Source organism: Mesoplodon densirostris, chromosome 1, assembly GCF_025265405.1.
Source record: "Mesoplodon densirostris isolate mMesDen1 chromosome 1, mMesDen1 primary haplotype, whole genome shotgun sequence".
NCBI classification, from domain to species: Eukaryota; Metazoa; Chordata; class Mammalia; order Artiodactyla; family Ziphiidae; genus Mesoplodon; species Mesoplodon densirostris.
Window position 1 is genome coordinate 194,116,154 of NC_082661.1, and position 1,153,433 is coordinate 195,269,586.

Below are 1,153,433 nucleotides of genomic sequence, written 5' to 3' on the forward strand. Positions count from 1 at the left end.
CTTGATATAAGGGAAGGCTTTAACCTAAACAACTGTACTGAAAGATCACTGAAGAATAAGTGTCACCAGATGGTCTGCATGAAGTCAAAGAACACAGTTCTGTCAGTGTAGTTTCAGCACCACCCAGAGATGAAGGTGACTTGGCCATCTGACCTGGACTTTGCGGTTGCTTGGCAAATATCGCCTTACCGTGTGTTGAGGGACATCACATGTCATAATTTGATGATATCAGCCATGAAAATCATCCCATAGCTATGCTCTGATTGCATTTCTACCAACCAATTTGAATTTCCATGGAAACATTTTTTTTTACAGGGGAAGGGATGTGCATACCAAGTGATATCAGTATTTTAAAACTCATTTGGCAGTTGTACTTTTCACTGAAAATTAATAAATGGTCACACTGAGGTACCTATAACAAAATTATTGTCTCTATCTTGCTTCCATAGCTATGCTAGTGTTTAAGCAACTCCTTTAGTTTCCCTTTTTTTTTTTTTTACCACCCTCCCTATTTCTTACCTCCTAACAAAACCAGCTGTAAAGTGCTGTCCTACCTATTCTACAGGGTAATTGTGAAAATAAGGTGAAAGAATATAAGTTAAAGTACTTTTATTAAATACAACAACTATGTAATTTTATAATTGAAATTAGTACCTTGCACCTTGTAAATACTTAGCAAACACTTTGGATTTATTTATATGCCACCTTGTTCCACAAAGGAGTTAAGTCAACAAAAGATTAGTTAGGAAAGGTATCTCTCTTCTTCCTAACTAGAATTAGCACTGTTTCATTCTCATTTTCTTCCCCACTCCTAATCCTTCATAAGAAGAGGAAAATAGTTAAATCCACTTTCAAATACTTTAGCAGCATCTTCTGGTGTTATCTTTATATTACTAATACTATATAATAACAAATAACATGCTTATTTTGATATACCCTGATTTTTCACTAATGAAAACATGCTACAAGAGAGAGATTTTACTCCACTATACCACTGCCTTGCATGTAGATATTTCCCTCCCCTTATTTTTCCAAAAGAGCTGTAATATCTATAGGTATTTTTTTCTTTTTTCCCCATGGGCTGTGTTTTCCCAGAGAAGAATCCTACAATCTCCTGCCTAAAGAATATAAATTTGGCCTCCAGTATTCTGTATGTTAAGAGCCCCATGGAAAAGTGTTCTGAGAGTCTCATTTTTCATAATGCAGACTTTCACATTTTCCCGATCTTTATTATGGTATCTCCTCTACACATCCACTCTTAACTGTATCTGGAATCTCTATGAGCAAAACATCTTTGGTTCAACCAGTTAACCTGCAGGCTTCTGCTTGGGGAGGAGATAGAATAGGAGGAATGGGAGCTCCTCCTTATAACGCAACACTGTCAACTTATTCTCCTGCTTTCAGCCCCACCCTGCATTCTCACCTTCACAAGCACCTGTGGTTTCAATTCAGGAGCAATTCCAGGGTTCAGCAGTTTTAATTAGCCTATGGGTAAGCTTAGGTTTCAGCTTTCCTAGATCTGCTAAGTCAGTTACCATTTATCCATCTGCTTGGCAGCCTCCAAAATTATCCGTTGTTTCAAAAATGTACTGGAATGTTAAGTGAGTAATTGAGAGGTGAGGTCTTATACTTTGAATTAGCAAGCCAGATGAACCAATGAGAACACACTTGCCCACAGTGTTCTCAGTATCCTGGCCTTCTCCAAACCTATTTAGGGAATGAGAATGTTGATTAAGAGAGGAAATTATAGATTATCCAATTTCCACTTAAGTCTATGATTAAATAACCTTATGTGAAAATTGCTTGTAAGAACATATTCCCATCACGATTTCACATAGACTCTTAGCTTCTCCATAAATCTATGTTTCTTGTCAGTAAATCCCCAGTGCCAAGCATGTGCCTGATCGAAAACTGGTCCTCAGTAAATGTTTGTTGAAAGAATGAACACAAAGACCTATCCCTCAGATAGAGGTTTAGTTCAGTTCAGCAAGAAAGTTTCAGGTCTTATTGTCGTTGTTATTTTCAAATGGAATTATATTGCATCAATAGTGGCTTCATGATTATACAGAACAGCAGTGAAATCCTCGTGAGAAACTTCCTTGTACTTCCTTATTCACAAGTATTGCAAAAATATGAATCTTTCTTAAGATATTTTACCTAATGCCTACTTTGGATAGAAACTGGAAATTTAAGAGGAAAACTATATATAATGTATATGTTTCACATTTGAATCTAATGCTCAAAATCAAGATGTTCAAGAATTTAATATTATTTCTGTTGTTCTCACTACTAAATTTCTACTGGGGTAAAAAGTAAACAATTTCAGTCAATCCTTGTGACTACCCACTCCCTTTTTCAAGATGCATCTACAATCAGAGGGATTTCTTCAGTACCAAGGTACTTATATATGCAGAAAGAGTGGAGGATGGGCAGATAGAATCTGGTCCTCAGTGTCATGTCCACAGGGCATGTGCCAACCAGCTTCAGTCTGCAAAGAGGAAGAGGGTGGAAGATGAGCTTAAGAGGAAGGACAGTGGGAATGGGAAATGCCAACAAAAACTTGATTAATATCTCAAAAATATTATTCCACCTTTCCCAGTTGGAATCCCATGGGGTTGATCTACTTTAGTTTTTACTTTATCACATCCTTGCCCAAACCTCTTCCTTGTTCTTGTCCTTCCACAAGCTCTCTGCATCCCCTTCCCACATTCCCCCACATTCCCCAGTGGCTCATTTCGCCTGGCCCAGGCTGTTTGTGTCTCACAGTTGTCCTGCTGCCAATAGGGTGGGATGACCAGGTCGAGCTAAGCTATCTGGATAATGTCACTCCTGGCAGCTGTAACACACTATGCCTTGTTCACATTAGGGACACTCCCAGGAGTCATGTGGGGCCCACTTATACAAAATTGGCTCTCTGCTTCATTCATCTGGCAGCCAAGACCCATAAGCTAAATCTGGTTCCCAGCAACAGCAGTGGTAACATTAATATCAAAATTAGTTTGATCCATTCCACAAATGTAAAACTTTGTTTTTTATATGCTTTGTCAAGTACTTCTGTAAGCAGTGTTTCTGGAGACCACCTCCAACCATGATTTATACTGAGACCTTGACTTTTATGAAACACAACAATAATAGCAACTGACATAACAGTTCTAAGTTTAGGCTAAATGTTTTACACAAACTATCTCACTAAATCCTCATCACAATCTCATCTCCATTTTACAGATAAGGAAATAGAATCATAGAGAATAGTTACACTACTTGCCTAAAGTCATCTAATATAAATACTCACTCCAAAATTAATCAATAATTTTATCAGAAACTGAACTCTTAACCACTGTCATATTTGACCAACAAAATTGACGTAAGAATTTATAAGTAATCTGTAACTACAGATACAGATAGTACCAGAAAATCAGGCATCATTATGAAAAGAGAAATTAGACTTATATTAACTGTTCTAGGTTAAAATATTTATTTCTCAATTAAAATACTAGCACAGATATATAGATATATAATTAACAATAAAATGTGTCCTGAAGAAAACAAGAGTGGATAGGTCCAGTTTTTAAACTTTAGAGACACATTTGTAACTATCACAATGGTGAAACCACTAACCAGAGAACCAAAACGGAACCAAACAAACAGAAAATGTATCATTCCATTTCCACCTATTTTCCTTTTTATAATTTTCTTCTACTGGTACCTGAATATAAAATACTATGGAAATGTCAACTTATTTATCATCATGTTATGAAAAGATAGCCTGAGATAGGAGAACAACCACTAAACCAGGAAAGAGACTACATTTAATGCAAACTCAACCACTAATCAGCTATGAAAATTTAGTAGATGTGTTGCTTAATCTCTCTGCCTTAAAGACACATTCTGCAGAGTAAGGGGGCTGGACTGATTAAACTTGCAGATTATTTCCAGATTGAACATCCTATTATATCAGTTATGTAGCTCATGTTACAAATATTCCTCTTCTGAACTAGCAGGCCCAGAGGGAGCTCTTGAAGAAGAAAAATATAACAGGAAATTAAAAATAATTAAGGATCTCTCATTACAGATCAAGCCCGAAGTTCCATATTTCTAAAAGGTAAGTAATTCTGTCCTCTCAACTATTATATAAATGCAGTTGAAATTACCCCAAAATAGCATTTTTACCACTGGGGACTTCTATCTTAAATATTTCTCTTTGTCTTACTGCTACTTATTATTATCTGTTCTCATCTTTTTAAAAAAATTTTTATTGGAGTATAGTTGATTTACAATGTTGTGTTAGTTTCAGGTGTACAGCAAATTGAATCAGTTATACATAAACATATCTCCACTCTTTTTTAGATTCTTTACCCATATAGGCCTTTACAGAGTATTGAGTAGGGTTCCCTGTGTTATACAGTAGTTCCTTATTAGTTATCTATTTTATACATAGTAGTTCATACATGTCAGTCCCAATCTCCCAATTTATCCCTCCCCTCTGTTCTCATCTTAAACAGAATTTACACCAAGAAGTTCTCCTTGACTCCCTCTGGAGGAAGATAAATGCACCCTCTGTGTTCCTTAGTACTCTATGCATTTCCTAATAGAGACTTTTTTGATATTTTGAATCGATTCTTCTCCAAACAGTATCATAAGCTTGAACTGAGAGTCTCTTTTTCTCACCAGCACCTACAGCAGTTGCTGGCATGTGATAGGTGCTCAATAAATGCCGACTAAAATTTTCTCTAGTCCAATTTCTTCACTTTATAGATAAGAAACTGGAGCTCCTGGACATGAACACTAGACTCCCAGGAAAGAGCTCTTTTTGGCACACAACACTTGCTCAAACTTTTAAGTATGTATTATATATTTTCAGAGTAACTTTAAGTAGAGATAGGGATGATAATAACTATATTATAAAACACAAAGACATACGTGGAGTTTAAAAAAGTCTTGCCATAGGTAAATACAAGCAGAAATAAATTTTAAATTGCTAGCTGATAGTGAGATTAGATATGATCAAAGAAGTTGTTAACAATTCCTCAGCTGTTAAAGCAGATTACAACCATGACTAATTAAAGACATAACATAGGTATTTAATCCCAGGGCTAAACAAGGAAAAATCCAGAGTTATCAGACTTAGAAGGAAAGAGAAAGTTTAAAACTCTTAACATCTTGTTAACAGATGGACAAGAATGATTTGTCCACACACACTACCACCACCACCATTCATATGTCAGGCTTTTTAAGGTTTTAAAATATCCAGAGGTGTATATGTGCATCACAGAAAAACATTCTATTAAATTATAAAGTAATAAAAAAATTAATGAGTTATTAGTACAAGACAACTATGAATCCAATGGTAGATACTTGATTTTATTCCTAAGTCTGACTTTGACTCATTGGATCATTTCGAGTACTTAAACTTCTAGAATTCTCCACAGGCAAAATGAAAGCAACCAGTGGTCCCATTTATTGACATGGAGTTGTCAGCTCATCTGGAAAACTGAAGGGAGAAAAAGTATGGGGTGAGGAGTGACAAGATAAGGGTAAGACAGATACTAGGAGAAAAGAGTAAAAGAGCAGAAATGGGTTCTCAGTGGCAGGGGAGGGAGGTTATCAAACAGCCCAGGTCTCACCCTTTGTCTTCCTTGTGTTTTTTGATGCTGCAGCAGTTACCTGGGGTCCATGGGGAAACAAATATGGGAATAAAAAAACAATGCTCTAAGAATGACAGAGGGAAAAGAAGAAAATGCCTTTTAATATTACTTGAAAAGGTTTTCATGATTCAATATGGTTTAATATAACAGAATGATTCATTGAAAAGAAATGATTTATACTCTGTAATTAAACTATGTAAAGCTCAGTAAAAAGTTTAAAATAAGCACCTAACACAAGCACCCCATTCACAATCTAGCATTCATATATACACATAACTAACCACACAACTGATAATTACCAATACCTCATAATTTATATATCAATGTAAGTTGTAGTTGGGGATATGATTGAGGGAATTTTCTTGCCTGTTCCTACTTAGGATTTTTTTTTCTTTTCCTATTTGCAAATTGTTGAAAAGTAGCCTCTGTCTAATGATTTTGTAAGGAAAAGTGAACATATCTTTCCCTGTGTAAACCTCCCACTTATTTTTTTTATAAAAATATATCCTACACCACCCTCCAATGTACAGATCCCACACTCACTGGGATATGTCAGCAAAAGTCTGCATCAGAAGAAAAGGGTTCATATTAAAATAGAAAAAACAGGCCTTACACATTGGAGGAATATTTTTATAAATATTTAGAACATTATAAAGTATTTTAACTGTTGCAACTTAGATGTTATTAATAAAAATAGGACACGTGCATATCGGTAAGCAAAACAATGCTTGGAAAATAAAGAAGATGGTAGATTTTTTTTAAACTGGATTTTTTAAAGGATGAAAGATATTTCGTTTTAAAATACATTGTAGTTTCAAAAATGCGGAATAGGGCTTCCCTGGTGGCGCAGTGGTTAAGAGTCTGCCTGCCGATGCAGGGGACGCTGGTTTGTGCCCCGGTCCGGGAAGATCCCACATGCCGCGGAGCGGCTGGGCCCGTGAGACATGACCGCTGAGCCTGCGCGTCCGGAACCTGTGCTCCGCAACGGGAGAGGCCACAACAGTGAGAGGTCCGTGTACCGCAAAAAAAAAAAAAAAAGAAAAAAAAAAAAGAAATGCGGAATAGAACATCAAAACTGGAGGAGACGAGAGGTCTTTTAGCTCTTTTGAAGGAAAAGGAAACTATCAAAATTATTAAGTAACTAAAAGTTAAAGAGCTCAACCAATGCTTCTGTAGGAGACGTTTTTAACCTTTAATAACTGAAGGAAATAGAGGGTGGGGTGGAGACATGACTTCTTTAAGGCCATGCTATTCCACCTCACCTCATCTGACTTTCTGTTTTTGATCAATCTCAAACCCCGAGTGGATTCTCTCCCCAACTTCTCTCTCCATCTCTCTGCTTTGTGCTCCCACAGCTGGGTGAAGTGTAGTTTTTCTTTTTGTGTTCTTAGAAAAATATACCAAGTAAAAGGTACTGCTCCATCTCACGGTTATTTTATAAAATTCTTAGGTTCCAAGGTTTTTCTCTAAAATTCCCCTGAAGAAAGAGAAATCTTCAGAATAACAAGTGATCACTCTTTCACCAGGAGTAGGGATGGGAAGAAATAATAACCCAAGGGAGAAAAAGTGATAAAAAAACAACTGCTTATAGTGGTGTTTGGAGAAAATTATGTAAATATTTATGCAAAGACAGCTTTGCAGAACACATCGAGCTGCATCAGAACCACTTGTGCCAGTGCACACAGGCAGCCTCACAGTTGGATCAACAGCCTGAAAAGCAGATGTGCCAATTTCCTATATTTGATTATGATGATTCCTAATTATGCCAAAGCTGTGGCAATGTCCTTCCCTAGAATGACTGTTAATTTTGTTTTGCTAAACCACACACACAACCTGCTTTGGACGTGTAGTTCATTGTCATGTTAAGTCTATGAAACACTCATTCGTTTGCCTAATAGTTCTGAGGACAATGGCTCACAAGGATGCTGTTTTCTTTTTTAATTTGGCATTCTCAAGCACACAGGCGAAAAAAGAAAGAAAATATGCATCATGATAGAGCCATGCTGTTTGACATCAATGAGACTTTTCTGCCACAGTCTACAAATGAAAAGAATACCCTTATATCGTTTTTCTTGTAAAGGCAATTTTCTTGCTTTGTGTTTACATTTCCAGTCAACAAAAAACTCAGCACCACTTATGATTAGGCATGGATTATAAGCCATAGCAAGCTGATAACACCTGATAGTACCAAATGTGAAAATTAACAAAGAGCTTGACCCATTGAGGTGCTTAGTTGCATTGATAGTTGCTGGGGAAAGAGCAAGATGTGATCAATTCAATAGTCACAGAGCCTTCCATATGAGGCCTTGATCTTCTCTGGCACACCTAAAGGAGTATTTGCTAGCCTGGACTTTAGTAGGTACACTCTTTTACACTTTGACCTCACAACTGATTTTCATATTTGCTTTATAGTTTAAAATGTGCTTTCACTTATAATCCTTTATCTACACTGCACAACAATCCTACGAGGTCAATATTATTATCCTTATTTATAGATGTAGAAATAAGCACAGAGATGTTAAATTATATGTTCAAAGTAAGTTGTAGAACAAGGACTTAAATGCCAACTTGTATGTAAATCAAAAATTATTTATTAAATACCTATTTATTAACTAGACTTGATCCTTATGAAAAATAGTGACAGAGGCAAAGCTTGAGCTTGGCCCCTGCCCATCTCAAACTTTTAACAAATTGTAACTCTCTCTCTCTCCCTCCAGGAATCTAGTGGCTTCCTGTCTCTCTCTGAAGAACAGACTTAGGCTCCACTACCCTAGATTCTGGATCTTTCTGTCCAATCTTTTTTCAAATCCCACTTAATCTGCCTCTTTACAATCCTAATCCAAATTCACTCACTATGGAAAAATTTTGAGCCTTAACTGATTTGCCCTACAGTGTAATCTTCCAAAAAAGGAGGATTCTTAGTCTGTTTTCTTCATTCTGTGTTTCCAGCAGAATATTGAGTGGTGCCTGAAACACTGTAGGCCTCAGTAAATATCTGTTAAGTGAATATAGTTGTAGTCCATCCTTAAACTCATAGAGGAACAATCTGTCTTAATTTGGGTTCCCCAAAAGCAGAACATCGACAAGGACTTAATTTGAAGTCATTTATATGGAAGATGATCTCTGGAAGCAGGCATGAAGGAGTAGGAGGAATACATTAGGGGAGGAGAAGAACCAATATAAGGTTTAATAATCAAGTTTGTTTTCTAGGTGATAGGAGCTCAACTTCCCTAGAACGCTCACAGAACTGTCCACCTGAGAAACAGGATACGTACTGGAGCATTTATCTGTGGGCTCTGTTGATAGAGGGCCATCCTGAGAGTGTTAATATCCTTACACTTCCAAAAAGCACAGGTAGGTTCACACAGCTTTGGAGAAGGCATTGAGCAAGAAAGTAGAAAGATACAAGATAGTGGATGCTATCAGCATGAGGTGAGTCTGAGTTTACAGGAAACTGAACATGATAGCAGCAGCTAAAATTAGACGTGGGCAGAGAGGATGTGAAACAGCCAAAGCATCTGCTCCACCAACACAAAAGAAAAGAAAGAGACATTCGTGATATTTGTTCTTCTAATTTCTAAAACTAGAAGAAATTTTGGAATTTTGGAAATTTAGGAAGGAGATCATCTTCTGATGACTGAAAGAATCAAATGTCTCAAGCACTGCAACTTCTTTCAGTTATGCAACAAAGTTGAAAGACACCTGAACATGAGTTCAAATACAGAGATGCCACAAGCTGAATGATAAGATTCTTGAACCATATGCTCAAATAGAAAAGAGAAACCCACAGTATATTGTTAAATTAACTTCCACCTGAAGACTTGAAATAGGAAGTTAGGAATAATTAAGTTTTTGAATCTAAAATAGTAATTTGTGGGAATGCAATCAGGTATAGCTTTTTATAAAGGATTGAGAATTTGTGTTTGATACAAAAGGAATAAGCAAGTGTTTCTCAAGCTGAATCTGTAGACTTAGAATAAGAAAGTTTTAGCTTAATCAGACAAAGTCTGATGACATGATTTGGGGGAATTCACGGGTTGAAGAATATATATACACACATGTATATATATGTGCATATATATATATATACACACATACACACATATATATGTACATGTACTATATATATAATACACACATATATGATTTGGGGGATTCACAGGTTGAAGAATATATATATATTATATACATATACATACATATATAATATACATATATATGTTATATATACAGTAAATGCATTCTGGATCATCTTGATGACCACTTTATGATAGAGATGCCCAAAACATAGAATTGTCTTTCATATTTAAAATTTAAAAATTCAAATTCTATTTGAATGACAAGTATTAGGCTAACAAGTAAAAAGAATCGAGAACCTTAATATTTCTGACAAATGAAAGTCATGTTATGTTATGGCATACTCTAAAAAGTGTTTGTGGCATTTGAGCAGAAAAAAGTGATAGAAAATTGAGTCATGAAAAATATAGTGTAGTATAAGCATTCTCAACTGCAAAACACCTGCTCCACAGAAATCTGTACCAAAGAGTGATTCAGTCTTAGCAAAACAATGTCACTTGTTATATTAAATTAATGTTACTGGCTTTCTAATTTTGTTATTTGATTGGTAAATTTGCTTTTATTAATATACGGACAATAAGCATAGAGAATTCATTCCCCAAACTTTTGTTTTAATTAGTTAAGAACCACTATAATAAAATAATTTTTTTTTTTTACTGAAAACATGATGTTTAATATATCTTTTCTCCACCCTTTCCTCTTTAATTCATCTCTCAGAGCCCATCAGGGACCTTTTAGAAGGAATCCCCACATTACTTAAATCTGAGAAAGGTTGACTTGGGCTGTAATGTGTACCCAGGACCAATGGCTTGATAAGATTTTATAAAAATCTCAGTGGGTTAAAATAGATTTGTATTGTCTGAGCAACTACTGTATACTAAACTATTACATATAAAATTTTGTGTGCTGCAGAAATAATGAAGAGAGGGAGTCAAAGCACTGCTGTAAAGAAACTAGTGCCTAGATGGAAAAATAAATCACTATTGTCTTAATTAGCACGGCAGTAAGTGCATTATACTTGCTAAATAAAAGGTGAGAAAAAACCTATAAAAGGCAGACAATGACATGAGCTTGGGTGTGAAAAGGGGCTTCATAAACAAGATGAAATTTGGAGAAGGCCTAGAAGGTGAAAAGGATGAGGATTTGGAAAACAGAGAAAAGCTTTCCAGACAGAATGCTGGCACAAAAATGAGAAAGTGGAAGAGTATATCGCTGGAGTGCTAGATAAATTATTCCACAAAATGGAACTATATTTTGAAGAATAATGGAAGGTAAGATTGGAAAGGAAAATAGGGGTCATAGTTAAGAGAACTGTGAATACCAGCACTGCAGTTTGAAATTTTAAGCTCTAGACAATAGATAGCCAGAAAATTTGGGGCAGGTGATGGGACAAGGATTGAAGTATTATTTTCAGAATACTAGAACAATGTCAGTGATGGCTGAAGAAAAAAATAGGTCTTTTTGTAGTTCAGCTTCAAATTATCCTAACCCCTGAATGAATTAAAGCCATAGAAGAGTGGCCTTAAATCAAAGAAACCAATATAAAATCTCTTGGAGTGGGTTTCCCTGGTGGCGCAGTGGTTGAGAGTCCGCCTGCCGAAGCAGGGGACGCGGGTTCGTGCCCCGATCCCGGAGGATCCCGCGTGCCGCGGAGCGGCTGGGCCCGCGAGCCATGGCCGCGGAGCCTGTGTGTCCGGAGCCTGTGCTCCGCAACGGGAGAGGCCACAGCAGTGAGAGGCCCGCGTACAGAAAAAAAAAAAAAAAAAAAAAAAAAATCTCTTGGAGAAAGATACCATATCTTAGGCCTCAAATTATCTCAACGATGTTTCATATACAAGGTCAGACATGCAATCCAAATTAAAGAAGAATAAGAGAAGAAGAAATAAGAACCTGATTAAAAAAAAAGAAAAACATGAGAAAATAGAAAGAGAGCCACAGAGATGTCAGCAATAACTTTAAAATAACTATGCTTGATATGTTAAAGGAAATAAAAGAATTTTGACAGAGAACTAAAATTTATTTTTAAACAAAACACATTTTAGAAAAGAAAAATGCAATAACCAAAATTAGGAACTTAATATAGGGGTTTATAAGCATCTTAGATAAGGTAAAGAGAGGATTAATGAACTTGAAGGTAAGTCAAAGTAAGATATTCTGGATGAATATTACCTATTACCTGTTTATTTCTTATAGTTTCTTTTTGTATCTTAAAATAAGGAAGAGAATTACTTATAAAAAAAACTTCAGGCATGAACAAGAGAGCAATTATTCAAACCTCCCAGGTATTCTGTCTATTAAAGACTTTATTTAACAACTTTCCCAAAGGACACCTAGCTTTCAAGTAATTTTTTGATTTCTCTCATGGGAGATTTTCCCTGGGTTGCTTCTCGCTGAGTCATTTTCCACTCCCAGTCTTGTTCATATGTTAAACCACCCTATGGTTAATGAATCACCTCTATATCCTGCCTTATAACTTGTTCTTTTTCCCCTCATAATTCCCCAGAGGGGGGGGAAAAAAAAAACAGGGAAGAAAAAAGCCATTTGGAACCAGAAAATTGGATACCCATGGAAATTCAATGTCTTAAATGAATGGAGTCTCAACCCAAATGGTAAAATAGCTCCTTCCCTACTTCTCCCAATGTTAGATCTCACAGTTCTAACCTATTCTCTTCTTTAAAGTCTCTACTTAAAACTGGTACAAACACTTATGCTTGTTTAGTGATACACTGCCTACATTGAGAATACTTTGGAAGAGTAGCCTTAAACAGAAGAAGTGGGGTGAAGAAAAAAATGGAAGGAAAAGAAGGGGAGGATGAGAAGAAAGGGAAGCCAGTAAAAAGGAGGAAAGGGGATGATGGGTGTATAGTAAAAGAGAGAAGTAGAATAAGAAAGAAAATTAGGGAAGATTAGTGGAAAATGGAAAACAAAAAATAAAGACTAGACTTCTGGTGTCTGGTTCCATGTATAAGGAGCTTGGAAGTCACCACTCTGTTCTAACAACAAGTAAAATGTTGAAGACTGAAAAAATCAACAACTCTTCTTGGATCCCTAAGAGAGGGGAGGTCACAGGGAAAACCACTTCCCCCAAGACTGGAGAGACAGGTGAATACAAGGACTCATGGCTTAACTGGAGCAGGGACTCACAAGTAGAAACCACCATGGGAACAAGTGCTGGAGTAGGAAAGCTTGATCTGTAATTGATGAGTTGCTGGAGTCTCAGTGAGGGCAGCTAAAACTCCAGGGGTACCCAGTCACAGGGAGAGGCCCCCAAATATTGTGAGAGTTACCTACAGAAGGTGACCAGGTTCCCATAGTAAATATCAGAGAAAAATCTTCTTGTGCTTCTGACAAGGGGAGGGAAAAAAGAACTATTTTTAAAGATACCAGAGCACTCTGTTTCTTCAGGGGAAACTAGTTAACCAGAGCATAACCTGCTTGGGTATAATCAGAGCCTAATTGGCCTGGTGGAAGGGAAATACCCAAGTCCAGCCCACTTTGGCCACCTTGTCCCAACTAAGGAGGGGAAAAAATACTGAGAAGCACTTGTGAAGTTCATGGTCCAGAGGCATAGGCTCACTAAAAGACTGAGACCTAATCATAAAACTATAGAACACTTCCCCTCACACAACACCTCACTCATTACTCAAGTCTTACTTACAGAAGTTATTTTACCCAGTTCAAATTGTCTAGTTATCAAGAAAAAATGATAAGGCATATAAAAAGGCAAGAAACACAATCTGAGAAGACAGATCAACCATCAGAACCAGACATGACAGGGATATTGGAATTATCAGATCAAGAATTTAAAACAACGATGATTATCATGCTAAGGACTCTAATACATAAAGTAGACAGCATGCAAGAACAGATGAGCAATGTAAACAGAGATACGAAATCCTAAAAAAAAAATTCTAGAGATAAAAAAACACTGTAGCATAAATGAAGAATGCCTTTGATTCACTTATTAGTAGATTTGACATGGCTGAGTAAAGAATCTCTGGTCTAGAGGCTATATCAATAGAATCACTAGAAATAAAAAGCAAAGGGGGAGGTGCCAAGATAGCTGAATATGAAGACCTTGAGCTAACCTCATCCCCCAGGCACACCATAATTAAAATTATTTACTATTTATCAATGAGAACAACTGAAGACTAGCAGAGAAGATTTTCCACAACTAAAGTTATAAAGAAGGAACCACAACAAGATGGGTAGGAGGGGATGATGTGGGATATATTCAAGACCCACAGCCCCAGAAGGTGAACCACAAACGAGATGACAATCAATTGCAGAGGTTCTCCCCAAGGAGTTAGGGGGCCAAGCCCCATGTCAGGCTCCCCAGCCCAGGGGTCCTACACTAGGAAGATGAGGTCCCAGAATGAATGTCATTGAAAGCCAGCAGGGCTTGCTTATGGGAGAGCTGGAGAGCCACAGGAAAAGGGCACATACAAAATCTTACATGCTCTGAGACCCAACACAAAGGTAGTAATTTGAAAGGACCCTGGATCAAACCCAGTTGTTGATCTTAGAGAGCCTTCCAGAGAGGTAGGAAGAAATGGGAACTCCTCCTGGGGGCACAGAAGCTGGCAGCAGCTATTCTGGGGAGCCTGTGTTACCATGAGGACACTGGTGCCAGCAAAACACAATTTTGGAGTCCTCCCTTTAGCCTATTAGCACCATGGGCTTGCACACCCACCAACTGGTTGGTACCACTTCCAGAACCCCCAAAGTCAAGCAGCCAGGCATGTGGGGACTCAGCCCCACCCATCAGTGGGCTGGCAACCTCTGCATGAGGCAGGACCTGGTGACAAACAGGCCATAGGCAAGCCACACCTACCAGGTTACCCACAATACTCAGCCTTGCCACAACAGAAGGGCTCAAACAGCCCACATAAGGGGCACCCCCGAGAGCATACAGCTCTGGTGACCAGAGTGGGATGTGCTGCTGGGCCCCACTGAAAATCACATAGATAAGGCCACTTCTCCAAGATTAGGAAATGTAACAAACCTAACTAATAGATAGAAATAAAAGCGGAGAATTAAGCAAAATTAGGTGAAGGAGAAATATGCTAAAACCCCAGAAGAAGAACTAAGTGAAGAGGTGATAGGCAACCTACCTGATAAAGAGTTCAAGGTAAAGATAATAAAGATGCTCAATAACCTTGGGAGAAGAATTTTAACAAAGCGTTAGAAGATATAAAGAAAAAACAAAGAGAGTTAAAGAATACAGTAATTGAAATTTTAAAATATACACCAGAATGAATCAAAAGTGGATTAGATGATACAGAGGAACAGATCAGTAAACTGGAAGACAAAGTAGTAGAAATCACCCAAGCTAACAGAAAGAAAAAAGAATTTTAAGAAATGAGGAAAATTTAAGAGGCCTCTGGAATAACATCAAGCATACTAGCATTCCCATTATAGGAGACCCAGAAGGAAAAGAAAGAGATAAAGGACCAAAGAAATTATTTGAATAAATAATAGCTGAAAACTTCCTAATGTGGGAAAGGAAACAGGTATCCAGGTCCAGGAGCACACAGAGTCCCAAACAAGATGAACCCAAAAAGATCCACACTAGGATACATGGTAATTAAAATGGCAAAAAATAAAGATAAAAAGAGAATCTTAAAAACAGCAAGGGCAAAGCAATTAGTTATGTACAAGGGAGCTATCTTAAGATGACCAGGTGACTTTTCATCAGAAACACTGCAGGCCAGGAGGGAGTGGCATGTTATATTTAAAGTGATGAAAGGAAAAAACCTACAACAAAGAATATTCTACCTGGTAAGGTTATCATTCAGATTTGAAGGAGAGAGAGTTTTACAGACAAGCAAAAGCTAAAAAGATTTCAGCACTACTAAGCCAGCTTCATAAGAAATATTAAAGAGACTTTTCTAAGTGGAAAAGAAAAGGCCACAACAAAAATTTGAAATTTACAAAAGGAAAAATCTCATTGGTAAAAATAAACAGTAAAGGTAGTAGATGAACCACTTACTTATAAAGTAGGAAGGTTAAAATATAAAAGTAGTAAAATCATCAATATCCACAATAAGCAGTTAAGGAATACACAAAACAGATGTAAAATATGATGTTAAAAACAATAAACTTTGGGTGAGGGAGTTAAAACACATGGTCGTTAAATTGCATTTGAATTCAAGAAATCATCAACTTAAAAAGACCTTGTACATCTATAGATTGCTATATATAAATGTCATGGTAACCACAAACCAAAAATCTATAATAGGTACACAAAGAAAAAAGAAAAAGAAATCCAAATATAACACTAAAGATAGTCATCAAATCACATGGGAGCAAAAGAAGAAAAAAGGGGAAAAAAGAAGTATAAAAACAAGAACCAATTAACAAAATGGCAATAAGTACACACCTATCAATAATTACTTTAAATGCAAATGCTCCAGTCAAAAGACACAGAGTAGCTGATTGGATACAAAACACAGATTCATAGATATACAGCCTACAAGAAACTCACTTCAGCTATAAGACATACATAGACTGAAAGAGAGGAGATGGAAAAAGGTGTTCCATGTAAATGGAAGTGAAAAGAAATCTGGGGTAGCAGTACTTATATCAGACAAACTAGATTTAAAACAAAGAGTGGGACAAGAGACAAAGAAAGACAATACATAATGATAAAGGGGTCACGCCAATAAGAACATACAACAATTGTAAATATATATGCACCCAACATAGGAGCACCTAGATACACAAAGCAAATATTAAAAGACATAAAAGGAGAAATTCACAGTACCACAGTAATACAAGGGGGCTTTAACACCTCACTTACATCAATGGACAGATCATCCAGACAGAAAATCAATAAGGAAAGATTGGCCTTAAGTGACACATGAGATCAGAAGGACTATATATTTATATAACATTCCATCCAAAAGCAGCAGAATACACTTTCTTTTCAGGTGCACATGGAACATTCTACAGGACTGATCACATGCTAGGCCACAAAACAGGTTTCAATAAATTTAGGAAGACTGAAATCATATCAAACATCTTTTCAAATCACAATGCCATGCGCCTAGAAATCAACTACAAGAAAAAACAACAACAACAACTACAAAAAAACACAAACATGTAGAGGCTAAACAGTATGCTACTAAACAACCAATAAGCCTGTGAAGAAATTAAAGAGAAAATCAAAAAATATCTAGAGATAAATGAAGATGGAAACACAACAATCCAAAATCTATGGGATGCAGCAAAGCAGTTCTAACAGGGAAGTATATAGCTATACAAGATTACCTCAGGAAACAAGAAAAATCTCAGATAAACAACCTAACCTTACACCTAAAGTAAATAGAAAAAGAAGAACAAATAAAACCCAGAGTTAGTAGAAGGAAAGTAAAAACAAAGATCAGAGCAGAAATAAATGAATAGAGACTAAAAATAAATAGAAAAGCTCTATGAAACAAAGAGCTGGTTCTTTGAAAAGATGAACTAAATTGATAAACATTTTGCCAGACTCAGCAAGAAACAGTGAGAGTGATCCCAAATAAATAAAATGAGAAATGAAAAAGGGGAAGTTACAATGGGCTCCACAAAAATACAAAAGACCATAAGAGATTACTACAAACAATTATATGCCAGTAAAATGGACAATCTAGAAAAAAATGGACATAGTCCCAGAAACATAAAATCTCCCAAGACTGAAACAAGAAGAACTAGAAAATATGAACAGATTGATTACCAGGAATAAAATTGAATAAGTAATAATAATAATAAACTTCCAATAAGCAAAAGCCAAGGACCAGACAGCTTCACAGGTAAATTCTACCAAACATTTAAATAAGAGTTAATACCTGTCCTTCTCAAACTACTCCAAAAATTTGAAGAGGAAGGAGCACTTCTGAATTCATTCTAGAAGGCATCATGTTGAAACCAAATCCATACAAGCACATCACAAAAAAAGAAAATTACAAGCTAATGTCACTGATGACCATAGATGCAAAAATCCTCAGTGAAAAAATTAGCAACCCAAATTCAATGATACATTAAAAGGATAATACACCATGATCAAGTAGGATTATCCAGGGATGAAAGGGTGATTCAATATTCACAAATTGGTCAATGTGATAAACCACATTAACAAATTTATGAATAAAAATTATATCTTTATCTCAATAGATGTAGAAAACCTTTTTCCAAAATTCAAAATACATTTATGATAATAAGAAAAAACTCTCAACAAAGTGGGTATAGAGGTAAACTTACATCACCATAGCAAAGGTCATATATGACAAACCTGCTAATATCACACTCTGGTGAAAAGCTGAAAGCATTTCTTCTAAAATCAGGAATAAGACAAGCAAGCCCACTCTCACTACTTTTATTCAACATAGTATTGGAAGCCTTAGCCACATCAATCAGACAATAAAAAGAAAAAAAAAAAAAGAAACCCAAATTGAAAAGGAAGAAGTAAAACTGTCACTGTTTGCAGATGACATGACACTATATACAGAAAATCCTAAAGACACCACCAAAAAAACTATTAGAAGTAATAACTGAATTCAGTAAAGTTACAAGACATAAAATTAATGTATACAAATCTGTTGAATTTCTGTACACTAATAATGCATTATCAGAAGGAGAAATTTAGAAACCAATCCAATTTACAGTTGCATCAAAGAGAATAAAATACCTAGGAATAAATCTAACTAAGGAGGTTAAAGAACTGCACTCAGAAAACTCTAAGACACTGATGAAAGAAATTTAAAATGACACAAACAATGGAAAGATATACCATGCTCATGGATTTGAAACATTAAAATATCCATACTACCCAAGGGAATCTACAGTTTCAATTCAATCCCTATCAAAATACCCATGGCATTTTTCACAGAACTAGAACAAATAATCCCAAAATTTGTATGGAACCACAAAAGACCCCAAATGGCCAAAACAATCTTGAGAAAGAAGGACAAAGCTGGAGGTATCACAATCCCTGATTTCAAACTATACTACAATATACACACAATGGAATATTACTCAGATATAAAAAGAATGAAATATTGCCATCTGCAGCAACATGGATGGACCTGGAGAATACCATACTAAGTGAAGTTAAGTCAGAGAGAGACAAATATTATATGATATCACTTATATGTGATATCTAAAAAGATAATACAAATGAATCTATATACAAAACAGAAATAGACTCATAGACATAGAAAACAAACTTATGGTTACCAAAGGGGAAAGGCAGGGGAGGGGGACAAATTAGGAGTATGGGATTACCAGATACAAACTATTATACATAAAATAAGTAGGTAAAAAGGATTTACTGTATAGCACAGGGAATGATATTCAATGTCTTGTAATAACCTATAACGGAAAATAATCTGAAGTATATATATATATATATATATATATATGTGAGTCACTTTGCTGTACACCTGAAACTAACACAATATTGTAAATCAACTATACCTCAATTTTTAAAAAATGTCCATGCTACCCAAAGCAATCTATAAATTCAATGCAATCCCTATCAAAATACCCATGAAATTTTTCACAAAAGTAGAGTAATCCTAAAATTTGTAGGGAACCACAAAAGACCCTGAATAGCCAAAGCAATTTTGAGAAAAAAGTACAAATCTGGAGGTATCATTCTCCCTGACTTAAGACTATACTGTGAAGCTACAGTGTCAACACAGTATGGTACTGGCACAAAAACAGACATGTAGATCAATGGAAAAGAACTACTAAACCAGAAATAAAACCATGCACTTATGGTCAATTAATCTACTACAAAGTAGGCAAAAATATACAACGGGGAAAAGACAGTCTCTTCAATAAGTGGTGCTTGGAAAACTGGACAAGCTACATGTAAGAGAATGAAATTATAACATTTTCTCACACCATATACAAAATAAAGTAAAGATGGATTAAGTATCTAAATATTTTGAATTAAAGGAAAATAAAAATAGAACTTATAAAAATTTGTGGGATGCAACAAACGCATTGCTTAGCTGGAAATTTATAGCATTGAACTGATATATTAGAACAGAAGTGAAATATAAAATCAATATTCTAAGTTTCCACCAAGGAAACTAGAAAAAGAAGAACAAATTAAATCTAAAGTAAGCAGAAGAAAAGAAAAAAATAAGAAGTAGAAGATAAATCAATGAAATTGATAATAGGAAATCAATAGAGAGGATCAACAAAACCAAAAGCTGGTTCTGTTTAAATATAAATAAAATTGATAAGCCTCTAGCCTGGCTAAGGAAAAAAGAGAGTGGACATAAATTACTAATATCAGGAATAAAAGAGGGGAAATCACCACAGACCCTATAGACATTAGAAAGATAATAAATGAATAATATAAACAACTCTGTGCACACAAATTTGATAACCTAGGTGAAACAGACTAATTCTTTGAAAGACACAATTTGCTAAAACTCACAGAAGAAATAGACAATATGAATAATCCTATATCAATTAAAGAAATTGAATCAATAATTAATAATCTTCCAAAACATAAAGCACCAGGCCCAGGGGGGCTCATTTGTAAATTCTATCAAACATTTAAATTATACCACTTCTCTATAATCACTTCCAAACAATAGAAACAGAGGGAATACTTCTTAATTCATTCTATGAGGTCGGCATTACTCTAATGCCAAAACTAGACAAAGTTATAACAAGGAAAGAAAACTACAGACTATATCTCTCTTGAACATATATACAAAAGTTCTCAGTAAAATATTAGCCAATTGAATACAACAATGTATAAAAAGAATTATACACCACAACCAAGTATGATTTACCCCAGGTAGGCAAGGCTGGTTCAATATTCTAAAATCAATTAATGTACATAACATCAACAGGATAAAGAATAAAAATCACATGATCATATCAATAGATGCAGAAAATGTATTTGACAAAACCTAGCATCAATTCATGATAGAACTTCTGAGTAAAAGAGGAATAGAGGGAAACTTCCTCAAATTAATTTAAAACATCTATGAAAACCTATAACTAACAACATACTTACTGGAGAGGAACTTGAAGATTTCTCACTAAGAACAGATACAAGACAGGGATGTTCCTTCTCACCATTCTTTCTCAACATCATACTGGAAGTTTTAGCTAATGCAACAAGACAAGAAATGAAAATTAAAGGAATGGAGATTGGAAAGGAAGACATAAAACTGTCTTCATCCACAAATGACATAATTGTCTATGTAGAAAATCTGAAAGAATCAACAAAAATACCTCTATTGGAACTAATATGTGATTATAGCAAGGTTTCAGGACACAAGGTGAAAGTCAATTTCTTTCCTATATACCAGCAAGGTACAAGTGGAATTTGAAGTTAAAAACAAAATACCATTCACATTAGCACCCCAAAACATGAAATACTTAGGTATAATCTTATAAAATATGTACAAGATCTATCTGAAGAAACCTACAAAACTCTGATGAATGAAATCAAAGAACTAAAGAAATGGAGAGATAGTCCATGTTCATCGATAGGAAGACTCAACACAGTCAATATTCAGCTCTTCCCAATCTAGATTCAATACAATCTTAAAATCTCCACAAGTTATTTTTGGGATATCAAGAAACAATTTCTAAAATTTATTTGGAGAAGATAAAGATCCAGAACAGCCAATGCAATATTGAAAGAGAAGAATAAAGCTGGAGGACTAACACTACCTGACTTCAATTGGGCCCAATCAGAACTAAAAATCTTCATTTGCTGTATCAAGGGCCTCCATCTAAAGAAGTCCTGTCTAAGTGTGAAGCCAAATACAGCAGAGAGGAAAGTAAAAAATGGAAAAAAATGAGTTCCTGATAACATTACTTGAGGCTTGGACTTTGCAGTTACATGAACTAATGATGTGATGAGTTTTTTGAGTTTGTTTTTTAGTTTTTGCTTAAGCTTGTTTGAGTTGGGTTTTCAACTGAAGGAATCTTACTTGATATAAGCCTTCATTTTAGGCAATGAATACCACTAGGTACTAGATATACAATAGTAAAGAAGACACTATTTCTAACCACAAAGAGTTTATAATCTAGCTGAAGAGATAAGCAAGAAAACAGTATGTTAAGTGCTGAGACAGGAAAAATTCAGGAATTGTTTTCTATTTGAGTACATATAAGTTCTAGATAGCATCAGTTCTCAGCATCAGGTGAAGACTAGATTATCACCAAGATGTTCATTTGATATGAGGTGGTTAAAACCAGATGGAGTTTAACCCCATGTTTAAACCTGTTAAAACTTTGCAGAAAGGGCTTTTGTAACTCTGGGAGCATCAATGGCCCAGCCACTGACTGGGATTCAGAATCTAAGTTCCCCACTGATGGGAAGATATTGGTGAAAAAACTACTTTCCAAGGGCTGGGACCAATTTGGCAGAGTAGTTTGTAAAAATTGTAAGTTTTAGGTAGGGAAACCTCAGGACAGTTTTCTCATTAGATATCCACAGTGTTCTAAAGTCCATTCAAGCAGAAGACTTATAAATATTGCAGGAAAAAAAGGGAGGGTCATATTAGTTTCACATTCTAACTTTTATCAGGTTCAAATTTCCCCCTTTCACATAGCACTGAGAAAAAAAGACTTAGCACAAAGCTACACTAATCAAGACTGTGTTATTTGTGAAACAACAGACAAACAGATCAATGGAATAGATTAAAGAGCCCAGAAATAGACCCATATTAATAGAGTCAACTGATCTTTGACACAAGAGAAAAGGCAGTATAATGGAGCAAAGATAGTCTCTTCAACAAATGGTGCTGAAATAATTGGCCATCCACATGAAAAAAAAAAGGAATCTAGACACTGCTTACACCCTTCACAAAATCAAAGGGGATCACAGACCTAAATGTAAAAAGCAAAACTATAAAAATCCTAGAAGATAACATAGGAGAAAACCTAGATGACCCTAGGTAGGGTTATAACTTTTTAAATTCAACACCAAAGGCGTGATACATAAAAGAAATAATTGATAAGCTGGACTACATTATAATTAAAAACTTCTGCTCTGCAAAAGACAGTGTCAAGGGGAAGAGAAGACAAGCTACACAGTGAGACTGTTATCCAAAAATATACAAAGAACTCTTAAAATTCAACAATAAGAAAACAAACAACTCAATTTTTAAAAATGGACCAAAGTTCTTAACAGACACCTCACCAAAGAAGATATACAGATGGCAAATAAGCATATAAAAGCATGCTCCACATATATGTTATCAAGGAAATACAAATGAAAATGAGGTACTAGTACGCACTTATTAGAATGGCCAAAATCTGGAAAACCGACAACACCAAATGCTGACAATGATGTGGAGCAAAAGGAACTCACCACTGATGGGAATGCAAAATGGTAGAGACACTTTAGAAGACAGTTTTGTGATTTCTCACAAAGCTAATAGTGCCTCTTGGTATTTACCCAAAAGAGATGAAACTGTGTTCACACAAAACCTGAACATGTATGTTTACAGAAACTCTATTCATAACTGCTAAAACTTGGAAGCAACTAAGTTGTCTTTCAGTAGATGAACGGGTAAATAAACTGTAGTACATTCAGACAATGGACTGTTATTCAGTGCTAAAAAGGAAATGAGCTATCAAGCTATGAAAAGACATGGGGGAACTTTAAATGCATATTATCAATTTAAAGAAGACAATCTGGGGCTTCCCTGGTGGCGCAGTGGTTGAGAGTCCGCCTGCCGATGCAGGGGACACGGGTTCGTGCCCCGGTCCGGGAAGATCCCGCATGTCGCGGAGCGGCTGGGCCCGTGAGCCATGGCTGCTGAGCCTGCACGTCCGGAGCCTGTGCTCCACAACGGGAGAGGCCACAACAGTGAGAGGCCCGCGTACCACAAAAAAAAAAAAAGAAGACAATCTGGAAAGGCTACATACTGTATAATTCCAACTATATGACAACTATATGACATTCTGGAAAAGGCAACACTATGAAGACAATAAAAGTAATCAGTGGCTAGGAGTTGGGGGTAAAGGGATGAATAGGTGGAGTACAGAGGATTTTAACACAGTGAAGATAACTCTGAATGATATGATTATGATGGATGCACGTTATTCTACATTTATCCAAACCCATAAAATGTAAAACAGCAAGAATGAACCCTAATGTAAACTATGGACTTTGGGTGATTATGATGTATCAATATAGGTTCATCAGTTATAACATATGTAGAATCTGGTGAGGGATATTGATAAAGGGGAAGGCTGTGCACATGTGAGGGCAGAGGTATATGGAAAATCTCTGCACTTGCCTGTCAATTTTGCTCTGAACCTAAAACTGCTCTAAAAAATAGTCTTAATAAAAAATAAAATTAAGAAATAAAGGCTAAAGAAAGTGGGATACAATTAACATGGAGATGAAGAATATTGGTTATACAGCTTGACTGACTCCATTCACATTCCAGGTTTACCACTCACCAGTTATGTAACCTAGAGAAAAGTAGTTAACCTCTCAGTTTCCTCATCTTTTAAATGGGGATAATAGTAGTACCTATCTCATAGGGTTGTTGTGATTAATAAGGTAACATATGGAAAGCACTGTGGACAATTCCTGGAATATAAGAAGTGCTAAAAAAGTGTAGCTTTAGTTACTATTAGTTGGAATATTAGGGTCATCACAGTAATAGAGTCTTTACCTTTTCAGTATTTAGAATATCTGCCAACACCTGAATATCTATAAATCCGATAATTAGAAAAACTCTTACTAGAGATGCCCAATACATTTGTCAGTGACATTTAATGTTACTATCTCACTAAGAATGTGCTAATGAAAATTCAGCAAAACAAGTCTTTTCACAACTTGTACAAATGTGCTGCAAACACCCAGAAAAAAACTAACCACATTTTGTACTGGATTTAGTGTATCTATTTTAGAAAATCTAGGTGCCATCCTAAAGGCAGGACCTCCCATTTAAAAATACTAGGAGGGGTGGGGGAGACTCAAAATCCCTTGCGTTAAATGTTTTTCTATTCCTTTCACAGAGAGCTGACCCCAAATCCCAGCATGCGTGTATAACTGTCTCAGATACCTGAAAGTAAACGAAGCAGATAAATAGTCCTGCCTATTGAACCAACATAAAAGTTCAGATCAAAAAGTTCTCCTCATCAGATGTTCACATATTCAAAAGTTTACCACATCCCATAATGTGTTGACATGTTTACCATGATTTGCTAAGAGGCAGGGAAGACTTTTCTCCACTAACAGGAGGCTTTTACAATCAGGCTTCTGAAGGGTTTTAGCAGTTCAAGCAGGTGAGTGACAAACATGATTACAACAACAGGAAACACAGTTAGATCAGCTTTTTCTCCTGCTCAACCCTCTCCTATAAAATATCTCACATTAAATTGCCAAAATGATGAACTTTAGAAAATATTCACAGCCCAGTGACACATTTTCAAGCTTTAATTAGCAACAGACAGCTAATATTGCCTTGCTTTGTGTGACTTGAAGATTGACTAACCTGAGTGCCTTCCTTTTCACCATCATCTGATACCATCATCTTAGAGTAGTTGGGGCAGGAAAGAATTCATGAAATGGAAGACAATGTATATTATATTATAGAAAAGGAAATGAACTGCAGTTAAGAGACCTTGGTTTTGCCAAAGACCATGGTTCTGTCGTTTAAAAAATGAAAACTATGTTCTTTCACATGTTAGTAGGACTTTCTCTTAACTTTTCACACACCTTTTATAATCTTCTCGATGATTGTAAGCAAACTTAACCTCTAAGATTAATCTGTAAGAAAATTTCTAGGGCTGATAATCCTAAGAACAAAAAATCTGAAATCTTGAGGATCAAATATTTATGGCCAAATAGTCTTCAGCAAGCCTATTTGCATTACCTCTGTTATAGTATTTTTATATACCTTCTCTCTATATAGGGAGCATGAAGCTCTCAGGCAAAAACAGTCAGGTTTGCTGAAGTATACTTTTTAATTTTTCTATGGATAATTTTCACTTAGCTCTCAAGTTCACTCTAATGTAAAACCAATTTTCCTAATTCAAGTTGGCTCAGTCACTTCCAGATATGCCTCAATCTCTTTTGGTTTAAAATCTATTATTTCATGCTTTTTCTTTTTACCTCTCCCCCCAGATAATCTAAGTTCTATGAAGCTCATATTATGTTTCCAGTATCAGGCCAGGAATGCCTACAAAGTATGCTATCCTCCATCCTCACTAGCCAATGTTGAGTGTTTTGTTCATTCTGTCTTTGAGTACTGCTTTGTCACTTCATGTCTGTCCTAACTTGGAAGCCAAGTCTGTCCTGTCATAGCCTCTAGTCATCAGTGAATAAACTCCTATTTCCCTTTGGGGTTCCTGGTCTACATGTAGCTCTTGCCTCTCCCACTAGGGTGCCTGGGTCTCTGAGAGGCTGTCCTTGGACTCACCAATCAGACATCTTCAGCCATGGTGAATCTACCACTCAGGCACGATGCTGGACTGTGGGCTTCTCCATACTTTGCAGTTTGGTGGAGCAACACAATGGTCCCATGTGCTCTGAGATCCCCACACACTTGACTGAACTTTCTTTTGCCTTTTTTTGTCCTTTAAGTAACAAAAAAAAGACCATGATCCTACATCATCCTATATTTTTGCCAACTCAATGCTGCAGTATTTGGCAAACGGTAACCACCAATTACTAGTGGTTACTGAGTCTGGGGAAGGTATGCAAAAAAAAAAATGTGTGTGCACCTTAAAGTTTTGGGTAAATGAGTAATTTCATTTGAAATTACTTGATTAGAAGGTTAGAGGATGTGGTAGACTGAATAACAGCCCACCAAAATGTCTAGGTCCTAATTCCCAGAGTCTGTACCTTACACGTCAAAAGCGACTTTACACAGGTGATTAAATTAAGAATCTTGAGATGAGACAGTATCATGGATTATCCAGGTAAATCTGGTGTAATCATAGGCGTCCTTATAAGAAGGAGGCAGGAAATCAAAGAGACGGTAGGAGATGTAAAGGCAGAAGCAAGACAATGATCGTGAATCAAGGCATGTAGGCAACCATTTGAAGCTGAAAAAGGCAAGGAAATGGATTCTCCTCTCAGAGCCTCCATAAGAAATCAGCCCCACCAACACCTTGACTTTACCCTGAAGACTCATTTTGTACTTCTGACTTCCAGGACTGTAAGATCATAAATATGTGTTGTTTTAAATCACTAAATTTATGGTAATTTGTTACAACAGGAACAAGAAAATTAACACAAAGGCTATGAAACAAAAATCAAGGTATTACCACTTTGAAAAACAACTTGGCAGTTTATTATAAAGTTAAATGTATATTTACTCTATGGCCCAGCAACTCCATTCTTAGGTACTTGCCCAAAAGAAATGAAAATATAGAGTCTTATACACTAGTATGCATCTTTATTCATAGTAGCCAAAAACTGATAATGGCCATATGTCCATAACAGGTGAATGGATAGGCAAAATTATGATATAGTCATATAATGGAATTCCACAACACAGTAATAAATGGAAATGAATACCAATACTCACAACAACATGCATGAATCTCTAAAACATTATGCAGGCTGAAGCCAGGAACAAAATGTACATACTATACAGTTCTTCTTTTATAAGTTCTATAAAAGGAAAATTAATCTATAGTGATAGAAATCAGATCATTGGTTGTTTAGGCATATGAAGGCATTGCCTGTACAGGAGCATAATGTGGGGTGAAGAAAATGTTTTACATTTTGATTGTTGTGGTGGATACATGGGTGTGAAAATGTACCATAATTCATCAAATTGGTGCTGACAAACCAATGGCTATTATTCAAGACTTTAAAAATGTGAGGAACATTAGTCTACACTAGAGCCCCAAATTAATGTGGCTTCTAAATGTTTCCACCTGATTTCCAGAAAATAGTACTGGGAAACTGCATGAACAAATATTTACCTGATAAATTACAAGTAGTATAATTACAAAACTTAGGATGTTATTCAAAGTATAACAAAGAGTTGCTGTTTTAAAAAGTATCACTTTTTTGGAAAGGATATTTTCCTTAAGGAGGCTCTCTATTTTATTTTAGCCCTATATTTTAGGTTGAACCGTGTGAAATTACCCTCTGCATCGGTTTAAAAATTTTGAATATCAGCAATTTCATATGATTCAACCTAATGAAAAGCTATTTTTTCAACTCATTCCATTTCATAGCCAAGTATTAAAAAATAACTAAGATATTGTCTGCTTTCTTCCAAAGTAAAAAAGTATACCCTGAGTGAATATCCTCTTCCAATGCACACCTTAAAAATTAGAATACAATGATTGTTTTATTCTCTGACAATTGTTTCAAATATAGTATATATTTTTTAAAGTATTTTTACATATGAAATGCTGTCGGTTTAAAACACCCTGCGTATATTTACATTCCAAATCAGTGTCACTTTCATCATGTTACCGTAGTGGAGTGTTTCTTCTGTAATGCATTAAAAAAAAAAAAGAGCAAAAACAGGGTATTCTTAAGCAAACAGACTTTGACAAGCTGCTCTGCAAAGCTTACTTAAGTGCATGTTTTTGATTACTTCAGGTATCTATAACTACCTGAAAGCAATCTAGAAATAAGTTTCAACCCAATTCAGGTCCTTCCTTCAAGTCTTCATGGCTTTAGTTACTAACTAAAATAATGGTTTTGTTATGTTTGAAAACTACTGTCCTAGGAGTGAGTTGGGGTGATAGAGATAAGATGAGAACATATTTTAAAAATAAAATTTTAAACTCAGAGCATATACTTGTGCTATCTACTTCTACTTGGTGGTAGCAGCCATAACTAACCTGGACTGAGGAGAGTTCTGGGGGAAACCTGTAATGCTTATGTCTCCTGGCTTTCTCTGTCAACTGGGTTAAAAATAAAAGAATTTAGATGGACTATTTCAATCCTTTTGGAAGAAGATATACTGAAAGCATAGTTCTAGGAATCTTTTTCATTTGGCTGAAAGGGGACTAAGTAAGTTTGCAATCAGGAAAAGAAAGAAGGTCTGTAAAAGAAGAATATAGAATGATTTATCTTATTAAGATGGGGGATTTGGGGCCTGGAGGAAAGCCCTATTAAATTCTGCTTTTCATTATAGAATGATACTTACATCGCGGAAAAGGAAACAGAGAGAGATGGTCCTACTGCCAGAACTTGTATTTTCCTCCTGGATATTTAGAAAGTATCCAAAATACATTCTCTGTCACTCTTAAACTCAGAAAAAAATATGAAAATGTCATTAATATTTTGACCTTACATTTTTTTTCTAAGAGGATTTTCATCTTTGGGAGCCCTCGATAATGTTTCACAGAATTTTCAAAGTGTTTCTCCTCAAAGCAATGAATTCCTTTCTCTCGCATATCAAACCACTCCCATTCTCCTTGTTCCCAACATTTAATTGTTCTCCCTTTGCCATTAAGCCCAAAATTCCAAATCTTCACAACTCCAAGATAACAAAAGATATAATGCTTCAGAGTTTTTACAAATTTTTGCTGGTATAGCCAAGACTACATGTAATCCAATGACTGAAATAACTATGTTTGGGAATGAGGAGACATATTTCAAATACTTCTTTACTGAGATGAAAATAAAACCCTCTTGAATTGTGTGTTTCTCTTTAAACAGTCTTACTTTTAACCTTCTGTTTGCCAGATGGTGGAACTGAATACCCACTTAATATGAATGCAGTACCTAGATAGGTTGGATTAAGCCATAACATAAAGAAAAACAGGAATGTCATTTCCCTATGCTTTCAAAAAGAAGTATGCTTTTTATTTTCTCCTCATTTGTCTGACTCTGACACAGTGAATACTGATTATAAAAGACACATTGGTGCACCCAACTTCAGTCCATTTTATCCATCTGGGTAGAGAAAGTATGACAGGCGTGCGTGGGTGTGGATGTGTGTTGTGAGAATGTATAAGCAGGAGTACAGGCTTGAGAGCGCGAGAAAGTGAAAGCGAGAAAATGGACTGTGAAAATTTAAGTCTACCCCAAATTCTGATTAACAAGTCTGTTATTTAATCTTCATTTATCTTAACTCATTTTGTAGTCAGGGCACATGGGCGTCATTTTTCTCAAGGAAGCTTTCTCTGATTAGAAATGCAGAACCAATAGAACCGTGGTCTATTATTTGAAATGCTTCCCTGGTCTTTGTTTTTGAATGCCTGCAGGAAACACAGATACACATGGGAAGGTCTCAAGTGTAGAAACTAAAACAAAGTAAAGAAGGCAAAATGGTCGTACTGGTCATAGGGACAGAACCCAGAGCTGCAAACTCCCTATTCAGTGCTTTGCCAGCACACTCTGATACTTACCTTGAACTAGACCTACTTTTATTAACTTTGCCTTTTTAATGCTTTTCCCCCCAAACTACCATTGTTCATCCTATTTTGGTTTGCCCCTTGGTTTATGTTCCATCTCCTACTTATTTTATTTTCTCTAATTTCTTTCCCCCTTACATTTTTCTTCTTAAATTCATATTATCATTTATATCAACTACTACAACTTTCCTTAATTTTTCTTTTTACAAACTCTAAGGTTTCTTTTTCTCTATAAATGTACATTTCTTAAAATCTAACAATTAATGGGTAATTTAATTATTTTAGTGAAGTAAATTATATTGCCAGATTCTCCTTGGATTAACCTACTTCTCATTTAGGGGAAGTAAATGAAGCTAATTAGTCAGTAAAACTACTCACAGAGAGGAAAAAGGCTCTTGTTAACCAACAACCCAGGGTAAGTGATGCTTATAAATTTAAGTATTGGTAGGTGATGTTTTACAAACTTCTTCTCATTATCTCATTTAATTCTCACAACTAAATATTGTTATAGGGCTTCCCTGGTGGCGCAGTGGTTGAGAGTCCACCTGCCAATGCAGGGGACACAGGTTCGTGCCCAGGTCCAGGAAGATCCCATATGCCGCGGAGCAACTAAGCCCGTGAGCCATGGCCCCTGAGTCTGCACGTCCAGAGCCTGTGCTCCGCAACGGGAGAGGTCACAACAGTGAGAGGCCCGTGTACCGTGCAAATAAAAAAAAAGAGCCAGAATAAATATTGTTATAAAGAAATTTGCATTTTATAAAGAAAGAACCATGACTTAAAGCCCCTTGCTCAAGGTCACACAGGTAGAAAGTGGAAGAGCAGGACCTGAGCCCAGGCCCTCTGTCTGCAAATCCCATACTCTTTTTCAACAGAAAAACTTGGGAAGAGCAGCACAGATCTTAAAAGTAAAGGCCTACTCTATACACAAATTAAACTTTATAGAGGATTTCTATAAAATATAGGCTTTAATTTAATGCCTTTACTTGCATGAATTATGTTTCATTAACTTCAGCTCACCTTTATTTTAGATGTTAGCTGACCTACAAGTCAAATCAGGCCTGGTTTCTGTCTTTGGAAATAAAGTTTTATTGGAAGAAATAGCCTCACCTATTTGTATATTGTCTAGGGCTGTCTTTGTGCTACAATGGCAGAATTGAATAATTGCAGCAGGGACCATGTGGTCCAGAAAGCCTAAAATGTTTATTATCTGGACCTTTTCAAAAAATGTTTGTTGACCTCTGTCTTAGCTTTTTTACTACTGTTCAATCCTTTAAAATCTTTAGATAAATGAGAATAGATCATAGCCAACAAAGTATAATTTCCTTAGAAGTACACTGTGTCTATGCACAGCTATCAAATTAACCATTCTAAAGTCGTTTTTGAATAACATCAAGGGCAAGTCACACTACAGTTGACTGATTCTACCCCAGGCTACTCTTAGTTATTGAAAATCAACAGTACTGAAATAATTAAGTTGTGGTCCAGTTATTTTAGACATGTAAACTCAAATCATAAAATATTCTTGTGTTTCCAGGTTGTTTCAGCAGGGATTTTTCTAATACTGGCTAGTCTTCTCCAGATGAGAATTCATTGATTTGCTTAAGAAAGAAAAATGTTGAGAAATGTTTCTGCTTTACAAAGATGAAATGCTAGATGCTCACTGCCTTGTCCCAATAGTAACTAAACAATATGATGTGACAGATGTTTGTGAAACTTATGTATTATACATCTCCATTTTTAACTTCTCAACTCATGAAACTATTGGTCTTGAGAAGCTGCTTTTTTTGGTCTCTGATGGACACCAAAGGATAAGTAATAAGAATATTCAGTTTAAAAAGCTAGAAATAAATCCACAATCATTATTTCCCCCTTAAATAATAACTTAAATGTATACCATAAGAATTTATTAACTTCTTTTTGGAAATTCTACTTTCATCAAGAACTTCTCCCCAGGAAATGAGTTTCATAAATTCACTTCTGTTGAATCTATCAATTTAAAATTCCTTTGTATTTTTTTTTATTGGCGTAAAGTTGATTTACAATGTTGTGTTAGTTTCAGGTATATTGCAAAGGGAATCAGCTGTACATACACATATAACCACTCTTTTTTTAGATTATTTTCTGATACAGGCCATTACAGAGTATTGAGTAGAGTTCCCTGTGCTATGCAGTAGGTCCTTATTAGTTATCTATTTTATATACAGTAGTGTGTATATGTCCTTTGGTTTTTGTCTTTGTTTTGCCTCTTTTAAGAGAGTTACCTAGTTTTCATATACAAAATAGAATCCTTAAGGATTTTGAAATTTTTGGCTCCACTTTCTCTCAAACTTTGCCATTCTGTGTCGGAGTTTATATCTTTTTAGTCTGCATTTATGTGGCAGCATTGCCATTCTTCTTCGTTGTTTCAGATGTCTTACCCTTTAGTGCTTCCTTTTCCATTATATTCTTGAATATACTGATCAGACTTTAAGTGACAGGCACATCTGCAACATGATTTTCTGTAAGAGGAGGATACTGTGTTTTATTTTGTTTCCCTCCCCTTCCTGGTGATTGTCAGAACTTTATCTGCCTTTAATGGACTTGTCACTGTCCTCTGAGAAGAGTCTACAATGATCCCTGTGTTGTAGTGGATAGATACAAGCCCATCACTCTGCAAGCATAGTTTGGATTATTTTCTTCCTAAATGCATTGGCTCATTATCTCATCCTTGTCCTCTCTAAGATTCATATGTCAATTTTCTGTCCACTAAGACAGCTTCACGAGGTCCTCCTGCAGTTTATCCCCATCAGTTTGGAATTTTATTAATAAGAAGAGCTTGGGGTTATTGGCAAACTTGGTAATTTCATTGTGAACACTTCCTTTTCCACATCGTTTATAAAGATGTTACTAAGACTGGCCTCTGAGCTAATCCCTAACTTTAAGTGGTTGAATAGATCACAAAACTAAAACTAAATGTATGGAGAAGAATTAAACCCTATAATTGTTATTTCAGTACAAGAGATGGTTTTGAATCTATGTGATTCAGAAGACAAATGAATTAAATCAACTCTATAGAAGGTGAAGCAATTGTTAAGGACACCCTTAACTATTCATAGTCAGACCCTGTGGGAAACTACTACCTTCTTTAACAAAAGACAAAGAAGGGAAGGTCTCCCCAGTGTGGACTGGATAATTCCTTACTCCTAAACCATCACCAGGACATACGATATGGATGCTATTATCCCTTAACATTAAGAGCCAGTTGTGAAAACCAAATCTTTCACTTAGTATCCATGAGAATGACAGAAAATGGACTAAAACATTACTACAAGATTTTATTTAACGCTGGAGGGCAACAAAAACAACAAAAATACACAGAAAGAAATTGAGTCTAGAGAATCTGGACTATGAATTTTGATTTTTTTTTTTTTCTGGCACTTAAGTTCCTCATCCTATCCAGATTCTGGCTGGCTTCCTGAGAGATGTTCTCTTCAACACCCACCACTCAATAACCTAAGCTTTCAAATTCAATTCCCTTTCAAATTCAGCTCTCTTTCCCTGTCAATAGCACCATTCAAGAGGGAATGTACTTTGTGACCTATGAAGCCCTGACTTCACTCTTGTAAAGTAAATCAACAGGATAATCATCATCTTGAAATCACAAGACAATCCTAACTTTTGTACCAGAGCTGCACACATACAGGAATAAAGAGGAGCAATTTCCTTATAAGGACCAATTTGATGAACTGTCAATTATATTATTTAAGAATTAATATCGGGCCTCCCTGGTGGCGCAAGTGGTTGAGAGTCCGCCTGCCGATGCAGGGGATTCGGGTTCGTGCCCCGGTCTGGGAGGATCCCATATGCCGCGGAGCGGCTGGGCCCGTGAGCCATGGCCGCTGAGCCTGCGCGTCCGGAGCCTGCGCGTCCGGAGCCTGCGCGTCCGGAGCCTGTGCTCCGCAACGGGGGAGGCCACAACAGTGAGAGGCCCGCATACCGCAAAAAAAAAAAAAAAAAAAAAAAAAAAAAAAAAAAGAATTAATATCAATACACAATTATTACTTCAGTAACACACATGATTAACTCAAAATCAGTGCAACATAAAGAAAATCTTGACTTGATCAATGGAGAGATAGATATAGATAAAGATATAGATATATCTGACTGGAATTTGGAAGGACTCAAAGCAAACAGTTATTTAGCCATACCAGGTCAACAGTTAAGGTACTGATTGATGGGATGAATTTAGCAAATGGTTGCTCTCTTTTGAATAGTTTCTGGGTAATACTTGAAGCAGAACCCTGTGCCACATCCCTTCAGTTCACTGTGGGTGTCAGCTGACACTGTACTGGACAGATCCTGTGCTGGCTGCAAGTATCCCCAGCCCCCTCAAGTCCCTGCTGTATCACTCTACCTTTCTTCATTCTGCCTGCACAAGGGGCAGCCCAGAAGTTGGGGGGAATTAATTCTCCCGAGGACAACCCTCAATCAACTGAGAAGGAGAGTCACTAGACAGATGACCTGGCCTCTTGGTCTCTCATCCTCTGGAGAAACAATTCTGAGTGCATTCTACTTGGTTCCTCAGAGGATCCCCAATAGAACTGAGCTCTAGTTACACAAAGCAGAAAGCAACTTGGGAATACTGACACACTTTGTAGACTCTCCCTGCTTCCCTGCCTCATTCTCCTAACTTCTAACCAGATCCCCTCCCTACCCCCAGTCAAATAAAGTAGCGGCACCCTTGTCTCGGTCTCTGCTTTAAGGGAACCCAAATTAGCACAGTATCTGTATATCAGATTTATCGAACACTTGTCATTGAGCAGTCCAGTTTAATACCTGGAGAAAAAGGCAATTTATTATGGTAACAATTAGCAATGTTAACCACGGCAGCATGAATGTTACTAACAAATAAAAGAAAAATAACTTTTGTCCATTAAGAATGTCCAAAAGAATGGATTTTGTAAGGAAATGAAATCATAGAATGACTAAAAGTATACCACAGTTCTAACAAAGTTGTGAAATATATGCCTGATTTCATAAAAAAATGCAAATCTAACTGTAGACGTAGGATTTGTGGAAGAGGAACTACATTCACTGCAAGCAGTTATGTATGTAAGTTGCTCCGTACAAAAAGGAAAGTCTGTCAGGAAATTTCAAACTGTCTCTGATTTGAAGGTAGGACAATATTGGGGTGGGAATAATAGATAATACCCTTGTTTCCATAACCATATTTTGAGCTAACTAAGAGGAAAACCAATAGGAATGAAGCAGCCAGAAGTCAAAATAGCACAGTTTACAGGCCAGGGGCTTTCCTTATGTTCACCCATTCAACCACAGGGGGAATTACCAGCACAGGCATCCCTGAGTGGAAAGGCCTGCCCTGTACAACTTACCCCAGGAGGAGTCAAACTGCTTGTGTGTGTGTGTGTGTGCGTGTGTGTGTCTGTACAGCAGGATCCCAAGAGAAAGGAGGGTTGAGAGGTAAACTATGCTTGCCTAGCTTCTCCTCCCAAACTCAACTATCAGATAAGTCACTCTTTCCTCTCTAAGGGAAGAGTAAGAGCATGGGCAGAAGGCATGAATGTCACACTAATTAAATACCTTCCACGTAGAATGAGACTTCAGGAATGGGGAGAAGGCAAAATATCCACGCCCAACAGATTGGGAAGCTGTTTCTCTGGATCCGTCACTATCTGAAATATCATACAATCTCCTACAACCCTTGCCATTGTCTACTTCTTGTTTCTGTCAGAAAAAGAAACTATTTGATAAAATGAATTTGAGTATAACATGGGAGATTACAATGTAATTACAGGCCACTATTAGCTCAAGAATGAGTTATTCTGAGTTCTTTCATTTGAATTAGAGCTCCTGGGCAGCCAGAAATGCAAGGATCCCCAAGGATTAACCCTCAACCAAATGTGGACAGTCATTGGATAAAAGTCTTGGCTTCTTGTAGTTTGGAGAGAAAAATTTATGTATAGTTTACATGATTCTGCAGAGGATCTCCAGTAGGATTGGGCCTTAGGCACCCAGCAATAACCAGTTCAATAATATACCCAATATCCAAGAAACTCATATTTGATTTTTGACCAACAGTTAATATTATCTAGTTTCAATAATGACCATTAAAAGATAATTCAGAAATTACCTTAGATATGAATCTGGGTTACAAAGAAATGGAAGTGTAACATTAAAAGTCATTAGAGGGCTTCCCTGGTGGCACAGTGGTTGAGAGTCCACCTGCCGATGCAGGGGACACGGGTTCGTGCCCCGGTCTGGGAAGATCCCACATGCCACGAAGCAGCTGGCCCGTGAGCCATGGCCACTGAGCCTGCACGTCTGGAGCCTGTGCTCTGCAACAGAGAGGCCACAACAGTGAGAGACCCGCGTACCGCAAAAAAAAAAAAAAAAAAAAAAAAAGTCATTAGAAGTCATTCTCATTTATAATGGGGGAAGAAAGCTAGATGAGTCATAAACAGTTCATAGGTACTTAAAATTTTAGAAGTCCCTCAAAATTAATAGCCAATATTGATAGATCCTTTAATGTCCAAGAAGCTTTATTTTATCAAGAAGAGTATTCCTAATGTCCAATTTATTTATCCAGTAAAATCATTAAGCATGTAATAATCTTTCAGAAATAAAAATTAACATTTTTGTAAATTTCTATACTACTTACATAACTAATAAGTCAACATTTTCCCAAACATCTGAACACTGACTATATTTATTCAAACTATTCTAAAACTCGATTTAAATCTACATTAGAATTTCTTATTATTACTATATTGCAATCTACTATATTAGAATCTCTTAATGCCTTAAGCTATGTTAGAATCTACTAATGTCTTAGACAAAACACATGTACAAAGTAACAGTGATTTGAATTTATTACACTTATACTAAAACCAGCTACATTTTTCTGGTATTTAAAATTCTTCCATTTTTTATTATTCTATTCTTATTCTAATGCATATTCTTCTTCCTCTTGTATATGGTTTACAGTGAGTTTAGCAAACATATCTCAGAAATCTCAACAGAAGGAAAGAGTTATCTCTAGTCCAGGTAGTAAACTCTGGGTTATCCACCAATAGATTCCTGATTGAGACATAGGACAAGGATGCACCTAAACTTCATTTCTCTGGCATTATCATTGTTGGTGTATTAATTATCTGTTGCCACATAACAAATTATTCTAAAACTTAGTGGCTTTCAACACCAGCATTTATTAACACAGTTCCTGGGGGTGAGGAATCTGGGCATGGCTTGGTTGGTTCTGTGGCTTAGGGTTTCTCATAAGGCTGCAATCAAGGCATCATCCAGGGATACTGTTATCACAGAGCTCAACTGAAAGAGGTCCCATGCCCATTCATTTGGCTGTTGGTAGAATTCAGTTTCTCCTGGCTGTAAGATTGAGGATCTCACAGTTCTTCACTGACTGTTAGCTAGAAGTTACTCTCAGTCTCCTGCTACCTGGGCTTCTCCATAGGGAAACTCACAACTGAGGCAGCTGGCCTCATCAGAGAAAGCAAGCCAATAAAGCCAGAAAGAGACAGAGATGATGTAAGTCAGTCTTTTCAAAACCTAATCCAGGAAGTGATATCCCATCACATTTGCTTTTTCTCTTCATTAGATGTGAGTGGCTCAGCAAGGCCCTCACTCAAAGGAAGGGGATCACACAAGGATGTAAATACTAGGAGGCAAGGATCATCCTAGAAGGCTACCTACAACAATTGGAAAGGTATTTATATCTTAGCTGTATCACTATAATTAGTAGAGCCATCTAAAAGTCTCATCACCTAGCTAAAGAGTAAATTATGTGAAGGTAAATCTCCTTTGTAGAACATTTGGCTTATCTGTCATCTCAGTATACACAGGTGAAGCCTCTTTCTACTTGGTTATTTTGTATGACTTCTGGTTATACATCAGTATTATGGTTAAACACCAACTGATCATTTGTTTTACTTACTGTTCTCTGTATTCACTCCCTCTATTTACTCAGAGAAAAAGAAACAACTATAATTTGTAAAATTCATATGCATAATAAAAGGAACAAAGCTTTTCTCTACTTATTAAAATATTTTTTAAAACTCTATTCTGCTATATTCTCATCCTTTTTATGTTTTCAAGATTTTCACAGTTATAACTTTTTGGCATGTCATTATGAATTCATAGGCTTTCACACATTCAATTTATGTCAATTAATAATAATTATTACTGTGTTTGAAGCTCAAATTTTCATAACTTGAACTTCATTAGTTTCTTTATGCTTTTACTCTTCATCCCATGACATTCTTAAAAATATTTTTACTCTCTAACAAAAACTATATGCTTTAGACCTGCTGTTTCTAATCCTTTTTTCTGCTTTAAGACATTGAAACAGCCACTGTCAAAGGAGTTATGATTCTGTCAGTGGCAAAGAGTGTCAGAAACAAAATTCTAAGCATGAGAAGTATATACATTTGTGCTGTTGTAGGAAAGAGTGTTAATACTGTTATTAAATTTTAAAGAAATATATGGAAAAAAGGTTTCCTTTTTAGAGTCAAGTTTCAAATTGATTTTTCTAACTTAACATCATTTTTAACATTACTTTGTGTTATTTCACTTTTTTTAAATGAGGTTTTGCAAACCACTAAGAACTCTCACTACATGAAAGGCAACCAGGTAGGTAAACCTCACCTGTTTCCTAAAAAAGGACATGAATATGTTCCTGATTTAGCCTAAGCAACCAGGTCTGCAGAATTGTAGAAATTCAAACTCATTTCTGGTCATTAAACACTGTTGAGAAATCTTTATGTGTACCTTTTCTTTCTGATTGTTCTGAGCATTCCATTTTTTTCTCTGTGATTTAGCAGCTTCTCGGTGATCTATTGTGCAAAGACTTTGCACTCTAAACCTTTTCCCGTTTAAAAATTCTTTTAAGTGAAGAAAGAAGTCTATATGGAACTTCTCCAACCCCACAAATCATGGCTGGTATTGCAGAGCACATCCACTGTCTCCAGCCCTTCTCCAAAATATAGATGGATATACCACTTTCTGTAATTTCTACCACCTCCTTTGCCATCATCCTGCTCCTCATTCTACACTTTAAAAGATGTACATTGTTAGGGCTTCCCTGGTGGCGCAGTGGTTGAGAGTCCGCCTGCCAATGCAGGGGACATGGGTTCGTGCCCCAGTCCGGGAAGATCCCACATGCTGTGGAGCGGTTGGGCCCGTGAGCCATGGCCACTGAGCCTGCGCATCCAGAGCCCGTGCTCCACAACGGGAGAGGCCACAACAGTGAGAGACCCGCATACCGCAAAAAAAAAAAAAAAAAAGATGTACATTGTTATATGAACAGAAGCTAGAACAAAATACATATGCATTTTCAGACATGTATGAGTGTGCGTGTTTGTATGTAATGTTTTTTATATACTTTCTGGGGCAAACATTGCTGTTTGGCTGAGTCAATATCCACTTCTATTCCCTTTCTCTCTTACTGTTTCCCATTATAGTGGGTAGGAAAACAAACACTCAATGAATGGTCATCAGTACAATTAGGCCATGTGCCACAATTCTGGGCAATGAGATGGGAGTTGTTAAATCTGCATGAAATTGAATCTTTGTCTTAGAATTCTCTTCTGGAGGAGCTCAAACTAAGACAAAGCAATGAGATGGTGGTAACTCCAACAGTACTGTAACAACACAATTAGAGTCATAGCTATGGTGAATTGGGATAGGATTCATGTGGAAGAGGAGCACTGGCTTATGCAACATCTCTGGGTTTTGAGAGGTAAAGGGACAGTGGTAATGATAATACCTGTGGACTTGTGTGTTGCTGTGTCATCCAAGTGATGAAGGAAGAAAATCACAGTCATACCAGGGGGCTCTCAACTCAAAACAGTGTGAAAGCCACTGGTCTGTTATGGCAGTATTTAAAGAGACTCTCCTCAGACTTCCCTGGTGGGCCAGTAGCTAAGACTCCACGCTCCCAATGCAGGGAGCCCGGACTTGATCCCTGGTCAGGGAACTAGATCCCGCATGCCGCAACTAAAAGTCAACATGCCTCAACTAAAGATCCCCCATGCCGCAACTAAGAGATCCTGTGGGCCGCAACTAAGACCCAGTGCAGCCAAATAAATATTTAAAAATGCGCGCGCGCGCGCGCGCGCGAGAGAGAGAGAGAGAGAGAGAGAGAGAGAGAGAGAGAGAGAGAGAGACTCTCCTCTTAAGCTGACAGAAGGCAGACTGTGCTGAAAATCAGGCTATGGATCTTATTAGGAAAGTAGCCATTACAAATAAAAGCTGTATTTACAATCCGCTGGCAAGTCCCTGTGCTAAATGTATTGCCCTGATGGGGAAGAAGGGGACTTAAAATCTGGAACAAGAACATCTGGTTTTATACACATAAGAATTTTGAACCATTAAATTCTCTAAAACTTGGTAGCAGAAGCAACTCTCTCCTCCTTGTTAGAGGATCACAGCCTCTCCTTAACTGGAGACTATGAAGAGTCCTTACCTAAGGCAGATGACTCACAAGATGATGCCTACATTCCTCAAGATCTGCCCCCCACCTGCTGTTCACTGCTTTTAGATGATTGGTTCTCAAATCTCAACATGCATCAGTATCACCTGGAGTACTTGTTAAATCACAGATTATTGAGCTACCACCCTCCAGAGTTTCTGATTCAGTAGGTCTGGAATGGGACTTGGGAGTTTGTATTGCTAACAAATTCCTAGGTGATGTTAATGCTGCTGGTCTGGACACCACACTCTCAGAACCACTATTTTAGAACAATAATCAGGAACAACTTTCAGTCCAGCTTAAATTAGGGAAGTACTGTCTCTGCTGGAAAGAAAGAGGTTATTTACCAAAAAAGCCACAGAACCTGAATAATTCATTACCATAAGAATGAAGAAAACACGCCCAAGAATGGATCTGAGAGTATAGGATATAAGGCAGATATAAAGCAGCTTTGAGTCTTGAGTTTTGATCTACACTCACCTTCTCACGGCTCAGGACACTGGGAACAAAGATGCTTTGAGCCAATCCTAGCATGTTGCTGGGGTAGCTCTTTAAAATGTGGAGATGATGGTGGCCTGTAGTAAATGAAATAGAATTGCCTTGGCAAAGTATTTATGATGGAGGCAAAAGGCTCAGAGAAATGAACATGTTACAATGGATTTTTTAGTGTATGACCAGAGATCATCAGCTATGTTCCTCAGGAGAGCACAAAGGATACTCCCATTGTTAATGCAATGAGGAAGTCACCAGCATCATAGAGTAGAATGGCTATCCTCTTTTAGTCACTGGGTTCTCTACTTTCAATGGGGAAGACAGAATTCCAAAATAGGAGAGGCCAGGTGGTAGCACTTAACTTCCTAAGTAAGATGGACATAGGCAGCAAAGATGGGACGACAGTGAGGGGACCTTTCCTACGAAGACCATATGGCAACAGCTAGTAGACCTTGGAGTTCCAAGAGACAAACTTGACAGGGTATTTCTTCACCTGTATAACCAAAAAAGATCAAGAGCAAGAAAGCAGAAGATTAGTGTCAGTTACTACAATTAAATGTCAAGATTCTTCATCCAGTTCCAAGATCTTGGCCAGTTCCCAGACCCAGAGGCCACTGATCAAAAGGGAATTCAATCTCCTTGAGGAAGGACCTTCACACTACAAGGATATACAATAGTGATCCCCTTTACACTTTCCCAGAGTGGCCTATAACAACTTATGAGAAATTTTACACATAAAAAGTAGAATGCCCAGATATTTGCATGGCTGTTGGATACAAAGACTGAGATAATACTAGTACAATGTAAACATTTTATAATGAAAGAAGTAAATACATGATCACTGGATCCCCTATCCTACCCTATACAGCATGAGCCAGAAAGCTGCAAACCTGACAGACCATTGGAATGACCTCTTAAAGGTAAAGCCAATTGCTAACTAGGGTTGACACCCTGCAACACTAGGTGCTGTCCTTCAGGATGGGCTATATATTTTGAAACAATGGCCATTATATGGTGCTGAATTCACTACCAAAAAGTGAAGTAGGAATGGTCTCTCACACCATTATTCCTAGTGACTCACTTGAGGGAAGTTGTGCTGCCCATTCCACACTTTTAAACTCTATAGAACTTATATCCTGGGTGGGGGAGTGGAGGGTGAATCCTTCTACCAGGAGGCATGGTTAAGTTTTCCTATAAACTTAAAGCTGCAGCTGCCACCTATGTTGTTTCAGACAGAGAAAAGTTACTATACTACCTGATTATCATTATCAATCACTATACTGGTTGATATCAAAAGAGAGAAGAATACCTGGAATTCAGGGAATTCTCTGAAGCACCTCTTCATGCCTGATGGTAACCACAAATGGAAACAGTAGAAAATTACAGCAACTACAGCAGACAAAGGCATAGTAACTAGGGGCTCAGGCTGCTCAGGGTTGAAGGTTTGGGATACTTGAGTGAGCAATGAGCAGAAGTGCTGTCTGTGGGTGAGGAGAATCTACAGTGTATAATAGAGGAAGAAATTAAATGAATTCCAGTTACAATCACAGTGGTCACTACAGAGTGGGGTCTGTAATTTGTCCCACTAATCCTGTTATGTTTTCTTCCTCTGTTATACACTGTAGATTCTCCTCACCCACGGACAGCACTTCTGCTCTTTGCTCACTCAAGTATCCCAAACCTTCAACCCTGAGCAGCCTGAGACCCTATTTACTATGCCTTTGTCTACTGTAGTTGCTGTGATTTTCTACCGTTTCCATTTGTGATTACCATCAGGCATGAAGAGGTGCTTCAGAGAATTCCCTGAATTCCAGGTATTCTTCTCTCTATTTGATATCAACCAGTATAGTGATTGATAATGATAATCAGATAGTATAGTAACTTTTACTATTGGGGGTTTTATTATTGTTTTGTGTTTTTTTTTTAAGCTGTGACCAGCCACAAATTTGAAGAATCAGTGAGAGAAGCGAGTAAACTCATCATGGGTCATAAGTGTATCTAAGTGGTGTCAGGAGTAGACTGAAGCAGATGCTGTTGATGCCCCAGCCATATCCCATCAGCCCTTACCATCTGTGCACGCCAGCCTGACTTCCAACTACAGCACCTTCATCTCTTTGCCTGATGGCTTTCTCTGGCCACCAAAGCCTGCTCTGCCTCCACACACAGCAGACAGAGATCTTGAAAATGAATTACCCCATAAGATCAACCCTCAATTAATGACCGGTGGACGTGGTATATAAGTATTCCAACTCCCTGCTACCTTGGAACAGATAACTCTGAGGCTTATGTTCTACTCTGTCTCAAATCACATCTTAAGTTGCTTAATAATGCACTCTTTATTGGTTTTATTCCCTTCCTGGTTTCACTTCCTTAATCCCCTACCAGCGTTTCCATAGATCCTCTCCCAAATACGTGCACTCAAATATTTGTTTCTAGTGCTGCTTCTGGGGAGGAATGCATATTAAGATAAACTAGTAAACAGAACGGGAAGTAAAAAGTTTCTTCCCGGGACTTCCCTGGTGGTCCAGCAGGTAAGACTCTGCGCTCCCAATGCAGGGGGCCCGGGTTCGATCCATGGTCGGGAAACTAGATCCCGCATGCATGCCACAAATAAGAGTTCACATGTCACAACTAAGAAGCCCACATGCCCCCTCGAAGATACTGCATGACGGAACTAAGACCTGGCACAGCCTAAATAAATAAATATTTTTTAAAAAAATTTTATTAAAAAAAAGTATCTTCCCTTTTTCATTTGGAGTTCTGGTGCATCATCACCTAAAGTTGCCCATCATCAACACAGGATACCTGATAGAGATTAGAAACTGATGTGACACTTAGGCACAGAAAAGGGGCAAGAAATAGTACCTTATGAGTCTTCCTCTGTGAAGCTTGTCAGACATTTAGAAATTCTGATGTGATGTAACTGAGTTGAGACTCAGAAGACCTACTAGGGTGAGATGAGAAATGAGGTGACGTCATTGTTGAGGCTCCTGAGGACCAGCAATGCCACCAAGAGTTCAGGTGGAGGCATTTCTATAAGTGGAAGATCACAGTGCCTTGGCCACACCAAGAGTCTAGACAACAAGTTTCACTAGCCTCAGACTTCTGCAAGTGATTCCATAAGGGTCCCTATGATGAGGAGGGACAAGGGGTGTTGCCCAGAACCCAGGGAGAGCACAATCTTTTGTCCCATGACCATAAGGACACATAAGCCCTCTTGAATCCAGATATCTTTCAAGTAGGATAGGAGAAGAGGAGTCATAGAAAGCTGAACTTTGGACTGTCTGAAGAGTTATATAACATGGGGCTGTTTAAAACCAAGAGACAGAGATCATTTTAACTTACAAGTTTAAATGCTGCCATGGCAAAATCCACATTATCCAGCTAAGGGGGGCTCAAGAGGATGATTTTTATGCTAATGGCACCCCCAGTATATAGATTTAATGTCTTCAAAGAATAACTGAATTCACACTTTCCTTCATTTATTAAGGGGAAAATGCTTTTGATATATATGTTTTAAATATATTATAATAATATAATACCCTGGAGCACATCAAGAAGTATATGAATACACTTAACACTTTCCAGAGATGTAAAAAGAGAGAAAGGCAAGTGCATCAGCACAGCAGGCTGCACAAACAGGAGAGTCCTTGGATGCAGCCAGTTGCACCCACCTGAGACCAAGAAAGAGGTGAGGCTGTGTATTAAAGGATGCTGGGCCTTGGGGAAACTGAAAGAGCCAACGGTCCAAAAGGCAATTATCAACTGTCCCCATCCCTTCTTCTCTCTGGAAATTTCTCCCCTCACTTCTCATGTCCCTGTCCTATGTCTTCTCTTAACAATTTGCAATTCAACCACTCTGAACCAAAATGCCATTAAGAAAGATAACCTCACACAAAGGGAAGCTTTAGACACCTTAGACCTGAAGAAGTTCATTCAGGTGAAGAAATATTGTGCTTTTTTTTTAAACTCTGTGAAATGAATCCTAACACAGAAATTGAAAAAAGAGAACTGTAGGGATTTCCGAGGTTAACTTGTCCACACAAGGGTTAGCCTGAGCTTCAAACCCACATCAGCATTAATCAAGATGCCTTAAATCATGACTTTATAGTGCACTTTGTAAATTGCCATATAAACAAGAGTACTATCATTGGAAATCTAAAACAGAAAAGGCAATACAACATATACAATTTCTTTTACAGACTTGGTCTGATAATTAGTATGGGAAAAAGAAAAAGTGAGGATTAGGCCTTCCATATGGCTGGGAAGTAGGAGAGATGTTGATGATGAGGGAATCGGGGGCATCACTAATGCCTCTAATCAAGGAAAGCAGCAAAGTGAAGTAATTAAAGCCCAGTTTTGATACCAGACGGGCTTGGATTTTAATCCCAGATCTGCCACCTGCTACCTGTGCAATCTTGAGCAATTTATTTAACCTTTCTGAGAATTAACTGAATGTTGTGCAGATTAACTGAGATCATATAAAGTTTCAGGAACATCATAGATGCCCAATAGCTATTACTCTTCCCAGCCATTCACACCCACTCCCCACATCTAGGACAGGGAAGGAGTGGAGTCTTGGGTAAATGAGACTGAATATACAGAGGAAGAAAACAAAGTTCCAGAGAAAAGTGCAGAAATAGGAGGGAAAAACATACTTTATGGAAGGCTCCTTGATTTTCTAGCACAGGCATTACAATAAATTGAAATTTTTATGTCTAGTGTGAGCAGCCAAGTTTTCATGTCATTATGACACATACTCGATCATCTCCAGTCTACTCGAAATCCTCTGGAATCCATCTGAGTTCAGTGTCCTAACTGGGGAACCTGTTAAAATGATGATTTCAAGGCCCCAGGCCCAGAGGTTTTGATTCAAAATATTCTTCTGCATTTTCACAAAAGAGGCTAATATTTTGAGATAACAGCTGAGGTTTCTCTCCCCATTTTTCACCCCATTACTAAATTTTCTTGTTGCTCTCCTCCTATTCAGTCAGAAGCAGCATTAATTACCTCAGGACAAAAAAATAATAAAATCAAGAATCTAATCACTATTTTTCAAAAGAAATTTTAATTCCACAGAGCCTAAGACTTTGAAAGGGGGAAAAAAGGCTTATGGTGAACGGCAAAATTCAAGGATCATACCATAGACAATGGATATGGGGAAGAGTCAGATAACACCCCATTTTCCCACCCACCCTGAGCCCAAGAAAAGATGGAGCTTACCCAACTAGAGGAAAAGGAACCCTGAAGACAGAGAATAGGATTAGGTGTGAACATGAAATTCTTGGACAGCAAAGATCAGGGAGCTTGAAGGACAATTTAGACCAAACCTCTGATGCCACAAAACCATTAAAAACTAACTATGGAACTTAGATACAATCTCAGAAAAAGGGGGTAGAGCCGAACTCTGAATTTGAATATATTTAAACTTACAATGACAGAATAGTCCACGAATTCCTAGGTTTAATTGAATGTCAGTAGATTAATGATTCTGTCATCATTGGAAACATTGGCTCTAGGTAGAAATTAGATTCAGTTATATGAAAATCTTATAAAAGTTAAACTTTCCCACATATTTTGAAAATTGTACTCCTACTGCAGTTTAAAAAGCTACCTAAGTTCTTCTGATTCAGGTGGCCTGCAAATCACAGAAATACTGTGAACTCTACTGAGTAAGTCTAGGTCCTCCTCCATACAGATCTTCATCCTCTCTTGTAAAATGGTACCTACTTTGTAGGGTTAAGGTAAGGATTTAATGAGACAATACATGTTACTTGGTGTATAGTAAGTTACTGATAACTACTAACTTGTTAGCAGAGAAACATTTCTTACTACCTCCTGATATTTTCTTCTATACTGAGAGACCTTAATTAGTGTAACTGCTGGTGTTTTTTACACAAATTTAACTGCCCCAGGAAGTGGAATGACTTATCGGTTTGATAGATTTGGGAAGAATGAACTGGAACATCATTAGCTCAGCTCCTTCTTGCTTCTTCCTGGGAACCTGTTGCCAATGGTTCTCTACTGGGAACATGCCACCTATTACTCCTTCAGAGACAGACTCTGTCCTATAGTAAAGCCTCCCCACCCCTGCCCCCAGGTCCAGCATTATCTGTACCTGTGCAATTCTACTAACCCTGGGCTCAGTTAGCAGGCTCATTTAGCTTTCACATGATTTAACTTACTTTCTCTGGGCAACAAGGATCTATTGTGGCCTACTGCATTCCTTTATATTATATATCAGTTTATTTGAAAATTGAATACTGAAGAAGACTGCTATTTAGTAATTTCCTAAAGAATCCCAGCACTTATTTTAAATGGGATAAGTAAGAGCCATACAATTTATCCCCAAAATCTTGGTTTTTACATTCTTTGACCCAGAAATTTCATCTAAAATAATTTAAACAAATGTAGAAATATATATGCATAATAATTTTCATAATATTTATGCATAAGAATTTTTGTGATTGGAAAAATGTAAATATCTAACAACAAGCAACTAGTTAAATTATGGTATCCATAAAATGGAATACTATGCATATATTAAATATAATATTGTAGACTTCAAATTCTTACAAGATGAAATAACAGAGACCAGATTTACTTTCCCAATTTTAACAACTAAAAACATGGATAAACATATGAAGAAACAATTTTCAGACATGGGACAATAAGCAGCATAGGACTGTGATCCCTGAGAGATCAGAAACAAACAAGTTGAGACCTACATTTTCACCAGCTTACTGCTTGGAGACAGTTTCCAGTCCATGGAACAGGAAGGAAGAACTCAAACAAAGATCATCAGTATTGCCTAGCTGAGAAGACAGAGATGGCATTCAAAGTAGTGAAAAAGAGGGAGCTCTATATAGAAGGAGCTCTGTAGCTCTGCAGAGGGATCCCACTGAGCCTTTAGCTAAGTATTGGTCTGCACAGAGTCAAGAAAAAAATATGCAAGGTCAGGGGGAAAATACCAAAGAGGAATAGGCAACAATTCTGGAGCTCACACAAGGCTTGAAATAGTTTGTCTTCCCATCAGAGTGGGAAGATCTCATAATACATGGTCATCAGATGGAATTCTTAGAAGGGCATTGTCTTAATAATGGAGTTAAATTAGTCTCAGACTAAAGCGTTCTCTATACTGATAAACAAAGATTAACCCTTGAAAAAGTACAATTGATTAACTATGGACCTGAACAAAATCTAACATTACTTAAAAGAAAAATCAAAATCTATCAACCAACAACATAAATTCACAATGCCAGGTACCTGATCACAAATTGCAAGACATACACATAAACAAGAAAATATGACTCATAACAAGAATAAAATTCAAAGTATAGAGAAACAGAAAAATTACATAAATGATGAAACTAGAAGACAGGAATATTAACAGTTAATATAAATAAGCTCTCTATATTTAAGAAGGTAACAGAAAACATGATCATGATGAGGAAATAAATGGGAGTTATATAAAAAATTGTACATATAGAGATGTAAAATACTATATCTGAAAAGGGAAAAAAAGGACATGGAATGGGATCAACAGCAAATTAGACATTAGAGAAGAAAATAGTGAATTTGAAGACATAAAAATATTAACTTTCCAAAGTGAAAGACAAAAGGGAAAAAATATGGAAAAATAAGTGGGCAGAGCATCAGTAATCTAGTCAAACTTACAAATGATTAGTAGAACTCCAAAAGTGAGAATGAAGTAGTGACAGAACACAATATTTGAAAAAATAATGGATGAAATATTTCCAAATGTGATTAAAGTACTAAACTCACAAATCTAACTCAATGAATCCCAAGCAGGAGAAACTTGAAGAAAAACATGCAAAGGCACATAATAATCAAATTGCTGAAATGATCAATTCAATAAATGCCAAAAAGCATGGTTTATTAAATTCAACATCCACTTGTGATAACTCTCCATAAACTGTAGATAGAAGTGTATTTCTTCAACCTAAAATATAATCTATAAAAAAATCTATCACCAATAGAATACTCAGTGGTGAATGACTGGCTACTTTACCTGTAATTTTGGAATAAGGCAAGGATGATCACTCTCAGCACTTTTATGCAACATTTCCCTGAAAATCCTAGCCAGTGAAACAAGGCAAAATAATAATAATAATAATTTTAAAAGTCACTCGTGTTGGGAAAGAAAGAAATTTAAAAAAAATATTCTTTTTTTCATAAAGGGTACATGGTCTATGTAGAAAATCCTAAGGAATCTACAAAGTCTACTAGTCTACTAGTAGATTCTACTAGTTCTAGTAGAAGGAATCTACTAGTTCTAGTAAGTGAGCTAAGCAAAATCAGAGCTAAGCAAAATCACATGATAAAAGGTTAATCTACAAATATCCATTTTATTTCTATATTTTAGCAATACCCATTTGGATATTAGGCATTTGTCAATTTTTAAAAGTTGTGCAATTTCGTTTTTCCTTCTAAATAAATATTCACTACTGCACTTAATTTTCTATTCATCATTTTGTATTCTTGTTCCTTTTTTAAAATAAATTTTCTTTTTTTTTTAAATTTATGGCTGCATTGGGTCTTCTTTGCTGCATGGGGACTTTAGTTGCAGTGAGCGGGGGTTACTCTTCGTTGCGGTGTGCTGGCTTCTCACTGAGGTGGCTTCCCTTGTTGCAGAGCATGGGCTCTAGGCACACGGGCTTCAGTAGTTGTGGCACGCAGGCTCAGTAGTTGTGGCTCGTGAGCTCTAGAGCGCAGGCTCAGTAATTGTGGTGCATGGGCTTAGCTGCTCCAAGGCATGTGGGATCTTCCTGGACCAGGGCTCGAACCCGCATTCCCTGCATTGGCAGGTGGATTATTAACCACTGTGCCACCAGGGAAGTCCCTGTATTCTCGTTCTTAATGAAATTCTCCCAAATTCTACATACTTCAGGCCCCATAAAACCTGGGTCCTTCCCTAACACAAATATTAGGGTCTACTTAAATAATGTCTTTATTGTGTACCTCTGTAATGTGGAATAAGCTTAAGAAATAATTAAACTAACTAATGCAACATTCTGTTTGCTTCCTTCCAAAAGAATAGTTCTGAATTATCAATGAGATCATTGATGGAAAGCACACCATATCCATGCAAATTATTATCTTTATTATCCTTCTAAATACAAGCATCTCACATTTGTTTTTTAACTATTTTGTGATCTTCCAGTAAGTGTATGACACTCCTGGGGCTGTGGAGGGTATAAGATAAAATACATCCAATACTTGCTTTCAGGGAGTTCACAGTCTCCAGTATAAGAATACTGTAAACTGAAGACAAAATTAAGATATAAACCATACGTTAATGCTATGAACTGAATTATGTCCCTCCAAAATTTGTCTGTTGAAGCCCTAATCCTCAATATGATGGTTTTGGAGAAACGGCCTTTGGGAGGTAATAAGGTTTAGATGAGGTCATGAGGATAGAACCCTCATGATAGGATTAGAGCTCTTACAAAAAGAGACACCAGAGAACTTGCTCTCTCTCCTCACTGTGTGAAGAAGGCAGCTGTCTGTAAGCCAAGGAGAGAGTTCTCACCAGAATTTAACCATGCTGGCAACCTGATCTCTGACTTCCAGCCTCCAGAACTGTAAGAAAATTCATGTTGTTTAAACCACCCAGTTGATGGTACTTAGTTATGTCAACCAAGGCCAACTAATAGTCAGCAAATTTCAACATTTTAAAAATTATAGACCCATTTTAAAGTGGAAATTGTGATCCAATACATATACACACACTCAGACAAAGGTTTTACAAAATAATATTTACACTTACTATATGCTATATACACTTTCTCATAGTTTTCTATTCTAGTCTACTTCATTTTGTAAAATGCTCGTTACAACTCTCAATTTATTTCATAATTTCCTAATAAATCACATCCTATCATTTGAAAAATGTGACTATTTTATCCTATGCGGTGTGTACAAAAAGTCTATTAATATAACCTATACAGAAATCTTTATTAGCTCTAATAAAAATTGATTAGAGCTCTATTGAGTGAAAAACAAGACACTGAAACCCTAACTGACCTTCTCCCAATTATTCATATATATTTTATTAGAGCAAAGACCTTAACTGTTCATCTATATACACACACATATGCACACACGTATACTCGCATGTCTTCACCTCCTGTATCTATATATTAAAATTGATTGCTTTTTCACAGTGACAACTGCATTGAAAGCTCCCTGCAGGGAATCACAGGAGTCTGAGTGAAGGGGTTATTTTAGTGGTTCCTCACCATCCGACAATTGTATTGAGCTACAAGAGCTTTCTGACAAGACTTGGCAAGCTTTGCATTATACTCAAGATTGTTTATTCTGTTGGAAAATTTGTCATAAAGGGGTTTGGCTCTTCTCTAAAGTATGTTCTGTGTGTGTGTGCATGCACATGTGGGCATGTGTGCGTGTGCACATATGTGCATATATATGTATATATAGATATTCTATAAAATATTCAATATATAGATATAGATGGATATAGCGAGATATTTTCTTAATTCTTTAATGGCAACATTTGTACCTGAGTTATTATAATAATTATTGTTATAATGGTAAATATTTACTTAGAAAATACAAGTTTACAGAATGAAGCTGAGAATCTACCTCCTCACTATAGCACTTAGCTCTATTTAGAATGCATTTTTCAGCATCAACTCTGTATGTCTTAGATCGTCCACAAGAATAGGTACAGTCATTGTGTAAAGAGAAGATGTTTTAAAATACAAGAAAATTAATAAGTTTCTATTGTTCCAGTAGACGAGCAAACGTTTTACTCAATCCATTTCTCTCTCTGCATCTGAGGAAGGCCACTTCAAGAATGGGCAAAATCAGGCTGGAGTAGGGGCATGACCAGCAGCTTTGAAGCATCCAAGAAATGTCTTTGGTGTAACTCCTGAAGTCATGCACAACAGTCTGTGATAAAATCAGTCGCTCTCAAACCCCCAGCTGTTTAACCATGCCACAGTGCCATGCAGATTAGCTAAAGAGATATCTATTGAAGTGAGGGTTGGGTGATAAAGGGAATAAAGGGATGAGACGATGTGAAAATCCAGAAATACAGATATATTAACTACCTCTTGTCATTTGGAAGTGTGCCCAACTTATACCAATTTTAAGCCACCTACTAGCTGACTGATCACAATAACTGAACCCAATAATTTCCTTATTTTGCAAATTACTAATAAAATCTAGTTACTGCATTTCCAAGTTTCCAAGTCTCTATTTTTTCTTCATCTCCCTAGTTTATCTTCTCTGCAACCCATATTTCCCATAAATCTCAATCTTTATTTCCTGCTTTTCCCAATATGATTGGGCCTTCTAAATTCCACTATATGCTGTTCACTCTGACTATGATGTCTTCCCTCCCTTTACAGTAGGTCCCTATTCATCTCTCAATATCAATCTCAGATAATCCTCCTTCTGTGAAGCCTTCTCTGACCAACCCAAACAGAATGTATCACGATACCTCATACCATGGCTGCAAGGCCTTCATGGTCTTTTGGCTTTTCTCTTCTTTCTCTCCTATTAGTATATAGCCTCCTTGATGGTTGAGACTGTGTAATATTTATGTTCTATCCCCAGAGTCTCTTACAGAATCTGTTTCTAGGGTATTGAGTTAATTGATTGATTGATTAATGTCTGTCCTGGGTTAATATGTCTACTGTTCTTGGGAGTCCTACTTTGTTATGAAGTACTTTTCTCTGTCCTTTCTGAATTTTTCAAAATGTATTTATTAGAAGTTCATGAGGGTAGTTCGAACTTCTTTATCCAAAAATCTAAGCAAGCATCGTGACCTAGTCTCACTTGAGAATTTTGACTGATGGCGGTTGATATTATTCTCTGGAGTAGGTCTGCATTACATTGGTCCCTTCTAATGATCAGAGGCAAGCTATTTTGAGCTTACATCACCACTATTACTTTTTTCTTATTTAAGGACTTCTCTAGTAGAGCAAATATATCTAATAAGTCTTAGGTCCATAATAAAACTAGGGTAACAATATGTCACAGTTTCTGCTGAATTTGAGGATGCTTTCCTCTCTAAGCTAGACATCTTGGTCTGAAGATAAAAACATTTTAATTGTTAATGGTCCCAGAATTGGCATTATTTTCTCAGTAATTGGAGCCCAATGATAGAGGGATTACTTGTTCCTAATTGCTGATTCTCTGCATGTTTGTCCAATATTCCATAGCTGGAAGGAGAAATAGTGTTCTTACACTTAGTATTTTTTATTATTTTTTTCCATTATTATTTTTTTCCAGGCAGAAATTTGGAACTATTTCACCTGTGGTGAAACTCAATTGTAATACCTTTTATCTTCCTTGGATTTCAGAGACAAGGTTTTCCCTATTTTATATATGAATATATACATATCAAAATACTAATCAAGTATAATTCCTAAACAAAAGGAGCTTTTAAAAAGGGATTCCTTTTTCTTTCAATTAATTGATAAGTGTTCAAAAAGGAGCCCAGCAACCTTGAGCCACCTTGTTTAAGAAAAATAGTTGGACTATACCAGTCTTATCTGTACCCAAGGGAAGGAAAAGTTATTATTACATGGTAGCATACCAGGGACCTCAGGCCCATTTGGGAGATTTTTCTATAGGGCCCCTATAACATAACTCCATCTACTTTTCCTATAGAAAGTCTAAGTTCTCAAGTTTCCCAGAGAAACAATCCTTCCAGACTATTTTCACCTTTAGGTAAGAAGAGGTTTATCTCCCAGTCCCAATGTCTGACAGTGAGACTACAAGATGGGCAATTCCAGTAACTGCTCTAATGGGAGTTCTGTTACCTTATCCTAGAGCTCCCTGATTCTTGATTTTATCTTCCTCTTTGGAATGGCTCTTAGCACCCATTTCCTAGGCATTCAGTTTCTCCTCCCAACCTTCTGTTAATGTCCTTAACATCTCTTCATGGTTGTACATTGGGTCTCAGACTAAACCTGAAGGCAGTTTCCTGACCCCCGCAGACTCTGTTGTCACACCCCTTCCCAATGCCTTCAAACTACTATTGCTGCCACCACAGAATTATTAGGTTGACTATTAGATAGAAGAATAATTCAATAATCTAAACAAGACATGAAGAACTGAACTGAGGCATAGCAGTGAACATGAGAGGTCCACATTTGAGAGGCACTTAACTTACAAACAAAATAATCTGGTGATTTATTGCTGGTGATAGAAAGGGAAGAAGCTGTTAAACAGAAATGGAAATCAGACTGCTCTTCTAGTTACTAGTTACTGCTTGAAAGGAAAGGGTATGAGTGTGTGTGTGTGTGTGTGTGTGTGTGTGTGTGTGTGTGTGTGTGTGTGTGAGAGAGAGAGATCATGGGGAACCATGGGGAAGACCTAAGGAGAACCAAATGAAATTTCTTATATTAGACCATTTTTGACCTATAAAATGTCAACTTCATTTGATTTCAACCTAAAAGGATTAAACCCAGAAGGAGCCATTTCCATTGCTGACAATCTTATTTGCATGTTTCACAACTTTCCATTTCCAATATTCTTTCTAGGTTTTTGTGTGTACAGAAAAATACTCACTGGTAAGTAGTACAAGCCTCCTTAGGTCTCTAAACTACCAGCAAATCTACAGATGCTTTCTTTTTAATAATAATAATGCTAGATAAGTGCACTTCCACAAAGATTATATCATATTATCCTCACAGTAATATCCCCAGGGAAGATATTATCCTCATCGTACATATGGAAACAGGCTCAAAGAGGTTAAACGGCTTGTCTGATGACAAGTGGAAAGTAATGACCTCTAAGTATTCTAGCTACTGGTCTGCTGTTCTTTCCACTTTGTGTGGATTTCCTATCGATGAAACAGAAAAGAACCAGCAGGAAAAAAACCCAACAAAACAAACAAGGTCAACTTTTATTCTCTAAACTGTGATATTTTATATGGGCTTAAAAGTTATTAAAACTATCATTATTTCCCTTTTTCAAAGTAATTATATCTGCAGACCTCCTCTCACATTACATCCTATGGAACTTTACTGTTGGGAAGACCACTGAATAGCCTTCCAGTAAAGTAACTTTTCCTGTTCTCCTGCCCAAATTTGCCTTTCCTGGTGTTAGCTGCTTTCCCCTAATGACTGCTGTCTAGAGAACATGACCAGTGTTTTCTTTGTTTCATAGAATAGGCCTGCAGAAGACTTTGGATTTTAATTTGAAAAATAAATAAATGCCCTTGAAATAGGATAAATGTATTCCCCTAGGCCTCTTTCATTAATATAAGCTTCATGAAATGCAGAGTTCATTAGTGAGATTCAAGGTTAGAGGCAGAAGACCACACAAACTTGGAGATGCCTTAAAAAATAATAGAGGAAAGTGTGGTTTATTAGTTATACTAGTTACAGAATGAACAGCATATTGTATGTGCTGTGTTAGAGGTATGTTATGAATAACAAAAGCCCTGGAGCATTTACATATTTGTTTTCAGCAATCCTGGCAGTTGGATTTCACCATTCTATGCCTCTTTGCCAGAATCACTAAACACTGGTACATATGGCATCTGAAGTACCATATGCCATAGAAAATGTTAGCTGATGCCTATACTTCTATATTATATTTTTATTTCAGATTTTTGCAGTTTGAACAAAGAATAGTAGAAAAAACAAAATATTGGACAAGCAGTAAACAGTAAAGTGAAAAAAATGCCTTCAGAGAAAGCAAATAAAGGAAATGAATCTACCATGAGTTAACACGGCTATATGGTAATGAATTAGATATGGGAAGTAACTGTTTGGCATGAATAAATTTAGAGAGCCTTTCAACTATTATTTTGGAGTTAAAGGCTGCAACATGAATACTAAGTGTTGACATATTTTTCTTATCTGATTCTTTCTGACATTTCTTGCTAAAATCAGTCTCCATTTGATTGAAATTAACATGAAGGCTACAGTCAGTGACATCTAAAATCCAGGTTAAACAGAAAAATTCAAATACCAGGAATTATTTTGCAATATTTATTTAGATTTTTGACTGAGATTTTCAGCTAATGTCTAGGGTTTGTTTTTTGTTTTTGTTCTTAGACACAAGACTCTAAAGTTAAAATCAGTATAATTGAATACTTGGCTCTCTCAAAACAGAGAAATAAACAAAAATCCCATGGCCAACTGTAATGTTGTGATTTATAAGAAATACACATAATTGGTCATTCATATGACCAAAATATATTTCTCATATATATTTGGTCTTAATTCACAGTTCCTGGCTCACAGCTCCCAAATCCCTTGAAATTTCCTGAGTGATGATAACAGTAATAGGAGCATCTTTTGTTATAATATTTGGTCTCTTGTCCTTAGTTCCTGAAAACACTTCAGAGCCATAAAAGTCAAACAGGTGTCTTGTTATTCATAACAAACCCCTTTGCACCACAACTGGGGTTATGTTAATCAAGGTGACTTTTGGCCTGGGTAACCAACCATAAATAGAGGGCTGGAACTTTCAGTGCCACCCCCTGATTTCCAAGGAGAGGAAAGGGGGTAGAGATTGAATCAATCACCAATGGCCAATGAGTTAATCAATCATGCTTATGTAATGAAGCTTCTCTAAAAACCTGAAGGGGGCTTGGAGAGCTTCCAGGTTGGGGAACCAGAACACTTCCACATGTCACCTTTCCAAGCCCCAGGCTCCAGGAGGACAGAAGCTCCTTTGTTTGGGACCCTGCCCTATATGTCTCTTCATCTGGTTGTTGATTTGTATTCTCTAATATCCTTTGTAATAAAATGGTAATCTAGCAAGTAAAATGTTTCTCTGATTTTTGTAAGCTGTTCTAGCAAATTAACTGAACCCAAAAAAGGGGTTGTGGGAACCTCTGATTTACAGCCAGTTGGTAAGAACTACAGGTAAAAACCTGGACTTGCCATTGGAATCCTGAGTTGGAGGGAGTCATTGGAATCTCCAATTTGTAGCCAGTTGGTCAGAATCACAGGGACTGGTGATTGCCATCTGAAGTGTAGGGTGGTCTTGTTGCACTGAGCCCTTTATCTGCTGAATCTGATGCTATCTCCTGCTGGTACCTGGGAATTGGATCCAGGAAGTCAAAAGACCAACCTTTACCACTAAGAAAAACAGCAAAATAGCTGAATAGCTCTAGTGTGTAATAGGTAAGTGATAGACCATTGGGAATGACGTGGTGAATATATTAATCCTAAGAGAGAACTGCTTATTCACAATTTTCCAAAGGCAGTTTACTCTTTTTAATAGTCTCAAAAATTGGAAGTAAAATTCTTAGTCTGAAAATGGTCTGGAATAGGGAAGTCATCCAAAATTGTGCAAACTGATAAAATATTAGGATACCTCACCCTGGTTGAATGAGTGAACTTAATGGAGTAAGAAGTGAGAGAAAAAAGAAAAAAAAACACACAACAAGGTAAAGCATAAAAGTTGTAATAGTTTGGCTTAAAATCATCCAATAATATTAATAGTTTTAAAGTAGATTTGTGTAGTGTTTTGTCAGTGTCCTCCAGAGAAACAGAACTAGAACCTAGACAGATAGACAGATAGATAGATAGATAGATAGATAGATAGATAGATAGATAGATTATGAGGAATTGGCTCACACAATTACAAGGCTGAGAAGTCCCCCAATCTGCCATCTGCAAACTGAAGACCCAGGAAAGCCAGTCGTAATTCCAATCCTAGTCTGGAGGACTAAGAACCAGAGGAGCCAATGATATAAATCCTAATCCAAGAGCAGAAAAAAAACAATGTCCCAGCTGAAGCAGGCAGGCAACAAGGGAATGAATCCTCCCTTCCTGTTTTCTGTTCTGTTCAGGACCTCAGCAGATCAGATGCTACCCACCCCCATCCGGGAAGACAATCTACTTTACTGAGTCCACCAGTTCAAATGCTAATCTCATCCAGAAACACCTTCAGATACACCCAGAAATAGTATTTAGCCTAAGCACCCCATGGCCCAGTCAAATTGACACACAAAATTAACCATCACAAGTAGTACTTTACACTTTTAAAAGCACATTCTTGTTCTTTCCCATTAAAAAAACAAACAATTCTGCACATTGGATATTAGTGCTTTCTCATTTCAGAGATGAAAAAAACAGCTCAGAAAGGTTGTCCTTGTGTCCTTATGTCTTAAATGTATGTTGGAATTACCTGCTATTTTAGAAGTAATACCACCAAAAATTAAAAACAAGATATTTTTTTTCCAGAGGAACTGTATATTTCCCAATAAGATGCAAAACTACAGGTGATATAGAATCTTAAGCTTTTCCTAAAAGTTTGCTCTGTATAGGGCCTCTAAAGAGGTGTATGTAAACTTAGGCCATATTACCCATGTCCCAATCATTCCAGAACCAAAAATCTCAGGCTCCCAAACTTATACAAAGAAACCAAAACTATATGAGGGCTCTTTATAATGCTAATGTGATCCTCTCGAACACAGCTCTAAATCTAAAAACATAACAATGTAGGTATATTTGTCTCCTTAGAGCTTTCATAACAAATTAATGACAAACTCTGTGGCTTAAAACAACAGCAAAGAGTTCTCTCATAGTTCAGGAGGCCAGTAGTCCAAAATCAAGGTGTTACTCTATCTGAAGACAATAAGAAAGAAAAATGTCTTGCCTCTTCCAAGTTCCAGTGGTTCCAGGCATTCCTTAGCTTATGGCTGTATAACTCCAGCCTCTGCCTCCATCTTCCCATGGCTTTCTCATCTTCCTATGTGTCATTCTTCTATCTTCCTTACAAGGACACTTGTCATTGGGTTTAGAGCCCATTCAGGTAATCTCATCTTAAAATCCTAACAATTATATCTACAAAGACCATTTTTCCAAATAAGATCACATTCTCAGATTCTAGGGATTAGAATGTGGCCATATCTTTTGGAGGATGATACCATTCAACCTACTAAAGTCCACTCTCTAGTTCCCCAGAATTCATATCTGTCTCATGTGTAAAGTATATTCACACTATCTCAACATCCTCCAAAATCTCAACACATTACAGCATCAGTTCTTAAGTCCAAAATTTCATTGAAATATCATCAGCTCAAAAGTCCTAAATCTCATCATCTATATCAGGTATAAGTTAGACTCTGAGTATGATCCATCCTTGGATAAAAGTTTTCTTTTTGTGGATATCTAAACCAAGAAAACAAGTTACTTGCTTCCAAAATACAATGGTGGGCTAGACATAGATATAGACAGGATAGATATTCCCATTCCAAAAGGGAGAAATTGGAAGGAATATAGGGGTCACCAGTTCCAGGTAAGTTAGAAATACATAAGGGAAAATTTCATTAGGCTTCAAACCCTATGAATAATACTCTGTGTTTTAATGCTCTGACCTCTGAGATTCCATAGGTCTCTGTACAACTTGCAGTGGTTGCACTTTTGGAATCATCATTACCTTTTTTTGAAGGGTAGCATATGTTTGCAGTTGCAATTTACTGCTTGAGTAATTTTGGAAGCCTAAAAGCTTTCTCATTTGGTTCTGTTTCTGTCCCTTTCAGTCCAAACTAGCAGTGCTCCTACTGATGTAACATTCTCAAAAACCTTGTGGGTCTCCCTTATACGTCACAAGGGTCCATAGCATTAGACAAGAGAGTCCTCCAGAGATATTTCCAGAATAACCTTATCTCTATTCCTGCCTTCTCCTAAGATAATTGAGTGGGTCTATGAGTCACATGACTAATTGCTTCAGCAAAAGTTTATCCATCCATAAGCTTGGCCTTCTCTCCAGAACACACTTCCTTAGTCAGTCTCCTAATATTAGCATCCTTTGAAATCTGGATAGGCCAAGAACCTCCCAAATCATCAAATGTTGGTTCCTTTTTGCTTAACAGTTCCTTCCTCAATTTACCTCTTTCCTCCTGTATTTTACTAAGCAGAATAAAAAACAAACAAACTAACTAAAAACAGGCTTCATCTTCAATACTTTGCTTGCAAATCTCTTCAGCAACATATCCAATTTCATCATTTACATCTGCTCTCTCCACATCTGTAGAACACAATGAAGCCAAGTTTTCTGCCACTATAACAATTCTTCCAGTTATATTTTAAATTCCTTCAATTTCCAATAATGTGTTCCTCTTTTTCTTCTGCATCCTTACCAGAATTGCCTGTAACATTCATGTTTCTCCCAACAGGCTTCTCAAGGCAATCTAGATTTTTTCTATTATGTGCTCAAATTTCTTCCAGCCTCTACCCATTACCCAATTGTTATATAAATGAGCCAGAGATAGCCTCTGTATATTGGCCTCTAGGTTGTTTACTTCTTCACAGAAGGCTCCACCATCAACTCCACCAGTGTCAAATTCAAATTTTCACATGCCCAGTTGTTTTAAATGTACCCCAAATAAGCAGATTTTTAGCCATGTAAAGCCTGCCTGCTTTGCATACCCCATAAAATTGCACACAATATCTGCTAGCCATAGCTAAGACAAACTCTAGAGCAGTAAAGATCCTAAACTGCTGCTGCCCTTTGAAACTCAGAGATTCCCTGTTGGGCTGCTGAGCAACATCACCTCTCCTAACACCTTTCCCTCAGGAATTCCCTTGCCCTGCTCCATTTCAGCATGGTAGCCCCTCTGGACAGTCTCATGCATCTCAAACCTGTCAAAGTACCCAAATAAAGCCTGTTTGTGCAACTACCACCTCATGGTCATATTTTTCCTGAGATCAGCCTCTAAATACCTCAAAACCCCTAAAGTAGTGATAAGGATGAAATAGCCACTTTCACATTTCTCAGCTATATGTCCAGCAGCACTCCACTTCTCAGTACTATAGTTCTGTCTTCTTGAGAATGTCCAATAAATAAAAACAACAGTATATAACCTTCTCAGATTAGCTGCTTTCACTCAGCCTAATGCCTTTGAGAAGCATCCGAGTTCTTTTTTATGGCTGAGTAATATTTCATTATATATACACACCACATTTTCTTAAACCAATCTTCTGTTAATGGGCACTTAGGTTGTTTCCATGTCTTAGCTATTGTAAACAGTGATTTTATGAACATAGGGGTACATGAATCTTTTCAAATTAGAGTTTTCATCTTTTCTGGATATTTGCCCAGGAATGGGGTTGCTGGATCATATAGTAACTCTATTTTTAGTTTTTTAAGGAACCCCATACTGTTTTCCATAGTGGCTGAACCAATTTACATTCCCACCAACAGTGTAAGCAGATTCCCTTTTCTCCACATCTTCTCCAGCATTTATTATTTGTAGACTCTTTGATGATAGCCATTCTGACCAGTGTGAGGTGATACCTCATTGTGGTTTTGACTTGCATTTCTCTAATAACTAGTGATGTTGAGCATTTTTTCATGTGCCTGTTGGCCATCTGTATGTCTTCTTTGGGGAAGTGTCTATTTAGGTCTTCTGCCCATTTTTTGATTTGGTTGTTTGATTTTTGATATTGAATTGTATGAGCTGTTTGTATATTTTGGATGTGAACCCCTTATTGGTCACATAATTTGCAAATATTTCCTCCACTCCATAGGTTGTCTTTTCATTTTGTTGATGGCTTCCTTTGCTGTGCAAAAGCTTTAAGTTTGATTAAGTCCCATTGGCTTACTTTTGCTTTTATTTTTTTTGCCTTGGTAGACTGATCTGAGGAAATACTGCTACGATTATGTCAGAGAATGTTTTGCACATGTTCTCTTCTAGGAATTTTATGGTGTCATCTCTTATATTTAGGTCTTTAAACCATTTTGAGTTTATTTTTGTATATGGTGTGAAGGAGTGTTCTAATTTCATTGATTTACATATAGCTGTCTGTTTACATAGCTGTTTACATATAGCTGTCCCAACACCTCTTGCTAAAGAGACTGTTTTTTCTCCATTGTATATTCTCCTTTGTCTTAGATTAATTGACCATAGGTGTGTAGGTTTATTTCTGGGCTCTCTGTTCCATTGATCTATATGTCTGTATTTAAACATTTTTGAGTATTCATTCAGTTTATTCATTGGGTTTTTTTTTACTATATCTTTTTATATAGTTTTTTAGCAACAGCTCTAAGGATTGTAAGATAACTAGCTATCTTTTCACAGTCTACTTTAGAATGAGTATTTCACCAGTTTAAGTAGAAGATAGATATATTACCACCATATGTGTCTCTTTACTCTCCCCCACAAAGAAAACCCCATCATTAAATGTTCCCTCACTTGCAATGTGTTCAGTTGTGGTAAAATATACGTAACATAAAATTTACCATTCAAACCCTTTTTAAGTGTACAGTTCAGTGGCATTAAGTTCATTCACATCGTTGTGCAATCTTTATCCATCACCAGAACTTTTCCATCATTCCAAACCATATACCCATTAAACCATAACTGCCCTGCCCCTACCCCCACTATTCTACCTTCTGTCTCTATGAATCTGCTGCTCTAGTTACCTCATATAAGTGGAATGGTATAATATCTGTTTTTTTTTTTTATAATATGTCTTGCTTATTTCCCATAACATGTTTTCAAGATTCATTCATATTGCAGCTTGTATCAGTACATCATTAGTTTTTATAGCTAAATATTACTCAATTGTGTGAATATAGGATAATTTATCTACCCATTCATCAGCTGATGGACATTTGGGTTGTTTCCACCTTTTAGCAATGATGAATAATGCTGCTTTGAACATGTGTGCACAGGTTTTTGTGTGGACATATGTTTTCAATTTTCTTGACTGTATATCTAAGAGTAGAACTGCTGGATCATATGTTAACTCCATGTTTAACCTTTTGAGGAACTGTCACATACTTGCTAACACTTGTTATTATCTGTCTTTCTTACTATGGTCATACTAGTATGTGTGAAGTGGTATCTCATTGTGGTTTTGATTTGCATTTCCCTAATGACTAATAATGCTGAGCATCTTTTTATGTGCCCATTGGCCACTTTTCCACCTTTTTTAGAGAAATGTCTAGTCAATTCCTTTGCTCATTCTTTAACTGGGTTATTTATCTTTCTACTCTGGGATGACTGGTACCAGCAGGATTCTCTTCCACTCTTTCCTTGACCACACCTAGCTATTAAACTCTACTAACTCCTGGCCTATTGTTCTAATGTTCTCAACAGTGCCTTTGTATTTTTCAGAGAAATATAAAAAACAATCCTAAACTTTGTATGGAACCACAAAAGACCCTGAATAGCCAAAGGAATCTTTAGAAACAATAATAAAGCTGGAGGCATCACATTTCCTGATTTCAGACAATATTACAAAGCTATAATAATCAAAATGGCATGGTAAAGGCATAAAAACAGGCACATAGACCAATGGAACAGAATAGAGAGCATAGAGATAAACTTATGCATACACTCTCAGCTAAACTTTGACAAGAGTGCAAAGAACACACAATGGAGGAAGGATAGACTCTTCAATAAATGATGTTAGGAACACTGGATATCCACATGCAAAAGAATGAAATTGGAACCCTATCTTACACCACTCATAAAAATTAACTTGAAACGAATTAAGCCTTAATCAAAAATTAACTTGAAATGAATTAAGACCTGAAACCCTAAAACTCCTGGAAGAAAACATAGGGGAAAAGCCTCTTGACAATGGTCTTGGCAACGATTTTTTGGATATGACACCAAAAGTACAGGCAAGAAAAGCATGAGTAGACAAGTGGGACTACATTAAACTACAAAGCTTCTGCACAGCAAAGGAAACCATCAACCAAGTGAAAAGGCAACTTATGGAACGAGAGAAAATATTTGCAAACCATCTTTCTGATAAGTGGTTAGTCCCCAAAATGTATGAGAAACTCCTACAACTCAATAGCAAAAGAACAAATAATCTGATTTAAAAATGAAGAAAGGATCTGAATAGACAGGTACACAAAAAGATGCTCAATAGACAGACACATGAAAAGATGGTTAACATCACTAATCATCAGGAAAATACAAATCTAAACCACAATGAGATATCTTCTCATACCTGTTAGGATGGCTATTATTCAAAAGACAATAGATAACAAGTGTTGGTGACGATGTGGAGAAAACGGAACCCCGGTACACTGTTGGTGATAATGTAAATTTAGGTAAAGCTATTATAGAAAACAGTATGCTGGTTCCTCAAAAAATTAAAATACAATGACTATATGATGCAGCAATCCCACTTCTGGGTAAATATCCAAAGGAAACAAAACCAGCATTTCAAAGAGATATCTGTATTCCCAATGGTCATTGCAGTATTACAATAAACAAGGTGTGAAATCAACTTAAGTGTCTGTTGATGGATGATGCATGGATCAAGAAAATGGGGTATATATTATATATGCAATGGAATATTATTCAGCCATAAAAAAGAAGGAAATCCTGCCATTTTTGCAATGGATAACATTATGCTAAGTGAAATAAACCAGACAGAGAAAGACAAATACCATATGATCTCACTCATATGTGGAATCTAAAAAAGAAGTTGCACTCATAAGAGACAGAAAATAGAACGGTGGTCTCCAGGGGCTGTGGGGTTGGGGGTGGGGGAAATGAGGAGATATTGGTCAAAGGATACAAACTTTCAATTATAAAATGAGTAAGTTTTGAGGATCTAATGTATAGCACGGTGACTATAGTTAATAATACTGTACTGTGTACTTGAAATTTGCAAAGAGAGTAGAACTTAAGCATTCTCAGCAAATAAAGGTAACTATGAGGTGATGAATGCTTTAATTAACTTGATTGTGGTTATCATTTCACAAAGTATATGTATATTAAATCACCACCTTGTACATTTTATATACAATTTTATTTGTCAATGATGCCTCGATAAAGCTGGGGGAATTTTTTTTAAAAAACAAACTAACAGTTCCCAGGAGCAGAGTTCCTCTTAAAACTAACCCAATCACACTGTGGCTCTTTAGATGGAACAGTTTCTGAGGTCAGTGTTTGATATTTGTACTAACCCCAGAAGGATTACTTACAGCTCTTATTTCCAAGTTCGCTCACACAAACTAGTTGCCTTACAATCCAGGCTTCATCTTCAGTAGATTCACAAATCTCCTCCCAACTGCCTTTTACCACGACCTCTACTGTTCCTGAAAGTAGGCCTTAGGTTTAAACTTCACCACTCTGCTGCAAATGAAGTCAATTCTTTCAGGAAAAGATTAGGAGCTATCTGCTTCAGGACCTAATTCCCTACCCCCACCCCCACCCCCAAGGCAAAATTTCTGAGCCAGGGCTCTGGAGCTGGGGGTGAGAACAGTGACAAGCTTCTCGCTGAGTGACACCCCTGTTCTAGGAACTGAGCGCTTAGTGCAGGAGTGAGAGTGTGATGGGGATGGCAGCAGCCTGCAGTCCTCTCAGCTTGCTTCTCCTGGCATGGAATCTCTGCCTCAAGGACTGGCGAAGGGGCTGGCTGTGCCCCAGGATTCTCAAGGCACCACACACCCAGAGGAGAACCTTCATTCCACAAGTCAGGGTTGGGCAGAAGAAGGAAGCGCCATCTCCTGACCACACTCACCTGAGATTTAGCCTCAGCAATAGGCAGCTAGAGGCAGGAGCAGGAATCCTACCCCTACTGCAAAGAAAATCCTCCAGTTGGGACCTGGGGGATAGAGGGAGTCCTGTGTTCTTGGCTGCAGCAGTCTAGAGTTGAGTCTATGCCTCAGTGAGTCAGGAGAGGGGTTTGGAAGGGAGTGGTCTTAGTTCAAATACAGCAGACTCTCAACTTTCTTACCAAATTGTCATAGATTTTCTTGAATAGGTATTTCTTCATTTGCTGTTTGCCTTTAGGACCATTTTCATAGGCTTTAAATGAATCAGTCAACAGAGTTCCCCATGGCTGTCATGCCAGAAGTTGGTCTGTTTCAGTTATATTCATTGTTCAGTTGTATATGGTGCATCCAAAATTATTCATCTTTGCTGCTCACTCTTAATTTTCAATTTTTCTATAGTTAATTTGTTTCTCTCCATTAAAACAGTGATTGCTGGGCTTCCCTGGTGGCACAGTGGTTGAGAGTCTGCCTGCCAATGCAGGGGACACGGGTTCGTGCCCCGGTCCGGGAGGATCCCACATGCCGCGGAGCGGCTAGGCCCGTGAGCCATGGCCGCTGAGCCTGCGCGTCCGGAGCCTGTGCTCCGCAACAGGAGAGGCCACAACAGTGAGAGGCCCGCGTACTGCAAAAAAACAACAAAAACAAAACAAAACAAAAACCAGTGATTGCTAATTTTATATCAGGCCTCTCAATTTTTTAAACTCTTAGTGTCTAGGAAATTCATAAATGAGGCTTCTGATTGTGCTACTTAATATTTAGAGTAAATACTCAAGACTCTGTTATTAGTTATAATGTTTATCTAAAATTAGAAAAGAGAATATGTTTCTTTACCACTGTTTTTCATCATTTTGACTACAGGTTAGTTCAAGTATAGGAGGAAAGGATAGTGATGGCAAAACTGGAAAGAGGAAAAATTACTTCAGTCTGAAGTCCACACAGACTTTGAACTCAAGAAAAGGCATTAATAGGATTTCCTATTGCTGTGGGGTTGATTTGTTATGAAGTAGTCACTTTTTGCTGAATCTTGGCTGACTTCCTTGAAAGCAACAGTCAGCAAGTGACTAACCAGGCCCAGCAAGACTGATCCCAACACAGGAAGCCACAAAATGATGAGAGACCTGGGGATGCCCAAAGTAAGTGAATAGGGTGTACTTTGAAATTCTTCCAGGTCCTGGCTTGCAAAGACTGCCAAGAGCTCTGGAAATCTTTCATGAGTGCTAGTAGGAACTTTCAGCCAAAGTGCTCTGAGAGATGATTCTTAAAAACTTGGATGGCTAGGTTTACAAAGCCTGTTACGTTTTTACCTCCAGTCGGAATTGTGCTTCGAAAAGATGTTTGCAGGGAGGGTTCTCAGACAATCTTTCTGATGAATAATAATAGTTTTGTGCTGATTATTCTCCATCTGTCTCCCCAAGATCCATTCTCCAACCTTCTATGCCTGACTCGGGGTCCTCGAAAGCTGACCCATGTAGATTCATCATCATACTCCAGTACATTGCTAAGGAGTTTCCAGTTGGGTTTGGCCAATGAAAGATATCAACATGAAATTGGAAGATGTGAGAAGAGAAAGATTGGGTGTTTCATCCCTGCTCCCTCCTTGCTATGCCACTGCCTCTCTGGCAGGAGCTATATCCCTATGACTCTCACTGAGCCCTTCCTCCAAGGTTCCAGTCCTTACTAGGCTCTAGAAACACTAATTCCTCTCCTAAGAGCTTCTTGTGGTGCTGTTTCTGTGTGCTTCATCAGGTCATTTGTTCCCATAACTGTGCCCATATCTTTTTAAGTAGTCTCTTCATATGATCCATTTGGACTAAATTCTGATTCCTGCTGGGTCCCTAACAATTACTACATTTAAAAACCTTTCATTATTTCTAAGTCTCACTGTAATCCTGCAAGGCATTATTAACATTATTAACCCAGTTACAGATAAGGACATAGACTTAAACAGGTAAAATACCCAAAGTCACACATCTAGTGAGGCACAGTGTTGGGATCAAAACTCTAGTCCTTCTAACAAGAGGTATTTTCCTTGTTGCATTTAGTTTTGTAAACAAGTTCTATTTATACTTTTCTTCCAAAAAACTAATTTTATTTAGATATGTCAGATTTTATGTCTGCTGTCTCATATTGATTAAGCTTGAGCCCTTATTTTGAAATAGAATTTGATGAAATTTACAAAGAAATTGCAAAATTCAAGTACAGTATCCCTGACTGATAAGTTTTAATGACTATAGTGAAAAGAAAAGAATTTTATTTAAAACAATATGATAAAACTTGATAATCTACTCTCGTCTGCTGCTAGCATTGTCTTCTGCCTTGAGTTTTTTTGCCAGACACCCTTGGTTGCAACTCGACAACTATTTCCAATAACCTTATCCCTATCTTTTTACATTTTAAAGGTCAGTTCTCCCAGACTTCTCTGCAGGTATCTGTGGCCAGGTGACCCAAATCTGGCTAATAAAAAGTGAACGTATTTCCTTCACATAAATGGAAAGAACTACTCTTCTTTGCCCTGTTCCTTTCTTCATGCTTAAAACAATGGTGTGATGCCTGGAATTATAGCAGTCATCTTGTGACCATGAGCCAGTATAAGAATACCCAAAATTTTTCATAGTATATTTATACTAAAAAGAGTATTATAATTTTATACAGTATATATATATATATACATGTATGTATTCAATAAAGAATATACTCAAGTTAAACACTGAGTTCCACAAGCCCTCAAACCTCTGAGTTTTGTTGTTGTTTTATTAAATATTGCATGGACAAAAATAATATTTATAAAATATGTGCATGACATAAAGAAAACAATACACTGACCACCTAGGTAACCACAACCCAGCCTAAGAAAAAGAACAACCCCAGAGGCAACTTCTATCCTAGATTTTATCTTTATCCATCCTTTGCTGTTTTAAAAATTCCCTTGCTTTCCCTTGTTCGTCTCTATCCCCTTTGAAAGGCTAGGAATTGAAATAAGACTTTTACTTTTTCTTTCATTCATGTTGTTAATATATGCAACACTTTAGTCCCCCAAACACACTTTACCGTTTCAAATGCAGTAAAGATAGCCTGACAGCCTCCCTCCCTCCTCAAATTACAAGGCAAAGAGGACTGTGCAACATTAAAAACGGAAAGGTGCTCTTTATATCAGTTATCAGAAAGCCTTGAGGACAGAGAAGTTCATATTTTCAGAGCTGGTTAGATAAACAGAGGTACACATGGGGTGGGGCAGGGGTGGGGAGAGAAAGAGAGAGAGAGAGGGTGGAAGAGAGAGAGAGAGAGTTTGGAAGGGAGAGAGAGGGTGGAAGGGAGAAAGAGGTCTTACAGTTAAGGTGGTAGGCGGTTGATCTTTGTGTGTTTTTAGAGGAGCAACTTCAACTTTGAGGTTTTGAAGGGGTTCCCCTGCCCCTGCCTGAGCTCATCCCTGGACAGGCAGACCCCTGCCCATGCCTCCCTCCTGAGATCCTGCATATGCTTTCTTGCTAAATGACTCTTCGCACCGTTATCTCCTCACGGGATACATCTGTTGGGTGCTGCTCATCCTCAGCTCCGCTTTCATTTCTTCGTATCTCAACACATTGTTTGCTCCAGTCCTGGTGCCAGGGTGGAAGGGAGCCATCCCTCCCGTCCCCGCTCTGGGATTGGCAGCGAATGAATGATTGGCAGCGGGCATCTCTGTCAGGGCTTTGGCATGCTGCAGAGTAGAAGCCCTGTGCTAATGAATGTCATCTACACCTACCAGATGTGCCACTGGGTGACATGCCAGATCTTTTACATAATGCCATTCTGCCGGACACGAGACAGCTGGGGCGGGTGTGTGTGTGTCTTTTTAATGCCTTGAGGTGGGAGTGGGAATGCCTTGAGGTGGGAGTGGGTATACCTTTTTTTTTTTTTTTTTTTTAAATCCAGACTTCCCGCCACCACCCATACACCCAATCATTTCCCCCTACATTGAGCTACAACCTATGGCTGAGGGCATCTCCCTCAGAGATAGCCCCGAAGCTGGAGAGCGTGAGTCCGTTTGACCGGCTCCCTTGGCTCTCTCCCACACTCATCACCTTTCCCCTTCCATGAGCTTGCTCCCCGCCACCATCTAAATTTAGGAAAGGGGATTTTTTTTAAGTTAAAGATATAAAAACATTGGAGGGTCTGAAATGAAAAAAGGAGAGGGGAGAAAGGACACACCCTATCCTCTCCTTCCCTACGCTAAAAGTACAAGGATGAGCTCCCCATCACCCCTCCCCCTTCCTTTTCTACCGTCCACCGGAAACTAGATGGTATTTATCCCCAGGGGTGATATCCTGTCAGTGTCTGTCCCACTTTCTGGCTTAAGTAGTTGTCTGAAGTAACGTGGAGGTGTCCAAAAATCCATGCCGTGTGGAGAGGACTGTTTCCTGGAGTGGGATGGACAAGGTGGGAGGAAAGGGAAATGAGAAAACCACTTCTGACGGGCAGCGGGTATGTGCGCGTCTAGGAGTGTTTTGGTGCCCTCGCCCCCGCCACACACACAGCTCTCCACCCGCCAAGGCGAAATAGCTGGTAGGAGGATGGACTGCCACGCGGGGCCCCCGCTCTTTCTGTTAGACCTGCCGGTCAGTACTGCCCCGGAATTCCGGGCGCTTAAAAGGGGCAGACGCCTGCTCCTCCTCCCCAAGGGCCATAGATCTTCACGCACACCTTCCCCCCACACCCCCAGGCATCCGCTCCCACGCTCGGACCCGGGCCCCTTGCGCGCCTCGGGCCGAGCCGCCAGGCCCCTTCCCTTGCACCTGCACCTCCGCCCGCTGCCGAGGCTCCAGATGGCGGCTCCTCGCACTCGGCTCGCGGGCCCTAGACGCCGCCCGGCAGCAGCCGGCGGTCGCTCCCTCCCTCCCAGCTGCTGCGGCTGAGACCTCGACCGCTCGGCGAGGAGGGCGGGATGCTCCGCCGGCTCGGAATGGTGCGGGAGCCGGGCCGCAGAGGGGAGCGCAGGAGCCGCGCCCGCGGGGAAGGAGTCCTGCAGGCCCCAGGTGAGGAGACCAAGGGGGAGGGTGCGGGGAGGGGAGCCTGCCCGCCGCCTCAGCACCCTCACACCCACCACCGTCTCCCGACCTTCCTCCCGGCACCACCTCCACGTCCCCGGCGCCGGGGGCCGAGCACGCGCGGGATCCGAGCACTCGCTGGACCGCCGGGAGCGCCGCCCAGCCGCCAGGAGGGGGCGCCCAGCACCCCGGAGGCCGGGCCCGAGGGCGGGCTCCGCCTGGGCATCCCGCCCCAGCCCAGTGGAAGGCTGTCCGGGCCGGAAAGGTGCCCCCTTCTGCCGGGGAGCGGTAATGCCCACCAGCTGCGACCACCCCCTTCCCCATTTTCTCCGCTCTCCTCCCTCTGCTCTTCTCTCTCGCTTCCTATTTGCCTTTTTCTCTTGCTGGCTAGGTTCCCTTCTTTCTTCCCGCCTTCCCCCTTGCATCCTGGACCTTTCCTCTCCTTCCCTGGTCCCACCAACCGCGCGGTCAGGGTTTGTCTGCCCCCTGAGGCGGTGGGAAGTGGGGTGTATTTCGTGCTTAGGCTCTAGCTCCTCTCCACGGGTGCCTCCCGGGTTCCCCCGAAAGCAGCTCTGAGAGTGGTGGCTCGTGGGGTTGAGGTTACTCTCTTCCTGGCCTGGGCCCGGCGACTCTTTGACTGGGACGCGGGGTCGGGGGGAGGGGGCTGCGTTTGGGAGCAGCGCTTCCCCTGAACGCAGAGCTCGGAATTCCCTTTACTGGAGGGTTGTATGAAGTTCAGCAGCCTGGTACTGAGCACCCTTCTCCCACGTCAGAGTCAGGACACTTCGAGGGCATTTTCCCTTACACAGACCCCTATAAGACCTAAAGTCCGCCTTCCCGGACAGTCCTCACTGCGGTCCTCCGTAGCAGTTGTGCTGGGATGGGGTGGAGGGAGGAAGGCGCTAAAAGGCCACGACGCCTGGCGTCGCGCGCCCAGGCGTCGCGCGCCCATCTGACGTCCCCTCTAATCCCCCAGTGCTCTGGCGCGTGCCCACAGACCCTCCGCTCGTCCCTGCTCTCGGTCTTCGGGCATTAGACCCCCGAGAGCACGTTCCGTAAGCTCCCAGTACAAATCCCCTCGGAAACATTAATCACAACCACCAGAGAATGCAAAATATGTGCCGTGCCGTGTCTGCCTTTTAATCCCGAACGTAATTCTGGAAAGCAGCATCAGACAGGGGCTCTATTAATCCCTTACACGAGCAAATGCAATCTCTGACCTACTAGACTTGTTTTCCTGCAATTTCACGAAGAGTTAGCCTCGCTAGAGGAATATTCAAAGAGAAGGAAAACCGTGAGAGACTGGAGACGCGGCGCAGTGTCGCAATAATGGGGTGCATTTCAGTCAAAAGGCGCTCCTGCAGTGGAGTGGGATCGCCAGCCAGGAGTCCTGAAATTCCGCAGGGGTGGCTGCGGAGTGTGTGTGTGTGTGTGTGTGTGTGTGTGTGTGTGTGTTGGAGGGTGGGAGGGGTGGGGTAGAGTTAGCTAGGCGGCAGGCGCCTAGTGAGATTGGACCCCCGAGAGGAAACCAGTTCTCTTTCCTCCGAAGGCTTCGGACACAAGTGACCTCATTTGGGGTTGTTCCGTTGCGACGGCGTTAGGGCAGGCGGAGGGGTCAGCTCGCAAGACGGAGGGGTCAGGGTTTCACCCTCTGAGGCCTGTTCCTCGCACTTGAGATTTCACTATCCACTCTCCTGCCGTTCAATCAATCATGTTCCCCTTCTCCATTTTATTCAAAACGGTCTTCCAGTTCCCTCATAACCGTAATTTGCACCATTGCCTTTTATCTTTGATTAATTAGGAAATCGAAAAAGATAATGGAGGGTCGGGCCAATAAATTAGCCTTAGGAGCCGACTGACGGACTTCTGGGGCTGCTGTGTGGGTGGGCGCTGTCCGCAGAGGCTGATGGGGGCTGCCGCCGGCCGGGCAGAAAGGGGTTAAGTAAAAGCGCGCGGTGCCTGCTGAGTGGAGAGATCCGCTCCGAGACAAACCCAGTGGCCTCAAGCAAAGACTTCTCCCTTATTAAGTGGAGACTCTCCAGTGATTTTTAGCTTTTCCCGTTTGGGTCTAGAAAAGGAGAGATGAGAGGGCTGGGGGAGGGGGAGGGCGGGACTCCTGTTTCTTCCAAAGAGGCCTCCCTACTAGCGCATGAACAGGTTTAAAGCTTGGTGTCTTTAAGCTGGGGTCTATTTCTTCCGGGAATATAAAGTTATATTTACTTTTGCACCCTTTCCTTCCCTCTCCACTTGCCTACTAGTCTGAAGGAGGGTGGGAGGAAGGGAAAAAGAGAGGGAGACAGAGAGAAAGAGAGAGCGATTGAGAGATTCTGCTATTATGATCAAATCAGTAATTCCCTGGCCCAAGAGGAAAGCTCGTAGAGTTGTTCCCTGCCCTCGCCGAGGCGCCAGGCGGGTTCCAGATTCTTCTTTTCGCCCTCCGCGAAATCGATCACGCCTCCCAGACGGCTGAAGGAGATCACTCTGCCACTCTTCACGGCTTCGTCCCAGCCTCTTTAGCTTCCAATTGAAAACCAATTAAAGGTTTCTATAAATCTGTTAGCTCCCCTTTTATCTGGAGACCCCTGATGCATGCGATATTGCCCTTTAGATGCCTCTTCCGTGTTTTGTTTTACAATTGTTGTATCAATATAATGCGGCCTTTCTTCTCCTGTCTCTATAGATACAGATACACAAGGAAAACCAAAGCTATTCAGTCTCCTCATTTGTCCAGCAGCCTAACAGTGGTGCCCTTTCTCTGCTCTGCTTTCCCTGCTTCAGGAGCAGCAGTTATGGTAGAAGCAGATGGCTACTGATTGGGGGAGCTTTGTGGCTCTAATACTGAATACTTTATGGAAAAGGACTTTATCATGCTTCGTTGGGCAGAGGAACAAGGGGATGAGATTTATGGCCAGGAAAAATAAATCTTTTCCAAGTTGCAGCTCCTTCTCACCAGTTGTTGCCTTTGCCCTGGGTGGGGGGTGGGGGGGCAGGTGTTGAAACACTGAGGAATTGGTTGTATTTCATTTCATTCTCCTTTCTGCTAACACGGTTTTACTCAGGGTCTGAGAGGAGAGCAGAAGAAGAGCCAGAAGTTTATAAAATACCTTAGATTGCTGTTGCTGCATCAGTATTCTCTGCCCGCAGGAATAAAGCAGAAGGGTATGGTCTTGAATGCTGTTTGGGGCCATGTTTCCCCCAATGTCCTGTTAGTTCCTGGTAAAACATCATCCTCCATTATCCTATTATCTATAGAAAACAGAAAAGCATGTTAGTGCTTCCATCTGAAAAATCAGAAGACACTGGTATTGAAAGAGTGGGGCAGTGATGAGGCATATGGTGATGTATGTATGCTCCCCTTTTTTGCAAGGGTCTGAGCTCTAAGGATGATTAAGGGATGTCTGTGAATGTGAGCTCCTGGACTCTTAATTGAATTTTCAAGCTTTGGGGAATATACAGATCCCAACCCTCCACTAAAGGCCTAATTCACCCCAAGATAATTCACCCCTGTGTCTTCCCCTCCCAGAAGCCAAGACATAATGTCACACAGAAATGCTCGTAACATGTCTACGGGCAGCCAGGTGCAGAGAGATGGAAGACAACCCCAATTCTGCGTCCTCCATTCCATTTCAGACAGACTCCTTGTCTCATTAATATCTGAAATGCCATTTTTTTACTCAAGAAACATTTGTTGAGCATCTTCCATGTTCTAAGTTCCTTTTCCCTGCCTTTCCTATTCTTTTACCTTGACCCTAGAAACTGAAGAGGAAAGGCCAAGAAGGAAAGGCATGCAGCTTTCAGCCACAAGCTGCTTCTTCCCAATTCTGTGTGCACCACAACCCACACAGCAACATGCACCTTTGCATTCTGCTTCTCTCTGAAGAGGATACAAAGATTAGGAGAGCTAAGATCTAAAAATTATGTTTACTCAGCATTTCAAAGTAGCAGACACTGAGGTGCTTTAATTAACTGTTTAGGCTCTTACGATGTGCTAGACTAAATGCTCCCATAGGCTTATTGCATTTAATTCTTATGACCCTTTGAGTTAAGTATTATTAACGCTAGTTCACAGATCCCCTTCCTTCACAGGAAATAGAAGAACAGAGAAGTTAACCCAAGCAAGTGGTCCAGCTGGGGTCTGAACCCAGGCTTGCTTTTACAATACTCATAGCGACCCTATGAGACAAATGGTGTTTTTGCTATTCTCCAAATAAGGAAACTAAAGCTCAGAGAGATTAGGTGATTTGCTCAGACACACAGCTAGTAGACTGCAGACCTGGGGTTCAAACGTAAGTGTTCAGGATCCCAAATTTTGACCTCTTAACCACTGGTTCCAGGACCCTTCAGAAGAAAGAGCCCACACTGACCTCTGTTACCTGTCCCTGCCCGGGCAAGAGGTTTCGCAGAGCGTGAGACTGCGTGAGACGCAGACGTAGGCCTACGGCAAACGGACCGCGCCTGCCCAGGGCTGCGGCCGCGCTTAGCCGGAGGGGCCCAGGGAGAAGGTTCTGCCCTGCAGCGCCGCCTCAGAGACTGGACTCCGTCGGCCGCGCGGCCCACAAGGCCCCGCGCAGACCGCGTGCGGGCGTCGGGGGCGGGGCGGGGCCGGGGCGGGACCGCGACGCTGAGGCCCCGGCGGCGACGCCCCGTACCGCAGCGCTACCCAGGCTAGGCTGTGGAGGGGAGGTCCAGGGATGCCCACCCTGCCTCCGGGCCCACCTGCTCCCGAGGGCCGCAGCTGAGCCCCGGCCTTTGGAGGGAGAAGAAGGGCCGCGCCGCTCCGAGGCCCTGAGCCCTGGTGGGAGCGGGCGACCCAGGCTTCAGGTTCCTCTGGCCGGCCAGGCTTTGGCTTTCTGGCCGCGGCACTTGAGCCAATCAGCGATGCGTTCACAGGCTTCTCACCCCACCGGGTCGTAGTGCCCGGACTTCCCTGCGTTTCTAACTTGCGCCGCTGCCAGGTCTAAAGAAAGGACTCACGGCCGGGATGAGGGATAGAAGAAGTCCAATCTCCCAGCCTACCGGCCGAAAACCGCTCACTCTTCCGTAAAGTCTGTTTGGGACCTTCCTTTGGCCGTAGAAGGGATTCCTGAACACCTGGGCACATTCCTCCCGCCTGCTTATTTTATCCTACAGTACCTCCTTCCGTTGTTCCTAGAAACATCGAGAAATCCTGAGGCTTCACTGAGTGGCTTTGAAGGCGAGTGCACAATACAATTCTTAAATTTTCTGAAAAGGAAGCTGAGGCAGTGTTACTAACGGTAACAGTAGCCAGCCCTGAGATAGGTATTTACTGTGTGTCAGGCAGTGTTCTCTGCGCTTGCTAAATACCAGCTCGGCCCTCACGGTAACTTCACGAAGGGAGTTGCCTTTATTACCCTCGGTTCACAGAGGAAGGCCTGAAGCACGGACAGGTTAAATTACCTGCCAAGCGTCACGGGCCGGGATTCGAACACAGGTAGTTGCCCTGATGGAGTTGCGGCCCAAACCTGAGTTGTTGGTCGTGCTTGGGTCAGTTCCCTAGACGTCTGAGAATGTTCCTTAATGAAGGCATTGCGACCTCTCTGGGATGGCCAAGGCTGAAATGAAACTAACCCCGGCTCTTGGAAGTAATCCCTTACCATCTGCTCAGCAACTGGCTTTCAAAAGCGCGCTCGCCCTCGTTCCCTCACTGAGTCCTTACCGCGACCCGGGAGGCAGCTCTTGGCAGCCTTAGCCTGCCTGAGGAGGAAGTCCAAGGCTGGGAGAGGTCACTGGCAGCCCAGCTAGTGAGACATCAGAACATAGACCCCGTGCCCTGGGAAAGGGGGGCGGGGGAGGGGGGCGGCGGCTGAGGACCGCGCAGGGGGCTGGGGGATGGGAGGGAGGGAGCTGGTGTATGCAAAAGCCTAGCGCTCGGGAAGCCTTTCCACACGGAAAGCAGTCGCTTAGCAGGAGGCTAGAGCTGGCACTAATTCCGCGGAGGCGGTAGGAGGTTGGAGACCACGGAAAACTTGGAGGAGAGGAGGCTTAACTCCACTTACTCCCAGCTTAGCCCAGGGCGTGTCTGTCGCGCGCTGAGAGCGCTGCGTGGCTTCTTCTTGCCCCACGTTCCTGGTTTGCTAGCGCTGCTTCTAAAAGAGTAACCGTCCGCTGAAGGCTTGTTTGGTTCCTCCCAGGTCCTGTCCAGTGTCACTCCTTGGTGACTCATTCCAAATGTAGTGGGAGTGTTGTCTGCCCTTTGTGATACTGTCCGGGTAATGCCCTCCCTGGGTCTCTCGCAGGAAGACCTCCTTAGCCCACATCTAAGACTGTCTCTGTCATTTGGCCTGTACTCTTAGTTCTACTGAGACATAGGCACAGGAGATCCAGACATCAGGAATGGTCTGCGGCCAGCAAGCACTTCCCTGCCTTGCTTTGAGGCCCAAACGTTGGGCCCAAACTCAGCTGTCAGTGACTTTAGGGATAGAAGAACTAATTCAGTCCCCCAGGTAAGAAATGGAACCGACCACACTCTCAGAGCATTGACTTTCCCCAGGACATTTTCCCAAGTTCAGAAGATCCCTGGAAACGTTGACTTCCTAGTGCCTCAGGTAAACTGACTCTAGCATGTAGATAATGCTATGAGGCATCTGATCACATACACAAGGTACTTGTTACTACAATCATATGTATAAAATATATTCTTTAGAACTCTATTGTTTTGCTTCTCCAAGACCAATTGCTCTCCTATATGACTTCACACATTTTCTCAAAACCATCTTACATGAAAACATGCAACAAGGAGAAGTGACTGCTTTGTAGACATGCAGCCAAGAAAAATCTCTCTCTGTAATACACACACACACACACACACACACACAGAGCCATGTCTGATCAGGTATAAAATTGTTCAGACCTAAATTGAATTCTAGGCCTTCAGGAAACTGAACATTCAGGACTTTAAAGTCAATATGTTTATTCTTCTTAGGATTTTGTGAATGATTTGTTTGACAATTCTGGATATTATTTATTTTAAAAATATGGATTTTCCTTAAAACTTTAGAGGACATTATTAATTATATCTTGCTTACCTTTATATTGCATCACCAGAAGACTAGCAAATCAATGTGGAAATTGGCTTTTCAATAAGTAGGTACAAGAGAACAAATATAAGTTTCAATCCCCCTGCCTATTATTTTTGCCACTTTTAATGTATATACAATACTGTTTATAATAATGTTGCTATTACTGTTGTTAGTGACAAGCTGATCTTTGAATTCCTTAAGAGACCACTTCTCCAAGTATTAGAATTGAAGAAAACCTACTCTGGTAGTTTTTTAGTGCTTATGCAAATCCGTTAAAAGCTATAGGCCTTCCATATAATATTTGGGGAGACATTCCCCCATTGATGCTAGATTAATACCCCTGGATTAAATCATGGAATACCTGCAATTAATTTGAACTGAAATCATAAAAGATAATTTTCACTCAATCCAATTTGCAAGATGACCAGGTAGCAGTTTGGGTATGAGAACATGGTTTGTGGAAAAAATGAAACTATTTCCAAGGCTCTAACAAAGAAATGTGAATCATCACTGTTGTGGTCACTGATTGATATCTACTCCTCCAAGCCTTTTCATTCCTTTTCTTTTATTACCTCTCTTTTCCTTAGAGAAAAACAGATGTCTCTCTCCTCAGGCTTCAGGAAAGTATGCCATGGACAGATTCTGAGCTAGAAAGTCCAGGATGTGTGCATTCTGACTAGGCCCCCTTCCCAGGAGAGAATGCTGCTCATTCCCCAGCAGCCCAATTTACAATCTAAGTCCATACTTCAGAGGGCTAGCTTCGACCAGGTTCCAGGGAGTCGAATCTGCCTAGTATGAACCCACTGTTTCAATAAGCACCTCTCTTTTAACTCAGGAATTGCACACGCCCTAAAATAAAGAGGAAAAGAGGTGGAACTCAGGTACTACTGAGTATTGGGATCATGCCCCTTCTCCTGGCTGTGGAAAGAAATTTGATGTAGAGCCTCTCAACTTGGTGACATTCCTAAAGCCTAGAGTCAGTCTTCTCAAAATCTGATGTTCCCTCTAATTTGAGACTGCTAGACACCCCTTGGTCCCCTGTCTGCCTGGAAAGCCTGGCCCAGAGAGAGAGAGTCTCAGAGGGGCTGACTATGCACTGTCTACATTTCCTTCCTCCTACCCTACTTCTCCTACTAAGATACATTCAAGAGCTGTGTGTATGATTCTGGGAAGGACTTTGTAACCTGAGGATTTGACAGAAAATTCCTTGCTAGATCTCTAGATATTCATCTGGGGAAGGGTATAAAATCTGGGAGAATCCAGGGGGTCAGGATGCTGCATATTAGATCTGGTTCACAGGTTACATTCACATAGGTGAGCATGAGGCACTGGTTTCAGATCTGTAGTAGTTGCCTTCAATATTACCACAGTTTGCTTGCCCTGCTGGAAGTCATTCTCAGAAGCCATTAAGCCAGCTGACTACAACTTATATCCAGGAGAGAAAATGAATTACACAAAGCTCTCAAAGGCTATTCAGCTTGAAGCTGAACTCCAACAAAAGGAAGGGCAAGTGGAACTTGAGATCCCTCAGAGAGAAGGTTTTAAACTTGAGAAATGTAGGTTATAACTATAATGATGATAGCTTTAGTAGCAGCAGGATTAAGAACAGTTACCGTTTATTGAGAAACAGGAAAAGCTGAAAAGAGAAAAATGTGAGTCAGGAATAATGATCCCTGCAGTTGGAAGCCTGGAGTCCCTCCTCACAGGCTACAAAATTATCCATCCTTTGAGTCTCTGGCTGTCCAAGAATGAACCTGGGAAACCATTTATGACCTGTTGAACCAACTGTAACTCTTGGTGAGGAACAGACCCATACTGAAATTGCCATGAATACTTATAAAAAACAAAGTGCCCCCTCCCCATCCCTGTAAACCATTATCCAGCTCAGCAAGACTCCCTCTTCTTGCCTCTAAGTTAGACCTTAGAAAGTTCCTTACCCTCCTTGGTGAGTCTAGGGCAATGCAACACCCCTCCATGAAGTTCCTTTCTCTGCCTCCCCCAGTCTCCTCATGGCCCCTTCCAGAGACCTCCCTGTAGGAAATTCATAAGTTTAGGAAAATGTCTCCACCATCTATCTGCTTCTTTGGCATCCTCTTGTCTTCCAGTGTGTAAATATATATAATATTATATATATATATATATATATATATATACATACATATATACATATTTTTTTTAACTGAGCCTTTGCTGCTGTAGTGCTTTGGTGATACGATTAGAGGGGGATGAGCCAGGACCTAGAAAGTGATAGAGAAAGAAAAATAATGTGTTTTCATTCTTATAAAATAAGAATCCTTCTGAGTGAGTTATTCGTAGAGACTTTACCTGCTTCCTATTACAGAAGTTGAGATATTTGGGGCCCCCTTTCTCTACCCTGGGAGGAGAAACGACATTTCCATTCTAATGCTCTCAAGCATCAGATTTCCTTTCTTACCCTTTCTCCATCCTCTCACTTAGGTCGCAAAAGGCACCACCTCGGGAATCATTCATCAACCTCTCTCCAGACTTCTCTTCTAAAACAATACTGCAGTTGTCTACTCATGTATTTTTTGCCATAACTGCAAGAAGCCTTGTTAAAGTGGGGAGAGGCAAAAATACCTTCACTCTTCATAGTCATCCCTCTAATCATTTAATTGGAAATAAAATCCCAGGGAAAAGAGCTCCAAATATATGCATAAACCCATTGTTCCATGTGAATTATATAAAACTATTGACCGAGATGAATCTTTATAGTATTGTTTTAGGCTGAATAAACGCCTCAACTCTTCATTTAGTACCAGTGAATTCCAGTAAGAAGTAATGCAGAATGATTTCAAAGTGGCTTATGCACCATTTTAGCCCATAAATTTCTAAAAAAAAAAGTAATCTGTAGATTTTATTTACCTCCAATTAACAATTTTCAATTAGACCATTTATATTACCCAACGAAATGTGTATCACTTAAAGTACTGGGAAACCCTCAAAGTAGGAATTTCAAACTTACTATTACCTATATTTGTGGGTTTGTGGCTGTTGTGTAAATCATTTAATATATAAGACAAAGAGTTGGTTGGATTCATAAAATGTAGGAAAATTTTTACCTGGGGATTTATATCTAAAATCAGCAGCAGAAATCTAATTAGGGGGTAGGTAACTGAAACTGAGAGGAAATATCATCTGATGGCCAGATTCTCAATACATCTCTCCCCTCTTTGATGTATAGAACCTTAGTTATTTTCTAGCTTGAGATTTGGAAAGTCAAGCTCCCTCACCCCCAATTTAACTACCAGAAACATCTGTTATTTTATACAAATTGGAGTCTAGGTTTCAGTACCTCAAAGGAGACATAGTCTAAGTGCTCTTTATATTTAAGAAAGGAGAGGCCAGGGAAAAGAAAAATGCCTGCCATTTAGATTTTAAGGTTTTCCAGAATGCTTATATTCTGGGGTGGATGCTTTTAAATTTACAATATGTAAGAGGATTTTTTAAAAGTGTCTATGCATGGACTGATGACTTCTCCTGGGAAAGGCAAACTTCCTATTCTCTTTAAAAAACAAAAACAAACAAACAAACAAAAAGCAAAAGAAGGCCCTAAGGAGTGTTTCATTCTACAGTTTAGGAATTAGGTTCGAAGACACAGCACTCCTCCCCCCTGTCCACACACACACCTTTGCTGTAGTTTCTAAGGGACCACAACCCTCTTATGGCTACTTCTGTATCTTAATTTGCTGTTGTTTACACCTGTGTGTCACCTGCTCTTACTTTTTCCTTCTCTGAATTCACTTAAGTGAATTCTTCAACACTGCAAGTTATTTTTCAGATGTTTGAGGCAATTCTTTTGACATTTCTAATCCCATCACCCTTTCTTTAAACAAGTGATGGGGGAGATGCATGTGTGTGAGTGAGATGGGGGGAATAATGAATGGAGCATCCAGGTATAAGCCAATTGGTGGCTAAATACCTTGCAGATTCTTATGTAGAGACATGTGAGAGCCCTCAGCATTAAGCTTTGGTCATTACATGAGTTGACCTTGAGCAAACTATTTTAAAGTGTGCACATGTGCATAAGAGAAATGATATGTTAAGATGAAAGACAACTGTAGTTTGAGAAGGTTTCTTTGAAAACTCAATAGCTAACCTGAAAATTTAAGGGAGAATTCTTCCTTTACTTCCTAGTATATGGGGATTTTGCAACCCTTCTTTCTCCAAGTCCCAGCTTAATCCTAGACAACGGCTCTGTCTGGTCAGAAGGACTCAGAACTTATGTGGGGGCCGGATGAAAAGAGAAGGGGAGGGAGAGAGAGAGACAGAAGGAGGGAGGGAGGCAGAGAGAGAGAAAGGGGAAGTCGGTGGGAAATTCCTCGCACTTTTTTTTTTTTTTTTTCTCCTCTGCAAAATCCTTTCCAGGCTTCCTTGTATGGTAGGCGCCAGCGAAGAAAGGCGCTCCATGCCTGGTTGCCTCACTGGGTTCCGGAGAGAGGTCTCTGAACCACAGGATCATCAGAGTAACACTGCACACACCTTTTCCTTTTAGGCTGCTCTTTGCCAACCCCCAATCCACTTACCTTATTTAAACACTGGCTAAAAACTAGGCTGTCTCCTCAAGTCGTGGTTCTGCTTTGTCCACTGTAGCGGCTACACGTCCGATTTATCCTAAAGCTAACTGATTGCCCTCTTCAACGTAGTGGTGTTGTGGATGAGGCTGAAGGAGTGAGACTGTCTGTACCACTCAAAGGTCTTTCTTCCCTTAGGAGCAGAGAGTTAAATGTCGAAAATGAACCCCGAGATCCCCCAGCGAAAATGTGTTGCGGGCCCCTGTTGAAGGAGTCAACTTTCAGGCTGTTAAAGACCTCAAGTCATTAGCATCAGCTGCTGCGCTAAAGGGGCCAGCCAGCGCCTCTAAGTGGCTTAGCGCACAAACGAGGCTCCCGAGACGGCGTCGGCCACTCCATTCACTCTTCCACCACCTGCTGGACGTGAAAAGCTCTCCGGAGCCCATCTCGGTAATAATTTTTACTTTAACTCACACTTCCCACCCCCGGGGGGTCTTAGACTACCTGCCTCCCCAGCAAGGGACCCCCTTGGGGATTATGCAGAACGCTCCAGGCTGACGGCGGAAGAGCCGGAAAAGCTTGAGTCCCGTAACCTGGGTTTTCCCAACCAGTCCCCTCCTCACCACTTCCCCCGCCCAGGTAAGTGTGTGCTGGGACCAAAAGACCCTTGTAAATCCCTTTCGGAGGTCTGGCGGCGTTCCTACTCCATCCCTTTTACCTATCTCCGTGTTCAAGGAAAGACTGCGCCAAGTTCTCACCAAAGCGCACCCTTTCTGAATCTTGCTCGTGAGGGCTTGGTAGTGTGAGCGCTCCTGGAGAGAGCTGACGCCGGTTTATCACCCCCAGGCAACTAGCTGCTCGTGTCAGCCGCGGCTGGAGGGCCAGAGAATCCCGCGGGGCTAAACCTCAGCCCCCTTTCCCTTCACAGAACTCAGACTCAGGCAATGCGCGCGGGATCCGTGCGCGCGCTGAGTGGCCAGCTGTCTGCCAGAGGTTCTCCAGCTGCCAAGCGAAACGGGAAAAGGCCCTCTCCAGGTCTTTTGGTACTTCCCTTTCCGACCCCAAAACTGATTCCCACCACCACCACCACTCTCAGAGGGCCGCGCTCGGAGAGGCGTTGCCACTTGGGAAAAGCGCTCGGGACTGCGGGGCTGCGGGGCACGGGCAGGCCGGAGAGAACGTTTCCAGGCAGGCGGCGCCGCCGTAGGGAGCGCCCAGACCAGCAAAGAGTTAAAGGGAGGGGACGTGGGCTGTCACGCGTCATTGGGCAGATTATGTGCAGCAAACAAAAAGTGTGTGTCTGCGTGCCAGTCAGTCACTGCATCGGGTCCATCTGTACAACTCTCTCTCTCTCTCTCCCCTCATTTCTCTCTCCACGTCTCTCCATCTCTCTCTCCTCTCTTTAGGCAGAGCCTACAAGACAGCAACACCAACACCTCTTGACATGGAAATACACTGATACAGTAGGCAAAAGAAACACTCGATTGCATCTCCCGCTTCCAGGTGGCCTTATCTGGGCGATTTGGTCCTGACCTTATTCCTGGTAAGTCTATTTGCATTGATGGGAGAGGAGGGTGGGAGGAAGGCAGGTCTGGTGGGGAGAGTGGAAAATTTTGTCCTCCGTCTTCTCATTATCGAGAAAAGGGTTGGGGGGGATAATTATTGACGGGATCTCTACTGCCAATAGGGTTATACAAAGGGAGGAGGGGTGGAGAGCCCTTTGGCGAAGAAGCCAGCGACTGGGGAGCGCGCGGCCGCCAGACAATGCCTGCCTACGGGGGAGGGCGAGCGGCCGGCGGCAGCGACGGCTTTCGGCGAGCCCAGCGGGCTCTGGGAGGATCCCCCGGGCGTCTGAGAACCCGGGCTTAGAGGAGGATGCAGAACTGTGAAAGGTTAGGTGGCAAAGGCGACCGCGCGCGGGCGGCAGAGCCCAGGCTCTCGCCCAGCTGTATTGTGACCGACTCGAGGCTCGTGGCGGCCACCGCGGCGACGCGAACCCCTATTAGCGCGGCGTAGCGAGGATCTTTTCACCGTATTGTTAGGTAGAACTGCATTTTAATGATTGGTCCCTGCTGTTGCCCGAAGTGACGGGGCGACCTCTCGGCACAATGAAACGCTTGTGTGAAAGAGACTTTTAAAAGGAAGAGAAAAATTGGAGCATAAAACGCTGAATTGAGGAAATTGAAAAGGAGAGAATAGGATTCCGTTGAAAAGGAGGTTCTGAGAGATTCTGAGGGATTTTTAAAAATGTATTTAAATTTGCAGTTGGAAATCAGAAGGGCTACCTTGTGTTGGGTAAAATGCCCAGGGATAGATGCTGTAGCATAATAAAGTAAGTTTCTACTGTATGGATATTTTCTCTTATTTCTGCCTGGCATATACAGCCCATACTTGACATTTGGGGGATGTAGCAGAGTGAATGGAAAAGAGGCTGACCAAAGTTTCATGCTCTGTTAGCTGGAAAGAAAAAATTAAAAAGAAAAATAAAAGCACTACCTTGTAATTAAATTTGCAAGATTAACTGGTTAATAGACATTAAGATAAAAATGAACATGACTAATATTATTCCATGAAGAACAGCTTCTGAGGAAAAGAATTAGGTTTCCCTTTCCTGCTACTTAAATTGTACAAAATATACGTAAACAACTGCCTATGGAGACGTTATTAGGGAAAAAAAAAACCAACTTGGAGGAATCTTTTAATCAGTCAGAAAGAGTAAACAATGCAGTTAGTTTAAAGCCACTTTAAAATTTAAATATCTGTTTTGTTTGTTTGTTTGTTTAATGATAAGTCTTGTGTGTGGGGGGGTGTCCAGAGGCAAAGAAAGGAAAATGTCTCCTTATGACAGCTTAATAATAGAGAGCTCTCCATCGGGGCATCACTTTCTGAATTACTGTGGATTAAACAGCTGGAGAGCCCACCGAGGTCTACTCAAGCGGGGCTGCCCCCTCTTGCCCAGACAAGGTCCTATCTGGGGGAGTGAGCATTCACCAATCATTACACACGCGGTATTTCAGACTGGGGACCCTTCAGTCCTGCCTTATACCTGCACACTTCATGAGGCACATGCGACTCTATCCACCCCCTTGTATAACAAGGTAACTGGGATTCACCCTCATCCATAAATAAGCATGTCGAGAAAAAAATAATTACCTCTGGTTGCTGCTTTTAATTAAAGCCCTCGGAGGGACAGTGTTGGATTATGGTAATGAGCAGACACACGTCCCCTCTTGTAGGCTGCAGAGAAAGGTTAGCTGACATGGAATCAGTGGCCCTGACACTCACTTGAAATCCATTCGCCATGCTCCGCTGTCTCCGCCTGCTCGCAAATGCTGCTCCCCTCTTTGGAAGAAAAAATAGAATAAAATCAGCTCCCCGGTGCCCAGTTCAATACATAAGAGTAGAAGAGAGGAGCTTTCTCCCAAGGGTTAGAAGTTTCTTTCAGTCTGGAAAGTCTATAGGCTAGTAAAAAATCCCATTGTTCTTCCCTTCTTTCTCCCTCCCCCCAGCCTCCCCCAAGGTAATGAAAAAAGCGATCTTCTCTTTCCTAGCCCAGTTTTAATTTCTCTAGCAGTCAGTCTGCTCTGAGCTCCCCCATCACAATTTTTTAAAATAATTTTTAAAGGAAAAGAAAGTACTCTTCGTTGGCATCTTTGTAATATGCCAGATTTAATCTGCCATTGGCTTTATTTTTGAAATAAGAGCGATGCAAAAACCAGGCAAATTCAAGAAAAATCTGTCTAGTAGTCAAAACGTTCTGCCTGGATTCATAGAGGCAAAAGGAGTAATGTAACTCGCTTCAACTGTCCTGTGTATCTGTCTTCAGTGATGGAGGATTCGGGCATCCAGAGAGGCATCTGGGATGGAGATGCCAAAGCTGTCCAACAATGTCTGACAGATATTTTTACCAGCGTTTACACCACCTGCGACATCCCTGAGAATGCTATATTCGGTCCCTGCATCCTGAGCCATACTTCCCTGTACGACAGCATAGCTTTCATAGCTCTGAAGTCCACCGACAAGAGAACGGTCCCTTATATCTTCCGGGTAAGTCTTGGCCGATGCTGTGTAGGGTTATGAAGGTAATATCCTTTTGAAAATGGGCTAAGAATCATTCTAATGACAAGCTGAAACAGGTTCTGAATGTAGAAAATGCAATGATACGTGCCATTCTATTTTACACACCAAAAATTAGAAAAGGAAAATTAAACTCAAAAGTATGGTTAACTGATTTTCCGAAACAAGTGACAAAATTTGATTTTGAATGCCAGATATGTCTAAATCAGTGCCTCAATTCTGGGCTTTCCTGGAGATGAACACCACTTCCTTAACATTTTGGGAGGTTTCACTAGGGTTGAGACTATTTGCATACTAAGTACTTGCTATAAGTACTTTTATTATAATTATTGGGTACATTTGCCTTCCAATCCCAGAGGCCTTTTGTTCCCTGAAATATTACTCTTTCTGGTTAAGCTAGCTAGTGCCTAGAGTTTGTACTTATATAAAAATGTTTATGTTTTGACAATAAAACATCATTAAAGTCATATGTTTGAGTGTGAAAAGTCCTCTCACTTCCTATTCTTTCTTTACAAAGAACTATTAATTGTTTAAGCCAAAATTAGGAAGATGAGTGAATGCCACAGAATAATTTTTAAAACCTAAGCCTGTTTTTACTTCTAAAACAAAGAAAATTCCCCATACTTTTGCAACGTGGGATAATTTAGCAATCAATTCTCAAGAGGTTAACACTAATTTGAATTGTAAGAAGCAATTTGCTAATTTGGTGTTCAACCAATATATGATGACTTAAATAATCTACATAATTGATGCAGCTTTCTAGGAAAGTTATCTTGCCTGCCGGCCACAAACACGAGGATGGATGTCAACTCGGGTCAAGTTTTTGGAAGCTTGACCTCAGATAATTCTTTGGGAAAGAGTAACAGAGGAAATGGCCCTGGCTCCTGTGGCTTCATTCTCTCACAAGAGTCTCCCTCCCTCATCCCCTTCCTTCTTGTATTCTTTCTTTTTTTCTAAACTGTAGGTAGACACCTCAGCGGCGAATGGTTCCTCAGAAGGTCTGATGTGGCTGCGTTTGGTCCAATCAGCCAGAGATAAAGAAGAGCAGAACCTTGAAGCCTACATAAAAAACGGACAGCTGTTTTACCGCTCTCTCCGCAGGATTGCCAAAGATGAGGAGTTATTAGTTTGGTACGGGAAAGAACTGACTGAGTTACTCTTGCTCTGCCCCTCTAGATCCCACAGCAAAATGAATGGTAGGTTGGCTCTCGACCTGCGTCTGGGCCCTTAGCTAGCGGGGGAGCGGCGCAGGGAGCGGCGGGGCTCACTCTGGCGCCTCGGCGCGCCTTTCCTCCCTTGGAGCGCCTCATAGAGAGCTTCTGAGATATAGTCCGGAATGAAGCTGGGACAGCTAGGTGAGGATAACTCGGGGCACGCTTGGCTTAATGACTGCACTCCCCCCAAATCAGGAGGGAAAGTTAGATCGGGTCTTTCACGATGTTCTGTACTCAGGCACTCAGGCCCTGAGAGGCGAAGGTGGATTTGTGAAGGGGGTGATGGCAAGCTGGCCTAGAGACGATGCTGAGTAATCATGTGGTGTGTGTGTGTTTGTGTGTGTGTGTGTGTGTGTGTGCGCGCGCGCGCGCGCAATCGTGTGTATGTGGTGTTTGCTCACTAAGCAGGGTCGTCCCCTTACACATGCCTGGAATGCAGCCAACGTTTCCAGTTTGAGTTTCCCTATGTGGCGCATCTGCGCTTCCGCTGCCCCAAGAGACTTCACAGCGTTGATGTGAGCCCCCGAGAGGAGCAAGGCAGCGGCGTGGGCACCAAGGATCACGGGGGCGGCGGCAAGGACCAGCAGCCGCCGCAGCCGCAGGAGGCACCCTTGGGTCCCAGCCCCAAGTTCTGCAAAGCCGGCCCGGTCCACCACTACCCGGCCCCCTCCCCCGAGGGCGGTAACCCGCCTGCGGCTGGCGGCGGCGGCGGCAGCGCGAAGCCGTCCACGGACTTTCACAACCTGGCGCGGGAGCTGGAGAACTCCGGGGGAGCCAGCAGCTGCTCCCCAGTGCGGAGCCTCAGCGGCTGCAGCGACCACCAGGGGGCGGAGCTGAGTCCCGACGGCAACGCCGCGGGCGTGGGCAAAGGGAAGAGGAAATTCCCGGAGGAGGCGGCGGAGGGCGGCGGTGGCGGCGCGGGGCTGGTTGGGGGCCGGGGCCGCTTCGCCGAGCGGCCCCCGCCCGCCTCCAAGGAGGACCTGGTGTGCACGCCCCAACAGTACCGCGCCTCGGGCAGCTACTTCGGCCTGGAAGAGAACAGCCGCCTCTTCGCGCCGCCCAGCCCGGAGACAGGCGAGGCGAAGCGCAGCGCCTTCGTGGAGGTGAAGAAGGCGGCCCGAGCGGCCGGTGTGCAGGAGGAGGCGGCCGCCGACGGCGGGAGCACGGTCGCCGAGGAGCAGGACGCGGGCGGCGGCGGCTCCGCCACGCCCGTGGCCGCGTCGCCGGCTGGCTCCGAGAAGCTGCTGGCCCCGCGGCCCGGGGGAGCGCTACCCAGCCGGCTGGAGGGCGGCAGCCCGGCGCGGGGTAGCGCCTTCACCTCGGTGCAGCAGCTGGGCGGCGCGGGCGGCAACGGCGCAGGGGGCGGTGCAGGCGCTGGGGCCGCGGGCGGGGCGGGCGGCGGCCAGGGCGCCGCGTCGGACGAGCGCAAAAGCGCCTTCTCGCAGCCGGCGCGCTCCTTCTCTCAGCTGTCCCCGCTGGTGCTGGGCCAGAAGCTGAGCGCGCTCGAGCCCTGCCACCCCGGAGACGGTGTGGGCCCCACCAGACTGTACCCCGCCGCCTCCGATCCTCTGGCCGTGAAGCTCCAAGGAGCTGCGGACCTGAACGGAGGTTGCGGGTCCCTGCCGAGCGGCGGTGGCGGCGGCGGCGGCGGGCTGCCCAAACAGAGCCCCTTCCTCTACGCCACCGCCTTCTGGCCCAAGAGCTCCGCCGCCGCGGCGGCCGCGGCGGCTGCGGCCGCGGGGCCCCTGCAGTTGCAGCTGCCCTCGGCGCTCACGCTGCTGCCGCCCTCCTTCACCTCTCTGTGTCTGCCCGCGCAGAACTGGTGCGCCAAGTGCAATGCCTCCTTCCGCATGACCTCCGACCTGGTGTACCACATGAGGTCGCATCACAAAAAGGAGTACGCCATGGAGCCCTTGGTGAAACGAAGACGGGAGGAGAAACTCAAGTGCCCCATTTGCAACGAGTCCTTCAGGGAGCGCCACCACCTCTCCAGGCACATGACCTCGCATAATTGACACGGAAAGGACTCCAGCTTTCCACGCGCGCACACGCACAGTCGAGCTCTGCAGGAGCAAACACACGAGGACATCCACCACCTCCTTGTGACCTGAAACATCTCACCCACCCACCCCCACACACACGTGCTCTGCCCCCAACCTTTACATCCAAGTGTTTACCCGTGACCTACACACACACACACACAAACACACACACGAGACAAGATGGTGGATTTTTGATTGGGTGGGGTGTTTAAGAGGTTTCTTTTTGAATGCACGTATTTTCACTTTCCCCAAAACAAAGTACATTTTTTTTTAAATGTCATATATTGCAACATATTGATGCATTTGTCATACGTTTCTACTTAAATTATTAAGCACTTACGATTTAGATGGAATAATATGTAAGGGCAAAATTTATTTTAGATATAAAGTAAAGGAGGAGGGTGAGATGCTTTCTGCATCTCTTGATTACAGTTTGTGTTCCTACAAAAATAAGCAAAACAAATAAAAAGGTGGTCACCATTCAATTTAAGTTTCCAGGGGGAAGTGCATGTATCATGATATGATTATGGACTTCAATGAAGAATGTCATCATTATGTAAATATGTATTTCCTTTTAATACAAAGTGTAATTTTGTGCCAGTGAAATGGAGTCTGAATAGTTATGTGTTTCTTTTATCCCTGGAAAGATTTATTAAACTTTATATAGATTATCTGGATATGTTGGATGCTTTGACAATAAATGACTATTTTCTTCAAAGCAATTATTGGGAAGGTGTTTTAACATGTTTTTTGTAGCTAAGGGCTACACTCTGAGTAGATACCATATATTTTCATTGAGTGCCCGAAAAGAAGGGGAAGAAACTACAGAACAGAGGAACGATAAACCCTACCCCACTTGTATTATTTACTCTAAGCCAGTTTTGAGCCTGAAAGTGAGAAGACAAAGTTTGATTATTATTTGGAAAATCTTTATCTGGAGAGTGTTGAGCTTCTTGATCAAAGGACAAATCATCTAAACAAAGATGCCTGCCATGAAGCTAACCTGTCCCTGGGATGTCATCATTCTTTTCAGCAGCAGGATAACTAGCATTTTCACAAGTGGCCAAAGACAAATAATTTTCAGACCTGGATCAGGGAGACCAGGTGAAAAGCCCACTTTAGGTTCTACTAGTGATGCTTACATGGAAGAGTATCTTGTGCTCTAGAACCCTTCAGCTTTCTGTCATTACCCATTAAGAGACCCAATGGAGAGCTTCTTTAGAAAACAAGGTGAAATGGCCACGGTAGTGTATGTATTGGCCCAGTTTTCCCTGCACAGACTTGAACAGCTGCACAGCCTCTGGAAAAAAACTAGCCCTGGAGCATTACAATACAGAAGACCTTGAGAACTTTCCTCCTCTCCCTGCCCTTTGTCTTATGAAATGTCCCTCTGTACTCTTCATATACTGACAATGGTTCTGAAACAGAGTGTGTGTATGTAGGTGTATGTGGTATGTCCAGAAATCATTAGATGCAAAACCAAATGAATGATGATCCTTTAGGTCTTAGGGTAGCATGTACTTAATCCATGGACATCTTCAGAGTCACTCCATAGGTGTTCTAGAAACCAATATTACACTGTTTTATCTATCACAAGAGGTGTTCTTTCCCATCTGTAATTCCTTCCTTCACATCTTGCCAACCCTCCCCTATATCAGAAGAAGGATATTTGTGAGAAGTCTGAAATGTGAAACTTGCACAAGCTCTCATTGCAGGCCTTCGATGGTTTTCCCTAAAAGGATTTTGAAGCCTTCATTATCTTAGGAGGACCACATAATGAGTTACCATTAAGCAGGTAGAGACCAGGGGTAAGGCAAAGAGATGTATCCATAGTGTGATTGGTGGAAAAAGCAGGTTGACCTTCTTAAGATTATCTAAGTACTTTTTGTGCTACATTTCTTTGAGTCCTGATCTCACTTTTCCTAGGCAACAGTTGGGTGATCTGAAACACTAATCCCCAGCAAAGTGTGATGAGAAGAACAGTCCAAAATTTCCATTCTAACTCTTCTCTGCATGACTAGTATGACCTTGCATCATTATTGGTATCATTAATTTACCTGCATTTTGGTTTTCTTATCTGTACAATGAGTGAGACAGGTTCTGCTATCTTTAAAGCACTTCTGGCACTGGAGAATTGTTTTCTCTAATGGTCTAATCAGGCTCCAATTAAATCTAAAGGGGGCTTTCTAGAGAAAAGACCAAGATTGCTTTGGAGTAAATTTGATGGCAAGAAATGAGAAAGATATTTGGAGGTAAATGGAAGGTGGGCCACAAGAGATCCTTAAACCACTATGCCTGAGAGGCTGACTAAATTATCCATGCCTGGAACACGAGTGGATCTCTAGAGCAAAAGTTTCTTAAAAACCAGCCCACCAACCCAGGTTGCCTAGGGCCTAACTTAAAAACAAAAACCAAATAACAAACAAAAAACCTGGAATGCCCCCTTTGTTTCTGTCCCATCCTTCCAGAATCTTCCTTTCACTAGTTTTATTACATGTTGGGGATTCAAAGATGAACTTAGGTCTACAGAAACAGTAGGTAAATACTGCTTTTTGAAAAAGACTTCCCTATAGTGTAGAATCTTATTTTTTGAAGGACACATGTAGACAATTTTGAGCTCCCCCTGTGTTTTCCTTTATATGGTCATTAATTTAATCACACAATCAGGAAGAAAGCCGAACCTTGGCTGAGCTAATGCCCAGGCGATCCAGGTAGGTGTGTTAATGGCAGACACTTTAGGGCTGGGCAGTTTTGCTGACCAGTCTGCCTACAAGACTTTCTTTGGCGGGAAGCAGTAGGGGAAGGGTGCCCAAAGCTAGTTTTGCCTTCAGCCAAGACAAACTGAGAAATGTTTTATTTTAATGTTGCATTTTCAAGCTTTTGGATGTATCTTAACTTTGTCAAATGAGAGTTTCTAAAATCCCATAACCCCACTCATCTGCCAAGCTAGCTGAGGTTGCTGGCTGAAACCGTAGGCGTAAACGTTTGCACCCAGCTGCGGAGGAAACAAGGTCACAGGGTCATGCAGGCTTGGAGCAGGCTGGTGCCATGAAGTCCAGGCTGGTGGCCTGAGCTCCCAGTGCCTGCCGAAATCACACGTCGTAAAGACTGGGGGAAAGGCAGCTCAAGCGGCTGCCGCACCAGCATTTGCTGGGTCCCAGTCAGGGGCAGAATGCTTGAGATTGACCCGGCGCCTAGCGTCTGCGATCTCCAAGCGTGCTCTCTGCACGGACTGCGAACCCCTCTCCTCTTTGGGCGTTTGCGAGTGGGAGGGGGGACGCCTCTATTTTCCCAAGATGAACTTGTAGAGTGCAGCTTACGCGTACAGGCGTGCGGAAACCGGAGGGTTGGGGAAAGAATGCACGCACATTTCTGCACCTGTTCGCAGGCGCTGGAGAGCCGAGACCGAAACCGGACCCACCAGGGAAAGTTCTCAAGGTCCTGGGCCCACTCCTAGGCTCTGTGGCTCTCCGAGGCCCAGAGGACCTTGTGTAGCCGTCGCGCCCGCGGGCCAGCCCGTTTCGAGCACGTGCCGCCGCAATCGGGCGCCTCGGTGGAGGTGAAGGGACAAGGGGTCCAGCGGCGTGGCTCATTTCCCCCTCCCACTCCCGTCTCTGAACCGCTGTGCACCGCCCGCTTTCCGTCGTCTATTAAGTTTGCCCTCCCCGCAGCTTATCCCTTTAAGCGCCCTGTCCAGTGAGCGTGCCCCCTCCCCCAGCGCGGAAACCTGGGACACCCGGGACCAGTCATACCCAGAAAACGACCAGGAAGTGCACGCCCTACTCCCCCGACTCTGAGGGCCCCAAAGTGGCCTTGCCTCGTGAGTCAGGGGCTTCTCTCTTTCTCCATCCATGTCCATGATCGGCCCAGACTCCCTTCCGCCCGCTAGGACCGTGCAGCCGGTTCGGGTGGAGGAGTCCACGATTGGTCTGCAGGGCCCCGGGGAGATGCCCTTGGGGAGGCGCACAAGCTCAGGTCTGTGGCAGCCCTCAGCCCTCGGCGGCGCGGAGACTTGGCGCGTAAGCGAATCATCGCCGACCGACCGACCTAGCGCGGGCAAGCGCGGCGACCGAGAATCCACGTGCAAATCTAAAAAAGGCTTTAGATTTCTTTTTTCTCCCCTTGCCCAATCCCATATTCTGGAATCGGTTGGCTCATTCTGTGGTATCTCCCGTTTCCCCTTCCCTCGATCCCTCCTGACTTCCACGCTCTTTTCCCGTCTCTTAAGTACTTCTGGAGATTTGAGATCTTTCCTGGAGTTTTATTAGGAAACCCCTCTTTGATGATTCTCAATCATTCAGGCAACTAACTCCTATGGTAGTCTCACCAGACCAACAGGAGACTGCACTGTCAATTTACTGGGCATTGAGGACTACTGCACACCCTACCCGGGTTTTCAAAGAGATGGGCAAGTGCCAGTACCCACCCAGACAGACCCCCCACACATACACACACCCACACCCACACACCCATGTGTGTCGCTTCTTGAACAATTCCTCCTAGGAGAGGAAGCAGCTGTCCCGACTTTTGAACTGATGTGCTTTTAGCCTTGCTTGGAAATATGGTCGTCCCTTGAAGGTGCAAAAATACCTCCAGGGGGTGTAGAAATACCTCACACCATTCCCAGTTCAGCCCAGAAGCTGAACTGGGGATGGGTGAGAAGCTGGGCCACCTCCTTTTCCTCTTCCAAATGAGTTTTTATTGACAGGTGGGCCATGAAGCCTAGAATGATCAGGCAGAAACATAAGTGTTAGTTAGGCCGGTGGACCTGAGTGCCTTCTGGCTCCATAATCTGGCTGAGTGGGCAGAAGGGGCACTCTCTGCCTCTCTGCTTCACAGATCCTACTCCTAAGGCAAATTTTGCTTTTCTTATTTTAAACTGGATTTAAAACTTTTTAGAAACATGTCTATTCTCCAGGACTTAGAGGATGAAGAAACTGAAGTAAAAGTTCTTATAGAAAATTACTTTTAAAAACTCTCTAGGGTTAGAGGTCTGGTAAGGTGTTCTACTTGAATAGCTAAACTGGTTATGATAATTGTTATTTACTTATCCCTTTATGACTTGTGTGTCGTGTGTACTGGAATATATATGTATGCATGTTTGCACACATAGTATATATTTACACATATATGAATATATTATGTGCACATATATGTATTCAATATACAAATGTACATATCCTTTTTAGTACACACATAGACACAGAAATGGCAGACACTATTCTAAGTACTTTTCATATGTTGACTTGGTTTAATTCTCACAACCTACCCAGTAGGAAGCCTCCTAAGGGTCCCACTCCATCAAGTTTTAGGATTTTGTGGTTGGTTTGGCTGTCATCTTGGAACAGAAAGCTGAGATGCAATACCAGAATGTAAAGGAAAGAATAGTGGCTCCTAAGTCAGTAAGCCTGTCCGAATTTTGTGACCCTTCCATCTGTGTGTCTCAGTTTACTTTACTTGAACTTGTGAATAATACTACCTGTGGGTTTATCACACAGATGTGTCTTGAAAAGCAAATAAAAGCATTCATGTAGAAGCTTTGAGACTATTATACACGATTGACTTCACAGTTGGTGAAAGAGATATACTTTTAGCCTCAACCTATCTTCCTCAGATGGTCAGGAACCTCTATAAGAAATCCTCAGGAACCACTATAAAGAAACCTTCTGTGGTCTTGACTTTCTTTAATGATCTTTGCTCATTCTTAAGCACAGGTGGGAGTAACAGCTGGTTTGATTTTGTGGCTGTGTATTTAACTACTCAATGCTTCTTCCTTATGTCCCAAACTTACAGAAGAGTCACTGAAAAAATATTTGAGAAATAAAATCAATCAAGCCATCCAGGGATATGTAGTTTTAATTGCCTTAGCTAGAATAATCTTAAACTATAAGTACAATGTGTTCCCGGCCCTTAAAACTTATATGCAATCAAAACACTAAAAATGAAAAGGGCTATAAGAGGAGTCCTAGCTATAATTTTCCTTGGTGTAGAAAAGACGATCAAAATGTAGAAGAGTAGCCCATTTCTCTTCCTGAGTACCATGTAACAAAGGGCATCTTGCTTAGAAAGATGTCTCAGTGCTTAATGAAGACAACTCAGGGTCTGCAGATCATGGGGATCCATGAATGATACTAAACCATGAGTCAATGTCATTAGAAGGGGGCCCTGACTCCAGCTCATGTTTTTTAGTGTTTTAAATGGACCTTGAGCTAGAATGCATTATTTTATTGTACATTTCCCCTCCTTTAAAATGGAGATTTGAAGAATACCTACACTATCTTCTTCTCTTTCCCAAATCTTCCAGGGAGTAAATTCTTCAGGGAAATATTAAGAGCCTTTGTAAACCAAAAACAGGAATGAGATTTGGAAAAAAAAAAAAATCATGGGAGAAAAGTAACTAACTCTATCAGTTATTTGTCCCTTCACTTCTTTTCAGATGTCTAGCCACCAATTCCAAATTTCTTTCAACCCCGCCCCCCCCCCTTTTTTTTTTCCTGGAGAAAAGCAGGACTGTGGGTTTCAGGGGAGAAATCCAGAAAACAGGCACACCCTTGACCAGCAACCCAGAGCACATCTTCTTTGGCGGTTGGAATCTGGGAAAATGTAGCATGATTACACTTTTCTCTGGGGATTCATCTCAGCGGGGTGTGCCGGTGTTACACTATTGCTTGTAGACCTCAAAGTAGACTTTTCAGTATTTAATAACTTTTTTGGTGAAGTGTGCAACTTAAAAAAAAAAAAAAAAGCATTTGATGACTTTTTTCCTCCCAGACAAACAAATGAAGTACGATCTGTTTTCCCCTCTGGCAAGATTTCACTGGGTCTTTGAAAAAGAAAAACATAGCCAAACAGCGACACCCAGCCCCCAAAATGATGCAAATCATGCAGTTAGAAAAATCTTAGTATCCATAGGATTCTCTAGGTTCAGCGGGTCCAAAATGGAGGTGGAGGGGAAAAAAAGGGAGGAAATATTACTGCAGGGTCCCTCCTAGAAAGAGGGGTAAATCAGACTTCTCCATTAAAATCCTTTTGGAGAGAGTGTAAGTTAAACTATTTGCTTTAGCAGGGCTGGATAGAGGTAAATAATGAATGCCATGAAGTTTATCTTCATGGACATTTAATGTGCTCTCTGAATTCCATCTCAGAACCTCTCATCCTCAGTTGCCTCTGCCTTATGGCTTTATTAGATCTCCCTTAGTCCTTTCCCCTCCAGCAAAAAGATGGTATAGAAAATTCCCACCAGTATGAATAAATAGGAAGAAAAAGTTTGAATTGACTTGAAGGTATTTTTTCCTCCATTTGTTTTTTGGGGCTTAATTTCTAATTTTGGAACAATCTAAGGAAAGATGAGACATTGGTATGCAGAGGTACTTCTCTTTGGGGGTGATAATGCCTAAAACTGCTTTCAAATCAGAGATCTTTGATTTTGAGACTGCACTTGAAAGTGTTTAGTAAGCTTGCAAACATGTCTAAACTTAAAACCAGGGAGATATTTAGAAAACCTACCTTTCAAAAATCTAATTCCGCGCATAGTAAAGATAATAGCATTGTAAGACAAGTTTCGTCAAGTTACAAGATTGCCAGCAGCTCACATCTGAATTTCTTAAATCCTTTAAATATTCAAAATACATCTATTTTGGTATTAAAGCAATTTATAGCAGCTCAAAAACAGGAACATGGGATTTCAGATAGCACAAATTTCTCTCTTTTCTGGGATGGTGGCTTTCCTTTGAACAGATTTCAGGAGAAGAAATTTAAAGTTTAATCTGTACAGTTTCTGAGTCCGTGTCATATCGGTTCTTTACAACAGCCTGTTCAGGGACCCAGGAGCATAGTCAACTGGAAAATCAGGTAAAGATACTGAAAATAGAGGACTTCTGGTAACAACTTCACAATTTCATTGACTCAGTGAGAGAACAACTCCAAAAGCAGGTAATTCCCAGAAACTCATATTCTCAGAAATGTTCATTGGAAATGATAGAAAGAGCTATCATTTCTATCATTATTCTTCTATTAAAGAGTTATTAAGAGCTCCCAGAGCAGAGGAAAAGTAATATCTTTGGAATTAAAGAGGCCCCAGAGAGAGAGAAGGAAATCTCTAAATCACCTATGTAGCTGTTAAAAATACAGATTCTTAAACTCACCTCCAAAAATTGAGTAGATCTCATGAGGGGCCCAGAATCTTTCATTTTAAACAGTCATTAGGTGATTCTAGAGCAGGTGGTTCTCGATGCACACTTTGAGAAATACAGTGCAGGGGTTAGAACAGCAACCAGCCCTATAGAAACTTAAAGTAAAATGTGTGCATCCTCAGTCTAGAAAATTGCTCTGTTTCTGAAATACTGAGGCTAAATTGAATTATAGTGCTATAAATATACATTAAGTTAAAAAAACTCTTCAGTGATGCTCTATCTTTGTTTCAGACCGATTTTTTTTTCCATTTCCGGTGTCTCATAACATGTTCACATTTTGCTGTTTTTTTCTCACTCAAGTCTTGGTCACTTTGAACAACAAAAAATTATAAATGCATAAGAAAGCCTCTGTTAAAACTTTTAAGCTAAATCTTTATGGAAAAAATTTTAACTGTTCATGGATCATCACCCCCTGAGGGGTTTAATTTTTATTTTTTGGATTTCGATACATTAGGTTTTCTAAAATCATGTCACAACTTATTTGTATATGTGTGTTCACGACCTGCACCAACTCATACTCTGACACCAAGCTCCTAAAAGCCCTCTTTACCCATGGGTTTTGGATGGGTAATAGCAGCAGAATTGAAAATCTCTTGAGCTACCCGTTTGCTCCGTTCCAGCTGACCAATCAACCACTGCTGCTTCTCTGGTGATGACTGCACAGAGGCTGCCGTTTCTGATGGTGAGTGATTCTAAGCCAAGAACTCCTGCTGCAGAAGCTACTGGTGCCAGGGAAACAGTCTTCACCATTGGCTTCATCTCCCTGAATTTGCTAACTCGTTACTACAGCTTCTACCTAGGAATCAGGCCTAAATCTGAGGAGGTGGCCAGCAGAGCCTGGCAGCAGGGTGGAGGAGGAATGCAGTATTCACAATAACCCATCAGTTCTGATGTTGCCCATTGTCTCTGAACACAATACAGGCTCCTGGAATGCATTTTTAATGGAAATATAACTGTAATGAGCCTGCCCTTTTGGGCTTCTAAGTTTGTCAGGACACACCCGAATTCAAGGGTAGATGCAGTCTGATACCGGGACCAGAGCTACAAGATCGTTTTAATGTCCACACAGTGCTATGTTATAACAGAGAATCCTGCTAAAAATTAGATTAAATTTCAGATCTAACATCTAATCTCCTTCCTGTTCTGATATTCTCTAGCTGTGTGACCTTGGATGAACTAACTTCACCAAGCCTCAGCCTTTTCACCTGTAAAATGAGAGGGTTAGACTAGATCAGAGCTTCTCAGACTTTTGGGTTCATAATAATTACTAGGGCACCTGATAAAAAAGACTTGGCTCCATTTCTGGAGATTCAGAATGAAGACAGCAATGGCCCATGTGTAGGAATTTGTATTTTAATAAACCCTCTGGGTCATTCTCTAACCACCTTTGGGAAATATTTGTCTAAAATCAGTGATTCTCTACTCAGGTCTCAGAAATGATTGGGAAGTTTTTTCAAAATACTCATGACTGGTCCCACTGCAAATTAATGCATCAGAATATCTGGGTCTGGGACCAGGCATTGGTGTGCTTTAAAAGTTCTTCTGTGTGGCAAGGGTCAATAATCAGTGGATTAGATAATCTCTAAGGTTTTTCCTTAGCTCTAGAACTCGGACTTTCAATCTAGGGTTTTTGACTCTACCACAATACCTCAGTTTAGAAAATGGGGCAATCGGTGTATACAGACTTACTCGTTGTTATGGTCTGAATTGTGTTTCCCCCTTAAATTCATATGTTGAAGTCCTAACCCTTAGTACTTCAGAATGTGACTATATTTGCAGATAGAGCCTTTAAAGAGGTAATTAAAGTAAAATAGGGTCATATGGGTGGATCCTAATCCCATATGACTGGTGGCCTTGTAAGTAGAGGAGATTAGGACACACACAACACAGACCTTCAACCTTGTGAGGACTCAAGGAGAAGGCTGCCATCTGCGAGCCATGGAAAGAAGCCTCTGAAGAAACCAACCCTGCCAACACCTTGATCTTGGACTTCTAGCTTCCTGAATTGAGAGAAAATAAATTTCTGTTGTTTAAGCCCCCCAGTTTGCGCTGTTTTGTTATGGTAGCCCTTGAAAGCTAATGTATTAGTCAAACAGTTTTCTGAAACTTATCTGACTTTAAGGAAAATAAGATTTGTCTTATTATTCATTCAGAACCAACTTATCTCTAGTATGGACACAAACTAAACACACACACACACACACACACAAGTGATTTAATGCGTTTTTTTTTTTTTTTTTTTAAATCTTGATGGAAGATAGGCTATGGAAATAAGTAAAAGCTATGACCTAATCTTGAGGATGATGTTTTAAACAGGACTAAGAAAATTTTCAGTGCTTTTTGCTACTAACAGTAAATAACAAAACTGATTTCAATTAAACAATAAATCACTACCAAATTTTTAATGTGATCATGTAAATTTAATGTAAATTTTAATTATGAGCATATGTGAAGCGAAATTTATTAATTTTAATTCTGGGTTTTATAAAACAACCCTGTCCCCTATCTTAATACATCTTTAATTTCTTATGACTCTTTCTTAAGGTTTCTTTAGTCTTAATTTCAGTTGGGTCAACTAAAAAGGAAAACTACTCAAAAAAAGTAATTTCCATCATACCTTGGAAAAACAAATTTAGACCGTAAAGAAAAAGATATATTGCCACCTAGTGGAAAATAGGCAGAATCATCTGGTTGTAATTTAGGTTTAAACTACAAAATGGTTAGTACAAGAAATGTTTTAAAATGTATTTTGATCATGAATAATTATGCTTTGTTAACGAAAGGATGTTCTCCATGTTTAGCTGCAATATCACCTTTGACTTTTATATATTCTTTACTTTTATTTAACAACTGCTCATATACATGTAGTATATGCTGCTTGATAAAGTTGAACTTAATCTTTATCAAAGATATTTAGCTAAAGTGACAAAAGAATTTACAACTAAATATTAAATATTTACCACCCACAAAAGGTCAGTAATATAGTAAACAGCCAATGTAAATATAGCTGACTGAGCTTGGGCAAGTCACAGCTCTGGACTGTTTCCTCATCTAAAAAAATGGGGTTGAACTACACGATTTATTAGACATTTTCAATTCTAATATGTTCAGATTATATATCTATAATACATGCTTATACTTATTAAGGTCACGGTCTTTTTAATAATTAGGAGAGTACTCAAACTTGGTATAGGAACCAGTGTTGGTGAGTAAATAGGTGTATGTCTTTGGAATAATGTTTCAGCACAGAACTGAAAGAAGCTTATTAATGGGAATGAAGTTCCTATCTATTTATTTGGTTACCAGGTTCCCAGGGTTTTTTTTTTTTTCCATAAGAGTAAGATGACATGGCTAATTTTAACTTCAGCAATTACATTCTATCCAGCTAAGTTATCCTTGCAGCTTCTTTTTGGATATAACATCCTTTATTGTTTCCTGTCCTAAACTTTTAGGAAGCTGCTAGTAACTGATTTACTGTTGCTGAACTTTAATAAGCATGAAGGATAACATTAACTACTTGGTAATTCTGTACGTCTTTCTTACCATAGGTCAGGGAAGGAAAGGAGAGTTTCAAGATGCTTCCCTTTTAATAGCCCTTGGCATGTATCAAGAGTGTCACAATCCTTGATTAGTTAACCCTCCTATGTGTATGCCCTCCGAAAAGGTCCTATTTCAAGTGAGGTAAATCAGGGAGCTTAAGTTATCAAATTGTTTTGGCTCAAATTGTTGGATACAATTTCTTGCTGTACAGCATTAAGGTAGAAGTCTTTCCCTTTCAAATAGGATGGATTTAATGTGCAAATGTCAATATGTCTATAGGAAATATAGAAGCATGCTAAGTTAGTAGGTGTCGTGAAATACTACAGGTAGGTAGTTTGCTATAATCACTCAACTTTTAAATAATTAATTGTGAGAAACTGCATTTATATGAGCATTAAGAAAATAGAAGAAATAGGAAAGATTGTTATCAAACTTCTGTTCGAGGCTTTATCCAGAGATAAGGCACTAGGGAATGCTAATTGTATTATTTCTAGTAACTTCCCTTACTTGTCCCTTTTTCTGTCCCACCCTCACCCCCCAACAGAGGCAAGAAAGGAAAAAGGGACAAAAGAGAGAGAAATGACTAATTTTCCAGAGTACATTTATTCTAATAAAGTCACAGAAAGTTGCTTCTGACAGCTGAGAACAGCGAAGACATCTAGGGTCTCAGTTTTTTCTTCCTAGAAACTCTTTTTGTGTGTTCTCTTTAGCAATAATTGATTCTTAGGTGCATATTGTGATACTTTTTACCCATTTTACCTATTCTATTTTCAAACAAGCAAAACTGAAGAAAAATAATATTCTAAGTCTCCAATATGTAGCTAGAAACTACCTGTCTTCTTAGAATGCATAACTGTTTCTCCTCTATTGCTTTTTCTAAATGAATAACCAGATCCACCTAGTTTCAGAGGTAAAAGTTTCAGTTAATAGTGTGAAATACTCTTTATTCTATCAGATTACATGGCTGCTTCACATCACTTTCATTATCAATGTCACCAGCCTGTTATATATCGTCAAATTTCTCAGTTAGGTAGGTAGTTTCAGCAATAAAATATGAGAGAAGGGTATACTGCATGCTTGAAACAATGGTTGCATATGACAAGGACAAATTAAAGGTCATGACACATGTCATTAGGGAAGCAATCTCTATAGGTTTGAAAAAAAACTATCAGATTGATCTATGACTTAAATTTCAACATAATTTAACATATCTGTTCCTTGAACAGATACATCTGTCAACTGATTACCATTATTATTCTCTTTAAGATAGCATTTTCCCCTGCATTGTAGTGGAAGAGTACTAAAGAACATATGAAATAATGAGATGATTCCCACTCTAGGAATATATTATTAAACTGTTCCATTTCAACTAAAGAAGGCATCTTAAGTACAGACTCATGGAATGGGTACTTTGTAAGGTGACTTTGCTTTGACTGCATTGATTTTTTCCTTTTTATTATCCAAATGCACTTTCATTTGATACACATTCCAGGGAAGCTGAGTATAAAAAGTCAAAGGTTTTTTTTTCACAATAAATGAAGAGAAATTTTTGAAGTCGTACATGTTAAATTCCAGGCATTTTCTATGGCTCCTAATAGAAAGAAGTTGTAGTATAATGAAATAGTTTGGAAATACTGCTCGTACTTAGAATTCAGAGAGAATTAAGATGGAAGAATGTCCCAGAAATACAGGCAAAACTGACAATAGTTCTTTCTGATAAAATATTGGTCTGCTTAACAGAAAAATGTTTTATTAACCCTCAGTTCTATTGATCCCATTTATACATATGCATGATAATAAGCCTATTTATATTCAACCAAATATTCATTTGGCAAGCAGCCTAGAGTATTCTACTATTCTAAGAGTCAAACAAATGCCTGAGAGAGTCAAAGTCTTTGTTTCTTTTTCAGTATCTCAAATCATAACAATTCTTTGTCGTCTTGTTGCTGCACTCTGAAAAGCATATGAATTGACAGACTACACACGCTGCCTAAATGGCTTTCTCTATCTACCTTAGAGGTAGAGTCTTCATTTGGGGCTTATATATGATATTGTTAATACCTCTGTGTATTTGAGTGGATGAATTTGGCTTCTAGGTGGGCTGAAAAAAGTCACAAGTTTTAATTTTATTTCATCTTGTTAGAGATTTTTTTTCTTTTGGTTCATTGGTGGGAAAAAACTTAAGTCAGGGTTCAGAATTATTGGCTAGGCAGCTAATAAGAATGATTATTCAGGGCTTCCCTGGTGGCGCAGTGGTTGAGAATCCGCCTGCCGATGCAGGGGACACGGGTTCGTGCCCCAGTCCGGGAAGATCCCACATGCCGCGGAGCGTCTGGGCCCGTGAGCCATGGCCGCTGAGCCTGCACATCCGGAGCCTGTGCTCCACAATGGGAGAGGCCACAACAGTGAGAGGCCCGCGTACCGCAAAAAAAAAAAAAAAAAAAAAAAAAAGAATGATTATTCAGATATTGAGATTACTGATGACCTAAGGAATGACCACTGCCCTTTCTTGCTTTTCTAGGTTTTCTGACTCCAAAAACAGGTATCCGAGTCAGAGAGACCATGGCATTTCTTCTCGGTATTTGTCTGTGCAGTGTGTACTGTTGGCAAGTCACCTTACTTTTCCAAGCCTCAGTTTTCTCCCCTGTAAAGTGGAATACTGAAGACCACATAAGGTTGTTGTAAAGACTGGAGATAAAGTTTGGAAGTCCAAGTCACCTAGTAGGCACTAGATGCATAAAAATTATTTTCATAACCCCACTTTCTAGGTCTTTGTGAATTTTCCATTTCCTTGGGGTTACTCAACTTTATAAATTGTTTTCTCCCTTTTGTGAATGAAGGGAGGCATCTTCGGTACTCTATGTGTACAGAGAAGAGGATGTTGCTGGGAAACTATGAAAGGAGATTTCCTGGGATGCAGACTCTTTCTCTTCCTGAGAATTGCAGACGGGAAACTAAGACAAATACAGCTGGAGCCTGAACCACGGACTCCTCCACTTGACAGAATAGATTCCTTACCTTCCCTCAACATCTTGGGTAAAAATGCGCTCCCCCAGACTCCTCTGGAAGCTCACTACTCCAGAGAGCTCCCTTCCCTGGTGGTCTGGTGGAGCCCAGGAATGCTGGCCTTTAGGGCACACTGGCCAGACCTGTTTGCTCACTCAGACTCCGAGTGAACAGTATGGGAGGTCTTGATAAGCTGGCTTCTTAAGCACGTAAGGCACGTTCCGAGCACTTGTATAGGCTAGTGAGACAAATTGTCAAGTGGTCGCTAAGAAGTCTGCATTCAAAGAAAAAAAAAAGAATAAAAGAAAGGTTTTTATTAGCATATTATCCTATTAGAGCCCTAAAAGATGATTCTATATAGAATATTTTCAAATCTCTACGTTTAACTTTGGAAAAGAATTATCCTATCTCTTTAAATAGCCTTCCAGTTCTCCTTTTTTCCTAAATTACCTGGATGCTAGAAGAATTTAAACCAGGAAGGATGAAAAATTCGTGGCTCTGTAGTTTTCATTCTAAAGGAATTGAGTAAAAAGGAAAAACAAAACATGAAAAGTAGATGAAAGTAATACTAAGCTTACACACCCCATTCAATTTTAATATTTCTCTGAATGGGTGTGGCGTTGAGCTACAAGAGGTTTTCAACTGTTACTGAAATCTTATTAGTCCCATAAAACTATATTATATTAGTTAAAGAAGACCTATAAAGTTCTCCTTCTAAAAATCTCCTCACCTCGAGATGATTACTGATTTACAAATTTTCAGAAATTAATTTTTAATTAATTTTTAACTGTAATCAAAAATTACAGTTTTTCTGGGTTAGAAAGAGTAAAATGATCATTCCAGGAATTTTCTATGCTCCTTGGAACTTGCACAGAATTTCTATGTTTACTTGAAAATACAGTTTCTGAATATATTTGCTTTTATATTCAAGAAATTTCATCTTAACTTTTTTTTTCACTCTTTGGGAAACAATGGTTCTTTTTTTTTTTTATTAGAATATATCATGGGGCCTCCCTGGTGGCGCAAGTGGTTGAGAGTCCGCCTGCCGATGCAGGGGATACGGGTTCGTGCCCCGGTCTGGGAGGATCCCATATGCCGCGGAGCGGCTGGGCCCGTGAGCCATGGCCGCTGAGCCTGCGCGTCCGGAGCCTGTGCTCCGCAACGGGGGAGGCCACAACAGTGAGAGGCCCGCATACCGCAAAAAAAAAAAAAAAAAAAAAAAAAAAAAGAATATATCATGATTTTTTAAAAGAAATATCATCTTTAACTTGGTGAGAACATCTTCTACTTTTACTATTTTATCACCCTACTGTAAATCAACATCTTGCCTCCAACTTATACTTTTTAATGAACTTCCTTCAAGATCCTGAAGTCAGGAAACAACTGGTGCTGGTTTGTGGCACTTATTCATCAGAGGATTTAAGCCCCTGCAGAGGATCGGCCTCAGATTTTTAACTGGAGTATAGATGATTTACAATGTTGTGTTAATTTCTGCTGTATGGCAAAGTGATTCAGTTATAAATATATAATTCTTTTTCATATTCTTTTCCATTATGGTTTATCAAAGGATACTGAATATAGTTCCCTGTGCTATAGGTCCTGGCTGTTTATCAGTTCTATATATACTAGTTTGCATCTACTAGTCCCAAACTCCCAATCCATCCCTCCCCCATCCTCCATCCCCCTTGGCAACCACAGGTCTGTTCTCTATGTCTGTGAGTCTGTTTCTGTTTAATAGATAAGTTCATTTGTGTCATATTTTAGATTTCACATGTAAGTGATATCATATGGTATTTGTCTTTTTCTGACTTACGTCACTTAGTATGATAATCTCTAGGTCCATCCATGTTGCTGCAAATGGCATTATTTCATTCTTTTGTGTGGATCAGCCTTATTTTATTTATTTGTTTTTAAAATAAATTTATTTATTTAATTTATTTATTTTTGGCTGCGTTGGGTCTTTGTTGCTGCGTACAGGCTTTCTCTAGCTGACGTGAGCAGGGGCTAATTTCTGTTGCGCTGCACGGGCTTCTCATTGGGGTGGCTTCTCTTGCTGCAGAGCACGGGCTCTAGGCACGTGGGCCTCAGTAGTTGTGGCATGCGCGCTCAGTAGTTGTGACTCACAGGCTCTAGAGCGCAGGCTCAGTAGTTGTGGCGTACGGGCTTAGTTGCTCTGCAGCATGTGGGATCTTCCCGGACCAGGGCTTGAACCCATGTCCCCTGCATTGACAGGTGGATTCTTAACCACTGCACAAACAGGGAAGCCCCAGCCTTATTTTAGAATGTGAGGAATCAGCACGTGCTGTGGGTCAGTCTTGCAGGTGAGCTGTTGACTGACAAAGTGGGAGGTGAAAGAAATGAAGCACTGGGCCCACAGAGGCAAGTGCTGGTGAGATCCTATCACTCATTCCTTATAGATCTAAGCCGTGTCTGTCCTGGCCTGACTGGAAATGCATTTTTGGCTGATAAATGCTATTCCATGTGTGAAAAGTACTTTTTCAACTTTATTATATTTTTTAATAAATTTATTTATTTTGTATTTATTTTTGCCTACATTGGGTCATCGTTGCTGCACGTGGGCTTTCTCTAGTTGCCTCGAGCGGGGGCTACTCTTTGTTGCAGTGCACGGGCTTCTCATTGCAGTGGCTTCTCTTGTTGTGGAGCACGGGCTTCAGTAGTTGCAGCACACGGGCTCAGTGGTTGTGGTTCATGGGCCCTAGAGTGAAGGCTCAATAGTTGTGGTGCACGAGCTTAGTTGCTCTGCAGCATGTGGGATCTTCCCGGACCAGGGCTTGAACCCGTGTCTCCTGCATTGGCAGGCAGATTCTTAACCACTGCACCACCAGGGAAGTCCCCTAAAGTTTATTTTAAATATATTAGATTATATCAGGAGAATTTATGAACTTCTTTTGAAATTATGATTTTAAAATTTTGAAAACAATCAAAATAAATACCTTATGTTACTAAATCTGTTTTTAAGATATGTTATCCAGATTCTGTGCCTTCAGCAACTTATATTCATAATAAAAACTTATTTTTTTCAAAGTGCAAAACTTTTTTTTTAACATCTTTATTGGAGTATAATTGCTTTACAATGGTGTGTTAGTTTCTGCTTTATAACAAAGTGAATCAGTTATACATATACATATGTCCCCATATCTCTTCCCTCTTGTATCTCCCTCCCTCCCACCCTCCCTCTCCCACCCCTCTAGGATGTCACAAAGCACAGAGTTGATCTCCCTGTGCTATGCGGCTGCTTCCCACTAGCTTTCTATTTTACATTTGGTAGTGTATATATGTCCATGTCACTCTCTCACTTTATCCCAGCTTACCCTTCACCCTCCCCGTATCCTCAAGTCCATTCTCTGGTAGGTCTGTGTCTTTATTCCCATCTTGCCCCTAGGTTCTTCATGACCATTTTTTTGTTTGTTTTTTAGATTCCATATATATGTGTTAGCATACGGTATTTGTTTTTCTCTTTCTGACTTACTTCACTCTGTATGACAGACTCTAGGTCCATCCACCTCACTACAAATAACTCAGTTTCGTTTCTTTTTATGGCTGAGTAATATTCCATTGTACTGTGGTGCCACAGTACATGGTACTGTATGTGCCACATCTTCTTTATCCATTCATCTGTTGATGGACACTTAGGTTGCTTCCATGTCCTGGCTATTGTAAATAGAGCTGCAGTGAACATTGTGGTATATGAATCTTTTTGAATTATGTTTTTTTCAAGGTATATGCTCAGTAGTGGGATTGCTGGGTCAAAATGCAAAACTTTATACATGAATCTCAGAGTCCACTAGAGGTCACTTTTTCAACTTATTTCCTTTAAAAACAGAACAATTTAGCTTTGATTCCTGCCACTGAATCTTTTTTACATGACTTTGTTTTCCACGTTGGAACTTTTGATTCCTTCCAGAAAAATTTCTTCTATTTCTTAATCTCTTTTTCCTGAAATCTTTCTAATACTGGGGTCATATGTCCTTATGTTTCAAGTATATTTTCTATTGTGACATTTTTAATGACCTTCCTAGATATCTAATTAAGTCTATATTATTTTTGATTATTTAAATATCTCTATTTGAACACTAGCATCTAGAACACATGTCTATTTCCCGAAGTTTTCATGGACTTTAAAATGCTGTATTAGTGTGAAAGAACCAGAGTACAGTCTTCCTAAGACTTAGAAACAGCTGTTCAATTTCTGCTTTTTGTCACAAACACTAGTGCTGATGAAAATCATCCAGTATCAACACCTGTTGAATCGAATCTCTGAATTTCATCGTTCTTGATTTAATTTCCCTAGTGATCCATTAAAGCCATGTTCTGAATCACTTTTTAAAAAGCAATGACTCTAAAATGTGAATGCTTAATGTATTTTTGTTTATCTAACACATTTTTTTGCTTGAGGCTTGACTAGCATGAAAATGTTCACAAGTTGCTATTACATTGCTAGTACCACTACTTGTACATAAAAAGCCAATTTACAAATGTATCTTTGTGTATATATAGTCTTGTGTACTTTTCACTAAGCTGTCTGACATAAAGTTACAATTTTCTGTCTTCCCAGTTGAATAAATGCCCTCTTCATAACTATATTGATTTTCAGTTATTCTTTAAAAAAATTTATCCCAAGTCAGCAGTTTTTAAACTCAGAAATACTACCATATCTCATTTCTCTATGAAATGGAGGCATTTGTAGGGAAATCACATAGATTTATTCTTACCTTCCAAAAGACTATCTCTTTATATCATTCACTCAACACTTATCTAAGTACACTATAACAGAGGCCCTTTTAACATAATTTCTACCACTTTTGAAAAAATCTTACTGAAGAAAATATTTGATATCTGAAAACAAAAGTTAAAGCAGCAGGGATGATTTAAATCATTCTACATATAATACATAATTTGAACAGTATTACTTGTTGAATTTATTTTCATGCACGAATATAATACAAGAATACTCCATGTAAAATACTGAAATATTACAGAGACGAGGCCATCTCCATTGTTTACAAGGTCTAATCTCCAAAGCGGCCCAAAGATACCTTCTTTTGTGTATTCTTCCAGATCTTGTGATAAATATTTACACTCAAATGCTTCAAGCAGCTAGAATATATACCATACTATTATTATACATATGTACTACATGTTTTATGTACCATACTACTATTATATACCTGTACTACATGTTTTGTTTTATGTACATGTGTTTTTAAAGTAAATGTTATACAACATTGAACAAATTGTTCTGTCATTTATGAGCTTGATTTTTATTCAATAATAGATGTTGGAGTTATGTACATGTTGGTTCCTATAAATCTCTCTCATTCTTTTGATCTACAGAATAAAGTCTTTGAGAATGAACCTGTTTATAGCTGAATTACCCATTTTCCTAGATAAGCACAGTCGTTTCTCTTTCCTCTTAGAAACAATGTGCGTATGTGTGTATATTCTCCTACACGTGGTCATGCCTTCCTCTACACTGAATACTGTGAAAAGAATTGCTAGATCATAGGGAAGAGGCACTGAACATGTTAACAGATACTGCCAAATGGCTCTCCCAATGTTTATCAGTGTTTCACCAGTGTCCTCTCTACTAGCAACAATTGCAGAAGAGCGGACTCCTCACACCCAGGTCCACAGTCATTACTTAACTTTACATTTTCGGTCATTTCTATGGTATCTCATGTTTGAAATTGTACTTGCATAGTTATTAATACTAATTATGTTCACCATACTTCTGTACATTTATTGGGTATTTGTATTTCCTCCTCTTCATATTTTTTGCCCCTTTTCTACTGCAACATGTGCTTTCTCTTACTAATCTCTAGGAGATTTTACATATTTTGACTATCAAGTCATTATTGGTTATATTTACGCAAATATTCTTCAAGTCTCTCTCTTGACTTTTAACTTTGTGATTTCACTATCATAAATTTTTTTATAGTTTTATGTGGTCAATTTTTCAATTCTTTCTCTTATTACTTTAATTTTGTTATCTTGCTTAAGAAGACCACTCCCACTCTCACAAAAATATATATTTTATATATTTATCTTATATTCGATTTTTTCATTTAATTCTTATATCATTTTATTGTTATAATTATTATTTAAGTCTTCAGATTTTCTTATTTTTTTTAATATCCTTATTGGAGTATAATTGCTTTACAATGGTGTGTTAGTTTCTGCTTTATAAGAAAGTGAATCAGCTATACATATACATATATCCCCATATCCCCTCCCTCTTGCTCCTCCCTCCCACCCTCCTTATCCCACTGCTGTAGGTGGTCACAAAGCACTGAGCTGATCTCCCTGTGCTATGTGGCTGCTTCCCACTAGCTATCTATTTTACATTTGGTAGTGTATATATGGCCATGCCACTCTCTCACTTTGTCCCAACTTACCCTTCCCCCTACGCGTGTCCTCAAGTCCATTCTCTACGTCTGCATCTTTATTCCTGTCCTGCCCCTAGGTTCTTCAGAACCATTTTTTTTTTTAGATTCCATATATATGTATTAGCATAGGTATTTGTTTTTCTCTTTCTGACTTACTTCACTCTGTATGACAGACTCTAGGTCCTTCCAACTCTTACAAATAACTCAATTTCGTTTCCTTTTATGGCTGAGTAATATTCCATTGTATATATGTGCCACATCTTCTTTATCCATTCATCTGTCAATGGACAATTATGTTGCTTCCATGCCCTGGCTATTGTAAATAGAGCTGCAATGAACATTGTGGTGCATGACTCTTTTTGAATTATGGTTTTCTCAGGGTATAAGTCCAGTAGTGGGATTGCTGGGTCATATGGTAGTTCTATTTTTAGTTTTTTAAGATCCTCATTTACATTCCCACCAACAGTGTAAGAGGGTTCCCTTCTCTCCACACCTTCTCCAGCATTTATTTTTTGTAGATTTTTTTAATGATGGCCATTCTGACTGTTGTGAGGTCATACCTCATTGTAGTTTTGATTTGTATTTCTCTAATGATTAGTGATGTTTAGCATCCTTTCATATGTTTGTTGGCAATCTGTATATCTTCTTTGAAGAAATGTCTATTTAGGTCTTCTGCCCATTTTTGGATTGGGTTGTTTGTTTTTTTAATGTTGAGCTGTATGAGCTGCTTGTAAATTTTGGAGATTAATCCTTTGTCAGTTGCTTCATTAGCAAATATTTTCTCCCATTCTGAGGGTTGTCTTTTCGTCTTGTTTATGGTTTCCTTTGATGTGCAAAAGCTTTTAAGTTTCATTAGGTCCCATTTTTTTTATTATTTCCATTTCTCTAGGAGGTGGGTCAAAAAAGATCTTGTTGTGATTTATATCATAGAGTGTTCTGCCTATGTTTTCCTCTAAGAGTTTTATGGTGTCTGGCTTTACATTTAGATCTCTAATCCATTTTGAGTTTATTTTTGTGTATGGTGTTAGGGAGTGTTCTAATTTCATTCTTTTGCATGTACCTGTCCAGTTTTCCCAGCACCACTTATTGACGAGGCTGTCTTTTCTCCATTGTATATTCTTAGCTCCTTTATCAAAAATAAGGTGACCAGGGGCTTCCCTGGTGGCACAGTGGTTGAGAGACCACCTACCGATACAGGGGACACAGGTTCATGCCACGGAGCGGCTGGGGCCGTGAGCCATGGCTGCTGGGCCTGCATGTCCGGAGCCTGTGCTCCGCAACGGGAGAGGCCACAACAGTGACAGGCCAGCGTACCACAAAAAAGAAAAAAAATAATAATAAGGTGACCATATGTGTGTGGGTTTATCTCTGGGCTTTCTATCCTGTTGCATTGATCTATATTTTTGTTTTTGTGCCAGTACCCTACCATCTTGATTACTGTAGCTTTATAGTAGAGTCTGAAGTCTGGGAGCCTGATTCCTCCAGCTCCGTTTTTCTTTCTCAAGATTGCTTTGGCTACTCGGGGTCTTTTGTGTTTCCATACAAATTTTGAAATATTTTGTTGTAGTTCTCTGACAAATGCCATCGGTAATTTGATAAGGATTGCAAGTGTACAACCTTGTCTTGTTCCTGATCTTGGAAGAAATAGTTTCAGTTTTTCACCATTGAGAGCCATGTTGGCTGTGGGTTTGTCATATATAGCCTTTATTATGTTGAGGTAAGTTCCCTCTATGCCTACTTTCTGGAGAGTTTTTATCATAAATGGGTGTTGCATTTTGTCAAAAGCTTTTTCTGCATATATTGAGATTATCATATGGTTTTTATCCTTCAGTTTGTTAACATGGTGCATCACATTGATTGATTTGCCTATATTGAAGTATCCTTGAATTCCTGGGATAAACCCCACTTTATCATGGTGTATGATCCTTTTAATATGCTGTTGGATTCTGTTTGCTAGTATTTTGTTGAGGATTTTTGTATCTATGCTCATCAGTGATATTGGCCTGTAGTTTTCTTCCTTTGTGACATCTTTGTCTGGTTTTGGTATCAGGGTGATGGTGGCCTTGTAGAATGAGTTTGGGAGTGTTCCTCCCTGTGCTCTATTTTGGAAGAATTTGAGAAGGTTAGGTGTTAGCTCTTCTCTAAATGTTTTATAGAATTCTCCTGTGAAGCCATCTGGTCCTGGGCTTTTGTTTTTTGGAAGATTTTTAATCACAGTCTCAATTTCAGTGATTGTGATTGGTCTGTTTTTATTTTCTATTTCTTTCTGGTTCAGTCTTGGAAGGTTGTGCTTTTCTAAGAATTTGTCCACTTCTTCCAGGTTGTCCATTTTATTGGCATAGAGTTGCTTGTAGTAATCTCTCATGATCCTTTGTATTTCTGCAGTGTCAGTTTTTACTCTCCTTTTTCATTTCTAATTCTATTGATTTGAGTCTTCTCCCTTTTTTTCTTGATGAGTCTGGCTAATGGTTTATTAATTTTGTTTATTTTCTCAAAGAACCAGCTTTTAGTTTTATTGATCTTTGCTATCGTTTCCTTCATTTCTTTTTCATTTATTTCTGATCTGATCTTTATGATTTCTTTCCTTCCGCTAACTTTGGGCTTTTTTTTGTTCTTCTTTCTCTAATTGTTTTAGCTGTAAGTTTAGGTTGTTTATTTGAGATGTTGCTTGTTTCTTGAGGTAGGATTGTATTGCTATAAACTTCCGTGTTAGAACTGCTTTTGCTGTATCCCATAGGTTTTCGGTCATTGTGTTTTCATTGTCATTTGTTTGTTGGTATTTTTTGATTTCCTCTTTGATTTCTTCAGTGACCTCTTGGTTATTTAGTAGCATATTGTTTAGCCTCTGTGTGTTTGTATTTTTTCCAGATTTTTTCCTGTAATTGATATCTAGTCTCATAGCGTTGTATTTGGAAAAGATATTTGATATGATTTCAATTTTCTTAAATTTACCAAGGCTTGATTTGTGACCCAAGATATGATCTATCCTGGAGGATGTTCCATGAACAGTTGAGAAGAAAGTGTATTCTGTTGTTTTTGGATGGAATGTCAAATAAATATCAATTAAGTCCACCTTGTTTAATGTATCATTTAAAGCTTGTGTTTCCTTATTTATTTTCATTTTGGATGATCTAGCCATTGGTGAAAGTGAGATGTTAAAGTCCCCTACTATGATTGTGTTACTGTTGATTTCCCCTTTTATGGCTTCTAGCATTTGCCTTATGTATTGAGGTGCTACTATGTTGGGTGCATAAATATTTACAATTGTTATATCTACTTCTTGGGTTGATACTTTGATCATTATGAAGTGCCCTTCTTTGTCTTTTTAATAATCTATATTTTAAAGTCTATTTTGTCTAAGAGAATTGCTACTACAACTTTCTTTTGATTTCCATTTGCATGGAATATCTTTTTCCATCCCCTCTCTTTCAGTATGTATGTGTCCCTAGATCTGAAGGGGGTCTCTTGTAGACAGGATATATATGGGTCTTGTTTCTGTATCCATTCAGCCAGTCTATGTCTTTGGGTTGGAGCATTTAATCCATTTACATTTAAGGTAGCTATCAACATGTATGTTCCTATGACCATTTTCTTAATTGTTTTGGGTTTGTTATTATAAGACTTTTCCTTCTCTGTGTTTTCTGCCTAGAGAAGTTCCCTTAGCATTTGTTGTAAAGCTGGTTTGGTGGTGCTGAATTCTCTTAGCTTTTGCTTCTCTGTAAAGTTTTTAATTTCTCCATCAAATCTGAATGAGATCCTTGCTGGGTAGAGTAATCTTGGTTGTAGGTTTTCCCCTTTTATCACTTTAAATATGTCCTGCCACTCCCTTCTGGCTTGCAGTTTCGGCTGAAAGATCAGCTGCTAAACTTATGGGGATTCCTTTGTATTTTATTTGTTGTTTTTATCTTGTTGCTTTTAATATTTTTTCTTTGTATTTAATTTTTGGTAGTTTAATTAATATGTGTCTTGGCATGTTTCTCCTTGGATTTGTCCTGTATGGGACTCTCTGTGCTTCCTTGAGTTGATTGAGTATTTCCTTTCCCATATTAGGGAAGTTTTCAACTATAATCTCTTCAAATATTTTCTCAGTCCCTTTCTCTCTCTTCTTCTTTTGTCACCCCTATAATTCAAATGTTCATGCATTTAATGTTGTCCCAGAGGTCTCTGAACCTGTCCTCAATTCTTTCCAATCTTTTTTTCTTTATTCTGCTCTACAGTAGTTACTTTCACTATTTTATCTTCCAGGTCACTTATCCATTCTTCTGCCTCAGTAATTCTGCTACTGATTCCTTCTAGAGAATTTTTAATTTCATTTATTGTTATGTTCATCATTGTTTGTTTGCTCTTTAGTTCTTCTAAGTCGTTGTTAAATGTTTCTTGTATTTTCTCCATTCTATTTCCAAGATTTTGGATCATCTTTACTATTATTACTCTGAATTATTTTTCAGGTAGACTGCCTATTTCCTCTTCATTTATTTTGTCTGGTGGGTTTTTACCTTGCTCCTTCATCTGCTGTGTGTTTTTCTGTCTTCTCATTTTGCTTATCTTACTGTGTTGGGGGTCTCCTCTTCGCAGGCTGCAGGTTCATAGTTCCCATTGTTTTTGGTGTCTGCCTGCAGTGGCTAAGGTTGGTTCAATAGGTTGTGTAGGTTTCCTGGTGGAGGAGACTGGTGCCTGTGTTCTGGTGGATGAGGCTGGATCTTGTCTTTCTGGTAGGAAGGACCACATCCAGTGGTGTGTTTTAGGGTGTCTGTGACCTTATTATGATTTTAGGCAGCCTTTCTGCTAATGCGTGGTGTCGTGTTCCTGTCTTGCTAGTTGTTTGGCATAAGGTGTCCAGAACTGTAGCTTGCTGGTTGTTGAGTGGCGTTGGGACTTAACGTTGAGATAGAGATCTCTGGGACAGCTTTTGCAATTTGTTATTACTTGGAGCCAGGAAGTCTCTGGTGGACCAATGTCCTGAATTCAGCTCTCCCACCTCAGAGGCACAGGCCTGACACCTGACTGGAGCACCAGGATCCTGTCAGCCACAGGGCTCAGAAGAAAAGGGAGAAAAAAAGAAAGAATGAAAAAATAAAATAAAATAAAGTTATTAAAGTAAAACATAAAAATTTATTAAAAATAGAAATTAAACAGTACTAAAAAAAGAAAACAAAGAAAAGAAAGAAAGAAAGCAACCAAACCAAAAATCAAATCCACCGATGATAAGAAGCACTGAAAACTATACTAAAAAAAAAAAAAAGCAAAAAAAGACAGAAAGAACTCTAAGACAAATGGTAAAAGCAAAGCTATACAGACAAAATCACACAAAGAAGCATACACATACACACTCACAAAAAGAGAAAAAGGAAATATATATATATATATATATATATATATATATATATATAAATAACTAAGAGACCAACCAAATCAATAAACAAATCTGCCAATGATAATAAACTCTAAATACTAAACTAAGATAAACATAAAACCAGAAACAAATTAGATGCAAAAGGCAAACCCCAAGTCTACAGTTGCTCCCAAAGTCCACCGCCTCAATTTTGGGATGATTTGTTATCTATTCAGGTATTCCACAGATGAAGCGTATTTCAAGTTGATTATGGAGATTTAATCCACTGCTCCTGAGGCTGTTGGGAGAGATTTCCCTTTCTCTTCTTTGTTCACACAGCTCCTGGGGTTCAGCTTTTGATTTGGCCCCACCTCTGCATGTAGGTCACCTAAGGGCAACTATTATTCACTCAGACAGGACGGAGTTAAAGGAGCAGCTGATTAGGGAGCTCTGGCTCACTCAGGCCGTGGGGGAGGGAAGGGTACGGAATGAGGGGAGAACCTGTGGTGGCAGAGGCCGGGGTGATGTTGCACTAGCCTGTTGCGGCCATGTGTTCTCCCGGGGAAGTTGTCCCTGGATCACGGGACCCTGGCAGTAGTGGGCTGCACAGGCTCCTGGAAGGGTGGTGCAGATAGTGACCTGTGCTTGCACACAGGCTTCTTGGTGGCTGCAGCAGCAGCCTTAGCATTTCATGTCCGTCTCTGGGTTCCACACTGATAGCTGTGGCTCACGCCCGCCTGTGGAACTCGTTCAGGTGGTGCTGTGAATCCCCTCTCCTCACGCAGCCTGAAACAATCGTCTCTTGCCTCTTAGGCAGGTCCAGACTTTTTCCCAGACTCCCTCCCGGCTCGCTGTGGTGCACTAGCCCCCTTCAAGTTGTGTTCACGCAGCTAACCCCAGACCTTTCCCTGGGATCTGACCTCCAAAGCCGGAGCTTCAGCTCCCAGCCCCTGCCCACCGCAGCACGTGAGCGGACCAGCCTCTCAGGCTGGTGAGTGCTCATTGGCACTGATCCTCTGTGCAGGAATCTCTCTGCTTTGCCCTCTGCACCCCTGTTGCTGTGCTCTCCTCTGTGGCTCTGAAACTTCCCCCCTACCTCCGCTAGTCTCCACCAGTGAAGTATCTTCCTAGTGTGTGGAAACTTTTCCTCCTTCACTGGTGCAGGTCCCATCCCTATTCTTTTGTCTCTCTCTCTTTTTTTTTTTTTTTCTTTTGCTCTACCCAGGTATGTGGGGGAGTTTCTTGCCTTTTGGAAAGTCTGAGGTCTTCTGCCAGCATTCAGTAGGTGTTCTGTAGGAGTTGTTCCACAGGTAGATGTATTTCTGATGTATTTGTGGGGAGGAAGTTGATCTCCATGTCTTACTCCTCCACCATCTTGAAGGTCTTTCCCCAAGTCTTCAGATTTTCTGAGGATTATTTTTTTGTGTGTGAGGTAAAAATCTCACTTCATTCTTTTTCCCAAATGGATGATAAATATTCCTTACACCCTTTGATGAATAGTTGACATCTTCTTACTTTTATGATAATGTAAATTTCCTTACTTTCACAGAATTATTCCTGGGCACTTTATTATTAATTTATTATTGTTTATTATTCATGCATACCTGTGTAACACCACCTTTTAAAAAGTAGCCCATGTTTCACTAACAGGCATATCAAAACCTTTTTTTCTTTCTTCAAATAGCAAACTTAATAGCAAAATTATCTTTGCTATTTTTTCTCACTTACTCTTTCATATTAATTTCAGAATTAGCTTATGAAGGTTACTGAAAAGTTCTACTGAAAGTCAATAATTGCACTGAATTCACATATTAGTCTGGGGTGAAATGGCATGTTGAGTCCTCTCATCAATGAATATGTATCTCTGAAATTTTTATGTCACTTTATGTCCTTCAGTTAATGTGTTTTTCTAATACACTGGTCTTGCCAGCTTTATTCACAGTCATGCTATAGTTATTGATATTGTGAATGAAACCTTTTATTATTTTTCCATTTCTCATGATTATTTGTGTAAAAGAAAGCTACTGACTTTTAAAGATTGGTCTTGTGTTTGTATACCAAAATGGTTTAATTCTAAATGTTAATTCTAAATCTTAATTCTAGTAGTTTGTCAGGTGACCCTCTTAGATGATTTTTACATCAGTGATCATATCATCATCAGACAATGACAGTTTTATTTCTCCCTTCCGAAGATATATACCTCTTATTATTTTTCTGGTTTATTGCATTTAACTAGGATCTTTAAAATGCTGAACTGAAGGAATATTGGGCATCTATGTCTTCTATTGACTTTAATGGGAAAATTTTTATTATGTCATTATGACTTTGTTGGGTTTTTGCAGCCACTTTTTATTAAGTTAGGGAACATGATATTAGTTTTTAATCTGCATATAATGTAATAAAATATTATTCTTGTTGAACAGGGTAATCACTATTTTGAAAGTGTTGAGTTATAATGGATTATTGTGTTGCTCAGTACTCCAAATAAATTGCATACAACATGAATTAGTCTATTCAATATGAGTGAAGCTGAGGCTCATCCTAGAAAAATAATGAGAGGCAGCTAAAACCTCTGATCTAATCTTTAGGTTTTCTCTTAATTGAAATTCTTTTTTCTAAGGCTGTTTGTCAGAGAAATCTGAAGCCAAAGGTATAAAGAATATACCACTTGTGTGTACTAAAATATCAGATACAACACAATTTTAGACTACATATTAAATACTTTGTCCAGGTTTTCCTAAGAACACTGCTGCTTAAAATTTACTGACTAATAGGTAGTCCATTATTGGTCTTGGCACTGTTATAATGAATACTTCTAACCAATGACAGTATAAGGAGTCTGTGATTTATTCAACAAACATTTAAAGAATGCTCATTTTGTGCCAGACATAGAAGGTGAATATTGAAAACTGGAGAAAAGTTGTGCCTCTGAAAATCTGAGTTGATTTAATTGTTATTGTCATATTCTAGAAGTAAAAACAGACATTCAAACTTATATATTTACCAGTGGTATATTACAACAGTTCTGAAAGTTCGGAGATCCCTGAGATACTTTTGGGGAGTCCATAATGTCAGTACTAACTCATATAATCTCAGTCTCTCACACTGGATAGGGGTGTTCCAGAGGCAATAGGAGGTGTGTTATCACAACAGACTGAATGCAGATAGGAGAATCCAGCTCTCCTTTAATCCAGATAGTAAAGAGATTTACAGAAATGTAAAACAAAGCTTCTCTTCCTACTAAATTATTTTTGGTTTTGGAAAATATGATTAGTCCTCATAAAAGATATACAATTCCATGCTCACAATTCCTTATGTTAAAAACCTTGGAGTTATCCTTGATTCCTTTATTTTTCTCCTATTCCTTATGCAAACTATCAGTAAATCCTGTTGGCTCTATATCAAAAGGTATCAGAATATGACACACATCTCATCATTTTTGCCACTACCAACTGCCTGATCCAAGCAAAGATGATCTCAAGTCTGGATTATTATCAAAACCTTCTAATGCTTCTCCTTATTGAAGCCCTTTTCCACCTTCAGTGACTTGATCTGACTTAAATTTTATTTTATTCACTTTTTTTTTTTGCTTTTCCTTTTAAAAATTTTATTGAAGTATAGCTGATTTACAGTTGTGTCAGTTTCAAGTGTACAGCACAGTGATTCAGATACATACATACATACATACATACATACATATATATATATATATATATATATATATATATATATATATATATATATATATATGAATCTTTTTCAGATTCTTTTCCCTTACAGGCTATTACAAAATATTGGATATAGTTCCCTGTGCTATACAGTAGGTCCTTGTTGGTTGGTTATCTATTTTATATACAGTAGTGTGTATGTATTAATCCCAACGTCCTAACTTATCCCTTCCCCCTTCCTTTCCCCCTTGATAAGCATAAGTTTGTTTTCTATGTCTGTAGGTCTATTTCTGTTTCGTAAGTAAGTTCATTTGTTTTTTGTTTGTTTGTTTGTTTTAGTTTTAGAAGTCCTGGCTATAGCAATCAGAGAAGAAAAAGAAATAAAAGGAATCCAAATTGGAAAAGAAGAAGTAAAACTGTCACTGTTTGCAGATGACATGATACTATACATAGAAATACTAAAGATGCTTCAAGAAAACTACTAGAGCTCATTAATGAATTCAGTAAGGTTGCAGTATACAAAATTAATACATAGAAATCTGTTTCATTTCTGCATTAAATTTTAAACTAATTACTCCAGGAGCTGTGCTGAGGATAGACTTTAGAGGGAGACAAGTGTGGGATCAATGTGTTCAACTAGGAGACATTGCAATAATTTAGGTGAGAGTGATTGCAGCTCTACCTAGGCTAGTGGTGGTAGAGATAGTGGCAGTAAATGATTAAATTCTGGATGGCTTTCATTATGGGAAATTTCAAACAGATACAAATGTAGAAATAATAGAATAATGAACTCATATGTAACTATCTCCCAAACTCAACAACAATTGACTCATGACCAATTCGTGTTCATCTCTAATTTCCCACTCTCTGCTTTAATAGATTATTTTGAAGTATGTTCCAGACAGCAAATCATATGTAATCCTAAAAGATAAATTTTCAAAAAAAAAAAAACCATGATCACATTTTAAAACTTAAGACTAATTTCTTAACATCATCAAGTATCAAATCAAATCAGTGTTCAAATTTCCTTGGTTGTCCCATACTAATTTTACAAACTGTTTGAATTAAGATCTAAATTGCAACTGATCTATATGTTTCCTAAACCTTTTAAATCTACAATTCCTTTCTTTACTTTTTTCTTGTAATTTATTTCATGAAAAAATTGGCCATTTGTCTTATAAAATTTCCTACATTCTAGGTTTTTTGGATTGCATGGTAGTGTCATTAAATCATGTTACTCTGTCACCTTTATTTCATGTAAACTGGCAGTTAGATCTCTAGAGACTTGATCAGAATTCTTCATAGGTGGTACTGTGAACATGCATCAGGAGCCATCTGTCTGTTGTTTCACTTAGGAATGATAATGACCATTGATGGTCATTGCCTTGATCCATTATTTCATCAAATGTTGAAAAATGGTGACATTCTAACATTTCTTCTTTAATTATTATTAGCTGGAATTTTTCTGTCTGTAATTTCTTATAATTACAGATTCCTTGGAGCTTGAAGTGGCCTCACAGATAGAAAATTTAGCCCATTTTACAGTTGAGGAAATTAGGGGCAAAAAAATATAAGTAACTTCCCCAAATACACATGGTAACAGTGTTGGGACTCGATTCCTCTCTTTTAGCCAAATCTCTGCTCTCTGTATTACACCTCTTTGAGCATTGTAAGGTTCTTTGCAATTGTTGAATGACAACTTTGTGTTATTTTAACAGAATTTGAGACCCCAGTAAGTAGGTGGAAAGGGATTTTGGGTGATGGTTGAGAGGTGGTGGAGATGTCCCAGACTAGTCTGGCTACAGGATTTGCAGGGCCCAGTGCACGACGAGTGCAGCAGGAGAAGAGTGCCATTAGAGGTATTAAAATAAAAAAGTTTTTCCTTTTCTTCTGCTTCTCTATCTCAACTTGTCTTGTTTATTTTTTTCATTAGCTATTTAATATGGTTCTAAGTAAAGAAAATTTTAAAATGTAAATTATTGCATAAAGTTTACTGTTTATCTTCATATTGTGTGATGCCAGTTTTAAATGTAAATATAAGAATATTGAACAAGTTTGCAGAATCAATCACTGAAATTACACAATTCTATTTTGTACCTCATACATGTGGCTTTGTAGTTTGTTCTTATCAGAACAGTGGCAATCTGCACAAAACTAACTCAACTGTTTTTATTTCTTTTCTTAATAGACACACATTCTACCAATAGTCTTTGCTTTTGGCTTCCTGATAAGTAAGGAAGGCCTGAAAGGAAAAGAAATTGTGCATTTTCCTATCTTTCCCTTTTCTTCTATGTCTTTATTTTCAGCATAAGTGGTTGGCTAATACAAGAAAGCAGCACACCACTATTGCCTTCTTTCTGCTCTCAAAGCAAGTTCTGGTTCAGACTGAAAGTGTGGCCCTTGGGGACTGTCAGCAGCACTCCCTCACCCCCCCCCTTTCTTGGTCTTAAATGTATCAAACTTACCTCGTACTGGCTTTGTGCCTCACTGAACTCCCACACATCATGGGTCCACTGGAATTCTATGCTCATGGGGATCACAAGCACGAAATATGAGTGGGGCAGTGAGGAGCAGAGGTGGACACTCATGTTGGGCATATCCTCTCTGTTCTCCCTCATGCTTCCTTGTCCCACTAGACTTCATATCCAAAACATAATTTCAAGGATAAAATTATTAAGAATTTCAAGGTAGTAAGAGCAGAGTGTTAAACCAAGCAGGGTCTTTCTGAGCCTAGGGCCCTGAGAACCTGCACAGGTCACGTGACCATGAAGCTGACCCTACTTCACATTTTCCTGTAATCAGTCAGGAGATCCCTGGCTTGCCTGTGCAGTAGCACCAAGCTGGTCTGCTTTGCATCACCTCTTCCCTTCCTCCCTCACTCTTTCAAGGAGCTTTTATCCAGAAACTCTCCCTTCATTCCTGACACTCATCTTCTACAGGGTTTCCATTGCTTACTGACATTTTATTTTATTTTATATCACTTTAATTTAATTTAACATATCTTTGTGCCAGTTATCTAAATGATCTGATCACTATTTCTCTTTACTAAACTTCCCCATCTTTACAAAATCATTTATTATTAACATTGTACATTATAACAAAACAATTGTTTGTCTATTTTTCTTATTCCTTCTGAAATGTGTCCTACAAATACAAGGTATTTCTACCAGAAATTTTCCCATGAGTACATTTCATAACTTTCCATGTTGCAAGGGTGATCGTCTATAAGACTAACAGTAGTAAATACTTTGCCTCTTTAAACTTTAGTCCACGTTACTTGGTTTTCTCTTTTAAATATTTGTATCTTCCAAACTTTATTTTCCTCTAAATGTGTAGGGATTGAATTATCTTTCTTCACATGTATTTTATCATTTAATGTTTTCATTTAGTTGATCCATCAGAAATGCACATTTACAATGACTTTTATTTCAGAAGAAATATGAATAATAGAGCTTGAATTTCTTTAGCATTTTATACTTACCAAAGCATTTCATTTACACATTCTCATCTGATCTTCATGGCAACCCTAGAAATGATTCACAAATGTATTTTTAGTTTTAAAATTAATAAATAACATTTTGTGTTATATCATTTTAAGCATTTTTATTTTTTCTTCCAATTTTATTAAGATATAATTGACATACAGCACTGTATAAATTTAAGGTGTACAGCATGATTTGACTTACATATATTGTGCAATGATGACCACAATAGGCTTAGTTAACATCCATCATCTCATATAGATTTAAAAAAAAAGAAAAAAAAATCTTTTTTTTTCCTTGTGATAAGAACTCTTAACAACTTTCAAATATACCATGCAGCAGTTTTAACTATAGTCATCAAGTTGTACCTTACACCCCCAATACTTCTTTATCTTATAACTGAAAGTTTGTACCTTTTGACCGCCGTCATCCAATTCCCCCACCCAGAAATAATGTTTTAAATAGCATATTAACATGCTTATTCCTCTCATTCTGAGGTTTAAATTTTTACAAGCACTTCTTTGGAAATGATACATTAGCCTCCTCCCCTTCACGGCAAACAAATAAACATAGCCATTTTGAGGTCAAATCAGTTAGGTTGGTTGCTTACTGCAGTTAGTCAGTCTAAAAGCACAATAGAATAACTTTAAAATAAGTATTTCTTTATTCTAATACTTTTTAAATTTGCCCTGTGCTTATTTTCTAAGTCAAATGTACAGTATGGTAAAAGAGGAGGTCAAGTAAGCAGGCCTCGTTTTTTCCCAGTGACCTCTTGTGTTAAGCAGAACTCAGTATTTCATTGTTACAAAACATGGGTACAAACATATCATAAAACTAGACCCAAGCCCCCAGTTTCCTTGAAAATGTTTCATACATTTTCTCTTTCCAAAATTTAAATTACATAGGTTCATTCTTTTTTTTTCTTTTTCTTTTTCTTTTTTTTTTTTTTTTTGTGGTACGCGTGCCTCTCACAGGCTCCGGATGTGCAGGCTCAGTGGCCAAGGCTCACGGGCCCAGCCACTCCGTGGCATGTGGTATCCTTCCGGACTGGGACAAGAGCCCATGTCCCCTGCATCAGCAGGCGGACTCTCAACCACTGCGCCACAAGGGAAGCCCACATAGGTTCATTCTTGAAATTACAATTGCTGTAAAATATTCTTTCTTACCATGGCAACATATAAGGAGAATTTGGAAAACCATTCAACTTTCCCTGCTGGTCAAATGAACCAACATTCCCTGTTACACAGCATCATAGTTAGCAGACTCCTAAATGTCTTCTCATTCTGACTATATCACCTAGTTAACTCTCTCGGAAATTATGTATATATATAAAATATAATATATAAATATAATATTTATAATTGTATGATATAAAGCATATAATATATAAATATATGTCTATAATTTATAATAATCTGAGAGAAGCTCTAAGCTATCTATTCTTAGGCGAGTTTTATCAAGGTCTCATTGTTTGTTGCCTTCTTTACATTTTATTCTGATTACCAATTTCTATTTTAAATTCAGATTTCTCTTCCTTCTGCTCACTTTCCATTCCTTCATCTGGGACACACCAATTCTTGGAATACCTTTGAATATTCACACTTCCTCTCTCTGTAGTTTCACTTTCTTTCCTTTTCCTTTCTCAGGTGTTCAGTTTCTCTATCCTCAGGTCCTTCCATACCCTCCCCTCACCACTCCCTCCTTCCAATTGCTATAGCTGACTAGGAGTTGTCAGTTCCTAAAAAGGAGAAGGAGGAAGCATGTATTCGCACCCTACAATTTTTGGCTATTTTCCTACTATTGTTCCTCCTCTACCTCTCCCCCTACCCCCACACCTTCCTTTCTGTGACTATTAACTTCTCTTCTAGGATATTCTCCCCATTCTTTCTTCCTTTGGTAATTTCTTGTAACTGCTACTGGATTCTTTCAATCATTACTTCTTACCCTTTTAGGTGGTAGTTATCATGTTACAGCTTCAGGATACAGGTAAAAAGATACAATTATTGTTAAAAAAAGAAATATCAGTTATTTAAGTCACTGAGTAAGGGTCACACTGACCATTAATCTTGGAACTTAGACTAGAGTCTGGTGTCCCCAGTCCTAGGAGTTCCAGGGTTCTCCCATACTTCTTGAATATTATGAGTCATTATAGTAGATCCTGGCTTGCCACTAGAAAAACAGAAGTGAGTGCCCTCACTTTTGTAAGAGGCCAATAAGGGATATTATAAGATAATTATGCATTCATGAAAGAAACAGAATTGTGGATATTGTCAGTGTCTTAAGAGGAATGTCTGTTGAGTGTGTAAAGAAGCCCTGAGGATGTATCCTCTTGCTTAAGTTCACACAGAGACAAAGACACCTTATACTTTATTCTCCAGGGCCCCCATGAAAATGATTCACAGCAAAAATTTATCAACATGCAAAATTGGTTGGTGGAATTGGGAAAGATTAACTCAAAAAGAGGAAGAACTAGATTGGACATGACAACTGTCCTCAAATAGCTGAAGTGCTATTAAATAGAATAGCAATTAAATAAATAATTAAATTGATTTCCAGAGGATGATAATTGGACCAAAATTGGAAGCATATTTTTACTGCTTTAAAGAAAGTGAGGGGGTCTTTTGCCTAACTGTACATTTTCCCCTCTCTTCAGATTATATCTTTTTTCTATGGCTTAGCTACTCTAAGTGAAAGGGGTATTTTCTCCATCCTTTGGAAGATTCTATAATGTAAATCCTTCAGGACTGGCTTGACATATTAAATGGAACTAAAAGGAATTTATTAAATCTTCTACCACAGTGCTTCTCAACTAAGGATTTTTTTTTTCCTCCAGGAGATATTTGGCAGCATCTGGAGATATTATTGGTTGCCACATTTGGGGTGCTGCTAGGTAGAAGCAAGGGATGCTGCTAAACAGCCTACAATGCACAGGACAGTCCCCCCAGAACAGAGAAACTTTTCTGAGGTTGATAAACCCTGGTCTATCAAGACAGTAGTCCATTTGACAAAGCTATTCCTAACTAGCCCTGCTGCCTAATCCTGTTTTCCATGTCAGAAGTAAAATATTACTTTATCCTTTCTCTTCATGTTTTCTAGCAAACTCTTACCATTATTTTCCCTTTCCAGGCAGTTGTATATTTTGGGTCAACTTGGTAAAGATCTTACACTCAGAAAGATGAAAGAGAGAAGCATATTTACAATTTTCAAAATATGATCCTTGTTAGAGGTGTCTATTAGGAGTAGCCACGAATAGCTTCTTAATGTGATTAGGTAATACCTTGAGTTGCTAATTTAAATTCCTTTATCTCTGTATTTCCCATTCCCCTGATCTCCGTCAGAGCAAGTGGCTGACTATATACTTTATTGTGCTAGAGGAACTACATGGCTGGGTAGAAGCCAAAGCATCATGCAGGTATTTCAGTGTACTGGAAATCCAAAGAACACTTAGGAGAACTGAGAGGGTTTGTGGATGAAGACACAGGGACAAGGGAATTCTCAGGTATCAACAGGGTGCCTCAGAACTCAAGGGCATAGGTAGTGCTCTCCCACCCACAGACTAAAAACACAACCTCCAATATTGTGGGTAAGGGTAGCCTGGAGGCAGACATATGAGGAGAGAGATATTTGGGGTCTTTGAGGCTCAGGTAGCAGTGTCAGAGAGGAAGAAAACCTTTGAGAAAAGTGTCTGGTGAATTCATACCACAAATACAGCATACACCAGCACAAGTTTAATAATTCTTAAGGGATAGCTTAGGGTGGATGAATGGTCATTCCAGTGGCAACATATATTCACAAACAGTTAAGAGCCAAGACTCCCTACTTCTCCCCCACCTTGCCCACAACATGGGGAGAGGGATGAAGATCCCAGGAATCACTAGTAATTTGCCAATCTGACATAATAAGGACCCAGAGAAATAAACTCAGTTGTTACATAAGATGAATTATATTCCTCGCACCTAAGAATTTGGAAATTCATATCCGTTATAGGCGAGTTGTGCTTAGTTCCCTATGACTGAATAATATATAAGACAAGGCTTCTTTCTTCAGCCATTAAGATAGCGTTTTTCAACCTGCTAAGCATAGTCTATTAGTGGGTTGTGAATCTGATTGGTGGGCTACAACATTGTAGAGAGAACAGTGTAGATAAGGAAAAGAAAAGAGAGTCCATGAAAAGTCTCACCCACGGCTAACTTAAGTATTAGTTTGTGAAAGTGTATATTGGAAGCCACATAAAATGCACTTCTTCAAGCAAAATGTTTTAAGAGCTTGGCCCAGGAGACTACTAGGCCTAGTGCCACCATGTCCTACATGCTGGCTGACTGCATCCAGAAGGCTCTCATCTCCACACAACTTTGCACGTTTCATCTAACCCTTTTCCACCTTCTTCCCTAACCCTCACACATTTTCCACTGTGACATCTGAAGCTCCTGTTTTGTCATGAGAAAAATCCACGATGTCTTCAACTGCATTTCTAAATGTTCCTTCATCTTTTTGCTCTAATTTAATCTCTGTTCCCCTCTAAACAAGGGACTGTGATTCCCTGACAGCTTTCTCAAGTCACAGCTATTTCTTTCAGTCTCTTTGTGCCACTGAGTCAGAATTGAAGTATGTGTTCTTGCCCCTCACTTCTCTGAATCCCAGCTTTGGAGTCATATCATTGGATTATACCACTTGCTACCCTCCTTGTTGCTCCTTGTTGGAGATGTCTACAGATGCCCAGATCTTATTTCCTGAAGATGTTATCTCCCCTCCCCCATCATGTATATAATTTATTATTTCTGAACTATCTCTTAATGGTTTCCATATCCATATTATACATCCTTCAATACCCTTGCTGTTCTTTGATCTGCCTTCCTCTAAGGATATTGTCCTTCACCCACAACCATAGTCGCAATGCCTTAACCATGCTGATTGGCTTTACTTTAAATTCATTACCATTAACTTTAGGGCTCTCTGGTAATCCAACTACATTTCCCTACTCCATTCACTCTCCCACTCTCTGAGATACTGCTCTTCTCTTCTCCAGTTTCCAGTGCATTCTTTCCCCTTTACATTCTCAGGTGAAACAGAATCAATCCTTATATTCCCACTATCACATCTTCAAGATTACCTGAATCCATGACCATTTACTCTGCCTTTCCCCTTGCTACTGTGGGTGAACTATCTGTACTCTTGCCTAAGACCAAGTCCTACACCACTGGTTCTCAGTGATTTTATCCCTCAGGGGGTACTTGGCAAAGTCTAGACATGTTTGATTATCACAACTTGACTATAGGGGAGGGGGTGTTTCAGGCATCTAATGTATAGTAGGGTAATGGTTTCTGCTAAGCAGTACTGCAATTTACAGGAGAATCCCCACAATAAATAATTTTCTGGCCCAATGTGTCAGTAGTGCTGAGGTGGAGATATCCTGACCTACTCTAGTGCCTTGAATCCCATCCCAGCATTTCTCTCCTCCTTTCTTTGTATCATCAAATTTTTCCTCTTACCTTATCGTTTTGTCTTCATACCAATATATGATTAATACCCTCTATCTTAAAAAAAACTATTTTTCTCATTCCTGCATTCCCTTCTAACCACCTTTCCATTTCTCAGATCCTCTGAACAATAAAATTCATGAATGAATGAATAAATTTTCCAAATCCTCTTTTCTTGTTCCCTCTTGACCCACTGCAATCAGGCTTTCTTTCTCACCATTTAGAAAAATAGCGTTTGTCAAGGTCACTGATGAGGATCTTCTTGCCAAATTTAATGGTCAAATTCTTCGTTCTCATCTAACCTAACTGTCAACATTTAATGTGAATGCTCATTTCCTCCTCCTTGAACTAATTTCTTCTCTTGGTTTCTGGCCACCTTTCTCTCAGTTTTTCTCTTACCTCACTGGCCAGGGGTTTTCAGTCTGTTTTGTTTTCATTTTATTTGTAACTTAACTTTAAAGTCTTTAGACCTCATTTGGATTGCTTGAATATATAATTAGAGAATAATTTTACTTTGTGTTTTAAAAAAAAGTCTTTAGACCTCATTTGTATCTACACAAGTTTCCCAGGTGACCTCGTCTGGTCTCAGGATTTTGTTTCATGTATACACCTATGGCTTTGGAATTTGTATCTCTAGAGCCAATTTCGCCCAAACTCCAGACTTTTACAATCAATACCCAGTCAATGTCTTCATGTGGTTACCCAATAGATAGCCAAAATAGAAATCCCAATTGATTTTCTTCTCCAGATCGACCCTTCCAGGAGTCTTCCCTATCTCACTTAATGGCATATCCCTTCTACCAAGTTGCTTAGTTCAAGAATTTTTGTGTCCTTTCTGATTTCTCTGTTTCTCTTGTACTCCATACATTCTATCCATGGGTAGCTCCTGCTGGTCTATCTTCAAGATGTATAAAGCATCCAACTACTTCAGTTTCTTTCAGTGCAAATGCCTTTGTCCAACCATATCATCTCAGCACTAGATTATTTCAATAGTCTTCTAATAGAACTTCTAGCTTTGACTTTTGTGCCCCTTACAGTCTGTTGTCTATGCAGCAGCCAGAGTGATCCTTTGGAAAATTAAGTCAGATCACATAATTTTGCTCAGAAAACTTCAACAGTTTCCCTTACTTCTCAGAATAAAATTCACAATCCTTACCATCATCTGTAAAGTCTCACATGATAAGCATCCACCTGTTCTCCTATAACTCTCATTCTCTCTCATTATGTTTCAATCACATTGACCTCCTTGTTCTTCCTGAATTGCACCAGACATGTCTTTTTCAGAATATCTTTTGTCCATATCTGCACAGCTTGCTTCCTCACATTTTAATCTCTTTGCAATGGCAATTTGTTAAAAAAATAAAAATAAAAACTGTCCTTGATCTCTCTATATAAAATAGCAACATTCTATCCTCCAACCAAATATCTCCATCCTGCTTACTATGATTAATTTTGTAGTGGTTTATTTATCATTTGCCACCCTTCACTGCAATGAAAGTTCAACAAAAGTTTTAGTTTTTGTTGTTGTTGTTGTTGTTGTTGTTGTTGTTGTTTATGACATCTCTAGTACCTAGGAAAGCACCTGGTACAAAGTAAGAACTAAGAAAAAATTTTTGAATGAATAAACCAATCTAGTCATACCTATAGGTTGACATTTTAAGAACCTCCATTTAAAAAATTATTAATGGGCTTCCCTGGTGGTGCAGTGGTTAAGAATCCACCTGCCAATGCAGGAGACACAGGTTCGAGCCCCGGTCTGGGAGGATCCCACATGCCGCAGAGTAGCTAAGCCCATGCGCCACAACTACTGAGCCTGAGCTCTAGAGCCTGCAAGCCACAACTACTGAGCCCACGTGCCACAACTACTGAAGCCCGCGCGCCTAGAGCCCATGCTCTGCAACAAGAGAAGCCACTGTTATGAGAAGCCCGCACACCACAATGAAGAGTAACCCCCGCTCAGCGCAACTAGAGAAAGCCTGCGTGCAGCAACAAAGACTCAATGCAGCCAAATATAAAAATAAATAAATTTATATAAAACAATTATTAAGTGTGAGAAAACATAATATACAGTAAGGTATTGAAATTAAACTCTGCTTTGCAACTCAACTCTCCCCTCATCAAGACTGACACTTTGGAATCCTAGAGGAATATCTTCTAATGTGAGACAACTTGTCAAAACAAACATAATAAAATATTGATGCAATTCTATCACAGTGAATTATGTATGTAATCATATAGTTACATAGTGACAAGGCAGTATCCAAATACAGCATAGTAGCAAACATCAGTGACTCCTTATTTTATAGGACTTTTAATGCAGTAATCTGGCATCAGTAAATATTTACTCAATTGAATTGTATGAGAGAAGTGTTTTACAATCATCGGTAATTAGCCATCTTGATATGTGGTCTCAACACAGCTATCAAGCAGATAGAATTGGGGCTATAACAAGATATTTAATCTCAATCTAAGAACTCTGGGTTCTCAGAGTATTTGGGGACACCCAGATGTTCCTCTCAGATCATGGTTCTTTGAGTGGAAAAAAAGCAAATCATCAACAATAGATGAAAAAAAAAGAAATATCACTAAGGCTCTTTTCTCTTTGTTTTCCTCTCTCCATGTGGCTGCAGTGTGTGGACTGCCTTCTGGCATGGGAGCTCTGGGTGACTCGCATGTCTGCTGGGGTACTGCAGGCTTCACTGTCATCATGGTGTGATCCTCCCAAGCCAATTTGGGGCTGCAGGCTACCACTTCCACTCTCATCACATTTCCTGTTTGTTCAGGAGGTACCTGTCATCCTGCTATGACAGTCTGTTCTGCCCTGCTCCTTTATCCCCATGCCATCATCTCTGCTCTTTCTCTGTTATCAGTAGTTCCTGAACTCTGGTTACCGACAGCTTGCCAACAGCACACTCTGTGCCCTTGTCATCTCTCGCCTATCACACCTGCTGCTGCCACCTGTTCCGGTACCTTGCCAACATCTCCCCTACTGCCTTCAGTGCTGGTTATGCTCCTTCAGGGGAAAAGGTTTGTTTTTTTTTGTTTTTTTTTTTTTTTTAATTGGTGGCTGCTGCTGGACAGTGACACAACTAAACAGTGACATCTGGGAAATATCATGTCATCTGTCCTTGAGCTGGTGTACTCACTCTCTTTGTTGCCTAGATATTTAACCACCAAGTTCTGAGGTCTGTGGTGTTTACTGTTCTAAGAACACTCCCCACTCCTCCATTCCCCAGCTTTCTAAGAACTGCAACTTCTACCAAAATAAAATCTAACTAACTGTTAATTAAAACTACTCCATTAAGCTTGTTTTTAAGTGTTGCCCTTTGACTGTCATATCAAAATTTAGTTATGGGGAGATGAAAGAAGGGATATTTTGCAAAAGTTTGGTTTCAGCATCACTGATGTTAGCTAAGGTGATAGAGATAAGTCGAAATCAAAGAGCCCTATTACGTTTATAGGTAAGTCTGAATTAAACTTTTAGATTTTAAGGTGAATATTAAATTGGTATACGATCTGTAAAAGATACATAATTAAGATATTGATGACTATGCCACATACATCTGGGTGAATGATGTGCCCCATAATATTCTGGTTTTTTTTTCCAAAATGCCAAAGAGAAAACTCGGGGGTGGGAGAGGGAGAGCAAGGGAAAATGAGAGAGTATGTTAGAGGTTAATATACATTTTCAGAAAACAAGATTTCTTAAAAACTTACATTTCTATAGAATAATAGATTAATGCAGATCCAAAGATCAATAGAAATCAAATGATATGAATGTGCTATGTAAGTAATTAACTATTATGCAAATATAAGGATTATTTTTAAGGAGGTTATTTCTGAAGCACAGCTAGAAACAGTAAACTGATCTCTTAAAATGGCAGTCTATTTCATTTATGAACAGCTCTCACTGCTAGAAAAATTACACCAAGCTAAAAGCTAATTTCACTTATGCTAGTTCTATGTTCTAGAATGATACAAAATAGCCCAATCTCATTAGCAAATCTCTTAAAACAATTGAAGATGTGAGTGTAAATTCCAGAATATCTATGTTTCTGTAAAAGTGAAAAATCAAGAGTTTTATGCATTGTGGAGGAGGTCTGTGGAGAGATATATAGCTTTTTGACAAGTAATCTGACAATATTTATTCAAATAAAGATTGCTCATAACCTTTGACCCAGCTATCCCAGTTTTGGGAATCTATCCCACAGAAATAACATCAAAGGTACATTTGAAAGTTTTGCATTCTAAGTAACTATGGTTAAAAAATACTGGAAACAACTTAAGTAACAGTGAAAGAATATATATTTATTGTATATGATTCTATGGAACATAGAGCAATTATTTAAGAGAATGAACTAGATTCATATGTACTGATCTAGTCTAAGGCCACCCTTGGCATATTTTTATATGAGGGAAGCACAATCATGTGTATTATATCATCTCATTTCTTAAAACAAACAAAAAAACAACCCACATATATATATTTGGGGATATGTGTTTGAAATAGCACAGAAAAAGGCATGGAGGAACATACTACTAACCAACATAGATTATATTTTTAAAAAACACACTTTGATATAAATCAAATGGCAAGATATTTTTTGATTCACTTCCTAGAGTAATGAAAATAAAAACAAAAATAAACAAATGGGACCTAATGAAACTTAAAAGCTTTTGCACAGCAAAGAAAACCATAAACGAGATGAGAAGACAACCCTCAGAATGGGAGAAAATATGTGTAAATGAACCAACTGACAAGGAATTAATCTCCAAAATATACAAACTGCTCATGCAGCTCAACACCAGAAAAACAGAAAACCCAATCAAAAAATGGGCAGAAGACCTAAATAGAAATTTCTCCAAAGAAGACATACAGATGGCCAAGGGGCACATGAAAAGATGCTCAACATCACTATTAGAGAAATGCAAATCAAAACTACAATGAGGTATCACCTCACACAGGTCAGAAAGGCCATCATCAAAAAAATCTAGAAACAACAAATGCTGGAGAAGGTGTGGAGAAAAGGGAACCCTCTTGCACTGTTGGTGGGAATGTAAATTGATATAGCCACTGTAAAAAAACAGCATGGAGGTTCCTTAAAAAACTAAAAATAGAACTACCACATGGCCCAGCAATTCCACTATTGGGCATATACCTTGAGAAAACATAATTCAGAAAGATACATGCACCCCAGTGTTCATCGCAACACTATTTACAATAGCCAGGACATGGAAGCAACGTAAATGTCCATCAACAGATGAATGGATAAAGAAGATGTGGTACATATATACAATAGAATATTACTCAGCCATAAACAGAATGAAATTGGGTCATTTATAGAGATGTGGATGTACCTACAGTCTGTCATACAGAGTGTAGTAAATCAGAAAAAGAAAAACAAATATCGTATATTAATGCATATTTGTGAAATCTAGAAAAGTGGTACAGATGAACCTATTGGCAGGCAGGAATTGAGATGCAGATGTAGAGAGAGGATGTGTGGACAGGAGTTGGGGGAAGGGGGAGTGGGATGGAATTGGGAGATTGGGATTGACATATATACACTACCATGTGTAAAATAGATAGCTAGTGGGAACATGTTGTATAGCACAGGGAACTCAGCTCCATGTTCTGTGGTGACCTAGATGGGTGGGATGGAGAAATGGGAGGAAGATCCAAGAGGATCTGTATATATGTATACATATAGCTGATTCACTTCATTGTACAGCAGAAACTAGCACAACACTGTAAAGCAACTATACCCTAATTTTAAAAATATATATAGGTCCCTTTTATTTGAATGTTTGCATTCTTTTTTAAATTTAAACTAATATCTAAAAATACAAAACATATTTTTAAAAGTAAATGTCAATCTATGCTGATCTCTAACTATACATGAAATTGAAGTTTCTTTTAGTATTTCTTCTGGTGTGGAAATTATACACAGTGACAAATTTATACAGTGACAAATTCATACCTAAGAAACTCTTGGTTTTCATACATGAATCATTAAGGATCCTGTTAATCACTGTTCAACTCTAATAGTTATGGCAATAAGGCCTCTGTTTTTTCTAAGTCCTCACTTTTATGTTTCGATTGAAATTGGGAATACAACCAAATAAATGTAGAAAAGTTAAAACTCCAAAAACATGTATAGTCCTTCCAATTCTATTTTCTATGATAAACATCCTCTGATCATTCAGTCAAATACTAATATTATCAGATCTTTTATACTGTATTGTCTGTAATTCCCTGGTCCTATTGTAGAATATGTCATACTGTTTTGGAAACAGTTTTCCATATCTTTTTTTTGGCCCCGCCACACCACATGTGCAGATCTTAGTTCCCTGACCAGTGATGGAACATGTGCCCCCTGCATTGGAAGCATGGAGTCTTCACCACTGGACCACCAGGGAAGTCCCATCCATATCTTTTCTAAAGTATTCCAATACTGCAATTGATTTTGAGAAGCCTTGTCTCAATAGAGATTTACATTGAGATTGCGGCAAACTAACAGTCCCAAGGTCTTTTACCTGTGTTGTACTTATGAATGTTTTAACACAAACTATGTTAGATTCTCTGCCCCATCTATCTTGTACCTGAGCAATTGATTTTTTTTAAGCCTACATGTAGGGCTTTATCATTATCCATTTTCACATTGACTGCCTTCACCATGTTAAAATTTTAAAAGGAACTAAATTGTACATACTGTGTGACTAAAACTATGTGAAAAATACACTACTCGTTAAAAGAAGTGAAAAAGAAAATAAACAAATCAGAATTATTGACTGTGAGTATGGTTAGGAGTTAAAATCATAAGTGATTTGTCCTCCCACCCCCTTCTGATAGCTTTCTAATTCTCTTTAATGATATTTCAGTGAAAAATTATATTCTTTTAAATACAAAAATTAAAATAACCTTCATCTTGTTTGTTTGAACAAACTGCTATATATCTGATGATGACATAAGAAAAAAACCTTGGGAATATTTAATAGTGGAGAAGCAAGAGAACCCAGCTGATAGGATCTTGGGTGCTGATGTGGCCTGTTTCCTGACTTAAAAGGACAAAAGGCAAAAGGGAAAAGAGGAGCTGTTGTTTAATGGGTATAAATTTTTAGTTTCGCAGGATGAAAAAGTTCTGGAAGTCTGTTTCACAACGATGTGACAGTACTTAACACTGCTGAACTAACACTACTTAAAAGTGGTTAAGATGGTAAGCTTTATGTTATGTGTGTGTTTACCACAATTATAAAAAAGTGTGAAAAGAGCAAACTTCAATATTAGATATGGTGGATGGGGAAGAATATGATCACTCAAAGCATTCTGGCTTGGAGAAACTTGGTAGAGGGTTATTGCATTAATGGAAGAAGTGAATATGTATGAAGAGGAGCAGTTTGGAGTGAAGATATTAATAGATGCTGTGGTGCTTTGCACCATCTCTCCTTTGCACACATATTTCATCCTTGCTGTAGTAAGCAGTTCCTTGTGAATCACCAGGGTCCCATCTCAAACAGGAAATGTACCTCTCTACTTTTCTACCACAGGGCTTTCTTCTAAGGTGGCAATACCCTCATCCAGCACGTAGATGCAGCCTGGAAGTGGGAGGAAGAGGAATCAATGGATAATTGCTCCAACTTCCCCAACTTTCTATGAGACAATTTTGAGCCAGTTTTTACAAGGTGCCCAGCATGTTCCCTGTGGGTCTGTGCCCCAGTTACTGATGCTGGAAACCAGTTCGATAATCTATCATTTTTTTTTTTTTTGGCTCTCCCCTCATTTCTGGTTTCATTCTCTCATTTCTCTTGTCTGCTTCCTAGGATTATCTTCCAAATAAACTATCTACACCCAATCCTTGTCTCAGGCTCTGAACAAATCTAAGATAAAGAAAATGAATGATATTTAGGACATGATAAAGTTTTAGGAGTCTTTGGGTGACTCATTGAAGATGTCCATTAGAAAGTTAAAAATTAATTACTGGCATTGCAAAAATAGTCTTTCCATTGTCTTGATCCATTTTGCTCTTCACCCTTTCAAGCTTTTTTCTTTCTGCCCCTTATGTGCATTTATCATTGTCCTGTGCCCCTTCTCCTATTTTACTGTTTTTATTTTTAAAGTCTGAGATCTCAAGAAAGTTTACTGAACAGAAATTTTGTTTAAAATGCCTCAACTTTTTCTTCCTCAAAAGGATCATATGTGACTATATACAGGTCTAGCTTCTTTTCAGAGAATCTTTGGTCTCTCTTGAGTTTCTGGCCCTGGGACCACACCTATTTTTTTCCAAAATCTAATTGCTCTAAATAAGGGCATGTTCCCTTCTGTGTGCCTTTATTTCATCAAATGCAAAGCAGTGTCATTAAAAACAATGGGAAAGAACATAATAAAAGATATTTTGATCATGCTTGGTCTTGTCAGTCTAAGAGAGGTTTAGTATTATAGCAAAGTGAGTTTTATTTTCTTTTAAAAAAACCTCTAGGAACCTGTTATGTCCATGTGTCACATCTTATTGGATGCACAGTGTCAGAAATGTGGTTAAAATCTGGAGAAATCCTGGATCTTTGGCACTTTTCCAAATGCTAAAATAAATCCTTGCAATACTGAAAGCTGTTTGTGTCTGGGAAAAGTAAAAGTGTTCTGCTTGAATCAAAACTGTTGTTTCAAAGACAGCAAAAAGTGAAGAGCTTGGAAGATGAAATGATGTTAATCCACTCTTGTAAGTTAGAGTATTCTTCTTGTGGCAAGGATGCTGTGATCATGTTTCCTTATCCTAATCCTTCTGCAAGCAGTGATCCCCATCTCCTGGGATATCACTTTTCCTCTATGCTTTGTTTCTCCTAGTTTTGTATATACTCTCTATTGTCTTTTTCAGAAGTAAATGTTTTCTACAATATTTATTGTCTTTATAAGGTTTAGAGAACTTGTTAGTTTGACAAGCTTAAAGAAAATCATTGGAAATTAGGCATTTAAAATACACTAATTCAATAATTTTCACAAAAAAGAGTAACTTTAAACAAAAAAAAAGATATTGAAAAAACTAGAATAATCAAATGTTGGTGATAAAAATGGTCAGAAATATCCTGATTCTTCTCCTAAGTTTGTATATAAGAAAATGAAGGTCCATGAAGTTTATATGCTATGCAAAACCACATACCAATAATCAACCTTGCCAGGACTAAGATATACTCTTTCCATCATTTAATGTAGTTTAATTGAAATGGGCTGCAATGTGGTCTATAAAACCTGAAATAAGGTAGAGATAAGTGAATTTTTCTGTTGATCCTGTGTTTATAACATCTGTCTGTTTTTTTTTTTAAGACTCTTAGTGATTATCTAATTGAATTGCTTTTCAGATTTTACATGTTACTGTTGAGGAAAACCCGATGTATGGAGAAAATAAAGAACTTGGCAACCACATGGTTAATCGATGGCAGAGACAGAACAAGAACCCATTGATGCATTCACTCATTCATTTTTCCACTCAGGCAACAAATATTTCCTGAGTGCATTCTCAGTTACTGGAATCATGTGGATTCAACAAATGACCAACATAAACACAGTTCCTGCTGTGATGGAGTTCGTGACCATGGAGACCATGGCTGGGCTGCTATAGATCCAATGGTCACATGAGAAAGAGAACTTGGGAACATTTAATTGTGGAGTAGCAAGAATTCCTCATTGTTAGGATCTTGGCTGCTGGTGTGGCCTATTACCCCAGCCTAAAAGTATAAAAGGTGACAGAAATATCGACAAGATGAAAAGGCAGAGGGCTATGTACCAGATGAAGGAAGAAGATAAAACCCCAGAAAAACAACTAAATGAAGTAGAGATAGGCAACCTACCAGATAAAGAATTCAGAACAATGATAGTGAAGATGATCCAGGACCTCAGAAAAAGAATGGAAACAAAGATCGAGAAGATGCAAGAAATATATAACAAAGACCTAGAAGAATGAAAGAACAAACAAACAGAGATGACAAAACAATAACTGAAATGAAAAATACACTAGAAGGAATCAATAGCAGAATAACTGAGGCAGAAGAACAGATAAGTGACCTGGAAGACAGAAGGGTGGAATTCACTGCCGTGGAACAGAATAAAGAAAAAAGAATGAAAAGAAGTGAAGACAGTCTAAGAGACCTCTGGGACAACATTAAACACAACAGTATTCACATTATAGGGGTCCCAGAAGGAGAAGAGAGAGAGAAAGGAGCCGAGAGAATATTTGCAGAGATTATAGTCAAAAACTTCCCTAACATGGGAAGGGAAATAGCCACCCAAGTCTAGGAAGCGCAGAGAGTCCCAGGAAGAATAAACCCAAGGAGAAACACGCTGAGACACATAGTAATCAAACTGACAAAAATTAAAGACAAAGAAAAATTATTGAAGACAACAAGGGAAAAATGACAACATACAAGGGAACTCCCATAAGGTTAACAGCTGATTTCTCAGCAGAAACTCTACAAGACAGAAGGGAGTGGCATGATATATTTAAAGTGATGAAAGGGGAGAACCTACAGCCAATATTACTCTACCCAGGAAGGATCCCATTCAAATTAGACGGAGAAATCAAAAGCTTTACAGAGAAGCAAAAGCTAAGAGAATTCAGCACCACCAAACCAGCTCTACAACAAATGCTAAAGCAACTTCTTTAAGTGGGAAACACAAGAGAAGAAAAGGACCTACAAAAAAAACCCCAAAACAATTAAGAAAATGGTCATAGGAACATACATATCAATAATTACCTTAAACATGAATTGATTAAATGCTCCAACCAAAAGACACAGGCTTGCTGAATGGATACAAAAACAAGACCCATATATATGCTGTCTACAAGAGACCCACTTCAGACCTAGAGACACATACAGACTGAAATTGAGGGGATAGAAAAATATATTCCATGCAAATGGAAATCAAAAAGAACGCTGGAGTAGCAATTCTCATATCAGATAAAATAGACTTTAAAATAAAGAATGTTACAAGAGACAAGGAAGGACACTACATAATGATCAATGGATCAATCCAAGAAGAAGATATAACAATTATAAATCTATATGCACCCAACATAGGAGCACCCCAATACATAAGGCAACTGCTAACAGCTATAAAAGAGGAAATCGACAGTAACACAATAATAGTGGGAGACATTAACACCTCACTTACACCAATGGACAGATCATACAAACAGAAAATTAATAAGGAAACACAAGCTTTAAATAACACAATAGACCAGATAGATTTAATTGATATTTATAGGATATTCCATCCAAAAACAACAGATTACACTTTCTTCTCAAGTGTGCACGGAACATTCTCCAGGATAGATCACATCTTGGGTCACAAATCAAGCCTCAGTAAATTTAAGAAAACTGAGATCATATCAAACACCTTTTCTGACCACAACACTATGAGATTAGAAATCAATTACAGGGAAAAAAAATGTAAAAAACACAAACACATAGAGGCTAAACAATATGTTACTAAATAACCAAGAGACCACTGAAGAAATCAAAGGAAATCAAAAAATACCTAGAAACAAATTACAATGAAAACACGACAATCCAAAACCTATGGGATGCAGCAAAAGCAGTTCTAAGAGGCAAGTTTATAGCAATACAAGTCTACCTCAAGAAACAAGAAAAATCTCAAATAAACAACCTAACCTTACACCTAAAGGAACTAAAGAAAGAAGAACAAACAAGACCAAAAGTTAGTAGAAGGAAAGAAATGATAAAGATCAGAGAAGAAATAAATGAAATAGAAACAAAGAAAACAATAGCAAAGATCAATAAAACTAAAAGCTGGTTCTTTGAGAAGATAAACAAAATTGATAATCCACTAGCCAGACTCATCAAGAAAAAGAGGGAGAGGACTCAAATCAATAAAATTAGAAATGAAAAAGGAGAAGTTACAACAGACACTGCAGAAATACCAAGCATCCTGAGACTACTACAAGCAACTCTATGCCAATAAAATGTACAACCTGGAAGAAATGGACACATTTTTAGAAAGGTATAACCTCCAAGACTGAACCAGGAAGAAATAGAAAATATGAACAGACCAATCACAAGTAATGAAATTTAAACTGTGATTAAAAATCTTCTAACAAACAGAAGTCCAGGACCAGATGGCTTCACAGGTGAATTCTATCAAATATTTAGAGAAGAGAGAACACCCATCCTTCTCAAACTTTTCCAAATAATTGTAGAGGAAGGAACACTCCCAAACTCATTTTATGAGGCCACCATCCCTCTGACACCAAAACCAGACAAAGATACTACAAAAAGAGAAAATTACAGACCAATATCACTGATGAATATAGATGCAAAAATCCTCAACACAACACTAGCAAACAGAATTCAACAACACATTTAAAAGATCATACACCATTATCAAGTGGGATTTATCTCAGGGATGCAAGGATTCTTCAATACACACAAATCAATCAGTGTGATACACCATATTAACAAATTGAAGAGTAAAAACTATATGATCATCTCAATAGATGCAGAAAAAGCTTTTGACAAAATTCAACACCCATTTATGTTAAACCTCTCCAGAAAGTGGGCACAGAGGGAACCTACCTCAACATAATAAAGGCCATATATGACAAACCCACAGCAAACATCATTCTCAATGGTGAAAAACTGAAAGCATTTCCTCTAAGATCAGGAAAAGACAAGCATGTCCACCCTCGCCACTATTATTCAGCATAATTTTGGAAGTCCTAGCCACAGCAATCAGAGAAGAAAAAGAAATAAAATGAATACAAATTAGAAAAGAAGAAGTAAAACTGTCACTGTTTGAAGATCACATGGTATTACATGTATAGAATCCTAAAGATGCCACCAGAAAACTACTAGAGCTAATCAATGAATTTGGTAAAGTTGCAGGATACAAAATTAAGGCACAGACATCTCTTGCATTACTGTACACTGATGATGAAAAATCTGAAAGAGAAATTAAGGAAACACTCCCATTTACCACTGCAACAAAAAGAATAAAATACCTAGGAATAAACCTACCTAGGGAGACAAAAGACCTGTATGCAGAAAATTATAAGAGACTGATGAAAGAAATTAAAGATGATACCAACAGATGGAGAGATATACCATGATCTTGGATTGGAAGAATCAATATTGTGAAAATGACTATACTACCCAAAGCAATCTACAGATTCAATGCAATCCCTATCAAATTACCAATGGCATTTTTAATAGAATTAGAACAAAAAATCTTAAAATTTGTATGGAGACACAGAAGACCCTGAATAGCCAAAGCAGTCTTGAGGGGAAAAAAACAGAGCTGGAGGAATCAGACTCCCTGACTTCAGAGTATACTACAAAGCTACAGTAATCAAGACAATATGGTACTGGCACAAAAACAGAAAGATAGATCAATGGAACAGGATAGAAAGCCCAGAGATAAACCCATGCACCTATGGTCAACTAATCTATGACAAAAGAGGCAAGGATATACAATGGAGAAAAGACAGTCTCTTCAAGAAGTGGTGCTGTGAAAACTGGACAGCTACATGTAAAAGAATGAAATTAGAACACTCCCTAATACCATACACACAAAAAAAGCTCAAAATGGATTAGAGACCTAAATGTAAGACTGGACACTGTAAAACTCTTAGAGGAAAACATAGGAAGAACACTCTTTGACATAAATCACAGCAAGATCTTTTTTGATCCACCTCTTAGAATAATGGGGAAAAATAGTATAAAAGGCAGTAGGCTTATGTTTTTTTGTCTCCTTTTACCTGGTCAGTTATTTAAAGGACTGAATAAACCAATGTGACACTTTGCACACTGTAGCATGAAAAACTAAGGAGAAATGATCAGTCATGAGCACTCCCTTCTAAGATCTTTCTGTGTGTAAGCCATACTCTATATGACTGCTGTTTCTGTAGTAAGACAAAGTGAAAGAAACCTTTGTTAGCATTTTGGTTGCATTTCTTGCCAGTATTTAAACCTAGATCAACCTTTGTGGGCCAGCCTGGCTTAGTGCTGATTGTCCATTGAAAGCTACTGAAAAGTGTAGCTGACTATAGAGTCTAACCCTAGGAGCAGAGAGACTGGTGGTAGGTCTCATGCCATTTGTTGGTTGGAAACAAGTTCATACAAGCAAGCCTCCACATTTAACTTCATTTATGTACTTTATAAACCCTAATGCTGATTTTCAGCTGTACACACTGATCTTTAGTTTCACACAGTTTTTACCCAACCATTAGAGAAAGGTTGATATGGTATGGTCCCACTCCTGAGCATATATCTGGATAAAATTATAATTCAAAAACATGCATGCTCATTGCAGCACTGTCTACAATAACCAAGACATAGAAGCAACCTAAATGTCCATCGACAAATGAATGGATAAAGAAGATGTGGTATATATATATATATATATATATATATATATATATATATATATATATATATATATACACACACACACTGGGATATTACTCAGCCATTAAAAAGAATGAAATATTGCTATTTGTAGCAACATGGATGGACTTAGAGATTATCACACTAAGTGAAGTAAGCCAGACAGAGAAAGACAAATATCATATAATGTCACTTATAGGCAGACTCTAAAAAACTGATACAAATGAATTTATTTACAAAGCAGAAATAGACTCACAGATATAGAAAATAAACTTATGCTTACCAAAGTGGAAGAGGGGGAAGGGATAAATTAGGAGTTTGAGATTAACATATACATACTACTATATATAAAATAGATAACTAATAAGAACCTGTTGTATAGCACAGGGAACTCTACTCAATGCTCTGTAATGGCCTATATGGGAAAAGAATCTAAAAATTAAAAAAAAGAGTGGATATATGTATACATATAACCGATTCACTTCGCTGTACACCTGAAATGAACACAACATTGTAAATCAACTATGCTCCAAGAAAAATTTAAAAATAAAAATAAAAAAATAAAATAGATAACCAACAAGGACCTACTATATAGCATAGGGAACTATACTCAATATCTTGCAATAACCTATGATGGAAAAGAATCTGAAAAATAATATATACATACATATACATACATATATATATATATATATATATATATATATAATTGAATCACTTTGCTATACACCTGAAACTAACATAACATTGTAAACTATACTTCAATTTAACAAAATAAATAAAACAGATAAAAAAAGAATTTGATAGTATTAGGCTTGTTTTACCCTTGAGCCTGAAAAAATTGTTGAAAAAAATACCATTTTTGGAGAGACTAGCAGGACCAATTGTATTCTCAACTCCTTTTTCAGCTTAGGTGATGTGGGAGATGGACTTTGTTTAATTATCCCATAAAAAGCTATGTAGAATAAAGCTGTATAGATAAAATTGTGGCAAGTAAGAATACTTTATCAAGAATGGGATACATTGAAAAGACATGAAGGGAGGACCTAATCTAGATTTGGGGTGGGAGATGAGTCAGGGAAGGCACTTGAGTGGAGATAGCTTTTAAGCTGAGATCTTTTTTTAAAAAAAAAAGGAACAAAAGAGAAGAAATTAGTTAAGAAAAATTGTGGGAAGTGGAGGGCTTATTTCAGAAGACAGAAGCCCATTTACCTTTCTTCTAACATTTTCCCCCATTCTTTGTGTTTTCCATTTAAAGGACTGATTCTCTTATACTTTGTATTTATATTGTGTTATGTATATCTTAGGGCCAATTACAACCAAATGAAGGTCTTGATTGTGGTGATGGTTACATGTCTATGCATTTGTAAAACTGAGATCAGTACACCAAAAAAGAATGAATTTTACTATATGTAAATTTTTATTTATTTATTTATTTATTTTTTTTGCGGTACGCAGGCCTCTCACTGCTGTGTCCTCTCCCGTTGCAGAGCACAGGGTCTGGACGCGCAGGCTCAGCAGCCATGGCTCACGGGTCAAGCCACTCCATGCATGTGGGATCTTCCCAGACTGGGGCACGAACCCGTGTCCCCTGCATCGGCAGGCAGACTCTCAACCACTGCACCACCAGGGAAGCCCTATATGTAAATTTTTAAAAGAAAGAATAACAAAATGGAAATAAAATAGAGCATTGACTACTGTTGTCCAGTTGCTCCTTGGGCTTCATGTAAAGAAGCAGTAAGTAACACAGAAATAAATGTGTGCTTCCTGGAAATTTTAATCTTACCCTGGACTGTTTGCACTTGTTTTTATTTGAGTGTTTTATGTTTTATTTTCCTAATACAGGAAGGACTCTTTAATATGCCTCTAATATGTGGACTGGCTAGGAAAATCCCTGCAAGAAGAATACTTTTTGTGACATACGGACGTGACAAATGGAGTGTCATTTGAAGGCTTTATTCTGGCATTATGTGGCAGGTGTCTTTGCTATCTAGAAAAGATATGCTACCCACACTGGGAGAACCCATGATATAGGTGCCTGAATATCATCACTCCAGAAATGGGAAGACATCAGTGATCATTATTCCATAGCCTGCAAAACTTGTGTACTATTGTTGGTAAATTGGAGGCCTGTCACTTCGCTACATGTCATCTGATGACATTGTTTCTGATATTTATGACAAAGGAAATCCCTTGTGATTTTTACCCATCAGGATAAAGAGCATTTACTTTTCCTTTCACAGAATTGAAGAAATCTGACTTAGAAAAGGAAGGTCCATTTAGATGCATTTGTTAACTTGCATCAAAATGTGAAGCCCTCTCTCTTCCAAAATGATTTCCCCCAAAATAATTGAATGGATAAGTGGGATTGCATTTTGATGGTTAACGGTATTGAGGCACCCAACGTGCCAGGAAAGGATAGTACTGCTTTTTTTAATGTGCATTAGTTCCTTGGCTTTTACAACAATAATCAAAACAGCACTTGGAGACAGAGGTTATCACCAGTTCCATTTTACCAGTGAGGAGAGTGAGGTTCAGAGAGGTTAAGAAAGTTGGTCCAGGTTGCAGAGCTACGAGTATTATGCCTGTGCAGATGATTGCGTGTGTGTTTCATGTGCCAAGGTCAGGTGTGATTATGGAGAGGAGTTATGCTTCATAATTCATCCAGTCAGCCTCTAATGTTCATGTTTAGGTGCTGATTTCTTCTTGTTGGGCCTGCATCTTGTTTCAATTCATATTAAGATCTTAGTACCGTACTTCCTGGTTCCCAGAATTTACATAGAAGTTAGTTTTCTGTGATTCCCTTTAAGAAGCTGTAACCAAAGTGTCCCCCAGATTTTGCTTTGTTAACAGTCCTGCTTTCAATGTCAATAGATTAGGTGTGAAACAACCGCAATGGAGAGTGCAAGAGTTTCCTACCTCCTTATTAATCAATGCAAAGGTAATTTTTTTTTTTTTTTTTTTTTTTGCGGTACGCGGGCCTCTCACTGTTGTGGCCTCTCCCATCGCGGAGCACAGGCTCCAGACACGCAGGCGCGCAGGCTCAGAGGCCATGGCTCACGGGCCCAGCTGCTCCGCGGCATGTTGGGTCTTCCCGGACCGGGGCGTGAACCCGCGTCCCCTGCATCGGCAGGCGGACTCTCAACCACTGCGACACCAGGGAAGCCCACAGAGGTAATATTTTTAATAACAATTTCAAACGTTTCAAAATGCTTTACCTTGGTAACAAACCAACAGTGGTCTTTGCCACTGAGTTTCTTTTTGATTCTTTTTTTTTCTTAAAACACATTGACCTTTAAAACTTTTAATCTTAGACACGCCCCCCAATTTTCCCTATGAGGCCTTGTTATAGTAAACCTACAGTCCTGTTGCTCATCTTTCTCCGAACAAATCAAAACACATTACAGGTGAAGCTTAATGAAGTAAGAGGTCCTAAAATACTTTTTAAAAAAACTTTGAAAATTAATCGTATATAAGGAAAACTCTTAAAACTGACACGTTTGTGTCTCAGTTTTACTCATGGAGAAAAGGCGGTGAAAACAGGTTAGAGTTTGTTCCAAGTGCTCTCCTCTGGCACCTCAGACACTGTGAGGTTATTCAACACAGTCTGTGGAAATTATTTGTTTGATTTTAAGACAAGTAGCTTTCACTACCATGGTGTCAATGTGTCTGCTACCAAGGTATTCCCACGTGGAAATCTGATGAGAATTCCTTTTCTTTCAAAGGGCAAGTTATCTGGATACATTCTCCTACTCTGCAAACTGCTGTACCTGCTAAAGGCCTAAGAGTCAGAGAAGATGACACACCAGTGACTCTTGCTGCTTTTAGAAGTACTAGCAGTATTAGGACCACTATTTGAAGAAGACACTTGCAAATGCAGATTGGGCGTCTTTACTTTGATTATCTTCCTTTCCTTTAGTTTTCCTCAAAATAAAGCCGATAAATCTCATTCATCTTATAATTCACAAATGTTCAGCTGCTTTCAGCTGCTGAAGTACCTATAGGGAATCACAATCTAACCTTGTAAGAAGTTGCTGAAGCGAGCTCTTCTGTCACAAATTATGACACACCAGCACATTAAATTTATTTATTTTACTGTCTACATTTCTCCAAAGGCAAGGTGAACCGATTAAAATATTTTTATACTCATACATTGTTAGATTTTTTGTATATTAAGGAAGTGCATTATTCTGACAAATTTAACATGAGCAGCTATAATTTTTATAATTATATAATTTTAATTATAAATTAAATTTGTGTGATTATTTCACATTTATAGTCACACCTGTGCTCCTATTTACTTCTCAAAACAAAGAACACCAAAACAGAAATTATTACTCCTACTTTTACAGAGAATGAAAATGAGACTCTAAGGTTTGAGTCACCACACAGTGATTGTGTGTGTGTTTATGTGTGGAGGTGAGCTGTGGAATTAGAATTCAGGTATATTGATTCTCGTTAGGGATCTTTTCCACCATTGCCCCTGTTGTCTTTACAAACAAACTGAGTTGTGAAGCACTGCAGGCTTCCACTCTGGAATTTTTAAAAATCTGGATGCAGGAGGTTTGCTTTGTTTTGTTTGTCAAGTGTGGGTACCACAAAGAACCAGCTCCATTGCTATCACATAGCCCATCCCCATTTTCTGGCTCCAGATCCGTCTGTCTTCGTGTTGTCATCACTGCAGAATTCTTAGAGGAAGTAAGGTTTAAAGGATAACTGGTGTTTAGTATGTGTGTGTGACCCTCACTTCTTTCCTTACTTCTCTCTTCTCACATCTACCCACTCCAAATATAGGGTGGAGAGGAGTGGGTGGAGTTGTAAAGTAAACTTACAGTGAAAAAAAAATTAGAGGGAAATAACAACAGCATCTCTGAGTCAGTTTCTCTCATTCAAAAATTATAGGGTGAAGTAAAATATCTGAACTAGAGTGCTGTTTCTCCTTGTTCTTATTCTACCTGAAGTCCCTGGAGGATAAACTGAGAAGTGGATGTTTCGGTAATGAACCCAAAATAATGTATCTCAAGCTGGGGAGCCGACTCTCAATCATCCAGTTTATTTATTCATTCAACAAATAATTATTGGGCACCCACAATATATGTCAAGCATCATTCTAGGTGAATGATAAATATTTGTGAACAGAAGAAAGATCCTTATCATTGTGAAGCTTACATGCTAGCAGGGTGAAACAGACAATAAACAATAAATACAATAAGAAGTATATCCTGTAATATATTAGAAAGTGATAAGTACTTTGAGCACATTTGTAAGGGTATTGCTCCTAGAATCAGACTGAGTCTGAACCTCAGCTCTACCACTCCCTGGCTGTGTGACTTGGGTAAGTTACTTATCCACTCTGTGCCCCAGTTTTCTTTTCTTTCTTTTTTTGCGGTACGCAGGCTTCTCACTGTTGTGGCCTCTCCCGTTGCAGAGCACAGGCTCCAGACGCGCAGGCTTAGTGGCCATGGCTTACGGGCCCAGCCGCTCCGTGGCATGTGGGATCCTTCCAGACGGGGGCATGAACCCGCGTCCCCTGCATCGGCAGGCAGACTCTCAACCACTGTGCCACCAGGGAAGCCGCCCCCCCACCCAGTTTTCTTATGACTATAAAATAGACAAGACAATAGGGCCTACTCCATAAGGTTGCTATGTACATTTGATGAATTAATACCTGGCAAGAATGCCTGATTGATGGTAAGAGCCACATAACTGTTTATTAAACAAATAGCTGCTGTGGAAAAAAAATTAAAAAGAAAAGCAGCATGAAAGTTAGGGAGTATGGAGCCTGTAGTTTTTTATAGGGTGGGCAGGTAATGTTTGGGAAGAAAACATATGAGCAAAACCTTGAAAGAGGTGAAAGAGACAAATATATTGAGAAGAGTAGTCCAAACAGAGGAAGTGACCTTGGTAAATGTCTTAAGATGAACGTGTGGCTGCTAAGTTTTGAGAACTGCCGGGGAACCAGTCTGGCTTGAACAGAGTGAGCCTGGGGTTCAGTTAGGGGCTGGAAGGCCACTGGGAGAAGTTTAGCTTTTATTTTAGGTGTGAAATGAGAAGTGATTGGTAGTTTTTTTTTTTGTTTTCTGTTTTTTTTTCAGTACGCGGGCCTCTCACTGTTGTGGCCTCTCCCCTTGCGGAGCACAGGCTCCAGACGCGCAGGCTCAGCGGCCATGGCTCACGGGCCCAGCCGCTCCGCGGCATGTGGGATCCTCCCAGACCGGGGCACGAACCCGTGTCCCCCGCATCGTCAGGTGGACTCTCAACCACTGCGCCACCAGGGAAGACCATGATTGGTAGTTTTAAGGAGAGGAGTGGCATACACTGACTTTTCTTTTGAAAAATATTGCTATGCTGCATTGACAATAAATTGAAAGGGTGGAAAGGCCAAAAGCAAGGTCTTTTGGGAGGTGATGATGGCTTATACCTGGATGGTTACAATGGAGATGGTATGAAGTGTGTGGATTCTGCATATATTTGGAAGATAAAGCCAAAAGGAGCTCCTGATAGATTGCATATAGTGGGTGCAGGAAAGAGAAAAATCAGGAGTGAATCCAAGATTAAAAGTTCTCTTAATGATTTCGCCTCTGTGCTCTCCTTACCTACAATTTTATTCATGCACCCCCGTTTCCTCTTTTTATCTAATGCCAAGAGAGCTCTGAGCCTAGGAAAAGTCATAACGTAGGGAAAGGAGACAGTGGGACAGAAGAGACAAACAAAATCCATCTGGAGGAGGAATTTCAAGCTGACAGAATATAGTGGAAAACAGTTCCAACTGGAAAGAGATACAAATGGAAAGGCTCGATGGCCCCATTCTTACATTCCCTAGCTTTGTGGGTTATCTTTCACCAGATGAGCCAGGATCAAGACGTTTCTCTGAGCTGGCGTGGATTTCTATATATCTTGATTATGGGGAACAAAAGGTTAGGAAATCTAAAAATAAATATTGGTGCTAAAATCTATCTTTGAAAAATGTAGACTTTTAATCTCCTCTCTCTCCTTCCCAAACTTTTGTATCATTTCATTTTCTTCCTTCTCCATGTGTGGACATAAACTGTATCTAAATAGCTGAACTGTCAAAGAATAATCGATAAGTTCAGGAACTGACACTGACTTTTTCCAGAGAAGTCCATTAAGCTGGTTATACCTGTCTCTACATAGGACCAGCCCAGTACCACGAATACGCTCCAAAGGGTGAATTTCTGAAGGAGGTTGTCATATGGAAAAAATCTTTGTCCCATTTTTCTTGCTCTCCCAACATTTCTTCTTTTCTTCTTGCTTCCCTTCATCCACTCTTAGCAATTGGATATTCATACATAAAAGCCATTTATAGTTTGATGCCTCAAAGCCCTCATATCTGTTAAACTACAGTCTCCTTTAGCAAGGAATTTCCTCAAACCTGACCACATTCATTCACTCATTAACAGATGTTGCGGCCCCAGGCTGCATTTCTGGGGAGTAGGTAAAGGGAAGGGATTCATCGACATCTTCTGTCAGAAGTCAGTAAGCTATTATTCAGCCCTCCCGGGCCCTAAGCAGGTGCTCTTTCCTTTCTTCTGACAATAGCAAAGGTTCCCAAGACCCCAGATGACAGTCTCTACATTAGTACTTACTGACTCCACTGACAGGTGTTTGTTCCTCTGTATAACCAGACAACAGGTGTTTGCCCGGTGCAGCCTGCCAAAAGCCAAGGAGCCAGAGTAGAAAACAAAGCCCATTTGTGAAAATGATTACTGTAATTAAGAGCCATAGTAATGCAAACGATGAAAGCCCATACACATTCGCACTTACACTCTCCCAAATTCTCTGTTCCCCTGGACAGAGGAAATGACAGATTACAGATCACCCAGCCTTAAGATATACTTTTAAATGCTAAAGTTCTCGCTTCTTTGGGGGAGAGATTGAAACGATTATTAAGGCATCTTTTGAAACCATCCCACTTAAGGATCCTCATTTAGAATTTATGTCATTGTGCATTTGGGGGATTACAAGGCAGTGTATGCTGAAGGAGACTACCTTTGAGGGGCTTATGATTTACTTGAGAGCCCCGTATATATCCATAAGAAACGTGAAACAGCTAACCAATACCAAATCACAATACATTTGGTGGTGACCCTCATTACATCAAGTTCCACTGTGTGCCCCATGGCCTCCCAGCAGGAAATTGCCTCATTTACAACCAGGAAAAGTCTTGATAGTAATATGCTGTGTGCTTCTCAATTCCTTCCCTAAGAAGCATACATGAGCTTCAGAGCTAGGGCAGATAGCAGAATGGTGTGCATAAGGTAAATATTTCTTTTCAAAAAATCTGTGAACATACATCTGTCACTCATTTGTATTTCAGGAGCTAAGGATCCGCTCACTGCTCTGATCTGAGTGGGCTAGTGGAATGAAAAGCAAAGGGTGGAATGCACCAAGGGTGAGGACACAGGTCAGAAGATGTCATGGACTTTATCAATATGATTTTCATATTATGCATATATAATCACAATATGCAAAATAAATTATAACTGTTAAGTCCCTCTGCTCCATTTTCAATCTTTTTTTATATGTTTACATGGGAGCTGAAGGGAGGCATGTGGGTAGTTCAATTCTAGCTGTTGCATACTGTGATTAATATTACTATTATTTTTGCCATCAAGAGCTTCTTTATTTTAACAAATTTACAGAAGTGTAAAACTTATAGATATTCTTTTTTTTTCTAGTAAACAAGATAATTATTATTCATCATATATGGTTTAAAAATGCTTATACAGGGCTTCCCTGGTGGCGCACTGGTTGAGAGTCCGCCTGCCGATGCAGGGAACACGGGTTCGTGCCCCAGGAAGATCCCACATGCCACGGAGCGGCTGAGCCCGTGAGCCATGGCCGCTGAGCCTGCGCATCCAGAGCCTGTGCTCCACAATGGGAGAGGCCACAGCAGTGAGAGGCCCACGTACCGCAAAAAAAAAAAAAAAAAAAAAAAGCTTATACAATTTTCAATTTTGTAGGCCTTTATATTCCCCTCTCCCAACTCTCTAGCCAAGTTTAAAATGCCTTTTATTTTGATTTTCTTAGTGTATTACATAGTAAGATCATATTTTATTTCAGTTTTCTATAGTTATTATTATTTTATTTTATTTTTTATTTTTTGCGGTACACGGGCCTCTTACTCTTGTGGCCTCTCCCGTTGCAGAGCACAGGCTCCGGACGCGCAGGCTCAGCGGAAATGGCTCTCGGGCCCAGCCGCTCCGCAGCATGTGGGATCTTCCCGGACCGGGACAGGAGCCCGTGATCCCTGCATCGGCAGGCGGACTCTCAACCACTGCACCACCAGGGAAGCCCTCTATAATTATTAAAGGGATAAGTAATGTATTATGATTCACTAAAATAGAGTAATAAATAACTTACATACTGCGATTATTAAATACTTTTATAGTGTGATTGCCAAAAGAAAGGTCCTGGATTTTTCAGCTAGGTATTTTTCAATGTAAAAAAAAAAATGAAAGAAGTAAAAAAGGCAGTTCACAAATAATTCATTTAGAGGACACAGGAATGGGACGCTTTTTTGCTTTTTTTTTTTTTTTAACAGCTTTTGGTTAAGCCGCAAAAAATTTTTGGGCTTCTCAGAAAGTTCTGGATTATAAAAAAAAAAAAGTATGAAAGGAGTATTTCTCTAGAATGTGATGTCTAAAGTTTTATTGGGAGAAAAACTAAACAGAAGCAAAACATCCACTTGGTATTGTTGAAGATATCTTTCAAATTCTGTGTACTTCCCTGCCAACAGTTGCATCTTCAATTTTGGTCCCCATACTGCTTTAACAACTGAAGAAAAATAAGCATCTTATTATGGGAAAAAAAAAAAAAACCTGTCTGTGTGAACTGGCTCTCAGTCTTAGTCTGAGAAATCAGCTTTGATCAAATTACTTTCTGAACAAATGGGCTTTGACTGGGTCGGTGAAAAGATAGCCCATGTGTCCCGGGTTTCAGCAGCTTCCTATCTGTTTATCACTGGTACCAGGCTTGGTCTCACTTCTGTTCTCTTCCTCCTGTCTCATTTGGCACAAAAAGGATGTCCTAGAAGAGGACACTGTGCTTCTTTTCTCTTCATTCCCCCACCCTCATTTTTCTTGAATGAGTGCCCATTTGCTTATGGCCTGTCTCTCTGGATACAAACCAAACATCCAGAATGCTAAAGCTATTCCAATAGCAGCAACTCTAATTCACCCTCTTTATCTCTCATGATAAAAATGAGAGGTGAGGAAAGTCTCTGATTCCTCACTCTTTTTGCTACCTGACCCACTTCTTACTGAGAATTGAGACTGGAAGTACCACACCTCTCTTCCTATGCTCAGAACGACCTCTCTAGACATTATTAGATACAGATTGTGCCAGGAACAAAACCCATCATAAAGGCAAAGTGGGCTCTGTTTGGGTCAGGGGATGGTGGCATGATCTCAGATGACGACTTTTGTACTCATATGTAGCCAGCACAAGGAAATACATCCTCCATCTTCAATGGCTGACCCTGGACAGGATAAGGGGCTTCTAGTACTTTAAGAGCAGTTATTTCCTGCAATTGGATATTGTGTGCTGAGATAACTGGGGGCCTGTAGTGCTTTGGGACTCAGGGCATGGATGTACCAGAAACTAAAGCAATACTAGTCACCAGGTTAGTTGGAAAGCACTAGAAATGAGCTTTATGAGAAAAAGTAATGGATTTCATTGAGTCAATTCACAAAAGATCTCTTTCTACTAGCAAGGGCTGCTTTGCGTTCTGACTCCACAGATATGGAGGAGACCAGCTGCCTGTGGCCATTTCAAAACAGCTGCCTCTTCAGCAAGAAGTAATAGACCCTGGAGAAAGAAGAAGAGATCTAACCTCCGGACCTGCAGAGTGCCTAATCACTCTGTCAGCACCCTGCCTGTGCGCCCTCACTCTGTTTCCTTGCCGCACAGCCAGCCCTTCCCACCCTTCTCAGCCTGCTCAGGGCTCCTTTAGCCACAGGCTATTTGTTCCTGTAATTGCTGCCAACTTGGCTGGTGAGAAGCCAGGCCTGGAGGAAATAGAGGGTCCTGGCAAGAACGCGGACTGACGGCCCCAACAGGGTCAGCGCCTGAGTCCTCCCACAATGCAATTGTGCCTCCGACAAAAATGCTATGGAACTAGAAGTCATTGTGGGGTCACCAGGGACCTGGTTAGCAAAAAGCGGTGCTGCTGTCTGGATTCAGCCTCTGAGTGTGTGGAAGGGCGGCAGGGATGGAGAGGGAGGGCCAGATTCAAGCCCTTCACTTAGGAAAAATTTCTGAAATCCTCTGGGCTTTTGTCTGCTTGAATCAAGCAAAGAAAACCAGTCCTTGCCTTGAACTGCAACAAACCAGACTAGGCAAACCTCATAGATTGTGGGCACCTCCAGCAGAAGAGATGAGGAGAGACTGACTTGCTCTGAACAGAAGCCTGTGCGAGGTCCGCGGAGACCCTGGCAGCCTCGTTCGTGGGTTGGAGAGCCTTCCGGGCACTGTGGTTTGCACTGCCCAGGGTTGCTCATCCTATCCCACCATCTATCTCTGGTCTTTCCCTCCATCACAGTGTGATGCACTGTAGGACGGACCAGGCTTTGGCCTCTCCTCTGGAGCCCTGGTCTCAGAGACCTCCAACATCTGTTTACACCCAGAGGAAGGTTGTAATTAGTAAGCTTGTCCCTCGGGTGAAGGGAAGCTTGTCTTTGCCCTGATCTCTTTCTTCCTAGACTTTTAAGTGCCAGCCTGAGGATACAAGTCATTGTATCTTGCTTTGAATTGACTCCTGTTGCTGGTAACTGGATCATAACTATAGCTACAAAAGACCTATGAGAAATTCATCCTTTGGTTCCCACACAGAACTAGGGGAGGCCTGGAAAGAAAGTTCAGGTGCTGGGGCTAGGAAAGGTGAACCTGAGGTGGTGAGGCTAGAGAACGTGAGGCCGAGGGATTGAAGAGCTGAGGAAGGTAAACCCGAAGAGATGGGGACCAGAGCTATGACTAGATGACTGGTGGGACCCATTCACCTGTTAGTTTTTCGGTGTCCCGTCCAGTGGAGATGAGTGGAAACTAGCCTTTATCTCTGCAGGTAGCCAGGAGCCTGCACCTTCTCCCCGACCTTGCTTCCGCGGCACGGAGAGTGCATGAATCAAGAACAGCACGGCGCAGCGGCCGCGGGCGCGTCTCCGCCTATGCCCTGGCGACCTTGATCAGGCTCACTGGCCTGTGAGCCAGGGGGCTTTTGATGATCCAGAAAATAACCAGAAAAAAAAAGTGGTACAGGCTTGCACTCTCTTTTGAGTGGAATTTATGGGAGTAGAGCCCGGGTAGCCAAGACCGTGAAATGAGAATTTTTCCGACCGCAGATTTGCGGTGGACCCAGGCTCCGCGGATCTGCTGCGCCGAGAGTGAGACAGCGCGCGGGCCAGGGAGGGCGCAGCCGGGAGCGCAGGGCGACTGGCCCCTCTATCGGCGGAGCTGCGGAGAGAGGGAGCTTGGCTGTTCAGCGCACGGGACAGGCTCAGTGATGTCTTCTTTCACTGTTCAGTTTTTGCAGGTTTTTACATTTAAACAAAAGACCCAAATACATGTTCAACCCTCTTGTAGATTTTTAAAAGGTTACTGGCACACACACTACTTGCTCACGTACACCATACAGATTCAGTTTTAAGGACACACTTAAAAAAAAAAAAAGCCTCCTAGCATCCAGGAGAGTTGAGAAGGAACCTGGAGCCTAGTTTGCCAAACTCAGTCACAAGAGCTGGTCACTGCTCTCCACTTAGTGAATGCTCTGCTTTTCCGAAAGTTTCAAGCTCGGACCCCAGAGGAGGTCGGAGTGCACCTTGCCACCCTCCAGGCTGAGCTGGGCTAAAACCTGAGCAGGTGTCTTGGCCTTCCTGGGTCATCCCTAGACAAGAGTTTGATCCCCAGCTGGAATCTTGCAGGACATGAGAGGGATACGAGAATGGTTGTTTCACTGGGCGTGGGGCTTGAGGAGCTGAAAGAAAGAAGAAAATAAAAGGCGTAATCTCAGTTCCAGAGGCTCAGCCCCAGAGTGGTTTTGACCTCCTGGGTTTGGGAAGGAGGCTGATAGTGCCTCTAAGGCCAGCCACTCTCCTGTTCTTTCAGCAGACTCCTAGAGAAGAGGAAGGGTGAGACACAAGCAATTGGATTTACTTTGGAAAATCTTTGTCACTGGAGGAATGGGTGACACACAGGGGAACTTAGTGATGGCATCCAGCACCACCAATGGGTCTTAAACCCTGACAGCTTTTTTAGAGACCCAAGGACATCACTTGCAGAAAGCACAGTGCTCAGCATTCCACAATCATTCACCCTGGAAAGAGACAATGCCAGTCAAGTGGATAGTCCTGAGGGACCACCCGTCCTCAATGTCCACTTTCAGGATTGTCTTTCAAGGGTCTGCTTACCTATGGTGGTTAAACCAGAAGCTTAAAGCTTGAGCCTAGCACAGCGGAAAAAGAAGAGGTGTTCAGCCCATTATAGCATCTTATATAGTGCCCAGGCCATGCACACCTATGTGTGATGCGCCCATTCTTCCCTTTCCCTCGCTCCCCCACCCCCACCCGCCCCGTGGCTTCACTAAGTTGTCCAGGTGATTTTCTGTTTACAGCTGCCTTGATGTTAAGTATTCTAACTATGGGAGACTTCCAATCCTGAAAAATAAACATATGTTTTGTATGCTTTTCATTATTGAGATAGGAATCCTTAAGTGGGTACTCAAAAATGGAGAAAGCCACCACTTAGCATCAACCTTGGCTTATATGAATTGACCTTATCGGTCCAAATCACAGCCTTTTCATTAAAATGAGCAATGAATAATGTACCAGAGTGTAGTTTAAAGCTTCAAATATGTTTTCAGATGGAAATATTTCAAGAATGCAAGCCAGGTATATTTCTCAGATAAATGACAGTAGGGGCATTACATACACGGGAATTCTCCGTTCTCAGGTTTCCTGAAATCCAGCGCGCACATCATTAATCATTCATTGGAGTCGGCCTTCAGTCAATGGCAGCTCTGAGTAAGCTGAAGCGAGCCGTTAGATAATCCTTCCTGCCACGGGGATCCTGGGGTGAGAGAGGACAACTGGACAGTTAGTCACATGTGCTGGTGCCCAGACCCTACCCCTCTTGCCCGGCTCCGAGCACGGTGTGCGTGTGCGCTCACCCTCCCGGGCGCAGACCTAGAGCTTCCCAGAAGGAAGAACAAATTCGGTGGCATTATGTTTAGCGCGCGACCAAGAGTTTCCCAACAGGAAAACAGCTCGAGCCCTGGCGTAAAGGCTTAGGGCGGCTCTCTGAACGCTGAGTAAATCCATTCATTAGCTCTTTAGTAAATCAGTAGCAACAACAAAAGCCTTCTCCCCACCGCGCCACACCAAAGCCTTCCAAGTTGCGCTGCGAACACTAGCAGCTGTGGGATCCCTCGGCGGGACGCAGTTCCCGAGAGATCCCCGGGGTAGGGGTTGTAACAGTTGGGTCTGCTGGGCAAAGGGAAGGGAACCTGGAAACTGTGTCCTGGGTAGGCGAGAGCGCATTGCTGGGACGGAAGCCTGCGGCAGAGGTGCGAGAGACGAGAGCTCACTCCCACGTTTCACCCTCCCATTCCCGTGGCTGCCCCAGGAGGACTCCAGTGCTTGCGGGGAGCTGAGTTCCGCGCAGCGTTGGCTCGAGTGGAGGGTGGCCGTGTGGCGCGTGAGAAGTGCTGGGGTGCGTGGCCTCGGTGTGCGCGCGCCCAGCGTCGGGGCGCAGCTTCTCTCCGCCTGGCTTCTCCTCCCACTCACCCTCTCCCGTCTCCTCCCTCCTCCACACCCCCGCCCCCGGGACGGCGAGGCTCCCTCCCCGCACCGGCCGGAGAGTACACAAAGCGGCGGGTGAGGGGAAGCCTCGCAGGCGTGCACCGAGCAGTGAGATCACTGGCGTTATAAATATCCCAGTGCCAGCGCCGAGATCCGTTCGGGTGGCCTCTCTCTCTCTCCCCCTCTCCCTCTCTCTTCCCCGAGGCTATGTCCACCCGGTGCGGCGAGGGGGGCAGCGCCAGAGGCACACAGCCGCGCGCGGGCTACAGAGCCCAGAACCAGCCCTGCAAAATGCACTTAGGACCCCCGCGGCTGGAAGAATGAGCTTGTCCTTCCTCCTCCTGCTCTTCTTCAGTCACCTGATCCTCAGCGCCTGGGCTCAAGGGGAGGAGCGCCTCGCACCCAAAGGGCAACCCGGACCGGCTTCCACCGGTAGGAACCCCGGAGGAGCCAGCAGCAGCCGGAGAAGCAGTAGCACGAAGTCTTCCTCTTCTTCTTCTGCCTCCTCCTCCCCCGGGGCTTCTCTGGGCAGTCAAGGAAATGGCTTGGAGCAGAGCAGTTTCCAGTGGAGCCCCTCGGGGCGCCGGACCGGCAGCCTCTACTGCAGAGTGGGCATCGGTTTCCATCTGCAGATCTACCCGGATGGCAAAGTCAATGGCTCCCACGAAGCCAATATGTTAAGTAAGTTGCCTGCTCTCCTACAAAACCTGTCCTAAGCGGGCGGCGGGAGTCTCGGGGAGGGGGACAGCTGGTGATTCCCTGGTCTGCAAGCCCACCTTCCGGAGCCCCGGCCACTGGGATCCAACCGGCCCTCCAAACAGCCGGGCGGGTTGGGTGGAGATGCGTCTACGTGGCGGGCACACACTTTCCCCTCTCGTGGGTACGAGGAATGGCGATTACCTGGGTGTAGGCTACTCGGAGGCTGGTGCAGACAGGCACCTTGTTTCCAGTTTGCCCTGGTCCCAAAGAGGAGCTCCAGCCAGTGCCTGGAGAAAAAACAAAAATCTCCTTTCTCCTCGTTTAGCTCCTGTTTACCTTCTGCTTCTGTTTACCAGACTCGCATTTTTCACTGGGCATCAAAGCGCACCCCTTTTCCCTGCCCATAACTGAACAGTTTTATTTAGAATAATCAAATCTCACATACTGCCCCTCACAATGGCTACCATACCCCCAAATTAATATTATATATAATGTATATATACATATGTGTATACGGATATGTCATTGTAGATACGTACATATTTACACATTGTATACATATAGAATATATATGTATATTATACGGACGACCAGACATTCCCTGTTTGGAAGAAGACAATGATCTAGAAAACTGGACACGTTTAGAGAGGGAGACGTGATGGACATTAGAATTATTAATTGCGGAGTTGGGTTTAGCACCTTTTAGTGTCTTGAAACCATGACCAGACCTTGTGAGGAAGAGTGGCCCGCCTTTGGTCCCCAAGGACAAGTAGGGGAGAGTTCTTTATTTTAGAAGAAATTCAGAGGCGGTTCAGTTCGGTACAGGTGAAAATTTTGTAGGTTTTTTTATTTTTAAGCCAAGTTTTACATTTTCTTTCTGAGTTTAGCTCTCTCAGTCCCTCCTTTCTCATCTTCTCCTCCCTTCCACCCCGTCTGAGTTTTCAGACCGTCACTGCCATTCCTCTGATTCCTCTCACTGTCCCCCTAGGCAGCAGAGGGGAGAGATGATTTGCGGTTGTATGCGGGACTGGGGAGATCTCTGCGGGCCTTTTCCTCCATAAGGCCAGATGGTCTTCCAGCCGGGGTTAGTCCAACAGACAGAAGCACAGCCCGTGCCTCAGAGGGACTCAGGGAGAGCGGAAACATGGCCAGGAGATAGCGATGCGCACATGGTCACCCGGCTCCGGAGTGTCAGCCTGGTGGCTCCCAGGTGTACTTAACTTTCTCCGTCTCAAACCAACGACCCCACGGGTTTCTTCTTACCCAAGCTCCGGAGGAGCGCGGGCTCCAAAGCGGGGCTGGCATCTGGCACCCGCCCCCGACAAGGGTTGGAGGTGTGCACGTCTGTGGGATGGCCGGCCAGCAAGCTTCCTCCGGGGGATTCAGGAGGCTGGAAATGGAAGAGCTGGCTGTTCGCGCCGGAAGAGGAGTGGGTCCACGCCAGCCTCCTGCCCCTGACTGGTCTTTCGGGCTCTGCCGCTCCAGCTGTCTGTGTTGCACGTGGCGAGGTGTCCTGGAGCACCAAACCCGAGAGGGGGCCTTCCCTGTCTGCCCCAGAGAGTCCCAGGCCCTCCCACACGCTCCTTAGAGGTGTCCGCTTTTATGTTTTAAGGTTCATTACATTCACTAAGCAACTGACCATCTTCGGTGATAAAAGGCAAGGTCAGTTAGGGCGAAGGGGAATTTCCTGAGATTTTAGGGTAAGCAAGAGTTGTGTCTAGTTCAGTATTTCCATTTGTCCCACCAAACTCTTTTCCTCCACCAGCCATCAGAGCTCATTCCCCACTTCTAGTAATATTTTCCCTTTTCACTTACATGAACACTGTTTCTATTCTGTTCTTGCGGTTTATCCAAAAAAATCAGTCTCAACAGAGGATAACTTCTGTGTTCCCAAGGGAACATCCAAAGTTAGCCTGCAAGGAGGGCAGATTGGACCCCAGGGGGGTAAAAGAATGTGTGGGAGGTGGGTTTCGGTGTGCTAGGGATCTCTGAAAACCAGACTTATTCCCAAGATATTCACCCTCTTCTCTTGGAAGAAACCATAAGAGACAAAGATTTTTGCAGCTTAGGCCTTGTGGAGGGGAAATTGTAGAAAAGAATAGAAAGGAAAAGGAGAACAGATCAACAAAGAACACATTCAGCTAAAGAAGACATTGGCCAGTATTTATGTCCAAGGTACATTTTATTTTAAAATCCACTTTGAAAGGTATCTAACAAAGAACAGACACAAAACACTGCTTTGTTTCTTAAACAAAACTGAAGTGCCTAAATAAAACTTTCTTAATTTAATGAACACTTTCCTAATTCATTTCAGTTTATAACAGCCTTTCAGAGTTTAGTCTGTGCCTTTCACTTGGCTTGCAATCATTCACTTATTCATTCATCCATTTATTCATGTACCCAACATAGGATACCTAGCTCACCAAGCTTATTATTTTGGTTACTTTTGGGTTAGTTGGGATTTTTTTTTTCCTTTGCCTTCCATAGGTTTTTCTCACAGAGGAAAGTATAATTTAAGTGTTTAAATCATGGTGATTTTCAGCTTTGTGATGTCTGGAATGTCCAATAATATATCATAAGATTTCGCTACCATAGATCCATGAAGAATTTATGAAATACGTCATGTTTAAAAGGATAGCAAGTCATTTGGAAGTTTAAAATGAATCTGTGTCTTTAAGTAGCTGTGAAAGAAAAACAGAACCTGCTAATTGCAGTTGGTCCTATACCTCTTTGTAGATAGCACTTGATGGTTTCCTGATACATAATGTAAACTCAGGAGTTGCTTATGGAATGTTGGTTAGAGTAGATGAGGAACCATTTGTCCAAGTCTCTCAAGAGAAACTGAGAGAGCTTGGACCATGAGGATCATGGAGAATACATCAGAGTTTTACCTCATCATCTAATTCTATGGTCTGTGAGTTAGCAGTGATAGAAAACTTACACTATTTTGTCACAGCTTGCTACTTCTGTAAAGAGTCAAAACTTTGCCATGCCAAACATTCTAACAGGTTCTTTTAAACTCAATAATTTTCTGTAATGTTTGTTAGGAGAAATAAATATATGTTGGAATATGTTTCACAACTATCTTTTAACCTTAAAAATTTTGCAAACTGTGAATATTTTCTAGTTTGGCTATCAGAAGTACACTGGCCATAGATTTGAAGCATAATTTGTTTAGTTAAGGAATACCACTTAATATATTCCTAGCTTCTCTTATACAGTAGTTATCCCAGGTTTTGAAGACAGGTAAAAGAGTCGAGCTCATTGTACATAAACTCTTATTATAAGGAAATACTAGGGAAGGGTGAAGAAAGATGGGCAAGACAAGATAGATGATAAAATCCCACTACTGAATAGAAACAAAGACTTTGTTTTAATTTCTATGCTTTTAAGTTTAGTTCCAAAACAATGCTTCTGTTGGCTTATCTTGGGCCATTGAAGAATAGGCAATCAAGTAATTGTCAATTTAGGGAGCAAAAGCTTAAGGTTATAGCTACACAAAGCCAAATTGTTCACATAAAATATAGAAATTCCAATTATGCATTTTTGTCTAAACCAAACCCTCAGTTTTACTAACTTTTAAAAATCTGAATTCACTATCAATTTTGATGTTAATGTAGAGTCAACCTTTATATAGTCCCCAAAGCCTAAATAAACCAGAATCTCTATCTTCTGTACGGAAAAACTTAAGTAGGAAATTTCTATGTTGCTAACTTAATCAATGAAGACTACTAAACTGGATATTTCAAGGCTCAGATTTGATAAAGACATGGCATATTTGTTGCTATGTGAGCACAAATAGAGAAACTTCCGTTTTAAATGATTTTTCTTGGGGCTTCCCTGGTGGTGCAGTGGTTGCGAATCTGCCTGCTAATGCAGGGGACATGGGTTCGAGCCCTGGTCTGGGAGGATCCCACATGCCGCAGAGCAACTAGGCCCATGAGCCACAACTACTGAGCCTGCACGTCTGGAGCTTGTGCTCTGCAACAGGAGAGGCCGCAATAGTGAGAGGCCCGTGCACCATGATGAAGAGTGGCCCCTGCTTGCCACAATTATAGAAAGACCTCGCATAGGAATGAAGACCCAACACAGCAAACATTAATTAATTAATTAATAAACTCCTACCCCCAACATCTAAAAAAAAATGATTTTTCTTTGAGGATTTTTCAGATGGGCTGTTGAAAGCTTCTGAATACATGGAATATCTGTATATCTTTGTCATTCACTGAGAAAAGAGAGAAAAAGGAGAAGTCTACATAATTGTATCAACAATCATTGATAGTGTCCTAATGTATTAAAAATTCTAGAGGGGACTAAGTAAGAAAATCTATATCTGGAATAATTTTACTTTGTAACGCATATTTATGCTTGTAAGTAAGTGGATTAAACAGTGTATAATCTGAGAGACACTGAGTTCTTGCATCCTTCAACCTAGATGTCAATCGCAAAATTCCACCAAGAGAGAATAACTCCTTCAGTTAAGCACTGCTTTTTTCTTTTGATCATGTGAACACCCTAGGAAAGATAACACATTGTCACTTGCACTTTAACTCTCTCCCTGCCCCACTCCCCCAGCAGTAGAGGGCCAAAAGAGCAGGAGAGTACTAAGACATGTGTCCATACATGCATACACATGGGGTGTCCTGAAAAGGAAGAGAGGTAGTGAGAAGGTCAAAGAAACAATCCAATTTAGCAAACATTCATTGACTATCTATGATCTGTGAGACACACTTGGCCTTCCACAATTTTGCTTAGGGATACCATCTGGGCTTCCACGTGAATTGTAAATTCCCATCAAATTTATTATTACTGACTCCTAAGAGGAAATTACTGAAATTGAAAAAAAAATCAGTTTTAGAGAAATGTTTTCTGGAATTTATATACGTGTGATTTAATGCACATGGGTTTAAAATACTTGAATGAGTTACTGAGATTTGGCATGAAAAATCAATAGGCCTGTGATCTTTTCGGGGTGCGGGAGCAGGATGTTGAATTGTGGAGCTTGTAGAATCTGCTCCTATATTCTAGGAAAAAAAGACATCATGAAATTGCTTTTGAAATTACTTTGGAAACTATGATCTTATCAAGGTTCCTAATATTACACCATAATTACATTATTTAGAACATCATACCAAAGTTGCTTATTTGAAAAATACAATTATTTCATCTAATCTCATCTTTTCTCTTTCCTGCATTCTTCATAATTTTAAATAGAATGATATATGTAAAAGTATGTTTTTAAGCTTTCAATTAAATATAGTTTTCATAATATTATAAAATCTTTTCATTCTCAGGCATATCATTTTTTATACTGGAACTTACAAGAAAAGAAACCATATAGTATGTGATAAAATAACACTTTCACATATATTATTTCATCTTCCTCATATTTAAAATTTATTACAATGCAAATTTATATAACATATACATGCAGAATGTACAGTGTTGGGAAACAAGTTGAGTCAAAATGGGTCTTTCTTAAAAATAGAATATGTTGTCAGAAACCATTAGTTTACATAAGCAAAGCAGTGCTCCCATTAAATAAGTATTTACAGAGTCCTTTTGTCTTGACCTCTTAAATGATAGCCTTCAAACATATATGCTTAATGAGAATTTTATCTTTTATTTTACCATGTATTTTTTCCCCACTAATACACAATAGATTTGCATTTACAAAACCAGGTAATTTTCCAGACAATGGTATAAAAAACTTTTAACAATGCAGAACCAGGAGTAAATTGGGGGAAACATATGGTCAAGTCGCCTTTTCTACCAACTCCACATTGTCTCTTTTGTGGCTGTCATTTAACACATAGATGATTTCTCATGTTCTCCCTGTCTCATTTTTTAACAGACATTTACACAGCATTCACAATCACATCCCCCATCTCTGAAATATCCAAAATCATTAATGCGTTTTTCAATATCATTCTGTAATTTTGATAGAAATATAACTTTGTATCAGATGTTCTATTCATGTTTTATTAATAATATTATTACAGCACTACATTGTATAGTAAATTTATCTTTACAAAGGATTCTGTGTGCTTTGTTTCTATTTGATAAAATGATAATTCTTTTAAACCTTTTTTGGGTATGCATCACAGTCAAATAATTTGCATAGCAAAATCTATTGTAAATAGCATTTTGAAAACATTTTGAAGGAAAGAATTTTTTGAGACAGTTTTTTTTTTTTTTTTAGGAGTTTCTTCCTAGAAGCAGAAGTAGTTCCTTTCCAACAGTTTTTAGATTTTTTTGGTTTGTTTTAAAGAAATATCCACTAATAAAATGGTAGCTGCACTTTTCTTGAGATGTGTTTTATTTACGCTAGGCTAAGAATGCTTATCACAAGATCAATAGTTCCTTCATGAACTTTCTGATCAAGTATTTTTAAGAAATCAGGTTGAATAAATAAGTGGCAGTATTTGCTACAATTATAGGTATTAGGTCGCATTGTTCAACATAAGTGATCTATAACGATATTCATATATGTGCTTACATGTATTATATATATATGTTTATCCACAATACACTGCATTTGGTAAGTTGAATAATTTTATATGTACTTCAAATACTGCAGGGGGAGACTGCTATTTTAAGGAAATCTGGTGGATTTCTCTATTCGTCATAGTCCTATTGATATGTACTCAAAATATTACAGATTGAAATGTTGAGATGTTTTTTCCCTCCTCCCTCCCATCCTTGCTTGCTTCCTTCTTTTCTTCCAGGTCAAGTCCTTTTTTAGCTTTAGTGAACCATATTATTTTGACCTTTATTTTTTCATTTTGTTGTAGGCAATTAACAAAAAGCTCTATGCTTTTCTTCTGTTCATATAACATTACATACAAGTTTATGGTAAACAGGCAGGAATCCCAATTATATACAAACTATGAGTTTCATCTTCTTAAAATACTCTAAACTGTGGTGTTTGACTCTCTTCACCCAGTGGATGTGGACTTTCAAATTATTAAAGGAGACAGAGGGACATCGACTTGATAATTCTGACTACTAAATGCCAAATATAAATAATAACGTAATAAATACCTCATTAAATTTTTTCCAGAAAAGTCACTCAAAATGCAAGATGTCTCAAACCATAATCCATCAAACACTTCACTGAGCCAATAGTCTCAGATTATTTATATTGCTTTCAGTATCTTATGTATAATCTTTAAATGAGCAACTCACTAAATGATAGTGTGATATATATTGATTTAGCAATTTGTATTATGATCATTTGAGAAGAGAGATTTCTTTTATGTAAATAAGTATTATTTTCAAGGCTTCCAATGATTTATACTAATCTTGAGTACCATCTTCTGTGCTTTAATAGTAAAAGTACTGTATTATCTCTGACAGAAAAACAATGTATGAGAACTGTTTTGTAAAACATTTCAAAAAGTCTTTGCCATTCCTTTAGAACTTGAAAAGATTCTACTGTCAAACATTGACTACTAAAAGTGACATCATTTGTAAGAAGAAGAAGAATTACTAATGAAACACACATTTTTGAACCTTGAAATTTATCATTTTAAATGAATACTTGAGTGCTAGACCTTTTTATTTCTTTTACATAATAAATGCCACAAAAATAAAGATGTTAAATACTTAAAAAATCACAGTGATAAAGAATGGAGACAATCTACGTAGAAATTTAATTATTCACAATGGTATATAGAAGAGTCTGTGTTTTATTTTGGGATTTCTGTCATCCTAGGTATTTTGGAAATATTTGCTGTGTCTCAGGGGATTGTAGGAATACGAGGAGTTTTCAGCAACAAATTTTTAGCGATGTCAAAAAAAGGAAAACTCCATGCAAGTGTAAGTAGAACCACTTTATATTTGTTAAAGGTGTTATAGAGATTTTACATTTGTAAAATGGAACGAAGTGATTTTCCAAATTGATAGATAGGACAATTTGCCCTGAGAACGTAATGTTTTTTTTGTTTTTGTAAAATTATATGTACATTAAACCAAGAGAATTGTATGTTTTTGTAAGTAATCATTTAAATATTTTATTTACTTGAGAAGATAATATAGAATCCACAAAAAGTTTTAAGGGTAAGTGTATTTGAAAACAGCATTCTCTAAGTGATTGCCATTATTTATTTCTTAAAAGTGGTCCAAGCGAGGAGAAATGTTATGGAAATACTATATTTTTAATTTACATGTTTATGATGATTGTGTGTGTGTGTGCTCAGTAAATCATGTTCTTAATTTTAAAAGCTACTCATGATGTCAAAAATGGAGTCTAAGTAATATAACGTATATTCATATTAATAAGTATGGAGGGAAGAAAGCAATAGTGAGAAGACTTTGACCTTTAATAGAGAAATTTAATTTGACTCATTTGAGAAATTTTCATCTTTTTTTTTGTTGCATCAAAAGCACTTATTAAAACTATGAAGTCTAATTTTACACTCTTAAAAATTTCTTCAGCCCACTTAACACAGTTTATAATCAATTTACAAATTATAGATTTCTATGCTTTTGAAAATGCTTATTACTTGGGAAGCATTAAAATGTTTTAAAGATAATAAAATATATTTAGCTTAGTTTTCCCGCTCACAGATTCTGTTTATTAGTATTAGTAGTATGCACAGCCCTTAAAAGTGATTTATGCTTTTTCTGTAGTGTACTGAGTTTTGTCATATTAAATCATTTTAAAAAGCAATTCTTCTTTAAAGCTACTCCTTTAATCCTTATTCACTTTAATTCTTATTAAACAAATTGGAGAAATATCACCTTTCCAGTTTTCAAAGTATATAGTAAGTTTTAATTGAGTGCAATCAATTGGAACTTGCTAATTATGATTTCTTCTTTACAGCCCTTTAAAAAATTGAATGAGAATTTCACTTGGTTTAATGTTTAAGACTTTCAATTTTCCTTTCTCTAGCATCTAAAGGTGGTTTTTTAATATCTCTTGGAGGAGACAGTAGAATTCAAGCTATTTCTACAGTTATTTGAGTATTAAATGAGATAATATGTATAAAGCTTGTTAGAACAATATTAAATACCTTGTAAGTACTCAATAAATATTACCTATTATTGAATGATAATTTAAATATAGTCTAAATATAATAAACTACTAAAATCTCAGTTTATTAAGATAGATGGGAAATCTTTGGTAACCTCTCTGATCATCCATTACAAGAATTATAACCAGATTTACTTATTTCATCTTCTGAGCTGGTAAACCACAATACAGTGTTCATAAAATAATTGCTCTTTGATTTATTACATATCTTAAGGGGAAAAGTTCTTCATTGCTGTGGAAAAGTAGGACATGCCATTTTATTTTTAAAAAATATTTCATTTTTAAAAATCCACATACAAAATAAAAAACAATGATCAAATGCATCTACACTGAATAACTTTTCCTTGATCTACTTTATGGTGGTAAAAGATTGAAACACCTTCAAAATCTAAGCACCATAATAATATGCAATGCCTAAAAAGAAATTCTCTTTTATTGGTTTGCTTGTTTTGGGTGAAAATCTTAATTTTTTTAATATTCTGATTCATGCTTTAGTACATGCAAAAAAATAGACTACCTTGGGGAAGCTTAAGGATAATTGCAACAGAAAGCGAAGTACTACAAATGGATGCCAATTAGAAAGGTCAAACTGAAAGGTTAGGTTACATGATTCCTCTGTCAAATGCAAGTAACAAATTTCCAGAAACTTGACCCAAATGTCTAAGGATGGCTGGCCGAAATAATGCAGATAATGCAAAAACAGCATCTGTTATTCTTTCTCATCTTGGCAGGCTAAAGTTATTTCATGGAATAATGACTTTTAAACAGTACAAAGCAAGCCTTGCTCTTGTCACTCACTGAAGCCCTTTGATATAAAAGTCATTCTGATGACTTTGAGCTGAATTATAGATAAAAAATTAAGCCCTACGATTATGTGGATTCTTTCTAAACCATTTGTCCAAGCCCACTTTCTCTTAGCATTTATCAGCACTTTTTCTCTAGGTGGAAACCTAATTAAATTATAAAGTGATTTATTTTTAAGGAAGTTGAATTTAGAAATAGTATCAATTCTAACCATTATTAGTTTTATGCCAGATGGTTTCTTTCCTCTTTTCAGTTTCTAGCTAAACATGTTAAAAAAATATTCTTATAGCTAGCTTTAAATATAATTATTTGATTTAGTTTTGGTTTTTACAAAACTTCATCACCACTAAAAGGCTAAAGCCCCTTATACTTTAAGGATCAAATGTTGCTTAGGATTAGTGAGTTGCTTTAAATTAATAATTGTACAGAGGCATTTAAAGAGTACCTTTATAATCATTTCAAAAATATATGTATATAAAACCACGTTGTGCATCTTAAACTTACACAATGTCATATGTCAATTATATCTCAATAAAACTGGAAAAACATTTAAATAAATAAAGAGTAACTTTAGGGTTTTATTTACAAAGTAAATGTGAACTATAAATCTAAAGTATTCATATAATTCTGGGGAAAGTAAACCTATAGCGTATTGAGAAATACTCATGGATAATAGGAGATTTTCAACTTCATTTTTATAGTAACAATCAGACTATTAAAAATTAGCTACTTGTCAGAGGTAAAAGATTTGCATATTTCTTTAAAATCTCTTTCATTCACATTATCTCATTACATAGTTAGGTGAGGAAGTAGTCTCAGAGATGTTAAATATTTTCCTAAGTTATCACAGTTAACAATTGATTGAACCAGAATTACATAATTCAAAAATTCTCTCTCCTTTTAAATGCTACAATACTTGGTAGGGAAAAGTTAGCTTGAAAGAACGTATTTTCTTTCGTTTGGAACTATTTACTTAGAATATTTTTGGTTGCTTCTCTCTCTCTATCATTCTAAACCCTTTCGGAGGATTTTTTTTTCCCCATCTACTTCTGTGTCTCCTACTTGATTTTAAAGTCTAGAAAGGAAGGGATGTGTGCACCACAAAACTTGTCACACAGTTTTATAAATGTTGGTTATTCAGTGTGAAGATGAGTTGCATAGGGAACCCCTTTTAGGATGTACTTTCAGAACAGAAAAGAGATCTGTTTTGTTCACAGAAACTCTTCATTTAGAAAATGCTTCATTGTCAGTGGACAGGAAGATGGTAAACACTATTATCAGGCCAGAAAGTTTAAACTTAGGCAACATATACGCTGATTTCCTTTGTGTGCTAAGTTTGTTAATTTGGTAAGAGAAGTTTTCATTGAACTTCGCCATCTCGGTGTGCTCTGCTCATGCACTCAGTCAACCTACATACTCATAGTAATCTCCATGCAGCTCTCCTTAAGACCTTGACTGATTAACCCTAAGTAGACAATGCGTTTAAATTCCTAGTGTGCAGGTTTTTTTCAGCATCCTTTACCAGGATGAAGGTGTCTGGTCTTCTTCTCAAGATGCCTTGGGAATCACTGAGAGTAAGAGCAAGTAATTGCTTCCCCAAGAGCCATGAGGGTTAGTCAGAGACTTCACTGTGGGCTGTATCCTCTTTCTCAACTTATTCCCAGACTGAGGTGCTTTGTGGGGCTGAGCACCCTTCTCTTTTGGTCTCTATCTCTGCCTGCCTGTCTGTTCGTGCTCCTCCTCACTCTGTTCTTGCTCTCTCCTCAGGTTTATTGTCTTTATCCAAAGTTGCATAGGCAGCCTTTCTGGATTTATCTGAGGGTGGGTCCAGATGTAAGAGTAGAAGGTCTTGAGTGTGGTGGTGAAGAGCACAGTTCCATTGTGTCATTCTAGTTAAGACACACTGTGTCATTTTACTTAATCTTTCTCTTCCTTGGTTTTATCAGCTATAAATGGAAGAAAATTATAGTAAAAATACATGGTGATATTTGAGGATCTTAAATGAGATAATACATATAAAACACTTAGAATATTTCCTGGAAAGTATTCAGCATTTAATGTTAGAACAGATCTTCCTGAATTTGCTCTCAGGCAGCTGTTTGATGATCCTCTATCTCCTCTCAGAATACTTTCTGATTTTGGGGTCAGGCAGCTGTGACCCCCTCAGATATTTAGACCAGCCGCAAATCCCATTTATTATTGGCCTCTTTTTTCTTTAGGTCCAAACTCGTCTTGCATACAGTAGCCCCTTTTCTCCTGGGTTTTCCTTTTTCCAAGGAACCTAATTTGAAAGCGAAATTCCCAGTTTCAAGATCTTAAAGAGGCAAGGATTTCCAATGGTCATAATCTCATAATTTTTTAAGATCCTTCTTGTGAATTGTGGTTTTCCCCTTAAAAAATCTAAATCTTGAAAAAAAGTGGTTATCATGAATTCTTCAGTCTTTTCATTAAGTATGCATGTTCACTTATTGCCTGTTGGGGAAAAACATTTTAGCTCATTTTAAAGATACAGAAAGAAGCACGTGGTAGAATTATTTTTGTTTCTCAGGGTTTTAGGGAATGATGTTTGGAAGGAAAGCTAATTGCAGAATTTACGAAATAGGCATGGAATGTGTGCTTGATCAGCCCTAAGCAAGGACTAGAACAGCCTCCCTTCCTGGTTTCAGAGGGTGCCATCTGGCTTGCCCGGGATGAGAGTCTGGACTAGACTTCCTGAGCTGGGGGCAGAGTGAGGAGGAGTCCGCAACCCCTAAAGATGGGCATGTTTGTTGAAAGGGGAAACGGAGGCTTGAGTAATGGTTATCATCATCATTAAAAAAATAAGTGATTAAGCACTCCAATCTTGCAGTCAAGATCCTGAGCTATATAAAGGCATTGATAGAAACTCGCCTTGCCCTCTAAGAGCTTTCAATTTACATAGTAAAATTGAATAGCTAGTCATTCAGGCTAAAAAATTGGTTCAGTGTTCTGCCTTCACATAAATGTCAGATTTCTCTTAATTTCACACTATGTAAATCTGGTTAGAGGGCTTATTTTATTGAGGAAATCTTCCTGTGATGAATCGACTTGTAATTTCATAGACCCATTTCAGCCTAAAGTGAGAGATGGTGTTCTACATCTTAGATGGTTGGAGGAATGGCACTTGTTTTTCATCAGTATTTTAATATGGAGCAACTTCAGGGCAGGTAGGACTATATAGAAACCTAGGAGATGCCTTGGGTTTGTACAGTGTTACAGAAAGAGCTTGAATCTAGGAATCAGTAGATGAGATTTAAGTCACAGACCTACACTGGCATGTGATAAATGTGGGGCTTTAGACGAATACTTTTCTTTACTCTTCTGTCTGGAAAATCAGGTAATAGCATCCTAATAGTCATGGAATTATACCAAGAATGAAATAATATATGTAAAACACCTGGCACATGGTAACCCTCAATAGCCCAGCTTTTTTGAGCTATTAAGAGCATCAGACAGTAAACTATCTTATACCATGCTTCTACAAGTGTGGTTCTCACCTCACCTGCATCAAGATCACACAGGATGCTGGTTAATGATGTGATTCCAGGGTCTCAGCTCAGACTTACTAAAACAATCTCTGGAGATAAGTTCTGGGGAATCTGCATTTTGAGCTGGCTCCCTGAGTAATTTGAAGTCAAATTCAAGAGGTTCAGAGGAGGATAAATCATGTGGCTAACATTCTTCACTACTTTACCTCAGGTTGATTTAAATCCAACTTGTATATTCCCTTGGTTGCATGAAGAACTGAAACACAGAATGACCAGATACCTAGTGCCAAGCAGGAAGTATGACCATGCTCTGGAGATGGTCATACATCAACTGACCCATATGAGGCTTGTGAAGTAAAGAGAAAGAGGCAGCTCCTGTATGTGCATGCTGCCCTGTTCTGGGGTTCTTTGCTTGGGAGCAGTTGGAGCAGGGTCCGGCTTTCAGCCTTCACTCACCACCAGAGGTGGGTGTTTTTGGGCTGGGCACATCCTACATAACCGTACAAAACAGCCTGGGCTTAGGTGACCTGACCCGGGCAGTCCCATTTGTGGGACTAGGGGTGGGAAGAAAAATGCATTGAAAGGAGGCAGGGGAACTAGAAGAGTAGGGATGCAGGCAGCAAGAAAACTTTGCCTAGAGCACAATTTGGTCTTTAATTGTTTTCATTACAGTCTATAATAATAGTTTAATTGTTTAATAAATATTATATAGTCTATAATAGCATTTTAGTTACTTATATTTAATTATTTCTTAACTTTATAAAGTTTTTCAAGAGAAAGAGGCAAATCAAAGAAAACAAAGTGAAATAAAGAAGTAAAATCGATTAAATGATTAAATAGCCTGCAGACTCCAGGGTTGGTACTGCTGTTAGTCCAAATTCAATCCTCTTTATATACCTCTTTCATACAATGCATATTTACTTCTTCCGTCACACGTAATGAGAATAGGGACTTGTAGGCATAGCTTCAAATCATTTGCTACAAGATTCTCGATCATCATAGAGCATGTTTACTAAGGAACAAAACTATGTTAAGAGGTTTTAGAAAGTTTTTAAAAATATTGTTTCAGAAAGAATTCTCTGTTTGGTTTAATTGACCTTCAGATTTTAATTAAGCAGAATTAGTCTTTTCTGGAATATCACAGTCAAAGTTTTACTTTCTTTGAACTGAATTTGACCTTTCTTTTAAATATTCACTGTGTGCCCTCATCACGCGAGGAGATGAGTAGAATCAAGGTAAGGTATCCTCCTAAGCCAAAAATTCTTGTTTTATTTAATAGCACTATATTGCCCCACCTCTGAAAAATTTGCATATTCAAGCAGAAGTAGTTTAATTTAATTTTCATCTGTTTTTTTTCAGTTAAGACTCCTTTAAATTACATAGAAATCAGCCAATTTAAACTTGTTAGTTTTGCAATTATGGCTTGTTGACTATAACTTATTTTTACACTTGCAAGATCAAGGAGAAATTATAGAGAAAAACATAGATAATTTAAGTCAACAAAGAACACGGGCAGGACCATGGCTATATTGTTTTTCATTGTAAAAGTGACAACCAGCACAGTGTCTGGCATGTGATATACATTCGATAAATATCTGTGGAATGAATCCACAAAAAACTGAGTTTGAAACAAAGATAGGGGCTCTTTATGAACATTTTAATGAATACGTTTTTTGTAGTGGCTGATGGTGGTAGGGTGGAGGTTATGGGGGTCCTGATTTCAATAGCTTATTTGAAATTAGATTGACCTCTCTACTTCACAGCTGAACTGTAGATAAAGTCTGTATGTCCACTTCCCATTTTCTAGGGAAATAATCCAGTTCTACTGTTTTAAAAGTATATATATTGCTAAAGCACTTTTTATAATTCAAAGGAGATTTCAAAAATTAAAAGTAACCTGGAAAGTTTATTATCTAAAATTGTGTAATGGTAAATGGCAAATATATTTAAATGGCTCTGCTGCTTGGTGACTCTGTTGTGAAGATGCTTCATGCATAACATTAGGGACAGAGATGAACTGCTTAACGTCGCCGTGTTGTCTGAACAGGGCCGGGAATACTGACAGGAACAGTCCATCCCTCCAGAAGAAACCAGATCTCCTGATGAAAAACTCACTATGTTTGTTTCAAATGGTTTTGTTCCAACATAGCTGGAAGAATTTTTCAGACAAAATATTAAATTAGAAGTCAATTATGAAATCCAAAACAGTCTGACTGCCTCCCTCCTGTTTTAATGTGGGGTTTGGAATGGCTGAGGGCCAGCAAGTAGTGTGGGTCCTCAGAATTCTGAACATCTCTACCCCATGTGACAGTTAGGTGACCCTTGAAAAATCTAGAGCCTGAACAGCTATCCTCTTTAAGTCTTCTCTTAAGAAAGAACTTAGAACATGAACCTTGAGGGGGAAAGGAGAAAGTGTTCAGATGGAATAATTTTCGGGGGTGGCGTCGATAGGTTTTCACGCTATGAAAGACAGTAAGATGGAATTGCTATAGGTTAATATACCATGTGTATGTGTGTATGTGTGCATGCACACGCATGTGTGTCTGTTGGCCACATCAATTAAAAAAGACATGTTCCTTCTTTATTTTTTTTTTTTGACACCATAAGGAAAAAATAAGGTTAAATTATGCAGTACACTTAAAAAAATCTAACGGTCAAAATTGAATAAAGCAATCACTGCTATCTTTATTTCAGGAAAATGATTTTTTGTGTGTGAAACAAGGGTAGAAGTAAGGTCTATAATGTATTATACATTAAAAATGTTATTCAAATAAATTTTAAGAAAAAAATCTGAGGCAGGGTAAATATATCTGCTACCCTTTTTAATGAAATCTCCCACACCTTTCTAAAATGCTTGGTCTTTTCTGTAGCAGAAAATATTCCAGATGGTTATAGCTTTTATTTTAAAATAAAACTTTGGGATTATCTAATTGAATGGGAGAGCATCGAAGTCCCTTTAAGAGCTAAGCAGACAAATCTATGTTTGACTTGTAAGAAAGACTTTTTAATTAAAAAAAAAGGAACAATAAATGTGTGCTCTTCTAAAGGAATGGCAACATAGTACCCTTGTCCTGGTTATGGGCTTGTAGGTTATGATGGGATGAGAGAAAGCCATTGGCAGTTGTTCTTTAAAATAGCGGCTTAATAAAATAGCAGCTTACAGCCTGCTAGAGACCCAGTCCAGGGAATCCTTAGTAGATAAGTGCTTATATATAGCTTCATAGACTCCAAATAAAGAGCTTTATTGATTGAACTACACTCGAATGTAAATAACCTGGATAGACTGTCGTACATAAGATAAATGTGCTGCTGGAAATACTCTGAAACTGGTTGTCTTCTGATATTGTCAGTACCTTGCACAAGTCAAAAATTCCATGTGGCCATGGAATTCTGTGTAGTTCTGTGTAGACTGCCTTGCAATGTTCAGACTTCTAGATTACAGTGTTGGGATCTGTATTGCAGAAGAAAGTTTGGCATTATTAGAAAAGCAAGGGAATTAAAGGACTTTTAATTCCATTATAGAACCTCTTGGTTTGATATAGAAAGAATCATATCTGTGTGTGTGTGTGTGTATGTGTGTGTGTGTGTGTGTAGTGTTCTTATATATAGGGGTCAAGATATTGTGGTATTTCTAAGCCCCGGACATTTATACAAATGGTGCTCCCTGAAATTGTGAAACATGTTAGTCTAGTCCAGGTTAGGGATTTGAATTCTTTGGGGGCTATGGACTCTTGTATTTGATAAAAGCTCCAGATCCTTTCCTTAGAAAAATATTTTGATTCTCACAATAGGCTTACAGTTGCAAGGATTGTGGATAAAGAACCTAGAGCTAAGAACTCAACTGGCAGGATTGGCATTTGATTGAATGTCTGTCTGACACATTCTAACTTGCTTCCCCTATACTGTGGTCGTTCAATTTCCTCAATACGGCAAACTCAGCCTTTTCAGAGCTTGTTGTGGCCGGCTTTCTCATCTTCATCCCTTCTTCCTTTCTCTGTGCGTCCTAAGTGGAAGTCACACTGAACTACTTATAGTGGTGTCCTGATGACCTGTGAACACACCAGTTCTGCCCCCTGAAATCCTTTCTCACGTCACCTGCCTTGCTCACACCTTGTTGGACTTGAAGACTCGGCTCAGAAGTCAGCTTTTCTAGGAAGACTTCCTGCCCTCTTCCCTGCTACCTCCATCCTCTCAGATGCCCTTCCTCTATGCTATCATTGTATCCTCTGCATACCGCTGTCATAATTCCATTTATCAAACTGCATCGTGATGGATGTCTACTTCTTTGCTTAGTTCACTGTTCTGTGAGCATTTCAAGGGCAGAGTTGTGTGTGTGTGTGTGTGTGTGTGTGTGTGTGGAGAGAGAGAGAGAGAGATCTGGCTGAAGTATTGTTAGTGACTCCAAAGGTAATTTTTTTCTTCCTGCCATCAAATATACTCTCCTGTATCACTGTGTGAAGATACATTCTTTCCTAAAGAACTCTAACATATGCAATATTAATAGGGCCATATGTTACCCCTTTCTCAGCACCATGAAGCATGCTGATAAGATTGAAAAATGTGTTCTTGTTTCAAAGGATAATATGACCCCATTTCTCTGAATAATATAGTACTATTTATTTTCTTGATGGCTTAAGAGGGGGGAAATCTTATAAGTTAAATTTTTAACTAAAAATTTCAAAGTAATTAAAAAGAGTAATAGAATTTAAATATATGAGTTCCTGTTATCATTTTTATATACATTGATATTATTTCACGATTGTACATAGTAAACAGAAATCAGCATTACAAAGATGAATAAAGTAGGAATATAGAAACGAAAATAGTAATTTTAAAGCAACTCTAAAAGAAGTAAATGTGTCTTTATAAAAGAGAATGTAGTAGGAGGGCAGGGGTCAATGGAATTCTTGTTTTTTCTTTACAGTAAAAGACCTCATTTTATTACATGCTGAAAATATTATCACTATTTGAATTTCCTCTTCTTCTTTTATTCCCTAGGCCAAATTTACAGATGACTGCAAGTTCAGGGAGCGATTTCAAGAAAATAGCTATAATACCTATGCCTCAGCAATACACAGAACTGAAAACACGGGGCAGGAGTGGTACGTGGCCCTGAACAAGAGAGGGAAAGCTAAACGGGGCTGCAGCCCCCGTGTTAAACCTCAGCACATCTCTACCCACTTTCTGCCAAGATTCAAGCAATCAGAGCAGCCAGAACTTTCTTTCACAGTTACTGTTCCTGAAAAGAAAAAGCCACCTAATCCCATCAAGCCAAAGGTTCCCCTCTCCGCACCTCGGAGAAGTCCCAACACAGTGAAATACAGACTCAAGTTTCGCTTTGGATAATATTCATCTTGGCCTTGTGAGAAACCATGTCTTCCCTTCAGGAGTTTCTGTAGGTGTCTTTGCACTCTGAAGACAACTTTTTGGACACAGCTTCAGTTACACTACACTGTAGTGAAGTCAGGACATTTGTTTCAGTTTGGCTGAAACAAAAATGTCTCCTGATAGGAACTAAACTGGAATTCTTTGTACCAATGTAGGGAGCTCACTGCTTTAGTTCAGTATGACATAAAGCATTTTGCTTTATGTTTGGTGCATACTGGGACTCTGGTTCCAGAAAGTTAAATGGTGGGGATTATGTATTTTTCTGACTTTTACAGATCAACCTGAAAAAGCATACGATACATTTTTACTTTTCGTTTCCAAAGACTATTTTGATGCAGATAAAAATATTTTATTAACGTTTGTTTTTTTTTAAAGTACCTTGCATCGAGCATATTTTCTTACTCTTGTTATTTTTAATTAAGACATAAAACAGCCATTTTAATGCAATTTATGAATTATAAATGTGTTTATAGACTGTTTATAACTTGTGGATTTCTTTTTCATTTTTCTTATTCATTGCACTTTTAATTTTTATTGTGATTATTACTTTTTTTTTTTACCATACCTCAGATAATGTAAGTTAGTCTTGCATCTTAAAATGTTTAAATTATCTTCAACAGCACCAAATGTTGAGCTTGGGTTTGTATGTGTGTGTGTGTGTATTTGTGTGTGTGTGTGTGTATAAATTCATGCTATTATATGGAATCCTGCCTTTTTGGTGGCTGGGCTACAATGAGTGGGAAGTAAGGAGAAAATATAAGGACTTTCTAGGTGGAATTAAAAGTTGGAGATAAGGAAAAGGATTAGAGGTACAAGTACACTGAGTTTGCAGCATTTACTGATATCTAATTCTGCCTTGCCTTCACTTCTCCTTTTATCTACCCTGCCCTCACTCTTTAACAGCTGGAGGAATACATTTTATTCTGTCCATCAAGCATACACTATGAAACCAGAGTGCTTAAAATACCTCTTTTATGACCCTCTGCTATCTCCACTGTATAGATCCACAGGGAGCAACCCACTTAGTGGAAAAACACAGAGAACCGAAGGAGATGAATCATGTAATAGTTACTCATGTCAAGTCCCACTGTCAAAAAAATTCTTATTACTCAGTTAAACATACTTTGAGTTTCCTTTCCTAAAGGTAACCATCCCAGTGAATAGATCTGCCCTTTTATAAGGAAAATTTCTGATGTATGTTTTTAAAAAGTTGGCTGTGCGATATGGGAAACTTAATTTGGGAATTTGATGAGTTGAAAATGGTACTTAGTTGTCAACCCAAATACTGGATGTTGAGCATAAATCACAGAAAATTTAACTTAAAAGAATTTATATAATTTATTTTCTTGGGTAATCATTTTTATGGAATTCTATGAAACATAAGTGTTTATCTTCAGAAATGTGGCAATAAAAATGGTAAAGCTAATGTTTAAAAGTATGTCTCATAGGAAGAACAAAAGCATTCACAGAAAGTTTATGGTTTGTATTTAAGCATGTTTCTTTTCTTTTAGAGGATATTGTTAAACTTCTTTTAAAAACAAAGTATGTTTTATTTTGATGCACAAATGCAAAATAGAAACTCAGCAAAATTGAACTTACTACCATTTAAGCAGACTGCTTTGTTTTAATGGAAATTATACACATATATATTATATACAATATATATAAAATCCATCCATCAACTAAAACCTCACATGTATACTCTAGTATGGTGTTTTATTATAAAACTAATAATATGATTAAACATTGTTTGCATTTAATGAATATTTTTTTATTTTTAAAATTTATTATTATTATTTTTACCACACCGCGAGGCACGCGGGATCCTAGTTCCCCGACCAGGGATGGAATCCATGCCCCCTGCAGTGGAAGCATGGAGTCTTAACCACTGGACCACCAGGGACATCCCTTAATACATGATTTAAAAAATAAATAAAATGCTACAATAATTTTAACTAATTTATACATTAAATATCTCCTAGATTAAATGAAATGAAATTTTGCCAACACAGATATGTCTTACTCTTATCTAATTGGCATATCACATATAGACATGGTATAAAGCTAAAAATAATCCTCTAGTTTATTTCAGTATATTGTTAAAAATTGTGCACTGTATATCAAGTTCTTACTAAACATGAGAAATAAAATTGCAGAACAGGAGAACAGTAGACATATGTCCCTAAATGGGCAAGGAAACGATGACTTTAATGATGATTAACAACAAACTAAGTTAATGTATATATTGTATTGGACAAATGTTGCTGGTAATTTATGTTAAACTAAAAAAATTACCTTATCTTGTACTCCTAGTTTGATTTGATTAGCATATGGAAGTTCAAGTAGAATAGCTACCAAATATATATTATGCAAGGCAGGACTTATGAATTTCAAAATTTAAAGCCAAGCTAAAATTAAAAACAAAAAACTTTAAATTACACTTCTCTTTAGTTTACTGGCCATACACAATTATATTTAATTAAAGCTCACTGAAGCAAAAAGTTACCTAAATTAATTAATTGAAAGAACTCATGTAGAGAAAATATGTATAAATATAATTCCTTACTAATACCTAGCACTTTTTAAAGGGGTCCTTGCTTACATAGTTTTGGTGATTTCAAAGTAACTAGACCTATCTAATATGAAATAAAATTGTTTAATTGAGATTGTATTCACCTAAAAATGTCAATGAATTTTACATTACAATTTCGGAACCTCATTTGTCTAGAAGAGAGATGAAAACACCTTCAGAATGACATTTCAGTTTTATTAATTATGTTTAATTTAATTTAAGATAATCTTTATTTGGAGCAACAGTAGAGGTAAATAGAGGTTTCCAATAAGATGTAATAATATCATGGTTTTTATTTCACAAAATATACCGTCACTTCTTTCTCAAGAAACTAATTTGAGAGTGTGGATATATATAAATTATCTTAGTTCTTTTAGTTGAGTTATAGTGACTCAGCTGTACAAAACTGTGTGACAGTGATAAAGGACGCTGACAAAAGTTATTTCCAAATTTAACAGTTATATCATCTTAGATGCTTTTATTTCCTGTACCTGAAAATAAAACACCATAAATCTAGTAGGTAAATTTTCTATAAAGTTGATCTTGAAATAGAAAACTGAACAATTGTCTTACATTAACATTTTTACCCTTCCAAAAGAGAGAGGAATTAAGCCATAACTTCCCACATTTTCAATCACGAAATGAAAATACTGCACTAACCAAAAACTTGAATTCTGGCACGATTTCTACAGCTACAGAAAACTTCTTGTACAGTTAATTTAAAAAATAAAAACAGTATTGTAGACAATGCTGTAATGGGAAGAAAACAAAAATATCTTGTCCAAGGAATTCTACACCTTCTTCAAGATTTATTTCATTGCTACAACTAAATTTTGATCACTTAAAATCTTTTTTTAAGCCAATCATCTTTTTGCACATTTTGAAAGAAGCTTTTCTTTCTTTATTTAAAATTTATTTATTTATTTATTTTTGGCTGTGTTGGGTCTTCGTTGCTGCACACGGGCTTTCTCTAGTTGTGGTGAGCGGGGGCCACTCTTCGTCGCAGTGCACGGGCTTCTCATTTCAGTGGCTTCTCTTGTTGTGGAGCATGGGCTCTAGGCACGCAGGCTTCAGTAGTAGTGGCACGCATGCTCAGTAGTGGTTCGTGGGCTCTAGAATGCAGGCTCAGTAGTTGTGGCACACGGGCTTAGCTGCTTCACGGCATGTGGGATCTTCCTGGACCAGGACTCGAACCCGTGTCCCCTGCATTGGCAGCTGGATTCTTAACCACTGTGCCACCAGGGAAGCCCAAAAGAGACTTTTAGGTAAGTGAACATGACTCCTCTATTTTTCTTTTGTAAGTCATCTAATTGCACTAGTCGGTTTTTGAAATAAGATTATCATATGATTAGGCATTAGTCCAAGAAAAGCGTTACCTCCTCTATGTCATTCCACAGGAGAGAAGGGAGGAAAACCCAGCCTGAGTCAGTGGAGGCATATTTTACATCTAAGAATCACATACAAACCAGAAACTAACACACCATTGTAAAGCAATTATACTCCAATAAAGATGTAAAAAAAAAAAAAGAATCACATAAAACATTCAGAGATACCATCAGACAACTGAGCTACAAATCATCCATCAGTATTTAAGCAATTTTATGTAATAAAAATACTAGATTAGGAAGCAATAGCTCTTACATACTTTTAATTTTATTAAGTTGTCTTTTGTCCCGACTCTGATGTGTGATTATCAGAGGTCAATCTTTAGGCCCTGTTTCACCCATGCTATCTCAAACGTCATTTCCAGCTTTGTCATCAGTGATTGTTTGAGTCTTAAAATGTTGACGTACCAAAAAGAGGACACGGTTCCTCTTCAGGCAAAACTAAAAGTCTATGTCCAGTTGAAATTGCACAACCACATGAAAGGAATTGTGAAAGAAATAATAAACAGATATTTTTAAAAAGGCCTTGTCTTAGATTAAGAAAAAAAAAAATAAACTGAGTGTGAGATTGGATCAAGACATTTAAAAAATGGGAATCAATTCTGGGCTTACTTTTCTTTCTTTTTTTTTTTTCTTTTGCCCTGCCAAGAAGCTTGTGGGATCTTAGTTCCCTGACCAGGGATTGAACCCGGGCCCTTGGCAGTGAAAGCGCTAAGTCCTAACCAACTGACCACCAGGGAATTCCCCTGGGCTTACCTTTTCATAAGGGACTTTGCAAATTTGCATTAATTTCCTATTAATTAAATCAAATTTCCTATTAATCCAGATAGGAACAGTCAGAGTAGCATCACTGTTGATAATACATAGTTCATGACCTTAACTAAACATGTAATCATTGAACATCTCTGTTCTGACCAAAATCGCACTTTCTCCATGAAGCCTTCTAGAAATTCATGAAGAAATATGAGTGATCTCATCTTGACACCACTCCTTCAAATATGTATAACTCATGACATTCCACCACCATTCCCTTACTATCCCAATAATTCAGTATTTTCTGAGATCCTGCTTCGCCAAGACACTCAGCTAGTGAAACAGTTCATCATTTGCTCAATACTTGTTCAGTATGTTCCTTGTAGAGGTTGGCATTAACATAGTCTTAGATTTTGAACTCCTGCAGGGAATATAGCTGATCTCTCCTTGCACGTTGCCCAACCCAAGTTCAGGCTAATAAAAGGAACTTAAGAAATGCTCTTAGCTGATATAGCAATTTTGAATGATGTGTTCCTCTGACTTAAATGCTTCATGGAGGCTATTGGACATTCTATTTATCCAAAGTACTGGCTATATAATTATAGCTATAGGTCCCTATATGAAATATGTTAGGTGTTCAGAAAAAAAGCTTGTAGGATGGATATTAGTGCTGAATAAGATTTACTTGATGAAGAGGATGATGATGGTTAAGAGAATTCCTGTGACATACAAAATGGCTCCAACAAGACTCAGAACAGTGGCTGCTTCCCTCACTCTACTTGGATTTCCCACACACAAATCCCAAGTCCAGACTAGAAATATCAGGCACTTGCAAGCTGCATTTAAACATCAATAAATTAGTCATCGTATGAAACTTCTGTTTCATTGACAATCAGAAAAATAGGTGACTGTGCAAATCCCGATGATTTTACTGTTTACAGGCCAAATAAGCAGTCCAGTGGGATGTCAGTAAGTATCAGTGGGAGGGTGAAGACTACTTTTTGGTAATTTGTTTCTAGACATGTTTTTTTTCCCTTTTGTCAGATAAACTCTCTCAGAGAAGACCGCCTTTTTCTGTACCCTACAGAGAGATTAGTGAATGCATAATCACACAGTGACAGGTCTGGTTCCAATGTGTTTCTCATTAAATTCTCTGTCATTCACTCTGTGGGAAACTGGAAAATTTAACAGATTTTCATACAGGGAGGTGAATTTCTGCTGAAGAGGCAACACAATGTCTTTTACTCTCCGGAGTGCAATTATCATTCTGCTGCCACAGCCCTGCTTCATTTTCCATAGGGCTCTCTTTGTGGGATGCGTGAATTCCATAACCTGTTTCCATACTTTGACACAGGTTATATATTTACCTTTTTAAAAGTTTGCTAGTTGTTCTACATTCTTCTCCATAAAAGGCTCCTGAGAGCAAGTGGAAATATACTAAAATATTAAATGCACCAGAAGAAGATACAAAGACCTCCCTAATAATCAACATCCTAATGGAGAATGGGACAGGACGAGTTTAAAGTCTAGAAGCGAAAAGCATTCAAAAGTTGTATGTTCTCTGTCTATTCTCTCTCTCTCTCTCTCTTCGCATACAAGATGCATTACAAAGGGGGGAAAACATGTTTTCTGTTTAGGTAATGAAAGAATAACAGTCATGGCAATGACTACTATAAATCTCCTCTGAGACCTGCAGTTCCTGTAAATGATGATGAGGAGGGAAAGCTATGCCCATTTATGTTGCCACATTTATTATATCACTGAGTTATAAAACTGAGTCAGCTCTGAGTGAGAGCTTGCTTTCACCTTGGAAATCATGCTACCTGAGATTCTCAGCCTTTACTGTCTGGAGAGCAAGAGAACAAATGAGAAAAAGACAAAGCCCGATATGCTGGTACAGAGCACAGACCACAAGATCTCTCTACTAGTTAAGGGAGTTTAACATTTAATTATGAGAAATCAACTCTGTCCAGCAAACTCCAAGGTCCAAAGGAAACTACTCAAACTAAAGGGGTAATGATTTCTTAGTTGCTAATAATTTATGGCAGAAATCTCTAATACATTTCTAATAAAAATATTCAATGTTCATTTAACCCCTTATAAGACACTGGCATAGTGCTGGGGTTCTAGGGATAGAACTAAACATAGCACCTGTTTGGGAGGAAACTTACATTCTTGCTTCTATTGTCAAGGTAGTGGATTATTTCTTTTGAGTGTTTTATCCAGTTCTCAGTTAGTTAAAATGACACTTATTCTTGCCAACGGAATGTAATATGTTAGGATACTATTTACCACAATAGACCCCAAAGCTTAAGCTGTAGGTTACATTATAACTTTGGAAGTACTTCACAAAATTCTTTGGTGCTCCCTTTGGAAATTCATAGCATGTTTTCTATTGGTTATTGAAAAAGATGGAAGATTATTCTACACTCATTGAAAGACAATTAGGAAGACAATAGAACATAGTAAAATGGGACGTACATTTTTCTATGGAGACCTCTAATTCTATCTGTTGTAACACTGACTTGATAGCTGGGATTGGAAGATCAATGGCCAACTGATTTCAGTATTGCTTAGAAATGGGAAAAACTGATTTGTGCTTCCCAGAGTCTGATATTTTTCCCACGACAAAGATGTCCATGGGATAGGAACAAGTGTGTGGGTAAAAAATCAAAATGTGAACGTGGCCCTGAGTCTTGCCTAACTTTTCAGCTCTTTTCTACCTGTTTGCAGGAAGCTGGAAAAATTGTTAACAATTTAGAACTTAAACAAAACAAAACAAAACTACCTCCCACTGTTGGTTAAATAAAGGATTATATCAGACTCCCTTTGAGAACAGCTGTTGCTTCAGGGGCTGCTAAGATTACTGCAAACCAACCTCCCCCAGGACATGTGAGGGGGTTGGCAAATGTTACGGTGTCTACCTTAAGTGTTACAGAGGCACCCTTGCAGTGCTTTCAGACAGCGTTCCTGTAACGTTGGCCTGCAGTCAATATGTATTTCATGTCTCTCGCCCCCAGGGTGTGCGCAGAGGACCACCCTGCAAGTGTCTACCTCTGTGGTCATGGTCATGCTGTGGGAGGAAAGGTGGGTGTCGAGCCAGAGGCAGGATGTTCAGTCAGGATCCAATGTGGTTAAAATTTGAGATCACTGGTCTGGCTGTAGGGAATCTGGAGACTTCTTCATGTCAACACTCATTCTGGGAGGAGAAGTATGTCCACCAGAGGATTATCATCAAGCATCAGTGTGACTCACTCAAGGGGTAATGGAAGGAAACATTCATAAGAGGTGAGGTTGCAGGTTAAGAGAGAAATAGAGGCCTCTTGGACTTCTCACCAGGGCTTTCACTGTTGAGGTAATGTTCAATGTCACCTTCCATTTAGGAAGTAAACTCTCAAAATTTCCCAAAGACAGGCACACAAATGGGAAAGGGTTCTTTTCTCCTTAACTCTTTAAAACCTGTCATGAATGGTGCATTGAAACAGTAATGCACTAAGTGAATATATAATAAACTGAATGATTCAGGATATGGTCAAGGTTCTGATTGCCTAATAAAGAAATTCACAGGCCAGAGGGGGTATTACCTGTTTTGTATCGCTGAAGAAAATATAAGGAAAAATGAAAATGAAGTCTCACATTGATTTTGGGGCCTAATATTACCTTCCTTGCACCCTAATGGAGGATGGGTCTAGTTGTTGTAAACCATCATTTGGATGCCTTACTTATTCATCACCTGCCTCTTTATTTTCCATTGACACTGGTTGAGTACCTACTGTATACCTAATACAGTACCAAGTATTGGGTACACAGAGATAGATAAGACATGGTTTCTTCTGTCAAGAAGCTTCTAGTCTAGATGGGAAGGTGGACAATTCAGCAAATAAGCCCTATACATGCTATAGTGGAGGGGCTGGGCCAGCTAGGCAATAATATTAGTATCAGAACTTGACTACTCTAATTACTACTATGACCTTATGTTGGAACAGAGCTTTTTGGTTTTAACTTAGCACTTTGGGTTTTCAGAATATATTTAGCTACCTTACCTAATTAGATGTATAGTTAAAACGCTTCGAAGGAAATGAATAGTTTCTAAAGTTTTGGCATTTGAACCTTGAACCCTGTTGTGCTTCATGCAGATTCCCTCTTCAGTGCTGTGACACTCATTCCCCAGCTGCCAGAAATGTACCTACTCAAGGCTGTGGCCCTTGTCCCTTAGAGAACAGTTCTGTCCAAGATTATACCCACTCCCAGGGGCACCATGAGGACAATGATTGGCTGATTCAGAGATTCAATGACCTAGCCACTTGCCACAATTTGCAATAAATAAGGAGGACCACGCTAGCTTCAAAGTGCCCCCAGGATCATCTGAGGCCTTCGTTGTAATCACACAGAGGATCACCTCCTTCTAACCTGCCTTCTTCACCTCCTTACAGGTAAGGATGCAGATAAAATACAACATTTTCAGTTTAATTAAAATTCCAGGTATATCCCAAGTAATGTTTTAGTATTAGTGTACTCAGATGTTGCATGGGCTCCCTGTACTTTTATTTGTTATGTTTGGCAACCATACTTAGAGAAGTTACTCTCGAGCGTACTCCCCAATAAACGTTCTGTGTGCTACTGGCAGCCACAGATTGTTTCCAGGGAATCCATTCTCCAGGAAAAGGTACTATGGGCACTAAACAGCAAGGGTTACCTTGGATGGCCAATGAAAACTCAGAGAGGAACAAGAATAGGATCTAGAAGTTTCTCCTTCCACATTTAGGGGGACGTATTTCAACATTTTCATGGGCATAAAAACCGTTATACTCATAAGCAATGCCAAATTCAGAAGTTTCAGTGGCTATACAACCGCTAAATTGTTTTTTATCCAAAGTGTGATCGTAAGGCATCAACTTTTCACTCCACCAAGATATTGGCTGTCAGTCTATGTGTTTGTATGTGTTATACCAAAGCATTTGGACTGTATTTTCCTAAAATTATGCAAGGAATGCAATCATTTTGTGACTTACCACCACCATTTCTGAAAGTCTCTTAAAAGGTTGGTCACTCCTGCCTTTGTGAACCGCATGTTTTAGTTATTTTCCAAAGTGCCACACACCCTTGGTCTTCCTGCCAGCTCAGTGGCTAGCTCCGTGCAGATTCCCTCTTCAGTGCCGTGACACTCATGAGCCGCTCCTTCCTCATCTCTTGGGCTACCCCTCTTTCAGCTGACCTCTAAATCTTGCAGGACCCCAGGGCTCAGTTTTCAGTTCTTTTCAACTCTCTCAAAACTCACTCTCTGTGTGACTTCATCTCTGTTTTAAATACCATTTGTATGCTGATGACTCTCCAATTTATTTATTTATTTATTTATTTATTTATTTATTTATTTATTTATTTGCGGTACACGGGCCTCTCACTGTTGTGGCCTCTCCCGTTGTGGAGCACAGGCTCTGGACGCGCAGGCTCAGCAGCCATGGCTCACGGGCCCAGCTGCTCCACGGCATGTGGGATCTTCCCAGACCAGGGCACGAACCAGTGTCCCCTGCATCGGCAGGCGGACTCTCAACCACTGCGCCACCAGAGAAGCCCTGACTCTCCAATTTAAATCTCCAGCCTCAACCTCTCCCAGAGCTCCAGGTTCACATAATCAGCTGCCTACTCGACAATGCTCCTTGGATTTCTAACAGGAATTTGAGCTCTAGACTGTCCAAAACTCAACTCTTGTTCCCAGACAGCTGAAGTGTCCAAACTGCCACAGTTTAATAAACAGCATGATGATATATTTAGTGACATGAGGCAAAAATCTAATAGGAATCATTTTTGTGCCTCCTCTTTCTTTCATAACCCTCATCCAACGTACCAGTAACTCCTTTTGCTCAAACCTTTAAAATAAATCCTGAATCCTCTCTCTCTACTCCATACCTCAGTCCAAGCCACCCTCATTTCTCACTCCATTTATTGCTACAGCCTCCCAACTGGTCTCTCTTCTCACAAGAGTGGATTTTACAGAGAAATCAGAGTAAAATTTTCAAAACTTAAATCATGTCTAAGTCCTGCTCAGAATACTTTAATTCCTTCTCTGTCCACTAGAATGGACCTGGTCCCATCTTCACTCTCCCATCAAATCTCCCACTCTCCAGCAGCCTCACTCCCTCTGTTCCAAACACAATGGCCTGCAATGCCTTCCCTCCAGTTCTCCACCAACTGCACTCTCTCTCTTTCCTCAGAGATGCCTTCTCTGATAGCTCTGTTCAAACCCTCTTCCCCAAGTTAACTCTATCTCATCCTCTCTTTATTTTCTTTAGCGCATCGTACATACTCCTTAATTATCTTACAATCCTCTGTGTTTACTGGTTTCCCCAGGGGAATGTAAGTAGTCTGTCTCCTCCCAGTAGAATGTAAGCTCCTTGAGGGAAGCCACCTTGTTTGTTTTATTCATTGCAGTATCTCAGACACCAAGCAATGTGCCTGGCACATAGGAGGCACCCAATATTTATTGATTGAATGAATGAATATGGTCAGTTTTGTTGCAATGCTTCTTTTGAGAATGCTAATTTGTTCCAACTTGATTGATATGTAAAGGAACAACTTGAACAGATTGAGAATTAGTGTTTGCTTATATGAAATTTCATCCATGAGAAATATTATGCATTTCAGATAAACCAAACTGCATAGACATACACAATATATACTACACACTTCTCATGAAGTCAGTGAGTCACACCTGTCCACGTCTGGTTTTACAACTTTCCACTTGATTTAGACAACCCTCCTTCAACCATTTTATGGACTGAATTGTGTCTCCCACAAATTCATATGTTCAAGTTCTATCCTCCATGTATTTGAAGATAGGACCTTTAAGGAGATAATTAAGGTTAACCAAGTGTATAAGAGTGGGGCCCTAATTTGATGGATTGGCTGGGATTGGTGTCCTTATAAGAAGAGTAAGAGGCAACAGAGAGCTCCCTCTACCCTCGCACTGATGCAGAGGTCCACGCAACAGAGGAAAAAGGCCACGTGAGGACACAGAGAGCAGGCAGCTATCTGAGAGCCTGGAGGAGAACCCTTACCAGAATCTGTCTACCGGTACCTCAGTCTGGGACTTCCATCCTCCAGAACTGGAGGAAATAAATTTCTGTTGTTCAAGCCATCCATTCTGTAGGTTTTGGTGACAGCAGCCGCAGCAGACTGGTACAAACCACTTGGCAATAACTCAAAAGCCACACCCCTCCCTACAGCCACCCTGGTCACAAAGTCTGGCACCCTCCCTTCTTTTAATTTCCTCCTTTCTCCTCTTAGCCTTTTTTGTATTTTTTTCATCTCTGTTCTTTTCCTCTCTTTAGCGCTCCTTTATTATAAAAGTATTGTCTCACTTTTTTTCTATCACTTTCTTTCTCTGTTACTTATACTGGAAACTTAAGTATAAGCAAACTTAAGACTTTTGAAAAGGTAAAATGGCATATTTATATTTATATCTATACATATGTATATATTTCTTAACCATTTAACATGTATAATCTGTGCTGTCATTTTTATTAGGTTTCTATCCCTTTTTAATGGGTCACCTGAGGAAGTTTTGAGTGTTGTATTCCTAACCCCCCCCCCCCAATTTTCTCCTGTGGTTTTTATTGCGTAATTTTGTGTACTGCAGTGATTTTTTAGAAATGCATATGTTGGGTTATAGAAACAAATATATCCATATATTTGTGTAAATATAAATATATACAACTATATAGATATGTTATATATATATAACAAATATATAGCAAAAAATGTATCCTTACTTTATAGATGAAGCAAAGAATTGAAACCTTAGGCATAAGTCATAACATATTCTTTAGTGTGCCAGGTGAGCTTCTGTCTTGTATTTTCTGACATTAACCTTCATTTTTAAACATTAGCAACCATCTTTAATCTGATCATCTTTGAAATGCGTTGTCTTTTTATGATGATATTTGCCTTGGCAAAAGACATGAGGATATGGCTTAGATAACTTAAGTCCAAAGTGTTTCATTGACAATGCTGGACAGGTTGAAATTTTACATGGTATACCCTTATTACTGGATTCAATTGAGTTGACAATTGTTTGATTCATGCTTTATTTCATTTTGTAGGTCAAATATACATTTATTATTAAATAATATCAGTTTAAAATCACACAGGTCAGCAGCAAATAAAAATATCAAGCAGATTAATATATAAACAATCATTTTATTACAGTTTTAAGAAGCCATGCATTTTATTATAAGATAATATTTATCAAACACAAACTATGTATAAATCTGTAAAATTGACTAAAGAAGACTTCTTCTGTTGTTCCATTTACTGGGTGCATTCTCCAAGGTGGGGAGCCATTGGGTGAACTGTTTGTAATAGAAAGAGCTGCAATTGGCAGATGTGAGTCAGTGTCCTGACCTTAGCCCTGCCATGAATTAACTGGAAAGGGTTGGATATCTTAATGGGGATTAACTTGATGATTTGTAAAGTTCCCCAGCAACGTGAGCTGGTGAATTAGTCAGGGTTCTCTAGAGAAACAGAACCAATAGGATCAATCTATCTATCTGTCTATGTAACTATCATCTATCTATCTATCTATCTATCTAAAGAGGCAATTTATATAGGAATTGATTTGTATGATTATGGAGTCTGAGAGTCCCCTCATCTGTCATCTGCAAGCTGGAGAACCAGGAAAACCAATGATATAATTCAGTCTGAGTCCAAAGGCCTAGAACCAGGAACACTGATGTCTGAGGGCAGGAAAAGATGGATGCCCCAGCTCAAACAGAGAAAATAAATTTACCCTCCCTCCATCTTTTTATTCTATATAAGCCCTCAGTGGATTGAAGGATGCCCAAGCACATTGGGGAGGGTGATCTTCTTTACTCAGTCTACCCATTCAAATGGTAATCTCTCCAGGAAACACTCTCCCAAACACATTTAGAAATAATGTTTTGCCAGTTATCTGGCATCCCTTAGTCCAGTCAAGTTGACACATAAAATTCACCATCACAGCTGGGTTTTCTGATGTTCTCCCTCCAGTCCAGCTTCCAAATTGGCTGCCTTTAGGGCTGAACCTCTGTTTAGGCTGTAAATGATATCGTGGAGAACTCTTTGTTCTTCCACCAAAACTCCGCAGACCTCTGTAAGCTTCCTTTAGGAAGACCTTAGAGGATGAATAGGAATAAGACAAAGTCTTCTGTAAGAACACAGAGTCCTTCTAACTTTGGAACATGGTGTACTCAGAAATGATCTACTTAATAATTACAGACTGCAGGATGAGAAGGGGGAGAGGATACCAATAAGACATGGCTAGTTTAATCAGTACAGTTAATTGAATGAATGAAAAAATTAACAAAGATTACTTTCGTTGCTGGTGTGTGCCAACTCTCAAAAGTTTTTTAATAACATTCCACTGTGAGGTAGAAGGAGTTGATGAGATTATTTCAATTTGGAGGTAACCAAAACTTTTAAACTCTCCTACTAGATTTAAATCTTGTTTTCAACTTGACTATCCCAAAATAAATCACACTTCCTAATGTAGCTCCTGTTAACCTATTGATATAGAAACTCAATTCTCTTTTAAGACTTGTTTTCCTTTCTTACAGTGAACATTTTCCAAATTAAAGAGAGAGAGAGAGAAAATCTTACAGTTATAAACACAAATATGACAAAAAACAAGACAAAGATAGAAATGTTTATAGTAAGATGTAGGAAGTTGAATCTTAAATTGCTTCTAATGCACTATCCAAATTTAAGCTTTTAAAATTACATAAAACTCACTAGTTTTAGATATGTTGATTGACCAGCTGCTACATTAATTATAATTTAAGTCATTTTTTGAAAATCTCACTGAAGTGGACAACCATGGTAATAGCCCTCATAGGAACTTACCTTAAGATGTGCTTAAATATTTCAGTGATAATCCACACATTCTAGTAGTGAGGTACTCATTTTACAAGAAAGGAACAATACCATGTAAATAATTTAAAAACAATACATCATTTAGAGTGGCTTTAAACCAAGCTTCTGATCTTGTCTCTGAGAGAGTTAAGATTCATTTTCCACATATCTTGAGTGGGAGAAATGAGAACACTCTTGTTATCAACAACAACAAGAAAATGAACGGATGGCTGAGTTTTACAAAAGATAGTCTGTTTTGTCTTCAGAATACAGTAGGGGGCAAAGGAAAGGGCACTTTAAGGAAAATGACACACATATTTTTAAAAGAAGTTACGATCACTCATATGATCCAATAAAAAATATGTCCCATCTACATAATAGCATCATGCTTACTATTGTGTTAATTGAACTCTGTACTTTTGATACATTCTCTATTCATGTAAAATTGTGGGTAGCAAGTGATAGAAGTCAACAGTCATGGCAATTGGACACTCTGAAAATCTTTCTTCTGTGACTGAGTCAGTCTCCTCAGTGGATTACTAAACACATTCCAGAAATCTTATAAGTTACTACTGGTCTAAAAATGGATATAATTAAAGATGAGTAAACCTACCACAGAGCTTGATGTAATCTTTAATGGTAATTAGCACAAACTATTTACAATGGACTTTTATTCCACTTTTTTAAAGACCGCATCTATGTTACTACAAGTTCATATACCTTACCATTACAAAAGCAACCCCTCCTCCAACATATTCACACAAAGCAAAGAGATATCTGCGTTGTAACAGTTCTAGAGGAGGTAAATCCAGTAACTATGGTTGTCACTTTGACCAGAGCCCCGCTAGGATCTGGGGATCTTTCATGGATTTCACTTCAGAGATTTACCAGTACATACCTTTGGGTTTGGGAGTACTGTAATTTGGGGTGATAACTTCCTAAGATATGACTGTCTCAACGTTAAGTTGCTTTCATTGCTATACCACAAGCTGCTTTCCATGGTTGGGGGAGAGAGGACTCATTTATAAAATTCTCCTTTTTTATTCAGTTCTGGTGGAGTGTTATTAAATTCTAGAAAGTTAGGCTCCTTTTCTTGCTGTCTCATAGTTTTCTCTTAACTCAGACACTAACTTTCCATAGTAACGCTTTGCATTCTATGTGGACTTGCTAAAAGACTTATGAAATAAGGCCGTTTCCAGATAATTAGCTCTATTTTTTCATTCATAATCGACCATTACTTCTAATAGGCCAGGTACAGTGCTCAGTGGTTTCATCCTATATCTTTAGCCCTCACAACCACTGCAGGTGAATGAGTAATTTCTCCCTTCTCAGGCTGATGAAACTGAGGCTGAGGGATTAAGTCTTCTAGGATCACAGGGCAAAACTGAGAATCAAATCGGGTTTGTTTTTTGCCCCTGTGTTCCCCAAGTTTTAGCTTAAAAGCAGTGTGTTCATCCTTGAAACTCTGTTATATATTACATCGTTCAAAACCTAAATGTTACCTTCTCTATTGAGACAGCTATGGGGAGTAGGGTGCAGGGGGGATCTAGGGTTTAGAAAAGAAGAACAAATGGTCAGATGTAAATTCAGTTTTCTATGCCTGCTCGTGGAGAGTTTATGACTCTGTGTGTTGGTATACAGGAGAGATGCACCAAGCTCTGAGAAATAACCAAATGACTGGCTGGATAAGGATTATGGATATTGAGTGACATGTATGTCACCCTATACATCTGGAGATGCCCACTGATCTTTTAAGGTATTGAATCCTTTTTACTTGTCCATTCTGATTTTTGATGAATAACATACAATTTTTCTTTCCGTTGTTACACCTACATATCAGAGATTAATGTCACCTTCAATTTTAAAAATTTTGACATCAAAGAACCAGAAAACAAATGGTACGAATCAATCATCACAAAACTCAGGATGCAAATCCTGTCTTTGAGATACGTTTGTCTTGTTAAAATTTGACCTGATTGTAGCTGAGGAGTAGTTGAGAATATTTCCCTTTTTCTTAGCTGACAAAATTCAGTTGATACATCACAGATCCCTAAAACTATGTAGGGAACTCTTCCCTTAATTCCACCTGCTTCATTTCTAAGCATCTGTAATAGTCATGGCTGGGTTCAGTGAAAGTTCTTCTTGCCATGAGCATGAGATCATGACCTAAGTAATTACAGTGAGCATGCAATGAAAATATGTGGTGAGTATAATGTCAGGAAATCATGCAAATTTTATTATCGTCAGTGAAGTGGTGGCTGGCTGGTGGAGAACTTGTGAGTATTTGCAACTGGTAGCTTCTAATTACTTTGATTTACTTGTAGTTCCATTCATAAGCTTGCTGCTGTGTTGTTCCTGACAGCATTATTGCATTTTACAAGAAAGGAACAATACCATGAAAATAATTTAAAAACAATAAATCATTTAGAGTGGCTTTAAACCAAAACCTAATGCAGTAGCTGGCTGAGGACTTGCTACACTTGACAGGTAGCTGGCATGCAGAATTCATCTATGAATCATAAGTATTTACTTTAAAAATTCCCCAATCCAAACCAGGCACATTGAAGAAAAAATAAGATCTAAGTCTCCTCCATTCTGCCTCTCCTTCTCCTTCTCCTCCTCCTTTTTGAGGCAAAATGGGAAATAGACAAATTAAATTTTATATAGGATAGTTCTACTGAGAACACAGATTTGCTGAGTTATGCTAGGTAAATGACTAATTGAGGCTGAGTCTCTGAGCAGAGCTGGCTGAGTGTTGGAAGAGTACATAGACACGCCTGTGGTGGCATCCCCCCCACCACCCCCGGAGGGAATGACTGGAAATGTTGAGGGCAGGATGAGAGAACAAGCTGCTACGTAACCAGTTCCCACCTACTCACAGGGGAAGATGGAGCTCTTTCTCTTTGGTCATTTCTATTCACACAAGACAAAGCAGATAATGAAAAGCAAAAACCCACCTGGTAAAGCTTCAGCTTAAGAAAAAAGGTAGGACTACTTCCATTATGCCAGAGGGAACGTGGGTCTGCCAGCTGCCTTTGGACAATTGAGTTCCTACTGGGTACCAAACATGTCATTATCTCTTGTAATCCTCTCAACAATTCTCTGAGGTAGGTATGATTATCCCCCTTTACAGATAAGGACAAAACCTGAGTTAGATTAAGTAATTTGCCTGAGATCAACAGCTAGGAAATGACTTTCGGAATTAAGTCTGAATCTGTCTGATTCCGGCAGCATTTTCCCTCCTTCCTCTGCTTTGTATCGTCCATCCCTCCCCACAAGTCCGATTTCTTTCTGAACTCCATCTATATTTTTGACATGCTTGTGAGGCCATCCTGTGAACATTCAGAATGGTGGCATCCCTGAAACTCAGTGAGTCAGGCTATGTCTAAAACATCACTCTTGGAACAGACTTGTGTTTGCCAAGGGGGAGAGAAGGATTGGGAGTTTGGGGTTAGCAGATGTAGACTATTTTATATAGAATGGATAAACAACAAGAACCTACTGTATAGCACAGGGAACTATATGCACTACCTTGTAATAACCTATGATGGAAAAGAACTTGAAAAAAAATATATATATATGTGGGTACATATATATATATATCTTGGAATCACTTTGCTGTACAGCAGAAATTAACACAACATTGTAAATCAACTATAGTTTAAAATAAAAGAAAATAAAATAAAAGCTCCCTCTTCCACCTCTCCAAAAGGGGTCCCCTAGCATATGCTGCGAGTACCCCATTGTAAGGCAGTAGGGCACACACATGGATTGCTTGAAACAGATGACAGCTCTGTTTCTTTTCTATACATTGCTCCTGTCCACCCCCAGTAATCTCCCCAAGTTCCCAGCTATCTTGTTTTCTCATTAAATGTTTCTCTTTCAGGGGAGACCTCACCAGACCCTTTAAAAATGCCAAAGTGTTTTTTTTTCTAAAATACCAACATTCAAATATTTATTTCTTTAGATTAATGGTTCTCCAATGTTAGTCTGCATAAGAATTACATGGAGCACTTGCTAAAACACAGATGGCCATCTTGTGAATTAAAAATGTGTAATGCTCTGGCTCCTGGTAGGCACTCAATAAATGTTAGTTCCTTTTTTAGTCTACATTTTAAATGATCCTCATATCTTCCAGATTTATGTTTACCTTGGTGTCCCCCAGACTTTGAATATAAGTTTCCTATTAACCAACAGCAGGCTTCTTGAATTAATGCATTTAGAAGGAAAATCAGGGGTATTTTTACCCACTTATTTGTACTGCACGAAGAAGCAAAATCTACCTGGCATGGACAAGAGACAGTGTAGTGTAATCACAGTTGTGCTGCATTTGTGGAAAAAGATCATGCCTTTAGAAGGTTACTCTTCAAATGTATTAGAAATATTTTGAGGGAAAGAGAGTTGTTCTTTAAGAACTAAAAGTAAATGGCAGAGTCTAGACGCTAGACGCTTACTAAGAATACTGAGAAGGAAATACATTTGCGAGAGGTTAGGTACTGATCAGAAGGGGACTTGGCAGTTAGTTATCAAAGAATCTTGCCTTCTGTGGGGAAATATAATTAAGGAAGAAGGAATCTGGTGGGCTTTTATCAACTGCTCAGAGTAGTGGTTCTTAAAGTGTGGTCCCTAAACCAGCAGCAACAGCATCCCCTGTGAAATACAAATTCTTTGGTCTCATCCTAGACCTACTGATGTAGAAACCTTGGGCGAAGGCACAGAAATCTGTGTTCTAGCAAGCTCTCCAGAGGATCCTCATGAATAGGAAAGTTTGAGAACACAGTCTTAGAACAATTTTCCTAAAGAAAGGCTCAAAAGACCTAAGATATTAGCTATGACTTTGGTCTATCACTTGCAGTAGAGTCTTTCATAAGGACAACTTAACAGTGGAGCAGTAGAAAGGTGATTCTCAACTCGTGGCTGCATATTAACATCACATGGGGGCACTTTAAAAAATACCACCAACCACCAGAAAACCAACCAACCAAATGAAAAAACTCCACTCTGGGCTACATCCTAGCAATTGCATTTTCCTTGAGGTGGGGTCCCAGGCTTCCATAATTTTAAGGCTCGCTCAGATGACTAATGTGGTGGCCTGGGTTAAGAATCACTGTTGTAGAGACCTGAAGTTTGGAACTTAAAATACCATAAGAGAAAGTTAGTGATATTTCCTTAAAAAACACAATTTAAGTACTGGATGATAACAGCCACCAGTTAGCTGAGTTATCGGAGCTCCTGTCACAATTAGGAGACTGTCTAGATGGCAAGGCCACTGCCATTGTTCCTAGTCTGACCTGTCAGCAGCTTTTGCAGGCTGCTGGACACATGCACAAGTAGAGTTGTATACCCTTGAACAGAGCCCACTGTCCCTTTTGCAACTGTGCTCTGTGTGAGGGGAAAGTAGAGAGGCTCATGGAAAGAACTTGGTCTCAGAGGGAGAAAATCTACACTGGAGCATCTGCCTCACCACTAACAAGCTCTAAAATGAGGTCAAATATCTTAAGTACTCTGCACCTGTTTCCTTGTCTGTGCTACTCAATACCCTTCCTCCACCTTCTTTAGTTTCATGCAAAGCAGATATTTGTACATTTACTTATTAAGAGACAACATGGTCTGATGCATCACAGGTCTCAATCCTTGAGTCTTATTCCTTTGGCTCTTTCATTTATTAGAGTTAACCTTTCCCCTTTTGATAAATAAGATTGATGCTCTAAGGGAAACACAGAAATTGCTGGAATTAAGTTCACACTATAAACTGAGAGTGTCCACTTTACCTCTTTCAACTGTAAAATCAGTTGAAAGCAATCCATTCAGGTACCTGTAAAATCAAGTTTTCATGAAAGGAATGGAATTGGCTATAGAAAATAAGAAGCTTCTCTGGCTGCCTTTTTTAACAAACTGCGATTAGATGTGCTTAAATTTGATTTCATGATTCTTTTTTATTATCAAGTCAACTTATAAGCTGGGAAGCACATTCCTGTCCTCTCATAAATGATGCTCCAGATAGTATGTGATTCTGACAGGTACCATATGAAGCGTATCATATAATTATTACGGTCCATTCTTCATGGTTGGTTTCAACAGCTGGATTTGGAAACCGTATAAAGATCAGATTCTAAATGGAGTACTTAGGAAGGAGACAGATATGGCCTCTGGCTTTATTGCTCCTATACTCTATCCTTCTTACATATTAATATTGTAAATATTGGTTCTGCTGTAGCATAAAAGGACTCTTTTCCCATCTCTCTCTCTCTCCCTACCTTCCCTTTTGCCCTCTTACTCTAATGTATCTCCAAGTATTATTAAGTCAGAAAAGTTCACTTAAGAGGTTTATATAAATTTTCATTTTTGTTGAGGCATAGGTCAATTGATAAATGCCAGTTTTCATTCACATGCTTTTAACAAATCTCAAAATACGTATGTGTCTATGGATACATGTGTGTGCATGTGTGTATGCACATGCACACACACATGCATGCGTGCACACACACACACATACACACATTTGCAGCCTTAATAGCAAAACTATTCCCTGCTCTTTAACCAAAACATGGTCTTGGAGGCAGTCACATGGGCCAGGACTAGAGGTTGAACCAGGAAGTGCTGAACTGGAGGAAATGAGACCTCTTCTAGTTAAAGATGCACAGTACTTTCTAACTAGCATGAAAGATTGTTATCAGGGAAGACAGAGATATATTTGCTGGATTTCAACAAAACTCTTTTACCTAATTGGCATGTGAGATTGAAAAATGCTATTGTGATTCAACAAGCAGCGCCTATGTCGCACATCTCCTATATGGGTCTATGAAGCTTAGGAAGAATATTTTTCAGTTACAACAGCTGTTTAAAATCATGTATTGAAACATGCTGAATTTAGACCCATAGCTTTGAATTGCTGTACTACAAAGGGTTAAATCAAGTTAAAAACATTACAAGACACTCAATCATTTTGCTCTTAATTAAAATAATAATATTAGTGAGAGAAAAATTATCTGAACTATTGGTAAGTAAAAAAATTATTTAAAACTTTATGAATTACATTTTATCTCATCCTTTTCAATTTCAATTTCATATATATTTATAACACAAACATGACATAAATATGTATTACATATTCATATTTTATGTTTATAAGGGAAGGTCACCTATATAGGGGACAATCTATAACAGAAAATTAGTAACAAAGAAGACTGCTAAGTGGGTGAATTAGAGTATTGGGTTCATCCACAAACAAAGGCAATTATGGTTCTTTTATTAAAACAAACAGACAAACCAAAAATAACAATCCAAAACCCCTACAAATCTTATTGAGGACTTATAAGAAGGTGATTGTTTTAATTCAGCAAGAGAGATGCAAGCTGTATATCAAGACAAGTTCTCCAACTATGAGTTGTGAAATATTTCTAATACATATTAGGAGTTTGACAAGTAGAGTTTCTTGGATGCTATGATGTGTGTGGTACCTATGAGGCTTGGGGAATTAGATGTTAAGAGACTTTTCACAATCCATTTTATAACCACTGATGATCAATCGTACCTCCTGTTTTCTCTTCCATCATATCTGTATTTAAACAAGAATTTCAGGTGAGAGAAATTTCAAGCTGAAAAAACAAAGGTGGATGGATCAATAGGCAGAGAGATGTATGGTAGATGAGTGAAAGTTATTTCAGCACCCCCCGCCAAAGTCTCCATACCTTTTACAATTAACCCTATTAATAAAAGATTATTTGAACCCAAACCCCAAATTTTATATCTTTATTTATAAATTGCATAGAGTTCTATTGTACCAATATATAATTATCAGTAATATGTATCAAAACAGAGTAAATATTTTTATATTGCTTTATAGCATATCCAAGGAGATTTTTTTTTGTATTATTGAGTTTTTTAATCTACCTTATCATCTCCCCCCTATCTTTCACCAGGTAGAGGTGTAGTTTTTGTTCATTGAACACTTTTTGAACTCCTACTATTTCCTAGGTACAATACTAAGACCTCTAGGTGATACATAGAGGAAATAGGCTTGTCATATCTCATCTATTGTGTGCCTAGTGCCCCTGAAAAAGATACACCCTAGACATAATAGCAGCTGTTGAATTAATGAGGGCATATGGTTCAATGCAGGCTGTGGTTTGTTATCTGCTAGTCCTCCATCCAGGTAGTACTGCCTTCCTGGAAGTAAAGGAGATAATAAAGTGAATGCTAAGGTACAAAAGTTGGAAAATTATATATATAATATATATAGCATATATATACTTTATACATGAATATATATGCTTTATATACAGCATATATAGTATGTATATATGTTATATGTTTATCTTTTAAATTTAAAGTGTTTCAGTAATATTAATAGTAGACAGTATCAATGTATATGTTATAAGAGGAAATTATAGTGTATTCTTATTAGCTCTCAATTATAATTAAAATAAACGTGAGTGTAAGACAAATTATTAGTTAAGATTTTCAGATTAGTAGGCAAAGAATGGAATAGAATCCAAAGTCTATATGAGAACTTACCATGTGCCAAGCATTGTGCTAAGTTTTTCAATGTACATATTCTCATTTCATCTTTTAAGATAACTCTTAAGCTAAGTAGTTCCATTACTTTCAGTTTACAAAGAAGAGAGCAGGCTTAGGAGAGATTTTGTGATTTACCCAATATGACACAGCCACAAAAGGGTAGATCCAAGACTACAATTCAGATTATTCTGGTTAATAGCTAAGGCTCTGGAGTCAATTCTAGACTGACTTTCCTACCTCTTTACTAATAGGGATGCTCCAGTGTTTTCACTGAGATTGAAATCAACAGCATTTAAGTACAGTTTGTGGAGGCATGTTTGGATAAGTCACTTGTAAGTAAGCGTTCTCGCAGTTTGTTTTGTTATGAATTAATGATAACTGAGGCTATCAACTCTGGCAAATTTTAATATATGTTTAATAACTGTCTTTATAACAGTTAAAGCTTGGTCTTAAAAAATGTATGAGTGGCAATGGTTAAAAATATGAAATATAACCAGCCAGATTAGAAGACTAATTACTTAAACCTTTCCTGTGATTATATATATTTCACTTCTAGAAGCATGTAATACAAAATATCCCAGAACAGAGCTGAAGTTCTATCACAGATTAATCTATTTCCTTCTGATTAAGGGTTTTAACCTCATTCTAAATGCAGCATCTTTTTCTGTGTGTCACTCTCCTAACTTCTAGATAAAACTCCTTAAAAGAGATATTTTCTCAGAAATTTCATGGTCATATTCCTTATAATATACATTGGTTCTGGGATCACCACACATCCTGGGGTCAGGAAGTTGCTCCTGAACTCAGTACCTTCTTTGGTAACTCAGTAACCCATCAGCTGAGCTCCTTAATGAGTGCCTCAGAAACATAAGTCTAATGAAGACAGCCATATGTGGCTGATAGATGGAATTTGGACAGAGACAGAGAGACATGTTGAAAGCTTCACAGTGTTCCCAGAATCAATTATATAATTCTTGACTAACTTTTATTGCTTTGCTATTAGTCTTGTGCCAAATGCTGGTAGATTTGTTTTTTAATTCAATGTGTTACAAAGTGATTGCAGGGGTGGTTTTTTTCTATAGAGGGGAAATTAGCCATAAGTGGCAGGTATTTATGTTTTGTGATGTGGGGGACACATACATCAAAATTTTAATTGGCCTCTTGTGGGTAAATATTCTATTGTCTTATTTACATTACTACAAATTTATTGCCATAGTGATGTGACATTGCTCTTCTGTACTTTTGATTGCTGTATAAAACTCTATTCTAAAGAAATTTGTCTTATTTTATTGAATCAAATACTACTGACCCTGCGATTGGTTAGATAACATAATTCTTTCAAAATAAATGGTAATACCATCTTTATTTTTGGCAGAGAGGTAACAGTTTTACTATGGGGAAGTAAAGTGGTCAGAGGGAACAACGGTCCAAGCATATATTTAAGAACAGAAAAAAAAGGGAAGAAAATGAATATTTATCAGAGAATCATATATTAGTGAAAAGTAGATTTGACAAAAATGAAAACTCCATGTATAAATTTGGACTTAGTATACTCAATGATTTCATTTAAGACTAAAATGTGGTAAATTATTATTTTAAAGGCATTACTAAGAAGTAAAACTATCTCTATTTGAGATGACATGAACTTGTATATAGAAAAAACTAAGGAATCAACTAATAAACCATTAGAAGTAATGGACAAATTCAGCCAGGTTGCAGCATATAAGATAAATATATAAAAATCTATATTGTATATACATATAAGAGTATATATTGTATACTCTTGCAGTGAACAATTCAAAAATGAAATCTAAAACAATTTCATTCATATAATAGCATCACAAAGAATAAAACGCTTAGGAGTAAATTTAACAAAAGAGTATGAAGCTAATACTCTGAAAACTACAAAATATTATTGAAAGAAACTAATCGTCTAAGTAAATAGAAAGACATCCTGTGTTCATGGATTAGAAATCTTAATACTGTAAAGATGGCAATATCCCCCAAACTGATCTACAGATTCAACACAATCCCTATCAGAATACCAACTGGCTTCTTTGTAAAATCTGACATGCTGATCCTAAAATCCATATAGAAATTCAGAGCACCCAAAATAACCAAAGCAATTCTGAAAAAGAACAAAGTTGGAGAAATCGAATTTCCCAATTTCAAAGCTCACTACTACAAAGCAACAGTAATTAAGACAGCATAGTATTGGCATAAGGATAGACATATAGATCTATAGAAAAGGATCAACATCTCTATCGTCAGTTGATTTTCAATAAGGGTGCCAAGACCATTCAATGAGGAAAGAAGAGTCTTTTCAACAAATATCAATAGGACAACTGAATATCCACCTTGGAAAAAAAAAAGTTGGACTACTACTGCATACTCCATGTGAAAATTAACTTGAAATTTGTTAAATGGAAACTCTAAAACTATAATATTCTTAAAAGAAAACATAGGGCTAAATCCTCATGACCTTGGATTTAGTAGTGATTTCTTAGATACGCTACCAAAAACATGAGCAACAAAAGAAAAAGATTAAATGGACTTTATAAAAATTTACAACTTTTGTGCTTCAAAGGGCACTACCAAAAGAGTGCAAAGACAACTGTCATCCCGAATAGCCAAAGCAATCTTGAGAATGAAAAATGGAGCTGGAGGAATCAGGCTTCCTGACTTCAGACTATACTACAAATGACAGTAATCAAGACAATATGGTACTGGTGCAAAAACAGAAATATAGATCAATGGAACAGGATAGAAAGCCCAGAGATAAACCCACTCACATATGGTCACCTTTTCTTTGATAAAGGAAGCAAGAATATACAGTGGAGAAGAGACAGCCTCTTCAATAAGTGGTGCTGGGAAAACAGGACAGATACATGTAAAAGTATGAAATTAGAACACTCCCTAACACCATACACAAAAATAAGCTCAAAATGGATTAAAGACCTAAATGTAAGGCCAGACACTATCAAACTCTTAGAGGAAAACATAGGCAGAACACTCTATGACATAAATCACAGCAAGATCCCATTTGACCCACCTCCTAGACAAATGGAAATAAAAACAAAAATAAACAAATGGGACCTAATGAAACTTAAAAACTTTTGCACAGCAAAGGAAACCATAAACAAGACAAAAAGACAACCCTCAGAATGGGAGAAACTATTTGCAAATGAAGCAACTGACAAAGGATCAATCTCCAAAATTTACAAGCAGCTCATGTAGCTCAATAACAAAAAAACAAACAACCCAATCCAAAAATGAGCAGGAGACCTAAATAGACATTTCTCTAGAGAAGATATACAGGTTGCCTACAAACACATGAAAGAATGCTCAACATCATTAATCATTAGAGAAATGCAAATCAAAACTACAATGAGATATCATCTTACACCGGTCAGAATGGCCATCATGAAAAATTCTAGAAACAATAAATGCTGGAGAGGGTGTGGAGAAAAGGGAACCCTCATGCACTGTTGGTGGGAATGTAAATTGATACAGCCACTATGGAGAACAGTATGGAGGTTCCTTAAAAAACTAAAAATAGAACTACCATACGAGCCAGCAATCCCACTACTGGGCATATACCCAGAGAAAACCATAATTCAAAAAGAGTCATGTACCACAATGTTCATTGCAGCTCTATTTACAATAGGCAGGACATGGAAGCACCCTAAGTGTCCATCAACAGATGAATAGATAAAGAAGATGTGGCACATATATACAATGGAATATTACTCAGCCATAAAAAGAAATGAAATTGAGTTATTTGTAGTGAGGTGGATGGACCTAGAGTCTGTCATACAGAGTGAAGTAAGTCAGAAAGAGGAAAACAAATACCATATGCTAACACATATATATATATATGAAATCTAAGAAAGAATTTAAAAAAAAAAGGTCATGAAGAACCTAGGGGCAAGATGGGAATAAACACACAGCCTTACTAGAGAATGGACTTGAGGATATGGGGAGGGGGAAGGGTAAGCTATGACAAAGTGAGAGAGTGGCATGGACATATATACACTACCAAACATAAAATAGATAGCTAGTGGGAAGCAGCCGCATAGCACAGGGAGATCAGCTCCGTGCTTTGTGACCACCTATAAGGGTGGGATTGGGAGGGTGGGAGGGAGGGAGATGCAAGAGGGAAGAGATATGGGAACATATGCATATGTATACCTGATTCACTTTGTTATAAAGCAGAAACTAACACACCATTGTAAAGCAATTATACTCCAATAAAGATGTTAAAAAAAAAGGACAACTGTCAGAATGAGAGAAATTATTTGCAAATCATATATCTGATAAGGGGATTGTATCTAGAATATAGAAAGGATTCGTATGATTCAATACTGAAAAGACAAGTAACCCAGTTAAAAAATGGGCAAAGGATATGAACAGACATTTCTCTTAAGAAGATATACAAATGGTCAATAGGTTCATGAAAAGATGTTCAGTATCATTTTTAATCAGAGAAGTGCAGATCAAAGCCACAATGTGATACCATTTTTCCATCCACTAGGGTAGTTATAATCAAAAAGTCAGATAACAAGGGTTGATGAGAATGTGAAGAAATTGGAATCCTCATACACTGCTGGTGGGAATGTAAAATGGTACAGCCACTTTGCAAAGCAGTGTGGCAGTTCCTCAAAATGTCACACATGGAGTTACTACATGTCCCAAGAATTCAAATTCCAGGTATATATTCAAAAGAAATGAAAACATATGCATACAAAGACATGTACATTAATTTTCATAGCAGCATCATTCATAATAGCCAAAGGGTAGAAGCAATCCAAATGTCCATCAACTAATGCATGGATAAACAAAATGTGGTATATCCATGAAATGGGATATTATAAAAATAGGTATGAAGTGTGTATACGTGCTGTAACCTAGATGAACCAGATGCTAAGAGAAAGAAGTCAATCACAAAATACCATGTATTTTGAGATTCCATTTACATAAATTATTCAGGATAGGCAAATCTACGGAGACAGAAAGTAAACTAGTGGTTGCCTAGGACTGGGGGTGGGAGTCTGGCTGGCTGGGAATAACTAAAAGGTACAGTGTTTCTTTGGGGAGTGATAGAATGTTGTAAAACTAATTGTGTTAATGGTTGCACAACTCTTTGAATAGACTAAAAACCATTGAGTTATACACTCTAAATTTGTGAATTATATGGTATGTGAATTATATTTCAATACAGCTGTGATCAAGAAAAACATTATTTCTGAGGCAACAATCACACAATTTTAAGTATCCAGCCCTTTCAACATGGGTTTTCCAGTTATACCTGTGCAAAATAAGGAAACATTTCTGAAGAGAACTTTATTTGTTCTGGATGAAGAAACATCCAATATACTTCAAAAATACAGATTCATTTAAACTTTGGTATGTCACAGTGCTTACTAGCATTGTGAAGTTATAGTTGAAAAGGTCAAGGGATGTGAAATAGGAGAACAAATTCTTTAGACTTTTTTCTTTTTTAACAGGTGCACCATATCCAGAGAAACAGTTGGTGTAACCCCTATATCCATCTTTTTTGTTGATATCTCAGTAGAAAAGACTATTTTCAGAAAGTATTGTCTTGCCAACGAGTTATACGTTTACAATCTGTCATTCTTGCCCAGCTACAAAAATAATCTTAGGGCATAGCACCAGAATCCTGAAGAGCTGGCGCAAGAGCCAATTCTCTCTTTTGCCTCTGAGCCTTTCTACTTAATAAATCTGAAAAATGTATTAGTCACAGTGGTTTTGGATTCTGCTTTCCTAAAGCTCTCTTCTAAGTGAGCTGTTGCGCTTCTGAATTAAAGTTTCCCCACTCTTTGCCATCTTTCACCCTGTGCTTTTCCATTCCTAAAATGTCAAAGTATCAAGCAGATGGAATTACATTTGGAACATGGGTTTAATAGGGAATGGCTCCATGCTTTTAGCAGATCTGTAATTGTAGTATTTTTATTTATTTATTTTTTGGCCTCACTGTGGCATGTGGGGATTTTAGTTCCCTGACCAGGGATCGAACCCATGCCCTCTGCAGTGGAAGCATGGAATCTTAACCACTCGACTGCCAGGAAAGTCCCCTGTAGTTGTAGTATTTTAAAAAACAATAGACTATTAATAAAGGACTCATTGAATCCAGTTATCTGTCTCAAGTAACTATTGTGTTAAAATATTCAATACTGTAAAATAAAATCAACACTGGCCCTTTGCTAAGGTACCTAGGAAGTTATCATAGGCCAGATTTTTGTCTAGTAATTCTTTAGAAGAAAGAGTTTTAGGTACATTTGGATATACTTCAAAACTTTTTTTTTTTTGGTGCATCTGGGCTAAAGAAGTTAAAACACTTCTTCGAACCTCATTTGAGCAGAAGGTTAGAATAGCTTCCTTTTTGCCAGGGTCTTGTGCCAATGGAGCATCAGGCAAGGACATTTTGTTCTGCCCTTTAAAAGGATAGGCATTATGTTTCGTTTAACTAGAAGTGTACAAAGATGCATTTCTGTGATTGGGAGTACAGTTTTTTCCTTACTGGATTTCAGACCTACATGACTACAATTATGTCTTATTGCATTGCTGACTATGGCTAGGGAAAACGTGAGGATGAATAGTGCCAGAACAACTGACCAGGAACTAGGAGTCCTTCTGGCTTCTAACACTGGCTCTGTCACTAACTCTGCCTTTGGGTAATATTTCCGTCATCCAACAAATATTTATAAGCACATACTGTGAATGTGCAAAGTACGGTCTAGATGTCTAAACTCATAGGATTTCAGTTTCCTCATCTGTAAAATGAAACATGATTTTTAAGCTGTGAAGTAGATTATTCTCCTATGATCCAGAGAGCAGAGGTTAACACATTTGACCTTTGTTCTAGAGAATCAGAAATTTTACCCATATTTGTACACCATGACTTCTCACTCATAGGGAAGCTCCCTCTATTCTAAGTGATGTTAATAAAGTCTTGTACATGCCTTAAACTAAATTTTGAAAGTCACTTTAAATGAAAATTGTGTGTGTGCATACAACCTGACAGGAAAGTCAGCAGTGGAAATGTGACACTGGGCAACTTATGGTATGGTGTCACAATTTTAAATGACTTGAGATTCCCTCCAGTCTGAACAGGGAGGAATGACAAGATATTTTGTTAGTCTTGAAAAACTGCTGGATTCTAGTCCACTTGCTCCTTTATTCTTCTCCCCCTTTTCAAGAAAAAAAAATGACCAAATGCAATGAGGACCAGTGTAGCTGTAGCCCAGTAGGGGCTAGCAAGTGTTCTTAGTCGCAGTCACATTATGGTATACGGACCACTTTATAAACTGCCCTTTGGTCCTTCAGCCCTGCTTACAATCAATCTGCTTCCTCATGATGGGGGATGGGGAGGCCACTGAAGCATGGGCTCTGTTTTGTTTTTTTGTTTTTTTTTCTTTTTTGCGGTACGCGGGCCTCTCACTGCTGTGGCCTCTCCCGTTGTGGAGCGCAGGCTCCGGACACTCAGGCTCAGTGGCCATGGCTCGTGGGCCCAGTCGCTCTGCGGCATGTGGGATCTTCCTGGACCGGGGCACAAACCCGTGTCCCCTGTATCGGCAGGCGGACTCTCAACCACTGCGCCACCAGGGAAGCCCTCAGAAGGCATTTATAAGGAAAATAACCTCCACAGGGAAAGGAAAACTCAGAACTTCTTGTGTTTTAGGAAGTAGAATCATCTGGTGAGGAATGTTCCCTGAGTATCTGTGTTTGCTTGGATTTTTCTCATTCTGGTTACAGTTTCCATTATTTCTGTTACCATCACCCCTGGGCCACTCTCTTCTTATGTGCATACAATCTCTTGTCTTTAGGCAAACTTATTTTTAACACTTTTTTTTCCCTTTCTAAATACTAAAGTAGAATAAAAGGATTACAAGAAACATAAATATCTTGCTTACCAAGCACCATCCGTTCTGCTATAACGCAATTGTTGAAATCTTAGGAAAGCTTGAGTTCTCAATAATCATGTAGGGAAACAATTATTTCAAAGAGGAAAACGTAGGAGAGGTGCAAGAAGGATTCACAGTCAAAACAACAAAGTTATTTTAAGGAGCAACACTAATGATCCTTGGCTGGAATTTCAGGTAGGCTTCCCGTGGAGTTTTTGGCTGACAAGCCCGATGCCCTTCAAACCACACCGTATTACAGCTTTCACCTGTAGGTAAAGCTGTTCCTGAAGGGCACTATTGGCAGACACAGAAGTAACCATTGGATCATGCTTTCAGGTTGGGGAGACTCGAGCAGGAGCGCTACCCACAGGAAGTTGGAATAAATGCATTACTCAGGGAAAGACGAAGCAACGTGGAAGAAAAATCCATCTCCAGGCCAGAAGCAATGGCCAAGGTCATAACTGGGGAAGTAGGGTAAAATATGGGCGCAAAGGCAAACTCAGATTGTAAATGGAAGAGTAACAAACTTCATCAGTAATAGAGAGGTCAGAAACTAGTTGGAACACAGTGTATAAATTAGGGCAATTGGTTCTGGACCAAGAACCTTGAATAGTGATTAGAAGCCAGCTGTCATCTAATGTCTTGGGTGCAGAGTTTATGGATTGAAGAGCTCATGACTTCAAAAAAAAAAAAAAAAGGAAGAAAACATGGTCTCTGTTTTATGTAGCTCATTTCTCTTAATTAACTTCACTGTTTAACTATGACTTGAAGCTGTAATTATCACTGTCTCTCAGTAAAGTAAGATATAAAGGATTTATAGGATATGACTATGGTTCCCAACTAAATAAACATAATTGGGCCTTGATTTTTTTCAAACCTAAACCAACACAATATGTTAAATGCTGGCTTCTCAGGAAAGCTGTCTTAAATAGTTTTTTTTTGACCCAACAAAAGGTTTAATTACTTTTTTTCTGTTAGTATCCAAAGACCTACATAAAAATTACATTAGCCTAAGAAAGCTATTGATTAAGATTGATTAGCATGTGGAGGAACAAATTAGTTATGTAATCATGTATATTATAATGGTCAATAAATTATACAGGCCTATAATAGAAAGTGTGCAAGTATTTCATCAAAATAATATCATTCTTTGCTCTTGAATAATTATGCAGGCTAAACTTTCGGAAAACAGTAGAAGCGTTAATTCTATTTTAAAATTACTTAGCATATTTTTAGTTTGTTTTAAATTAAAAATTAGATTTCCTCCTTTGTATTAATAATTATTTGGAAACATTGAGTGACAGTTTAATCAGAATGATTGGCAAAAGACATCTTTTTTCTTTCTTTTTTTAAATTAATTTTTATTGGCGTATAGTTGCTTTACAATGTTGTGTAGTCTCTACTGTACAGCAAAATGAATCGGCTATACATATACATATAGCCCCCTTTTTTGGATTTCCTTCCCATTTAGGTCACCACAGTGCATTAAATAGAGTTCCCTGTGCTATACAGTATGCTCTCATTTGTTGTCTGTTTTATACATAGCATCAATAGTGTATATGTGTCAATCCCAATCTCCCAGTTCCTCCCCCCCACTTTCCCCCTTGGTATCCATAACTTTGTTCTCTATGTGTGTGTCTCTATTTCTGCTTTGCAAATAAGATAATTTATATCATTTTTCTAGATTCCACATATATGCGTTAATATATGATATTTTTGTTTTTCTCTTTCTTACTTTACTCTGTATGACACTCTCTAGGTCCATCCATGTCTCTACAAATAACCCAACTTTGTTCCTTTTTATGGCTGAGTAATATTTCATTGTATATATGTACCACATCTTCTTTATCCATTCCTCTGTTGACGGACATTTAGGTTGCTTCCATGTCCTGGCTATTGAAAATAGTGTGGCAATGAACATTGGGGGACATGTGTCTTTTTGAATTATGGTTTTCTCTGGGTACATGCCCAGTAGTGGGATTGCTGGGTCACATGGTAGTTCTATTTTCAGTTTTTTAAGGAACCTCCATACTGTTCTCCATAGTGGCTGTATCAATTTACATTTCCACCAACAGTGCATGAGGGTTCCCTTTTCTCCACACCCTCTCCAGCACTTACTGTTTCTAGGTTTTTTGAAGACTCTCACTGTCGTGGCCTCTCCCGCTGCGGAGCACAGGCTCCGGATGCACAGGCTCAGCGGCCATGGCTCACGGGCCCAGCCGCTCCACGGCACGTGGGATCCTCCCGGACCAGGGCACAAACCCATGTACCCTGCATCGGCAGGCGGACTCTCAACCACTGCACCACCAGGGAAGCCCTGTTTGTTTTTTTGATATTGAGCTGCATGAGCTGCTTGTATATTTTGGAGATTAATCCTTTGTCATTGCTTTGTTTGCAAATATTTTCTCCCATTCTGAGGGTTGTCTTTTCATCTTTTTTATGGTTTCCTTTGCTGTGCAAAAGTTTTTAAGTTTCATTAGGTGTCATTTGTTTATTTTTATTTTCATTACTCTAGGAGGTGGGTCAAAAAAGATCTTGCTGTGATTTATGTCAAAGAGAGTTCTGCCTGTATTTTCCTCTGAGAGTTTTATAGTGTCTGGCCTTACATTTAGGTCTTTAATCCATTTTGAATTTAGTTTTTTGTATGGTGTTAGGGAGTGCTCTAATTTTATTCTTTTACATGTAGCTGTCCAGTTTTCCCAGCACAACTTATTCAATAAGCTGTCTTTTCTTTTTTTTTTTTTTTTTTTTTTTTGTGGTATGCGGGCCTCTCACTGTTGTGGCCTCCCCCATTGCAGAGCACAGGCTCCGGACGCGCAGGCTCCGGACGCGCAGGCTCAGCGGCCATGGCTCACGGGCCTAGCCACTCCGTGGCATATGGGATCCTCCCAGACCGGGGCACGAACCCGTATCCCCTGCATCGGCAGGCGGACTCTCAACCACTTGCGCCACCAGGGAGGCCCAATAAGCTGTCTTTTCTTCATTGTGTATTTTTTTAGCTGCCTTTGTCATAGATTAGGTGACCATAGGTGTATGGGCTTATCTCTGGGCTTTCTATACTGTTCCACTGGTCTATATTTCTGTTTTTCTGCCAGTACCATACCATCTTGACTACTATAGCTTTGTATAGTCACATATTCTTGATAGCTGCCATTGCAGTAATACTTTAAGGCAAATAACTTGATTTTTAATTAAAGTAAGGGACAATATTCTTAAACTACATTTTAAAAAAATTCAGGAATTTATACTACATGTACACTCTTTCTGGAATATGTAATCTACTGGGAAACATGAAAGAACACAAAGTAAAAACACTTCTGCTCCCCAGAGTGGTTATCATGAAAGGCTCTCAGAGTACTTTGCAATCCATTTTTATTATCAGCCCCTTTACAAAACCCCTCAAAATCCAGTAACTGACTCATAAACTAAATAGTAAATGGAAAGGGAAAAAATTAGAAGCATAGTGCATTACACATGGTATCGTAAACAGATGCCTAAGTTATCATTATTAATGCATTTGGTTATTGATAGGTATGCATATAGAGCCACATTTTATGTGATAAAACTTTATCACAGACTCACTCACAGCCATTTCAGTTGTGTTGTTGCCATCACCTCATCTGTCTCAATGTTCTATAATGCAAATCAGAGATACTAACACTAATGTGTCCTGGAAGAAAACAAGTTTTAAAGAAATTTGAAATTCTGAGAATAGCAACAATTTTGAAAAAGAAAATGTGGGCCATTATATATGACAGTAGATATTCTGAATGGACATAGGAAAGGAGAAGTCTGAGGAGAAAGGTAAAAAGACTGAGAAATAAAAGTGTTAATGAGGTCCAGATAGAAAAGGTGGCAGCTGGGGATCTTTTAACATGGTCACACAATAACACATTCGTGTTATGTTCATTAAAATAATTTTACATTTATTGTGCATATTGCTGAAACACTATAGTTGCTAGAAATATTCACTCTTGGTTATTGAAATTAATATTTTTGTGTGCCTTTGGCTAAAGTTAACCACATCATTTTGGCAAGTGGTAACAATGTCTATTTATATAAGCTTTTCATTTTTCTTCATAAATACATTCTAAGATATTAATATATTTTGTGTTCAGATTATTTGGTTAGGGTTAGCTTTATCTGTCTGAATTTTCCTAAAAATAATATTCATCTTCTCTGTTTTCATATTCAAAAATTAAATTGCTGTGTAGATGTCAATATTGTGTGGGTAGTAGTGGTGGAGGGAGGGAGATGGAAAGGGACAATTTTGAATAAGAGAGAAGATTGTAAATTCACATTTTTTGGACACACTAAGACAATATGATAGTCTTGCCAAACATGCTGAGAATTTTGGTCATACAATAATTTAGTACAATATGTGTTTTTCTTAAGGCAAAACCCATTATAGGGGAGCAATTCTACTCTTTCCCCCTCTTTTCAGAGATTTTCTTTAGGTTAAATCCAAACACTTAATAAACATTATGTTATGTTAGAGTATCACAGAATTTTGAAGCTAGATGTGATCTCACAGATCATCTACTTCTCTTAGAGAAGACAAAATTATTTTCTGACTTCTTAAAATACAACATTCTTGTACTCTTTCTATTAAGTATGTCCTTCACACATAGAACCAATTTTTCTCACCTATATCCCACTCTGTACACTGTAAATATTTTTATCATAACTCCTATAAATTTTTCATTTCCTCATTTATTTAAAAATATATTTCCCAATTCTGCTTAGTTCATCTCCTTCTTTTCCTTCACTCAACCAACTACCAGTTCAGGCTCTCTATCTCCCATGCCTAAATTATAATATCCTTGAAGATATAAAGGACCAGGTTTTATTTTTTGTTGCACTTTCAGGGCCTAGCACTGTGCCTGATCTGGCTATGTTAAATTATTACTGAGTGATTAAGTTTATTGCTTTGATAAGTAAGCATCAGTGGGAAAGATGGAACAAAACATCTATTATTATAATTACTGTGATTAATTTATTTGTAGTCAGAGAATATTTGATATACTGGAAAATTAGAGCCAAGTTCAATGCGTGAATTTTCCCTTAATGGAATTGACATCGCTTCCTTTAAATGCTTCTTCTAGAGCGATTAAAGAAGTCTAGTGATCTTTCTCCCTGTTTTGTATTGGCTTAGTTGTGACTGGAGTTGTATTATTACCATGGCTGCAAAAACACTTTAGTACCTGATGAGCCCTGACACTGTACTCAGAGGCTAGAAAGAAGATGTTGGTTTAAAATAGATCAAGCTTCTCCTCTGATGAATTCTATAGAGGTCAGTGCATATTTCAGAGGTGCTAAATATACTCCTCAGGGAAGCAGCTTGTTTCCATCTTGTCTCTGGAGTTTTAAAAGTGTCACTTTTTATTTTCTCCAGAAATTTCATCTGAATTTTTTTTTTTTACCTTCACATCAGTGCCTCATTATTTGAGTTTATTAAGTAGTTGCAAGCTTTCATTAAAAAACCAACCACATCACTGTATTTCTTATTTTGAGCAGGCAAAAGTTTGGTCTGAAATGAAAATTTTCTGAATCTTATTTGAGGGTAAAAGTGTGTATTGAACTTGAAATCAGTTGTTCCTCTATACAGTTTCTTCCCCAAAGGTTTCTAGAATCCATCTCTCCTAGGTGTAATGTGTGAGATGGAGGATAGAGATTGTCAGATGAAAGAATGTGGATGGCCTTGTCAACCATGTTAAAAAAAAAAAAAAAAGAACAGAAAGAAAATTTACTCTGAGGACCATGGGAAGCCCATGGAGGTTTTCATAGGAGTGTGATGAAATCAGATCAGTGTTTTTAAATAAACACTTTGACTCCGTTGTGAAGAGTGGAATGGAAAGGGTGCCTATGGGATCTAAGGAAACCAGAAAAGGGGCTATCGTTGGAATCTAGATATCAATCTCTGGCTTAGGCAAGAAAGCAAAGACAATGAGATTGGAGAGAAATTGAAGCCTTCAAGTGATGTATTTGGGAGACTGAAATAACAAGTCATATATTTCAAGGGTAAAGGAGAGGCAAGGATCACAACTGTCTTCCAGGTTTCTTCCACGAACCACGGAGTGGAGAAAGAAAGATGTATACTGAAGGAGGGAACACATGGGTAGCAGCAAGTTTAGGAAGCATGGGAAGAGAAAAAAATTCAATTTTATACATGTTGTCATCTGGTGATGTATTGTAGGCAGTTGGTTATTTGGGCTGGAGCTCAGGAGAGTGACCGGGCTAGTTGCATAAACCTCGGAACCGTTAACATGTAGGACATTAGTTATGGATGTGGATTTAGTCTCAAAGTCAGAGAGTGTAGCAGAAAAAGGCCTATGAGAGAACCCTGAGACTCTCCAGTTTTTAAAAGCTAGTTAAGGGGAAGAGGAGCCAACAAAGGAGACAGAAAAAAACCCAGCTAATGGAAAACCAGCCAACCACTCAACCAACCAACTAGCCTTAGGGCAAAGTAATGTGATGGAAGCTACAGGAGAGTTTTGAAGAGAAGGGAGTGGTCACAGATGCAAATGTCCCTGAGAGTCAAGTACTATGAGGACAGAAAAAATATGTAGGAGATCATATTGGTGAAGATAGTTTCATGGAACAGTGTGTAACACTAGATTGGAATGTGCTGGGCAGAAAGTGAAAGGTAAGAAAATGGGGATAGGGATTGTTGCTAACTCTTTCAAGAAGCCTTGCTGTGAAAGATGAGAGAGCCTATAGCTGAAGCAGGCTGTGGGGTTGACGCGGGGTTGTTTTGGGGTTCATTTGCTTGTTTTAAAAATGGGAAAGGAAGTACGACAGAGAGAGAGAGAGAGAGGGAGAGAGAGAAAGAGAGAGGAAGAGAGATAATGATACAGTAGTGAGAAGGGATAATGAAAATAAGAAATCCCGAGAAGGCAGAAGGAGAGAACCAGTGTAGAATGAAGGTCTAAGAGCACATGAATGTCTTCCTTTGAAACAAAAGGGAAGAAGTAAAGGATTGTTATGTGAGTTAACTTGTATATTTGACTACAGGATATCTAATCTGAAGACCTTTACTTCCCTTGTGATGTAGGAGTTAAGACTGTCTGCTTTGAGACCAGAGGATATAGGAGTAAAGAGAGAATACAGAGTAGGAAAAGTCATTGTAGGATATAAGAGAAAATTGAAGGGAAAAAACATAGTAAAGATCGGGGGCACTGCTGAGCAGCCATTTGAAACTGGCAGCTCTGCATTGATCGTGGTGACAATCTATTCACGGGTCATGTCTTTTGAGAGTGTTTGGCCACTCAGGGGAAGTGGCGTTTCAGGGTAGAGCCTGATTTCCATGTAGGCAAGGAGGGTGAGAAAATTTTCAGTGAAATTGTTAGGAAAATCTTATAGAGTCACTGAGAGCCCAAGTTTTTTTCTGTTCCAAGGAGATAGTTGAGGCTACCATATCCATCATCTATCCCACAGCACCGTAACTTTCAAACATTTATTAGCTTCTGACACTTGTCATCTCCACTCCTGGGAACAGTTCCATCTTATACTTGTCTTTCTCTCTTCTGGATCCTTCCTTTTACACTGTCAGATACAGTCAAGGAGAAAACTCTGGAGTTATGACACACGAACCCATCATGTCTCCATGACTGAGAAGCTGTGGAAACAGAACTCCAGCACCTTTAATAATTAAGACAGTGTGGAAGTCCAGTGATCTCATCACAACAAATACCTTAAATAAATTCAGTGTCATCATTATTATAAAGCACAAAAGAGCTCTCTTCAGCTGATAATTAAGCAATAGTCCTCATCTGTAATCCACAGAAACTTTACAAGCAATTGGGCAACATCAGACACAAATCTCTTACCTTTTTAGTGTGAGCATATGTTTTTCTTTCTTACAATATGGTAATGTATTAAGTCATTTTTAATAGGGCTTCAAGTTCTTAGAGTGTTTAGCATCTTATTAACATAATAAGCAGGGTATTCCCCTTCTTAGCACATCAAAATATCAAAAGTATGTTTTCTATTCACTTTCCCAGATTTCATGGTATATTGCTAGATATTTGGACATAGAAAAGCATAGAGTTTAATTTGAAATTCTTTCATATACTTTCACCAGGTAGGTATAATGCCAACGCCTTTTTATTTCTAAGAGATAATGATGCTTAGATTTTGTTTACAGTCTTATGATTTTTATTTTGAAATTGTGTCATTTTTTTTAACTCAGTAAACTAAGCTAAATATGGTATATATTTTGTTACTCTTACATAGCACGTGTTTCTTTTCTCTTACCTTTTGGAGCTTTGTTGTGAATATACATAATCCTTGCCGGTCCTCTTGCAAAAAAAATGGAATATCTGGGAATGGGTGCTAAATTCAGATTTCAATCTTTAAAAATCCTCAACTTTAAGTAAGAATTCATGTTATCCAAAATAAAGTATTTCCCGATCATAACAAAGACTTTGCAATAGGAAATAGAGACCTGCTGAAGCTTGTTAATTTCTTTAACGCAATTTTTTTAAAAAAACATCTTTATTAGAGTATAATTGCTTTACAATGGTGTATCAGTTTCTGCTTTATAACAAAGTGAATCAGTTATACATATACATATGTCCCCATATCTCTTCCCTCTTGCATCTCCCTCCCTCCTACCCTCCCTATCCCACCCCTCTAGGTGGTCACAAAGCACCAAGCTGATCTCTCTGTGCTATGTCACGCAATTTCTTTCATGCGATTTCTCAGGTACAGGTTTGAAACTGCTTTTGAACTTAAATTGAAAGTTAAGCAAAATACAATTGAATTAGGCCTACTATCATGCAAGCCTTTCTGTGGGAACCAAGCCTATGTTTACACATTTTCATTTTTTCTTTCACTATTCAGAGAGAAACTAATTTGTTGAAAATCATCCTCAGTGTTTTGAGTTGGAACACATTACTAGATTCAATGACTGAAAATATTTTCATGATTGTTTAAGTTTAGATGTTTCAGAGATTACTTCATCAAAGAGCTGTTGATTTAATGAGGTTTCCATTGAAAATGCATAGTCACAATGGATAATAGATAATAGAACGATATACAGGCAAACAATAACCTCACATTTTACTAACATATAGGTCCTTGTAATCAAACTGCCATAGTTTAATGAACCCAAAGATTCCCTAGATGCTTTACAGTTTCTCAAAGGCAATGAGATTGTGATGGAGGAGGACTTCAAAGCTAATATAATAAATATAAGCACTCTGGAGGCTTTAAGAGTAAGACACGTTGTGTTCAGTGGTACGTGATCATCACTCACAGTCATTTTCATTTTACCCTCTCTTCTTCCACGATTACTATCTCTGCAAGCGATTCATCCAAGCACTCAAAGCCTCCCTACCAGTTTTCCTCCTTAGTCAGCTTCCTTTCCTCTGCTCTCCTTACTGGATCCCTCACAACTGTCGGATGAACTTTTCTAAGCCTTTCCTTATGCTCAGTTCATCCAGAATAATGCCTCTTTCAAGAGGCATTTATAGAACTCTCTGGATAATTGAGAATACTGAGACCCATGGATTTCTTCTCATCCTTGGGCTGTTTGAATTTTCAAGTCTTTTTAGACATGAAAATTTTTTTAGATTAGATGATATCAAAGTGGTGGTTGTTAATTTTAGCATAAATACTAGTTAAAGATGTAATTCATTGCTGACACTTAGGACAGTGCCTGGTATGCAGGGTGCACTCAATAAATGGTATTATTATTATTAATGTTGTTGTTGTTATTATGTGTCCAGGGTTTCTCTCTCCTTTCTTTCTGTTCTCCTAAATTAAATGATTACATTGCATTTAAAAATAATGTCCAAAGTGCCTTTTAAAACATTTCAGAATATATTAATTAACAGACAAGTCAAGTCAGTAATATCCTAGAGATTATTGTTTACATCACTTAAAATTTGTACATTAATGACATCCTAATTTTGAGATGACTTTTTAAATTAAGAAAGCTAACTCAAGGTGAAGTATCTTACCAGATGTTTTCATTAAAAAATGTTTTTGCACTTCTATGAAAATCTTCAAAACCAATTCAATAAGTACTTAGAGAGCAACTACCTCAGGCTCAAGTGTTGTACTATGTGTTAATTCCTAAGGACGATTTGTAGAACGTTAAAATCCAAAAATGGATTCTGAAAAGTTTTGCCAGTTGCCAGGTTGGATTACTTTAAATCCATGTTTTAAAAATGCAAAGCTGTTCTAAAGGAAAAGTCTTTAGTAAAAACCTTTACTGTCTAAGTTTCCACAGATATTGTACCCTTTGAAAAAGGCAGCTTCAACAAGCCAAGGTCTTTCATTGTGTGCTTACTGAAACTTAAAATGTAAAAAGAAAAAAATAAATAAAATAAAAACAAGCACTTGGGGCCAAAAGAGGTCTTCAAAGATATTTCGTTAAGTTTCTTTCCTTTGGGAAATTCCCAAATTCTTCCTTGTATCCAAAATTTTTGAAATAACACAATCATTAATGTATTTTGTTGTCGGATTTGTTCACAAGACCATTTCCAGAAACTTGTTTTGAGATACTCTCCCTGCAAAAATGGATCTTCAGTTACTTGAGAACTAACCCTGAAATTTTTGTTTTTCACAGCACTGTTTTAGAACAAGATTAGAAGCGCTGATCTATAGTATTTTGTCTACATATTCTTTTAAATTTTGGATTGCAATTTGCATCTCTCCCGTGGCTGCATGTTTCGCCGAAGTCCGAGTCAGTTGACGGTGTCAGACCTAAACTTGGAGTGGGTAATTTGAGACGGCGTTCCTAGGAGTTAGAATGAAGCCTGAAACGTTAGCAAGACACGGGGGTGGGATTAACGTCCAAAGCTCCGCACCGGTTCCCAACTGATTGGAAGGGACGAAGTGGGTGGAACCTTCTGACCCTGCCCGCCCCCCCCCCGCCTCCGTTGCTGGGGACGCTCCGACCAAGGCAATCGCAATGGATCAGGAAGAGGGGTCGACCACCGTGGACAATATAGTCACTCAATTCAACACCTATGAAGATTTCCTGGACTCGCAGGTCACTACACTGGACTTGTACTACCTGCAGGTAAGGGCGGCGGCCCCGCAGGGTGGCCACAGCTTCGCGTTCCTCGGTCCCTCCCGAGCCCCCGCGTCGTGGGGTGTTCGCCCCCTGGCGGTGGACCTCGGGAACGGCAGGCCCTGTAGTTTCCCGACTGCTGTACGGCGGGGCCTGGGTCCGTACGGAATTCGGGCCCCTGGCGTCCGTGACCCGGCACAGAGCCGCGTACGCGACCCGGCACAGAGCCGCGTACGCGCGCACGCGCGCACGCGCGCGCACGTACACTCGTTGCGGGGCCTGGAATGTCTGTACGGCGGCCTCCGTCGCCCGCCTCCTGGCCCGTGCCCCTTTCAAAGTCCTGCGCCTTTGAGGAACGGGGCCGGATTCCGAGGCCCGCTGAGATCCTTCTGGGGGCTGCAATTCAGGTCTGACACTGTTTCTCCTTTGACAGTTTGTACTAAAGAACAGAAGACAGTATCGTTCCAGGTGTTTCTAGTATATGCTGGGCATTTGGTTCCATGAACTTCCACCCCAAGCTAGTTGACTCAGAAAGCCCTTTAATTACGGGTACACGTTACAGCTCCCTGGCGTTGCAGGCATGAGCTGATTTATTTTTATCGAGTTGATTGTTCACAACTATTGTTGATAGTTAAAAAAAAATCCTGCAACACAGCAAAATCTGACGTAATTGGGATTGGCTACTGTCTTCCTCTCAGCAGCCATCCTCCGACCTGCTTCTTAAAGGTGTGGGGATGGGTGGGAAGCTGGTAGGGGGCGGGGGGGGGGCGCGGAGGGATGGAGTTCTTGTGCTCTTCGGGGAGAACCAAGTTGAGCGGGGAAAATAATAGACTACGGGTCCTGAGAAGCAGGAGGTGGACGGTGGTCCCTAGAGCCCTGGCGTATTCCCAGACCAGGCCGACTAAATGGGCACTGACTTGGATTCTCCTGCCCTGGAACCATGCCACAGAGCCGCCAATTGCCCCTCTCTATTTAGGCCAGAAAGAACAAGGGCCTCTGTTTGGGGTCACACCACACCTGAGTCTGAGAAGGATTTGTATCCTGCAGCCAATCCCCAAACTCCTTATGAGCAACCACGTGATTCATCCATTTAGGGGACTGAACTTTTTGGACTCCAATGATCGTGTTCAAAGTGAGATTTTACTTCAGTGTGGATTCCAAGGTCTGAAAAGTGCTTATCCTCCAAAACACATTCATGTTCTAGATAGGAACATAATTATAAGGAACTAGAATCATCTAATTTTAGTCCTATCTCTGCTAAGAACAAGTTGTGTGACCTTGGACAGATAATTTGAGCTTTCTGGAATTAACTGTTAAAAAAAGCCAGGTGGTATTTCCAACATATCTTCTGATTTCAGAAACAAGCTTTTTAATATTTTATACAGATAACATGTTTAAAATCATGAAGGTTCCGTTTTATGCCTTGCATGGAAGTCACTGCAATGAAGGGGAAATAGTAGTGGTGCCAAACAATGTTTGCATCTAAGGTTTTGAATATCTAAATAAACAAGAATGAAATATAGACAATAAATATCCCAATAGGCTATAATCATCTTTGTAGCACTTGTGGAAAATTGCCAAGCTTAAGCTTGATATTCTTAAGAAGGGTTTCAATTTTTTTAAAGGCAGAGATTTTTTTTTTCATGTGAATTAGAAACTAAAAGCATTAACGTTGATTAGGAGTGAGAAATTAATACTTTGTGTTTCATCAATCAGAATTTTAAAGGTCTGCAAAATGGGAAATGGTGACCATGTTTAGGCGAAAGGTAAAGAAATTTACTTTTAAATTTGGCATTGGTTAGGACAGTTGCTGTCAGCCAGCCTCTTTCATTGGCCACCTTAGCGCTGGCATGATGGGCACAGGGAGGAAGATGGAGGCTACACATGGGCCCAATAGGGTGGGCTCCCACTTGCCAAAGCTGATGTAGCTACCGCTACCTCAGAATGTCCAACTTGGATGACAGGCATTAGACTGTCAGCAAGCAAGTCGAATGCCTCCGATATAGCACCATTTTTCAAGGGAACCAACTAGCCACTTGGTGGCAACTAAAAGCATTGGGCCCCTTCAACTTTGGAAGGGTCAACAATGCAGTGTGATAGGAACAGCCACATTTGGTAGTAATGGGTTTGCCTCTTCTGGCTATAGTCATAATACTGCTCTGCAACCTAATGGAATATTTTTTTCTCTTGGCTTTATTGAGAACTCATTGACATATAGCACTACCTAAGTTTAAGGTATAGAGCATAATGACTTAACTTACATATTTTGCAAAATGATTACCACAATAAGTTTAGTTAACATCTGTCATCTCATGTAGATGAAAGTGAAAAAAAGAAAAAATGGTGTTTTCCTTGTGATGAGAACTTTTAGGATTTACTCTCTTGGCAACGTTCAGCACTACCACCCAGCAGTGGTAGCCGTAGTCATCAGGTTGTGCATTACATCTCCAGTCCTAATTTATACCTGGAAGTTTGTACCTTTTGACCACGGGCATCCAATCCCTTCTTCTGGTAACCACATATCTGATCTCTTTGAGTTTGTTTTTTTGTGTGTTTGTTTGTTTGTTTTTAGATTCCACATATAAGTGAGATACAGTATTTGTCTTTCTTAGTCTGACTTATTTCACTTAGCATAATGTCCTCAAGGTCCATCCATGTCGTTGATGATGGCAGAATTTCCTTCTTTTTCATGGCTGAATAGTATTCAGTATGGCTGAATGGTACACCACTTTTCTTTATACATTGATCTGGACTCTTTTGTTGCTGTTTCCATGTCTTGGCAGTTGTAAATAATGCTATAATGAACATGGGGGTGCAGATATCTCTTCAACATAGTGTTTCTGTTTCCTATGGATGTATTCCCAGAAGTGGAATTGCTGGCTTGTATGGTAGTTCTATTTGTAATTTTTTGAGGAACTTCATATTGTTTTCCATAGTGGCTGCAAGCATTTCCTTTTCTCCATATCCTCACTAGCATTTGTTATCTCTTGTCTTTTTGATGATAACCATTCTAACAGGCTGTGGTAGTATCTCATTGTGATTTTGATTTTCACCCTACTGATTAGTGATGTTGAGCACCTTGTCATGTACCTGTTGGCCATTTGAATATCTTCTTGGGACAATATGTCTATTCAGATTCTTTGTCCATTTTTAAATTAGATTGTTTATTTTGCTGCTATTGAGTTGTATGAGTTTTTCTTTTTTTTATATTTTGGATTTTAACTCCTTATCAGATATATGATTTCCATTCCATAGGTGGCCTTTTCATTTTGTTGATCATTTTGCTGTGCAGAAACTTTTTAGTTTGATGTAGTCCCGTTTATTTACTTTTGATTTTGTTGCTTATGCTTTTGGCGTCAAATCCAAAAAATCATTGCCTAGACCCTTCAATGAGCTTTTTTCCTGTTTTCTTCTATGAGTTTTACGGTTTCAGGTTTTACATTTAAGTCTTTAATCCATTTCAGGTTAACTTTTGTAAGTCATGTAAGATTTGGGTCTAGTTTCATTATTTTACATGTGACTATCAAATTTTCCTAGCACCACTTATGGAAAAGACTGTCTTTTCTCTACTGAGTATTCTTGGTTCCCTTGTCAAATGTTAGTTGACCATATACATGGGTTTATTTCTGGGCCCTCAATTATGTTCCATTGGTCTATGTGTCTGTTTTATGCCATTACCATACTATTTTGATTACTATGATTTCCTAATATAGCTTGAAATCAGGAATTGTGATGCCTCCCAGTTTGTTGTTCTTTTCCAAGATTACTTTGACTGTTTGGGGTCTTTTGTAGTTCCATATAGATTTTAGGATTTTTTTTTCTACTTCTGTAAAAAAAAAAAGTCATTAAAATCTTGATGGGAATTGCATAGCATCTATAGATGGGGTCTTATGGAATGACTATTTCATCCACAGGCACAGGGTCCTATTTACCACTGTGTCAGACTAGGGACCTAGGCTACAACAGAGGAGCTGTGGGAGTAAGGACCTGAGCATGTGGTTCACTTTTAATAATATATTCAGAAACATTCAGAGCTGCCAGCAGATAGATCATTGGAATGGGTTGCTAAAAGCATAAATGAAGTGCCAATTTGGAGAGGATAGTTTCAGAGACTGGGTGCCATCCACCATGATACAGCATATACTTAGCATCCAAGATCTTTGCACTGAGCTTTGTTCCCTTTTTCTGGGAACTAAGAGGTTAAAGCACCTAACCCAAAGAATTTGGACTTTCTTTCCTCACTGGGGGCTCTGTGGGTTAATTGTCTTGGTACTAAATGGGGGAACATGCCATCAGGTGACTTGGTGAGAGTCAGTTGAATTAGAAGTTATAACTCTTGCCTGGAATCTTCAGGGTACTTGTCTAGGAATCAGGAGGCAAGAAGAGAGTCACCATCTCGGCAAGCATAATTGAGCTTTACTGTCAGGAAAAGTTAGGACTTATAAAATCAGTCATGAAGAAATGTGTTTGGAATTCTGGTGACTCACTTGGATGCCTCTTGGTAATCTCTTAGTTATGGTGGTAAATGTACAAGGGCAGCAACCCAGACTTGAAAAGGGCATGGTGACCAGGGGTTCAGAGCCCTCAGGAATGAGGGTCTGGCTCACACCACTTGATATGCTACCAAGACCAGTAGAGGTGTTAGCTGAGGGTGAGGGGAATCTAGACTAGGAAGTAGAGCTAGGAGATGGTATTTGTGTGGTTCTGAGTCAAGCTGCAGCAGCGAGGGCTGAAGTTTACCCCAGTATCTTTATTCTTCTTGCATACATCTGAGTAGTCTTCAAAATATATATATATATATATTTAATAAATTTTATTTATTTATTTATTTATTTATTTATTTATTTATGGCTGTGTTGGTTCTTCGTTGCTGCACACTGGCTTTCTCTAGTTGCGGAGGGCGGGGGCTTCTCATTGCCGTGACTTCTCCTGTTGTAGAGCGCAGGCTCCAGGGCACATGGGCTTCATTATTATACTACATAAATATTTTCATTATATGTAAATATATATATTATTCTTCATTTATATTTTCTACACAAAAGGTAATATTTATATCTTTCTGTAACAAAAAAAATCGACATTAAATCTTGGAGGCCGTTTAATGTCACACTATATAGATCTTCCTATTCTTTATAAGTTGCTACATTGAATCCATTGTTTACTTAGGTTGGTCCTTTGGAAGTTCATTTTCCTTATTGCAATATCCCAAACAACAGTGAAATGAGCGTCTTTTGTACATCCTTTTTGTGTGCAGTTGTAAATGTATCAAAAAGTAGAATTGATGGGTCATAATAAACATGGTCAAAGTGCCCTCCAGAGTAGTCATTTACTCTCCCACCAGCATGTATGAGACACCTTTTCTCTCAGACAGTCACCAGCACTTGATATTGTCAACTGTTTTATTTTTTGTCAAATCATATGGTGAAAAAAAACTCTTTGTTTTAATTTTAATTTCTCTGATTATTAGTGAGGTTGACCATCTTTTAAATTTTTCCTGGCCATTTGCATTTCTTTTGCGAATTGCCTATTGCTCTTCCTTGATTCCCCCCGCCCCCACCCCCAGCTTGTCTTTCAAACTTTCTTTCCTCTCTTCAGGCTCTTAGTGGATGACTTCATCTCTCCAAATCAACAAAAAGAGTCAATCAGGCTGGAACTCTCTTCAGTTTTCTACCATGAAACTTATAAAACCACCTTAATTTCTGCCCATCCTCTCTTCCTTCCCACCTGTGTTAATGGTGTCTACCATGCATGGTGCCTTTCTGAATATACTGAATCTGGCATTTGAACACCCATTATCATTATAATGTTTTGGGAATTTTCCCAACTCTGCATCCCACCTCCCTAAGGTAGAGGCAGAAATTCATTTTCTCAGTTTTCCTTGCTGCTAGTATATCTTTGTGTGACTTAGGCACTGCCAATCATATACACCTACATGAGACTGCTGTATAGGAAAAGAGTGACATGAGGAAGAAAGCATCATGTAGAATCTATTTTGTATTGAATGAGGTGATTGAGGCTCTTGACTTTCAGTTGATGCAGTGGCAGAAGTTCGGGCGTGTAATGTCCTAGGTCAACATGGTGAGTTGCAGTATATGTTTTCAGTGGTGGCAGTGAGGGATATTTGCTGAAATAGTTTGTATGGCTTAGAGTATTGTTTCTGGCTGTGTAGCCTTCAAATTTCACTTTCCCAGGGATCTTTTGAGCTATTGTATTTTAATAATTCCTTTTTATGCTTGGACTGACTACAGTAAACCCTGCTGTTTGCAATTAATAGGCTTTATTGATGATGGTCACTTGCATTCTCTACCCTTTCGCTTCATGTATTTAGGGAACAACCTCTATTGATTAGCTCCTCTCACCTTTAATTCCAACAGTCCCTTCTGTGCTTAATGAGGTATCTCTGATTCTCCCCTCCATATCTGTCTTTTCTTCCTTTTTTGCAGTTATCCTTTTTGAATGAATTGTAAAATCCTTAATCTTCATTTCCTCCACCTTTCGTTTTTCAACCCACTGCTAGCTGGCTCCCATCTTCACATTCAGTAGAAATTGTTCTTGCCATGGTGACAAGTGAGGGATGTGTCACTAAATCCAATGGACACTTTCTGGTTTAATCATTCAGTCTTCCATTGGAAGGATGGATTGGATTGTTTTACAACTAGAGGCAAGAAGATTTTTTCTGAAGCTTTTTAGGTATATTAAAAAAAGAAAAAGTTGTGGCTGAAGTAGACACTGTGGACTTGTAGAGCCCTGGATATAATCAAGCTTGCTTCCTTCCTTGCTTGCTTCCTTCCTTCCCTCCCTCCCTCTCACTCTCCCCACTTCCTCCCTCCTTCCTTTCCTTCCTACCAGTCATCTGTCTATCCAATTTCCTTGTAAATATGAGATAGAATAAATCTATAATAGCACTAGGAGACATGAAAGGATGCTACTCTACAGGATCAGAAATTGTGCTTATTTCTGCTAAGTTAGAGATTGACAAGATAGAGAAAACCATAGCCCAAAATGAATAAATAAGAACAGTGTTAGGAAGGTAAAGCAGATTTAGAGAAAAGTCAGAGGTAACAATAATACAAAGAGCAAGAGAGAACCTATAATTGATTAAAGAAGTTAATTCTGCATTAGCTAAGCCAAGGGTGTATCCTATCCCCAGCATATACCTACAATGTTTAACCCAAGGATAAATGAGAGAACTGCTCTCTAAAAAAAGTGCCTAGCAAGGAGTCCTGGAGCAGGTAAAGGGGCTTGAGAGATAATCAAAACTAAGTGTGAAGTAGCTAGATAGTGCTAGAAGTCCAGAATAGATGTTGGAGAGGAGAAGAAAATCTGGAGAGAGTTACACTTGTTACCAAGTCCTTTTTATTTTGGTAATTAGGTTGGAAAGGGTGGGATTTACCCCAGACCGCCGTCCTTCTTCATGTCTGCATCCTCAAGTGGAGTCTGTACATTTCTATACTCTGCTCTTTTACACATAACTACCTCAGTTCATCTATTCAGAGGAGAAACCAGTTAGGGAATCAGATCTATACGACTATAGAGGGAATCCATGCTAATGACTTTGCTAATTACACAGTTCTCTATTCATAACTATGTATTCCCAGATGTTTGAGGGAACACAAGAGCATGGAAGAGAGGGCCTAAGATGAATAAGGAGAACAAGTAATGTCAGACAAAACAAAACACTCAAAACCTTGAGGCAACTTTAAATAAATTCCAATTTTCTACCTTACAGGCATTTTAATATGTATAATATGAAGTCTGTAAGCAAAATAATAGACTGGTATGAAAAGGGAGCAATCAGAGAGCAAGAAAGAATTCTTAGATATTAAAAACTTGATGACATTTTTAAAAGAGGTAACTAATGGAAGGACAATGTCACTTTTAAAGGACAATTTAATGATCTGGAAGTTAAAGTTGATGTAATTACCCAGAATGCAGTAAGAAAAAAATGATGAAAATAAGAATTATATGAAGAAAAGTATGAATAAATAATTTCAGGAGGCTCAATATTTATCTAATAGACATTCCAGAAAGAAATTATACAGAAAATGAGGGGGATAAAATAATCAAGGAAATAACAAACAACAACAGAAGTTCTCTGTGGTGGAGATAAGTGCAAGATTGTAAGTTCCCATCTTATAATCAGTTGCTTAGTAGGATGAATGAAAAGATCCACACCTTGGCAGATAGTGGTAGAATTACAGAAGTCTGAGAATAAAATGACAGTTCAAAAATGATTCAAATTACATGACATCAAAATTTAAAATTTTTGTGTATTGAAAGACACCATCAATAGAGTCAAAAGGTAACCCATAGAATGGGAGGAAATATTTGCAAATTATATATCTGATAGGGGTTAATATCCAGAATATGGAAAAAACTACAGTTGAACAACACAAAAGCAAATAATCCAATTAAAAATTGGGCAAAGAACTTGAAAAGATGTTTCTCTGAAGAACGTACACAAATGACCAATAAGCACATAAAAAGGTGTCATCAACATCATTAATCATTAGGGAAATGCAAGTCAAAACCACAATGGCATATCACTTCACACCCATTAGGATAGCTATTATCAAAAAAAAAGTAGAAAATGACAAGTGTTGGTGAGGATGTGGAGAGACTGGAACACTGTACACTGCTGGTGGGAATGTAAAAATGTGCAGCCATTGTGGAAATAGTATGGCAGCTCCTCAAAAAATTAGAAAGAAAATTACCATCTGATTTAGAAATTCCATTTCTGGATACTATGTAGCCAAAAGAATTGAAAGCAGGAACTTGAACGGATATTTGTATACTCATGTTGATAGCAGCATTATTCACAATTGCCAAAGGTAGAAGCAACCCAAGTGTCTACTGATGGATGAATGCATAAACAGAATGTGGTATATATCTACAATGGAATATTATTAAGCCTTTAAAATGAAGGAAATTCTGAAACATGCTACAACATGGAAGTCTTGAGGACATTATTCTAAGCAAAATAAGTAGCCACAAAAAGACAAACACTGTGTAATTCCACTTAGATGAGGTGCCTAGGGTAGTCAAATTCACGGAGACAGAAAGTAGAATGGTCATTGCCAGGGTCTTGGGGGAAGGGAAGATGGGGAGCTATTGTTTAACTGGCACATAGTTTCAGTTTTGTAAGATAAAGAGTTGTGGTGATGGATGGTAGTGATGATAATGTCACAATAACATGAATGTACTTAATACCACTGTACTGTACACTTAAAATGGTTAGTTTTATGTCATGTATATTTTACCACAATTTAAAAAATAATTCAGAGTGTCAGCAAATAACCTGTAAATGGGAATCAGCTTGATCCTAGACTTTGCATTCCTAATAGTGATTCCTAGAAGAAAATGGAGTAATATCTTTAAACTTCTTAGGAAATTTTACTTTGAGCCTAGAATTCTGTCCCTGGCTATATTATGTCCCTGTTTGACCCCTGAGATTCTGTCTTACCTTGAGTTCTATCCTACCCCAGCTGTGTGCCCCAAGAGGTTGATTTCTGTTGACTACTTCAACTGGACTCTCTTTACATTTGGCCAGTTGGGTTCAGCCAATAAGAGGCACCAGTAAGAAATTAGAAGCCAGGAGGCTGGGCATTTTTTTTTTTTCAGACTCCTTCCATACTGTGCTGCAGGTTAGCAGTCGATATTTTCTTCCAACAAGCCAAAACTCAGGGCCTGATAACACTGCCCTACAGCCATCTCCCTGTGTCCTATTAGTTGCTCCCTCCCCTTACCTCATTTGCATAGGTTATTGTCTACTTATACAGTAGCTTACTGTTGTTGCTAGCTACAGGGTATTTCATTGTCCCACTTGGATTTCTCTTAACCTGGTGAATACCTTTGTAAATTAACTCAGCCATTCAGTTTCCTTCAGTTTCTCCATTTAAGTACATCATCTATTTCCTGCCTGGACTCTGACTAAATAAACTAATATTCAAATGGGAATGCAAAATGAAGACTTTTTTGGGGAAAATCAAGGACTCATAAAACCACCGACAGATCTCTTCTGAATTCATAACTTGAGCAAATGCTTCATATATTTTTACACAGATTTTCAAATTATTACTATAAACTTGTATGTAGTTTTCTTTTATCTGTTGTTATGGCTCTTTTCTGATTTCTAAAATTGTTTGCGTATTCCTTCTTTTCCACCATAAATCTTGCCAAATGTTATCTATTTTATTGGTCTTTTAAAAGAATAAGCTCTTGAGGGACTTCCCTGGTGGTCCAGTGGCTAAGACTTTGTGCTCCCAGTGCAGGGGGCTCGGGTTTGATCCCTGGTCAAGGAACTAGATCGACATGCCGCAACTAAAGATCCTGAATGCCACACCTAAAGATACCGCATGCCGCAACTAAAGATCCCATGTACTGCAATGAAGATCCTGTGTTCCGCAACTAAGGCCCAGTGCAGCCGAATAAATAAATAAATAAATATTTTAAAAAAATAAAAAAGAAGAAGCTCTTGAAATCAACTATACTTCAATTTAAAAAAAAACAGAATAAGCTCTTGGCTTTCATTAGACAATTAAAGCTGACTGGATTTGTATATTTTAGTTTCTATTTTATTCATTTTCATAATGAAATGAACAATTCGTTCAGTTGTTTTTTATTAATTATTTACTTCTATATCATTTTGGTGTATTTTGTTATTCTTTCTCTAGTTAAATGGTTAGCTGTTTATTTTCAAGCTTTCTTTTCTCTATTAAATGCACTGATGCAGTTTTTCTGTGTATTTTATTAAGCTTTCATATACGATTTCCTTGCCAAAATTTTTAAACTCTGTATGACAAAATATATCATAAACCAAAAGATAAGCAACTATCTGAGAATAAATATTTGCAAAATGTATACTCAACAAGGACTTGCTGTATAGAATATAGCTTTATAAATCAATAGTAAATAAAAAAAATCCAACAGAAAAATGAGCAAATTTAACAAACAGGTAATTCTTTTATGGACACTAAAAAATAATAATTATATGAAAAGTTGTGCATCTATGGCATAATATCTTTATGGAAAAAAGCTTTTAAAAATCATGAAACTATGTCAAATATTTTACCCTTTCATAATGTGAATAGTCCTGTGTAACTAACCTGCCACCAAATGGCTGGCTAATCCCCAAACCGTGAGCTTCTCATTTTCTTTTCCCAAGGCCTTCAACACACTTGGAAGCAACCAATACGGTTATGTTTCTTATTGCCACTAAATTGTCCTCTGGCAGCAAACACTTGGTTACCTAAAGCTCTGTTTTCATTGCACGTCTCTAAAGGTGATAAATAACTTGGCCTCTGAATTTCACTGACTACAGTATAATCTTTTCTACTGTAAACAGGGCTTGTAATACTTTTAATAAGATCAGAGAACCAATTCTAGGTAACCCAGAACCAATTCAGAGAACCCACCCTTAAATTTCTGTTCCTCTGGAACCATTGCCAATAGCTAATTGTGACTCATTCAGGGTTCAGTCAGAGAAGCAGAACACACACACATACATATATATGTAGATGTAGATGTAGATATATATGTGTCACATGTATTTACTTTTTTATAGAGATTTGCCACTGCACAATTATGAGAACTGTTTAAATGGTCAATGAAAGGCTGTTTCTTTGGTGTCTGGTGCTGGAACCTGAAGTCATTAGGACAGACAGCCAGGAAGGAAATGTACATGAGAATTGTGGGAAACAAGGGCAAACAGACCTGCAAGGATGAGCTAGAATTCATAAGGACAAACTGGAACTTGGATCAGGCCCTCACCTCTTTCACACCTCCAACTTTGATGGTAGAAGAGATCTGCAGAAGAAGCTGACACCTTTAGTCACAGAGCTTAACATACTCATGCACTTGGCCCAGGAGTTGGAGAAGGTACAGGAGAAGCTTCTATAAGAGCTAGAACAGTATGGCTTCTCCTTTTCTGTCTTCCAAATCTATTGCAAATGTCTCTTGTGGCCCAATCTAACCTGTAACTATCTAAGCAAGAAAAATTTTGGAAACAAAGCTCCAGCTTAGCTAAGTTGACAGAATACAAATTCACTGCATCTGCCACATGTTAATCTTTTCACAAGGAGAATGTATTTATGTCTGACTTATATAATTAAAAATTAATGAAAGTAAGAGCATGTAATTTTCTTAAACCATTTTATAGGACTTGTGTAACCCTGACATCAATCTAGAGAAGGATAGGGCTTCCCTGGTGGCGCAGTGGTTGAGAGTCCGCCTGCCGATGCAGGGGACATGGGTTCATGCCCTGGTCTGGGAAGATCCCACATGCCATGGAGCGGCTGGGCCCATGAGCCATGGCCGTTGAGCCTGTGCATCCGGAGCCTGTGCTCTGCAATGGGAGAGGCCACAACAGTGAGAGGCCCACATACCACACACACACAAAAAAATATATAGAGAAGGATAGCATAAAATGGAAAGCTAAAGACTAATTTTACTTATGAACTGGAGGAAAAGAAGTGAAAAATGAATCTAGGACTATATTAAGAAATAATAGATCAGAGACTACTAAGTACTACTCTTAAGTAGTGTGATTTATCATAGGAATGCAACAATGAGTTCAGACAGGAAAGATTGAACTTCTCATCAGAAATAATAAAAGTCATGGGACAATGGGATGACATCTCTAAAGTTCTGGAAGGTAAAAAAGTCAGCCTGGAACACTAATCCAGCAAAAATGTCTTTCAAAAATTAAGGTGAAATCACTGAAGAAATCAAAGAGAAATTTTTAAAAAATTCTTGGAGGAAAATGAAAAAGAAAACCCAACAATCCAAAATCTAGGGGATGAAGCAAAAGCAGGTCTAATAGGGAAGTGTATAATGAAAGAAGGTTTACAAGAAACAAGAAAAATGTCAAATAAACAACCTAACCTTACACCTAAAGGAACTAGAAAAAGAAGAACAAACATAACCCAGAGTGAGTAAATAGAAAGAAATCATAAAGATCAGAGCAGAAATAAATGATGTAGAGACTAGAAAAACAATAGAAAAGATCAGTGAAGCTAGGAGCTGTTTCTTTGAAAAGATAAACAAAGTTGATAAACCTTTAGCCAGTCTCATCAAAGAAAAAAGAGAGAGGGCCCAAACAAATAAAATCAGAAATGAAAAAGGAGAAGTTACAACTGACACCACAAAAATACAAAGGATCATAAGAGACTACTATGAACACCTATATGCCAATAAAATGGACAACCTAGAAGAAATGGACAAATTCCTAGAAATGTACAATGTCCTAAAACTGAACCAGGAAGAAATAGAAAATATGAACAGACCAATTACCAGTAATGAAGTTGAATCAGTAATAAACTCCCAACAAACAAAAGCCCAGGACCAGATGGCTTCTCAGGTGAACTCTACTAAATATTTAGAGAAGAGTTAACACCTATACCTTTCAAACACTTCCAAAAATTAAGGCAGAAGTAATGCTTCCAAACCCATTCTACAAAGCCAGCATCACCCAGATACCAAAACCAGGCAAAATCAGACCAAAAAAGAAAATTCCAGCCCAATAGCGTCAAAAATCCTCAACAAAATATTAGCAAACTGAATTCAACAATATAATGAAAGGATCATACAGCATGATCAAGTGAGATTTATCCCAGAGATGCAAGGATGGCTCAATATCCACAAATCAATCAAAGTGATACACCATATTAACAAATTGATGAAGGAAAATCATATGATCATTTCGATGGATGCAGTAAAAGCTTTTGACAAAATTCAATATCCATTTATGATAAAAACTCTCAACAAAATGGGTATAAAGGAAACATACCTCAATATAATAAAGGCCATATATGACAAGCCCGCAGTTAACATCATACTCAACAGTGGAAGGCTGAAAGCATTTCTTCTAAGATCAGGAATAAGACAAGGATGCCCACACATGCCACTTTTGTTCAACATAGTATTGTAAATCCTAACCACAGCAGTCAGAGAAGAAAAAGAAATAAAAGGAATCCAAATTGGAAAGGAAAAGTAAAATTGTCCCTGTTTGGAGATGACATGATACTATACATAATAAATCCTAAAGATGTCATCAAAAAACTACTAGGACTCATCAAGGGATTTGGTAAAGTTGCAGTATACAAAATTAATATACAGAAACCTGTTGCTTTTCTATATGCTAACAATGAACTATCAGAAAGGGAAACTAAGAAAACAATCCTGTTTGCAATTGCATCAGAAGAGTAAAATAGTTAGGAATAAATCTAACTAAGGAGGTAGAAGACCTGTACTTGGAAAAACTTAAGACACTGATGAAGAAAAGTGAAGGTGACACAAACAGATTGAAAGATACACAGTACTCATGTATTGGAGGAATTAATATTGTTAAAATGACCATACTACCCAAGGCAATCTACAGATTCAATGCAATCCCTATAAAAATATCAATGGGATTTTTTTCATAGAACTAGAACAAATTCTAAGATTTGTATGGAAACACAGAAGACTTCAAATATCCAAAACAATCTTGATAAAGAAACAAAGCTGGGTTTCAAACTATAATACAAAGCTATGGTAATCAAAAAAAACATGATACTGGCACAAAAACAGGCACATAGATCAATGGAACAGAATAGAGAGCCCAGAAATGAACCCACACTTTAATGGGAAATTAATCTTTGACAAAGCAGACAAGAATATACAATGGGAAAAAGACAACCTCTTTAATAAATGCTGTTGGAAAACTGGACAGCTGTATGCAAAAGGGTCAAACTGGACTACCTTCTCACACCATACACCAAAATAAATTCAAAATGGATTAAGGACTTCAATGTAAGACCTGTAACCATGACACTTCTAGAAGAAAGCATAGGCAGTGTGCTCTTTGACATTGGTCTGGGTAATATATTTCTGGATATTTCTCCCCAGGCAAGGAAAACAAAAGCAGAAATAAACAAATGGGATTACATCAAGCTAAAAAGCTTTTGCACAGCAAAGGAAGCTATCAACAAAACAAAAAGGCCATGTACTGAATGGGAGAAGATATTTGCAAATGATATATTTGAGAAGGAGTTAATATCCAAAATATACAAAGAACTCACACAGCTCAACATCAAAAAAACCCCAAGCAACCTGATTAAAGAAATGGCAGAGAATCTGATTAGACATTTTTCCACAGAAGATATACAGATGGCCAAGAGGTATATGAAAAGATTCTCAATATCACTAGTCATCAGGAAAATGCAAGTCAAAACCACAATGAGATATCACCTCACAACTTTCAGAATGACTATTATCAAAAAGACAAAAAATAACAGGTATTGGCAAGGGTGTGGAGAAAAGGGAACCTTCATGTACTGTTGGTGGGAATGTAAATTGCTGCAGCCACTGTGGAAAAGAGTATGGAGATTCCTCAAAAAATTAAAACCAGAACTACCATACAATCCAGAAGTTCTACTCTTGGGTATTTATCGAAAGAAAATGAAAAACATTAATTTGAAAAGACATGCACCCCTATTTTCATCATAGCATTATTTACAGTAGGCAAGATATAGAAGGAACCTAAGCACCCATCCACAGATGAATGGATAAAGAAGATGTGGTTGCAATAGCATATTATTCAGCCATAAAAAAGAATGAAATTGTACCATTTCTGAAAACATGGATGGACCTACAGGGCATTATGCTTAGTAAAATAAGTCAGACAGAGAAAGACAGATACTGTATGATCTCACTTATATGTAGAATCAAAAAAATCAAAACAAATGAACAAATATAACAAAGCAGAAATAGAGTCAGAGATACAGAGAACAAACCAGTGGTTGCCAAAGGGGAGGGAATTGGAGAGAGGAGAGAAATAGGTGAGGGAGACTAAGAGGTACAAACTTCCAGTTGCACAGAAGTAAATGAGTCACAGGTATGAAATGTACAGTGTGGGCAATATAGTCAATAACTATGTAATATCTTTGTATGGTGACATATTTGTTAACTAGATATCGCGATGATCATCTTGCAATATATAGAAATATCGAATCACTATGTTGTGTGATAGGACCTAACTTAGTGTTTTAGGTCAATTATACTTCAAAAACAAACAAACAAACATACTCATAGAAAAACATCAGATTTGTGGTAACCAGAGGTTGGGTTGTGGAGGGAGGGGGAATTGAATGAAGGCAGTGAAAAGGTATTGAACTGCCAATTATAACAGAAATAAGTACTAGGGATCTAATGTACAGCATGATAAATATAATTAACACTGCTTTATGTTATATATGAAAGTAAATCCTAAGAGTTCTCATCCCAAGGGAAAAATATATATTTCTATTTCTTTAATTTTGTATCTATATGAGATGATAGATGTTCACTAAACTTACTAAGGTAATCATTTCGTGATGTCTATAAGTCAATTATATCTCAATAAAACTGGAAGAAAAAAATTAAGGTGAAATCAATATTTTTTTCAGTAAAACAAAAGCCACGATACTTTTGTTGTTAGCAGACCTTTACTATAAGAGTTGTTAAAGTTTTTTAGGTAGAAGGAAAATCATATATTAGTAGGAAACTTAGGCCTACACAAAGGAATGAAAATCACCAGAAATGCTAAATATGTGAATAAATAAAAGTATTTTATTTCTCAGTTTCTTTAAAGATAATTCTTTAAAGATTATTGACCATTTACAGTAGAGAGATGGCTTGTAATTCCGCCAGGTAAAACATGGTAATGGTTAAGTGGGGCAACAACTTCAACTTTGTACTTGATCTTGTCATTTGTTGCAATATACATGAGTGTCAGTGAGTGCAGAACTATCCAAATGATTCTGTGTGGCGCAGGTAAGGCACACAGGAATGCATAATTCATTTCATATACAAAGTTAGTACAGCAACTTTTTAATGGTCTTTATTATGTAAAATACTCTGTTGACCACGAGCAACTTATATTCCACTAGAAGAACCCCACAGTCTCAGCAGAGCTCACTGCGAGTTCTTCTCATAAGCTCACTTTAAGTAATGTATTTAAGACAATTTACACTCAAATCATTACACTTTTGTAAATCAAACCCGAAATCTGCATCACTTTTTCATTTAAATAATAACTCCACTAGGTGGAGGCATTTGCTCAGTTTTGTTGTTCGCACTAAAGCAACCTGGGATAGCAAGTATAGTGAGCAGGGGAACAAGTCAGAAAGAAGGCAAAGCACCCTTGTGCAAAGCCTGGTGCTTTGCCTTAACTTGGCAAATGTATCCATGTTGCTACACAGAGTTCAGCATTTGCTTTTAGTGTTTAGCAAAGCAAAGTAGCAAAGTTTTCTAGGTTGATGCGGTCTAAATTTTTTTGTTAGAATAATTGGAACTTTAAAATAGCCACCATGGGTTGTATAGATTATTAACCACGAATCTTAAGTTTTCTTATTTAATTCTGTTAGACAGTTCTTGCATTCAACAGTGATGTAGTAAGTAAGGGTCTGTAACAATAAAATATATGCTGTTTTCTCTATATTTCAGACATTTCATGTTTAATGTAAGGATAATGTAATATGTTAATCTACATATTTTTATGTAATACATAGCCTTTATATTAGTAACTTCAAGTAAAATGTCACCTATTCAAGTTTTGGGGAAATGCTGTTCTTTTTTGAATATGCTATGCAAGTGACAAAAATGTGTGTGACAGTTCTTAAAGTAACTGAAATATAAAAGATCTAAAGGACTGTGGGGAAATTTTTTTTTTTTTCAGTTTGAAGCTTCTTGTCATCTTCTTGGGTTTCTACTTCTCTGCTTTTATTGGTACCAACATTATATGTAAACAATATCTTTCTACTCAAATAGGAAATTCATCTGTCCTTTGTTTTGTATTTGAAGTTATAATGCTCTGTGTCATCAGTTAATTGACTTCAAGGAAGTAAGTCTCTGAAATGTTGAACTTGCTGAAAGCAACCCAATTTTCTTCTTGTGCAGTTGGTTTTTAAAAAGTCTTTCTTGTATAAATACTATTGTCTATAGTTTTATTGTTTTAAATATACTTTATTATCTACAGCTGTTCTCATAAATTGATTTAAAACATTACAGACTTTTGTCCTGCAATCCCTTAGAGGAAATTTAGTGCTTGATGTTATTATTATTATTTTTTCGTCTTACATCTTTGGGAAAGGGATGACAAATCAGATGTTTATAAAACTATTGTTAGAAAGAATTCTAACTTTTCATATCTAATAGATCTTGTCTCATATTTAAATATTCCATTTGATTTTTCATTTAAAACAATTATTCAGTATACATTGGATACAATAAGATGTCTCATTAATCCACAAATGTAACAATTGATTTTCTTTTTAGGATGAAGGCCTGGCCCGCCAGTTGGTGGAGCTAGGCTACCGCGGGACTGGAGAGGTGGTGAAAAGGGAAGATTTTGAAGCAAGGAAGGCAGCTATAGAGATTGCAAGGTTGGCTGAAAGAACTCAGAAAAAGTAAGTTTCCATGTTCCAAGTGGATTTTATATTGTACAGTCTCTGGAAAAATCCAATTTTGTTGGCATTGTTGTAATTTAGAAACATTGGTTGGAGCAGGTAGAACTTGGAATATTCTAAGCATTTGTTCTGCAGATCAGGAACTGGAGGAACTGTGACATGGTTGTGATAAAGCCACATGCAACTGTGAGCTACAAATTTAAAAATATAAATACCAAAATATGGCCATCCTACCAATAAAGTCCTGTTTACACATAGCTCAATATTATTGGCTTTACACATTTATATACTAAAAGTATGAGTGATTTTGCCTTAGAGTTCTTTGTACTTCTGAGGCCTGTAAATCTTTGGCTTCATTTATGTTCTCACATTTTTGTAAACATTGATTCATTGAACTCTATTAACGATCACTTGCTTTTGTTAATATGACTCATATGTGGTTATATAAAATATGAATCTAATAAAGTATGTTAGGAAAGAGATGTACACCTAAAGTGAACCGTATCAAACTAAGACAATCTGAAAAAGACTTGACAAAGTAATTATCTATTTACTTTTTAAAAATGAATGCTAAAGTTTTAAATGTTGGTGAGAAAAATTACTTAGAAATTGGTATATTATTCTTAGATAACATTTTAAAAAAATACCCAGTAATTATGAGCAGAAGTCTCCCATGTATTTATTATAAAAATAACATTTGGTGGTGGAATGTGAATTGGTTCTGGGAATGTGCAATTTTAATTGATTGTTCTAGTGGTTCTTGTATTTCAGAGCCCTGGAATATTGTCATTTAATACAGTAACATTCAGTAATATACTAGTTTTCTATTGCTGTCATAACATATTACCACAAATGTAATCACTGAACACAACACAAACGTATTTATTCATAGTTCTGTAGGTCAGAAATCAGAGTACAGTGGCTCAGCTGGATTCTCTGCTACATATATCACAAAGTTAAAATCCTAGTGTTGGCTGGACTGAGTTCTTTTCTGGACGCTCTGTGGATGAGTCTGCTTCCACCCTCATTCAGGCCAAATTCAATTCCTTGTGATGATAGGACTGACGTCTCATTTCCCTGTCACCCGTCAATCTGGGGACTCCTCTTTGTTCCTGTAGGCTGCCCACATTCCTTCTCATGCTTTCCATGTGGCCGCCCACCAGCAAGAATGGGTCAAGATCCTGCCAACCTTTAAATCTCTCTGACTTCTCCTTATGCAAGTCTTCCCCCAGCCACAGAAAGATCTCTCCTTCTGAGGGTTCATGTGATCACACTGGGTCCATCTAGATAATCTAGGGTAATCTCCCTATTTTAAGGTCTATAACCTTCATTACATCTGCAAAGTCCCTTCTGTCATGTACTGTAACATACTAATAAGATTAGGCATGGGGATCTTTGAAGGGGCCATTCTTCTTACCAAAGGTAAATTTATATAAAACTTCACTAGTTTATGTAACACAAGTGTACTTGGCTTCTATTTGTAGAAAATTGAAATGATGCAAAATATATGTGTACATGTGATGTGTCATATAAAACATCAGGGGAGTCTTCTCTTTCTGTTTTTAATCAATAAATGTTTATCAGTCAGGAGCAGAAGTATAGAGATTTTTGTGAGATTTTATAACGAATTAATGTATATTCATATTATAGATGTATCGTATTTTATATCAAGAGGAGTTGGTCATGTTTACAGTATAAATTCTATCCATGTACATGTCCATTTTGTGTTTGGCTCAAAATGAGTATTTATTCTATTGATAGTCTCTTTAACTGGCCAGAGCTGGAAGTCATCAGACTACTTAAGTGCCAGTCTTGAGAGACTAATCCCCACACAGAGCTGCTAAAATCGGAAAGCCTTTTCATCTGTGCATCTTCTCATCTGCCTTTGTAGTGGGATGGACCCCATATGTTTACTCTTTCCTTCCCTGCCAGGTCCATTGTAGTGTTATTGGCAGCAGGGCCAGCAGAGTGTGGACACCAAATATGTCCTGTGCCTATATTTGCTTGAGGATCACTTTGATAATATGCATGAACACGTGACTGCCTGCCAACTGGTACCAACTTGGAAACACGTGATTCTACTATCAGATTATCTTAAATTCTCTGATGTGTGGGTGAGCAGCCCCAAGTAGATCACAATCCTCTTCACTAGCAATCAAAGAGCACCCGTTTCAAGAAGTGCTGGCACCTAAGAGTATGTCACTTACTTAGAATAGTTTCATAGATAAAAAGGGTCTGGTTAAAGATATTGGGAGGGGGTATTTTGACAAGAATTTTGCCAGAAGAAGGCATAAAATGAAAAAAATTATTTTGACCCTTTGTTTAGTCATTCACTTCACACATACTCATAGACAACCATACTCCATTAAGCACTATGCTAGGTGCTGGAGATACAGTAGAACATAAGACTTAGACCCTGACCTCAAGAAATTTGAGGGTTAGATAAATGAAAGACAGTTACATAGCTGGTGGGAGTATACAATGGAAAATAGTTTGACAATTCTTCAAATAATTAAACATAGAGTTACCATATGACCCAATAATTCCACTCTTAGATGTATATCCAAGGGAATTGAAAACAGAGGTCCACTTAAAAACCAGTGTTCCTAGCAACATTATTCATAGTAGCCATAAAGAAGCAACAGCCCAAATGTCCATCAACTGATGAATGGATAAAAAAATGTGGTACATATATAAAATGGAATATTATTTAGTCATAAAAAGGAGTGAAGTACTCTTACCTGCTACAACATGGATAAACCTTGAAAACATTAGGCTTAGCAAAAGAAAGCAGACAAAAAGATTGTAAATTGTATAGTCCCATTTATATAAAGTGTTCAGAATAGGTAAATCCATAGGGACAAAAAGTAGATTTGTGGTGGCCAAGGGCTAGAAGGAAGAGTGAAAGAAGAATGACTGCTAATGGGTATGGAGTTTCTTTCTGAGGTGATAGAATGTTCTGGAATTAGATTTTGGTGATGACTGCACAACTTTGTGACTATACTAAGAGTCATTGAATTGTATACCTTAAAAGTTTGAATTTTATGGTATGTGAATTATATCTCAATTAAAAAAGGCAGTTACAACAGAAGATAACATATGCTATCACAGGTGTTGTGGCAACACCCTAAAGTCGTACTAAGTCAAGATTTGAAGGATGTGGAGAACAGGGAAGGCTCTTCTTAAGGCATGACTGCTAAATTTACCTTTAAAGGATAAGTAGGAGCCAAGCAGGCAAACAAGGGTATGAAGATGGACACATTTACTTTGCCTCAATTCTATGATAAATTTTTCTTCTTCACAAATCATTTGCTCTACCTCTTTGTTTTAACTTGTGCCTATTCCCTTGCTAAGATGTTTTTCCCCCCTAAAGTTGTGTCAGCTAGAGGCCACTAATTTCCACATGTACTGGATTGGTGGTGGTGGCAGTGGTGGTGGTAGGTGGGCTCTGCATTCTCCTAGCTTCTTCAAGCTTTGCTTCAAAGCCATCTCTGCTTCACTATCATGTAAACAGCATCTCTCATCTCTCTTCCCCTGAGATTCATGCCAGCTGGGTTTAGTAGCCACAAGGCAGAGACTATAAAGTTTGGAAAGAAGGGATGGGATAAGTTTCGCTGGTGGTTACTGAGGTAGCTCCCATCATAAGTCCTGGAGAATTTCTATTGGTAGTAAGAAGTTCAGTTGATTTCTATGGGTGATGGAGAGATAGACTTTGACTGTTTGCACAGAAGTTGAATATTGGGTTCTTGGGATATAGTTAGTAGTTATAACTGAGTCATCTCTCAGGCGGAACACTTTCCTGGAGGAGCTTGTAAGACCGTTGGCCTCTTCACTTTGGGTCAGCTTATCTTTTTAGGAGATGAATTAGCTCTTCTTAAAACTGCTTCTGAGATAATGACCTTATTTTACTGAAACACAGAATCTGAAACATAGATGGAATAAATGGCAGCCCTGGTGGAACTGATAATTATACTGCCTGGCTGTTGCTATCTTCTCAAGAAGATATCTTCTCATCACTTTGTGATGAGCCTTTGGGAATTCTTGTAAAGTGAGCTTGACAGGAGTCTCAGATGCTGAATATATAGGGATCTCTGTGATCTTTTTTGCTGAGATGAAGAGGGTATCTGTGGTGATTAAGGAGAAGGCTCTTGTGTCCTTTTATCCTCTGTTACATCTGGGACTAAATTTAAAAAGTTGGACAAGTCCCCAACCTTTTTTATTCTAGCCAATCTAGTCAGTTTATCAACTGTCAACTATTTCTGGTATGACTGGAGTATTATTCTTCAATTTGTTTTTAAAAATAGGAGTTGGGCTTCCCTGGTGGCGCAGTGGTTGAGAGTCCGCCTGCCGATGCAGGGGACACGGGTTCGTGCCCCGGTCCAGGAGGATCCCACATGCCGTGGAGCGGCTGGGCCCGTGAGCCACGGCCGCTGAGCCTGCGCGTCCGGAGCCTGTGCTCCGCAACGGGAGAGGCCACAACAGTGAGAGGCCCGCGTACCGCAAAAACAAACAAACAAAAAAAATAAAAAAATAAAAATAAATAAAAATAGGAGTTGGAAGTATCTATTAATTGATAACATGCTCTTTTAATTTTATGAAGATGAAGTTGGATAAAAGGCCAAAATTTGTTTCATGTAAAATGACTTTACTCCATTCACTTTATGATCAAAAGTGAATACCATATGCTAGTAAATTAAATGAATTTCTGTAAGTTTAAAATGTTCTGCTAGATAAAATCTGACTTCTGTGAAATGGTTTCAACTTTTTGCTTCGTTTTAAATATTTTATGTTTTAAAAGTTATTCTCATACATTTTATAGCTCTTAAACAAAAAATATGGAGTTGTGGCTTGTCACAGACTAGCTGCTCCAGGAAGCAGACAGTGAGGGTTAAGAGTGCAGATGGTTTGATGGGGACGTAACACCTGTGAAAGGAAAAGTGAGGAAACAGGACTAAGCAGGGTCAGAATCTTGATGCCAAAGTTACAGAGACTCTCCCAGCACAGTGGAAAGCTCCAGGGTAAATGTTGTCCATCAAAGAAGTCCCACATTGGGTGAAATGTTCAGGCCCTGGTACCTCTTCTGTGCCCAGTCATTGCCTGACGGCTGCCCCCAAAAGTGTGATCTCAGCTTGAAACTGAGGCAGACCCTGGAAAGGTTCACAGCTGGAGGCTGTCAGCTCAGCAACTCCTCGAGGCAGAGAGGCCTTTCTCCAAGGGGTATCTGAGTGATGTGTTCACATGCCTGCCACGGTTCACCCCTTGTGACATACAGATCCATTTTGCGCATGCAGGGAGCAGTTCTTCCAGAGCACTGAGGGCCTTTCTCCTGGGCAGGATACTCAGAAGAGGAAAGTTAGTCCCCAACACTGCTGTTGGTCTGGAGGCCAGAGGTGGTTCTCATCATCTCCTTCTTCCATTATCCATCCTAAATCCTCTGCCTTCAGCTGTCACCTCTCTGAGTCTCAATCATAAGATGGTGGAGGCCCTGATAATCCTACTGTCCTTAGGCTGGGGTTGTTACATTTCTCATTCTCATTTAAAATTCTATAAGGGGGTACCAAGAGGTAGCTAGGTGGGCCACTCGAGTTTGTCACTTGTTACTCTCTACCCCCATTCTGTAACAACAGTCCTATCTCTCTTGCTGATCAGCAGCAATTACTCTTCACAAGATAGTGTCTCTCTGTCTTGCCTGCTGTTCGCTGGGCACAAGACGCCCAAAGTGCTCACGTGGCAGCCATAGTTTGTAGTTCAGTGAGACACTTGCTGTTTTCCCTGGTGAGAGTGTTCTAAAAGATGGCGCCCTATCCTTGAACAATATTGCCTCTAAGCTGGTGATTCAGCTGTGCCTTAAGTGGACCATTCCAACAGTTTCAGGCTGACAGCTTCTGATGGGGCACTGTGTGATATGGCCAGAATATCCCATGGTCATGAGCTCTCTCCCACATCTTTTTTGTTGTACAGCGGGTTCCCTGGTTGGGGTGCTATATTGTGTTGGATTCCATGCCTGCGGATCAGGCATTTTGTAAGCACCCAGATAGTGGGGCCAACTAAGACCAAGGAGGCAGAAAAGGCACACTCATATCTGGAATAGGTAGCTATTCCTGTGGGAATGAACTGTTGTCCCTTCTTGGTTTATAAAAAGGACCCAGTGTAGTCAAATTGAGTCCATTGTTCTCCTTGAGGAATAACGACCTACCAGGGGCTCAATATTGGTCTCTGTTGCTGGCAAATTGGACATGGAGAAGTAGAAGTAGCTAGACTGGCCTTGGTAAGTGGGAGTCTATGCTATTGGGTCCTTGGATAACCTTCATCTGCTCTACTTTGTTCATGTGTCCATCATGCCAGTATTGAGAAGACTGCTGACAAGGCTGGCTGATATCAACTGGCTGAGCCCTTTTGTCTGTTTGGGTTGTTTAATGCATCATTTTTGGTGGGTGTTATAAAAATCTTCACACTTGTACTCATTCCCCTATATCCATCCACGTGACTCAGACATTCCTAGTCTCCACCTTTTTTCTTCACAGTTTCCTGCCCAGCCAGCCAGTCCATTCACCATTGCTTATGAGTCTTTTCTCATCTTTGGGACATTTCTTTTTCCTTATCCTTCTACACAAAGTGGATGATCAGATGTGTCACCTGAAGTTCTGCCCATTTGGGAAAGTTTTTCTTCCCTACTGTAATTTAAGGCCATCCTTGAATTTTATAGGTTGAAATGTGTTCTCCAGCAAAGGTATTTTGAAATCCTAATTGCCAGTACCCTAGCATGTGACCTGATTTGGGAACAAGATCATTGCAGATATTCAGATCAATGATCCCTGGGTGGATCCATGGACACAGTGGACCTATTATAAACCAGCCCTTGGCCAGGATTCCATGTGTTATCTTACCCTCCTATGACTTCACTCTAATAGTGGGACCATGATGATGCTTTGGATCTCCAGATACCAATCTCAGCTATGAACCTGCACCCAATACTCTATCAACTATCTGGCTATTCTCCTTTCCTTAGTGTCTACTCATTTAAGTAAATGGTTAAAGATCCTTTGGGGTAAGAACAGAGGGAATCATGGCAATGGATAATTGACATAGTGTTACAGGTCTGTTCCTCTAGGACAGGGTAATTTCTTTAGTCAGCAGGTTCCTAGTCTGAGAAGTGGATCAGGTAGAGATACTGGGCAAGACATCCTGACTTTCTATTGTGATGGCTGCCTTCAACCTCAGATAATTAACTTTGATTTCTTGTTGTGATACAAATTGAGTAGTACCTCTGTTGACCACCTATCTATTTTGCCTCAAGGGATGTCGTGTTCAATAAACCTACTTCATGACTTTCAAGGTTAGGGTCCTTGACTCTGAGCTTCTTGGTCTTTATAATAATTACAAGTCCCTGGATTCTTGAGGTTTAGCTGCACTTCTGAGTCTGCAATATATGGTATTGGTAATTGCTCTCTCTCAACTGGTTGGATATTGTAACATTACTGAGATTACACACTGAATTTTTCTTCCTTTCCTCCCTCCTTCCCTCTGCCTCTCTTTCACCCTTTTTTCCCTTCTCTTTCTCTCTCCCTCCCTCCCTCTCTCTCCAACAAGCAAGTAATTACAGATGGTGTTGATATTTTCAAGGAACATCATATTATCTGTATCTATCTATCTATCTATCTATCTACCTGACTACAGGTGTATCCATATTATTCTTTAGTTGAGTACTTATATGAACGTGCTCATAAGTGCAATTAATTCTATCTCAGAGAGTAAATGGACCCATTGCTTAGATGAATTGATTATTTTTGTATTTGGCAAGTTGTTAACGTTGCCACATTTATAGATCTTAGCCTATTTGAACTTAAAATAAATCTAAAAATAGTCACAGAGAAAACTATGTAGACAAACTCCAATATTGATGACAGTTCAGCTAATGATTAATCAAAAGCAGGTGAAATTCACATGTTTAAAAACGTTATAGCCCTTTTCTTCAGAATATTATTTAGATTTGTTTCTTTTTTGTTCTTAATTTAGCTCTTGGTTTAAATTGTGTTGATTCATTCAATACTCATTCATAGTCCCTTTGTAGGCAAATTCAAGGTTTTCTTCTCAGATTCACTTTGCTTGGTTGACGTCTACTGATGCCTTTAACAGCAATTTGGAATTATCCATTTCTTGAAATGTTCCCTTTGACTTTTATTACATATAACCTCCCATTTTCTTCTGTTTGCTGTTGTCCACTATCTTTGCTGTATCTTCTTCCTTCTCACTAATTTGGATCCCTCTCAAAGGACAGTTTTTTTTTCACCCTTTTTATACTCCACTATTTTCATATATCAACCACTTTTATGTTTCCAGTTCCTGTGTCAGATCTCCAATCCTGACTTTTTTCTTGGGTTTTTAACGCAAACATGTTTGTTTTAATACTGTGTTGTCAAACCAATAACAAAATAGTAAAAAAAAAAAAAAGTCTCATTATTGTTCCTTTACAGATCCACTCCCCATACAAAAATTCCATTTTTTAATGCTGGTAATACCATTTTTTAAAAAAAACTCTATAGGCATTTTATTTTACAATATCTTCAAAGTCTACTTGTGAGCAATTCTAAAAGGCAATTAACAATGGATTTCTGTTGACTTCTTTGTTCAGATTTGCTCCTACATTCATACATTTTCCACTCTACTTACACGTTGCTAATCCAGTTTTTCTTCAGATTGACTTTTATTGTGATGTCTTACCTGATTGCTCAAACTCAACTTTCTTCATTCTCTAATACCATGCTGTCTGATCATACATCTGTGAAACAGCTTTCAAAACATCTCTTTCCTCCTATCCCTTCCTCATTCCATTCCTTCCTCTTTCTATCAGCATCTAAATCTGCATCTCTACAAAAGAGTATGAGGTATGAATATGAGTTTACAAGGAAAATAGGAATATCTCATAGCAACAAGACTTTAAAAGGTAGAGAAGCAAAAGTAAAGGTGGAAGAAATGCAGTGAAGCTGAGGTTGAGCTTAGTGCCCAAAATGTATGCCAGATTTGGGAAGATAATGCAAAGAGGTAAATATCTACATTACATAATTCATTATGTCCACCTGGAGCAACAAAACCATTGACAAAACGTGTAGATATTCCTGGTTCTGAGAGCTGTAGGGAAGGGAAAAATTTCCTCCACCCACTTAGGGTCCCTGGATTCATCTGAAAATTGAACTGACAAACACATTAGCAGGAGAAAAGGATACAAATTTATTTAATATAAGTTTTACATGGTACAGGATCCTTCAAGAGGAAATAAAGACCTAAAGAAACAGACCTGAGTATTTTATACTAGGTTTGATGAAAAGTAGACAGATATCAAGGAATATGACAGATTAAGGAGGATGAGGTAATTATAGTAAACTGGGGGAAACTTAGCAAGGCCTGTTTATTAGGATTCTTCTTAGCATTTCTTTGTCCTCAGAGAAGAGAGGATTGTTCAATATTTGTAAATCAATCTGTGTGGTACACCACATTAACAAACTGAAGAATGAAAGCCATATGATCGTCTCAATAGATGCAGAAAAAGCTTCTGCTAAAATTCAACATCCATTTTATGATAAAAACTCTCCAGAAAGTGGGCATAGAGGGAACCTACCTCAACATGGTAAAGGCCATATGTGACAAACTCACAGCTAACATCATACTTAATGGTGAAAAGCGGAAAGCATTTCCTCTAAGATTATGAACAAGACATGGATGTCTACTCTCTCTCCACTTTTATTCAACATAATTTTGGGAGTCTTAGCCACAGCAATCAGAGAAGAAAAAGAAATAAAAGGAGTCCAAATTGGAAAAGAAGAGGAAGTAAAACTGTCACTGTTTGCAGATGACATGATACTATACATAGAAAATCCTAAAGACTCAACCAGAAAACTACTAGAGCTCATCAATGAATTCAGTAAAATTGCAGGATGCAAAATTAATATACAGAAATCTGTTGCATTTCTATACACTAACAATAAAAGGTCAGAAAGAGGAATTAAGGAAACAATCCTATTTACCATTGCATTAAAAAGAATAAAATACCTAGGAATAAACCTACCTAAGGAGGCAAAAGACCTGTCCTCTGAAACTATAGATGTTAATGAAAGAAATCAAATATGACACAAACAAATAGAAAGATACACCATGTTCTTGGATTGGAAGAATCAGTATTGTCAAAGTGATTATACTACCCAAGGCAATCTAGAGATTCAGCACAATCCCTATCAAACTGTCAATAGCATTTTTCATAAAACTAGAACCAAAAATTTTAAAATTTGCGTAGAAACACAAAAGACCCCAAATAGCCAAAGCAATCTTGAGAAAAAAGAAAAAAGGGGACCTGGAGAAATCAGGCTCCCTGACTTCAGACTATACTACATTGCTACAGTAATAAAAATAGTATGGTACTGGCACAAAAACAGAAATATAGATCAATGGAACAGGGTTGAAAGCCCAGAGATAAACCCATGCACCTATGGTCAATTCAATTAATCTATGACAAAGGAGGCAATGAAGAAAAAACAGTCTCTTCAATAAGTATGCTGGGAAAACTGGACAGCTACATGTAAAAGAATGAAATTAGAACATTTTCTAACACCATACACACACACAAAAAACCCTCAAAATGGATTAAAGACCTAACTGTAAGACTGAATACTATAAAATTCTTAGAGGAAAACATAGACAGAACACCCTTTGACATAAATCACAGGAATATCTTTTTGGATTTGTCTCCTAGAGTAATGGAAAGAAAAACAAAAATAAACAAACTGGCCCTAACTAAACTTAAAAGCTTTTGCACAGCAAAGGAAATCATAAACAAAAAAATCCAGCCTACAGAGTGGGAGAAAATATTTGTAAACACTGTGACTGACAAGTGATTAATCTCCAAAATATACAAACAGCTCATACAGCTCAATATCAAAACCAAACAACCCAATCAAAACATGGGAAGAAGATCTAAAAAGACATTTCTCCAAAGAAGACATACAGATGGCCAAGAGGCACATGAAAAGATCACTAATTATTAGAGAAATGCAAATCAGAACTACAATGAGGTATCATCTCACACTGGTCAGAATGGCCAACATCAAAAAGTCTACAAATAATAAATGCTGAAGAGCGTGTGGGGAAAAAGAAACCCTCCTACATTGTTGGTGGGAATGTAAATTGGTACAGCCACTATGGAGAACAGTATGGAGGTTCCTTAAAAAACTGAAAATAGAGCTACCATATAATCTTGCAGTTCCACTCCTGGGCATATATCCAGAGAAAAACATCATTTGAAAAGATACATACACCCCAATGTTTATAGCAGCACTATTTACAATAGCCAAGACATTGAAGCAACCTAAATGTCTGTTGACAGATGAATGGATAAAGAAGATGTGGTATATATATATATATATATATATATATATATACACACACACACACACACACACACATATACATACACACACACACACAGTGGAATATTACTCAGCCATAAAAAACAATGGAATAAAGCCATTTGTAGCAACATGGATGGACCTAGAGATTGTCATACTGAGTGAAGTAAGTCAGACAGAGAAAGAAATATCATATGATATCAGTTATATTTTTGTGGAATCTAAAAAAAAGATGCAAATGAAATTATTTACAAAACAGAAATAGACTCACAGACATAGAAAACAAACTGATGGTTGCCAAAGGTGGGGGAGAGATAAATTAGGAGTTTGGGATTAACATATACACACTACTATATATAAAATAGATAACCAACAAGGACCTACTGTAGAGCACAGGGAACTATACTCAATATCTTGTAATGACCTATAATGGAAGAGAATGTAAAAAAAAAATTATATATTCATATATATATATATATATATATATATATATCTGAATCGCTTTGCTGTACACCTGAAACTTACACAACATTGTAACTCAACTATATTTCAATAAAAATTTTAAAAAATACCAAGAACATTGAAGTTATTTGTTTCAGAAAGCAAAGCTGATGTGCTTCCCAGTCCCTTTTTAATTTAAGGACCTCAGAACACAGAGTTTATCTGATTGTGCTCTTCTTTCCATTGCATGCTATTTCCATGAGGCCTTACTAGGCTCCTCTTTAATGAAAAAATTTTAATGTTTTCCTTCTTTATCCCCCATTTTTAATTGCACTTCTCTTCCTCCTAATATACCTACTCTAGAATATTTAATTTGTTTCCCTTGCTTTCTTCCTTTCATACATTTAAATGTATGCTTTCTAGAAAAATCATGTTTAAAGTTTTGCAGAAATATGAATTGCACTATATATACTATATTTCTTATAATTAGTTAGTAGTTTATTTGGGGCAGTGGGATTTCAATGTAGGTAATCATATCATTTGCAAATAATGATATCATATTGTTTCTTCCAATTATTTTGCTTAATTTGTTTTTCTTTTTTTTAATTGTCCTTGGAAGGCACTCAAGTACATGGGTCAATGGGAATGTTGATAGTGGGCTTTCTTATATTGTTGCTGATTTTAAAAGGATGGTGTCTACTATTTCCCTGTTTATAGTGGTGTGTGTGTGTGCACATGCATGTGTTTGTATGTGTTTGACCTGGAAAGTTCCCTTCTATATGCGGTTTACTGAGATAGACAATCATATGTTTTTTTTCACCTTTATTAAAGTGGAGAAAGATACTTAAGGTTTTTCTAATACTGAACTATCCTTGAATTCCTGGTATGAACTTAAGTTTATTATTCATTTTTGGACTCAGATAATAGCAACTTATCTGGATTGTCTCTTGGATTTTTCTACCAATATTACCTGTTAATCACTTTATTTGGTATCACCATAACAAACTAACTCTTTTCTTCAGGGCTTTACCTTCTAACCATCTCCCTATTTCATTCCCCTACCTCTCCCCTCTGGGGTTAAATCAATCTTTTATAAGCCCCATTTTAAGAGTCTAAGGATTTTTTTTTTTTACATCTTTATTGGAGTATAATTGCTTAACAATGGTGTGTTAGTTTCTGCTTTATAACAAAGTGAATCAGTTATACATATACATATGTTTCCATATCCCCGTCCTTTTGTGTCTCCCTCCCACCCTCCCTACCCCACCCCTCCAGGCAGTCACAAAGCACCGAACTGATCTCCCTGTGCTATGCGGCTGCTTCCCACTAGCTATCTACCTTACGTTTGGTAATGTATATATGTCCATGCCTCTCTTTCACTTTGTCACAGCTTACCCTTCCCCCTCCCCATATCCTCAAGTCCATTCTCTAGTAGGTCCATGTCTTTATTCCTGTCTTACCCCTAAGTTCTTCATGACAATTTTTTTCTTCTTAAATTCCATATATATGTGTTAGCATATGGTATTTGTCTTTATATCTTTCTGACTTACTTCACTCTGTATGACAGACTCTAGGTCTATCCACCTCATTACAAATAGCTCAATTTCATTTCTTTTTATGGCTGAGTAATATTCCATTGTATATATGTGCCACATCTTCTTTATCCATTCATCTGATGATGGACACTTAGATTGTTTCCATCTCCGGGCTATAGTAAATAGGGCTGCAATGAACATTTTGGTACATGACTCTTTTTGAATTATGGTTTTCTCAGGGTATATGCCCAGTAGTGGGATTGCTGGGTCATATGGTAGTTCTATTTTTAGTTTTTTAAGGAACCTCCATACTGTTCTCCATAGTGGCTGTACCAATTCACATTCCCACCAGCAGTGCAAGAGTGTTCCCTTTTTTCCACACTCTCTCCAGCATTTATTGTTTCTAGATTTTTTGATGATGGCCATTCTGACTGGTGTGAGATGATATCTCATTGTAGTTTTGATTTGCATTTCTCTAATGATTAAAGATGTTGAGCATCCTTTCATGTGTTTGTTGGCAGTCTATATATCTTCTGTGGAGAAATGTCTATTTAGGTCTTCTGCCCATTTTTGGATTGGGTTGTTTGCTTTTTTGTTATTGAGCTGCATGAGCTGCTTATAAATTTTGGAGATTAGTCCTTTGTCAGTTGCTTCATTTGCAAATATTTTCTCCCATTCTGAGGGTTGTCTTTTGGTCTTGTTTATGGTTTCCTTTGCTGTGCAAAAGCTTTTAAGTTTCATTAGGTCCCATGTGTTTATTTTTGTCTTTATTTCCATTTCTCTAGGAGGTGGGTCCAAAAGGATCTTGCTGTGATTTATGTCATAGAGTGTTCTGCCTATGTTTTCCTCTAAGAGTTTGATAGTGTCTGGCCTTACATTTAGGTCTTTAATCCATTTTGAGCTTATTTTTGTGTATGGTGTTAGGGAGTGATCTAATCTCATACTTTTACTAAGGATTTTTTAAAAACACACTTAATTAACATAGGTCTGGTCCTAATGGAACTAAAAAACAAGGTAGTCCCCAGCTGTTTCCAAATCTGTAGTCCAGGCAAGGGACCTGTGCTTGGAATGGACAAAAAAAATGGAGCAGAAAATCAATGGTATCTGAGGGATGAAGGATAAATAGAATACTTTTTGGTTTTAACTGCACCAGGGGAACAGGGATGAGTAGAATGATAAGACTTTGGCAGAAAATGTTTATTTGAAGACAGGGGCTTGATTCTGTCATTAAGAAATCAAGATCTACTACCTGGGTAACTCATTGGCTAACTGAGCTAGGTAGAGCATTTTTACTTTATGCCTCCATTGTTTAATTGATAATGAAAATAGCTAACATTATTGAACCCATAATAACATTCAGATATTTAGTACTAAAATGCTTTTTTTAAGTATTTACTTATTAAAACCATTTCATGGATGATGAAATTGGTCACAGAGAAATCAAGAAACATGGCCAAAGTCCTTCAGTTGGTATGTAGCTGAAGATTTAAATCTAGACCAGAGCCCACAGTGGTTTTCTAGTTTAAGAATTGATTACTAGATATTTTAAAACATTTTCTAAGTATCATGCCTTAAGTGAGAAGTTTAATGAGTCTTAACCTGATTATTACAAGTTATTAGGTAAAAGTTTTGAAAAAACAAATGGAATGATTTAAATAAACCTGTGGCATGTAGCTTTTTGCTATCTTTATTAATTTGAATGAAGTTTTAAAACTAAATTCAAGCCCATGAAAGTGTTCATTTTTTATCAAGTCACTGTATAATTTACTATGTTAACGATCTATTAATTCCTTTAACCCCTGGTTACTGTATTTATTATAATAGGTTAACATTGAAACGGTATTAAGATTGAGCCTGGAGAACCTAAAAAATGCTTATGTTCTACACACACGCACACACAGAACACACACACATGTATTCTCTCTTTCCCTTTTCTTCCTCTCCCTTTCTCTTTTAATGTGTTTAGAGTCACTACTGAGGGAAAATAAGTAAATGGAATGATATTTTCCCCATTGCTATATGTTGCTCTCAAGTTTTTTAGCATATTCGAGTAACTAGTTTGCTTAGTTGACAAATTATTTTTCTTGTTTGTTTTAGTTTTTATTTGATGGGAAAATTCTTTATAACCATCAAACCATATATTTGATCTGAGAGAAGGATAGCAAAACCTCACTACAATGGTCCTTTCATCTACTTAGAGATGTTCATTTCCAGTAATCAATGTATAATAAGGAGAGGTGTCAGGAGCTGGGTAAACAGAGTTTCTTCCAGTTTCTCATGAGTCAGTTCAGTACATCGTAAACACCCTTGTTTTCCTCAAACATATTTTCAAGGGTAATTGCAAACATCCATTGAGAAAATAAAAATATATATATATATATATAAAACATTTCATATATGTGATATTCAGATAATGATTTCTAAAATTTTATATTATGAATTTTATTAGCATCAGTATTAATTTTAGAGACAGGTAGTAAGCATTAAGTTCTTTCAAGTGTACAGAATCCTACTAGTAGAATTATCCCAATCAAGATGATTGTAAGTGATCTTTTTTAATTAAAATGTTGAAATAATTTCCAGATGTGAGCTAATTTCTTTACTTGACACAACTTATACACTCTAGAAAACATAGATTTTCTTTTGAACCAGAGGGGTTTTTTGTTTGTTTGTTTTTGCCATAACATTAAATGATTGTATGGCACATCCTTGAAACAAATTATCATCATAAAGCTACTAAATTTTTAACATTAAAATTTAATTTCCCTATTTGTTGGGCTAATGTTATGACTTTTTAATTTTGGACTTTAGTTTATATATTATCTTTTTCTTTATGTCTGTATGTTGAATGATATATCCATATATCATAGAACAACAGTATATATATATATATATATATATATATATATATATATATATATTTAGAAACAGACTTTCATGGCAGTGAATAGTTTGACAGTATAGTGATCTGAGTGTATTTTGTGTATAATATAATAATAATAGTTAGTAGTATGTAGCTATCACTTGCTGATATGTGCCAGGCACCATAGATCATTTTATGTGTTTTAACTTATTTAATGTTCACAACCACCTTTGTGGATATAAGTATAATTATCTCCATTTTACAGTGGAAAAACTCAGTACATAGAGTTTATATACAAGTTTAAACAACCATTAAGAGGCAGATGAAGGATGAAGCGCAAGAAGTCTGGTGTTAGAGCCTGGATTCTTAACTACTACACTCCTTGCCTCATGTAATGAAATATGTCATTAAATGCCATATCCTCAGTACATAGCCTCTTCCTTATATTCAGTACATTACTCTGTGTATTCTTAATCATGTATGTCTTATGAAGAAGGTAATACTAAAGTGAAATTATAAGCACCAAGTACCACCTGATAATATTGGATTTGAAACGGAAGTCACGAAATGCGAAGGTTTATCTTTATCAGAATCCAAGTAGCTTGTTTAATTCACTTTAAGTAGCAGATTGGGAAGTAGAGCTTTTTGATGACTAAACTTCATGTCCTTAATATGTTTACTTTAACACAATATTAAATCAGTTCTGAAGGTGCAGGTGTGTTTGGGTAGCTTTTCTCTCTTAGTAGTGAATTTGTAACATTAGCAAAAATGTTTTTGCACCTGGATTTGGACAGTGATAACAGACTTTCTCAGCCTAAGAATAAATTTGGACTCCTTAAAATTTTTTTTTTATGATTGAAAAATCGTCTAAATCTAAATAATTTTGGAAAACCTGCAGCAATAAATAAATAAAATTTGTTTACATAGGTGCAACAAAATATTTCCTTTTAAAAAGGATTGTTTCTACTTGTAATAAGTTAATAATCTTCAAGCAAAAGGGGCTAGAGACAGTAACTTGTTTGTGGAGTCCGAGGCTGTTAACGCATAGGTTTAAAAGGATCCTGCTCTTTTGAATCCTTTTCCTTTTGTATTTCAATATTAACTGACAGTTTTGATTTGTTTCTTTTGTGAACATGAAGCTTGTTCCTGATATAGACTCTGCACTAGCTGTTCTTTGTGCTGTTCTTTTTGTTTGGAAAACTCTTCTGCCTGATTGATAATTATGTGGCTGGCTTCTTTATGTTATTCAGATCACAGTCCATATCTCAATATCGCAATAGAGGTATCCCCAGACTGTCAATCTAATCTGGTCACAGTCATTTGCTTCAACATTGCTCTATTTTATTCTTCTGTGAGGTCAAAAACTTCATAGGTTGGACTTCCCTGGTGGCCATCCGACTGCCAATGCAGGGGACATGGGTTCGAGCCCTAGTCCGGGAAGATCCCACATGCCGCGGAGCAGCTCAGCCCGTGCGCCACAACTACTGAGCCTGTGCTCTAGAGCCCACTAGCCACAGCTACTGAACCCGTGTGCCACAACTACTGAAGCCTGCTTGCCTAGAGCCCGTGCTCTGCAGCAAGGCAAGCCACCACAATGAGAAGCCCGTGCACTGCAACGAAGAGTAACCCCCTCTCGCCGCAACTAGAGAAAGCCTGCATGCAGCAACGAAGACCCCCCCCAAAAAAAATTTAAAAAAAACTTCATAGGTTTTTGTTTGTATTGATTGATTGATATATGCAGTCTTTCTCCTCAGCTACATGTAAGCTCTGTATGAACATGTGTCTTTCTTTTGCTCACCACTGTCTCACCAAAGTCAGCCTTAGTGCCTGATAGATGGTAGGTTCTCAACTACTAGTTGAATAAATGACTTTTTGATTCAGGACTTGAGAGTGCCAGGTGCTGGATGTATTATGGACAAGGTAGCAGTAAAATGGTTTGTCATTCAATTTGCAACACTAATGTTTATCTAGCACTGACAATGGAGTCCCAGATATGGCACAAGAACTTCACCCGAGTTCAGAAACTTAACACATGCACTTTGAACCTACATTATTAAAATAAATCACACTGCCAAAACCTATACCTCCATATATCTTTTAAAAACTTAGGTCTAGGTGCAATTAGGTACTTAGGCAAATTACTCCTAATTTAGATTGTGAATCAATGGCAATGATTAGCAAGTCAATGCTTAAGTAACAATTATAAGTAATATATAACATATATAATATATAAATATATATAATATAAATTCTATATTTATGGTATAAATACACATTACATAAGGTTTACCATTCTAACCATTTTTTTTTTTTTTTTTTTTTTTTGCTGTACGCGGGCCTCGCACTGTTGTGGCCTCTCCCGTTGTGGAGCACAGGCTCCGGACGCGCAGGCCCAGCGGCCATGGCTCATGGGCCCAGCCGCTCCGCGGCATATGGGATCTTCCCAGACCGGGGCATGAACCCGTGTCCCCTGCACCGGCAGGCGGACTCTCAACCACTGCGCCACCAGGGAAGCCCTCATTCTAACCATTTTAGAATGTACAATTCAGAAATGTATATTCACATTATTGTGCAGCCAATCTCCAGAACTTTTTGGTCTTGCAAAACTGAAACTCTATACCTGTTAAACAAAACTCCCTATGTTTCCCCTTCCCCCCCAGCTCCTGGCAGCCTATTTTCTGTCTCTGAGTTTGACTACTCTAAGATACCTCATGTAAGTGGAATCGTGCTGTATTCTCTGTTTTATGACTGGTTTATTTCACTTAACATGATGTCCTGCAAGGTCCATCCGTGTTTTAGCATGTGTCAGAATTTCCTTTGTCATTTTCTGAAGAGCATATTATTTTTTCTTCATTTTAGTCTTTTATCAGCTCCTGAAAAAGTATTAACTATATCCTGGATATAGTTATTATATTTAGCCTTGACAATAATTATTATCAACTCACATGCTTTTTTTTAAATTGGCTGATCAAAAACTGCAGAATTATGGGTGATATTTTTTATTATACCTACCCATCAGGATATGCCATGTCTTAACTGAAAATTAAAAAAGGTAAATCACACACAGGAAAGACCCAAGAGGAATAATTTTAAGGAGGCATAGGGATGTCGATATATTCAGCACACGTTATTTAATGATCTTGTATATTTGCTTCCAGAATGTTAGTAGCATGGGTCCTGGGCATGTTCTCCTGGCAGAGGCAGGGATCTAAGGGAGAGAGACCCAGACTTGGAACCAGCACACTATCATTTCTGTACCATCCTATTCACCAAAGTGAGTCCCAAGGCCAGTCCAGACTCACGGGATGGAAAAACAGACTCTGCCTCTTGATGGAAGAAGGTCCAAAATGATATTGCAAGGGGCGTAGTTGTAGGGAGAGGTATGAAAGATTGAGCCCATTTTTGTGATAATTTGATTCATTTCTATTATCACAAATTAACCAACATTCTGAATTCTGCATTCACTATCCCCTTGCTTTCCTTTTAATATAATTTTATATCTATATGTGTTCCTAAAATGTAAACTTTTAATTTTAATTGTTTTGACTTTACAAAGGATGGTATTGCTAAATATCCTCTTTGGGGATTTACTTTTTCACATAATATTTTATTACTAGGAATAATTCATGTTGTTGTGTGTTGCTATATTTTATTTATTTTTTGCCTTCTGTATAACATTCTGTTGATGGTATCAGCACTGAGTCTTAAACATCCTTGTTGATAGGAATTTGGGTTGCTTATAGGTCTTGCTGTTTTGAACATATCTCCTAATGCATGTGTCTCCTGGGCATATCCCACACACTGGGATATATCAGTTGTAGAGTATGTGAATGTTTAATTTTACTTCCAAAGTAGTTGAGACAATTTGCCTTCCTACTACCAATTAATAAAATATCTTTTGGCTCTCCATCCCACCCAATACTTGTATGGTCAGAATTTTGTTTTATTTTTGCCACTTGAATGTTTTTAAAGTGACTTCTCAATGTAGTTTTGTGTTCCTTAATCATGAAAGAAATTGAATTGAAAATACCAATATGTTTATTGGCCATATACGTTTCTCTTTTGTGCTTTTCTTATTTTCTTGCAGCAATATTTTATTTATACTTGTTTCAGGATTGTATACTTCAAGTAGTTCCTTCTAGTCTGTAATTTGTCTTCTCCCTTAGTTTAAGGTGTCTTTTGATAGTCAGAATGTGAAATTAATTTGGGTGTGAGGTTATGAAGAGTCATGGAGTGAGTTATACATTTGCATTGTCACACACAAAACAGAGATGCATATTGTCCTCTCTTCCATACATTCCTTAGATTGTGTACTGCTGTTTGAGGGAATGGTTAAGAATGGCAGGTGCGCAGAAGAGGCTCAGAAAATATAGAACAAATTGGGAAGAAAATTCCCTGTTTAAAAAATTAATTTCTAAAATGAAAACATTGCCTTTACTGTTTTTCTTCAAATCATTGTAATGCTTTTCTTTTTACGTCTTTCAGTTTTAGCATTCCTAAACAATAAAGTGGTCAAGTGATGTCTTAAAAATATAAACAAATGATAAATATATGTTAGGGAACTGTATAATATTGGCTTAACATGTTTGTGAAGTGAGAACTTGTACATAGTTCAGTAGCTTCATGAAGGTAAACAGAAAAAACATGAGAAATATTAGCTGGTTTCAAAAATAGTTATTTATAATAGTTCAAGATAAAAATTAGAGTTACTGGCAACTCTTAACACCCTCTGAAATGTATCCCTTGATAAATACATTCAGACATTTAAAGCAATATGTGTCTGAAAATGCTTAATGTATATCATTAAAAGATAGAGTCTAGATTAAAATTATGAAACTCAAGTCAGATTTAAAATGTGCTGGCCTCACCATTTTTACAAATTTATTGACAAATTCATCTGTAAATTTTAACCTTTTTGTTTCCCGTGTTGTTATTACTTGTTTACAAGTTACTCCTATAAAATCTGTCAGAATATGTCATCTTAAATTAGAAGAAAGTGGATTTCTACATACATGTGAAGAAAACATATTTCTTAAATGTCATCAAGATGTAAATGTTGATGGTTATTTCATGGATTGTGTGAATTTTGATTTTGTTTTCACAGCTTTTCTATTTTAGCTTTGATAGAAGGTAGAAAAATGTTCTGAAGCTGTGCGCTTCTAAATTTGGTCCTTACTGACAGGAAGGAATTATTTGAAGCACCCGAAATCTGATCTGAGCCTTGGAGGAAGGTACCACAAGATGATAGCATACATGATTACAAAGCAAGGAGGATTAGAAAGAGCAATATATTTTTGGAAAAAAGGGCAAGCACACCGCTTGGAATGTTTTATCAAGAGAGGGATACAGAAGTGAAAAGTAATCCTTTTGCTTTATTTGGCATTATTGCTGTGTTCGATTTTGGTCTTTGCATTTGGCAAAGTACATGGAGACTCTGGAGAAGGTCCAGCGAAGATCAGCAAAAGTGATGTAAGGAACGGGGACTAGCTCCTAAGAGAGGGCTCAGTGGGATCAGAACTGTTTAACTTGGAGAAGGGAAGACTAAGGGGTGATTTAACTGTCTTCAAGTATTTGAAAGGTTATATGGATGATGCAGAACAGATGTTCTTTACTTCCACAGGAGAGCAAATAAAAGGAAATAGTTTTAAATTGTAGCCAGAGAAAAAAGTTCAGTTGGTCATAAGGATGGACATAACTATGAAGAAGGGATTAAACATTGAAGAAACAGGTAACCAAGGAATATGGGGAAATTCAGTCCTTAGAGATCTTTAAAACTAGAATAGACAGCCATCTGCCTAGGATGGTTTAAGTGTCTTCCACCTCAGTGCAGGGAGCTACCCAGTTTCTCTTTCTGAAACTCTTCTCACTTTGAGATTCTATGCATGTTGTTTCTACTCTTTCAGAGTTACCTGGAAGATAGTCAGTTAGTAGTATCTATCCCAGGATAGAAACTAGAATTCAGCAAAGGCAGAGATCAAAGGGCTACCCGGTGTTCCCCTGAGTATCTCTGATCTCCTTCTAACTACATAGGTATTAGTGATTGGAAGAGAGAGGAGAAAGTATTTCTTACCTGTTCATTTGTAGAACTATAGTATATATGTTCTTTCTTCCCGGAGCTTTCTGAATATGCGATGGTAATTCAGGGATTATGCTAGCTACTGTGATATGGAAGGTCAGGCATTGCACTAAATTATCTCAGTCACAGGCAGGTGGTGTGTTTCTCCTTTCACAGATAAGGAAACCAAGACACAGAGAATTTAGTCATTAGCTTAAGGTCCTTCAATGAGTTAGTGACAAAGGCAGAATTCTTGTTTGGACTTCTTGTTTGTCTCTGTTCTAATGAGAGGTTATACACGTTTAGATGTGTTCTTCATTAATAATGGCAGCTTCTGTTAAAGAATAGAATGTGGGTACAAAAGTAATAATCATCATTAGGAGAATATAAGGAAATATGTGTTGAATGAATGAGGACCCAAACTTAGATTTGAAGTAAAACTTGTGATGTTTGTGATATATGTCATAATTAAGTTGCTCCCTTTCACTAAAGCAGCACTTTATGTAACCAAAGATGATTATTTGATTTGGCTATTTGATCTATAGTTAGGACAATTGAATAGTGGCCTCATGAATCATAAAAACTTTACAATTCAAATAAGCTTTGAAGTTTGAGCATCTATACTTCCTAAAGACATGAGTGACATGGGATATTGCAAACTTCCACAATTAAGTTAAACACAAAATGATAATGTAACTATTTTAGAGGAAATATAAATAAATCAAATGGTATGTGTTTAATTTGATGTTTGATTCACTAATTCTTAATGGTCCTCAATCAATACCTCATTTAATTTTATCACTGCCTAAAGTTTGTTTAGAGTTAACTTAATCTGACTCTTTGTATTTCTAGTAAAAAATACTTCTGGGAAAATCTAAATAGATAGAGGGAAGGGATGTGGGAACAGATGAATATGTATGACTGATTCACTTTGTTATAAAGCAGAAACTAATAAAAATATCTAAATAGATAAAAGGGATATAAACAATCTATTTTTTAAATTAAAAAGTTAGCAATCAACATACTACAGTATTTTTCTTGTTTTTAGAAAAAATAATACCTTTCTCATTAATCTATCCAATGATAAACTTTAAAGAACTGGCGGCTATGTATTATGAAGTCTTAATTTGTTAGGGTAGTAGAAATGTGAAGTCTTTCACCCTATTTTGTTACTGTTTCATTGCTGTGATTCTTGGGAAGCTTATCAGGCAAATAATGTTAAGAGCACTTGAATATTATTTTCTAGGATAAGATTTCTCTTTGCTCAATTTCTCTTTTGTATTCCATAATTTAGATTTCTTTTATTTTGTAGTAAAGAGAAAGAAAGATAATAAATAACATTTATTGAACACTTACTGTCAGTGCCACAGAGGGCGCCATCTATGGTACAGTCCATGCAGTGGTTTCTTTTTTGTACGACAGGTAAATCATCTAAATGCTCTGCAGGTATTATCTCATCTAATCCTGATACTCATCCTATGAATGGGACTTTGATTAGGCTCCTCTTATGGAATAAGAAACGGAGTTTGTGGTATGTAGACTACAGTCACAAAGAGGTTAGTTAATGACTCAGGTCACCCAGCTAGTAAGTGGAAGAGTGAGGATTCATACTCAGGCAATCTAGTGACCATGCTTTTGGCCTCATACCGTGCTGCCTGTCTTTTTGAGACCACTTGCCTATGAAAAATCTCATAACTGTCATTTCAATAGTCCAAGCTTTCTGTACCTTATTTCTAATTAATAGTTTGCATCAACATAGTATTTTTATTTTTTTGCTTATTAAACACTAATCATAAAACCTTTACAATTCAAATAAATATTTGTTTCTTCTAAGCTATGACTAAAATGAATGCGTTTTGCATGACACATTTTAGGATAAAAGTTAAGCATGAAAAAGCTGTTTTTGTTTTGTTCAGGAACTTATAGTTCAGAGAGATTAACACATAAATTCAACTAAATATATTGCTTGAATCAGAATGTGCTAACTGGTATAAGAGAAGTATAAACAACATATTCCAGAAGCACAGAGGAGGGAGAGATTCATTCTCACTTGGCAAGTGTAGTGCCATGGAGCTTGCTATAGGGAAAGAGAGCTAAAGGCTATGTATTAAATAGGGTAACTACAAGACATGTGGGCACATACGATGTGCAGTACGGGAAAGAGAGACATTCTTTCCAGCAGCTTATGCCCATTGAGGACTGGGGGGAATGCAGCAATGTGTAGATATATCTCTCAATTATTTGCTGGATTATGAACATCAGAAATGGCACTTTGACACACACACATATCCATCCATCTGGCTATTCACTCTTTTATCAAATCTCTGGTTAAAGTAATATCAGTTAATTGGGATGGTGATTGTCTTCCTTAATAAGTATGAATTTTAAAAAAATTATTTATTTATTTATTTTTGGCTTCATTGGGTCTTCGTTGCTGTGTGTGGGCTTTCTCTAGTTGCAGTGAGTGGGAGCTACTCTTCCCTGCGGTGCACAGGCTTCTCATTGCGGTGGTTTCTCTTTTTGTGGAGCATGGACTCTAGGCACTTGGGCTTCAGTAGTTGTGGCTTGTGGGCTCAGTAGTTGTGGCTCGCGGGCTCTAGAGTGCAGGCTCAGCGGCCATGGCTCACGAGCCCAATTGCTCCGTGGCATGACCAGGGCTTGAACCCGTGTCCCCTGCATTGGCAGGCAGATTCTTAACCAGTGCGCCACCAGGGAAGTCCAAAGTATGCATTTTTTCAACCTCAAGAAGATTTAAAATGAGTGTAAATGTGTTTAAGACTCAAAATTTTAGAGCATTAATATCTCTGTGTTAAGGAAGAATCTTCATAATTATTGTGTTTGCTTAAAATGAGCAGATCTCAAGCTTTTAAAATGATAACCTAGTAGCTTCAAATTAAAATTTATAATTGACTAAGTAGTTTTGACTTGTGGTTTTATGTATAAATATTTCTAAATTTATATGTTGTATTAGAACATTTAAGAGAACTTAAGATTACCCTTTTAATATGTTTTCTGTCTTTAACTACAAACCTGCTTCTCTGTTTCTGTGTTTATACCATAAAATGACAGATGCAGCCTTATATACCTTTTTGTTCAAGCAGTCAGAAACTCATAAAAGTCATGAGTCACAACTGCAAATTTCTAGGAGCAAAAAGTGTGATTGACCCAGGTCCAGTCACTTCTGGCTAAGGGAGCAAAGTCTACGGTCCATTGTCCTCTTAGCAAGCATGAATATCTTCTCTGAAAAGCAGACCCAGTCATTGTCTTGGGGTGGGGTGTGAAGGCCATGCAGGAAATGGATGGGCATTTCTGGTGTAGTGGGATATGTCTGGAAAACGCAGCTAGAGAAGAATATTATTCCAAATCTAATATTTTAATAGAAACGAGTTCAAAACTTTATCCATGATAATTAAAGGATTTTTACATAGTTCTAAAGTGGTTTTGCATCAAGTTTAAGGAATAAAATGAAGCATAGTAAATAGGTCAGTGATTTTCAATTCTTTTTTGTTTTTTGTTTTTCCTTCAGCAGAATCTTTTTGCAAATGAAATCTCATGTGCAACTCCACAAGATAGAACAGATGTGGGTGGAATGCTGCGGCAGAAGTATTGTCAAGGGGTATGGAACCCTCGCTGCCCCATTCTCTGAAATATATGTTATATCCTAATAGGTTCTATCTTCTACTTCTATTTCTAGCCCCTTTTCCACATCCAGCATCCACATGAAACTACCCTTGGTGTACTGTAGAGGAATTTCATCTTTCTTGACATATTTATTTTAATTTTACTTTTCATTTTCGCATGTGCATTCTATGTGAATAGTTTCATATACGTTTATGTTAGGGACCTTGAAGGGACTGTTGAACATTTTGGTTCACCAAGGGGACCCTACCAACCCAGACCCCTGGCTGGAACACAGATGTGCTGAAGCCATAGTTGTATTGAATGAATATAGCTAAATTAATAAAATTATAAAGATAGGGACCATGTCACACTGTAAAAACCATTCACCTAAAAAAAGTCTAGTAGTTGTGCAATAAATATTTGCTTAATTAAGTCAACTTAAAAATAAAAATAGAACCTCTATCTAGTGCTGCTTGGTAGTGTTACAATTGTGGCTGTGATAACATATCTAGTAAAATTTTGCCTGTCTTTCTGGATTAACTAAGGTGCAGTTCAGGCCTAAAAAAATGACTTAGGAGGCTTAAAAGTTGTTACTAATTTTCCATTTCTGAGTTTTTTTTCCCCAAATAATTCTATACTGTAAAGGAGGTCAAATAAAAAAATACTCTTTCAAACATTTACCACTTGCATAAAAGTTACTGCCACTTGTATAGTGGATTATTAATTTGTGTATAATCCTACATCAACACATTGAATCTGAGTGAAATAAATTTTTGAATTTTGTTTTATATATGTGTATATATATTTAAATATTTTAATTAAGACTTGTAATTAAGACTACTTTTTTTTTTTTTTTTTTTTGTGGTACGCGGGCCTCTCACTGCTGTGGCCTCTCCCGTTGCAGAGCACAGGCTCCGGACACACAGGCTCAGCGGCCATGGCTCACGGGCCCAGCTGCTCCACGGCATGTGTGATCTTCCCGGACCGGGGCACAAACCCGTGTCCCCTGCATCGGCAGGCAGAGTCTCAACCACTGCGCCACCAGGGAAACCCAAGACTTTACTTTTTAAAGGAGTTCTGGGTTCACAGCAAAATTGAGAGGGAGGTATAGAGATTTCCCATATGCCTCCTTCCGACACATGCATAGCCTTTCCCATTATCAACATCCCCTACCAGAGGGGTACATTTGTTATAATTGATGACCTTACATTGACACATTGTAATCACTCCAAATTCATAGCTTACATATGGTTCACTCTTGATGTTGTCCATTCGGTGGATTTGGACAAATGTGTAATGACACGTATCCATTATTACGGTATCATATGGAGTATTTTCACTGCCCTAACATCCTCTGTGTTCCTTCTATTCATTCCTCCCCTATCATTCCCTGATCTTTTCACTGTCTCTACAGTTTTACCTTTTCCTGAATATCGTATCTTTGTAATCAAACAGTATGTAGCCTTTTCATATTGTTTTTTACATTTAGTAAAATATGCACTTAAGTTTCCTCCCTGTCTTCATGGCTTGATAGTTCATTTCTTTTGAGTGCTGATTATTTCATTGTCTGCATAGTCTTCATAGGTGTAAATGACAGTACTACTTATTTGTCTGAACTTGTAAATCCACACATTTCTGCTCATCAGAAATAAAAGAAATATAGCAATTTTCTCTATGACATTTCCATAAACTTCATCCTACCATTCACTGATTTGAGTAAAATGAGGACAGTTCTCAAAAGATGCTATTATAATGAGCAAACCAAATAAATGAAGTTACTTTATAAATTGCATCATTGTGTTATAATTACTGACTTAAAAATTAATTTAAACCTATCTCCCATGTATAGATGTTGAAACCTGGGGATTTGGTAAAGGCCCATAACATTGACATTCAGAAAAGGAAGGCACCGTGGCAGGATTTCTATCACAACAGCTCACCAACAGTAAGATAGCCCCATTCTGCATGTGAGATCAAGAATAAATGCTCAGATGTTGTGCTGGTGGCTCTTTCCTTGAGGTGGTACTCAGCATGTTGTGTTTCTATTTTGGCAATACTAGGTCATTTTTACTATTACAGAAGGATTAGTTTCACTGTTGGTTGGTAATTTGAAATCCAATTATATTTTATATTTCATTACACTGAAGAGTGTTTCCAGAGCTTTGACCTAAGATGCCAGGTGATGCCTTGCCATGTTTTAGGGAGGTTTTGACAAGGGCGTGGTCATGATGTGCCCCATGATTCTGTGGCTCCCAGCCCTCATCTCTGCCCTTGGATCTTATATCCTACTCTCCTCTCACTAAAACGGAGCTCTGGTTTTGCTTCTCTCTAGGTCAAAACCCTTTAACAGCTTCCCTTCACTCATTGTTCCAACTTACTTTTCCTATCTAATTCCTCACCTCTCCTCTTGCTATTTACTTTCACCAAGATAAGATGCTTCTTATGGCTCACACAGGCCTTGGACTGTCCTGCTTCTTTGCCTTTTCATATTACTTTGTTGAATAACCAAGTGTTGGGGCTGCTTCGTGCCAGACACCTGTCTTTCTTAACCTCCTCATATGCTGTAGAATCCTATCCATTATTCAAAGCCCAACTGAGACACTTCATGAAATCTTCCATGATATACCTTGATAGCCCTATTCTTCTCTTCTTCTGGGAGCTTATGACATATTGTCACATTATCTGTATTTTGCTCATGACAGATCACATTCAGTCTTGTATTATCATTACTATGTAAGGCTTTTAGAGCTTCTATTAGATTATAGTCTCCTTGAGGACATAGATTATGTTTTAGTCCTTTTGCTTTCTCCATAATCCCTAGTGTGGTACTTTGTAGATTGTCATAGACGTTTGTGGAATAAATAACAGAAATTAGATTTTAGACCAGTTTTAATTCAAACTGATTTCCATGTTGAGAAATTAGGAGACTGATATATCTACTTTATGATATTTTGTGGTCTTGGTACAGTAGCTTTCTAAATAATTAGCACTTACTGATAACTTATCTTATAGTCCCATGAATTTTTATTTCCCTCTGTCTTGTCTTTCTCTTATTTAAAATGTTTGGATAAGAAAGATAAGTAGGAAAAAAATAGAAAGTAATTTAATGTAAACCAAATCAGGTTTTGAACCTGTGTTCCCCAAACTTCTTAAAGAGGTGATTCCATGAATGGCCTTTAGAGGGTCTGGGAACTCCATGATATTATATGCAGATCTTGTGGGTGAGTCAGTAGTTTTTATCCAATTCTCAAAGGAATCTTTTACACAAAAGCAAAACAAAACAACAACAATAAGAACAAAGAACCCCACCATTCTAATTAGTCTTCTTCATCCTTCTACTTTATCCCGGCACTTCAGAAAAGGTCACTATATATGAAAGGGTTTTTGGAAACTAAATTCTATGTATAAATTAATTTTAGGCATTATGGTTGTCAGCAAAAGTCCATGTGATAAAAACAGTTATTTAGTATAGTTCACTAAGAGACCATTCATTAGTAAGACTTAGAGAAGTGAATGCCAAAGTCGTTTTTTTTTTCCTGTCTTAATGAGATAAAATACAAACATGTGAATACAGCAGTCTCAAGGGCTGGTGTACTATTATGAAAGAGCATGTGATTTGTTCCCTAAATACTAAAAGAGTGAAAAAATGCTGCCTTGCTTAAAGCTGACCGAGGTTTAAGGAAACAGAGAATGCAATGATTCTGGAATGACACTCTCATTCCATTGAATTTGTACTCATAACTATCCACCATAATTCAGTGTCCTATAAAGTCACTGGTATTACATACCTGATGGAAAACAGTCCTCTGTAGTTTAGGAAATAAATAGTTTTCCTCCTTACTAATCTAAAAGCATTGGTTTTTCCAGTGCTACCCAAATTCAGAAAACAATCTTCAACTTAGCCCTCCACAGCATGGTTAGTGAGCTGCATTTCTAACTGCATCTCCCAGGACCTTCATACATAGAACCTAAGTTTCTTACAAATGAGATTACTTGCAGGGCCTTGCACTTTTTCAGCTTTTTACTTTTCCTCATCCTGTTATTTGTTCCTTAAAAGGAGTTAACTAACTCAATTATTTATTCCACCAGTTTTTATTGAGTAAGTACCCTGTACCAGGACTGAGCACCAGGTATCTTACTTACTGATAAGTAAGATATAGTCTTCAGGCAGCCAATACCCTGCCCTGGCCATTAGATAGGGTAATTAGATAGGATAAGGTATTAGTAGATGATCAGTATACATTTTATATACATAAAAATGTATATAAAATAGCCTTCACAGTCATTTACACATTTTCATGTAGAGAACCTATTTTTTTCTGCCTGGACACTTGTACTGTATATGTATACCAGACAAACATACTGATCATCTACTAACACATTCTTACCTATGTGTCCTTCTTGAAAACGTTATTTTAAGAAATATTCTATATTGTGAACTAATTTTTGACAAGGGAGCCAACAATACTCAATGGAGAAAAGATACTCTCTTCGGAACTTCCCTGGCAGTCCAGTGGTTGAGACTTCACCTTCCAATGCAGGGGGTGCAGGTTCGATCCCTGGTCGGGGAGCTAAGATCCCACATTTGCAGCCAAAAAAAACAAAATATAGAACAGAAGGAATACTGTAACAAATTCAATAAAACCTTAAAAAAAAAAAAGACAATCTCTTCAATAGACGGTGCTGGGAATACTGGGTATTTACATGTAAAAGAATGCAACTGGATACTCCTGTATCATACCACTCACAAACATGAATTGGAAATGTATTAAATAATTAAATGTAAGGTCTGAAATCATAAAACTCCAAGTAAGAAAACATAGGAAAAAAGCTTAAGTCTTTGCAATGATTTTTTGGATATGACACCTAAAGCACAAGCAACAAAATAAAAAATAAACAAGTGAGACTACATCAAACTAAAAAGCTTCTACACAGCAAAAGAAATTATCAACAAAATAAAATGACAACCTACAGAATGGGAAAAATATTTGCAAATCATACATTTGATAAGGTGTTAATATTCAAAATATATTAAAAAACTCATGCAACTCAATAGCAAAAAATAAAAAGAAATGATAATAATCTAATTAAGAATGGGCAAAGGACCTGAATAGACATTTTCCAAAGAAGCTATATGAATGGTCAACAGGTATATGAAAAGGTGCTCAGCATCACTAATTATTAGGGAACTGTAAATAAATACCACAATGAGATATCAGCTCATGCCACATAGAATGGCTGTCACCAAAAAGAGATAACAAATGCTAGTGAGAATGTGGAGAAAAGGAGAACCCCCATGAAATACTGGTGAGATTGTAAACTGGTTCAGCCACTATGGAAAACAGTATGGAGATTCCTCAAAAAATTAAAAATAGAACTATCATGATCCAGCAATTCCATATCTGGGAGTATGTTCAAAGGAAATGAAAAGTGGTATATATAATGGAATATTATCCGGCCATTAAGAAGAAGGAAATCCTGCCTTTTGTGACAGCATGGATGGACCTAGAAGACATTATGCTAAGTGAAATAAGCAGATAGAGAAAGAAAAATACTGTATAATTTCACTTATATGTAAAACCAAAAAAGAAAAAAAAATGAAAAAGAAAAAGAAGAAACGCAAACTCATAGTATAAGAGATCAGATTTGTGGTTGCCAGAGCTGGGTGGAAGTGGGAGGGGGAATTGGAGGAAAGTGGTCAAAAGGTACAAACTTCCAGTTATAAATAAGTCCTGGGGATGTGATGTACAATATGATGACTACAGCTAACACTGCTGTGTTATATATTTGAAAGTTTCTAAGAGAGTAAATCCTGAGAGCTCTTATCACAAGGAGACTAGAGTCTTTTTCTTTTTCTTTCTTTTTTTTTTGTATCTATATTGGATGATGGATGTTAAATTGCTGTGATAGTCATTTCATGATATATGTGATTCAAGCTGTTACACTGTACACCTTAAACTAATACAGTGCTGTGTATCAATTATATGTCAATAAAACTGGGGGTAAAAAAGACAATAAGAAAACAGTGGAAAAAGAAGAGAGCACAGTGCCAGGCAAGAATAGTAGCTCAATAAATATCTCCTGAATAAATGAACAGAAAGGAGAAAAGGAACCCTGAAAATTTAACTGGATTATGATGGGCTGGATTTCAGAGCTTCTGGGATCAAATGCAACAAAAAATATTCAGACCATCAAAAAAAATTCTAGATGACAAAAATTAATCAAAATTAATAATGGAGAAATCATGGCATAATAACTGGACTATTGGTGATCCCTAGAATAGACTGATATAGTTGGGATTGCCAGATTTAGCAAATAAAAATATAGGACACCCAGCTAAGTTTGGTTGCCAGAAGCCCTTTCCTCAAATGTTTGGAGTCCTCTTCTGGTTCCTGGGACCTGTTAAGACCAGTGGTGGGTTCTGGAGCAGCACCTGACAAGTTCTGGACTGTGTGGGCTGCAGTCCCTGTGTTTCCTGCTGGGGGAGCTCTCCAACTCTCTACCTTGAGGATGAAGCCAATTAGATGTCACAGGAGCTCTGGGACTTGAGCTTTTGGGGTCACTTCAGCCCACCATGGCTGGGCTGGGATTCTGGGGGGCAATCTGCTGGGAAGATCCCTCTTCTCACTGGTGCAGTAATTCTTTCTCTGATTGGACAAGATTGAGTCACAAGAATGGTACTGACATACAGATTATTGGTGACTCACCCATGCAGGTCAGTGAACAAATTCAGGGCTCTGGGAGACTGAAAGAACCTTGTGCTTGAACCACTTGGGCAGGTGTAGGCATTGTCAGTGTATTCCAACTGTGGTGCTGCCTTGAGTCTACTCTACTCTCAGCTCTCCCCACCCCCGCCCACCCCTCCCACTGCTGGCATCCAGGGCAACCACCCACCTCTCTGCAGGTGTTCCTCCAAAGTGGGCATGCCCCTGCCTCTGAGAACTTTAGAAATCATTGCTCTTAACACCAGTGGACCCTACTGATTTATATCCTCTCTTGTCTCTTATCTATGTAGATGCATGTTCTCCTGGTCAGTCTTAAGCCATGTCAGAAAAGAGGGACATTCCTGGCTCTGGTGGAACTCTTCTCTTGCGGACCATGGCTCTTCCCCTAACCAGGACACTAGTGGCAGTGTGTGGGAGGCAGGTTCTTGTTTCAAAAGAATCCACATTCTATGAATGCAGGGATTATAACCAGAAGACTTCAGGAAGAGGCATTGAAAGATGTTTGTTCTGTGTTATAAAAATCCAAAGGTAAATTGAACATGACCAGAAAATGAATTATAATTCACACTTTCCTGCATGCTCTGGGTAAGACTTGCTTTTGTGTTTATCATCAGTAAAGCAAGTATCATCTTTTGAATGTCACTGGATGCCATGCCAACATTCACAAGTGACATGAGGGATGAGGCAGGTGCCTAAGGAATGATGTAATTAGCATGAAAGAACTGGTATTAGGGAAGTGCAGAGGCAAGAAGGTGTATATTGTTTCAATACAAACAAGTGCCAAAGAGTCATGGCATTATGAGTAATAATAGTGCTGCTAGCTTTTACTTGCTGAAGGGGATAGGAAATTAACCAAGAAAAGCACACTTGATAATAAAGAACACAAAGAGATAGTTCCTGGACTTGTTCAAGAGGGGTTGCTACCTAGATATTAGGAGGAATTTTCACATGTGTTACTGGACTGAACTTGGGTCTGCTTGCCCGCCATGCAGCCAAGCCAATCTACTGACACCACTGGGTTGTGGTGAAGAAGAGTATAGCATTTATTGCAGGCACCAAGCAAGGAGAATGGGTGGATTATGCTCAAATGACCTGAACTCCCTGATGGCTTTCAGGGAAGGGTGTTTTAAAGGCAACATTTGGGGTGAGAGTTGCAGCTCATGGACTTTCTTCTGATTCATTGGTGGTGAGGTAACAAGGTGATGTTTTAGGAATCTTAACAATCAACCTTCTGGTTCTAACCAGTTTAGGGCCTGGTGCTTGTGGTCAGTGTGTCCTGACCTCCACCTGGGTAGCAGGGATATCTTAGTTTCTGTAGAACAATTCAAAGACATGCATCAGACTGTTATGTATATCCCTTGGGGAGGAATAGGACTCTGTTTTATCACTGAATTATTGTTTAAGCTACTTTTCTTGCTTAACTGCTTTTTCTTTGTTTCTGCATTCCCTCACTTCCCTAATTAGTAACTGTTTGAGTCTGCTCTTTGGAATTCAGGGGAGGCCTAGGAGAGTAAAATTTTTTTTTCTACAAATAAGAAACTGGGGACAAATAGGGGCTTTTATACCTGGGAAGGCCCTGCATGATCCTGCTTGGTTTCAACCCTTCTTTTTCTTTGATATTTCTCAATCCTGATGGGAACAGAGGACAGGGCAAGAAAGAGAATACAGTTTTGGATAAAGAAGTTAATCGTAAACCTGACAGAGAAACTCGGTTTTAGGGGTACTTGGTTTCACAAACACTGATTGGACAATACAAAAATACTTAAGTACCTGTTTTCTACCCATTTTACTAAATTCTTATCAATCACTAGACATCATACAGATTCATGAATTTTTAAAATGAATTATTTAATCAACTAGTTTATATAGACACGGACCCTACACACCCTAGGGGCAGCATAGCCAGAATCAGCACTTTGTCCATGGATTGTTTGGAAGGAATGGTACCATCTGTTCCTGGAGACTGTTTTATTTATTAGTCATTTTTTACCTCTTGCAAGGCCTAGCCCATAGTTTCTCACATGATTTTTTTTTTTCACATTGTACACTGAGGACATATGGTAAGCTCTCAATAAATATTTGTTGGATGAATAATAGCTGCTTAATACTTACCTGTTGAATTGAAAAGGATAACTGTATAACAAATGGCACAGAGAAAATGCTTAGCTGTTACTCCTGGTAATTATTTCTCCATTGGGGGATAATAAAAAAATATTTTCCTGTTATTTACTACTACAGATAAATTTCTGAGAACACCCTTACATAGCTCTGGGGATACCTTTGCTAGACCAAGGATTATTCTCACCCTTTCTTGTCCTTGGGGAGAACTGATTCAGGCTTTGTGAAGAAAATGTTTAGTGTTGTTTTCTTGTTCCATTATCTGTTCCTAGGTCTTTTCATTCAGAATCCTTGTAAAACAGGTGTATAAATAGAATTGTTTTCAATGAAAGGGAACCTTGCCCTTAGCAAGCCGCTGAACAGTTGTTTTCTGCACCTGCAGTAATAAAATTCGAGAGAGATAATGTACTGAATTTTAATCACATGCTGCCTTGTTACATATTCACTGTTTAAAAACATTTCCTTTATTGTGGAGTTGTTAGTAAAAAGGCGGTGTTGCCAGTTAAGCCACTGAGAGGCCTGGGGAGTGATTTTACACCGGGGAATGATTATAGTCTTGTGTAAAAATATCAGATTCTTAGGTTAAAGTGAAAAAGACTGGTAAAAATGCTTGATGAAAGCTGTGCTCACCAGAAATGCTTCAAGTGTGTGTGTGTATTTAAGGTTACAGATGAAGTTGGATTTTTATCTAAACACACAGAAAAAGATCATTTAGTCGACAGCTATGTATATTAAAATTTCGATAACATCAATATATTTAATAAAATTGACCACTGAAAGGAAGGGGAGCAGATTTTGCCACCCCAAAATATGCCTGTTTAGCATAAGGATTATCTTTACCTGGTTATTTTTTAAGAAACAGCAGAAACAGAAAAGCTTCGAAAACTGAATAGAAGTAAGAGACGTTGACAGATATAAGGGAAATCTCCATTTGTAAGGATGTCTCCCTGCTGTAACAGGAGGAGGATGATGACCAAATCTCTAGAAACTCTTATCAATGGAGAAGGCTATGACTTAAATCTGTATAACAGCATTAGCCTTGTTTATTGTGCTTTGCCTGATGATTTCCCATAACTGGTTCCCCTACCCCAACGTTTTTGTCTTTAGGTGGAGATGGTATTTAAGGCGTTGCTTGGGCCATTTCCTGGGTACTCAGTTTTCCTGGGTATCTCCCATATTTATAAAAGGTATACATAGTATTAAGCTTCTGTTTGTTTTCTCCTGTTAATCTGTGTTTTATTATAGATGATCTCAACTGAGAACCTGGAAAGGTGGAGGGAAAATGATACTTCCTCCCCAACACAACCAAAGACAATTTAACAGAGTTCCTAGGGCTGTCAGTTTTCTTGTTACTTGACTTCTAAAAAATATTAGACTTGTTTCATGTTGACTGTTTCCACATTTATTTACCTGAACATATTCAATGCTTATTTAATAGAGATTATTTCAGTTATTTTTTAAAAGGAATTATGAAAGGGAAAAAAAAGTTATTCTTATTAGCCTTTATTTTTTTACTGTATATTTTAATATGATCAATGCATTATGTTTTGCTATGTTTTCTGGAAGACTCTAGATATTTTCTTTATATTGGAATATGGAGTTCTCTATTATGGAGTTTTTCTCAAAAGGTGGAAAATATATAAAGATGAAAAAGTATCTGCTCTTCTTCATCCTCAGGTAAAAAGTACACAAAAAACCTAAAATGTATGAATTTAGTGGTACTGATGAACCTAGTGGCAGGGCAAGAATAGAGATGCAGAGGTAGAGAGCGGACTTGTGGACACAGGTGGGGAAGGGGAGGATGGGACGAATTGAGAGAGTAGCATTGACATATATACACTACCATGTATAAAATAGCTAGCTAGTGGGAACCTTCCATATAGCACAGGGAGATCAGCTCCGTGCTTTGTGATGACCTAGAGGCATGGGATGGGGAGGGTGGGACGGAGGCTCAAGAGGGAAGTGATATGGGGATATATGTATACACATAGCTGATTGACTTGGTTGTACAGTAGAAACTAACACAACATTGTAAAGCAATCATAATCCAATAAAGATGTAAAGAAAACATATAAAATGTATGAATTTAGGTTAATATAATATGTTAGAAATTAGGTTACCTATATGTTAGAATTTTCAGAGATTCAGCGTAGCATAGTGTGGGATTTCCCAAACTTGCATGTTCATAAGAATCTTCTGGGTGTGTCACCTTGGTGAGTGTCAAGACAAAAGGCACAAACAAGCCAAAGATCAGGAGGTGGAAGTATTTATTACTTGCAGCAGTAAGGAGAACACCAGGGATATTTCCCAAAGTAAGGTCTTCCTGAACAGCAAAATTGGGGAAGTTTTAAACTAAACATCATGCATATTCATGAAGGGGTTTCAGCAGAGGAGAATTCAGCATAGAAGTGGGGCAGAGGTCTTCAGAGGCCAAGCTCTAGCTTGACTGAAGTCTGGAAAGGTCAACATCATGATCCATTCTTCACCTGGGTGAGGGCCTTAGTTCCTGCAGAACTCAAAGATATGTATCAGATTGTCATGTTATATCCCTTGAGGAGGAACTAGGACTCTGTTTTATCACTGAACTATTGTTTCTAGACTGCTTTTCCTTTGTTCCTGAATTCCCTTACTTCCCTAAGGATCATTAATTACTGAGATCTGTTCAAGGACAAGCACTGTGGCCCGGCTTAGATCACAAAATGGCTCAGGCCCAAAATAGCTTCTCTTATGTCAAGAAAGCCATGCTTGATTCTCTTTCTCCAGGGACCCCCTATCACATCTGCTTATAGGAGGACTTCTTGCTAATGTAGATTCTTGGGTCCCCCAGGCCTGCAGAATCAGAATCTCCAGGGAGAGGGCCTGGAGTGCTTGTTTAACATACAAAACATTAGGTAGTGGTTAAGAGCAGGTGTTTGGGACTAGAATATCTGAGTTAGAACCTTTATTTCATCATTTTTTAACAGGTTATTCATGGAGAAGGTATTAAAAGTTCTAAGCCTCAGTTTTCTCATACATAAAATGGGGGAAGTGGTAATGCCTACTAAGAGGGTTGCTGTATGGATTAAATGAGATGGTAAATTGTGTCAGGTATTTAGTACAAGACCTGGCACTAGGTAAACGTTCAATAAATATTAGCTACTATCATTTGTAGTATAATATTTAGTACATATTCAAATAAATTTTCTCAAAGAAATTATGAAATACACTGATTATTTAAATAGGTTGGTTACTATTTAATGTGAGAATCAAATGAACCAAAATGCTATTTTCAGCTCTTTGAAGCTAATTAAGTCTTTTGAGCTTTTCCCTAACAAAAAGGCACATTTATGCCACATAATATTCTGGCATTTTAAAAAATACAGCATTTTCCTGAAGTAAAATGTTGCGTTGGGTCTTTGTTGCTGTGTGTGGGCTTTCTCTAGTTGCGGCGAGTGGGGGCTACTCTTCATTGTGGTGTGCGGGCTTCTCTTGTTGTGGAGCACAGGCTCTAGGCATGCAGGCTGCAGTAGTTGCGGCACGCAGGCTCAGTAGTTGTGGCTCGAGGTCTCTAGAGCACAGGCTCAGTAGTTGTGGCGCATGTGCTTAGCTGCTCTGTGGCATGTGGGATCTTCCCGGACCAGGGCTCGAACCCATGTTCCCTGCATTGGCAGGTGAATTCTTAACCACTGCACCACCAGAGAAGTCTTGTAAATTGTTTTTAAACCACAACTGTTAACATTTGAAATGACCTAATCAGGAATCCACGGGCTAAGGGACGTTAGTTAGCATTCAGAGAGACAATTATCTGAATCTGCAAGAGAGGGTTTATTAACTATCATAAGTGATTTTAGACAAAAATTTTCATTGATTAAATGGGAGCTTTCAAGTTACGTGGATTGGGTAGATACTATAATGTACCACCACTTTTGCATGGTTGGGGTAGAAAAATTAGGAGCGTCCATCAGCTTGATCCCTTCGGATTGATACAGATATGTTGACTTTCCTTCAGTCCTTTATCCCAACACTTAAAGGATGGGCCATTGTGTGATTCAGCTAGGCACTCAGATCAGCTCATCCTGCCCACAGAATGCTGTGTTTGTCTCTGAATCTTTAATATGAGGCTCTTCCTGGAGAGCCCAAGGGCAAGTGAGGACTTCATCTCACTTACAGACCTGGGTTTGTGCCTCCTTTCTATAAATGTTTATGAATGTGGGGGAATTCATTGTGAAGCTAACTTTGTTTTTCACATATTCTGCTGGTGAGTTATAGAAAAGGACATGTGCAGCACTCACCTGCCTTTGATCATTAAAGCTACTAAGCAAGAGATACTCAGAAAAAAAAAAAAATGTGACCAATTTTGAGTGACCACTGTTAAAAGATAAACTGAGACATATTAAAATTTTTAAAAGTGTTTTTGAGCAAAAATTGACTTGAATTGGGCAGTGCCAAACCAGAAGTGGTTAGGAGCACTCCTTGGACAGGAGCCAGGGGAAAGACTTACCTAGAGAGGATGAAGAAGCAAAGAAAGGAAATTATTGATTGGCTTAAAGCCCTGCTGGCTGTTTGTGATTGGTTGTGCTTATCATTTTGATTTCAAAACCATGAGGCATTTACAGGCTGAGATTTTGGTTTGCTTACATAGACCACCCAGACATTAGTACCACCGCAGTCTGATGGCTTCTTTGTTTACTTAATTTAACACCACGTAAGTTTACTTCAATTCACACATACCTCCTAGTTTCATTGCAAGTTTTAAAGGTTGAAGGTCAAAGTCTTAGGGATTTTAGTATTCGTTTTTCAATCCTTGGTATCATATATTCACTCAAAAGGGGCAGTTCTGCATATCTCTTCCAGGTTCATTGGCAGCTTGAAATAGAACATGGCAGGAATGTCCACAAGTTGGCAAACTCCACAAACTTCCCCAACCATCCCCCCCACCCCAGAGCTGTTTGCTAAATACTTACCTAGACTTTCATGGTCTGGTGTCCATTCTGACAGGTCTGTACTCATGATTCACTGGATTTTAAAAAGATTCAGAATAGTACCTTTGCGTAGAAGATAAATGTCAGCAAATACTTAAAAAGCTCATAAATTTCTTGCTTTCTTTCTGGACCACGTTGCATTGCTGGGAGACAATGTGGAATACAGCCAGCTAGAAGCACAGAATTGGCCTGGGCCTTTGGCATAAGAGGTTGATTTTAGATGAAATTCAGAGATAAAAGCCAGATAAAACCAAGACAGGTGATGGAGCTGAATAAAGAAACTAAGGTTCATGTATTAATTTCCACAAGTATCTCTTAATTTTCTGTTGGTAATAAGGATTGGTAGCATATTTATTGTTCTTTATGTAAATGTTCTTCAGTTAAAATTTTTATTTTGAGATATTTGTAGATTTATTTGCAGTTGTATGAAATAATACAGAGATCCCATGTACCCTTTATCCATTCTCCCTCAGTGGCAACATTCTACAAAACTGTAAAACACAATAGCCTTGACATTGACACTGATGTAGTCAAGATACAGAACATTTCCATCACTACAAGGATCCCTCCTAATGCCCTTTTATAGCCATGGCCACTCCCACGCACCACCACTCCTTCCTTATAACCCTTGACAACCACAGATGTGTTCTTCATTTCTATAACTTTGTCATTTTAAGAATGTTATGTAACTGGAGTAATACAGTATGTAACCTTGGGATTGGCTCTTTTTCACTCAGCATAATTCTCTGAAACCTCGTTGAGGTCATCGTATGTATCAAAAGTTCATTCATTTTTATTGCTTGGTGGTTATTCATGGTATGGATGGACCACAGTTTGTTTAATCATTTACCCATTGACGGATATCTGGGTTGTTTTGGCTGTTATGAATAAGGCTGTTTTAAACATGGGTGTACAGGTTTTTTGGTGAATGTAATTTTTTATTTCTCTGGTATATATGCCCAGGAGTGCAATTGCTGGGTTATATGGTAGTCACATTTAAGTTTTCAAAGAATGTGCCACACTTTTTAGAGTTCTGTATCATTTTTATATTCCCAACAGCAAAGTATGAGAGATCCAGAGTTTCTGTATCCTTGCCAGCATGTGGGCGTGTTACTGGTTTTTATTTCAGCCATTCTTGAAGGTGTATCTCATTGTGGTTTTAAGGCATTCTTACTGGCTAATGATGCTGGACTTTTTTTTTTTTTTTTTACTTATTTGCCATCTGTATATCTTCTTTGTTGACATGTCTCTTCATGTCTTTTTCCCATTTTCTAATCGGATTTTTTTTTTTTTTTTGACGGTTGAGTTTTGAGAGTTCTTTAGATATTTTAGGCTAGTCCTTTGGCAAATATGTGGTTTGTAAATGTTTTCTCCTGGACTATAGCTTGTCTTTTCACATTTATCATATGATCTCTTGCAGAACAAGAGATGTTAATTTTGATAAGTTCCAATTTATCATTTTTTCTTTTTGGTGTTGACTAAGAGCACTTTGCTTAATCCTAGATCTTCAGGATTTTTTTTTTCCTTCCAAAAGTTTTATAGTTTTATATTTTAGATTTAATCTGTGGTCTATTTTGAGCTTATTTTTGTATAAAGAGTGAGGCTTAGGTGAGTTTTATTTTTTGGTTTATGGTTGTTTAATTGTCCAGCATTGTTTATGGAAAAGGTGTTTTTTTTTACATTGAAGTGCTTTTGAACTTCTGTCAAAAATCAATTGGTTATATTTGTGTGGGCCCATTCTGGCTTCTCTGTGCTGTTCCAATTTCATTGATTTTTGCCCTCTACTTTTTTCATCCTTCTGCTTGCTCAGAGTTTATTTTGTTCTTCTTTTTCAGGGTTCTTGAGGTGGGAGCTTAAATTATTGATTTGAGAATTTTCCCCTTTTCTACTGCATTAAGTTCACGCTATAAATTTTTTCTCTCAGCTCTATTAGCAGTCTCCCACAAATTGATGATGTATTTTCATTTTCATTCTGTTCAATGTATTTTTAATTTCTCTTAAACCTTTCTTTTTTTATCCATTTACTATTTAGAAGTGTGTTGTTTAATTCCTGTTTGTAGATTTTCCCATTACCTTCCTTGTTGATTTCTAGCTTAATCTCTTTTTGAAGAACATACTGCATGTGATTTGAATTCTTTTAAATTGTTAAGACTTGTTTTATGTCCCAGAATATAGTCTATCTTGGAGTATATTTCTTGGGCAGTTGAAAAGAAGGTGTATTATGCTGTTGTTGGGTGAAATGTTCTATAAATGTTGAGATTCTGTTGGTTGATAATGTTGTCAAGTTCTTTGTCCTTGCTGATTTTCTGTTTGGTGGTTGATTTATCAATTGTTGAGAGAGGAGTGTTGAAGTCTACAAGTATACTTTGGAATTTACTTCTTTTTATTTTCAGTTACAGCACTTTGGGATTCACATAATTTGCAGCTCTGTTATTTGGTTCATACTCACTTAGGATTGTTATGTCTTCAAGGTCAATTTACCCTTTTTTTTTTTTTTTTTTTTTTTTTTTGCAGCACGCGGGCCTCTCACTGTTGTGGCCTCTCCCGTTGCGGAGCACAGGCTCCGGACGCGCAGGCCCAGTGGCCATGGCTCATGGGCCCAGCTGCTCCACGGCATTTGGGATCTTCCCGGACCGGGGCATGAACCCGTGTCCCCTGCATTGGCAGGTAGATTCTCAACCATTGAACCACCAAGGAAGCCCTACCCTTTTATAACTAGATAATGTGTCTCTCTGTTTCTAGTAATTTTCTTTGCTCTAAAGTCTATTTTATGTGATATTAATAGAGCCACTCCTATTTGCCTTTGATTAATGTTTACATGATATATCTTTTTAATCCTTTTACTTCCAGGTGACCTATATTGTTGCATTAAAGTGAGTTTCTTTAGACAGTGTATAGTTAGTCCATGGTGTTTAATTCACTCTTCCAATCTTTGTCTTTTAATAAGTATATTAGGCCATTTCATCTAAAGTATGTATTGATATGTTGCTGTTTAAGTCTGCCATTTTATTTTTTGTTCCTTGTTTTCTTTTGCCCATATTCCTATGTATTTCTTGAACCTGTTTTAGACCTTGGTTTTCATTTATCTGTATTGTTCGTGTGTGTGTGTGTGTGTGTGTGTGTGTGTTAGTTTCTGCTTTATAACAAAGTGAATCAGTTATACATATACATATATCCCCATGTCTCTTCCCTCTTGCGTCTCCCTCCCTCCCACCCTCCCTATCCCATCCTTCTAGCTGGTCACAAAGCACAAAGCTGATCTCCCTGTGCTATGCTACTGCTTCCCACTAGCTATTTTACATTTGGGAGTGTATATATGTCTATATATACACTACCACACTCACACTTTGTCCCAGCTTACCCTTCCCCCTCCCTGTGTCTCCAGGTCCCTTCTCTAGTACGTCTGTGTCTTTATTCCCGTCTTGCCCCTAGGTTCTTCATGACCATATTTTTTTTTTTTTTAGATTCCATATATATGTGTTAGCATACAGTATTTGTTTTTCTCTTTCTGACTTACTTCACTCTGTATGACAAACTCTAGGTCCATCCACCTCACTACAAATAACTCAATTTCATTTCTTTTTATGGCTGAGTAATATTCTCTTGTATAAATGTGCCACATCTTCTTTATCCATTCATCTGTTGATGGCCACTTAGCTTGCTTCCATGTCCTGGCTATTGTAAATAGAGCTGCAATGAACATTGTGGTACATGAATCTTTTTGAATTATGGTTTTCTCAGGGTATATGCCCAGTAGTGGGATTGCTGGGTCATAGGGTAATTCTATCTTTAGTTTTTTAAGGACCCTCCATACTGTTCTCCATAGTGGCTGTATCAATTTACATTCCCACCAACAGTGCAAGAAGATTCCCTTTTTTTCACACCCTCTCCAGCATTTATTGTTTGTAGATTTTTTGATGATGGCCATTCTGACTGGTCTGAGATGATATATCATTGCAGTTTTGACTTGCATTTCTCTAATGATTAATGACACTGAGCCTCCTTTCATGTGTTTTTTGACAATCTGTATATCTTCGTTGTAGAAATGTCTATTTAGGTCTTCTGCCCATTTTTGGATTAGGTTGTCTGTTTTTTTGATATTGAGCTGCATGAGCTGCTTGTAAATTTTGGAGGTTAATCCTTTGTCAGTTGCTTCATTTGCAAATATTTCCTCCCATTCTGAGGGTTGTCTTTTCATTTTGTTTATGGTTTCCTTTGCTATGCAAAAGCTTTTAAGTTTCATTAGGTCCCATTTGTTTATTTTTGTTTTTATTTCCATTTCTCTAGGAGGTGGGTTGAAAAGGATCTTGCTGTGATTTATGTCATAGAGTGTTCTGCCTATGTTTTCCTCTAAGAGTTTGATAGTTTCTGGCCTTACATCTAGGTCTTTAATCCATTTTGAGTTTATTTTTGTGTATGGTGTTAGGGAGTGTTCTAATTTCATTCCTTTACATATAGCTGTCCAGTTTTCCCAGCATCACTTATTGAAGAGGCTGTCTTTTCTTCATTGTATATTCTTGCCTCCTTTGTCAAAGATAAGGTGACCATATGTGTGGGGGTTTATCTCTGGGCTTTCTATCCCGTTCCATTGATCTATTTTTCTGTTTTTGTTCCAGTACCATACTGTCTTGATTACTGTAGCTTTGTAGTATAGTCAGAAGTCCAGGAGCCTGATTTCTCCAGCTCCATTTTTATTTCTCAAGATTGCTTTGGCTACTTGGGGTCTTTTGTGTTTCCATACAAATTGTGAAATTTTTTGTTCTAGTTCTGTGAAAAATGCCAGTGGTAGTTTGATAGGGATTGCACTGAATCTGTAGATTGCTTTGGGTAGCAGAGTCATCTTCACAGTGTTGATTCTTCCAATCCAAGAACATGGTATATGTCTCCATCTATTTGTATCATGTTTAATTTCTTTCATCAGTGTCTTATAATTTTCTGCATACAGGTCTTTTGTCTCCTTAGGTAGGTTTCTTCCTAGGTATTTTATTTTATTTTTTTGTTGCAATGGTAAATGGGAGTGTTTTCTTAATTTCACTTTCAGATTTTTCATCATTATTGTATAGGAATGCAAGAGATTTCTGTGCATTACTTTTGAATCCTGAAACTTTACCAAATTCATTGATTAACTCTAGTAGTTTTCTGGTGGCATCTTTAGGATTCTCTATGTATAGTATCATGTCATCTGCAAACAGTGACAGCTTTACTTCTTCTTTTCCGATTTGTAATCCTTTTATTTCCTTTTCTTCTCTGATTGCTGTGGCTAAAACTTCCAAAACTATGTTGAATAATAGTGATGAGAATGGGCAAACTTGTCTTGTTCCTGATCTTAGTGGAAATGCTTTCGGTTTTTCACCATTGAGGACGATGTTGGCTGTGGGTTTGTCATATATGGCCTTTATTATGTTGAGGTAATTTCCCTCTGCCTACTTTCTGGAGGGTTTTTATCATAAATGGGTGTTGTATTTTGTCAAAAGCTTTCTCTGCATCTATTGAGATGATCATATGGTTTTTCTCCTTCAATTTTTTAATATGTTGTATCACATTGATTGATTTGTGTATATTGAAGAATCCTTGCATTCCTGGGGTAAACCCTACTTGATCATGCTGTATGATCCTTTTAATGTGCTGTTGGATACTGCTTGCCAGTATTCTGTTGAGGATTTTTGCATCTATATTAATCAGTGATATTGGTCTGTAGTTTTTTTTTTGTGTGACATCTTTGTCTTGTTTTGGTATCAAGGTGATGGTGGCCTTGTAGAATGAGTTTGGGAGTGTTCCCTTCTCTCCATTTTTTTACAGGAGTTTGAGAAGGACAGGTGGTAGCTTTTCTCTGAATGTGTGATAGAATTCGCCTGTGAAGACATCTGGTCCTTTTGTTTGTTGGAAGATTTTTAATCACAATGTTAATTTCAGTGCTTGTGATTGGTCTGTTCATATTTTCTATTTCTTCCTGGTTCAGTTTCAGAAGGTTGTGCATTTCTAAGAATTTGTCTATTTCTTCGAGGTTGTCCATTTTATTCGCATATAGTTGCTTGAAGTAATCTCTTATGATCCTTTGTATTTCTGCTGTGTCAGTTCTTACTTCCCCTTTTTCATTTCTAATTCTATTGATTTGAGTCTTCTTTTTTTTTTGTGTGTGTGGTATGTGGACCTCTCACTGCTGTGGGCTCTCCCATTGTGGAGCACAGGCTCCAGATGTGCAGGCTCAGCAGCCATGGCTCACGGGCCCAGGCGCTCCGTGGCATGTGGGATCCTCCCAGACTGGGACATGAACTCGTGTCCCCTGCATCGGCAGATGGATTCTCAACCATTGCACCACCAGGGGAGCCCCTCTCTTTTTTTCTTGATTAGTCTGGCTAATGGTTTATCAATTTTGTTTATCTTCTTAACGAAGCAGCTTTTAGTTTTATTGATCTTTTCCATTGTTTCCTTCATTTCTTTTTCATTTATTTCTGATCTGATCTTTATGATTTCTTTCCTTCTGCTAACTTTGGGGTTTTTTTTGTTGTTGTTCTTCTTTCTCTAATTGCTTTAGGTGTAAGGTTAGGTTGTTTATTTGAGATGTTTCTTGTTTCTTAAGGTAGGATTGCATTGCTATAAAATTTCCTCTTAGAACTGCTTTTGCTGTTTCCCATAGGCTTTGGGTCGTCATGTTTTCATTGTCATTTGTTTGTAGTTTTTTTTTTTTTTTTTTTTTGCGGTATGCGGGCCTCTCACTGTTGTGGCCTCCCCCGTTGTGGAGCACAGGCTCCGGACGCGCAGTCTCCGGACGCGCAGGCTCAGTGGCCATGGCTCACGGGCCCAGCCGCTCCGCGGCATATGGGATCCTCCCAGACCGGGGCACGAACCCGTATCCCCTGCATCGGCAGGCGGACTCTCAACCACTTGCGCCACCAGGGAGGCCCTGTTTGTAGGTATTTTTTGATTTCCTCTTTGATTTCTTCAGTGATCTCTTGGTTATTAAGCAGTGTATTGTTTAGCCTCCATGTGTTTGTATTTTTTTTTTTTTACAGATTTTTTCCTGTAATTGATATCTAGTCTCATAGCGTTGTGGTCAGAAAAGATACTTGATACGATTTCAATTTTTCTTAAAATAACCAAAGCTTGACTTGTGACCCAAGATATGATCTATCCTGGAGAATGTTCCATGAGCACTTGAGAAGAAAGTGTATCCTTGTGTTTTTGAATGGAATGTCCTGTAAATATCAATTAAGTCTATCTTGTTTAATGTATCATTTAAAGCTTGTGTTTCTTCATTTATTTTCATTTTGGATGATCTGTCCATTGGTGAAAGTGGGGTGTTAAAGTCCCCTACTATGATTGTGTTACTGTCGATTTCCCCATTTTTTGCTCTTAGTATTTGCCTTATGTATTGAAGTGCTCCTATGTTGGGTGCATAAGTATTTACAATTATTATATCTTCTTCTTGGATTGATCCCTTGATCATTATGTAGTGTCCTTCTCTGTCTCTTGTAATAATCTTTGTTTTAAAGTCTATTTTTTCTGATATAAGAATTGCTACTCCAGCTTTCTTTTGATTTCCATTTGCATGGAATATCTTTTTCCATCTCCTCACTTTCAGTCTGTATGTGTCCCTAGGTCTGAAGTGGGTCTCTTGTAGACAGCATATATACGGGTCTTGTTTTTGTATCCATGCAGCCAGTCTATGTCTTTTGGTTGGAGCATTTATTCCATTTACATGCAAAGTAACTACTGATATATATGTTCCTATTACCATTTCCTTAATTGTTTTGGGTTTGTTATTTCAGGTCTTTTCCTTCTCTTGTGTTTCCTGCCTAGTGAAGTTCCTTTAGCATTTGTTGTATAGCTGGTTTGTTGGTGCTGAGTTCTCTTAGCTTTTGCTTGTCTGTAAAGATTTTAATTTCTCTGTAAAATCTGAGTGAGATCCTTGCTGGGTAGAGTAATCTTGGTTGTAAGTTTTTCTCCTTCATGACTTTAAATATATCCTGCCACACGCTTCTGGCTTGCAGAGTTTCTGCTGAAAGATCAGCTGTTAACCTTATGGGGATTCCCTTGTGTGTTATTTGTTGTTTTTCCCTTGCTGCTTTTAATATTTTTTCTTTGTATTTAATTTTTGGTAGTTTGATTAATATGTGTCTTGCTGTGTGTCTCCTTGGATTTATCCTGTGTGGGACTCTATGCACTTCCTGGACTTGATTGACTATTTCCTTTACCTTATTAGGGAAGTTTTCAACTCTTCAAATATTTTCTCAGTCCCTTTGTTTTTCTCTTCTTCTTCTGGCACCCCTGTAATTCGAATGTTAGTGCTTTTAGTATTGTCGCAGCAGTCTCTGAGACTCTCCTCAATTTCTTTTCTTTCATTTTTGTTTATTCTGCTCTGCAGGAGTTATTTCCACTATTTTATCTTCCAGGTCACATCCGTTCTTCTGCCTCAGTTATTCTGCTATTGATCCCTTCTAGAGAATTTTAAATTTCATTTATTGTGTTGTTCATGATTGTTTATTTGCTCTTTAGTTCTTCTAGGTCCTTGTTAAGCATTTCTTGTATTTTCTTCATTCTTTTTCCAAGATATTGGATCATATTTACTATCATTATTCTGAATTCTTTTTCAGGTAGACTGCTTATTTCCTCTTCATTTGTTAGGTCTGGTGGGTTTTTACCTTGCTCCTTCATCTGCTCTGTGTTTCTTTGTCTTCTCATTTTGCTTAGCTTACTGTGTTTGGGGTCTCCTTTTTGCAGGTTGCATGTTCGTAGTTCCCGTTGTTTTTGGTGTCTGCCCCTAATGGCTAAGGTTGGTTCAGTGGCTTCCTGGTGGAGGGGACTAGTGCCTGTGTTCTGGTGGATGAGGCTGGATCTTGTCTTTCTAGTGGGCAGGTCCACATCTGGTGGTGTGTTTTGGGTTGTCTGTGACCTTATTATGATTTTAGGCAGCTTCTCTGCTAATGGGTGGGGTTGTATTCCTGTCTTCCCAGTTGTTTGGCATGGGTGTCCAGCATCTCTGTTGTTTTTGGTGTGTCTTTTTGCATAGCTTTTTGGCGGTTGCACTAGATTACTTATATTGATATATACATAATTTATCCCAATCTGTGACTATTATCATTTTTCTCTTTTGAGTTAAATATAGAAGTCTTACCTACTGTTTAATCATTTTATTTTCCTTTGTTTAGTACATAATTGTTTTAAATCTCTCCTCTCCATACATTTAATCAATCAGACAGTGTTACAATTTTTGCTTCAACCATCAGTTACCTAATTGTTCATTTACCTCTTCCTTGTTTCACTCTAGCTAATGACCACTCATCTGCCCCCCTTATTACTTATAAAATATAAATCAGAGATAAAGTGCTGTAGATGGGGTAATATCAGTGCCACCCTGCTGAGTGCAGGGACTACAAAATAGTCTCCGTCCTCAGTCAGGGGTAAGGTATGGGAATAGGGTCAAGTTCATTGGCCAGTAGCGCAATATTTTAGTTCTTGTCATTTTTGTTTTCATTAAGTTTCTTTGTGATTTTGTTTGGGTTACGAATGGTAAGAAATTTGGAATCCTTATTGAAAGAAGTGCAAAATGTGTCTGAAAACCAAATATAACATTTAAAAAATTAGTTTCTGTTTCTCAATATCTGTATCCTTGCTTCAGGATTCCTGCTAATACACACAGTGTCTGTGAAAAGTAGAGGAAAACACTCTCACTAGGGGAAGAATTGTAAAAAGGTGCCATTTTAGGGCTTCTCTAGCCCCACAATATGTGGGCTGAATTTTCTACTCTCACCCTCTTAGTAGGGTCCCTCTCTGCTGGGCTCAACCTGCCTCACTGCTACCTGTGAACCTGCCTTACCTCTCTGAATTTCTCTCATGTTTTGATCTAAAGAAATTTTCTAAGAAATCTGCTCAGATATATTATTTTTCTTTTATTCTGATATCTTGGTTTCTTTCAAGAGGAATAAAATGTATATTAAATGTAGATTTATTTCTATTCAAAATTCAGTATTAATAAAAGCAATTGTAGCTCTTACCACACCCATCATAAGTAATTTCCAACAACAGGTAACAGGTGTTTTGAGGAAAATGGGACTTCATGGTCAAAAAAAGTTGAGAAAATGGTACATAATCTATCCCATTTTTGTATATTTATATAGTAACAACTCTCAAAAGTTATGTAGTAAAGAAATTCTTGCTTAACTTTGTTTAATCTAGCATTTAACTATATAATTCTACATAACTAAATAATACAAATTTATTTAACTACAGATTTCCTCTCCAATATATTTCATTTTATTTTACTTTGCATATCACCAATTAATAAGTTTTAGTCTATTAAAGACTATTAAAACCAATTTGAGTTTGGGAAATATAAGTTAAAAATAATTTATTTGGTTTCTACAATATGTGGGATGTTATACTATGAACTGATATAACTAATCTTTTTTGGCTTTTTAAAGTTATTAACAAATCTGTAATTTTACTGTCATCTCCTCTATAGGAAGTTCTCTTAATCTGCATCTTATGGACCTTTTCAGGTTCCAATGAATGGCATGAACAGTCCCCAAATTGGGTTTGATATTTTGTGTAAGATGTGAACATTTCTGTAGAAAGGGCTCATTGTTTTAAAATTCAGTCTTCAAAGAGTTTGTTTCTCTTGTAAGATTAAGACCTACTCTTCTATAGGAGGTAGTTACCACCATTAGTGTAGTTTTTCCTTTCCCAAATCAAGGTACTGCATTAAACAGCAATTTGTGTATCTAAACAAGATATAAAGATACATTATAATATATGGGTGAAGGCATTTAGGACATTTTGTTTTTATTTCAACTACCTATAATGATTATAACTTGTATAAAAGGGCAGGGGAAGTCACACACTTTATGTTTTTATATTAAATAGCAGATTCAAAAAATTTTTTCATTGTTGCTTTAGCTTCCTAATGTGTTTTTTTGTGTATTTATATTTATTCACAAATGGCTATTAAATAGCGACTAGTTGCCATATATTAGATATTATGAAATAAAAAGAAGAATCATCCGGTGATTTTAAGGGATAGGTCTTCATTTGAACTTTACATTTCTTGGACAATAATTAGTAAGGGTAATATGCTAGAGAGCAGGCCATTGCAGAAGGTGTTCTCCCCCCACAAAAAAACAACAACAGAAATTGAAGGGATGCATTTTTAACAGTTTGTTGAACAGCTAAACTTACTCCTGTTTTGTTACTTCAGACACCTGTTCTGGTGCTATTCCTTGGCTCTGTATCACAGAACTTCTCATTAATGACTGTCCTTTTATTTCCAGTTTGATTCTTAATTCCATAAAATTTCTATTTTCATTCTTCCACTATTCCTATCCATCCAACATCTTTTTATAAAAAGTCTATTTTATATTGAAAACAGACAGGGACCATTTTTTATCTGTATTCTATAAAGTGATGTGGGCAGGATTTAGATCCCAGTGTGTAATTTTAATAATTTAAGTGATCTGCCTGGGAATGGGGAATGGCTGAGTGTGCAAAATCTGAAACCTTGACCTTAATAGCATCATGTTTGAAAAAGCTGAATTAATTACTCGAAGAAAATAATGTACAAATGTAGTAACATATGAAGAAAATGTTTACTTGGGAGAAAAATGAATTAATTATGGTAAAAAATTTTCAGCAGAAACAACACTGCATTCTTTTAAAGTGAAATCATGAATAGAGGTAAATTAATATTTCCGGAATTACTGACACTCCATGTACAACGTGTGTATTTTTCTTGGCCTTAAAATTTTTTTTCCACTAAATCAGATTCATTGCATTTGGCAAGATTTTCAGAAAGAGCATGAGGTTATTTGGGGGATGAGTATTTGACATGTTCACACAATGTACAGTTCAGGGTTCAAAGTTGAAATCACAGCACTGTTTTTCTTGACAAGAATTCTCTCTGGCAAATTGCCTAGGAAAGTTCTGGTAGGTTTCCTTGCATCCCACCCAATTTTCAACTAATATTGTAAAATCAGTCATCAGCTGGGACTAACTAATTGCTCTAGAGTTATTTATCTGAATAAGATGACTCTCCATTAGACTTGTTGAAACAATAGGACACATTTAATTGAAAGACCCAAATATTCTTTTGCATAAAAATTGGTGAGAAAATATATGTTGAATTTGTATCTTTGATAATATGACAATTATATTATTGGTAAGTTATAGAAATATCTATATATCTCAGGATAAAATCTAAGTAGGAACTTCTTAGAAATGTTTCTGCTCTAACTGCATTTAATGACATGTTACTGTTGTACTCTTACTATGACATCAGCATTTTCACTTGTTAATTTATTTTGGTGGCTATAATGCTGAAATTTTTTGTCATTTTGAACTATAGACTCTGCCTCATGGAAAATATTATAGTGGTATTCAGAGAGTGTAGACTCAGATTGGCTATTATAGTGTGAGTCTGAAATTTGATTTTAAGAGTGTGAGCATGTTGCTGAATCCAAGTTTGTGTGACTGACTCGCAGTAAGGCCAAACAAACCGAAATGTCAGAATTTGGAGCTGAGAAGGTATATTGTGAGGGCCAAGCAAGGAGAACAGGCAACTCATGCTAAAAAAACCCAAACTCTATGATGGTTTTCAGGAAATAGGTTTTTTTTTTCTTTTTTTCAGCATATTATGCTTTATTATTTCAAGACAGGTGAAAACACAACTGAAATGCAAAAAAGATTTGTACAGTATATGGAGAAGGTGCTGTGCTGGATCGAACGTCTCATGAGTGGTTTGTGAAGTTCCATGCTGGAGATTTCTCGCTGGACAATGCTCCATGGTCAGGAAGACCAGCTGAAGTTGATAGCAAACAAATTGAGACCTTAACTGAGAACAATCAATGTTATACCATACTGGAGATAGCCAACATACTCAAAATATCCAAATCAAGCATTGAGGAAAGAGGTTTTAAAGGCAGAATTTGGGGTGCAGACTGCAGGGTGTGTGATTTTCTTCTGATTGGTTGGCAGTGAGGTAACAGGGCAGTGCTCCAGGGGTCTTGTGCTCAGCCTGAAGTTACCATCCTCCACCTGGGTGGAGTCCTTATTTCCTGCAGAAGAACTCAAAGATAGTTAGGTACATCCCTTGAGGAGGAGCTAGGACCTTATTACTGCACTATTGTTTGACTGCTTTTCCTTTATTTCTGCATTCCTTCACTTCCCTGCTTAGTAACTGTTTGAATCTGACCTTTGAAACTCAGGAAAGGTTTAGGAGGCTGAAGTCTTTTCCCTACAAATGAAAGTGGGGACATGAAAAGGCTTTTGTACCTGGGAGGAACCCACAGGGTCCTGCTTGATTTCAAGCAGGCTGTGAAATGTTGAACAACTAATGTAATTCTAATGGAGTTCTTCAGTGTCTTCCAATAGAATTAAATATTGCTTTTTGAAAGAAGTTGATTTGGGATTAAGAGTTGTAATTTGTAATGTGTCATTGCAAAACATTATGTAAAATGGCCATGTTTGTAAATATGCAAGGTTTAGGTAAAATAAGTAATTTGGATGCTAAAGCAAAAATTAGGGATGCAAATTTTTTTTTTATTTCCAAGTTTTCTTTCCTGTATACTATCAACTCTCTGCATTTTGTAGTTAAATTGGTGCTGTGTAGAACCTGAAGCTTTATAGCAAAGTTCTACTTTTTTCTATCTAACAATGTTTACAAGCATTTCACCATCATAAAACATTTTTCACTTTATATTTTATTTTTATGTTTATATTCACAACAGAGATTCATTCATTTATTAATATGCATTTATTGAACATGAATTATGTACCAGACACTGTTCTAGTCCCTCAGAATTTACTAATGACTAAGACAAGAACAAACTTCCTACCATAATGATGTTTACATTATAGCAGGAGAGAAGACAATAAACAAACAAGTCCAATGGCTAATTCTTAGTTCTCATCTTTGTTGGCTTACAGAAGCATTCAACAGAGCTGATCTTTTTCAATAGTTTGCAACACTTTACTTAGTTTTGGGATTTCCCCAGGTTTTCTTCTCTGTCTGTTCATTCTCTATTTCCTTTGCTGGTTCCTCCTCATCTTCTTGATTTCTTAATATTGACATGCTCCAGGGCTGTCCTTGAACTTCTTCTTCTCCTTGTCTTCTTTGCATCCTTAATGATTGTATTTATTAGCATGACTTTAAATACACTCTCTACTCTGACAACTGCCTACTCATTAGTCTCCAACTTAGACCTCTCCCTGGATCTCCAGGTTCACTATGGAATCGTTCACTCCATATATCTTCTTTAATATCTGATACACATAAAGTCCTGATTGTACCTTCCAGATTGGCTTGTCCTGCAGGCTTTTCCATTTTAGTAAATGGTAACCCCAGCCAAAAATCTAAGAGCTATCGTTCACTTCTCTTTCTCCTCTAACACATCTCTAGTCCATTGTCTTTTTGATCTCATTACCCCTCATTTTCCCAACTCCAGCCATTCTAGCTTCCATGCTGTTACTCCAGTACATCTTATATGGTTCAGCCTGAGGGCCTTCTGCTGGAAATCTCACCTCCCAGATTTACTCATGACACACTCCCTCACATCCTTCAGGTTTGTTCCCAAACTCACTTCTGTGAAACCTTCCCTGACCTATCTATTGAAAAATTATACACCCCTTATTTAAGTTCCTTCCTAAGTTTTTCTTTATTACATTTACCCCTGTCTAACATACTATGTATTTTACTTCCTTTGTACTTTTGCTAACTCCTCTCCTGCTAGAATGTGAGCTCCATGGGAAGGAAATTTCATGTTTTGCTCTGTACCTGGAATGGTATCTGGCAGGTGGTAAGTCCTCAGTGAAACGTGGGGCTCCAGAGCAGAGGAACCACATCTCTGCAGGGTTTTCCTCCCTCCTTCTTTCCTCACCATTTCCCCTCCTTCCCTTATTCCTTCCCTCTTTCTCTCCCTTCCTTCCTCCCTTCCCTCGCACCCTTCCTCTTCCTTCTCTTTCTTCATTGTTCTTAATAGGCTTGGAGAAGCTGCTGAGTTAAAGCCAGTTTTCTATTTCTGGCTCTCTGTTTGGATTGGCAGTCACTTGGTTATGTGGGAAATCCGTGCCTAGTCTTCCCGAGGTGTACGCTGCCTGGGCATCATAGAAGCCTCTTCATCTTCAAGGTCATGGCCTATTTTTTTTTGTTGTTTTGTTTTGCTAATTGCTTTATAACCACAACAAACTAGTACAGAGTATGCCCTGTACAAAGCAATACATTAAAGATCGAGGTGTTCCCTTGGGCAAAGCTAAAGATTTCAGTCTGTGGTATTTGGAATTTAGGCTACAGTCCTTGTTTTTGGATGGATCATTGGGTGTGTGGCACAGTCCATGCTTTTAACCAGATTTGAACAGGAGAATGGCCACTTGGCCCAGGTAGAAGTAGATGAAGTGTTTGGTTTCATGTGTCACATAAGTACCGAAGTTCCTCCCCACAATGCAGTGCCAGGTGGGGTTCTACTTCTTGTCAAACTCCTTCTTGATATGGGCAGCAATGTCCTTCTCTATATTTCTCCAGTGCCTGAGTAGCACACTCCACCAAGTCCTGTTGCATCTCCTCCAACATATCGGCATTTTTGATCACGGCCTTTCGGTCACACATGGTTACCAAAGAGCAGCGGCTGGCCTACTGCAACGGTCTCCTGGGGGAGAGGCTGGCAAGGCTCAGACCCTTAGAGAGGAGGGGTCCCTACTGAAGCCATGGTGCATCTATCAGGGTCACAGCCTATTAACCCTATAATTTGAATTCTGCTCCTGGCAGCTCAGCAGTCATTGAATGCCATTGATATGTGGCTGCAAACGTTCTGCTTGGGGAGTGGCTTGTTCTTCTAGTGAGTGTCTGAGCTGCTGCCCACCATCGTGGCTCTGGATAACCCTCCTTTAGCACCTCCTATGCTACTGTGCTACATTCACAGACTTATTTATTTTTCTCCATGGCAGTAAATTGTAAGCTCTATGAGAATAGGAACAGTTTTTGAATAGCAAGGCCTAGGACACTGCCTTGGTCATGAAAATAAATATTTGTTGAATAAAGGAAGGAATGTCTAAATTACACTTATAGATAGAAAAATCTAAAAACAAATACAGATGACAACTATTTTATGATGATAAAATATTGGTAATAAGCACATAGTTTTTTCTTTCATTTGTTTTATCTATGCTATTTCTAAAAAAAGTCTTTGTCGTTTTTTGGCACAAAGTTTCCAATTCTTATACAGTGTACACCCTATTTTTAATATACTTTCATTCATGTTAATGGGAATCTGGAGCTGGATGAAGAGGAATAAGTGTGCCTAGCTTGCCATCTTTCCCAGAATATTTTCACCAATGTTTATGTTTTTTAATAAATGTGTTGTAATGAAAAATACTTCTCAGCTTTTTACTCACCTTATATGCTTGATAGAGCAATAAATGACTTTGTCCACTCTCAAAGAATAAAAATTTATTCTCATCAAGGAGACTTAAAAAAAATATCTGTTCTTTGTGTGACAAGGCAGGTCTTGAGCAGTTGCTTCCTGCACCTATTGTCCTTAATTTTTTCTGTTCATCTCTTCATTCCCAAATATGCAAAACTACAGAGAAAAAAAGTTATAAAAGGCTAAAGATATGTGATTTCTCCTAAGGTGTTATTCTGTAGGAACATCTGGGTGTGTCATGTACCTGAGTGATTATAAAACAAACATTTTATATATGTTTGAAAACAGGTCATTCCCCTTAATGTGTGCACAGCCTTCTAAATAATATATCCCTATAGTCTATAGCAATGCATTCCTAAAAATAATCCATGGTGATAACTAAATGCTTCTTCTAGGAATGGAAGAATAGAAAAGAGAAAGATTTGTGAAAGAATGAGAATAGTTTACCTCATTGAAAGTACTGGTTCAAGTTCTTCTTTTCTCTGTTCCTCAAAACTACAAATGAATTATTTCATTCTTCGTATGTAAGCACAAGTAGCTTTGATGGTTATAAAGAAATAGTTCATGCATTTGTCATTGATTTAAATTACTTGAAAACCATTCCAATTTTAAGCAAATAATTACATGTCACAATTTCATGCTAAATATGTTGTTACTTTTTACTAAAATCTTAAGTGTAAGATTCAGTATAATATAAAAATTACCTAAATAAATACCAATTAATTCATTTGCTCTTAGAGTAACCATCTTACTCAGAGTGAGTTAAAAAATGGATACCCAATTTTTATCTTATTTGAAATTATAAAATTATTTTAAGAAAAATTTTGGAAGTTTTATTTTTCTGTATAATCATTGGGAATTGTGTAGAAAATTTCTTTATTATATTTATTATTTATATATTATTATTATTTTATATGTTTATTAGATGTGTATAGTGCTTCACGTTGCCAGTATCATCAAGTAAAATGCTGCCAACCCCTTCCATATGTCATGCCTTTTTAAAATATGTCTTTGGTGTCTACACAGTCATGGCCTCATTGCAGGGATTCAGTAAATATTTGTTGCTTAGTCCGTTCATTCATTCTTTCATTCAACAATTATTTATCAAATGCCTATTATGTATCAGATATTTAATGCAAAAGGTAAACTAAATTTACATTTATTTATATCAAAATTTATATTTTGGATGTTATACCTTGGAAAATATTCTATAAATATCATTAGGTGAGCAGTTATTCCTAAAATAATGTTCTATTCACCTTAGTTCTTATTGTTATAAATACTGGTTCACAAAACACTATGTTAGATCCCAATAATGTCACTTATTTTAAGGCTGTAGCAAGGACATTTTTTGCTCCCTGATAGCCATGATCCTCTTCTCCTATAATGAAAGGACTCTTGTTTTGTAGCAGGACATGTGGCTACAGAGTAAGCACTGCATTTTCTAAGCTGCCTTGGAGGTGATGTGTGCGGTTTCCAGATTTTCCTTAAAGGACGAAGAGCTGGCCCTATGCCACCTTTTCCTCATCCTGCTGCTTTGAAAAGTGTTTGTGGTGATGGATCATCTTGTACCATGTGGATAAGAGCAGTATCTGAGGGATGACAGAGTTACGTGATAGAAAAAGCCTGGGTCCCCCATAAAATCCCTAGACTATCATTTCCATACTGTAATGTGAAAGGAATAAACCTCTATTTTCTTTTTTTTTTTTTTTTTTTTGCGGTACGCGGGCCTCTCACTGTTGTGGCCTCTCCCGTTGCGGAGCACAGGCTCCGGACGCGCAGGCTCAGTGGCCATGGCCCACGGGCCCAGCCACTCCGCGGCATGTGGGATCCTCCTTTACCGGGGCACGAACCCTTGTCCCCTGCATCGGCAGGCAGACTCTCAACCACTGTGCCACCAGGGAAGCCCTATTTTCTTTATGGACTGTATTTGAATCTCTGTTATGAATTTCCTAAGACAGACTTTGGTACGAGAAATGGGGTGCATGAAGTGGCATAACCTAGATCTGTGGCATAATATGTTTAGCACTTGGGAGGCAGGAAGCACAGACACAGATATTGGAAGTTGAAAAGCTGGTTGATCCCTGATATGCTGAGGCAAAGCATTGATATAACTGTTGATTACAGTATTTCAGAAAGCAGATTAAATGGTGACGGAGGCCATACATAACATTAGGGGAAATCACTGGAAAGCTGCAGGATCTTCATGTGTGTTGGCAGCTTCTTGCTCTTCCAGCAAAATCCTATGACAGAGATGAACTCAGGCTAGAGTTAACCAGTCTGCAAGCAGAGGTGGAAGGGCATATAGTTCTGTTAAGAAAGGCTCTTTGTGCCAGGTTAGCAAAATAATTTCACTGAGAGTCCTATAATTTGAGGCCTTTTGAGGGTTGAAAAAGTCAACTCCTTCTGTATTCCAAACCAAAGCAATTATAGCTGGTAGCTTCAAAGCCACTGCCTTACTTACTAGGAGATAAATTCAATGTCCTGCCAGATTTGGGAGCCAGAGGAGAAGCAAAATCAAATTAAGAGTATTGCTTTTCCACCCAAACAAAATGGTTTAGATAGCCTGGATGTAGCTTCCATCCAGAGAGGGGGTAAGGAAAGCACACAGGGTAATAAGGAAAAGACAAGCATCTTCAGCCTTAAAGAGTACATCTAGATTAAATCTTTGGCTATAGTTACTTACATATGGAACTAATCCAAAACAAATTGCCTGGAAGCTTGCTAAGGTTTTGAGGGAATTGTATGGCTACAGAACAACAACATAGCCTGCAAAAGCCTGTAATTGTTTAACCCTTTAGAAAATTCCTGAGCTGCCAAATCTGAACCAGCAAGGAGAAGGCTACAAAAATATCGCAGTCTCCAAGAAGAGCAATCTTTGTACCACCTGCTTGATTCATGGCAAGGGAGGACAAAAGATAGGAAAGCACCCACCAGGGGATAGAACCAAAGGCTTTGGAAGAAAGTGTACTTTTCTTCCAGGAAAGCGGAATCAGGGCCTTCCAGATGAGACTAATCCATTGTTGGTTCATGGAATATTTGTAACGCCTACCTAGTAGGATTTGATTATTGCCATGGCCCAGAGACTGCTATAAGTTTCCCAATCCCTCTTTGCTCAATAGGGGCAGTTTAGTTTGCAATATCTACTTCTTCACAAGCCATGAGTATTGAGTGTATGGGGACAGATAAACTTGTTTTAGTTTGTAGGTTGCCAAATCATGAGGCTCCACATCCATGATTAATGAAGGGAAAGGGCTATACATCATCCAGAGGGGAGACTTTTAGCTGGGTACAGTAACCAGTGGGACTTCGGAATTTTCTCCCTTGTGGAGGTGATCAATGTATTCTATGTGAAGGAGAGAGATTGTGATGGATATTTGGGTTGCCACATGAATAGACTGTGGCAAATAATGCTAGTTGTATTTAAATGTCCATTCTCTCATTTAACAGAGACACAGGCATACCTCTGAGATGTTGCAGGTTCAATTTTAAACCACCACAATAAAGGGAGTATCACAGTTAAGTGAGATACACAATTTTTTTTTATTTCCCAGTGTATATGAGTTATGTTTATACCATACCATAGTGTATTAAATGTGGAATAGCATTATGTCTAAGAAAACAACGTCCATTCCTTAATTAAAAAATACTTTATTGCTAAAAAATGCTAACCATCACCTGAGCCTTCAGTTGAGTCATAGTAGTTACATTAAAGATCACTGATTTCAGATCATCACAACAAATATAATAATAATGAAAAAATTTGAAATATTGTGAGAGTTAACCAAACTGTGACACAGAGACATGAAATGAGCAAATACTGTTGGAAAAGTGGCACCAATAGACTTGCTCCTTGCAGGGTTGCCACAAACCTTCAATTTGTAGAAAACAATAACTGGGAAGTGTAATAAAGAGAAGCACAACAAAACAAGGTATGCCTGTTAAGCCCCTGATTTTTGGCTATGTGCAGGACTGCCAAAAATAGAGTTTTTTTACCTTCCTTGTAGTTAGGTGTGGCCACATGACTAATATCTAATGGATGTAAGGAGACTTTGTGGGTGCAGAATCTGGGATGTTTTTAAAAGGCAAGTGTGTTGCATTTCTGTCACCCTTCCTCTATCCCATTTTTTTGAACACAAATGAGGTAGTGAGCTATCTTGGCACAAGAACAAGGATGATTTTGATGGAAAGGTAGACCAATAAGATAGAAAGAGCTTTTGTCCTTGGGTAACTTTGTGTAGCAGAGCTCCCATACTAGTTATGTATTGCTTCCCTTAAGAATATTTCACAAGGGAGAAGTAAACTTTTATTATATTAAAAGGGTTGATATTTGGGTCTTGTATCAGTCAGATATTGCTGCATAACAAACAATATAAAATTTTCAGTGACATACAAAAATAATCATTTATTTCTTGCTCATGATTTTATGAATTGGTTGGAACAGTTCTATTTCATACTTCAGGTAGAATGGTAAATTCTGCTTCATATTCTCATACTTCTCCTAAGATCATATGAGTGTGTATACTGTTTGTAGCTAATAGTTATGAGAGCCAGGTAAATGACTGTAGTGAACTGTCCTACATAATAGTGAACTATTATGCATTTATGAATATCATGTAGGTGAAAGAGAAGTTGAATGATGGTTTTGAGTTTTGAAAGTGTAATTTAGTACTGTATTGAGTGGAAGTAAATTACTATATCAGTGCTAATGCTAGTGTAGCTATACAAAAATCCTGTTATTTTGCCATCTCTCTATCTAGAACTGTATAAAGGCCTGGTATTTTACCCTACTTGCACACTAATAAGTTAGCCTGCTATAGTTTTATAGATGCTGACGGGAGACAAGACTCTTGGGTCAGAGATGATGAACGATTTATTATTCACAGCATTAGCAGCAGCCAGAAAATCAGCATTTTTTTGCACCTGTTTTCTGGGCTCCAGTTGCCATAAGGAAACACAGAGAGGGTGAGCTGATACCTGCACACTCTATGGGTTGCATTACAGAGAAGAATCCAGAGCATACTGAGCCCAGATTTTTTATTAATGGGTAGTAAGCATCCTGTCTTTTGCTACAGAGGGGAGACAATGTCTTTATCTTCCAAAGTTTTAAACAAATGTGTCTCTTACTGCAGAGTAAATACCACACCTTCCAAGGCTGTTCACGATGCAAACATACTTGAAACGATCTTCTGGAATAAAGGACAGTCAGTATCCCTACTAGCAACGGGTGTAGAAATGAGAGATCCATGGAGAACTGTCTCCCAAACTGCTTTTGCCAAAGTCATTAGTGACATTCTAATTTTTGTTCTAACGTGTACTTTTGTTTGCTTATCTAACTTGATCTCTTACAGCTTATGGCTCTATTGTCATTTTACCCATTCTGGTTTAATTACACCATTTTCTCTAGGCTTTCTTCTTACTCCTTTGACTTTTTATTCATTCTTTCTTCATTTATCAAATATGTTTTGAGCACTTCGTATGCTCCAGGTAGTCTTGTAGGCACTGAGAAGGGAACCATACAGAAAAAGCACCTTTGCTTTCATGAAACTTGCAGTCTAGTAGGGGAAGTCAGATAATAAGTGAGATCAATTAAATGACATATAATATTTTAAGTGGTGGCAAGTACTAAGGAGAAAATTAATGCAAGGTAAAGGAATAGAGGAATAGGAAGATTCCAGTGGGTTGCCATTTGAGAACAAAGGCTTTACTGAGAAAGTAACATTTGAATAAAAATCTGAAATAAGTGAGCAAACCTTGAGGTTGTTTGGGCCCTATTTGAGGGTGGATGGAAGAGATCTAGGGAAAGCCAACAGGAAATGCAAGGCCTTGAGCCCATAGTGGGCCTTGTGTGTCTGAGGAATAGCAGGAAGTGTCCTATTACTTATCCGTTTATTGTTCAGCTTCCAAAGGTCATCCTAACTCTGACAATATAAACTTATTTTTTTTCTACAAATTTATGGTTTTATGTGTGTGAGTGTGTGTGTGTGTGTGTGTGTGTGTGTGTGAGAGAGAGAGAGAGAGAGAGAGAGAGACATGCTTCATCCATTTGTAAGAGTTAAGGTAGAGAATTTTCCAAAAGGTTATCTAGTTTTTCTAAGATAATTTATTGAGTAATCTTTTCCTTTCTCCATTGATTTGAAATGTTACCTTTGTCATTTAAAGAATGAAAATAAATTCTTATCTGAATTAAACTTTTTTTTTACTTTCTTCTGTTGCATTCATCTGTCAATTTTTAAAATTCATTAAGAAGCTATTTTAATTATATGACTTCTTTTAGAAATTTCTAGACTCTCCTCCTTATTTTTCCAATTGAAATGTATAATCCCTATGTCTGATTTCAACATTTTCTTGGTATTTTAATTTATATTGCACTTAATAGATGACAGATAGATAAATAGATAAATGAATACGGCAACTGGGTCATCCCATACAAGAAAGTGATTTGTTTATTAATTTATTTAAATATTCTTTTATACTCCTCAATAGATCTTTAAGGTACAATAATGTGTCTTTTTGGTTATTGGGTTTATACTTAGGCCTTTTTTTTTTTCCAATTGTGTTTAGGTGTTAGTAACATTGAACATAATAGAGAAAAACACATCTCCGGACCCAATTTTAACAGTTAATATGCTTTATTGTCAGCCTCAGGTAATTCTTAGAATTCAAGTTGCCATTATTTTGTTTATTATTCTAATGAAATTATGACATATCCAGTATAGAAAGTATAGAAAATTATCAAACATATTTCTAAGTGAGAGTTTTGGTGTTCTGGGCTTTGCGTATATAACAATGATGAGGCAGTTACTGATCCTGTGACAGAAACATACCCCAAGTGATCATCTAATCTTCTGTCTCCCCCTGGATAGAGCTAAATTAAAAACATCAGGCAAAGCAGCTTAATGTACTTATTGGAGATTTAGGTCAAGACAAGAAGATCCACATATTCCTCTGGTACAGTCTGCAAAGCATAGAATAATTTTGCAGATGGTCTTATATCCCAGTGGGGCGAAGATATACCACCTGCATTTTTCTATTTTGTTTTGATTTTTAGTCAAAGTTTGCATGATGGCATGGAGACTATCCCACTCACTTTCCTACCATAGTCTGATTATTATTTAAGTGATGATGTTTATCAATAAAGTTCTTTGTTTTGTGGGTACAAGTAAAATATTCAGTTTTTCTTAAGATTTATTTTCCTCTGAATTTTCACAATGAAATTGTTTCATGCTTAATTTTATTATTTTTATAATAAAAACATAATTACTTTTTAAATTATCTCTAGCTTCATTCTTGGTTTCCTTATTTCCTTATTGGCTACTGATATTAACAATTAGCCAAGCCTGATTCTTGATGCAATTTCACAATTTTTTTCATGTAGAGGTAGAAAAGGTTTACTTCTAAAAGCAAATAAATGAAAATAATTTAATAATTTTATTAAACATGATTGTGTGTCTTACTGGATTCAGAAATCTATTTATTAAAAACATTTAAAATAATGATCATAATTGATAATTATAGTTTTTGAATTTTCCAGGATTACAATTAAATTAAATAATTTATAATATTTTCTACTTTGCTAACCATGTGCTTAGCTATCAAGTTTTCAATCCGTTTTGTTTTGTATAATTTCTAAGAATGCCAACATCTAAAAAACACTGACAAACTTATCTTCTGAAGCTAGAAAGTCCCACAATCTCCTTCAGTACTTTATTTTTAATTCAATTCAATACTTATAGATATTAATTTTTCACCAAAATGTACAACTTCTTTCTCAAAGCTAGAAGGTTACTGATTCATAAGGTAGATTACCTTGTTACTAATTCAAATAGCTTTTTGGTCCCCCCCAAATTTCTCTCTTCCTCTTCTCTTCTCTCTTCCTCTTCCCACATGTCTTACTTGCCTGGAAAAGATATGCAATAAAGCAGTGGAGCAAAGTACATTATGCTGGCACAAAATTTTAAAAAACCCATTATTTTGAGATTGCTTATAACAGCAAATCAAGCCCAAGAAGCTAGTTTTAGAATTAAGTCCTAGTGCTAGAAAAAGAGACACCTCACATAACTGCAAACCTTTAATTTTACCAGCCTATATAAAAACTTATCAATACTGTATTTGATACCAAAGAGGGGAAGAGAATAAAAAAGTTGCCTTTTCAAACAATGCTCTTAGTAAATACATTGACATTCATATCAAATGAGAGACAATATGAATCCAGAAGAATAGTACATCATAAAGTTTTCATTACACGTGGATGGTTCCACAGAAGTAATATACTTATATCATACAGCTTGGAATCCCTGAAGACAAATGCTTGGAAGAATATTATTTGCTCCAAAGAAGCTCTATATCAAACATCTGAGAATAAAATGTTCAAAGTGGTAAAGGGATACTTGAAACCAATAACATACTAAGGAAGCACTCACCAAAATATCTTTGGGCATTGAAGGTTATGTTAGGTTGTAGGAAAACATGAGATTTACATCAAAAGTTCTTTTTAAACGCTAGAATTCAAAAATACATTATTTAATTAACATTAGATATGTTTACATATGTCAGTGTTTGTCCATAGATTTACAGTCCATATTAAAAGATGTTATTAAAATGGTGATCGCTAATAAAAAATGAGGGTAATATATATATAATGGTAATTAAATCCAAGCTGTTAAAATATCTTTTTCATCTTTATTCAAAGAAATATGATCAGAACACAATTTCATACTGAAGTGCATTGGTTCTTCAAGGAGAGTTAGGCAAGAATTTATAAAATTATTGATGAATTGTGTGTGTGTGTGTGTGTGTGTGTGTGTGAAAGAGAGAGAGAGAGAGAGATGGAGTGTAAGGAAGAGGAGGGGCTGGTTTCTTTGCATATTTTTAAAAGGCATTGTTGTTGGCTTTCAAAATAGTGCATTTTGTACTTTTTCATCTTCCAAGGAGCTTAATTAAAGTATTTTAACAGGTACTGATAGAGTTAATGGAAAAAATCTGAAACCTGAACATTTAAGATGAGCAAAGCAACATCTGTGTAGGACTGAGGAAAATCTTTAATATTTTTAAATACTTGAAGGTTTAAAGTCAGCCTTACCACCAGACTGTTCACTGTTAAATTTGTCCCACACAAAAAAGAGGGAAGACATTTTAAAGGGCTGATTGCTCCCGTGAAATATTGATATAATTTAAACAGAATTATCTGAATTCTGATAATGTTGTAAGAAAGCAATTGAAATACAAGCAACGTATATTCATTTGATACCACCTACTTGTGTGAACAAAATTTGTTATTAATATCACTATGAAAAATTTAAGGAGATCATCATTAAAAAGTCTTGATAAGGATTTGTGTATAGCTATTTCGAACATAAAACCATATACTAAAGCATTATATCCACAGATGAAATTTCATGTTTCTTATTAAAAGTTAGAAACCATTTTTTGGAAAGTGCATTTATAGTCGATATTTTAAATCTTCCCTAATACTTTGTACTTTATTTATATTATAATCATAAAATGCAAAGGAAATTTAATACTTTTTTCCTTAAGTCTTATATAGATGCTCCCAGAGTCAGTTTTGTGACAATTTTATTTCTATGTGTGTCATGAAAAAAAGGCTGTGAGTCACTTCTTTATAATGCAGCAAGGGAGAATAGTGAGTCAATAACTGGTGAAATTATCAGGGCTGAAAAAAGCAGCATCTTTGAAAACAAGCAGTGAAGAAGGAGTTGGATAATTTTCATCAGAATAAAAAAAAATGAGGTAAAGCTAAAGTAGATTAGGGAAAATAACTGTTCTTGGGAAGTTGAAAACTCTGTCGATTTTTATACAGTGTTTTAGTAATTGTGCTTCTCAATTATGTGAAGTGTTTCTGTAATGCACTGAGCAGCTGGGATGAGGACCAGTCTCCCAGTGCTGTACCCAGCCCAGCAGCTAGCGCCCTCCCAGCCCATGATGGTGCTCAGGTAGCATTTGTTGAGTGAATGGGGGTTATATTAGTTTGCTCCGGCTGCTGTTACAAAGTATCACAGACTTGGTGGCTGGCTTAAACAATAGAAATTCATTTTCTCACAGTTCTAGAGGATGGAAGTCCAAGATCAAAATTTTGGCAGGGCTGGCTTCTTCTGAAGCTTCTGTCCTTGGCTTACTGATGGCTGCTTTCTTGTAGTGCACAGACATCCTTGGTGTCTCTTTGTGTGTCTAAATTTCCTCTTGTTATAAGGACACCAGTCAGATTGGAATAGGGTCTGCCTATACAGTGTATCTCCAAGTATAATCATGCTGTAGGGTACTGGCGCTTGGGATTTTCGCATATGAATTTTAGGGGGATACAATTCAGCCCATAATAGGGGTGCAGCAATGCAATTGAGACTCTGTAAGAGCTCATTTAAAAAAAAATTTGAGTTAATATCTTTCAGTGTAGGAATGATTTTCATGATATTCAGTAATGATAAAGGAAACATAGTTCTGTCAGGTATACAATTAATATAGTTAATTATCTACAGAAATACTGCTTTCATTTAAACTTTTTTTTTAATGCTTGATTTAGTGTTTGTTTTCAATCTTTTGACAATATAAGCCATTCATTTCCTTTCCTCTTTGACAACAGTTATACAAAACATTATACAAAGGCTAGAAATGTCAGTGATAGATGGCTTAGATTAATTTAGTCTCCTCCTCACCTTCGCCCATTACTCTAAAAAAACTATGCTACTGAGAAGGTGGGGCCTCATTTAAGACTGTCTATATTGATCTGATAATTACTCAGTGAAAGACTAGATCCCATCATACCTAAATCCTGAGCCTGTTAATTGGAAAATTGTTCCTAGAAAACTGATGGTGCACCAGTAAACACTTAGATCCTGCAGTAAACACTCAGAAAAATGCTAGGGATGTAACCTGTTAACTTGTGCCTCATGGGTACAAGAACAGTTGGTGAGGGTAAAAATATAAACCCACTGGAAGAAATATAAAAGTAACTTCCAGAAGGTCTTAGGAGATCTTCACCCTGAAGAGACACGACCCTGCTGATAGATGTTGGCTGGGGGCTTGAGGCAGGCAAGCCTGCCCTCTGCCTGGGAGTGCTGCCATGTCCTGATTGGTGCATACAGTAAGCTGTATGTCATAACCTGAATTCTTTCCATACTTTAAAGGAGCAATTTAGTCTTTGCATGGCTCTGTGGGTATATTTTAGTCGGTTATATCATCCTGTTGGGGCAAACAGGCCCTCCGCTATTCATTTCATTCCCTACTTGTTCCTCTTGATACAGAGGAATGCCCAGGAGAATAAGTTACAGGATATGTGAATCCAAATTAGTTTTCTTCTGGCTACTCTCATTTCTGGGAAAGAGAAGTGGATAAAATTACGTTTGTAATTTCTTCTGAGAATTGTTGGTCTCTCAGGTTTGTAAAGGCCTTGGGTATCCTGTATGGAACTAGCTGAGTTATGTTAACATGCTGCTGTTTGGGTAAAGACTATTGTAAAATACATCTCATGATTGATTTTAGATGACAGAAATTTAATGCCCTTTGGAACTAAAGCTATTATTGTTAATACTACTAACATTAAAAGGGCCGTCAAACCAAGCTGAATGAGAACAATGTGGTACAACAACAATAAGTCTGAAAGGTAAGGTAATTAAATTATTGTATTTTACTTGATTACTTGTTAAGCAGTAGGAGTTGTGGGGTTAGATTATGGGATTTGTTTGAAGGGATATAACACATTTCTCCAAATGAAAACATCTGTCCACACTGGTGTTTTCCATTAGTCATCTTCAGGGATGTTAATTTAACTTAAAACAATTCACACTACTCTGTTGATGATTAATTTGAAAATGATGTTTGCATTATTAGTTGAAGTCAGAGACACCGTGAGAAACGGTAGTAAAAGCACATGGCCATGATGATGCATTTGGTACTTAGAATGTTTACATTAAAGCAGCCCCTGGTGTTTGCACAGGGATTGAGAGCAGAGGAGAAACCAACATTGGCACAGGTTATTAAGATGCCTGACTCAGGAGTCAACGTAAGCCCTGAGTAGAGTCTCATAGAAACTGCAATCTTATCAAGTTTCATGTGATTGATATAGCATGCACTCACCTATTATTCTACAAGGCTATAGAGTAAGCAGTGAGAACTCAATCTCTTTTATTTGTTTATATCTAAGAAAAGGTTTTAAAATAACAAAAACTATTAGGAGAGATCATGCTTTTGTCTAATGAACCTTGCATATCACAAACACTCCAATTTTTAATAGACAACAGAGTTTCCTCTGAGCATTCAGGCAGAGACATTTATACTCCTTTAAGAGTACTCATACTAAGAGATGTGTTCTCATATATCATCCCTTTAATTCATTTGTTCCCAAATTTTAGTGTGCATGTATCCTGTCCTATACATCTTAATTTAATTAGTCAGTACGTTGGCCCAGTAATCTAAATTTTTAACAAGCTTTAGAAATGCTCTAAAGAAAAATTTTTAAAAATTCACATATACCTAATCCTCAAATTATTCCTTAAAAATAATCCCACAAGCCTGATGTTCCTTTTTACCTAACTAGCTATTTTCCTAGCATTTTAGCTTTATAGTAGCTTTAAAGGTCAGAGAAGGTTTTTGGTTCATTATGGCACACTAATCACATGGTATGGTGTTCTTTACCATTTCAGACACCTCAAAGGGATTAAAACATATAAATTCATCATTTTGAAGATAATAGGAGGTGACCATTAGTGGTTGACAATTTACAACAATTTTCTGGCAGACAGAAAGCAGTTTGGGGAGAGCTACTGGAGGAAGCAGGATAGAGGGGGCCAGGACCTGGAAGGGAGTTGATCTACCCTGCTGAATCCTAGAGAGCCTCAAGATTCTGGAATGCCAGTTCTGATGAACAACAGGAGTGAAGAGTGAGTTGAAAAACAAGACCATTAAGATCTATATATGGAAGGTCACAATAATCTTATACTTCACATGGTGGACAGAGTACCCAACAATGACCATCAACCCACTTAAGCAAAATATTGGAAGTTTCCTTCTTTTAGAAATAAGTGACTGTCTGAATGCATGTGGACAGCTGGTGTGAGAGTTGGTCCCAGATCAAAGACCTCAGCATTCTGGGAGGTAGGAGTTCTCAAGCATAAGGACCAGCTCATCACTGAAAAATTCCACCACCATCCATGCACACGTTGCCATGTTATTTAGGTTTTTATTGCCTCATTCCTAAATGTGAAAAGATGACTAAGGTTCAACAGATATTTGAGGAAAACTTGAAACATAAGAGAGAAAAACTAGGGTAAACATATTTAAAAATACCTACAAATGCACACACAGTCTCAAATGAAACAGACACTTATTCAAATTATATGGAGATTTTAGTGAATTCTCCCACCACACACTCATACACACTTTCACACTCTATTCAGTATTCTTAAAAACAAGGATACAATGCTGTGTGAAAACAAAACTTGGAGAACAAGAATAATTTTTTTAAAAATATAGGCTCAATAAAAGATTTCAAATGTAGGACCAGTAAAGTTGAGGAAAATTCCTAGAGAGCAGGAAAAAAATACACTGACTGACCTATTTCATTTTATAACATATAGCCCAAGGGAATAAACACCTCCTTGAAATGCCCTTAAAGTTTAAGTTACTATTTTCAGATACAAATTATGACAGTCACTAGTATACAATATTCAGTGATTCACACATCAATGAATTATCCTTTATTCATTCATTATCTGGTATTCATTGAGCATCTACTATTTGCCTATCATTACTCTAAGTACCAAGTAGTGATCAAAATGTACAAAAAATTTCTGTGTACACAGAGCTTATGTTTTTGTTGGGAAAGATAGACAATAAACAAAACCCAAAAATATATAGTATGATAAATTGTCATAAGTACTTTGGAAAAAAATAAAGCAGGTAAAGGAGATAGGAAATGTGTTGCTGGGTGTGGGGTTGTGAGGAGGATTTTATGGAGGGTTGGAATCTATAGAGTTTGTGTTTCAGACATATCAAGTTAGAGATGCCATGTAGAAATCCAAGTGGAGATGGAGAGGGCAGTTGGGTAAGCATTTTGGAGTTCAGTGGAGAGATCTGGGCTGGAGATATTAATTTGTGAGTCATTCAAGTATAGTAGTATTTAAAGTCATGTGAATGGGTAAGATAAAGAAGAGTTACAGGGAATGAGCCCTGCCACATGCCAGCACGTAGAGGTCCCTGTGACGAGGAAGAACTTCCTAGCAGAGACAGAGAAGGGTTAGCCAGGAAGAGACCAAAGGGAATATGGTGTTCTGGATACCGAGAGAGGAAAGTATTTTGAGGAGGAGGCAGTAGTCAGTCATTCCGAATGCTTTTATAAAAATGTTTTCATCTGCAAATGGGTAGTGATAGTGCCCTTCTTATTTTATGAGGCTTTGAGAATAAGTGAAAATGGGAGAGTTATACTGCGCAAGTAGTTTACACTATACCAAAATGTAGCCACTTCAAATACAACTTTGAAGTAAGCAGAGTAGAAGTAAATTACTGAGTTAACCACTAAATTGAAAGGGAAGGGTTACACTATTTGATGATCCACAGGCAGCATTCCCCCCAACCCCCCAATAAATCACATGGGACATTGAGTAACTGTCTTTGTTATTTGCCTATGTCCTAATAGCATCTCTGAAACCTGAAATCATTATTGGGGCATGGTGGAAAGTTGTTTTTGGTAATTTCCCTAGTTTGGAGAAGAGAGTCAAAGAGGCTACCCTGTTTGTGGTATTTTAAAACATATTCTTTGAGTTTTCTCACTTATGCAAAATTAAATGGAGTGATAGATGTTTAACCACTGAATCGCTTTGGCTTGGATGCATTGGCAAGGTAGCAGGAAAAGTTCTTGCTTTTAATATATTCTTTGGGTGCCTAGAGTGCTCTTAATACTTCACTTATTATAAACATTGATACAACAATATATGTTAACTTGTTGAGATATTATTCGTTGGTCCTTTGCGTTTCCTTCCCTCATTTATTGATATTTTCCTAGAGCTTCTGCCTGGAGTCCTGAAGTGCAGAGAGAGCCCAATCTTTGAAAGTAAGGAGAGGTACAGAACAGGTTTTCTTCCTGGCTCAGTAGGATAGAAGCTGTCAGATCTTTTGAGTAGGAGTGAATCCATTCCCACCTTAGAGCAGTACCTTGCACCATGGGCCTAGGGAGCCTGGTCCTCAAGAATGGAGGGTCCTAGCCATACCAGGTGTGACACAGGGGAAACCTTCAGCTTCCAGGGCCTCTGTGGCTAGAGGCAACAAATGTCATTCTTCTGTGATCTTCAGGCGGCACTGGAACAAATTTATGTGCAAGAGTTCCGTATAGTACCATCATACAGTACCATCTCATTTTTGCCCTTGATTCATAGGCTACTGCTCAAAATTTCAAGGTTTTTTAGTCATAGTTTTTCTCCTGAGCCAACCCTAGCTTTGCTGGTTCTTCCCTGCCCCATGGGTCATTTTCAAATGCCTTCCAGGCCTTCTTTAACTACATTCTACTTTAACACTAATTTTTCATAGACTGCTTCATACAACACTTCACTTTTGCCCTAACTGAAACTAGGCCCCCCTGCTGAGGATCTGATTTTTCTGGCAGCCATCTGCAAGAGAGACTATTTATCCATCCTGTGTTTCACAGAGCTTGTAGTTTTCTGTTGATTTTCTATACCATTTCCTGCATCTTCCAGTAACAATCCTCCTTCTACTTTGAGACTTATTCCTGACATCCATCTCCATCCTTCTGTGACATATTAATCCATCTCTTGTGTTTGTCAAGGGCTTTGGCACCTAGGTCAAAATTTTACTTGGCATTCCAAGTGCCTTCATGTTTTACCATTACTTTCTGTGGTTCACACAGCTCTGAATGTTCACAGTTCTTACGATAACCTGCCAGGTGGCTACATCCTGGAACCTCTCATTCCCAGTACTCCTCCTTCTTTGGACTCCAAAATTCTACTATCTTTACTTCTAGTCACAATCTCTAATATTTCTAGCTTTCTCTCCCCTCCTTGGTAATCTTAATCTCCAGTTTCTTAACTTCTTATAGTCCATATCTCCTTCCCCTTTTGGCTTAACTTCATTTTCCTCTTACTACTTAAATCTTCCTTTGCTTGTGTTCTCAACTTCTTAGCTTGTCTCTGTCTTTGCCTCTTTCCTTTTTCCCTTCCTTTCTTCCTTCCTTCATCTATATCTTCCTCTTTATCTTTCTTTTTATCTATCCATCCATCCATCCATCCATCCATCCATCCTAACTTACTGAAACCTACCCCTATGTCAGCAACTTGGCTAGCTCTTCACCGAAAACGTTTTTTTTTTTTTTTTTTTTTTTTAATTTATTTCTTTCTAGCACACAGGCATCCAGTTAGGTTTTAGCATGTGTCTGAGGTCTAGCCAATAGGCTGTGAGTGGAAATAATGTGTGCCACTTCTAGGCCTGGCCTATAAATAAACCTCTGGCATGACCCTTCATCTCTCCCCCAGTCCCATCTGCTGGTTGGATGACAACACTCAAGGTGTTCTTGGAAGTTGCATGTTGAAGATGGGTGAGCCTTCACTAGCTTGACTCCCTAAATGACTTCATGAATAAATCCCTATTCCTAAATAATTTCAAATGAATGAGAAATAAGCTTCTATTGTATTAAACAATTGAAATTTCTAAGTTAATCTGTTATAGCATTTAGTGTTATCATAACCAAAGATAGATCTACACCTCTGCCTTTTTTTTCTTCCCTATGTTTGGTCTGTCACTGAGTGGTACTGGGGAAATTCTCACTGTCGTGTGGATTTGTACTAAAATCTACCACCTTCAACTTTAGCTGGATTGTCAGTTGTGCTTGATGATTACCCTGTGTATCATGTTTCTTCTTTTTCTCATTTCATTCAATAATTATTTTATTTATTTTACTATGAACATCCTCATTTGGGTATATGATTTGCATCCTGTATTATAGAAATAGGAAAGACCTTGATGTATGAACTTTTTCAAGCTCCTACCCAACTCCTATCCCTTTCTTCCCTCCATCTACAAACATGCCTGCATTCATCACTTTACCCTAGTTCCTTGAAAGAATTGATTCTCTTTCTCCTTGAGGCTAATAGCTCCATTTGGACATTCATATCATTTACCTTCTTAGAGCCTTTGGTCCAGCTGTGAATCTCAACAGGGCAGCAGTCATGCTAATTTAACCCATCCTTGGATCCCCAACATGAAGCATGGTACATGATACCTAGTGGGTGTTCAAAACAAATTTCTTGAGTGAGAAAATAATTGCATTTTCTTTATTGTATTTTCGACATCAACCTCTCTACTGATACTTTTCCTCCTTAGTATATAGTCGATTCTGTCCCTGTGAAAAACAAATAGAAGTAAACAAAACTTCCTCAACCTTTAAACTCCTCGAACTCCTGCTCTATTTCTCTTTTATGAGCAACCTTTCTGGGAGAGCTATCTACATAACTCTTCTCCTCCTAAGCCCACCATAGCTAGACTTCTGTCTGCATTGCTTCACTAAGCTGTTTCACTTGTTTGTTAAGGAAGACTTGGTAGTTCTTAAATTAAAAGTACATCAGCACTCTTCTTGTCTTAGTTTCCTTGATTTCTCTGCTGGATTTCATGCTGTTGTCACTCCCCTACCCCCACCACAACATGTTCCCTTGACACATAGTTTTGGTTTTCTTCCTATCTCTCTGCTCTTGCCCTCCCACCATCAATTTATCTATTCATTCTGGTGGTACTGATTTGCTTTCTTCTCTCTTTATAGATTCTAAGTGATCTCTTCCCACCCATGCTTTCCCAATTTACAACAGTCCCAACCTCTGCCCAGTTTCAGATCTGTTTATTCAACTATTCACTGGATGATCCATAGATGCTTCAAACTCAACATGTCCCAAAGTGCATGCATCAGCCTATCACCCAGGGAAGCTTCCTCCTGTTCCTAAATTTTCCTTTTCAATGATAACAAAGTCCTGATAACAGCCTACACTGGAAGTTTTAGTTCTTTTTTTCTTCAACATACCACTTCAGTCTAGAGTATTGGAGGATGAGGTTGTGAGGGCAGGAGAAGTTGACTCCTAAGTATGACAGAATAGGACCAGGTGAATATCTGAGCAAAATGGGAAGTAGAAGAGGAAGGTATGCACGTCAGTTTGTTTTGAAGTTGTGCATCTGAGAAAAGAAGTCACCTGCTCCCCTCAGATAGTGCATGGGACAGGAAAAATCTTCAAAATCTATCTTTTAGCAACAGTAAGTCAGAATAAAATGACTAAATATTAAAAAAAATCTTTTTAACACAAGACTTATTAAAACTTTTATATAACCAAGGAAAAGAAACAGGAGACTAAACACTCAGAAGAAAAGCAAAACTTGTGAAAATCATGTATAGCAAATGGCTATTTTAGAAACACTATCATAGGAATGAACCAATTAGGAATGAATGCTATAAATTATATGAAGAAAGAACATGAGGTATGATCAAGAAACTGATCTGAAGAATTTCACGAACAAAAGGAAATAACCTTAAAGAGATTAAACATATCTTCTTATGAGTACACCAACCCTATCATGTTAGGGTCCCACTCTTACGACCTCATTTAACGTTAATTATCTCTCTAAAGGCCCTATCTCCAAATACAGTCACATTGGGCACTAGGGGTTCAACATATGAATTTTAGGGGGACACAATTCAGTTCTTAACATTATACTAAACACAGTAGAGGTTCACTGAAGTGATATTTTGCTTACTAGGTAATATTATTACTCCCATGGCATAGGCTCATATGCACAACCGTTAAAGCTCTGCCAGTCAGACCTGGTCTTCATTATCTACAAATGTCTGCAACATTTCATTTTTAAAGTTAAAACTGGCTTTAAGTGAGAGATGCATAAAAGTATCTAAATTCTGGCCAAGACCATGTTATTTTTGGCCACCTTTGACTAAATAACAAGAAAACTAATTTTGACTTTATTTTGTAAGGTAAAAGAAATAAAAAATTGCACACTCTAGTGAAGAACTTCCATGCCAAGTTTAAGCCTGGAGCCAATGTTAAAACCAAATTATAACTCTGTAAAATGTAGAAGTTTGCTAGAACCTTAACATTACTGTGCTGCCAATTGCTTACTGTAACATTTACTTAACATTAACTAGTCCTTAAGCTAAAGGAAACTGAATGTGGCTGCTTAATTCAAGACACATGAAACTATGTGCTGTATTTTCTGTGCATTTTACTCTTTTCAGCATTCACTAAGAAAATGATGATTTTTACCTAAGCAGTGAAAAATGTAACATTAATTGGCCACTCAAAACGTTGCAGTGCTAAATGGTACACCCATAGTGTGTGATGCAGAACTTTAAAAACACTGAAATTTTCCAATATTTAAAACTTTGCTCCTAACATTTTAGAGCTTCACAGATGAGGTATATCATCCAGGATTCCAAACTTCAAAGGCTTAAAAAATAAACTACAAACTAGCAAACTTTTTGTTTTTGTTTTACTTCCATTATTTTTGTAACCTTTCCTTTTAAACACATTTTCTTGCATTTGCCATTTGCAGATAAAGTTAGTAGTACTGAAATAATTCATTTTTAATAAATTTTAAATGGGATAAACTTTCTGTGAGTTGTACCAAATGACATAAAAATGTAAATTCCAGAGATTTTATAGTTTCTTCTACCTTCTCATAATATTTTGACATCTTCTAGTGAGCTTCATATTAAAAAGGTACCTGGCATGTTATTGATTAATAGAAAAACAAGGAACCTGTGAACTGCAGAGAACACTTTTATGTCTTTTACTTTTTCAGTTATTTAATTTTCTACTCTGGCAAGATAAAACTAGCTAGTATTTTTTTCTCTTCTATGATGAGCCTAAACTTTTTTTATTAAGTATGGCATTAAAATTATAAATTATTTCATAATTCCATGTAAAAATGATTTTCCCATGGCTAAGTTGCTTTTAGGTATTGATCAAAGTTGATTTACAATTAATAATGCAATAAAAATTATGATTCCTGGGTGTGTGTGTAACCTAAGTGATCTGGATTATTTTATTAGATTACCATGCATTGTATGTACTGGACCTTAGTTTCCAGCAGACATAAGTCAAGAATAGACAAAAATAGAATTTGACATTCCTGTTTTATACGGTACCCTAATTTAGATAACAAGAATGCCAGAGATACAGACTAAGGTGACAGGGGAGGAGGGCAGTGATGTTGGGAGGTCATAATTCCCTGTGAAGGGAGAGACAGGAAGGCTCAAAGTGGACTGCATTAGAAAAGAGGTGGTAGAGGGTCGCAGAGGCAAAGATTCCAAAATGCCCCACAGATCCCGGGAGCAACCTGAGATTATGCATCGGGACTGGAGTGAGGGAACCAAATACTTCAGTTTTCTATATCTATCACTGCCCTTCCATCCCTTCCACACCCTCAAAACTGTTGCTATATTATGAGGTAATTAAAATAGATCCCTTTCCCTCCCTCTCTCCCCTTGGGAGAATGGAAGAGAAAGAAACCAAGTAAGAAATGGAGTGAGTGACACAGAATGAAAAAAACAAACCAAGCCAACACAAAAACTAACAAATCACAGCCTTTCGACACGTTTTGGAGCTTTTCCTTAATGTTTTAACCCTCTGAAGACTGTTCTTTCCTTGGACATACATGAGCAAGGCTCCTGAGACAGTCAGTCCCAAAGAAAACAAAAAAGGAGTGCCTAATGAATAAACACTTTGTGTGATTAATGTTCACAACCCTGAGGATTGCAGCCGGGCAACTCAAGCTGTATTTCACACACAGACGAATGTAAACTCCTCTTTCATTCAGCGGCCATAATTTCTGGGAAGAAACAGATCCTCGCACAGGTTCAGAGGCACACAGAATTTCCAGTTTTTGAGGCCCCCAGTTGCAATTTTCTAATTTAAAGGAGGATTCCTGAAAATAATTCAGGGTACCTTAAAAAACTCAAATCATTTTCTAGTAATTTAAAATGTATATGAACTAAAAATCAAGGGGAAAATATCTAGTTTTTATGTAATGTCATCTCAGACCAGAATGGCATCGACTTATGTACAAAAAAAATGGCACAAAGTACAAATTAGAAGCCCTTTTTGAGCCCAAATCTTTCTAGATCCTTTCTGAAAAAGGAATAACAAGTATAAGTCATAGAAATACCACCAGGATAGTCATTGTTATGTTCTTTCAAACAAAAGGAACCAAGTATTTTAAGGTTTTAAAAATTCTCTGTGAATTGATTATCAATGTTGGAAGAAACAAAATATGCGACGGTTTCTCTCAAAGTATTTTTGAAATAAATATGTCTAAAAATCTAAAATAGGTACAAAGCATTTCGAACCATATTTCAAAATGTTTAACCTGAAGGCTCAGTTTGGAGGTATGGTCCTGTTATGGACTGTTGACCAGGACTAGAACTATGGTAGGTGGTCATGGAGGCCTTCTGCTCCTGGGCAATTGCTTTCCTTCTAATTACTTTGAAGCCAGCTGTGGTAGAGAGCCTTATTCCCCTTACCAGCCCACCCCACATCACAGAGAGTCAGCTGAAGGCAGCATTTTTCATCCCTCAGGTCTTCAATTCTGTTTTCACTGATCTAGCCCCTGAACCTGACCACAAGTAATCTCTACCCCCCCGTCAAATGCTCTGTCACCCCAGGCTGCTGCAGTCTTGCATCACCTCAGACCCTTATATGGCAGGGTATATGTACAATGAGAGTAGCTAGAGATGTATGTCAGTACCAAAAGATGAAATATCTGCAGGCTAAGGCTTTGTTTAGAAACTTGGAAGAAGGTAATCCCATGCCTCTCTCTCAATTACAGAGAAGAGATGGTTCTCCATTCTACCAAGGACTTTAGGGTCAACATTCTAGCAGAGAGCTGTGGAGAAGGCTGTAGAGATATTGTCTTGAAGCTGTGTTTGAATAGTGGGTCAACTGATTTTTCTCTTAGGTTGTGTTTTCCTGTGTGGGTTTGGGGCAGGGGTGTGCTGGAGCCAACTTTCACAAACTAGCAAGACCATTGGGCACTTCTTTTCCCAGATAACCCATCAGTTGGTAGCTTGAAATTGGCCAAGGTGGGAGTGTTTACACCTTAACATCATTCATACTGGCAAATGCTATCAATCAGGGCCTCTGTCCCTCCTTTACCCTACCCCAGCCGGGTTTGGGGATATTGATAGTTATTGGAGAAGAGCAGCTAAAACCATTCTAAGCCAATGCCTTGGTGGTACCACTGTCTTAACCACTTCCTAAAATGCAAACCTTGCTTCATTTTTCTGCTTTTTTCTCATCTTTATTTTGCTCTAGATGTCCTCTCCAGACTAAACCACTTCCCCTCTCCAACTTTTCCCATTCTAGCTTTCTTGTAAGACCATCTGCCTCCTGAATCACTTCCCAGAAAGTTCCCCAATTCTTTGCCTTGTCTCAGTCTGGCAGGCTTCTACGGCCACAACTTTGCCTGCACCTGCATCCCTCTTTTTTTTTTTTTTTCCCTTTCCTTTCCCGCAGGGTAAATCAGCATCCTTAATTTGTTTTCTTTTTTTTTTTAAATCTTTTTAAAATTTTTTTTTATTTTTTGCTTTATAACAAATTTAATCAGTTATACATATACATATGTTCCCATATCCCCTCCCTTTTGCGTCTCCCTCCCACCCTCCTATCCCACCCCTCCAAGCGGTCACAAAGCACCGAGCTGATCTCCCTATGCTATGCGGCTGCTTCCCGCTAGCTATCTACCTTACGTTTGGTAGTGTACATATGTCCATGCCGCTCTTTCACTTTGTCACAGCTTATCCTTCCCCCTCCCCATATCCTCAAGTCCATTCTCTAGTAGGTCTGTGTCTTTATGCCTGTCTTACCCTTATGTTCTTCATGACATTTTTTTTCTTAAATTCCATATATATGGGTCAGCATACAGTATTTGTCTTTCTCTTTCTGACTTACTTCACTCTGTATGACAGGCTCTAGGTCCATCCACCTCATTAAAAATAGCTCAATTTCGTTTCTTTTTATGGCTGAGTAATATTCCATTGTATGTATGTGCCACTTCTTCTTTACCCATTCATCCAATGATGGACACTTAGGATGTTTCCATCTCCGGGCTATTGTAAATAGGGCTGCTATGAACATTTTGGTACATGTCTCTTTTTGAATTATGGTTTTCTCAGGGTATATGCCCAGTAGTGGGATTGCTGGGTCATATGGTAGTTCTATTTGTAGTTTTTTAAAGAACCTCCATACCGTTCTCCATAGTGGCTGTACCAATTCACATTCCTTCCAGCAGTGCAAGAGTGTTCCCTTTTTTCCACACTCTCTCCAGCATTTATTGTTTCTAGATTTTTTAATGATGACCATTCTGACTGGTGTGAGATGATATCTCATTGTAGTTTTGATTTGCATTTCTCTAATGAGTAAAGATGTTGAGCATCCTTTCATGTGTTTGTTGGCAGTCTGTATATCTTCTGTGGAGAAATGTCTATTTAGGTCTTCTGCCCATTTTTGGATTGGGTTGTTTGGTTTTTTGTTATTGAGCTGCATGAGCTGCTTATAAATTTTGGAGATTAATCCTTTGTCAGTTGCTTCATTTGCAAATATTTTCTCCCATTCTGAGGGTTGTCTTTTGGTCTTGTTTATGGTTTCCTTTGCTGTGCAAAAGCTTTTAAGTTTCATTAGGTCCCATGTGTTTATTTTTGTCTTTATTTCCATTTCTCTAGGAGGTGGGTCCAAAAGGATCTTGCTGTGATTTATGTCATAGAGTGTTCTGCCTATGTTTTCCTCTAAGAGTTTGATAGTGTCTGGCCTTACATTTAGGTTTTTAATCCATTTTGAGCTTATTTTTGTGTATGGTGTTAGGGAATGATCTAATCTCATACTTTTACATGTCCCTGTCCAGTTTTGCCAGCACCACTTATTGAAGAGACTGTCCTTTCTCTACTGTACATTCCTGCCTCCTTTATCAAAGATAAGGTGACCATATGTCCGTGGGTTTATCTCTGGGCTTTCTATCCTGTTCCATTGATCTATCTTTCTGTTTTTGTGCCAGTACCATACTGTCTTGATTACTGTAGCTTTGTAGTATAGTCTGAAGTCAGGGAGCCTGATTCCTCCAGCTCCATTTTTCGTTCTCAAGATTGCTTTGGCTATTCGGGGTCTTTTGTGTTTCCATACAAATTGTGAATTTTTTTGCTCTAGTTCTGTGAAAAATGCTAGTGGTAGTTTGATAGGGATTTCATTGAATCTCTAGATTGCTTTCGGTAGTAGAGTCATTTTCACAATGTTGATTCTTCCAATCCAAGAACATTGTACATCTCTCCAACTATTTGTATCATCTTTAATTTCTTTCATCAGTGTCTTATAATTTTCTGCATACAGGTCTTTTGTCTCCTTAGGTAGGTTTATTCCTAGATATTTTATTCTTTTTGTTGCAATGGTAAATGGGAGTGTTTCCTTGATTTCACTTTCAGATTTTTCATCATTAGTGTACAGGAATGCCAGAGATTTCTGTGCATTAAGTTTGTATCCTGCTACTTTACCAAATTCATTGATTAGCTCTAGTAGTTTTCTGGTAGCATCTTTAGGATTCTCTATGTATAGTATCATGTCATCTCCAAAATGTGACAGCTTTACTTCTTCTTTTCCGACTTGGATTCCTTTTATTTCCTTTTCTTCTCTGATTGCTGTGGCTAAAACTTCCAAAACTGTTGAATAAGAGTGGTGAGAGTGGGCTACCTTGTCTTGTTCCTGATCTTAGTGGAAATGGTTTCAGTTTTTCACCATTGAGGACGATGCTGGCTGTGGGTTTGTCATATATGGTCTTTATTATGTTGAGGAAGGTTCCCTCTATGCCTACTTTCTGCAGGCTTTTTATCATAAATGGGTGTTGAATTTTGTCAAAAGCTTTCTCTGCATCTATTGAGATGATTATATGGTTTTTCTCCTTCAATTTGTTAATATGGTGTATCACATGGATTGATTTGCGTATATTGAAGAATCCTTGCATTCCTGGAATAAACCCCACTTGATCATGGTGTATGATCCTTTTAATGTGCTGTTGGATTCTGTTTGCTAGTATTTTGTTCAGGATTTTTGCATCTATGTTCATCAGTGATATTGGCCTGTAGTTTTCTTTCTTTGTGACATCCTTGTCTGGTTTTGGTATCAAGGTGATGGTGGCCTCGTAGAATGAGTTTGGGAGTATTCCTCCCTCTGCTATATTTTGGAAGAGTTTGAGAAGGATAGGTGTTAGCTCTTCTCTAAATGCTTGATAGAATTCGCCTGTGAAGCCATCTGGTCCTGGGCTTTTGTTTGTTGGAAGATTTTTAATCACAGTCTCAATTTCAGTGCTTGTGATTGGTCTCTTCATATTTTCTATTTCTTCCTGATTCAGTCTTGGCAGGTTGTGCATTTCTAAGAATTTGTCCATTTCTTCCAGTTTGTCCATTTTATTGCCATAGAGTTGCTTGTAGTAATCTCTCATGATCTATTGTATTTCTGCAGTGCCAGTTGTTACTTCTCCTTTTTCATTTCTAATTCTATTGATTTGTGTCTTCTCCCTTTTTTTCTTGATGAGTCTGGCTAATGGTTTATCAATTGTGTTTATCTTCTCAAAGAACCAGCTTTTAGTTTTATTGATCTTTGCTATCGTTTCCTTCATTTCTTTTTCATTTATTTCTGATCTGATTTTTATGATTTCTTTCCTTCTGCTAACTTTGGGATGTTTTTGTTCTTTCTCTAATTGCTTTAGGTGCAAGGTTAGGTTGTTTATTCGAGATGTTTCCTGTTTCTTAAGGTGGGATTGTACTGCTATAAACTTTCCTCTTAGAACTGCTTTTGCTGCGTTCCATATGTTTTGCCTCGTCGTGTCTCCATTATCATTTGTTTATAGGTATTTTTTAATTTCCTCTTTGATTTCTTCAGTGATCACTTCGTTATTAAGTAGTGTATTGTTTAGCCTCCATGTGTTTGTATTTTTTACAGCTCTTTCCTGTAATTGATATCTAGTCACATAGCATTGTGGTTGGAAAACATATTTGATATGATTTCAATTTTCTTAAATATACCAAGGCTCGATTTATGACCCAAGACATGATCTATCCTGCAGAATGTTCCATGAGCACTTGAGAAAAATGTGTATTCTGTTGTTTTTGGATGGAATGTCCTATAAATATCAATTAAGTCCATCTTGTTTTATGTATCATTTAAAGCTTGTGTTTCCTTATTTATTTTCATTTTGGATGATCTGTCCATTGGTGAAAGTGGGGTGTTAAAGTCCCCTACTATGATTGTGTTACTGTCGATTTCTCCGTTTATGGCTGTTAGTATTTGCCTTATGTATTGAGGTGCTCCTATGTTTGGTGCATAAATATTTATAATTGTTATATCTTCTTCTTGGATCGATCCCTTGATCATTATGTAGTGTCCTTCTTTGTCTCTTCTAGTAGTCTTTATTTTAAAGTCTATTTTGTCTGATATGAGAATTGCTACTCCAGCTTTCTTTTGGTTTCTATTTGCATGCAATATCTTTTTCCATCCCCTTACTTTCAATCTGTATGTGTCTCTAGGTCTGAAGTGGGTCTCTTGTAGACAGCATATATACGGGTCTTGTTTTTGTATCCATTCAGCCAATCTGTGTCTTCTGGTGGGAGCATTTAGTCCATTTATATTTAAGGTAATTATTGATATGTGTGTTCCTATTCCCATTTTCTTAATTGTTTTGGGTTTGTTATTGTAGGTCTTTTCCTTCTGTTGTGTTTCTTGCCTAGAGAAGTTCCTTTAGCATTTGTTATAAAGCTGGTTTGGTGGTGCTGAACTCTCTCAGCTTTTGCTTGTCTGTAAACGTTTTAATTTCTCCATCAAATCTGAATGAGATCCTTGCTGGGTAGAGTAATATTGGTTGAAAGTTTTTCTCCTTCATCACTTTAATTATGTCCTGCCACTCCCTTCTGGCTTGTAGAGTTTCTGCTGAGAGATCAGCTGTTAACCTGATGGGGATTCCCTTGTGTGTTATTTGTTGTTTTTCCCTTGCTGCTTTTAATATGATTTCTTTGTGTTTAATTTTTGACAGTTTGATTAATATGTGTCTTGGCATATTTCTCCTTGGATTTATTCTGTATGGGACTCTCTGTGCCTCCTGGACTTGATTAACTATTTCCTTTCCCAGATTAGGGAAGTTTTCAACTGTAATCTCTTCAAATATTTTCTCAGTCCCTTTCTTTTTCTCTTCTTCTTCTGGAACCCCTAGAATTTGAATGTTGGTGCGTTTAATGTTGTCCCAGAGGTCTCTGAGACTGTCCTCTGTTCTTTTCATTCTTTTTTCTTTATTTTGCTCTGCAGCAGTTATTTCCACTATTTTATCTTCCACCTCACTTATCCGTTCTTCTGCCTCAGTTATTCTGCTATTGATCCCATCTAGAGTATTTTTTATTTCATTTATTGTGTTTTTAATTGATGCTTGATTCATCTTTAGTTCTTCTAGGTCCTTGTTAACTGTTTCTTGCATTTTGTCTATTCTATTTCCAAGATTTTGGATCTGGGAAATATAATCTTGGATCATCTTTACTATCGTTATTCTGAATTCCTTTTCAGGTAGACTGCCTATTACCTCTTCATTTGTTAGGTCTGGTTGGTTTTTATCTTGCTCCTTCTCCTGCTGTGTGTTTTTTGTGTCTTCTCATTTTGCTTATGTTACTGTGTTTGGGGTCTCCTTTTTGCAGGCTGCAGGTTCGTAGTTCCCATTGTTTTTGGTGTCTGTCCCCAGTGGCTACGGTTGGTTTAGTGGGTTGTGTAGGCTTCCTGGTGGAGGGGACTAGTGCCTGTGTTCTGGTGGATGAGGCTGGATCTTGTCTTTCTGGTGGGCAGGTCCACGTCTGATGGTGTGTTTTGGGGTGTCTATGGACTTTTTATGATTTTAGGCCACCTCTCTGCTAATGGGTGGCGTTGTGTTCCTGTCTTGCTAGTTGTTTGGCATAGGGTGTCCAGCACTGTAGCTTGCTGGTCGTTGAGTGAAGCTGGGTGCTGGTGTTGAGATGGAGATCTCTGGAAGATTTTCGCCATTTGATATTATGTGGAGCTGGGAGGTCTCTTGTGGACCAGTGTCCTGAAGTTGGCTCTCCCACCTCAGAGGCACAGCACTGACTCCTGGCTCCTCTATTTGGGATGATTTTTTGTCTATTTGTGTATTCCACAGATGCAGGGTACATCAAGTTGATTGTGGACCTTTAATCCGCTGCTTCTGAGGCTGCTGGGAGAAGTTTCCCTTTCTCTTCTTTGTTCTCATAGCTCCTGGGTCTCAGCTTTGGACTTGGCCCCGCCTCTGTGTGTAGGTCACCAGAGGGCTTCTGTTCTTCACTCAGACAGGACAGGGTTAAAGGAGCAGCCTCTTCGTGGACTCTGACTCACTCAGGCCGGGCGGGAGGGTGGGGCACGTCGTGCGGGGCGAGCCTGCAGCGGTAGAGGCCGGCGTGACGTTGCACCAGCCCGAGGCGCACCGTGCGTTCTCCCAGGGAAGCCGCCCCTGAATCCCGGGACCCCGGCAGTGGCGGGCTGCACAGGCTCCCGGAAGGGCGATGTGGACAGTGACCTGCGCTCGCACACAGGCTTCTTGGCAGCGGCAGCAGCAGCCCCAGCATCCCACGCCCGTCACTGGGCTCTGCGCTTTCCCCTGCATCCCTCTTATTCTACATGTGGGAGAATATTTTCCTTTTATGTGCCCTCCAACGCTGGAATATGTAGTAGAGACTAAATAATGTAGATCTTAATGCTAAGTGATATGATACAAGTGTGCATGAGAGAAAGAAAATGTTGATACTACATAGGCATTGTGTTACGTGTCTTTTGCTTGTTTGTTTTTTTGCCCTTATACGTAATCCAGATTTTTCACTTATAAGATTGAACAAAAGAAGTGTAACCATTGTAAATGTCTTTAATAAATAAGATAGTGAGAACCAAAGTGAACATTGATTCCTTTGTTAGCTTTAGAAAATTCGTAGGTAAATGTGGTTTAGAAAGGGATGTTAATTACAATAGAATAATATCCAACCACTATATGGAATGAAGTTCTGATACATATTACAACATGGATGAACCTTGACATAATCCAGGCACAAAAGGACAAATATCATAGGAAATACATAGAGACAGAAGGTGGATTAATGTTTATCAGGGGCTGGAGAGAGAGGTAATGGGAAGTTATTGCTTGATGGGCTCAGAGTTTCTGTTTGGGATAATGGAAAGTTTTGTAAATAGTGGTAGTGGTGCACAACACTGTGAATAATTAATACCAATAAATTGTGCGCTTAAAAATGGTTAAAATAGCATATATTATCTTATGTTTATTTTACCACAATAAAAAAATACCCTAGTTGAAAAAAAAAAACAAAGAAAGGGATGTTATTTCTTGATACTCCCCTTTCATTATTCTTTATCTCAGTGAGGTATATATTTAGAACCTTTAAAATTCTAGGCTAGTGGTTCCCAGTAAGTGGTCTGACCAAGCAACATCAGTATCATGTGGGAACTTGTTAGAAATGCAAATTCTCTTGGCCACACCTCAAGTCTACTGAATCAGAAACTCTGATGGTGGGGGATGGGTGGACGGGTTTGGGGAGTGGGTGGATGGGGGTGATCTGTGTTTTTCACAGCCCTCCAGGTGATTGATGCCTTCTGGTTTTGAGAACCACTCTTCTGGGCTGTGGCCACAGAGTTGACTGCCAATGCAGTGCTATCTTTTTATCTGAAGGAGAACATGGGATTTGGAGTAACAGGATGTGCATAGGTGTTTAAGATAAAATGCATGAGTATTTACTATTTATGTGACCTGAGGCAAGCTACTAAGTTTTCTCATGTGTACAAAGGTTTTCTCATCCATTAAGTGGGAATAATGACAGTACCTAATTCAAAAGATATTCTGTGTGAAAACACAAAAAAAATCGGCATTATTATACATTTAATATTAATAATAACAGTATTAACAGTAGCTAACAATATATAGGAGGATGCTGGGTTAGGATGTTAGGAAAGGGCATCATTTAATATATTATCTGTGGGTGCCCAATCAAAGAAAACAGGTGAGAAATTTCCTTTGAAGGTTTAATGGCAGGAAAAATGTTTTATTTTTCCCCAAGTAATAAGTGCCCTTGTTCATTTCTGCTAATGAGAATTATATAATTTTTCATGTGTTCATTTTTACTTTGGTTGCTAAGATACTCAGGACCCAATTTGATACTCAATCCCATCAATTACTCAAGACTTCTTGTATAATACATTTACTTCCCTTAGTTCCTTGGTTCTATTTTTTTTTAATTCACCTTATTTTGTATAAGTCCCTAATTATAAGTTCCTTCACACTTACTTTTTTTTTGTCTTAGTAAAAAATAGAAGAGAGAAAGAAGAAAAAACCTAAGAGTATCATTTGATTTAGTAAAATAACTTTATTTAATAATGCTAGGAATACCAGGAAAAATCTCCATAATGAAGGAATGCCTCTGTGTTCTTTCTGTGGTCATTATCTTTCTCATGCTCAGTCTCTCCTCTGCATAATGAAAAATGATTTTCTGGGACCACATAGTGAGAAGAGCACTAGCCAGTATTCAGGAAAACCAACCACAAGCCTCTGCTACCTTGTACATTTCATATATTCAGTTCCCTCATCTCTTAAATGGATTATGAAGATCAAATAAGAAAATCTGTGCAGAAATGCTTGGTAAATAACAAAGCTCCACACAAGTTGAAGCTGATGTATACAAAATTTTGGTCACATAGATACCATTTTTAAATGAATGGAGAAATAATGAATGAATTGATTCTTCATCTGCCTTCTTCTCTTTCCCTCTCTTTCTATTGCTGTGCCTGAGTACACTGGCTTCCAGAACAAAGTTTAGGGCAATGTTTTTTTTTTTTTTTTTTTTTTTTTTTTTTTTTTTTTTTTTTTTTGCGGTATGCGGGCCTCTCACTGTTGTGGCCTCCCCCGTTGCGGAGCACAGGCTCCAGACGCGCAGGCTCCGGACGCGCAGGCCCAGCGGCCATGGCTCACGGGCCCAGCCGCTCCGCGACATATGGGATCCTCCCAGACCGGGGCACGAACCCGTATCCCCTGCATTGGCAGGCGGACTCTCAACCACTTGCGCCACCAGGGAGGCCCTAGGGCAATGTTTTAATAAATGAAATTCATTTTGTCATTAAGAACATGGTATTCAGTTCATGTAGATATCACCTCAAATGGAAATGTGATACTTTTAAGCACCTTATACAACTGTAATTGTTACTATATGTATTGTTACTGAGCCACTTGGTGTCATTTAATGGCCTGTACTTGTTTTTATTTTCTTTAGATTCAGTTGTGGATATGACAGTTGTCTTAATTTCATGTTGACTTAAAATTTGTCATTTATTTTGTGAATCAGGAATAATAGCATGACATGTTGTTAATGAAATCCTTGGATGCATTTTGACAGTTTTTACCAAAGTGCCATCTTTCATACAGCAGAAAATTGACTCAAGAGAAATGTTCAAAACTGAGAAAATAAAATAGAATAGGGGAGAGAGATTATATTTTAGCAGAGAAGTTAATTACAAATTTATTTATTTGCATTTTATAGTCAACCATTTCATACAATCAAGCAGTTTGGGAACCATATCAAATGAAGTTAAATTCTAAATGAAATAAGTTGATATTATTAAAAAGTGGTAATAATGAGATTAATAGTAATTTTACACTATTACCAGGCACTGTATAACCAACAAAATAACCCCCTACAGGGAGCTATCACACTTATCTCCATTTTGTAAACGAAGACCTGAGGCTTGAGAATTTACATAATCTGCTCAAGCCTCATAGGTTGTTCAGCTAAAATATGAACTGAGATTGTCTGCCTTCACAACACACACACACACACACACACACACACACACACACACATATATATATATATATATATATAACATCTTTATTGGAGTATAAGTGCTTTACAAATGGTGTGTTACAACCTACATTTATAACCATTGGCTACCCTAAAAGTTATTATACACTATTTTAACACTGTTTTTGGTAACAACAGACAGATATGTCAGAAAAGTAAACCCACCCCTTCCCCCCCAAAAAAACCCACATAAAACCAAAACAACTTCAAAAAAGCACAACCCTAAAAACTGAAAGAAAAAAAAAAACCCAAGCCCAAACCTATTAACAAATGTTATTTTTATTGATACATTTATTGGTAATGTATGGCATAGTCCTAATATATTTTTAAAAGGCACTGCTATGCCATTTAACAGACTTTGGCAAGAATAATCCTCTTGTGGCATTAATTCCATGCAACCATAAAAAGAATCCTTGCTAAATGCCAGCAAATGAGGTGGTAATAACTTCAAACTACTTTACTCAGCAGGGAGATGCTCAGCAGGGGGAAAAAAAGATCTGCTCTCCATCTCTTAAAATTTTCAATGTAAAACAATGATATGAGGTTCAGGTGTGCTTCATGAACCCTTTAAGTTGAGGATGTATTAACCTGCGAATTAAGATGTAGCAATTTTACAAAAACGGTCTATTTTCAGAATTTCGCATTCAGACTCCACAGCGTGACCACCAGTGTTTCTTTAGCTGCTAGATGGGAGAGCCCTGCGCGCCTTCCCACACACCTGTGTTTACATTGAGGCCTTGGCAGCACATGACCCGCAGCCATCCCTCACTCACAGCTTTCGGTTTGCTTTCAGCCATGGCAGGCCGCACTGTCCCTGCACTTTCACTAGCTAGCACTGTTAGAATGTTGACTCAGGAGTCCTAAGCTTGGAATTTCATATAAATCAGTTTGTTGAATCTCACTCATTTTAGAATGTTACACAGACATTTTCTAAAATCCTAAACTGGAATTGATTATGTCTTGAAAATACTGTTGAACTTTAAAAAGGGAGTGGGGCGGGGGAGTTGTTTTCATGTAACTTTTGCTTTTATATGGACTTAAGATATTTCTCCCCATTTGCAACTCTTGAAAAATAGGGACCATGGATTTAAAATGAGTTAGTTATTTAGCAAAATAGACAGCAAGACAGGAGGGGGATAATGTTTCTTTGAGGCTTCTTAGGTTTCAGATACAAGATATTAAAGCAAAAGAAATCTATAACAATACAACTTTGCAGTGATGGTTAAAGTTTTTAGATGTTACTTTTCATGAAAAATTTGATGCATAATTAATCTTTTCATCAAAATATATGCCACTGCTCTCAGAACCTGATGAATGAATAGTGAGTGGAGTGCACTGACCTCCAGATTTCTTGGGAGATAGCAGGTACTGTGGCTATATTCAACTACAGTGAATATGACTGATGTGATTAATTTATTCATGAAACAAACTATGCTTTCCAAAAGTTCATTGCTGAAGAAGATAATCAGCTCCTGCCCACAAGGAGCTTAAACTTGTTTAGGGGTTAGAGACAAGCAAATAGACCATTACAATAAGAATAAGTAAGAAGAGAAGTACGGGATGTCCTGGAAATCCACAGGAGGGACCCCTAACCCAGATTCTGTGGGACCGGGAAAGCATGTACACAGAGGGGGATACAGCCAAGTTGAGACCTGACAAGTGAGTAGAGGCCAGCCAGGTAAGGATCTGGGTAAAGGATATTCTAGGCAAAAGGTAGAGATGTATGAATCCCCAAAACCAAAAACATATTTCTACAAAACAAATTTAGTAAAATGAGTCTGAGGCCAGTATCATTAATCCTTCCCAAGTGGCTCTAAGGTTTAATTTTAAATTTGTAGTTTTCAATAGGCCTAAATCATCCCATGCTTTAAAAAAAAAAAATCCAAGGTGCTATTTTTTATAGGGAGGTGGACTGTCTCTCAGGGAATATCTCTTTTATTTATATATTTTGTGCCCTTTGGGAGTAAAATAGAAAGAGCACAGCCTGTTCAAAAAAATTAGAAATTTTGTTTTAGTCCATGAATTACCAAAAAGAGTTTGATTATAAACTACGTTAAAACTAAAAATCTTTTTGATATTAAAAAAATTTCTACTATTAAAAAAGTTTATTATAAATCATTCTTTTTACTATTTAAAATACGTTTTGACCATTTAAAATTATGATTTTAAAATTGAAATTAAATTAATTTACTGAATAACATTAAATTATAAATTTAATTTAATTGAATAATTTAATGAATATGTTGAAATTAAAATGGAAATTTAATGAATAAGTTCTGGGTCCTCAGGTACAGTATAGTGATTACAGTTTGTAATACTGTATTATATACTTGCAAGTTGCTGTGAGAGTAGATCTTAAATGTTCTCACCACAAAAAAGAAATGGAAGTATGTGACATAATGCAGGTGTTAGCTAACATTATCATGGTGATCATTTTGCAATATTAAGTATATTAAATCAACATGTTGTACACCTTAAACTTACATAACATTTATATTCAATTATATATCTCAAGGGAGCTGGAAAAAAATTTGTTTTCATCACATTATGGCTGTGTCTCAGGTTTCTCCAATTTTGTATTATCAGCATTTTCATTAAGCAAATGACATGCTGAATAATAGAATAAGAAAAATGTGTTTATTTGAACAATTATGTTTGGGTACATAATTTATCTGGTAAATATGATTTTATATATAGTTTTAATTTACTGAATTATGACTCTTTTCAAAAAGCTGAGCAGTGAGTTTACAGATCTCACAAATAATACTCCTTATTTTTAAAATGGAAGTAAGAAAGTGATTGTAATTAGAAAATGTTTTTTCCACCTAGAAATTTCCTGGATGGGACAATAAAGTCAGTTTTGGAACACTTAAAGTTAGTGAGGTATTGAATAATTCCCTGTTCATCTATAAAAAGCAAGCAATCTAAAACAAATTCAGTTTTCTTCTTTGATATGGTAGGGTGGGATGAAAAGTATATATGTTCAAATATGACTTTAAAACAATTTTCTGAGGGGCAATTCAAGATGGCAGTGTAGGAAGATCCTGAAGACTCACCCCCTCCCATGGACACACAAATTGTGTGTGTAGAACCAATTGTTCTACGTTTGGAACAAGTCCTTCTGAAAAAGACCTGAAAACTAGCTGAATGGTTCCTCCCCAATAAAGGATAAAAGGGCCACATTGAGATGGTAGGAGAGGCAGAGACGTGGTCTCACCAAACATTCAACCCTCCCACAGTCAGGAGGGATCTCACAAATACAGATCTTCTTTCTGAGGAGTGAGGCATTCATGCCCCACATCAAGCATCCCAACCCTTGGGACCTGTACTGGAAAGAGGAGCCCCCAAAAGGTCTGGCTTTGAAAACCAAAGGGACTTACATCCAAGAGACCCAATGGGCTATAGGGAACAGAGATTTCACTCCTGAAGGATTCATGCACAGAGTCACTCACCCTGGGACCCAGCACAAATGCAGCAGTTTGAAAAGCACATAGATCATATGTGAAGGAGATTCATTTGCTAATCTTAAAGCATCTGTTGGAGTGGCAGGAGCCTGTTGGCACTCTCTCTTGGAAAAGAGGTGATGTGGGGTGCCATTTCTGTGTTCCTCATCTACCTTGCTAGCAACAGTGGGCATGCCCTGGCCCCAGACTCTCCTACAGTCCCACAAAAGCTGGTAGGTGTTCCCCAGCCTCATGCTCACCTATGGACCTGCTAAAGTCAACAGGAGCACACTGGCCTCACACTCTCCTGTCACTGTGCTAAAGCTCGTGGGGGCCCACAGTCCACGCAGCTGGTCATGCTTGTTGCCATCAGGTTGTGCATTTCTGTCCCCTGCAGAACTGAAAACAATCAGAGAGACTGTTCTTGGCAGGCTTTGTACAGACAGTAGACTGAAACACATCCCCAGTCATCCTGTGAAAAAGGCCTATTTACTTGTCCTGGAGCTTCAGCCTGAGCAACAGACCTCACACATCTAGAGGCTACTGAGGTGCTCTCAGTGTATGTGGGCCAGAGGAACCATCTTTGTACTCTTCCTTGGCCTTGCTACAGCTGGCCAGTACTTCCCAGAAAGGAGCTTATACACTTGTCTGGACCCCTGATTTTTGTTATTTTCATCAAGAGGACACCTCCAGATCACATGGTTTGGAGGCCAGCAGGGTTTATGATTGAGGTCCCACAGGACTGTGTATGTGTGCATACTTTAAAAGCTGCTGCCTGAGGGTCTGGCTTCCATTCAGCCTGAAACTTGTGCTGACTGAGATCCCTCCCTCTGGAATGCTGACAGGTCTTGGCACACCCTCAGTAACTGGGACCTATCAAGAATAAATCAGGCTGCTTAAACAATCACAAAGGTCTGAGAGACAACTAAGAACTAGGGTAAGGTTGAATGATAAGTTTCATTTCTTATATAAGGCCACTCCTTCAAATCTGGAAGAGTGAGTTTTTTGCCCAATACATAGAAACAAACATGGAGAGTCAAGCAAATGAGGAAACAGAGGAATATGTTCCAAATGAAAGAACAAGATAAATCCCCGGGGAGGGGGGGGAACTTAATGAAATGCAGATAAGTAATTTAGCTGATAAAGAGTTCAAATTAATGGTCATAAAGATGAGAACTTCAACAAAGAGATAGAAAATACAAGAAAGTAGCAAATGGAAGTTGTGGTTGAATAAGAATAAGAATATAATAAATGAACTGAAAAATACACTGGAGGAGTTCAACAGCAGACTAGATGAAGAAGCAGAAAGGATCAGTGGTCTGGATGGCTGGCCAGTGGAACTCACCCAAACAGAATAGCAAAAAGAAAAAATAATTTTAAAAAGTTGAGGTAGCTTAAGGGACCTATAGGACAACATAAAGCAGAACAACATTATAGGTGTCCCAGGAGGAGAAGAGAGAGAGAAAGGGGCAAAAAACTTATCTGAAGAAATAGTGGCTGAAAATTTCCCTAACATGGGGAAGGAAATAGACATCCAGATCCAGCAAGCCCAGAGAGTTCCAAATAAGAGGAACCCAGAGAGATTCACACCAAGACACATTATAAGTAAAATGTCAAAGTTAAAGATAAAGAGAGAATCTTAAAAGAGCAAGAGAAAAAACACTTGTTATATACAAAGGAATCTCCATAAGACTATTAGCAGATTTTCAGCAGAAACTTTGCAGGCAAGAAAGGAGTGGCATGATATATTCAAAGTGCTGAAAGGGAAAACTTTCAAGTAAGAATACTCTACCTGGCAATGTTATCATTCAGAATTGAAGGAAAGATAGTGTTCCAGACAAGCAAAAAGTAAAGGAGTTCATGACCAGTAAACTCGCCTTACAAGAGATGTTAAAGGGACTTCTTTAAGGTGAAAAGTAAGAGTACTAATTAGTCACAAGAAAACATATGATTATAAATATCTCACTGGTAAAGGTAAATATATAGTAAAGGTAGGGGATTAATCACTTATAATGCTAGTATGAAGATTAAAAGACAAAAGTAGTAAAAAAATAAGTATAACTACAATAACTAGTTACACAGAATAAAAAGATGTAAAATGTCATGTCAAAAGCATAAAATGTGGGGAAGGAGGAATAAAAATGTAGTGTTTTAGAATGTGTTCAAACTTAAATTGCTACAACTTAAAATAGAATGATATATATATAGTAAGTCCCCTACATATGAACCTTCAAGTTGCAAACTTTCAAAGATGTGAATGTGCATTCGCACGTCCAATCACATAAGTTAGTTCACATGTCTGATATACATTGTCACGTACATGCATCCTCTACAAGTGGTTGTGCTTTTGTGTACTTTACAGTACTGTATAGAGTACAGTATCTTTACAGTAGTACAGTATCTTTATGTCAAGCCCAGGATGTTCAGAAGCAAGCATAAAAGCAGTGATAATGTAGCTGGTACAGTACTACTCAGACATCACTAGATCATTTTTTCAAGACAGTAGATAGAATTGAATCCAGCAAGGAACCAGAACCTGTGCCATCAATTTCAGGCATGAGTGAAATTGCAGCTTGTCCTTCATCTGTTATTGCTGACAATCCTTCAGCTATATCCCTCACCTCCCCTCCCTCTTCCAGTAAGTAACTCTTCTTGCCTATTCACTCAATGCCAGCCCCTATATGCCAGCAGTTGTACTGTACTACTGTACTTTTCCAGGTAGTGTACTGTAAAGTTAAAAATGTTTCTTTTTTGTGTGTTTGTTTTTTTATGTATTATTTGTGTGAAAAGTATTGTAAACCTATTACAGTAGAGTACTATATACCCGGTTGTGTTAGTTGGGTACCTAAGCTAACTTTGTTGGACTTATGAACAAGTTAGACTCATGAATGTTCTCTTGTAACAGAACTCGTTCATATGTAAGGAACTTACTATACATACACAAATATACATACATAGGCTATTATATGTGAGCCTCATATAACCACACCTAAAAAATGAACAGGAGATAAACAAAAGATAATGAGAATGGGATCTAAGCATAACACTAAAGTAAGTCATCAAACCATAAGGGAAGAGAACAAGAGAAGAAGAAACAGAGAACTACAAAACATCCAGAAAACAACTAACAAAAAGGCAATAAGTACATATCTATCAAACTTACTTTAAATGTAAATGGACTAAATTCTCCAATCAAAAGATGTGGAGTGGTGGGTTCAAGATGGTGGAGTAGAAGGTGCTCACTGCTTCTTGCAAGAGTGCCAGAATCACAATTACCTGCTGGGCAGTCATTGACAGGAAGACACTGGAACTCACCAAGGAAGATACCCCACATCCAACGACAGGGGAGAGGCTGCAGTGAGATGGTAGGAGGGGTACAATCACAGTGAAATCAAGTCCCATGGCCCCTGGGTGGGTGATTCACAAACTGGAGAACAGTTGTGCCACAGAGGTCCACCTCACTGGAGTGAGGGTTCTGGGCCCCACGTTGGACTTACCAACCTGGGGGTCTGGCAACAGGGGGAGGAATTCCCAGAGAATTGGACTTTGAGGGATAGCAGGATTTGATTGCAGGACTTTGACAGGACTGGGGGAAGCAGTGACTCCACTCTTGGAGGGTGCACACAGAGTGGTGTGTGCATCGGGACCCAGCAGGAAGGAGCGGTGACCCTGTGGGATACTGAACTGGACCTGCCTGCTGGTGTTGGAGGGTCTCCTGCAGAGGTGGGGGCGTAGCTGTGGCTCACCACAGGGACAAGGACACTGGCAGCAGAAGTTCTGGGAAGTACTCCTTGGAATGAGCCCTCCTGGTGTCTGCCATTAGCCCCACCAAAGAGCCTGTAGGCTCCAGTGTTGGGTTACCTCAGGCCAAACAACCAACAGGGAGGGAACTCAGCCCCACCCATCATCAGACAAGCAGATTAAAGTTTTACTGAGCTCTGGCCACCAGAGCAACACCCAGCTCTACCCACCACCAGTCTCTCCCATCAGGAAGCTTGAACAAGCCTCGTAGATAGGCTCATCCACCAGAGGACAGACTGCAGAAGCAAGAAGAACTACAATTCTGGAATGAAAACCACATTCACAGAAAGATAGACAAAATGAAAAAGCAGAGGACTATGTACCAGATGAAGGAAAAAGATAAAACCACAGAAAAACAAATAAATGAAGTGGAGATAGACAACCTTCCAGAAAAATAATTCAGAATAATGATAGTGAAGATGATCCAGGATCTTGGAAAAAGAATGGAGGCAAAGATTGAGAAGATGCAAGAAATGTTTAACAAAGGCCTAGGAGAATTAAAGAACAAACACCTAGAAAAATTAAAGAACAAACAGAGATGAACAATACAATAACTGAAATGAAAAATACACTAGAAGGAATCAATAGTAGAATAACTGAGACAGAAGAATAGATAAGTGACCTGGAAGGTAGAATGATGGAATTCACTGCTGCAGAACAGAATAAAGAAAAAAGAATGAAAAGAAATGAAGACAGCCTAAGAGGCCTCTGGGACAACATTAAACACACTAACATTTTCATCGTAGGGGTCCCAGAAGGAGAAGAGAGAGAGAAATGACCCAAGAAAATATTTGAAGAGATTATAGTAAAAAACTTCCCTAACATGGGAAAGGAAAGAGCCACCCAAGTTCAAGAAGCTCAGAGAGTCCCAGGCAGGATAAACCCAAGGAGGAACATGCTGAGACATGTAGTAATCAAGTTAACAAAAATTAAAGAAAAAGAAAAATTATTAAAAGTAAAAAGGGAAAAATCACCAATAACATGCAAGGGAACTTCCATAAGGTTAAGAGCAGATTTCTCAGCAGAAACTCTACAAGCCAAAAGGGAGTGGCACGACATATTTAAAGTGATGAAAGGAAAGAATCTACAACCAAGATTACTGTACCCGGCAAGGATCTCATTCAGAATCAACAGAGAAATCAAAAGGTTTACAGAGAAGCAAAAGCTAAGAGAATTCAGCACCACCAAACCAGCTGTACAACAAATGCTAAAGGAACTTCTCTAAGTGGGAAACACAAGAGAAGAAAAGGACCTACAAAAACAAATCCAAAACAATAAGAAAATATTAATACGAACATCCATATTGATAATTACCTTAAATGTGAACACATTAAATGCTCCAACCAAAAGACACAGGCTCACAGATTAGATACAAAACCAAGACCCATATATATGCTGTCTACAAGAGATCCACTTCAGACCTAGGGACACATACACACTGAAAGTGATATTCCATGAAAATGTAAATCAAAAGGAAGCTGGAGTAGCAATATTCATATCAGATAAAATAGACTTTAAAATAAAGAATATTTTAAGAGACAAGGAAGGGGCTTCCCTGGTGGCGCATTGGTTGAGAATCTGCCTGCTAATGCAGGGGACACAGGTTCGAGCCCTGGTCTGGGAGGATCCCACATACCATAGAGCAACTAGGCCCGTGAGCCACAACTACTGAGCCTGCACATCTGGAGCCTGTGCTCTGCAACAAGAGAGGCCGCAATAGTGAGAGGCCCACGCACCACGATGAAGAGTGGCCCTCGCCTGCCACAACTGGAGAAAGCCCTCGCACAGAAACGAAGACCCAACACAGCAAAAAAAAAAATAAATTAATTAATAAACGCCTACCCCCAACATCTTAAAATAGCAAGAGGAGTCAGAATGATAAATTGTTTATATATATATAAAAAAAGAGAGAGAAGGAAGGACACTACATAATGCTCAAGAGATCAATCCAAGAAAAAGATATAAGAATTATAAATATATATACACCCAACATAGGAACACCTCAATACATAACAGCTATAAAAGAGAAAATCAACAGTAACACAATAATAGTGGGGGACTTTAACACCTCACTTACACAATGGACAGATCATCCAGATAGAAAATTAATAAGGGAACACAAGCTTTAAATAACACAGCAGACCAGATAGATTTGATTGATATTTATAGGACATTCCATCCAAAATCAGCAGATTACATTTTCTTCTCAAGTGCACATGGAGCATTCGCAAGATAGATCACATCTTGGGTAACAAATCAAACCTCAGTAAATTTAAGAAATTTGAAATCACTTCAAGCATTTTTTCTGACCACAACACTATGAGATTAGAAATAAATTACATGGAAAAAAAAAAGTAAAAAGCACAAATACATGGAGACTAAATAATAAGTTACTAAATAACCAAGAGTTCACTGAAGAAATCAAAGAGGAAATCAAAAAACCCATAGAGACAAATGATGATGAACACATGACAATCCAAAACCTATGGGATGCAGCAAAAGCAGTTCTAAAGGGGAAGTTTATAGCAGTATAATCCTACCTCAAGAAACAAGAAAAATCTCAAATAACAATCTAACCTTACACCCAAAGAGACTAGAGAAAGAAAAACAAACAAAACCTAGAAGGAAAAAAAATCATAAAGATCAGAGCAGAAATAAATGAAATAGAAAGAAAAAAAGCAGTAGCAAATATCAGTAAAACTAAAAACTGGTTCTTTGAGAAGATGAACAAAATTGATAAACCTTTAGCCAGACTCATCAAGAAAGAGAAGGAGAGGACTCAAATCAATAAAATTAGAAATGAATAAGGAGAACTAACAACAGACACCACAGAAATACAAAACATACTAAGAGGCTACTACAGGCAACTCTGTGCCAATAAAGCCAATAAAATGCACAACCTAGAAGAAATGGACAAATTCTTAGAAAGGTATAACCTTCCAAGACTGAACCAGGAAGAAATAGAAAATATGAACAGACCAATCACAAGTAATGACATTGAAACTGTGATTAAAAATCTTCCAACAAACAAAAGTCCAGGACCAGATGACTTCACAGAGGAATTCTATCAAACATTTAGAGAAGAGCTAACATCCATCGTTCTCAAACTCTTCCAAAAAATTGCAGAGGAAGTAACACTCCCAAACTCATTCTATGAGGCCACTGTCACCCTGATATCAAAACCAGACAAAGATACTACAAAAAAAAAAAGAAAGAAAATTACAGACCAATATCAGTGATGAATATAGATGCAAAAATCCTCAACAAAATACTAGCAAACAGAATTCAACAGCACATTAAAAGGGTCATACATCATGATCAAGTGGGATTTATCCCAGGGATACAAGTATTCTTCAATATACGCAAATCAATCAATGTGATACACCACATTAACAGAATGAAGACTAGAAACCATATGATCACTTCAATAGATGCAGAAAAAGCTTCTGAAAAAATTCAAACCCATTTATGATAAAAAGAAGAAAGTAGGCATAGAGGGAACCTACCTCAACATAATAAAGGCCATATACAACAAACCCACAGCAAACATCATTCTCCATGGTGAAAAAATGAACATATTTCCTTTAAGGTCAGGAAGAAGACAAGGATGTCCACTCTTGCCACTATTATTCAGCATAGTTTTGGAAGTTTTAGCCACAGCAATCAGAGAAGAAAAAGAAATAAAAGGAATACAAATTGTAAAAGAAGTAAAATTGTCACTGTTTGCAGATGACATGATACTACACATAGATAATCCTAAATATGCCACCAGAAAACTGCTAGAGCTAATCAATGAATTTGGTAAAGTAGCAGGATACAAAATTAATGCACAGAAATCTCTTGCATTCCTATACACTATGAAAGATCAGAGAGAGAAATTAAGGAAACAATCCCATTCACCATTGCAACATAAGGAATAAAATACCTAGGAATAAACCTACCTAAGGAGGTAAAAGACCTGTACTCAGAAAGCTGTAAGACACTGATGAAAGAAATCAAAGGTGACACAAACAGATGAAGAGATATACCATGTTCTTGGATTGGAATAATTAATATCATGAAAATGACTCTACTACCCAAAAAAATCTACAGATTCAGTGCAATCCCTGTCAAATTACCAATGGCATTTTGTACAGACCTGGAACAAAAAAGTCTTACAATTCGTGTGGAGACTCAAAAGACCCTGAATAGCCAAAGAAATCTTGAGAAAGAAAAACGGAGCTGGAGGAATCAGACTCCCTGACTTCAGACTATACTACAAAGCTATGGTAATCAAAAAAAATATGGTACTGGCACCCAAACAGAAATATACATCAATGGAACAGTATAGAAAGCCCAGAGGTAAACCCATGCTCCTTGGTCAACTAATCCACGACAAAGGAGGCAAGGATATATACATTGGAGAAAAGAGTCTCTTCAATAAGTGGTTCTGGGAAAACTGGACAGCTACATGTAAAATAATGAAATTAGAACATTCCCTAACATCATACAGGAAAATAAACTGAAAATGTCAAATAAACTCTAAATGTGAAACCAGACACTATAAAACTCTTAGCAGAAAACATAGGAAGAACACACTTTGACATAAATCACAACAGGATCTTTTTTGACTCACCTCCTAGAGTAATGGAAATAAAAACAAAAATAAACAAATGGGACCTAATGAAACTTAAATGCTTTTGCACAGCAAAGGAAACTATAAATAAGATGAAAAGACAACCCTCAGAATGGGAAAAAAATTGCAAACGAATCAATGGACAAAGGATTAATCTTCAAAATATATAAACAGCTCATGCAGCTCAATATTAAAAAAAAACAACAACAACCGAATCAAAAAGTGGCCAGAAGACCTAAATAGACCTTTCTCCAAAGAAGATATGCAGATGGCCAAGAGGCACATGAAAAGCTACTCAACATCACTAATTATTAGAGAAATGCAAATCAAAACTACAATGAGGGGGCTTTCCTGGTGGCGCAGTGTTTGAGAATCTGCCTGCCGATGCAGGGGACATGGGTTTGAGCCCTGGTCTTGGAAAATCCCACATGCCGCAGAGCAACTAGGCCCATGAGCCACAACTACTGAGCCTGCACATCTGGAGCCTGTGCTCCACAACAAGAAAGGCTGCGATAGTGAGAGGCCCACGCACCGTGATGAAGAGTGGCCCCTGCTTGCTGCAATTAGAGAAAGCCCTCACAGAGAAACAAAGACCCAACACAGCCAAAAATAAAAATAAATTTAAAAAGGAAAAACTACAATGAGGTATCAGCTCACACCAGTTTGAACGGACATCAACAGAAAATCTACCAACAACAAATGCTGGGGCAGGTATGGAGAAAAGGGAACCCTCTTGCACTGTTAGTGGGAATGTAAATTGATACAGCCACTTTGGAGAACAGTATGGAGGTTCCTTATAAAACTAAAAATATAATTACCTTATGACCCAGCAATCCCACTACTGGGCATATACCCAGAGAAAACCATAATTCAAAAAGACACATGGACCCCAATGTTCATTGCAGCCCTAGTTACAATAGCCAGGTTATGGAAGCAACCTAAATGCCCATCAACAGGTGAATGATTAAGGAAGATGTGGTACATAATACAATGGAATATTACTCAGCCGTAAAAAGGAACAAAATTGGTTTTTTTGGAGAGATGTGGATGGACATAGAGACTGTCATACAGAGTGAAGTAAGTCAGAAGCAAAAAACGAATATGTGTATTAACACATATATGTGGAATCTAGAAAACTCTTGCAGATGAACCGGTTTGCAAGGCAGAAATAGAGACACAGATGTAGAGAACAAACGTATGGACAACAAGGGGGGAAAGCAGGGTGGGGGTGTTGGTGGTGGGATGAATAGAGAGATTGAGATGGACATATATACACTAATATGTATACTATAGATAACTAATAAGAACCTGCTGTATTAAAAGTAAAAAAATAAAATTAAATTTGAAAAAAAGATGTGGAGTGGCCAAATGGATAAAAAACAAGACCCCTCTATCTGCTGCCTATAAATGACTCACTGTAGATGTAAGCACACACAGACTGAAAGTGAAAGCATGGAAAAAGATTTTTCATGTAGATGGAGACCAAAAGGAAGCTGAGGTAGCTATACTTATATCAGGCAAAATAGACCTTAAAACAAAGAGTGTAATAAAAGACAAAGATGGGCATTACATAATGAAAAGGGGTCAATCCAACAAGGAGATATAACATTTGTAAATATTTATTCATCCAGCATAGGAGCACCTAAATATATAAAGCAAATATTAATAGACCTAAATGGATAAACTGACAGCAATATCATAGTGGAGGATTTTAACACCCCAGTTACAGTAATGTATAGGTCATCCAGACAGAAAATCAATAAGGAAGCATTGGCTTTAAATGAAATATTGGACAAGATAGACTTAATAGATATATACAGAATATTCCTTCCAAAAAAGCTAGACTACATTCTTCCCAAGTGTACATGGAACATTATCCAGGAAGGATCATATGTTAGGCCACACAAGTCTCAATAAATTTAAGAAGATTGAAATCATATCAAGCATCTTTGCCATGGTATGAAACTAGAAATCCATAAGAACACTGGAACAATTACAAATATGTGGAGATTAAACAACATGGTACCAGACGACCAATGGGTCAGTGAAGAAATCAGAGGAGAAATAAAAAAAAATACCTTGAGACAAATGAAAACGGAAATACATGTACCAAAACTTATGGGATGCAGCAAAAGCAGTTCTAAGAGGAAAATTCATAGTGATACAGACCTAACTCAAAAAACAAGAAATATTTCAAATCAATGATCTAACTTTACACTTTAAAAGAACTTTAAAAGAACTATATAAAGAGGAAAAATGAAGCCCAAAGTTAGCTGTGGGAAGGGAATAAGAAAGATCAGAGTGGAGATACATGAAAGAGACTAAAATGCAGTAGAAAAGATCAATGAAACTAATAGTTGGTTCTTTGAAAAGATGAACAAAATTTACAAACCTTTAGCTAGACTCACTAAGAACAAAAGAGAGAGGACCCAAATAAGTAAAATTAGAAATGAAAGAGAAGTTACAAGGTGTACCAAAGAAATACAAAAGATCATAATAGAAGAAATGGATAAATTCCTAGAAACATACACTCTTCTAAGACTTAATCATGAAGAAACAGAAAATCTGAATAGACTAATTATTAGTAAGGAGATTAAACCACTGATCAAAAATCTCTCCCCAAATGAAAGTTCAGAACCAGATGGCTTCCCTGGTGAATTCTACCAAACTTTCAAAGATTCATTACCTATTCTTAAACTCTTCCAGAAAGTTGAAGAGGAAGGAATGCTTCCAAACTCATTTTACAAGGCCAGCATTACTGATAATTAAATCAGAGAAGTACACCACACAAAAAGAAAATTATAGGCCAATATCCCAGGTGACCCTAGATGCAAACATCCTCAGCAAAATATTAGCAAACAAAATTAAACAATATATTAAAAGGATCATATACTATGATCAAGTGGATTTATTCCAGGGATTCAGGGATTATTTAACATCTGCAAATCAATTACCATGATACACTACATTAATAAAATGAAGAATAAAAATCATATGATAATCTTCATTGATGCAGAAGAAACATTTGACAGAATTCAGCACCCAGTTATGATAAAAAAAAACTTTCAGTAAAGTCAGTATAGAGGAAACATACCTCAACATAGTAAAGGCTATATATGACAAACACACAGCTAACATCAAACTCAATGGTGAAAAGCTGAAATCTTTCCTCTAAGATGAAGTATAAGACAGGGATGCCCACTCTCACTACTTTAATTCCACATTATATTGGAAATCCTAGCCAGAGCAATTAGGCAAGAAAAATAAATGAAAGACACTTAAATTGGAAAGGATGAAGTAAAACTGTCATTTTTTGCAAATGAAATTATTTATATATAGAAAGCCTAACGAGTACATTAAAAAAAACTGTTAGAATTACTAAAAGAAATTCAGTAAAGTTGCAGGTACAAACTCAATATACAGATATCTGTTGTGTTTTTATAAAGTAACATTGAACTATCAGCAAGAGAAATTAAGAAAGCAATGTCATTTACTGTTGCATCAAAAAGAATAAAATACCTAGGGATAAATTTAAGCAAGAAGGTGAAAAACCTGTACACTGAAAAATATAACACATTGATGAAAGTAATTGAGGGTGATGCAGATAAATGGAAAGATATTCTGTGCTCATAGACTGGAAGAATAAATACTGTTAAAATGTCCTTATTACTCAAAATGATCTATAGACTCAGTGCAATCCCAATCAAAATCCAATGGCATTTTTCAAAGAAATAGAAGAAATAAACCTAAAATGTGTATGGAACCACAAATGATCCCAAGTAGCCAAAGCAATATTGAGAAAGAAGAACAAAGCTGGAGGCAACACACTTCCTGATTTCAAGCTATATTACAAAGCTATAGTAATTAAAGCAGTATGGTATTGGTATAAAAAAAAACACATAGATTACTGTAAGAGAATGGAGAACCCAGAAATAAACTTACACATATATAGTCTCAATAAATTTCCAACAAAGGAGTCAAGAATACACCATGGGGAAAGGACAGTCTTTTTAATAAATAGTATTGGGAAAACTGGACAGCCACAAAAAGGTGAAATTAAGCTACTATCTTATACCATGCACAAAGATCAACTAAAAACTGGATCAAATATTTGAATGTAAGAACTGAAACCATAAAACTCCTAGAAGAAAATACAGATGGCAAGCTCCTTGACATTAGTCTTCACAGTGATTTTTCATATTTAACACAAAAAGCAATGGCAACAAAAGCAAAAATAAACAAGTGAGACAACATCAAACTAAAAAGCTCTGCACAGGGCTTCCCTGGTGGTGCAGTGGTTGAGAGTCCGCCTGCTGATGCAGGGGATGTGGGTTCATGCCCCAGTCCAGGAAGATCCCACATGCCGCGGAGCAGCTAAGCCCGTGCCATGGCTGCTGAGCCTGTGCTCTGCAATGGGAGAGGCCACAACAGTGAGAGGCCCGTGTACCACAAAAAAAAAAAAAAAAAAAAAAAAAAGCTCTGCACAGCAAAGGCAGCTATCAACAAAATGAAAAAGCAGAGGTACAGAGTGGGAGAAGATATTTGCAAAGCATATATTCAATAAGGGATTAAGATCTAAACTATATAAAATACTCATAAAACTCAACAAGAAAAACAAACAACTTGAAAGTTGCTAAGAGAGTAAACCTTAAAAAGTTCTTATCACAAGAAGAAGAATTTTTGTTATTTTGTATCTTGACAGATGGTGACTAGACTTATTGTGATCATTTTGCAGTGTATACAAATATTGAATCATCATGTTGCCCACCTGACACTAATATAAAGTTATATGTCAATTATACTTCAGCTATGAAAAGGAAAGAAAAATCCCTGCATCTCACCATCAATATACTATGACAACTATTTAAATATGGCTTTATATCATATAATGGGATGCAGGAAATGGGTCAGGTTAGAAATATTTTGCAGAAAACAAAGAAGAATTAAACTGCGTCGTATAAGTGAGTAGAATTTGAGATTTAGTATATAAAGCAAAAAAAATGAGAATGTAAAGAATATATTTATAAATTGACCATTTATTTATTCTTCAATTCTTTCAGCAATATTATTTAGTCATGGAACTATCATTCAATGTTTTGGGGATACAGAGATGAAAAAGACATACATGGTGCCTGTGTTCATGGGGTTTATATTCTAGTGAGGAAGTAAACAAATCAATTTGAAATCCAGGTTTAAGTGTTAATTGATAGTATGAGGAAATGAAGCAGAACACGGTGCCTGCGCTGACTTGAGGTGGTGCAGTACAAATGAACAGACAAATTTGCAAATGTTCACGGGTATGGGGTATATGTGGGGTGTTCAGTGATAAGAACACAGGTGTTTAAAGCTAACTTAGTGGGCATAATTGAGAACCTCCAAGGAAAGTGATAGAAGTAAAGGGGGCCAAGGACAGAGTCCTAGACCACTTCAAAATTTAGACATTAGGAGAGGAGGATGATCTAGCAAGGACACTGAGAAAGAGAGTCAGTGAGGCAGGGTGGAAGCCAGGAGAATGTGCTGTCCCAGAGGTCAGTAAAGAAAGGTGTTGACATGCACGACGTGAGAGCTGTGAGGTTCCGTTTTACTGGGGACTTACTGAGCACTATAGCCCAGGATACAGCCTCTCAGACAGCTCTGAAGGACTGCTCCAAAGAGGTAAGGGGGGAGGTCAGCATATATGTGAAGAGTACCTTTATAGAAAAGGGGTACATGCAATCAAGCTCACATCTTGGTAGAAGGCTACTGCTAGTCACAAGGCACAGATATGTTACTTAATGATTTTAGTGCTTTTCTAAGTATGAGAAGTTGCAAGAAATTGGGTTCACAAAATTTTCTCCTGAAAATATCTGTCTGAAGACATGTTCTGGTGGTTCTCCCAGAGCACAGAGTGACTCATTCCTGATTTCTGTCCTGAACTACTTTCAGGGTGTGTTGAAGGTCAGCAAATGCAGTGGCTAATGACTCAGTCCTTGTGGAGCCAGATGGGGAGTGACATTCTTTAGTTGGCAGAGGGTGCTAAACTCTTACTGGTCCCTCGTGAGGCCAAGTGGTTTTTTTTAATGGATGAAGTGCTGTAATAAGGCTGTCCCTCCTCCAGCCACTAAAGCATCAATGGCAGGAGTAATGAAGGAGTTCTTGAATCTCCAAGCTCCTGGAAAGATCCCTTCTTTCTTAACACTCACAACTTCACCAACCACTTCTGTCTGCCTTGATAGTGTTGGGATGAAAACTTGTCCTCTTCCAACTTGGGTCTAGTGTTTGGGGGCCTGCAAGTAAATTGGCAATAGAAAGATTAACAAGAGAAAAGACAAGGTTCATTTGTACGTTCACAGGTATGGGGTATATGTGGGGTGTTCAGTGATGAGTAACTCACACAGTAGCCAGAGATAAAAGGTTTATATACCAGAATTCACAAAGGTGGGGTGTTGGGTTAGGGTTTCACTGGGAAGGTTTGGAAAGTTTTGTTGGGCTTTTTGATGCTAATGGGAATGAGTAGTCTGTCTTCATGGTAGCTGAATTCATAGGAAACTCCCTTGGAGGGGGTTTAAAAGTAGCTGTACTTTTGAGAGACTTTACTTCAGGTCAGATAGATGAAATTCAGATAATATTTCTTTCTGCATCTTCTATAGTTCAAATGTTTTCACTTAAATTAATCTTTATACCAACTCTTGGGGTCCAAGTGTTTCTCCCATAATGGCATCAGGATTAATCTCATGTTCTGTTTCACTGTCAGTTATACAGACACTCAAGATTTCCAGGAGTCCTTATCCCCTGGAATTTCATTCCATTTATGCATCTCCTTTTCTGACTTTATCTTCCATTTCTTTCCAAGTTTTGGATCCCTTTCACTGTGCTCTCTGGAGCTCTTGTATGATCACTCTCTTCACTGACTACTGGCTCTTCCTCAAGGACACTATCTCCCCTGCAGCCCTCTTGAATAATGATGAATTTTACACTTTCATACCCCTGGGACTGCTGTTTCTGGACAATTTTCCTTTGTCTGCTCCAGTCTCCCAGCTTTGAAAATCATGTCTTCAGACTACATCATCTACCACCCCTGCTACTTGATGTTCTCTACAAACTTCAGTTTAACCTCCTGGATCTGTCAGTCTTTTTGAACTGTTAAAAGATAAACTGAAGCCTATGAAAAATTTCAGGAGTTTACTTGAGCAAAAAACGATTTTAATCAGGCAACACCAAACCAGAAGTGGTTAGGAGAGCTCCACCAACAGGAGCTCAGGGTGAGACTTTTATAGAGAAAAGGCAGAAGCAAAGCAGGGAAATTATTTATTGACTACAGCTTAAAGCCTTGCTGGATATTTCTGATAGGTTGTCCTTAGGTTTCGATGTTGTAACCTTGAGGAATTTATGGCTTAGATTTTGGTTTGCTTACTTTATAGGCCTCTAAGACATTAGAGTCACCTCAGTCAAATGGCCTGTTGTTTAAATAACTTAACAATCCCCATACCCATCATACTCTTGGGGATTCAGTAAGCATGGAGGTAAACCTTTCAGTCTGGCTACTCAGATCCTGGCTCTCTTCTCCTCCAATGAGCTTGTCCACCAATGAATCTTATCCAACTCATCACACCATCAGACCCTAGATCTTGCATTACACTTTCATACCCCTGGGACTGCAGGGATATCTGCAGTCCCTCCATAATCTCAATTTCAAATATCTCATTTTCTCAACACCACACTGATGTTTCCACAGATCTCTCTTTAGTTCTCTAGATTTATTCTTTGACTCTCATGAGCCCTATAGCCCATTGTTCCTACACCTTTTAAAAACTATCCCTTAAGTCCTTATTCTCCCATTTCCCTCCCAAGTTAGTTTGAATTCCATAATGCATCATTATAATCCCTCCCTTGCAGACATTGTCAACTCACTTGCTTCTATTTTTTGCTTTATTATTGTTGCTTGGCAAAACTCCAACTCTGGTTAAATCCAACTCTGCTCTCCCTCCACACCTACACTTGCAGACCTGAACATAGCTGGAGAAAATCCTGCAAAAGTGACTGGTCTTTTTTTGAATTCTTAAGAACTAATCTACATGAACCCTTAGTGATCCCACAATCCTACAATATTTCCCTGGTGCATTTGTTTACTCCCCCACTTTCCTAAATCAGTGGTCTTCAAACATATTGTTCATTTATTCCTAGAAGAATTTTGAAAAACTCTACACTCATGTATTTTTTAAGTTTATATCTAATATTTTCACCATAATTTAAATTATTACAAAGGATGTCAAGCCTGGTATATTGTATGCCACCTTTTAAAATGTATCCAATGGAAACTAAATGCCATAGCAGATATGTCCACTATTTCCCATTTAAAAACCCAGACAAGATGTTCCATAACAATTCAAAATGTTTGTCACCAATGTTTGACTTTAATTCCATTCTACTTACCCTACAGAATTTTATTTTGTTCTAATGAATTTTTCCTTGTGTTTCATAGCCTTTCATTTATGCCCTTATCATACTTATCTAGAATAACAATGCCTATAAATAAAAATTTACAAATTATTTGTATTCCAAGCATAGTCCTCTAGCCTCTAAAGTAGTTAATGGATTATATCAGTACAAATATTTTTAGTAAGTAGATGATCAAATATATAATATTTTATGTATTTCATAAAACAATAATAAGCCTAAAAATAAAAAAAAAATTACTGGAAGTTCAGGGTCTAAAGAGACTGACAGTTTTTAAGCACCAATAAATATATGCAACCAATGAAACCATTTTGTTTCTGAATGCAATAGTTGAGTGTGAGCTGATTCTATTTCCTTGCATTTTCCTTAGATTGAAAGTTTTACTCCCTGTCTTAATATATTTATTATCATTTAATTTATTATCATTTATGAAATTTAAAATCCTTGCTTAGAAAGACATGACTGTAGTGGAGTGCCCTGGCAAAAAAAAAAACAAACATATTTTGGGGGATGAGGGTGGGAGTGGAGGGTGTTGACGTGGTGATTTCACATAAAATTTTCAAAGAAGCCTACTTTAAAAAGGGAATGTGCAGCAGTAATATCAGACAGGTCTTGATGTGTAAAGTGGTTCCTGGTTCTTGGAGTATGCTGTCTTCATTAGATTGATATGCCTAGTGTCGATTATCACAATTCAAAATGATTGTAGATATTTTTGAAAAGGTAGGGTTCCAGAAGAATGGTCAAATGGGTATAAATTGTGATTTATAAGGAAAAAAAAATAGTAGGACTTTGGTCTATTTAGTCTACCAAAGTAAAAGCTAAAGAGTGATATAACAGTTTTACAATGCCAAGCACAGTACCTTGGTGAATATTTCCTGCATTGAGTTGGATTATGTAAAAGTTGAGTTTAAGGTTGCCAGTTTATCAACAGCCTCTATTAAAAAAAATGAGACATAGGGGGCTCAAAGTAAAAAGATATAGATTTGAAACACTTGAAAACAAATTATTTAAGAATTAGAAATGAAGTATACAAAGAAAACTTGGAGGTATCTTTTCTATCCCAAGCCTTTTAAAGTAGTCTCTGGGACTTCTGGGTAAGGTGGCGGAAGAGTAAGACGCGGAGATCACCTTCCTTCCCATGGATACACCAGAAATACAGCTACATGTGGAACAACTCCTACAGAACACCTACTGAATGCTGGCAGAAGACCCCAGACCTCCCAAAAGGCAAGAAACTCCCCACATACCTGGGTAGGGCAAAGCGGAGAGATTCCCGCACAGAGGATCGGTGCCGAGCGGCACTCACCAGCCCGAGAGGCTTGTCTGCTCGCCCGCCGGGGCAGGCGGTGCTAGAAGCTGAGGCTCGGGCTTCGGTCGGAGCGCAGGGAGAGGACTGGGGCTGGCGGCGAGAACTCAGCCTGAAGGGGGCTGGTGTGCCACAGCTAGCCAGCAGGGAGTCCGGGAAAACTCTGGAGCTGCCAAAGAGGCAAGAGACTTTTTCTTCCCTGTTGGTTTCCTGGTGCGCGAGGAGAGGGGATTAAGAGCGCTGCTTAAAGGGGCTCCACAGACGGGCGCGAGTCACGACTGAAAGCGCGGAGCCCAGTGACGGGCGTGGGACACTGGGGCTGCTGCTGCCGCCGCCGGGAGGCCTGTGTGCAAGAGCAGGTCACTGTCCACACCGCCCTTCCGGGAGCCTGTGCAGCCCGCCACTGCTGGGGTCCCGGGATCCAGGGGCGGCTTCCCTGGGAAAACGCACGGCGCGCCTCAGGCTGGTGCAACGTCACGCCGACCTCGGCCGCAGCAGGCTCGCCCCGCACTCCGTGCCCCTCCCTCCCACCCGGCCTCAGTGAGCCAGAGTCCCCGAAGAGGCTGCTCCTTTAACCCTGTCCTGTCTGAGCAAAGAACAGACGCCCTCCGGCGACCTACATGCAGAGGCGGGGCCAAATCCAAAGTTGAGACCCAGGAGCTGTGAGAACAAAGAAGAGAAAGGGAAACCTCTCCCAGCAGCCTCAGAAGCAGCGGATTAAATCTCCACAATCAACTTGATGTACCCTGCATCTGTGGAATACATGAACAGACAACAAATCATCCCAAATTGAGGAGCGAGGAGTCAGTGCTGTGCCTCTGAAGTGGGAGAGCCAACTTCAGGACACTGGTCCACAAGAGACCTCCCAGCTCCACATAATATCAAACGGCGAAAATCTTCCAGAGATCTCCATCTCAACGCCAGCACCCAGCTTCACTCAACGACCAGCAAGCTACAGTGCTGGACACCCTATGCCAAGCAACTAGCAAGACAGGAACACAACGCCACCCATTAGCAGAGAGGCTGCCTCAATTCATAAAAAGTCCGCAAACACCCCAAAACACACCACCAGACGTGGACCTGCCCACCAGAAAGACAAGATCCAGCCTCATCCACCAGAACACAGGCAGTAGTCCCCTCCACCAAGAAGCCTACACAACCCACTAAACCAACCTTAGCCACTGGGGACACACACCAAAAACAACGGTAACTACGAACCTGCAGCCTACAAAAAGGAGACCCCAAACACAGTAACATAAGCAAAATGAGAAGACAGAAAAACACACAGCAGGAGAAGGAGCAAGATAAAAACCTACCAGACCTAACAAATGAAGAGGTAATAGGCAGTCTATCTGAAAAAGAATTCAGAATAATGATGGTAAAGATGATCCAAAATCTTGGAAATAGAATAGACAAAATGCAAGAAACAGTTAACAAGGACCTAGAAGAACTAAAGACGAATCAAGCATCGATTAAAAACACAATAAATGAAATAAAAAATACTCTAGATGGGATCAATAGCAGAATAACTGAGGCAGAAGAACGGATAAGTGAGGTGGAAGATAAAATAGTGGAAATAACTGCTGCAGAGCAAAATAAAGAAAAAAGAATGAAAAGAACAGAGGACAGTCTCAGAGACCTCTGGGACAACATTAAACGCACCAACATTCGAATTCTAGGGTTTCCAGAAGAAGAAGAGAAAAAGAAAGGGACGGAGAAAATATTTGAAGAGATTACAGTTGAAAACTTCCCTAAGATGGGAAAGGAAATAGTTAATCAAGTCCAGGAGGCACAGAGAGTTCCGTATAGAATAAATCCAAGGAGAAATACACCAAGACACATATTAATCAAACTGTCAAAAATTAAACACAAAGAAATCATATTAAAAGCAGCAAGGGAAAAACAACAAATAACACACAAGGGAATCCCCATCAGGATAACAGCTGATCTCTCAGCAGAAACTCTACAAGCCAGAAGGGAGTGACAGGACATAATTAAAGTGATGAAGGAGAAAAACCTGCAACCAAGATTACTCTACCCAGCAAGGATCTCATTCAGATTTGATGGAGAAATTAAAACATTTACAGACAAGCAATACTGAGAGAGTTCAGCACCACCAAACCAGCTTTACAAAAAATGATAAAGTAACTTCTCTAGGCAAGAAACAGAAGAGAAGGAAAAGACCTACAATAAAAAACCCAAAACAATTAAGAAAATGGGAATAGGAACATACATATCGATAATTACCTTAAATATAAATGGACTAAATGCTCCCACCAAAAGACACAGATTGGCTGAATGGATACAAAAACAAGACCCATATATATGCTGTCTACAAGAGACCCACTTCAGACCTAGAGACACATACAGACTGAAAGTAAGGGGATGGAAAAAGATATTCCATGCAAATGGAAACCAAAAGAAAGCTGGAGTAGCAATTCTTATATCAGACAAAATAGACTTTAAAATAAAGACTACTAAAAGAGACAAAGAAGGACACTACATAATGATAAAGGGATTGATCCAAGAAGAAGATATAACAATTTTAAATATTTATGCAGCAAACATAGGAGCACCTCAATACATAAGGCAAATACTAACAGCCATAAAAGGAGAAATTGACAGTAACAGAATCATAGTAGGGGACTTTAACACCCCACTTTCACCAATGGACAGATCATCCAAAATGAAAATAAATAAGGAAACACAAGCTTTAAATGATACATTAAACAAGATGGACTTAATTGATATTTATAGGACATTCCATCCAAAAACAACAGAATACACATTTTTCTCAAGTGCTCATGGAACATTCTGCAGGACAGATCATATCTTGGGTCACAAATCAAGCCTTGGTAAATTTAAGAATATTGAAATTGTATCAAGTATCTTTTCCGACCACAATGCTATGAGACTAGACATCAATTACAGGAAAAGATCTGTAACAAATACAAACACAAGGAGTCTAAACAATACACTACTCAATAACGAAGTGATCACTGAAGAAATCAAAGAGGAAATCAAAAAATACCTAGAAACAAATGACAATGGAGACACGACGACCCAAAACCTATGGGATGCAGCAAAAGCAGTTCTAAGAGGGAAGTTTATAGCAATACAATCCCACCTTAAGAAACAGGAAACATCTCGAATAAACAACCTAGCCTTGCACCTAAAGCAATTAGAGAAAGAGGAACAAAAACATCCCAAAGTTAGCAGAAGGAAAGAAATCATAAAAATCAGATCAGAAATAAATGAAAAAGAAATGAAGGAAACGAAAGCAAAGATCAATAAAACTAAAAGCTGGTTCTTTAAGAAGATAAACAAAATTGATAAACCATTAGCCAGACTCATCAAGAAAAAAAGGGAGAAGACTAAATCAATAGAGTTAGAAATGAAAAAGGAGAAGTAACAACTGACACTGCAGAAATACAAAAGATCATGAGAGATTACTATAAGCAACTCTATGGCAATAAAATGGACAACCTGGAAGAAACGGACCAATTCTTAGAAATGCACAACCTGCCAAGACTGAATCAGGAAGAAATAGAAAATATGAACAGACCAATCACAAGCACTGAAATTGAACCTGTGATAAAAAATCTTCCAACAAACAAAAGCCCAGGACCAGATGGCTTCACAGGCGAATTCTATCAAGCATTTAGAGAAGAGCTAAAACCTATCTTTCTCAAACTCTTCCAAAATATAGCAGAGGGAGGAACACTCCTAAACTCATTCTACGAGGCCACCATCACCTTGATACCAAAACCAGACAAGGATGTCACAAAGAAAGAAAACTACAGGCCAATATCACTGATGAACATAGATGCAAAAATCCTCAACAAAATACTAGCAAACAGAATCCAACAGCACATTAAAAGGATCATACACCATGATCAAGTGGGGTTTATTCCAGGAATGCAAGGATTCTTCAATATACGCAAATCAATCCATGTGATACACCATATTAACAAATTGAAGGAGAAAAACCATATGATCATCGCAATAGATGCAGAGAAAGCTTTCGACAAAATTCAACACCCATTTATGATAAAAACCCTGCAGAAAGTAGGCATAGAGGGAACTTTCCTCAACATAATAAAGGCCATATATGACAAACCCACAGCCAGCATTGTCCTCAATGGTGAAAAACTGAAACCATTTCCACTAAGTTCAGAAACAAGACAAGGTTGCCCACTCTCACCACTCTTATTCAACATAGTTTTGGAAGTTTTAGCCACAGCAATCAGAGAAGAAAAGGAAATAAAAGGAATCCAAATCGGAAAAGAAGAAGTAAAGCTGTCACTGTTTGCAGATGACATGATACTATACATAGAGAATCCTAAAGATGCTACCAGAAAACTACTAGAGCTAATCAATGAATTTGGTAAAGTTGCAGGATACAAAATTAATGCACAGAAATCTGTGGCATTCCTATATATTAATGATGAAAAATCTGAAAGTGAAATCAAGGAAACACTCCCATTTACCATTGCAACTAAAAGAATAAAATATCTAGGAGTAAACCTACCTAAGGAGACAAAAGACCTGTATGCAGAAAATTATAAGACACTGATGAAAGAAATTAAAGATGATACAAATAGATGGAGAGATTTACCATGTTCTTGGATTGGAAGAATCAACATTTTGAAAATTACTCTACTACCCAAAGCAATCTACAGATTCAATGCAATCCCTATCAAACTACCACTGGCCTTTTTCACAGAACTAGAGCAAAAAAATTCACAATTTGTATGGAAACACAAAAGACCCCGAATAGCCAAAGCAATCTTGAGAACGAAAAATGGAGCTGGAGGAATCAGGCTCCCTGACTTCAGACTATACTACAAAGCTACAGTAATCAAGACAGTATGGTACTGGCACAAAAACAGAAAGATAGATCAATGGAACAGGATAGAAAGCCCAGAGATAAACCCACGGACATATGGTCACCTTATCTTTGATAAAGGAGGCAGGAATGTACAGTGGAGAAAGGACAGTCTCTTCAGTAAGTGGTGCTGGCAAAACTGGATAGGTACATGTAAAAGTATGAGATTCGATCACTCCCTAACACCATACACAAAAATAAGCTCAAAATGGATTAAAGACCTAAATGTAAGGCCAGACACTATCAAACTCTTAGAGGAAAACATAGGCAGAACACTCTATGACATAAATCACAGCAAGATCCTTTTGGACCCACCTCCTAGAGAAATGGAAATAAAGACAAAAATAAACACATGGGACCTAATGAAACTTAAAAGCTTTTGCACAGCAAAGGAAACCATAAACAAGACCAAAAGACAACCCTCAGAATGGGAGAAAATATTTGCAAATGAAGCAACTGACAAAGGATTAATCTCCAAAATTTATAAGCAGCTCATGCAGCTCAATAACAAAAAAACAAACAACCCAATCCAAAAATGGGCAGAAGACCTAAATAGACATTTCTCCACAGAAGATATACAGACTGCCAACAAACACATGAAAGGATGCTCAACATCTTGGCTCATTAGAGAAATGCAAATCAAAACTACAATGAGGGCCTCCCTGGTGGCGCAGTGGTTAAGAGTCCGCCTGCCGATTCAGGGGATACGGGTTCGTGCCCCGGTCTGGGAGGATCCCATATGCTGCGGAGCGGCTGGGCCTGTGAGCCATGGCCGTTGGGCCTGCGCATCCGGAGCCTGTGCTCCGCAACGGGAGAGGCCACAACAGTGAGAGGCCCGCATACCGCAAAAAGGAAAAAAAAAAAAAAAACTACAATGACATATCATCTCACACCAGTCAGAATGGCCATCATCAAAAAATCTAGAAACAATAAATGCTGGAGAGGGTGTGGAAAAAAGGGAACACTCTTGCACTGCTGGAGGGAATGTGAATTGGTACAGCCACTATGGAGAACGGTATGGAGGTTCCTTAAAAAACTACAAATAGAACTACCATATGACCCAGCAATCCCACTATTGGGCATATACCCTGAGAAAACCATAATTCAAAAAGAGACATGTACCAAAATGTTCATAGCCGCCCTATTTACAGTAGCCCGGAGGTGGAAACATCCTAAGTGTCCATCATAGGATGAATGGATAAAGAAGATGTGGCACATATATACAATGGAATATTACTCAGCCTTAAAAAGAAACGAAACTGAGCTATTTGTAATGAGGTGGAAAGACCTAGAGTCTGTCATACAGAGTGAAGTAAGTCAGAAAGAGAAAGACAAATACTGTATGCTGACACATATATATGGAATTTAAGAAAAAAAATGTCATGAAGAACATAGGGGTAAGACAGGAATAAAGACACAGACCTACTAAAGAATGGACTTGAGGATATGGGGAGGGGGAAGGGTAAGCTGTGACAAAGTGAAAGAGCAGCATGGACATATATACACTACCAAACGTAAGGTAGATAGCTAGTGGGAAGCAGCCGCATAGCACAGGGAGATCAGCTCTGTGCTTTGTGACCACCTGGAGGGGTGGGATAGGGAGGGTGGGAGGGAGACGCAAAAGGCAGGGGATATGGGAACATATGTATATGTATAACTGATTTAATAAAAAAAAATAAAATTAAAAAAATAAAATAAAATAGTCTCTGCATGAGGTTAATATCTTTTATCGGATATAAGGATTCCATAGTCAAATAAATTTGGGAAATGCCGAGATAAAGAAAATCAAACTGATTTCTTTTTTTGCCAGATTTCTCAGATTATTTAATATGCTAACATGCATAAGAAAAGCGGATAAATACTTTTATATTTTGTGGAACACACTCTGAGAAAACACCAAATTAGACTTTAATAAATGTTTCTATCATTAATTGGTTTTTACACCTGTGAGGTAAGACTAGGGCATATTTCTGGTCAAAAGTGCAAATATTTGCCCCAGACTGATAAAGTAATGAATTATTTATTATGAAAACTGGTCTATTTGGAGTAATGGCATTGTAAACAAATCCATTAGTTTAAAAATTGAAATTAGATATTTTAATGTTAAGTGGTCATGTAGAACTTACTGCAGCATTAGAAAGTGCTACATCACTTTAGTCCAATGAAATTGGTTACTTTAGTAAATTGAGACTACATCTTGAAAAATCTTTATATTGTACTTATTCAGTACTAACTGAATTAAGTGCACACCTGGAACATTAACACATTTTGGGAAGCCTTAAGAGAACCAAGTGACAGAAAGCTCACAGCCTATTGCCATAGAGCTAAAACATGTGTTCTGATTTATGCTGGCCAAATATCTGCTAATAGTTGTATCCAGACTTTTTTTTTTTTTTTTTTTTACTGGTTATACCCAGCTATAACAATTTAATGTGAACCTGTGCAGTACCTATTTGATTTATTCTTTCCCTTAATGTACTATGGCATTTTCCTTAAAAACAAATTAATACAAAACTTTTAACTGTGTTTTTTGTTCAAGTATTATCCCCATGCTTTCTTATTGATTGCATAGTACTCCAAGGATAAAAGTGTCTAAATGGATATTGTAAAGATGCTTCTGGTTGTTTATTTGATGGATTGTTTCAAAGAATTACATTTTCAAGATAGTATTTCCAATCAAAATAAATGTCTAATTACAGTATGTGTAGAAAAACCTCTGAAGTTTTGGTATTGGATTTGTTCTCATTATTCATAGCTCTACTCAATTTACAGAGTGCAATAAAATATGCATTTGTCCATGATGTATTTTTTTAAAAAATCATTCTATATTAATTTAGCTAATAAATTATCTGAACAAGTATGTGCTATTGTTAAATATCAACTGATGGCCAGAAAGTCAATCATTATCCCTGGAAAATTATCAAAATACCCCGAAGACATATTTTTAGACTATTAGTCTCTTTAAGTCATGAAAGCAGAAATGGCATGTTCAAAGACAATGACATCGTCATGTATGGCAGGTGGGAAAGCATAGTCATAGATACTTCTAAGAAGAGGCAGCACTTTGTTGGAAAGGCTTAGTATCAGTAGAGGCAACCAACAGATGCTCCGAGGATTTTGGGTCTGACTTGTAAAGACAAATAGTCTAGACAAGGATGCCAGTGTGTCACTGAAATGAAGATGCTCTTGTGAAGTTCATAGCTGGTTGTTTCTGAAAAATCTCTTTATGCCACAAAAACAAAATAATGTGCTAAAATGATTAATTACCACCACTTAAATCCCCCCAAAGGCATAGCAAATAACATATTTTAAGATCTATGTATATTAGTGAGCTATTGATTTTTTTTTAATTTATTTATTTTTATTGGTGGCTGTGTTGGGTCTTTGTTGCTGCATGCAGGCTTTCTCTAGTTGCCCTGAGCAGGGGCTACTCTTCGTTGTGGTGTGCAGGCTTCTCATAGCAGTGGCTTCTCTTGTTGCTGAGCAGGGGCTCTAGGCTCACGGGCTTCAGTAGTTGTGGCATGTGGGCTCAGCAGCTGTTGCTCACGGGCTCTGTAGTTGTGGCTTGCGGGCTCTAGAGCGCAGGCTCGGTAGTTGTGGTGCACGGGCTTAGTTGCTCCACGGCATGTGGGATAATCCCAGGCCAGGGCTCGAACCCGTGTCTCCTGCATTGGCAGGCGGATTCTTAATCACTGCACCACCGGGGAAGCCCTATTGATTTTTTTTAAGTTAACAAAATTGAAACTCACTGTAGAGACTGCACTCAGCTTAAGGAATTTTAAAAAACTCTGCTGAAAGAGTAAATTCACCTATTTTACTGGCTTTGCAAAGTACATATGACATAATTTTGCTAATATGAATTTTGTTTTCTTTAGAAAATTTTGATTACTGACTGTAGCCACTAAATGTGGATAAAATTTTAAAACTAGAAGGAAACTTGGAGATCTAGTCTTTATTTCCTTATTTTACAGGTTGAGGATACCATGCCTGACCCTGAGGGCTTAAAAGTGACTTGTTTAAAAATTTCATGCTGATTGGTAGCAGAGCTGGGGCTAAAATACAGGTGTTCCTGCTTCTAAGCTGAAAATAGAAAATATAATTGAACGAGTATGTATTTATTGTTACCAGTTAACATATGGTGATAGTGGTGCTACCATGTATTTTTCCCCCCATTTATATTCTGTTCCTCTAAGAATTGTTCAATATGAGCCTAGTTTATTTTAGGACCTGGTACATGGTTAATGCTCAGTATCGCACATTTAATTAGAAATCCTATTCCAAGAAGTGGAAAGACAAAATATTCTGGTATATATGGCATTAATTGAAAATATGGGAACACACATGTTTTGAGTGAATATATGAGAAAGGCTTACTATCTAAAACTGGATAATAATAAAAGAAGTGGAAGTGTAAAATGGCTCTATAACTGCACAGGTGGCAACTCTATCTGGGAATATAGAATTTAAGGAAAGATTTTATGACGCTTGAAATTCTTTTACCAGAAATGTGTACTAGATCAATAAGAAAGTACATATTACTGTTTGTAGTAATATTGGTACTGGCTCTAACTGCCCTTTCTCTTTTTTCTGACCAAGAAGCAATATTAGAGCATGAGAGGAAATTCAGAGTGAAGTCTCATGGACTGTCACTTTTGTCTAGATGATATTTCTATCATTTGTTTAATAATAATATTACCCATAAAGTATTCCTTTTGGAAAGATTAAAATACCACTCAAGATTTTAACACTACGAAGAAATCTCTTATTAAGTCATCCAAGAAATGAGAAAGTTTTAGCACATGCACTTAATAAAATATCTTGGCATTCAGGCTGTCATGACATATGCATTTTAGCAATTGTTGAAGTTAGTAAAACAATAAAGAACAAAGCAGTAGAGAATAAATTAAGGAAAAAAAGTCTTAACTCTGGGCAGAAATTTGAGGAGGTAGCAAATAGTATATTGTTTTCAATAATCTAATAATATCAACTAGTGTTTTTGAAGGACTGATACTAAGTCAGGTATTGTGTCCAATCTTTTACGTAATTTACCTTTATCCTCACAATAATCCTATGAGATATTTTTGGTCTCAGTTTCTTAGATAAGGAAAGCATTGCCCAGATAATTTCAAAAATATGCTAAATCAAATAGCCATTAAATGCTGTAGCTGAAATTTGAATCAGGTGTCTCTCTGAACACTAGCTCTCGGTGAATGATAATGTCATCTCAACGTTTGTCTTTTAAATGTACTTATTAGTGTATATGTAAATTCCAAAGAAGGGACTTCAAAGAGAACTGAGGTAGACAGAATAATGAGCCTCCGAAGACCCTGGAATTTGTGAATGTTACCTTTCTGACAAAGGGGAAATAAAGCTATACATGGAAGTAAGATTGCTAATCAGCTCACATTAAAGTAGGGAGATTATCCTAGATTATCGTGGTGGGCCCATTGTAATCCCAGGGGTGTTTGAAAGTGGCTGAGAGAGGCAGAAGAGGAAGTCATGTGATCACAACATCCTATGTGAGAAGGATTCGACCTGCATTCTGGCTTTGAAGATTGAAGGAGGCCACAATCTAGGAATGCAGGTGCATTCTAGAATGTGAAAAAGACAACGAAATGAGTTCTCCCCTAGAGCCCTAATTTACAGAACTATAATACATATATTTTGTTTTACATCATGAAGTTTGTGGTAATTTGTTATAGCATCAATAGAAAACTAATACACCAGGTGCAGTTTTATCGTTCTCTTTCTAATTATGATGAGTTACATAGATGATTTCCTATTTTTTATTCTCTTCATTGGATTATGGATATGAATATGTTTAAAAATCTTCTTGTCATTCTCAATTTTGTCTTCATTATATACTAAGTTTCTCCATAGTCTTTTAAAATGTGTTTAAGCAAGATTAAAGTATAGTTATAACAAGATGAAGTATGGGTTCAATTTTTTAAAATCTGAATGAAAATAATAAAAAATCTTCAGGAGTAGTTTGTAGTAGTCAGTTCCAAACTGTGTACATGAAATGTTGAAAATATCTTAAAAGTAGTGTTCTTAGAACTTTCCTCCTTCCTTCTTCATTTTGTCACAAACACCTTTGTGAATCAAAGACCTAGACTCTTGTTGTTGCTGTTAATTATTTAAGTTAACTTTGAATCTCTTGTTAAAACATTTTCTTTTACAATTAAAAAATTAGGATACTTGAAAGTTCAAATTGTTGTTTTGTCCTATACCACTTTTATTTATTTTAATTTACTTATTTAATTTATTATTTTTTAAATTAGTTTCTGCTTTATAACAAAGTGAATCAGTCATACATATACATCTGTTCCGACATCCCTTCCCTCTTGCGTCTCCCTCCCTCCCACTCTCCCTACCCTACCCCTCCAGGCAGTCACAAAGCACGGAGCTGATCTCCCTGTGCTATGCGGCTGCTTCCCACTATCTATCTACCTTACCTTTGGTACTGTATATGTCAATGGCTCTCTTTCACTTTGTCACAGCTTACCCTTCCCCCTCCCCATATCCTCAAGTCCTCAAGTCCATTCTCAAGTAGGTCTGTGTCTTTATTCCTGTTTTACCCCTAGGGTCTTCATGACATTTTTTTTCTTAAATTCCATATATATGTGTTAGCATACAGTATTTGTCTTTTCTCTTTCTGACTTACTTCACTCTGTATGACTCTAGGTCTATCCACCTCATTACAAATAGCTCAGTTTCGTTTCTTTTTAAGGCTGAGTAATATTCCATTGTATATATGTGCCACATCTTCTTTATCCATTCATCCGATGATGGACACTTAGGTTGTTTCCATCTCTGGGCTATTGTGAATAGAGCTGCAATGAACATTTTGGTACATGTCTCTTTTTGAATTATGGTTTTCTCAGGGTATATGCCTAGTAGTGGGATTGCTGGGTCGTATAGTAGTTCTATTTTTAGTTTTTTAAGGAACCTCCATACCGTTCTCCATAGTGGCTGTAACAATTCACATGCCCACCAGCAGTGCAAGAGTGTTCCCTTTTCTCCACACCCTCTCCAACATTTATTGTTTCTAGATTTTTTGATGATGGCCATTCTGACTGGTGTGAGATGATATCTCATTGTAGTTTTGATTTGCATTTCTCTAATGATTAATGATGTTGAGCATTCTTTCATGTGTTTGTTGGCAGTCTGTATATCTTCTTTGGAGAAATGCTTATTTAAGTCTTCTGCCCATTTTTGGATTGGCTTGTTTCTTTTTTTCATATTGAGCTGCATGAGCTGCTTGTAAATTTTGGAGATTAATGCTGTGTCAGTTGCTTCATTTGCAAATACTTCCTCCCATTCTAAGGGTTGTCTTTTCATTTTGTTTATGGTTTCCATTGCTATGCAAAAGCTTTGAAGTTTCATTAGGTCCCATTTGTTTATCTTTGTTTTTATTTCCATTTCTCTAGGAGGTGGGTCAAAAAGGATCTTGCTGTGATTTATGTCATAGAGTGTTCTGCCTATGTTTTCCTCTAAGAGTTTGACAGTGTCTGGCCTTACATTTAGGTCTTTAATCCATTTTGAGCTTATTTTTGTGTATGGTCTTAGGGAATGATCTAATCTTATACTTTTACATGTCCCTGTCCAGTTTTGCCAGCACCACTTATTGAAGAGGCTGTCCTTTCTCCACTGTACATTCCTGCCTCCTTTATCAAAGATAAGTTGACCATATGTGCATGCGTTTATCTCTGGGCTTTCTATCCTATTCCATTGATCAAACTTTCTGTTTTTGTGCCAGTACCACACTGTCTTGTTTACTGTAGCTTTGTAGTATAGTCTGAAGTCAGGGAGCCTGATTCCTCCAGCTCCGTTTTTTGTTCTCAAGATTGCTTTGCTATTCGGGGTCTTTTGTTTTTCCAAACAAATTTTGAAATTTTTTGTTCTAGTTCTGTGAAAACTGCCAGTGGTAGTTTGATAGGGATTGCATTGAATCTGTAGATTGCTTTGGGTAGTAGAGTCATTTTCACAATATTGATTCTTCCAATCCAGGAGCATGGTATATCTCTCCATCTATTTGTATCATATTTAATTCCTTTCATCGGTGTCTTATAATTCTCTGCATACAGGTCTTTTGTCTCCTTAGGTAGGTTTATTCCTAGATACTTTATTCTTTTTGTTGCAATGTTAAATGGGAGGGTTTCCTTGATTTCACTTTCAGATTTTTCATCATTAGTGTACAGAAATGTCAGAGATTTATGTGTATTAATTTTGTATCCTGCTACTTTACGAAATTCATTGATTAGCTCTAGTAGTTTTCTGGTAGCGTCTTTAGGATTCTCTATGTATAGTATCATGTCATCTGCAAACCATGACAGCTTTACTTCTTTTCCAATTTGGATTCCTTTTATTTCCTTTTCTTCTCTGATTGCTGTGGCTAAAACTTCCAAAACTAACTTGAATAAGAGTGCTGAGAGTGGGCAGCCTTGTCTTGTTCCTGATCTTAGTGGAAATGGTTTCAGTTTTTCACCATTGAGGATGATGTTGGCTGTGGGTTTGTCATATATGGCCTTTATTATGTTGAGGAAAGTTCCCTCTATGCCTACTTTCTGCAGGGTTTTTATCATAAATGGGTGTTGAATTTTGTCGAAAGCTTTCTCTGCATCTATTGAGATGATGATATGGTTTTTCTCCTTCAGTTTGTTAATATGGTGTATCACGTTGATTGATTTGCATATATTGAAGAATCCTTGCATTCCTGAAATAAACCCCACTTGATCATGGTGTATGATCCTTTTAATGTGCTGTTGGATTCTGTTTGCTAGTATTTTGTTGAGGATTTTTGCATCTATGTTCATCAGTGATATTGGCCTGTAGTTTTCTTTCTTTGTGACATCCTTGTCTGGTTTTGGTATCAAGGTGATGGTGGCCTCGTAGAATGAGCTTGTGAGTGCTCCTCCCTCTGCTATATTTTGGAAGAGTTTGAGAAGGATAGGTGTTAGCTCTTCTCTAAATGCTTGATAGAATTCGCCTGTGAAGCCATCTGGTCCTGGGCTTTTGTTTGTTGGAAGATTTTTAATCACAGTCTCAATTTCAGTGCTTGTGATTGGTCTCTTCATATTTTCTATTTCTTCCTGATTCAGTCTTGGCAGGTTGTGCATTTCTAAGAATTTGTCCATTTCTTCCAGGTTGTCCATTTTATTGGCATAGTGTTGCTTGTAGTAATCTCTCATGATCTTTTGTATTTCTGCAGTGTCAGTTGTTACTTCTCCTTTTTCATTTCTAACTCTATTGATTTGAGTCTTCTCCCTTTTTTTCTTGATGAGTCTGGATAATGGTTTATCAATTTTGTTTATCTTCTCAAAGAATCAGCTTTTAATTTTATTGATCTTTGCTATCATTTCCTTCATTTCTTTTTCATTTATTTCTGATCTGATCTTTATGTTTTCTTTCCTTCTGCTAACTTTGGGGGATTTTTGTTCTTCTTTCTCTAATTGCTTTAGGTGCAGGGTCAGGTTGTTTACTCGAGATGTTTCCTGTTTCTTAAGGTGGGATTGTATTGCTATAAACTTCCCCCTTAGAACTGCTTTTGCTGCGTCCCATAGGTTTTGGGTCGTCGTGTCTCCATTGTCATTTGTTTCTAGGTATTTTTTGATTTCCTCTTTGATTTCTTCAGTGATCACTTCGTTATTGAGTAGTGTATTGTTTAGACTCCTTGTGTTTGTATTTGTTACAGATCTTTTCCTGTAATTGATGTCTAGTCTCATAGCATTGTGGTCGGAAAAGATACTTGATACAATTTCAATATTCTTAAATTTACCAAGGCTTGATTTGTGACCCAAGATATGATCTGTCCTGCAGAATGTTCCATGAGCACTTGAGAAAAATGTGTATTCTGTTGTTTTTGGATGGAATGTCCTATAAATATCAATTAAGTCCATCTTGTTTAATGTATCATTTAAAGCTTGTGTTTCCTTATTTATTTTCATTTTGGATGATCTGTCCATTGGTGAAAGTGGGGTGTTAAAGTTCCCTACTCTGAGTGTGTTACTGTCGATTTCCCATTTTATGGCTGTTAGTTTTTGCCTTATATAGTGAGGTACTCCTATGTTGGGTGCACAAATATTTACAATTGTTATATCTTCTTCTTGGATCGATCCCTTGATCATTATGTAGTGTCCTTCTTTGTCTCTTCTAGTAGTCTTTATTTTAAAGTCTATTTTGTCTGATATGAGAATTGCTACTCCAGCTTTCTTTTGATTTCCATTTGCATGGAATATCTTTTTCCATCCCCTTACTTTCAATCTGTATGTGTCTCTAGGTCTGAAGAGGGTCTCTTGTAGACAGCATATATATGGGTCTTGTTTTTGTATCCATTCAGCCAATCTGTGTCTTTTGGTGGGAGCATTTAGTCCATTTACATTTAAGGTAATTATTGATGTGTATGTTCCTATTCCCATTTCCTTAATTGTTTTGGGTTTTTTGTTGTAGGTATTTTCCTTCTGTTGTGTTTCTTGCCTAGAGAAGTTGATTTAGCATTTTTTGTAAAGCTGGTTTGGTGGTTCTGAACTCTCTCAGCTTTTGCTTGTCTGTAAATGTTTTAATTTCTCCATCAAATCTGAACGAGATCCTTGCTGGGTAGAGTAATCTTGGTTGCAGGTTTTTCTCCTTCATCACTTTAATTATGTCCTGCCACTCCCTTCTGGCTTGTAGAGTTTCTGCTGAGAGATCAGCTGTTAACCTGATGGGGATTCCCTTGTGTGTTATTTGTGGGTTTTTCCTTGTTGCTTTTTTTATTCTTGTTTGCTTTATAACAAATTTAATCAGTTATACATATACATATCTTCCCATATCCCCTCCCTTTTGCATCTCCCTCCCACCCTCCCTATCCCACCCCTCCTCCCTTGCCCCTTTTAATATGATTTCTTTGTGTTTAATTTTTGACAGTTTGATTAATATGTGTCTTGGCGTATTTCTCCTTGGATTTATTCTGTATGGAACTCTCCGTGCCTCCTGGACTTGATTAACTATTTCCTTTCCCATCTTAGGGAAGTTTTCAACTGTAATCTCTTCAAATATTTTCTCAGTCCCTTTCTTTTTCTCTTCTTCTTCTGGAACCCCTAGAATTTGAATGTTGGTGCGTTTAATGTTGTCCCAGAGGTCTCTGAGACTGTCCTCTGTTCTTTTCATTCTTTTTTCTTTATTTTGCTCTGCAGCAGTTATTTCCACTATTTTATCTTCCACCTCACTTATCCGTTCTTCTGCCTCAGTTATTCTGCTATTGATCCCATCTAGAGTATTTTTTATTTCATTTATTGTGTTTTTAATTGATGCTTGATTCATCTTTATTTCTTCTAGGTCCTTGTTAACTGTTTCTTGCATTTTGTCTATTCTATTTCCAAGATTTTGGATCTTGGAAATAGAATCTCGGATCATCTTTACTATCATTATTCTGAATTCTTTTTCAGGTAGACTGCCTATTACCTCTTCATTTGTTAGGTCTGGTTGGTTTTTATCTTGCTCCTTCACCTGCTGTGTGTTTTTCTGTCTTCTCATTTTGCTTATCTTCCTGTGTTTGGGGTCTCCTTTTTGCAGGCTGCAGGTTCGTAGTTCCCGTTGTTTTTGGTGTCTGTCCCCAGTGGCTAAGGTTGTTTCAGTAGGTTGTGTAGGCTTCCTGTTGGGGGGGACTAGTGCCTGTGTTCTGGTGGTTGAGGCTTGATCTTGTCTTTCTGGTGGACAGGTCCACGTCTGGTGGTGTGTTTTTGGGTGCCTGTGGCCTTATTATGTTTGTGAGCAGTCTCTCTGCTAATGGGTGGGGTTGTGTTCCTGTCTTGCTAGTTGCTTGGCATAGGGTGTCCAGCACTGTAGCTTGCTGGTCCTTGACTGAAGCTAGGTGCTGGTGTTGAGATGGAGATCTCTGGGAGATTTTTGCCGCTTGATATTATGTGGAGCTGGGAGGTCTCTTGTGGACCCGTGTCCTGAAGTTGGCTCTCCCACTTCAGAGGCACAGCACTGACTCCTGGCTGCAGCAGGAAGAGCGTTTCATCTACCTGGCTCAGAATAAAAGGGAGAAAAAGTAGAAAGAAAGAATTAGTAGAAGAAAGAAAGAGAGAGAGAAAGAAAGGAAGCAGGAAAGAAAGGAAGGAAGGAAGCAAGAAGAAAGGAGGTAGGCAGGGAGGAAGGACAGAAAGAAAGAAAGAAAGAAAGAATGAAAGAAAGAAAGGGAGGGAGGGAGGAAGGAAAGAAAAAGAAAGAGTGAAAGGAAGAAGATATGGAGGGAGGAAGGAAAGAAAGAAAGCAAGAAAGAAAAAGAAAGACAGGAGGGAGGGAGGAAAGAAGGAAAGAAAGAAAGAAAGGGGCGGAGGGAGGGAAGGACAAGGGAAGGTTGGAAAAAAAGAAAGAGAGAATATAAAGTAAAATAGAATAAAGTATAAAATATAGTAGCGTTATTAAAAATAAAAAAGTAATTATTGAAAAAAAAAAAACAAGGACAAATAGGACCCTGGTACCCATGCTGGAAGCAAAGGTATACAGAGAGAATCTCACAAAGCAGCATACACATACACATTCACAAAAAGAGAACAGGGGGAAAAATTGAAAATCTTGCTCTCAAAGTCCACCTCCTCAATTTGGGATAATTCGTTGTAAAACGAGGAAAAAGGGGAATAAGTCTGAAATCTTGCTCTCAAAGTCCACCTCCTTAATTTGGGATAATTCATTGTAAAAAGAGGAAAAGTGGAAAAAATCTTCAGTATTGTCCTCAAAGTCCACCTCCTCAATTTGGGATGATTCGCTGTCCATTCATGCACTCCACAGACGCAGGGCACATCAAGCGGACCATGGAGCTTTAATCCGCTGCCTCCGAGGCTGCACAGAGAGATTTCCCTGTCTCTTCTCTGCTCTCACAGGTCTCGGGTCTCAGCCTTGGACCTGGACCCGCCTCTGCGCGTAGGTCACCGGAGGGCGTCCGTTCTTCGCTCAGACAGGACGGGTTTAAAGGAGCCGCTGATTCGGGGGCTCTGGCTCACTCATGCCGAGTGGAGGGAGGGGCATGCAGTGCGGGGTGGGCCTGTGGCAGCAGAGGCCGGCATGATGTTGCACCAGCCCGAGGCTCTCCGTGCGCTTTCCCGGGGAAGCCGTCCCTGGGTTCCCGGACCCCGGCAGTGGTGGGCTGCACAGGCTCCCTGGAACGGGGGGTGGACTGTGACCTGCACTTGCACACAGGCCTTGTGGCGGCGGCAGCAGCAGCCCCAGTGTCCCATGCCCGTCTCCAGGGTCCGCCCCTTCAGCTGCGGCTCGCGCCTGTCTCTGGAGCTTCTTTAAGCAGCGCTCTTAATGTCCTCTGCTCGTGCACCAGGAAACAAAAGGGAAGAAAAAGTCTCTTGCCTCTTCGGCAGCTTCAGACTTTTTCCCCGGTCTCCCTCCGGGCTAGCCGTGGCGCACCAACCCCTTCAGGCTCTCCTTCTGCCGCCAGCCCCAGTCCTCTCCCTGCGCTCTGACCCAAACCCGATACGCGAGCCTCAGCTCCCAGCCCCACCCGCCCTGGCGGCCGAGCAGACAAACCTCTCGGGCTGGTGTGTGCCTGAGGGCACTGGTCCTCTGTGCGGGAATCTCCCTGCCTTGCCCTCCGCACCCCTGTTGCTGTGCTCTCCTCCACTACTCCGAAGCTTTCCCCCTCCGCCACCCACAGTCTCCACCCACGAAGGGGCTTCTTGTGTGTGCAAACCTTTCCTCCTTCATGGCTCCCTCCCACTGGTGCAGGTCCCGTCCCTATCCTTTTGTCTCTGTTTATTCTTTTTTCTTTTGCCCTACCCAGGTATGTGGGGAGTTTCTTGCCCTTGCGGGGGTCTGAGGTCTTCTGTCAGCGTTCAGTAGGTGTTCTGTAGGAGTTGCTCCACGTGTAGATGAATTTCTGATGTATCTGTGGGGAGGAAGGTGATCTCCGCATCTTACTCTTCTGCCATCTTCCTCCGAACCCCCTGTCCTATACCACTTTTAATACCTGATTTTTTGGCAATAGTATTGAAAGCATTCGTTTTTATAACAGTCTCAAAAATTTTCTTTAAAAGAGCAAATTCTTAATGCTAAACATGGTAGAGAAAATATCATTTTATTCAAATATGGAAGAGATATTGAAATAGTATAGTGATTTTTAAAATAATAAATGACTTGCTCTCAACTTGCATATGTTTACCTTTCTCTTTTCCTGGTTTTTTGGTCTTAGTGAAATATAGCTTTTTAAACAAACTTTGTCTGCTAAATATTATTAATTTCAATTTCTCTGTAACTGTAATGCCTGAATAAAATGAATAATTGGAGATCAAATATAAAAAATTGATTTCTACTAAAAACATCTAAATCATATTCACTAAAGATACCTAACAAGATGCACTGTTGTGTTAAAGGAAATGTATTTGATAACTGTAACTTAATAATATTTTTATCTGAATGAGTGTAATTGAAGTGAATACTGATGGCAGAAATTGAAGTACAGGACTACAAGCTAAATTTTTTTTTCTTATAAGATTTGCCTTCCTCCATCAGAAACATTTGTATAACAAATTTTAGTTTTAATTTACCATTATGAATGCAATTTTATTATAAAAACTTTAAATATAAAGAAAAATTAATGCAAATTTCAGCACCTACTAACCCAGTCACTGTAAGTGTTCCTGCTCTTTTTTAGTGCATATGTTTTTATATAGCTGGGATAAAGAAAAAAAAATATCGTATTTGTCCTATACAAATTATATTTCAGGGTAGAAATGGCTCTAGTTCATGAGAGAACATTTTTTATAGGAAAATTCCAGCTAAGTACCATAGAAGGAATGACAGCATTAGCAAATCACATTTTGCAATCCTATTGAAATAAATGAATTAGTAGCAGTGATGAATGCTTAAACCATTAGGAGACAGAGTGAGAAGGAAGTTTATAATGGAAGGACTGGGCTGTGCTCACCTGGGCTTAGCATCACTAAATGGAGGCAATGAGGCATTATGTGTTTCCTCATGCGATGCTGTATATATTTCACAGCACCATCTATGACATAGTCTTGCTAAAGAATTTGAATTTGACTAATATAGCCTTTAGCTCTAAGTACAATTTCTATGAGATATGGAGGATAAAGGAACAAGTTGAATTATAAAAGAGGAAGAAATCAGAAAAATTCAGAATATGGAGTATTCTCAGGACAACCAACCCAATTTCTCCAAGTCAATGGCATGGATAGGTTGGTGGAATGAGGTGGTTCTTATTTACAAGAGAATTAAAAAACTAAATTAAATGTGTGGATTTTGTTAGGATCCCAACTTTAATAAGCCAACTATTAAAAGTTTTTTTTGAAGATGATTGGGATAAATTTAATAGGAATGATATTAATGGAATTTTGTTAAGTGTAGTAATTATAATTATGTAAGAAAATTTACTTTCCTGTAATACCTGTAGAAACATTTGGGGAAAAAAATGACATTATTTGAGGACTGACATTGTCTTCTAATTATTCATCCATGGGAAAGTGCAATAGATGGTAAACTAGTAATAGTTCAGTATCTTGTCTGTTTTCTGTATCTCTGTTGGAAAATGATATAGCTTATAGCAACTTCAAACTCTTATGCCTGCTAATTTTTAAATACCATGACTTCAAATAAGCTTGACACTAAAAAGTTAATAGTAATAATTTTGGACAGAATACCAATATAATTTACTAGTATACATAAAATATAAAATAATAATTTTAGACAAAATACTATTTCCAATTGGTATATAGATGAACCTGTGAAGAGATCTCTAAGAATGTTAAAATACTTTGAGCCTTTGTATATTTAAGTAGTAAAATGAAGACTTAACTGGAACAGCTCTGCAGAAGTAACCCAAGAGAGTGGGTGTAAATGAATCCTGAGGAGTTTTGGAAACACGTAAAAATCCCAATCAAGTATACTGGAATGTTGTCTCAGAAAGGTAGAGCTGGATTTTGGTTGCAGCTGAGAAATTTTAAAACCATCCATTCATTTATTCATTAGCGGTTATTGACTGTACCTTACTATGCAGCAGGCTCTGTGCTAGGTAAAAGAGCAACAAACAAAATACCATGGTAACTGCTCTTAATAAGCTGAATATATTATTATATATTTTGCAAAGGAAAAGCTCTGTTGAAAGAAAAGGAGATGCTCAGCATGGAACCTGGAATCAGATGGCAAGCTTATGTCAATGTGTTTCTTGGCACTGCCCAGATTCACCTTAATGGTTGCCTGAAACAAAAGTAATTACTCCATTTTCCTTGTCTTCAAAGAACAATGATATTTATTTAGATTTAACAGAAAGGGTCAGCTGGAGCCAAAGGTGTTGTGGCTTCCCTGAATGTTTCCTCTCTACTTTTCCTGTTTCTTCTTGGAGATGGGTCCAGAGGTAGATTCCTGCTAGTTGGACAACATAGATTTCTCCAACAAGGTAGATCTAAAGGTATTTTTACTATTATTTTTAAAACGATTTCATATATCCTTTTGTTGAGTTGGGAGCTGCCATTCAGATGGCCACTGCTCACTTACTGGCTCCTCTTGGTAAGCCCTGAAGTTGGCAGTTCTCTTCAGTTGCTGACCAAGGAGAGAGGTAGGGTTGAATGTACCAGCAATTGGTCTTTGGGCAGCATGAAAATTAAGAGTCTGTTACTGGATGAAGTTTCAACTTCAGTCAGTGTCACAAGAAGACAAGAGATAATATGGAAGCTAAGGAAGGCAAATGTAGAAAGCAAACATGGCCCTTCATCTAGCTGGGCTATGTCATGTAAGGCATTGGGATATTCGTCTAGCTGGAGAGGTACAAGTAACCATGGTTACATATAAAACCTACTTTATTTCAGACAGCTGACCTCCTCTTTCTCTCTGGTGCTAGGAATCAGAGTTCATTTTCCCACCTTTCGACCTAACTGTAATAAAATACAGCTTTTGTATAAGAAGTTTTGAAACACGTTCCTTTGATGATTCTACCATAGCATTCAAACTTGTCAGACTACTTGGCAAATATATCCTTAAGTTATGATCTACCAAGCTACTAATTATAACTTTATTTTTATTGACCATTAAGATTATTCAACTATCTGCTCTTGTTGGAATCCATGACCATTGAAGCCACCTTCTGATTTTAAATATGCTTTCTTTGTCGAATTTCTTTTTTGGCAGTTACAGTTCCCAATGCAGATTAGCTGTCTGGTTTTATAGCAATCTCTTGGCGATTTGGTTAGCAGAAATCAGCATCCCCTGAGCCTGTTTACATGTGACAACCTGCCTGTGTGATCAGCCAACAGCTTCAGACATTTGGAGTCCTCATTGCAACTTGACTTTATATTTTTCTAGATCTATACTATCTCCTATAGACTATAACACAGTCTATATGTTATAGACATATAATGTAGTCTATATGTTATAGTCTATAATATAGACTATAACATAGTAAGCAGAACTTTCTTCTTGAATGTCAAATCCCAAGTGTATTTGGGAACTTTATATAGGTTGGCTTCTTTTCTCCCCATTTCTAGGTGCTGCTGTAGTGTAACATTATTTCAATTATGTCAATACTTTGGGAAAATATACAGAACTTATATCACCAAAGGCATGCAAAAAATAAATTTAGTAATTTCAAACTATTAGTACATTATTTTAGCAATAATGGAACATGCATTTAATTTTTAAAAAAACTGTTTACTTTATCAGAAGCTGTTACAGTGGAGGATTACTGGACTGAATGTCAATATTATGACATAGTATGAGTGTGCTTCCTGTTTGGTAATTGTGATCATTGTTGCTTTTGTTGTGGTCATCCATTTACAATGCTTGGTGTTAGTTTATTTATCTCTGTAAAAATAAAATACAGTGTGTGTGTGTTAAAAAAAACTTAAAAAAAAAACATTAAATAAAAATAAAAATAGGGCAACATAACAGTCAAAGATTTAGAGAACAAACTAGTGGTTACCAGTGGGGAGAGGGAAGAGGAGAGGGGCAATATAGGAATAGGGGATTTTGAAAAAGGGTTATTATGTGATTATATGAAATCATGTGTCTGAAACTTTTTTTTTTTTTTAAGAAGATGTTGGGAGTAGGAGTTTATTAATTAATTTATTTTTGCTGTGTTGGGTCTTCGTTTCTGTGCAAGGGCTTTCTCTAGTTGTGGCAAGCGGGAGCCACTCTTAATTGCGGTGTGCGGGCCTCTCACTATTGTGGCCTCTCTTATTGTGGAGCACAGGCTCCAGATGCGCAGGCTCAGTAGTTGTGGCTCACGGGCCTAGTTGCTCCGCGGCATGTGGGATCCTCCCAGACCAAGGCTCAAACCCGTGTCCGCTGCATTAGCATGCAGATTCTCAACCACTGCACCACCAGGGAAGCCCATGTGAAACTTTTGGAAAGCACTATAGAACTTAAAGAATCTTTCATTCAGTAAAACTAAAAAAATATATATTTACTTTATCAACAATGATCTTTGTCAACTATGATGACTTAGGTTTTTAAAAATAGTAATATACATTCTTTTTTTCCCTGACATATCTCCTTCTGTTCTACTGAATATCACTCTGTGAAGTTTCACTACTGTTTTTCACGTGGTGAATATATGGATCTTTTTGCCTTAGGTAAAACCTCTCAAGGCTGTGTCACCTGAGGGTTTCAGAATACTTACATATGCCTCCTGGCTTTGACTCTTCTAAACCTTAGCTTCTTTGGTACTTGGTCTTTCTTTGTTTCACTTCTCTGTTTCAGCCTGCCTATATTGCCTCTCTTACAAAGCCTCCTGACTGATTTAACAAGTCACCATCTACATTTTTTTTTTTTTTTGAGGTACGTGGGCCTCTCACTGTTGTGGCCTCTCCTGTTGCGGAGCACAGGCTCCAGACGTGCAGGCTCAGCGGCCATGGCTCACGGGCCTAGCTGCTCCACGGCATGTGGGATCTTCCCGGACCGGGGCACGAACCCGTGTCCCCTGCATCGGCAGGCGGACTCTCAACCACTGCACCACCAGGGAAGCCCTCACCATCTACTTTTGTTCTACTTTATCAATGTCCACCCTATAGAGTATAAGACCTATGAGTGCAGAAACCTCTTCTGCCTCATTCACTAATACCCTGAGTTGTTCTGGATTATAACAGAGGTTAGATATTATATAAATGCTGAACCAAGTGCCTCTTTATATGATGTTTCTTCTTCTAGAAGTAATATAATTTATATATTCTGGGAATTCCAAATTGCATTCTTCACATTTAACAAAACTTTCCTGGATTTTTTTTTTTTTTTGGTTTAAATTGGCACTTAAAAAAAAATCAAACACATTTGTTTTGAGATCTCATAGTTTTAAATCCAGTGAAGTAAATAGTCATTATATATAAAATTTAAACCCTTACAACTTTCCAATAATTCAGTAAAATATTCTACAGAAGGGTTTACTGCCTTTTTAAAGACAATTTTACTTATAACTTTTTATTATATAAATTTCATTTTCTCTAGTATTTCTATAAAGAGGATGTTTTTCTTGGTTAATTAATCTTGTTTGCATCTCCATTTTAAGAAAGGCAAATCTTTTGTTTTAACAGTGCCTGAGTAGCCTGTCATTCTCCCAACAAAATGTTCAATTCAGCATTTAACAATGTTTGCCAAGAGTAAAAATATTCTGAAATGAAATGCTTTTTTAATGTGTTTAATTTTGTCTAATATGGATGTCATTAAGCTGTGGATCAAAATTATTTAACTCTAATGAAAATAATTGTAATTTGCTTTTCAGGAAAGACCCCATATTTTATGTAACGATTATTTTAATGAGGAAGATTTAAAAAAATTCTAAGGATAATTTCATAGTTTAAAAATAGAATTTATATAGGCTGGATACCAGATTTTTTTGTGTTTCATATGTTCATAAAAATAGAGGTAGAAAATTAAACTTAGAATTCTGAATGCCGTTTGATAAAAGCACTTAAACAATAATGAGTTTTGCTCAGGCTTTAAAAAAGAACTCATCTGGAAAATATGTTATGCAGGACAACACATATGATATGCATACAGATACCATAGTTAACGTTCATAAATAGGACATAAGAGTAATATAGCCATTTTCTTTCTCTAGTTAAGGAAATGTTTTGTTGTAGTCAGGTAAACACGACATTATACAACCCATATCTGTGTGTAATAACTTTGAAAAACTACTTTTCTGTTCATTCTCACCTGATTTCATGAGTTAATATTTTTGAAAATCCAATGTCAAGAAGGGTTAATGATAGAGATGTTTGTAAAAGTAAATAAGCGTGTAGTGGCTCATGATAAACTAGTTCTTTGGGGGATGCAGGGAAAATAGTTGTAAGCAATAGGAGGTCAAAGGCAGAGAGCTTTTATGTAGGATAAAATGAAGGGACTTGCAAGTATGTGTAAAGGAGTCAGGAAGAAATACACCTTGGTATAGTATAATGCTAGTTGCTAGTTTAAATAATTTCAATGGGCTCTGGAGTATATATAAGGCTGTCTCTAGCTGTATGGTACCTGGGATTGGTGATTAGGGCAAGATGATAGTAGCTTGGGGTGTGAGAGCCTGATAAAAGGTATGGTTTGGGCTTTGAATCAATTGGTTTATACATGAAAGATATAAGGAGAGGAGAGTCCTTTACTGTCTCTAGGAAATTGGCTAGCCCAAGGAGGGGCCAACTCTCCAGGGTCAACGAGGCCCCAGTTGTCACAGCATCAGAATAAAGAGATGCTTAATACAAGTCTCTCACCAACCCTTAAGGTTGATATAGTATTTATAATTTATTTTATCTAACTGCATGCTTCATACATTCTCATGCCTTTAAAATTCCTTATATGCTAACGACTTAATTTATATCTAGCTCTGGCCTCTCTTTGAACTTGAGCCTGAACTGTGTCATCAACATCTCATACCTGGTTGTATTATATTCTTGAAGTTAACATTTTGCTTGATTTCCAAACCCATCCTTGATCCCAAACTGCTCCTCTTCGCATTATCCCCAACTCCACTATGTTAGACAAAGTCATTATCAAAGTACCCTAACTGTTCCCACGTTTTGCTTTCCTGTAGTACTTCACATAATAGGCAGTACGATTTTTTTTTTTTTAAACATACATCTGATCAGGTAACTCCCTTGCTTAAAACCTCTGCTTGGCTTCCCTTTATATAGAGAGTAAAATCTAAAATCCTTACTGTGGCTTATCAGTCCATACATGATTTGACAGTTGCCTGGCTTTCTATATGTATTTCAGACATTCTACCAGTGCTCATGTGCTCATGACCCTCTGGCCATGATAGCCTCCTTTCCATTCATCACACCCCAAGTACATTCTTGTTTCCCTTACTTGTATTTACTCTGTTTGGATTGCTCTGCTACGTGTTCTACATGTGTGACTCTTCATCGTTTTGGTCTGGGCTCATATGACAGTGATGTTAAGCAGTCTTCCTTGATCACTTGAATTAACTAACCCATCCTCTACTCCTTAACCCTATGTCAATTTTATTTCCTTCATGGCATTTTTTAAAAACTTACAATTTATAGTTATGTTTAGTTATTCAACTATTTATTGTCTTTTACTCCACTGAATTGAAACCCTCAAGATAGCTGAGACCCAGTCTCTTTCTCTTTCCCATTGCTCTAATATCACCCTTATGTTTTAGTAACTGGAATATACACATAGTCAATATTTGTGGAATAAAACAATATATTAATATATATGGTAGACTCAGAAAAACAAAGTGATCATCTGTGGCAATTAAGAGTCTTAATTCCAGTATATGTGACTCCAGGTCCAGCAATTTCTCAATTATAATCTACAGAGTGATGTCTCTGTTTTACCTCATCTTTTAAAAGAAAATCATCACAATTTATATGCTAAATTTTATTTTGTTTTCTTAAGGCATATAAAGGTAGGCTAGATTTTATGGATCTGGTGTTCGTCCACAATGTGAAAATTCAGTATTAACTTACATTTTACAATGAAGGTAGCAAGAGGAAGGAGAAGGAAAAACTATTTAATTTGGCTGAAACTCTAATTTCCTTCTTGAAATGTATCCTTATATTGCTTACTTTACTAGCAGAAAAGCATCAGCAGCAAGAACAAATTTTACCTATATATTTAACGTAGCATTTTAAGAAATCATATAAACATCACAGACACATTTAGCTGTCAATTTTTGGTTATTGTGAAATTTTTAATGTGGGTAAAACAATTATAATTTTTCTTTATTTAGAAGAAAATTTTCTTTAATTTCTACCAAAGTAATTATACAATTCATATCAATTTTTTTGTTTAATTTTCTTAAAGCAGTAATGCAAGTTTTGTTAGTTAATAAGTGACTTTGCCCATTTCTTTTTTTAATTTTTAAAAATAGTTATTTTTATACAATTTTTAAAGGTCACTTTCCATTTACACTTTCCAGTTATTACAAAATATTGACTATATTCCTTTTGTTGTAAAGCACATCCTTGAGCCTATCTTACACCCAGTAGTTTGTATCTCCCACTTCCCCAACCCTGTATCGCGCCCTACCCTGCAATGGGAACCAGTAGTTTGCTGTCATTTCTTTTGACATAGATTTCCTTAAGTGGCTTTGATAAATGAGACTGTTGAAGTAAAACAGAAATATGTTAATTTAAAAGGTAAGGAATAGAGTATCAAATGAGATAAAGTCAATACTTGTTACTCTAAAAGTAACCTTTTATAAAAATGATATTCAATATAGAAAATAAAAAAAATAAGCAAAAATGATAAAGATTGCCTGTAATTCTGTCACCTTGTTTTGGTAAATTGATATATTTCTTTCCCTTTATTTATATATATATGTGAATCTCTATTTTATATATTATTTAAAATTTGGATCATACTATACATTCCATTTTGAAACTTCCTTTTTAACCTAATATTATATTATGGGCAATGTTCAAAATCATTGCATATTTTTTGTAACTTATTGTTTATTTATTTATAAATATATTTTTAATAAAAATGTATATATTTAAGGCATACAACATGAAGATTTGGTATACATATGCATTGTGAAAGGATTTCTGGATACCCACTGTTAATTAACACATCCATCACCCACATATTTAACATTTTTATTTTTTTGTTTTGTTTTTTTAAGATTTTGCATGTAAGTGAGACCATGTAGTACAGTCTGCCCTCCCTATCCGTTCTGCATCTGCAAGTTCAACCAACCACGGATGGTAAATATTTGAAAAAGAAAATTCCAGAAAGCTCCAAAAACCAGAACTTCAATTTGCCTCACACCAGCAACTATTTACATAGCATTTATATTTTATTTACAATTATTTACATAGCATTTACATTGTATGAGGTATTATAAGTAACCTAGAGATGATTTATATTATACAGGAAGATGTGCATAGGCTATATGCAAATATGACACCGTTTTATATAAGAACTTGAGCATCCATGGATTTTGTTTATCTGTGGGGGGTTTTGGAACCAATATCTCATGGATACTGAGGGACAGCTGTATTTATCTTTCTTTGTCTGGTTTACTTCACTTAGCATAATTCCCTCCAGGTTCATCCATGTTGTGCAAATGCCAGGATTTTTTTTAAACACAATAATATCCCATTGTATATGTAAACCACATTTTCTTTATCCATTCAATTGTTAAAGGACACTTAGGTTGTTTCTATACCTTGGATAAGATAAATAATGCTTCATTGAACATGGGAGCACAAATAACTCTTCAAGATAGTGATTTCATGTAATATAATTTTTTTTTTTTTTTTTTTTTTTTGTGGTATGCGGGCCTCTCACTGCCGCGGCCTCTCCCATTGTGGAGCACAGGCTCCAGACGCGCAGGCCCAGTGGCCATGGCTCACGGGCCCAGCCGCTCCATGGCATGTGGGATCCTCCTGGACCGGGGCACAAACCCGTGTCCCCTGCATTGGCAGGCGGACTCCCAACCACTGCGCCACCAGGGAAGCCCCATGTAATATAATTTTTAATGGCAATATCATAATATGGATGTACCATGTTTAGTATTTTTATTGCACTTTATATTTCACATTATTCTTTTCTTGTAATATAAAAAGAATAATGATAATATGCTTCAAACTTGAATTTTCTTACTAGAACACTAATAGATATTTTTTTTACCATGTAATGATTTAACCTTGAATCTAATGTTTCTGACATTAACATTTCTGCATTATTGTACATACCACTAGCGTTTGCCCCATGTACTTTTTTCATCCCTTTAATTTTTACCTTTTTTGTGTGTGTGTATTTTGATATAGGTATGTCTCTTGTTAACAGTGTGCATGTATTTTTTAAAAAATATATATTCATCTAAGTGGAAAATCTCTGGTAGTTAAAAAGAGATTTTAGCCTACTTTCAGTATTTTTGTTTAATTTGTGTTAATTTTAGTGGGTGGGTGCAGTATATGTCCATGAGCTACTTCAGCCATTTTAGTTCTATCTTTTAGTGGGTGGGTGCAGTATATGTCCATGAGCTACTTCAGCCATTTTAGTCTATCTCCTCTTTTTTTAATTGAGGTATAATTGACATATAACATTATATTTGTTTCATGTGTACAACATAATAATATGATATTTGCATATATTGTGAAATGATCACTGCAATAAGTCTAGTTAACATCCATCACCATATGTATAATAGTTACAAACATTTTTTTCTTGTGATAAGACCTTTTCAGATTTACTCTAACAGTAGCTTTCAACTATTTATTATAGTATTATTAATTATATTCACCATGCTGTACATTACCTCCCCATGACTTATTTATTTTATAACTGGAAGTTTTTATCTGTTAACTCCCTTCACCTGTTTCATCCACTCCCCATCCCCTGCCTCTGGTAACCACCATTCTGGCCTCTATATCTATGAGGTTTGTTGTTGTTTAAATTCCACATATAAGTGAGATCATATGATATTTGTCTTTCTCTGTCTGACTTATTTCACTTAGCCTAATGCCCTCAATGTCTATCTGTGTTGTCAAAAATGGCAAGATTTCATTTTTTTATGGCTGAATATACACACACATACACCCCACATTTTCTTTATCCATTCATCCATCAATGCGTACTTAGGTTGTTTCCTCTACCTCCTCTAGATAGCTCTTTTTCTAAGTTTAATAATAAACATAAAGTCAATATTTCTCTGATTAAAGCCCACATTCTAGAGTATGACGGCAAAAGTCTCATAACTTCTAATTAAGCCTTGCCATTTTAAATCTCTTATTTTATTTACATAAAATATCCATTAATAGCCAGCCTAGCTCTAAGGAATTTAGAAACCTACTTATTTTATTGAGTTCATTTTGTTGCTGTTGTTGCTCTTTTTTTTTTTAATGACAGGCCTATGCATTTGCATTTTGAAATGTTAACACTTGATTTTTTTGGTCAGAGGGAATATTACCTACACTTCCATTTAGTCCTCAGACCACTGCAATCTGGATTGAACTCCCATCTCAACTAAAATTGCCCTTGTCAGCATCACCAGTGACTTCTAGTTAATCAATCCATTGGTCATTTAATACTGCTATCCTAATTAAACTCTCTGATGCTTTTGGCATTATTGAAAAGGGGTTCCCAGAAGAATATGGTGAGAAAACGTGAGAGAGTAGTGTCTTAATGGGCAGTCTCCTTTGGGTTGCCTTCTTCCATGTATGGAAGGTAGTTTCATTCAGTGTTTAGTCTTTGAGTTTGTTCTCTTCTGATTATTAATTTCTCCTTGGAAGAGCTCATTTAAAAGTTGTTTCCTATTTTTTCACATACAAGAGCCTGATATATTTTATTATAATAAAATCCTTAAATTTAAATCTGTGTAGATTGTGCAGTATTAGTAAAATTAGACTATACCAAGCTACCATATTTTAAATTGCAATAATTTTGCTATTTCAATATGCCCAATTTTTCATTTGTTGGAATAACCAGCTATTTTGTTGAAACTGCTGTCAAAGCAATGGTAAATTTATTCTAAAATGTTTTAATATTTGTGGTATTTGGCACTATATTCAATAAGTCTTTAATTATATCTGTTAGAAATACAAGTTCCATCTGTCTTACACGTGCATCCTACTCAGAGTATGGCACCAGTGCAAGTCTGTTTCCGATGCTCATAAATAAGATACCAACAAACCCACAATATTGGTACAGACTGTTCTGGACTAGGTTCTAAAACGTTAACCACAGGAAGTGATTTTAGTTCTTTTTTTAAAACCTTTTTTCCCTTCCAGCAGGCCGCCTACGTGCTCATTGTGGCACTTTAGATTTCCTGGATCTTCTAAGTACTCAAAATTACTGGAATAACCAAGTGGAAGGCAATCTTATTTACTTAAATAAAATGTGGACATATAACTAAAATGATAGCTGCTAAGTCTGATTTTTCTGAAACTGGGGATTTTAATAAAGCCCATCGAAGCTTGTAAAATGTATGGTCACAGCAAGTACAGACTGGTACATTAATGGTCAACCTTCCTGATAATTTGTAAGATAACATGGGCCTTCATAACTCTAGCTTACCTTATCACTGCTCTTGGACATTTGTATTTACAATATGAGCTATTGCTTATTGAAATTGAAATTGTTTTAAATGGGAACAAAAGTACTAAAAATGGAATTGGTGCATTGTGCTTAATAGTGAACTCAATTTTTCTCAGGAGACACTTTCTTTTGTAATTAAAATAATGTATTATTTATTAATTTCTATTTATATATAAATAGAAATAAGTGTATATTTATAGTATATAAATATATAAACATGTCACAATTAATTTATTAAAATTAATCTTAAAATAAAACAAATTCTATTCATGTAACTGAGTAGGTTTCTAAGAATTGTCTTAACAGTTTGAACTTGTCTCCACATTTTTGAACACAGAAAAATATTTCTACAGTGTTCACAGATGACACTATGTTTGATGTAATATTTATTCTCTTTATTTTTTCTTGTTTATAACATAATAGAGGAAATGAAACATATAAAGTTTAGTAATTTGGAAGATATGGTTTTTCATTTTTTAGGATGAATTTTAATTATTTTGATCATTTTACTAAGGTTATAATTGATTGTCTTGGTTCTGCTCAGTTCTGCACAACTGCCCAATATTTTACCCCAAGGTAAATAATTTGAAATACTTTTATGTTTTGGGTGGTCCATTTTAATTATTCTTGATAAAGATGACTGATTTTATAAAAGGCCATGATATAATCCCTCTCCTACTATTTTTATTTTATGAAATGCTTAGATGAATGAGTCAAATTCGATGCTTTCTTTAATTTTGCCCCACATACCCACTTATCAAGTAAATTAAATTTGCAAATTTCCTTTACTCAGGTGGTTCCAGGTAGAAACTGGCAAATAAGAGATCCTGACTAAACGCTTTTCATTTACTGAGAATTTAATCTGGTGCATAATTGATCAAACTCTAGAGGGGAGTAAAATTTAGGTAGGGAAGTGGACAAGGGTGGGGAAGGGTAGATACGTGTTGTTAATTTCCTGAAGGGCATGTGAGAGAAAGTGTGAGATCCAAAGATCTCTAGGATTTTGAAAGACCATCTGCCCTCCATGGTAGGAATTATTAAACTGAGTTATCACAGAAAACCCTAGGAATTACATGGAACTGGCAAACTGAGATTGTTGTCCTTTAATGTCTGAACAGGCTTACTCTCAACTCTTGATTTCTCCAAGACATCCTTATGGTTATCTTTACCACAGAATATCTTGAAAATGTAAGTCTGTATTCACTGCTTTTACTTCTCAGTCCTTAAATATCAATCTGATTTCCTCCCACCATTTTGTGAGTTCTTCTGGAAAAATCTAAGTCCACTACTGTTTTTTATCTTCATCTTACCCAATCTCTTGATAGCACTTGTCACTGAGACCAACACCTCCTTGATAATATCTCAGCTTCTGCCTACCATGTCACACTTCTCTCTTAATTTATCTTCTGCCTTCTGGAATCCTTTTTTGGGCTATTTCCCCAGATCTACTTCTTCTACCTAACTTTACTAGTTAGGTTTCTCACATATACGTTATTGTCCTCCTTTTGGCATGTTTTTCTTTGTCCATCTCATTTATTCCTATGGCTTCAACTACTGATGACACCCAGTTTTATATGCATACAAACCCCTTCTTAGCTCATGAGTCTGGATCACCCATGAAACATATAATTACAAGCTGTGGTAGGTGTTAGAATAAAGCTCCATTAAAGCTATGAGAATAAATAAACAATTTAGGGGAAAAAAAAGGAAGAATCTGACCCATTGGGGAAAGAGTGGTTAGGGAAGACTTCCTGGAGGAACTGGTAATTGAGGTGGAATTTGAAGGCAGTGGTGGAAATGATGTCATGAAGAGGTAGAAGAACAAGCAAGATTCTTGCATCCTGTCTAAAACTGAATTTGCCAAACATCATTCTCATGGTAACGATACCTGACTAAAATCCTTCAGTGCTATCTTATCATCTACAAAATAAGGTTAAAACCCTTCAGTCTAGGACTTGAAGTCCGTCATATCTCAAGTTAATTTTCTTCTAATTTCTAGAACTCCCTCTGATCTACTTGGTTGGTCCCTAAACATAAATGTACACCTAATACTTTGTCATTTGTTTTCCACTCTTTTCTTTACCTAGATTGTCATTTTTCTTCCACATTTTGTTCCTGGTGAGCATCTCTTACTCATCATTCAAAGTCCAATGAAATATTGCGCCTCTGCAAGTTTCCTACACAATGGGTTTTTGTAGAACTTTTCACGTGACTTTATTATGTTCCCATTGTATCATGCTCACAAGAGGCAGAGTTGTATTGATGCTAAGAGCAATGACCCAGGTCACAGACTGCCTGGAATCAGTATCCTGATTCCTCTGATTGTTACCTGTGTGATCTTGTACAAGTTTATGGTAGTACTTCATAGGGTTGTTGTAAGGGCCATAGGTATCTCCTTTTATTTTTTTAAGGTTTTTAAAATAACATTTGTTCTTAAAAGTTAACATGTGCATAATAGGAAACCAAAAAACACAAGAAGCAAAAAACAAAGTCATCCATGATCACAAGCAGTTACTGTTTGATGTGTCCTTCCAGGTCTCATTTGTGTATCTATACAACTAAGCATCCATTTGTATGTAATTAAGATCATACAGTTATGTATCATGTTTTTCACACATCATGAATGTTTACCATTTCAAAGTCCTAAAGCTATGAGTATTTTGATAACCAAGAATACACTACACCAACTCAGTCTGGAAGGAAAAAATGTAATCCTGCCTTTCTTGGTGACAAAAATTTCATAAAAGACAAAAATGGCAATGGGCCTCTAGATAAAGATATTGGCAGAGTTATGATTAAAATACTACATTCCCTTAATTTTCAATTAAAAATGAGACATAAAGCAACAGAGTACACAAAGTATAATGTTTCTAAGAGGATTTATTATCTGATCTAAACTATTAAAGTATTAGCAAGGATGTATGTTTCCATTGAATTACTTAATAATGTATTCCTATAGTACAGCCAAGATATGCACACACATCAATGGTTATCATCAAAATATAAATATGAGCACATCCACATACATCCCTCCTTTTATACTGCCCTTTGCTGTCAACATAATGAGCAAGTCCTAACGTACATTTCTCAGAGATGGTTTAACAATTCCATGTCCAAGATACTGCTTTTTTTAATCAATTATAACAAAGATATTTACAAATTAGTTAATTCACTAGCTCTACTTTTTATCATACATAGTCACCTCAGAACATCTAAAAAGCCTAGATGTTGCAAAATAAAGAATGAACCTTGGCTATAATAAAGATAGGTACTTTACAAAAATACACATATATACCTAAGTTTATAACCTAAAACTGTCTTCTAGATATGGAGATATTAGCCAAGAGCCCTTCCCTTCACTCTTCCTCTTACCCCTCCTCCAGCACATCCTCCAGCTACTAAGTACAGGATTATATCTAGCTCTAAGATGTGGATTAACATAAACACTCCCAGAAAACACAGCCATTCCTAAAAACCAACAAAAGGACATTTATTAAGGGGTTATTTTACTACCTCTACTTTTAATATACTTTGGGCATTAGGATTTGCTTATTCTTTACTACATAGCAATATTAACTAAAATGCACAAATAGAACAATGGTTAGACAATCCGAACTTGTCTAAAGACTCATGGGCACAGAACCCTTTTCTCTTTACTTCCTTCCCTGTCCCCTCTCCTCTCCCCCACTATCCAGTGAACAGCTTACTCTCCAAGACTCAAGTTTAATAATTCCACTCCCCAAATACAACCATTCCTATGAATTAACAGAAAAAACTACTTAAAAGGTGTTACTTTAACTCACTACTTTCAACTTAATGTTGTGCACTTTTACACATCTAGAAAGACTAGATATGTCAAACAAGGATTTTAGTTTATCCACTATACATACACATAGTAGCATTGAATGAACTGCACACGAAGGCTATAATCTCAAAGTGTCTTCTAAACAGGAACACTCTGGCCTAGAACCCTTCCCCTTCTCATCTCTGTCAACCCCGTGGACAAGTGTAATAAGCATCTGTAATGCTTAGAGAGGATTTTAACAATTTCACTTCTTCCAGTTGTTTTTAGAAGTCCTTCCTATGAATCTTAACACAAAGTGTGAACAGTGTATTTATTTGCTATTTTTGTCATACACTGGCCACCTCTTTAACATCTAGGGAGACTAGATGTTGTAAATTTGGACGTTTGTCCTTTATGTACACTGTATACACAGCTAAGTAAAACAAAATGCAGAGACATATAGACAATGGTTAATCTTGCCTAACTATAAACATACTGGTATAAAGCCTTTTGCACCTTCTTCTTTCTCCCTGAACCAGCACAAATAAAATAATGTGTACTGCTCACAGAGGTGGTTTGATCATTTTGATCTTTCCATTTCTAGAAGACAGTATCTCATATGAATTTTAACAAAAGGACATATCTATGAAATGTGCGATTTCACTACCTCTAACTTTAACATACTTTGTGCACTTCTAAACATCTAGAAAGACTAGATGTTTTAAATAAGCACTTAAGTGTATCCACTGTATACACGGTAGTGTTGAATAAACTACACACGTAACAATGGTTATATCTGAAAGTGTCTTCTACCTAGGAACATTCTAGTCTAGAACTCTTAATTTCTCCCAATTCCTCCTTTCAACCATCCATCCAACAGTGGGCGAGTACAGGCACGTGTGTCACTTAGATGTGATTTACAATTTCACTTCCAAAGGTCCTTTTCAGAAGACGGCCTTCCAATGAATTTTAACACAAAGTGTACAAAATGTGTTAGTTTAGTGACTCTACTTTTGTCATACATTGGCAACATTTTTAATATCTAGAGACTAGATATTATAAAATTGGGACCCATTTGTCCGGTGTATATGTAATATATAAAGTTAAACAGAATGCATGTAACATATAGAGCAATGGTTAAGTTGAAATGTTCTAGTACACACTAGCAAAACATCTTTTGCAATCTTCCCTCCCACCTCCCTCAACCCAATGAACAAGCACAGAGTATATTGTTCAGAGAGGAGGTTTAACAATTCCATTTCCAAAGACAGTATTTCCCATCAGTTTTTACAAGCTATTTACAAGAAGCATTATTCCACTACTTCTACTTTTAAATACATCAAGCATTTCTAAATTTCTAGAAAGACTAGATATTTCATATAAAGAACTTACTTGTCCACTAGGTAGGTATTTATTTCTTAGAACAGTGGCTGACTTGTATTAAGCAGTCACTTTCTTAGTTGTCACTTTTTTTCTTATATATCAACCTGTATGTTCAAACTACAAGACTTTTGAGGGCAGAAGCTGTCTTATTCACCTTTGTGCTGGCCACAAAGTAAATGAAAAAATAGATATTTGTAAGACTGAGTTGAAAAAGATGCCACGGCATTAAAGTTCAGGCTTTAGTTAGTTGATCGGGTGATATTTCCTATTATGCATCAGAACCATTCATTCATTCAACAAATATTTATGGATAGCCTACTCTGTGCCAGGAACACTGCTAGGAACTAGAGATAAGATGGTGAGCAAAGAAACAAGGTTCATGCCTTTGTGAATTTTATAGATAGTGGCTAAGAAAGATACTAAACAAATAATCATGCAAATAGATGTATAATTCAAACTGTCTAGTGCTATGAAGGGGTGGTATGTGGCATTTCTTGTGCTTATCATCGGGGGGAGGTTGACTTGATTTAGGAGGTTATGAATGGCTTCCCTGAGGAATTGATACATGTTCTGAGATGGGATGGATGATCAAGTTGGTGGTAGAGAGAACCTGGTAAGTATGGGGGAAAGATGCCAGTGTGTCTGGGACAGAGAGAGCAAGGGAGAACATGGTAGGAGATGGCACAGTAGAGGTAGGTCTTTGTAGAGTAGGAGTATGTTTTGTATTGTGAGAATAATGGGAAAGCATTTTAAGTACTGGGTGTTATCAGTTTTGCACTTAAAAAAAAAAACTAATTCTCTGCCTGCAATGTGAAGAGCAGATGGATAGGCCTAGAAAGGATCTAAATTGATATCTTAGGACGATGATGAGATGTTTCCATTAGTTTGATGATGATTAAGTAACGTTAGGAAGATGGAGAGACTTGGATGGATTTGAAAAAAACAAAGAGATGGTATCACATACATGATAGCCCTTCCTGGAGCTCATGTCCAAGGAAAGCCTTAAAATGCATACAAAGTAGCAAAGTAGCCAGCTGCCCAGCATTTTTAATTAAATTTTGTACTTTATGATTTTTTTTAACTTACCTTTTTATTTTTACTTAAATATGTACTTAAATTGTACTTAAAATTCCAGCATTATAGATTTTTTTCCTTTGGAATGGATCATCTCTTTCTAAAATTCCATTCAGAGAATAAAATAAAGCTTCCCTTTTAAAAATATATGCACTACTTGGAAGGAAATACATTAAATTATTTTAGATTTTATTTATTAAGACCCCAATTTTTAAGATTTGGGGGAGTTTGTGGAAAATAGAGGATAAGAAGGCACTTTAGAAATGAGAGATTACATGGCACTTTTTGGCAAGGTCAAGGCAAGTGGGCTGAGAAAAGGGTAGCACGTAGTTACTAAAGCTAAGGAATGAAGAGGAAGATGGAGAAGGGCATATATGAAAGGACTTCTCTTTCTCTCTCTCTCTCTCTATATATATGTGTGTGTGTGTGTGTGTGTGTGTGTGTATGTATGTATATATGTATATATCTCTCTCTATATATATACACACACACATATATATGAAAGGATATATATGTATATAGCATACATATATGATGAAGAAGGCATATGTATGTGTATATACACACACACACACACATATATATATATATACACATATATATATAAAAGAGATGGAAATACATCTTACCTTTTCACAATTTTTTTCTAGATTAGTAATATATTTAGTACTTATGATTTGCAACTTTTATTTCTTTTATATTCTTTGAAATGTTGAACTGTACTGCTAAGTTATACGTGTAGTGACCAAAATTTAATCCAGTTATTTTCTGAATGGAGGAACAAACTTGTTACATTTTAAAGTAATGCTCTTTTCTCCATTAGTTCGCTTGTGTAGGTGCTAATTGACGTATGAAATGATATCCTTTTACTACAGGGGAGTGACATAAGCTTTCATCATTTTCCTGTGCAGTTGTACTTGTTTTGACAGAGGCTAGGAATGATACAATAAAACTGTTAAAAATAACAATACGAAAATGACTATTACTGTAAAAAATTTAAAAGTGGAAGTCGTATAAAATGTGAATATCATTATGAAAAATCAGTTCAACTACCTCTTATTTTCCTAGCCTATTTCCCAAGACACTTAGATATTAAGTGATATAAGAAGGGTGCTTATTAAGATATAAGTATGTATAGTAATATATGTGAAGATACTTTTTCTGAAGGGTTAAAGTCTATAATATATGAAGAAAATATATTTTTTATTACCTCAAAAGGAAATCCTATGGGTCATACCTTTGTGGTTTTTTTTTGTTTGTTTGTTTTGTTTTGTTTAATGTCTGCTTGGCATTTTCTGCTTGTGGATAAATTTGAATGTACTTGTTTTATGCTTTTTTCTTGACTCAGTGTGGGACATGACATTTAGATGTAAGTGATAAAAATGACATTGAATTGCTTGTGACTTTAAATGTAAAATTCTACTATTCATAAATCTCCAGACTGAGTTATGGTAGATAGATATATTTTCACATCAGTCCTCATTTTAAGAACTTTTGGTTGTAGTAAATCCAGGTGAGACTCTTTGAGACACATATTTACATAAAGAGATTTCTAGATGTGGGAAATATTCTTTTTTATAGTAATGTGACTATTGGAATCCATGGGGGTTGTGTACATGCAGAGATAATAATACTATAGTGAGAAAGTGTATTTGTCAGAGGGGAAATCTCACTGAGGCTAGACTAGCTAAATTAAAGTCTGTGATTTGCTATTTCTATGAAATTCTTCGAATGAAATTTTTACTACCACCTTTGTTTTTATATCTGTTCATTGTTTTGTAGGGAAACAGAATTAGGGTAACAAACTAATTTCTCTGTCACTTGAGTGAGTGTCAATATATTGACTGATGTCTTGATATAAAGTACTCAGTATATGTATAACTGAATCACTTTGCTGTACACATGAAACTAACACAACATTGTTAATCAACTATGCTACAATATAAAATTAAAAAAATAAATAAATTTAAAAAATACTGAATTGTGAACTGGACAAAGTTTGTCCTTTTTTCCTGAATTAGTTCCCAAAAGCTCTTCTCCTATTCCTAATCTTCTAGCTATTCCTAGCTATTCTTTATCTGCCTCATAAACTTCAACTCTCAATTACCTGATAAGCATCTCAAAAGCAGTGGGATATAAAAAAATAACACATAGATTGGTGTGAATTATTGTCAGTGTTCTAGTTCCAGAGTTGTTTGTTCAGTTCATGGAAGTTCAGTATAAAATACAGAAAAAAGAAAAGTTGATCATGCATGGCCCATGGTGATTAATCCAATTCTATGAACTAAAGTCTATCTAACAATATTTTCCATTTTTAGATGATAAGGCTGCAGTACTTTCCAGAGTTATTTACATTTTAATGGAGAACTGAATTTACTTCAAAGAATCCATCTCTTAGTCATTTAAAACCTAGTATCAGATTGTCCTGTTATTTCCAGTTCTAGAGATTTTGATTCTCCTGTATCTCATATTTGCTCACATTCTTTTTACGGAGGTTTATTTCTTCATGTTCATAAGAAACATATATGTGTTTGTATGTCAGTAGTTGGGGAAAGGAGCTGTCCTTATCATCTTAGGTCATCATGTTGCCACAGATTCCTGAAGGCATTGCTAATAGTTAAACTTCAGAGTAACAATCCTTGGGCAATGTGATGGGAGGGGCATTCTTTGGAGCATCACATGATCTTCCCACTCCATCTGCTCCTAAGGTAGATCCTGATTATACTTATTTGAAAATATTGTTAATGTGTTTGGGAGCCTTCAGAACTATATCCTATAACAAGAGTGGAGGCAATTTTCTAAGTAGTACATTCAGAGTGTTGCATTAATTTTATAATACTAGCTTTAGAAGCATTACTTTCTTGGATCTTTCACAAGTATTCTTTTGAAAGATTGACTTTTAATTAAAATCTAATCGATCACCAAATTATGTTGATCCCAGTTCAAAAAGAGATCTTAAATTTATTGACATCTGCCAGTTTTCACTGCCACTGTCCTGGTCCAATCACATCATTTCCGCCAGAGAAAACCACCACATTGACCTCCTACCTGGTCTGGGTGCTTGCAGTTTGGCTCTTCTTCTCGACAAACTCCCTATCTTATGCTTTTACAGCAGAAACACATTACAGGTGCCAAACTCTAAGCCTTAGGAACTTTCGTAATGGACTCAGGTTCCAGAAGCTTCACTTATTGGGGATTTATGTTATCTTTTCTTGATTCAAAAACAATAAATTACAACTGATTTCCATATAAAGACAGATGACACTTTTGTGTCAGTTTTGTCTTTATACTGTACACTATAATTAGTCAGACCAAAATAACTTTAATTATACTAGCTAGATACATTTTTAAAATTGGTCTCAGCTGGTATACAAGAATAATACATAATTGAGACCTTAAAATTATGTCATGTCTACTGCACCCTAGGAAAAAAAATTAAAAACCTATATTTAGATTATACTGAGAAATGTGTTATTTCTTTAGGGGAAGCAGTTAGTATGAATTTGATTTTTTTCTACTCATTTACCTATATTCTGAAATTTCCACACTTCTTCCTTTTTAATATTAATATCCAAATAAATTGACCTTCCATGTAATAACTTTCTTCACAGAGAAGGACTGTGTAAAGATATTATTCTGTGATATACTTTGGTATAACAATTATTTTTTTATTGTGTGGTAGAAAGGTATAATTTTTTTTCTGATTCAACCAATTCTATGGAATAGATGGTCCCGTAAAAACAATTTTTTGTTTTGATTTGTTTTCTGTCTAATGTAATAAACAAAATAAGGAAGAAACTTTTGCAGTAAGAACTTAGTTGTATAAACCTTGTAATGACTCTATCCTGTATCAAGTAGGTGTTGTCTTCAGATTCCCTTTATCTCTTCAATTCTAATCAGCTGTATTGACTATCTAAAGTAAATTCACTGGAAAAACAATACGGTGACACACACACACACTCATATACTAGAGCCAGTCCCCTCTTGCCAACTTAAGGACATCTCTCCAGGCACGCTGTCTTCTTTCAACATAACCTTTCCTCTCACTATTAGGTCATTCATGTCAGTGGAAAATTTTACTGTAATTTTTCTCATCTCATAAATCCCAATCTTAAGTCCATATTTCACTCTAGATATCATACCATCTCTCTGTTTCTCTTTACAGCAAAACTACTTGAGATAGTTATTTATACTTTCTGCATCCAAGTCTTCTCCTCTTATTATTTCTAACCTTAGAAAAAATTGTATTCAGATTTATTGATTAGCACCATGTAGTGTACAAAATATGTTTTATTCTTTTATGATTTCTTGAACCAGTGAGTTTTATATAATTTTTCCATTTAATATTATTAAAACCTTTTTGCTTTCTATCATCTTAAAACCATGGCTATTAAATAGTCTCCTTTTTAAAAATTCCCAATTAAAATATACTTAAATGTGACATTTCACTTTTTAAAAAATTCATGGGGTATTTTGTACCTACCTTTGTGGCATGATAATTACCATTTTATCTTGGAGGGACTATATTCACTAGCAAGAAAGATAGTTTATTAGCAATGCTCTCTGGTATGGTCTTACTGCAGGGTGCTATGACTTGAAACACATACCAGTGTTTTTGCTATCATAAAGTTGCAATGCTTTTCTTCTTGAACCTACTCTACCAGGCTTCCTTCCATCCCCACCTCTCTCCACTTAATCTACTCTTGCTCAGGTCACCACTGATCTCCATGTTGTTTTTTTCCAGTGGCTGATCCTCAGTCCTGGTCTGACAGAGACAATCACTTTATTCTTCTTGAAACAACATCTCTGCTTGGTTTCTAGGACTCTTTCAGGACACCATATTCCTCTAGTTTCCTTCCTATCTCATTGGTCATTCCTGCTCAGTCTCACTGACTGGTTACTTTTAATATTCCATAATTATAAATGCTTGAGTATTCTAGAGCTAAGATCTTGACCTCTTCATATCCACTTACATGTTATTACTTCCAGACTTCTCCCATAAACTCCAGACTTTTATACTCAGATGTCTATTGGACATCTCTACTTAGATGTCTAACAGGCAACTTAAATTTACTGTGTCCAAAGCTGAACTTTTGACCTCTAATTCCATCTCCAAATCTCCTTTTTCCCACAGGCTTTCCCATATCAGGAAGTGGAAGATCCATCCATCCAGTTGCTCAGACCAAAAAATATTTGAGTTACCTTGACCCTTCTCTTCCTACCTCACCCCAAATCAAATCTGTCAACAAATCATGTAAGATCTACCTCTACAATATATCCAGAATTGAATCATTACTCAATAACTCCACTACTACCTTTCTGGTCTACACACCACCATTTCTAGCCTGGAATATATATACCATACAGTAGCCTCTTAACTGGTCTGCTTGATTCTGTGCCCTTCCCGCTTCCCCACCACTTTCTTTTCTCAACTCAATAGTCAGAATGATCATATTAATTTAGATCAGTTTAGTTCTCTACCCCAAACTTTCAGTACATATTGTTTTCCTTCACTGTACAAGCCAAAGTCTGCATGATGGCTTACAAAGCCCTACCCAAACTGGCTTCTCTTCACCTTTCTGACCTTACCTCTTACCGGTCTCCCCACTACTTACTTCACAGAAGCCGCACTGACCTTAACATGTCACGCAAACTCCTAACTCAAGGACCCTGCTCTTGCTATTCCTGTTGCCTAGAACACTCCTCTTCCAGATCATACCCTTCCTCCTGAGTCACACCCTTACCTTCTTTGCACCTTTGCTTATGCATCACCTTCTCAGTGAGGCCAACCCTACCACCTACCATATGACTGAATATATATTTACTTGCTTATGTGGTCATAGTCTATCTCCACACTAGAATATAAGCTCCAGGAGGATAGGGACTTTAGTTTTCTCCCTGCTGATTTTCAAGTGCCTAGAACAGTGCCTGGCTGGGTTATAACAATGCTTATTAAATGAATGAATGAATGAAACACAATACAAATGTTCTCCATCTTCACCCTGTAATTTTATTCATTCTTCAAATCTTATTTTATACTTTACATCCTTTGGGAAGGCTTTATTTCCCCTCCTGCCCCCATGTCAAGAGTGAATTAGCTGCACCTCTTAGCTGCAGTCATTGCACCCTATACTAAGCCATATTTTTGCACCTTATCACACTGCCTATTTTCATATGTGCCATCATGGAGGGCAAATACCAAGTGTTTACCACTACACATTCAGTAACTGTATCATAATACGTATTCAAATAATTATTTGTTGAATAAATGAATCACATATATATTCTTTATTGGGATTCTCCCAGTGTCACAGAAATAGTATTTGTTGTGTATCTAATAATTGTCTTTATTGTATGCTAAGATTTGTTTTATGCTTCAAACCTCTTCTTAAATGAATAGTACATGGGTACCTTTTGAATTAAATTTTAAAACATACTGTTGGCAACCTTGACAACTTGACTATTCACTAGTAAATGTTTTAAATAATACACTTATTACTCTTTGATTAATTTTTAGACCATATTTTCTCTCTCGGGGAATTGTGTTGATTTATTGCCCATTATCAGATTGAAATCCTAGATAAAATCCAAGTTCATTGTCTTCAATAATCTTTATCAGTGTTAGGATCTGTTTTTATTTTATTTTATTTTTAAAATTTTATTGGAGTGTAGTTGATTTACAATGTGCTGTTAGTTTCAGGTGTACAGCAAAGTGATTCAGTTATACATATACATATGTTCATTATTTTTCAGATTCTTTCCTCATATAGGTTATCACAGAATATAAAGTTCCCTGTGCTATACAGCAGGTCCTTGTTGGTTATCTATCTTATATATAGCAGTGTGTGTATATTAATCCCAAGCTCCTGATTTATCCCCCCCTACACACGTTTCCCTTTTGTAAGGGTAAAAACCATAAGTTTGTTTTTGATATCTGTAAGTCTGTTTCTGTTTTGTAAATAAGTTTGTTTGTATCATTTTAAAAATTAGATTCCACTTATGAGTGATATCGTATGATATTTATCTTTCTCTGTCTGACTTACTCCACTTAGTATGATAACTTCTAGGTCCATCCTTGTTGCTGCAGATGGAATTATTTCATTCTTTTTTATGGCTGGGTAGTATTCCATTGTATATATATACCACATCTTCTTTATCCATTCCTCTGTTAAGGGACATTTAGGTTGCTTCCATGTCTTGGCTATTTAAAGAGTGCTGCAGTGAACACTAGGGTGCATGTACCTTTTTGAATTACAGTTTTCTCTGGATATATGCCTAAGAGTGGGATTGCTGGATCACATGGTAGTTCTATTTTTAGTTTTTTAAGGAACCTCCATACTGTTCTTCATAGTGGCTGTACCAATTTACATTCCCACCAACATTGTAGGAGGGTTCCCTTTTCTCCACATCCTTTCCAGCATTTATTGTTTGTAGACTTTTTGATGATGGTCATTTTGACTGATGTGAGGTGATACCTCAATGTAGTTTTGATTTACATTCCTGTAATAATTTGTGATGCTGAGAATCTTTTCATGTGCGTTTTGGCCATCTCTATGTCTTTTTTGGAGAAATGTCTATTTAGATCTTCTGCTCATTTTTTTAAATTGGGTTATTTGTTTTTTTGATAGAGCTTCACAAGTTGTTTGTATATTTTGGAGATTAATCCCTTGTTGGTGGCTTCGTTTGCAAATATTTTCTCCCATTCTGTGGGTTTTCTTTTTGTTCTGTTTAGGGTTTCCTTTGCTGTATATGATCTGTATTTTAACATCTTGCTTTTCTTTGAAGGAAAGAAAGAGGTCAAGTAAGTTGCTTTAGATGAATCTAACTTCTTATAACAGTTCCTTAAGAGCTAACTGGCTTCATTTAGAACTTAGGTGTAATAATGAAAAGCAAATGTTGACTATACTTTTGGTAAAGTTTAAAACAAAGTAAGAATTAATTTTTATTTTATTCCTGACACGATATACAACAGAATATCATTTTAACACAGTCCAGTTGTTTCACATTTTCAGATTTTTTAAAAGTCTCATAAAGTCTCCAAATAGACCACCACACATTGCATAAATTTGTTGGAACGTTGATGGCCTGGAATAACAATGTCAGTCCTGCAGTCAGCACCATATGTATTGTTCAGAGATTAAATTTTATAATAAATTATCAAGATATTAAACATTTTGAAGCAACATGGATATTTGGAAAAAAAATTTAGAAGGCGCCTTCATGTCTAGTCTTATTCCTTATTTAAGGAGGAGTAAAAATATATAATATATGTTAGAAGACCATCATAAAATTGTTAAAATAAACTTGATTTGTAAATGCTTATAGTCACTTGCTGTCTGAAAATGTGTGTAAATAAAACTATCATTTCTAGATTATGTTGGGTACAGGAAATGTCATTTTACACTTTTATTCTAATTAATTATGTGATACATATGAAAAAATTAACCTAAGTGTAATCGTTTTAAGTAGGTATTATATGCAAGTTATATCCATTTTAAGAGTTAGGCTCAACAGTCCTTTATTAAAAATAAATAACTGTGGGGCCTCCCTGGTGGCGCAAGTGGTTGAGAGTCCGCCTGCCGATGCAGGGGATACGGGTTCGTGCCCCGGTCTGGGAGGATCCCATATGCCGTGGAGCGGCTGGGCCCGTGAGCCATGGCCGCGGAGCCTGCGCGTCCGGAGCCTGTGCTCCGCAACGGGGGAGGCCACAACAGTGAGAGGCCCGCATACCGCAAAAAAAAAAATAAATAAAAAAATAAATAACTGTGAATCAACCTGTAAACATTAAATGAAATCATTTGTAGCCAATAGTATTTTAAAGCATGTTCCACTTTTCTTAACCAGAATTTTGGTGGATCTTGGTCCATCTGCTATTCAGTATGCTGGGGAAGTCTTTATTCATTTCTTCAGAGAAGGGAATATTCAGAAAAATGTTGAGAATAATGGGAAAAGCAAGAGAATGTCTTGCTTCAGGAGGGTATAGGAATGGGGCTGGGGAGAAATTCAAAGGAGAATTGATAAAGCCTTTATCTCAGTCTGGGGGATCCTTGAGAAAAGAGTCATGTACTCTGATTGCCTCCCTCTAATAGTCGAGCCCCAGGTGAAGATCAATAGAGACCTCAACTGAGATCCCAGAGCAGAGGACACCTAGACCATACCCTTATGGAAGGGTCTGGGACCTGGAGACCTGGCAAGTAGAGATGGCTACATAACACGTCTAAGCAGACTGCCCTGAGGTTAACCCATAGTTTTCCCATGGACTACCATGCTCTGCAGTGACTAAAAATCCTCAGGCACCCAAAAGGGTCATGAAAATAAAGGAGAGAGTTTCTGGGTAAGATTCTATGAATGAGAATTAAGTTTGACAGAATTGTAACCTCAATAGACTGACTTCCATGGACCAGACCACAGATTAGGTAAGATTCAGAATGTGTGAGCCTGGGCAGGTGTCACCAAGGAATACTCCCAACCCTATGTTTTAATACTACATTAGACCCTTAGCATGTAGACTCAATCCTAAGCAAAAATAGCTGGAGTTTGGGTGAGTTCAGAAATTAGATTGTTATAGAAAAATAAAGGTTTTGTTTTCCCTTACAACTGAATATGTGGGTAGAGCTTCATACCTATTTCAAACATCTTTTTTCAAATATATTGAAAGTTTTAACTAATATGTATCCTTAACTCAATAGACAACCACAGTTCATATGATGACAGTGGAGAATTGTTTTCTTAGCTACATTTCAGGGGCCATTTGGCTGGTATATGGAGCTCTTTATACAGCTCTGATTGGCAAAAATATCTTCTACAGGAACTGTAGAATATGGGTTGTCCTGACCTTGGGAACATTTGAGATCTATACAAGAGGAGAATCCAGATACTCTCCATCATATATACAAAAGCACCATGGGTAAATAAGTCCCTATCTGTTGTGCTTAAGAGTAAGTAAATAAAAGCCACCCTCAGAGATTTTCATGTTTCCAGATCCAACACTGAGTAATTTCCAAGTTCATGGTGAATTGCCTCCTCTCCTCAGTGTTTATAGGTTTTCTCCGGAACACAGCTCTCCAGACACCAGAACAGGCCAAATGACAAGTTGCCAACAGAGCAATATGGGAAACGGTTGAGATTACATTTTAGACAGAGAACCACAAACTTCTAGAACTAGAGGTCAGCTCTAGAAGTTTAGCTTTTCTTGACTATAAATCTGAAAGGTAGCTTCCTGACCCCAGGTGTTGCCATGATGATCTTGGTGACTAATGAAGGGAATGAGGGAAGATGTTTAAACCACAGGATATGGTATGGTTGGAATTAAATACCTAATTATGGCTTATATAAACTAAATAATAAACACATTTGCTCATGTACTCTAAATATGTGGAATTATGTAATTTTTGTTTTAAACAACTTATAAAAAGTAACAGCATGGCACCCTTTATTTTTATTAGTCTATAGCATGCTAAAATATATTGTTAAATCTTGAATTTATGTGAAAGTATTTTAGAACAAGCTTGAGTAGAGGAGGCGGAATTAAATGTGAGTATTTATAGACAGTAGTACTCTGCACACAGAGGAAACAAAAAAGATTTTTAAAATTTATTTGTTTGATTTATTTATTTTTGTCTGCATTGGATCTTCATTGCTGTGCATGGGCTTTCTCTAGTTGTAGCGACTGGGAGCTACTCTTTGTTGTGGTGCACGGGCTTCTCATTGCGATGGCTTGTCTTGTTGCAAAGCATGGGCTCTAGGTGCACAGGCTTCAGTAGTTGCAGCATGTGGGCTCAGTAGATGTGGCACGTGGGCTCAGTAATTGTGGCTCGCTGGCTATAGAGTGCAGGCTCGGTAGTTGTAGTGCATGGGCTTAGTTGCTCCACGGCAAATGGGATCTTCCCAGACAAGGGATTGAACCCATTTCCCCTGCACTGGCAGGTGGACTCGTCTTTTTTTTAAATAAATAAATAAATAAATTTATTTATTTATTTATGGCTGTGTTGTAGTTTCTGTGCAAGGGCTTTCTCTAGTTGCGGCGAGAGGGGGCCACTCTTCATCACGGTCACAGCCTCTTTTGTTGTGGAGCACAGGCTCCAGACGTGCAGGCTCAGTAGTTGTGGCTCATGGGCCCAGTTGCTCTGCGTCAGGTGGGGTCTTCCCAGACCAGGGCTTGAACCCGTGTCCCCTGCATTGGCAGGCAGATTCTCAACCACTGCTGCCACCAGGGAAGCCCGGCAGGTGGACTCTTAACCACTGTGCCACCAGGGAAGCCTGGAAACAAAGTTTTAAGATGTATTTGCTTTCACATGAAGTAGGCTTTTACTTAAAATGAAATGAAAGCTGAGTAAACACCAAATCTTTTGTTATGTGTGAATAAACACGTGTGAATGTGGCTTTTAGTCAAAAATATATTGTTATATGCACTCATAGCAGTTTTCCTTAGTCAAACCTTCAATCTTGACCTTTAAGTGTGAATATTGGAACTCTATATTGTGATCTTATAAAGTTGCCTATGTCTGAAAAAACTAGTAACTAGCAACAGAATTTATTAGGCCATATACATTAGGGATACATAATTATTCTTTCTTCACATAGAATTGACTATTACCGATGTTAGAATTAACTAATCAGCTACAGAAAATCACCATACATTTTGAAGATTGAACATTTTGTTTCATTGAGGTGAGTAATGATAAAGTTACCTAGAAAAAACATGGATTTATCACAAAACTGATTCCCTGATTATCCTCTGTCCCCTGACTTATCCTGCTTCCCTCACTGCTTTTCTCCTCTGAGCAGTCCCTTAACAGTACAAAAGTACACGAATCCCTGACTCAGGCTTTGCTGCTAGGTGCCTCTGTTTGAGTCAATCACTGATTAGGACAGGAACCATTTATTACTCATCTCTGCATCTCCACCACCTTGCACAGTTCTTGACACATTATAGGTGTTCTATAATGTTTGAATGAAAGGGCTTTCTAGGATGGTTTATTTTGGTAGTAAATTTCTTTCAATTTAGTATTGTCCAAGACATAATTGTGGAGGATATAAATTAATCTTCCTTCATAGATGCATACTTCCCTCTAACTTCCTGGTGTGGTTTTTCCAGTAAGGCCCCCAGCTCTAGACCATCTCAGACTCCAATCTCAGACTTCTAAAATGTTTATTTCTTTGATTACCTATTTTAAACTCAGTTTCTTTGGAAAGGTTTTGAATTCATAGAATATTAGAATGAGAGAAGCCTTACAGAATATCCAGAAAGGAAATTGTAAACGAAAAAATCTCGGATATTCAGGAAGCAGGAAGAAAAGAAACAATGAAAAAATCAGAGGTGTGGTTACATATAATGGGTTATCCTTTTTCTCCTGTGCTTTATAAATCCTATTCTGATGATCATAACAAAATTATAAATTATCAGATGTAACGATCTGCTACACAAGACAATGATATTTAAAGGTGAGGAAAGTAAAGGGACTTAAATGGAAGTGAAGTGTCCACACTTAAATAGGAGTGGTAAAAATGATGATACCAGTAAAGTATTATAAGTCACATGTGTATACTGTAATTCTCTGAGAAACACTATGAAAACTACACAAAGAGATACAGTCAAAAACACTATAAAGCAATCAAGTTGGAATCCTAAAAAATATTCAGTTAACCCACAGAAAGGCAAGGAAAGAGAAACAGAAGAATGAGTTCCAGGAGAAAGAAGCAGAAAAAAATTTAATAAAAAAGGAAGACTTAAGTTCTAGAGCATTGACACCTCAATGATACCAATCAAAAGACAAATTGGCAGAGTGGCTTAAAAAATAACACAACCATGTGCTGTTTCAAATTCAATGACATAGTTAGGTTGAAATAAAAGACAGAAAAAGGTATACATGAAAATATTAACTTAAAAAATGGAGGATTGGGGCTTCCCTGGTGGCGCAGTGGTTGAGAGTCTGCCTGCCAATGCAGGGGACATGGGTTCATGCCCCGGTCCTGGAAGATCCCACATGCCACAGAGTGGCTGGGCCCGTGAGCCATGGCTGCTGAGCATGCGTGTCTGGAGCCTGTGCTCCACAACAGGAGAGGCCACAACAGTGAGAGGCCCGTGTACCGCAGCAAAAAAATAAAATAAAATAAAATAAAACCCCCCCGCAAGATTGCAGTGGTTGAGAGCCCGCCTGCCAGTGCAGGGTACATGGGTTCAAGGCCTGGTCCAGGAAGATCCCACATGCCACAGAGCAGCTGGGCCTGTACGCCACAGCTGCTGAGCCTGCGCTCTGGAGCCTGTGAGCCACAATTACTGAGGGTGCATGAAGCCCACGTGCCTAGACCCTGTGCTCCACAACAAGAAAAGCCACCTCAGTGAGAAGCCCGTGCACTGCAACAAAGAGTAGCCCCACTCGCCAAACCTAGAGAAAGCCTGTGAGCAGCAACGAAGACCCATAGAAGGTAACTGGGTAAATTTGATTTCATCCAAATTTAAAACTTTTGCTATGTGAAATTCTATGTCAAAAGGATGAAAAAAGCTACAGATTGGGAGGAAATATTTGCAGGCTATTTATCAACAGAAGACTAAAATATAGAGTATATAAGGAACTCTCAAAACTCAACAGTAAAATATAGTCTAAACAGACAATGGAAAATCAACATGAAGAGGCATTTCAATGAAAAGGATATACGGATGGCTAATAAGCACATGGAAATATGTTCAGCATCAAAGAAACACAAATTAAAACCTCTGTGAGTTGTTACTGCACAGCTATCAGAAGGGAAAAAGTGAAATAAAAAATAGTGAGCATACCAAGTGTTCGAGAGGATATGGAGAAACTAGGTCTGTCACTGGTGGGAATGTAAAATGGTACAGCCTCTTTGGAAAACAATTGGCAGTTTCTTATAAAACTAGACATGCAATTGCCATATGATCCAGTAATTATACTCCTAGGCATTTATCCCAGAGAAATGAAAACTTATGGTCACTTAAACTCCTGTACAGTGTTCATAGCAGCTTTCTTTGGAATAGCCGAAAGCTGAAATGACCCCCAATGCCCTTCAACAGATAAATGGTTAAACAAACTGTGGTACATATATATTGTGGACTACTACTCAGCAATAAAAAGAAAGGACCTGATTCATACAACAAATTGGGTGAATCTCCAGGGAATTATGCTGAGTGAAAAACAGCCAATCACCAAACGTTACATACCTTGATTCCATTTATAGAGCATTTTAAAAAAATTGAAGTGTAGTTGATGTTCAGTATTGTGTTACAGATGTATGATATAGTGATTCAAAATTTTAAAAGTTATATTCCATTTATAGTTATTATAAACTATTGGCTATATTCTCTGTGTTATACAATATATCCTTGTAGTTTATTATATACATAATAGTTTGTACCTCTTAATCCCCTACCCCTATATTGCCCCTCTCCCCTGTGCTCTTGCCACTGGTAACCAATAACTTGTTCTCTATATCTGTAAGTCTGCTTCTATTTTGTTATAGTTACTAGTTTGTTGTATTTTTTAGATTCCACATATAAGTGATATCATAGAGTTTTTGTCTTTGTCTGACTTATTTCACTTAGTGTAATACCCTTCAAGTTATAGCTTTTTTTTTTTTTTTTCCCTTGCGGTACACCGGCCTCTCACTGTTGTGGTCTCTCCCGTTGCAGAGCACAGGCTCCGGATGCGCAGGCTCAGCAGCCATGGCTCACGGCCCCAGCCACCTCGCAGCATGTGGGATCTTCCCGGACCGGGACATGAACCCGTGTCCCCTGCATTGGCAGGCAGACTCTCAACCACTGTGCCTCCTGGGAAGCCCAGTTATAGCATTTTTTAAATGACAAAATTTTAGAAATGTAGGACAGATTAGTGGATATCACAGGTTAGGAACAAGGGAAGGTTGGAGGTGGGAGGGAGATGAATGTGGTTACAAAAGGGCAACAGGAGGGATTCTTTTTTTTTTAATATTTTTTATTTTTTTTTAAATTTTATTCATTTATTTATCGCTGTGTTGGGTCTTCGTTTCTGTGCGAGGGCTTTCTCTAGTTGCGGCAAGCGGGGGCCACTCTTCATCGCGGTGCGCGGGCCTCTCACTATTGCGGCCTCTCTCGTTGCAGAGCACAGGCTCCAGACACGCAGGCTCAGTAATTGTGGCTCACGGGGCCAGCCGCTCCGCGGCATGCGGGATCCTCCCAGACCAGGGCTCGAACCCGCGTCCCCTGTGTTGGCAGGCAGACTCCCAACCACTGCGCCACCAGGGAAGCCCAGGAGGGATTCTTATGATGATGGAACTCAGTATCTTGGCTAGGTGGTACATACAGGAAGCTACACATATGATAAAACTGTATACTACCAAATCCACGCACACATACCTGAGTTCAAATAAAATAGGAAAATTGAATAATATTGGTGGATTGTATCAATGTTGATATTCTGATTAGGATTTTATACTATAATGGTATTATACTACCATGCTACCATTGGGGGAAACTAGAAAACATGTACAAGGGATCATTCTGTATTATATCTCTTAACTAAACATGGACCTACAATTTTCTCAAGTGAAAAATCAATAATTAATAAAAAGTTATCTCAATAATAAGCCAGAAGAAATTCAAAGAATGGTAACTTTAATTATAAATTTAAATATTTTTGTTATAGTCTTATTCAGTATAAGGGCAGTATTAATGTCTTATTTATTAATTGCCTATAGAGTTCATTTTTCATTTGGGAACTTTATGTTCACACTTGGTTATAAGATAGTTATTCATGTACAGCCAGTTCTAAGATATAAAATATATTGGGGGGGGGACCTTCAAGATGGTGGAGGACTAAGACATGGAGATCAGCTTCCTCCTCACAAGTACATCAAAAATATATCTACATGTGGGACAACTCCTACAGAATACCTACTGAATGCTGGCAGAAGACCTCAGAGTTCCCAAAAGGCAAGAAACTCCCCACATACCTGAGTAAGGCAAATGAAAAAAGAAAAAAACAGAGACAAAAGATTAGGGATGGGGCCTGTACCTCTGGGAGGGAGCTCTGAAAGACGAAAAGTTTCCACACACTAGGAAGCCCCTTCACTGGTGGAGACGGGGTGTGGTGGTGGGGGGAAGCTTCAGAGTCATGGAGGAGAGTGCAGCCACAGGGGTGCAGAGGGTAAAGCGGAGAGATTCTTGCACAGAGAATCGGTGCCGATCAGCACTCACCAGCCCGAGAGGCTTGTCTGCTCACCTGCTGGGGTGGGCAGGGGCTGGGAGCTGAGGCTCGGGCTTCGGAGGTTGGATCGCAGGGAGAGGACTAGGGTTGGCGGCGTGAACACAGCATGAAGGGGCTAGTGCGGCACAGCTAGCCGGCAGGGAGTCTGGGAAAATGTCTGGACCTGCCGAAGAGGCAAGAGACCATTGTTTCTGGGTGCATGAGGAGAGGGGATTTCTTTCCTGTGTGCCCACAGAAGGCAGTGCACTGCCTACATGAGCTCCAGAGACGGGTGCAAGCTGTGGCTCTCAGCTCAGACCCCAGATATGGACATGAAATGCTAATACTGCTGCAGCAGCCACCAATAATCCTCTGTGCAATCACAGGTCACTATCCACACACGCCCTCCCACTCCCTGGGAACCTCTGCAGCCCGCCACTGCTAGGGTCCCGTGATCCAGGGACAGCTTCCCCAGAACATATGGCACACCTCAGGCTGTTGCAATGTCACGCTGGCCCCTGCCATTGCAGGCTCACCCCGCATTCCAATTATGACTACTGTACCCCTCCACCCCCAGCCTGAGAGAGTAAGAGTGCCCTAATCAGCTGCTGCTTTAACCCCCTCCTGTCTAGGCAGGGAACAGGTGCCTGAGGGTGACCTACACGCACAGGTGGCTCCAAATCCAAAGCTGAACCCCAGGAGCTGTGCGAACAAAGAAGAGAAAGGGAAATCTCTCCATGCAGCCTCAGGAGCAGCGGATTAAATCCCCACAATCAACTTGATGTACCCTGCATCTGTGGAATACCTGAATAGACAATGAATCAACCTAAAATTGAGGCAGTGGACTTTGGGAGCAACTGTAGACTTGGGGTTTGCTGTCTGTGACTAATTTGTTTTTGATTTTTATGTTTATCTTAGTTTAGTTTTTAGTGCTTTTTATCATTTGTGGATTTGTTTATTGGTTTGGTTGCTCTCTTTTTTATTATTTTTTTAATTTTAGTAATTTATTATTTATTAAAAAATTTTTTTGTGGTTATTATTTTTTTCTTTCTTTTTTTCTCCCTTTTCTTCTGAGCCGTGTGGCTGACAGGAGCTTGGTGCTCTGGGCTGGTGTCAGGCCTGAGCCTCTGAGGTGAGAAAGCTGAGTTCAGGACATTGGTCCATCAGAGACCTCCCAGCCCATGTAATATCAATCAATGAGAGCTCTCCCAGAGATCTCCATCTCAATACTAAGACCCAGCTCCACCCAAAGGCCAGCAAGCTCCAGTGCTGCATGCCCCATACTAAACAACTAGCAAGACAGGAACACAAGCCTACCCATTAGCAGAAAGGCTGCCTAAAATCATATTAAGTTCACAGACACCCCAAAACACACCACCTGACACGGCCCTGCCTATGAGAAAGAGAAGGTACAGCCCCACCCACCAGAACACAGGCACAGTTCCCTCTACTAGGAAGCCTACACAAGACACTGAACCATCCTCACCCACTGGGGGCAGACACCAAAAACAGTGGGAACTATGAATCTGCAGCCTGCAAAAGAGACCCCAAACACAGTAAGTTAAACAAAATGAGAAGACAGAGAAATATGCAGCAGATGAAGGAGCAAGGTAAAAACCCACCAGACCTAACAAATGAAGAGGTAATAGGCAGTCTACCTGAAAAAGAATTCAGAGTAATGATAGTAAAGATGATCCAAAATATTGGAAATAGGACGGAGAAAATACAAGAACTGTTTAACAAGGACCTAGAAGAACCAAAGAGCAAACAAATGATGATGAACAACACAATAAATGAAATATAAAATTATCTACAAGGAATCAATAGCAGAATAACTGAGGCCAAAGAATGGATAAGTGACCTGGAAGATAAAATAGTGGAAATAACTACTGCAGAGCAGAATAAAGAAGAAAGAATGAAAAGAATTGAGGACAGTTTCAGAGACCTCTGGGACAAGATTAAATGCACCAACATTCGAATTATAGGGGTCACAGAAGAAGATGAGAAAATAGAAAGGGTCTGAGAAAATATTTGAAGATATTATAGTTGAAAACTTCCCTAACATGGGAAAGAAAATAGTCAATTAAGTCCAGGAAGCACAGAGAGTCTCATACAGGATAAATCCAAGGAGAAACATGCCAAGACACATATCAACCAAACTATCAACAATTAAATACTAAGAAAAAATATTAAAAGCAGCAAGGGAAAAGTAACAAATAACATACAAGGGAATCCCTGAAGGTTAACAGCTGATCTTTCAGCAGAAACTCTGCAAGCCAGAAGGGAGTGGCAGGATATATTTAAAGTGATGAAAGGGAAAACCCTACAACCAATATTACTCTACCCAGGAAGGGTCTCCTTCAGATTTGATGGAGAAATTAAAACCTTTACAGACAAGCAAAAGTTAAGAGAATTCAGCACCACCAAACCAGCTTTACAACAAATGCTAAAGGAACTTCTCTAGGCAGGAAACACAAGGGAAGGAAAAGACCTACAATAACAAACCAAAACAATTAAGAAAATGGTAATAAGAGCATACATGTCAATAATTACCTTAAATGTAAATGGATTAAATGCTCCAACCAAAAGACATAGACTGGCTGAATGGATACAAAAACAAGACCTGTATATATGCTGTCTACAAGAGACCCACTTCGGACCTAGGGACACATACAGACTGAAAGTTAGGGTGATGGAAAAAGATATTCCATGCAAATGGAAATCAAAAGAAAGCTGGAGTAGCAATTCTCATATCAGACAAAATAGACTTTAAACTGAAGACTATTACAAGAAACAAAGAAGGACACTACATAATGATCAAGGGATCAATCCAAGAAGAATATAACAATTGTACATATTTACACACCCAACATAGGAGCACCTCAATACATAAGGCAAATGCTAATAGCCATAAAAGGGAAACTTGATAGTAACACAATAATAGTATATACATATAGCTGATTCAGTTTGTTATAGGGCAGAAACTAACACACCAGTGTAAAGCAATTATATTCCAATAGAGATGTTAAAAAAAAGACGCATACACCCTAATATTCATTGCAGCACTGTTTATAATAGCCAAGTCATGGAAGTGACCTAAATGCCCAACAGATGAATGAATAAAAAAGATGTGGTACATATACACAATGGAATATTACTCAGCCATTAAAAAGGAACGGTGTTGGGTCATTTGTAGTGTCATGGAATGACCTAGAGACTGTCATACAGAGTGAAGTAAGCCAGAAAGAGAAAAATAAGTATCACATATTAATGCATATGTGTGGAATCTAGAAAAATGGTACAGATGAACTGGTTTGCAAGGCAGAAATAGAGACACAGATGTAGAGAACACACTTATGGACACTGAGGAGGGAAAGCGGAGATGGGTGGTGGTGGTGGTGGGATGAATTGTGAGATTGGGATTGACATATATGCACTAATACATATAAAATACATAACTAATAAGAACCTGCTGTATAAAAAATAAATAAAATTCAAAAAATAATAAAATATATTGGATATTTTTATAATTATAAAATTCCTTGATGAAATGGCCTGCTGATACTTTTTTTTTTCCTTTTTAAAAACTTTATTTATTTTTGGCTGCATTGGGTCTTTGTTGCTGTGCACGGGCTTTCTCTACTTGAGGCGAGTGGGGGCTACTCTTCGTTGTGGTCCACGGGCTTCTCACTGTGGTGGCTTCTCTTGTTGCGGAGCACAGGCTCTAGGTGCACAAGCTTCAGTGGTTGTGGCATGCAAGCTCAGTAGTTGTGGCACACGGGCTTAGTTGATCCACAGCATGTGTGTCCTATTCTATTTTTTTTCCTTCCTGATACCTACCAAATGTCATACAACTTAATTCTGATATTAACTATATGTAATTAGTGTCCATCTCCTTGGGTTTATGGACTCAGTCCCAAGATTTTCTCCACTTCAGACACCAGTTGCAAGTGAGATGCGCAGGAGACCCACATTTCTGCATGGTTGAGTACAAATTCAGGGGTTCCTATGACCTCCCCTCAGGTTTGTTAATTCACTAGGACAGTTCACAGAGCCCAGGAAAATTATAGCCAGATGGAAGAGATGCACCGGGCAAGGTATGGGGGGAGGGGTGTGTGCGTGCAGAGCTTCCATGCCCTCTCAGACCACACCATCCTCCCAGCACCTCAATGTGTTCACCAACCCAGAAGCTCTCTGAACTACGTCATTTAGGGATTTTTATGGAGGTTCCATCATGCAGGCATGATTGATTAAATTGGCTATTGCTGATAAAACTCAACCTCTAACCTCTTTCCCCTCCCTGGAGTTCTGGGGGTGGGGCTGAAAGTTCCAGCCCTCTAATCACGTGGTTGGTTCTTCTGGCAGCCAGCACCCATCCTGAAGCTAAGATCATGGTTGCTCAAGTTGGACTGAGTTCAAGTCCCACTTCACTTATCTATATATTATTTGGGCAATCTACTTAACCTCTTTGTGCCTCTCCATAACTATAGTAAAAGTACCTACTTCATGAGTAAGCTAAGTACACATAAAATGATTAGAACTGAGGACACATGGGAAGCATTCTATTGATGTTGGTGATTGTTACTTTTGACGTGAAATACAGGAGATGCCATAGCATTTGATAATTTATGTTTGAGTGTATTACAGCTATAGTCAATACAGATTTGTAAATGATTTTTTCTGAATTGATAAAATGATTAATATCTTAATTTGGCCAATTTTTTGTATGAAGAAATAAAATAATGGTTTAATATAACTAATATATTGAAGTATTCAAAACTACCGGCTCATATTTTTACACTAAAGTGAATAGACATATTTTAATATCTGGTTTTTGGTAAGTCAGTAGTTACTAACAATGAAGTTAGTGGCTATGGATGTGATAATGAAATTAGTCACTGTGCAGCATTTAGGGTGTATTTTTTTTTCTTGAATTTATTAAAGGCTGGAATCTTCAGACAAACCATATTGCAACATTTATAAAGCTACTGACCCCAGGCCCATCATATGACCTAAAGATTGACTGAAGAGAATCTTTATATATCTTAATGGTATGTCCAATAACTGTAGTCAAACCAAGCATAAAATAACAGGTCCTCTTCTCTTTAAAGTTATATTAACTCAGGAATTGCCTTAATGATAATTTCTCTTAGGATCACTGAAAGGATTACTCCATTGAGGCTAAGATTTCATATGAAATCCTGAGAGAGTCATAGAGGCCTAGAGTTGATTTTTTAAAAATTCTTGAGTTTAATTATTGATCAACATATATGTTTTTTTGTTTTTTGTTTTGTTTTTTTAAAGAGAGTGTCCCCTCAGCCCCCTTCAGTTTTTCTAGGACCTGGGACAAAACAAATAGTTCAGCTCTAACTCCCAACACTTTTATATGTGTGAAATCAGAATAAAATGAAGATGAAGTACAACCATGGAAGAGGAAAATAATAAAAAGGTCAATTCAGTTTGGTAGAGATGGCAAGCACACATTTTACACACTATATACTAGTACCTTGGGAGTTTTTTATGTATGTATAAAATAAAACACATCTTTTCCCATCAGCCATCTCCCTGACTGATTACCTCGATATCTACTAATCTGAAGAAAATGGGAGAAAGTGATGCAACTTGCTATGCTAGGAAGAGCTGTGTCTTGCAAGAGAAAATTGTACTCAACTTCTAATGAACAACTTACAGAGTGGCAGTATGCTTATGGAGCACACATGGAGAACAGCTCTAAATGGCAGTACTCAGTGTAGTGACACATATTTTGGACCCAGATGACGATGCAGTCCTCAAGGCTTTTACTGAGTAAGTTATATATTATATGAGGGAGCTGTCCAACAAGAAAACTAGAGCCATTTAGTAGTGGGGTAATATAGGATAGAAGCTACCAGTTAAGCTCAAGAGATCAGACTGCCTCAGTTCAAATCCCCAGCTCTACTGTTTAGCAGCTGTGGGGGCTTGTGTAAGTGGCTTAACTTCTTTTTTTTTTTTTTTTAATTAGTTTCTGCTTTATAACAAAGTGAATCAGTCATATATATACATCTGTTCCCACATCCCTTCTCTCTTGCGTCTCCCTCCCTCCCACCCTCCCTATCCCACCCCTCCAGGCGGTCACAAAGCACCGAGCTGATCTTCCTGTGCTATGCAGCTGCTTCCCATTATCTATCTACCTTACATTTGGTACTGTATATATGTCCATTCCTCTCTTTTGCTTCGTCACAGCTTACCTTTCCCCCTCCCCATATCCTCAAGTCCATTCTCAAGGAGGTCTGTGTCTTTATTCCTGTTTTACTCTAGGTTCTTCATGAAATATTTTTTTCTTAAATTCCATATATATGTGTTAGCATACGGTATTTGTCTTTCTCTTTCTGACTTACTTCACTCTGTATGACAGACTCTAGGTCTATCCACCTCATTACAAATAGCTCAGTTTCATTTCTTTTTATGGCTGAGTAATATTCCATTGTATATATGTGCCACATCTTCTTTATCCATTCATCCAATGAGGGACACTTAGGTTGATTCCATCTCTGGGCTATTGTGAATAGAGCTGCAATGAACATTTTGGTACATGTTTCTTTTTGAATTATGGTTTTCTCAGGCTATATGCCTAGTAGTGGGATTGCTGGGTCGTATGGTAGTTCTATTTTTAGATTTTGTTGTTGTTGTTGTTGTTTTTGTTTTCCTTGCTGTATGCGGGCCTCTCACTGTTGTGGCCTCTCCCATTGTGGAGCACAGGCTCCGGACACGCAGGCTCAGCGGCCATGGCTCACGGGCCCAGCTGCTCCGCGGCATGTGGGATCTTCCCGGACCAAGGCACGAACCCGTGTCCCCTGCATCGGCAGGCGGACTCTCAACCACTGCGCCACCAGGGAAGCCCTATTTTTAGTTTTTTAAGGAACCTCCATACTGTTCTCCATAGTGGCTCTACCAATTCACATTCCCACCAGCAGTGCAAGAGTGTTCCCTTTCCTCCACACCCTCTCCAGCATTTATTGTTTCTAGATTTCTTGATGATGGCCATTCTGACTGGTGTGAGATGATATCTCATTGTAGTTTTGATTTGCATTTCTCTAATGATTAATGATGTTGAGCATTCTTTCATGTGTTTCTTGGCAGTCTGTATATCTTCTTTGGAGAAATGCTTATTTAAGTCTTCTGCCCATTTTTGGATATGGTTGTTTGTTTTTTTGCTATTGAGCTGCATGAGCTGCGTATAAATTTCGGAGATTAGTCCTTTGTCTGTTGCTTCATTTGCAAATATTTTCTCCCATTCTGAGGGTTGTCTTTTGGTCTTCTTTATGGTTTCCTTTGCAGTGCAAAAGCTTTGAAGTTTCATTAGGTCCCATTTGTTTATCTTTGTTTTTATTTCCATTTCTTTGGGAGGTGGGTCCAAAAGGATCTTGCTATGATTTATGTCATAGAGTGTTCTGCCTATGTTTTCCTCTAAGAGTTTGATAGTTTCTGGCCTTACATTTAGGTCTTTAATCCATTTTGAGCTTATTTTTGTGTATGGTGTTAGGGAATGATCTAATCTCATACTTTTACATGTCCCTGTCCAGTTTTGCCAGCACCACTTATTGAAGAGACTGTCCTTTCTCCACTGTACATTCCTGCCTCCTTTATCAAAGATAAGGTGACCATATGTCCGTGGGTTTATCTCTGGGCTTTCTGTCCTGTTCCATTGATCAAACTTTCTGTTTTTGTGCCAGTAACACACTGTCTTGCTTAATGTAGCTTGTAGTATAGTCTGAAGTCAGGGAGCCTGATTCCTCTAGCTCCGTTTTTTGTTCTCAAGATTGCTTTGGCTATTCGGGGTCTTTTGTTTTTCCAAACAAATTTTGAAATTTTTTGTTCTAGTTCTGTGAAAACTGCCAGTGGTAGTTTGATAGGGATTGCATTGAATCTGTAGATTGCTTTGGGTAGTAGAGTCATTTTCACAATATTGATTCTTCCAATCCAGGAGCATGGTATATCTCTCCATCTATTTGTATCATCTTTAATTTCTTTCATCAGTGTCTTACAATTTTCTGCATACAGGTCTTTTGTCTCCTTAGGTAGGTTTATTCCTAGATATTTTATTCTTTTTGTTGCAATGGTAAATGGGAGGGTTTTCTTGATTTCACTTTCAGATTTTTCATCATTAGTGTACAGGAATGCCAGAGATTTCTGTGCATTAATTTTGTATCCTGCTACTTTAACAAATTCATTGATTAGCTCTAGTAGTTTTCTGGTAGCCTCTTCAGGATTCTCTATGTATAGTATCATGTCATCTGCAAACAGTGAGAGCTTTATTTCTTCTTTTCCAATGTGGATTCCTTTTATTTCCTTTTCTTCTCTGATTGCTGTGGCTAAACCTTCCAAAACTAAGTTGAATAACAGTGGTGAGAGTGGGCAGCCTTGTCTTGTTCCTGATCTTAGTGGAAATGGTTTCAGTTTTTCACCATTGAGGATGATGTTGGCTGTGGGTTTGTCATATATGGCCTTTATTATGTTGAGGAAAGTTCCCTCTATGCCTACTTTCTGCAGGGTTTTTATCATAAATGGGTGTTGAATTTTGTCAAAAGCTTTCTCTGCATCTATTGAGATGACCATATGGTTTTTCTCCTTCAATTTGTTAATATGGTGTATCACATTGATTCATTTGCGTATATTGAAGAATCCTTGCATTCCTGGAATAAACCCCACTTGATCATGGTGTATGATCCTTTTCATGTGCTGTTGGATTCTGTTTTCTAGTATTTTGTTCAGGATTTTTGCATCTATGTTCATCAGTGATATTGGCCTGTAGTTTTCTTTCTTTGTGACATCCTTGCCTGGTTTTGGTATCAAGGTGATGGTGGCCTCGTAGAATGAGCTTGGGAGTGCTCCTCCCTCTGCTATATTTTGGAAGAGTTTGAGATGGATGGGTGTTAGCTCTTCTCTAAATGTTTGATAGAATTCACCTGTGAAGCCATCTGGTCCTGGGCTTTTGTTTTTTGGAAGATTTTTAATCACAGTTTCAATTTCAGTGCTTGTGATTGGTCTCTTCATATTTTCTATTTCTTCCTGATTCAGTCTTGGCAGGTTGTGCATTTCTAAGAATTTGTCCATTTCTTCCAGGTTGTCCATTTTATTGGCATAGTGTTGCTTGTAGTAATCTCTCATGATCTTTTGTATTTCTGCAGTGTCAGTTGTTACTTCTCCTTTTTCATTTCTAACTCTATTGATTTGAGTCTTCTCCCTTTTTTTCTTGATGAGTCTGGATAATGGTTTATCAATTTTGTTTATCTTCTCAAAGAATCAGCTTTTAATTTTATTGATCTTTGCTATCATTTCCTTCATTTCTTTTTCATTTATTTCTGATCTGATCTTTATGTTTTCTTTCCTTCTGCTAACTTTGGGGGATTTTTGTTCTTCTTTCTCTAATTGCTTTAGGTGCAGGGTCAGGTTGTTTACTCGAGATGTTTCCTGTTTCTTAAGGTGGGATTGTATTGCTATAAACTTCCCCCTAGAACTGCTTTTGCTGCGTCCCATAGGTTTTGGGTCGTCGTGTCTCCATTGTCATTTGTTTCTAGGTATTTTTTGATTTCCTCTTTGGTTTCTTCAGTGATCACTTCGTTATTGAGTAGTGTATTGTTTAGACTCCTTGTGTTTGTATTTGTTACAGATCTTTTCCTGTAATTGATGTCTAGTCTCATAGCATTGTGGTCGGAAAAGATACTTGATACAATTTCAATATTCTTAAATTTACCAAGGCTTGATTTGTGACCCAAGATATGATCTGTCCTGCAGAATGTTCCATGAGCACTTGAGAAAAATGTGTATTCTGTTGTTTTTGGATGGAATGTCCTATAAATATCAATTAAGTCCATCTTGTTTAATGTATCATTTAAAGCTTGTGTTTCCTTATTTATTTTCATTTTGGATGATCTGTCCTTTGGTGAAAGTGGGGTGTTAAAATCCCCTACTATGATTCTGTTACTGTCGATTTCTCCTTTTATGGCTGTTAGTATTTGCCTTATGTATTGAGGTGCTCCTATGTTTGCTGCATAAATATTTACAATTGTTATATCTTCTTCTTGGATTGATCCCTTGATCATCATGTAGTGTCCTTCTTTGTCTCTTCTAGTAGTCTTTATTTTAAAGTCTATTTTGTCTGATATGAGAATTGCTACTCCAGCTTTCTTTTGGTTTCCATTTGCATGGAATATCTTTTTCCATCCCCTTACTTTCAGTCTGTATCTCTAGGTCTGAAGTGGGTCTCTTGTAGACAGCATATATATGGGTCTTGTTTTTGTATCCATTCAGCCAATCTGTGTCTTTTGGTGGGAGCATTTAGTCCATTTACATTTAAGGTAATTATTGATGTGTATGTTCCTATTCCCATTTCCTTAATTGTTTTGGGTTCATTATTGTAGGTCTTTTCCTTCTGTTGTGTTTCTTGCCTAGAGAAGTTTCTTTAGCATTTTTTTGTAAAGCTGGTTTGGTGGTGCTGAACTCTCTCAGCTTTTGCTTGTCTGTAAAGGTTTTAATTTCTCCATCAAATCTGAATGAGATCCTTGCTGGGTAGAGTAATCTTGGTTGCAGGATTCTCTCCTTCATCACGTTAATTATGTCCTGCCACTCCCTTCTGGCTTGCAGAGTTTCTGCTGAGAGATCAGCTGTTAACCTGATGGGGATTCCCTTGTGTGTTATTTGTTGTTTTTCCCTTGCTGCTTTTAATATGATTTCTTTGTGTTTAATTTTTGACAGTTTGATTAATATGTGTCTTGGCATATTTCTCCTTGGATTTATTCTGTATGGGACTCTCTGTGCCTCCTGGACTTGATTAACTATTTCCTTTCCCATATTAGGGAAGTTTTCAACTATAATCTCTTCAAATATTTTCTCAGTCCCTTTCTTTTTCTCTTCTTCTTCTGGAACCCCTAGAATTCAAATTTTGGTGCATTTAATGTTGTCCTATATGTCTCTGAGACTGTCCTCTGTTCTTTTCATTCTTTTTTCTTTATTTTCCTCTGCAACAGTTATTTCCACTATTTTATCTTCCATGTCACTTATCCGATCTTCTGCCTCAGTTATTCTGGTATTGATCCCATCTAGAGTATTTTTCATTTCATTTATTGTGTTTTTAATTCATGCTTGATTCATCTTTAGTTCTTCTAGGTCCTTGTTAACTGTTTCTTGCATTTTGTCTATTCTATTTCCAAGATTTTGGATCTTGGAAATAGAATCTTGGATCATCTTTACTATCATTATTCTGAATTCTTTTTTAGGTAGACTGCCTATTACCTCTTCATTTGTTAGGTCTGGTTGGTTTTTATCTTGCTCCTTCACCTGCTGTGTGTTTTTCTTTCTTCTCATTTTGCTTATCTTCCTGTGTTTGGGGTCTCCTTTTTGCAGGCTGCAGGTTCATAGTTCCCGTTGTTTTTGGTGTCTGTCCCCAGTGGCTAAGCTTGTTTCAGTAGGTTGTGTAGGCTTCCTGTTGGGGGGGACTAGTGCCTGTGTTCTGGTGGTTGAGGCTCGATCTTTTCTTTCTGGTTGACAGGTCCACGTCTAGTGGTGTGTTTTGGGGTGCCTGTGGCCTTATTATGTTTGTGAGCAGTCTCTCTGCTAATGGGTGGGGTTGTGTTCCTGTCTTACTAGTTGCTTGGCATAGGGTGACCAGCACTGTAGCTTGCTGGTCGTTGAGTGAAGCTGGGTGCTGGTGTTGAGATGGAGATCTCTGGGAGATTTTTGCCGCTTGATATTATGTGGAGCTGGGAGGTCTCTTGTGGACCCGTGTCCTGAAGTTGGCTCTCCCACTTCAGAGGCACAGCACTGACTCCTGGCTGCAGCACCAAGAGCCTTTCATCTTCCTGGCTCAGAATAAAAGGGAGAAAATTAGAAAGAAAGAATTAGTAGAAGAAAGAAAGAGAGAGAGAAAGAAAGGAAGAAGGAAAGAAAGGAAGGAGGGAAGAAAGAAAGAAAGAGAGAAAGGAGGGAGGGAGGGAGGAAAGATGGAAAGAAAGAAAGGAGGGAGGGAAGAAGGAAAGAAAAAGTAAGAGTGAAAGGAAGAAAGTAGGGAGGGAGGGAGGAAAGAAAGAAAGAAAGAAAGAAAGAAAGAAAGAAAGAAAGAAAGAAAGAAAGAAAGAAAGAAAGAAAGAAAGAAAGAAAGAAGGAAGGAAAGAAAGAAAGGAAGGAAGAAAGAAAGACGGGAGGGAGGGAGGAAGGAAAGAAGGAGAGAAAGAAAGAAATGAGGGTCTGAGGGAGGGAAGGAGGTAGGGAAGGTAGGAAAACAAGAAAGAGAGAAGATAAAGTAAAAAAAATAAAGTGTAAACCTTAGTAGCCTTATGAAATTAAAAAGTAAGTATTGAAAAAACAAACAAACACACACACACACACAAAAATGGACCGATAGAACCCTGGGACATATGGTGTAAGCAAAGCTATACAGAGAAAATCTCACACAGTAGCATACGCATACACATTCACAAAAAGAGAACATGGGGAAAAAAATCGAAAATCTTGCTCTCAAAGTCCACCTTCTTAATTTGGGATAATTCATTGTAAAAAGAGGAAAATGGGGAAAAATCTTAAATTTTGTCCTCAAAGTCCACCTCCTCAATTTGGGATGATTTGGTGTCCATTCATGAACTCCACAGACGCAGGGCACATCAAGCGCACCGTGGAGCTTTAATCTGCTGCCTCCGAGGCTGCACAGAGAGATTTCCCTGTCTCTTCTCTGCTCTCACAGCTCCCGGGTCTCAGCCTTGGACCTGGTCCCGCCTCTGCACGTAGGTCGCCGGAGGGTGTCCGTTCTTCGCTCAGACAGGACCGGTTTAAAGGAGCCGCTGATTCGGGGGCTCTGGCTCACTCAGGCCGAGGGGAGGGAGTGGCACGCAGTGCGGGGTGAGCCTGTAGCGGCAGAGGTAGGCGTGATGTTGCACCAGCCCTAAGCGCTCCATGCGCTTTCCCGTGGAAGCCGTCCCTGGATCCCGGGACCCCGGCAGTGGCGAGCTGCACAGGCTCCCCGGAAGGGGAGTGGACAATGACCTGCGCTCGCACACAGGCCTTATGGCGGCGGCAGCAGCAGCCCCAGCGTCCCACGCCCGTCTCCGGGGTCCGCGCCTTTAGCCGCAGCTCGCGCCCATCTCTGGAGCTTCTTTAAGCAGCGCTCTTAATGTCCTCTCCTCGCGCACCAGGAAACAAAGAGGGAAGAAAAAGTCTCTTGCCTCTTCGGCAGCTCCAGACTTTTTCCCCGGACTCCCTCCGGGCTAGCCGTGGTGCACTAACCCCTTCAGGCTCTCTTCCTGCTGCCAGCCCCAGTCCTCTCCCTGCGCTCGGACTGAAACCCAATACCCGAGCCTCAGCTCCCAGCCCCGCCCGCCCCGGTGCCTGAGCAGACAAGCCTCTCGGGCTGGTGAGTGCCTGAGGGCACCGATCCTCTGTGCAGGAATCTCTCCGCTTTGCCCTCCACACTCCTGTTGCTGTTCTCTCCTCCACTACTCTGAAGCTTTCCCCCTCCACCACCCACAGTCTCCGCCCACGAAGGGGCTTCTAGTGTGTGGAAACCTTTCCTCCTTCACGGCTCCCTCCCACTGGTGCAAGTCCCGTCCCTATTCTTTTGTCTGTTTTTTCTTTTTTCTTTTGCCCTACCAAGTATGTGGGGAGTTTCTTGCCTTTTGGGGGGTCTGAGGTCTTCCGTCAGCGTTCAGTAGGTGTTCTTCTCGGCTTAACTTCTTACTATCTCTGTATTCTCATCTGAAACATGGGAATAATAATAACTACCTGATGGAGTTATTATAAGTAGTAAGTATTATTCTTAGAACAATGCCTAGTACTTAATAATCACTCAACAAATGCTGACTATTTTTAATTTTATTATTTGGCAATTTAGTAATAAATTTTGTACAGTTCAAGAACAAAACTTTCCTATTTGATTTCTACTTTGTAGTAATTAGTACTATTGATGTATTTCAGGATTCCTTGTCCTTTGGTACCTGTTTTCTATGTTTATCATTACATTATTTAAAAGTATGGAATTTGAAATATTTTGTAATCCATATAATTTTTAGGTATGGTCATGTCTGACTACATCAGGGAGAATGTTTATCAATAAGCACAACTCTGTAAAAATCCAATTTACCTCATTGTGTTCCTCATTAATGTGTCCTGGAAGACTGAAAGATTGTAAATAGGAACCAGATGCTATGAATCTTTAACATATAGCTTCAAAGTCATTGCAAAATTTTTAACCTAAATACAATCACAAATATTTAGCTCACTAGAGCCACTGTAATGGAAGGATACATAAGTTAGAAAGCACAGAAGTAAGGCCATATTTACATTCTAACAAAAGTCTAGTGTTTAAATCCATGCTGAAAGCCAGCTTGTGAAAATGCAGTGTAAAACTGGTTGATTTGTACCTTATATTTTTATTTAAAAACTTGCATGCTTAGATAAAGAACATTCAGTGTAATTAAAATTTTTATTAAATTCAATCAGGGAGCATTTGAAGTTATAGTTTACAAAGTGCAAATTTGAAAATTAAATTTTAGACTTTACTGCTAACATATTGTAAACAACTGAACCTTTCCCACAGCCCCTGACACCAGTCCCAATATTGGATATCATAGTGGTCAAGAGTCCAAACACAAAGGACAGGCTGCATGAGTTCAAATCCCAGCTCATATCACTGCTGGTGGTGTGACTTTGACTTTGGGGAAATTATTTAGCCTCTCTGTGCCTCAGTTTCCTCGTCTGTGAAACAAATTATTCTAGTATAGTACCCACTTCATAGGGTTTCTGTGAGGATTACAGAATGTATATATTCTGTATATATTGTATATATATAAGGTGTCTCTCTATATAATAGACACACACATATACACAAGTGTGTATATATATGAGTGTGTGTGTCTATATATATTATATGTATATAGAAAATATATAGCTGAAGAATTTCCATGTCCCTATATTTGGCTTTCTCCTAAACCATTGTTACTCTTGCTGCCTTTCTCTAGCTATAAGGGGAGAGAAATCAGACTTTTCAATAACACCTTTACTCTCCTGGCCTGGGAAAAATAATGAAGCTGTTGAAATTTGTTTTTTTATAGCATTCCGTCTCCCCTTCTGCACTCTTGTCTCTTTTCCAGTATTCAATATTCCCTTTATAGCCACGCTTAAAAAGTAATGCCTTTAAGCTGCCCACACTGGTTTTCTAAAGTCCATTTCTCTAGTGCTTTTCTTGTGTCTGCCTTATCACAAAGTGTTAAAATAATAACTTCTTACCCTCTTGCCCCTTCCCATCAATTCAAAACTCTTTTTTCTTACATGATCAGCACTTGGGACCATACCTACTGGCAAATACACACTAAGGTGTGACCTACTAATAGCCTTACCTGTGGCTCCCTTCCTCTGACGGAAAAAAAAAAAAATCTGTGGCCTTGCACTGGAGTAGTGAAATTGGAATTTTGCATGTTGATTTGTATTAGTGGGTATGAGTGATTGGAGAGGTGGCTGACACCCTTGGGGTAAAGCTCACTGTAAAGAGAAGTAGATAGCCTCGGTGCTGATATTTAGTGAAAGTAAGTGTCATGGAAAGGTAAAGAGAAGAATCTAGAAACTAAGGTAGTTTAACATAAGCAATCTTTATTTAGAGTCACTGTCTTTCATTCACTTACTTAGAGTACTGTTTATTTCCTTTACAGCTCCTAAGCCACTATCTAAAATTGTCTTTGAATAACTTTGAGAAGGGGAGACATGAGAACACAGATATTGTGGATCTTGTTTACCCACTGTATCTCCTAGGGTAGATGCTCAATAAATGCATGTTGAATACAAGAAATAGAAATGGGCCTGTTTCCTTTTGATATCTTTTTGGCTTACTTGCCTCAACAGACATTTTTTTTATTAAAAATTGAATTTTTGTGTATTTTAAATGAAAATTGATAATGAATAGAGAAGTTTTTAAAACCTATTCAAACACAACTCTGCATTTTCAACCCTATTAAAATGCACATATGCACGAATTGCAGCGACATTATTCCTGGGGCCTAGAGAGAGCTTGAAGGGAATACACAAAAGATGCTAACACAGCTTTAAGTGGTAGCAAAGCCAGAGCAATACAAATGGGTTTTAACCAGTTTTCCTCTCTCAGAGGTGTTTCACTGACCTTCTCTGGGATAGCCAGGCCTAGGAAATACCAGTTGGGCAATAATATTTAAATAAATCCATAAATAAATGATTTCAAGCAGTTGTAATGTAACCTGATAAGCACCTTTAATCAGTTCTCAACCAATGTGTTAAGTAACTTCTCATTATCCAGCTGCAGAGAAATTACATTAGAGCCTTTGTGCAAAAATAATCTCTGGATGTGAAGATCAAGAAAGTTTAGTAAACTGTATCTGATGACTAGGTGATAATAATATTGAGGAAAACAATACTTTGTACTTGTCTCTAGAGGATTAACTTCAATTACATCTAGTACCATATTTGACATTTTTAGAATTTTTCTCTTTCTGTCTCCACATAAATGATTACTGATAATGATTAAAATAAATTAATTACATGTTTTAAATTTTGTTGAAGGCATAAAATAAATAGTAGATCAAGAATATTTCCAATTATACCCCAAGCAGAGTTCAAATTTTTAAACTTTGCTGAATTTCCATTTAAATAAAAATGTATGGAAGAATTAATTATACATTCAGTTTTTGGTCCCCTGATATTAAGGAGACCATTTTTGCTTGTGACTTTGTCTGGGTAGTGTCAGATTGTGTCAGTTATCCCAACATAATTCATAACACTGTCTTTGACGCTCAGCAATATTGTGCTTTGATTGATACAGCATATGTACATCCTATCTTGTACAGAGAATTTGTTTGTGATGTGCTTTTATAATCTAAAAAATTCTGGAACTTTTCAGGCTGTGATTCACACGTAGTGGTGCAAATTGTGTCCAGTCATAATAAACATCAATTCTTCTGCCTGGTCATTCTTACCGATGCTGCTTTGTGAGGCATTCCTCCAAATACTTTGCCATGTTCTTTAAAGTAAAAAAGTATTACTCCTTCTTAACATGTTTTATTCAAGACATTCAAAAATGCAAGTCCACTTTTCCCCCTAATATATTAACATATCTAACATGTTAAGATTTTTATTTGTGCAGTACTTAGGAGTTTGTTTTATTACTCAGTAGAGGAAAGATCTTTTGGAAGCTATAGCTTCATTAGTCAACTTCATCCTCAGGTAAACTCTTGGCTTCTGGAAGCATCATCCTGGATGTAGCATAATGTCTGTTATGCAGTAGGCACCTAATAGATATCTGTTAAATGAATGAATGAGTAGCAATAATAATTTTCTAAACTTTAAAAATATATTAATTTATTTTAAGTTAATGGCATTATTTTTCAAGTCATCCAAGCTACAATGCGAATAATAAAATTCTTACTTGAAAAATAGCCAGTCATTAACATCCACATTTATTAGGATACACTAAAGGAGAATTAACTAAATTACCCCAAGTGAGATATTAACTGAGAAACTTTAACCCATTTATGTTTAAATATGAAGGAAGAAAAACAAACAAAAAAAAAACAATGTGGAGGGGAGAGTACCCATGAAATAGTTGAATTTCTTGTCATGGTGAATGGTGGACCCATGAATTTCTTCAGACTTGCCGTTGAAAGCTTATCAATAATTATTCTGGATCCCCTTAAAAATATACTTTCCATATTATGTTACAGATTTCTTTAACGTTCAGAGAGATGGCTTGTGATTTCAGCCTAACATCAATTTAAAAAATACACCATATTACAGAGGAGGAAAGCTTGGGACATCAGTAGGCTGTGAACTTTTCGGCCAGTAATTTGAAAGCAGAGTTTGAGAACTGCACTTTAAGGAATGGGCTTTGCTCCTTTGATCATGTTATTAATCTTTCAGGAATTTATTAAACACTTAAGCCAATTTTACAATTAAACTAAGAGGTAGTCAATAATTACAAAAAACTATAAGTGTCTGTAATAGCATGTGATGGGAAAAGAAAGGATCAGAGTGGATCAGAGTTTTAAAAGTTTTTAATTCTTCAAGTCAATTGGAAGAGAATTATTGGCATAAAAATGGGCTAATTCAGGTGAATTACCAAAAGGTGACCAGCAAGCCACTATCAAATTAAAATGATTGTTTAAAGCCCACTTGTCCCTTGATGTTGCAATTGAATCCCATCAAAGCACTATGCTCTATATCCTCTTTTCATTCCTAACCACATTTTTTGTATACCTGGCAATTTTTTCCCTACCTTTCTCACTCCTTTCTCTTAGTTTCATCTACCTCTTTTAGTTATTAAAAAATAATATCATTTTATGTCCTTTTTTAAGTAAAAAAAAATATCTAATGGAGATAAAAGCATAGTTGCTTCAAAGTTCAATAACTACATATTGAAATTGCTGGAATAAGTAAAAAATTGACCTTACTGGGGGGCCAAACCCCTCTCCCACTGTAACAAGAGAGAAGACAGAAAACATGCATGTTGATGCAGCTAAGTTTGTAGGTCTGATGGCAGAAAATTGAGGGGATGCTGTTGGCTTTAATTTTTGTTGTGTAATGCTAAGGTTATTATTTTATATCAAGCAAGGGTATAGCCAGAGTTTTGAGATGAGTGGAGATTTTTTTGAAAAGGCTGCATGAGTACTGGAAAGAGAGCACTTGCTAGTGATACCTAAAAGTGTCCTAGACAGCAAAGTGAGCTGTTGATATTGGAGGCCACAGATATTTAGTGACACTGACATACATTACTTATTTTCTCTAGCAAGCTACAGCTTTGCAGGTTTAGAAGGAAGACATTCAGTTTAAATCAGTGAGGGTGTATTGTAGGGATAAGCGAGGGAGTTGAGGACATAGTAAGATCAATTGATACGGTGCACTATAGAGTTGAATATGAGAGAGATAAAGTAGAGTTATGATTAGTGTATTTGATAGGGAGAAATTAGAAGCATTAGAAATTGGGTACCTTACTAAAATCTAAGACTGGTGTAAGGCGGAGAAACATTGTGTTATAGAGCTAGGATAATGGACAGGTGTGGTTGTTTGAGTTTCAGAGTTTGGCAGTGGACCAGTTGCAGGTTATGAAAAGAACCAGGATACAGAAAAGAGAGTTGGCTGGTAAAGTGGAGTAGAAGTGAGGTTCACTGAAGATGAGGAAGCATGAGAGATTAAGCTTGTGCTTTTGGACTTTGAGGATACTCAAGGTGATATTAGCAATTGGTGTACAGGAAATAATGCTGAGAAAAGCACGAAGCCTTCAGTGAATGTGGGGCAATGGCTAAGAGATTGATAGATAAATAGTAACAAGGAGATTTAGAGGGTAGAAAGCTGGAATGCAGCATAAGCCTTTAAAGATCAGAGGTTCTCATGGAATTCTGTAGGCATAAAGATCTAGAGGCATCACTGAGGATCTGGAATTATGATAACTAGTCATCTTGACTCTAAAGTAAAACAGAATATGAGGAAATGAGTGGATTTTGCCCATGAGTTCTATATGGGGAAACCAGGTTTGAATCAAGGCAAGGACATAGAGAAGATATTCAGTGAAAATGTTCAGAATGCATGTCTCTTTGTTCTTCATGAAATACTTTTTTGGGACCACTCTGTTTTTAGAGGGAGGAAAACCAATGTTTGGTCAGATGAGAGGAATTACAGAAATGTATGGAGATATGAATTTAAGAGAGAGAAAATGACCGACAAATGTTACACCTTGGGTGGAAAGATAACAAGACTGAGAGAGGAATGCTGACTTAACATGCATCAGATTTCCTGCCCTGGTGAATGGGAGTGTGAAACCCTCAGCTTGCTCAGAACAGTCACTGATGGCCTAGTTTGGCATTTAAGCTAGGTTTTAACAAAGTGAGTAGGACTTTGCTTAGAAAAAAAGCATGGGAAGCTGTAACAGGCAGAAGAAATAGCACACACTAAGAAATGCAACTATGAAAGTACTTTTCAAGTAAAGTGAATGCTGTAAAGTTGAGTATGGATAGAGCCACAGCATATGTGGGCAGGAGTAGTAGACCATAAGGCTCGATTGTAAAGGAGTAAAAAAGTTTTATCAGTGCTGGTGATGAAATAAAAACTATTTTTATCTTTCTCATCTCTGTAACCTCACTTCCTAGCATAGTTACTAACACATAGAAAGCACTCTGTTACTATTTGTTGAACAAATACATTTGCAGTTACCTAAAGCTTTGAGGAATCAACGCATTTGAGTTAGATTTCAAAAAAAATTGAGAACAGACTGGAATGGGCCAAAAACATTGAGGTGTAATCTAATATCGGGACCAATATACAATTTTAGCCTCATGTTCAAGAAGTCAACCAGCTAAGTACAGAATGGTGTGGTGGTGTGGTGATAAGCCGAGCTGAAGAGCAGTTTAGGACTGGAAAATGTAGGGGCTTTAACTGACCATAGCCAAATATGTGTCCACACTGCCATATAAAGGACCCAAATCATGGATCCCCAAATATATGTCGCTCACTAGAAGTTACTAAAGCAAAGTGGGTAAGAGCCCAGAAACCTACAAGTTAGTCCATACCTAGAGCATCATTTTGGGTTCTGAGCACATAATTTTTATGATTCATATAGTGTAAGAACTATAGTTGGTGAGTGTTGGATGGGCCAGAACAGAAAGAGATACAGCCTTTCTACTCCTTGCCTGCCTCCCCATCTCCATTCTAGGCAACCACGAGTTTGGGGGTCTCACTGGAGAGCTGCCAACAGATCTTTGAAGACAGTATGAAAGAAGCACATATTGACTTTTAAAGCTCTTTAAAAGTTCTTTATTTAATTTTCTATGTGTTCACTCTGTTTTGAGTACTTAGTATGTTTAATTGTATCATATGACACAACCAGAGAGAAATAAGCCTATCTAAAACATTGTTCTGGGAGGGGCATTCCTTAACTCATTTTATCTCCTCTGAGCACCAAAATGTTGACTTTTACCAGCTAGCTGGGGTATATTTAGCAGCATACCTTAGAGTTAGTTCACTTGGTCCTGTTCTCTATCAGCATTTTTTCTGTGATTATCTTCTCTGACACATTAGGGAGGGCTATACTTTGATCTGCCAAAAGAATCTACTGATTGCTTAAGAATTTTTTCCTTAAAATTTCCTCCTTTACCTTTAATATGGAATTGTCAAAACATTTCCCAAGATGGTAGTGACATCACCATCACAATAGCATAAGACATTCCTTGTTTTTGTCGCCCCCATAACAACAAAAATTTGGCATTTATTCATCCACAAATAAAACTGACTCTGTGGGACTTGTGGGATCCAGTACCATATGCCAAGGGACCTGGAAAGAGTCTCGCACATCTGTGCATCGGGTAATAGACTGACAGACCTCAGGACCAGCTGTGGACCCTGCAGTAGCCTGTGAACCAGTTCCAGCCCTCTTGGCAGTGGTCCAGAGCACCTGGAGAACACTGACCTGGGCAGCTACCCATGGAGGGACAAGAGAGCCTTTGTGGAAATCTAAGTTTCCAGAGAAGAAGTTGTAGCACTCTGATGGAGAGGAAAAAAGTATGAGTTTGGATGAATTGGAGTGGATAAGTAGAATAACTTGACTTTGCCCACATCACCCATCTCCCAGGTGGCACAGCTTAGGCCTAAATGAGACCCATTTGGCCTGAGATGTCTCCCATGGGGGAAGGGAGAAATGGTGAATGAATGTGAGGCTTCTCCAGCTGTGTGGGATGCTGCCAAAGAGACTCATTTCTCTCTTCCAGAATCCAGAGTCCTAAACTGAGAGCTTAATGACTGGGAGGAAGAAGGAGATTGGGAAAGAGGCATATATGATTCTAGGAAGGTATTAAAGGGATGTAGTTTCTGATGGCTGCATAGTGGACTCCATTAGGAAGCTTGCCCATGAGCCACTGGGGAAGCCTCATGTGTGAATTCCCCCAGCTGGCCCTTGGGTACCTGCAGTACCTGCATGCCTTCGCCCACTTCCCCCTACTCTGCTGCTGGCTCCCTATGGTCACTCCAGAAAGCAGGGAGAGTGCACTTTGGTAGGAGGCCAGTAAGCAAGCACAGAAAACAGGCCAGATTCTGTGGGCCAGAGGGAAACCACTAAAAAGTCCCATGGTAGGGCTACATTCAGGAAGACAAAGAGGGGCTATCAGCAGCCAGTCTGTTGCACTGTAGGATTGAGAGAAGACATACAAGCTTAAGAATTATGCCACAGTGGGAGCAAGAAGTATGGAGCAGGCATATTCATACAAGGTCTGAGAAAGCCTCAAAATGTCTACCAGGACTGATGAAAGGTATTGTTACACTGAAGTCAGTTAATAAAGATTGGAGGAGGTGACTGCTAACTCAACTGTGAAGACAGCAATACAAAACTCCAGGGAACAGGAAAAACCAAGGAAACATTATGAAAGATCACAAAAATCTTCCAGTATCTGAAGCCAAAGACATGGAGAGCTATGATTTATGCAATAAAGAATTTTAAAAAGCTGTTTTAAGGAAACTCAATGAACTACAATAAAACACAGAAAGACAATTCAATGAAATCATTAACACAATGAGAAGTTTAACAAAGAGATAGAAGTCCTAAAAGGAACCAAATATTCTGGAGCTGAAGAATTCGGTGAATGAAATAAAAAATGCAATAGAAAGCATCAACCACAGAATAGAACAAATAGAAAAAGAATCTGTGCATTAGAAGATAGGAATTTTGAAAATACCCAGCCAAAGGAAAACAAAGGAAATGGTTACAAAGGGGAAAGGAGGGGAGGGATAAATTGAGAGACTGGGATTAACTTATACACATTACTATATATAAAATAGATAACTAAGAAGAACCTACTGTATAGCACAGGGAACTCTACTCAGTACTATATAACAACCTATATGGGAAAAGAATCCAAAAAGAGTGGATATGATTCACTTTGCTGTACAGCAGAAACTAACACAACATTGTAAATCAACTATACTCCAATAAAAATTAATTTAAAAATACTGCTGCATTATTTTAGGGGTATGTGTTTTCTCACTACAAGCAGATATTATCACATAGTAAATGCGTATCTTCAGATGCCCAGCTTTAATATTTATTAGCTGTGTAACTGTGGCAATTGCATAACCTCAGCTTCTTAAACTATAAAATGCGGATAAGTAGTAATGACCTATTTCAAGCATTATTATTCAATAATTTAGAACATTATCTAGTACACATGAAGTATCAGTAAATTTATTGAGTGTATTCTGAAATGTATCTTCATTTTCATATGACAGCCCCATTGTTCAAGAGCAATAAGATACCCCCCTATGCAAATCAAAGTTTTTAACAGAAAAAGAAAAACCAAAATGAAAAAGTAACCCATAGAATGGAAGAAATTATTTACAAACCATGTATATGATAAAAGGGTAACTCATACAACTCAGTAACAAAAACAATCTGAATAAAAATTGGGCAGAGGATCTGAATAGACATTTTTCTAAAAACAACATACAGATGGCTAAAAGGTGCATGAAAAGGTGCTCAGCATCACTTACATCAGGGAAATGCAAATTAAAACCACAGTGAGGTAGCACCTCAAACCTGTCTTATCCAAAAGACAAGAAATAACAGGTGTTGGCAAGGATATGGAACAAAGAGAACCTTTGATGGGGAACAAGGATACGGAACAAAGGGAACACTGTTGATGAGAATGTAAATTGATGCATTTATGGAAAATAGTATAAAGGTTCTACAAAAAATTAAAAATAGAAGTATCATATGATTCAGAAATCCCACTTCTGGGTATATAGCCAAAGGAAATGAAAACAAAATCCCAATGAAGTGTCTACACTCCCAAGTTTATTGCAGCATTATTCACAATAGCCAAAATATGGAAACAACCTAAGTGTCCATCAAGGCCAAATGGATAAAGAAGTTGTGGTATATACATATATAATGGAATATTATTCAGCTATGAGAAAGAAGGAAATTCTGCCATTTGGGACAACATGGATGCACCTGAGGGCATTATGCTAAGTGAAATGTCAGACATGAAAGATAAATAAGTGTATGATATCACTTATATGTTGAATTTTAAAAAGCCAAACTTGTGGAAACAGAGAGTAAAATGGAGGTTACCAGTGCCTGAGAGCTGGGGGAAATGGAGGGATGTTGGCCAAAGGGTAGAAATTTCCAGTTAGAAGATGCATACATTTGAGGGATCTTGTGTGCAGCATGGTGTCTATAGCTAACGGTACTGTATTATATACTTGAAAAATAAGAGAGTATATCTGAAATGTATTCCTCACAAAAAGGAAATGGTAATTATATGATGTGATGGTAGTGTTAGTTTATGCTACAGTGGTAATCATTTTGCAATATGTAAGTATATCAAATGAACACCTGGTACATTTTAAACGTACACAGTCTTATATGTTATACATCCCAATAAATGTGGGAAAAATTTCCCATGGATCATCATTAAACATTCCCTACAAGCAGTAGCTCAGCTATAATACACCTTCACCAAATTATGCCCCACTAATGTACAAGTTCAAGGTATTGAGGTCAGCCTTTTATGTGAGAAGATGAGACCTTGATGATTCATATCTACTCACGCATAAGTGGTTGTGCTAGCAGAAAACACCCAAGTCATATATACTTTCAGAAAAGTGACTTTAAAGACAGTAGACACATTTTTAAAAATTAAAACTGTGGTTAAGAAGACTTTATGGTGGTTTTTAAAAAACTATAAATTATGTTCTAGCTTATTCTACAAATAATTTAAGGTACCTTATAGCAAGCAAATATAATTTAGAAACAAAAAAGGAAATGAAGAAAAAAATAAAGATATATGGAGCTAGGGTTATGATGTCTATGAAAACACATACCAGAGTGTGCCATGCTGGTGAATAGTGGACCACCAATTTAAGTTTTTTATCAGTCAATGAAAAAAGGAGAAGCAGACTCACAGACATAGAGAACAAATTAGTGGTTGCCAGTGTGGAAGCGGGAGGGGCAATATAGGCATGGGGGAGTGCGAGGTACAAACTACTGGGCGTAAGATAGGCTCAAGGATGTATTGTACAACATGGGGAATATAGCCCATATTTTGTAATAAATGGTAAATGAAAAGTAAACTTTAAAAACTGTATAAAAATGAAAAAAAAAAGATGAACTCACAGGACAAAGGAATTATGTACATAAAGAAATAGAGAAAACTTTTGCCATAAGAGCAATGACACCAAATATGTAGACAAAAGAAAGTCTTAGGATCACTTGAAAACTTAAAAATAATACAAAAAATTAGATATTAATAACTGAAATGATGGAGGTTTTAGGTTCATTCCTGAAGGATTAAACTGACAAAAACCAGTTCTTGTATGTATTGTTCTAAGTAAAACTTCCACCAAATGATATCAGATTTGGTACAGATTTTCCCTAAGCACAATAAGAGATAAATTTTATTCTAACTATTATATGACTATCACAAAATTGATATTCACTTGAATATTTTACTCCTTGATTTAAATTGAAGTGGTTTCTATTTCTGTTATATGAAACTAATGTTTTTATACTTGAATGTTAGGACAAGTAGTCTTTGGCTATGACAAAAATAAGAGAATGGTTTTATTTTAACATGCATAAAATGTCTTGTTCTGTGTCAAATGTTTTATACACTTTTCTGAAAATGGTAAATTACTTAACTAAAATATTAAAGAGTTATTTTACCACTTTCAGAAATTTCCCTGAAATAAAAGGTAAATACAAGTAAATGATACAATAAATTAAGGGGAAAATTTTCATAAATAGTCGAGTGGTTGCAGAACAGGAACCTATAATTTTGAATCTCATACCCAGTTCTGATTTTTATCACAGTATTCTCTTGAACAAATTTGTACTATCTGTACTGTAATTTATGCTCATACAATAGAAATCCATCTTGCCTTACATGAGATGATATTTTCAAAAGAGAGAATGATAAAAATACCCATTATGGTATTTACACCATAGATTTTTTTATCATTTTAAGTAAACTTCAAGGAATGCCCTAAGTCACTATAGAAGCAGCTGAAATTCATCCAAAATGAATAAGACATCAGATAATTTGTTGACCCAGTCTTTTATTTATTAGACAGTGTTACCTTGAAAACCAATCAATTCATTCAACAAATATTTAATAAATGTCTGCTTCAAAACACTGTGCTATTTTCAGTGCCAAAAATAAAATTATAGGTGACATATTCTCAGCCTTCAAGGAGCTCACGGTCTAATAGCAGAAATTAGACTAATACAAATGTATTAAAATGAAACTTAAAGCAAGCTCAGGAAGAAGGAGGAGTTGGAGAAGGGGGAATTTAAGTATGAGTAGTTTTTTTTAAGTAGACAGAGTAAGTTTTTACTGCTAGTATATGAGCTGAAGACTGCCAAGAGATACCTTTTACTCAAAGATATCTCCCTCACTATCACTTTAGGTCTCAAAGGCTTTTATGTTATTAAGAGTTAAATGGCAGTTTAATCACTAAACACAAATGTCTTGGAAATTTAACATCTTCAGATCTAATGATTTTCTAGTATTCATTTTTGGTATCCTAGAAAGTGAAGAATCTTGGGGTAATGGGAGGAAGAATATGACCTAGAAGAACAGAAGAGCACATAAAACAGATTCTGAAGGCTAGAGTGCTATGTGATATCCTTCTCAGTACTCATTTCTCTCAACCTAAGGTCCTGCTTTATGTGGCCAAACATAGGATGCTGGCCCTGGAACCCTGAATTTTAAAGCTTGTTGCTTAATAGAACTTCCTAAGCTTTCCCACCAGCGATTGCTGCCTGACTGTCTGCCAGAACTTTGGTAATATTATTAAGACTCTTATTGAAGATCACTTACCCCAAGATGATCACCTACCACCTGCCCAGTGTTTCCAGAATTTATTTACTGAATCCCCCAAATTTTCCTTTACCTTAATATTTAAATCCATTAAAAAATGACTGTATGTCCTGCTTGAAATAGATTCTTCAATATTCATTACATTTTTTGGGTTCACTCTCATCTCCCATGAAACTAGGAGTCATCCTGGACTCCTCCCATAGTCTTGCTCCCAATTTCTGGTCAATTGCTAACATCTACCTATTTTACCCCATAAATATATCCAGAACACATTTTTTTCCCTCTCCATCTTCAATGCCATTTCCCTATTTGCACTCATCTTTACCACTGTTCTGACCTCCTTTATTTTTCCACATTCTGTCTACATAATTCAGGCCCTTAGGATCTTCCTCCCCAAACTACCCCATAAGCATCCCTTTATTTAAAAAAAAATCATATTGCATTCTTATAAATCTCTTTTCTTCATTCTGACTTTTACCAGTTTGTCCTTCAACCATATTCAAGTCCTTATAAGGGAAATATTTTTAAAATACATTAAATTTTCTATATTATTTTCTATATGTCATTCATACTGGAAAGTTTATTTTATGTTATTAAATCTATTTTTGAGGAGAATTTTAGATATACACATATATGTAGAGAGAATATAATTAACCTTTTTTTGAAACTAGCACTATTTACTAGAATTTTTCTGGTTGAAGTTATTGCTATTTTTATTGAAAGTTTTTGTATTTTAGTTTTTCTAAAATATTTTTATTACAAAACAATATATATTTATTTAAAAAGTTAAAAAATAAAATTGTGTGAAATAAAAAGCAAAAGTGTCTCTGTCTATATCCTTAATACACTCCTTAGAGTAAGCTACTGAAAATATTATGGTAGTCATTCTTTCAGACTTTTTTTAATAGAAAATGTATATAATTTTTATATATGTACACATACATGTACTTTTTACATATACATGGAATAATATATTGTGACCTTCTTTTAAATCATTTATCAATATATTTTAAATATCACTTCACTTGGCAGATATATATTTACCTTATTACTTTAATATATGGATGTCCTATAATTTATTTAACCAGGTTCTTATTGATGGACATTTAGATTTTTCCCAATTATTTACCTTTATCAAAATGCTACAGTGTTTGCACATCAAAGGAAACCATAAACAAAACGAAAAGACAACCTATGGACTGGGAGAAAATATTTGCAAATAATGTGAATGATGAGGGCTTAATTTTCAAAATATATGATCAGTTCATATACTCAATATCAAAAAACAAACAACCCAATCAAAAAATGGGCAGAAGACCTAAATATATATTTCTCCAAAGAAGACATACAGCTGGCCAAAAACACATGGAAAGATGCTCAGCATTGATAATTATTAGAGAAATGCAAATCAAAACTAAAATGAAGTATCATCTCTCCCCGGTCAGAATGGCCATCATTAAAAAGTCTACAAATAAATGCTGCAGATGGTGTGGAGAAAAGGGAACCCTCCTGCACTGTTGGTGGGAATGTAAATTGATGCAGTCACTATGGAAAACAGTATGGAGGTTCCTTAAAAACTAAACATAGAGCTACCATATGATCCAGCAGTCCCAGTCATGTGCATATGTCTGGACAAAACTATAATTTGAAATGATACATGGACCCCTATGTTCATAACAGCACTATTTACAATACCGAAGACATGGAAGCAACCTAAATGTCCACTGACAGGTGAATGGATAAAGAAGATGTAGTATATATATACAATGAAATATTACTCAGCCATAAAAAAAGAATTAAATAATGCCATTTGTAGCAACATGGATAGACCTAGAGATTATCATGCTAAGTGAAGTAAATCAGAAAGAGAAAGACAAATATATGTGTAATCTTATATGTGTAATCTTAAATGTGATACAAATGTACTTATTTTTGAAACAGAAACAGACTAACAGACATAGAGAATAGATTTGTGGTTGCCAAGGGAGGGGGGAGGGGGAGGAGGGATGGATTGGGATTTGGGGATTAGCAGATGCAGACTACCAAAAGGTCCTACTGTATAGCACAGGGACCTATATTCAATATCCTGTGATAAACCATCTCTCTCTCTCTCTCTCTCTCTCTCTCTCTCTCTCTCTCTCTCTATATATATATATATATATATATATATATATATATATATATATATATATATAACTTTGCTGTACACTAGAAACTAACAAACACATTATAAGTCAACTATACTTCAATAAAATAAATTTTAAAAGTGTTACAGTGAATATATTAATATATTTGCTTTCTTTCATTAGTATATTAGTATAGTAAATTCTTTCTGAGAAGTGGATCCTTGGGCTAAACTATGTATATTTTAAATTTTAATAGATATTTCCAAATAGTCCTAACCAAATTTTACCAACTTACATTCCTAAAAATGGGCTATGAGATTTACTGTACTCAGTGACCACAGGCTATTATCAAACTTCTTTTTTATCTTTTCAAATTTCCAAATGAAAAATGATACCCCACTATATTTTTACCTGTACAGTTGACCTTTGAACTATACAGGTTTGAACTGTGTGGGTTCAGTAATAAGTGGATTTTTTTTCGATAAATATGTACTGCAGTATTACAAGACTTGTGGTTGGTTGAATCTGTGGGTGGAGAACTAGCAATAAGGAGGGCTGGAGGGCTGACTATGAATTTAAACCCTGATTTTTCAACTACGCTGGGGGAAGTTGGCATCCTTAACCCCCATGTTGTTTAAGGGTCAACTGTACTTATTAATGAGTGTTGTTGAGCAACTTTTCACATATTTATTCATGACAAGAAAATTGATCAACGATTTTCAAATTACTGTAGTCATTAAGACCACTAAAATTCAAGGATGTCTTTTGACCTCCAGGAGACTTTCTTTTTATCCATGCCTAGAAGATCATGTTCAGACACCCTCTAATGCATGAAAGAAGAGTGATGGGTAGACATTTATTTGAGAACAGATGAAATATTTTGGATTCATATTGGACAAGGAAAGACTGAGAGAAGAATTGACTTAAATTTCTAAGACCATGGACACTATGATAAATTGAACATAAACTTGCTCACTCTGATGAAATGTTATAATGTGTTCATTATTGGGTGAATGCTTTGATTGGCCAGGCATGTTAGTTAAGAGTGGAAATTGACTTGGGTGATTTTTTTTATACTAATCCACAGATATCTGAGAACATAGGAATCAAGTCATCTTCCACTGAGTTTTACAACACCCAAACCTTGGAATTAACCCTGGAGCACTCACTTCTCTTGAAACGCAATAGTGGTTGAGATCATTGAAGGAGACTACAGCCTAGAAGGGGAAATACCTAGGACAAACTCTGGAAGAACTCAAACTTCTATTTAATATAGTACTCTCTTCTACTTTTCTTGCAACTTATATATCTAGCCCAGAGTTTCCCAACCTTAGCATTATCGATAATTTGGATGGTTTTTTTTGTTTTTTGTTTTTTTTGGCATGGAGATCTATCCTGTGACTTTTAGGATGTTTGGCAGAATTCTTGGCTTCTCCCACTAGATGCCAGTAGTAACCCCCATTTGTAGCTATCAAAAACATTTCTAGACATCGTCAAATGTTCCTGAGGGGCAAAATCACCATTGATCTAGCCTAAGGTTTCTTTTAGTCCCATATATACAAATATCTAATTACCATGCCTCTTGAATGTTTCAAGGAGCCTCAAATTCAATATGACTCAAACAAAAGTAATTGTGGAACTCCTGTCTCTAAATCTGGGTGTTTAACAATCCTTGCTCACTCAATGAAAAGCACCACACCCTCTGGCTATGCAAGCCAGAACCTAGATAACTCTCTTTTTCTAGATGTATTCATTATCTACTGATGTGTAACAAATTACCACAAATTTAGTGGCTTAAAACATCACTCATTTATTATGTCACAGTCTCTGTGAGACAGGAGGAGTCCGCACACAGCTTAGCTGACTCCTCTGCTGAGGATCTTATAAGGCTGTGATCAAAGGGTCAGCAGGGCTTTATTCTTTTTTTTAAATAAATTTATTTATTTTATTTATTTATTTTTGGCTGCATTGGGTCTTCATTGCTGTGTGTGGGCTTTCTCCAGTTGCGGTGAACGGGGCCTACTCTTCGTTGTGGTGCGTGGGATCCTCACTGTGGTAGCTTCTCTTGTTGTGGAGCACAGGCTCTAGGTGTGCGGGCTTCAGTAGTTGTGGCGCACAGGCTCAGTAGTTGTGGCCCGTGGGCTAAGTTGCTCCACAGCATGTGGGATCTTCCTGGACCAGGGATAGAACTGTATCCCCTGCATTAGCAGGCGGATTCTTAACCACTGCGCCACTGGGGAAGTCCGCAGCAGGGCTTTATTCTCGTTTGAGGGCTTGACTAGGTTAAAATTTACTTCAAGTTCCTTTTGGTTGTTGTTGAAGTTCATTTCCTTGTGGCTGTGTGACTGAGGGCCCTGACTGTTTGCTGGCTGTTATTTGGAGGCTGTCCTCAGGTCCTAGAGGTTACCCACAGTTCCCTGCTCTATGATCATATCGATAAGCAGTTCACAGTATCTGATATTTGCTTCTTCAAGGCCAGAAAAAGAATCTCTCTCAGTCTGTTAAGACAGCCTTCTATGACATAATGTAATCAAGAGTAAAATCCCACTACCTTTGCCATATTCTATTAGTTAGAATCAAGTCACAGGTCCCACCTGTATTCAAGGAGAGGGGATTATATGAGAGCATGACTCATTGGGGGTCATCTTAGGGTGTTATTGCCTCCCTAGAAAATCAATCCATTACCAACACGTGAATTTTATCTTAACATGTTTATCTATATCTACCAGATTCCATCTGTCTCCTCCTCAGCCTTTCTTATGAACCTGTTCCAGTCTATCATCATCATTTATCTGGACTGTTGCAGTGTCTTTAATGTGTTTGTCTATACCCACTCTGGTCTTCTCCAATCCATTCTCTACCATACAGCCAATGTGATCTCTTTGAAATGCAAATATATTCATGTCCCCCCTTTGCTTAAATCTTTCCAAAGACTTTCAAGAGTTCTTGATAGATAAAACTCCTCATCAAAACTTCCAAGGCTCCTGCTAATTGGTCATTCCTATCAAGATCCCTGATCTCCTGCCTCACTGCTCCCCTTCACTGTGTCTGCTCCAGTCATTTCAGCTTTTTTCAGATCCTTTTCTCCCTTCTGCCACAGGATCTCTGTATACATTTTCTTCCTTCACCTAGAAAGATTTTACCTCTCATCATCACCCAGCTCACTTCCTCAGAGAAACTTTCTGACCTCTATGTATATAAACTCTTCTTATGACAAATTCCTCCTCTTGGAATTTATAGCGGTCTCAATATTATAAATGAGTTTATGGTTAATTGAATAATGTCTCTCTCTTCCACTAGAAAATAAGCTTTATGAAGGCAGGGACTGGGTCTGATTTTGCTTACTTTTTAGCCTCTGCATGAAGTACTAGGTCTGACATATAATAGGCATTTATTTTTTTATAATTAATTTTTATTGGAATATAGCTGATTTACAAGGTGGTGTTAGTTTCTATTGTACAGCAAAGTGAATCAACTATACATATACATATATCCCCACTTTTTTGGATTTCCTTCCCATTTAGGTCACCACAGTGCATTAAGTAGAGTTCCCTGTGCTATACAGTATGTTCTCATTAGTTGTCTATTTTATACATAGTGTCAATAGTGTATATGTGTCAATCACAATCTCCCAGTTCCTTCCACCCCACCTCTTTCCTCCTTGGTGTCCATACGTTTATTCTCTATGTCTGTGTCTCTATCTCTGCTTTGCAAATAAGATAATCTATACCATTTTTCTAAATTCCATGTATATGTGTTAATATACAGTATTTGTTTTTCTCTTTCTGACTTACTTCACTCTGTATGACAGTCTCTAGGTCCATCCACGTCTCTACAAATGACCCAGTTTCATTCCTTTTTATGGCTGTGTAATATTCTATTGCATATACATACCACATCTTCTTTATCCATTCCTCTGTTGATGGACACATAATAGGCATTTAAATTTTTTTTTTGTTTTAGTAGATGATTAATTGATCAGAGAGATAATTCAGGAAACTGCAATCATATAGGAGATATGGATACTTTGTTTGGTTTTTAATATCAGCTGATTCCACAATGAGAACAATACATACATGTACTACTTAGCAGTCATATATCTAACAGTTTTTGAGGGTCAGGAGTCCAGGCATAGCTCAGCTGGGTCCTCTGCTTGGGATGTACTATGATTTGATTGTTTTATACCTTACCCCCCCCCATTCATATGTTGAAGTCCTAACCTCCAAAGAAGATAATATTAGGAAGTGGGGCCTTTGGGAGATGCTTAGGTCATAAGGATGGAGCCCTCATGTATGGGATTAGTGCCTTATAAAAAGAGGCTCCAGAGAGATCTCTGGCCCTTTCCACCATGTGAGGACACAGAGAGAAAATGCTGGCTATGAACCAGGAATACAGCCCTCTCCAAAAAATGCAGCCATGCTTGTATCTTCATCTTGAACTTTCAGCCTCCAGAACTGTGAGAAATACATTTCTGTTGTTTATAAACTACCCAGTCTATGGTATTTTGTTACAGCAGCCCGAATGGACTAAGAAAGGCTGCAATTAAATACTCTGAAAACTTCAACTGAGATGAATTGCTCAGGAATTTTAATCAAGAAATTAAGAAAATGTATTCATTTGGAAAGTAGCTTGAAAGACTATATTTTGGCATAGAAAATAGAAAATTCATTATATAATATTGAACAGAAGTTCAAAGTGAAAAATAACTCTCTATTCCTTTAGGGCCCCAAACCTTTCTACTGCCCAGTTAAAGAAGTCTTTCATGCAAATTCGACTAATACATAGTAAATTAAAATCATAAATCTCTAGACACTAGTGACATAGTTTCTACTATTTATGCTAATGTATATTTATTAAAGAGCAAATTTAAATTAAAAACCTGTGTGTGTCATCTCTTCAATATCATTCTGTCTTAGCAATTTAAAGGGAAGTGAGGGCTTTCTTGGTGGTGAAGTGGTTGAGAATCCGCCTGCCAATGCAGGGGACACGGGTTCGATCCCTGGCCTGGGAAGATCCCACATGCCGTGGAGCAACTAAGCTTGTGTGCCACAACTACTGAACCTGTGCTCTAGAGCCCATGAGCCACAACTACTGAGCCCGTGTGCTGCAACTACTGAAGCCCGTGCACCTAGAGTCCATGCTCCACAATGAGAGAAGCCACTGCAGTGAGAAGCCCGCGTACCGCAACGAAGAGTAGCCCCTGCTCGCTGCAACTAGAGAAAGCCCACGTGCAGCAACGAAGACCCAACACAGCCAAAAATAAATAAATAAAAATAAATAAATAAATAAATAAAATTTTAAAAAGGGGAAGTGAAACCTTCTAAATATTCTAATGATTTTTAATAATGAGTATAGATTTTTTGCATTAGTACAATCCTACAATTGCAATTTATAACTTTAAAATCAAATGAGGTATTGCCATTTTTTAATGGGCTCTCGGTAATTTGTTGTTTTAGTAAATAAGGTTATTCTACAGTTTGTAAGGTATGTACTGTGATTCTAATTAAAACTGATCAACAAACATAAACAAATAGACAAGCAGAATGGATTTACTTAGCTGTTCTATTGCATCATGTCTTATATCCCTTTTAGTTCCCAGTCTAGCCAGCACTGTACGCATCCTAAGAGCCTAATATCTAGTTTTTGAATAAACACTTATATAAGGCCTTTATTTTGAGATGTTACAATTAGACAAAAAGTGCACTTTGAACTTTTTCCATCTCTTTCCAAAGTACAGTGTACAAAAGCAAGATATCAGCTGTGTGGCCTTGGGGCAGTTACTTAAATTTTTTAAGCTACATTTTCCTCATCCAGTACCTACCTCATTTATTATTGTGAGGATCAAATGAGATAAAGCACACAAGTGCTTAATAGAATGACTAGTTCATACTAAACATATTCAGGTAATATTAGCAGTTGTTACTTGCTCTTTATATAAATTCATCATCATCTTTCAGAAATGTGCTCCTCAGTGCTACATCATGCTTGCTTGTCATGGAATCATTGGGGACTTGCTAGTAAAAAAAATTAATCTTAACAGTAACATTTGTTTCTGTAAAAAAATATTATCCTACTCAGATTAGAAGCAATTTTTCATGACAGATTAGCATAGAAACAGACTTGGAGGGTTTTATAAGAATGTGCCTGTGACCTTTTTCTGTTTATTGCATCCTTCCTCACAATGTTTGCCTATGTAGGTGTTGGCAATGAAGAAGCAAAAGAGGGCATAGGGCCTTATTCATATTCCTAAAATACCACTTTTTTCATTTATCCACCTTTTACAAAAGCCCTTAACAACTTTCTGTTGTTTAGAAGACAGTGTGCAAAGCCAGAATCAGAGAGTGAAGGTCCCTCTATATTCAGGCCTTCCCCATCTTTCACCAGTGATTCCTCTTTCTCTTGTACATGCTGCCCTAGCAGGATTGGTCTGCTCTCCATTTCACTGGAACTGCATAACCATTCTCACATCTGCACTTCCATTCATGCCCTTTCTTTTCCTGGTGTGCCGCCTCTGTTTCAGAGTTTATTAAGTCTTTATGGCTTCTTATGATTGCTTTTCCCAACATTGTGTGTATGCTTGAAAAGAAGGGATACTCTATGATGTTGTTATATAAAGAAAATAATTCTTGGAGAAGGGTGATTAAAGAACTTAGCCATCTCAGACCTTGAAGAAGAGAATGATTGCTGTCTTCTTGTTTCACAAATTTTGTGATCTCTGCATTAGGCTTGCAAGCAGCTAGGGGTGGCTCTCACCCCTAACTTCCTTCTCCTATTTCCTGATTCAGAGCCCCTTCTACATTTTGGTTAGTGGACAATTCTTGCAGTCTGATAGATTATGTATTAAGATTTCTGGTTTCTCGTGTGGCTGCATTTTTCACTTTGTTGTGTATTATTCTCATAAATAAATGGAAGGAGATATAGCGGAAGCTGCTCGATAGTTTTCATCTTACTGGAAGCCCTTCTATATCTGAATTTAATGCCAATCATTAGAATTCCTCTAGCACTCTTTTGAGCCCATTAGACCCTCTCTCCTATATTTGCAACCTCATTCTGCTCCTGGATCTTTCCCTACAACATGCTTATGCCACTTTGTTTGAAAAGAAAAAGGAAAGTACTTTCCTGTGTCTCCTTCCAGCCGTTTTTCTTTAGAGTCATGGTTCATGGAACCTTCTGAGTCTAATGTCTAAGTGTCTCCATTTGTAGTGGACATCATGGAGAGATGGTTAGATCCCTGTCTTATTCTGTTCACTCTGCTATAACAAAAATACCATAGACTGGGTGACTTGCAAACAACAGAAATTTATTTCTCACGGTTCTGGAGGCTGGCAAGTCCAAGATCAAGGCTGTGCAGATTCAGTGTCTGATGAGAACCTGCTTCTTGGTTCATAGAAGGCTGTCTCTCACTTTGTCCTCGCATGGCAGAAGGAGCGAGGGAGCTCTCTGGGGTCTCTTTCATAAGGGCACTAATACCATTCCTGAGGGCTTCATTCTTTTTTTTTTTTTTTTTTTTTTTCTTTTTGCGGTATGCGGGCCTCTCACTGTTGTGGCCTCTCCCGTTGCGGAGCACAGGCTCCGGATGCGCAGGCCCAGCGGCCATGGCTCACGGGCCCAGCCGCTCCGCGGCATATGGGATCCTCCCAGACTGGGGCACGAACCCGTATCCCCTGCATCGGCAGGCGGACTCTTAACCACTGCGCCACCAGGGAGGCCCAGGGCTTCATTCTTATGACCGAATCACTTCCTCAAAACCCTACCTCCTAATACCATCATGCTGAGGGTTAGATATCAACATATGAATCTGGGGGGAACATAAACATTTGTCTATAGCAACCCCCTTTCAGATCAAAGCCCTTCTTCTCCAGCTGTGGGGAGATTATTGGCTGCTATAGCCAAACAGTTGAGCTCCTCTCCAGGAATTGCCCTTACAGAAGGACGCTGCCTGGCTCACCTCCCAGGCCTACTACCCAGACCTCACATGCAGCCCACATCCAATAACCAGTTGATGTCAGGATATAAATGTCTGGTCTTCTTGCCTTGAATTGGAATAACTCTGAAGAGCTATGTCTCTGTGAGACCCCTTTTGCAACCGCAGTATAGTTAAACCTTTCCCCTTGCACATTCCTTTACAACAATGATGAGAACACTCACCAATAAACCTCATACACATAATCCTAGATGCTGAAAGTCTGATTCTCAGAGAATTCAACCTACTACTCTTGGCAATATTCCTTTCTTCTAGAAAAAAAAATCTTTCCTGTTTTCTGCTGATAGTTATTAAGTTCTGCTGTTCCTGTCACTTTACTGCCTTACACCCTAAACTAGAGCCTTACACAGTTAAGAGCATCTCATGTTCCAGAAACATCTCATGCTGTTTCACACCTCCCACTCCCTGGCTTTGAACTTGCCCTTTGTTTTCCCTTCAGAAATGCCACATCTCTCCCGCATTGCATTGCAATTCTCATTATCTTCCAGACCCAGGTCACAATCACTGCTAAGCCACTTCCAAAAATGTGAATTTGCATTCTCGTGCAACATTGTGTTTTTAATCACAATGTCCCACATTGTATTATAATTATAATAATTATTATAATAATTATTAATATTCCTGCCATCTTCACTAAATTGTGTGTTTCTTGATTTATTTATCTTGGCATTCCCACCTCTTAGTATGGTATCTAGAGTGTAATAGATAGCTAATAAATGTTTTTTGAATGAGTGGATGAATGAATGCAGTGGCAGAGGAGAGAAGGAGAGAGAAGGAGAGAGAATCAAGAGATAATTTAGCACTAGATTTGATAAAGCTTCATAACTATGGCCTGTGGGAAAGAAAGGAGCTATCTATCGGTACACTTGTGTGATAGTCAGGTAGAAATATCTAGAAGTATCAAAGAAATAGGAGAATAAAACCTGTAAAAGAAAGGTGGAACCCCCGCATCCAAATTTGGGAGACATGTATTAGCACTTTTGTTCTGTGATTGTTTGGCAATTAAATGCTAGAGTTCCTTCTCCTTGGGAAACATTTACTCTCATGTCCTTAATTACTGTAACTAAGGATCACCAAATCTTTATTTCAAGTTGACTAGGGTCTTTTCATACCCATATATCCAACTGCCTATTAGATATCTCCTCTAGAATCCATTAAAAATTTATTTATTGAGCACCTAATATGACCAGGAACTTTTCTAAGTGATAGGAATAGTGATCAAAACAGACCGATTTTTTTCATGAATTTTCCATTCCATACAAGGATATAGATGATCAACACATAAATAAATGCATAGTATAATTTCAGGTAGTGATGAGTACTATACTATGAAGAAAAATAAGAATGTTTAAACAGTTAGAAAGGGGCAGGGTGATATTTTAGATAGGCTCAGAATGGGTTCATCAGGGAAGACCTTCCTAATAAAGTGAATGAGTATAGCAGCGAGCTATGCAGATATTTGATGGCAGAGTGTTCCAGGCAGAAAGAGGAACATGTACAGAGCCTTGAGATGGGAGTGTGTTTGGCGTGTTTGAGAAATGGCAAGGAGAACGGTGACAGCATAGTTAGAAATGTGATCAGAGAGGCTAGTTGGAGGTGCATGACCTTGGAGGCTATGACCAAGGTCATATCTAAAGATTTTGGATTTCATTCTGTGTGAGATGGGAGGTCTTTGGAGAGTTTTGAGCCAAGCAATGACACAATCTGACTTAAATTTAAAGGGTTCACTCTGGCTGCTATATTGAAAATCAGTTATAAAGGGACTAGGAGGCCAATTAAGAGACTGCTGCAATAATCCCAAGAGAGTCCGTATCTTGGACTAGGATAAGAGAAGAGCAAATGGTGAGCAATGGTTAGATCAGACTCTGGATATATTTTGAAGTTAGAGCCTATAGGCTTTGCTCATGGACTAGATGAGAAGAGACAAGGGTTCTTCCTGGATTTTGGCTTTGAATATTCTACAGTAACCTTAAAGACAATGTATTCAAAACTAAACTCATCTTATTCACTCCAGCTCTCATTCTGGTATTTAAATTTCAGTGTCCCAATATCTCTTGCTTATTCTGACCACTTTTTTCTCCTTTCTTGGTCTACCCAAACAATTCCTAAATCCTGCCACTTTTACTACCTTACTGATATTAAATACATTCACTTTTATTCACTCACTATCTTATTTCAGGCCATGGAACTACCTTGTTTGGATTACTCCCACAAACTTTCTCTGTTTGCCTTCAGAATATCTTCATTTCAATCTACTCTCTGCATGTAGCCAAAGCAATCTTTCTCAAACTCAATGAAACATTTCAGTGACTTCTGTGATCTGGCAACAGTCTTCTTCTCTCTTGCTGGATTCTTCAAGCCCCAGGCTCTTGCACCTTTGCCTGCATCATATTCTCTTACATCCAGCCCTTTGCATGTGCTGTGTTCTCTGCTCATAGGCTCTCTTCCAATTCCTTCTGGAGAATAGGTATGACTCATGTCTCAGGTCTCAGTTTAGTCATGTGAACAGTTTGAGAAACCTTTCCTGGTTCATTTTTATAGTATACTGCATTGTATAAGACAAATAATGTTCTTATTTTCTAAACATGAACTAACATCATTGAATTTTCAAAACAGTACTCAATGCTTTTGTATCTCTGTGTTGGATTGTTTATTTCCTCTCAATCTGTGCTGATAGTTTCACTCATTTACAGTAAAATTAGTTGGCCATTTGAGTCACCCTAATGTGGTTTAATCATTGCTGGAATACAGTCATGTATTTCACATGAACACATTTTTATCCTGAATTTTAGCAGGGAAACATTTTAAAGAGCTATTTTGCAACTGCTGTGTTTAGTTTTAGCTTTTGTTTTTCTTTTCTGTGTGCATGGAGAGAGTCTATGGACTCCTTGCTCACCTGTACTTGCTAACTCCCTGTTTAGACACAGGGCCTTCCTTTCGTTGGCAAACAAGGTAGGTTGTAAGAAAAACCCAGGAAGGTGAGGGGACCTGTGGACCCAAAGGAAGGACAGTGAATTACATACAAATTAACTGAATTAAAAGACAGCAGATTTTCCTTTTTCTAATATGGTGAAAAATTTTTAAACACCTTATCTCTTGTTTTGAAAGCAGTATTTGAACACAGTGAGGGAAAAAGAATGTGAACTGAGGTAAGAAATTGTATAAATCACCAAGTTGAAATATTTTCCTTAGAGACTATAAATACTAAGTTTTAAAATGCATGTGAGTTAGCAAAGCAGGTCACACGTTCACTAGTGTGGTGAGAATATTTATGTGAAATACACAAGGGGTTTCAACATCTAGATGTTTGCTTTGGAATGTGATTGCAATGACATCACAAATATATTTGAAAATATGTCTGAAACTATGATCATAGTGTTTCAAAATTTGAAATGCCAAGAGTAGCAAAATATATCATGTTAATATTGGTGATTTCTTTCAGAAATAGTATAGATTTTATTTGTAAGATATAAATACTTCCTGAAACAATCAAGTGAAATGTTTTTAAGTTAATATGGGTACTCTGCTACCAAGTTGCTATTTTCTAGAGAATATCATTTGTAGAAATCTCATGCAAAAAAGAAAGTCACTTAATTAAGCTGTAATCTAGTTTTCTTTTTCTATTTCTGAACTATAAGGCATTTCTTCTTTTTTATTTTTTTTTTATTATTTTTTTTTTTTCCTTTTTGCGGTATGCGGGCCTCTCACTGTTGTGGCCTCTCCCGTTGCGGAGCACAGGCTCCGGATGCGCAGGCCCAGCGGCCATGGCTCACGGGCCCAGCCGCTCCGCGGCATATGGGATCCTCCCAGACCGGGGCACGAACCCGTATCCCCTGCATCGGCAGGCGGACTCTTAACCACTGCGCCACCAGGGAGGCCCCTCTTCTTTTTTATTAAATAATGATGTCTATCAAGCCATTCAACAAGTATTTATGGAGTATCTCCTATGTGTCAACCATGTTCAGGCACAAGGGTTCATCAGTTAACAAAAAGTAAAGTACCTACTTTGATAGAGGCTACTTTGTGGAGGGAAGAGAGACAATAACTAAGTAACAAGACAATGTATTGTATGTTACAAGGATGATAAATGCAGAGAAGAAAAAGAAAGCAGAAGAGGTAGGATACAGAATGCTGGAGGAGACAGGCTGGGCTGCCATTTTTCATAGTGTTCCCCAGCAATGCCTAATCAATATGATGAGAGTGAAGAAGAGATGAAAGGAAATTTAGGAAGAAAGCCAAGCAAATTTTGGGGAGAAAGTGCTCCAGGCAGAGTGAAAGCATGTACAAAGATCTTGAGGTGGACGTGTGCTTCCAGGAGTGGCTAGAGTGGGTAAATAGTAGAGCCGATAGGAAATGAGATTCAAGATCTGTGATGTGGGAGTGGGTGATGGCACAGATCACATAGGGCCTTGTGATCAAGTTTGTATGTCAACATACAAACTTGAAGTTTTGTTTTGGAAAAAGATTGGAATCTTTTAGATGGTTAAAAGCAGAGGCAAAAATGGTTTACATTTTAGAATATGACTGTGGCTGCTGTGTTGAGAGGCAAAGGAGGGAGTGGGAAGACCAGTTAAAAGTCTAGTTTTATAATCTAGGCAAGAGTTGAGGATAGCTTGACTATGATGGTAAGAGGGTGGAAATAGAAAACCATGGCCAGGTTCCAGATATATTTTGAAGGTAGCTTTCAAAAAACTTCCTGATGTCTTAGATGTGAAATGTGAGTGAAAGAAAGAAATTGTGAATTATTTGAAATTTTTTACCTTTATATTTCTTTTTTATCATTTTTAAAAATTTTATTGAAGTGTAGTTTTTTTACAATGTTGCATTAATTTCTTCTATACAGCAAAGTGACATATATAATATATATATATATATATATATATATATATATATATATATATATATATATTCTTTTTCATATTCTTTTCCATTGTGGTTTGTCACAAGATATTGAATATAGTTCCTTGTGCTACAGAGTAGGACCTTGTTTTTTATCCATTCTATATATAATAGTTTGCCTCTGCCCATCCCAAATTCCCATTCCTTCCCTCCCCTACCCCCATCCCCCTTGGCAACCACAAGTCTGTTCCCTATATTTGTGAGTCTGTTTTTGTTTCATAGATATGTTGATTTGTATCATATTTTAGATTCCACATATAAGTGATATCATATGATATTTGTCTTTTTCTTTCTGACTTAATTTGCTTAGTATGATAATCTCTAGGTCCATCCATGTTGCTGCAAATGGCATTATTTCATTCTTTTTTATGGCTTAGTAATATCCCATTGTGTATTTATATATATACTGCATCTTACTTATCCATTCATCTGTCAATGGATATTTAGGTTGCTTCCATTCTTGGCTATTGTAAATAGTGCTGCTATGAACATAGGGGTACATGTATCTTTTCAAATTATAGTTTTGTTACCTACCTTTATATTTCAATTTAAACATTGCTTTTTAATGTTTAGAACATAATTTTAAATAATTCTTAAAGTGCAAAATGAAGTACTTGATAATTGTACTGGTTTTTATTATTTTAGCTTGTGGCTCAAATATTTGTTTTCAAATGTTACTCCACCTGCAGCTGATACAATTTTCCAATTTAGAATTAATATTTTAATTATAATACTAAATTATAGTCTTTTATCATCTTTGAAAATCTACAGAAAAAAACCCAGAAAGACTATTTTAGTCTGTGAGAAGCAACTGATGGTGACCTATTGAATATCCGTTCTTGTCTTCATTAAAGAGAGATCTCTGATTTGGTTCAAGGTGGAAATGTGCCCAGCTAAATATACTTGCTTTCTCAGCCTCCTTGGCAACTAGACATGGCCGTGTGACCCATTTTTGACCATTAAAATGTAAGAGGCAAGCACAGGTGATGCGACTCTGGGAAAGATATTTTAAGGTACAAAGACAAAGATGACACGGTGCTTCTCCCTACTGCCTTTTCTTCTTCTTCCTACTTTGAGTTGTCTTAAAATCTCAACTGAGTATTTAATGTCTTGGAGATCTGGCTATTTTGGGAATATCTTATCACAGTTTAATACTTCTAGTTTTTTAAATAAGAGAAATAAGCATAAAGAAGAATGTGACACTTTTCTAGATATTTACTGCTAAGTGTTGGGAAAAGGTTTGTTAGAAGGGAACAAGATATTAAAAAATACTTATTAGGGCTTCCCTGGTGGCGCAGTGGTTGAGAGTCCGCCTGCCGATGCAGGGTACACGGGTTTGTGCCCCGGTCCGGGAGGGTCCCACATGCCGCGGAGCGGCTGGGCCCGTGAGCCATGGCCGCTGGGCCTGCGCGTCCGGAGCCTGTGCTCTGCAATGGGAGGGGCCACAACAGTGAGAGGCCCGCGTACCGCAAAAAAAAAACAAAAAAAACTTATTAGTCCATTATAAACTTCTTGACTTTTTTGGTCATTTATCTGCAACATTCTGGAATGTAAGATTGGAAAGCCATACTTATCTTACCCATTCTCTATAGTGTCAGGTAGATTTAGAAATGTCTTCTGCTCTGTCCCTTAATCATATGGGTGGGCTAAGGTTTAGTTTCCTGGTTTGTAAAATAATATCAATAGTTATTTTCTGATTAGTTTGTTGTGAGTATTAAATGACATAATATTGGTAAATTATGTAAATCCTATGAAATTCCGCAGCCTATGTCTAGCACATGGTAAGAGCTAATTACATGTTAATTGCTACTATTATTGTTGTTATTTCATTGATATTTGGAAATCTATATGTTATTTGAGTAACACAGTAAAAAATTTGGCAAATAAACTTTAAGTTGAACACTTTGTTTATAAAGCAGAAAGAAAACTCCACAAAGCTAGAGAGACCACAGATCTGATATAGTTACACCAAATTTGTCTGCCAAGCTAGTACAAAGGACTTCCTACAAGGAGAAACCTAATGGATAGCTAAGTACTGTTCTTTACCCTTTTCTTCCCATTACTTTAATGTCACTGGGCCAAGCATCTCAATACTAAAAAACTTCTTAATAATTTATTATATTCTTGTTGTTTCTGTTTTCCATCTGACAATGTCTAAACCTTATATGTACTATGACATTGAATTCCTTGAAAGTATTGTCTTCCTTTAAAAAGCTTTTTACCTGCTTTACTGTAATCTGAGTTGAGCAATCTCACATGCTTGTCTGTGGAACAGGATTTAAGAACTCATTAGAAATATTAAATCCAGAGGCAAGCACAGGTGCAAGACTTCTGGCTTCAATTTCATTTGCATAATAGTAGCTGGGTAATTGAAGCTGTCAGTGGTTACCTGGCCAAACACAAAAGATAAAAACACGGTATTCAAGCATGGTTCCCTAAAGCTGTCTACCTTTTAGTCTTTACAAACTTGAGTGAATGTTGTTAACATTTATTAGTATGCACAGGTGTGGAATTCTAGGATTCCTATTTATAAATTCTTTTACTGGAATGTCGCAGTCTCTTCGTTAAACCTTATTTTTGACTCTAGCTAGAAAAGAAGTTTTTGCCACTAAATACTTTTTTCCTTTCAGGGTGGGTACCTTTTGCAATTTTAATTATAGAAGAGCCTTAACAGTTGGCAAAACAAAGCTACTGGGTTTCCGGCCTCGGGGAAACTTTAAAAAAGGATTGTGGCTGATTGTATAGACTAAATATGTAAGGTCCAGGCATTTCTCACAGTCTTTCAATATTTGAAACAAAACAAACAAACAAAAAATCAAAAAACCTTCTAACAACAATTTAGCAATACATATCAGAAGCATTTTAATGTCAGTGAATCCACATCATATGCACACATGGTCCAAGGATGTTCATCATAGAGAGATTTATAAGACAAAACCTGGGAAGCTTTCTACAGTAAAATGTGGAACCCACATACAATTGAATACTAAGTTGTCCTTTAAAGTAATATTGTTAAAAAAAAAAAACTGTTTTATAACCTAGGAATATGTTCTTGACTTCTTAAGTAAGAAATAAAACCCCAGATACGTTGCATTGTATTATGTAAAAATAATGGGAATATACATAACTGTTGATTAGATCCAGCACTGTGCTCAGAATAATTGTGAGGCAAACATTATCATAACTGGGAGAGAATACTAAGATTAATTATTGATAACTGCCATAGGTAAAGAAAAAGATACTAATGTCCTGAATGCTACATATTTAAAATTCTTGCCCCAAACAGTAAAAGTGATCATTTCTGGGAGGTGGATTAAAGGTTATTTTATTTTTCTATTTTTGTTTATCTCTGATTTTTGAACCTTTGAGCAATAACTTTGTTACTTTATAACATTAAAAACACACAGGGCCTCCCTGGTGGCGCAGTGGTTAAGAGTCCGCCTGCCGATGCAGGGGATGCGGGTTCGTGCCCCGGTCTGGGAGGATCCCATATGCCGCGGAGCGTCTGGGCCCGTGAGCCATGGCCGCTGGGCCTGCGCGTCCGGAGCCTGTGCTCCGCAACGGGAGAGGCCACAACAGTGAGAGGCCCACATACCGCAAAAAAAGAAAAAAATAATAATAAATAAAATAAAAAAATAAAAAAAAAAACACACAAAAAAATTTTGTGAATCTTTCCTTAAAAGCAAATTATCCGTAAATTAAACATAAAACTCATAAAGAAATCAACCCAAAATTTTTCTGATATATTTTTGTTAAGGTTTAGAAAGTTCAGATAACTTTTATAACATTTCTATGTGAGGTGATTCCATCGGCAATGTATGCTGGTCTGGTCTTAGTAGTTAAATGTACTTTAAGTACAACACAATTAATCTTGATAATTAGAAATAGAAAATTATCTCTTAAGATTTTGATGATTTTCTTAGGCTTTAACAAATTTAACTTTTGTTCTATTTATCCACAGAAACAAAATGATTTACTGTGGTGTTAAAAGAAAATTTTCCACAGACAATTTACTGATCCGGTTGGCTTTTATTTAGTGAATCAAGAAGCATCTTGAGGAGAAAATACAATCATGTTTCAAAGAGTTGTATAAGGCGAGAGGGTTTTATAGACCAAAGTGAGCAAGAAGAAGGAATTTACACTGGGCATTTGCTGATTAGTTAAAGCAGGGTTACTTTCCTTAGATGGAGCAAAGGGAAGTATTAGAGCCGGGTCAGGTCACTTGTGTTGAGCTGGCAAGTATTGAGTGGTTGACTCAGTCTTTCCCTTTCTGAGAGAGTCAAGCATAGGAACATAGATAAGTTTTCATTTGCTGATATGGGGCTTAGCATGCGCTAGTCCATCTTGTGCCTTATCTGGTTACTTCCACAGTTGGTAATCAGTTGAATATGAAAAATAAGGTTTTTAATTTATAGTTTTATGTCAGGAATATAAAGACATTTTCTTCTTGTTTCAGAAAATAAGCCATGGGCAAATGAGAAAGAAGTCTGAAAAAGAGTGGGTATATGTATACGTATAACTGATTCACTTTGTTGTACAGCAGAAACTAACACAATATTGTAAAGCAACTATACTCCAATAAAAATTAAAACAAAACAAAACAAAAACAAAAACAAAACAAAACAAAAAAAACAGAAAGAAAGTAATCCATGGGCTCCTGTTATTAAAATAAAGAATGACAATCTCCAATTTAAAGAAAATAAATGGATTTCATTATTCATCAGTATTTTTAATTGGACATGGATTTTTTTCCCTTCTTTTTTTAAATGTAGGAATGATTGCAACATTTGGATGATAGGAATAACCAGAGAGAAATTTGTAAGACTATCAAGAAGTCTTTTAAGAATTCTAGATTCCGCAGGATTTTTACCTGATTTCTGAACAATAAAAATAGTAAGGATTAAAAGAGAACTTTCATCCCACTCATGCCAGTCCTGGATGAGATGATGGGCTAGAACTACATTACAAAGGAAAGAGACTCATAGTTTAGCTAATTTGTGTGTGTGCCTGTTTCGTTGAGGAGAATCATTTTCAACCTGGGTAGGGCAAAGCACATACCATAAACGTATAAAAAGTTAAGCGTGAAGCATATTTTCTAAGTCCCATTTTTTTAGCCCCCAGAACTCACATGTTAGGAGTATAACAGAGTGGCCATTTTGTTTTCAGAGTCATTTCTAAGAATGAGAGACCTGACAGGGGACCCTACTTTAGTTTTCCAAACAGGAAAAGAATTCAGTTTCAGAGACTCTAGACTGAGGAACTTCATGTCAATCCCTAGCCCTGTTTTGGAACATATAAATAGACAACTGATTGGTAAACACTTAGTGAAGGGGTGATATTAACAGTAGAACAGAACCCTGATTCTTAGGAATAGGAATTTTAACAAACTCTTTTCCTGTTTTGATAAATGTACTAGCTTGATAGTCATTCTTTTAGCCTTGAGTTTTAATGGTGTATGACTGAAACTTGCAAATACCTTGGGCAGTTAGATAAAAATGACTTTAAGGTTTGTTAAAATCAGTCTGTGTCAACAGCATGATGTAAGTGCTTACAAGTGTAGAGCAGAAATGCTTTCCCATTGTACTCTCAGTTAACCACCTGCAGAGTATAGTTCTGAATTGTGGGAACTTTATTTTATAGGAAATACTTTAAAATTGGAGGTTATTCAGAGAATGGTCATCAACTAATAAGAGCTCTGGAACCATGTGTGTTGAAGTTGTTAAGGAAATGGTGATATTTAGCATAAAGAGGTGAGGTATAAGGTGGTCACAGAAAAGCTATCCTCAGACAGTTAAAGATATGCCCAATGGATGGCATAATTGTGAGGATTAGGAAAACAAAACTAGAAGCAGTAGGTAGTAATTTCAGGGAGGAAAATATTAACTCAGTGTAAGGAACCATTTTCTAATCATTAGAACTGCTCAACAATGGGATAACTGGCCTTTAGAAATTTCCTGCCATGGAAAATATTGCTGCAGAATCCAAATTACTGCCTTTCAAGGATGTCACTAAGTGGGCTGCTACACTGGGTAGGAATCCTTAGATTCTCTGATTTTGACTCTAGTTTTGTTCTATATAAACAAATCTGCATAATTATTCCACTAGGTGACTCTAAGTCATGAAATACATGTATCATTTAAAGATATTTTAATTATCCTACTCTGAGATTCATTAGATGAATATTATTTCAATAACAAAAACTCATAGAAGAGTGCTACATCATCCACAACTCTTAGATTAAGGTACTTTAAAATGTGTCGTATAAACAATAGGGTTCACATTTCTACACTGTGACTTCCTTGGTAGGGTTTTACTTGTCTCACAGTGCTAAAGACATCTTCAGATTAAGGACAAGTTTAAAGGACATATTGGTGGTTTTCCAGGGAAGTTTCCTAAATTGAAATTTGTCTACAATTTCTCTCACTAAATTTAATTAACTGGAAAACTTTCTATTAATAAAATGATCTCATTTGCTTATTAGATGTATTGGTCATTTATAATATTTGTGGCTTTGCACCATCTTTGAAACACATGTTCTGTATTTGGATAGTTCTTCAGATTATATGCCTTGGACTCATGGTTTAAGATTTGTACCCTGGATTCTGTTTTAATTAGATATGGTAAGGTGACAGGCAAAGAGACATCTGCCTTTGAAAGACGAATTTATTACTTACATTTTCTAAGAAAAGGGACATGCCATGCTCCGGAGGGCCACATGGAGAAGCACCAGGTTTTGTCAGGAGGCAGAAGCAGGAGTGAGAGGGAGAGCGTGGCTGAGAGCCTTTATCATGTTTTCTGTGGGAAAGGCAAGGCAGGGCAAGGGAAACAACTTAGGGTTGGCTAGTTTGAATAATGTCAGCCGACTCTGGGAAATAGGGGTAGTCTCTAGTTGTTTGTGATTTAGGACAAGAAGAATATTGGCTTGGTGTGTGAGAGTTAGGTAAAGGAGTTGGTTGGGACTATGGAGTCTTGATTGGCTAGAGGGTTTGTAATATCATCTTCATATACCTGCAAAATCTGGATTGCAAGGGAGATGTAAACAATTTCAGCTGTTAATTTAGCTCTGTGATTATTCAGTGCCAAATAGACAAATATAGAATTAAAACAAAACAAAACAAAACACAGAATGCTTCCTCAAAGTAGAAGTCAGGATCATTATCCTAGCCTCTCTTGCTTCTAGGGCATGAACATGTGACTTCCACTTACAAATCTCTTGATTTGCAAGAGATCTGTATTTGGAGGTGTCCAAGGTGAGAGAATCAAGACATTAGGAATACATTTTTTTTGGCAAGTAAAGAATCTAGTTCTTGGGGCCTGCAGTGGGGAATCTTCTGGAATCTATTCTTACTATTTTTGATATGAGCTATGGAGTCTATAAAAGCACAATGTCTTGGCTAAGTGCAGAGGCTAAGTGTTTTTGCTAAAACTATCAATTCAAAGTAATTGAGTAGCTTCTGTTTCTGGATTTCTGCCCTTTTTCAAAGTTATGTGATCTCCTTAAGATCCTTTGATTAAATTTGATTTATGCTTAACCTAGCCAGAGTGGATTCTGTTGTTTGCAACTAAGAACATTGAGATATACAGTGACTTTCTAGGAGTCTACATTTTCCTGAATTTTCTTTTAATAAATAGAGAATCCAGACATAAATAGTTGAAAATATGTTTAACTATTTTAATTAAACATGAATATCAATAAACTAATTATGGCTTGAAACTTAAGTATCTACTGAACCATATGATGAAAGGCAGAAATTGTAAGTGGGTTAAACAAATAATATGTTGCAAGATTGTGTAATTCCAATACCACAAACAATGACAGGAAAAAAAAGTAGGCAAATTAACTTGTAAACTTCAGTTGTAAATATAGACTTTTATGACTATTTTGATGACATAAAGAGATCTAGAGGAAAACAACTCTTTACAATGAACAACTTTAGTTAGAAACGAAAACAAAGTCTGTTTATGTGGAACAGAGAGAGGAAAGACAGAGTTGGCAATCATACGTCAGGATGTTCAGCACACCCCTACCCATGGATAGCAACCTAAAAACCTCTGGTTCAAATAAGAAGGATGAAATGTGTATTTTCTCTACATGTAGGTTTTATTTCCATGATGTACAGTCAATAATGTATACTTGAAACTTACAAAAAATGAAGAGTTCTTAATGTGCCACAAATGGCCCCAAGTAATTTTTTTCCTATGTCATATAAGAAAACTTTGTAGTGATTAGCAGGGGGCTATCTAACAAATTTTTTCAACTCTTGCAAAACTCTTATATGTTTCTTTGATGGGGATTTTTATTCTTGATAATTATCAGAGCTGCTAACCACAGAGAAGGATCAGAGAAGCAGATGATTCACTTCTTGCTCTGATCTTTGTATCCTAGTCAAATTAAAACCTTTTTACAAAAAAGAAATTTGCTTCCTCTAAGACATTTAGTAATGTATGTTGCTTTTTCCAAGAAACATGATGGAGATATTATTTTATGTGATTTAGACATAATATGAACAGAAAATAAATGTTTCATATGACAGGAAAGATAATTGTGAGAAATAATGTACATGCCATTTTTCTAACTTTCCTTAGACATTGCAGAAATATAATTTCTCTGTTTCTGTGTATTCCACATAAATATGGTTACGTTTATTTGAACATTTTGTTTTCATGTTGCTTCATTGTGGTTGGTAGTTTTGACCATTATAAGGATTAAACATTTCTTCCAAGAGACAGTTGTGTTAGTTCAAAGTTATAAATGTGTTAAATATATATATATATATATATATATATATATATATATATATACACACACACATATGCATATTATGAATATTTTTCTTCTTAACATTTTACATTAGTTAAGAGAACATTAGGATATTTTTAATGTAGTGTTATATGCCATTTCTACAGGTTTATTTGACACTCATACCTCATAGGTTTTATCAAACTTCTAATTCTCTGTTTAATATTCTGTCTTCTTCTATTTCATTTATAAGTTTTTAAGAGAAGGATATATTATCACATTTCTTCTTCTAGTTTTTATCAAAGTAACTGATACAGTAGGTAATTCATATAATAATTCACTCAATTCACAGACATTTATTGAAGCACTCTGCTGCTCATTGTGTATGCAGAGTTAAGCAAGGTAGATAAGTTTATTGGTCCCACCAGCTTCACCCCAGTGAGGATAATAGACATTTCCCAATTAAACACAAAAATAAATTTTATAAGCGCTATAAAGAAAAAGAAAAGGATTCCGTGTGAATTTGTGGGAACTCTAAAATAATGTGGTAGGAATTCCAAGTAGTTTATTTATTATCATGGTACTAGGCCACTACTGAGCCATTGGCCAAGGATTGGCAAGGGAATCAAGTTTGAAGGCATATTCACAAGAAAAATAAGAAAAAAGCCATTGTAAAACATGAGAGCTAGGCTAGAAATATCCATCTACATAATTAATTATGAAAACTCTAAGATATGAGAAATTCAGTTTGTATGACTGCAGTGTGTTTTGTCTTTTCCCTGTGAGGGAAACTGTGGCCCTACCAATCTCCTCGCTCTGTGTGAGTTTGTGTGAATTAAGGCTCTGATCAGGATATGACGGTTTGCTTAACTAATTTTCCCCTTAGTATTACTTTCTTTTGTAATAAAACCTTAGTTTTAATCTGCTGTATTTTCAAGTGCTGTAATTATCTTTCATTGAAATTGTGTAATTGCCTAAATTAGAAAGGAGGTCAGGGAGCGCTCTCTGCGGATGTGACATTTAAGCTGATATATTATAGATAAGCAGGAATTAGAGGGACAAAAGAATATTCCAAATAGTATTTTCCACAAAGGAAACATCTTGTAGGGAGACCTGAGGCGGGAAACAGCATTACATGTTTCAAGAACTGTACATGACCAGTACGGTCAAAGTAGTGAGAGGGAGAGAGTGGCAAGAAAAACCTTGCAGCGCTTTTCAGGACAGGTTTGTGATTTTTATATTTTATTCCAAGTTCTGCAGGAAAGAATTACTTAGAAGGGTTTAATCAAGCAAGCAACACACACACATGCACACACATACAGACACACATATTTTTAGGGTACTCTGGCTTCAGTGAGGAAAATTGACTGGAGAGTAAACTTAGAGATGCCAGCTAAGAGGCTATTGTAATTTTGAACATAAGTGATGACTATGGGTTGGATTTATGATAGTAGCAAAGAAGACAGAGGAAGTTGAATGGATTCTAGATATATTATAGAGGGAGACTTAGCAGGACTTGGTGAAAAGTGAGAGGGAAGGACACAACATGATTAAACTATTGAAATGTTTACAGTGTTTCCAAAAACATATTTTATATGTTTATGTATATACTTGTTACACATATATTAATAAATGTTCTGTGAAATTACAGAAACTCATTCTGTGGTCAAATGAATTTTGGAAACACTGAGTTTAGGCAAGGTTAAAAAGATTACTATAAGAGTTTTCCATGTCTTTAATACACTAATGTGCACTGTGGATTTTCAGCAGGGTGACAATAAAAACTCTTGTATTTGATGAAATTCTTGTAGACTTAGCCTTTTCCTGAACATACTTTGTGATTTGCTGCTTAAAGGAGTAAATGAGCTCTCATATAAACATATTAAATTCTGAATTTTAATAAATTTTTCTTTTAGCTGATTGAGACTATTTATGTGTTTTAGGATTGAGATAAAAAGGGATTTTAGAAAAAAACATTGAAAGCAGAATATAATGTTTGATAAGTTTATTAGACAGAAAAAAGTGTGTATGCTATAAATGAACTTTATCATTGCTGCAAGGTAAGAGGAAAAAATGAAAATTTATCTATGGAAATTATCCATAGATAAGTGCAAGTATCTCTTTATATTTTAATTGAATTATCTGAATCCTGAGTCACCATATCCAACTCTTTCTTTCCTACATTTAAGTACACATGTGTCTACATAAGTTGGGCTGATCTGATATAGGCAAATTTTACTTTTTCATAGCCATGTCTCAATTTATGGCTCAAATGTCTTTAGATTTTTTAAATAGCTAGTGGGAAGCAGCTCATAGCACAGGGAGATCAGCTCAGTGCTTTGTGATCACATAGAGGGGTGGGATAGGGAGGGTGGGAGGGAGATGCAAGATGGAGGGGATATGGGGATATATGTATACATATAGCTGATTCACTTTGTTATACAGCAGAAACCAACACACCATTGTAAAGCAATCATACTCCAATAAAGATGTTAAGAAAAAAATGTCTTTAGATTTTTGACTGGGTAATATCATCTTCTTAACTGGCTTCAAAATAGGTTCTGTTTTATTTTACTATTATTAATTATTCATATGGAAAATGAAGTTAGAATTTGATCCTGATCCCTCTTCTTTTAATCCTTACCATTCTTCTTATCCTAAAATTAACATTGTTCCTAACTTAACATCTCATATGATTCAGGCTGTAGCAACGTATATAACTTAGAATACTTTCTAAATATTTTAAAGTATCACTCAACACACACACACACATGCACAAATACACACAGATACACACACAGACACACACTTCTAAATATGAAATATGAAGGACAAAAATTAGCTCTTCACATATACTGGGCTATGCTATAACCACATAAGAAGAGCTTCTCAGTGAAAATTTTTTCCCCTTTCTGGAAGTAGTGGGTTTTACAAACTTAGCAGAAAGCTGATAAAGAAATTTTTAATATATAATATATATAAATATAAATATATATATATATATATATATATATATATACACACATATATATATATTGTTAATGCTGGTTAAGTGACATGGGACATGCTGCTGGTAGCTCTGTTAACTGTTTGAAACGTTTGTGCCAATATTTGGTCAGGTGTAGACTTCCAGTTTAAGCCAAAACTCCCATAACCATGGAAACTGTTCAACTGAAGTTGTGAGCAATAATATTTTTTTAAATCGTTTACTCTGTGGAGTTTCAAATATCATATACTAAGCATAGTTTTTACAGTTACTTGTTCATTTTATTAAACAATAAATATGCGGTATTAAGATCCTTACAAAGGCATTTCCTGTACATTAGTTTATGTAAGTAGCAATCAAATTTTTATAGTAGAATTTTCAGCTGACAACATGCCAACAATGTCAAAATGACTAACAATCTAAGCTTTAAAAAATGACTTCCTAATCCAATTATTTCTTATAAAGGATAGCACATTTTAAAAGTATCTTTAACATAGAAGTAAAATATGTGATAGAAAGATAGGGTATACATAAATAAAATATGTTTATTCTGACAACATATACATTGTTACTTCTAATTCATATACATTGTTATTTCTAATTCATATTCTAAGTCCAGATATCAACTAACTGTACTATAAATAATATGTGTTAAAACTTTTTTCCCTTGGAGTAGGTTTTAGTTTTATACGTGGAAATTTATGTGTACAATTCCTCCAATATTAAATCTAAGATTTCTTCAGTTGACTAATACTTGAATTTTGGTGTATAAAAATTTTCATGTAAGTTATGTATCTACTAATGTTTTAAAAGAAGCTGAAACCATTTTATTTACTTAAGATAAGAACGTAATAAAATTCTTTGCCTTTCAAGGTAGTAATTAGATACAAATAGCCCCTTAAATAATAGAATCTTGTTTGTTTTCCTTATTGGGGCAACCTAACTAGTACATGCTGCTTGGAACATCAGTTAATAAAAGGTATTAAAATATTGCTGGTTTAAATTGGAATATGATGCTGGTAACACAGGTGACCAACTTGATTCCTTTTGTATTTGGAGAAATAGAAATAGATTCTGCTTTTGATGAAGTAGAAAGTGCCATCAAAAGGAAATGAAAAAGAAAAATGTCTGTTCCTTGGCCCTGACCTGTAAAATGCTTTTGTAGCATATATATAATTGTGCCACCAACTCTGAGACAGCCAGGTGAAATTCCCAACCAGAACAGTATGGGCCATAGTGCTTTTTATTAGAAATGAGTGGTATATTTAATTATCTAGACTTTAAAGTCTTCTAATATGTCTCCTATGTATTTGTGTGGTCTAGAATATTACAAAGGAAGCCATAGAGAGGAAAAGAAAAAGGGAGATATTTTGCTAACATGAAAGCTGACTTTACAAAGATTTTTGAACAAGAGTTTATTACTATATCTAGAAGCTTTAGTCTTAGAACATATGTGAATGAATAGCCATTTATGAATGGTAGACAAATTTATGAAATGAAAGCTAAATTAAAATATAGTTTTCCATTCATTGAATGTGAGAATCATTTATTTTGAACATAAACATGAAGGTTTATAATATTTTTCCCGTAGGAAATAAACTTCATTTTACATCTTTTAAATAAATATTTGTTCTGGTTAACCCTTCTTTTACAAAACACACCACAGCTTTAGATATCTGTTTTGTTTTGCTTATAGTTCTGTGAGTCAGGACTTCAGGAAGGGCTTGTCTGGAAAGCTGGTCTTTGCTCAGTAGACTCTGAGGGGGATGGAGCTGGAGGGTCCACTTCCAACATGGCCTCTTCACTGATATGTCTGTGGCCTCAGTACTCTGTCTATCAGTGTCTGTCTGTCTGTCTCTCCCTCTCCTTCTCTCCAAGTGACAGTTCCCTCTCCAGGAATTTTTTTCTGGTGGCTTGGGCTTTTCACAACATGGATGTTGTCTCAGTGTAGCTGGCTTACATGGCAGTTGGCTTCTGAGAGAGTATGTTCCAAGAGAGAAGGAGAAAAGATGCCAATTCAAGTACAAGCTGGGTTTAGAACTGGCACAGTGTTATTTCCCTATATTCTGTTGTTCAAAATAATCAGATTCAAGGAGGTGGAGAAAAAAAGACTACTCCTTCTGCTGGGAGGGATGGCATGAGTGCAATACATACGAGTATGTAGGATGGGAGATACTATTGCTGCCATTTTGAAAAATACAGTCTAACACAATGTCCAATAAATCTTTTAAAAAGCAGTGGTCTAGATGGATACTTTATGATTTACCTATTTGGGAAGCCCACATATCTCCTTGATTGGAGCATAGAGAGAGGCAGGTGAAGATAAAAGAGACTCAAAATTTAAATGTTAAAGTATAACTTTACTATACCAGATATCTCTTTCTCTGTTTCGATCCTCCATCAAATTATGGCAATAATAATCATAATGATAACAAAAATAGTTTTATTTATTGAGCACTTACTATGTGCCATGCAATGTACTAAGGGCCTTGCATAGATTATCTTAGAGCCCACAGCAATACTACTGCATTATATACTGTTATTATCAACGATCTTTTTTCATTCTAGTTTCATTCTGGGCTGCCAAGAATTGCTAACATGCAGCAGACATTTTTATCAATGTTGCATTTGTCTAATGTCTTTTACTTTTTTTTTTTTTTTCAACTTGGGTATGTCAATCAGAGTGAGTTCACAAAGCAGAGTAAGATATATAGTGCTATCTTATAGACAATGTTAATAAGAAAAACAGGCATGTTTGTTTCCCATTATTATAAAATTAAAGAGCTAACACAACAGGGATAAAGAACATGAATAACAAATATACATATGCATATACATATACATACACACATATGTTGTAGGAGTGCCTGGAGAAGAAAAAAAAACAAAACAACAACATAAAATTAGAACTAAGCATTATACTTCAAGGAAATTTTCAGAAATAAAAGACTGGAAGGGCACACTACTTTTCCAGAAAAAAACAGAATAGCCTACAAGACATGTAAAATAGAATTTAAGGAAAAAGAAAAGAAATGGCTCTGGGTATACAGGCAAAAAAGACTTCTTAGGGAAAGCAGCTCAGATTGTCATCAGACTTTTCAGTGTTTTATGCAGCAAATAATGGAGAATGTTTAAGAGACTCAAAGAAAGAAATTATGAGCCAAGGATTTTTTTTCCGGCCAACCTAAACTTCATGTACAAAAGCTGCAAACACGCTTTCCTGGGCATGCAGAAACTCAGGAATATTTTTCCCATGAGCCTTCCTGAGGAATTAACAAAATAAGACACTTCAGACCACTAAGATGACCAGAAAGATGTAAACCAAAGACTCGTGGTCAACAATAAATATATATTTATCTGTAAAACTAAGACTAAATGGAATATAAGTGAGGGAGTATAGTATAACATTGTTGTATACACTGGCAATACAGATAGAATTAGCTATCAAAAATAAGGGAAAGTATACGAAGAATAAAGTAAATTCACTAACTGCCTTATAGGTATTAATTGAGAGGAAAAGGCATATGATTCTACATTAGATGTTCAGAGATAGGAAAGAGTGGTAGAAAAAAATGCTGCTAGTTAATTTCAATATTTTTCATAGTAAGAACAATGAACATTAGCTAAAAAGAAAAAGAGATGGGCAAGAGTTTTATATAAAGGTGTTCATATAAAGGTAATCATTTGAACAAAATACAGGCCCTTCATAATGCCAGGGGATACATAGAAAAAAAGATGTATCTTCATAGTGGAAAAACCGTGTGTGTGTGTGTGTGTGTGTGTGTGTGTGTGTGTGCACTATATGCAATGCGAATCAGTATGACATATTATAATATAAAGCATTATGACACAAACTAAGGCCAAATTTATCAATTACATCAGTATATGTAAATGAACTTAATTCAACTATAAAAACAAAATGGTCCATATTTTATATAAAATATGTAAATTAGAGAAATACAGAAATGTAAAAATAAAAAAATGCAAATACTCCAGACACAAATAAAAGAGTTATAATTTTGACATATAACAAATTAGTATTAAAATAAAAAGCATTAACAGACAATGAAGGACAAAGTATAGTGTTTAAAGCTATAATTCACAATTGTAGATATGAGTTAATATTACCCAATTAATAACCCAAGAACACAAATTGATAGAGCAGAAACACAGTAGAGGAAGTGATAAATGGCAGAAACACACTAATAATAGGAGTCTTTAGCACATTTATCTCAATACAAATCAGAACAAGCAGGCAAATATTTACTAGAGGGATGAAAGACAATGTAATTAATAAGTCCGTTTTTATTAGTATATAGTAAACTCTGAACTCTGATAACAAAGACTTCACCTGTTCAAGTCTACATGGAACATTCTCCAAATTGAACTATATCTTGCCACACACGTGCACCAAAAAAGAAAAAAAAATCCCCTTAATAAATTTCACTCCCTTGATTACTACAAAGAGCATTATCAGACCACAATTCAATTAACTGACATTAATAGCAACAACAATAAAAACGACTTTAAAATAAGGCTTTTAAAATCATATTATTAAATAACTCTTGGGTCAAAGGGGAAATAGAAAATGAAATAGCAGAATTTCTTCAAAATAAAAATAGTGAAAATACAACTATCAGAATCTACAGATACGGTTAAAGCAGTTTTCAGAGAAAAATGTATAGCATTAAATATCTCTATCAATAAAAACAAATGAAATAGGTACCCAATTCAAAAGGTAGAAAAAGGACTACAGAGTACCCCCAAAAGTAAAAGGAAGACATTAATTTAAAAATCCAAATAAGTGAGAAAAATGTAGAATTAATAATATATCCAAATGCCAGTTCTTTGAAAAAAATTAACAGAATAGTCAAACAGCTAGCTAACCCAGCTAAGACAAAAGGGAGAAACTAAAAGTACATAAAATGAGAAATGTAAGGGGTTTTAACTGTTAAAACAGAAGACTTTAAAAAAATCAATAGAGACTACTCTGTATTTGTAAACGATAGATGAAATAGATAAATTTTTCCAGAAAAATGCAGCTATCCAAAATTGGTTACGGAAGAGATTGTGTTAATAGATCAATTATTATAGACAGAAATGAAGTAGATGGTGCACAGTATGATAGTATTTATGAGTTCAGTTTGGTGATCAGACTCATGAAAATACATGATTTTAATCTAATATTACATTTATTAGATTAATGGAAAATATAGAGCTGGAGATAAAACAGTGGAGCATTTTACTCTCTTTGAAAGGCATAGCAATAATTCAGGTACACAGTGTCTACAGGAGCCAGGATACATGTGGATAACCATGACACAGAGAAGCTGCAATTCCAGTTTCATGCCAATCTTTTACACTGTTCTAGTCAAGGCCTACATTTCAATTTAAATCTCCCTCAATCCAGTGCAGTCCCATACAGCAGATGAGCAGACAGAAATTCCATATCTATCTCCATTCTGTAGTTCTAAAGAAAACAGTTCTGTGCAAATGGATTAGAGATTGTTCTCTTAGGCAGGCCTGGATTGACACAGGCCTGAAATTAACTTTTTTTTAATTGAAACATAATTCTGTACAATATTATGTTACAAGTATATAATATAGTGATTCACAATTTCTAAAGGTTATACTCCATTTATAGTTATTATAAAATATTGGCTATACTCCCCGTGTTGTACAATACATCCTTGTAGTTTATTTTATACCTAATAGTTTGTACCTCTTATTCCCCTCCCCCTATATTGCCCCTCCCCCCTCCCTCTCTCCACTTGTAACCACTAGTTTGTTCTCTATATCTGTGAGTCTGCTTATTTTTTGTTGTATTCACTAGTTTGTTGTATTTTTTAGATTCCACATATAAGTGATGCCATACAGTGTTTATCTTTCTCTCTGACTTATTTCACTTAGCATAATGCCCTCCAAGTCCATCCATGTTGCTACAAATAGCAAAATTTTGTTCTTTTTTATGGCTAACTAGTATGATTCAAACTAGTTAAGGAGCTGCACTAAAAAAGAGTTCCAGTCACAGTGGTGTCACAGGAATTCCACCAACCTTTTAAATATCAAATAATCCCAGGTATTAGACTACTTCAGAATATTGAAAAAGAAAGAAAACTTCTAAATTCATTTTATGAAGTGTGTTTAACATTGATTCACAAAACTTACAAAGCTTATATGTAAAGAGATATCTACTAACTTTGCTTATGAATATGATACAAAAATCTTAAATAAAATACAACAGTACATCAAAAAATAATACATCATGATTAAGTGCAGTTTATCCTAAGAATACAAGGGTGATTCAATAGAAGTAGATAGGAAACAATAAAATCCATCATATAAACAATACTAAGGAGAAAAATCTTGATCATTTCTATTTTGGTTATTTATTACTACAAATCAAACCACCTAAAACTCAGTGGTTCATAGTAATCATTTATTTATTTGCTCATGATTCTGCAATTTGGGCATATTTTGGTGGGGATAGCTTATCTTTACTCTGTGTGGCATCTGTTGGAACTAGAATATCCAAGATGGCTTCTTCAGTTACATGTCTTCTCATCTAAGACGTTTGGGGGCTGGCCAAACATCTCTCTTCATGTGGACTCTCCAAGTAGCTAGCTTGGGATTTCATATAATAGGACAGATTCAGAGTAGCAGGACTTCTTACACATGGTGGCTGCCTTCCCCAAAGTGAAGAAGTGGAAGCTTTCTGGCCTTTTTAATGTCATTTCTTAATGTCACTTCTACTATATTGTATAGGTCAAAGAGAGGAGTAGATTCTACCTCTTAGTAAGAGAGAGCAAAACTCATGTTATAAAATAAAAAAAGAATGCATGAGATGGGGGATATTGTTGCAACCATCTTTAGAAACATAAGTTATGACATTTAGAAATTTAAAGTAATCCTGGTAAATGATCATCAGTTTTTGAGTGTTTTGGGGAACTAGACAATTTAATTATAAAATTAAAAATGTATTTGCTTTGGAAAAAGCAAATAAGTGGGAATATCCACAAAAACCCTGAAAAAGAATAGCAGTGAGAGGGGGTAAATTTACCAGATATTAAAAGATATAGTTTCTATAATCAAGACAGTGTGGTACTTACTAATGCACGTACAGACAAAGCAACTGAGCAAAATAGAAAACATAGGAATAGACTCAGGCATATATGGAAATTCATTATTTGATAAAGACATCATCTCAAGTCAGTGTAAAAAACAAAGGTGGACTTTTAAATAAATGGTGTTGGAAATAGGCAAATGGAAAAAGTTATAAGTGGATCAACTTATCACACAGACAATTATGGTACATTCCAAGGAATTAGAGATATAAATGTTAAAACATATAAAAAAAGAAACCATTCAAGTTCTAGAAGAAAACAACATGAATTCCTCCATAATTTGTAAGTGATTCAAAATCCATAGTCAGGAAGGGAAAGATTGATAATTTGATAACACAAATAAAACATTTGCTTGGTAAAATGCACTCTAAGCAGAGTAGGATGACAAATGAAAAACTGGGAAAATATTTGCAATTCATATCACAGAGAATAGCTAAAATTCTTCATGCTTAAAGAAGAAAACAGGCCAAGAATTTTAGAGAAAAATGAGTTATCAACATATAGTCCTCAGAAAAGGAAATGCAAATAATCTAAACATATGAAAATATGTTCACTTTAAAAAAAATAAGATAAATACAAAAAGTGTACTGAGATAGTTTCTAACCTATCAAATCAGCAAAAATCTAAAAACTCTGGAACATACTTTTTTGGCGAGTCTGTGCAGAAACTTATAAATGGTACTCTTATAAATGACAGGGAGGACGGCAAAATAGCCCAACCCCTTGAAGGAGAATTTGATAATATTTAACAAAATAAAATACTAATGCACTCTTTGACCAGGAATTCTGCACCGAGGTATTTATTCCAAAAATATACTGGCAAAAAATATGAAATGACCTATGCCCAAAGTTATAAGCAATATTTGTCCTAACAAATAACAGAGAACAACCCAAATGACCATAAGCAGCTAAGTGACTATATTATAATAGAGTACTATGCAACTAAAACAGGAGTGAAAAAGTCTCTTACTGCTATAGCATAATTCCCTGAATATAATGTAAAGTGAAAAAGCAAGGTTGAGATAAATGAGTATAGGATGCTACTATTTACAAAATAAATATAGAGCTAGCTAGCCAGATGATAGATAGATATGCTTATATTTTAAAAAATCACAGCTAAAAAGGCAATATAAAGCTAATCTTTTTATTTAAAATGATGATCTATATAGAAGGGAGGGAATAGAACAGGATAGAGGGAACTGGGAGAGATACAAGCTAGACTTCTTTAAATCTCTAAATTGTAGATTTGACTTTAGAATTCTAAGAATATTTTCTATAATTATAAGGCAAATTTTAAAATAGCTTAAAAACTGAAATAAAATTAAATAAGTGAACCTAATTATGTATCTAGCTGGGATCATAGCTATAAAGAAGGGATGTTTTTCAAGTGTGGTAACTTTACAACACAGTAATGTGGTCATGCATCCCTACTGGATTATACCCTAAGGAAAAAAAGATCTGCAAAAAGTCTTAAAGTTGTTTTTCAAACCATATTGTTGATGATAATGTTGGCAATTTTATTTTGAGACTCTATTTGTGATAAAGCAAGTGAATTATTGTGTTGGTGATTTTGAACCTCGGGATTTTTGTTTTGGATGAAAGGAGATTGTGGTTGTTAGGAGAGTGTACCTCACATAAGGAGTGTAATTAACTGAGGGCCCCATCAGATGGTTTTGAAACGTATTGTGCATTTGCACCCAGGCCACAACTCCCATAGGCTGCTTTCCCTCAGTGACTGAGTGTGGCAGGGATATTAAGGGCAGATCCATTTCTGGGGGCTGTAACTCTGTATTTGCTGACTTTGGTTCAAGGACATACGTAGAGCTTTGCTGAACCTTCCTTAGCATAGCAGTTGAGGTCTCTCTTTCTGTCTCCTCATTCTAATGTTGTCCCATCTTTTCTAAACTCTCTTTATCACTAAGGGTCAGACTTGCATCACAGTACTGCAACTTTTATTAAAGGGCTAACACAGGGGTTCATACAGAGGACATCAGGCAGCAAGCCTTCCTAACAGCCTTCTTTAGGTATCTTTCTCCTCAAGGTCCCACATGGGATACCCCTCTCCTCCCATACAGCGCCCCCCTCGTCTGTATACTCTTCTGCTCTGAGCACCCATATGTCCACTATTCCTGATACATGACAGACCTTACTGCCTCATACATTTGTTGAGAAATACAGTGTGGGCTTCTGCTTAGACTGCTTTTCTCTGGTGAGGAATTGCCCCCTGGAATTTCATTGTATCAAATTGTCTTCCTCTTCATATAGAATCTTTCAAAAGTTATTAACAAGAGACACACACATAAAGACTAGCTATAAATAGCATAAAGATGTTGAGCCTCAAGACCTTCAGCTTTCTAAAGCCTCATGTGCATGACAACCTCAGCGTTCTATACAGATAGAGAGGAGTTTGGAGGCAAGCATTATCAAACCAGGGGTTACTTTCCTTGCCTTCTATTTTCTCACTGGCTTTCACTGTATAAATATAACCAGAAGATGAGGGAATATACTTCAAACCAGAAAAAAAGATTTAGCTGCCTCCCAGAGGAGAGTAAAAGCAAAGTTATATATTAATGTGTTTACAGAATAAAAGCAAACACGTTCAGAAACTACGAGCATTTATTTTCTCTCTAAGCAGCTTTTTTCTCCTCAAAGTGTGAGAACATCTTAACCTACCATATTTAAGAATTAACTAGAGAAACTTGCCAAATGTACCAAAAAAATGAGGAGTTCATTGACACTTTCTCACACAGAAGCCAAACTATTTTGTTCCCTCAAAGAAAAGCATAAATTTTCATCCAGGCAAAGTGGAGTTTGACTGATGTAAGATACCGCAGATTTTTCAGGACTCCCACTTGGGTTTTTCTCAAAATAGAAAATGAAAAGAAACAGCTGTCCAGTGTGCATGTTAGCACTTCTTGTCTTTCGTCCGTGTGCTTCTGACAGTTGAAGTTTTTTTCCCAGAAATGTTGATAGCTTTACTGTACATTTGATAATTTAAAAACTCTTTCACACAGAAAAGGGTGGGGAAGGTGGTGCCATTCATCTTCTTAATGGAAATTTGATTCTCATTCCTTCTCACCAATAAATGAACCTCATTTCTCAAGTAGTCTCCTTTTCTGAAATTTATTACAATATAAATTGATGACCTCCTGGAAATTCTGTGGGAATCACAGTATATGGTATAAAAGTTCCTAAACCTTAAATGTCTCCAAATTTATTCCTGACTGATTTGACTCCTAAGGAACATTGTTTCAATTACATTTTAAGAAAAGAAAGAAAGAAAAGCCACCAAGAATAGCTTACACAAAAAGACAGAAGACTCAAAAACCACACATTGGATTTAGCTCCACAATATTTTTCCTCTTGGATCTTCAAAAAATCATCCCTCCAGTATTAAAGGTGGATTTATGCTCAAAGGAAAGGACTTGAAACTGTTCAGTGGTTGCTTTTTTCCTTGTACACAATTTCTGGTATTCATTCTGGTATTCAGAGGACATACAAATCAGACATAAAAGTATGTACATACAAAACATAAAAGTAATCAAGGAAATGCAAATTAAAGGCATGATGAGATACTAGTACAAATACACTGAGTTGCTTAATATTAAAAAGTCCTAAAATACAACATTTTGGGAATGATATGGAGCAAAGAGAACTCTCATGTTCTAGTAGTAGGAGTGTAAATTTGTTCAACCATTTTGGAAAGAAGCTGGCATTATTTTGTAAAGTTAAAGTTACAAATATCCTACAACACAGCTGTTCCATTGCTAGCTATATATCTTAGAGAAATTTATGCTCAGGACACATGTACAGGAAATTCTAGCAGCTTGTTTATAATACACCCAAACGAGAAACAACTTTGAGGTCTATGTTAATAAAAAGGATAAATAAATAATTTTATATTCATGTAAAAGAATTCAGTGAAAGTGAGGTATAGCCCCATGCATCAGCATGTATGCAAAAATGTACATCAAAAATATTAATGAAGGAAACAGTATGTTAAAAAGACACACTTCATGATCCCATTTGTAGAAAGTTCAAAAACAGGCAAATTAAACTATATTGTTTGGGGATACATACTTAAGTGATAAAAGATAATGATGATCATGAAAGTTGAAGACAGATAAGGGAAAAGCATTGGAGTGGATTTCATAAAAGTAAGAAAGTGGATACCTGTGGTGATGATGGTGGTGGGAGATGGAGTTGTGAGCAGGAAGGAGTAAGTGGGGATCCTGGAGTGTCATCATTGTTCTATTTCTTGACTAAGTGATGAATTACAGGGGTTGGCTTTGTCATAACGGATTAACTACGTTTTATGCTGTTTTTATGTATGTTAGTTATATTCCACACATATAAAAGTTAAAATAGTCCTATAATGCATGTATTAGTTTCATCTAAATTCACATTCAAGATAAGGAAAAGGAAGTTTTTCTCTATGCTATTTGAGGCAAATTCCTATGGTCTGGCATTTGGAGTTTTTCTGTGGTTATCTGGCTTGAAATTGTTTGCACCTTGCTAAGGATAGCTGGAGAGGAACAAATAGCTGACTGCAGTAACTTAATCTAGCATATCTCAAGAGGTAAAAAATTTGCTAAGTTATCCCACATGATAAAAGAAAATTTGAAATATCAAAATTGTACCAAAGAAGTGATAAGGCAAGCAAGACAATATTGCAAGACAAAATAAAATGTGGGAAATGAGTTCTGAAGGGAGAAAGAATATGCTATGGAAAGAATAGTGTGCACCTCTCATCCCACTCCCACCCTGCCAAATTCATATGCTGAAACCCTAACCCCCAGTGGGATGGTATTTGTAGACTGGCCTTTGGCAAGTAGTTGGGTTTAGATGAGATTATGATGGTGGGGCCTTCGTGATGGGTTTAGTGCTCATATAAGAAGAGATACCAGAGAGTTTGCTCTTGTTCTCTCTCTGCCATGTGAGGACACAGTGAGAAGGCGGCCAGATGCAAGCTAAAGAGAAACAGAACATGCTGGTACCCTGACCTCAGACTTCCAATGTCCAGAACTGTGATAAATAAATTTCTGTTATTGAGGCCACCCAGTCTGTGGGCATAATAAAATACTATGGTATTTTACTATGGCAGCCTGAGCTGATTAATACAGAGCAAATATACAATGACAAATTAAGAAAAGGAATGTGAAGATTTGCCAATTTAAAGATATTTATAAAACATTTTATTGGGGGAAAAATAAGATTTTTTTTCCTCCCAATTTATGTAAAGGACAAAACAAAAAGTGTCATGTTGTTCTGGAAAAAATGTGCAAGATCATCACTCTCTGACAAAGCAACAGATGCCCTATGATAAAGGACTATAAAAACATATCTTCCTATTTCATACTCAAACACTCAAATGACTTATCTAAAAATTCACACATTATTTTAACTAAAATTAAATATTTTTCATCAACTTTGCAAACAATTTTTTCCATTTTGGCCTCTAAAAAATCAAAATTATATTATTTGAGACCATATAAATACACATACATACAAACAGTTTTGTCAGTAAACTCATCATGGGAAATAAAACTGTTTATGAAAACTACTTTTTCATAAAAGGTGTGCTTGTTTTTAAGAAGATAATAGTATAGAGTTTTTATAATAAATTTTTTACTTATTTACTATTTTTTATTTCATTTTTTACTATACTCTCCATTTAATTTTTCCAAACTGAGTTACTAAAAATCCTTTTAAAGAAACTGAGGCACAGAGAGGTTGAATTACATATTGAAACAAGTGCTAATGAGTTGAATGTAACTTCTAGAAATATGAAATGTGAATGTGGGATATATAAGCAACATAATTAAATAATAAAGCCAGTAGCCTAATTTTTGAGGATTAAGAATATATTTAGTCATTCATGTAGAATTATATAAATACGTTTAGCTAATGATTAAACAAGGTTGGTAAAAATTAACTCACCCATATGATTGTTACACCATTTTGAAAGTGTGGTGGAGTGTAAACAACAAAGATGGAGTATTTGCCTTTATAAAACTTATAACCCTCAGATTTTGTAACAGAACTACTTCATTTCTTGAGGAAGTAACTCCTTTTGTAATATTTACTTAAGCAAGGTTTCTCAGGTCACTGACTGTTAAATAAATCTAGTTAAGTAAGAGTAATGCACATTAAAGATTTAAGAATTCCTTACCACACACTCAGTATTACCTTTCTTTTCCAATATTTCTCCTTGCTGAGAAGTTTCAGATTCTCAGATGTAGCATGTTATAATAATTGATTATTTATATAACTTTTTTTTTACTCTGCTGCAAATAGCTTAGGGGTTATAGACCGTATCCTCTCTGTTCCCAATTTATATAACAAAAATACTTTTATCTTCCTCATAGAGGTTATAAGAAATGATGTAAGTCTGTGTATGTAAGACTTAAACAATATGCTCTTAATGTATTGTCAGTGTGACAGTCACATTTCTTAAGCTGATTATAAATTAATGATGCTTGGTGATTGATGATAGAGTATGATCATTTTACATTACAAGTTGTACAGCTGCTAGGGGGCTTAGAGATTATTTAGCCCATCATGAAACCCAGGTTCAGAAAATCATGATTACTTGGACTAATCAGTTGGTAAATGGATAAGAATTAAAGACTGATGTCCCATCTTATATTTCAGTTTAATTTCCATTATCTCATGCTTCCATTTAAAATACTTAACATTTTGACTGTTTAAAAAACAATTCGTTTTAATTAGATAAGTAATACAGTCTCCTGTGATAGCCTCAGAATATTACGGATAAGGTTAAAGTCTAGTTTGATAACCAAACCAATCCCACAACAGCATCTTTGTTGGAAGGGTGAGCAATTTCATATGGTGAATATATCTGTTTAGATTAAGTTTAGTTAAAAATAATAGAAAAAAACAAAATGACAGTGGCTGAAACCAAATATAAGCCCTTTTTAGTCTCATATTCCAGATGTCCAGATGGTGTCAATCAAGGCTGGGTTGGTCCTCCACGGTGTCAGGGACTCTCCTTCTTTCTCTTGTTTCTCCATAACAGTGGCCTCCCACTTAAGTCAAGGTGGCAGCTGGAGCTACAGTCATTATATGGCATTCCAACTACAGGCAAAATGGCACCCACCCCCTTTAAGTACAGAAGTTGTATGTAATTTTCACTTGGATACCATTGTGCAAAAATTAGTCATATGGGCATAAGTAGCTGCAAAAAAAGCCTAGAAAATATAGTCTTTATTCCAGGAAGCTACATGCTCAGGTGAAAACCGGGGTTTTATTTTTATGGAAAAAGGGAAAACAGTGTGGGTCAAATTAAGTGTCCAGGGACAGCAAAAATTCTACTGCAATTATTTCCTTTTCCTGCCCTGCCCAGATACCTGCTAAAAACCTCAGCTGTTTGCAAATGAGCTAGGCCTGGCAGAATATTAGGAGTTCCTTCCCTGCTAATGAATGGTACCTAGAAATCTATTCTTCTGACTTTTCATGTCTGATAAACTTGGGAATAATTTTGATCTTCCTTGGCACTCTCATAAACATCTACTCCCAGGAACAATAACAACAATGCAACAAAACAGTAAGTTGAAAAATATGTGATAAAATGAACAACTCACCAAATGATACTATGTATGCTTTTATGGGTACACAAGTGTATATGTAAGCAATAGACAATAACCTTGAAGGATACATGCAGAAATGATAATGGTGGTTACCTTTCGTGTTTTGAGGCTGGGGTTGGTGATCAAATTGGACTTTAACGTATCTGTAATGGTCTAAAGATTTACAGTAAAGTAAGATGTATTTGGGGAAGTGGGAAGAGTGGGGAGTAGACTTACTATATGGAAACCTTTAGGAGCTCTGCAGTATCTTAGCTAGATAACCATCATGTCAATTATAGGTTTTGGTTGTGAGCAATAGAAAGCAATTCTAATGAACTAAATAAAAAATGAGATTTATTGGAGGAGCACTGGTTATCATAGATTTGAAGAAAAAGTTGAATGATGAGGTTATGTAGTAGGAATTAAGGACACTCACTACAATTCCAGTTGCTTTTCATCCTTGTGTCTCTGTTTATGATGTACGTTCTCTTGAGGTTAAGTGATATTGGTTAAGCTTGAGGTATATTCATTCGCTGGGGTTTAGGAGGTAAGAGTTGTGAGTGAGTGGGTACCTTAAATGACTGTGTTACCAAAGCATAGAATGTGGGAGGGACCATTTTCCAAATAAAAATTAGGTTCTGTTATCAAAAGTGGGAAGGGATGTCAGGGAGGCAAAACCAACAGGTGTCTATGACTATCAGAGAAGACCACATACCAAAGTCTATTTCATTCCTTCAACCATAATTTTTAGAAGTTTTGTGGGTCTGTGGGAAAATATTCTGCTTTGGAGCTAAGATTAGTGATCTTAATTTCCAAAAGCATCTTTATTTGGTTAAATTACAATGAACCACATTATTTAACACATTTTGTATACCTTTAAATTTTACTCAGAAATTGTTTTCTTTATTGCTCTTGTTTACTGAGCTATGTACTCTCAGCCTTTGTTTGCTTAATGCTATAGAAGCAAGGGGTACCTAGGATACTGTTTACAGATATTTGCTACTCTTCCCTGGGCAGTATTATACTTTTCCATCCCATTGATTTCAGGCATGGTACTTGCTTTGGCCAATCAAATGTGAGTGGACATGACATGAGTCTCTTACAAGCAAATGCTCTAAGAGCCAGTGTGTGACCATGTTCCCTCTGCACAATAACCACAGAGGTTTCAAATAGAGGCTATTTCATGAGCCTCCCAGTTCATCCCTTCAAGATGAAGAGCCACAATCAACCTGCTATTGATGCATAGCATTATTGATAAATAATCCTTTGTAATTATAAACCACAGACATTTGGGCCACTAGTTACTATAGCATAACCTAACCAGTCCCGATTGATAAACTTGTAAAACTAATTCTCTGTTCAAACTTCACAAAGAATTTCTAACTCATTCTGATTTTAAATATAGACCATAAGCAGGAAATTAGGTAGAAACTGACCAGTGATGAAAAGATTAACCTGTGAGCAATAGAGAAACAATGCATGTTTTCTGGGCAAGCTTCTGACAAAATAAATTTGATATTTTGGAGATTTATTTTCAGAGCAGTGCATAAGTGTATTATAGTATGAAAGACTCACTTTTGAATAGCACAATAAATTGAGAAATTTCTCAAACATCTGATTCTCTGCATTGGTACCAATGAGTAGTTAATGTATATTTAGATATTTGGATTATTAGTTGATATTGATACTATAAGCCAAGGCACATAAAACTAGAAAAGGAAAAGCTGACAAGCTGTGATCAACTTAACGAGTTGAAATTTATAGTTCAACAAAATTATCAGTAGGTTACATATTGTACATGCCTATATTGATTTAAAGAAACCTGGTAGTAATCTCTCTTTAACTCTTTACAAAAAGAAATCACCAGGTCTATTTCCCTCTTAAATATTTCCTTAATCTATCCCCTCTTATTCTTACCAGCACTGCTTTAACTCAGGTCTTCATCATCTCTTACTAAAGCCCCCTAATTAATCTTTCCAGTGTGGCTCTCCTCCAGCCTATGTTTATCACAATGCCTGGATACTACTACTGAAACACAAAATTGACCATCTTATTTCCTTGCATACGACCCTTGTGGTTCAATATCTCCTAGAAGATAAGGCTCAAGCTCCCTAATGTAGCATACAAGGCCTTCCTGGTAAGGCAGCATGGCCTAGTGGTTATGAGAATGAGTTTTAGAACTAGACTGTCTGAGTTTGAAAGCAGGTCTGCTCCGATTAGCTGAATGGCCTTAACTAAATATTTATAACAGTATGTCTGTAAAAATGTTAGCTTTTATTAATATTGTATGGTTTCTCCTTCACTTCCTGTGCTTACTTTCTGACTGTTTTGCAGTTACCCAAGGGCACCTGGCAGTGTTTCATCTCTGTTCTTTAATTCCTTTGAAGTTACTCATAACTCTTTCCTTCTCCCATAACCGTCAGCCCCAAACTGGCTAATGCTGTCTCATCTTTTAACATTTAGTTCAATGATGGCTTTAAAACTTATGAAGTGACTTATTTATCTCTTGTAAAAATAAAATACAGTGTGTGTGTGAAAAATAAAAAAAAAAGATTAAGTGACTTTTCCCTGAATAGGTAAGGTATTTCTCTTATGATTCAATATCCATCCATATCTCTATTATTACACTTATCACATGGTATGATATTATAATGTTCCTGTATCTGTTCACCTCCATGAGACCACAAGCAACTTGAAAGCAGGAATTATGTCTCATTCATCTTTGTCCCTAGTACAGTTCCTGGTACATAATAGACATGCAATAGAAATGTTTGTTGAATATATAGAACATTGCTAAATAAAGAAATGCTTATTATTTCACAAATCACTCTTGAACTCACTCTTTATTTTGTGGTTCAGTGTTGCTTGATCAAGATTGCTGTGATAAATTTTCTTTAAAATTTATTTCCAGAGAAAGTCATTTCTCTCTTAAATTCTTAATACTTTCTTTTATCTGGCAAAGATAACCTAGTTTCCTGTCTTGCCTTGATTATCTCCACTCATAAAACTTAAACAGTGCTCTGTTCCAGCAACTGAATTGGCTTAAGTGGCTAATATTTTAGTTTTCTTATATTAAATTAATAAATTATACTTAAATTACAGGCAATTTAAAATTATTTTTTGTAGTGAGGGGAATAAATATATTGAATTTTCATGGCATGATAAAAAGAATAATATGGGCACATAAATGGAATTAACTGTATCTGGTGTGAGTATTGATATTATTTATAAACTTGATTCCAATTATTTGTAAATAAAGACTGTATAACTGAAATTAAATTGAATAATCTAATTGATTATAATAATTGTGTATGGTTTATAATGATTTCATATAATATGTATATATAGTTTTAGTGTTAAAGGGATTGTCACTTGGAATAAAGAAGCATTGTATTTTGTACCCAGAGTATTTTCAACATATTTGTTTATCTAATATATTATAACTGATTACCTGCTTTTTATAGGACATTAGCAAGTGCTGGTAAAGACATACATGATAATTTTCTGAAGGCTCTGGCAGTGAGAGAAGAAGACAATCGCAGTGGAATAGTAAGCGTGAGTACATTTCATTCAAAGGCTAAAAATGTATACCTTAAAGGCACAGTTAGTATATAATGTATAGTTAGTTAAGAATATAACTTTTACTACTGTCTCTGAAAGGTAATTCATGAGGGATGTAATATAGCTCTTTATTATTTATATATTATAAGAATATATGTAGAAAAAATTTTATTCCAATTTACATCTGTAGAAGTAGCCAAATGGTGAAAAATATTAGTAGTATTCTATGTACTTGCTGTGAAGAAAATGTCTGTATTTGGTAGACTGGTTGTCATCTCCAACTCTGTGCTACTCCTGTGTTGAAACTTCATGCTTCTTTTCAACCCAAGCTCCTACTACACTTCTCCAAATCATGTAATCCACTCATCCCCAAGGTTTTCCCCACCTACCTGATTCGCGCTACCTACAGAAGATAGAGTCTGCCCTATAGTCGTCCTATCTGAGGAGGTGTGATAGAAACCACATAATGGAGAGATATGATTTTGAATCATACAAGGAGAGCATGCTCTTGCTTTATTAAAATATGTGCTAGATCAAATGTTTAAAATTGCTAATATTATTTGGAATATTTGCTTTCATGCTTTGCTAATATAATATTGGTGATAACAGCCTTCTGTAAGTCTCAAACTGTTCCAAGTTAAGGATAAAAATAGACAACTATTCATGCTGAAACTGTAATAGTGAATTACAGAAAAATAATCAGAAGTAGTACAATGAAAAATTTTGAGCAAAAGATAACTATGTTATAAGGATGTCTATTTTTACCAAAGTTTTCTCAATTAAAAAATTGGCATTTTTCTCACTATCATGTCCCTTGAAAATTTCACATGCAGATAAAATGCTCAGTGTTCTTCAGAAAGAAAAAAAAAATCATGCTTTCGTTAGAGAATTGTATAGAATGATCCTGGACTTGAAAGCAGGGAAAGTTTCTTGGTGGAAGTGGGCTGAGTGAGGTTGGAAATATGGGTGGGGACTAGACTTAGAGGACTTTGTCAATCACAACAGAAAAGTTTGGAATTTATCTGATCATTAATAGAAGGAGCAGCTAGAGAGGTAGGAAGAAAGGCAGAAAAATGTGGTAACATAGGAATCCATGGTAAGGACTTTCAAGAAGGAACAAACGATCATCAGTGAACAAGCAGGATAAGAACTGAAAAGGGATCTGTTGTATTTGGGAACATGCACATTTAAAAGAAAAGAAAATTTGGCAGAACAAATTCCATTCATAGGAAGGATAGAAATAAGTTTTCTTAGGTTTGAAAAAAAAATGGCCCATGGTTAAACAGTAGCATCAACAAACACAAACAGCGTTAGATACGCTAAACCCATGTTTTTCTTTTTACTGCAGTGGTGTACTTCCTCTCAAAAATGTCTTTTTAACCTTTCTATCCTATTGGTATTTCCTTTAACAATGAATGATGGTCTCATCCACTCATTTACCCACATCAAAAGTCTGTCAGTTATAATAAACTTTCTTTTTTGAAAGTCTTTATTGAATTTGTTACAATATTGCTTCTGTTTTTTATGTTTTGGTTTTTTGGCCACGAGGCACATGGGATCTACCTCCCTGACCAGGGGTCGAACCTGCACCCCCTGCATTGGAGGTGAAGTCTTAACCACTGGCCTGCTGGGGAAGTCCCATAATAAACTCTTTATTCTCTTTCACCCATGTTAAATGAGCCACTAAGTTCTTCTAAATGTGTCAAATCGCTTCACTTTTCACCATCTCAAATATCATTTATCTACATTCAAACACCCATCATATCTTAAATAGATTACTCTAACAGCCTCCTAAATGATACACCTGTGTATTTTCTTGGCCGACTCCCATCCATTTTCCAATCAATCAACATATATTTCTTGTGTACCTGCTCAAGGCTGAAACTGTTTTAGTCGCTGGGACACTGGGGCACTGCAGAATCTATGACCTTAAAGTGTTTATATTTTAGAGAGGGAGATAAAAAATTAGTAAACAAAATAAAAATGGAACAATTAATTTCAACTCTGTATAGGTGCTATGAAGAACATAGAATTAGAATATGGAATATAGAGAGATTGAATAGACAGTGGTCGGTTGCTTTATCTACTGTATACAGGAAAAATTACTTTAAGGAGGTGATACCTGTTGAGACTTGAATGAAATGAGGAAGATAGCCATGGAATTTGAAGGGTGAGATACCCCAAAGAGATAAATATTTGAGAGGGAGAGATATCCCAAGAAGAAGGAACATGTATTAAAATCTCCTGAGATAACAGCAATCATGGCATATTCAAGAGATGGTAAGAAGACCAGAATGGCTGGAAGGCAGCTATTGAAGGGAAGTAGAAAGACAGATGAAATCAGAGAGGAGGTCAGCAGCCAGATCATGTAGGTTTTAAGGAATTTTTATTTTATTCTTTTTTAATTTTTATATGTATTCTTTTATTATTGTGATAGAAAGTTGATGGACAGATGATCTTTAACAGAGAAGTGACCTGATCTGGTTTACACTTTAGAAAGATTGATCTCATTGTTGCTGTGTGGTGTAGAAGAATGTGGTGAAGAAGTCTAGAGCCAGAAGCAAGGAGATAAGTTAGGGAGCTCTTGTAATCAACCAGCAGGAGATGAAACTCTCAAAACAGCATGGTTGTAGTTGAGATGGAGGGAAGTTACTGAATTGTGTCTATGTTTTGGAGGCAAAGCAGACAGGACTCACTGATGGATTGGATGTGGAATATTAAAAAGAGGAAATTAGGATGACTTCTAGGTTTTTAGTTTGAACAGGTGGGGATGATGGTGGCACTTACTGTGACAGGAAAAGTTATTTCAGGAATCAATAATGAAATAGCTCTGTTTGGGCTATATTAATTTTGTGATGCCTATTAAATATCCAAGTGGAGAAGTTGATTGGTTATTTACATATATTGGTTTCAAACTTGGGAGAAGTTTTGGCTAGGATATAAATCTGAAAGCTATCAACATCTAAATGGTACATAAAGCCATGGGCTTGCAAAAGTTTACCAGGCAGAGAGTGTGGGTAGAAAGAGTGAGGCTCTATGACAGATTTTTAGTACACTCCAACATTTAGAGATCTGAAATGTGTGAAAGAACTAGCTAAGGAACCTGAGAAGTAACAGAAAGGAGAAAAATCAGGTGAGAGCCATCTATAGACATGGGAAAAGAAAAAAAAATTCAAAGGCAGGAATGCTCACCATGTCAAATGCTGCTGAGAGGTTAAATAAGATGATCTATTAGTTTCTCATGGCTGCCATAACAAGTTATCACAAACTGAGTGGCTTGAAACAACAGAAATTTGTTCTCTCACAGTTCTTCTGGAGGCCAGAAGTCTGAAATCAAGGTGTCAGCAGAACCATTCTGAAGCGTCTAGGGGAGACTCTATTCCATGCCTTTCCCTTAGCTTCTGGTGTGTCTGAGAGTCATTGGTGTTCTTTGGTTTGTAGAGACATCACTCTAATCTCTGCCTCCATCATCACATGGCATTCTCCTTATGTATCTGTGTCTCTGTCTTCTTTTCTTATAAAGACACCAGTCATTTGATTAGCTCCCCCTCCCCTGGTTGAATACCACTTAATATTAATTCCATTACACCTACAAAGAGCCTATTTCCAAATAAGGTTATTTTCACAGGTACCAAGTGTTAAGATCTCAACATATCTTTTTGGGGGGGACATACAGATGATGAAAAGTTTGCTATTGTTTTTGGCTAGGTAAGTATCATTGAGTATGTTGATGAGAGCTGTTTCAGTGGAGGGCTGTGGTTAAATGTCTCGTTGGAGTATGTATAGAAAAGAAGAAAGTGTGTAAGTGAAGATAAGGAGGTCAACTGTTTTTGAGGATTTTTGCAGTGAAGTCTAACATAGACCTTGAATGACAGTTGGTACAGGGCTGGGGGTCTAGGAAGTTTGTTTTAAGATGGATAATATTAACCAAGTTTATGTTAACAGGAATGACCCAGTAGAGAGAGGGATATTGATGGCACAGTGGACAAAGGGGATCTTTGCTGGGGTTCAGAGCACCAGGAAAGGGTTTGTCTCTGAGAGAGGCAGAACCCACTAGCAGGAGGGAAGAAAGAGTATATAGGTACATCTGCTAAATAGGTTGGTGGATTTAGATTTGGGAAGATGAGATAGCTCTGCTGTGAGTTTATCTATTTTATTCTACATTGCTGCTCCAAATGACCTTTAATTACAGCGTTATGTTTTTTTTTCCCCTTAGAAAGTATCATAAATTTAACTTTTTTTTGAGTCATTTAATGTTGGGTAGGTTGTCATTGATTTGGAAACAAGCATCTTTTTTAGATTCATAGCTTGTTTGCTGACTTTGAAAATAACATCTGGTCATTTATTTGGGCCTTTGAATTTGTGATACTATTATAATCAGCAGACTACATATCATTGTATCAAGGGTGGCATTTAAGGCTTAATTTTCTATGTCCTAGTCTTGTCTTAATGAAGACTCCAAATAGTTTTAGAGCAAACAATTTACAACAGAATACAACAAATTTTAGAAAGATCTAATTATTAGGATCATGGGCTTACTTTAAAAGCCATTTACTAACTGGATATGCTTTTTAAAAAGTAGTCCTATAAAATATACAATATTCATGAGATTTGAATCTATATTAATTTACTGTTAGCAGAAATTACATGTGAATTTTATGAGGTCTGAACTCTCTGAGGGAAATGACTATTTCCTGAGCATTGAGATTTCTCTACATCATGTGTAGGGTCAAAATAAATGGAGAACTTCAAGCTAGAGGCACATTTGCTACTCTTTTTGTTTCATCTTATTGAAAGTACATACGAGAAAAAATTATGTTAGAGTTTTAGAACTGACGTAGTTGACTTGACCTGCATGGCCTAATAAGGTTTGAAGGCTAATTTCATAGCAATTTTCCTAGGTAATTTTCTTTAAATGTAGCTAGGAAGTTAGAAGAAGATTAGCTTTACTTTCCCACACTCATAACTTTTTATTTTATTTTTAAATTGGTGAAGCCAGGTTTCAAATGCTATTTAGTGTAATTGGATCTTGTTCTGAGTGTCCTCTTTCTCCCTCTGGTCAACTAATTGCAAATGTGATTTATTAGTTTTCTCCACTTAGGCTTTGAATTTACTCTGCTATAGAGCCTGGAGCTTAGGAAAACAGCACTCCTCTCTGTCCCCCCATCTCCAGGGACCTCCACCCTAATATTTTCAATGTGTAAGTTATAGGATTATTTGCTTATTATATACATTTATACCATTCCCACAAAGCTGCTGCTTGGGTGTGTAGTCTTGGGCTATGCCCTGGGAGAGAATAGGGTTTTATGAAAATTAGAAATTTATATAGCTGCTATTTAAAGAATAAAAATTCTTGAAAATGTACTTCCTTTAAAGCTTTCAGTGGCTCAGTGGGTCAGATGTTCTACATATAGATATTGTTTAGATAAGTCCCTTTTTTAAGAAGCTTGTAGTAAGCCAGAGGTAATTCAATTTAATTCAAGAATTAGTATTATTTCATGATTGCCTCTGAATTTTTTATATAATGTATACAAAATAATGTGTATGTATAATATATGAATATGTATATATACACATATATACACACATATACAAGCACTATATATAAGCATATATATCTATATCTATATCTATATATATATATCTATATATATATATAGATATATATGTATGTATGTATAAGCACACATTTCTTTTTTTACATCTTTTCCAAAATACTCTGTTTTAAATTACTATGATGCTCCATGCATTTTCTTTAGACAAAACATTGAGGCTTATGTGTAATTCATGTACAAAAATGTTTGAAAGGATTAATTGTGTAGTACTTCAAATGACAGCTACAATAAGTATTTTTTCCTAGTAATATAACTATTTAATTTTATTTTAAATGTGAGCTATTCATGTAAGAAAACATTTCTACCTCATGACTCATGTATTCCAGATTTAAAACTTTTTAAAAGACTAAAATGACTAACCATTTTCTTCTCATTGGTAAGCAGATTTATTGTTTCCTGGGAAAGTGTAGTTTTCTGATTGCTCATGCTATGAAGTCTTTAACACTGCCACCACAAGGATCCATTTATTAAGTGTATGTTTATAACAAGTGCTTGGAAAAGCATGTTAAACAGGTCTGGTTCTAGAAACCCAGAAACTCAGATTGGAGGCAAATCATAGTGATGCTAGTGGACATTAAAAAGTTCACAGAGAACTGAACATATTGTGTGAACATATGAGATAGTGCAAAATGCATTTTCTCAGAAAAATCAGTGGAAATGTTAAATAATTAAATCTTTAAATGAGAGTGAGATTAAAGGTGATTTTTTTTTTTTTTTACAATTTCCAGAAATGTCTTAATAGAAATGGTTGAATTACAGAAGATGCTTGAATGAAGATGTTACATGCTGAGGGCATTTCATGTACATGATAGAGGCTAAGAAAAATATTTGAGGTCAAGATGTGATGATTGTATAAAGAAAATACTAGATAGACAACAGAGTGAAGAGGTAAAATGAGTTCTTCTGAGACAATAGTATCCAATTTCTTTCTAAACTGCTCTGAGTTTTTTATATAGTTGATTAATCTTTTTTTTCTCTCCTATCTTGGTGTCTATGACATGATTATCTTACAGTTTTCCAACTTTCTTCTGATTTTGATCTCAGTCTCTTTCTTGGGCTGACCACCATATACCTCCATTTGACCTGCATCTCTTCCATTATACACATTTTCCCTTGGTGAATCACCCAGACCCATGAACTCACTAACTGTAAGCTTCTTGCTACCAAAACAGAGGTTTAGCTCTTTGCTGTCCATCTATTTATTAATTTATTCACTTATTTAGTAAATGGTGATAACTGGCTCTGTGCAAGGCATTGTATGAGCTTCTGAGGATACAGTGGATGGCAAGTGACTTGCAGAGCTTAGAGTTTCTTGGAAAAGAAAGTGTATGATCAAGTAAACATACAGATAAAGCAAAATTGCAACTGTGAAAAGTGCTATGAATGAAAAACACAAAAAGTTCTGATTGCATTTAAGTAGGCTGAGAGATGATATGATCAGATTTTTAGACAAAAAGGATCAGTGTGCTATCAATATAGAGAATAATTTATAGAAAGCATAAAGCAGATGCTTTATTTTTTGCAATGCAATAAATGCATTGCAAGATCTGATAAGAGAAGATGAGATGGTAGCCTGGACCAGGAAGATGATAGGGGAGATAAAGAAGATTTGAGAGTTATTTAGAAGGAAAAGTGGACAGGAATTGGTGACAGTTAGGATATGGCTAAGGAGGGGGCTGAGGCAAAAAGAGTGGCCATGGATAGTTGGCCTTCACAGCTGGATAGAAGGTGCTGCTACTCTTTGAGACATGGGGCAGTGAAAGATAGGGGAATGGGGTACAGAGATCATGGGTCTGATTTTGGACATACTGAGTTTGAGTTGTCTTTGACGAAAGAAGTTGTTGAGATGTTAAATAGAGAGCTGGGGAAGAAGCTCTAAACTCTATTCCAGTGTTTATCTCCACATTGCTATACCTCAGATACTTACATTTAATCTATAGCTAAATGAAAATTCTGTTCCTCATCTATTCCTCAGTTATCACACCCAGTTGGTGACAAAACATGGTCAACTCTACCTGGTAAATATGTTTCAAATAAATGTGGGAGAGTGGCAAGAAAACCAAAGTGGTGGGTGACAGCCAGCTCGGAGGGCTCTGTTGTGCTGTGCTCAGTAGCGTGGGTAATGCCCTGAAGATGATGGCTATCCATGAAAGAATTTAGAAAAATGGTCCATGTGATCCAATGTGTATTTTAACAGTACATCGGGGACAGGATGTAAGGAAAAGCATGTGTCTGTAGAGATAGGAGATGAGATATGAGACAGAGAGATCACCTGAGCAGCCACTGTAACATTTCAGATAGATAATAAAAGGCTGGGATAAAGAAATGACAGAATGAGTGGTGGGAAAGGATGGATTTGTGTAATTCAGGACATAACTTTGTTTTTTGATAAGGAAATGGTGAGAGGAAGTTTTGAATACTGTTTATGCATTTCTGTTTGGGGGATTCAATGGAGCATATAAACAGCTGATGATAATTTTATTTATGGGAAGAGAAGTGTGATCCTGGCTTTAGAGGATTTAGTGTAGTTCAGTGGCTAAGAGCATAGAACTTGCAGTAGACAGTAACTAGTCTAAAGTTCCAGATTTACTATTTACCCAGTATTACAAATTTCTAAAGGACTATGGTAGTTTTCCCTAAACCACAATGTCCTGCTCTGTAATGTAGAGATTAAAAGGGTACCCTCATCTTAATAATGATTGAGTATTGAAAAGAAAATAAAGGTTAAACACTTGGCACACTGCATGATACATGACAAGTATTTAATAAATAATGTTGTCCAGTCCCTCCCATCAGGAAACTTGCTCAAGCCTCTTAGATAGTCTCATCCACCAGAGGGCAGACAGCAAAAGCAAGAAGAACTACAATCCTGCAGCCTGTGGGAAAAAACCCACTTTCACACAAAGATAGACAAGATGAAAACGCAGAAGGCTATGTCCCAGATGAAGGAACAAGATAAAACCCCAGAAAAACAACCAAATGAAGTGGAGATAGACAACCTTCCAGAAAAAGAATTCAAAATAATGATAATGAAGATGATCCAGGACCTCAGAAAAAGAATGGAAGCAAATATTGAGAAGATGCAAGAAATGTTTAACAAAGACCTAGAAGAATTAGAGAACAAACACCTAGAAGAATTAAAGAACAAACAAACAGAGATGACAAAATAATAACTGAAATGAAAAATACACCAGAAGGAATCAATAGCAGAACTGAGGCAGAAGAACGGATAAGTAACCTGGAAGACAGAATGGTGGAATTTACTGCTGCAGAACAGAATAAAGAAAAAAGAATGAAAAGAAATGAAGACAGCCTAAGAGACCTCTGGGACAACATTAAACACAACAACACTCACATTATAAGGGTCGCAGAAGGGGAAGAGAGAGAGAGAGGACCCAAGAGAATATTTGAAGAGATTATAGTTGAAAATTTCCCTAACATGGGAAAGGAAATAGCTACCCAAGTCTAGGAAGTGCAGAGGGTTCCAGGCAGGATAAACCAAGGAGAAACACACTGAGATACATAGTAATCAAATTCACAAAAATTAAAGACAAAGAAAAATTATTGAAAGCAACAAGGCAAAAACAACAAATAATATACAAGAGAACTCCCTTAAGGTTAACAGCTGATTTCTCAGCGGAAACCCTAAAAGCCAGAAGGGAGCAGCATGACATATTTAAAATGATGAAAGGGAAGAACCTACAACCAATATTACTCTACCCAGCAAGGATCTCATTCAGATTTGATGGAGAAATCAAAAGCTTTACAGACAAGCAGAAGCTAAGAGAATTCAGCCCCACCAAACCAGCTCTACAACAAATGCTAATGGAACTTCTCTAAGTGGGAAACACAAGAGAAGAAAAAGACCTACAAAAACAAATCCAAAACAATTAACAAAATGGTAATAGGAACATACATATCAATAATTACCTTAAACATGAATGGAATAAATACTCCAACCAAAAGGCACAGGCTCACTGAATGAATACAAAAACAAGACCCATATATATGCTGTCTATAAGAGACCCAATTCAGACCTAGGGGCACATAGAGACTGAAAGTGAGGTGTTGGAAAAAGATATTCCATGCAAATGGAAATCAAAAGAAAGCTGGAGTAGCAATACTCATATCAGATAAAATAGACCCTAAAATAAAGAATGTTACAAGAGACAAGGAATGACACTACATAATGATCAAGGGATCAATCCAAGAAGAAGATATAACAATTATAAATCTATATGCACCCAACATAGGAGCACCTCAATACATAAGGCAACTGCTAAGAGCTATAAAAGAGGAAATCAACAGTAACACAATAATAGTGGGGGACTTTAACACCTCACTTACACCAATGGACAGATCATCCAAGCAAAAAATTAATAAGGAAACACAAGCTTTAAATGACACCACAGATCAGATAGATTTAATTGATATTTATAGGACATTCCATCCCAAAACAGCAGATTACTCTTTCTTCTCAAGTGCGCACAGAGCATTCTTCAGGATAGATCACATTTTGGGTTACAAATCAAGCTCAGTAAATTTAAGAACATTGAACTCATATCAAGCATCTTTTCTGACCACAACATTATGAGATTAGAAATGAGTTACAGGGGAAAAAACGTAAAAAACACAAACACATGGAGGCTAAACAATATGTTACTAAATAACCAAGCGATCACTGAAGAAATCAAAGAGGAAATCAAAAAATACCTAGAGACAAATGACAATGAAAACACAGTGATCCAAAATCTATGGGATGCAGTAAAAGCAGTTCTAAGAGGCAAGTTTATAGCAATACAAACCTACCTCAAGAAACAAGAAAAATCTCAAATAAACAACTTAACCTTACACCTAAAGGAACTAGAGAAAGAAGAACAAACAAACCAAAAGTTAGTAGAAGGAAAGAAATAATAAAGATCAGAACAGAAATAAATGAAATAGAAACAAAGAAAACAATAGCAAAGATCAATAAATCTAAAAGCTTGTTCTTTGGGCAGATAAACAAAATTGATAAACTATTAGCTAGTCTCATCAAGAAAAAGAAGGGGAAGACTCAAAGCAATCAAATTAGAAATGAAAAAGGAGAATGTACAACAGACACCACAGAAATACAAAGCATCCTAAGAGACTACTGCAAGCAACTCTATGCAAATAAAAAGGACAATCTGGAAGAAATGGACAAATTCTTAGAAAGGTACAACCTTACAAGACTGAACCAGGAAGAAACAGAAAATATGCAAAGACCAGTAACAAGTAATGAAATTGAAACTATGATTAAAAATCTTCCAACAAACAGAAGACCAGGACCAGATGGCTTCACAGGTGAATTCTATCAAACATTTAGAGAAGAGCAAACACCTATCCTTCTCAAACTCTTCCAAAAAATTGCAGAGGAAAGAACACTCCCAAACTCATTCTACGAGGCCACCATCACCCTGATAACAAAACCAGACAAAGATACTATGAAAAGAGAAAATTACAACTAATATCACTGATGAATATAGATGTAAAAATCCTCAACAAAATACTAACATACAGAATCCAACAACACATTAAAAGGATCATACACAATAATCAAGTGGGATTTATCCCAGGGATGCAAGGATTCTTCAATATATGAAAATCAATCAATGTGATACACCATATTAACAAACTGAAGAAGAAAAACCATATGATCATCTCAATAGATGCAGAAAAATATTTTGACAAAATTCAAAGCCCATCTATTATAAAAACTCTCCAGAAAGTGGGCATAGAGTGAACCTACCTCCACATAATAAAGGCCATATACAACAAACCCACAGCAAACATCATTCTCAATGGTGAAAAACTGAAAGCATTTCCTCTAAGATCAAGAACAAGACAAGGATGTCCACTCTCACCACTATTATTCAACATTGTTTTGGATGTCCTAGCCACGGCAATCAGAGGAGAAAAAGAAATTAAAGGAATACAAATTGGAAAATATGAAGTAAAACTTTCAGTTTGCAGATGACAGGATACTATACATAGAGAACCCTAAAGTTGCCACCAGAAAACTACTAGAGCTAATCAATGAATCTGGGAAAGTAGCAGGAAACAAAATTAATGCACAGACATCTCTTGCATTCCTATACACTAATGATGAAAAATCTGAAAGAGAAGTTAAGGAAGCAGTCCCTTTTACCATTGCAACAAAAAGAATAAAATACCTAGGAACAAACCTACCTAGGGAGACAATAGACCTGTATGCAGAAAACTATAAGACACTGATGAAAGAAATTAAAGATGATACCAACAGATGGAGAGATATACCATGTTCTTGGATTGGAAGAATCAATATTGTGAAAATGACTATACTACCCAAAGCAATCTACAGATTCAATGCAATCCCTATCAAATTACCAGTGCATTTTTTACTGAACTAGAACATAAAATCTTAAAATTTTTATGGAGACACAAAAACTGTGAATAGCCGAAGTGGTCTTGAGGGAAAAAAATGGAGCTGGAGGAATCAGACTCCCTATCTTCAGAGTATACTACAAAGCTACAGTAATCAAGACAATATGGTACTGGCACAAAGATAGAGATATAGATCAATGGAACAGGATAGAAAGCCTAGAGATAAACCCACGCACCTATGGTCAACTAATCTATGACAAAGGAGGCAAGGATATACAATGGAAAAAAGAGAGTCTCTTCAATAAGTGGTGCTGGGAAAACTGGATAGCTCTATGTAGAAGAATGAAATTAGAACACTCCCTAACACCATACACAAAAATAAACTCAAAATGGATTAGAGACCTCAATGTAAGACTGGACACTATAAAACTCCTAGAGGAATACATAGGAAGAACACTCTTTGACATAAATCACAGCAAGATCTTTTTTGATCCACCTCCTAGAGTAATGGAAATAGAAGCAAAAATAAACAAATGGGACCTACTGAAACTTAAAAACTTTGCAAAACAAAGGAAACTACAAGCAAGACGAAGAGACATCCTTCAGACTGGGAGAAAATATTTGCAAACGAATCAATAGAGAAAGGATTAATCTCCAAAATATATAAACATCTCATGTATCTCAATATTAAAAAAAATAAACAACCCAATAAAAAAATTGGCAGAAGACCTAAATAGATATTTCTCAAATGAAGACATACAGATGACCAAGAAGCACGTGAAAACCTGCTCAACATCACTAATTATTAGAGAAATGCAAATCAAAACTACAATGAGATATCACCTCATACCAGTTAGAATGGGCATCATCAGAAAATCTACAAACAACAAATGCTGGAGAGGGTGCGGAGAAAAGGGAACCCTCTTGCACTGTTGGTGGGAATGTAAATTGATACAGCCACTATGGAGAACAGTATGGAGGTTCCTTATAAAACTAAAAATAGAATTAACCTATGACTGGGCAACCCCACTACTGGGCATATACCCAAAGAAAACCATAATCCAAAAAGACACATGCACCCCAGTGTTTATTGCAGCACTATTTACAATAGCCAGGTCATGGAAGCAACCTAAATGCCCATCGACAGATGAATGGATAAAGAAGACGTGATACATATATACAATGGAGTATTACTCAGCCATAAACAGCACGAAATTGTGTCATTTGTAGAGACGTGGATGAATCTAGAGACTGTCATACAGAGTGAAGTAAGTCAGAAAGAGAAAAACAAATAGCTTATGTTAACGCATATATGTGGAACCTAGAAAAATGGTACAGATTAACCAGTTTGCAGGGCACAAATTGAGACACAGATGTGGAGAACAAACGTAGGGACACCAAGGGGGGAAAGTGGTGGGGCGGGGGTGGTGTGATGAACTGGGAGATTGAGATTGACATGTATACACTGATATGTGTAAAATGGATGACTAATAAGAACCTGCTGTATAAAAAATAAATAAAATAAAAATAAATAAATAATGTGATTTCTGCAGTAAAAGAAAATGTAGCATTCTAGAGCTAAAATTGTAAATAAAATAGAAATTGTAGAAAGTATGCAATACTTTTGTTTATAGTTGTTAAGGCAAGCATTGAATAGTTTTTAGTCCATTTTTAGAAAAAATTGTGGAAAAGGTTCCTTGAGACCATGGATACTGATAGATTTTATTAGAGATCTAAAGATTTTTGGTCATTGGCAAGATATTATAGCAATCAGAGTATTTTTAAAAAGACTTTACATTATGGATTTATTTTAATGTTATAGGAAACCATATAGGAAACCACAGTCCATTTCATTAATTTTCTGCTCCTTGCAAACCACTTTGCTCTTTGCCATAATATTTGCTGTTTTCCAAAGACTAAAAAGACACAGGCCAGCCCTACAGGGTTTCTAGTGTGATAAGGTTACATAACTCTTTTAAGTAGCTAAGTGGCAGGGTAGGGGCGGGTGAGGGGAGCTGTTATTTTTCAGGTGGTATAAACAAAGAATCCTGCATTTATTGATTCCACAAAAACAAAAATAAAAAGTCCCTTCCTAATCAGAGACTGATGAAGATTGAAATGAAGGGTCACAGCTGTTATGGGTTGGAAAAATAGAACCTGTTGACACTTATTTTCCCACTGAATGTTGACTGTGTAAACAGTTACATGGCTGACTAGTTTGGGCTTTGAAGTATGCATTATTGAAGCTGGTATAAAATCACTTGTTACAGGTTTTCCTTCAGAGTCATTCAAAGAAACTACTGTATGTGGGACAGGAAAACCTATGAATTAGGCAGTTCCTAACATACCCATTTCCTGTGTTGAAATCTCTATGAAACATAAGATTGAGTTGTATATGACCAGTAACATTGTGCTGACATGACCTTTTCCCTCCTTGCTGTTTTCCAACTTATATAAAATGTTCCCTTTCAAGAAAATGAAGGTATTATACAGATGTTTATTTCCTTTTTAGTTGAATCCATGCTTGTCCACTAATAAACCCTATGGAAATTATATGACGCATACAATCTTACCTTCATTTTAAACAAATTACATCAATGTTTGGAAAATAGAATGCACATCAACTTCCATTTCACTAAAAAAAAAAGTATAGTCAAGTAGATCTTTAATTTTTTTTTTATTTTCTGGATAAAAATATGATACAGTGGCAGTGAGAAATTCTAAAGAGTAGAGATTATGGAGCCATATTCAGCTGAGTTTGATTCTTGGATTTCTCACTTATTATACACTAAGTTCTTCAACTCTACAATCTGAGTTTCCCCACCAACCATATGGGGATCATAATTTTCATATAGTTCAGATACTTCTAAAATAAAATTATACCATGTTTAAAGCACAAATAAACCTAATCCTTAGTAGTGTTTAATAAATTATAAATAGTATGTGTTGTGTTAGTTCATGTCCTCTAGAAGCAGAGTCTAAGATGCAGATTTTGGTGCAAGTGATTACATGAGAAAGTTTTCGCATATGAAACCTGTTAAGGGAATGAGGGATGCATGATTGTATAGAAGAAAAAGGTAGGCAGAGATGTGTTTTCAGGGGAAATCTAGCCTCAGTCTGATCACACAGGGGGCTCTGGAGCATGAATCGTATCAGATTCATTCTGCCTTGAGGTAAGGGGGATGTGCTTATATACACTCTCTGTCCCCTTTCCTGTCTCCATCAATTAATTCTCAGCTGCCACAAGGGTTGGGGGAGGAAGGAAAGTGGCTCCAGTCACCAAAGGACAATCCTTTCTGAGGGGAGTGCAAGTGTGAACCATTAGCCATTAACATCTGCAGCATCTGGAACTGAGTGTACCAGCCTGGGAAAAGGGGATCTAGGACGGACCCCACCAACATACTCTTCAGATGCAAAAGCTCAGTTTCAGCCATTTTTGAAAGAAAGGAATGCCTCTCTTTCAATAATGTAATCTTATAGACAAAAAGTATTTTTAAAATATTTAAATTTATCAATCACTTTTATACAAAAATTTATTTCTTTAGTGTTACCTTTCCATAATCAATTGAATTAAAATAAAATGTATTATACTGCAAAGGCCTCTTCATTTACAAATAATCAGAAGTTCAAACATGGTTTTCAGGTCCAGAAATTTTGCATATATTAATAAGCTTTCCCATTTAAGTCTTATTTCCACTAGTACATGTCCCTATATAGATAGAATATTTTATTAGGATTGACGGAATCAATGACCAGTGACTCTACTCATGAGTGAGCAACCAACCTCACATTCGAGTGCATTCACCAAAGATATGTTTGTGAATATAGTAAGAAATAAAGTCATTATAAGGAATGGAGATACAGTTTATTACCTGCTAAACACAATGCATTTTCACATCTAGTACAATATTTTTGGATGCTTTTTGTTGTTTGTGGGATATGAAAAAAAGTAAAGTTGATATATGGTTACCAAAATTTGAAAATGAATCTCTTTGCCACATTATGGAGTTATTATATCCCCAATGTTCTGTGCAAACCAGTTACCTTGGTTCTTTGTCTAAGGGTGAAATGTAGTAGAATTGTTTAGATATTAACGAAGGTCTGAATATCCTAAGAATGCATCTCTTTTCTCCATAAATGAAAATAGAGCTAAAAATGTTTTTTAAAAAAGCACCAGTTTACTGACAGCAAGTGCCCTGATATGAAAGATTTTGTGAATTTCCAAGTCCACAGTCCCTTAACCACCAATCTAAAATCCACAAAGTTCTGAAAACCAAACGACTTTTTAAGTTTGGAATAAAGTAAATCGGCATTGAAACCTGACCTGACATGAGGTTATTTATGGAGTTTATCTCATTTAGTGTGACTATCCTTTTAGTTCATCACAGAAAAATTAATGTGTTAGGTTAATGGATGCTGTCCTAGGCTTCTGTGGGAATGTGGATTGATATTTGAATATCCACCATGTTACCTTACCAAAATCCATATATTCTGAATTCTAAAACAATTCTAGCTCCAGAGATTTCAGATAAAAGTTATGAACCTGTATACATATAATACAAAGTATTAATTATGGTGCAGTGAGCTGTATAAGGAAACAAAACACATCTTAGTGGTCTAATGCAATAAAAATTTATTGCTCTCTCATTTTATGCTCAGTCTCTTGTCCAAGTTAAACTCATAGTAGGGCTTTTTCTGTTTCTTGCATTCATTCAGGAACCTATATTGATAGATGTGCTCTATTATCCTCATTATATAGCTTCTGAAAATGCTCTTGTTATTGAGAATCCGCTCAGGGAGGAGAGAGAAAAGAATCATGCAGACATTTCTTTATGGGTCAAGCCTGGACGTGTTGTTTACAGTACTCTGTCCCACTTCTTGTGCTTAGGACTCAGTCACATGGCCTCACCTAATTGGGATGACTGGGAAATGCAGTCTAGCTCAGTGACAGGAGGAAAAGAAAATGTGATTGATGATCTCCTAGATGTTCCTGGGGTCTGCCACATATGCATATGTACACATTATATATATATAGATAGATAGATAGATAGATAGATAGATAGATAGATATAGTTGTGTCATATTCCCAAAATGTTTATTCACAGAAAAATTATTTTTTAATTAAGGCCATCGGTGATCTTTAGTAAATAAATGACATTTACATTTCTAAAAATAATGGCAAACTCTGAAAAAGAAGAATAATGGTGTGGGTAACCAGTTTTACCAGATAATAATACACATCGAAAATCTATCATTACTAAGTCAATTTGGTACTGGAGTGTGAAAAGATAGAATACTCAACTATGCTAGTAATCAGAGAAATGAAAATTAAAATGAGTTACAGTTCATGCCCATAAGATCGGCAAAAATTAAAAAGACTGATCTTTCCAAATGCAGGTGAGGATGTGAAGAGGTAGGAAACCATGTTCAGAGATGGCAGGAGAGTGCATTGTTAAGTGCACTTCAGAGAGCAATATGGCAATATCTGGTTGAAAGAAAGATGTACACAATCTTTAAACTAGTAGATATATATCTAAGAGAAACTGTCGATCATATATATATAAGAAGATAATTACAAGTAAGTGCATTATAGCATTGCTTAGAATAGCAAAATAACCTAAATGTTCACAGATATGAGAACAAGTTGTGGTCTATTTATGGAGTGGGATATTATACAGCAGTCAATGTGAAAAGCTAGGTGTATTCTGTATATCAAAGTGGAGTCATCTTAAAAACATCATTTTATGTTAAAAGAAAAAAAAGTGTGTTTCAGAATGACATGTGCAGGATGACCCTCCCTCAGTTACTGACAAGCTCTGTTCCTTTCTATGTCTCAGTTTCCTTATCTGCCTATTGAACTAATCACAGTATTAAGTTTGTAGAATTGGTGTGAAGTTGAAAGGAACTAACACAAGCAAAGTGCTTGGAACTCTATTTGGAGCACAGTAAATTCTCAACAAATACCATTATTAAAAACATTTATGTAAGCTTTAAAAACATACAAAGTCACTGATCATTTTTTACGGATATACTCATGTTCTAATTGTATAAAAACTTCATGGGGTCAATATACACCAGATTTTGGAAAGTGGTTATATTGTGCAAAGTAAGAAGAGGTTGGAAAGGAAAGAGGGGAGAAGAATAGAATTGAAGAACAGGCTTTTATGTAATGTTTTATTTCTTTACAATTTATGATGCCAGTATGGGAGAATGTAAAGATTTAAGCAAGTTACTTAGCTGGATGTTGGCTAAGGTGTATTAGTTATGGTAGTTATGATAATAAATATTATTCATGTTAATATTTTTTGTAATTTTCTTTATGCTTAAAATATTTCATAGTCATAAATGGAAGGGAAAACAGATTATAATGTTTTTGGAAAAAATCTTAAATGAGTGAGTTTAAATTTTTATAAGGAAATAAATGAAAAATGCAGCCAAGAGGTCAAACACACAGGGCAAATTTTGGGGTGGCAGCTCACAATTCTTTTGCCTCTGAGAATGGAACCCAGATCCAGAAGAGGACCTCCAGAGGCCGCAGGTGTCCTGCTTTCCCCTGTGCCCCAGATGACTGATTCATGTTGGGCCAATAGGATGTTCTCTGGTGGGAAGGGACATTAGAAATGCTGAGATACACAACCAAGAAGTCATTGATGCTAAGAGAAATGGTCCATGAACTCCAACTGCTGAGTTATCTGAGCTGCCTATGTATCTACTCTTATGTTTTGAACATTCAATCCTGCCTTTGAATCTGGGAGGTATTGCAGGACTGTTCCAATAAAACCTCCATTTTGCTTAAATTAGAGTCCAATTCCTGGCTTACAGCAAGGGAACCTACAATCTTAAAATTAGTAAAGTTTATCTCTGATAGAGAGGGGATAATAATTTAGCAGAATCCTTTTGTGGGAATATGATATTTCCAATTTCATCCAGAAGAAACCTCCCAAAGCATTGGTAGACTTGGAATATATGGATTCATGTTCCATGTGAATCTAAGAAACCTATTACTTCTTCTAAACCCAGTTCTGTGTACTTACTTTTCACACAGCAATTCAAAGGTTAATTGAAACAAATTTTTGAGAGATGCAATGCAAAATGCTGTGAGTCCAGTGAAATGTAAAATTAATGGATGTGCCAATAGTGGTGATATACACAAGGACTTTTATTTTTTAAATGTTATATGTTAATTAAATTATACATCTGTTACTCTATATAAGTAAGGAAACATTTACAGATTGTTTTGTACTTGGACATGTGCAGTGGAGGCCCAGTATATTCATGAGGCTATTTGACCATTGATGCAACATATAGTAATATTTCTTTCTTCAAATCCATAAATTTTAAGAAAAAACTTCTGGCTGCTTAATGTTAACAAACACGATGATTTTCATAAAGTGAGTGATACAAAAACAACAGGAAAAGAAAATTTCTTGTTACATAAAGTATGCTCTTAGAAATGAATGAATTAACTAGCTCTTCTGTCAACAGATAGTTTCACTTCCTGAAATTAACAGAGGATCTCATAAGGAAGTTTCTACTGGAAATTAGCTGTTTACTATAATAAATAATAGAGCTGACCTTCAGAACAATAAGAGGGATATAACAAAGATTGCTCTTTAAAATTTATTAACATTTTTGCTCAACCTAATTTGCAAAACGTGTTGGTGAATTTGACAGAAAGTTGTAATACCTAATAGTTCTACTTTACTGTTTGTGGTGTTAGGAAAAAAATATGTTATATTATATTCAAAAGATTTTTTCTTTTGCTTTTTCAATTGAATATAATTTAGAACTTTAAGAGATTAGTAGATATGTTCTTAGCAAGGTCTGGATCACAAACAGAAACTTAGCAGCCATGTTGATTTCTCTTTTCCTCTTTAACTCCAGTATGTGGTGAATTAATTAAGTGCTCTTCTTTTTTCCCATATTCTCCAGTCCAAGCAAAGGTATATATTATAGCTCTAAACACGTGACAAGATTGTGTTCCTTTAGATGAGAAAAACAGTGTAGTGTTGCCAGGTGTCTTTCTTTGGACCAGTTCTACACGTCTGACCATTGCTGGTCTCTATATTTACTAATCTTGGGTAGAGAGGCTCCAGGGGAGGGACCAGATCTATACCAATGTCTTCATTAAACTCAAGATAGCAAGAATACCTGCTTCCTTTGGCATGGTAGGGGGCCAAATACATTTATACTCAGCTTTAGTTCTTGAGAGATGGAAGAAAAATCTCAGAAGGATCATTTTATCTGTCACTCTTTTTTTTTTTTTTTTTTTAGAAATCTCTATTCCTCTTCATATTTGATCAACATAGAGCCTTTGCAGTGTTTACAAATTACAATTACAATTAAGATAATTGTCTTTTATTGAATGTTCACTTTTTGTTGGCACTTGTAATTTGTCAAATTTATTAGCATAAACTTATTCATAATATTCCTTGATCATTTTATTATCTGTAAGATCTATAGTGATATCCACTTTCATTCCTGATATTGGTAATCTGTGTCTTCTTTTTTTTCCTGAGCTGTCTGGCCCTGACGTTTATCAATATTATTGGTTTCCTTATAGAACCAGTTATTTGCTTCATTGATTTTCTTTATTAATTTCATATTGTTTATGCCATTGATATTTGCCCTTTATTATTTTGTTTCTCCTGCTTACTTTGGGTTTAATTTGTTCTTTTTCTAGTTTCTTAAGAAGAAAGTTTAAGTCATTGATTTGAGATTTTTTTTTCTTTTCTAATACAGGTGTTTTAGTGCTATATATTACACTCTAAGCACTGCTTTAGCTCCAGCAGATATTTTGATAGGTCATGTCTTCATTTTCATGCAATTCATTTGATATGCAGTGCAAGTTACTTTCTGATTTCTCCTTGGATTTCTTTTTGACCCATGAGTTATCTAAAAGTTATTATTTAGTTTCCAAATATTTGGGTATGTTTCAGCTTCTGAGATTACCCCAAGGTCTAAGATTAATTTATTAACTTTGATTACCTGTGCCTTTTCTTCCTTTACTGCCATGGTCTTATCATTTGAGATCAACAGACTAATATATCACTGTTCTAGCTGATGTTCTTTCATCCTAGTATTGTGTTCTCATGTGATCCCTGAGGAGACTAGAGGTTTTGGTTTTTTGTTTGTTAATTTTCTCTGTTGCCTAAATTACTTCTTTGTCTTCTGGGGGAAATCATTTTGTATGTATTTTTGTCTATCATCTTGCAAGATTCTTCATTCATGTTTAAGAAAAAGGCAGCATAAAAACTGACTATGAGCTCTGATGGGTTTTGCATTAACCTGTGGTTGGTCAAGGAGTTTACCATAATGCAGCAGCCCTCTTAAACATGGAAGACTTTGTTCCGTGGCTGTTCTGATTCTCCCCAGGGACTTTGTGCAGTTTCTTTAGATATTAATCTTCAATTCTTTGGGTGTTTGAGGGTCATGACTGTCTAGCTACTGATAATTCTGTTCATGCAGGTGGAGTATATTTTGATTGGCTTTCTTGTTTCTAGCTCACTTCTTAGCCTTTGACACTTATGTAAGTGGAATCTCTGAGTTCTGAGCTTCTCCAAGGCTCGGCTGATAAAACTGGTCTCCTACTTGGATGCAGTCCTCTCCCCACTGCCTCCTGCCATCCCTTCTTCCTTTCCTCCTTTGTGAATAGGCCCAGTTATACATGATTCTCTTTTATTAATAGTGACAGGTATATTTTAATCCTTGATAGTTACAGAGCTTTATTTTTTTAAAACAGAATTATGCCATTGTATCCTCACCACCAAGAATCTAACGTTTGATATGAGCATAGTGTGCTCATGTATAATTTATAAATTATACAAGAAAATATTCTGTTCATTTATTAATGTAATTTTTGGTAAAGCAGATTTTCCCATATTTTAAAGATTTCTAGGAATACTAAGAAATGTAATATATGCACCAAATTATATAGGAAGTCTTTGGGTGTTATGTTGAGGGGACTTGTTCAACACTTTGTGTGTATGTGTGGCTTTGCAATAGGTGTTATTTGATAGGCCAGAACTAAGATGACTTCCTAATTAAATGCTTTCTACCTTATTGGATTGGGGTTAAAAATAAAATGACATCTCAATTATTTGAGAACTAATATGCTGAAATGAATATAAAATTCAACCAAATGCTGTTGTTCTGAAGACCTAAAGGATAAGGTATTGTTGGAAGAATTCTGCATACCACTTTGGCATCTGTAGTCAGTTTTGAAACATTTATTATGTATGTATTTACTTGTGTGTTTTCCGAGGTAGTGGAGTTCTTAAAGATTCTTGGTGTAATATTTGGGGAGAAGAAACATCCAGTTCCAAAATATTTTCTCTTTTGGGAGAAGGGAAGTTGACAGGGCACGGACTATGTAGCACTGTCCATCTGGCCCATGGTGAGGGCTCCCATCACACTTACCAGTCTTTGTGTGATTCACCTGAAGGAAATAGAATTAGGAAAACAAAAGATCTCATTTTCTATTGTTATCTTTTTAGAGTCTGGGGGACAGAGAGGGATTGTGGAATGAGGGCAAAGAGAAGGGAGGGAGGGAGGAGAGAAAGACAAGATACATTTGACACCAATTTAATCATGAACCATAGCATCTTAGAAATGAAGGGAGCAGAGTGCATCTTGTTCAGCCCTTTTCCAATATGGAAATCCCTTTTTCAGCTTCTCTGACAGAATAGTTTAAATACTTTCATTGTCAGGGAGCTCATTTCTCTGTAGGTTGTCATTACATTTCAGAGTCTAACAGTTAGAGCTGGGAAAAATCTGCCTCCTCTTAGTTCCTTGTCTTCTGGAATAATATAAATAATGCTGCTGCCACACTGATTTTTGAGGATAGCTTTCACTTTTTTCTTTTACATTTTCTGGCCTTTTTAAGTTAAATTTTTTATTTCCTTCAATCATTCTTTATTTAAACATTCAGTATTCTGATTGATTTTTTTCTTGAAACTCCCTAATTTTCAGTGTCCCTTAACAAACTTCTTAAAATTAAATTATAACATACATATAAAAGTACACAACTTGTAAATGTGCAGCTTCATAAATTACCATAAATGAACAAACCCTTTGATCAATACCCCAAATAAGAAAAAGAACATTACAGATATCAAAAAAGCCCCCTCTGTGCCCATTTATTCACTACTCCCCTACCCCCAAATATAATCATATTCTGATTTCTAACACCATTGAACAGTTTTGTCATTTTTGAAATTTTATGTAAATAAAACCAGATTGTCTGAGTTCTTTCACTCAATATGTTGTTTGTGAGACTCATCCATGTTGTTGTGTGTAGTTGTAGTATATAGCATTTCATTTCTGTGGCTTTTCACTGAATAATAACACAATTTATTTTTCTATTTTACTGTTATGGACTGTGGATTGTTTACAATTTGGGACTGCTAAGAATGATGGTGCTATGAACATTCTTGCACATGCCTTTGTGTGCATATGTGCATGAATATTTCTATTTCTATTGAGTATATGCTTATAACTGAAATTGTCAGGTCATAAGTTATATATATATGTTTAGCTTTAGTAGATAATGCTAAACACTTTCCAAAGTGATTGAGCCAATTTACATTCCCAGCAATCATGTATGAGAGTCCCTATTGACTCATTCTCATTAACATTCATTTATTTTAATTTTTGATTTTAGAAATTCTAATAAGTGTGTGATGTTATCTTATTGTGGTTTAAATTTGCATTTCTCTGATTATTGATGTGGTCTTCCATATGTTCATTGGTCATTTGGATATCCTCTTCCGAGAAGTGTCTGTTCAAGACTCTTCCATTTTTCTACTGTATTTTTTTGCCTTTTTCTAATTGATTTAAGGCATTTTCCATATATTCAGGATAAAAAGTCTTTGTTGATTGTTTGTGCTGGAAATATCTTCTCCCACTCCGTACCTTGACTTTGTGCTCTCTTAATGAAAGTTCCTAGTTTTAATGTAGTTTAATTTATTAATCATTTCCTTTATGGCTAGAGCTTTTTTCTTTATCCTGTTTAAGATATCTGTGCTATTCCAAGATCATAAATATATATTCCTATGTTATCTGCTAGTAGTTTTATTGCTTAATGTTTACGTTAGATGTATATTTTACCTGCAATTACTTTTTCAAATATGGTGTGAAGTAGAGGTCAAATTCCACTGAGATACCTATTGTACATCCTAACAAAGACACCAAGCAGGCATAGATATAAAAATTTGAATTTCTAAATGGAGGTCTGCATTGAAGTTAAAGTTTTAGGAGTGTTCAGTGTGCAAGATGCTGCTTAAAGTTATGAGATTGATTGCTATTGCTAGAGAAATGAGCATAGATTGAGAAGAAGCCTGAAGACAGAGCCCAGGGGCATGCCAACACATCACCTAAAATTACGTTCAGTACTCTGCTACATGTTAGTGTGGAGTACAGCATACTAACATAGGGCAGAGTATACTATAGATTCTGGCCATCTGGATACCACCTTCAGTAGTGCATCCCATGATTGTATTGGCTTATGCCACAGTCAAGGCAGAACATAAACTTAGTTCAATGTTATGGAAAGCCAGAATGTCATATTTTTTAATATGAATTGTTAAGCCAAATGCTTCATTCTGCACTAATGGAGTTAATTAGTTGGCATATAAAAGCAACAATTTATATTTTTTTCTTGAGCATTTTATGAGGTTTTCATGTTATTCGGCTTATTTGTCTCAACCTATCAGAATATTTTGGAATTCTAAATAATTAATCCAACATGTTAGCTATCTGTCATACATACAGACATTCAACATTTATAGATTTGATAAGCAAGGGACTAATAGGGAATATTGGATACTATAGGATCATATCTTGAAATCTTTGGTACACTAGAAACCTTCCTCCTCTAGCTGACATTGCTCCCAATCTCAAACCTTGTTTGAGCAAAACTGTTCAACTATGTCTAACTTACTGTCATCCAGATGGTATTTCCTCAGCTTTTCTAGGAAGGAAATCTTGAGAGAAGCCATCTTTGTTTGAATTCTCACTTCAGGTAGTCTTGAGTGGGGCACCTAATGCTGAAATCTTGCCTACATTCTTGTCAAAGTAAATTACTTCCAGTGGCAATTTATTTCACCTCTGCAAGAAGGAATATCCACAAGATGGTATGATGCATGCCCAAATGTCACATTTGGCCTCCAGCCACCTCCAACAGTGTGAAAGTAAAAACTGTGCAGAGCAGCTTTTATTCAGCCAAATTCACGAAGAAAAAGTCCCTGAGCGTGCATTCATTTCAGTTGCAACATTTACGAAGTGCCTGTTTTATGCAATGCACTGTTTTAGATGTTATGAAGAGTGTAACATGAATTATGGATTCCTGCCATCACACCATATACCTAATTTAGAGGTCTGTCACTTATATTGCTAGTGAGTCCACAGCTCTGTAATTTTCTTCATTTTCCACGTAATTTGTTCCCAGATCATTTCCTGTGCTATCATTGTTTCTTTGAGACACCTCTTCGTTACAAGGTGCTTTTCTAAGTTCTTTCTAGCAGTGACAGTATTTGACTCTTTACAGCCACATGCCTAATATTCCTATCCTGTGAACCACCTCTGATTCTCTACTGTCATACAGAGTGTTGGTAATGAGAAACAAGGACACTGAGTCTTTTAGAGGTTAAGTCATGTAGTTTGTGGCCAGCGGGGTCTAGAAAATAAATGCCCTCATGTCCAGTTTTATTCTTTTTTCACTAGTCCACAAAGTGGGACTTCAGAATTGCAGAGGCACTGAATTTAAGGACCCTTATTAACAATAAATACAGACTCAAAACTCTCTTGGGTGTACCTCATGACCATGTTGTTGTGAATTTCATGTAAAATGAGGTACTGCCGCTCCTGATCTTGCAAGCTACTACTGTTACACTCCTAGGAAATCTTTGAGGTCTGAAACTTGTGTTTAGATTACAAGGGATCATTTATTCCTGAAACATTTACAGTAGTGTTTTTATAAGGCATGTGACCAAATCATAATATGTGCCTTTAGTGATGAAGGAATAAATGTTGTTGATTATCAGTTGGAAACTTGGATGTTATACACTTGAAATTGGGATACAAAACAAAACAAAAAGCTAAAGATGACCAGATCTCAAAGAGAAAAATTAGTAACCCATGAATAATAAACAGAGAAAATATTTTTAAAAGGTAGGGTGTCAGAATACCTCTGAGATCAGTTTAACATATATGATCCGCACTTATATATAGCAGATTACCTAAATTCAAACTGACCATGGCCACCGTATGGGAGCAGTACTTTTGAAAGAGTGAGCTGTACTAAAACAGTTTCTGCTGTATATTAGGCACAAATATGCTTTCCTTCCATGTTCGGCATGGAGAACTTTTTCCCACCTGTTTATTTTTCCTTAAACAAACATATTATCTGATATAACTAGTCCAAAGAAAATTTTCTCTTCCTCTATGTGAATGAACTCCCCTCTTACCCTTTTGCTAATTCCTGGAGTTCTGATGTAGTTCAGGATCTTATATTACATCCATGTCACTTTTTGGAATCACTTCAGTGGTATAGTGACTTGAATTATTTTCAAGTATTTAATCAGCTTCTGTTTGTCGGTTTTCTCCTTTGACAGTGTAAATTTATTTTCCAAATGCAAATGTATGATAATACAGACTGGCCTCCCTGTGCTGTTGAGGTTTGAAACAAAAAATAAGCTTTTGTCTTAAAGTCTTTTATAGATGCAAAAAGTGGCAAAATTAAGAGTGCTTCATCAAGTCTGTACTGTCGCTCTCATGGCAGTTATTAAATACTGTGGCTGTTTATTTTCTTTTCATCATTGAAAAATTAAGATGTTTTTCCATGGGAATGGACAGCTCCTAAAGGAATGGTTCTGGGTTTCCAAAATATAAGGAAGAAGTTTTCTAATAAATGAATTTAGACTTATTCTGTGATTTAAAAAAATAGTAGGTGCTGGATTCAGGTTTTAGATTTATAGCTGAGCTCTGATATTTACTAGTTTGAGCACGTTGGGAAAAATGATATGCCCTTTCTGTACCTCAGTTTCCTCAGTTATGGAATAAGGATGATAGTGGCTCTCAGTCATTAGATTATGGAATGCTTTAAATGAGATAGAGTGTGTGATGTGCTTAGTGAGTGCTCAATAAATATTAGTTATTATTAAGATTTACACACAAGATTATTATATAAAGTAGTGACCTTCCCAGAGGTTGAAGAATGGCATCACTAGGAAAGATTTATAAGGTTCAGTTACCTTTTGTATACAGGTGATGAAATTGAGACTCAGAGGTGACAGGTTATTATAGCTAACTTAATTACCTAAAAAGGTAAATTGAAGAGGTTAAGCTTTTAATCTCACTGTTTTATCATACAGCGTTATTTAAAGTGGAAATTTGTGCTAGTATAACTTAACTTATGCCTAAGTTTTGAGTTTATCTGATTTGGGTACTTAAAATTTTTCATTTGATGAAATTTTCTTAATGGAAAATATACCATAGTTTGTGCATTTTGAGATGTAAGTGGTATGAGTAAATAAACAATAAATACTGTTGGAGTTTGTGGACATTATATATGATTTCTCTGTTCCTTACCTAAATTTGGATTTGATTTAGAGAAGATCCTAAAATCAGACAGAATGGGAAAATGATATTGATCTTCAAACAGATAAATAAATATATATTGAATGGGTGGCTTAGGATGAAAGCAAATGGGCTTGCCATTGCTATTCTTTTTCTCAGGATAGATTTTGGAGCAACTAGCTTAAAGGGAAAGTTCGCTCTACAGAGTGGAGTTTACGTTTACCTAGGATCACTACACCACTTCACAGTTACAGCTTTTTTAGCTCTACCTAGTTGAGAGAAGCAAGGATTACTAACTTGTCCATTTCTGTAGGGAGGAGTAAGAGGTAGAACAGGCAGTTTTCTTAAAAATCAAGAGGTTCCAAGTAAGTGTAGATGAGGAGAATGCAGGGATGAAACACTAGATGCAGGCCTGTTAAAGTTGGACTACCTGGCAAGAATGTTGGCAGTCACTGCAGTTGTGTAAGATTATCATTATCCTAAAGGCTCTAGCTTAAGAAATAACCTAATGAAATAAAAAACATATATGTAAACATGGAAAGGAAGAATCAAAGAATCAATAGTGGATGATGATGTCATTTTTTTTCAAAGTTCAAGAGAACTAAATGAAAAATTATTGAAACTACTAAGTGAGAAGACCAAATATCAGATCTTTGCCTTCTGCCAGAGAATTCCAGGATAAAAATTTAAATATAAAAAGTAATTAATCATTAGATTTAGGTTGATGAGAGACAAATCCAGCAGCCCTGGTGACTAACCTCTTTTCCTCTCTTGGTTGCTTAGCAGAGAACTGGCTCAGAAGGTGTAAGTTAGTTCAACAGAAGAACAGTCACTGGGGTCCAGAGGCAACACCTTTCTAACAGGGCCATCCCCTGATGAGGAGGTTTCTACTGATACAGATCCCATAGATTTCCCTGACCCTTAGCCTTACAAATATGTGGGGTATTACTGATGCGAACTTCCTCTCTGCTGGAACATTGGCTGTGTGCACATGGATATGAGCAGTGGATGATGAGAGTTGAGGGCTGGGAATATTGTGTGTTCTACTGCTTCTCTGCTTGTCAGTTTTCTCTTGATAACCCCCATGTTCTATCTGCACTGTAAAGTGTTGGTGGTGTTTACCCATGACTGGCAACTAGGAAGCAAAGAGGGACACCCATGTTTCAAGGTGAACACAGGAAAACAATCAATAATCAAAGTATGAGTCGTACAAAAGTATGAATTGCACATCACATCAGAAAGGCAGAATGGGTAGATGTCAGTGACCTTGGATTGGATGTGTCCCACGAGGCCAGTGTGATACCAGGAGGAAAAATTTAACCCTGGGAGGATCAAAAAGAGAACAGGGAGGAGGAGAATTCTGAGCCATCAGAATATTTTTCTCAGAAAAAGTGTGTTTAAAGTAACTGAGTTTATTTTACACTGGCACAATTACATATTTTTCCACCAGTTGAAATGGGGACTCACGAGGTAAGTTCAGTTATACAGAAAAAAACACTTAAATCTCCATTTTTCATGGCTGAGTTATGTAAAATTCATACCTCAATGAAAAGAGAAATTGTTATTTGTATCCTACTTGAGGTCATGTTAAGATAATTTACTCATATTTTAAAAAGTGGGAGTTAGATGATTTTCATTGAAGAGATACTTCTGTACAAATATATTCTCTTTTGATCAACATTTACTTTTCGACCAAATGCTTAATAAGTATGTCTGTGACTTTATTTTCCAAGGGTAAAAAGTGGCCTAATGGGAGAAGAAAAATACCAAAATGATTTTCCTAATGTGTTTCCATAATAATAATTTTTCCTTAAACATAAAAGAAGTTACACTAATACATCTAACTCTAGATACAGACTGGAAAACTGAAAAACTAGATTATATAGCCAAGAGGAAATAACATTATGAAATACTCCTACTGATTTACTACATTACCTTTTAAATAAAAGAAATAGAAACAAATGTTAGGAATGTTCTTTCAAGAATAGTTTTTGCTTGTGATATTTCATTCTGGCTCTAAACATAACCTACAAATGAAATGAGGACATTTATTTGTTTTTATAGAAAACCAAAAACAGTTTGTTTTGTCACCTACTTGATAACGCTTCATTATGCCAACTTTCTTTTTTTGTTTTTGAGTCTTTTTCTTGAGAAATAATTTTAAACTATAGAAAAGACACAAGAATAATATAGACAGCATCTGTATACATTTTACCCAGATTCACCTATTGTTATCTATCATTTTTAAGGACACTTTTCAAAATTTTAATATATTGAGTACTTAAACAAAATTTAGTCATGCTGCATTGTTTTGTGTGTTTCATGGGCAACATCCCTGCTTCCAGGGAAGGACAGCTCTAGCCAGTCCACACAAGTCCTCTTAGGGCAACAGGAGCCAAATTGCCTTTCTTTTGTAATTCTAGGAGGGGCCACTCCACCTGATGAAAGAAAAGTCAGTGAAGCTCCCAACTATTCTACCTAATGAATAAATTAAAAAACAATAAATAAATAAATGTGTTAGCAAGTAAATAAGTCTTAACAATAGGTATAAATTTTAAAAGTGAAAGTCCCATTTTCCAATCTCACTACTCCTTCTGCAACTAACAGTATCTGGTAAATCTTTCCAGAAAATTTCTATGGATGTACAAAGATGTATGGCCATCACTATAGAAATAGGTATATAATGGGTTGGCCAAAAAGTTAGTTTGGGTTTTTCCATAAGATGTTATGGAAAAACCCAAACTAACTTTTTGGCAAACCCAATAGTTATAGACATATATAGAATTATAAATACACTTGTAAGTGGAATTACAGATATAGATTTGGAAATCCTTTTCCATATATAGTCTAATGAGATTATACTGTATATACTCTTCTGTAGCTGGCTCTTTCCACATAGCAATATATGTGAATTAGCTTGTGATATTAGGTCATATAGATCTACCTCAATCTTTTTAAAAGCTGCATAATATTTCATTGTGTGTATATGCCATAATTTTTTAATCCATACTACAAACGATAGCATTTAATTTTTTTTCTTTTTACCTTTTGCTGTTACAGAACTAACAAATATCCTTATCTTAACTGAGTTTCTGTAAAATAAATTGTAGCAGGGTATTTGTGCATTTAAATTGTGATAATAATTGTTAAATAATTTTGATAATGGTTATTTGTTATTTCTTGTGTTTGGAACACAATATGCATTCAAAAATATTTGTAGAAGGAAGGGAGGGAAGGAGGTAGAAAGGGAGGGAAAGAAGTAAAGAAGACTAGTCTCTTGGGGACAGTTTCCTTTACCTAAGTGAAGAAGAAGAGGGACCTTTCAGACAAGATTATGATTGCCTTTACTTACAAGTTTTCTACTATGCTTTATATCTTTGTATTTGCATACTTTTAAAATATTATGTAATTTTTATATCTTTCAGAGTCCAGCTTGACTCTTACTTCCTCAGAAAGCATATAAGAAATAGAATGTTAAATATTTTTACTGTATGGTCCTGTCATACCCTAAACTTCTTCATCACACTTGCATTTTCCTTCAATGTCTGTCTCCTTAGATCAGAAGCAAGAAGCGCCATAAGGATCGAGACCGTGTGTGTCTTGTTTGTCAGTGTATTCTCTACATGAGGATGTCTGGGTGTTCAGCATTTGTTAAAAGCAATAAAGGTGGCGGGGAGGAAAGAATTAGAGAGAGGGAGACAGAGAGATAGGGAGAAGTAGACACAGAGAGGGAAAAATAGAGAGAGAGAAAGAAAAGAAGGAAGGGAAGGAGTGATGGAGGGAGAGAGGAGAGGAGGGAGATGAGAAGGTTGATGATGCCAGGAGTTAGAGCTGTAAATATGGGAGAAATAGGTAAAAATGAATGGTAAGAAAGAAAAAAAACCTCACAGATATAAGAATCTCAGTATTTTCTGACTAGAATCAGGAAACACTGGGACATTTTTCAGCAAACCAGAGGAGTTGACCATAGCTTGGTTTCTGACTGCAGAGTGAAAGCTATGAGTGTTGGAAGGTCCAGAACGAGAAGGATTGTTTGGAGGACTTGTTTTTCCATAAAGTGGTGCAAAGAGAACTGGGAAAGGTAACACTGTAAAGGTGAAATATCTGCTTTCTATTCCTAACGCTGTGGGAATAGGAATATAATTATGATCATGAATCCATCATAGAGGGACCACTTGAAAATTGCACTGGACTCAAAGCTCATGTAACATAAGAGTATGAAGGTTATATGAGGTAGTTTTGCTTATTTTTATTTTAGATTAGAATGTAATGTAGTGGAGACATTTATAAAACATTTCCTAGCTAAAATTTCTTTTTGAATCTACTACATTATAATTATATAACTCTTTATCTATATTTCTATGTCTCTATATACATACAAAATATAATTATATGCATAGAGACATTCACATTCACAAATGAACCATCTTAAATTTAATATCATTCATAAGTGTTGTTAAACCTAAAAAATTAGGAAGTAGATTATTCAATTTATAAGCTTCTTGCTTTTTCTGTTTCACTCTCCTTTTTTGGGGCCATATGTCTGTTTTCACCAACAATGGAAAGTGGGTTCTTGAAAGGAAAGTAAATGAAATATTTAAATGATTAATAGCAGGTTACACATTTTTTGTTCATTTTACTTATCAATATTCTCATATTATCAATATGCCTGATTGATGACTGATATCAACAATAACAGAAAGTGGGATTCAAATTATACTCTAATAAGACCATTTGTTAACCTATGGAACATGCCTCATTTGGATTTCCTCTCAATTTATTGGAGTTAAATCAACAGGAGGCTGATGCTGCTTATACCTTGAAGAAGCAACTGGCAGAAAGTAGTGATCGTGGAAAAGTTTCCTTTACAAGTTAGAAAAACATTTTGCCTTCATCCTACATATACTACACTCCAAGTTCTACTGCTACCGTTTTCCAGATTACTCACTGGCTTGATGAATGGCAGTTACAAGTAGTGCTTTTATTGCAATACACAGATGTTGTTGTTTTCCACAATTTTCATGAAGTAAATGAAGGGCTTTCATATAGAAAAACTCATTTTGGATGTAATAAAAGAACCTAGATTTCTACTTTTTAAAGATCCCTACAACTCCTACATTTTTATTCTTATTTTGTAAAGAAATTTATTTAAAGAACCTGTCTTTCTTGGCATTGATAGAAAGCAGGTGTTACCTAATGGGATGAAGCCAGGAGGTTTAATGAGGAATAATAGAGAGTTAGAATAATCATGCTGAGGGTCAGAAAAGGGTTAGAATTCTTATATACAACTGAGTAAAGCTAACAGTGTGTGTGTGTGTGTGTGTGTGTGTGTGCATCTGTGGGCATATATACAGAAAGAGAGAGAGAAAGAAAGAGCGAGAGGTTGAGAGGGAGTGGATGATTAAAAGGAGGTGAAAATAAGGAAACGTTGTGTGAAAATATTTCATGATAAAATTTAATTCTACAAATGATTTGGGATTACCTACATTTAAGTTTATTTCAATTGTTTGAGGCTCACAAAGTGTGTGAGACTTTTAAATTAGGGCTTATAACTCAATATAAAGAAATCTAGGGATGAATTTCTTGGAAAAGTTTCTGAGGGCTTTTTGTATAACTCTACTATTTGCTATTTGAGCACCTTACTATATCCAGAAACTTAAGGTTGTTTTGGGGGGAAAAAAAGTTTACATTTTGTTAAATAACATGACTTTATAAATCAGTAGGACTCTTGCCTTGTCTATAATTATTTATACTAACAAAATTTTATAGTGAAATCTGAATAATATTCATAGTTATCACTTTCTCCCCATATGTCCCCTTCCTCCACACATGCATGGCCCTCCCCATTATCAATATCCCTCAACAGAGTGGTTCATTTATTACAATTGATGAACCTCATTGACACACTGTGATCACCCAAAGTCCATACTTTGCATTATAGTTAACTCTTGGTGGTGTGCATTCTATGGGTTTCTAAAAATCCTCTGTTCTCTGCCTCTCCATCACTCCCCACTGTCCCCCAGCCTCTGGCAACTACTGATTTTTATATACTGTCTCCATAGTTTTGCCTCTTCCAGAATGTCATAGAGTTGGTATTATATAGTATGTAGCCTTTTCAGATTGGCGTTTTTCACTTAACAATATGCATTTAAGTTTCTTCCACATCTTTTCATGGCTTGATAGCTCATTTCTTTTTAGTACGGACTAATATCCCACAGGTCATTTATCCATTTACCTACCGGAGGATATCTCTGTGGCTTCCAAGTTTTAGTAGTTGTGAATAAAGCTGCTGCAAGCATCTGTGTGAAGGTTTTTCTGTGGATGTAAGCATTCAGTTCTTTGGGTAAATATCAAGGAGTGGTCTGATGATTTTTTAATGGTGCTTTGAATGTTTACAACTTTCCCTGTCTTTTGTTTATATGACATTAGTGAAATTTTTTATAATTTCTATTTTATGTATAACAGTATGTTTTGGTAACTTTTCAGTGGTACCTAACCGCCTATATATTTGCCTGTTTGTATGCTACATTCTGTGACTTTTGGTGACCACATCTCTGTGCCCACTAGTGGATTTTTTTCTGGTAAAATAATGATTTTGTTTTAATAGTTCATAAATGACCCTCAAAATGATAAAGTGAAAAGAAGCCAAAAATTCTAAATGTCTTTGAACAAACCAAATGCATTTTAGTAGTTATTTCCTTCTTTGAATCATATCCAGCCAACATTTTACCCATGGGAAGTTTCTTGAAACTTTACAAAAGGCAGAATAATACTCATTAATATCTGTGGATTTTCAGGTAATTTGCATATTTATTTAATCTTTATATTTTATGAGATAGTTCTAATTTATTAATTGAAGAGATTTCAGTTCCCCTTTGTAGTGCCTCTTTCTGATCACATTAACTTCTTTAATTTAATAGAAGCTCTAATAAAAATAAATAACATCAGCAAGATGCAGAGGGAAATGAAGGTCTGCTCTCTGTTCACAGAAGACATTACACTGGTTTCATGGGAATGAGTACCCCTGAATTCATCTGAACCCCCAGTCCACCCCAACTGGACATAGTGCCGAAGTAGTAAAAAGATGCACATTTAAGGAAAAGAGAGCAATTTTTTTCCAGCTTTATTGAGATATAATTGACAAATAAAAATCATATCTATTTAAATGTAAAATATGATGATTTGAGCTACATATATATTATGAAATCATTAACACAATCAAGCTAATTACCATGTCCATCACCTCACATACATTTTTTGATGAGAGCACAAGATCTATTATCATAGCAAATTTCAAGTGTACTATACAGTATTGTTAACTATAGTCATCATGCTGTACATTAGATCCCCAGAATCTATTCATCTTATAACTATTTGTCTTATACTCTATGACTAATATCTCCCCATTCCTCTCTCACTCCCCCACTCCACAGCCCCTAGCAACCACGATTCTACTCTTTGCTTCTCTGAGTCTGGCTATTTTAATTAGGATTTCACATATAACTGAGATCATACAGTACTTGTTTTTCTGTGTCTGGTTCATTTCTTTTAGTGTAATGTTCCCAGGGTTCATCCTTATTTTTGCACATGGCAGAATTTCCTTCTATTTTATGGCTTAATAATATTTCATAATTATAATTTTATGGCTGAATAATATATATATTTATATATACTGCATTCCCATCAGCAGCATAGAAGAGTTCCCTTTTCTCCATATCCTCTTCAACACTTATCTCTTAACTTTTTGATAATAGCCATATGAACAGGGGTGAGGTGATCTCTTTTGTGGTTTTGATTTGCATTTCCTGATGGTTAGTGATGTTCAGCACCTTTTCATATACCTGTTTGCCATTTGTATGTTTGCTTTAAAAAATGTCTCTTCAGATTGTTTGCACATTTTTTTAACAGGATTATTTGGTTTTTTGCTGTTGAGTTGCATGAGCTCCTCATATAATTTGTGTATGAACTTCTTATCAGATATATGGTTTGCAATTATTATTCTCCCCAAAGAGTAAATTCTAACAAAATGGTATGCTAATTTGATATCTAAAGAGAAATAGCCACTTCTTGTTTTTGTCTCCCATTCTATCCCATGTCTTTCCTGTGACACTCATTACATACTCCCTTATATTATAGTAATTTGCTCTTACATCTTCTCTCCACATTTAAAATTTTTCTTAAACTCACTGTTGCTAAGCCCAGTGCCTTAATGATAATAGTATGTTGGTTTAATTAATCAATACGATTTAAAGACCTTTTATCAGAATGGACTTAAAGCTAAAAAATCCTTTGGGACCTTATTCTCAATACTATACAATCTAAAAAAGTGACATAAGATCCTTTCTAAGTGTAAACCCATGGTTTGTGTTCAGTGATAATTATAAAGACTTTTTATACCCAGGTCCCTGTCTTAAATCTTGTGATTAGCCCAGAAACTTGCTGGCAGGAGGGTTTCATCAGTAATGGTTCAATTGCTCTGGGTGGCCTATAAGCATTATGTCATTATCAGCTGCAGGATGAGCTGGTCACACTGTTTGTAGGTTCACTAAGTTGTTCTATCAGCTTTCCAGAAGTAAATGCAAATAAACGGGTTCCAAACCCCTTCAGAGCACACTGTAAATCTTTGTAACTTCATGGCCAAATGGTAAACCGCAGGACCACATGACTCAATTCCCTTGAGACAGTCGTGTTATTCCTGTCAGACTTTTCTTCCCTCATTCATCAGCTGGAGGCTTTCATCTCCTTTTAAAGTCATGGCCTTTCAAGTAGGGGTGAAATTACACCTGTCAGTAATAAATGTGACCAGTACTCTCTATCATTGTCATTTCACAAAATATATTAAAAGGAAACATAGCTTATTCCAATTCAGTTAGCAACACTTTTTTCTTTTCTCCACGGTACTTTTCAATACCTTCCAGTTATGTAATTGTTGAGAGAATTTAAAACATTCTCACGTAAGATGGTTTAAAAAATATTCCCCTAAATCGGGGAACCTTGAGGAAATTAGCTTCCATGTGAGCTATACATTATATTCAGTAACTGCATTAAGCTTATTTGACAGAAAGATTTAACTGTATACATAATCTACAACGGCAATCTAAATGTGTCCCTTAGCACACTTGTTCTGTTTATTTTTTCTACCTTACCCTCTGATAACTTTGTGTTTGCCTGTAATACCATGCAGCAGGTGCACCTGGACAGCCACCATTTTATTTACATAGAGAACAAAGTTAATGTTTTATCAAATGCAGGTCACACCTGGGTTGAGACTTTAGTAGGAAGCAGGGTTCAAGTCAAAACTGCAACTTGCTTTCAGCCTGATATTTGAACTCCATTGAGCAAACTCTCTTGAGTTCTCTTGAAAGTTCTGAGGACTTGGTCTCTTAACTCCCCATTTACTGAAGGATGAAAGGGAGGCCGGGAGACTGAATACATTACTCGTAGTGCTACCACTCTCTATGGTAGGTCTGGATCTAAGCAATGAGAAAAACCGAACTGTGTCATTATTGTCCATACCATGAACTCCATACACTGTCCCAGGTAGAGAATTCTTGAAATACAAATCTATTTGGTCTGATGTACCTGAGGGTGAGAGAAAAGTTTGGGTCAATTTCCTAAAGCTCAACTAGGTAAATGAATGAGTATTGTGTGAACTTCACAAATCACTGATAATGGTCATACTGTAAAGAGTTTTTGTTGTAGTTGTTGTTATCCCTCAAGGAGAAAGTATGTGCCAGTTGTTCTTAGGTTAGTGATACTGTGAAGAAGACATGAATACCATTATCCACCACAATTATTAGCAAAAAATTGAATTTTATTTTTTTCAGAACACCAAAGAAATATATAATTCTTCTGTCTCTGTACGTTGTTACTTACCCTGTGTTGTCCATTTTCTTATTTCCCCTAAGGAGAAAAAAAACACAGTAAACTAAAAAAACAGAGCCTAAAACTTAGTGAAAAGGGTGGGTTGACTCAGCGTGTTACTAAACTAAAAAAAATATGTCAAAAGCACAATGCAAATTTAATTTGTCTGGAAATGATTACATCAGAGTCTGATGAGAAAACGTCTGAAGTATCTATTTGAAGCTTTATCAACTAATATCCTATTTATAGAAACAACCTCAACCACATATAAGACTAAAAATGAATTACTATTTTTTAATGTGATGTTTTTTTGATTCTTCTTTAAATTTTTAATCTCTATTGGAGTACAGCTGATTTACAATATTGTGTTAATTTCAGGTGTACAGCAAAATGATTCAGTTATACATATACATGTATCTATTCTCTTTCAGATTATTTTCCCATATAGGTTATTACAGAATATTGAGTAGAGTTCCTTGTGCTGTTCAGTAGGCCCTTGTTGATTATCTATTTTATATAAGTAGCATATACATGTTAATCCCAAACTCCTAATTTATCCCTCCCTCCGATGTTTCCCCTTCAGTAACCATAAGTTTGTTTTCTAAGTCTGTGAGTCTATTTCTGTTTTGTAAATAAGTTCATTTGTATAATTTTTCTAGATTCCACATATAAGTGATAGCATATGATATTTGTCTTTTTCTTTCTGACTTGCTTCAGTTAGTATGGTAATCTCTAGGTCCATACATGTTGCTGCAAATGGCATTATTTCATTCTTTTTTATGGCTGAGTAATACTCCATTGTATATATGTACTGCATCTTTTTTATCCACTCATCTGTCAATTGCTTCTGTTTATCCGTAGGTTGCTTCCATGTGTTGGCTATTGTAAATAGTGCTGCAATGAACACTGTGGTGCATGTATCTTTTTGAATTATGGTTTTCTCCGGATATATGCCCAGGAGTGGTATTTCTGGATCATATGGTAGCTCTATTTTTATTTTTTTAAGGAACCTATATACTATTCTTGATAGTGGCTGTACCAATTTACATTCCCACCAATAGTGTAGGAGGGTTCCCTTTTCTCCACATGCTCTCCAGCATTTATTGTTTGTAGACTTTTTGATGATGGCCATTCTGACCCATGTGAGGTGATACCTCATAGTAGTTTTGATTTGCATTTCTCTAATAAATTGCGATGTTGAACATCTTTTCATGTGCTTTTTGGCCATTTGTAAGTCGTCTTTGGAGAAATGTCTATTTAGATTTCTGCTCACTTTTTTTAATTGTGTTGTTTCTTGTTTTGACATAGAGCTGCACGAACTGTTTTTATATTTTGGAGGTTAATCCCTTGTTGGGTGCTTCATTTGCAAATATTTTCTCCCATTCTGTAGGTTGTCTTTTCATTTTGTTTATGGTTTCCTTTGCTGTGCAAAAGCTTTTAAGTTTAATTAGTCCCATTTGTTTATTTTTGATTTTATTTTCACTACTCTAGGAGGTGGATCCCAAAAGACATTGCTGCGATTTATGTCAAAGAATGTTCTGCCTATGTTTTCCTCTAAGAGTTTTATAGTATCCGGTCTTACATTTAGATCTTTAATCCATTTTGAGTTTATTTTTGTGTATGGTATTAAAGAATGTTCTAATTTCATTATTTTACATGTGCAGTCCAGTTTTTCCAGCACCACTAATGAAGAGACTGTCTTTTCTCCATTGTATATTCTTGCCTCCTTTGTAGATTAGTTGACCATAAGTATGTGGGTTTACTTCTGGGATTTCTATCCTGTTCCATTGATCTATAAATCTGTCTTTGTGCCAGGACCATACTGTTTTGATTAGTGTAGTTTTATAGTATAGTCTGAAGTCAGGGAGCCTGATTTCTCCAGCTTCATTTTTCTTTCTCATGGTTGTTGTGGCTCTTTGGGGTCTTTTGTGTTTCCACACAAATTTTAAGATTTTTTGTTCTAGATCTACAAAAAAATACCATTGGTAATTTGATAGGGATTGCATTGAATCTGTAGATTGCTTTGGGTAGTATAGTCATTTTCACAATATTGATTCTTCAAATCCAGGGACATGGTATATCTCTCCATCCGTTTGTGTCATCTTTGATTTCTTTCATCAGTATCTTATAGTTTTCTGAGTACAGGGCTTTTGCCTCCTAATGTAGGTTTATTCCTAGGTATCTTATTCTTTTTGATGCTATGGTAAATGTGATTGTTTCCTTAATTTATTTTTATTGTCTTTCATTGTTAGTGTATAGAAATGCAACAGATTTCCATGTACTAATTTTGTGTCCTGCAATATTACTGAATTCATTGATGAGCTCTAGTAGTTTTCTGGTAGCATATGTAGGATTTTCTGTATACAGTATCATGTCATCTGCCAACAGTGACAGTTTTACTTCTTCTTTTCCAATTGGATTCCTTTTATTTCTTTTTCTTTTCTGATTGCCATGGCTAGGACTTCCAAAAAAATGTATTGTGTTTTGTGAATCTCTTTATCTATATAAGTGATTTGTGAAAATTGAGTTATTCCTAGTTCTTTACCCAGATAATCCTTATACTAAATAATTTTCTGTGCTTTAAAGTGTTCTAATACTATTTCCACTTAAATAGCTTTTGAACAGTCCTCTCAATTAGGTGCAAAATGCCTCTGAACACCCCAAACCCTAATATTGTGGCCTTGGGCTATCACTCCAAGTCTTCTTCCATTTAATGCATGGTTCTTAAGAAGCTTGTTTTTCTGTTTTATTCACCTTTAGAAGATAAGAAGCACCAAAACAAAGCAATTAAGTACCATAGTGAGAAAGTAAAAAGTAACAGCGAAGGAGAGAAAGGAAAATAATAATGACGTGCTAGACATTTTATTAGTCTCTTTTACATTTAATGCTCACAACCTTACATGAGGTACATTACTTATTTCACAAATAAGTACATGAGGTACATTACTATTTCACGAATAAGTAGGCTAAGGCATAAGGAATGCAATTTTCCTCAAGGATAATAAGCAACAGAATTGGGATATTAACTCAGGATATTTTACCTTCAACCAGTGGGGAAGAGTCAGAAGGATGACATGTCACCTATACAGTGAGTGTAAATGTTGTCTAGTGTGTTTGTCAGAGCAAGAAGTAGAGAATTCATTTTAGGGAGATTCATAGAAATGTTTAAAATATACAGAGCTTTGAAGTCATTGGTATAATGTCTTTTGTGGAACCTCTCATTTTCTAAAGATAATTAGTACATTATTTTACATATTTTTATTGTCATTGCCTGAATCATTTAACTCTAAAACTGATGTGACCCCTCGGGTGTCTCAAATAAATTTAAATAACTCAGTTCCTTAAACTCAATTCATTATAATCCCAAATTACATTATTTCCTTCACTCTCTCCCCAAAACTTGGTCACATACATAATGCCAATCAGGATAAACAGAAGCACTTGTCTCCTGCCCCATTTCAGCTGGCTTTTATGTTTTACTGATATGCACCCCTACCATGTAGCAGTATTTTACAAAATGCAATCCACAGGTCACCTCCATGAGAATCACCTATGTTCCTCTTTGTAGAAAGCTGAATTAGGTCATCAGGGACTGGGGCTTAGGCACTTAAATCTGAGAACCACTGTCTTTCAGTTCAACATCATTTCCCTTTGCACATACGATGGTGGTGTTTTGCACTGACTGCATTTTACAATCCGTCTACACCTACAAAGTTAATGCTTGCCCAAAACCCTGTTAACTGAGACAGAAGTGATGGGGAAAACAAATGTCTGTCTTTGGTTTATAACTCTGAACACTGTTGACCATGCTCTTCCTATTCCTTTGCCAAAAAAAGCAGGCTGGGACATATTTGATTCATTCTCTCCAATTATTTTAAGTTATTACTGTTGTTTCCCAATTAGTATGGAATTAGGTTTTGTTAATTGATGCTATTATTCATGGGCCCGTCTTATTTGTTAAGTACATTTGTAATCTGTATTCCATTTTTTCTCTCCGTATATATAACAAATCATCCATTTACAAGTCAGGTTTACCCCAACAGATTGTTAATGTAAGGTTACACTGAAATTATGGTATTTTTCCTATCTTACTGAGAAGAGTTTTGAGTAAAATTAACTGCTATCTTAGAATATTTCATCTCAAGGGGTGATTCAAAACACATAGGGTGTTCCTGACAGAAAGTGTCCTAGGAAGTGCATTTGTATGACTAATAGTGACCAGGTCCCTGTAGCTCTATATTTAATACAGATGACAGAGGTACATGGCAGTGGGGAGGCATCGTCTCTAAATTAAAGGCACTTCTGAAAAAGGAGATCTTGTTGTAGCAGATATCACAGATACTGTAATTAGAGAAGATGGCTCTGATTTGATGTGGGTGATGGGGAAGAACTGGGGCCAGGTGTTCTGCTGGAAAAGCATGTGTCACTGTGTCCTTGGAAGCCTAGCTGCACTCCTGAAAAGTTAGGAGGCAAAGTTCATGTGGTTTGTTTGACAGAGAAGTTAGGTAATATGGGACAGTGCTTTTTTTTTTTTTTTTTTTTTTGTAAGAATAAATGCTGTCAATTTCTGGCAATGTGGCTCTTTTTAAATGTGGTTGCAAGTCAAATTTAAATGAGTTAGGGGCAAATTAGAGGTTTGGGATTAAGAGATACAAACTACTATCTATAAAATAGGTAAGCAACAAGGATATATTGCATAGCACAGGGAATTATGGCCATTATCTTGTAATAAGTTTTAATGGAACATAGTCTGTAAAAATACTGAATCACTATGCTGTACACCTGAAACTAATGTAATATTGTAACTCAACTATACTTCAGTAATGTGTTATCTTATTGCATTGAATGTCAGTTACCTGGATTTCAGCATTAATAGATCTTTACTTCAAAACTAAATAATAAAATTTCTAGTTATCCCTGCCTATAAAAAAGTAGATGAGTTAGTCCCATTTACCAAAAGTTTTGAAAAAGCATTGCATACACATGCTATTAAAATGTTGTTTGACGTTGACATGTTTTGAAATGTTTTCTGATCAGAAGAGGAAAACATGATTTTAATGTCAACAAGAAGAAGACACCTTTGCTTGCACTTGTACCAAAACTTTATGAACTATTTTTAACTATAGACTCAAGTTTCCCATTTCTTTATGGATATATTTAAATGTTTATCAACTGATTATATTTCAAATACCATATTCTATTATGGATTTCCTCAATGGTAAAGAGTATTAAAAGTTCATTTGTGTTTTAATAGTATACTTTCCTTGAAAATCTCTTTATTTTTATTTCATTAACTCTTTCCTTCTCTCTGTGTAGTCAATTTTTGGCTAATACTGAGAACTGAAATTGCTAATATTTACTAATATGAACAAATTAGTGTATTAAGTTTTAGAAATCCTGATTTGAGCTTAGGGAACTGTAAACAGAGTGCAGAATTTAGAAATCATTGGCTATTTACTGGTCAAACATTGTTCATTGGCTAGGTAAATAATGATATGGAAGCAAACTTGTACAAGTGCAAAGTGAATAACAATGTGTTTACTTTTTTCTAATATTTCCATCTATTTGTAACAAAGTATTATGGGTTATTGGAAGTCAAACTTTTTTACAAAGTAAATCTTTAGGAATACTTTAATGCCTAACTGCAATGTGTCTACTTTAGAATAGAAAACTGACACCACTGATTCACCCTAGGTGGGCATGCATCTTGGTATTTTCAAAAATGTTAGCTTAGAATTAATTTCTGTCCCCCCTGTTTCACTCAGCAACCTTTACAAGACCTGAAAGACATTATTGAAAAAACCACATTATTGCTTGTGCACATGGAGTAGAGTAGGTTTAGTTGGGTGCGTATCTGGGCCCTCACTATCTCCTTCAAAGTAGAGCAGTCTGGGGGTTACTCTCAACACCATTCCTTCAGCTGCTTGGGAGCTGGTAATTAGCCTTAATTATCCACTGCTTAGTTACTAACCCTCTCCAGGAAAGGGGAGCTATTTCCTCTGATTGGTTAATACAAACTCTGATGTCTAAGAGTTAACCTCACGTAAAATTATAACAAGTATCACAGTATTGTGTTGTATTATGTTGTATCATATTCTATTTTCATGTAAGTTTTGTTTGTGTGTCTTCCCAGGTAAACTGTAAACTATTCATTTTGGGTGTCAAGACTGGAACCAGGCCAAAGTAGCTCTTTTTTGTGAGCCCTACACTTATGGCTGCCCCCAAACATATAAAATTACAATGAAGGGTTAAGAATCTGTTCTAACCTATAAGCATCTTATGGTTATATTAAGGAAGGTCAAACCTGGAAAGAATAAGCTTTTACTCTTTCAGGTTTTTGAAGAAAAAATAAGAGGTCGAGCAAGGTTTACTCTTGGAATTAAGTGGTAGGAGGTATTGTATGAAGTCAAGTTATATTTAAAGAAAAAAGTATTATCTGCAACATGTAAGATTTTTATCTCATGAGCATGTAAGTAAAGAGAGTAAACAGCTTTTCTTAAACAGACACAGGACTGAAGGACAACCAAGCAAATACATAATTTGATAATAATTAAATATTAAGTCTTTCAAGTTTGTGATCAAGTATTCTTATATTCAAAATTGTATCATGGATACAAAAAAGTTAAGGACCTCTACTGTGTTAGAAAAGAATTAGAGGTATATAAAAGTAATTTAGAGGTGAAATCATATTAGGTAAATATAGATGAAGTCTTAGAAGATAAAATGGAAGCACAAACTAAAATCATATAAAAATAGTTGAGGTAGCAGGAAGGGAGTTCTTTCTGAAGGGTCTTGCAGCCAGATCAGTCACATGAACTCTGATTATTTCCATGATTTTTATTACTAATAAACTAAAAAAATATATATCAATTTTTCCCAATTCAATTGAAGAGGAGATAGCTAATAAAAAGTGGATTTTTACTTATTGTAGTTAGAGTAGGGTTTACTATATTATAAATAGAACAAACTACTAGTTAAGGGCTTAAAGTAAGTACCTTCTAATAGCAGAAATGAAATAAAATTTTTATTTAAAGCACCGGTGAAACTCATAATAAAAATTATTTTTTAAAAATAGAGGGAGTGTGACATCTATATATGTAATACTTATTACTTTTTTGGGGAACCCAATTTATTATTCCAGGATGACCCAATTCCAGCATGTGTGAGTGTGTGTGTGTGTGTGTGTGTGTGTGTGTGTATAGGCTTCCTCACACCAATGAGCAATTCTTAGACAGACACCAGTACATGTCCAAGAATTTGACTTAATTCTGACCTATCTACTTGGAGATAGCATCAGATTACATAGGTAAAGGGCTCAGTCACACAAGACCACTCTTCACTTCAGATGTCAAATACAAGTCCAGTTTGTTACCTGTACTTCTGACCCACTGACTATATAAATCAGTGGTTCACATGACCCCTTCCTTGGGTTTGGTTAATTTACTGGAACAGCTCACAGAATTCAGGAAAACCCGTTTACACACTAGAGTCCTGATTTATTACAAAGGATATTACAGGATATGGATCAACAGTCAGATGAAGAGATATATAGGGTGAGGTCTCAGGCAAAAGAGTTTCCATACTCGTGGAGCTTGGGGCCTGGCATAGTGGCACCTGGAAGTGATCTGGTTCCCCAGCCTGAAGGCTCTCTGAACCCCCTCCTTTTGGGTTTTTATGAAAGCTTCATTACATAGGCATGATTGATTAACTCATTGGCCATTGGTGATTGATTCAACCTCCAGCTCCTCTCTTCTCCCTGGAAATCATGGGGGGAACTGAAATTTTCAACCCTCTAATCACATGGCTGGTCCTCCTGGCTACCAGCCCTCATCCTTAGTACTTTCCAAAAGTCACCTTTCATAATATGAATGTAGACTCAATAGTGATGGAAAGGGGTTTGTCAAGAATAACAGAACACCCATTTCATCTTTGTGGCTCTGAGGCAGTTTCAGGGACTGAGGATAGGAGACCAAATATTGTCATAAAAGTTGTTCTTATTCTTCTTATTGCTTAGGAAATTCCAGGTGTTTTGGGAGCTGTGAGCCAGGAAACGTGGATGAAGATCAAATATATACGAGAAATATATTTTGGTCATCTGGATGACCAAGACTATATTTATTTCTTATAACTCATGATATCACAATTACCAAAGTGATCTTTGGTTACCTTTCAGTTTTGCAAAGACATTCAGAACTCAGGGACAATTTTAACTTGTTGAATATTTTATTAGAAGGTAATTGATTGACTTGTCTGAACCTGTGAAAATACAAACTAGATATGAAAAGAGTTACCTATACAGCATTAAAATCCAGTGAGAATCAGTTTACCACCAAAGGAAATAATTGGGAAAGATCCCTACTCCAGTTTACACTTCATTGCGATATATTAGGGATACATCACTTATCAAAACGTGTTGAATCAAAATGCCACGAGGTCGCAGTGGCCTGCTCAAGACAGTGGATTTTCAGAGGGCACTGAAGGCCCTTTAGAGTTGACATTCTATTTCTATCTTGTATTTTTTGATAATTGAACTCCTGTTTAGACACATGGCATTTTCTGAATACATTTAATGTTGGAAAACATTTAATTACTCATTTCCTTAAACTTTATTATCTTCTTCAATCCTAAAAGAAGGAAAGAAGAAAATATTATATTCAATGTGCCAGCCACCCAACTAGATGCCTTACACATATTATGTATCTAGAATGTAGTTAAATATTCAGCAGATATTTAGTACTCTTGAAGGACCGATATAAAGTATATTTTCCTTCATCTCAAAACACAGTGCAAACAGATCTTTACCAAGCACCTATTAAACCTCTCACTCTCTAAGCTCCTATCACTCTCTGTGACAGTTGATTTGATTTGCCTATGTAAAATATCTGTCCACATATGCATTTTATGTTTAGGGATATATTCCAGGGCGATTGCGTCTAATGCAATGATTTTGTAATATTTTTTTCTCTATTGCAATGTGCTAAGCTGAGGTTGAGAGAATTTGTCATGATGCTGTTAGCAGTCCATTTTCTACTATAAAAATGACTAAATAATCTTATTGTAAACTTATTGTTTTCCAATTCCCATATAAACATTTTGATATATTAATGAAAAATGCCATTAGTAGTCAAAAACATTGAGAGAATGAGATAATACAGAGTTGTGGAAACAATTTTAAAATATGTGATATAAAATACAAAGCATTTTGTTACTGTTATTGTTCTTAGGTTGAATGCTATGTATTTTCACAAGTTACATTTATGAAAAAAAGATACAAAAAAAATCCATGCAACAGTACACACTTTTCTCAACACCTGTAGGCAGAGTACAGTGGTCAAGGCTGTGCAGTGAATTTATAGATAAGAATCTTTGGAGTCGAATGTTTGCCATTACCCTTGCTTATTGATAAGGGCAGTAATATAATGTATAACTTTATTTATGAGTGGCTTATCAGTGGATGACTCCAGAAAAGAATGAAAAGAGCAATTTGTTGAAAAGGAGGTGACTACAGAGGTGCCAGGGACGTCTTGGTAATGAAGGAGGTGTTGTTCTACTCTCAGAGATAGCACAGGAAGACTTCTGAAAGGGCTTTGTGATTGAGAGCTATTGAGACTTTATTCAAAGATGTTCATAAAACAGTTTTGAAATGAATTTAATAAATCTTTCATTTGTATTTTCTGTTTGATCTACGATTGAGTGAACTTAGACTACGTTACTGTTGCTTCAGGGGAATGGCTTTATTTCTGATGATAAATTCAGGTTGGACTCCTCATTCCTGTCATCATTCTCATCCCTTGATTTAATTAGTTCTTTGAGGTCATGTTTAATCAACTTTACACTGACTGAGTGATAGTCTCTCCTGTCTCTTTTGTATCCTTAAATCTGTGCCCTGTAGAAAGAGCCCTGGCTTTATAGCAAAGTAGATCTGGGTTCAAATTTTGGCCTAGCTACTTTCTAGCTATGAGATTTTTGGCTATTTATCCTCTATAAACCTTACTTTCCTAGTATATAAAATAAGAAAAATGATGTCTGCCTTTGGGGGTTGGTTTGTGATGAAGACTAAATGACACAAGTATTTAGAGCACTTGGCCTACATTATTTAGATAAATTGGAGCTATTTCTGTGACTGCTACTTCCAGGCTCTGGAACTGTCTCAACAGCTCTATCTACTTCATCAAGTCAGTGACCTTTAGTAAAGTTACTGACACCCTTTTCTAGTGGTCCCTGTGAGTATTTCCAGTGGAGAGCTTCCCTCCTTCAATTATTGCCTTAAATATTTGGTATATTATGAAATATTTTTTTTTCTGGGATCCAGTTATGGGTGTGAAGCCACATCAGTTTTATCCAAGATGCTTTGAAATGTGTGCTGTGAATGTTGCCACTTGAAGATGACTTCTTCCCTTTTCCCAAGGAGTAAGCTTAGAACCTATTTAAGAGAGTAGTTAACATTATGAAGACTTATGAAAGATTAAATACCAGATTCTAAAAATATTGCTTTTGGACTCACTGAGTAAAAAGCTCAACTAATAGTTAGACAAACATTGGAGATCCTGTGGTGAAGGAGATAAGGACTCTTTCTAGAAGATCTTAGTTGTAATTATTTGCTTATAAATAATTAATACAGTATGATAAGTGCTTCAAATGAGATGTCAACCCAGTGCTGGGGCATGCAGAAAAGGCAGATATTTGGCCTGGATCTTTAAGGAAGTGAGAATTTTCTAGGACATTGGGGGAAGTGTGGGCTGCTGAGGGTAATGTATTAAGGAAAAAGGCTTTTATAGTCTTAGAGTGAAGCATTGTGTTAGGAATGTTTTTGTGGACAAAGAAGGCACTTAAAGTTCAATACTACAAGCTGAGAATGCAGAAATAAGTTGGGGTCAGATGCTAAAGGCCTTGAGTGCCATGCTTAGAAAGTCAGTCTCTTTCCTGTAAGGTTGGGGAACAATTGGATTCTTTACTACAAAGATCTGCCATGATCATTTTTATTGGAATAGTAATTCTTCTGGTCATGGAAGAGGAGAAACTGATAGTGGGAGACTAATTGGGAGACTGTGGCAATAGTCAGGTGAGAGGGGATGTAAGATGAAGAAGGGCATTGAATAGGAGTACAACAGTCCAGGTGTACTGTGACTTATACGGGGGAGCTTCTGTTTTCTTCTTCACATCAACATGGAATGATTTTGCCTGCACCATGGCCCTACTGTCTGGATCAGGCCATCTTCAGATGAGTTAGATAAGAGAATGTTGATCAGCATTCTGTTTCAAATCTCAGTATGCCAAAACGTTCTTTCTTAGATAAAGACTTTTACATAAGCATCTTTTCTAAAACCATCTTGTCTCGTAATATGTTAACTTTACCAGTCTTTATAATTTTTCTTATAGATATGTTTTTAACAATAACTTGCATTTCAGGTTGGGATAACACAGTGAATTCATATTTAAAGCACCACCTCTGCTTCAAAAAATAGCAGTGAAAGATGAAAATAAAGAATATCTAAAAGATATAGCTGGGCTCAAAAGCAAGATCAGTATCTCTATAGACCCAAAACATGGTTTGAGTCACATGGTCTAAAAATCTTTATGTAATACTTGAAACTAAAGAGAGTGGGCTTACTGCTTCATGTCTGGGATGGGAATGACTCTTGCTTATTCTGGTGCCACTCAGGAAAGGAGGTTAGAATTATGGTTGTGATTGTGAGCCTAGGACTATGGCATTATAAGACACAGTAGGTCAAAGTAGGCAAGAATACCAATACATCACTTTTTTTTTAATTGAAAATGAGTCAAGTTGCTCATTGGCTTAGTGGTTAAAGCCTGTGTTATCACTGATATACCACAAAGAAGGACCTATTTTATTGTTGGATTCTGGACTTAACTCATTAGGAGCCTAAGTGGATACAACTAAAGTACAGAAGAATTAGAAGGGCTTGTAGTAGGTGAGAGAGAGAGAAGTGAGAAAGAAAAGGTGGAGGAGAGAGGGGATTCCTTTCATTCAAATGAACTTGCAAACCAAGATTCCAAAGTATATGAGCAAACTTAATGTTAAGAAACAAAGCCAACAAACTAGGTAAATGTTCACAAGAATGCACCCACGATGAAATTAATTTTAGGGAATAGTCTGATAATAATATTCATGACAAAAATTAAGAAACAAAAAAGGCAGAAAGGAAATAAAAATAATTAGATATGAATAGAGCCAAGTTACACGTTTGGAAATACAACTATTTTTATTGAAGTTAATAAAAGTATTAGATGGAATAAATTCTAGATTGAACATCATCTAAGAGAAAATTAGTGAACTGGATGATTGGACTCAGGAACTCACCCAGAATATAGCACAGAGAGGCAGAGAGATGGGAAATATCAAACAACCAAGAGGTATGGAGGATAGATTGAGAGGCTCAACATATTTTCAATAGGACTTCCAGCAGTTAATGGAAGTAATGGAGCACAAGCAATATTTCTTATTTGTCTGTTTATTTATTTTATTTTGTGACAAAGAAAAGGAAAACACTGGCTAATGGTAGAGTAAAATTATTTCAAATTCAACCTCATCACTCTGCATCTGTGAAAGTTGCATATGCCAGACATTATAGCAGTTATCAGAAAAGTCCTGTCTTTAAAGATATCTTAAAAGGAAAATTTGCAGCCTGCTCTAAATTTTTCTTCTACTTTGTAAATTGGTGAATACCATTGTTTTAAAAACTGTAGCTTGAGTGATAACTAAATTTAGAAGAGTGCAATATTTAAATAAATTATGAGATAATAAACTTAAGAAGTATTATGTTTTGGAATGCTTTAGAAAAGACCTTAGTGACAACTATAACGTTGATATTTTTCTAGTCATATTTTGTTCAAGGCAAATGAAAGACATAAGCTTAATTTTTAATATCAAAAGCTTTGATAACTGCCACTTCAGTAGATCTACAGTTCAGTGATAGTTGGTGATCATAATCCTGACTCTAGACACATTCCAAATTACACAATTTCTTAGAAAATTAAGAAAACAAACCACCAAATTAGGTGATGCAATATGTTGAAATTTTGAGACCATATTAATAATTCAATTGTAAAAGTACCAGTTTTGCTAAGGTATATGATCTGCACACACACACACTACATCACAACTATAAATCAATATCTCAGGATTCTTATTTTCTTTTAAGGGCTTGCTTATAAATGTATCTTCAATAGTTTCCTAAAACTTTACAACTTATAAAGTAGTTTCCTTGGTATAGTATTTGAAAATATCAATTGTCTTTATATTTTGGAAACATAAATAGTTCTGTATTTTGATTTTCTTCCTTGAAAATCTTTCATGTTTCTTCTACTTGGATAAACTTGTCAAAAGTTTGAAATAGCCCAGGGGCCTGGAAAATGCATTGCTTTAGGGCCATGGGACTCATTCAAAGAAGAACAAAGTTATGACGTTAAAGTTTTCATCATATACACTTAATTATTTAGTACATGGCATTAAATTATTTATTCATTACATGTTAGTACTATAGATAGAAATTAATGATCCATTTATTATTAAGTAATATATTGACCATAACTGCATGATATATTTTTATAAGAACTTAAATGATATTACTTGATTCATGGTAGATTTTCCATGAAATCAATGCCAAGTATAGGTAGACTTGTTAATTACTTTTTTCACTCAAGCATACGTAAGAGTTATGTTAACATATTACTTTAGCACAACATATTTTGGAGATTAATTAAGTCTAATATGAGAATAGACCCTCACCAAATCCCCTTAATGACAGGAAGATGCCATTTAGACTGTTAAAATATTAAAATTAGAAAGTATAAGAGAAGTATGATCAGTTGTAGGGATATTCATAAAATACAGTTACTTCCTGTATTAGAGAATAGTGTTGTTTAAATTAATTATAAACTAACATTGTGTTCACATCAATTGGCCCAGTCTTTGATATGTTAAACTGGTATAGTCACTAGGATTATCTTTTTAACTTTAATAAAAGATACATTGGTATTTTAATAAAAAACACAATAAAAGTGTTGATTTTGTGATTATTGAATGTTACCAGATTAGTAGATATAAATAGTAAACTGCATTATTATTTTATAATTGATTTTATATGAAATATCTGTTGATATTATATTATATAATATATGCTTTGTTAATTATATTTACATATACATTATTAAGTGATAAATTATATAAACATCATGAGATTTAATGCAAATACTTAAAATAGATGCTCATATAAGTATTAAGCACAAATTATGAATTAAACACTAGGGCTGGAAATTAGTAGTTGATAAGATTAAACATTAAAAAAGAAAAATATATATGGTGGGATTCCTGGCCATATGCATTCTTCCCTTTTAATAATTTTCCATTAAGTTAGCATCCTTTCCTTTATGCTTTTTGGTATATTATAATCCTAGTAGATCAGATGTTGAAGTATTTATCTGTTTCATTTTGAAAATGAGAAGGCACTTCACTTTGCCTCTTGCAATGTTCAAATACTAGCATAATTCTGACTGTATGAACATATTGTTTTCAAATCAATTTGCATAAAATTCCTTTCAAATTTTTTTCTTTTTACGCCATATCATCATGGATTATGATTGCTTTTGTCATGTTAACAATAGTAAAAGCATTTTGGAAAATTAGAGTTATTCAGAACATTTTATCTGAGGTTTCATTTTGTAGTTCATTTTATTGATTTATTTCATTATGATATGAACATTTTGTAATAAAAAATCATTTTCTTGTATCAAAATTGTTTTTATAACACTATGGCTTTCTTTTCACAAAGGCCAAATACTCCTGGTTATTATTAACACTGCATTATTTATTTATTCTTTTCTCCATATTAGTTAATCCATTTATTCACTCATTCAATGCATCTACGTTTATTCAGCTTATTTTATGTGCTTAGCAAATGCTAGCTGCTGGTGATAAAACTTGACAAGTCCCTGGATATCATGGAAATTAATGCTCCCTAGGAGATATAGACAATAAACAATAAGTAAGTGTAGAGTGGTAACTACAATACTATGAAGAAAACAAAGAACAAGAATAATGACTTATGTGTGGCAGACTAATTTACATATACATGCTTATGAGAATACATACACTTACCACTTTTCATGCATATAATGAGAAGTAAAATAATTTTTTGGTGGGCAGGTGCCTTTTTGCAAGTTTCTTTGTATATATTCAACACTGTGATAATTGAACAAGAGAACATGTGTTATCAAGTAAATAGAAATTTAAATATCTCCTAAGATCTCACTAGTGGAAATGTTTTAAACCCATTTACCTGATTTGTAAAAGAAGAGAGAAAAGAGAGTAAAAATAATCTATGTGAATAATGTAATTTTAATAAGCACAATCCATATTGTGTTGAAAACTCACAATATGATGAATAAAATATTTTATATGAGTGACTTTTATTTGATATAACAATTAAGACATAAAATATGCTGAAAGGGCATATATTGAACATGATTATCTTTATCTCTTTAAAATGCCAATTTTGAAAAAAATCAAATGTTTATCTTAGCACTTCTTAAAATTGGGAAACTTGTAAATCATATACATCATGGTAATAAAATCTTCCTTTTTAAAAAATGTGAACATGACTACTTAACTTTTTAAATTAGAGTTTAAAAATTACCTGCTAATTTTAATAGACTGTATTACTTGGTTTAATTTTTTGTTCTTAGGACACATTTTATTAGATTATGCCATGGCTTTAGGGTTTTATATATGGCAGGATACTATCAGGAACGTAGATACTTTCTTTCTTCAATTTTCTTTGAGTCTAATTAAGATTATAACTACCATTAAAAAATTAAATCTTGCTCCTTTGTTTCTGAATTTCACGGGAGAATAATTTATTTTGAACTGTACTGATTATTTACTTTGCTCAAATTTGTACACTAATAACAACTGCATTAATGTATGAGAAGCAATGTTTCATGAAAATAGTCTTAATTACAGATTTTTTTTCTTCATGGTTTATTTTTTTCCCTCTTTAAACATTTTTAATATGCAGAGAATGAGAACCATGAAACTATTAAAACAAAGATCTGAGTGTAAACTCTTTCTCACTGAGAGGAAAACTCATGAGATAGCACAGAATAATGGTGAAGAGTAGAGGTGAAGGGGCTAGAGCCAGATTAAGCTTACTTCAAATGAGCTCTGCTGTCAACTTCTTAGGCAAGATCATCTCTGTGGTTCTCAGTTCCCTCATATGTAAAATAGAGAAGATAATATCTTCCTCAGACTATCATTTTCATTATATATATATGTGTGTATATATATATATATATATATATATATATATATATGTGTGTGTGTGTGTGTGTGTGTGTGTGTGTGTGTATATATATAGGTATATGTACATAGGCACATTTAAAAGAGTGTGCCTATTTTATAAACACTCTATTAATGTTTGCTATTATTTTTTAACATTTTCACTTAACTGTTTAAACATTCTACCTTGATTGCAATGATTGTAAAGTAGTGTGATCTTAGAGCATAGAGGTTGAACATGTGCGACAAAACACACTTTTTTGGTAGGCTACTATAATTGAATTATTAAATTGTACTCAAAATCACAACCACATTGGATCTATTAATTTGAATTTTGTAAGCTTCTAAAAGCATTCAGTTTTCTTTTTTTTTAAGTTCTTTGGAGACATCATTATGAACGTCTACTATCATTTAATTGTAGTTGTATTAAAGTTATGTTGACAGAGTTCCATTTAGTGAATGCCTGTTAAACTTGAATTGCTAAAATATAAAGGCTGTAGGCTATGCATTCTCTAACTTGAAATCATCAAAATGTGAATAGTGAAATACAATTAACATTATGTATTCCACTGAGGTCATTGTAAATCATTTCATATTATGCTATCTACCAAAGGAATTTAATATATGAACTGATTAATTGTACAAAAATTGTACTTTCTTAATATAGGCACCTTTAGAGTAATCTAGCTTTATAAAATTCTGCAATTCTTATAAAGTAGGAAATGAATTTCATGCATGTTTATGGAAAATTTTCATTTATAACATTTTAGCTCATGTTGACATTTAACATACATGGAACTAAGCTGGAAATAGCTGAAATAGTGATTGTCATACATGCAGCTTTCCCCACAGGAAGTGTGTTTCATGAAGGAGAACTACCCACCCCCCCAGAATATTGAATCTGGAATGCAATCTCCCTAACATGAAGTAAAGATCTAGAATCTGCTTTTCCTTCTCCTTTTTTCTTCCTGCTGCAAACAGCCACCTTATAACAAACAGCCACTTTCACTTTCCTACTTTACTTCCATTACGTTTAGACAAAATAAATAATACTCAAAGAAAATAGATATACATTTTTAAATTTTGTTAAAATACAGCATTTTATTAAAAGCTAAGATAAATTCTCTGAAACAAAATTGCTCATAAATTTAATGTATGTTAGTGACTGCTATTTACTCTTTATCTGTAACTTATTCTTAGAATTGAAATTAATAGAAGAGAAATGTAAAGGTAAAATAAGTAGGTTATTTCATTATTTTACATGCTCATTTACGTTTTCACAGCTGCCCTCAGATTCCCCTCAGGTAATACAGCACTAATTTGCTAGGAAGTGGATTTTTATGACCCATGTTAGTATTGAAAGTAGCAGCAGGCATTCATCTGTCAATTTGTAGTGTTCTAACAACCATGGGCCCTCACTTATTCAACTTTACTACCTTAGGCAACTGCAGAAAATTTGGAGATCTTAGATCTTTGGTTAAATATGGCCCACTGATAATTGGATAGTTTTACATTCTGATAGAATTATAAATTATATGTTTCTTGGAAGAAACTTCACATAAATTCACTAATACCCAAAGTAAGTGTACCATGAAAAGCAAATCTTATCAGCATTTCAGTTAGTTAATAGGAGTACTATATTATTACCAAAATGACAAACCTTTTAGATACTATCACAGTTGTCATGTATCATGGTCACTAATATTCCTCAGAAGGTTCAGAAAATAAAGGCCCCTCCTTCTCCTGAAGGCTCACTCTCTTCTTCAGGGTTACAGACAGCAATTTGAGAGGGAGAAAGAGGACAGAACAGCAACCTTAACCTTGGCTATTCAAGCAGTATCAGACGTCACAGCCAGATCCTTCTCAGACCCTTCCTTTTCAATATTAAAAGTTCAGTTGTGGATGAATGGAGCGTTTCATTTATAACCACTCAGAAATTTTATTGAGTGGTTCTAAAAGTTTACTTTTCAAAGCAAAGCAATAAAAAAATATTTTTCAAAAGAATTTTTTTAAGATTAAAAAAAAAAACTGTTCACAAGTTGTAGCATTTAACTTCTTTAGCATTTGTCCATGAGTAGTGAAGGGGATGCTTAAGTGACTATTGAAATGTTAGGGTTTGTTAACATTCACCTCGACCAGACATCTTCACATTACAAATTAGGGAACTCAGAGAGGCTAAGAGATGTGCCCAAAGTGACATAGTTGTTGAAAAAGCTTGTTCTAAATGAACATATCTTGGCATCCTATATTTATGATTTGCACAACACCATATATAGAATAGGATAGAGCAGGAGTCAACAACTATGGTCTGTGGGCCAAATGCAGCCTTTTTTTGTAAATAAAATTTTATTGAAGCACATCTATGCTCATTCAGTAACATACTGTTTATGACAGTTTTTGTGCTAGATGACAAAGTTAACTAATTATAACACAGACTGTATGATTCCCAAAATATAGAGTACATACTATTTGGCTCATTACAGAAAAAGTTCACCAACCCCTGGTATAGAGAACTAAGGTATGAGTGTGTGCTAGAAAAGAGAACAATTGCAGTGTTTTAAAAATTGTTGTTCAATGTGCCTATTAAAAAATAGTTTGAAACTTTACTCTGAATCTCCAATCAAAAATAAAGATTATAGCCATCCATGGATGTTATAAAGCCTGGGTCTTTCGTAAATTACTTTTGTTCCTTTTTTAGAGATCAAGAATCTAAAACCCATTGTATTATGTTTAATGAACATAAAATCTTAGTATGGAAAGGCTATATAAAAGGTATGACTAATATTCTCTAAATTGTATTCCAACAAAATAGAGGATAAATGAGAAAAAAAGTCATTGTCAGCAAGGTATAATAGATATAATATAATGTACAGTAAAAAGGAGAAGTGATAGACATGCATTTTCATTCTTGTGAAACTCCCTTACTTTGGAAAGAAATGGTTGTCAATGCCTGTGCATTTCCTTGACAGATTATACCATGGTGCACAATGGCAGCATTTGTCTTTGGTCTGTGGACCTAAGACATTCAGTATTGATGGGACCTTTTTCAGTACAGGTAATAATAAGGTGGTCAGTCATGCAACCGAAAGATCGAGTTTAAAGTTAAAATTAAAGAAGAATTCCCAGCACTATAGCATTTCATTTTATGTAAAGCTCTTCACCAGCCAGGCTCGTTTACTTGTCATAGGTCCCCAAATGAGAATATAAGGTTGACATGAAAGGTACAAGCAAGTAAGCTAGTCTCATTCCATAGAAAAGGAGCTAACAGAAACACTAGAACGAGCCGATTAGATGACTTAAAAGAATGGCAAAGGAGTAATTAACAAAAGTTTGTAATCTCTATCATGTCCTTTAAAAAAATAACATGTCCAAGCAGCAGTTCAACCAAAGGTCATGGTGCCTGACTTCCCAGTCTTCACTGGAGAAGCCACTGGTAAAGAGTCAGTACCATGTGTTTCTTTTGTCACACATAGTTGACTCTCTTAAAATAATATTTAATTTATAGTATCATGGTTGATTTCTAGCAATAAAGACAATGTTTCTTTAACTTTCTACTTGCACTTACATAGATGGGAGGGAAACTGCTGACTTTTGTAGTGTTTAGAGTTCAGGGAGATTAACCTCACCAAACCCTCTTGTGTTGACAGATAAGGAAACTGAGGCTCAGAGAGCCTTATTTCCAGAGCTACACAATGTGTAAGAGTGTGGCTGATAGAATAGAAACAAATGACACCAACCTTCTGTTGTAGACTCTGCACAGTACCACTTTAATTCCCTACTTGGAGAATTTTTATTCAGTTTATTTGTTGAGGTGCAACAAGGAGTTAAGTTATGCCAAAGGGATCCAATTTGAGGACATTTCCTTCAACATTTAAATATTATCATGAACTTTACTGATACGTATGCTTGTGGTACTATAAGCTTTGAAACCTATTTAGCCATCCTTCTTAGGTCTAGTCATAGGTCCCCAGGTGAGAATACAAGGTGGACATGAAAGATACAAAGAGGTAAGGTAGACTTATTCTTAATTTTTATTCCAGAAAAAGGGAGCTAGAGACTTCCAGAATCAGAAACACTAGGGCATGCCTATTGGATGACTAACACATGGAGTCTAAGACTTGGGTCACACTTTCCTGAGAATATAAGTGCTAAGTTACAGCTCACAGTTTCAGTGACTAGAACAAGTCCCAGACTAGAGTTTCTGGACACTAAAGCTATCACATTTCCCAGTGTTCTATCATTTCCCCATCAGTTCTTACTAAATTTAAAGCCCTTTAACAATTCCAATTGTGATCCACTATGGGAGCATGCAGCCATTCTTATATTTGGTGAAAATATTAGAGCACTCAGTTTGTATCAGATTGTCTTAGTCTGCTTGAGCTTCCATAAGAAAATATCATGGAGTAGTTGACCTAAACAACAGAAATTTATTTTCTCACATTTTCTGGAGACTGGAAGTCTGAGATTAGGGTGCTGGCATGGTCAATTTCTGATAAGGACTCTCTTCCTGACTTGCATATGTCCACTTTCTGAATGTGTCTTCACACAACAGAAGAACAAGGACAAGCTCTCTGGTTTCTTTTCTCATAAGGATAGTATTCCCATCATGAGTGCAGTAACCGCCTACCATGACTTCATCTAAACCTGATTACCTCCCAAGGGCCCCATCTCCAAATATTATCATACTGGGGATTAGGGCTTCGACATGTGAATTGGGGGGGGGGCACAATTCAGGAACTATACCAGGCATGAAGGATACAAGGATAAGTAAGACATTTCCTCTAGCAGGGAAGACAGATTTAAGAAGAAAGGATCACAATACAATGTGAAGAGTGCCATCAATGAGTAAATACAAACACTCTAAGGAGTGTAGTGGGCTGTATCATCTGTTATTCATCTCATGGAAGAGATGAAATTTAGGTCAAGCTCAGAAGGACATGGAGATGATTTTGGTGTGGAGAAGACAGAGGTAATTACAATTATTCACAGAAGGACTAGCTACATAACTTGTGAGAGGACCAGTGCAAAATGAAACTGGAGGGGCTTTTGTTCTAAAATTATTAAGAATGTCAAGACAGTGACAGTGAAGTATTCAAGTATGGGCTAAAGGACAAATACTGTATGATTCCATTTATATGGGAGTACCTAGAGTAGACAAATTCAAAGAGACAAAGTAGACAAGTGGCTATAGAGTTTGGGGAAGGGGAGAATGGGAAGCTACTTTTTAAAGGATATGGAGTTTCTGTTTGGGATGATGAAAAGTTTTGGCAGTGGGTGGCAGTGACAGTTGCACAACAATGTAAATGTACTTAATGCCACTGGACTGTACACTTAAAAATGATTAAAATGCTAAATTTTATGTTATGTCTATTTTCCACAATAAAAAAAATAAATAAAACAAGTGTGCGGCTCTTCTGAGTCCAGGGCACTATGTGACAGCTGGAAGGTATGCCCATGAATCCACCTCTGATATGCGGCAGCTAGGAAAATGCTGATTCCTTAGATCTGCTCGAATGCCAGAGGCATATGTGTGGGTGTGTCAGGACTGAGAGGAGACGAGAGCTGGAACAGTAGACTGAGACCAGGTCATTTTGGCCCGTAGCATTGCTTGCCTACCCAATGAGGTTTACCCTTCTTTCCTCTTAATTGGCCACCTGTTTTGTTCAGGTCTTGTGCCCTTGGGCACAGTAACCCTATCTCAAGTTCAGAGCTTAATACTGATTAGCCTGTGAAAACAGAGCAGTACTCAGAGTATTCCCATTGCCAGTGGTTAGTTAAGCAGCAGCCCCAAATTCATCTTCACATATTTTCCTCCACGGAGTGCTAAGAAACACATGTAATCATGTTTCATGTCCTGGGAATTTTATAATTCCCCCAAAGTGAACTCTGGTAGTGACACTAGATATCACCTGTAATACTCATTGTATTTGTTTAAATGTAGTCTGTTTTTAATCTGTGTCTATTTTCTGGTGAATTATTGTTTTCCTCCTGTGTGCACATTGCTTACATTCTGTGTCTCAGAGGGTTACTCAAGATTAATTAGTGGCCCCCTGTATATAGAAAGTGACAACCTCTGCAGTTAATCATTAGGGAATATCATCCATACTTTGATCAACAAACTCTAGATAAAAATATTTTACATTTCCATGCAGGTATTAATGGGATATGTAAATAAATATGCTATGTCCATTAGCTAAATTTTCTGGGTAAGTCTGTCACTATAGATAGAAAAATTTAATGACTGCTAAATATGATATCAGATGAATTACATGAATTTGAAAAATTTTATTATACAGAATATTATTTTGAAAGACTTGATATTTTGATCAACAAAGCATTTTAAAAACTAAATCAGTATAGTTATGCAGATATAACATCATCATATCTATAACTTAAAAGTCATTTCTGCAAATTTAATATATTCATCATAGCATATTTGGCTACATAAACAGTTTCTCTTTTAAATCCAATATCACAGTGGTATTTATTCAGAGATTGCACAACATTTTGCCCTATTTATCACCTTAGTTTAATTACTTTTCAAATTAGGTATATACTTTGTACAAGATATTGTGCTAGGTGCTATACAGAATTTAATCATGAATAAGAAATCTACCCACAGCTTACATTTCGTATGAAAGTAAAAATGATTGTAACAAGAAAGAGTAGAAAGGGCATCACATGGATATGGCCACACAGTGGGGGACATTCACATATCATTGAGCTGAACAGGAAAAGGTATCATATGAGTTAAGCAAATGGGATAGGGAGAATCTGTGTAAGCTGAAATCAAGCAAAGTACAATTGGGCAAATATTTAATGAAGGGGTCATTTGGGGTAGCGAGGAACTTGTAAAATCAGTGGCAGGTACCTACTTCAGGAAAAAGGGATGGTTCTGTTTCATGGATATTTAGGGGTAACTAAATGAAGCTAATGGAGGGGGCATGGGTTTGCATTTAATAGGGCCTTTAAAGGCCAGTCTGAGGAGTTTGTGCTTAATCTGTTGTTTTTAGGGAGTTAAAAAATTTATAAATTGCAAATTATCATTCTAAATCTTCTGTCTAGGAGAATTAATCTGTTAACAGTGTGAAGAGTAATTTAAACTATGGAAGGATAGAGGCCACGGGATCCAGTTGGAAGAGATATGGTAAACATAAAACCTCACAGGAGTTGGCAACTGACTAAATTTGGATTTAAGTACTGTTCTGAATAATCTAGCCAGCCAGAAAAATGAATATTGGCATTATTAACTGAACTAGGAAAGTCAGGAGAAAAGTTGATTTATGACAGAATATAATCAATTGTTTAGACATTTTACAAATTAGTAGGAACTCTTGAGGTTCACTGTGCCAAAATTACCAGTATCTACCTTAGTAATTTGATGAAAAGTCAATAGTTGTGCAAGCATACCATAGACCTACTACATGGGCTACAACATGCCAGACCCTACTTTAAGTGCTGGGATATTAAACAGTTAATAAAAGGGACAGAAACTAAGACCCTCCTGTCATGGAGCTTACATTTTAGTGGTGGAAAACCAGCTAAGGACACTTGAATGAAATAGGAGGAAAATCCAGAGAGATGTTAAACTGGAGTAGAAGTAAAGGAATTGTTTAAAGAAGGAGAGAGTGACCTACTGGGTCAAATGCTGCTGGTAGAGGAAGGGGAAGACAAACAAATGGTCATTAGATTTGGCAAGATGAAAGTTGTTGGTGACTTCATGAAGAATTGCTTTGAAGAGAAGGATGAGGATAGACACCTGAGTGGAGTGGGGCCAATAAAAAAAAGAAGAAGAGGGAATAAGTGTGAAAGACCCTACCATTTATCAGAAGACTTTGCCATAATGAAGAGTATAGAAAGAGGCCAGTGGCTAGAGAGGAAAGAGGGGTCATGGAGTCATTGGCTTGTCTGTTTTGAAGTGGATGAAATTGTAGGATATTTGTTTATTGATGGAAAAATCCACTAAAGAAGGAAACATAATGATGAAGTAAGTAAAGGGAAGAATTCTAGAGCAATGTCTTTGAAAGGTGAGAGACAATGGCATCCAGCATGCAAGTTGGAGAGTTGGCTCTTGGATAGGAAGATGGATGATTCATCCTGTATGATAAGGGAAAACAGAGTTTTGGGGTCCAGATGAAGGGATTGGTAGGTATGATTGAGGGAACATATGGAAGTTCTGTTCTTACTGCTTCAGTTCTCTTTGCTTCAGAAAAATAAGAATCAAGGAAATTAGCTGAGAATGAGTTTTTTTGTGTAACTCTCATCAATAATCAGAAACATATTTTATAATAGATTTAAAGGAAAAAAGAGAAAATTTTCATGTTACAATGTAATATGTCTTTTTGAAAGATATTTGTAACATTAGGCAGTACAGGCTGCTTTAGTATCTGTATGAGATATTGATTTTTGCATCATGCAAATTCTAAGATATAGTGTCAATAGCTCTAATGTCCATCAATAGGGAAGTAGTTGAATTCATTATGGTACATCCACACTGGAGAATACTATGAAGTTATTAGAAAATAAATTTGTTAGCTCTACAGCTACTGGACTAGAGGTATTTCCAATATATCTTTGTCAGGTGAGAAAAGCCAGTTATAGGGTAATGTAGTTATTATGATCCCAGATTTTATAAAAAACAAAGCTTGTGTCTTGTGTATATTTTTGTATATCATGTTATTAATATGAAAAATCAATGCAAAAGGATACATAGTAAGCTATTAGCATTAATTGACTTTTGGGGAGTGAGAATGAAAGAGTGATGGAAGGATTAATAGCTTTATTTTTACATATCTTTTCACTGTTTCACTGATGAAAATGAATATACTTTTATTTAATTAAAAATTAAAGAGCAAACAGGTGTAGAGACTGTGAATTATTCAATATCATCCTTCAGTAACACACCCAACACCAGAAACCAGACTTAACAATTCCATTTTGTGGTTCTTTTTATGAAAAAAACTATATCGACTTTTTTCATATTTTGGACTTTTTGTACCACTATCCTATTTTCTTCTTCCTTATCCCCATGGAATTACAGATCAGTTGGTAATTGGATTGAAGGAAACAATAATAAGTATTTGTCTAAGTGTTCTATGAAGCCTGATTCAGAAGTTTAGAGAATGCCAACTTCTGTTCCTTGAGTGGATTTTGCAACCTATTTGGAAGAATTTTATGCCTGAGGCAGCTGCTGCCCCTGTAATGGGCTTATGTATGACTGGGCCTGTTGCCTAACTTCATAGGGCAATATTTCTCATGCTTCATTATGAAATGAAATAAATTTTTAAATGCCTAATTCATAGCAAAACTGTGAGCAAAAACAGAAAAAAGGATATTAGACGCAGAAGTATTTTTCACCTCCACTCTCACTGATCTTTCATCAGTGTCTGTTGCTTTACTTCTTGAAAGACTTTATTAACCTAGCTTCTGTGACACAACATTCTCCCACAGAAACCTTACCACATTTATGTTTTCCAGCTCAGACTTCCTCCCTGAGTTCCAGAGTACCTACTTTACACACAGATGCTCTTCATTAGATCAAGACTGGAAACCTGACATTGCTCAAGCTGAATTGTGCATCTTTCCCATCACTGTTCTCCAATGTTTGCCATCTCAACAAATGTTGAGGGTCCTTAAAATACTTATAGTTCTTATAACTGTAACACACAGAGGCAGAAGAGGGGGAACCAGAGAGATGTCTATCATTTATCCAGTTGTAGAGTTGTACTTCAATGGCAAGCAAAGAAGTGAGGCCCACAGTCCAATAGCCCATGAATTACTTCATCTCATCCTGCCAGAAACCGTGAGAATGAGCTTGGAAGTGGATTCTCCCCAGCTTGAGCCTTCAGAAAGTCTGATATTTAGCATCTTTTATCCACTTTGTTTTTTTTCTATTTCCCTGTATTAGTTTCCTTTTGCTGCTGTAACAAATTACCACAAACTTAGTGACTTAAAACAACACAAATTCGTGATTCTAAAATGCTGGAGGTCAGAGCTTGAAATAGGTATCACTGGGGTAAAATGAAGGTGTTAGCTGGGCTGCATTCCTTCTAGAGTTTCAAGGGTAGAATCTGTTTCCTTGCCATCTCCAGCTTCGGGTGGCCACCTGCATTCCTTGGTTTGCCATCCCTTTCCGAATGTTGGGCTGCATCTTTCCCATGCTGAATCTCTTGTGTTTACTTTCTTCTGCCTCTCTCTTCCACTTATAAAGACCATTATGATTACATTGGACTCACCCAGATAACCCAGGCTAATCTTCCCATCTCAAAGTCAGCTGATTAGCAAACTTAATTCCATCTCTAACCTTAATTCCCCCTTGCCAAGTAACCAACATATTCTTAAGTTCTATAGATTAAGATGTGAGTGTCTTTTGGGGCCACTGTTCTACCTAACACATGGGTTCACCCTAGAAAATGTGTGCAAATTAGATGCACACACAACAAAAGGAGAGTAGAGTGGGGTGTCAAATATTTATAAAGTAATTGGAGTGAGAGAATGTGAAAGCAAACATGATATGAGTAGCATGAGGCTTTGGGGTCAGGAATATCCTTTCTTCTGATGTGTTCTTAGGTGTTCCAATAAAATCACACTTGTACAGTAAGAGTTTAATGTATGAGTTTGGAAACACAAGAGAATTAAAAGAATAACATAAATTGGTTATTGGACATAATTAGTACTTATTTTTTCCCCTATGTCTAGGCTACTTGTGACAGTGAATCTCCTGATGCCACACTTGTTCAGTGTGGCTGGAGCTATGCAGTTGGGAAGCATCCCACAGCAGAATGGTGCTGCTGGGTCCCCGCCTTTAATTAGCTCCCTTTCTTGGGCAAAGTATGACCTGTGTCCCCAACTAGAAAATGAAAAATTCTCTTCCACTTCCCAAACCCTGTGATTTTTATGGTCCATACTAGTCAAAAATCATATTGCCAGGGAAAACTCCCCTCTATATTGTAGAGATAGTCTGACTTTTATTTTGCCTTGAAAGATTAGAATGTCATTATCCAAGTAGATGACATTGAGAGCAAGAGGTTTGAATTTATAAAATGCAAGTAACTGCCTAGAATTATAGGTGATTTAAATTAATGTTATATTCAGAAGCTGAATTAATTATTTCTTTAGGTCATCCTGCAACAGTCAGTTCCAAGTCATCTAACTTATGAAATGTAAAATAACTAGGAAAAAAGGGAGAACTAATAGCTCTCTGGGTGCTTGAAATGTCTTCCCATCACTTGGATTATTTTTGAGGTGGGGAAGAGACATTTGACTTCTGTTGTGTGGGGTTCTTTCTATTGCTTGGCATATTTTCCAAGGCCTTCATGACTCGGAAGGTTAAGTGCTTGTTGTGCCTTTTCTCACAAACAATATCAAGTAAAAATGAGGAAAGTGCTTGGTAGACATTATCTGCAAAGAATTTTTGTTTAGAACCTGTGTTTTTACTGTGGTTGAATTGCTTTCAGTCCGAAATATTTGAAATTTAGCATGATCTCCAAACATGTGGTTGTTTCACTCTTTAGCTTTTAGGACTGAGCTTTTAACACACAGTCGCCGAAAAGGCAGCATCCTTTCCTAAACGTGGTTGTATCTTTGAACCATAAGTTAATGAAAATGGATGATTTCAACTGCCAAACCACAACAGTGCCTCCAGTGTCTGTAATCTTGCTTTGAGCTGGCACAAATGCATGTGTTCTGCATCTGTATTAGAAAGTTTTGCCTTGACATTCCTTCATCCCATGCAGTATTTGTTAAAAAAGAAAAAGAAAGGAGTGGACATGCTTCATCCAGATGTGATATTTAGTCAGCTTGGAAATTCTTCCATGATGTCTTTCCTGTCACCAAACAGCACCATGCCAATGCTGGCTTCCTGCATCCAATTTAAATTGTTGATTGCTGGTGACTTATCCTAATTTCTCATCAGCTGATTACAATAGATCTACTGCCCAGAATATGAGTGCTGCAGTTTATTCCAAAAAAAGTCTTATTCTCAGTTTCATGTTTACAAATTCTACATTTAATTAATTATCTCCTGTGTGAGCCACTTTAATTTTTGAGTGTTTTGAAAGGTTAGAAAAAAATCAATCCAAATCATTTTGAAAGTTTTATCAGAAAACAAGGTAATGTGTCACACTTTTATCATATTCATTCCTGGAAAACAATGTATTTTGACTGGTGATATTCACTGTCTTCTCCAAATCCTAGACTCCAGATAACATGGAAATTCTTTTTTTTTTTTTTTTTTTTTTTTTTTTTTTGCTGTACGCGGGCCTCTCACTGCTGTGGCCTCTCCCGTTGCGGAGCACAGGCTCCGGACACACAGGCTCCGCGGCCATGGCTCGCGGGCCCAGCCACTCCGCGGCATGTGGGATCCTCCAGGATCGGGGCACGAACCCGTGTCCCCTGCATCGGCAGGCGGACTCTCAACCACTAGCGCCACCAGGGAAGCCCCGGAAATTCTTGATATTGTTTTGTTCTTCTTTCCACCTTCCCTTTTCTCCCTGCCCCTGTCTCTTCCCTCTCCCTCTTTTTTCTCCTTCCAAACTATAAGCCATATTTTGTGTGCTAATAAAGTAACATAAATGCAGAATGGGTTACTAATATTTTAAAATATAAATAATAATATTTAATAATATTAAATATTATTAATTATTTAATAATATTTAATAATGTTTTGGTTTTATATTATATTCTCCAATCTGACACTGTGATTTTGAAATATATAAAGTGAAAAAAAAAAGACTTGAAATTGGATTTCAATTAGGTTTTTCAGTTTTTTGAATATATAAATATTTCCAAGCACTGAAAAATGAAGTGTAGGAGTAGTTTGTTGTTAAAGTATATGAACAATTCTCCTTAAAATAACGTGTCAAATCATAAATATTATGGAGAAAGCATCTGTGCCAGACAGTGGACCTACATGCCCTAGACCAGAGAGCAGTGTCCTTCAAACCACGTGCTAATGAATGCTAGGTTTCACAGAAACTCTCTGAACATTCCCTAAAATATAATTTAAAAAACTCTCACTTGCATTGTAAAATTTTTTAGGTCCACCAGTTTGTTTACTTATGAAGACAGGTGTATTTCTTTCTGGTGTAGACCAGCGGTCCCCCACCTTTTTGGCATCAGGGACCGGTTTCGTGGAAGACAATTTTTCCACGGATGGGGCAGGGAGGGCGGATGGTTCAGGCAGTAATGCGAGCGATAGGGGGGCGGCAGGTGGGCAGATGAACCTTTGCTTGCTCGCCCGCTGCTCACCTCCTGCTGTGTGCCAGGTTCCTAATAGGCTGTGGACCTGTACCGCTCCATGGCCCTGGGGTTGGGGACCCCTGGTGTAGACCATGGAATAAACTCTCAATCAGGGTGCAGTTGGCTCATCTGATAAATCTTTTATCAAATGGATGACTGTATCATTGCACTAGTCATGTTAAAAAGAAAAACTCACTTCTGTGCGTGTCCCCTTATGTAAAATGGTGGAAGTAACAAATAATTTTCCTACATTCAGAACCATGGAATCCAAAGTTGACTATGAATATTTCATAAAGCATAATATGTACAGATGTACATCATATAATTTATAAATATACATATATAAATATGCATATATGTGTATATATGCATATATGTACATAGATAAGTATATAGATAAGCATATATTTATAAATAAAGAGATATAGATAATCCTCAAATATTTTTACTGGTAGAGATGTGTGAACAATAAGTTTAGAGACTACAACTCAAGAATATAGGTTCTATAAGGGAATGGATCTTTTTATCAGTATATTTCTTGAACTGAGCACAGTTTATTGCACGTTTTGGGAGTCAATGAACATTAATTAATCAATTCAACTCACTCGCATAGAACTCAGTTAAAAATCAGTCAAGTCTCAGATACATTTGTTTGGTGGATGCTCTTATCTTTGTTGTCAGTTGAATAACATGAAATAATGTTTTAATGGCAAGTACTAAAATGGTATTACATATAGATTTCACATGTATTTTATGTTTTCTCTCTAGTTTATATTTCTAACAGGGATTCCAAATATTGTTAAGTAATTAGTACAGTAGAAAGCCTCTAAATCTACATTTCATGACTCACTGGACTATGAAATGATCCATTTCCTCTGAAAGCCCATGGTAGGATGGGCCCTGTGCACTCCTGCTCCCTCTAGCTGTGCTGTATCCTAATCATTAGCCATTTATTTTATTATTTTATTATTATTATTATTATTTTTACATCTTTATTGGAGTATAATTGCTTTACAATGGTGTGTTAGTTTCTGCTTTATAACAAAGTGAATCAGTTATACATATAAATATGTTCTCATATCTCTTCCCTCTTGTGTCGCCCCCTCTCCCACCCTCCCTATCCCACCCCTCTAGGTGGTCACAAAACACCAAGCTGATCTCCCTGTGCTGTGCAGCTGCTTCCCACTAGCTATCTATTTTACATTTGATAGTGTATATATGTCCATGTCACTCAAGAGCCATTTATTTTTGTTTCCCTACCTGTGTATGCTAGTTGTTATCTTATTTACTATTACATTAAATTTAATATTTAATTGTTCACGTAATTGAGTGTTACGTAAGGAGATGAAATACGGGAGCCAAAAAAAATGTTGTTTCTAAGAAAAGTAAGGTAAATGCTTTGGAAAGTTTTGTTTAAAATCACAGTTAAATTAGGTGTAGAAAAAATAATTATAAATTATTGGAAAGAGAATCATAAAAACCTAGATGATTTTCCTGTGCCAGTTGCTTCTAAATATCTTTGAGTTCCTGTCATGTTTTAAAGAAACAGATACTAGACTTTATAGATGATGCATAAGAAGCTCTGAGGAGCAGCTGCTTACTTAGAAAAGGCTTATCCATAGTTTTAAAACGGGATAAATTGAAAGATTGGGATTGACACATACACACTACTATATATAAAATAAATAACTGAAAAGGACCTACTGTATAGCACAGGGAACTCTACTCAATACTCTGTAATGGGAAAATAATCTAAAAGAATCTTAAAAAGAGTGGATATATGTATATTTATAACAGATTCACTTTGCTGTACACCCGAAACTAATACGACATTGTAAATCAACTATACCACAATAAAATTTTTTTAAAACGGCCACAATGTGGACCTTTGTATGTTTTACATGAAAAATTAAATTGTTTGTATCCTTTCATAATCCTCTGCTTAACTGTTTTTTTGACACACAGACTACTTACCAGACTAACTGTCAGTAAAGAGGCCTTCTACCATAATTCAACTTTGACATTTCCTTTTATTCCTCTTTCTTGCTTCTGGGGCAATGTTACTGAAAGATCTTGAGACTGAAAAATAAGGAGTTAAAAATCTATTACCATTTGCAACTTAATTGTGTAAGTCATGATTTTTTGATATTGTACAACCTAGAGAAAATTCAGAAATAAGTGAAAAAGTACAGCTGTTAGGCATGAAAATAAATGTTACTCAGATTCTCTTTTCAAATGTCTCTCAAAACAGCCTCATTGTTTTCACTGATTAACTACAAAATACGTAAAGATCATAAATGCAAACATAAACAAGAAATTCTAAAGCACATTTTGATATATTGGGGGATTTATATAAGGTTTCATCAAAAAAGTATTTCTTTATCAAAATATGTTTCAAATACCTTAAAATTTTCTGGCAGATAGAGGGAAAGGTAATTGCAGAGAGGAAACTCAGCAAAGGATGGTACAAGAGAAGCGGAAAGTACTTATAAAAAGGGTAGAAGCCATTGGTCCTGGAATCAGGGAAGGGAGGGAGCTGCCTGAAGGCCAAGGCATTGGACCTTTTAGGTAAGTGTCTTTTTTGAGCCACTGACGTTGCCTGAGTCTGAAAATGACACTAATTGTTAATTTATGGAACATCTGTTAAGAAGAGTATGAAGTATTATGGGAGAACCTATGAAACGATGACTAATTCTGCCTGTAGGGAAGCTTCTTCATAGAGGAGATGACACTTCATTTTAACTTTAATTTAATTCATTCTGATGGATCCATATTTCGGATCTACTTACTGGGCATAATTTGAAGGAGCTAGAGACCAGAGGCAGAGACAGTGATACTGATATGGTACAATGGAAAGTAATTTGTGACTTTAGTCAAACAATTTCCCTTCATTTTAAGGTAATTACTCTTGAAGTTTAAAAATAAATTCCAAATTAGCAGAATTTAAATTAAGAAATTATCATTTCCTCCTGCTTTATTTGTCCTTTTCTCTTACATTCAGAAAGTCCACCACTAACTAACTTGGAGGCATTTGACTGAAGTGAAAAATTAATTTAAAAAACCTTTAGATCAAAACTGATCATTATTTCTAAATAAAATGAAATATAAAATGAAAATACAATTTTATTTTGTAGAAAAATAAAATGTTTGCTCAAATTGTATTATTATTAAAAGACCACTAAAGTTGGATTTTAAATGTTTTTGAAAGATTCCTAATTGTTGTCATATGGTTCAGTTTCATGTATGTTTAGGCATTAACGAGTTTCCTTTCATAAATCATTGAAAAATATGTTCCTTGTGAAATGGTCTTTCAGTTTTATTCATGATTAATAAGGGAAAGAAGTACAATTGTGTCTTTTTTTTCTGTGCTATACGGGCTTTCTTTTGAGAGGTTAGCTTGTAATAAGCAAAATAGTGACAAAATAGCTTCATAATACAGAAATGCCTTATATAATACATGTGGTATAAGAAATATGAATACAGTTCATATATAGAATCATTTAAAAATATGTTGGGAAGGTTAATATTTGCAAGCGTTTGCAGAATTCATAGTATTCACATATTGAGAGCTGTAATTTTTGTGTATTAGGTATTTATTTTTTAAATAACAATTTTAAATTAATACTTAACGAAAAACTTTTTAGAAACATCAGTAAGACAAAAAAAAAGTACTTTTTATCCTACCATCCCTCCAAAATACTTTGTAGCATATATCTTTTATGGATACATAAAACTATGTAGCCTATTTTTTTTACTGTTTTCTTACAAAAATTATATTGATATATCATTTTTTAAGCTTCAATTCTTTACTTAGCATATCCCGTTAACATTTTTTTAATATTCTAAATCAGTTTTTAAGAACCAGATCTTAAGGCTTACACACATGTTATCATATTGATATATCATATTTAATTTAGTCATCTGTGGTGGGCATTTACACTGTTCATGTTACCTCTAATATAACCATGAAGGTGAACTACCTGAGACCTAAATATTTGTGCCCATCTCTTAGAGGACAGTACAAGGATGTAGGCAGTAAGCGTCTTAAGGCTTTTGATTTGTAGTGTGAAAGGGCTATCCAATTTAAATGCCTACATTCTCTGAACTCTCCCATCCTAGGTAGCATCATTATTTCATCATTGTTTTTATTATTTTTATTCTTTGTAGTTTTCTGCTTAAAAATCATTTCTTTGGTATTGAACATGTTTTACATTTATTGGCTACTTATATTTTTGTGAACTGCACATTAATGTACTTTTCTGTGAATTTATATGGTATCTTTTGTCATTTAGGTTGCCAATATTTTCCTCCTCCTGTCCCTTGCTTTGATATTTTGTTTATGGCATTTTTGAAATGCAGATATTTATAATTTGATCTGTCTAGTCTAAATATCTTGCTTCTTTGTCTAGGCTGTTAGGTGCATGCACGTGTGTGTGTGTGTGTCTGGGTCTGTGTGTGGTATGGGGCTGTAAATGGGCACATAAAAGGAAAAAGCATTCAGATAAATTTTGAAATATTAATCCACTACATATTATTCAATTGCATTCAGGACAAAGTCAAAGTCTATTTAAACAGTCCATATATTTATGAAGTTGAGGATTAACTTAAGTTGCAAGGTTAAGGCCTTAAAAATGTTCTGGGGCTAATGAATTCTCTCTAAAAGAAAGATAATGCTCTTACAATCTAGGACATACCCTACTCAGTATTAGTGTACTTGGGTGGTTTTGAGAATAGAACAGAAGAGAGAATTCTTACAAAAATGAAAATCTACACTTATGCTAGGAGATAAAAAGTCAGTGGTATGATTAAGTATCTCAAAACACTCAAGACAAATTAGGCTGTGATTGTCACAATGAAATTTTCATCTGATGAGAACTCGAAACTCAGTGCATGGTTGCCAATAAATGTTTCCCATTAGAAGGGACACTGTACATTTTAGATGATGAAATACTGTTGTTAATGGATATAGAACTTCAACAGTGCCAAAATTATTTCATCAAGTGAATTCTCTGCATGCGGTGAAATTTCACCAAGTACAAAAATTTTATGAACAGTATTTTAGAAAATATGTATTTATATATTTGACAAAACTATAGAGAAAAGTAAAGAATGAAAAACATAAATTTTAGGTTAGTAGTTACCTTTGGGAGAGAGGAAAGGGAGTGTGAATAGGGTAAATGGGGCAAAAAGTCACTGAGAATGTTCAAAGTGGTGGTGGTTACACAAGTTGTTATTATCATTATTATGTATACATTATGCCTAGGCTTTGTTTGAAGAAGCTATTAAAATATTTTAATAATTTTTGAAATCACAAAAATATCTAAAATAAATACAGTGATAGTCAATGCTTCTGAATGTGTCCTGTGTGCCAGGTACTTCCTTCATGTCTGGTTCCCCTTCCCCCGTCACGTTTCCACACTCTATTGACCTCCTTCCTACCTGTCTTGTGTTTCTGTTCTGCTTCTGGTGCTCTCTCACTGCTCTCTGGTGGATGCCTTCCTGATATGGCTGTTCAGTTTTCTCTGCCAAAATACCTTGGGTAAGTTCTCCCCAAGAAGCATATTAATGAGCTTGAGCTTCTAAACCTGACTCACTTCCAATTTACTTATCTTACATGTGCCCTATTGCCATAGAGTCTCAGATTCAGGCCCCCCTGTTTTCCAAATGGTGAATTGACAAGTCTAAAACATTAATACTATATGAAAACTGTTAATAAAAGACATAGAGCCTCTTCTCTCCTTTGTCACATGTTATTGATGGCCTTCAGAGACAATGGCCCACACTTCTGCTGTCCACTTAAAACTGCAAAATGATGTTTAATTTTTATCCCAAACCTCTTTTCTCAGCTCCACATTTCTATATTCAGCTGCATGCCCTACTTGTATAGCAAACATATACTAATGTGGATACATAATTCCTCACACTTACCCTAAACCTCCTCTTCCTGTGCTATGTGTTGATGAACTGCAGGGCTACTGCCAAATGGTGCAGATAAGAGTCATAGGAGGCACCCTGAACTTGTCCCCCCATTCATTTCCATTAACTTCACCCTGGCCATCTGTTTCCCTTCCTCCTTCCGTCTCACTGCTATAGTTTTAGGGCTTCATTCTTACTCAGCTAGATTATGTATGTAGTAACAAATTAAAAATTACAAATGACCTCCTTATTGACCTATCATATTGCCTACTCAAATTCATTCTCTACACAGAGTGAACATCCTAGAACATCGATCTATTAATATCATCCTCCTGTTCAAAAACCATTTCTCCTCAATGTCTATATCAGTGGTCTCCAAAGTACAAACCTTAAGGGTGGGCAAGACATATCAGTGTAGTGCAGGAAGAAAACATTAACACTTATATTTGTTTTTTTAATTTATTTTTGATTGAGGTATAATTGACAATATAACATTGTGTAAGTTTAAGGTGTACCACAAGTCAATTTGATACATTTATATATTGCAATATGATTAAGACTGTAGCTTTAGCTAATGCCTCTATCACATCACATAATTAAAATTTCTTTTTTTGTGCTGAGAACATTTTGTGTTTGTTGTGAATATATAAAATTAGGAAGAAATTAACCATTATTAGTATTAAAATGTGTTTTGGCTGTATTGGCACTGTTTTTTTTTTTTCATTCAATCTATATAGTCTATGGCCACTGGTTATGAACAGTAACAAGATATATTGAGGAGCAAGTGGGAATTTAAAAACTCTAGCAGGTCTGCCCTGGTGGTGCACTGGTTGAGAGTCTGCCTGCCGATGCAGGGGACATGGGTTCGTGCCCTGGTCTGGGAAGATCCCACATGCCATGGAGCAGCTGGGCCCGTGAGCCATGGCTGCTGAGCCTGCGCTTCCGGAGCCTGTGCTCTGCAACGGGGGAGGCCACAACAGTGAGAGGCCCATGTACTGCAAAAAAACAAAAACAAAAACAAACAAACAAAAAACTCTAGCAATTGGCTAATGGTACCTTTACTTATTTTCTTCCTTTCAGCATATATTAACGTATTGCAGTTCATGTGTGACAAGTTACTTGAATTTACTGATGATAATATCTAGTTTTAATTAAACTAACCTTCAGAAAATGGACAAGAAACTAACAAATATTTCTGCAAAATGAAAGAAAAGGAGAGAGGGAGAAAGGGAGAGGGGAGAGGAAGGCAGGAAGGAAGGGAGGAAGGTTGGGAGGAGGGAAGAAAGGAGAAAGTGAGGGTGGGAAAGAAGGAAAGCCTGCTGATTAGGAATAATACTAACGATGAACACACAAGTAATAGTTTGCAAGTGGCATAGCTGACCCTTCTACATTTGGTACAAACTCAAATAATTCACATTGGAGATAAAAACGTGGTGAGCTAATTAGAATAAGAAGTTGGCCAAACTAAATTAACTTTTAAAATTAGATTTTAGAAAGAAGACAGTTGGAAATGTGGATTTACAGCCATTATCTTTAACAGTAAATCTTACCGGAAGTATATACTGAGACTTCAGCTATTAGTGATGAAAATATGAGGCTCCAACAATTTGCCAAGTCAAGAACCTAGAACCTGAAGACAAACTAATTTTTGAAGCAAACTCTTGCTTGCTATAGGAGAAAACATTTGAAAACAGATTTGAATATGTTCCACTATTATATTATTTCATTGATGAAAATAATTTTAGGACAATTCCAAATAATCATCCATGCATTTAAAATTTTAGAAAATAAATCTTTAAATCTTTTAGATTATTTTTAAATGAAGAGGTTTTTGTGATTTTAGGGCACTATTTGTTAAAAATAAAAACTGTATTTCTTAAACATTGTCTTTCCCACACATTATTGAATAAATTGTCTAAGTGAGGAAAAATTTCCTTTAGGGAGACTAGATTAAATAAAAGAAATTTTAAAAGTAGATAAAAGCTCTAATATCTAATATCTTTCAATTAATTTGTCTGGAAAAAAATAACATTAGAGAAGATGAAAATTTGCTAGCTGAATTTTAACCAAAAAAATTGTGTAATTTGTGGATGTAATTGAAAAATGAGTGTCATGATTTAGTGAGTGCATCTTGGTTTGTAACTTTTCTACTTGCATCTAAGTAAGTTTGTGAGTTATCTTTTTTCAGTCTGACAGACATCAAGAGCAAGTGGGCAGCTAATCCAAATTTAGAACCAGTTTTTTAAAGCACTATTTTACAAAGTGTTAGATGTAAATTTGGGGGGTGGGGTGGGAAATGAAGCATGTTTATTTTAAAAATATTCTAAATTCAAAATAGAACTACCATATGACCCAGCAATCCCACTACTGGGCATATACCTGAGAAAACCATAATTCAAAAAGAGTCATGTACCACAATGTTCATTGCAACCCTATTTACAGTAGCCAGGACATGGAAGCAACCTAAGTGTCCATCGACAGATGAATGGATAAAGAAGATGTGGCACATATATATACAATGGGATATTACTCAGCCATAAAAAGAAATGAAATTGAGTTTTTTGTGGTGAGGTGGATGGACCTAGAGTTGGTCATACAGAGTGAAATAAGTCAGAAAGAGAAAGACAAATACCATATGCTAACACATATATATGGAATCTAAAAAAAAAAAAAAAAACAAAAGGTTATGAAGAACCTAGGGGCAGCACGGGAATAAAGACACAGACCTACTAGAGAATGGACTTGAGGATGGGGGAGGAGGAAGGGTAAGCTGGGACAAAGTGAGAGAGTGGAATGGACATATATACACTACGAAATGTAAAATAGATAGCTAGTGGGAAGCAGCTGCATGGCACAGGGAGATCAGCTTGGTGATTTGTGACCACCTAGAGGGGTGGGATAGGAAGGGTGGGAGGGAGATACAAGAGGGAGGAGAAATGGGGATATACATATATGTATAGCTGATTGACTTTCTTATAAAGCAGAAACTAACACATCATTGTAAAGCAATTATACTCCAATAAAGATGTTTTAAAAAATTCTATATTTCATCTCTATTGCATCCTTTAAAAAATATATTTGATGTGTGTTTAAACATACATCCATGTTAGTAAAGTAATAAATATATATATGTATTTATTTATAATAAAAAAGGCACAAACAAAATACTTCTGTGTTTTATTTTCACTTATAGTGCATATTCTTTAAAAGGTTAATAAAATAGCATAAATTTAGGATAGTTATGGAATATATACTATTTAGGAAAGGCAGGATAAAATTAAAATTAAAAGTTTTGACAAGATAAATAGGGCTATTCATAATCCTGACCATCTAATTTAAATATAGTGTATAATAAATTTTGCTATCTGGTTTCCCAGTTCTCCTAGAGGAAAGTACTTGTGAGGTAGGCACAGGCAAAGAAATGTGAGGAGACAGCTGACATCCTGAAAGCAAAGGGAAAATTAAGAACTATCTCAAAAGTGTTTACTCAGTTGTATAATACTTTACATAATACAAGATGGATATTCATGATGGTATCAAGAAACACTTTGTTTTTTTTATTAAAATGGTTTTGATTTTCACTAAAATTATTTGAAGATTTTTTTAAATTTATTTTTATTTTATTTTATTTTTTTTAGGAGATAAGGATGGTCTCTGCTTTATTTCAAATACATTTTGAAAATAAAGTAAAAAGAATTCCTGATGAATTCAGTGGGGTATGAAGGAAAGGTGGATAGAGGAACAAGTGGAAATAAGGGAGTTACTATTAACAAAACTGTGGAAAGATAATCCTGGGTCAGATTTCTGGGGAGATCAGATTGGGAGTTCACTTTTGACACCTGAATGTGAATATCTAATAGAAAATTGTACTTATGAGCATAAACTTTGGGACACATAACTAGATTATGTATACAAATTTGAGAGTCATTGATATATAAAGAGATTATATTAATAAAATCATGACACTGGATGAAATTACTAGAATGGTAAAAGTAGAGGAAGTGAAAAGCAAAGAACCAGAACTTGTACCCTGGAACATTCCAGCATTAAAAAGTCTGAGAAAAGAGTATCAAGCAATTAAGAATGATAAGGATTTACCATGGGAATAGCAGTGCTGTGGAAGCCAGGTAAAGAAAATGCAGAAGGAAGGGAGTTATCAACAGCAGCAGTATCAAATGCTGCTAGGTCAAAGTAAGGAAAGACCTGAGAATTGATGACCAGGTTTAGGAACATGGACATCAAATCCAGACTGAGTGAATTAAGAAAGAATGAATCGACAGGAGGTATAGATAGCAAATAAACTTCTTTGAGAATTTTTTTTTTAGGGGAAAGAAGAGTTATATTAACATTAGAATGCTGAAAAAGAATAGCTTTTGGAGTAAAATCAACAGTTGAAATCAGTTGAAGTATCAGTAGATTTAATTATCTCCAACGTGTTCCATTATTTCTGTCAATTATCTCCAACAAGCAAATGAGTTCTGCTATATTTCACTCATTTTAAATGTCCTTATGTTTGGTAGTGTATTTATGTCCATGCTGCTCTTTCACTTTGTCAGAGCTTACCATTCCCCCTCCCCATATCTTCAAGTCCATTCTCTAGTAGGTCTGTGTCTTTATTCCTGTCTTACCCCTATGTTCTTCATGACATTTTTTTTCTTAAATTCCATATATATGTGTCAGCATACAGTATTTGTCTTTCTCTTTCTGACTTACTTCACTCTGTATGACAGACTCTAGGTCCATCCACCTCATTACAAATAGCTCAATTTCATTTCTTTTTATGGCTGAATAATATTCCATTGTATATATGTGCCACATCTTCTTTACCCATTCATCTGATGATGGACACTTAGGTTGTTTCCATCTCTGGGCTACTGTAAATAGGGCTGCTATGAACATTTTGGTACATGTATCTTTTTGAATTATGGTTTTCTCAGGGTATATGCCCAGTAGTGGGATTGCTGGGTCATATGGTAGTTCTATTTGTAGTTTTTTAAGGAACCTCCATACCATTCTCCATAGCAGCTGTACCAATTCACATTCCCACCAGCAGTGCAAGAGTGTTCCCTTTTTTCCACACCCTCTCCAGCATTTATTGTTTCTAGATTTTTTGATGATGGCCATTCTGACTGGTGTGAGATGATATCTCATTGTAGTTTTGATTTGCATTTCTCTAATGAGTAAAGATGTTGAGCATCCTTTCATGTGTTTGTTGGCAGTCTGTATATCTTCTGTGGAGAAGTGTCTATTTAGGTCTTCTGCCCATTTTTGGATTGGGTTGTTTGTTTTTTTGTTATTGAGCTGCATGAGCTGCTTATAAATTTTGGAAATTAATCCTTTGTCAGTTGCTTCATTTACAAATATTTTCTCCCATTCAGAGGGTTGTCTTTTGGTCTTGTTTATGGTTTCCTTTGCTGTGCAAAAGCTTTTAAGTTTCATTAGGTCCCATGTGTTGATTTTTGTCTTTATTTCCATTTCTCTAGGAGGTGGGTCAAAAAGGATCTTGCTGTGATTTATGTCATAGAGTGATCTGCCTATGTTTTCCTCTAAGAGTTTGATAGTGTCTGGCCTTACATTTAGGTCTTTAATCCATTTTGAGCTTAATTTTGTGTATGGTGTTAGGGAGTGATCTAATCTTATACTTTTACATGTCCCTATCCAGTTTTCCCAGCACCACTTATTGAAGAGACTGTCCTTTCTCCACTGTACATTCCTGCCCCCTTTATCAAAGATAAGGTGACCATATGTCCGTGGGTTTACCTCTGGGCTTTCTATCCTGTTACATTGATCTATCTTTCTGTTTTTGTGCCAGTACCATACTGTCTTGATTACTGTAGCTTTGTAGTATAGTCTGAAGTCAGGGAGCCTGATTCCTCAAGCTCCATTTTTCGTTCTCAAGATTGCTTTGGCTATTCGGGGTCTTTTGTGTTTCCATACAAATTGTGAAATTTTTTGCTCTAGTTCTGTGAAATAGGCCAGTGGTAGTTTGATAGGGATTGCATTGAATCTGTAGATTGCTTTGGGTAGTAGAGTCATTTTTACAATGTTGATTCTTCCAATCCAAGAACATGGTACATCTCTCCATCTATTTGTATCATCTTTAATTTCTTTCATCAGTGTCTTACAATTTTCTGCATACAGGTCTTTTGTCTCCTTAGGTAGGTTTATGCCTAGATACTTTATTCTTTTTGTTGCAATGGTAAATGGGAGTGTTTCCTTGATTTCACTTTCAGATTTTTCATCATTAGTATATAGGAATGCCAGAGATTTCTGTGCATTAATTTTGTATCCTGCAACTTTACCAAATTCATTGATTAGCTCTAGTAGTTTTCTGGTAGCATCTTTAGGATTCTCTATGTATAGTATCATGTCATCTGCAAACAGTGACAGCTTTACTTCTTTTCCGATTTGGATTCCTTTTCTTTCCTTTTCTTCTGTGATTGCTGTGGCTAAAACTTCCAAAACTAGGTTGAATAAGACTGGTGAGAGTGGGCAACCTTGACTTGTTCCTGATCTTAGTGGAAATGGTTTCAGTTTTTCACCATTGAGGATGATGCTGGCTGTGGGTTTGTCATATATGGCCTTTATTATGTTGAGGAAAGTTCCCTCTATGCCTACTTTCTGCAGGGTTCTTATCATAAATGGGTGTTGAATTTTGTCGAAAGCTTTCTCTGCATCTATTGAGATGACCATATGGTTTTTCTCCTTCAATTTGTTAATATGGTGTATCACGTTGATTGATTTGCATATATTGAAGAATCCTTGCATTCCTGGAATAAACCCCACTTGATCATGGTGTATGATCCTTTTAATGTGCTGTTGGATTCTGTTTGCCAGTATTTGGTTGAGGATTTTTGCATCTATGTTCATCAGAGATATTGGCCTGTAGTTTTAGTTCTTTGTGACCTACTTGTCTGGTTTTGGTATCAAGGTGATGGTGGCCTCGTAGAATGAGTTTGGGAGTGTTCCTCCCTCTGCTATATTTTGGAAGAGTTTGAGAAGGATAGGTGTTAACTCTTCTCTAAATGCTTGATAGAATTCGCCTGTGAAGCCATCTGGTCCTGGGCTTTTGTTTGTTGGAAGATTTTTAATCTCAGTTTCAAGTTCAGTGCTTGTGATTGGTCTGTTCATATTTTCTATTTCTTCCTGATTCAGTCTTGGCAGGTTGTGCATTTCTAAGAATTGGTCCATTTCTTCCAGTTTGTCCATTTTATTGGCATAGAGTTTCTTGTAGTAATCTCTCATGATCTTTTGTATTTCTGCAGTGTCAGTTGTTACTTCTCCTTTTTCATTTCTAATTCTATTGATTTGAGTCTTCTCCCTTCTTTTCTTGATGAGTCTGGCTAATGGTTTATCAATTTTGTTTATCTTCTCAAAGAACCAGCTTTTAGTTTTATTGATCTTTGCTATCGTTTCCTTCATTTCTTTTTCATTTATTTCTGATCTGATTTTTATGATTTCTTTCTTTCTGCTAACTTGGGATGTTTTTGTTCTTCTTTCTCTAATTGCTTTAGGTGCAAGGTTAGGTTGTTTATTCGAGATGTTTCCTGTTTCTTAAGGTGCGATTGTATTGCTATAAACTTCCCTCTTAGAACTGCTTTTGCTGCATCCCATAGGTTTTGGGTCGTCATGTCTCCATTGTCATTTTTTTCTAGGTATTTTTAAATTTCCTCTTTGATTTCTTCAGTGATGACTTCGTTATTAAGTAGTGTATTGTTTAGCCTCCATGTGTTTGTATTTTTTACAGCTCTTTTCCTGTCATTGATATCTAGTCTCATAGCATTGTGGTCGGAAAAGATTCTTGATACAATTTCAATTTTCTTAAATTTACCAAGGCTTGATTTGTGACCCAAGATATGATCTATCCTGGAGAATGTTCCATGAGCACTTGAGAAAAATGTGTATTCTGTTGTTTTTGGATGGAATGTCCTATAAATATCAATTAAGTCTATCTTGTTTAATGTATCATTTAAAGCTTGTGTTTCCTTATTTATTTTCATTTTGGATGACCTGTCCATTGGTGAAAGTGGGGTGTTAACGTCCCCTACTATGATTGTGTTACTGTCGATTTCTCCTTTTATGGCTGTTAATATTTCCCTTATGTATTGAGGTGCTCCTATGTTTGGTGCGTAAATATTTACAATTGTTATATCTTCTTCTTGAATTGATCCCTTGATCATTATGTAGTGTCCTTCTTTGTCTCTTCTAGTAGTCTTTATTTTAAAGTCTATTTTGTCTGATATGAGAATTGCTACTCCAGCTTTCTTTTGGTTTCCATTTGCATGGAATATATTTTTCCATCCCCTTACTTTCAGTCTGTATGTGTCTCTAGGTCTGAAGTGGGTCTCTTGTAGACAGCATATATATGGGTCTTGTTTTTGTATCCATTCAGCCAATCTGTGTCTTTTGGTGGGAGCATTTAGTCCATTTACATTTAAGGTAATTATCAATATGTATGTTCCTATTCCCATTTTCTTAATTGTTTTGGGTTCGTTATTGTAGGTCTTTTCCTTCTGTTGTGTTTCTTGCCTAGAGAAGTTCCTTTAGCATTTGTTGTAAAGCTGGTTTGGTGGTGCTGAACTCTCTCTGCTTTTACTTGTCTGTAAACGTTTTAATTTCTCCATCAAATCTGAATGAGATCCTTGCTGGGTAGAGTAATCTTGGTTGCAGGTTTTTCTCCTTCATCACTTTAAGTATGTCCTGCCACTCCCTTCTGGCTTGTAGAGTTTCTGCTGAGAGATCAGCTGTTATCCTGATGGGGATTCCCTTGTGTGTTATTTGTTGTTTTTGCCTTGCTGCTTTTAATATGATTTCTTTGTGTTTAATTTTTGACAGTTTGATTAATATGTGTCTTGGCGTATTTCTCCGTGGATTTATTCTGTATGGGACTCTCTGTGCCTCCTGGACTTGATTAACTATTTCCTTTCCCATCTTAGGGAAGTTTTCAACTATAATCTCTTCAAATAGTTTCTCAGTCCCTTTCTTTTTCTCTTCTTCTTCTGGAACCCCTAGAATTCGAATGTTGGTGTGTTTAATGTTGTCCCAGAGGTCTCTGAGACTGTCCTCTGTTCTTTTCATTCTGTTTTCTTTATTTGGCTCTGCATCAGTTATTTCCACTATTTTATCTTCCACCTCACTTATCCGTTCTTCTGCCTCAGTTATTCTGCTATTGATCCCATCTAGAGTATTTTTTATTTCATTTATTGTGTTTTTAATCGATGCTTGATTCATCTTTAGCTCTTCTAGGTCCTTGTTAACTGTTTCTTGCATTTTGTCTATTCTATTTCCAAGATTTTGGATCTTGGAAATAGAATCTTGGATCATCTTTACCATCATTATTCTGAATTCTTTTTCAGGTAGACTGCCTATTACCTCTTCATTTGTTAGGTCTGGTGGGTTTTTATCTTGCTCTTTCTCCTGCTGTGTGTTTTTCTGTCTTCTCATTTTGCTTATGTTACTGTGTTTGGGGTCTCCTTTTTGCAGGCTGCAGGTTCGTAGTTCCCGTTGTTTTTGGTGTCTGTCCCCAGTGGCTAAGGTTGGTTTAGTGGGTTGTGTAGGCTTCCTGGTGGAGGGGACTAGTGCCTGTGTTCTGGTGGATGAGGCTGGATCTTGTCTTTCTGGTGGGCAGGTCCACGTCTGGTGGTGTGTTTTGGGGTGTCTGCGGACTTTTTATGATTTTAGGCCACCTCTCTGCTAATGGGTGGCGTTGTGTTCCTGTCTTGCTAGTTGTTTGGCATAGGGTGTCCAGCACTGTAGCTTGCTGGTCGTTGAGTGAAGCTGGGTGCTGGTGTTGAGATGGAGATCTCTGGAAGATTTTCGCCGTTTGATATTATGTGGAGCTGGGAGGTCTCTTGTGGACCAGTGTCCTGATGTTGGCTCTCCCACCTCAGAGGCACAACACTGACTCCTGGCTCCTCAATTTGGGATGATTTGTTGTCCATTCATGTATTCCACAGATGCAGGGTACATGAAGTTGATTGTGGAGCTTTAATCCGCTGCTTCTGAGGCTGCTGGGAGAGGTTTCCCTTTCTCTTCTTTGTTCTCACAGCTCCTGGGTCTCAGCTTTGGATTTGGCCCCGCCTCTGCGTGTAGGTCGCCGTAAGGCGTCTGTTCTTCACTCAGACAGGTCAGGGTTAAAGGAGCAGCCTCTTCGGGACTCTGGCTCACTCAGGCCGGGCGGGAGGGAGGGGCACGGAGTGCGGGGCGATCCTGCAGCGGCAGAGGTCGTCGTGACGTTGCACCAGCCCGAGGCGCGCCGTGTGCTCTCCAAGGGAAGCCGCCCCTGGATCCCGGGACCGCAGCAGTGGCAGGCTGCACAGGCTCCCGGAAGGGCGGTGTGGACATTGACCTGCGCTTGCACACAGGCTTCTTGGCAGCGGCAGCAGCAGCCCCAGCATCCCACGCCCGTCACTGTGCTCCGCGCTTTCAGTCGCGACTCGCGCCTGTCTGTGGAGCCCCTTTAAGCAGCGCTCTCAATCCCCTCTCCTCGCGCACCAGGAAACCACGAGGGAAGAAAAAGTCTCTTGCCTCTTCGGCAGCTCCAGAGACTTCCTGGACTTCCTCCCGGCTAGCTGTGGCACACCAGCCCCCCTCAGGCTGAGTTCTCGCCGCCAGCCCCAGTCCTCTCCCTGCGCTCTGACCGAAGCCTGTGCCTCAGCTTCCAGTGCCGCTCGCCCCGGCGGGCGAGTAGACAAGCCTCTCGGGCTGGTGAGTGCCGCTCGGCCCCGATCCTCTGTGCGGGAATCTCTCCGCTTTGCCCTACCCAGGTATGTGGGGAGTTTATTGCCTTTTGGGAGGTCTGGGGTCTTCTGCCAGCGTTCAGTAGGTGTTCTGTAGGAGTTGTTCCACGTGTAGCTGTATTTCTGGTTTATCCGTGGGGAGGAAGGTGATCTCCGCGTCTTACTCTTCTGCCATCTTACCCGGAAGTCCTTATTTGAAGTTTATCACTTGAATTATTACCCTCCAATATTGAAATTTTTCATAGTCTAAGATATTTTTTTCTCAATGAATTAGACAGCCATGTAGTGTTCTTTTCTTACTGGACATTTCATGTGAGTGTTTTATGAAATTATTCACTGCCATGAAGTCTGTGTCCAATTTGCTCACATACTAGTAATATCTGTTATGTGGATGTGGGTATGCATGGTGTGCTAATTAAGGAGAATTCATTTTTATATACGAATACAATAGGCAAGCATTAAGCTGATTTTTTTTTTCAGATGCTCACTCGTTGCAGTTACTCCATTTCAGGCATAAGATTTGCTTCAAATTGTGGCTAACCTGATTATAAAGCTCCATGATTTTGGAGTACTGGGGAATGATAGGTATCTTCTGAAAGCTGATTAATAAGATCAACAATACTAATACATTATTGGGCTCATGTGTATCTTTCTAATTGCTGATGTTCAAGGAAGATGAAGCATATTTAATGATTCATTATGTTCTTAGGATAAAGAGAGGCACAAAAAGAAAGGCATGAATTTAGATGGCAGGTATTTAGGTGGTATTTACTGGTCAGTGTAGGTGGCTCATGGAACTTTCTTAAATTCTGCAGTGTTCCAAAGACCTGATAGTTCTTATTAGGTCTTGTCAGACTCTATACTAAATAATGTGTTTATGCTTCTTGGTATCTTTCCTTTTTTCAGCATTTTGGTCACGCTGTGTTTCAGGTCTGATTAATCTTATTGTGAAGTTTACTGTCGTAAATGAATGATTATCCGGGGATAAAATGTCAATAGAAATTTAAAGTAAGCACACAACTATAAGAGTGTCCACAGATACACCACCTATATTGTACTAATTTATTAATTTGTACAATTTTATATTCATTATTCTAAATATTGTTTTTAAAAAATAATAGATATTTCCACTTATATAAGTAAGAAATATTCCAAGACTTCTGTTTCCTAATCCCTTTAGTCAGAGCCCCCCCCCCGACCAAGGGAATATTTTCATAAAAGACATTAAGGGTGAATTCTAGGCAATGCCACCTAATTATCAATATTAACATATTACTTTTATTTATAAAAATAATGTCCTAAGAGTTTGTATTCTGCACAGAATTAATGAAAGACAGTGAAGGTTTTCAGTGAAACTGATTAAGTTGAATAGGTTTTTTCCATTAAAGTATTGATAACATATCAGTTGTCCATTTATCATTTCCAGTAATTATTTGCTAAACAGTCTCTCTAGCATAGTGGATAGAAAGAAAGGATTTACTATGAAGTAAAGGTGACACTGAAAAGTACTAAGATAAGCTAACTTCCATTGGTGCCTTATACAATATCACTGAAATACTTATTTTAAAAACCAATATTCTGGAATCATGGCAGGAAATACATTTCATGTGTCTTAAATTTGAATCTATATAAAAGCTAGAAAGGATACTGGGTAGACAGACTTGGTATGGTAAGTGGGTCCTGCAGCTGTGTTGGCTTCACAAATGCTTTGCATGTATCATTCTTGAAGAGCGAATAATAAAGCAGTCCCCTCATCTTCCAAGGGCATGAGAATGTTTTTTTTTCCTTTTAATAATAGTCCCAAATATTATCTTCATTTTATTTCCTTAAAATGTTTGAAACAGTGAGTAGACACTTCAACTTGAAGACACAGCTGTTCAGTTGATCAGGCACAAAAGAAGCCCAACAATATCCTCAAAGTGAAATTGAAATTGTAATTATGTGGATTTTAGCTGCTGAAATTATAAACGTGGGGACCCTTCAAGGGAAGCTGGAAAGCTGCCAGCTGTGATTTATGAAAACATTCACAGATATCACAAAGAAATTTACATTTTGTCACCCTCTTCCCTATGTTGACATGTAAACCATCTCCCTGATCTCTACCACGTACTTCTTCTATTTGAAGGTGGAAGTCAGGTGGTTTGAAGTTGCTTTAATGATTTCCTCTCATCTGCTCAAAATGAGCAGCTGCAGTAAATTGTGCAGCATCATTCTGCATATGCATAGACCAATGCTCAGCTCTGATTAAAAAGAAACTGTGACTTTATTTTCTTGGCTATTTCAGTTTGCATTGAACATTTTTAAGGCAGAACTATTATTGTTGCATTTCGATACTCTACAAAATGGACTATTATTGTTATGGGGCCTTTGAGATATATTTTAATTTACTTAATGTACACTTTGAAAATTTTTAGAAAATTCTTTGGCAGAAGCTAGAAAAATTTTTTCCTTTTCAAAGTTTCCAAAACATTCTATTTAGTATTTTTTATGATTACCCCTCAAAATTATTAATACAATTTTGTGTTATTGAAGATAGTCATTTGCTTTTATCTAAGCCATGTGAAATAATTAATGTGCTCTCTGCCATATATTTCTTGTTATTAAGACAAAGCTGGAACTTTGTGACTTTTCATTAGCTTTCATTTTTTTTATTCAATTCTTGTGTCTGTCCAGCCATACATTTCTTCTATTTTTAAATTATTTCTTTTTAATTTTTTTGAAATTTTTAACGTTTTGAAAACGTTACCTCTCTGAGCATACCTTATTATTAACTTAAATTTTAATTTATTATTTATAAAAAGCTTTGGATTTTTTCATAAAGAATCTCCAAACAAAAAGAAAAATGTTGATTATCATTTGTATTTGGGGTCAGCATCTACTATTTAAATTAATGCTGAAAACATGTAACTTTCATCTATAGTAATCTTGTTTATTCCATGAAAATTCTAAATTCTAAAGGATTCCTTGGAAGGAAAGTTAACACTTAAAGTATAAAAAAAAGTTTTTATACCCATTATTATGAATTTTGATGTGAAAAATGATTTTGAATTATTATCAATATTTTAAAAATATTTTCTAAATATGATAATGCAAAAGTATCATTAAAATATTTTTTAATATACTACTTGTATGTCTCAAAATTATGAGACTTCTGGGGTTAGAATTGTTTACCGTGGCTAAATCTATTGCTCACTTCTAAGACTTGTTTGAATTCTCTTTGTAGCATTTGATAGTATTAGCCATTTAAGCTTTTTGCCTTTTTCTAACTCTCCCTCCTACTCCAGAGCTCGTACTTTTTCATAGCAGCATCTCATGTCACAGCTAGCCTCTTAAATATGTCTGAATTTTATTCATGTTTGTATATTCCTTTCTTATTAAACTTATTCTACCCTGGTTACTTCTTTTTTTCCCCAAGTTTTCACCTCATGCTCAAGGCTAACATATCTTTCTTCATCTCAGCTCTCTCCTATGAACTCCAGAACCATATCAAGTGCTGCTGGAAATCTCCACTGAGTTGTTCTACAGACACTTTAAACTCAGCTTCTCCAAAACAGAACTTATTATTTTTCATTTCCCCCTCTTCCAAGCCCTGTGTTTCCCCACTACTACTTGAAAAGGCCAGGAACATGGACATCATCCTATAGATAATATCTTCCTTCTAACCTAATCTCTCACTATACTCATCAAGGCTTATCAATTTTAGCTTCTCAATACTGATAGCAGAGTATCTCATTCAACAGCCATTCCAGCCCCTTTCTATTTTGACTTCTCAAATTCTAGATGCTGGAAAATAATATAATTACATATTTCTAGACTGTCTTGCAACTAGATTTCTACATGTGACATAGATACCTCCAAATAGGGAGGAGCTAAGCAAGAAGATGCAGTAGTCACACTCACCAAGCACCATATCTTCTGTCAAACCTTGAGGGTACCATCTGATTATTTTGGACAACTGAAGCAGAAACCCTAACATCAAGGTTCCCAAGGGATGAAGAGTGATTGAACATTTCTTATGACTGACCTGCCTTCAGGTTCCATAGTCTGGCATTCAAGGTTCTCCAAGATCAGCTCATCTACTTTTATTTTCTTTTTGTCCTTCCATTACTCAGACAAACAGGACTGACTTTTGTTATAACTGCTTTTGTTATTCATACCTAAACCAGAATTTCCTGTGGTCAAGCCTTTATTCTGCATTTTCTTCCCATAATCGGTCCTAACCTCACCCCTACAAATGTAATCTTCCAGTTCCTAGATCACTCAAATTCTATTACTTCTCTTATCGTTTTATACATTGGAATTCATTTATTTACATGATGATTTTTTTCTGTTCTACCCTTTTGTAATTTTCTTTAAGAAATTGTTTATGTTTTTTTCTTTGTATCCCCACAGCTTTTAGCTTTCAGTCTTTGAACCTTGAATATTTAAATATTTTGAATGTATGCATGGTTTTGATTAAGGATTACTGAGATATGAATGGAATTATTGACCAATATTTTATATTGTGGTAAAATACACATAGCATAAATTTTGCTATTTTACTTTTTTAAACTGTACAGTCAAATGGCATTACGTATATTCAGATGGTTGTGCAACTATTAGCACCATCCATCTCCAGACTTTTTCATCTTCCTTAACAGTAACTTTGTACCCATTAAACCAAAACTTCCCATTCTACAATAGCTAGCCCCTGCCCCACGGAACCACCCTTCTGCTTTCTGCCTCTATGAATTTGACTACTCTAGGTACCTCATGCAAGTAAAATCACACGATATTTTTCCTTTTGTGACTGTTTATTTCTCTTAGCATACTGTCCTTAAGGTTAATCCAGGTTGTCACATGGTCAGAATTTCATCCCTTTTTAAAACTGAGTAGTGTTCCATTGTATGTATATACCACATTTTGTTTATCCATTCATCTGTCAATGTACATTTGGGTTGCTTCCACCTTTTGGCTGTTGTGAATATGCTGCTGTGAACATGGGTGTAAACATATCTGTTCAAGTTCTTGCTTTCAATTATCTTGAGCATATATCCAGAAGTGGAATTGCTGGATCATATGGCAATTCTATATATAACTACTCTACTGTTTTTCATTGTGGCTATACCATTTTAAATTTCCACAAGCAATGCTCTAATTTATCCATATCTTTGCCAATGCTTGTTATTTTCTGTTTGTTTGTTTGTTTTTGATAGTAGCCATCCTAGTGGGTGTGAAGTGGTGTCTCTTTGTGGTTTTGATTTAATTGCCCTAATGATTAGGGATGTTGAGCATCTTTTCATGTGCTTATTGGCCATTTGTATGTCTTCCTTGGAAAAATGTTTATTCAAGTCCTTTGTCTTATTTGTTAATAGGGTTGTTTGTTTTTTTGCTGTTGAGTTATAGAAGTTATTTTATATATTCTGGATATTAAACCCATATCAGATATATGGTTTGAAAATATTTTCCATTTTGTGGACTGTCTTTTCACTCTGTTGATAATATACTTTGATGCATAAAAATTTGTAATTCTGATAAAGTCCAATTTATCTACATTTCTTTTTTTTGTCTGTGCTTTTACTGTCATAGTTAAGAAATCATTGCCAAAACCAGTGTCATGAAGATTTTCCCCTTTTGTTTCTTCTAAGAGTTCTATGCTTTTAGATCTTATGTTTCAGTCTTTGATCCATTTTGAGTTCATTTTTTGATTATGCTCTAAGGTAAGAGTCTAACTTTGTTCTTCTACATGTGGATATCCAGTTTTCTCAACACCATTTGAAAAGACTATTCTTTCTCTGTTGAAAGGTCTTGGCACCCTTGTTAAAAATCATTTGAGAATACATGTGAACGTTTATTTCTGGGTTCTATATTCCATTCTCTTGGTCTATACTTCTCTTTATGCTGGTACAACACTGATTACTTTGTAGTAAGTTTTGAAATCAGGAAATGTGAGACCTCCAACTTTTTTCTTTTTCAAGGTTGTTTTGACTATTTGGGGTGCCTTGAAATTTCATATGAATTTTACTTATGAACCACATTTCTTTGTCCTCTTTTTACTCAGCCACACAAATGGGCATAGAATAAAAGCAATTAGTATTCCATCAGTTTTTTTTGTGAAGTAGAATATTGCATATTTTGGGATATTAATAATACCTGAACCATCAGAATACAAAGAAGACATTATTGTGTAATGGAAACAACCTTGAATAGCAGTTGAGAAGTTGAGAGATTCTGTTTCTAACCTCTAACTAGCTATGTGGTCATCAGCAAGCTATTTAATCCATCTGAGACTCAGTTTCTTTATCCTTATACTGAGGATATGGAAATGGATTATATCTAGATGTGTTCTAGCTCTGAAATTTTTATGAAAAATATATTTTTTGGAAATTCTGCATGATAGCATTTTAGTTCCTTTCCCTACCTACTCCTAGCTAATATTATGATTATGAAAATTAGTCCTTCTCTCTCTCAAATGTAGGTGTAGCCCTTCCTGTGGCAAAGGGAAATCTCTTGTGAATTCTGTACATGCATATATTTGTTAATGCCCCATCAATCAGGAGGTTGATGAGGTGGAAGTTTAACAAAGGATGAAAGACAACTTGTACCCAGGTGTGCAGAAAGGAGTAAGTTGGGTAAACAAGAAAAAGCACAAGGGGTTAGCACCAGAAGCAAACAATTAGGAGAGGCCAGTGGAGGAAAGGCGGTGGGAAGCTTGTAGAACTGGAAAGTTTGGGACTGGAATGCTGGAAACTGGGGCAGTAGAGGACATTTCCACTTATGCATCTGAACTAGAATTAGGACTACCCACATCTTTAGTTGCTCAGGGACTTAGAGATATAGAAGCAGAGAAAAGGAGAGAACTCTTCCTGACGTGTTGAAAGGGAAGGGTGAAGCATAAAAACTAGATTAAATTAGAAAGAGAATGTAATGTAGCATAGCATTAGCCAAAGGTAATTTAACAGATGGCAAGATGTGTAAGATGCATAATTATGATCCTGACCAGTAACTACGAAATATTCAATAAAGTCCCCTAAGCTCATGAATGCTTTGTGTGAGAAACATTTTGGTGTGTTTAAACTGCCAAAGGGCTAATTCTCATGCCTGCATCCATGTAGCCCAATGCAAAGGCAGCCCTTGAATTCAAGAACTTGGAGAATATTAGACCACCAAAAGTTCCCAGAACTTTGGGGAAGGCCTTGGAAACTTATAACTTTAGAAAGTGGTGGAGAAAAGAGATACAAGGTGATATTGGAATATAAGTGAAAGAGAAAAGGGAGAAATTAGCTGTTGAACGGGCTGATTTCAGTGGGATATACAAAAAAGGTCAATTTTATTCTTCTCCAATCACTGCTTTTAGATTTGTCCTGTGGAATCTGCCTTCCTTTTCCCTGGACAATATCGCAGGCTTAGTTTTCTATTTTTTATCCCACAAAAAATAGTCTTACGGTTAATTCAAATTCACTTTCAGTTTTTAAAAGTCCAGTCCAGTCTAAATCAAACTTTTAGTCTAATGCACAATTATTATTATCAGATAAGGTCTCACCTTACATTTGGGGTAGGAAACTGTGATCTGTTTCATTGTTTATTTCATATTCTTTTGAATAAGAAGAACAATAGCTAAAATTTGAGTGCTAAGCTGTGCATTCTATGTGCATAGCACATTTATTCTTTGTGACAACCATATTATGGCCTCCATCACATAAATGAGGAGACTGAGACTGAGAAGGTGAAGTCCCTTTCTCAAAGGTCATATTTTCACTGCTTTTAGCCTAGATCTTCCCCACTAAGACAGCATTTTATGCATATCACTTAGATTTCATTTTTCAAGTTTCACTCTATCAAATCTGGCCCACTGAGATCCTTCCAATGTTTCTGACATCCTACCCCTTTCTCCTAGCTCTTGAAGGCTGCCAATGGATAAAACCTTCCCTGTCATCATCCCAATTGTTGATAAGACCATTGAACAGATTGGTACCAAGAGCAGAGCCCTGAGGTCAACTGCCAGAGAGCAGTTCTTACGTTGTATCAATTCATCCTTCAACGTTCTATGCAGGCTGCTGATTTACAGGTTGTGAATTAACTCTCATTCAGCCCATTTTTAAAAACCTGGTCCACAGATTTTGTCAAATTATTTTTTCCTTCCCTAGTATAACACCTTTATCTTAAAGATAATATGAGAATGAATTTGCTGTTCTATGGGCTGATGTGGTGATCGTGGTGGGCAGAATACAGTGTAAATATGAAGACTATATAAACTATTATTTTTAAGTTCACAAAGTGAAAATATCTCAAGGGATCTCCCAATACATTCTGCTCCATGCCAATATATTAATAAGTATATTATTTATTTCTTAAATATCTATAAGTCCTCATGCTTCTTAGTAACAAAACCTAGTGCCTGATGTCTAAATTTTCATAAACTCAAAAAGTCTTACAGAAGATCCCCTTGAACATTCTATCTAATATTTTCTTATTTTATCATTACCAAAAATGTTTAATAGAGGAGACTGGTATTTATTTTATAACATAAAACCTACAGGATTACCTGGAAAATCGCCATTTTCTTTTAATTAACCTAATGTGGATCTATCCACATTGAATTTAATGAAATATCTCTTGAACATATTTGTATTTTTAGCTTTACTTTTAAGGTTAATGAGTTCCATATGTTTACTACTGAACTGCCTAAAATAAATATTTTATAACTTTTTTTATAATTTTAGTTTTGAAAAATAAGAATAGCACAAAATTTATGAGATATTTATTGAGTACATACTATTTACACAGTGCCTTATCCATAACAGATGCTCAATAAGTATTTATTTAAAGAGCTTTTGTGTTATGGAAATCTCATGTATTTTCTTTTCTGTATTATAAAATGTCTTTCTTTGAGTGTCAAGGAGTGCACATTAGTTCTAGTCTTAATATTTGGGGGAGTAGTCCCTTTTTATAAGTTTTAGAATTTTATAGACTTTAATCATATCTATTTTTAAATTTCAATTTCTAAACTGTAGTCCCAGTTGTTTCTAATATAATCTTGTATGAGAGCTACATACCATCCTTGCTAATTGCAGTTGTCCATTTCTGAATCTTTGCCAGAGTAGTTGTGTCTTTTCTGTTCCACAACTGATTAATCAGAATGTAAGCTTCTAGGTATGAGTGACCATTATTTGTTGTTCCAGGGCATCTTAAGATGTTTTTCTTTGTTTTATTTCTGTCATTTATCCTGAGATAGCTATTTTTTAATCTTTCTAACTACTATATGCTGGTTTATTTTTTTAGAATCAGGAAGTCATTAATATTATCTAAACTAGACCCCTTCTCTTTGAAATGAATTCCTTTTTTCTTGTTCTTCACCCAATGGATAAGGTTTAGCCACTCTTACCCAGGACTACTAGGCTTTACATCATTAAAAACTCTCATTACAATTACCTTCACACTTTTCTTTTTCTGACTAAAAGTACATCTTTCTGTAGGTTCTATTATATCTGTTTACACAGCCTCAAAACTGTTTCTCGGGGCTTCCCTGGTGGCACAGTTGTTGACAGTCCGCCTGCCGATGCAGGGGACGGGGGTTCATGCCCCGGTCCAGGAAGATCCCGCATGCCGCGGAACGACTGGGCCCCTGAGCCATGACCGCTGAGCCTGCGCATCTGGAGCCTGTGCTCCGCAACGGGAGAGGCCACAACAGTGAGAGGCCCGTGTACCGAAAAAAAAAAAAGACAAAAACAAAACTGTTTCTCTTCCATTGAAGCCTAGGCACTTCAGACATGCATGTATATTATGTCTGTCCCAGTAACATCTCAGAAAAAATTTTAAAAATAGAAATGGTAAAATACTAACATTCATATAAACAGTACAATGATAGCAATATGTATTATTTGTGTAATTATATACAATTTAAATATTAGAAAATTATTTAAAATTTGTATCTGGATGTTGCTTTATCAAGGTGACAAAAATAGGAAACTTATCCACAAAGCCAGAATTGAATACTCTATACAATGCTATTGTCCTTTAAAATTTTCAGATAAAAGAGACTTTGGGGCTGGCCGCACACATTCAGCTAACATTTCTCTGTAGTTTTCATCACTTATTCTAAGACGCTCTTGTTCAGCGAATGAATTTTCAGAATGTTATTAAATTTAGGTTACTAGTTTTTTAGATTTGGTTTGAGATCTCTGAGGGGAAAACTGCAGAGCATCACCATTAGCTACCCAACACATAATGTCTGCTTTCAAAACAATGAGCAGGGAAATGTGACCCCGTGCTTGGGAATTGAAATCTTGCCAATTGCACTGAAGTGTTACATTCATTATGTCATACCACACACATCTGATAAGGGAAGACATAATGCTGTTGGATAGGTTCTTGTATACAAGAACTCTCTAGGTCAAGTAAAGGGCTGTTTTTCATTTAATAACTGAACTATGCAGGTGCTAATTTGGACCATATGTAGGACAATGAAGAAATATGTTACTCTACAGTGGAATGGTAGCATGTGTGTGAATTTATATTAAGGGGGATTTTTTGATTAATTAAGGTGCCTATGCTCTGGTTAATTTAAACCATGGAAATCAATTAACATAACTTTGTAAAAAATAAAGCTTGCAGAAAACTGTCATAATGCTGAAATTTTTCCTGTTCCTTCTCTTCATACACCCTGACTTTTTGAAGCTCCCAGTGGACCAGTTCATCTGAGAGAAACATATTGGACATTGGGAAAGGCCAAATTAGAACTGAGGCAGCAACTGACTCCCTCATTAAGTATGCCTGCCATGGGATCTACATAGTATATCTGGCACAAGTATTACTGAGTGATTCAGGTTCTTAATATTTTTCATCTTCTTGTGGGAACTAAGTTAGAAAAAAGGACCCCAGAGGTAACATGCTAAGAACCATTTTCACAATTTAATTGCAAATTTGCCCTAACCAACCAAATATAGCCTACATATTGAGGATTAAATAAATCCATGAGAACTTTGGTGAAAATTTCATTTGGATGCTATTAGGATCAACTCCTAAGAGAACTTTTTAGATTGTTGACCTATCTAGTGAAATCCACATTTTGCAACCTTCTGCCCTCCAGTTGCTCATATGCCTTTCTAGCTTTTTTGTACTTTCTTCTTGCTCCTTTTTGAGATTATTTTATCCTTTTATATCCTTTTATTTGCATTGCAAATATTATTCTCTTCCTAAAAGAATCGTTAGAGCTGAGTAATTTTTTAGTTCATTATCATCATACAAATGCATGTGAAGAAAAATCTTGTCACCCTACTGGATACAGAAATGCTGCCCCAGGTCTCCCTATTTCATGGGTCTTATTGCTATTGCACAACGGCAGGGTTTATGGTGCAGTGGCAGCACATAGATGCCATTCTTAATTCTGAGGAGCAAGAAGATTTCCAGAGAATGTACTTTTTGATCATATCTTTGGCACTTAACCAGGATATGGCCCTTCCTGAGCCTAGATTTCTACTGTGATGTGAAGCATCTGCCCTGCCAAATGAAAATATGGGCTGATTTCCTCCGAAGTTGAATGTAAAACTGATCTCCACTCTATAGTGCAGTGATTTGGAGACCATGTGCATTTTCTGTTTTTCCCTTTACATTTCCAGCTGAAACCCCCTGTGTTATTCTCCTTATACAGTTGTTCCTATATCCCTATAGCTTGCTAATTGGACTTATCACCTCTAAAATACCCACACATATCAGTTTCATAAACCTCTATAAAACGTAGTTTGCAAAAGTTACCCCTTCTCCTTAGGAAACACTCTTGCTTCTGAAATAAATCCTGAACCCTGAGCTGGATAATTAAGTCATTACGCCATCTGGCCCAACATACTGGTCAACTCCTGCCACCCTCCAGTGTGTCTTCACTTGAACAAATCTGACCCATCACTGGACTTTTGAAACTGTTATGTCAACTCTCCTCTAATCTGTGCTCGCCCAATTCCGTTTCCCTGGAATGTGCTCCTCCCTCCTCTCTATTTATTAAACTTCCATATTTCACATTCTTATCTCAAACTCCAGCTCTACCACCCTTGATCTCCTCAGCCTTAAAACTCTTGAAATTAGTTATTGTAGGATCTCAGAATTTTCATACCTAAAGGGAGCTTTATAAGTGACCTATTTTAATAAGCTCATTTTATAAGTAAGAAAACTGAGAGCCATGGAAGATAAAATTAATAGCTTGCTATTGAAGAAAGCTTTAAAGATACACAGAGGAAGGATTTATCCCTGGGGAAGGGGGTGGGTGGAGGGTGGGCATCACAATTGCAGATTCTTTGAGATCAGAGTTTGGGTCTCATACCCATCACCTAGCAAGTATGTAACGGGTGCTTTGTAAATAATTTGATGATGACATCCTGATCAGATTTACATGATAGAAAATGGTGACCATTTTTCATCATCTAAAGGCTATCCAAAATGTAGAGTATTGGCATCCATCATTAGAAACTTTGCAACAAAAATATTAGGGTGGCCAAAAAGTTCATTCAGGTTTTTCTGTACCATCTTATGGAAAAATCCAAATGACCTTTTTGACCAAAACAATAACTTGTAAAAATCATTCTTTCATCTCAGCAGATTAATGCCCTTATAGCTGTCACAAACAGCTAAATTTAATCATAGAGGGAGTCATTCCTAGTATTTACTATTTATACATAAAAATTATTTTAAAACTTCCATTTTAAAGTTTACTATGAATAAAATTGTCACTGCCCTAAGAACTGGTGTTTCTGTCTCACCACTTAATATTGGAAATACAACAGTTGAGTTCTGAAAGTCACACGTGGAGTACATTCTTTGGAATCTTCTTTGTTTGATCACTGCTGAACAACACGCAAAGCTTTGTATTTTTTCACCTGAATAAATAGTGCCCTGCATTTCACCCTTTGAGGTCAATACATATGTCTCACAAGACAGGCGTTCTTCAGCTCTTTCCTGCAGATTCTAATGAAAAGCAAAAAGCTCAGCACTCATGCCACCTGACTGAGAGTGGAGGAGTCTGTGTTTTTTATTCTTATTTTGCAAGACCAGATGCTGGTCACCAGTAGTTTTATATATGGTAATGTTTTCTCAGTAGGAAGGAAGGGTACATCTATATACTGCTCTCAACTTTATCTACCAACATAGCTTCAAAGTAGATGACTTGCCAAATACACTGAATATTTAAATATCATTGTAATTTGTAATAACAGGTGTGCAAAAGAGTTGCCAGTATCTGCGTAGTGTTTGTGAATTTAATTATTACTTGCCAGAATAATTAATATTTAATTGATATTTTGAATTCTAACTTGGCAATAGGTCTTTAAAAAGTTTCACTTTCATTAGAAATTGTTGTGTTTATTATTCATAAATGTCAATTGTGGGTGGAAAACATGTTTACTATTTTTAAGAAATCTCAGATTATTTACAGCATGTATTTAGTTGAAATTGTTTTCATTGTGTCTTGAATCTGACACTTTTTAAAATAACGTAAAGAAAAACTACTGTGATTTAATTGTGCAGAACAAATGCATTATAAGGTTTAGAGTCCAAAGCAGAAACCAAGACTTCATTTGTGTAGCTTCGATGAGTCTCCATAACTTGACCTTTTTTTAGATGCAGGGGCCAAATTTGGGGTGCTAAAATTTTTCTAGTGGTTATCAGACCATTTAGGTTTGCTAACAAACCCTATACACTCTATAGTGTTTGGAAATGTCTCAAAATAGCATCATTAAACAAATTAAGTATGTGATGAGGGCCACATTAATATGAATGTGCACATGGTTTTCTTATTTAGGCACAGGATAATATTTCGATAGCACATTCATACCTCATCATTCATTCGGGGAAATATTTGTTGTGTTGTTAACTAATAGGCAGTGTGGACTATTCTGGATAATCCTAGGTATATTATAAAATTGATTTCATTAGCATATCTTACCAGTTAAGTCTAGTGATAATATATGGACTGCTAGAACCTTCTTGGCGTTTTTTTTGGTTGTTGTTTTTGTTTTTGTTTTTTGCTTTTTACCACCTAGCTTATTCCCACTTACCTTATTCCAGGGAAAGCTTCCTCACATGCAGTGAGGTCCAGTTGCTGTCCTTGGCAGGTACCTTCACTACCCAGATGGGACAAGCTGTATTTTATTCATCCACATGGTTTTTGTTTTTGTTTTTGTTTTTTTCAGAATGAAAATATGGCCCAAATGGATGTGAGCACCTGTATAAATTTTGTTTGTGTTACTCCCCACCACCACATCCTCAAATGTTCCTCTCCTTTCATAAAGCTAGAGTTGACTGTATCAGAAATCCACCAATGCAAACCACATTTTTATCATCTTAAATGGTACACAAACTTGGGCATAAATAGACAAAAACCTCATGTATATAGGATTTTTAAAACTATAGAAGAAAAATTTGAGTCACTATGTATTAAATTTACTAATTTAAAATGATTCATTTGTTCAGTGGACGTATAGGAAAGAGGAGAAGCTGGATTTCTTCAGAATAGTGTGGTTTTCCTGAACCATGTGAGAGGGGAACCTCCTGACAGCAGTTAAAAGTGACAAATGACAATCAAATACCAAGATAAGAGACAGAAAAATAAAGAAAGCAACACATGATCTGTGAAAGTACAGTGAATCTACAGACTTCATCACCTGGTCTCTAAAATGCTTCTTTCTTTAATAATTACTGTCTTCTGTGTTCTATATAGTAAGGATACAGAATGGTGAATAAGGATATAGAACAGCAAGTAAGGATATGGACACTGAAAATGTAGAACAGAGGATAAAACAGGCAAAGCTCCTCTTTCTATGTAATTTATGTTCTATGTGGGGACACACATAAATAAAAATAAACTTGATCATTTCATGGGAAAAATACAAAAGGGAATAAAAACAAGGCATGATAAAGACTTTCAAAGGGTGGTTATGAAAGGCTTATCTGAGACAGTGACATTTGAGAAGAGGGCTAAATGGCCGGAAGAGCAAAAGGAAGAACTGATGAAAGTGTTCCAGGCAGAAGGAATAGTGAATGTGAAGACCTTGAGGCATAAATGAATTTAACGTGCATGAAGAACAGTAAGAAGGCCAATATACTTGGACTATGTAAGTGCTGGGAAGAGTGGTATGAGACGAGGGTGGGAGGAGGTAGCCAGACACAAATCACGTGTGACCTTTTGTGAAGAGAAACAGTTTGGATTATATTCTTTTGTGTCAGTGGAAAAAAATAAAGTTCAATATATTTGAGACCATATAAAGCTGATGCTTTTAAAATTTCTAGTTACCAAGAAAATGATCTATCTCAGAAATAGAGATCCTGGTTAAAGGTGACCTTGAGGAGGATGAATTTCTTTATAGGATAGCCTAAGGCTTGGGGGTAATTTTAGAAGCAAATTGTGTTTGTGCAATCACTGTTCTTGTTGTCTTTTTAATTGCTGTCACTCTCATAATAGAACCCTATTACCTCAGCTTTCCAAGTCTATTCAAATAAGTACAGGAGCCACGACTAGCCTTATCTCCAAACCAATGAATAAATAAACAGAATAAACCACAACTGCAAAAGACAGACTGAAACAAGAATCAAGTGGCTCCTGCCTTTTGGACTTGGTGTTATTAACCTACACAATTTAGGCTAAACCTCAGCAGTGACATTGGGTGACAGTAGTAGAGACCACTCCCTGGGAAGGGTCATGAAAACCTCTTAGATTTGTAGAATTGTGGCTTAGGACCACAGTGAAAGGTAAGCGTGATCATAACATTTAAATTTCTCACAATGGAAGTGGACAAGAGCAAGATTTATGGATGCTACTACTCAGCTTCACTTTAGCCCTCCAATTTACCATGCATGACATGGGGCAGTATGTCTCAAGATCTGTCCATACAAAGTGGCAGTCAAGATAACTTGTGGTTGTATGAGGACAAACTTTTAATTTTGTTAGAAATATATTTATTTTAATGAATATTATGAGGAAAAGAACTATAACAAATCAAACTAAGGATTTTGTAGACAGTATTGCTTTAGACAGGTAATATTTAAATGGAAATAGTACCTTATATGACAAAAATTGTCAACTCATAGCTGAACGATGGAAGATTGAGGAATGGTAGCCTTGACCTAACACAGATACCAAAATTGAAATTCTGGTGCTTTGACTTCCTAAATGTATGACTTTGGCAAATCACTTGAATCTCTGAGGGACCACATCTTATAAAATGGGGGGAGTATTCCAAATTTCATCATTATTTTTGTGAGAATTAAATGAATTAATTCATTTACAGACACTAACATAGTGTCTGTCCTATAGTAAATGCCCCAAATTAGCAGTTGCCATTAATGTTTTCTATCACCGTAGGCTCCTTGAAGACAGATATTTTCTTTAATACATTTACATCTCTAGAATCTAGCCCAGTGACCTGGTAGTCAATGAATGTTTTTGAATAAATAAAAGAATGGATGAATACATGAATGACTCTACTGCAATTGAGTTTCTTAATCAGTTAAATTAATTGGATTTCTTTCTCAACTTTTGTTCAATCCAGTAAATATTTTTTAGGTGCCTACTACATATTAAGCACTCTCTTAGTTAGATGATCATTGCCTTCAAAGACTTCACAACATATGCCACAAAATAATTCCAACACAGATAAGAATTAGAATCCTAAGCATGTTAAGCTTATTTGGAAAATTACTAAATGTTTAATATTTCTGGCACAATTTGAACTTCCTCAGTCCTCATAAGCTTACTGGTACCAAAGAAATCACTTAACAGTGATAATTAAATTTTGCAACTTCTTTCTCCTCTGCAGTAAGTGCCTTAAGCTTGCAAACCCCAAAGGGGTATAATTGATACATCCCTTCACCTCAGCAATTTACTTTTGTCTGAGACTAGTCAGTATTATCTCAGACGTGTTTATAAAAAAAAAAAAAAAACTTTGTTCCAAACAGTTTCTGCATTTGCTCTGTTGGGCAGGACAGGCTGTCTGCTGGGCTATGTGTTGCCTGTCAACATTTCACTCTACAACTTCATTGCTGCTCCAACAGATACCATGTTATCTATGGCTGCTTTTCCAGACTCCATAATTTCCAGCCACCTGCCACATTTTCCCCAGATGCAGAAAGCATACTTATTATTCCACCAGGCAGTACCAGAAACACTCTGAATCCCCATAGTGCCCAAGATGGGAAGTAATCTGTGGCAAAATGGGCAATGGGAAGTTCACTTTCCTCTGACTTATACCTTATTAGAGTTGCCCGAGAAATGCTGTTAGCTAATATTTTACGGCTTCTTCAATTGTTACAGGTAGTCAAGTTCCAGAGAACAGTTGAAGAGATGGTCAATGGCTATATATGAAATAGCTCCTTACCTCTGATAACCAGGGCTTTGTTATTAGTGCAAGTTTACACTAGTTTATTGTACATTGCCATATGTATATGCCACTGGCTCTTCAAACTCAATATTTCAAAACTTTAACTCATTATGTTACCTTTCAAACTTACCTTGAATCCTAATCTTCTGTCCCATTTTTTTCAGCTAGTTCTTGGTTTATTGGATTTGTTTGTTTTTTTGTCCCTGGGTTTAAATTCTCCCAGAAAGTTCCTAAGTCCCTGGCTCAATAGATTGCTAGGTTATCACACATGCCTGAACTTCAGCTCTGGACACAGTCTATACTCAATTTGGGATCCCTAGTTATATGTGTGGATAAAAATGACAAGAGTTGGCATTGAAGAGGTAGGCAGTATCTGTATAGTGAAACTTAGTTTTTATCCTCAAAGTTATTGGGAACCATTGAAGCAGGGAAGTAACTCATCAGGATTTAATATTAGATCCTTTTGGCAGGATTAGGGTAGATGTATTGGAAAGAAATAGAAGCAAAGAATGTAGTAACCATATAGGTGAGATAAAATGAGAATCTGAAGCAATCTATTTGTTAGGTATAAAGGAAATAAAATGTGTAGAATTTGGTATACTAGCCCAATAAAGGAGGTGAAGGAAATTGAGAAGTTAAAGGTGACTTTCATCTTTCTGTCTTCTAAGCTGAGGTCAGTATAGCAAAGTTGTTAAATATGCAGTCTCCAAAGGCAGAATACTTGGTTTTACTACTTACTAGCTCTGTAACCTTGGGCAAGTTACTTAAGCCTGCTTTTCATCAGCTATGGTAGTAATTGCTTCTTAGGATTTTTTGGACCACTAGTGAGTTAATATTTGTAAATACGTAGAACAGTGCTTGGTACACAGTAAGCATTCAGATAGCTTTAGTTATTACTGTTATAGTTCGTAGTTAATATAATACTTATTATTTTATCTAATGGATTGTAATGGTGCCACTAATTGGAATGGGCAATAGAAGAGGCAAAGTATACTTGAAAACTAAGGTAATGTTTTAATTTAGACTTACTGAGTCTGAGGTGCCAGTCCTATGTTCAGGTAGCAACGTACCACCAGAAGATGAGCCTGCAGTTCTAGCAAGGGGTCTGGCTAGAAGAATGTGAGTAGGTAAGATTGCCTTCTAAAAAAATGTGCTAGAGTTTGGGAACTAAACAGAAACCAGTTTGTTCAGGAAAAAATAAAATGAGAATGTGATGATAGGATGTCTAGCATATTCATTCAAGAAGTTGTAAATGAGAGAAAAATATGTATGGCAGTAGTCAGAGAGAGGAAGAATTTTTTAATAAAGTTTTTAAAAATAAATCTTAAAATATTTTAAATAAAAAAATAGATTTAATATATTTATAGACTGAGTTTATACAAAGCCAGAGGATGGCAAGGAAAGGAAAATGCTTAATAAAAATCAAAATAAAAACTAATATTAATTATTTACTAATGAAAAGGCATACTTATTTTGTGTCAGCCACTGTTCTAAGTACTTACATGCATTATCCCACTGGACCCTCAGAACCAAGCAAGATGTGTACTAGATGAGGAAGCTTGGAGTTTGAGAGGCTAAGCTGGACTGTGTGGCCTTGAACCCAGGACTACCTGTTACCAAAGTTATTGTCTCTAAGCACTGTACTATTTTGCTTCCCATACATGGAATAAAAGGGATAATAGACAGTGATCCTAAAAACAAGAGTTCGGGTTAGAATTGAGAACAAAAATGGAAAAATCGATGTAATAACCTATAATAGAAGAGAATGTAAAAAGAAGAATATATATATATATATATATATATATATATATGTATAACTGAATCCCTTTACTGTACACCTGAGACTAACACAATACTGTAAATCAACTATATTTCAATATTTTTTTAAATGAATAAATCAAGAGCATCAAATAGTTGAAGATATGGTTGAAGAATCTTTGGCTTGGGTTAGAAAGGAAGATATTAAATGAATGAGAGGATATGGAGAACAGATTTCTCATACCTTGGACACTGTGAAAACAGAAATATTATTTATATTAAAAAATGTCTAAATCCTAATATTCAGTTGTCAAACACCAGTCATCAAACAAGTTTAATGAACTTACTGCTTTTTCAAGAATACCTAAATCTGTTGCTTCTCTTGAGGAAGTGCTAAGACTCCTTTGGCAAGAAGGATTTGAAAGTGATATTTAAAAATAATAATCCTAGATGTGAGTCCATTTATCTAAACTGATTTTAGGCAGGAAATACAGTGAGATTTACTGGTATGTCTATCTGTCAATTTTTTTTCCACAATAGTTTGAATGTTGTTAATGGGGTAATTGTTAGCAGAAACCTTCTCCTTATAGCAATGTTGGTGGGCTTTAAAATCCCTTGTACTTAAATTATCTTTTTCCCCCCTTATTTTATCTATGCAGTATTTACTTGAGGGGGAAAAAAATCCGTACTGATTCATACCAGGCTTATAAAACAGAATGTGTGCTTCTACTTTTAATAGGCAAATGAAATAGAATGATTATAAACAATGAACTTGCCAATGTGATACTACTAATCAGCTTGTTTAAACAAAACCCAAATCATGTGCCAAATACCTGCCATCTTGTTAAGGAACAGTTTGTGTTCTTTGTATGTGACCAGATTTTATTCCCAGAGATTTGATGCTATGAGGCTGGAATTCAATTTGTGTGTGGTTAGGAATGATATTAGGTTCTAGACACACTGCCAGGACATATCTTTCCAAACAGGTGGGAGAATGAGGTGGAGTGGAAAAACTCTACAGTGATGCTTGAGGAGATGCATAAATAGATTTATTTTTATAATGGCCTTTCAAAAATTTCCTCAGCCCTTTTCAGTTACTCAAGTTAATCACAAGGTTAGGACGTTCTCATTCTCATTCTCAATACTCATTACCCTGTATTTTCTTTTGCTTAACACAATATAGAGGATGTATTTCAATGTTTGTAAATATTCATCTTTCAGAAACTCTTTTTCCATACATTTCACGAATCCATACTTGGTTTATTGCATTTTTCCCATCTGTTTAAAAGACATTTATCAATTAAAAAAACTTATGGCACGGAAAATTTCTCTTGGAAATGCTGCAGAAATAATTTATTTTTCTGCTTTAATATACAGCACTAAGCTGTCCCTTAGTGAAAGGGAGATAAATATCTTACCAAATGTCTGAAACGTTGGCATTGGTACAAGCTAATCTGCATGTCTGTGATGGATATTAGGTCATTCTAGAAAACTGTACTCAGATAAGACCATACAACTACTTTTATTTGTCCCTTTTTAAAGTTTTTGCTATTTGGGTAAGTTCTGGAATTTCATTGAATATTTTTTCTTGCCCATTTTGCCTCACAACATCTGCTAAGTGAGAAAGAAATGAATCTGCAAATATTTTACATTTTATATTTTTAAAAATAAACATATTAAGTCTCAATTAAGTTTGCCTATATTAAGTATTTCATGCTAGTTAACTGCTAATGGGGTTTAAAATCTTATATCATATAACAAATAAGCCTCATAAGATAAACTGGAAACTATTCCAATTGAGTCTGTATTCTGATTCATGGAGCATTTCGGAACTAGCCTTGGAAAAGTTGACATAATGGAAGAAAAAATGCTTAACTTTCTGGAAAGATATTATGGAAATAAACTGTGCTAATGCCATCCTTCATAGTTAGATCAACCTCCAGCTTGACATATACTCAGCTGTCTTCTTCCTACTTACGTCTATTTCACCTTCCATGACCTGTTTTGTCTTAGTGGGACTGGAGGGGAATCTACTCCTGCCCCTTAACACAAACATAGCATATGTCTTCTTAATAAAGAAGTTAATAGGTCTTGGTTGCTTCAGGTTAACCCCAATTAACATCTGTAGTTTTCTTATTCATTAAACTGAAATCTTTGTGATCAAAGACTGTCTTTGATTGGACCTGGATCTACTGACCTACTACTGTCTGTAACTAACACCCTATGACCTTAGAGGAAATGTCAATTTTTGAAGACCTAAGGAAGGAGCAGTCTAGCTTGCCCTACATATATATATCTCCTTAAAGACAATGAAGTGTTAATATAGTCAGTTATTGAAATGATATTGATCATCGGCATATCTTTTGTCCTTCTGTACAGAATAACAGCAACTTTCTTGTGACCAAGGATGAAAATTTTAAACAATAAGACTTGAACCCTGGGAAATTAAGACCTATAAACAAAATTGAAATATCTATAGAAATTTTTAGAAATATCTATAGAATTCTCTCTGGTCTCTGCCCCTGTCTTCTCTGTTGCTGCCCAGTTGTCCTTCTGTAATCAACAGTGCATAAATAATCTTGGCCCTTCACTTCCATACAGAAAAATAAGCAAATTTCTATTTAATTATTACAGAGCAATATCTAATCTGAAAACCAGGTAAACTGATGCACACAAGTTTGCTTGTAATTGGGAGAAAATAGAACATCTCTTTCTCAGGTCACTTTCCCTTAAATTGTGATATTTTTGTGAAAACACTCCTTGCCTTTGTTGTCTGCATGAACTATTTTTACTGGGACTTGGGAAAGGTTGTACATAGCAGTAGCAGCTTTTGGTGCCTTAGGAAAAGTCCCAGTTATGTGATGAAAAGAGTATGGGCCACCTACTCATCTACGTGGGCAGATCCTGTCTCTTCTACTTTAACTCAAACCCTTGGCTTCTCCGAGCTACCTTTCTATTTTTAAAAAGAATTAAATAATTTAATAAATGTAAAGCATATGGAACAGTGTATGGAACACAGAAAAATCAACAAGCCAACAATCAATAAATCAATGCCTGTAGATAGTTATGCACATATAAGGTCAGCCTATGGACTTTGCTTCAGCAGGCACCCAAAACCCATTACACACCGTAACTCTATGAGAAAGCTTAGAAGGAACAGTGACAATTGTATATATTCCTGAAAGAGCAAATCTATTTGTAAGGCTAAATTAGTGCTTCAATAAGTTCCCCATTATAGTCACAGCAATCTTGTGAAAGAATCATATCTCAAAAGCCCATAAGAAATAATGGAAGTGATGGTAAATGGTTAGTTATTCCTAATTTTTTAACCAGAATATCCTGTATTAATGGCTTATTTACACACTCAGATTTCTCTTCACTGTATTTCATTGATTATGGGAAATATAAAATATGAAAATGTCAGTTCTGATAGTGGCAAAGAAAGCTGTGAATTGTTGTAATGTGATAAGGACATAGATAGATAGATTTGGTCTAAAGGCAGAAGAATATAATAGCAAGGAATAAGTGACAGGATGTAGCAAAATACAAGGATTTGGAACCAAGAAGAGTAGCTAAATTTCCTTACTTACCCATTTTCCTGAATTTAAAGTGTATTCTCATATTCTGGTGGTTTTATAGGTTATGAAATATTTATTTGCTTAAAAATAACTATAATGAAACTGCTGGATATGCTACATAGATGTTGATATTCAGGACCCTCTACACTCTATCATAGTCTACTTTCCAGCCCTTTCTCCTTTCTTTCTCTGCAACCACCCAACAAGATAAATATATTTCCTTCCAAAAACGTTGTCTTTTTGTCTCAACTTTGCTCTTCTATTTCTATACCTATCTTAGTCCATCTTCAGTGGACAATATCCAGCCCACTTGCTCATAAATCTAGATTAAAACTGATTAAGAAACCAGCGGCTGGGAAAGGAAAAGAAGCAGAAAATGTAGGTTATCCTTTTAAAAGTTTGTTAGTAAAAAAGAGAAATGTGAAATAATGTTGCGAGTCCTTGAGGAAGATTTCCTTTCTCTTTTCTTTTTTCCTTAGAATTTTGCTTTAGGCTGAGAAAATTAATAGAGAAGAAGAGAAAATTGTATGTACTGGGAAAATGAGGAAGCTTGATAGAGAAAACCTGGAGGAGGTGAAAATAAACTGAATCAAGAGTAAAGATGGAGCTGTATCTAGAGTCTAGGAGGTAGTGCATGATAAGGCTTCAAAGAGATGCTGGAGAGTTTTTTATAGATAGGTGAAAGTTGAAGAATTTGAGTGAACTCATTATCATGGCCTGCATCTTCTCAGTAACATAACTGCTGAAAATGAGAAATGCAGGGTTGGAGATGATGGACACTTAAGAAGAGCAGAAAGGTTCTGGAAAGGCTATCATAGGAAATAAGATAGGTTGTCAGCTGAATTTAAGGAATGCAAAGTTAAATTGAAGACCTAGTTGAGATTAGATACATATAGAGATGATGCAAGTTGCAATTAAGGAATCTCATATTTTGTTCATTTCTAAGAATAAGGCATGATGAGTACAGTTAAATCTTATGATTAGGTTCCTGATAGACATAGCAGATAAAAGGCATAATTACATGTCAGTGTTATTGTTGGCAACAGATCAGACATTCCTGAAATTGCAGAAGCAGCATGCCTTTCTTCAAGCCTTTAATATTAACAAAATGGATAACTATTGGTTGCTAAAAAATAATCTAATGTAATACCAGCTTGTCCTAGATAGAACTATATCTGCAGATGTACCAAGCACTTATGGAGATTTCAGTCAATTCTAATAAATATAAAATTCTGTTTTATAGAATGTTAATATACATGGTTTTACATTACTGGAACTGTCATTTAAGAAGAACTAAAACTACAGGATTAAATGGTTATTTTGCCATTTTAGATACAATGATAGTAATTGGATAAGGCTCACCCAGTTTTTGTATAGATAGGAGATCATAGAACCATTGGCCTTAGACTCTAATACAGGTTCAAGTAGAAACTAGACATGGTAATGACAATGAAGTCAGAGGTGCTTGACAGGCTTTGGAGGGACAAGAGTGCTAGCAGTTTTCTTCTTCTTTTTTAAATTTTTTTTTTGAAAGGATTGCTAGCAGTTTTGTCTTGGAAAGAAGAAAGAGAGAAAATGGAACCTCCTCTTTGCCTATATCCACAATTACATAATAATAGAGTATATATGTCCATGCCGCTCTTTCACTTTGTCACAGCTTACCCTTCCCCCTCCCCATATCCTCAAGTCCATTCTCAAGTAGGTCTGTGTCTTTATTCCTGTTTTACCCCTAGGTTCTTCATGACATTTTTTTTTAATTCCATATATATGTGTTAGCATACGGTATTTGTCTTTCTCTTTCTGACTTACTTCACTCTGTATGACAGACTCTAGGTCTATCCACCTCATTACAAATAGCTCAGTTTCGTTTCTTTTTATGGCATGAAGAACCTAGGGGTAAAACAGGAATAAAGACACAGACCTACTTGAGAATGGACTTGAAGATATGGGGAGGGGGAAGGGTAAGCTGTGACAAAGCGAAAGAGAGGCATGGACACATATACAGTACCAAACGTAAGGTAGATAGATAGTGGGAAGCAGCCACATAGCACAGGGAGATCAGCTCGGTGCTTTGTGACCACCTGGAGGGGTGGGATGGGGAGGGTGGGAGGGAGGGAGATGCATGAGGGAAGGGATGTGGGAACAGATGTATATGTATGACTGATTCACTTTGTTATAAAGCAGAAAATAATAAAAAAAATAAAATAAAATAAAATAAAGTATTTTACAGTTGTCATACACTTAGATTGGTAAGAAAGGACTCATAAAACAGTATAAGTAAAGCAAATGACTGTACTAAACCCAGAAAATTGTTGAAAGAAAAGTGGTTAGCATGTTCTAATTGGGATTCTAAATATAACTCATATTTCCTGCTGGCTTTGAGTATTTGTTGCAAAGAATGAAGTGCAGTGATAATGATTATCCTACTGGTCATACTGGGCCAGCCTCATTCTCTTCACAGATTGATATATGACTCAAGCATCTGCCTATTAACTTACCCCAGTTGCCAGTATTTTAAATTGCCATGAGCCAAATATCTCTTCTGTACAGTTGATCCATTTATTTTAATGGCTGCCTTTTAATTTCCATCTTTCTTTTCTTGCTGCTACCCATCTTTCTATGTAGTCATTAGAAAACAAAATGTGGCCACACTTTTTGGTGGAAACATTTCATGTTAAAAGTGAACACTTTGAAAGCTTTTTTCATTGGTGAAAGAAATGAGCTTGGAATAATGCAACCAGAGACTGAGTGGGAGTTGCCCCTTTCAGAGGTGCCATTCTTAGGAGCTAAAAATTAGGTGTTTAAAAGTTTATCTTGAGGGAATAACATGTAATATAGTTTGAAATAAAGGTATAATAACCTTATGAAGAAGAGCATTATAACTGATACCATTGTGAAGGGGGTGAAATTGTTAAATGAATGACTTTGATAAAGCTTTCATGCACAAAATGTACTCACTAGCTTTCTACATAGAGATCTGCTTTTACTTTGTAATTTGTAGTCCCTAAAGACTTTTTAAAAAAAAATAAAGTCCGTCCTTACACTTAAAAAAATAATAATAGGGTAATAGTAACTGCTATAAAAAAATGTGCCACAATGTTTATAATTGCTTGAACAACTAGCTTATTTCTTGCTCAAAAAAACAGTCCTGAGCTATTCCAGTTTAGTGGAAAGTAAAGAATGTTTCATTCCACTTAGTCATTCAGGAACCCAGGTTAATGGAGTCTCTGTCATACTCAAGACATGGCTTCCAAGGTTGTATAGTTGTCTCCTTCAAATGAAAGAATGAGAACGTTCCTGGAAATTGGCTTCTGGGAAGTTTGATGGGCCAATATAGAAGTGTAGCACGTTGACTGTCCTAAATTTTGTTCTATTATCCAGAACTTTGTAATGGGGCCAAACCTAATTGTAAGGGAAGCTAAGAATGTAATCTAGCTGTAGGCCTAGGAGAACAGGAAAAGGGGTGTAGAACAACTCACAGTTGGTGCCATGCTAACTGCTTAGTAGGCATTGTGACAACAGTAACTGGTATATTAAGCTAATATGGAAGGTTATCTCTTACCTAACCCTAATTGCCACTTAATGTTTGGGAAAACGTGGCTGGTTTCCTTCTAGTTAGATAATGTTTGGATACATTTTTAAAATTAAGAAATCAGCAATTAACCTCATTATCCAACATTTGAAAACTGTTGAATAGTTTTAGAATTCACCTGCTCAGTGCCATTATTATACATGACCCTTGATGATGAGGCAATGTGGAAAATTCTTATTTTTCCAAGGACGCAAAGTCTTATCCCCAATGTGATTGGCAACTGTAAAAATAATGAGTGCATTGGAGAAAAGACACCTTCTTCAATAAGTGGTGCTGGGAAAACTGGACAGGTACCTGTAAAAGTATGAAATTAGAACACTCCCTAACACCATACATAAAAATAAACTCAAAATAGATTAAAGACCTAAATGTAAGACCAGACACTATCAAACTCTTAGAGGAAAACATAGGCAGAACACTCTATGACATAAATTATAACAAGATCCTTTTTGACCCACCTCCTAGAGAAATGGAAATAAAAACAAAAATAAACAAATGGGACCTAATGAAACTTAAAAGCTTTTGCACAGCAAAGGAAACCATAAACAAGACAAAAAGGGAACCCTCAGAATGGAGAACATATTTGCAAATGAAGCAACTGACAAAGGATTAATCTCCAAAATTTACAAGCAGTTCATGCAGCTTAATAACAGAAAACAAACAACCCAATTCAAATATGGACAGAAGACCTAAATAGACATTTCTCCAAAGAAGATATACAGATTGCCAACAAACACATGAAAGAATGCTCAACATCATTAATCATTAGAGAAATGCAAATCAAAACTACAATGAGATATCATCTCACACCAGTCAGAATGGCCATCATCAAAATTTCTAGAAAAAAATAATACTGGAGAGGGTGTGGAGAAAAGGGAACACTCTTGCACTGTTGGTGGGAATGTAAATTGATACAGCCACTATGGAGAACAGTATGGAGGTTCCTTAGAAAACTACAAATAGAACTACCATACGACCCAGCAATCCCACTACTGGCCATATACCCTGAGAAAACCATAGTTCAAAAAGAGTCATGCACCAAAATGTTCATTGCAGCTCTATTTACAATAGCCAGGACATGGAAGCAACTTGTGTCCATCAACAGATGAATGGATAAAGAAGAAGTGGCACATATATACAATGGAATATTACTCAACCATAAAAAGAAATGAAATTGAGTTTTTGGTAGGGAGGTGGATGGACCTAGAGTCTGTCATACAGAGTGAAGTAAATCATAAAGAGAAAAACAAATACCACATGCTAACACATATATATGGACTCTAAGGAAAAAAAAAGGTCATGAAGAACCTAGGGCTAAGACGGGAATAAAAACACAAACCTACTAGAGCATGGACTTGAGGATATGGGGAGGGGGAAGGGTAAGCTGTAACAAAGTGAGAGAGTGGCATGGACATATATACACTACCAAACGTAAAATAGACAGCTAGTGGGAAGTAGCCGCATAGCACATGGCAATCAGCTAGGTGGTTTGTGACCACCTAGAGGGGTGGGATAGGGAGAGTGGGAGGGAGGGAGACTCAAGAAGGAAGAGATATGGGAACATATGTATATGTATAACTGATTCACTTTGTTATAAAGCAGAAACTAACACACCATTGTAAAGCAATTATACTCCAATAAGGATGTTAAAAAAAAATGTTCTAAAATTTAGTTATTGGCCAATGCTGTAAATAAAGTAAAAATGATTGAATTATATATTTTAAATGGGTGAATGTTACTGTATATAAATTGTAGTGAGATAAAGCTGTTACAAAAGTACTTTTAGCTGATATGTCCTTTATGAATTTCCAGGCTATTTCTTAATTAAAATTTTCACTTAACAAAAGATTTAAAAAATTAAAAAAAATAATGAGTGTGTTTTGACTAAAGAGAATGATAATATTCATTTGTTAAAGTAGTGGGATTTTACATATTTTTTTTCATTTAAAAAATGTCTGCTATTGCCTCAATACTGTTTATGCAATAAATAAAAAACTCTTGCTTTTTAAATGGTGAGTACAGGTTTCTCAAATGTGTTTAAGTGCCTATGTTATGTTAATGTAAATGTTATGTTTAAAAGCCTAGTATGGATTTTTTAAAATTCAGATTATAATTCTTTTATAATCTTAACTTGACTTTGAATGTAGGCTCTCATTAGCAAGTATGCCCAGATGCATTCCTTAAAAAATTGTCATCATTATTGACCTTTGTTACTTTGTGGTCTGTGCTATGTCTTAAGAAAATATTGTTCATTTTTTCTCATATTTGGGAGTTGGGTTTGTGTGAACATATCTTAAAATGTTAAAAATTTTAATTAAAATAAATGAGAATATTCCAGAATCCCTATATTGTCTAAGGATTAAAGGAAAAATTACTTATATTAAGTCTTGTCCTCACTAGTTAGCACAAGCTTCAAAGAATAATGGTTTTCCCAAAAAAGAAAGGTTTCTGGGAAAAACATGGATTCAAATCATATTTGAAATTATTATTCTCTTCTCTCCTAATACCCTCCCAACATGCAAATATATAAATTCCTAATAATAATTAATGAAATCATATATGGAATTATAGCCTGAATAATTGTAAGGAGAAATTTATAAAAATTTCATAGATACATTGAATTTCTTCCTGCTATGGGACAGAGGATTATGTGACAATGTGTATGTCTCTGTGTGTGTACCACGTGTGTATGTTTAGCATGCATATAAGACTGAGTTTTACAGTTTCCCTTTGCTCTCATACCAATTTGTTAGAGTGAAATTTACTGAATAGTTTTATGCTACAGTCAGTTTTGACAACATTTCTATGGATAATGAGATATACATATGGGCTTCTCTGGTTTCAGTAATAAGCATGAAACATTGATTTCATCACTTAAGTAATACCTACCAAAGTATCTCCATATCAAGAAAGTTGTACTTGAACTTAAGTATACACAAAAATTAAGTGGATAGTTTAATAGAAGTGTAGATTTCTTTTCTTTCTTTCTTTCTTTTTTTTTTTTTTTTTTTGCGGTATGTGGTCCTCTCACTGTTGTGGCCTCTCCCATTGTGGAGCACAGGCTCCGGACGCACAGGCCCAGCGGCCATGGCTCACGGACCCAGCCACTCCGCAGCATGTAGGATCTTCTCAGACCGGGGCACGAACCCATTTCCCCTGCATCGGCAGGCGGACTCTCAACCACTGCGCCACCAGGGAAGCCCAGAAGTGTAGATTTCTAATGAAATACAATTAGAAGGGCATGAATATTCATTTATGTAAGCACCCCCTCCAAGGTGCTCGCTCCATGGACCACATGTCAAGAAACACTGCCTTGGGTAGTGTATATATGTCAATGCATATGTAAAATAGATAGCTAGTGGGAAGCAACTGCATAGCACAGGGAGTTCAGCTTGGTGCTCTGTGACCACCTAGAGGGGTGAGATAGGGAGGGTGGGAGGGAGACAGAAGAGGGAGGGGATATGGGGATATAAGTATATGTATATCTGATTCACTTTGTTATACAGCAGAAACTAACACAACAATGTAAAGCAATTATACTCCAATAAAGGTGTTAAAAAAAAAAAAGAAACACTGCCTTAAGGAGTGGCTCAAGGAATATTTCAATGTTCAACTCCTTTATCATGAATCTTACATCAAGCCTTATGCAAAATGATGTTTCTGAAATGAATATTTTGTGCCACCCATATTTAACCTGAATTCTGTAGTAACACATGAAGTTCCTGATTAATAACCCACCCAGTTTCCCTTTGAACATGAAATATCTAAGCTGTAGAACAGGGGCTTGGAAACTATGGCCTGTGAGCCAAATCTGGCCTGTCTGTTTTTGTTGGGCTTATAAGCTGAGTGGTTTTTCCATTTTGAAATGGTTTAAAAAAATCAAAAGAATATTTCATGATGTGTGAAAATTATATTCAAATTTCAGTGCCCATAAAATAAAGCTTTTTTAGTTTTATTTATGCTCATCTGTTTACATATGACCTATGGCAGTTCATATGCTATAATGACAAAATTAAGTAGCAACCACTGTATGGTATGCTGTCATCACTTTGCATTGCTGTTCAGCACACTTCAAATCACAGTGACACAGTTATAATTCTGTGTAGTCTTTAAAGTTCCACACGTATGGTCATATCACATCATTGGCAAAGCAGTGGCACTGTGGTTGTGCTAAAATAATAAAATATGTCAACATCACCAAATTAAGCACTCACTAGTAATATTCCCAATTGATAAGAAAACAATAGTCAAAAAATTATATAATTAAAATGGAATTTCTCACCATAGCAGAATTCCTTCATAAAAATAAAAATGAGAATGAAGATGCAACCATAGTAACTTTCTGAATCATTCACTTGATAAACAAGGAAAGTCATTTGATGATGTTGAGTTAAGTCATGTTTGATTGCAATAGTTAAAGAAATTTATTGGGAGAAAATAAACTTGTTTAAGACTATTAGCTTTTTTGTAAGAACAGTTGCTGAAAGAATTGAGGATGTTGGGAGGAGCATCAATAGTCAGTTGAAAAACAAAACAAGTGATTTCCTTGGCTGTTGATCAGCCCATGAATGTTGCTGATACTGCTGTTAATTTGAGCAGTCAATGCCAAGTGTAAAGTAACAGAAGAATTAGCCCCTATCAATAGACCATAGGCAAGAAATTTGTAAAGAATTTGAAAAAACACTAATTCAGTACAATCTGAAGTGGAATCAGCTAAGATGTTATAATAGTGTTGAAGATATGTATCGAGCAGAGAAGGATTAGTTATACAAATTTACAAAGTTTGTGAAAATGAAAAGATGTTTAAACTATTATTCATCACCAGGGACTTTGTGGATAATATTTGAATTTATAGTGTCTTATTGCACTAATTGTGTTAGTGGTGAACTTCGTTCACTCTTGTGGCTTTAATGACTGTCAGTTCCAGGCATTTTTTTGTCAGAAATAGAGACTGAATATCTTGAGTTGCCCCACCATGTGGCAGTTCAATGGTGTAACAGTGGTCAAGTTTTATTATAGTTTTCTTTTTTAAACTCAAGACTGAGATTGAAATATTTCTGAATAGGAAGAACAACCTTTAATGACTATTTTTGAATATTAAATGATTTTGGAAATTAGCTTTGTTTCAGACTTGATATTGTTTCTTAATAGATTCAACCTAAACTTATAAGCAAAACAGTGCTTATATGTGCAACTTTTATTGCAGTAAAGTCATTTCAACAATGACTTATGTTATTTGAATTAAATGTTACCTTTCTATTGGTGTGTAACAAATTATTACAAAGTAGGCAGCTTAAAGCAAAACCTATTTATTAACTCACAGGTCTGTATGCTGAAATCAAGATGTTAGCCAGGCTGAGTTCTCCTAAGGGTGCTCTAGGGAAAAACCCACTTCCAAGCTCATTCTTTTTGTTGGCAGAATTCAATTCCGTTTAGTCTTAGGACAAAAAAATTGTTTCCTTGACAGCTTCATCAAAGAACCACTCTCAACATCTAGAGACTGCCCACATTTCTTTCCACATGGTACTCTCCATTTTCAAGCCAGCAATGTACATCAAATCCTTTTCATCCTTAGAATATCAGACTTCCTCTATCTCTGACCTCTAGAACAGGTTTGAAGGGCTCCTGTGGTCAGACCTAATCATGGGAGTAAATTCCATCCCCTCACAGTCTCAGAGATTATACAGGGTGTATACACAGAGTGTGGGGATATTGGGAGTCATCTTAGAATTCTGCCTACCACACATTAGTGATGTTAACGTGCTTTATGCACTTCCATTGCTGTTGAATGGTAAAATGAAAAGCAAGATCTCCATTTCCACACAACTTTGCAATGGGTATATTTTCTGAACTCAAACTATAGATCCAGTAGTGTTTTTCAGACCTCTATGTAAGTACAAAGAAAATTTCAATAATTAAAAATCCATTTAACTGTGCCATTGAGAAGCTTTGACATAACTCCCAATTAGAAGTGATCCATCTGCAGTGTAATAACATGCTTAAGGGAAAATATCAAAAGATTAATGTAGTAGAACTAAACAGATTCCTTCCAAGGAATGAATATACTCAATTAAAATCGTATTTTTATAGATTGATATCAGTAGTTGGCAATATCTGTCTTGTGAAAAGACATTCTCAAATATGAAATACATAAAACCTCATCGAAGATCAGCATTAACAGATGAGCATTTGCAATTGATTTGAACAATATATTTGAACTCTAATTAAGTAAATTATTATTTAAAAAAACAAGGATTCCAATTTTTGGTAATAGGCTTTCCTTATAAAAAGTTGAATTCTATCATTACTATTATTGTTTGAATTTCATCAATAAAATGTTTATTGTTATAATTACATAAGTATATAATTTCCTTAATTTTGTGTCTTGACCAACAAAAATCTAAAATATTTACTATCTGTCCTTTTAAAGGAAAAGTTTCCTTGCTTTAGAATGGTGCAGCTGTCTGTGGGTCAATGATGATAGTGATGTCATATATAGTATTGGCTATACAGCACCTTCATCAAGAATGTCTCTATGATTTACATCTTTGTGGTTACTAAACTCCTCAACCTCCTCAACTCCTTCATTTCTTTCCATTTATTAATCTAATAAATATTTAGCACCTATTAGGTGCCAAGTACTGTGTTAGTCTTGGTGAGAAGTTACAGGGTGAATGACAGGCTTAATTCCTGCTTTCATGGGTTTTCACTCTAGTTTGGATAGCAGAACAAAAATAAAATAAAATTAAGTAAAATAAAGTAAAAAATAAATGTGTGAAATATTTATAAAGTGTAGCTAATGCTATTCATTCATTCATTCAGAATGCTTACTGAGTTCCTTTCTCTGAGCCAGGCACTATTCTAGGAACTGTAGATTTACTGGAGAAAAAAAATAGTCAAAAATCCTTTTACTAATGGAGTTTACATTCTAGTGGAAGAAACAAGCAAAACTGAAAAAGAATAAATGATCAGTTGCCATTATATCGAAGAATCGGGAATCCTTTTCTATGGTGAACACTGAAGTTGAACCTAAATGATAAGAAGAGCTGTTCTTACAAGAAATGGAAGGAAGAGTGTCCTAATTAAGGGAACAATGTGTGTAAAGATCCTGAGACAGAGCCTGTTTTGGTCATCAGCACCCCCAGCACCCAGTAGGTCTCAGTAAATATGTTTCTAAATTTGTTTTTGTGGGGTGTAGCATAGCATGTGAGGAAAAGAGTGGTATAAGATGGAGGGAAAAGACATTATTCAAGGTATTTCACACTTTAAAAGGAAGTTAGATTTATTCAAAGTGAAGGGTAAGCCATTAAAGAGTTCTACGTGAAGGATAAAATCATACATGCATGTTTTGAGAAAGTAATTTACTACATCATTCCCACTCACCACCACCGCATGTGATCCTCTCCTTCACTCAGTGGTCTAACCAAACTACATTTAATGTCATTCCCTAAACATTTTGTGCCCTATCAGCATTCCATGACACAGCTTCATTACTAACTATTCTTTGAAGCCTTTCCTGACTCTCCTAGCAGATTTAGTTGTTCCCACCCCATCAGGTTCTTTATAGCTTTGATATTATTGTATTCTATATTACATGTTAGCATTTGTCTCCAATGACTTGAACATGAATTTTCCAAATACAGGCTCCAAATCTTACTTATGTTTCTATCTTCTTCTTTCACTGTGCTTGCAACATAGCAGGTATTCAGAAAATGTTGACTGAATAAAGAAAACCATGAAACATTTTATCTCCTAATATAAGATTTAGTTAATATTACTTTTTAATAGTGACTGTAATTTCCAGGAGGCTCTCTGGTGGATTTATAAAAATTCATCACTTTCACTGTTGTGGTCATCATAATTTGGATAAGTGTATTTGGATAGAAAAAGAGGAAAATATTGAGTTTAGATTCCAATTCAGATTATGTTTTTAAAAATACTGAATCGGTCCAGCAATTCTGCTGTAAATAAGGTGATATTTCATAAAGGTTAAGGACTGGGAGTGGTAAATATCTGATGTATTTATTTTAAATTAAAAACATAAGAAAAATAGGTGATGTTATAAAGTAAAATTCTGTATCAAATTAAGAGTTATAAGAATTAAGATTTTTATTGAAGTACATTGATTTACAATATTATGTTAGTTTCTGGTGTACAGCATAGTGCTTCAGCATTTTTATAGCTTACATGCCATTAAAAGTTATTACAAGATAACAAGATAATGGCTATAATTCCCTGTATTATACAATATATCTTTGTTGCTTTTCTATTTTATTCATAGTAGTTTGTGTCCATTAATCCCATACCTCTGTCCTGCCCCTTGCCCCTTCCCTCTCCCCACTGGTAACCACTGGTTTGTTTTCTGTATTTGTGAGTCTGTTTCTATTTTGCTATATGCATTCATTTGTTTCATTTTTAGATTCCACATAATGTAAGTGATATCATATGGTGTTTGTCTTTCTCTGTCTGACTTATTTCACTAAGCATAATATTTTTTAGACCCATCCACGATGCTGCAAATGGCAGACTTTTCTTTCTTTTTTACAGCTGAGTAATATTCTATTATATATATATATAATATATATATATAATATATAATATACATTATATGTATATTCCATTATACATATATAATAATATTCCATTTTATATATATACCACCTTTTCTTTATCCATTCATCTATTGATGGACATGTGGGTTGCTTCCATATCTTGGCTATTGTAAATAATGCTGCTGTGAACATTGGGGGGTGTGTATCTTTTTGGATTAGTATTTTCATTTTTTCCAGACATATACCCAGAAGTGGAACTGCTGGATCATATGTTGTTCTGTTTTTAGTTTTTTGAGGAATCTCCATGCTATTTTCCATAGTGGCTGCACCAATTTACATACCCAGCAACAGTGTACAAGGGTTTCCTTTTCTCCACATCCTCACCAACATTTGTTATTTGTAGACTTTTGGATGATAGCCATTCTGACAGGTGTGAGGTGATACCTCATTGTGGTTTTTGATTTGCATTTCTCTAATAATTAGTGATGTTGAATATCTTTTCATGTGCCTTTTAGCTATCTGTATGTCTTCTTTGGAAAAATGTCTATTCAGGTCTTCTGCCCGCTTTTTGATTGGGTTGTTTGCTTTTTTGATATTGAGTTGTATGAACTGTTTATTTTTGATATTAACCCCATGTCAGTTACATCATTTGCAAATATTTTCTCCCATTTCATAGATTGTCTTTTTGTTCTGTCAATGGTTTCCTTTGCTATGCAAAAGCTTTTAAGTTTGATTAGGTCCCATTGGCTTACTTTTACTTTTACTTCTTTGGCCTTGAGAGATAGATAGAAAAATATATTGCTATGATTTATGTCAAAGAGTGTTTGGCCTATCTTCTCTTTTAAGAGTTTTATGGTTTCAGGTCTTACATTTGGGTATTTAATCCATTTGAGTGTATTTTTGTATATGGTGTGAGGAAATGTTCTAATCTCACTGTTTTACATGTAGCTGTCCTGTTTTCCCAGCCCCACTTATTGAAGAGGGTGTCTTTTCCCCATTGTATATTCTTGCCACTTTTTTCATAGACTAATTGCCCATAGGTGTGTATGTTTATTTCTGGGATCTCTATTCTGTTACATTGATCTATGTGTCTGCTTTTGTGCCAGTACCATGCTGTTTGGATTTCTGTAACTTTGTAGTATAATCTGAAGTCTGGAATGATGATATCTCCAGCTTTGTCTTTTTTTCAAGGTTGCTTTGGCAATTTGGGACCTTCTGTGGTTCCATATGACTTTTGGGATTGTATGTTCTAGTTCTGTGAAAAATGTCATGGGTATTTTGATAAGGATTGCATTAAATCTGTAGATTGCTTTGGGTAGTATGGACACCTAAACAATATTAATTCTTCCAGTTCAAGAGCACAGGATATCTTTCCATTCCTTTGTATCAACTTCAATTTCCTTCATCAGTGTTCTGTAGTTTCCAGAGTATAGGTCTTTCACTTCCTTGATTAAGTTAATTCCTAGGTATTTTACTCTTTTTTGATGCAATTTTAAACAAGATTTTTTTTTTACTTTCTCTTTCTGATAGTTAATTATTAGTGTATAGAACAGCAACACATTTCTGTATGTCAGTCTTGTGTCCTGCAACTTTGCTAAATTCACTAGTTCTAATAGTTTTTTGGTGGAGACTTTAGGGTTTTCTATATAAAGTATCATGTCATCTGTAACTAGTGACAGTTTTATTCTTGCCTTCCAATTTGTATGTCTTTTATTTCTTTTTCTTGTCTGATTGCTGTGGCTGGACTTCCAATTTGCTGTTCAATAGAAGTGGAGAGAATGGGCATCCTTCTCTTGTTCCTGATTTTAAAGGAGAGGCTCTCAGCTTTTCACCATTGAGTATGATGCTGGCTGTGGCTTTGTCATAAATGGCCTTTATTATGTTGAGATATGTTCCCTCTATACCCACTTTGATGAGACTTGTTATCATGAATGGATGCTAAATTTTGTCAGATATTTTCCCTCTGTCTATTGAGATGATAATATAATTGTTATTCTTTCTTTGTTAATGTGATATATCACATTGATTGATTTGTGAATATTGAATCATCCTTGCCTCCTTGGAGTAAATTCCAAGGATCATCATGGTGTATGATCCTTTTATGTAATGCTGGATTCAGTTTTTTAATATGTTGTTGAGCGTTTTTGCTTGTATATTCATCAAAGACATTGGCCTGTAATTTTCTTTTTTTGTAGTGTTTGTCTAGTTTGATATCAGGGTAATGGTGGCCTGGTAGAATGAATTTGGGAGTTTTCTGTCCTCTTCAAGTTTTTGGAATAGTTTGAGAAGGATAGGTGTTAGCTCCTCTTTATATGTTTGATAGAATTATCCCATGCAGCCTTCCATTCCTGGACTTTTCTTTGCTGGGAGTGCTTTTATTACAAATTTAACTTTACTGCTAGTGATCGGTCTGTTTAAATTGTCTGTTTCTTCTTAATTCAGTCTTGTCAGGTTGAATCTTTCTAGAAATTTGCTCATTTCTTCTAGGTTGTCCAATTTGTGTCAGCTGTTATTTCTCCTCTTTTATTTCTTCTTTTTTTTATTTGGGTCCTCTCTACTTTCTTCCTGGTGAGCTGGGCTAAAGAATTTTCAATTTTGTTTGTCTTTTCCAAAAAACATCTCTTGGTTTTATTGATCTTTTCTTTTCTTTCTTTTTTTTTTGATATCTATTTTATTTATTCCCTCTCTGATCTTTATTATTTCTTTCCTTCTGCTGACTTTGGGCTTTGTTCTTTTTCTAATTCCTTTAGGTGGTAGTTTATGTTGTTTATTTGAGATTTTTCTTGTTTCTTGAGGAAGGCCTGTATTGCTATAAACTTCCTTCTTTGAACTGTTTTTGCTGCATCCCAAAGATTTTGGAGTGTTGTATTCCCATTTTCCTTTGTCTCAAGGTATTTTCTGATTTCCTTATTCACCCATTAGTTTTATAGTAGCATGTTGTTTAGTATCACTGATTTTTTTCTTTTGTAGCATGTTGTTTAGTCTCCATGTGTTTGTTATTTCCCCTTTTTCTTTCTGTAATTGATTTCTAGTTTCATATCATTGTGGTTGGAAAAAATGCTTGATATAATTTCTATCCTTTTAAATTTGTTGAGGCTTGTTTTGTGGCCTATTATGTAACCTATCTTGGAGAATGTTCCATGTGCACTTGAAAATAATGTGTATTCTGCTGTTTTGGATATAATGTCCTACAGATACCTATTAAGTACAACTGGTCTGTTGCATCATTTAAGACCACTGTTGCCTTATTGATTTTCTGTCTGGATGATCTGTCCATTGATGTCAGTATGGTGTTAAAATCCCCTACTATTGTATTATTGTCAGTTTCTCCCTTCATGTCTGTTTGTATTTGCTTTGTATATTTAGATGCTCCTGTATTGGATGCATATATGTTAATGAGCTTAATGTCTCTTGTATTGATCCCTTTTTCATTCTGTAATGCCCTTCTTTGTCTTTTGTTATACCCTTTGTTTTAAAACTATTTTGTCTGATATGTGTATTGCTACCCCAACAATCTTGTTGTTTTCATTTGCATGAAACATCTCTTTCCATCCCCTTACTTTCAGTCAGTGTGTGTCTTTAGCCCTGAAGTGAGTCTCTTGCAGGCAGCATATCAAATGGTCCTGGTTTTGTTTGTTTGTTTGTTTGTTTTATCCAATCAGCCACCCTATGTCTTTTGACTGGAGCATTTAGTCCTTTGACATTTAAAGTAATTTTTGATAAGTATTTACCTACTGCAAGTAACAATTTTATTACTTGTTTTCTGGTTGTTTTGTAGTTCTTCATTGTTCATTTCTTTGTGTTTCTTTCCTTGTGGTTTGATGATTTTTGTTAGCATGCTTGTGTTTCTTTCTTTTTAGTATTGTACCCATTGTGGGTTTTGATTTGTGGTTAGCATGGGGTTCATATACCTTGACCTATAACTATATCTATTTGTTTTAAACTGGTAGTCATTTAAGTTCAAACACATTCTAAAAGATCTACAATTTTTTACTCCCTCCCCCTACATTTTGTGTTTTGGGTGTTATATTTTACATCTTCATGGTTATACCTTAACTGTTTATTGTAGTTATAGTTGCTTTTACAATTTTTTGTCTTTTACAATCTTTATACTGGCTTAAGTGTTTGATCCTCAGTCCTTACTATATACTTGCTTTTCCTGTGGGATTTTCTCTTTCCTATAGATTTTTACTTCTTTTCCACTTAGAGAAGGCTCTTTAACATTTCTTTTAGGGTTGGTTTAGTATTGATGAACATATTAAGTTCTTTTGAGTTTCTTTTGATATTCATGTTACTCCCATATAAATTTGGTTCCCACCTTTATCTCTAAGATTAAAAAATATGTAATTTATTGCACTTGATTCAGTGTCATTGAAAAGCAGAAGGAACTCAATAAATGTTAGATGGTTATATGAAAGACTGAATGAATTTATCCTCCTCAAGTATATTAATAGCAAACTCACACTTTTTTCTTTTACCCATTAATTATATTTATTTTTAGTAACTTCAACATTTACATAATGATAGTCTTAATGTTCTGATTTTACAGTTTCTCATCTTTCCTGGTTCTTTTAGGTTTCATTGGTACATCACAGCAGTTACCCACTTGCAAGACTGCTTCATGTGTCATTCAACACTGCTCATGTCCAGCATTATCAAATTTATAAAAGAAGAAACTCCAATATTTTCAACTTCCCCTCATTCTCATTCATTATTTATGGTTACCTTGCCATAGCAGCCTCCAGTTTTTCCTCACCAGTGTATTGTGTCTTCAGTTTCATTCTTATGCAATGTGTTTCCTTCTTTTAGCTACACTGGTTAATCTGCCATTTTATCAGTCTCTCAACTAACACAACCTCATTGTATCTTTCTCTCCTGGTAATCTTTATAATCACCAATAATGTACTTCTTCACTTTGCTGTTTAGATCACCTTTACTTTAGTCCATGCCATAATTATCATTTATTTTTTGTATTAGAATTGTGTAACTTCTAGGGCATATACAACCTCACCATTACTACAGATAAATAACTCAACCTGCCAAGTATTTATTTATTTCACAACACTTCTTAATTCCAACCCTTCCTGTTCTAGACATTGTAAATAAATTCTAAAGTTCCAAATGTTTCATTTAAGTTTATTTCTGTCTCTTTTCTGGACTGTAATCCCATTATTTCTAATTTTGAATATTTAAAACTTCATTGAATGAGTCACACATGTTACTAAATTTTAACTATCTGTGCAGCAAACACAAAATGGTAGTAAATGAGCATTTTCTTTTAGTTCACGAAAGTATCATTGTATATGTGGCTATTTGCCACCACCACTTTAGCTGTGATGAATTAGAGAAAGTGGTCTTCGGAGGAAGGTAAACTTCAGGAATCTGATGAGGGACTATCTGCAGGTCTAGGCAAAACAAATCGGGAGCTTCCAATTATTTTCATCCATGAGGGACAGGTAGTTTAATCTTGACACTATTGGTTTCAAATCAGGAAATCTGGACCCAGTATCAATAGCAATCAGGAATGTTAACTTTACTAGTATATCTGAGTGATAGCTGCTTACCAGCAAACCCAACTGTGGGCAAGTTTTTCACTTAAATTGTTTCACTTGATATGATTTTCACAGTTTGGTCATTTGATGCTTACACCATGTTTTCTTTTTAGATTTCAACCAGTTCTCCCTTTGAGCTGACTTGGAAAAAAAGAACTGATCCAATTTATGCTTTATGCTTTTACACTTTTTTATTGAGTTATAATTAGTATATAATATTATATTAGTTTCAGTGGTACACCATAGTGAATCAGTATTTTCATATGTTATGAAATGATCTCTGCAATAAGACCAGTTATCATCCATCACTAGTTGTTACAATATTATTCACTATATTTCCTCTGTTTTTATAACATCCTGTGACTTATATATGTGCTTTTACATTCTTGTTGTCTTTGCAGACCACCTAGAAAAGAGTCCAATCCTTGTAGGGAATATATTTTTTTAAATCTTTTTGTTCTTTATGTGAATGTATTCCAGATTCTTTTTACTTTACTGAATATAGGTGAAAGTGAGTCCAACATTCCACATGATGTCTGGCATTTTCTTTATTAGGTTCATTGTACTATTTACAGTTCAAGTTATTATCTTTATAGAGATATTTAATTGGGAAAGACTGTCAGTTGGTAGTTTTCTTACAAGGTTTGCTAGGATTCTATTTTAAATTCGTGTAAAATATTTATGAAAAAATGCCTTTGATGTTAGTATTTTTAACATACTGAAAGAAGTACATATGGACATGTTCAAATAGCTTTTTCAGTGGAGAGAGTCACTTAGGCAGTAATAATGTGGTTAAAAAGCAAATAACATGTAAGAATGATAAATCATAAGAAAATGCCCTTGAATTTGAACTTTCAGTTACTAATAACCAAGAGCACAACTTAAAATATTAAAATAGATGACTATATGCATTGTTTTAATGTAAAGAAAAGCTATATTTAAAGAGGGAGTCAGGGTATGGTTAATTTGATATCTGATCTGTAGAGTATCAGTCTTAAACCTGTAACAGTCACACAAAATAAATGTCATCTCTGTTTTTACTATTATAAATACTATAGCTATTAACACTTTTGCTTTCTTTTTCGGTAGCTCAAAAAAGTGTACCAAACCAATGTAAGCCCAGTAAATGTTATAACGAAGGCAAATATATTCTTATAGCCAAGTGCTTTTGCATTTAGATATCGGTCAGTAGCTAGAAAAATCCATTTTTCTTTTTGGACTTTAGCTGTTTGATTCTTCCACATGTTTTACATTTGTTAAAGGATGTGGCTTCTTTGAAAAACATTTTAACTTACAGCCTCTCTGTTGTATGGGTAACTGAAAGTAAATGATGCTGTTGTAAAGTATAAAGACAAAAGAAAATTTTGCCAAGGTTGCAAACAAGTATAAGCCTGTAAAACATATATGTAATCTGGCTTAAATATCACAGCCGTCAGAAGCACTGTTATATATTACTCCTATCCTCATTCATATTTTGATATAAATCGCTACCCTTATGATTAAGAACAATTATTGAGCAAGTTTCTTCCCAAGTTTAAATTTCTTCTTCAATCTGAGTGTATTAGTGCTTCACCTATCCCCTAGTAGTTCAGATGCTGGAGAATCTGATTCAGTAGAGGCCCATGGTGTTCTGTCATCTGTAAGCTAGATAAAATGCAACACAAACACAGCCTGGTTCCTTTGGGTCATCAGGCACAGGGTTGATCAGACTGGTTGAACAAGAAGTGTGTTTTGCTAAGTCAACACTTATACAGTGATCTAGATTTCACTCATGTTGGTGGCAGTGTACAAAAATCTTGGTTTTTGCTTAAGCATGTTGCTTCAACATTGTAGGAGCTCAAGACATATCTGGGGAAGAAAGGTAGGAAGATAAGGAGGGAGCTTGGGCTAGTAGATAACAGGGACTCTCATTTTCTTTAAAAAGTATTTTAACTTTAAAGGCCCTATGGCAATTATTAAGCACATAATGAATGTTAACAACTATCACAGTTATTCAGCCACAGCACACTATGACACATATACTTAATATTTACAGCTATGCATATACAGTAAGTAGTGCACAATTGATTGACTTCTCATATCTCTGATAACCAATAAAAATCAATGGCTATTAGGAAACTATCAAATTTATCTGAATACCAGCTGGAGAAATTGATCTCAGAATGATGAGAATGATAAATTCAAGATTGAATTATATAAGGCGGTGGTGATAATTGAGTAGCTGAACAAATTTTTATGGGATTAAAAATTGGGGCTCAAAGAGGGAAGGAAGCTCTGTAGCCAGCTATCTTCAAGAGCAAAAAATCAGAATAATGTGAACTGGGAGAGAATTTTATCTGAGCTTCATTATTTGAGACCCAATGTAGAGGTAGGTGAAGTCTTCTCATTGGCAAGTATGATTGAGAAAAAAAGGTTTTCTTTGTTTAAGGAAAGCAACATACAGAAAATAGGAAAGGAAATTTGATTTTTTTTTAAGGATGCCAAAAAGGGACAAACTTGGGATTGAGAGAAAGAAGCTCAAGTAAACCTACCAGGGACGCAAGTTCTAATTCCAACTCTTCTGCTAAGCTGCTGGGTGATTAAGACAAGTAACAGTCTCTCTAAACAATGACTTTCTTACTTTTGAAATAATTATGTTGGAATATCATGCATTACAGATTGATGGCGTGGTCTCTAATTTGAAGAACTGAAATGAGACTTTTTGTCTATGATGTTTGAAAGATTTGAATCTAAAGCCTTAAAGAGGCTCTTATACATTTCCTGATTCTACCAGGACTCCCCTCCTCTACCCTTTGTCCTCCTTGCTCAAGCACTTGCTTTGCCCTTGACAGTGTTTGATTTTGAAGTCTCTCTACTTCTCTTTCTATTGTCTTTTGCTGTTGTTTTTTTTGTGTGTGTGTTTCGTTTTTGTTTGTTTGTTTGTTTTTGGCTCTAAAATTTCATCAGTCTCTGTAGATAATGATAAAATGAACAGTAATACTGGCTAGATTTTGGCCTCCTTTTATGTGCTTGACAGTAACCCTCAGAAACACCTTACAGGGTAAGTAACATTACAGATGATGAAATTGAGCCTAAGGGATGCTAATGACTTGTCTGCGGCCACATACCTTGTGAGTAGCAGGGCCACGGTCCTAATTCTCACCTAACTGGAACCAAGATTGAAGGTCTTCCCATTGTACCATACTTCCTTAAACTATTGCTCACTATTGCTATTTTTAAAATTATGAACCTAAAAAGTGGAAGTACTTAGTCATCTTGGAGATGTCCTTATCCAGAGTGACATATTTTCTAATTATGCTGTAAAAATGAGTTGCTATCGTTCATCAAATAAGGTTACTTCAAGATAGACCCTCCCAGTAGGCTTAAGAGATACTTCTTTGACCGAGCATTGTAGAACACAAATTCTAAGAATTGATTCTGTTCTCTTAAAGCAGATCAAAATGTAAAGTTGCAGTTATCATCCCAATGTTTAAAGTTATATTTTGCTTGCATTTCTAAAATGCAGGATCCTCTGTAATGTTAATTTTACTAACATTAAATTTTCATGTTAGTAACGAAGAAGCAATAGTTATCTAGTTTAAAATGTTGTTCAAAAAGTCCTCAAAAGTTTAATGAAGCCAAACTTCTTGTAAGTTCACACATGCTGAGGCTGTGGTAATGAGGTAACCATACTTCTTGAAAGCTAAAGGTACAGGTGTCTGACAACATGCACCCTTTATGTATTTAACACATTTGGTTACTTCTCAAAAGCCATACTGCCCTGAGAACAATTATCTCCTAACATCTGCTCCTTAAGTACTATCTGAATTATGACTGTTTAGCATACTAAGAAGAAAACCCTACATCTGTACCACTGTTAATATTGCAAAGCCAGTACAGCCAGGATAGAGTAGATTGGCTTCATTTAACCTCATGTATCAACATAAACTTCAGATAAATATTAAGTCCAGAATCTAGGTTATATGTGATAACATAAAGTATGATGAAGACCAGCTAACAATGGCAATCTTCTTTTCTTAGCTACTAGCTTGAGCTTGCTGTGCTGGCTGTACAAAAAAAAAATCTCATTTTGACTTGAACAAATTAAATGTGTAAATAAGTAATGATGACTAATTGTATGATCCATACTTAACAATTTTTAATTATCTTCTTCACTAAAATGAGTAAACTGTAAACTTTCAAATCAACAACAAAATGTATTATAATAGAGCCAAAGACTTTTTAAAAATCAGATATAGAAATGATTTGGAATCATTTGTCTTTCCATAATAACTTGATTACTTCAACAAATCAGTGAATAGTTTGTTCAAAAATGATCTGTTGACCTTTAGATTTAACAAAATGGTACTAAAGGTTCTGCTATGTTCATATGTTTTGTACACTCTGACCAGTATTGTACTTTGAACCTGCAAACAGAAACTTTTGTATGCCTCCATTTCATCATCTCTCTGTAGGGGTGAGAGGTACCCTATCAGAGGGGTATCCTTTCATCCATTCATTCTTTGAGAGCCAACAGTGTGCCAAGCGCTATTCTGGGTGCTAGGGAATAGTGGTGAGCCAACCATTGAGTTGGGAGCCTAGGAGAGGGTGTAAGAACTATTTACACCCTCAGAATATGCAGGAGTTAACCTGATGGATGGGGCATGAGAGTGCATTCCAAGAGAGCAGAGAGACTGGAGCAGGGGCATGGAGGTGAGAGACAGCACTAAGTATAAAGGACTAAAGGTTAATGGTGTTTATGGAGCCTAAAGTAAAAAGAAAAGGCTGGAGAGTTGGGCAAAACTTGGCTACAAGGATTCTGTTAATGGGTTTGAGCCCCTGAAGGGAGTCCACTGAAGAGCTGAAGTCAGAAGAACTGCATATCCAGCAGTGCAACAGGCAGCTGTGTGCAATTTTGAAAAGAGAACTATCAGACTTTAAGGCAAGAGGCCAAGCAAGGGATGGTGATGGTCTGAAGTAAGCTGTTCTTGTTCCTTAGAAAATAAATCATTCTCTAGAATGTAGGAAGAATTCGAGGATATCAGAAGAATCCCACAAAGACATCACCAGTAGCAACAATGGTAACATCTTTGGCAACAACAGTAGCAACCAGAATTTATGGAGAGCTTACTTGGTGCCAGGCACTCTGCCAAGACTTTATATGCTCCAGCACAATCCTTACTGTGACTTTTTGAGTTAGGTACTCATTATCTTCATGTTGAGAGAAGGTCACAGAGCTAGGAATTGGGTGAACTGAGACTCAAAGCCAGATCTTTTTTAGAGCTATGGTCTTAACTACTATGCTATGCAACCAAGCTTATTTTATTTATAACTTTAAGTTTGCATAAAATACTAATGACTTTCAGAATAAAAACTAAATAAATTTGCTTACTAAAGTAGTCAAGTAAGTGGGCTTTGTGACTGCTTTTGCCCACCCTTCAAAGAGGCATTTAACTTCCAAGTCTGCAGTCATTTTGACAGGTGCTTAAACTCCAGAGGAGTCTGCTCATACCTAAGCAGAAGTAAGCTGGAAGCAGGCCCTATTAAATTTATGAAGTAGTAGAATATAGTTTCCGCCCTTCTTGTCTCTTCACCCTTATTTCTTATAGACTTTTTTTAATAAAGCATCTTTATTGGAGTGTAATTTCCTTACAATGGTGTGTTAGTTTCTGCTTTATAACAAAGTGAATCAGTTGTACATATATATATGTCCCCATATTTCTTCCCTCTTGCGTCTCCCTCCTTCCCACCCTCCCTATTGCACCCCTCTAGGTGGTCACAAAGCACCGACCTGATCTCCCTGTGCTATGTGGCTGCTTCCCACTAGCTATCTATTTCATGTTTGGTAGTGTATATATGTCCATGCCACTCTCTCACTTTGTCCCAGATTACCCTTCCCCTTCCCCATATCCTCAAGTCCATTCTCTAGTAGGTCTGTGTCTTTATTCCCGTCTTGCCCCTAGGTTCTCCTTTTTTTTTTTTTTAGATTCCATATATATGTGTTAGCATACAGTATTTGTTTTTCTCTTTCTGACTTACTTCACTCTGTATGACCGACTCTAGGTCCATCCACCTCACTACCAAAAACGCAATTTCATTTCTTTTTATGGCTGATTAATATTCCACTGTATATATGTGCCACTTCTTCTTTATCCATTCATCTGTCAATGGACACTTTGGTTGCTTCCATGTCCTGGCTATTGTAAAAGGACCTGCAATGAACATTGTGGCACATGACTCTTTTTGAATTATCGTTTCCTCAGAGATATGCCCAGTAGTGGGATTGCTGGGTTGTATGGTAGATCTATTTGTAGTTTTATAAAGAAACTCCATACTGTTCTCCATAGTGGCAGTATCAATTTACATTCCCACCAACAGTGCAAGAGGGTTGCCTTTTCTCTACAACCTCTCCAGCATTTATTTTTTTGTAGATTTTTTGATGATGGCCATTCTGACTGGTGTGAGATGATATCGCATTGTAGTTTTGATTTGCATTTCTCTAATGATTAATGATGTTGAGCATTCTTTCATGTGTTTGTTGGCAATCTGTATATCTTCTTTGGAGAAATGTCTATTTAGGTCTTCTGCCCCTTTTTGGATTGGGTTGTTTGACAGAGGATTAATCTCCAAAATTTACAAACAGCTCTTGTTGACTTTTATCCTCTTCACTAGGTTATCTGTGATTTAATGCTGTCTTTCCCACCTCTTGGGATAAAAGTTATCTGAGAAACTGATTTTAACATCTATGATTATTAGTGACTCAGTGGGATATTTCTCCTAGAGGATGTTTTTATATGAAGAGTGGGCTATGCAAGGAAAGATAACAAAGAGAGAGGCTTCAGAAGTACTTGGAATGGGTTGCTTCCTAGAAGGACTAACTGTAATTTTAAAATAGTCATCGTATATGATGAATATAAGCATGCAAATTACATAGTCAAAAAATCCGTATTCAGATTCTGTCCTTCAAAGCAAACGTCTGATTATAATATGACTTTCATTGTGGTTGGACTGCCTGGAGAGGGTGCTCTGAGTAAAGGTGAAGTACCTGGATACACAGTCCATTATAGTTCTCAATTTTAATCCCTAAAATAACATCTGGTTTTATCTGTTACATGTCTATCACCTTTGGTTAATGTGAGTCAGTTTCTGAGATGCAAATCCATTCCCAGAATGCTCCCAGATCAAATTCTAAGTCTGACACACTGAGGATAGGCTTGGAGTAATAGTGAATCCATCAAGGAAAATACTCTCTTTTAATGCTCTTTTGCAATAATCCAGATTGTCTTCCTATGTTACACCCTTACTTCGCTATATGTCGCTTCCCTATGGAAAGTTTTACAAGACCTGTTTAGAAATTCAAATTGTAAGCATCTCCATCTTAGAACTTGGAAGGGAGATGATAGAGTTCTGAGAAAGCTGGCTTCTCCATTACCTCTAGAACATATCATGTAGAAAATTGAGCCCATTTTGGAAATCTACTAATCATGCTTCTGACATTGATGACTTCTTACATTATTCCAGGGAAAAATATCAATTCTGACAGCTGACAATTTTTTTATAATTGCAGTTAATCAAAGAGTTTATTTTAAGGCTGCCTAGAGTTCTTACTGCATTCCACATGGCTGACTCTTGGCAAACTTAGGAGTACTGATAGTCTTACTAAAACCTCATAATTTTCCAGGTAGTTCCCTGTCTTAGCCAATAAATCTAATTTTCTCTTCTCAAAAGTCATTAGACTTTCTGGGCAGTGTACCAAGTTGGGCAGATGTTTTGAAGATGTTCTGATCAATCTAAATTAGGAAATAGGTATTTAAAGTTCACTATATAAACATAATAGTACTGAAACTTGGATGTATGATTTGGGTGGAACACAGAAAAAGAAACACAAAACATTTTGCTGCCTCTGTATGACCCGAACTTTAAGAGAGGAGAAAAAAAAAAAGAGGTAAGTTGGCTTACCACAGATAAATTTTGATATCCCCATGAATCCTGGCAATACTTAGGTCTGTTTGCTGTTGATAATAACAGATCAAGAAATATTTTCCACAAAAGGCTTTGTTTTGTGTTTTGTGATGGCATAAATTATTTTTCTTGTTTCTCATCTAGAAATAGCATATATTTTAATTTCCCGAGGGTTGTCATAAATATTGCACTTCTGAAACACCTAAATGAGCCTATAGAGTGATGTCAAAGAAATATATTCCATTGTTCATCAATTTAGTTAACATTATGGGAAAGTGCTTTTCAGAAATAAAGCATTTGTCTTTTAAAAAAGAAAAATTGCTATTAAATATAAAAAATACATATTTTTCCCTTGAATGGATGTCTTCCTTACATACTTCTTTTATAACATTGCTATTTAAAATTTGATTGTGAGAGGGAAGACAGCAGAAGGAAGAAGAACTACAATCCTGCACCCTGTGGAACAAAAAAACACATTCACAGAAAGACAGACAAGATGAAAAAGCAGAGGGTTATGTACCAGATGAAGGAACAAGATACATCTCCAGAAAAACAGGTAAATGAAGTGGAGATAGGCAACCTTCCAGAAAAAGAATTCAGAATAATGATAGGGAAGATGATCCAGGACCTCGGAAAAAGAGTGGAGAAAAAGATCGACAAGATGCAAGAAATATTTAACAAAGACTTACAAGAATTAAAGAACAAACAAACAGAGATGAACAATACAATAACTGAAATGAAAAATGCACTAGAAGGACTCAATAGCAGAATAACTGAGGCAGAAGAATGGATAAGTGATGTGGAAGACAGAATGTTGGAATTCACTGCTACAGAACAGACTAAAGAAAAAAGAATGAAAAGAAATGAAGACAGCCTAACAGATCTCTGGGACAGAATTAAATGCAGCAACATTCACATTATAGGGGTCCCAGAAGGAGAAGAGAGAGAGAGAAAGGACCTGAGAAAATATTTGAAGAGATTATTGTTGAAAAATACCTTAACATGGGAAAGGAAATAGCCACCCAATTCCAGGAAGCACAGTGATTGCCACACAAAATAAAGCCAAGGAGAAACACGTTGAGACACATAGTAATCAAATTGGCAAAAATTAAAGACAAGGAAAAATTATTAAAAGCAGGAAGGGAAAAAATAACATACAAGGAAACTCCCATAAGGTTAACAGCTGATTTCTCAGCAGAAACTCTACAAGCCAGAAGGGAGTGGCAGGACATATTTAAAGTGATGAAAGGGAAGAACCTACACCCAAGATTACTCTACCCTGCAAGGATCTCATTCAGATTTGACGGATAAATCAAAAGCATTACAGACAAGCAAAAGCTGAGATAATTCAGCACCACCAAACCAGCTCTACAACAAATGTTAAAGGAACTTCTCTAAGTGGGAGACACAAAAGAAGCAAAGGACCTACAAAAACAAACATAAACTAATTAAGAAAATGGTAATCGGAACATACATATCGATAATTACCTTAAATGTGAATGGATTAAGTGCTCCAACTAAAAGACACAGGCTCAATGAATGGATAGATAAACAAGACCCACATATATGTTGTCCACAAGAGACCCATTTCAGACCAAGGGACACATACAGACTGAAAGTGAGGGGATGGAAAAAGGTATTCCATGCAAATGGAAATGAAAAGAAAGCTGGAGTAGCAATACTCATGTCAGATAAAATAGACTTTAAAATAAAGAATGTTACAAAAGACAAGGAAGGGGGCTTCCCTGGTGGTGCAGTGGTTGAGAGTCTGCCTGCCGATGAAGGGGACATGGGTTCGTGCCCGAGTCCAGGAAGGTCCCACATGCCATGGAGCGTCTGGGCCCATGAGCCATGGACACTGAGCCTGCACATCCAGAACATGTGCTCCACAACGGGAGAGGCCACAATAGTGAGAGGCCCGCGTACTGCAAAAAGAAAGGAAAAAAAAAAAAAAAGACAAAGAAGGACACTACATAATGATCAAGGGATCAATCCAATAAGAAGATATAACAATTATAAATATATATGCACCCAAGAGAGGAGCACCACAAAACATAAATCAACTGCTAACAGCTATAAAAGAGGAAGTCAACAGTAACAAAATAATAGTGGGGAACTTTAACACCTCACACCAATGGACAGATCATCCAAGCAAAAAATTAATAAGGAAACACAAGCTTTAAATGACACAATAGACCAGATAGATTTAATTGATATTTAAAGGACATTCCATCCAAAAACAGCAGATTACACTTTCTTCTCAAGTGCACACAGAACATTCTCCAGGATAGTTCACTACTTGGGTCACAAATCAAGCCTCAGTAAATTTAGGAGAACTGAAATCATATCAACCATCTTTTCTGATGACAACACTATGAGATTAGATATCAATTACAGGGGAAAAAATGTAAAAAACACAAACACATGGAGGCTAAACAATATGTTACCAAATAATGAAGAGATCACTGAAGAAATCAAAGAGGAAATCAAAAAATACCTAGAGACAAATGACATTGAAAACACGATGATCCAAAACCTATGAGATGCAACAAAAGCAGTTCTAAGAGGGAAGTTTTTAGCAACAAAATCTTACCTCAAGAATTAACAAATATCTCAAATTAACAATCTAACCTTACACTGTAAGGAATGAGAGAAAGAAGAACAAACAAAACCCGAAGTTAGCAGAAGGAAAGAAATCATAGGGATCAGAGCAGAAATAAATAGAAACAAAGAAAACAATTGCAAAGATCAATAAAACTAAAAGCTGGTTCTTTGAGAAGATAAACAAAATTGATAAACCATTATCCAGCCTCATCAAGAAAAACAGGGAGAGGACTCAAATCAATAAAATTTGAAATCAAAAAGGAGAAGTTACAACAGACACTGCAGAAATACAAAGCATCCTAAGAGACTACTAAAGCTATTCTATGCCAATAAAATGGACAACCTGGAAGAAATGGACAAATTCTTAGAAAGGTATAAGCTTCCAAGACTGAACCAGGAAGAAACAGAAAATATGAACAGACCAATCACAAGTAATGTAATTGAAACTGTGATTAACAATCTTCTAACCAGCAAAAGTCCAGGACCAGATGGCTTCACAGGTGAATTCTATCAAACATTTAGAGAAGAGCTAACACCCATCCTTCTCAAACTCTTCCAAAAAATTGCAGGGGAAGGAACACTCCCAAACTCATTCTATGAGGCCGCCATCAACCTGACACCTAAAATCAGACAAAGTTATTACAAAAAAAAAAAAGAAGAAAATTATAGACCAATATCACTGATGAATATAGATGCAAAAATCCTCAACAAAATACTAGCAAACAGAATCCAACAACACATTTAAAGGATCATACATCATAATCAAGTGGGATTTATCCCAGGGATGCAAGGATTCTTGACTATACACAAATCAATCAGTGTGATACACCATATTAACAGTTTGATGAATAGAAACTATATAATAATCTGAATAGATGCAGAAAAAGCTTTGACAAAATTCAACACCTATTTATGGTAAAAAAAGAAAAAAAAAAGCAAGTAGGCCTAGAGGAAACCTACCTCAACATAATAAAGGCCATATATGGCAAACCCACAGCAAACATCATTCTCAATGGTGAAAAATTGAAAATATTTCCTAGAAGATCAGGAAGAAACCAAGGATGTCCACTCTTACCTCAATTATTCAACATAGTTTTGGAAGTTTTAGCCACAGCAATCAGAAAAGAAAAAGAAATAAAAGAATACAAATTGGAAAAGATGAAGTAAAAATGTCACTGTTTTCAGATGACATGGTACTATACATAGAGAAGCCTAAAGAGGCCACCAGAAAACTTCTAGAGCTAATCAATGAATTTGGTAATGTTGCCAGATACAAAAGTAATGCACAGAAATCTCTTGCATTCCTATACTCTAATGATGAAAAATCTGAACAAGAAATTAAGGCAACACTCCCATTTACCACTGCAAAAAAAAAAGAAGAAAATACCTAAGAATAAGCCTACCTATGGAGATAAACTACCTGTATGCAGAAAACTATAAGACACTGATGAAAGAAATTAAAGATGATACCAACAGATGGAGAGATATACCATGTTTTTGGATTGGAAGAATCAATATTGTGAAAATGATTATACTACTCAAAGAAATCTACAGATTCAATGCATTCCCTATCAAACTACCAATGGCATTTTTTACAAAACTAGAACAAAAACTCTTAAAATTTGTATGGAGACACAAAAGACCCTGAATAGCCAAATCTGTCTTGAGGGAAAAAAAAAAAAAAAAAAAAAAAAACGGAGCTGGAAGAATCAGACTCCCTGACTTCAGAGTACACTACAAAGCTACAGTAATCAAGACAATATGGTACTGGCACAAAAACAGAAAAGTAGATCAATGGAACAGGATGGAAAACCCAGAGATTAACCCACACACCTATGGTCAACTAATCTATGACAAAGGAGGCAAGAATAGACAATGGAGAAAAGACAGTCTCTTTAATAAGTGGTGCTGGGAAAACTGGACAGCTACATGTAAAAGAATGAAATTAGAACCATCCCTAAAATCATACACAAAAATAAACTCAAAATGGATTAGAAACCTAAATATAATAATGGACACTATAAAACTCTTAGAGGAAAACATAGGAAGAACACTCTTTGACATAAATCACAGCAAGATCTTTTTTGATCCACCTCCTAGAATAATGGAAATAAAAACAAAAATAAACAAATGGGACCTAATGAAACTTAAAAATTTTTGCACAGCAATGGAAGCTACAAACAAGATGAAAAGACAACCCTCAGAATGGTAGAAAATATTTGCAAATGAATCAACAGACAACGGATTAATCTCCAAATATATAAACAGCTCATGCAGCTCAATATTCAAAAAAAAAAAAAAACCCAATCCAAAAATGGGCAGAAGACCTAAATAGACATTTCTCCAAAGAAGATATACAGATGGCTAAGAAACACATGAAAAGCTGCTCAACATCACTAATTATTTGGGAAATGAAAATCAAACTACAATGAGATATCACCTCACACCAGTTAGAATGGGCATCATCAGAAAATCTACAAACAACAAATGCTGGAGAGGGTGTGGAGAAAAGGGAACACTCTTGCACTGTTGGTGGGAATGTAAATTGATACAGCCACTATGGAGAACAGTATGGAGGTTCCCTATAAATCTAATAATAGAATTACCATATGACCCAGTAATCCCACTACTGGGCATATACCCAGAGAAAACCATAATTCAAAAAGACACATGCACCCCAGTGTTCATTGCAGCACTATTTACAATAGCCAGGATATGGAAGCAACCTAAATTCCCAACAACAGATGAATGGATAAAGAAGATGTGGTACATATATACAATGGAATATTACTCAACCATAAAAAGGAACGAAATTGGTTCATTTTTTGTGACGTGGATGGATGTAGAGACTGTCATACAGAGTGAAGTAAGTCAGAAAGAGAAAAACAAATATCGTATATTTACACATGTATCTGGAACCTAGAAAAATGGTACAGATGAACAGGTTTCTAGGGCAGAAGTTGAGACACAGACATAGAGAACAAATGTATGGACACCAAGGGGGGAAAGTGGTTGTGGGGTGGTGGTGGTGTCATGAATCGGGAGATTAGGACTGACATGTATACACTAATATGTATAAAATGGATAACTAATAAGAACCTGCTGTATAAAAAATAAATAAAATAAAATTCAAATATTAAAAATAATTTGATGGCATTTGATGATTTTAAGAAATTTAGAGTTTATTATCCCCATTTTATTGGCAAGGACTTCAAACTAATCTTTGCAATGATAATGAATGCAGAGCTACGTTTAAAAGTCATGTCCAGTGTTTCCACCAACCCTTTAATTTGTACCCATTTCAATGTAACTAAGAGATAGAAAACCTGTACTGTAAGCAATTGTTATTTTTCTGGGACCCTGATTTGATTTTCATTATGTCAGAAACTGAAAATAAGTCTTTTATTTGTAAACTTACTAGGATAATGTTCATGGGACTGAAAGAATGCAGGAGTTGTAACCTATAATGCTATAAACCTCCAAATGGAAAGAAGGAAGAAAGCAGACCTTGCTCAGTAAAATAGAGTGAGAAAATCAATATGATAGGTGTGTTAACAATCCCTTTAAAACTTTGAAGCAATATGTTAACACAATGTGGCTTCTATATGGGTGTCTTATTTGTTCCTCCCAATGATCCTGTGAGAGAAACAAAGTACATAGTTTCACTTTGCAGATCAGGAAAAGGAAGCTTAGAAAGCTAAAATATCTAATGTCTGACAGCAAGTGAATGTCAGTAAGGATAACTCTCCCTCCTAATATATGATATAACTATGTTAATTTGAGCTTCAGTTGAGTCCATTGGTGACATGTGCTCCTGCTTACATCCATGCAAATACAACTTGAATGTAATCACTTCACTATGTCTTACCTTAAAACATTCACTCCTAACATGTAAGCTTACATCTTGTATATGCATCCTGGTTCTTCTACTACCAAGATACATGACTTTGATCAGTTATGACATATTTTATGGCCACTCTACTTATTTATGGTAGAAATGATCATCCTGCGCCCTTATAGTTTGTGCCACTGAGTAAAATGGCATGATAAAGCACATAGCTCTTAGCCTAGTACATAGCTAGTTCTCTACAATCTAGTTTAGTTGAATCTGAATATGTAAGTATTCAACACATAGCTGTGGATTAAGGAATCTTTGCTGGTTCCAAAGCAATGCCAATCCTGAAGGTCTGCCATTATTATCAATGATAGAGAATTTGCCCTGGGGATGCAGATAAAATTTTCTAATTCTATCAAGACGTTTGGAGGAGTGTGCTTACATGTTCTCTGGTGTTTGCTTCAGACCCAGATTCTAGAACTATCTCTGGCTGTACATTGAAATTTCCATGTCTGTTAGGGAATTTATTCATTTACTTAATAAATAATGAGTTGCCAACATTCTGCCAAACAGTCTGTGTAGTGCTGGGGCAACAACAATGAATAAGACAGACAGGCCTCTTCTTTTTATGGGGTTTGCAATATATTGAGAAGATATACAGCTAAAAAATAACTATGAAAAAATGCTATGCATATTATGATAGGGGAATTTGAGGTTAGGACACTTAGAGGAGTCTAGCCTAAATGGAATGGCTTAACTAAGGAAGTGAGCATGTTTAAGCAAAAAACTGAAGGATGAGTTGAGTTAGCTGTTTTTAAATGAGAGAAGAGAACCAGAACGTCCGTCAATGATTTTGTTCTGTGTAGTTCCAGCTTCTCCCATGACATTTGAGATATACAAAGTCATATTTGAATGCTTTGTTGTGACCACTGTGTGTTACTGGAAATAAACTCAGGTCAGCAGAAATCACATATGACTATTACTCTTTCTTTCCAACTACTGGTAGACAAAATATCTAAATTCCCCCAAAATGTATCCTGGAAAGGCCTTTAAGTTATTTATGTTTCAGGATCTCTGTTTAAAATTTTTTTTTAAATGTCTATCTTTATATGAGAATGCACTAGGGGCTTCCCTGGTGGCGCAGTGGTTGAGAGTCCACCTGCCGATGCAGGGGAGGCGGGTTCATGCCGCAGTCCGGGAAGATACCACATGCCGTGGAGCAGCTGGGACCGTGAGCCATGGCCGCTGAGCCTGCGTGTCCGGAGCCTGTGTTCCACAACTGGAGAGGCCACAACAGTGAGAGGCCTGCATACTGAAGAAAAGAAAAAAAAAAGAATGCACTAATAATGAAAATGAGAACTACCATATATCTAGCGCCTGCTATGTGTCAAGAAAGCTTTTGCATTCATTAGTTCTGATCTTATCAACAATGCCATAAGTTGATATTTTTATCACCATACTGTGCAAATAAAAATTGAGGTGCAGTTTGTCTAATTCTTTTTTTTTTTTTTTTTTTTTGCGGTACGCGGGCCTCTCACTGTTGTGGCCTCTCTCATTTTGGAGCACAGGATCCAGAGGCGCAGGCTCAGCGGCCATGGCTCATGGGTCCAGCCACTCCGCGGCATGTGGGATCTTCCCGGACTGGGGCACGAACCCATGTCCCCTGCATCAGCAGGCGGTCTTTCAACCACTGTGCCACCAGGGAAGCCCCTATAATTCTTATTCTATTAATCATGAAGTCTTACTTTTATAAAATATTACATGTGCAACTGTGTGCTAGCTAAAGCATTTGACTTTCCCCATTTCACAAATACCTTCTTATTATTAATCACTATAATTTTTTGACCATTTTTAGTTTTATAATTATAACTGTGTATTAATTCTCCAGTATGTATTATATTTCTATGACCTCTCCTTTAATTCTACACTTGGTAATAGTAATGCCCTACTAATTGTTGAAACCAGAGTCTATGTAACTCAAGGAAGGGTAAGCAAGAACATGAAGAGGTGAAGATGATGCACAATATTGTTATAGTGATCATTAATATAGTTTTTCTACGTAGACTCTACAATAATTTGAGTAACATTGCATGGCAGTATTAATTCTTTGGAACATTGTACCTAAAAATATGGAACAAAAACATGAGTGATTCTAGCAAAACTCAAGGAGAACAAAAGACATGGCAGATTACCATGCTTCCTCTGGGACAGGGACCAAGTCTTCAACTTGGTATCTGTGGTACCCACATTATGCTCAATTTTTTGGTGAACTGAAGAATACACAGGTGGTCTGAAACTAACACAACAACACTGTAAATCAACTATACTCCAATATAAGATAAAAATTAAATTAAAAAAGTAAAAAATAAAAGTAACAATATACAGATGGAGAGGAAAGAATCTCGTCAATAAGGAATGTGTTTAAAATGGTTATTTTCATCAACACAAACATATAGGAGCCATGTCTCTGTTTAGTATTTTGGAACAGTTGTCACTGTTTCTGTGAATTGAATATACAAGTGGAGGGGGAAAGGATCTCTACACTAAGGAATGTGCTTAAAACAGTTATTTTCATTCATGCAAACATACAGTAGCAGTGTCTCTGTATAGTATTTTGTAACAGTTGTCAAGAGTAAACAATTGGGAACTTCCCCAGTGGTCCAAATGTTAAGATTCTGTGCTCCCAGTTCAGGGGGCACAGGTTCGATACCTGGTCAGGGAACTAAGATCCTTCAAGCCACACAGCACAGCCAAAAAAAAAAAAAAAAAAAAAAGAGTAAACAATTGATGGTAGGGAGACTTTAGTAGTTTAATAGAAGAGAAGGTTTTAAAAGTACTGAAAGTAAGAACAAAAAATAAAATAATTCTTAAAAACATATTTGTATTTTATTTTATTTTATTTTTTGTGGTACATGGGCCTCTCATTGTTGTGGCCTCTCCCATTGTGGAGCACAGGCTCCGGACATGCAGGCTCAGTGGCCATGGCTCATGGGCCTAGCTCCTCCGCGGCATGTGGGATCTTCCCAGACCGGGGCATGAACCCGTGTCCCCTGCATCGGCAGGCGGAGTCTCAACCACTGCACCACCAGGGAAGCCCAAAACATATTTGTATTTTAAAAGTCAATTATATATTAGATCACAAATAAAACATCAGTAAGTATTCTGATGTAAAAATATTACAAAAAATATTCTTCAATCACAAGACAATAAAATTAGAAATTATTCATAAAATAAAGACCAAAAAGCTCCTTCCATCTGTAAATTAAAAATAAAATCTTCTATTAAACAACTTTCAGATAAAAAGGGAAAAATAAACTGATCTAACAGAATTTGCAAACAGTAATAATAATTAAAAATACTACATATCGGGACCAATGGCATATATTTAAACAGTAATCAGAAAAAAAATCCAATAACATTGAATTAAGACCTTTGCTGCTACCATCTTAGTGCATAGGTGGAGAAGTGGGGGAGAAGCAGGTGAATGAGATGCCAGCCCTGGATAATTTTCAAACAGTTAAGACATTTTCATATCTGACTATTGTGGGGTAATGGGGACCAGATTTACCTTCTTCATGAAACAGCTAAAGAAATAAATTAAAATGTATGAAACAATGGTTGTCCTGCCATTGGATATCAAGAAAATAAAGGGCAGTTACCCCTGAAAATGGAAAATAAATGAAATGAGCCCTGCAATTTTCCCAGGTTGCTGCCTGGAGAAAGTGTGTAGGTTGCAATGCAGGGAGGGGGAAACCAGGCAGAGCCCAGAAGTCTCCATAAGATGAAGAGATGAAATTGGTAACCTGGGTAGGCCAAGGCAGCTATAGTTCACTGAGCAGTTGACTGGAGAAGAGCAAGCTACACAGAGGGACAACATCTGAGATCTGTAAAGGGTCCCTCTCAAGCAATCAGCTGAGTATTAGTGATGCATGTGAGCAACTTGTCTGGAGTTGGGGGGAATTAATTTCCTGAAAGGGTGAGAAAGAACAATCTTTAAAGCCAACACAGGACCAGTAACTTGAGTGGAAAACCTCACAATTCACAGAGCATTAGGTAAAGTGCTCAGAAAGGGTTTGCCTCAGTAATAAGAAAAATTAACCCTAGACTAAATGTTGCTCTGGCCCCACTTAACAAACCTTAAAAACAAAGCTGAATGGATGAAACTAATTCCAAGTAATTATACAACTTTCCAGAATAAAGCTCAAGAATATTTATAGGTATACAGAAATATCCAGCACTCCAAAAGGTAAAATTCACAATGTCAGGCATCTAATAAAAATTACCAAAAATACAAAGAAACAGAAAAATACTACACATAATATATTCTATTGAATGAGGAGAAAACTCAGCCAACAAAACAGACTCAGAATTGATACAGATGATAAAATTAATGGTCAAAGATATTAAAATAGTTATTATAACTGTATTCCATATGTTCAAGTAATTAGAGAAAAGACTGAACATGTTAAGTAAAGAGTGAGAGAGTGGCATGGACATATATATACTACCAAATGTAAAATAGATATCTAGTGGGAATCAGCTGCATAGCACAGGGAGATCAGCTCGGTGCTTTGTGACCACCTAGAGGGGTGGGATAGGGAGGGTGGGAGGGAGGGAGATGCAAGAGAGAAGAAATGTGGGGACATATGTATATGTATAACTGATTCACTTTGTTATAAAGCAGAAACTGACACAACAATGTAAAGCAATTATACTCCAATAAAGATGTTAAAATAAAAAGAAAAGAAAAGAAAAGAAAAGAAAAAAAAGAATACCAAGTACAATGCAAAAAAAAAAAAAAAAAGAGTTGGAAGATACTTTTTAAATGACCCAAATTGAACTTCTAGTGATAAAAGCTATAGCAGTTGAAATGAAAAATATACTGGATAAGGTTAATAGTAAATTAGACATTGAGGAAAAAAATATTAACAAAAAAGATGCAGTTATTGAATTAATGACAGAATCTATCCAAAATTAAATGCAGAAAGAAAAATGAAAAAAAAATAGCAATTTTGAAAGCTGAGGGATAACTTCAAACAACCTAATATATGTACAATTGTAGTTCAGAAAGAAAAGACAGGGATAGAAAAAAAAATGAAAAGAAATAATGGCTGAAAAATTCCAAATTTGATGGAATCTATAAACCCACAGATCAAAAAAGATCAATGAACCCCAAGTCTAAGAAGTATGAAGAAAATTACACTAAGGCACAGCACAATCAAATTTCTTAAAGCAAGTGATAGAGATAAAAATCAGAGATAAAAATCTTAAAAGCAGCAGGAAGAAGGGGAGGAGAGAGAAAGTACATTATATCTAAAGAAACAAAGATAAAGGAGACAGCATATTTCTGGTAGGAAACAATGCAAGTGGGAAGACAATGGAGAAACGTCCTTAAACAACTGAAAGAAAAAACTGTCAAACTAGAACTTTTTACCCAACAAAATAATTATTCAAGAAACTAGCAAAATAAAGACATTTTGAAACATAGAAGAGCTGAAATACTTCATCGCCATCAGACCAGTACTACAGGAAATGTTAAAGGAAGTGATTTAAGCAGGAGGAGAATTACACCAGATAGAATCCTGGATCTACACAAAGGAATGAAGGACACCAGAAATGGTAAGTACATTGGTAAATAGATTTTTAAATTTATTTAAATATATTTAAAATATAATAAACTGTTTAAAGCAAAAATAATGGGTTTTTTGTTGTGGGTTGTGGGTTTTCAAGTTGTGGGTTTTCTAACATATGTAGAAGCATAATCCATAAAAGGAAAATTGATGAATTGTATTTTATAAAACTTTAGAATGTTATTCTTCAAATGATGCTCTTAGTAGAATGAAAACACAAGCCACAGACTGGGAAAAATACTTTTAAAGCATATATCTGATAAAAGACTTGTATCCAGAATATATAAAGAACTTTCAAAACTCAATTATTAGAGTACAAACAATTCAATAATAAAAGCAGGCAAATGACTTGAACAAATACCTTACCAAAAACAATACATGGATGGCAAATAAACACTTGAAAAATTGTTCAACGTCACTAATTTCACTAGGGAAATGCAAATTAAAACTGTAACGGGATACCACTTTACACCTATTAATATGTCTAAAATAAACAAGACTGATTATTCCATCTGTTGGCAAGGATGTGGAACTCTCATACTCTATAGTGGGAATGTAAAATGGTACAATCACTTTGGAGAACTTTTTTGGCAGTTTCTTAACTGTTAAACATACACCTACTATATGACTTATTCTCCTAGTCAGTTATCAAAAATACTTGTACATGAATGGTTGGAGCATGATTCATAACAGTCACAAACTGGGAACAACCCATATATCCATTAACAGGCTAAAGGATAAAAAAGCAGTAGTATAGACATACAAAGGAATACTACTTAGCAAAAAAGGAATGAATTGCTGATACATGTTCCAACGTGGATGAATCCCAAAATGATTACGCTGAGTGAAAGAAGCCAGATAAAAGGGCCCATAGATGATTTCATTTATACAAAATTCTAAAAATGCAAACTAATCTACAGTGTAAGAAAGCAGATCTGTGATTGTCTCAGGATGAGAGGTTGGGGAGAAGTAGGAGGAAGGCTATGGAAGGCAACAAGACAACTTTTGTGGGTAATGGGTATGTTCATTATCCATATTGTCAGGATGGTTTTACAGATTTTATGCAGGTAAAACATAAATAGTACACTTTATATGTGTGCATATTTTAATGTATGTCAATGGTACCTATTAAAATATAAAAATAAAATGAATAAATGAATTGAATACCTACAGTCCCCCACAAAAAATAAACTAGATAAAAAACAACAAATCAAAGGAAGCTCAAAGGAGGAATTATTAAATATAATAGTAGAGATAATGAGGTAGACAGTGGATAAATAGCCTACCTAACTAATAATTCAAAACCTTGCTGTTACAAAAAAACCCTAAGAGAATAGACAAACCACCAGCTAATTTCATAAGGAAAAAGGGAAGGGAAGCAAAATTACACAAGGTAAGAAATGATAATACATAGATCTCTGTTAAAACATAAATATCTCATTTCATTTCACAATAAATTCCAGAAATTTTATTACCGTCCATATCTTTGTTTCCTTGAGTTCATTTCTTCATAGACTCAACAGCAACTGCAACAACTGTTTAGAAGTTAGATGTACACAAACTTGTTATGGATAAGACTGTTTTATCACTGACAGTTTAGAATTGTTGGCTCATGATACTAATAAAAAGCAGACTACTTTTAGTTGGTTTTATTCTTTTAAAATTTTCTACACACAGTGCACCCCTTTCTTGCCTGTACCCAGGTAAGACCATTTCCATCATCCCACCCTTGATATGCAACTACATCCAACTACTTTCGTAATATTTCCTATTGAATAGTTTATTTTCATTATTTTTCTAATTCCCAGATTTGCCTTATTCTCTGAATGTTTCTTTTTTATATCATGGATGTACTTCTTTCTTTTAACTCTTTGAGGATATTAATTTTATATATTTTGAGGTTTTTATTTTGCTTTCTTCATTAGTATGAAGAGACTATATTTCCCCTGAGTCTCATTTTCAGTTTGTCTTTTTTTATCACCTTTTATTTTTAATGTTAGAAATTTCCCTCCAATGTCTGGAGATCCTTGGTTTACTTATATTTAAGAAAATGCACTGAAAAGGCCATTTAGAATGTCTCTATCCCTGTGGCTGAGTTTTTCCAAAGGTACAAAAGTAGATCTCACCATGGAGGTACTGAGTGAAGAAGAACCTAATTAGTTATGGGAGCCCTACCCCAAGTCAGATTCTTTCTCTCCAGAGGTCAGCACCAGCGAGGACTTCTCTAATCTTCTGCCCACAATGGAGATTAAAAAGGGGGCAACTATAGACTTCACTGCCAACCTGAGAGTTAAGAAAAAGGGGCTGGAGTCTTCTTTTTTTTTTTTTTTTTTTTTCCTTTTGCGGTACACGGGCCTCTCACTGTTGTGGCCTCTCCCATTGCAGAGCACAGGCTCTGGATGCGCAGGCTCAGCGGCCATGGCTCACGGGCCCAGCCGCTCTGTGGCATGTGGCCCGGAACGGGGCACAAACCTGCGTCCCCTGCATCGGCAGGCAGGCTGTCAACCACTGCACCACCAGGGAAGCCCTGGAGTCTTCTTATTCAGACTTTCTGGTTTGTTGTCTTTCACTTCATGATTCTGTTTTCACTGTGGCTTCTGATCCTCCTGCTTGACTGATCTCTGAGTTCCAGAGACCCTATGTTTTTCAACTTCTCTGAACTCTTGCATTGGTAAGGGAAGGAGAGACACTTTCCTGGCTGCCAAACCTAGGGAGGGGATGGAAGATAGTTCTAAGTGGTATCTACTTAGGCTTTCCCATAATTTTGATTTCTGTCCCATTCCCAGAGGAACCTTCTTACACCAAGTGCCTCTAATTTTCTTTCCCCTCTGCAGACAACACTTGGGCATCAACCTCTTCTGCTGTTAACTAGTGCTCAACAATCTGCTTGATATCTTCTGTGGTTTTGTGGATTTCTCTCTTTGTCACTCATTTCCTCCCTAATTCTCTTTTCTCTTGTGAGTTTATGCAATCTGTATCCTTTTACTGTTGTTTCACTAGGCTTTCCAGAGGGAGCAGAGGTAAACGAGTGTGTTCAATTTGTCAAATTTAACCAGAAGCTTGTATGTATAAGACTCTTCCTGTATGACATAATTAGAATAATAACATTAAAATTTATATACTGAAGCTGTCTGTAATTTTCAAGCGTTTGGGTGGGTTTTCTTTTGCATTTTTAAAAAACTGTCCCATTAGGTGATCACTAATACTTGGTAAGGTTAACTTAGAAGAGAGAAGAAAATGTCTCTTAAAAAGCCTCCAAATAAAATTTTTTGTACTTATTTTAGGTATATTTAAAGTATACTTACTTTAAATATACTTAAAAATAAATATATTTATACAACCTGTGTTCAAAGTTGAATAAGTAATTATCAAATAATGAGAATTAAAAGGAAAGAAGAAACAAAATGTATCAAGAAGATTAACTTTTTTCCCCACACTTCACTGGTGTTGAAATGTGTTATGAGCTATCTTTCTTTGTAATGCTTTTGGCACTTCACATTCATAGCAGATCAAAACTAGCATATGTTCTTTTCCTGATTTTCCATTTTTTCACTAACTTAAACATTGTGGGGACTGGCTGTATTACTCACCAATGGTGAAATAAAGTAGTTGGCTTGAAATTGATTTAAATTAAATCTGATATTTCAAAGATACAATCCATGTTTTGACAGTATTACCACAACACCCATAAGGTATTATATAATCAGTTGGATGCAGATATGTGTTTATCAGTTGGTCTTTTCTCATCTAGGAATACTTTTCATGATTGTATTGTTTTTCTTTCAGTTCAGTAATTTCCCTCAGAGAAAATCTAAAGGTGTCTTCTTTCCACACCCCACCCCCAGCCTTCCAGGAAAAATAAAGTAAAAAATAAATAAAAGAAAATAGATCGCCATGAGTTAGGGCAATGTCCTATATGTTCCAAGATAACATTTAGATATTTTAAGGAAAATATTTACTTTCAATGTGAAAGAACGTCTATGTATCCTTTCTAGAAAAAATATTTTTATTTCAGCTCACTAGTAAAATATGACATAGTCAGCATTCCAGGTCATTTAACGAAGGTATCTACATGTTCTTATTTTCCTTCTGGAACATTTTATTTACTACTTTACTGCTATAATATTTTAAAATTACTAGAATATCTTCTGAAAATTATTTAACTAGGCTGTACTTCACTTTAGTCCTCCAAGAGGATAAAGAATGTAGAAGATGAATTGTATTAACTTACATGCACTATCATGTGTTATTGCTTAAAGGACAACAAATGCCTGGAGAAATATGTAGAGGTGGTTAAGAGTAATGGACTCGGGCCTCCCTGGTGGCGCAAGTGGTTGAGAGTCCGCCTGCCGATGCAGGGGATACGGGTTCGTGCCCCGGTCTGGGAGGATCCCATATGCCGCGGAGCGGCTGGGCCCGTGAGCCATGGCCGCTGAGCCTGCGCGTCCGGAGCCTGTGCTCCGCAACGGGGGAGGCCACAACAGTGAGAGGCCCGCATACCGCAAAAAAAAAAAAAAAAAAAAAAGAGTAATGGACTCTTAAGCCAGACTACCTGAGTTCAGATCTTATTTCCACCACTTATTGTCTTGTGGAAGCATGGCCCTTGGTGTCCTCATTTTCAAAATAAGGCTAATAATAGTACCACATAAAAATGTTAAGAAATTTAAAGAAAGGTAAGACATAAAAAACATTACATAGGGCCAGTTACTTAGTAAAAACTCAATAAATGTTATGTATTAATTGTCATTATTGTCATAAACTAGTAACAATATTATTATCATTATTATGAAATCAAGGAAGATCATTTTAAGATGTTGTCTAAGAATATTCTGTTGTTAGACTTGGGACAGATCTTTAGGTCTTGAGTCCTGACTTCCTAGGCTTCTATTGACAAGCAAAACATATTTCAGAAAATGGTCTAGAAAACAAATGTGAACTTACTGGTAAAATATGTTAGGAAATTCCTTATCCTATTTTGAAGTGACAGCAATATTAATAAATTTATAACTAGAATTTCTTTTTGCAACTGTTCATTGGCAGTCTAAGAAAAGCTCAAGTCAATTATGCATTTAATGAATAACAAAAGAACAATTGCTATGTCTAAAACCATCAATGTCAGGGATTTTCCTTCAGAACATATTATAATTTAAAAATTAATACCAATAACAAAATTCCAGTTGGTTTTGGAAAGGAAACTTTCCTTAATATCTCCATATTCAATCCTCAGTAAGTAATCTTAAAACTGATATGATTTATTGCACAATAGTGATATTCCTTTTTTATCCCCTTATTTTTCCAAACCTGTAGAATATTATTTCCTCTAATCTTAGTGCTTTTCTCTTTAATTCTGAGTCTAAAAAAACTTTGGCTTAGCACTTTCCACATATTACAATGATAGCAGAGTAATAGGCTAAAAATATTGTGGAAAAACAAAAACAGTAGACTGAAGAATGTTAGTATAGATTCTGTTTTCTTTAAAAAAATACTCTTTTTTCAGGAGCAGCACTTATTTTAGTTCTTTCTTCATTTGCTTTTGACCTCAGATTTATGAAGCTATTCAGAGCCATATTCTATGTTTATCTTTTCCTGTTATAATTTCTTTCAAACTTACATTTCCTTCTGTCTTCCCAATTGATCTCATCAAGTAAACTAGGAGACTGGGAACCAACCTAAATCCTTCCTTCTTCCATATACTCTACATTCAATCAATCACCTCATGCATTTTGCTTTTAAAAAATCTCTCAATTCCATTCTCTCTCTGTCTTTTCTGTCCCTATCTTAGTTCCTGTACCAGTCCCAAATATGAGGACTTGAAGAAATAATCATCCTTGAAACATAGCCTTCAAACCCACTATTTCCACATTACTGTCAATGTGATCTCTATAAAACGTAGTACCTTCAGAAGTCACACATTGCCCATAGGGCAAATCTAGGCTTTTTAGGGTGAGAGATAAAGCCTACTTTTGCTGGTTCCTGCCTACCTATTCAGTATCTTGCTTTGACCTTTGCACCAATTTAGACTCAGTTTTTAAAGGATGCTTTTGCTCCCCCCAACCCACATACAACCAAAAGAGATCTACTCCTTTTTCCTGTGATCAGGAAAAGTGAGTTCGATTAACCAAGACAAAGTTTCTTAGATAGATGGAAAAAAAAGATTGCAGATTGCTGTTGTAGGCTGTCCCCCTTCAGTGATGAGATTGAGATTACACAAAAGAATGGAAGGTAGACGCATCTTTATCCTAATAAGTGTCTACTCCGGGTGCTGCCACAAAGCGTTCACAGATTTCCTAGTCATCAGTGGAACTGAGGCCACCAGTTTGGTCTCATAGGCAGAACAGTATATAAGGTTCTGTGTGAAAGCTTTGGCTTATACCAGTGCCACCTCAGAGCTTTTATAGGTTGCTGACCCCTCAGCCTCAGCAATGCCACCTTAAGCATGCCTGGAAGGAAATTTACATATGTTTGTGACCTGCAGCCTCTTAGGCAGGTAGCTCCCAATGGTCCTCCCCTCCTGATATTCATGCACTTACTCTACCTCCTTCCCTCAAATAAGTTGGACCTTATGACTCACTTTTAACAAATAGAATACAGCAGAGATTATGGTATGTCACTCTTGAAATTGGGTTATAAAAAGACTGTGGTTTCCTTCTTGAGCACTCTCTCTTAGATGGCTCATTCTGGGGGACGCAAGCTGACATGTTATAAGCAGTCCTGGGAAGAAACCCACTTGAGTGAGCTTGGGAATTAATCCTTTATTTCAATCAAGCCTTGAGGTGACTGTAGCCCTGGTCAACAGTTTGACCACAGTCTCCTGAGAGACCCTGAGACAGAGGGACACAGTTTGGCTGGGACCAGATTCTTAGCTCACAAAAGCTGTAAAATAATAAATGTTTGTTATTTTAAGCTGCTAAATTTTAGGGGTCATTTGAGCAGTAAATAACCAATACACTGTTCCTTACAACTGTCACCCCTCCATGCAATGCATTGGCTGCCATTACCTTAATTACACTGATAAAGTACTGAACGACTTTAGAAATTCCCATACACACCGAGTTGTTTCATTTCTTCCCTGCTTTTCGCATGCCTGTCTTCTTCCTATCTGCCCTTCATCTTCACTTGTTTTCTAGTCTTACTCGGAGCTTCCTGAGATGGTAAACTTACATAGAACTTCCTCTCTATTATTTCTATGCTTTGTACCTACTGTTGACTTTCTATTGTAATGATGTGAGAGATCTTCTGACTCATAAATACATAACCTAATTCTATGTGCCTCTTTTCTCTGTGTGTGTGTTTAAAGATGACACCTACTTTTCCTCTTGGAACATAAAAAGTAAAACCTTTGTGAGAGTAGTAAGTCCCTGGTTTATTTATTTATTTATTAGCTTTTGAAAGCTTCAAAATGCCAGTCAAATCACATACTGAAGCAGGTACAAAGTAGTTCCACATTGTTGGAATAAACGTTAAGTTAGACTATATGGGTAAAAAAACAGACACAGTAAAATCACCAGATCTTCTGTATTTTAAAAATGCCCTGTGGCAGGCTTCCCTGGTGGAGCAGTGGTTGAGAGTCAGCCTGCTGATGCAGGGAACATGGGTTCGTGTCCCGGTCCGGGAAGATCCCACGTGCCGTGGAGTGGCTAGGCCCGTGAGCCATGGCCGCTGAGCCTGCGCATCCGGAGCCTGTGCTCCTCAACGGGGGAGGCCACAACAGTGAGAGGCCCGCATACCGCAAAAAAAAAAAAAAAAAAAAAAATGCCCTGTGGCAATTTTCCTAGAAACCTCCACTGACAATAAAAAGGAAGGCACGCGTGAGGAAATGCACAATAATGGCTTGTAAAGTAACTTTCAAATTACAAGAAGTCAAACGTTCTGGTTTCTGTCAGGACCCAGTGGCCATTACTAAGGTTTAATGGGTGCAGGTGTGGTTGGTTCTTAACACGTTTTTGTTTTTACTTAATCCCGTTATCACTGCCTGTTATCCCAGTGCCCACTCCGTCTGTTCGCCCTCATCGTTCACTCATTTAGCACTGCCTTCTCAAGCTCAGTTTACCAATGGAAAGGAAAATAATTCCTTGATTTCACCATAATCTAGTAGTGAGTGACCTTGTATTCTTAAATTCATTGGCCTAAAACTATAGAAGCCTTTGGCCAAGTTGATTTTCATCAGCTTTTCATGCGTTTTCTCATAATGAATGTGACGATTATGACCAGTCCATTTCCTAGGTATAGAATTCTAAAAAATCCCTGATTTTTTAAATTCTCATCAACCCTCAGTGTGGTTCTTTACTGATTTATTTCTATAATTCATAATTTTTATTATCAGCTTCTCATGTGTTTGCTATGCTATAACCCCAAATTGCCTCATTTCTGAAAGCTTTCATAAACTTTTCTTTTTGTTATATGATTTCTCCTTTAAAATGCTGTACAAATATTCCCCTGCATTAAAAAAATATATATTGTATGTTTTGAGTGTAGACACTGAAAGCAGGAAAAAGACCAATCTGATTGGAAGTGTTCCAGGAAGGTTGGAATATTTGAAAGAAAGCGTTCAGTTTCATGGTTTTCCTTCATAAATCTTGCTGTTTACTTGGAGGAAAGCCATAGATACTCTGGGAATTTGCTTTAAATTGACCTATTAGATCTCCTTGCTGTTTCCAGATGCATAGAATGACCTGCTGCTTATTCTTTGATTACACATTAACCTTGCTTCCTCAGCTTTTCAATAATTAAGAAATTATCTTCCCTTTTGACTGGAAATACAGAACACAGTGAGACCACATACAAGGGTTAGTTAAGACATGCATACGAGTTTTCATCTATAAATAAGAAAAGAAACAGCAACTGGAGAAGAATTATTTTGCAACACTGTAATATTTAATTATTACTGTTCCAATTCAACTTTTAGATGCAGAGTAGCAATTGTCCCTAAGGGTCATTATTCTTCGCCTTTTTCCCCAGGAATCCCTCTTCTAACTTCAAGATCAACTTGAGAAAAGTATTCTCTGGTACCCTTTCCTTAGTCCCCACACTGAATAATTGTCACATTGCTGTATTCTCTTTTGTTTACCCTAGACTTTGAGCTCATTCTTCTCAGTATTCCTCATGTTAGAAAAGAGTCTGTTACATAATAGACTCTCAACAAATGTTTTGAGGAAAGGCAGCAAGAACGAACTTCAGGATAAATTTTTCATTATTTGCCAAGAGCTATGATAATAAATTTAGCATTGTTTTCTAACTGTTGATGAATCATAAGCCTTATTGAAGCATTTGGCATGGGTTACTTTCAAAACTCCCTGGAATATACACGTATACTACTAAATAAGTGTTAATTGGGCCCATATCAGTAATGTGATTATGGTTGCTTATCATCTGCATGTGTCTATAATTTTGAGACAATAATATATTAAGTTCTGCACATAATAATTTTGAAGTTTACATAAATCTACTAGCCTGAACGATAACTGAAAATCTATGAATGGGTATTAAATCTAAATTAACACTTGTAAAGGCATGAAAATAAATTTTTAATGAACTACCAAGTTACTCTTTGAACTTATGCCAATTTTAATGAACAACTAATTTTGTCTCAGTTTAACGTAGGGCATTAGAAAGGGAATAAAATAAGAAGTATATAGATAGAGCTCTTATAGGAAAAATAAGGCAGTTTCTAATAAAAGTCATTAAATTTATTTATTTATTTCCTTAGTCATTCATGAAATAATGAGTTTCTAAAAAGCGCCAAGCACCATTCTAGTTCTAGGCTGTAGCAGGAGAGAAAACAAATTCCCTACCCTCAAGGAGGTGAAATTATAGTAGTAGAGATAGACCATAAACAAATCTATCATATACTGATGATAAAGAGACACAGACAGATAAACAGACAGATAGAAAGAATAATGTCAGCCTCTGATAAGTGCTATGAAGAAAACTGACAGGTCAGAGAATGAGTGGGCTATTTTGATAGGTGGTAAGGAGAGAGCTCTGTATCAGAATGTCGAGATCAGGATCTGAAAAGGTTTTCTACAAGTGAGATAATTTTGAAGAATATATGCATCTAACAACTTCTGTATTTAACTCAGCCTGATTGTGTAGCTTGTTGTCAAATTTGATATTTATTTTATATGTCATTGAAGCATTGTGTGAGTATATATATTGTGTATGTTTATACACACAATATGTCTGTTATATAATACTGTGTTTCATTCATAGCAAGGTTCAAGCAACTTTTTAAACTTATTTTGTAAATGATCATTAAAGTATTAGGGTTTCTTTGAAGCATGTTGGCAGGTAATTAGTTAATAGAAAACAGTCGGGTATGATTTTTATCTCTAGGAAGAAGTTGGGTTGAAGTCATTGGTTTCTTTTTCAAGTTCAGGTAGCTGGTAACATTTTCAGACAAGATAGAATTTTGTTCTCTTCATCAGCAGTTAGGAGTTGGATCTGAGAGAACATATTGCCTCTAAAATTAAATCAAACTCTTTTACTCCCATTTAGTGAGATATTGATTACACAAGGAAATATTAGGTTTTGAAAGAATATGTCTAGATAGATAAAACACTTCTTATTTCTACCTTATAGAGGAGATCTAAATCATTGTCCCCAAAAATCATAAAAATAACTGATAAATATGCATTTAAATTCATAAAATACACTTGATTTCAAAAAGTTAATGTACTGTCATGTGTGGTCAGAAGCCAAGCTTCATTCTACATTAAGCAATGCTCACTTTTGGTCCATAATTCCTTGAATTTCCTATGCTAATCCTGTAACTTGGAATGTAAATGATAAAGGAGCAATCTCAAACTAGCACAGAAATATTCAGCAAAAAGTATTTGTAGAACTATGACTTATACACATATAACGTGTTGCTAGAAATGACAAAAAAGGAAGAAAAATTTTGAACATCATAACCCAACCTAATTCTTTAGATAATTTATATTTATTTATACTATTTTCCATATATACACACATACATACACACAGACACACACGCACACACACAGGTTTATCTGATCCCGTGGTTAGCTTTTGACCTCTGATAAAATAGAAAATGCATTTTATGATAGCCATTAATACATGCATATAAATGATTATAAATATAAAATAATGTTAAATTGAATTTTGAGTCTACAATATATAATGACTTGGTTTTCATGAACTATTTTCTGGCTTACTAAGTAAGGATCTTTAAAAGAGAATATTCAGCTGCTCAGTGGTATTTGAGAATGAGTAGAATTGAAATCTATAAAATATGACTTAATTTGCCACATGTCAGAAGCCATAAAAGCAAATGTATCTAAAGGTCTTTCATGCCTACATGTATAACACAAGTGGTCTTTTTCATCATTTATAGTAAATATGATTACTGCCAGATTGTAAATATGGACCCAGGCTGTTCCTTGGGAAATTTGGTTCAATCTGTTTTCAACTCTTTACAGATGTGAGTTTTCCATAAAGATAATATCTTTGTATTTTGCTACAAACTGTAAGTTAGATTATTTCATTTATCTCTTAAAGGAATACGATAACATTACTTAAGTAATTCCGGTTAAAACTGAATGTTCATGATTTTTGTGAAAGAAGATAATAGAAGAAAAGGGTAGGAAAATAAGATGGCAGTTTCTTCACAACAGAGACATCTCATTTTAAAGACAGCAATATAATGACCTTATAAGAAGTGCCATTGCTGTCTTTCCATTGTTTGGATGTCCTAGAAAGAATCCAAGGACACTGTGCCTCATTTAGGTCCTAGTTGTAATCCCTGCTATGCCTGTGTCTCTGTTTGTAACCCTGACCAGCCAACTCAGAGATGTTCACTATAGTTCATAGGAACAGGGAGAAAATAGTGGAAAATAGATGAATAGGCACTTATTTTCACTTTTGAAAAACTTGATATACATATATTACTAATGCAGGTCAGCCTTGACATTTTGAATGTTAGGGCACCATTTGGGGCAGATAGTCCTGCTTCCCTGCCTATGAGCACCTCCTTTGTCTTACCTTTTATGGTTTTCTTTTTTTCCTTTTTAAAGACTGTTCACTTTATTAATTCCTATTAACACATAAGACCTACCCAGCATATAAATTATTCCTTTTAGTCATTTATATAGTTTACAGGAAGTACATTGATTTTTTTAAGAATTTGACCACCTTTTATAATAATAAGCCTCAAATTTCTCCTCAACTTGAGAAAGTGAGTTCCATGATTGAAAAAAATTGAAATCATCTCAGATACAGATCACTTCAAAAATTATGCAAAATACTACTCCATTGGTTGGGAAGTTGGGTTAGTCACCTTATATGTGGCAGTGAGGGATAAGAAAACATTTCTGATAGATGAATAAAAGCATTCTGAACTAAGGCTTGCCCTACCAAAGAGGAATTTCTAATGTATTATTTGTTTCAACCAAGACAAAGCCAAATGACTCATCTGGCCAAAAAATAAAAATAATAATTGGAAAGGACAGATAAACACTGATTTTAAAATGAAGATCATAAATATACAAAGTGTCTAAGCCAACTCCACAGTGTAGGCAGAGAAGGACATGACCTCGAAACAGTGACACAACAAACCTTCAGAAATGGTGGCTGCACATCACAGTGTTGTAACACCTCAATACTCATATTTGGGGATTCATCCAGAGGCCATGTGCCTTAGCCCATCTTGTAGTGAAATCTCAAAGGGATATTTCTAATCTGCTCCACATGCCCCCTGAAACTGTTCAGATGGTTACAAGCAGTGAAGCAAAATATGATGTCCTATACTCAACAAAAATAATGTTTGAATAGGGTGCAATATATTTTAAGAGCTAACATATAAAGATCTTCCACTAGTCTTTTTTGGGGGAGTATTGCTCTACAATGTTGTGTTACTTTCTGCTGTACAACAAAATGAATCAGCTATATGTATACATATATCACCTGCCTCTTGGACCTTCCTCCCATTCCCCCCACCCTGATCCCACCCCTGTAAATCATCACAGGTCACCAAGCTGAGCTCCCTGTTCTATACCACAGGTTCCCACTAGCTATCTATTTTACACATGGTAGTGTATTTATGTCAAATCTAATCTCCCAGTTCATCCCACCCTCTCCTCTCCCCACTGTGTTCACATATCTGTTCTCTACATCTGCGTCTCTATTCCTGCTCTGGAAAGAGGTTCATCTGTACTACTAGTATTGATATCATTATCTCATTTCATCCCAACTGCAATCCTGTGGGTTATCACTTGTTATCCTCACTTTAAACACAAAGAAAGAGAATGAGAGACCGCCATCTTGAATTGAGTGTTGTCTGCAACTTCTGCCCACGGTCCTGAAACTGAAGTGATGGGCACAGCCACGTTGCACCAGGAACTCTGGTCTGAGGTGCGGGGGCAAGGCCTCCACACACAGCACCTTGTGAGCAAGTGAAACCAGACTAAGCACAAAGGTAAGGGGAAAAAAAGCTTGCAAGATCTCAGTTCCCAGACCAGAGGTCAGGCCCAAGCTCCTGTGGTGGGAGCTCCAAGTCCAAAACACTGGACGAACAGGGAACCTCAGACCCCAGGGAATATTAATCTAAGTGAGGCCTCTGGAGGTCCTCATCTCAGCACCAAGACCCAGCTCTATCCAACTGCCTGCAAACTCCACTGCTGGATGTCTCAGGACAAACAACCAGTAAGAAAGGAATACAGCACCACCCATCAAAAACAAAAACAAAAAAATGAAATGACAAAAATATATGTTACAGACGAATGAGGAAGGTAAAAACCTACAAAACCAAACAAATGAAGATGAAATAGGCAGTCTACCTGAAAAAGAATTCAGAGTAATGATAGTAAAGATGATCCAAAATCTCAGAAACAGAATGGAGAAAATAAAAGAAACATTTAACAAGGATCTAGAAGAACTAAAGAGCAAACAGTGATGAACAGCACAATAACTGAAATGAAAAATACTCTAGAAGGAATCAATAGCAGAATAACTGAGGCAGAAGAACAGTAAGTGAGGGGGAAGATAAAACAGTGGAAATAATGGCCAGGGAGCAGAATAAAGAAAAAACAATTTAAAAAATTGAAGACAGTCTCAGAGACCTCTGAGGCAACACTGAATGCACCAACATTCGAATTATAGGGGTCCCAGAAGACAAACAGGGAAAGAAAGCATCTGAAAAAATATTTGAAGAGATTATAATTGAAAACTTCCCTAACACGGGATAGGAAATAGTCAAGTCCAAGAAGCACATAGAGTACCATACAGGATAAACCCAAAGAGAAATACTCTGATACACATATTAAAAAAAAAAAAAACTATCAAGAATTAAATACAAAGAAAATACATTAAAAGCATCAAGGGAAAAGCAATGATTAACATACAAGGGAATCCCCATAAGGTTAACAGCTGATCTTTCAGCAGAAACTCTGCAAGCCAGAAGGGAATGGCAAAACGTATTTAAAGTGATGAAAGGGAAAAACTTACAATCATGATTACTCTACCCAGCAAGGATGTCATTCAGATTCGATGCAGAAATTAAAACCTTTACAGATAAGCAAAAGTTAAGAGAATTCAGCACCAGCAAACGTGCTTTACAACAAATGCTAAAGGAACTTCTCTAGGCAGGAAACAAAAGAGAAGGAAAAGGCCTACAAAAACAAACCAAAAACAATTAAGAAAATGGGAATAGGAACAAACAAATTGATAACTACCTTAAATGTAAATGGATTAAATGCTCCAACCAAAAGACATAGACTGGCTGAATGGATATAAAAACAAGACCCATACATATACTGTCTACAAGAGATCCACTTCAGACCTAGGGGCACATAGAGACTGAAAGTGAGGGGATGGAAAAAGATATTACATGCAAATGGAAAACAAAAGGAAGCTGGAGTAGAAATTCTCATATCAAATAAAATACACTTTAAAATAAAGAGTATTACAAGAGACAAAGAATGGCACTACATAATGATCAAGGGATCAATCCAAGAAGAAGATATAACTATTGTAAATATTTATGCAACCAAAATAGGAGCACCTCAATACATAAGGCAAATGCTAACAGCCATAAAAGGGGAAATCAATAGTAACACAATAATAGTAAGGGACTTTAACACATTACTTTCATCAAAGGACAGATCATCCAAAATGAAAATAAATAAGGAAACATAAGCTTTAAATGACACATTAACCAAGATGGACTTAATTGATATTTATGGGACATTCCATCCAAAAACAACAGAATACACTTTGTTCTCAAGTGCTCATGGAACATTATCCAGGATAGATCATATCTTGGGTCACAAATAAAGCCTTGGTAAATTTAAGAAAATTGAAATGATATCAAGTATCTTTTCCAACCATAATGCTATGAGAGTAGATATCAATTACAGGAAAAAAATCTGTAAGGAAGGCAAACACATGGAGACTAAACAACATGTTATTAAATAACCAAGAGATAACTGAAGAAGTCAAAGAGGAAATTAAAAAAATACTGAGAAACAAATGACAATGAAAACATGACAACCAAAAATCTATGGGATGCAGCACAAGCAGATCTAAGAGGGAAGTTTACAGCAGTGCCTCAAGAAACAACAAACATTTCAAATAAACAACCTAAACTTACACCTAAAGCAATTAGAGAAAGAAGAACAAAACCCACCAAAATTAGCAGAAGGAAATAAATCATAAAGATAAGATCAGAAATAAATGAAAAAGAAATGAAGGAAACAGTAGCAAATATCAATAAAACTAAAAGCTTGTTTTTTGAGAAGATAAACAAAATTGATAAACCATTAGCTGGACTCATCAGGAAAAACAGGAAGAAGACTTAAATCAATAGAATTAGAAATGAAAAGGGAGAAGTAACAACTGATACTGTGGAAATACAAAGGACCATGAGAGATTACTACAAGCAACTATATGCCAATAAAATGGACAACCTGGAAAAAATGGCCAAGTTCTTAAAAAAGCACAACTTGCTGAGACTGAACCAGGAAGAAATAGAAAATATAAACACAACCAATCACAGGCACTAAAATTGAAACTGTGATTAAAAATCTTCCAGCAGACAAAAGCCCAGGACCAGATGGCTTCACAGGAGAATTCTATCAAACATTTAGAGAAGAGCTAAAACCTATCCTTCTCAAATTCTTCCAAATTATAGCAGAGGGAGGAATGCTCCCAAACTCATTCTACCAGGTGACCATCACCCGGATACCAAAACCAGACAAAGATGTCACGTAAAAAGAAAACTACAGGCCAATATCAGTGATGAACATAGATGCAAAAATCCTCAACAAAATACTAGCAAACAGAATCCAACAGCACATTAAAAGGATCATACACCATGATCAAGTGGGGTTTAGCCCAAGAATGCAAGGATACTTCAATATATGCAAATCAATCAATGTGATACACCATATTAAAAAATTGAAGGAGAAAAACCATATGATAATCTCAATAGATGCAGAAAAAGCTTTTTCAACACCCATTTATGGTAAAAACCATCCAGAAAGTAGGCATAGAGGGAACATACCTCAACATAATAAAGGCCGTATATGACAAACCCACAGTCAACATCATTCTCAATGGTGAAAAACTGAAACCATTTCCACTAAGATCAGGAACAAGACAAGGCTGCCCACTCTCACAACTATTACTCAACATAGATTTGGAAGTTTTAGCCACAGCAATCAGAAAACAAAAAGAATAAAATGAATCCAAAGGGGAAAAGAAGAAGTAAAACTGTCACTGTTTGCAGATGACATGATACTGTACTTAGAGAATCCTAAATATGCTACCAGAAATCTACTACAGCTAATCAATGAATTTGGTAGAGTGGCAGGATACAAAATTAATGCACAGAAATGTTTTATACTCCTATACACTAATGATGAAAAATCTTAAACAGAAAGTGAGGAAACACTCCCATTTACCATTGCAACAAAAAGAATAAGATACCTAGGAATAAACCTACCTAAGGAGACAAAAGACCTTTATGCAGAAAACTGTAAGACATTGATGAAAGAAATTAAAGATGATACAAACAGATGGAGAGATATACCATGTTCTGGGATTGGAAGAATCAATATTGTGAAAATGACTATACTACCCAAAGCAATCTACAGATTCAACGCAATCCCTATCAAACTACCAATGGCATTTTTCACAGAACTAGGACAAAACATTTCACAATGTGTATAGAAATACAAAAGACCCCCAATAGCCAAAGCAATCTTGAGAAAGAAAACCAGAGCTGGAGGAATCAGGCTCCCTGAATTCAGACTATACTACAGAGCTACAGTAATGAAGATGGTATGGTACTGACACAAAAACAGAAATATAGATCAATTGAACAGGATAGAAACCCCAGAGATAAACCCATTCACATATGGTCACCATATCTTTGATAAAGGAGGCAAGAACATACAGGGGAGAAAAGACAGCCTCTTCAATAAGTGGTGCTGAGAAAATGACAGCCACATGTAAAAGAATGAAATTAGAACACTTCCTAACTCCATACACAAAAATAAACTCAAAATTGATTAAAGACCTAAAGGTAAGGCCAGACACTATAAAACTCAGAGGAAAACATAGGCAGAACACCCTATCACATAAATCACAGCAAGATCCTTTTGACCCACCTCCTAGAGAAATGGAAATAAAAAGAAAAATAAACAAATGGGACCTAAGGAAACTTAAAAGCTTTTGCACAGCAAAAGAAACCATAAACAAGATGAAAAGACAACCCTCAGAATGGGAGAAAATATTTGTAAACAAAGCACTGAAAAAGGATTAATCTCCAAAATATGTAAGCAGCTCATGCAGCTCAATATCAAAAAACAAACAACACAATCCAAAAATGGGCAGAAGACCTAAATAGACATTTCTCCAAAGAAAATATTCAGATTGCCAACAAACACATGAAAAGATGCTCAACATCACTAATCATTAATGAAATGAAAATAAAAACTACAGTGAGGGGCTTCCCTGGTGACGCAGTGGTTGAGAGTCCGCCGGCTGATGCAGGGGACATGGGTTCGTACCCTGGTCCAGGTCCAGGAAGATCCCACATGCCATGGAGCAGCTGGGCCCATGAGCCATGGCCACTGAGCCTGTGCATCCAGAGCCTGTGCTCCACAACAGGAGAGGCCACAACAGTGAGAGGCCCGCATACCGCAAAAAAAATAAAAATAAAAATATTCAATGAGGTATCACCTCACACCAGTCAGAATGGCATTCATCAAAAAATGTCCAAATGATAAATGCTGGAGAGGGTGTGGAGAAAAGGGAACCCTCTGCACTGTTGGTGGGAATGTAAATTGATATAGCCACTATGGAGAACAGTATGGAGGTTCCTTTAAAAACTAAAAATAGAACTACCATATGACCCAGCAATCCTACTACTGGGCATATTCCCTGAGAAAATCATAATTCTAAAAGAGTCATGTACCACAATGTTCATTGCAGCACTATTTACAATAGCCAGGACTTGAAAACAACCTAAGTGTCCATCAACAGATGAATGGATAAAGAAGATATATACAGTGGCACATATATACAATGGAATGTTACTCAACTATAAAAAGAAATGAAATTGAGTTATTTGTAGTGAGATGGATGGGACTAGAGTTGGTCATACAGAGTGCAGTAAGTCATAAAGAGAAACACAAATACCATATGCCAGCACATATGTATGGAATCTAAAAAAAAAAAAAAAATGGTTCTGATGAACCTAGGGCCAGGACAGGTATAAAGACACAGACATAGAGAATGGACTGGAGGACATGGGGAGGGGGAATGGTAAGGTGGGACGAAATGAGAGAGTAACATTGACATACATACACTACCAAATATATAATAGATAGCTAGTGGGAAGCAGCTGCATAGCACAGGGAGATCAGCTTGGTGCTTTGTGACCACCTAGAGGGGTGGGATAGGGAGGGTGCGAGGGAGACGCAAGAGCAAGGGGATATGGGGATATACATATGCATATAGCTGATTCACTTTGTTATATAGCAGAAACTAACAAAACATTTTAAAGCAATTATACTCCAATAAAGGTGTTAAAAAAAAGAAAAAAGAAGCAGAATGAGATGAGTTAAGGAGTCTGTGAAAGGTTATGCCTTGATGGTATGTATGAAACTAATGACATAGTTTGTTTAAAAATATTACTAAAATGACCAGCAGATCCAATATAATATGAACCAAACCTTAATTAATTAAGTTGCAGATTGGAATATTGCGTGTGGGTATGATGCGCCAAATAAAATTTTCTTTATATGTTTCTAGGAAGTCTTCAAAAACATTGCATTCAGTTTGAGAATTGTGTTTATAAGTCTCATTTAGTAAAAATGAAGTATAGAGTATAATTTTTTTAACTTCTTTAATAAACTTTTTATTTTAGAATAGATTTAGATTTACAGAAAATTTGTGATGGTAATATAGAGTTCCCATATACCACATTCCCAGTTTACATTACTATTAATGTCTTACATCAGTTTGAAACATTTATCAGAATTAATGAACCAATATTGATTCATTATTATTGACTAAAGTGCCTACTTTATTCAGATTTCCTTAGTTTTTACTGAAGGTCCTTCTTCTCCTCCAGGGTCCCATCCAGGATACTTCATTAGATTTAGTCACCATGTTTCCTTAGGCTCTTCTTGGCTTCTCTGTTTTTGAAGACTTGACAATTTGGAGGAGTACTGGTCAGAACATCCCTCAGTAGGCATTTGTGTGATTGTGTTTTCATTTGCCTGATATGTGTCTTGAGCTAAGAAATTTCCCAAGGAATTCAAATTCTACCTCAATTTCGTAGAATCTTCTGGCTATCAATCCTATCTGAGTTGAGATAGTCATGTTGTAAAAACCCAAGGTACAAGCAATTTAGCACCTGGAGCTTTTCTGCAAGTAAAACATTGGAAATATCACAGAAAACAAAAAGTTTGCCTGAGTCTTGGTTCAACCACTCATTAGATTTTTGTACTGAGTCAAATAAATTAATCTCCTAGAGCCAGTTTACTCATCAGTAAAGGGCAACCTTCTACTTTAGAGGATGTTCTAAGGATTAAAATAAATGAAGCATGCTACATTTCTGATATAGTTCCTTGACATAATGTTCTTAATAAGTAGTAGCTTTAAAAATATTATTAGAGGGCTTCCCTGGTGGCGCAGTGGTTGAGAGTCCGCCTCCTGATGCAGGGGACATGGGTTTGTGCCCCAGTCTGGGAAGATCCCACATGCCGCGGAGCAGCTGGGCCTGTGAGCCATGGCCACTGAGCCTATGCGTCCGGAGCCTGTGCTCCACAATGGGAGAGGCCACAACAGTGAGAGGCCCGTGTACTGAAAAAAATATATATATATAGATATAGATATAGATATAGATATAGATATAGATATAGATATAGATATATAATTAGGTACCACATGTAAAGAGCTGGGCACAGCATAGGGATTTATAAGAATCTATTAAAAATGAATGACTTGAGAAGTAAGCCTACTTAATTTGTGAAAATATTTAATTTGGAAATATATACTATTATACTAAGGGAAGTAACATTTTTTGCACTTGGTTTCACTAGAATCTATTCAGCTTTTAGGGTGCTAAAATTTCGTTGTTCATCAAACTTAGAGGTTGATATCAATCAGGTTGTCGTGACTTCCTTCAGGAGCAGAGATGGGTCAGCTCTTTAGTGTCTAATCACCCTTGAGTAACTAATGATTAAAATTACATTCATAGTCAAACAAGAGTTAATTCTATAGTGAAAATAATCTAGTATTGGGACAGATGGCTGTTTTTATAGACTTCTATTCAAGTGGATAGTGAAAATAGAAAAAAGTAGTATATAGTCTAACTGAAATGCATTTTTCATTTAGCCTGTAAAAATTAACCTAATCAAGCCCATTCAAATCTTGTGTGCACAAATAAGGGCATTAGAAAAACAAACTAGGAACTAGGAAATGGTTGTCAGAATATGACAAGTGGGGTAAGACTGAATGATCATGATAATAAGTACTGGTCTTTGTATCCATGGCTTTAAAGAAACCAGAATGGGCTCAATGGAAATTGGGCTCTGAGCCCAAGAAGAATTAGGCAGGGAGCCTAAAGGAAATTTAATGTTCTCTGCTTCTTCTTTCTGCTTTCTATTTAATTTGGTTTTGGAAGAAATCTCTATTTACAGGCCAATTTTAAGTTTATCTGAAGCAGGTGGAAGATGGTTTTAAGCCTACTAAGATGGAGAAGCAGAGAAAGATACAGGAAAAGAAAAGGAAAGGGCGCCACTGGCGTATGTCAGAGAGACCGTCGAAATATTTGCAGATAGGATTTGATGCTCTGTAATATAAAAGAGATTTATAGCTTTTGCCTGGGTGAGTTGGATATTTGATTGTTTTTCTTTGTTTCATAGTTTAGCTAATCTGTCCTCCATTATTGTAATAGAATTGTATTAATCTCAAAAGAGCACTGGAATAGTTTGATTTACTAGACAACATTTCCATGAAATAGGTTCCACATATTTGTAAAGTATATCTAAATATAAAGAGGACTTAGAAATAATACGTCCAGAAGGAATATAAGTTTATTTGCTCCAAGTAGTACATAGAAGTTCTTTTTACATGTGTACTATGGTTAAACGCCTTTTAAGTTTTTACTAAGTAAAGTTTCAGAATATATCAGGTATGGAAGGAACTTTATAGTTTAATATATACACAGTACATGACTGAGAAATTTACAAATGAACTTACTCCACGGCTCTTTAAGTTTTCAATAAATGTACATGCTAGCTTGATAGTGATCTTAATTTTACTAAGTGTAGTCAAATTCTGTTTTAAGCAAAGGGCATAATATTTATCCCATCAATTCCAGACACCAAAGTCTAAGGTGGACTCAAAAGTAAATTGGTTGAAACAATTGGCAGAATATCTCAAATCAACAATTAATTAAATTTATGAAACTTTAGAACATAAGTAGATGATGCACAAAATAATTCCTTTCCAGCTCTAGGGACTGGGGTTGTCATTTTTGAGTGGAAGAGCTTTCACAAATAGAATAAGAGGAACCAAAAATAACAAAGAAGATATGCAATTAATAAACTGAATAATCAAGTGATGCTAAGGTGATGCTTATTATATCCGAATGAGTTGATTATATAATTAAGGCCTAAAGAATGCAGTTTGTCACATTAATAGTGTCACTATTAAATATAAAATAAAAATTGAAACTGGAGAAAAAGGTATTTTGACCAGAATCCTGAGTTCCAGCTAGGTTTGTTGCTTAAAATCTCTATTTTTTAACAAACATTTTCATGTTGGGACCATCTATAAGTTGGAATTGTTTTATCTATAAGTAATATTGTTGTGCAGATTAATTAAATCTGGTATAGGCTCCAAATGAAAACACTTAGAAAATTGTAAAATGCCATCGAAAGCAAATATTATTGTCTCTGTTAAAGGCACGTGCTCTTCCCAAGTTAGCACATTCAACAGCCTTCACACTGAACATATTTCTAGATAATAATTATAATTATAATTATATTCATAGGAAATACAGACTCATTTGGTAGTCTAATTGTTTACTGCTTCGAGATAACAAAACAGCATTAAAATTAATGAACTTTGAGGCTCTCAGTATAGCCAATATTTCTGAACACATTTTGCAAAGTTGGGAAAAAAAGAATGGCTACATGCGCAAAAAAGAAATATTCTTAGGTCCAAGCTTTCTTTATTTTATTTTAATTTTTTTAAGGAGGAGCATGGTGGAACTAGAAAGCCTCAGTGAAATCAATCAGTGAGCAAACAAATGGCAACCTTGTGTTTAGAGCTCAGCTGGCTTACAGATGAGTCTGTTTTCTTCTTCCAGTACAGATGCCATTAGCGTATCTATGGACAATAGCCGAAGCATCCAACTCTGTTTCCCTAAAGCAAGGCAGTAGTTCTAAACAGTCAGAGTCTGTGATTTCACGACTAATCAAATTACTTTGATAAGGAGAAGTCACTTAAAAAAAAAAAAAAGGAGAGTGCCAAGACTGTTGGTACTTAACCTTAAGCACAGTGGTATGCCTTCATAGCTGTGCAATTGTTAGCTGAGGGCTTTCTAATCTGCTCATTGGGATTATCAATGGTTTAAAGGGAGCTGTTCTTTAGCACCCAGCAGTTAGTAGGTACACATCATATTAATGGAGTGATAAAGATTTATCACATTGAATAGAGTTGCTGGGATTTAACTGCCCTTGTCTGGATTTCTTAAAAATCAATATTCCAAGCAAAGATTGATGTCTATCATGTTCTTTCTCTTTCCCTTTTTCCGTATCTCTTTACTTCATTCTTATAATGACACTTCCCAGATTTCCACAGGTTTTAGCCCTGTAGTTTGTCTTGGGATAGCAAGAGGCAGCTATTAGCCAGCCAGTGATGATTTTGTTTCTATGTGCATGTGTCTGTTCCACTGTGACACAAATTTTACCTAATTAAAATTATTTCTGATATGGATAGGGAGATTCCTTAATTTCAGTGAGTTTGATGTGATATATATGAGAGTTGACATAGTTCTTAGGAAATATGATTTAAAACTGGGCAGAACTTTGTAAGAGAAAGATTAGGGTCAATAACAGATAGAGGAAACAAACACCAGACATTTGAGTTGTTTCTGGTTTGGGCTATCACAAATAATGCTGGTGTGAACATTCGTTTATGGTGGACTTGTGCAAACATTACTATAGGAAATATACATATATGTGTGTGTGTGTGTGTGTGTGTATGAAATAGCAGTAGAATTGCTGGACCATAGGTTGTTTTTAGGCCCACATTTAGTAGAAAATATTAACAGGTGCCCATAGTAGTTTTAACAGTTTATATGCCTACTGGTGTGTGAGACTTGCAATTTGTCTGCAACCTCACCAAAACATGGGATTGTTGACCTTTTATAGCCATTCTGGTGAGTTTATAGAGGTGCCACATTGTGGTATAAATGTGCATTTTCTTGATTTCTAATGGAATTGACAATTTTTTCATATGTTTACTGGCCACTTAAATATCTCTTTGTTGAGGTTGTGGAAGCAGTTGTGAATTTTTTATTGGTTTGTCTTTTGCTTGTTGATTTGTAAGTGTTCTTTACATACTTTGTATTGAGGCTTCTGTCCATTATATGGATTGTAAACATGATTTCTCACTCTATACCTTGCCTTTACATTTATTTCCTTAATGGGTGAAAGTGAACAGACACTCCCAATATGAATGTAGTCCAGTTTGTTAATCTTCTTCATGAGACTATAGCTATATATAAGATAGTTATATAGTAGAGTTCTGAAGCAAATTTTCACTTCCTTTTCTTTACTCCCTTGTCAGCAACCATGAATAATAAGAATAATCCTGGCTATGATTTCTTTTCTTTTCTTTTCTTTTGGCACTTTTAAGCAATAATTTTATTTTTTAAGTAGATCTTTATTGGAGTATAATTGCTTCACAAGACTGTGTTAGTTTCTCTTGTACAGATTCCATATATATGTGTTAGCATACGGTCTTTGTTTTTCTCTTTCTGACTTACTTCACTCTGTATGACAGACTCTAGGTCCATCCACCTCACTACAAATAACTCCATTTCGTTTCCTTTTATGGCTAAGTAATATTCCATTGTATATATGTGCCACATCTTTCTCCATTCATCTGTCAATGGACACTAGGTTGCTTCCATGTCCTGGCTATTTTTTTTAACATATTTATTGGAGTAAATTGCTTTACTATATTGTGTTAATTTCTGCTTTATAACAAAGTGAATGAGTCATACATATACAAATATCCCCATATCTCCTCCCTCTTGCATCTCTCTTCCACCGTCCCTATCCCACCCCTCTAGGTGGTCACAAAGCACCGAGATGATCTCCCTGTGCTATGCGGCTGCTTCTCACCCACTATCTATTTTACATTTGGTAGTATATATAAGTCCATGCCACTCTCTCACTTCATCCCAGCTTACATTTCCCCCTCCCCATGTCCTCAAGTCCATTCTCTACGTCTGCAACTTTATTCCTATCTTGACACTAGGTTCTTCATAACCTTTTTTTTTTTTCGATTCCATATATATGTGATAACATATGGTATTTTTCTCTTTCTGACTTACTTCACTCTGTATGACCAACTCTAGGTCCATCCACCTAACTACAAATAACTCAGTTTCATTTCTTTTTAAGGCTGAGTAATATTCCATTGTATATATGTGTCATATCTTCTTTATCCATTCATCTGTCGATAGACACTTTGGTTGCTTCCATGTCCTGGCTATTGTAAATAGAGCTGCAATGAATATTGTGGTACATGACTCTTTTTGAATTATGGTTTTCTCAGGGTATATGCCCAGTAGTGGGATTGCTGTGTCGTATGGTAGTTCTATTTGTAGTTTTTTAAGGAACCTCCATACTTTCCTCCATAGTGGCTGTATCAGTTTACATTCCCACCAACAGTGCAAGAGGGTTCCCTCGTCTCCAAACCCTCTCCAGCATTTACTGTTTGTAGATTTTTTGATGATGGCCATTCTGACTGGTGTAAGGTGTTATGTCATCATAGTTTTGATTTGCATTTCTCTAATGATTAGTCATTTTGAGCATTCTTTCATGTGTTTGTTCACAATCTGTATATCTTCTTTGGAGAAATGTAAATTTAGGTCTTGTTCCCATTTTTGGATTGGGTTTTTGTGTTTTTGATATTGAGCTGCATGTAAATTTTGGAGATTAATCCTTTGTCAGTTGCTTCATTTGCAAATATTTTCTCCATTCTGAGGGTTCCCCTTTCATCTTGTTTATGGTTTCCTTTGCTGTGCAAAAGCTTTTAAGTTTCATTAGTTCCCATTTGCTTATTTTTGTTTATATTTCCATTTCTCTAGGAGGTGGATCAAAAAGGATCTTGCTCTGATTTATATCATAGAGTGTTCTGCCTATGTTTTCCTATAACAGTTTTATAGTCTCTGGCCTTACACTATAAAATTTAGTTCTTTATCCATTTTGAGTTTATTTTTGTGTATGCTGTTTTGGAGTGTTCTACTTTCATTCTTTTACATGTAGCTGTCCAGTTTTCTCAGCACCACTTATTGAAGAGGCTGTCTTTTCTCCATTGTATATTCTTGCCTCCTTTATCAAAAATAAGGTGACCATATGTGCATGGGTTTATCTCTGGGCTTTCTATTCTGTTCCATTGATTTATACTTCTGTTTTTGTTCCAGTACCATACTGTCTTGATGACTGTAACTTTGTAGTATAGTCTGAATTCATGGAGCCTGATTCCTCCTGCTCTGGTTTTCTTCTCAACATTGCTTTGGCTATTTGGGGTCTTTTGTGTTTCCATAGAAATTGTGAATTTTTTTGTTCTAGTTTTGTGAAAAATGCCATTGGTGGTTTGATAAGGATTGCGTGGAATCTGTAGATTGCTTTGGATAGTATAGTCATTTTCACAATATTGATTCTTCCAATCCAAGGACATGGTATATCTCTCCATCTGTTGGTATCATCTTCAATTTCTTTATCAGTGTCTTATAGTTTTCTGCATACAGGTCTTTTGTCTCCTTAGGTAGGTTTATTCCTAAGTATTTTATTCTTTTTGTTACACAGGTAAATGGGAGTGTTTTCTTAATTTCTCTTTCATATTTTTCATCATTAGTGTATAGGAATGCAAGAGATTTCTGTGCATTAATTTTATATCCTGCTACTTTACCAAATTCATTGATTATCTCTAGTAGTTTTCTGGTAGCATCTTTACGATTCTCTACGTGTAGTATCATGTCATCTGCAAACAGTGAGAGCTTTACTTCTTCTTTTCCGATTTGGATTCCTTTTATATCTTTTTCTTCTCTGATTACTCTGGCTAAAACTTCCAAAACTATGCTGAATAATAGTGGTGATAGTGGGCAGCCTTGTCTTATTCCTGATCTTAGTGGAAATGGTTTCAGTTTTTCACCATTGAGAACAATGTTGGCTGTGGGTTTGTCATATATCGCCTTTAATATGTTGAGGTAAGTTCCCTCTATTCCTACTTTCTGGAGGGCTTTTATCATAAATCGTATTGAATTTTGTCAAAAGCTTTTTCTGCACCTATTGAGATTATTATATGGTTTTTCTCCTTCAATTTGTTAATATGGTGTATCACATTGATTGATTTGCGTATATGGAAGAACCCTTGCATTCCTGTGATAAGCCCCACTTGATCACTGTGTATGATCCTTTTAATGTGCTCCTGGATTCTGTTTGCTAGTATTTTGTTGAGGATTTTTAGATCTATGTTCATCACTTATATTGGCCTGTAGTTTTCTTTCTTTGTGACATCTTTGTCTTGTATTGGTATCAGGGTGATGGTGGCCTTGTAGAATGAGTCTGGCAGTGTTCCTCCTTCTGCTATATTTCGGAAGATTTTGAGAAGGATAGACGTAGCTCTCCTCTAAATGTTTGATAGAATTTGTCTGTGAAGCCATCTTGTCCTGGGCTTTGTTTGTTGGAAGATTTTTAAACACAGTTTCAATTTTAGTGCTTGTGATTGGCCTGTTTATAATTTCTGTTTCTTCCTGCTTCAGTCTCAGAAGGTTTTGCTTTTCTCAGAATTTTTCCATATGTTCAAGGTTTTCCATTTAATAAAAAGGCATATAGTTGCTGTAGTAATCTCTCATGATCCTTCGTATTTCTGCAGTGTCAGTTGTTATTTCTCCTTTATCCTTTCTAAATCTATTGATTTGAGTCTTCTCCCTTTTTTTCTCAATGAGTCTGGCTGATGTTTTATCAATTTTTTTATCTTCTCAAAACCCAGCTTTTAGTTTTATTGATGTTTGCTATTGTTTCTTTCATTTCTTTTTCATTTATTTCTGATCTGATATTTATGATTTCTTTCCTTCTGCTAACTTTGGGGTTTTTTTGGTTGTTCTTCTTCTTCTTCTTTTGCTAATTGCTCTATGTGTACAGCTAGGTTGTTTATTTGAGATTTTCTTGTTTCTTGAGGTAGGATTGTATTGCTATAAACTTCCCTCTTAGAGCTGCTTTTGCTGCATCCCATAGGTTTTGGGTCATCGTGTCTTCATTGTCATTTGTTTGTAGGTATATTTGATTTCCTCTTTGATTTCTTCAGTGCTTTCTTGGTTATTAAGTAGTGTATTGTTTAGCCTCCGTATGTTTGTATTTTTTACACATTTTATCCTGTAATTAATATCTAGTCTCATAGCATTGTGGTCAGAAAAGATACTTGATACAATATGAATCTTCTTAAATTTACCAATGCTTCATTTGTGACCCAAGATATGATCTGTCCTGGATAATGTTCCATGAGCCCTTGAGAACAAAGTATATTCTGTTGTTTTTGGATGGAATGTCCCATAAATATAAATTAAGTCCATCTTGTTTAATGTATCATTTAAAGCTTGTGTTTCCTTATTTACTTTCATTTTGGATGATCTGTCCATTGGTAAAATTGGGGTGTTAACGTCCCCTATTATGATTGTGTTACTCTCAGTTTCCCCTTTTATGACTGTTAGCATTTGACTTATGTATTTCGGTGCTCCTATGTTGGGTGCATAAATATTTACAACTGTTATATCATCTTTTGGATCGATCCCTTGATCATTATGTAGTGTCCTTCTTTGTCTCTTGTAATAATCTTTATTTTAAAGTCTGTTTTGTCTGATATGAGAATTGCTACTCCAGCTTTCTTTTGATTTCCATTTGCATGGAATATCTTTCTCCATCCCCTCACTTTCTGTCTGTATGTGTCCCTAGGTCTGAAGTGGTTCTCTTGTAGACAGCATTTATATGGGTCTTGTTTTTTTAACAATTCAGCTAGTCTAAGTCTTTTGATTGGAGCATTTACTCCATTTACATTTAAGGTAATTATCGATATGTAAGTTCCTATTACCATTTTCTTAATTGTTTTCGGTTTGTTATTGTAGGAATTTTTTTGTATCTCCTGCCCAGAGAAGTTCCTTTAGCATTTGTTGTAAAGCTGGTTTGGTATTGCTGAATTCTCTTAGCTTTTGCTTGTATGTAAAGTTTTTAATTTCTCCATCAAATCTGAATGAGATCCTTGCTGGATAGAGTAATCATGGTTGTTGACTTTTCCCTTTCTTCACTTTAAATATATCTTGCCTCTCCCTTGTGGCCTGTAGAGTTTCTGTTGAACGATCAGCTTATCACCTTATTGGGATTCCCCTGTATGTCATTTGTCGTTTTTCCCTTGCTGTTTTTAATATTTTTTTCTTTGTATTTATTTTTTGATAGTTTGACTAATATGTGTCTTGGCATGTTTGTCCTTGGATTTATCCTGTATGGGACTCTCTGTGCTTCCTGGACTTGACTGAGTATTTCTTTCCCATATTTGGGAAGTTTTCAACTGTAATATCTTCAAATATTTTCTCAGTGCTTTTATTTTTCTCTTTTTTTCTGGGTCCCCTATAATTCAACTAAATGTTGGTGCTTTTAACATTGTCCCAGAGTTTTCTGGGGCTCTCCTCGATTCTTTGCATTCTTCTTTCTTTATTCTACTCTGCAATAGTTATTTCCATTATTTTATCTTCCAGATCGCTTATCTGTTCTTCTGCCTTTGTTATTCTGCTATTGATTCTTTCTAGAGAATTTTTAATTTTATTTATTGTGTTGTTCATGATTGTTTGTTTGCTCTTTAGTTCTTCTGGGTCCTTGTTAAACGTTTCTTGTATTTTCTCCAACCTATTTCCAAGATTTTGGATCACTTTTACTATCATTACTCTGAATTCTTTTTCAGGTAGACTGCCTCTTTCCTCTTCATTTGTTTGGTCTGGTGGGTTTTTACCTTGCTCCTTCATCTGCTGTGTGTTTCTCTGTCTTCTCATTTTGCTTAACTTACTGTGTTTGGGGTCTCCTTTTCACAGGCTGCAGGTTCATAGTTCCCTTTTTTTTGTGTGTCTGCCCCTAGTGGCTCAGGTTGGTTCAGTGGGCTGTGATGCTTCCTGGTGGAGGGGACTGGTGCCTGTGTTCCGGTGGATGAGGCTGGATCTTGTCTTTCTGTTGGGCAAGTGTCTGATGGTGTGTTTTGGGGTGTCTGTGACCTTATTATGATTTTAGGCAGCCTCTGTGCTAATGGGTGGGGTTGTGTTTCTGCCTTTCTAGTTGTTTGGCATAGGGTGTCCAGCACTGTAGCTTGCTGGTCATTGAATGGAGCTGGGTCTTAGCTTTGAGTTGGAGATCTCTAGGAGAGCTTTCACCATTTGATATTATATGGAGCCAGGAGGTCTCTCGTGGAGCAGTGTCCTGGACTCGGCTCTCCCACTTCAGAGGCAGAGGCCTGACACCAGGCCAGAGAACCAAGACCCTGTCAGCCACGTGGGTCACAAGAAAAGTGTGAAAAAGAAAGAAAGAAGAAAGAAAGAAAGTTATTCAAATAAAAAAAAACTTTTTAAAAATTAAAAAAATTAAAAGTAATAAAAACGAAACAAAACACAAAGAAAGAAAGAAGAGGGCAACCAAATCAAAAAACAATGCCACGAATGCTAACAAGCACTAAAAACTACACTAAAAAAAACCCAAAACCAAAAAATGGACAGAGAGAACCCTAGGACAAATGGTAAAAGCAAAGCTATGCAGACAAAATCACACAAAGAAACATACGCATACACACTCACAAAAAGAGAAAAAGGAAAAGAATATATATATATATCATTGCTCCCAAAGTCCACCCCCTCAATTTTGGGATGAATTTGTTGTCTATTCAGGTATTCCACAGATGCAGGGTACATCAAGTTGATTGTAGAGATTTACTCTGCTGCTTCTAAGGCTGCTGGGAGGGATTTCCCTTTCTCTTCTTTGTTTGCCCAGATCCTGGGGTTCAGCTTTGGATTTGGCCCCACCTCTGCACGTAGGTCACCTGAGGACATCTGTTATTTGCTCAGACAGGATGGGGTTAATGTAGCAGCTGATTGGGGGCTCTGGCTCGCTCAGGCTGGGGAGAGGGAGGGGTATGGAATGCGGGGCAAGCCTGCGGTGGCACAGGCCAGCATGACGTTGCAACAGCCTGAGGTGTGCCATGTGTTCTCCTGGGGAAGCTATCCCTGGATCACGGGACCCTGTCAGTGGCGGGCTGCATTGGCTCCTGGGAGGGAAGGTGTGGATAGTGACCTGTGCTTGCACACAGGCTTCTTGGTGGCTGCAGCAACAGCCTTAGCATTTCGTACCCATCTCTGGTGTCCATGCTGATAGCTGTGGCTTGCACCCATCTCTGGAGTTCGTTTAGGCAGTTCTCTGAATCCCCTCTCCTCACACACCCCAAAACAATGTCCTTTTGCCTCTTCTGCAGTTCCAGACTTTTTCCCGGGCTCCCTCCCAGCTAGCTGTGGTGCACTAGCCCCCTTCAGGTTGTGTTGATGCACCCAACCCCAGTCCTCTCCCTGGGGTCTGAACTCGGAATCTGGATCCTCAGCTCCCAGCCCCCACCCATCCCAGCAGGTGAGCAGACAAGCCTCTAGGGCTGGTGAGTCCTGGTCAGCATCGATCCTCTGTGTGGGAATCTCTCTGATTTGCCCTCTGCAACTCTATTGCTGTGCTCTTCTCCATGGATCAAAGCTTCCCCCACCCGCCACCTCCCATCTCTGCCAGTGAAGGGGCTTCCTAGTGTGTCGAAACTTTTCCTCCTTCACAGCTCCCTCCCTGAGGTGCAGGTCCCATCCCTATTCTTTTGGCTCTGTTTTTATTCTTTTTTCTTTTGCCCTACTCAGGTACGTGGGGAGTTTTTTGCCTTTTGGGAAGTCTGAGGTCTTCTTTCAGCATTCAGTAGGTGTTCTGTAGGAGTTTTTTCCACATGTAGATTTATTTCTGATGTATTTGTGGAGAGGAAGGTGATCTCCACATCTTACTCTTCTGCCATCTTGAAGGTCTCCCCCCTGGCTATTGTTAATAGTGCTGCAATGAACATTGTGATGCATGTCTCCTTTTGAATTATGGTTTTGTCAGGGTATATGCCTGGTAGTGGGATTGCTGGGTCATATGGTAGTTCTATTTTTAGTTTTTTAAGGAACCTCCATACTTTTCTCCATAGTGGTTGTATCAATCTACATTCCTAGCAACAGTGCCGGAGGGTTCCCTTTTCACCACACCCTTTCCAGCATTTATCATTTCTGGATTTTTTGAGAATGGCCATTCTGACCAGTGTGAGGTGATACCTCACTGTGGTTTGGATTTGCATTTCTGTAATAATTAGTGATGTTGAGAATCTTTTCAAGTGCTTCTTGGCCATCTGTATGTCTTCTTTGGTTAAATGTCTATTTAGGTCTTCCACCCATTTTTTTAATTGAGTTGTTTGTTTTTTTGATATTGAGTTCCATGAGCTGTTTGTATATTTTGGAGATTAATCCATTGTCCATTGTTTCATTTGCAAATATTTTCTCCCATTCTGAGGGTTGTCTTTTCATCTTTTTTATGGTTTCCTTTGCTGTCCAAAAGCTTTGAAGTTTCATTAGATCCCATTTGTTTATTTTTGCTTTTATTTCCATTTCTCTAGGAAGTGTGTCAAAAAAGATCTTGCTGTGGTTTATGTCAAAGAGTGTTTTTCCTATATTTTCCTCTAAGTGTTTTATAATATCTTGTCTTAAATTCAAGTCTTTAATACATTTTGACTTTATTTTTTGTATGGAGTTAGATGGTGTTCTAATTTCATTCTTTTATGTGTAGCTGTGCAGTTTTCCCAGCACCACTTATTGAAGAGGCTGTCTTTTCTCCATTGTATGTTTTTGCCTCCTTTGTCATAAATTAGATGACCATATGTGCATGGGTTTATCTCTGGGCTTTCTATTCTGTACCATTGATCTATATTTCTGTTTTTGTGCCAGTACCATACTGTCTTGATTACTTAGCTTTGTAGTATAGTTTGAAGTCCGGGAGTCTGACTCCTCCAGCTCCATTTTTCTTTCTCAAGATTGCTTTGGCTATTCAGGGTCTTTTGTTTTCCATACAAATTGTAAAAATTTTTGTTCTAATTCTCTGAAGAATACCACTTGTAGTTTGATAGAGGTTGCATTGAGTCTGTAGATTGTGTTGGGTAGTATAGTCATTTTCACAATATTGATTCTTCCAATCCAAGAACATGGTACATTTCTCCATCTGTTTATGGTATTTTTGATTTATTTCATCAGTGTTTTATCGTGTTCTGAGTACAAGTCTTTCGCCTCCTTAGGTAGGTTTATTCCTAGTATTTTATTCTTTTTGTTGTGATGGCAAAAGGGATTGTTTCCTTAATTTCTCTTTCTGATTTTTCATTGTTATTATATAGGAATGCCAGAGATTTCTGTGCATTAATTTTGTGTCTGGCAACCTTACCAAATTCATTGATAGGTTATAGTATTTTTCTGGTGGCATGTTTAGGATTTCCTATGGTTTCTTTGTGTGTTATTTACATTCTCACTTTCTATATTATCTTGGTAGCATTCTGCATAGTTGACTGCATGCTAGTTTTACTCAATTAGCATTTTCCTTTGTCTACCCTGACATAGCTAGTACTTAGCTGACTTTTTGTTACTCAGTCTTTTTTGTCAAATTCTATGATATCCAACTTGAAATAGTAAAATTCATAGCACTCTCACTCATAAACTTTCTTCTTTTCTCACTGTTTATTCCATGTCAGGTGTTCTTATCTGTATTCATGGCTATATGCTGAAAACTTACACACTTATATCTTCAGATCAAACATTTTTTCTGAATTCCTGATTTATCAGCTTATAGACACTTGAAATCAAATATGTCCAAAAATGAACTCATGAACTTTCTACAACTCTCCAATGTTCTCTTGTTAGGTAAATCAAACCTATTGTCCAAGTTCTAGGGAATCATCCTTTATACCCACCTTTTCTTTTTTCAACTGTTATATACTGTCGCCTGCATAATCCTGCCTTCTATTTATTAAATATTTCTCTTTTCAGCCACCACCAAGTCATAGATTACACCAACAACTGTCTAATTAGTACCCTTACATTAACCCTGTAGCCCCAGTGCCTTTTTCACATTGAAGAGTAATCTATTTAGGATGCAGAGGAATTCCCTGGTTGTCCAGTGGTTAGGACTCCACCCTTCTACTGCAGGGGTCATGGTCTGTTTGATCCCTGGTTAGGGAACTAAGATCCCACATGCCTTGAGGCTCACCCTCCCCGAAAAAAAAGGATAGAATTCAAATATTAAGTTGTCATTCCCTTGTTTAATCCCCTTCAGTGATTTCCCATGCTTTTTGGGTAATAAAAATCCCTTTATCCCTTAAAGTAGCTTAAACAATTGGACATAATTTCATCTTGTTGACTTATTCGACCTCATCTCTTTTCACTCTCCTAGATGAGTGTCTGTTTTCCCTACTAGATTGTAAACTCCAGGAAAACATAACTTATTTTTTTCTTTTTCTGACATTTAGTAACTATTTAGGGGCTTTTTTTGTTTTTGTTTTTGTTTTTTGCAGTATGCGGGCCTCTCACTGTTATGGCCTCTCCCGTTATGGAGCACAGGCTCAGAGGACATGGCTCATGAGCCTAGCTGCTCCATGGCATGTGGGATCTTCCCAGAACAGGGCACGAACCCGTGTCCCCTGCATCGGCAGGCGGACTCTACACCACTGAGCCACCAGGGAAGCCCTATTTAGAATATTTTTGCTGAATGGATAGAATGTATCATGGTGTTTTCCACATTCTCATTTATGATGGAATATCCCTTTTTTGGTTTTAGATGTTATCACTGTTTGTGGATTTGCTCAAGTTGATTTTAATACAGTGTCTTTATTTATCATATCCCTAAGGCGATCTCTTCTTATCCATATGCTCTGCCACCATTTACTTATAGACCTGGGACTGGCTTTGCCCTCTTGGAAGGATTGTACATTCTGATTATTTGCCCATGTGTTCAGCCTGTGTATTTTTTGCCACATTGCAACAATGGATGGGGTTCGTTCTTTCTTTTTGGTAAACATTTGGGGTCCAATATTAAAAGTAAACTTCTCCCCAAATATACAATACAGCAGCATGAATACCATACTACTTCCTAATTAACAACTCTCTTAATTTTCTCTTTCTCTATAGAATGATATGATTTTTTTCTCTTTAACCATTTCACATTCACTAGTTAATAGGAAACGTTTGTGCAGACATATATGGTAGGGCTCTATTTACATGCCATTAAATAGAAAAAGAACATTCATCTACTTATTTTAAAACATTTATTGAATAGTTAGGGAATCATGAATAATAATGCTACATGGTGTTCAACGCATGGAGGTAATACTGAGTATGAGGTACAAGGCTTTGGAATGTACATCCTGGTTTTGAATCTTCATTGCATCACATAGGAGCTGTTCAAGCTACTTGTTTTGGTTTCCTTATGTATAACATGGAAATAAAATCTCATCTTATAGGGCTGCTGTGAGGATTAAAAAAGAAGCATTTCTCACAGTACCTAGCACTATGTAAGCAATTAATAAATCTTAGCAATTACTAAAATGAAACTTAAGAAGATAAATCTTTTGTCTGAAATGATTGCTTATACTATAAAATATATTTTAAAATATGACATATGCCAATACTTATTTTTTCTAAAGTAAAATTTCTAATATTGTATGAATAAGTTATACAAATCCATGACAAATCATTTAAACTGTTTAAAATAGTATTATAATGAAAATTCTCTCTGCCACCCTTTTCAAATTACATTCGAAAGTAATAATATTTTAAAAAATTAAAGGATATCACTTTAAAGTATTCATAATATGCTTGACACATCTAGATCATTGTTAAGTGTTTTGCATACTTAAATGGGAAGAGGATTATTTGTGTTTAAGTCATGTTGAAAGCTGCAGCCCCTGTGTGAGTTACTTTTGCAATACCATGGTTTGATCATGTTGTGACAACATCAGAAACGAAAAATGCTTTGGATTATGTCAGGCTCTGCTTAAACTATTCTTCAAGAAAGACAAAATCATAAAGAATGCTGCAAGTTAATACCATGTTCAGAGTTTCAGAAGTTTGGTTCACATTTTACTTGTCAACTTATAATGTAGTCCTGAGAAAGGAGGGAGGAAAAGGAAAGCATGGATTCCAGGCAGCGTGATAAATTTCCAAACACAAAGTCTTATCAAGTACATGCATTCAGAGTAGTAAAAGTTGAAGGAAGTGAGGAGCTTTGTTCAAAAGAGAGAATTGTCTTTCCAATTTTCTTATCTTTTAAAGTTTATTCTTTGAAAAGTTCAGGTTAGTGTTATTACTTTCATTTTTCCAAAAGTGTTTCCATGATTTTCTCTACTCTGCCTTCTCTGAATATCAGAGTTGCTGCTCACAAATTTTTATTTATTAAAAATTTAACTGACAAACAGGGACTGTGAGAAATACCATGAAGAAGGAGTAGAAGAAGAAGAAGATGGGAAGGAATGGCAAGAAGACAAAGAAAAGACAAGAAGAGGAAGCAGAACAAGGGGAAAGGGATGAGATCCCTGCTCTCCAATGTCTAAAATATTCACCTGTACAATTATCTCTAACTAAAGAGTAAAATTATATACTCTATTAGTTTGCTAGGGCTGCCTTAACAAAATACCATACACTGGGTGGCTTCAAACAACAGAAAATTTTTTTTTCACAGTCTGGAGGCTAGAAGTCCAAGATCAAGGTGTCAGCAGGTTTGATTTCTTCTAAGGTGCCTCTTGAGCTTGGCTTGTAGATGGTCTTCTTCTTCTGGTGTTTTCACATGGTCTTCCCTCTGTGTATTTCTGTGTCATAATTGCCTCTCCTTGTAAAGACACTAGTCATATTGGATTAGGGTCAGCCCACATGACCTCATTTTACCTTAATTACCTCTTTAAAGATCAATTTCCAAATCCATTCATTCTGAGGGTTAGGACTTCAATGTATGAATTTTGGGGAACACAATATAAGTTTCTATAGTATGTTTTTGAGCAAATTAGAACACAAAAATAGTAGAACAATTAATTCCAGCCAAAGAAATTTGGGGAAGTTTCATGGTAGAGGGAATATATATTCCTAAATTCACATACATATCACATGATGACAGGTTTGAATTTTAGGGCTATAGTCATTTTCAATAAATACTTAATATATTGAATATAATAATATTGTATGCATGAGTAGGATTAATTTTTCAGGGAGCAAAGTAAGTATAATGTCCTTAGCTGCTATTTATGCAAGAGAAATTTTGAAACATTCCAAGCCCTCTGCATTAACATTCAGTTCAAAGAAATATTCTATATTAAAGATTGTTTTAGTTATAAGTGTATACATGGTCTGTTTTCCAAAATTATTTCCAAGTGTATGTGCCCTAATACATTTCCCTATAGTTTTACCTCTTTGTTATCACTCTGGAATAAAAATCTGAAATGAAAAAGAGTTAGGTATATTTACTTTAAAAGGGGAAAAAAGACCATTTTTTTAGTACATTTAAGTTTTAAAAAATTAACAAGTTGTAAACCAGGAAGTGAAAAATTATAAAGGTATGCAGACATCCTAATTTGAGTTGTCTTCTTTTTGTTAAATATTAAATCTTCTTTTGAAAGAAATGGTGTTATATTTTTGTAAAAATAACCAGACTGGTTTAAGTTCAGCTTACATTTCTATTGTTTGCAACTATTCCTATACTGAAAAGATGAAGCATTCTATTATTTTTTCCACATACTAATTTATTATGTCTTCTATAGACCAAATGCTTGAGCCCCCGCCCCAATTCATATGTTTAAACCTAAGCCTCAGTGTGATGGTATTTGGAAGTAGGGTGGGGCCTTTGGGAGGTAGTTATGTCCTGAGGACAGAGACCTCATCAATGTGATCAGTGCCCTTATAAAAGAGACCCAGAGAGCTCCTTTCTCCCTTCCACCATGTGAGGACATAGTAAGAAGCTAGCCATCTCTGAACCAGAAAGCAGGTTCTCACCAGACGCTGAATCTTTTGGCACTTTGATATTAGTCATCCCAGCCTCCAGAACTGTGAGAAATAAATTTATGTTGTTTATATGCCATCCAGTCTGTGGTATTACAGACAATGTCTCTGTAAAGTTGGATACCAAGAACAACTTCAAGAAATGCACCTGTCATTGGGGGGGGGGAAGCCATTTCAGCATTTTTAAATAAGAAAAATCTCAATAGATGAAATCTAATACGTTCTTAAAATAATGCAGACTGTGATATATGGAGACTTTACTTAAGGATATGAAGTAGAAGTACTTACTTATGACAAAGTTGAAAATTAGGAAAAGGATGATGATGATAATGGTAATGGTGATGAATAACCAAAATTATTAAGTAGCTGAAAATTGTCTTTGATTATCCTTTATCACTTTTGGTCCAGAGGAAGCAGACAACTCTAAACATTTTTGAAAGCCCATTATCTAGCACCTGGTTCTCAAAATCTGTACTTTCTCTACACCTAAATATATTATCTACCTCTCAATTCTGTTACACTACCAAGATAATTCTCAGTGCAACTGAAATGGTATTAAGAAGAACTTTCTAAGAGTATTATTAAGGTTAATTTTAGGCAAAGTGGTACGCTAGCAAAATAAGTGTATTTAAATTACATGATTACCTAAAATTGGTCTTTTATATCACAGAGTTTATATGCGCATCCAGCTTATTATTTTGATTTGAATAATTACTTATGATTAAGACATGATCCAATTTCTTGGTCATATATTAAATAATTCATTCTATGTATTTTTTAATTTGAAATTTATTTCTGCTGTAACATAAATTAGAAATAGAGGATTCATGGATAGCTTAGACCATGCTATAGCTATTATGATAGTTATGTATGCAGTTGTTAATTTTTTAAACCTTTATTTAAATATTCTATTCAATGTAAAAAAAGACATATATCACAAGCTGTGGTTCAAGGTATTATCACAAAATGAACACACCCACATAAATACCACCAAGATCAAGAAATAAAACACTGCCAGCATCCCAGAAGCCCTCCTTTTACCTCTTTCATCACCAATGCATTATTCCTCCTTTTTATTCTCCTCTGTAAAGCAAACCAATATCCTGATTTATAGCTATATAGATTAGTTTTTCCTGATATTGAATTTTATGTAAATAAACCATGCAGTATTCTTCTATGTTTGGCTTATTTTGTTCAGTATTATTATTGTGGGATTTATGTTGTTGTGTGTAGAAATAGTCTATTCATTTTCATGTTTGAAAATGTCTTAAATTATGTTCCCCAGAATCCTGGGATAACAGATTATGTTAAACTGATTTTATCATTCCTAATAAAATCCAAAGGAAAAAAATGGTAGGGGACTGTGGGAGGGGGATAGAGAAGGTTAGAGGCCAAGCAAGGTAAGTACAATATACAGCAAAGTTGCCAGGAGGAATTGTGTCCAATCTCACAGGGGAGCCCTGTGCAGAGTGTAACTTGAATACAGAGTTGTCTGGATCAGGGCTAGAGGAGTTGGGAAACTTAGACTCTTGCACCTGTCACTCATTGGTTAAGGGTTGACCATAAGGTACATAAATTTTCAGGCACTTCTGGCTCTCTGGGTGCACAATAAATTAGGTTCCTGTAGTCTAAAGACAACCTTCTGATCTAGGTGCAAGTGTTGGCTGCTGAAAATGAAAGTACACCAAGGAAGATGGCAAAGGAGTACAAGCACATACGGATGGAGTGCTGAAGATCTGTTACAAATAATATACCATTGTATAAGTATGCCAGGATTTATGTATCCATTATATGGTTGACAGACATTTGGGTTGGTTTCCAACCCTTGGCTATTATGAATAATGCTGCTTTGAACATTCTTTGACTTGTCTTTTGGTGGACTTCTCTATACATCTATACTTCTATACTTCTCTGTACATTCTATACATCAATATAGGAAATAGACCTAGCAGTGGAATTGCTTTGTCGTTAGTTCCTCGTGTAGTACAAAATATTAGCAGTTCTCCATAGTAGTTTTAACACATCCTCATCAGGAATGTGTGAGACTTCCAGTTGCTCAAGAACCTCAGCAAAATTTGAGATCTGTCAGTCTCCTTTTTAGCTATTCTAGTGAGTTGCATTTTCCTACAAACTCTAATATAGAGTTGACTTTTTTTATCTTTATTGGCCATTTAGATATCTTATTTTGTGAAGTTATGTGTTTCATATTTTATTGTCTTGACCTTTCTCTTGTTGATTTGTAAGCGTTCTTTATATTGTTTAGATTTGAGCCCTCTGTTGGTTACATGGTGTGATAGGCTGAATAACAGCCCTCTAGATATATCAGGTCCAAATCTCTGAAACCTATAAATGTTACTTTATGTGATAAAAATTTCACAAAAGTGATTAATTAAGGATATTGAGATGGAGAGATGACCCTGGATTATCTGGATGGACTGTAAATGCAATCATAGACATCATTTTAAGAGGGAGGCAGAGGCAGATTTGGCGAAGACATAGAAGATAAGGTGACAAGGACTTAGAGCCTTGTCGTCACAGCCTCAGAAGCCTGAAGAGGTAAGGAAGAGATTCTCCCTCTAGGGCCTGCTGACAATTTGATTTTGACCCAGTGATGTTGATTTCAGACCTCAGTCACCCAGAAGTGTGAGAGAATACCTTTCTGTTGTATTGGTTTTTGGTAATCAGTTAGATAAGCTTTAGAAACTAATACACATGGGTTGCACATATCATCTCTGCCGTATAGCTTGCATTTTCATTCTTTGAATGGTGTCTTTGATGAAGAGAAGCTCCCAAAATGAATGTACTCCAATTTATCAATCTTTTTCTTATGGTTAGTGCCTTTTTCTTGCCATGTTTAAGAAACATTTCCCTGTCCTAGTGACATGAATATAGTCTCCCATATTATCCCATTTTATCTTGCATATTTATGTTTACCAAACACCTAGAATGGGTTTTTGTACATAAAATGAGGTAGGGAAGTCAGGTTTTATTTTTTTCCCCTGTATGGATATCCCTTGGATTTGGGACCATTTATTGAAACAACTGTCCTTTCCCCTCTACCCTTTAGAGGCACCTTTCTTGTAAATGAGATGATTGATTCCATAGAACTGTCTCTACTTTTGTCTCTGTTCCATTGATCTACTTGTCTGTACTTGCACAAACACACCTTGATGTTAAGCAGAACAAGTTCTCCCATCTTGTTATTCTTCAAGGTTGTCTTGGCTATTTGACCTTTGCAAGTCCATAACTGTTTTACAGTGATTTTGTCAATTTTCACAAAAATATTGGGTGGAATTTTGAATTTTATTGACTCATAAACCATTTTGAGAAAATTGGGAACCTGTAAAAAAATGGTCTTTTCAATTCATGAATATGATATTTCCTTCTATTCATTTTTCAAGATAATGTTTTAAAATTTTTACTGGATTTATTTCTAAGTGTTTGATGTTATTATCATAAATGATAACTTGAAAATGTCATGTTCTTAACTCTTTATGGCTCTTAAATAGAAATATGATTGATTTTTTAAAATATTAACTTTCTATCAAGCCAAATGGTTTAACTCATTTACTCTAAAAAATTATTTTGCATTTTCTATATACACAATCATATTATATACAAATAAACTATTATTTTTTTCTTTTAAAACTCATAGATGTTGCTTTTTTTCTTTTCTCCTTTTTTAAAATTTCATTGATGAGGTTTTCTACTACAGTTTGAGTAGAATTGCTAATAGCAGGCATCCTTTTTTTTTTTTCCTGGTGTCAGAGGGAAAGATTTACCAGTATGAGTTATGCTTAGATTTTTTTGTTGAATTTTTATAAAATTAAGAATATTCCCTTCTAATTTTAATTTTGCTGAGATATTTTAAATCACAAATTTACACATGCTTTGTTCTGGATGTTACTTGAGAGAATAATTTTATTTCCACCTCCCCCTTTATTCTGCTTAATGTGTTGAATAACCTCAACTGATTTTCTAATATTAATAAACCTAACCTTGCAATGACGGATTTTTTTTATATGACTAAAATTCGTTTGTCAATTTTTTTATATATAGAATTTTATTTATTTATTTTTGGCCTCGTTGGGTCTTTGTTGCTGCACACGGGCTTTCTCTAGTTGCCACGAGTGAGGGTTACTCTTCGTTGCGGTGCACAGGCCTCTCATTGCATTGGCTTCTCTTGTTTCAAAGCACGGGCTCTAGGCATGCGGGCTTCAGTCATTGTGGCTCACGGGCTCTAGAGTGCAGGCTCAGTAGTGTGGCGCATGGGCTTAGTTGCTTCACGGCACGTGGGATCTTCCCAGACCAGGGCTGGAACTCGTGTCCCCTGCATTGGAAGGTGGATTCCCTCGTTTGTTAATATTTTAAACATAAATATTCACAGCTATATTCATCGATGGGATCGGCTTGTAATTTTCTCTTCCTGTAATGTTTTCAGATTTTGGCATCAAGATTATCTTAGCCCCATAAAACAAATTTGGATGTATTTTCTCGTTTGCAGTATTCTGGAAGAGTTTTTACAAGATTAACATTGTTTCTTCCTTAAGTGATTAGTAAAACTTATTGATGAAACTATCTGAGCTAGAGTTTTGTTGTAGGAAAGATTTTAATTTATGTATTCAATGAAATTATTTCTTCTTATGTCATTGTAGTGGGATGTGCTTTTCTAGGAATTTTATATCTTCACAGACTTTCCAATTTCTTTGCATAGACTTTATAAAATTATTTTCTGACCTTTTTAAAGTCTGTATGACCTGAAGTAATGTTCCTTTTACATTCTTGGAATTGATTATGCTTTCTCTCTCTCTCTCTTTTTTTGAACAGTCAGTATCACCAGGTGACATTTTTATTATTATTATCAAAGATCTAAATCTGTCTATGAGATTCCACTCTATTGCTTTTATCTTTTATATTCCCCTCATTGTATGTTTCTACATTTATTTTTATTGTTTTTCTGTCTCTCTGAGATGAATACTTAGGGACTACTGATTTTCTTCTTTTTTTTTTCTGTTCTAATATACATATTTTAGGCTGCTCCACCCTGTACTTTAGGTATTCCCTTTGCATAGTGCCTTAGACTGTCCTCCTACCACCTCTTGTCCCTCTCCCAAGAGTAAGAAGACTGCTCTTACCCAGTGCTTGCCATCCTGCTGGGGTGGGGGACAGGGGCATTTTTTCTTGATTAAGAACTAGGTGTAGGTAAGCACTTTGTCAATGGGTATTGAAATAGGGCATTCTCAGTGACTCTGTCCCAATCCCAGATTCAGGTCTGGGTCATACATGTATCCCCCTCCTCTCTCCTCCTCCAGGGGCAATGTGGACTTTTTCTTAGTTCCATTCTTCTAGTTGCAGTGAGTTTTCAGGAGGTCCCTAAGGGTGACAGTTTTTTTTGTCATTCCCCCACCATTTTAAGGCCTTTTCCCCCCCTAGGGAAATGAGAGGAAGATCTGGTCAGGTGTTGCACCTTTTCTAAAAGTGGTCACTCTTCAACTCCCCTAGGCATGTGCCTTACATATACTTTCTCATGACTCTTATTGTTCTTTTTCTTTTTTTTTTGCAGGAAGAACCTGAGTGCTTGTGTGAATTTCCCTTGTGTTTGTGGTTCTCACATGTTCTATATTCTCTTGCTTTCCACAGTCAGCCTTCAGCAGTTTGTTAAAATTTTTAGCTGAATTCTTCCAGATGTTCACTGGGATCCACTCTAGGTAAGCAAGAAAACTTGTATTCTGTCTGTGGAGATGCCTGCCTTTCCTTAGACTTCATGTTAGTTAGTTAGTGACTTCAACTCTGATGAGTTCAAGAAAAGTTGTGTTTGCAGGTTGTCGAAGGTATTGTAGGTATTGTCTACCTCCTGTGTGGAACCAGGTGTTCATTTCTAAGTCATTAATGGTCAATCGGCAACAAGGATCTTAGTCTTAGAGGTCCAGGCAGTCTGAGGTTTTCTAGGTCAATAGTAACCAAGTAAGATAGAGCATAGTCTATGGACGGGGTGAAGAGGGAAGAGGTAGATACATGGGCAGTGGTTTTATTTCTCTACTATTGTTGCCTGATAGTTTTATAGAAAGAGTCATAATGTACCATTCTTTGGTCTGCTCTTTGAGAGAAGTGAGTAGAACCAATAGGCATTAGGCTAAATACAAAATTGCCTGCTCTGGAGTCAGATCTAACAATAGAAAAGAAACAACCAAACACAAATCATGGGTAAAAAATGCTAAACTCTTTGTAAGACATTAAAATCTAGTACTTCTTTCCATTTCATTTGATTGAGTTTGAAACCATTCTTCAATGTTTTTTCAATTATATATTATGACAGAATACTTTGAGACTGAAGTTACAGGACCATAAATCATGTAGAACAAATACTTAAAACATTGTGTAGAAAATGATTTCATTCAATTATTAAGTTCACCCTTTACTCTTCAGGGTGATAATGAATAATGAAAGTAGAAGTTGAGCTAAATTGGAAGTGGAAATCCAACATAATCCAAGATAGGTCCTAGATAGGTCTTTGTGAATGCTTGAGAAACTCAAGGGCTCCCTTTCTAATTCTTGGGCAGTGAGCAGTGACGTTTTCATTAGAACTCTGTGGCCAGCAGAAACATCCGCTTAGTTCATTTTACTAGCAAGTATTTTTGTACTTCTACATAAGTAAATAAAAAAGACTGGTTCAAGCAGGCCTATTTCTTTCCTTTGGTGCTTTTGGTAACAAAGAGCTAGTGTCAGTTTTAGGGCAGCCCTCCCATCCTGCCCATGGTCTCTCATTAGAGATATCTGAGAGCTATATTGTGTGGACTCTGCTCTCTCTACCTTCAAGAAAATGTTACCCAAGTTCGTTAAATGAAGGGAAAAACACATGTCCTCCGTTAGAGCCCTTCTTGTCCCTCAAAATTTCATCTTTCTGTTACTGACCAGGGTTCTTGGATTCCTTAATCAATAGAAACTGATAAGAGGCCAGACAAGAAATTCAGGCAAGGCTTTCTTGGGACTCATGCTGCAACATGAGGGAGTGAAAACAGGTAACAGGTTCCCTTGTTCACTCCCTGAGTGGGGGGCGAGCTGGTCCCTTAAGTAAGGTGAGGGTAAGGGCAGGTCCTGGGGTCAGGCAGGAGGGGTGGCCTGGGTGTTCTGCTCACCCACTTGGTGGTGCTGTGTGCAGGGATCCTATGCAGGACCCTGCTTTTACCTCCAACACCTCAGAAGTGGCACTTGGGGTTTGGTCTTTTTGTATCATGTTCATAATTTGCTCCAACTGAGTATGTTATTTTTAGTCCCTTATCTTTTCTTTGTATTCTGTTGCTTGGAGAGACGTTTGTCTAGATGCAAGCACTGCAGCAAAGGGTCCCAGGTCCCAGGTCCCAGCCTGTTTCATTTTCAGAGGAAGCCCATGTACTTCTGCTTTGCAATTTAGGTAGTTTTAATATAGAAAATACTGTGCCAACTTTGAATCAATTGTAATAGTTCTCCATCTAGACAATCAAATAGCATGTTAGATTAATCTGTGTGGCTTCATTAGTTTTGTTTTCTGTGCCCCGTTTTTCATTTTTTTCTTTCTTTGAAGAAAGTATGGTTTAGATATTTGGCTGGTTGCCTTTACACAGTGTCACTGCATCTATTTGTCTTTATACAAACATATTACAATTTACTCTGTAAATATGAAAACCTGTGATTAGTTTCCTATGTTTGACCACCATCAGTGGGCTTAAGATTGTTATCCCACAACTGAACTCAGTTGACAGGTTCCTCAGTACTCTGTGTCAGGAGTTGACAAACTATGGCCCACAGGCCAAATCTGGCCCATCACTTGTTTTGTACACTCAGGAGCTAAGGATGATTTTCATATTTTTAAAATTATTTTTAAAATAACATCATAAGAAGGGTAATATTTTATGACACATGAAAATTATGCCATTCGAATTTCAATGTCCATAAATCGAGTTTTATTAGAACTTTATTTGCTTACTATTTTTCAAAAATTTATTGGAATGGCCACACCCATTTGTCTTTGAAATATTTATGGCTGCTTTCTGCTATGAGAGCAGAGTTGAGTAGTTGCCACAGAACTGTATGTCCCACAAAGCCTAAAATACTGATCTGCCAATTAACAGGAAATGTTTGTTGGCCTCTGCTGTCTATAAAGTATCTAGGTTGATCAAGATCAAGAATATTTCAAGGAGAAAGAAGTGTGCCAAACAGTAGATGATGCAAAGGAGTTATCATTGTTATCATTACCTAGAATTCATGATGTCCTAAAATGTATTGGATTTTTACAGAATAATGTAGTTGATATTTGTGGTTACATGCAGCTAATACTGATTCCTCCCCAAGAATGCCCACACCATGGTTGGGGTTTTAATCAGTTTTAAAATAATGAAAATAATCACTCAAACAACACCTAGAAATCAGTACTATTTTTCTATTCTCATAACACATCAATGTTTGGTTTTTCTTATGTTCTGGTAAGTCAGTTTTTATAATCTCTCTTCATTAGTTTATATGAGACATTGGACAGAATTTTTTTAAAAAAGAAAGCAAAATTATAATTAGAAGTAAAATATCGGATATTTGATAACTACTGAAAGTTCAATTTTAAAAATATATTATTAATCAAAAGATTGTTTAAGATTCAAAATTCAGTAAAAAATAATTTTAAAATTGTATTTCTCATGACTACAAACAATTGGGATTGTCACCTTTATCCTGAAAGCTCCTATAGTTTCTTACCAGAGCTAAGATTCCATTATTCATATTGCTAGCTTAGTATTAGATATTAGCAAGTTAATGTAGACATTTTTTCATTGTTAAACATCAGTTCTAACTTTTCCACAAAATCACTTTTTTAATTTTCCCAATCTAAGTGGACTTAAACTGATGTTTCCTCCTGGGCCTATGTTTTACAACATATGACTTATATAAACAATAAAGGATAATAAAGAATTTCTAAAGGACATAACTTTGTGGACCTAAAAGATATTAATACAGATATAACAATATTGCCCTTTTCAAAGTTTTTATTAAATTGATTGCAAAAAAAATGTATGTCAGGCATGTAAAGATGGCATATTTTCTAAGGCTAGCAAAACAGAGAGAATTATATGTCAAAGGTGTCCAGAAAGCAGAAGTAAACTTCCTCAGATATGGATAAAATCAGGGTAAATTGCATTGGCCAAAAAGAATTCCTAACATCTTCTAAATATTAAAACAGCAGGAAAGCATTATTAATGTTTTTTGTACTGTCCTGAATTCTTATTCTTAAAATTAACTCTGGAAAAGAAGTGGTGAAGCTCACTCAAATTACTTTGAAAAATATATTTATATTTTTATAAAAAATAAAAGTCATGACCACAAAAAGACATAAAACTTGATTTGTGTAATATTCGTGCTTAAAACTTCCTATTTCTTTTTTTAGCGTGGTTTCAGTGAATCACTTTATTTCAATAAATCTTTTTGAATGCCTCTATTTGCCAGGCACTGTGTTAGGCTCTGAAGGAGGATATAAACTTGGTCAGTATGTAGACTGATTCTCCAGGTACTCACAGTCCAACAGTTGATGTAGAATTTGGAAAATTCCTACATGGCCAAATGTGTATCAGATAAGGTTATGAGAAAAAGAAGATTTAAAGTGGTAGTCTGAGATCCTATTAAAGCGAAAAACTTGAATGCCATGGTTATACTTTGAACTTCATTTGTACTCATTAAAAACTTTTGAGTAGAGGGTAGTTATGATTATAGTTGTGCTTAAGAACCATAGAAGAAAAATGTGAGCAAAGTTGTCTTTTGTTTTATATGTTTGGTTTTGTTGTTTTATGTTGCTCCTTTCAACAACTATTCTGACCTATGTTAAGAAATGGGAAAAATATCAAATTAATAATACTGACTATTGTATATCCATGTCAGTTTTGACACCACCATTATTTCATTTGTTTGTGGAATTATTATAGTTTTTTGTGGAATTATTTTATTGTTGTTCTTGTTGTTATTAGAGTATAGGACAGACTTTCCATAAACATAGAAAACTGGAAGTATTTGATATCAATGTTACAGGGATTTAACAAAAATAGAAATAATGATGATTTACATAACTTTTACAGTGAATTTATTTACTAACTTAATTAATTCCATAACTTTATTCCATATTTTATTCCTGATTTTCCAGCTTTATTTACCTCAATGTGGACTTAATCTCCTTAAGTTTTTATTCTTATATATTAAAAAAACCCTCTAGATCTTATCACAGAAGTTTTTTTATTTTGGATTGTGTTATGGGTAAGTTTGCCCATAGCTGCAGACAACCTTTTTACAAGTCTAAGAAATATATCCAAGGACAGAGAAAAATCTTTATTTAGCTTACCCTGATTTAGTCAACTTTATGGCTTTCATAAACTCTTCACAAAGCTAGACTGTCTTTTTAAATTTTCATATTGGTTCAATTTATTTCTGCAATGAACATCTACTAGGAAATCACTAACCTGAATTTTGATCTTTAGCATGTTTTACAAAGTATGAAATAACCTGAAAGAGAGAGAAATAGTGGTTATTACTTTTTGTATCAATCAGGGTTTCATCACAAAGCAGAACTACTCTACTATGAGCATTATGGAATAATGGACCCATTGTAGGAATTCCATCTTACATAGCTGTGGAAGAAGTTGGGGAATAATTTAGGTGTCTGAAAGGAAGAAGAGTTAGACATAGCGCAAGGGAGAGATGGAACAAACTAAGACCCACTACCCCCTCTACGTCTATTTCCACCATATCTAACCACAATGACATTCAAAGCACAATGGTCACTGGGTAATTTCCAATTTCCAAACCCTGTGCAAATTTCTCTTTTGCCTAACTTTAGCCAGGAACTATCTAGGGAAGGGGATTCTGGAAACAGTTTCAGCTTAGCTAAGTTGACGCAGTACAAAACTACCACACTGCTCTTTTTAAAAAATAATTTATATATACTTTCACTTATTTTACAGTTATTTAATAAGCACTTACAAGTTTCCAAGCCCCTTGTTAGTTGTTGAAGATACAGTTCTAAACAAGAATGCCACTTCTCCTCAAAATTCAACTTTTTTCAGGGACAAAAATGTAAGAAACAAAATAATAGTGTAACAAGAAGTACCGGTAAAAATGGGAACAACAGAGGCCTTTCCAAAAGAGCTCACCAGAGAAGACTACCTGGGCAAAGAGACATCTAAACTAGTACCTGATGGGTGAACAGATGTGATGGATGATGGGGGAGAGAACGTAGAGGAAGGAATGTAACATGTGAAATGCCCCAGAACCAAGAGATATCATGGTGTCTTGGGAGAACTGAAAAAAGTTCAGGATAGCTATCAATAGAATGCTGAGTCCCCAGGAGGACAGCGTAACCTGTGATGAACAAATTACTGTTTATTTGATAAACTGTTATAAATATATTTAATTTCTTCCTGTCCCCATACTCATTTTGATAGTAATTCAGTTATCTGAGGATTGTCATTTAAAAGTTCTTCTGGTCCTAGATAAGAGTGTGCTTTAATTGGTATTATTGTCTCACAGCAGATGTTTTAGAAATAATTATACCAGATAGGAACTGCATTTTATTTTAAAAATCTCAATTTAAATTTGTCTAAAAGTATAATATAAACAAGAACGTGTGTTTAAGAAAATGTTTTTTTCTCTCTCCATATCCTCTTAGTAACAAGTCCTTTACTTCTGGGTGGTCACTATGGTGGTCTTTGTTTTTCCAAAGGAAAATATAAGAGGACTCTCCTGTAAACTAAACCACAGTGGAACTTTGCTTAGAATTAGACTACTAAAGAAACCACAATCATGGGTGCATTACTTCCTGTTGTTATCAGCATGGTCAATCTCTAGTTACCATGATATGCAGCAGTATTCAAACCTGAAAAATTTATATATTTGTATCAATATAGGGGGAAAAGAGAGAATGCTTCACCTTAGATTAAAATACCCAGGCTATAAAAACTAAAGTATAGGGACTTCCCTGGTGGCACAGTGATTAAGAATCTGCCTGCCAATGCAGGGGACATGGGTTCGAGCCCTGGTCCAGGAAGATCCCACATGCCGTGGAGCAAGTAAGCCCATGTGCCACAACTACTGAGCTTATGCTAGAGCCCACGAGACACAGCTACAGAAGCCCATGTGCCTAGAGCCCATGCTCCACAACAAGAGAAGCCACCGCAATGAGAAGCACGCGCACCACAAAAAAGAGTAGCCCCTGCTCACCGCAACTGGAGAAAGCCTGTGTGCAGCAACTAAGACCCAACACAGCCAAAAATAAATAAATAAAAATAAATTTATTAAGAAAAAAACTAAAATATATATATTCAATAAAGTAGATGCCTACACAATGTATACAGGAAGAAAAGCAAAAGATTTCCTCTATATCTACAATAGCCAACTCTGTAAAGGACAAAAGTTAATAATAAATATAATATAATTAGATAATAATTAGAGAAATAGCTTAACAAAAAAATTCAGGCTTTAAATAATGTTAATAAGCTCTGATCAAATTTCCAATGCAAGTTTATGCAATTTAAAAGGCGATTTTAATATTTCTTTTAAGTAATAGTCAACCTATGTTAGGAGAGCATAAGAGAATCCTGTATAGTAAAAAAAAAAATATGAATCTACAAATATCTGATAATGTGATATTGGTACAGAAGCAGATAAGCAAATTAATGGAGATGAATAGAAAACACAAGAACAGAAATGTGATTGAATATCTTTGTGCATGTTTATGTGTGTTTGGGGTTCAAATATAATAAAGTATCATTTTAAATCAATAGATAAGTGATTAATTATTCCATAAATGGTGCTGGATTTTAACTTGGTAAAAAATATAACACGGGCTTCCCTGGTGGCTCAGTGGTTGAGAGTCCGCCTGCCAATGCAGGGGACACGGGTTCATGCCCCGGTCCGGGAAGATCCCACATGCCACGGAGTGGCTGGGCCCGTGAGCCATGGCCGCTGAGTCTGCGTGTCCGGAGCCTGTGCTCTGTAACGGGAGAGGCCACAACAGTGAGAGGCCCGCGTACCGCAAAAAAAAAAAAAAAATTATATTTATATATATATATATATATATATATATATATATATAACAGTATATGCGTATATTAATTTGATGCAATTCTGACAAATTTAGGTTAAGTTTTAAAAATTGAAAACCTACGTTTCTCTTCTTGCAAGTTGATGGACTAAGATAACATCAAAAACTTCCCCATATTCATAGAAATGCTGGGGATGAAATATAAAAATGTTGATCTCATGGATAAAAATCACAAGAAAGAAAGGTACATGAAATAAATGATATGCTTTTCCTTTTGCCTGGGACAGTCCTGCCGTCCAAATGTAAGTGGACTTCAAAAAATATCTTGGTTTGGATGACTCCACTAATTATAAACAGGAACTAGAAGCTCATGAACTATTAATGCACCTGGTCCTGGTGTGGGGGATAGAATATGGTGAGAATTGAGTTTGTAGTTTTGATGTCAGTAAGTTAGAGCGTAAGTTTAATGCTCATGTAGGAATAGGATATGTGGTCTTGAGCCCACCAGAGGAAGGGAGTTGGGGCCCTTAAAGTCTGTACTGTAGTGAATGACATACTTCTAGATCCCCTTTCAATAAAATACTTATTATTCCAGTTCTTAGGAGTGCCTGGCAGACAGTCCTTTGTTACCAGCCCCCTTTGGAAATTGCCACAGCTAAAGAGAGCTATTTCACCAGAGCCATTGCCCCTTTCCCAGGACGGCCAGCATCCAATGACTGATCGACAAGGGCATAAAGACCTGGCCCTGTTTCCTCAGTGAGAAAAAAACTATAAAGGGCCATCCCAACTTCAAAGCCACACATAAGGTCAGCAGAGGCATTTAATGTAATTGCATACAGCTTAACTTCTTCCATTGTCCAATCTTATTTCCTTTCTTTTCCTTCCAGAGGTGTTAATCCCAAGAGCATTCCTAACAAATGGTTTGAGCACTAAACTCTTTTTCAGTCTGTATTTCAGAGAACCCAATCCGTGACATGTACACTTGGTGAAAGAGTGGACTACAGGTAACCTGCCTAATGGCACAAGAGGGTTATCTGTTTTTCCAAGATACTGCATAGGAAGGGGGAAAAAAAGACTATTTGAGAAGTCTAACTGCTGGATGTGGGCCTAGCCCATGCTGAGGTCCAAATTTACTCTACCCACGTGGTTCAGGAAGCTTTATGCTTTATAAAACATATCAAGAAAATTCACTTTATATTAATTGGTAGACATAAATATACTAAACTAGAGTTTCAAGAATTTAAGATAATTAGATTGAAAATTTTAAATTAGTGTTTTTAAATGAATAGATTAAAAAATAAAATAAATAGGTCATCAGAAAGAACGAGACACTATGAAAATGTTAAATTTTAAAAGAACTAATGTGAACTTCTAAAATGTAATAAAAACATTGTATTATAATTAAAGGAGGGGAAAACCTCAATGGACAGATTAAATAACATTAAAGAAATGGAAGAGAAAATTAGTATTTCAGAATATAGAATTAAATAAATTATCCAGAATGAAGTATAGAGATATAATATTTTGTAATTAATAAAGAGGTTATGACACACAAATGATAAAATGAGATGTTGGACCACACATCTACTATAAGTTTCAGAAGGACAGAACAGAGAAAATGGCAGTGAAGCAGTACTTGAAAAAACAGTAGCCAGGAGGGACAAGAGAGTGGTAAGGGATTAAGAGGTACAAAATACTATGTATAAGATAAATAAGCTACAAGAATATATTGTACAGCACAGGGGATATAGCCAATATTTTATAATAAGTATAAAAGGAGTATAATCTATAAAAATTTTGAATCACTATGTTGTACACCTGAAACTAATATTGTAAATCAAAGTATACTTCAATTTTTTTAAAGTAAAAAAAATTTTAAGTAAATTTAAACAAACAATAGTCCCCAATTTTTTTGAATTGATGAAAGTCATGAATCTTAAGACTTGAGAAGCATAATGAGTTAACAGCAAGATAAATAAAAATAAACAATCACCTAGACAGAACATAGTGAAATGTATAACACCAAGAACAAAGAGAAAATACTCAAAATAACTATAGAAAAAATCCAGGTAATCTACCAAATAAAAACAGATTGACAATTAAAATGTACACAATAGTATGAAACGTCAACGACAATAGAGATCAAAAGACAATGAGAAAATAGCTTCAACTTTCACAAGGACAATAAATGTTACACTAGAATTCTAAACAGTTGTTTAGGTAAAAATTCTACTTATACAGATGTGTAATATATACAGGAAATAATTTGCTCATTTTTAAGCACTTAAGATAATTGAATTTTACCCTCTCTACACAGTTGCAGTATGAAATCATTAGCAATGGCCAAAGACTAGTTTTATATCATTTATGGGGTCTTTTCAGCTAATACAACACTTTGACAACATTTCTACATAGCCCTCACACACACACACACACACACACACACACACACACACACACACAGAGTTAAATCAGACAGGAGTACCATTTCTCTTTTACAGAGAGTGAGATTGAGGTTCTAAAATAGTTTGAGACTTCTTCAGACGTTTTTGACTCGTTCCTTTGCTCTCTTTATTATGCCACACAAATTAAAGCCAAGCAAGCAACCAAAAAACAACAAAAAAAGAACTATCATGAATGTTGAGATTTTGTGAGTGCCAGATAACATTCTAGAAATGACATTTTGTATTTGAGGTCTAAGTAACTGAAATTTTGCCAGATCTCATCAAATTTTGCTTTGCAAATTGCTATAAAGCCATTTCCTCATTCCTATTTAACTCCTTGCTTTAAGAATCTTAAGTGGAGAGTCAACTTGTTAAAAACTGTGTGTGATTGTGTGTATGTGTATGTGTTTTAAAGGAGCAGATTTTAATTTTAAGCAGATATGAGTCTTGTTGCATTTCTGTTGAGCCCTGAATGATGCAATAAGGACAGTAACAGACTTACTATTATTTTCAGTATTCAATTGTCTCCTTCTTATGACTTTTATCACCTGACTTATTGCTCTATTATTGGATGACTTTCATTCTTTTGAAGAACTTAAGTTGATTTTTCCATTTATTATTTATCAAATACAACTCTCCTTCATCAAAGTAGAATCTCTATTTTTTGTTCCACTAGTTAATTATCATTTCCTTTTAATTACCCTATGTACATCTTTGTCAAATAAATTAATATTAGCATTGATGTTTTAAAACTAGTGCTATAATTTCTAGTAAAATGTATTATTTCTAGTTATACACAATATGTTTGCTTTGGACTTGAAAATATATTTAGTGTTTCAGTTTTGCAAGTGAGAGCATGAGGTCCAGAGTGCCATTAACATTATTAGCACCCATTTTTTCCCTTTCAGGAAGGCTGAATCATCAGTAACCAAACTTTAAAAATGCTACCTAAGATTCTAAAACACAGCTTTTAAAAAGTGTAGAGGTTTCCACAGATGTTATCAAGAAGTTGTACGATCCATACACCTGAGAAGTAAGAAGGCATCACCTAATAGTAACTTGTATCTGTTTACTATTTTAAGTATAATGGCTTACCCTAAAGTCAAGGAGATAGAGGTGGTTCAACAATCTCTAATGAGAAAAAAAATCAGTGGAAATATAAAAAATCCAATCTATCCAGATGATATTTTATTCATATCTACTGAACAAAACATTTGATTTTAACTGAACTTTATAAATTTTCTGGCTGTTCCATACTATATAAAGACTAGCATGTAATTACTAGCAATGTTAAAGATAGATTCATATTTGCAACATGAAAATAAATTTATTACTGAGCAGGCCTATTCTATTGCTTTGCCTAAGTAGGTCCAATATTTAACCATCACAAGTATACAGAAAATCACCAGTTTTTTTGTTATGGGAAAATCAAAGTGTTTTGTTAACTGAATACATCATGTAGAATTTCCTTCTGATGATTCATTTTAATTCAGTACATATTGATTAAGCTTCTACTGTGTACCAGATGCTTTGTTAGATTCTGGGGTCAAGGGTCGAAGACAGAGATACCAGGAAGAATAACACATTTCAAACAGTCTGCCATTTAAGGGGAATATAGACATGCAAACATCCGGATAGAGGGTAGAATAAAGTATGCCTTAAATAGAACTATAAATAACAAATACTGTGGTTGCTCCAAGGATGGACTGATTAATGATGTCTGAGGGGATTCAAGTAAAGCTTTAGGCAGCAAGAGATATTAATTTGATCTGTGATGTACAGCAATACTTTCTAAAGATGGAGAATAAGTAGGTAAGCAGAGCAGATTAGATAACCTTAGGTTAAGCCTTTGATAGAAGTCAATATAGTCAGTTGAAAGAAAAATTTAAGGTTTTTATAATCTTCTTGGAAATAATGATATATATATATATTGTTAATTGCTTGCTAGGTGCCTGACATTTTGCTTTGGCTTAATGAGAATTATTTCATTCAATACATGGTAGTATGACAGAGTTATTACTATCCTATTTTACTGATTCTCTAACTCAGGATTAGTGAGTCTGTTATAGAATTTTACTGAGTGTGGCATAGCTTATTCGTAGCTATATTAGATTTATATTGCTGTGCAACAAATTACCATAAACTTAGTGGCTAAAAACAATTCCCATTTATTATCTCATAGTCCTATAGGTCAGAAGTACAGGTCCAGGTTAGCTCAGTCCCCTGTTCAGGGTCTCACCACACCTGTCATTCTTATCTGAAGCTCAAGAACCTCCTCCAAGCTTATCTGTTGTTGGCATGATTCATTTCCTTGTGGCTGTGACTAAGGTCCCTGTCTTCTTGCTGGCAGTTGCCAGGGGATTGCTCTTAGCAACTAGAGGCTGCCCACAGTTCCTTTCCAGCTGACGCCCATAAGAAGTTCACAATGTGTGTGTTTGCTTTCTTCCAGACCAGGAGAAGCTGATCCCTCTGACTTCTAAATACCTTTATAGATTGTTATGATGGAGTCTTATATAATGTAAAGTAATCACTGAGTGACAATCCTATCACCATTTGGCATAAAACTTAACCTGAAAATGAGTGACTATTCCATCATATTCACAGGTTCCACCCACATTTGAAAGGAGGTGACTATACAAGGTGTATACACCAGGGGAGCAAAATCTTGGAGGCCCTCTCAGAACTCTCTGCCCTTACAAATGCAAAATACGTTCACTCCCCTTCTGAAGTCCCCCAAAGACTCATCCCATCACACCATCAGCTGTAGTCCAAAATCTCATCATCTAAACAAAAATTTCATAATCCATTCAGGTCAAGTCCAAAATTGTATCTAAATCTCCTTAGCTTAAAGTAAAAACATTTCATCATCCAACTTATCTTAATGGAGTATAGATGAGGTTCCTACCAAAATCCATAAATACAACTCTTGGGGCACACTTCCCCTCCATCTGTAGATCTATAAAATTAAACAGAAAACTAGTCTGTTCACAACATTCCCAACATACAAGGTGAGACAGACATATCAGATTATAAACATTCTGTTTCAAAAGCAGAGAAATGGAAGGTCAAAAGGAGTCACTGGTCCAAAACAGTTCTGTAATCCAGAGTTTCTTGATTACTTTGTAAAGGCTGTGAATAATTCTCTGTGGCTCTTCATTCCACCCTCTGGGCTCTAGGTTTCACCCTCTGAGTCATCCTTTCTCTTTATGAAAAGTAGTTTGCAGTTGAGTAGTTTATCTGCCTGCTTCTTGGCAGCAGAATTTCGGGGCAGGGGTGGGGAGGAGCAGTCTGACAGCCTCTTTTCATTTTGTACTTCCTCTGTCCTTTTCAGGCCAAGCTTGAGATGTTTGTACTAATAGAATTTTTTCAAGGACTTTTTGGGCCTTCCATGGATTTCCATGACATTCACTCCATTAGGCAAAGCCATACTCACAAATCTTTGTGAGATAACTCCTTTCTCTTTGGCTCCTCTTCTTAGAGGACCTCCAGTTTGGTTGAAGTGTGTGAGACAACTCTTAATCTCTTGAAATAGGCATAATCTAAATCCAGACCTCTTTTACTTTAAAGCTTCTTCTTTTAATGTTAGGTTATACTGCCATCTCCTAGAATTATTTTGAAGCATATTTCATAATTTAATATGTTAAAGCCAAGATAGATGTACATGCTTTTTCAAAGTATCAGGCACAGACCAAATTTATTTACCTCTAACCCATAAAGAGATAAATCCATATTTGCTCAGAAATATAGGTATTTGATACAGAAATATCTTACATATATAAACATTAATTACAATACTGGTTAGTACAGTTAATATAACTAAATTTGTTCTTGTACCCAGTCAATTCAATTGAATAAAATCTATTACATGATCTCAACCAAAAAAAAACTACTTTGGCACTTTTGTGTGCATCTTTTCAGCTTATATTATTAGTTAGAAGTCTATTCAAGTACTAGTAAATGGTAAAGTATAAGATAGGTTTTTTAATCTCACTTAAGTATTAGGCTAACTATAAGCAATTAGGTCTGGTATGGTAGAGACCCATGCCCCTTCCATGTTGTTGCTCAGCCATCCTAAAAACATGTCTTCCATTATGTCCATTATGTACTCTAAGGTGGCTCCTCTGACCCCTGATGTAACTCTAGCTAACATGGACAAGGGAAGGAACAAAGAGGGCATGTCCATGGATATTTCTATTTAAGAGAATGACTAACAGTTACTTTCTCTCACATCCCATTTTTTATAGAGCCTAGTCAAATAGCCATTCCTAGCTGCAAAGTTCTCTAAGAAATTTAGTCTTGATGGACAATGGCAGATTCAGCCAAAAAATTTTATTATCATAGAAAAAAGGAAAATGAAGATCAGAGGACCATTAGCAGTGACTGACATATATTTTGTAATTGATACCCTGAGTGTTGTTGGCCAGTACTTCAGGTTGTTATGACTGGTTTTGGCCTATCATTTCTGGCTAACAACAGTAGGCAAATCACATAGGATATGGAAATCTAAGGTTTTACTGACTCTGGGCAGAGAAGCACATTTAAGATAGCAACCAAATAAAGATCAGTTGTCAATAAGAAATTAGTAGAAAATTTTTCCTTTACAAAGGACATTATAAACATCAATGGAGCCTGAAGAAACATGACAAAAATGTCAAGAGTTGCCAGAAAAAAGTGTGGTGCAGGCATCTGATTGCTTCAGAGGTTGTGAGGAAAAGAGGATATGACTGACATATAAAGACATGGAACACAATAGTGTGGGGGAATAAGTGCTATTAATTTCATTCAGCTCTATTCAGATGATGCTCTCATTTCAGGGAACTCATCTCTAGGCTGGATAAAAGTGACTCTATATAAATCATTAAACTAAAATCTCACATATAATTAGGTTAATATTTGTCTATAACCACTTGAGAAAGCACATTTTCCTAATATGCACTCTTTTCTTTATAACTGTCATTAGTATGAATTTAATGATATAACCACAGAACCAGCATAGCTCAGATATAAGGAATATAATCAGATATCATTTAAATATCCTTTAAGAATTGTGGCCTGGCATACTGTAAGAATATGAAACAAATTCAGAATAGCATGAAACAGGGGATAGATTCATGGAATCCTAGTAAATATTAAAGTGAGTAGCGTATGACTCAAACCAGACAGAAGATATTCTTTGCTAAAGTTTGCTGAGTTGAGAGCCCTGAGTTGATGTTAGCCAGCACCATGTGGAAGGTATGGACTTGAATCCATGGTTGTTTTGTGACTAGTGGCCCAATATGTCCCTCATTGGCAAGGGAAAAATCCATCTGGATGTCTGCAGTCCATTTTTTCTTTCATTCTGCAAAAAAAAAAATGATGATCCCAATTTTCTTTTTTCCTTAGTGGATATTTTTCTTTAGAACTCCAGAAGTATTAGAATTGAAAATATAAGTGATAAAGAGTAAATTGTAAGCATGGCCTTATTATGTTTTTGTTAAATCTAGAAATGCAGATTTTTAAAATAATTTTATCAGTCATTTTATTTGATATTTTAAATATTTTAAGAAGGAAATTGGAAGTGATATTTAGCAGGTGAGCCTTAGATTTCAATTAAATGTGTACCTGAGTAATTTTTTGAGACTTGCAATTTGTAGGTCTAAAGTTATAAAAGAATGTTTCATGTTATTAGTGAGTCTTAGGTGTCATACTTCAGAGTTTAATATATTTGGGTTACTAAAGTTATTTAAGTACTCTAGCAAACTGCTAACTTGGAATAACTGACTTACTTCAAAAGAAAATTAATAATAAATTTATACATGAGCTGTAGTTGAAAGTGTTTCAAGAAATTCAATTAACTAAGTTTGTAAATGGTAGAGATTGTTAAGAAATTTCAGTTTGTTTATATTAGACTGGTTAAACATTAATCAAAGGCTCTCTTGAAAGATATTGTTAAAATTTATTCAATTTATGAAAACAATAATGAAGAAAAATATAAGATAATTTAAAATTTGAAGTTAAAGTCTTAGGTAAAATAGATCTGTGATTTTGTGAATTTATTAACTTTAGTATTTAAAGAATCCAAATAGCTATAATTAATTTTTCTAGGCACAAGAGTTAATCTCACAGTCACCAAAATTTGACACAGACAAATATTTTCTTAGGGTGAAGGATAGTAATACTTATATTTTGAAAAATAAGAGTAATACCAATTTAAACAAAACAAAAGTGCATATAAAAACTAAGTATCTTTTACATGTACCACAATGTTCATTACAGCACTATTTACAATAGCCAAGACATGGAAGCAACCTAAATATCCATCAACAGATGATTAGATAAAGAAGATGTGGCACATATATACAGTGGAATATTAGCCATAAAAAGAAATGAAATTGAGTTACTTGTAGTGAGGTGGATGGACCTAGAATCTGTCATACAGAGTGAAGTAAGTCAGAAAGAGAAAAACAAATACCATATGCTAACACATATATATGGAATTTTAAAAAGCCATACTGATGAACTTAGTGGCAGGGCAGGAATAAAGATGCAGACATAGAGAACAGACTTGAGGGCACAGGGGGAAGGGGAAGCTGGGATGAAGTGAGAGAGTAGCATTGACATATATACACTACCAACTATAAAATGGATGGCTAGTGGGAAGCTGTCTCATAGCACGAGTTCAACTCGATGCTTTGTGACCACCTAGAGGGGTGGGATAGGGAGGGTAGGAGGGAGGTTCAAGAGGGAGGGGATATGGGGATATATGTATACATATAGCTGATTCACTTTGTTATATAGCAGAAACTTAACACAACATTGTAAAGCATTTATACTCCAATAAAGATGTGAAAAAAATTTTTTTAATTAAAAAGTTTCCCAGTTAAAAACAACAACAACAAAAAAAAACTAAGTATTTTTGTGCACTTCTAAACATTCTCTTCCAGTGGCATATATCCTTCCACATTTTTTTCTCTGCTAATATAAATACATACATTTATATGTATAAGCATTTAAAGTTTATTTTCTCTTTTTTGAGTAAAGCATACTTCTTTGGACAAAGATTTTTTATTGAAGTATAGTTGATTTACAATTTATATTAATTTAAGGTGTACAACATTGTGATTCAATATTTTATAGACTACATTCTATTTTAAGTTATTATAAAATATTGGCTATATTCCCTGTGCTGCACAATATATCCTTATAGCTTATTTATTTTATACATAGCAGTTTGTGTTTCTTAATCCCTTATACCTATGTTGTCCCTCACCACTTCCTACTCCCCTCTGGTAACCATTAGTTTATTCTCTATATTTGTGATTCCATTTCTATTTTGTTATATTCATTCATTTGTTTTATTTTTTAGAATCCACATATCAGTGAAAACATATAGTGTTTGTCTTTCTCTGATTTATTTTAGCAAGCTTATTACTCAGTAGGTCCATCCATGTTGTTGCAAATGGCAAAATTTCACTTTTTTTATGGCTGAGTAGTATACATAACTTTATCCATTCACCTGTCGATGGACAATTAGGTTGCTTGCATGTCTTGGCTATTGTAAATAATGCTACATTGAGGTTCATGTATCTTTTCAAATTAGTGTTTTCATTTTCCTCATATATATGCCCAGAAGTGGAATTGCTGGATCATATGGTAGGTCTATTTTTAGTTTTTTGAGGAACGTCCATACTGTTTCCATAGTGGCTGCACCAATGTCATTCCCACCAACAGTGTACTAGGGTCTCTGTTTGCCATATCCTCACCAACATTTGTTATTTGTGGTCTTTTTTATGATAACTATTCTGATAGGTATGACATAGTATCTCATTATGGTTTTGATTTGCATTTTTCTGATGATTAGTGATTTTGACATCTTTTCATGTGCCTGTTGGCCGTCTGTATGTCTTCTATGGAAAAATGTCTATTCATATCATCCTTTAATTAGATTGTTTTTTGGCATTGATTTGTATGAGCTGTTTATATATTTTGGATATTAATCCCTCATTGGTCATATCATTTGCAAATATTTTCTTTACAGTACGTTGTTTTCTTGATTGGGCAATGGTTTCCTTTGCTGTGCAAAAGCTTTTAAGTTTAATTAGGTCCCATTTGTCTATTTTTACTTTTGTTTTCTTTGCCTTAGGAGACAGATCCAAAAAAATATTGCTATGATTTATGTCAAAGAGTATTCTGCCTATGTTTTCTCTGAAGAGTTTTATGGTTTCCAGACTTACATTTAGGTATTTAATCAATTTTGAATTTACTTTTATATTTGGTGAGAGAAAATGTTCCAAATTCATTCTTTTACATGTAGCTGTCCAGTTTTTCCCAGCACCACTCATTGAACAGACTGTCTTTTCCCCATTGTATATTATTGTCTCCTTTATCATAGATTAATGACTATAAGTGTGTGGGTTTGTGTGGGTTTATTTCTGAGCTCTCTATTCTCTTCAATTGATCAATGTTTTTGTGCCAGTACCATGTTTTTGTGCCAGTACCACGCTGTTTTGATTACTGTAGCTTTGTAGTATAGTCTGCAGTCATGGAGCATGATACTTACAGCTTTGTTCCTTTTTTACCCAAGATTGCTTTGACTATTTGAGGTCTTTTATGTTCCATATAAATTTTAGGATTATTTGTTCTAGTTCTGTGAAAAATGTCATGGATATTTTGATAGGATTGTATTAAATCTGTAGATTGCTTTAGGTAATATGTATATTTTAAAAACATTAATTCTTCAATCTGTGAACACGGGATATCCTTCCATTTCTTTGTATTCTCTTCAATTTCCTTCATGAATGTTCTATAGTTTTCAGAATATAGGTCTTCCACCTCCTTGGTTAAGTTTATTCCTAGACATTTTTGATGTGATTTTTAAACAGATTATTTTCTTGCTTTCTCTTTCTGATAGTTCATTATTAGTATATATTTAGAAAAGCAACAGATTTCTGTATATTAAGCTTGTATTTTGCTATGTTATTAAATTCATTATTAGTTCTAATAGTTTTTTGGTGGAGACTTTAGGGTTTCTATATATAGCATCATGTCATCTGTAAATAGTGACAGTTTTACTTCCTCCCTTCCAATTCTGCTGCCTTTTATTTCTTTTTTTTTTTGTCTGATTGCTGTGTTTAGGACTTCCAATAATACTATGTTAGATAAAAGTGACAAGAGTGGGCATCCTTGTCTTGTTCCTTATTTGAAGGAAAAGCTTTCAGCTTTTCACTATTGAATGTAATGTTAGCTGTGGGTTTGTCATAAATGGCCTTTATTATGCCAAGATATGTTCCCTCTATACCAGCTTTGAACAGTTTTTATCATGAATGGATGTTAAACTTATCAAGTGCTTTTTCTGTGTCTGTTGAGGTGATCATGTGATTTTTATTCTTTCTTTTCTTAATGTGGCATATCACATTGATTGATTGATTGCAGATACTGAACCATCCTTGCATTCCTAGAATAAATCCCACTTGATCATGTTATATGATACTTTATATATATTGCTGGATTCAATTTACTAATACATTGTTGAGGATTTTTACGTCTCTATTCATCAAAGATATTGGCCTGTAATTTTCTATTTTTGTAGTGTCTTTTTCTAATTTTGATATCAGGGTAATGGTGTCCTGGTAAAATGAATCTGGAAAACACGCAGACTCTCTGGCAGATACATTGGTGATATATGTCAAAAAGCTTAGAACATCCATATTCTTTGATCTATTGGTTCTGTTTCAAAATATTTACAGGCAAGGATATTCATCACAGTCATACTTTTAAAAAAATTGGATAAAACTAAACATCCAAAGAAAAGATTCATTAAAAAGTTGTCTTCATTTGGTGAACTATGATGTAGCTATTAAAAACTTTGTTTCAGAACAATTTCATGAGGATATTGCTTAGTGGAAAACTAAGCTATAAACCTATGTATAAATATGCTCTAATCAAAATGAATATGTAGTATAGAGAGATATATTTGTAAGGTATCAAAGAAGACAAGAAAGTATTACAACATAGTTTCAATATCTCAGGTTGCTAGAGTTACAGATTTTAAAATATATTTTCCTTATGCATCTCTGTATCTCCAGGTTTTCCTCAATGGTTATGCATTACTTTAATAATTATACATAATACATTATGTATTTAAAGTGTAATAACAAGAATAAGGGATATTCAATTTTTATATATTCATTCATTCATTCTATTCACTAATTCATGACTAGGCCTCTTCCATCTGTAACATACCATATTTATTTTCTTGCTATTTGGCTCTGTTTATTTGGTGTAATTTTAGATCATCTAGTTCATCAGTTTAGGGAATGAAACTAGAGCACAGACTTCCAAATTCCAACCAAGCATTCTTTGACTGAGACTACACTGCAAAACAAGAAATAATTTGAAAATTAACTAAAAGAAGCACCAGAACACTAAAAGTGAAAAAAAAATCAGTGCAAATATGTTTGTACAAAAGTTTAAAATCTTGGACTTGGGACATTTTGGAGAATATTTCTGAAACACTGGCCATCCAAATAAAACAAGTTTGTCTGGGATGTAAATTCATAAACAAAATGGTTGTATGAAGTGAGAAACGCATGAGTCTTTGTTTGCTTCGATATTATTTTTAACACATTGGAATATTCCAGTAAGTGATTTGAATTGCAATTTAGGAACCAACTGAGTCAACAAAATAAATATGACAATTTGATGCCATTTGAGGATATTGGAATTTTATAAAAGAAATTGTCTTGTAGAGTAGATGGTGGTTCTGGCTCAGGTTTCATCTCTTTTACTTTTTTTGTACCCCTGGATTGAGATTGTTGCCACCAGGTTCAAAGTATTCTCTTGCCAATTCTAACACCATGGAAATAATTTTAAAAGTGCAATGGATGAAATGCTTCAAGGTAATGAGGCTCTTATGACTGTTTAGGATACAAGGATATCCTTGTACGGGTGATCAAGAGAGGGAACATACAGATATATCATGCTAATTTGGCAATTTTCACACTTATTTTAGGACCATAGCCAGAAGTTCAACAAAGCATGCTTCTCAGCGGTTGCTCAGCCTCTACTTAAATGTTTCTAGAACAGAGAACTCTCAATCTCTCCCAGGTTCTTAACTTGGGATCACAAATGCCAGAGGAGTACCTAAACAAGTTTTAGGGATCATATAACACCTTGAAGTTACATGCAAATTTTTGGATCCATGTGTTAGTTTTCATATCTTAAGTTCCCAAAAATGTCAGCATCCTCAAAAGAATTAAGAACCATTGCAGAGGTAGCTGATTACATTTTCAAATAGATCAAGTACTTAAAAAATACACACACATACACACACACACACACACACACACACACACACATTCATTCTGGGACAAAACAGAATAAGTCTAGTAATTTGAGCTGATTATAACCCTTTAATAGAACAAATAATTCACCATTAATCCTAAAATCTCCTCCACTCTAAACACTCTTATTTTCTTAAACATTTCCTTTCTGAAGACTGGTTGCCCCATCACCATGTCCACTTTCTTTTATATATACTCCACTTTGATCATTTATTGCTTCTTCAAGTGTGGTTCCCAGCTTGCATATTTCAGGTGTGATCTAAACCACACACACACCAAAGGGGATTAATCCTCCTCCTATTCTGTACCCTCATAGAGAAATGTTTACCTTTGGGAGGGAGCCATAACAAATGTTTCTCATCTTTGAAAATCAAATAATTTTTCATGTATTCAGATGTAATATTTGCTACAATTCCATAAAGTATAATGAAATTGCATATCCCCCATTTCTACTCCAGCCCCCATACCTACTTCATCTACTCTTTTCTATCACTAGGACATTTGATTGTTTGGCCTCACCTTCTGTTATGTCACTCATGTGCTTGCTTTGACTTTTCATTCAGACTAGGCAAGGTTCTCTTTAATTACATCAGTGCTGATCTTAACTAACACTTCTACATTTTCCAGCATGGCATATGGAGAAATATAAGTCATACAGCTGTAAAACACTGAAGTTTGATTCTTAGTTCTATCTCTTATTAGTTGTGTGATCTTGGACCTTTTATCTAACATTTCAAGGCATCAAGTTCTTCATCTATAAAATGGAAATATTAATATACAATTCATAGTGTTATAAGAATTAGAAAAGATTATCTCTACATATTTTTCTAGAACAGCTTTCTTCTTTCCATCTTTTCTACATTCAATTTTTAACAGCATTTATATTTTTATTATATTATATACATGTAGAAAACTGAAGAATGCTCAGTAAATGCTTAGCAAATTTTAGGCCATATACCGTAGGCATCCCTCTACCCTTTAACGTATTCTACTATTGTCCACACAATAATCAGTAATCTCTATCATCTATCATCTATCAGTAATCTATCATCTATCATCTATCATCTATCATCTATCTATCATCTATCATCATCTATCTATCATCTATCATCTATCATCTATCAATCATCTATCATCTATCATCTATCAGTAATCTCTATCATCAGACCATCTCTTCTACTGAGTATAATTATAAAGACAGGATAAAAAATTAATAGATAAATAAATACAATGTTTTACAGTTAATCAGTGGACAACAACCAAAGCAGCCAGCATTTGAGGGCTCCACATTCCAGAAAGAAATTTAGGTGACTCAACTTTCTTTGCCATTTTCCCAATGGAATATTAGGCAAATTTTAGTCACAGAACTGAGGTGCAACAGAAAACAATAACCTAAAGCAGGGGTCAGCAAACTGCTACCTGAGGGCCAAATCTGGCCTGTTGTATATGCCGTGCCCATTGGATTACATAATGTCTGTGGCTGCTCTGCAGGACAAGGGCAGAGTTGAGTGGTTTTCTCAGAGACTGTCTAGCCTGTAAAGCAGACATGAATTTATGTCTCTCTCACAGAAATGGAGGGACAAATATTGGATTTTAGGGCTGCCAGTGCCATAATAGAAAGGAAACCTAAAAGTATCAAAGAGCTTTGGAAAATACATGTTTTTCAGTTGAGACCTCAGAAAGGCTATGGTCTATGGTCTATGACTAAGAGCAAACTCAAAATAAAAAGACTTCACAAAACCCAACTCCCATCTTTGATCCCTCTTGGCCCTTGATTGCATCAACTCTTTTACCAACTCTTCTTGACAACTTGAAGAGTAGTAAATCCTCTCTGGAAGAACATAACTTTATCCGGAACTTCTATAATTTTTCATACTCAATGCCTTACATTTAATCAATAACTACCAGAAATGTCAGGAGACAAGTGAAAAGCAAGAGAGGAAAAAAATTATAAAAAGGGAACCTGGAAGTGTCAAGATAATGAAGTTACCAGGTGTAGACTTTAAAACAACTGATTAGTATATTTAAGAAAATAAATGACAGTATTGATAACTCACCACAGTCATAATGTATGCAAAAATTGAAAATTCTAAAAGTGAAAAATACAATTAATGAAATTAAGAGCACAACAGATATGTTTAGCAGAAGATAAAAACTAGACTAAAGCAGTGAAAGAAAGAAAGAAAGAAAGAAAGATGGAAGATACATAAAAAATGTAAGAGACATGGGACCCAGTGAAAAAACATAATATACCTGTCACAGGGGTTCTAATATATAGGAGAGAGATAATGATGTGGAAGCACAATTTGAAGAGATACTAGTTTTAAAAAAATAATAAACTAAAGATATCATCATAAATTAATAAAACCTTATTAATCCTAAAGAGTATGAATGAAAAGAACCCACACCTATGTAACCATAAAAAAATCTTCTGAAAATTTAAGACAGGAAAAAATTGTAAAAACAGCAAGAGAGAGGAAGAAAAAAAAAATTCCCTCAGTGAAGCTGTAGTAAGACTGACACCTAACCATGAACCAGAAACTATGGAAACTATGGAAACCAGATGACTCTGATCAGAGTTATAAATATAACTATAAAAGCCATAAGGATATAGAAGATCATGTTAAATGTCATCAGGTATAAAGTCAGCCAAATCCAGAATGTTGAAAATTCTAATGGCATATGGTTTCTGCATCAGACAGATAGAAGAACAAAGAGGAGAATGAGAAGAGGAGAAGTGGAGAGGAGAAAAGTAGGAGGAGAAGGAAGAAGAAGAAGAAAAGAGGAAGAGGAAGGGGAAGGGGAGGGGGAGGGAGAGGAAAAAGAGGAGGAGGAGGAGGAGAAATTATCTTGAATGCATATTAATCTAATGTAGTGCTGGAACTTTGCATGTGTCCCAATTTTAATAAACTGAAAAAAGGCATTTGCAAAACAATTGGGGAATTGTAGGTGTGATAATCCTATTTTGGATATGTTTTTTAAAGCCCTTGACTCTTAGAGACATATACCAAACTACAAACACAATAGTATGATATTCATGACTTACTTTAATAGAATTCAGTGGAGATTTAAGATTTACCAGGTTGATGATTTTTTTTAATTAATTTATTTTATTTATTTTTGGCTGTGTTGGGTCTTCATTGTTGCATGCGGGCTTTCTCTAGTTGTGGCAAGCAGGGGCTACTCTTCGTTGCTGTGCACAGGCTTCTCATTGTGGTGGTTTCTCTTGTTGCAGAACATGGGCTTTAGACGCGTGGGCTTCAGTAGGTGTGGCACGTGGGCTCTAGAGCACAGGCTCAGTAGTTGTGGCACACAGGCTTAGTTGTTCCATGGCATGTGGGATCTTCCTGGACAAGGGCTTGAACCTGCTTTGGCAGGAGGATTCTTAACCACTGCACCACCAGGGAAGTCCCACCATGGTGATAATTTTTGAAGCTTGTTGATGAATATAGGAATATATGAATATAGGAAATCTATCATATTACTATACCTATATTTGTGTTTTAGAACATTTCTATAATAAAAAAGCCAAAACTTTAAAAAGAGAAAGAAATTACTTTTAGCTATTTGAGTTGAACAAAATGAGATTACAATTGATATTTTAAAAAGCCATATCTGTGGAATTATTTTATTATACCTAAGTCCCAGTTATTTCCTCAGAAACACAAAAAGTCAAAGCAACAATTCTAGATTCCAAAGTTTCAGTCCTTTTATAGAGGTTTAGAATCATTTTTAAAAATTTTTCTTCTTTCTTTCAAATTTGTGATGTAGACACTGCTTCAAGAATGCCTAGCTAAAATGCAACAGATATTTACAAACCACCTGTACAGAATGTGCTTTATACACCAATTTGGAGAGGAGCAAGTCTTACTGTGTACCTGTACTGGTCCTTAGAGCTCCTTTGTGTGAATTAGAGAAAAGGTCCTAGTGGAGGCCACTTGTTTGGGATCTGGATTTCAGCCTTTGCTGATCCCTCAGCTGGGCATTATTGTTTAATGAACAAATTAAACAAGTTATTGAGACAGCCTTAGGATTATGGAATATTTTCTCCATCATCCAGGCTCTGCTATTCAAACAGATTTTTTTTCATAGAAAATTACTGATTAACTACCCCCTCCTCCTCTCACTGGTTTTCAACCACCTTCTTTCACACTGCTGGTGCAAACTGCTTTTAAGCCCTTAAAAGATGACTGTTCTCTCCATATGACATGAAATCCTCCCCTTCACGTAAACCAGTGCACTGCAACACAGCCATTTTTTCCACAGATTTAGAAAGGGATAGAGAACAACCCACACCTTTTTTAAATTATACTCTGAGTAATTGTAGATTCACATTCAGTTGTAGGAAATAATATCTTCTTGCATAGCTTTCCCCTTTGCTAACATCCTACAAACTATAGTACACTATCACAACCAGTATATTGATATTGATACAACCCATCAATCTTATCCAGATTTCCTCAATTTTATTTGTACTTATTTGTGTATATGTACTTGGTTTTTGCAGTTTTGCTGCATGTATAGTTTAACCCACACATTTTCACTTGTATGCTTTTGTACAGTTACCATGTGTTAACTGAACCATCATAAAAATAACTAACACATATAGTACTTAATATATGCCCAACAGTGTTCTAAGCATCCTACATATATTAACTCACTTAGTACTCAGAACAAACTTAGAAAGTAGGCACTATTTATTCTCTCCATTTTAAAAATGAAAAAACTGAGGCACAGAGTGTTTAAGTACTTCATTCCTGTGTTGCATAGCAAACCAGGGGGAAAGCGCAAACTTGAGCAAGGCATTCTGATCCAGTGTCTGTGCTCTTAATATTTACACTGTATGCCCTGACAAATTAGTTCATTTTTCAGCTCTTCCATACTTTCTAAATGGGCTTACTAATTGAGAATTTTTTGAGCCAACATTTCTATTTCAATATGTCATCTAGTTCTGCGACAGAAAATTTATTTTTTGTGACTCTAAGCTCAGGTCACAGCCAGCCCAACACCCAGCTAGCTATCTATCCTACTTTACTGGAGTGGCATGAGGATTAAGTGAGACCCAGCAAGTCAACTCTCTAGCACAGTGTTGGAGAGATAATAACAAGAATTTTTTGCCTTCTTTCCCTTTGAATCTGTTATTCCTTCTTCATTTCACCACAGCTGGGTCCAGACCCTGTCATTACACACCTGAATTCCTCAAGATAATAAATTAAGATATTCAGACACTGTTCATATATATACTGTATCAGACTGTAGCCTTTTTATTTCCTCCAGCTTCTCCCAGCCCTGCCTCCGCTCTTCACCCACCACAGTGACACTTATTCTTCTTCTCATCCAGCTGGCACATTATTTCCTAAATCTTCACCTTGTCACTCCCCTACTCAGCATTGTAGTGTCTTCTTCTCAATCAGTTTCTATTTATTTATTTATTTATTTATTTGTGAGAAGAGTAGTACTCTTCTTTGAAGAAAGCATATGTGAAATTACAGTATGTAATAGATATTGGGAAAAAAAAAAAAAAGGTCTCCAGAATCCCATTGAATAAAAGCTCCAGGCTCTGTGGAACACAGCTTAAAAACACCTCTGCTTTTATTTATTCCACCTTTACATTATTTCATACAACTCATTCCACCCCTCTGGACCTTCCTCTCCTCTTCTCCACATTTCCATTTTTGTTGCCATGGTTATTCATTGTTTGCTTTGATTCATACTTTTTTGTCCTTACCTGAAATGTTCTCCTTCCTCCCCTCCACATTTGCAATTCTTATTAATTCTCCAAACAAACTCTAAGACACTGCCTCCATTTCTCACTCCACTCCAATTCCTTGTTTCGCTCCCCAGCATCTCTTTGGCTGCTATTGCCTGTACCAATGCATCCTTTTGACATTTAATAATATGTTGGCTTATGTTGGGATTTATGACTTCTGATGGTCTCTTTGTTCCATTACAAGCTCTTGAATGGCAGTGCAACTTTCTCAGAATCCCATCTTTGCCACTACATAATCAGGCAAAGTACTTCTTTGCATTTCCATAACAATTAGCAGAGCATACTACATATAAGGCCTACACAGACATTTTTTGTTAAATGAATAGCTGAAATGTTTACAACATCATAGCTTGGGGTATAGAAATTATATGAGGTACACAGTGTTTAAGGAAAATATTTAAATTCTGGGTAACCTTAGAAACAAGCAAATGATTCTTATTGGCCTCATAGTTCACTTAAAACCAAGAATCCCATTCAAATCTGTTGCTACAGACTTTTAGTTAGAAAAATGTTTGTCTTTGATCATATGCATAGAGTTATTGCTAATGACTTATACTAATGAAAATTCAAATAGTTTTGCTTATACGCCTATACAACTGAATCTGGGAAAGAAACATATGTAAAAATAATATCTAAGCCTGTCAGTGATTGCACAGTCAGTGACTAAATATACACAGTCTATGTTTACAGTAGAAATACAGTTGGTATGTATAAATAAAAATCTATGTTTATGGTAGAAATGCAGTTGGTATAAATAAAAAAGGTTAAGTTGATCTTTTTCCCTAAGTATGTTATGCCTATGAATTGGACCCCAAACTCATGTATTTTCATGCTTATGCTGATTCTTTGTGACAAACTTCAGCCATAAGAAATTTATATAAAATGTGTATTACATAATTGTCACATTCATAATTGTATACTTTTCATATTTAGACATTATCATACCATATTGTTTTCTTTAAAGGAGATTTATAATTAAGTTCAAGAAGTCATAGTATGAGATATTAAGGAGATATTAAGATATTAGTATCTCATAGTATGAGATATTAAGGAAGGGAAGAAGAAAATTCTGATGCCTTCAAGTATCTGATATTGTTGAGTAGTTTAAAGAATCCTATTTTTGGGGAAAAGTCATACTATTTTCTTTGCTTCAGGGAAAGTGACAAAGAGGGCAATTATTTTATCATCATCAGAACTGTTCGATTAATATCATTGATCTTGAAAAACTTAAGAATGGTCTTAATAATCAGTAACAATATTAAAGTGGTACTTCAAAAGAGCCTGGGGGCTTCCCTGGTGACGCAGTGGTTGAGAGTCCGCCTGCCTATGCAGGGGACACGGGTTCGTGTCCCAGTCCGGGAAGATCCCACATGCCGCGGGGCGGCTGGGCCCGTGAGCCATGGCCACTGAGCCTGTGCGTCTGGAGCCTGTGCTCTGCAACAGGAGACTCCCCAACAGTGAGAGACCTGCGTACCGCAAAAAAAAAAAAAAAAAAAAAAGAGCCTGGGATAAGAGTGAATGTCAAATAAAACAGATATATGCAATACTGATATGTTAAATGAAGAGGAATAGGTAAGCACCTATATCTTTGTATAATACTCTAGAATGGTAGATTGTTTTTGAGATTTAATCTTCAAGGGTTAGATTACATAAAGAGCAGAAAGGATAGCCAATAAAAACTTGACTGTCACAGCCCTTGATCTTGGTTTGCTGGAAACTAGAATAAGACGATTTGCAAGGCCTGAGGGGAAATTATTAAGACTTGTTCATCCAGTAACCACAGGGGAAGGTTTAATTAACAAGATTGTACACTGATTTTCTATAGCCCAGACCATGACTCAAAAATTTAGGTTTCATAGCTGAGTATATAGGATAATTGAAGAAATTGACCAGATTATACAGGGTAGGAGTATAATTTAGAAGACAGGGAGTGGAACAGGTGTAGTGTCTGAATAACTCAAATCACCAAGCCACAGTAAAATAATAATTCATAGGGTCACTTAGAGAGGTAATATAATAATGTGGTGTAGCACATGGAATCAGGAATCTGACTGGCCCTTCCAGGTGTGGCTGTGCAATTCCAGGCAAGCCACTCAAGCTCTGTACTTCAGTGTCCCCTGTGGAATATAATAGTCATATCAACTACTTCATATAATTGTTGTGAGGTATGAGAGATATTTATTATTTTTGCCCAGTATCCATTTACCCTTCTTCTAATTATGAGACCCTAATACCCTAGTTTTCCTCTGGCAGCCAGTCCTCCTCTACTTTTATTTGTTTGTTGTTTTTTTTGTTTGTTTGTTTTTTTGTGGTACGTGGACCTCTCACTGTTGTGGCCTCTCCCGTTGCGGAGCACAGGCTCCGGACGTGCAGGCTCAGCAGCCATGGCTCACGGGACCAACCGCTCCGCGGCATGTGGGATCTTCCTGGACCGGGGCACGAACCCCTATCCCCTGCATCAGCAGGCGGACTCTCAGCCACTGTGCCACCAGGGAAGCCCCCTCCCCTACTTTTAACCTATGTTCATCAGAGGAAGCATGTGATGTAACCTGACCAATTATGGTGTCCTTCCCCTGGCTCTGTGATTGGGTCAGAGACATTTATATTGTCCAGTCAGAGCAACAGTAATACAATGAGAATTTTTCTGGGATTGTTGGGAGAGAAAGAGGCATTTTCTTTCCCACTGGACTGGAACCGAGAAGAATGTAAGGCCGAAGCTGCTGGGAGCCTTTGCTGGGGAGAGCTTGAGAACTAAAATAACATGGGAAGAAGGCGAAGCACAAGGATGGAGAGAGACAAGGTGTGTTTAAGCCCCTGAATCTAGCAGTTTGTGAAAGAAGCTCGTGCCTTGTCTTTTTAGTTACTTCAACCAAAAAATTATTTATTTTATGAGGGGAGGGGGGTTCACTTAAGCCAGTTTGAGTTGGGTCTTCAGACACCTGAAACATAAAGAATGCTAACCATATGAGGTTTAAGTGAGACAATACATATGTATATATATATGAACGAGGATAGAGGATAGGAGATATATATATACATATATATATATGTATATATATATCCCAGTTTCTAAAACACACTGGTGTGCAGGAATATTACAAACACTTCTGTGTATTCGTTATATTCTAGATACCATTCTGTTGGCTTCACATAATTATCTCATTTAATCTTACAACCTATCAGGCAGGGTATATTAGTTACCTATTGCAGCATAATAAGTTACACCAAAGCTTAACATTCATTGTTTCATAGTTTCTGTAAGTCAGGAGTTTGGACTCAGCTTATTTGATGGTAGTCAGACTCATAGTCTCTCCTGAGGTTTCAGTTAAAATGCCATTTGGGATTACAGACACCCGAAGACTTCACTGGGGCTGGAGAATCCACTTTCAAGAGAGAAGAGTAAATGAACCGGTAGAGACAGAAGCTTCACTATCTTTCATGATTGAGTATTGGAAGTGATACTCTGCCACTTGCATATCATCCTATTGCTTACACAAGTTATCCCTATTCAGTGTAGGAGGCGACTACACAAGGACATGAAGACCAGGAGGCAGGGACCATCAGGGGCAACCGTGGAGACTGGCTAACCCCACAAGAGTATGTTATTATCTCCATTTTAAATATGAAGAAATTAAGGCAGAATATTTAAGTAATTTGTCCAAGGTCACATAGCTATTACATGATAAAACATGATTTGGGGACTTCACTGGTTGCACAGTGGTTAAGAATCCACCTGCCAACGCAGAGGACACGAGTTCAAGCCCTGGTCCAGGAAGATCCCACATGCCGCAGAACAACTAAGCCCGTGTACCACAACTACTGAACCTGCACTCTAGAGCCCGCAAGCCACAACTACTGAGCCCGTGTGCCACAACTACTGAAGCCCACATGCCTAGAGCCCGTGCTCTGTAACAAGAGAAGCCACAGCAATGAGAAGCCTGCGCACCACAATGAAGAGTAGTCACCGCTCGCTGCAACTAGAGGAAGCCCGCACGTGGCAACGAAGACCCAACACAGCCAAAAATAAATAAATAAATAAATAAATATTTTTAAAAAACCCAAGATTTGGGACTTATCCAGTCTTTTTCCAGAATCTGCTCTCTTAATCACAATGCAATGCTTTTAAGTTAACTGTCTCAGTAAAAGTTATTTATTACTTAATTATAATGTGTTCAGCAACTCATTTTCCTTCATATATTGATGTAAAACTATAGAATGTAAAACAATGTCTCTCTCACTTTAATGTTGAAACATGTCTTTGTTTTAAAACTATAGTAAATATTAGTGAGGCTTAAAATAATGTATCTTTGCAAAAGGCTGTTTCAAAGAGAGTTCATGTATATTAAGGCATTTGGAATAACTTTCCTGGCATATCCATTGGCCAAGCCCAAACAGAAGCCAACCAGTTTGGGAGACTTGAGTGCACTTCTCAGGATCAGTCTTCAGGGAATGGAGACAGGCAGAAACAGGCAAAGAAGTTCCACTGAGGCAAAAAGAGAATTACAAGCCCAACATCCCTACACCTTTAATTAGTAAATAACTTACTTGGAAAGAAGCAAATTGTAAGCAAAGTGAAAAATTAACCCTATGTAGAGCACAGTTTTAGGGGATTTTCCAAAAAATTTTAGCTCACCAAAATATTCTGAATGGTTAATATTTCATCCATATTCCTTCTTTCTTCTTGCTTTAAATAGCATTTTTTTCCTAATCCTTTCATATTGAATTTTTTTGGACCAACAGTATGTTTAGAAGGCTTTACCCATTGATAAAGTCAAGAGTTTAATGACTGTACAAATACCCTTATGCTCTGCTGTTCATATGGCATGTTCCATATTACAGAACAGGTAAATGTTTTGTGATTAATAAAGAAGACAAGTTGTATCCAATAATTTTATTTAAACATTATTTTAACAGAATCAAGTTGGCTGATACATTTTGCCAAATTTTAGAATCATTTTTCTTTGAGAAAGTATTTGTGAATACCCTAACAACAAAAAGAAACCTCTTTTTCCATGTCACTGTGGCTTTAGCACTTCATCTTTAACTTCTCATTATTTATTTATTTAAAGCTAAGATTCTTATTTACATGTGTTAAAAGTTCCCTGATGAAAACAAAAGGTTATACTTTCAGGGATATCTATATATGGCGCCCCACTTTCCCACCTCTACCAATGGTATCCCACGTACTTCTGTCCTTAAGCTAAGGTGTTTTCTTTTTATTTTATTTTATTTTATTTTTATTTTTTTATTTTTTGCTTTATAACAAATTTAATCAGTTATACATATGTTCCCATATCCCCTCCCTTTTGCGTCTCCCTATCCTCCCACCCTCCCTATCCCACCCCTCCAGGCGGTCACAAAGCACCGAGCTGATCACCCTGTGCTATGCGGCTGCTTCCCACTAGCTATCTACCTTACGTTTGGTAGTGTATATATGTCCATGCCGCTCTTTCACTTTGTCACAGCTTACCCTTCCCCCTCCCCATATCCTCAAGTCCATTCTCTAGTAGGTCTGTGTCTTTATTCCTGTCTTACCCATATGTTCTTCATGACATTTTTTTTCTTAAATTCCATATATATGTGTCAGCATACAGTATTTGTCTTTCTCTTTCTGACTTACTTCACTCTGTATGACAGACTCTAGGTCCATCCACCTCATTACAAATAGCTCAATTTCATTTCTTTTTATGGCTGAGTAATATTCCATTGTATATATGTGCCACAACTTCGTTACCCATTCATCTGATGTTGGACACTTAGGTTGTTTCCATCTCCGGGCTATTGTAAATAGGGCTGCTATGAACATTTTGGTACATGTCTCTTTTTGAATTATGGTTTTCTCAGGGTGTATGCCCAGTAGTGGGATTGCTGGGTCATATGGTAGCTCTATTTGTAGTTTTTTAAGGAACCTCGATACCGTTCTCCATAGTGGCTGTACCAATTCACATTCCCACCAGCAGTGCAAGAGTGTTCCTTTTTTTCCACACCCTCTCCAGCATTTATTGTTTCTAGATTTTTTGACGATGGCCATTCTGACTGGTGTGAGATGATATTTCATTGTAGTTTTGATTTGCATTTCTCTAATGAGTAAAGATGTTGAGCATCCTTTCATGTGTTTGTTGGCAGTCTGTATATCTTCTGTGGAGAAGTGTCTATTTAGGTCTTCTGCCCATTTTTGGATTGGGTTGTTTGTTTTTTTGTTATTGAGCTGCATGAGCTGTTATAAATTTTGGAAATTAATCCTTTGTCAGTTGCTTCATTTACCAATATTTTCTCCCATTCTAAGGGTTGTCTTTTGGTCTTGTTTATGGCTTCCTTTGCTGTGCAAAAGCTTTTAAGTTTCATTAGGTCCCATGTGTTTATTTTTGTCTTTATTTCCATTTCTCTAGGAGGTGGGTCAAAAGGATCTTGCTGTGATTTATGTCATAGAGGGTTTTGCCTATGTTTTCCTCTAAAAGTTTGATAGTGTCTGGCCTTACATTTAGGTCTTTAATCCATTTTGAGCTTATTTTTGTGTATGGTGTTCGGGAGTGATCGAATCTCATACTTTTACATGTCCCTATCCAGTTTTCCCAGCACCACTTATTGAAGAGACTGTCCTTTCTCCACTGTACATTCCTGCCTCCTTTATCAAAGATAAGGTGACCATATGTCCGTGGGTTTATCTCTGGGCTTACTATCCTTTTCCATTGATCTATCTTTCTGTTTTTGTGCCAGTACTATACTGTCTTGATTACTGTAGCTTTGTAGTATAGTCTGAAGTCAGGGAGCCTGATTCCTCCAGCTCCATTTATCGTTCTCAAGATTGCTTTGGCTATTCGGGGTCTTTTGTGTTTCCATACAAATTGTGAAATTTTTTGCTCTAGTTCTGTGAAAAATGCCAGTGGTAGTTTGATAGGGATTGCATTGAATCTGTAGATTGCTTTGGGTAGTAGAGTCATTTTCACAATGTTGATTCTTCCAATCCAAGAACATGGTACATCTCTCCATCTATTTGTATCATCTTTAATTTCTTTCATCAGTGTCTTATAATTTTCTGCATACAGGTCTTTTGTCTCCTTAGGTAGGTTTATTCCTAGATATTTTATTCTTTTTGTTGCAATGGTAAATGGGAGTGTTATCTTGATTTCACTTTCAGATTTTCATCATTAGTATATAGGAATGCCAGAGATTTCTGTGCATTAATTTTGTATCCTGCAACTTTACCAAATTCATTGATTAGCTCTAGTAGTTTTCTGGTAGCATCTATAAGATTCTCTATGTATAGTATCATGTCATCTGCAAACAGTGACAGCTTTACTTCTTCTTTTCCGATTTGGATTCCTTTTCTTTCCTTTTCTTCTCTGATTGCTATGGCTAAAACTTCCAAAACTATGTTGAATAAGAGTGGTGAGAGTGGGCACCCTTGTCTTGTTCCTGATCTTAGTGGAAATGGTTTCAGTTTTTCACCATTGAGGACGATGCTGGCTGTGAGTATGTCATATATGGCCTTTATTATGTTGAGGAAAGTTCCCTCTATGCCTACTTTCTGCAGGGTTTTTATCATAAATGGGTGTTGAATTTTGTCGAAAGCTTTCTCTGCATCTATTGAGATGACCATATGGTTTTTCTCCTTCAATTTGTTAATATGGTGTATCACGTTGATTGATTTGCGTATATTGAAGAATACTTTCATTCCTGGAATAAACCCCACTTGATCATGGTGTATGATCCTTTTAATGTGCTGTTGGATTCTGTTTGCTAGTATTTTGTTGAGGATTTTTGCATCTATGTTCATTAGTGTTATTGGCCTGTAGTTTTCTTTCTTTGTGACATCCTTGTCTGCTTTTGGTATCAAGGTGATGGTGGCCTTGTAGAATGAGTTTGGGAGTGTTCCTCCCTCTGCTATATTTTGGAAGAGTTTGAGAAGGATAGGTGTTAGCTCTTCTCTAAATGCTTGATAGAATTCACCTGTAAAGCCATCTGGTCCTGGGCTTTTGTTTGTTGGAAGATTTTTTATCACAGTTTCAATTTCAGTGCTTGTGATTGGTCTGTTCATATTTTCTATTTCTTCCTGATTCAGTCTTGGCAGGTTGTGCATTTCTAAGAATTTGTCCATTTCTTCCAGTTTGTCCATTTTATTGCCATAGAGTTGCTTGTAGTAATCTCTGATGATCTATTGTATTTCTGCAGTGCCAGTTGTTACTTCTCCTTTTTCATTTCTAATTCTATTGATTTGAGTCTTCTCCCTTCTTTTCTTGATGAGTCTGGCTAATGGTTTATCAATTTTGTTTATCTTCTCAAAGAACCAGCTTTTAGTTTTATTGATCTTTTCTATCATTTCCTTCATTTCTTTTTCATTTATTTCTGATCTGATTTTTATGATTTCTTTCCTTCTGCTAACTTTGGGATGTTTTTGTTCTTCTTTCTCTAATTGCTTTAGGTGCAAGGTTAGGTAGTTTATTCGAGATGTTTCCTGTTTCTTAAGGTGGGATTGTATTGCTATAAACTTCCCTCTTAGAACTGCTTTTGCTGCATCCCATAGGTTTTGGGTCGTCGTGTCTCCATTGTCATTTGTTTCTAGGTATTTTTTAATTTCCTCTTTGATTTCTTCAGTGATCACTTCGTTATTAAGTAGTGTATTGTTTAGCCTCCATGTGTTTGTATTTTTTACAGCTCTTTTCCTGTAATTGATATCTAGTCTCATAGCATTGTGGTCGGAAAAGATACTTGATACAATTTCAATTTTGTTAAATTTACCAAGGCTTGATTTGTGACCAAAGATATGATCTATCCTGGAGAATGTTCCATGAGCACTTGAGAAAAATGTGTATTCTGTTGTTTTAGGATGGAATGTCCCATAAATATCAATTAAGTCCATCTTGTTTAATGTATCATTTAAAGCTTGTGTTTCCTTATTTATTTTCATTTTGGATGATCTGTCCATTGGTGAAAGTGGGGTGTTAAAGTCCCCTACTATGATTGTGTTACTGTTGATTTCTCCTTTTATGGCTGTTAGTATTTGCCTTATGTATTGAGGTGCTCCTATGTTTGCTGCATAAATATTTACAATTGTTATATCTTCTTCTTGGATCGATCCCTTGATCATTATGTAGTGTCCTTCTTTGTCTCTTCTAGTAGTCTTTATTTTAAAGTCTATTTTGTCTGATATGAGAATTGCTACTCCAGCTTTCTTTTGGTTTCCATTTGCATGGAATATCTTTTTCCATCCCCTTACTTTCAGTCTGTATGTGTCTCTAGGTCTGAAGTGGGTCTCTTGTAGACAGCATATATATGGGTCTTGTTTTTGTATCCATTCAGCCAATCTGTGTCTTTTGGTGGGAGCATTTAGTCCATTTACATTTAAGGTAATCATCAATATGTATGTTCCTATTCCCATTTTCTTAATTGTTTTCGGTTCATTATTGTAGGTCTTTTCCTTCTGTTGTGTTTCTTGCCTAGAGAAGTTCCTTTAGCATTTGTTGTAAAGCTGGTTTGGTGGTGCTGAACTCTCTCAGCTTTTGCTTGTCTGTAAACATTTTAATTTCTCCATCAAATCTGAATGAGATCCTTGCTGGGTAGAGTAATCTTGGTTGCAGGTTTTTCTCCTTCATCACTTTAAGTATGTCCTGCCACTCCCTTCTGGCTTGTAGAGTTTCTGCTGAGAGATCAGCTGTTATCCTGATGGGGATTCCCTTGTGTGTTATTTGTTGTTTTTGCCTTGCTGCTTTTAATATGATTTCTTTGTGTTTAATTTTTGACAGTTTGATTAATATGTGTCTTGGCGTATTTCTCCTTGGATTTATTCTATATGGGACTCTCTGTGCCTCCTGGACTTGATTAACTATTTCCTTTCCCATTTTAGGGAAGATTTCAACTATAAACTCTTCAAATATTTTCTCAGTCCCTTTCTTTTTCTCTTCTTCTTCTGGAACCCCTATAATTCGAATGTTGGTGTGTTTAATGTTGTCCCAGAGGTCTCTGAGACTGTCCTCTGTTCTTTTCATTCTTTTTTCTTTATTTTGCTCTGCAGCAGTTATTTACACTATTTTATCTTCCACCTCACTTATCCGTTCTTCTGCCTCAGTTATTCTGCTATTGATCCCATCTAGAGTATTTTTTATTTCATTTATTGTGTTTTTTATCGATTCTTGATTCATCTTTAGTTCTTCTAGGTCCTTGTTAACTGTTTCTTGCATTTTGTCTATTCTATTTCCAAGATTTTGGATCTAGGAATTAGAATCTTGGATCATCTTTACCATCATTATTCTGAATTCTTTTTCAGGTAGACTGCCTATTACCTCTTCATTTGTTAGGTCTGGTGGGTTTTTATCTTGCTCCTTCTCCTGCTGTGTGTTTTTCTGTGTTCTCATTTTGCTTATGTTACTGTGTTTGGGGTCTCCTTTTTGCAGGCTGCAGGTTCGTAGTTCCCATTGTTTTTGGTGTCTGTCCCCAGTGGCTAAGGTTGGTTTAGTGGGTTGTGTAGGCTTCCTGGTGGAGGGGACTAGTGCCTGTGTTCTGGTGGATGAGGCTGGATCTTGTCTTTCTGGTGGACAGGTCCACGTCTGGTGGTGTGTTTTGGGGTGTCTGCGGACTTTTTATGATTTTAGGCCACCTCTCTGCTAATGGGTGGCGTTGTGTTCCTGTCTTGCTAGTTGTTTGGCATAGGGTGTCCAGCACTGTAGCTTGCTGGTCGTTGAGTGAAGCTGGGTGCTGGTGTTGAGATGGAGATCTCTGGAAGATTTTCGCCATTTGATATTATGTGGAGCTGGGAGGTCTCTTGTGGACCAGTGTCCTGAAGTTGGCTCTCCCACCTCAGAGGCACGACACTGACTCCTGGCTCCTCAATTTGGGATGATTTGTTGTCCATTCATGTATTCCACAGATGCAGGGTACATCAAGTTGATTGTGGACCTTTAATCCGCTGCTTCTGAGGCTGCTGGGAGAGGTTTCCCTTTCTCTTCTTTGTTCTCACAGCTCCTGGGTCTCAGCTTTGGATTTGGCCCCGCCTCTGCGTGTAGGTCGCCGGAGGGCGTCTGTTCTTTGCTCAGACAGGACAGGGTTTAAGGAGCAGCCTCTTCGGGGACTCTGGCTCACTCAGGCCGGGCGGGAGGGAGGGGCACGGAGTGCGGGGCGAGCCTGCAGCAGCAGAGGCTGGCATGACGTTGCACCAGCCCGAGGCGCGCCGTGCGTTCTCCCAGGGAAGCCGCCCCTGGATCCCGGGACCCTGGCAGTGGCGGGCTGCACAGGCTCCCGGAAGGGCGGTGTGGGCAGTGACCTGCGCTCTCACACAGGCTTCTTGGCGGCGGCAGCAGCAGCCCCAGCGTCACACGCCCGTCACTGGGTTCCACGCTTTCAGTCGTGACTCGCGCCCGTCTGTGGAGCCCCTTTAAGCAGCGCTCTTAATCCCCTCTCCTCGCGCACCAGGAAACCAAGAGGGAAGAAAAAGTCTCTTGCGTCTTCAGCAGCTCCAGAGTTTTCCTGGACTCCCTGCTGGCTAGCTGTGGCTCATTAGCCCCCTTCCGGCTGAGTTCTCGCCGCCAGCCCCAGTCCTCTACCTGCGCTCTGACTGAAGCCTGAGCCTCAGCTTCCAGTGCCACCGGGGCGAGCAGACAAGCCTCTCGGGCTGGTGAGTGCCGCTCGGCACCGATCCTCTGTGCGGGAATCTCTCCGCTTTGCCCTACCCATGTATGTGGGGAGTTTCTTTCCTTTGGGGAGGTCTGGGGTCTTCTGCCAGCGTTCAGTAGGTGTTCTGTAGGAGTTGTTCCACGTGTAGCTGTATTTCTGGTGTATCCGTGGGGAGGATGGTGATCTCCGCGTCTTATTCTTCCGCCATCTTACCCGGAAGTCTCTCTAAGGTGTTTTCTTCTCCATCATGTCTAGAATTTTTTCTTGCAGAGCATTCCTAGGATCACCATTTTCTTTCCATTTCCATGGGCAAAATTTCAGTCCATATTCTAATCACCCCAGTAACACTCTGCTGGGCTCATGCATTAAATGCACCAAACATTCATTTACTAAAGTGAAAATATGAAATTATGGAGTCTTATGTAAACACACTTGTTTTGGATAATGATGACACAGCAACATCTTTAGATAGTAAGAGTCATTAGACCGCATGGAGCATAAAAAGTCAGGATAGAAGTTTTAATCATGAGGCATATAGAGCTGCCTGTTGAAGCCATATGAATAGATATTTTTCCCAGTGATTAGAGCTGCCTGTTGAAGCCATATGAATAGATATTTTTCCCAGTGATTACTAGAGTTAATATTCTTCACAGAGTAACTTTTTTTTTTAACTGAAAGAGTCTAGAATTGGTTTCATCAATATAGGAATGTGCCTTGCTTCAAAACACAGTTAAAGTAACTCAGAGCACTAAAATAATATTTTTGAGGTACGCTTCTTGAGTCTGGCAATAAAGCTCAATGCTCAGGGCCAAGCAGAACGGAATAATGAAAAAAAAAAGAAAACTCTCATAAGTTTTAATTCTTTTTCTTTCAATGTCAGAAAGGACCTCCACATATTTTCTAGAAATCTTGTAATTTGGAATTGCTATTGTCTTTGGCTCTGATTTAACCAGTAAACTAGTTACCCTAAACTCTAAGACCTCGTGATAGACATGTGGCTGGTGAAATAGACCCTCTGTTTAGTGGACTATGGTTTCTTCAGAAAGAACTATAGTACTCCAGGCTATTTTAATGTCAGGGCTTTAAAAGGATAACCCTAGTGCAATTAAGTCATAGTTTGGAGTGGAAAGGGGGTGGGGAAGGAGATATTAAAACCAATGAAAACACTGCTGACCAAATTACTTTGGCTCTTTGATGGAGCAGATACATCAGATTAAAAAGTGGTGATTTGCAATACTATGTACATACTACAGTCCAAGAGGGTTTGACTTTCAGATTAATGAAGCTGTAAAGAAAAATTGCCACCTCTATGCTTGCTTACTTTTCAAATATGAAATACTTAAAAACTGAAGTCTAATTATGGACTATAGTCCTCCAGTGAACATTAATAAAAGTTTGACCAAACCTAAATTACACTTTGCCCAACCTTTTTAAAGTCAAAAAAAAAAAAAAACCCTCAAACAATTATAGTAACAGTGCTGTGTAGGAGGTTTGCAAATATATGATACATTTTGACAGCTGTTTTTTACTGGAATCCTATCAAGACAATCACTAAAATATTTTGGAATGCTTAAAATGAGGGAATGCTAAATTTGTAGCTGTGCCTCAGCCACTGGAGGCCCCGGAGTTCGAAAGTGCTTTGGGTTGCTGTAGTGCTACCAATTCTCAAGTCAGCCACATTCTGTAACTCAGATTCCCCAGTGATTGATACAAAATATTCACTTTAAATGTAATCCCTCACTGCTCAAAATGTTTATACCATTTTGCTAAGAAGTTTGTCCCTCTGACACACTGGATCAATAAAATGGACAGGTAAGATATTCAGAGATTGTCCCCATAAAATGGGCTTGATGATTATAAAATAACACTCCCAAACTTGTAAATAACAGATTGCTGGGAAACTAACAGAAGGAATAAATGAAAGTGTACAGAGGTGATGCTTGACCCTGTCATTGTCAATAGTATCTTAGATAACGATGAAATACAGATAATGTTCTATTTATCACCTGGCCTGTGAACTATCTATAGTAACCATATAGTAGCCATACATATCTATGTGGTTAATTTAATTCCCCCATGTTGTTTTTGTTATTGTTGTGTGTGTCTGTTTTATTTAGAATAAAGGGAACTCTAGTTAAAAGCACTTTTTGCTATCCTTCCACCCCTTTTCTTCCCTCTCTTTACTCCAGCTCAGTCACCTTTGCTTACATCTGTCACAGCCCAGCTGGATCCCTGAGCTTCTGCACCTATATGGAAGCACCTGAGTCTGAGGCTCCCTCCCTTCTGATTCTTTCCTTCTCTCCCAGCACTGGACAACAAAGTATCTTCCTCACACTACCTGAGAGCATCTTGAGGAAGCCCCAGAAAGCCATGGTCTGTAGCAGATGGCAAACAGGAAACCCAAATCTTACATCAATTCCAGATCATTTTCACAGTGGGTCCCTGAAGTTATTTGCTCCAGCCCTTATACCAATCACTGTATGAGACAAGACCTGCAATATTTAAGGCATACACATACACTCCAACTCCAGTGTATCTATTACCATCCACTGCCTCTTACTTTCAATTTCTAGGAATGTCAAACAAATGGTATTCTTTCCTCTCTGCTTTTGTTAATGTTGTCCATTCTGCCTGGAAAAAAATTTATAAATTCTCCCCACAGCTCAAATATCAGTTAACCTCCAAGTTAACATCTGTGCTTCTTTTTTTTAAATTTATTTTATTGAACTATAGTTGATTTACAATATTAATTTCTGCTGTACAGCAAAGTGATTCAGTTATACATATATATATACATTCTTTTTCATATTTTTCCATTATGGTTTATCTCAGGATATTGAATATAGTTCCCTGTGCTATACAGTAGGACCTTGTTTATCCATTCTATATATAATAGTTTGCATCTGCTGATCCCAAACTCCCAGTCCATCCCTCTGCCACCTGCCCTCCCCCTTGGCAACCTGTTCTTTATGTCTGTTCTTTATGTCTGTGAGTCTGTTTCTGTTTGGTAGGTAAGTTCATTTGTGTCATATTTTCAATTCCACGTATAAGTGATATCATATGGTATTTGTCTTTTTCTGACTTAACTTCAGTTAGTATAATAATTTCTATGTCCATCCATGTTACTGCAAATGGCATTATTTCATTCTTTTTTATGGCTGAGTAGTATTCCATTGTATATGTGTATCACATCTTCTTTATCCATTCATCTGTCAATGGACATTTAGGTTGTTTCCATGTCTTAGCTATTGTAAATAGTGTTGCTATGAACATTGGAGTGAATGTAGCTTTTTGAACTACAATTTTGTCCAGATATATGCCCAGGAATGGGATTGCTGGATCATATGGAGACTCCATTTTTAGTTTTTGAGGAACCTCCATACTGTTTTTCATAGTGACTGCACCAATTTACATTGCCACCAACAGTGTAGGAGGGTTCCCTTTTCTCCCGTGTGTTTATTTCTAATCCCTTTGTATTTAGGCCCTCAAACTTCAGTGTGCACCAAAACCTGCAGGGCTTGCTGCAGTTCAGATTCCTGAGTTTCTGTTTCAGTAGATCTGAAGTGGGGCCTGAAATTTTGAATTTCTAACAAGTCTCTAGGAGAAGTTGATACTGGTAATGTAGGGATACACTTTGAGACTCACTGTTCCAGGTTCTAATCAAACATAGAAAATGATAAGACAATGTAGGGTTTCCCCAACTCAACTGTGAACTCTTTGAAGGCAAAGGACTTGGTTTAGAACCCGTGAATGCAGAACTCACGGATGAGGAGAGCCTAATGTACTATAAGCCATTTTATATAAGAGACTTGAGCATCCAGGGATTTTTGTATCCAAGGGGGCCCTGGAACCAATCCCCCTGCAGATACCAAGGGGCAACTCTATGTACTTTCAGTACCTGGGCACAGTGCCTGACACTCAGTAAGCAATCAGTACTGAGAAATAAAATCTTATAGACTTGGGAGAGAGGCAGAAATGCATCTTATTGTACCAGCAACTAGCTGAACTAGCTGTTACTTGGGTATCTAATTTTAGCTGTCAAACCTTCAGTTTCCTCATCTATATGTATGGATTAAAAACTAGGATACCCCATATCTGGTTATTTTATTAAATGAAATGTATTGACATATGTTACATATATAAATATATGTTTGATATAATCCTCTCTATTGGTTTTGAAGTGTGTGTGTGTATGTGTGTGTGTATAGTGATGAGCTCATTGCTAGTGCATCTTAAGTACTTAGTAAGTAGTATCTTATTAGAATTATGAATAAATTTGTTTGAAAAGTCTCTCTCTTCTGGCTACTAACCATATTAACTGCAGAGTTTGTACTGGTCAGCTTCTATGGAGGGGTGGGGGTGAGCAGTGAGAGCAAGAGGATGAAAAAAGCTATTACATAGAGGACAAGGGGACACATGATAGGTCTCTGAAACATGATTTTCTGTGGTAACTGGAAAGTCCTTGTTTATTAAAAAGTGGTTTAGGGTTAGACAATATGTTCTTGAATTTTCAAAGCTTTGGTTTTCATTGGAATGGATAAGCCTTTTAATTAAATGTGGTTAACTTAACATAAACATCTAATACTTTCTTCATCTCCTATAGCTGCTCTCCTTGGCACATTGCCAAGTCATTTGAGGATTGCTGAAATACAGTTCTTGAATAATGATTAACATATAGTGTGAGATTAGTTTTCCATCTGGAGATTTTGCATGTGTGTACACTAAAACATGGAGGTATTTTGACTAAGAGAAAGTCTCAAATTCTAGGAAGTATAGGTGAACAGCTATCATCTGATTGAAATATACAACTGGCCTCTTCTGACCAGGGTTGGGCAGGAAGGAAGGTGCTTCAGTCTGTCAGGGCTTTAGAATGTCATTGAAGCTATTCTTACCACCAAAATCCTGAAAACTGAGAACTATCTTACTCCTATGTTGGAGTGACTTAAGTGCCAAACTGATTTCTTAGTATACTTAGGCGGGGGTTTGCGAGGAAAGCAGAATGAACTTTTGGAATTGATTTCAGTTAGAACCTAATCTACTCTACTTACTTTAAATAACTTCATTAACTTGGGTAAAAGTTAATACTAATAGAAAATTACCTGATATAAGATTATTATGAGTTTGTTAAAACGCTGACAAATCACTCTATCCTAAACATCCTTATAAATCAGTGCTCAGTTATTTTCACCATCTGTGAATGTAAAACCAAACATTATTAAGTGTATACTATGTTTAGGCTCTTTGGCATGTGTTTATTCTTCACATGGCTGATGTTTATCACTTCCCTGGAGATGAACAAGCAGAACCTCTGAATAAGAGAGATTTGCCCAAGAAAATAACTCTTAGTAAGCAGATGTGGGACCAGTTCCTGACTGCAAATCTAGAATTTACTATATTTCAGCTAAATCCTCCTCATCAAGGATGAAAATCTATTCACCTGTTCACACATTTTAAAACTGCATTAACTTTCTCTGTATGTTAGCCATCCAATTATTTTGTTGATATAGACCCCTCAACTAAGAGTTAATTTGCTTTCAAAAAAATAAAAATGTGCTTTCTACCCTCACATATTCTACTCATAATGGCTAGGTAAGGTAGGTACTAATATACCAGTATTTTATTTCCTTAGTAAGAATCAGTAGGAGACTTGCTCAAGATCATCCATCAAATAAGTCAGGGTCTACATCACTGTATTCTCTCCCCACAAATCCACTTTTTTTGCATTTCCATGCAAAGTCCTGTTATAGTTCTTTTGTGCATAAAGTAGGATCAAGTGTTATCATTTTTATTAAAGCATTATTCTAATTTACTATTTACGAGTTTGAAAACCACCAGGTTCCATTTTAAATGCGTAGGTTTCCTTGAAATATGAATTTACCTGTGGCCAAAGGATGTTCTCCATTGTTTTCTAGTTCACACTACCACTTTGCAGTATAACACAGACAGATTTCACAAACTCCAAAAGGTTTGGAAGTCCTTGTCTTAATTGTCACAGTATGATTTTCTTTTTCATAGACACTGGGATTCATCTTGAACCACAATCAGCATACAGATGATAAACTAGGAGATTTACCTGCTAAAGATATCACAACCATCACATGTGAGCAAAGAACATTTAATTAAGGATGAGATTAGTAATATTCCATCCAAAATCCTAAATAGCAGAAATGGTTCCCATGTTAAAATTCTAATGGGACACTTATTTTTGAATATATCTCAAACCATGAACTATATAAGTGAGGTTTTGCAATTTCTAATGATATAACACCAAACATGCATGCCTTCTCCCTCAGAGGAAAAACAAAAAATCTCTTAAATTTTCAATGACTAGACCTTAACCAGATCTTAACATTAACAAAGTTTGAACTTGAATTTTCTGACTGGTTGTAATTTTCATTATTATTCTAGAGAAAGGAAATACATTACTTAACAAGTCTCCTTTTGTTTCATGAACATAAAAGATAAAATTTCCCTGTTATGGATGAGAATTTCAGGGGAAAAAACTATTTAAGTCTGTGAGCTTTAAAGTCAGACAGACTGGATTTGATTCCTAGCTCTGTTGTCTCCTGTGTGAACTTGGACAAATATTTAACCTCGTTGACTCTTAGACGAGGGGATAACCATGGGGATGATGATACCTACTTTCAAGAACAGTAGAGAGGATTAAGTGAGATAATCCACAGAAAGTATTTAGTACCATTCTTGCACATGGGAGGTCTTCAATATATATTAGCAGTTACAGCAATTACTGAGACGTGGTACATATTTTGATAAGTTAGGAGTAAACCCGTCATGCACATTAGAATCTAATACTGAAATCAGAGAATGAATACATGATTGGTGAAGGAGAAGTAAATTAACACGTGCTTTACTGCATTTTTTCACAGCTTTATTGGAGTATAAATGCTTTTCAATGTTGTGTTAGTTTCTGCTGTACAACAAAGTGAATCAGCTCTATGTATACATATATGCCCATATCCTCTCCCTCTTGAGCCTCCCTCCCACCCTCCCTATGCCACCCCTCTATGTCATCACAAAGCATCAGGTTGATCTCCTTGTGCTATGAGGCAGATTCCCACTAGCTATCCATTTTACATTTGGTAGTGTATATATGTCCATGATTCTCTCTCACTTCATTCCAGCTTCCCCTTCCCCCTCTCCATGTCCTGAAGTCTGTTCTCTATACCTGCATCTTTATTCCTGCCCTGCCACTAGGTTCATCAGTACCACTTTTTAAAATTCCATATATATGCATTAGCATACGGTATTTGTTTTTCTCTTTCTGACTTACTTCACTCTGTATGACAGTCTCTAGCTCCATCCACCTCACTACAATAACTCCATTTCATTTCTCTAAAGGCTGAGTAATATTCCACTGTATATATGTGCCACATCTTCTTTATCCATTCATCTGTTGATGTACACTTAGGTTGCTTCCATGTCCTGGCTATTGTAAATAGTGCTGCAATGAACATTGTAGTACATGTATCTTTTTGAATTATGGTTTTCTCAGGGTATATGCCCAGTAGTGGGATTGCTAGGTCATACGGTAGTTCTGTTTTTAGCTTTTTAAGAAACCTCCATTCTTTTCTCATAGTGGCTATATCGATTTACATTCCCACCAACAGTGCAGGAGAGTTCCCTTTTCTCCACACCCTCTTCAGCATGTATTGTTTCTAGATATTTTGATGATGGCCATTCTGACTAGTGTGCGATGATATCTCATTGTAGTTTTGATTTGCATTTCTCTAATGATTAGTGTTCTTGAGCGTCTTTTCATGTATTTGTTGGCCATCTGTATGTCTTCTTTGGAGAAATGTCTATTTAGGTCTTCCACCCATTTTTGGATTGGGCTCTTTGTTTTTGTGATATTGAGCTGCATGAGCTACTTGTATATTTTGGAGATTAATCATTTGTCAGTTGCTTTGTTTGAAAATATTTTCTCCCATTCTGAGGGTTGTCTTTTCATCTTGTTTATGGTTTCCTTTGCTGTGCAGAAGCTTTTAAGTTTCAGTAGGTCCCATTTGTTTATTTTTGTTTTTATTTCCATTACTCTAGGAGGTGGGTCAACAGGAACTTACTGTGATTTTATGTCATAGAATGTTCTGCCAATGTTTTCCTCTAAGAGTGTTATAGTGTCTGGCCTTACATTTAGGTCTTTAACACATTTTGAGTTTATTTTTGTTAGCTGTTAGGGTGTGTTCTAATTTCATTCTTTTACATGCATCTATCCATTTTCCCCAGCATCACTTATTGAAGAGGCTGTCTTTTCCTCATTGTATATTTTTGCCTCATTTGTCAAAGATGAGGTGACCATATGTGAGGGAGTCTATCTCTGGGCTTTCTATTCTGTTCCATTGATCTATATTTCTGTTTTTCTGCCAGTATATACTGTCTTGATTACTGTAATTTTGTAATATAATCTGAAGTCAGGGAGCCTGATTCCTCCAGCTCTGTTTTCTTTCTTAAGATTGTTTTGGCTATTCAGGATCTTCTGTGTTTCCATACAAATTGTAAAATTTCTTCTCCTAGTTCTGTGAAAAATGCCACTGGTAATTTGATAGGGATTTCATTGAACCTGTAGATTGCTATGGGTAGTATAGTCATTTTCACAATATTGATTCTTCCAATCCAAGAACATGGTATATCTCTCCATCTGTTTGTGTCATCTTGGATTTCTTTCATAAGTGTTTTATAGTTTTTTCAGTACAGGTCTTTTGCCTCCTTAGGTAGGTTTATTCCTAGGTATTTTATTATTTTTGTTGCAGTGGTAAATGGGATTGTTTCCTTAATTTATCTTTCTAATCTTTCGTTGTTAGTGTATAGGAATGCCAGAGATATCTGTGCATTAATTTTGTATCCTGTAACCTTACCAAAGTCATTGATTAGTTCCAGTAATTTTCTGGTGGCATCTTTAGGATTTTCTATGTATAGTATCATGCCATTGGCAAACTGAAAGTTTTACTTCCTCTCTTTCAATGCGTATTCCTTTTCTTTTTCTTCTCTGATTGCTGTGGCTAGGACTTCCAAATCTATGTTGAATAATAGAGGCGATAGTGGACATCCTTGTCTTTTTCCTGATCTTAGAGGAAATGGTTTCAGTTTTTCACCATTGAGAATGATGTTTGCTGTGGGTTTGTCATATATGGCTTTTATTATGTTGAGGTAGGTTCCCTCTATGCCCACTTTCTGGATACCCTTTTTCATAAATGGTGTTGAATTTTGTCAAAAGCTTTTTCTCCACCTATTGAGATGATCATATGTTTTTTATCCTTCAGTTTGTTAACATGGTGTATCACACTGATTGATTGCATACATTGAAGAATTCTTTCATCCCTGGGAAAATTTCCACTTGATTATGGTGTGTGATCCTTTCAATGTGTTGTTGGATTCTGTTTGCTAGTATTCTGTTGAGGATATTTGCATCTATGTTCACGCATGATGTTGGTCTATAATTTTCTTTTTTTTGTGATATATTTGTCTGCTTTTGGTGTCAGGGTGATGGTGGCCTCAGAACGAGTTTGAGAGTGTTCCTCCCTCTTCAATTTTTTGGAAGAGTTTGAGAAGGATAGGTGTTAACTCTTCTCTAAATGTTTGCCAGAATTTGCTTGTGAAGCCATCTGGTCCTGGACTTTTGTTTGTTGGAAGATTTTTAATGACAGTTTCAATTTCATTACCTGTGATTGGTCTGTTCATATTTTCTAATTCTTCCTGGTTCAGTCTTGGAAGGTTGTACTTTTCCAAGAATTTGTCCGTTTCTTCATGGTTGTCCATTTTATTGGCATATAGTTGCTTGTAGTAGTCTCTTATTGTCTTTTGTATTTCTGCAGTGTCAGCTGTAATCTCTACTTTTTCATTTCTAATTTTATGGATTTGAGTCCTCTCTCTTTTTTTCTTGATGCATCTGGCTAAAAGTTTATCAATTCTGTTTATCTTCTCAAAGAACCAATTTTTAGTTTTATTGATCTTTGCTATGGTTTTCTTCATTTCTATTTCATTCATCTCTGCTCTGATATTTATGATTTCTTTCCTTCTACTAATTTTGGGGGGATTTTTGTTCTTTTTCTAGTTGCTTTAGATGTAAAGTTAGATTGTTTATTTGAGATTTTTCGTGTTTCTTGAGGTGAGCTTGAATTGCTATGAACTTCCCTTTTAGAACGGCTTTTTCTGCATCCCATAGGTTTTGGATCGTCATGTTTTCATTGTCATTTGTTTCTAGGTATTTTCTAATTTCTTCTTTGATTACTTCAGTGATCTCTTGGTTATTTAGCAGTGCACTGTTTGCCTCCATTGTTTGTATTGTTTACAGTTTTTTTCTGTAATTGATATCTAGTCTCATAGCATTGTGGTTGGAAAAGATGCTTGATATGATTTTAGTTTTCTTAAGTTTACTGAGGCTTGATTTGTGACCCAAAATGTGATCTATTCTGGAGAACATTCTGTGTGCACTTGAAAAGAAAGTGTATTCTGCCACTTTCAGGTGGAATGTCCTAAAAATATCAGTTATGTCTATCTGGTCCATTGTGTCATTTAATACTTGTGTTTCCTTATTTATTTTCTTTCTGAGTGATCTGTTTATTCGTGTAAATGGGGTGTTAAAGTTCCCCACTATTATTGTGTTACTGTCAATTTCTCCTTTTATGGCTGTTTGTATTTGCCTTGTGTATTGCTCCTATGTTGTGTGCATAAATATTTATAATTATTATGCTTTCTTCTTGGAATGATCCCTTGATCATTATGCTGTGTCCTTCCTTATCTCTTGTAACACTCTTTTTTTTTAGTCATCTGATATGAGTATTGTTACTCCAGATTTCTTGTGATTTCCATTTACATGGAATACCTTTTTCCATCCCCTCACTTTCAGTCTGTACGTGTCCCTAGGTCTGAAGTGGGTTTCTTGTAGACAGCATATATAAGGGTCTTTTTTTTGTATCCATTCAGCCAGTCTGTGTCTGTGGGAGCATTTAATCCATTTACATTCAAGGTGATTATTGATATGTATGTTCCTATTACCATTTTCTTAATAATTTGGGCTGGTTTTTGTTGGTCTTTTTCTTCTCTTGTGTTTCCCACTTAGAGAAGTTCCTTTAGCATTCTTTGTAAAGCTGGTTTGGTGGTGCTGAATTCTCGTAGCTTTTGCTTGTCTGTAAAGCTTTTGATTTCTCTGTCAAATCTGAATGAAATCCTTGCCAGGTAGAGTAATCTGGGTTGTAGTTTTTTCCCTTTCATCTCTTTAAATATATCTTGCCACCCCCTTCTGGCTTGCATAGTTTCTGCCAAAATATCAGCTGTTAAGCTTATGGGTATTCCCTTAACATTCCATCAAGTATGTTATTTGATGTTTTCCCCTTGCTGCTTTTAATATTTTTTATTTGTATTTAATTTTTGATAATTTGATTAATATGTGTCTTTGCATGCTTCTCTTTGGGTTTATCCTATATGGGACTCTTTGTGCTTCCTAGACTTGATTGACTATTTCCTTTCCCATGTTAGGGAATTTTTTGACCATAATCTCTTCAAATATTTTCTCAGACCCTTTCTTTTCCTCTTCTTCTTTTGGGACCCATATAATTCGAATGTTGGTGCATTTAATGTTGTCCCAGAGGTCTCTGAGACTGTCTTCAATTCTTTTCATTCTTTTTTCTTTATTCTGCTCCAAAGCAGTTATTTCCCCCATGTTATCTTCTAGCTTACTTATCCATGCTTCTGCCTCAGTTATTCTGCTATTGATTCCTTCTAGAATATTTTTAATTTCAGTTACTGTGTTGTTCATCACTATTTGTTTGGTCTTTCATTCTTCTAGATCCTTGTTAAACATTTCTTGTATTTTCTCCATTCTGTTTCTGCGATTTTAGATCATCTTTACTCTCACTACTCTGAATTCTTTTTCAGGTAGGTTGCCTATCCCATCTTCATTTATTTGATCTTGTAGGTTTCTACCTTGCTCCTTCATCTATAACATATTTTTTTGTCGTTTCATTTTATTTTTTGATGGATGGGGCTGTGTTCCTGTCTTACTGGTTGTTTGGCCTGAGGTGTGTAGCACTGGCATTGGCGGGCAGTTGGGTAAAGCCAGGTCTTGATGCTGAGATGAGGATCTCTGGGAGGCCTCACTCTGATTAATATTCCCTGGGGTCTGAGGTTCTCTGTTAGTCGAGTGGTTTGGACTCTGTGCTCCCACCACAGGAGCTTTGGCTGACCTCTGTCCTGGTAACCAAGATCCCACAAGCTGCGTGGCATGGCAAAAAAAAAAAGAATAAAAAGAATAAAAGGAGCAGTACAATAACAAAGAATAAAAATAAAATTCGAAAGATAAAAAATATATTAGGAAAAATAAAAATATTATTGAAACAACTGCAACAAGGTAAAACAAAACCACAACAGAACAAAGAAAAAAAAAGTGGGGGTGAGCACAAGCCAAAAGATGTAGAACAATAACAAAGTATAAAGAATAAAATAAAATTAGAACAATAAAAGATTTATTAGAAAAAATAAAAATATAAATGAATCAATGACAACAAGGTAAAAGAACCCCAACCTAAAAGAAGAAGAAGAAAAAAAAAAAGCCTTGAGTATGGGGGCAGAGTTTAGGTGGGGGTGGAACTTAGGCAAGGGCAGGGTTTAGGGTGGGGCAGGACCTAGGCAGCTGGAGGGGGGGGCTTGGCTCAGGACCCATGCAGCTGGAAAAACCCTTGGGGGTGGGGCCTAGGTGGGGCTACGTTCAAGCACAGAGAGGGGCCTCTGCTTAGGATGTACATGGAAGGGGAGAGGCATCATGTCTAAAGGGGGACCTCTGGAATGTGGAGTTCTGGAGTTTGGAGGTAAGGCCCTGGGTGAGGGTGTGTGGGTGGGGGTTAGGCCCAGCACGGTTGGAGGGGTTCTCAGAGGGCGTCTCCAAGTGTAGAGGTAGGGCCCTGGGTGGGGGGGTAGGGATGGGACTTGGGCTCTGAATAGTAAGAGGGAGGCTCTGAGGGCAGAGGATTAGGCCTGGGAGCCCAACAGGCTCCCCGGTGAATAAGTGGACAGGGAAATCACTGGCCACATTCTGTTCCTCTGTGCTCCCCCCCAGGGTCTCCCCAAACCCTGCTGGACCCCTAACCATGGGTGGATCCCACTGGGTGTAGGAACTCCTCCCCTCCTCCAGCCACCCCTCATGGGTGTGGGTCCCATAGGTCTGGCCTTTACTTTTGCTCTGCCTTCCCTCCCTCCCACTCCCTCAGGATGCTGGCAGCTGGAGGGGGCTTCTGTGTACAGAGGATCAGGCCGGGGATCTCAGCAGGTTGCCGGGGGGCCCAAGTGGGCAGGGGAAATCTGGCCACACACCCTTTTGATCCTCTACCCTCCCAATGGTCCCCCAATTTCCCCCTTCAGGCATGGGGTCCCTTCCCCTCCCCCAGCTGCCCCTCAAGGGCGCCAGTCCCCTCCTGCATCCACTTCTCCTCCCCCCTCACTCCCCCCCACACCCCACATCCTACCCAGTCACTGGGGGCTCCTCCCATCCCCTTAGGTGTCCGTGTTCCCCCACCAGTGCCTGGTAGGTGCCCTAGTTGTGCAGAGATGTGAATTACACGTCCTTCTAGTCTGCCATCTTGACTCCACCCCTCCCCCCAGTCTTCACTTTACTGCACTTTTGCAGACCCTTAAATAGGTGCAAGCTGACTTTAGAAAGAAAACGAGCCTAGGAATAATGACGAATGAATAAAGATTTCAAGGAGTTAAGGTGTATTGTTGCCTACATAAATGATCAATATAAACTATAGAAGCTCACTGAAAAAGGAAATTGAGACCATATTCCCTCTCAAGGAAATATTGACAAATATATATTTAAAATGCATAAAATCTTAATTGTCCACATGTTCTGAATCTTGGCAGACAACATCGAGGAGCAGGGTTATCAAATATTAACAACTTTGACCAAGAGCTACTAAACAGAAAACACACCAAATCAGTTGAAATTAATAACTGGATGTTACAATAAATTTGATCTGAAAATTTATATAGTGTTATCAGATTATTTTCTATAATTTTATGTATGTAGCTTGAAATTTTTATCAGGTAATAATTTTCCAATATGGTCATCTACTACATGTGAATATTAAAATTAATATTTATGTAAAGTTAAATGAAAATCTAATCTCAGTGGCACCGAGTTGGATCTTCAATAACAAAAAAAACAGAATATAATCTCTGTTTCACACTATTGACTTAGTAAAGCTTTTGTAGGCATCTGGTAGGACTGTACAGCAAAATTGTATCTGGGTTGATTTGGTCTCGTAAGAAAGTTGAAATTTCTGACTGAGTTGCAGTAGGATTTAGTATTCTTTTGGATTAAATTCATAAACCATGAGTGATAGACCAGACAAGTAAGTAGGAAAATGCCTCCTAGTGATAGTGAAAGAATTAAACAACCTTTAGAAAAGATAGAAATGCACTACAACTCTAGAAATTCTGGGTGAATCATAGTGTTAATATATGATGCTGTCATTATAGTGATTATGAATTTTAAGTATAATTTTATTTATTTAATCATGAAAATGTTACATTTTTCAGTGGCTGTGGGTTTGAGACAGTATTGTTAGGCAAATAGTTGAAGGTTGTTAAGTAAACCACACTTGGAAATTCTTTTCTTTATATCCCGACATAAACAAAATCTGTATTTTGAAATGTTTGTTCAGATAGATTTTCTGCATTTATCCCTTCCACAACCCAATTTGTGTAAGCAATTTGAATTTTGCAAGACCAACATATATCCATGTACAACTCTTAGGTCTAACAAAAACTTGGTCATCTTATGTTTTGGGCATATTTAGCTATGGATCAAGGGGAGATTCTGAGCTTGGTCCTCCCACAATATTTATCTGAAAGTAGGGATCTAATGCTATCCAATTTTCTTATTTCCTGAACACGTAATTGAGAGACAGCTATTTCTTGTTCAACAACAAAAACAATGAATTTTGAGCTTCAAAAATTATTTTCTGTATGCTAAATGATTAATTTTTGAAACAATGCTTTTGAGAATTTTCTACCTGCAATAGTTATTCCTCTCCCCAAAAAAGCATTATAAAATAAAATTCATGAATAACAAATGTAAGTAATGTATTGATTTTTATCCCTTTACTCTAAAATTTTTAGTGAAATTTTCTGTGAAGTGAAATCCAAATAAAGAGAAAAATGTATTGTTAGTCATTACTTAAAACAATGGTTGACAAGAAGTTGATAGGCTGTTCATTAAATTTACATATATAAGAGAGAATAAAGGCTGCATTTTAAAGCATTTGTTCCAAATCAGTTTTATGAATTAAGTCAGAATCTTGCTTTTTATTACTCATGGTTAGCAGAAGAAATCATGAAGTGGTGTCAGTCATGTTCCACTCATCACTGGTGGATTGTTTTCAGATTCTTCTCAAGCTCTGTAGAGTTATAGCATCAACTGGGAAGGACGAAAGAGAGCAAAGTAGATTGTCCAACAAATTGGAAGAGGCAAAACTTTGTGCAGAAAAAGATGTCTCTGACTTTCACAAGAATGGGTTAAGTAAAGTCTCAAAACAATTCTGCCCAAAGCACTCTTTGCTTTCTCACATTCAAGCTCCTGTGACGTTCAGTAGAAATGCAATCTTTATGTTTCTGATTCATTTTCAACTAATTCAGCACAACAATGTTTTGCAGGCACTTTTTGATGTCAGAGAAACATGTTGTGTGTTTCTATAAAGCCATTTTTGCTGAAGCAGGAAGTTACAAATTAGCATAAAGAACAAAACACTGTATTTTTCAAAACATGATTTAAATGTTCAAAATGAATTAGCCTAAAACTTTCAAAATAAGATTGTTTTATTCATCATTTTAATTAAAGGATTTGGAAACATTGTTATCTCCAACACCTGTCTTCTTTTACAACAGAAAGACTAGATGCAGGGAATGTAGAAATGGAAAGAGGGAGTAAATAACTAATTTTAAATGTATTTTGAATGCAATGGGACAGAGGTTTTAGAACACTTAAGCGTATCCGTTTTGAGGCCTGGATTTACTCAAGATATATGTTTTTAGAAGTGGGAGAGTTCTTTGAGTTGTGGTATATATGATTGTGGTATTGTTTATTTTTCATTTCTTATTCTCATTCTATCATATTTCATTTTAAAAGAATAATAGAATTATGGGTTCCCTAATACATGCCTTCAACTCGGTTTTATTATTAGCTGCTATGATGTCGGTTCATTAGTGGTCATCTATGAGCACTTCAGATTTTCCCTCCACCATCTTAGAAGCTCCCAGATGCACTCCACTTTTTCTGCCATCAAAAACATTCTTTGATATTTGAAACCTCCAGTGTTTAGAAAAAATTCTGGGAAAAAGGTCAATATTTGAAATGAGCCCCGCCATGCCTTCCTTCATTCCTTTCCATCTCCCTCACTTGGTATAATTTGAAAAGATTATATTGTCTTTCACTTGGCCTTTCTTCTATACAAGTAATTTTTGTTCATTTAACTATAATGAATTTCCTAAGGTTAAAAAAATACAATATGTAACAAATTGCCATTCTAAATTATGCATTATTGCATTATTAATCTGTATGATTTCGGTAAATCTTTTATACTGAAATCTCTCATTAACCTTAAACCAAAACCTGGAAACATCTTTATTTATAAAACCTGGAAATATCCTTTATTGACAAAAAGTTAATGGCAGGAAGTTGATATAAAGGATATATTTTTTAAAGGAGTGTCAAATGGCATACAATAGAATAATTAACAGATTCAGCTCAATCTCTTACATCATCTGCATATTAGAATTTAAATAAAAGTTTAAAATTCACCCATGTAATCAGTGTTGAGGACATAATTCAAAATAATTTTTTACTCCAAATTTCATTTATGTTCTTTTAGCTTATGAACACTTATTAAGTGCATCTAGAGTTTGTGGAAGAACTCTCAGCCTGTTACAGGAGATAGGTGTATACCAATGATTACAATATAGTGCAATAAGGGAAATTATTAACATACATATAGATATGAGAGCATCATCAATGAAGAAGTGGTCAATGTTAGCTGGGTAGCTCAGAGAAAATCTCGTAAAGAAAAGCATTGAAATAAGTTTTGAAATGTTACTAGGATTTCACCAAGGGAATAAAAAAATTAAAGGCTTTCCATCAAAGAGATTAGGATATTTAGAAGTCTGAATGAATGTAAAATTATCACAGGCTGGGTCACAGAGTGTATACCAAACTGGATCACAGCCTGGACCATGGGCTGATTCAATGATCAGCTAAGGGTTTGGAGAGGAAGGTGGAAACTGGAGCAAGGGGAGGCTTACATTTATCCTATCCTATGGGTCAGTTCTGTCCAGTAGAAAACAACACCAGTTACATATGTAATTTTAAATTTTCTAGTAGCCATATTAAGAAAGAAAAAAGCTGGTAAATTAATTTTAGTGATATGTAACATACAGAATAAAATACATTGCACTTTATACATAATATATAAAATATATTTTATTTAACTCAATATGGCTAATTATTAGCATTTCAATATCATCAAAATAAAAATTACTAATGAGATATTTTACATATTTTATACTAAGTTGTCAAATTCCCATGTGTATTTTACTCTCATGGTACATCTTAATTAGGACTAACCACATTTCAAATGCTTGAATAGCCACACAGCCACCACAGTGACTGATCCAGCTATAGACAATAAGAAATATTTTAAGCAGGGGAATAATATGACCAACTTGTGTCACTCTGTTGGCAATTTGAAAGATGGATTAAGGTGGACAGATTGGAAGAAAACAGACTGACTGAGAAGTTATTGCAGTAGTCCCTATAAGGACGAGGAGATTTTGAACTAAAGTGGTGATCATGGGGGTGCCATGGAAATGGGGATTGATAGTAGAGCTGAATGGACATTATCAACTTGATAGTGGGTATGAGGGAGCAGGGTTCCAAGAATGATGCATAGTTTCTGATCTAGAAAAGTCTTAGTTGATTGTCTTCTTAACCTAAGTGTTTTATATGTGACTCTGTGCAACATAATGTAAGGGTTAAGAGCCACGACTCTGTAGTCAGTCTTCTTGGGTGTGAATCCTGTCTCTAACACTTACTAGTAGTGAGTCTTTGGACACGTTACTTAAACTGTGGTTGAGGGTTGTTGTGAGGATTAGCTGAGTTAATAAATGTAAAGCATTTAGAGCAGTGGTTAATGAACTATTAAATTATGTGTCAGCTATAACTTTAATCTCTTGAACATTGATCATTTATGTATAAATTATGAGGTAATAACACTCTTATAACAAAAATATTCAATTAACTGGAGCACCCACAACCCATCTAGATAAATGAGAATTTGCTGATTTGTTTTTTACCTTTACATCTAACAGTGGAATCATTAGAAATATTAGGAAACATACCTCTAAAATGGTTTTGTAAATCAACTTGTGAGTATAATGGAGGCATACATATTGTCAGTATATTAGCAAACATGACTGAACTTAAGAAAATTTACTTTATTCTTATCCATATAGTTACACAGACTTCTGTTGTGGTTTGTGAAATTTTCATGCAGATAATACATAAATTTAAGCATTTAACCATTGCCTCTTTCATTCTTCTCTACTCTCTATATACTATTTCTACTGATTTGCTATTATTATACATGCTCCTTATCGTCTTTATTCATATACTTGATCTCTAAATAATTTCAAGGAACAATACTATGTCAGAGTACTATTAAATTCCAGATGACCTTGACAAATTGAGAATAGTCAAACTTACAGAAAATATGATGTAAAGAAATGAGTGTTGCCATGTTTGAGAATTTACTATATTATCACTTAATTTTTGCAGTCATCCCATTATTATCATTTCCATTTTACAGGTAAAAGAAACTAAGGTACAGAGAAGCTAAACTTTACATTTTCATTATTAAAATTTACATTTTGGGAACACGAACAGAAACTTCAGGGTGCAGTGTTTAAGTTAAAGAAATTTTGAGAATGGCATCTGTTATAGATGATATAAAAAATGCAAAATACAAAAAACAAAAATACAAAAAATACAAAAATAACACTTGCAAGTTTTCACTATACTCTGTATCTCTAACGCTTATCAGAGTGCAGTTTTTGTAACCACACATTAAAAAAAAAAAGAACAACAAACCTTCAGAGGAAAGTGATGCAAGTAAGGTCGTCCCACTGAATTATAATGCTTCACAAAATCAGGGACTATATCTCTTTAATTCATAAAATAAGTGATTTTAAATTAAAGCAAAAATATTTCTAGCAAGTAATCTTTGAATACCTATTCAGAGCATGATAATGTGCTAAAAGCTCTGAGAATACAAACAAATGTAATAATCTCTGCACTCAAGAATCCTATAACATACTTGGGGAGAACTATAATAATTAATAACATGTAAAAAAATAATAAATCAGATATAAGAAGGAGGTCTTAAATGCTAGAACAGTAAACTACTAAATAGCAACTAAGGGAGGTTGTGGACTCACTTCTCTTTGCACATTCTTAAAAATGAGGCAAGTCAAACCATGCTGATTGATTTAATGATTGAAAAGCCCAAGTTCTTAAATATATTCTACGTGCCAGTAATTGATGAGCACACTGCTGATGTTATCATTTAACATCAAGTCCTGTTAAAGAGGTTAATTCATAATTCCGCATCTTCTACCTCTCTTTATGTTTTCAGAAAAAGACCCTTTGCTTGCTTTCTAAAACCGTGTTACTAAACTTTAGTCCATTAGGTATTTATTGACCATCTACTATGTAGCAGGCCCTGTGCTAGGGTCTGGAGTTGTAAAGATGTCCTTGAAAAACTTTTCTATGGCAGTCAGATACAGAACCAAAATATAATGTGAAAATACTAAGGAATTTACAAAGAGAGTTTCATTCAACAAATTTTATTGAACTCCTATCATGAACCTGGCAGTGTTCTAGAGGTGTACCACTGGAGATACATTACAAGCAAAACCAGCAAAAGTCCCTGCCCTGTGGAGTTCATTTTCCAATGCAATTGGACCTACAATGAAGAGATAATTAATTCCAGTGATTGAGAAGAGTCAGTAGAAACTACAGAGGGCCTGGACATTTAGGGTAGGCTTTGAAGGATGAACTGGAATTTGCTGAGTTAACAAGGAGGTGTCAGACATCGCTAAAGGAAGTTGAAGGCTTTCAAAGGTCCTGAGGGAGACAGGGCTTATAAGGTATCTGTTCACACACAGCACTCACTTCCTCTTAGATGATAATATATTAAGGAAATCTAAAACCTATTAGATGGCAGAAAATGCCAGAATACCTCTAGGGTGTATCCTGTTGATTTTTAATCATCTGAAGACATCAGTTTCTCTGTTAATAATTGTAAAATTATAGGCTGAATCATATTAAGTATGCTTTAAAGATAAGAAAGAATTACCCTGGGACCTATTCATGAGGGGTCAAACTTGTCAACTGAAGGAAGGCTGACGTTTTATAGAAGTAAAGTTGTGCTTCTTCTCGTAGAAGTAAATTATCCCCCTTAAACAGGGTTCTCTATTTTAAAGACTGATTTTTTTGTTTAAATATATAAACTGGGACTTCCCTGGTAGTGCAGTGGTTAAGAATCCACCTGCCAAAGCAGGGGACACGGGTTTGATCCCCGGTTCAGGAAGATCCCACATGCCACGGATCAACTAAGCCCATGGCCACAACTACTGAGCCTGTGCTATAGAGCCCGCAAGCCACAACCACTGAGCCCACGTGCTACAACTACTGAAGCCCGCGCACTGCAACCACTGAAGCCCACGCTCCTAGAGCCCATGCTCCGCAACAAGAAAAGCCACCGCAATGAGAAGCCTGCACACCGCAGCGAAGAGTAGCCCCCACTCGCTGCAAATAGAGAAAGGCTGCGTGCAGCAACAAAGCCCCATCGCAGCCAAAAAATAAAAAAATATATATATATAAAGTTTTTTATAATGCGGGTGATGAATAAATATAAAACACTTTGGTCCTCCATTTTGCCTACAGATAAAGCCAAATATTTTAAAGAAAATTTATCTTTACAGTGAAATGTATGTATGCCGTAAATGCATAACCATCTCACGAATTAAAACATAGAATTAAATTGCAGTTTTTTGAGTTAATTTGGTTTAAATTCAGAATTAATAAATATGTCTGTCAGTTGTGAAGTAACTAATAGATATTGAACTACACAATAACATACACATTTTAGGTTGTGCTCGTCACAAAGAAGCACCAGAGAAAAATCAGAAAGTATTCGAGACATTTATTTCATCCATCAAAAAATTCAGTGACTCGGGTACAATACACAAAAATGATTTAATTTTTAATAAAAAGACTTTAGTAGGAAAATACACTCTTAAAATCTAATCTTTAATAAAGGTCCCTGGGCATCAATCCTAGGTTATGGCACAATGAACTGAAAAGATGCTGTTCTTTTGCTCTAAGTAGTTTAAAGAAGGGCTTTCACATTGAATAAACATGATAGAGAGCATGCATTAAAAAAAAATTCTGATAGTAATTTATTATATTCTCCTGATGAATAACAGTTTTCAGACATTTCAAAGCTTACGTGCTAGGGAGCCTCAGTTCAGTAATGGTGGATCTTGGAGTTAAAATGAAGACATAACCCATTTCACTGTGTCATAATTAAAAGTCAGGGTTGAGGTGGGGAGGTGGGTGGGGGGACCTCATTGGTTGAATCGCCCTATTTCAAAAATTTGTGTGCAGACGTCACAAACAGGAAAAACCAGGAAGAGAACCTGCCTATGGACTGTGAGCAATTTAAACCCTGTTAGTCAGGAGCAAAGAAAACAAAGGGGGACATAAGCATTTAATTTTTTAATATGGAACTTTAAAAAATATTATGCATAAATTAAAGGATTCCGTATATAAATACTCAAAAGTTCACAAGATTATATTTCAGTATTTCCATTTTGATACTGAAATACTGAGTCAAACCAATTAATTTGGCTGTTAAAATTTTCTAAGATCCATATGTTTATGATAAAACCAGATTCGCCAGTTACTAATCACAATTCTGTTTGAAGAAGGAATTTGGCATTCATAGATCATGCTGCTACCTTGGATGACCTTTGTGAAGGCATTTGCATGCACAACGGTGGAAGCATTAGTTTAACGTGAAATGCCAAACATAGTGATGTGTTGTCAGTCTGTATTTTAAGTTATTTTCCTGCAAAATAGCACTGTGATTTCATAAAAAAAATTGTTAAACTTAATTCTGAATTCAAATGTATACTCCACATTACTCTAAAATACATTGTTAATTCTAACGTGCAGGGAATTTATTGAGTTTTGTGAAGTAAAGATCTTTGATTTCAGTATATGTTATGTGGTCAACACTACTGCCTTTGCACTGAGTATGTAGTGATCCTTTTCTCTCTTTCCATAAAATAAGCATTACAAAAGGTGCTAACCTGTCACTTCATGTGCTGCACATGTTAGACATTAACTAATATGATTTTTCAAGCATCTCCTACATGTGACACATTTAGGACTAAATGCTTGCAAGAGTCTTGATTCTAAGAGCCACAATTATAGGTTAGAGCCCACTCTCCCTTTTTATTTGTGGTTAAGTTTTAATGTGGTCACAGTACATAGTCCCAGGATTTACAATCAGATGGATTAGCCACTAACTTATGCCTCACATAAGCATTATAAGTTCATATGTATACCTTCCAGATGCAGAGAAAATGCAAAGACATTTTCATAATGGATTATTCAGACCATTTTGAGTGGGGGGAGAAAAACAATCCAAAGCAAAAACAGCTTTTACATATGGCATCCATAGCTGTAACACTCACTATTTTGCAGAAAATGCTCAGATGAAGCAAAAATGTCCCGACAAAGACCAAAAAAAAAAAAAAAAAATTTAACCCAACAAACTATTTATAGCTATAGCTCAAGCTGTCAAATTTAGAGTAAACCTTTTGCCTCTAACCACATTTGCTGCAGAATTCTGACTAATTGCAGGCTACTCCTGCTTTGCATGGATACATCTGTACCATGGCACACCCTGTAATTATATGGGAAGGCATCACTCATGATTTTGTTGATAGTGTATTATAGCTAAATCCTTTAGGTGGAAAGAGGATGATTGCATTGTTTCGATCTAGGTGCAACTTTTAAGGAAGTAAAATTGTCCACAGAATAAATCATAAAAGTGTTCTACGATAATGTTTCATACTTTTTCTTAACTGCATAGAGAGAATCTTTAAATTCTATGAAAGAGAAAGAGAAAAGGAGAATGAGAGATCTCTACACAGCCAGGATTATTCCCTCCAAGTGTATATTTGAAATGAGTCAATTACCACCACCCTAGTTCAGGCCCTTATTAGTTCTTGACTGTTGATTGCAAGGATTCTTAGTGCAAATGTCTCCTAACGGATTGCATCAAGATCCTCATTCTTCAGCCTCTCCCGGACACTAACCATTGGCACAATCTTCCCATTTCCTTATTTCTATCATGTTATGCATCCTGCCAAAAACTTCAGTGACTCTGTTCCTTGCAGAACTTCCCATACCTGGCTTTCACAGACTTCCAAATCTGTTCCCAAACTCCTCTTCTTGGTGTATCCCTTCCTATAGGGCTACATCAATATTGTGTTTGGAAATGCCCATGGCCTACTGAATTCAGATTGTCCAGGTTTGAGGTCTAGTCACATTACTGACCAGCTGCATGACTGGGAGCCAGTGATGTAACAACTCGGGGGCTCAATATCTTCATCTAAGTGGCTCTAATAATTTCATCCACATTTTAGGGTCTTGGTGAAAATTCTAAATGATAATCAACATGTCAAACACTTATAACAGTGTCTGGCATATAGTAAGCACTCTCAAATTGAGAGCTATTTTTATTGCTGTTGTTGTTTATTGGAGAATACATACCAGGTATCCTCTGGCTAAATCTTTCCTCCAGAAGTATATTATCTGGAAAGCCATGTTTTAATTATTTTTTGAATTTGCAATTTTTTAGACTGATCTTGATGTCTGGTAACTTACTTGTTACTTCCTAGTCCTTGAAGAAATATAATCAGAGTCCTCTACTTCTGTGAGCACTACCTAGCCATCTGCAGTGGGTTGAATAGTGTCCTTCCAAAATTCATGTTCATCCAGAACCTCAGAATATGACCTTATTTGTAAATAGCAGCTTTGAAGATGTTATTACTTAAGAATCTTGAGGCTAAGTCATCCTGGATTTACAGTGAGCTCTAAATCTCTTGTCTGATATCCTTCTAAGAAGAGAGGACACAGAAAGACACTGAAAAGAAAATCATGTGAAGGCAGAGGTAATGATTAGAGGGTTGCATCTGCAAGCCAAGGAACACCAAGGATTGTTGCAACACCAGAGCCTAGGGGGAAGCATGGGTTGCTTTCTCACTTAGAGCTGCCAGAAGGAATTAACCCTACCTACACCTTGATTTTAGACTTCTGGGCTCCAGAACTGTGATCAATTTCTGTTATTTTAAGCCATCAGTTTGTGGTACTTTGTTATGATAGCCTCAGGAAGCCAATATGTAAGCATAATTTTATCCATCTTTCAAGCCTCTGTTCAATTCCTCCCTATGTGGTGAAACCTTCTCTAATTAAATCACTCCAGCCTGACACAAATGCTCTCTGTTCTGAACCTTCACTGAAAGGCCATCAGCCCTACTCATTTGGTTCCTATCTTGTCTTCCCTTTTTGCCTTTGCACATGAAGGACTATAAACCTTGTAAGGTTGAAATCTTATCCCCACACACTTTTATACCCCTTAGAGCAATTTTAATGCCATAGGCTGTGATAAATGTTAATTAATTGATCCAAATCACCTCTGAACTTTATGAATAATATGATTCTGTAAATTTATTGAAAATTCTGCCATTAAAAACAATTCATTTAAGTTGCAGTCATCTTTTATCAAGATATTGTTAGTATATAATTATATATTTAAAATATGCAAAATGTATATTTAAATACCTTTTCAGTGATACATGTCACATTGATAGCCAGAAGCGTATGTATCCATCATCAATTGTAAAAAATATGATATATTCCCAAAACAAATACAAATATTATATGTAATATATGGCCATCATGGTGTAGTTATTCTTTAACATATGACTTAATTGTATACATTGTGATCAGCTACGATAATAATTTGTTTCTCATGTAAATTCTTTAGATGAAAATGTTTGCATGCTTGAAAACATGTAATCCAACTTTGCCATCCAAGTTAATATGACAGATGTATTAGTGACTGTTTCATTGAGTTGTTCATAGTTACTGCTTCAAAGACTGTAACTAAGGCCATGGGTTTTATTTCCTTATGGCCTACTTAGGTTTGCAGCTACAGACTGTCCCCTTTACCACAGCTGGCTGACTCAAAAATTTGTGACACTGGGTCAGATGTGTCCACTTTGTGTTTAAAGGGCAGTGAGTTGAGAAGCTGCATTACTGGAGAGCTGCTTGTAAAGGGCATCAAAGATTGAAGATAAGGCATCTGGCACTTCAGACTTGAGAGCTTAATCTTGGTGTAAACTGAAGGCCCAAAGCCAAAATTGGATGAAAAGGGGAGCAGGTGTAAAAGCAGAACAAAACACAAAGACAGAAATTTGGAAAGAATCAGGGAATCAAAAAAAGCTAGAATAAGGCAGGATTATGGAAGGTCATAAATACATAAAAATGCAATGTATGAAGTAGCTGAAGAATAACAAAGTGATGTGAAAGGGGATTGCAATAGCAGCCACATAGTTTCAACAGTGGGAGATAAAGTCTCTTTTTAATGAGTCAGTAATGTATTTATACATTCCAAAATTCCAAAAGTTAAACTTGTAAAAATGGCGACTAGGTTGTGTCTATCGTCTGTACCCAGTAAGCCGAGTTGACCAATGAGTCATAGCTGGAAGGAACGGTTTTCTGATTGCCTTGGGTTTGTTTGTTTGTTTGTTTGTTTTTGTTTTTGTTTTTTTTGCTTCAGCATTTATTGATCACCTGTTAGGTGCCATAAGCTTCTCTGCACACATAGTCCCTACCTCCTACAAGATTGCAGAGGTGGTTGGATGTACTGACACTATTAAAGTACAGGTGACAAATGTTTTGATAGAAATTTGTATGTAGTGGGATTACATATTACATAAAAGAGTACCCTCCTTTGTTTTGGAATTCAGCAAGGAAAGCTTCCAAGATGAAATGGCACTTAAACTGAAGAAGGAGGCTCTAAAAAGTGGTGGAAGCACTAAAATTTATCATGAAAAGTAGCTTGCATTTATTCCATTTATTTAGTTAGTAAGTACTTATTGAACCACCTACTATTTTCAAGGCACTGCAGAGGGCTTGAAAAACCTTTAGAGCTTTACAATCTAATCTGAACCTTGCAGTCCAGTGCAGACAACAAATATGGTCAAATTAGCAGGAATAGTTTTTACATTGCTTTCAAACCAATAAAACATTCACCTAGGAAAACTAGAGCATTTGTGTTAAAAATGGAATGGCTACAGAGGAAACACTTTGGTTAATCATAATTTGCATGAACAATTTTCAGATCACTTTATCCTAAAAACTGGCTACAATATGGTTAAGACTTCTATATTAATCATTACAATGTATGTTGGTTCCATATTTCACATTTGGGTCTAACAATATCACTAATATATTTATTTACAAGTATACCGATTAAAGTCTGCAGACATTTCTTTAAGAGATTATTGACTTTTCACATGAAGTGTTATTTTCTATTTTAGTGTTCTATTAACTTTCAGAAAATGTTAAATTAGAGGAGAAAACTGTGTTTCTTTAAAACTTTAAAATATTTTAACTGAACACTTCATAATATAAGACTAATATGAAAACCTCTCATCACATATTAAATTATAGGATCCATATAAATGCTTATTCTACCTCTATGCATGGATGTTGATATGCAAGTAAAAATCCACATGCTTAAAGTACACTTATTAACACAGAAGAAAACATTTATATTACTAAAGTTCAGATTGTCATTAAATAGATGAGGAAAATTATTATACTGGGTCTTTGACATAAACTGAGAAGCAGTTTTCTATCACTCAACAACTAGATTTATGAAAGGCAGGTTTCCATGAACAAAGGAATGTTTCTGGAGTTTAAAGGTTTATTCTTAAAACTATATTAAATTCTTCAAAGGATTTTTTGTGAAAATCAAGGAGCATTGTATATAGGGTAACAAGCAATGAGGAAAAGTGGCTCTCTATATGTATTTCCAGGAAGGACATCTTCTTTTTATCCTAGTATATTTATTGGCAGTAGGTATCTGTTACAAATAATGTCTTCTGGGCTTGTCAATAAAACCTATGGCTCATCAACTAAATCTGTACCAAATGAGGCAGAACTTACATGAATCAAGACTTTGATTTAATTCACACAGAATTCAGAAGTTTAGGAAACCGGAGTTTATTTAAACATCTATTGGGTGAGGAGGGGATATGTGGAGTAGCCATAAGGGGTTTATGAAACTAACAAATAAATGAAAATAACATCATCACTCTGACAAAAATCATTGTCAGAAATATAAGTATAGATATGAAGCCAAACCCAATGCAGCCAAAAATTTGGTATAATTTCTTACCCAGAAAAAAAAAATCAAATTTGAAGGTGTATTGGAAAAGTCCTTAGCTTATTGTAAAATCGGTTTGTCTGAATTTATTATCATTGCTAAGTAAAGATAGGTTACATTTGATCATGTTTATTTTCTCTTTTCTAATTAATTATGTTTTTAAAAGTTGGTATACATTATTCTACATATTACAATCTGCTGTGACTGCATATATGTTAGCTATCTCTCAAAAGTACTGGAAGGTTTTATTTAGCACAACTATTTTTCTTTCTCTGTCTTTTGTCATTGCGCTATCCCAGAACTTTAAGAAGCAGACTTCTACTTCTCAAAGCTTTGTAAAGTGTGTTTGAATAAGTTGAAGTCAATTACACTTCATCACTTCCCTTAAACAAGTGAGCTAATGATATTCTTTCCTTTTAAAATGTTGTTGAGACATCCACACGTGCTCCTCAGGAACCCCCAAACTTGTTAAAAGCACGTGCCTGTTTCATGCTCTGGAAGTGTACTTGATGTTGGCATTTGGTATCAAACCCAGATGGACATGAGTGTCATCATGTCATTAGTAAACCCATAGAGAGGCATGTTTTTCATGTTTATAGTGGATTTTGAAGGCCTTTAGATAGTTTCAACAAAAGGGGAATACTTGAGCCAGAACACACATTCCAGAGAAAAATATGCAAGAAATAAACTCCCCAGTGAGTTTTGTGTTCATATGACTTTTTTCTAAGATTCTTTGTAATTTGGGAGTCATTTTAATGTCTCCAACTAGTTTAAGCTCTACATATGTGATTTAAAATACTTCCTTGGAGTATTTAGCAGAGTTCTTTTTACTTGCTTTTAGTTATTAATTTAAAATGAAGGTTAAAAAAACTCTTCATTTTCTTTCTTAACAAATTAAACAGCTTGGCTGAGAGGAAGTCCCTAGTGAATATTGATGCTAGAAAAATAAGCCAGGAAAAGCCTAAGGTAACCTCTTAACTGCATAAGGACGTAAAGGAGAATAAATAAAATAAAGAATAAAATTTGCTCCTAGGATAAAGTTTGCATTGAAAATTCTGACCCAGGTATCAGGATAGTGCTCCGAGACACATAAAATCTAGAAAACATGCCACCCAAGACATATAAAATCTAGAAGACATGCCACCCATACATCTCAAATGGATACATGTTCTGTGCACACACGTATACATACACACATACAAATGTACATACACACACACCAGTCAGAAGAAGTTGGCCAGTGCAGTCAGCACCTACATTGCCCAAAGGCAAACTGGAATTATTGAGTACAAATATGAACAAATAAACAAACTTGACAAACATTTGATGCAAACCAATAGCCAAAGAGAAGTGTCAAACTCAACAGAAGAATTAGCAACTAAACAGAGAAAAACTTTAAAACTGGCATTTAATATACTTAGAGTTAAGAAGATATTGCATCTATAAAATAAAGTTAAGCTACTAAGAAAGAGAAATAAACCTTTGTAAAATTAAAACTATGATGTGGCAAATGCAGTAGATTTCCTTTCTCAACTCTGTTCCGACCCCTTTGTAACATACCCTATTGCATGCTAGAGACTGGGAAGTCTGTATTTCTCAAACTCCTTTCCCTCTAGGTATCTGCGTGGGACCTAGATGGATTCTTAAAAGGAGAATGCAATGTGTGAAGTTTGGAAGGCAGACGTGAACGTGCTGAAATGGAGGCCACACTTGAGCTGCTTTTGTTGTGTCTGCTGGCAAGTACAGTCAGGGAGGCATTTGGCTTTTCTGAGATAGCTCTAGCAGAGTTCCAAATGTCTGTCCTCTGGCTTCAGGGGCATTCAGAAGCAGCATGTGACATCTGTTTACTGGTACATGTCATGGCTGAGGCTGCATGTTCTATAGCCAGCAGAGATGTAACGTAATGACACCTTATCCCTGAGCTGGAACTGAGGCACTTAGACATGGAGCCAGCAGTTGTGGTGGCAGATTCTTCTCAGCAGCACAAGTAGCAGCCCTCAGCCTGGCCAGTTCTGTCATGCTCTGGGAGTTGTTCCAGGACTTCCCAATTACGGACTGCTTCTCCTGACCTTCAGATGATTTTGTAAACGTCTAATTTAATCTATTAAATATTTTCTACCTAATCTAGCCAGAGGGCAGCTGGAACCCTGATTGATATATGTGATAATCTAAATAATACAGCTTCATATATATATATATATATATATATATATGGGTTGAAGCACAAAATAGATGCATTTTGAAGATTGAATTGATGAGCTGGAAGATCAAAATAAAGTAATCTCTAAAATGTAACACAAAAGGACCTGGAGATGGAAAATGTGAAAGAAAAGCCAAAGCATAAAAGATAAATATACGATTTCCACTACTTGTCTAAAAGGAGTTCTAGAAGGATAGGACTGAGAAAATGCAAGGAAAGAAATAAAAAAAGAAATAAAAGAAACTTCCAGTATTGAAAATAATTTTCAGAGTCAGGTCTCAGAAAGTCACTAACTACAGACCCTTTCTGTTCTAGTTATATTTAATATATAAGAAGGTTGAAATAATAAACATGAAAAAACTCAAGAAAGAGGAAGACATCAAACTAAATATATAGTGGTATTGCGTGATGAGGCATTTGTTTAAAAATTAATTAGATGACAGGAAAAATAAAGTAGCAAACATTGCTAATCACAATAAACATTAATTAATAACAATTATCTATTAAAATAGGTACTATAGCCATCAATTTGTTATAAGCATACTGTGGAGCCCTAAAACGTTCTCCAAGTCAATCATAAAAATAAAATATAGCAAGTAGCAGAACAATGTGTAAATTGTGACCATAATTATGTTTGAACGTTGTGTATAGTACATATGATTAAATGTGAGTGCATAGGTAAATGGTTAGAAAGGTATATGTCAAAATTTTAACATTGTTTCCCTCTGAGTAGGAATTGAACTAGGGTTGGGAGTGGTGATGGAAAACTGCAGTGAATATTTTTTACCAATAAAATATTTTTACAATACTTGTAACATTAAAAATAAGAAATATTTTGCTACTTTCCAAAGATAATTGTATCAATAAAAACATTTTGAAATCAGAAAAAAATTATTACAACATAATCATAAAACTCCTATCTGACAAACCATTTCTACAAAGACACTCGTAAAGTCAATGAATTAGTAGAGTACATCAGAATTAGAGAATAAGGTTTTTTATAAAAGACACCCTCTTTAGGATAATAATTCATATAAAATATATGCAAAATTTCCCCAGGAGCAACTCACGCTACAAATGATTTGTGAATGGTTGTGGATAAGATTCTTCCAAATTTAGAACCAATAAGTAAACTATAAGAAAGACAAAATAAAATGTAGAATCTGCATTAAGTCTGGAAAAAAATTATCATTGTACCTTCAGCAGTAAAGGAAAATGCATCCTTATAATATAGAAAATGTTATAATGGGACTATTTCGATTTGAAAGCAGGTATCTTTTAGTACCATCACTGTTTTTCCCTGATACGATACAAATCAAGAAACTTTCTGATATCAGTTTGTTTTCACAAGGAGATTTTTTTCAACTGTCAGCCAAGACAAACATTTTGGTCCTCATGTCAGTTATATACTCTGTGAAAATTAATAGATTGGAGTTTTGATATGCATATCATTCTTATGAATTGTGTTAATGTGAATCCATTCCTTTTCTTCTCATCAGCTGATGAGAATACATGGGATATAATATATAGTATATTAATATACAGACTGATATATAAATGATAATATAATTTACATGTATATATTCACAGTTTATACATTTTGTAAGTATTGATATATGAATAAATTAAAATTAATTAGCTTTAAAATATTAATATGAACATACTAAAATTACATTACAAATCCAGCTACCTTAATGTGGCCTTCTTGACCCCAAAATACAAATTAGATTGCCTTGGTATTATTTTTTTATACCATCATGCAATTTTTCCTCACAGATCTTATCATAGATTCTAACTGTATATTCACCCATGTGGATATTTGTTTAATATAATAAAATATGTTTAATTCCACTAGACTAGAAACTTTATGAGAGCAAGGGCCATCAGTAATTCACATATAGGACAAATCTGACACATATGTAATTAGAATTATTTCTTGTTCAAAACATTTTTATAGGTAGTTTCAAATATTTTTTCCCAAACTTTTCTTTGCCTCTTAATTTTATCCATGTCTTAAAATGAAGGTTTTAAAAAAACTTTTTATTATGGAATAATTTTTTTTTTAATTTATGGCTTTGGTGCCATGTTCGGTATGTTCATCATCATCCCAACTTTCTTCTAGTGTTATTATTTTTCTTCTAGTGCTTACATAGTTTTCCTTTTATGTTTTAATCATCTTTAATTGATATGTAATCTATTTTGATTTTAGAAAATAATTTTTAAAATTTTTCTTTTGTTTGGGTCCAAATAGTTTGCCAATTTTTTTTCCAATAGCTTTTTATTGAATAAACTGTTCTTTTACCACTGTTTCAAAACACTACTTTTTCATATACTAAATTATTTTATATGTACTTATGTCTACTATATTATGTTTGGTTCCACTGCTCTATCTGACAACATCTTAGCTGGTAATAGAATATTAAAGTTCAACTGTAAATGCATCATTACTCTTCTCTTTAACATATCATTAGATTCTTTTACATTCTCACAAGGAAATATAAGGAACTGTTGTATCAAGTCACCTTCACCCACCAAAAAAAATAATCTAGATGTACAATAATTTGCTGAAATTGGAAAAAGCAGATCAAAGAGAACTATTAGAATAGAGATTTGGAGAGCCTTGGTAACACTTTGACATAAGGAAGTAAAAACAATGAGTTTCACATTAAAATGTGATGTAGATGTCATCATTTCACTGTGTATATGTATATCAAATCATGTTGTATACCTTAAATACATATGATTTTTATTGAAACAAAAACGACAATAACAACAACCTAGTAGTCCCTGATTTGGGATTGGGAAATATATTACCCGTAAAAACCTGTTCCATCAAACCAAACAGGATAATATACTGTCCTGGCAAAATGGTGGCTGTTGAACCATCCCTTCTGTCTGCTTCTCCCCCTCCCTCAGGTTTCATATTGCCTATTTGAAATGCTGTCCTTTTACCCACTCTTTAAGATTTTTGCTTATTAAGTCATTATGGTATGATTCAATTGAATTAAATAAAACTCACTCACTAAAAATGTTAGAAAAAATAAAAAGGAAAGAAAGGAAAGGAACACCTAAATCACTGGAGCACATTGAAGGGAGGTAAGCTGAGAGGTTCTCTCTCAACAGAAAATAACCCAGGAGGGGAACGAAGATACTTTCACTTCATACTGTTATAAACCAAGTTTGGAAAGTGTATACATGTAACTCAGAGTGAGAAAAATGACTGCTTATATGAATTGGAGGACACGTGCAATACAAGGAGAACTGGAGGAATGTGATGTTCTTTGACTTAGGTATATTAGGAAGTCATTGTATATGAAACTGATTTCATGTGCGGCAAGAGAAAGCTGAAAATGATAACATTTGAGCAGTCAGTCCTCAACTAGGAGAAGAAGCTGTGTAGGATTTATGAGGGCTTCAAGTATGTGAGAAAAATTTCAGAGAGTAAGAACTGTCTGCGGGCTTCAGAAAAGTCACAGGAGGTCTTTAGAACCGCCTCGGTGTAAAGATACTGATGAAAGGCAAACCACATCAGGGAGTGCAGGCAACCTAAGACTTATGGTTAGGAGTGTTAAGAGTGTGTTAGCTGAAAACAAAGATCAAACCACCTGGTAGATTTTGGAGACTGTTGAGAATGGCTTCACACAAAAGTTGTACTAATGAGCCAACCAAGTCCACAAGAAACAAGTTTCCAGGTCAAGTAATCCAGGGAAGTGGTCAAAATTAACTTGATGTCTAGACAAATAAAAAGAAAAAAAAAAGCAGCTAACTGGTATAGAGGAGGAAATTGCTGTAACTTACAATCTCAATAAGGATAAGTAAGAGAACAGTAGAATTATTCATTTCCAGGCTACAGGAATGATGTCTGAGAACACTGACCTTAATCATTTCTTTTCTATTTACCTAAACTAAAAAAAGTCTATTGGGAAACATCCCAACTCATAAAATCCAAAAAAGCTTTTAGCTTGAGTAAGTACTGTGAGAGTCTTAATATAAAACTGGCAAAAACAAATACAACAGTTTTGTCAACACCAGCCTCCTATTTTAGAGACCTTTTAAAAGGCTTCATTCTCATGGACAAAGTGTGATGAGTTTTCCTAAGACTAACTCTAAAAGCTAACTAGCCAAAGTTCTTGAGAACCAGCTGAAAATTTTCAGAAAGTAGCTTTTCTTTCTTTCTTCCTTCCTTCCTCTCTCCCTTCCTCCCTCTCTCTTTTTCTTCTTTCCTTCCTTCTTTCTTTTTTTTTTTTCCCTTTTTTCTTTTTTTGGTCTCCAGACAATTTGAGAAGTGATAAGAGAATTACAGATAAAAGTGGTTGTATCACAGTAGCCGAAAGAAATGTTAGTAATATAATAAAGTTTGAAACAGATGATGCTTTCCTTGACTTCTAAACACTTCTTTAGTAGCATGTGGATTTACACTTCAGTAAATTTCCATTTTAAGAAACATAGACGGGTATATGATCACTATTACATCTTATACGATAACACTAAAGATTTATGGTGATATATTAGGGTTCTTTTTTCACATATCTCTAAGTAGCCTAAAGACCACATATGGATGCATTCATTCAGTTATTGAACAAATATTTTTTGAAATTGTACTATATGAAGGACTGTTCCAGACCCAGGGGATACAAGAGGGAAACAACAAAACCTCTAACCTCGTGAAACTTGAATAAGAGATCAGACCAAAGCTAGAGATTAATGAGAACGGGATCAGATCAGGAGATAAATACCATGGAGTTAATAAAGAAATATGCAGCTACAATTTGTAGAACAGGCAGTTGGGGGCAGTGTGTTTGAGGAACGGCAAGAAGGCCATTGCTGCTGGAGCAGACTAAGAGCAAGAGTGGGGCAGGACATGAGGTGAGAGGGAGTGAGGTGCTAGCCTTAGAGGTGTAGCTCAGTTTTAGGCAGAGGGGCGATGTGATCTGACTCATGTTTTTAAAGGTTACCTGTGGACGCTATGGATCAGTGTGGTGGGCGGGCAGAGAAGGGGCTGGAAAGACACTATCATTCTCTGTTTCACTTTGCCTCGCCGGGCACATTGCCTGGCACACATTGATGGTTCAGTCAGTGTTCACTGAGTGAGTAAATGAATGAATGAAGGTATTTATGACTGATGATAGATTTTATGAATATAATAAATAGCAACTTCTCAAGCGATATAAGCTGTCATTTGGAATAATAGAGGTCATTAGGCAAAGAGGAATATTTTAAGCACTGAGAACCAGTTAAAAGATTCCCAACCTAATAATCCTGAGCCACTTTTAACTTTACCACATCCCTTTAAATGTAGTGAATAGGGTCCATAATATTATTAGAGTAGTTATGGGGAAAGATGGAAAAGAGGATCACAGAACTGAAGTATCATAAAATAATTATGTTAAGTATTTTCTACAAATTAGCAATTCCTTCAGCAGAAATTGGTTTTGAATATTATAATTAAGATAGTAAATCTCATACACTTTACTTTGAGTGAGCCTAGTAAATAAACCAGTAACCTTCCCATGTATGAAGGGGCATTTGGAAATTCATCACAGAACAATCATGGTAAGAAGCTCCATTCTTAGTTTTGGGTCTCTGAAAATGTAACTTGAGGAGGAAAAGGTTTCCCATTTGAAAAGAAGTTTATTTCTTTTTATTCAACTGTGCATAATAGACTTGAAAAATAAAAAAGTTCAAAATCATATGAATGATTCTTAGCTCCTTTAATAGTAACACCCCTCCCTCACTTTTGGAAAACAAATTATACAAACAAACTTCTGAAGAAGAGAACTGCCTCAGGACCAAGCAGAAGATGTGTTCTGGTGAAAGCTAAAATGGAAAAGCAGCACACCTGCTCACAGCTGGTTCCCCCCTTCACATATCTCACACGGCCTCGCCATGTGAAGTCTCGTCCAAGTCAAACAAGTAGCAATTTTAAAGTAGCACCTAAAGAGGAACTCAGGCAGACCTTGCCAGCAAAACCCCAGACGTTAGAAGTTCCTGCTGCACAGGCTTTATTTTCATTTCCTTGACCCATTTGCCAAGAGTTGTTACTGATGGCCCACTAGGCCTCCCTGTGCACAGCACACCAATAATAAACAGAGGCCGGCTGACACCAGAGACACCTGCAGAACACTCACAGTGCAGGATTGTTCATCCAAGGGGGAACGTTTGGACTGAGGGTGGATGGGTAACCATCCTCTGGCTCAGTACACACACTCACAGACACACACACAAACACACGCACACACATACACATCTGAAAGAAGTTTACCAAGGACCCTCCCGAGGGCTTGCTGGACTGCCAAGACGGCTAATAGAAAAGAACAGCTGACTGTGAAAAGACCTCTGTATGCAGTCATCCCCTTGTATCCCAAGCACTTGGACTTGCTGAAATTAATTTTGCAGAAGTTGGGTAGAAACTTCATGCAAGAGTTTACACAAAGACTTGAAGGCATGGAGCTTATTATTCCACTTTCTCAGGATCCACTTCTTATTTATTCATAAATTACACATTTGCCAATGAAAATACTTAGTTGAAGGTCTGATCAAGCAGGTGCATTCATGTAACCTGAAAAGCCTTCACTAATATTTGAAAACTTTTCAGAACTGGATTTCTTGGAATTGACAACAAAGGTTATTTTTTCTTCTATGAATTTGAGTTTGAAATATTTTTCTAAATAATTCAGAAAATATGATTTAAGTTGGTAGTGAATAAATGGGAATATATGTAGTAACATTCATCATGTTATGAAATAAATATTTCAAATATATTCAAATACAATAATTAACATCTTTAAGGAGCCTGCTTGGTATTTTAAATATTCAGTATACTCAATGCTTTTGATTAATGCTTATTCATGACAGGAGAAATAAAGGAAAGCTAACTTTTATAATGTTGTGGCTTCAAAAACCTAAGATTCAATTCACTTATAATATTTTTAAACTGGATAAGATGTATGAGAGGGCATAAAAAGAGAAAATTATTGCACCCAAAGATGTATCATAACATAACCAAGGGCCACATAAGAAGGGGCACAGAGTTAGCACAGAAACTAGATTTCAAGCTTCTAATACAATATACTCTTTCTAGAATATTGTACAGCCTATCTTGTGCATGGCTTCCTTTGGTATTTGTCAATGGTACAGTAATTTTCTGTAAGAACAATGAGTAAAAAAAAAATGGGTACTATCTCAAATTGTTTAGGTATTCTAGCAAATTGAAATATTTTGGTTTTGTTTCATTTTTTTCTCATTAACAATCTCTCTGATGGTCTTTAAAACAACTTACATCAATCTTAGGAATAGTCAAAACCATTCTTGGACCAGAGAGAACGCACCAGCTGCAGTTTAAGAGCAATGCAGCTGTAGAAAGTATGTGAGCAAAACCTGAAGCTGGAGAAAAGCCAGTTTGCCTTAAAAAATTCCACCTGGACCAACTTAGCACCTCTTCCCTTGACTTAACCCTAAACACATGCCCTTGGACTCCTCAGGGACAGGAATGAAACCTGGAGAGAGCAAGAGGCTTGGTTTGTGTTGCCAAGATTGCTCCCAGGACCCTTCCATTTCCTGTTTCCCATACCTCTCCTCTTTGCTCCAGCAGATAATTGAAACTCAGTAAGCCAGTAGTCAATCACTGCTACATATTAATAAATCAGAAACTGTAGCAATTCCCTCATATTGTCTTTTTATTGTTTTTATGAAAGAAATCCAAGGGGTATACTGGGGACTTTCTTTCACTGCATGTAACCAGAATTTAAATAATAAATAACTTGGCTGGTACAATGCTTATTTAGGTACATTGTTTCAGCTATTAAGAAACAATTTCCCCCAAAAAAACCTTTCCATATTCATATTCTTCAGAATGCTTATTCTTAAATAGATACACCACTTTTGTACATCCAGCAGCTGAAATATAGATATTAAAGTTCCTTTAGAAGATTCAGGAAATTTATTATGCCTTTGTTTATTCATTCATCCATTCATTCATTTATTCAACAAATACGACTATAGCTTTCACTGACTGCATATATCTATTTGTGCCTGATAGTGTGTTAAATATTCTGCACAGATCATAACATTTAAACTTTTCAGCAATGCATAAGTAAGTACTGTCATTATCCCCCTTTTCTAGATAAGGGAACTGAAGTTCAAAGAGGTTAACTTGCCCAAGGTTACCCAGCTAAGAAGTTATAGAATTAATATTTGAATAGAGTTGCTTTCAAAAATGTTAATTATAGGATCTAGGCACCAAGTACGTGAGGATTCACTGTATAATTCTTTCACCTTTTCCGCATGCTTGTAAATTTTCATAATAAAATGTCAAGAGTAAAATCACTTCTATTTTCATTTCCATGAAGCTTTCCTCGATATATCAGATTGTGATTAATTTGATATTCGATATGTGGAGCTACATTATGAACACTAATGCAAAATTAAGACAATCGCAGATAAACAAAGCTGAGGAAGTTCATGACCACTGGACCTGCCCTGTAAGAAATGCTCAGGAATCCTACAAGTTAAAATGAAAAGACACTAGACAGTAATTTGAAGCCATATGAGGAAATAAAGATCTCAGTAAATGTAAACATACACACTAATGCTAAAATCTTCACAAAATACTATCAAACTGAATTCAACAGCATGCTAAAAGAATTATACATCATGACTAAGTGGGATTTACTACTGAATGCAAGGATGGTTCAACATATGAAAATAGATTAATGTAATACACCATATTAACAGAGTGGAGGAGAAAAAATTTGCATGGTTATTTCAATTGATGCAGAAAAAGCATTTGGCAAAATTCAACATTCTTTCATTATAAAAAGACTCAACAAGCTGAGAATATATGGAAACAACCTCAACATAATAAAAGCCATATATGAAAAACCCACAGTGGACATCACACTCAATGGTGAAAAACTGAAAGCTTTTCCTCTAATAGCAGGAAGAAAGTAAAAATGCCCACTCTCACCACTCCTATTCTGCATAGTACCGGAAATCCTACTGAGAACAATTAGGCAAGAAAAAGAAATAAAAGGCACACATATTGGAAAAAAAGAAGTAAAATTATGTCTGTTCATGATACATTCTTATATGTAGAGAACCTTAAAAATTCCACAAAAAAACTCTTAGAGCTAATAAATTAATTTAGCAAAAGATCAGGATACAAAGTCAACACACAAAACTCAATCACGTTTCTACATGCTAACAATGAACAATCTGAAAAGGAATTTAAGAAAACAGTTTCATTTACAATAGCATCACAAAGAATAAAATACTCAGAAATTAACTTAATGAAGGAGGTAAAAAGTTTGTATGCTGAAAATTGTAAAACATTGCTGAAAGAAATTATAGAAGACATAAGTAGAAACACTTTCCATGTTCATGGATTAGAAAATTTAATATTGCTAAAGTGTGCTTACTACCAAGAGTGATCTACAGATTTTATGCAATCTCCATAAAAATCCCAATGAAGTTTTTAAAGAAATAGAGAAATCCATCCTAAAATTCGTATAGAATCTCAAAGGACCTCAACAGCCAGAACAATCTTGAAAATGAGTGGCATTGGAAAACTCTCTAATTTGAAAACCTATTACTACAAAGCTCTAGTAATCAAAACAGTGTAGTACAAAAACAGACATATAGATCAATGGAATAGAACAGAGAGCCCAGAAATAAACCCTCACATATAAGGACAAATGATTTTCAACAAGGGTGCCAAGGCCATTCAGTGGGGGAAAGGACAGTCTTGTCAATAAATGGTACTGGTGAAACTAGATATCCACATGCAAAAGAATGAAATTAGACCCTTAACTACCACCATATACAAAAATTAACCCAAAATGGATTAAAGTCATAAATGCAAGAGCTGAAACTATAAAACTCTCAGAAGAAAACATAGGACAAAAGCTTCATGACATGACATTAGGTTTGGCAGTGATTTTTTGGATATGACACTAAAGTCACAGGCAACAAAAGAAAAAATAGACAAATTGGATTTCATGAAAATTAAACCATAGTTTTCATTAAAAGATTCTATGAACAGAATTAAAAAGGCAACCTACAGAATGAGAGAAAGAATTTGCAATTCACATATTTGATAAGGGATTAATATCCAGAATATATAGAGAAATCCTAAAACTCAACAACAAAAACAAAACAACCAGATTCAAAAATCAACAGAAGACCTGAATAGACATTTCTCCAAAGAAGATATACAAATGGCCAACAAGCACGTGAAAACAAAAACAAAAACAAAAACAAAGCCTCAACATTACTAATCATTAGGGGGACGCAAATCAAAACTGCAGTGAGATACCATCTCACACCATTAGATGGCTACTATCAAAAAAAAAAAAAAAGAAAAGAAAAGAAAACCCAGAAAATAACAGATACTGAGAAGAATGTAGAGAAACTGGACCCATGTGCACTGCTGATGGAAATTAAATGGTATAGGTTCTATAGAAAACAATATGGCAGTTCCAAAAAATTTTTAAATAGAATTACCATACAATCTACCAATGCCACTTCTGAACATATACCCAAAAGAATTGAAAGTAGAGTCTCAAAGAAATGTACTTGTACACCTATGATCATAGCAGCATTTTTCACAACAGTTAAAATGTTGAAGCAACCCAAGTGTCTATCAATGGATGAATGGATAAGCAAAATGTTGCATGCATATACAATGCAATATTATTATCCTTAAAAAGGAAGGAAATTCTGACATATGCTACAACATGGATGAACCTTGAAGATGTGCTAAATGAAATGTCAATCACAAAAGCACAAATATTATATGATTCCTCTTATATGAGGTACCTCGAGTATTGAAAAATCATAGAGACAAAGTAGAATGGTGGTTACCACAGGCTGGAGAGAAGAGGGAATGATACAGAGTTTCCATTTTGCAAGATGAAAAGAATTCTGGAGATGGATGATGGTGAAGGTTACATACCAGTATGAATATATGTAACACCACTGAACTGTACACTTAAAAGTGGTTAACATAACAAACTTTATGTTATATGTATTTTACAATTTAAAAAAATTGAAAATAAATAGAGACACTAAAATGCATAGTCATCCAGCTATTCCAGAACATACTTATTTTATTTTTATAGATTGTCATCAAATTTTTAAATTTGTTATAGGATTCACAGTTGTCAAATAATGCATGTGAAGGCCATCCAGATTCCCATATCCCAGCATGAAAAGCACTTAAATGAACAAATAATCACAATAAAATACCATGTATACTATGAAGGGGGCAAATCCATAGAAAAGTGATCAAGTCTAATTGAAGGGAAGGATAACCTTCCAGAGGAATGAGGAGAAGATGAGGCTAGATGGATATGTGCTTTGGGCAGAGGAAATATATGTGCATAGAACCAGAAGCAACAGAGAATTTAGCACATACCAGGAATGAAAATGTTCATTATGGCCTGAAATTATGGTAGTAATCCAGGTAAAAGGTCATATAGGCTGGACTAGGGTAATTGCAACAAGAGTGGATACAAGTGGGCAATATTCAAGCTAATTAACAAGTGAAAGAGTCAGAAAATGGTGACTACCTATGAGAAGAACAAGGAATTAAGAATGATAATAACAGCTGACCTTTTTTAAAAATTATTATTATTATTATTATTATTATTGGCTGCGCTGCACGGCTTGTGGGATAATTTTAATTCCTCAACCAGGGATCGAACCCTGGTCCACAGCAGTGAAAGCGTGGACTCAATCACTGGACCGCCAGGGAATTCCCAACAACTGAGTTTTAAAAAAGCTCATCATGGCCCAGGCATTGTATTAAGCACTTTACATAAATCATCTCACTTAATTCTCACAATACTCTATGAGGTATTTACTAATTTAGAAATGCTGGGTAACATGTGCAGTGTAGCACAGATTGGAAATAGCAGAATTAGGACTGCAATCAAGGACGGTTCACTCCCAAACCCATGCTCATAACCACTATCTAGACAGTCTCTCATCAACTGGGTAGAAGGTATGGCCATTTACTGAACAATAATGGGAGAGGGTGTATTGGGGAAGGGGGTCAAGATAATGAAAATATTTTTTAAACACTTTAATGGAAGTGGATGTTATATATAATTTATTAGTTTCATGATCTAGATATCAAACGAAGTTTTAATATTTCTCTTAAGTTAAGCAGGTCAAATATTAAAAGCATTTAATAATGAACAGCCAATAGAAGTTAATTCTATTTACCCCATTGTTTCTCAGCCTAGCTGCGAGTCAAAATCACCTTTAGCATTTTTATTTATTTATTTTTATTCTTTTTTAACATCTTTATTGGAGTATAATTGCTTTACAATGGTGTGTTAGTTTCTGCTTTATAACAAAGTGAATCGGCTGTACATATACATATATCCCCATATCTCTCCCCTCTTCATCTCCCTCCCTCCCACCTTCCCACCTTTAGCATTTTTAAAATCAAGGCATGAGCTTCCCTGGTGGTGCAGTGGTTGAGAATCTGCCTGCCAATGCAGGGGACACAGGTTCGAGCCCTGGTCTGGGAAGATCCCACATGCCACGGAGCAACTAGGCCCGTGAGCCACAACTACTGAGCCTGCGTGTCTGGAGCCTGTGCTCCACAACAAAAGAGGCCTCAATAGTGGGAGGCCCACACACAGCGATGAGGAGTGGCCCCCGCTTGCCACAACTGGAGAAAGCCCTCACACAGAAACGAAGACCCAACACATCCATAAAGAAAGAAAGAAAGAAAGGAAGGAAGGAAGAAAGAAAAATCAAGGCATGTCTGGAGTTCACCCCATGGAATAAATATATGGAGAGGTATCTGTATCTTTCTAAAAGTTCTCAGAGATGCCAGGGCTGAGAGCTGCCATTATATACAATTTATGGCAGTGTTTTTCAAAATGGGAGAGCAAGACTGATGACATTAGGAATTCAGGAGTACTTATTAAAAATGCAAGTCCTAGGTCCCCTCCCATGCTTCTATATAGAATCTCTGGGAGTGTGGCTCAGAAACTACATTTTAACTGGCTTCTCAAGAGACAGTTATGTACAATAAATTTTGACAACTAATAGTATGTGGTATTTATCTGCATTCATATTATAGAGGTATTTTAATAATAAAAGCTATACCATTTAATCTTCCAAATGTGTAACAGTGATACTATATATTGAGGACATACCATTTTAACATCTAATAATTCTCTGTTCCTTTTTGTTTACTTTTTAAAAGTATAATACTCCATTTCCAATCATTCCCATATCAGTCACTATTGTATGAAAGAGAGAACACAAATCCTTGAATCAATAGGAACTGGTCCTCCATAATGGTGTTCCAAATAATTTTGCATGTCAGAACTGTATTATGCCCATTCGTAATAAATCTAGGCCACGGCAAGGTTACAGGAGCTGTTTCCAAATAACGCTTCCACAGAAATGTGTCAGAATTGTTTTTCTGTGTCAGAACAAAGAGCGCAATAGGAATGGATTTTTACTCCTCTGATGATTCAAAATATTTGTTGTTTAATGCTAATGGGCTTTGAGTCTCCCCAGGAATTGGCTTCCCATATGTCTATTAGTTAGGGCTGTCATGTACAGTGGTGCAGGATGTGCACTGCACAACTCCAGGGGACACCATGCATACTATGCTCTATGACGTGCAACATGGTGACAACTCTCAGAGGCAGTAATTAAATCCCAAAGAAATTTTTAAATTCTAAATTAAGTCTTATTTTACTATTTTCTATGGCATCACATTGGGAAATATGTCCTTTACTTGAAATGGTACATGTACATTGTTGACTAAATAGCTCGGAAGTACATTGGTAAATAAAAGTAAGACATGTACTCACCAAAGATAAGATCATTGATAAATTGGTTCAAAAAATTATAAAAAAACTGTTGCAGCTAGTCAAAATAAGTTCATACAATTTTTTTAAAATATTAAATTTTAAAGTAAAGTTTTAATTTTTCCTTAATTTGGCTTTAATTTAAAATGTAAAGATTTAAGATTGTTTATTATAATCTTGACTGCCTATGTAAAAAATAAACTGCTTTTTTAATTCGTTCGCAAATCAATAGTGTTTGTTATCACAAAACCTGAGGTCCCACTTAGAGAATGTGTTTTTTCTATTACAGACATATAATGATTAAGTAAATGTTTTTATCAGAGATTTGAATATAAACATTTTCACTTTACATGTACATTAGAAGCAAGAAGATAGTATATCTCAAAATTTCAAGAAATTTGACATAATTATTACCATTTAGAGATACCTAGCTTTAAAAAATTCTTATTCTTAAAAAAAAATCAGGCATATCTCTTTTACTCTTGATGTTTGCTTTCTTAATCTTCTAAATCCAAGTATTACAAAAGAGTTTAAACCTGAAATATTCATACCTGGAAGAGAGTATTATACTTGAACTTTTGTGAGTTTATAGTAATTATGTTTTCTTAACCATATATTTTAATGATATTTTACTTTACTTTAAGACACTATGCCAGTGAGCTAGAGGCATCCTGAAGCAACCGGGGGCCTGATGTGCAAGAAAGGCCATAGTCTCCTCATCTGTGAAGTGCCTCCCTTACTTCATGGGTTGCTGTATACATTATTTGAGACCATAAAGCTCTTTCAGAGAGAGTGCCAGGCATCAAATAAGCCCTTAATGGTTGCAAGTATCAATTATGTTGTTACCAGTGCTACAATGGCTGATGCTTCATGTGAGGCCAAAGTGTTTTGGAAACTCTGAATTTTATGACTAAAAGAATGTTCACTAGTTCTGTGAAAAATGCCATTGGTATTTTGATAGGAATTTCATTGAATCTGTAGATAGCCTTGGGTAGTATGGTCATTTTAACAATATTAATTCTTCAAATCCAAGAACGTGGTATATCATTCCTTCTGTTTGTGTCATCTTCAATTTCTTTCATCAGTGTCTTGTAGTTTTCTGAGTACAGGTCTTTTACTTCCTTAGGTAGGTTTATTCTTAGGTATTTTTTTCTTTTTGATGCAATCGTAAATGAGATTGTTTCCTTAATTTCTCTGTCTGATATTTTGTTGTTAGCATATAGAAATGCAACAGATTTCTGTATATTAATTTTGTATCCTGCAAATTTACTGAATTCATTGATGAGCTCTAGTAGTTTTCTGATGGCCTCTTACAGTTTTACTTGTACCTTTCCAATTAGGATTCCTTTTATTTCTTTTTCTCCTCTGATTGCTATGGCTAGAACTTCCAAAACTATGTTGAATAAAAGTGGTGAGAGTGGGCATCCTTGTCTTATTCCTGATCTTAGAGGAAATGCTTTCAGCTTTTTGTCACTGTGTATGGTGTTAGCTGTGGAACATATTGGATGAGGCTGGAGGCTGTCATCAGTACTTACAGGAGAGATTTGCACCTCTGGACAATGGGCATCCACCTACAGAGAATAATTTCAGAGACTTCAGTGACAGACTGACTCAAATATCTCTGCCATTCTTCTCTCATTTTGGAAATGTGTTCATTAGAACCAAAAATCATTGTTCCTTTAGCCTAAAACTTTGTTCCTTTAAGATATAAAAGTTTGGCTAAAGTCTTACATACTGCCTTCTTACTTATTCCTTACTTCTCTTCACTGCCAGCCAATCACTTTTCAAGTTCTGACAATGTCACCTTCAACTATTTATTGAATAGTGCTTCTCAAATTTTAATGTACATAGAAATCAACTGAGGCTTTTGTTAAAATGTAGGTTTTGGTAAGACTTAGGGTCGGACATATTTCTTAAACTAAATGCAACTTAGTATAGCATCAGGATTAAAAAACAAAAAACAAAAACATTATTACCAGCACTCCAGAAATCAGCTATAGTGGGCTGAATGGTGATCCCAAAGCTATCAAGTCCTAATCCTGGAAACCTGTGAGTGTTACCATATATTGTAAAGTTTCTGTAGATATAATTATAGTAGATCCTTGAAATGAAAAAAATATTGTCCTGAATTAAGCAAGCAGCCTCTAAATGCCATCACAAGTGTTATAAGAGAGATGGAGGGATTAGACACACACAAAGAAAACCATGTGAAGACAGAGGCAGAGATTGGAGTGATGTAGCCACAAGCCAAGGAATTTAGTCACAAGAAGTTTAAAGAGGCAAGGAACAGATTATCCCCCTAATACCTCCAGAGGAAGTGAAGACCTGCCAACACCTTTATTTGGGACTTAACAGCCTCCAGAACTGAGATTGAATTAAACATCTGTTGCTTTCAGCCACCAAGTCTGTGGTAATTTTCATAGCAGCAAGAGGAAAATAAATATACCAGCTTTAATTCTTTTTTAAATGAAATATCTCTCATCCTTAGGTGCCATTAAGACTCATATACTTTTCTGAGAACACTTTTTAGGGAACGTGAATGAAATGAGTGAAAAGTCCCTGTCTGATATCTTCATATTACTGAATGACATAACTTGTTCATTTTTTTTTCCATTTTACTTTTCAATTTCAGATACAGTTACATATTTAGCATTGAGAAATTTCTGTATCTCAATTACTGGCCCTATTTACTTAATTCTTAATTATTGTAATTCTTAAATTAATTTAGCACTTTTACCCTCAGCCTGTGTATAATGATAGGATTTGATTTTTCTAAATAATCCCTGGTTCTAGCTAATAATTGAATAACCCCTTCTAATGTAGAAGCAAAGTAAGTAGTCTAAATTTCTTGCTGCATTGTTTTCTATGCAACTTATAACAAATTAGCACAAAGTTAGATGCTTAAAACAACACAATTTAGTATCTTACAGTTTATAGTTCAAAAGTCTGACATGAGTTTTCTCAGGCTAAAATCAAAGTGAAAGCAGGGCTGAGTTCCTTTCTGCAGATTTATAGAGAGAATTAGTTTTCTTATCTAGCTTCTAGAGGTTGCCCACATTCCTTGGCCCATGGCCCCCTTCCTTCATACTCAATGCAGCAGTGTTGAAACTATCTGATGACCCTTCTTCAAGAGTCACAGCTCCTCCCTGATCACAGTGGGAAACGTTTTCCTCTTTTCAGGACCCTTGCGAATACATTGGGTTGACCCAGATGATCCAGGCTAACCTCTCTATTTCTAGGTTCTTAACCTTAATTACATATTCAAAGTCCCTTTGCCATGTAAAGCAACATATTTACAGGTTCTAGAGATTAAGACATGGATATCCTTGGGGTCCATGATCTAGCCTTTCTAGTTCCGCAGCCTAATTTTCATGATGTAGGAGATTTTAATATTTCGAGTTACTTTTAGAAAATAAAAGAGCCTTTTTGATTTTTTAATCTTAACTATTTTCTAAAGTCACTCACTTTAAGTAAAATACTTGTTTAAAACATTAATCATCCAAATATTTTATATTTGTATAGTGCTGCTAAATACAATTCCAGGCTTTCAGCCATTTTGAGAATCATTGTTAGAGTAATTTTTATACTGGAATTATTTTTCCTAAATTAAAGCTATATAATAATTTTAGTAGTACTATTTAAAATATATTGTTTAATTACTTGTTAGATGATCTTTCTTGAAGTGAAAGACAAGAATTATCCTATTTTTATAAATTAACAAGATGAGATGGAGATATTGATTTTACCAGTGCCTATCAAAAAGGAAAAAAAGAGCTAAAATAAGAGGCCACAAATATTTTACCTATAATCCTTTTTGTGGTTCTTTAAATTCCATTGTAACCAAGTTATTGATTCATTGTGTTTTTCTAACATGTTAACTGAATGTGTTGCCTAAACATTAGAGAAAACTAGCAGACTCTCATCTGCCGATGTTTTTTCTTAGGTATGTGGACATTTCTGCCTGTCTCAAATCCACAAATTCATCAAAATGTATTCATGTCCCTCTCTTCCAATGAACCTATCCTGATTATCCCAGTCCACAGTGATATGGTTCTTCCAAAGATTTAAACTGTTTCTTTGGTATATTGTTCATTTGGTACATGTGAGCTGCCTTGAATTATGCATTACTTTTTCTATGGATAAACATTTTCTTCCAAATGAATTGTGAACTACGTGGTGGCAAATGATATTCATTATGTTTCTTCATATTCCACTTGTGCTGATCATACTGTTCTGCCCATTGTAGGTAATTATAGCACATTTGTTTGTTGCTCAGCAGTATCACATCCCCATCCTCATCATCATTATCAGCATCATCTGTAAGCATTTACTGAGAAAATGACAAGTCATTGTCTAGAACAGCAAAGAATGTCCTCAGAAATGCTTAACACATGTTTTTCTTGCATCATACACAGGAAAGGAAATACTTTCTTGTACTGGTGAATTCATGGGCCAGTTATGAGCACAAAAAGGCAGTGGAATCTAATGAACATTTTAAGGGATTAAAAAAAAATCAGGAGATCTGTTTCCTACTCCTTCAGGCCTTCACTAGCAGACTAACTCTAGGCAAGCTAAGTTATCTTGGTCATTGTGCTGTTTCCTCATCCTGCAAAATTGCCACTGTAGCAATATCTTTCCTACATGTACCACTAGGCTATACTGTAGGTATATTTTAAAAATAGAAGATAATTTATTTTAAAAAGGTATATTTCTCATAAAAACCAAATTCTCTTTCATTGTCATCTTAAAATCACATTCTCAAATGGGAATTTCCAAGGGGATAAATGGTATTTAAAAGACATTCTCTGTGGAATTCCCATTTTAAAACTCCCTTGAATGTGTTTCAAGGTAATAAAAGCCCCTCCCCTCCTCTGCTATAGTGTGGAGACACTAGAGCAATTTACTTGCCTTCCTTGCTTCTGAGACCTTGAAGTTTCTGAAAATGTCCAAGAAACGATCAAGGTCCCAGCAAGGAAAACCCCAGCCCATGCTGAAGCCTAATTTATATGAAGTGTTATTGTTATACCCACTCTACAGATTGTACTCATTCTACAGATGATGAAACTGCCTTACAGGATTGTTGAGTTGCAAATGAGTAAATATTTGTGAAAACCCTTATGCAAAGACATTGTTTTTAGGTGCTTAACTCAGGAAAATTGAAAAAGTTCATTTATTAATCTATCTGCTTTGCTGATGTTAATAGCTTCATGTTTATTAAAAATTCACAAATCTGACATTTCAGATTTGAATGATTCAGTTCATGTTTCTCATAATCAATATATGTGATTTGAACTAGATGCTGTATGTTATGCTTTAATCTTCATTAATTAATCTTCATTAATAAATAGCATCAACTATTTCTATGGCTATGACTATCAAAAATGTTTACATGTTTGATAGCCTTAAAGTGCCTAAACAAATCATACAGACAGAAAGGACTTGGATGACTTGATATTTTAAAATTACATAAATATAAGTAGACAAGTTGGTATTTTGTTTTAAAAGTAGATGCTATTGGGTTATTTTGGCATAATTATCATGGTTAAAAATAAAACTATTTTAAATGGGCAGATAACAAAGATAAACACACATTTATTATTTTTTTAATCTTGAGATCACAATGTTGTATTTGCACATTACCCTTAAACCACATCCTGCATGTTTTGAATTTCAGAGAGTTTAGGATTAAGGGCAGTTCTTTTTATCTTATGCTTATTCTCAGAGTTTGTTTTGATTTTTTTCCCCTAGCATGATACATAAGAGTTTTAAGTTCTTTAAAGATCCTCTGGACTTATGAGCAAAGGAAGAAGAGGATCAAGATGATCTTATTTTTATTTAATATTTATTAAGCATACAAGTTATTCCAGAATTTTTGGAAAACACCAAATGAAAATAGCCTCCAAAAAATGTTTACCTCTTAGATTTTTAGATTCAGATGTCTAATCATTCCTGCCACTTTCCTTTTACATATGAGAAAAATAATTCACAAAATGCTTAAGTTGCTTATCTCTGGTCATATAGCTGGTTAAAAGCAGAAATTAGAAGGGCCCCTGATGCTTTCCCTCCTACCCAGTCTAGACTCTTTCCAGTATCCCAAACTGCCACTCATGACAACTAAGTGTTTCCAAGAAGGATGAATATGTCATTATACATTAGAATGGAGGAAGATTGATGGCAAAGATGGTGTCCTATTCATCCATGTGCCTAGCACACAATAACAATAAACACTTTATAAACATACACTGAATAGTGGAGCTGCTGACCAGTGCTCATTTTGCTCTATCACAGCAGTGGAATCAGTGCATCATATTTGCCTGAGGTAGGCATCTTAATTGAAGCCTAGCTGTTCAATTAGCCTTGATTTTGTGGTCTCATGGGCAATAAAGGTCACAAACTCTTCCTATCTAGAAGGAAATAACCTCTAGAACACTGGTCTTGAAGATCTTAATGCTCAAAGTGACCATACAAAGGTCCCTGTGCAAATAACATTTTACAACGCCCGCAAGTTGATGTTCCAACACAGTCCCTCACTGTATTGTTCTGCTGCCCAGATGAGCAGACAAATCCACACAGGCTCAGAAATTCCTATTATAACATACTCCTTAAACAAGATTTTTAGAGACCAAGAAAGTAATTAAAATATTACAAAATTATGCTTGGTAATGTAAGGTACATCTAAGGTAGTAGTACAGTTATATTTCAATCTAAATCCAAAAAATTATATTTGATCCCCAGACAACTAAAACTTGTGTGACAACAAACTTCCCCAATAGAATGCTAAGATAATAATCCAGGCAAATGGGTACCCTCATTTAAAATGAGATTTTTGTCCCAAATCCCATAATGAGTGAAACTAAAACACAAGAAGGATACCTTTTTGTCTGTACTAGATTTTGTCTGAAGTGACCCAAGACACTTGAAATAGACTAAGAGGAACTTCGTGTCTCCTTTTCACCCAAGCCGTCTTCTGTAATTCTTTGTTTACCAGGCTAATGAGAAAATCTTGGCAAGAAAACAAGCCAGAGGAAGCTCTTGGCTTCTAATTCTAGCTCTGTCACATATAGTTATAACTTGGGGAAATTACTTCTCTCAAGTCACAGTTTTCTAATCAGTAAAGTGGAGGTGATAAGTGTGCTTGTTTAGTTAGTTCATTGTGAGTACTAGATGAAATAATGCATGTGAAGTGTTTAGCACAGTGCATGGCCCAGTCTACACAATGCATGAACCAGTTTGATCATTTAATAAATATTAGATTTTAATAACAATAGCCGAAGCTTTGATGTGAGCTTAAATGGGATGTGGGAAGAGGATGCCTTTCAGCCACCTATAATCTTAGACTCAGGGTCACCTTGGGCACCTTAATAACAGTTGCCCTTTCACGTGATTCAGCCTAAGTCCTTAGGCTATGACAGCAGGTGTTGCCAACAGAACCTCCGAGTAATCATGAATGTTCACTAGCATTAAGTTTTCTTTTCCTTCAGACTCTTTGCAGGAGTGGGTAGTGGATAGGGTTTGAGGGTCTGGCGTATTCTTGCTAAATCCAATCTTACTATCATTTCTTCAACAATAATGTAACTTAAATGCCAATTTACTGCCTAAAACATGACTAAATAGAATTTATGACTGTTGTGTTCATATTGGTTGCAGCAGCCTTCTAGTCCTGAAGACTGGGACAAAGTCTTATACATCTCAGTTGTCTTTTCTGTTCCATCCTCCATTCTTATCACAGCACCGTCTGCTCCAGCCCCCTACTTTCTTCTCCAGAAGACCTTTTAAATTCTCCAGCGATGTCTTTAAATTAAAACTCATCGTACTCTTACATGAAACTACTCAGTGACTTCCTATTGCATTTTTTCCCATCTTTATTGGAATATAATTGCTTTACAGTGTTGTGTTAGTTTCTGATGTACAACAAAGTGAATCAGCTATATGTATGCATATATTCCCCATATGTCCTCCCTCTTGAGCCTCCCTCCCACCCTCCCTATCCCACCCCTCTAGGTTGTCGCAAATCACGGAGCTCATCTCCCTGTGCTATGCAGCAGCTTCCCACTAGCTATCTATTTTACATTTGCTATTGTCTATATGTCAGTGCTACTCTCTCACTTCGTCCCAGCCTCCCCAGTGAGGTGGATGGACCTAGAGTCTGTCATACAGAGTGAAGTAAGTGAGAATGAGAAAAAGAAATACCGTATGCTAACGCATATATGTGGAATCTAGAAAAATGGTACTGATGAACCTAGTGGCAGGGCAGGAATAAAGATGGAGACCTATCTCATTTAAATCAAATTGAAAGCCATTCTTAGAGCCCACTTAGCCTACAAAATTTGGGTCCTACTTAATCTTAAAGTTTATCTCATGTCATCCCTTCCCCACCCACTTCTCTGTTCTCACAGTAATCCAGACACAATGACCTTCTTTCTGTATTTTTGAACAAGCCAGACGATTTCCTGTAAGAGGACCATTGCATTTGCTATTCCTTCTGCCTCGTATGTTATTACCTAGCATCTTCCCATGGCTTTTGTATTATTCAAGTTTCAATTAAAACATTTTCTTCTCAGAGAGACCTGATTCAACCTCACTATCTAAAGTAGTTAGGTCCTTTCCAATTAATATCAACTTCATTGTTCTCACAGCATAGTATCTATACCTACAATTATTTGTTTACATATTTATGATTCTTCTTTCTCTAATGAAAAGCACTGTAGTGAGAACAAGGACCTTATCTTATTCACCATTTATTATCAGTGTTTAGAACAGCGATTTGCTTATGGATTCTCTATAAATATTCATTAAACATGAGAATGAATGAATGACCTGAAATCTTTCTTTAGTCGTAGTCTCGTCTCCACTGACTCCCCGTCCCATACCTCTGAAATGTATTCAGCATTGCATAATATTGTTTAGGACTTTGCTACTTTTATATCAGTTAGCTTTTATCTAATCCCTTTAACTCTCTGCATCAGGGGTCCCCAACCCCCTGGCCTGTTAGGAACCGGGCCGCACAGCAGGAGGTGAGCAGTGGGCGAGTGAGCAAAGCTTCATCTGCCGCTCCCCATCGCTCGCTTGCTCGTGTTACCGCCTGAACCACCCTGCCCCCCAACGTCCGTGGAAAAATTGTCTTCCACAAAACCGGTCTCTGGTGCCAAAAAGGTTGGGGACTTCTGCTCTACATGGCCACCCTGCATTTCACATTCCAGGTAATGCTGCACAGGCTTCCTTTGTTCATTTGCTTACTGATTGCTGGGTGGGGCACCATCACCTCTCTTTGGGGGCTGAGGGTGGAGAGGTGGACATTTATTAAACCCTTGGATAAGCCCTTGTTTCCTCCAGAAGGTACTCACTTCCAGGCAATGTTGAATGGCAATATCCTTTAGACCATGCACAATCTTGTATAGAAGGCAAAGTATGGCAGTGTGAGTTTTTCCAATCCCACCATGTTCCTAATTTATACATAGGGTTGAGGACATCTTACTAGAGGATGTGCTCATTGTCATAGCAACAATTTACAACTAATTTTGAGACATTCTTCCATGCTTGCTGGGAGGTAGTCTGGTGTTGGAGAGAGCAAAGACTTGAGTTTGGAAACTTTCATTCAGAGTCCCAACATGGCCATTTACTAGCTGTGAGTCCTTGGGAAAAATATAATATTTTTCTTATGTGATTAAAAAATGAAAATAGAAATGCCTAACTTACTTAATAGAAATGCAAGTAAAGCCCCTGTCACATAGAGGACTATCAATAAATTGTGACTCTTATACTTCTCACCATCAAGGGTGCATATGAATCATGCCCATTTTGAGGTTAACATTTGGAAAGTGGGTAGAAGAAAGATATTTTTCTTCTCTCTTTTGTTCAGTTATGCATTTAATCAATAAACATTATCATATGTCTTCTCTGTGCTGGGCATGAGACTTGACTGTGGAAGAACAAAGGTACATGATGGTAACATCCCTACTCACAAGCAGCTTACAGTCTAACAGGGGGACAGTCAAGAGACCAATAAGGTACAGTATGATAGTTGAGAGGAGAGTTAAGAAATGGGTTCTGTGGGGATACTGCATAGGGGCAGGGGGTGGGTCCACAAAATCCTCCAAGAAAATGAGTTCTAAGAATAAGAGAAAATGCCCAGATGCTAAAGGAGAAGAAGTTCCAGATTTCCATATGGAGAAGTTGCCTGTCTCTTCATTAGACTGTGAACTCCATGAGGTCAGGTTCTTATTTCGTTCAGTATTGTATCTCCAGCACCTAAGACAGCGCCCGGTGCACACTCGTCTTTCAATAAGTATATTTGAATGAGCTCCTCCAAAGCAAAGTATGATTAACTCTGTTCAGTAGCCTATATTAAAAGATATAGATGAGTTTTTTAACTTCAAATTGTATGGAGACAATGAAAAAATCTTTTGAGGTTGACAGAAATCAGTCTATAATGAGAATGATAAATAATTTACTACACATTCATATTCAGTGAATTATAGAACCTCACTATATAATGAGTTCAGGTATCAATTTATAGTTTCTCCTCACTAAGGAAGTGGGTTTAACCCAGAATTAGTCTTGTTAATTGAAGAGACTATGTTCTGGCTTTGTCATATCTTCATTGTCAGGATGCAGTTATCCCACTGGGATGACCATGTTCTGTCAGCCTCTCTTATTTCTGCTTTCTTAGTCTTTGATCATGCCTGAAGCCCTTTGATCCAAACCAATAACACCATGCAAATTTCTAAGTGCCTATCAGCTTGCTAAAAAGAAGCCACATGTGATGTCATAGTCATTTTTCTCTTATTCCCAGATTGTCTCTTATTCTCCTAAGCAGTTGTATCATCCCTGCAAAATGAATGTTCCATCAATGTTAATGGTGGAAAGGAAGTAAAAATCCCTTTGTTCATAAGAATCACTTTGTTTTTGGAATCTGAATTGAAAACGAAACCTCCCTTCCTGCCTGCCACCCCACGAGCATAGCAGAGGTTTCGTAGTCAAATGCTTGGGTACAAATCCCAGCATTATCACTAACTATTCCACATACATTGATTTTGCTTCTTGATAGCCTCTTCCATTCTTCTCTCCACCCTACTCTCTACCTAGGGAGGCTGCTTCTATGGGGTACACACATGGTATCAGGGATCTGGACCCAATTAGATTTGGCCAATATGAGGCTCCAGCAGGAAGGTATTTTTTCCCTTGATCCTCCTTCTGTGAGATTACCTATAGCTATTTATGTCCTTTGACATCAGTTATCTGCTCTGCTCCAGAATGCTCTCAGCCTGTGCATCCCTCCTTCCCTCTTGGGTTCTGATAAACTCTCCCACTTCGGGGTGAGGGAGAGGCCTGTGGTAGGGATAGTGTCAGTTTCAGTACTAGTAGCCCTGGCTTCATGCAGGATCCCTTGTGATGACCCTATATGCCATCCATTAATCCCTGCGTACGTACACAAATGTTGCCATTGTTTTCTGTTGGAATTCTGACTGACACACTAACCATATAAGCCTGGGCCCTAGTGCCTCCTCTTGCTTTAGTTTTCTTATGTGTAAAATAGGATTAATAATGTTACCTACATTATGGGATTTGTGTTAGGATTAAATGAGAGAAATTTTGACACTTAGTAAACACTCTTTAAAAGTTAGCTCTTAGCACTAGTATTATTTTGTTATGTGGTGACATTTTCTGTGAAGCATGATTAAATAAATAGCACGCTGGCAGTTTATCTTGTTGGACTTTGTTTAATCACCTCAAATCCAAAACCATGTTGGTTATACACCTTCTTTGAACCAAGGGCCAGGGGAGATATTAAGCATACAAAGTTAGATAAAGATATAGTCTCCAGTCTCCAAGGACCTTGAACACTACAGTATAAAATAGTAAGTGCAAAAAGAAAAATATTTTTAAAACTGTTATGGGAGCTCAGGTAACAAGCAGAGGAAATTCCCAAGATACTTCTATTTTCAGAGGGAAAAATCATTGAATGTGAGGGGAAAAAAAGGGTATTGTTGAAAGTTTGAGGAAAGAAGATATAAAAAAATGGGAGTGTGGGAGAGAGCAAGAGCTTATCATAGACAATTATTATGCAAGCACTATAGGTCCAAAGGAGTTTATGGTCATTAATATTTGTGAGAAGAGTCATTATAGTTTTCTTTTTTTCTTGCCAAACTCAGTCATAGCTATGCAAAAACAATAAAAGGAAAGTTGGGTCAAAACAGTACTGGAATTTTTTCAATGAGTGTAACAGGATATGTGCAAGGAATTTGAAGAGGTATGCAAGTGAACAATTATGATGCTCCACCATGGAATCTTAGCTGTATAAAGTGGAAAGCGAGTATATAAAAAGGGTAGTAAAGATTGAAACATGGTAGTTTAATGGATCAGCAGTTCCAAAGGTCTGAAAGGGCCTCCAGGTTATATGAGCTAGAAAAATAGGAGGTGGAGGTTCAGAGAGTGGTATGTTTGGAGAAAAGATTTTGGAATCGTGTAGTTAAAAAAGAGTATACGTCCATTATAGAAAATTTAGAAAATATCATGCTATAGAAAAACATATACACTCTACACATACACATTTGTGTATAAGGGTGTGTTTCTGAAGTTATTACTTTCCATTATCCATCTATCACTGTACCAATGATATAAGATTTAATTATTGTAACTTCATATCTAATAATGCAAGTTCTGCTGTTTATTCTTCATTTTCAAAATTATCTTAGATAATGTTAGCCACGATGTTCAAGGTAAAATTCTAAGGAATCAAAAGTACTCCATTGGTATTTTGCTTAAAATTTTAATACTTTTATTTTATAATAATATATTTCCTTCAGCAATGTAGCCTCTTTGTTTAGTTTTTATGTTATTTTAGAAAAGTTTTTCATAAAAATGTTTGGAAGAATGTTATAATTTTTAAAAAGCATAATGCAAATAAAGATTGCATGCACAATAGCTAATAGTTTATTTCTAGTGTGAATCCAAGCTATTATTTTTTCTGTGTAGATATTTTGTACTGGTTTCAGTTAGCTGTCTCTGATTTTCTAAGTAAGCTATCAGTCTATATACAAATATGATATTTTTCTCCTTTCAAGTATTTAGACCTTATATATACTTTTAATATTATTTTCATTCATTAAAATTTCCAGAACATTTTGTATACTAACAGTGATGTCAGACGTTACTAAGTTCTTAACCTCACTGGTAATGAAAAGAAGAACCTTTTTAAATATGGACATTTTTGTAAGCTGGGAGAGAAAAAATAATAATAAAGTCAATGATTCTCTTCAGAAATCAAATCTCCAACTGTCAAAAAATGAGCAAAACTCTTAGGTTCTTTATGGTAAATATTTATAGATTGCAAAAAATAGCCACCATTTTTCACTTTGTCTTTTATCCATGCCCCTTTGCAATGACACTTGGCAAGTGATCCCATCAAGAAGAGAAGTCACTCTGCCTGCCTCTTGAATCTCAGCTGGCCTGTGACCTGCTTTGTGCAACAAGATGTAGAAGGAAAAGTCTGCTGGTTCTGAGAATAAGCCTCCAACAGGGAGGACAAAAGCTGTCTTTCACATAACCCTGAGAAGTGTGTGAATAGTGAAAAGATATGTCTAATTGCAAATGAATAAAAAGATATAGAATTTTGAAATAATTATCAGCATAAAAAATTCGGAAAATAACTTGTATCAGAGAAATTTATAATGACAGACCTTTTGAAATGTTAGAAAACACTTGTTTGTCCAAACTTAGATTCCATTTGCAAAATCATTTCTCTTCCAAAACAAAACAATTCCCTAAAACTAATGATTCATAAAGTCATTCCAGAGTCTTAAAATTCTAGGAGATAAAATTCTTTCTTCATTTGTCTTTATCAGGGGCATGCTGACAGTCTCAGTGGGGGAGTCACCAGTACTTAGCTTGTCTGACAGCTTTCATACCCTGAAATGGATGTTTCAGTTTTTGTGCAGCAACATACTGCTTAGTGCGCTTTTTGTTTAACTGACTTTGGCTTCACTGTTGAAAAAGTCCCGTTTCGATGTATCAGGTTTATGCCTCCTCATTAGGGATTGGCAAGAAAAATCAGGCAACACATGTACTCAACTCACAACAAGTTTATGAATTTGTATTTTAATCCACTTTTGGGAAAAGACAAGCAGCCAGAGATCCAAATGATATATTAATGGTCTAAATTGTACTTTAATTCATCTTTTCCCAACACATGAGAAGTAATGAGGACCTAAATAAGCATTCCATAAGTCTTTTGATTCACACTTGAGGTCACAGACAATCTCAGTAAAGTCTCAGGTTCCACATGCTCCTTGGTGTCTGACCCCCCACTTCAATTTCAGGAATGCTTGTATCTTGATATTGATCAAGAGCTTGTTCTTGTACTTTTCATTGTTGTTTTTGTTACTTAAAAAAAATTGTGTCTTTTGCTTAGGTTGCAAATAAATGTAGACCATTATTCATGATTTCAAATGAGTATCATTTGACTTACTGAAATACTTGTGTTGGTTGTAACTTGAATTATTCTAGAAAAGATTAAAGGGTCTTATCTAAGGACTATGAGCATTTTGGAAGTTTTCCTTTTATAAACATAGCATCATCATTTAAAAGAGCCCTTCGATATATAAAGTATAGAGTTTTCATGTGTCTTTTGGGAAATTAACTATGATTAAAAAGTTATTAGAATGGATAAGACCATATATTGTATGATTCCATTTATATGAAAAAAAATCCAGAAAAGGAAAGTCTATAGAGATACAAAGTAGATTAGTGATTGCCTGGGACTGGATAACTGCAAGGGATCTCTTTGGGGTGATGAAAATATTCTAAAGCTACATTGTGTTGCACAGCTCTAGAAATTTACTAAAATTCATTGAATTATACACTTAAAACTTTAGGATGAATTTTATATTATGTAAACTATACCTCAATAAAGCTATTATATTTTTTAAAAGAAAAAGAAAGGTTAGTAGAGAAGTTTAAAACAATTATTTATAACATTTTCTAGTTATATTGAAACGACAGAGGTATCCAAATAAGAAAGCTTTCAATTACTAAAATATGTCACACTCAAGCTGAAATAAGCCTGATTCTTCAAAGGGGCTCCGTTAACCTATTATATCCATTCTGGATGCCAGAATCATGATTTTACTGTCAATTAGGCCCATCCTGTATAATACCTGGAAAGATTGTTTAAATTTTAACTTCAAAATACATCCAAAGTTTTAACTGAGGATGACTAAATTTAACAAATGAATTGAACCATGTACTTCAAGCTAAACATAATTATATAAACTTAGATAATGGAATTCTGATATGATCATTCCATTTCCTTATCCCAAAGGAATTGACAAAACTCTTAACACAGTACAACTACAATAGTGACAATATAGTAAATTGTTTTTTAAGCAATAGATAATATTTACTGAGGTTTTATCATGTATTAGGCATTGTTATGTGCTTAGCAAAAATAGTCTTATTTAATTCACACAGCAACCCTAAGAGGAAGGTGTTATGACCATTTTGTAATAGAGGAAACTGAATCTTATAAAGGATAACTAACTTACCAATGTCACAAAGTAAGTAGGTGTCAGCGTCAGCATTTTGATCCAGGTCTGTGTGTCCACTTCATGGTGGTTAGGAGCATGGGCTTCATGGGAAGTAGGTGTGTGAGTGTGTGTGCCCCACTCTCTAGCTGCATGTCCTTTGGGAGGTCCCTCAAACTCTCAATGCTTTGAGGTCTTACATTTATAAAATGATGATAATAATGCTATCTAGCCATTATATATATTTTAGAGAATTAAATAAGATGATAAATATAAAGCTAATATTTTGCTCAAAACATAGTGGGTTCTTAATAGATGATAGATAGTAGTATTAATGGTAGGAATAATTAGTATTCCCGTTGGAGGAAAATACACATTTTATAAATGAACACATTAAATTAATTAATCAAGAGCATTAGTTAGCTTCATTCTAATTCTCTAACTACCTCTCACCTCTTCTATCTCACTGTTTTTCTACTACCCTACACTGTGCTTTTTTTGAAAATTAATTAATTAATTTATTTTTTTATTTTTAGCTGTGTTGGGTCTTCGTTGCTGCGTGCTTTCTCTAGTTGCAGCGAGCGGGGAGCTACTCTTCGCTGTGGTGCGCAGGCTTCTCATTGCTGTGGCTCATCTTTGTTGCAGAGCACGGGCTCTAGGCACACAGGCTTCAGTAGTCGTGGCATGCAGGCTCAGTAGTTATGACTCTCAGGCTCTAGAGCTCAGGCTAAGAAGTTGTGGCACACAGGCTTAGTTGCTCTGCAGTATGTGAGATCTTCCCAGACCAGGGCTCGAGCCCATATCCCCTGCATTGGCAGGTAGATTCTTAACCACTGCGCCACCAGGGAAGTCCCTACAGTGCGTTTTGGTTTTTTGTTTGTTTGTTTGTTTGTTTGTTTTTGCGGTACGCGGGCCTCTCACTGTTGTGGCCTCTCCCGTTGCGGAGCACAGGCTCCGGACGCGCAGACCCAGCAGCCATGGCCCACGGGCCCAGCCGCTCCGCAGCATGTGGGATCCTCCCAGACCGGGGCACGAACCCGTGTCCCCTGCATCAGCAGGCGGACTCTCAACCACTGCGCCACCAGGGAAGCCCTACACTGTGTTTTTAATGATGCATTTCTAAAGTTAAATTTGTAATTTCCTGACTATCACCAGTTACTATACATCAACAGTTCTAATCAGATTTTTTAAATAATTTCATAAAGTGTGTTGTTCATTGGGAAGATTTTTCATTTTAGCAATTTTTTTTAAATTTTACTTAAAAGTTTATTTTTTATATATACACTACCAAACGTAAGGTAGATAGCTAGTGGGAAGCAGCCGCATAGCACAGGGAGATCAGCTCGGTGCTTTGTGACCACCTGGAGGGGTGGGATAGGGAGGGTGGGAGGAAGACGCAAAAGGGAGGGGATATGGAAACATATGTATATGTATAACTGATTAAATTTGTTATAAAGCAGCAAATATATATATATATATATATATATATATATATATACTTTTACACATATGTAACCATACTTGGAAAGATATGAATAAAGTAATTTTCATTTGGTCTGTACAGATTTTTGTGAAAACATCTCCTTCTGATTATTTTCTTAGGTCTAAAATTATAGAAATTTTAGTTGAACATTTTGTTTTTATTGAAAAATAAAATGAATCATAGATACAATGATCACAAGAATTCCTGTTGGGAAAGAAACAGTATTTTCATGTTGTTTACAAATTGAGTGAATAGGGCAGAAGGTAAGGCTTTGGCAACACCTAAATGTGAATTTAGCAGTTTCATGAAAGACAAAAGGAAGAAATTATTCTGTTACTCTGTAGAGTGGAAAGACAAACAGGTAGAAGGGAGAGGTTGCAAGAAGGCTTAACCACAATGTTATATCAGCTTCAGGTGTACCACATAGTAATTCCATATTTTTATAGGTTATACTCCATACAAAGTCATAACAAAACATTGACTATGTTCCCTGTGCTGTATATTACATCCTTGTAATTTATTTATTTTATACCTTGTGGTTTATACCTCTTAATCCCCTTCATCTATTTTGCCCCTCCCCCCCACTACCCTCTGGTAACCACTAGGTTATTCTCTGTATCTGTGAGTCTGTTTCTGGTTTTTGTTTTATTTGTTTTATTTTTTAGATTTCACATGTAAGTGAAAATATACAGAATCAGTCAGCTATACTTCAATAAAAAAGAAAAAGAAAAAAGAAAGAGGAGGCTTAACTAACTAAATGCTTAGGTCTAAGCAGAGTTTTGGCCTCTTGTTTATTTTGGTGTGTTTTGTTTTGTTTTGGTGGGTGTTCAGTTTGGTTTGGTGTAGAGACTTGCTGGATTTTGCAGGAACCTACTTAAGGGCATAGGACTTATGAATATAGAGAGGCATTAAGAGTTTGAACAACCCCCCCAAAGACACACAGTGAACATGGAGGGAATCACACTTATACTCAGTTTGGCCTTACTTGAATTTATCTAGCTTCAGAAACCCCCAAAATCTCAGGATTCACAAAAATCACAGAGCAGGCACTTAACTCTCACAAGACTAGAGAAGTGAGATTTGAAAGTTATTCAGATTTCCATGGACAGAGGGCTTTAACACACATGGGAAGGATATATATAATAATGTAAAATAGTGAAATTATGGTCAAATATATATCATTTTAGACAATCAGTCATTTTATCCACAAGAACATTAAAGACTAAAGATGTTTAGGTAATTGACTAAGTTAAAAATTGAACAGTCAAGCTTGTATTTTTTAATTCTTTACAATCTATATTTATTCTATAATATTTAAGTATTTATTCTCTTGGATCTAGAACTTAATGAGAGAGAGAAATTTACCACAGTGATGATGACTTATTCTACAGTTGTATCAATTTTTGCTTTAGATATTTTAAGGCTATGTTTTCAAAGGTTCATTCAAGTTTAGAATTATTATATCTTTCTGTAAATGGAACATTTCATCATTATCTAGTGACTCCTCATCTCCAGTAATGAGTTTTGCCTTAAAGTCCATTTTGCCTAATATTAATATGCCAATACCAGTTCTCTTTTGGATAGAAACTATCTTATGTGTATTCTTTGATTATTTAATTTTCAACCTTATATTTTACTTCATATTTTTGTATTCACTCTAATAATCTTTGTCTTTTAACTTAAACATTTGGCCACTTACATTTATTGTAATTAATTATTTTAATTTATCATTATTGCATTAATTTGCTAGAGCTGCCATAACAAAATACCATAGACTGGGTAGCTTAAATAACAGAAATTTATTTTCTCATAGTTCTCAAGTCTAGAAGTCCAAAACAGATCAAGGTGTTGGCAGATTTGGTTTCTTCTGAGGCCTTTCTCCTTACTTGAAGATGGTTCCTCTCACTGTGTCTTCACATGGTCTTTTCTCCATGCACACAACTCCCCAATGTCTCTCTGTGTGTCCAAATTTCCTCTTCTTATAAAGTCAGATTGCATTAGGGCCTACCCTAATGGGCTCATTTTTACTTAATTAACTCTTTAAAGGTCCTTTGTCTAAAACATTCTATGAGGTACTCAGGGTTAGGTTTCAACATATGGATTCTGAGGGAACACAATACAGCCCATAATACTGTCATTACTTTTGTGTATTTTACTTGTCCTGACTCTTCCAAATTTTTCCTCTTCCTTCTTGCCTTCTGTTTCATTGATTGATTGTTTTTTTTCCTCACTTTGTTTTATCCTCTAATAATTTAAAGATGATATACACTATCTCCTGTTGTGACCCAAATTTATACATACATATTTAGCAAATTCTAAAATTAATCAGTATAACTGCCCTCATTCTAAAAAAATTTAGACACTCCAACTTTAACTCTGACAACTTTCTCCAAACATACATTTATATAAAAAATTTTAGGCATACTGTTATTTTTATTACAGAAGATACTGTTATTATTTAACACAGTCAACATTTGTTTATATTTACCTATATATTTATAATATTTGATTCTATTCCTTATCTATTCTATTTTTTCTTATTATTCTACTCTTTATCTCTAACTTGCCAGCTGGAGTCACATGCTTTTGCCTGAAGTACATCCGGCAGAATTTCTTTGAACAAGAGGCTGTTGTTAGCCAAGTCTCTTATTTAATTAGTTATTTATTTGGTCTAAAAAATCTATATATTGTTCATCGTAAAAGTGTTTTCTCTGGACGTAACTCTGGAATGAGTCTTCTTTTCTCTGAACACAGTGGAGATATTTTTTCATCCTTTTTTTTGTTTCTTGGCTTTATGTTGCTGCAATAGGTCCTGTTAGTCTCTCTATCTGAAAGACTGGATTTTGTTTCCTGTCACCCCCACCTGACATAATAATGAAATCTTTGCTGAGATTCTCTAAAGTTGGGCAAATACCTGCAAGACAAGGATGACTTTAGGGTTCTGCTTTCCTCTCTGGGGTCCTGCTTTCATTTATTTTTTGGACTCTGAGTATTCATCATTTTCTTGCCAGTGTATCAATGCATGTTACAAGTTATTTTTTAGATTTTATCCAGATTTCGTATTTGTTTTCAGCAGGAAGATCAGTTACAATATCTGGTATGCTATTCTGCTGGAAGAATAAGGCTGGTCCATCTCTCATTTAAAGAGAGAGAGACAAAAACAGAGACAGAGAGAGACAGAGGAGCTTTCTCTTCTGTTAATAGAATTCCATTTGAAAGTAAAGGACTTATTTTGGATCTTTTTCCCCCTCTCTGTCCCTGCATGACTTGCCTTACATCAGGAGAAGCCTTGATTGAATAAAGATTACAAGCACCTTTCGTATTACATATGAAATATGTATAGCTCATGGCCTTGTTTAAGTAGGGACAGCAAAGTTAGTTATTGGTTTATTTGTGTGAGAATCTCAAGAAGTCTAAGTTATTATCCACTTAAATTTTGTGTTATATAAACTAAAAACTAGGTGACCAAAAGCATGGAGAAATCCCTATAAATTTAACTAGGAGTTACATGGGGGAAATGAGAAGGACTATGGATTGAGTTTATACACAATTGGGCACAGGAATAACAATGAATATTAGTCCATCCAGGCATATCTATGGGAAACATCACTAATCCATCACAACCCTCCCTCCCCTTGAACTAAGAAAGTGCCTCAGAATTCTTCTTAGCACAGTCTTCTCAGCACCCAATGCTGTTCCATAGTAAGCTGGAAGATGAAGCATCAGCAGAATAACAAATAATTGTAAGTTGTGTCTCTGTTCCTCCATTTTTCCATTGGCATATTGTTAGCAACCTGTTTTCATAGGTGTAGCAGGGAAAAGAATTATTTCAATTTTCTAACTTCATCCTTTTGGAAACTCTGTTATCTAAGGTGACCTGTGTTAGTGCTCCCTATAATTGACTACACAAAGACCCAACAAGTAACAATCCAGTAATTGCTCAAGAGGAACAGGAAGGCTTGTTTGCAGGTTCTTCCAAATATAGAACTGCTCCATGAAATTCTTCATTTTGATTTAGATTTGGAAATGAATACATTACAAGCTTTTCCAATGACACTTAGGGTTTTTTTCTTTTTCTTTTTTTCCTCCTAGAACTTGAGATCAATGTCTAATGGCTTGAGCAGGAAAAGACTACAATTCTTCTATTTGCATTACCTTGTTTCCACTTTAGGGCCTTTCTACCAGCTGTTCCCTTTTCCTGATAGGCTCCTATTCTAGATCTTTACAAGGCTTACCTCTTCTTAGCCTTCAAGTCTTGGCTTAAAGACCTCCTCAAGGTCTTTTCTGATTACTCTACCTAGAGCATCCTTCACCACCACCAACTCCTCTAGCCAACCATCTTCTTTATTTGCTTTATAACACTTATCCCTCACTGTAAGTATTGTTTTCTTTTCATGTCTATTGTCTGTCTCTGCTTACCTAAACGTAAGTTCCAAGAGATCAGGACCTTTACTGTCTTGCTTATCACTGTATCCTTGGCACATTCAACAGTGTCTCACATGTAGTAGCTGCTCAAAGATATTTGTGAAGGAATTGATACAAAGGAGAAATATGTACTTTAAAATGATGACAAAGAGAAGACAATGGGATTGGGAAAAAAGTAAATAATGTATTTCAAATACTGAAAATAATGTCTGTCCTTAGGAAGACTTCTATGAGTTATTTATTGATATTGTTATATACAACTGCTATATATAAACATTGTATGCATGTTCAGTTAACTTTTCATAAAGTTCTTCACTGCCAGGAGAAAATAATAATACCTACTCCATAGGATCATGGTAAGTATGAAGCATAAAGCACTTAGAATAGGATATGACACAGGTATCACTCAATAACTGTAGATTATATTATCATGTAAAATTTACTGAAATGAGTTTTGTTCATTTACTCTCTCCATTCTCTATTTTTCTATGTACTAGTCCGTGATCTTTATTCGTGACAGAAATTCTCATGGGCAGGAGGTGTCAGGATACATTGACTATGCCCACAGGCTAAAGATTGAAGATTTTGAAGTCTACTTTAGTGGAAAAAAAAGACTTCTTCCAAGACCCACAGATATGAGGTAAGTTGTGCATATTTTTCACAACTTCAACAAGTTTCTCAGAGGTAAAGATAAGGATTTTAATTTTATTTTCTGGAATGCTAATGTATATATAACAGGAATGTGGTAAGAGTGGTTTGAATAAAAAGTAAATACATTTTAAAACAGGGAATGAATATAGATGCATATTTTCCATTAACAGCCTGAGGAAGGGAACTCTTCAGAGATGAGATAAGTAAAGTCTCAGTGACATTCCTTTTAAATGATAAGTAGAGCCTAAAATTTGCTACTCTCACATGGCTCTTGCACCACTTGGGACTTCATCTGTCTAGAAGCCTCAAGAACAGTCCATGGAACACATTCTCCTCCCACTTTTTTTTTTTTTTTTTTTTTTTTTTGGTCACCAACCAAAATCCAGGCCTCTGAGTAGCTCACCCTCATTTACTTTCACCACTGGCCTATATGGGGATTTCTTCTACTCATGATTCTTTTTACTATTGACCCCATCCTTTCCTCTGTAACCCTTATCCCACCACATAGGATCTACTCTATAAAGTCAACCTATTTGTAGATCTCGATCCTTCTACCACCTCCTGAATAGCTCTCAAGCTAAACTTTTTATTCTACAACTCTCACTTACCATAGAACACAAAAGTAGTAGCAGCATTCTGCTTTAACTCTCCACTGCTGTATCCAGATTATTTAACACTTTTTAAAATTGGGATATTAATGAGAACCTGCTGTATAGCACAGGGAACTCCACTTCACTGTACAGCAGATTATTTGACTCTTTTAACAACATTATTCCTCTGACATTCCTGCCCTCTTGTGTCCATCCTTCTTGCTATTATCTAAAGACTTCATAACCCATCACCATTTCATGGACATACCCCTTTTCCTATCCAACCTAGATGCATAGCAAAATCATTTAACTTGTCTCCTGCAATAATCCCAGCTGCCCATGTCTTTTTGTGCTTTGTTTGTATCTGTTCTGATAACCCTCAAAAGCAGATTGACCCAATTATCCTCTTGCTTGCACCGTTAGCTTGACCCCTGGGTAAAGCAGAAGGAAATTTTAAGAAATTTCACAAAGGTGTGGATGGCTGCTACCAATAATTTATGGTCTCCAAACTCAACCAGCCCCTTTTTGGCCCCCAGCCACCCATTTATTTGCTGTTTCTCAATTCGTAGTTTCACCATTCTCCCCCCAAAGTATTCTGAAGCTGCACCACTCTCTCAAAACCATTGTTCTCAACTGCTGACCCTGACTCCTGTCCATATTTGCCACACATTTCATGGAGAACGTTGAGTCTAAACACAGAAGCCAACACCTGATCTGTCTGTCTCTCTATCAACCAAAATCAGCTTCCTCACTAGCTGGCGCCCCCCTCAGAGTGCTCTTCTGATTATTCCCAATCACAATTCCATTCTGGCTGCTACTGGCCCCTGGGCCCACCATCCATGTTCAGAACACATCTGCCCCTAACTCTTAGAACACCACATGCCCTCCTTCCCTCAGCCCACCTCTCAGAGGCCCAATTTGCTGCACACTTGTCCACATTCCCCCAACACAGCAAGGCTTAGGCTTCCCCAAAGACCACGAGGGAGTATATGCCCTCAGAGTGACTCAGGCTTTTCTGGTGACATTTCTGAAATAAAATAAGTGGCTGCACTCTCTACTTTTTGAAACAGTTTTTTTCTGGAAAAAAATTAGTAGTTCATTTTTATTAAGTGATATATTCCTTTATACATGCATCTACTCTCACCACATTTTTCCAGATTCAGAGAGAAAAGGACTCCTTGACTTGCTTAGAGCTAATTTATTCTACTTGTTTTTTTATCCTTTTCACCCTTCTTTTCACTGAAACCATACTTCATCTATTGTTCTCTTTTTTATATATATACATTCTCAAACTGACTCTCCCAACTGTCTCTTTTATCTTGTCTCTAAACATGCTGGAACCATTTCTATATTAAAGAAAAGAAATCCTCTACCTCTCTTATAATTTCCAGCTAAGCTCCTCAAAAGAACAAGTGTCTCCAACTCTCACTTCTCATGTAGGTGCTAACCCATTGTAATTAGCCCTCTGCCACCATTATTCAAATGAAACAACTCCTGCTAAAATCAACAGTGACTGCCAGTTTCAAAATCTTATGCACTATTTTTATTTCTCATCTTATTTAACTTATCTACATTATTTAATTACTGTTGATTAATCCTTATGCTGATTAATTCTTTCTTCTCAAAACTATTCAAATATTCTAACATTTTATGTCAGAATCTCTCATTGAACTCTCCCCTCGTTTATTTCATGCATGTTGATAATCACCAGAGTTCATCCTTGGACTTCTTTTCTTACCATATGCATTCTCTTGAGTGATTTGATCACTTTTTTGGAGTGGTGTTGTCTTTGAAACTATAACCCTAGCACAGATCTCTTCTTTATTTAAGACTCAATTATCACTCACTTGAGAACCTTCTGAGTATCTCACTAGCATCTAAAACTTATTTTCAAAATTAAAATCATTTTTATCTGTGAAACCTACTGTTGCTTCTGTGTCCCCTTTCTTGGCAAATAGTACCACCCCGGTAACCCAAGACAAAATCCAAATGTTATCCTAGACCTCTTCCTCTCCATCACCACCACCTCTATAACTAATGATTTACTAAAAATACTAGATTCTGTTATATTAAAAGCTCTGTTTATATTAAAACAAATATAAAATATGTCATTTCACTTGTAAACACTTCAGTATGAATCTTCATGTGATAACATTTTAAATGAAACCATCATGACATTATACCTAACAAAATAATTCCTTAATATCATCTAATACCTACTTAGTCCTTATTCATACTTCATTGACTATCTTAAAGTTATCTTTCCATAGCTAGTTTGACCAAATCAAAATCCAAACAATATTGTGTTATTCTTCTACTTTATAACAGCCCCCTTCCTTCTTTTTATCTTTTATGCTGTGATTTGTTGGAGAAACTAGGTCATTTGTCCTAAGCAATGTCATATTCTAAATGTGACTGATCGTGCTCATGCTGTTGTTTGTTACATACTCCCTCTATCCTCCTATTTCCTGTCAACTGGCTTGATGAAATTCAGTTTCAATTTTTTTTAGGTAAGTTTATTTAAATTTGAAGCTCTGTGAGTTTGATCAGTGGGTTCAGGTGGTGTCAGTCTGATGACTCTATTATAAAGTTCCCATCAAATTTCACCCAGTGGTTTTAGCATACAATAATGAAGGCTACCTAAATGTTTTTACAAAGGTTTGTATAATTGTGATTTTCTAATTCTATCATTCATTCTGCATTTTTAGCTAGAATCCTTCCACAGAGAATAACTTTTCCTCATTGTTTATTTGATTGCCCTGAAATAGAATTCAATTCATGCAGAAAGACAAAGTAAATGTTTTATTATTTTCCTTAGTTTATGAAAAAATGCAAAGCTGAAAGCACAAGAGTATACAGATAGTGCCAAATTGTTTTCATAGTGGTTATGCTATTTTATATCCACCAAAAATACTATATAAATGCTCTCATTAGCCCTCATCCTTACCAACACATGACATCTACAAACTTTTTTTCCCACTGTGCTAAGTTATAAATGATCTCTCATGGTGGTCTTAATTTTTATTTTATTTTATTATCTGACTGATTACTAGTCAGATTGAGCATCTTTTATTGGTTGTTCAGATTTCCTTTCTTTGAAGTATCTGTTAAGACTTTTCCTCATTTTTTCTATTGGTTGTTTATTCTTCCTTTTCTTATAAATTGTAGGAGTTCCTTTTATTTTTTGAATATTGATTAATCCTTTGCCTTTTATACATATTGAAAAATATAATTTTCCAGTATGTAATTCTCCTTTCACTTCCTTTACATGGACTTTTGATGGTCAGAAGCCAGAAGTTTTGATAGAGTAGTTCATTTTATTAATCTTTTCCTCAAAGGTTTGCATTTTTTGTGTTTTGTTTAACAAATTCCTACCTTTCTGGAAGTCGTAAAGATATTGTCCTATAAAGTACTGTAGTTTTGCTTTTTATTTTATATCTTTAACCTACCCGAATTTATGTCTGTATATGGTGGTCAGGTAAGGATGCACTTTTTGTTTTTCTCCTCCATATGACTAATGATATATCCTAGCAACATTTATTGAAAAGTCCACTATCCCTTCTCCCACATCTGCAACACCATTTGTGTCAAAATTTGAGTTCTGTATGTGCTGGGTTGTTTCTGGGCTCACTCTTTTGTTTTACTGGTCTCTCCTTAAAATAATAAAATCTTACTCATTTGTTATATGTTCATAATAATTCTTGATATAAAGAAAGGCAATTTCTCCATCTGGTTTTTCTTTTTGAAGAGTATCTAGTCTATGCTTGTCCTTTACTCTCTCATATAAATTTTAGTCAACTTCAAATATTCACACACAAAAAATGGTGTAATTTTGATTGGAATTGTTTTCAAGTTATGACCAATGTACCACTGATTGACATCTTTATGGTATTAAGTCTTCCATTTATTTATTTACATTTACTTATACCCTCTTTAATATCTTTTAATAATATTTTATAATTTTCTCAATTAGAGAGTTTTGTCATTTTGGGTTTTTTTTCCTCCTTGGTGCCAGATAATTTCTGAGCTTTCAAACAAAATTAGCTCTATTAAGAAGACCCCACTGTAAAATTTTACCATGTTGAGTTTAATTTAAGCCATCCATCAGAATCATACTTCAGAATTTTCACTCAAGAGATTTCATGCCATTAAATGACTTAAACAGTTGTTACTAGAGGAAAAAAATATCTTTGGTATCCATAATTCCACACTTAGTTTGATTCAGAACTAAAACAAAGACTTTTTAAAGCTTTCAAAATGTCCCTTTCTATTTACTTATTTTTGACATGCTGTTTTATTCTGTGTAGGAAGAGACAGTAGTTCTGTGATTAGAATCCTGCCTTGCATTTTTACTGTGGAAAGCATAAATATGAGCAGACAGCTGCAACTGTTATGAAGTGCAGCAGTAGAAAGGGCTGAGAACTTGATCATCTTGTCAATTCAGACTTCATCTTGACCACGTGTTTACAATTCAGTACCTTCATTTGGGCATGATTGTGAATAAACTATAAGCAAATAGCATGTTACCGTTTACCAAGTTCCTTTACACTTCCCTAGAACAACTTTGTGAAATAAGTTCAACAAGCATTATTCTTAACATCCGAGGGAGGATAAAAGAGGATAACTCACTTGCTAAAGTTCACAAGTGAAACAGTGATAAGTGAGAATAAGTTCTTAGGAATTCACTGCTTACTTCCAAAACACTCTTCTAGGTTTAAAAGTGTTTGTATCCTGAGGACATTTGCACTATGTAGAATCCTTGAGTTACATTCTGCCCCACATTTAGCTGCTTAAATTTATGTATTTATGTATTGTTGAACAAAGATCTAAGGTCTGCCTGTTGAGCTCTACCCATCCCTCAAATAGAATGGTCAGGAGGAAATGAAAAATTTCTCTTTGTGTTTCTCTTTGGAGAGTCCATGAAATATTCATACCCTTGACTGAGGAATGCCCCTAAATACTAAAGCTTAGAGAGGTATTATTGTCAAATTTCCCTTGCCGTCCCATTGTCTGTTTTATTAAAATGTTGAATGTGCCAAATCTCTGAAGTTAGAACTATAAAGTTGCACTTATCCTGTGCTTAAATGCATTCTCATGAAAACATCTGGTAACATATTGGCAGGTTCTGAAGTTAAAAAAAAAAAAGAGTAAATGACTCAGTGCTTCTACAAGTGGTATATAAAATATTGCCTATTTTAAAGTTATTAATATTATTCCACATCTAAAAATGGTGACCAAACATTAGAATATCAATTTAGTCTCTTCAACAGATATTTGCTAAATTTGAAAGAGAAGGGAGTGCTTTGGGGGCAAAAGTGCTGATTGAAGGAGATTTGCCATAACCATCTAGCTCCTAGATATTCAAAGTGTGGTCCATGGACCAGGAGCACTGACACCACCTGAGAGCCTGTAAGAAGTGAAGGATCTCAGGCTCTATCCCAACCAGTGAAGCAGAAATTGCATTTTAACATGATACCTCAAATTTAAATATGCATATTAAAGTTTGAGAAGCATACTCTAGACCTGTGCTGTCCAGTAGGGTCGCCACTAGCCATATATGTCTATTGAGTACTTTCAGTGTAAGTAACCCTGAATTAAGATGTGCTGTAAGTGCAAAATACACACCTGATTTTGAAGACATCATAAAAATATAAAATATGTTATTAATAAATTTACATTCACTATGTGTTAAAATAATAATATGCTAGATATATTGAGTTAAATGAGATATATTATTAAAATTATTTTCACCTATTTCTTCTTACTTGTTTTTAGTGTGGCTACTAGGAAATTCAAAATGACATATATGGCTCATGTTTATGGCTCACATTATACACACACACACAAACACACACACAGCACTGTTCTGGTCTGCTGGTCCCCAACCCAGAGGTTTACTCCCATCCTGATCTTTAAGGCCAATACTTATCTTAGGTAGGTGTGATATGAGAAGTCATAAACCAGAGATCACTATTTAATAGTGTCTGGCTGCAGACATGTTTTATTTGGCCTGCACAATATATTTAAAAGTTGTGTCAATGTCAATGTTCTAGAAACAGGAAATGTCACATAAAATATCTTTGAGTTGCAGATTCTCCTAAAAACTAATAAGGTCTTCCCACACTGGACCTACATTCTCTCATTCCAGTGATGATCTTGAATTAAATAGAAGCTGATCCGTGAGATGAGGTATGTTCTCACCAGATTAACAGAGAATTACCCACTCATACTTATTGGTAACTGCACTGTCATCCTTGAGTCACTCATTCAGATAACACCTATCAGATTCTTCTAGGCATTTGAGTTGGTTACTTCCAGTCTAAATTCCCACCTTAGGTTTTTAAAGTCATATTTGCCATTAGCCCAGTCTTGAACTCCTTTGCTCGACCCCTCTGGGTAGGTTTAACTTCAGCCCTTGGGCTCTCTCAGGTTGTTCCATACCACTGTGACTGGTCTGACTCAAAGCCTGAGATGGTTATGATGCTGATAAGAATTAACTGAGAGCTTACCATGCACAAGGCACTGTGCTAAATAATTTATATACATCATTTCACTTACTCTTTACAACAACTTTATGGGTTAGGAATATTTTTCACATTTTAACAGCAAAGAACATGCATCATAGTGGTGTTAATTGACTTAACCAAAGTTACACATAGATAGTTGCACTCACAATCCAGGACCAAATAGAGATCTGTGGAACCCCAGATGCCATGATTTTTTTTAATCGATGCTACATGATTCTACTTTAGGACTTTGTCATGAAAAGATATTTTCCCCTTTGGTCTCATATCCATATCCTAGTCATTGTCAGGTCATATATTTCTTTTGCAGATGTGTATCTGACTTGACAAGACCTAATTTGGGGTTGTTTTTCAGAACTTTAAGCAATCCTGCTATCCATGGTTAAGACTGGGGAATTTTAGCCATCCTGTACCCACCCTTACCACTTCCTCCCTTCATTGAGCTTGGCAGAAAACAACTCTTTGTACTTGACCAGGCTTTTATTTTCAGTCACTATGAGTAAGAATTATAGTGTCCCACAGCTTTGTGTGTGGAAGAGCTCAGGACAGGATTAAAAGTGGCCTTTAATTATGGCTTCAGCCTAAAAATCTTTAGGGAAAAAACTGGTCCTGACTTGTTGAACCTCAGTTACGTTCCAGGATACTTTTAGAATCTATTCATATCCTCTGAACTGTGGTTCACATAATTTTTGTAATATTTACATGGAATTCTTTTACAAATAAATTTAATTTTCTAATACTTAACTCATTTTAGTTTTTCCTTATCCAAAGGTAAACATTAACTACTATCTCTCATGGAAGACTCAAGGATGGAGAAGAGAGATCTGAAAGATGGACCTCCTTCTGTTGGTCTATAAAACCCAAATATACTAGAATAGTTCCTACCGAATTCCTACTGAAATATCTGTCTACATTATTCTATGGTAGAATTCTATCTAGGCTGTTTGGTTCATTGCCTTAAAAAAAGTCAGAATCCCAGAACAATTATCTGGTAGTATCTTTAATTGTCTAGAATGTGTTTCCCTGAAGATTATGTCTCTGGGTAAACCTTAAGTGAATAATTAGAGATCTGAGACAACCTCTAGTTCAATGACAACATTTACTGTGGTTGTGACAGTATTATTCTTTACACAAGATTTTTTCCAGCATTTAAAACAATTTGGTAAAATATACATAGCATAAAATTTACCATTTTAACCATTTTTAAGTGTACTGTCCAGTGGCATTAAGTACATTCAAACTGTACAACCCTTCCAACTTTTATTATAAAATTTAAAATTTTTTTGAAAAGTTTGAATAAATGTACAATAAATGCCAATATACTCACAACCTACACTGAACAACTGTTAACATTTTTCCAAATGTGCTTTAACTCTCTTTAGTATGTTGGGGTGTGTGTATGTGTGTGTGTACCATTTTAAAGTAGCTTGCAGATTTTACCCCTAAATGTTTCACCATTCATGTCCTAAGAATAAGAACATTCTCCTATATAATATTACCATTATCATATATAAGAAAATTAATAATTATTTCCTATTATTATCTAATATCCAGCTCATATTCAAATTTTCCTAATTGTTCCAAAAAGTGTTTTGTAGCTGGTTTTGTGAACCATCATCCAAACAGTGTACAAAAATTGCATTGCTTATGTATTTTGACTCTCTTTTATTCTAAGATAACACCTTCTCCCCTACTTTCCAAAAAGGTATTTTTTTCTTGGTTGTGACATTGTTTTTTTAAGAGATAAGGCCAGCTGCCTTTTACATTGTCCTGTATTCTGGATTTATCTGATTGTTTCCTTGGAGTATTATTTGATTTGCTTCTCTCATATCTGTATTTTCTTTAAACTGGGAGATAAGTCTAAAAGCTTGATTGTATTGTGTAAATATTTTTTCAGTAAGAATTCTCTATTGGTGACAACTATGTATTGCATAATATCAGAAGGTGCTTAATGTCAAGTTGTCTTATAGTTAATGATGCTCAATTTGACCCCTTAGTTAAAGAAGAATTGTTAAATATTTCTTCTGAAAAGCTACACTTTATTTTCCTTGGGAAAATTTTATAGTAGCTAAACGAGTATGAACTAACATTTATGTATTTGTTTATTTCCTATTTAAAATCTATGTTTTTTAAAAGAAAGACTATTAGTAGCAAATTAACCTTGATATCCAGAGTTTTTTCATTTAATTTTCTAAATCAAAATAAAAGACAGCATTTTTATAACAGAATTCAAATAAAGTTATACCATAGAGCTGTCATAAATCATAAACAATTTCCAATATGTAGATAAACTGTGCCCCAAAACTACACTTGTTTATGGAACTCAGAACCATTTTCCTAGAGAAACTATTATTCCATTTCCTAGGTCAACTCACAAAATGCCAAACCCATTATTTCTTTTGAAAAATTAATTTTGTTTTATGTAACAAGAAGAAACTCTGTGACAACAAATAATGTCTCCACCCTCTTGCAAGTTCCCTGCCTCACGTATATGGTGACCATTCCATTTGGGTTAATTAAATAAGTAGGGACACACCATGATAATCTTCCTTCTGATAACATATCTGTGACCATCATGGAATCAAAAAAGGAAGGTAATATGCTTCAGGGGACACATCTTGCTCTCTGGAGCAGTAGGCAAGATGAGTTCCTATTCTTTGAATACATGTAAATCAATACATTCTGGGTAGATTCTGTTCAAAAGTCCAACATTCATAACTTGGGGAACACTATCAATCTGGTGATGATTGAAAATCTAGATATCTAAGGATGCTTAAGTGTAAATCTCACAAGTGAGAAGAGGATTAATGGCTTGCTTAAGCACAAAAGGGTAAATGTAATAGAAGTGATGTGAATTAAATTTTTACATGATCATGCTATCTATAGAATTAAGAGGAAACTATGGAGAGAGTAAAGATAGAAGCAGAGAAAACAGAGGCTATTGGATCTAAAATGTGAACTTTCTCAGTGGTAGTCCAGTAATTCCATACACTGGGTTTTCTGTTAAAGTTGGTCTAATCATGGGTCCTTAAACTTCAGCATACACATGAATCACATAGAAGACTTGTTAAAAACAGATTTCTGGACCCTAATCCCAGAGCTTTTAACTTAGTAAAACTAAAGTAGGACCTGAGAAATTGTATTACTAATAAATACTCAAGTGATGCCGATGCTGCTAGTCCAGGCACCACACTTTAATAACCACTGGTCTAGAGGATGCCTCTACTTCCCCCTGTCAATGCCAGGCATCAGGGCTGCCTGAGGAAAAGCTGGATCTGTATAGCAAACAGTGACAGTTTTACTTCTTCTTTTCCAATTTGGATTCCTTTTATTTCTCTTTCTTCTCTGATTGTTGTGGCTAGGACTTACAAAACTGTGTTGAATAAAAGTGGCAAGAATGGTTGCATAGAGTGAGAAATTAGAAGTTTTTAACAAAGAATTAGAAAATATAAAGAACAACCAAACAGAATTAAAGAATACAGTAACTGAAATGAAAAATACACTAGAAGGAAGCAATAGTAGACTAAATGAGGCAGAAGAATGGATCAGTGAGCTGGAAGACAGAGTGATGGAAATCACTGCTGTCAAACAGAAAAAAAGCAAAAAGAATGAAAAGAAATTAGGACAGTTTAAGAAACCTGTAGGACAACCTCAAGCATGCTAATATTCACATTATAGGAGTCCTAGAAGGAGAAGAGAGAAATAGCTTGAGAAAATATTTGAAGAGACAATAGCTGAAAACTCCCCTAATCTGGGGAAGGAAACAGTCACCCAAATCAAGAAGCACGGAGATTCTCCTACAGGATTAACCCACAGAGGACTACACCATGACACATTGTAATCAAAATGACAAAAATTAAAGAGAGAATACTAAAAACAACAAGTGAAAAGCAACAAATAACATATAAGGGAACTTCCATAAGGCTATCAGCTAATTTTCAGTAGAAACTCTGCAGGCCAGAAGGGAGTTGCATGATATACTTATCATATATACTTAAAGTGATGAAAGAGAAAAATCTACAACCAAGAATACTCTACCCAGCAAGGCTCTCATTCAGATTTGATGGAGAAATCAAAAGCTTTACAAACAAGCAAAAGCTAAAAGAATTCAGCGCCACCAAACTAGCTTTCCAACAAATGCTAAATGATCTTCTCTAGGCAGAAAAGAAAAAGCCACAACTATACACAAGAAAGTTACAAAATGGAAAAGCTCACTTGTAAAGCCAAACATACAATAAAGGTAGGAAATCATCCACACACAAAGCTAATAGGGAGGTTAAAAGACAAAAATCATTTGTATCCACAATAAACAGTTAAGGAATACTCAAAACAATTAGATGTAAAATATAAAATCAAAAATGGTAATCATGGGGGGAGGAGAGTACAAATACAGTGTATCTAAAATGCATTTGAAATTAAGAGATCAGCAACTTAAAACAAGTATTTATAAATACAGACTCCTATACAAAATTCTCATGGTAACCACAAAACAAAAATCTGTAATAGATATGCACACAAAAAAGAAGAAGGAACCTAAACATAACGCTAAAGATAGTCATTATATCACAAGAGAAGAGAACAAAGAAGAAAGAGGGGAAAAAGAGCTACAAAAGCAAATCCAAAACAGTTAACAAAAAGGCCATAGAATGTACATATCGATAATTACCTTAAACGTAAATGGATTAAATTTCCAACCAAAAGACAGAGACTGGCTGAATGGATACAAAAACAAGACCTGTATATTTGCTGCCTACAAGAAACTCACTTCAGATCTAGAGACACATACAGACTGAAAGTGAGGGGTTGGAAAAAGGTATTCCATGCAAATGGAAATCAAAAGAAAGCTGGAGTGGCAATTCTCATATCAGACAAAATAGACTTTAAAATAAAGACTGTTACAAGAGACAAAGAAGGACACTACATACTGATCAAAAGATCAATCCCAGAAGAAGATATAACAATTGTTAATATATATGCAGCCAATATAGGAGCACATCAATATATAAGGCAAATGTTAACAGATATAAAAGGAGAACTTGACAGTAACACATTAATAGTGGGGGACTTCAACACCCCACATACATCAATGCACAGATCATCCAGACAGAAAATTGATAAGGAAACATAGGCCTTAAAATGACACATTAGACCAGATGGACTTAATATTTATAGAGCATTCCATCCAAAAGCAGCAGAATGCACATTCTTTTCAAGTGCACATGGAACATGCTCCAGAATAGATCACATGCTGGACCACAAAGCAGCCCTCAGTAAATTTAAGAAAACTTAAATCATATCAAGCATCTTTTCCAAGCACAAGACTGTGATTCTAGAAATCAACTACAAGAGAAAAAATAAAACTGCAAAAAACACAAATGTGGAGGCTAAACAATATGCTACTAAACAACCAATGGATCACTGAAGAAATCAAAGAGGAAATAAAATTTTACCTAGAGCCAAATGAAAATGAAAACACAATGATCCAAAACTTATGGGATGTAGCAGAAGCAGTTCTAAGAGGGAAGTTTATAGTGATACAATCTTACCTCAGGAAACAAGAAAAATCTCAAACAAACAACCTAATGTTATGCCTAAAGCAACTAGACAAAGAAGAACAAATAAAACCCCAATGTTTTGTCTGTTAGTAGAAGTTAGTAGAAGAAAGTTAGTAGAAGAAAAGAAATCATAAAGATCAGAGCAGAAATAAATGAAGTAGAAACTTAAAAAAAAAGTAGAAAAGGTCAATGAAACTAAAAACTAGTTCTTTGAAAAGATAAACAAAATTGATAAACATTTAGCCAGACTCATCAAGAAAAAAAGGGAGAGGGCTCAAATCAATACAATCAGAAATGAAAAAGGAGAAGTTACAACCAACACTATAGAAATAAAAAGGATCATAAGAAACTACTACAAGCAACTATACACCAATAAAAGGGACAACCTAGAAGAAATGGACAAATTCCTAGAAAGGTACAATCTCTCAAGACTGAACCAGGAAGAAATAGAAAATATGAACAGACCAATTACCAGTACTGAAATTAATTCAGTAATTTAAAAACTCCCAACAAGCAAAAGTCAAGGGCCAGATGGCTTCAGAGGTGAATTCCACCATTTAGAGAAGAGTTCACACTTGTCCTTCTGAAACTATTCCAAAAATTAAAGAGGAAGGAATACTTCAGAATCATTCTATGAGGCCACCATCACCCTGATACCAAAACCAGACAAAGATAATACACAAAAAAGAAAATTACAGGTCAATATCACTGATGAACATAGATGAAAAACTCCTCAACAAAGACCAGCAAACCAACTTCGATAATACATTAAAAGTATCATATACCATGAGCAAGTGGGATGTACCCCAGTGATGCAAGGATTTTTCAATATCCACAAATCAATCAATGTGATACACTGCTTTAACAAATTGAAGAATAAAAACCATATGATCATCTCAATAGATGCAGAAAAAGCTTTTGTTGAAATTCAACATTGATTTATGATAAAAATTCTTCAGAAAGTGGGCATAGATGGAACATAATAAAGACCACATATGACAAACCCACAGCTAACATCATTCTCAATGGTGAAAAACTGAAAGCATTTTCTCTAAGATCAGGAACAAGACAAGGATGCCCATTCTTGCCTCTTTTATTCAAAAACTAATTTAAATTTTAGTATAATCTTTCACTGTTTTCATAAATATGAAGAATATAGAGTGTGATATGTACAAAGTGTCTGAATTTCCTTCTGGGTTTTGTATAGAAATGATTTCCTTTATATTATCAAATTTCCATTTGGTTCTACTTTGTTACATAAAAGGAGTTTGTAGGGCAGTAAGTCAGGATACAAGAGCTTATATAATGTAGAACTTGAACTGCCAAATTACTTATAAAATTAAATTCATTCCAGTTCTACTAATTTGTGAAATTGAATGAAGCAATGTGAGACCAGTTTCTTTAAACAATATATGATTTCATTTTCAAATGTTACAAAATTTTTCATATAAATTTCAAAACCAGAATAACAATTTGAAAAATCAAGCTGATCTTAAAGATTTTGTTGTAAAGAGAACACTCTGTGTGTTATTTATTTATTTATTTATTTATTTTGCGATACGTGAGCCTCTCACTGCTCTGGCCTCTCCCATTGCGGAGCACAGGCTCTGGACACGCAGGCTCAGTGGCTATGGCTCACAGGCCCAGCCACTCTGCAGCATATGGGATCTTCCCAGACCGGGGCATGAACCCGTGTCCCCTGTAATGGCAGGCGGACTCTCAACCACTGCGCCACCAGGGAAACCCTTGTGTGTTATTTTTTATTTTCCCTACCCCTACTTTTAGGAGTAAGGCTGCTCATTTTAAAAGAATTAGATAATTCAGTTCAATTTGATGATTTCTCAATTTGTTTTCATGAGCAAATTAGAAGAATGAAATCAAAATCCCGATTCAATTATGTCTTGCCTTTGTCTATTTCTATAAGAGGATCCAGGAACATACAAAGATTTCACACCTAGTCCTAGGCACACTCAGCTGAAGAAGGCAAACCCAACTGCAGTTTGCCTGAGTATTTGAAATTCAGGAACAATTAATATAATTCTTTGATTTCCTGACTTTCCCACATTAGCACAATTAGATGTTATTTAGCTATGGAAACAGCAATACAGTGTATATATTCAAACTCTCACACACACAAATATTGTAAAGGCTTGTTAACACATTCATATTCTGAGTCATTTATGCTCCATCACACATAAATTTGTAAAGGCACAACAGAAGGGAAATTAACTTGATGACATGCATCTAAAAATTCTATACCAACATTTTATTCTTTTAACTCTCAGGATCTTTACTTTATATCAAAATTTATATTTGATTTTTACTTATTTTTACATAATAATTTTTCGAGAAAGAATGTGAACCAGATAAGCCCTCAAGCTGTGTAATTCTGATTCATGAACACACCTTACAATCCGGTAACATGTGCATGCACTTCTGTGCCGAAATTTAATGAAATGGAATAATGGCACTTTAAATGGTTTAGCGTCTTTAGTCATAACCCAGAATTCAGCCTCTCATTTCCCTCCCTTACCTTCAAATAAGGAAAGCAATAAACAAGTCCAACATGAAAAGGCAAGTCATTGGGAATGCCAACAATCCTTCTTATTAGTCCCCATAAGCTCTATCCATTAACATCCATCTGAATGGAAGCCTGCATGTCCGATCCTTGGGATTTTACTGTTTAAGTTGAAGAGTATGCTGGTGCTTAAGTCCTTTGTCTGTGATGAACTGTCAAGAAAGTGCAGAAAAATGAACACAGTAAAGAAAGGAAAGAAAATTATTGCTTTAGTTCATCAGCTCATTTTGATTGAAGCCACTTTAAAGGCATTTGGGTGAAATACTCTTTAGAAATTAGTTAATCAACCTTTAGTAGAAAAGAACAAAATTAGAAACTTTCTCAATTTGCTGGAAAGGTCCATTTTCTTTATTTCCAAATGCATACTTTATGTTCTTCGTAATTTGAGACCTTGTTTCCACTAGTTTTCAAAGAATACATAAGATTTGAAGGATGCAGAACCAGATAATGATGTTCGGTGCTTTTTTATAGGCAAGTTTACTTGAATACCTGCAGAAAATAAAAGCATACATGTATATATGAGAACTGTCACAAAGAGATTTCAGTCACTGTGTCTGTGAAAGCCATGTAGGATTAAACCATAGTTTAGACTTGTATAAAGATGAAAATGAGCTATTTAGCTCATCTGGGAAGCAGCTGTACAGAACTGTGGAAGGCAGTGGTAAGGAAAAATCACTATTCGGTAAACAAAGCAACAGAAAGATGGTGAAAAGGGTAAAGGAATAAGAAATTAGAATCCATTTAAACAAAACTTAACTTGGATGAATGAGGAAGAAAGTCTTTTTCTGCCAACTCAGTAAACGTTTAATCTGGAAAAGCATGCTTCCACATCTGACTTATGTTTAATATTGTAAATATTACCTCTTTGATTTTTTACTTTATTTTTGATGTAAATTTTTGTTTATTAACCAAAATAAAATAAAAATCAGTGGAGAGATATATTAATGTTACAAATGCTAGATATTTCAAATAAAATATTCAAAATACAAAATAATACCTGTTTTCTAACCTGTGCTAACAAAAACCACTAAAGAAGAAAATTGAAAATATTGGAAATAATAACCCTTTTTATTTTTTGAATATGAGTCACCTAATATATTAAATGCTATGAAAGAAAATTCTCTAAATGACCAGAGAAGTAGTCATTTTGGTATACTTGCAATACAACATGATTTTGAAAGTGAGTATAAATCATTTAAAAGGAGCAAAGAAAGTAAAAATGATTCACTTGTGTTTATCTATTTGAGCACAGTATTATAATGTTTTGTATGCAGGAATGAACTAGCTCCAAACTGAATTGTTTCTTAATTTTCTGAGGAATTACTCTGAGGGAGGCTTCTACACTTCAAGTCAGCCATACAGATTAGCATGTGTATGCCAAAGGCTTCCTGGCCCTTCTTTCTTGGGCTTCCAAAAGTCAGGTCATGTGTAAGTCAGTCCACAAAAGAAGATAAATCGAATAAATTGGAAGTATACCTACCTGGAAAGAGAAATAAGTGAAATTGTGCAATAACTTTCCTCTGCTTCTGCATGTAAAAATAAAGACAATAACTTACATTTGTGACAGAGACATGTACCACAATATTCATTGCAGCACTATTTACAATAACCAGGACATGGAAGCAACCTAAGGGTCCATCAACAGATGAATGGATAAAGAAGTTGTGGCACATATATACAATGGAATATTACTCAGACATAAAAAGAAATGAAATTGAGTTATTTGTAGTGAGGTGAATGGACCTAGAGTCTGTCATACAGAGTGAAGTAAGTCAGAAAGAGAAAGACAAATACTGTATGCTAACACATATATATGGAATCTAAAAAAAAATTGATTCTGATTAACCTAGGGGCAGGACAGGAATAAAGATGCAGATGTAGGGAATGGACTTGAGGACATGGGGAGGGGGAAAGTTAAGCTGGGACGAAGTGCGAGAGTAGCATTGACATATATACACTACCAAATGTAAAATAGATAGCTAGTGGGAAGCAGCTGCATAGCACAGGGAGATTAACTCAGTGCTTTGTGACCACCTAGAGGGGTGGGATAGGGAGCGTGGGAGGGAAGCACCAGAGGGATGGGATATGGGGATATATGTATACGTATAGCTGATTCATTTTGTTACACAGAAGAAACTAACACAACATTGTAAAGTAATTATACTCCGATAAAGATGTTAAAAAAAAAAAACTAGGGAGTGAAAGTTGGACATGGGACAGGATATTTACTAGTGTCAAAGTATCTTCCCACAAAAATACTTATTAATTACAAAGGGAAAAAGAGAAACTTTATAGTGGAGACATCTGGGCAATGCCACCTTACTCTAGTGAGAAAACTACCAGGCATGGGGCAAATCAACTTCAAATGCCCCTCAAGGGGATGCAGCATCACACATCGTTCTATCAATATGTAGTTCCTGCCCAATACACATAATCTTCATGTGATTGTGAAGACACATCAGACAAGCACAAATTGTGGATTCTACAAAATGACCTGTGATCTTTTGAAATATTAAGGTCATAAGAGTCAAGGGAGCGCTGAGGACATGTTCCCAGAGACTAGACAAAGCTAGTTGCAACACATGATCCTGGATGGATCACTTTCCTAAAGAACATTACTGGGAGAGTTGGCAAAACTTGAGTAATGTCTCTGGGTAAAGGGTACATGAGAGTTCTTTGTACTGTTCTTGTACTGTTCTGTGAGTTTGACATGATTTCAAATGAGAAAGAATAAATATTATGTTGTTAGAGTTCCTGAGAGTGTACTATTGGAATAAACCTTATTTGGTCACATGGAAAGAAAAAATAACTTACATTTGTGAGTTTATAGCACATTTTCACAAGCATTTTGTTGTTTTAAAATTCTTCACCCATACATTTTATTTCACTAGTAATTGTAACACAATGACTCAGAATAATAAAATGTTATTATTATTAATAACATTAATAACATAATATTAAAATGTTATAAATACTATAATAAAATATCTACAATGTATTACAAGAACACAGTTTAAGGTGTGATTAATTAATCACTTGGGGGAAGTACAGGAGAGGCTGCTGCATGAAAATAATTTGGCTTGTCCTTGAAAAACAAGTAGGAGTCTATGTAGTAGAAAAGTGGAGGATGGGGTATTCCAAATAGGAGCAAAATCTCATGGGAAACCATGACATATTTTAGGAACAGTGAGTAACTGATACCTATTCAGCAATCTTGGTCTCCTTGATACATCATATTCTAGGACCAAGCTGAAATGAAATATAATACACATAGAGAAAGAGGAAGGTAGGCTGGCAGGAAGTATTTTAGCTGGTATTCCAAAGCAGTTTCTATAATTGTAGAAGAAATTAAACATTTTTAAATCTTTGTCATGAAATTCAGTAATAATATATTAACACCTAGTATGAGCTAAGCTTGACTTGGCAGTGGGAATTCAGCAATCAACTGTAAAAGGCTAACTTCTCTTGAAGTGCTTATATTCTGGCAGATAAGACAGAAACAAAAATTATTAGATATAATGACCAAGGTTCTTAGTTGCAGACAACAAAGTCTACTAAAGCTGGCTTAAGCACAAAGACATTTAATAAGAATATAAATAGTTCACAAAATCATTTGGAGGACTGAAGAAACAGACTCCAGATTGAGTTTCTACACTTAAGTCACACTGCAGAACTGAGCTGGCAAAAAGCTGCAACTTCCACCACAATCAGGAAACTACATTATCAAGAAGCTTCTACCACTGTTGACAGCTCCAGAACCATGCTGGTTCTGCAACAATCAGGAGCTGCAGTATCTTGAATTTTCTGCCACATCTGCCACTTCTAGAACTGTGCCTTTTCTGCCAAAATCTGTTTGAGCAAAACTGTTCCTTATGGCCCCCCATAAGTTATTTCTAAATTAATTACCCCTGTGAGAGCTTCTAAATGGTGGAAACTAAATCACATGGAAAAACCCAGCTGCAAGGTAATTTTACAAAAGTAGATTTTAGGCCTCCCACCTCAGCAGTTCAGGAAGGCACACCAGAAAGAGATTAGAATGGATATTGAGCAAAACAATCCATGTTATCTGACAAAAGTAAATGAAGAGTAAATTGCATGATTAACAATTTGTAATAAATAATTTCAAAGAAATAAATAGGAGGCTAAGAGAGAACAAGCAGGCAGGAGTTGCTCTATGTAGGATGAGTAAGGACAGCTTTTCTGAATAGGTAAAATGTAGGCTTATTCCTAAAAGAGGAGAGTGCTTCCTAACTTTCCACACGAAGAGTGAGGAAAGATGATTTTAGGCAAAGAGATATATAGAGTCTAGTAAAGAGTGAGATCTCCAGAACCAAACTGGGTCAAAAACATTCTCTGCCTCTTGCTTACTTTATGATCTTGGGCAAATTACTCAAACTCTCTCATTATTCTTGTTTATAAAACAAAGATAATAATAATACTACCAAAGAAGGTTACTGTGAGGATTGTATGATTTAGTGTGTGTAAAGTACTTACAACAGTGACTGACACATAATATGTGCAGTAAAAATGGTTGTCATTGTCATTAACTTTTCCTACATGTTAACTCTGAGTTATCTATGAAATAGGTCTAGAGAGACAAATTTGAAAGTATTCAACAGAAAATTCGTATTTAAATCTCTGGGAAGAAATGTTGCTAACTAGGGAAAAGAATAGAAGAGATATAATGTGAAAATGCCAAGTTTTAGATGTTGGGAAGGGAAAAGAACCCAGTAAACTAAACAGAAGGAAGGTACAGTAGCATAAAAGGAAAAGCAGAGCCTAATCATGTGATGGAATTCAGCATAGTGATTATAGTTAATAACACTCTTTTTTTAAATTTTATTTATTTATTTATGGCTGTGTTGGGTCTTCGTTTCTGCGCGAGGGCTTTCTCTAGTTGTGGCAAATGGGGGCCACTCCTCATCACGGTGCGCGGGCCTCTCATTATCGCGGCCTCTCCCGTTGTGGAGGCTCCAGACGTGCAGGCTCAGTAATTGTGGCTCACGGGGCCAGCCGCTCCGCAGCATGCGGGATCCTCCCAGACCAGGGCCCGAACCCATGTCCCCTGCATTGGTAGGCAGACTCTCAACCACTGCACCACCAGGGAAGCCCAACACTCTTATATACTTGAAAGTTGCTAAGAGAGTAGAGCTTAAGTGTCATCACAAAAAAAGAAATATTATTTATGTGATGTGATAAAGGTATTAGCTAACACTGTGGTGGTAATCATTTTGCAGTATATAAGGGTATCAAATCAACACAGTGTATACCTTAAAGTTATACAATGTTATATGTCAATTATAACTCAGTAAATCTAGGGAAAAAAGAATGAAGAAGTGCCATCTATTGATTTTAAGATTTTTTGTTTTAGTTTTGTAAAAATGCCATTGGTAACTTAATAGGGATTACATTGAATCTGTAGATTGCTTTGAATACTATAGTTATTTTCACAATATTGATTCTTCCAATCAAAGGACATGGTATATCTCTCCATCTGTTTGTGCTATCTTTGAGTTCTTTCACCAGTGTCTTATAGTTTTCTGAGTACAGGTATTTTACCTCCTTAGGTAGGTTTATTCCTAGGTATTTTATTACTTTGTTGCAATGGTGAATGGGATTGTTTCCTTAATTTCGTTTCTGATCTTTCATTGTTAGTGTATAGGAATGGAAGAGTTTTCTGTGCATTAATTTTGTATCCTGCAACTTTATCTAATTCATTGATTAGCTCTAGTAGTTTTCTGGTGGCATCCTTAGGATTCTCTATGTATAGTATCATGTCATCTGCAAACAGTGACAGTTTTAATTCTTCTTTTCCAATTTGTATTCCTTTTATTTCTTTTTCTTCTCTGACTGCCATGGCTAGGACTTCCAAAGTTATGTTGGATAATAGTGGTGAGAGTGGACATCCTTGTCTTGTTCCTGATCGTAGAGGAAATGCTTTCAATTTTTCACCATTGAGAATGATGTTTGCTGTGGGTTTGTCATATATAGCTTTTATTATGTTGAGGTAGGTTCCCTCTATGCCCACTTTCTGGAGAGTTGTTATCATAAATGGGTATTGAATTTTGTCTAAAACTTTTTCTGCATCTATTGAGATGATCATATGGTTTTTCTTCTTCAATTTGTTAATATGGTGTATCACATTGATTGATTTGCATATATTGAAAAATTATTGCATTCCTGGGATAAATCACACTTGAGCATGTTGTATGTTCCTTTTAATGTGTTTTTGGAATCTGTTTGCTACTATTTTGTTCAGGATTTTTCAATCAATTTTCCTCAGTGATATTGGTCTATAATTTTCTTTTTTTGTAATATCTTTGTCTGGTTTTGGTAACAGGGTGATGGTGGTCTCATAGAATGTGTTTAGGAGTTTTCCTTCCTCTGCAATTTTTTGCAAGAGTTTGAGAAGTATGGGTGTTAGCTCTGCTCTAAATGTTTGATAGAATTTACCTGTGAAGCCATCTGGTCCTGCACATTTGTTTGTAGGAAGATTTTTTTTTTTTTTTTTTTTTTTTTTTTTTTTTTTTTTTTGCTGTACGCGGGCCTCTCACTGCTGTGGCCTCTCCCATTGCGGAGCACAGGCTCTGGACACACAGGCTCCGCGGCCATGGCTCGCGGGCCCAGCCGCTCCGCGGCATGTGGGATCTTCCGGGATCGGGGCACGAACCCGTGTCCGCTGCATCGGCAGGCAGACTCTCAACCACTGCGCCACCAGGGAAGCCCCTGTAGGAAGATTTTTAATTCCTGTTTCAATTTCATTACTTGTGATTGATCTGTTCATATTTTCTGTTTCTTCATGGTTCAGTCTTGGAAGGTTATGCCTTTCTAAGAATTTGTCAGTTTCTTCCATGTTGTCCATTTTATTGGCATAGAGTCGCTGGGAGCAGTCTCAGGATGCTATGTATGTCTGCAGTGTCTGTTGTAACTTCTCCTTTGTTATTTCTAATTTTATTGATTTGAGTCCTCTCCATCTTCTCCTTCATGAGTCTGGCTTATGGTTTATCAATTTTGTTTATCTTCTCAAAGAACCAGCTTTGAGATAGCCTCATCCACCAGCAGGCAGACAACAGTAGCAAGCAGATCTACAATCCTGCAGCCTGTGGAACAAAAACCACATTCACAGAAAGACAGACAAGATGAAAAGGCAGAGGGCTATGTACCAGATGAAGGAACAAGATAAAAGCCCAGAAAAGCAACTAAATGAAGTGGAGATAGGCAACCTTCCAGAAAAAGAATTCAGAATAATGATTGTGAAGATGTTCAAGGACTTTGGAAAAGAATGGAGGCAAAGATCAAGAAGATTCAAGGAATGTTTAACAAAGAATGAGGAGAATTAAAGAACAAAAAAACAGAGATGAACAATAAAATAACTGAAATGAAAACTACACTAGAAGGAATCAATAGCAAAATAACTGAGGCAGAAGAACAAATAAGTGACCAGGAAGACAGAATGTTGGAATTCACTGCTGCAGAACAGACTGAAGAAAAAAGAATGAAAAGAAATGAAGACAGCCTAAGAGACCTCTGGGGCAACATTAAATGCACCAACATTTGCATTATAGGGGTCCCAGAAGGAGAAGAGAGAGAGAAAGGACCTGAGAAAACATTTGAAGAAATTATAATTGAAAAATTCCTTAACATGGGAAAGGAAATAGCCACCCAAGTCCAGGAAGCGCAGTGAGTCCAATACAGGATAAACGCAATGAGAAACATGCTGAGACACATAGTAATCAAATTGGCAAAAACTAAAGACAAAGAAAAATTACTGAAAGCAGCAAGGCAAAAAACAACAAATAACATACAAGGGAACTCCCATAAGGTTAACAGCTGATTTCTCAGCAGAACCACTACAAGCCAGAAGGGAGTGTCATGATATACTTAAAGTGATGAAAGGGAAAATCCTACAACCAAGATTACTCTAGCCAGCAAGGATCTCATTCAGATTTGATGGAGAAATCAAAAGCTTTACAGACAGGCAAAAGCTAAGAGAATTCAGCCCCACCAAACCAGCTCTACAACAAATGTTAAAGGAACTTCTCTAAGTGGAAAACACAAGAGGAGAAAAGGACCTACAAAAACAAACTCAAAAAACTTAAGGAAATGGTAATAGGAACATACGTATCAATAATTACGTTAAATGTGAATGGATTAAATGCTCCAAACAAAAGACACAGGCTTGCTGAATGGATACAAAAACAAGACCCATATATATGCTGTCCACAAAAGACCCACTTCAGACCTAGGGACACATACAGACTGAAAGTGAGGGAATGGAAAAAGATATTCCATGCAAATGGAAATCAAAAGACAACTGGAGTAGCAATACTCATATCAGATAAAATATACTTTAAAATAAAGAATATTACAAGAAACAAGGAAGGACACTACATAATGATCAAGGGATCAATCCAGGAAGAAGATATAACAATTATAAATATATATGCGCCCAACATGGGAGCACCTCAATACATAAGGCAACTGCTAACAGTTATAAAAGAGGAAATCAACAGTAAAACAATAATAGTGGGGAATTTTAATAACACCTCACTTACACCAATGGACAGATCATCCAAAATGAAAATAAATAAGGAAACAGAAGCTCTAAATGACACAATAGGCCAGATAGATTTAATTGATATTTATAGGACATTCCATTGAAAAACAGCAAACTACATTTTCTTCTCAAGTGTGCACGAAACATTCTCCAGGATAGATCACACCTTGGGTCACAAATCAAGCCTCAGTAAATTTAAGAAAATTGAAATCATATCAAGCATCTTTTCTGATCATAACACTATGAGATTAGAAATGAATTACAGGGTAAAAGACGTAAAAAATACAAACACATGGAGGCTAAACACTACATAACTAAATAACGAAGAGATCACTGAAGAAACCAAAGAGGAAATCAAAAAATACCGAAAGACAACTGGCAATGAAAACAAGACGATCCAAAACCTATGGGATGCAGCAAAAGCAGTTCTAAGAGGGAAGTTCATAGCTATACAAGCCTACCTCAAGAAACAAGAAAAATCTCAAATAAATAATATAACCTTACACCTAAAGGAACTAGAGATAGAAGAATAAACAAAACCCAAAGTTAGCAGAAGGAAAGAAAGCATAAATATCAGAGCAGAAATAAATGAAATAGAAACAAAGAAAACAATAGCAAAGATAAATAAAACTAAAAGCTGGTTCTTTGAGAAGATAAACAAAATTGATAAACCATTAGCCAGACTCATCAAGAAAAAGAGGGAGAGGATTCAAATCAATAAAATTAGAAATGAAAAAGGAGAAGTTACAACAGACACTGGAGAAATACAAAGCATCCTAAGAGACTACTACAAGTAACACTATGCCAATAAAATGGACAACCTGGAAGAAATGGACAACTTCTTAGAAAGGTATAACTTTCCAAGACTGAACCAAGAAGAAATAGAAAACATGAACAGACCAATCACAAGTAATGAAATTGAAACTGTGATTAAAAATCTTCCAAGAAAGGAAAGTCCAGGACCAGATGGCTTCACAGGTGAATTCTATCAAACATTTAGAGAAGAGCTAAGAGCCATCCTTCTCAAACTCTTGCAAAAAGTTGCAGAGGAAGGAACACTCCCGAACTCATTCTATGAGACCACCATCACCCTGATACCAAAACCAAAGATACTACAAAAAAAGAAAACTGCAGACCAATATCACTGATGAATATAGATGCAAAAATCCTCAGCAAAATACTAGCAAACAGAACCCTAAAACACATTAAAAGGTTCATACACCATGATCAAGTGGGATTTATCCTAGGGATGCAAGGTTTTTTTCAATATATGCAAATAAATCAATGTGGTACACCATAGTAACAAATTGAAGAATAAAAACCGTATGATCATCTCAATAGATGCAGAAAAAACTTTTGACAAAATTCAACACGAATTTATGATAACAACTCTCCAGAAAGTGGGCATAGAGGGCACCTACCTCAACATAATAAAGGCCATATACGACAAACTCACAGCAAACATTATTCTCAGTGGTGAAAAACTGAAAGCATTTCTTCTAAGATCAGGAACAAGATAAGGATGTCCACTCTCGCCACTGTGGTTCAACATAGTTTTGGAAGTCCTACCCTTGGCAATCAGAGAAGAAAAAGAAACAAATGGAATACAATTAGAAAAGAAGAAGTAAAATTGTCACTGTTTGCCGATGACATGATACTATACATAGGGAATCCTAAAGATGCCACCAGAAAACTACTAGAGCTAATTAATGATTTTGGTAACATTGCAGGATACAAAATTAATGCACAGAAATCTCTTGCATTCCTATACACTAATGATGACAAATCTGAAAGAGAAATTAAGGAAACACTCCCATTTACCATTGCAACATAAAGAATAAAATACTTAGGAATAAACCTACCTAGGGAGACAAAAAACCTGTATGCAGAAAACTATCAGATACTGTTGAGAGAAATTAAAGATGGAGAAATATACAATGTTCTTGGATTGGAAGAATCAATATTGTGAAAATGACTATACTACCCAAAGCAATCTACAGATTCAATGCAATCCCTATCAAAATACCAATGGCATTTTTTATGGAACTAGAACAAAATATCTTAAAATTTGTATGGAGACACAAAAAAACCCGAAGAGTGAAAGCAGTCTTCAGGGAAAAAAATGGAGCTGGAGGAATCAGACTCCCTGACTTCAGACTATACTACAAAGCTACAGTAATCAAGACAATATGGTACTGGTACAAAAACAGAAACATAGATCAATGGAACAAGATAGAAAGCCCAGAGTTAAACCCATGCACCTATGGTCAACTAATCTATGACAAAAAAGGCAAGGATATACAATGGTGAAGACAGTCTCTTCAGTAAGCGGTGCTGGGAAAACTGGACAGCTACATGAAAAAGAATGAAATTAGATCACTCCTTAACACCATACACAAAAATAAACTCAAAATGGATTAGAGACCTAAATATAAGACCAGACACTATAAAACTCTTAGAAGAAAACCAAGGAAGAACACACTTTGACATAAATCACAGCAAGATCTTTTTTGATCCACCTCCTAGAGTAATGGAAATAAAAAGAAAAATAAACTGATGGGACATAATGAAACTTAAAAGCTTTCACACAACAAAGGAAATCATAAACATGACTAAAAGACAACCCTCAGAATGGGAGTAAATATTTGCAAATAAATCAACCAACAAAGGATTAATCTCCAAAATATATAGACAGCACATGCAGCTCAATATTAAAAGCACAAACAACCCAATCTAAAAATGGGCAGGAGACCTAAATAGACATTTCTCCAAAGAAGGCATACAGATTGCCAAGAAGCACATGAAACCCTGCTCAACATCACTAATTATTGGAGAAATGCAAATCAAAACTACAATGAGGTGTCTCCTCTCACCAGGTAGAATGGGCTTCATCAGAAAATCTATAGACAACAAATGCTGGAGAGGATGTGGAAAAAAGGGAACCCTCTTGCACTGTTGGTGGGAATATAAACTGATACAGCCACTATGGAGAACAGTATGGAGGTTTCTTTAAAAAAGTAAAAATAGAATTACCATATGATCCAGCAATCCCACTACTGGGCATATACCCAGAGAAAACCACAATTCAAAAAGACACATTCACCCCAATGTTAATTGCAGCACTATTTACAATAGCCAGGTAATAGAAGCAACCTAAAGGCCCATCAACAGTTAAATGGATAAAGAAGATGTGGTACATATATACAATGGAATTTAGTCAGCCATAGAAAGGAACGAAATTGAGTCATTTGTTGAGACGCGGATGGATCTAGAGACTGTCATACAGAGTGAAGTAAGTCAGAAAGAGAAAAACAAATATCGTATATTAACACATATATGTGGAACCTAGAAAAATGGTACAGATGAACTGGTTTTCAGGGCAGAAATAGAGACACAGATGTAGAGAACAAACGTATGGATACCAAGGTGGGAAAGCCATGGGGGGGTGGGAGTGGCGGTGTGATGAATTGGGTGATTGGGATTGACATGTATTCACTGTTGTGTATAAAATTGATGACTAATAAGAACCTGCTGTATAAAAAAATAGGAAAAAACTATTTATTAAAAAAGTAAGGAAAAGAAATAAACAATCAAACAAAAAAAACTTTTAAAAGTTTAAAAAAAAATTTGTAAAAGAGTCAGCTTTTAGTTTTATTTATCTTTGCTACTGTTTTCTTTGTTTCTATTTCATTTATTTATGCTCTGATCTTTATGATTTCTTTCCTTCCACTAACTTTTGGTTTTGTTTGTTATTCTTTCTTTTTTTTTTTTTTTTTTTTTTTTTTTTTTGCGGTATGCGGGCCTCTCACTGTTGTGGCCTCCCCCGTTGCGGAGCACAGGCTCCGGATGCGCAGGCTCCGGACGCGCAGGCTCAGCGGCCATGGCTCATGGGCCCAGCCGCTCCGCGGCACATGGGATCCTCCCAGACCGGGGCACGAACCCGTATCCCCTGCATCGGCAGGCGGACTCTCAACCACTTGCGCCACCAGGGAGGCCCCTGTTATTCTTTCTTTAGTTCCTTTAGTTGAAAGGTTAGATTATTTATTTGAGATTTTTCTTGTTTCTGAGGTAGGATTTTATTGCTATAAACTTCCCTCTTGAACCACTTTTGCTGCATCCCATAGGTTTTGGGTTGTCATTTTTTCATTTTCATTTGTTTCCAGGTATTTTTTGATTTCCTCTTTGATTTCTTCAGTGATCTCTTGGTTATTTAGTAATGTATTGTTTAACCTCTGTGTGTTTGTGTTTTTCACGTTTTTTTCCCTGTAATCAATTTCTAATCTCATAGTATTGTGGTCAGAAAAGATGCTTGATATGATTTCAATTTTCTTAAATTTACTGAGGCTTGATTTTTGACCCAAGATGTGATCTATCCTGGAGAAAGTTCCATGTGCACTTAAGAAGAAAGTGTAATCTGCTGTTTTCGGATGGAATGTCCTATAAATATTAATTATATCTATCTGGTCTATTATGTCATATAATGCTTGTGTTTCCTTATCAATTTTCTGCCTGGGTGATCTGTCTAATGGTGTAAATGGGGTGTTAAAATCCCCCACAATTATTATGTTACTGTCGATTTCCTCTTTTATAGATGTTAGCATTTCCTCTATGTATTGAGGTGCTCCCATGCTGGGTGCATATATATTTATAATTGTTATATCAGCTTCTTGGGTTGATTCCTTGATCATTATGTAGTGTTCTTCCTTATTTCTTGTAACATTCTTTATATTAAAAATATTAAATTCTATTTTATCTGATATGAGTATTCTAATCCAGCTTTCTTTTGATTTTGATTTGCATGGAATATCTTTTTCCATCCCCTCACTTTCAGTCTGTATGTGTCCCTAGGTCTGAACTTGGTCTCTCATAGACAGCATATATATGGGTCTTGTTTTTGTATCCATTCAGTGAGCCTGTGTCTTTTGGTTGGAGCATTTAATCCATTCACATTTAAGGTAATAATCAATATGTATGTTCCTATTACCATTTGCTTAAGTTTTTTGGGTTTGTTTTTGTAGGTCCTTTTCTTCTCTTGCTTTTCCCACTTAGAGAAATTCCTTTAGCATTTGCTATAGAGCTGGTTTGGTGGTGCTGAATTCTCTTATCTTTTGCTTGTCTGTACAGCTTTTGATTTCTCTGTCGAATCTGAATGAGATCCTTGCAAGGTAGAGTAATCTTGGTTGTAGGTTCTTCCCTTTCATCACTTTAAATATATCATGCCACTCCCTTCTGGCTTGTAGAGTTTCTGCTGCAAAATCAGGTGTTAACCTTATGGGAGTTCCCTTGTATGTTGTCATTTTTCCCTCATTGCTTTTAATAATTTTTCTTTGTCTTTAATTTTTGTCAGCCTGATTCCTATGTGTCTCAGTGTGTTTGTCCTTTGGTTTATCCTGCCTGGGACTCTCTGCACTTCCTGGACTTCGGTGGCTATTTCCTTTCCCATGTTAGGGAAGTTTTCAACTGTAATCTCTTCAAATGTTTTCTTGGGTCCTTACTCTTTCCCTTTTCCTTCTGAGATGCCTATAATGTGAACGTTTGTGCATTTAATGTTGTCCCAGAGGTCTCTTAGACTGTTTTCATTTCTTTTCATTCTTTTTTCTTTATTCTGTTCCACAACAGTGAATTCCACCCTTCTGTCTTCCAGGTCACTTATCCATTCTTCTGCCTCAGCTATTCTGCTACTGATTCCTTCTAGTGTATTTTTTCATTTCAGTTATTGTATTATTCATGTCTGTTTGTTTGTTCTTTAACTCTTCTAGGTGTTTGTTCTTTAATTCTTCCAGGTCTTTGCTAAATATTTCTTGCATCTTCTCCATCTTTGCTTCCATTCTTTTCCCAAGGTCCTGGATCATCTTCGCTATCATTATTCTGAATTCTTTTTTCTAGAAGGTTGCCTATCCCCACTTCATTTTGTTGTTTTTCTGCGGTTTTATCTTATTCCTTCATCTGGTACATAGCCCTCTGCCTTTTCATTTTGTCTATCTTTCTGTGAATGTGGTTTTCCTTCCACAGGGTGCAGGATTGTAGTTCTTCTTGTTTCTGTGTCTGCCTTTTGGTGGATTAGGCTATCTAAGGGGCCTGTGCAAGCTTGCTGATGGAAGGGACTAGTGTTGGGTAGAGCTGGATATTGCTCTGGTAGGCAGAGCTCAGTAAAATTTTAATCTGCTTTTCTGCTGATGGACGGGGCTGAGTTCCTTCCCTCTTTGGCCTGAGGTGACTCAGCCTTGGAGAATAGAGGCTCCTCAGTGTGGCCAGTGGCAGACTCCAAAAGGCTTATGCCAAGGAGCACCTCCCAGAATCCCCACTGCCAGTGTCCCTGTCCTTGTGGTGAGCCACTGCCACCCCTTGCCTCTGCATGAGACCCTCCAACACCAGCAGGTAGGTCTGGTTCAGTCTCCCCTGGGGTCACTTCTCCTTCCCTTGGGTCCCTATGTGCACACTACTTTGTTTGTGCCCTCCAAGAGTGGAATCTTTGTTCCCCCCGTCCTGTCAAAGTCCTGCAATCAAATTCTGCTAACCTTCAAAGTCTGATTCTCTTGGAATTCCTCCTCCCATTACCAGACCCCCAGTTTGGGAAGCCTGAGGTGGGGCTCAGAACCTTCACTCCAGTGGGTGGATTTCTGTGGTGTAATTGTTCTCTAGTTTGTTAGTCACCCACCCAGTGGTTATGGGATTTGATTTTATTGTGATTGCACCCCTCCTACTGTCTCTTTGCAGCTTTTCCTTTGTCTTTTGATTTGGGGTATCTTTTTTGGTGAGTTCCAGTGTCTTCCTGTCAATAATTTTTCAGCAGTTAGTTGTGATTCTGGTGCTCTTGCAAGAGGGAGTAAGCACACGTCCTTCTACTCTGCCATCTTGAACCAATCTCCAAACCTCGTTTTGTTGTGCTTTGCAGTTATTGCATTTTTTACAAATATAAGTTTTATGGCAACACTAACCCCACCATGTCAATTAGCACCATTTTCCCAACAGCATATGCTCACTTCATGTCTCTGTGTCACAGTTTGGTAATTCTCCCAATATACCAAACTTTTTCATTATTTTTATATTTGTTATGGTGATCTGTGATCAGTGGTTTTTGATGTTGCTGTTGCAAAAATATTATGACTTGCTGAAGGCTTAGATGCATGATAGCATTTTTTTTTTCCATATGCGGGCCTCTCACTGTTGTGGCCTCTCCCATTGCAGAGCACAGGCTCCAGACACACAGGCTCAGTGGCCACGGCTCACAGGCCCAGCCACTCTGCGGCATGTGGGATCTTCCTGGACTGGGGCATGAACCCATGTCCCCTGCATCGGCAGGCAGACTCTCAACCACTGTGCCACCAGGGAAGCCCCATGATAACAGTTTTAGGCAAAAAAAAAACATTTAAAAAATCCTACTATTTTGCTTTTTACTGAAGTATAGTTGATTTACAATGTTGTGTTAGTTTCAGGTATACAACAAAGTGTTTCAAATTGCTTTTTCTGATTAGATTCCATTATAGGTTATTACAAGATATTAAATATAGTTTGCTATGCTATACAATAAATCCTTGTTCCTCATCTCTTTTATGTATAGTAGTTTGTATGTGTTAGTGCCATGCTCCTAATTTGCCCCTCTCCTTTCCCTCTCCCCTTTGGTAACCATAAGTTTGTTTTCTATGTCTCTGAGTATGTTTCTGTTTTGTATATAGATTAATTTTTATTCTTTTTCTAGATTCCACATATAAATGATATCATATAGTATTTGTATTCTCTGATTTGTTTCACTAACTATAATATTCTCTAAGACCATCCATGTTGTGGCAAATGGCACTATTTCATTCTCTTTTATGGCTGAGTAATATTTTATTGTATATATATGTACCACATCTTAAGCCAGTCATCTGTTGATGCACACTTGGGTTGTTTCCCTGTCTTGGCTATTGTAAATTGTGCTGCTATGAACATTAACAAAAAGTATTTTTAAATTAAATTATGTACATTATTTTATGCACACTTTTAAGGCACACTTTTTGAAGACATGCTATTGCACAGTTAATAGAATACAGTATAGTATAAACATAACTTTTATATGCATTGGGAAATCAAAAAATTTATATAACTTGCTTTATTGTGATATTTGCTTTATTTTGATGGTCTGGAACCAAACTTGAAATATATCTGAGCTATACCTGTATATAGGATATTATGGTAGTGGATTATTGAATTATATTTACACATAAATATGCAATTTATGTATATATATTATAACTAATCAGTGAATATTATTATGCTACAAATAAATTTAGATTATTTCAATATTTTGGATAATTTCATATAAAGCATTACACTATAACCAGGTCATCATGATTTACTAGACTCTTAGCAATCCTCAGTCAAAGATAAGTCTTTTAAATGAATTTATTGGCAAAGACAAAGTGGGAAAACCTAAATCTTTAGTGAGATGATATTGAAAGTTCCTACCTTTTTGGATAGAGGAGACTATGGAATGTTACAAAGCATCTTTCATTTTGACAGCTGTTGCCCCACTGGGACACCCTGACCTCAGAATTCAAATCACATGTCTGTCTGCAGATGTGTCAGGGATAAGAAATCCTCAGTGTTAGTGTTGTCCATGACTGTATATCGTTGGTCTGCCTAGCGGAAGGAGAGATTTTTCCTAGTGGTCCAACAAAGAACCTAAAATTCCAGAGAAATTGGGGAATGGAAAAGGGATAAGTTTACCTCTGTTTATTATCCAGAAGGCAGATTTCTAGTTCTATCACAGTTACATAGAAAAAAAATTAAAATCAAATACAAAGAACTTTTCCTAGGTGTTCTTATCATAACACTTATTTTCATAAGTGTTCTTATCATCACCCTTATTTTGGTTGTAATTATAAAGATAATTTACCTTTAGTGAAGACAAATAGTATACAAAAGTATAAAGAAAATTAAAATCATCCATAATTTTATCACTCAAAGATATTACTGTTATTATTTTGATATTTCCTTCTGGTATCCCTTTAGTTGTGAAGATATAAAATTAGCAATAGCAAAATTGATATCAATATAGGTACACATAAATAAGTAGATCCTAATACAAGTTTTTTTCAAAATTTGAATCATGCTGTCATACAAGATTATTTCAATTGCTCTAGTAAATACTTTTTTAGAGCACAGATCTTCCTCAACTTATAATGTGGTTATATCCCCATAAACCAATTGTAAATTTAAAATATTGTAATTGAAAATGCATCAATACACCTAACCTACCAAACATTATGGCTTAGCCTAGCCTACCTTAAACTGCCCAAAACATTTAACACAGGGGCCCCCAACCCCTGGGCCACACAGCAGGAGGTGAGTGGCAGGCAAGGAAGCAAAGCTTCACCTGTATTTACAGCCACTCCCCATTGTTCGCATTACTGCCTGAGCTCCACCTCCTGTCAGATCAGTGGCATCATTAGATTCTCATAGGAGTGCAAACCCTACTGTGAACTTCACCTATGAGGGATCTAGGTGATGTGCTCCTTATGAGAATCTAATGCCTGACGTGAGCTGGAACTGAGGCAATGATGCTAGTGCTGGGGAGTGGCTGGAAATACAGATTATCATTAGCAGAGAGGTTTGACTGCACAGAGACCATAATAAATCAATTACTTGCAGACTCATATCAAAACCCTATCAGTGAGTGGCAAGTGAAAACAAGTTCAGGGCTCCCACTGATTCTACATTATGGTGAGTTGTATTATTTCATTATATATTACAATGTAATAATAATAATAGAAATAAAGTGCACAATACATGTAATGCACTTGAATCATCCTGAAACCATCACCCCACCCTGGTCTGTGGAAAGATTGTCTTCCACAAAACCGGTCCCTGGTGCCAAAAAGGTTGGGGACTGCTGAGTTAACAGTAGCCTACAGTGGGGCAAAATCATCTATCAGAGAGCCTATTTTATGATAAAGTGTCAAGTATCTCACTTAATTTATTGAATACTATACTGAAAATGAAAAATAATGGTTGTATGGGTACAGAATGATTGTAAGCATATGGGTAGTTTATCCATATGTACCTGTGACCACATGGCTGACTGGGAGCTCTGGCTGCTGCTACTGCCAATACCCAGCATTATGAGAGGGTATCAAACTGCATATCACCAGCCCAAGAAAAGATCCAAATTCAGAATTCAAAGTACAGTTTCTGCAGAATGCATATCACTTTCACACCATTATATAGTCAAAATATTGTATGTTAAAGCATCGTTAAGCTGGGGACTGTTTGTAATTATTTCATTTGTTGTAAGGAAGTTCCTCAAACATATATCTGAGAGGCATCTACCAGTCAATTCAGTGAAACCCATTAAATAATTTTGATTATCTATAACGTACACAGCAGTGTAACACATAGTCAGTAGTCTCAAGAAATTTTTATTATTCCCTGCACTTATACAGGGATTCACAGAAAAATAAAGTTAAATTTAAATTTATACTTAATCAGGAGCATAGAGAAACATTTCGGAATTGCCCAAAGACACATATACTTAGTAGAAACTCTATCACTTTTTATTTGGCAATACACTTCATAGAGGTAATATTATTTCAAAATGATTCGTATGATATACTTGTGTGCTTTAGATTCTACTTAGAGCAATACATGTGCAGTGCAATTAGTTAATTATCTATGGATTTAAAGTAAAATTGAAGGTTTCCCGGTTTCAAGTGTATCATTTTTGGAAATGTTGCCTTCATTGCTCTCTGCCAAGCATGATGCTAAGTGTTATCTGGCTTAATCCTGCAATTCAATTGGAGGAATGACATGTTTGGTCTGAGGAACCCTGAATCCAAGCAATGCATCTCAGAACATGGTTCAAAGTCAGGTGGGAACAGCTTCAACTATTTTTAGAGTTGTGGAGTGCATATTGGCAAGTCAGTGAGTGAGGCCTGCTGCAGTAACGACATAAAGACACCTGCCTCTCTCCACCCCATCCCACCCCAAGTTCCTGGTCAGATTGGCAGGTAGGGTCCTTTTGCTTGGATGCTATGGGGAATGCTTTAAGAAGCTCTACAGTGGATAATTTCATCTTTTGTTTCATACCCTAGTTAAGGGAATGCTCTTTTCCCCCTCATTTTCCTTGAAGGACTTTTCCTTGGGCTTTGCCTTTCCTCACAATTGGCGTGGTAATATCTGGAGAGACCTATATTGGAGACCAGGCCAAGATAAAAGGAACAAGGAGGCTGTTCAGCATGTTTTTTATAGGCCTTAAGTCAACCTGGTCTAGGAAAGCCATCCATGGTTCAGCCCAGCTCTCAAGAGAATGCACTGGAATTTGGAAGAAAAGCCTAATAATAAAAATCATCCACGTATACATCTTAGTGAGAAGAAGTGAATCTTTTGATATGCAGTAAAACCGATATTGATCCTCAGGGAAGCCGGTGAGGTGATATGTGTCATAAGTAGCAAACATGAGTATCTTAAGCCTTTGTCACAGGCAATAACAACCGTCTGCTAAATATGAGGAAGAAAGCATTGTACGGTGGGAGATGAATACAAAATGGTTTTGCGATATGATGGGCTGTTGTTAGAATATCCAGCTTTATGATATTTTAAAAGTATGTGTGAGATAATGAAATTCTACATGAGTTTGTAATAAAGACATCAAAATTTTATAAGTTAAAACAATTTTTAAAAGACACAGTACTCCCACTCCCTATACTTTTTAAAGTTCCCCATTTCTTGAAATTGGGAAAAAGCTGGAAATGCTTAATTACACTAAAAGAACACTCCTTGGTTACAATGCAAACCTATGTACTACTTGCCAACCAACTTTTATCATTTCAATTATTTGATCATTTCAGTCCAACTTAATGGTTACTATATTTGAATCTAGTCCGTTCAGTGAAAAAAGCCAGGAATAGAGGAAAACAGCTATTAAACCAAAATTACTGGTGAGTTTGCCCATTGATAAGGACTGCTATCTAATTCCTGCTCTTCAACAGAGACTGCTGGGCTGCTTTCCATTGTTTCTTCTAATCACTAAAATAGTTTTTAACCAGAAAATATGTCTTTTTAAAAAAGACTAGGGCCTCCCTGGTGGCGCAAGTGGTTGAGAGTCCGCCTGCCGATGCAGGGGATACGGGTTCGTGCCCCGGTCTGGGAGGATCCCATATGCCGCGGAGCGGCTGGGCCCGTGAGCCATGGCCGCTGAGCCTGCGCGTCCGGAGCCTGTGCTCCGCAACGGGAGAGGCCACAACAGTGAGAGGCCCGCATACCGCAAAAAAAATAAAAATAAAAATAAAAATAAAAATAAAATAAAAAAGACTAGAATTCTAAAGACTTGGATGTACACAGCAGTAATATTCTTAGTACTCAAAGAAAATCTCCTGACATTGTTTTTACTCTGAATCTCCCTCACCCAGAAAGGTTCCCAAAAGTGCATCAAGTTCACCAGGAGAAACCTGCCAGGAAGCTTAAGGGAGCTCATGCCCCATCACCTTGTTTCTGCAGTGGAGAAACGGTTCTTTTAGTTACCGTTAGCTTTCAAGGCAGTTTCCCTGTGGCAAAGCGTTCGTCCTTGCAATTTTTCATCATGCTTTTTCATCTTGAGATTAACAGGCAAATGCAAAATGGTTTCAAACTTTGCTTCAGGGAGCCTGAAATGTCTTGTTCATTGGTGTTGGAATTTCTCAGTTCTCACAAACGCTTCTACTACTTTTTCAATGGTCCCCAATAATCACTGTTAGTGAGTGTGTAATGAACTCTGGTGTTTCAGTTGAGACACTTTACATCTGTATATGATGACAACTTGACTGCAGGTAGTGGACAAATCCTGTGAGTTACATTTATCAACGTTGTGAAAACAGCCACAAAACACAAAATCAAGTACACTTAATTTATTTTGCTGATAGGATGTCCCATAGAGTTTAAACTTTAAGAATATTTTTTTGAGTTCAAGTTTTGTGTTCCACCGCTTCTTTGTTTAATATTTTGAGAATATGAGTTTAGCATGACATTCCTACCTGCTTAAGTAACAAGGTTTGGGAAAAATTAGTGGAGAAGTGATCCAAGATAGAGTTGCTCCCATGCCAGGATTTTATTTTTCCATACTTTGCTTTGATGATGCACCCGCCCCTACACATTAGAGTCAGGAGAGAGAAAGCATTTCTTTAAGGGCTGATTCTCATTACACCTCCAGATTAAAATGGCCTTTGGAAGTAAGTGTGCAAGCCAAATTGCCTTGTTGGTATTGGTGTACTATACCTTGTGTAATATCACTAAGGTTGTTCAAATTGTCAATTGACATATTTGCTGAAGCAGTTTGCAAGTTTATTGAAGTTATCTTTAGGTGTTAATGCTCACCTCTTTCATCACCACTTTACTCTTGTGCGTGATCTATACCAAAAATATAACTCTGGATCTAATGCAAATATTTGAATATGCATTTTAAACATACACACATTAACGTGCGTGTGTGCACACAAACACACATATGAACTCACATTCTGCCTTAGTCCCACCTGATTTGAGCCCTCAGGTAATGAGAGTCATGCCCTGATGCTGACATTATGACCCAAACTTCTGGAAAGTCTCATAGCATGGTAAAGGCTTTTTACTCTACCAAATATATACACAACTTCATTAATTCTCACAATTCTCCCCAATTTTCCAAATGCAAAACCTGTAAACAACATACATCTAGAGTGGTGGCTGTGAATTTAAATCCAAATCTATTTTACCAATTGACTTTATATTTTTTACTACTTGAATACTAACAATTAACTATATTTTGTTCCATAGTCACCAAACTTTAGCAAGTGTTTGGGCTAGTTCATGGTTGCAGTAAAAAAGGGTTCAGTATTTTCTAGAATTTATCTGGATATTTGTTACAAGATTTAGTTTCCTTCCAGCTATGGCACCAGATTAAAATTTGCAATTTAATTGTGACAATCTTAATGATAAATTCATAATTAGCTGTTCTAAACAGATATGAAAAATGAATATATTATGTAATGGTCTAATGATTCCAAAGGAATACATACCAGTAATATGTATTTTAGAGTCCTAGGAAACATTTAAATTTGATGTACAATGTATGCCTTGCTGCTGTAAATTTTTCATTTTGAGAAAGTTGTTTTTTTTTATGCCTTGCCTTTCTTAAACTTCAAGTGGAAAGAGAAATTACCATAATTTTTAAATTCTTATTCATTTTTACAAGTTATTTCATTTCAATATTCCAAAACAATAAATAAAATCTCTGTGATTTTAAAAGGAAAAAATGGCCTATGTAAAATTTAGAAAACAGTGTGCTTTAAACTCTCTATTCAATTTCTGAAGCAGGCTTGCAATGAAAAAAGGTTTTTTAAATGGTTCAATTTAGTCAGATAATTGAATTTTTGAAAACCATAAATGGAATTCAAACAACCTGCTATTAATTATGTTTTTAATAACAATTGCTTGAATTAATTCATACTTTAAAAAGTCCACAAATTGATATTTACATCTAAATTCACTATGCAAGGAAAAGGTTCAGAATAACTAAATATATGTTTGATCATAAAACGTCCTCTTAACCCAGCAGATTAGCACACCAAAATTTACATCTGAACTTTATCTCCAAATAGACAGTTTATTTTACATAAGTTATTGACTTCATTAAAATGGTCAGTGTTATCATTTTCTACTCCAAAAGGAAAATAGTCTGGGAAATATAAAGTCAAAGTTCTCTGCAAGATTTGTACCTCCCTCTCTAGTTCTCAAGATAGATTACTAGGGCTTCCCTGGTGGCGCAGTAGTTGAGAGTCTGCCTGCCGATGCAGAGGACACGGGTTCGTGCCCCGGTCCGGGAAGATCCCACATGCTGTGGAGTGGCTGGGCCCGTGAGCCATGGCCACTGAGCCTGTGCATCCGGAGCCTGTGCTCCACAACGGGAGAGGCCACAGCAGTGAGAGGCCCGCGTACCGAAAAAAAAAAAAAAAAAAAAAGATAATTAGAAGTGCTTCCTTATTAAAAAAAAAAAAAGCAATTTGGATAATGTAATAAATGTTCAGTAACACTTTATCTTACAAACTTTTCCTAATCTTTGGCTTTCAGTTTTTTGACTCATCCCAAACTTAACATTTTATTCTTAAAATAAGTATATTTAAAGTATTTATACATTTAAAATTGAGCACTTCAAGAGTACCTAAATAAAATGAAACATAAGTGGTTTGTTCCTTTTTTGTTTCTCTGCCTCTGGTCAGATCCATTATTTAAAGTTTTTGCTTGATTTTGGTTTTTTAAAGCCATCTTATATATAAAATATCTCCTTTTCTATTGCAATCACTCTTTTTTCTAACCTTTCCTGTCTTTTTCACTCATACACTCCTCCCATTCTATTCTGCCAAACTCACTTCTGAAGACATTATTCTGACATAAATACAAATTGGTTTTACAAGAATTTTCATATCAAATATACTAGTGAATGTGTTGATTAAAGGAGAAAGAGAATCAAAACATTTTTTGGTTTAATTTTATGACCAACACAGGTGTTGGATAGATTCGGAACCAGGTATCTATTCCAAATGGCAGATTTTTTTTTTTTTTTTACCATTTATTTGTCTGTATGCTAAAAAGAAATTTAAGTTGAGTACATTTATCATCCAAATTGATGTCAGGCTTAGGTTGTTAGGAAAAAATCTGGCTGCAATAAGATGCTGGTCAATTCCATAAATCTCATGATGACTTTCATGTCATACCAAAGCACATCACACCAACCTTTAAAACCATACCACATACCAGAGGAAGGAAATCAGAATTGCTTCTGTCAGGATCTACATAATGCCATAAGAAGTACTTCTTGAAAGGGAAAATGACTTACAAAAAAAAAGAAGAGGCACTTGTTTTACATTCAAGAAACCTGTGTCTATTTACTTGGAATTTTTTTATACCATGCAAAATGGTTTAGTCTCTGACATAACTGACATAGAACTCTATTTCACAAGCAGAATTTGGCTGGAATTATCTAAAGATAAAAATGTGTATTTTCCTTTTTTTAATTTAAGGAATGCTGACCTCAAGGCAATAGGCCAACATTATTTAATAGCTTCTTTTTTCAGAGAAAATATTAAGCATTTGATCCCCTGAATTAAATGTTTGATTTATTGAGAAGATTAAGTATTCTGTGGGCCTTTCAATCTGTCAGAGAAAAAACAAACAAACATACAACAGTAATTTCATGCTAGTGCCTAATAGAGCTAGATGCACTGAAAATGCAAAAGAAATGTAAGATTCAGTGCTCCTTCTCCAAGAACTTATTCTACCTCCACCAGCATAATTAATATTTAGGCTGCAGTTAGATAATACCTCGGCATCAGATTATCACCACACACCTATCTTTACCAGGAGACAGGCAAGGGACTCATGGTCAGTGGCAATGAAGTAGGTACAACCCTAGATCCATATGACCTAAGACAGACCTAGGCAAATAATATGTCATCTTATTAGTCAGAGTCAAGAGAGAACATTAATCAGAAGAGCTAATTGGCACAGTTGAGCAACAGTGTTGAAAGCCCTTGGAGAGGATAGACATGACCAGTCCTGGAACACTGCCTTCTTCATTGTGTTGGACCTGTGGAGGCCATAGAGTGCTGTAGACCTGAGCAGGGCTGCAATCCTAACAGACAGAGAAAGTTGACAAATCCATCAGGGCTAACCTGGTGTCCTGAATACTTCCTGTGTCAGACATAAGTGAGGCTCACTCAAAATCAACTTCATCCTCATTCTTAGCAGCACAATCTCTTGTGATCTCATGCTAGAGGATCCAGCTACTGGGTCTAAGAAGACCCTGAAAGTATGAATCCTAGAGCTCCTAGAGTCTTCTGGTGGATCCCACAAGCATGAGTTAGGGATAAAGGAGGGTCAGAGAGGACCTTCAAGGGGGAAAACGGGGACCAGAGAAAACACAGGTCTTGATGGTCTGATTCTCCACCCATACAGCACTGCCTACCACAGTTGATCTCCACCACTAAGTACCACTGTAAGGGTATTTTGACATTTTTTAGAAGGGCACTCCAAAAATAGGGGCCCCTGATATGTAAGCCCTGCTTCCCTGGGTCTAGGAGCAGTATTGTCAGAAAGAAGGGCTGGAGCTAGGCTTGGAAAGATAGTAAGGAACCAGATAAGAATAAAGAAGGACTTGACAGTAAGCGAGAGAGAAAGGTTGGAAGGTAACAAGAGAGAGATCCCAAATGAGAAAGAAGAAAATAAATTACATGTGAGAAGCAGGGAAGAGACTAGCCAGTCACTACTTTAAGGTGAGCTGAAGAATTGTGGTGAACACTTTGGACTGGCTCATTTGTTTTTGGTTCCAACTTCCATCTAATATGCCTTAATATGCTATGGAATCTGGAGCTAAAAATCACATTGCTCAGACTCCAGTACAGCTAGACTCTGAGAAATAGGTTTTCCTACTTCAGTTTGGATGTGTGTTTATGGAGAGGGAGGTGGGTGGTAAGCATCCAGTTTGGGAGTGTGAACTATGGCTCTGAAGGAGGTAGAGGGAACTGGAATTGTAGAGGCAGCTTCCTATTTGGGCAGGAGCTTCCCAATTTTGACAGAGGCTGAGTGGTTCTGAAACCCAGAGTTATAGAAGGAGTTTCCCTCATTTGGCATGCAGTTTCTTTCTTTATTTCTGCCTTTAATCAGTTTATTCCAAGATGTAATCTACATACAATAAAACTTCCTGATTTTAAAATGTACAACTTGTGAGTTTTGGCAAATGTATGCAGTCATGCAAATACCACCACAGTCAAGAATCAATATAGAACATTTTCATCACCCCCTAAAATACAACTTTCACCCTTTTGTAGTCAATCCCCAACCCCCAATCTGGCCCTAGTAGTCTGCTTTTTGGTACCATAATATGTCTTTTTCCTGAATTTCATAAAAATGGAATTAAACAGCATGTAGTCTTTGAAGTATGGCTTCTTTCACTTAGATTAATGCTTTCAGGATTCATCCATGCTGTTGCATGCACCAATGGTGTATTTCTTTCTATTGCTGAGTAGTGTTTCATTATATAGATATGCCACAATCTCTTTATTCATTAACAAGTTGATGGATATTTGAGTTCTTCCCAGTTTGTTGCTAAAATGAATAAAATGGCTATGGCAATAAACAAGTCTTTCTGTGGCCATACGTTTTTGTTTTTCTTAGGTAAATACCTAGCAGTAGTATTGTTGGATATGATAAGTTCATGTTTAACATTTTAAGAAACTGCCAAACTTTTTCCCAAAGATGCTGTAACATTTTTTGCTTCCACCGGCATTTTATGAGATCCTTTTGCTCCACATCTTTACCAACATTGGTATTGTGAGACTTTTTAATTTTGGTCACTCTACTGTGTGTGTAGTGTCAGTTTCTTAAGCTCAGCACCATTGGCATTTGACGCCAGATAACTTTTTCTTCTGTTTATTGTAGGATGTTTAGAAACATGCCTGTACAATAACAATCCTCTAGTTATAACAACAAAACCTGTCTCCAAACATTGTCAAATGTCCCCTGGGGGCAAATAACCACCTCCTTATTGAGAACCTCTAACGTAGTGGTGTATCATTTTGAATTTAATTTCCATTTCTCTAATAATGAAGGCAGTGTGAATCTCTAAATGAGCATATATATAGGATTCTTCAGGTTACCTGTCTCCTCAATTGAGCTTTGATAGTTTGTGTCTTTTAAGGAACTTGTCAGTCTCATCTAATTTGTTAAATTTATTTAACAGAAAGTTATTCATAATAGTCCTTCATTATCCTCTTTACCATTTGTAGGATATGTCTACTTTCTTTTTTCTTGATCAAGTCAACTGGAGTCTTATCAATTTTATTGATCTTTTCATGGAGCAAGGTTTTAATTTCATAGATTTTTCTCTCTGTCATTCTTCTGTCCTCAATCTTACTGATAAAAGTACACTTTTATCTTTATTATTTCCTTTTTTTCTTAGATCATTGATTTGAGTTCTTTTTTTCTTTTCCAGTATAAGTACTTATTGCTGTTTCTCTAAGCACTGCTTTAGCTTCATCCTACAAATTTTTATATATTTATTTACACTTTTATTCATTTAAAGTATTTTTTAAATGCTCTTGTGATTTTTTTCTTTGATCTGTGGGTTGTTTTAAAATGTTTGGAAATTTCTGTCAATTATCTTAGTAAGCATCTTTATTTCATCTTCATTTTTGAAAGATATTTTTACTGTGTATAGAATTCTAGGTTGACAGATTTTTTTTTCCTTAGGTACTTTAAAGATGTCACTTCATTTTCTCTAGAAGACATAGTTTCTGATGAGATATTGTCTATCATTCTTATCCCTTTTTTTAATCTGCACATAATGTATCTTTTTCTCTGGTTTTTAAGATTTTTCATCACTGATTTTCTACAATTTGGTATATTTTCCACAATTTTTGGTGTATTGCTGCCTTGGTGCATTTTTTTAATGTGTCTTCTACTTGAAGTTCATTGAGCCTCTTACAGCTGCAGGCTTGTAGTGTTCACTAAGTTTAGAAAATTATAGGCCTCTATTTTTTCAAGTATTTTTTTCTGAATTCCCTCTTTCCTATCCCCTCTGGATCCTCCCTCTCTCTTCTAACCTCCTTTGAGGACTCCAATTACACCTTTGTTAGCTCACTGAGCTTCTGTTAAGTTTTTTTGGATAGCTTCTATTGCCGTGTCTCCAAGTTCACTGGTATTGTTTTTCCTTCTGCAATGTCTAATCTACTATTAATTCCATCAAATTTATTTTTTATTTCCAATACTATATTTTTTTTTCTTTACAATTTCATTTGGGTTATTTTCATATTTTCCATGTTCTCTCTTTACCAGGTACATTATTAAGCATATTTAAAACATATATACTGGTTCTTTTACAAACGAGGCCCATCATCTTTGTCACTTTTGAGTATATTACCATTAATTGATATTTTCTTCTGGCTGTGGATCACATGTTCCTACTTCTTTGTATATCTAGTATATTGATTAGAACTGGGTATTGTGGATTTTACATTTTTGGGTGCTGGATATTTTTGTATTCCTTTAAAGAGTGTAGCACTTTGTCCTGAAATGTAATTAAGATATATGGAATCAGTAAGATCCTTCTGACATTTGTTTTCAAGCTGTGTTTGGGCAAAGCTTGATTCCTACAGTCCAGCTGAAGGGAACCTGAACTACTTTAATCCCTTGGGTGAGTTCTGGGAACTCTTCCTCCGATACTTTAATAAATTCCTTATTTTTCAATTCAGCCAGGGCAGGTTCCAGAAAATTCTAACAGAAAGGGAATAATGGTTGCTGGGATTATATAATTAGGAGAAAATAAGTTATAAAAGACATTGAAAGTCTAGCTGAGCAGCCAAGTTACAACTCAATTCAAGAGTAAGGATGGAACTATTATGGGTTTTTGAAAAGGTAACTGATAAAATACAAGGGAATAAAATCTGGGGTGAAGTAATTTGTGTTGTGTATTCAAGGAAAGAAAGTGTGGAAATAGGGAGACCAGCTAGGAAGTTAAGTAACCCAGTGTTTCCCAACAGTGTTGAGTATGGAGCAGTAGAGAGAAGGTGGTTACTATGAGCAACATTTGGAAGGAAGAAATTATCTGAAAGGAAAGGCCTGGTGACACACTGGATATAAGATATTAGGAATGGAAAAGTCAAAGCTGACTCCAAGATTTCTAGCCAGGGTGATACTAAAAGAGATGGGCAAGGAAAAATAGCTTTCAAGAGGAGAAGATGAGCAAGTTTTGGACTTGCGTTTCCTGATGAAGGTGGCACGTCCAAGTAACCATGTCCTGGAGGCTGTTGAAAGACAACTGTGTTACACATAATAGATCAGGGCAGGAGACCTAAGTCTAGACAAAAAATGACATGGTCAGTATGGATGAATTTAGTCACTTCTCAAATGCATTACCCTTCAAAATTTTATCCTCATGTCAGTCTTTCTTTGGTAAAAGAAAAACTAATAATAATATTTTCTCTGTTTTAGATTTTGAATGTCTTTTGGTTTCTAGATTTGAAATAATAATTCAAGGGAAGCTATTCTTCTGTGTAATTACTTACACAAGTATTGGAAGCCTCACGTAAGATATTGTGTTTGAGGGAACTCCAGCTCATATTCTTTACCAGAAATTTGGCTAACCTTCAGATAAACAAGCCTCCAAATCGTTCAATAGTCACCACCAGCAGTTGCCAGGCTAATGCTTTCATTTCCTTTCCATGGCACATTTCCCAAAGAATCTGAGCCTTTTGTGCTTTGAGGAAGGATTTCATACAGCATAAATAGGCTCTAAAAACACAATAGATTATTATTTTGCTCATTTCATAATACAGACAGCTTCCAGAATACATCACACAATTTTCTGTTCTGTATAATTTCCTAGGGTAGCAATCCATTCACCACTGTTACTCTAAATTAATCATTAGACAAAAACATAAATTATAGCATTCCAGGAGACTTTAGAAATCACCAACTCCAGATGCTTTCCTATATAGATATAGAAATTGTCGGTAGGAAATGGTATACTTTCCTGTCCAGATTAATGACACAGTTAGAACTATAATTAAATGTGATGTCTGTTCAGTGCTACACGCTGTACCATTATCTCTGCTCCTTGAAAGTATTTTTAAAGCCTCTCTTAAGATAAGAAGATGCCAATCAAGCATGATTTTTTTTTATTTATTCACCTTAAATGTTGGTATCTTACATTGCCCTGATTTTCTATTGCACTCATAAAGCAGCTGGGTAATACTGCATAATCTCCAATTGACCTACGATGATTCAGTTCATTTCACAACACATCTAAAACAAGCATTTTGCCTATATCTCTTTTGTTACTGCATGCCTTGATTCTAATTACGAGATGAATTTCTAGTTTCCATGGCTATGAATAACAAAGTAAATTTTCCCCCCACTTTAAAATGGTGGGGAAAACTAACAAATGATAGAATCTAATTTATGATTAATCATATCTAGCTTATCCTTGTAGACCCCAATTTACAAATGATTTATATTCCAGAAGTTTGCAAACTGGCTATTAGAAACATTTACTGTATTTTTCCAACAATGTTACATATCGAAGTCAGATCTGTTCAATGATACTATTACTTCTGTAGTGTGTTGTGTGGGTGTGGGTGTCTGTAAACTTTAATGGCAAACTGATAACTGTCTTTTATCTATAGTAGTGGTTTTATGTAAAAAACATTTTATAAGTTCTAATGTTTATACCTAATATCTAATATAATAATATATCTAATATAATTTAATAATATATAATATCCAATAACATAATTTTCCCACCCTAAAGGTAAAAAATTTCCTACCCTACTCAGGCACAAGTGTCACAATCCAGCTCCAGTAGAGGAAGAGAGGGGGATAGATAAGGAAGAGAGGCTGAATGGAATCTTACAGGCAGTGTCTGGGCTGCCTCAATAGCAGCTTCCCCTAAATCAGGGGAAACTCTGGGTTCACGGAAGTGGTTTCTGAGGATGTAAGTTCTATTTACAGTTTCCATCTGTAAGGAAGCTAAGTAGAAGTAAAAGATCTGTAGACTGTGTTGTGGCTGAGGTCTCCAGCAGCAGCACAGGCCCTTCTGTCAATCAGGAGGGTAAAGGAAGAGCCCACACACAATAGCATGTGTAACTGTTGGTTGTAAATTGTATGAGCAAAAGCCAGGGACTGTCTGTAGTTTCCACAATTTGGCACTGAACCCAAAACCCTGAGGACTTAGATTTATTTTCTTCTTATTATTTCAGTAAATGCACATTTAGTTCTAAATGTTAATTCCTAAAGCATACTACAAGGAGCAAATTACAAAAAGCAGAATATTCCTAGTTAGAATGGTTTCCAGATTCCACAATTCAGGTTATAATCCAATGTATTATATCAGTATTTAGCCTCCATATGCTTTAATAACCATGTTGAATTACCATGCAACCCTCTAATTCAACTTACTGGACAAATGTCGTACATGAAGTTCAAGAATTTAGCCTCAGGTCACAATCATGTCTAAGACAGAAATGCAGTCATCTACAGTTCTCAGCACATTATAAGTCAAATGGGTAGAATTTTCTGTTATAATTTCAGGCTATTGCAATATTTTCCATCTTCAGCTATTACTATGAGATCCTCAGGTGAAACTGAATTATCCATTACTTCAAGTTAAGCAGTCCTCTCATTTTACAAGCTACATGAGAAACTATTTTCCCTCTGAGTCAAATCCATGACTCACAAGTTCAGTGTCTGGATCATTTCATTTCTAGGTGGGCATCATTTTCTATTGTTTTGGTCCAAGTTTATCTGGTTCACATAGAATCAGGACATCAAGTTCATTAAAGGAAAATTTATTGTGTCTATAATTCCAGGCCAATGTTAGATACTACTATTGCAAAGATCGCCATCCAGATAAAATCAAAGGGAGCTGTAATTTTCTTACATGAACCTAATTCCCTCAGTTGTCAAAAGTAGGATGCCTACCCCAGATCATTTGCATAGGCAGGGTTTGATGTGCCCCCGTGTACATGGGCCTTCTAGGATACCCCATCCAGCTCCACAATATAGGCCACAAACATAACTTCTATCTTAAAGAATTATCTAACCTGTTTTTTTTTTTAATTCTTAGTAAAAATTTGGACTTGTAAAACCTCCTCTATGCAAAATACTACTCTTGCGTGATGCACTTCTCCATCTCCAGCCCCACCCCAGGATCTTGCACTGAAGTTACTTCTACAATTATACATACCTTTTCAAACTTATAGAGCAAGACCAATAATCCTGGTCAAAATTCCTTCCTGACAAATAAGGTAATAAGCAGAATTTTTCAATATCCATCAAATGAATATGGAGCTGGACTCCTAGCTCCTCACTCTGAATGTGACTCATCTATGTTTTCTCCATTGAATACACACTAGATCCCACTGGAGATGAAAGTATTTCCTAACTAAACCAAATTGAATCAATGCTAAGTAAATCAAAGGGGGGTGGGTCATATAGAATATGAGCCAGACTGTAGTGTCAGTGTATCTAACCTGCTTCCTGGACTGCAGAAGAGGCCAAGATTCATGACTTAGGTCTTCACATGATGTCTTTAGGTCTTGAGAGGTTATGCCACTTGGATGTCCTCTTACCCTCTAGTACTAACCCCTTCTCCTACCTTCTCTTCCCATAATGCATCTTCCTTTTAGCTCCTTTCTGTGTGATGTCTCCGAGCCAGCCTTCCCTAAGATATGTGACTTTTACTACAAAATAGTGATGCCTCAGCCTCCAGTCTCTTTATGTTACTTTCTAATGATGTCCAGAAGTCCCCTAAATATCCATGACTTCTTTCTGCCACAGGAAGCGAGAAGCCCTGGCCTCAGTTTCTAATATTTTTAGGAGTATACATGGGGATTTGGGAAAGGAAAAGTTGAGATCTGGTTAAGGTAGGGATGAGGACTTCTATTCTGGGCCGTGGCTGACTTTCTAAACGTAACTGAGTAAACCCAAAAAGTAAAGCCAACTTACCAATAGAATATTATTTCCCTATCGAGAGTTACTCAACCTAATCCTTCTAAAACCCACAAAGTACTTCTATTAACATGACTTTTATTCTATTTCTCATGAATTAAATAACCATTTTCTTATTTATTAATATGCACATTTGTCTCCTTCCAGTCTAAATTTTCATGACACCGTTCCCCCCATATTAATTGACAAATGCAAGCACCAAGCCCAGTTCTCATATCCTTAATCTTTAAATAGTTCAGCTTATCCTCCCACATATCTTTATTATTTTATTTTCTAAATTTCTATTTGTGAACCTACTATGCATTGGGCATAGTGTTAAGTGATTTTATAAAAGATAAATAAGATACAGTTCCTTCCCTCAAGGAGCACATTGTCCAAGAAAAAGTTAGAGACATAGAGAAACAATTATAAAACAGTTTAGAAATAGAAAGATATAGATATGCCCAGGGCATATCCAATTATAGAGGAAAACATAGAAAGAATTCATGTGGGGAAAAGACAGGGCTTTCTAGAGGAGGTGCCAACAGAACTCATTCTTAAGGAATGCATAGGCGTTTCCAGGCATGGAAGATGGGGAAATGGCATTTGGGCAGAGGGAACAGCATGAACAAGGGCAAAAAACTAAACAACAACAAAAGCCATAGGAAAGGAACTATTCACAGTTCAAGGTTGCTACAGCATAAACTTCAAACTGAGAGCTGTAAGACATGAAGGCCCATGCAAACCAAATTAAGAAGCTTGGAATTTATGCTACAGGTGATGGTGAGTCATTGAAACGGATTTGCATTGGGAAGCAACGTGGTTAAAACTGAGTATGAGAAACATCCTGGAGGTTGTGTTGAAGATGGACTGAATAGATATAAGACAGGAAGAAAGGAGACAGACAAGCTAAGAGCCTGGATTAGGGCAGTAGCGAGGGAGGCAGGATGACACGGGACCTGATATGAGAAATATTAATGAAGGGAAACTGGCAGAACTGAGTGGAAACTGGCTATGTGGAGAGGAGAGAGGAGAGTTAAGCCCAATTCCAGATCTAAAACATGAATGTCTCTATAAACAGAGGTATCAACAAATATATGAAGGAAAATTCAGGGTAACTCTAGTTCAGGGGGAAGATCAAGGACTCAGTTCTGGATATGTTGCATTTAAAGTGCCAGTGGAATATCTAAAATACAGTAGATAGATATATAATTCTGAATCTCTGAGATGTCCAGGCAGAGAAATGGATGTAGAATTTTTAAAATATAAATAATAACTAACACAATGAGGGAAAATGAAGTTATCCAAGGAGGCCATTCTTTATACCATTAGCAGTGATAATGCTCCTTTTATAGGAGTACCAGTTTTGTTTACTGTTTTTGAAGAATGACTATTATTATTTTGTGTATATGTGAATAGCACATATGTTTTGAGATAGACAGTTGACAAATATCATTAACTTTTACTTTCAAATTAAAATATATAAAGGTAAGGAAACAGGTACAACTCTTTTTCATGATTTTATGCCTAAAAGCTTGAGAGGTAATTTTAAATATTTTTCTCAAAAATAAAACAATAACTTACTGTTTATAGATGGACTTCATGTCAATTTTTAGTGTCCCAGATAAAAACTCAAGAATACTTTTTTTCTCAAAATCAGCCCCCCAGTTTATACTTCAAGATTTTTCATATAATCTTGCAAAGCATATCACGTCCAGACATACTTGGAAACAAAGAAAATCATGTATTTTATTTATCTATTTAATACACATATTATAATAAAGAGTTTTCTTTTTCCTCTATTTAAAAAGAAACAATTTTGCTCTTTTTGGACTTAAAAATGTTGTATGCTCATTGTGGAAAACATGTAAACTATAAAAGCGTATAAAGTATAAAAGAGAAAATCAAAATCTCTCCTAACTCAAAATCCTGAAGTGTTATAAATGTTAAAATGTTATAAACAGAAAATTTTACAATAATTTTAAATGTTATAAATATAAACAGTATACATACATATATAACATATATAATATATGTATATATAGCATACATAGACACACATATGTTAGGAAAAGATAGAAGATTGGCTATTGGGCAAAATTCTGTTCAGTTCAGTGACTGTAGGTCAAATGTGTGCCATGTAATCAGTTACATGCCTGCTACTTGCTAAACAAAGACAAGAGCAGCAAATCATTTACATTTTTCTTAAATAACCTATTCCAAGGGGGAAAACATCACTAACTCAAGGAGGGTTTCCTTCCTGGTTGTTAAGGGCTTTGCCTTCAAAGGATTGCTGCTAATACAAGTTTGCCCCTAACAAATCAGAGAGGGGGTTACAGACATTCTCAGGCACACCTGTTTGTGGAGTTGGAATTGAATCTAACTGGGTCCTAAACTGTGTACCTCTCACCACCTCTACCACTATCTCTTCCACTACAACCTTTCACTTTTGCCTTTCATTATAGTCTCTCAGGATATATACAAAAACAGCATGTATAGTGTATGTGTCACTCTAAGGTCCAGTAAGCATTCAAGAACATATTTGCCATTTTTTACTGTGATATTACTATAAAGAGGGAAAAGTTCTATCAAAGGTGGCAGCAACTGTCAAGTAGTCAATTGTATGTGTAGGTGTGTTCATGGATTTGTTTTTTTGCTGTCTTATTGTATATATGCAACTCTGAATCTTATATAGTAAGCACTTTATCTTCTCTCTGAAAATTATTCATGGATATCAGTTACAACAGCTGCCAGTACCTCACTTTATGGTGCTGTCTTTAGTTAAACAATTTTCAATTATTAAGCATTATTTCAAAATAATTTCAGTGCCCTCTAAGGCTCTTTGTCCTCCATTGGTTGAAGTCTCAGGACTCCTACAAAATATGGACCTTGTTTGGATTCTGACTTGAGCAAACTCTATGTAAAAAAGAAACTAATAAGACAATTGGTGAAATTTGAATGGTAACAGGGTACTTGGTGGTATTGAATAATTATTGTCATATTAAGGTATGATAAAAACTGGTAGTTAGATTTTTTTTAAAGGCTATCTTTTAGAGATTAAAGGAAAGCTGTTTCTCGACTTATAACACTTCTGACACCTGATATGGGGTGTGGGGTTTCCCTTCACGAATTTTCCAACTCTCAGGACACCAACTGGGTCTCCTCCAATTTAATGCAAGTCTGACACTAACTACCCAGAGTTAGAGTCAGACTACACAGGTTTAAGGTCTCAGTCCCACAAGACTGTCTTCATTTCAGATGCTAGTTGCAAGTAATGGGTCCCCAAGTTTCTGTCCAAGATGGCTGCAAAGTCAGGGGTTCCCACCACCCACTTCCCCCACCTGGTTTGATAATTTGCTAAAACAGCTCATGAAAGTCAGGGAAATATTTACTTATGTTTACCAGTTTATCATAAATGATATTATAAAAGACCCAGACAAACAGCCAGAGAAGGAGGTTCATAGGGTGAGGTCTGGAAGGGTCCAAGAATGCAGGAGTTTCTGTCCCGTAGAGTTTGGGGTGCACCATCTTCGTGGCACAGGGATGCGTTCCCCAACCCAAAAGCTCCCCAAACCCCCATTGGTTGGGGTTTCTATAAAAGTCCCATCATGTAGGCATGAATGATTAAATCATTGACCACTGGTGAATCTCTAGCTCCTCCAGCCAGCCCCTCTCCCCTCCCTAGAAGTTCAAGGGTGGGACTGAAAGTTCTAACCCTCTAATCACAAGGTCAATTCCTCTGGCAACCAACCCTCATCCTGAAGCTATCTAGGACCCCACCTAGAGTCTGCTCATTAGCATACACTCAGGGATGGTTGAAAAGGGCTTAGTTTGAATAACAAAACATTCTTCTCTCACTCCTACTGCTCAAGAAATTACAAGGGTTTATTGGAAGAAGACCAAATATATATTTCCGATTATATCACAATATCACAGAAATCCATACTGAAGTTTTTTCAGATGAAATGATATAAAGTCCGGAACTTGCTAATTTGGTTGGTGGGAGTGAGTTTGTGGGAGGGGAGAGATGAAACTGAGGGACGCTTTGTGGATAATTATTGATGCTAGATAATGGGTACATAGGGATTTGTTACTCCAGTCTCTACTTTTAGGTGTGTTTGAAATGTTCCAAAAAACATTTTTTTAAAGGGGAAGAGGAGATCCCTGAGTCTCTAAATAAATACTCTAGATAAACATTTTGTAAAAATTACCCAGTAAAATGCCCTCCAATATTTTCTACTCCATTCTACACCATTCTGGATTTTCATTCTGACTGTGGTCCAGCAAATTGATTTTGCAATTCAAAAAAGACTCACAATAGCTGCTGTTTAAAAACCACTGTTCTCTACATGTTCTACCTCCCAGTCTGCCTTTTCCCACTACTAACTCCTCATCGCTACTACTAGTTGCAGACCCAGTTTGAGTAAGAATTTGGCCTCCTGATTGCCTAGAATAACCACATAAGTTGAGTTCAAACCAGCACTATTTTAAATAATACTGTGAAGAGTCTTTATGTGCATATATCTTTGTCTATAGTACCTAGAAGTGGAATTGCTGGGTCAAGTGATATAAATACTTACAAGATTTATTATGCACATTGCCAAGTTGCTTTCCAAAAATGTAATAACTTGCACACTCACAAGCTATCAATGCACATGCTGGTCTCATGGCACCCTTGCTAGTAGGAAGTTTTACACGCTTCTTAATTATTCCCCATTTTAAAAGTCAAAAATATTATTTTTATTATTAGCAAAGTTTATGCTCATTTCAATTATTCTTGGTTATTATTTTATTTTCATGATCTGTCTATCCTTGGTCTCTCCCAACATTAAAATTTAGGATCATTGAAATTTAAAAAAATTACTCTATAAGAGAGTTTTATAATTTAAGGATATTTATATGACATATTTCCTTATTTTTTGTTTGCCTTTGTTTTTATTTATGACTTCTCATGACATAAAAATATTTTAAATTGTTATGAAGTTAAACTGATCTATCTTTTCCTTCAGGATTTCTTCCATTACTTTTAAGCTTGAGAAACCCCTTGGTATGTGCCAATCAAATAAACAGTAACCTACATGTCTTCCCTTTCATTTCCTCTGGAGGCTTTATAACATTCAATGTGTAATCTCTTTGGGTCTTCTTACTCTATCTTTACTGAACAAAATATTGCTAATTTACCTTTTTATATTTTGTCATTATTATCAAGTTCAAATACTTGTCAAAGGCATATCTTACCAGCTTTATTAAGGGTGAAACAATGGATTTTTAAATGCAGTGTGTTTTACCCAACTATAGTGATCTCTGCCACTCAGTTTCCAATGGGGTGCCTGATACTCTGGTCATACTGACAAGAGAGTTATGCTTTGTATAAACAAAAGAAGTTGATGAGTATGTGATGTGGTTGAAGGACAGTCAGGAAACTGCCTCACCTCCCACACAAAAAATGTGTCCTCTTAAAAGTGACAGAGCATACACCCCGACAATTAGAGATCCATGAAATTGGCAAATGAAAGAAGTCACATACTATTTTGTGCTAATGTATGAGTAGTTCATAATGTCCTGACTCAAAGCTCTTAGCAGAGCAGTGAAGACAAAAGGACAAAGAAGGTGACAGTAGACCCAAGAGCAAAAGAGAAGCTGATGCTGAAGATGAAAGTCAAGTCATACCTCTCATGGCAATCTCATGGTAGTGGAGGGAAAGGTTAAACATTTGTTGGAAATAACCAAGTGCCAGGTACCACAAGAAGCTCTAGGAGTAGTCAGATAAAGCTGGTTCCTACCCTAATGAGGCTCACAGGCTAATTGCGAAGACAGAATAGTAAATCAATTGTTACAGGACAGAACTTTTGTTTCTGTTAGTAGGTAACTATTCAGCCCAGAGACTGGCATATAGATTAGGCTAGGTGAGGGTTGGAGGTTCCCTTGGGAGGTATTGCATGATATCGGATTTGGAGAATGAGTAGTACTTAATTAGGTGAGAAAAAGAAATGTGGAGAGGACAGTCCAGGCAAAGAAAACAGCATGTCCAATGGTAGAGAGGCACTGACAGGGCCTGGAATGACATGTTTAAAGAAATGCAGATAGTGGGAAAAGCTTAAGAGAAATCTGGGGTTGGGAGTGTGTGGGGCGGCCAGAGAGGCAGCTTCCAGGTTTTGGAGAGTTTGTGTGCTAAGCTACAGAGTGTGTTTAAAAAGCCATAGGTGTCAAGAAAATATTTTAAGCAGGGATATAATATCTGATGTGATATTTTTAAAGATATCTGTGATTGCAAGAATGATAGATAATAGGGAATGCAGACAAAAGGGGGAGGGGGACTGATTGTGAAAGTATTGTATTAATTCAGGTAAGAATTGGTATATTATGCAGCATTTGGAGAGGAGTATGTGGACATGAGAGGTTATGGAGATAGCATCTATGAGACTTGATGGGAGACAAGATGCAGGGTGAGGAAGTGGGAAAAGCCTGAGGTGACCCACATTTCTAGATTGGGTAACAGGGTGGATAGTGGTATCACTTACTGATGACTCACATTCATCAGATCATGGCTCATAAACGTGATAAGACATTGTTTCTTCTGTTTCACTGTTAAAAAATATCAAAGGAAGAAGGAGAATCATTTGTAGGAAAAAGACTGAGTAGCATTGTAGTGTAGTAGAAAGAGCTCTGGTATAAAAGAACAAGTATAAGATAATGGTCTCACTTGTAAATACAAATCATTAAACACTTTATTATTTAAATAAAGAAGGCCTTCAAGGGAGATATGTCAGTTGAGGAAGGAGAGCTGAATGAGCAGCTCTGATTCTTTCCACTTAATGTTTTGCCCCCTCAATTCTTACTACCTTCACCATGATGGGCCCCAATGAATAAGTGCTCCCATTTTCATTCTGTCCCAGAAGAGCCAGCACATCTTTTCTCTCTCTTTTTTTTTTTTTTTTTGGCTGCTTTGGGTCTTTGTTCCTGCATGTGGTCTCTCTCTAGTTGTGGCGAGCGGGGGCTACTCTTCATTGTGGGGCATGGGCTTCTCATTAAGGTGGCTTCTCTTGTTGCAGAGCATGGGCTGTAGAGTGCAGGCTAAGTAGCTGTGGTGCACGGGCTTAGTTGCTCTGCGGCATGTGGGATCTTCCCAGACCAAGGATCGAACCCATGTCCCCTGCATTGACAGGTGGATTCTTAACGATTGCACCACCAGGGAAGCCCCAGACATAAATTTTTTTGAAGATAGTTTTCCATAGCATGTACAGAAATACAAAATTGTCCACTGAAAAGTCAAAGGCTATGAAGTGTTTGGCTTCTCTTTCTGCCTAAGGTTGTTTTTCTACTACATGGATTCTCATTGCTTTCATCTGTGTTGTTTCAGTGTTATTTTCGTTATTTCTCCCTGATCACATTCTATTTATAACTGATATTCTGCTTCACCAATCTCGAGTACAAAATGAGGTCACATTCCTTTTAATATTCAAAATATATTTTGAGCCTCCGATCCATCCCAGCCTCCCAACTGTGATAAAATGTTTATTTCATCCTCAACATACTCCTTTAAGCTAACTCCAAAGCACTTACAATGCCTACTATCTTAGCTTTCTAATGCTGAGTAACAAATTACCACAAATTTAGCAGCTTAAAATAACTCTCATGTCACCGTCCACAGGTCGGCACAGTGTGGCTGGATTCTCAGTTCAGGGTCTCACAAGACTGAGATTAAGGTGTCAGCAGAACTGTATTCCTTTCTGCATGCTCTGGGGAAGAATACACTCCAAGCACATTTAGACTGTTGGCAGAATTCAGTTCTAACTAGTTATAGAACTGAGGTCCCCATGGTCCCTCCATCTTAAAGCCAGCAACAGTGCATCAAATCCTTCTCATGCTTTGAATTTCTCTGACTTCTGGCTTCCTTTTCTGTTTTTAAGGGCTCTTATGGTTACATTGTGCCCATCTGGATAATCTAGGATTTTCTCCCAATTTTAAGGTCAAACAATTAGTGAAGTCCTTTTTGCCAAGTGCCATAACATATTGCGGATCCAACCCCAAAGAGCAGAGATCACAGAAGATATTTTGAATTCTGCCTACCAAGCCTACCTGTTCCAAAGTGAGTAAGTCTTGGTTACTATCCTTTAAAGGACACAAAGTCACAAAATCATCTTCAGTAGCCAAGGAGCCGCCTTTTAACACGTTGTCCCTGTTGAAACCCAGCCACCTAGAAGCTTAGATGCCTTCCCTTTCTAGAGAATTGTGATTTAAACACAGAAACTCTAACGTTCATAAAATCATCTTACTTGTACTGCCAAATGATCCTATTTCCTAGACAAACATAGCATACCAGGCAGATAATGCCTAGCAAAACTCCTATCCACTTAAGAAAAGTACTTTAATGACCTGGGGTTCTACTGCTAATCTGGGTGATGTCTCCAAGTATAGCAGCGGAGAAGGAAGTCTCTCTCCTCCAGCATTAAGTTCCTCCATCATAGCTTCACGCTGCCTAAATTTTGTTTCATTAAACTCACTTATAATATAGTTCTAAATTGCACATCTCATTTAGTTTACACAAATTCAAAGCCATTTTACCTCAAAGCACAATTACAGTGCCTGAGCCTGGGGGAGTGGCCAGTCTCCCTCACAACATACCTACACTCTAGTTTTCCCTTCTGGTTTCTTTCTCTGGTCCCTAGGACCCAAGACCCACCATGATTTCCTCTTCCTAGTATACTGACATTTCTTTAATGAAAAGCCTTGCCTTGTCACATAGTCATGACTAGAAAATTCTAATTCTAGAAATATATCCACAGATATGAAGGAAAACTATGGTGATTACAGGGCAGAATTGGCATACTACTCATAGAAAGATCAGTAAACCTAAAGAACATCTCAATATTCATAATGTAAAAATGAGTGTGAGGTTGCTGACTGGAGCAATAGTTCAAAATATATTCATATTCACAAAATTTGAGGCGTCAAGACTTCCAGATAGAAAGAGTATGTTAAGTCAAAGAGTGTTTGTTATTTTTAAGTAACAGAACTCTAATCTTGTAATTCCAGTAGAAGCAACAGAGATTACTTATCTACACAATCTCCTTAGCCTAAGATAAATGCTCACTAACCCCAAAGAGAACAGTTACCAACGATAGCCATCAAATTTTGGTCATTTTCTCATTCTTTCCTTGCATTTGACAAGGGGATCTCCTCATTGTTTTTTCATGCCTTCTATTCCTTTTGGTTCTCATGGCACTGTCTTACTCCTCGTACATTCATATGCAATTCTCTGTCTCCTTCTCAGGCTCGACTCTTATCTATACTCAGTGCAAACTGTGACATCAAAAACATAAAATGTGTCTACAAATAACAAACGTTGGTGAGGATGTGGAGAAAAGGGAACACTTGTACACTGTTGGTGGGAATATATATCGATATAGCCACTGTGAAAAACAGGTTCCACAAAAAAATGCCATATGATCCAGCAATTACACTCCTGGGTGTGTATATGGAAAAAAAAATGAAAACACTAATTCTAAAAGATACATACACCCCAATGTTCATAGCAGCACTATTTACAGTAGCCAAGGTTTGTAAACAACCCGTGTCCATCAACAGATGAATTGATAAAGAAGAGTTGGTGTATACACAAACAAACACACACACACACACACACACACAATGAAATATTACTCAGACATAAAAAAGAATGAAATTACGCCATTTTCAACAATGTGGTTGGACCTAGAGTGTATTATGCTTAGTGAAATAAGTTAGACCAAGAAAACCAAATACTTTATGTTATCACTTATGTGTGGAATCTAAAAAATAAAACAAACAAATGCATATAACAAAACAGAAACAGACTCACAGACATAGAAAACAAATTTATGGTTACCAAAGGGGAGAGGGAGGGGAGAAGGGACAAAATAGGAGTATGGGATTAACAGATACAAACTACTATACATAAAATAGATAAGCAGCAAGGATTTACTGTATAGCACAGGAAATTATATTCAATATTTTGTAATAAGCTACAAATAAATACCCTACCTAATACATCATTATTCTGGACATTAAACAAGAGTATAAAGGTGAAAGCTCTGTAAATGACAAAGCACTACATCAATATAAAATAACAAGTGGCAGTTGTTTCAATAATAATATCAGAAAGAGAATGAAATTAAGGTAGGGCTCTCTGGGACACCCACCCCATCCCTGAAGAAAGAAACCAGAAATTCTTTCAGGTTTCTGCCTTGGGAAAGTGCTTCCTTTGCAATCTCTTCACCGGGAATGGCCACATAGCCCAGTTTCTATATGACTAGCCACTGGCATTCTTGCTTGACCTTGAGGTTCTCACTTTATGATTTGCAACTGAGAAGTTGCAAATACTTCTCAGGATGTTTCTAATACTTGCTCTGATTGCAAAATCAGAAAGAGCTTTGTGTAACTCATAATTCTATCTCCATAGACTTACTATGGGAAGATATGGTTATAAGTACATCTGTGATTATCACCTGCTTCTTTCCCATTGCATGGAGCTAGCAATGAAGCATTCCAGACATCCCACCAGAGGGCTAGGGTCTTCAGTGAGGAGGCCAGCATAGGAGTATGGAAGAAGTTATGGAATACTTCCTCAGAATCTCTCCCTGTAAGAAGGGTTCCTCTTGACAAGGGTTACATTATTCTCTATTGTTGGGGACTTATCACAAATAGTCAAGTATCCCAGGTATTATATTACATTCATTTCTCCCTTAGCACCTTCCATAACCAGTCCATATACTTGACATTGCACTTTGGGTTCAGAGCACATAACATGATGAACGTGCTAGACAGGTGACCATCTGTTTTCTGACTCAAATGAAAATTAGGAGCAATAGCCTGCTGGCAATGAACACTCCCTTCTATCCACTTCCTTAAAGGGTTAGGAAAGCCAACCTTACCAGCTCTCCTTGCTTCCTTTGCTCTGAGCCACTCTGGCCCCAAAGGGAATGCACACCCAAACTTTCTGCACTTTGGTAGAAGGCAGTTAATAATCACATTTCACATTTAATTCTCAATCCACAGTAATTTGCTTTCTGCCTCATTAGCAGTAAATTACTGAATATCTCTCATAAATGTTAACACTGATTATGAACATTTTTCAGTTCTTATCTAATCTAACTTTTACTATCTTTTCTACCTGGAATGCTTGGCCCTGCTTCTTTCCATCAGGAAAATCTCATTAGAAATATATTTCAGCAAGATATGTATTGTTTTTAACCTCTACCATCCAAAAATACCTCACACAAATTTCTATTGTATCATTTTTCATGCTGTATTATAATCCTTTGTTTGCATTTTTGACATGTTGAATTGAATTGAATGACACTTCTGACTACCTGTCACTAGGGCTTTTAACGTTCTCAATTATTTTAGTAATTACAGTAGGTTGTTCAACAGTTATTTATATTTTCCCAACTGACATATGCATTTATTAAATAGCTGATTGAAGTTAGAGATACATTATATAGTCATGAATAGAAGCCAAGTTAACTAACTTATGGAAACACTAAACTTTAGATTTCATATTCTTACCAACCAAAATAACTGACCAAACCTATATTTTTACATGGAATATGATATTTCAGGAAATTAGTTTGTTATAGAATGTTTTACTGCTTTGATATTATTTGAAAAATAGAAAAAGAACAGGAGTGTTTATTATTCTAGATTAAATTTCATGTCTCTATACCACAATTGCAATTTCATATAATATAATTTTTCCACAGCAATAAAATAAAATAAAAAGTATCAACCATAAGAAAACATGTTTTAGCATTTTTTAAACAACTTTATCATATTTTTGGCAAACTTCGGAAACATTCTGCACAAACATTGGATAAATCAGCTCTAAAACAGCAGTGTTTAAATGGTTTGTAGGTGTAGAGACCACACATCTCAGTTTTCCTGGCATCGTCTGGGCTTACTCTTATTGTCTTGGCACAATTAGTAGCAGCTTTCTTCTTTCACAGAAGGAGGCTAGTTTGGACAGTAAAACTGTAAAGCCATCCTACTTACAGACTGTCTACACAGAGATTAAAAAGGAGACAATAATGTTTAATGCTTAAATGTCCCCATGACTCTCATAAAATCCCCTGAATTTTCATTTGTCAATAAAAAATCTTTTTTAAAAGAAATGAAATATTGGTGTAAACCACTGTCAGTTGTTTTTTTTTGGTTTTTTGTGTTTCTATTTATTTATTTATTTGGCTGCATCAGGTCTTAGTTGCAGCACGTGGGATCTTCGTTGCAGTATGTAGGATATTTCGCTTCTGCGAGCACACTCTTTGTTGCAACATGGGGGCTCCAGAGTGTGCGAGCTCAGTAGTTGCAGCACACAGGTTCTCTAGTTCTGGTGCACGGGCCTAGTTGCCCCACGGCATATGGTATCTTAGCTCCCCAACCAGGGGTCGAACATGAGTCCCCTTCAATGGAAGGTGGATTCTTAAACACTGAACCACCAGGGAAGCCCCTCAATAAAAATCTTTTGATTTCACAAAAACCGTTTTTGTAGGTTTTTTATTTTATTTCTGTTTTTTACAAATTTCCTTTAAATATGAATATCTCTCTGTCCTAAAAATTATACTTTATAAATATTCTTTATTTTTCTCTCAAATGAAATGTTTTTTTAACTTTATAAGCATATTCAAGTATTAGGTACTGTAAATGCCTACTGGTCCAACTGTTTAAAACCCAAAAATATTCCATAATAGAGATTGAAACAACTCCCTCCTAATCATTATGAACTATTGGTTATATTCATGGGGAAAATCTCTTAGGTGGTAATAGCTTCTATTTCAGTGATGTGTTCTCTGTGATTTCAAATTTCCTGTTCTTGTGGTAGTGATCTTATTTTTTCCCTATGCTTTATGTACTGGAGACTACAATTGTTATAGTCATTATTTTTGTTCTGTATTCACCCCTAAGGCCTTGGATTGCCTTTAAATGTATTTTTATGTGCAATTTTTTCTAATCTTTGATATCATTGTCCATTTTGTGCTTCCATAATTTCCCTAAATATGCCATTTCCACTCCATTTGAAGGAAGATATTGAGCAAAACTAGAGCAAACAAGTATTCTGGGGACACGGCTTTGAAATTTACTCCCCCTGGTGGTCCAGTGCTCTGTTGTCGTGTAATGTCATAAAAATATTTTCTCTGGTATCAAGAGTTATCATGTAAAATAGATGACAAACAGGTAACTGTTTCCAAAAACATACATGAGGACCCCCTTATTACTTAGTGAACAGATTTCACACATATTTATCTCAATTCATTATCCCAACTTATTTGTGTAAGTTGTGTATAAGTACACTCTCATACAACAAAATGCCCAAACCTTGGCTGTTTTTCATGGGGAGCAAATGGAAAATTGTTCTTTTATTCCTAAACCTTAAATAATTTCACATAAGTTACCCCCTAATTTCTTCTATCTATTTTAGATACAGTATGTTTGAATTTTTCTATAAGTATTTTCTAGATGTGACCACTTAGACATAAATTAAAATAACATATAAGAACTCATTGAATCAAAGGAGGCTTTCATAATAACAGTCTATTACCATTGTAAAGAGACTTTGCAATATATAGTTCAACCTCTAAACTTTAGATAAGAGAAAACTGAAACCACTGCATGAGGGTTTCAATTTCCTAAGTCCCAGATCAATGTTTTAGATCAATTCTCTTAATTACATTTTAAAATAAATTTTCTTGCTACTTCTTTACTTTAATTCTGTAATAATTAAAAATACTGTAATAAACTGGATCACAAATAATAATAAAGATGGACATATATCATTAATTTAGTCAATGAACATTTTTTGAGTGCCTTTTTTTTTTTTTTTTTTTTTTGGTACACGGGCATCTCACTGTTGTGGCCTCTCCCCTTGCAGAGCACAGGCTCTGGACGCACAGGCTCAGCGGCCATGGCTCATGGGCCCAGCTGCTCTGCGGCATGTGGGATCTTCCCGGGCCGGGGCAAGAACCCGTGTCCCCTGCATTGGCAGACGGACTCTCAACCACTGTGCCACCAGGGAAGCCCCGAGTGCCACTTATTGATAGAGACAGTACAGCAAGTTTAAACAGGTTTAGAAGGTGGGAAAAATTTATTTTCTGATATGTGGAGATTGAGGAGTCTATGATTTATCCCAGTAAGTATTTACAATTGAACAGGTCATGTGGATAAGCAGCTCAGGTGAGAGAACTGATATGGAACAGTGGTCGGGGTAAGCTGGCATAGAGAAGATAGATTTAATTATAATATATTAGGATAAAAGTGTGATGACCTGGAGAGAATCTAAGTTTGGGGAAGTTTTTAAATCTCTTTTCTCTTTTTTCTTTTCCCCTTTTTATTCCTTTCTTTCCTTTTTTACTTCTTTCTCTCTCCCTCTCTTTTTTCTTCCTTCTTTCTACTTTTTCCTTGTTTAGCTGAAATTTATATGTTTGTTAGTTCTAGGAAAAGTTTTATAGTGAACAAATGTATGGATACAAAGGGAGAAAGGTGGGGTGGGATGAATTGTGAGATTGGGATTGACATAAATACACTATTGATACTATGTATAAAATAGATAAATAGTGAGAACCTACTGTGTAGCTCAGAAAACTCTACCCAATGCTCTGTGGTGACCTAAATGGGAAGGAAATCCAAAAAGGAGGGGACATATGTATACGTATAGCTGATTCACTTTTCTATACAGTAGAAACTAACACAACATTGTAAAGCAACGGTATTCCAATAAAAATTAATTGAAAATAAAAGAAATCAAGAAATAGCAGATTAAAAAGAGCATTTGGATTCGTGACATCAGCAAGATAGCAGAGTAGGAAGCCCTGGACTCTCCTCCAGCAAATACACAGATTCAGCAATAATTCCTAGACAAACTCCCTTTGTGAGGAATCCAGAAACTAATTGAAAGGTCCCTGTACCCCCAGGCAAATGTAAAGCAAGCCTCACCAAAGCCAGTAGAGAGGTTTGGGACACCTTCTTACTGGAATCCTTACTGCCAGCATAGCACCATACTATGAAAAAGAAACACCCTAGCTCTCAGCTTCTCCCAAGGGAGGCAGGGGTTGGTTTGTGTATCCAGACTCCCAGCTCTTCTAAGGGGGGGGGAGGGTCCCCAGAGGACTAACTTCAATTTTGCCAGTCTTGGAGTTCTGGTGGGCCAGGCACATTCCATGCACCTGGAGGAAAATGGCGACAGCAGCTTGGGCTGGTAGACATCATATATAGACCTTACTCCCTGCTCATCACAGAGCAAGTGACAAAACCCACAGCTGCCTGCTTCTCCCTGGGGAGGGAAAAAGTTAGAAGAGGCCAGTGAATCTCTGTCCAGTTGCTTGGTGGAGGTCTTCTCCTGTATAAGGCCAGTCCATGAAGACTGGGAGAAGTGCCTACTTTGTCTAATATGCAGGCAGCAACACAGAAAGTCAAGGAAAATCAAGAATCAGGCAAGAATGTCCCCCCCAAAAGGAATAAGATAAATCTCCAGATACTGACACTACAGAAAGGTACTGATAGTATACCTAAAAGAGAATTCAAAATAACTGTCATAAAGGTGCTCACTGAGGTCAAGAAAACAATTCATGAAAAAAGGGAGAAATTCAACAAGGAAAAAATATTAAAAAGTACAAAACAGAAATCATAGAGCTAAAGACAATAATTAAACTTTAAAAAAAAAAAAACTGGGGCCTCCCTGGTGGCGCAGTGGTTAAGAGTCCACCTGCCGATGCAGGGGATATGGGTTCGTGCCCTGGTCTGGGAGGATCCCATATGCCGCGGAGCGGCTGGGCCCGTGAGCCATGGCCGCTGGGCCTGCGCATCCGGAGCCTGTGCTCCACAACGGGAGAGGCCACAACAGTGAGAGGCCCACATACCGCAAAAAGAAAAAAAAAATAAATAAATAAAAATTAAAATTAAAATTAAAAAAAATAAAAAAAACCCACTAAAGTCTTTCAACATCAGACTAGATTAAGCAGAATAAAACATTGATGAACTCAAAGACCAGTCATTGGAAATAATTAAGTCAGAGAAGCAAAAAGAAAACAATGAAAAACAGTGAAAAAACCTTAAAAGAGTTATGGGGCACCATCAAGGAACCAATACACATATTATGGGATTCCAAGAATGAGGAGAGATAAAGGATGAGAAAAATTATTCAAAGAAGTAATGACTGAAAACTTCCAAAATCTGGGGAAGGAAATGGACATCCAAATCCAAAAAGCTTAAGGGACACGAATCAGATAAATCAAAGAAATCTACTTCAAGACACACATTATAATTAAATTGTCAAAAATCAAAGACAAAGAGAGAATTTTGAAAGAAGCAAGAGAAAAGCAACTTGTCACATCCAATGGACCCTCCTCGCCTTCCTATAAGACAATTAACAGATTTTCAATAGAAACCTTGCAGGCCAGAAGGGAGTGGGATGATAGACTCACACTGCTGACAGAAGAGAGCTACTACCAAATAGTAATATGCCCAGAAAAACTGTCCTTCAAAAATGAAAAAGAGATAAAGACTTTCCCACACAGAAACAAATGCTCAGAAAGTTCACCACCACTAGATTTGCCCTACAAAAAATGCTAAAGGGAGTTCTTCAAATTAAAATGAAAGGATGCTAAAGAGAAACATGATAGCATAAGAAAGTATGAGACTCATTGATAAAGGTAAATATATTAAAAAATTCAGAGTAGTGTATTACTGTAATGGCAGTGGGTAAATCACTTTTAATTCTACTATAAAAATTATAAGACAAAAGTATTAAAAAATAATTATAACAAAAAAGTTAAAGATACAGTATGAATAGATATAAATTTTGACAATAGCATAAAGTACATGGATGGGAGAAGTTAAAATGTAAAGTTTGTGTATGTGATTAAACTTGTTATTATCATCTTAAAATTAACATTTACAACTATAAGATATTTTATGTTAACCCCAAGGTAACTACAAAAAAAAATACTTATAGAAGATACACAAAAGAAAAAGATCAAGTATTCAAAATATATCAATAAAAAAATTAACAAAACAAAAAGGAAGACAGCAAGAGAGGAAAAGACAGAAGAAAGAACTCCAAGACTAACAGACAACAATTAATAAAATGGCAAGAGTAAATCCTTCCCTATCAATAACTGCTTTAAGTATAAATGGATTAAACTCCCCAATCAAAATACAGAGTGGCTAAATTGATTTTAAAAAACAACATATATGTGGTCTAAGAGAAACTATTCACAACAGTCAAGATGTGGAAACTACCTAAATGTCCATTGACAAATGAATGGAAAAAGAAAATGTGGTATATACATACAATGGAATATTATTCAACCTTTAAAAAGAAGGAAATTCTGCAATATGTGACAACACGAATGAAACTTGAGGGCATTACGAAAAGTGAAATAAGCCAGTCACAGGAAGACAAATACTGTATGATTTCACTTATATGAGGTATCTAAAATAGTCAAATTCATAGACTCAAAGAATAGAATGGTGGTTACGTGGGGCTGGGGAGGAAGGGGGATTGAGGAGTTAATAATCAACAGGCATAAAGTTTCAGTTAAACAAGATGAATAAGCTATAAAGCTCTGCTGTACAGCATCGTACTTATGGTCAACATAATGTATTGTACACTTAAAAATTTGTTAAAAGGGCAAGTCTCCTGTTAAGTGTTCTTACCACAATAAAATAAATTTTTTTTAGAAAACGTACTTGTTTTAGATTCTATAGACTAGGTCTGAGACTGTATTCTAGTACTTACTAGTAATGTAAACTTCAAATTTTTTATTATCTTCTCTTAGCTCCAGTTCACTCATCTATATAATAGGAATAGTAATAAATAATATATAGGGTTCTTACTAAAATCAAATTAAACCACATAGATATAGGAATATCATAGTTCTGTTGTATATTAGATACATCTTCTCATACAGAATTTTTTATGGCAAAGCCTTTTTATAGCTCCTGCCTCTTTAGGATCCTGCTTTCTCTACTTTTCCCTCTTCACACCATGGAAACATGTTCAAGAATATTTCATCTTTTTTTTATAAAAAGCTGACCTTTAATTTTTTATATCCCCAGTGCTGCCTTAGTTTTCTTGTTTACTTTATAACTAAATTAATAAAGGAATTTTTTATTCAGTAATCTGTTCCCCTCTTCCCTTAAATTCTCTATAACTGAATTTTGCTTCTACCATTTCATTTTACTGCAACTGCTTTTCCTGTAATATCCTTCCAAGTGCAAATTTTGATGAACTCTCTGCATTCCTTATCTAATATATGAGGCATTTGACACTATTGTCTTTCTTAAAGTACTATTTCTTGATATATTTTCCTCTCTTCAGTTTTTGCAACTAAGTAACTCTTTCCTGGTTCTTTCTGATGCTTCAGATCACTGTTTTTTACTCTCTTTTGCTGATTTCTCTTCCTACTCAATAAAATTGATGTTCCAGATTTCATTCTTATCTCCATCTTCTCCTTTGTCCATCTCAGTCACCTCTTTGAATTTAAACACTGCTGATACTTCTAGATACATTACTCCATCTAAGAAAACTCTCTAACTTCAGGTTTTCATCCATTATCTATTTCTTCCATTAATATGCATTTAACATCTACCATTGTGAGGCATGGGCTGAAAAAAGGAATTGGAAATAGGGCAGTAAAAAACACAAACCAAGATCCTTGCTTTCATTTTCTTGGATATTTCATAAGGATTTCAAGTTCAAGACGTCTAAAACTGAACTACACACCCCCCACCCCACCTCCTGCAATCTGTTCTTTACCTTGTATTTTATTTCCTAGTAAATAATTCCATCCACTTAGGTATTCAAACCAGAAATCTGAGAGTAATCCTAGACTCTTATCTCATTGATGTCTTTCTCATAACCATTAAATCCACTTTTCAATGTCTTCTCAAATCCAGTCCCTCATCTTTATCCACAAGTACACTTCAAGATCACCTGGGCTCTGCATGTATAAAAGGGGGTAGTGTTATGGCTACTTCATGGTGTTGACAATAAGGTTGATGAGATAATAGATTCATTTGTTCATTCAGAACAGTACCCAACACATGGTGTGGTGCTTATTAAATAAGTGTTAGTAATCTCTATTAAATACTAATAATTATTAGCTATTAGAATTGGTATGTGAAATGAAACCTGTTTCCCTTCCCTGCCTAGTAAAACAAAAGTATTGATTAACAATCCAAATCACTTCATCAAAAGTACCACGTGCTACACAAGTTAACATTTTTTGATAAAGTGTATATATATAAAATCTGCCTGTACTTCAATAAGTCTTTTAATTTGAGGTCTGAGCAACAAGATAAGAATGTGTGATATAAACCATGCCACTCTGAGCATAACTATGACTCAAACATTTTATTAGGATTATGTATATCTATATATCTCAGAAATATATGTATGTGTGTGTATACATATATATATATATAAGATTGAGGATCATACCCATGTCCCCTATTCCAATTTGTGAATCTCCTAACTGAACAGGCAGGAGGATGGAGGTCAATTTATCTTCTTTATTATGGATTAAACTGAATTGGGGGACCCAGCTTTGGTGCATAGTCAAATTGGCTTGTAATACTTTTACCACTGGATTGAATTTATCACCAGTACTATAGGCTGCTCTCCTATCATCACCCTATTGGGCATTGAGCCTGCCATTATAAACTTCACTCATGAAAGCTAGCTAAAGTGAGGACCTAGAAAGCCATGAATGTTTAGCTCCTTTTCTCAGTTCACTAATCAGATAGTCATTCCTGCTCTCTTGCGGAGGCTTGATTAAACAGACAGAGATGGTTGGAAAACCACTTTTCCTAACACTGTGCCTCAGAAAGGGCAGACACTCCTATGTCTTGGCCATAGAAGGAGTTAGAGGGGAAGAGAGAGAATAGTTCTCACTAATATGCACCCCCAAAGATATAAATATATGATCTATATAATCAGTTTTTTCTGAGTATTAAAAAATTTGAGGGTAAACATATTACATTTTCAGGTAGTAGCAAAAAGGTGATGCCTCAGAAAACAATGTAATTCAGAGTGAGTTTAATCAATGAAATCTACTCTTTCAAAATGAAGAAGAGGAGTAATAAAGGAAAAACAACCCAGAAATAGGATAAGGGGAAAATGATTAAAAATAAATATTACAAATATTTGAGAGGCATACTGGGCTGTGAGCTCTACATGACTTAGCTCTGTGGCTGTCATTTTTAAAGCAAACATAATATTAGAAATATGTTAATGGGAATATGATATGTAAAAATAAGAGTATTGAGGATACTTCCAATGCACATAACAGCATTATATTTGTTTTTGACAAGTAAGTATAAAATGAGAGATGGAAAAAAATAGAAAGTTTCCATAGATGAACATCCAAAGAAAGGATTGAACAGGCAATGTTGAACAGTAGAAAGAACATGCATATGCTTTGAAACACGCAGATCTGGGTTGAAATATTAGCCCTATGATGTATCAGTTGCAGGGTGTTAACTATGTTAGTTGAACTCCCGTAGTATCCTTGCTTTGTCTGTGAAATAAGAGCAAATTCGTATGGGTGTTGTTGTAGAATACATCACATCATGCCTGGCCTCTGGTAACCTCTCAAACACAAGTAGTTTTCTTACTGCCTGGGAAACATATTATTGAAAAATAGAACCTTAAAGAAATGAATTAATTTGTTTTGAATGAAAAGAGGTGACTTAGCCTGCCTTTTCTTCCAGTAAACAGTCTCTTAATACCCTGAATACTCAATATCCTGAAGAGTCTGAACTAGAAGAAATAGCCTTAAATTGCATCAATTTTCTTCTTGACTTCCTGGGAATATGATACTGGAATAGGTCCTAGGTCCTAGAGTGTCCAAACCAGGAAATCATGCAAAACAGTCATAAATATGTATCTAAATGATTTGAAAATAGCCCAGTCTAATCTTTTCTGCAAGAATTTTAATCACACATGTGGTCTACATGGTTGTATGGACTGTGATCCTATCCATTTATTTTGAAGCTGAACTGCCCCTAATATTTTCTGAAATATATTTGTCAATTTAATTCATTATGCATATTAACTCCTAATAAATATTTATTTCTATAGTTTTTACAACTGGGACAGTCATGTTGCTGTTTGGAATTCAACTCCCAACTATGAAGTGATTGCTGATAATCCAGAAGGCTTACTTTTCAAATACAAAAGAGACAGAAAAGTTCTCAACGTGGACCCTAAGGTAAGTCTGCTTTTACACTTATGTATCTCCTCAAATTTTATTGTATCTCTACCATCATTCAAAAATTATTAAATATTTGACCTTAAGCTTTTAAATTTAGAAATGAAAAGCTATGTGGAAACTTAGAGCATCTACTATCCTTAAAGAAAAAAACTTCAAAACAATAAATTATCAGAAATCAACAAGGAAGAATTTTGGGGGAATTTAAATGGAACTCACATGTGGGAACACTTCTCCATGCCTGACAGCAGAATTAGGTAAGGGAGCCAGTGACAGCAAATCTGTTTGCTCTGATTCTGGGGAGTCCAGTCACTTTCTGCTCTGAAAAGGGAGATGAGTCATTTAGGGAAGAGAGACTCTCACCTCACATACGTACCTTTTTTAATGTGACTAACACTGAAAACAGTATTGTGTTTAGTGCATTTCTGAACATTAACTTAGAAAATACATTTGATTTGATTTAAATATTTTAAAAACATGTCCCATGATATTTTGAATTTGTTCAAAGACAAATGTTTACATCTTACATATTTTCAAAGACTACATTTACATCATGACTTTTAATCATGATTTGTCATATAGCTGGGGGCGAAGGTTGAAACGTAAAAGTCGTATGCTTGGGTTGCTTTGGTGTTTTTGTTTTTGTTTTTTAACTTTTGGAAAACACGTTACTCACATGACAGTATCAGTCTAAAATCCAAAGTCAAGAGAAATAATTCTTCATAGTGAAAGAACAGAAATTGTGTGATATGCCTGGGGTAGGTAAAGGATGGACCGAAGGTAAAGGGGAGTCTTAATCTAAAAAAGTTTTCAAAAAGTTTTTCAAAATAAAAAAATATTTAATTTCATATCCACTTAATGTAGTTCTTTGCTCATAAAAAGTACTTAGTAACTATGTGCTCAAAGAATGAATAAAGGAAATTTTGTAGCAAGAAATAGATTCTTGTCTGAATCAGATACAGCTTCAAACACAAGAAACCCCAAGCTGGTGACTTAAAGAGAAAAGAGACTTCTTTCTCTCCCACTCGTAAGTCTAGATAGTGGCTGTCCAAAGTTGGAGTGGCAGCTACACTGTCATCTGGGCCAAGGTGGCCCTCATCCTCTTAGGCCAACATAGATCTCCAGCCAAAACAACCACCTTTTAAACAGAATGTATGGAAGAAGGTGAGTAGGTACAAAGAACATGCCCCCACTGCCTTGTAAGGAAGTTTCCCCAAAGCTACCACACTCATGGTCCCTTATGTTCCATGGCAAGAGCTTAGTCACACGGCCATATCTTGCTACATGGAAGGCTGGGAAATGTAATCTTTATTTAGGTAGCCATATGTCCAGCTAGAAACAAGAGTTCTACAAAAGGGAGAAGAGAAGTTTGTGCAGACAACTAGCAGTTCTGTTACTAGATTGGCCTTATGGACCCCGCCCCCCACCCTTGTGTCCTAGCCCAGCTGAAGACCCCTGCCTTGGCAGGGGAGCTTCTTTTCCTGTTCAGATTTGCACAGGCAATAACAAAACTGATGCTGAGATTGAAATAACACAGGCTTTATTCAATGGCCAGAGAATGGAGAAGCAGGAACTTAGTGCACAAATCAACTTCTAGTCAGGGGGTGATCAAGGCAAGATTTTTAAAGGTAAGGTTAACGACAGGGAGGCATATGCATTGGCTTTCTGGGAATAGGTGGGGTGCTTCCTGGAACTGGTTGCCACCTCCTTTTTTTCCTTCTATGGTGCAGTACTTCCTGTTATGGCCACTGGCAGGCATGTCACTTAGCATGATCGTGTATTACAATGAGCGTATGATGGGGCTCAAGGTCTACTGAAGACCAGGTCATCGGCCATTTTAGATTTGGCCGGTTCTAACTAGTTCTGGTGGCCTCCTGTTTTTCTCTTCTGGCAGTTTCCTGTGAGACAAAGATAACCCTTCTCCACAGCTTACATTCTCTTGGGGGAGGGGGAGAGTTAGAGTTAACAACCATGGTGACAGTTTCTGACCCAACACTATCTCCTTCAAAAGAACACTACCCTTTTTTTTTGTTGTTCTCAGGTTTCTCATTAGTAAGATGAGGGACTGGACCTGAGCATCAGTAGGGCCATATTTATTATGAATCTATGAATAGCAGAGAAGTTTATGAATGCATCTTCTCTCTGGTGGTGCCTCTATACTCATCATAGATGGGTGTCAAAATGTTATCATTTGAGGCAAATTACAGAAAACTTAATAAATAGCATTCACAGAGTCTTTTCCTTTTTGAAGGCTAAACTATGTACATAAGAAAAGATATAAATTGATTTATAGAATCATTAAGATGTATGAAACAAATTTTTGAATCAGTTTTGAATGATATGACACAGATTCTTTCAGGGCTCTATTTTAACTGATGCCATATACATATATCAAGAATGTATGTCATGAATTAGAGTTTTTGTCTATGTCTTTGAAGAATCATTATTGAATCCAAACTGCTGCTTGACTGGTTCAAATAACTTTAACTAAAACATGCATTTACAAAGTAATCAATCATGATCTTTCAAAGACTTAGTCAACAATCCATGAAATATAACATCTTCCTCTTTTTTCCTGGAAGAATTTAATTATAGCTCAAAAGATTCATGATGAGTCTGAAGGAAAGGTACTTCCAAAATCTTGGAGAATGAACAAGGATTTGGTTAACTAATGATAAGAGTTAAGGATTATTGGGTGAGACATCCAATGATATTTGGGTACTTTTATTTCTTTAAATTTTATTTTAAGCTTATCTTTTTACAGATAAAACCTTACTGGAAAAGAATGTTGGTCTCAGCATTAATAAACAAAATTCTAGGCCTTACTTTACTATTAACTGGCTGCATGGCCTTGAGAAATTCACTTTACCTCCCTAGGCTTTACTGTTCACAACTGGAAGATGAGAGTCTGTTGTTGTTGTTATTATCATTGTTTTCTGATCTCTGGAGTCCCTCTACAGGCTCAGACATGATTCACAGAGATTCTGACTCAACTGGGCCCAGAAGTACATATTTTCATAAGTGGCCAGTGTGATTCAGCTGTAGATTGCCATGAACCACAATTTGAAAAAGTCTTATCTATAAAAACACAATAATCTCAAGAGATCTGGTACTCTATTTCCAAACACAAGTGTTCTCAAACAAAATATAACACATATTTTCATTTTTATGGACTAGATATAAAAGTAGCATGTACATCACCTACCTGATTTCTTAGCTTTTTCACCTTCATCAAAGAGCCATGATCCTTTTATATTTCATGCATCCACGTAGCAGCTCTTACAGGCCTGCAGGAGAGTCAAGAAATAAGCTAATATGTCAAGTTTTTTTAACTACAAATAACAATACGAGTTACATTTTTATAGGCAGTATTCTTCTTAATAATTTTGCTGACAATTCTTCCTAAGATGAACACCTTCTAATAACTCCATAGTTAAAATGCTATAAAATGTTGTAAGAACAGCACAACTCAACTCTCCTTCAAGTACTCTCTTTGAAATATTTTATGCTTAAAATTAAAGGGGTCAAGATAAATGAAAAGTGGAAATACTGGTAAACAGGATGTGTTTCCTTTGTACAACACAGATGTAGACTCATTAATTCTGAAGCATGGTTCCTATGAAACATAGTTGTTTGTGAATGGTAAGAGTGGAAAAAAGAAAATTGTGCAGGTCTTAGAACAAGTAATATGAGTTCATTGGTTAAGAAATTCCCAATGCAATAAGAGTTTGGTTGCACTGAAAACAGGACTACTGGCTTTAACTTCCCTGCAGCTGTATAACATCTGGAACAAATAAGGTCAGTTTCTACTTTTGAGTGAAGAATCCTTGTCTAAGTGATTCACACCCACCAAAATGTTTCCATTGTATTATCTTTAGAAGGATTGAAGGGACGCACTTTGCACTCACTCCTCTGCATTATCTGGACAAATGAGAAAAACTAGGCATTTTTCTTTTGCTTTTAGGAAACATTAACCTGAAAGAGTTTGCTTTGAGTCTTAGCCTAACATAGGTGGTCTAAAACCTTCATGATCTACTAATAAAATGAGAGATTGTATAAAATGGTTAAAATAGGAAAAATCTTCCACAGTTATACCAGCTTTTTTCCTTTCCCCTCCCCTCTTCTATTTACTAATGTGAGAACCCATCACCTGGAAAAATGTCTGGTTGATAGGTACTTAATATATATTCATGTAACAAATGATTAAATGAATGATTCCCTCCAAACACACAAATATAATGCTATAGTAATTCAAAGTTGAGGAGTGGATTATGTCACAGATGCTTGAGGTAACAGTGATAGCTAGAAAGGGTACAGTTACACCATTCTGTATTGATCCAAGTAAGTCAGAAAATAAATTACAGGAACTTATTGGTGGAAACAGCTAGTGTTGCCATAATTATAGGCTTTGTTGAGGTTATGCAGAAACCTTTATTTTGGTATGTGCTTTCAGGTGTTCTTGTGCAGTCCCAGGAATATGTAATTTAAGCTGTCTCAAATTAAGACTGTTAAATTAGAATATGTTTTTGATTTATGAACAAATTGACACAAACATGTTAAATGACTTGCTCAAGGTCACAGAGTTCATCATTAGTAGAATCTAGCAATGGAGCTTAAACATAAATTTGAGACACCATAGGGAATGTAAAGATGAGCAAGAGTTCAACCCTTGCCCTTTAAGTGCTTGAAAGATTTTTAAGGAAACAGGCATGTAAAAAATATAACTGCAACATAAGGAAGAAAGTGATATGTTTCAAAAAAGAGAAATGCTTTGGGGATTCAGTGGAAGAAGAGATGACTTTTGATCTAAGGCAGGAGCCAGTGGAAAGGGGATGGTGAGGGGACAGCATTGGGGGTTATTAGGTGATTATTAATAGAAGAGGTAATCTTTTAACTGAAATTGAAGAATGATTAAGAATTGAACTCATAGAGATGGATAAGAAGATAATGCCAGGAATGAAACCTATTAACAAAGATAAGGTTGATGAGTGTAAAACAAAGGCAAAGAAAACCTAAATAGTTCAATTTGGCTGCTGAATTGGTTTGGAGAAGGAGCAGAATGGGAATTGAGCGTGGAAAGGTCATGAAAAGCCTTGAATGCAAGACTGATGAGGACCTTGGAGTAGACTTGACAGGAAATGGGGAAATATGTCCAGGCTCTTGTGCAGGGAAATAACAGGAAGAAAGTTGTGTTCTAAGGAGATTAGAGGGTGTAGATTATGACAGACTAGGGAGAAAGACTGGAGAAGACGAGAGCATAACAGTAATCCAGATGAAGAGCAAAGAGAACCAGAATTAGGGACCCTACCATAGTTAGGATATTTCTGAATTACGTTTTTAGTATCACAACTACTTGGCCATCCAGGTAAAGACAAAACTTAGAGAATATACCAATGAAGAAAAAGTGGTCTTGTTTATGGTTTCCTTTGCTGTGCAAAAGCTTTTAAGTTTCATTAGGTCCCATGTGTTTATTTTTGTCTTTATTTCCATTTCTCTAGGAGGTGGGTCAAAAAGGATCTTGCTGTGATTTATGTCATAGAGTGTTCTGCCTATGTTTTCCTCTAAGAGTTTGACAGTGTCTGGCTTTACATTTAGGTCTTTAATCCATTTTGAGCTTATTTTTGTGTATGGTGTTAGGGAGTGATCGAATCTCATACTTTTACATGTCCCTATCCAGTTTTCCCAGCACCACTTATTGAAGAGACTGTCCTTTCTCCACTGTACATTCCTGCCTCCTTTATCAAAGATAAGGTGACCATATGTCCGTGGGTTTAACTCTGGGCTTTCTATCCTGTTCCATTGATCTATATTTCTGTTTTTGTGCCAGTACCATACTGTCTTGATTACTGTAGCTTTGTAGTATAGTCTGAAGTCAGGGAGCCTGATTCCTCCAGCTCCATTTTTCGTTCTCAAGATTGCTTTGGCTATTCGGGGTCTTTTGTGTTTCCATACAAATTGTGAAATGTTTTGTTCTAGTTCTGTGAAAAATGCCAGTGGTAGTTTGATAGGGATTGCATTGAATCTGTAGATTGCTTTGGGTAGTAGAGTCATTTTCACAATGTTGATTCTTCCAATCCAAGAACATGGTACATCTCTCCATCTATTTGTATCATCGTTAATTTCTTTCATCAGTGTCTTATAATTTTCTGCATACAGGTCTTTTGTCTCCTTAGGTAGGTTTATTCCTAGATATTTTATTCTTTTTGTTGCAATGGTAAATGGGAGTGTTTCCTTGATTTCACTTTCAGATTTTTCATCATTAGTATATAGGAATGCCAGAGATTTCTGTGCATTAATTTTGTATCCTGCAACTTTACCAAATTCATTGATTAACTCTAGTAGTTTTCTGGTAGCATCTTTAGGATTCTCTATGTATAGTATCATGTCATCTGCAAACAGTGACAGCTTTACTTCTTCTTTTCCAATTTGGATTCCTTTTATTTCCTTTTCTTCTCTGATTGCTGTGGCTAAAACTTCCAAAACTAGGTTGAATAAGAGTGGTGAGAGTGGGCAACCTTGTCTTATTCCTGATCTTAGTGGAAATGGTTTCAGTTTTTCACCATTGAGGACGATGCTGGCTGTGGGTTTGTCATATATGGCCTTTATTATGTTGAGGAAAGTTCCCTCTATGCCTACTTTCTGCAGGGTTTTTATCATAAATGGGTGTTGAATTTTGTCGAAAGCTTTCTCTGCATCTATTGAGATGACCATATGGTTTTTCTCCGTCAATTTGTTAATATGGTGTATCACGTTGATTGATTTGCATATATTGAAGAATCCTTGCATTCCTGGAATAAACCCCACTTGATCATGGTGTATGATCCTTTTAATATGCTGTTGGATTCCGTTTGCTAGTATTTTGTTGAGGATTTTTGCATCTATGTTCATCAGTGATATTGGCCTGTCGTTTTCTTTCTTTGTGACATCATTGTCTGGTTTTGGTATCAAGGTGATGGTGGCCTCGTAGAATGAGTTTGGGACTGTTCCTCCCTCTGCTATATTTTGGAAGAGTTTGAGAAGGATAGGTGTTAGGTCTTCTCTAAATGCTTGATAGAATTCGCCTGTGAAGCCATCTGGTCCTGGGCTTTTGTTTGTTGGAAGATTTTTTATCACAGTTTCAATTTCAGTGCTTGTGATTGGTCTGTTCATATTTTCTATTTCTTCCTGATTCAGTCTTGGCAGGTTGTGCATTTCTCAGAATTGGTCCATTTCTTCCAGGTTGTCCATTTTATTGGCATAGAGTTTCTTGTAGTAATCTCTCATGATCTTTTGTATTTCTGCAGTGTCAGTTGTTACTTCTCCTTTTTCATTTCTAATTCTATTGATTTGAGTCTTCTCCCTTTTTTCTTGATGAGTCTGGCTAATAGTTTGTCTATTTTGTTTATCTTCTCAAAGAACCAGCTTTTCGTTTTATTGATCTTTGCTATTGTTTCCTTCATTTCTTTTTCATTTATTTCTGATCTGATTTTTATGATTTCTTTCCTTCTGCTAACTTTGGGATGTTTTTGTTCTTCTTTCTCTAATTGCTTTAGGTGCAAGGTTAGGTTGTTTATTCGAGATGTTTCCTGTTTCTTAAGGTGGGATTGTATTGCTATAAACTTCCCTCTTAGAACTGCTTTTGCTGCATCCCATAGGTTTGGGGTCGTCATGTCTCCATTGTCATTTGTTTCTAGGTATTTTTTAATTTCCTCTTAGATTTCTTCAGTGATCACTTCGTTATTAAGTAGTGTATTGTTTAGCCTCCATGTGTTTTTATTTTTTACAGCTCTTTTCCTGTATTTGATGTCTAGTCTCATAGCATTGTGGTCGGAAAAGATACTTGATACAATTTCAATTTTCTTAAATTTACCAAGGCTTAATTTGTGACCCAAGATATGATCTATCCTGGAGAATGTTCCATGAGCACTTGAGAAAAATGTGTATTCTGTTGTTTTTGGATGGAATGTCCTATAAATATCAATTAAGTCCATCTTGTTTAATGTATCATTTAAAGCTTGTGTTTCCTTATATATTTTCATTTTGGATGATCTGTCCATTGGTGAAAGTGGTGTGTTAAAGTCCCCTACTATGACTGTGTTACTGTCGATTTCTCCTTTTATGGCTGTTAGTATTTGCCTTATGTATTGAGGTGCTCCTACGTTTGGTGCATAAATATTTAAAATTGTTATATCTTCTTCTTGGATCGATCCCTTGATCATTATGTAGTGTCCTTCTTTGTCTCTTCTAGTAGTCTTTATTTTAAAGTCTATTTTGTCTGATATGAGAATTGCTACTCCAGCTTTCTTTTGGTTTCCATTTGAATGGAATATCTTTTTCCATCCCCTTACTTTCAGTCTGTATGTGTCTCTAGGTCCAAAGTGGGTCTCTTGTAGACAGCATATATATGGGTCTTGTTTTTGTATCCATTCAGCCAATCTGTGTCTTTTGGTGGGAGCATTTAGTCCATTTACATTTAAGGTAATTATCGATATGTATATTCCTATTCCCATTTTCTTAATTGTTTTGGGTTCGTTATTGTAGGTCTTTTCCTTCTGTTGTGTTTCTTGCCTAGAGAAGTTCCTTTAGCATTTGTTGTAAAGCTGGTTTGGTGGTGCTGAACTCTCTCAGCTTTTGCTTGTCTGTAAACATTTTAATTTCTCCATCAAATCTGAATGAGATCCTTGCTGGTTAGAGTAATCTTGGTTGCAGGTTTTTCTCCTTTATCACTTTAAGTATGTCCTGCCACTCCCTTCTGGCTTGTAGAGTTTCTGCTGAGAGATCAGCTGTTATCCTGACGGGGATTCCCTTGTGTGTTATTTGTTGTTTTTGCCTTGCTGCTTTTAATATGATTTCTTTGTGTTTAATTTTTGACAGTTTGATTAATATGTGTCTTGGCATATTTCTCCTTGGATTTATTCTATATGGGACTCTCTGTGCGTCCTGGACTTGATTAACTATTTCCTTTCCCATCTTAGGGAAGTTTTCAACTATAATCTCTTCAAATATTTTCTCAGTCCCTTTCTTTTTCTCTTCTTCTTCTGGAACCCCTATAATTCGAATGTTGGTGCGTTTAATGTTGTCCCAGAGGTCTCTGAGACTGTCCTCTGTTCTTTTCATTCTTTTTTCTTTATTTTGCTCTGCATCAGTTATTTCCACGATTTTATCTTCCACCTCACTTATCCGTTCTTCTGCTTCAGTTATTCTGCTATTGATCCCATCTAGAGTATTTTTTATTTCATGTATTGTGTTTTTAATCGATGCTTGATTCATCTTTAGTTCTTCTAGGTCCTTGTTAACTGTTTCTTGCATTTTGTCTATTCTATTTCCAAGATTTTGGATCTGGGAAATAGAATCTTGGATCATCTTTACCATCATTATTCTGAATTCTTTTTCAGGTAGACTGCCTATTACCTCTTCATTTGTTAGATCTGGTGGGTTTTTATCTTGCTCCTTCACCTGCTGTGTGTTTTTCTGTCTTCTCATTTTGCTTATGTTACTGTGTTTGGGGTCTCCTTTTTGCAGGCTGCAGGTTCGTAGTTCCCGTTGTTTTTGGTGTCTGTCCCCAGTGGCTAAGGATGGTTCAGTGGGTTGTGTAGGCTTCCTGGTGGAGGGGACTAGTGCCTGTGTTCTGGGGGTTGAGGCTGGATCTTGTCTTTCTGGTGGGCAGGTCCACGTCTGGTGGTGTGTTTTGGGGTGTCTGCAGACTTTTTATGATTTTAGGCCACCTCTCTGCTAATGGGTGGCGTTGTGTTCCTGTCTTGCTAGTTGTTTGGCTTAGGGTGTCCAGCACTGTAGCTTGCTGGTCGTTGAGTGAAGCTGGGTGCTGGTGTTGAGATGGAGATCTCTGGAAGATTTTTTCCGTTTGATATTATGTGGAGCTGAGAGGTCTCTTGTGGACCAGTGTCCTGATGTTGGCTCTCCCACCTCAGAGGCACAGCACTGACTCCGGGCTCCTCAATTTGGGATGATGTGTTGTCTATTCATGTATTCCACAGATGCAGGGTACATCAAGTTGATTGTGGAGCTTTAATCCGCTGCTTCTGAGGCTGCTGGGAGAGGTTTCCTTTTCTCTTCTTTGTTCTCACAGCTCCTGGGTCTCAGCTTTGGATTTGGCCCCGCCTCTGCGTGTAGGTCGCCGGAGGGCATCTTTTCTTCGCTCAGACAGGACAGGGTTAAAGGAGCAGCCTCTTCGGGGACTCTGGCTCACTCAGGCTGGGCAGGAGGGAGGGGCACGGAGTGCGGGGCGAGCCTGCAGTGGCAGAGGCCGGCGTGACGTTGCACCAGCCCGAGGCACGCCGTGCGTTCTCCCAGGGAAGCCGCCCCTGGATCCCGGGACCCTGGCAGTGGCGGGCTGCACAGGCTCCCGGAAGAGCGGTGTGGGCAGTGACCTGCGCTCGTACACAGGCTTCTTGGCGGCGGCAGCAGCAGCCCCAGCGTCCCACGCCCGTCACTGGGCTCCGCGCTTTCAGTCGTGACTCGCGCCCGTCTGTGGAGCTCCTTTAAGCAGTGCTCTTATTCCCCTCTCCTCGCGCACCAGGAAACCAAGAGGGAAGAAAAAGTCTCTTGCCTCTTCGGCAGCTCCAGAGTTTTCCTGGACTCCCTCCCGGCTAGCTGTGGCACATTAGCCCCCTTCAGGCTGAGTTCTCACCGTCAGCCCCAGTCCTCTCCCTGCGCTCTGACCGAAGCCCGAGCCTCAGCTTCCAGCGCTGCGTGCCCCGGCGGGCGTACAGACAAGCCTCTCGGGCTGGTGAGTGCCGCTCGGCACCGATCCTCTGTGTGGGGATCTCTCCGCTTTGCCCTACCCAGGTATGTGGGGAGTTTCTTGCCTTTTGGGAGGTCTGGGGTCTTCTGCCAGCGTTCAGTAGGTGTTCTGTAGGAGTTGTTCCACGTGTAGCTGTATTTCTGGTGTATCCGTGGGGAGGAAGGTGATCTCCGCGTCTTACTCTTCCGCCATCTTACCCGGAAGTCCCATCCATACTTTTTAAAAGCTCTCAGGTGATTCTTAACTGCAAGCAGGGTTGAGACCAAGGTACAGGATAGAGAAATAGCAGAGAAGTTGTGAGAGAAAATTGAACTCCAAGAGTGGAAGCCAAATCTAATGAGTTTTTGCCATTCTGCACAGTTCAATGAAAATCTGTACCATTTGTGTTATGACTTAGAATCAAAAATTCTGAGTACAAAAATGATTAAGACATTTTGAAAGGAGGATTTTTTTCTGTTGGCTAAACTCCAATTGGTGTTCAAAAGAAAATCAATTGTATGAAAAATGTGAAATTCAGTAAGACAGAGGCTCCTTTTTGTTACTTTGTTCAGTGTCTAATAGAGTGCATTTGAATATAGTTCCCTGATAAATAGCTGATAACAAAAACAAGCAAACAAACAAACAAACAAAAATGTTAACAGATCTTAGAGATGCGTGGTTTCTATTAGATGTAAAAAATTGAAACAAAAGACATTATTATAGCATAAACCTTTCTGGTTCACCCTGAGTGTCACAGAACTTGGACAGTATGCAATGCAGACTGTGCATTGATTTAGCAGGATGCATTTCTTTTCTCTTTACATATCAATACTCCTGTCTATACAGCAAGCGCTCCCCAACCCAGTCTCCTCTTTTTGAAAATTACAACTGTTCAAACATAAAAATGTGCTACTTTGGAATGCAAACTGTTATCACAAGAGCTCTTCATCAACATCCAGCCCACCATGGCTTGATTAGTAGCAATTTCCTTCACTTCAATATAACATTTCCCCTTCCTCTCTCTTAACGCCAGCCAATCAGAAGAACACTAGGCTCCACCCCCTAGAGGTTGAAACTGCATCAGTCTGTGGCAAGGCCCAGGAATTTGTATTTTTTTAACATTTTATTTTATTAGAGTATAGTTGATTTATAATGTTGTGTTAGTTTCAGGTGTATAGCAAAGTGATTCAGTTCTACATTTATATATATTTTTTTCTTTTTCAGATTCTTTTCCCATATAGGTCATTACAAAACATTGAGTATAGTTCCCTTTGTTATACAGTGGGTCCTTGTTGTTTCTGTTTTGTTTGTAGTAGTGTGTATATGTTACTCGCAAATTCCTTATTTATGCCCCACCCTACCTGTCCCATTTGGTAACCATAGGTTTGTTTTCTATGTCTGTGAGTCTATTTCTGTTTTGCAAATAAGTGCATTTGTATCATTTTTTTAGATTCCAGATATAAGTGATATCATATGATATTTGTCTTCTGTCTGACTTATTTCACTTAGTATGATAACCTCAAAGTTCATCCATGTTGCTGCAAATGGCAATATTTCATTATTTTTTATGGCTGAATAGTATTCCATTGTGTATATATATATATATATATATATATATATATATATATATATATCACATCTTCTTTATCCATTCATGAGCCAGTGGATATTTAGGTTGCTTCCATGTCTTGGCTATTGTAAATAGTGCTGCAGTGAACATTGGGGTGCATATGTCTTTTTGAATTATGGTTTTCTCCAGATATATGACCAGGAGTATTTTTAAATATCTCCTCAGGTGAGCTTAAAGATTAGCTGGATTTGATATATACTGCTTTCAATAGTGATATATCATTAGCTATTGTTTTACCTTACCATATGTCAGTAAAGTAATCAAACTTCATTCCTCTAAAACACCTTTTAAGTCAACAGTCTTAATTTTAAGTAGTCTAAATTACACATTCCTGAAACTGCACAAACTGACTACAAAGTACAAACCATACACCAAAGGCTTCTGGATAACCTCCACAGTAATATGAATGACCGCAGTAGATGTTTCCACTGATAAATCGCTGCTATTTTTCCTTCCTTACTTGGATCATTATAGAATGAGGGTGATGGTACTCATTCTTGCTGTCATGGCCTCATCAAGAATCATTTTGTCAGGTAGGTTTGCCCAGAGGCTTATATGAAACATACATGACAGAGACTTATAAAGCATAAACTGAAACGTAGGGCAGAAACCCTTTCTGGTCTCTAGTGCTAGCATATGGCAGGTGCTTAGTAAACATCTGTGGAATGAATAAACTGAATATTAAATATTTGTTAAAGAAATGAATAGGAGGGCCAAAAATTTCCTGGAAACTTTTGAGGTTAACTTTGAAACATTTTAGGATCTTAGACATTTGAAACATATGTAGAGTTAATACTATTTTTAAAGAGTTGAAAATTGCCAGAGTAATTGACTCTGGTGCTTTTCTGTCCTTGGTAGGTGAGTTAACCCTGGGGGTCCTTTGCTGAACTTTGGAGTGCTGAATCTAGGTGTCTAGGACAATGGCGCTGTGTTAGGTTCTTGGTATTTTATTATTTTTTTTAAATGAATGTATAGTCATTATTGTATATGATACAGATGCAAAAAGACACAAAAAATCAAAAAGCCAAATTTTACTTTCTTTTTCTATGAGCAAAACAATATCTAGGTGAACAAGGTTTAAAATTAAATTAACTTCTACTAATGAAAACATATGTTTTCGTTTTGGGGGGTTTTGCTTGTTTGTTTGCTGAATTTAGAGGACGATTCCAGCAATACCTCCTCACAGCTCCTCTTTCCTCTGTTCCGCAAACCCCTAACCAAACACTTGCTACTATTAGTAGGAAAGGTGTTAATTGCCTCCTAATGCTGCCTCTCAGTTCATTGACTATGTTAGACTCATCTGGGCTTGTCACAGGCTGAAATTTCTCTTCTCAAAATGGTGGCCCATAACATTCCTACATCCTTTCCGCAGATGGTTCGAATTTATTCTCTTGAAGCTCCACCCTCACTGAAGGTCCTCAGTTTTACAGTCTGTCTTTTTACAGGGCCCAGGTATATTTCCTATTGGATAGTTTTAAAAAGAACCCATATTGACTAGAATAGGTTTAAGAGAAGCTATGATTTCTTCAAAGTCTGCAACAGCATTCCCTCAACTCCATGCAAACTTGAATTAATGGGACAGGGGATACTTACTGAATCACCAGCACCACTTTTTTGGCTCCTGGATTTTCCTCAGAGGGCTCTTGTAAAAGTTGCTTTTTAACTGTGGCACAGTCACAGTTATTAAGTAAAGCGGAGGCCTTGCCAACTTTCTGGTTTTGCTGCCCAAATTACTGAATGTTTGGTTGATTATACCCCTAAAACACCCACATACTAAGAAGCTTTTAAACATTTTCTCCCCTGGGAAATCACCTGGTATACCTGAACTGGAAGTCCACCACATATAAATTAAGTATTTACTCAACTAACTGCTAAAATCAATGGCCTTGAGGAATACATTAAAAATTACACAACAGAGCTTGGCTTTTATGAATTAAAACTCCTAAAACTTAAATGTGATGACCTCTTCTCAACCTGGAAAACTGATTTTAATTTTTATGCAGTATTATGCAACAACCCCTAGAGATAAGCACATTGTTGTTAATTGTCCAATATATGAACTCATATATAAGGTGTAGCACAGAAAAGTTGAGCTGGAAGAAAGAAACAAAATATATATATATATATATATATATATATATAATTAAAAATTATATATATATATATCAATGCTTAGTAATGAAAGTATGAATGATAACCCTTCACCGTCCAAGTTGAATATCTGCTATGAAAAGAAAAGTACATATTTCAATAAAACATACATGACAAAGGAAAATTGCTGTTTTAAGCCTCCGACTAGGAAAGCCTAATCAAACATTATGCCAATGGTAAAACAGACCAAAACAGAAATGAGAATGGAGAAATTTGAGGAAGAGAGCTTTAGCCCTAATTCATGCTCACTTTTTTGCAAAATTTGTCACAAATCAGGACAAGGAAGGAAAGAGTGGAAGGTTAGTTTCTTGGCTAAATGAAAGGTTTAAATAAGAACAAAATAATTGTTTCCTTCATGATTTCAAAGACTGATAACTAATGATAGAGAAGCAGGCACCAGAAACACAGAATCAGGTGTGGAGTCATTGTTGATGCAATACCACAGTTAATGGATCATTTCTAATTCAAAGAGAGCATGATTTCTTCTGGGTCTCAACAGTTGAACACGTAGTCAGCTCCTTAACGATTCACCACCCCAGCAGATGCTTACAGCTTCTGAGTCACTGAAATCCTAAAGCAGGTTGAGGGATATTGAAATATATTGGAAAATGGAACACACTAACATGAATAGTGATCAAGTCCACTGGCAAGAGAGAAAAATCTCATGTTGATAACTTCTAAATGGTTACTGCTGCTTGGGATGTCTTCAGCATAAATATTGGTGGCCTCAGTGATACACATAGCCTCAAATAGCTGAAGCAAGAGTAAAAAACACAATAAAACAAACAAACAAATGGCAGCCCCAACTTGGTAACCCAGAACACTGCCTTAACAAGCACATGAGGCTGCTCTCCAGAGAATAGGTTCTTAACCTTTTGGGAAACACAACTTATTTTAACAATCTGATACATTTTATGGATTTGCTCAGAAAAGAAAATGCACACATGGGGCCACACACAGAGTAATATAATAATATTTTAGGATATTCACAAGACCTGCCTAAGTCTCTTAATGAATTCCACTTGAGAACTGAAGACCTAAGGGCTCTCCAAAATGCCTGGGATCAATTGAAAGGGGCTAGAAGAACAACAGGACAAGTGGGAAAGTGTGGGGAACAACCACAAGGACTCAGCCAGGGAAAAGCTGTTTAAGAGGGGCAATAGGTAAAATGAGTTGGAGTTAAATAGATCTTATCCGCTTCGTGATTAGGGCAAATTACTTAACCCTTTTGGAGCATTTCTCTACCTCGGTTTTCTCATCTGCTAAATCTGTAAAAAACAACCATTTTACACAAGGTTTTTGTGCTGATTAAATAAGAGAACGTGTTTAATGTGCTATTGAATAGGTGCTCTGTGAATAGATATTGTTTCCTGGTGGTGTATCAACTTAGAAAAAAAAATGAAAGTTCTAAAAGAATTTCATTTTTTTATTGGAATAGTTAAAAACTGGATATAATCCATATGTCCATGACTGGGCAATGATTAAATAAATTATGATACATCATCACAGTGAAATAGTATGAAGCAGTTTTAAAAACGACTTAAAGCTATACTTATTGAAGTTGATGTGTTAGTATGGATAAATATTTATTTACACTATTAAATGGAAAAAGCAAGCTGTAAAACAATATTCTACCCTATAAAGTACTCATCATTTATATAAGAACTTCCCACTGATGGACATTTAGGTTGGTTTCTGTTTTTCTCCCTAGGTTTAAATAACAACTCTCTATAACCAAGTTTCTGATTTTTTCTTTAAGTTGGACTCCTAAAAACAAAATTGCTTTGTCAAAAGATACATACATTGTAAAGCTTTAGAGAGATATTGTCAAATCACTTGGCAGTTAACCCATATCAATTTACAATTATACCTGAATTGTTTAAGACTGCCCCCAAACCATGCTCTATTTATTTTGCATACTTTTGAAGCTTTGTTAATTTTATAGTTCAGATTAATTGAGGGTCACTTTGATTTTCATTTTCAATTTTTATCAGGGATGAACATTTCTTTCACATGCATGTTAGTATATTGCCCTCTACACACTTTTCTATGGCGTTTTAGTAGGGGTTTTTTTTCATTAAATTTAAAGTATGAAATGTAGAAAATCTTTGGCTTTCATATTTCTTTGTGACACATTCCAATTTAGATACCTATCTTTTCACATTTATAATATTTTTGGCATACAAATTTTAAATTTTATATAGTCCAAACTATTGACTTCCCTTTCTGATTTCTTCCCATATTTCTATGTTTAAAAAGATTCCCATACTAAGAATGGGCAAGTATTTAATGATATTTTCTTGTAGATTCATTTATGGTTTCCTTTATACATTTAAACCTATAACTTTTCTCAGATTTTGTAGAGTAAGTTTAGGGTCCTTTTACTTTGTTTGGTCAATTATTCTTTTTCAGTTATTTATAACCAATGATCTTATCCCAGTGTCTTGTTTTACTCATATTTTATAATTGTCTTGGAGTCCCCATCTCTCCTGGGACCTAGTAGTGACTTCAGGCAGAAGTCTTTTTTTTTTTTTTTTTTTTTTTTTTTTTTTTTGCGGTACGCGGGCCTCTCACTGTTGTGGCCTCTCCCGTTGCGGAGCACAGGCTCTGGACGTGCAGATTCAGTAGCCATGGCTCACAGGCCCAGCCGCTCCACGGCATGTGGGATCCTCCCAGACTGGGGCACAAACCCGTGTCCCCTGCATCGGCAGGCGGACTCTCAACCACTGCGCCACCAGGAAAGCCCAGGCAGAAGTCTTTTAGCAAGTCCTTACAGTGCTGTGAACTTGGAGTCAGAGTTTTCTAAGTGCAGAATTTTCTCAACGAACTGCATTGTTTGTTGTTGTTGTTGTTGTATATGTGATATTATTTCTAGCATTCTTGTTATCTATCATTAAGGATATAAAATGAGCATGTATCAAAGATTTTTAACTCATTAATTAATGAGGAACTGGTAGATGTTATTATTGATTCCAAGAAGAATTCAGAGCAGAGACATATAAAGGGAAAAAGAAATTTTGAAATGAATTTACAACTAGATGCAAAACTGGTCTATCAAAATCAGTGCAAAACTTAGTTGCAGTCCATCAAACACAACTGCTTTGCATTTATACAGACAAGAATTGTTTGCATTATTATCAGATTTCTACCACTTACAGAGTTGTAATATCAATCAAAGATGAGAAAAGCTAAATTAGTAAGTAGTCAAGATAGTCACCATTTGTTTCTTGCCCTTTCAGTCTCTCACAATTTTCCCTGACAGTCTCCTCCCTTCTTTTTATCATAATAATTTCAAAGAAAGATTATTCTTATAAAATAAAGCTGGTCTCATTAGAGTTGACTGATTTTTTACATAGGTGAAGTAAAAATTTTATTTTACCATATTGGACACCTTAAGTTGCCCATGTAAACCCTAAATCCATAAAATTTTGAACAAATACTAAATTAAACTGTGCTTGGAAATTTTTCATAAGAACTCTCAAATTGGATTTTTAAAAACCTCTATTATTTGTTGACCTGAGGCTAGGAAACCAAGCCCAAGGAATGCTCAAGTTAGTTACACAGAATATATAATATTCTTGGACTTTTTAATCCAATAAATAGGCCAGGGCTTCGTAGGCATTGCTTCCATAAGTAAAGTCAAACTTAATCCCTGAAAAGAGTGGCTGTTTCTACCTGATTAAATAAGCATTATTTTCAAGTATGACATTCTAGGCAAGGCCCTGATTTTATAGTTTGTACAATTATATTATGTACAATTATAGATGACAGAGCATTATTGAACCTATGCAAATAGCTAAATGGCCATGGAAAGTCAGGAGACTTAATATAAATTTCTGAATCCTGGAAGAGAAGTGGGAATCAAGTATCAGTTAAAAATGTTTCACTTCAAAAAAAAAAAAAAAAAAAGGGCTTCCCTGGTGATGCAGTGGTTGAGTCTGCCTGCCGATGCAGGGGACACGGGTTCGTGCCCCAGTCCGGGAAGATCCCACATGCCGCAGAGCAGCTGGGCCCGTGAGCCATGGCCACTGGGCCTGCGCGTCCGGAGCCTGTGCTCCGCAACGGGAGAGGCCACAACAGTGAGAGGCCCACGTACCGCACAAAAAAAAAAAAGTTTCACTTCAGTTTACAAAAGCAGACTTTACTAAATTGCAATGGGTTACATATTGCTTAACAAGAGAGAGATAGGGTAGTTCTTATATATCTGAAAATAGAACCTTAAAAGAATATCAAGAATATTCCAGACAAATAGCCACAGTATAATTTCTCTTATTAGTTCATTCAGTCTTATTATAATTGATTCCTGTTCCACTGGATCTTTGGTTAGCTGTCCTATGCAGTCCTCTCGTTTGGTCATAACAGGACCTGGAAATCCTGACTCAGTCCATCGGCGGTGCAGTTTGGAAGTTGTCTAATCTATGTCACCTCAGTTTTGAAGTGTCAATAATTGAAGTACCTGGTATAGTTCTTTTCTACAATATTTTGACACTTTTTTTCTTAGTTGAAGACAGATTCTCACCTGTAACTATAAGAGAGACTTCAAGGAAGCATCAGAGTAAAACAATACCATCTGTAGGTGATAGGGACTTAAAATGGTTGAGTGATTTATTACTAATAATTTTCAAATGTGAACGGTCTGATGAGCGTTCATAATAAGAATAATGCAGAAAACAAAATGGTTAGTGATTTCTGTGGCATGCAAAACAAAGATGATAAAGCCATTCCCTGCCCCCCACAAAAATATGACAAACCATCTAAGGATAATGATTAAATTTATTTTAAACGAAGTTTGTGAGTGCTGTATTTGATTCAGAAAAATGGATGAAAATAATTTTATAGAGGAAGAACTATTGAGATGTGACATAAAATAATCCTGAGATATAATTATTTATACCAGTAACATCAAGTAAGAGTTTCAGTAAGTCTGCAGTAGGACCTAAACATTTGTATCATTAAAAACAAGAGCTGAAATTATGACAGATAACATTATACTACTGTTGTCTAATATCATCAGACTCAGTACCACCAGAACTCTGTTAAATATACCAAAACCTGATGAAAATATTCCTAAGAGTTGCAATCAGTGTTTTCCCTGAGGGTAAAGCCATATTATAAGACAGCAAGAGCAATGACATAACTCCAGGGACTTCCCAAAAAGCACACAAAATATCTGAAATATTTATGTTAATAACATTATACCTATACAAATCTAACCTCGGCAAGGCTGAGCACCTCTTCTGATTTAAACTCTTCCCGCAGAATTCTACAGAAAAATCTAATTCTTTCTGGCACTTCTTTTCAAAGGTGAAAAAATAAATCTTTGTGATTTTTCCAGCGGCCCTCTGGAAAATCGCAAATATAGTTTCTGGTGTAAAATATATCTGGAAGGTCTTATTTAATTTTTTCTATACTTAGGATCCAATTATGGAAAGTCAAAAATCAGGAAAAAAAATTATCAGAAGATATTTGGACACTTGATCAAGATAGGATCAGGGTGCTACAAAAAAAAATAATACTGAGTTAACTAAAACATTTAAGACAACAAAACGTTTAAAAATAAAGATTACATTAACATGATTGTAAAGAACCTTAGCTCTTTATAAGTGAGGAATTTTTGTTCTTTGCTTTCTTTTATTTGTTTCTTATTTTTTATTTTTCTTAAACAATCAAGGATGTAATAAATTCATCATAAAGCACAGAAAATTATTCTTGTAAGACACAATTTGCTACCTAGACAGAATACACAGAAGGTTTTAAAAAAAAGAAAAGAAAAGACTTTCATATAGTAGGCAAAGGAATTAGCCAGTAATCAAGTCCATCAAGACAGGTCAAACTTAACTAAAATTTAGCACATTTCATCACTTCTATTCAGACTCAAGTACTATAAACCAAGGAAAGGAAAATTTACTTCCGAATTTTGTCCTTCATTTTGCTTTTTCATATCACAACAATTCTCAGGAGATCCATGAACTCAAAATAATTTTTATATTAATAGTAAGATGTTATTTCTGTTAACATTTCAATTATATTCATCATAGCTATGATCATATGAATCAGTATTTTAAATTTGCTCAATTTCCACTTCTAGTATGGTAAATATTGACAGTTATAATCCACATAAAAGTTCTTTGTGGTCTTCAGTAAGTCCCAAGATTTTACAGAGGTTCTGAGATAGAACAAAAGAGAGAAAAATAAAAGCCTGAAAAGCACTACTATATATACATTATATAGTTATGTTTAATATATATGGTGTATAATTATAACAGTGTATAGCAGTGATTTTTTTAAAGATTTAATTTTATTTATTTTTGGCTGCATTGGGTCTTCGTTGCTGCACGTGACCTTTTTCTAATTGCGTCGAGCAGGGGTTACTCTTCGTTGCCGTGTGCGGGCTTCTCCTTGTGGTGGCTTCTCTTGTTGCAGAGCACAGGCTCTAGGAGCACAGGCTTCAGTAGTTGTGGCTTGCAGGCTCTAGAGCACAGGCTCAGTAGTTGTAGTGTATGGGCTTAGTTGTTCCGCGGCATATGGGATCTTCCTGGACCAAGGATCGAACCCGTGTCCCCTGCATTGGCAGGCAGATTCTTATCCACTGAGCCACGAGAGGAGTTTCTATAATAGTGATTATATATATATAAACATATATAAATTATAAATATATAAAAAGTATATAAATTATATTTATAAATATATAAATTATAAATATATAAATGTATAAGTTATATGTAAATTTGTTATATGTGTATATAGATATGTCTAATTACTACTATATACTGTTATAAAGCCTCCACTATAGGATATAACTACTTTCTCTCTGAAACACAAAAGCAAAGAGACAGTGTTATTAGTCTGTCCCTATTGCTTATGATGTAGTCTCAACCATTCATATTAATTGTGATTTTTAACCAAAGTAACTTCTATTTCATAGAGAAAACTAGAGGTAGATAACTAAGTACTGTCTCTCTCCCAAAAGCATTTTAACAGACAAGCAAAGTTTATATTACATCTTTGTACAGCCACCCACAGATCTTTTTAAAGAGACAAAATGAACAGTTCATTAACATGACCCAAGATAGGAACTTTCCATTGGTTATAAGCAAAGTATATAAACTTAAAATTATGCCTAATAATTAGGCATCAAATTTTCAGTATTCTATCATAATTAGAAACTATCTGGATATCATATGAATATTCATTATGTAATTCAACCTAATAGCCATCTAAGTTTTTATGTTACTTAAAGATCTGGGGAATTATATTCAAGCTGACACAATAAACAAAATTACTGTTGACATAAAGTTGTCAGAATAATGATTTGATTTTGTTGAATACAGACTTACATTTCTCATTATCTTAAAGATTGTGTTGGAGTAATGTTAACTTATTTGACCAGTATATCTCAATAAGTTTAAAAAAAGTAAATCCAAGTACAGTAGAATAAAATGTATATGCTTATGTTATACCTAACATTGATAAATCAGAGGACAAGCTGTTTGCATTAAACCAAAATTATTACAGTAGTCTGATTTACCAAATATTTATCTCAATTATATGACCTTAAGTTGTTTAAACATTTCTGTGAGAATAACTTTTTAAGGATAGCACATTTAAAGTATCCAAACTTTAATTTCCATATTTTCCTGGAAGTGTATAAATATTTGACTTACATAAGAACTTATTTGTATAAGAACTCTATAGGCCAATCAGAACAGAGTTTCTTTAATTTAGGAGACTTTTAAATCTAATTTATGAATTCCTCCAGAGATAGGAAAATATTATATACTCACACATAAAGATACAAAGGCCTTTCTGAATTCTAAGCATATATACACAGAGACATGTAGGGAACTTATAGCTTCAAATCTAAACATTAGCCACAGTTCAAAAGTAAACGCAAAGAATTTGCCAGTCCATATATCAAAGAGTTGTCCTCTTTCCTCATGTACGTGGGATTCTTAATTTCTTCAAAATAGACAAGTAAACAAATAAAGAAAAAGTGCTAACAAATCAGATTCTCTGTTATTTCTCCCTCAAGAAAGAATAAATCTCGGTGATCTATTAATCTATTTACAGAGATCACTAAGGTTAAGACATAAAATCAAATTTCAAATAATTGTTGTCACCAATGGGTGACAACATTAGGGGAATATGGGAATAATAATGTGGGAATAATAAATGTGGGAATAATGTGGGTGGGGGAATAATTTATTCATTGTAAAAGTTCCAAAAACACAAACAAAATGCAAAAATAGCAAAAAGGAAGCTATATAAAGTAACAGAGGATCAACAAAGTTAAATAAAATTAATTTACAAATTGGTACAAAGCAGGTCCCAATACAGGGCAATAATCAATTGCATGCCACTGGGCACAATTAATTTGCATCTTTGTAGACCAGAATACATTGCATTATTATCAGTTTTCTCCAACTTAAATATTGGTAAAATGGCACAAAAACGTGGACGGGTAAGCCACTCGAGACACCTACTCTTTTTGTTTTACCCATTTCAAAATCTTTACAATTTTACAAACTCTATTTAACCAAAGATGGGTCAAATATATTATTTCTCACTAGTGTAAGAAAATGAATACTATGGGGAAAAGGCAATATCAAAGCTTCTCTCTATTCCCAGATCTAAATTTCTTATCATCTCTTCCTACAAGAGAAGGAGAGAGAGCGAGTAACATCATTCTTTTGTACTTCAAATATAGAAAAGGCCCAATGACTAATATTTTGCAATTGTAGATATTGTCTGACTTGTTTAGCAACTGTTTTCTCTTACCAGTATCACATTAGTGAACGCTTGCCCCCATAGGTGTTCCCTAGGAGCCTGTAAGCATGACAGACTATCGTGAATAAAGGCAAAAGGACCAAACCTTTTTTCACAGATTACAATACAAAGGGGAAAAAAAAGTAGATCAAATAGTTTTTAAACTGATAAGAAGATTTTTATGAAACCCACCAGGTTCAGGTAGTTAGTTCCACTAGTCTGAACCAATTCCAAACTTGAGACATTTTTATTTGACAAACTTGAAATCAAGATAGTGTTCTTTTTGACTTATTACCCTGCAATCACATGTGTTTACCCTTCCCTGGGAACTTTACAGAGTTAGTGACCCATGGGGTTCAGCAGAATCTAGACAAGCATGAACCTGGGGAACACTGCTTTGATCCTAGATATTTTCAGTAATGTCACAACCCAGGGCCTCAAAGCTCCTGATTGGAATTATTACCGCTCCTGAGAAAAATAATCTGGGGGGAAACACAAACATATTTCCATGGCCACAGCCTTCTTAATTCTGTTTGCTACAACATTGAAGCACGAAGAAAATTCATTTAATGCTAATTATTTGCATGGACTCGACTGATTAACGATATAATTTATATATTTTAGGCTCAACCAGGTGACAACTCTACTAGAACCCCTATCCAGACAGAGCTCTACATACAAGCTGTCATTTTTGACCACGTTTCCAGAAGAAAGACTTAACTACCAACATGTTAGATGGTTTCCTAATGGTTTGCTAAATTTAAATGACTCCTGTAACCAGAAGCAAATTAGAATAATAAATGAGTCCTGTAGCTATAAGGCAAATCAGAATAATAAAAGTTGATAAAGAAATTAGAAAGAAAATCATGATCTTGACTATCTGTATTGTGGTACAAATAACTTCTTAATCTGATTTGAGGTTTTTCTAAAATTTTTTCCCCTAAACACTGAAGCTAATTGCGATAGTTCATGGGAGAAAATCTTGTTGCTACTTCAAAGATATAGTAATTAGTGACATCTTTTGTACCTCAGATTTTCCACATTTCCAAATGTTCCAAAAATGTTCTGGGTCCTACTATTGCCAAGTATAGCAGGCCAAGCCTTATACCACATGACAGTGCTATCTCCCGAAATCACTGGAAGACAGGCATAAGGAAATATAAATACAAGGTTTTTAGTAGCACTACAAGAGTAAATATAATCTGAAATATCCCATGAGATGATTTATAAAATGATTGAAGTGTTTGATATGTTTATGTACCTGGACAGTATGAACCCCATGACAATAAAGCTGAGAAAATGAAATCTAAAGGAAACCAGAAGATTTTAGAGAAATGAGGACCTCAGAAGACTGAAGAACACGTTTTCCTAATATGCCCCTGCAGGTGGCTTTTATGCAGAAAAGATGTTCAGAGGCCATTTGTGATTTAAGATTCATATTTGGCTCTTCCTCTTCTCCTTTCCATTGTCTTTCTTCCCTTTCTAAACAATCCAGTTCTAAAGCAATTAGGTGGAGACAAGCAAGGTAGAAGTCTGCTCAGTGTAGGTATGGGGGTGGGAGAACCCGGAGCAGGAATTCCCCAGTTACAATGGGGTGACAAGGCTGTATTCATGGTGGAGGTGATGGTCTGGCACGAGGTGTCAGATCTCAATCTAGGTGAGTAGAGTGGTGTTAAATTAGAATTGGATATATTGGTGTGATCTCATCATTTTCAATATATACAACAGGTACAGAATATATGTTAATGTGTGTATGTCTGCATATTCCAATGCTCCATCCACTGAGAGGGCCTTGGAGCAGCAGCACCCTATATCAGTGAGCACACCTAGCACCCAGATCTTAGTTTCTCAACAACATTTTCTGCCAAAGGGAAGAAGGGATCCTTAGAAAAATGACTGATTCCAGGGCTGAGGCAGGTAAAATAAAAGAGTCTGGAATCTCTTTCTGTGCCAGAAAGAAAAGCAGTTCTGGAAAAATGAAGGGGACTTATCAAAAGAACACAGAATCCACCTTGAAAGTATTCCCACTGACCAAATCTGGGACAGTTTGAGCATCAAAATAAGTAGTGATAACAACAGGCATAAAATAGGAAACCATGAGTCTATACTGATCTATGTAAATGAGTAATTGATGAGGAATGGGATATTTACATAGTATCTCACATAAAATACTTATTAATTACAGAGGGAACAATGGGAAAACCTGAAAGACACCCTTCCATAAGTGATCAAAGAGAATATGATTAGTAATGGGGTGAACTGAATTTGTTCCCCACCAAATAAGATGCAACAGAGGAACTCAGCATCCCTTTTGTAATAATCCTGCCAAAGTTGCATAACCTGAATCTAATCAAGAGAAAACACAGACAAACCCAAATCCAAGGACATTAAACAAAATAACTGGCTTGACATCTTCAAAAGTGTCAAGATCATCAAAGTAGAAGACTGAGAAATTGTCCCAGATTGAGTGAGACTAGAGAGACATGATAATCAAATGCAACACAAGACTCTGAGTTTCATCCGTACCCTATAAAGGGAATTTGGGGACAACTGGTGAAAATTGAATGATTTCTGAAGATTAGATGGAAGTAATATAAAACTATTTATGTCCTGATTTTGATGATTATATTGTGGTTATATTAGAAAATGTCCTTGATTGTAGGAAATTACACTAAAGCATTTGGGAGTCAAAGGGCATCATGTCAGCAAATTATTTATAAAATTTTATGGGGAAAAATTATTTGTGCTGTACTTGCAGCTTTTATGTAAGTCTGAGATTGTTTTTGAAATAAAATAAATATTTGATTTATTATATTTATCAATTCAAAACTCTACTTATATTTTAAGTATGTATACAAATTAGTTTGTTCTATCTATAGATTTGATGAAATTTTAGCAATCATTTTTATTTCTTCTATAGTTCAGTTAACTAAATTCCTTTAAACATTTTAACTTTTATTTATGAACTTCATTACATTCAATTTTGTAATGATTTCAAATTTCCAAGTAACAAATAAACTTTCATACACATTTAAATAGCTGTCATAAATTTAATAAATTAAAATTGTAATGATTCATGTTTCAATATAGTTCAATAAAGTTTCAATATAGTTCACAAATTTATAAAATTTCAATTTAAAATAGTCTGAATTAACTATTCAAATATCACATTTTATTTTGTTTTTAAATAAAAGTAACTTCTATCAAGATTTAAATTTCTCTTAATCCTTTTTTTCTAGGAGCTGTCTCTCAGCTGATCTAATTTAGATATTTTTTTTCTTTTTTTTATTGAAGTATAGTTGATTTGCAATGTTGCATTAGTTTCAGGTGTACAGCAAAGTAATTCAATTATATATACTTTTCATATTATTTTCCATTATAGGTTATTACAATATATTGAATATAATTCCCTGTGCTATACAGTAAATCCTATTGCTGATCTATTTCATGTATAGTAGTTTGCATATGTTAATCCCACACTCCGAATGTATCCCTCCCCTCCACGTTCCTTTCCTCTTTGTAACCATAAACAATAAGTCCCCTACATACGAACCTTCAAGTTGCAAACTTTCAAAGATGTGAAAGTACGTTCACATCTCCAATCACGTAAGTTAGTTCACGTGTCTGGTGTACATTGTCATATGTGTGCATCCTCTACAAGTGGTTGTGCTTTTGTGTACTTTTACTGTACAGAACTGTATAGAGTACAGTAGTACAGTATCTTTATTTCAAGCCCAGGATGTCCAGAAGCAAGCATAAAAGCAGCGGTGATGTAGCTGGTACTGCTAAGAAACGCCAAGCAATAACAATGGAACTTGCTGTGCAGAGCAAGGAGGAAGAGAGACAAGAGGAAGAAGAAGTAACTGAAGAACTGAGGAGATTCACGACACAACAAATGGCCAGGGGATTTTCTTCATTTGAGGAGGCACTGTTAGTTTTTGAGGCACAGGACCCGAAAGTAGAATGGTACACAAAGGTTGAAGCAATGTAACCTTCTGCAAGGTTCAGAATGCAATCCAGTGCTACCATGTCATCTAGGATGAGAAAAAAAGAGCTACTATCCAGACATCACTGGGTCATTTTTTCAAGAGAGTAGAAAGAATAGAATCCAGCAAGGAACCAGAACCTGTGCCATCAACATCAGGCATGAGTGAAATTGCAGCTTGCCCTCCGTCTCCTATTGCTGATGATCCTTAAGCTCTACCATCCCCCACCCCCTCTCCCTCCTCCAGTCAGTAACTCTTCTTGACTGTTCACTCGATGCCAGCCCCTGAATGCCAGCTGTTGTACTGTACTACTGTACTTTTCAAGGTACTGTACTGTGAGATTAAAAATGTTTTCTTTATTTTTTGTGTTTGTTTGTTTGTTTTTTATATATTATTTGTATGAAAAGTATTGTAAACCTATTACAGTACAGTACTATATAACCAGTTGTGTTGATTGGGTACCTAGACTAACTTTGTTGGACTTAAAAACGCACTCTCGGAACGGAACTTGTTCGTGTGTAGGGGACTTACTGAATTTGTTTTCTATGTCTATGAGTCTGTTTCTGTTTTGTATACATTTTAAACTGGAAAAATAATGCTTACCTATTAAATACTCTATCCTCTAATATGCCAGTGTTTCTTAAATGTTTTAACTATTTTAAATATTTAAATATTTCAAATATTTAAAATACTTTGTATATTTACAGATTATTCCTATATTTAGTCCCATGGTTTAAGACACAAAAATTAATTATGTCATCACAAGTAATTTTTACTTTACCTTCTGAACTGAATTTAATGATAGTAAATACTGAACAGAGATTTGAGTTGGGTTATGGGATGTTTTTGTTTTCTAGGGCTGCCATAACAAAATACCACAGACTGGGTGGCTTAAACAATAGAAATTTACGTTCTGACACTTCTGGAGACTGTAAGTCCAAGATCAAGTTATCAACAAGTTTGGTTTCTTCTGAGGCCTCTCTCTTTGGCTTGCAGATGACATGCTTCTTGTTGTTCTTTGCATGGTCTTTCCTCTGTGCAGGCATCCCTGGTGTCTCTCCATGTGTCAAAATTTCTTATTCTTGTGAGAACAACAGTCAGATTGGATTAGAATCCACCATAATGAAATCATTTTAACTCAGTTATCTCTTTAAACACCCTTTCTCAAAGTACAATCACATTCTGAGGTACCGGGGGGGGGGGCAGGGTGGAGCTTTAGTTATGAATTTGGGCACAATTTGGCCCATAACATGGGTTGTGGACTACAAATACCCAGGACATTCTCATGATTAGAACCTCTCGTTCAATGCTAAGCCAAGTCTAGACTTCTGAGGGTTCCTTCTGAGGTTCGTGTCTTTTAAATGTGAATGGCCTTGGATTCAGATGTCATATTGCCTAGTTTTATAGCCTGATTTAAGTTTGCAGCACCCACCCAGGTTGACTGATATTCAAGGTTTCATTCTATTTCTGATTTGTTTTTCATATTCTTTCTGTCAGCAGAGCCACAGTTCCTAGTAATGTTTAAATAACATCCCATTTTGTTGAGCTTATCTCTCACATCTTACGTTGCTCTGTGGTCGCAGTACTGAGGTCAAACTAATGCAACTATTAGAAATTGGAAATTCCTTTTATGGAAGTTCATTAGGTTGAATTTTTCCCAGTAAAGAAGAGAGAGCAATTAGAAAGCTGTTGTGCCTGAGTCCAGGGTACACGAAGAAAGTAATTTTAACTTGAAGTTAATGGTTGAATGCAGGGCCAAGGAAACGGAATATGTGAAATGAATGTGAGAATCAGCAGAACAGCAGGCCAAAGACACAGGACCAAAGAATGAGCTAGCCAACAGAGAGGAAATGAAACCAGAAATCGAGCAATGCAGTACAAAGTAAAGAGCATTAAGAACCAGACTGTTTGGCAAGCTGATGTTAGTAATTGGCCAAATCACTTTATCTCTCCAGACTTTGGCTCTTGAAGGTCCCTTCAAAATGCAAAACATCTATGATTTCTCCTTGCTGTTTTTCTAACCTATTTATAGACTCCATCAGATGAACAGAATAACCTTGCTAGGTAAGTGTAATTTTCTCCAAGTGATAGTTTAAGCTCATTGTCCAAGACTCTAGTTGCAAGTGATGGTTATCCAGTTTGAAGCTTTATTATAAAAACACTGAGGGGTCTCCAAGAACTAAAGAAATGAATATGTCTGCATCCCAGGAATAATCATAATCAAACACTTGAACACTATCAGACATCCCGCTCTATCTCATTACTGTATTTTTCTCTGTGCATCATTATTCTCTTCCAACAAAACAGCCTCTCTGTTTCTCCAGACACACTTCTCTCTCTTCCTCTCCCTCTTCCTCTCTCTCTTCCTCCCTCTTTTCTTCCCTCCCTTCCCTCTTCTCTTTTATCACCAAGTCCTTCTCTTTTTTTTCTCAGAGAAGGGAAACTTGACTCAGCATCAGTCGGGAGCCAAGCTCCACTAAAATCTAGAACGGTCAGGCTGGGCAGATTTATGTTCTCTTTAATACAACTATAACAATTTTGTGAATGAATAAGAATCTTGAAAAAGCAGGTAATTCTGTGACAAAACAATGCATCCAGTTCAATGGAGTAGAGACAGAGTGTAGGAGAGAGAAAAGGGAGAAGTCTGGGATGCTAAGGTACTCAGTCATTGGAGTAGCAATTCATTCTTCCTCTTTTCACTGGTGGTGACAAAAGCAAGAAAAGCAGCAGTGACAATGTGACTGGATGAATATTCTTTTTGTATGATTCCTGCTTTATAACACAGCTTTCTAAGATAAGAAATTATACAATTAAACCTGCCTGATCTATGACCAACCTCCTCAAATGTTATTGTATTTTCCAGAATAATATGATTTAAACAATCGACAATAACCAGAAACTATATTAATCTCAAGGAAATTAAAAAGAAATATCTACTTATTTAATTATAGAGGACACACTACTTACTCATTTGTTTGTTTCTTGTGAGCCACATACTCTTCCAGGGGCACAATAGTGAATAAGTGCTTCCCTCAAGAAATTCACCAACTTGGATTAAAAAGAAATCTGAGGGATCTTACGCTTTTATTTTTGTTGCTGCTGCTGCTGCTCTTATGGATGGATTTCCTCCTCATTACAGCTACCAATAGATTGTTACAGGTATTCCATGAATTGGCCAAGACTTTCCAGAACCATATGAAGTCATGAGGATGACCATGCTGGTTTATTGGGAATACCACTAGGGAAATATTTCTCAATTCTGTGTTCTGTAGCACACTAGTCTTTTTAAAGTATCTTCCAAAAAATAAAATTTTCTGTGGTTGAATAAGGCTGAGAAATTGCACACCACAGCTTTCTCCTAGAGACTCACAATGTGACATTTTTTTTTGACTCTGGGAAGTTCCAAAATAAAGACAGCTCTGTAAGTGTGTTTAAGTTCCCACACAAATTGTCCACTGATCAACACCTCTCCATTTTCACCATCAAACACCTATTAGTGTCTGAGTTACCAGAGGATTTCTGTTGTTATTTGCAAGCCACAAAAACAAATCTCACACATTTAAGCAGATATAGGAGTATACTAGAATCCAAGGAATGGTTGAAAGCTAAGACTCAGGAAAGAAAGAATAAAGAATTCTGGAAGACTCTCTGTCAAACACTGTCAGTAAATAAGCAGAGTTCCATCCACTTCCCAGTCTCTGTCAATCCCAAATTCCAAATTCTCAGGAGATGGAACCTGATCAGCCACAGGAGGGTTAGGTGTCCCCCACTGCATCAGTCAGCAATGGTCAAGGTCAAATGGCAGACATAACACTTGGAAGTTCATCCCTATGTCTCAAGGGCTGTTTCTAGAGAGGGGGAAATTATCATAAGTTGGGAAGACATCCAAGAAATATCTACTATGAAATCTCTTGAAACTAGCAACACACTTAGTTAAAAATCATTAGTGTGATGTTGACTCTTGATTTAATATTAATATTTTAATCTGGGGGGAAATATACTCCTATTCCTAATGCTGCTTTGAGACTTAACCAGGAATGGATGTCAGTGTTTCCTTCCAAATGCAGTTTTGCCATCAGTTGAAATTATTATTATGAATAAAATTAAGTTATACAGTGTGCTATGTGTATAAATTTTGAGATGTCTTCCAGGTAAAAATGCTTCTTGAATGATTTCTTCAATAGACCATCCAAATTGTTTTGCTCATGTATTATTTGAGATTTCTGCAATTCTATTTATGAGAGTGCTTTCTATGTATGTAGTTTTTCTCTTTGCCAACAGTTTATTTATGGACACTGGATATTGAATTTTAGGTAACTTTTTTAATTAATAGAATTTATTTTCTTGGATAAGTTTTAGGTTTACAGAAAAATTGAACAGAAAGTATAGTTTCCATATAACACAAGTACTCTTTTGTATCCGCCATAACAGTTATCAAAGCAGATATCCAAATAGCGAGACCTAAATATGCCCTGTGCCTCAGGTACTCATCCCTCTCCCTCTATCTCCTTTAACCTCTGGGAACCACTTATCTTTTTACTGTCTCTATAGTTTTGCCTTTTCCAGAATGTCATATAGTTGGAATCATGTAGTACATAGCCGTTTCAGAGTGGCTTCTTTCACTTAGTAATATGCAATTAAAATTCCTCCATGTCTTTTCATGGCTTGAGAGCTCATTTCTTTTTAGTGCTGAATGATAGTCCATTGTCTGGATGTACCACAGTTTATTTATCCACTTACCTATTGAAGCATCTTCTTGGTTGCTTCCAAGTTTTGGCAGTTATGGTATAAATCTGCTATAAATAGCTGTGTGCAGGTTTTTGTGTGGATAGATTTTCAACTCATTTGGGTATATATCTAGGACTGTGATTGCTGGATCATATGGTAAGACTATGTTTAGCTTTGCAAGAAACTGTCAAACTGTTTACCAAAGTGGCTATACCACCAACAGTGAATGACAGTGCCCATTGTTCTATATCCTTGTCAGCATTTCATGTTGTCAGTGTTTGGGATTTTGGCCTTTCTAGTACGTATGTAATAGTTTTAATTTGCAATTTCCTAATAACATATGATATTGAGCATCTTTTCATATGCTTATTTTCCATCTGTATATCTTCTTTGGTCAGGTATCTGTTCAAATATTTTGTCACTTTTTAATTGGGTTGTTTCCTTATTGTTTTAAGTGTTCTTTGTATATTTTGGACACAAGTCCTTTACCAGATATGATTTGCAAATATTTTTTCCCAATCTGTGGCTTTTCTTTTCATTCTCTTAAAGTATACAGTATAGTTTTTTCATACTATCTTTAAAAGCCTCTTTAAAAATCAAAGTTGGCTTTTTCCATATTTGAGAAAAATTTTTATGTAGAATTTGGACTATCTTTTTTAAAAAGTTTGACATAATTCTCAACAGTAAAACCACATGGCTCATAGCTTTTCACAAAAAAATTTTGATTATTTCGGATAAGAGAAAATAATGCTTTTTATTTCTTGAGCCAATTTGGATGTTAAATTTTTCTCAAATATCTACTGCATTGAAATTTTCTAACATATTTTCATAGAATAGTATATAATATCTTCATAGTATATTTCCTCTATACTTTTTTGTGATGTCAAATATCTAATTCCTATTTTTTAAATTTGTGTTGACCTTTTCCCTTAATTATATTCATAAGCTATTTGGTTTTAAAGCGCTTACCATTTTATTTTTTAATTGATTGTGATTCTGATTAATTTTATTTTTATTTTTATTCTTCACCACATCCTTCTTTATGCCTTTTTAGGTATGTTTTGTTGTTTTTCCCAAACTCCTTGAGTTGTGATTAGTCATTTATTATTTATTTCTGTTTTTTAAAATAATGAAAGCTTTTTAACACAAAATCTTTCCTTCTGAGAACAGCTTTGGCCACAATCAACAAATTTTGAGAATTAGTGTTCTCATTTTTCTTATTTTGTAAGTACTCCAAACTTGTAGATTTGCATTTGTCTTTAGCACAAAATTTTTGTTGAATCCTTTTTTAATTTCAAAGTAACCCTAATTACTTTTATCTAAGGTTGTGAACATGATTTCTAATTTTACTGCATTGTTGTCAAAGAACATTGCCTTTATAGTTCCTACTTTCAGGATTTTATTGCTTTCTTTTGTTACTTAGCTTACAGTTAGTTTTATTTTTTATTTTTTTAGTTTAGTGTTCCACAGATGGCTGAAAAAACTGAGTATTGTTTTAATACGCATTTAAATTTTATTAACATATTATCCAAGTACCTATATCTCTTCTTTTATGTGTATATCTGTGTATGTATGTACATATGTATGAATGTATATATTTTGGCCCATCAGAGGCTAACAGAGATATATAGTCTAGCTTTCTACTAAAAAGTGTTTATTATTCCTTGTAAATCTAAAAATTTTTGTTTAATTAATTTTGAAACTCTTCTTTTGCTGTTCTTCATGGGCATTGTCAACATTGGTTTTACCTTTACTAAAAGAAAAGAACCTTCAATTTCCTTTTTTTTTTTAACCTGAATCCTATTTTTTTCTGAAATTTAAAATACCAACCCTACTTTATATCTGTTTTTATTTGTCTGATAAATAAGTGCCCAAGTTATTACCACTCCCAACATTTTTCAGTACTTATTAATGTAATCTTAAGTTATAAGGCTATATTATTTTCATTTTTAATATATCCTCTCTTTCAATAATATCTACTGAAATTTAAAATCAGTTTTGTAGCAATATTTATGATAGTTGTTCTCGATTCTGTTTTTTAAAGTGCTTGAATGTCACCTTCAGTCCCTTTATAAGGGACTGAATTTTTTATAGAATGAAATCTGTATTCTTAAATTCTAATTTTATCAAGTAATTTCCTTTTTCAAAAAATTCCAAAATTACATTTACCTTCTCATGGTGAATAACTCAAACAAGATTGAAAAATAGAAAACTGGAAGTCAAGTCCCCTCCCTCATAGGTCAGGGGGAGGGTGAAGTGAGTTAGATGCCTGGGCATAAAATTTAAGGAGGTATTTAATCTCAGGGTGCTTCCTCTACCCTGTAGCCTAGGTGCCTCATTCACCTCACTGTAGGTCTGGCTCTGCTTCCTTGTATTCAGTCCACTCTAGAAAAGACTCTACTGCTAATGGTTTCTTGTCTCTCTTTCCAGGAAACTGTCTGTGGTTGCATGTATATGTATGTGTGGCTTTTTTTCCCCTAAATACTTAGGAGCATTGCTACATGCCACTTCTTATTGCTCCACACTTAGAATGAAGGTCACCCACTCACTTCAATAAATATTAAGATGCCTGCTGTTGTAGGCATTTACGCAAGACAAAGACCAAGAGAACATGAACATATTTCAGTCTTCCTAAGTACTACATGCTGTTCCATTGTAGAAATGCACCATAATGTTTTTAACCAGTCTGGTATTTATGGTATTTAACTATTTGTTGTCACAATCTGTACTTTTGTTAACATCCTTTTTCATGTATTTTTCTGCCATGGAGTGAATTTACATGTAGGAGAAATTCCTGAACATAGAACTGCTGGGTCAAAAGGTATGTCTAAATGTTTATGGGTATTATCAAATTGCCATCGCAAAATGTTACACCAATTCATAATCCTAAAGTGTATATGAAGGTGCATCTTTCTCCTCACTGATACTGCATCTTAGTGATCTTTTCATTATCTGCCTCACTAATAGGTAAATATTTGTTTTCCATTGTAGTTTCATTGTATTTATTTAATCATAAGTGAGTTTAAACATATTTTTATGTATTTATTGAATACCTTTATGTATTTTTGCAATTTGCCTACTTCTTATTTTGATGTTCTTTATTTTCTAATTGATTTGGGAAAGTTTGGGATATATAAAGAATTATTTTTTTCTGAAAGATGTGATGCAAATATTTTTCTCAGTTTATTGTTATTTGATTTTCTATGGTAACATTTGTTGTGCAAAAGGATTTAATTTTTAAATAGTCAAGTTCAATTGTGCTTAGCTTTTGCATTTAATGGCAGAAAGATTTCCCCACTCCAAGATGGTAATAACATTTAAAATTTTCTTCTGATACTTTTGTCATTGTTTAGATGTACATTTTTGTACATTTGTGATTTATTTTGATATAAGGGATGATGCAGGAAATTTAATATAATGTTTTTCTCAAATAGCTATTAATTTGTCCCAGTATTTTTCAAAACAATTCACTTTTTCTTCACTAATTTAAAATCCCAAATTTATCATAATAAATTCACCCTTTTTTTAGTTCATTTCTAGTATCTCTATCTCATGTATTGCTGGGTCATTGCATGCTTTAACTTCTTTTTTCTTACAATAACTTTTAATGTCCTTTAGAGCACGTTCATCTTCATTATGTTTTTTATAGTTCACACAATATTTTTTTACATTATCTTTAATATAATTTTCAAATTCCAAAAGGGCATATAAGGAATGTATGCATTTAGAATAATATCTGTCACATAATAAATACTCAATAAATTTTAGCCACTTAAATTAATTGTCCAATGAAGTAAAATCTATCTAGACCTTGAGAAGATGGTGACATTTCCACTGTCTCCACTCACTCTGCACTTGGATATTGCTTGAATTATCTACTCACATATGTTCCTCAACCACAGCAAAATGCATGCAGCTGTCCTTAGCAATCATTTATATTGGGTATCTGTCCTAGGCTGAGTTAGGACTTTCTCCTATGCTCATCTTGCCAAGCACCAAAGATACTGTGACAATTGTTATTCCCAGCATGCACTTTTACCAAGATTCTTCCTATCCGCTCAAGGGTCTTGTACCTGGGGCATACATACACACTACTGCAAGGATTCCTTCTTCTTCTTGTGCAGTTATTTTAAGAGTGGTAAAATAATAGTACACATGTGAGAGAGCAGCGCTATTTTTTTTTATTTTTTATTGAAGTATAGTTGATTTACAATGTTCTGTTAGTTTCCAGTGTACAGCAAAGTGAATCAGTTATACGTATACATATATACACTCTTTTTTTTTTTAAGATTCTTTTCCCATATAGGCCATTTACAGAGTACTGAGTAGAGTTCCCTGGGCTATACAGCAGGTTCTTATTACTTAACTATTTTATATATAGTAGTGTATATATGTCAGTCCCAATATCCCAGCTTATCCCCAGTAACCATAAGTTTGTTTTCTACATCTGTGACTCTACTTCTGTTTTGTAAATAAGTTCATTTGTACCCTTTTTAAAATTAGATTCCACATATAAGCAATATCATATGACATTTGTCTCTGTGTCTGACACTTTACTCAGTATGACAGTCTCTAGGTACATCCATGTTGCTGCAAATGGCATTATTTTGTTCTTTTTTATGGCTGAGTAATATTCCATTGTATATATGTACCACATCTTCTTTGTCCATTCCTCTGCTGATGGACATTTAGGTTGCTTCCATGACCTGGCTATTGTAAATAGTGCTGCAGTGAACTTTGGGGTGCATGTATCTTTTCGAGTTATGGTTTTCTTAAGGTATATGACCAGGAGTGGGATTGCTGGGTCATATAGTAGTTCTATATTTAGTCTTTTAAGGAACCTCCATACTGTTCTCCACAGTGGCTGTTTTTAAACTGTATTCTTCAGAGCCCTGAAGTTACAGTTAAAAGCCTTAAGGACCATCTCAAAGTGCAATAGAAGGCAGAGCTAATGGAGCTCCAAGATTCCTGTGCATTTTCAGCTACAACACCTCTTTATGTTTCAAGAAATACTTCATTGGGACAAATGATGAAATTATTTTAAAAATAAAGGTTGGGGAATGGAGGACAAGACAGCAGAGGACTCCTATCTAACCCTCTAGGTAGTATAGGCCAGGGTTTCTCAGCATCAGCACTATTGATGTTTTGGGCTACAAGCTTCTTTATTGTAGAGGGGGATATTCTGTGAGTTGTAGGATGTACAGCAACAGCTTTGGCCTCTAGCTAGTAGCAATCCTTACACACTTGTAATAGAAAAAATGTCTGCAGACATTGCCAAAACTCGCATGGTTGGCAAAATCATCAGCAGTTGAGGACCACAGGTATAGATCATGCCTTGGCATCTTGAGGCCATAATAGCGGTTGTGTGAAGCACCTCATATCTTTCTTCAGTTTGACAAGTTTGCTTTTGATAACAAGTTATGTTTTTCAATCCATTTTATCAGACTTTAATTAATAGGGGTACCCTCCAGGCTCTGTTAGATTTAGTAATTTAGTGTTTATAAGGTTAGGAAAACTGCATCAAGTCCTCCTAGTGTGATAGCACTTAATACCAGCCTCCTTGAAGATTTTAAATTGTATGGTACTGCCATAGTAATCAGAAAATTATTAGTTAATGATGAACAGCAAATAAACATAAATCAAGCAATGTTTTCTCATTGGTGGGTTTCAGCCTCCAGTAGTCCATGAAAACATGTATAAGAATTGGACACCTGGTAACTGATACCTCGAATCAGTCTTTATTTTACTTTCACTTTTTTCTCACCGGACCAATTTGGATCTCAATTTCTCCAATATTTGATTTGCTCTGTTCTTACACTTTGGAAAATACTTGAGTGAGTACTACCAGCTTTCAAATCTTCCTTTTGGTTCTCCCAATCCTTGCCACTGATGATTCTTATTTTAATAATATCTATTTTTAAAGATCACAACTGTCAATTTTGAAGAAAAGATATTTTATTTCATTTTCAGATGGCTCATAATGGAAAAAAAAGAACATTATATGAAAGATTTCCCCTTCTCAGGCAAAATTTTCTTCCAAAAAATATGAACATTCATCCAGTAATGTGTTGTGGTTATTTCTTTCAAGAAATCAAATAAGTAGGTGTTTGCTAATCTCATTATATAATAAGTAAAATTTAAAATTGAAAAATAATTTCTGCTTTTTCTTGGCAGTTCATTAATTCCATAGCTGGCATGTGATAATGGGGAAAAATGTGCTTACTATGCAAGTTATAACCACATGTCAAAGTCAAAAGGTCAGTAAGATTATAAACCAAATTTTTAGTTTTTAATTTGCCAATTTTGGGTTTTTTTTACATCTTTATTGGAGTATAATTGTTTCACAATGGTATGTTAGTTCTGCTTTATAACAAAGTCAGTCAGCTATATATATACATACACATACATCCCTGTATCTCCTCCCTCTTGCGTCTCCCTCCTACCCTCCGTATCCCACCCATCTAGGTGGTACAAAGCACCGAGCTGATCTCCCTGTGCTATGTGGCTGCTCCCCACTAGCTATCTATTTTACATTTGGTAGTGTATATATGTCCAAGCCACTCTCTCACTTCATCCCAGCTTACCCTTCCCCCTCCCTGTGTCCTCAAATCCATTCTCTACATCTGCATCTTTATTCCTGTTCTGCCCCTCGGTTCTTCAGAAACATTATTTTTTAAGATTCCATATATATGTGTTAGCATATGGTATTTGTTTTAATCTTTCTGACATACTTCACTCTGTATGACAGACTCTAGGTCCATCCACCTCACTACAAATAACTCAATTTCATTTCTTTTTATAGCAGAGTAATATTCCATTGTGTATATGTGCCACATCTTTGTTATCCATTCATCTGTCAGTGAACACTTAGGTTGCTTTCATGTCCTGGCTATTGTAAATAGTGCTGCAATGAATATTGTGGTACATGACTCTTTTTGAATTATGGATTTCTCAGGGTATATACCCAGTAGTGGGATTGCTGGGTCATATGGTAGTTCTATTTTTAGTTTTTTAAGGAATCTTCATACTGTTCTCCATAGTGGCTGTATCAGTTTACCTTCCCACCAACAGTGCAAGAGGGTCCCGTTTTTTCCATGCCCTCTCCAGCATTTATTGTTTCTAGATTTTTTGATGATGGCCATTCTGACCGGTGTGAGGTGATACCTCATTGTAGTTTTGATTTGCATTTCTCTAATGATTAATGATGTTGAGCATCCTTTCATGTGTTTGTTGGCAATCTGTTTTTCTTCTTTGGAGAAATGTCTATTTAGGTCTTTTGCCCATTTTTGGATTGGGTTGTTTGTTTTTTGATATTGAGCTGCATGAGCTGCTTGTAAATTCTGGAGATTAATCCCTTGTCAGTTGCTTAATTTGCAAATATTTTCTCCCATTCTGAGGGTTGTCTTTTTGTCTTGTTTATGGTTTCCTTTGCTGTGCAAAAGGTTTTAAGTTTCATTAAGTCTCATTTGTTTATTTTTATTTCCATTTCTTTAGGAGGTGGGTCAAAAAGGATCTTGCTGTGATTTATGTCATAGAGTGTTCTGCCTATGTTTTCCTCTAAGAGTTTTATAGTGCCTGGCATTACATTTAGGTCTTTAACCCATTTGGAGCTTCTTTTTGTATATGGTGTTAGGGAGTGTTCTAATTTCATTCTTTTCCATGTAGCTGCCCAGTTTTCCCAGCACCACTTACTGAAGAGGCTTTCTTTTGTCCATTGTATATTCTTGCCTCCTTTATCAAAAATAAGGTGACCATATGTGACCTTTTTTGTGTGCGTTTATGTCTGGCTTTCTATCCTGTTCCATTGATCTATATTTCTGTTTTTGTGCCAGTACCATACTGTCCTGATAACTGTAGCTTTGTAGTATAGTCTGAAGTTTGGGAGCCTGATTCCTTGGGCTCCATTTTTCTTTCTCAAGATTGCTTTGGCTATTCGGGGTCTTTTGTGTTTCCATACAAATTGTGAAATTTTTTGTTCTAGGTCTGTGAAAAATGCCACTTGTAATTTGATAGGGATTGCATTGAATCTGTAGATAGTTTTGGGTAGTATAGTCATTTTAACAATGTTGATTCTTCCAATCCAAGAACATGGTATATTTCTCTATCTGTTTCCTCTTTAATTTCTGTCATCAGTGTCTTATAGTTTTCTGCTTACGGGTCTTTTGTTTCCATAAGTAGGTTTATTCCTAGGTATTTTATTCTTTTTGTTGCAATGGTAAATGGGAGTATTTCTTTAATTTCTCTTTCAGAATTTTCATCATTAGTGTATAGCAATGAAAGACATTTCTATGCATTAATTTTGTATCCTGCTACTTTACCAGATTCATTGATTAGCTCTAGTAGTTTTCTGTGGTATCTTTAGGTTCTCTCTATATAGTAACATGTCATCTGCAAACAATGACAGCTTTACTTCTTCTTTTCTGATTTGGATTCCTTTTATTTCCTTTTTTTTTTTTTTTTTTGCGGTATGCGGGCCTCTCACTGCTGTGGCCTCCCCCGCTGCGGAGCACAGGCTCCGGACGCGCAGGCTCCGGACACGCAGGCTCAGCGGCCATGGCCCACGGGCCCAGCCGCCCCGCGGCACATGGGATCCTCCCAGACCGGGGCACGAACCCGCATCCCCCGCATCGGCAGGCGGACTCCCAACCACTTTCGCCACCAGGGAGGCCCCCTTTTATTTCTTTTTCTCCTCTGATTGCTGTGGCTAAAACTTCCAAAGCTATGTTGAATAATAGTGGTGAGAGGGGACAACCTTATCTTGTTCCTGATCTTGGAGGAAATGGTTTCAGTTTTTCACCATTGAGAATGATGTTGGCTGTGAGTGTGTGCCTACTTTCTGGAGGGTTTTTATCATAAATGGGTGTTGAATTTTGTCAAAAGCTTTCTCTGCATCTATTGAGATGATCATATGTTTTTTCTGCTTCAATTTGTTAATATGGTTTATCACATTGATTGATTTGAATATATTGAAAAATCCTTGCATTCCTGGGATAAAACCCACTTGATCATGGTGTATGATCCTTTTAATGTGCTGCTGGATTCTGTTTGCTAGTATTTGGTTGAGGATTTTTTCATCTATGTTCATCACTGATATTGGCCTGTAGTCTTCTCTTTTTTTGACATCTTTTTCTGCTTTTGATATCGGGGTGATGGTGGCCTCATAGAATGTGTTTGGGAGCATTCCTGCCTCTGTTATATTTTGGAAGAATTTGAGAAGGATAAGTGTTAGCTTTTCTCTAAATGATTGTTAGAATTCACCTGTGAAGCCCTATGGTCCTGGGCTTTTGTTTTTTGGAAGATTTTTAATCACAGTCTGAATTTGAGTGCTTCTGATTGGTCTGTTTATATTTTCTGTTTCTTCCTGGTTCAGTCTCATAAGGTTGTACTTTTCTAGGAATTTGTCTATTTCTTCCAGGTTTTCCATTTTATTGGCATATAGTTGCTTGTAGTAATCTCTCATGATCCTTTGCATTTCTGCAGTGTCAGTTCTTACTTCTCCTTTTTTCCTTTCTAATTCTATTGATTTGAGTCTTCTCCCTTTTTTTCTTGATGAGTCTGGTTAATGGTTTTTCAATTTTTTTATCTTCTCAAAAACCAGCTTTTAGTTTTATTGATTTTGCTATTGTTTCCTTCATTTCTTTTTCATTTATTTCTGATCTGATCTTTATGATTTCTTTCCTTCTGCTAACTTTGGGAATTTTTTGTTCTTCTTTCACTAATTGCTTTAGGTATAAGGTTAGGTTGTTTATTTGAGATGTTTCTTGTTTCTTAAGGTAGGATTTTATTGCTATAAACTTCCCTCTTAGAACTGCTTTTTCTGCATCCCATATGTTTTGTGTCATCATGTTTTCATTGTCATTTGTTTCTAGGTATTTTTTGACTTCCTCTTTGATTTCTTCAGTGATCTCTTGTTTATTAAGTAGTGTATTGTTTATCCGCCATGTGTTTGTATTTTTTACAGATTTTTTTCCCATAATTGATATCTAGTCTCATAGAGTTGTGTTCGGAAAAGATAGTTCATAGAATTTCAATTTTCTTAAATATACCAAGGCTTGATTTGTGACTGAATATATGAGCTATCCTGGAGAATGTTCCATGAACACTTGAGAAGAAAGTGTATTTGGTTGTTTTTGGATGGAATGTTTTATAAATATCAATTAACTCCATCTTGTTTAATGTATCATTGAAAGCTTGTGTTTCCTTATTTATTTTCATTTTGGATGATCTGTCCATTGGTGAAAGTGTGTTGTTAAAGTCCCCTTCTATGATTGTGTTACTGTCGATTTCCCTTTTTATGGCTGTTAACATTTGCCTTATATATTGAGGTACACCTATTTTGGGTGCATAACTATTTACAATTGTTATATCTTCTTCTTGGTTTGATCCCTTGATCATTATGTAGTGTCCTTCTTTGTCTCTTGTAATAGTCTTTATTTTAAAGTCTATTTTGTCTGATATGAGAATGGCTACTCCAGGTTTGTTTGATTTCCATTTGCATGGAATATCTTTTTCCATCCCCTCACTTTCAGTCTGCATGTGTCCCTAGGTCAGAAGTGGGTCTCTTGCAGACAGAATATATACAGGTCTTGTTTTTGTATGAATTCAGCCAGTCTATGTCTTTTGCTTGGAACAATTAACCTGTTTACATTTAAGGTAGTTATCGATATATATGTTCCTATTACCATTTTTTAATTGTTTTGTGTTTGTTATTGTAGGTCTTTTCCTTCTCTTGTGTTTCCTGCATAGAGAAGTTCCTTTAGCATTTTTTGTAAAGCTGGTTTGATGGTGCCAAATTCTCTTAGCTTTTGCTTGTCTGTAAAGGTTTTTATTTCTCCATCAAATCTGAATGAGATCCTTGCAGGGTAGTGTAATCTTGGTTGTAGGTTTTTCCCTTTCATCACTTTAATTATGTCTTGCCACTCCCTCTGGCTTGCAGAGTTTCTGCTGAGAGATCAGCTGTTATCCTTATGGGGATTCCCTTTTATGTTATTTGATGCTTTTCCCTTGCTGCTTTTAATGTTTTTTCTTTGTATTTAATTTTGATAGTTTGGTTAATATGTGTCTTGGCATATTTCTCCTTGTATTTATCCTGTATGGGACTCTTTGTGCTTCCTGGACCTGATTGACTATTTCCTTTCCCATATTAGGGAAGTTTTCAACAATAATATCTTCAAATATTTTCTCAGTCCCTTTTTTTTTTTCTCTTCTTCTTCTGGGACCCCTATAATTCGAATGTTGGTGCGTTTAATGTTGTCCCAGAGGTCTCTAAGACTGCTCAATTCTTTTCATTCTTTTTTCTTTATTCTGCTCTGCAGTAGTTATTTCCACTATATTATCTTCCAGGTCAGATATCTACTCTTCGGCCTCAGTTATTCTGCTATTGATTCCTTCTAGAGAATTTTTAACTTCATTTATTGTGTTGTTCATCATTGTTTGTTTGCTCTTTTGTTCTTCTAGGTCCTTGTTAAACATTTCTTGTTTTTTCTCCATTCTATTTCCAAGATTTTGGATCATGTTTAGTATCATTACTCTGAATTCTTTTTCAGGTAGACTGCCTATTTCCTCTTCATTTGTTTGGTCTGGTGGGTTTTTACCTTGCTCCTTCATCTGCTGTGTGTTTCTCTGTCTTGTCATTTTGCTTAACTTACTGTGTTTGGGGTCTCCTTTCTGCAGGCTGCAGGTTTGAATTTCCGTTTGTTTTTGTTGTCTGCCCCCAGTGGCTAAGGTTGGTTCAGTGGGTTGTGTAGGCTTCCTGGTGGAGGGGACTGATGCCTGTGTTCTGGTGAGTGGGGCTGGATCTTGTCTTTCTGGTGGGCAGGTCTTCATGCAGTGGTGTTTTTTGAGGTGTCTGTGACCTTATTATGATTTTAGGCAGCCTCTCTGCTAATGGGTGGATTTATGTTCCTGTCTTGCTAGTTGTTTGGCATGGGGTGTCCATCACTGTAGCTTGCTGATCATTCAGTGGAGTTGGGTCTTAGCTTTGAGATGGAGATCTCTGGGAGAGCTTTCACTGTTTGATATTTTGTAGAGCCAGGAGGTCTCTGGTGGGCCAATGTCCTGAACTCGGCTTTCCCATCTCAGAGGCACAGGACTGACACCCGGCCAGAGCACCATGACCCTGTCAGCCACATGGCTTCAGTGTCTTTTTCATTCCCCATCCTTTCTGCAAGATGAGATTTGAAGAGACAAATAAACAATGAGCTCACTCTCCAGTTGCCTCAGGACCAGGACTACTACTCCCAGGAGGCTGCATGGCATACAGAGCAGTGTCCTTCCCAGACTTCCTGCCAATTATTTTTAAATTGGTCAGTGTTTCTTTCAATTTATCTCTGTATGAAGGATTAACTATTATAATGATGAGAAATTCCAGTCTAAGTCCAAAAGTGTACTAAGGAAGCTGAAAACTTAGAAAATCAGATACAAATGGCAGAGGTGGGCAGGGGCATGGAACCAAACAAATAAAAACCTTCAAGAGACTCCTGGAAATGTAAGTTATAAAAACCTATGATTTTGCATTGCTGTACCTAAACGCACATTTGCCAAATTCTACAACTGTTATTGTTGACTGTAACTCTGACCAGCCATATCTGTAATGCAAAGTAAGAAGGTACCCTTACTTATTTCTCCCACACGATACATACCAAAACATCCCAAAAACCTTCACCAGCCTTAGTCTTAGAAGATCCAAGTTCATTTTCTGATGTTCTACCCCCTGCAGTATACTTGAGTATGTTCTTTAACTGCTCTGGGTCCATATTCAGCCGTGCAGCTCTCACGTGTCATAATTCCTTGACTGCAGTCAAACACAGTTTAGAATATTGTACAGGGCCTCTCTCCCCCTCATAGGGGTTTAGGAAGAGTCTGTGGGCACTCCTCCAGTTATCTCCTGATGAGAGTCTGCATGCACCACATAGCATCAACCTGAAGGCCTGCATCTGACACTGTCACATACTGTGAAGTGCCTAGAAATATGAATATTCACTACCTAAGCAATGATGTTGTTAAAGTGTGTATTATTTATTTATTCATACAACAAATACTAAGCACTTACTATGTGCCAGGCAAGCTTCTAAGCCCCGGGACTGAAGCAGTAAACAATATAGTCAAAGCTCCTGATCCCAGGGATCTTACCTTCCAATGAGGAACACAGACAATAGACAAAGAAACAGCCAAGGATAGCATTATTCTATAACTTTCAACTGTGCTTTTAAGATTAAGGACAACTGTAGCATAATATAAATTGCTATGATTTTGGACTCAAGAGACCTTCATTTGTGTGCCAGTTTATTCACTTTTTAGCTGAATTATTTTAAATAAATCACAATTTAATTTTTCAATCTTCAGATTCCTCACATGAAAAAAGTGATAATCATATACATTTTGTTAGAATTAACTGATATAAGACCTGAAACAACCCCTTGCAATAAAATATTGAAAAAGAGAAACATATTTATAAGGTTAAAGTCATCTTCAAAAAGTACATTCTGTTTCAGTGCTATGTCTTCTTTTAATTGTCCTTTTTAAGGCTAGTGAACAATTCAAAAATACCCAAAAGTGCAGAATTCTTCCTGTTGCCCAATGTAAAACATATCCTGATGTTCTGTTAGCTTCAGCAGAGCATCAGTAGGCAATGGCAGAACAACACGGGCACAGGGCCAGGAAAGAGGTGGCTAAACCCCAAATTAAATACAGATGATCCTATCTCAACTGTTAGCATTTTTGAGATGCAAACCTCAATACCCTGATATTAGACTGAGATTCCATTGCTTGATATTTTGATATGTTTCTTTGAAATAGACGCAACCCACTTAAAAAATGCCAAAGGAATTTACTAAACATAATGAAATTTAGGGTGGAAATATTAAATGCCAAGTCAAATGCTTGCATTTCAGTCTGAAAGTTGACAACATAAAATGAGAAAATATTATAGATTAGAATTCAATTTGGGGACTACCAATTTTCCTCCATTAATTGTATTCATTTGACAAGATGCAGTCTGTTTTTTATTTTTACACTGTACATTATATAAGGATGTTTCATCTAAGTTGTTATATCACATAGTCAGTAGGGGTATGCATAGCCCCCTGCTACAGGAACATATATTTTTACTGTAACATTTCTGTGCCTCAGCCAGTCTCCCAAAACTCAGATGCATTTTACCAAGTGCCTGTTGAATTTTTCTGCCTGAATAAGTCATGGCACATTAAGCTCAACAAATTCAAAATGGAATTCATAATATTTCTTTGTAAACATTGTCCTTCTGATATTTCCATTCCCATTGATATCCTACGATATCCAAGAATTTCTACTTAGTTCAAAGTCTGTCTAGTAGATCTCCAATCCTGTGTCAATTCCTCTTTACATTCTCAGTGCCACTGCCCTGGCCAAAGTGTATCCTGTTCCTTACCTAGGGAGGATCAAAAGCCACCTAATTAATTCCTAAGACAAGCCTCCTCCCAGTTTCAATCCACCTACATTGTGAAAGACAGAATAATGTCCCCCAAAGATGGCCATATCCTAATTCCCAGAACCTGTGACTTTGTCACCTTACACAGGAAAAGGGGACTTTGCAGATGTGATTAAGTTTAAGGACCTAGAGATGGGGAGGTTATTGTGGATTATTCAGGTGGGCCCAAGCTAATCACAAATTCTTAAAATCAAAGAAGCTTTCCTCCTGTGATCCGAGGACAATGTGACTAAATGGAAAAGGTCAGAGGATGCAAGGTTGCTGGCTTTGAAGATGAAGGGAGGGGGCCAGAGACAAGGAATGCAAGCAGCCTCTGAAGCTGGAAAGACCAAAAAAAAAAGGGGGCAGGGAATCATTCTCCCCTACTGTCTCCATAGAGGAACACAGTCCTGCAGACACTTGGATTTTAGTCCAGCAAGACCTACATCATACTTCTGACCTTTATACAGGACTAGAAGATAATAATTTTGTGTTGAGACACTAAATTTGTGTTAATTTGGTACAGCAGCAATTGAAAATGAATACTCATGTGCTGCTAGTTTAGTCAATTTAAGAACATCCCTATGCTTTTATTCCAGCTCAAGACTGTAGCAACCATTCTCCTGTCAAGTGTAACTCCAGTGAGTCAACATTATATATAAAAGAATTTATAATATTATTGTAGACATCTTCCAGTATTTCCCTTCACCATTACATACCTAAGAAATGTCTATAAGCTACTCTCCAAATCGGTCGTTCACTTTCCCACCACTGTGCCTTTGCACATCTTTTGTCTGGAATTGCTTCCTCTTTATCTCCACTTGCTGAAATTCTAGTTGTCTTTCAAATTCAAAATCCATTGCCATCTCCTCCAAGTGGCCTTTTCTGATTTCTCTGCAGGAGATGAATCATTTTCTCTTCTGTGCTTTCTTTACCCTGTTTATGTCTCTTAATTTTGTTTTAGTTCCTTCTAACTTCTTAATACAGAAATGTTTTGTCCTTATTAAATCTATGAGCTTTTCAAGAACAAGAATCTTGACTTTTATCTTTGAACCCCCAATGCTCTGAGTTCAGGTCATTGTAAATAAATACTAAAGAATTTTTTTTGTTGAACAGAAAGAATAAAAGAATGAATAAATAAATGTGTAGAAAATGCGCACATTTACGTCATTTCCTCATGACTAGTTTAAAGAACTGGTATAACATATCTGATCTGCTTTAAAAGGAACACTTTAGATTTTTAAAACTAATTTTATTGAATTATCTTTATGGTACTAAAGAGTAAATATCATAGTACAGTTTTAGAAGGCAGTCATAATAAAAATCTTCTGATACAACAGTATCATCTGGGTCTCTCTGTAACATACAATGCAATAAACATTGTAGATAATCTTCAGACCATGACCATTCTTGTAGTCTGAACAATTTCCCTATGGTTGATATGATTCTTTAATGATGTTCCAATGTTTGTTTCTCCATTCTCTGATTTCCTTATTTTTCCATGTTTTGAAAATGACAATGTTGTTGTCTCTAAGCAATGTCAGCCCAGAGCCCTAGGCAGACAGAGTGAGACAAATGTGCCAAACATATGGATGACAGGGCAATGATTTTCCCAGAAATGATAACCACATAAAAGTTTTAAGAATGTCCTCCTTGGCTTTGGGACTTTTTCACCAAAGAAAGGGCAAATTATATGGGATGAAGTGGGAGTCATACAGAGGGATAAGGAAACTGGTTCAATATTTTCAGAAAAGAGAATCACCTTCTTGACATAGAAAATAACTTCATTATTCCTACATAATATTGACTCTACTTCTAAAAGGGCACTGTTGGAAAATGGTATTTCTATGAAACAAGAAAATCAGTGTTGTTGGAACTAACAACACTTAGGAGACATAAAGGGAGAAGTAATTCAATTATATTGGGGACGTTGTGTATTGAATGCCTGCTCTGCTGGGCACTAGAGGAAGAACTGGGGACACCAAAGCTAATAATATAGGGCTTTGCCCACAGGAAGCTTAAATTCTCAGCCACTTCATACTTGTTTAATTCACTAAGGGGCTAATGGGCTTTCCATGATTTATTTTCAATGATTCAACTTTTGGTGAATTAACCTGTTTCTGAGAAATTCTAAGAATTTCTGAGAACTGAAAACATAGTAGTAGGAATAGATAAATAAATGATTTTAATTAAATGGGGTAAAGAGTATGACAGAAGTTTTCACAAGATTATTTGATAGTCTAAAGAAGATGCACAAAGACAGCTTTCTGGATGAGGCGATACCTAAGATAAGTCCTAAAGAAGGAGAGGAAAGACCCAGGCAAAGGTGAGACATCTACAGGAAAAGACTTAGAGAGAGAACAGGATGTGTTTAAGGAACTCTGCATAAACGAGGCTTGTTGGAACAAAGTGTCTGCAGCAGAATGTGCCCGGCAAGATGGGAAGGAGAGGTGAACAGCCAGATCATGAAAGGCCTCCTGCATGCTACCCATGCATTTGTATTTTGTATTGACAAACCTGGGAAAACTAGACAGAAAAAGCTGAAGTATCAATAGGATTGAGGTAAGACAGAATGGAAGAAGGGGCATTTTAATTTGTAGATTAGATGACATGGGATTGAAGAGAGAAAAGGAGAGGCTTGGTTAGTTCTTGAGCTTCTGCAGAGATATGACTGGATCACTCAGTGTAATGGAAACATTGGAGCTGGAGAGATGAGAGACAAGAAGGTCACTTAGGAGGCACTTGCCATAATTCATGAAAGAATCATCAGGGGGTGACAGAGGTCTAGAAAGAAGAAAACAGATGTGAGAAATATTGGGGAAGTAGTATTAACATGATTTAGAGACCTATTGGCCATGAGGGAGGAAGACATTGCAGATGACCTAGTGATCTCCAGCCTGGGAAACTGGGAAAGTGATGATGGCATTAAGCGATAGTAAACCTAGTGAAAGTGGCACAGATTTCATGGCGGAGGTGGGAGAAAAGCTTGCTTTATTTATTATGTTGACTCGCACACATTAGCCCAGCATCTTCATGGAGCAGCTGAAAAGTATCCAAGAGCTAAAAGTTTATAATTTAGTATGACTTTTCATTTAAAATGTTTTCTAAAATGTTGCCCAAACATGTCATTAATACAAAAAGAAGATGCACAGAAGTGGCTTTTGTACCAGTCTCAGAGTCGTTTCTATGTAATTTTACTTAGCCAAAGGAAAAGGCATTAATATTTGCCAAATACCTGTTATATGCAGGCACTGTTTTAGAGTATTTTTGCATACTATATCCTCTAATACTCGCAAAACTTGAAGAAAATGATGTCCAGGAAAGTTTAGGAAACTTAGAGGTAGTCATCTCCGACTATAGCCTAAACCTTATCTTTGTAAGTTATAGGCTCTCTGTGCCCAGGGCCACAGACTAGCAAATGCTTTTCTTTTCTGAGCACAAAGATAGGCCATAGACAGAATAATACTTTATCTTTTGAGGGCACTTAGCTTTGTACATCTTTGGTAAAGTGGTAATCCATTTGGTCTTGTGTGTGAAAGGTTAAAATTGTAATATATCATTTGGACACTGGATGGCAATATTCTAAACAGGCTAGTCTACTTCCCTATGTTTGGGACAGTCTTACACCAGGTTTACATAATAAATCTTCATTTCTGAAATCCTTTTCAGTCTCTGGCTTTCTGAGCCTTGTATGGTATTTTTACCAACAGAAAATAGAAAAGCCAATTTGGCTAAACCTGCCAGTCAGTCCATCCAAACACTTGCAACAGATCAATCATATTATCCTTAATGAAGGAAATGATATACACAGGATATTAACTCCAGGAGGCTAAGAGCTAAGTTTTCTCATAGTGAAATTAGAAGCTGAACCCACTCAAATAATTTCTGCCCCACTGCAAAATGTGAGCGTCAATAATTCTGCAGCATTCACATCTGATGAACATATTCTGATATAGATGTGGTCTGGGTGTGAATATGTTTCATTGTCCCCAAAATTGGAGAATCTGTGATCATATGGACCTGTTTGGGGCAGCATAACACCAGATTAGAAACTTGAGGCGGGAGAGATGAGGAGAACAGTGTCAGTTGGCTGGAGTTTGGTATTAAGACAAAAGGAGAAGGATTGTGCGTGGAAATGAGGCAGAAGGGGCTCATTATCTGATTTATCTGTGCATGTATAAGACTTTCCCTGTCTAAAAGAAGGAATATAGAGATGGGTGGGGTTTTTTTTGTTTTTTGTTTGTTTGTTTGTTTTGAGAGATTCAAGGATGTGACTTGCAGCCAGACTTGTACAATTTCAAAAAGTCATACGCCAGGTCCCTCGGTGGTTCATACTCCAGGAAAATTACCGTTTCTCCAACTTTTCATAGCTAGATCTTAACAATAGATTAGAAATCAAAGTTAATGAATAAATTCCTGAAGCCAGCCATGTGTCATAAAAGCACAGATCTTGGCCATTTCCCTGGCCAGTGTCTCAAAATGATAATAACCAAAAGCACCTGGTGAAGCTCAGCTCTTGGGAACAGCTGTCAAAGCTGAACCTGCTTCAGGAGCAAGTGTGTACTCATCAATAACAGCTTGCTCTCCTAAACTCTGCTGCCATTCTCTTTCTAGTGCAAGTGATATTATGAAACACAGTGGAAAATACTATACCTTAAAATAAACAAAAAGCACTAGCAGCAAAAGTGTTTCCATGTGAAAAGCATATAATATGTGTATATCATTCAAGTGTTATCTTCTGCTGTATAGTATGATTTCTATGTGAGTTTAACTGAGATTGCTGAAAATTACAGAAGATGCTGAAATATGAGATCAAAATCATCTTAAGGTTAAAAAGAAAATATCAGAAAGCTAATCTATTTTATTGGATTTTAATCCCGCCAATTTCTAAAACAGGGTGGAACTGAGGATAGTTATATCTTCTCTAAGTAGCGATTAGCAGTTTCTGGGTATACAGCAACGTAAGAGCAATATCCTAAAGAAAAAGGTTCTGTTTAGAAGTAAGAGAGCATGCATTTGTTTGAGCACTAAGGGAAGTAAAACATCATTTTTTAATTAAATGTATATTCGTATTTACATGTTATACATGAAGTTTTTTTTTAAAGTTTGAATGTATACTATTTCTAGATTGTTTATTACACTTGTGAGGAGGCAGCAATGAAGATAGCTAGGCAGGTGGTTGTGGATGGATGTTCACGGAGGTTATCATCTAAAAATCCAGTGGATCTTAAACTCGACTCAGTAATTGGGAAAGTCTTTTAAAAATAAAGCTACATCCTAGCTCTCAGCAATCAACATCTTCAGGCAGTGGCACATTCATATACTGTCATTAGAAATCATGAGATATCCCCTTTCGGTTGGGTGCCATGGCCCAGCCCAGCAGGCAGCACTCTGGGGGAGGCTCCTTTCAAGACAGCTCAGACCTAGCCACCATCCCAAATGTCCCTGATCTTCAGGAAATGGCATGCTCTATTTCTCCACCAATAGGCAGCTTACCCAGCTGTGGACTGCTTTCCTCACTCTGCTAGCTTCCCACTTTCATAATTCTCCAGGTGGGAAGCAACCACTTATCCCTATAACTACATACACTCCTGACCCCTAGAGAACATGCATTGAGATCATACCTGATGCTTTGGTCCATGCCCATAGCTGTGCTTCAGCCCAGTCAATATCTGGTGCATGCCTGCCCAATCTTCTTAAGTGTTTCTTGACTTAGAGACTCTCCTTTGGCTGAGAAAAGAAGTACCCTCTTCTCTTCTCTGGGAAGACAAAAGTCAAAATATTTCCTACTGCGACACATTTCTTTAGGAAATTGATTTCTCCAAATTGTAATTTTCTTTCCTATATGCTTTAGATGAGTACTGCTAGTTAAGAGACAAGCTCACTCATCATGCAAAAAGAGGAGATAAATTTAGTAATTCTCTTTAGAATAGGGAAATACTTATCTCTTATTTTTTTCCACTTTCTGCCTTAGCCAACATTTAGGAAGTCACTTTAACACGCTGTTCCACAGATACTTAAACTCAAGTCAGCTGAGTTCAATAATAAAAATATTGTGATGGTTAATTTTATGTGTCAACTTGACTAGCCACGGAGTGCCCAGATATTTGGTTAAACGTTATTTCTGGTGTGACCCTGAGAGTGATTTTGGATGAGATTGACATTAGAATCAATAGACTCACCAAAGCAGATTACCTTCCCCAATGTGGGTGGGCATCGTCCAATCCATTGAAGGACTGAATAGAACAAAAAGGCTCAGTAAGAAAGAATTCTCTCTCTCTCTCTCTCTCTCCCTCCCTCTCTCTGCCTGACTGATTTTGAGCTAGGACGTGGGTCTTCTCTTGTCTTCTGACTTGGACTTGCATTGAAACTTTTATCTTTGGCTCTCCAGGTTCTCACCTGGACTCAGACTGGAAGTAAACCATTAGTCTGCTGGGTCTCCATCTTGCAGACTGCAGATCTTGGGACTTCTCAGCCTCCATAATTGTTTGAGACAATTCCTTTTAACAGATAGATAAATTGATTGATCGATAGATAGATAGATGGATAGATAGATAAAAAGATATCCTGCTGGTTCTGTTTCTCTGGAGAACCCTCATACAGATATGTAATTCTTTCTCAACACTCCCTGTTAAACTGATTCTGTTGGCCTGCTCTCTTACCTACACCAATTCCCCACCCTAGACTCCATGAGGAAGAACTTATCCTATAACTTTTCCCTTCTCTGTTTACTGCAGAACAATCTCAACTAGTTTGCACCAACTCAGTTGAGGTTAAAATGTATCTACATTCGGAGACCTTTCGTGCCAGTTGTTAAAGTTTTGGTAGCTTGATGTTGGCAATCGTTTAGCATTCACAAAATTGGTGAATGCTAAAAATCAAGATTGGGGGGAGGGGATATAGTTTTACTAACACCAGTCAAAGAGAATAATATAAAATTTGTCTTCAAACTACCCCCTCCCTAAGGCTGTGCACTATACAATAAGCATAAATGTTACATTAAATGGATGTTAATAAAAAGTTTTTATTAAAAAAGTAAAGTAGTAAAAAGGTTAAAATATAATAATACCCCATTCCCCTAACCCCAAGACTATGGCTAGCTTTAGACTTGGAAACCTAGCTTGGAAACAATGACAAGCATCTTATCTATTCTCTTTTCTTACTTTCGTAGTTCTCCTCTGCCGCTCAGTACCTGCTGTCCCTGATCTTTATAAGGTGGGGGTTCAAATGAAAGGAGCTTGGGGAGAAAGCACACAGCTTTAGGTAGCTGGTGCAGTTGTAACCTGGCATTGGTTCCCCATGACTGAGGTGGCTGCACAGTCACTAAAATTCTTCTCCTACGGGTTTCTTTTGAGGTCAGAGTTTTCAGGCTGGAGACCTTCAAATGGTCTCTGGCTACTTCTCTGGCTGATTGTTTAGGTCATTCTTTCAGCCTTTGGATTCAGACAGTCCAGGCTTCTATTGAGGTTACATGGCCCTTCCAGGCAGTCCTCTTACATGAGATCCCTTTTAAGATGACTCCAAATACAATCCCTCCCGCTCACCTACATTTGCCTCTCCCTGCATCTTCTCCTTTAGAAAATAGGTACTTGCAGTCCTCAATCTGCTCTGTCCCTCAAGAGTCTCTTGTCCTTGACTTTGCAAACATGAGTCAAGGTCACTGTGTCCTCCAAACCCCAGATGGCACAAGACAAGATCTCTAAGCAATTCTCTTGAAGTGTCCTTTCCCAAGTGGGCTAATGTGAAGAGGAAGGATCACCCAAGTGCCCCTCATTGGGGAAAGGAATCCATACAGCAGAAAAATGACTTTCCAAAAATGTTGTTCTCCCAATTTTTTTTATTACCTTGTGATGGATAATGAGCCAATACCAGCCACACAAGCTTTATGGCTTCTCAATACATCCTGTATAGACAATCTGGCATCTTGCTTTACTATATAAGGAGAACTTGGTACCTCTATTATTGCTCTAGGAGCAATAGCTCTATTGCTTTGGAGCCTCAGCAGAAATTCTGAGATAAAAAAAGTCATATTTAACATCTTATTATATATGTACCTATAAATATGTTTGAATTAATATATAAAATAACTTGAGCAATGCATATAATTATTACAACTTAACCTCTGAGGAAAAGCATTTGGGGGATATATATGCTTTTCACTATATAGTTTTCTGTGGTATGTAGTTTATTTCTACAAGGTGGATGTATTAACATATTCTGTTTTAAGAGAACAAGATGGCTCTTGTGCCCATTCAGTTTTAAGAACCACTGACATCTCAGTATCTATTATTTTGTTTAAGTAACTTACTGTAATCTGTAGTACTTCCACTATTTGTGTATATTTTTACTGTCTGCGTCTCTCTCTAGACTGTAATGTCCAAGGGTTGTTTGTATTTTTTACTAGTGTATCACTGGCACTAAGCAGTTAGTAGATGTTCTTTGCTGAAGCAAAAATGAGAGACAGAAAAACGGGAGCTAGTAGAAGTGGTTACCCATAGTTGGTGGGTATGAGACAGATGGGAATTGTAACAGTGCTCTTCAATGTTTTATTTTTTTAATTGTTTGGTTTTTTAACGTATTACATTGTTCAAAATGAGAGGTTTTGAAAAAGAGAAAGCTGAAACAAATATAGGGGAAAATGAATATCTTCTTTGACTTAGTAGTAGTATATATGTGTGTGTTATTTTCTGAAGTTTTGGTATTGGTATGTATAAATATTTCATAATTTGTAATTTTTAAGGAAAACATAAAAATCAAAACACCAGATGATGTAATAGTTTTAAAAACATTTGGCTTTGAAGTCAGAACAACAGCAAATCTGTTTTATGCCACCCTCTGTCACCCAGGCTGAGCTACCAGAGACTTTAGGCAAGTGACCACTCCATTTGTAAAATGAAGAAGATGGCAAAATTATGATATATGTGTGTTGAAGTGCCTTGTAAAATCTAACATAGGATGCAAATATTAATATTTTTTCTTATTATTTCAAATTCTTTAAATTTGGGACTACACTCTCTTCTTCTTTATATACTCCCCAACCATTATCTCAGTACCCAATTACAGGACTGTTATCTTTATTTACTAATATAAACTAAGATTTTTCAAGGTTGGCAATGGAAAATAATCTCCACATGGGAAATAGTCAGTAGGCATTGTAACCTTAACTTTTGTCTCCTTGGAAATGCATCCTCCATAGGGGAGAAAGGCTGTTAATTATGGCTGCCAAGAGCACAGCATCATCCAGGGCCACTGCTCTCTTGTCAATGTGGCCTCAGTGTTTATCCATGACTTCCCTGCTCTTGGCATGACTGGCAATAAGCCAACACATTAAATAGACTTTACTAAGTACTTGGAGATAGTGAAGGAGGAGAAGAAAGAAGAAAAAAGAAAGAGGAGGAGGAGGAAGGAACAAACACCAGACCAAATAAAGATTTAAAACTCTTGATAAAAGATACACTAAACCAAATAATCTTATTTATAAAATTTTCTTCCCTTTCAGAAATTCCAGACCCTATCCCCAGCCTAAGCAATTGCCTTGCCTCCATGTAGAGGACTCTGTATTAGCACCCATAGTCAGAATATGCCCACTGAAAGATATTTTTACAACTGAAAATGCATAGTCAAAGAACAGGACACATAAACACACTCACACATACACACAGCTGTCTTTGATCTTAAACTTAATATAATTTCAAGACTTCTTAACCAAGACGTTTCTGAACTATTCACCAGATAGATTATGATTAGTGTCTCAGAAACTCAGAATTTTAAAGGGGTTCTAAGCTTCAAAAAACAAAATCTTTACTTGTTTAAGTTTGATGTTAATAACATGATCCATATTATACAATTTAGTCAAAGTAATTAACACATAGAGTAAGCTGAAGAGTTGCATTTTATGATTTTCTGTGGTCTAAAAACACATGCCTATTTTCCAGCTTAAGTAAGATTTAAATAGCAGGGAGAGAGAATTTTTCTAGGGTTCTATAAACTTCAAATATTTCTTATTAGTTATAACATAAAAGTTAAAGGAATTGTTTCTGTCCCTGGAGAGACATTTTTCCCTTACCTAATATTTTAATAGAGATAGTCTTAAACTCAGGAAGTGAAACAACATAGAAAAGATGCATAAATCTCTTGAGGTATAAATGACCTCGGGCACAGATCAAAAACATTACAGCCATTATTATTATAAGAGAATGAAACAGGGGCTTCCTAATCAAATTAGTGAAGGAAAAAAAAACTTTCCACTGCCAAATTATGGTATTCGGTAGTATGGAATAAATTCACTTTTTAATATGAGTATAACATGAATCGTGTCCAATTATGTAATTTGAAAACTCTACCCAAAAGAAACAGAGTGTAATCAGCACTCATTCAGAAAATAATCCAAAATTCAAAAGAGGAGAACTTGTTCTCTCAGTGTATTTAAAGTGTTGAATATCCATTACATTTTTTGAATAATACCAAATTAGTCAGTCCAAACGGCAACTCCTTAAGGATCCAACCATTTGTGATCCACTTTCAGGCAAACATTCCAGCTTCTAGATCCCTTCCCTGTAGAATATATGTGGGCAAAATTTAGTGACATCCAAGCAGCCCAAGGTATTAGACTATCCCCTACCTATTTATTAATGCATTCAAAATACATCTAGTAAGTGCATATCACATACCAATTTCAAAGGTGTGAAAGATATCACCTGCCTCTATGGGGCTTACTAAATAACAAGGAAATGATTAAATAAGCAATATAATATAATGTGGTGATAATTGAGAGATAGAGTATTCTGTAGAAGTACGTGGCAGAAGTAACTAAATATGTCATGGGATCTGTGGGTGTGGAAGGGAGCAAACTCCAAGAAAGTGATCTGAAAACTCACGTGTGGCTTTCTTCCCCATGTCTCCATTCATTTTCTCCTCTATTTTTCTTTTTTTTCTTTTATCTTATTACAAATATTTTTCTTTTTCTTTTTTTTTTCTTGTCCCAACCTGCCTAGTATTAGTTCCTTTACTCTTGCTACAGTTGGAAATGACATAGGACTTGACCAGCAGTCCTCTTTACAGCTAAAACTCAATTCAGATCCAAATTCAGTTTCCTAAAACCACACAGAAACCTACGGCCTTGCTAAGTGAGTGAGCACTGCACTTGTAGTCAGAAGATCTGGATTTGAATCCTGTTTTTACTGAGTAGTAATAGCTGTGTGGCTGAGGAGAAATAGCCTCTCAGAGTCTCAGAGTCTTCATCTTCATAATGAACGTACCTTACAGGGATGTTGAAAAGGGAAATGTAGTGAAAATAGTGTATGAAATAAAGAGTCAAATGAAAGGGAATCTTATCATCCAAGAAACAAGTAAACCAAAAAAATGTGTATAATTTGACTCACTCGTGAAATGTTTTAGACTTTGTTTTGAAATACATGAAAACTTATACTGCAGTTATGCCATCTACAAAATGAATCACATGACAGAGTTGAGATAGCTGGGGCTGTACTGGGTGTGTTTATTTTGTTTTTAGTGGATTTTGTTAGTGTCTAAGTGTCTGAACATGTCTAAGTATCCTAACATGACAGAGTTTGGAGAATTTTTTTTTAAGACTGTACGTTCATCATATATCCTACTCTTTCCATTTGTATAGCTTTTTAAATGATAGAATGAAAGCTTCTTACCATGTAAATCCTGGAAGCTGTCTTAAGCTTAGAATGGACTTACTTAATTATTCAAAATACATAGACATGGATTTATATTATTGTCGACAATTTTTTTAAACATCTAAAAAATACTGAGTAGTTTACACTTTATTTTCCATCATCTGCAACTACAGAGTCCTCAAAGAAATAGCAGCTCAGGGAGCTTCCCTGGTGGCGCAGTGGTTGAGAGTCTGCCTGCCGATGCAGGAGACATGGGTTCGAGCCCTGGTCTGGGAGGATCCCACATGCCGCGGAGCGACTGGGCCCGTGAGCCACAACTACTGAGCCTGCACTTCTGGAGCCTGTGCTCCGCAACGAGAGAGGCCACCATAGTGAGAGGCCCATGCATTGTGATGAAGAGTGGCCCCCACTTGCCACAACTAGAGAAAGCCCTCGCACAGAAATGAAGACCCAACACAGCCATAAATTAATTAATTAATTAATTAACTCCTACTCCCAACATCTTAAAAAAAAAAAGAAATAGCAGCTCAAAGGAAAAAGGATACACTATTAGTGAATTACCACGGTCCTTGCATTTGCAATAGACCCTCATCCAGGACCTAGAGTGATAACCCACTCTTCTCTCATAGTATTACCAGACAGTAGGTCACCTTTTAGCAGAAATTTTTGGAAGAGTGTATTTTAAACTATATATATATTTGTATTTTATATTTATATGTATATATATTTGTATTTTATAAAATGATTTTGTCTACTTTATTTTCTTGTAAGATAATTTTTAAGTTTCTCTTTCTTTGGACAAGGCCATGTTCAATTCAGAGCATTTCAGGAAAACTATCTACCTCTATCTTCTTGTTGACTAATTCAGTCACTCTTTGAACAAATATTTATGGAGGAACTAGTATGTGCCAGGTAACGTTTCAAGGGTTATTCCATCTCACTCTCGAGACAACACTGAAAGTTACATATTATCCCCCATTTTAAGGGTAAAGATCCTTGGACAGAGAAAAACCAAATAAAATTCTGTCAAAAGCACACATAAGTGTTCTGTCATCCATATCTTTGTGGAATTAGTTTGCTCATCTAGGCACACTGGACAGTAAATGCCAAAACCTGTTCTGAACTGTTTTTCAGTGGCAACCCATCACTGTAAAAAAGCCACTTTGGAATCATTGTGTCCTGGCTGAGGGCACTCCACCAGATTTCCACTTCACACAACGAACGCAATTCGATAGAACCCAGGAAGAGGGAATAGGAATCCTACTCCTATCTAGAGGATCTGCCACCTAGTGGTGAAGTCCTCTGAATTAGAAGTTGGGTGCTTCTGGATTCCTAAATTATCTGCCCTTTTGTTTCTCTGGCTTTCAAAAATGGTATTGGCAAGTATTTTCCTCCTGCATTTCCTGCTTTTTATAACTTATAAAATCCAAATTTCAGTATTCCGCACCAAATGACAAAAGTAAAGCATTTGGGAATTTTCAGAGGAACAGTATTTTTACAGACACTGCAGTTTGCAAAAATTCTGAAGTTGAAGTCTGAAGAAGAATGAGACTTACATTAAATGACAGGCAAGAAGTCTATCATTTCTAAGTCTTATGTAGGTATATAATTCTGTATTTTGTGTTACAATCCTATTCTGCCACTGAAACATTCATAATATTGAGATTTGGGACCAGGATGAAATTTTGATTTGGAGTGGGAATGAACTGAGTCACTCATTCTTAGATAAAATGCACACAGTCAAGAGATCCATGACTATCTGTGAGACAGATGGGAACTCCTGATGCATACCAGGCAACTTTTCTTCAGCAAAGAAAACAAAAACCCAGGTGCAGAATGTATTGGAAAAGTGCAGATGGGCCTTCAAGGGTGTTCACTGTTTACAAGAAAAAGGAACAGAGCTCTCATCACTGAGTGACCACTCTTCCTGGGGATCTATTTCCCCCAGCTGGTCTCAAGCAGCATATCCCCCCAAAGGCCCAAGCAGCAGCTGTCAATGACCTCTGGCCCTTCAAAGGGAGAGGCTGGGTGGCCACTCTCTCCCTGTCAAGACGTGCTAATTACGTGAATGCTGAGAGTCAGAGACTACACACTAGAACGGTTTTTCCATAGCTTGTCTGCCTCTCACACATCTTTCTCTTGTCTTCAGTCTTTTTAAGGAAAACAATTTCCATCTGTTTCTATACAGACTCCTGGCATCTTTTCCATCCAGTTGTATGTTATCAGCTCCCAGTTCTGTCTGAAACATGTTGTTATTTCCCCAGATTGAAATTGGGGAATTGAAAGTCAACAATAACAAGAGGAATTTGGAAAGAGAGAAGGGTCCTCTTGATACCTACCCTGTGCCAGGTGCATGTCCATCATTTACAGATGAAGCTTCATTTGATCATCATCATAACCCCTACAAGAGAACATTGCTGTTCACACTTGATGGGCAAAGAAACTGAAGCTAGGGGAGACTGATACTCTCCACAACTCTCTAATCTCTCCTCTCCTCATTTTATCTTTCACACTACTTCATTTATCTTTGTAAAATTCTGATTATTTCATACTCCACAGCCCTTCCCTTATCTAGTCAAAGAAGTACAAACTGCTCTGTCTGCCTTTTAAGACGTAGTCTCAGCCTGACCTGTATCAGCTGTATCCTGGGTTTCTGCCCTTCCTCACACAGCTAAGGCTTCTCTCACTTACCTATCTTAACCTTCATTCTCACCCTTCTCCCAGGGAAATTTTACCATATTTTGCAAATCAGCACAAATACCATCTCCCTAGTGAAATCTTGTCTCCACCTTTAGTATGTGTTAAATCCATTATAACTCTTAGCATGTTAAACTTGTGCCTCTTAGTCCGTTAAAGGTGATGTTGAACTATCTATACCCACACTGAAAACCATCACCAAAGTGCAATATTATAACGATCTCCACAGGACACTGTATTAGGCATATGTAAGGAGAATTAGAGAAAAAAAGGCTGAATTTCTGATCTTGTCTGAGCTGGACTGAAAGAAAGAGAGAAACAGAGAGTAGAGAACTGAGTCACATAATATAATATGAAATTAAGTTTCCAAGTAAAAATCTATTATCATTCTGTTTTGTCTAGAGGTGTTGAAATCAAAGATTTTCAGACACATGTGCTCTATAGGGATGGCTCAGGTGAAGGAAAATTCATACTGCCTCCCTACAATTGATGAGAACCTATTCATTATCTCATTTTATACATAAGCAGAGATGTACTGATAAATGTTTAACAATAGGCTCTCTGAAATAAAAAGGGGGCCTTGATCTGTAGTCTTTACCAATTTATTTAGTGTAAATATTTCTACTACTACTATTTCAATTTCAAACTACTGATAGGACATCTCTGATCACAGAGTTAGGAGAGTTGTGCACACCAGATTCTTAGGAGCTGGTACAAGCCCCTCCAGCACACCTCTCTAAAAGCCTATTATCCCCATTAAGCAGATGAGGAAACTGAGAGTCAGAGAAGTTTTATAACTTGTGCAAGACCACCTTGTAAATATATTGAAGACATGTGCTTTTCATCTGACATGTAAGATTACAAATTCCATTCTTTCTTGCTAGAGCAGACTGTCTGGACAGAGTCAATAAGTGATGGCATTAAGGACATTGAACACAGACACTTCTCAGTCCCTTGATGCTTCTACCAGAAGTAGGGAAGCAGAACACAAAGGAATAGTCACACTGTAGACAAGTCTTCAATAAAATATTTCAACAGGGGAGAAATATCTGGTAGCATATAGTGATAATTCTCAGAAAGAGAGAAGGATGAACAGGAATAGAGCTTTTGCCTTTGCACATAATCTTCCCTCTACTTTTACAAGCCCTTCATTTTCATAGAAACACACTACTTTCCTTTAAGCCTTAACTTAGTCACACAATGAATTTCTCCTTGTAGTTTGTATTTTTATCCCTCCCTCATTTCTTCCCTCCATCCCTCCCATCTCTCCTTCCTTCCTTCTTTCCTCCTTTCTTTCTTTCTTTCTTACTTCCTTCCCCTCTTCCTCATTTCTTTCTTTCCCTAATACTATTTTATTGTTGCTCTTTCATTATCAAGTCTGAAATTATATATGACACTGTTTACCAGTGATGTATACCCCATATAATTCATCCTGCAAAAGTCATTTGGCCAAATGGGATACAAAAAAGTAGTCACAGAGTCAGGATCTGTTAATGGGGGAACAAAAGTGTGTTGTGAGGGTCAAATAAATTTACCCACAGGCATAGAAAACACTCTCATTGAAAGTTTGGAGTGAAAAATTAATTTCTGGGATAAGCAGCTGAATTTTGACCCTTCTCAGTATGTACAAACCAAGGTTAAGGTCTAAATGTTTGTGCATATAACTTTCAGATCTTAATATCTTACAGGGAAAAAAGATTATAGTACTATAAAGAATGCACAAAGTACACTTCCTTTTATTCCCATAATGAACCTGCCTGACACACTGTTTAACACCAAAATGAATTTCTAACTTAGCCTTTATAAGAAAAAGGACCAATTCTCTGATAGTTGACGTTGCATATCAAGTGAAATACAAAACTACTCGTGACAAAAAGAAGCCTTCCAGTTAAATCCAAGGAGGCCACACACTCAGAAATCACTTTGTAGCCCTTGGCTTTTGGTCTAAAGTATTCCCAAGGGAAGAATCAGCCCCTTTCCCACCCACCAGCACCCTCTTCACGTCTCCCATTTGTCAAGCCATTTGTCAGCACACAGCAGTCTCCAAAGTGCCTGGACTTTGTCAGATTCTCATCTGGGAAGCAAAGCAAAGCTGTTAAAGTCACTCACACAGCCACCTTCTTACAATGACCAGAGCCCATTCTCCAAGAAACCTGCCCCTCCTGAGCCACACTCATGGAACAGAGCTTTCTGAGTAGCTGTGAAACATCTACCTAGAGAACCATTAAAGACTGGAGGAACAGAAGGGACAAGAAACAGGAATTGAGACCTGGCTCTCAGTGCCTCCAGGCCTCAGTTTCTTCATCTTTACATTAGACAGGATCTGGACCAGATGATTTTAAGGTCGTTTCCAGCTTCAAATTTCTATAACACAAATAAAGGCATCACTAGGGTGTAGTTTACTTTTTTAGCTTCATAGATAAGATTCAGTGATTCTACAAGTAACAAAGTATTTTAACTTTGGGGATGTTTGTCCCAAAGAGACCAAATGTGAAGTACCAGTGTGTGCTTTGGAACTTTGCTTGGTCATCTTGGAAATTCTGAAACAAAGGATATATAAGTAAAAGATCTCAAGAAGGGATGCCACCTGTCTATGCAGGAGGGAAAGAATTTGATTTCCAATTAGCACCCACAGTGGGTTAGATGTTTGAAGTAAGTACACTAAGTTGGTAGCATCTTGGTGGGGTCACATTTTCTATGGTCTAGTCTCGAGCGTTCATGGTTTGGAGCATATTAATAGGTGCTTCACTTCTCTTTGAGATGAATAGGCTCCTAGAGCCTGCCTCACACTGATGAAATAATAATAAGTGCCACACAAGGACCCTGTCAGGCACTTTCCCCACAATACGTATTTTAGTACTCACTAGAACCTCATCAGTCCCATCTAATACAAGATGAGGAAGCTGAAGTTCTGAAATGTTAAGAAATGCCCCAAATCATACAAATTGTAGGAGGCAGAGCTTTGTTTCAAACCTGGTCTCCCTAATTATGAAGCTAACTTTTCCTGATATGCCAATACAAATTGTGGTCCAAAGACTACCTGCATCAGAAGCACTTGGGGTGTCTGTTTATAATGTAGGTTCCTGGACCCCAGGCTTGACCTTCCACACAAGGAGTGTGTGTGTGTGTGTGTGTGTGTGTGTGTGTGTGTGTGTGTGTGTGTTTCTGGGGAAGGGGGACAGAAATCTAAATTTTTTTAAACAAATTTTAAGTGATTGTTTTACCCATTCAAATTTGAGAACTTCTGCACAATACTATATTACCTTTCGAAGTAAAACTTACAGAACTTGATATAACCCAAAATGTAATTATAGAAAGAGTTATAAAAAGAAATATAGATGCCAAGAAAATGGTAATACTCAGGTTGGTTGGGTCTATTCTGTCCCCAGCACATGAGAAACTAAACTCCTCTCAGAAGGGCACTGGTGAGCGAGCATGGGGTAGGTGCAAAGGGGTTTGGATTAACTCAAGAATAACATCATTATGTCTGGGTCTACATTGGGCCTAACCTGACAGGGGAACCTCTATTTTGGCCAGATCTAGTCTGGACTGATAAATTCTTGCTCCTTGTCTCCCCTGACCAATTCCAATCTTCCATTGATACACACCATCAGTTGGTGTGCAGTAACATTAATGAGGCTATGGTTCTTGCTTTTACCTCCTGAAGAAGCAGCTTAGGTACATCAGTTAGAATGGGATGCTTTCCTGATTGCACTTTTGCAAACTATTTCTTCAGCAGGGAATGGATTTGCAGTTAATTTAAGTAGCTAGCACATATATACAGTGTTCTAAGGACTTGACTTGTGTGATCTTAGATAATCTTAATTAATTAAGCAACCCTCTGAAGGAAGTACTGTTAATTGTCCCCATTTTACAGATGCAGAAACAGAGACACAAAGAGATCAAGTAAATTTCTGAGCGTCACACAGCTCTAAGCAGCAGAACTGAGGTTTGAACACATGGAGCTGAGCCCTCGTTCATTCTCTTATCCACCCCGATATATTGCTTCTAAGAATACTTCATATGCTTATTTTTACTATTTTTATTCTTTGATGATGACAAAACCTCCACATTCAGGTGACATTTTAAAGAAAAGATTGTGAATGTAACAATTAAAGGTACAAGTGACTCAGCATTATATATATCACACACACAGGAGAATACCTGAAAAAAACTCAATTGTCTTTATAATATCCATTTGTCATCTTTCCCATAAGCATAGCACCCATTCCCATTCAGGGATTATTTTGATTGAACAAATCAATTTTAAAAATGTATAATTACATAATGTAAAGTCTACACACAAATTTTCACTGGGAATATAAAACCAACTGGATGAAACAGTATAATGTAAATAATACATCACTTCTCTCCTATGGTTATATCAGCCCTCCTATGTGTGTCTGGATGTTTTCACCAATATACTATTTCAGGATCACAAGAACTCATTAATTACACCTTCTATTTCATAATACTATCATTACCACATCACTGCTGACGCTGAAGACGTCTTCCAAGTCAGTTGAACTAAGTTCTACTTTTTATATTTATTTTTGAAAGATTCTTTTGAAGCTCCATGGCGTAAGGAGGTGAGGGTCTGCAGGAATGATAATAGGCCAGATGCAATCTGTTTCTACTGTTTCTTCTCTTTCAAGTAAAGACCTGACTTAACACAGTATCCTGAAATTTCCACTCTGTACTCACCAATATCGCTGCTGGGTCTCTGTCTCATAGAGAGACAGAGTTGTTGGAATTTTCCAAAGTGATTTAGGAAGCTGTAACCTCCTAAAGTTTGGAACTGGCCAATGCTTCTTCTTGAAATGTTCGTTTTATTTTTATAAACAAATTAAAGGAGAAAGAACTTCTCTTTCTTTTTCCCGACCCTTGCTTTGATTTTATGTTTGGTTGCTAAATAGTAACCTGTGTACACTATTTCATTTTTAAGAAAAACCCCAGCAAAGTTACCCCAGTTGAACAGGAAAAAATTCTATAATGCTACATCAAACCTAGATTAAAGTTAATTATAAATAATACAAAGAAGATTTTAGACTTCGTGCTTTACCAGGTAAGTCAAGTATTCAATCAATACATGAATTAACACGGAATAAATATTACCAGTCAACAAACGATTAAATGATTCAGTTCTAGGTGAATGACTAGATGGATACCAACAGACCTTGAAAAAGAATATCAACTAGTCTTTCATTCTAGAGGAGGAATATCACATATTCACCTTATGCATAAGGTCTATGGTTGGCCCCTTGAAGAGCATGTATACAGCACCAAATCTCCCAAGGGGTTCCAAGACAACCTTGATTTCAAACATCTTGCCGTGTTCACCCCAGACAATTACTGAGTGGCCCCTCTGTGCCATACAGAGTATATTACTGTGTGTCAAACTGTGTGTACTAATTTTTTGTTTGGAAAATATGGTCGGAATAGAGTTTTACTTTCTCCATCATCAATCAGCTTTAAGAGGGTGACCTTTCAAAATGTATCTGATAGAACTTGGACTTGAATTAACTAATTTCAAGAGTTCATGTTTCTGAAACCAGATTGCCTAGGTTCATAACACAGTCCCTATTTGTTACTCACTTGTGTGAACTAGGGAATGTAACTTAACCCCATGAAGCTTTAGGTTCCTCATCTGCAAAGTGAATAATAATAGTATGCATTTCACTGGGTTAAGATAATTTAGTAAGGTAATCAACATAAAGTTCTTAGAGTAGTCCTGAGCACATACTAAGTTCTCAATAAAAGTTAACTCAGTATTTTATCTAGGCTGACTATTAATCAATTTAATTGACCATTGACTGATGCCAACACAAGTATATTGCCATCTTACCTCAAAAATGGCTCTGTACAATAAGAAGGGTGTACAATTTGTACTATGGATTTGGTGATATAATTTAACCCATTCCTAGAAAATTGTCTCACCTTCTACCTTGCTCTTAATTAATAGTGCATAGCTACTGTATTGTTGTATAATTACCTTTACAATGTGAGAAAATATTTTTGTCATTTTTTTAGTGTCAATAAGTTATTACTTTAATTGCTTACTAAAGGAAAAAACCTTTAGGATGACAATAACACATCTTCCTCATTACCTACCTCCATACATTTTCAAATAAATGGAACTGCCTGTTACACCAGGACCAAATTATTTCAAGGATTGCAACAAAGATATACTCATTTGCTATTTTCTTTTCTGATTTGTCTATTATTAAACATTGATACATATTTTAAAAATCATATATCTTATTTTCACTGTCTAATAGAAGGTTGGCAAATGAAATATCTATATGGCACTTTTGTTAACTTGGGATAAGAAATATTTATATATGACATTTTTTCCCCCAAGAAAACAACGTAAATAGAAGTAATAATCTGGAAAAGCACATGAGCAGGAGAATCTGAGTCCAACAAATAAGAATCCATTAATTCTTGAGAAGTAAATATTACAATAAACAATTACAAAAGTTCTAACTGAAGCTTGCAGAAAACCAGGTCCCATGGGTCCACTATGGGAAGGATGAATGGCATAATATGTGAGAATCAACTGTGTAGTGCTAAAGTAGTGTCAAAGCACCAAGTGGGGGAGGGGGGGCGGGAGGGGGAGGAGGTTTATTAAGACACCTGTAGAACAACTTTAAATCACATCATCTACCATAAGCACCTCCCAGTCTTGCAGTCGACACAGCCTCACTCATCGTAGGAATTCAAGAAATCTTAGCTGGATGAATGAATAAATGAATGAGTTTGGTCTTGGACTGTAAGAAGATAGGAAATGCAGACTAATATATGTTGTGGGGTTTGGGTTTTTTTTTTTTTTTCATTTGTTTGGTTTTTGACAGAAGGGTGATCAAGTAACCTACTTCTCTAAACCTCAGTTTCTTCTTTAGGAAAATGTATATAGTAATAATATTATAATTGAATAATCCTTCCTACCCTAAAGGGTCATTGTAATATTCAAATGAGTGCACTCTGGAATTTACAAATGCTCTACACAATTAAGTAATTTTTATTTCACTTCCTTGAAAAAAGTGAAAAGTCCCTGGTATGTTTCCACAGATTTTGTCCCTTTCAATCTACCTTTACATTATCTAGGGGGTGTTGGGGTGAGGTTAAGGATAGAGTGGGAAAGGGAGAAGTGAGCATTTGTACAAAAGAAGTTGAAGTGTCTTCAATCATCTTTCTCCATGATGGAGAGGGATTGTCTGCAGAAGGTGTGAATGAGAGAAGGGAGTCTCCATTTTTTTCCTCTGTAAGTCAAACATTGGATGGTTTATAGGAAACAAGGTGTGGTGAGTCCCCAAGGAAAAAGGTGAGAGCAGTTACAACCATAAATGGAGGAACAGTCATCACAAGTTCAAAGTGTGAAAAGCACAATTAGTCAAGCATGACTATTTTAAGCTGCGCTTGCACTCAAAGCAAGCAGTGTGTGAGAAGCTTAGGCCAACACCCTCTCCCTTCTGAAAGCAGAGAGGAGACAGATCAGAAAGGGGAATCAGGGTTTCTTGTGTTAAAATATTAATTATTTATGGGTGGTACTTTTTAAACATAGCCAGGAGTTGCTATTGAAATGCAAATGTGTGTTTATTGCCCTGAAGGAGATGTTGTAAAAAAGAAAAAAAGTAGACAATACCCAGAGCTGGAAATTGCCCTCTGGGCCAAAGGCAGATGTTGGGCAAGAGCAGTAACAGGCAGAGAGGACAGGAAGAAAGGAGGAGGGGCAGGGGAAAAAGGGCCAGGAAGAAGTAGAAAAGGCCAGTATGGACATCCCATGAAAGCTGATAAAAAAGTCACAGCTGAGCCTAGACTTTGTCACAATCCAAGAAAGGATTCACAAGGTTTAGTGGGTAGAGTGGTCAATTACTAAGGATTGAAACACTCTCCCACTGTATATAGAAGTAAGTACGGTCAAGCTGATCTATACTGCCTTAATAATGTGAAATGATACACATCTGCTCCTGGTGAGAAGAGGACCAGATTTCCCCTCTCCTTAGCGTAAAAGTTGGCTTAGAAATAAAGCAGCCTTAGAGAACCCAAGTATGGAGCAGAATAGCGATATCACTAGAGATGAAATAGAGAAGAGTCAGAAAAGGCTGAACTTCCATAATATTTATTGGAGAGATTTCCCACTAATCTTTTTTACCCAGAAATGGTGATAAGAGAGGAAAATTGAAGACTATTAGGAATGGGTCTGGAAGAAATAGGAAAAAACTGAATAATCAAACTCCCATTGTTTCATCACGTTCCCATGTTAAACCGTACTGGAATATGAATAAAAACAACAAAAACAATAACAACAACAACTAGTCTTAGACACAATCACTCATCCAAGAACTATTGCTATTTCTGGATAATTTGATACATAAAGGCAAAATGCTAAGGAAACTTGAATACATACAGGTGGGCTGGGAAGCAAGAACTAGAACCAAATTCATATCTTTATGTCTCCTATAGACTCAAAGTGCCTTTGTATGTGAGTCCGTGTACATTAATATGAAATGTCACAGAACTACATATTTCATTTAGAGGTTAAACCCAAGTCAAATGGAATTTACACACCGTTTTTTAAAATTTATTTGTTCAATCAAAAATTAGGTATGAGTGTTTCCTCTATGTCACATGCCTTGCTGAGTTCTGGGACAGAGCTGTGAGCAAAGATAGGCATAGCATGCATAAACTTTATGTCCAGGTCACAGAAACGTAAGAGTGATGATGAAGCTCCCCTAAGTTACCCAGGCCTTTCATCCTTAATCAGATGGACAAAAGGGACCGTTAGATGTGTTTTTATCAGAAAAAAAAAAAAAGAATCAATTTGTACTGCAGAAAGATGATGCATTACTTGTATGCAAAAATAGATGGATGGGAAGGAGAATCAAGAATTTGAAAGGTCGGAAAACTGTTTAATGAGGTTGCTGCATAAACAGTCCTCAGGACACAGAAATGTAAACTAGAGTGGTGTCAATGAGAATATTTTTAAAAGGATCATATCTTTACCAGAAGAACTGGCAAAACTCTAGAACAATTAGAAACAGAGGGTAAAAGAAGAAGGAAAGATTGCAAAATTATGAGAAGCTTTTGGTTGAGAAATTCCACATGAAAAGGAATAATTTCCTAATATAAATGAGCTAAGTCATTCTAAGAACCATAGAAAACCAAGAAATCAGTAAGTTTTCCTCAAACCGGTGGTAACTGATAAGACGCGTCAAAATGCTCACAGCTCTCCAGGCACCAGGGTCAAGAGTGGTTCTTAGATTTCTAGGTTACTTATCTTAACTTCATCAGTAAGATCCTTAATGTTAACATATGCTGCATTAGAGCTAAGTTTGTTTTACAGTTGGTGGAGATATCATTCATTACACGAAAAAAGGTAAGTGTTAGAGGAAGAAAAACACATTGAGAATGACCTCTTATTTATTCTTAAGGACGTGGCTTTATCAACTCACCTCGTTTCACAGACCAGAAGATCTCCTTGTCAGAACACACTAGGTCTCAAGGATCCCAAATTTAAAATTAGAGGGTAAAGATTAAGGATAAAGTGTAAAGAACACTCGATCAGGAAGAACTTTTTTTTTTCCTAACCCTACCCTGTTACTTACTAGCTATGTGCCTTGGATAAGAAAAGCAACAAACACGCTGTAGCTAAATACACACACATACACACACGCACACACAACACTGGGAAGTTAGTGGAATTGATTCATTCATTTATTCATTCAACAAGCTTTTATTGAACATCCTCTTTGTACTAGGCACCGTTCACCACCCTGTGGGATGGCAGAAGAATTATAAGGTACTAATAGTGACACAAAAGACAACACAGTATGCTGGGAATGCTTCCAGAGAAGACTGGAAAGCTCCCCTTGGCTATGGAGAGACTTCACAAAGGAAATAAAATCTGCACTCTCTCAAATGTTGAACAAGCCTTTGCCACGTGTTTCCACTGTGGATGACTTTCCTACTAGAAAGAACTGACTAGTAATCAGAAAACTAAAACCCATTTTATTGACATTTAAATGATTTTGAAACAATCTTGTAAATTTTAAACTTAAAAGGTTTTCTTTCCAGAGAATAATATATATTCTTTTGAGACGAGGTTAATAGGATGTAAAGAAATTATCCTGTTTGAGAGAAATTAAGAAATTTTATGAAAGTCTCAAAAACAGCTGAACAAGATTAACAATTCCATATAATCTAACAGAGATAGATAAAAATGTTTTAAAATAGTGACCTATTCATTCAGTATTTTTACAAGTACATGAGTTCTTACAGGTTTTTTGATGTGTTTCATTCTTCTTTGTTCTACTGAAAAGACCTTAGTAAAGAAAATAATCCCGCCAAGTAAAGGATTCTGTTCAATTGTATGAGCATTTATAGAAGCTTCCTGATTTTTTTTAATCCATGTTTTATTCTTATGATTGGGAGAATCAAGGCAATAAGAGTTTGTCTTTTGAAACAGTAATTCCTTGATTCTATTCCATAGTTCTGTGCATCCATGCATGAGGATTCACAGTAGGTCTAATAGGCAAGTTTTTGCCTCCTACTGTAATATTCAAAAAATGTTTTCTGTTGTTTCTTTGAGATATGGGTTATAACATGTATTTTAAAAGGTAACTTTTAGAAATGACATATTAGAACAACATAGTAAAATTTGTACTAAATATTCTCTAAATTAGAAAGAAGTGATAGAGTATCTTGAAAGAGAAAAAAAATCTAGTTGTAATTTGCTGAGTTTCTACTTTGTGCCAAGCACATTACATTATCTTATTAAATCCATTACATTACCTTATTTCCCATAAAGCACATTACAGCCTTGTGCTTAAGAACACTAGACACACTAGAGCACTATGCTTGGGGTCATATTGGAGGCAAAATCACCAACAAAAAGCACAAAAATGTGAAAAACATGGCATCAGCTAGACTGTGAAAAGGACACCTGTTTATAGTATGAGAGCCGAAGTAAGACAGCAGAGAGTTGCCTTGTTCAACTTCAGCTGGAGATGTGCACGGTGGACAGCTCACATTTTTCACCACACTGCACATGTTCATGAATGCCTGCAAAAGTGCCAAATATTGATTTTGAGGATACAAATAAATTTTAGCAAGTGGGTGAGTTTGCAAATACAGAATCTGCACATAATAAGGATTGACCGTAATTATCATTACTCCTATTTAATAGAGAAATAGAGAGAGCTTAAATAACTTGCCCAAGGACATCCATCTAGGAAATAACTGACTCAACAATTATTCAAACTTAGCCTCATCTAAGGACTTTAACCTTAACCAAGTTTTTCAAACAGTCAACGTGCTAGAAGGCTTAGGGTAGAAGGTTCTAGAATCTCAGTGGCTGGGTTCAAATCCTGGTTCTACCATTTACTATGTGTTTGACCTTGGAATATTGGTTAACCCCTCCAAGCCTGATTATGTCACTGGTAAAATGAGGACCGATAACAATCACTACATAATTGGTGATTGTGAGGATTAAACAAATAATGTCTGTAAAATGACTAGTACAGCTCATAGCATATGAAATGACTGTTAACCACTTAAATGCTCTCTTACCCTCTCTGTAGCTGCCATATAGTGAGTGTCAATGGAGTGAAACACTACACCAGGAAAAGAGTATTTGTGTACTCCTTCCAACAACCTTACAACAAATTTTGTAAATGAGTATATTGAGGCTCATGGAGGATTAGTAACCTGTTCAAGTCCCCTAAGCCATTAGTCGAGAAACCAAGATTTATTTTGTTTTGTTTTGTTTTGATTGAAGTATAGTTGATTACATTGTTATGTTAGTTTCAGGTGTACAGCAAAATGATTCAGATATGTTTGTGTATACATATATACATATATATATATACATATATATATATATATATATATATATATATATATATATATATATATATATATCCTTTTTCAGATTCTTTTCCCTCATAGGTTATTACAAAATATTGAGTGTATTTCCCTGTGCTCTACAGTAGGTCCTTGTGCATTATCTATTTTTTATATATAGTACTGTGTATAAACCAAGATTTGAATTCAACTCTTTTACTCCAGCCAGTGTATTTTTAATGTGTCCTCTCACTGTCTCTTTGGTCCATCACTGCAGTATCTGTATTTGAAGAACAATTATCTCACTGAGTTGACGTGCACCGTAGCATAACATGCTACCCTCTTCCACCTGCTCTGTGCTTCTAGATTCAATTTCAGATACATTGGAAATTCTCTACTTGAATGTAACTATTTCAGCACTCTGAAGTATTTGCAATTCTATGTCAGTTTTATAAAAAAAAAAATAGCTCATTTCACGTTTAGTGCCCTGCAAAGTATACTGTCAATATCCATATTTTTATGAGATTTCTTTTTGAAATGTCTTATTTCCATTGCTTCCTCAAGATTGTATTATTGTAGACATCAAATTTTTCAAGAGGCATTTAAAGTGATGACTGTGATGATTAATTTAATGTGTCCACTTGGCTAGGCTATGGTGCCTATTTCATCAAACACTAGTCTAGATGTGGCTGTGAAGATATTTGTGGATGTGATTAACTTTCACAATCAGTTGAACTTAAATAGAGCAGATTATTTTCCATAGTGGGGTGGGCCTCATCCAATTAGTTGAAGGTCTTGAGAGCAGGAGAACACTGACTAATCCAGTGACCAACCATCGTGGTTTGCCAAGGATAGAGAGATTAAGTGGGACATGGAGCTTTAAGTCCTAAAGCCAGGATAGACTTGGGCAAACCAAGACGAGTTGATCATCCCACATTAAAGTGTCTCTTCCTGCAGTAAATTGTATGGCGAAAAGAAATATTAGTGTTACACAGATTTGCAGGATCTTTCCAATTATTGTTGTCACAAAGTTATCTAGCCAATCACAAGTCAGACTATATTAATTTAACACTGCACTAGCTTGCGTGTGTGTATGGTAAAGTACACACAACACAAAATTTACCATTTAAACCATTATAAAGCTATACATACCAATGCACAATCATCACCACTAGCTACTTGCAGAATCTTTGCATTACCCCAAACAGAATCCCATATCCATTAAGCAGTCACTCTCCCCAGCTCCTGGCAACCACTAATCTGTTTTCTGCCTCTATGAGCTTGCCTATTCTGGCAAATATATCACACTGACTTACAAGGCTGCCTGAAGGAATTGAGTTTTAAGCCTGGTGGTTCAACAACACAGATTATGAGAAAGAACAAGGAAAAGTGTTATGGGGTTTAAATCATTTATTTGCATTCAGCAACTCTTTATTGAACAGCTACTATGAACCAGATGCTTTTCATAGTACTGAGGCTCTAACTGTCCTCAGAGTCATGGAGTTGACACAGAGGGTCAGCCATTTAGTGGCAAAATGATTGGATGTACTGAGTTCATGGAAAAATGGAAATGGAAATAGAAATGTAGCTGATGGAAGTTAGAAGCCCTTGAATTCTGGACCGAGGAGTTCACGTGTTAACTCTGTTAGGCCCTGGACAGTCACTGTAGATTCCCAAAACATGAAGCAACCAGGCAATCCTTGGCTGTCCTTGTCCTGTTGCTATGTGGACAGAGATAGGGGACATCAGCAAGCGATTCTTCTAAGCTGGCATGAAGACGAGTGTGGCTGCCATGGAAGAGGGGGAGAATAGAAATGACTGTGGACATGGAAAAGAAGGCCTTCCACTTTTTCACAGGATAAAAAAAAAAAATCTATCCAAACTGCTTGGAACGGGGCTTAGCTATGCATTCGGATATCACTCTCTGATAAGAAATACTATAAAACACCTGTGTTAGGTAATAAAAGTCAACAACATCTCCTTTCTATCAGGACTTCTATATTCATCAGTGGTTAGTAGGACTTCTACCATGGCCTGGCAAGGGGATACAAACAGGTCCACCTCTCTGCAGAACTAGAGATAAGTACTTCCACAAGATATTACCATTATGATATTACATAGATCAAGTTTACAGTCCTGTAATAAAACCACTAATAACACTTTGTACTTACGAATTGCCTCACACTGAAAAATCTCTAATGTTTTATAGACCATAAATTCTCCCAACACCCTTCATGAGATAAAGAATGATTACTCTCCCCTACTAACAGATAAAGCAGAAACTAGCTTAGCTGAATGACTTGCCCAAGGCCACTGAGGTAAGACAGAAGTCCACTTGTTCTGGAGATTAAAGCAGGGCCCATCCTGGACTAAAGAGGGTGGTAGATAATACTTTATCCAAGGGACTGTTTCTATTTTCCCTTTCTTTTTCTATCTATTTCTGGCAACTCTCCCTAGTTGCCCTCAAGGTGTTAACATACCTGTTGATAATGCTCAAAGTGTTAGCCTTCCCGGAGATACCTACCTTTTTATTAGGGAGCTCTTGAAGCCTGGATGAATTTCAAGAACCAAGGAAAAGAGCTCTTTGAACTGTTGATGGACAGTTTGTTCCCTTCTCATTGCTCACAATGTCTACTGCCCAGGGGACCATTCAGCCCCTGCTCTGCCACCCCAGAGAACATCTCCAGAGAGAAACCTCTTCTCCTACTACATCAACCAGTATACTTTGAGGTTTTGCTTTGTCTTAAGGACAGAAGTGGAAACAAAAAATCATCTTTGTGCCCAGAAGTTTCTGACATCAGGACCCATCTTGTTCTGTCTGAGCTACCTCGTTTTTAAGCAGCAGGATACCTGAAAACATTTTGTCGCTCCATTCTTTGTGCCCAAATATTCTTAGTAAGTGAATTGTGCCTTGATATTTACTGGGAATACAATCCAAACACTGCCACCAGCTGGGATTTCTTTCACCTAGCAGGACAGACATTTCCCACAGCAATTCCAAGATCAGCAACATTTAAGACCTTTTCCTACCTAAATGGGGAAAAATTGGAACAATTTGAAACCACTAGAAAAATACCTGGTTGTCTATTGCCCTTTGTTGGAACTTATATCTGATTTCCTAAATTAGTTTCAAATAGTCAGTCTATTACACAGGATTCAAAAGGAAAGTGGGAAATAGGCACTCAGGGGCTGAGGTTTGCTGTATGATCACTTGCATATATTTTATGACATGCATCATTTATAAATATTGGAGAAGGCAGTTACACTCACATTATGTACAAGTGCTGAATGAACAGAGAAAAATATTGAAAAAAATTTTTCTCCCAATAGTTTTCATCACTGGAAGAGTAGTACTGCTTTTCTCTAAAAAGGAAACACATTTCTGCTATCAACATGAATTTCCTCTGTATACAGCCCTGTTGGGGTTTGGAGATATAATAGACTATCCCAAGTTTAAAGCTTCTCTTTTTCATCTTTATGTCATCTTAGGTGACAGAACTAGGATATCAATATTTGTGCCTCAGTGTTCTTATTTCAGTTACTTTTCTAAAGGGTAGCTACTGAATATCTACTGTAGGCAAAAAGCTCTCCCAGGCACTACACGTGATTCTTGTTCTTAGGAGGCTGCATTCTAAATAGAGACGCAAACGTATACAAATGCCCATTTTACATGGTCAGTTAACTTCTCATATGTTTATGTATCAGATAATAATGGTCTGAAGTCATCCAGGAAAGCTTTACAAAAAAAAATAAAATCTGAAGTGTGCTGATCTGGAGAAGATTCACATTTTGGTTTGGCTTGGGTGTCACATGAGGAGGAAATTTGCATCAGAGTGTTTTAAAGCAAGAACAGCTGCCATAGGACAGCAGCATATTCCTTGAGGGTATTCCTTGTCAGTTCCTTAGAATTCAAAAATATATGCTGAACTAGCTACAAAGATCATCACAAATCTCTTTTTAATTATTTACACTTCCTTCAAAATATGGATTTCAATAAAAATGTATAGTTAGTATAGATTTAGGATGACAAAGATGGAAAAGAAGCAGCCTTTGGTCTTGCTGAGCTCAGGATCTGTCAGCTTCCATTCAATGTTAATTCCAGTCCAGCCAAAATCCTACTTAGCTCGCCCAGCACTACCCAGACACTCCTGCTCTGTTTACAGCTCAGCAATGGTTATCAGGATTCACGACATGGATACCTGAAACATTTATATAGCATTTATGCAATCACTCTTCATTGCCTAGTAAAGACGGGTTTGCAGGGGCTGGCTCCTTGCCAGGGTTATCTAGATCTTAATTTTATAAGTCAAGAATTTACCCCAGAGTTCAAAAATTGAAAAACAGGGTGGAGGAGTTGTTGGTGCTGATCATTTCTGGTCAAAGAAAGCTGTTTGCTTTTCTGTGGGCAGATATCCAGGAGCAGTTTGAAATGACTTCCCTCAAGGAAGAAATGATAGAAAAACACCTGGAAATCCTAAAGTGAAAGTAGAGAATAAAATTAGTTCCCAGTGGTGATATTTATCATTTCTACACCCCCCATCTTTTTAAAGGATTATTACATTTTTAAAGGATTCATCACCATACCTAAGCAACTTTAATTGATCTTGTTAAGGTTTTTATGTGGGTGTTCTGAGCAGCTATGCCTGGAAATTTATTTGCAGGGTGAAAAGGCAGATGCTTGCAGCCATGCCAATGATTGGATCCCTGGGTTGCCAAAGTGACAAATGAGATCACCTCCCTCCAGATACTGGAGGGTCAGTAACTTTTCAATCCATAGTCCTACTGCCAACCATCATATGGACTGCATTTAGAGGTAGGGTCAGTTGGGAAGGAAGAGGGACAAAAGGAGGTGGAATTAAGAGAGTGGGAAAAGGTAGAGAGAGAGGTGTAAGCCTGAGAGTGGAAGAGGAATGGGGCAGCCACATGTATTTCTGCATTGCCAGCTAATCCTCACCTCTGGGGGCTTAGAGGCATGACTACCTTGGAGAGTACTATGGACATATGAATGGAAATGTTCACTGAATTGTGCTAGGTCACAAAATAATTTAAGTGTTATACTTTTAGAAACTCAGTTTAGGAAACAATCACCAAAAGGGTGAGGGAGAACAGAGAGTTGAACTCTAAGAACAGGAGATTTTTTTTTTAAGTAATGGCTTTTCCCAAAAGAATCAAACGCAGTAAACTGTCATGTACAGAAACAGCCAAGCCCAAGAGAGAGAAATCTGCTGGTAAAAAGATCTTTAGGAGGCCATAAGAATTAAAACACAAATTCCAGAGGAAGGATGCCACCTGAACTGCCTGAAGGAAGAAGCTGATTAAGATGGCAGGTAGAGTTCCACATGCAAATCCTATAGACAACACTCGGAAAACAGTAGGACCAGCACTTGAGGAGACACTCCAACTATCAAATCACAAGGACTAAATGAACAGCCAGTGGAAAGAAAGATTCAAGACAGGCTTGCAAAATTTCTCATGCTGTGATTCAAGCATGTCATAAAACATTCTACCAAAGGGAAAAACATCAGTTGTTATAAGTAAAGTCCTTTCCTTTTTCTTGGGGGAGGGAGGAGGTGTAATGGCATATTCTCATAGCATCATTATCAGTTGAAATTTTCAGTATAGGTGGAATTGAATAATACAAGGGAGAATATGACTGGGCATGTCAGTTATAAAACCTTAGTGTACATGTGGTTCTGATATATTGATTATGAAGCAGAATCAACATCGTCAAGCATAAAAAAGGATCCAGCCCCCTCACAGTATAATTTCTTTATTTTTTTATTAAACAGTAAAAAGTCAAAATACAGTGTGATTCTAAAGATATAATTAACACGTGGAAATATTCTATGCCCTAGGCACAGAAGAAGGGAGACTGAGAAGTTATATCCCAAGATGCTAATTTTGGTTTTGTTTCGGCCCTATGACGATGGGTAATGTGAAAGTATATCAAATACTGTTTCTGCCCTTAAGGATCTAATTATTTTTCCTTATTATATTTGTTTAGTCATCTTTAATTTTCACATCGTTCAAATTTTAAGGAATGTCTTAGTTGAAAAGCAGTTGAAATGAATTCAGAAAAAAAGGGAATATGCAACAGCTAAAATCAAATTATTTTGTGTTATAGGAAGATAAACATGTTTTATTCTATGTATTTACATAGGAAAACAAATGTGTTTGGTGGGAGATGTCTGGTGCAACACCCCTTCATCTTGTCACTAGTCAGTTGGATTCTGTTCCGCAAATATTATGTTAAGCATGTAATGAAGTGTAAGGAAATTAGAGGAAGGTGGTGGGCATAAAAGATGAATAACTCTCCCTGCCTTTGAATCTAATAAGAAGTCAGATAAATGTAAGGACACTTCCAGGTCTCAGTTCAAATGCTGGGTCTTCAGAGGATGTCTCTTGACCACCTCATCATCCTGGAATAACCCAGCATCCCCTTCCAGACACACATACCATTCTAGATCCTGTTACTTTGCTGTATTATCTTCATGATACTTCTGTGAAATTCCTAAATTTTCAGCTTGGTTTTATTGTCCATTTCTCTTGGAATATAAACTCCATGAGGGTAGGATTTCAATGGTCTTTTGTGTGGCTATATTCCCAACTTCTAGAATAGCGTATGGCTTATAATGTACGCTCAATGAATATTTATGAATATTTATGAGGAAGCACTTGCCTCTGCCTCTCTGGGTCTTACTATCTTGACCCCAGATTGAAAAAAAAATGTTGTTCCCATTGCCTGTCCAGCACCGTAGAGGGACTTCTGATACATGATGGATGTTCAGTTAAATAATTGTTAGCAAAAATTATGGTAGGACAGGAGCCAGGAAGAAAAAGACCCAAAAAGCAGAAAATCAAAATGTGGTATATGGGCCTCCCTGGTGGCGCAGTGGTTGAGAGTCCGCCTGCCGATGCAGGGGATACGAGTTCGTGCCCCGGTCTGGGAGGATCCCATATGCCACGGAGCGGCTGGGCCCGTGAGCCATGGCCGCTGGGCCTGCGCATCCGGAGCCTGTGCTCCACAACGGGAGAGGCCACAACAGTGAGAGGCCCGCATACCGCAAAAAAAAAAAAAAAAAAAAAAAAATGTGGTATAAGTCAGATGATGGAGCTGTATGTTGATATCTGTGTGTTTATTTCCATGAACCTTTAGTCAATTATTGTTTGCAAGTTCCAGGCTTGCTTCAACTATGTGACAAAAATCCAAAATTAAATTAGTTGTGTGTTCAAGCTTAGCTAGAATGAGAGAGAAAAGTGTAGCAGAATCCTTTTGTGCAGTGCAGTAGTAAAAATATGAAGCAGCCAGAGAAAGATGGGGCAGATGGAAAATCTCTGGGGACGAAGAGTCAGACAAGAGGTTCAGCCACTTCTTCCACAGGTGGATGTTCTCCCATTGCTGCCAACACTGAGGGAGTTGGGTTTTATTAGAGAAACAGCTATTTCTTTATAAAAGTAAACAAAAGCAGCATATGACAGAATCTCTTAAGTGCTATAAGAGGTACTAAATGTTATGAAGATTTAAAGGATTAAGAGCTCACAAGCCATTGGACTGATTAAGAATCACTGCACAGAAAAGGTAGCATTTTCAGATGGATCTTGAAGATTACAAACCAGGCAAAGGAAGACTGCAAGTGAAAAAAAGTGGAAAAGAACCATCTACTCTGGCTAGAGCATAGAGAATATGTGGGAAAGAATAGCGATACACCAGAAAACTGGGCTGAAGACATACTGTGGAAGGTTATGAGTATCAAACTGAGGATTTATTTTGTTTTGCTTAAGTTTAGTTGGTAATGAGCAACTAGTTATTTGTTTTTGAGAAAGCTTATAATATTACTGAATTAGGTTTTAGGAGGATAAATCTAGTAGCAGTATTTAGATGATTACCATGGTAGGCAGAATTCTAAACTGACTCCAGTCATTTGTACAATCTTCAGTGTAAGAGAAAGCTATAGATATGATGGGATATCCTTTTGGTGATTATACTATATGGCAAAATTGAGTTTAAGAAGGGGAGGTTATCCTTGGTGGGTGGGCCTGACCTCAGGCAAGTCCTTTAAAAGGATGGGGACTCTTTCTGGAGAAAGAGATTAGAAGCACTGTATAAAACATGCAAGAAATTATCCATTGCTGGTTCGAAGATGGAGATAACCACAGGGAAGAAATGGCAAGTGGCTTCTGGGAGCTGATAACAAGACCAACAAAAAGATGAGAACCCAGTCCTATAACCGTAAGGAACTAGATTCTGTCAACACATGAATGAGCTTAGAAGAAGATTCTTACTCAGAGCTATCAGATAAGAACACCACCCATCCAACACCTTCAATCTGAGACCCTGAGCAGAAACACAGATGAGCCCACCTGGATCTGACCTACAGAACTGTGACATAATAAATGGGTGTTGTTTTATGCCTTTAAGTTTGTGGTAATTTGTTATACAGCAATAGAAATCAAAAACACTTGGAGTGACAAGGAACCGGAAACCATTTGGGAGACAACTCATCTAGATTAGAATATATTAGCAACTAAATGAAAGAGATTGCAATAAAAATAAAGAAGACAGATGGCAGAGATATCACAGAAATAACTTGCTGGGACTTAGCAATGATTAGATATGGTGGTCAGAGAGACAGAGAAGGCAAATGTGACTCTAAGACTTGGAATGTAGATGGCTATAAGGATAATGGTGCCATTCACAGAAGAATGGAAACCAAGAATAAGATGGTGGGGAGGGTGTTGATCAGTTTCATTACAGAGGCACAGAATTTATGATGCCAACAGAACATCCACAAGTTTATAAAAAATGGAGCCTGAAATTTTGTAGATAAGGAAAGTCATTTGGGGAGTTTCTGAAAAGTAAATAAAAGTACATAGCTAAAGTGACTTAACTACCAAGGAAATAGTTAGAGAGAGAGATTGGTATGAAGTTGGAAGAAGATCCCAGAAGAAAGGCCTCTCCTACTTCTGTGCTCTGGATACTTCCTCTGCCTGGAATATCGTATCTGAAATGGTCCTGGAAAACCACTTATTTAACTTTCAGATCTCAGTTCAAGTATCATCTCCTCCACATAACACTTCCAGCTTTATTCAGCCATTCAAAATTATCTTATCGTTTCTTAAGTGATAATATCCCTATCTCCCCAGTAGACTAAGTTTCTAGAGGATAGGAACCATTTCATTCCATCTCTGTATTCTCAATACCAAACTAAGCATCAAGAACACAGTAGAGGACTTCCCTGGTGGCACAGCTGTTAAGAATCCACCTGCCAATGCAAAGGACATGGGTTCGAGCCCTGGTCCGGGAAGATCCCACATGCCACAGAGCAACTAAGCCCACGTGCCACAACTACTGAGCCTGTGCTCTGGAGCCCACGAGCCACAACTACTGAGCCCGCATGCCTAGAGCCCATGCTCTGCAACAAGAGAAGCCACCAAAATGAGAAGCTTGTGCACCACAACGAAGAGCAGCCCCCACTCACCACAACTAGAGAAAGCCCGTGTGCAGCAACAAAGACCCAACGCAGCCAAAAATAAATAAATAAAACACAGTAGACACTAAATATTTGTTGAATGAATGAAACAACAATATATGTAACCAAAAAGATAGGAAGAAACCAGAATAGGTAAGATAAAAAAGGAAGAGAGTTTCAAGGAGATGGTGGTAGATACTGTCAAACACTCAGGTAAGGATGAAGCCTGGGGGTGGGGGTGGGAGGAGGGTGGCAGTTGGATTGGTGGTTCGAAGGTTAGTGCCTAATACAAGGACATTTTCAGTAGAGTACAAAGATCTTGTTACAGATGGTAAGAAATAAAATGAAGTGACATGATTATAGGTAGTGAGAAAGTGAAATGTTAGGTGTAGACTACTTTTTAAACATGCTCAGAGATCAAAGAAAAGAAAGTGAGAGGATGATAGTTTGTGAAATAGACATGGAAAAGAGTTTTGATGTTTGTTTTTGTTTTTAGAATGGAGAAAAACTAAACAAGTTTACCAGCAGAATAGAAAATAATTAATAAATGGATTGAAGATTCATAGACTCTCAACATTGGGAGGGTCCTTATATCAAACACTGTTAGTTACTTTACATTTTCCATTGTCCCTTCTTCCTTGACAACTGAACTCAGATTCTATTTGCAATGGCAATGTGCCCAGGTTGAGACAAGATACTTCAGTCCCCCTCATTCAGATAATTTTGAATGGCTGCAGGTAAAGATGGCCATGAGATAAGATTTAGACCAGTGAGATATAAGCGATAAGAGCCAGAGCTCTGAGAGAGCATTTGTTTTGCTTGATGAAAAGGAAAAGACATAGCTGGTGCCTCCCCTTTCCTCCTTCTTTCTTCCTTGAGCAAGGGCTGGATGGCTGGAGTTGCAGGAGCCATCTGGTGACCCTGAGGCAGTAAGAGAGAAAAGATGAGTCACCTAAAAATTACTAATGACATTGTCAACCCACTGAACAAGTATCAACAGCTCTTTATCTGCAGATTTCTTACAACAGGATGAAGAATAAATCCCTATATGTTTAAGCCGCTGTGAATCAGATCTATCTATCTATCTATCTATATATATATATATATATATATCCTTGCAGTCAAGTAAATTTGCAACTAATAAGGCTTTAAATATCTTTAATCAACCTTCTGATATTTGAATCAGTTCTAAAATTTCTCCAAGTTGTCATCTACCTTATGTTTACATACTTCCAGAGGCAGGAAATTTATTAGTTATTAAAACTTTCCAGACCATTTTGGAGAGTTTGGACCATTAGAAATGCTTCTCTTCTCAAAAACATTCTATGGTTCCCTACTTTCCCCTTGATCTAGCATTCAAGGTCCTCCATAAACTCATTCCAGCTGAGAGTCCATCTCTATTTCCTGTATTCTCCAGCATACATGCTCTATTCAAATCAGATCAACCACAGTCCCAACAGGCACAGCCTTATTAACACGGCAAGCTCATTCTTACTTCTGCAACTCGTCTCTTACTGCTATTCTTTCCTAAATTACAAGTCCTTTGTGTTTGACTTGTCTAAAGTCCTACTTATTTTCCAAGGCTAAAAAGAGACTCACCTTTTCCAGGAAATCTTCTCTGGCTACTCCATCTCCCACTGATTTCCTCCTTTTGACTGACACAGCAAATTGTGACACAGTCTACAAAACATGGTTGAACACTACTTCTCCCATTATTTGTTAGTTGGCCCACGTGGGTTTCTTTGGTTCACCTACTAGAAGGTTAAACTCCTCCAAGCCTAAGACACAATCTTCTTATATATTTTCCCCACAATTGCTACTGCAGACTTGTGTAAGTATTCAATAAAAATTGTCCACGGGATGTTTTTAGAAAATAAATGTATATAGTGCTTAAGAAGGCTAATAAGAGGACATGCATTATATATATATATATATAGATAGATAGATAGATAGATACACACACACACATACATATATACATGTATACACACATACATGTATACACACATACATAAATACATGTATATACATGTACATACATGTATATACATATATATATATACATATACACACACAGAGAGACATGATTTTGTGGTCAAAAGTAGAGCTGAACTCAACGGAATCCACTAAAATCTCTAATTTGCATCTGCTGTTAAATTACAGAAATGTCTTTCTTTAACTCTCCTTGTGTTTAGGAAAAGAGACTGATAAGTGTCCTCTGATTCAGTGGTTGGCAGTAACAGTAACAGCTACTCGCTAAGATAAAAATAGGAAACTCCTACTACTAAAATATAAGACAGATTTTAATTAACCAGACTCAATAAGAAATCAGACCATGTACCACCATCGGATTCAATTCAGAAGTTCCTTGTTTTGCATAGCTACAAATCCTCCAAGTATCAGGTAAGCCAGATGCTGAGCCAGAATTATGAATCCCATCTTTCATCCATTTTGGAGGAAGGCATCTAAAGATACCAGCATTCTGAGACAACTTAAACCATCCAGATCTGTGATTCTGTGAACTCTGATAAAAGAAACATTGTACTACGGATGTGAAGTATCATAAGATGGCATCTCTAGGTACTCTGATGAGGGAACTATTACTCCCAATTCAATTTGCTTTCAATTCAGTTTCTCAGGAGGTCACTCAGAAGGTCTGACATGAGTGTCATTTCTTTGTCATTGAAGAACATTATGCTGCTGGCTTGATCTGTTCATCCCTTGCTCCATCTACTTGGGTGTAGGTTAGCTGTAAATGAGGCACTTTTGGTCCAGGATCTGGCTGCTACAAGTGTTCTTCAGTTTGCCAGCTTTTATCCACACTTTTTTATCTGGTCTTGCAATTACAGGTGAGAGTCCCAGGTAGGGGTTAGTCTACCCGCTTAATATCTCCTTGTCACTTTGTTTACTCTGAATGTAATGGCTGGTCACTAAAATATAAAGATGAGTATAGCTTGACCTCTGTTTTTTTTTTTTGACCTCTGCTTTAGACAAAAACATACAAGAAATCTCTCTTAGCTCAGAGCTGATTCTTCTTAAGCATTTGTTATGTGCTAGGCACTGTACTAATCTCTTGACATGGGCTGTCCCATGATTTTTTACAATGACCCTGTCAACAGGAACTATTACTTTATACTTACGACTCAAATAAGAAAATGGAAACACAAGGAAGGGAAAGTATATACATCTAGAATGAAGTAAGGGTAGACGTTGAAGACATGTGGTCAACTCCAGCAGTCACAGCACAGCTTCTAAAAAGGATAAATTACATCGAGTACAAAGTAGCAGAAGTAGCAATGGAGCTATGCACTAGAGCTAAAGGAAGGGAAGTCTTGGGGATGGTTTCAAAATGGAGGAAGGTGAAATTTAAGCAATGCAGACTGGGACTGGGAGAGTGCCAGAACTATATATTTGAAGGTCAGAGGTGACCACCAAAGCAGGAGATTTTTTTCTCAATTTGGTATCCTCTCAGGGCAGGTTATAAACATGTGAGAAACACTGAAGGCAGGCCAAGAAAGAGGAGGCAGCTCACAGAACTGAGAGAGAGCAAGAAGCAGAGGGAAAGAACCAAAGATTCACAGAAAAAAATCAAAGAGGGAGAGAATTTCCAGGGCCTATTAAATTTTGCAATTGGGTCTTCATTATTATTTTCTTTTTTCTTTCTTTTTTTTTTTTTGCGGTACGCGGGCCTCTCACTGTTGTGGCCTCTCCCATTGCAGAGCACAGGCTCCGGACGCACAGGTTCAGCGGCCATGGCTCACGGGCCCAGCCGCTCCGCGGCATGTGGGATCCTCCCGGACTGGGGCACGAACCCGTGTCCCCTGCATCGGCAGGCGGACTCTCAACCGCTGCGCCACCAGGGAAGCCTGGGTCTTCATTATTAATCACAAAAGCTATTATGTTCTTTATGCCAGGCAAAGATCACACACACACGATCTCACATGAGTCTCACAACCAGCCTTGAAGTTTGTGTTATTATCTGCAGAACAGTTCCATGGGTGGCCAAGGGCAAAATCCAAACCACAAAGGGTTGAGAAGTGACTTAGTGGGGAGGATGTAGTCTGCATTTGGGATAAATTTGGAATGCAAAGAGATTGAGCCCCTACTGGAGGCTAGCCAGTGTGCCAGTCACTTTAGCACTGTCTTCTATTGTCATCCAAACAAAACTCTAAAAGGGATGTGTCCTTATTCACCTTCAAAGAAGAAAGGGAGACTTGGTCGCCCAATGTGATCCCACAGCCTATATTCTCTTCCATAAACCCCACTCTGTTCCCACCGAGGGAACAGACAGATACGCTGCTACAGACATTTACTGAGGCCTTTACTGCAACAGGCCAGGCACTGTGCTAAGAACATGTACCTGAATTGTCACACTGAAACTTCAGTTTAAACGCTAGTTTCTTAGAGAATGGACTTGAGGATACGGGGAGGGGGAAGGGTAAGCTGGGACAAAGTGAGAGAGTGACATGGACATATATACACTACCAAATGTAAAATAGATAGCTAGTGGGAAGCATCTGCATAGCACAGGGAGATCAGCTAGGTGCTCTGTGACCACCTAGAGATGTGGGATAGGGAGGGTGGGAGGGAGGGAGATGCAAGAGGGAAGAGATATGGGGACATATGTATATGTATAACTGATTCACTTTGTTATAAAGCAGAAACTGACACACCATTGTAAAGCAATTGTACTCTAATAAAGATGTTTAAAAAATAAATTAAATAAATGGTAGTTTCATTATTAATAGTGTGATGATTAATGGCTTGAGCCCAGGAATCAGACTGCCTGAGTTTGGAGCTCAGGTCTGCCATCTAGGAGTGTCTTTTTGCCTCAGTTTCCTCATCGGTAAAATGGGCTTTCTCATTAAAATCCTTTAAAGATAATACACTTGAAATCAAAAGAACAGCGAGTACCTACAGCGTGATAAGTGTGGGGTAAAATGTCAGTTAGCTAGTAGTTCAATCGCCATTTTACAGCCAGGAAAGACAGGGTGAGGAAGGATCTAAGAGGTGCTAACTCTGAGAGCCCACTCTGGATTCTGGCGTGTTCCAGAAGACTTTCCATTTCACCACCGCTCACAAGAATCCTCTTGAGGGGGAATTTGGGGGCGGGGGTTGTAGTGTGTTTGCTTGTTTATTTGTTTTAAGACGGGATTGACTCCACTCACACGTACTTTTCTCCTGGGGGCGGGGGGTGGTGGATGCAAGTGAAGATGCAGAAGAGAAGGAGCGATGATGGGTAAGCTCTCAGAGAGACAGGGAGAGATGGCAACCCGGCACAGGTGCAGGGTCCGCAACCTGGGTCTCGAGAGGCCCACGAAAGTTAGCGAGAATGGTGTTCACATCTTGATGTTGTTTGGAATCAGAGGCGAAAGTGTCCAGGAAGAAGTTTATTTTTCCTCTGCTCTCTTGTTGGCAGGGACATAGCCAATGTTCTTGCAGGGATTAAAAAAATAATACCCCGTCCCTCCTACCCTTTCCTTCTTCCTCGATCTTCTCCTTTCCCCCTCCTCTCCCCTACCACCCCCAGCCCTGCTTCCTCTTCTCTCCCTCCCCCTGCTGGTTTGCTGGTTACTTTCCCCTTCCCTTCTCTCCCGGCTATAGCGGGGTCCCAGCTGTCTGCGAGGGCGAGGGATACAGAGAGATTGGCTGCGGACTGTACAGATCAGCCAGAGAACGAAGGCACTCTCTCTCTCTCTCTCTCTCTCTCTCTGTTGCACACAACACACACACACACACACACACACACACACACACACACACACACACACACGCATACACTCAAAACTCGGACTGGCCGCACCGCGGCTGCTCCAATCCTTGCAAAAGGCGAGCGAGCGCCCTCAGGACCGCGGCGCTCAACCCCGCTCAGTCTCTGCGCCCGACCCGGCGCTAGTCCCCGTGCCCAGCGCGGCAACTTCGGCCGGGTGTTCCCAAAAATAAAGCGGGGAGGGAGAGTACAAACAGATCCGAAAACACCCCGGCCACACACGCCACGACTTCAGCTCTTTCTTGGGGTCCGAGTGGAGACTGCGCCGGCAGCGCCCTGCGCTCGTGAGGTCCGCGCCGCTGCCGGGGAAGAACCCACCTGCCGGTCCGCGATCGACCGGCGCAAAAAGTGGGGCTGGTCGCTGTCCTGCTCAGGAGCGTCCGGGCTCCGGGCGCCCTCGCCCAGCTCGTTGGGAGTTCAACCTTCCTCTCTGCCGCCGGCCCCGCGCGCCGCAGAGGGACCCCCCAGGACGCAGCAGCGGACGCGGACCTCGCTATGGCTGGGGCGCGCAGACTGCTCCATCTATGGCTGGGCTGCTTGTGCGTGAGCCTGGCGCACGGACAGAGACTCAAGCAGCATTTCCCGGAGCTCCGCGAGCCCGTGCCAGGCGACCGCACGGCAGGTGGTGGCCCAGACCCCCTCCCGCAGCCGCTCGACAAGGTGTCAGAGCACATGCTGCGGCTCTACGACAGGTACAGTGGCGGCGGCAGAGCCGAGGTGGCGCGGACACCGGGGTTCTCGGAGCGGGGCTCGCCCACTCTGTTCCCCCAGCCCCTGAGCGAGGGCAACACGGTTCGCAGCTTTCGAGCCGGAGCAGCAGGTGAGTGCCCGAGGCGCCCCCTTTCCGCGGTCCCGCCCCAGGTGTCTCCCGGGACCCCCACGGCTTCCTCGTCTGCCCTGTGTTACCTAGAGACCTTCCCTCGCTCTCCAGCTGCCCTCCGAGCCCCTCGGTCCTGTCACACTCCGCATCCCGCCTGTGAGTCAGCCCAATGGTAGAGTCCGAATTGAGAGGGAGAAGCGGAGAGAAGGGCGCCGAGCCCTGGAGGGGGTCGGCTGGAGGAAGTGCGTGAAAGAAGGGAAGGGGCTTCCCCCCCCCCGGGTCCTCCTGCCCTGGGTGTCTGGAGCTTTTCTGGGGTACCTTGTGCTGATGTTTCTTAAGTCGGTCAGCGGAAATTTCCTTGGACTGGGCTTTAGCCATATTTACCTAGAGGCAGATGTCATTTTATGCCAACCACGGGGGCACCAGAGAGAAAAGTCACACCTGAACTGGATGCCTTCCCTCGGGCTTTTAGACAGTCGCTTCTCCAGACCTTGCACCTCCTCTTAACTGGTGTCCTCTGTTACTAGATTTGACACTTTCTACTTGATAGTCCCTTGGTGGCAAACACACAAACTAAACCAGGTGCTTGGGTGTTTCGATTATTTAAAACCCATCTGGGCAAATAGGGGCCGTACCACCCACCCTGGGAGGAGCTGGGAGGGAGGGGAGCAGCCGTGGATGTAAACACCTCTTGGAATCCGCCGATGAAAATCTGCTCATCCCGTTTTTCAACACACAGATCACTGCGGACTGAAATTCATGGCTTAACAAGGTTTCTCCTGGCCCCTGCGGTGGAGCGAATAACTTATGCTAACAGCCTGCCTCCCTTGTGCTAACAGCTTGAGGGAAAGTTTCCTGGACACTAACTCGGTTTCTGTGCTTTGAGGATGCACCAGGCTTTTTTGTTCACTACATTCATGATAAAGGGACCTGTCTTCAGTGAACCGTTGAAAAATAGCCAAGAACTTCAAGTAAGGAGGCCATGCCTCATGCTCTATCAGTTCTGTCAGAATCACTAGAAAGAAATCTCCCAAAGCTTTGATATGTAGGACTCCTGGAAAAGAGGCACACAAAAGCATCCATCAAGGAAAGCCCTAGGTTGACACTGTAAATATACTCTAGAGCTCATAGGCATGATGACATTTACAATAAACGTGAATTATGCTTTCTAATGCAGAAGTCTTCAGCTATAGTCTGAGCTGAACCAGATTTCACTTTCTTCTTAAAACCACGAGCATGATCTATAAGGAGTTGGCCTTTGCTACAGAAACAGAAACCTGCTCTGGTTCATCCACAGTGTGTCAGCCACTTGAGAAGGCTGTCCTGACAGCTGACCACACCAGTGAATGTCCTGTTTACTTTAGTGCAACTCCAAGGGCAGAGCTCAAGGAAGAAGTAGTGTGGGAGAAACAAGGGTAGTTGGGTGGGCAAGGCAGGTGGCAATAATGAAGACACTTGAATCATTCTTATCTTGATATTCATTTTCTTGGTACAATTCCTAGGGAATAGCTGAGGTACCCAAAAGGTGAATAGCATTTTTGGTATCAGCAAGTTTCATTTTAGTATGAATCACGAGGTTTGGAGGTAGCACGTGAGTTTGTTTCATTCACACCTACTGTATAGTGTTTTTGTATGTTTGTTTTAGACTGAGGGAACCATGAGTGGGAGATGGATAAGGATTTGAATAACTCAGGCCTCATTTACTTTTTGGGTCCAACTCACTCCATGCATTATAATTTCAGAGTGTCCCTTATCAGCCTCTCTGTAGTCTTATACCATCAAATGATAAACTCTGATACAGAGGCCAGAAGTTCCCTTGAAATGATGAATTGCAGCTTGAAGCATATATACAAGGCTGCGTGCCCTGATAAGAAAAGTAATTCCTTTAACATCCTAGAGACTGTCTTAATGACTTATTCATCAAATGTAGACACTGGTTTTTGTGGAAGCTGAAGTGTCCTGTTACTACATTGGAGACTCCTGGAGAGACTGTTCGCCTTGGACCCCTTCCAAGAGTGTTTAGTTACTAACACACTAGAAGGACCTTATTATGAGGCAGTTCTGGCTTTAATAAGGCAGGGCTCCAGGAAGGTGCTAAGGCTTTCGTGTGTGTCTCTCTCCTTTATCCATAAGAGCATTTCTGTAACATCCTTCATCTTGTGACATATGTTCCGATGCAGGCGAAAGATGCTGTCTGCATTAATAAATTAGATATGTTTTCTAGTCCGTAGTGTTTAAGTTTCACAACGTATGGGCTTCTCCGTACCAAGGATGTTACAGATTTTAATGGAAGGTCAGGTGTGTGCTGTATCTATGGAGTGGCTGCTGTTCTGGCAGACTTTCCCAGTGCTTATTCAGGTTGAGTTATAGCCTTAGAGCCCTATTTGCTCCTTGGAACATACCTGATTAAAATTATTTATTGTTCTAAACCTAGAATATCTTTGGTTGAAATTTAGCTGCTGTGGTCTCCCTCTGATTACTTTCTACTTAAACCATTACTTGATGGTGGGTGGCATTCATCCTAAATACACTTTCTGCTAACCCTTTTCTCCTCCCTCAATGGTGTGCAGTTGGTGTGCCAAAACCGTAAGTTTGGAGAACTCATAAGTCTTTTTGTGATGTGTAAGGGTTTACATAAAGATATGTTTTATCTTTCCCTTTGTAAAATGTAATTTACAAAATTATTGATGACAGAGAAGTTCGGCTTTAGAAAAACACACCGTCTTAAAGGAAGACAAGAGGGATATGAAATCAACTTTTATTTTAATCTTAGTTTAAGTTGTCCTTGGCTTCTATGTAATAAAAAAAAAAGAGTATTTTACATGAAGTATTCTCCTGGCTTGATCCTTTAAGATACATACTTTGTGTTCATTAGTTTCTCATCATTTCCATAGTCACTTAATCTTATTTTTCTTAATCATAAATTTAACCTCTTTAGGGAAAGCAATTAGAGCACAGATGTTCTTATTAGGAAACTATCATTATTTTAATTTATGACATGTAACTACAAAAATGATTGCATTTCAGTGGATTTATGTCACCTTTAAAAAAAAATCACACAGACTTCATAGACAAAAAGAAAAGAAAATTGAGGAAAGTCAGACCCAAAAGTGAATATTTTCCTTCAGTGAGAAAGGGGAGAGTCTTTCCTACTATAACCAAAAGTCTTTAAAAATGAAGAATTATAAAGTGACATGTTTCTGAAGTGCAAGTTTAAAATATAAGGCTTTAGGAAAGATATAATTAAGGGCTAAACAATCGTTCCAATAGGAGCCAGTCCTGTAAAATTCATGGGCCAGTGGGAAAGCATCATTTTTGATGGATTTGATGGCAAAGGGATGTAATAACTTTATTAAAACACAGTTACCTTGAAATTCCTGGCACCTAGAAACTAGGCTTGAAATTAAAGAGTACTTAGATTATCTGATGTTTTTATTCCAAGAACAATAGTACATCTGGAGAGGGGGAGCTGGATGTGCAGCTGCTTTGAATTACACAATACTTTGAATACATGATAGCCCTTAATGAAGTTTTTACTGTAATAGGCAAGACAGCTTTACAATCTCTGACATTTAAAAATCCATAAAACCATGAATTCTTGATTATCTATGCTAATGGAAAAGAGAAAGAGAATGTATTACATAGAAAGTAATTTAAATTTAGCTTTTTAGTATAGTTAGACATACTCAAAGAGACCAAGAGACCACGAGGGTCAATGAAAAACATCCCCTAAGCAGATAATTCACTCAGGGAATATTTGTACATTAAAAATATATACATAATTAAGAATATATTAAAAGGGTTACAGACATTTTATCAAAGCAATGGAAATGTATAAGCACTTAATTGACCCGGTTCAGATTTTTCTAAAAATTAAATAGATATGTGGATGTCAAACCTGCTCTTAAGCATTTTGGGATTATACAATTTTGTTTTTGGAAGAGGATTTAAAGAAAGCAAGTCCAACCCCTTACTTAAATGGAAGAAGAAATGGGCATCATGATGTATTTGTCAGAGAGTTTTTCAAACATACTGAGCTCATCTCAAAACCTATGATTTCTAATCATCTTATTTTCTAGGAGAAGATTTTTTAAAAGAGGGTCTTTACAAAATGTTAACAGGTGTTACATAAAATTGCATTCCATGGTCAAATAAGTTTGGGAAAAATGATCAGTTTGCTTTGGGACCTTTCAGGTCCTTTAAATGCTGGTGGACCCTCTTAAGAGTGGATCACTTTCTCCCCAAGAGAGCATTTCAGAGAATTATGGTTCTAAGATATCTATTTGGGGAAACATTGGTTCAGAGCCTCCCTAATTTCTCAAGAAAGAAGGTATGCAAAATTCAAGTGAATATTATGACTGAAAACTGTCTCATTTCTCATTTGTTTATTCAGGATGTTTACTTACATTGTTAGCTTTTGGACTTGAGTCCAGTTGGCATTGTATAGTTGGCCCTCCACATCCCTGGTTACCAGGGATCCAACTACAGATTGAAAATATTTGAGGGGAAAAATTTCAGAAATTTCCCAAAGGCATAACTTGATTTTGCTGAATTATAAATACTCTAGAGATGGTTTAAAGTATACAAGATGATGTGGTAGGTTATATGCAGATACTATGCCATTTTATATAAGGGACTTAAACATCTGTGGATTTTGGTATCTTCAGGGGTCCTGCAACCAGTTTCCTGCAAATACCAAGGGCCAACTCTACCATCTCCCTGATTAAATATCTTAAACTTCTCTGAATGTAATTTTAGAGTTTCTGTCATTAAATTTTATTTTGCCTGTTTCCCTATGAATTCTCCTTCATTGTTTTCTTCTATAAGATTAATATTTATTTTTACATCTAATCTGGTATTATTCTTTTAAAAGAAAAGCTACTTTATTTGTGGAAAGATTCGCTAGAGATCATGCACATCACTTCTTTAATGTTTTACCACAATTAATCCTTAGTTATAGACACCTATCAAATCTCTTATATAATCCCAATTTGTTTGCTGTATTTATTGGATATAATAAAGCTCATACCTATCAAAAAGCCTAGTGAAAATTATTGAGCAACTTTGTATATACTTTGTATTTGCTATTCAGGATTTTTGTGCTCCTACATCAGAAATTTTCTCCTAAAATTTTAATGGTTTTCTCATATATCCAATGTGTATACCCTAGTAATAGTACCTTAATAACTTTATTTCAGTGGTATGGTGGAAAGAAGTTTGGCTTCACAAATAGTCTCTATTTGAACTTTCCTATGCCAAGTTTCAATTCAGAATGAATTTTTAGGATTATGTTACAAACACATGAAAATAGAATTTTGTAATGGAAACACTGACATAAGATTAGTCAAGTGACACAAGTATACCAGGATAATATCTACTTTGGACCATAGTAAACCATGGCAGTGACCGAAGAGCCCTCATCTATGGAATATATTTAAAAATCCATAAATTTGCTAGTCTATTCATATGTTAGTAGTGGCTGTGTCCTAGAATATTTTCAGGGATGATATTATTAAAGGCATGAATGTCTCTTTATTCATCTGAAACATCGGCATGTAAGTCATAAGCCAATTGACCATGGGGTTTTATTGACTCCTTCAATGATCTACCTTCCTTTATGACCCATCGTTTCTTGGCAATAGAACCACAGTAAATGCAGTGCCTTGATTTTATTTAGCCACACTGTAAATAAAAGTGTTTGGACAAACAGATCCTACTGTATTACCAACTTCAATATGTTCTTCCTTTATTGAGTGAGTAAATATTAAATATTCCTATTAAATTTTATAGTAAGTGTTAAATATTCCTTTTATAAAATAATTGCATCCAATAGCTTTAGAAATGAAAGCTTCTTTGCCCAGTCCTCTGATTTTACAATTAAAACTATTGAGGCCCAACATGATCTTCTTTGCTTTTCCTTCAAAGGAAATTTTAATTTAATTGCATGGAATTAATCTAAAGATTGTTTGAATTGAGTATAATTTGCTGCACTTAAGCATGAGTTAAGATAAACGGTTTTCAAGAAGAGAATAAATTCCTAGAGTTTCAGTTTTTCTATTTCTTGAGGCTAAGCATTAAGAGATCTAAATGCTAATCTTGGCTGAATTGCTAATTAATAAAGTTATCTAATATTGCTAGGCCTAGTGTTGACATCTATCAAATGGCTTAAGTCACACCTACTGTACTAGTCTCACAGAAAGATGGTGCAACTTAATTGAAAAAAATTGAGTGTGAAAATGCATTAAAAGTTTGGAAGCCCTATATAAATGAGGTATTCTTAATATCTGGAGATATTGTTTCTCTCTAGCTTCCCACAAAACCTTAAACCTACATAAAATATTAATAATTGCAATTGTTTGTAGCATAAAGGATATATCTGGGTAGCAATGTAAATACGAAGCGGTAGTAGTCCTCTTATAATACAGTCTATGCTATGCCAAACCTACATTCAAGAAATTACTGTTTCTGTCCTGACCTTGGTGGCTGCATGCAGCAGAGTTGCACCTTTTTATAGTGATTTCTTGAAGTTAGTTTTTCTCAAAGTATGGTCCCTGGATTGGCAGCAGCAACATCACCCAGGAATTGTTAGAAATTCTCCAGCCCACCCAAACCATCTGAATCGTACTCTGAGCTTGGGGCACAGAAATCTCTGTTTTCACAGGCCATCAAGGTGATTCTGATGCATGTTTGAGACACTCTGTTCTAAGCTCATGTCTCTGGAGTTTTGAGTATCTTATAACCAGCGTCTGAAATCTAGGATTGATTAACGTTCTAGTTCTGGTCTCATCTGGCCCTTTTAGTGGGCCTTTCCCCCAGACAAATGGTTTATTAATTTATGTAAGGGTAACTTTCTTTCACTTTGGAAGGTATATTAATGTCTTTATGACAGTTTTACCCTGGGGAGGAGTTCAAAAGTAAGTTGATAAAGACGTCTTACTCTTCTTTCACAGCTGCAGAGAGTTTGGGACCTGATAGGGTTGCTAGAAAGAGGATGATGGGGCAGGGGCCAAGTCTCTGGAGGGCAAAGAGCATATCTCATTTCATGCTTGTATTCTGAAGGCCTGGCATAGTTTGCCACACAGTAGTCACTCAGTAAATATTTCAGTTGACCTGAATTAGATGTTCAGAGGACTAGATAAGAAAAAATAGTAGAAAAGCTGTTTGCCAGGCAAAGGATCCTTTAAAAATAAACTTGCCATGAAAGAATTCCCCACAAGGCACTTTACCACATATACATTGAATGGCAAAACTATTCTATTTTATATACCACTGTTCTTGTAATGCTTCTTTTCTGATGAACTGAAACTCCAACTGTACTTATCCCCAAGAAGGCCTTTTGCTGACTTGAAAGTTTTTTCACTTGAAAGCTTTTTCACTTTAATGTGAAGTAGGAAACACTTTAGAATCTGGTAAGTTTATACCATTGCTCATTCAACAAATTTGACAAGTATTTTTCAGGATATCAATGCTCCAGACTGTGCAAAGAACTAGGAGTTCAAAACTTTAGCTGGACATGGGTCTACCCTCTGAGAGCTCACAGTCTAGGAATGCCCTTGGGTGGAGGCTAAGAGCAGATAAAATGATTAGTGAACATTTTGCTGTTTTAGAAAAACATACACTATACCATCTTTGGCCATGTTTTACTTTGGACATAGAGAATGGTTGTTTTGAGATCCCACAAAAGTCAGTCATTTGACTGGAACCCTGCAAGAAAAATCACATTCTGACTTTGTGTTCTATTTAGAATGTCTCCATCTCACCTTTGCCCGGAAACAGAAGGTGGCATAGAGGAAATGCAGCCTTGACTTCATAATCTACAGCAAATATTCAGCCAGTGACCTTGGGCATATATGGCCCTGTCCTAGGCACCCCTGCATTTCTAGCAGCTGTGCTTTGTTTGGAGAAAGAGGTGGAAAAAAAGAGTTGTTCTTAGTTACATATTTTCTGTATGACTAAAATGTTTTCCCTGCTTCCTGGGGATTTAACAAATCATCAAGATTTCATTTAGTCTATTTGTTTTAAAATCAGACTTTACATAGAAAGCTTTCCATTGTATATTCTATTTCCCTTTGAAAACGTTCTGTGTGGGCCAGCACGAAGGGGACCTTCCACTCACCACTCCCTGGGCACTGCCTCGGCTGCTCCCTGAGAGGAATTGAACTGTCGCAATAGTACAGCTGGTCCCAAGTCACAGTATCCTTGTTGAGCCCTTGGTTTCATGAGGTGCAAGTGCTTTCTTTTCAGATGAAAACAGAAACAGATCTTCTACCTTTATCTAATAACCAAACTCCTAAAAAAGTCCATATAGGTAGTCCAAGACCTGGGTTCCTCTCCAAAATCAATGCTCACCAGCTGGCTGGCTTTTACGGTCCTTCATTTTTACATTTCTACAATGAATAGGTTGGACTAAATCTGTTTATTCACAAAAGAAGCATTTATTGAGCACCGCTTAAGAGTTAAGCTCCATGCTTGGGACTGAAGAGTCTGATGTAATTACTACAGAGCCTTGTCTTTACGGAATTTATGGTCTTAGGAAGGAATAACAATATAATGAAAATAGTAATAGAGGAGGGGTCTGAACCGAAGGAGTGGGTTGTCGTGACAAGCTTGCCTCTGCTTTGCCTTAAAAATCGAATCTGGATAATAATCAAGGAGAACTATGTTGGGTGAAAGCATTTCAGGGAGAAGTGGCAGTAGCCGCAAAGTCCTAACAGATGTGCAAAGGAAAGTATGGCTTGTTCTGAAACTCACCTGACTTCTATACCCCTTTCCAATTCACAGGTATTATGACTCTAGAAAATTCAGAATAAGATTATCATGCCAATGGCCCATCCTAACTAGACCACAGTAGACGTATGTATTCTCAGCAAGGAAAATCCAAGCCTGTGCTAGTGCCAGCAAACAGTAAGAAAACAGCACCACCTATTGGTAGTTATATTTTGGCATCAAAAAAAGTTTCCTTAGGAAGAGCTGGAAATATAGCCTATCGTAGTTCCTTGCAAGGGATCTGAGAGGTTATCTAGTTCACTTTTCACACCTTCCCTACCATAAAGAGATCCTCCTGTAATAGTCTTGAATTATGACCATCTCTCTTCTGTCTGCCTGGTCCCACAGGGGTCTCACCCTCAGGCTAGACACTTAGAAAGTCATTACTTAATGTTGACCTTGATTCTGGTTCCATTCAGCTATCACCTTAAGACTTAATTCTCATCTTTGACACTGACAAGAAAAACCCTGATCTCTCTGTAGCCCCTCAAATATTTGCAGACAATTCTCACGTCACTGATTAACCTTTTTTTCTTCTTCTTCCAGAGCAGGTATTCTCTATTTAACTCAAATTTGTAAGAAATAACTTTAAGACCAACATCTTGGTTACTTTCCTAGTTGCTCTCTTTTATATCAATAAACTAGTTAAAATGAGAGCACCCAGAATTAAGCATGCAACCCTAGGTAGGATTGGATTGGAGTGGCACAGTTCCGTTCTCTAATACCTGAAGACTACCAACAGCCTAAAAATACATAAACTATTGTTTTGTAACCTGATAACATCTGCCATTGCTTTTTAATATTATTATTATATGTTTGTTCTTATTAACCAGAAAGTATACCTCCGTTTCCGGATTCATCGATTCCAAATAGGTAAGTATCGGAATATTTCAGAAGAATAGAAAAAGTGAACACGAAAGCATTTTTCATTCACTGATATTTCAACATAGATATCTTCTTCACAGATAAGTCTGGTACTCATGGGGAAGAGAGAGAAGGCTACTGCAAAACTCCTGTTGTTAAGTATACGAGAAGATACTTTTTTGAAAAAAATTAATATAAAATCTAAAAAAGCATGAGAGTAATTGCATAGATATTATTACCACATATTTCAACTTGCAGGGAGGTATTTATCTTATCTTATATACTCTACTGCACTCATCTACTCAACTCCATGCAGCTCTCTCACTACTCTTTTTGTCCATTTATCAAGACTAAGTATTTGTTGACTTGTTTTAGGAAAAAGAGCATTGACTTGCACGGAAATGAAATACGTAAAGTCAGAGAAGGCGAAAATAAAGTATGGGTTAAAGAAATCAAGGAATGTTTTGTGGAACTGTTGAGACTTCTAGCTCATTTTTTTTAAAGACATGGGGAGGACGGAGATCTAGGACAGGCAGAGGTAATGCGTCTCCTCATCTGGGTGGAAATAGCAAAGTCATCGAGTGCTATGCATCATACAACACCTTTAGTTAAGAGCTAAATGTGAATTGGCCATTCCTTTTCTGAATTTCGGCAGTTTAGGTGTCTGTAAGGACTTCGAATAACTACGTTAGTCTGGGATATTTTTCTAAGTTTCCATTAAACATTGGAAATATTACTTATGCAAAATCTTCCAGATGTCCAGCACTGCTTGTGACTAGAATGTGCTGCTTTTATCTCCTCCCCAACACTCCTTTTCCCTCTATTTTTTTTTTTTTTTTTTTTTTTTTTTTGCGGTATGCGAGCCTCTCACTGTTGTGGCCTCTCCCGTTGCGGAGCACAGGCTCTGGATGCGCAGGCTCAGTGGCCATGGCTCACGGGCCCAGCCGCTCCGCGGCATGTGGGATCCTCCCAGACCGGGGCACGAACCCGTGTCCCCTGCATCGGCAGGCGGACTCTCAACCACTGCGCCACCAGGGAAGCCCTCAATTTTTTTTAATTGAAGTATAGTTGATTTACAATGCCATGTTAGTCTCAGGTATACAGCAAAGTGATTCAGTTATATATATATATATATATATATATATATATATATATATATATATATATATATATATATATATATATATTCTTTTTCAGATTCTTTTACCTTATAGGTTATTGCAAAATATTGAGTGTAGTTCCCTGTACAGTAGCTCCTTGCTGGTTATCTATTTTATATATAGTAGTGTGTATCTGTTAATCCCAAATTCCTAATTTATCCCTCCCCACTTTCCTCTTTGGTAACCATAAGTTTGTTTTCTATGTCTGTGGGTCTATTGCTATTTTGTATATAAGCACATTTATATTGTTCTTTTTTTTTAGATTCCAAATGTAAGCGATATCATATATTTGTCTTTCTCTCCTCATTCTTAAAAGTCTGGTTAAAGGTTACATCTTCCCCATATGTCCCTCTTCCCCATACATGGTGAAAGTTCATTGCTCCCTCCTTTGTACTCCAAAAGCATAGTTAACACCTTTGACGGAAAGTAGCATCATCATGGCGTAGCTACCTGCATATTAATCTTTTCCCCTTGTCCTGGTGTGGACAGCAGTGGCCATTGGGCAGCCCTGGGACCCAGCCAAGGGTCCAGCACCTAATAGGTGTTCAATTCATATTTGTTAAAGTAAAACATTTGTTTTGCTTTAGTTCCTGTTCTTTGTTGGTTGTAGTGGTTGTATATGTGTAATACACAAATAAGACAATTGAAGCTATGTGTATAATTGCTTTGCCATAAAGCACTGTTGTTCAACTGCCCATCTAACTATATTTTAGAGCAGTTTACTGGTCTTAGACTTTTGATTGCAGGTTGAAGTGATTAGCTACAGCTAGAGGGAAAATTTAAAAGTATTCACCAAAATTATCTTAATATAATGTCCTTAATAAAGGAAGTTGTATTGCATTCCAAGAAAATAATCTTTTGCTCAATTTACATTTTGGTTTGCATATTCATGTTTAGCAAATTCTTAATTCTTCATCGCCTTTGAAAAATAATGCCTTTTTTCTTTCCTTTTGGACTATATGACCACAAAAATGGTGGTCATTCCACTGTGCAAGAGAAATTTACTTTGAACCACAGATGTGAACCACATATGTATTTAAAAATTTTAGTAGCCACATTAAAAAATATGAGAAGCGAAAAGAGAAATTAATTTCAATAATATATTACATTTTAAATGTTCTTCACCCACACCAACAAGCAATTCTTGAACACCAGCAGGGGGTCTGAGAATTCAACTGAATTCTGCCACCATCTACCCAAAGACAACATCAAATTCCCTAGGTAAAGGGCTCAGTCCCACAAGACTGTCCTCCACTTCAGATGCCAGTCCCAAACCCAGGTTGTTTCCTGTGCTTCTGACCAAACTAGCTACAGTTTGGAGTTTCCCACAACCTCCTCCTTGGGTTTGGTTAATTTGCTAGAGTGGCTCACAGAACTCAGGAAAGCCATTTACTCACTAGATTACCAGTTTAGTATAAAAAAGATATAACTCAGGAGCAGCCAGATAAAAGAGATGCAGAGGGCAAGGTAGGGGAAAGGGCTTGGAGATTCCATGCCCTCTCTAGGCATTCCACTCTCCCAAATCTCCATTTTGTTCACCAACCCAGAAGCTCTCCAAACCTTGTTTTTTAAAATTTTTATGGAGGCTTGGTTACCAAGTCCAAGTTTGCTCTGCTCGCAACAGGACAGGACAAAGAATTGGAGACGAGGTGTTGAGTCAAGGAATACAATGTTATTTGGAAAGCCGAGAAGATGGCAGACTAGTGTCTCTGAAAAACCATCTTATCAGGGTTTGGATGCCAGTTTCTTTTAGAGCACAGAGAGGGGGAGGAGATAAGGAAGTAAAGTAAAAAGGCCATAAGTTTTGCAAATATCCCCTGGAATGGCCAGCCTTGGGGAGGGGGTGTGTTAAGTTCTTCTTTCTTGATGCCATCCTCAGGTGGGCAGGGTCCAGATGTTTCCCTGAACAAAGGCACTTTGGTTTAACATTCAGACAGAGGGGCAGGGTTCCCTGAGGCAGGCCATTATGTATAGACAGTATCCTTTCAGTGAACAAAAGCAGCAGAAAGCAAAGGTTAAAGTAAAAGAAACAGATCCAGTATGTAGTCACATTTGGCTCTTCCCTGTTACAGCTTCATTCTGTAGGCATGGCTGATTAAATCATTGGCCATTGGTGATTAATTCAACCCGCAGCCCCTCTCCCCACCCCAGAGGTGGGGATTAGAGCTGAAAGTTCAAACCCCCAATCACAAGGTTGGTTCCCAGGCAACCAGACCCCATTCTTAGGTGACCTCCAAAAGTCGCCTCATTAACATAACAAAGGACACCTTATGGCTCTCATCACTTAGGAAATTCCTAGAGTTTTCAGAGTTCTAGACCAGCAATGGAGACGAAGACCAAATATGTATTCCTTATTATAAATCATAGTATCACAACATTTAACCCAGTGTATCCAAATATTATGATTTCAACACATAATCAATATAAAATATATTAATGTGATATTTTATACTAAGGCTTCAAAATACAGTGTGTATTTTACACTTACGGCACATCTCAATTCAAACTTAAGTGACTAGTTGCTATCATAGTGGACATTGCAGGTCTAGTTAGCTAACATTCATTGAGTTTTTTCCTAAGGGCTATGTGCATTACCTGCATTCTTTCAATTAATTCTCACAATAACTCTGCCATTGATACTATTGGGTTCATTTTACAGGTGAACAAACTGAGACTTGAAGAGTTTAGGTAATTTGCCTGAGTACAGCTATTGGGTGTGGTGGAGCTGAGGCTGGGCCATAGGGCTTTGACTTCAAACGAAGGCACTGAGTTAAAATTAAAGCCATCAGAAGAGGCAGTATGGCGAGTTCCGTGACATTTATGAGACGATATTGAAGATTAGACACAAGGTGAAGGCTGGTTAACAACAGGGCACAAGGTGTCTGGAAACATGTGTGAAAGAAGGAAATATTTTGAAGCAAAATGTAGGGGAAAGGAGTAGGATTGGTTTCCCCAATAAGACACCACCACCCACATCCTTCAGAGTTCATTTCTTCCCTGCGTGTGTTCCTTTGGCAACCATCTGATTGCCACATACTTCGAACAGAGTGACTTCTCTTCCTTCCATTTAAAACTTCCATCTGGGTAAAAGTACACGCTCTTTGAATGTATGAATTAAAAGTATGAATTAAAGCTAGAGTCTGAACAAGCCTGATGCCATGGCTTTGTTATAAAGTTCTGTAAAATATTATCTTGGTGTCATGGATTATACAAACATTCACAAATGGCAGTTTACTCCTTTTCCCTCACACAATGTTAGAAATGAGTAAAATATGTTTCCCACTGCACTTCCCTTATAAATGGGGATTCAATGAACTCATTTTAAGTTTCCAGATCTTTATAAAAATGTTTTATGTTTACTAAAATATGTTTTTGATCAAGAGCATAATTTCACGATTGCATGTATGTTTCTGAAACAAATATGTATATGAAACTAGTGTATGGAGGAGGGTCCAGGCTCTGGTGATCGATCCCAGGACAGGGGATTCTTGAGCCTAAGCTCAGCCTTACCATTAGCTCATTAGATGATCTCAAGAACAGGAACCAATTTCTGCCCTTACTAATCAATCGCCCATTCTGTTACTCTCTCTCATTTCTGCATCTGAAGACTTGGAAATACAAATTGCCCAGTTTCAATAAATTTGTCGCACTCTACAGAAGCAACTTAACACTTATATTCATGTAATTACATAAACTTTAGACAAGCTCCACAACAGCACTCATTCTTCATGACACTTTGAATGTGTGACTCATTTTTCAGATGTTATCTGAAGATGGAGGTACATGGTCTTGCTTAACCACCCTCATCCTGCACCCTTAACTTTGTGAGGAAGATAGAAGAAGGGGTAATCCCTGTATTATGGTTAACACCAGCATGAACAACAATAATAATTTATACTCGAGAAACACTTACTGGACCCTTTATGAACTGATTTACACACATCTCATTTAATTCTGATGACAGGAGTATTATTCCACTTAATGAATGAGAACACTAGTTACGTAGTTAATAAGTGGCTGAGTTATATAGTTACATAGTTACATAGTTAATAAGTGGCTGAGCCAGGATTTGAATCAAAGTGAATTTACTTCCACCAATGCTTGTAACCAGTAGGCTAGATGCTGCTTCAGATAAGATGTTATCATGACACTGTGCCAAAATTATAGCAATAGTTCTTGGCAGTCTCATAATTAAAAGCCAGAACTCTCAGCTCTCATACCACTAAGTTTACAAGTGTGTTTCAGTAAAGGAAAGAGAAAATTAGTAAAAAATGGCTGATTCTTGCCTTCATCTTCATCCAGTTTATAAAACTACTCCTTTTGTTTAATTGTGGTGAAAATTACATAATTTAAGTATAGCTATTTTTAAGTGAACAACTCAAGGTCATTTGATACCTTCACAGTGTTATGCAACCACCAGGTTTATCTAGTTCCAAAATATTTCTATAATCCCAAAGTAAAACCCCCTACCCATTAAGCAATTTCTCCACATTCAGCCCCTGGCAAACACTAGTCTGCATTCTGTCTCTATGGATTTACCTGTTCTGGATATTTCACATAAATGGAATTGTACAACATGGGACATTTTGTGTCTGACTTCTTTCATTTAGCACAATGTTTTCAAGGTTCATCCACATTGGAGTATTATCAGTCCCTCATTCCTTTTTATGGCTGAATAATGTTCCATTATATGACTATACCACATTTATTTATCCATTCACCCATTGATGGACATTGAGTTGTTTCTAACTTTTGGCTGTTGTGAAGAGTAGTGCTGCTATAAACGTGCATGTACGTGAACTTGTTTGAACACCTGTTTTCAATTCTTTTGGGTTTATAACTGGGGTAGAATTGCAGGGTCATGTGATATTTCTATGTTTAACTTTGAGGAATTGTCAAACTGTTTTCCACAGCAGCTGAACTATTTTACATTATAGCCAGCAATGTAAAAGTGTTCCAATTTCTCCACATCCTCACTAACACTTGTTATCTTGTTTTTCTTATTATAGCCAGTCTAGTATATGTCAAATGGTACATCATTTTGGTTTTGATTTACATTTTTCTGATGACTAATGATGTTGAGTATCTTTTCATGTGCTTGTTGGCTATTTGTATATCTTCTTTGGAGAAATGTCTATTTGATTCCTTTGCTCATTTTTTATTGGTTTGTTTGTCTTTTTGTTTTGAGTTGTAAGGGCTATTTTTATATTCTGGGTCCTAGATTTTATCATATATATGATTTGAAAATATTTTCTCCATTCTGTAGGTTGTACAGACTTTCTTGATAATGTCTTTTTTTTTTTTTTTTGCGGTACACAGGCCTCTCACTGTTGTAGCCTCTCCTGTTGCAGAGCACAGGCTCTGGACGTGCAGGCTCAGCAGCCAAGGCTCACGGGCCCAGCCGCTCTGCAGCATGTGGGATCTTCCCGGACCGGGGCACAAACCCGTGTCCCCTGCATCAGCAGGCAGACTTTCAACCACTGACCCACCAGGGAAGCCCGATAATGTCTTTTGATGCACATAATTTTAAGTTTTGATGAAGTCCAGTTTACCTATTTTATGGATTTATCTACTTTTTTGATTTATATGTTATTTTCTTTTCTTACTTGCACTTTGGGTGTCATATATAAAAATCCACTGTCAAATCCAAAGCCATGAAGATTTTACCCCTATGTTTTCTTCTAAGAATTTTATGATTTTAGTGCTTATATTTAGGTCATTCGTTCATTTTGAGTTAATTTTTGTATAGATGTGAGGTAGGGGTCATGTTTACTCCTGTTTACTTTCTTTTTTTTTTTTTCTTCCTAGGAGCCCTTGAAAACGAGAAACTGCATATTTTTAACCTGACGTCTCTAACCAAATCTGAAAACATTTTATCTGCCACACTGTATTTCTATATTGGAGAGCTAATAAATATCAGCCTGAGTTGTCCTGTGTCCCAAGGATGCTTACATCATACCCAAAGGAAACACATTCAGATTGAGCTCTCTACATGGATCCTCAAATCCACCGGAAACCAAAGTCAACTCCTGGGTCATCTTTCAGTAGATGGAGTGAAACTTCATCGAGATTTTGTTTCCTGGTTGTCTAAAGACATCACTCAACTTTTGCGGAAAGCCAAGGAAAATGAAGAGTTCCTCATAGGATTTAACATTACTTCCAAAGGCCACCAGCTGCCAAAGAACTTAACACCCTTTCCTGAGCCTTATATCTTGGTGTATGCCAATGATATTGCGATTTCTGAGCCCGAGAGTGTGGTATCAAGCTTGCAAGGACACTGGAATTTCCCCACTGGAGCTGTGCCCAAACTGGATAGCCATATCAGGGCTGCCCTTTCTACTGAACGGAGGAAGAAGCGCTCTGCTGGGGTCCTGCTGCCTCTGCAGAACAATGAGCTTCCTGGGGCAGAATATCGGTATAAGGAGGATGGGGTATGGGAGGAGAGAAAACCTTACAAGACTCTTCAGACTCAGCCCCCTGAAAAGAGTAAGAACAAAAAGAAACAGAGAAAGGGACCTCACCAGAAGAGCCAGACACTCCAGTTTGATGAACAGACCCTGAAGAAGGCAAGAAGAAAGCAATGGATTGAACCTCGCAATTGTGCCAGGCGGTACCTTAAAGTGGACTTTGCAGATATTGGCTGGAGTGAATGGATTATCTCCCCCAAGTCCTTTGATGCCTATTATTGCTCCGGAGCATGCCAGTTCCCCATGCCAAAGGTAGCCATTGTTCTTTGTCCTGTCCTTCCTATTTCCACAGAGTAGAAAGGCACAAGTTGAGTGTGTGTTTTCATTTACAGAATCCATCTGGACCTTTATTCTTGCATTCTAAAGTGTAATAGGTAACATGGTTATGCTTGGTTTTTCTTTAATGGTTGTTAAAGTAATTTGAAGTCAATATTGGTATGAAGAAGGACATGAGGAAAAATATGTATGTGTAAAACATGTTTTTTGCATTGTTTCCAAACACAGTGCATATTCAGCTACCTGGTCACATGTGAATCTGTGCCGGTCCACAACAAGCAAGCCCCAAATGGTAGAAGGCTGATCTTTGAGGGAGTATTCAGGGAATGAGTGAATGTCATGAGAGCAAAAGGAAGGACTAATTGGACTGATGCCCTGATTCAGAACATCTTTTGATAGTCTCTTGTGAGATGAATTGTCATCATGGGGCTTAGGACCAGGGTTGGGCTAGGAAAACTTACCTCATGAAATCCACCAGATGCTTATATCATTTGCTTCTCTGATAAATATCAGAACAGGAGTCAGAATAGGGGACAATGACTCTGTAGACTTCTAAGACTCATTTCAACCAGTCAGAGCTTACCTGTGCCTCTTCCCAAATCAATGGACTGAACTTCATCCTATCAGTACTCAGAATCCTGACAGATATATTCTCAGAAGCCTTCCCAATCCCACCTCCATCTTGCACAGCAAGTCCGAGTGACTGTTCTTTTCGAATTTAGAGTTAATAAAACATATTTGTACCCCTTTGCCTTCCGTTAAGCTTATTGCTGCACTTTCATTCTTAGCTTGTAACAATTTGAATTATACAGTGAAAAGTGTTCCTAGAAATAGAATTCAGGGAAAGAATAAGAGTGTTTATTTGTTTCATTTTGTTTTTGTTTGTTTGTTTGTTGCAAAACTTGAGGTGAATCAACTTCTGCTATTGTATGTTGATGGAGGAAAAAAATTCTTTGCCTCAAAAAGTGACCAACTTCTGCTTACAGATCTTTAAAGCAGCTTGTTCATGTTACAGGCCTGTGATCATGGGATGCTAAGGGCCACCCATAAAGCAAAGGGCCGACTGAAAAAGACCAGGTCAGCCTCAGGGCCAGGACCTTGACTGAAATCCCATTTTCCTGTTACAATGTCTCAGGAGGATGAGCTTTCTACATTTTCTAGACCTTGTGAATTCCGTGTTTTGTCAACGCAAACACAGAGTAAGCATTATATACATTTATAATGACATAAACTGCCTTATCTTGTCTAAATATTTATAAAGGACATTTTACTGATCAAACGAAACTTGGTCAAACTGGGATAGCATTTAAAACACACAACAAATATGCCAAATATAACAGGCAGTGATGAATCTTTATTTTACAATGTGGCTTGCTTTGTAGTATTGAGAGGCAGAAATGGATTCAAACTGTCTCTAAACCTGGGATGACTGATTTTAAGTGGGTCTCTGAGTCTTCCAAATAATTCCTCTCACTCTCATAAACTGTGGTTTCTTTTAGGTAGCCTGGGGAAGGAGTTTCCCTCTTTCCTCTTGACTCCAGATTTTAAGACCCAGGGAGCCATGATAACATGGAGATACTTAGTCAGTTAGCTTACCTGGCCTGGTCTCCACATTACCCCAATTTGCCTCTCCCACTTCCTGTTGGCTCCGCCTGCTTTTCCTGTTCAAAAAACTTGCTTCCATAGATCTTCATCATGGCTCTCAGTGATCTAAAGAGTAATAATTCAAAAACTTATGAGGGTTAAGTTAAGAATAGAAGAGATAAGTTTAAGGAAAGAAGTGTGGTAGTGCAACAGAATGATTAAATGTGCATGCTCGATCATAGCTGGGGTTCTTAACCTTATGATGCCTGCAATTTGCCTCAGGATCTTGTTAATCTGTAGGTTCTGATCCAGTGGTTCTGAGGGTCAAGGTTAATATTCTGCATATCTCACAAACCCCTAGATGTTGCTGATGCTACTGGTCCACACATCGTACTTTGAGTCATCAAATCATTTTGCCTTAAAACTTGGTTCCACTTCTTACCAGCTTTGTGGGGGTTTTTTTGTTTTGTTTTGCTGTCGTTTTTGTTTTTTGCTTGGGGGGAGCTACTCAAACTTTCTGTATGTTAGTTTTCTCATCTTTGAAACAGGTACCACAGTAAATAAAAATATCATAGTATCTACATAATGAAAACAGTGGGAAAATGAGATCATAGAGCACCTTGTGCTTAGTAGGCACTCAACAAATTTTTGCCATTGACATGAATTATTCATGGCCATTGCTTATTATTATTGTTGTATTAATGGCCAATGGACTGAGGAGAATAGAAAATCAAATGTAGGAGACTGAAGAAAAACCACTTAGGAAAAGGGATCAAAAGAATAAAAGATGTAAGACAAGAAAAAGTTTTGTATATATTTCTTACCCCTATTTAAACATCACAAAGCTACAAACTGGATTCTCCCTTCAGTCCAACAGTCCATAACCTCTTTGGAGGGTAATAGAATCAGGAGGGCATTGGTTGCAGCTCTGAACTCATGATAATATTTGTCAAAACTTGAGATGGCATCATAACTGCAGGGAGACTTAACAGGGATAAGGGTGTTTTCTCTCTGAGTTGGAGATTTCCTTCTGCCAAGTTGAGAGTAGAAGTTTGGCTGTGATGTGGAGTTCTCAGTCTCATCACCTTGTGTGGATCTGCTTTTCAAGCTTTTTAGTGGTTCCCTTTAAGTGTTCCAGGTTTTGTGTCTTTCAAATGGTACAGTCACCTAAAGGATGGGAAGCGTGAAGCAGTGTGAAGCTGTGACATCAGGGGTAACTAATCAGTGTTCCTGTTATCAGCAGTGTCCAGCATGGTAAGCAGAGTAAACTATTTAAATAAAAATATAGTCTGAGCAACAGAGGAAAACAAGGTCTCTGACCAGATCCGCACAAACACATGTGGAATAAGTGAGGTGCCAAAGAGCTTTCAGACTGTAGATATACATTTTGCCCCAGAGAAAATTTCTCCCAGGCCAGACTCCTCTGCTGGCCCTCCTTCCTTCTGGCCTCCTGAGTGAGAGCCTGCTCTCTAGAGCGGGTTCTTTGTCTGCAAAAGTTGACAACCTGTCTGTAATTCAGAACAGCTGTGTTCTGCCTTTCCCAAATTCCAGGCTTTGCCCTTTCACTGATTCCAATTAGATAGTTTCTGGGCTATCACACCCATGTGGGCTGGAAGAGTGTGGAGCAAAACCCCATGGCCTGAGTCAGGAATGAAGGCTTGGAGCTGATGACATACTCTCCCCTGCTAATGTATTTGTAATCAAATTCAACTCGAGGACATCATCCACAGCTTGGCAGGTGCGGGCCTGACCACTGCAGATTTCATTCACAGACATGGCAGCTTGAATTTTTCTGATTTCTAGCCTCTACAGCCAATCTGTCCTCCCAGGGAGAGAGACCCCTGGCATTCTGCCATGAGATGAGAAATACCCATGTAGCTTTAGCCAAGTCGTATGCTTTTGCCTCCCCTCACCACCATAAAAGAGATAGAAAACAGAGATTTCAGATGAAAATGATTGAGCCATTGTTGCTGACAGAGGTCCAAGGGAGCCAGCAAGGATTGGAGCAGTGAAGGACTTTTTACATGGAATGGTGCTAAGGCTGGGAATAGCAAAAACACAGAATTAGGGAGCAGAGAAGCTAAACACTTTGAACCAAGCATCCTATATAAAGAAGAAATTCACATGGATGAGGTCAAAATGATGTGCCCTCAATTAATTTCCTGAGGTTCCCAGTTCCAATCTCTGATCATGAAGATGAACTCTAAAAATCCTAAATCTTGATGTACCGAGTTACCTAAGCAAAAAAAAAAAAAAAAAAAAAAAATGACCTAAACAGATGTCGATGTCATGTTTCACCTTCAATAAAAAAGGAGACTGGGGAGAAAAACAACACAGGTTTGCATTTGTCATCACTAAATTTCTTAAGCTACGTAAAGAGAGTCCTGAGAAATGTAATCGGAGCTCAAAAACAAACAAAAATGATAAACTGGCAAATGCTCCACACTAGCAAATGACCACATGGATCTTTTGTGCATGATATAATTATTCCTGGTCATGGCAGCTTGATCAGAGAACTTCACAGTGAGAAAAAAGGGGACAACTCCCTTGAAAACTGAGGTTGCTGATAAGACACACCAGCAGGGAATCAAGGGCTTGCACCTGGATTCCAGTGAGCCCACCAGAGACAGCTCAGAGTTCCTGAATCTATCATTTGTGAGTTAGAGCTTAAAAAAAAAAAAAAAAATGACAGGAATTTTCCTAGGGAACACCCATGAATATTTTCCATATCTGCGCCAGGTCATTTGCTCAGAACCTTTTATTTTTGTTGATGGGAATTATTTCCACAGAAATAGGTACAGTGGAGGGTATGTTATTATTTATAAGTATTTCATCCATTTGGCAAGTATTAATTCAGTGCCTAGAGAGCCTGCTCTGCTTCAGGCACTGAGGACCAGCCGTGCACAGCAGGATTTATGGATCAAGTCCTCGTCTACTTAAATAGATCTACTTTATATGAAAATTAAATACTATAGGAGTCAGTAAAACATTAACAATAACAGAATATTGTCATAAAATCTATGGTTTTTAAGGAATCCTTTGGGAAATTATCATATGCTGTTTGGATGATTGAATCTTAAAAATAAATTAATAGAGAAAAGTGTAGCTGCAAAAGTTTTCTTTAGAAATCACCAATACTAATGAAATAGCAAACAGTGGCCATTGAGCCCTGTTGTACAATATGGATTGCAGTTTGTCAGTTACACAGATAGTATTGTTGCCACAGGGCACATGATATGCAAAATAGAGCAACATAGACTTCTTATCCTTAAGGGGAGAGAATACCTTTCTTTGAAATGCTACTTAATTGTAAGTTAACTACTCTTGTTACACTTAAAATCTCTAGGAAGAAAGAGTAAATAAGGCAGCTGGCCATCATCAGACTAATTTTAAAATAATTTATGCCTGTTAGCAATAATGTTAAAGTCTAATGTATGCATAATTTTTTTTCACTAAGATTGAAAGATGAGATGAGACAAATCAGATTTGCCTTTTTTCTGCCCCCCCAATCCTTTTTTTTTTTTACCCTGTGCCAGCTTTCTATATTATTTGCTTCTTCCTTGGCTTGTATATACTCTTAACCTTTTAACTTGTTCCAGTTTCCCATACTGGGAGTTTCAGGTGTGTAAAATTAGAATACCAATTAATTCACTGGGGGCAGAGGTGTCTCTGAAACATGGCTCAAAATCTTGACATTAGAAAACCAGAGTTTTGGCCTAAATCCCACTCCTGAATTGACACATGATCTCTGGCAAGTTACCAAATTCCTGTTTTTAAATTTGTTTGAAACAAAACTGGTTTCGTCTGCTTAAAAGAGACACTGGGGAGAACTAATGTTGAAAACTGTGGCACCGCTCATGAAGAAGTTCTTACCACTCTGGCAATACCTAAGCATTCTGGGCTTGGAAGAGTGACCAGTCTTCAATGCTTAGCAAAGCTGGATGATACTCTCTAGATAAAACCACACATCTCCCGTGGATGTTAATGATCCCATTTGGCATTTCTGGGGAACAGCTTTTACCCAGGTTTCTTTGGTCAAACTTCTGACAGCCATGGGATAACCTCAGGCCCTCTAGATTATTCCCTGAGGATATGCCCCAGACATAGAAGACGCTACAACCTTAAGTCTATTGAGCAACAGTGACCCCCAGTGGCCAATTGTGTAATCACCATCAATTCATCCTGGTAGTAATCATTAAATAAATCAATGCCTCTCGACACACCGGTGTTATTTTTAAAACAAAGTATAAATTTCACTATAGCAGTGGCAAAAATATCTATGTTAAATAGGTTTTTGTTAAGGGTTCTTTATGATTAGCGTAGGATCAAGATCAAATTGTTTCTGTTGCAATCCTGTTATACAAAACACCCTAGGGTGTATTAATTCTCTGGGGAGTAAGTCATTTTTAATTAAACGATTCTTGCTTTAAAAACTGGATTAAAATCCTCACTCTACATGTCTACATGACTTTAGACATGTCGTTTAAGCTTTCTGAGTCTATGTCTCTACCTGTAAAATGTACGAGATGGCTGTTTTGTTGTAAGGATTAGAAATATTACACAGAACATGCCTGGCACTGAGCCGGCACTTCGTAAATGTCAAATCACCATTTTGGTGATGGTGATATTGGAGGTTGGGTTGAATGTGTAATGATGCCAGGGCTTTAGTAAGCTGTTGAAACAGATTCATAATATATACATTTTAGCGACGAGGGTTGGAGGGCGGAAAAGCAGTTCCACCTAATTGGTGTTCTCCCTTTTCTTTTCCAGTCTTTGAAGCCATCAAATCATGCTACCATCCAGAGTATAGTGAGAGCAGTGGGCGTCGTTCCTGGGATTCCTGAGCCTTGCTGTGTGCCAGAAAAGATGTCCTCGCTCAGCATCTTATTCTTTGATGAAAATAAGAATGTGGTACTTAAGGTATATCCAAACATGACGGTAGAGTCTTGCGCTTGCAGATAACCCGGCAAAGAACTCATCTGAATGCTTAATTCAATCATTAGTTTATTTTTATGGACTTTTTTTTTTTTTTTGCACTGCCAATGCCTTTCATTTCAAAAGATATTTTAATAGTCAAAAGAGAATGAGTAAATAGACTGATGATTTCCACCAGGGAGAACTGGACTATATCTGTTTCTGAATGTAACTCAAAGCAAGATTTTAGAAAATACGGACATCTCTTTCTTTAAAAAAAAAAAAATTCACACAAGACAAGTGATCAAACTGTTTTTAGAACTATTAGAGAACAAACTGATTTATTTTTGTAATGGGCTTTGAAAATAGATTGGAAAAACCCAATACCTTATCACTGATCTCTGCTCATAGAGAATAGAATCATTTCATATCTTAAAGTAGGCTTATTGCCTTAGATTCCTGAGCAACGCATCAAGTGCTAAATAATCCTATCAGCTCTGATGTTTATCTTAAAATTTGTGGAGACTTGTTTACCTGTGTTTGTCTCTACAGGTCATTGTGTGACTAGCTGAGTGCAGAGTGTGTGCTCTGTGTGGATGGATGTGAGCACATTGCCAGGGGCGTGTGCCCTCTTTAGGAAGGTTTGCTTAACATGGCTTTATAATTCAGTCTGCACAGGATTCTTGTTTTTTTTTTTTTTCATTTCATGTTCTGACAAGCTCCATTCAGTTATGAGAACTTTACCAAAAAGAATAGACTGATCCAAAAGCATATGCAGAGAGTTATCACTTGGCTTAGCCATTTATTTGGAAATACTGATGTTTTCATTTCATGGCCTCCCAGGAAAGGGAACCAGCAACCCAATTTTCAAAAACCCAGACGTAATTCTTCTTCCATATCTATTTTCCATGAGTGCTTTCATTTGTTCTTTTAAATGGAACTTAAAAATTCAGTTAAATGTTTAATTCTCTTGATATGCCTTTACTTCCTATGAAGTAATCAATAGATACCAAGGCTCAGAGGTGGAGGGAATATTGGAGATTTCTTTAAGTGACCAATCTAATCACAATCACACGTTCAATATCGTTGTTCAGCCACGTCCAGGTCCAGGCACTTTTTGACATGGATCAAGGTCTTTGGCTCAGATGGGGAATCTGCATTTTAGCAAAACTCACTAAAAATTATCCAACAAGCATGGAAGTCAAATATAGACACTTCTTGGTGTTTTCCAATTTCTATTTGTCATAAATATCTCCTCTTAACACTTTTGCCTTCAAGAAATTGTTTCAAAAATCTTTTCCTCACTATATTTATGTGTGTGACAGAAATGTTTTCAGACCATGGATTGTTGCTGATATTCTATCTGTGGTTAATCCTTATCTCAGTTCAGCCTGACCTGATTAGAGTCAACTAAGCCATTTCAGAGGCTGTGAAGTATCAGAAGACACGGGGTTTGTTCTGTCCCTGCCTATAGCTATCTAGGGTGGTTCATAATTTAATAATACTAATTGAGCATCTACTTTCTGAAAGACATGTGTTAACTTCAGTGTCTTCACTGGTAAAATAAAGAGGCTGACTAGTTGAGCTGGAAGTCCCTTCTGCTACCGAAAGCTTGGGTTTACAATACAGTACTTTCTATGTCACACACATCTTCCTTGAATGGATGGTAGCAATAGAGCTTAAAAATACTGCAAATATAGCTATTCATAAACCAAAGGAAAAAACATCCTACTCTTCAGTGTTTATGAGTGAGTATGGCATCCTCCATGGTTTAAGTAGTATTTCTATCTTATTGGAAACCCATTAAAAAAGTACCATGAAAAGAAGTTTTTGACACTTCTGGAGTATGTGTTGATGCCATGAATGAGACACACCTGTTCTAAATAATGAATTAAGTCTTGGTGCCTGAGTTACTATGGTTTCTTCCAGTCATTTTTTGTTCTGGTAGCATAAAGTTAATGATTCAAAAGGAAACAAGGGATGAAATTATTTTTTACTAAATTTTGTCAAAAATTTGAAAGCAAAATTATATAGTAGAAGTGAGGCAGTGTGCGGCTGCCCTATCCTGGTCATAGTGTCTTTCAATAAAGAAAAGTTTTCTTTCATTGGTAGGTTGAAATGAAATTCTTAATTTAGTTTTTTCTAGAAATGTATCAACCAAAACCTCTAGCAATGCCCAGTTGTACTTCTCAGCCTTCTTCTATCGTGATGTCTGTCTGTTACCTTTCTTCATTTAAATTGATGACCACTTGTTACAGATTAAATCCTACAATGGCCAAAAAAAAAATCTCTAAATAATATTTTATCTTTAAGAACGATTGATATGACAAAATTACAACACAATGAAAGAGTTTGAGCAGTAGTTATTTCTCGGTGACCTTGTAACCATCATTTTCTACTGTATTGAGCAAATATTATGGTTTAAATGGGAAAATGTTTAGTCCCCCAAAGTAAAGGAAGATTACTTTTAAAGGGGTTGAAGAGGTTGAAGTAGGAGTTGAAATAAATGAGTTAATATTTTAATTAATAAAAATTTACATGAAATAGTTGGAAAATTGAGTGATTATTTCACAATTTGTTAGGTACTAGTATCTATATAGTTACTATATAAACTTTTTATAAATGTCTTGATATTGAAGTGGCATTAGTGAGAAGAGAAATTATATTTATAATGCCATTTCCTAAATCATGCCTCTTTCTCTTCCAACCACCCTCCCACCCCCATTCCTACATATGAGACACACACACATAGTTAGTTAAAAATGAATTTTTTTCAGTAACTCTTCCCTTGAATTCAAATTCAGGGAGTGCTGATGTCGATATAGTATTTTCAAAGTTTTTTGTTGTAACCTGTGTAAATTAATATGCAATTTACAGGATTTGGGGTTGTAGAATTTAAACTGGAAGATTGGACTCCCCAGATCTCAGGACTACAATATTCCAGATCAATTTTGACACTCACCTAGCTATATATTAACTGATGATCATTTATTCATTAAGCTAAGATTTTTTTACCTTAACATTTCTGGAAAAAAAAACCTTTTTGCCCATTTATTATTTTCATAGACAATCATATGTGTATACTACTATTATCAGTCTGGCTTATAAAAATGTTTTATATAATTACATTATTCAGTTTTAGTCTTTCACTTTTCTCTGTGCTAGCAAGTAAGAAATGCCTGGATATTGACTTGGTTGAATCAAGGCTAGGTTAAAAAATAGTTTTGCACACCTGATGTGTAAGATTAAATATGAGATTAAATATGATACCTTGGTTAAGTCTGACTTCTCTGTATATCTTTTTTCCCTTGAGAATTGTATTTTAATGTAGTTTATAGGTGCTTAAATGATCCCCTTTTCCTAAAAACCAAGCTTTCCCTTCGGCTTTCCACAGTAGTTTCTGTAAATGTTTTAGTTGAGAACTGAATGCTTGTACAGTCGATGGCAATTTTGAAAATATATATTATATATGTATATGGAAAAACTTTAAAGATGCTTTTAATTTATTTAATGACTGTTGCCTTCCTATCTACAATGGTAATAATTTTCATACTTAGATGGTGAGAAAAAGTTCTTTTTACTACAATTATTATGTGCAAAATGACATTTGATTCTTCAGTACATTTGCTAAAGGGGCGTATTGCAGTGAAACTGTGAAGGACGCTTCACTACTGATGTGTAAGCTTTGCTGACTTTGTATCACTTTCCTCCAGTAATGGAGAGCTTTTCACTATACAGTTTGGAAATAAAATTGCTTAACTGAACGCCTCCCAATTCTCCTCTACTTATCATTGGGAAAGACCACAGTTTCAAAACTTGAAAAAGTTGAAAAACTGTGCTGCATTTGAAAAGAGATAATAAAGTTTGGGCACAGAGTTGAACATTTCAATTGGTATCATGAATGGAGCATCATAACCTACAAACAACATAACATGAAACATAATTAACACTGTGAGACAATATTGAAATATACCCATAAGGAGAAAACTCTTATGTCTTCCGAACTTGAGAAACTCAATTTGAATTGTTTCATATTTTCCTTCTCTTTCTCTCTCTCTCTCTCTCCCTCTCTTTCTCTCTCGGCATTTCTTGTTTAACCACAAACTCCACTTGGAAAAATTTTTTCTGGATGCCTGCTATTTGACAATAACTTTATTTCATCTGTCACTGTTACCATGTCCTGTCCATTTTAGGATGATAAGCATCTAATTTAATTAATCTGATCACTGTGATGTATTTCACCATTTTTGTTTAGGCTATACCTTTCTCTTTAAGAAGAAAAATGACCTGAGGTTAAGAAACAAAATATACTTTCATATTATTTTCACTCATTTAATCTATCTCTGTTACATTTATTCTGTGTTGTTAGACTGTGTTGTTTCATTAAAAACCATAGCATTTTGTAACTGCCAGGCACTCTAAAGATCACGTTGAACAAGTTCCTTAATCTCTCCATGCCTCACTTATCTAAAATAAACTTCTTGCTTTATAGGGTTGTTACAAGGTTTAAAGAGATTATACACATAAATTATGTTAGGGTTGTTACAAGGTTTAAAGAGATTATACACATAAATTATGTTGCCAAGCGCCTGAAGCAGAATAAAGATTTAGTTACTATCAATCATTATTTTTATCTAATCCAGTCTTCTCATTTTCCAAATAAGGAAATGTAGACATGCTGTGGTTTACACCTATTTGGTTGTCTACTCATCATACCCTCTTCCGAAAACCGGCTCCCACCAACAGACATGGGTTCCTTGACACCAACAAAGATGGGCATCGGACAGTTCAGAGAGAGAAGAATGAATCTGGCACAGATAGAACACTGAGCCTGGCACAGATAGAACACAGAGTAAGGAGAATGGCTGCCTTGCTCCTGATGATATTCCAGTTTCTGCTCCTGTCTCTCAGAAACTGCACTTTCTCTCCTTGGATGACATGAGATATCCCTGCAAACTCAGTAACGTGCTCACATAAGCAGGTTTGAGCCCATGTCTGTAAATTGCAGCCCAAAGAATCTTGACTACGCTGTATCGAGTTGTTGAGTGTGCTCAGTGTCAGCTGACAAACTACTAGGAAAACTGGTATTAGAACCCTTTGTAACATCATGAATGAGAGAAAGCATCGTGAGGGAGCAATGTCTTTGAGGTCAAAAAAGCTTTATATTAGAATCCTGGCACTTCTAGTTACTATAAGGGTGACATGTGCCCTTGAGGAATAATAACCAGGTCATCATGCCATCAGGGTGGTCAGTTCTGTGACTTGTGAAGACTTCCAAAAGGGTCACTGTTGTAATTCATTGACTCAGTTCTCATGCCAGAGGAATTGCCTTGAAATATCTCTTAGGATAAGACTTTGCAGCTATCAGCAGAAGATATGGTGGAGGTAAGGGTTGAGAATAAGAACGCTGAGTACAAATCCATATCATCCTATAAATCACTTAGTACAGGCACACCTCAGAGACGGGGTCAGTTCCAGAGCACCACAATAAAGCAAATACTGCAATAAAGTGAGTCATACAAATTTTTTGGCGTTCCAGTATATATAAAAGTTATGTTTACATTCTACTGTAGTCTATTAAGTGTGCACTGGTATTATTTCTTAAAAAAATGTACAGACCTTAATTAAAAAACACTTTATTGATAAAAAATGCTAAACTTCATCTGAGCCTTTGGCGAGTCATGGTCTTTTTGCAATAGTAACATCAAAGTAGACTGATCACGGATCACCATAACAGATATAATAAGAATGAAAAACTTTGAAATATTGTTAGAATCACCAAAATGTGACACAGAGACACAGAGTAAACAGAAGCTATTGGAAAAATGGTGCCGACAGACTTTCTTGATACGGTTGCACAAAATTTCAATTTGTAAAAAACACAGTATTTGCGAAGTGTAAAGACATGGGATGTTTGTATTCCTAAAGACTATTCAGCTTGTACAAAACCCTATCTTAAGCTGCATGAGCTGTTTTTAAATTTTGGAGACTAATCCCTTGGGTGGCAGCCTGGATGGGAGGGGAGTTTGAGGGAGAATGGATACATGTATATGTAGGGCTGAGTTGCTTTGCTGTGCAGCTGAAACTATCACAACATTGTTCATCGGCTAGACTCCAATATAAAATAAAAAGTTTTTAAAAAGGGGGTCACAGAAGAGAAAGAATCAAGTCCACGTGTGGACAACTGCCACACCCAGGGAGGGGCAGTAACACCAGATTACACCTGTGCCTAACAAGAGAGACCTTTCCTTGGCCTTCTTATCTCTTTTTCCTTCCGTTTACCTGACTTTGCAGAGGCCAGAAACGGTCAGTGCAGAAGGAGGCGAAGCGAAACCAGAGCTGAATTGTCCACACTCCTACAACTCCCCGATGTAGGTTTCTGAGCCTGGCACAAACTCAAGCTCGGGGAGGGGAGAAATTAGATATTGAATGAGGGTTTGAAACTTTAATATTAGACTGGACTGGGGCTTTCAAAATCTTGAAGTGGTGGGAAAAGCTACAAGAACTCTCCGGGATTTTATCCAGCAACAGAGAAGACTGATTCTACAGTGTTAGGTTTAAAGGGACCGTGGTGAGTTGGAATAAAGTTACTTTTGGTTTGCTTGCTGCCAAGTCAGAAAACCAGTTACCTTTGTAATGTTGCAGTAATCAAACAAGCTAATGGGTGGGAGAGCTCTTTGAACATTGTAAAATGTTATACATATTTGGCAATATTGCTTATTCATTTATATGCATATAGATATAACTGAAAAAATAAAACAGAAAACACCTAGTAAGCATCAATTCAATGCGAAGAAGGTCCTATGCCAGATGTTTAGAGGATGTAAAAATAAAGATGACATTGTCCCTGCAAAAGCAAACAAACAACAACAACAACAAAAACCACAAACCCTATCTTAATTAGCGGAGATGTGCTTGACGATATAGAACAACAATGTCTAAGTTGTCCACAGTCTCAGAACTGGAAATTAGGTATATGTAACTATTATCAAATGAATATCAACAAGTAATGCTAAAACGTTATCACAGTGGGCAAAAGCACAATGCCACAGGTTTATACATTTAGATCCACAACACAAAATTTAAGGATCCACAGGTCTTCTCTTCACGCACTTAGGTTCACAAAAAAAGGATCTTCTCATGGTATGAGTTTTCACACTAAAATTGGGTTATAATATTCATTTTTTTTAGTTGTATTTGGTGTAACCCTGGATTCTGGCCCTGGCATTGCTAAGCTCTGGGCTTGTGTGCTTTGTTATGTTCCTTCACCCCCTGGTGGCCTTAATTTTCTCTTCAATGGTCTTTAAAATCCCCTCCTTCTCAAGTGTAACAGATTCTATGATCCAGACATTCTTACTAAATCACAACTTCCAAACATTTTTGTCCTGATCATGTCTTCGGAAGAAAGAGCCAAAGTACTGATGAAAGGAAGAGTGGGAAGCAGGTGAGAAAGGACTAGGAAAGGGGGTCAACCTGCCCTCAGCTTAGGTGATCAGAGATTCTATTGCACTTCTATCCTATGATGGTGCTTTTGAGATGCCTCTACCTTTCATGCCTGTATTTAATTTAAAGCACTCATTCTCTCATTTTAATAGGAAAATAATTTTTAAAACTATATTCATCTGTCATTAATTAGAGAGGCTAGCATGGGAGTTAGGGGCTCAGGCTTGGAGCCAGACTATTTGCATTAGAATCCCAACTCTGTCTCTTATTAGCTGTGTGACCTGGGACAAGTTATTAACCCTCTCTGTGCTTCATGTCCTCATGTGTAAAACAAGAACAAAACACAGAACCTACCTCACAGAGTTGTGAGGATTACTTGAGTTATTACACATGCAACACTTAGAAATGTTTACAGCACAAAGTAAATGTCCTAGAATATTAGCTTTTTGATTTATTAAATGCATTTTATACATTTCCATGAATGAGTCTTCATTTGACCCTGAGATGTAGGATCGCAGGGATTATCCTCATTTTACTGATCAAGGGGAATCACTGGTTTAACTGAAGTCAGAACCATGGTAGCTTCAGAGCTGAAATTCAAGCAGTGGTTGACTCACCCTGTTCTTTTCTTTTCCACTTTGCTTCAGATGCCTCTACTTTAAAAAAGCCATCAGAATATGTATTCCCTTGGAGTTCTGAAAAATTAGGGGGAAATAAAGGGATTGGATAGGGAGCAAAAAGTAAGTTTTGCTTGACTAGTGTTTGGATCTGAGGCCTCTCCCCTGGAGCTGAACTTCCCTGCCCAGCTCCAAGTGGTGTAGAGACTGTCCCATGAGCTGAGATCCTGGAACGTGGAAACATGTGTATTTCAAACAGATAATTCTGAAAAGGGGAAAGTCAGAGAGGGACTGAACTGTGTACTTTCAGTTTCCATTTCTTCATAACATCAATCAGATCAGTTGCTCCCTTTAAAAAGAAAAGATGGAGACAGGAACTAAAAAGGGTGCTCCCACACTGTTCCCTCACAGAGAGGACAAAGGACCCGTCACTCCCTGTGTGGGACACAAGAGGGAGGTGGGGTGTTACTCAGAGCCTCCATCTCCAATCCCCATAACGGGGTCACTTGGGAAGTGAGGCACTTCCTTACATCCCATTCAGCTCAGACAGCCCAAGAGAACAAGAGCACAAGTGACTGGAATCTTGAATCTTAACATGTCCCCACTGAGAAATAGGGACCAATTGGCGAATGGCCAGTTCTGACTCTGTCACCACTAGGATCGTTGCTCCTTTACCCCGGGGGAAGCCACTCCTCCCCAGGATGTGCCTTCTGCTATGTTCCCTCTTGCCAAGTGGGGTTGAAGTAAAGCCCCATTTATGGAAAGGTGAAGAATGGGGTAAAATACCTCCTCTAACATCCCTGTGATCAAAACTGTCTTCTATCACTTTTTTACTTATAATGAACATTTGTCATCAACCTAAAAGGAGAAAACACAATATACAGCAATCATTTCAGGTAGATGTTAGGATTTGCTTTTTAAGAATTCCCCTGGGGACTTCTCTGGTGGCGCAGTAGTTAAGAATCCACCTGCCAATGCAGGGGACACGGGTTCGAACCCTGGTCTGGGAAGAGCCCACATGCCACGGAGCAACTAAGTCCATGCACCACAACTACTGAGCCTGCGCTCTAGAGCCCGTGTGCCACAACTACTGAGCCCGCGTGCTGCAACTACTGAAGCCTGCGTGCCTAAAACCCATGCTCCGCAACAAGAGAAGCCACCGCAATGAGAAGCCCGTGCACCTCAATGAAGAGTAGACTCCGCAACTAGAGAAAGCCGTACGCAGCAACAAAGACCCAACGCAGCCAAAAAAAAAAAAAAAGAATTCCCCTACCCTGTTTATTATGCCGATTTTTTCCAGACCCATCAGAGGATGTGAAAAGAAAACCCATCTTTGATTTGCCTCAAGGCCAAGGTTGTCTGGATATTTGAGCTCTAGCCTGTAGGGAGAGAGACGTCTATCCTGTGAGACAATTGGAGGCTGCTGATAATTAACAAGATGAGAATATGAAGCTTACTCCTCCCCCCACCCTTAAGTGTGTCGATTTTAGTTTGTGACAACTTGGTTTTCATTTTGTCCTCACTTCCATCTGGGGCATTGAAACACTGTTGTGAGGGCTATAAGAAATCCAGTCCCAAAAAAAGTTCAATTGGAGAGTAGCAGGTGTTTTCCTCCCCCCCATTCCCTTCATCCCAACCCCTTGCCCAGTATCTTTTGCTCTCATACATGCATGCACGCACACACACACACACACACACACACACACACAGATGCTAGCTCCACTGCAATGTCGCTGAAGCAGGGAGGGAGGTATGGTTATCTTCCAACCCCTTGACTCAAAATGGTAGCCAACTGCATTTTCAGGCTCAAAACACAGGCAAACTGCCATCAGGTTCCAGTCCAAACCAAGCCCCACCTCATGGAGGCTCAGGCCAGATATGAATGCAGCAGTTCAGAGGTGAGGCAGTTATGTGCAAGAACCATGTGACAGAACTTTTCCCAAAATGGACTTACTTAAGAGAAACATTTTGGTGTTTATAGGACTTCAGCTCTGCTTTCTGGAGATTTTCCATCACTATAAACACTGACATACATACATATGAACATGCATGGACTTTTAAAATTGGGTCCAGCATATGTAATTTCATTAAGTCATCTTATTTGTTAGAAATGGGAGAAATTAATGACACAATATCAAAATTTTGGCAGTCGAAACAGTCACATAGACAAACACTATATGGAAACTGGAGCCCCTACTCTGGTGTCAATAACATGAGTTGGGAAACTTGGAGCTGTTGGTAGTGTTTGGAGGAGTTTACAATGCAGAGGTGGCTAGCCTGCCTGGCAAGGGAACATGCATCAGGAGATAACTGAGCCCTTTGGAGCTGTGCTTTCTACTTCCTTTGATCTGAAGCTCACTTTGTAACACTTCCAAGGGACAACAACAAATATTACGAAGTTTAAGATTTGATAGATTGGGCTGAGAGCACTTTGAAGTTGCTAAAGTCATCAGTAGTTCCCATTTCTGCTAGCAGAGTGGTATAGGAGTTGCATTTTGTTTGTTGGTTTGGTTTTTTGTTTTTGTTTTTATTAAAGTATGGTTGATTTACAATGTTGTGTCAATTTCTGCTGTACAGTAAAGTGATTTGGTTATACATACATATACATTCTTTTTTATATTCTTTTCCATTATGACTTACACCAGGATATTGAGTATAGTTCCTTGTGCTGCACAGTAGGACTTTGTTGTTTTTCCATTCTATATTAGAAGTTTGGGATTAGCAGATGCAAACTATTATGTATAGAAGTTGTTTTAAAATTCTATCCCACTCCAACTAGTTACAGAATTAAGGTCTAGAACTCATCATCGAGATGAGATATTTCCGTCCTGTAGAAGGCAGACTCCTCTACTACATTCTGCTTTGAACTACCTATTAGACATGTAAGAAAATGACCCCATGGTTTGAGAACAAGGGAGAAATCACCCAAACATGAGTATATTGATTTAAATTAAAATGTTGTATTTTATTTATATTTTTTAAAATCTTAAAGAACATTGGACTGTGTTATTATTCTTTCTTAGGCCGCTTGCAGCTTTCTGGAATAAAATCTGAATTTGTGAGAAGGCTCAATAGCCCCAAGAATTGTTACCAGGCACATATAGATGATGGTCTATAAACCTGAATTAGGATACACAGAAAAAACTAAGTGCAAAATGGAATGATTAAATCTACACACTCAATATTTACTGATTGAAAGGATTTTGTTTTACATTTATTGCATTTCTGGGAAAATGACAGCATCAAGTCCTAGACATTTATGACTGATGAAAAATAGTTATTTTGCTTTTAAAGCCTCTTACTCAAAAAAAGAAAATAAAAATGTCTGTTTTGAACCACTGGGAATTTGAAGAGTGTTACATGACCAATGACCATCAGTCTTAAGTAGTAATGTATTCATTAATCCATATAAGTAGTAGTGGCTAAAAGTGGAGGGACCCTAAATAAGAGGCTCTTCAGTAGTTTGAATGATAGGAAACTTAAATTTTAGTTTTGGTCCAGGTTTTAAAGGTCTAGCATCTGATACTAAACCATTCAGAAAAATTCCCTCAGTAGACCAAAGAGTTAGGAGAGCTTGAATCTAAGGCTGCACAAATACGGTGGTCACTAGCCATACAGGGCTGTTTAACTTCAAGTTAATTAAAACTGAATAAAATTAAAAATTCAGTTCCTTAATCCAGCAAACCACATTTCAAGTGCCCAATAGTCACATGTGACCAGTGGCTACTTTATTGAACAGCACAGATATAGAGCATTTTCATCATCACAGAAAGTTCTCTTGGATAGAGCTAATCTAAGGGATAAACAGGAAGTAGTTTCACTTTGACTCTTCAGAAAAATGTTGTCTGTTTTATTGTCTCTCATTTGGACAAGGTGCACTATCAAAGACAGAGATCCTCGGCCAATATGCAGGTTCTGAAACGCGGTAAAAGATGCAGGGCCCTCCTGGCTAACTAACATTAAAAAAAAAAAAAAACTATTACAATGTGTAGTTTATAACCCGTACTTATTTAAGATTCTATGTTAATCACCCTCTAACCTAAAATCTGCCTCAGGTCATTTCTCCTGGCACTGGATCCAGTTTTTACTCACCTGCTATTTATGATACAGATGTTAATTACCAAACCCAGCTATGCTACTCTTTCCGGCCTTACACTGCTTCCCACAGAAAGCTCCCAACGCCTGTCCCTTGATTCTAAACAACTTCGTAAGATAACATTAGATCTGTCCCCAGTTATTCCTGAACCATTCAGTCCACTTTTGTGAGAAACTGGTCTTTAGCCCTTTCTGAACATTTGGAATATGTGTGGGTGATAGGTGAACAGATACGTTAAATACTGTTAAACCATTTCACCATTTTTTTTTTTTTTTTTTTTTTTTTTTTGCGGTACGCGGGCCTCTCGCTGTTGTGGTCTCTCCCATTGCGGAGCACAGGCTCCGGACGCGCAGGCTCAGCAGCCATGGCTCACGGGCCTAGCTGCTCCGCGGCATGTGGGATCTTCCCGGACCGGGGCACGAACCTGTGTCCCCTGCATCGGCAGGTGGACTCTCAACCACTGCGCCACCAGGGAAGCCCCACCCTGTTTTTCATCAACAGTTATCTCAGTTCCTTTTTTTTTTTTAATTAATTAATTTATTTTTGCTGTGTTGGGTCTTCGTTTCTGTGCGAGGGCTTTCTCTAGTTGTGGCAAGTGGGGGCCACTCTTCATGGCGGTGCGCGGGCCTCTCACTATAGCAGCTTCTCTTGTTGTGGAGCACAGGCTCCAGACGCGCAGGCTCAGTAGTTGTGGCTCACAGGCCCAGTTGCTCTGCGGAATGTGGGATCCTCCCAGACCAGGGCTCGAACCCGTGCCCCCTGCATTAGCAGGCAGATTCTCAAACACTGCGCCACCAGGGAAGCCCCTCAGTTCCTTTTTGATAGTAACTCTGCTCATTAATTTTTCTACAAGCAAATGATTTGACAACCATGTAAAATGTTATAGAAGAAAATCACAGTTTTTTTTTTGTTTTTTGTTTTTTCTTTCTTTTTGCGGTATGCGGGCCTCTCACTGTTGTGGCCTCTCCCGTTGCGGAGCACAGGCTCCGGATGCGCAGGCCCAGCGGCCATGGCTCACGGGCCCAGCCGCTCCGCGGCATATGGGATCCTCCCAGACCGGGGCACGAACCCGTATCCCCTGCATCGGCAGGCGGACTCTTAACCACTGCGCCACCAGGGAGGCCCGAAAATCACAGTATTGTTAAAATTATATATTTGTATCTTATAAAAAGGTGAAATGGTTATCCAAATTTCTTGTCTGTCCTCATTCCTTTGAAACAGATTGATTGCTATTAAAATAAGTAATAAATATTTAAAAATAATTATGTCCTAAAGGTAGCCATTTTCCAGGCTAAAATAGAAAGTTGTGGGTATAAACTAGACAAAAGCAGTCAGTTTCAGACTTGCCAGTTTCTTTTCCGTGTGATGTTGGGTCTTTGCCCAGAGAAGCTGAGGGGAAATCTTCAGTCTCTATAACCCAGAGAGAATATACTTGCTTTCTGTTTTCTGAAGGACTTATGTCCCTCTAAAACCCGTTTTAAAAATTGTTTTTAACTTTCCAGGGTACACAAGCCTGTGTCAGCTGACTGCAAGTGTTAATGTTTCTGGACTAAGAATGGGATCATGTGTGTAAAATATATCTTAGTTATGTTTTCAAAATGTGTGGGTAGCTCTAGGATATTTTTTCTCAGAATCCCATCTGCAGAGATGAATGGATAAATGAAAATGAGCACTGATTTTTTTCATTCTTGCTTACAAGTCAGTTTAGAGAAAAAGTTCATAACTGAATTAAGATTTTTGAAGTGGAAGCTGAGCTGGTTGAGGTTGAGAAGTGTTCATAAATTCTGATTGAGAAGTCCATAAATTAGTATACTTATTTACTTACAAAGCTAAGTAGATTTAAATGAGAGTTTTAGAAAGACTGGAGAGGAAAGAACTTGCTTTGAAATTCTTTCATGGCCCAGAACAAATTTGTGATGCTTCTCTTTATCATAGTCTTTCTCTCATTTCATGCAGGAAGAGCTCTTTCCCTGCTGTTATTCTTTCTCTTTGGTGGTGTGTAGACAGAGTGTGTTTATGAACACATACACACCCACACACATACAGTTACAAAAAGTGTTTTTCCAACTACTCTCCCCCACTCAACAAATCTACATTAAACTCTCTCCCGTCTCTCTGATGCACCTGCATTCTGATTTTCTGGCTAGGAAAGAGAGAGTGGAAACTTTCAGAAACTATCAAACGCCTCTTAAATCAGCCAGGTAAATGAGTTACACATGGCTTTTAGTGTTCATGGGAATTCCCAAATAATATGGAGAGGAATAAATACAATCCACAGTAATTCATGGAAACCTATCAACAGCCCATAGTTTATTCCAGCGTTGTGAATCTTTTTGTTGTGGAATACTTTGTGCACCATAAAATACAATATAACTTTTAGTTATTATTGGTTTCTATGCATTGTATCTATCAATTCATTCTCAATTCCCAATAACCTAAACCTAATAAATCTTCCTGACTTTCTAAGTGTGAATAAGAATGCTAAGACTACTCTTTTATTTTACAGGTGTTACATAGATAATAGAAACAAAAATCATAAAATTCTAAGATCCTCAGTATGAATAATAATATTCATAGTATCTTTCATTTTTTAAGCAATGGACAATACTAATTTCTTTTCGTAACATCTAGTTTAATCTTTACAACAGCAGAACCCAAGACTTGGAAAAGGTAAGTAAATGTTAAAGATCTTACAGTTAAGGAAAGGTAGATAGATTCCATGTGAACTCTGATTCAAATCTGAATGCAAAGCTAACAGCATAGCCATTATGACTGACAGACTTGCTCTATTAATAGTGCTTCCAACTTATGACAACTGACAAAGAGGATGCCATTCTGTGAGATATGATTACTCCAATTCTATAAATAGTAAACATGAGACTCAAAGATAATATTTTCTAAATGTATATGGCAAGTTATGGTACTTTCCACCTTTTATTTTTTGATTCTCTTACTTTGTAATTATTTCATTATTACCATATTTATTTATCCATTCCACAATTATTTAGTGAGTTTTGTGCCAGGCACTCTGTCAAAGTTGGGAATACAAGCTTAAACAAGATTATCTTGGTGCTTGCTCTCAAAGTGCTCACAGTCCAGTAGACAGGTGATTCAGCCGGCAAAGCAGAAGGACACGCCAGGATGCAAAGAAGACCAGGTGGTGTCCTACCCCCTCAAAAATTCCTAGCACATCATATGGAGAGCAGCAGTCAGCAACCTCTATTCTTGACCTGACAGGCAGTAGAGATGATTGTTGCTGCCTCAGGCTGGCCATCACAGTACAATTATCCAACCGCTAGAAACCTGGGCTTACAGCCAGGAACCACCCAGAAAATGCAGGAGCCATTTCCTGGCAACTGAGACTAATTGTTCCAGGGCATCTGGTCATAAATTCAATAAACATTTATTGAGCATGTACAATATGCTAGGCACCAAGGATGAAAAGTCACATAATGCATCACGGGGACACTGACGTGCAAGCAAATGCTAGGAATATGGCATCTGTGCACCATAGACGTGGACTCAGGGCACCATCGGATTCTCCCAACCCACGTCCCATAAGGAAACCATCCAGATTCGAGGCTGATAATAAAACACCAGCCATTGTGAATGCTGTACAGTTCGAGGGAATCAAATTAAGAACCTTATAACCAGAATGATCATCCATCTTAATTTGCCCAGGTCAGTTCCCAAATTACATCCTGCGTTGGCTTAATTAAGCACCTCCTTTTACTCTCATAAATTATATGGTTGCCCACCGTATGTCTAATGGAGGTTAATATTTGTTTCGTTTTAATACACAGTGAATGGCTTAATTTTCATTTCTGGAACACTGACTATGAGCAATCATAGTTCTTGCAGCTATCGCCACCTAACCCATCACAAGAATTAGATGCAGTGGTATTACCCCTGCTCTCCAGATGAGGAAACTATAATTTTGGAGAGTCCAGTGACTTGCCCAAGCATCACAGAGATATTAAATGATAATGCCAGGATTTAAACACAAGTGCTGTTGGGCTCATTGTAGCAGCCAATGGAGTAAGTTTGACAGCAATGTTAAGGACTAAAGAGGAAGACTGTCCTCAGAGAAGCTTAGGTGGGAGACAATCAGGACCTGGCCCATAAGTATAGAGACAGGATGGTCACCACTGTGGTCACCAGTGAGCCCAGGAAAGGCCTGTATCCTCAGTCATCCCCACCACCCCCTTGTCTACGCTCATCTCTCACTGGCCATTTCTTCAGCTCTGACACCTGATTCTGACCACAGCACACACACCACCACGTGGGGGGATGACTGAGGGCAGAAGGGATGTGTCCTGACCATGCAAGCTCTTTGTTACCCTGCCTCGGGCAGAGACCATCTTTCTGTCTTTGCAAGTTTCCTTTTTACCTCCTTCCATATGGAGCCTTAATATCGTGCCTAAGGGATATGAGAAGAGAGAATTTTTTTACCAGTGAAATGGAACTTTTATGGTCTGTGAAAAATACATCTCTCTTGTTAGTTCCTTTATTTAGCTCTGTAGTGCAATAAACTGAAGCAGGAAATTATACATTCAGATTAGGAAATACTGTGGAAAGCATAGTTAGAGATTTTTGTGGAAATTTGCCCCAGTTGCTCAGGCTTTATTCCCATCTTCAATAAAAGTTGCTTAATCTATCTGATAATAGAAGTAATTTATCATACTTGTGAGAAATACAGACAACAGAGAAAGTATAAAAAGAAAGTGAAAATTGTCTGTAATTTCACCACCAAGCGACAACTACTAGTAGTGTTTTAATTTATATCTTGCTGGATATTTTTCCATGGTAATTCATGTGCATACACAATTCACTACTTTATTTTATTTTATTTTATTTTATTTATTTATTTATTTATTTATTTATTTTGTTACATGGGCCTCTCACTGTTGTGGCCTCTCCCGCTGCGGAGCACAGGCTCCAGACGCGCAGGCTCAGCGGCCCAGCCACTCCGCGGCACGTGGGATCCTCCCAGACCGGGGCACGAACCCGCATCCCCTGCATCGGCAGGCGGACTCTCAACCACTGTGCCACCAGGGAAGCCCCCACAATTCACTATTTTAATAAAATTGTGACATACATATATTCTTTTGTAAGCTAGATGTCCTTAATGTATTATAAATATTTTATGTTATAAATGTAGATCTATAAAAATTTTCATTATAGTATAACAGTTTAATATGTGGCTCTATCCCAATTATTTAACCATTCCTAAATAGCAAAATATTTAGGGTTGGTTGCTTGTTGCTGGTTCTTTTCTATTTCCTTTGCTATTATACAAAATGCTACAACAAAGATTATTAGAAATACATTTCTGTGTAGCTGTCCATTCAGTTGTTTCTTTTAGATATACTAAAAGTGGAATCTTTCCCATCTTGATTGAAAGCACAAAGCCTTATAATAAAAGATAATAAAATATTGTTATTAACAGTTAACTTAATTAACTGCATAATTAAATAGTAATTAAAACTAAATTCACTACTTAAAAGTTGACTTAAGTTATCTATTTGCTTGGTAAGCTTAAATGTATTTTTAATGGATTTTTGACTATCTGTAGTTCTCTTCTGAGAATGACCTGTTTATGTACTTTGCTCCTCTTGTCTCTAAGGAAGTTTTTTTTTTATTGCTATTCATTGGTAAAAATTCTTCATACATTAGCGATATAAATTTTTTATCTGTTGTTCATGTTCCAAATGTTTTCCCTGAGTGGTCATCTGCCTTTGGCTGATTGTGAATTTTTAAAATCGACTGTGAGGGCTTCCCTGGTGGTGCAGTGGTTGAGAGTCCACCTGCCGATGCAGGGGACACAGGTTTGTGCCCCAGTCTGGGACGATCCCACATGCCATGGAGCAGCTGGGCCCATGAGCCATGGCCGCTGAGCCTGTGTTCCGCAATGGGAGAGGCCACAGCAGTGAGAGGCCCGCATACCGCAAAAAAAAAAAAAAAAAAAAAAAAAAAATCGACTGAGATGTATGTGTGTATATATTTATATGTGTATATATTTACATATGTATACACACACAGAATAGATATGGACAAGGATATAGCCAAGGACAGTCACAGACACAGATACAGTTTAATATTCTATGACACCTCCTCATTCCTACACCTATGAGTAATTATCTAACCCTCAGACATCTACATGGAACTCTCTTGTGGCCTTCTGCTATGGAATTTAGTACCTTCTAGAATGTATTTTCAATACTTACTTTAAACACATTTCTTTCTTTTTTTTTTTTTTTTTTTGCGGTATGCGGGCCTCTCACTGTTGTGGCCTCCCCCGTTGCGGAGCACAGGCTCCGGACGCGCAGGCTCCGGACGCGCAGGTTCAGCGGCCATGGCTCACGGGCCCAGCCGCTCCGCGGCATATGGGATCCTCCCAGACCGGGGCACGAACCCGTATCCCCTGCATCGGCAGGCGGACTCTCAACCACTTGCGCCACCAGGGAGGCCCAAACACATTTCTTTCTTGAACTTTAAAATTTTTGAGTCCCACAAAGCACTCAGCAGAGGATCTGGCCGGTAGTAAACAGAGGAGTGGAGAAAAGCTATGCATCTCATGCTGTCACCCTAGACTTGCAGAACCTGTCCCACAGAGGTTTAGCCCCAGGATCTGCCTGAAGTCACATAGCAGAAATGATGCTCCTGATGCTTCACCCAGTAATGTGCCCACCAACCTCCCATGTTTCACATAATAATAAAATACGTCACACAAACCATCAGAGGGAGGAAAAGCACTGCATGGCCAAAAGGGCCTCAGCCACACAGTCTCCTACCTGCAAAAGGAGGGTAGCAGAATGTCTGACACAGAGGCCTAAGGCTTTGTGCTTTGTTGTTGCTGTTGTTTTATTCGGTCATGACAGCCCCCTAGGACAACAGCAGCAAGTCAAATCTCAAGATCAGGACTGGTCTATTTTGCTTTGCTTTCTGGAAGCAGCTAGATCCCGGTTTGTTATTATGACCACTAGATGGAGTCCAGTTATTAGTCTGAAGGAGACAACACTGCATGTTGAAGGGCATCCCAGCTTCCATGGTCACCCAGAATGTGACCCGCCACTGTGCAAAAGGCTCTGTGACAGCCCTTGCTTCCGAAGGGGACAATTCTAGATAAGTCCCGGATCAAAGCGTTTTTTCTTTCTCTTTGTTGTGAATTAATTATCCTTTTGTGAGGCTCTTCAGCAGAATTTTGAGTTTGCATTTAAATGTTCCTAGACTCCCACTTCCTCTCCCTCTCCTCCTCCCTCTCTCTCCTTTATTTTTTATTGTTTTTAAAGAGAAAGGGTATTCTGTGCACCCCTCAGGCAGATATCTCTCCTCGGTCAGATATTTCTGCTCCCAAAGCATTCTGAGTTATTAGATTTGCCTGGTGAGAGAATATTGCTGCACTGAAATAAGAAAAAAAAATCGAGAAATAGTTTCACCTCCTCATTTAATCTAAAGGATTAAATGCCAAATGATCTGGAATGGAATTCCTCTTGAGCACATGTTCAATTACAACTTTTTCAGGAAATGATACTTAAGCGTGCCTTTTGTCACATTATTGTTTGATCAGTTTTCAGAGAGGATGTGGCAAATTTTGCAATTGCCATCCTTTTCTATGCTTTGAATACTGCTTAAATTGCAGTTTTTTAAAGCCACTTTCATTTCCCTGACCTATCAAATATAAACACAAATCAGACGTGGCTGAAAGTAGGGCAAACAAAACCCCAAGTGGCAGTTCTAACCCTGAGCAATTGTACTTTTTAAAATTCAAAATCATTCCGCTTCATTTGTATGAAAACGAATTGCCCCAGCTTCCCTAGGAGGTTTACCATCAGTTAACAATCCTCATTTAGAAATAGAGAAAATAACTCCTTACAGGTTTATACTAGTATGTCTAATATTGTTCCCCTCTAAACAGCTCAAGCTGGGTAACAAATGTGACAGAGCCGCCCCTTCATCAACCTTCACATTACTTACCTTGAGAATGATTGAGACATTTAAAAGAGGCTTGGGAAAATAATCAACCATTTAACCAGACAGTAATAGAGCAGCATAAGTATGACTTTTACAAGACAGAGGAAGATTTCAGGTTAAAACAAAACTCCCTGGTATATTTTTGATACTTAAAAATATACATATTATTTCCTATCTCTGTAGGTTTTCTCTTAATGTACAATATACCGTTCAGGCAGAAAAGTAATCTAATATCTATCTTCTCTCTTCCTAGCTCTCTGACAAACACTAACATTCTCAAGCAAAAATGTGTGAGGATGGATTAGGTCTTGCAACTTGATGTGAAGGTCAGAATGTTGGATAATGTTGATGATCCATAAAAATTTAAAGATGACATCCCCTGAATTTACTGTAAATGTTGGCATTTCTGGATAATGTATCAACATCTCATTGCATTCATAAAAATATAATTTGGCATATTTGTGCAATTCGGTCTAATGTGCTCTTTTATTTAACATACTAATCTGAACATTTTAGGGTCTCTGTTAGGTTATAGTTGGGTTTTTTTAAAAAGCAGTTAAATTCTAAAAAGAAAATATTTGTGAAATCAACAGATTCAAGCCATGCGTTAAATTCTGAGATTTTTGTAAATGGAAACAAACTCTATTCATTGGGAAGTATTTAAAGGTAACAGACAACCAAACAAATTCAAATTTAATTCAATATATGAATATCATAGTGGTAAAAGAGTATACTGGAAAAATATATTGGATTAGGGAATCAGAAGACTGAGGCACTAATAGTTTTGCTGACACCAGTGAAGTTACATAAATCTTCTGGGCTCAGTTACCTCACCCACAATTCATTCATTCATTCATTCATTCATCCAAGAAATACCTACACATGCCAAGCACTATTCTAGACACCAGGTAGAGCGCTCTGTCTTCATCAAGTTTATATTCTACTGGAGGAAAACAGAAAATCAGCAAAATACATAGGTAAATATATTAAATGTAGATTATATTAGAGAATGGTAAGTGCTGTGGAATAAAGTAACAAGAGGAATAGGGATAAACAATAGCAAGGCATTTGCAATGCTAAGTAGGGTCATCAAGAAAAAACACACTGGAAGGTGAGATTTGAGTCAAAATCAAGGAAGGCAAATGTGGTGGGGGAAGACATTCCCGGCAGAGGGAGGAGCCAGTGCAAAGAGCGCGAGGTGGGAGTGGAACTGCCATGTTTGAGGAAGAGCAAGAAGGCTGGTGTGACTGGAGTGGAGTGAGTGGGAGAAAGAAGTGGGGCAGGAAGTCAGGGAGATTGCAGAGATGGAGGTGGAGTGAGTTAGACTATAGGAAATGAGTGATTTGGGTTCTTCCTCTGAATGTGATGAGAAGTCATCGTGGGGTTTTGTAGAGAGAAGTGATATTGTCTGGCTTATATTTGACTGGATCGCCTGGGCTGCCATATTAGGAATTAATAAGATGGGGGCAGAAGTAGAAGCTGTGAGACCAGCAAGGTGACTATTTCAATAATCTATGTAAAAGATAATGGTGGCTTGAATGGGGAGGGCAGCAGTACCTGTGCTATCAGCGCCTCAAACCAAATTTAATAATTCAGATGACAATGATTTGGAAGTTGTAAATTTCTTCACAAATATATGATACTAATCATGTTCTTATTTTTAAAGTTTTTGACTATTCTTTTTCATATACTATTCCAGATCAACTTCAGAAACATTTTGTCAAGTTCATTAGAAATATATATAACTTCTCTTACAAAGAGATTTTTCCAAATTGGATCTTAAATTTTATCTTTATAAAATGATTTATCAGTAAGATTAAATATATTTCCCTTAATCTATTTATCTTATAAATTCCATTAATGCATTTCCAAATAGTTAAGAGTTAAACTACCTGGTTACAGTGAATAAATCTTGTGATATAGTTTTGGATTTGATTTGCTGATATTTAAGACTTTGCAACTATTTTTATAAGTAGGATTGGTGCACTTATTTTGTTGTTGTTATATAGTATTGATAAAATTGGGTATCATGGTTTTATTAGCTAAGAGAATGAATTTGGAAGTACTTTTCTTTCTTTGTGCAGAAAGAGTTTAAGTATCAAAAGAATGGTCTGAATGCTAGTAAAGGATCTGGGCTGATTGCTTTGTGGGCGTAGGGAGTTATTTCATTTTGATCAATTCAGATGTTATACCTCTACATGAGTTGATTTTTAGTGATTTACATGCTCTTGGAAATTATCCTTTTATCTACGTTTGTAATTTATTTTATCATTTAAATTAATCCACATCTGTAGTTTTTCCTTTTCTTATTCCTACCATCATTTATTTATGTTTTCTGTCTTTCCCCCTTGTTGATCTTACATATTTTTCCTATTATAATGATCTTTTCAAAAAAATTCAGCTTTTTTCCCCTTTCATTAGGTAGTGCTTTAGTCAACAAAATATTTTTTTCTAATTTCCTTGGATTTATTTATTTATTTTTCTACCCTCTTATGGGGAATATGGAATTTACTTATTTTCAGTTCTTATAGTGGTTTAGTAAGCTCACATAAGAATAAACATTTTCTGAGTACTATTTAACTATATCTCACAAGTTTTTGAAATGTATTGCTCATGTTCTTATTAACTTCTACCTTGAAATTTTATATTTTAAAGTCACCTTTAAAACTTAGAGTCATTTAGAAAAAATGTAATTTCCTACTTGATAGTTGTTTGGGAGCTACCCTATTATTGGTTCTAGTTTTATTGCCTTTCATGTTTCGTTGTTTTTTCCGATCTACTTTTTTTTTTTTTTTTTTTTTTTTTGCGGTACACGGGCCTCTCACTGTTGTGGCCTCTCCCATTGTGGAGCACAGGCTCCGGATGCGCAGGCTCAGTGGCCATGGCTCATGGGCCCAGCCGCTCTGTGGCATGTGGGATCTTCCCGGACCAGGGCATGAACCCATGTCCCCTGCATTGGCAGGCGGACTCTCAACTACTGCGTCACCAGGGAAGCCCCCCGATCTACTTTTGAACACAATAAATACATCTTTGATAAATCTAAAGACCCTTTATCTCAAATTTAATTTAACATATAACAATTTTAATTTGGATGTAGTATTTTTAAGAAAAATGAATTTAGACAAAGTAATTATCTGTCATTAAATTTGTGCCTTGGAAAAAAATACTCTAACAGAAGTACAAATGGTTACTGATACAGATGTAGAGTGGAAGAAAGGAGAACAATCCTAAAGAGTTCAAATAATCTCAGCAAGAGATGCTGTTAGCCTGAACAGAGATGAGAGATGCAGAATGAGGAGTTATGTTTTGAACTGAGTTTGTGATAGCTAGAAAATTTAGGGTATACGATCAGAGTCCTGTTGGCCTGCAGCTCAGCTGTAAGGTCCGGTCTAGAGGTAGGAAATTGGAGTTACAGTTACACAGGTAATAGTAAAAATTAAAGTAGGAGGTGGAGCCATTTGTAAAGAGTGAGGGGCCAGAGGAATTGAGAAAAGTGGTGGAAATTTGATTTGACAGAGAGCAGTTGTGAGGAATGAAGAGAAAGTGAATACCAGAGTCCTGAATAGAGGATTAAGTCCAAAGTGTTGAATTGATAGTTGTATCTTTATATAGGCTAGTTGGCCTGTATAGGCCACGGAGTCCGAGTCTGACAGCAATTTGACCCTCTCTCGAGAGATGTGGGAAGAAGAGCAGGATTTGGGAGATGAAAGAAGAGGAATTGTGTTTTAGATATGTTCAGCAACCAGTACAAAAACTTCTAATATAGTAAATAAATGTCCAGAGTCTGACTAAAGAGTAGAAATAACAGTGAGCTTTAATTCAGGTAGTAAAAAAAAAAAAAAAGATGTATAAAACCTGGCAAGTGGAAGAGGAAGGTGTGAATAAGGTGGTATGACCTAATATTTAGCAAGCATATTAGAACTTTACTCCATGCCTAAAGACATTTCCTTAGGAGGCTACACATTCCAAAAATTTTGGCAATCTCCTGGGTTACAAGAAAGTACATTTCTTCTCTTGATTGCAGCACATTATTTTGAACCAAAATGGTATTGTTTATCATTCCTATTAGTCTATATTTTTACACTTGGCTGGCATGGATTTCTGATGTGTTTCCGTATATCTTTAGGTTGCCCTTTCCATCTAGAGAGAAGTTGGAGTAAAGGATAACTTGATTCATAGCATGATTCTATAGGTGACTTCCCTGAGTAGCTAAGAATCTTTTGAATATATACTTCTTCCCACTAAAAATAATCTTGTTCCTTATTTTCATACTTGCATATCATGAATGCAAGTCATAGAAGCAAAAATAAATAAATAAATAAATAAATCAAGTCTTATGTGACAGCTAGGAGATAAATTTGATGGGACAACCCTGCTAGGAATAACCAGAATTGAGCTTGAGTTGGAAAAAAATTAGAAAACTAACCAAGGAGAACTAAGAAAGCTGCATTGGAGTCTATGGATTGGATCTATTCCATAGAAGAGAGGAAATGTAGACTCCTACAAAAGAAAGAAGTGATGAATCCAAGAAGTGAAGAGGATTGTTAGAGCAGCTGGAATCCCAACTCTGCTTCGTTCCAAGAAAAACTAAAAATATAGTAGAAATTGAAGTTAGCATGAAGAGGGATAAAAAGCTAAAACACTCCACCATCTAAAACCACTACAACATTACTTGTATATAATATACATATTTTGACTGACACCCTGGAACAGCATATGCTTGATAGTATTTTTGAGCACTACTGTTATGTCTGGTTTAAATTAGTACATGAAAGGCAAGGTCTTTCATTTTAACTAGTTTTGCACCCAGAAAATATACCACACAATGAGTAGGATTTAAGACCATTTTTTCCCCCTAGTAAATGGTCATAGTAATGGGAATGCTGTTATTTATCCATACTGACCTTCAACTATGAATAAAATGCACACAGAAGTTTCTTTAAAAATGTTGGTTGAATACATGTTTGAAGTGTTTCTTTTCCCTCCAGGGTAAAATATCCTCATTTATTAAGTAGTAGAAACTATTACTTCATAAAGTTGAGGCATAAAGTTCAACTGAGATAAAATTTATAATGGACTTAGCACACTGCCTGTCACATAGTGCTTAAGATGTTAATCTCTTTACTTTTTTTTTATTTTTAACTTGAACAATGTAATCACCAATACCTGGCAACACTACTTGAAAAATAACTGAGACCACAAACAGTTCTTAGAAGAAGAAAGAATATTTTTTAAAAAATTACATATACATATACACATATACTTACATATACATATATACACACATATAGATACACCTGTATACATCTGTTTACTCACCTAGAATGTTGAAAATCCCAAGAATCATTCTTGTTGCTTCTTCTCATTATCTCATTCTTTGCATCCAGTCCTTTCACCTGTCACCTCTTTCCAAAACATAACCTCAGTATCACTCCTTGTATGTGACCCATTTGACATTCTAGTCTGAACTAGTTCCATTAGTTTTCCCCTGAATTAAACACTTCAACTGCCTGCTAACTGATCTGCCTGCTTCCTTTACTCCCCCATCTATGCTATGTGTTATGAAGATAGCACAGTCACCAGAGTGATTTTTGAAAACATAGATCAGCCCAAGTCACTCTCCTGTTCTACAGGAGAAAAAAAAAAAAAAAAAAGAAGGCTTCACATTTCTCTTGGGATAAAAACCAAACACTTGCCTGTGGTCCATGAGGTTCTGCTAATCTGGCCCTGCCTACCTTTCTGAGCTCTCACTATTCTGGAAACTTACAAGACTTCTGTTTCTCCAACATGCCAAATTCATTAATACCCCCAACAACTTTTGCATTTAATTTCTTTGCCTGGAACACTTTTTCCTAGCCAGTCTCAAGGTTGTTTCCTTTGTACCATTCAAATCTCATCTCAAATGTCACTTACTCAGGAAAGCATTTCCTTACCACTTATTCAAAACCATTCTCACCTCTCTTCAGCCTCACTCTGTCACACTAACCTACTTAATTGTATTAATAGAGTTTATTGCTGTGATGAAAATTTCTTACTTATTTTTTCAAAGAGGGAATAATTCTACTTTTAAATTATTAATGTGATCTCGTTTTTGGCTTCCTGAGAACACATCTTTGTTCTTTTCTAGAATCATCCACCTGCCGATTAGGATTAGTTCCAGTAGGGTAGAACTGAGAAAGTCTTAGGTGACATTATGCTTTTGGAATTCAAAAGCCAAGCTTTGGTCCTCAGAAAGGATTATCTAAATTCCTCTATGTCCTTTAGCTTATAAAGGATCAGGCTTTGTGGAAGAGACCAGAGAATTTTATGTAAGTAAGGTAAGTCCAGACAGAAGAGAAAGAGGAGGAAGCCTGCCCTTTTCTAGCCTCAGGGAACTGTGGAAGGAAGGAAGGAGGAGAGGAAGGCGCTCCTTCCCATGTTTGGGATTCATGACAGGCTGCTCTAGGATAAACGTCAGCATAGTAACTTTGGGGACACAGCGTAGCCTGCAGTACAAGACTCTGAGCTATTTCATCCTAAGTCCCCTAGGCTTCTGCATTGTAAAAACAGAAACTATAATTCTGAAGGTCTTTTAGGTCGCTCATCAGAGGGCATCACCTTAGTAGGGAGTAGGTGGCTTTGCAGTGAGCAGGTCTCAGCTAGAGCTGGAAGGGACCACAGTCAATCCCCAAAGGTCTTTAGTGCCAGGAGTAACCACAGGGAAGCTCAGTCATTGAGGGAGGGCTTGGGCCCTGTCTCAGCCCAGAGAGGACAAATGATGAGCTTCTCCAGCCATAAACTTCTGCCATGAACATCAGTCAAACACATGACAACCAAGTAGATATCTGGCCTAAGAGCTTTGACTCATCCTCCATCTTGCTCAGGGACGTAATTAGATTCTCTCTAAAGGAGAATCTGATAAATTTTGTCTAAGAGAGACTGAACCTTTTGAAGAGCAATGATTCTCAAACTCTGGTTTATCAGAACCTCCTGGGGAGCTTATAAAGCCCACAGTGACCCATGCTCTTTGAAGTGGAGTGGGGCCCAGGCCTTTATACTTGTATTAGTTCCCATCAAAAGTTGATATCCACCAAAATTTGAGAACCACTGCCCTAAAAGGACTGTTTAAATTACTTCATTGGATTAACTTTAAAACTAGATGAGACTTTTCATGTCTCTCCCTCTAACCAGTGGGTGGAAGCCCAAAGGAGATGAGATAAACTACAGATAATTTTTTAAGTTATATTTTATCTATGCACATCCAGATTTGATGTTGAGTTAAATTTTTTAATGCCCTCCATTTGTTTAACAATTTACTGTCATCCTCTTGCAATTAGAACATATGTTTGACGATGGAAGGGGTCTTTATGTTGTTCACTGCTAAACGCCAGGTCTGGTACAGAGTAGTCACACAAATATTTGTGGAGGGAATTGATCAATCAGTTGGTTAATTAGCTAGTTAATGAAGTTATGCATATGCATGTAGTGGAGAGAATTTGGTGTCAGAAGATACTCTGCCTGGGGATGATGGAGAAGATGGGGGAACAAGGCATAGGAGATCTGGCAGAAGCAGAACTAGATATTTTTCAAAAACAGCTAAAAACACCCAGTGAAGTAAATCGCCTGTTGCTAACAAGTGAAAGCCTTAATTTAGATCTGTAGAAATAGGTCAGAATTTAGAGGTAAGGAACAAAGAGTCTGTAAAAGTTTGATGCAAAGATTTATGTAAATAAGAGCTTCATGCTGGAGAGGCCTGAGAGGGTATATCTGTCACCTGCCTTTAAAGTGATTTGATATAGTGAAATCTGTACTTGATGTTCCCCAGTCTCTCTTTTTTTTCCAATAATTTTTCTGGTATCTATCCTATCTCTCTGATGCAAGTATACGTTTTAAAGTGAATGTTCTTTATTATAAGATATAAGTTCAATGTATAAAACTTAGAGATAGAAGAAAATATCCATGATCACGCCGCCTGGAGATCATCACCTAGTCATCCAATAAGTATGAATATATATTAGGACTGTGATTTTTGTCTTCCTGCTGTATCCTCAGCACTTAGAAGAGTGCCTGGAACAGTGCTCAATTAATAATTGTTGAATGAATCTACTAAGACATGCATTAAATATTTTTCTTCATATTCACTATTCCTTAGAATGATTCCACTTACTCCCTTTGATAAAGAAAAAAATATATATATATATTTTAATATTTTTACTAGCCTTTCTTTACTTTCTTTGGCCTTGACTCATGGATCAAATTTTTAAGTATTTCTAGGCATACCTTAATGTTTTAACTCTCCTTGCCCCATTTGCTCTACTTGGTTTCCAGGATTGATGCATTGCTGGTATTCTTTCTTGATCTCATCATATTTTCTTCTGCTTTTCATTTTCCCAGCGCATGTCCACTTGGTTTTTCCTCACTGAGGAAGTTTGTATTTGTCAAAACAAATTTCATGTTACTTTTGATTACACCATTTTAAATTTATAACAAACAATTAAAGAAACAAAAATATCTTGGTTTTGTACTTTCCAAAACTGAAAATTCTCGAGCTCTAACTCAATTTAGAGCTTGCCTGTAAATTACCTGAGTCAAATTGATATTGCTGGTTTCAGTTGAGTAATGTGGCCTGTGCTCTATGTGCACTTCGATAAGTGAAGGTGGGTAGAAAGACAGGAAGCAAATCTCATTAGTTAAAAATTCTAAGTAAATTACATAAAAATAATGACATATATAGGTTTGAAATTGAGTGACTTGGTACTGTGTCAATTCAGCTAAGCCAGAAATATGTTCCCAGATTTTCCTTCTCTGTGTGGTTCTGAGTTTGGCTTTGCCACAAGAGAAATCTGCATAAGACCTGAAATGCCAAAATGAATAGCAGCCATATTTATACTCCAGACGTCGGCACAAGACCAAGCACAGTTGGAGCTCATGCACATTTTTGTTGATTTGCTGCCTCACCTTGGTGGTGAAGGGTAGCATTCAGGCTTGTGGTTCCTTTAGCTCCAGCCAGATTGCTCCTTTGGCATCTGCACATCCCGAGCCAGGTACATGTAAAAGGTGTCAGCTTATCCTGCAAGCCACCCATATGGCCAAGGTTGGCAACCATGAAATACAGATACAGATTCAAAAGTTCGTCTTCTTGGGTTCTGGCTTGCCAGTTTGTTCTCTTGTGTCCACTTTGTCCTTGTTTCCCTTACTTCATGTCCGTCTTTCCTTCCCAACCTAGTACTTTAATTCAACACGCATTTCTTATCTTACAGTCTCTGCAGGTCAGGAATCTGGGAGTTGTTTATCTGACTCCTCTGGCTCATGGATTCTCACTGGGCTTTGACCAAGTATTGGCTAAGGTTACAGTCTCATCTGGAGGCTCAAGTGAAGGAGGATCTACTTCCAAGCTCACTCCTGCGGTTGTTGGCAGGATTCAGTTCATCACAGGTTGTGGGACTGGGGGCCTCATTTCCTCATTGACTCTTGGCCAGCAGTTCCTTTAGTTATTTGCCACATGAGCCTCTCCATAGAGAAGTTCACATCATGGCAGCTGGCTTCTATCAGAGCAAGCAAATGAGAGAGCAAGAGAAGGTGAACAGGACAGAAGCAGATTCACTTTGTAACATAATCTCAGAAGTGACTTCCCATCACTTTTATTATATTCTATTTGTTAGAAGGAAGTCACTAGATTCAGTCAACACTCAAGAGGAGAGGATTATAAAAGGGCATGGACACCATAAGCAAGGATCATTGGAAAGCATCTTTGAAACTGACTACCAGAGCCTTTCAAAAGGCAAAAGACCTTCCAAGCATCTTAAGCATGTGCTGTACACACCCTCACTTTTAAGAAAATAGAACTTCTAAGAATCATTATTTCCACAGCATCTTCACAGAAAAGATTTGTGAGTGTAGCTTTTGCCTAATGGAGTGGATCATGAATTTATACATTGGAAATTCACAAAGTTTTTAAAAGAAATGTATCAACTTGCAATGGAGAGAGAGACAAATTTAAAAAAAGGCATCTCTATCACCAAACATTTACAGGCAGGAAACAGGCTAAGAAGTCTATTCAGTTGAAAATACCAGCCATATCTTATAGAAAAAACAAACAAACAAAAAGGCTAACTCAGAGGCAGAACCCAGATTCTACATGGTGGGACCAAGAGCTGCAGAGAACAACTCACAGGGAGTAGGAGTGAGCCGTGAGCAGTGAAATGGTAACACGTGTCACACCAGATTTCAGAATTCTATGGACCAGTGCTGCTTTGTGCCTCTCATCTTCTCCCTCTCAGAATGCAAGAATCCGTTGTGGTTATCCACTGGTCGTCTTGCCATTCAGTGTTGTGAGTGTGGTGATAGATGACTTGTTAACTAAGTGTACAGGCCTTCTGACCTAAAAGAATGTATCCAAGGAATTACACCTGAGGAGTCTTTATCCACACCTGAATTGAACTTAGATGACAAGATCCCAGACCTTGACCCTGAGTCTGATGTAATGAGATGATATTTTTAGGGAGACTCTTGAGAGGGAATGAATTTATTTTGCATATGGCAGTAATGTAAGTAGTCTGTGGCCAGAAAGTGGGTTGTGGCAGTTTTAAAACTTGCGTGCAAATTCTTTGAAACTCTCTTCATTAAGAAATGGAGCCTATGTTCCCTCCCCACAAATCTGGGTGGGCTTGTGCTTCTACCCATAGAGTACGGCAGAAGCGAAGTGATGTGATTCCAAGGCTGGTTCATAAAGTTTAGTGCAGCTTCTCCCTGTTGGCTGAAATACTTGCTCTTGAAGTCCCAAGCCACCATGAAAGGAGTCTACTTTAAGGATGCCATAATGTGAGGAATTCAAACCATGTTGAGAACGTGTGTGGGCACACTGAACAGCAGTCCTAGTCTTTGAGTTGTCCCAGCCCAGGCTCCAGATACATGAGTGAACAAGGCTTCAGGTGATTCTAGCTCCCAGCTGTTGAGTCACCCCAGTCTTTGAATCTTTTCACCTGATGCCCCAGATTCTGTGGTGCAGAGACAAGCCATCTTTGCCATGTGCTGTCTGAATTCCTGACCCACAGAATCCTGAAGAATAAAATGGTGTTCCAAGCAACTAAGTTGTGGGTTAATTTGTTATATTGTTATAGCAACTGGATCTAAGCTATGTAAAACCATCACAGCTAAATTGAGAATGAAAGGCATATTTGAGGCCAATATTTAGCTTTGAAGGCAGTCAATAGTCAGTGTGTTTATAATTATTTTAGAATCTTGTGTGTATGAGATAATGGATGTAAATGCTCCTAGTACAATACCTGGCAATAAAAAACCAAGGATTTATTATTATACCAAAAAGAAATAGACGTATTTCCAAATGGTTATTATCAATGACCTACAAGTAATAATATTCTAGCCCAGTGTTCCAAAGCTTTATCTGTACCATCTCTAAGTTATAGGTGAATAAAGATGTGGTTTGTTATTCAATGTCACACAAATCTGGACAGAGCAAGAATTCAAACCCATAAATTTTGACTCCAAGTCTTACTTTTCACCACTACATTCTCCTCCCTCCAGACATTTTAATATTTAGAGAACATATCAGGAAACTACCATTGTGAAAAGTTGGCCCTGCAGAGAAGAGGCTCAAGAATGAAAAATTAACTCTGCACCCAGAAAAGACAGATTAGGAATGACTTAATGATTAGGAATATGATGGGTCTGTATATAGGGGGATAATTTTCTGTATTTTCTAAGAATATATATATGTACATATACATATACATATATATCCTTAATTTATAAAAAGTTAAAACTTAGAAACTTAGGTGAGCAGTGAACTCTTAATAAAGCACTTCATTTTGGTGAGGGTTAACTCTTCATCACATGCACTAAAATTTGATTAATCATCTTTACTTCATGATTTAAAAGAAAAAGAAAAGATTGATACTGGATTTAATTGGTACAATTGTGCATACAGATACCAATGATACATAAGGTCCAGGACTAAATGGTTATTAAGTCCCCTTTAATTCTAATAGAGATAGTAACAGTAGCTCCCATCTACGCAGCATTGATTATTTCATTGAAATTGGCAAAGGACTGTCTAGGTATCAATTTACTCCCCAAAACCGGCGCCTAAAGTAGGTACTATTTTACTGTGCTTTTTCTACAGGTGAGAAAGCTAGTACTAAAAAAGTAAAGTCATTTTCACAAAGTTGTCCAGCTACAAAATAGAAATGGGATTGTATTAATGGTTCAGTCTCTCATTTCTCCATCTTTATAAAGTACTCCAAAGGAAACACAATAAAATCACATGTGGAGATTATATATTGACATGGCCAGTCATAGCCAAAATAAACTTGTAGTGCCCTAAGTTGGTTTTTATTTGTATATATGTAAGTCTTTTTTGAATTACAACTATTGATCACCTTTGAGAATATCATTGCTAGTATAACTGTACAGCTCTAATATCCACCCAATACATAAATTCCCTACATTTATAGGTGGGTAATTTAAAAATATATACATGGAAAAACATACAGTGCTTACAAACCAAATTCAAATAAAAATCTTTTAAAAATCTTAGAAATTCATTAAGCGGGTTATGTTGATCCTATTAAAAATGGTTCTTCTATGTACAATACATAAACTTTAAAAATACTACTACAGGAAAGAAAAATTCTTTGGTTCAGCAAAAGGATTCTAAATGTGGAAATTTAATTTGTTAAGGATGCACCTTCCTGGGTTGGGCCTCACTTATCTGGTTTAACACTTCAGAAGCAGATAGATGACTCTCTGAATGCTGAAAATATGGGTGGATGTGGATAGTGATGTTTTTCCTATAGAACATTAGCATATGAAAGTATAACCAGAAGCTTGAATAATGCAGGAACTTCGATGTTATTTTTACTCTGCCAGATCAAAAAGACAAAGAGAAAATCTGTTTCCCATCCATTTGGGAAGGAGGGTGGGAGAATGATCATGATCGATACATAAAAACATGCTACTAGTTAAGTTCTTAGGTTACTGGTGTCCAATGCTATTGAAACAAATCTATTCATTATTTGGAAGACTGCAGGGAGGAGCCGGGGGTGGGGGACAGATGCTGGATGTCCCTTTTACCGTCCCATCACTTCTCTAGCGGCTTGCCTGCCTTAACAATCTAAAATTATAAACACTCCCATGACTCAAATGTCTCCTTAAAAAGTTATTAATGCAGCAGTGATTAGGCATGCATCAATATTTGCCAATGGGATTTCCATTAAAATCAACTGTGGTTATTTCTATACTCTTGGTTTATTAACAGCAACAATCACAGAACTGGCCAAAATATCTCAGAGTTTCAAAGAGTCAGCATTTATACCTTTTAGAATTTTTTTTTCCTCCATATGTAATGGAAAGGAAAAGCCTTCACAATGTAGTTCCTGCATGTTTTCTAATTTGATTGTGAAAATATTTAATATATAAGATAAAACCTTTCCAAAGGCCCATCAATTAACCAGACATTATAACCATCTTTAACAAGACTTTTGAAAAGTCTCTGAGGTATCATAGCTGGTCACAGGAGAATAAAAATATTTTTTGCTTTGTTTCTCAGTTCCCCAATAGAATATAATTATCTGGCCGGATTCATTAACTCATCTGTGTTAGAAAGTGGTACCAATGACTAATACTCAAATTTGCCTTTCCCCAGACTAGGTTCAGAAGCTTATCAATATTAGGTTGAACACAGGTGAAAATCAAGAACTTCTGTTGACTACCAAGTTTACTGCAAGCCATGACTTCAAGATGCCATAATGCTTACGTGGGATTGTTGAGAACGGGGGAAATCTTCCAGAATTCACCCTTGTTCTTCCTTCTATTTGAATGACTTAGTTGCTCAAGGGCAAGACACTTTTTAAACCTTATCAGGACTCAAAGGAGACAAATATGATTGGGATGGAGCAACAGATTGCAGAGAAAATGGTGTCCCTTTGACAAAAATGGTTCTGGCTTTGGAGAGGGGAATAGGATAGACTTCAACATTTGAGAAAAGCAAAGAACAGAACACAAGAATACTTCACAGCATCTAAATGAGACATTATCATTCAGAACCACCTCCGCACCTACTATTTCCCACTCCCAGCCCATGGGCAGGGATTTCTTTTATCTAATGGTCTTCTAAAAGATAGTATAATACTCTGAAGAGAAATAATCAGTGTTGGATTGTTGGTCCTTATAGTCCTCTTGTGTATGTAGGGCAGTAATCATTTTTTCTTCTGTCAGAAGTCTTTATCCCAGCCTGACAGCTCATCAGGAGGCACCCCCTTCTCGGGAGGATACTTGTCAAAGTAGCTGTGATCTGTGGGTCCACTTAGCTAGTAGAAAAAGGATGAAACCAAAGGTGAGGATAATGTTGATGAAGCATGCTAGAACATATGGGGAATGTTTTCAGTATCTGAACACTAATTTTCTACTGCAACCACTTGTCATGTACATATAAGGAAAAGATAACCAGTTATCCTTTTTTTTTTTTTTTGCGGTGCGCAGGCCTTTCACTGTTGTGACCTCTCCCGTTGTGAAGCACAGGCTCCGGATGCGCAGGCTCAGCAGCCATGGCTCACGGACCAAGCCACTCCGTGGCATGTGGGATCTTCCCGGGCCGGGGCACGAACCCGTGTCCCCTGCATCGGCAGGCGGACTCTCAACCACTGCACCACCAGGGAAGCCCCAGTTATCATTTTTGAGTTATACTCTCAGCCTCATGAGATCTCCCCTTTAGAACAAATGGATTGGGTCCCAGAATTACGTGCAGTAGGAGCTACCTGGCTTATGGAGTTATTTCTGAAAGAAAAGGTGACAGAAATGATGCCTCTTTTTTTTTTTTTCAAATTGGAAAATATTTTTAAAGGAAATATTAAAAAAATCAAAATTTGCCAGAATCCTTCTTTCACTTTATAATAAAGTTTCTCACTGATCTTGTATTTTTATAGGGTTAATTGACCCATATAAATTCTCCAGAATGTCAAACAAAGGGACAATTCAAAATACTAGTGACCTTGTTGAAAGAGTGAAATGACTCTGGTATTAAATTACTTTGCAAATCAAGTGGTTTCCAATCCTTTGCTTTCAAACAATCTTCATTAGTACCTAATTGAATTATCAGCTGATAGATCACTAAAAATACTATTTATGATCCATCATAATGAGTTTTTTGGGGGCATAAGGAGACTACTCAGAAGGTGCTCAAGGTGACACTGCTATTATAAAATCCTCTGCTCTCATTTACTTATTTATGTGAACACAACTCTTAGCACTTTCATCTATAGAAAAATAATTTCAAAAAGAAAGAGAATTGATGTGGAATCTGATCCCATTTTTTAATAAATAATATTCACCCGCAAGTACATTAAATAATTTTTTTCAAAAAATTTTTGTTTAATAATTATTTAAAAAATTTTAATATATGTATGTTGTTTGATACTGCATGCTACAAAAATGTAATTATAACTGAATCCAAAAGAAATATTTGTGTTGCCAGCGAAATTTTTATTCTCACAAAAATTTTTAATTTTATAAAACTAAAATTGAAAGGCACTTAAAGAATGATTAATAGAAGACCATCCAGTATAAAACTCTTTTACATTAGGATGAAATTTTATAGAGAAAATCTAATGGAAATATGAAAATAGGAGTTTAGAGAGAAAAAGTAGTCATGTAATATTTCTATTTTTTAAATGGCTGATGGGTTTCATATCTCAATGGCATTTAGATTACACTGGATATATTTAAAGGGGCAAAGTAAGAGTAATGTTTTACTGTAAAATGTCAATATTTACAACATACTAGAAATTACATTCTCCACAATGCCTTAGACATGTAATGAAAAAATTCAGTTGTCAATCTAAAAAAGGTACAAAGAAAGACAAAGATCCTCAAAATTCCTTTACACAGGGCTTCCCTGGTGGCGCAGTGGTTGAGAGTCCGCCTGCTGATGCCGGCGACGCGGGTTCGTGCCCCGGTCTGGGAAGATCCCACATGCCACGGAGTGGCTGGGCCCATGAGCCATGGTCGCTGAGCCTGCGCGTCCGGAGCCTGTGCTCCACAACAGAAGAGGCCACAGCAGTGAGAGGCCCGCATACCACAAAAAAAAAAAAAAAAAAATTCCTTTACAGAGAACACAACATAACATTTGTAGGGTGTGGACTAGATTATTCCTGAGCCATCCCCCTCCCTCCCCAACTTAGCAAATGTTCTGCTTTCTCTGGAGCTGTGCTGTCCAACCAGCAATGCATGGGGACTGAGCACTGGAAATATAGCTAGTCGGAACTGAGATGGCTGAAAGTGGAAAATCCACTTGGGATTTTTGAAAATTTAGTATGAAAAAAATAAATGTAACATCTTTATTAATATATTAATATTTTGTGTTTGTTACATGTTGAAATAATATTTTAATGTATTATGATAATTAAAATTAATTTCACCCATTTCTTTTTACCTTTTTTAATACGGATACTGGAAAATTTTAAATTACATGTAGGTTCATATTATATTTTTAGAACCATCTGTCAGCCTGACCAACACTGGCTACCTTGGGATTTAGATTTACATGTAATCCATTCTTAAGAGCTGAGCTAAGGTCCATTGAATACGTAATACTATTTAGACCATATAGTCACAATTGCAAAGACACTTTCACTTAAATTTAAAAACTGTTAAAAAATTTTTTTAATCTATTCTACACACACACACACACATATCTAAAATCTGTTTACAAAAACAAATACTTAGAAAAAAATCAAGAGAGTAATATAGTAGATGCCATACCTCTCTTTGTAAAGGTGATGGAAGGTTCCGTGCTTTCAGTCCTTCCCAATTAAAACCATTTAACCACCTGAGAAATCAGAAAAGTACAAAGAAATATTACTTATCTGATAAACTATTAGCCTGTCAAGTCATCTGTCCACCCATTTTGTTGCCTGCTCCCTGCCTGCAACAGTATAGCTGCAAGTGATCAGAGGAAAATACCAACCATGCCCACACACATGTGTATCTCTCACATTAAATCCATGCCCACTACCCTCAGGGAGGCCTTTAACACTGCCCAGCAGTCAGTCTAGATTTCCCTGTTGTTCCCCTCCTCACACTCCCTTAGACTCATAATCCATACTTCGTCCTCTCTCCTCAAACTTTCAGACCTCCTATCCATCTTCCCTCCCAAATGATGGCCTGACTTCCTATTTCACTAAGAAACCAGGAGCAGAAAAGAGAACTTCTACAATTTTCCACCAGCAAACCTGCCTGTGTACGCACATCTGTGTTTTCCCTTTCTCTACTGCACTGTGAATGAACTGCCCTTGCTTCTCGCTAAGGTCAGCTCCTCTGCTGTGTATTTGATCTTGTAGACATTCTCTATTCAGACATGCTCCTTAAATTCTCCTCCTGAATCTTTAACATGTCTCTCCTGGGGCATTCGAATCAGTATGGAAACATTTAAATTCTTCCAACCATAAAGCAATCTCCCTTGACCTGAACTCCCCTTCAACTCTCACTCCATTTCTCTCTTCCCATTGGAGGAAAACTTGAAAGAGTAATCTAATCACTGTATCAACTGCGGACAAAAAAACTGTTGCCTGCCACTCCAGTAAACACTAAATGTTGCCTGCCCTGAAGCCGTCAGCCATTGCAGTCACCTGATGGGGAATTCAGGATGGAGAAAAACTGAATACTGGCCCTAGATAGTTAAGATGCATATCTAAGGGATAATTACAAGGAGCCCAAACTCTTACATCTTCCCATACATAGAAAAGCAGTAAAATCGTTGACTTGAGATGTCTTCTATTTGTGATTAGTGGTAAATTTTTTTTCTTTTTCTTTTTAAAATTGAAGTATAGTTGCTGTACAGCAGTATGTAGGTTACAGGTGTACAATACAGTGATGCACAATTTTTAAAACTTATACTCCATTTATAGTTATTACAAAATATTGGCTATATTTCCTGTGTTGTACAATATATCCTCGTAGCTCATTCTATACCTAATAGTTTGTACCTCTTACTTTCCAACCCCTATATGACCCCTCCCCACTTCAGCAGTAATCTTCCAATGTTGTACTACATGGTTTTGTTTTTAAAGCAAAAACTCTTATATATCCTGATTCCTCCTTTACCTCTTTGCAGCAGTTCCTGAGAGCTGAGAGGTTGTCTCCTGGGCTATAGTCCTCAGTAAGGTCTCCAAATAAAACATAACTTGCAACTTTTAGGTTGTGTGTTTTTCTTCAGTCGACACTACCCATTTTCTCCTGGGCACACAGCAATCAGGCTTCACCCTCTCCACTCCAGCGAATTCCCTCAATTCTCAGTTTTCATCTTACTCTTAGCACAGCTCATCACTCACACTTCCCGAAACACTTTCTTCACTTGGCTCCAGAGACATGCCGTTGTCCTGGCTTTCTTCCTACCATCTTGGGTGCTTTCTCTCATTTTCCATTGCTATTTCCATAGGAAGTTGGCATGCTCTGGGGCTCAGTCCTTGGACCTCTTCTTCTTCCAACCACTGCCACTTTCTAGGAAATCTCATTCACTCTTATGGCTTTAAATAGCATGTATAAACTGATTACTCCCAAACTGCTATTTCCACCACCACCCGGCCCCCCTACACACACACACACACACACACACACACACACTGCTTAACAGGCTGCTAGCTAAAAGTGCTATTCACCGTCTCCCCACTGGATGTCTAATGGGCATCTAGCTGTATCAGGTCCACATTGAAGCTCCAAATTTTCCCCAACAAACTTCCCTCAACTCTTCCAGTTGCTCAAACCAAAGACTTTGGAGTTATCCTTTCTCTTACATCCTATCTCAGTCCATATGTAAATCTAGTCTGTTATGTTCAAAATATATTGGTATTCAGAACCTGGCCAATACTCAACACCTCCACTCTACCAGCATGGGCCAAGCCACAGTTATTTCTTGCCTGTATTAGTATAATAACATCCTAACAGGTCCTCCTGCTTTTGTCCATGGGAAACAGCCCAGCAGCAAGGGTGATAATTTAAAATGCAAGTCATTTGGAGGAAATGTTTCCTCCAACATTTTAAGTTTGGAGGAAAACTTGAAAGAGTAATCTAATCACTGTATCAACTGTGGACAAAAAAAAAAAAAACTGTTGCCTGCCATTCCAGTAAACACTAAATGTTGCCTGCCTGAAGCCATTTGTTCACATCATGCCTTTGTTCAAAACTGTCCAATGCTTCCAATTTCACTCAGTGTAAAAGGCAAAGTCATTACCATGTCTTTATTAAAACCCACAGGCCTTATCACCCTTTCCACCACCTCCCTTCCCCCACCCTGCCACTGCCCTACCTTTCTCTTTCTCTCTCTCTTTGCTCCTTTGTCTCCTCAACATTCTTCCAACAAGCTTGGGATGTTCCCACTTCAAGACCTTTGCACTTGAGCCCCTGTAGCTGAATTGTCCTTTCCCCAGATTTCCACATGGTTTGTTTCCTCAATGCCATCAGGTATTTTCTCGAAGGTCATCTTCTTAGAGAGGTCTTTGTTGGCCATCCAGTCTAACATGGAAACCCCTCCCCAACCCCACCCCCATGTACTTCCCATCCTCCTTCCATACTTTATTTTCTCTCCTTATAACTTACTGACTTCTAATATACCTACTATACACTTGACTTAATCATTTTCTTTATATTCTGTCTCCCCAACTAGAATGCAATCTCCATGAAGGCAGGGGTTTTTGTCTGTTTCCTTTCCTTCTGTGTCCCTAACACTTGCAACACTACTTGACACAAAACAGGGGCTCCAATGAATGTCTGTTGAATAACTGAATGACTCTACAAGAGAACACCCTTACATAGGACCTCTAACTATCATGTCTTACAGTATCACACTGCCATGGTGGTGATGCTATTGGTGAAATGTATATAAGAGGCTCCAAGATAAAAAGTATTTTACAGTTATCTGTAATGAGAGGAGGCTGATGGCCAGATGAAGTTCTGTCATTTATTGCTTCCAAACTATTAATCTAAAAGGAAGGACTGATCTGGTCTTTAGGATACGTATCAGGCTTGGTGAGCTGGAAATGCAACACCAGAAATGAGGAGGACTTGCTCCTCTCAGACAGAAACAATGTACTCTCTCTCTCAGAATCTTATAAAGAACCTGGAATAATACTGTTTAAATCCACTGATCTCTTCTACTGGGACACTGAGGTCAGGTCAGCCAGCCAACAAAAATTTATGGAAAGTCAACTTGGTCCCAGGCATCAAAAACACAAAGACCCTGCTTTTAAGATATTTTTATTTTGGCAGGAGGTAACAAGTAATCAAACAAAAAAAGTAAACAATATGAACATTTACATTAATTTCATACACTAATATGTACTAGGAAGATAAAAGAGAATAAAATGGTGAATGATGACTGGGATAGGGGTGGGCTGGGAGGTGCTGCTTTTAGCTAGGGTGCTATCTGAAGAAGTGATATTTGAATTGAGGCCAGAATGAAGAGAAGGGAGAAGCCATGGGAAGATTTGTGGCAATGACCTTCTGAATGGAAGAAAGTGATAGGAATGAGCTGAAGTGTGGTGAGTGGAGGGAAAACGAGAGAAAAATATGATGTCTGAGAACCAGCCAGAGGCCAGATCCTATAGGGTCTTGTAGAACACAACAAGGAATCAAGATTTTATGCTTATCAGGAAGCCAGTAGAGAGTTGTAAGGAAGTGATGCAATCTAATTATGTTTTCAGAAGACGATTCTGGCTGCTATGTGAAGAATAACTGCAGGGGGGGCGGTTTAAGGGTGGTGGTGGGAGGTATGAGAATGAAGGCTGGGAGATTTTAGGAGGCCCTCATATTCATCGGTCTGTCAACCGTATACGAAGTTACCCTTTTCTACCTTTTTCAATCTCCTCCCTCTCGTGGAGTTGGTTTTGGGTCACTCCTTGACTGGATTTCCCATTCCAAGTCTAAGCTTAGCAAGAGAAAAAGTACTAAAAACAGAAAGGGCGGGTTCTTAGTACATTCCATTTCATATGCCATTCTTAATCCAAAGTGACATTTTAGTCTACACTGTTGAGTCTCTAAGCAAAGAGAGTCAGACAGCAATGCTAGATGTATGACTTCCCTTGTCCTTGCTGCAAAACCACAGAAGTTCTCTCCATGATCCACCCATCACCTTCTTTGCACAGATCGAGGCTCCATTTTTAGGGATTTCTAGGCACACAGTTCTATGGATTCTTTTCTTTTGCCACCGATGACTGACACAATTCCTTTTCACATATTTTACGATGCTCTCTACCCAGATGCTACTCCATAAATATTAATAAAAATCATTACTGTTACTCTACTGAATCAAAGAGCCTATGCATTTCTTGCTGAGTACTTGTTACAATTTGACTTATGGCAATATTTACTTAACATGAGTGGTTATTCACTTAACACCTGGCCTTTTTGACACTAACCACATTTTAAGTAATCCAAGTGCCAGCATGCAGTCGTGTGTGAAAAATATTCACTAAAGAAATATTAGCAGCAACTGTACATAAATTGCTTCTTCATTTTTAGAAGAGTAGTAGCTATTCTTGAGAGTAAAATTCTAGAGACTGGAAATTTTAAAGGTAACATTAAGAGACCTGAAACAAATTACTCTTCTACTTAGCAGGAAAGATTTAATTGTACCCTAGAAATGTATTATCCCTCTTTTCAGAGAGGTGTCGGGAGACATGATTGGTACCTAGTTTATAAGTTAACTTATAAACAGGAGAGGAAGGAACTCTATTTTTTTTTTTTTTTTTTTTTTTTTTTTTTTTTTTTTTTTTTTTTGCGGTATGCGGGCCTCTCACTGTTGTGGCCTCCCCTGTTGCGGAGCACAGGCTCCGGACGCGCAGGCTCCGGACGCGCAGGCTCAGCGGCCATGGCTCACGGGCCCAGCCGCTCCGCGGCATATGGGATCCTCCCAGACCGGGGCACGAACCCGTATCCCCTGCATCGGCAGGCGGACTCTCAACCACTTGCGCCACCAGGGAGGCCCAGGAACTCTATTTTTAAGAAAGATGATTTAACACAGACTGGACAAACATATAACAATATGCCACGTTTAACTGTATTGTTTTTAGATACAAAATTGAAGTAAATGATTCTCCAAGGAAAAAAGATGTTTTACTTTAGAGAGGAGTGGGGAAATCTGCTGGCAAATTTTAGAAACAATGTTTTTTTAAAAAAAACATTACAAGAATATACTGGGTAGTGAAGCTATATATGCCTTGGAGACTTATGGAAGGTTATAGAACACTCCTATTTGAAAGCAAAGAGAATTCTATTTTTCAGACCCCCGTGCCCCATCTTTGTATGCTAAGAAGCACTATGAAAATCAGATGAAATAATGTTTTTGATCTTCCTGAGCTCACCGGAAGGCACTGTGTAAATTTGGTACATCTTATTAGTGAACTCTGCCCTACACACAGCAGCTTCAACTGTATGCTTCAGCTACTTGGCAAAGAACACCTTGTCTGTTAAGAAGAGTGGGCAAATTAATCCCTATGGGGAAGGAAATTCAAAATTCTTCATTACCATGCTGAAGTGAGAAAATCCTTTAGCGTGAATTTGCATGTGCATCTAATCACAATTTGACAGCTATATTTAAATGAGCCTCAGGTAAATAAGAAGAGATAAAAAGGGAACCTGTTAACAATTATATCACTTCTATTTCCCATCTACCCCAGAGCAAACATGAAGACACTTCTTTAATGAGATAAAAGAGGAAATACATTGGAAGGGGGACTTTAATTGACTGGACACTTGTTTGTTCAATATGAATGGTGTGTCTATGTGTCATTTTATCATGAGAAAAGAAACTGTGATAACAGCACGTAGGAAGAGAGATAAATTGGAATCTAAGACAAATAATGAGCTTTACACTAAAGACAATCCAAAAGATGACAAAGAACAATAAAATACGTATTTTAATGTCTATAAAATCCACAGATGTGTCTGTCTCCATCTCGTCCTCCCTCCCTGCTTCCCCATCCTTGTCCTGATATATCCTTATGGCACAGCCCGATATGAATTTACAATGTTGAATACATGGCTTTATTTCAAGAAACTTCATGAATAGATAGAGCAGGGCTGGCAGCTTGCGGATTTTTTTTTTTTTTTGAGCTGCACCACTGCTGTTCAGAAAAACGAATAGTGTTTCTATTCAGCAGCATCTCTCCCTTTATTTTCACACTGTGTTGATGTGCCCCTAATTCTTCAGTAAAAATATCCAGAGAGGAATAAAATGTTGAGAGGTGTTTTTCTTTCTGAAAGTGAACACAGCAGTGTGCTCAAAGGTTTTCAGTAATGAAATTCTCAAATTTATTTTTTGTACTATCAATAGGTGATGTTTCACTTCTGTAAATCATAAACAAAATCAAAACATCTCAAGGATTGCAGGATTTAGCTAGGCATAGATTAAAAAAAAAAAAAAAAAAAAAAAAAAAACTCCAAGGCCTGAACTTCCACATATGGAACGAAATCAGAGAGTTTATATTATGGAAGTTATTGATGGTTTTAAAGACCAGCTTTAGAAATTCACAGACCTGAAAAAGGTGCTTGTTAGATTATTACATAAGGAGAAAACACTGTTTGAGGTTTTGTGGAAATCAATGTACTTTACTCCAAAAGTAAAATACGATAGGAAGCTTCAAAATGTGGAGAGCTGGTCAAAGGAAAATTAAATTTAAAATAAATATATAATATTAATTAAAACTGAAATAGAATACTATTTAACAGTTGGTTTAGCTGACCCATTCTCTAGAATATTGAGAACAATAACTATCCTACTTTAACTGTAAATGAAACATCAAAATTAGAACTTGATTCCTTTATAGATCCAAGTTAATATTAAAAAATAGTAATGGAGATTGCAGCAGATAAAAAGCTAAGTTGCTATAACTTGAATATGTGATTTTGTCATTTGTTTTATAACTTCATCACAGCTCGTAAAACACAAATTAAAAATAAAGCACCAAAAAGGAAAACTTGATCATCTGTGTAGGGATCTTTACAGACTGAGAGAAGCTTCAAGATTACCACACTTTAAAAATAAATTTCTAGATTTTTCTGGGCAAACAAGTAACTATGTACCTGTGTTTCTTAATGTCATTGATTCCATTCTTCAGATTTCCTAGTCTTTCTGTTGGATTTTGCCTAAAATAAAAATTTTAAGTCAATTTATAGTAATTATGTTTGAGTGAATTTTACATTAAAATTTAACAATTTTTCTTTATTCATCCATTCATTTTGTCAACAATATTCATAGACCAGGCACATCTGAGTATAAAGGAGATGGAAAACACATGCCCCCTCTGGGGGAGCCACAGTCAAATTATAGTCAGGAATATGAATATATGTATTCAATATCTATATATCCCAATATATAGATATAGGTATATACATACGGATATATAGATATAGGTATCTCCCAGTGCTTTAAATGAGCTATGAATAAATGCTTAAAAGAACAGGATGATGCCACCTTACCAAGTCTCCTAAGGAAATGAGGGAAAGCTTTAGAGAATCATTTACAACAGAGCTGAAATTTTAGAAGCATGCAGAAATTTCTGTGGGCAACTCACAGCTAGTTTTCATGTTCTAAATTTATTAAATTTTAAAGCTTCTTAAAAAGTTCAAGTGTGCAAGAAAACTGCAAAAAAATGAAGCTTAAACAAAATTCTAGAAGTCTTCTGTTCTCCAATAAATTATTTTTAGTGGTAAGTAGAAATTTGGAGCAATTTAAAATAGGAGTACTTTTTTTTAATGAAGATTGAAAGAGGACATATAGTAATACTTTAGCATCACCACTCATTTTCTCTCAGAACAACAAGGCTGTAAACTACTCCTTTATTAAGCTAAGTTTTGTGGTTCTATTTTCTTCTAACAGACAAAGATGATTCTCAATCTGCATCTGAACAATCTGCATCTTTTTTAAACTATAAGTAGGTACTGTGTATTACATGAAGGAAACTCAAACTTCTAGCACAGATGGCAAAATAAAAAATGATTTTCATTAAATATAATTTAACTACATAGAAAAGTACAAAAAGTAAGTATACACCTAACTTTAAAATGTGTGGCAGCAGAAATGAGAAGCCTTCACACCTTCCCCCAAGAACAAGGTGTTTTTAATAGTCATTCTCACCTGCAAAGCCTACGAATCAAATCCTCAGGTCGTCTGGTTATCTTTCTGGGAAAATCCATTTTTTCAATTCCTTTGAGAATCAAATTGTAGGTCATCATTTGGTCAATCCCAGAAAAGGGTGGGCTAGAGAAAAGCCAAAATAGGACACTAGGACCAGCATCTGAGACACATTTACAACTAAATTTCTTTTCTTTTTTTCCCTCCCTCCCTCCCTCTCATGAGTTGTTTTATAGCAAATCTGGATATATGCTAGAAAATAATTTCATATCACTTAACAAAATACACACACACACACACACACACACACATACACACAGAGGTAATCTGTCAAATGGTGATAATCACTAAAAAGAAAAATAAAGTGGAGGACAGAGAGTGAGAGAGAGAGGAGGTGTGTTTTTCTTTTTTTAGATACAGTGGATAGGAAAAGCATCTCTCATATGTTGGCAGTTGAACAGAGGTGGGAGTGAATGAGCCACACAGACAAGTGATTCCAAGACAGCAAGTACAAAGGCCAGGAGTCAGGAGTGGACATGGGTCGTTCTTGGAACAGAAAGGAGGGCAGTGCTGCTGGTGGAGTGAGGAGGCAGGAGAGAGTATAAGAGATGAGGGCAGCATGGTCATCTCGATCTAGTGGGCTACAGGAAGGACCTGGGGATATGCTCAGGTCAGGTGATCTAATTTACAGAAGCCAGAGTAAGCTTTTTAAAAATGTGTTGAAAATAAACTGTGATGGTACTAGCGGTGGGGGAAGGCAGGACTGGTAGCCTGGACTTGAACGGTAGTGGTGAAGGTGGTGAGAAATGGGATTCTGGATTATTTCGATGGCATAAAGTCAACAGGATTTGCTACTGGGGTAAATGTGGTACGCAGGAGAAAGAAAGGATTCAAGAATGATACTGAAGTGTTTTGACCTATAGAATGGAGCTACTGTTTACTAAGACTGGTGTGGAGGTTAGGCTGGGAGTGCACAGGTTCAGAGCAGGTTCTGAGGAAGAGAATTGAGTTGCATCTTGAACATCCAAATAGAGATGCTAAGCAGACAGTTGCATTTATGAGTCTGACATTCAGGGAGGAGGTTAGGGCTGGAGGTATGATTCTGGGGAGTCATCAGACAGTATCTACGGGCCATGGGGCTTGGTTATCACCCAAGGAGTGAGTGGGTAGGAAAGAGGTCAAGGACTGAAGTAGCCCGATGACCACTGAAGAAGGTCAGGATGACAAGAGGAATCCAGCAACAGACGCTGAGCTGGAGCCTCTAGCATGGGAAGAGAAATGAGAGAAAGGGAGGTCCTAGAAACCACGAAGAGAGAATTTCAAGGCAACTGTTGCTAAGACGAGTAAGAAAGCACTGGAAATTAACCACTGGATTTGGATAACATGTTCATGCATGAACTCTGCTTTTAAAAACACTTTCATGGGCCTCCCTGGTGGCGCAGTGGTTAAGAGTCTGCCTGCCGATGCAGGGGATACGGGTTCGTGCCCCGGTCTGGGAGGATCCCATATGCCGCGGAGCGGCTGGGCCCGTGAGCCATGGCCGCTGGGCCTGCGCATCCGGAGCCTGTGCTCCGCAACGGGAGAGGCCACAACAGTGAGAGGCCCGCATACCGCAAAAAAAAAAATAAATAAAATAAATTAAAAAAAACACTTTCATACCTATTCTATTGTGTCATTTAATTTTTGAAAATTAAAGATGATTTTCATGAATGACTCTGTTGTATCTTGGTCACGCTTGAGACCTTTGGATACTGAGAGTTCCCACTCTTGGTAATGAACCTGAAACAAGTTCAGTGCACCAACTTTTCAATAATCTATGTTTCACTTGAAAAGAAAATGAGGTAGAAAACAAAAACCATTGCTACAATTCCTTCAACTTATTTATATATTTACAAGTAGGTTGTGTTTTGGTTTGGTTTGGTTTTTTAGTTCTTTTCTTTTACCTCCTGACTTTAGGGAATTTAAATTGAACTTTTCTCACGCCCTACCCCGAAAGCCTTTATAACAGCAATTTTGCACCTTCTTCATGACAGCTCAAGGTCACTTCAGCAACTCCAAGTTATTGAGGATTTTTTTTCCCCTTCCTTATTCTCTCACTTTATTTCCCTACTTTTTGTGACAATTTATTCCATCTGATGAAGACTGAAATGCATATTCTCCAGTTACAAATAGAACTACCATATGACCCAGCAATCCCACTACTGGGCATATACCCTGAGAAAACCATAATTCAAAAAGAGTCATGTACCAAAATGTTCATTGCAGTTCTATTTACAATAGCCCAGAGACGGAAACAACCTAAGTGTCCATCATCCGATGAATGGATAAAGAAGATGTGGCACATATATACAATGGAATATTACTCAGCCATAAAAAGAAATGAAACTGAGCTATTTGTAATGAGGTGGATAGACTTAGAGTCTGTCATACAGAGTGAAGTAAGTCAGAAAGAGAAAGACAAATACCGTATGCTAACACATATATATGGAATTTAAGAAAAAAAATGTCATGAAGAATCTAGGGGTAAAACAGGAATAAAGACACAGACCTACTTGAGAATGGACTTGAGGATATGGGGAGGGGGAAGGGTAATGGGAGGCATGGACATATATACACTACCAAACGTAAGGTAGATAGCTAGTGGGAAGCAGCCACATAGCACAAGGAGATCAGCTCCTCGGTGCTTTGTGACCGCCTGGAGGGGTGGAATAGGGAGGGTGGGAGGGAGGGAGACACAAGAGGGAATGGATATGGGAACAGATGTATATGTATAACTGATTCACTTTGTTATAAAGCAGAAACTAATACACCATTGTGAAGCAATAAAAAAAAAAGAGCCATTATGAATGTCTTAGAAATGCAGTTGACAAATTTTCCAGGGATGAGGAAACAAACTCTTGAAATAGAAATCCTTGTGTCCTGAGACCTTAATCAACTTTATCTCTGAATGACTACCTGGAAATTTTTCTCTTTTTTACTTCAAAATCTTAAGCAATGAATATTTGAAAATGATTACAGATAATATCAAATAATCTTTCATGTGGACAAGGAAAAAGAATGGAGCCATGGGTAACCCAACATTGAAATACGCAGTGTAAAAAGTTCAAGAAGATTCTACAAAACTCTCCTTTTGTAACGCAGGGGTTGAGACTGGAATCCCCGTCACTGGGCTCATTCCAGCATTTCTTATGCCATTTCAAATGCAAATCCTCCCTGACATCAAGACTGAGAATATTTGGTTGTAAAGGCTTAAAAGAATGACCAAATCAGTTAATGAGAAATGGAGGTAGAAAACCGGAAAGAAAACTACCTGATCTGAATCCTGTGTATACAGCCATGCATTATATTAAAAACTTATGTATAAGGCACACGTGTTTAATGAAAAGTGTGTCATATTTAGAGTCAGAAGACCTGAGATTAAATCCTTGATCTTAGGCAAGTAGCTCTCTGACTCAGTTTTCTAATCTATAAGATTTAAATCATAAAATAATCATAATATAAATTTAAATCATAAGATAATAAACAATTTCTGCTTTAACTTCCATACAAGCTTGTGAAAACAAAATTAGATAATACACATGTAAGTGCTTTGTTAGCTGTCAAGGGCTTTATAAATGTGAGGTAATATGTGTGTGTACATGTGTGTGTATAAGTGTGTATGTGTGTGCAGGCAGGTTGAATATTTGGGATCCTGGATTCATTAATACAGCCCTTTAATCGCTTCAGGAATGGCAATCCAATTTTAACTTGTAAAACTCCTGCTGTGTCTTGTCTCTGTTCATTAGCACCTCTAGAAAGCAGTTGACAAGGGGATTAAAATTTAAATCCAGAAATGTTGTCTTCTTTCAGCATTTCTGGTGAATGATTTATTGGGAAGATGGAAGAACATGGCTTAATTTAATTGATCAATGGATTTAATGGAACTATGATTGCTATTTTCTCAACTACAAAAAAAATGAGGAAATAATAACAGTCCATAACTTCAGTTTCCTTTCTTATTTTTATGATGGATTCCCCAAACCTTCACACACTTGATATATTATCTATAATAACAGGCCTTGCCATTCTAGGTAAACCATAGCAATATTGTACTCCTTTCCCGCACCTTCCTGAATCTTTTCACCATGCTACAAGCTAGAAAGCATGTTATATATGACATAATGTGAAGAGGAAAAGGCATCATGCTTAATCAAAAACACTTCCAAAATGTTAAATTCTTAAATCATATATTTTTTATCATTAGTAAGTTATTTTTGCACTTCTCTAAAGAAGAGACAAAACACAAGGTACTTACTTGCCTGTGAGGAGCTCATACACTAGAATTCCCAGGGACCAAAAATCCACACTGAAGTCATGTCCTTTGTTGAGAATGACTTCAGGAGCTACATACTCAGGAGTTCCACAGAACGTCCATGTTTTCTGTCCAGATCCTATTTTCTTAGCAAATCCAAAGTCAACCTGGAAAAGAAGATCAAAGAAATTTTCAGAGACCATAAAACTCACATTCTTCTTTGTCTTCCTCTAACTTCTTCAATCTTCTTTCAACACCTCCATCCTACCCTTCACACCACACACACACACACACACACACACACACACACACACACTCCACTGACCCTCTCATTTATTCTTTTGCAGGGCCAAGTGTAAATCTCGTTACATTGGAGAAAATTCCATGCACACACCTCTACGCCCACGAGGACAAGAGGGATGGTTTAGCAAGGAGAGACCCTTACAACCTAGGTGAAGCTCAGGGCAAGCAGACAAGTAACTTGCAACTCAATAGTGGTATTCATTGGCAAGAAGAGAGAAGGGGGAAGTGATAGATCCTTGTGCCCTTTGAGCTTCATCATAAAAGGAAAAATGATAGCAGAATTGAGAGTTTGGGAAAGGGACCGTTGTTGAGAAGAAGAGGGGCTTAAAATTCTGGACAGTGCACAATGTCTGCACCCTCTAAATGCTGGCAGTCCAAAGTAAAAGCAAGGATCATCCCATCTCAACTTTGGCTGAACTCTGTACACCCTCAGTCTCTCTCAGGGTGGTAGCACTTGCATTAACTTATTTATCCTGCAAAAATACTGTCAGCACTCACAATAGGCCAGGCTCTGTGCTGCAGATACAGTGTTGACTAGGAGAAGCTCAGAGTACTGGGAATACTTAAACAGATGTGATTAAAAAACTGCCATGTGAGACAGGATATAGTCGAAGATTACACAAAATATAAACTCAAAGAGCCAAAAGGCATAGAATTCTGGAACATTAGGGAGAAGATGGTGGGGAAAGACATCATTAAGAAGTAACATCTGAGCTCAGCACTGACTGAGGATTAGGAACTCTCCCAGCATGATGAATGTGTGCTACCCTCTTCTGTCTTTTCAGGATAGGCCCTTCCACTTCTCTGAGACTCTATTCAATGAACTCCGTGAACTGAATAAAGACAGGAAAGCAAGCTGGATCAACAGAAGGCCCGCTCATTAAATCGAGGCAGTGTATATGACTGAAGCCCTGTCCTGCAAAACAAAATTGGTTTCCTTCCACAGGGGCGATTTAGCATGTACTTTTCATCTCCAATACATAAGATATTATTTTAGTAAAACCACCCTCCACCTCCCTCAAGTAAACAGACACATAAATTATAGCTGGGCTTCAACATGCACATTTTAATAGATTCATTACACATGGACTATCTCAATAATATGGCAATAATCTTGGCTAAAAAAATTAAATAAATCAGGTTAACACATCAAAATAGGCCCTCACCTAAAAAATATGAATCAGTGAACTATAAAATCTAGCCCTCATTTATTTATTCAAATATTAATATTTAAAATATTTGTCATATGTTTAAAAATCTCTTAGAAATTTACCTTTTTACTAAGGCTTTTTAGTATTTATCACATAACAGCAAGGATATCCTTATTAGAAAAAAAGGGAATTTAAACAACCTAATTTGAAGTGGGCTTTTACTCTTTTCTTTTATCTACACAGAATGACTCACAAAGATTGTACCTAAGAGATGGCTGGGAATATTATGAAACTAAAATTTTTAACTAGCTGAAATTAGCATATCTACTTATTCCTCAGATAAAGAACCAATATGAAAAACTTAGCTAATTTTATAAAGACTGAAATTTAAGAGACAAGAAAGCAATGTTTATAATTGCATTTGCATCCATGCATGTATGGAAATATTATATTTTGTTGTTCTGTAACAGCCTTTCAACTCATTTTTTAAACTGCACTTAAGTTTCCCATGTAAGGATGACTGGAAGTTCATTCGATGCTTAGGAGAGCTTTTCTAGTTCTGAAAGTAAGAAATTTTAATTTGAGTTCCTGATTTTGCTTTTGTATTTACGTATTGACCCAAAGAGATGGCAATAATTATATTAAGGTTTTAAGATTTATGAAAACTTACCACTTCCTTTATCTCCTTTGATCTTATCAACTTTAGTCTAATCCATTTGGTTGGAGGAAATTGATGCTCAGACCTATTCAAAGTCATATGCCAAATATAGAAGGTCCCAGATCTTCTGATGTGAAGTTCTGTGTATTTTCTATAAAAAATTCACACTACCTCTGTCTTGTACCAGCATGGATACCACCACGAAGCCTCAATCTTTTCTTTAACCCTTTATCTTCTAGTCAATAGAAAGTAAGTTCTTTCCTTTGTTCATTCAATGAATATTTATTGAAAACCATTAGGTACCAAGCACCAGGGTACAGACAAAGCCCCCAGTCTTCTTAGAGCTTATATTTAAGAGAAAGAGGAGAACATGCATAAAAAATATAATATCATATAACCAACAAGGACCTACTGTGTAGCACAGGGAACTCTACTCGATATTTTGTAATAACACATAGGGGAAAAGAATCTGAAAAAGAATGTATATATATATATATATATGTGTGTGTGTGTGTGTGTGTGTGTGTGTGTATACATGTATACCTATGTATATATATAACTGAATGACTTTGTTGTATACCTGAAAGTAACACAACATCATAAATCAATTATACTTCAATAAAACAATCAAAAAATATATCATAGCATATGTAATATTGCCAGATAGTGATATATGCAATGGAGAAACATACAGCAGTTAGGTACTGAGATCAACAGGAATTATACTTTAAATGGGGTGATCAGAAAAGTCTCTCTGAGGAGGTAGCATTTGAGCGGATTGGAGCAGAAATCTGCATGAAATAAGAATGAGAGCTTTGTAAAAATCTGAGCAAGGATGATTCTGACAGATAAAGAGCTAGCACAAAGGCCCTAACTTTCGGGAACATGCGAGGTGAAGATCAAGGATTGGCAAGAAGGCCACTGTGTCTGGGCCATAGTGTGTGAGGGGAAGTGGCAGGAAGTGAGGGCAGATTGTGGAGAGGTCTAGTAAACCACGGAAGGAGTTTCAGATTTGTTTTCTAGGAGGCCACTGGAGGGGTAGCCTCCAGCGGTAGAGACGGGGTATGCATGGCTTGACTAATGTTTGAAAGGGCTCATTCTAGAAGATAAGAAAATAGACACCTTCCCTTTAAAAATGTTTTTTTCCTAGCAGAACTGGGTTTTCAAGAAGAATCTCTGGAGAAGCTGCACACAGGTTTTCCCTTGTCTCTGTTAAATTCCCATTATGAAACACAGCTTACATTATGCTGAGAGCTTAAAAACACTGTCTCCAAAGATTTTAACAAACCAGAAGGTTATAAGATGTTTCTATATCTGAAGCAATGATTGGTTCATTCAGAAAGAAAAATTAGCACTGTGGCTCGTTGGAGCTGGTATCCAGTAAGTATTAGCTTTTTCCCAGAAGTTTCTCTCTGGGTCAGTAAATTTGTCAGCTACTGGTTCTCTTGGTCACATAAAAAAAAAGATATAAAAGGACCAGTCTAATTAAGCCAGATGATTCATAGAGACATAACATTCCCCAAAAAAATATTTATGTGGCATTTTTAGGGCCCTTACTTTGCCCAAGTCTAGACAAAGGTAAAGTGGAATCTATTTATCCTATCCACCAACAACTAAGGAGGATTTCATGTCCCTGTGATACTAAGGTCCATCTACTAAAACGGACAACTGTGGATGGCTTCCACTGGAGGCAAGAGCAAGTGAGAAAGGCAAAGGTATGGTACAGATGAGGCCTTCACAGCCACACCCCATTCTTTAGGTGACTGTGGTGACTCACCTGAAATACTTAGAGTGTTTAGTGGAAAGTGGGAACAATGATGGGGAGCTTTGCACACAAGAGAGCAAACAAAAAAACTCAGATCATCGGAGGCTCAACTCACAGGCCGCCGCCTCCTTGAAGCCTCCCTTGAATTTACAGAACCAATTCCTTTCTCTTATGAGGTTCTTTAACAGTTTCTATTCCACAATGACCTCCGCTACGGCAGCACTGTCTAGTTGTGCATGACTAAATCTAGCTCCTGGAGGAGAGGCATTACATCCTATTCATTTTGTACCCCCTACAGCATGTGTAGCACAGCAGATGGTCAACGTGTGTTTGATGAAAGAATCTGAATGCAGACAAAACTGTTAACATCCGTTTCAATAAGATGTACATGTATAATCTTCACAACAACTTTATGAGTTAGGGACTATATCTCAATGTTAAAGATGACAAAATTAAAGTCTAGCAAGGTCATGGAGACATAAGATGAGACTGAAACCAGGTTCCAAAGGAACCTTCACATTACAGGTAAATTCATTAGTAAGTAGATTTTTAAGGGAAAAGGAGCAACATAAAAAGCATGTTAGTGGGAAAAGTTTGTCACTTAATAAGTACAGCTAATAACAGTCTGTCAAAAAGAATATAGAGTCAATGATTACTTTTATTTTTCAAGTTAAGAAATACTTGACACATAGAAAATAATGTGACATACATGCAAGTTATAAAGTATGAGAATAAAAACACCCCAGTATCCATGACCAGTTTAATAATTCGAACAGAACCAATGCAGAAGCCCTCTGTGCTCCTTCCATACTGTCCTTCTACCTCTTGCCAAGAGGTCACCATTACCCTGACTTTTTGAGTTTATCATTTGCTTGCCTTCATTTCTAATGTTCCCACATATCTAATATCCTTATATGATATATAGTTCTCATTTTTAAAATTTTAGGATAAATCTTATCTATTCTTGGGCAAATTGCCTTTTTTCACTTAAAGTCGTATTTTTGAATTTAATCCATTTTGCAGTACATTTACATTGCTGTATCATACACCACTGAAAGAACATGCTGTAAATGGTGTAAAGTTTTTGTCCATTACGCCATGGATGGAAATTTGTCTTATATCCAATAGCATGTTATCACACAAAAACATCATTTAACATTAACAGGTATGTATTTGCATTTGTTGAATTGGATGGAGCATAGTGACGAGCTGTTAACATCATTTCCCATCTTGCCTACTGGATATGTGTAAGAAGGTAGAATTTCTGGGTCAAAGACATGGTATGTTCAACTTCACTGTTTATTGTCAAATTATTTTCCTTAGGTCCTATATTACCAACCCCTTCACAACAGCAGTGGTAAAGAGTTCCTATTGTCCTACATCCTCACCATCCTTCAGTGACATCAACTTTTATTTTTTGCCATCTCTAAGTATTAAATCACTGTGGTTTTAATTTGCAACCTCCCATTAACAATTATTTTGAGCTACAGCATTATATTTAGTTCTGATATGTGAGAGAGTTCCCTCCCATGTTCTTGTTTGCCCTCAGAAATGTCTTGGCTATTCTTGGCCTTTGGTCAGTCTGTTTAAACTTTAGAATCAGCTTGCCAAGCTTTATGGAAAGCTCTGCTGGAATTCCACTGGAAGTGGATCAAATCTGCAGATCATTTTGCAAAGTATCAATACCATTAGGATGTTGAGTCTTCCTATTTTTAAACCTAATACATTTTTCTGAGTTAATTAGAGTAATGCTAGCTACTGCAACAAAGATATCCAAGAAAGTATAGAAGCTTATACTCTCCATTAATTTACTTCTTCCTCACATAATGGGTTTTCCTGAGCAGCAGGGAAATCTCCTCCAAGCAGTGGTTCAGGGATGCAGGATCCTTCCATCTTAGGGTTCTGCCAACTTCAAATCGGCTGTGCTCATCGGCCACAAGCCAGAAAGACTGCATAGAAATCAGCTGCACAGATCACCATCAGCCCAGGTCTGACAGCGGTGCAAAGCATGTCACCTCACATTTCACAAGCTAGATCTGTGTCACATGGTCACAACTAGCCACAAAGAAGGCTGAGGTAAGTTTTCTGGCTCTGTGCCCAAAAGAAAGGAGAATGAACCTACTAATTTAGGTCTTTTTAATGTCTTTCTATAAATTTGTATAAGTTTCTCAGTAAAGCTTTCACATATTTTTGTCAGATCTATTCCTAGATACATTATATTTATATTATATAAATATATAGATTATATTTTTATGCTTTTTGTAAATGGCAGTTGTATTCCTATTTATCAGTTATGTTTCTGGTATTTAACCTTACATCCAGCAACCATATTGAACTCTCTAGTAAATTCTAATAATTTGCTGTTACATTCTGGATTTCTATAGTTAATTGTATCACATGGGAAAATAGGTTTTGTTGTTTATGTTCCAATCTTTCTTTTGATTTTATCTGTAACTTTCTGCATTGGGTAGAGCCTCCTATAAAATACTGAACCTCCTGCAAACCAGGAAGAGAGTTCTCACCCAAGCCCAACCATTTATATAGATAATATAATTTATACTATATTATATGTTGTAGTAGAGTTGCCCAAATACTTTCTAATCATGTAACTCTCTACTATAACTGTAGTTGTGTTCACTCATTATAGCATTTATCTGTACCGCTTCTTTTTTTTCTTTTGATCAGCATTTTCACAGTTTGTTAGTTTTATTAGTTTTTCAAAACATCCTGACTTCATATCCTTTTATATTTTATTAATTCATGTTGTTTTTTTCCTTCTCTTTTCTTTGTTTTTTCCTCCCTTTTCCATATTCTTAAGTTGAATACTTATCTCATTAATTTTTAGCCTTCTTTATTTCCTAGTTGAAACATTAAAAGCTATAAACATTATTCTATCATTTTAGTTGCAACCCACATGTGTTGATATGTAGTATTCTCTACTGTGCAACTCTGTTTTATAATATTCATTAAAATTTATTCTTCGTTGATCCTTGAGTTATTTTGAAATATCCTTAAATTCCAATGAGATGAATTCAAAAAATTTTAGTGATTTTTTCCTGTTTTTTATTTATTTATTTATTTTACTTTAAATTTTTAAAATTTTATTATGGTAAGAACACTTAACATGAGATCTAGCCTTTTAAATTTTGAAGCAATTTTTAAGTCAGCCATACAGTTCTTTTTTTAAAAAAAACATCTTTATTGGAGTCCTGTTTTTTAAATTTTGTTATTGATTTCTACCTAACATACTTTGATGTCACTGAACAAAACCTTTACGTTCCTAAATATTTTGGGAGTGAAGAGGAAGTGACCTCAATGACTTTTTTTTTTTAACAAATTGTTTATTCGGTTGTTTCATATTTTTTATTTATTTATCTTTTGGCTGTGCTATGCATCATATGGGATCTTAGTTCCCCGAACAAGGATTGAACCCGCAGCCCCTGCACTGGGGGCACAAAGTTTTATCCACTGGAGCACCAGGGAAGTCCCCTCATCGACCTTTCATTCATTCTTCTGTGCTAAGCAGTGTGTTACGTCCAGCAGTAAATACCATAGCACAGTTGCTGCCATTATGGGGCTATCAGCACAGACGGGCACAGAGATCATAAAGAAGCAGGCAATAATATCAACATTTAATGTATTTTCTTATACAATACTAAATGTAAGATTAAGGTGTTCTGTTATCACATGAGGTGTATTGCTCACATGAATTAATAGCACAGTCATATAGAACATTTATTAATGAGTGACAGCTGAGGTTTACTGGACTACAACCAAGTTTTCTCCTGTGCAACCCCAAGAAGGCTAGCTACTATATAAATTCTGCTTGGGTTGAGAACAAGGTCAGTTTTTAACTCTTTAAGTACTGTCCTACATCTTAATATCACCCCAGATTCATTCATTATAACCAGAAGGAGGACTCATAACCATGACTGCCTTCATCAGCTCTCCCTGGCCTTGAAAGTGAAGAAAAATTTAGGAAGTTATTGGATGGGCAGATGAGAGATGGTAATGTGAGAATATCCATTGTCCTTTAGTAGTATCTGCTAATGTTTCATCTCCACCTAATACGTTTCCTGATGGAGACGGCTTAGACCAGGTGGGCTCCATGTGGGACTGAACCAGGCTGGCACTCTCGATCATGAATTGGGGAAGAAGAGTAGAATCAAGTCTTCATCCCTCACTACAAACGCTCTTCTGTAATGATCACTAAAGAGCAAACCTCTATAAGCCTCCCGAGAGACACTTTCAAAATGCAGACCTTTCTCCTACTTAGGTCTTTTTTCCAGGCTTTTGCTGGTTATTCTTTGCTGAGGGAAAAAAAGTGTTTCCTTATTGTTGTCCTTAGATATCTGACCTCTCATTGATATTGCCAAGAAATGATAAAGGAAAATGAAAACAGCACTTATGAAAATTTGAAGAATGAGACCAAGGTCATCCTTTCAAGGAGTCTTTCATCCTCAAGGACATTTATGTCCAAGTCTGGAGTGCCCAGTGTCCATCACCCAGATATGCATTCCTGATGTGCTGGACCAGGCATCCTCACTGCCCTCACTTCTACTGTGACCCCTTCAGGAACCTTCAAAAGCAGCAGCACTGTTAGGTTGCCAGCTGCCAGCCCAATTCCTATTTTTTTTATATTTGCTGAAACTTGCTTAATGACCTAGTATATGATCAAATTTTGTTCATGTGCATTCTCTAAATATTGGAAATATCCTACATGCCAATTATATCAAGTTTATAAATTGTGTTGTACACATCTTCTAAGGTTTTAGTGATTTTTGGTCGGAATGTTCTATCAATTTCTGCAAAAGGTGTATTAAAATTTCCAACAGTTGTCCATTTCTCCTTACTAGTTCTGTCAAATTCTTCTTCTTTTTTTTCCTTTTTTTTTTTTTTTGCAGTACGCGGGCCTCTCACTGCTGTGGCCTCTCCCGTTGCGGAGCACAGGCTCCGGATGCGCAGGCTCAGCGGCCATGGCTCACGGGCCCAGCCGCTCCGCGGCATGTGGGATCTTCCCGGACCGGGGCAAGAACCCGTGTCCCCTGCATCGGCAGGCGGACTCTCAACCACTGCGCCACCAGGGAAGCCCTGCTTCTTATTTTTGAAGCATTTTGGTAGGTAAATAAAAGATCAGGATTGTTACATTATCTTGGTAAAATGAACCTTCCATCGTCATACGGTAACCCTCTCTATCTTTAGTAATACTTCTTTCCTGATACCAACATAATGAAACCTGCATTTCAATTTGCTGAATATTTCCCAGACACATTCTTTTCTATCCTTTTAATTTCAAACTTTCTGCATCCTCATGTTTTAGGTCTGTCTCTTGTAAACATCATTTTTATTTTTGAAATCTATTTGACAGTGTTTGGCTTTTATCTGAAGAGTTAAGTCTGTTTACATATGTTAAATTTCTTTCTACTTTCAATTTGTGTTTTCTCTTTGATTATTTTTCTAGGTTTCCTGTTCTCCTTTGTTGGCTTCTTTTAAAATATTGACATCTTCTCCCACTTTTATTCCAATTACACCTACTCTCAGTTTACCTGCTGCTGTTGTTCAGTTATTTAGCATTTTCTCACTTTTAATACTACATAGTAGAGTGAGAATTATTACTTTATACCATAATTTTGAAAGATTTAACCACATGTTTACCATTTTTCTATAGTCACCACTCCCTGTTGCATCTCAAACCCTTCAACAGGGATTTTTCATCTCCCTTAAGCACATCCTTTTGTAGGTGGTTAACACTCTTTATCTTTGTTTAAAAATGCCTTTATTTCACCCTTCTTGAAAGATAATTTCTCTGGATTTATAATTCAAGTTTGTTGTTATTTTCTCTCAGAATTTTAAAGCTATTATTCCACTGCATTCTGGTTTCCATGGCTGCTGTTGAGAAGTCAACTGAAAGCCTAATTTTTACTCCTTTATATGTAAACTGTCCTTTCTCTTTGGTAGCTTTTAAGACTTTGCTTTTGTTCTGCACTTTTGCCACTACAATAACCAACATCCAAGACAGCCTAAATGATTCCCTTGTCCTGGTATTCAGAGGTGTCCTCTCTCAAATCAGGGCTGGCCCCGTGTGGCCAACAGAGTACAGTGGAAGCACCAGTGTGGGACTGAGAGTAAGTCTTAGAAGGCAGTGTAGCTATTCCTCCGTCTCTTGAATGACTCATTCTGAGGGAAGCCAAGCCGCCATGCCATGAGGATGTTCAACCCAGAAAGAGACTCATATGGAAAAGAATTAAGACCACCAACTAACAGCCAGCACCAGTTTGCCAGCCAGAGGGGTGAGTCACCTTGAATGTGGATCTGCAGCCCTAGCCGACACTTGACAGAACTTCCTGAGAGACCCTGAGTCAGAACCAACCAATCGCACTACTCCCAAACCTCTGACCCACAGAAACTGTGAGAGGTCATCCACGATCCTTGTTATTTTAAGCCATTAAATTTTGGAGTGATTTGTTACACAGAGACAGAAGCTACAATAAATACAATTTGTCTCAGTTGGGATTTGTTGGGGTTCCTTTACCTGATGATTGGTATTTTCTATAACTTCTGGAAAATTCTCAGTCATTATTTCTTTAAATACTTTTCTCTCCTTCTCTATATTTTTATCTTGGACTCCAATTGAACATTTTAAGAACTTCTCACTCTATTCCCCAAGTTTCCTAATTTCTTTTATTTTCCATCTTTTTGTGTCTCTGTGCTTCATTCTGTGTAAATTAGTTTATCTTTCAATTCACTGATTTTTCTGTTCACTTGGGAATCATCCACTATTTAACCTGTCCATTACATTTTTCAAATTGATGTATAATTAATAAGCAATACAATGCACAGATTTTTGGTGTACAGTTCATTGAATTTTGATGCAGATTATACTCATGTAACCACAACCACCATATATACTCAAGAGACAGACACTTGCATTATCTCAGAAAGTTCCCTCATGCCCCTTTCCAGTCAAATGCTCCTCCCAGAGGCAACTGTTGCATTAATTTCTACCACCTATTCTACAATAGATGTAATCATAAAGAGGGATAGTCTTCTGTGTCTGTCTTGCTTTTGCTCCACATAGTTTTTAAACTTCATTCATATTGTTGCCTGTAGTAATTCTTTGCTTTATACTGTTGAGGAGAGTTCCATTGATGAATATACTACTATATGTTTATACATTGAATTGATGATGGGTATTTGGGCTCCTTCTGATTTGGGGGCTTTCAGGAAAACATTGTTATGAAGATTCTTGTCTAAGAATTTTTAAAACACGATTTCAATTTTCCTGGATAAATAACAAGGAGTGGAATTTCTACTAAGGAGTGGAATTTCTTATTGTAGAATAGGGGTATGTTTGACTCTGAGAAACTGACAAATTATTCTTCAAACAGTTTATCATTTTGCTTTCCCACTCAAAATTTAGGAAAGTTTCCTCACCAACATTTGGTATTGTCAATCTTTTAAATTATAGTCACTCTAGTGGATGTGATATGTCACATCTTTGTGGCTTTTATTTGTGTTTCCTAAAGACTATTGATAGTGTCTATTGATCATGCCTATGTCTTCTCTTGTAAAGTGATTTTTCAAGATCTTTGATCATTTTTAAAAGCTGGGTTGTTTGTCTTTTATTACTGAGTTCTTTATATATTTCTGGACACAAGTCCTTTGTCATGTAATGATATATTGCAAATATTTTCTACTAGTTTATGGCATGACTATTCATTTTCTTAACAGTATATTCTGATGATGAGAATGTTTTAATTTTGATGAAGTCCAATTATTGTGGACTGCATGTTTGTATCCCCCCTCCCCAAATTTATATGGTGAAACCCTAATCCCCAGTGTGATGGAATTTGGAGGTAAAGCCTTTGGGAGATAATTAGGTCATGAGAGTGAAACCCCCATGATGGAATTAGTACCCTTATAAGAAGAGATAGTAGAGAGCCCTCTCTCTGTGTGTCTCTCTGTGTGTCCCTCTCCCATGTGAAGAAAAGAGGAGACAGCTCTCTATAAGCCAGGAAATTGGCCCTGACCAGACACCAGATCAGCCAGCACCTTGACCTTGAACTTTCCAGCTTCTAGAACTAAATAAATTGTTGTTTAAGCCACCCAGTCTATAGTATTTTTGTTATAGTAGCCTGAACTTTTCAAGCTTACTACTACTTGTGTTCTAAGAAATCTCTGCCTAGCCCATGTTGTGAAGATATTACTCTGTGCTTACTTCTGGGTGCTTTATAGGTCCATGATCCATCTTGAATTAATTTTTTTATATGGTGTGGGGTGGGAGTCATGTTCCATTTTTTGGCCATGTATATCTAATTGTTTCAACAATACCTGTTGAGAAGACTGGCCCTTCCATTTTTTCTAAAAGTCAGTTGACTGTGTATGTCTATTTCTGGACTTTATTCTGTTAGATTAAGTAATTTGTCCTTACACCATTATCATACTGCCTTGATTACTATAGCTTTATAGTGAGTCTGACATCAGATTATAAATTCCTCAATTTTGTTCTTTTTTCAAAGTGGTTATTGACTCTTCTAAACTGTGTTTCTGTGTAAATTTTAGAATAAACATCTCAGTTTCTAAAAATGGCTGCTCCAATTTTTATTGCATTGGCCTTAAATCTGTAGATCAACTGGACAAGACTGAACATCTTATGAAATACTGAGTTATATGATTTATGAACATAGTGTATTTTACCATTTAGTCATTTTTCTGTCAATAAAACTTTGTAGTTTTCAATGTAGAGGTCTTACACATTTTTACACATTTAATTTATTTTATGTTTTGATGTTACAAATGGCATTTTAATTTCATTTATAAATATTTACTGCTAGTATATAAAATTTAAATTTTTATTTGTATATTGACTTTGTACCTGTAATTGTGCTTAATTTACTTATTCTTTCCAGAACTTGTTTGTAGATTCTTCATTCTTTTCTACATAAACAATCATGTTGTCTGCACATAAAGACAGGTAGCTTCTTCCTTTCTAATCTTTGGCCTTTCATTGCTTTTTTGTGTTCTATTTCTTTTGCTAATACCTCTGTTACGATGTTGAAAAAAAGTAGTGAAAGAAAATAATCTTGTTCATAATCTAAATGGAAAATATTCAATATTTCATTGTCAGGTATGATGTTAACTACAGTTTATTCTTCATACCTTATACAATAAAGAGTGCTTTGAAATGAACAGCTGTATTAATATGGATTTCACCCAGTGTGGTTCCCTATTTTCAAGGTTTGAATGTCTATTTCTTGTTGCTCTCCAATGCTTTCACACATTTTTATACATATATTATAATTAACCTCAGCAAGATTAGTCCAATGCAAGCTACTCTACCATTAATGAAAACTTCCATTGAATATTTAATTTCAATTATTATATTCTTAATTTCTTAATAGAAGTTTTATTTGTTATTTTTTTCCTAAACATGTTAGATCCTTTTTGAGAGTCTCTGTTCCTTACTCATTGTTAGTCCCTCTCTTAATTTTAAAAGACTTAGATGTATTTATTTTACATTTTGTATCTGATTACTGGAATATATGAGACTTCTATGTGCCTGCCAAATAGTGGTCCTGGCACCTTTTTTCCTCATGCATATAAACATTATTTTTTAATGTGAGCTTATATTCCCTGGAAGTTTATCTCTGGGAGTTCTCTGTATCCTGAGTTCAGAGAACATTCTTCCAGAGAGAATATACATTGATTCATGGAAACTTGGGCATGCTACCAACATGGATCCATTTTCATTTAAATTTTTTCTTGGGGCTTTCCATCCTTGAAGACTGGGCACCCAAAACCCCATGAAGACCAGCCTGTGGCCAAGTATTCTTAGGCTCTTTTGTTCCTCTACCAAGAGCCCAATAATGAGAAAAGCATGTTTTCTTGCATGTACTCTGCCTTTAGACATTAGATTTTTCCCCTGTTTTCTATTTCTCTGAGAGTACAATCTGTATGATTCCTGGCTCTTGAGAATGTTCTCTGATTCAACTTTCCACACTGCCCAGGTCCAAAACTTGGTCTCCTGTTCCCAGAGCATACAGCAATTAAAATAAAACCTCTAGGCCACCTAGGATTGCTGGGTGCCCACAAGACAGTAGCTTCAATGTTTGAGTTCCACCCTTCACTACTGCCCAATTTTGGTTCTCGGCCTCAGGGGGCTCCCAATGCTGTCTTATAAAGTCAGCCAGGCATATAATACTGCTTTTCATGTTTCCTCTAGTACTTGAGACATTTTGTAGTAAGAGAATTTCAATATATCTGGTTTGATATATAGCTAGAAATGGAAATACTCAACATTTACTTTTTAATTTCTAAAGGCTTTAGTTATTACTCTTCATTTAGCTGGTTGTCAAATGAGTTAGCTGATAGATAACAATGGCTAACAGAAGAGATGGTTATGGACGTCTATGCCTAGAAATACTGAATATACTACCTGATTTCTTAAAAATGGGTATGAAAAGAAAAAAACAAATATCATACTTTAATGCATATATGTGGAATCTAGACAAATGGTACAGATGAACTTATTTGGGCAGGAACAGAGATGCAGAAGTAGAGAACAGACATGTGTACACAGTGGGGAAGGGACAGTGGGACGAATTGGGAGATTAGCATTGACATGTATACACTACCATATGTAAAACAGATAGGTAGTGGGAACCTGCTGCATAGCACAGGGAGCTCAGGTCGGTGCTCTGTGATGACCTAGATGGGTGGGATGGGGGTGGGGTGGGAGGGAGGTCCAAGAGGGAGGGGATATATGTATACATATAGCTGATTCACTTCATTGTACAGCAGAAACTAACACACAATTGTAAAGTAACTATACTCCAATAAAAAAAATAATTGAATAGAAAAAAAAGAATTTAATGGATAATCTACCTCCTTCATGATGGTTTTACTTCTAGAATATTCCAAAAGGTTTTTCTAAAGAGCTGTAAGAGCATAGCCAATGAAGGAATTGTGAAGGAGACAAGTGATTAAGGCCTTGTGTTAGTACCTTACCAGTTCCCAAAGCTGTCTTTCATGGATAAAATAAAGCTTGAATGCATCAAAATGTTTCTTGGAAGTTAGCCAGATTTCACATGAAAGGACTTACTTTACTCCTTCACTATGGAGAGAAATCACCTAGCAATTACACATTGTGAATTTAATTCCTAAGGTTAAATTGAACACTATAACATGTGGATGATAAAACCCATCTCATCAATTGTTAAATATATTAACTGCAAAATGTTTATTTAGCACAGCTTTACACTCTAAATGGTAGCTATTATTATTTCCATATAAAAAAAAGTTCTGTTATTAGAAACTTCTAATACCTTTGTAAATGTTAAGTTCAGAGATGGTTTAATGTCCTTGAGCTCCTGACAAAATGGACTCAGGGAAAATTCATCCTGGGTTCCCCATCCTGACGAGGTTCCCTCCTGAGATCCAAAATGCCTGCTTTCTACTATTATGACTGCCCAGTTCTCTTATAGTTTTGCACCAGAAGCAGTTTACGTGACAGGTAGCATTTTTTTCTGTTGTGCGACATGCAAGGGGATTCACGTTAGGCACGCTATCCATTACAAAGATGCATGGCAAGGGAAGTCTCTGTCCTCAAGGAAACTACAGTCTTGTGTTCTGATTCTCAACCCTGGTTGTACCTCACTCACAAATATTTTTTTAAACTACCAACATTCGTATGTGTATCTTTTCCCCCTCTACAGACAGTGGCTGTCTTGGGACAGAAGCCGTACTATCTTCTTTCCTTATTCCTCATAGCTAATCCCTATATGTAGCAGGAATTTATTAAAATCTACCTGAAATTATATTAAAATGCTAACAAAATCCAATTTTAAAGGCATTCTATTATTTGAATCCTTAGTAGGAGTCACAAATATGCTTGAAACCTGTAGTGCCTAGGCCAAAAAGAATGTACTTGTAGCATCGCTCCCCTGTGTTAAGTGTGCTGATTTCAAAGGCCATATCCCCCAGAGTTAAAATAACAAATGTACCAAAATTAAAAGAGAATTGCAACTGTAACACAGCTTTGTGTTTAGAAATATCTCATACGATACTGTAAGTTGCAGAATTTGTCTTACCAATTTAAGATAGCCCTCAGCATCTAGAATTAAGTTTTCTGGTTTCAGGTCTCTGTAGATAATGCCTAGTCGATGTAGGTAATCGAATGCTTCTGTCACACAAGCAACGCAGAATTTGGAGGTGGGTTCATCAAAGCTGCCTCTGCAATGAAATCATTTTCCCTCTTAATACTCTAGACACACATCCTTGTTGTAGATTCTAGGTGTCAATTATTATATAGTAAATTTATGCAATATAAACGTTTTGTATGGCATTAGCACTAAAAAATACTTCATGCTGCCAATTAATTAGACCACTGATTATAAAGAAATTTAGGGGGATACTTGATGCAAACAAGGACCACTTCACTAAAATTAAAGTGTCTACATCCAAACAATTGTTTCTGGCAATCATATATGAACATATAAAATGGAAAGACAAGAAAATAAGACTTTTCAAAGACATCTCTGGCAAACTCTGGGGAAAACTATTTCAATGGAGTGCTTGAACCATACTTCTCCATTTGATTGCTTGACTAAAAATGACTCAAGTGATCATTTTCGTTTCCTGTTTGTATAGGTTGTAACAATAACCCATGTAGAAACGGGGTCATAACTCTTTCCTATTTAGTGCACCTTGATGATATTAGAGTTGCCCTGTGTCAGCACTGTGTGTAGGTTTACATACTGAATTATTAAAATGTGGTGGTGATTTGCTGCATGGTATAATAGAAGGCTGTGGCTTTGGAATGAGAGAAACTGTTTTTGACTCCTTCTTCTTCCACTAACTGCGTCCTTAGGCAAGTTGTTCGGCTGTTCTGAGCCTCAGATTCATATCTGTAAAATGGGTTTACTACTGACTTAACAAGACTGTTTTATGGATCAGATAAAGTGCCTAACACTAGAGTAGGAACTCCCACCTCTAAATAGATTCATATTTTCTAAAAAGATTTGCCTATGAAAGCAAAGATGGAAGACACAAATGCTTCTGCAGGTATCATGCAAGTTTCCTCAACACTTCCAGGTTTCCCCTATTCAGATCCATCCAACCATATGTTCCTAGTACAACACATGAATCTCTACTCAGATGCTCACAAGTCTCTTATTACCTAGGTCAGTGATTCTTGACCATGAATGTACATTAGAATTGCCTGAAAGGCAGTTAAAAATCATTTTCTGGACCCATTGCAGCTGAACCAAATCAAAGCCTTTGGCATTAGGGCCCAGCATTTTTACTTTGTAAAAGCTCCCCATGAGACTGTGACGTGAAGCCAGGGCTGAGAACCACTAAGCCAGGGAATGCTGTCTAAATGTTTGGCGTGGCATTAACTTCCACAGCCTAATGCAAAGCCATCTTCCCATCTCCTTTTCTGCTGCCCTTGTCCTCTATTCAAATTCTGCTCTTACTCAGCAAGTTAAGACACTTAATCCTATCCTAACTTTCCTGCGGTTCACCTTCCTCTCTGCTTTTCCAAATTTTATCTTTAGAGTTTAGCTCAAGTCCTTCCTTGACCATCATATTTTTCTATCTTTCCTCTTCTCCAAGCTCACTATCCACAACACTCATTGGACATTTAGTTACAAACTGCCAACTTCTTTGTCATATTTAGTTTTTACGTTAAATAATGAAATGTTTTAGAATTGCACATTACATTATCTCCCAAAATAAAATCTAAACTCATTGGAGGAAAACGTTATACTTTGAGGGGTTAGAACAGTTTACTTTGTTTAGAAAACTCCCACACTGTCTACTATGGAGCCCTGTAGTAGGTGGAGCTTAGTAAATACCTGTGGTTTTGATTGTGTGGAAATAACCCCTTTTGTAAAACTGAATCTTTGCAGACATTTCGCTCTGCCTTTCAGTCCGGGCTTCACCACTCTCCACCCCTTTCATCATCTCTCTTCTCAAGATTCAGAATTAGTAACATCTGGGTTTATACTTACTCTGCCTCATACTAACCATGTGGCATGGATGGTTCACACTCTAAGCCTGGGCTTCTTTAATCCCTAATATGAGAATGACAATAACTGCTTTACAGGGTGCCTATTACATGCTTATAATGTTAGCTACGAAACTATCACTATTACTACTTTTTTATCGTGATAATACGTTCTTAGACTCATTTCTTAATAACTTTCTTCAGGCCTCTTTAGAAGATCATGAACATAGCATCTTTTAGATGACACAGGAGGCAAAAGTTATGTTTATTATTCTTTTTCATTACCTGTCTCTTAATATACTCCATAGCTCCCCACCTAAGCAGGCCTCCAGAAGCATGTACACATACTTATTGTCCTTGAAAGTGCGATATAATCTGTGAAGATAAAGAAAAGCACAGTTATTATTAGAAATCCAGTTTTAAAATGTCTTCCAAGTTGCTTAAGAGCATCATCAATAACACTTTGGAAGATGGTCCTCATCTCCTTCCAAACACCCTCCGGCTACAGCAGGCTGCTCCCTGAACACTCTGATCTTTCTTCCTCCCTTACTTGTGCCCCTGTTGACCCCTTTACTTGGACTCCTCTCCCGCTACCCACAGACTGAATTCTTAATCTCAGTTTCAATGTAAAAGTGTTATCCATCCCTCAAGGTCAAGCTCAGGGTCTTCCTTCCTGAAAAAGCAGTTCATTAACCCACCCACTAGATATGGCCTTTCCTTCCTCCCCAAAGAGACCTCTGCATAGTCTCCTTTAAGATCTGCCTTGTGTAACACTTATTCACGCCCATGTCTTATGTCCTCTAGTTGGTCTCAGGAAATAGACTCTGAGACAGAAATCTGTAAGCAGCAAGTTTAGTGGGGAATGCTCTTGGGACCAACACCCACGGGGGAGGAAGGAAGCAGACTTGGGCAGAGGGATAGTTGGGCTATGACCTAATTTTACAAAAGCCTCAGCTTCAAGGAGCTCTGCCATCACTGGATGCAGGATGTACCTGGAGAAACAGTATGGTCTTGGGCCATGTGGTTCTCTTCACCTTAGATCAACGGCTGGAGAGGGAATGAGCTAGAGTCCCCAGCTGGCAAGACTCCCAGAAGCTGGAGGAATGAAAGCCTCAGTCCAGATGTGGGATCTGGGCATATTTCAACATTGGATGAAAGCAGTTTCTGGGTCTTACTCAAGAGATGTCCTCATCTCCCTAGCACCACGCCCAGGCTAATGCAGACAGCAGAGCAGCCATATCACACACAGACAGCAGAAGTAATCTAGTAAGTGGTTCAGTGTGGGCTCTGGATCCAAGCTGCCTAGGCTTGAATCCCTGATTGGCCGTTTATTAGCTAAGCAACCTCAGTTTTCTCATTGTTTTTGTCCAATGAGGACAATCATAACATTTAACTGTTTTATTATGAGGATCATAACAGATACATATATTCATTTGATTACATGTTGATTACATATTATTGATTACATGTATTAATTTATTTTATATACAATATAAATATAATATAAAATAAATATAAATTATAATATAAATACAACATATTTTAAATAAATATATTATATACAGTATATATAAGATATTTTTAAATTTTTGCTTAGAAAACTGCCTGGCACATGTTACTTTCTCAACAAGAAGTGCTGCCATTAATGTTTATTCTTAATATTATTATTGCCCTACTGTATGCCAGATACTTTACAAAGAGCTGGAAATGAGAAAATGAATAAAACCTAATCCATGCCCTGAAGCTGCTCATGATAGTTTTTAATGAATTACTGATTAAAAAGGGGGGAGGGGCACAAAGTCAGACAAAGATAATTGGATGACTCTATTGCCGGCATTGCATGGGTTCAGACATTTTTTATCTTGAAAACAAATGGGTCTGAGAATATGGATGGGCAGAGAGACTCTCTCAAGGCATTTTGATCAAAAAGCATAGATGCTACTCATTATAGAGGCACTTTACATCACCCAGAAATCTCTAAAGCTACACTCCAGGAGCATTAAGACAGGTAGGAAAAAATATGCCTTAACTGGCCTACACCACTAACCCATGAATTCACAAGAGAGCCATGGCCTAGAATAATACATTTCTCTTGCAAACTCTGGTGATAGCTAAAGAAAGCAGTAACTGTAAAGGCGGTGGATCTTCTGGCATCTAGGCACCGCTAGGACCAGCTCCTCAACAACCTAAATATGTCCAGATGCCACTTCTTGTCGAAATTCAACAGCAGCACATCCCCTAAGGGGTTCTGAAAGAATTCTTGCTTCCCAAATTCTGCATTGGGTCTGAATTCAATAAGCAGTTCAAATTATTGCCACAATAAATTTATATTCACACACACACACACACACAAACACACACATACACCCCATACGCTTTCCTGAGATTTATCCAAGAATAAAAAAATCTGGACTCTTGACTTCAGATCTGAAACTTCTAACATTTTATGTGTCATCGCTGTGACTGGGCTGGAGAATTCAGAGCGGGGCCTCATCTTCCTCCTCTGTCCTCTTGCATGGAAACACTCAAAAGGAGAGCCTAAGATGCTAAGTTCTGGGAGCGAAACGCTCGCTTACTTCACGATGAAGGGGGAGCACAGCTCTTCCAGGATCCTCTTTTCTGCGTAGACGTGCTCCTGCTGTTTCGTGTCAACTATGTGCTTTTTCCTTATACACTTCATTGCAAAAGCAACATTCTCATTTTTTACCTTAACCTAAGGAAGAAGAGAACAAGCCCTCAAAATGAACTACTAGGAAAGATTTGCAATATCTAGGGACATGTTAACTAATGAGAGTTCGAATTCTTTCACATTTAAATAGCATGTAAGCTTTTAACCACTTATCCCTCCGGGAACTGAATTTTATCCAGGTGTACCCACTTCCTTTTCACTGTAATTTCCAAAAGAGTTCACGTATCTGGAACATGGCTCTAGAATGCTTGTATTGAAACAAGAAAAATACTCTAGTTAGAAGATTGAATGTTTAGAAATCTCTTCAGTTTTGAGTATGTGACATGAAAAACTTTGGCCAGAATTGCCAAAAATTGTTCTTTCTTAATAGTCACTTCTTTGAGTTTCAAAACAAAACATATTAAATCAAGATTCATATCTGCACGATCCAACATAATAGCCACTAGTCGCATAAGGTTATTAATTTTAAATTGATTAAAATTAAAAATTCAGTTCCTCAGTTGCGTGATCCAAAAGCTCTCCAGCCACATATAGCCAGTGGCACCCTACTGGACACACAGATACTGAACATTTCCATCAGTGCAGAAAGCTCTGTTGGAGATCATGCTCTAGATGGACAAACAGGATTTTCCCTTAAAAGGAAATTTTTAAAATTTAATAAGCATTCAGTTAGACTTTTAAAACTCCATTAGCAGCTTATATTTGACAAGTAATGAAACTGTGCAGAAATGGTTGCACCCCACATTTTGCTCACAGTTGCCATTAGTGCTGCCTATGACTTTTAAATCGATGGTGGAATTATTGTTTCAATTATTATTATCTAACTATATAAAAAGGAAACCTCAGCATTGTTAATTCAATCCTTTTGCCAAGATTTTGATGAAAAATACAGCAGATGGATCTCTCCCTTATCTCTCCATATGGCAGAAGAAACACTACAAATACTCTTTGGCCTATTAAGAAATTGTTTCTTCCCCCCTTACCCAAGTATTGACTGGCTGTAAAGTGTACTACCCAGAGTCTCCTGGAAGCATTTCAGATCTGCTCACACCCAGGCCACCCAGCAGATGGAAGTGTCAGCATAGTTCCCAAGGTTAATGTACAGTGAATTGTTACAAATCTGCTGGGCAAAGAAGGGCTTGGTAATTGCCAAGGGTTCAGAGCCATCTCTACCCAGTAAGGTCACAGATCTCCATTCTACCATTTCCTCAGAGCACTTGATCTGACAGCACCGCTCTGCTACTCTTTGGAAGCTGATTATAAAGCTCAGAGAGGTGGTGATATGGAAGATGCAGCCGAAATCAGGCCATGAGTCCCCAGCTGTCCTGACCAGAACTACAGAAGGCTGCTCTTCAAACATCTCCTTGCATTCAGCTTTTATTTTTTTTTTGATAGAAAATTTGGCAACCCAAAAATAGAATAATGAAAGCCAAATACAGACATGGCAGGGGAGTTGTTTAAGAAATGAAGCTATGATATTAAAGATTTCATTTCTATGACACTTTCACTGGACACATTCTTCTTTGCTTTAGCATATAGTTAATGCATCTTGAACGTATGTATACATACATTTTGCTGTTAGGAAACACATTTTATGTTTTGTAGCCTTTGGGTATGGTTACTGGTACATTCTCCAATAACTGCCCTCAAGAAAAAAAAAATCACAAAAGGATGTGATGTAAGAGGCTTGAAATAGCAGCTATATTATTATAAGTTACTAGCACAGACCTGCTATTACACAACATAAAGAGTGAAAAGTGTACTTTCTCAATTTCTGTTCAAAGCAATGTTTAGATAGCAATAACAATGCATATATTCCTCCGAAATACACTGGAATACAAAACAAAAAAAAAGTCAAAAGGCTTCTCTCAGATGCTTGAAACGTAAACCCCTTACAAGCTCAACTCTTCCGAACCCACCAACGCCCAGTGTTGCGATAATCTCAAGGTTCTGGAATGGGGATGATGAGGAAAATCTGGCCACTTTCTCCTTCAGCTGAATCATCTCCAAAGAGAGTGCTTTGGACAGCTTCCAGCTAGACATGGATCTCCTGTAGGAGGTAAGAGAAACTTTACGTACACTCCCTTGGGCAAGCAGGGGTCACGGCACACATAAATTCCACCCTTACAACAGTCTTATTTCTGCCAGTAATTACTGCCCATAGTTACCACAGAGCTTATCTCAACTTTTATAGGGTCAGATTCAGTTACATCTGGGGAGAAAAACAATAGACTATACAAATAAAAACAGATATACTCACACGCAATAAAAAATAGACAAAAGTCAAACTGAATCAATGAGAGGTAAAAACAGGTGAATTGTGTGGTATTTGAAATACATCTCAATAAAGCTGTTTAAAAAACAAAGAATCAGTGAGAGGAAATAAAACCAGAAAAGAGAGCCATTTCCTTTGTTGCACATACAGGAGGATTCCACACTGAGAATCTTTGCCATATTTTGCTATTTTTGTTAGATCTTGAAGAGTTCTCTGGCTGAACCAGAATAACTGCTTTGTGAAACATGAAAAATACAGTTCATATTTTATGTCTAAGTATTGTTACTTGGAAATACTCAATTCTCTTTTAATTAGAGTTTACTGTTCTGGGTTACATATTTATAAATTGTTCTTACTACAAAGGTCTTTGGCATAAAAACTGCAAGTTACTCCCTGCAAGAAAAAAAAAAACTTATGCAGTCCTGACTGAATGCTCTAATTTAACTCAAAGGTCAGTCTTCTAGAACTTTCAGCTCTTCAATTTTAATGGTACTATCTGGTGAATATATGCTTAAGTATTCATTTTACAAAATGTTTTCGCAAAGGATTTTCAAATAATTTTAATTTTACAAAGTATTGTTTCTATTAAACAACAAAAGAAAAACATTTTCATCAGTATTACTACATTTAGAACCCAACACACAAGACCATGGGCAATAGCTCCCTTATATTTTGAAATAACCCAGACTCTAGCCCTAGCTCTTTACCTGGAATCAGAATGAATGGGCTATGCTATGCCTTGGTATTCCTGTTTGATTTCCATGGGCAAGAGAGCCTTCCTTTCTGAATTAAAGTCCTTTTGAACTAAGTCACCAGTCAATGTAAAGAATCCCTTTCCCAAGGTTCCCTATCAGGAAATTTCTGCCTAACATTATTACCCATCACTGAAAATAAGAAACTATTTATTGACTAAAATAATAGCCATACTATTATTATCCTGGTAGAGGATACCAGGCAAATGGTATCCTCTTTGGGGAAGAACAATTTAAAAGAACTCCCCCAAATTTTCTAATGGCAACACACTAAAAGTTACGCCACAGCAAATCACACCCTTCAGTCCCCTTCTTTATCAACTGCCAGAAGTCACATCCAGCTTAGGAAAATATTCCTCCACTTACTTCGCATGTCTTTTTTCATCATCACGGTTCAGGTTTGCCACATACCCTTCAAGGTATTTTTGGAGTTCTTCAAAAGTCCCGACTGTTTGGTTGAATGTTCTAAATGAATAAAATAAGATAAAATAAAAAGCTCAGCGCTGAGAGTTACCATTGCAACTTGCCATTCTTCTTAAGCTCATAAAAGACTATTTGTATGGTTATTCACAGCTTTGCAAATTGATTTTCAATAATTTATGTTACATTAAAATTGCTGTCACATGTAGAATAGTTATTGGAAGCTATATAATTGACCCTTTGAGTTTCTGAAAACAAAGAGGCTATCAATGAGAAGAGACACCATTTCTGTAATTTTCCCCCTTGTGGTTCAGGTTTACCAATATTGTTTTTTGTTTGTTTTTTGTTTGTTTGTTTGTTTGTTTTAAAGAAGACAGTGAAAAGGAAATACGCTACATGATCTGTTTACTGAATCAACAGGTTACATGGGTTCCAGATTTTTCTAACTTTGCTTAACCAAATTAATTAAGCTATTGATTTTTAAAGTCAAGGATACATTTTATCTCTTCTTTGTCCCTAGATAATACTACTCATTTCACATTCCTTCATAATTAAATCCAAATTGTTTACCTTAACTTAGTAGTTCCCTGAGGCTCAGCCAGCATCTTCCCCTTACCTCCCTCACCCTCACGGATCATAGGTTTGTTAAGTGTCCCATCTAATCTGCCTGTCCCCAGTCCCTTGTCTCTGAGAATTCTTACACAGGGCACTGCCCATGAGAAAAAAATAATCCCCTTCCTCACCAAACAAACCTATTTTCTGGATTATCCTTCCAGTGCTTCCCGCACCCCACACTTGACAATCTACCTGGATTCGTGATTTTCAGGGTAGTTCTCTTTCCTACTACAAAACAGTATCCTTCTAGAAACCATGCTTTAATCACCTCAGTAAATCTTAGGCTCCTGGACATAAAGAAATGAAAGGAATGAAAATTTACCTCAAAACACCTAAAACTGAAACTAATAAACCAGAGTTCACCTCATTAGTGTACTGTTGCCACTTACTGCCTGCCTAGCCCTGAAGACCTCTACCCACATTTAACTGACCACCAACCTACACTTACATTATTAAGTACATCTTATGCACTGTGCTGGGTATTTTCCATTTCCCCCTTCAGATCTACTCTGCACTCTTTTCTGCCCTGCTCCGTGGACCGGCTTTGCTGACTGTACAGTAGTGAGAAACAAAAGAGTATTGCCATGAAATTTCAAATTCCCAATGGTTGAAATTTTCAAGTAAAAGGAAATACTTCTTGTACTTTGCTTTTTTTTTTTTTGGTCTCTTTTTTTTGTTTTTATTTATTTATTTTTTAACATCTTTATTGGAGTATAATTGCTTTACAATGTTGTGTTAGTTTCTGCTGTATAACAAAGTGAATCAGCTATAGGTATACATATATCCCCATATCCCCTCGCTCTTGCATCTCCCTCTCACCCTCCCTATCCCATTGATTTTATTTATTCTACATATCACCATTATCTTGCTTGCTATGAAACTAATTGAAGTATTGTTATAAACAAATTTTATTTTTTAAATGTGACACTGGTGTCACAGGTCTATAGAAATTCTCCACAAACTAAAGTTTAAATGGCTACAACATTCTAGCTGTAACATTCAAATATGCATTTTTAAAATGATGAATTAGGAAAGAAGAAATAAAGAGCCATAGGCTTTCAGCCACTGTATTTCATTGCAAGGATGGTGCCCTTTATTCAGCCAACATCTGGATCGCTTCCTGTTATGCCAAGGACTATGTCTAATGCTGGCACAGCAACAGCAGTGAACAAAGTAAATGTTTCTGTCCTCATGAAGAAACAGAAGAGTGAGAAGACAGATGTTAAATAAAGCAATCAAATAAAGTGTGAACAATGATGTAAGGGTACTATGGGAGAATTATTACGTGATCTTAATCGAGCTTTATAAGCGATAGCTACGATGATCATATAATTTAACATCCAAACTGAATGTTTTCCAGACTGAAGGGGAATGCCAATCATAAACATGTTGGAATAACCAGAACTGTCCCAGGAAATCCAGGATGTAGGTCAACCCAGTCATACCTGATATTCAGTTTCTCTTATGCACAGAATAAATTCATGTAACTTTTAATGTCTCATTGTGTCTAACAGGACAGTACTCTCTATGTTATAAGAATCTCAACTATGCACATGTAAATTAAGCATTTTAAAATTATAAACTTCTAAATAATTTATAAACTCTATAAAAACCATTGCATCCTATACATGGATTATGAATCCATGAGATATTGTATAAATATTTGGTTATGTGATTATAATAAAGAAAAGGGGGAGGAGTTCTTCCTTTCTATCCTGTTTTTAGTCCTTGCATTTTGGAGCAATTTATAAGATCTTACCACACCGCCAATGCTATTTAGTGCATGCATATATTTTTAAGGAACTCATATACAAAACAATGCATTGTCAGGGCAATACCATATTAATATATTTTCCATTTGAGAGATGACACCAAAGATTATTTTCATCTGAACATGCTTTGCACTTCCTAGCCCTATGCCTTTGTTTTTAAGGTTTACCTCACCTGGAGAGACTTCCACATTTCCTCTTTGCCTAGAAAACTCCTGTGAATTTTAAGCCCCATTTCCACACTTAAAAAATAAAGTAAAACTTTTCCCACTTCACAGTATTGTGATTGCTTCCCTTCTGAACACATGCTATGGGAACCATATGGCATGGTGGAAAGACTGCTGAAAGGCACGAGAAGACCTGGGCAGGAGCCCCTGTTCCTTCACAGATGACACTGTTGGGGCAATTCTTTAACTGACCTGGACTTACTTTTTTTATCTGTAAGGGAAAGATTAAAGTAACTCAAAGTGATACTAAGAATTATTGTCCTATGTGTGGTGATGGATGCTAACTAGACTTATTGTAGTGATCATTTTGCAATGTATACATATATTGGATCATTATGTTGTACACCTGACACTAATATTATGTGTCAATTATACCTCAATTAAAAAATAATAAAGAAAGAAAGAATTGGTAACATTTTAGGCATGTTATGTTATTGTGGTCATGTATTATAAATAATACTTAGCTTTTAGAGATACTACTAAAATTCATAAATGAAATAATTTTATGTTTGGAATTTGCTTGAAAATAGTGTGTAGAAGGCAGGGGGAGGATGGCAAAGTGGTATAGATAAGGCTTTAATTGATAATTCTTGAGCTTGCATGATGGGGTCCATAATATCATCCTATTTTTTAATATGTATGAAATTTTCCATAATAAAAAGATTTTGTAAAATATTCCAACGTTCTTTCCAGCTCTAAATCTCTATGATTCTATGTTCAATAAATGTTGTGTTCAATTAGCAATCATCTACATACTCTTGTGATACCTATTGTCATTTTATTATTTTTTGTTAATATTTCATATGAGTATGCCCTATTTCTTTTGACTATACATGGGTTTTGTCAGACAGTGGCCTAGTTTTGGTATATTTGAATTTCCTTTTTTATATCTAGATAGTCAATAAATATTCAACTGATTAATGAGAGATCCAAGGAGTCAGATTCAAATTTGATTTGAAGTGAGTTAAGGACACAAAATGAAATATTCTGAAAAATAACCTCAGACGTTTAGAGATTAATATTGACACACATCTTTTGCAAATTACTAAAAACATTAAATTAAAACTTCTCTGGAAATACATCTAGCTAATGAACGTTTTATATTTTGAGAGAGGTTTTTGATGGCTTAGAGCATTTTAGCAATAAATTATGAAATTGTTCACTACATTGTATGGGGAAAAATCCATGAGAGTAATAAGCTTATTTCTCTGTAAGATGCAGAATTTAAACCAGTCTATTGCTGATATTTATGTACAAACTCTGCACACAAAATATTTAGCCTGCCAGCATCTGCCACTGCCGCAGACAGATTCAGATCAGAAGGCCCAGTTCCTTCCCATGAATTTTAATAGAATGTACTCGCAGCTGAGGATTGGCCAGCGTTTCCAAGTGATGATGAAAGGGAAGACAGATGGGCCCTTGTAGTAACAGAAGGCCAAGTCTTCAAAGGTGGCAGTAGCCTGCATTCTCCGACAACATCAGTATACTCACTCACGATCTATAACCAGGCATGAAACATCATTTTCTTCAGCAATAATGTTAGCTGATCTGACATCTTCACTGCAGATAAAAACAGGAAAGTCAATTTTCTAGTGAGAAATTAAACATCCGTTTTTATTAGGGAAATCTGCTACTGGTATGAAACACTGTCACTTAAACCTTCCAAAGATTATGCTTTTTTTTAAAATCATAATTTATTCTCTACCCCTTCCCAAAAAAAGGATTTGAAATGTGTCCTAATAAAGGGCATGCACACAAGGAATACAGAGGAGAAGAAGCTAAATGCACTGAGAATGTAAAGGAATCAGTGAGTATAACTGTGCATGGAATTTCATTCTGTGCTCTGTGTTAGCCCAAATAAGATAGCCCTACTTTGACCAAACAGGAACTGCTAATTAATAAGCAGCCAAAATTGAAATGAACTGATCAAAGAAATTTATAAGAAAAACATTGAAGTAATTAACTTCTAACAAACCAGTCAGGAATAAAACCTAAAGAAAGTGTTGTTAGTGTCATATCACCCAGTGAATTAAAGATATACTAAAACCTTTCATTTCATAGTCTAAGATGTACATTTTCCATTAAAATCTCTGAAATCAGAGCATGCCTTACAATTGACGATGAGTCACAGTGTAATTAATAGCACTGTCTTTCTTTCTTAGGGGTACATAATATAATAATGCATCTCACAATAATCCCCTTAGATACAATGAATTATAGCATATGATCTAATGATGGTAAATTTAATTACCTAATGAATACCAATGGGTCAAGCACCAGGTAAAGTATTTCTTTAGAGACCTTTGTTTATGTTAGTTGTCTCCCTCTATTAGTTACAAACTAAAGACCCTGAAAAGAAGTTACATCCATATGGTACTCAGTGCTCTGAGATTTATTTAAGGTAACTTGGAGCAGCAATCATATTAAGACTGCTCTAAGCAACTTCATCAAAAACAGCATCACAGGCTTCCCTGGTGGCGCAGTGGTTGAGAGGCCGCCTGCCGATGCAGGGGACATGGGTTCGTGCCCCGGTCCAGGAAGATCCCACGTGCTGTGGAGCGGCTGGGCCCGTGAGCCATGGCCACTGAGCCTGCGCGTCCGGAGCCTGTGCTCCACAATGGGAGAGGCCACAACAGTGAGAGGCCCGCGTACCGCAAAACAACAACAACAACAACAACAAAAAACCAGCATCACAAAAAGTATAGTTCTTTCATCTTCCTTCAGCGATGGGACAGGGAAAACCCTGGCAGCCCATCTCTCATTCCAGAGAGGTCCCCCATCCACATAGCTGGCATCCAGAAACCTTCTGACATAACCCACAGTCCCTCCCAAGTTTACAGGATCCTTGCTAGAAGACACTGGTGAAACATTTCAGCTTGATATGCTTTTGAGTTGGGAGCTGGGTAGTTTACACTCAACTTGCATGTGTGTAGATATCTATATGATATGATCTTGGATATGGGTAAACTATTTGCTTTGTTAGTTAAAAAAAAAGAGGTATGGCATCCCTTTCACTTGTCAGTGTCATGATTTTGACTAGGAATATTCTCTGCAAACACTGTACAAGTATTAGATGTTTACAAATACACATCTGTTTCTTTCATAATAACTGTGTAAGTGCCACAGATTTATTTTTGCACATAAAATGCTGAAAGAACTCCTGGGACTATTTAATGGAAATACATGGAAAATACACAGAATATAAGGAACATTGAGCCACAGTCAGTGGCCCTAAAAAGTGATAGCATAAAAATGCACAAAAATGGAAAAATATTTGTATCCAACTCTCCTCCTCATTGATTTTAGCTTTACATTTTAAATGCTTTGGGGAGTTGTGTCTTTATTAAATATAAATCCCCATGTTTCTCATGGGAAAACACTGTAATTGTCTGGTTGCAACATAGAGCACAAATTATTTCAGATCCAGCATAACCAGACAGCATATTTCCTTTCCAGAGCTATTTTGAGTCTATAGTGTATTTATAAATAATTTCTCTGCACTTTCAAACTTTAATAGTTTTGCTTGAAGGTATGAGAAAAATAATGTTAATGTTAAGAACAAATACATTGAAGTCTTGAATAATGGTATTACATGATTGCTTTACGTCAACAAATTCATATTCTGTCACAAATAAGCAAACAAAAGAGGACAATTTCCCTGTTATGGAAATGAGTTCATTACCAGCTAGAAAATGGGAAAAAAAATTCAACTTGTCTTTAAATTCAATTTTTAAATTGTTTACAAAATAACCATAACTTAACTTACTAGGGTTAAGTAGTTTAATTTTCTTTAAAAAATAAGAGCTTTATGATTTTTAAAGAATCAAATTTGTCTTCAGGTAATATATGAACACTTTTTCTTTGTTCTGTACTTAATGTAATCCTGACATGTAAATCAGCAGAACTAGGGCTTCACAGACAAAAATTAAAAGGGAAGAAAAATGAGCAGACACACTACTCATTTTTATAAGCATAAATATGAAATAAAAAGCATTTAGTAATAACATAAATTTTAAGTTCTTTCTTAATTAATTTCAAGTATTCACTTAAAAACATATGTAACTCCAAAAAAGAGTGTGTTGCTCAAAATTCTAACTTGAATTTTTATAAAGTTATTTATATATAAGTAAAATTTTTTTCAGACTTGAAGTTGTTTTCTGAGTTCCAGGAAGCACATAGTGTCTCCTGAGCAATTTGATTAATCTTTACAAATGTTTCTTCCATAACTTAGATCAACAGTAACTAAACTCATATCTCAAAAGGCCTAAGGTTCAGGTAGAAATGTCAAATACACCATTTTGAATTGTTTCTAAAGCTTGCAAAATGAGCCAATAAAAATTCTTAAGAAAATATTACCTTTGACATAATGATTTAAAAACACAAAAAATATGTAAAGTCATTATTTGATCATTTCTTAAAGGGTGAAACAGGACAATATTTCAAACCTTGAAAATATAAAAACCCATTCTTATGGGAAAATTTAAAATTTCATGTCTTTAATTTCTTTCTCTTTTAAGCTAAAAATTCTAAGAGAACACCAATTTTATTTTCACTAGCAGACTTAAGACTTTCTAAATTATTTCCCGTACAAAATTAGTATACTTATTTCCTGCTTAACAATGAATTTTTTAGAATTCAGTTTAAAAATTTTTTTTATTTCCTGGATAATGGCTGCCATTAATTTGGTAGCTCAGTTTGACAACTCTCAATGGGGAGGTGCACATGCAAAACAACCGAAGAATTATCTAAGTATGGAATATAAATTCATGGATTCACCTGATAAGAGCTTTTTCTCCAAAATATTCTCCTTTCTGCAGAGTTTTTATCAGTTGTGGTTGATCATGGCCCTCAGTACTCTGGGTGACTTTTACCTAAATGATGTCAAATAATTTAAGAAGAGAGAGAGAGAGAAGAAAATAAGGAAAATCTGAACACATACCCATTCAACCAGACCCTCCCGTTCTGTATAAACTTGCCTCAATAAGGAAAAATTAAAGCCTTTGCTTTAATTTTGCAGTAGTTATGACAATCTAACTATAGTCACCTCATTTGGATGGACTAGAAAATCCTGTGATTGAACACAATCCACCTTTTATAAGAGGAAGCTTCTCCATCCAAACCTCACCACTCAAAGTTATAATTTTTTACATGAATCCACTTATTCCTTCCTAAGGATGCTCAAAGCAAATAATAATGGTCCTGTGGGAATTTCATTTTTTCAAAAAGCTAAATGGAGTTGACAAATCAATCAAGAATAAGACTGAGTATCAAGACTTCTAAATCTCATGTCCATGACTGACTTATTGATTCCTGTGTACCCTCTAAAACTGAATATAAAATGTGGATATGGAGGAGGATCCACAACTTTCATGACAGTCCCAATGTGATCCACAGCCCAGGAAGGTTCAAGAACCCCCATAGCAGAGTCAAACAAAAACTTCAATATTCCTTTTTGTGGCTAGAATTATTCCAGTTCAACATGGTAAGAAGGACTGCATCATTCTGATTAGAAATTCTGGTTAGCACTTATGGAAATCACAATAAATTTAAAATTTTTTAAATGATAAATGCAATTTGTTTATTAACCAGAATTCTTTCAAAGTATGAGGTCCAGGTTGAGGAGAAATGAGAAAAAGTGGTTCTGAGTGTTGAAGAGTTTCTGAAACTATTATGTCAAAAAAGTTTTTTCCGTCACTGGGGGCCCAGTTCAAAGTTCAACCACAAACCAGTTTATAAAGGGCAGTGTCTGATTCTCTGATGATAAACTCTTCCATGGAAGAAAGAGCATTTGTGAAAATCTGACAGTTTATAGACACAGGTGCTCAAGATTTTATCCTTTCCATTAATATTCCACAAATGCTTCTTGTCTCTGAGGAACATTGTAAAGAGTCAAGCTGGGAATAACCGGCAACATGTTATCCACTCAACATCTAGTTAAGAAAAAAGATTTGTTGTCTATATTAGCGTAAAATTTTCATCAGCATCTAAATCAACTTGAGCAACTGTGTACGAATTGAAGTGCTGAGCCATATTGTTCTACAGCTTGATGCCTGATCATTCTGTCCTCAATTGTCTAGTTCATTCTATTCCACCTGCTGTTTGTCCTATCAGTAGGATGGGGAAATGTTCCAGCCCTTGATCTTAGACCCCTGGGCTGAGAATCACACACTCATTGGATTATTAGAAATAATCCAGTCATTTTATACACAATGAAACGACATCCAAAGAAAGCCAAGTGACCTGACTAAGGTCACTAAGAAATTAATACATCAGCTGGAACCCAAGACAAGTCTCCTGTGGGCCCAAAGCCAGTGCTCAGACTGCCCCCGCCACTTGCCCAGGACTCTTCTGAGCAGAAGGTTCTTTAACTGCTCACTGCAGACAGAGGACTTAGGCTGCAATGCAGAACACTGCTGCGTTTATGGCCAACAGATTTGATATGATTCTTTGATTTACTTTAAGTGAGCTTTAACTAATAGTTACCTTTCCTTTTGCTAAAATGAAAAAAGTACTTCCTTCCTCGCCCTCTCGAATAATGTAATCTCCTTTGTCATAGTATTCCTATGGGGATGAGAGAAAAAGAAAAAGTTAGATGCAGCAGAGACGTTCAGATGACACAAATGAAATAGAACTCCTGGTGTTTTAGAAATGAGCATTCCACACCTGTTTCTGTTATTTTTTGCTTATTGTAATTGTAATCTTCTTAAATACTGTAGTCTTAAACCATGAAAAAGTAAGGAGACTTTTGCTTGTTTATCTGCATTTATATTTATCTTTCATGGAAAAAAAAGTTCACCTGGAATAGTGAATTTCAAGCATGGACACTGAAGACACAAAGAAACAAGAGCAAGGCAATTATCACCGATCCACAGGTGGGCTTCACCCAAATAATCTAAATATAAACTGTTTAGTGATCTGCAACAGTCTGAAACTGGTGCTAGAGTTTAGAAAAAGGACAAATATTATCTAATAAATTGAAAATATTATCCTCAATGGATATGAGGAATATCAGCCTCAATTCCTAATTTCTTTCAGAGCAATCGTTGCGAAAATTCTACATACACAGTAAGGAGCTCTTTCATATGGATTCTTTCCAAAGATTTATCATCATGAAAGGTTGACATTAGAATTTTTACATGTAAATTGTTTTTCAACAAAGTTTAACCTCATGAAATCCTAAACTGTCACTTATTTCTTTGTTTCCCTCATATAGGTGAGTGTAATCAGAGAATTCTCTTTTTTTTTTTTTTTTTTTTTTTTTGCGGTACGCGGGCCTCTCACTCTTGTGGCCTCTCCTGTTGCGGAACACAGGCTCTGGACGCGCAGGCTCAGCAGCCATGGCTCACGGGCCCAGCCGCTCCGCGGCATGTGGGATCTTCCCGGACCGGGGCACGAACCCATGTCCCCTGCATTGGCAGGCAGACTCTCAACCACTGCGCCACCAGGGAAGCCCTAATCAGAGAATTCTTGTCAGCGAAAAGTAATTCATCCACCTGCCAGACCAAAAAAGCAATTCAGTCTCCTAGAAAATAAAAGATGGATTAAACTTTCCATTCCTATTTTGCTTTAATTTGATATTGCCACAAAGTCATAGAACTAAAATGGATCTCTTAATTATTTACACAAACAAAAATGGGCTTGTTTAATTTTCGTAAAAGGCATGAAGAACAACACAATAGCTCTCTCTTATTTTTATTTTAGACTTGAAAATAAAATCCAAACAAAACTACTTTTGTGTCTGCTATAGTTCAGTATCATTTTGGGTCATTTACTCTTAAAACATATTTACATTTATGGAATAAACATTACTCCTAATACTAATAAACTTACCTTTTATTTACATAGCAATATGTACATTTTATAAGGCATTCAACATCTCATGGAAGGAAACAGAATATCTCAGGGGAAAAAGCACTTTTGAAGCCATAGAAATCTAGATTCAAATCTCAGTTCTGCTTTGAATTTCACTTTCATCAATCCAGAAAATTCAAATAAGAACATTTATACTAAAAGATTGAGAGAAGATAAGCACATTAGTTTTCTATTGCTGCTGTAACAAATAACCACACACACTTAGTGGCTTGAAACTACCCCCATTTATTATCTGAGTTTCTGTGGGTCAGAGAGTCCAGGCATGGTGTGGTTCACCTGAATTTCTCTGTTCAGGATCTCTCAAGGCTGAAGTCAAGGTGTCAGTAGGGCTGTGCTCCTTTCTGGAGGCTCTGGGGAAAAAATTGCTTTCAAGTGTAATCAGGTTGTTGGCAGAATTCAGTTCCTTGCGGTTGTAGGATAAGGTCCCATTTCCCTGATGGCTGTGAGCTGGGGGCTGCGCCCTTAGCTCCCAGAGACTTCTCTCCTGTCCTTGCACAGAGCCCCCGATATTTCAGAACCAGTAAGGGCACATGGAATTCTTCATACACTTGGAATCTCTCTGACTTCCACTTCTCCTGCATCTCTCTGATTCCAGCCAGAGAAAATTCTCTGCTTTTAAGGGCCCATGTAATAATACTTGACCCACCTAGATAGTCCAAGATAATCTCCCTTATTTTAAGGTCCCAAACCTTAATTACATCTGCAAAGTTCCTTTTGCCATGTCACATAACGCATTTATGCATTCCAAGGTTTAGGATGTGGATACTTTGGAGGGGGTCCATTTTTGCCTACCACCATAAGTCAGTTAAAGACAATTAATTTTTGATGCATTAAAAGCATCTGAAATGTAGTAAATACTCAATTAATGATTGCCATGTTAAGGCGGAGGCTGAGAACGGTTTGCTTAGATGTTACTTAAATCTTCTGGACCTCAGTTTCCTATTCTGTAAAATTAAGATGGTATGACCTACCACACCTAAGGATGTGTGAGGACTAGGTGAGATAGTCACCTGGTGACTGTTAATTCCTGTGAAAGAGTCTGTGAGCTGGTCATCAATGTCTTCCACAGGTAAACTGCATTCCCCAGCCTCCCTGCTGTTAGCTGTGGCCATGTGGTTAACTTCCAGCTAAAAGGGTCTGAGCAGAAGCAACATATGCCACTTCCATGCCAGGCCAATGAACCATTCCAGACACGTGCCTTCATACTTGTGCCCCAATTGTAATGGCATGTCCCAGAGAAATCTTGGGAGAGGGACCATGTGGAAGATGGCAGAGTAGCCATCAGCTTGGGTTCCTGAAGGATTCTGCATAGCCACCTAGGACCATCCTCCCTGGACTGTTATGTGAGCAGGAAACATGCTTCTGTTCTACCTGGAAAATAATATTTTGAGTTTTTACATCACAAGCTGCTTACTCCAACTCTCTATTTTTTCTCATTATAGCTCTATCACAAACCTTCACTCCATTCAAGTGTGATTTTACCATTGAGAAGACTGTGACTCGCAAAGGTTAAGTGAGTGACCATGACACTGCAGTGCAGGGGTCTTCATGATATAGTTAATGTTCAATTCTCTTTATTAGAACTGCTAGTGTCACGGTGGACGTTCCTGTTTCAGGCAGTCTCAGGCTCTCCTGTTCCTATCTCAGTCCCAGTCCCCATTACCCAGATGGAGCAGAAGGAATCTGGAGAATTTCTGAACTGCTTATAGGCTGTTCTTCAGTTAATAGACAGCCTCTGGTCTGTGCAGATGTGCAGCTTTAATTTCTGTCAGTCGGAGAAGCCAAAAGGCAGAAGCTGGAAAGGGAACACTGAGAAAGAGCTTTGTTGTTTCTTAAGGGGCAAGCTTCCTAGTGGTATTTTTCCCAGGGATGAGTCTTTGTCACCCAAAACCATGGAAGGAAGATAAATAATACCTCCCAGTGTGTTGACAGTAACTTCATAGATCAGAAAAGACTGTGGATGTAGATCAGAACAAAAATATATAGTGGTAAGTACTGGCTACGATGCCAGACTAGCCAGTGTTTGTCAACTGGGGAGTGCAGCCAGTCTAGCCAGGGTGGTCACCAAGACCAAAAAGAGAACTGCAAATAGTGTGGTTTATTGTCCTGTGGTTACATTGCAAAGAGGTCCCTTAGAGGACCAAGAAGCCATAGACCCTACCCTGTGAAGCGATGGTTTTCAAGCAGTTTTTACCCTGACCTACAGTAAGAAACATATTTTACATATACACCCACATACACACATGTGAGCGTGCACACACACATTTCTATAAAACTGAAACATATCTGAACAATACTTATGCTTACTACTCTGATATTTTTTTAAAGTGTTCCTCTAGATTGATTGCATGACCTACTAATGAGTTGTGTCCCACAGTCTGAAAAAGATGATTTAAAAGAAGATATTTAGAAACACTGAGAGTAGGTACTTAGTACATGGCCAAAAGGAAACTTAGGAAATCAATTCCAGGGCAGACTGAGAGATAGAGGTTTAAAGTAAACCATACACTGGAAAAAAAAAAAGAAGAAGAAGAAAACCATACATCAGAAACTGCTAAAGACGGAAAGCGTTTTTCATGTAAAGAAAATGCTCATTCTGTGATAGCTAGCAAAATGATAGATAGAGCCTGAGTGCCTGTAAATAGAATATATGAAACCAGAATTAAAATCTAAGGTGATGGAGGACAAAGACAAAGAAGCAAGCCTATGATTTCCTTAGTTTCCTTAGTGTGTGGCTAGAAATCTTCATCACAAAGAAGAATTGATGATACACAGTCAGATGTATGATCACACACACACACACACACACACACACACACACACACAAACCCTGCATCATGTGACCATGTCCCTAAGTTGACTGTTTAAAAAACTGTATACATTTATTGGGGTTTGCTACCAGCTAGTTTTGTTTGTCCAAGTACAGTAGTTAAAACACCTTAGAAATTTTAAAGCAAACACACCTGGATTAGGTGGACCCTATCAACCATTCCGGCATAATTTAGCATCTGATTGCTTATTTCTAAGGAACCAGAGCCTACAAAATGAAAATCAACAGAAATTCCTCCATTTGGGTGAGCCAACTGTATAGAATTTTGTAACTGAAACACTGAGACAGCCCGTAGAGATGTGACCCAGCACCCCCTTATTTTATAGATGAGATGACCCTGATGCCCACCACAATTAACTGACAGCTGCGAGGGATAGAGGCTTGACCATAAACCTTAATCTCCAGACTTTGGACTAACTAACTTTCTAGGACACCTAGCTGCCCCCCCCTTTAATTAACGGGTCCATAAACTGGCAAAATCCACAATTATCTCAACTTTCTTATGGTTCTAGATGTAACCATTAAAATGAGAAAAACCCTCTGGCTTATGCAAGTGTTAGCAGGAACTACAAGAAAGGAAGACCAGACTTTCAAAAAATGATGAAAAATGGAAAACTTGTGACTAAAGAGGCAGACTATGGCAAACCCTAAATATATATATTCAATTCATAACTTTAAACTTTAAGAATCGTGTTTTTAAAATGTTGAAATGTGGATTTCTGGGTCCCTACCCCAGAGTTTCTGATTCAGTAAGTGTGAGGTAGTACCTGGGAATCTGTCTTTTAAGCAGCATCACTGGTGATCTGATTAAGGACAAGGACATTTCACATTCCCCACCCCAGTCCCACTCCCACTAGAGCTCCAGTTTCATGAAAGATGCCATGTCAGAGTGGCAGTGTAGAGGGTCACTGGGTCAAATACCAAATCTCTGTAACAAAGAGTTCCGTAACTTTTCAATCCACCACACAGTCAAATCCCAGGCTTCCCGGATCTCTCACCGAGAGTGGGAACAGAAACTCTTCCCACTCTTGTCTTCCGTACTACCCAACTGCCAGGTACGAAGTCACAGTGTCATTTTCATTATCATTAATAGTCACACTGCATTTGGAATCTGTGTCGTGCTTTAGGGTGTTCATTAGTTAACTCTTAAAGCACACCAGTGAATATGTTGCTACTTTTCCCACCCTCTTTTTCCCATTAGCCCATGAGAAGAAGTTTAAAGGCAATGTCTGCCTCCAGAACTGAATACTTTGGGTGATGTATGTTAAAGCAAGAAATGCTGTTGGCACACTGCACATTCGGGCCACGTGGTCTAGGACTTCAACAAACAAAAGTCTTAACAAACACATCAGACCAACTGCATGGTGATGGGAAATTCTGATACTCCCTCCCCGCCCCCTTCACAAAAACTTAAAACCACCCCAAATCAACTCCTAAATAGCATGCCAGATTCAGCCTGTTTTTCTCAAAGATTATGGAGCCAGTTTGTGGGACAGCTGGCCCTGGAACTCAGCAGGTGCTCTGTCATAACTCCAATGCATTAGTGATTGGCTGTGGTCAGGACCCAGTTGATGGGTCATTAGTCCAAGCTATGCTGGTAAATTATGTGCTTTTCTTAGCACTAAATAGATCCCATTACTCCCTTGTTAATCACTTTCGAATTTGTGAATTTTCACACATTACAGAGACACACATTTGTTTGCCAGGTATGAATAAAGAGCCCTTTATAAACCACACTGCTGTCTGCAAATGCTAATATATAATAAAACCTTCTAGCGTGTTTTAAAAGGTGAGACTTGCAAATTCGAATTGTGTGTTAATTAATACTAGGTTGGAGCCCCCATCTATATATTCTGTAGCTATTGCTTGTGGCTACTATAAATATGTCTAATGTACTATTTATTTTTAACGATACTAAATTTTAATATTTTCTGTCAGCATGGAATTCCCCTCTGGTGAATCTACTCTATTAGTGTTATATTAAAAACAGATTTCCTCGGTTAACAGAAAAATATAGGGCCTCTCCAGCTTTAAAAAAATCACTCAGAAATTAGGATGAATTATTAATTTGTAACATCTGTGATTGGGTTATGTTACACTGAGAAAATCCCAAGAGATGCAGGGCAAGCAGTCCTCTTGAAAATGATTTCATATCTGAACGCTCTGGGGACACAAGGCCAGGCACTGTGTCATCATGGCCTGTCCTTGATAAACTGCTGGATGGGTTCCATGAATTGTAAATGGAAACATTACTGGTGTCACTTACACTTAAGGATAAAATGGTTGGTGCTCCCTTCTCAACAGGTATTAGTTTACATTGTATGTTGAGATTGACAGAGGCATGAATCTGTCAACAATCAGTCTTGCAGGGTATTTTTTGTCTCCCACTGAGAAGAGCTTTATAAAATCTTAAAGTCTACATCTGACTCCTTTACTATTCCTTACCTCCTTTAAATTCCCAAAAAGCAATTTGGTTTCAATGAAATTGACCAACACACACCAAAAAAAAGTTAGATGGAGGTTATTTACTTTGAATATTAATCTCTGAAGAGGTTTTTGTATAATGCAAATTATTAGAATCCAAGGTACATGTCATAAAAACATTATTCACAAAAAGACTTGACTACTCTTGGACAAGAACCAACCATCTGCATGATGCTTAATATGAATTTTTGAACATGTTCCAATATGCCATTTTCCCCTAGATGTTAAAATAGGTAAAGTGCTTCTTAAGTACAGGGTTTTTTTGTTTTGTTTTGTTTTTTAATGTCTTTTCATAGCTTAGAGTTTTCAAGTATGGAGTGTTTCATAGCGTGATTCAGAAGCCTGTTCACGAAAGTCCCAATATACCCTTTCTCTACTCCATTACCTAATTATGCATCACAGACTCCTTCATACTACGAAAACTCTGTAAGGGATTGTGATGTTAATTGCAGAAAATCAAATGCCTCTTGAGTGAGGCAGATAAGTTTTATAAAATATACTAAAAAGATTAAAATATGTAAATCAAATGTCACTTTACACATGCAAATCCAATTTTCTTTTATATATTTCAGAAGAGTCCCCGAACCCCACCCCAGCCCCTTAATCAGTGTGAGTTTTCACAATAGAAAAAGGCTCTTGGTCTCTGTGGACTGGTGATCACCATCTTTTCCTTTATAATCATTTACAGTGCTAATAATGATTAGATTATATAATCTTTTAATGAAATATAGTTTTTACTTTAAAATTTCTTACCACTTCCAAGCAGTCAATGATCTTGGTTAATTTATCTTCAGGTAAATTCTTCAGCAAGGATACGCTGCATAATTAAAAAGAAACCTTTATTTAATTATCATCATAAATTAAACTATAAATATACACCTCTACATAGATTCATGCATGCATTTAAAAAAATATAATGCACTTTAATTTTTCCAAAGTAAACCACCAAATATAGCACACATAAATAACTGAATTTCAGATACATTGAAATTATATGATCACATATAACAGCAGACATTTATCACAGGTAAATAAATAAAAATAGTAAGACCCCATGAAAGGAAAAAAATCAAATTTTGTTTCTTTGGAGAAAAAAAATTACATTTGTTGTTGGCTTTCGAAGTGAATCACATCCAGAAATGTGTTCCACATCTCAATATCTCTTTTATTAGCATGGATGAGGACCTCTGCTTCCAGAGGAGAATCAGATTTTCATCTAAATCCTTGTAATTAAGTAAAGACTGAATCCAGGAGGGAATGTAGGAATTAGCATGGAAATGATCTTGATTATTAGTCATATTGTACCATCTTTTAAAATTAATGGTAGCCAGAGGCATGTAATAGGAACATTTTTACAGATAATAATAATATACAGAGAATGATAGAACACTGAAATTGTTTGAAAAAAAATCAAAAAATTCCACTCAGTATGATTAACCCATCAGTATGATTAAATTGTTCTTTTAGAGAAATTTCTACTTTACCCATTTTTACTCAGGACTGTTTATATAATTTCTAGAAGATAGATACTTCTTTCTTAACATCTAAAATTTGACACCCCTAAGGAAAAAATGATGCTCCTCCATAAATGCATGATTGGATCTGAGTTTTGAAAAGAGAGCTCTAGACTCATTCTTGAACACAAGGACCAGGAGGCACGTAGCCAGGAGCTGGGTCTAAGAATGTCTGCATCTGAATCATTTGTAATTGCAAAACACTGGAACATGCCCAATGGGAGAGCAGATAAATGAACTGTGGTCGAGTCAGATAACAGAACTCTACAACAGGAGAAATGACTGCACTAACCAAGTAGACGAACCTTAAAAAATGTATTGAGTGAAAAAACTGACTTGCAAAAATAACACCAATTTTGTAAAGTTCAAAAATAGGCTAAACCAAGCTACAGGCAAAATAATAAAGAATAGCAAGGTTACAATTACCAAACTTCAGAATACAGACTACTCCAAGGAGAGGAGGTACCCCAAGGAAAGCTAGAAAATGACATAGGGGAGCAAATGAAAATGTCAACAACTTGCTAACTTTCTACTTAGGCTGGGCCGTAGCTTGATGGGGCTCACTTTGTTATTATGTTATTATAACTTACATGTGTACTATGTATCATTTGATACGTGTCAGATACTTCATAATAAAAAGATAGGGTTTCCCTGGTGGTGCAGTGGTTGAGAATCTGCCTGCTAATGCAGGGGACACGGGTTCGAGCCCTGGTCTGGGAGGATCCCACATGGCGCGGAGCAACTGGGCCCGTGAGCCATGGCCGCTGAGCCTGCGTGTCCGGAGCCTGTGCTCCGCAACAAGAGAGGCCACAACAGTGAGAGGCCCACACACCGCGATGAAGAGTGGCCCCCGCTTGCCACAACTAGAGAAAGCCCTTGCACAGAAACGAAGACGCAAAACAGCAAAAATAAATAAATTAATAAAATCCTACCTGCAACATCTTCTTTAAAAAAAAAAAAGATGTAAATGGAAAAGAGCTTACTGTATATTATGAAACAAAGAGAAATGTATTTCACTAATATGTCACCTTATGGATGAAAAGGTAAAAGGGTTAACCAGAACTTTTTTCTATATAGTGGCATATAGAAGAAAAGGGAATACTTTTTGTTCCTTTGGTTTAATTGACTAACACACGCCCGTCATGAACGTTCTACTTCGGGTCTAAACTGGGCACTCTAGCGTTAGTGAAAATTCTCTCCTGTAAGCCTATCACCTTTAGGGGATTGGTGAGGAAATTGATATGAGAAAATATCTTTTGTCTGTCTCCCCTCTATGAAGGCAGAGGTCAGGTTTATCTTGTTCACCACTGAATCCACAATGTTTACGCCTGGCAATAAGTATTCATTGAACGAATGCATGAATGAGATACCAGAAAGAAGAAAAGGAGGGAAGGAACCTGTACTAGTAAATTCTCTGAGCTCCCTCCACTAAGGCAGAACACACTACACTCCAAGGGGAAACCTAGTGGCTCAGGTTTTATCTCAGACATGATGCAACCCATGGGCACCGGTTTATTTATGTATCCTTTTTTGGCCCTTGCGTAAGTGCAGTTTATTAGCTTTAAATACTGACCTGCATTGCTCAGTTGCTGGATTTTGAGATTACCTATACTCAAGTAGACCCCACAACATGATGGCTAAGGCACTGATTGTCATACTGTCATTACTGCAGCTCTCTTCCAGGAGTCATTATTGTTTCCGGGAAAGTAAATCAGCAAGCGTCCATATGAAAAACCTCAATGCCTGCAATGTTCTACTGATAAACAATGCCTTCATTCACTATTCACTGAGTCCTCACTATATGCTAGGCACGGCACAGCCCTAAAATCATTGACTTTGCAGGCTACTTATGCAAGATAAAGTCACTATACTTAAAAAGAACTTAGAATTTATTTTTGGAAACCACAGGATATTTTATTGTTATTACCACTTATCAAAGGTTACATTTCATTACAGTATGTATTGCAGTTTCACAGACTGTCAAATCTCCCACAAAAGACACAGAAATAGTTTAAATAAGGAACTTATACTTTCCAAAAAAATGTTTTTAGTGTGTAGCTGACCTTTTCAGTTACATAGGTACTTGTTTCTCTGTAATTTGATGCATCCAAGTTGTTGGGGGTTCAGAACAGTTGACAAAATGTGTATGTTCCAAGGATCCATGTCGTGATAGCAAGCATAATAACATTTTTGGCAAGTTAATTTGCTGCAAATAATAGTAATTTGGAAGATGGCGTGGCTATGCCAATGAGAAAAAATGTCTCAGGTAAAGCAAGTGAGGACAGTAAAATAATTTATTTTAATATTATTCTAAGCAAAGCATTATTATCTTTTGTTATCTACTTCCAAATTACAGGACATCTTTCAAAGTCAACTGAGCAACCCAAGTGAATATTTTAGGATTTTATGCACATTATTCTATACTATGTGCAATGACTCCATCAACACAAGGGCAAAATTAGCAAGAGAAATAAATCAGTGAACAAGACTAATGGGAATGAAACATAATTCTTCATATATATAGTGGCATTTACTGCAAGAGAATACTTTTGTTCCTTTGGCTTAATCATATGGAAAATGTTTAAATAAGAAAGACTGTAGTAAAATAATTACTCTGATAAAACTAACATATCCACAATATGGCTACACCACCTTGTGCTCTTTCTGCCACCAGCGTGTTATTCTTACCTTCTGAGGAAGTTTCTGTACTGTTCATCTCTAGTTTGAGCTGTCCTTCTCATTATATTCTGGAATACCTCTCGATCTAGTGCCCATGTTTTAACATTGGTAATAGCTTTAGAAAAATCAAGAAAATAATAAAATATTGTTTAGCTCTCAGATTAAGAAAACATTCCAACATGTTAATCAATAAATTTTTCAGGTACTCTCATAAAATGATATTTCTTGAACAATGCATTATTTAAGCATGCAAATGGAAGGAAGTAGTGATGTAAAGAGCAGGTAATTTTATAAAATCATTTTTGACTTTGAAATAAATGATGATTTGAAAGTGAGCAGCAAAATATTTCCATTCTAATTATGTTTTGCTTAGGGTGATATTAAAATTAGTTTGCAATCCCTAATTACACACTACATCATCAGGAGGTATTTTAGATTTGTGCTGTGATACAAAAGAAAGCCAGCCAGCCTGTAGCTAATCCAGAAAGTGAAGAATTCACAAGCAGATAATTGAAAGTTAAAGATCTCTGCGTGTGAGTCTGTTTTTGTGTCCTTTTATGTTGTTTAGACACTGTTGCTAACGAGAGCCAATATATTTTAAGAATCTCTATGGTTACTTTTACATAAAATATATAAAATCATTTTCAAAGAGATTATGCAAGACAGTTTTTGGGACAACCTTTTCATAGGAAAGACATTAAAATCAAGAATAAAATCTAAAAAGGAAGAAGAGCAGAAGTAGCAGCCCTAAAAAATCTGTATGAAATTATGGTAGTAAGATATTTTTTAAAGGAGTGATGAGAGCCTACAGAAGAGATCAAAATCAAAATCTCTGGTTTACTAAACTTTAGAGTGAATTAGAATTATTTTGACATTCTTGTTAAAAATAGAGATCCCTGGGCCCCATTGTCAGAGATTATTTGGAGTGGAGCCTCAGAATCTGCATTTTTATCAAATACTGCAACAATGCTGACACACATAACCTCGTCCCAAACTCTGAGAAACACCACATCTAAGTAATTCAGAAGAAAACCCGATATTACCAGGAATAAAGCCGATAAAAACAAGAACCCTAAGGAGAAGCAACTGAACTAATCCCAAAAGTCACTCATGAAAACTCTCACTAATTAATTCATATTCTTTTTGATATTTATACACTTTTATTGGTTTAATTAAATTTTCTGGTTTGTAATATGGTCAGAACCTCATGGAGAATAGAAAGCAAACATGCTGGATGAGCCAAAGGCAAATGTCTACATAATAAAAAATTGAAGTGGCAACGATAGAAAATACTGGAATCAATTCTGTTTAAAGCCATATTTTACATACAGGTATCTGACAGAAAGGTCTTTTTAAGCTTGAATCATTTAGACAAGGGCTTCAATATAAATCCTTTTATAAGCATAGCCTTTCTATTAATAAGAGCATATGGGGCACAGTGGGAGACAAAAAGACTCAGGATGCAAGAGTGTCTTAGGTTATCTTTAACGTTGTGTAACAATTTTAAAAATACAGTATTTCATCTCCTGTTACCTTTCACAGAAGCAGTTCTTGTACAGTTGTATAAAATGGCTAGTTCTCCAAACGTCGTCCACATAGGAATGGATGATAGCCATTTCTCCCCTTGGAACACCTCTAGTCGACCCTCTATCAAGTAGAATGTAAGAAAACACAAGTAATCAAAATCCACCTGGATTCCATAAGTTAAAAAAAAAACAATCAGAAGGTATACAAAGCATACAGATAAGATATCTTATGATTCTCATTATAATAAAGTGGTTAAGGATGCAGACTGAGGCCCACTCTCTATTAGCTGATTAGCCTGAAGAGTTACCCACTCTGCCTGGGTTCCTCATCAATAATGGGGATAATATTAATAATATTTACTTCATACAGTTGTGAGAAGTAAGTTACTATAGGTAAGGATCACAGATCCATGGCTAGCACATAGTAGATGCCATGTAAGTGTTAGCTATTGGGAATTCCCTAGCGGTCCAATGATTAGGATTCTGTGCTTCCACTGCAGGCAGGCACAGGTTCTATCCCTGGTCGGGGAACTAACATCCCACATGCTGTGCAGTGCAGCCAAAAAAAACCCCACAAAAAACAAAAACAAACAAACAAAATCCCATATTATTATTATTGTGATTGTTACAAAGTTCTTTCCTGAAGCAGTGGATGGCAAGTGTTTCATTTAAAATTCATTCTACCCCATGAAAAATGTAGCACATGAAACTACTTCTCTTGCACAAGGAATACAACAATCACTGTATGTCTTGAAAACACAGCACAGGTGTTCACACTGGCAGAAGGACTAACTTGTCATAAATGAGAAGTATGCTGGCCCTGGAGTCAGGCCGCCTGGCTCTGACTAGTCTTTGGCCATGTGACCTGGGGTACGTTACTTCACCATGCCTTGCTTGTTGCCTAACCCCTCATTCACTGAAATGCATTAATAAATGAAGTCACTAAGAAGAGAATTAAAAGACAAGCCACAGACTGAGAGGAAATATCTTTGCAAAAGACACATCTGATAAAGAACTGTTTTACAAAATATACAAAGAGCTCTTAAAGCTCATCAGTAAGAAAACAACCTAATTAAAAAATGGCCAGGGTTTCCCTGGTGGCGCAGTGATTGAGAGTCCGCCTGCCGATGCAGGGGACACGGGTTTGTGCCCCAGTCCGGGAGGATCCCACATGCCGCAGAGTGGCGGGGCCCGTGAGCCATGGCCGCTGAGCCTGCGCGTCCGGAGCCTGTGCTCCACAGCGGGAGAGGCCACAACAGTGAGAGGCCCGCGTACCACAAAAAAAAAAAAAAAAAAAAAAAAAAAAAAGGCCAAAGACTTTAACAGAGGCTCACCAAAGAAGATATACAGATGGCAAATAAGCATGTGAAAAGATGATCCACATCACATTTATCAGGGAAATGCAAATTAAAACAACGAGATACTACTACACACCTAACAGTATGACCAAAATCTGGAACACTGACAACACCACATGGTGGAGAGGATGTGGAGCAACAGGAACTCTCATTCATTGCTGGTGGGAATGCTAAATGGTACAGCCAATTTGGAACACAGTTTGGTGGTTTCTTACAAAATTAAACATACTCTTACCATACAATCCAGCAATTGTGCTCCTTAGTATTTATCCAAAGGTGCTGAAAACTTAGGTTTACACAAAAACCTGCACACAGATATTTATAGCAGCTTTATTCATAATTGTCAAAACTTGGAAATTACCAAGATGTCCTTCAGTGGGTAAATGGATAAACTGTGATACAACCAGACCATGAAATACTACTCAGTGCTAAAAAGAAATGAGATACTAAGCCATGAAAAGACGTGGAGGAACCTTAAATACATATTTCTAAGTGAAAGAAGCCAATCTGAAAAGGCTAAATACTATATGATTCCAACTATGTAACATTCTGGAAAAGGGAAAAGGACGGAGAAAATTAAAAGATTAGTGGTTGCCAGCGGTTGGGGAGGAGATGAATAGGCAGAGCACAGAGGATTTTTAGGGCAGTGGAAATACTCTGCTTGATATTATAACGATGGATATATGTCATTATACACTTGTCGCAACCTAGAGACTGTACAATACCAAGTATGGACGTTGAGTGATTACGATGTGTCAATGTAGGTTCATCCTTGGTTTAAAAAAAACTGTACCTTGCTGGTGAGTGATGCTGATAACAGGAGAGGCTGTGGATGTGGGGAGGCAGGGGTATATGGGAAATCTCTATTCCGCCCTATCAATTTTGCTGTAAACTTAAAACTGCTCTAAAAATTAAAGTCATAAAAAAAGAAAAAGAAGAGTGCTTGACACCAATCTTTGGCTAAGCAGAGTTTGGGGGAAGGGAGAGGCAACTTCCTCACCATGCTTCTGCCCTGGCAATTCTCTTCTCTTTTCCCTTCAAACAAATGCAAATAAAACCTTAGCTAATCAAAAGCATTTGCAAAAATGACTTATATTCTTAGAGGAAGAAAATGGTGGGGTTATTTCTCTTTCCCTTGAAGAACTGGTCTTTCCTCCTCCTAATTCATCACTAAGTAGCTCTGGGTCATCTCTGTCCACCCACTCATTCAATGCATCTGATATGAATACCTATGCTGTGCCAGGAACTAGCCCAGGTGAAAGAGAGACAGGGTAGACAAAACAGAAAAGATATTTATCCTGTTAGAACTTATATTCTAGTAAGAAATAAACTGTTTTGGCTCTGAATCTTATATATTAGTTATGCAATTTAATAATTTCTCATTATAACTAAATTCTATTCCATCAAAACTACTTAGCTTCACTGTTGAGTTAGAATCATGGAACTTTATGCATTTCAAGTTTTTTTCCAATTCGTTACGGCACATGGGACTTGAGCAACACTGAACTATTATATGGAATACCAAAAGTTTAAGCTAAATATGCTTTTACTATTTGCTATTCTTGCTATATTTTATAAAGGGGAGATTTTGAATTAACAAACTAATTTGCTCCATCAATTAAATCACACAATTCAATTTTTAGATAACATCATAATTAATTCAAATAAGAAAGCATCCAATTTTCATTTCCATGTGTGTTATAGCCCTGACTTCAATAACTATATTGATACTGACTTCTGTTCAAACCCTTTTCTCCCCAAGCCTTTCATCAGAGTTGCTGGCAAAGAACAAGATGAGCTGACATGAGTTTCTCATCCTTCCTTGCAGGTTTCCAAATATTGGTTGACTTAATGTCCTATCTTCTCTTGCCAGAATGTTCTAGTGTTGGTAATGTAGAAATGAAAGAGCCAAGAGAAAAGTTGAAAGGGGGGGAAATTGTTCTGGGTCACCTGTCCCTAAAACTTGAAGGCTGGCTAAATTAAGACTGTAATTCACTTCTTGGGGAGAATAATTACTTGAGGATGACTATAGTTTTAAGGCCATCTACAAAGACGTATGTGGCAAATAATACACTCATAATTATGCAACTGGCATGTTTAAAGAATCAAAATAGAGAAAACAATCTTTTATACACTGTCAATAGATGTGTATTAATTTGTTTGGATAGGCAACTTCTGCTCTACATCTAAGGCCTCAAGGAAACAAGAATCATAAAAGCATTGCTTACCTTTGTTTCTTAGTTTCTGTGATTCTTTTTACCCCTCTTGCTATACAAGGATTTGTCTAAAGTTGCAGGCCACTTACCAGAATGTAACCTCCCACAGGAATCATGTCTTATTCACCTGTGTCTCTCTCAGAACTCAGCACTGGGCTTTGGCTATAGTTGGCCATCAATAAAAAATTATAAAGTTTATAAAGCATTGCTTAGATCGTCAGGACCTACAGTGCAAAATAAAAGGCCACAGCACATCCCAGGTTACCACTACCTCTGAGCAAGCCAGTTAACTTTTCCCCCTAAAACTCAAAAATTGGGGGCAATTCAGAATTTGACAGGGCATTCAATAACTGTAAGCTCTGTTCAGATGATTTCTTGCTTCTATATCTAAAAAAAAATTGTTGAATTCCAGTATAAGATTTATGTGTTTGATAAGCATTTGAGAAATAAATCCTTTTCCTATCTAACCATTATAATCTACCCAGCATGGAAGCATGTTCAAGGGATCATGTATGGAAGAAGCCATTTAAATGGTTCTAAAAACACCAGCTTTAACCTTAAGGCATTCCATTTGACTTATCTGTTGGTTAAATGTACCTAAATTGTCTTTTGAAATCATTGGTATATAATGAAAATATTTTACAAAGTCACAAAAATAATTGTTTTCTTTTCCATGGTACAACAATGTAAAAAGGTCAACACAAGCAGCAGTGTTTCGAATGCTCTGAAACACCTTCTTGCATATGTTGAGTGAGTGGCATTGTGATTAAAAGTATGGACTCTCGGGCCTCCCTGGTGGCGCAAGTGGTTGAGAGTCCGCCTGCCGATGCAGGGGATACGGGTTCGTGCCCCGGTCTGGGAGGATCCCATATGCCGCGGAGCGGCTGGGCCCGTGAGCCATGGCCGCTGAGCCTGCGCGTCCGGAGCCTGTGCTCCGCAACGGGGGAGGCCACAACAGTGAGAGGCCCGCATACCGCAAAAAAAAAAAAAAAAAAAAAAAAAAAAAAAAGTATGGACTCTCTAATAAGATTGTTTACATTTGCATTCTACCTCCACCACTAATGAGCTGTGTGGCCTTGGGTAAGTCACTTAACCTCTCTGTGACACAGTCCACATAGTAACATGAAGATAGTAGCACTTGCCTAACAGAGTCAGTGAGTTGAAATGAGATCTTTCTATTAAGTTCTCAGTAGGATGCTGGACATATAGAAAGCATTCTGTAAATATTAAGTATTAGCAACATGACAATTAGATCAACAAGGTTACTATTTCATGAGCTCAATCTGTTATGTTTTCTACAAACAGAGCAACAAATTTTGCATTTTTATAAATGTTTGCAAAAAATCATTAAACTATAGGCAAATATTTATTATATGGTGACTGGAAAAATCTGTGAAGCCCACCTGCCAGTACAAAAATATGGTTTCCTGGTTCTCCTTGCTTAATAATGTAACTCCCTTGCTGGTAGTTTCTCCCATACATGCATTCCACCATGTCTTTGATCTGCTGAGGATCCAGTCTCTTCAGAAATTGATTTTTATTAAGGGCATCTGTAATGAGCTTCTTCTCACTGGTATAATGGAAAGAAGATGTTAGTTACAATTAGTGAAAACTATGATTTGCTGTTTAGAGTCACTTCATATTTATTCTTGATATTACTACCTAAGTATTTACAACTTTTCCAGCAAGGAAAAAATTTTTTTCTAGCCCCACCAACACCTGACCCTTAGAACTACCATACTTTACTTGGAAATCCTTTGAAAACATTTTTGAATATTTTTTTCTGGTAATCATTATTAAATCTATTTTATCATCACTCCTAATTGTCATCATCACAAAGGTAGCATCCTTCAAGGTCCCTAGATGCAATACTAATGGACATATGATTTTCAGATGGGAAGCAGGTCTAGTTGGTAGGTAGAAGGTGTATCTAAGGGACTATAACACAGTATTCATTCACTGATGTATACACGCGTGCCTAATTTCTATGGTGCTAGTCATTCTATATCTTATTTAATCCTCACTACTATCCTGTGAGATGATTATTCCGACTTTATAGATAAGTAGACTAAAAGCTAAGAAGCAACTTATTCTCCCCTAGGATTTAAATCTAAGTCTGTGAGTCTGAAGTCTGTGCTGCTTCCATTCCATCTGTTGCTTCTTCTGAGCTGGAGAAGTCAGCTCCCTTGGGATTCATAAGGTTTGATCAGACATAGCAGGTGATGGTGATAGTTCAGGTTTGCCTATGTTTTGACTCTTAGTATGTCTAGACTAGACAGAACCTACATTTCCAACCTCCCAGCCTATTCACTCCCCAAATCACAAGCTCACTTGTTGGTAATCCTAGAACACTCCAGTTTCTTTTGGAAAAGAAGTAGCTCAAAATAATTGCCTAATTTGCATCAACTTAAATTTCTAATGTTCTAATTAGCATACTTTATATGTAGATATCATAGAATTACGAGCTGGAAGAAAAGTTGCCTAAGTCAGAATCTTTGCACAATATATTTGCTTTCACTAAAATTCAGTGTGATTCTTTTAAAATATGGGTATTTTCCTGTATTTTTCATTCAAACTCTCTCCCATACATAGCTTTGTTGTTTAAAAACTTGTGATCTTTTCTGCACAGAAAGTGTTCAAGGGAATTCCCTGGTGGTCCAGTGGTTAGGATTCAGGACTCAGCACTTTCACTGTTGGGGTCTGGGTTCAACCTCTGGTCGGGGAACTAAGATCCCACAAGCCAGGTGGTGCGGCTAAATTAAAAAATAATAATAAGAAGAAAGTTCTCAAACACAAGGTAAAAATTCATGGAATTACATACTTTATGATCCTATCTATCAAATCATTAGGCTTCATGAAGGAAACAGAACAAAGTCTTGTACAGAAATTCCTTCTTCCCTACTCCATCAACCTCAGAGCCATCTGAACTCTCTGGGTTCCTTGAGAATTTCCTTCCTCCTTCATCTAATCTATCACTATGTCTTGTCAATTCTCTTTGCAAAATATCACTGTTATCCATTTTAGTTTCCATTTTCAAGGGTCACCACATCCAAGAAAAAATCTTAGGTCTGGATAATTTTAACAGCTTCCTTTTTGGTTTTTCAGCTTCCACCTCTTCCCCCTGCAGTCCATCCTATACCACACTATCAGATTCACATTGGTAAATTCATCTTGACTTCACCCTGATCTCATTCTTCCTTCATCCACTAAAACCAACAATTCATTCAATTAAGATACACCAAAAAAATACTTTTGCAAGATATTCTCCTCAAGGGTAGAACTGTGAACAATATCATAAAAGTTCCAGATTTCACAAGTCTTTCATGCTAGTGTAACATTCCAGCAAGAGTTTCCTCAATGCCCACATAATCCAATTTCCCAAAATATGTTCCAAGAATCACTGTTCCTTTATAATCAAAAGTTTGCTGAGTTTAAACAATTTTGGAAATTCAGCACGCACAGTTTAAAGGTTCAAAGAAATCTTGCAGGAAACAAATCTGTTTAAACCAATGTTTCCCAAACCTCAGTGTCTCCTTTATTTATTTCTTTTTTTTGGCTTAACTTCTATTAACATTCCATGGAAGTATTATCAAAACCCTTTTGCCACAGAAGACAATCAACTTCCCACAATCTGGTATTCCCCATTTCCCACCATATGCCTCCACTCTATCCATCTAACACTTACTCCCTAACACAAATCCTTTGTTACAGATAGACTGGTCTCCTCATTGTCTCCTATGCTTGCCAGCTTTACCTTCAGGCTTGGCACATGTTTTCTCCTTGAATTTAGCTTCTTCTCCCCTCAACCTACCCAAAGATTAGACATCTACCAAGAAACCCCTTATGACCTTCTCAACCCTGCCTGGATACTGTAGCTCACACAGTCCTTCTGTTCTACCCTAAACTCCTAGAGTACTTGTTTTCATGTCCATCCAACTCACCAAATTTATCAAGCAAATACTTAAGACATAAAAATTAGTAAAGCATGGCCCATAGCCTCAAAGAGTTCCCAGATCCTCTTAATTTAGTTTAGTCCATAAACACATTGTAATATTCTATTAGAAAAGAGTTCTTGGTACTTCCCTGGTGGCATAGTGGTTAAGAATCAACCTGCCAGTGCAGGGGACACGGATTTGAGCCCTGGTCTGGGAAGATCCCACATGCTGTGGAACAACTAAGCCCATGCACCACAACTACTGAGCCTGCACTTAGAGCCCGTGAGCCACAACTACTGAGCCCACATGCCACAACTACTGAAGCCCGCATGCCTAGAGTCTCTCTGCAACAATAGAAGTCACCACAATGAGAAGCCCGCACACCACAACGACACTTGCCACAACTAGAGAAAAGCCCGTGTGCAGCAATGAAGACCCAACTCAGCCAAATAAGTAAATAAATAAATTTATAACAAAAAAAGAAAGAAAGAAAGAAAAGAGTTCTCTCTATGAGGTTTTCTCCAAACTAAATCATAAATACTTAGAGGAGTGGGTCTTGTCTGGAATTTTCTGTTTACAAAGCCGCACACAGCAGTGATTAAGAGTATGAAGTTTGCAACTTCTCCTATAACTATGATATAGGCCAGCTATTATAAGCACAACTCTCCCTGCTCACACAAAACAAGTATAAAAGTTGATTAAAATCTATATTTACAAATCTGTTTGACAGCATTGGAGACCTATCAACTTAGCAACAGCTTGATGAATGATGATCAGCAAGAGAACATGAATTTGACATTCACCTCTGCTTTTTCCTTCAAGGCATTTATTGATTTGTAGGCAGCATTAAGCAGAGTTTTGGCAGTCTCAAAGGGTTGGGAAGACATAAGTCAGTGTTCAAGACACACCATGAAAGAGGATCCTGGTAAACACTCAGAATTTCAGATGGGACATCTAAAGGGCTGTAAACTAGAAGTAAAGACTAACAAAAAACAGGCAAAAAGAGCCCCAAACCAACTTTGAAACTATTCCTATTTTGGCTAAAATTATTTGCCCCTACTTAACTGCCTGTGAGAAGCAAAGATGAATCTTTTCTGTAGGCTGTTCACAAAATCTAGGACTCAAATTTTCTCTATGATTTTTCCATAAGCAGTATCTGGCATGATATCAAAATCTACCAGGCATACCAGGAGAAAAGATCAAATGACTGAAGACCAAGAGGAAAAAAAAAATAGAAACAGACCCACAGTAGATTAAAAAAATTGTATGTATCAAGCACAAACTTTAGTACAACTATAATAGGTTTAAGAAAATCAAAGATAAAATGGAAAATGTCAACAGAGAACATGAACCTTTTTAAAAATCAAGTAGATATTCTAGAATTGAAACATACAATATCTGAAGCTTGGACCTCAATAGATGGGTTTAATATCTGATAAGACACAGCTGAAAATGATTACAAACTGAATATGGGCAGGTAGAATATATCCAGATAGAAGACTGGAGAAGATCTAGGATAGAAAATAGAACAATAAAAACAAAAACAAAACAAAACACAGGAGACATATATGGCATGATAGAGAAGCTGAGCATATATATAATCTGGACCCCCAAAGAAAGGGAAAGAATTGTCCTGAAACAATACATGAAGGTATCATATTCAAGAATTTTCTTAAATCAATGAAAATGTATCAAGCCATAGTCAATAAACTCCAAACAAAATATATACATTAAAAAATATTTAGTCCCATCATAGTCAAATTCTTGGAAACCAAATACAAAAAGAAAAATCTATGAAGCAGCTGGAGAAAACAGACATATTACCTTCAAACGACCAACAACAGGACTGACTTACTCTTCAACAGAAATAATGGAAACCAGAAGACAGTGGAATATCTTCAAAGTGCTTCAGAGTGCCTATTCCAATATCTTTACCCAGTGAAAACAGCCTTCAAAAATGAGAGCAAAATGAATATATTTTCAAAATGTTATTCCGTTGGCAACAGACTTAACAGAGAAGGAAAGTGATCCTGGATGGAAACTAGTAGATGTTAGAAGAAAGAAAGAATGGGAAAAGTAAATATGTGGGTGACTAAAGGAAACTCATCTTTATAAAAGAGTAATAATAATACCCTGTAGAGTTTGAAATATGTGATAAACAAAATGTATGAAAACAAACAGCCAAAACTGCATGGTCAGTAAATGGAGTTAGTTAACATAATTTAAAAGCACTAATCTATATTGGAAATTGAACAAGTTAGGGATGCATGTTACAATTTAGGGTAACCCCTACAAGATTAGACATAGAATGTTTAACTAGAAGAGAAAATGGAATAATAATTTGTACTTAATTAATTCAAGAAAATGGAAAGAAAATAGAGAAAAAGAAACCAAAGAAATGAAACAAATAAGAAACAAGTAGATGTTAACGTTAAACCCAAATATTTTGTATTTACATTAAATATAAATGTAATAAATACCCCAATTAAAAGACCAGATTGTCAGACTGATAAAATAAATAAATAAAAAAGAAAATACCGAGTATATGTTGCTTATAAGAGGTATGCCTTAAAGATAATGATATAGAAGAGTTCAAAGTAAAAAGGCAGAAAAAGATATACTATGCAAACACCAATTACAGGCATATCTCAGAGATATTTTGGGTTCAGTTCCAGATCCCAACAATACAGCAAATATTATAATAAAGTGAGTCACACAAATTTTTTGGTTTCTCAGGTTATGTTTACACTATACTGTAGACTATTAAGTGTGCAATAGCATTATGTCTAAAAAGCAATGTACACACCTTAATTAAAAAATACTTTTTTGCTAAAAAATGCTAACCATCGTCTGAGCCTTCAGCAAGTCATAGTAGTAACATCGAAGATCACTGATCACAGATCACCATAACAAATACAGTAAAAATGGAAAATGTTTAAAATATTGTGAGAATTACAAAAATATGACACAAAGACATGAAGTGAGAAATGCTGTCAAAAAAATGGGGTGCCTATAGATCTGCTGGACACAGGGTTACCACAAACCTTCAATTTGTAAAAAATGCACTATCTTAAAGTGCAGTAAAGTGAAGCACAACAAAACAAGGTATGCCTGTAGAAAGAAAAATTTCCTTGATACAGGAAAGTAGGCTTTAAAGAAAGACATTATTTCTAGAAATGAAGAGGAATCTTTTATATTGATATGTTCAGGAAAATACATATATTCTAAATGTGTATCCATCTAGTTAGATACCATCAACTTGACAAAAAAATAACTGACAAAATTAAAAGAAGAAATAGACAAATCCGCAATCACTTTGAGAGATTTAAAACATCTTTCTAAGAAATAATAGAATAAGCAGACAAAAATTAGTTAGAAGATAGAAGATCTAACTCTTGATTATCAAACTTTACTTAATCTCTTGACCTAATAGCTATCTTAAAGGTTGTATTCAACCAATTCGGAATACACATTCTTTTCAAGTACACGTGGAACCTTCACGAAAACTGACCTTATGGGGACTGTAAATCAAACCTAACGAATTTCACAGGATTGCATAATACAGAGTATATTCTTTGAAAACAATAGAAGCTAAAAATTTAAGCTAGAAATCAATAAAAAATCAGTAACAAAAATAATCAGAAAATCCTCAAATGTTTGAGAACTGAGTAATATATTTCTGAACAGGTCATTGATCAAAGAAAGATTAAATCATAGGGAAGTCAGATAATATTTTGAAATAAATGATAAAAATGTGATTATCAAAACTTGTGGGATGCAGTTAAATCAATACTAAGAGGAAAACTTACAGTATTAAATAGATACATCACAAAAGAAAACAGATTAAAAATGAATGACTAAGTGTCTATCTCAAAGAGCTAGAAAAAGAAAAGCAATTGAGCTCAAAAAAGGGAAAAGGAAATAACAAAATAGAAACAGATAACACAGAAAGAAAAAAGTACAATGAAGAGGATCAAGAGAGCCCAAAATAGGTTATTTGAAGAGTCAAATAGAACTGAAAAATTCATGGCAAATGGGGGGGGTTGGGAGAAAGAATAATTACCAGTGTTGGAAATGAGAAAAGGGACATCACTATAGATATTATAGATAGGAAAAATGAGTGGACAGTATGAATAACTATTTTAAAAATTTAGATTAAATGAAAATTTCCTAGAAAAATATGCATACCAAATCTTATATAAGAAAAAAATAGAAAATCGGATTAGCAATACAGAAATAAAAAATAAAAACTATCCCACAAAGAAAATTCTAGACCCAGGTGACATTACCGTTAAGTTTTCCAGACATTTAAGGAAAAAATTATTAATCTTACATAATCTTTTCCAGAAAATAGAAAAAAGAAAATTTCCCAACTTATTTTATAGTGTCAGAATAGCCTAATAACAAAAACCCATATTACAAGAAAGAAAAATTAAAGGTTAATATTCCTAATGAAGATAGGTACAAAAGTCAAAAACAAACAAGTCTAGACCAGATTGAAAATTAATGTAATTAACCACATGAAAAGAATAAAGGAGAAAAATACATAGCAAAATCTTACTGTATGAGGAAAAAGTATTTGATAAAATTAAACACCTGTATATGAGTTTTAAATTTTGAAAAAACCCACTTAGTTAATTAGAAATAGAAGGGAATTTCCTTAATCTGATAAAAAATCTATAAAACAAAACAAAAACAGAAAGTATCATATCACATGTGTCATATTGAAAGCTTTCCTCCAGATATCAGAAATGGGACACTTCAATTCCACCCTGAATAAAAAGTCTGAGCAAACTTAATAAATTGAGAAAAAAAGAAACAAAAGGGAAAAAATATATCAAGGATATAAACACAGTAAAAGAAGAAATAAAATTGTCATTCTTTCCAAAAGACATGGTTATGTAAATTGAAAACTCAAAAGAATGGACAGGGTAAAATCATCAAAATTAATAGGTGATTTCAATAATCTCACTGGATTCAAGGTCAGTAAACAAACTCAATCGTATTTCTATATCTCAGTATCAAAGTGAAAACGCTAATTTTTAAATGACATCATTTTAAAAAGATCAAAAATATCAACTATATAAGATTATATACAACAAAAATGTGTAAAATCTCTACAAACAATATTACAAAATATTAAGAGAAATGAAAGAATAGCTAAATAAATGGAGGCATATAGCAGAGTCATGAATGAGAAGACAATTTTTTAATGATGTCAATTCTATTCAAATTGATCAGGTTCAATGAAATCTCAATCGACATTCTAAAAAATTTTTTATCAAAATTGACAAGCTAATTCTAAAATTCTTACAATCATAAGAAGGCCCAAGAATAGCCATCACAACGTTGAAGAACAATAACAAAACTAGAAGACTTAAGGTAATGGATATCAAGAATTATTATCGGGAATTCCCCGGCAGTCCAGTGGTTAGGACTCTGCGTTTTCACTGCCGAGGGCCTGGGTTCAATCCCTGGTTGGGGAACTAAGATCCCACAAGCTGCACGGCGTGGCCAAAAAAAAAAAAAAATACTATTAATCAAAATAATTGAGAGACTATACTCTTTGCACAATGAGGCACAAAAAAGACCTTTGGACCTGAATAGAAAGAACTAAAACCACCTAAACATATATAGATACTTGATTTATGACAACGGTTGTACTACAGAGCTACAGAGGGAAAGCAGACATCAATGGAAAACACATAAATTAAAAAGTGTTCACCCTGTTAATTATCAAGGAAAAGAAAGTCAAAACCACAATGCGATACCACAACGTAAACATACCCACCAGAATGGCGAAAATGAAAAAGACTGACAGTGCTAAATGCTGGTGAGGATGGAAAGTAGCAATACTCATACACTGTTGGTGGGGGGTATATATTGGTCCAGCCATTTTGGAAAACTATTTGGCAATCTATATTAAATGTGAACTTAGGGACTCCCTGGTGGCACAGTGGTTGGGAATCCACCTGCCAGTGCAGGGGACATGGGTTCAATCCCTGGTCTGGGAAGATCCCACATGCCATGGAGCAACTTAAGCCCGTGTGTCCCAACTATTGAGCCTGTGCTCTACAGCCCGCAAGCCACAACTACTGAGGCCACGTGCCACAACTACTGAAGCCCACGTGCATAGAGGCCGTGCTCCACAACAAGAGAAGCCACCGCAATGAGAAGCCCGCTCACCATAACAAAGAGTAGCCCCCACTCGCCGCAACTAGAGAAAGCCCGTGCGCAGCAACGAAGACCCCATGCAGCCAAAAATAAATAAATAAAAAACAAATAAATTTATAAAACCAAAATGTGAACTTAGATAAAATGTACCACCCAGCAATTCCATTCCTAGTTATATACCTATCATAAATCATATATAAATCAAAAGTGCAAAAATGTTCATGGCAGCATTACTCAAAATTGCTAAACACCAGAATCAACCAAATGTCTATCAACAGTAGAACTGATAAGTTGTAGCATAATCACAACAAACACTATAGAGCAACGATAATTAATGAACCATCGCCACACACAATATCATAAATGACTCTCACTATATAAACTAAAGGAGCCAGAGTCCGTAGAGTCCATAATCTATAATTCCACTAACATAAAATTCAAAAATAGGCATAGTAATCTATGATAATACTAGTGCAGATAGTGGCTACCTTCGAAGTAGATAATGGATAGGGATTGGAAGGGAGCAGAAGGGGCTTCTGAGGTGCTGGTGAGGTTCTATTTCCTGATCTGTTTGGTGGTTACATGGGCGTGTTCACTTTATGATTTGTTCCTGTCAATAAAAAATTCATTTAAAAAATAAAATGTGTACATAGCTTTGGAGGCAGAAGATCCTAGGTTCAAATCCCAGCTCTGCCACTTCCTAGCTGTGTGATCTTAACCTTTCTGAACCTCAGATTTCTTCTTTGTGAATAGAGCTTAGTAATCATACCTGCATCGTAAGGATACTATGCACATGAACTCAGATAAGGTGCTAATATATGTCTAATAAATGGCAGTGATAGTAGTAGTTGGCAATAGTAGTGGTTATGGTATGCTTTTTGTGGGGAAGGGTGGGATGTGAAAAGTTCTAGAAACCACGAAGAAAGAAAGAGGCACTGCCAAGACTCTCTGCTTAGTTCAAAGTTCCTCCAATAGGGTTGGATCTCGAATTTATGTACATCAGTGGCAGTGTGCCATAATCCTTTTACACCCCCTACTTACATAATCAATATTCTCTGAAGCAATAAATTCCTGTCCTCTAAGTTGCTTCAGGAAGTTTAATTTGTCAAAGTCCACTGACAGTTCTTGTTAAGCTGGGCCCTCAATCTTCCTTCTCTGGCCCTGTTTACTAGAAGCCTGTGTTCTCACTGTTTGTTTTTGTCAGGTCAGACAAAGCATGTGTCTTGCAAACTTCTTTGCACAAGGCTCAGTGCCAAGCAGGGACCAGCGGCCTCCACCTACTTTCTTATCTGTCAAGAATTTCTTGTGAGCACAAAGGCCAAGGCAACTTTACTTGTGTGGCATATCATAGTTTAATTATATATACAAATAGGAAGTATATTAGAAGGCATATCTGTCGAGGGCCCAAGATCTAAAGCTGGGATGCCAGGGTCTGATTCCTAATTTTGCCACTTACGAACAGTGGAACTCTGGGCAAGTCACTTAATCTCAAGTTTTCTCAGCTATAAAATGACAATAAACACAGTCCACAGGTCATAGGATTTCTATGAGAATTAAGTTAGCTAACAATACTGAGCACTAAGAACATGGCCTGGCACATAAAATATATTACAGAAGGAATAGCTGTACTATTATATGTCAGCAAATTACCAGCAACTTTAAAATCTTCGAGTTAAAATAGCTCTAAAAACGCTATACTTGCGAACCACCACTATTTATTAAGGGAGACTCCTTCACAATGTGAGTAAAACTCCTGACAATCCAGGTCCCCCACCTGGCCAGCCTCCCCATGCTCGGGGTACCCCAGGCCCACTGAACTGCTTGTAGGTCCCCAAATGTGCCAGGCCGCTTGGTCTCCCAGCCATCCATTCCTCCTCAAAACCCAGCTCAATGTCGGCTCATCTATGGAGGTGTCCCTGATCCCACCAAGCACAGGATGCTCCCTCCCTCCTTTGTACACCCATCTCTTAGAATATCAATCACACAAGACTGCAGTACATTTTGATTTCCCCAAAGAGACCAAGATCTTCAAGGGTGACAACACTTTCTTCATCCTCTTACCTAAAATCAGAATTGCACCTGGCACAAAATAGGGACTTAACAAAATTAATACTAAAGGACATTCAAGTTCTTTCTCCTAGTTTAAAAATCCTGGGTACAGAAACAAGAGTGGAGGTGAGAAATGTCCATCACCCACTAAACAGGCACAGAAAATAAGCAAGATAAACATCTATTTACTTCTCCCCCAAATTTTTTGAGTAATAAACCAGCAAGAAAAAAATAGCTAATAAATGCACACGTTTATAATTTGAGAAACCAGCATGAAAAGATGAGGTCATTCCATGAATAATGAGAAAATGAGCATGACTTTGTCCTGTCAACTCTCTTACCCTAATGCCCACATAATTAAGTACAGTTGTAATTGAATCATGTTTACTGTTACTTCATGCTTACAACAAACATTTCTCTCTCCCTTTCTTAAATGTGTGCAGATGATCTAATTTCCGGGACCATCAAAGAACAGAGCTTAATGATGAAATGTTGAAAACCAAAACATATAAGGAAGTTAATCTGACACACTCAGTGATATGCATAATCAACATTGCGCTGCATGGTAATTAGGTAGAAATGGTTAATAGTTCTCTTAGATGTCTGTAATGAGCATTGCTCTTAGAGTGTCAAACTGAATATTTCTAGAGTCAGCTGCAGGGAAGCCTGTTCCTATAACAAAATGGTTCTCAATTGTCACTGCACATTAGAATCATCAAGGGACCTTCTGTAAATCCTGATACCCAGGGCCTTTACCTCAAACCAATTTAATCAGACTCCCTCGGGGTCGTACCAGGACATCAATATTTTTTAATACTTCCCTGGTGATTACAATGTGCACTTAAGCTTAAGAATTACAGCTGTAAACAAGAAAACACAAGGGAGTTTGAAGTTGTTCGTTCCCTCTATTTTCCCACAGCACTGGGAACAAGCCTCCATTGAAGGCTCAACAAGCAATCAATCAATTACTATTAAGTAATTAATGGCTGATTAATTAACAATAATCAATTGATGTTCATTTGTCACAAGACTTTGCTGTATCTTATTCTCCTTTACAAGATAACCAATAAGAGAAAAAAAAATAAGAAAAGAGAAAATCATCACTGTACCTCCTTCCAGCATCCTATATGGAAACTGAAACAGCCTGGCACTTAGAGGCATGCTGTCAAATAAGCCCCAGGACTTTTGTTTTTTTCAATTGTGGTAAAATGCACAACATAAACTGTACCATCTTAACTACTGTTAAGTGCACAGCTCAGTGGCATTAAGTATATTCCCATTATTTTGCACCTATCACCACCACCCATCTCCAGAACTTTTCTAAACTTCCCAAACTAAAACTCTGTACCCATTAAACAATAATTCCCCATTCCCTGCTCCTCCCAGCCCCTGGAAACTTCCATTCTACTTGATGTGTCTGGAAATCTGATTGCTCTAGGTACCTAATATAAAGTGGAATAATTTGAGTCTGACTTATTTCACTTAGCATAAAGTCATCAAGATTCATTCATATTGTACCATGAAAAAGGAAGGGCTTTCCCTCCTTTTTAAGTCTGAATAGTATCTCATTGTATGTATATACTGCATTTTATTTACCCATTCATCCATCAGTGAGTATTTGCATCTTGTGAATATGCTATGAATATGCATGTATAAGACTCTGGGCTTTTTATATATGGCTTTACATATCTAGCATGGCCAGATTCTTAGTCAGAGAATCTCATACCAGAGATGCAAAGGGGCCAGTATGGTGTGCAGAATTCTAAGATGGCCTCACTGTCTCTACCCATCTGGTGTCAGGCTCTTATACAATCCCCTCCCCCTGAGTGGAGATGGAACCTGGGACTTGCTCCTTGACAACACAATATAGCAACTGTGATGGGAGGGTCACCCAGCGTATGTTATATAAGACTTCATCTTAGCCTACAGTAAAGAGATTCTCCAGCTGGCCCTGAGGCAGTAAACAGCCATGTTGTGAGAGGGCCCCTGTCATATGAGGGGGACATATGACAGGGAACTCTGGGCAGACCTCTAGGAGCTGACAGCAGCCCCTGGCTGACAGCCAGCAAGAAAATGGGGACCTCAGTCCTACCACCACAAGGAACTGAATTCTGCCAACAATCACTTGAGCTTAGAGGAGGACCTCTTCCACTAGAAAGCTCTAGAAAGGAACACAGCCGGTTGACACCTTGACTGCAGCCTGCTGAAACCTTGAGCAGATTATCTAAATAGCCTCACCCAGACTCCTGACCCACAGAAATGCCGAGATAAAAAATATGCATTGTCTCAAGCTGCTAAGTTTGTGGTAACTTGTTATCTAACAATAGCAAACTAACACACCTGGGTTTCCCTGAGTTTCTGGTTCCAAGGACTATCAAGTAGTATCTTCTCCTGCTCACTTTTTACCTCCTTTTTTCTCACCTCATCTGGAGAGAAGAGACTGGAAGCTACAGATCTTTCTTTCCTTCATATTTCTCTAGAGCTTGATTTGTAAACCCCAAAAAGACTAAGAAAGTTGATGCTTGGAATTTACTAATTCAAATTAATTTGTCATGACAAACAAACACTCCTGGAATGATTCAAAGGAAATTGGGGATTCTTGCCCCTAGATCTCAAAAACAAAAACAAAAACCTGTCAAACAAGACTGCACTGAAAAATCTACAACTCACCAATGTGTCTAAGGAAAGTCTGCATGGAGGAGAGCAAATTATCTTAAAATGAGATTTTGAAGAACGAAATCAGGTTTAGTTAAAGGATCATTACAACAAATATATCTTTCACACAGAAGGTATTTCCAGAGTCTAAAAACTGAAAAGCTTTTCCTTGGCTTTAGATTTTTTCCCCCTTCTTGAGAAGCAGTTTAAACCCTAGAAAAAGTCAGGTGATGAGCTGAGCTGCTCAGGCTTTGCAAAGAAAGGGGAGGCTCCCTGGAAACTGACTGCACTGGCCGAGGTCAGTGATGATGCTTCCCTCTGATTGGACAAGCAAGGAGAAAAGGTCACTGTCTTCTCAACCATACTGTTTCTACTACACTCTTTCCCGGGAATCTAGCAAGGAAATGGGCAGTGTCCAGAAAGGCATGAAATGTGTGTGAGGGAAAAAATGGGTCAGGAACGAGTAATCCATTTCAGAGGACACTTAAAAGCCATAAGTAAGGAGAGCTGGAGGCTCTGCCCAGGCTCTCAGGACAGCTATTCAAAGTCAGTCCTGCTATATTCACCTGGAGTAACTTACTTAGAGGCAGCAGATCCATAAGCTGCTATAAATATCCCATAAAGTAGTAAGAGAGCAGGCAAAATATAATAAGTGTAGGTTTCAGAGTTGTTCTGATTAAGTGGCAGCTGTCTTGGGATCTAGGTGAGGTTGCCCAGCTTTAGGCACTACTGACGACCACCATGGGCTAGTTACTTACTCTTGGTAAGCTGCATACAATAATATTCACCCGGTAGGTTTGTTATGAAAATAAATGAGATAACTCAGTGTCTGGCCTATACTAGGTACTAGAAATTGGTACTGATGGCCCTTGACTAGTCTGATGCTGAGAGAGGAGGAAAATTAGGAGCAAACAAAATAAACATATAAGTGAAAGGAATGGGGGAGAGGAGACAGAAAGAACTACAGAAAAGAAAGGAAAGAAAACAAAACTAAAGAATTCAATACTCGATAAACATTTGTTGAACTGAATGTGTTCATCTGAAGGCGTAAAGGGAATGTTTCTAGCCAAGGCTATGGGGTCAAAAATGGCTGTGGGGCTTCCCTGGTGGCTCAGTGGTTGAGAATCCGCCTGCTGATGCGGGGGACGTGGGTTCGTGCCCCGGTCCGGGAAGATCCCACATGCCGCGGAGCGGCTGGGCCCATGAGCCATGGCCGCTGAGCCTGCGCGTCCAGAGCCTGTGCTCCACAAGGGGAGAGGCCACAACAGTGAGAGGCCCGCGTACCGCAAAAAAAAAAAAAAAAAAAAAAAAAAAAAAGGCTGTGGTTATTGTGCAGTAGTATAAAAACATCACAGAACATGCTGTAACTCAGGAACGCCGACCACCAGGCAAGGGAAGGGTGGTTCCGAGTCAGCTGGGAACTTAAAATGAGCACTTCAATTTTTGATTTTCACAACGATTAGTCCTTGGGTCCTGAGTGTTTTCTGAGGCTTAATTACACATTTTTCCTAACACCTAGCAACTGACAGACTGGAAGATGTGAGGATAAAGTGAGAAGGAACAGAGGGCGACTATAAACCAAGCAGAGGGTAATTTGAGAGGCTGAGAGAGGGCTTAGGTGGGGTGCAGAGTGAGGAGAGCCCAGGCCCTTTGGCTTCTAGAGAGAAAGAAGAAAAGGCAGGAAGAAAAGGAAGTCCTGGGCGCTGGGTGCCAGGACTCGGAAAATTTGCCAAAATCTATCTCCCTTCTCTGAGGTGTCAAGGCAGCTGCCACTGAATTCTAGGCAGGTTCTTCAATTCCTCCGCGCTCCTAACCTCTCCTTTTTCTGAAGTTTAACAGCACTGCCTATCCCCTCTACACCCCTCACCAACCCCAAGGGGGAGCCATTCACTTTGCAGGCTGCTCCGGCTCTAAGAGTCGTGCACACAACGGTAGAGAACACACTTCTCACATCAGGCAGACTCACACTGGAAACCTGGCTCAGCAGAGGACCCTGAGCAAACTGTTGAACGCCTCTGAGCTTTCGTTTCACCTTTGGTCCAAGGTTAAAGTAACACCTACCTCACTAGGCAAGTCTCCATGAGATAATACACAGAAAACAACAGACGCCTAGCAGTTGCCCAAACACTTGATTTTCTCACCCCATCCCTGAGTAGCCAGCTCTGATCTGGATGTCTAAATGAACATTATTGCTATAAAACATTCTGATTTCAAACATCCTAACAACAATAGTAGGGAACTGTTGGTAACCATATGAAAAAATATTTAATTTTTTACAAGGCTTCCCAACTAAAATATGAAGAATCCTCCTCTAATTTTCATTTTGGTATAGTGGGATACTGCAGTTGTTACAACAGACTTTTTATTGACGTATACTTGGTTTAAACATTGTGTTAGTTTCAGGTATACAGCAAAGTGATTCAGTTATATATATGTATTCTTTTTCAGATTATTTTCCATTATAGGTTATTACAAGATAATGAATACAGTTCCCGGTGCTATACTGTCAGTTCTTATTTAGAACAGACTTTAGGTAGCAGATTTCTTGGTTTTGAATCCCGGTTCCTATATTAAAAGCTGTGTAACCTTAGGCAAGTTATTTAATTCTGTAAGCCTTAGTTTCTTCATATATAAAATGATACATAATCACATCTATTATGATGGTGATAATAATATCTATTTCATGCGTCTGTTGTGAGGATTAAATAATCCAATATTTGTGAAGCACTCAGAGTGGTGCCTGGCACATCATTAGCGATGTATAAATGTTGTTATTACTATTATCATTATCTTTCCATGCAAACACTTCTGCTCAGTAAAAGAGCTGTATTTCTATAATGCACATTGAAATGCTCGGCACTGCTTTAGAAAGGAAGAACAAATAATAACAAACACACTCTTTCTTCCTGGCTGTTTTTCCACATCTTGTTTAAATGCGTTACTCACTAGCATCTTCAACTTTTACCTATTCTCTGCTCCTGGGGTGGGAGTGACAAATGAGACCCATTGTCCTTCCTAAAACTAGAGTCAACATCTGAAGTCAGATGGCAAGTCTTTGTTTTACCTCTCCTTTTCAAAGAAGAACAATAGTTTCAGATGATAGTTAAGGCGTTCTCAGTGAAAGGAAGTCATACCAGCGACTTGCCAGATGTCTCTGATTAATTTGCCTGTGTTCCACCAGACATTCTGCACGAGCTCATAATTTTGTTCTGCTGGTACTGAAGTTTGTTAAGCAATGTCTACATCAACAGAAAATTTAATTTCAGTAAAAGGTCTGACCTCTGCAGGCATGGTTGTCTTGGTGCTCAAGGCAGGTCAGACATGGACAGAAATGTGATCTGAGCTCTTTCTCACCCACCTTTGCCACTGATACTCAGTTCTCAGCCCTGAGAAGTTCTGTACCTGTTTCAGAACCCATTCGTGCCCCTCCATATATATCAGTCTGTACCATCAGATGGATCAAATCCATTCTCTGTGTCCTTTTCACACAGGCCTGAGCTCTGAGGATCTAGCACTTGGTGAATATTAATGAAATGGGTAAACTCTGCTCAACTCTGCTTGGAAGAAGCGGGGAAGTAGCATCGTTCATCCTACCAATCAATACAGTGTATCAAAATAAAGCAGACCGGTGCCCAAATGAACCTGACTTGAGCCCTTTGATCTTTGTGGGTTAAGAACACTAGTATAGGTAGATAGGGTCGGGGACCCCCAGAGGAAGAGAACCAGACATATCTTTCTTGACATAAGAGAAGCCATTTTAGGCCTAAGCCATTTTGTGATCTAAGTCTGGCCACAATGCTTGCTCTTGATCAGGCCAGAAAAATAACCATATTGGAGACAATAAATCAGTTGTAAAGACTCCCAGTTCTGTTTCAAAGGTAAAGATCAGTCTGAAGCATATTCTTGAGCTATTCTGCAGGATCCAAAACTCCCTCAAGCACTCAACCACCCGATTAACTGGAACCTAAGGAATGATCATGCTGACCTTTATTGATTTCAGTCAACTAGAGCCAGGACTCTGTCAATCTTTGCCCCATTTCTACACTGAATTCTCCTCCATGAATATGCATACATTGCCCAAGCCCCTTCATAAATATGCATGCACCCTTAGTTAAAACTTTCCCAATTTTGCTGTTCAGGGACATACTGCTTTGGGAAATATCTTCGGTGCTCTCTTTACTTGCTGCAAGTAATAAATCCTTCCTTCTCCTGCTCTTTGGTTTGGTAGTGTCTTTTGGCTTGACACCTACCCAGAGGCAAATCCAGTCTTTGCACAACCGTTTTTGGGATGGTAGAGGGAAAGAACTGGTTTCAAAGTCAATCTTGGGTTCTATTCTTAGCTCTGCCACTTACCATGGCCTATTCTGCAACTCCCCTGCACCTGTTTCCTCACTTCTCCAATAGGGGAGAAGCATGAAACAATCTCTAAGGTTCTTCCAGCTCTAAGGTCTTCAGATAGTTCTTGTAATAGATTTAAATCAGAGATCAGAGTATTTGATATACTGGAATGCTCTGACTCATCATGATTTATGATAATTCAGAAAGGCTGAGTACCTATAAAAAAAATGGGCTACATGCCCACATGGTTATATGCTTCTGAAGATCTAAAATGGTCAGTGGGCACAAAGCCAAGTCCCTACAAAAGGCTATGATAGACTGCAGGTTCCATTCAGCTGAAGAGGGATTCCACATTGTGCCCACCTCAATCTGACAGGCTTATTTTAATTTTCTGTGACATTGTCCTAATACCGAACACAGGTCTTATTTTGTCTGTAAGTTCTCTCAAACTTCACTACAGTCACAATTCCCACCTCAAAAGACAGCGGTTACAGTCAAAACCACATAATCTAGAACTGCAGTATCCAATACAGTGGCCATTAGACACATGTGGCTATTTAATTTTAAAATAACTTGAAATTAAAAATTCAGTTCCTCAGTGGCACTAGTCACATTTCCAGTGCTCAACAGCTACATTCTGCTGTTGGCTACCATATCAGACAACACAGATTATAGGACATTTCCATCACTGCAGAAAATTATCTTGAACAGCACTGAGTTATTCTAGAACCTGATCTTAAAAAGTAGCCCCTTGGGGCTTCCCTGGTGGTGCAGTGGTTGAGAGTCCGCCTGCCGATGCAGGGGACACGGGTTTGTGCCCTGGTCCGGGAAGATCCCACATGCCGCGGAGCGGCTGGGCCTGTGAGCCATGGCTGCTGAGCCTGTGCTCCGCAACGGGAGAGGCCACAACAGTGAGAGGCCCGTGTAACGCAAAAAAAAAAAAAAAAAAAAAAAAAAAAAAAAGTAGCCCCTTGAATTTTGCAAGAGACAAATTAAAAGAGTTCTCCAATGCCATTAGAGCATATAAGTTCCTCCAGATAAAGCAGGGAGGTGCAACTATACTATTTAAGCTCCCCCTTCCTACCTTACAAGTACACTTGCTGGGTACAAGACAACAAAGATGGCATGAGTGGGCTGCCTGGCAGTTGCTGAGGTCCACTTGCCATTTATAATACATCTGAGCACAGGGGCCTCAGCAAACTCACAGAGTGAGGTGGCATGGGTTTGAGAGTCTCTCATGAATTACCGAATCTGAATCCTCAAATTCGAAATCTATCATCCCCCCAAATGTTATTCTCTGGTTTCTCTCAGTACTTCACATCTCCCCCACGCTGTTGATTGCAGGAGGGCTGGAATCTCCCCCTACTTTCTTGCTCACTGTTAAATACTCATCAGAGACATCCTGTTAGACAAAAAGACTAAAAAACCATTCAATGACTTTCTGATCCAGTGTGGAAGGGGAACCTGATCCAAAATGTAGTTGACACGTATTAGTAAAAACAAATTTATTCATAAAGTCAGCCAGGAAACTTTATAAAGTTCAACAAATAAATCATGAGAACCTAAAACTAAATGAAGGCTCCATTTTGACTGCTATCTTAAATTCTCTAATATCTAACAGGAACTGCTTGGAAAAGTAGCCAAACCAATGGACACTGTCCATCATCCTTTTATCAGTGAATGGTGCTCTCATCTTTTCTAATGTTCTAACTTCCAGAAAGTTTTTTCTTACAAAATTTTTGATAGACTGTATAAAGACTGTATATAAAGACTGTATAAAATTTATATTTGGATAAATTATCCAAACTTTACTTACAGACTTTCTCTAAAACTGGAACTATTTGAAAATGGAAAATGAATTATAATATTGAGCACTTTCAAAGAACTGGACATTTTTAAATCTCTGAATTGATGTTAGCTATCTGCGTTTAGCCACTTATTCCAGACTTAAGGGGAAAGACATTTTGTAAGGGAAATTGCAGGGAAAATTCAGGTACAAATGTCTGCAAGGGGAAATAAGACATAAACCCGTCAATGACAAAAGAGTGGTTCCCATATTCTAATTAATTTTTCAATTTAGAACCAAAAGGCTCTATGAAAGCATAAAGGGATTATGAAGGCATAAATAATCTAATTTGGTCTCTTTAGGATTTAATCATTAAGGAATCAGTTATCCCATTTCTTCATCATATCCCCAACACAAACTTATACCCACTGGGCCTGCCTTTATGATGGATGAGGGGAATCACTGCTCATCCTTATTCATCCATCCTTATAAGGGCTATAATGTCTTTCCTCTCCTGTGTCCCATTCACTACAGACAGGTGGTTTGGCCCCAAAACTAACTGTGCTTAGCTATTGATTTCCTTTACCTCGTTATAATAGAGCTAATAAAAAATACAGAAGAATGTACTTATCTTGGATTGTTCTGTTACCTAACACCAGGAGAATAGTGTTTTGCCTCAAGACAGGCATAAGTCTTTGGAAAAAATAATTGAAAATAATCTTCATTCAAGAGGAGAAATCTGGTGGAATATGTAGGAAGAGGGTCAAAGAAGATGAATTACTATTAAATTCTCTCGCACTTCTCCTAGATATATAAGCACATTGTTATTGAAAGAATTTTTGTGGGTAAATAATATATTGTCTTATGTATATATATATAGTATGCATAACATATGTATGTGTATAGTACATAGAGAGAATGCATAATACAATTATTATATGTGCATATATCTCTTATACATCAAAAGAGAACACTATGATGTTCAATTTTTGAAAAACAAGCGTAAGTTTGTAAGCAACATTTATAATTTCTGAATTCACACCATTGAAAATAAATAATTATTATTTTTGCAATGGGAATAGATAAGACCTTTCTAAGCCAACTAATAAATAAACTCTTGGCTTAAAAAAAGTCTTCTGAACTCTAACGTCAATCAGATTCTTTCAACCACAGAGTATTATGCGTTTATAATCCGGCATGACTTGTTTCCTTAACAAACATTTATTGCTCATTCACTATGTGCCAAGCACTGTCAACAAATTGATGAATTAAACCTCCCTTTATAATCCTGTTATCAAAATTAATCATTTATTTGTTTAAGTCAGATGTTTTATCTTGATTTATATTATTTATGTGTGTGAATAAATTAAAGTTGTTTTAATTTCACAAATCTTGGATTTTGCAAGAAGGATCCAGGCTCAGCCAAGACATTATCAAGGCAAAAGATCTAATTTCAACTAATAAATATTTACTCATTTAAAAATAGTGCAGAAAGGAGACCCTAACTCATAATGTTTCTAATCAATCTTTCCTGGTTAGGAAATTCAAACTTGAGCCAGAAAAGAAACGTACACACACACACACACACACACACACACACACACACACACACACACGAATACTGTGGGAAATATTTACATGTTCTTTTAAAAATCCTTATTTTTAAAATTAATTCTAGCTTTTAATTGTTCCCTCTGCCTGAAGTAAGTGTCCTTTCTACCTGGTCTATCCTCCTTTTTCTCCTTTGGGTCTCAGTTAAAGGTCACCTCCTCAACTAGGTCTCCATGACAATCCCAATTCTGTCCCCTCCTTGACCTTCTCTCCCCCTTAATCCCAGACACCACCCACTCTACTGTCAGTTTTATCATTTCATTAATCTTAATTAATAATTACACAATGTTTACTTGTTTCCGTGTATACTATCTTCCCACAGGAACTGCTCTGTGTCTATTTATTCACTGATATATACTTAGCATCTAACACAGTGGCCGGGAGAAGGCAGTGCTTAACTAAAACTGTGGGATGAATGAATGAATGTACCCCCCTCAGAGGCATCAGCTTATCCCTTTTTCATGATACCTGCAGACTAAGTGCTAAGAAGTGGCTTTTGCTATACATATTCATAATTCAGCGTGATTTGTGTACACCATTAAGTCTACTTCTTTGGAAGAGAGAAGAGCAGACTTCCTACAACCACCTCTGCACTCCCCTAGGGTTTTCAGGATAACAGAAATGACTTTTGTAAACTCGGTTCCTCAGTTATGCAAATCACAATTCAAAGTCCAGGTAAAGCAGAGTCCTGCTTTAAAGAGAAGTTCTACTTAAAGGGAGACCCTGTTGCAAAACAAAACGCTTTCAGAAGCCCCTCTATCCCCAAAATCTGAAAGGGTTCATATGCGCTTCTCCATTGAGGAGACTCAATAAATAGCGTTCTAATGTTTCATAATAGTTAAGGCCACCTGAGTCCAAAAGCGGGTGGGAACTTACCTGGAGTCCTTTCTGACTCTCGCTTTCTCAAAGGAAAATTCGGGGGGTTTGTTGAGGTCATAGGTTCGGGTGGTGGGCTCAGCAGACACACCAGCCTTCGCTCCCCTCCTGCTATGGAGGGAGACCAATCCCGAGGTCTTGCGGTGGACCTCAAGAGGCACTTTATCCGGAGACGCCTGACGCGGGCTTCCTCCCTGCAGGTGTACCACATCCTGAAGCTTGTTCAGCTGGATGCACTTGTTCTGGAGCTCCTCCGTGAGCTCTGCAATGGCCACAGTCTGCTTGGACAGCTGCTCCCGTAGCTCCTTCAAATGGTACTCCCGCTCCTGGATCTCGGCATCCTTCCTCCTCAGCTCTCTCTCCAGCTCTGTCACCTTGCTCCGGAGGGCACTGGTAGTGAGGTTCCCAGAGTGGCCATCTGGATTCTTGGAATGTTTGGGTTTCACGGAACCATTTCCCATTTTGCTCAAGGACCTAAGAGAGGGCAGAGAATTGGGGATTCCCTAGTGGAGTTTCACTTCCCAACCGCCACCGCCGCCCCTCTCAATCCGCTCTGTTTCATAAAGAGAAACACAGCGCTCATGGCGTTTTGGTAACCAATAAATTCCCCCACGCTTCCAGAAGGAAAGCTATGGATTGATTCCCTTTGTCCCTCAATGAGGAGGAGCTGGCACTTGGTTTCGTTCTTCCCCATCCCTTTGCTGGCCCAAGCATCCCACATAATAAGCATTTTGCACAAATGGCCTGCGTTACCTGCTCTTCTCTTTGGTTGTTCTCTCCGGACAGCTGTCAAAAGCATCACAACAAAACTGCGATTCGGATGTCAGCATGGCAAAGATAAAACACCAAGAGCAGCTACCGCTGCTAGCAGAGGCTTGTTAATGTCACAACTCTCACAGCTCCCTGAGTGGCTACACTAAGAAACCTCCCCCTGGTTTAGAAAATAACACATCTGCACTTCGGGAGGAGGAGGCACAGTTGGTGTTGCTGTATTAGCACTTTTCTCCAGCCGTGTGTGCCTATTAAGTTTGGCTTTTCTGACAACGCTGGCTGTTGCAAACTTCTGGATGGCAGTTACCAGAAGGTAAAACAGAGGCATGGGGGTTCTTCTACATCCTTTACTTTATATCCTAAAGCCAAGATTGTCCAAAAAATGACAACCTATGGTACAATGCTCTATTATTTTCCTGTAAAGAATATCCTCAGTGTAGGCCCCAAAGTAGTTACTAATCCAGTGAGTCTCAGGATGTAATAGGCAGACTGGGGATTATGAGGCATGATTTTAGTTGATTCAAAAATGTTTTTTTAGGCATTTCCCTGGCACAGTGGTTAAGAATCTGCCTGCCAGGGCTTCCCTGGTGGCGCAGTGGTTGAGAGTCCGCCTGCCGATGCAGGGGACACGGGTTCTTTCCCCAGTCTGGGAGGATCCCACGTGCCACGGAGCGGCTGGGCCGGTGAGCCATGGCCGTTGATCCTGCGCGTCCGGAGCCTGTGCTCCGCAGCGGGAGAGGCCACAGCAGTGAGAGGCCCACGTACAGCAAGGAAAAAAAAAAAAAAGAATCTGCCTGTCAAAGCAGGGGACACGGGTTCGAGCCCTGGTCCGGGAAGATCCCACATGCCGCGGAGCAACTAAGCCCGTACGTCACAGCTACTGAGCCTGCGCTCTAGAGCCCGCGAGCCACAACTACTGAAGCCCGTGCACCTAAAGCCCGTGCTCCGCAGCAAGAGAAGCCACCACAATGAGAAGCCCGCGCACCGCAATGAAGAGTGGCCCCTGCTCGCTGCAACTAGAGAAAGCCCGCAGGCAGCAACAAAGACCCAACGCAGCCATAAATAAATAAATAAAATTTATTTTTTAAAAAATGTTTTTTAGTTCAATAGCTATGTATTTAATTTAACATTCATTAGAAATATAAATAATTGGCACCACAAAATTTTGAGGTTCAGTAAGATAGCTTGATTTACTGAGTCAATTCAGTGAAAATAGAAAAGAAATCATCTGCAGTTAATACGCACATACGAGCAAAATCAAAAAGAACTGGAAAGGCTGAAGTTTGGAAAATACTGCTTTGATTAATTATCATAAGGTTTAAGTCTTTTTAAGCTAGCTACTTAAATTTCATACCTTTGCACGTGTAATTTTTGACAGCCATAACCCAAGAAACTTGTAAACTAAGTTTGAATGACCACTTATTATCTAATAAGAGATAGATGGAACTTTGAAGTTATAAATCTCACACATTCTTGGCCCTCTCTCTCCCCAAATTTCAAACTCTGAGAGAAATAAAAGCTTAGACTGATTTCACTAGCTCTACCGGAATCATCATGAACATTTACAACAAAGACAAAGACATAAACAGCCTCTAAGTTTCAAACTGATGCAACCAAATAGTCAATGCAGGTCACCTAAGATGGATGGTAGAAACAGAAAATAAATGCACTTATAAAAGTAATCTTGCAATACCCAGACATTCTTCATAGAATTCAGGTTCAAAGTAGTCGTTAATAAACATTAGCCTCCAGGGAACTGCCGTAATATGTTGCAGAGTTGTGGCAGGTCTAACCTTTAAGTTTCTGTGGACTCAGCAGCATTTACTATTCTTATATATTAGGAATATATAAAAAGGTTAAGGAGACTAGAATTCAAAGAAGTGGCCCAGGACACCGTGGTAACCTAAATAAGCAATTCAGAAGATGTTAGATTGGGACCTGAGAATAAACTTGAATGAGATTCTGAATGACAGGCATGAGAAGGGTACCCCCAAAGGGATCTTAAATTAATGTGTGCACAAGTTTTTAACATGCAGCAATGAGACATCTCCTAGATGTGTTTTTTTGGTTCATGGACAAGCATTCCTAATCTAAGGCAGGATAGAGGGAGGGGAATGGGTAGAAGAAAAGAAATTGCCTTATAAAGAACAAAAGTAAGCACAAACATTTTAAAATCTAATATTAAACTAACAACTCATTCTTTATTCATAGAACAATTGTTTACTAAGACCAAACTAAGTGTCATGTACTATACCAGCGGCATAGCTCCATGAATTTGCAGTCAAATTCGACACAGAGAAGAGCTCTAGCATTCTAAATATGAAAAGGCTTAGAATCATTTTTGCTCTATGTTTGGTAGTCAAAACATTCTGTACCAATCCAACAATTTTACAAACCTGAAACACAATTAGGCAGAGGTGGTTAAATTCTCCCAAAACACCAGCTATTCTCTGGCTTTAATGAAGTCAGTTTGGAAGCTGAATAAATCTTTCGAGCTATTTAGAATTCTAAAGAGGGATGAAATGAGAGTAACGAACCCATCTTTCAAGTCAATAATTTAAGATATGTAAGGACTATTGAATGACTCAATACTAAGTCTGATTTCTTACTTAGTTCACCCCTTTCAATTCTGGTGTCCCTCAAGCCAAGGCTTCGAGTGTTTGGCTTCATAAAACCTAATTAGACTCCCTCTGTTTCCTGTCTGCATCAGTCACTAAGAGAGACACGCTATTTCTCAAATATATATTGCCAGTCACAACTGAACTACAGGATTTTGTTCCATCAATCTAGCAACTATAGGTTCTTAGAATCATTCTTGTAATCAGAGAACAGCATGCAAAGTAATACAAAATGAGCTTGGAGATAAAGATCAGGATATTTTTCCTTCCAGTTTTATTGAAATATAATTGACATATAGCACTGTATAAGTTTAAGGTGTACAGCAAAATAATTTGATGTATACACACCATGAAACGATTACCACAAGTTTAGTGAACGTTCATCATCTCATAGATACAAAATTTAAGAAATAGAAAAAAAAATTGTTCCTTGTGATGAGAGCTCAGGATTTACTCTCTTAATGGCTTTTATATGTAACACACAGCAGTGTTAATTATATGTATCATATTGTACTTGACATCCCTAATATTTATCTTACAACTGGACATCTGTACCTTTTGACTGCCTGTATCCAATCCCCCACCACCACCACCACCTCTGGTAACCACAAATCTGACCTCTTTTTCTATGAGTTTGTTTGTTTGTTTTCATAGCATAGTGAAGTAATAAGAAATGAGCATGGAGACGAAGATCAGGATTTGACATAAGCAATGAAGTCAAGCCAGCCAGGGTAGAAAAACAATCTGCCTTTTCCCAGCTGTGTAACCTTCTATAAATTACTTAGAATCCTCGGTTTTCTAATCTAGAAAGTGGATATAATTATACCCATCTCATAGATTTATTATAAAGATTATGTTTGTAAGGTATCCTGTGCATTGTCAGGCATGTAGTACACACCAAGTAGCGTTTATAGTATGTGACTAGCAAGGCACTAAGTGACTTGGTATGAGGAAATGCCCAGAGGGTATCATTACCGGGTGGGGAAGAAGTCTAGTAGACTGGATGTCTTCCGGAAAAGAGGTCTTTAAAGATGAAAATTATTGGGGGCAGGGGAGAGGGGTATCCTTACTCTGTCTTCATTAAGACAAAAAGTCATTCTGGAACAAACAACCTGGGAAACCCTCCCAGTTAAGCGAAGCCCCACCAAAAGATGAAGACCAGAAAGTTTCATAAGCAACCTAGCCCAGGTTCCAGGACTGCAAGGACTACTCCTTTGTAATTCCCTCATGTAGCCTCTATCTATTTAAACATATTACACTGAAATCCTTAAACCAAAAGGGCCCACCTAATTATCTTCAAAGGCAACAAAAAACATGGTTCACTTTGAAGGGGATATTCTTCTGCAGCCAGGGACAGGAGCAAGGAATACAATGAGCAGTGGCATCTAGCAAAAGAGAGGAAAATTATATAAAGTTATAAATTATTATTACATTAATTTAATCACGATTTAGGAAATGTCATATACAAGAGGTAACTAGAAAAGACACAAGAAAAGCAAAACTGACTGTGGACGCTCTGGCAGGCAGATTAACACCTGACAGCCAATGTGGGAGGAATTAGCCTTTGTTGTCTGTTTTTCCTCCAGCTCTAAAGTAGTTTGAAACCAAAATCTTGGCTGTGATCTAGATAGTATCTATTTTCCTCTCTACCCATCTGGATTCTGATATATATATCTATAAATACAGGAGATGGTATAATGCTGGCTAATGTTATAGAGCCAGAGTCCCAATCCAAGCACTTTCACTTAGTATTTATAAGCCCTAGGCCTTGACATTGGGCGGGAATGTGAATAATAGAAGAGGTGGATAGACACATAGATAGATTGACAGATAGATAAAATAATGTTGCATATCATTTAGAATTGTTAGAGGGTTAAATGAGATAAACCATGATAAGCATTTAGCACAGGGCTTGACGTATAGTATGTGTTCAATAAATATTAAATATTATTGTTATTACTGTTAACATTATTTAGCCAATAAAACAACTCATTTTAGTGGAAAAACGTATTGATCAAAAAATATGTACTAAAGTAACAGGACATTATAGGAGAACAAAGTTAGAGTGCTGATAATACCAGACTTCAAGACTTACCATAAAGCTTCAACAATCAAGAAAACGTGGTATTGGTGAAAGAATAGACAAATAGATCAATGGTACAGAATAGAGAGACCAAAAACAGACCCACAAAAATTTAGTCAACTGATCTTTTACAAAGGAGCAAAGACAATTCAATGGGGAAAAGATAGCCTTTTGAACAAATTGTATTGGAACAAGTGGGAATCCATATGCAAAAAAAAAAAAAAAAAAAGAATCTAGAAACAGACTTTACATCTTTCACAAAAAATAGTTCAAAATGAATCAAAGTCCTAAATGTAAAACACAAACTATAAAACTGCTAGTAGAAAATATAGGAAAAAATGGAAGTGATCTTGAGTTTGGTGATGACTTTTGAGATAAAACACTGAAAGCACAATCCATGAAGGGAAAAATCGATAAGTCGGACTTCAATAAAACTAAAAACTTCTGCTCTGTAAAAGACACTGTTAAGAAAATGAAACAACAAGCCAAGACTGGGAGAAAGAAGTTGCAAAACACATATCTAATAAAAGACTACTATCCAAAATATACAAGGAACTCTTTAATATTCAACAACAAGAAAAAGAACAATCCAGCTGCAAAATGGGCATAAGATCTAAACAACCACCTCACCGAAAAGCTACACACGTGGCATATAAGGATATGAAATGATGCTTAATATCCTATGTTATTAGAGAATCTCAAATTAAAACAATGAGATACCATGCTCCTTGGTATTTATCCAACTGATATGAAAACACAGGTCCACACAGAGGTTTACAGCACTTTTACTCATAATTGCCAAAACTTGGAAGCAACTAAGACATCCTTCAGTGGATGGCTGGATAAACAAACTGTGACACATCCAGACAATGGAATATTGTTTGGTGATGAGAAGTAATAACTATCAAGCCCTGAAAAGACATGGAGGAACTTTAAATGTATATTGCAAAGTGAAAGAAGCCAATCTGTAAAAGCTACATCCTTTGTGATTCCAACTATATGGCATTCTGGAAAAGACAAAACTTGGAGACAGTTAAAAGGTTAGTGGTTTCCAGGAGATTGGGGAGAGGGAGAAAGGAATGAATAGGTGGAGTACAGGGGTATTTGGGGGCAGTGAAGCTATGTTGTATGATACTGTTATGGTGGATACATGTCATTATATATTTGTCCAAGACCATAGAACTGAACAACAAAAAAAGTGATCTCTAATGTAAGCTATGGACTTCAGTTAATAATTTTTCCGTATTGGCCCATCAATGTATCACATTGATGCAAGATGTTAAGAATAGGGAAGGGGAGGGGAGACTATGGAACCGCTCCATACTTTTCACCTTATTTTTCTGTAAACCTAAAACTGCTCGAAAAAAGAAATTCTATTAATTAAAAACAAAACAAAACGTGTACTAGGAGTGAACGCAAGAAAGCTGATGGCATATTTAAGGAACAGGCTGAAATGCATGATGGGTGAAGGAGAATGATGAGAAGTGAAGCTAAAACAGTAAGATACTAGAATGAGCTACTGAAAATTTTCATTTGCCATTTACGGTATCTGGATTTTAGTGTAGGTCAATTTTTTTTCAAGTTATATGGTCAGATCTGTCCTTTAGAAAAATAAACAACTTTTCTTGGCAATAAATATGGAATGGAGGGGCTTCCCTGGTGGCGCAGTGGTTGAGAGTCTGCCTGCCGATGCGGGGGACACGGGTTCGTGTCCCGGTCCGGGAGGATCCCGCATGCCACGGAGTGGCTGAGCCCGTAAGCCATGGCTGCTGATCCTGCGCGTCCGGAGCCTGTGCTCCGCAACGGGAGAGGCCACAGCAGTGAGAGACCCGCGTACCACACACACACACACCAAAAAAAAAAAAAAAAAAAAAAATGAATGGAGTCAAAAGAGCTCAGAGGAAGAAAGACAAAATAAGAGGCTATAAGAGGCTACTGCACCAATCCAAGTAAGAGAAGATGAGGACAGGGTTAACATCGGAAAGTGTCCCCACCTTATTCTAATATCTTGAACTCAAGAAAAAGTGAACCATCTCCACGGTAGCCCAAAGAGAAAAACACTATCATAGGGGATTTGGCAAAAGCTATGGCTATAGGCAACTCTGCAATTTCCTTCCCTTCAATAAATCATGAAAAGCAGAATAGATTCTTTTTCACGATATGGGCAGGTTAGCCTGAAGTCAAATGAATGACACAGCCTTCTCGAGATAGTTTTATAAGTACATATGAAACCGATGCATCTGGTGTTACTCTTAACTTTGTCTCACCAAATGTCTTTTAGAAAATAATTAACCATCATTGAGTATATAAACCACTGCTGCTCCTCCCTGAAGCAACCACAAAGAGTTGTCCTTGTGAGAAACAGCTCACGTTCATATTGATTCTACAATTAAAAGCGTCTGTCCATCTGACCTTGTGACTGTTGACCTCGGGCTCAGTTTTGAATCTACTGCTTGTTTTCTCTGTCTATGGCATTTAAATTTGTGGAGTAATTCTCTCTTGTCAGGCAGTCATATGAGCTTTTATTGTACCAAAGTTTCAGCTACTCCTGAGGCTATCTCCTTGTAATGGCGCCCTAACACACACACCCCACAGAATGTTTACAGTGAGTCTTATAAATGCCGCATATCCCATATGTTCACTGCCAAATGTAGTAGCATTCCATTCAGCTATTTTGGGGTGCCATAGTAGCAGATAAGGAGGCAAACACACAGAAATGTAATTATATAGGTGTAGGTCCAGAGACGGTAGCTGATGGAATTTGAGTGATGTTAAGAAGAAAGATGAAGATCTGGAAGTTTCCCTTGTGGCAACTGGGTAAGAGAAGATGTCCTTAACCAAACTGAGGAGCAGATTTGAGGGATATGACAGTGAGTTTAATTTTGGACAGTTTGAGGAAACTGTGGAAAGTTTAAGGTCAAGAAGTTCAGTAGGCAGTAAGAAACAAGGGACTAGAAAATCAAAAAGGGGGAGCTGAAAATACCTAGCAATCATAAGTAAAGGTTGAAGCTGAAGAAGTAGATAAAAGTGCCCATTAGATTGGCAATGAAGAGAAGAAAAGTGTTTAGGTCTGTATGAAGTTTGAGAGAAAAACTAGAGACGGTAAGAAGAAGCTATTGTGTTAGAGAAAGGATGTGGAAGGACTAATTGTATAAGACAAGATGGTGGCAGTAATACTGCAGAGGCAGAATCTCTAAACGTGGTAATTAAATGGGTGCACACAAAAGGGGAGTCAAAAAAGATCCCAATGTTTTGATCTTGGCAGGCGGGGAGGAAGGCAGTACTATGAACTCATTCATTCATTAAAAATGAATAGAGCACCATCGTTGGGTTAGGCACTGTGACACTGACCACAGTCAAGAGAATAAGCAAGCTTTATGGGAAAAGTGATGAATCTGGATTTATATTTGTGGACTTTGAGGTGCCTATGAGTCATCAAGGTGGAAATGTCTAACACATGGTAGCAAAGAAGAAAGGTCAAGGCAAGAGAACACTTCATAGGTAAGAACTGAAGTCCCACTAGTAGATGAGATCACTGAGGGAAAAAAGAAAGGAATGCCTCTATGGTTACGTATGTACATTTAGATGGTACCTGTGGATATTATTTATAGGAGAAGAGGAGAAGGAGATGCAAATAACAAAAGCAGAGAAGGAACAGTTGTACAATAGGATATCTAGAAGTACATTGGAAGCCATAAAGACAAGATTTTCAAGAGGTGAGCAAGCTGCAGTTCACATCCCAGAGACATATCAAAGCACTTGAGGGAAATGCACTGAATTTAGCCTTCACAGAAGAGTTGGGATAGAAACCGGATTACAAAGGATGGTGGGAAGAGCTGACACTGAGAGTAGGGACTTCAACATGGTACCATGGTTCATGCAGGGGATTTTTAGAATAGTGAAAACTTGAGAGTATTTGTAAGCCCCAAATAATGAGTCAGTGAATATAGAGAAAATGAAAACATAGGAGAAGAGGGGATGATTGACAGGAAAATAGCCTAGAGGAAGCAAGACAATATGGGCTCAAAAGACTTGGGAAGCATCCAGGCAACATACGCCTTCACTGTGAGGTGAATTAGCCCTCACTTGTAAGGATTTCAGAGGACTGAAATGGAGCATTCCAGGTAAAAGAGAAAGATCTCTGTGTACCATCTTTTTATGTCGTTTATTCTTAGTTACACAATGTTCCAATGGAGAAGATGGCCTCTAATTCTCCAAAGATAATTCTCCACCATATTAGCGCCTACCCTCCTGCGTAAACCTGAATAGTAGTACTGGCAACACCTACTGTGTGTTTGTAGGTAATCGCCTTCTCCAAGAGTTAAATGAAACTTGCAAAGAAGAGTCCACAATTTCTAAGGCACTGTTCGGGGTGGGGAGCGCAGGCAGGTGTCTGTTGCTCTCTTCCTTTATAGAGAAGCCCCCGGAACTGCAGCGACGAGATGAAGACCAGAGCTTCATCCTTTCTACCTGCTTATTCTGCCTGCGTTGTGCCTTTGCAGGGTTTCAACTGCTATGCATCCGTATCCTAGTTCTTCTCAAACTTGAACCCCTTGCTTTTTCTCTCATCCCCAAAGTGACGGATTCGATTTTGTTTGTTTACTCTTGCTTCTTCACCAGGAAAAACAGAGCGAGAAATGTGAAAGCGCCTCACTGTGCCGAGAGTGACACAGGACACCCACACAAGTTTACAAGTGCTCGCCCAAGTCCTTGTCTCCTGGCAGCTCCCCGGAGCTCGGCGAAGCGAAGCCGGGAGCGCACGCCCCGAGAGCACTGCCAAGCCCCTAGCCCGGAGCAGCAGTCTGGGCCGCCTGGGCTAAAGGAATGAGAACCTGACGTCTCCCCACCCGGGCTGAGCTCGCCCCTCCCGTCCCGAACCAAGCTTCTGGAAATCCGGTAGCCTCCCCCTGCCTCCCGGAGCTCCCGGCTGGCTGCCACCCCGAGCGAACGCACCGCGTGCACACGTCCACACGCCGGCAGCACAGGCACGAGAGCGGCTGGGTGTGGAACGGAGGCGCACCGCACGCACCGCATGCCCAGCCGACACCCGCGCGGACCCCGGCCGCGGCCCCCCGGCGCCCCTCGGTGCCCGAGCCCCCAGCCCGCGAGCCTCACCAGACAGCCGGGAACTTTCCAGGTGCGCAACTCGTCCCCTCGGCGCCGCCGCCCCTGCGTCTCCGCGTTCGCTTTCTCGCCGCCCTCCCTCCCCAGCCTCCCGTGGCGCCCCAGCCGGGCGCAGGTCAGTTTATCCAGGCCTGGCGCGGGGCGCGTAGCGCGGGCCCGGGGCTGCCGGCGCCGCCGCTCGGGCTACGTGGGACCGGGGGCCACGGGCGAGGGCGTTGCGCGCAGAGGCTGCGGCGGCTCCGGTGCTGCCGCCTGGCTCCGCCGCGGGGGCCGGTGCAGAGGAGACGCGCTGGGAGGGAGGGAGGGAGGGGGGAAGGAGGGAGGAGAGGCGAGGACGAAAGGGAGGGGGGCGGGGGTCAGTCGGGGCGATGGAGTGGAAGAACAGGGAGCCGGCTTCCCTAAAGGTGGGGTCACCCACCCGCGCACCCACACCGGCCCCAGCCTTTACTCCCGAGACACGCTAGCGGCGACAGCATCGCCCAGAGTGAGACAACTTAAGTAGGGAGATAGCGTCGTGGTTGTAAGCATTTTTTTTTCGTGTTATTGTTTCTATTTCAAGTGTGTGGGACGAGGCTAGAGGAAAGTTCAGGGAGGTGTTCGTCTTTTCCTTCCCCTCCTTCTCTCCTCCCGCCCCCGCCCCCGCCCCCGCCCCCGCCCCCAGGTCCGTTTTCACTGCAGGCTCTCTCCCACCTCGCCTTCACTCCCAGAGCGCAAACAGGCGCACGTATCCCGGACGTGCCCTCCTCTGTCACACCGGTCCCCTTCTAGAAGACATGTGACCCTGGAGCAGCTTGGCGACGCGCTGTTCCCGGACTCTGGAGCCATAACTTTCATCGAGTTTGCCAGTTCACATGATGCTGGGGGCAGTGGTTTGAACCGAGTTTCAAGGGACCTTCGGAATCTGTAGGTCTTCTGGCAGGGAGCTTTCTTGATCACCCAAGCTGGTAATCCTCTCCCCGTCGCCTTTTGATTACATGTTTTTTTCCTGAGGCTCGCATTATGGTTTTCTAAATATATATATACCCCACCGCATTATTTGCTGTGCCCTGGAGTTGTGAGATCTCCGTGTGGCTTGTCCCCTTTTCTCCTGCCTCCAGAGGAATTTCACTGGTAAATCCTCGAAGACAAGGGCAGTTTCTGTGCGGAGGAATGGGCACTACAGTGAGGGTCTATTCACTCACTGTGCCTCTAGAGAATGTTAGAACCCAGCTCCCTTGGGTTTTAAACCACAGGGTGGCAGTGGGACTCATGTAACGCCGGTCTGCACTAGTACATATATAAACTTACATAGAAGTTAGGCCCACGTAAAATATGTTGAATAGGGCCATTAAATTTCAAAGAAGGGAAAATGTAGTCCTGGTTTTTGTGTGTGTGTGCTAACTGGAAAAAAATCGGCAAAAGTACAAAGTACTTTTTCATGAACACATGAGAGAGTCTTTCCATCTGACGCAGGCCTTCGAAATAGCCCAACTAGAGGAGATGGGGATGGAGAAGAATTCCACAGGAAAAGGGAAAACAATTAAGTCGTTGTTAAGTCACTGTAATAGTGGACATTTAAGTCAATGGCCTTATGGACAGTTAAACAACAGAAAAAAAGAGAAAATCAGAGATTTTCAAAGTCCTTACATTTAATTTAGTACATGGGGGTGGTGCTGTGGGTAACTAATTAATGGGTCCCAAAATTGATGTATTAGGCCAGAACTTGCATTTTTTAAATGAAATAGAATAGGATAAAAATATCAGAGACATTTACACATAGTACAAGTAAATATGCTCTATAAACCTTTCTCTTTGGTTAAATATGTAAATGTGTGTGTACTGGGTCAACCGTGTAATATGTATTTTCTTACTGTTCCTTGCACTGATGTAGTGCAGGCTGCTACCCAGAGTCAGAATTTGAGGGAGAACTTAGGTTCCTTCCTAGGGATCCTGTGCTCTGTCAACAGTGCAGAGTTATAGAGAACAAGGAGGAGGGTGAGGAAGAGGAGGAGAAGAGGGACATGTTTGAGCTCTTTATTCATTCTTCCCACAAATGTGCTAGAGCAGTTTCTATGCCTTAGGCCAGGTGCTAAAATCTGGGAACTTAATGGTGAGCAAAGTCAACATGTGATCTCGTCACTCTAGAATCCGATGGGGGAAACAGACATCAATCAACTAAACACAGAAGTAACTATATATGTGATAAATGCTATGAAGGAAAATACGATATGAGAGCAAAAATGATGGCATCATAATTTAGGTGAGGGAGGCTACAATTAATAAGTAACCCAATTTAAAATGTCTTCAATGATAAGGAAATTTATTGTTTCATATGGCAGGAAGTCCCAAGGTCAAGAGGCTCTATCTGGTGAATTCAGCAGCTCAGTGCTGTCAGGGAAGGCCCAGGGCCGGTTCCGTTATTCCCCTGCCACCTCCAGCATGCCAGCATGGTACTGGGTCTGCCCCACCCATGGTCCCAGGAAGGCAGAGCAGCTCCCTCTAGGACAGACAGTCCTGACAATGCCCCATGGTAGCAGAGTATGTCCTTTTTCCAGAGTGAAAAAATCTTTCTCAGAAGCTTCTAGCAGACTTCTCACCAGTCATCAATCCAAACTAAGTCACATACCCACGCATGTCTAAATGCTGGGAATGAGGGCGGCGGCAGCGGGGAGTTGAGGATTACCGCAATTGGTCAAGGCTCTTCAGGATTTGCCCTTGAACTTTTCAGGATTGCATTCTTTGAGGAGTCGATACTTAAACAAAAAGGAGAAGGTGGCAATGGATACTGAGTAGCCAATCCAGAGTCTGCTACAGGAACCCAGGGATGACGCCTCTGAAAAAAATGACATTTAAACTTAAGATGAGTAACAGCAAGGAGTGAGAAGGAAGCACCTTCAGGCAGAGGGAGTCGCGAGTGTGGTCTGACTGTGCCACGTGTTAAAGGTGTACCTGCAATTCCTCATTTACTATGTCGACCCAAAAAGGTAAGTGTACCTGAGGAAGCAAGCCCAAAGGTTTAAATAACGTGATCCAGTTTACAGAGCTTATAAGTCACAGAGCCAGTCAATCTAATTCCAGAGCCTAAAATCTCGGCTCTACGGAGATGGTGAGAAGCCAGAATTCACTGGCCTTTCCCGGCCACTGACTGAGAAACAGAGCGCCACCTCCAGGCCCCATCTGCAAGGTTTCTCTGGGCCCACTGGTAGTGCAGGACCCGTGTTCATGAATAAATCCTCTAGTACTGTGTGTACCTCCGCTCCACTGGGTGTCATGGTCCCCACCAAGCACTGTCACCAGAGCGCTAGCGCTCTCATGGTGTCAAAGCTCAGAGATGGCTTGTGGAGATGTGGAGAGTAAAATGCCCTTCTTTGTGTTAAGAAGCCTTTAAGCAGCCTTGGTGTTTTAGAGAAATCTGTTTCTCGTACTTTCTTTCTCACATGGACATGCATCTAAGGGACTAAGCTGGGAACAGGTTGCTTCCCCTGAGCTCAGACTCCCAAGGCCCTGCATAACTGAGTTCTGGTTCATGTTCATCTAGATGGAATACTATTCTCTTGGGATAAGTGCCCTCACAGGAGACTTTGTAGTTGCCCTTGCACTTGGTCACCCCATTAGATCAGCCTTTGTGCTCACAACGTTTGAGCACAGCTCAGAGAACCCCGGGGTGCAAGCTGAGCTGTCTCCTATGTGCCACCAGAAGCAGCTCTTCTGAGGACACGAGAGGGGCACATCCACCATCCTGGTTCCCTCTTGTTTCTCCCTGTCTCTTTGGTTCTGCTCTCTTCTCTCTTGTCTTCTTTCATTTGTCTGCATGCTTATGTATCTCACCAGATTGACCTCGTGAGAAGCCATTTCAATTTCTAAAGCCAGAACCTTAGGTCACTGTGCCCTTCTTTCACTTCAGCTTTACCAAACCTTAGCCCAGGAGAAATACTACCATTTGCTGTTGGCATTCCTGCTGTCCAGGGGCCGGCATCCTCAATATGCTTATGAAACGGGACCAATTGATTCCACCACCGTGTTCCTGCTATCTAACCTCCCTGCAGCCCACCATCCCTTTCTTCACTTCAAAGCCATTTATTCCCTCCCTGAAGTCTCCCTGATTCTGCAGAGTGGTGGTTCTGTGACCCCACAAGAGCATGCTGCCCCAAGTCTCAAAGGCTCGTCAGCTTGTCTCCATCCTTTATTGGACATCAGAGCAGGGACGTTGTTGTTTTAACTCTTATATCTTCAGAACATACATAGCTGAAGTCTTTTCATAATTCAAAAAACAACCCCCCCAATTCCACTCTTTAATCTACTGTCTCTGTTTTCTTAAAAAACAAACAAAAAGCACAAAAACTATTTGCCAAGATACTAGAGACTTGAGAAAGAAACCTATGGGAGCCCATTACACACATCACACAATCTTCTGGGCCTAGTGCTGAGTTCTCCGTTCCACTTTTGTCTCTCCAAGGGGACAATGGCTTCTCATTTGCCAAATCCCTCCCTGCTGATCCCTGGTGGGGAGGAGGGTGAGCCCTGTGCGCATTAACTCACAGCACATTAGGGTAGTCTCCTGGCCCTTCCAGGCACCAGCCGGAGCCTGCAAGTGCCTCCCATTTTGAATTGACCAGTCTCTTGCCCACATTCTCCTTGAAAGACCTTCCTCCTCTACCCCACTCCCATTCATTCTAAATTTTCCCAGGATTCTGTCCTTAGCCCCTTCCTTCCTCCTCTCCTCCCTCCCTTCCTTTCCTCCCTCTCTCTCTCCCCCCCCCCACCATAGCTTCAATTATCACTTCTCAGTGTACTTCCTTTTTCTCAGCCCTTCTGGTGGTATTTATCACACTCTACTTTGTATTATTGTTATCTATCTACATGGCTTATCTCCTCTACTTGATGGTAAATACCTGGAGGGCATGGTTCACATCTGATTCATCTCCCCTGTGTCTCTCACAGCACCCACTGAAGGTCCAAATCCTAGGCATAGAGAGAGTTATGACTTACTACCTAGAAGAATTGTATTTAAGTTTCTGAAATTCTATAGAAAGAATTTGAAATGTGTTCTTGATTTTCCTTCTGGAATAAAGACAATTGTTTGGAATAATGACACAATTTAGAAATTAATAATCTGCCTAATTAGCAAGCAGGTAATAGTAAATTTTACTACAAAAGACCAATATACAAATACATTTTATGTTCTGTTTCTACCTGCACATACTGAGTTTTAGTCCCTAGTGCACTGACGTTCCTAAATTTTTCTAATTATGGGTGTAGCCAATGTGCACTAACTATGCACTAGGCTCACAGTGTTTGGCATCCCACATCCTGTACTATTTCAAAATCCATGTGGACCATCCATTCAGCACTTTGGCCTCTCAACTCCTTAGACTTCGTATCCAATAATCGTGTCCGCTCAGCTTCAGGCATTCACTGCCACAGTTAGACCTGGAATCTCCTCTAAAATCATGGAGGCTTGTGCACCCCAGAACAACTTGGCCCTGCCTGTCCCCAAGCCTTTAGCCCTTTGCTTTTCTTCTTAGACACAGTGGTCTCAGCAGGACCTCATGCCTTTCCCGTGGTTGTAAAGCCCCGGTGAATGCTGTCACCGACCTCAGCCTCCTCTGGAGTCAGGACCAGACCAGCATGGCCTCCATAACACCCACCGGAGAGGGAGCCTCAGTGGTTCCAGCTCCCAGGTCTGACCTGGCTGGACCCACAGAAGTTCTGGCTTCCCTAGCTGCTGCCTGGAGGGGCCCAAAACTCACCCCAGAGATATAGTGGAATTAATGTGCTGTGGAGCTGACTCTGACCATTGAGAGACAACAGCCAGGAAGAAGCCAGCAGGTAATTGCTCACCCTTCCTGCCCATCCAGGAGCTGTTCCGAGATGCAATGGTTCTGTACTTCTGGCTACTCAAGCATGACTCAGCAACCAGCTTTATTTTCTAGAGAAGCTGTGACAGATTGATAATGTATCACCTTGAATCTGCTTTCTCTCCTCTCCATCATTTTCTCTTTCTCCCTCACTCCTGTTTCCTTAGGATAACACCCCCTTATTAAGAATTAGCACGTGAGCTTTGCCTCAGGCTCTGTTTCCTAGAGAACCCAGGCTAAGATAAGCCCTTATACTCTGTGACCACAACTTTCCATCCTTCAAGCTTATTTGCTCAGTTATTTTCTCTTCATGTGTGTTTGACCTTAAAGTGACCTCTAGTTCTTTGACCCTCTGTTTTCTTCCTCCCTGTCTTTACCCTGCTTCTTACTCAGTTTAGTGTGCAGTCCATTATTTCACACTCTTGGTATTTCTCCCCAACGATGTATTCTGCAACAGCCAGATGAAGCCCCCATCCTGGAGGAATCCCACTTCTCACCTTCTTTTTCTTTTTTTTTTCTTTTTTAATCTTTTTCTTATACTTAGACAGTGAGTGCTAGTGGAACAAGGTAACTATAAGCCCTGTTCTCATGGAACTTAAGTTCTGGGTCAATGGTAGCATATTAGGCTGGTAAAGCCATTCCGGAGAGCCATCTTTACTCAAATTAAGATTAAGTACAGCTCACTTGCAATTCTGCTTCTAAGTATACTATATAGCCCAGAAAAATTCTCACACAGGTCCCTATGGGGACACGTACAAGGATGTTTACTGAAGCTTCTTTTGTGTTATTGTGGTTAGGGAAGGTACTTAGGTATCCATCTCCAGGAGAATGGATATGTAAATTGTTCATGGAGATATGCCATAGACTATTATACAGTACTTAGAACAACAGATTTGATATTCACAAGGAAAAATAATATACCTTAAATATATAGTATCTAATAGAAAAATGAAAGAAATATGAGATATGTATATATATAACACAATACTCTTTGCATAAATCAAAAATATGCATAAAATAATTTACAAAAACACATACAAATAAAAAGATATAAAATTAGCACATTGGAACGTTTGCCTCTGTGGGAGAAGGGGAATGGGAGTAGAATATTTGAACAAAGGAAAGAATAAGGCAAAAAGAAAAAACTCTGGAGAAGGAGAGATAGAATAGAAACAAAGAATTAAGAGACATATTTTCCAATATTGACAAGTGTTATAAAGACTATAAAACAGAACGTAGGTTGTATTTTGAAGACGACTTCCAAGAGGTGGTCAGAGGAGACCTCCCTGAAGAGGGAGCATTTGAGTGAAGCCTAAGTGATGAGATAAAACTTACCATAGGATGTTCCAGGGGAAGTGCATGCAGGGCAGAGGGAAGAGCAAAGGCCAGGAGGCCACAAGGAGCTTGGTGAGGTGCAGGAGCAGGAAGAAGGCCATGGTGGCTGGAACATGTGAGCTTGGAGGAGTGTGATGCAGGATAAGTCAGTGGGGGAAAGCTTGGAGTCAGATTGCATAGGGCCCTGGAGGCACTAATAAAAAGTTAGGGTTTTTTGGGCTTCCCTGGTCGCACAGTGGTTGGGAGTCCGCCTGCCAATGCAGGGGACACAGGTTCGTGCCCCGGTCCAGGAAGATCCCACATGCCGCAGAGCGGCTGGGCCTGTGAGCCATGGCCGCTGAGCCTGCGCATCCGGAGCCTGTGCTCCGCAGCGGGAGAGGCCACAGTGCTGAGAGGCCCGCGTACCGCAAAAAAAAAAAAAAAAAAAAAAAAATTTAGGGTTTTTGACCTCTGTAAATTCTTGATACCAACCACTTCTGGTTGCTAAAGACTCCCTAGCAATCCTGCTGAATTTACTTGGTCAGCTCTTTCTCTCTATTATAATAAAAATGACCAACTTTTCCTCTTTCTTTAAACCTTCTTCTCACCACTCTTACTCATGGCAGGTAGCCTCACTGACTCTTCGCAGAGAAAAGGGTAATAATAATTGTCATGAAATGAATTGTGGCCCCCCCCACCCCAGCTCCAAATTCATATGTTGAAGTCCTAACTCCCAGTACCTCAGAACATGACCTTATTTGGAAATAGGGTCACTGTAGATGTGGTTAATTAATATGAGGTCTACAGTGTGGGCCCTAATGCAACACGACTGATGTCTTTATAAAAAGGGGAAATTTGGACACAGAGACAGACACGCATACAGGGATGATGATGTAAAGTGACCCAGGGAGATGGCCATCTACAAACCAAAGACAGAAGCCTGGAACAGACCCTTCCCTCACAGCCCTCAGAAGGAACGAACCCTGCCAACACCTTGGTTTCAAATTTCCAGCCTCCAAAACTGGGAGACAGTAAAGCTCCCAGTGGTTGTTAAGCTACCCGATTTGCAGTGATTTGTTACATCAGCCCTAGAAAAACAAATATCATAATAATAATTAACAGGTGTAGAACCCATACAATGCATATGAGCACTGCACTTGACACGTGCTAAGGCAGTTAATCCTCATGAAGACCCTAGGAGATACTGTTATTATCATTATTACTTATTATTATTATTTTAAATAAGGAAACTGAGGCACAGAGAGAATAAGTACAGCTCATCAGTAAGGCGCTACCTCAGTATTCCCACATCAAATTTAGAAACCCATCTGCACCAGGATGCATCCTTTCCTCCCTCTCTTCCTCTTAGGATGATGTGTCCTTCATCCCGTCTGTGCTCCCACCTGTGCTCTTTATCCCTCCCTGCCCCTCTTTGTTCCTCAACCTCGTGATTCTACTTCTGAATCTTTCATCTTCCTGTTCTTCCTGATATCTTTCCATTAGTGTGTGTGTGTATATATATGTGTATATATATATATATATATATATATATATATATATGCTAATTTATATACATTAGGAATTTAAGTCTCTCTCACCTTATGGCTTATAAGTTTCTCCCACCTTAAGCAAAGGCTCCTTCTGTTATATCTTATACAGCTCCTCCTCAAATTTCCCAGCATCCACACTCACTGTCTTCATTTCCTCCGCCTTTCCTTTGACCTTCAGTGTATCACTTTCTTAATGCTGCTGTAACAAATTACCACAAACTTAGTGGCTTAAACCAAGCAACAACACACACTTATTTCCTTAGAGTTCTTGAGGTCACAACTCTGAAATGGGTCTCACTGGGCTAAAATCAAGGTGTCGTCAGGGCCGTGTTCCTTCAGGAGGCCGTGGAAGAGAATCTGTTGCCTGGCCTCTTGCGGCTTCTGGAAGTTTATGTTCCTTGGCTCGTGGTCCCCTCCATCTTCAAGGCTGGCATCTTAGCATCTTCAAAGCTCTCTCTGACTCTGACCTTCCTGGCTCCCTCTTTCACTTATAAGGACCCTTGTCATTACATTCGGCCCACCCAGATAATCCAGGATAATCTCGTCATCTCAAGATCCCTACCTTAATCACATCTGCAGAGTCCTTTTTTTGCAAGTATAATATCTTCACAGGTTCTAGAGATTAGAGCGTGTACTTTGGGGGAGCTGTCCTTTTGCCTACCGCACTCAGTAATCTGGCTTCCCACCACCCTACCGAAGATACTTTCCCAGAGGTCACCAATTTCTAGTTTCCTTAGAAATACGTGTGTCTTAGTTGACCTCTCAGCATCATTGAATGCAGGTACTTCTCACAGGAGTGGCCTCAGTGACCATGTATTCTCCCAAGTTTCTTTCCTTCTTCACAACAGTAGACTCGTCTTCCCAGTCTCCCTTGCCAATGACTCTGTCTCTAACCGTAAATGTTGAAAGTCCTTGCTCCCCTAAGCAAGGTTGTCTTTCCTCTTTGTCAGTGACCGACCTCTTAAAAGTAGCGCCCCCTTTCAGTTCTGCAGTAAAGACGGAGAAGCATAGAGAACCCCTCGTTTCCATCCCTATTTGTGTGCTGGTGACTCCCGAATCTCCATTTCCACGTGGCACTTTTCTTCCATGATCCAGAGCAGATTGTTCAGCTACCTTTATGATATTTCCACTCAGGGACCAAGATACAAGTCACTCGATATCAACATGTCCAAAAGTAAAGGAACATCTTGTCCCCAAGAACTCCTTCAGTGTCTCTTATACGAATAAGCTGTTTTCCAGTTAGATTTCTTAGTCTGGAATTTAGGGAGTCATCCCTGTCTCCTTCTCTCCCTCACTCCCCATAAGAAACGTGTCCCAAGGTCCTGAAAATTCTGCCACACGCATCTCTCTCATATTCAGGAGATTCCCTCCGTCACCACCATCAACATCTTCTCTTGCCTGAGCTGCCGAAAGAGTCACCTCGTCGTTTCTCAGCGACCACTCCTGTTCCCACACCAAGCCCTAGCCCATCCCCTCCCTGTTGTCAAAGTGATCTTTTAGACCATAAAGCAGACCTTGTCACTTCTCTGCTCAAAGCCCATTAATCTAATAGGCGTATAGCCACAGTGCTTAGAGCCATATGTTAGCAAGGACCTGTGGAATTATATGGGACCTGGAAAAAAATCATTGCCCCCCGTGCTACAAAAGAGAAAAATACAAAGTGTTGAATTAAACATCTACAAAGGATGACATTATGTTAACTAGCAATTCAAGTGTATGTGTGAGTATATGTGTATATTTGTATGTATATGCATATATATTATCAATTTTAAAGCAGAAAACGAAAGGAATAATTTAGCCATATAAAAAAACAACTTTAAAAAGTATTAATTTTTTAAATTTTTTTCCAAAAAAATATGTCTGCATTTTCGTGATGCCAATATATTTGCTTAATATGCTGGGGAAATGGAGCCTCCAAAAATCAGAGTGCATAGGGCCTATAAAAATCCCCAAATATTTCTACCTCCAAGGCCTTCCCACTGCGCTGACTATAAAGTCTCAAATCTTTAATGTGGCTTTCCAGCACGTCAGGCTGAATTTTGTAGCTTGCCTTGGGAGGTGTCCCTATTGAAGGAATACACTGGCCTCCTAGGCAGCCCTAAACCAGTGCATCTGATCACCTGAGGAGCTTGTTCAAATGCAGGTTCTGACTTGGTAGATCTGGGAGGAGGCTGAGATGCTGCACTACATTCTTCATAAGCTCCCAGGTGACACCACTGCTGCTGGTCCACAAGTCACACTTAGAGTGGAAAGACCCCCAGGGGCAGCCTTGCCTCTTGCTGGCCACTCCAGTAATGCTAAGAGCTCCATAGCATCTCAACTGGTTTGGAGGTTCAAGGGCTAGGACATGCGTGTAACCTGATGGAAAATTTTTGTGGAAGAAGAAGATGATTTTAAAGATTAGAAGCTGAGAGACCACGATGCTTTCCTGTATGCAGTATTGGAGCTGAATGTGAGAGGAGAGATAGCTGGAGAAGCACATACACTTACCTTTGTGTGTACTTGTGCTCTGGACGTTCACACAGCCCTGGGCCTGCCCCCAAGCCTGTTTCCCTAATGCTAGGATCTGGCTGAGGCTTTGCCTGTGTCACAGCTTTTATCAAGCAGTTTTATAATCCTATGTTTATGTACCTGTTTTAGGATTAAACTGTAAACTCCTATGCAGCCCAGATGAGTTCTTCTTCGAGGTAATCATTCAGTAGAAGTCCACTAATAAAAGAAGGATGTTAAATCCCCATTCAAGTATAACTTCCAGCCAGAAGGCAACATTGTTCTGGAATGCTGGGAAATAATTCCATCCCACAGGACAACCTTGGTACAGTAACTAGAGATGTGTTGTCTCTTTTGACATTTAGCTGCCGAGTGCCCAACAAATGGAAATAGCACTTAGCGACAGCTCTATAAATGGCAGCCCTAGCTATAAATTTAAAAAGAACACCCATGCCTATCTAGTAATATCTAGTGAAATGGAGCAGGACCCTGTGGTCTATGCCCCCCATGTCCTCAGCCTGCCTTTTGTCTGTGGAAAAACTTTAGCCAAAGAATAAGTTTAATCAGATAAGTGAAAAAATAGAGAAACAAAGGAAAACAGTCAAAGGAGACCAAATAATAATAGTTTAGTCATTAAACATAGTCAAGGGCCTTTAGTTCCTCCTTAAGGGATACAGGTAATATTCTGAGCCATATCCTGTGAGCTGTCTTAAAGATACTGAAGCCCGCACCAGGTGGAAGAAGTTAACTACATGTACCCATGACATAAGCTGCCACAATTCCGAGAACTGGCCTCAAAGAAATGGAAACAAACCGACCTGAAGATTAACCATACCTGAAGCAATCAAGATGATGCTGGTCAGACCACCAGTGACCAATTTCAAGATGACTGTCAGAGCCAACTGTACCGTTTCTACGTGTAACCCCCTCCCTCTGACTATAAAAGCTCTTGCCCACTGGTTGTAGGAAGTGGGGAGTCGGCCTTTGGACAGGCATCCACACTCCCCTCTCCCTGGCTGCCAGCATCCAAAATAAAGCAAACTTTCCTTTCCACCAACCTTGCCTCTCTATTGGCTTTTGAGTAACAAGCAGCCAGACTGCACTTTCAGTTACACTGGGATATCATAAACTGTTTGTTAATAGTAGCTGAGTTTTGTTATTGGTTTGTTCCATTTGTTGTTTATGTCGTTGTTATTAATACGTTAATTGTATTAGACATAGCGTCAACTTCCAAAGTAATGAAAGATAGATAAAGACAACTTGAGTGCTATTATTGTTTTTCATTTGGCTCTTTTAGAGTATTGTGCCATGTGGATATGGGCTATTATTTGCTCACCCTGTCATTTAAACAGCAAAAACCTGGCTTGAACTATATTTATCTTTCCATGTAACCATTCAAGAGGAACTAAAGCCATTAGGACCTCAGTGAAGATATAAAGTTGTCCTATCTCCCAAACCCAGACTGTCTGTAACTGATGCTTCCTCTCAGAAAGTCCTCCAGACACAAAAGGTTTCATTTAATCAGCCAGCAATAACATTTCCCTGAAAGAAGGGTAACTGAGGTCCCTGTTTAGTTTCAGTACTTCAGAGGGTTAAGTTGTTTTTCAGATTTTGCTCAGTCTGTGTAAACAGTGTGCCGCTAAGTGAGCTCATTGATCACCATAATGCCAGGCAGAATCATCTGCTCAAGGAAAGCAAATAATAAATCATCTCCAGGCCTGTATCAAGCCGGCATGTTGCATGAAGAAGCCAGTAAAACAAGACTACGCAGTCTTCTATCTTAGCATACTGTCAGATGTCACTGTTTATTTCATGATCTGGCCAATCGGGATCACCGCAGATTAACCTAAGCTACGTGACCCTCTCCTTTTCTCTGACCATGGTATGCTTTGTTACCAACTTGGCAATTTACATGTCCAGCTTCCCTTTGGAGACCCGAACTGGGAGTAAACCACCAATTTAAGTATCAGTGTGGTCCATTTAAAACAGGCTCCTACGTTTGCTCTGATCTCTATTTCATTTTATAAAGGCCAAGTTTCCGTAACTATTTATCAGGGGCTGGCCATACGATACACAGTATCTTCTCAGCCAGGTATTTGCAAACATTCCCAATATCCCTAACACAGAACGAGTGGTCCATCATTATTTCTTGAGTGGATGTATACATGTTGCTAGGCTCCTTCCTGTAAGACCAGAGGTGAACACCACTTTGTTTTCTGGCAATTTAATAAAAGTGAAAATGCTTGAGGATCAATTTCTTTTTTAATTATAGATTTTTATTAGAAATTCTGCAACTGTGATTAAGAGTTATTTTATTTTCCCCTATCACTGAATGGCTCCTTCATTGAGAGAACATTTCAGAAAGTACATAATTAGCACTCTCCAGGAGCTGATTGTAATGACTCGCCCTTGAACAGATTTTCTGTAGGAGTTGAGGCTCCCTGGTGCTGGAAGAAGATGGCTTTGAGGGACTTGCAGTAGGGAGAATGGATGTCAGAGTTTGGCCTCAGACCAGAGAGTAAATATCTGGTTCCAGTTGCAGATCCCTGGTGAAGCAGAAATAGCATTGCCCTTGTGGAGAGAGTAGGTTCAGAGGAATGAAGTAGTGAAGGGAGTGGGTGTCCAGATCCTTGTAAATGATTCACCTTCTGCCTTCACACCCCACCTACACACCAGCTAGAAGGAAGCACACTCTAGGCAATGCTTCCTGAGAGGGCAGTGGGTCTGAAACTTCTTATGAGTTCATGTTTGTCTAAGTCAGTCGTTCTCACATTTTTGGTCTCAGATGAGTTTAACAGTCTTAAAATTATCGAGGACCCCAGCATACTTTTATTTATGTGGGTTATATCTATCAACATTTATCATGTTCAAAAGTAAAACTGAGAAAATGTTTGTAAGTATTTATCTTAAAATAACTGCTATACATCATTAAATATTAACATAAATGACATCATTTTATGAGAAATAACTGTTTCCAAAAAATAGTGAAGAGAAGCATTGTCTTATGGTTTTGCAAATCTTTTTAATGTTTGACTTAATAGAAGATAGCTAGATTTGCATATTGACTTCTACATTCAGTCTGGTGTTATACCACATACCATGTAGTGCCTGGGACAGTCCACTGAATGGGAATTAAAAAGGCAGATAAGAGCTCAGTATTGTCCTAATGATTCTGATCTGTAACTCCCTGAAAAGCTCTTGGGGACTCCCATGGGTTGCCAGGCCACACTTTAAGAACCACTGTTCTAATTTATAAGACCCATACTCCTTTGTATGTCATGGATGGTCCCAAAGGCATCTTACCACAGTGGCTGTCTTTGGGATTCAGCCCAATTGGTTTCCCAAGCTCAGGCTTCCAACAATTGGAAAAAAAAAAAAAAAAAAAGAAGGCTGTGAATTACTCAGCTCTCGGGTGCTTTTTCAATTCCCAAGTGTAAGTAAGTGAATGAATGAATAAATGAATGAAATAATGAAACTGTTCCTCAATTTTAGTACTTTCATTTTCTTGATCTTAAAATCAGATTGTAGTCTCCATCATGAAGCTGGATTAGCTGCATTCAATCTGAGATTAACAGAGATTAGACAAATTTTTGCCTTTTTGTATGATCTTTTATCACTTGCTCCTAAATCTTTTTTTTAAAATTTATTTTTGGCTGTTTTGGGTCTTCATTGCTGTGTGTGGGCTTTCTCTAGTTGTGGCAAGCAAGGGCTACTCTTGGTTGTGGTGCCTTCTCTTGTTGTGGAGCACGGGCTTCTAGGCGTGCGGGCTTCAGTAGTTGTGGTGCACAGGCTCAGTAGTTGTGGCTCGTGGGCTCTAGAACACAGGCTCAGTAGTTGTGGCGCATGGACTTATTTGCTCTGCAGCATGTGGGATCTTCCTGGACCAGGGCTTGAACCTGTGTCCCCTGCATTGGCAGGTGGATTCTTAACCCCTGCACCACCAGGGAAGTCCTGCTCCTAAATCTTATAAAGCACGGAGGGAAAACTGCCACATGCTGGGCTTCTAGTCACCTATAATTCATTCAGCCAAATCATTCATTGACTAAATCATTCGTTCTGCCAACAGACTTTTATTCAACTTTGGGGATTCAAAATTTAAAAAGGCAAGGTCTCTGTCTTCTAGAAGTTCACAGTCAAATAGAAGATGCTGTGACTTTATAATCCATGCATGCATTTATTCAGCATGCTCTAATCCATTTGGCAAATATTTGGGGGGCATCTATTATGAGCCATGATTAAAGCAAGTGGGCAAAAAGCCATTTCTTGTCTTGTGGAATTCAAACAACTGGGGCTACAAACCCAAATAAGTAATTAAAATATAAATTATTGTGACTTATCACAATAAAAGTAAGTACAAAACTCTCCAGGAACTTGGAGGAGAAAGTGAATATTTGGCTAGGAAAGTTAAGGAAGATTTCTGGCTTGGCAAGAGGCTAAGAAACAGGAACATTGATTCTGTGATCTGAAAGAGCCAGGTTCCAATGCCACCTCCTCATCACCCTAACCTCTCTCAGTCTAAATCACAAGGTTGTGAATACGAATGGGATCATGTCTGTGTAGTACCCAGGACAGTGTTGATTACCATAATTAGCGAAGTAATGGCATTCTTTAGTTGGAAATGCATCAGGCATATGTTCTAGGTGAGGAAAATGACACATGCAAAAGCCAGGAGATGTAAAAAAAACCATAGCATATCCTGGAAACGAATGAATTAGAACAAAATTGATAAAGTTGGTCAAGTAAAATGCCACAAGGTCCTTATTGAGGTAAGGTCAGGATTTCATTGCTTTTGCTCAAAAATCGCTCCCTACACCACCTACAAAGAAAAATAAGATATAAAAGCCTTTGATAAAGTAAATCACAATGCTGAAAAAAAGACAAACAGGAGTAGCTTTCTGAGTATAAGCCTAGATAACATTTTACAGTTTTTATCAAAAAGTGAGTCTGCATGGAAATGGGCTTTCCAGGGAGCTAGAGGCAAAGATATGATTAAGAGATTCCTGACACTTGCTGTCGTTTCTCCCCTTGGATGAAGTTGTGGCTTTGTCAACGTTGAATCTGGATCAAGAACCAGTAGAATGCCATGTTTGTAAACATTCTCTTGAACAGAAGGCCAGAGTTTGTAAATTCTTCAGGGATGATGCTGTAAGTTTACACATAAAAGTGCAGTGGTGGCACTTTTTCCAGATCCAAGGCACCTCGGCCATGCAGGGACAGTGCTGCCAGAGCAGCTGTGCCCACCAGAAATGCTAGAGGCTAGGAGAAGCTAGGCTTTGTGGCCACTCTGCATCCTGTGAAATCGCGAATCTGTATTAGCTCCCCAGGGCTGCCTTCAAAAACTACCACAAACCAGGTCCTTAAAACAACAGAAATATATCGTCCCACAGTTTTGGAGACTAGAAGTCTGACACCAAGATGTTGGCAGTCCCATGCTCGCTCTGAAAGTGGAAGGGGAGAATCCTTCTTTGCCTCTTTGGTAGTCGTCAATCCTTGGCATTCCTCGTCTTGTAGCTACAGGACCTCCATCATCATGTAGCATTCTCCCCTTGCGACTGTTGTCCAAATTTCCCCTTTTCATAAGGACATCGGTTATATTGGATTAGAGCCCACCCTAATGGCCTCATCTTAACTTGATCCCAACTGCAAAGACCAGTTTCCACATAGGGTCACATTCCTAGGTACCAGGGATTAAGACTTCAAACATACATTTTCAGTGTAATATAATTCAATGAATAAGAGTATCCTTGGTGAATTAATTTTGGAACTGAATCTAACAGTGTGTGTGTGTGTGTGTGTGTGTGTGTGCGCACGTGCACGTGTGTATATGTGTGTCTGTGTCCGTGGTGGTGGAGTGAGACAGAGTCCCTCTTTCACCTGTCCAACACCTACCTGAAATAATACAGAGTCATAAAACTAATATATCAGAGTACCTTTGATTCACAATGTTTAAAGTCAATTTAGGTATCATTTGTGAAGTGAGGAATAATTTGCTATGTCTAGAAAATAAGTTTGGGCCAAATTATGAGATAACAAGGTATTTGTACATAACCATTTAGGGATTGAGGAGCTATTGATGTTTCTAAGTAACAAAGTGATATGAGTAGACTTGGTTACAGAAAGGTTACTCTGGCAATAAGTGTGAGTAATGAGTAATTTCCCAGGGCAAATCTTAGAGGCAGAAATAGCAATTAGAAAATCACTGCAAGAGTCTGGAGAAAGAAACTGACTGGGGAGGGCTGGGGATATAGGTGTATATGGCAGTGGACAGGTATGCTGGACCAAACAGTGACCAGAAAGAGGAGAGGAGGGGAGTGATTAGGAACATTCTGAGTGACATGTTGGATGTGACTAGTAAGAAAGAAGAATTGAGATCGACTCTGAGGTGATGAGCTTGGCTAAGTGGGGAGAATATGTCACCATTAATGGGGATGGAACGCACAGGAGAAAATGCAGATTTTCTAAAAAAGTGAAGTGAATAACAATGCAATGTAGAGGGTGCTATACAGGGATAACAAAGGCATGAATGTTATTAAAAATATTTGTGAAAAACTGCCTCTGTCTGGGCAGTTATGCAAGGACACTGAGGTGCAGTGTCCTCTACTCTAAAGGTCTGCAGTTACCCCACACTCAAAATGACCCAAAGGATTGATTTGTCCCCTTTACTGTCAACTTGCCCCATTCCCCCACAAACAGTCCTATATTCCCTACCTCGGTAGGTAGCACCATCATTTACCTGTCTCTTAAGCCATGAAACTGTTACCTCCCTCTCCCCAGATCCTCATATCTAGTCATCAAGTCTTGCATCATCTTATAAATCTCTTGAATTGACCTGGCCTCTTCATTTCCATGGCGTCTGCTCTACTGAAGGTTCTAGTCTGCTCCCATCTGCATTATTGTCACAGCACCTTACCAAGTCAATCCCCCGGCACACTTGAACTAACTCCAATGACACAGCCAGAGTGCTCTTTGCAGAATGCAAGTCTGATCTGTTGCTGTGAGACTTAACAATCTCATATCACTGAGACTCAGCTTATCCACACTAAGACCTTTCCCTGCCCACTGCCTCACAACCAGCCAAACAAGGTCCAAACTCCATAACATGACCTACAAAGCCTTGGATGTTTTTACTCCTGCTTATCTCTAGACTTTGTCTCTTTCTATATGTGCTACCTTTAGCACATTTTAGCCCATTTAAGAATTGTGGAACTTTATAATCGCTGAATATTTCTTGCTTCTGCTTTGCATGGTGTTTCCTCCAACTGGGTGTCCTTCCCCAACTGCTCCCCTGGAATCCCCTCCCCTTTCATACTCTCCCTGACACTTTCGTGCATAACTCATCTTACTCTCTTTCCCTCTTCTACTTCTGTATGATGACATGCTTCCCCTGTTCCACTTACAACAGCACTGTGTCATTTTTGATGCAGCCGACTCCGCAGGTCACCCACAATCTCCCTGAGGGCAGGGCTGTCCAAATTCCATTCCACAAGCAGACTTGACATCTGTTTTGTTTCATGCACTGTCCTTTTGCTCAAGATACAAAGATGAATGGGTTCCTCACTTCAAGTTTCTGAAACCTGTGGACCAAAGAATTGGATAATTCAAACATTGAAAAGGAGCTTATCGCCTAATAGGAGAGTCAAAGAAAATAAAAATGTAGAAAGAAAAAATAAGTTGGTACAGTCAAAAGTGAATTATTACAGGTCAGAATTTTAATGGGTTTGGTTAAAAGCCACTGCAAGACATACAGGCCAGGGTAGCTACAGTATTATCTTTAAGGCAAACCATACAGATCAAAACAGAACAAAATGAGAGTGAATTTCCAAATATAAAAATGATGACATTTTTCAATTCTTTTGAAGAAGAAGTCACTAGACCGATACATTGCCTCTGACAGTTTATTCACAACAACTAAAGTAACTCTCAACTCTGCTTTGCTCCACTCAAAATAGAGAAATGGTATACAAATAAATATTTTTAAAAATAGTAGAGTAGCTAAGGTATTCATTTTCTGATCAGAACTGGCCTCCGGAATCATCTGACCTGACTTTTGACTGACAGAAAACTTTTCTGCCACTGCCATCAGCACCTGTAATCTAGCCACACCCATTTCTCCCTAGGGTCAGTGCAGTCGGGTCCAGTCTGAACTTCCCTGCTCCTCTCTTGCTCTCTAATAGGCTTCTTTGTTTTTTTCCCGCCTTCTAACCAGATCTATTAAACATAACAAAATTCTGTCTACAAAGTGACCTATACCTTCAAAACATGCTAATACCATACACTAACACATATATATGGAACCAAAAAAAAAATGGTTCTGAAGAACCTAGGGGCAGGACGGGAATAAAGATGCAGACCTACTAGAGAATCTACTTGAGGACACAGGGAGGGGGAAGGGTAAGCTGTGACAAAGTGAGAGAGTGGCATGGACATATATACACTACCAAATGTAGAATAGATAGCTAGTGGGAAGCAGCCGCATAGCACAGGGAGATCAGCTCGGTGCTTTGTGACCACCTAGAGGAGTGGGATAGGGAGGGTGGGAGGGAGACGCAAGAGGGAGGAGATATGGGGATATATGTATATGTATAGCTGATTCACTTTGTTATAAAGCCTAAACTAACACACCATTGTAAAGCAATTATACTCCAATAAAGATGTTAAAAAGAAAAAAAAAAGAAAAGAACAAAGAGAGGGTTTTAGATTTAGAAAGAAATTTCCAAACTCTCATTCATTGGCTGGAGAAATGAAGAGACATAACCAAGGTCATACATGGCTTATTGGTAGCCGTGTGGGACAAGAGCCAAGAATCTGTGATCTTCAGCTCATTGGACCAAAAAGAAAACATGCTATTTTCTTAACTAGTATTTTGATAAGTCAATCCATAGACTGTCCAAAAGCAGCTTACTCTAAAATTAATGGAAAAGTGTCCAATGCACATTCCATGACTGACCTAACTACTGGAACTCTCATAGTTCTGTAAGATAATTAACACAAGGTATGATTGAGTCCCTGTGACAGGCTGCTGGGGAACGGATATGAAATGTCAAGAGGCCGTTTTGTGCACCGCTGTTGTAATGCCATCATGTTTCTAGATCATGATAATGTTCCCTGATTCTAGACACACCATAGGAATATCAGTGGGGACCAAGGTCAGCTTAGCTGCTTGCTGGGCTGGAACAAATATCGCCCCAGCATGCTCATCTGACAGTGTTCTGCAGCAGCCCAGATCGAGTCCTTGTGAACCTGTGCACAGGACTCCAACAGTGGATGGATTCTTCACTGTGTCCTCCAGGTGCTGCTCCAAGGTCGCCCCCATCCCACTCTCCACCACCCACCCCGGGCAGGACCCCGAGGTGTGTCACCTTCTCCTGCTTTGTTCTGAAGTTCCAGTCCCCAGTTTAGCTTGCAGGTCACTGCATGGTCTGCAGATCCATCAATAAGAGGTAGCCTGCTTTCAGTCAAAAACACTCCAAACATTTTCCCTTCTCAGGGCCTTTGTTAAAGGCTAGATTAAACAGAAAGGCTCAGCAGATCTAGATCAGCAAAACTATCTTGAAATTATTAAATATTCAAAATTTCAAAAGTGAAAACACTAACCTAGTCGTAGTGGAAAAACCGTGAATCTGGTGGAACTTGCTTCCACCTATTTTGTGGTTTAGTCCTGTTTCGCTTTTGAATTACATCGCAATTACATGTGTCTTGGGAAAGAGGAAAACAATCATCTTTTCAGAATTTAAGTCTTCTTTAGGTCTTAATTTAATCCTGCTTTCACTGTGTGAATGAAGGCGTCTCCTTACCTTCCAGCCGTGGGTGTCACCTTCCATTAACCTTACTTAGGGAAGCCTTCTTGACCCTCCTGCTCTACCTCACTCCTGTTTAAATGCCACTTGCTCCTCTATTCCTCCCTTCCGTGGCCCCGGTCTGGGCTGCCATCATACTTGACCTAGACTACTGTAGCAGCTGCATCACTGGTCGCACTACTCTTACTTCTAATCCTTTCAATCCATTCTCCACACAGCAGCAGACTATTAGAATAGGTCAGATCACTCCCTGATTAAAATCCTTCAGGGGCTTCCCACTTCATTAGAATAAAATCTCCACTTCTCTTGCTGTCCCATGAAAGCCCCATGACCTGGCTCCTGCCACCCAACCCCCATCCACCCAGCCCCCGACAGCTCTGGTCATTGGATTTCCATTAAGGTTCCTTCTCCATCCGATCGTGATCATTCACCCTCAAGACTTTGCACTTCCTGTTTCCTCTGCCTGGAAACTTTCTACCTCTTCCTAAAATGACAGCTTCTTTCATCTTCAGATCTCAGCTGAAATATCACCTTCTGTATGGAAATCTTATCAGCTCACAGCCTCTAAAGATGGCCTCACTTTTGTCCCTTTCTTTGTTCGTTTGTTTTCCCGTAACGTTTATCACAAGTTATTGTTACATCTTTGTTTATTTGTAATTAATTAAATTATTGGTCTTTGGGGCTGAAAGTGAGCTCCATTAAAGAAAAAGAGGTGTCTCTGACTCGTTCACATTGATATTCCTGGTGCCTAGCACATTAACTGGCTCATAATAAGCCACTCAATGCATATTTATTGAATGAGTAATCCTTTATTACACATTTTATGTATATTTATATAAAATTTTACAATTTTAATTATGTTTGTATGTGTTCTTTTATTGACTTAATGTCTTCTTCTACTTTACTAAAGTTCTACAAGAGCAAAGATCAAGTCTACTTTGTTCACTGATGTGTTACTGGGACCTTGCAAGTAATAAGGCCCTTGCCATTATTTATTTCATAAGTAAATGCATGAAATAATTATCAATCAATGGAAGACACTTAAAAAGGTAATACTAAAGAGTCCAGATAGGCCATTGAGTTATAAAACAAAGCAGATGAACTCTGCTTTCAAAAACCTAAACTGGGGAAAGGCAGGTTTCAGCAGATAATGACTTCTTATAATCCCTTTAATTGCTTAATTCTATCTATAAAAATTAAGATCTAATAACCAGCCTGTTGGATAGAGATTTAATTTTCTTTTTTTTTAAAATCAGGGATCCAGTCTTGTATGTTAGCATCTACTTGAAACGAACTTGGTTTTTGGGGATAGAATGTACTTAAAAACATCTATGATGCTTAACAACCTAGTCCTTATTTTTTGGATATTGGCCTCAATATAATCTTGATGGAAAGTTCTGTTCAAGAGGTTTCCAGAATTGATATTGGAGCATAATGTTGGCCTACACTTCTGATCTGTGGGAAAGCTTTTGTGCCATAATGTCAAATGGCTATTGTGGTAAATGGCAAAAATGACCACAAGACCCTGTACCTCCTTCCACCAAGAAGTAGAGTCCATTTCCTAACAGTTGAATCTGTGCTGGCCCTGGAACTTATTTTGCTCAGTAGAATACGGCAAGAGTGATAGTGTGCCAGTTCTAAGTCTCCATTTCAAAAGACCTTATAGCTTCATTCTTACTCTCTGAGAAACTTGAAATGCCATGTGAACAAACTTGGCTAGCCTGCTGGAGGGTGAGAACACAGTGAGAGAGACCCCAGTTCTTTCAGACACCTCAGTGGAAGCCATCATAATCAGCTGGCCTGGCCAATCCACCAGCTGCCTGCAGATGCATGAGAAAGCCCAGCTGTATTAGTCTGCTAAGGCTTATACACACACACACACACACACACACACACACACACACACACACACAATGGAATATAACTCAGCCATAAAGAAAGAATGAAATTTTGCCATTTGCAACAAGAATGGACCTGGAGGGTTTATGTTAAATAAGTCAGAGAAACACAAATACTGTGTAATTTCACTTATATGTGGAATCTAAAAAAATGAAACAAACAAAACAGAAACAGATTCATAGATGCAGAGAATAAATTAGTAGTTGCCAGAGGGGACGGAGGTAGGGGGGTTAGGTAAAAATAGGTGAAGGGGATTGAGAGGTACAAATTTCCATTTATAAAATAAATGAATCATGGGGATATAATATGCAGAAAAAGGAAAATAGTCAATAATATTGTAATAACTCTGTATGGGATTAGACTTGACTTATCATGGTGATCACTTTGTAATGTATTTAAGTGTCAAGTCACTACGTTGTACACATGAAACTACCATAATATTGTACATCAACTCTGCTTCAATTTTTTTTTAAATGCAAAGTACCATAGACTGGGTGGCTTAAACAACAGAAATTTATTTTCTCATAGTCCTGGAGGCTAAAGGTCTGAGGTCAAAGTTAGCAGCGTTTGTTCCTTTCAAGGTCTCTGAGGGAAGAATCTGTCCCAGGCCCTGGCTTGTAGACAGCTGTCTTCATGTTGACATAGTGTTCTCCCTGTATCTTCACATCATCTTCTCTCTGTATGCATCCCTGTCCAAATTTTCTCTCCTTACAAGGACACCAGTCATATGCAAATATGCATTTGAGTGGCCATGTGGGGGAATCACGCAATTCACCTTGTAACACTAGCCAAGATTGGTAAAGCAAGGAGAACTGCCCAGCTCAGCCTAGCCCAAATGGCTGACATACAAAATAGAGCCAAATAAATAGCTGTTATTTTAAGTTACTAAATTTTAGAGTAGTTTGTTACCCAGCACAGGTTAACTGGCACAGCCATATTTAATTGAATTTCAGTGCACTTACTACTTGGTTTTAAGACTGTAGACTATAGCAGTCTGTTTGAGCTGCTATAACAAAAGATGGGTGACGTAAACATCAAACATTTATTTCTTATATTTCTGGAGCCTAGGAAGTCCAAGATCAAGGCACTGGCAGGTTTGGTGTCTGATAATAGCTGTCTTCCTGGTTCATAAGATGTCCATCTTCTCCCTGTGTCTTCACATGGAAAAGGATGAGGGAGCTCTTTAGAGTATCTTTTATAAGAGAACTAATCCTATTCCTGAGAGCTCAACTCTCTGGCCTAATCACCTTCCAAAGGTCCCTCCTCCTGAGGGACCATCACTTGGGGATTAGGTTTCAACATGTGGATTTGGAGGAAAACAAACATTCAGTCTATGGCAGTCGACTTTCCAGCTATCGCTAAGTGAGTTACAACAGCTGTGCTGGTTACATGGAAAACTTACTGTGATAAACATTCACTGAAAACATACTTAATCCCTCTAGTACTCCAAGGATGGGCTAGTTGTAATTTACCACAACTAGTTAATTTTTTCCTTCAGGTTATCCTTTGTGAGCTCCAACAGCAGTGATCACTTCAAACTCAGATTTAGTACTTTCCTATTGATATCTCTGCCAAAAGTATGTTATTCAAGGTATGTTCTTAACCAAGTTTAACAAGGCCTATTTTCTAAAAAAATCAAATCATCACACCTCATAGCACCCTCACATAGATAGAAAGCATGGTTTATTTATTTTTATGTGTAATGTTCATCTCTAAATACCAATATTTTCACCAAACTTAGTCTTAAGAAGTTAAATTTCATGCAAGTAAGAAATGTTTCCCCAACTGAGTAAATATTAAAATGAGCAATTCTACTTTTTGACAGACAGTGTTAAATGTGGTCATCAAATTTGACTTAGTATTCCACAGGGTATCCTAATGTTTCAGGCAATATCTCAGAGCTCTTAAGAATCTCCCAACCAACTGTTGCTTTGAAGGGCAGTTTCTTCACCTAGCAGGAAGTTTTTCTAGTTTATTCACCTTTGCTTAGAGTTCCATATTTTCCTCTTTTAATATTTCCTACATATTAAACACAGCTAAAAATGTGACCAAAAAATGTTTTAAAAGTTTTACTTGGTTATGAAGCTTTACTATTCTCATGCTGGGAAACTGATAATTTGTGATTCTAATTTTAACTGGATTAATCTCACTCAAAAACTCTTCCATGCCTATTGCACATGTTATTGTCCAACTTCATGAAGTATTTAGCAACTACTCTATGTGGAAAATGCTGAGATTTGAGATGTTTTTGCTGTTGAAGGAACATTACTCATGCTCTAAAATGCAATTTAAACCTAAGTCAATGTTATATGCAAGTTAATTTTTATTTTGAAAATACTTTTGTAAAAGCTTAGTTTCTTTAGGATTCTTGACCAAAAATCAGACACTCCTACTCTCAAAAGTACCACTATGTTCCCACCACCACAGTTTCTCACTCTATTGAGGGCTAGTTACTGTTCATCTTCAAAGCGTCAACATTTTCCCCTTGTGGCTATCTGGGGACATGGCTAGGTTTTGCCATTCCTTGAGGGTTACACTGCTTTCCTTTTTGCATTGGCTTTAACTGGGTATCTGCCATTTCCTATGTTCCAGGAAGTCTGCTACTTTCTACCTGGCTCTAATTCAGTTTGTTAATATACAGCATTTATCTGGCTTATGGACATAGAGTAAATCCTAGATAATTTCATCTATGCTTGCCAATTGACTATACCAGATAAGAGCCTTACCATCAACATTAGGCTGCCCAGAAATTCTTTTGTGCTTTGACCTTTCATTTTAATAGTCTGTAGCTGGACAATGTTGGTTTGGCATATAATCATCATTTCTTTGGCTGGGGCCCTCTTTCTGTCTTTCATCTCTGGTAGTATAATAACCATCTTTTTTCTTTTTAAAATTTTCTTTTTATCTTTGCATATTGGAGGACATGAGAGTTCTCCAATTTTGCTTTGCTTTCTTCCTTACTCTGGAAATGCTCTAGCTCCTTCAGGGGTCTCTTTCTCATCTAATTTCCTTGATTTTGCCAGAATCAACAAGGAAGAATTTCTTGATGTCGTCCTTCCTGAGCAGAAAGTCTATGTGCCAGACCATATTAGACAATTTTTTTCTCCAGAACTTTCTAAGTTGAAGTGACATTGGTGTCTGTGTTCTTGCAAAAATCGCCATTGGAATTCCCCTCTTCAAGGCTTCCAGCAGCTTCCCCCGTTCAGAAAATACTTCTTTCCCACTCAACAAATTTTCCAGAGATCTGGAAAGAAATGTTTCTCTGTCCAGGAATATCAGTTCGTCTAAAAACAGACAAACAAATAAAACGTGTATCCAGTAACAGCAGCCAGAACTGTACCTTTACCTTCCCCTGATTTACCATTTGAAAAATAGATTTCTGAGTCTGTGGTCACTAGGACTCCAGGGGCCGGGACATAGAGCATTAATCTAAATAAATGATTCTGACAGTTTTAATGATAAATGTAACTCATATCAGCTAAACTAATCAGTCATTGTGAGGGTCAGAATAATCTTAAGGCACGTTTTGTCCTGGGGTCACCCTTTGGGGCATCAGATACCACCTGGGACTGTCTGTATCGCTAGATACACGAAGATCACTAAATATTTGAAAATGGCTTGAAAACCTTTTTAGGCATAAGATATCCTCAGAAATTCAGATAAATTTGTGGGCTTTGGTGTTTTTTTTTTTTTCGGTACGCGGGCCTCTCACTGTTGTGGCCTCTCCCGCTCTGGACACGCAGGCTCAGCGGCCATGGCTCACGGGCCTAGCTAGTCCGTGGCATGTGGGATCTTCCTGGACTGGGGTACGAACCCATGTCCCCTGCATCAGCAGGCGGACTCTCAACCACTGCGCCACCAGGGAAGCCCTGGTTTTTTTTTTTTTTTTTTTAAATAGAAGGTAAAACTGCTTAGATAACTGGAATGCATACCAAAAAAAGCAAAAGTGGAAGGAATCAATATTTATTATGCATTTACCCTAGGTGAGACACGTTGCAAAATGATCTCTGTATTCCTCATAATAAACATTTAAGTAAATTTTACATCTCTATTTTATAAATGAGAAAACTAAGACTTGATATCTCTAAGACTAGAGATGTTAAGCTACCTGCCTGAAGTCACAGTGCACCCTGGCTAGTATGCTGATATGATGAAGCCAGGACTGTAACCCCTTTCCAAAGGCCATGCTTATTCTGCTGTACTTGTCTGGATTGCTGAGAAGCAGAAGCAAAAAAGAAAAGGCAAGGAGATAGGATTGATTTATTTTGATCATATTTCATACATGATTTATTTTCCATGTATGCTAGAACTTAGGAAAATGATAAGTATGTTGTGTAAGATAGCATCTCGTGATTGAACATGGAGACCCTGAATGTATATGTTTTCTGCAGAGTAAATGATGACTGAAAAGAATGACAACAAAATTGAAGTTATATTGCTTCGGATCAAGTAATGTGAATCAAGTACTCTATGTCCATGCTTTTACTTCCACAGACCATCAGAGGCACAGTGTAGTGGTTAAGAACTTGGGCCTCTGAAGCCAGACTGTGCATGTTCAAAGACCTCTTCTTCCTCTCATCAGCTGTGCTGCTCTGGGCAAGTTACTTAGCCTCTGTTTGCTGCTGCTTCCTCCTTTGTAAAATGGGGATGGCCTTAAAGAAGAGCTTACGTTGTTAGGTTAAAAAGATTGAATGAGCAATACATAAACATTATTTAGAGCTGTTTCTGGCTTACAGTATGCACTTAAAGCATGCTGCCTCATTATCTTCTGCTCTGAATCTCAAAAATCCTGTGAATATCTATCTGTTACAAACATGAACCATAAGAACCTATGGTAGTATCATTAGACGGTTTCTGGAGTTCTTAAAATAGTTCACAGAGTTCTTGGGAACACAATCTATATGATAAGTAGCTGGTAGAGAGGCCTAGACAGCAGGCCATCAAGACCAGTGGTTGAATCCTGATTCTACCACCTATTAGAAATACAACCAGGGTATCCCAGCTAAGCATTTTTCCATATCTGTAAAATGGGAGAATAGTACCTCAGAGGATTATAAAGGAGATTAATAAAATCATGTTTTGAACAGTATCTAGAGGCTCTCAAGGAATTATTAGTGTGTGTGTGTATTTTATATATATATATATCATATCATATCATATCATATCAGTTCAGTGCTTTCAAGGCCAGAATATGAATTTCTTTGCTTGGTGTCTTTTGAGCTTACCTACCTAAACCTTATATTGATAATGTCTTAAATTCATGTGGTATGTTTCAGCTTACTCAGTGCTTTACATCCATCATCTCATTTAATCCAGAAAATAACTTTGTGAGACAGGTATCATTATTCTTAGAATGTAGACTCAGGATCACAAAGTTGCTAAGTAATTGAGCTGGAACTTGAACCCAGATCTTCTGAGTAAAGGCGTCTAATGACAGTTTTTCATGTTTCTCTACTTTCTTCTGAATGTTCTCAGGAAAAAATTTTTAAGAATATGTAGACCAGGAGTTATACATGTCTCCACCATACATATTACATTGGCCAAAGTGAAACAAAGAAAGAAAGTCTTTCCTAAAAGCAAGTAGATAGTTTCAGAGTAGAGAAAAGGAGGAAGAAACACAATGATATGCTTCATCTTTTGCAAATATCTTTCCTTTGCAGTTCTCAAGTCAGTAAGAATCATGTGACAAATTAGTTTACAGAGTTCCCATTGAAATTTGTGAACCCAGAAAAGGTAGGCAGGAAAATAAACTGGACAGAAAATCAAACTTTTTATATTTTATGTTTTCACTTATTTTTTTAAATATATTCTGTTTTCATACACACACAAATATGAACATTGAGAAACCATTTTAAAGCCCAGTAGAAGTATTATTAAATTACAAAAAAGACATAGTTGATAGGGATGTGTAGATAATTACTATGATTTTTCCCCCATAATCCACCGTCAATAACTTATTCCAGTGGTATAAGCTGACATTTACTTTCTTACCTTTTTTAAACTCCTGGGTTTCGGCTAAAGTTCAGTTTCCAGGAAATCCCTCCCCATTTGGGGTGACTGTGTACCACAGCCTCAAATTCCTCCCGAGGCCCTTGCCCATGTACACAGTCATACAACTCACCGTCTGTTCGGGCTGGTTTGGTCGACAGTGCCCATGTGACAAAATTATATCCCTCGAGAAGGAACTGGAATGAAAGAGAACAGATATTACCCACTCAAGGACGGGTTTAGTAGGAAACCATGGACGCTAGCTGGCCATGATCACAAGCTTTGCCAGCAGGCTCTGATTTTTGAATTTTGGTCCCTTGTATCTGTCATGCTTCTTTTTAAAGAGTGCTGAGATGTAGAAAATATAAAACAAAGTCTTTTTTATCCAGGAAGGCAGCCCTGCTGATTTTCACACTGAGAAGTTTAAACAGAGAGGTAGAAGATCAGGATATTATAATAACCACTTTCTCCCTGATGGAGAAAAAAATACGGGGGTGTTACAAGTCGAATATAAATATCGACACCTTGACAAGCCAAAAAGGACTAAAGAAATAAGATTGTGAATCAAGCTGTACTGTGATTCACTTTTGGTTAATGAAACTAACGGATTGACTAAATTTTTTTGGCCCAAGTGATGCATTTAAATGCCTGGTTATTTGCTATTTCATTCAATATCACAAATTCCTTCTCCCACACTGAAGAGAACACTGTCACTTAGAAAATCAGGGCTTTCTGTTGTTCCCTGTGACTGTTCTGTGAGCTTGTTTATCAGCTACACAGATGTGCTACAAGGTCTTTAGTTGGCTTGGGACCACAAGTGTGTGTGGTGCAAAAAAGACCTCACCATGCAATTTAACAGATTCCAAAAAAAGGAACAAAAATCCTGAGAGAAGGCATTCATAACAGTAAAAATTATGGTTGGTGAAACTTGGCTGAATTGGCTGAGGAATTCTTCATCCTTCTAAAAAGATTTGCCTCATGTATTGGGGTTAAGTTCAGTCCTGAAAGGACCTATTTGAAATGCTGTTCTTGCAGGTGGCTGAGGACATACTACCCCAAATTAACCACACACAAATGCCATTTTTAGTCTTTCAACATTTGATTAAAACAAGAGTTCACATCCTTTGAAGCACAATTCTTTATGGTTGCAGTATAGTCAGTAAGCATTGACATACTTAGTATGTTCTGATTAAGTGAATGTTCTGGTAAGATAAAATGTTACCCATAATCAATTTTTATTTCAATGTTTATTTTTTGAGAATCATGCTAACGTGTTAGACTAGTGTTCTCTGCTTTGAAACTCAGTATATGGAATATAATTGAATTATTTCTTTAAAAATGGGAACGTAAAAACAGAGTAAGATATTAAATATCTTAAAAAGTAGCCTTTTGAATTTGTAATCACTATGAATGTAGGGCCTTGGAAATAGAACATAAAAAAGGAAATACCTGAATAAGGAATCTGGCCTCCAGAACAATGCTTTTGATAGCTTTAAGTATCTTGGCATGCTTTTAGTTTCCCATTATGATTATTAATATATATTTTTAAAATGATGTTGAAGAAGATGATGACTGGTACAAAGCTAAGGCTATATTCTAAAAGAGCTATTTGTAAAAATTCCATGATTTATGAACACAGCAGTATGATTCATAATAGCTGGAATATGGGAGCAAACCAAGTATCTACTGACAGATAATTGGATAAACAAAATGTGATATATACATACAATGGAATATTACTCACCTTATTCATATGATGGAATATTATCTAGCCTTAAAAAGGAAGGAAATTCTGTCACATGCTGCAATATGGATGAACCATGGGGACGTTATCTAAGTGAAATAAGCCAGTCACAAAAAGACAAATACTGTGTGATTTTACTTACATGAGATAACGAGAGTACATAGTCAATTTTATAGAAAGAGAAAGTAGAATGATGATTGCCAAGAGGAGGGGCAGGGGGGTGATGGAGAATTGCTGTTTGATTGGTACAGAGTTTCGGTTTTTTTGTTTTTCCCACATAAAAACACTTTATTACCATATTAAGTAACAAGTTTGTTTTTTTTTAATCCCTACACCCACCCACCCTCCCACTTCCCCCCTTGGTGTCCATACGTTTGTTCTCTACATCTGTGTCTCCACTTCTGCCTTGAAAACCAATTCATCTGTACCATTTTTCTAGATTCCACATATATGCATTAATATACAATATTTGTTTTTCTCTGTCTGACTTACTTCACTCTGTATAACAGTCTCTAGGTCCATCCACTTCTCTACAAATGACCCAGTTTCATTCCTTTTTATGGCTGAGTAGTATTCTGTTGTATATATGTACCACATCTTTATCCATTCATCTGTCGATAAGCATTTAGGTTGCTTCCATGACCTGGCTATTGTAAACAGTGCTGCAATGAACATTGGAGGGGTGGTGGTGCATGTGTCTTTTTGAATTATGGCTTTCTCTGGGTTTAGGCCCAGTAGTGGGATTGCTGGGTCATATGGTAATTCTACTTTTAGTTTTTTAAGGAACCTCCATACTGGTCTCCATAGTGGCTGTATCAATTTACATTCCCACCAACAGTGCAAGAGGGTTCCCTTTTCTCCACACCCTCTCCAGCATTTGTTGTTTGTAGATTTTCTGATGCTGCCCATTCTAATCAGTGTGAGGTGATACCTCGTTGTAGTCTTGATTTGCATTTCTCTAATAATTAGTGATGTTGAGCAGCTTTTCATGTGCTTTTTGGCCATCTGTATGTATTCTTTGGGGAAATGTCTATTTAGGTCTTCTGCCCATTTTTGGATTGGGTTGTTTGTTTTTATAATATTGAGCTGCATGTGCTGTTTATATATTTTGGAGATTAATCATTTGTCTGTTAATTTGTTTGCAAAGGTTTTCTCCCATTCTGAGGGTTGTCTTTTCATCTTGTTTGTAGTTTCCTTTGCTGTGCAAAAGCTTTTAAGTTTCATTAGGTCCCATTCATTTATTTTTGTTTTTATTTCCATTACCCTACGAGGTGGGTCAAAAAAGATCTTGCTGTGATTTATGTCAAAGAGTGTTCTTCCTATGCTTTCCTCTAAGAGTTTTTATAGTGTCCAGTCTTACATTTAGGTCTGTAATCCATTTTGAGTTTATTTTTGTGTATGGTGTTTAGGGAGTGTTCTAATTTCATTCTTTTACATGTAGCTGTCCAGTTTTCTCAGCACCACTTATTGAAGAGACTGTCTTTTCTCCATTGTATATCCTTGCTTCCTTTGTCATAGACTAGTTGACCATAGGTACAGGGGTTTACCTCTGGGCTTTCTATCCTGTCCCATTGACCTATATTTCTGTTTTTGTGCCAGTACCGCATTGTCTTGATTACTGTAGCATTGTAGTATAGTCTGAGGTTAGGGAGTCTGAATCCTCCAGCTTCATTTTTTCCCCTCAAGATTGCTTTGGCTATTCGAGGTCTTTTGTGTATCCAAACAAATTTTAAGATTTTTTGTTCTAGTTCTGTAAAAATGCCATTGATAATTTGACAAGGATTGCACTGAATCTGTACATTGCTTTGGGTAGTATTGTCATTTTCACAACATTGATTCTTCCAATCCAAGAACATGGTATTTCTCTCCATCTGTTTGTGTCATCTTTGATTTCTTTCACCAGTGTCTTACAGTTTTCTGAGTACAGGTCTTGTACCTCCTTAGGTAGGTTTATTCCTAGGTATTTTATACTTTTTGTTGCAATGGTGAATGGGATTGTTTCCTTAATTTCTCCTTCTGATCTTTCATTGTTAGCATATAGGAATGCAAGAGATTTCAATGCATTAATTTTGTATCCTGCAACTTTACCAAATTCATTGATTAGCTCTAGTAGTTTTCTGGTGGCATCTTTAGGATTATCTATGTATAACATCATGTCATCTGCAAACAGGGGCAGTTTTACTTCATCTTTTCCAGTTTATATTCCTTTTATTTCTTTTTCTTCTCTGATTGCCATGGCTAGGACTTCCAAAACTATGTTGAATAGTAGTGGTGAGAGTGGACATCCTTGTCTTGTTTCTGATCTTAGAGGAAATGCTTTCAGTTTTTCACCATTGAGAATGATGTTTGCTATGGGTTTGTCGTATATGGCCTTTATTATGCTGAGGTAGGTTCCCTCTGTGCCCACTTTCTGGAGAGTTTTTATCATAAATGGGTTTTGAATTTTGTCAAAAGCTTTTTCTGCATCTATTGAGATGATCATATGGTTTTTATTCTTCAGTTTGTCAATATGGTGTATCACATTGATTGATTTGCATATATTGAAGAATCCTTGCATCCCTGGGATAAATCCCACTTGATCATGGTGTATGATCCTTTTAATGTTGTTGGATTCTGTTTGCTAGTATTTTGTTGAGGATTTTTGAGTCTATATTCATCCGTAACATTGGTCAGTAATTTTCTTTTTTTGTAGTATCTTTGTTTGGTTTTGGTATCAGGGTGATGGTGACCTTGTAGAATGAGTTTGGGAGTGTTCCTTCCTCTACAATTTTTCAGAAGAGTTTGAGAAGGATGGGTGTTAGCTCTTCTCTAAATGATAGAATTCACCTGTGAAGCCATCTGGTCCTGGACTTTTGTTTGTTGGAAGATTTTTAATAACAGTTTCAATTTCATTCCTTGTGATTGGTGTGTTCATATTTTCTGTCTCTTCCTGGTTCAGTCTTGGAAGCTTATACCTTTCTAAGAATTTGTCCATTTCTTCCAGGTTGTCCATTTTATTGGCATTGAGTTGCTTGTAGTAGTCTCTTAGGATGCTTTGTATTTCTGTGGTGTCTGTTGTAACTTCTCCTTTTTCATTTCTAATTTTATTGATTTGAGGCCTCTCCCTCTTTTTCTTGATGAGTCTGGCTAATGATCTATCAATTTTGTTTAGCTTCTCAAAGAACAAGCTTTTAGTTTTATTGAGCTTTGCTATTATTTTCCTTGTTTCTATTTCATTTATTTCTGCTCTGATTTTTATGATTTCTTTCCTTCTACTAACTTTGGATTTTATATGTTCTTCTTTCTCTAATTCCTTTAGGTGTAAGAGTAGATTGTTTATTTGAGACTTTTCTTTTTTCTTGAGGTAGGCTTGTATTGCTATAAGCTTCCCTCTTAGAGCTGCTTTTGCTGCATCCCGTAGGTTTTGGATCATCGTGTTTTCATTGTCATTTGTCTCTAGCTATTTTTTGATTTCCTCTTTGACTTCTCCAGTGATCTCTTGGTTACTTAGTAACATATTGTTTAGCCTCCATGTGTTTGTGTTTTTTACATTTTTTCCCCTGTAATTTATTTCTAATCTCAGAGCATTGTGATTGAAAAAGACGCTTGGTATGATTTCAATTTTCTTAAATTTACCGAGGTTTGATTTGTGACCCAAGATGTGATCTATCCTGGAGAATGGTCCATGTGCACTTGAGAAGAAAGTGTAATCTGCTGTTTTCGAATGGAATGTCCTATAAATATCAATTAAATCTATCTGGTTTATTGTGTCATTTAAAGCTTGTGTTCCCTTATTAATTTTTTGTCTGGATGATTTTTTCATTGGTGTAAGTGAGGTGTTAAATTCCCCCACTATTATTGTGTTACCATCAATTTCCGCTTTTATACATACCCCAATACATAAGCATTTGCCTTGTATATTGAGGTGCTCGTATGTTGGGTGCATATGCATTTATAATTGTTATATCTTCCTCTTGAATTGATCCCTTGATCATTATGTAGTGTCCTTCCTTGTCTCTTGTCACATTCTTTATTTTAAAGTCTTTTTTATCTGATATTAGTATTGCTACTCCAGCTTTCTTTTGATTTACATTTGCATGGAATACCTTTTTCCATCCCCTCACTTTCAGTCTGTATGCGTCCCTATGTATGAAGTGGGTCTCTTGTAGACAGCATATATATAGGTCTTGTTTTTGTATCCATTCAGCAAGCCTGTGTCTTTTGGTTGGAACATTTAATCCATTCACGTTTAAGGTAATTATCAATATGTATGTTCCTATGACCATTTTCTTAATTGTTTTGGGTTTGTTATTATAGGTCTTTTCCTTCTCTTGTGTTTCCCACATAGAGAAGTTCCTTTAACTTTGTTGTAGAGCTGGTTTGGTGATGCTGAATTCTCTTAGCTTTTGTTTGTCTGTAAAGGTTTTAATTTCTCTGTCAAATCTGAATGAGATCCTTGCCATGTAGAGTAATCTTGGTTGTAGGTTGCTCCCTTTCATCACTTTAAATATATCATGCCAATCCCTTTTGGCTTGTAGAGTTTCTGCTGAGAAATCAGCAGTAAACCTTATGGGAGTTCCCTTGTATGTTATTTGTCGTTTTTCCCTTGTTGCTTTTAATAATTTTTCTTTGTCTTTGTCAACTTGATTACTATGTGTCTCAGCATGTTTCTCCTTGGGTTTATCTTGCCTGGGACTCTCTGTGATTCCTGGACTTGGGTGGCTCTTTCCTTTCCCATGTTAGGGAAGTTTTTGACTATAATCTCTTTAAATATTTTCTCGGGTCCTTTCTCTCTTCTCCTTCTGGGATGCCTGTATGTGAATTTTGGAGCATTTAATGTTGTCCCTGAGGTCTCTTAGGTTGTCTTCATTTCTTTTCACTCTTTTTTCTTTATTCTGTTCCATGGCAGTGAATTCCACCATTCTGTCTTCCAGGTCACTTATCCATTCTTCTGCCTCAGTTATTCTGCTATTGATTCCTTCTAGTGTATTTTCATTTCAGTTATTGTATTGTTCATCTCTGTTTGTTTGTTCTTTAATTCTTCTTGGTGTTTGTTCTTTTAACTCTTCTAGGTCTTTGTTAAACATTTCTTGCATCTTCTCGATCTTTGCCTCCATTCTTTTTCCAAGGTGCTGGATCATCTTCACTGTCATTATTCTGAATTCTTGTTCTGGAAGGTTGCCTATCTCCACTTCATTTAGTTGTTTTCTGGGGTTTTATATTTTTCCTTCATCTGGAACATAGTCCTCTGCCTTTTCATTTTGTCTATCTTTCTGTGAATGTGGTTTTCGTTCCACAAGCTGCAGAATTGTAGTTCTTCTTGCTTCTGCTGTCTGCCCTTTGGTGGATGAGGCTATCCAAGAGGATTGTGCAAGCTTCCTGATGGGAGGGACTGGTGGTGGGTAGAGCTGGGTGTTGCTCTGGTGGGCAGAGCTCAGTAAAACTTTAATCTGCTTGTCTGCTGATTGGTGGGGCTGTTTTCCCTCCCTGTTGGTTGTTTGGCCTGAGGTGACCCAGCACTGGGGCTCTTTGGTTGGGCTAATGGCGGACTCTGGGAGGGCTCACCCCAAGAGCTACTTCCCAGAACTTCTGCTCCCAGTGTCCTTTTCCCCACAGTGAGCCACAGCTACCCACCCCCTACCCCTGCAACACCAGCAGGTAGGTCTGGTACAGTCTTCCATAGGGTCACTACTTCTTCCCCTGGGTCCTGATGTGCACACTACTTTGTGTGTGCCCTCCAAGAGTGGAGTCTCTGTTTCCCCCAGCTTTGTTGAAGTCCTGCAATCACATCCCGCTAGCCTTCAAAGTCTGATTCTCTTGGAATTCCTCCTCCCATTGCTGGACCCTCAGGTCGGGAAGCCTGAGGTGGGGCTCAGAACCCTCACTCCAGTGGATGGACTTCTGTGGTATAATTGTTCTCCAGTTTGTGAGTCACCCACCCAGCGGCTATGGGATTTGATTTTATTGTGATTGCACCCCTCCTTCTGTCTCACTGCGGCTTCTCCTTTGTCTTTGGATGTGGGATATATGTTTTGGTGAGTTCCAGTGTCTTCTTGTTGCTGATTGTTCAGCAGTTAGTTGTGATTCCGGTGGTCTCGCCAGAGAGAGTGAGCACACGTCCTTCTACTCTGCCATCTTGAACCAATCTCCCAGAGTTTCAGTTTTGCGACATGAAAAATTATGGAGATTGATTGCATAACAATGTAAGTGTACTTAACACTATCGAACCATATGTACACCAAAAATGATCAAGACTGTAAATTTTGCTGTGTATTTTACCACAATTAATTTTTTAAGGTAAAATGTTCCATGATTTAAGCTTGTAGTCTTGTCATTTTCTCCTCTTTTAGATTCATATGTAGAAAAAAATGTAAGTTGAGGAAAGGATGGAATTAAGATTTTTCTATACAGGAAGCTTGAGGAAACACAAGGACTTAGTACAATAGCCTTGGTCTCCATTTTATAGCAGATAGTGATGACAAGAAATACATTCTTTCCAGGAAATCAAGGAAGACTGTTTTCCTAAAACTTTCTTGTTCTCTAACGTTTTCTTATTCCATTAATTATCTCCCCTGTCATTTGTTTCTTTCATTTCTCCATCCCCACTGGCTCTTTTCATGCAGTCTACCCAACATCTTGGGACTCCTAAATCCATTAACCCAATTTTCCTCAGTCTACCTCTTATCTTTCCTAGTTCTTAATGTGTGTAATGTGGGCTTTATATACAAATTGGAGCTGACTGGGAAGTAGTTAATAAGAGAGGGAGGAAATTTAAAATGCTAGGTAGGTACTCTAAGCCATTGAATCAGGATTTAAGATTCAAGCCAGAGCTGAGAAAGCAGGCAGTGGCACAAGTGACAAGAGAAGTGGCTGGAGAAGGAGCCAAAGGAAAAGAGAGACCAAAGTACAGACCAGGTCTTCAGCTAGGGGCACAAAGAGACCCAGCATAAGGCCAGGTATGGAGGTGATATAGGATATAGGATCAGTGCTTCCAAAGCTTGTTAAAATTTGAACACAGCCTGTATTCCAGCCATCCTTCTTCATTATGGTCCTATTAAACTATTTGCTCCTCCAACTTTCCATGATTTTATTCATCCTATTCTCAGTCTAGTTAGAGTAACGTCCAATAGAACTTTTTCTGTTGACAAAGTGTTCTCTATATCTGCATGGACCAGTACAGTAGCTACTACCCACATGTGACTAAAGGCTGATATATTGAATAGCACAGGTCTAGAATGTTCTTCCCTATTTCCAAATCTTTTAAAACTCTACATTTTTCCTTTGAATGTCTAACACTATTGTGAATACTGCCAGTGTTCCACCCAGAGCCTCTCAGACCCCTTTTACTGCTCTGTGTGTCTCTCAGCTTTTGCTTCTAATAGCCTGTAATTATGACTCTTCAGAGGACTGTCCTGAAATTACCGGAGAGATTGTGCACAAAGGGGAAGAGGTCGGAGAGCTTGGGAGTTTATGCCCTGCCTCACCTCCTATCCCCCACTCTCAGGGCATCACTCTGTCTCTGACCGACCAGTCCAGGAGCGTGAAAACCCAGCTGTCTGACTCAGGTTAACTCTGAGATAAAACACACCCCTGAGCACCCTGCAGTGTCAAGTTGAAGGTACATTCTGCCAGACTTTGCCTGAAATCTTGCCCTTCTGCTTGGCTTCTTTCTTTCCTTGTCCTGCTTCCCTAGATTCCTTACTCATTTCTCCTGGGAGCACCTCCTTAATAAACCACTTGCACATAAATCCTCATGCTAAGATATCAGGGTCTTGTCTAGGGAATTCTAAGGCATACTAAAATGCTAATTGCTCTGTGAAACTTCCCCCAGTCCCCAATCAGTATTAGTCTCTAATTCCTCTAAGCAGCCATAGCACTTTATTTATTTATATCTATAGTACAGCACCAAGTTTGTGTTAGATAATTACATTCATGACTGGGTCCCCAACTAGAATGTGAGCTGTTTGTGAGTAGGGATCATGTTATATTTATCCTTGTATTCTCTTGCTCAATGTCTGTGTATTATAGATTCTATAAAATATTTGTTGAATTTATTCCAATATAAAGGAAAAGGTGGATACAATGTTTATCATTTTTAATAAAAATATTTAATGATTTTAGCTTATTTAATTGTACAGAGAGAGTTTTTGCCATAAGACATTTATTTATTGAACTATAGATTCTTTCCATAGTCAGTGATGATGGCTAGCAGTTCTATAAATTGAAAAAGATTAACATAAAAAATGGTTCATAACTCACAGACAGAGACAATGACAATAATTCCTGATTTTAAGGAGTTCTTCAAACTTTAGAGTTTTTAGAAATTCAACTGGCAATGATTCAGATACATCAATTAGGTGAATCAGGGCAGCACACAGTAGAAAGAAAAAAAGCCATACCTTTCCCATCTTTTGTTGATCATAGTTAGTAAAACATGGACAATGTTGAATTTCTTGTAGCTCTTTAAAAACATATAATTGAGACAGTAAATACTTATCAGATGAACAAGTAAATAATGTTTAATGTCAAGGAAAAAATAGATCACAAAGTAGTACATATTTTAAAAACCAAAATATACATAGGAAATAAAAAGAAGAAAAAATTATACCAGAATGATAGAAATGGCTTGCTCTGAATAGTGCCATTTTGGGTGATTTCTACTTCCTTGCTCATGCTTTGTTGAATTTTCCACATTTTCTACAGTGAATATGTACATTTTTTGAAACTAGAGAACAAATATATTTTAAAAAATTTCTAGCCACATCCACATCTTTTCAGGACTGCCTACTCCAAAAATCAGCAACAATAATCAAACAAAAACTCAAGTCAGCTTTACAAAGAGCAAAATAAAAATAACAGAGTTGTTTTACTCATTGAGAAATCATTCACAATTCAATCAGCTGTAGAGTAAAGCTTGGTGCTATGAGTCAGGCAGACCCAAGCAATGTACTTGTTATGATAGAGACATAACCCAACACAAACCACAGGGAGCCAATTCAATTGCAGGATTCGATTCTTTCCTTACATGCTCTCATGTATGTATGTATTTTACACACAAAGCCCATGTCATTGTGCCAAAATGCATTAATTCAACTATTTGAACATTTAATTAGCAATTCAAGTTCATCATTCTTACTTTGAATGATTATGTTAGAAGCTAACAAATTAATTTGGCTAAAAGAACTGAACTGTGCCTTATACTGTCATGTAAAGACTTTTTTAATGGACTAAAATTATTAAATTGGAAATAAATCACTCAGAGAATTTCTATTGACCAAACTGTTCATATTCTTCAAGGAAATATCCTGGGAATCGCCTGGCGGTCCAGTGGTTAGGACTGTGCTCTGCCGTAGCAGGGGGCCCGGGTTCAATCCCCGGTCGGGAAACTAAGACCCGCAAGCCACCCGGCGAGGCCAAAAAAAAAAAAAAAAAATCCAAATATCCTAACTTCTTTCCCTTTGAAATTCACCTTTGGCAATAAAATTGTTAAAAAAAGAAACCTGATCTCAACCTCATTGTATGGAGAGGGAAATGATCTATAAGGCACAAAGTTTTTAGGTAAACTTAATATTAGATTCCTATCTAAGGAAAACTTTTGTTAAGTGCGTAGAAGTATTTCTTTTTAAAATGTGTTCATCTTTATTTCCACATCTTAAGCATATAATAGCACTGAAAGCTTCCAAGAACTTCTCCAGAGTGCTTAGCAGAAGTGTTCCACCCCTCTGTGCCAGATGGGGCGATTCAGCACCGCTCACACCCCAGCCCTACACTGTCCACCGTCTGGGTGGTCTTTAGCGGAAGCCCTCAGAGGAGTACTGATTAGGACCAGAATTGCCTTGCCATGCACACAGTTTCTAGTGTCAGAACCCAGCCAGCTAAAGCATCGTAGCTATCCTAAAATAATAAAAACAATTAATAGAATTACCACAAGGGGAAATCAATTTCTACTTATATACCTAGTGGCAGAACAGCTGTTAAAATTCATTAAATTGGAAGCTCCTGTAGTAGCTTCTTGAGGATGTTTTTCAAAGTCTTTGGGCCACTACTATAAAACATGTGGTTAAACATTTTTCATCAGAAAGTATTTTTGCAGGGAGGACATGGAGCACATTTTGAAATCTTCATAGGATGTAAGACTGTGGCTGGACCATATGCAAAGTTTACATTACAGTAGGTTTTGACAGATGGGCTCATTGTAGTTTTAAAATTTAAGAAGGGGAGATCAATGGCTGCATTAAAAACCCCAAAAACCTTTCCACTGAGCATGATTTTCTTTATCAAAGAAACTTATATAAGATGTTTATAGATTTTCACAAGTCTGGCTACAAATTCTGTAATAAAATTCTTAGCTAATGACAAGAGCAACCTAAAGCCTATGTTACTTTAATTTTTTTTAAGTGCGTTTATCTACCTTTTTCTTCCAAGGAAATTTCCATGCTGTTACAATTAGGACTGTGCTGTTATATAGATGAAATATTTCAGGAAGAATCCTTATAATGCTAATAATAAGGGAATGTGTCTGATGAGAAAAGAAATAAGTTTAGCTGTTCTCTGTCCTTCAGATTCTTCATCTCTTAAAAAAAAAAGAGTTTGAATAAGCTGATCTCTGAGGACTTCTTTGGCTTTTGAGTTCTAGGAAACTAGAATTCCAAGAGTCACCTCTAAATACAGAGTTTAATGCATGCATTCAGCAAGAATTTGGGGATTGTTTACACTGCAAAACAGTGTTCATATATGTATCATTTACGGTCTTTGATTATAAATACCAGAACTCAACTCTGGCTAATTGCAGGTGAAAGGGAAATCATGATGAGGTCAGAGTGGGGCTCACAGGGGAAACCTGAAGAAGCAGAAGCCTGAAAGGACAAGAACTAGGGCTTTGGGGAGATCTAAGTGGCAGATCTCCAGGACCCTGCACTGGCTCCAACCGTTTTTCTTCTGTTCTTCAGTCACTAGGCTCAAGAGTCCACGTGTGGAGAAGAGTCCATTGCTCACATGATGGATTGATGCTCTCTATTCATTTTGCCCTATTCCAGGATCCCTTCACTTATGGTAAAGGCTAGAAAGCTAAAAACTATATTCCCCAGTCTCCCTTGCAGCCAGTGTTCTGGAAGAGAATTATTGTTCAGCTAGTCACATGCATTTCTGTGAGATTGGAAAGGCAGAAGTGAGGTAGAGACCACACTCATGCTGCTTCTGCAATTTCTACTCCAGAGCATGGATATCAAGATGTTTGATTTTTCTGCAACATCTCTAGCCAAGGTTCCAATACCCAACCACTAGCTTAATAAGTGTTGAGAGGCATGGCATAGCTCATCCATATTATTGGTACAGTCCCAGCAGACGTCATGGCTCTGGAACCACCAATTCTGGCAGTGAATTCTAACCCCAGGTCACAGCCAAGGTGGCATATTCCTGGAGCCCACAGTTGCAGTGGGCACCAGAAGTTGGCATGGTGGCTTCCTAATTCCTCACCTTCCTGATGGGAGTCATTCTCTTTGCACACCAATCTTGTACTGCCAGTAATTCCTGGAAGCCTTGTTCTCTGTACTAAATCCCCTTCCACTTAAATAGCTAGAGAGAGTTCCATTAGAGTCTATTTGGCCATCGTGGTTCATATACTCACCTTGCAACTAGAAGAAGGCAGGACATGTTCTTTTGGGGAAAAGATCACAAACACGATGGAAGAGAGATAATTCTCCTCCAAAGTAAATAAGGCACCATTAGCAAAAAAAGAAGAGGTGATGGATTGTGAGTGGCAGAAAACAATAAACAACTATCCTGCAAATGAATACAAAGATAATTAAATCGGCGTTATTTCAAAAGTGTGTTGCAGGTCCATTACACAAGCCAAAGTTTTCTGAAGTTTTACAGTGTTACAGTGCATTGTGAAAGCTTAACTATCCTAATGGAAGGAGTTAGAGAAGGCTTCATAACGTGATATCTGATCAAGTAGATATGAAGGGCTTTCAGAGTAGTGGAAAATTGATAACTTAATTTGTAGTGTGTGTGTGAAGTATCTAAATATAGATTGATGGGTTGATTAAATAGTAAAAAGAAAAGTTTCATTTTGATTTTTTTCTCAAATAGGTGTAAATTTCATAATTGGAGGGAACTCTAAAAAGGCAACTCAAACAATTGAGACACTATAGACCCCTGTTAGCTAGCAGAAGATTCCAAGGGCCCAACCTCAGTACTTCCAAGCCCTACCCAGAGGGCACATAGAAGCAGGCAGCTTCCTATCTCTGCCCCTTTAATTGCCCTGTGCATCCTAGCTTCCTTAGATAGAAAATGGATTTAATTCCTGAACGCGTCCAAATGCTAAGATTTGTTATCTATGGACTCCCATATCACCTGATTTTTTATGACTTCCCAACATTTTTCCCTAGGCTTAGTTTTCCTCTCAGAGTCATGGTCACTAGCTCATGGATGGGCCCCTAGGGATATAAGATAGTCCTGCTTCCCCCAAGGGAAACTAGACCCCTATTATTTCTTTCTCAACTCCAGCTAAGGCTGCAGTTTTATTTCTATCCTGATTCATGACTGCTGTTTTTCTCACTCAGCCATTTCACACATTGAGTTCAACTTTTACCTGCATTGGAAATATTGCTGAGACAATATTGTCGAGACAATATTGTCACAATGATGCTTTGACCCAAACTCACACAATGTGTTTTATCTGCCACCTGGTAGCATCATCAACAGCAGGAAGGGAAGGAAAACTAATACTAATTGAATTTCCATTATTCATCAGGTACACATCTAAGACTTCTCCCATGTGTTATTCATAGAATATAATTTATACAGTGGTTTGCATCCCCAAACACATCCTTCAGCCTGTGTCAGCACTTCCCAGGGACTGGCTACGATAGAATTCAATTTTGTTAAATATCTCCCTCCCAGCAGTGCCCTTTCTTCCACTCATCCTGCCTATTAATCCAGGTGAACCTCAAGCCCATCTCACCTGCCCTTGCCTTCGCCACTGCCATCCTCCAGAGGTCCTCTCTCTCTTCTTTCTTAATCTTTCCTGACTCTAAGCTTTCTACATGAAGCTCTGATCTCATCCCCAAATTCAAGTCAATTCTAAGTCAACTGCATCCAGTACCTCAGATGCTGATATTGACCACACAGAGAGGGAGAAATTGTGATAAGAACAAAACTTCTAACATTCCTACCAGTTTTCTACAACTGTGTCCATCTGTTTCAAATCAGTGGCATACATTAAGTGAATGTGATTCTCCCAACAGGATAAAAATGAGTAGATGTTACTTATCACACAGTTTCTCATAGCTTTTCTTCCTTACTTGACCTTCCACATTTTCTTTCCAAGTGGCAAGAGGACTACTAAAAGAGAAGTTTCTGAATTATGATAGAGTGTTCCCCAAAAGATTAGAGAGTAAAGATAAAAATCATAGATCAAAAAAGTGAATGAACAGGGCTTCCCTGGTGGCGCAGTGGTTGAGAGTCCATCTGCCGCTGCAGGGAACACGGGTTCGTGCCCCGGTCCAGGAGGATCCCACATGCCACAGAGCAGCTGGGCCCGTGAGCCATGGCCGCTGAGCTTGCGCGTCCGGAGCCTGTGCTCCATAACGGGAGAGGCCACAACAGTGAGAGGCCCGCGTACCGCAAAAAAAAGAAAAAAAAAGTAAATGAACAGTAATATAAGCAGCCCTGAGGAGACTTCCGTGAGCCGCTAAAAAGAGGAAAGTCCTGATTCCTCTGTGTACAAGCTTGCACACACACACATGCACACACAAACACACACACCCTCACCATTTACTATTCTGTCGTAGTGTTTAAAAATCTGTGTTGCGGGCTTCCCCGGTGGCGCCGTGATTGAGAGTCTGCCTGCCGATGCAGGGGACACGGGTTCGTGCCCCAGTCCGGGAAGATCCCACATGCCGCGGAGCAGCTGGGCCCGTGAGCCATGGCCGCTGAGCCTGCGCATCCGGAGCCTGTGCTCCGCAACGGGAGAGGCCACAACAGTGAGAGGCCCGCGTACAAAAAAAAAAAAAAAAAAAAATCTGTGTTGCATTGCCTCCATTTTTTCACACATTGAGTTTCTAAGCATAAAAGCTGTAAAAAAAAAAAAAAAAAAAAACCACTATTTTTACAATCAGATTTCTGGGATTAGGTGCTGGATGAGACTTTGGTTTTTTAAACAATTATGGCCCTGGCTGAGAGAAAAGGTGCTAAGTTTCTAAGAGAACTGTGAGAAGCTGCATCCAACCACTTCTCCAAGGCTTGAGGTGTCAGGACAAGGCATTTCTATTCCCCCTCTTCTCACCCCTCAACAGTATAAGAGGAGAAATGGGAGCTAGAAAGACTTCATCTTTTCGGGGAGCACAGTGTGTTACACAAGGTAACTATTTCCTCCCTTCAGCTACCCCTACTGGGACGAGAGGACTTTTCCTCCCTGAGTCCAAAGGAGGGCAGCCCCACAAGAAGTCTGATGAGGTTTGTGGTGACTAGGAAGTAGACACTGATAATTCATTTTTTGGTTACGTATCTGATTAGGAACTGAGCTGGCTCATCTTTGAAATGCCATTCAAGCAAGGAAAATGGAATACTGGAAATCTTGCTGGGAACCCCTGCAGCATAGGGGCAGAGAACTTAGTGGAGGAATGCCAGCTGATGTTACCAGCTGCATGTCAGAGTGTGGTAAGGACTAAGATATTTCAGCATTTTTGCACCTTACTTCTCAGACTATGAAGTAATAAAACGTGTACGTGCTTCATAAACATTTCTCTGGAACTGGTTTCAAGAAGAGGCTTCAAAACTAATTTGAGCAATGACAGCTAAACAGAACAAAATGAGTCATTTTTCCTAGTAAGAATTTTGAAAGGAAACACATTTAGATCTCCCTATTTTGTTGTGCTTGTTCAAAAGAACTGCTCAGCCCTTATAGTCTCAGTTTACATGGGTTGTTGTATAACTGAAGTAGCTGTAATATTCCCACCATCATGAAAACTTCCAGTGGTGGATTTTTATGATTCACCTTTGTCCTCCTGCTTTCATTTGTGGACCAATAGCCAAGTTGTATTGAGAAATGTTTAACAATTGGGCCTCTTGTGGTGGGGGGAGAGGGGAGATACGACTGATTTTTAAAGGTATAATCACACCTGACTCGCCACCGTGGTTAAATTCAGGCTACCAACGTGACACAACTAAATGTGGGGCTGGGAAGAGAGGAGCAAAGTAGCTCTCAGAAGCCAGTATAAGCATCTCCAGGACACCACTGAAGTGGTAAGTGTGATAGTAAGAGCCATACAATCTGCACCATGGGTCCAATTAAAATGCTATTGTACTGTTACTTTCTATTTTATATTAAATGTCCTTCCTCCAACAGTTCAAATTGCATAGAAAGAATAGTTATAGTACTCAAGTACAAGCAAGAATGGGAATGAAAAGGAAATATAGGACATAAAAAATATCAGCTATTCAAAAAATATCAGCTATTCAGAGAAGCCTTCCTAGATGAAGGAGCTAATCGTTCGTAGCATGGTATGTACCAATCCTGTTTTTTTTTTTTTTTACACGGGCCTCTTACTGTTGTGGCCTCTCCCGTTGCAGAGCACAGGCTCCGGACGCGCAGGCTCAGCGGCCATGGCTCATGGGCCCAGCCACTCCGCGGCATGTGGGATTTTCCCGGACCGGGGCACGAACCCGTGTCCGCTGTATCGGCAGGCGGACTCTCAACCATGGCGCCACCAGGGAAGCCCCCAATCCTGTTTTTAAGAAGACAAAACAATAGTCCCACTGGTTTTAGATTCTTGCCATAATGGCCCCTACTGCAGCACATCTTAAAGCACGGGTCTTTTGGTGGATTTGCTGGTGTGGTGTGTAAAGTACCTCAACACTGTGGGGTACTAGCTCGTCAGCCACACTTGGAGGCACAGCTCCTTGTCCTCTGCAAAGAAGAAAAGACCAGAGTCAAAAAGTTAGTAGAGTTCATTTTCTAAAAAACAGAGTTGTTTCCCCCAAGCTGATGGAGGGGTGTACTAGCAACAAACCACAGAAGCCCAGGAATTCTTTAGAGCCAGTAATTTCAAAAACAAGATTTCTACAGCACCTCTGAATTTGTAGTCTGCATTCATTCAGATTCTCAGCTGTAGCCCAAGTGGAGATGAAGATGACCATGGCCCAATTAAGGTGCTGTCTCAGAAAATGAAATCAAAAGATTATGGCTCGCACTGTTCTTTCTTAGAAGAAAACACCAAAAAGTCATACTGTTTTCAATCAAAAACAAAAAAAGCAAGAGAATTAACAGCATGACCTCAATTTCACATCTGCATTAACAATTCAAGAAGAACAATTTTGCAATCATCTATGAGTAGAAGATTCTATCACTGGCCTGATTCAATTACATGTTGAACCGAGGAGGCCAAGTCTATAAAAAAAAAAAAAGCATAACAAAGTGTTTCTGAATTTTCACACAGAACTTTTACAGAAGACTCACTTTGATTTTGAGGTGCTACATTTACACATTCCAATTATGCCCTTATAAAGTTCAGTGAGCAGCGTGAGGTCAACCCAATTAAATGGCAACATGAAGACCTCCTTTCACTTCCTGGTCCATCCCTGCCCAAGGCCAGTCATCCCATTTTATAATAACTGGAAGCTTAGCATGGAGCTGAAGTTTAAAGGTCTTACTATTTCCCTGCTTTTTTTTAATTTGAAGAAAAGGCTGTTGTAAATGGTTTCATTTAAAACCCATTCTAGGAATATATAATATAATTTAGTCCCTCATCACCAAAGGAATAAGCCAGAGGTACTGGACCATATTTATTTGCATTTTGCCACTTGTCATAATCCATTCTCCTCTTCTTCATAGAAAGATAGATAGAGAAAGAAAGAAGAGACACAGAGAGAGAAAGAGAGAGAGAGAGAGAGAGAGAGAGAGAGAGAGAAATAAAGCAGATCAAGATAGGCTAAACTGCCTCAGAGGAATATACTCATATTTTAAAGGGTTTCTTCAGTCATGCAAAGGTGGAAGCCATCTCCAAAATGTGTCAGGAAGTTATCAATCCAATGTTGCACAGATTGACAAAGAAGAAACCTGAACAAACAAGGCTAAGCCCTTTGAGATGACAGCAGGCAGAGTGTGACTTGAAAGACTAAAGCTCAACTCTGAACATTTCGAGAGTCGTACCTACCTCAGAAGTCACTTCTTGTTCGAGCATTTCCAGTGGAATTCCCTGTGAACTTATGGACCAGGAAATGGCCTGCCAGGGACTCCAACAATAGAGTGACATTTATCTTGGTATAGCTTTGTGAAACTGACCCCATGTGGGAAACAGATGACCACCAGACACTCAAGGAACTTTCATAATTGTGAGTGAAATTAGGGCAGCCACAAGCAGGTTGAGACAAGAGTACTATTTTAAGGATTCCTTGAAGCACAGCTTCAAATGACGAGGCCCAGCTTTGTCACATTGGTCTGATGGGAAAGTAATTTTAAAGACCTTAGGCTAACACATGAAACTCAGAGCGAGCAAAAGGCTCAGATTCTGCAAATAGCAGCTGCAACTGCACTTCCAGGAACAGAATGAGTCCTTTCAGCCATTCCGATTCAAACTATCAGTCTCTGTCACTGTCATCTTGGAATTGAAAGGTCAATGCCTGCAAGTGATCTGGCCTGCATAGAGAAATTAATTTAGAACAATTTGCCCCAGCAACATAAATGGCAAGCAAAGTATCAAAATATAAAGAACTGTTACTGATCAATAGGAAAAGAAACAATGCCCCAATGTTTTGAACTGGGGAAAGAATATGAAAGAACAATTTTTAAAAGTAGAACTACAGTCATCAGTAAGCATATAAAAAAAAGTTCAAACTAAACATTGATCAAAGACTTAAAAGACACCATCAACAACATATCAGTTTTTACTTATTTGAAGATTTTTTTTCTTAATGATAGTGACATGTAGATGGCAGGAAAATGGAGACTCATATGCATTAATTTATGTGTTAAAAATTTATTGAACACATTACACATGCCAAGCACTATTTCAGATGCCAGAAATATAGTAAAGTAACAATCAAATCAAGCTAAATCTTTGTCCTCATGGAGCTTACACTCTATGAGAAGAAGGAAATTAATAAATTATTAAAATACTTTCAGATGGTGATAATCCTATAGAACATAAAACAGAATAATTGGATAAGCAGTGACAGGAGAGATGTCTACTTTAGACTGGTTAGGGAAGGCCTCTCAAAGGCGATGATATTTGAGTCATGATGGCAGTGTGAGCACAATTCTATCCCTAAAAATATATGTTAAGGAAACTATGAATGTCTAAAATATTTAACTGTAGAGATGTTCATTGCAGTCTATTTTATAATTACAGAAAATTGGAAGCAACATAGAAGGCACTGAAATGTTCTGCCTTTTCTTTTTCTGTCTTGGATCACTGGTTACGGAGGAAGCCAGATGCCATGTTGTGAGCCGTCCTATGGAAAGGTCCACGTGGCAAGAAACTGAGGCCTCCAGCCAACAGCCAAAGGCCTAGGCTTGGGAGGGATCCTGTAGCCCCAGTCAAGACTTCAAATGACAGCAGCCTTGTGACTACAATCTTATGAGAGACCCTGAGCTGTTCCCAGGTTCTTGAACCATGTGTTGTCTTAAGATGCTAATTTCCTTAAGACAATTTGTTACACAGTAACAGCCAACTAATATACCTGGCCAGCAGGATGCTTTTAGAAATTTGAATTTAAATGCTTTTGGATTGGAAAGTATCTCCCAATTTGCCACAGACTCTATCTCTACCCACCTCAGGCTTTCACCCAGTTCATAGAGACATCTGAGCTGAAGATACCTGTATGATCATCAGGTATTCAGTGGAAGTTGCGTATTTTAAAGAATTGACCCAGGCCGTATGTTTTTCTAATTCAAGCCAAAAAAAAAAAAAAAGTTTGGCTATAAAAAATGTTTGGGAAAGGCAGACATGAGCTAATTCCTACTCCTATTGCATCCTGACATCTTAAAGTCTATAAGGTGTGCTTCATAAAAGAACTCTGTTTAAATTTCTTTAGTCTAATTTTTAGTTTAATCTTGGTCTAATATTTCCCAAAATTTAGTTAGTTACCTTTCCTTTCTTTGTTTCTTTCATCTTCATTACATGATAGCTCTCACCATACCATGGAACACTTCAAGAAATGCTGTGCCAGTTGCATATCAGAGCTCCTAAAATTGTGAGGTTTGCAACATCACCCATAGTGGACTAACAGAGATATGAATTAGAGTCTTAGCTTTTTTGTGCTGAGTGAATAGCTAGAGTCCTGCCTGACCTGGTGTCCTAGGAATTTGCCTTGCCTGCTTTTTTATTATAATCCATTGCCAAAAACAGGTGCATAGGGGAATCATTCTTTAAGCATTAAATTGCTACCATATTTTAAAATCTTGCCTAACTTCCCTCCACTATCTAGCTGACACCTAAAACAGGCATGCATGTTTATTTAGAGGTTAGATTTAAGAAAACAAAACAAAACAAAAATTAAAATCAAAACAAAATAAGAATGGATATAAACCTAATGTTGTGTTATTGACTACTTGGATGTCAGTAACATAGTTCTTTCCCCATTAATAAGGATTATGGAAAACATAATCAGTTTCCTAAAAGCTTTTATCTGATGGAGATTTCTGAGAATTACCAGAAGGCCTAAAAACTCTACTAAACATTGTAAATGTAACCCACCTACGAGGACAGGAGAACATCTTGGCCACAATGCAGAGCCATGTCATAATCCAAAAGTCAGTCCGTCTATTGTGGCCTGGCATAAGGATTGACAGCAACAGAACAGATAGACCTGGAGGAACTAAGGCCTGAAAAGCCCACTGGTGCAGGGTCAGCACTTGGTTACTGGCAGGTTCTGGTCCAATTTTAAATCCTGTAGTGCAATTCGATGAGGCAGCAAGAATCCATTATCTTCAGAGTACTACGACCACAACCTACTGGTGGAATCTAGGCCAGCAGCTGATGTGAGAAATAGCATAGTTCAATGCCTCGCTGCTCAAAGTGTGGCGCCTGGCCTATCAGCATCAGCATCTTCTGGGAGATAGATAGAAATGCAGAATGTCAGGTCCTTTGTGAATGCTCTTTGTTAGCTGGCCTATAAAACGTATAATAGTGGTAATTCATAAAGATGAGCTAAACTGGGGAATATCTAAACACACACGCACACACATGCACATTTGTTCTCATGGCAACATAAATCCTGTACATCCTGCCTAGTGCCTGGCTGTCACTCAAGGAAGCAGAAACTGGCACTTGGAGTAGATCACCCAGATGGTGGCAGGAACAGGGGCAGCCAGGTGTGGGTTTCCTGGTTGGTGGCAAGGCAGGCAACCTGAAGCATACCTCAGAAGGAAGAAGGTGAATGACACCAGAGACCATCAGTCCTTTTTTTTCCAATGGGAGAGACTTAGAAGGGCTGCTATAGCTTAGAAGAATTGTTAATGGTATTAATTTGCTCCCATCTGTATCCATAGGTGGCCTTTGTGGAGAGAAAGAAGGGAATGTATGGACATTGCCATTTTCCATCTTCTGACAAAGAGTGTCCTCTTCTTCTCCAAGTACGTTGCTGGGTTGAGTTGTCTTCGTTTGGATTCCTCCTGAGGCCGACCCTGAGACAAGATTCCAGTGTAAGTAGTTTAGCGAGGAGGTGGTGCCAGGAAACCCTGTAGAGCGCAGAGAAGAGAACAAGAGGGAAAAGGAAGCCAGTGAAGAGGAAAGATCAAGCCAGTTACCACCACAAGCAAGTGGCCCTTATCCCCACTGGGAGCCCTAGGAGTCAGTGAGGACTCAGCTCAGAGTTTTCCCTGCAGGGAGCTGGGCATTTTGTCCACAAACTCCCATGAGTGATTAGAGGAAAATAACTCCCCTTTTTGAGGGGCAATAATTCCCCTTTACTGCCAGCCTCTCCTGGCAGTCAGAGAGCCTGCAGGCAAGGACCAATGGTGCCAACAGTTAGAAGTCAGGCGTGGGTGCGTGGAAGTGGTAACTTGTCTGCTACAAAAGTCAATTTCTGTCTTTCCTGATGGCTTCCTCTTTCACTTTCATTTATGCTTGGTCTCTTTCCCTAATCCCTCTAGTTCTTCTAAGTCACCTAGTGCCTCTTTCTAGAAGAGCCAAGGCTCACCTGTCTACCTGATCTTTCAGGCAAACTTACCTGCACCGCTGCGAAGGTCTGGTCAGTCTCCTCTGTGTCGTTTTCTACCCCCGTTGGACTCTGTTAGGAGTCTGGGATGCAATTAGATACCACATGGAGGATAGTTAATAGAAATCTAGTTTCCTCACAAGCATGCATATTTTAATAACTTTTGGTAGCAACCAACCACTTTGAAAACTTGACCATTGCTGTTTCCCTGATAAGCTATTCAATTTAATTCACTTGGTTGTAGTAACCATTTGGTAATTAATCAAAGAGGAAAAATATTTGAACCACTTAAGTATGTGCAAACATTTTCTCTTCATATTGACTTTAATCACAAATCACTTTCTTTCTGTTAAACATCAGGTAAGCGAATTTTCCAAGTCTGATATGTAAAACCTCTGAATTCCGATTTCTTCATAGTTAACTAAAAGTTGAGACTGTTGCTTCAAATCTTGCTGGGTTTTTTCTTTTTTCTTTTTTCTTTTTTTTTGCTGATGAGATAAATAATTTTGTGTCCTATGACTTTAGAAAGATCACACTGTTTATTCATATTAACTATTACATTTTGGTTAATAGTTAAAGTAAAAATGTCCACCCAACCTTTCCTCCCTCCAAGATTTTGTTGGGGTTCAAGGCAGGCCACCTCCAAATGCACCTCAATGGCATAGTGATTATTTTGAATTAAAGGAACTTAAGAAATGGCCAACACAAGAGGGACACCTTGACCCTCCTTCCCGTCACCCTGAAACAAGAATTAAATCTCTCATGTGAAAGGTACACTCTGCATCTGGAGGTAGAAGGGCACCCTTAATTGCCAGAGACAGGGAATTAGGGCCAAGAAGCCTATACAAACAAACACTGTTACTTCTTTAATCTACTACCTCAAGCCCAAACTCTGTTTTGATTCTTCACTAATTGAGCACTCAAAACCTACGTTTCCTTGTGCTGTCAATTTCTCACAAATTTATATTTTGTCAGTCTAAAAAGGATAAAAGCTACCAGCTTTGACCACTTCTTAGATCCCATTTCTATGAGACCTCCATGGGCATGAATTAAAATTTGTTTCTTTTTCCACTGCTAGTCTTGTGTCAATTTTATTATTACTCAAGAGGGAAATTTTCCCCTTCCCAACAACTTCTTCCAGGGAAATGTTAATCAATGAAAATTAAATAAGTCTTCCTAGGGAAAGAAACAATTTATGTCTTTTCAGTACATAAAGGGCATAAAGGTAACTATTGTTTCAATCTGAAATGTCAAGGTGGGGAGGGGGGGAAGAGACAGAGAGAGAGAGAGACAGTGCAATAAAACTCTAGAATCCTTGAAGGAGAGAAGAGTTGCCAGTTTAATGATGTAGGCTCAAAGGCCTAAACACAAACATTACTGGAGGCATTTATCTGGAAATTACTGAGAGGGTTGTGAGTTGTTATTTTTTTTTTAATTTTTTTATTTTTTTGCTTTATAACAAATTTAATCAGTTATACATATACATATGTTCCCATATCCCCTCCCTTTTGCGTCTCCCTCCCACCCTCCCTATCCCACCCCTCCAGGCAGTCACAAAGCACCTAGCTGATCTCCCTGTGCTATGCGGCTGCTTCCCACTAGCTATCTACCTTACGTTTGGTAGTGTATATATGTCCATGCCGCTCTTTCACTTTGTCACAGCTTACCCTTCCCCCTCCCCATATCCTCAAGTCCATTCTCTAGTAGGTCTGTGTCTTTATTCCTGTCTTACCCCTATGTTCTTCATGACATTTTTTTTCTTAAATTCCATATATATGTGTCAGCATACAGTATTTGTCTTTCTCTTTCTGACTTACTTCACACTGTATGACAGACTCTGGGTCCATCCACCTCATTACAAATAGCTCAATTTCATTTCTTTTAGTGGCTGAGTAATAGTCCATTGTATATATGTGCCACATCTTCTTTACCCATTCATCTGATGATGGACACTTAGGTTGTTTCCATCTCCGGGGCTATTGTAAATAGGGCTGCTATGAACATTTTGGTACATGTATCTTTTTGAATTATGGTTTTCTCAGGGTATATGCCCAGTAGTGGGATTGCTGGGTCATATGGTAGTTCTATTTGTAGTTTTTTAAGGAACCTCCATACCGTTCTCCATAGTGGCTGTACCAATTCACATTCCCACCAGCAGTGCAAGAGTGTTCCCTTTTTTCCACACCCTCTCCAGCATTTATTGTTTCTAGATTTTTTGATGATGGCCATTCTGACTGGTGTGAGATGATACCTCATTGTAGTTTTGATTTGCATTTCTCTAATGAGCCAAGATGTTGAGCATCCTTTCATGTGTTTGTTGGCAGTCTGTATATCTTCTATGGAGAAATGTCTATTTAGGTCTTCTGCCCATTTTTGGATTGGGTTGTTTGTTTTTTTGTTATTGAGCTGCATGAGCTGCTTATAAATTTTGGAGATTGATCCTTTGTCAGTTGCTTCATTTGCAAATATTTTCTCCCATTCTGAGGGTTGTCTTTTGGTCTTGTTTATGGTTTCCTTTGCTGTGCAAAAGCTTTGAAGTTTCATTAGGTCCCATGTGTTTATTTTTGTCTTTATTTCCATTTCTCTAGGAGGTGGGTCAAAAAGGATCTTGCTGTGATTTATGTCATAGAGTGTTCTGCCTATGTTTTCCTCTAAGAGTTTGATAGTGTCTGGCCTTACATTTAGGTCTTTAATCCATTTTGAGCTTAGTTTTGTGTATGGTGTTAGGGAGTGATCTAATCTCATACTTTTACATGTCCCTGTCCAGTTTTCCCAGCACCACTTATTGAAGAGACTGTCCTTTCTCCACTGTACATTCCTGCCTCCTTTATCAAAGATAAGGTGACCATATGTGCGTGGGTTTATCTCTGGGCTTTCTATCCTGTTCCATTGATCTATCTTTCTGTTTCTGTGCCAGTACCATACTCTCTTGATTACTGTAGCTTTGAAGTATAGTCTGAAGTCAGGAAGCCTGATTCCTCCAGCTCCATTTTTCGTTCTCAAGATTGCTTTGGCTATTCGGGGTCTTTTGTGTTGCCATACAAATTGTGAAATCTTTTGTTCTAGTTCTGTGAAAAATGCCAGTGGTAGTTTGATAGGGATTGCATTGAATCTGTAGATTGCTTTGGGTAGTAGAGTCATTTTCACAATGTTGATTCTTCCAATCCAAGAACATGGTACATCTCTCCATCTATTTGTATCATCTTTAATTTCTTTCATCAGTGCCTTATAATTTTCTGCATACAGGTCTTTTGTCTCCTTAGGTAGGTTTATTCCTAGACATTTTATTCTTTTTGTTGCAATGGTAAATGGGAGTGTTTCCTTGATTTCACTTTCAGATTTTTCATCATTAGTATATAGGAATGCCAGAGATTTCTGTGCATTAATTTTGTATCCTGCAACTTTACCAAATTCATTGATTAGCTCTAGTAGTTTTCTGGTAGCATCTTTAGGATTCTCTATGTATAGTATCATGTCATCTGCAAACAGTGACAGCTTTACTTCTTCTTTTCCGATTTGGATTCCTTTTATTTCCTTTTCTTCTCTGATTGCTGTGGCTAAAACTTCCAAAACTATGTTGAATAAGAGTGGTGAGAGTGGGCAACCTTGTCTTGTTCCTGATCTTAGTGGAAATGGTTTCAGTTTTTCACCATTGAGGACGATGCTGGCTGTGGGTTTGTCATATATGGCCTTTATTATGTTGAGGAAAGTTCCCTCTATGCCTACTTTCTGCAGGGTTTTTATCATAAATGGGTGTTGAATTTTGTCAAAAGCTTTCTCTGCATCTATTGAGATGATCATATGGTTTTTCTCCTTCAATTTGTTAATATGGTGTATCACGTTGATTGATTTGCGTATATTGAAGAATCCTTGCATTCCTGGAATAAACCCCACTTGATCATGGTGTATGATCCTTTTAATGTGCTGTTGGATTCTGTTTGCTAGTATTTTGTTGAGGATTTTTGCATCTATGTTCATCAGTGATATTGGCCTGTAATTTTCTTTCTTTGTGACATCCTTGCCTGGTTTTGGTATCAAGGTGATGGTGGACTCGTAGAATGAGTTTGGGAGTGTTCCTCCCTCTGCTATATTTTGGAAGAGTTTGAGAAGGATAGGTGTTAGCTCTTCTCTAAATGCTTGATAGAATTCGCCTGTGAAGCCATCTGGTCCTGGGCTTTTGTTTGTTGGAAGATTTTTAATCACAGTTTCAATTTCAGTGCTTGTGATTGGTCTGTTCATATTTTATATTTCTTCCTGATTCAGTCTTGGCAGGTTGTGTATTTCTAAGAATTTGTCCATTTCTTCCAGGTTGTCCATTTTATTGGCATAGAGTTGCTTATAGTAATCTCTCATGATCTTTTGTATTTCTCCAGTGTCAGTTGTTACTTCTCCTTTTTCATTTCTATTGATTTGAGTCTTCTTCCTTTTTTTCTTGATGAGTCTGGCTAATGGTTTATCAATTTTGTTTATCTTCTCAAAGAACCAGCTTTTAGTTTTACTGATCTTTGCTATCGTTTCCTTCATTTCTTTTTCATTTATTTCTGATCTGGTTTTTATGATTTCTTTCCTTCTGCTAACTTTGTGATGATTTTGTTCTTCTTTCTCTAATTGCTTTAGGTGCAAGGTTAGGTTGTTTATTCGAGATGTTTCCTGTTTCTTAAGGTGGGATTGTATTGCTATAAACTTCCCCCTTAGAACTGCTTTTGCTGCATCCCATAGGTTTTGGGTCGTCGTGTCTCCATTGTCATTTGTTTCTAAGTATTTTTTAATTTCCTCTTTGATTTCTTCAGTGATCACTTCGTTATTAAGTAGTGTATTGTTTAGCCTCCATGTGTTTGTATTTTTTACAGATCTTTTCCTGTAATTGATATCTAGTCTCATAGCATTGTGGTCGGAAAAGATACTTGATACAATTTCAATTTTCTTAAATTTACCAAGGCTTGATTTGTGACCCAAGATATGATCTATCCTGGAGAATGTTCCATGAGCACTTGAGAAAAATGTGTATTCTGTTGTTTTTGGATGGAATGTCCTATAAATATCAATTAAGTCCATCTTGTTTAATGTATCATTTAAAGCTTGTGTTTCCTTATTTATTTTCATTTTGGATGATCTGTCCATTGGTGAAAGTGGGGTGTTAAAGTCCCCTACTATGATTGTGTTACTGTCGATTTCTCCTTTTCTGGCTGTTAGTATTTGCCCTATGTATTGAGGTGCTCCAAGGTTGGGTGCATAAATATTTACAATTGTTATATCTTCTTCTTGGATCGATCTCTTGATCATTATGTAGTGTCCTTCTTTGTCTCTTCTAGTAGTCTTTATTTTAAAGTCTATTTTGTCTGATATGAGAATTGCTACTCCAGCTTTCTTTTGGTTTCCATTTGCATGGAATATCTTTTTCCATCCCCTTACTTTCAGTCTGTATCTGTCTCTAGGTCTGAAGTGGGTCTCTTGTAGACAGCATATATATGGGTCTTGTTTTTGTATCCATTCAGCCAATCTGTGTCTTTTGGTGGGGGCATTTAGTCCATTTACATTTAAGGTAATTATCAATATGTATGTTCCTATTCCCATTTTCTTAATTGTTTTGGGTTCGTTATTGTAGGTCTTTTCCTTCTGTTGTGTTTCTTGCCTAGAGAAATTCCTTTAGCATTTGTTATAACGGTGGTTTGGTGGTGCTGAACTCTCTCAGCTTTTGCTTGTCTGTAAACATTTTAATTTCTCCATCAAATCTGAATGAGATCCTTGCTGGGTAGAATATTCTTGGTTGCAGGTTTTTCTCCTTCATCACTTTAATTATGTCCTGCCACTCCCTTCTGGCTTGTAGAGTTTCTGCTGAGAGATCAGCTGTTATCCTGATGGGGATTCCCTTGTGTGTTATTTGTTGTTTTTGCCTTGCTGCTTTTAATATGATTTCTTTGTGTTTAATTTTTGACAGTTTGATTAATATGTGTCTTGGCGTATTTCTCCTTGGATTTATTCTGTATGGGACTCTCTGTGCCTCCTGGACTTGATTAACTATTTCCTTTCCCATCTTAGGGAAGTTTTCAACTATAATCTCTTCAAATATTTTCTCAGTCCCTTTCTTTTTCTCTTCTTCTTCTGGAACCCTATAATTCGAATGTTGGTGCATTTAATGTTGTCCCAGAGGTCTCTGAGACTGTCCTCTGTTCTTTTCATTCTTTTTTCTTTATTTTGCTCTGCATCAGTTATTTCCACTATTTTATCTTCCACCTCACTTATCCGTTCTTCTGCCTCAGTTATTCTGCTATTGATCCCATCTAGAGTATTTTTTATTTCATTTATTGTGTTTTTAATTGATGCTTGATTCATCTTTAGTTCTTCTAGGTCCTTGTTAACTGTTTCTTGCATTTTGTCTATTCTATTTCCAAGATTTTAGATCTAGGAATTAGAATCTTGGATCATCTTTACCATCATTATTCTGAATTCTTTTTCAGGTAGACTGCCTGTTACCTCTTCATTTGTTAAGTCTAGTGGGTGTTTATCTTGCTCCTTCTCCTGCTGTGTGTTTTTCTGTCTTCTCATTTTGCTTATGTTACTGTGTTTGGGGTCTCCTTTTTGCAGGCTGCATGTTCGTAGTTCCCGTTGTTTTTGGTGTCTGTCCCCAGTGGCTAAGGTTGGTTTAGTGGGTTGTGTAGGCTTCCTGGTGGAGGGGACTAGTGCCTGTGTTCTGGTGGATGAGGCTGGATCTTGTCTTTCTGGTGGGCAGGTGCACGTCTGGTGGTGTGTTTTGGGGTGTCTGTGGACTTTTTATGATTTTAGGCCACCTCTCTGCTAACGGGTGGCGTTGTGTTCCTGTCTTGCTAGTTGTTTGGCATAGGGTGTCCAGCACTGTAGCTTGCTGGTCGTTGAGTGAAGCTGGGTGCTGCTGTTGAGATGGAGATCTCTGGGAGATTTTCACCGTTTGATATTATGTGGAGCTGGGAGGTCTCTTGTGGACCAGTGTCCTGAAGTTGGCTCTCCCACCTCAGAGGCACAGCACTGACTCCTGGCTCCTCAATTTGGGATGATTTGTTGTCTATTCATGTATTCCACAGATGCAGGGTACATCAAGTTGATTGTGGAGCTTTAATTCGCTGCTTCTGAGGCGGCTGGGAGAGGTTTCCCTTTCTCTTCTTTGTTCTCACAGCTCCTGGGTCTCAGCTTTGGATTTGGCCCCGCCTCTGCATATAGGTCGCCAGAGGGCGTCTGTTCTTCGCTCAGACAGGACAGGGTTAAAGGAGCAGCCTCTTCAGGGACTCTGGCTCACTCAGGCCGGGCGGGAGGGAGGGGCACGGAGTGCGGGGCGAGCCTGCAGCGGCAGAGGCCGGCGTGACGTTGCACCAGCCCGAGGCGCGCCGTGCGTTCTCCCAGGGAAGCCGCCCCTGGATCCCGGGACCCCGGCAGTGGCGGGCTGCACAGGCTCCCGGAAGGGCGGTTTTGGCAGTGACCTGCGCTCGCACACAGGCTTCTTGGTGGCGGCAGCAGCAGCCCCAGCGTCCCACGCCCGTCACTGGGCTCCGCGCTTTCAGTCGCGACTCGCGCCCGTCTGTGGAGCCCCTTTAAGCAGCGCTCTTAATCCCCTCTCCTCGCACACCAGGAAACCAAGAGGGAAGAAAAAGTCTCTTGCCTCTTCGGCAGCTCCGGAGTTTTCCCAGACTCCCTCCCGGCTAGCTGTGGCACATTAGCCCCCTTCAGGCTGAGTTCTCACCGCCAGCCCCAGTCCTCTCCCTGCGCTCTGACCGAAGCCCGAGCCTCAGCTTCCAGCACTGCGTGCCCCGGCGGGCGTACAGACAAGCCTCTCGGGCTGGTGAGTGCCGCTCGGCACCGATCCTCTGTGTGGGGATCTCTCCGCTTTGCCCTACCCAGGTATGTGGGGAGTTTCTTGCCTTTGGGGAGGTCTGGGGTCTTCTGCCAGCGTTCAGTAGGTGTTCTGTAGGAGTTGTTCCACGTGTAGCTGTATTTATGGTGTATCCGTGGGGAGGAAGGTGATCTCCGCGTCTTACTCTTCCGCCATCTTACCCGGAAGTCCTGAACTTTTTTTTTTTTCTTTTCCTTTACGCTGAGTCTAGCGTCACTTGCTCACAGCGGGTGGCATGCAGAGGCCTTGTACGCTTCACTTCAGACCAGAGTTCCTCGTTCCTCGTGTGGAAAGCCTGCGCAGACACCTCAGCTCAGCAGCCCTTGCTCAGAAGTTGTCTTGAGTTGTTTTTGTTGTATCTTTCGAAGTACTCTAGAAAAATATTGAAAGGAAAACAGTCCAAGATGTCTAATTTACATCTTAAAAAGAAAGTAATTTTTTGACAGTTACTTATAAAGCACATCAGTTTAAAAAAAAATCTCACTGTGTTTTGCTACCTCAGTGCTTCTTCTAAAAGTATCCAACAGCCCAGGGAGCAGTTTGCACATTCTGAGATCCCTACTGACTCGAGAAGGAATATTGTAGTTCTCAGATAAAGGGGAGAAAATAACATGTAAAGTAAAGGTTGTGTGTTTTCTCCTTTCTGACCCAAATGTTAGGAAGTGAAAAGTCCAGAAAACAATGTTAACTCATCTGTTCCTCTGCAATCTGATTTGGACAATGATTGAATTTTCATCTTCAGTAAAGCAAACTTGGAGCCTCTGTGACATGACTATGACAATAACCATAAGCTCAGATTTCTTAAGGCCTATTAGTTATGAAGTTGCAAGCTTGATATTTTACCAACATAGTATGTCTCACTCTATTTTTTTTAAAAGACTTTAAAGCTGGATTACATACTGTCCTTGGGAGTAGCAAAAGAAAGTACTTTGTTTTCCCCTCCTCACCCCAAATTCTCCTCAACACCTGTATTTAAGATGAGGCCTACCCTCTGGGTTATATCACTTACATGTTTCTGAGTATTTTACATATATTTACTCACTTAATCCTCATGAAGATCCATGAGGCATGCACTATCTCCAATTTATAGATGAAGAAACAAAGGCACAGAGAAGGTAAGTAATTTTTCCAGGTAGCACAGTAAGTAAGAGATGGAGCACGGATTTGAACCCATGCCACCTGGTTCTGGAATTCAAGATTCCTAGGAGTTGGCCTTCCCTAGGTTCATCAAGGGTCCTAGAAACAACTGTGAAGGAGACAGGGTGGATTTGTTTTTGGTTTGCTTTGTTTGTTTTGTTCCAAGGGTTTCTTCATTGTTTGGGAAACACTGATCTCAGTGTCTCCTTACCTTTTCAGGACTCCCTTACCTAGAGTCTAAAGTCTCCTGATTCTTTGTAAGAGTCCTGTTCATTTTCTTTTTTTTTTTTTTTTTTTTTTTTTTTTTTTGCGGTACGTGTGCCTCTCACTGTTGTGGCCTCTCCTGTTGTGGAACACAGGCTCCGGACGCGCAGGCTCAGCGGCCATGGCTCACGGGCCCAGCCGCTCCGCAGCATGTGGGATCCTCCCGGACCGGGGCACGAGCCCATGTCCCCTGCATCGGCAGGCGGACTCTCAACCACTGCGCCACCAGGGAAGCCCTCCTGGTCATTTTCTAACCAATGTTATTAAAATGTTTACACGCCTCCCTCCCCAAGCTCACTCTTATTAGTCTTTGCAGTTCTCACAGAATCTAGCACCCTGATTTGTATATAGGTTATCTTATTTATATATTGATATATGGTTTTATAGTATACTTATATTTACAGTTATATAATGCATATACATGCATGTAAATGTATATATGTATATATGTCCATATAGAGAGTATCTACCATAGCTTAATTCAGTTCAACAACACAATGATCTGACTCTTCTCACTCTGCATGAGAAAACCAAGCTATTTGTCATGCTTGAGTTTGACCATACGCCCACATAAATATGACAGCACCCTCAGTCTATCACACACTGGAAAATCTTTAGACTCTCCGAAGTTCTCATGCTATTTATCAAAACCCAATACTAAATTTAAGTCTTTCATGTACATGTGTTTTCTAATATATCTGCCCCATTTTTGAAACATCTCAGCTGTTGCACATCACATGCCACTTAGAAATAGGAAATGATTCCAATATGTTTTTTAAAGTATGATATGCAGATATATTCTCGTATTTCTAGAGTCTTCAAAAACAAATGGTGACAACTCACCAATTCCTGCTGAAGATACATGCATAGGCACACATGATTTTCTCACCCACAATAATCACCAAATCTAGTTAGTACGAGTAGATTCTTCCAGGCTAGTGAGAGAGGGAAACGAAGTTTCACGATTTCAGGAAAGGAATGTAAAGCAAAATAGCTGTGATGGAGGAATGGAACTAGTAAATAAAAACTTATGATTCTCAGGAACGTTCTTTGAATCCCCCAAATTATAACTCTTTTTTAAAACTATAGGTTTATAAGAAAAAAACTGAATATGGCAATTTACAGGCATCATGTCCACACGGTTCTTAGGAAATCAAGGAAAGGCAACTTCTTATACTCTTTTAAGAATACGTATGGATCTCAAACCCTTTCATCGGAAATGTTTCAGGTATCACTGGTGGAAGAATGTTTTACTGGGCACAGAAAGAACATGGAAGTATATTTCGAAAATAATCTAAACCCAGAATGGGGTGATATTGGTGAGAAGCTTGATACAACACGGTGAAACCTGGCCCCTCATTCTAGTCGAGGTTCTGCTTGGTATGGGCTCTTATCTTTTTATCTTCCTTCTGCAATAATTGTTTCAGCCACCAAAAAGAGGTTGAGCTGGAAGATCTCTTAAGCTCCTTTTTTTCAGGGTTGTTTCAAAAGAATCTGAATTTGCAGCCCATATTCCGAAAGTGCCTTTAACAGTCACAATTTATATGTTTGACTCAAGTGGGATAATAAATAGTACAGTCATGATGACATGTATGTGATCCCAAAAATGAATTTGACTACTCTGATTTTCTCTCTGATTATATTGGATAGCTATTTCCCTAAATTGACTAAAACTTGTCTGTTGTTTAGAAAATCATGTAGACATAGTAATAGTAGTCATTAGACAGACACCTTTGAGGTGAAGATGGCTTTAGTAAGATGAAGATGGCTTTAATAAGGTAAAGCCAGGGATCAACAATATTCTTTTTCCTCCTAACGTTGCTGGTTTAGTGACATGATTTTATTTTGACTAAGTTATAAAGCCAAGGATATGGTGGTATTTAACAACATGATATTAAAGTTAGCCTGGAATATTATTGTTTTATGATCAGTGCTCAATGAAGGAAATTAGTATACCTGAAAAGGATGATCTGTATCCTAGAGCTAATAGTAGAATAGATTTGTCTCATCATTTTAGGGACCTTCTAAATTGTTAATGAGATTTTCTGTTGACACAATAATAACAGTAGCATTCAGGCTCCCAAGGCTGGCTTTAAACATCTGCTTTTGCTGTTAAAGTTATTGTTCACTTCATCTTAAAATAGGAATAATACAACACTCAGCTTTTCTAGAAATAGATCTATCACTGGTAAAACAATGACAAGTGAGAACACTATTCTATAGATAAAGAAAATTTATATTTAACTATTTAATAAATAGAACCCAGTCTTAGATAAATCACAAAGATAGACCCTACTATGGGCTGAATTCTGGCCACCCAAAATTCATACATTGAAGCTCAAGCCCTCAATGAAACTGTATTTGGAGATAGGACCTTTATTACTAAAATAATTAAGATTGAATGAGGTCATAAGGGATTTTAGGATTAGAGTCCTTATAAGAAGAGGAAGAGAGACCAGATCTCTCTCTCTCTTTGCCATGTGAAGACATAGCAAGAATGTAAGCCAGGAAGAGAGTCCTCACCAAGAACTGAATCAACCAGCACCTTGATCTTGGACTTCCAGCCTCCAGAACTGTGAGAAATGCATGTCTATTGTTTAAGCCACCCTGTCTATGGTATTTTGTTATGGCAGCCTGAGCTGACTAATGTAGACCCTATCATGGGTGACAAAAATCAACGTTTTTAAGTTAGGATAAGTAGTAGGTGAATGTGCTTTTTAATGTCTTCTTGCCATTATTGTTCACTTGTTTGTTTGTTTCTCAGAAGTGGAGCTCCCCAATATGGCCCGAGAATAGACTATTCAATGAAAAGCAAGAAGCTAGCGTGTAACTGACATACAATTCTTTACAAGATCTCCTGTGTTCTTGAGGAACCCAACCTAAGCTTCTGACCTCTAGATTAGCAGCTAGGCTTATACCTTTTCCTTACATTATCCAGTGACACCTGTCCTTGTTTCCTTGATCTGGCTCGAATTGCTGTCTGTCTCTTTCCAATTTGCCTGCAGGACCTGTTGAAGAAGAGTACTAAGAGTACTATAAATTTACAGATCTCATGAGATTGGTAAAGATAGGAAAAATAAGTCCATGTGAACACTGCTGTTGTTTGAGCCCTGATGTCAGATTCATTTTTATCTGCCCAAGTGGGAATACAATAAAAATATTCCAGAAAAAAAATAGTGTTTGTTTCTTCTCATAAGAGTCATAGCAGACAAAATAGCTGGGTGAGAACTGAAAGAGTCATAGCAGAATTGCAAAGATAGAAATAGATTAAGTAACAAACATATGCTGTGGATAAGATTTCTGGAGCATACACTATGTAATGCGTACTCTGGGGGCATAAAGAAGTAGAATCTGACCCTGCATGTGGTGTAAGATGATGTCATGAAACAACACAGCACAAAATCAATCAACTTGTATTTACTCAACCCTAACTATGCTCAAGGCATCATACTTGATGCTATGGCATATACTCAATTTTTCTATATGCAAGTGCATACATATGCATGCTAGCAATAAAAAATATCAGTAAATTGACTGGAAATTTGTTATACTTACATGGAGACAATAATTCTTCCCTCACAGCCTTTTGGGGGATGGGGAGTGAGGATTAAATGGAAAGCAAAATACTTAAGTGCTCCAGACAAACTTGGGTTTGATTCCTTGCTCTGCTGCTTATGAGATAATCTTAGGCAGGTAATTCACCTTTTATTAAGCCTCAATATCCTCATCTAGTAAGAAGGGATAATAATAGTAGCTTCACATAATTGGTGAGAGGGTTAAATAAGATGATCTGTATAAAAGTGTTTAGCACAATGCCTAGCATTTAGTAAGCACTCAATAAATATTAGCTAATTCATTATATGCATTTAAAGTGCCCAGCACAAGGCCTGATTTATATAGTTGTTAAACACGTTGTCTTATTGTTTTTCCCTAATTGTCAAAGAAAGAAGATTATTAACAAGAAATAACATGCACAACTGTTATATAGAGAGTGGATAAACAGCAAAGTCCTACTGTACAGCCGAGGGAACTATATTCAATATCGTGTGATAAACCATAATGGAAAAGAACATGAAAAAGAATATATATATATGTATAATGAATCACTTTGCTGTACAGCAGAAATTAACATTGTAAATCAACTATACTTTAATAAAATTTTTGAAAAAAGAAAGAACATGCACAACAAATATTTAATTAGAAATAGATGAAGAAGGAGAGAGCAAAGGAATGGGGCTATAGTCTTACCTAATCTGATCTACAGACAGACATACCCAAAGTCAAATACACTAGAGGAGTGGTCCCAAAGGATGCCACTCAGGAGTCCTGCAGGGTCTGATGTAATCAAATCCTTAAGGAAATGCTGTTGGCAGTAACTTCAGAATAGCTCTCACCACCGTCACTGCTACTACCAGGCCCAGGCCACCTCATCCTGTACTGGATTATCAGAGCAGCCTCCTGACTGCTCTTTCAGTCCCTCTTCTCTCCCCCTTATACTCTATCCCCATGTAGCTAGGGTAATTCTTTTAAAATGTAAATCAGACCGCATCACGCCCCTTTTTAAAACCCTATTGTGGCTTCCAATTTCACTCACAATAAGCGCCCCAATCCTTGTATTGTCCTATGGGGCACTCATGATCAGCTTTCCCACTCTGCACCCATTGTTTTTTGGTTCTTGACCTCATCTTCTTTTACTCTCCCCAGGCCCCTCCGTGCCCTGCGGTAGCCTCTTTGCTGTTTGTTGAACATTCCAACTAGCTCTTTGCCTTACGGCCTTTGCACTGGCTGGTCCTACTACCTGGATCTATTGTCCCCCAGGTATTCCCTCTTCTTCTTCAAGACTTGCTCAGACTCAACTTTTCGGTGATTCTTGCCTCATTTAAAATTGCCTCTTTCCCCTCAGCATTACTGATTTCCCTTGTCTTGCTCTACTTTTTATTTTTCCATAGTAGTCATCAACTATTTAATTTACTTATTTATTATGGTTATTGTTCATTTTTTCCCCCAGTAGAATGGAAACGTCTGCATTCACAAGGATTTGTGTCTGTTTTGTTAAGTTTGTTTATAGATCTAAAAGAATGTCTGACAAATGAGTATTCAAAAATTATTTACTGAATGAATGACTAATCTATTACTAATATTTATAGTTTATACATTACTACTGTTTATATTAATAATATATTTGATTAGTCTCAGTAAATATAATATATTCAGTAAAATATATACATTATATATATTTTTATTAGTAATATATTACTAATAATTCTAATATGCCTGCTACCTTTAATTCTCACATACTATTTTAAGTTATTAATAATATTAGTAATTACTAAAATTACTAATAATATAGAATTACTAGTAATTCTAATATGCTATTAATATAAAATGGACAGGTAAGGGTTTGAGGTATCACAGCCCCTTGAGTCTGTTGGACTGTGTATCATTGCAAGAGAGAATCAATCCTTGGACGGCCTGGCTAGAGTGCTTAGAGGTACTAGTAGAAGGAAGCAAAGAAAGGGAAAAGGGTCTCCCTGGCTGTCTCTATGGAGACTACTAATGAAGCCATTTAGGCATGCAGTGGTTATATCTTAATTGGCTCTTTGAATAGGATTTTTAGGTAGACAACTTAAATCAGGATCATCTAGCAAGTCACTGAAAAATAAATCCATTGATCTGACAGATTATGTGATGGGTCATTAATGTCTGGATGTAAACTTTCCAGAAATTTAGCGGCAAATGCACACAGAAATGCTGCATTTACGGAACTCACCAAGAAGCACAGCTCATGGAGTCAACATATCCATCATCATTATGTGTGTCAGTAAGTGTCTTTAGAGAGAGATCCGAGGAATGCCTCTGACCCTGTGTGCCCATCTTACCCCTCTTACTAAGGGAATTCCTTTGTTTTTGTACTTCCCTCCCTCTACCCGCAATCTGTGGCGTGGACATGCATCCCCTTCTTAATGAAGCAGCAAAATCTTTCCCACTTCTTCCCCACACACATTGTTTACCATGTCCACCTTCTACCTAAAGTGTGGAATGTATATTTTCCTCATACAAAGGCAAGGTCCTGTTCCCAACAATTTGTTTCAGTGGGCCACAGAGGAAAATAGGTGTTTTTTCACATAACTAGATGTGTAATATGGACTTTTTCTTTCGACAGTTTACTGAGTGATATTTTTTTCTCTCTCTCTCTCTTCTTTGTTTTTTCTTGTTTCAAATCTCTTATGGTGACCCAAAACCTTGTGAGCAAAGTAAAACGTCTAGAGCTTGGCAGTGGAATGTACTTGCAGGAAACCTCTTTCTGAATTCTAATACATATATATTTTTTAAATTTCAATCAAATAGAACACTGAATTCTATTCAGTTTTCTTCATGTGGTGGAGAATCTCTTTATTTAAACAGAGGAAAGTATTTTCTTTACTATACTCTGGACTAAGTACTATATGAATGTAAATTGGAAAGGCCTGTTTTCTAATAGAAACCATGTCTAAAATAAGAAGAATTTAAAGGAAATTTCTGAATGCAGAACAGCCACAAAGCATTTCAGACTCTGTTAGTGGGATAGTGACTTCTCTGTTTAAAAGTTTTATGTTACTGGGGACTTCCCTGGTGGCCCAGTGGTCAGGACGCCACGCTTCCACTGCAGGGGGCCTGGGTTCGATCCCTGGTCTGGGAGCTAGGATCCCACCTGCCTTTTATGTTACTGTAGGAGGGTAGCTTATTGAGAAGGACTTCTCATTGGTTTCGGTTGCTATTTAGTGACTAGGAGCATTGTCACCTTGGTCTGTTATTCCAGAATGACGTTCGTTGCAGCACGTATGCCTACATTATTTAAAAAATATATATATATATCTGTGGCCTTTTCCTGAGTTGAGGTGAAGGCAAGCACTATCAGTTTGGAAAAAAAGGACTATTGCCCATTCCTTTCAGCAGAAGCCACCTTTATAGGGATCTAGAACATTGCAAAATCATCTGAAAAAACAGTTTGTATTAAATGGCATATAAATAATGAATAAAGTGTTATCAAAAACACCAGGCAAGATGGCTAGCCATGTAACGGAGCACTGTGTTATGGGCAGAACAAGTGAGATGGGAGAGTCAGGAGAGGTTAAATAGAAATGATGCCTCTTTAGATCACTGAGAACGGGCTGTGAGGTGCCCTCGCACCTCGTCTATGAAACGGCCACCAACCGCTGTGTGGTATGGCTAAATCACACGGGAAAGGCATACGGTCGCACGTGGTGTCAGGGGACCCCATACATAGCAGCTGACAAAGCGTTTTGGGCCCCCTGGTTTTGTCACTGTGCCCAGAGATGCAGATGCCAAAAGGAATGAGCTTTCAACAGCCTAAAGAGCAGAGGGCCCCTTGTTGAAGGGCACACACAGTAGCAGTCTTCAAAGACCCACAGGTGTTCGAGCCACAGAATCTTGAGTTTGTTCAGATCCCACGCACCTTATAGATTTGCTTTAACTTCTAACAGTGAAATGGATCAAATCATAGATCTTTTTTCACTGACTCTAGAGTTGAAGAAAATTATGCATTTCTTCCAGATTTGGTCTGAGGAAATTTGAATAAGAGATGAAGTGAGAGAGGTTTCCATTTCACCTTGACAGTAACTTGGATTGATTTGTTTACTTTTTTTTTTTTTTTTTTTTGTGGTACGTGGGCTTCTCACTGTTGTGGCCTCTCCCGTTGCAGAGCACAGGCTTCGGATGCACAGGCTCAGCGGCCATGGCTCATGGGCCCAGCCGCTCCGCCGCATGTGGGATCCTCCCGGACCGGGGCACGAACCCGTGTCCCCTGCATCAGCAGGCGGACTCTCAACCACTGCGCCACCAGGGAAGCCCTGATTTGTTTACTTTTAAAGGACTCTGTCAGAGCACGACTTTGCCTAGTTCACATCCTACTGCCCTGTATGGTTTCGCATACTTGCTTTTAGGCCTGGGATGGGAGGAGATGAGAATCAGCCCTGTTGTTTCACAGGTGCATCCCCCAAAATGCTGGAAGATAGTGACATGTGACCCCAACATTAACAAATAACAGGGAAAATATGCTTCTGTCACCAAGAATAGTACTGCCAGATGGTTGGCACAGGAGGAAAACGCCAAGGAATCATTTTCCTAGTTTGTAATGAAACCTTGTTTTTGAAAAAGAATCTTAAAGGTGAAGGGAGCCTTAATGAAAAGGGTTGAGATTGAAGATTTTATTTGCCCTACTTGCTCTACAAATTCTCTTTAACTTAAGTCATCCTTAGATCTAACCCCACATCCACCCCAAGCACTATAATACTTTGTTATAATGAGTGCCAGAAACAAGTCTCCAGTATGTGCTTTGGTTCCAGTAATAAACATCATCTGTGGAAAGAGAAAATATGGATGGTAATCAATGGCAGAGTCTAAATTACACCTAAAATCCTCTCTGAGATAGTAAATAAAGTCTGTCTGACCCGATATGGCTTGCCTTCATGACTTGATTCAGAGTTATTAATTTCACCCTGTTAATAGTATGAGGCAGATAAACAAAGTCACTGGACTATTCAGTTCATCACCTATACCAACTTGACTTTAGTTAAAGGAAAAAGATCCCCACCTAGGTAGATGAGGGACTGTATCAGGTGTCTGGGAGACTCAGGAGCATTAAGCCTAGCTGAAGAAAAACTTCCACCATGGCATTTTGGATCTGCAAGCCCTAGAGCTGTTGCTACGCCAGGTTCAAGTCTATAAAACTCACACCACTTTCCACCTGCTTCATTCCATCCTTCTTCAGTCCCTCCTTCTTTCAAGTAATGTCCAAAGGCCTCAGGGAGAGTATTGTAAACTCTACTCATATCATGAGCCTGATCTGGCTGGCTGGACTTCCATTCCTAGAACGCTTTCTGCCTATACAATTCATCTGGCACAGGAACCCTGCAGTGCAGCCTTGCTTTACCATTTAATTGCATCCTATTTACCCGTTACCTTCTTCAATAAGTCTGAGAGCCTGTATGGAGCAGACCTTGGACTATGTTAGTACTTTTCCCCTCTTCTTCATCACCCCTCCCACAGTGCCTTATCCTGTGTACAATTTAAGTGAATTGCTTTGAAATAAATCACTTTACTGAGTAGGACTATATTCCTTTATAGGGAAAAATGCCTTATGACAAACTGGTTCTGTGACATTGGAAGTTTATATTGTAGCCCCTTGGGCAAATTTTCCAAAAAAGTTTCCAACTGTAACAAACATTTCTCCTGAGGAGCAATTAAAAACCAAATCTGAATGGACAAAACTGTCTTACTAATGGGCTGAAGAAAATAGCGATGTCTTAAAAATCATTTGATTTGGGAATAATATTACTATTTTAGAATTGAACTACTTCATTTTCCACTTCTAATCTTTTGAAGTTTATATCCTCACATTGGAAAGTGTTGATGAAATGTTTAATAAGTAAAGACTAACTGTAAAAGAGGTCTGCTGGCTCAAGTCTGTGTAAACATAGGACTTAAAAAAAAAGGAATTGTATTTTATGAAAGACCCTCTGAGACTGTCCTTTGTACAAGAAAACAATTTATAAATTGACCTTATACTACAAACTCTCTGTCTTCTTAGTCTGACGTGTGGTGCCAAGCTTAGCAATCTGTAGACTAGAAAGGTGTGCATCACGGATGGATAGTAATAGCGACACCAAGGTTCTTTGGTCTGGAAGGTGAGCATTTCATTTTTCTGCCTCACAAGCAAGAGAGTGTTCTGTCACAGGATCAAGTATATTTCCCAAATAAGGAGGAAAAGCAAGACAGCATATCTATTCTATGTTGTCTAGAAGTCTTGACTACAGCTGTTAAGGCTCGCCTTTTTAAGGATGGAGATAAACTTCACTGCTGCTGTCATATGTACTCTGGCAGCCAGAAGCTAGAAGGATGTAAGGACAGCAATCCTCCTGTCTAGGGCAGGGTCCCAAGTTGCTAAACAGTCTCCCAGACTTGAAGAAGTGAGTTAATGCGAGCAGTTACATTCTCATGGTCAGCGTTGTGATCTTGCTCTAGTTCTCCCCATATTTATAAACCTTTAAACCCAGGGTCCTGGTAAACACTCCACCCCCTCCACACACACACACACACCAGCCTCTTTCACTACCTACCCAAACACACTGCACGGCATTTCCTTTTCTCTTGGGAACCAACAGAATCAAGCATACAGAGTATTGGGGTTGTCTTTTGTAGTGGATCTTCCCTTTATGAAGAGAATTATTAAAATGTATGGATGCTATTTTATGGCATGTTGCCCCAGAGTTCTTCGCGTTTAGTTGGCATGATTCTGTCCAGCAGTTGCAGCTTTCAAAAGTTACCAGCAAGTGTAAAATTTCTGCTAAAATCATTGATACTAAATTCCCTACCATTTCCCATATGAAAGTCCTCCTACAAGCAGGTATAGAAAGCTTTACCAACTGAACGATATGCATTGATTATTGAATGAAAACTCCTGCCATGCTGTATCATGTTATATGAACTAGCATCAATTGAGCTTATTCTATATGCTAGCTACTATGCCAGCTGCCTTTGCATGTTATTTTATTTAATCCTCCCAACAGTCCTGGGATTTACATATTACTCCAATTTTTGCCAATGAAAAGTGAAGGCTACAGAGGTAATTAGTAGTAATATGAATTCAAAATCAGGTTTTCTAAACCTAACACCAGATTTTTTTCAACGATATCAAGACGCCTCTCATTTATTTAATTTCTCAAGCTCTGAAACAAAATACCAGCAAATTCAAAGTTAAGAATCATTCAGTAAAGGACCAGGCTCTCTAGACAGAAAAGAGAATATGTTTACTTCATCAGTTAAAATCCCAGTATACCCTCTTTGCTTGGAACCAAAGTTAAATTGGAGTGTATTCAAGTTGTATGCTTAAAATATACAACAATATTGGTGTTCAGTAACTTTTTTTTATTTTTTTATTTTTTTTATTTTTTTATTTATTTTTTTTTTTTGCGGTATGCGGGCCTCTCACTGTTGTGGCCTCCCCCGTTGCGGAGCACAGGCTCCGGACGCGCAGGCTCAGCGGCCATGGCTCACGGGCCCAGCCGCTCTGCGGCATATGGGATCCTCCCAGACCGGGGCACGAACCCGTATCCCCTGCATCGGCAGGCGGACTCTCAACCACTTGCGCCACCAGGGAGGCCCGTGTAACTTTTTTTTAGAAAAAGAGTTAAACTAATAACTCACTCTCACTGTAAAATGAATGGGAAATGTTCTACTGATTTCCTGTCCTCATTTTATTCTATTTCCCATGGCTCAGATAGAGGTCAGGAGAAAGGCATTTCCCTGTGTCCTGCACAAACATCCAGCTTATGTGAGGACACTAGGATCCACTAAGACAGAAACCTGAGGCTGCTACGGGAAGCTGAAAGGAAAGAATTATGCCTCCACTGCCTTTCCCTACAGCAAGCCCTAATCCCACTGCCTCTGAAGAGCAGGCGTTACTTATTAAATCATTTACTTTATATCTCAGTTTTTAATCTTTCACTAATAAGAACACTGGACAAAGTTCATCAAGATTTATTGGGCTGTCCAAATGTTTAGTCAACAGGTCATATGATGTTAGAGTCATCCAGAGTAGCCTGTTTCCATAGATAAAGATAATAAAAATTTATGACCATGCATGTTTTTGGCAAAAGGAAATTGAATTGCATCCTCAAGTCCAAACAAAAGCACTTCTATGTAATTGAATAAAGTAATATGACAGTTAATTATTTTGTTATGATAACTCATTGTTGTATAAATATCATCTTCTCTGGGTTATTTTACTGAAACCAATCAGTGAGTCTTACCTATAGACAGAGATTTCTGGTGTTTTTACCTTCACCATCTCCTCTGAAAGCCAACCTTCAGAGATCAACGTGAGAGCCATGGAAAAGAGCATGAGGATGCTGAAATTTTCAATAATTGTTCAGAGGAAAAGCAAATGAAGAAAGCATCAATAAGCAACAAAATCTATGAAACTTTTGGAGAAGAATGTTTATATTTGTTCTTTCTAATGACATATAGTGCAACACAAGGAATTTTATTTAGATCAGTGATGCTCAAACTTTGGAATGCAAAATGATCCCATGGGGAGCTTGTTCATAATTCAGATACCTGATCCTCAAACCGTTGAATATTCTGATTCGGTAGATTTGGGTAGAGCCTATAATTGCAATCCCCATTTCCAGCTCTTCCTGTGACCTTCCCTGCTTTACTTTTCTTCCCAGTACTTATTACCTTCTAAGATCCTAGATAAGTAAATTACCTAGTGTGTATATTGTTTCTTTGTCAGTTTCCTCCTATGTGTTTTGTTCACCAGAATGGTGTCTGGCACAGAGTGGTGCTCCAAGGGAAAGAAGGAAGGCAGACAGGGCTATCAGCTATGTGGTCTTCTCAGAGGTCTTTTAGTCTATTGTTAGAACCAGATGGCGATCTCAAGATTGATATGTCCATTTAAATTCCTAATAAACTGTTTGCCAGGCCTGGCACAGGCTATTGATGATTCTTTTGAGAACTGACACACACCAACTCCACTCTCCTCACTCTTATCTCCTGGCCAACTTCCCTGCCTCTCACTACTTCTCATCAGACTATGTCAAATGTCAGGAGAACAAGGAAAGGCTAATGGAAATATTGTCAAGGACTAAGACAGGTTCCTTCTCATCTAAACATGAAGGAAGGGAGGAAATGTGAAAGAAGGAAATAAGAGATTAAAAAGAGAGAGAGAGAGATAATTTTCTAAATTGATCTTG

At 37.2% G+C, this 1,153,433-nt stretch overlaps 6 protein-coding genes and 1 pseudogene across 8 annotated transcripts; 4 read left to right on the top strand and 3 right to left on the bottom strand.

The window, feature by feature from the left end:
- The first annotated feature begins 85,932 nt into the window (after nt 1-85,932).
- PRDM8 (PR/SET domain 8) lies at nt 85,933-89,665 on the top strand. Its single transcript, XM_060093145.1, has 3 exons — nt 85,933-86,151; nt 87,146-87,377; nt 87,804-89,665. The coding sequence occupies exons 1-3, from the start codon at nt 85,933-85,935 to the stop codon at nt 89,408-89,410; spliced, it is 2,058 nt and encodes a 685-aa protein (XP_059949128.1). The 3' UTR covers nt 89,411-89,665.
- Nucleotides 89,666-158,065: 68,400 nt separating this feature from the next.
- On the top strand, nt 158,066-177,137 carry FGF5 (fibroblast growth factor 5). Its single transcript, XM_060093159.1, has 3 exons — nt 158,066-158,426; nt 166,162-166,265; nt 176,790-177,137. The coding sequence occupies exons 1-3, from the start codon at nt 158,066-158,068 to the stop codon at nt 177,135-177,137; spliced, it is 813 nt and encodes a 270-aa protein (XP_059949142.1).
- Nucleotides 177,138-219,140: 42,003 nt separating this feature from the next.
- Nucleotides 219,141-858,382, top strand: CFAP299 (cilia and flagella associated protein 299). 2 transcript variants are annotated; one of them, XM_060093181.1, is made up of 7 exons: nt 219,141-219,251; nt 237,537-237,667; nt 472,879-472,969; nt 505,337-505,408; nt 764,613-764,755; nt 834,154-834,283; nt 858,175-858,382. In XM_060093181.1, the coding sequence occupies exons 1-7, from the start codon at nt 219,141-219,143 to the stop codon at nt 858,268-858,270; spliced, it is 774 nt and encodes a 257-aa protein (XP_059949164.1). In that variant the 3' UTR covers nt 858,271-858,382. The 2 variants fall into 2 exon arrangements, with proteins under 2 accessions (XP_059949164.1, XP_059949174.1); XM_060093191.1 differs by lacking the exon at nt 505,337-505,408.
- Nucleotides 292,641-293,012, bottom strand: LOC132486246 (dynein light chain 1, cytoplasmic-like; annotated as a pseudogene).
- A 63,676-nt stretch (nt 858,383-922,058) lies between the features above and the next one.
- Nucleotides 922,059-950,746, top strand: BMP3 (bone morphogenetic protein 3). The gene is made up of 3 exons (XM_060113769.1): nt 922,059-922,956; nt 939,555-940,465; nt 946,844-950,746. The coding sequence occupies exons 1-3, from the start codon at nt 922,632-922,634 to the stop codon at nt 947,033-947,035; spliced, it is 1,428 nt and encodes a 475-aa protein (XP_059969752.1). The 5' UTR covers nt 922,059-922,631; the 3' UTR covers nt 947,036-950,746.
- Nucleotides 950,747-981,327: 30,581 nt separating this feature from the next.
- Nucleotides 981,328-1,069,524, bottom strand: PRKG2 (protein kinase cGMP-dependent 2). Of its 2 annotated transcripts, none has more exons than XM_060093215.1 (18): nt 1,069,064-1,069,524; nt 1,047,043-1,047,209; nt 1,042,073-1,042,186; nt 1,040,549-1,040,654; nt 1,037,100-1,037,163; nt 1,029,644-1,029,721; nt 1,027,937-1,028,031; nt 1,024,652-1,024,720; nt 1,020,496-1,020,594; nt 1,019,086-1,019,152; nt 1,016,990-1,017,126; nt 1,014,699-1,014,788; nt 1,012,495-1,012,636; nt 996,532-996,695; nt 992,241-992,363; nt 991,187-991,249; nt 983,873-983,939; nt 981,328-981,423 (listed from the first exon to the last, which is right to left on the bottom strand). In XM_060093215.1, the coding sequence occupies exons 1-18, from the start codon at nt 1,069,522-1,069,524 to the stop codon at nt 981,328-981,330; spliced, it is 2,202 nt and encodes a 733-aa protein (XP_059949198.1). The 2 variants fall into 2 exon arrangements, with proteins under 2 accessions (XP_059949198.1, XP_059949187.1); XM_060093204.1 differs by having other exon boundaries at nt 1,018,999-1,019,152.
- A 30,411-nt stretch (nt 1,069,525-1,099,935) lies between these two features.
- On the bottom strand, nt 1,099,936-1,100,163 carry LOC132486267 (ragulator complex protein LAMTOR5-like). The gene has a single exon (XM_060093229.1). It carries the CDS (start codon nt 1,100,161-1,100,163, stop codon nt 1,099,936-1,099,938), a length of 228 nt encoding a protein of 75 aa, XP_059949212.1.
- Between the last annotated feature and the right edge of the window lie 53,270 nt (nt 1,100,164-1,153,433).

Bases quoted from the DNA above. Each gene is read 5' to 3' on its own strand.
- BMP3 (XM_060113769.1), top strand. From the start codon at position 922,632: ATGGCTGGGGCGCGCAGACTGCTCCATCTATGGCTGGGCTGCTTGTGC. The intron at 922,957-939,554 runs GTGAGTGCCCGA...TTTTCTTCCTAG, and splicing joins CTTTCGAGCCGGAGCAGCAG to GAGCCCTTGAAAACGAGAAA. The intron at 940,466-946,843 runs GTAGCCATTGTT...TTTCTTTTCCAG, and splicing joins GCCAGTTCCCCATGCCAAAG to TCTTTGAAGCCATCAAATCA.
- CFAP299 (XM_060093181.1), top strand. From the start codon at position 219,141: ATGGATCAGGAAGAGGGGTCGACCACCGTGGACAATATAGTCACTCAA. The intron at 505,409-764,612 runs GTTTCCTTTACA...TCTATGTACTAG, and splicing joins AAAGTAGTGATCGTGGAAAA to TCCGTGATCTTTATTCGTGA. The intron at 834,284-858,174 runs GTAAGTCTGCTT...TATATATTTTAG, and splicing joins TTCTCAACGTGGACCCTAAG to GCTCAACCAGGTGACAACTC.
- PRKG2 (XM_060093204.1), bottom strand. From the start codon at position 1,069,524: ATGGGAAATGGTTCCGTGAAACCCAAACATTCCAAGAATCCAGATGGC. The intron at 1,020,595-1,024,651 runs GTGAGTATACTG...TTATTCATTTAG, and splicing joins TGCCTGGTTATAGATCGTGA to AACATTCAACCAAACAGTCG. The intron at 991,250-992,240 runs GTGAGAATGACT...TTTTTATTTTAG, and splicing joins TTGATTCGTAGGCTTTGCAG to GCAAAATCCAACAGAAAGAC.
- LOC132486267 (XM_060093229.1), bottom strand. From the start codon at position 1,100,163: ATGGGGGCGACCTTGGAGCAGCACCTGGAGGACACAGTGAAGAATCCA.
- PRDM8 (XM_060093145.1), top strand. From the start codon at position 85,933: ATGGAGGATTCGGGCATCCAGAGAGGCATCTGGGATGGAGATGCCAAA. The intron at 86,152-87,145 runs GTAAGTCTTGGC...TCTAAACTGTAG, and splicing joins CGGTCCCTTATATCTTCCGG to GTAGACACCTCAGCGGCGAA. The intron at 87,378-87,803 runs GTAGGTTGGCTC...CTCACTAAGCAG, and splicing joins ATCCCACAGCAAAATGAATG to GGTCGTCCCCTTACACATGC.
- FGF5 (XM_060093159.1), top strand. From the start codon at position 158,066: ATGAGCTTGTCCTTCCTCCTCCTGCTCTTCTTCAGTCACCTGATCCTC. The intron at 158,427-166,161 runs GTAAGTTGCCTG...CTGTCATCCTAG, and splicing joins CCACGAAGCCAATATGTTAA to GTATTTTGGAAATATTTGCT. The intron at 166,266-176,789 runs GTAAGTAGAACC...TTTATTCCCTAG, and splicing joins AAGGAAAACTCCATGCAAGT to GCCAAATTTACAGATGACTG.